The sequence below is a fragment of the Mus caroli genome, unplaced genomic scaffold (assembly GCF_978045245.1).
Source record: "Mus caroli unplaced genomic scaffold, Mus_caroli_1 scaffold_20, whole genome shotgun sequence".
Classification (NCBI taxonomy): domain Eukaryota; kingdom Metazoa; phylum Chordata; class Mammalia; order Rodentia; family Muridae; genus Mus; species Mus caroli.
In genome coordinates, this window is record NW_028227275.1 from 17,720,686 (window position 1) to 18,874,118 (window position 1,153,433).

The 1,153,433-nt window shown below is 42.6% G+C and overlaps 7 protein-coding genes, 3 long non-coding RNA genes, 1 other non-coding gene and 2 pseudogenes across 20 annotated transcripts; 10 read left to right on the forward strand and 3 right to left on the reverse strand.

Moving 5' to 3' along the window:
• Window positions 1–7,375: 7,375 nt before the first annotated feature.
• On the forward strand, window positions 7,376–9,956 carry LOC115030000 (uncharacterized). The gene is made up of 4 exons (XR_003835596.2): window positions 7,376–7,549; window positions 7,674–7,744; window positions 8,561–8,666; window positions 9,333–9,956. It is a non-coding gene; the product is annotated as an uncharacterized LOC115030000 (long non-coding RNA).
• Window positions 9,957–43,305: 33,349 nt separating this feature from the next.
• Window positions 43,306–50,168, reverse strand: LOC110285324 (mitochondrial import inner membrane translocase subunit Tim23 pseudogene; annotated as a pseudogene).
• Window positions 50,169–65,177: 15,009 nt separating this feature from the next.
• Window positions 65,178–90,352, forward strand: Got1 (glutamic-oxaloacetic transaminase 1). Its single transcript, XM_021151958.2, has 9 exons — window positions 65,178–65,422; window positions 73,578–73,759; window positions 81,894–82,017; window positions 82,443–82,555; window positions 82,913–83,017; window positions 84,807–84,957; window positions 85,046–85,211; window positions 86,878–87,020; window positions 89,555–90,352. Exons 1-9 carry the CDS (start codon window positions 65,305–65,307, stop codon window positions 89,692–89,694), a joined length of 1,242 nt encoding a protein of 413 aa, XP_021007617.1. The 5' UTR covers window positions 65,178–65,304; the 3' UTR covers window positions 89,695–90,352.
• Window positions 90,353–93,246: 2,894 nt separating this feature from the next.
• On the reverse strand, window positions 93,247–150,545 carry Cnnm1 (cyclin and CBS domain divalent metal cation transport mediator 1). 4 transcript variants are annotated; one of them, XM_021151433.3, is made up of 12 exons: window positions 148,960–150,545; window positions 125,862–126,005; window positions 122,717–122,857; window positions 121,301–121,470; window positions 119,145–119,244; window positions 118,655–118,702; window positions 114,847–114,909; window positions 105,493–105,656; window positions 98,629–98,812; window positions 98,320–98,469; window positions 96,525–96,626; window positions 93,247–95,385 (listed from the first exon to the last, which is right to left on the reverse strand). In XM_021151433.3, the coding sequence occupies exons 1-12, from the start codon at window positions 150,530–150,532 to the stop codon at window positions 95,306–95,308; spliced, it is 2,919 nt and encodes a 972-aa protein (XP_021007092.1). In that variant the 5' UTR covers window positions 150,533–150,545; the 3' UTR covers window positions 93,247–95,305. The 4 variants fall into 4 exon arrangements, with proteins under 4 accessions (XP_021007092.1, XP_029328701.1, XP_021007093.1 ...); XM_029472841.2 differs by having other exon boundaries at window positions 96,525–96,656; XM_021151434.2 differs by lacking the exon at window positions 114,847–114,909.
• A 58,416-nt stretch (window positions 150,546–208,961) lies between these two features.
• Window positions 208,962–811,305, forward strand: Hpse2 (heparanase 2 (inactive)). Of its 3 annotated transcripts, none has more exons than XM_021151789.2 (12): window positions 208,962–209,358; window positions 212,468–212,625; window positions 305,858–306,019; window positions 574,631–574,804; window positions 589,646–589,817; window positions 617,489–617,536; window positions 659,042–659,135; window positions 677,371–677,477; window positions 688,110–688,224; window positions 783,046–783,191; window positions 789,640–789,786; window positions 806,939–811,305. In XM_021151789.2, exons 1-12 carry the CDS (start codon window positions 209,069–209,071, stop codon window positions 807,102–807,104), a joined length of 1,779 nt encoding a protein of 592 aa, XP_021007448.1. In that variant the 5' UTR covers window positions 208,962–209,068; the 3' UTR covers window positions 807,105–811,305. The 3 variants fall into 3 exon arrangements, with proteins under 3 accessions (XP_021007448.1, XP_021007449.1, XP_085690038.1); XM_085833912.1 differs by lacking the exon at window positions 208,962–209,358 and adding an exon at window positions 212,127–212,231; XM_021151790.2 differs by lacking the exon at window positions 574,631–574,804.
• On the forward strand, window positions 311,955–319,373 carry LOC110285952 (high mobility group protein B3 pseudogene; annotated as a pseudogene).
• A 5,317-nt stretch (window positions 811,306–816,622) lies between the features above and the next one.
• Hps1 (HPS1 biogenesis of lysosomal organelles complex 3 subunit 1) lies at window positions 816,623–839,177 on the forward strand. Of its 4 annotated transcripts, none has more exons than XM_085833828.1 (20): window positions 816,623–816,677; window positions 817,873–817,960; window positions 818,237–818,398; window positions 823,134–823,271; window positions 823,498–823,640; window positions 824,721–824,829; window positions 826,785–826,945; window positions 827,213–827,336; window positions 827,835–827,921; window positions 828,059–828,128; window positions 830,137–830,186; window positions 831,412–831,579; window positions 831,673–831,852; window positions 832,867–832,928; window positions 833,341–833,475; window positions 833,559–833,623; window positions 834,505–834,650; window positions 836,485–836,598; window positions 838,044–838,126; window positions 838,574–839,177. In XM_085833828.1, the coding sequence occupies exons 3-20, from the start codon at window positions 818,282–818,284 to the stop codon at window positions 838,734–838,736; spliced, it is 2,115 nt and encodes a 704-aa protein (XP_085689954.1). In that variant the 5' UTR covers window positions 816,623–816,677; window positions 817,873–817,960; window positions 818,237–818,281; the 3' UTR covers window positions 838,737–839,177. The 4 variants fall into 4 exon arrangements, 3 of the variants coding, with proteins under 3 accessions (XP_085689954.1, XP_085689955.1, XP_085689956.1); XM_085833829.1 differs by lacking the exon at window positions 816,623–816,677 and adding an exon at window positions 816,698–816,854; XM_085833830.1 differs by lacking the exon at window positions 816,623–816,677 and adding an exon at window positions 817,342–817,431.
• A 2,531-nt stretch (window positions 839,178–841,708) lies between these two features.
• Window positions 841,709–868,054, forward strand: Pyroxd2 (pyridine nucleotide-disulphide oxidoreductase domain 2). 2 transcript variants are annotated; one of them, XM_021151714.3, is made up of 16 exons: window positions 841,709–842,062; window positions 844,946–844,965; window positions 846,755–846,848; window positions 846,924–846,997; window positions 851,966–852,130; window positions 854,140–854,293; window positions 856,304–856,365; window positions 856,450–856,547; window positions 858,675–858,816; window positions 859,155–859,289; window positions 860,566–860,638; window positions 860,839–860,995; window positions 862,845–862,999; window positions 864,969–865,075; window positions 866,929–867,049; window positions 867,708–868,054. In XM_021151714.3, exons 1-16 carry the CDS (start codon window positions 841,936–841,938, stop codon window positions 867,776–867,778), a joined length of 1,755 nt encoding a protein of 584 aa, XP_021007373.1. In that variant the 5' UTR covers window positions 841,709–841,935; the 3' UTR covers window positions 867,779–868,054. The 2 variants fall into 2 exon arrangements, with proteins under 2 accessions (XP_021007373.1, XP_021007374.1); XM_021151715.3 differs by having other exon boundaries at window positions 851,966–852,121.
• A 26,585-nt stretch (window positions 868,055–894,639) lies between these two features.
• LOC115030057 (small nucleolar RNA SNORA17) lies at window positions 894,640–894,771 on the forward strand. Its single transcript, XR_003835645.1, has one exon. It is a non-coding gene; the product is annotated as a small nucleolar RNA SNORA17 (small nucleolar RNA).
• Window positions 894,772–980,925: 86,154 nt separating this feature from the next.
• Loxl4 (lysyl oxidase like 4) lies at window positions 980,926–1,000,012 on the forward strand. Its single transcript, XM_021151737.2, has 15 exons — window positions 980,926–981,003; window positions 985,185–985,480; window positions 985,995–986,173; window positions 986,958–987,163; window positions 988,465–988,503; window positions 988,682–988,901; window positions 989,419–989,602; window positions 989,716–989,870; window positions 990,371–990,538; window positions 991,373–991,535; window positions 993,634–993,877; window positions 994,948–995,063; window positions 995,687–995,823; window positions 996,159–996,270; window positions 998,344–1,000,012. The coding sequence occupies exons 2-15, from the start codon at window positions 985,201–985,203 to the stop codon at window positions 998,412–998,414; spliced, it is 2,274 nt and encodes a 757-aa protein (XP_021007396.1). The 5' UTR covers window positions 980,926–981,003; window positions 985,185–985,200; the 3' UTR covers window positions 998,415–1,000,012.
• A 2,355-nt stretch (window positions 1,000,013–1,002,367) lies between these two features.
• R3hcc1l (R3H domain and coiled-coil containing 1 like) lies at window positions 1,002,368–1,076,824 on the reverse strand. The gene is made up of 7 exons (XM_021151698.3): window positions 1,076,751–1,076,824; window positions 1,032,595–1,034,360; window positions 1,020,057–1,020,232; window positions 1,011,906–1,011,976; window positions 1,011,025–1,011,120; window positions 1,010,404–1,010,544; window positions 1,002,368–1,003,130 (listed from the first exon to the last, which is right to left on the reverse strand). Exons 2-7 carry the CDS (start codon window positions 1,034,344–1,034,346, stop codon window positions 1,003,063–1,003,065), a joined length of 2,304 nt encoding a protein of 767 aa, XP_021007357.1. The 5' UTR covers window positions 1,034,347–1,034,360; window positions 1,076,751–1,076,824; the 3' UTR covers window positions 1,002,368–1,003,062.
• A 31,725-nt stretch (window positions 1,076,825–1,108,549) lies between these two features.
• Window positions 1,108,550–1,113,272, forward strand: LOC115029993 (uncharacterized). Its single transcript, XR_003835583.2, has 4 exons — window positions 1,108,550–1,108,651; window positions 1,109,443–1,109,531; window positions 1,111,655–1,111,714; window positions 1,112,717–1,113,272. It is a non-coding gene; the product is annotated as an uncharacterized LOC115029993 (long non-coding RNA).
• Window positions 1,113,273–1,113,358: 86 nt separating this feature from the next.
• Window positions 1,113,359–1,120,855, forward strand: LOC115029992 (uncharacterized). The gene is made up of 3 exons (XR_003835582.2): window positions 1,113,359–1,114,186; window positions 1,116,974–1,117,140; window positions 1,120,729–1,120,855. It is a non-coding gene; the product is annotated as an uncharacterized LOC115029992 (long non-coding RNA).
• The last annotated feature ends 32,578 nt before the right edge of the window (window positions 1,120,856–1,153,433 follow it).

A 1,153,433-nucleotide genomic window follows, 5' to 3' on the forward strand; every position in this document is an offset into this window, starting at 1 on the left:
CACCAAAACCAAACAATATGGAGTCTGTTTTGTGTTGGCCAACTACTCCTGAGCATGAAGCCTGAGGTGGTGTGGTTGATAAACTCAGCGTTTACTTTAAAGATAAACTTTAGTGATAAACTCAGTCAATCCATTGAAGATAACGGATTGATTTTTCTTCTCCCAACAGCAACTGATTTTGAACAGTTCTTAGCTGGGATGGGAGTTTATACCCATTTCCCCTTTAGAGCTCATTTTTAAAGTTAGTAGAATGTATAAGCATGTATACCTGCACACACACGTACGTGTACACACAAGCCTGCACGTACACACGTACACAAAATAGAGTTAATAGAATATGGTGAATAGTTGATATGTTATAAATTACTTTTTATTATAAAAAATGTGGAAACACATGTAAAAGCAGGTAGAGTGTCCTAATGCATACCTATGCACACATTACCTAGATTAAACCATTAACATTTTCCTATTTCATGTTTTCCATTTTGTTTTCTTTGTTGCTGTTGTTGTTGTTTTGGTTTTTCGAGACAGGGTTTCTCTGTATAGCCTTGGCTGCCCTGGAACTCACTCTGTAGACCAGGCTGGCCTTGAACTCAGAAATCTGCCTGCCTCTGCCTCCCAAGTGCTGAGATTAAAGTCGTGCGCCACCACTTCCTGGCTCCATTTTGTTTTCTTTGTTGACTATTTTAAAACATTTTCAGGCTCCTGGGCCATTTTTACCTTAGATGGGCTCCCCTAGATTTCAGTTGACTGTCTCTCTTCATTGTCCCCTAACCTGGCATTATTACAAATGATTTTATAAGTAAAAGGTTACATAACAAATATTATGCAGATATAGCTGTGCAAATATGTTAGTTTAATAGAATTAAAGGGTTCTTTGAGGCAAAATTTAGAACCCAGTAGGGCTCTGTATCCTTAGTTATTCAGCACCAAGAGAGCCATCAAAACAATTCATAGACGTTATCGACAACAGAAAACTATGGAAGAACATGTAAGCCTCTCCCTCCTCCCTCCTCATTCTTCTTCCTTCTTTCCTGTCTGCCTGTCTTCTGAGATGGAGACTGTGCTATGCTCGCTAGTCTTAGCTCCTAAGATCTAACAATCCTTCTGTCTATGGCTTCTCAGTAGCTGGGGTTACAGGCATGGACCCAGCACTTGGCTGCACATACGTCTTTTAAAATTTCTCCTTAAAGCAATGGTTCTTGGGGATGAAGAGATAGCTCAGCGGTTAAGAGCACTGGCTGCTGTTCCTGAGGACCCAGCACCCTCGTGGATGCTCACAACTGTCTGTAACTCCTGTCCCAGGAATCCCACACCCTTGCACAGACACGCATGCAGTCAAATCACCAATGTGCACTAAGAAAATAAGAAAGCAGTGGGCCTCAACCTTCCTAATGCTGTGACTCTTTATATAGTTAGCTCTTCATGAACTAACTGTGATGACTCCTAACCATACAATTTTTGTTGCTACTTTATAACTAGACTTTTGCTACCGTTGTGGGTTGTAATGTAAATATCTAATATGCAGGATTCCTGACATGAGACCCCTGTGGAAAAGTTGTTCTTTTCCCAACAGGGTCAGGACCTACATGTTGAAAACCACTGCTTTAAAGCAACAACTACAAGATAGCTCAGGAAGACATTGTACCTCTGTTTTTAAAAATCAGAAACCTGGCTTGAAAATGTAGCTGCACAGTGGTAGAGTGCTTGTCTGGCACACAAAAGGCCCTCCTGTTTACTTTCCAGGACCAACCAACCAATCAGTCAATACATTCATAAGTACGCACATACTTTTCTGGACATGGTGGCACATATCTGTAATCTCAGCCTTTGGGGGGTAGAGGCAGGAGGATTAGAAGTTGAAGGCCATTCTTGGCTTTGTTATGAGCTGGAGGCCAATCTGGACTATGTGAGACCCTGACTCAAAACAACAAGAGTCTCCTGAAAGCCTAGGTTCCATGAAGCTAAAGGTCTTCTGTAGGACACACACTGGTGAACAAAGATGGCTTCCAGACTCCTCTTCCTATTCTAAAACTCGGAGTTCTTCCTCCTAGGAGTTTTGTGACTTAAACGACTCAGAAGATAGCAATGTTTTACAGAAACAATGCTTTGGTATAGGGCAATGGACTTTAGAGGAAGCTATTTCGGGAAGGAACTACTTTCCTGAAAGCTCTTGCTCCCCTGAGAGTTTGAGGAGAGCTGATGAGGGTCTGTCTTGGAGAAAGAATTAGTTGGGGGGATTTTGTAAAGAAAAGGCTAAAGGATTTGGGGGGTTTCTGAACATGGGGAAAAGAGGAAGAGGTCAGGGAAGATGCCAACACATGAGCTGAGATGAAGAAATTGAAACTTGGTGTTGGATATGATTATGGGAAAAGGATAACAAAGTCTTAAGAAAAAAATCCAAATAAAAATGCCGAGTGATATTTGGGGAATCAAGATTACAGCTCAGAAAAGGAATCTGTAAGGCCATGGATTCAGCAATCACTGAGCTAGGTGGGCTGTGGCAGTGGCCATGGCTGGAGGTGGATGGAGGCAGAGACTGTGCAATGGATGGAAGAAGGCCAAAGATGAGCTCTTGAATAGCGTTCTGTTCAAGGCTACCAGAAAAAAAAAAAAGAGAGAGAGAGACACACAAACAAAGGGGAGATAGATAGATAGATAGATAGAAAGATAGATAGACTGACAGATAGGTAGGTAGGTAGATAGATAGATAGATAGATAGATAGATAGATAGATAGATAGAAAGATAGATAGACTGACAGATAGGTAGGTAGATAGATAGATAGATAGATAGATAGATAGATAGATAGATAGATAGATAGATGGGAGAGAGAAGGAGGGAGGGATGAAGGAGAATAGGGCACCGAGTCTGATGAAATACCAGCCTTCCAAAGAACAGAAAGCCCATCAATAGACAGAAGGTTGCAGAATGTCACAGAAAGCGAGAAATGGCGGAAGGCTATTGGATTTGGCGGAAGGCTATTGGATTCGACGAAAGCCACAAGCCTGCTTTGAATTTCATGGGGCTGTTAGTTCTTTTCTCTTTGCTCTGATAAAGCATCAGACAGGAGCAAGGTAAGGAGGAAAGGGTTTATTTTGGCTCACGGTGTGAGAGGGTAGCCCTCCAGGGCTGGGAAGGATGGTGGCAGGGACTTAGCTAGCTGGTCACAGAGTGTGCAGTCAGGGATCACTTTTTATTCGTTCTGGGATCCCCTTATTGATAGTGTTGAAGACCCATAGTCAGGGTGGGTCTTCTTTCTCCATTTAAAAGTTCCTGGAAACCCCCTCAGAGACGGAGCTAGAGGTATGCTTTGTTGATGATTTGAATCTAGTCAGTTTAACCATTACATGTAGTTGGTCTTGGGGCGTGGGGTGGGGTGATTACATTGGTGGATTATGGATGAGGAGAAGTAGATACAGTGAGTACTAAAGTGGCCTGTACCCTCAGGAGCCTGGGATAAGAGGATCGGTCACTTGAGCCCAGGAGTTTGAGGCCAGCCTGGGCAAAACAGAGAGACCCTGCTTCAATAAATGAACTATTTAACAGAATAGGCTAAGGTAGAACTCCCTTTAGTACCGCTGTGATTGTGGAGAGCGGGTCAGATTCCGGAGAGTTCCGCGAGGAGGAGCAGGAAGGGGGCGTGGCTTGGAAGCCGCGGCCGAAGACTGCGGTTGCCTTCCTGGATAAACTCAGCGCTGACAGGGTGGACTTCAAAGTTTTGGCTGCTCCTGAGAAGCGGGGTTCATACTGACAGCTTGATAGTACAGAACAGACACGGCCACTACCTGGCTGTGGATCCTGATTGCACTACGGATCGGCTCTGTGACCTTTCACAGTTTACTTTGTGCGGGCCTGCTTCAGTTTCCTCCTGGAAAAGTACTTACTTTAACTCTCTTCATAGTTACAATTATTCATTTATTAAAATAGCAATTTTGCCACTCTATCACCCAAGGATTAAGTTAACAGTGATTTCTAATCAAATATCTATCAACGACTATGGCAAATACTGAATGCACTTATCATTTGAAGAAAAAAAAATTACCCCCTCCCCTTTTTTGGGAATTGAGCGCTGGGATTCCTGTATGATGAACAAGAAGTTCTCTACCACTGAGCAACACCTTCAGGGCCATTTACTTATTCAGTTTTGTTTGTTCAGGTTTTAGATGGGGGGAGGGGCTTTACTCCTTAGTTCAGGTTAGCCTTGAACTCCTGATCCTCCTCTTCCTGATCAGCTTCTGGTGCGCTGGGATTACAGATGCATATCATTGCATTCTTAAGGTGGACTGAGCCGCCGCTAACATTGTCTGGCTAAGGGTCCCTCCTTTTAAGCCTTCAGTGAGAATGCTAATACATCACCAAAACCAACCAATAGCCTGGATTCCGGTGTAGGTCATGTTGATCCTTCTGTTTCCCATTGTTGGCTAATCTACCTTGCTCATAAGGAGCCAGAAGTCGTGTGTGTGTGTGTGTGTGTGTGTGTGTGTGTGTGTGTGTGTGTATTCTGTGCTTCTTCCCTTAGTGAAGTGTGCCACCCCTTTCAGAGTTCGGTTTCTCTATGTCGTGTCCTCCCTATTTTATCCTCTTCTTGGTCCCTGCACACAGGAAAGGCCAATCCTAGCCTGGTGGTGAAGACGTTATCAGGATTTTCCCACCACACTCCCTGGGTCGTTGGAAATACTTGCTCACCATCAGAGCAGCTAACTTCCAGGGAATTTACCCGGGAACTGAAACCCAGGTGTGTGTGTGACCCTCCGCTGCTCTCAGGGCCCTCCTCTTCCTTCTCCCCCATCCTGAATTCACCCTTGGAGTTGGACCAGTTCTCCACAATCGAAGCCAGGGTGACAGCGAGGTGTGATGGATGGATAAAGCGCCGCGGAGTGGCACGGGCACTTGGTCAGGAACCCAAGGCTGTGTTTATGAGAAGGAAGAAGCTGTTTCCTGGAGCGAGCATAACGCTGCTCTAAAAAAGGCAGGGGAAATACATCATGCGAGAGAGCGTAACCCTGGGAGGGCCGCTGGGAATCCGAGTACCAGAGAAGCCCTGCAGGTCAAGGTGTCTCGACAAGACCTTTTTTATAGGCCATTTGCGTGAGGGCTTGCTGCTGTTCCCTGCAGAGCTGACAGCCTCTCAAGGTCTCAGTGGGAGCTGGAAAGCTAATCTTAGCTGTTGCATTCCAGACCTGCTCAATTGGTCCTGCTGATGCATTTAGGAAAGAAACCCTATTGTTTTAAAAATTGCAAAAACAACGATTTTGGATGTTGACTCTTGCATTAGTGCGAATAGACTGGGACCATGGGCTCCTTCCCTTCCCTCCAAACCCAGGACAAAAGAAAGTTTTACTGAATTCTCCCAGTGGTCAAAGAGGCAACAGAATGTGGTTCCCACAGTACCTGTGTCCCCAACTTAGGCGAATATTGCACTACTGAGTTACAGCCCCACACCCACTGCTGTGAGACACTTCCTTACCAAGTTACTTAAGCTGGCATTGAAGCTACCCCCCTTCATATGCCCTTAACATTTCTGTTTATCCCTGGTGATTCTCGTTCCTCTGACATCCCTGAAGGCCCCGCTGTGTCATAACGGGGACTCAGGATAAAATGAGCAGTCGGTATTAGCTTCTGCCACTGGTGGTAACTAATGGCCATGAACTTACTGGTTTGACACAGAAGAAATTCATTCTCTTATGGTTTGCGAAGCACAGAGCCTTATGGGGTTGAAATCTGGTTGCTGGTAGAGCTACCTCCTTCAGGAAGGGTGTAGGACAGAGGGTAGGGATCTGATCAGCATTATTTGCAGCTTCTGGTGGCTGCTGGTAGTTCTTGGCTTGTACACTCTTCCTCTATTTTTGAAGCCAGCAGCATACCATTGTCTGTCCCCGAGTCTGCTTCCCACAGCTTCTATCAAGTGCCTATTGTCTTCTATTATAGTCCAGTCTGCTCTGTCTCCCTTTAATTAGACACTTGTTATTAATTTAGGCTCATCTAGTAATTGAAATGAACTTCCCTTTTGCTTTCAAAAGACAATATTCATTGGCTCCAGGAGTAGAGCCAACGTGTCACGTCTGTCTTTGAGGGACTAGTGTTAAATTATATGTATCACCTTAATCAGATTAAGGACTGCCCACCAGGTAGCTGGTAAACAGGGTTGCTGAATGTGTCCGGGACGGGATTAGCATTTCAATCAGGAGGTTGAATGAAGATCCACCCTCAGCAGTGATCTGCTGAGTTTCTGAAAAAGAGTGGAAGGGGGGCGGGACAAGTTGGTCTCTTTGTTGGAGCTCAGACTTTTTTTTTCTGTTCTTGGGCTTGGGACATTGAACGTTAGACACCATCATTTCTGGTTCAGGGCTCAGATCAGCATATTCACCATTTGCCCCTTGATTCAGACTTGGACAGAATCATATCCCATACTTTCCGTAGATTGTAGACCGCAGACTATGGGGCTTAGCCCCATAGTTGTACAAGTCAATTCCTATAACAGATCACCTTATGTATGTATGTATGTATGTATGTATGTATGTATGTATGTATATATGTATGTATGATCTCTTTATCTCTCATCTATTTATCTATCATCTGTATCTATCTATCAACTATCTATCAATAATCTATCATCTATGTGTCTATCATATATCATCTATCTATCTATCTATATATCAATCCTTCATCTATCTATCTATCCATCTATCTATCATCTGTCTATCTATCATCTGTTTATCTGTCTATCTGTCTGTCTATCTATCTATCTATCTATCTATCTATCTATCTATCTATCTATCTTCTATTGGTTCTGTATCTCTGGTGACCTTAGCTGACACAGTGGTCATTTATCTGCCACACATCCTCAGCATGGGACAGATGTTCTGGGCAGTTCCTGTCTACTAAATACTGTGCTCAATGCTGCAGTGCAGCTGTCCCTTTAATTTTCCAGCCTGGAAAGTAGGTATTACTCCTAATTTAACAACCAATAACAGATAACCTCCATGTTGGACTTCATACATAGTAACTCTTTAGCCTTCAGAACATCCTGTAAGGAAAGTCTTGTTATTATCTCCACTTGGAAGCTGCAGAAACCAAGACCTAGGCAGGCAGATTAAACAAATTATCCCGAATCTATTAAGATGCAAAATCGAGGTGTGAACCTAAGTGTGAGCTAGTGGACTCTATGCCATAGAGCTGAGTTCTTCCTGCTTCCTAGCAAAGTGTTTGCCTGGGTCTTGTTATATTTATTTTACAGAGGTGAAAGCGGTTCTTTGATCTGAAGGTCATCTAGGAAATCAGTTGACCAAATATTAGCTTTGTTTCTCATTGCCTGGCCACACTCTTTTTATAGACTCAAAGCCATTGGCCTTTGAGACTGAACGGATTGGAAAAACGGTGTGTCATTGATACCATTGTGTGAATAGGTTTACTGTGTGGTTTTCCTTAGAATGACAAAGGGAGAGTCAGAGTTAAGAAAGAGAATGTTGAGATGCTGGGATTTGAACTCATGATGAGAATGGAGGACTATGAAATAAAACAAGCCGGAATCTGCTCTGGGAGGAAGAGGTAATGGGAAAACAGGGTGTGGGGGGGAAGGAAAGAGGGATGGGAAAAATTGGAGAAGAAAGCAGAGCTAATGGATGGAAGAAGAGGTTTGGTACACAAAGCTCAAAGTGTTTTGAACCTATAGGAGACAAGGCAGACAATGCAGAAGTAAATGGACAAGCAGGCGTTGGACTGAGCACTTGACTGGGAAGCGAGGTAAAGAGACATTGAAAGAAACTTACTTTGTCAGATTTTTTTCGCTCCATAAAACCCCAATTATCATGGCCTATTAATTCAGAAAGTAGTCATTGAACCACTGTGTGCTCAGGACTTCTAAACAGATGTTATAGTTTCTTTTTGTGCATGGTGTTTTGCTGGTATGTATGTCTGTGTTTCATTTGTGCTGTTGGTGCTCACAGAGGACAAGAGGGGGTGTTAGATTCCCCTGGAACTGTACTTACAGAGGGTGGTGAGCTTCCATGTGGGGGCTAGGAACGGAAGCTGGAGGAGCAGCCTGTGCTTTTAGCTGTTGAGCCGGTCTCTCCAGGTCCACTCAGGACTTCCCTAAGGGCCGCAGTTGCGAGGCTCTGACCATGCTGAGTATAATCGTTACCTAATGCCCAGATGGCAATCCAGACACTTAACTGTGCAATCGAACCTCAAACCCCTGCCCCCTTGTGGGTGTTGCCTGTGTGTGGAGGACAGAAGACCTCCTGGATTGTCATCCTCAGAAGGATCTCCCATTGGCCTGGAGCTCACCAGTCAGGGATCTTCCAGTCTCAGCCTTCAGCCTTCCCAGTGCTAGGATTTATAACCATGACCAAACACCCACCATTTTCACATGGGGTTAGGAACTGACATTACTAACGAGCCAGCCCCCCAGCCTACCATAATATTTTTGCCACTACCCACATTGCATTTTTTTAAAACATAATTACATTAAAACATGTTTAGTGTAAGCATGTACTAACTATAGGCTCAGACCGTTTTTTTTCTGCTTTGCCCCACCCTTGGCTTTCCCTGAGGCTGCAGGAAGTGTTGGTCTCTGCCATGACTATGGATGCGTGGGTGAGCTTAGGCACGTCCTCGTGTGGACTCAGTGATCATCTGATACTGGTACCCGCCATGTTTGAATATGGTGAGCAGACTCTTTCACATGTGTGTTCAACCGTATGTGTGGCCTCACTCGCACGCCTTTAATCCCAGCACTTGGGAGGCAGAGGCAGGCAGATTTCTGAGTTCAAGGCCAGCCTGGTCTACAAAGTGAGTTCTAGGACAGCCAGGGCTATACAGAGAAACCCTGTCTCGAAAAACAAAACAAAAAACCAAAAAACAAAACAAAAAAAGAGTTTCAAACTCCAGAAAACAAGAAGCTATGCTAATTTTTACAGTAGTGCGTATGACATAGCTCCTGTGGTCGCCTGATAAACACTTAATGGGGCCAGTTGTTCCTTCTCCTTTTCTAACCTCACATTACAATTGCAATATCACATGTAAGATGTTTCACTTTACACTCAGGTGGTAAGTCGCCCCCACAGAAGCACCCACAGAGCTCGGAGAGCCATTCCAGAGGGTCCAAGCAACTTCAATGAAGTTACCCAGTTTCTCTTCAGCCTCACCCCAGCCTCGGGGTGATGGACATTCCATCCGAGGGGATGATTCACAGGGAACTTAATCCTAGTAATACCTTAGATTTGCTGGGCACTTTATGCATTTCATGGTACTTTCACACGAATTATCCTCACAACCACGGGAGAAGTGTATTGGACAGGCGCTAACCCTGCTTTATTGATGAAAAACCCAGGCTCAGAGAAGACATGAGCTCTGCTGAAGGTCGCATGGTGAGTCAGCAGTGCAACTGGGAAAAAGACCAACAGCCATGGATGATTAACCAGACGAGGATAGAACCGAAATCCTTTAAAACAACCACAGAAGGATTAATCGGGCAAATGCATGAGCAGGCAGCCACAGTTTATTGAGTACCTACTATGTCCCAAGCATGGTAAGAGGTGCTTCATGTATATGGCCACATCCCAGGCCACAAAACTGTATGGGGTCATGATTATATGGGGAAAGTGACATTAAAAAATATAATTTAAATATAATTACATCACCTCCTCCTCCCCTTCCCTCCCTCCGAACCCTCCAGTATATCCCTCCTTACACTCTTTTAAATGCATGGTCTCCATTTTGTAGGGTCGAGGTGTCCTGGGCTTCCCCATGTATGTTACATGGCTTTCGTTGTGTCCTTGCTGAGCTCAAATTTAGGCAGCCATGTCGGAGAGACTGTATAGGTGTCGCTTCCGACATTCCCAGAGACACAATCTCATGGCAAACTCTCTCATCCTCTGGTTCCTACAATCTTTCCACTTCCTCTTTCCCGGTGACCCCTGAGCCTTAGGTGTGGGAGTTGTGTTTCGGATGATAAACGAAATATTTTTTTTAATCAGCATATTTACAAGAGTATTACTAAGAACCCACAAAGATGAGTAACTTATTCCAAGTAGTAAAAGGAAATACATTTACCACCCTTTTAATTTTGTTTTTAATTAATTTATTTGAAAAAAAGAATCTGCATGAGGGAGTACTGGGAGGAGGGGGGCTTATGTTGGAATGTAAAGTGAATAAATAAATTTAATAAAAAGGAAAAAAGATTTATATATACCCAATTTAGAACGGTTTGATAGAGCTAACTAATGTAGCTACTTCCTCAGATACTTATTTTAAGAGACCATTTTAATTATATTATTATATTTATATAATCTTTTAAATAAATAAATGTATTTATTATGTTTTTATATATTATTAGCATATATTAATTGTATAGATTAATGGAATCTACTGTGATATTTCCATATATGCATATGTCATGCGTTGATCATTTCCATTTGCCCTTCTTTCTATAGCCCCTCTCTTCCCTCCCTTGGTACTCTTTTTAGACCCTAGAGGTCCTTTTATACTTTCAGGACTGCTTTTGCTTTATTTAGTTAGTTTTTTGAGATTCGGTCTCAGCTTTATATCCTATGAACAACTTCTCCCTGCCCCCCACCTCCTGGTCACCATCATCATACTCTCTCCTAGACTTTCTAGGTTTCACACATAAGTAAGATCACGTGTTTTTTGTTTTTCTGTGTTTGGCTTATTATTTACTCATTTTTTACATGTGTATATGTGTGTGTATGCTAATATGGGTTCATGTGCATTATGTGTCTGTAGGTGCCTGTTTGCAGGTGCGTGGGGAGGCCAGAGGATGGTGGATTCTCTGGAGCTAGAGTCACAAGCTGTTGTGAGGTGCCATGTGAGTGCTGGGAATTGAACCCTGGTCCTCTGGAAGAGCAGGCAGTGCTCTCAACCACTGAGCCGTCTCTCCCTTGCCCTTTAATTTGTTTTCAGTGTGAGGAATGTCCATACAGTTTTTATATAATTAGTGAGACTAGTTTGCATCCCCACCACCAGCGTACAAGAGTTCCATCTTCTTCAGATCCTCAACAATAGCTATCTGTTGTCTTTTCGATAAGGCATCCTAGCAGGCATGAAGTACTTTTTCAATGTGATTTTAATTCACATTTCTCTGATATTTAATATTAAACATGTCTACGTGTTACTTATATGTCTTCTGTTGAGGGATGTCTTGCAGGTCTTTTGCCTATTTTTAATCTTTTCCCTTGTTTTTGCTTTTAAGTTGTTGTTGTCTTTGGTTTTGTTTGTTTGTTTGGTTGGTTGGTTGGTTTTTTTTTTTAGGGGGGGTCCTAACCCTTAGGTTGATTGATTGTGAATATTCTTTCTCTTCCATTCACTATCCTTTCAGCTGTTAATCATTGATCTTTTAACTAGAGCATCTCAGAGTGCATGGGTAACCATTAGAGCATCCCAGGGTGCATGGGTAACCAGGCCCTGGTTTTAACTGGCTTTAGCCTCTCCTGCCGTCTCAGACTCCACCAGCAGCACCACCCTTCATTATCACTCTGCCTTTCACTTGACGCTCAATCTCAACTTCACCTGTAGTCTTTCATCTTCTTTACCTGGCCAGGACAAGCCAGTCGCATATTTCATGATAGTGGACCTCATGTGTCCTGGGTAAGCAGCCCCACCTACATGCCACCTGCCCTTGTTCCTGGTGATGATTTAACCACATTCCTAGCGGGACACAGGATGCCCGCTCTCACTGTTTTTCTTTGTTTTGTGTTTTGGGTCTGCAGGTTTCTCCCCTGTTCTTGTCTTCAAGTTTGCTTGTTTGCTAGGACCATTGCAATCCACTAACGTACTCACTCACTCACCCAACATACACGTGTCCTGCTGGGTAACGAAAATGCCCAAGAACAAAATACAACTGCAGATTCAAGTCTAGTGCCACCAACTAAACTTTTTCTCATTTGAGTGTGTTTGCCTCTGGCTATGTAGCTGTGTTGCAAGCGGTACTTTGACTTAAAGCGGAGTCATAATTTTGTTTATAGTTACGAAACACATAGGAGAGACCTCAGCTTTTGAGGACCTCAGAGGTTCTTTTCAAATGGTCCTTTAGTCACAATATGGCCAAGGTCGCTCTTATTCACAGGTTTCCCATTTCTTACTATTCAACCAGACATCTCTACTCCCTTTTATGAGGAGGAAGCTTAGGTTAAGTAAGAAACCCACCCCCACCCCTACCCCCACCCCCACCCCCACCCCCAAAGGAGAAAGGTGCCAAAGAAAGATTAAGCACAAGTGCACAGAGAGAAAGAGAAAGGAGAACCTTCATGATTCATAGTTCTTACCCCTAGCTTGATTTACTACCTTGGGCTACCTCAGCCTTAGAGAGCTGCAAAATACCCATGATCTGGGAATTTGACCGACAGGATCTGTGCCGTTCTAGCCAGATTGAACCTTGGTGAAGAACCGTGTAGACACGTGCTCTGCCCCTCCCTCTCGGCGTGCCGATTTAGACCTGGGAAATATTGGTGCGCGAAAGAAGAGTTTTCCCTGACACATTCTCACGGGGGAGACAGACGCATCACCACATCTAGGCGAAACGCAACGGATCGATAGCATCTGTCTCTGAGCACTTGAATGGATGGATCCCCTTGCTCCCTCCCTACCCACCATCAAACCCATGCATGGTACCAAAGACATGGTTACTGCTGCAGTCTCCACGGTTTATTATGGCATGTTTACAGTGTAGACTACAGATATTTATATGGTAGAAAATGAGGGTATTGCACATACTCTATGGTACAGAGCAGAATAAAAATTTGGCACGTGGACCTTTGACGTGGCTTAGTAGGTAAAGATGCTTGTCGTCAAGCCTGACAACCTAAACCCGATCCCTGGCACCCACATGGTGGAGGAAGGCCAACTCCTGAAAGGTGTCCTTTGACCTCTGCCTCTGTGCTATGGCACACGCACACCTCCTCAAACTAATTCATGCAATAAAAAGTGTGTGGGTTTTGGTTTTTTTTTTGTTTTTTGTTTTTTGTTTTTTTTTTTAGGTCCATTCACCCTTTACCCGGTATCTTTGCTTGTCTCAACATCTTTATTGTTTTGTTTTTTTTTGGGGGGGGTTGTAATTTTATTTACCCAGATGACAAGGAGTATCAGAAATTCTTTTTTTTTTTTGAAAGATTTATTTATTATTACATATAAGTACACTGGAGCTGACTTCAGACACACCAGAAGAGGGCATCAGATCTCATTATGGGTGGTTGTGAGCCACCATGTGGTTGCTGGGATTTGAACTCAGGACCTTTGGAAGAACAGTCAGTGTTCTTACCCACTGAGCCATCTCACCAGCCCTATTGTTTTGTTTTGTTTTAGCTCCTTCATAAATGGGGGCTCGCTTATCTCTCTATACTTATTACCATATGGTTCCGCAATCAAAAACCCCTTGTACAGGTTAGGTCATGGTCCCTCACTTCTGTCTCTTCCCCACAGGATGCAAATCCCCCCCATCTCCCCTTGGGAGGAACGCCTTTCTGCCTTTCCCAATCCTTTCCTTCCTCCAAGGTCCACTTTCGAGCAGCCTCCTCCATCAAATCCTCCCTGACAGCTCCTGCCCGTCCCTTCTTCCTTCTCTGACCTCCTACTACACAATGGAGCGTGATAATAATAGCCCTGGTGGCCTGGTGCTTGACCAGTTCTGTACATACTTTTGATTTTCACATCTCCTGAGATGGGGGAGGAAAATGAAAATCCAGGCCAAGGCCACACTGCAAGTACTTAGTAAAACCAGGACATCATTAAGACCCCCCCGCCCCCTCCCCCGAATCCAAAGTTCTCCCACCACTATCTTCTGCTTCCATCTTGTGACTTTATACCTTTTCACCTTAGCCGAGTGCTGGGCAAACTCAGGTGCTCTGTCGCTCCCTGTGGGTGATTCCGTCAACCTGATCAGCCCTTCTCTTTCTTCCCGCCTGGCACCTGCTTCTAACTTAAATGAATGACTCCCCAGCTATGAACGAAGAGCCCTGTTGGGTGAGAGGCTGAAACACAAGAGAGTATGGGAGCTGCTTCTGCAGGGTCTTGGACTATTGTCCATGGAAGCTGTCTATGGGCTGGCTACATGCTTCCCTAAAGGACTCAACAGTAGGCCTCTAGTTAAAGCACAGCAGGGTGAGGACATGATTTCACTTGTTTGCTATCTGAGGAGGGTTTTTTGTTTTGTTTTGCTTTAAAACCAAAAAAAGGGGGGGGGGTAAAAAAAAGCACCAGTAGAGAAAAATCTCTCTCCCTTGGCTGAGTGACATTTCGTGTCTGTTCACATCGTTGTCAGTCTTTGAAGAAAAGGACTAAAGCGGTCTGCTTTCTTACCAGACAAAAGGGAGAGCTGGGTGTCTCCCTGGTAGAAGACCCAGATGTGATGAGTGAAGCCTTAGGATTGAAACTCACTGACACTGGGGGCCTGAGGTGGGTCCGGGCTCTCTAAGCCAGCAGATGCTCCTGAGGCCCAGAGCCAGCAAATGCTCTCGGTGCCCTGGTTACACACACACTTGCCGGCTGCAGCCAGCACTGATGCTGTCAGGGTTTGGGATGGGACTCAGGGAAGATCTTCAGCCAAGTTTAATTCCTGAAAAACAGAGCTTCTCCGTATCAGGTAGGCTGGAATTTTTTATTTTTAGATAAATTAAACATTCGAAATCCACTCACACATATGAACACATGCATATTCCACACAACACATGCATATGTAACCCAGTTAGAATTCACAACAACCTGTGAAATCGTGTAGAGAATGCCAGTACCCTATCTAATGAAAGTCTTTTTTCAGTGTGACATTTAAAAAGCAATACTTTCTTCTTCTTCTTCTTCTTCTTCTTCTTCTTCTTCTTCTTCTTCTTCTTCTTCTTCCTCTTCCTCTTCCTCTTCTTCCTCCTCCTCTTCTTCTTCCCCCTCCCCCTCCTCCTCTTCCTCTTCTTCTTCCTCCTCCTCCTCTTCTTCCCCCTCCCCCTCCTCCTCCTCCTCTTCTTCCTCCTCCTCCTCTTCTTCTTCCCCCTCCCCCCTCCTCCTCTTCTTCCCCTCCCCCCTCCTCCTCCTCCTCCTCTTCCTCCTCCTCCTCCTCCTCCTCCTCCTCCTCCTTCTTCTTCTTCTTCTTCTTCTTCTTCTTCTTCTTCTTCTTCTTCTTCTTCTTCTGTAGACCAGGCTGTCCTGGAACTCAGAAATCTGCCTGCCTCTGCCTCCCAAGTGTTGAGATGAAAGGTGTGAGCCACCACTGCCCGGCTGGATGATCAATACTTTCTTTAAAAAATAATCTCTTATACTTTTGGGCAATAAAGAGTTCCCTTGAGGCCCTTACACATGGGCCCCTCAGATGCTTCAGGGTACTATCAAATGGCAGCAATGGCTATAGCCACCTGAGTGTTCCTCTTATGTGAAGCTGCCAGGATTCTTTTCTTTCCTTTAAAAAATATTATTTATTTATTTATTTTTATTTGTATGATTACACTGTAGCTGTATTCAGACACATAACCACTGAGCCATCTCTCCAGCCCCCAGGAATCTTTTCTAAATGGCATCTTTAAGTGGGCAGTCAGAGCGTCCAGACAGCAGAGTGGCCTCAGCATGCTCTGAGCATTTACTCCAGTGTTACTGACCAAAGCTGCACGATTTCTTATGACCTAGTCTTTAAAGTGTCAAAAATCTCACTTCTGTCACATGATACTGGATGAATTAAATCACTAAGGGTCAAGTCAGATTCAAGGAGAGAGGAACGAGACTTTGTAGCCACATAGGAGAAGTAACCAAAAAGTGTTGCCTATAATTTGACACAAGTACTCTGCCATTAGTTGATCACCAAGTGAACGGGCATGGTCAAGCCAGTCGGAGGATAAGTTATCACTCTGACTAGCTCGCTATCCCAACTCCAGAAATCACTATCTGTGCTATGAGCATTACACACAGCCATTGACACTCGCTGAGCCTGTGTGTAGTAGGTGGAAATAGCACGAGCGTGGCCTCCCACACCTACAGTCCCTAGTCTCCAATTAGGCTGGAATACACCATTCATTTACTTGCTGTGTTTACGTCTTGTGCATAACAATCTCCCTGTATAGATAGGGCATAACGCTACAAGGTATACCAAGATGACTTACGCGTGGTTTTTACTCTCAGAAATGGCGATTTCTGCTACATTATTGTTTCCAACAAAATTGGAAAAATAGAGCAGCCGTGTTTGGTAAAGGGAAACGGTTAGGGGAAGCAATTGCCGTAAACGCTGTGGTCTGAGTCGGTGGTTATTCCGTGAAGGAAACAGCAGTTCGCTCCTGAGCCACAATGGGACGGGCATTGTGCCCGAAAACCTGATTCTCAGGTGGAGAGCTTGCCAGATCCAAGCCACCCCACCTCCCAGCCCTCAAGAAATTCAACCTCCATGCGTCCAGACGACAAATAGTCGGGGGAACACTTCTTGTAGCAGGTACTACTTCTGTGTAAAGGGTAGGATCTCTCTAACCTGCGGTGTGTGGAATTGGGCAGTTTTTAATGCTCAGGAAACTTCTGAACCGACCCACAGAGGCCAACAGAAAACTAAACAAACAAACAAAAAACAAAACAAACAAACAAAAAAACAACCGAGCCACTGGCTGCTTGAGCGAAGGGAAAGTCAGACAGCCCGTCGGATCCGATCCCTACAATGAATATACTGTCTGCGATCCTCTTCTGGTTAGAGATGATTTTACTTCCAGTCCTGCCGAATGTCGGGAGGAAGCTGAGTGGGGAGGAAGGGAAGCGTGGGATGGGCGTGTCTGCCAGCAGCGAAGGAATCGAATGCTAGGGCTCCCCCTGGAGGCCTTCCAGGGCAGTTGCAGGGGGACCCAGAGCTTACTGTGTAGCCCAGGCTGGTCTGAAACTGGTAAGACTCCAATTCAACCTTTGCTGCTAAGATAGCTGTGCACCACCCCAGATCTATGGAAGTTTTGTTTGAATAAGCTGTGGCTTACGATCTTTATGCGTGCATTCCTAAGGAATATCGGTCTACATATTCTTGTTGCTCTCATCCCCTTTCCGTGCTGGGGATGGAATCCGGAGCAGGGTGCACACTAGGCATGGATGCTGTGGCTGAGCTATGTCTCTGGCCTCCAGAGTTCACTTCCAGTGACTTCATCTGGTGTTGCTCTCAGGGTCATGCGAGCCTCCGAGGATGGATTTGGAAGCGGTCCTACTTTTCTTCTTCCTGGAAGCCTTAGTATAGCATCGGTATTTCTCTACTCCTAGAGTGTTTGAGGAAATTCACCAGTGAGGCCATATGAGCCTGGAATTTTCCTTCTAGAAAAGCTATCTACAAATACCACTTCTGTTTTTAAAATTAGCACATACCAGTCATGTGGAGGCAAGGATTTCATCGTGGCCCTTTCCATACACGCACACGTATGCTTTGATTACATTCATGACCTCCGTCCTCTTCCAAATCCACCTCCTCCCATCTACACCCACACCCACGGTGTTTCTCCTTTCAGGTTCATCCCCCACCCTCCTCTCTCTCCTTCCCTCTCTCTATCCTCTAGCTTCGACACACGAGAGAAAACATTTACTCTTTGTCTTTCTGAGCTTGGCAATTTTTCACTTAAGTTGGTAATCTCCGGTTCCATTCGCTTTCCTATTAAAGCTGACATTCTTTATGGCCGAATAAAACTTCATGTGCATATCCTACCACACTTCTTTACCCATCCATCGGCTTGTGGGAAGGTAGGCGTTAGTTCTGTAATTTGGTAATGAGAATGGTGCCCCAGTAACTAGGAGTATACAAGGGTTTCTGTAGTAGTCTGGCTTTGAGCCCTTTGCTTCTGTACCAAGAGGTTCTAAGAGAGGGCCAGGTTCTGCTTTAATTGTTTGAGGAGTCGCCATGCTGATGTCCACAGTGGCTGCGGTTTCACACCCCCCTCCAGCGGTGGGTAAGGAGTCCTTTCCCCCACATCCTTGGGTGCATTCGTTGTTTGTTTTCTTAACAGCATATTAATTAAATTTCTTAGTTTTATAAGAGGCTTTTCAAAATATTATCTATTTCTTCTTGAATGAGTCTTGGTAGTTATATCATTCAAGGAAGTTATGTATTTTACATGTTATTAATTTTTTGGTATAATTCTTCATAGTATTTCCTCAGCTTTTCAGTGTATGTTGGGGTCTGCAAAAATGCCGCCTGTTTTGTAACTTATGTTGATAATTTTTATCTTCTCTTTTTCCTGAGTAGCCTGGCTCAACTTTATTAATTTTATCAATCTTTTCCAAGAACCAAACATCTATTTTTCTTGATTTTTATATTTTTCTTATTTTAAAATTCTATGTCTGTGTTTTATTATCTGATGATTTCAACTTAATATTTTGTTTTCTCTCTTTTTTTTCCCCTAGTTTTCTGAGGTGAAGTCACTGATAAATTCCCTCATTGTCTTGAGTCTTTTCTTTGTTTTAAAAAATTAGATTAATTTATTAATGAATTTTTATATCTATATATCAATTATATTAATTTATATATTAATGAATTGTTATTGTGCATGCATGATATGTGTATTTAGGAAGGGGTACTCATGGGAGTCAGAGGACACGTTTGCGGGTTAATTCTTCTCTTCTGGAAACCTTTGTGTGGGTCCCAGGGATCCTGCAGCAAATGCCTTTCCCTGCTGAGTCACATGGTCCACCTTTTCCTTCTTTGTGCTCTGGGTTTACTGTGAAGACTGCTTCCGTACTATCCCTCAAACACTAATGTGAATTTTCATTTTCTTCCAGTAAGTTTCTAGTCTCCCCTTTGACTCTTACTTGATTTGTGGGTTATTTAGACGGTGTTGGTTAATTTTCCAATGCTTGGGGATTGTTTCCAATGATCGTTTTGTTAGTTTGTTTCCATTTTTAATCCCACTGTGGCCAGAGAACACACTTTGTATCAATCACACCGATCCCTTTAAATTGATTTAAACTGGTGCTATGGGGGAGATGAATGGTGACTAGCCCATGCCTACAGGGCAAGAGTGTGGATTCTGCTCCCATGTGACATTTCTGCCTTGTGGTTAGTCCTGGTTGCCTGACAGTCTTAACTTTTTCATACCCTGATTTTCTTTCCACTTATTTTATGTGAGTAAATGCCTGTTTTGTTTTTAGATCTCCCTGAAAGCTAGAGAACGTAAGAACAGAGTAATATGGGGTTTAGAACATGTATGAGTATGCTATGTATCAAGAGCACAGGTTGGATCGTTAGCGCTTCCAGCTTTCTTTATTCTGTTCTGCAGATGGGTATTTTAATGTGTGGTTGTCTTCCCATTGCAGGAGAATTCTGTTCCATGTGTTTTCATTTGCAGCAGAGGAGTTCTTCAACCTTCTGCTTTAGAAAGGTATTTTCAGGAGGTATGCAGTTCTTAACTGATACTTTTCTATACATGTATCTAAAAGTACTAACGTGGGGACTAGACAGACGGTTCAGTTCATTGGTTAGGAGTGTTGCTTTTGCAGAGGACCTGAGTTCATTTCCCAGCACCCATGTCGGACAGCTTACAACTGCCTGTAACTCTAGCCTCAGGCCATTAGGCTCCCTCTTCTTGCCTTCACAGGCACCTGCCTTCACACGGACTTTCACACTTGCATACCTTCCCCCCTCAACACACACACACACACATGCACACACACACGCACACGCACACTCACCCCTAATTAAAAACAAGAACGTTAGGATTAAAAATAAACAACAACAAAATTACCAAGAGGCCCTTGGGAGTGCACAGTGGCCCCTCCGAGTAATCTCTGCAGAGGCAGGTTTCTCTCTTCAAGCTTGGAGCCAGCCTGATCTGTGAGTTCTAAGTCAGGGCTACACAGTGAGACCTGGTCTCAAAAACAAACAAACAAATTAGAAAAAGGAGGATATGAAAGAGAGATTTGCACACCTGTACTCATACCAGCACTAGCTGCAAGAGCCAAAAGGTGGAAGCGACCCCTGTCCACTGAGCGGCAATTGCTCAGGGAGAGGTGACACACACACCCACTGGAATATTACTCAGTTCTGCTAAACACTGCAACAAGGATAGACCTTGAGGACATAGATAGTCCTGTGTGAATGTGACTATCTAGAGTTAGTCAATTCACAGAGACAGAAGGTGGCTCTCAGAGACGGGAGACGGGAGACGGCAGAAGACAGAGAGTTGTCTCAGGACTATGGAGTTTCAGTCAGAGAGTTGTGAGATTGCTCTGTAGACCAGGCTAACCTCACACCTGTGGTTCTTCAACCAACTGAAGGCTGGGATTACAGGTGTGCATCACCATGCCCAGCTCAAAGATATTCTTCCAAACCATACAACTAGCAATAGAATGACTGCTGTTTTATTTTTTAAAAAAGTTATTTCCTGTGCCTGCTCATAGTCTGAACTATGTAACGGAGATAACAGCTGGTCTAAGCCTTTCTTTATAAACCCAGCATCTGTCTCTGCCCCGTGTTCAGAGGCTGGAGTGGTCTCTGGGGATGGATCTGAGTATTTACTTTTCTGTTCCCTCCGTGTCTGGTAACCTGTCATTCGGTTCCAAGAACTTGCATGGTGTTTTGTTTGGTGCTAGGAATTCTATATTCTAAAATACCCTGGATTTTTGTTCCAAATAAGTTGGTTAAATCATATGGAAACATTATTTTTAAGACTTGGTAGGCATAGCTGGGCAGTGGTGGCACACGCCTTTAAGCCCACAACTTGGGAGACAGATGCAGGTAGATTTCTGTGAGTTCGAGGATAGCCTGGTCCATGGAGCAAATTCCAGGACAGCCAGGGCTACACAGAGAAACCCTGTTTTGAAAACCAAAAAAATCCAAATCAAACAAAACAAGAAATGAACCAATCAAACAAACAACCAAATTAAAAAAAAAAAAAAAAAACCATCGTTTGTTAGGTGGGACTAGAACCCTGCTCAGCTTAGAAGTAATTAATCTTGTTTATGGGATGCATAACCCTGCTGCGGTACCTCTACGAACCTTGAGGTTTCCAAGTCTGGCTGGTGGGAACAGCCACATTCCTAGCCTATGCAGGTATCACTTCTACCCATTCCTGGGGTTCCATAGCTTGCCTCAGTTTCCTTCCGTGTATGGCTGATCAGCCTAGACCAGAGCTCATCAGTTGAGCAGAATCTCTCGGCAGACTTCAGGAATGTCTGCTCTCTGTCAGGGTTCTCCTTCCTGTATCAGTTCCAAGATTAGCCACCATGGTCTCCCCACACCCTGAGCTCTGCTGTCTCCATTCTGACAGCTTGCCCAGCTCTGCCTGGGTCTCTTTCTTTGCATCGTGCCTTGGAAACCCTCTCAAGGCTGTGAGTGGGGAATTGTACACATCATCATTCCCCCTCAGGGATAACGGTCCATCCGATATCTGGTGTTTTTCAAAGTGTTGTTTAATGTGTTTTGTTAACTTCTCAGGTACTTTAGGTGGGAGGGGAACCAGTCTGCTCTGGTCGTTTCATATTGGCCAGAGGTAAAAGTCTGTAATTAAACATGAAGGCACATTTCTATCTGAAAGTCATTTGTATATTTTTATAGAATCAAAATATAACCTATGTATTCATCCAATAAAAAAAAAACCGGGTTTGTTCACCTGGAAATTATTCTTGACCAAGTGACTTGCTCTTTGCTTTGGTGGCAATGCCATTGCTCGTGCTAAAGTGGTAGAACAAAGCAACGGCTGAGTCTAGGCCAGGGCTGCACTAAATCACTGTGTGTGTACTTCACAATGACTGCTAAACACAGCCGTAGTTCTAGGCACGGCCACTTGAGCTGGAGCAGCGGCATTAAATCTTGGCCTCACTCAAGTATGGCCCATTCTGTGGTTTCCTTTCGAGCTGACACGTCAGTGACATTATGAGGAAGAAGACGAAACTCGAAGGTAAGATTTACAAACATGTGCTCCCTGCTCTTAGATTAAGTGTCCCCTGAAGACTTCAACATAAAGTAGATCTCTCTAAGACAAATCCTGATCATGCGCAGGAGCTGAGGCCTTCTGCCTGGATAGCAGTGGCAACCAGTGACTATGTAAATCTGACGATAGCAAGCACAAGCAGTGGAGAGTGTTAGTGGGCGGAGGAGTATGAAATGCAGAGAAGTAACAGATAGGAACCTCTGGTAGCAGTAGAGGCATGGTGGGGGGCGTCTTTCAGAAGTCAGCTGGGTTACTAAAGCGTAGCTTTTCTCTCTGGGGCCTGGATTTGCCAGTTGCAGCTGTGTAACCTCAGGGGACTCAGCGCATAGACTTCTTGTGTTCCCACACTAGCCAGCAGTGTTGCTATGAGAACGACACGGCATTATGTGAGCAACACACTCCACAGTGAGCCTGATAACTTGCTGGGCACTGGAAACATCAGCATCATTCTCAATGTTGCTATGGAGAACTTCCTGTGCAAAAGGGAGGAAGGGAGGTAGGATGCCTGGGGCATCATCCATGAAGGCCTTCTTGAGAAGAGGGAAACTGAGTTAGGCTTTGAACTATGGGGCATTTTCAAGTAATGGGCTATGCAGGGAGTCTGGGGTGGAAATGTTTAGGGAGCAGATGGGCTACTTCAAAGAAAAGAAGGTCTTGTTTTCAAAGACCGTAGAAGAGAGATTCTGGTATCTGAGCCAATCCAGGTCAACTCCATCACCTCTGGGAGTGGCTTTGCACACCAACATTGTCATTGGCTAGCTCGCCGAGTGAGTACATGGACAGCTAAGACTGGGAACCATCGTCCTAGAAGTAAGCATGGTGGTCAATGGTTTGTGTGTTTGTTTTTGAGGTATGGTGAATGTATAGTAAGTCAGTTGTCATGGGGGAAAAAAATCTGAGTTTATGGATTCAAAGACCAGAGACTTCAAAACACTCTCATTTTTGTTGCAGAACCCAAGGTGCAAAGAGATTAATTAACTTTGTATCTTAAATAAGACATTCAGTGAACCCCCAACTTTTATTTAACTCTTAAGTGCTGTCAACAGCATAAACCCATTGGTTTTATGTTTTCTGTTGCTCTTAACACAACATCAACAGACTAAGGAAGGCACATAATAATTACTAGAAGTTTCTTTTGGCTCATGGTTTTGGTCAAAGGTCATGGGGCTGCATCTGGTGATAGCCTTGCTGATGGCAACCGGGTGACGCACAGTATCACACGGCAAGGAACAGAGAGCATGTGCGTGCATGTATTCTGGTTTCTTCCTGTTCTTATACAGCCACGGTATTAAATCAAGGGGCTCCACCCTGGTGACCTTATCTTACCCCCATCACCTCCCAAAGACTTCATCTGATTGAGTGCCCCACAAGAGAGATTAAACTCCAGTGTGAGTCTTGGGGTAGACAAACCACACTGAAAGCATAGCATCTCTTTCTTTTTGTCTCACCCACTCCCATGCCCACACCCCCCCCCTTCCATTGAGATTCACTGCTTTAGCATAGTCCCCCCCCCCAAAGGCTCTTGGCTCAGGTTGTGGAATGCTACATTCAGATCCATTTAAAGGCACTTAGATGGCTGTAGACTGCATTTGCAGAGGCAAACTGTTTAAGGGTTCTATGACTTTTTGAACCTGGGAAGAAGGGTAAGAGAGCACACCCTGTGTTTTGAGGTGCTCCAGGTACCAGTGCTCTGACTTGGTACAACACACCCTCCTCCCTGTTTACAAAATGGCTTCGAAGCCTGGACTGTGGCGGTGAGTTCTGCCAGAGCTGGTGGGGACACAGCATTTGTGGGAATTCTGTGACTCACGAGGCGAAAGGTCAGGCCACTTTTCATTGACAGCCTTCTTGCTGCCCCAGGGTTTATCTCTGGGGATCTTGACTGGTTTCCAGGGCCCCCGCTTCACCTCCATTGTTATCTGGAAACACAGGAACAGCAAATTTGTCGTGCCAGACCGGGTTAGACATTAGACCCCATGCCCCACGCCCTTCCCCCATGAGGAAAATCCTACATTCTTCCAAAGTAATTCTTTGCAAGAGGATTCTTAAAGCACAGACCTGCTCACGCTCCTCCTGTATGCATACCTCTGTGTTGTATTTATTATCCCTTCTTTGTCTTCCCTCTGGTGTGACAAAAACCACCCCAAATACTGGAGTACACTCTGCACCTGAAAGACGTGCCTGAAATCCCTGGAGATACCTGCTGTTTTTTCTTATACACATCAAAGACACGCACATGTAAACTCTGAGCCCATGACTGACTCCAGTCCATAGTCATGATAAAAACTGCTTCAAGTTACACATGTGTTGCTCACATCTCAGCTCCCATTAGCCTACCTGAAGGTTTGAACTTGACTCATTCATGCCAATCAGAACCAACATCTGTACTCACAAGCCACCCTTAGGTCCCCAAGAAACACACGGAGACAGGGAGAGAAGGCGGGGTGGCTAGAGAATGGACCCCATTCCTTTCTTTTGTTCTAAAGTGAGACAACCAGGATCTTTTTCACTAAGTTGGTGTGCTAAGTTCTAGAACATTCTTACAACAGACACTGATTGGGCTCCAGGGCCAAGAACAGCGAACTTCCACCCAGCAATGTTTGCTGGGTTCCTCCAGCTGTCTCCCTGGCAGTTCTCGCTAAATGCAAACGATTAGCATTTCCTGTTAAAACATTTCTAATAAATAAATGAATACATCATCTTCCCAAACCAAAGCAGGTCTGCAAGCAGCTTACAAGCTACTTATTCGGAGCTAAGGATGGACTTGGACCACCCAGCACCAGCCCACTGGCCGGGGGCCAAGGCTGCTTTTGTTTGAATTCCTGTATGAGTAACCGCTCAGCCTGACGCCAGCCAAACTCAGTGAAATATTATTTTTAATATTAAATAAATAGATGGTGGGGTGTGTTGATCTTTTTTTTTTTCCTTTCAAAATTGCAGTCTCATAATCCAGAAGTCAGCTCTTGTATCCAGGGCCCTGTAGATAGAAGAGGAAAGGCTGACATTTTCTTTGACCTTCCTCATGGAACACTTATCTCCCAAAGTCCTAGTTGGGGTTAACAGGATCCTATTTAGAATAGCCGGGACTCTGAATCTGAATGGCGACAAAGCTTGTGAAAGAGCACCGACCATTTTTGATAATTTTTCTAGTGGTCTCCTTTTGGTATACACAAGCATTATATATAAAACTCAGAGAGCACAGCTAAACAGCTGTGCCCAGTGGGAGATGCTTATTGGAAAGCATTGCCGAACACTCACCCCAGGTTTCTCATTTAAGGGAACATTTCATACTCAACACATGTTGAAGTGATGGAGATGGACCCACACTGTACATATGTGTATTTTTTTTTTACATGGGGTTAGTTTGGTGTTGATTTCATGCCAATACTTTCTCTGCAGAGACTCTTCTCTTAAAGGCTGCATAGTATCCTGTCTATGGTGGTGACACCATAGACTACCAATCTCTTCTTATTCTCAAGTCTTCTATTATAAATACAACTCCCATTTAGAGACAAACAAACATGCAAACAAACAAAACCCAACCTGTTAAATCCTCATTTATTCCTTGATTATTTCCTCTGAATAAATTTCTAAGACAGGTTTCTAAGACTTTGGCTATCGAATGCCAAATTGTCCTCTAGAATACTATACCCATTTATATAAACATCTGTAGGCAGTCCAAACATCCCTCTGTTATACCTTTGCCATGTTGCATATTAGTGTAAAAAGTACATCTTTGGCCTTTTTGATGGTGGTGGGGGGCAGTGGAAGTAAGCTCAGAACTGCAAACATTGAACAGGAGATGTGGGTAATATAGATTTTTGCAAGGTGCGGCCACTGAAGGGCTCAGATCAACAAGGGCACCAGGATGCCTGAGGAAGTTTCTGGAGAGGACAAGACCCCTTACACACTGGACTGCTCTGTCAAGGTACACAAAGGCCCAAGGCGAGCCACACAAGAGATGGGGGTTTCCTCACATAGAATCTCAGTGACATTTAATAGGAAGGGAAAGACATCAAAGTTAAGGATGTCTGGTGGGATAAGCCAATTCAGAGCAGTTTTTTGATAGCAGAGTTCCTCTCTACCCGTTGCAGGCCAACATCCATGCCAGCGTTCTGAGAGGGATGCCGTCTGCAATGCTTGCTGAGCTCACTCAGTGTATCTACATCCAGCCAGCCTCTCCATCTGCTTCATTTTCTGTGGCGCATCTAGCTCTTAGAGGGACACATTTAGAACAACTCTGATGTCATAAGGGGTAGGGGGTAATCTTTCACAGAAAGAGTAAGAATGGAAGGTAGAACAGGGTTTTGCAATGGCTACCATTTGATAATAATATTGCAATTGATAATAATATTGCGATCGATAATAATATTCAATTGCAAGGAAAGCCTGGAACAGAGAAACAAACAATGGGTTTGCAAGAAACTCCAGGAGCGCTAGATACCACATGAGGAATTCTGAGAATGTTTAATCTCTAGGTCCTTTACTGCTGTGTGTAGCTTTATGTGGAGGCACAATAAGACAAGAGGTCGGGCTGGAAAGATGGCTCAGCGGTTAAGAGCTCTGCCAAAGGTCCTGAGTTCAATTCCCAGCAACCACGTGGTGGCTCAGTCATCTGTGATGGGATCTTATCTAATTCCCTCTTCTGGTGTGTTTGAGGACAGCTACAGTGTACTCATATACATTAAATAAATAAATAAATAAATAAATAAATAAATAAATAAATAGAATGAAATAGCCTCCATTCAGCCAGGAAGCTTTTTGCCCAAGAGCAGCCATGGCAATCCACCTTGGGTTCTGCTTTGTAGCACACAGAGCCTCTGAAGCAGCAGAATACATTTCTAAAAGCCCAAATACACTGCATTCTACAATGCTTCAGGACGCCTTTAGAATTCCACAGCAGAAATAATTATTTAATGAAACTATCTGTTGTTTAAAAAAAAAAACAACTCTCAAATTAACTCACCCTAAAACCAAAAGAGGCGCTTTGAAGTGAAATCAGGGCACACACGCCCAGATCCAAAGGCCTCTAGAGTTTTTAACGTGGGTGGGATCTGAGTAGCTGACACTATGTATCAGGAGAGCAGTGGTTCCCAGCCACCACCGGATGGGTTCTTTTTCAAATGTGTTTCTGCAGTCAGTCATTTATCTTAGGTTGTCAGCCTCTGTTCCTGTCTATAGTTCTCAATTCAATGGGCATGCTGGACTGTTAGGATGACCAATAACATTCCAGAAATTTCTGTGATGTCAGCAAATGTAAATCATAATGACTGGTCTGATACACCCAGGGCCAGTGAATGGAGCTGATACTATTCTATTCAAAAGGAAAGAGACTTGACTTTCAGTTAACCCAGTCAACCCAACCATAGATAGGGAGTTGGGCCTTCATGCTATCAAACGTAAGACACGAACCATTATTAACTGATTTTGTAAATGCCTCAGGGGTCCAAGTCTCTGAGGAAAGGAACTTCAACATCTGAATTTTCTGAAAACTTCCAGCTTTTGATAACTGTTGGAAGTTTTAGAATCGACTACTTTGGGATCTCTCAGCTGCACAGCCAGTGGCAGCATTCAAGCTTCTGTTCCCACTGTGTGCCTGTGGCAGACATCTCTAATCCATCACCACATTCTTTTCCACTGAGCCATGCTCTTAATACAGCACTCCAAGCAACCCATGAATCAGATGCTAAAAACAAAATCAGCTTCCCTTTCCTGCTTGGCCTGCTTTTGTAGGTGATGTGTTCATGAGACAAGTATGAGGTACAGGCTCAGAGTTCCCTAATGAAGACAGCAGATACAGGCAATCAAGGATCTAAGAGGTAGAAATACGTGGGAATAAACATCTGACCTCTCAAAGCTGGAGAGATGGCTCAGTGGTTAGGCACACAGATATATTGGGTCCTGAGCAGCACCCATGTCAGTGGCTCATGACCACGTGTTATTCCAGCTTCAAGGGTCTCATATACAGACACATGCACAAATGTGGAACATTTGTGCCCATACGTATAACTTTAAGAAAAATAAATCTTTAAAAATATGACTCCTCTCCCATCCATCCTCAATGACATGACAGTTGATCATCAATGCAAATCTTCATTTTTTGCCTCCTGTGACCGTTTCTGAAGCACAGGTACAAGGATCACACAGAAGGGACCAGGGTGGCTAGGAAAGTACAGAGCAAGAACAAGTCTGGGCTGCGGAAATGTCTAGAGCAATCTTGGGATAATGTGGATGTCACCCCTACATGGCCACAGAGTTCGGGGATCTTGGTCTCACGTAGGTTCCTTGGAGCTTAGCTGCTCAGTAAAAAAGGCAATGAAGGCGCTCTCCTGTATCCAAGGCCAAAGAGAAGGTAAGTGAAGAAGGCAAATGAGCAGGAGGTGGCATGAGCAGAGCACTCAGGATGCTGAGGCAGAGGAGGTTAGCAAGATCAAGGCTAGCTTGTGTTACACCGTGATATCTGCCTCAGAAAAGAGAGTAACCTTTGTGTGTCTAGGAAGCAATAGAGCAGGAAGATGAAGATGGCTTGAAAACTCCCCCTGCCTCCATCCTTCTGATGTATGTGAGCTTCTTTCTGATGTATGTGAGCTTCTTGCATCGCGATGTAAACAGTGGCAGGGAGTCAATGTGAGGCCAGAAAATTATCTCAAATATTTGGGATAAAATGGAACTTCTTGATGATTTTTTTTAGGGGAACATTTGTATTTACAGAAATAATGATGCATTATGAAGCAGGATGCATAATTTACATGACTTTTTTTTACAAAAGCATGCAAGATTTCAAAGGCACTGATATCAGTGGCTGGCTGTACTGGCCACACCAACTCTGATATTGTGCTTCATGTCCCACGCGGCTCCTGCGGATGTGGGTAGGTTGGTTCTTCACTAGATTCTCCCTCTTCTCTTCTCCTTCACCTCTTCTCCCTCCTTTTTTCTTTTGCATTGTCCTTTATTTGGGTGGTGGTGTCACCAGTATCCCAGCACCCAAGGCCGCTTGCGTATAAGAGTATTTCAGGACTGCAGTTATGGGAAGAGCCAGCTTTCCTGGGTCGATGAGGGAGGGGTAGGGAGATATGGAGTCACATCCTGCGCTTAGTCATTATCATTGGGTAAAGATGGACCTGAAGCTGAACTGCTCTGCTCAAGCACGTATTCCAAGAGACCCAGGTAGGTGTCTTGGTTAGCCCAGTAGCAAATCATTTAATAGCTCAGTTTTAGAGACTAAAAGTTGGGATTACTTAAGAGGCCAGAATGGCCAGGTTCTGGTGAGAGCTGTCTTCCTAGAGTATAGACCGCTATCTTCTTGTTGTGTCCTTACAAGAAAGAGGAGGGTTAGCCGGGCGGTGGTGGCGCACGCCTTTAATCCCAGCACTTGGGAGGCAGAGGCAGGTGGATTTCTGAGTTCGAGGCCAGCCTGGTCTACAAAGTGAGTGCCAGGACAGCCGGGGCTATACAGAGAAACCCTGTCTCGAAAAAAAAAAAAAAAACAAAAAAACAAAAAAAAAAAGAAAGAAAGAGGAGGGTTTTACTGTTTCTTCCTCTAAGGAACTTATCCGCTCATGAGAGTCTCATTCTCATGAGTGCATCTAAACCTAATTTCCCAAAGGCTCAGTCTTCAAATGTCATTATACTGGAGAGTTGGGCTTCAGGGTAAGACTTTGGGGTGGGATGGGGAGAGATAATTTATCACACAACAGAAACTCAAGGCAGTTAAAGTTATAGGTAATAGAAGAACCAACTCAAGGGGGATTAAGCAACAAAGGGGTTCTGCTGAGCCCAATGGCTACAGGCAAACTAGGGTGGATCTCAGAAACAGCTGAGTCAGGGGCAGTCTGTAGCCACCACCAAACACTCTGGGCATCCCTAGATGAGTTTCAACTGAAGACTGACTGTTCTGTTATTTATTTTAATTATTATTATTTTTTAATCTTTTGAAAATTTTATACACAAGTACAAGTGTATTCATATTCTTCCCATCTCTTCCCTCACATATAAGTCCTCCCATGATGCCCCTCCCCAGGTCTCTGGAATTAATGATCTCTTTTTATTATTGTTGTTTTACACACACACACACACACACACACACACACACACACACACACACTATTGTCTCCATTTAGTGTCTCTCGTATGTACAGGTATTCAGGACTAGCCACTGGGATTGGATATCCAATCAGAGGCTCATCTTTGCAGAGGACCATCCCCTCTCTCCCCTCAGCAGCCACCAACTACCTGTAGTTCTTCATCTAGGGGTTGGGCCTTATGAAATTTCCCTATCCACGTTGGTATATTGACTGGTGTGGTCATTGTGTAGGTCTCATTTAGGCAACCGTATAGTTGTAATGTCACCGGAGCAGCATGCCTGTCATGTCCAGAAGACATCATCTCATAGTAGGTGATTTGTTGTGTTTAGAAACCTTTCTACCTCCTCTTGCTTAGTGTTTCTAGAGATCGGGATGTCAGGGTTGTGTTGGGGCTGGGTAGCCAAAGTCACTTATGCTCTGAGTTCTGACCATTTGTGGATTGCTATAGAAACCTCAGCCTTCTTGGAAGAAGGGTAGGATTTACTCTTACTTGTGGAACTAACGACAGGGATTTAGAGTACAGCTAGAAATTATATTGTTTCAGGAAAATGTCAGTAAGACTTAGTGTTTAGAATATTCTAGGTTTCTTGCTTCCTGGTTCAACAAATGGACACAACTCATTTGTGGGAATTATGTCATAAGCTCATTACCAAACCAGCCACTGAGGCTAGGATGATGGGCTACACTCATTTACTTAAATCTTGAGAACTCAAGGACCAACCATCTAAATCATCTAAACCAACCATCTAGATCACTCAAGTGCTTCATAATCTGGGGAAGGGGAGGAGAGAGGTGACGGGAGGCAACTTTGTTCTTCACTTCAATTTTCTCCTCAAACATGTTCACTTTAACTGTTGGCTAAGTCTGCAATATAGCAGTTCTCAGTAAATATGAGTTGTCTAACTGCATGTCTGCCCAGGTATTCAAACTACAGCGAGCCTTCTGGGAATGGGTAATGACGGGGCAGGTGCTATAGAAAGCACAAATGGAAAGGCTGTCAATCTTAAGGTCAGCTCTTCTCTGAACTCATGTTGTGGCAACACAGAGGAATTCAAGACAGGGCAGAAGTACCTAGTTCCAACGATGCATTTGGGACCTAATGGAACCACATCTCCCCTGCGCTGACACCTTCTCTCAGATCTAGGAAAAGCCATCTCCCTTCTATATACCTAAGTCATCTCACAAATGACTTGAGACCAGATCTAGTTTTAAAACTGGGAGTTCTCATTGTGAGTGAAATGTTGTCACAAAAAGACAAATACCCTTTGGTCCCACTTTAGGGACATTGCTGGAGTAGCCATCTTTCTAGAGAAGGAAAGCAGGCCAGTGGTTGGGGGAGCTGGAGGGCAAGGTGAGCCAGGAGTTATGTTTAATAGATCTGGAGTTTCGGTTTTCCCAAGAGAAGACTCCTGGAGGTGGGTGACAACAACCTGAATGGGTTTAATGCTGTTGTAGTATTTTCTTACAAGTGAGCAAGATGGTAATTTTAATGGTATGTGTATTTCACCCCACAAGAACTAGGAGTCATGTGTGGCTTCTTTTTGCTTTTTTAATATTGAGGTAAAGTCACAAATAGGCATTTAGCAAAGTGTTAGCTGGCATCCCAGGAATTGGAGGCTTGTGGTGGGGACACAATTTCCTCGGAGGAGGGAAGGTATAAATGGAGCTGCTCACTTGCCTCCTGGGTAACTACTGTATGTCCAGCTCAGCACCAGGGAGGGCACCCTAAAGAGGCTTCCCCTCCCTGTCTCATGGAGACTGCTTCTCACAGACATTTGTGCTGCTCCTCGTGGCTCTTCCTAGGCCTTTGTAGGATTGATGGGGAAGAAGCAGACATTTGCAGTGCCCACATGTCCCAGCTGTGTGCCACAGCACCCCTTTGCACCTAACTCCTGTTGTGTGTAGCCTTGCTACCCAGCATTAGCTCCGGGAACGGGCCGAGTGCTACAAGCCTCCACCCAGCTTCCCTTGAATCCATGGATAAAAGACACATACAGTTATTCCTTTTCAACTTGCCTTTGGACACTACTGTTGGGTGCTACTATCTCCCGCCTAGAAAACCATGTCCTTAATAATATTTTTACCTCTGCTCCTCCCACCTACCCTAAACTTCAATTGCTAATTACATCCCTGACCTTCCACCTGTAGGAGAGGTCACAGGTCACCACTCTGTCTGAGACCTCACATGTCTGGTCAACTTTACTCCATCAGAAGCCTGGTGAACTCTGTTTTTCCTCCCTTGCATCTGCCTTTTTGTCCATGGACTTGGAAGTCCTTCCTGCCTGTACCTTCCGTCCAGCAATTGGCCCATGGCTTTCTTTACTGACAGATCAAGAACCAATTAGGGAACAGGACACCTTAGCATCAGAACCGCCCCTACACCCTCTGGTTTGTAAAGTCAAGCTGGATGAGATTTTAGGGACTTGAGGCCAGAAAGTGGTACCTAGTGGTCCTTGAAGCACCTCTGTCCCCAGACCTTTCCTTTCCTTTCCTGTACAACCAAGCAAGTGATGTTTCCTAGGCTAAAGGGCACAGAAGAGGAAGCTGTCCCTGGCTCCTCTCTTGAACTAGTGGCTGCATCTCCCAAGGGTAGCCTGGATAGGGCCTGGGCCACAGGTCACTCAATGTCCACACGACTGTGGACTCCACAGACTTCCAACAAGACCAAGCAGGCCTGTTGGGACAGTGTGGTGAGCTGTGTGGCTTAAGGCTACAGTACATAGATAGGCTCTTTACTTGAGAAGTGAAGGACAGGAGCCACTTGAGGCCACCCAGATGCTTTCTCTAAATTGGTGACTTCAATGGCAGCTCAAAACCATAGAAATGGGCAACACTGAGACACACGGTCCCACTTCCACCAATCAATTACCAGCATCCTCCAGCAGCTGACCATGTGTCCCAGAGGTAACTAGTGGTAGATTGAAGTTAATGACTGGGACTTCTGAGAGAGCTTCATGAGGCAGACACATACCTGTGACACATCTCTGACCTTTGACCCTGCTCCTCACATTGCAACTTAACAGAAATCCCAGAGAGACAGAGAGACTGGCCTCACTGACCTGTGAGAGGGCAGTCTGTCATCTCTTTTGTATAGCTCCTTGGCTTCTCTATTGCATACTGCCAAAAATAAACGTGTGTGTGTGTGGCTTCTTTTTAACCTCATGTCTGCCATTGTATTCTTAGAGGCTCTTTCCTGTTTCTTCTCCTCTCCTCTCCTCTCCTCTCCTCTCCTCTCCTCTCCTCTCCTCTCCTCTCCTCTCCTCTCCTCTCCTCTCCTCTCCTCTCCTCTCCTCTCCTCTCTGTCTCTCTGTCTGTCTGTCTGTCTGTCTCTGTCTGTCTCTCTCTCTCTTTATTGTTGTTGTTTTGATTTTGTTTTTCAAGACAGAGTTTCTCTGTGTAACATTCCTGGCTGTCCTGGAACTTGCTTTGAGGACCAGGCTGGCCTTGAACACACTGAGATTTAACTGCCTCTGCCTCCTGAATACTGGGATTAAAGGCGTGTGCCACCATGCTCAGCTTCCTGTTCCTTTTCTAAGCATCTCTTTTTGACAGTCAGTAAACAAGATGATGCTTCCTGATTCCAGGCACCAAGATTATCTTTTTAAAGATTAAATTTAAACATCCTGTTGAGGCTTTCTATATTCTGCTCTAGATTTACCATTGTGTGATTCTAAAATTCTCCTTTCCATTTGTACCTCAGGGAAATTCTTTCTGTAACCCTATTTTCTCTCCCCAAATAGACTAATTTTAGTAACTTGAGCCCCCCACCCCCACCCCATCATTGCAATACTTTCCTTGGAAGATCAGAGCAGCCCAGCCAGCTTTGGGTAGGATTCAACTATACAAATTCTAACACTTAATGGGGCTGCAGGTCACTTTATCTTCCGGGTCCTTTATGAACACCTGGCCACAGTTTCCCTTGAGAACTGCATAGCATCACCATCACCCATGGGTTCTCAGAGAAGTTAAATATTCTGATTTCAGAGGAGCTGGTACCCTCGGCTCAAAGCTCTCCCAGCACTGCCCTGCCTATACCCAGGCTGTTCTAAGATCCAAGGTGATTCCATATTTGACGTCTTAGGGTCTGGGCTATTTTTGGTTGGAGTCAAGCAAGGCCTGCTGGGAGAGCTTTGTGGGGGGAGCGGGGGCTCTTTTCTGTGGTATAGGATAAGCTATCATAGTCCTCATTTCCGTTTTCTCCCTTCTGCCTCATGCTAGTTTCTCTGAATTGCTTCCCAGATCATCAACTGACATCACTATTCCTAACCCAAATGTTGGAAATTGGTTCTAATGCTTTGAATTAATCCAGCCCCCCAAATCAGAAATCTTGTGCCCAAACGCTGAAGGTCCTTGTCCCCAGTTGGTTTTTGATAGATCAATAAGGAGCCAATGGCCAATGGCAGGGCAGGTAGACTGAGGTGAGACCTTTGGATTTGGATAGACTAGGAACTGGAAGGAAGGAGAATCACTGTGATTCAGAAGGAGAAGGATCAGATTTAGAGCTGCAGAAGGAAAATCATCTGTAATGTAGGTGAGAAGCCTGGAAGGGCTGCCCAAAAGCGTCTTGGTTAGCAAAGACTAGGGAGCTGCCCAGAAGGAGCCAGGGCAACAAGGATAAAATATAGAACTAGAGGGCATTAAGCCAGGATTATGGAAGGGAAATGTGTGCTAGCCATGGAGAGAACTAGAACTACCTAGTCTTTGAGCTAGCAAAGGCATTTTACTGGGTGTGTGTGTGTGTGTGTGTGTGTATGTGTGTGTGTGTGTCTGTCTGTCTGTCTGTCTGTCTGTCTTTCATTATCAAATCCAGGTAGTTCCTGGGTGGGCCCATGTGTGCGACCTTCCAGGAGCCAAAGAGGTTTAGCCCAGTAGTGCTACACCCAAAGTACACTTTGATTCTCTTCTTTAATCAAATACCTTTTCCTTTGTTCAGCAGAATCAAGGACTGCATTTTTAATCATTAATGTATAAATAAATAAATAAATAAATAAATAAATAAATAAATAAATATTTACTACAAAAGTAAGATAAAACTAAACTAAACTTCTACCAGAAAACAAAACAAGACAATACAACAATGACCCACTCTATCATTATTAACTGCAAGGCCTCCCCTTGTATCCTCAAGTCCATGCATGAGCAGAAGGATACAAATTCTTCTTCCATCGTCACCCCTCCCTGGCTCCTAGCAGGTCTGAGGGGCTGGGCAGATCACTGACTTCAGTGAGTAACTCACATCTCTCCAGGATTAAAGTAGCAACAGTCAACTTCCATACCTGGATCCTAGTGTCCCTTTTTCCTATGGAGGGGCAGAAAAAAATGTGTTGAACTCTCAGCGAGAGGGGGACTTGACAGGAGTTTAACCATCAAGGTTGACCCACAGGGCATCCTCAGAGTTGAGAATGTGTTCAAATTCCAGAATCTCACTGGCTGTGAGATCTCAGGGCAGGCAGGGAAGACTGAGGTCAGAGGGCACAGTGGTCCATGAAACCCCAAGGAGGTGGCTTTCAGCCTGTTGGTGGTGACCCCTTTGGAGGTTGCATATCAGATAGCCTGCATACCAGATATTTTATTATAATTATTTATATTATAATCCACAACAGTAGCAGAATTACAGTTATGATGTAGCAACCAAATAGGTTTATGGTTGGGGGGCGTCATGACATGAGGAGCTCTATTAAAGGGGTACAGCATTAGGAAGGTTGAGAGTCACTGCCCTGAGGTTCTTGTTCTGCCCTTAATGCTCCCAGAGCATTGTGGCAATGCCTCCATTTTACCCACAAGGAGGGCTTTGAGCCCCCGTCGTCAGTGTCCTCTGAATCACTTGAGCAAGTGTCCTTTTGTTGTCTTGCACTTAGCAGACTGTGCATTTGTGAAGCCCACAGAGCCATAAGCAAACCACTGTTTGAGTTGAAGGCATGACTGCTGGTGATAGTAAAAGGAAAGGAAATGATTTGCATTGCAAGACAGCCAAAGGACAATACCAGAGGCTATTAGATTAATTCACTTAGTCATTGGCTAATATTTACTCATAGCCATAGAGTATCTGCCCCTATTCATGCAGATTCTATCACTTTGTACGCCGAGAGGGAGTAGGGAAGGCGGGAAGGCAATGAGAAGATGGGAAAATTGTTCTTAAAAAAAGTCAGGCCGGGCGTGGTGGCGCACGCCTTTAATCCCAGCACTCGGGAGGCAGAGGCAGGCGGATTTCTGAGTTCGAGGCCAGCCTGGTCTACAAAGTGAGTGCCAGGACAGCCAGGGCTACACAGAGAAACCCTGTCTCGAAAAACCAAAAAAAAAAAAAAAAAAAAAAGTCAGAATTATAATTTTAAATAGCAGTTCATTCCTTTCAGGTAAACTTTAAACTGGAGTAAAAAAGTAATGCTAAGGTGAAAATGACAGGGTAATATGACTTTTAATAATTATAATATCATATTGAAAACATTTTTTATCCACTTTTATCTTCAAATCTTTGTTACCCAGAAATGCTGCACAGTCTCTCAAAGCGAATAACTTTTTAAAGTTCTAGTAGAGAGACCAAGGGAAGGTTCATTGGCTTTCGGAAGAAGATGCCCTGCTCATGATTGTTGGGAGAGATTCTTGTCTGGGAGGCTTATGTACCTCGCCTGGATTAAGAGGGAACAAGAAGCGCAGGTAGAAATCACAGGGATCGGGAGCTTGTGCTGTGAGGTGTAGGGGGTTAATAGCACCGTGGCTGGGAAAGCCTGCTGCAGTCTGGACTGTGGACAGATGAGTGAGAGATGGGGGAAGAAGGGGCGGATCCCAGGGCAAGAGTCTCTCAGCGTGGGCATCTGCAGGTCAAGACAGGAAAACAGACAGGTTAAAGCAGGCTGACTCTCAGATGACACAGTGAGAAAGGGCACGGAGGAGCAGCTCTTGCAACAAATCCTCAAAATTAATTTTAGAGGAGAGGAGAGATGGACCTGGGACCTTGTGCCTCTTAGACTCAAGCTTGAGTCATTAAGTGGATTCTGCTTGATACAGAGGGGGACCCATGGAACCAGTTAGTAAACTCCCTCCCTACATATTTGAATCCCAGGGTGTCACAAGCGGAGTGATTTTGATAAAGTGACTTCTGGTGCCTCCGATGTCAATTGAGGATGACAACGACGGGGCTCGCCTCACTGGAGTGGGTGACTCACAAGCATGTGGCCGGCCGCACCTAGATGGTGCTGCTACAAGAACGTCAGGCAGGAGTGACCATTATTCTTCCACACATAGGATCTAGAGCTGCCCCGATTGGTTAGTGAGCCCAAGCCAGCAGCTACTGGTTTAACTTAAAGCATTAAAGGACTCGTTAAATTGCTTCATCTATCATCATTCATTGTTGCTAGTAAGATAATGCTTAGGTATTTGGGTATAGAACTTCCACTTGATTAGTGATGACTAATATCTGATGCCAAAACGACTCCTTTGTGGGCCTGGAGCCAAGTTTTCCAGGCTTTATCCACCAGCAAAGAGATGGCTCAGCCATTAACCCATCACGTGAGTCGTCACCCTTGCCTGAACTTTAGTAAGTAAGGGAGACGGCAGGGGAAGCAAGAAGAAGAATTACATAAGAAGTGCTGACTCAGAAAGGTGGAAGGGGCCTTGAAGGTTCTCAAGACTGCCCACTCCAGTAAGAGCACAGTGAAGAAAGGGCATCGAGGGAAATAAAGGAAGAAAGGGCGGGGCCATTGCTGCTAGGAGAGGTGGGGCCTCCAAACTCCAGTGAGGTTCAACTCCAGTCTTACTTCCCATTAGACAGTGTTGTGTTCTACAGACCGGCCTTCAACTCCATGTGTAGCTAAGGATAACCTTGATCCTCCTGCTTCTGCCCTGCCTCCCACCGCCCATGAGGGATTATAGGTGTGTGCCAGTGTATCTAATTAGCTCTTTTTTTTTTTTTAATTTGGATGGCCAAGGTATCTAGGGAAGAGATGAGAACCTCTTCCCCAGATACCGAGGCCTTTCTTTTTCCACTCAAAGTGGCAGCTGACATCTATTGTGGGATCTTTGCATCATATAACTGGTTAATTACAACAACTGTTTCCTCCCCGATTAGTCTTTTGCATATTTTTCAGTGCTTGATTCAAGCTATCATCTTCTGCATTTTGCTCTTCTGCTCAAAGGCAGAAATTCAGGATCCTTCAGGATTCTGGTCCTCCCCCTATTGTGTGGATCGGTGACTCCTTCCATACTTTCGGTTCTGAGCCTCTGAGTTGAAGAGAGAAGGAGTCAAGACATTTGTCTTCTGGTACACCCCGTGAATCGCCTTTCCACGGGAGACATAGCGTCGCTATTTACAGTGCAAGGTCGGGGTTCCAATGCCCCCAGTGCCGTGGCAGGGGGATCTCACGCTCTTACAGACCTGCATGCTCCGACCACAGCCCACTCTCTGCTGCTCTGTTCCTCATAGTGGGGACATCTCGGGGTGTGCTTCCTTTGGAACCAGAGACTTCTGGAGCAAAATTCTTTCCTGTCCCAGAGCCCATCTGGCAATCAGCTGCTTGAACCCTCAAATCCGGGGACAGAAAAACTAGCTACTTGGAAACACCGTCCATTCCGTCCCGTGGCCAAATAACAGACTACGTTTTCAAACGAAGCATTCTTGCTTAGCAAACTCTCCTGAGCTGGGCAGTTATTCTGGGTTGCAGAAGTCGCAGCTTTATTCCTTTTCTATCAGGGTCTTAAAGGCTTTAAAGTTATCGAAACACTAGATTCTTTCTTTGCTTAAAAGTGTGTGTGTGAGCCAGGCAGTAGTGGCTCACACCTTTAATCCCAGCACTTGAGAGGCAGAAGCAGGCGGATTTCTGAGTTCGAGGCCAGCCTGGTCTACAGAGTGAGTTCCAGGACAGCCAGAGTTATACAGAGAAACCCTGTCTCGAAAAACTGGAAGAAAAAAAAGTGTGTGTGTGTGTGTGTGTGTGTGTGTGTGTGCATGTTCTTGGACATGTATTTTTATGTATGTGGTACTTGAGTGTGTGCACCTGTGTGTATCTGAACAGGTGTGTGTGTGCCCATGCATGTGCAGAGGCTAGGGAGGCTGGAAGCCCCCCTTATTCCCTTGAGACAGGGTAGGAACCTATAGCTGGCCTTTGTTGTTTGTTTTGGGGGGAGTAGGCTAACCAGCAAGCCTTAGAGCTCCACCTGTTTCTCTCTCCTCCTCTGAGCTGGGGCTATGTTTGCTTTTTATGTGGGTACAGGTGATCCGGACTCAGTACCCATGATCTTGCACCATGCTGTCTTACTCACTGAGCCGTCTCCACAGTCCTGGGTTGTTTATGAAATTTTCAGAGTGCTGTGTCTAAAACTGAGTCCCTGGACAATAGACGAAGGTAATGTGCCAGGCATTAACCTGAGTACTTGTGCACACTAAATCAAGAACAATGTCATATTTCTAAACCAGTTGTCCAGAATGTGATGGCACATCACAACAGAAGAACTCTCCACGCATCTAACTCATCCCCCACCTTTCCAGAGAAGCCCAAAGGAGGGGCTCCGATCTGGGCGTCAGGTCTCCAACACTGTACTCCAGAAAACGTTCCAGTCACATCCGCCATCACAGCAGGAACAAGCTAGCCACTCATGGCCAGAACCCTAAATTCATTTTGTTGTAGCAAGGACCACAAGCAGGTGTTTCTAAAACTCTCATGCTTAAACAAAACAAAACGAAATAAAACTAAACAAAACAAGCCTTCCTAATACAGTGGGTGTTTATTTGAAATGAGACAGAGTTTCTGGGTTGACAGTGAGGTGGGCATTTAAACTTCTCTGCCATCAATGCTTTTGACTGAAAACATATTTGAGAACTGTTAGGCTGGCTCTGCAGTGGCTTCTGGGAAGCAGGAGGATAAGTCCCAGGCCTGGGGACCCAGGGAAGACTGAAGCTGTAGATGGCTGCTTGGCTGGCCAGAGGATGAAGGAACACTTCCCAGCATAGAGCTGATCAGCTCCATCACTGTTGCCGTCCGTGGACACCCACCCTCCTTAGACAGCTCAAAAGCAGCAGATGGAAACTCCCTGCCCAGTTCTGAGCATTTCTTCCAAAGAGCCTCTGTTCTGGCAGCACATATGGAGATGCAAGACATTGGAGCACATGGCCGGTCTAAGTCTCGCTGTGTTCCAACAGGGCTTTTGGGACTCCATGTGAACTACATAGAACATTTGAAAAATCATATTTGCTTCCAGCGGCGACGGATTTTTAAACAGTATAGACGTGGACAAATGAGTCACATTTATTTAAAACTAACACTAACAACATAGCAAAAACTATTTTGTTGTATAAAATGTTATCTGGAATTTGTTTATTGCATTTGCATGCTTTCAAATTGTATGAAGAAATTACTATAGCTGGGTTTTGTTGGGGGGGAAAATACACAGAGATTGATTGATTGAATTTGGTTTTGGGCGAAAGCTTATTTTTCCTAAGTGTCCAAATGTTTCTTCATGTTAGTAACTAATAAGATGGGATTGTATGGGTTTTAAAATCATACACATACACAGCAGGGCTCAGTCTTCATTTTACCACCGACAGTTGTGGGAACTTGTTTATGCGACTTCGGTCTTAGAGTCTCAGCCTCCATAAATGTGGCAGTATGTGTCTCAGAAGCCATGGTGGCCTTCTATTTCGTGTGTGTGTGTGTGTGTGTGTGTGTGTGTGTGTGTGTGCATATTAGGAACCAAACACAAAATCAGAAAAAAGAATTGGTGTGGTGCCTGGGCTACATAGTAAGACATTGTCCGAGAGCCCCCTCCCCCAATATAACACTACTACCAGAATGAACACCACAACCACCACTAACAATAACAACAAAATCAGAAAGAAAATAAAGTGAGAGAGAAAGCGCCATCACGGAGATGCGGGGAAGATGCTGAAATTTTCTCTGTGCATTTGGAATCCTCCTCCAGTAACCAACACGCAGAACTCACCCCAAAAAAGCCTGTAACACCCCGGAGACAAGACTTCGACATTTGTAAATCAGGTCATGAGGATGCAAAGGCATTCTTATTTTTGTAGTTGGGGGAGTGAGGAATAGAATCTGTCTTTAGCTTTGGAGACTAGACAGAAATTCAGAGGGGTGGTAGGTGGGAGGAAAGAGCAGGTGGGAACATCTTGAAATTGAGACAACCAGCCAAAACATTCTTGGAAACAACAGAAAATCCCCAAACAGGACATGGGACTGGGACTCTTGCTGTGATCTCTGTGCATATGGGGGTGGGGAGGGGGTAGGGGTGGGCGCTAGTGACAGGGTGGGCAAATGAGCGGAAGTCCTCAGGCAAAAGCTCCTGGTTCCTTGTCGGGTCTCAGAGACAGACATACACCGTTCATGAAATCACTTAACCGTCTCCTCCATAGAGTCTCCGTCTTTCCTCCCTCTGCAGATCTCCAGAGAGATGACCTTTCACCTCCCCCATCTCAGGCTGAATGCCTTGTTGGATCCCAGCAGAAGCATCACTGACTGCCGAATTTACTCAGAACAGCGTATGAGAAGGCCGGAAGATTTGCCTGATTGGCAGAAAGAATTCCAGGCAAATCTTTCAGGTTGGAAAGAGGCGACAGCTCCTCTCGGAGGTATTCCTAAAACAAAGCAGAGCCACCGTGCTGCTTGGGGGTTAATATCCCCCCTACTCTGCCCCCCAACTTGCTGCCAGAGATCAGCTAATCTGATAATTACGACAACAAACACAGTTTAGACAAACAAGACCTGACCCTGAGGGTTTGGAATGAAAACATTTACTCTCTCTCTCTCCCCAGAGAGACAGTGCCTGGAGCTCTCACACACGGAGGCACTGGGGAAATTACCCTTGTGTTGGAGCCGCCGGTTAAAGCATCTGTGTGAGGTGGGAGGGGCCGTGATGGAGAGGTCCGAGGCACTTCGGGAGCAGATGGAAAATATATCAATCTGGACACGGGAACACATTATAATTGATTTTTTTTTTCAACAGACAGAGCAAAAGGAAAGGTAGAAAAGATGTAGGATTGACCCGAAGGATCTAGGAGTGAGTACCTGATGGAGGAACACCAGCTTGAGTGTAGGGGACGCCTAGTCCCGCACACTTCTAGAGAACTTAATACCTGCCCCTGGCGGAAGCCCTGCGTTCTCATAGGCGCTACCAGGTCATCTTTTCTGATCCCATTTTGGCTACTGAGCAGAACAATGTGCCCTTTCCCCTCCTTACTTGCTTCAAATCGGCCTACCCCTTCCTCCTCCCCCCACACCTCTTTTACTTCTGAAATACGGCTTCCTTGATAAGTCCTTCCTTAACATAGGAAGTTCCAACTTTGGCTTCATTCAGCCTAGAATTTGTCAGGTCTTCCGTTCGTCGTCAGGTTTGCCTCATGTGTCCAAGCTCATCTTCAGACGTTCTCCTCTTCTTTTTTTGTGTTTTGTTTTGTTTTTGGTTTTTTCGAGACAGGGTTTCTCTGTGTAGCCCTGGCTGTCCTGGAACTCACTTTGTAGACCAGGCTGGCCTCGAACTCAGAAATCCGCCTGCCTCTGCCTCCCGAGATTAAAGGTGTGCTCCACCACCGCCCCGGCTCTCCTTTTCACACATAGTTGACACTGTATCACTTGGCCCACACATGTCGGTTAGAACTTTGCAGCTTTCGCCAGCCGTTCACATCTCTGGGGCGTTTGCGGTTCATCTGTGTATATGGACCACACCAGTAGGAAAGGAATCCCTGCTGTGACTGCTGATAGATAGGATCACGGTTTAACGTGAGGTGTGCAAACTGAAAGGTGATCTCAAATCGATAAGAAAACACACTGGGAACTCACATAAAACACCGCACTTTGCTTCAATAATCAATTACTCAGCTATAGGGAGGAAAACCTATGACTTCATAGAAAAGAAAAAAAAATGGGGCAGTGACTCTATGAGCGTAAATAGTGAATACAATTATAGAAGGCATCAATAAAAACAACTGTCATAGCAATGTTGTCAACAAGGGAGAGTAGAGTGGGGGAGACAAATGAAATTATCCCCCCCCCTTTATTTGGAAAACAGGGCAACATTAAGTTTTAGACTTTTAAATGAATTAACATGGTAATAAAAGTATGGCCTGAATTTGGAGAGTAAGTGGTTTTCCAGTTTGGGGGTAGAAGGTACAAGATCATCTCCAAAGGAGAAGAGAACACTTACTCCGTGGGCCACCAAAGGATTTGGGTTCCACTCACTGAGGGCAAGCGGTGCAGTCCAGGCTACCCACCCATGACCTTTGTTACAGCAACTCAGAGTCTCCAACTGTTCAAAGCAATTATAGGTACAAGAGAGAGAGAGCAAGTCCAGACTGGCTTATTAATTGATCTGGATGACTATGAAGTGTCCCCTGTTCCTGAGGTGGCAGAAATCTTCAGAGTGACCGTTGGAGCAGGGAGCCTTTCATGTGCTCCTGGTGGCAGAGACTGGCAAGTGTCAGTCCTGCCAGACTGCCGCCTGCTATTCCTGGAAGACACCTGTCCATTTATACAACATTCCCGACATGGTTCCAGCTGCCACTGTGTTGACACAGGAGTCATCTTCTGCACCCCATGTTTCTTAATGATAACACCAAAAGCACTACAGAGCAAAGCCAGGGAACTGAGATTATCAGCCTAAAGTGCTCCTTGACTAGTCACCATATTCAAGATCTGTATGGCCTGCAATCCTAAACAAAGACCACTCATTGTCCCGAATGCAGCCCCTGTCACGCAGCATCCTCCAATGGTAAAGGGAGCTAAATCAAATCTGCCTCGGGTTTGTTTTTTGGTTTTTTTTTTTTTTTTTTGGTTTTTTTTTTTTTTTTTGGTTTTTTCGAGACAGGGTTTCTCTGTGTAGCTCTGGCTGTCCTGGAACTCACTTTGTAGACCAGACTGACCTCGAACTCAGAAATCTACCTGCCTCTGCCTCCCAAGTGCTGTGATTAAAGGCGTGCGCCACCACCGCCCAGCCTGCCTCGGGTTTTATTAGCTCCCGTTGGCAAAATAAACTCATCAGTATCCTGAACGAGATAGCGTGGCCCCACATTTACATCAGGAGACGGGGGGTTCATACCAGTCAGTGGAACGCTGGCCAAATCAGGGTCCGAGTAACCTGCTCCTCCCGCTCCAGAAGAAGCCAGCTAACCCAATGGTGGATTTGTTACCACTTCCTCTGCCACCCTTTATGAGGTCTCAGCAAACGGAGGTGGGCTTCCCACCACCACCTCAGGCTGGGGTCATGTGCTCCTCGGCCGTGGCAAGACCCTAGTTGTTACTGCCACCTCCACACGCTGACCTTCCGGGTGCCGGTCAAATGTAATTGTTTCTCCTTCCTTATTTTCCCTTTCTTTCTTCCCTCTCTCCTCCCTCCTCCCTCTTCCCTCCTCCCTTCCTCTCTCCCTCTCTCCCTCTCTGTCTCTCTCTTCGTCTCTGTCTGTCTCTGTCTGTCTGTCTGTCTGTCTCTCTCTCTCTCTCACACACACACACACACACACACACACACACACACATACACACACACACACAGTTGCCTAATGACCAGGCAGGTAGTGCAGAAGACTGTGTAAAATAATTTTATCTTGTTTGAGTTTTGGCTGATGTCAGGCTAATCCCTCTAGCCCTCTATTGTAATTTACACGGACAAGCTTTGTCATGGGCAGCTCTCTTACCATGCTTGGCTGCTTCCACTTCTCTTAAGTTTTGAACCTTCTTGGTTCTCTTGGCTGTGCCTTAAGTGGTCTGTTGGAGACACCTCACCAACAGAGAGGGACACTAGTCAGTCTTCTCATTGTTACTCACTTTAACATGGTAATTTTTCTTGTTCATTTATCTACTCTGCATCCATCCATTCATCCACCCACCCATTCAACCATCCATCCATCCATCCACCCCTCCATCCAGCTAACTACCCACCTACCCACACATCCATTGGATATCTATGTGTGAGGCATTGTTCCAGGAACTGAACATTCATTAGTAAACAAACACAACAGGGTCTCTGTATTCATCAAGTTTACCTTAGCCAGTCCCTGAACAGAAACTTAAAATGCCAGATAAGAATAAGATACGAATCTTCTCCTGGTTACCAGGGACTTGAAAACCCTCCTACCTTCTGCCTTAGCTTTTCAGGTCATCATCAAAACTAGCTGTGACTCTACTTCTGCCCTGGAGTCCAAGTTACCCTGAGTCTGAGCTTCCCCAATAGAAAGATTGCTCAGGGGCTTGTGGCTCCTGATAGGACTGCCAGACCCTCTCTAATTGCCTCCCCAATGCTACCTTTGTCTCCTTAACAGACTGAGGCAATAGGATATAGCTTTAGTTTAAATGCGGTCAACGAGTCTCTAGCTAGAATGCTCTTTAAAGGGATCCAAAGGCACAATTCAAACATGAGCTAAAGTTTTGAAGCCGATTCCTGGATAACAGGACCCGGTCCTCAATGCCTCCTAAATCCTGTAGAATAAGAATGTAATGTGAAGACAATAGTTTGTTTGTTGAACCTACATCCTCCAGAGTCTTAGACTCTGTAAGAAGAGCATTAAAACAACAAACATCCCTTACTCTGAGTAGCAGCAGGATTAGAGGGAGAGGCAGAGGGGGAAACACCCAACCCGCTCAAAGAGGGAGGGAAAGGAAGGACAAACCTGGCCAATTCGTAGTCTAAAACTTTAGCAAAAAAACATTCTTCTGGGCTCCTTGCTGCTGTCTGCAGAACAAAAGAGGTCCAAAGACTCCCAGGAACTGATCAAATGGACTCAAAAGGACCGTTAAAGCACCAAGGGCTTTTGTACCCACAGACTGGATGGCAGAGAGGAAGAGGCAGAGGAAGCTGTCACCCTGCCAGGAAGAGCATCACACACCTTAAGAAGCAAGTCTCAGGCTGGGGTGCAGTCTGCTGATGAGTGTTTTCATGGGGTGTGCAAACTCCAGCACCCCACTTCCAAGTGGGTTAAAGCACAAGGTCTAACGACAAGTGGGGATGGAAATGTCATAATGGCACCCGTTGCTTTCTGTGCTAGGTTTTAAAATCAACTCAAACCATTTCCAGGCTAAACTGGCTTTAGAACAATATAGGCAATGTGTACCTTTTCATTTAAAAAGATGTTTAGATATGCATACATGCACAGAAAAAATACATATAAGGATATATGCCCAATTGCTAACAATGAGTAGTTCTGGATTGAGATTAATGAAGTTATAGGAAACAAGTGGGGTGGGAGACAGCTAGAAGGAGAAGTTAAAAGTCGTTGTTGTTGTTTTAATGTATGCACAGCCAGGTGTGGTGGCTTACACCTTTGATCGAAGCCCTCAGAAGGGCAAGGGAAGTGGATCTCAGAGTTTGAGGCCAGCCTGGTCTACAGAGAGAGTTTCAGGACAGCCAGGGCTACACAGAGAAACCCTGTCTCGAAAAACCAAGTCAAAACAAACCAAGCCCAACCCAACCAAAAACCCAAATAAACAAACCCAAAAACCAAAACCCAAAAAACCTTGTTTGGAATGTTTTATGACTCACATCTGTCTGATCTATCTATCTATCTATCTATCTATCTATCTATCTATCTATCTATCTATCTATTCACATACACTCACATGTTTAAGAATGGCAATGGGCCATTTTAATAAAACAATAAACAGCAGAAGCAACGGTGTCCACTAATCTGCATTTTGAAGGAGACATATATGTTGGCGTAGGAAACAAGATCTCTGCTAACATTAGTTTGTTCCTTGGAGAATTGTGGCTACCCAGAGTGACTTCTGGATGTATGTAGATGCCCCAGTGCCATATGAGAGGACTTCTGAGGAGAAATCCTAAGTGTCTGTTAATGGACAGTATCCCCTAGGGGACAATACTGAGGGAAAGAGTAAAACACAGCCCAGCAGAAGGCATGGCTGCCACTAGCCAGCCAGAAGACAGGAGTTTGCTTCCTCAGCAGAACTTGGGGTGTTCTCAGTAATCACATATCAGATTTTTGTTGTATGAATGAACTGAAAAATACAGATATTTTATATCTGCTGTGATTTTAGATACTAAGGAAACATTATATTTGAGACACCGAGTTCAAGATTAGAGACGGTTTGAATTCTCAACTCTGGTTATAGCTTGTATAGTCCTGGGGGAGGCGTCTTAGGCTACCTGACTGGGTATCTTTTAGGGGTCTCTTTCTCTTTCCCCCTTTCTTGCTGCTGTCTTTGGCTTTTTTTTTTTTTAGATTTATTTATTTATTATGTGTAAGTACACTGTAGCTGTCTTCAGACACACCAGAAGAGGGAGTCAGATCTCGTTACAGATGGTTGTGAGCCACCATGTGGTTGCTGGGATTTGAACTCAGGACCTTCGGAAGAGCAGTCAGGTGCTCTTACCTGCTGAGCCATCTCACCAGCCCTGTCTTTGGCTTTTATCCCTGGGTTTTTCGACCTCCCAGGGTTCAGGCTCCACTGCATGCCGTTGACTTCGAATCAGGCCAGAACACCCTTACCCAGCTACGTGCTCTGTCCACCACTTTAATAGCTCAATTGCCCATGCGATCTTTATACTTTATAAAGTCCATCAAAATCGGGACTCACGTGCCTTCCCAAGCTCAAGCTCATGGCTCAGCCCTTTCCCGCTCTGTGTTAGCCGCACCTTTTTACAATTACAAAGGTTTTTTTCTCTCTCACATGCTTTTATGTTCTCTGAATTCTGGCCTTTTAAACACCACTCTCCAGTTCTCTTAGCTAATTCACATCTGACCTCAGATCACAGCTTAGCCATCAGTTCTTCTGAGATGCCTCTCTTGGTCCTCCTTGTCTAGGCTCTGTCCTCGCTCTGCAGCCAACAGCGTGCTTATATTTTTAGAGGATTGCTCACTGCATTGTGGGAATCAAAGACAGGGGCAACACTCTCTTGTTCGTCACAGTATATGTGTAAGACAATCCCTAATGTGGGCCCAGGGGCTAAGAATAGACACCTGATCTATGAATGCACGAGAGGCAATGGTGGCCAAGATGTGGGTACTGGTTCAGATCTTAACACCACTGCTTAGCAGCTGTGTAAACCTTGGCATGTTAAGTTCTTTGTGCTTTGGCTTCCTCATCTGCTAACCTGTGGAAAATGCTTATGTCAGCATCGGGCTAATAAAAGAAACCACATACATATAAGCAACAAAAAGACCCAGCAGATGGTTTTATGTATTTGTGATACACACACATACATACATGGACACAAAATGTGTGTGATCAAAGAAGAGGATATCGGGTTGAGAGTCGGGGTGTGGGGGGCAGGGGAGAAATTGGAGAGAGGACGGGGGGGAAAGTGATATAATTCTATCTTAATTATAACGTGCTAACATTGCAATTAAATAGCCTAATAAATATTCATTACTGTCACCACTGTAATTTTCATCATGCTAAAAATAACCTTCAGTTAGTTCGCAAAGTTCAAGTTTTTGTTGAGTGTGCTGGCTCTCGTCTGTGGTCCCAGTGCTGGGGGCAAGTTTGATGCATGCCCATGACACACGTCTTGTCTTCAGATACAATAGTACTGTGTTTGAGCCTACAGTTTAGGAACCCGTCTCAAAACAATAACAATTAAAAATTTTGATTATAGACCTCTTGCTAAGAATACATATTCCTGTCGCTTTCTCCTCTAGGAAAGTGGTCGGATGCTTTAATGGAGGATTGTTGGGCAAATCAGACAAACAAGCGATTGGATTTTCGGTTAATAATGTTTGAGAGTTCTGTATTTGCGATACATTGGTCTCTGAAAGTAGTATTGTTAAACTAGGTGTGGTGCCATTTGCCAGCATTTGGGAAGGCAGATCACCATGAGTTTGAAGCCAGGCTGGTCTATGTCCTAAGCTCCACCAAGGCCAGGGCTATGTAGGTGAGACCCTATCTAAAAAATAAAATAATATATTTATATTATACATATATAACTTATATATACACACATACATGCTTGTGTGTGTGTGTGTGTGTGTGTGTGTGTGTGTGTATGTGTTTTATTCAGTGCTGTGGCTTCTGAAAGGCTACCCATGTTCCAGTAGATGGTTCTACACCTATGCACACACAGTGGACTTAGTTGTTGAGGGGAGAGCATGAACTTGGGAGGGATTAAGGGACTAGGGGAGAGGAGCTGGAGAGGAAAGAATGGAGAACAGATTTGATTAAAATACTTCATATGAATGTATGAAATACTGTAGGGCAGTGGGCTGCACATAGACAGCCTGGTCTCCAGTTGAGCATAGGTCTTGAACCCTGGGAGACCCGATGGGTGGTGATTTCCACCTACGTGGGACAGGTGTTGCATCATGTCTCCTGGACCCCTGGCTCCTGTCGAAGTTACCACCCCCACAACCCCTCCCCCCAGGGGTGTGTGACTATCAGACAATGTCCCAAGCTCCTGGCATTCTAGCTAGGCATGCTCCTCCCCACAGTTACTTATAGCCCAACCCATTATAAAAGGGACTGCTTGGCCCCTCCTCGCTCCCTTTAAGCTCTCACCTTTCTTACTTTCATCTCTAGCCCTTCTTCTCTCCCCCCACCCCCATGTGGCCATGGCCAACCTCTCTCTTTCTACCTTCTCTCCTTCTCCCTGCCTTTCTACAATAAAGCACTAAAACAATATACTGTCTCTGCTCATCAAGGCCCACCGTGCTTGAATGATGGGATAGGTTTTTGCCTGAAGGCCTTCCTGTGCTCCAGCCATGGACCAGACCAAGGACTCTCGAGAACCATCCAGAGCCCCCCCTTCCCCTGCCCTCTCCTCCCTTTGGCCCCGGGGCTGACTGAGCTGCTCCCAGGACCCCCATCCTGTTCTCAGCTCTTTCACCGGTATCCAACGGTGTCTGGGATGCCTGAGGCTGAGAACCTGGTACCTAGGACTGCCCCTTGTCCACCACCCACCAAGCTGGGGCCACTGGCTTCACACAGCTAGACACCCACCCAGGGCCACGTGGAAAGCATGCGGCAGTCCTTCTGCGTCTGCCTGCCCAGAACACTGGAACTCTGGCGGGACTCGAGTTTTCCCCAAATCCTTGTATATCGCCCCTCCCCCCCCCCCCCCCCCCCGCCTGGCGCTCACTGCCCCACAAAACACTCAGTTAAAGTAATATTATATCTCTATGACTTTTCTTTTAAGTGGCAGTTCTTAAGCATTGGCTTGTATGAGTCTCCCCTGCTGGCTAGTAAACTACTTACCAAGCAGTTTCGGCCCCAGGGTGGCTCTGGGATGGGACCTGGGCCTTAGACTTTCATCACACTCCTGGGACTTTTGATGCATATCGAGGTTTGAGGACCTGGGAGATTTTGAAGAGTTGGCTCAAATCAGCAGCTACCATGATAAAACCACACAGCAGCAGTGGCTCATTAGGGAGTTCATGAGAGTTGCCTCCTAGAGAGAATGGTCAGCAGCACACAGCAGTCACTGGGAGACACCTCGGCCGCTGGTCTCCAGGGGCTGCGGTTACCTTCAGGGTGATTGTTTCCACATGACTAACTGGCCTCTTCTTAAATGAGGACAGCCATGGAGAGCCAGCTCCAGGCTTAGCAGGCAAGGGGAAGGGACTCTCACCGAGAGGTGCGATTGGAAGTGCCATTAGGAGTCTTGCCAAAGGTAGCACCATAGGTACCAGAGGGTGCTAAAAGGGCTTCTGGAAGGGCCTAGAATCACCGGTTTCCAGAACCAGCTAGAGCTCAGTTGGCTGCACGCTTGTCTGGCACACACAAAGCCCTGTGTTTGGTCCTCAGTACTACCTAAGCCAGGTGTGGTGATGCATGCAGTTTGTAATCCCAGCACTCAGGAGGTGGAGACAGGAGAAGAGTGATTCAAGGACTTGTTCATCGAGTTTGGGGGCTAGCCTGGGCTAGCTACAGTAAGACCCTCTTTCAAAAACAAAACAAACACATAGAATTAGCTAATGCTAGAGCTGTGCACTGCGCTCTTTGGGGGCTGGAAGTCTCTCTCTCTCTCTCTCTCTCTCTCTCTCTCTCTCTCTTTCTCTCTCTCTCTCTCTCTTGGCCAGCCTCAGCTCTAAGTCTACTCACTGCTGTTAGAGTGATATCCTCATTTCTCTCAGAGCTGACAGGATGGCCTGCAGCGAGGTGGTGCTGACTCCTAAGTAGCCACTCTCATTAGGCACTTCCATGGTTCACTATTCGACAGACTAAGAACCATGGGTGACTAGACAGGACCGAGAGCCCCTCTACTACAGCATAACTTACCTTCTTGCTTCACCTACCTAAATGGGAGAGACCTACTCAGGCAGGAATGTGGTCTTCCATCCCCTGAATTTACAAAGTATGCCAGAGAAATCCTTCTAGAGTTAAGCTGCTTGAATAGGTGAGATCTTCCTGCCTCTGCCTCCAGAGTTCAGGGGTTAAAGACATGTGCCACTATACCTGGCCCTACCATATTCCTCTTTTGATGGTCAATCCCGGGAATATATTAGATTTACCTGAGGAACTTCAAAATAATAATAAAAATTATCATTATTACTATCAACCATAGTATATGAACGATGTGTGTATTTGTGTACATGTATATTTATTTAATAAAAAAAATAAAAACCTGAGATCCTAGAATCCAGGTTCTGACTTAGTGAGCCTGATTTTGCAGTTCTGACAGACAGTAGGTGGTATTATGCGCTGACCTGAGAACACTGTGAACCTATAACTAGATAAAACGCAGTGTGCTCGGGACAGTGCAAACTCATATGCCAAAGTCTAGGTGTGACAGAAACACTAAGCACTGTGTATAACACGGGGTAAAAGGAGAAAGGAGGGGCTGGTGAGATGGCTCAGTGGGTAAGAGCACCTGACTGCTCTTCCGAAGGTCCAGAGTTCAAATCCCAGCAACCACATGGTGGCTCACAACCATCCATAACGAGATCTGGCGCCCTCTTCTGGAATGTCTGAAGACAGCTACAGTGTACTTACATATAATAAATAAATAAATCTTAAAAAAAAAAAAAAAAAAAAAAGGAGAAAGGAATTCAGGCAGGAGGATGGAGAACAGAGACGCCATCATCCTCCAGTCCTGTGCCTTAAGCAAGGGAGTATTCTGGCATGACATGGAGAACATCTGAGATGCTGGCTGCCGTACCATCATCGATGGGCTGTGATGCTAGGCCTTTCTTCCTTTCTTGCCTCTGATTATAACCTTCCCTTCTGGGGTTCCTGGCTGAAGCCTATGAACCCTTTAGTGCTACTCACCGACCTTCCTTGCCTCAGTCACAGCCAGACCCTCTCCTGGGGAACCAGAGGTGCCAGCTGTGACCTCATCTCTGGCATCGTCTACTCTTTCTGATGCAATGATCTTCAGAGAAGACTCTGCAGCCCCACTTGGCTCCCATGCCCATCTCAACTCTCTGGGCATTAGCCATTAATGTGCTGTTGCACTACTTTAAGGATCCTATGTAGAGCGAAAATGATTAACACAGCTAGTTTCCCTCCGCCTTTCCTTTTGTGTTTAAGTGGGTATGTGCATATGTAGAGAGGCCGGACGACTGAGGTTTGCTGGCTTTCTCAATTGTGGTCCACCTCATTTTTTGACAGGATTTCTTTGTGAAGCTAGAGCTCACCAATTTGGCTGGCTGGTCACCGAGCTTTGGAGAACTTCCTGTCTACATCTCACCAGCTTATAGATTACGAATATGCACTGTGGCACCCGGGTTTCTATCTGGGTGTTGTGGATCTGAATGTAGATTCTCACGCCTACGCAGTGGACACTGTTACTGACTGAGCTGTCGCCCAGCCTCCCCAGTCTCCCACTTTCCCTTTCCCTTCCTCTTCCCCCTCTTTTGAGAGGGTTTGAGAGAGGGTTTTGGGCTACCTGGGATGGTCTTAAACTCACTTTGTAGCTAAGGGTGATTTTTAAAACTCCTGATCTTCCTGCCTCCATCTCCTGAGAGCTAGGGTTACGGGTGTTCCCACCACACCTGCCTACTTCTCTCTATAACTTAGAAAGGTATATGCTATGCTTACATTTTGATTTTTATTCACATTTCTTTCTTTTCTTTGTTTCTCTTCTTTCTTTCTTTCTTTCTTTCTTTCTTTCTTTCTTTCTTTCTTTCTTTCTTTCTCTCCCTCTTTCTTTCTTTCTTTCTTTCTTTCTTTCTTTCTTTCTTTCTTTCTTTCTTTCTCTCTTTCCTTCTTTCTTTATTTCTCTGTGTAGCCCTTGCTATCCTGGGATTTGCTCTGTAGACCAGGCTGGCCTCAAACTCACAGAGATCCACTTTACACCCCGAGTGCTGGACGGAAGGTGAGTGATACCTTCTTGCTTGGCTTTTTTTTTTTTAATTTATTTAATTCTATTTTATGTGCATTGGTGTGAGGGGTTCAGGTCCTCTGGAACCAGAGTTACAGTTGTGAGCTGCTGTGTGGGCGTTGGGAATTGAACCCAAATCCTCTGAAAGAGCAGCCAGTGCTTTTAACAACTGAGCCATCTCTCCAGCACCTTCCTCACAAGTCTTAATCAGACAGAAATAGTTCTATTTTGTTAATACAAATTATAATATGTGAAGTGATATCTTTGTGGTTTTGCCTTTGGGAACAGGAGGTAAAAATGATTGTAAAACAAAATAAGTCAAAAATGATACTTTATCATCATCTCAAGTTAAAATTTAGCTAGTAAATATCAATGCTTCTAATGTTTTCCCCTAAAACCATTTGACTGTCCAATCAATGCAGAACCTTTAGGTTAACATAAGCAGGCGATGCGGAGCTTGAATCAGAGCGAATGTGCTTCCTTGCCTGAAGGGGAATGCCTAGGAGAGTTGGCTTTGCCCGGCGTAATCCCCATTATGAGCCATCTCCTACCTTTATGAAGAATGCAGCACTCACCACGGACATCTTAGAGCAGTATTTGTGCCAAGCCACTGCTGCCTCTCTTCCCCTATTACATTACAGACTAGCTGGGGACAGGTACTCTGTCATTTTATCACCTAATGCAATGCTGGCCCATTGTAGATGTCGAGCAAAGACCTAGAGACAGAATGAATAAGTTATGAAGATAAAGAAACACTGGCCGGGTGTGGTGGCGCACGCCTTTAATCCCAGCACTCGGGAGGCAGAGGCAGGTGGATTTCTGAGTTCGAGGCCAGCCTGGTCTACAAAGTGAGTGCCAGGACAGCCAGGGCTACACAGAGAAACCCTGTCTCGAAAAACCAAAAAAAAAAAAAAAAGAAAAAAAAAAGAAACACTGATGTTAGGTTATGGGACGAAATAAAACTAATTAAAATGGAAATGAAATGAAACGAAGAAAAATGCAAACTCTCAAATTTAGGACTAGAGGATTACTGGTCCTTCTAGTTACATGGAAACACACACACACACTCACTCACACACACATACACACTCTCTCATACACACACACACTTATATATACACACTCTTTTACTCACACATATATCACATACACACACTTCTCTCATACACAGACTCACACACATATCACATATGCACACTCACATACACTCACACTTGCATGCACACACACATACACACACACTCACACTTGCATGCACAAACACACACACTTGCATGCATACACACTCACACACACTTGTGTGCATACACACACACTCACACACATACACACACTTGCATGAATACACACACACACAGTCACACACACACACACTCATATCTTACTCTGTAGATAGTTCCAGCACAGGTAATTCTCATGCTTCTTCTATTTCTAGAGGAGGGGTTTTTGTTTTTCTGTCCAGAAATTGGAACTATTGTCCTAGAAATTACTGTGGTGTCAGAAAGCAAATGCAGTGACCTCATATAGGAGCAGGCCCTCCCTCTTTCTTGGCAAACATAATATCAGGGTGTGGTAGCATTTGCCTTAATCTTGGCATTTGAGAGTCTGAGGCAGGAGGGACATGAACTTGAGGTCAGCCTGAGCTACAAAGTGAGAAGCTGTTTCAAAAACGCAAACCAGCCGGGTGTGGTGGCGCACGCCTTTAATCCCAGCACTTGGGAGGCAGAGGCAGGCGGATTTCTGAGTTCGAGGCCAGCCTGGTCTACAAAGTGAGTTCCAGGACAGCCAGGGCTATACAGAAAAAAACCCCTGTTTCGAAAAACATAAAACAAACCAACCCACAAAAACCACCCCCATCCATCCTTACACACATCCACAAATGATGACCCAGTCATACACGGTTATCTTTTAAAAATCTTGCCTCTCTCAAAGGGACACTATGGGAATGATTTACAGGTGTGACAGAATAAAACATTCCGAGATCTCTGACAAAAGCGCAGTATGACTTTACTACCCCGAAATGCATTGCCGTCTATAGATTTTATCACGCCGGAAGCAGCCTGGCAAGGTGGAGCTGGGGACTCCGGAGCCAAACTGCCTGTGCTCCTATGCTCCTTATTTTGACTATCTGAGCCATCTGGGATGAACCGCTTGGCTGCTTTTTTGCCTTAATTACCTCATCTGTTAGATGGGATAAGACCACCTACTTCAGATGTTATACAATTAGAATGAATTAGTGTTTGTAAAGCACTTAGCCGGTACCTGGAAGACAGTAAGCACTATATAAATGTTGTTAAATGAATAAAGCCCTACAATGGGTGAGGCAGTTAGAAGCACCCATAGATCCGGGAAAATACTTAACTACTGCTACCTACTGATGCTGTGTCTGGTGGGCGCTAGGCACCAGGAGAGTTGACATCATCTCCTGCATCTCCTGGTGCAGTGATGTTCATTTAGTTTTTATAACTATTTTTTGACTGGCCACTAGATTCCAGGAGTGATCTCAATTGCAGGATGAAGTACCCTGGGATATATGTTTATTTGTTAGTGTGTGTGTGTGTGTGCATGAACACTTGTGTTTGCTAGTTGCATACCCCTGCCGTAACATGGATGGAGAGGTGAGAGGACAGATGACAAGAACCAGTTTTCTCCTTTCACCCATGTGGATCCTGGGGCTTGACCTTAGGAGGTCTGGTGTGGTGGTAGATGTCTTGATGAACCAAGTCACTGCCCTTTATTTTTTTAGAAACCACCAGTGTGTTAGCAAAGGGTCTGTCTGTTTGCTTGCTTTTGAGACATAGTGGAGCTCTGGCTGTCCTGGAACTCACTATGTAGACCAGGCTGGCCTTGAACTCACAGAGATGCACCTGCCTTTGTCTCCTGAGTGCTAGAGTTAAAGGTTCTCACCACCACTACCAGAAAGCAAGTGCTTTGCAATACTTTCACACTTCCAAACCAGCCTCAAACTGTAGCACGGCTGTCGGCTTTACTGAGAAATACATTGAGGTGTTTTTTGGTTTTTGGTTTTTTTTTTGATTTTTCGAGACAGGGTTTCTCTGTATAGTCCGGGCTGTCCTGGAACTCACTCTGTAGACCAGGCTGGCCTCGAACTCAAAAATCTGCCTGCCTCTGCCTCCCGAGTGCTGGGATTAAAGGTGTGCGCCACCACCGCCCAGCTACATTGAGTTTTAAAGTATTACATGTTTGACAATGCCTGCTCACTTTCCCTCTTTTCTACCCAATTTTCATTTTTAAAATCTACATTAATTTCTATCTTTATGAAATCCCTTTCAAATCTGTTAGTTTTCAACCAAAGTATGATTTGAGAGTTTATAAAAAACAATACTAGTATTTGCTAGGTTTTTTTGTTGTTGTTGTTCAAACAGTGCTGTATTGCTTATTGTCTGTGTAGCTGCCTATCTTTGCAGACGTATATACATTTCACTGGGGTCGGCTCTTAGAGTAGACATGGCGTGCACACCTTAATGTTTCGGAGATGCCCTCTTCAGAGTCTTTGGAGGGGCTCTGCCCTCAACAGTGATGTCAGTGCTCTTTCTCCCCAATACTAATCAGTATTTTACATTTTTATCTGCCTGGTGAGTAAGCATCGATAAATTGGTATGACTCCAATCTAATAATGAGAGTCATTTTGGGATACTTGTTGGCTGCTTCTGTTTGTGACCAGTTATCTATTTTGGGGGGCTCTGAAGACATTGCTCCTTGGTCAGGAGCACTTGTTCCTCTTGCAGAAGACCTGGGCTCCGTTCCCAGCACCCACATCAAAGCTTACAACTGTCTGTAACTCCAGGTCCAGGGGATCTAACAACATGGTCTCACTTCTGAGGGCGCTGCACACACACTGCAGGCAAAAAACATGCAGGTGAAACCACTCATACACACATTAAAAAAACAAACAAAAAAAAAAACATTGTTTTCACTTTGTAACAAAACTCAGTTATTCTGAAAATCAAATAATTATGAAAGTGAATATCTAGTTTTGTCCTGATAGTTCTCTTCTCATTAGTGCTCAGTTACGTACCAGACATAAACAATTGGGGAAAGTGCTTCTTCTCCGGTGCCTCTGCCCAGGCCTGTGGCTACTCCACAGCTTAGAGAAACTAGTGCAGATTATCCACAAGGTAAGGATGGAAGTCTCTGGGTGACCAGGAAACACCTGCCCCCCCCCAAAAAAAAACCAGCCAAACTCCTAAAAACTCATGAATTCTTTTCTTGTTTTGCTCAGTCGACCAAGAAGCCTCTGGGAGCTGGAACTAGCAATGTGGGAGGGTTATGAACGATTCATCCTGGATGGAAAAGTCCAGGGAGCTGTTACACAACAGTGCAAACACGGCTAACACTGCTGTGGGAGTGAAGTTAAAATGGCCAAGATAGTGTTACTTTAAAAAAAACACAGGCAAAAGAGCTAATTTTGTAATTATGTCATTTTATAGAGCTTGTCTTTAATCAATCAACAAATATTTATGTTCCAATTAGGCACCAAATACCTTTTTTTTTTTTTGTCATGGGAAATGCAAACAGTTAGGTCTAATGGTTTTGGGTCTTAAGAAACTAGCAATCAAGTTAGGGAGATAGTTAAGGTTACAGGACAATTAACTAGCAATCCAGGCAATGTAAAGACACCAGATGAGAAGAGACAGAAAGTCTTATATGTTTAGAACAGTTACTGACCTCTTTGGGCTACAATGATAGAAAAACTTTTTAGGTATCTAAATAGCTCTTAAAGCAATTAAATTTTTGCTCATTTATTTATTTGTATGTGTATGGGTGTTTTGTCTGCATGTATGTCTGTGTACAACGTGTGTGCCTAGTGCTCACAGCGGCCGGAGGAAGGCATTAGATCCCCTGGGATTGGAGTTACAGACAGTTGTGAGCTGCCATGTGGGTGCTGGGCATCAAACCAGGATCCTCTAGAAGAGCAGCAGCCAGTGCTCTAACCACTGAGCCATGCCACTTTCTGAATTAGCCCTTCTAATAAACCCTGAGGCATCTCTGCTTAAGAGTGGAGGAAACAGGCTCAGAGGTTATAATTCGCCCAGTTGACAAGGCAGGGCTGGGGCTAGACTTAAAGTCTGCCGCCACTTTCTCCTCAGGAGGGTTGTTTAAGTGTGCACTGAAGATTTGTTGCCAAAAATCTTCCCAGGGTCAGGATAGAACTCAAATATACTAAGAATACTTCTGTTATATATTTTCTAAAATTAGGGTTATTCCCTCCTCTATGTCCTCCTGACAAAGAGATTGAGCTATACTTAGCACAAAAGTCAGATCCCCCCCTTTTATTGCTTAGAGAAATTCAAATCATAGTGTAATAGAATCGATCGATCGAGCACACAAGCTGTTTACGCACAACTGTCAGGCAACCCAAGCTTCAGCAAAGACGTCCCTCCCCCACCCTGTGGAACATCGTTCCTTAAAGTCACAATACCTGGCCTCCGTCTGCATTTGCCCTGATCCGCCCCAAGAAATGAACACTGACACAGCGGAATGAGGTCAGTGAGTAAGAATTTAGAAGCCATCATCAGGGCTGTGACCATATGATTTACACACATTAAAAAAAAAAAAAACCCACATCCTGCTTCAGAAAGACGATCTAGAAAGTTCAGGAGCGTTTACTGTGTTCATAGAAGACTGCTATCTGGTTGCCTAAGGTTGAGCCCCTTTTTACCTTTGCCAGACAGCACACCCAGCAGAACACCTAAAACTCTGTTTTTCCACTAAGTACTCGGTCTTCCATTATTAAGCAAATAGAAGATATGGGATTCCTTCTATAAGATCAATAAGCAATAAGAAAAATTAATTTTACAAAGAACTTGTATGGATAAAGTAAAATTAAACAACAACAACAACAACAAAAACGGTTGGGAGCCTTTCCCATTTTCCCTAGATGCTCAACATTTCTCAAAAAAAAGGGTAGTGCTGCCCTCTACTGCCAGATGTTGAAATGTTAGAAGCATGTCTCTTCTGGCTTTGAGCAAGAGTCAAGCCATCGGTTATAGTGTCTTAAGAAGTTAGGAGTTAAAACACTGTTTTCTGGCAAAGACATTGAGTGTGCCCTTTTCATTTGCGTCCACCTTGTACCAAAGCTTACGACTTGAGGTCATGTCCAACTAAACAGAGGGGAAAGGACACAACTCAGAGAGACACAATGGAAGTCACTGGGGCTGGAGAGGCGGCTCAGCTGCCAGAGGATGAGCTCCTGACCGTCCAGAAACTCCGTTCCAGCCTGCCTATACGGCCGGCTCCAAGGCATTCGACGCCCTCTTGTGGCATCTTTGAGCACATGCTTGCAGGAGAATCTTCATGAAAACACAAGAAATGAAATCTCTAAAGAAGGGGAAGAGGAAGAGGAAGGAGGAGGAGAAATGACGTTAGCAGTAAGACACTGCATCTATAATGAGCAGATCTACATAGACATGGGGCCCATTCTGAAATGGTTTTGTTTTGGTTTTTTTGCTTAGTTAGTATTCTTTTTGTGATTTATGTATTTTTTAAAAATTTATTTATTCACTCCCATCGGTCCCACTGGCTCCCACTTCTTCGGTCCTTGCTCGCTCTGGCCCAAAGATTTATTTATTATTTTAAATAGGTACACAGTAGCTGTCTTCAGATGCACCAGAAGAGGGAGTCAGATCTCATTTCGGGTGGTTGTGAGCCACCATGTGGTTGCTGGGATTTGAACTCAGGACCTTCGGAAGAGCACTCAGTGCTCTTACCTGCTGAGCCATCTTGCCAGCCCCCGTGATTTATGTATTTTTAATGTTTGTTGTTGTTTTTCGAGATAGGGTTTCTCTGTATAGCTCTGGCTGTCCTGGAACTCACTTTGCAGACCAGGCTGGCCTGGAACTCAGAAATCCACCTGCCTCTGCCTCTCGAGTACTGGGATTAAAGGTGCGTGCCACCATGCCTAGCTCTTAATGCTTTTTTATTTGCTGTTTTAAATCAGTGGTTTCTCAATCTGTAGGTGAAGACCCCTTAGTCCCTCAGGGTCTTTCTCCATATCAGACATTTACATTATAATTTATAACAGTAGCAAAATTACATTTATACATATAATAATAGAAATAATACAAAATAGTACAAAATAATCTCATGGTTGGGCATCACCACAACATGAGGAACTGTATTAAAAAGTTGCAAGTGGAAATGAAGGTTCCCCCCAGATGTTAAGAGAATTATGAGATGGCTTCTAAGACATTTTTTTTTCTCTTGGGGAGAAAGATATAAAAGGCTATTACCATGTTCATATTTTAGTTCATTTTTTAATATATTATCTTGTTTTCTTTCATTGTTTTCTAGCACTTACAGATCTTTACAAAAACTTCTTAGAATTATTAAGTAGCTAAGGCTGACCTCAAACTCTCACTCCGCCTTTTAAGTGCTGGGATTACAGACATGTACTGCCACACCTGGCCCCTTCTCCGTCTAGAAAATATTTCAGAGTGCATACCCACTAAGAGGCCAGATCAAACAGACTTCAAAGAGAGCTCAACCATTACCTTCCAGCTGTCTAGGGACTAAAGTGTAACCTCTATGACAATAATAATAACTTCTACCCATGTGCTAACTGTGCACAGGTCTATATGCTACAACTTAACGGATACGAACAGCAGAACTCTGACACTAAGTAACTCAGTGTATACGAACAGCAGAACTCAGACACATTAAGTAACTCAGTGTCTCAAAAACTAGTAAGAGGCAAAGCTGAATTTTGTTGTTGGTGTTATTATTATTGTTGTTTTTCGAGACAAGGTTTCCAGTGTATGTCCTGGAATTGGCTCTGTAGACCAGGTTGGTTTTGAACTCACAGCTTCACTTGCCTCTGCCTCCCGAGTGCTGGGGTTAGCCACCACTACCACCCAGAGCAAAGCTGGAATTTCATTCTGAATCCAAGCATAGATATAATTCACCTGCATTGCTCATCGTTCAATAAAAAGCCTAACGGACTCTCAAAGCAGAGTTAGTGATATCAGAGATGATGAGGAATCTCATTAACACTTGACGGATACTGTTAGCATCTGCCGAGTTCTTACGAGATACAGTTCAAAGGACTTTCACAACTGCTCGATTGCATTAAACAGGTTAATCTTTCCTGGCAACCCCCTGGGGGTAGAACTATTATTACCTTCATATTGCAGGTAAGGAAACGGAGACACGCAGAGGAAATCCACTTCCAGAGGTCAGGCTTTTAACTGTTGTACTTAAGATACTTCTTAAGCACAAAAATTACACGGCACAACGATTTCTAAATGGTGCCGGGGAGTTAATTACAGTCAACAGTAGAGGGTAGCATTCACTGCACTCAGGCCTGTTGATATCTTTGGAACATAAAGGCCTTCTGAGCCTTAAATAAAACCTGCACATGTGAGTATCCAGTCCAGGACTAAGTTTAGATCCTGTCTGCTCCAGGCCTCGCTGGGCATGTCCTTCCATGAGATAGGACACAGCAAGGTGCATCCTGTTTGGTACGAACCTTAAGGTAGTCAGGGTTTGGGGCTGGGGATAGGCTGGTAGAGGGCTGTACATAGGAAGGATACGCACCAAGCTTCCACCCAGGCTCACCCAGGACCCAGCTAGTTAACCCGAGGGAGAAGCTGAAAACTGGCTGCTTGTTTTAGCAAGAGAATTCAGTTACCATTCCATTATACAACTCTTTTAGTGGGGTTTGTGCTTGGCTAACCCACCATTTGGCTACATAGTGACCCTTGAACACATCTTCTCTTGCAGCTTAGGTTTCTAAAGAAATATGGGTTCAGCATAAAACAGTCTCTAAATGCCCTTAGCGACAGCACACATATAAGTATCCTAGGTATGAGGATCCCAAAGCATTTTTTTTTTTACTTGAGTGCAAAGTGCTATAAACTCTTTCTTCCCCAACTTGTTCTTAAGTTTAGATATTCTGGGCACTGAGGCGTAAGATGGAGTGAAATAATCAGGTGCGGCTTGGCTTAGAGTCCCGGACAGTTGCCACCGACTCTTGGCCTCTTGGGAATGATCCAGATACAGCTGTTGCTGGGTGGCTTCCCAACCCCTCTTTTGCAGTTTTATTTTGTGTTTTGAAGAAAAGAGGGGAGGGTGGGGTGGGGTGGGAGCCAGAAAGGAGACACCAGGGTTCTCCTTGAGTAGTTTTAGAAACTTGTCCGTAGATGACGAGACTTACCAGGCTCGTTGTCTTCTGACCTCAGCTGCCCTTTCCCTGGGCACTCTGCGGGCTGCCTGGTTCTACTCTCCATAAGCCTTTTGCTTGGATCATTTCCTCAGCAAGGAGGCAGTGTTGAGTCAATTCTAAGTCAACGCTTTAAAATTAGCAACGACCTGGAAGGCATTTTGTTTATTTCAAGTTCGGTATTTGACTCAGGGAGTAGCCTGCACGGTTCAAGACAGAAGCGTTCTACATGCGAAATCCAGCAACTTCACATTCCTGGGGGCAGGAGGCGGGAAGAAGACATTTAAATCCTATATAAATTAGGCATCCTTCCCCACCTTTCCAATCCTCTAAAACTCAGCTGTACATAGAGGACAGGCAGAACAACTGTATTCAGCACCTTCTTCTTTGTCCATACCTGTCTTAGTTTCTAATGCTATGATGAAACACCATGACCAAAAGCAAGTTGGGGAGTGCATTTTGCTTACATTTCCACATCAAAGTCCATCACTGAAGTAAATCAGGCCAGAAACCCAAGCGGGGCTAGAACCTAGAGGCAGGACCTGATGCAGAGGCCATGGAGGGGAACTGCTTGCTGGCTTGCTCCCTATGACTTACTCAGGAATGGTACCACCCACAATGGGCTCTGCCCTTCCCCCACGATCAATAATAAAGAAAATGTCCCACAGGTGGATCTTATGGAGGCATTTTCTCAACTGAAGTCCCTCCTCTTGTGTCAAGCTGACATAAAACTATGCAGTACCCGATCGCCACAGGTTTGACTGTGGAGCTGTGTACACCGTCAATACACATTTATTGGGAGGCTGGGGTGGTGATTTGGCTGGTAAGAGTGCTGGCTGTACAAGCCTGAGAATCTGAGTTTGGAACCCCAGCACCCCTGTGCAAGCCAATAGTGACCAGTATGCTTGTATTTCCTGTGCTCATCGACCTGAGGGTCTAGTAGAATTTGTGAGGTCCAGGTTCAGTGAGAGACCCTGTTTTAAATAATAAGGTGGAAAACAACTGTGGAAGACACCTGACATTCACCTCTGGTCCCCACACCCAGATGCAGACATGTGCATATTTGCCCTTGCACATATGTGCTGCTGTGTACCTAACTGAACGGGAACACAGGCGAGCACATGCGCACACACACAGAGAAATATTTATTTGTTCTTAGCCAAACCAACAGTGTTTAGGTAACCTGGGGTTGCTTTTCTCCCTGGGAATGACGCAGGGAGTGACCATGACACTGTTGCCTAACGTTGTGAAGACGACACTTCTAAATTAAATTCTAGGAAGGCTAGGTTGCAGAACACCCCTCCCCAGTTGCCCTCCGGCTGTGATTTTTGGACGTACTGAAAGTGCGTGACGGCTGTTGGACCTTCAGTATTAGCTTGTGACTCTTAGGGGAAAACATTAATGAAACGAACGCTTCGGGCAGTTTCCTTAAAAAACAAAACAAAAACAAGGCGATGTTTCTGGAAAGAAAAAGACAGAAAAGCTTAGCAAGTAGTGCTCAAAGTTCGATGGCTTTTGTTTAACCTCTGAACCGAAAACTCGTGAAGATTTATCATGTTACCCAAAGCCATGATGCTGTTTTCTTGCAAAATACCAAGGAATTGGCACCTTCCAGCATTGGGTGAATATGTAGTGGAAGAAACAGAGGGAGGTTTGCCAGATCCCAGGCAAAGCATCATGCCATCTAGGAGGGGGTGTGGACCCTGTGCCATAACAAAGCTAGTATTTAGAGAGCACTTACTGTATGCAACTAAACACTTTATGTGTCTTAACTCACCTAATCCCCACAACAACCTGGAGGAAAACACTATTATCTCCATCTTACAGAGCAGGAACAGGCCTGCCCAAGTAGGTCAGAGTCAGCCAGCATCTAAACCTAACTTGCCTGGCTCCACAGTTAGGTTCCTACTCATCAGGAGGCTTTCTAAAATTGTAACGTCGACAACAAAACGCCCAAGTACAGGAAAGAGAGATGTCTAACCAGACAGCGTGTTAAGAGGCTTTATGGACGGCTGACAGATGTGAAATCTTCAAGGTCAACAGGTGGAGAAAGGATCTGGACAGAAATAGACTCTCAGGGGAAGGAGCAGCCTGACCTGACAGAAAGAAGCAGCAGTTTGGGCGTGTGCCAATCGATGACAGCACGCGTGGGAGGAATGCTGCAGAGAGAGGCTTCGCTAGATCCTTCAAGGTCCTTTAGGGCTAGGCTTCTCCGGCCCCGGTTACCTACCGGGGCTGGGGGTTGGTGTTAAAATTCTCAAACTAGCATGTGCTCATCCCTTACTTTCTGCAGGGTCTCCCCTGCCAGCGATCAAGGAAGACAACACATCCAGGTTTCTTTCTGGGGAAGCACTGAGTGGAGACGGTCAAGGTCACCCACGATTGGGTACAGTGTGTCCAAGCGGACCACTAGAGTCCTGTGCCAGACACTTGGCTGTCAGCCGGGCCTGGCCAACGCGGGAACGTGCGCACCGCCGGAGCCTGGCGGCGACAGTCACCTGCTCAGCGGGTACAGAAAGACCTGTTCTCTGCTATCCCCACGGGCGGGCCACCGCCCAAGGTCTCCAGGCCCCAGAAGGTCAGGAGGTTGTCCTCTGGGGACTCCCGCCACCCTCACCATCCTCATCACCCCAAGGAATAAAAGCCTCAGCGATTGGAACACGCTACGCCAATCATCCTAGCCTCTGCCCACACCTCCTCCGGTGTACATTGCATTGGTTGCATCATACAAGCCTCCGATAAGATCCTCTTCTCGAATTGGCTACTAGAGGCTTGCCCCGCCTAACCCTTTTTAGTCCGAAGGTTGTGATTGGTTAAGCGCGTTGCCAAGCTCCGGACGCGGCTCGACCATTGGAAGCCGCGGGCTGCCCCGCCCGCCGGCGAAGGTGAGAGTCTCCTCCAGTCACCGGACCCCGCACCGCACAGAGCAGCTCCCGGCTCGTTCTTGAGGTCTCGGCACATTCTGTCGCGATGGCGCCTCCATCAGTCTTTGCCCAGGTTCCGCAAGCTCCGCCGGTTCTGGTCTTTAAGCTCACTGCGGACTTCCGGGATGATCCAGATCCCCGCAAGGTTAACCTCGGCGTGGGAGGTAAGGATGCAGTGCCTTGGAATGCGAGCAGCCTTGGGGGGGGAGGGGGGGAGGTGGGCGTAGGAGGAGCTGAGACTTAGTTTGTGTCTCCCTGAGAGGAGCCCGAGGAGAGAAGGTTGGGACCACGAGGACATCACCAACCTACCCATTTTGCAGATGGCGATACAGAGTCCTTGGAAAGAGGGGGTGTTCAAGGTCACGCAAAACAGGTGTAACATCTGGGACACAAATGTTGTTTTTTGTTTCTCCACCCAGTGTTCTTTATAGTACTTGTTCTAAAGCAACGATGGGATGGTAAGGAGAGAGATGTATGGTAGTTTTAGCGTCGTGGTCAACTGGAACTGGGAATGAAAGAGCTGTTAGTCTAAAGGAGCTGTAGTCCGGGTTGAGCGAGTAGCAGACGCCACTTAGGAAGCCTGTTAACCCACATGGGGAAGATGTAGGTTTGGTTTATTCTCAGAGTGGAGCAGATGAGGCGAAGCCCATGCATCTCAGGCCTCACACATCTGGGTCTTCATTTCTTGATCATTTGCCTTGAACCAAGTTAGCCTTCTGCCAAGGTCGTTTGTGTTGTAAAGTTTCTAAAGCCCTTTAACTCGAGCCTCCTCCGGCGACTTCGTCATCACTGGCGTTTGGATGTTTGAAGCTCTGCAGAGCTTGGTTTGCATTTGGCCACGTGCAGAGGCCAGCCAAGGAGAGAAGAGTGAGCAGGCAGATGCTCTCAGCAGGGAACCAACCCGAACTGAAAGCGCTAGAAGGTTAGAAAGAAGAAATGGAGTTGTTTTGAAGCAGAGGGTGACGTTAAGGGGATTCAGAATCTAGGTTCTTAGAGAGGATGTGCAAACATAGCCCTAGTCTCTCTCTCTCTCTCTCTCTCTCTCTCTCTCTCTCTCTCTCTTTCTCTCTCTCTCTCTCTTTCATCTAGGTTCTTAGAGAGGATGTGCAAACATAACCCTAGTGTCTGTCTGTCTGTCTGTCTCTCTCTCTCTCATCCAGGTTCTTAGAGAGGATGTGCACACATAGCCCTAGTCTCTCTCTCCCTGCCCCCCCCCCCCCCCGCCCCCATTTCATCAAGGAATAGGAGTGGCTAAGAGAAAAATCCTAAAATGCTGTTTTATTGATGGTGTCTGGACATAAATGATAGATAGCATTTTCCCAATTTCTATGTATGTTTGAAAGTTTTCAAAATAAAAAGCATAAAAAGGTCAGTATTTGCTGTTTTGCCAATGGAGAGGATTTTGATGGTTTTAGCAGCCCTCAGAAATACTGAAAGATTGTCTTGACTAAAAATCACAGTGATCACCATATAAAGTCTTTATTTAAATCCAGTCCAGAATCTTCAAGTGCTTATTTACAGCCTAATAAAGATAGAAGAGCTAGCAAGGTCGATTGCTTGACCCATCTTGCAGGGCCTTTGTCGTGACTTGATGCAATCACTGCCTTGCATGGGGTCTGGTGTATAAGTAGGAGTTATATAAGTGTGAGCTATTTCTGTTGTTGTTTGTCGTTTCTTTGAGTGGGTCTCTTGAAAACAGTTGAATAAAAAATGTTTAGCCTAAGAGCCAAAGCATGAAATTGATGACATCGGTTCAGAAATAAAATATTCATGCACAGGAAAACCTCCAGTCCTGATGATCCAGTCAGCCTTGGGTTCAGATACTCATCTCAGTGATGACGTGCCTCTGTCATTGTTTCCAGGAACCTAAGAACATGAACAAATGAGTTATGTGTGTAAGTGTACGTACGTTCCGCCTACAGCAACTCTGGGAGGTTGCTTTCTTGCTCTCCTGTTTGCAAGGAAGGAGGCTGAAGCCCAGGGAGAAAGCATAGCTTAGTCCTTAGATGGGAGAGCTGGGATTCTAGGCAGGTCTCAGGCCTCAAGGGTTCTGGATTCTTCTCTGCTTGAAATACTTTCAGCTGGTCTGGGGGTAGCCATGGACCTGCAGAGAGAAGAAACATAGGACCTCTAATTCGAAGGTTATCGAATGTCTTTGAAGCTGAGGAAGAATGAGGTGTCAGGAATGAATGACAATTAGAATCTATCAAAAGAGTCCACTCCAAGGTTTCCTAGAACCTTCAGGATTCTATTAATAGAGTAGTGCTATATAGTGTGGGGTAATTGTATTGACCCCATCAATTAACCAAGGGTCAGTAAACCAGGAACAATTATGTGTGAAGTGTGATCTGTAATGAAAGGTGTTGCATATAGGCCTCTGTGATCATTTACCTTGACCTGTTCTGTGTGGGTGATAGTGATGGATGCTCACATAGGAATAGTCAAAACAGGGGAATAAAAGGCCTCTTTCTGCACGTGTCTGTCCTGTTGTACTCTCACACACACACTTCAGCGCACTCTCTGTAAAGGAAAGTAATTAATTACTGATTGAGAAGGTTGCTCCTCCCAAGGCCGAAGGTAGTGAAACCCTCTCAGGTTCTCGCTAGCTGTGCTGGGCAGTTTTAGAATAAACCGCTGCTGTAATCGCATTAGCTAGTTCCTATTTGCTGAGAGCTTCCCGGGAGATTTTTTTTTTTTTTTTTTTTTTTGTCTTCTTGCTGGACTGATTTCAATAGCTCTCTTGTCAGGGAACAGAGCAGCGGGTCCCACTCTTCACTGCTTATGGAGCTGATGGGCTTAGTGTTTCTCAGAGCTCCTTTAAGGACAGTGAGACACAAGTCCAACACAATACAAAGTCTCTTGTTTTTGTTTTTATTCACTCCGTGTGTGTGTGTGTGTGTGTGTGTGTGTGTGTGTGTAAGCATGCATGCTTTCACGTGGAGGCCAGCTGTTGACACTGACTGCCTTACACTATTGCTTCTACTTTTATCTTTTGAGATGGTGTCTCTCACTGAACCTAATGCTCACTGATGGCGTGACTAGCAGGCCAGCCGTCTCAGGGCTTTGCCTGTCTCCACTGCTCAGATGGAGCTCTAATGTTAACATGTCTGTGCCCAGCTCTTTATGTGGGTGCCCCAGAGCTGAAGTCAGGTCTTACGTGTGTGGTGGGCGCTCAGAGGCAGAGCCCTCTCTCTCTCTCTCTCTCTCTCTCTCTCTCTCTCTCTTTAAAAAAGCCAGTCTCCCCTCCCCCCACTTTTAAAATGAGAATTTAGCCTTCTTTCTTTGGGTCTAGTTTAGTAGTTTTTGATGTGGCTTCTCGCCTCTCGAGATGGGCTTGGTGTTGTGGAGAGCTGTATCAGGATTTCTCAGAGCAGAAGTTGGAGAAGGACTTAGAGGCTTGTGTGCACGGGCTCTTGGGTGCAGGTAGGTGAGGGAAGGGGAACCCTCAGGGGGATAAAAGCGCCAGTTCGACCATCTAATTCTCTGTTCTTCCTTTTCTGCATACAAGACTGCTGGGCTTGTCTGTAACCCTTGTGACTTCCCCGGAAGCTTGCTCAGGAGGAAAGGACAAGCATAGGTCACTCAGCTCCTCAGAGTGCTGATAAGAAGGCTCCTCTTGATACAGGGCTCTAGGCTGAGGGCTTCAGAATTTCCTCAGGCTTTGCCTGTTACAGAGAGGGGCGGGGAAGAGGGAGGGAGGGAGGGAGAGGAAGAGAGACAGAGACAGGGCATCCAGCGTGAGCTTTTGTTGAATTCAGTAGTATCAGCCTAACTCTTATTATCTTTATGATCTTTGGCAAATAATTTCTGGCCTCAGTTTCCAGACTCCTAATACCTATGTATTTTGTGGTTTGTTGAAATAAATGAGAATAAAGAAATGTACAAAGTATTTAGTAAATCCTTGTTATTACCGTGGCTTCAGTTTCCAGGAGTGTCTATAATTAGGACAGCTCGCCATCCTGGGAGTCCTCTCCTAGGGCCTTTCTTAGGGCTGCCATGTGTTCACCAGCTCCCGACCCACCAACCGTGCATTATCCAGACTCGACGGATATTGGACTCACCAGCCACCCTTTCCCTGTCCCACCTGTATGAGTCTGGTCTTTGAGTTCTTGGTTTTGTCACATCCTCAGCGGTCCGCCTGCCTGCTTATCTTCCCATTCCTCTATCCCGCCATCATCGCCTTGTTTGGGGACTTCATTATTTCTCTTCTGGATCATTTCGGGAGCCTCCTGCTTTTGGTCCTTTGGGGTTTGACTCTGTGATGTCCCTCAGAGGAGTCTGTAAATGTTCATCTGTTGGTGTCACCCCTTTTGGATGTCCCCATTAAAACAGAAGGTTCTTGAAAGAAGCTCCCTGTGTTTCCTCCACCGAGCCTGCTCAGGAGACTTGGAAATGCAGCGCCTCTAACGGCTATGCTGTCCTGCTCCCGAGGACCTTGCACAGCTGCCCCTCAGCCTGGAAAGCCCCCCTGCCCCTGTTAAACCCTTCCTTTTATTCACTGTTAGCACTTCATCCTCTGTAAGATCTTCTCTGACCCACCATGGAGGTTTAAAGGCTCAGCGTGCCATGTTTCCCAGGAGACAGGGGATATCCGTGTAGCTTCTTCTAGCCAGTGCCCGGCACAGTGGGTGGGTGCTTGTTGAAGCTGAGTGGGTGGCAGGAGGATCGGGCAATGGGAACAAAACAGGACAGTCACAAGCACTCCAGAGGTGAGGAGGAACGGTGACGGGCTATCATGCTTGCCTTTCTTGCTCCAGTCACCTGGAGAAGTCTGCGCTCACGCCTTACTGATGGGTAGCACACCAGGGTATGCCCAGAACTGAACCTGGGAGAAACTGGGAAGGGAGCCACTGGATTGGGCAATTCTCCTCTTCTCACAGTCGAGCTAACCTCACTCTTGAGTATTCAGGGTGGTTTTCTTTGGGGCAGCGTGATGGTCAGAGCATATAACAACGGGAAGAACAACAGCACAGTGGCTTTTTCTTTCTCCTACATGTTTTACAATAACTTAGGAATGGCGTGGAATGGCATTATGACGTTACCATGGATACTCACATGCAGCATGTGTATTATATCAGGTATGCAATATCCAGTCATAGATCTGAAGTTAGTAGGACTGACTTTTCTATACTTGTGGTGAGTCTAGGTGGTATCCTTTCTGGGTGGTTCAGATACACATCCATTCCGTGACTCTGGGAGGTCCCTTTTGAAATGCCCTTGAGTGGTAGGATCCCACCGGAGAGCATCTCTTTTAACTGTCTCTGTAACACACCGTGCAGTTTATTCAGCCCTGCTTGCGGGGATTGGTTGCCAGGTACATTTCCCAATATTAAATTGAGTTTCAGAGGAAGAGGATTGGGTAGAATTCAGGACCTTCCCAGTGATAACATCCCATCTAAAATCAAATCCCCCAGAGACTTCCAGGAGCACGTTTGCTGTGGAAGCCTCTGGCATCTGACCGGGTGGTCTGCACCAAGAACAGCTCTTCCTCGGAAGGAGGTATTTTGGTATGTCTTTAAAGAAACCCAATCAGGTTCCACCTGGTTAAGTAAACTTTTAATATTTGTTAAAGGCAGTTAGAGTATGTAAATGCTATGAGTCACGTTCTGAGGTTGATTCACCCGGAGACTAGACTATAGGTGATGAGGGGCCGTTTCAGTCCACATTTCTGTCATAATGTATAATCAAGTGAAAAAGAAACATGCATGTTGGAAACCCTATGATGGTGTGGTCCATATTCTATAAAAGAATATGCACGCACTGATAAATTTTTTTGGACTTACAGATGTCTCATTTCTGGAAAACATAGTTATCTGACAGAATAGAAAACACTTATTTCTATTAAAAATACATGACCCAAAATGGACTTATAAATGCTAAAGTATTTTGTTTGTTGTGTACATTTTGGCTTAGTAGTTTTATACTTAGAAGTATTTTCTGTGAATATATTCATGCTTAGTGATACAGGAATATTCAACACAATGTTTCTAATAGCAGATAATTGAAGTCACGGTTAATAGTAATTCATACTTAGGAAAGAGTGTTGTCTCTCACCCATGGTGGTGACGGTGTAGATGGCTCAACATGAAAAGTTTCCACTTGCATTCATAATAAGAGAAATGCAAATGGAACTGCCTTGACACAAAGTGCACATTCATACTGGGAATTCCTAGGTGAGGCTGTGGGGAAGCGGACGCTCTTCACATTGCTGGTTCATGTGAACTGATGGTTGTCATAGAGAGCCCCGGAGAGCCCCGGAGAGCAGCTTGGAAGTATCTGTCCAAACACACATCCATCAGCACGTCCGTCTCAAGCCTGCATCTTACAGATGTATTTGTCAACACGTGAGACGACATGTATATGGGGCAGTTCACTGAAGTGTTGTTTTAATCGCTGACATAGTAAACAATTGCTTTAATCGCCTACATAGTAAACAACTTGGATGTCCAATATGAAGCTGTCAAAAGAAAGTCTGGTTTATTCATCAATTAAGCAGCTGTGAAAAAGAACAAAGAATCTTTCTGTGCATAAGCATGAAGAGACCATCAAGTGGCTGAAAGCAAGGAACAGAACAGTGTGCTGTATGCTGTGGATTACCAAATGCAGGAAGCCAGACTTGCCTGTGTGTTGTGGGGAAACTCTGGACGGATGCATAAGAAACTACCAACAGTTGGGTGTAGAGAGGAGGATTTGGGAACTCGGCAGACACAGAGAATGGAATTGGGGCATGAAGATACATACATCACCTATCAGAAAAGATATGCAGAAGGGCTGGGGAGACGGCTCATGGGTAAGAAGAGCACTGGCTGCTCTTCCAGAGGACCTGGGGCTGATTTCCAGCACACAGATGGCAGCTCACAACTGTCTGTAACTCCATTTCAAAAGGGTCTGACACCCTCACACCAATGTACATAAAATAAAATTAAATAAATGAAGCCCCGTTAGTTTAGCAAACTAAAAAAGACACCTGTAATGTATAATCAAGTGAAAAAGAAACATGCATGTTGGAAACCCTATGATGGTGTGGTCCATATTCTATAAAAGAATATGCACGCTGGCAATAGAGATGAGGAAGAGGTTGTACATTCATACCCAGGAGCAGAGTGCTGGGGCTGACGTGTTTAATGTCCTGTTAAGTGTTTATATTTGGGCTAAGCTAAAATCTTTATAGTTAATGTGTGTAGTTCCGGAAGACACCCTGAGATATACACGAGTTACAATTTAGTCAGATTCACTGGGAGAGCTTGGTCTCACCTGCCCCGGCATAGGATCGCTGCCTCACTCAGTAGAGACGGAAGTGACCCGGGTTGGGATCAGCTCAGAGATTATTGGCTTGGGTCAAGGCCAAAGCAGCTGCCCGCAGAATCCAGGATAACTTTAGAGCAGGGTAGGAAGACATTGGAAGAAGACTGAGGTCAGAGCAGCCCGAGAACATGCTAAATGCACTAGAAGGTTGAAGGAATGCCTAGACGTTTACTGGGTAACCTGATTAAATGCCGTGAACTAGATAAAATTAGATCAGTGGGAGGCCTTGGGAGACAGAGAGTGTGTCTGAACAGTGAGAATGTAAACACCAGCTGATTTCAAAATACGCAGAGAGGACAAAGATGTGTTTAAGTGGGTCCCTGGTCATTGTGTAACCGGTGTCTGTGCACCAGGCCCAGGACATAGGCTTCCTGTGTGACACGCTTCTGCATTTTTACGTCAACTGGAGGGAGGCAGACAGCCTTTGTGTTTCTTCTCCTTTCTCCGTGGTTGTGTTTGGAGGGGCATTGATTTTTGGGAAGTAGCACCAAGCCAGATGCGTCCAACCCTTTTGACCTTGCATTATGACATTGTCATGGTCTACAAACCTGTTGGGTCGTGTTGATAGCTATCTTGGGACACGTGCAGGCTGTGGGCTGCAGTTTGGACACGCCCAACCTAGGCTTTTCTGGAACACTCTTGGGGGGCTTGGGGATGGAATCTCTGAGCCGTCGATTTTAGAGACTTGATTGCAGAGATGGCTTCCATTCACAGAGACCCCCCCCCCCCCCCCCCGCCGCCCCTCTCTTGCTTGACCTGAGTTTGTGGCATCCCAATTTTATGTCAGCATTCCAGTTCTGGAGCTCACATTAAAAGCTATATAATCTGAATGGGGGAGGGGCAGCGAGACTGTCCTGTGTGCCCAGCAACAACCTGGGACTCAATTCAGCAAGTGAATGCACTGTGTTTCTGTCTCTGTCCTGCTTTGGCTAGAAGGTGGGGGGATTTTTTTTCTCTGTCTGTAGTTACACATGCTGGCTTGGACGTTCATGTGATCTCTTTCTCTGTACTCAGCATACCGCACAGATGAATCTCAGCCCTGGGTTTTGCCAGTAGTGAGAAAGGTCGAACAGAAGATTGCTAACGACAATAGCCTCAACCACGAGTACCTGCCCATCCTGGGCCTGGCAGAGTTCCGGAGCTGTGCTTCTCGCCTAGTTCTTGGGGACAACAGCCCAGCTATCAGGGAGAATCGGGTGAGTTTGGGGGTGTGGGTAGTTTCTCATTAGGAACCGTAAATATCTAAAAATAAGAGATTAATTCAATTAGTTCAATTTCCTTGAAGGCGCTGAAGGTTATAACTTGAGGATTCTTGGAAAATACATTTTTGTTATTTATTTCTTTGACGGTAAGCTGACCTCTTTTACATTTTTTATTTATGTACGTGAGCTTTGTGCTTGCATGTAATGCCTGTACATCATGTGTGGGCCTGGTACCCACGGAGGCCAGAAGAGGGCATTGAATCCCCTGGGACTGGACTTACAGATGGCTGTGAACTGCTAGGTGGGTGCTGGGAATCGAACCTGGGTCCTCTGGGAAGAGCAGCCAGGACTCTTAATGACTGAGCCATCTCTCCAGCCCACCAAATACACTTTCAGTCAGCGTAAGAGGATAATTATGGCTGTATCCGGAGCGCAGCTTCACTTACTCAGTTTTGTCCAGTACGTTATCAGATTTCAGCCGCTGGCGTTGAAGCCGTTACTAGAAAAGCCAAGCAAAGAGAAAGTTAATGGACTGTGAAGGGTTTGGAGATGTGTAGACTCATCTCTGCCACTGCTTTGGGCCACAGGCAAATCATTTACCTACTTGCCATCTGTATCTGTATCTAGAAAGAAAAGAACCTGTAGCTCATAATCCCATCGGGGGTTCTTTCCTCTAAATGTATATGCAGACTTTCGTTCATTTCTGGGGGAAAATTTCTTTTAATTTCACCTGGCTTCTCAGAAGGTTATCAGTGATCCCGCAACCTTCAAGAACCAGGATTCCCCCCTCTTTCTTGCCTGTGGTAATTCTTGTAGCCTTTCTCTCAGGTGCTCTCATTGAGCTGCCCGTGTCATAAATTCAGATGTGTGCGAGAATGAGTGTGTGTGTTAGAAGCAGGAGGGAGACCCTTGGGGCTGCAAATGTGTACCCAGCTGGGCCTGGAAGTTGTAAGCTGGACCGTGGGAACCCTTGCCGAGCCAATGTAATCAGAATCGTGAAGGGGCACTGCCCTCTTGTTCCCCACAACCCCGATGGGAGATTTTTCTTTTTTTCCTTTTTAAAATTTTTTTTATAAATATTTTTTTTATTACATATTTTCCTCAATTACATTTCCAATGCTATCCCAAAAGTCCCCCATACCCTCCCCCCCACTCCCCTACACACCCATTCCCACTTTTTGGCTCTGGCGTTCCCCTCCCTGTACTGGGGCATATAAAGTTTGCGTGTCCAATGGGCCTCTCTTTCCAGTGATGGCCGACTAGGCCATCTTTTGATACATATTCAGCTAGAGTCAAGAGCTCCGGGGTACTGGTTAGTTCATAATGTTGTTCCACCTACAGGGTTGCAGATCTCTTTAGCTCCTTGGATACTTTCTCTAGCTCCTCCATTGGGGGCCCTGTGATCCATTCAATAGCTGACTGTGAGCATCCACTTATGTGTTTTCTAGGCCCCGGCCTAGTCTCACAAGAGACAGCTATATCAGGGTCCTTTCAGCAAACTCTTGCTAGTGTATGCAATGATGTCATCGTTTGGAGGCTGATTATGGGATGGGTCCCTGGATATGGCAGTCTCTAGATGTTTTTTTTTTGTTTTTTTTTTTTTTTTAAGAGAGGGTTTTTCTATGCAGCCCTGGCTGTTCTGAAACTCATTCTGTAGGCCAGGCTGACCTCAAACCCAGTGATCAGAGATCCTCCTGCCTCTGCCTCCCAAGTGCTGAGATGAGGGTATGTGCACTACCGCCTACTTGGCTTGGGGGTACTTTTAAAAGGTGCCCCCACTGACTCCAAACTATATCTAGGTTTGAAAGACCACAAAGTAGAGATGATAAGGAAACATCGATCCTGTTCTTGGGACAGGGGTGTGTGGGATGGCCCAGGGTCAGCAGTGGGCAGAAGCAAGTTGTGTAGAGACTCGCCTGAAGACTCCAGTGTGTGCAGGGGTTACCTAAGGAAAGTGTTGTTTGAGCAAGGTAAACCTGGCTCACTGGGGCTGGGTGGGAGGGGAGAGCAAGAGTCCGGTTAGGTGTTGTGTAATTGAAATCAGCTGCGCTCCTCAGTCCCCTGGGCCATGTGGTAACGCAGGTCACAGTTCATCCATGGAGAGGGCCACTGGGTGGAGTCATTTGAGGTGTTCCTCACCTGCTGTGTACTGCAGGGTTTTCTTCTCCAGATGCCCTGATAAGCGAATGGCAAGGTGAAGTAAAGGCAGCTCACGTGCTTGCTTTCCTGCCAGTGTCTTGACGCAGGGAGGCTCTGCTGAAGGCCTGGGAACCCAGGTCACTGATTAAACAAGTGATTATAATCAGAGTTCGAACTAGATTTCTGTGTAAGGCTTTATCTTGCCTTGGGGGAACGGAAGGTGTGGGATGTGTGTGCCGGGTGGGGTGGGGTGGGGGTAGAGGGTGGTATGGAAGAGCTGCCCTGAAAATCCTGTGTTTGCCCAGACAGAAGGTGGGCAGTCTGTTTTAAAATCTATACGTCCTATCGCTCCTCAGAGTTTCGGGCAGTGTGTTTTGGTCATACCCATCTCCATTTCTCTCTTTCCCCCTCCCTGCTGGAATGATGACGTGCTCGGTCTTATGCAGGAGAGCGTAGCCGATGTGTGTCCGTGTGAGCCAGCCGCCTGTCACGTCAGGAGCACACAGTTGTGTTCCAGCCCTCCCCAACCTCTGGCTCTTAAAAACCTTCCACTCCCTCCTCAGAGGTCCCTGATCTATGTGTGTGTGTGTGTGTCTGTCTGTCTGTCTGTGTGTGTGTTAGTGTGTTATAGATGTCCCATTTGTGGCCCAACACTCCACTGACATATGGTACCTCTCTGTATACGCTATAGATTAGGTAGGGCTGTTGTTGGCAAATCAGAGTCCATATTGGGGGAGCGGCTTCTCTAAGAGAACTGTATTCTCAACATGGCTACTTTGTTGACAGTATTCCTCTGTCCATGGATCTAGGTTTTGACCTCTTAAGACTGTAAGAATCTTCCAGCACTTGGGAGGCAGAAGCAGGCGGATTTCTGAGTTCAAGGCCAGCCTGGTCTACAGAGTTCCAGGACAGCCAGGGCTACACAGAGAAACCCTGTCTCAAAAAACTGGAAAAAAAAAAACAAACAAAAAGACTGTAAGAATCTGGCCTGGGGCTCATGGCCTTGACCTGGGAACGTACTCTTCCTTCTTGGTCTAGTTCATCTTCATTGTGTTTTGATTACAGAACAGACTTAAAGGACAGTCTTTATAGAATCAGATATGTAAAGTTCCTGTTTTGGGATACTTCCCAGCATCTGAATTACTCTGGGTACCAGCTGCTCCTGAGCTCTGAGCCTTTCTTTCTTTTTTTTTTTTTTCCTGGAAGTTCTCTGCATCCCTGGGCCACTATCTTCATCCGCGCGGCCACCAGATCATGTAGATTCTCGTAGTAGCCTCATTGGCCTTCCAGCCTCTACTCTCCTTTTCATTTCAGAACATTTCCCACACTACAGGAAGGGAGATACTCCTTATAAAGAGGGCTAACGGTGCTGCCTGCTCCCTTCCTCCACGTGGTGCACCTTCGTTGCTGTCTACAGAGTGTGGTCCAGTCTGTGAGCTTGCCAGCTCCCTGTTATCCCATCGGGACCCTGCCAGTCTAAGAGTGGAGAGTGTTGCTGTTCCGCAGACCCACAGGCCTGGCTTTTCCCTCTGTGTAGAATGCCCGTCCTTGCTTCACCAACTCTCTAGTCCGCACCTCTAAGACCTTCAGGATCCGACCAAGGGTCACTTCTGTGCTGAGTCGCTCACTTTCGCAGGCGTGGCTGGTTACTTATGTTCTCTTGAGTTATGACGTGGCTGTTTGAAGTCTGAGAATAACAGAACTCACTGTGGCTTTACTCTAGTGCCTAAATGAAAAATACTGTTTTTCCACTTTATATGTGAGAGTTATTTTGCTTGCATGTATACATGCGTCCCGCGCATGCTGCTTGGTGCCTGTGGAGGTCAGAAGAATGTCTCAGATGCTCTGGGGCTGGAGAGTCAGATGACCGTGAGTCACCATGCGGATGCAGGGAACTGAAACCGGAAAGTGCTCCTAACTGCTGAGCCACGTCTCCAGCGCGCTACGATGTCTGATTTTATAAGCTTTTTTTTTTCTCTCACAGTTTGTGACCCTGGCTAGGGATCATCTCACCATTTGCGATCCTGGCTAGGGATCATGGCTTTTTGTTTAGTACATGTTCCAACAGTTCGCTCACAGAACTTCCAAGGGTCTCAGATGTTTGAGTTAGTCACTTGTCAGAAGAGCCAGGCACGTTGCTAGATGCTAGGACCCAAACATACATGTGACTACAGAGACAGCCTCTCCTTCCCTTTTCTGTGTTAAACTTGTCAAATGCTATAGAAAGAGAGGGAGCGGAGGCATGTTAGCTGTGGGGAAGGGAGGGAGGGAGGCTGGCTTCAGTTTTAACTGGAGTGGCCAGATTAGGAGAAGGGATAGTAGAGACAAGACGTGAAGAATGAACAAGAAGGTTAACGGTAATGTCATCTTCTTTACACAGCCTTCCTCTTGAAATTTACCATTACCACCTGCTTTGAAGGAGCCCAATTTCTGGGACCCTGGCTTCTGCTTCTCACTTTTCTGTTCTCAGACTTTCGGATTCAGACAGAATCTCAGAGTAGAGCAGTGTTTCAGGCTCTGCTGTTCCTGAGCCTCAGCAGGCATGGCAGGTAGCCAGCCCCAGTAGACCCGACGTGATGCCTTTCCTTGTAGTGAGATCTCAGTCTCTACTTTGGCCCTTGCCTCAAGGAGTCCGGGGATCTTGCCCTGCCTCCGGTCTTTTCCACACTAGATTCTTTCTTCAGACCGTTGGGCAGGAGCTTGTGTGGTGGTGTGTATCAGATACGGTAAGAGTTGCTATGGAACCCAGGTGACGTGTGACCCTGGCCTCAAACAGCTTCTTGTGGGCTCTGCTCCCGTCACAATGAAATAACAGGACCAATTGTGATATCTGACATGTTCCTAAAGTCAGCAATTATATGTCAACCTGAAAAGGAGATGCAGAGACTGTCTGGTCCAGTTTTAACTGGTTGACTCCTTGTTCTGGATACCTGTTTAGTGACTTGGGTCCAGTGGTTGAGTCCGTGAATTGTCTGAACTTATCTCGTTAAATATTGATTTTTTTCCTTTTTTACAAAACACAGGACTTTCTTGGCCAAAAAAGTTTCTACAGTGACTAGTTGCTACTTTATTTATTCACAAAAAGCACTTTCTGTTAATTGTTGATATTTAGAGTACCATGTGTCACGGAAGCCATCCAGTGTTTAATTTTTAGGGCACGATGGTTTGAGAATTCAGTATTTCACGTGTCATATGTTATGAGTGCTCAGGTAGCTGATGTTAATGGAGTGAATTTATAATTTTTCGTTCCCAGGATCGTTTGCAGTCCTGGGTACCCTGTGTATCTGTGCTGACACCATGTGCTTCTGGAACAGGAGGGAGGGCGGGGCTCACCTCAGGACCTCTACTCCCTGGAGGGTGGGGCTAACCTCTGGACCTCTACTCCCTGGACGATTTTTCCTTTGCTGTCTTTTAGCATTAGTGTTAGCTTAGAGTTTTAGAACAACTTAGGGCAGCTTTTCTCCTCTAAAGGGAAATTTTCTTCTTTTAACCGCTTTATTATTTCAAATGCTATAATGCCTACATCCATGCCCACGTCACATTACTTCAAGGTCATCTGTATTTGTGGATCTTGTGTAAGATCGAACCATACTGCCAGAGCAAATGCAAGATAGCTGAATGTGTTTCTTCAATCATGAGATTTTACAAATAACACAGGACCGAAGCTTTTTGTGTGTCTTTAGGATCATCACGTAGGGCTGGAGTGACAGCTTATGGCTAAGAGTACTCACTGCTCTATCAGACAGCTGTGGTTTGGATCCTATAGCATTCACGCTGGGCAGCTTCCACATGCCTGTAACACCAGCTCCACGTGTTTCAAAACCTGTTTCTGGCCTCTGTTGGAATACATACACACAGACAACACATACACACACACAACACATACACACACAAACACAAACATACACACACACAAACACACACACACAAACAAACAAACACCCCACCTCCACACCTTAAAGAAAACCAATTTAGGTGCATGCCTTTAATCCCAGCACTTGGGAGGCAGAGGCAAGCGGATTTCTGAGTTCAAGGACAGCCTGGTCTGCAAAGTGATATCCAGGACAGCCAGGGTTATACAGAGAAACCCTGTCTCGAAAAACCAAAACAAAAAACAGCAACAACTAAAACCAAAGTCTCTTTCTACTGTGACTATTCCTGAGTCTTTCATGAAGTTGTCACTGCTAGGAGACTGCTGTGCGTCCCTCGGCATTAATTACTCTTTAGTACCATGATAAAACACCAGAACCAGAAGCATCCTTTGGAGGAAAGGATTCATTTTGGCCGATGGTTCCTGAGGGTTCGGGTCCTTAATGACACGGAGGTGTGGTAGGCAGGTGAGAGTTACATCTTCAGGCGTGTGCAGGAAGCAGAGGATGAACAGGAAGTGTAGTGGAAGCATAAACCCTCAAAGCCCTTCCCCAGCGAGTTCCTCTTCCACGGAATTGTACCTGCTAAAGGTTACATACACCCCCTCACACACCCCCACGCCATCTACTGGGATCACGTGTTCAGATACCTCAGCCTGTGGTCGGCCATTTTCCATTGAAATCACACTCCTCTTATGTTGTTTGTTTTGCTTTGAGACAGGGTTTCTCTGTGTAGCCCTGGCTGTTCTAGAACTCATTCTGTAGACCAGGCTGGCTTCAGACTCACAGAGATCCACCTGCCCTGGCCTCCTGAGTTCTGGGATTAAAGGTGTGTGCCTCTACTGCCTGGCACTTGCGCTCTCTGTCTCTGTCTGTCTCTCTCTCTGGGATTGGACCCAGAGCCCTTCATGGGTTAGGTAAATGTACTAGTACTTTATCTGTGGTGGTTTTGACTATGCTTGGCCTAGGGAGTGGCACTATTAGGAGTGTGGCCTTGTTGGAGAAAGTGTGTTACTGTGGGGGTGGGCTTAGAGACTCTCCCCCATACCATGTGGGAGCCAGTCTTCTGGCTGCTTTCCAATCAAGATGTAGAGCTCTTGGCTCCTCCAGCACCATGTTTGCCTGGACACTGCCATGCGTCCTGCCTTGTTGATAATGGACTGAACCTCCGAACCTGTAAGCCAGCCCCAATGAAATGTTATCCATTATAAAAGTTGCCTTGGTCACGGTGTCTCTTCACAGCAATGGAAACCCTAACTAAGACAACATCCTAGCCGCCTCCCTTTAATTATAGACATTTTTAATATGGTCCTTTTGTTTTCCTTAATTGTGTAGGCATATTAGGCAACATTTAATTTGTCTATTTATGCCTTTTATCTCTACTGAGAGAGTTACGCTGAAACCTCATTAGAATTTGAGGGGTCCAATCAGTGACAGGTGGACAGAGTGGCTTACAGAAGACGGAGTGAGCAGACCCAGAGCTGGGAGATCTCACTCGCGTCCATCCGTGTTGACTGTCCTTTTATGAACCATTGATTTCTCTCAATCCATTTACTTTGTAGAGTATGTGAGGGCCAAATGACACTCTAGGTGAAGGCATTTTTCTGAATGGTAAAATAGAGGACTTTCATCATCACCTTTATTAGGACTCTTTAGGCTGAGAGGAAACTGAGAGAACACGCCTTTGGGGATTAATATAACAACATTCCATAGATAGGTAGGAGTCAAGGGTCAGCTTGAAGTGAACGTCTAGGGCCCTACTGACAGGAGAGATCTTGGGATGGGTGCTCAACAGCTGGGGTTCCCTTCCAAGGCACACATTATTGTGTGCCAGGTCCTTCTACCTGTGTTCAAGATGGAGGTTCCTCCTGGAGTCAGAGGAGACCTGACTCTCCTGCTCACTGGTGACTGAGCAGGGACTTCGTCTCTTCTTACCTTCCTGTCTCTCGGTTTACCCACATAATAGGACCTTCTGGTAATGGTTAGCCGTTTTTGAGGAACTGATACACTTAAGGGGCTTTAGACAGGACAAAGTATGTTGCCATGATGGTCTTACTCTTTTGAATATTAGCCGATCTCACCATTGTCAACAGCCTGTGACCCGAAATCTTCTCTTCCAGGTTGGAGGTGTGCAGTCTTTGGGAGGGACAGGCGCTCTTCGGATTGGAGCTGACTTCTTAGGGCGATGGTACAATGGTACAGATAACAAGAACACACCAATCTACGTATCATCGCCAACCTGGGGTGAGCCTGCTAGCCGTAGAGGGGGCGAGCCAAGCATCTGGGAGGGCTGTCCTTGTGACACTTGGTGACTTGCGTGGAAGATGTAACCTATCCCTGGGAGGGTGAGTTTTGGGGAGTCGTTGAGCACTGGCTTCTAGCTGCAGCCAGAGAAAGCTACTGCTCCAATTTCACCTTTGCCCAAGACTCCGTTGTATTCTATCCTTAGGGTTCCATGATGGTGGATATAAGAGGCAGGCTGCCCAGTCATAGGCTCCAAGTCTGGAGTTCTTATAACTGGTTAGACTTGTTTCTAGTATAACTCAGTAGCAAGCCTCTACGACGCCCAGTGGACACTGAGCCTGAGGGCCCGTAGCTCACCTGTGTTCCTTCCGATTCTGCCACCTTGTGTTTAAAAAGCACTTAACATCTGTCCCTTTGCTTTGCAGAGAACCATAATGCTGTGTTTTCTGCCGCCGGTTTTAAAGACATTCGGCCCTATTGCTACTGGGATGCGGAGAAGAGAGGACTGGACCTCCAGGGTTTCCTGAATGATCTGGAGGTGGGTGATACAGAAGAGCCGTAGAGAATTCTGTTTAGGGAAACGTTCGGATCAGTTGATAAGTGAGAACCTGAGACTTCCTCCGAACCATCCAGATCAGAGAGTAGATTCTGAGGTAGCACATGAGAGAGGTGTTCAAGACACTGAGAATATGGCTAATGCTTGCCCAGTGGCTAATGCTTGCCCTATGGCTAATGCTTGCCCCGTGGCTAATGCTTGCCCTATGGCTAATGCTCGCCCCGTGGCTAATGCTTGCCCCGTGGCTAATGCTCGCCCCTGTACTGTGACCTGTGTTCCCCCTGACCATCTCCCGGTATCCCTGCTCTGTCGGAGCTGACGTAACCTTCTTCTCCCCAGAATGCCCCCGAGTTCTCCATCTTTGTCCTCCATGCCTGTGCGCACAACCCAACAGGGACCGACCCGACTCCAGAGCAGTGGAAGCAGATCGCCGCTGTTATGAAGGTAACGGCTCTTGTGAGCATCTCTATTAAGGAGAATGCGTGGATTCATTTTATTTAGTTGTTATTTCTTAATTATTTAAAAGCACAGCCAGCTTACTGAAGGCATCCCGGAAAATGGAGAGAAGTTCAAAGAAGAAAATAGATATTAACTGTAAACCTTATTACTCCTACAGACGCTTGTAAGTGTTTGGTAATAGATGTTAACTGTTAACCTTATTACTTCTGCAGACTGTAGTTTAAGTGTCTTGGTAGATGGAGTATCAGAGAGTGTGTGGTTTTTAAGATGTGTATCTGTTTTACAAGGAGGAATCAGTTTCTTAATATTATGTTGTAGCATTTCCCCCTTTTATTTCTTTATATATTTAACAATATATAATTACACAATATTTAATGGTTTATAGCATCATTTTTTGTGGAGATAAGCCTTTTTGGGGGATTGGGTAAATAGGTTGAGGAATGTTTAATTTCAGATTTCTTGACCTGATTTACTTACGTAGTAAAACACACGCACATACACACACACACACTTGCTTTGTTTTAATCAGTTTTTGTTTTTGTTTTTGTTTTTTTTTTGGACAAGGTTTCTCTGTGTAACCCTGGCTGTCCTGGAACTCACTCTGTAGACCAGGTTGGCTCTGAACTCACAGAGATCCACCTGCCTCTGCCTCCTGAGTGCTATAATTAAAGGTGTGCGCCACCGCCGCCTGGCAAAGCTTTCTCTCTTTAGGATTGCTTCCTAGATGAGAATTTCTAGCTCAAAGTGTATATCCTCCATCACCATGCTTATGGGATACTTACTAAGCAACTGTTAGGTGTTAGGTACCATCGGGGTCTGCTAGTGAACATAGCAGAACAGGCCCCTGCCCTGAGGAGCATATAGCCTTTTTGGGAAGATCTAAGGGTTTAGTATTCAAGAATTCCAATATTGTGAGATAAGGCTTGGGTGAGTTCTGTGGGGTATACAGCACAGATTATATTGCTGGTGTTGGCCTAAAGCTTCCTGGGGGAAGTCCTTCAAAGGAGGAGATAAGAAGGCCTCGTCTGGAGGAAGCTGGTAGGGGTAGGGGCTTGGGTGTATATGGCCACAGCCCCACCCAGGCAGACAGTATGCGCATTTAAGGAACTGAAGGACATTCTCTTTGCTCCCTGGAGTTCTGGGGCTGGGGATTGGGAGTGTCTATCCTGGTAACACAGTGTGGAATGGATCTGAGGGAAGCTTGCTGAGTCAGCTGGGAGAGAAGTTAGGTGTTGCCTGACCCAAGGTGCCTGGGGTTGCCAGACCTCATTTAATTAGCTAATCATAGCCGGGCGTGGTGGCGCACACCTTTAATCCCAGCATTTGGGAGGCAGAGGCAGGCGGATTTCTGAGTTTGAGGCCAGCCTGGTCTACAGAGTGAGTTCCAGGACAGCCAGGGCTACACAGAGAAACCCTGTCTCGAAAAACAAACAAACCCCCCAAAAAACCTAGTTAGCTAATCATACCAGGATCCGTGACACAATAGCACCTCTAAGCTTCAGAAAGGAGCCCTGTTGCTAAAGCTGCATCTTGACCCTGGAGTAAAGCGCACGCTGTTAAGGGTTACCAAACCCCGTGTTTGCTGCTTGGTGTTCACGAAACAGAACTAGGCGCAGAGTGGCAGGCGGATGAATAAATGCGTGCAGACAAGAAACACAAGGAAGGCTCTGGGTCGAAATTCCTTCCAGGCACCAAGTGGGGAGGAAGGACCCACATCTGAGGCCGCTTCTGGAGGACGCCCTACCCTGACTCGCTCCGCTTTCCTTCCTCGCAGCGCCGTTTTCTGTTCCCCTTCTTTGACTCAGCCTATCAGGGCTTTGCATCTGGAGACCTAGAGAAAGATGCGTGGGCTATTCGCTATTTTGTGTCTGAAGGCTTCGAGCTCTTCTGTGCCCAGTCCTTCTCCAAGAACTTCGGGCTCTACAGTGAGTGCTTCCCAGAGTCGCAGCCCTGCCTCCCTGCCCCTCAACACCACCTCAGCGCCTGAGCCTGGCTCTCTCCTCTTCTCCTTAGATGAGAGAGTGGGGAATCTGACCGTGGTCGGAAAAGAGTCTGACAGCGTCCTGCGGGTCCTTTCCCAGATGGAGAAGATTGTACGAATCACCTGGTCTAATCCCCCAGCTCAGGGAGCTCGGATCGTGGCCGCCACCCTCTCTGACCCGGAGCTCTTTAAGGAGTGGTAAGGGCCTTGGATCCTGATGGGCAAGGGCAGGAATCAGGAATGCATAGCTGACGTGTTCTGCTTCATTTGCCTGGGTTTTGCTCTTTTATCTCCAGAGACGTAGGATGCAATTTTTAAAAATTTATTTCTCTCCCCTCTCCACCCCCCGCCATGAATACTGCATGTACACCTGAATGCCAAATCAGTTTCCTTTATAGATGGTCGTGAGCCACCATGTGGGTGCTGTGAACTGAACTCAGGACCTCTGATAGAAGCAGCCAGTGCTCTTAATCGCTGAGCCATCTCCCCAGCCCCAGGATGCCATTATTTTAGCCTCTCTGAAGTTCAGGTATTTCTCAAGGCTGGGCTGATATCCACATCACCTGTGCTTGGGTAGCAAGGCATCTGAGGTGTGGAGAAGCCCTGCAGTGGATGTCCCTTCCTCCACAGCCCAGCCTTCCTTCCGTAAAGCTGGAGGACAGGGATTCCCAAAGAATAGACTGTCCGACTTCAAGGCAGTATGACCATTTTTGGGCTTTCCCTTCTTTTCCTGTGCATACACAGGACGATGAAATTTAGTTTATAGATGGCACATAGTAGAAAAGGCTCCGGATAGTAATCACTAAAGGAGTGGAGCCATGATAGCATATACTCTGACAACAGCTACTTCAATCCTAGGAAATCTTTACTTCTGGAATTTTCCACTTAGTGTTTTCTGACTGTGGTTAACCAAAGATAGCTGAAACCACAGGAATCGGAAAGGTAGATAAGGGTGAAGACCTGTGGTTATTTTTTATTTTATTTTATATTATTATTATTATTTTTTTTTTTGGTTTTTCGAGACAGGGTTTCTCTGTGTAGCCCTGGCTGTCCTGGAACTCACTCTGTAGACCAGGCTGGCCTTGAACTCAGAGATTCGCCTGCCTCTGCCTCCCGAGTGCTGGGATTAAAGGCGTGTGCCACCACGCCCGGCTAAGACCTGTGTTTTATCTTATTTAAGAGGACTAAGACCTGTGTTTTATCTTATTTAAGAAGACGAAGGCAGCCGGGCGTGGTGGCGCACGCCTTTAATCCCAGCACTCGGGAGGCAGAGGCAGGCGGATTTCTGAGTTCGAGGCCAGCCTGGTCTACAAAGTGAGTTCCAGGACAGCCAGAGCTATACAGAGAAACCCTGTCTCGAAAAACCAAAAAAAAAAAAAAAAAAAAAGAAAAACCAAAAAAAAAAAAAGAAGACGAAGGCTCTCGTGTCCTGGCTAAGTGTATGATAAATAGATCAGTTGGGCCCTGTAGAGTACACGATACTGTTGGTGTTAGTATATTCTAGCTGGACTCTATCTGTAAGCACAGCCCTTGCTGACTGTCCTCTGTGTCTGTGTGTCTGGCTGTTCATTCACTTGACCAGGAACCCAGGTACCATAATAAACAGGTGTGAGCTTATGATAAGCTTTCAGTCTGAATTGCAGGGTTTTTTTGTGTGTGTTTGTTTTGGGCACAGGGTCTTGCTGTGTGTCTCAGGCTGGCCATCAAACTCGTAGAGATCTTCCTGTCTCTGCCCCCTGAGTGCTGGGGCTGATGAAGTGCACCACCACCACCTGGCTTAAATTACAGCTTTTAAACAAACCTATGTATTTCTGTGAATCCTCTCTTCGTGCCTGGGTATTGCTAACCACTGCCCATGTTCCAGGAAAGGTAATGTGAAGACAATGGCTGACCGGATTCTGACCATGAGGTCTGAACTCAGGGCACGATTAGAAGCTCTCAAGACCCCGGGGACTTGGTCTCACATCACTGAGCAGATTGGAATGTTCAGCTTCACCGGGTTGAACCGTAAGTGCCCCGCCCCCATCCCCTGAGCACGTGCACGCACACAGAAGCGACGTTCTTATGCCGAACTTTGGACCTGAGCAAGTTAGGTTTTCTCAGTATGAGTCTCCCAAGCCCGCCAGTCTCTGAGAGCATTGTTTGTGGTCTGCCCTTTTGACCCAGGATTTTGTTACTTTCATTTTTGCAGGTGGGAAAGTGGCTCAGAGCTAGCTGGGGAAATAACAGGATTTGTAACTTGGACCTTTAATTTGTAACCAGTTTCTCATAAATTGTGCCTTTGGCTTTACCTTAATTAGTATAAATTCTACACATGATTCCTTAGGGACCAAACTTAACAGGGCTTTTGCAGTGTCCAGGTAGAACTCTTGAAAAGATGTTACAAAGTTACCTCTCCTTGTCCTAAATTTAAAAATTGGGATTAAAAACTGATGGGAAATCCAGTGGGCTTGATTTCCACCAGTTGTCAGCAGTTTCGTTATGATAGAGGAGCCATTTCTTTTTTCTTTTTTTTTTTTTTTTAATTTATTATATGTAAGTACACTGTAGCTGTCTTCAGACATTCCATAGAAGAGGGAGTCAGATCTCGTTATGGATGGTTGCGAGCCACCATGTGGTTGCTGGGATTTGAACTCCGGACCTTTGGAAGAGCAGTCGGGTGCTCTTACCCACCGAGCCATCTCACCAGCCCGAGGAGCCATTTCTTAATAAGGAATTCCTGAGAGCCTGATGGATACTTGTTGTTAGACCGGTGCAGAGTGGCCACACGCGGTCACCCTGGTGGCTCTCCGGAGGGATCCGATGTCAGAGAAACACTAGAGGCCCCAGGCAATGTCAAGGCTGTCAGTTCTGGCTTGAAATGGGCTAAGGAACAAACCAAAGGAGATACATAGAAAGATGTGATCAAGATTGTGTTACAGATTTGTATGAAACAAGGCTGCCTCAGAAAGTGGCAAATGGCTCGGTTAGCTGTAGGCGTCCCTCACGATTGTGGGATAGAGTTCGTTGAGAAGTCATCTCTGTGTAGCTGTAAAAAACCCGGGACTGAGCATGGTGTGAGAGCTTCTAAGAGCTCACAAGAAGAGGGATCCCCATGAAAGCTTTATTCCCCTACTATTCAGAGGAGGAAATTGGTTTTATCATAACTTGACAAGTGGTAGCAATAGACTGAACCTGATTTGAACCTCATTTGAAGTTTGTCATTTTGTTTTTGTTTGTTTGTGTTTTCTGGGGTTGTTGGGAGGGAGTTTCAAGCCAGGGTTTCTCTGTGTGGCCCTGGCTGTCCTGGATCTCACTCTGTAGACCAGGCTGGCCTCAGACTCAGAGATCTGCCTACCTCTGCCTCCCAAGTGCTGGGATTAAAGGTGTGCACCACCACCACCCAGCTTCATTCATTGTTTTTTTTTTTAAAGATTTATTTTTTTATTATATGTAAGTACACGTAGCTGTCTTCAGACACTCCAGAAGAGGGAGTCAGATCTCGTTACGGTTGTGAACCACCATGTGGTTGCTGGGATTTGAACTCTGAACCTTTGGAAGAACAGTCAGTCGGGTGCTGTTACCCACTGAGCTATCTCACAAGCCCCCTCATTGTTTTTTTTTAATGATAGAGTTTGTTCTGTTTTTTTTTTTTTTTTTTTTCTCTTCCCCTCATTTTCTTAAGAAAACGTACAGAGCCAGGTGTGGTGGTACACAGCCTTTCGTTCAGCACTCGGAAAGCGTTGAACTTTTCCTATGCCCCATCTGTGAAATGGGCATGATAGGTTATCACCAAGAATACTGAAGTGCATAGCACACTGCCTAGCATGTCACACTTGCCCATTAGTTTGTGTGATTTTATTGTTCTACTTCATTTTTAATGGGCTAATTAAGCAAAAATATGCTAGAGTTCTATCACAGTTTTGCAGAGAAACAAAATCACTGCAGTGATGAGGACGTGCAGGCCTCTGTCCCCTTCTGCTTTCACGTGTGGGGTTTTTCCTACAACCATGGAATCCCTGCTGTATCCTAGGAGGCTGAAGGATGAGTGGTCCAGAGGCTAGAATGTGGTGGTCCCTAGGTCACGGGGTCTGGGTCACAGGGTCACAGAGCCTGTTGGTTCACTTACATGCCGGTTATCTGTACATTGTGATGGGCTCCTGTCAAATGTACTCTGAGATGAAAGGCTCACTGGAGGTTGTTGGATGCTCAGGACTGAGCAGCCAGACTGGGGGAGACCCAAAGCCGGTGTTGCACCTATCAGGGTTTCCCTATCAGGGTACTTCCCTTGTGTCTGATGGTTGCTCTCAGTTGAGAGGGGTGTCTAACGTGCAAGGTCTGGCTGGGAGGGCATCCCGGCTTCCAAGCTGCTCCTCTGCGGTAGTCATATTGTCAACGTCCTGAAAATTGAACATGAATGACTGAGACATCTTTCCAGGATCTAGCGAGTAGTTTCCTGTTGGTTGATTGCGCAAGTCTGAGTTAAGGAGGAAGAAGGAGGATGGTGATCTCTGAGTGTCCACTGCTTAAGTCAGTGTCTTGCCCTCCTGTCTTCTCTACAGCCAAGCAGGTCGAGTATTTGGTCAACGAGAAGCATATCTATCTGCTGCCGAGTGGTCGGATCAACATGTGCGGCCTGACCACCAAGAACCTAGATTACGTCGCTACCTCCATCCATGAAGCCGTCACCAAAATCCAGTGAAGAAACACCGCGTAGTTCGCACGCCACCAAAGCAGTTCTTGTCACACCTTTCCTGCCTGCGCAAACCTAGCTGTACATGTCCTTTATTAGAGATGACCCGAGGGGAAGCAGCTGTTGTTTAGCTGACCCCACATGAGAAGACGTTTCTTGAAATGAGCCCCGGGGGCTCTGGGGTTAAAGCCTGTTGGAAACCAGAGTAGATTAAAGTTATTTAAGAATAAAAAGAACTTTGGCTATGAGATGTAATCACCTTGCCTTCCTCTCTAGCATTCTGCAGGAGTGATGCCCACGGAGTCGTGGGCTTCTGCGTGTTGCTTGACTCTGTACAAAAGTCTAGTCTCAAAGATCAAGTTGGTCTGAGGAGCCGGATGTGACTGGGTGTTGGCTGGGGCATTAAAACTCGTCATTGCCACCCATCTCTGTCTCTCGTCGCCCTGATCTTCCCGCACGGTTGTGTCCCTGGTCTGGAACATTAGTTTTTTTAAGGCAACTGTGGCCAATATTTATATCATGATACACAAATGGATTTACGTACCTGACTGAAATGAAAGCTCCACTAAACGGTATTTGCTCTTGTGATATGCGGCACATTGTGGTATTTTCTTAGTCTGTTCTGTTTCATTTAAAAAAATAAAACTGCTGATCAAGACAAGTGAAATGGAGTTTGTGATCCATTCATGAGTTGCCACCCGCAATTTAGAATGAGGTCTTTTGAGGGGTTCACTGATGGCAAAGGTAAAGGAGAAACAAAATGTGTTCGTGAAACTGGAAGTTCAAGTAGGGTCCAGGCTGTAAGTCCATGGTGCTTTTGTAGGTTTATCGTTCAGACACCAGCCATTTTCTTAAGAAACTGGGATGATATCATTTAGAGGGATTCTAGAATACCAGCTCTTCCTGTCACCGCTGGAGCTGCTATGTCCCTAGTGTATTGAAAACATTACAGCTGCTTAAACATCCCAAGTTCCAGAGTTCCCTGAACTCTGGGAAAACGGTGGGTCTGGAAAATTGGTAGGGCTATGCCTTACTTTAAGCAACAGAGTAACCACTTTTCAAAATATTTAAGAGTAGCTTTTCAGAATTTCCCAGGTCTCCCTTGAGGTATAAAAAATCCCACGGTTTTTAAAGATGGTCAGCTCCAGAAGTCACCAGGTCTAGCCTGGCTACTGCAGTGAAACAGTCTGCTTGCTTCCTGTTGTCTCTGACTCACTCCCTTTCCTCTGGGTGTGGTACAGAATTCTTTCCAAGCTTACCAAGACACCCTGTTCTGTTAGCAGGGCCTTTTAGTTTAAAAAAAGATCTTTGACCTTGAGCCAGAATTTGGACTGTTGCTGTCATTCCTTATTCCTTTCTTTGAATCAATCTGTTGGTACTGAAACAGACGAGCTTCCTGCTTTCCGAGATGCCATCCGAGAGGAGCGGTGGTTATCCCTGGTCTGGCTTTCTCCTGTGCAAAGCCCTCCGCCCTCACAGATCCTACCATCTGGCAGGGCTGTCTCTCTGTAGGCGCCCCAGGCTGCTGGGTGTGGATGAGGTAAAGGTTATTAGATGTTAGCTTGCAGTTTGTTTCCATTTGTATCCTTTATTGAGGTTTGTTCTTTCAGCTCTAAGATGCTGCCTTCCCTGGAGGAGTTTCTTGCATTCTCCCTAGGGATGGCTTAAGCCGTCAGACTCAGTACCTCTGATGGGGACGGACTTGGTTGTTGAGAGCAAAAGAGCCTTTCTTTGGCAGGGGCGACAGCTCAGCAGTTAAGATTGCTTGTTGCTCTTGCAGAGGGCCAGGGTTCTGTTTCCAGCACCCACATGAAACCTCACAACTGCCCGGAATTCCAGATCAAGGGGATCTGACGCCCTCTTCTGGCTTCCAGGGGTACCTACATATGCTAAGGCATACACATAAATAAATCTTAAAAAAAATAATTTTGATCAATGTGGCCCTCCAAAATGTCCTACCCAGTAAAACCCTCACCCCTTTTTGTTTTTGGAGACAGGGTCTCTCTGTGTATCCCTGACTGTCCTGGAACTCACTCTGTAAACCAGGTTGGCCTTAAACTCAGAAATCTGCCTGCCTCTGCCTCCTGTGCTGGGATTAAAGGTGTGTGCCACCACTGACTGGCTCCCCAGTAAACTCTTACTAGGGCATACTTTCCTTCTTAGGGAAAAGAGAATTTTCTCCTAGTTTTTTTATTTTTAAATTTATTTTATATAAATTTATTTTTTATTAGAAAAATTTCTAATTTTTCTTCTAGGGGAAGTGCCAAAACTATTTAAATTAAGGAAACAACTTTTAAGTCTCAATGCCAGTACCAACATGCTAAAAAAGTTTTTAGTATTTTAAAGGAAAAAAAAAAAAGATGAAGTGGGACAAATTGGTTAGCGTGTCCTGTACTGTGTCTGGGGTTCTGTGGGTGTTTGGGGGACACTGCAGGAGTTCTCAGATGTGAATGCATGGTAGACTTCAGAGGTGGGCAAACGAAAACTCCAACTTGCCAAAACTTCAAGCAAGTTGTCCAACTTCTCAGGCCGCATCAGCCCCTTTGAGAGGCAGTTTTGAAAAATGAGCTAAGGCCGGGCGTGGTGGTGCACGCCTTTAATCCCAGCACTCGGGAGGCAGAGGCAGGCGGATTTCTGAGTTCGAGGCCAGCCTGGTCTACAAAGTGAGTTCCAGGACAGCCAGGGCTACACAGAGAAACCCTGTCTCGAAAAAACCAAAAAAAAAAAAAAAAAAAAAAAAAAAAGAAAAATGAGCTAAGCAGTCTTTATCACACCACCTGCTAAGTGTAGCCCAGAGAAAACAGCTGTTAGCGTATTAAGGAAAGAATAGCCCTGATTAAGCCTCCAGAGAAGCCTGAATTGTTCCAGCAGAACCCTCTAACGGTCCTGTTACACCGCTTGCAAGCTGCCTGGCTGGTCCGCCTCTGGAGCTAACAGTGCACACGGAGCCTCTGGCCCACTGCTTTCTTGTTCCTACCTCTAGCCTTTGCGTAGGAACCGCTGGAATGGGGCCATCTTGATGTTCCAGAAGGTCTGAGAAAGCCCACTAGTGAAGCCAGCAGAGTCTCAGGGGTGTAGGGTCTGGCCTCCAACATCCTGGTCTTTTCTCATGGTCACATGGGTTCAGCAGCCACTGGCCCTTCTCAGTATCCTCTTAATACCCTCTTGTCTCCACTTACACCCAATCTTGTTTACTTCCCTCTTCCGCCCGTTCATTCCTATAAAAATCCGACTCACCTGGCTTCCCAAAGCAAAGTCTACCTGAAGTACCCAAACTTTGCTGTAACCTTACCTCAGCCTCACACCTGCCTCAAGGGTAGTGCCCTGCATGCAGGTGGGCCACACAGGTGGGATGTTGACACCTGTGCATTGTCTGACACGCATCTCAAATGAAACAGTTTTTGAACTCCAGAATCCCATGGGCAAGCAAAGCAGCTAGTCCAGGAAAACACATTTTTATTTTATTTAAAAATTATTTACAATTTATCGAGTTTTCATAAATGCTTTATTTTAAAATCTTTTTTTAAAATGTATTTTAACCCGAAGAAAATCGGAGCGGGTGGGGTGGGGCTTGGGAGCTAGGGAAAGGAATGGTGACAGGTCCCTTAGAGGGTCTGCAGAGGGCGGAGTTAATGCAACAGTAGTGGCCTGAGCCTGGTGGCCAAAGGACTAAAGAGAGGGAACTTTGTTTACCTAGCAGGCTCCCTTGTGAGATCTTGTTCCAAACTCCTCATCACTTACTGGCCTAGGTCTGCGACACCAGCGCGAAGGGCTGGCACTGTATTCTGAGCAGGCAGGAGCAGGTAGGGAGAGGTGGCTGTGGACTTAGCTAGAACACATGCATGGCTGAGCCTCAGGGCAGCCAGGCTAAACAAGGGCATGTGAAGTCTGTGACATACACAGAAGAGGCATCTCTGGCTCCAATCTTCCCTTCCGTGGGCTACAGCCCTCTTGGCAATACCTACTGTGGGTTTGGTAGACAGTGGGCAAAAGTTATATGGGATGTAGGTTGTGACCCTACTGCGTGGTGTGCCAGGGATTTCTAAGGACCCCGTCTTGGTGGGTCCCATCCTTCCCCCATTGACAAGAATGCTTGACCACTTTATAACTAAACATTCTTTTCAAACATCCCAGAATTCACTCTGCATTGCAGAAACATCGGGCTGAAAGTTCCATTATTCAAAACCGTTAAAAAGCCTTCCTGGATCTGGGAACTTTGAGAATATTAAGAAAGCTTCAAGCTTCTGAAAAACACACAAAAACACTACGTTCCGACAATTTTAAGGGCTCTTTAGCCCACTGGAGTCAAACTATGGACTCCCATTGGGTAATGGCCCCAGGTCAACAACCCCTGAGTTAAAAGTTCCTGTGGGCAAGTATTCCCCCCCCCCCCGTGACTGAATGGGGGGTGGGGGTGGGAGTGGGAGTTGGGGGAGGCAGCTAGGGAATAGTTTAGAGATTCAGCAGGCAGCACTGGATCTCTGGGCACTGACTGGAGGTGTGCAAGGATGGGGTGGGAAACGAATCAGAAACTCAAACTTGACTTTGAAAGTTTCCCTTGGGCTGGTTGTGTTTCCCAACACCTACATGATTCGTAGGCGTGGATATGCATGGTCACTCTGCCATCTTGTGGTTATGATTAGAATTGCATCTGCCCCAACATCCAGGGCTAAAACCCCTGGATCTGGTAGGTTTTTGGAATACTTAGCAGACCAGCAAGGGAAGCAGTAAGAGGCCTGAGGAGGGGGTATGTGAAAAAGAAAAATGAGCGTTCAACATTCCTGTGTCAAGCACAGTGAAGTCCCGTGACAGCACGGCACATCCATCCTGGCCGACCTGGGCACTCTTTGGTTTATCATGGCTACACAAATTGTAACAACTTACAATTTTTCATGTAAGTTGTTTTTTTTTTTCCTGCTTTTATTTTCACTTAAAACCTGAAGTTCTGTGTCTGGCTCACAACTTGGTCTCTGTGTTCCCTGAACCTCCTCTTCTGAAGCAAGCTTATAGACTCGGGAAGCCCAAACTGACGTCCCTGGGAGATACAGGGACTCAGGGCTTCCCTTCTCTTTCTTCATTCCGGCCGAACTGCCCTTCCCCAGGCTGTGGGGAAAATCCACTCACTAACAGTGAACAATCCTCGTCCATCTGTCCATCCCTGGAGCTGATTTTCACACCAGCTCCTCTAGACTCCAGTACACCTCTCGGCCCGCATCACTGTCTGAGCGAATGCTAAGCATGAACTATGATAAGAAAGCATTATTTTGTCCTGGAAGAAAGAATGGTGAATTCCAGGACATGGGTCTCCTGTGGCCCAGGGACACCAAAGAACAAAGATTATTATTGGGAGTCTCAGAATGGCATTCTCAGCTTTGCGTCGGCCCCGGCCAGTTCTAGACTATGCTACAGACAAGACCTCTAGCGTCTTCCATTACAGGCGTCTCCTTCTGCGTCAGACTGGAGGCAACTGATAAAATGTGCCAGACTGACTGAGGGATGAAGGGTGGAGGGCCGAATGTTCTGTCACTGATGGGAGGCCTTGGGGGTAGCGAGTGACGGGAGGGTGGGTCTTCCCCCAAAGCCTCAGAGTCTCACGCTCAGCCAATGAGGGAAGACCTGGTCATGTGATCAGGGGCGTTAAATTGGAGTTTTCCTCGGAGGCTCGCTCCCCATCTGTGGACTTCTTTCTTTTCCGGCCACCTGAAAAACAGGTTGTCAGCATCCATGGGGGGGGGGGGGGCGTGGACAGGGGACGTTCAGGTACGGTCAGCAGCCTGAGGACTCTTCTGTCCTCACAGATGCAGGAGGGGAGACATAGCCCTGCCTTGGAACTCATGCAATGGAACCCGAGTTGCCCCATGGTGCTGATGTCTGCACCTTTACACCTTGAAGCACTTTCCCAAAGGAGGAGCATTTCTGAAAAGACTCAAATCCCCCCCCCCCCCCAGGCACCAGCCTATGGTAGAGGGTGCACAGAAGGGATTGAGGTAGTCCCCAAAAAGCCATCTCTCCTTTCCCTGGAAGGCCCCAGCTCAAGTGACTGCCAGACACCCACAGTACTAGTCTCCCAGTCTTTCGTGTCCCATGGGCCACAGCTGGGTTCAGGATTTCCCCAGGGCCCTGGTTCAGGACATCTCCCATCTACCCTGGGCCAGGTGATGCTGACTGGATAATGCCCTCGAAGACGGACTTTGGGGGTTTTCAGGAGCATTTTCATCCTGCTTTCTCTGCTGTTGGTTTCTGTCTCAGGAGGAGGATGCTCTCCTTCCCCTCTTTAAAGAGTATTTCATGTGTGCGCATTTGCACATGTGTGTATGGATGTGTGTTGTCGTGTGGGTGCCATGGTGTCATTCTCTCCTCTCACCACATGGGTCCTGGGCTTGAACTCAGGCCCTCAGGCCCGGCAGCAAGCAGAGACATGGCCCAGCTCTTCACTTTCCTTTCTTGGAGTCTCCTGGACACAGTTTTTCCCCAAAGGACCATACAGTAAATATTATAGGCTTTACAGGCTCGAAGGTCTCTGTCACAATCGTTCAATCTTACCACTGTGACTACATATGACAAATCCAAAGGTCCCTACTATAAAAACAGGTGGGGGAGTCAGAATTTGACTTTAAGACATGTCTGTAAGACTCCTGTCCTAGGGGATCACCAGTGCGATGGGACAGATTTGAGCAGTATCACAGGTGTGGCGCTGGCTCAGGCCCTGCTGTGGAGGGCCTGAGGTAAGAGTTTGCAAGCCTCACCTCCCCCCCCCCCCCCCCCCCCCGAGAGAACAGGCCTCACTTGCTTTCCCAACTACTTGGTAAGGAGCTTTGGTCTGGGAGAGGGATACTCACTCAAGGTTCTCAGCAGCTTCTTGCCCATGTTTTCCTCAGAGTCGCTGCTGCAGGGGCTGGCCTCTGGATCCAGGTGGATATTACAGCATTCAGGATCCGAAGCTGAAGGGAGAGCAGACTCAGGTCTCCAACCTAAATGTCAGCAGGGAGGTTCTGAGGGATGCCTTTCTGAGAGTGACAGACAGGGTCGAGGGGTGGGGCCTCTCTGTGAGTGACAGGGTAAAAGGGCGGGACCTCTCTGTGAGTGACAGGGTAAAAGGGTGGGACCTCTCTGTGAGTGACAGGGTAAAAGGGTGGGACCTCTCTGTGAGTGACAGTGTGAGAGAGAGACAGACAGACAGAGACAGAGACAGATAGACAGACCCCTGAAAGGTGTTGTTTATTAGTTGGCAAGTGACATTTTACTGCCACAAAGGGAACAGACAGACAACAGGACCTGTAACCCAACAGTCTACTCAAAAGTCAGAATAATGACACCTCTGCAGATACCATCTGGCAGGAGAGGGAGGAAGATCCTAAGCGTCCTACTTAGTATCTGTGCCAGACAATGAGCACAGCCATAACAGGATGCATGCCTGTGTCGTCTTAGAATCTTAGAGCCCAGAAAGGATCCAAGCCTCCCACCAACTGAGCTCTGACCCTGGGAGTCAGGGTGTGTGTTGGAAACTGACCTGTACCAGCAGCCCTGACATGGAGGCTGCATCTACCATGGTCTTTGGGTGTGCGGGTGAGCCATTTCCCAAATCCTGGGAATTGTATGCCCCAGTCTTCTGGGTTCGACACGTTTCCTCTCTGATCTTACTACCTTAGGAGTCTTTCCACTTCTTTGCTTTGTATACTTGGTGTGGAAGAGGCCAGGCCTGAGATGCCGGGTAGAGGAACTTCTGGCCTGGTGGGTAGGTATATAGAGTGTCAAACACTTGGAGTCTACCTCAGCGAAGCAAGCCAGATCTCACTGCTATTGGGACACAGGGAGTTTTGAGCAACTCTGCTGTCAAGACAGAAGTACACTGTGTCTCAAGTGAAGTGACCTGAGAATGCAGGGATATTCCCCGCCACCCCCCCAGACTGTGGCCTGCACTGTGGCCCAGAGGAAGGGGAAGGCCCTACCAGTGGGGTTCAGGGCTGATGTCAGTCTTCTTATTGTGGGATAGTTCTAATATTTATGGAGCGGGATACCATACACTGATGTGCCCGATATAGACGCTATGTCACTTGAAACTGCCTTGTGAGATAACTACATTATCTATACTTATTCACTTACTCAAGGAAACTTACCTACTAAGGAAACTGAACCTTAGGCTGAGTAATTTACTTAACATTGCACAGCTCCTAAAACCCCACTGTGGTGGTACACTGTGGTAGTCCATGCCTGTAACCTGCCCAGGGAAGGCAGGTGCAGGAGGCTTGGAAGCTCAAGGTGGTTCTCTGTACAAAGTAAGCTTGTGGCCAACCCAGATTACAAGATACCTTATCTTAAAAAAACAAAAACAAAAACAAAAAAATCCTGAACTGGAGGGTTAGGGTCTGAATCCAGGCAGAAAATGCTCCTACCATTGCCCAAGTTTTCCTGGAAAGATGAACTGAATGGGCCCAATACATGATAGGTGCTTGGTAAATGCTGGCCCTGCCCTCTTTTGTGTGTGTGTGTGTGTATGAGAGAGACAGAGACAGGGAGACAGACAGAGAGACAGACAGACAAAGATAGACAGACAGGAGCTGTAGACCCAGGGCTTCCCCAAGCCCTGTTTGCCAGAGTGGTGATCTCCCTTTCTGCTCTGGACCCAGCCCTGACCTGTTGTTGTAGGAACTGCGACAGGGGACAGCGAGACTTGCTGTGACCTGTGCTCCTCAAAGTTGGGCATCTCTTCTTGGGGGAAGGCCATCTCCTCCATCCTCAGGTACACCACCTCGCCTGGGCTTCTCAGACCATCCGAGCGGCTGCCTATGGAGGACAGTGAGTAGGTTACCTCTGTGCCTGGGAGGGAACCTTGGGCTCTGTGAGGCACAAGATGGCTGCTAGGCAGAAGTGGAGGAGAAATGTAGAGTTGGTTTGGTTTTTTGAATCACAAAACAGCCCAACCCATCCACCAGACTGACTCACATGGCAAGCTGGTCCTGTTGCTCAGGAGGGTGAGGACCGGGTCGTCCTTTGGAGTCTGGGGTGTGCCCCGGGTGGTGGGGGCCTTGGTGGAGTCCCCATCAGTGAAGGCTTCCATATCTGGGGACTGGGGCGAGCTGTCCATGTGGCAGGCCGTGAGTGCGTTCTGGTACTGTTGTCGTGTGATCTGGAAGGAAGCAGACAGAGACTCAGGAGAGCTGCAGACACTCCACCCATGCAGCCAGTTTTCCTAGGCAGACAAGCTCTAGGGGATGCTCTGGGATGCCCGCCCTGAGGCCTGAGGTCATAAAGTGGGAGTCCTACCCAATCTGTGTCAAGCCCAGCAGCAGGAAGACAATGAATAGACCATTTACTTGCTGATCACAGTGGTGGCCAATCCCACAATTCACTTTGATTTGCTATAGACTTTGTAGTGTACTTGGAAGAACCTGAATGAACCTGTTCTGGGTTCCTGTAGCGAAACATCTGAGCCTTGGACTTTATATAGAAAAGAGGTTTATTTTGCTCAAGGTCCTGGTGGCTGGAAAGTATAGTGAGAGACGCAGAAAGGGAACCAGCTGATTGTAGCAAGGGGCCGAGCGCATAGGCCAGCCTTGTTTGACAACAACCTGATTTCATGAAAACCAATCCAGTCCTAGGAGAAATATATTAAATATATGAATCTCCTCCAAGGATGCTACTCCGCAAACCTACTCAGTTCCCACTAGGTGACGCCCCTGGAAGATCCACCTCATAAAACTGTTACATTGCGGACCTTGTTAACCTTTGGGGGGCACAGTTAAGCCATATCCAAACCAGAGGATGTGAGCCATACAGAACTATGACTCTCACACCTTGTCACATCCAGGTTTCTGGGCCCGATTCTGAAAGTTTCTAATTTACTAGGTCAGGGTCTGAAACAGAATTTGTATTTCTAGCAAGTTCCATGTAAGGCTACAGATACAGTAGCACTCTGGGACTCACTGGCTGAGACCTGCTTAACTGAGGCACAAGTCCTGCCCAGCGCCAGTTCTCTTCCTGTGACACACTTCAAAGGGCACAGCAGCACTGTGCTTGTAACCGGCTTTGGTAGTTTTCAGACGAAAACGATGCGTTATACTTTCTAACATGGAAACGGGGGCCTCAACTCACCATCTGCCCAAAGCCTCAACAGAGTCAGTGCTCTTGTTAAGAACACCTCATGCCCCAGCCGCCCACCCCCACCCCGTCTTCTTCCCTCACTGAGAAGTCTGAAGTCAGGTTTCCAAAAGGACAGGAAAATTTCCTCCATGAGACTTGATAAACCCAAGAAAGCAGCTGGTTCTACCATAGCTGTGTTCTTTATAGAATTATTGTGTGTGTGTCTGCAAGTTTGTGTATGCCAGGTGTGTTTGTGGTGTCTGTGTCTGTGTATGCCATGTGTGTTTGTGGTGTCTGTGTATGCCATGTATGCTTGTGGTGTCTATGTGTGTCTGTGTGTCTGTGTATGCCATGTGTGTGTGTGTGTGTGTGGTGTCTGTGTGTATGCCATGTATGCTTGTGGTGTCTATGTGTGTCTGTGTGGCTGTGTATAGAATGTGTGTGTGTGGTATCTGTGTGTGTCTGTGTATATCACGTGTGCACCTGCAGAGGTCCCCTGGAGCTGCAGTTACAGGTGGCTGTGAGCTGCTCCCCAGCGGTGCTAGGAACCAGGACCTCTGGAAGAGCAGCAGGCAGTCTCAACTACTGAGCCATCGCTCCAGCCCCCAGCTGTGTTCTTCAAAATATTAATTTATGTTTGTCTTCTACTTTAATCAAATAAGATAAAAGGATCCTTGACCCAGAGAGTACAGCAGGAAACTTGCTGCCTGCTCAGCACCCAAGTCTTGGTTTTGCCACTTTTGAGGTGGGGAACACTAGCCAGATCCCTAGCCGCTCTGAGTAAAAAATGCCTAGAGAAACTTATTACAGCCCCCCCCCCCCTCAGTGCCTCAATTTGATTTTGTAACAGGTGCGCATTTCAAAGGCAGGTGTAAACTCACCATCTTATTCCTTCTAAATGGTCTATGGCAGGCCATGAGGTGGAGGAGGGGGAGGAGGAACGGGAGAGGGATGGGGGAGGGACAGTGGCCCTCAGTCAGCCAGATTGGTGGTGCTTGGTAGAGTTAAAGCCTTCAGTAAGACAACAGCCCAAGAGGACAGCAGGAAGGGGCCGATGCCAGGCAGTGGCAGTGGCAGTGGCTGGATAAGGATGATGTCCTGACTTTGATGAGGAACAGTGCCATGGAAGTGAAAACCAAGTAGACCCTCTCCTCGCCACGTTGCTTTGGTCAAGGTGCTTCATCACTGCAATCGAAACAGGAACTAAGAGATGATTCAGAGAGCTACAGCCAGGGCTGGGCACTGTGTGTGTGTGTGTGTGTGTGTGTGTGTGTGTGTGTGTTGTGCTTGTGTGCGCTGGAGGGAATGGTTGCCCTGGACACTCGGTACAGGGTAGAGTTTGGGGGTGGAGTCTGCTTGTCAGTGGGTAGCTGTGGAGAAGGAAAGGTGCCACGGATTCATTATCACTGTTCTCATGGCCTTGCTTTCAGCAACAGATATTTTTGAAACTTTAAAGTACCGTTGTGCTAACGCATCACTTTAAAAAAAAACAACTGTTGGCATATGGGGCTAGAGAGATGGCTTAGTAGCGAGGAGCCTTTGTTGTTCTTGCAGAGGACCTGGGTTCAATTCCCAGGAATGCATATAGTACACAGACAGGTATGTGAGCAAAAGACTTGAAATAAAATGAGGCCGGGCGTGGTGGCGCACGCCTTTAATCCCAGCACTCGGGAGGCAGAGGCAGGCGGATTTCTGAGTTCGAGGCCAGCCTGGTCTACAAAGTGAGCTCCAGGACAGCCAGGGCTATACAGAGAAACCCTGTCTCGTAAAAACCAAAAAAAAAAAAAAAAAAAAAAAAAAAAAAAAAAAAAAGAAATAAAATGAGGTAAACCTACAAAAAGCTAAAAAAGCTAAGCTGTGGAGAGAAACTCTGATCTGAAAAGTGGTCTTAGGCCTAGGTCCGTTCTTGTCTCTTCTCTCCCACTGGGCAAGATTTGGTGTTGGTGCTGGGGAGTAAATCCAGGGCTGGCACACACCAGACAGAGGGGATTCGGCTCAGTTACACTCCTGGCCCTGACAGTGGTTCAACTTAGCACGTGACTGATACATAGAAATACTGTCTAGTAGTTAAAGAAAATAAAAACAGGCCAACCAGAGCTATATTATGACACCCTGTGTCCACAAATAACACACAAAAGAAGAGAAGCAGGTGAAATAATGTCCTCAGCATAGCTTTGATGGTTAACAGTTTTCCCAGCCACTAACCCAGAACTAGGGCAGCCAGAATCTTTTCAAGGTCCTTTCCATACTGCTTGTGGGAGCGGCCCCACACGACACTGCCTTAATCCCCCTCTGGTTCCTTCCCAAAATTTAAAGGTCCAGATAGTAACCAGATAATATAGTGTTTTTAAAATGTCACATAATTTAGTGGCCTGAAAAAAAATGCCACATAGTTTAGTGGCCTGAACTGATCATTGTATCATTGTCATTTAACTTGTTTTCTCCTCTTAACAACTTGCAAGGCAGTTTTGTATAAAACATTTACATATTTATATCTGGAAATTTTGTTCTAGTCTAAAATTTTTTATTTAATTATATCTTGAGTGTTTGGCCTGCATGTGTGTTTGTGCAGCACATGTATGCCACGTGCCTGTGGAGGCCAGAAGAGGGTGTCAGATCCCCTTGAACTGGAGTCACAGATGGTTGTGAGCTATCATGTGGGTGCTGGGAATCAAAACCAGGTCATCTGGAAGAGTAGCCAGGGCTCTTAACCACTGAGCCATCTCTCCAGGCTCCATATTTGTATCTTATATCCAAATATATTTAACGTACTACACGGTGTCCAAACATTGTCAATACTCAGGTAATATGCATCGATTGGCTGATGAAGCTAAGCATGTTCAAAAGACAACATTTTTTCTTTTTTCTTTTCGTTCATTTCTGCTGCTATGAAATATGATTTAGCAATAGTTTGAGTTTAGATTGTCCTCCACACTTTGACCAGTTAATAATGTAAGCATTTCCTAAATTATTATTGTGAGACTAGCAAAAGATAATATTTCCATTTCAGGCATGTTGACTTAGCACCCAGAACTTAACCTTTAGGCTAGTGGATGCCTCTTGCCATTTTATGAACTTGTGACTTGGAGATAGCTTACGAGCCTTCAAAACAGGACCCTGCAATTTAGGAATTCCACCACTAGATGGTGACGGGAATCAGGTCAAAGTTACATAACAAACACCATAGGGGTAGTTGCCAAATGTTCTTAACAATGATGCCTACATGACAGACACTAGATAAAAAATAAATAAATAAATTCACAAGCATTCTTTGGGGGCTTCATAATGTATAAACGTTGACGAATCATGGCTTTGTTTAAAACCTTACCCAGAAAACCATAAGATGCGCCTTTCTAGCTTTACTGTAAACTTGTTTTGAAATCATATGACTTCTGAACATAATAATTTGGGAACTTTAGGTTTTTGGACAAGGAAGGTCACTCAGGACCTTTTCTACAGCCAGGAGTTTGGGCCTGGGAAAGAAGTTTTGCACAGTCTTCACTTTATGTCCTCAGGGACTGTAAGGTAGAGTACTTGCCTGGGGTGTCTGAGGCCCCAGATTCAATCCTTAGCACTACAGAGAAGCAGGGAGGGAGGGAAGAAGGAAGGGAGGGAGGGAGGGAGGGAGGGAGGGAGGGAGGGAGGGAGGGAGGAAGGGAAGGAGGACGAAGAGGAAGAGGAAGAGAGAGCGAGCGAGCAAGCACATGCACTGGGAGAGGAATGGGGGAAGTTGCCTCAGCAAGGGCCCCAAGCATCTCCTGAATTGCGAGGAGGTGATTTTCAGCTTATGGTTTAAGAAAAATCATACATTACAGGGCAAAGGAGGAAACCAAACCCTAACACATTTGTCTTGAATTTGAAAAGTGCCCCTCAGTAGGACTAATAGTTTCCTGAAGCCACGGGTTTAAAGAGAGTTTGACTAATGCTTTAATTAGCCATCCTTCTCAATTTAAAAATGTTTAGGTTAAAAAAAAAAGACTCTGTTTGGTTTTCCCAGCAGCTTGGACCAGAACATGATCCTCCAGTGTGACAAACAGAACTTGTGCTTCTCAGTACCCCCGAGGTTTGTCTTTGGTTTCAGGTTCCAACTACCACTGTCTCAGGATGGGAAAGAGGTTTTTTTCCTTGTCATTTGTGGAAAGTCACCTCCAGGACTCCAGGGTACAGGGACTTAGGGGAATGTTACAAATGTCCTCTCTCAGAGGCTCTCATCTCAGTCCCCTGAGGAGCTGCCAAATCCAGGTCTGATAGTCCTATCCAGTCTATTCAAGACAAGGGACACTCCTCTTAGCCCTCAGCCTCACAGCTAAAGTTGAAAGCCCGATGGTTAAAGAGTCATGTTTATTTTCCATCCCACTGTACCAAGCCAAATGGATACTGATTTTTGTTGTTGTTGTTGTTGAACTTCAGCCATAAATGGTGCCATGTGAGCCCCCAAATCTACACACTACATTGTGCCACCCTATCCTGGAGGAGAGGCATCAGGACGCTGGGGCTTCAGAAGGGGATCAGGATGCTATGACTTCTCTTCTACGGGCGCTTGCTCTCTTTCTCTGCTCTCTAAGGTCTGAGGCCCTAAGATCCATGAGGAAGTGGGCCCTCAACACACACTGCATCTACTGGCCCCAGTGACCCTTCCTAGGTTATAGCTGTTTAAACTGTACATTCTATGATAATTTGTGACAACGGCCTGAGTTGACTTAGGTCAACAGGAAGACCCAAGGAAAAAAAAAACACAAAAAGGGAACCCTCCTTTTCCCCCATCTAAACCTTTTAAAGTTGAGGTGGGTGGCTAATTAACACATTAGTCAAACTCTTTTTAAAACTTTTAGTCCTACTTAACGGGTCTTCCCCCTCCCCCGGCCCCCCCATTGCTGGGGAAATGAACTAAAAATGAATCCAAATTCCATAGGCTGCCTGGAGGGTGCAAGAGCTGTTTCTGATGCCCCATTCCCATCACACCAGCATCTGCCTGTGCTGGTCACAGGCCAGGGCTCATCGCTCCCTCCTCTCTACCAAGTCAGTTCAAGTATCCTTTCTTCAGCCTGCTCTGATGGCCACTTCAAAGGCCGCCAAGTCTCCTCCACCCAATCTATTTATGCTGTGGCTCAGTATGAACAATTGAGCTTTACCTGGGTTACTGTGCGCTTCCCCGTCTCCCTCACCCCCGATATTGCCATGCCATCTCTAGAGAAGCAGCTGCCACAGTGTCTTGTCAATACCAAGCACAACGCAGACATCGATGAGACTGCTCAATCTGTGACCTGAATTTATGAGCCCAGTACTACCAACCAGCAGACTTTAGTATTATGGTTTAGAAATTCCATCATATAAGTCAAGACTCTGCCGTAGAAGATCATCATGGCTTTCTATATGTTTGGTTTATTTATCCCTGGCCAACTGACCTTAGAAGAAATGAATAACATCAATCTAGTGGCAATGCCAGGGGTTCAGAAGAGACAGTTCTGTTAGAAACACTTCTCAGACAAGCTCCTCTCCCTTTAACGTGTGCCTTAGCGTCTCCATAGGAAATAAAGGAACCCCGACCGGGACAAATGCTTAACAACAACCATGACACATGGCAACAATGAAGCTTACTAAAAGCAGGGCTTTGTACAGCCAGGGAAGAACGGTCGCCCAGCACACCATGGGGCAGGGAAATGGTGTGTGTATTATGCTTAGGTCTGTCCCACTGCCCCCAGCCTGCTGCCCTCCTGGAGGAGTTACCTTCACGAACTGCACATCACTGAGAATGTGCACCGAGTAGTCGGGTGTGTAGAGGTTGTTGCTGCTGCTGTACAGCTGCGTGTTGCTTCCGCCGAAGTCACTGCGCTCTCGGTTTGGAGACTCCGAGCGATTCAACCCGCTGCAGCGAGAAGGGGACCGGTTTACTGCAGATGGTGAGGAAGAGGGAGGGGAAACGAGAGAGGAGACAAGGAATGGCGGGTGGGAAAAAGAGAGGAAGGACGAGAGGAAGGAGGAAGAGAGAGAAAGGCGCTGTTTACCGAGGTCCCATGGCATTACCAGGCTATGGCACTGTAAGGACAGGGGCCCACACCCCACTAGAGCCCAAGAAGGGGGTAGCTTGTCCATGTTGTCTCCCGTGATGCCCGACTTGGCCTGGGGAGGAAGCCAGAGTGCTCTGTTTCCCTAGATGGGGGTGGGGACAGAAGTAGGAGGCTGTCTTGGCTCTTGTCTTTAAGTTAGGTGTAGGAGGAGCCCCAACTACACAAGGATAGTGCTGTGTTTATGGTACTTCTCTGCTGGGACAAGGTGCTGTATACAGTGTTATGACAGAAAGACCAAGGCCTTAGGCTTATCTTCAGGATCACCTGTCATTTCACCATAGCCGTATTTTATGGGGGCTAACTTGGCCTGCCTGAGCAGTGGCAGGCGGTGGGTGGGTCCACGAGCCATAAGGGTAAATAGTTACAAGTTGTATAGCATGTTAACATGCAGTTAAAAATATTTTAGCCTTTCCTTTTACGCCCGTTCATACCAACCTGTAAAGCAAGGCTCCACTCCATGAGTTTTATGGCAGTAACAGGGTTGCGTGGAGTGAGCCAGGCTCTGGTCTTAGGGCTCCTGGACTCTGTATCTTTCAGGGATATTTGGTTGTGGAACTATAGAATTCTGCATGTCTGAGATATGTAGCAGGAAGAACATGGGCTCAGGCTGGGCACAGCCCCTTGCCTATTATGAATGTCTTGTATTATCCAGGACAGTAGTCCTTAGAAATATGGGTCACAGAGAAGCTCATTCTAGCATAAATAGAACCTGGAATGATTCACAGACTTTCAGCCAAAGACTTAAACGTCTCCATAGTTTCTTTAAACTCAGTAAAGACTGTGCCATTTGAATTTAAAATGGACAGTGATCTGCCTTCCCTCGGACCAATAGTGGGGAGGAAAGCCGAAGGTGATCTTAAGCACTGTCTCAACACTGGGACCAGTCCAACTAGAGAAGGCAAAGCCCTTCTCATCCCGTTTCCCAACTGATGCCGTCTGCATGTCTTCCCAAGACACTAAGGAGGCTGCTGGCTTCTCAGAACTCAGATCCACCTCAGCTCGAGTGAAGACTCAAAGTCTTCAAAGTCCACTCAGGGTAGACACTTAGGGGTTTGATTCTGCCCCGTGAGATGATGCTCATGTCAATCAAGACGGCTGGTCGGCTGGGGCTGGTGAGATGGCTCAGTGGGTAAGAGCACCTGACTGCTCTTCCAAAGGTCCAGAGTTCAAATCCCAGCAACCACATGGTGGCTCACAACCATCTGTAATGAGATCTGGCGCCCTCTTCTGGAGTGTCTGAAGACAGCTACAGTGTACTTACATATAATAAAATCTTAAAAAAAAAAAAAAAAAAAGACGGCTGGTCGGCACCTGCTGGAGTGAGTCATAGAGTCTGATGACGTGTCTATTTGCCAAGCCATGACAGCTTGGCAACCCACACAGCAGAAATACTAAACAGAGGCTGAATCACATTCTCTCTAGAACCACAGGGTCAACACCGCTCTCATAGGATCATAGGGCAGAGGAACCCACTTTTACCTTAGTCATCTCTGAAAGGCCATTTACTTGCTTGAAGCTATTTGCCTCCAGGAACCAGGGATCAGCCCTGACTTCCCCACTCCCTTAGGACCACACCAACACCTGCCATTGGCTTCTAACCCAAAGGGCTCTCTCTGTTTTCTCCTCTTCCTACTCAAGGTCAGTGACCATTGGTTTTGTCTGGGTCCCAATCTGTTCTCCTTATTAATCTCAAACAGCAGTTTCCTCTCTCTCTCTCTCTCTCTCTCTCTCTCTCTCTCTCTCTCTCTCTCTGTGTGTGTGTGTGTGTGTGTGTGCCTGCGTGCGTGCGCAGGGGGAGATCCCATGACTCCAAGTCAATGCCATACACTCCAATAGTAGAAACCCAATTTATACACTGGGTTTCCCCTTTCTCACATACACATGATAAAACTGACAACATAGATACAGTAAGAGACCATTTACCACTAAGTTTTAACGAATGAAGTAGAATTATAATATACACAACGATAAAAGTTGTTTATACATTGTGACTTCCCTGTTTCCTAAATTTTCATCTTAATATTTATGGATCTTGATTATCATGGGCCATAGAAATCACAAAACGTGGAAGTGTGGGGAGAAGGAGACCACTGAGAGCTGTTTCCACAAATTCATTTCTGATTCCACCTGAGTAAACCCAGGCTCCTTGCTGACCCCCACTCTCCTGACTGATTTAGTCTTGGGCCTCCCTCTTTGCTCTTGGCCTCTGGCTTCCTTGGGCACCCTCAGTGACGGAAGTGCCTCTTTCTGAGAAGATGCCAGTCTCTTGGTTCCCAGGCCTGCCTGCCAAGGTGGCTTCCTTCTTAATCCCTAGCTGTCTCTGAGGATGCTTACTTCTCTGAAGACCTCATCTGGGTACCCTGGAAGCTCTCTGTTACTGCCTCTTTCCAGTCCTTCCAAAAGCACTTTTTACAAAGATTGATTACATATTTATCAGCTCTGTTAACCCTGAATCCAGCGAAGGTACAGCCCTCGCCTTTCCTGATTCCCGCCTTTCCTAATCGTCATCAGCATACACCCTCAGAGCCTGACCTGGGGCAGGTACTCAGTACAAACGCAGAGTGGACAGATCGGTACCTATCACCAGCCCTCGGAGGGATTTTAATTTAGAATCTAAATCCTGTTAAAGGGAGGTATTTAGGGCTCTCTTTCCTCTGCGAACTATAGTCACCTGGGGAAGCCATTTCTCCAAGAAGCTAGGGCTGATAGCAGGATGCCAGAAGTATTGCTGTATAGAGTTAAATCCAAGACGCCTCAGGCCTTGGCCTAGCAGCTTAGGGGACAGGCCAGGGAGCACCAAGACTCTGCCTTCTCTTTAACAACAGTGTGTGAGACAAGAGGTCCTGGAGTCAGGCCTGTGGAAGTGCCTCATTCACAGGTGTTGGAGGACCAGACCATCCAGAGTGATTGAGGATTGACACGGCAGTGACCGAGAACACAGGGACACATGCACCAGTGGCTGTGAGCCATAAGACTGTGGTCTTGGTCCCTTGAGAACAAACTGACGGGTTCTGGCTTGGCCAAATCTACTTGTAGCTCTTTGGGGTAGCAACTGGCTAAGAAAGCCAGAGCTCCGTCCTCTGGGGTAGCTGTGCTAGTAGCAGGTAGTTTGGCATGCGATCAGGGTCTGCAAAACTGACTCGGCGTCCACTGAGTCAGGCGTAGCTCAGGGGAGAAGGCTTGAGTTCTGCCTGCAACTTCATGGGTGCATCTTCCACTTTTCCTGACCAAGCGGGGGCTTTGCAGCCCACAGCCTCTGCTCTACATCCTGATCTTGGGTCACATTTCCAGACACTATTTGGGAAGGATGACAGGGAAAGGAACCTCTCTTACCTACTGAGCTTTCCCCATCTGCAGACTCATCTGCCTGAATCATTTCCATTCCTTACAACAGGGAATGGAGGTAACAATAGAGGCAAGTACATTCTAGTTCTCTGCTAAGCTCTCATCGTGAGCACCTAGGACAAGGAGATCACCCTGTTTTTATTCAGGGACTCACATGTTAAACACTGTGTATGTGTATATGATATACATACATATGTATGTGTATATGTATATATATCATATATATATACACACACACACATATACATACACATATGTGTGTATGTGTGTGTATATAATATATATTACACACACACACACACACACGGTATAAGACCAAAAGCAGGCCAGAGGCATGTTGGCCACTTGGCCCAGATTCTATTAATGTCTCTGTGGTCAGTACTGATGTGTTCTGTTGTCTGATCTGATGTATTCAAACCCCCCTTGCACCACACTTAGGGTTTTCCACTTTGTCTCACACACTGTTGTTAAAGAGAAGGCAGAGTCTTGAGCTCCCTGGGTGTTCCCTGGCCTGTCCCCTAAGCTGCTAGACCAAGGCCTGAGGCGTCTTGGATTTAACTCTATACAGCAATACTTCTGGCATCCTGCTATCAGCCCTAGCTTCTTGGAGAAATGGGCTTCCCCAGGTGACTATAGTTCATAGAGGAAAGAGAGCTCAAAATAGCTCTCTTTAAATAGGATGTGTGTGTGTTTGTGTGTGTGTGTGTCACTGTTGTGTTGTAAGGAGAAACATGTTTTAATATTTTTTAAAAGTAAATACACCACTGGATGTTTATTTATAAAACCCCAAAGATTCTCAACACCAAAAGATACAACTGTCTTGTAAAAGAAATTAAGAGAGAGAGAGAAAAAAAGAAAGAACCCTCATTCGTGACAAAGAAACTCCCAGCTCATCTGAGTGTTGTGCAAGACACTGTTTCAGCGTCCCAGGGCCTGACATTCCTCAATAGGTAGGACACTGATGACTCGGCACTTTGGTAATTGTGCACATACTGGGAGGCTTCGGAGCGGGGGAGATGGAAAGGGAAATGCTTTTAATAAAAAAGAGAAGAAATCAGTAACAGACGAGTGCCCCAGCAGCATGGCAAACTCGTTCAAGTTGTCTTAATTCCCCTTGACATTTCCTAAGAGCACAGAGGCACAGCTTGGGGGACGAAGCAAAGTGGAAAACCCTAAGTGTGACGCGAGGGGGGTTTGAATGCATCAGATCGGACAACAGAACACATCGCTGCTGACCACAGGGACACCAACAGGAGCTGGGCCAAGTGGCTAACATGCCTCTGGCCTGCCTTTGGTCTTAGACCATGTAGCTGGCTCCAGGGTGACTAGGTAGAAGGGAACACTGCTTCCTACTTAGCATCACCAACTCTCTGGAGGACTGTGGTAGACCTCCATCCACTCCACTGCTGCCATGTGTGGTCATCCTGAAGAGTTGTCTGGTCTGGCTAGCAGCTTAGAGTGACCGAGGTTGGGTGGAGAATATATTGCAGTAAAATTTGGGGAGGTAGAAGAAGACATGGAGGAATATTTCATATAGTGAACGATGCTGGGTAGAATCTCTTTAATCTCAACTAATATACAGGCCACCTTGAAGACTGTCACATAGTTCCAGGACTCTTGTCTTTCTTGTGCCTACCTTTATCTAGTGTACCCTCAACAGGGAACAAAACTCAAAATCCACAGGCATAATGCTCGCCTCCCCTTTGGAGCATAAAGATTTGGGGGCTCTGTGCCCGCCTGTCTACATCTTTTGGATCATGACAGAGGGATGGGGGGAACGGCTTTCCTTTGGTCAGGGTTACTACCACAGGTCATCTGTGTTCCCCAAATTAGATAGGGATGGGCTTTAATTACACAGGCTTATAAGAGTACAAACTAAGATTATTAAAATTCATCATTCTTGGTAGTTTGTTTTTTCTTTAACATCAGACAACCAAATGCCAAGAGCCAGCCCTCCATCAAGCCCCACGTGAACCCTGCAAGCCAGCCCCAGTTACGATCCCAGATGAACTTGCTCACGTTTCAAGGAGTGTGTTAATGGTTCCCAAATGTTTACTGCACAAGAGCCAACCCCAAGGAATATTTCCACTTGCCACATTGTACAAAGCTGGAAGATTATTTTTAGGGACTCCTTGTATACTCCGGCAGAAGACGACATCATCTTTGATCTCAAAGCACATTACGGATAGACAATAGCCTTGGTTGTGATGTCTCTGTCTCTGTAGTTTTGTGGATTTAGGAGGATTGCCATGGGAAAGTTGATATTGTCTCCATCAGGAGAAGAACGAGGGGATGAATTTGGTGAGAGGGAGAGATAACTGCAGTGGGGCCAAGGAGAAGTTTCGTTTTTAAACAAAAGCACCTGCAGTTAGCTAATTGCACTGTTCTCTGGAGGTGATCCATGGACCACTAAGCTCTCCTTACTTCAGACTCAAAGAAATGCCTCATGGATAATGATTTGCAGTCACATGCTCAGTATTTTTGAAATATTTGGTACAAGGACTCTTGGACTCCATCCAATGTGAGTGCCAGTCATTAGCATGACTAATGCAGACGTTGTCCTCTAGGGGGCGCAAAATGCCTACGTGTAGAGATGCAGTAACTTTCCCAGGCAAGAGAAAGCAGCATCGAGGGACCTGGATTTCTCATGTCTCTACCTACTTATGATAAATACAGGACTGACCAGACAGCTTATGTCTGTGAGTCTGTCTCCCTGTAATAATCCCCGCCCCTCTCTCAGAACAGCTGAGAAACTAGGATAAAATGATTTCTTTTATAAAATTTCTTCTTCTTAACTTTCAGAATTTATTTTATTTATACAAGTGTTTTGTCTGCAAGTATATATGTATACCGTGTAGAATGCCTAGATTTCGCTGAGGCCAGAAGAGGGCACTGGATCCCCAGTATCTGGAGTTACAGAGGGTTCTGAGCTGCCATGTGGGTACTGGGAACTCAACCTGGGTCCACTGCAAGAGCAGCCAGTACTCTGAAGTTTTGACCTCTCTTTCTGGAACTCGGATTTGTTTTTAAAACTTTTTCATTTCTAGGGGTTATCCTCCCCCCCCCCCCGTGCAAGACAAGTTAAGGCTTAATATGTATATAAGCTTATATTTCTGGAACAGGAATAAAAACTGAGACCAGAAGGAACCCATGATTCCTTGCCACAAACCTCCCAGGCATCTTTGCTAACATAGGACAGAAACAAGAGTCAGTGTGAGAGGCAATGCTGTAGTGTAGGGTCCTGAGAATGTCAGCCAGCTATCATGGAGGCTAGCGGTTGTCCAAAGACAGAGCCCATCAGCAAGAATGGTAGAAAGAGCAGAAAGAGAAGGTACCTGCTCCTTGTAGCTTTCTCGTGCTGCACCTATGACTGGTTCACTCGGCAGAGCTGAATCAAGACTGGGAAAAGGATGGGCTTGTTCTCAGCTTGTTTTTTTTTTTTTTTTTTTTGCAGTTTCATGTTGGATTAAACATCCACAGTCATGGAAAATGGGGAGAAGAACTCCCTGGGGTGCATGTCAGCCAGAGTGGGAGGAAGTCTCTGTCGCTGGTGGGAGAAAGGCTACACAGCAAGCCTGTTTATTCTCTGGCATTGGGTTACAGACGTTTTTTCATAATAAATATTGTGAACCACCACTATCCTTTACACTGAGAAATTATAACTGGGATGTCTGGATAGTTAAGGGTTAATTAAAAAGAAAAATATATGCCTGCTTTGATTCTTCTGGTTTAAAATCCTGTAAAAATACGAACCCCCCCCCACCCCTTCTGCAGCTCATTTGCAGTACAGCTTGGCATTTGCCTAGACTTGAAGGTCCATGATGTGGTTGCCTCTAATTCTGCTGGCATGCGGGGGTGAGACCGCTTAGCTGGTGTGGATACCAGATTGGCCTCTCGCATCGACTATTCTAGCCTGTAGCCATTGGGAAGGCATGAATGCTCACAAAGCAAGAAGAGCTTTATTCCTTAGTGGAAAATTACCATCCACAGAGACAGAAAACTTTGGTGAAATTTGAGAAGGTGGTTAAGTTGTCTTGAACAGATAAACATGGGAGCCAGATGGTTTTTGATGGGAAAATGTGATTTGGGAGACAAGTTAAAATATCTGTGTTTGAGGTTATAAATATGAGGTTTGAGGTCTTAGGACACGGCCTTTCCAATGTAGAAGGTCAACTGACCAGATGTAACAGGGTTTTGGGTCACTGAGGATACAGAGGGTTTGGGGAGGGAAACATAGGTGGGGTAACCACAGGGAATGATGGACTTCATTCTTTCTAGTACAGAAGGAATCTGGGGTCTGGGCAAGGGAGTAGAGGCAGAGAGAGAAAGGGGGCAGAGTAGGCCAGGATGTGAGAGGAGAAAGAAGGGAAGAGAAGGAACACTTGGGGAGCGAGGAAGAAGGTGGAGGGAGGGAGAGAGGGAAAGAAGGAGAGGGGAGAGGGAAGGAAGAGAGAGACAGAGAGACAGAGACAGAGACAGAGACAGAGGGAGGGAAAGAGAGGGGGAAAGGGATGGAGACAGGGAGGGAGAGGGAGAGATGGAGGGAGAGGGCTAGAGGGAGGGAGGGAGAGGGAGGGAATGGGCTTGTTAACTTCAGGAAAATTTATCTAATACATTCCTGCTTTGGTCTGCACTCCATGGTACTAAGAGATAAACTTCTAAAGATAGAAACAACATAAACAGCCATTTAATTATTCAACTTTGCCGTACCCAATGCAGTCATTGAGTTACTGAGTACTCTAAGAGGTTTCACTAGATTTAACAAGAAAACCGTCAAGTTTTATATCATTAACATGAGGTGCTACACCAAATGGAAAGGTATTTGGGCACTTTTACATACAGTAGTAACCTCTGTAGGTGCAGAAATGAGCATACTATCACACAGTGGAGTACTAAGAAGAGGGGGATGGGTTAGCAGCTAACTACAGGGAAGCAAAGGTTGAAGCAAAAGGGATGCTAGGCAGGTAGGACAGTGTTCCATCATTTCCTCTGTCTCTTCTGCACTTTTTATCCCCCCACTCGGCAAGAGTCAAATTATGTGGGAGAATGTACATTACTTCTGACCTCAAACACACACACACACACACACACATGCACACGCACTCACACAGGCACATGCACTCACACACATACACACACACAATACACACACACACACATACACACACGCGTGTGCACACACACACGCACGCACATGCACTCACACACACACATACACACACATTCACACATTCACACACACACACATACACACATACACACACGTGCGCGCGCACACGCACTTGCACGCACTCACACACACAGATACACACACAGATACACACACGCACACACACGCACACACATACACACACATACACACACATACACACACACACTCACACACACAGATACACACACAGATACACACACACACACGCACACACATGCACACACACACACATACACACACACATACACACACACACACACACCCACACACACACCCTGGCAGGAAAATTCCTGACACTATGCAAATCAGTTATTATTTGTGTGATGCTTTATGTCTTAGTCATCCAGGAGCCTGCGGGTAGAGGCCAGTTCTCATGCAGGACAGTGAAAGGAGACCAAATGCCTCCTGCTAACCCGACTGGATCTACAGAGACCAAAGATACTCATGCATGTTTACCTGGGGAGCCTGCCAGAGAGTCCCCTCTGCTGAAGGCGAAGGTACGAGACACAGAGACGGGCACTAAGGAGTAGGGGTCAAGGGCATGTGAGTGGCAAAAAAGGAGATAAACACAAAAGAAGAGAGACAAAGCAAAGAGGGTGAGACCGTCTGTTCCCGGTTCTTCACAATAGCACATTTCTTGGCAAAAATAAACCTTGCTTTGGAAAGCACAGGAGTTCTATGTTTATGGAGTCACTCTCCAGAGAGACAAAATAAAATGAACTCCACTGAAGGTCTCCTGAGAGGATATGTAATCACCTCAGCGGGACTCACAGATGCCAGGGACTAACACAGCCAGTGCCCTTGGGGAGAGCTCATGAGCAGCCATTTCTGAGGGGCCCACCTTAAGCTGGCAAGTCTGCTAGAGGCCAGCACTGTGCCCTGCCCTCTGCTCTCCCAGTGGCCACACGTAGCCTGTTCAACTGCAGGAGAGCACTCGGTTAGACATTCAGAGGCCAGGATGCTCCTATGAGGACATCTGCTAGGAGGCTGGATTCTGCCAGGGCTCCCAGGTGCTGCTCTTTGCCCAGAGACCTTAGGCAAAGGCAGGGCAGGATTCTAGTGGCACAACTGTGATTCAACGTTATGAATCAAATCAGGTGGTTTCCAAAGCACCTCTTTCTTTTCTTCTCTTTTCTCTCCCCCTTTCTCTGTTCCCAGAGACAGAAATGGCCCTGGCCATCACTCATGGCTTCGGTCCTCTCCTCATGTTAATCCTGATGTTAACCTACACAGGACTCTGTCTTATCTGATCATTCTCACAATCCCTTCCCAGGACCCAAAGGAAACCGACCTACAGCATGAAGGCACATGAAATAGGAGGCTTCTGGGTCCTTATCTCCTACAGCACGGATTTGATCTCAAATTATTTATCCAAGCGGGGGAAGAGGAGGAGGTTTTAGACCTACCTGGGGACCATTCTGCCATAGGATGTTAATGAGTGTCTGAACTGGCCTCTGTTTGGAGACGCACTGGAGCAATAAACCCCAGTCTCCAGGAGAATCGGTTCTTCCTAAATTAAATGTCTACTCTGCTAAGCAAATGGAAGGCTCCTTCTCCCCGGCCCCTGCATAGGTCTGTGTGCTTCTGTGATACCTGGGCTCATGTGAGGTTTCTCTAGAAAGCCAGGCTCCCTCATCATGGGCTCTAGGATTTCTTGGCAATCAAAGTCAAGATAAAGAATAGAGTGCTAGCTGGGCACCATGGCACGCAGATGGAGGCAGGCAGCTCTTTGTGAGTTCTGGTCTGCATAGCAAGTTCTAGGCTAGTGAGACCCTGCCTCAAAGAGGGACAGAGAGCAGAGTATGGACTGTGTTTCCTGAGGCACCCTCAGGAACACCTGGGAGAATCTCTGTAATGTCAGGTTCAACACTGAGACACAAATCACAGGAGTTGAACTAGGTCAAGACCCTGCAAGAGTTGACTGTCCTGTGGTGTGGCTTAGGCTCAAGCTCCACCTCCCAACTACATGCTGATGTTCCTGGCTGGTAAAATGTGGAGCTGGGGGGCTGGCGAGATGGCTCAGCAGGTAAGAGCACTGACTGCTCTTCAGAAGTTCCTGAGTTCAAATCCCAGCAACCATATGGTGGCTCACAACCACCAGTAATGAGCTCTGACAGCCTCTTCTGGTGCATTTGAAGTCAGCTACAGTGTACTTATGTATAATAATAAATAAATTTTAAAAAATGTGGAGCTGGGGGCTCTTGGACCTTGACATCAGCACCAGCTCAGAGAACAACATTGGGGTGGGGGTGGACTTTGCATTTAGCTCACACTTCACTTGGGGTGGGGGGAGGATTCGATGGAGGACAGACAACCTCTTTTCCCCTACTGGGCAATGTTCTTTGTCTTTCCTGAGAATGTATGTGCAAAGGCTCAGAAGCATGGGAAAGAAAAGAGAATGGAACGCTTCCCTTTAGTTAGTTAAATACAAAGTATAATGACTCACGTGTATGAAGATGCCGTGGTAAAACCCATCGCTTTGTATGCTATCTTAAAAACTTTAATAAAATAGGGGGGAAAAAGACTATGGTTGCAAGTTTACTCTTCTCACTGATGAAACTGAGGGATTTTTTTTTAGAGAACGAGGATCCGCGGAAGCCAGGTAATATCTACTCACTTGACGTTGTTTTTAGTTTACTTATTCGTGTGTCTGTGGGTAGGTGTGGCATAGCATGTGGGTGAAGGTCAGTTATCTTTTTTTCCAGTGTGGGCTCCATGGTAACAAACTCAGTCTCATCTGACTCAGCAGCAAGGGTCCGTTCCTGACGGACCCTCTTGTTGGACCTTTTTAAAGAACGTCATATGAACTGGAGAGGGAAGGAGGTGGCGAGATCTATGACACTCTTTGTTTTCTGCTTTTCTTTTTTCACGGCTCTTTTTGAAGAGCCAGAGCAGAGCCAGAATTTCTAGGTAGCATTTTTTCCCCCCCGAGACAGGGTTTCTCTGTATAGTCCTGGCTGTCCTGGAACTCACTTTGTAGACCAGGTTGGCCTCGAATTTAGTAATCCGCCTGCCTCTGCCTCCCTAGTGCTGGGATTAAAGGCGTGCGCCACCATGCCCAGCCTCTTGGTAGCATCTTAACAGCCCTATCATATCTATACAGCGACTGAATTCTGGACCACAATGATCTAAAATCTGTATCCATTGTGCTGCGTGAACTAGTCATGAAACATGAGAGGTCCCATCCAGGCTAAGTCATCAATTGCCTAGGTGATTTGGGACAAATCATTTCTTCACCTTTTCTTATTAGAATTTTAATTAATAAATTTATTTATTATCTATTTTTTTGTGGGGTTGGGATTTGAACTCAGGGCCTTGACCTTGCCAGACAACTACTTGGCCACTGCTCTATACACTCTGCCCCTTTTTTCTCATTCTGAAGTGACATTTAACTTGCTGTTCTTGGCCTATGATGCTTCAAAGCCTTTAGATAAATCCAAATATAAAACACTATGTAAAATCTCTTTTATGATGAAAGGAAATACCCCACTTGACATTTAAGTGGCCACTGCAAAATTTAAGCCAATGAATCTAAAGGAATTCTAGAGAAAATTCTTTCTAGATTACATTCGGATCACAATTGAAGCCATGCTTTCTACACACAAACACACTGATTCTGCACAGAAACTAGCAAGGTAGAGCACAGAAGGGCAGATCAAGCCAGCCACCAGCCCTGTGCCAGTTCGCACACACCCCCAAGCTGCATGCATGGCCAGCTGGCAGCCACCTTGTTGCCGACAGAAAAGCTGTAGGCAAGGAAAGAGCAATGGCTAAGCAACAGATTCCACCAGCCTTGAGCCACAACACCAAACGCCACAGTTACCTTTTCCTGAGGACAAACATCATAGACCAAAACCAAACCAAACCAAAATATTATAGCACTTCAGATAAAGGCCAAGGGTGAATTACCATTGCACAGAAGGCAAAACTGGACGGCCACCAGAGCATACAGATCAACTTCCTGCATTCCCCGACAAGTTGCAACTCATGGACCCTCCCCCCTCCCCCGCAAGCCACACTTCTGTTCATCCCTTGTGCATGAACAGAGAAGCCAAGGCACACATTCCAGACACACAAAAGCTAAGCCTCCGTGCTCTGTGGGTACCTGGTGGGAGGCAGTGTTCCCGGCAGAGCATTACAATGAAGCTGCCGGCATTCACGTTAACCCAGCCCATGTTCAAATAGCCTGGTTCAGGTTCCCAGAGTGGGCTGAGGCAGGACCATGGCAGGGAAGACATGAGGAAGGGGTTTGAGAGATACATACGGAAGACAGAGGATCCAGCCAGACTTCCAACCTTCCGCACGTCATTATCTAAGGACAGAAGGGTGCAGTGGGTTTCAGAAGTAATTCAGAAAACAGAATGTCTCATGGAAATCTCCACTTCTACTCCACCCCAGCACCAATTAGCCCTGCAGGAATCAGGCAATCAAACAGGAAGGAGGGTAGTAGGGAAGACAGGTAGCGTGAAACAATGTGTCCTTTCTTACAGAAAAGCCCGGTCTCCACCCCAGCACTTGCTACAAGATTACCTTTTCCACCCCCACCTCAATTTTCTTCCTCTTAAAGCCAAACAAAATCTGAAGTTATTTTTATGCCCTCTTTGCACAGAAGGAAACCCGAGCCAAGGAAGCGAAACAGCTTATTTTGAAGGTGTTTAACAGGAGTCAACACAAAAGTCGTGACTTGCGCCTAGATCTTTCTTGGTGGGCCCCACTGCTTCCCTGATAAACTCCCGGCTTGAGAACTGGAATACCTGAGCAAGCGCTGGTCATGATGGCTGGAACACCATAGTAGGTAAAGGCTCCGTTCTCAAAGCGAAGGCCTTCCTTACCAACCTCCACCTCCACTTTGCCCTGGAGACAGAAGGAGGGTAAGGAGCTTACTGAGGCTGGGATGGGCACTTCCAGGTCTTGCGTTCGCTCAGACCCTAAGGACTTTTGTGGGCAAGGACAAATGGACTCACATGATCACAGGGCAGTGTTAATTCTGCCTAGATTTCCTTTACAGAAACACAAGCTCCGACTTCAGAAGCCCCTTGCAGTGAATTCACAGCTTTATCAGTCCTAAAGCAGCACGTGGTCCTGAATAACGAAGCTCTCCTGCTACATTGTAGCTGCCTTTCGAGGACACAGGCCTAAAGCACCAGTAAGCCAGAGCATAGTAAACAGCTTTACTGACTCAGTGTCCCAGATGAGACCATTTCTGGGTCTGGCTGAGCTAGAACCTGCTCTTGTTGAATTCACCACTGGTGACAGCGATAACTAACATCCATTGTCAATGACAGGAATAACTACCATGAGTGTAGAGCTGCATTTATGCAGCTGGTACTGTTATGTGCACCTGTGGATTCTCATAGTCAGCCCTGCAGGGTTTCTCTGTGTAGTCCTGTCTGTAGACCAGGCTGGCCTTGAACTCAGAGATCTGCCTGTCTTTGCCTCCCAAGTGCTGGGATTAAAGGTGTGCACCACCATGCCTGGCACTTTTGCATTTTTCAAAATAAATATTTGCAAATGGGGGGATTAGGAATTTTTGACAAAATGTCAACAGTTGTTGAAGCTAGGTAATAGTTACGTTTTTTTTTTCTTCTTTCTACTTTTTGACTAGTTTTCCATAATAAAATGTTTAAAATGAACATTGCCACCTGGCATATGTAACATTTTTGTGTCCAGTTGACAGATGAATTGATTCAGGCTCAGAGAGGTTCACTGGATTAGCTAAGGTTTGCTAGCAAATAGAAACAATGGCATTTTGAAGGCAAATCTTTCCAACTCCTGAGACTACTACCTTTTTTCTACTTTATCCCCTTCAGCTTTTTATTTGAAAACTTTTCCTTACGAAGGACTGCATGTGTCCTTGCATTATATACACAATGTAACACGATTCATTTCTAAGGTGAAGAAAAGGACCCCATTTATGGGGGTAGAATCATCATTTTACTGAGGTTGCTTGGAATGATATATATGAGACAAATCATGGCATAAAAGGGATAGGCTGAGGTGGACTGTAATGGCCAGCAGCCAGTTCTAACTCAATGTGATCTTGACTCAGATCTTAAGCCATCACTGTTTCTAGGGCCTATAAAACTCTGCTGGGAAGAGACATGGAGCCAGTGACGGAGCTCACGGTGGGGCCAGGACAGGATAAGCTGTGCTCCAGTGGAACTGTGCCTGACACTTTTAATTAAGTAATTAATTTTATTTTAGACAGAGTCTTGCCACGGAGCTCGGCTTGCCCGCAACCCAGTATGTAGATCAGACTATTCTAAAACTCACAGGTATCCTCCTGCCTTTGCTTCTTGAGTGCTGGGATAACAGGCATGTGCCATCATACCCAGCTGTGATAGATACTTAAGGCAGGCCTGTCCAGGTACCCAGGGTAGGCAACTGATAGCCTTTTTCATTCAGTCATTGCCTTCCTTCTTGGCCCTTACAGAGAGAGATGTTTCAGGGAACCACTGAGAATAAATGTAGCCCACATGGTCCAGGAGGCAGAGCAAGGGCCAGTGTGGAAGTCAGAGGTGCTGAGAGTCAGATCAACAGAAGAGAGGGTTTAAGAAGAGTCATGTACATATCAGGAGGCAGTGGGACACTCAAGCAGACACCCCGAGATATCAGGATTCCACAGGCTCTTTCAGTTCAGAAGGAGAATGCCTTTACTGAACATGCAGGCTTCTTATTGTCCCCCAAACATGCTCGAGTGCTAAGGTGAACGCCCATGGGAGAAGCTACAGCTCCCGGGATACAATTCTTATATGCCTGTGGCTTTCCTGTGGGTAATGCAAGGACGCCCAACCCATTGACCTTGTTCTCCAGGCACTGTGCAATGAGGGAAGCAGAGCCCGAGGAATTCCCCTTTGCCCTGCAGGTGCCCTCCTCTTGCTCTCAGAAGTCCCCTGACCTTGACACCCACCTGTAAGAGCAGCACAAAATAGTCCGCCGGGCGGCTGCGCTGGTAGAGGTAGTGTTCGGGGGCTTTTTTGTTCCTCTCATCAAACTTAAGCTCCTGGATCACGTTGGGATGTTTCAGAAGCCGGAGCAGGATCTTCTCCGAAAGGTACAGGGACTTAAAGGGCTCCACTTCTGGAAGGCAGCAGGGGGTGGTGGTGGACATCTGCACTGCTGCCCCACCCCATTCCAACTGCAAAAGCTGGCAGGAGGCGAGTGCAGCATCTGGGGTTTCATCTAGAACAAGACCCTTAAGTAGGCCGTGTGTGTGTGTGTGTGTGTGTGTGTGTGTGTGTGTGTGTGTGTCTGCAAATCAATCCCTCAGATGAGGAATGTTAATCCCCAGTGTGCATCCAGGGGCCTTCTCTATGCCTTCTGGGGTTGACTATTGCTTCATTGATATCTCAGGAGAAACAGGTCAGCGTTTGGGGAAGGTCAGTTTTGTTATGACTTTTGTCCCTGATTTTATTTAGAGTTGGACCCTGGACAACTCTAGACACAAAGAATTGAGTCTGGCTTATCTGGATAACATTCACCTGCTGGCTGAAATGGAATCCCAAGTTAACAGAAAGGTAATGACTCAAATGATAAGTTGTCAACAATGTAAAATATCATTTATCATACTCAACTATTAATAGGCATTATATATTGATACTTGCAGAATTATACTAAGCAGATGAAGCTGTTTTGCTCTGGGCAATTGATCCATGATTAAAAAAAATTACATTCAGACAAGATTACATGTTGAAAATTCTACTGTAAGGAGGCTCCACTTTATTGTTACCCATCTTTTAGTACCTGGCCAGCTCTGGCTAGCACTCTACTATATCCTCAAAGAGTACGTATTGTATTAGCTAAAAATGGAACTTAGTCATGGACTAACCATTCTAGGTGAGCATGTTAATTAGGGCTGAGTGATGTCAGAGAGCTCAAAGGCAAATCCTAGCCTCTTCATACAAAGGAGTTCCTATGCCTGTATTTCTTTCTAAGGGCACCAGGATTCCCACTCCAGACTCCTAGTGAGGAGCAGAACACATGGGCTTGTTGCTTGGTAGGATAATGCTTTTCCCTCTGGGACAAAGGTCTGGGGCACCCCAATCCGAGTAGGATGGAGGAGGTTGGCTTTAGGCTAGGAAGTGAGCAGAGGAAATGGAAGTTATGCATTTTCTGGTAAAGACTACTCACTTCCTCTCCATCAACACAGCAGGGAGCCTGAAGCTACCTCGACCCCACAGGAGGCAGCCTTCTTCCTCAAACCCTGGCTCTCAGTGGCAGTGGAACACCAGATGGGGATGGAGAAAAGTTAAGAGATGTGGTGCCTGGTGCCATGCTAGATTCTACTAGAAGTGTTGAGGCAGGGCGTGGGCAGGGCAGGTCCTACCTGTGGCCATGAAGCGGTGTGTGGCAAGCAGCAGCTGTGGCGAGATCTTGACTCTGATCTCGGAGTCTGAAAGCTTGAACAGAGAGAAATCATGCCGCCTTCTCTCCCGGTGTGGGACCCTCTGCTTTTTCCGATTGTCAGCTATAGGACCACAGGGGAAATACGACAGTCAGAATCATTGTTGGTCTTTGGATGCTTACCCAGATTCTTTGGGACCACACACTTCTGCCTTGCCAACTGTAGGAGGCTAGGCCAACTCCCTCCCAGTAGGAGCCAGCAGGCAGCAGATGGTTCAGTGTTGTTTGAGCTTAGGTGGTAGATGAAGGGGTGGGGAAAGATGGCAGGGGGTGGAGGGTGGAGGGTGGGAGAGGGAGGGAGGTTCCCATGCCCAGAGTTCTAAGGCTGGTTCTCTTAACCGAGAGCTGTGCAAACTCTCCATGCATCAGAGTTTTTGATTGCTTTAATCCATACAAGACATTTAATAACTTCTCTATCTGTGCAGTTATTGCAAGGCTCTAATGGACTTGGCAGTGTTTATACAATGTCATATAGACATAAGCTGCTGGTATTCTTGGCATGAAAGGGGTTGGGGTTTCTCCCTCTGTCCTCTTCCATTCCCTAGAGCAGGGCTCACCTAGTCTCTTTCCTGTGGGTTTAAGCCACACTAGGTGTGGTAGCTAAGCCATGTCACTCTCTTCCCACTCACATTTCTCCTGCTTCCCTCGGGACCCTCTGGAGAGAGGATCATGGGAAATACAAGGAAACCAAAAGGAGAAGGAGTCAGCGTGCATATAGAATTTTTCCAAAAGCGGATTCTTCAGATGAGGACTAAGCCGAGCCTGGAACTTCAGAGCCTGTACACTGGGCATGAGTCTACGCACTGAGAGACGTACTTTTTCCTAATTAGTTTTTTTTAACTTGCTTTTTTAAAAGGAAAAGTCTTTTTTTTTTTTTTTTTTTTTTTGGTTTTTTGAGACAGGGTTTCTCTTAAAAGGAAAAGTCTAGGGGGCTGGAGAGATGGCTCAGCAGTTAAAAGCACTGACTGTTCTTCCAGAGGTCCTGAGTTCAAATCCCAGCAGCCACATGGAGGCTCACAACCACCTCCCTATAATTAGCATCCGATGCTGTCTTCTGGTGTGGCTAAAGACAGTGACAGTGTACTCACATGTATAAAATAAATCTTAAAAAAAAGGGAAAAGTCTACATGTGTATACGCATGTGTAGTTCACATTTATGTATATTATGTATGTATACATATACATACAAATTTTTTTTAAGTGGAGGAAGCGTTTATTTTGATCACTTCTCTGTTGCTTAGAGTGTTGAAAAAAAGACATGGAAGTGCTAACCTACCTCACCTGCTCTGGGGGGAGTGGGAGAGTGATGTGTCCCTGTTCTCTTCAAACTTGGCCTGGAAAACAGCAGGGCCCCAGGGCTTGTGGTACAGTGGACCAGATATACTAGAGACCAAAGGGATGTGTCCTCACAGCAGGAAATCAGGGCCTCAGATTCCAGCTCCTCCCAAACCCCCTTCTTTTTGGAACTTGCTTCTCTCAGGCCTTAGGACTGGCTCCCATCTACACAGCTCTAGTGGACCTGCCTTTGCCTCTGGGCCTTTATTTGCACTTCAACCTTCCTTTTGCTCTGTTTGAGAAGGTGGCATGATTCCGCCCCAGGGGTCCAGAGTGTATATGATGAGTCACAGTCACATCCGAAGAAACACAGGACTCTGACTTTTCCAGCTTTGTGAGGCCCTTAGGGATCCATGTGGGGATGCTCTGGAAGAGGCTCATGCAGAAAGTGAGCGTCAAGGAGAGGCTTAGAACACATTTTCTCTGCTGTCACTAGTGAGTGGCCTCCGAGTTATATGACATATTCGCTTATGGGTCTGCCAGCACGCCATTAACCTTTCCTCGTAGAGACATCCCTATAATCTCTCCCTTTAGTACACTGATTTTAATAGTGGGTACTTGAAGCATTAGGGTTATTTAAAACACTACCCCAGGAAGAGACTACTAATTTAGCCTTCTACCAACGACTAACATTTCAGTATGGTCTCCGTCAATTGCATTTAAGGATTCTGGAAGTTCTAGACCAAGGGTGGTGGGCAGAGAAGGGAGCCTGGAATGGGAGAGGTCCCTTCTGAGCTCCAACCTTGTTTGACAATGATCAGTCCTGCATTCCCAGGTCCCCGAAGGAAGGTGCGGTGACACCCAGCTTGCTTTCAGTAAGGGCTTGGCCCGTGTTTTAGCTTTGATCTCTTCTTGGCCCACGGGTATCCCTGCCATACGGAATCACAGCCTTTTGCTGCGAGGAAACAGTTTCTGGAAGATTGCTCTGGCGAACCGAGGCTGCTCATCTCAAATGAGTTATCCCTGGGCAGGGAATGGAGTGGAGAGCCTAGGAAATGAAACTCTCGGGAGGAAACATTTCCTGGCCAGAGACTCCCGTGGACTTAGATAACATTGCAATTTCACAGACAAAGTAAGCCCTGTGTTGCTGGCAGACAAAGCGTTGATAAGGCCCATAGGCCTGAAGCTGTCACTCACTATAAAGAGGAGGCCATATTGTTCCTGAGCGGTGCAGGGAGAGGAAGAGACCAGAGGCAGAAGCAGCAACAGGAGCCACACAGGGACCTGATCCAGGGGGCAGAGGCATGAGGTCCAAGAACAGCATCCAACAGGGGCATTTAACCTTTGGGCTTTAGCGAAGGGCGATGCTATGACAGTGCTCATTCATTGTTCACTGGTGGTATGGTGTGAGAAGGTCCAAGGGGAGCTGGGCTCTGCCTCTAGGTAGACAAAGAGCCACCACGGGAACAATGCTGAGGGCAGAAACAAGAGCAGAGAGCCCCCTGGGCCTCCTCTTGGGCACACTGTCTTTCTCTTAGCCATTTTTTCCATTTGAAGGCGAAGCTATCTTTCCCCAGTTTTAACTGTGTTCTGGAAAGTTCCCTTCTGATAACACCGCACCAGCATGTCCCTAGTGACTCAGGATAACGTGGGCCAGGGTGTCCTGCCATGCTAGCACTGGCTGGCCGTGGGTGACACACCGGTGCACAGACTTGCCTTGACACCCTTTCCCATTGTTCATCAAACCGATGCGTTCCTGGGGGTCTCAGGGGAGTAGGAAGACCCACACTTACTGTAGAGGTCAGTTTCGTCGAGGATCTCCGACTTGATGATCTCTTCTATGATGTCCTCCAGAGTCACAATGCCCATCACCTCATAGAAAGGGTCTCCTTCACCCTCGTTGTTCACTCTCTGGACAATGGCCAAGTGAGATTTTCCTGGAGAACAAATGAAACCATAGTCAAACATATGGGATCATTTTCAGAGAAGATTTCTGTTTGTGAGAAAACAATACAGAGTTTCTGTTTGACCAAAATCAGGACTGAACTCACCCCAGGAGCATCTGAAAATAGGAAATTGGTGTGTGCAAGTTCTTACCAATGGGAGCCTGATACTCAGAAGAAATACAGATGTGTGTTGCTCAGTGATAGAGGCAGGTTCTCAGACCTGAACTGTTAGGCAGTTTCATTGTGGGAATATCACAGAGTACAGGTGCACTGCCTAGCTTTCTGTCAACTTGACACAAGTTATAGTCATAAGAGAGGAGGGATCCTTAATTGAGAAAAATGTCTGTATTCAATAGGGGCTGTAAGCAAGCCTGTAGGACATTTTCTTAATTAATGATTGGTGGGGGAGGTCCCGGCCCATTGTGGAAAGTGCTGTCCCTGGGCTGGTGGTCCTGACTTCTATAAGAAAGCAGGCTTAGCAAGCCATGAGAAGCAAGCCGGAAAGCAGTACTCCTCCACGGCCTCTGCATCAGCTCCATGTTCCTGCCCTGTTTGAGTCCTGCCTGGCTTCCCACAGTGGAATGTGCTATGTAAGCCAAACAAACCCTTTCCTACCTAACTTGCTTTTGCTCATGGTGTTTCATCACAGCAATAGAGACCCTTATTAAGATAGCACTTATGCAAACTAATGGTTATGTCATAACTAGTGACATAATGGTTATGTCATCACTAGATAACATTTTTATAAGACCATTCTACATAATCTCTTGTTGGCCATACATTGCCATGTGGCACTTAGTTATATTTTATGTTAGTTTGCATATAGGTTGGACACATAGGATACAATGTAACATTTGAAAACATTTACACAATAAGTAATGGTCAGATCGAGGCATTGGCATGTCTACCATCTCAACCCTCATCGTGTCCTTGAATCAGGTCTGTGTGTACTAGCTGTTTTGAAATATGCGGTTACTCATTGTCAAGTAGGGGACTGTACTGTGGTCTGAGCCATTAGAAGCCACTCCTCCTATCCAGCACACAGCTGTACCTGCTTAGCCACACGCCCTCCATCCTTCCTCCCTTCCACCTGCTTCTTGCTTCTGAAAACCTCTTGTTTCTTTTAAGGGCAACTTTCTAACATGTATCTAAAATGTAAGCTAGTTACATTTTTTTCTTTGAACTTTGACACATTGATAAGAATATGTTAGGTGAAGGAGACTCAAGAGCCTAACTGAAAAGGTAAGACCTGAGGAGAATTAGATTAAAAGTCAGGCTCCCTGTTTAGGCAGACTGGTTATTACCTTCAGGTAAATTATTTAACTGCCACTGAGTTGCCAACACTCATGTGGAATCAGGAACCAGAACCAAGGCTGTGGATTTTGGGGACTGCCTCCACAGAAGGCTGCAGCTAATATGTCCTGCCCCTGAATCTGGGTGGGCTTGTTCTGTACCCGAGGTTGGGTGGTAAAAGACAACAACTTCTGCTGTGGAGACCCTGTGAGATGGTTGTTGACTACCTCGAGGCCACCATGCTTCGAGAAGCCACCTTGAAAGTGGGTGCTTCAGCCTCAGCTGACCCAGGCTTTCTTGTCTTCCCTAGTGATGGCTTAAGTACTGTAAGGCAGAGAAAAGTTGTCCTATCATGCCTTTCTTAGAAGTCATTAGTGCAATAAGATGGGAATTGTTTTCTATCTCTGTATTGGGGATGACTTGTTAGCAATACTCTAGCTAAAACTGGCCACATAGCTGGTGTATTTGTAAAAAGGTTTAGTAAACGATAATTATCACAGGCAGATATGACGGTCATCTTGATTACCATTTTGGTTGAATTGAGAGATATCTAGGAGGTTAGTAATGCACACTTCTGGGTGTTTATATGAAGGCAATTTTAGGAAGGGTTAAGAGGAGATGGGGAGGAGGAGGAGGGGAGGAGAGGAGGGGAAAGAGGAGGGAGGGAGAAGGAGGAGAAGGACCCACTCTGGGTGCCTATGGCACCATCAATGTGCCTCAGCCCAGATGGGCTAAGGGGAAAGGAGAAAGCTTGTTTCCACAAACATTCTCCATCTGCTTCTGGCCGCCATGATATGAGCTGCTCTTTCTTGGCCACCATGGCTCCCCATGGGGACAGGATGAAACCAGGAACAACCAAAGAAACCCTTCCTTGTTTAAGGTGTTTATAGCGGGAACATTCTGATTAGTGTGGCAGATGTTTTGTTTTTACTGTCTAACAACTTAACAAGCGCTAATATTTGTTGAGCTCTTGCTTCATGCCAAACACTATTTGGAACTCTTGACACATGTCAAATGATTTCATCCTCAAAAGAGCTGGGGCCGGGCAGTGGTGGCGCACGCCTTTAATCCCAGCACTTGGGAGGCAGAGGCAGGCAGATCTCTGAGTTTGAGGCCAGCCTGGTCTACAGAGTGAGTTCCAGGACAGCCAGGGCTACACAGAGAAACCATGTCTTGAAAACAAACTAGCAAAAAAAAAACCAAAACAAACCAAAAAGAGCCGGAAAGCGATTACCAACATTACACTCAATTTACAAAGGAAAGAATTGAGCCACAAGTTGGGTTGGTGTTAAGCCTCAAGTGGCACCGCCCAAAGGGGGCGGAGCTGGATCGCAGCTGTATCCAGTCCTAACCGGAGGCCTGCTCACCCTTTCTTTTCCCTTCTTTTTTTTTTTCCCCTGATAGAATCAAACCTAACCAAACACTACCCCCCAACATTTTATTTTGTGACAAGGTCTCACAAAGTCACCCAGGCTGACCTGGATGTTCCTGTCTTCTGAGATGCTGGGATTATGGGGCCTTTGCCATTAGGCCTGGCTGAAGTATTTTCTAGCTGCCCTCCTCCAGGTCAATCTGTTTCTTCTTCTAATATAGACACATTTCCTGGTCCTGTTCCTAAAATGCAAACCCGAGTGGTTCTTCTTTCTTGGCTGTGAGGTACTGAGTCAGACGAGTTAGTCCTGAAAAGAAAAACTCCCCAAAGCAGCTTTTGTTTGTTTATTATTAAAGGCATCACTCAAGAATAAAGAAGGGCAGTTGGCTTTCCAGAAGCATAGTTAGCTATCATTTCATTTTCCTGTTGCTGTGACAAAGCATCTGACCAGAACAACTGAAGGGAGAAAGGGTTTATTTCAGCTCACAATTTGGGGTTCCAGTCCATCCCAGTAAGGACCACAGCAGAGGAACCTTGAGGACCACTGTATCTATCCTCCATCAAGAAGCAGAGAAAGGTGGATGTCTGCGTTCAAGCTCACTTTCCCCTCTACAGTTCAGTACCCCAGCCTAGGGAATTATGCCACCCTATGGTGGCTCTTCCTACTCCCATCAACCCAATCAAGATAAACCCTCACAGGTAGCCAACCCTAGGGGATCATCTCCCAGGTAATTCCAGATTTTATCAAGTTGGCAATTGGGATTAACCATCACAGCTATCAAAATTTAAAGGCAAAGATACTCCTTGGGATTTGAAATGGAAATATTTGAAAGATGGTATTTTTTCCACTTATGAATGGTCTCTAAAATGTCCTCATCTTCTACCTAAACTTCAACCTGCTTCTACACTTCTAGCTGTGACAGTCAGGTTCAAGAGCTTTCCATGTAATGGTTAATTTTGACTGCCAACTTGACAGGGTCTAGAATCACCTGAGCGACAAGCCCCTGGGTATGCCCGAGAGAAACCATCTAGATAAATTCCTATTCTCTAAAAGTCAAAGAGAGCTGGATGCAGTGTTTGGCACATTCTGCTTGCCAACTGAAGATTCGGTGTGTCCAAGCACACGAAGCTCTGACTTATTTCCACGGTGGACACATACATAACCTGGAACTGCCAGCCAAAGAAACCCTTGCTCTAAGTGGCTCTTGCAGCTCTTCTGTCACAGTAACAGGACAAGTGTCTACTGAGATAGCATACAGTAACAACAGTCCTTACAGAATCAAGTCTAAACTCAAGTTGTTTAGTAAAATCAAGACTGCACATTGTGGCTCTTCCCAATATCCCCATTTACTCTGCCACATCCCATCAGCAGGCTATCCTCTGGGTATTCCAGATAAACTCCGCTTCCTGAGTTTCGTCCTGGCGCCCTTTCTAATAGTTCACAGTATGGCTTTGCCATACCCCATCTCTCCTGGCCTTTTTAGGCTGCAGCTTCAGGAGAAGCTCTCCCAAACTGACCCCATTCTGAATCAGACCCGATCTCCCGCTGCCTTGGGCTCTGAAGCCTTTGCTATTACTATTCCAGCTTTCTGCTTGGAACTAATGACTCATGTGTCCTACATTATGTGTGACTTTCTTGGAGGGTGGGCTCCTTCAGGACAAAGGGTCACATCTTTAAACAGGTTCTTTCACCTCTCCAACACCTGGCCAGCATTTGATAAACTGAACTAGGCTAGTGACCAAATAAAAATACAAAGCTAGTATGTTACCAAGGATGTTTCATTTCTGATAGCATATTATAGATTTACATGGATACTTCAACCCTCCCTCAGTGCTCTAGGAAGTTGCCCTATGAAACAACTGTTTCCTATCCAACCGGACTGAAGTGTTTTGTAGCTTAAATTAGATTATGCTAATTGTTCGAATGTGTGCCACTTAAAGATTAAAACAATTCCCAACACATTTTTTCTTAAGCTTATGGCACCTGTTCTCACTTTTCTGCTAACATGTGCTAGCAGATGACAAAACAAATGAGTAACATCATGGAAAATCTAGGCAAACTGATTTCTTAAAACTGCTTGCTAGAACTGAAGGCCTTTTGTGCTGTGGGGCTCAGGCTGCATACAGCACGTCCTCCACAGTTCATGTGCTTAGTATATATGCTAGAATCAAATACACGCACAGTTGACTGTTTTATAAATAACTTCTACATTATGGACACCCAAAGTTGTCCTCATACCCAGGAAGATATGCACACCCACCCCAGCAAAGATATGTGTGTGTGTGTGTGTGTGTGTGTAGAGGTTCTGTATCTTATAAGGTCAATTGTAGGGTCACAAAGGAATTTTAAGGTTTCCTTATATGCTAATCAGGATACTGAGACACAGTATCTATGCAATCCACTTAGAAACATTTGACAACCAGCCTCTGAGACCACACCCTTCAGGGTTGTGGATACGATGATGTGTACATATGAAAGTTACATTAAAGTTCATCATTTTGTGCACTTAATATACACTAATAAAAGCTAAGGATTCAGGGGCTGGCGAGATGGCTCTGTGGTTAAGAGTGCCACCTGCTCTTCTGAAGGTCCCAAGTTCAAATCCCAGCAACCACATGGTGGCTCACAACCATCTGTAATGAAATCTGATGCCCTCTTCTGGAGTATCTGAGGACCGCTACAGTGTACTTACATATAATAAATAAATAAATCTTAAAAAACAAAAAAGGTAAGGATTCCCCTTCACAGCCATAGAAATCCATCGAAATTGACAAACAGATGAAGGAAGCTGCCCTTCTTAGGGGCAGACTGGGATAGGAAATGGGATGGCAATCATAAAGCCTATTTTGAGCTAATACAACAGTGAGATAACCAGCTGTTTCCATGGTAAACACACCTCAGGTCCTTCCTTCACTTACAAAAGCTGGTCTTTCAGAGCCCCATCTCTGCATCCCTTTTTCTCTTAGGCTAAGAGGGGCTGTTGTAGGTGGTCTTATGTGAAGCCAATCTGGAGATACACAACACTTTCACTCCCTTCTTTCCTGCCATGACACTCTGTGAATATTTTTCATCTACAGTTAGGACAATAGCTATTATTATTATTGTTTTTATAGAAGCCACTATTTACCATATACATTCTCTAGTGTGAGGCATCAGACATACATCATTGTACAATGACCTGTCTCTAGAATATATGAAGATTTAAATACTACATCGCATGAAAAGACAACCCAGTTATAAAAATGACAAATGGTTTGAATAGGTGCTTCTGTAAGGGAACTATATAATTGATCAATAAGCATGTGAAGAATGCTGAACACGCATCATAAGCATTAGGGAAATTCAAATCAAGTGGAAATGGAATATTACTACATATCTACTAGAATGGCTATAAAAATCACAAGTGTTGGAGAGGATTTAGGAAATAAGGATCCTCTATCACTGCTGTACTGCTCTGGAAGTTCTTAAAACTATTAAACATAAACTATTACATAGTCCAGCAATCCCACTCCTACACCGATGATGTACGGCCAACATCATTAACGATAGCCTAGAAGTAGCCACAACCCACATTTCCAAACAAACGAGGCGTGGTAAGTCTACAATGAAATGTTGTTTGGCCACAAAAGGGATAAAGTAATGCTATGGAACACACATGCCTTGAAGACACAGCAAATCTAAGAAGCCAGGCACACATGGCTGCCTGCGGTATGATTCTATTCATGGGCAATTTCCAAAACAGGCAAATCTACAGAGGAAGAGAATAGATTGGTGGCTGTCAGAAATGGCGGAAAGAAGAAAATAGGTAGCTACTGGGTTCAGAGTTCCTTCTTGGGATGAGGAATTAAATTATTCTGGGATTAGATGACCTTGACGCTCACATAATTCTGTTAGTATACTAAAGATGTAAATTAAACATTTACAAGAGTACATTTTATGCCATGTGAGTTATAACTCTATGAAAATTTCTTTTGAACAAAAAGCTAATAGCTCCTGGCTGAAGGTACAGTATGTTGGTAAAGTTTAAATATACAAACCACTGGAAGGTGTGAGGCAGAAGCGGGTTCATAAGGGGAGCACATTGGAAGGAAAGAGTCATAGTGGTTTGGGGCTGAGGAATTGTGCTGGGGTCGCTGACAGCATTCTGTCACTTTGTGTTCTAGGATTGTGATGACCAGCAGTGGACCTAAGAAAGGCCATGGAGAGCAGAGGAGAGGACACCATTTGTGCTCCTCTGTGGTGAAGGAAATCATGAACAGAGGCATGGTTTTGGCCACAGATGGCAGGAGGGGAATCTGAAGCAAACAAAGGCAAAGCTGAGCCCTGGAAGGGTCACCTCTGTTATCTGATGTTTCATTGGCTCTCAGGGATGACTGAAGAATGCTTAACACTCACAGACTGGCACAAGCCTGGAATAGCAGGGCTCTGACAGCCTGATGCATCTGTTTTCATTTTTCTCCGCAAATGTTGACCTTCAACCTGTAGTATTTCTCCTCCAGTGGGTCGATGCTGTGCTTGGAAGAGTGGTGTACATTTGCCTACTCCCCTCTTCTGCTTCCTCATGAGATTCCATGAATTTGGACTGTGATCTCCTCTACAGGGCCACCCCTGTACTGACTAGGAACTATCAAATGACTTCCTATCACGACAAACCCATTCCTTTCAGTTTGTCCCTAATTTTGTAAAAAAAAGTGGGCAATCTGTCAGACAACTTGGGTTAAAATACAATTATATAGAACTTTCCAGTTTGTGAAGATGCTCTCTAGATGGTACAGAAGAGCCGTGGAGTTGGTGAGATGCTATTGAGAATGATATAAATTTCCTAAGGAATGAGCGAGGAGTGATTTTATAGGCCCCAGCTTGCGTTTTGAACCCACTGAGACATATGTGTCCTATGTATATTCTTTAACAAGTTAACTCCCCCTTTCAACTTCCATTAAATAGTCCCCTCTCACGTGGTGGCCATATTCCTAGGGCAGGCAGTGTTCTCTTAAGAATCATGACTGCTAATAAGAGAACATGTGCACCAGGGCAAAGCCGTGCCCAGCTACAGCTGCGGGGGAGCAGGCTAAGCCGAATGATCTGCTATGCACACCCTTGGCAGTGCTCAGAGCCATGGGGCCTGGCACAGTTACCCCCTCTGTTTCTAAAAATAGCCAGTGTAACAATCTTTAAGTCAGCTAAGTCCGTGGTTCTACTGTATCTCATTATGATGCATCAGAGGCAAGAGGTAATTCTTCAGAAGATAGCTCTCCGATGCTAGTTACTAGGGTTGAGGCATTTTCACATGTCCCTTGAGCATGCAATTGTGACCTGGATGGAAAACCTCTGGGCTGAGTTAAAAGCAGTAGGGTCTAGGCTAATGCATGCTCTCCCCCTGCCATCTGCAGATGCTGGACATGTGTTATGAGTACTCCTGTGGACATAGAAGCCAGCAATCAACCCTGAGCATCCTCCTCTGTTCTTGTTCACCTTATACTTTTGAGACAATATCTCTCACTAAACTTCTCACTAATTTGGTAAGACTAGCTGGCCACCCAGCCTCAGGAATCCTCCTGTCTCTGCCACAGCTACACACGTTTGAGTGATGGAGATCCAAATTCAGACCCTCCAGTAGCAGGAACTTTACCGAGCCACCACCCCAGCCCTGCCACTCTACTGTTTCCAAATCCACTATTTCTTCCCCTCTCCTCCTCTTGTTTTGTGAGACAGGATCTCACTATGTAGCCCTGGCTGGCCTGGTACTCACTCTGTAGATCAGACTGGTCTCCAACCTCAGAGATCTGCTGCCTTTCCAGGGGACTTTCTTGAAACAAAGTATCTATTTGTCTCTGAAATGTAAAAACTATATTTTACTCTGAGTTCACTTGTATCCCACGTCTAAACTTGTAATCATACCATCTCTGATGTCTAGTATTAACTTTGTATCCAGACACTACAGAAGTCTACCCCTACCCTGATGGCTCAGCTCACTGGCCTTGTTCTTTTCTTGATTTCTATAAGCTATGGGCTTCTTTATCCAGAGATTTGGTTGCCTGAAGCCTCTGTTTTCTCTCTCTCCCCGCCCCTCTCATTTACAATCTCTAGATCCAATACTGCCCACATCTTAATGGGACAAAGTAGAGACTATGTACCTACAGCTTGACTCTTGCTTGGAGCACACCACCAGGGTGGTTTTGTTGAAACCAGACACATACACTTTAATGAATATGAAGGCACTTAAACCACATTTCTGTAGAATCAAGTGGGATTTATGGTGGCCAACCTTCCCTCTATTAAATAGTACTACAGGTGAGATCCCTTTGCTCTGAATGCTTCGAGCCCTTTCACCTAGTTCAATGGCTTTCACTTTTGTCTCTGGGTTAGAATTACTCCGAAAGCCTTAGACACATTCTGCCACGAAATCCCACACCCAGATATCCTAGCTCCAACGATGCTCACATTTAAGACTGGTTTGGGGTAGAGCCATGCCATCAATGTTCAAAGTTTGGTTTTAGGACCAAAGTGTCAGCATCACCCAAGTGTCAGCATCACTGTCACCGGACTAGTTGGGATAAGTTACTATCAGGTACCATCCCAGACTCTCTGAGTCAGAATCCCTGGGGGTTCATTGCAATGCTCTGTGGCTCAATAAGCATACAGGCGAAAACACCAATTTAAAGGAAGGATTTGTGTCACAATGGTTAGCGTCTGACACCTATGAAGAAGGGGGCGGATACTGAGATGTCCATCAAGCCCTAGACCCTTTCAGCGCATCTAGTTTGCTAGATGCTAAGTCTTCACAGGAAGGAGAAGAGCTTTCTGAGTTTACAAAGAATGGCTGTAGTCATAAGCCAAGTGCTGCGTTCTCTCACACAACACTGGGTAGCTACAATGTTTCTGCTGACACAAGTCAGAAACTAGGTGGTGAATGTTAAAACTGGGTGTAGGAAGGCATCTTCTGTGGCCTTTGTGCCAGTCACGCTGAGAGAGGCTTGACAGGTTACACTATTAGGCTCTTGACATGTCTGAGGACAATTGACTTCCGCCCTACTGTAAGTCAGGTAGTCTTTTCTTGTTACTCCGAACTCAAGGTGTGCTCCTACTGCTGGACATTGGTGATTCTTTGTATAAGTTTCTACCATCACTTGGCATCACCATCCAAAGTACAAGGCAGATACTTCAATGGTTATATATTATAACTATATATTAAGACAGCAATTAAAGAGACTGGTTATCAATGGGGGAAGGTTTTGCCTATTCCCTATCCCCGAATAACATCTGTCAATTCCTAGAGATGAATTGACTGTTACAACTTGGGATTCACATTTAGTGAGCAGAAACCAAGGCTGAGGTTAAGTGTCCTATGATGTACAAGACGGCTGCCAGAATTCAATATAGCTGAGGCTGGAAGTCCTGCTTTAAGGAGATGGAAAGCTAGGTAATTAAAGAAACTTCATATGACGTGTTTGTATTGGAAGAAGTCGAGATGTCCTTCAAGGGCTTGAACAATATGGGCTACTGTGCTATATATGACTTAGGCACGACCCTCAGAAAGCTTTCACGGATCTTGTTGTTCCTCTGCCGTGAGAAAACAGCCAATAATTGACTTGGTTCCTCGTTGTTTCAAAAATAGCCAGAGCACTTGGGTAAAGTGATTGTTTCCAGCACTGAAAATAGAAGCTAGGAGGAGGGCCTATTGCTTGGTAACAGAGAACAAAGGAATGCAGAAATCCTGCATCCTTGACCTGCTCCCTTGATGCTACTTCTGGCATCCCCACAGCATCTTTCATTCTTTTGGTGGACAGCACTCTGTGACTGGCTATCAACGTGTGAGAGTTCCTTAGAATGACAGCAAGAACATTAGCTGGGTACTTGTTCTGGGACCCCACTTCTGATGCACAGCATCAGGATCTTGGGGATGAGCTGTGAGTCAGACAATCTCAAAGGATGAACTCTGTACAAGGTTCTCACACACACTAAAGTTTGGGGACCAGTGGTCTTGACACGTGCTACTTAATGTGTGGTCCCTGGCCAGAAGACTGGCAGCACCTGGAACCTTGCTTGGAGCTTCCAAAGCTCAGACCCCACCATAGTCCTTCAGTTAGAGTCTGCAGTTCATTAAGACCCTAGGTGGTTCTTACTCGAATTTGAGTATGAGAAAAACTGGCCCATAATAACCCTAAGCCTAATCCTTGACACTTGATTGACAGGTACCACATGCCTCACATATGTAATAGAGATTTTAAAAAAATGCTGGACTCATTAGTCATAGTAAGCAAACCAAGTTTCTGTTTTGAAAAGATTTTTACAAATGTAAAGGCTAAGAGGGATTATAATTGCTATTTTTCTTTCAAGGCTTTGCTTTTTTTTGCTATCTTAAAATTAAAGGTTGGGGCTGGGGGTATGGTGTTGCATGCCTGCAAATTCCAGCACCGAGGCAGGGAGATTGGGAGTTGAAGGTCAACCTGGACAGTTCAATGAAACACCATCTCAAAAAAAAAAAAAAAAAAAACCCAAAATAGTTTATAAATTAAAAGTTGGGATCAAAGTTCTTTTTCTAAACTACTGTTATAAGTCTAAATAATCGCAGGCTACAAGAGCAGTTTGATATTACAGGGTGTCTCTTTTTGATTATATGTATTTAAGAATGTATTTTATTGATGATTGGTCAATTGGGGGGAGGGAGGCACATGTGTGTGCATGCACTATGGTGCACATACTGGTACAGAAGTCAGAGGACAACTTGTAGTAGTTGGCTCTTATCTTCCACCATGTGGATCTTAGGGATCTACTCAGGGGGAGGAGCCCAGGTCATCAGGTTTGCTGGAAAGTCCCTTTACATGCTGAGCCATCTTATCGACCCTAGAAGTTTAATTGCTCCAATGATTACAGCCTCCATGTTAACAGAAAGCTCTGAGCTTCTACTGTTTTTATCTTAATACTCTTAGCACCCCACTGGAGTGAGATAAGAAGGAACTACTGTACAACAGGCTATGGGGTTCTTATCATTTCCATACATTCACCTTCTAACAAAAGCCAGAAGAAAATACAAAGCTATTCCCCCATTAATCCTACACCAACCTCATTGAACTGAAGAAACAAAACTCTCTCTCTCTCTTTTTTCCTGATTAAAAACAAGGAACTGCAGCCACCTTTTGAAGTCACCATCTTGCTACAGAAATAATAAGCGACATCTTTATCACCAAATAAGAAAACAAAAATCTGTTGAGCCTCTAAAAGGCAATTATAAAAAAAGCCAACTGTGTCATCCAGAGCACCATGGTAACCAACATCACCAGGGCACGAAAAAAGTTGTTAGTCACTAGAATCAAAGCCAGTTGGCAACTTGGCTTGCTAAGCAACACCACAGAAATAGCAGAGCAGAGGTTCATTATGTGCATGTCTGACTCTGCATAGCTTGGAATCCAGCTCCAGAAGGGACTACCCAGGTCTCTCCCTCTCCATCAACCTGAACCTGAGGCTCCCAATCCAAGCCTAATCCATCACTCATTCATTTAACCAGCATTTATCCAAGCTTGTTGTGTCTGAGGCACATGGTTTCATAACATGCATGTTTACTTGGGTTTTCAGCTGAGCGGAAGCTGTGAAATGCAGGATAGAGCAAGAGTCGTTCTACCAGAAGCACGGTGGGGCAGGGTTTGCCTGAGACGGACTCAAAGAGAACTGACAGCTGACCATCAGAGGACAGAGAGAACTGTGAAGAGTAAAAGAGAGCCGGCTATGATGCTGCATAAAATAACTATATTCTCATGACCGCGATCCTGCGTCATCGAGAAAAAGACGGAGTTATATTTAGGATCATTAGTAGAGGCAAGAGTGGGTACAAGTGATTTTAGAACTATCACCATCAAAATCATAAGACATGCTGTTTTGGCATGCATGGGTAATAAAAATTGTGTCTGACAGATACTTCATTTCCTCGAGTTTCCGATTTTGGTAAAAGAGACTCAGGCATAAGAAAATGGCTTTAGCACATGAAAATTCATGGCTGTCTCTGTTCTGCCTTTCTTTTTTCTAGCTCAAACTCCTGCCTCAGCTGGAATGCCCTTTTCTTTCATAATCGCTGATCACAGTCCTTTCAAGGCCAAGTACAAATTCCATTTCCTCAGAGAAATGTTCTCAGATCACCCAAGGACTTATTGCTCCTTCCTCTCTTTGCCCATAGATGCTCTTGCCTGAACCCCAGGCTGTTTCTTACCAACCTTTGAAACAAAGCCCTTTCTCCCTTTGTGCTTCCACATTTCCATCTGTATCTGTCTGCCCTGGCTCTGGTGCTGTAGGGAATAGTCCTGAACTGAGCTCCAGTGATGACAGCCACAGAGTAGCAGGGGGAAAGTTGCTCGGTTTCCCTAATGAGTAGAACACAACCCAGAGGGAACCTTGGATGTTGCTACCTGCCTCCCTCCACTCAGAGCCTTTACACATTTACTGCCATCTTTTGGGGGACCTTTTGCCTGGAGAAAATTCTTCCTGTCCTTTAGGGTTCAGCTCAAATATTTGATGACTAAGGAGTCTACACTCATCTACAAACCAGCTGAGCATGTTCAAATAAAATCCCATTTTGTAATAAATTGTCAGCCAGTGCTCTTCTTTCTGCTTAACTGCAGACCCAACAGCCTGCAGTGATGTTTATCTGTCACTATATCCCCATGCAGAACGAGGCCCCATCAATACAAGGAAAGCAGGCAGGAAAGAATGGGGTGGGGAAAGAATCTCAGTTTGATAAGGAACATGGACCAGGAAATAAGAGAGCTGAAGACTCCAGGTTCCTAAGAGTGTGCCTACAGGCAAGCCAGCTTTGAAGAACACCAGGAGAGCATGCAGAACCTCCTTCAAGAAACTCAAAGGCTTGAAAGAAGTTAGGAGCAGGCCACATGCATCTGGGGAGGTTAAAATGTGGAACTGGGGTAAGCTACAATACACAGTATCTTTTGAGTAAGAGAGATCTCTGGAGAAATGATACAAAGAAGAAATGGAATTTCCCTCCAGCCAGTGGGATTTAGATTAGCTAAAAAGACAGCCTGACCATGAGATCTGGACAGCCTAGAAAGGAAAGCTAAATCTAAAAACAGAAAACACTAGGACTTAGCATCTCATTCAGGCTCCTTAATGCTCCTTTTGGCTCCGGTTGTATGGTTATCTATTTCTTTTGCCAGACAAGGCCGAGGGATGGGATGGGCAGAGAGAATACTGCAAGAAAACATTATAATGACCACACTGAAAAATACTTAAAAAAAGAAAAATAAACCTACATTTTTTGTCATCATACATAGTTATTTTCATTTTTCTTGTTCCCTTTATCTTCTCCCTGGGCGTGACAGACCTTGCTTTGTCTACTGTTTGCTTTGGTGATGCAAAGATTCACAGTCTGTTCCAAACCCAATTATTCAGCAATACTTAACACATTTAATGACATCTTGCCTTTAATTTTAACCAGTGTCCTTCTATATTGTATCTCAATGTCACCAACTGAAGCCCTGATGTTTTGACAGGCCTCTCTTGGAATTAACCAACGAAATGATAATTTTTCCCCTGAAAAATCTCACATCAGAATTTGGGGCATGAAGTAAAACACTGACTTTTAGATTATTCACAGGGAGAAGATTACAATCTGTAAGTGAGGCAGGAGCATTTCCTTGATGGTTGGAAATCCTTAAGGTAAAGATCCCTTGCAAGAAGACCCAGGATTGAAGAGGATACACCTTGTAGTCCCATAGTGGACTGTCACAACTGTATTCCCAGGCTTTATGTTCAACTAAAATGTTTAAAGGAATCTATGGATGAGCAAAGACTGCATAAAACAGCAATTGGCTATTTTTATAGCCATGCTAGTCTGCAGGTGGAGTAACAAGCATAAGTGGGTGGAGTTGCAAAAAAGATGTTACTATTTGGCAATACATTGTTTTGTTTTTTTCTTTCTTTTGTTTTTGTTTGTTTTGTTTTTTGTTTTTTTGAGACAGGGTTTCTCTGTGTAGCCCTGACTGTCCTAGAACTCATTCTATAGACCAGGCTGTCCTCGAACTCAGAAATCCACCTGCCTCTGCCTCCCAAGGGCTGGGATTAAAGGTGTGCACCACCACTGCCAGGTGGCAATGTATTGTTTAACAGAGTTAAACATCAGCATTCTAAAGTCCATGGGGCTCTGACATCAGAAAACAGTTTCATGCCTTTTCTGTGTCTACACGGAGTTAGTTTTCTCTTAAAACAGTCTCCTAGGGAGTAAACTGTATGCTAAGTAAAATAAACCTCAAAGTGTCCGAATCATAAACTACACCTCCTATATTACAGTGCTCAATCTTGAGGAAACTGTAGTAAAAATAACATATGAGACAATCACTCTCGGGATTATACTAGACCGTTAGATTTGCAAATCATAGCAGGATCCTGTTACCCCTCCCCCTTTATTTTCTTTTTAAAAATGTAAGGCTGTGCTTATGTGTAGTTATGTATTTAAAATACTATTAAGAATTCTTTCATGAGAGGCAGGGGAGATGGCTCAGCATTTAAGAGTATGTACTTTTGCAGAAGACCTGGGTACCATTCCTAGCATCCATATTGGTTGCTCATATCTGCCTGTTCTAGGTTATCTCACGTATCTCACGCCCTCTTCTAACCTCTGTGGGTTTCTGCACACACACACACACACACACACACACACACACACACTGTGCACATACAGACAAGCAGGCAGACACACATACACATAAAAATAATTTTTTAAAAAGGCTATTTCAAGATAATGGGATTCTTTTCAGATGTTATTCAGTTTTTTTTCTGTTGTTTTATATCTAATTTTTTTCTATATAAAGTATAGAAATCTATAAACTTCAGTACAATTCATATGAAAGCAAAATATATCATTTAATCAGTTGCCCTGACCTCTGTGTTTCTATTGTATGTTATTTTATCTTAATGATTTTTGTATATCTTAATGGTTTTTGTATAGGTTTTTGTCTTACACATATATTTATATATTGAACTGTAATGAACTGTAATGCCATTGGAAGTTATGGGGAAGAATGAATTCGCTTGCTTTCTAGCTTGCAAAGAGGAATGTTATTCTTGGCCTTAGGTTCTTGGCTTCTGGGAGTAGATTTTGTACTTCATATACTTGGGTCTGTGTAGTGTAGACTGGCCTAGAACTTGAAGTCCTTCTGCCTCTGCTTCCGAGTGATTGCAGGTTTGTGTCACCTCGTCTTAGAACAGCATTTTGGATATTAAAAATAATTGTAACAGTTGTTTCTAAAGAGAGAGAAAAACAATGTAGATAGTATTTTTCCTCTACTATTTAAACTCTAATATGTTCTGCTTTATAGTCCAAAGCTATTAGGTTAAAGACAATTAAAGATTCATTTACTAGAGTTCTGTAGAACTTGCCCATTAACATTATATTAGATCCTTGGTAATCCATTCACCTTTTCAAAAAGTATTTTGATGTACTAAGCAAGACATAGTGATGAATGTCTATAATCCCAGGACGCTGAAGGCCAACACAGGAAGATTCTGACTTCATATTGTGCATTTAACAATCCATATGATGAACTGGGGAGGTAGCTCAGTTGGTAAAATGCTTGCCTCATAAGCAGGATAACCTCAATTCTACCCCAAGGGTCGACTTAAATAGCTAGGCCCAAATAAAAAGCTAAGTATGGTGGCCCGTATGTATAAGTCCAGTGCTAGTGAGTGAGGGGAAGGGTGAGGGTGAGGCAGAGGCAGAGGCAGAGGCAGAGGCAGAGGCAGAGGCAGAGGCAGAGGCAGAGGCAGAGGCAGAGGCAGAGGCAGAGGCAGAGGCAGAGGCAGAGGCAGAGGCAGAGGCAGAGGCAGAGGCAGAGGCAGAGGCAGAGGCAGAGGCATCCCCAGGGCTCACCAGTCAGCTTAGCCTAGCTTAGTGGGTAAACTCCGGGCCAGTGAGAGATACTGTCCTCAAAATAAGGTGGACAGTGTTCTTGAGGAATGACACCCAAATTTGTCCTTTCATGCACACAAACATGCACATTCACCTAATGAGTTTGGTGAATGACAACAGAGCTTTACAAGAGAGGATTCTAGACAGGGTGTCCCCTACCTGAGTATTACAGAGGGAGTTGGTACTAGATAGTCAGGATGTGAATTTGCAGCCCATTATATTCTCATACAGTATGAGAAAGGTGACAAACAAGACACAGCCCTGTGCTGTTGTGGGCACCTAAAACTCAGGCAGAGAGTGGGGAGTAAATGTGGTCAGACATTGGTCACCAGGGTACTGACAGCCCCATCTCTGCTTAGATTCCACTCTTTGGATGGTGGAGGCTGCCAAAGAGTTTTAGGCAGAGGATTTAAAACCTGGAGATTATTTTAGTGACACTAGAGAGGACAGGCTGTAGGGAAACAATGGTTTGGAGAAGCATAACTTCTTAGGAGACATTTTCACAAAGGAGCAATAGCTCACACAGCTAACACTTAGATCTTGTGATCGGTGCTAAATCAGCATTAAAACGCAATGGTCTTAATATGCTCAACAGCCTTATGGATGGATGGATACTATTATCTTTGTTATATAGCTAATGAGATAGATGTAGGTAAGTGATTTGGTCAGGACAAGTACCAAGCTAGTGTCTGGCATCACACTTTCTGCTGTTAATCTCAGTCTCATTTGTTTAATGTCCATCTCCTCCATTGGATTGAAGCTTTCATAGACAAGGAGTCACATTGGCAGTATTAGCCACTGTATCTACACCTTGGGTACAAAGTAATTACTTGTTGAATGCAAAAAATGAATGATCTACATGGAAGAAATAGTGAGATAAGTCATGTAGGTTAAAGAGTCTGGATGTAATATTGATAATTGGTATTTTCCTAAGGAGAGACCAGAGTTCTCTTGCTCTCTCTTCATACACACCAAGGACATGTCACATGGGTACATAGAAAGAAAGAGGCAGCCAGATGCAAGCTAGGAAGAGAGGCTGCACCAGGAACTGTGCTAGCCAGAACCTTGAGCTGGGACTTCTACCATCTAGTATAGTGGGAAGAGGAGTCTTTGTTGTTTAGGTCGTCCAGTCTATAGTATCTGGGTATAGAAGCTCCTAAGGAATACACCAAAACAAAGATGGAGGAAGGCCCAAGAGAGGGAGCTTGAATCTCACTTAGAAGGGGGAATAAAATAGTCATAAGAGGCAGATGAAGGGAGGGAGTGGAGAGGGAGAGGGTGGAGAGGGGAACTGGGGGTTCAGGATCAGGTGTAGGGAAGGACAGGAGAGATGACCAGATGGCCATGAAAATGAATGGAAATCTGCAACTGATGGGGGTGAAGAGGTGGGGGCATCTCCAGGATGAGACAGAGAACTGGGATAAGGGAGGCACCAAGAATCAATGTGTGTGTGTGTGTGTGTGTGTGTGGGGGGGGTGACCTTAGCTGTGACTCACTACATTGGGGATATGAAACCTGAAGAGGCTACTTCCTGTAGCTAAACAGGAACCCCAGTGGAGTAATAGAGACACCAACCTACCCACAAAACTTTCAACCCAAAATTTGTCTCCAGGCACGGGGGAGGAAGAAGAGACTGAGGGAATGACCAACCAATAATGGGACCAATTTGATACCCATACCACGGGCAAGCACCAATCCCTGACACTATTAATGACACTCTGTTATGCCTGCAGACAGAAGCATGTTGTCCTCTGAGAGGCTCCACCCAGCAGTTTCAGACTCAGACAGATGCAGACACCCACAGCCAAACAGAGGATGAAGCTTGGAGATTCTTATGGAAGAATAGGAAAAAGGATTCCAGGCCCCAAAGGGGATAGGAACTCTACAGAAAGACCAATGGAGTCAACTAACCTGGACCCTTGGGGCTCTGAGTCTGAACCACCAATCAAAGAACATACACGGGCTGGACCTAGGCCTCCTTGAACATATGTAGTAGATGTGCAGCTTGGTCTTCGTGTGGGTCTAGAACAACTGGAATGCGGGGTATCCCAAAAGCTGTTGGCTACATGTGAGACATGTTCTTATAGCTGAGCTGCCTCGTCTGGCCTCCATGGGTGAGGAATTACCCAGCCTCACAGAGACTTGAAGTGCCAGGGTGAGGGGGATATCCAGGGGCACCACCCGCTCAGAAGAGAAGGGGTTAGGGGGTGGGGGAAGGATTGTGGGAGGGGTGGGTGAGGGGGGCAAGTGAGCAGGATGTAAAGTGAATAAGTAAAAATATAAAATTAAATAAAAACAAACAAACAAAAAGATTAATACAATAAGGGTGGATAAAAGAGGAGACATTTGTGTCTTGGCACACTGGAGGGACTACGCTGTCTCTACTGGAGGAAAAAGAAGAGTCATTTGCTGTGGTCAGTGAACAACCCCAATGACTTTGTGTTCGCCTTCAGTCAAATGTAGAAATATGAACCTTGCCTATTTACGACGCTCACTCAATGCTTGCTTATAATTACACAGTAGTCCCTGTGCTTGTTCTGAGGAAAGTAGGACGAGTCATCCCCTGCCATCAAGGCACTCAGTCCTGTGGGAATGAATACCAGTCCCTTTGTGAAGCTGGTATGCCAACTGGAAAGCCTGCTTTCCTTTTTTCTACCCCTAAAGACTGGCAACCCATAAGTACAAGGATAGTATCCTACACAAGCCAAGAGCTGGGTCATGTGATCTGCATTTGAATCTGGGTTTTACAGGCTCCATGGCAATCTAGGAAGGACCATCTGACCCTTAGGATCAGCCCTTGTAACTGTAGAATCACATAGAGGAAGGCAGGTAGAATCCTACAGTGGAATATATATTAGTGGTTACTACAATTATTAAAGCTATATTCATAATCCAAAGAGACGAGAGCTGTGGGTAACAAGTCAGGAAAAAGGCCAGTTTTTTGCCATCATACTAGGCAGCAGACATTCCAGGTTGGAGGTACAAGGTTAGAGTAGCGGGAGTCAGAGTAGCTGACAAACAGGCATCTCCAGACTTACCTGGTTCAACCACAGTTCAGCCAGTTTTCATTTATGGAAAGTTGAGTAAGTCAAGCTATCGATCTAAGCTTTAATTGTTTTATCTACAAAACAGAGTTCATAATACTTACCCAGGAGGGCTTTTTTGAGTATAAAAAAAAAACCTGGCATAGTGCCAGGCAGAACTGTCACTCAATTAATGGCAACAGTTGCTCCTATTAATATAATCACTCCCCTCTTTTGCCTCCTAAGGGATTTGTCTAGATGGTTAAGTTACTTGAGATTCGAGGAAGTGAGGGAAATGGAGGAGCTATTAAAGGCTAGCTTAAAAGTTATTTTCGAATATAAAGAAAAGCAGTTTAACTTGGCTTGCTTCTCCTAACATGTGGTGTATGCATAAGTCATAGAAATTGGCCACTGTTCTGGGGCTTAGAGGCCGATATAACCTTCTTGTTAATGATTCTTTGTCTCCCACCCAAAGTAGGTCTTCCAAGAAGTGTTAATAAGTGTTCTCTGAGGGTGTTTAAATCTTTTCCAACTCTAATATAAACTCAAGTCACCCGAGGGCTTGTTAAAAATGCAGATTTTCATCTAGGAGATTTAGAGTAGGGCACGGAGTTCTGCATGCCAATGAGCTCCCTTGTGACTCAGGATGGTGTTCTGAGGAAGTGGCTAGGAGCTGAGAAGACATAGAAATATCGTCGTCGGCCCAACGCTTGTTATCATGACCTACTTCTCTTTAACAATCTACCTAATAACAGACTATTAATAGACTATGAAAAAAAAAACTTGTTTCAGACCAGATTTGGAAATTCTGTATCTGGACTCATTTCAAATCAGTATCAACTATTTTGAACAATTTTCTGGAACACAAAGTTTGCTTCTAAAGGCTGCTCTTATTAACCTCATATACATACTGTTAACTTCCTGAAGGCAGTACATCTAGAGGGGTACTATCCCTTGAGTGGTTGTTTAGAGGTATCCTGGAGAACCCCACCCAAACACTATAGGCTATTGCTATTGCTCTGACTGCTCACTATCATTTTATGGTAAGATCCCATTGCTGAAGACACCACACACTCTGCTCACAAGTTATGGAGGCAATCACGTTGGTACTGACTAGGAGGCTTCCTTTTAGTTACTTTCAGAGTACTGGAAGGTGCTTTGTAGGTTCCTGGAGGGGGAGGAGCCATCAACAGTCTTACCCAGCTGTGAACCTTGTGAATCGAAATAAAGACCTATTGTGGTGGTAAGATACCATGGCTGCAAGAGTGGCATGCCTGTTATAGGGTAACACACTGCTTTCTGATTGAATTGAAGGCCGTGTTTACAGGGGGAAACATGCCTGGTCCTATATATCCAGTCAAGAACCCATGGTTGGGGAGCTCACAGGCCCAGGTAGGGGATTTTTCTGCTAAACAGCTTTAGTATTAGACTGTCCTCTAAATCTGTGTCTCTACCGGTAGCAGAGCATAGCTCTCAGACCTTATCGGTGAAGATTCTTTGTCCAGTAGATAGTGGTTAATGCAGACGCTTACAACTGCTCAAAGCACAGAGAAGTGTTAGAGCTTAGTGCTCAGTGGGATATCTGTATCTTTACCAGCCCCAAGGCTCATGTAGCATCCTAGAAGATGGGGCAGATACATTGTAAAAGCCAAGGCTTAGGGAGGACCAGAGGGAAACAGTGTATCCTGCACATGGGAACCACTGCATTCATAAACTCACAGCTGCTGTGCTGACTGCTCAAGAGCAAGCCAGTGAACACTTAAGCCTAGGGAGGAAGAAGAGCAAGCCAGTGAACACTCAAGTTTTGGGAGGAAGAAGTTTATAAGTCCCTACCTTTAACTGAGGAGCTATAGACAGTTGATGGCTTTTGGGGTAGGAAGGATGGATGTGACCTTTCGTGGTGTGACCCCTGATAGGCTGATTGTACTCTTGTGGATATGGGGGAAAAGAGGACAAGATGTTGTGAGAATTGGTGAGTGGTGGGTACGTGGAGTGGATGCAAAGAGGAATTAAGAGGAAGAATAGGGCTGAATATGATCACAATACATTATATAAAATAACCAAAGAATAAATAAAATTATTTTTTAAAAAATGTCTTCTGGCACTACAGGACAATGAGACACTTTCTCAAACTAACTAGAGTTGCTCTCAGCAGAAACATTAAGCCTTGGTAAGTCTCAGGGGAGAACACCAAGTGGGAGAGAATGAATATAGAATATGGCAAACCGTATGCCAAGCAGAGTGGAAGAGGCCTGGGGCTCAGCCAATTGCAAGGGAGACCTGGAAGATGGGACTGTGTTCTGAATATTCTCAATGGTGACACCCTGGAAGTAGATCTGATTAAAAACAAAAACCACGTGGCAGTCCTGGGACAGATTTGGTGAACAAGGGGCAGGGCAAACACAAGGCCAAGAGGTCTGGCTAGCTAGTAAGCAGGTGGATTATTCTTGAGTGAATTTGAACTCAGAAGTAGTATCCAAAGAGAAACCCCAAACACGAAATCAAGCGCCATAGAACTTTCTGTGGCACCATGCTTGAGGTTAGGAGGGATGGGGAGATGGTGTCGGTGTCGAAAGAAACCCACTCATTTGGGTGCAAGTTTTCTGGAGTCTTCACTCTGGAGAAGTATTTCTTTTAAGTCCCCACCTCCCCTACTGTGATGAGCAAACGCTCTTGGTAGTACAAGCACTCCACTGCTTTGGCTAGCTTTGAATCTCTAACCTGGCCATTTTGTATGTCAGATGAATGTCTGCTGGTAAGTTAAATATGGAGAAGAATGCGCAAGGAGCCTGGTGCCTATTCTCCCTCACTCGAAGGGGGGAGAACTAGAAACCCTGGAGACTTCTGTTTCTGCTCCATGTAGTGTGGAAGCCGCTGTCAGCAACTGGAGCTGTCCAGCAATGGAGTTCCTTCTCTTTGGAAATGGTGAGCTTCCAGCTCTAGGAATTTGAGGCAAAGGCTAAGTAAGGGACTCTGTGGGAACTCTGTAGTGTGTAATGAGGTATGCAATAAACTCCTAAGGCTCTTCCGGGCTCAGTCTCACAATACCTGGCACTTGGTAGACACCAGAACTACAGGTGGGGGAAAAATGGATCGGAAGAAATATGAGTTAGCTGGTGAGCCAAGTAAAGTGGAAGAGGCCAGGGGTTCAGCCAGCTGCCAGCCAGGTAGAAAAACATGAGATATCCAGGGAGCCAATAGCAGGCCTTCCTGGAGTTTTAGCGCCATGCATAGATCAGAGGTATTTTTTGGGTACCTGAAGCCTCTCATGCCGGCCAGCGCGGTTATGAAGGGCAGTTATCTTTGAACGGGGATAGGAGCTGGGGAAGAATAAGACCACTGCTCACCCTTCTTAAACTCCTCCAGTACAGTGTCCAGCCGGGTATCATTGAAGACACAATGCAGGGGCCTGTTGTAGAAGCGGGTGACTGTGAGCAGCGGGGTACAGTCGTCCGGGTCCACAAAGGCCAAGTCTTTGACGAACAGAATGTCCACAATGTTGTGCCTCTGGTCGCCCTCGTACACCGGGATGCGAGTGTAGCCACTACGGAGGATCTCGGATACAGTGGCGAAGTCAAGCACGGCGTCAGAGCGCAACATGAAGCAGTCCCCTAGAGGGGTCAGCACCTCCTCTACCACCTTGGTGCGCAGCTCCAGGGCGCCCTGAATGATGTTGAGCTCTTCCTTCACCAGGTCGCTGTAAGGGTCGGCGGCTCGAAGCGTCTCCAGCAGCTTTTCCCTCGTGTAGAAGGTGCTGATCTCCTGGCGCAGAGCCCAGTCCAGGAGGCGGCCCAGAGGGTAGCACACCGGGAAGGCGGCCGCCATGAGGAGCCGGGTCAGGCACACACTGTGCGAGGCGATGGCCAACCCGTGGCGCGAGCACACCGAGTACGGACAGATCTCGGCTCCCAGGAACACGGCGCCGGTGCACACCAGCGCCGGCAGCCACGGGAAGTGAACCCCCGCCTCGCCGGAGTCCTCCCCGGGGTCCCCGACGCCCGGCGGCAGCGAGGCGTACAGCCAGCCGGCCAGCGCGGCATTGGCGCCGGCTTGGCCCAGGAGCAGGGTGCAGAGCAGATGGGTCCCCCTGCCGCGCACGGCCTGCACGCGGCGCGCCTGCTCCTGCTCGGCGGCCGAGCCACTGTTCCGCAGCACCCGTAACTCCACCGGGTCCAGCGAGAGCAGGCTCAGGCGCAGGCCGCTGAACAGGGCGGACAGGGCCAGCAGCAGGAGCGCCCCGAGCGCTCGCAGCCACGCGGGCGGCAGCAGGTCCCCACCCGGGCCGTAGAGGCGCGGGCGGACGCGCAGCAGGAAGCCGCCGGCGGCGCCGTGGTGGTGCCAAGCGCGCCCGTCCCAGGCGCACAGCGAAAAGAGCTTCCCGCCGCCGCCCGCGCCGCCGCGCTCCGCCTCGCCCTTCCGCAGCTCCCGCACCCGCACCTGGACCAGGGCCGAGCCCGCCACGCCCCCGGGGCGCAGGGGCCCCAGGACCTCCACGTCCGACGCCCAGTCGCTCTGCTCGCGGCAGCGCTGCGGTCCCGGGGGACGCGTGGGGACCGCGCTGGGCGCCGCGCCGCCCGCGCCGGGGGGCTCTTCGATGAACACGAGCCGCGGGGCCCAATCGCCCGTGCCGTTCTCCCCCGGGGCCAGGGAGGGTGCGGGCACGGGCGCGGCTGGGACCGGCGGGCCAGGCTGGAAGTAGACCCGCAGGAGGAAGCTGGTGCCTTCGGCCGCCCGCAGGGTGCCCCCCTCCAGGGACACGCGGCCTCCGGCAGTGTCTTCGGGTCGCAGACCCAGTAGCCAGGCAGCGGCGGCCGGGGGCCGAGGGGACAGGGAGAAGAAGAGCAGGAGTACGGCGCCCCGGCTGCAGCAGTCCCGGAGCCTGACACCCAGCGCTGCTGCCGCCGCGGCCGCCGCCGCCATCCTGCACCCGGCGCGGTTGCACGTGATACTGCAGCAAGCCGAGCGCGAGCTGGAGGGAGGGAGGAGGAGCTGGAGCCCGGAATCCAGCCCCAGGCAGGTCACCACGTGTGCTCCCCTTGCGCGCGTGGGCTGGAGGCGGGGGTGGGGGAGGTGATGGTGGGAGTGGTAGGAACCCGCCTGGTGGCCACGCACCGTCACAGTGCCTAGCCTGGATACACTTAAGTGTATCTGAGCCCTGGGAAGGCTGGGTTTAGAGCATGGCCTCCTACATCTGTCGTTCCTCCTCTTCAACCTTCCCCCATTCCACTCCCTGCCCTTATGGCGAATTCCCGGCAGTAATTCCAAACTGCAGGCTCACTGCTTCCCATTGGACCCAGGAAATTTCCCAGCGTTTTCCTTCTGTCCCTCGTGTTCTTGCTTCTAATTAAAAGATATTCTGGTGGTTGGTCCTATGAAATCCGTGAAAAAAATTGGCCTCAAATTCTAGCTAATCTTTCATATTGTAAAAATTTCCAAATTATTTAAGTGCAATTCCTTGTTAAGATACCAGTGTTCACCAATAAATCGAAATGCATTATGGGACCATTTTGGAACAGAGTATTATGCATCAAGGAAAAGATTGTACAATACCCAATGTCTATGTAATATGGAAAAGTCACCAAGCAGAAAAATCGTAAGGTTCAGGACCATGATGCAAATATACCACTGTTTTGTTAAAAGTACTCACTGATAAAGTTTATGCACATGCTCGTGTATGCCAATGGGAGGATACTCAATAAATACAATAACAGGATTAGTCTCAATGCACAGATTAACAAGAAGTTGTTAAAAGAATACACAGAAACACCTCTGCTTTTTACTCAGTTCCTTCTACGGTTTACATCAAAAGCAGGAAACCGACATTGGGGTAAAACTCCTATCATTTTGTCATATCTAAATTTGTGTAACCACCATCACCGTAGTAAAAATACACATCCGACTGTTTCCCGGGAAGTTCTGGGAGCCTTTCCCCCCACTGAACTGTTCATGATATTTCTATCCACCATCTGCTAGTGTTGCTTTATTTTTATGACTCGATTCTTAAGTGTATGTAGCAAAAACCACTTTTTTGTTGTTATATTTCTATGTATATTCCATTGCGTTTTGAGACTGGGTCTCATGTCACACAGGCCAAGCTCACTTGATTGCCAAGAATGATTCCAGGATTATGCATGTGCACCACGACGCTCTGCAATGCTATTACACACGTCGATGGATGCGTGTTCATGTACCCATCATAGTAAAAAGTAGTTCCATTCTGACCTGAGGATGTAGCTTGCTTGCCTAGCACACAGTAGGCCCTGGATTCCACCCCCTCACCCCTCCCACCCCACCCCTGCCCCCCACATCACACCTGCACTTGGAGTGGGTGGTTCCATCATTGGCCTTTTCCTCTGTAGTCTCCTTTCCCAGAGAATCATATGAATAGTAAGCAAGCAGCGTTTGGAAGCTGCCATTGCTCACTGTGTGTACTTAACATTCATCCAAGTTGCATTTGCCAATAACCCATCCATTTGTAGATGAGCCAAATTGATTATGTGATAAGTCACAGTGTGTTCATCTAGTTAAGGAATAATTGAGCTTTAAACATTTGGTAGCAGTTTTCATTCCTTAGGTGACTATACCATAGATCCGTACAATATTTAATTAAATAAATAATTGCTTATTTTGAAGTCACATTTGTATGTGTGTTTTGTTTTTGTATTTGTGTGTGTGTGCATCTTTGTGTGGTTGCACATGTGTAGGTGTGTGCCTGTACCATTCATTTTGTTTTGCTTTTAAGGTGAGCTTTCTCATTGGCTTGTCTAATTCTGCTAGGCTGGCTGCCCAGCAAGCCCCTAGAATCTTCCTGGCTCCACTTCACTAGCACTGGGTTTCCAAGCAAATGCTGTCAGCGCCAGCCCCACCTTGCATTTCTGTGGATCTAACTCTAGCCCTCATGCTTCATGGCAAGCACTTTACTGAGTTATATCCTCACTATCTGAAGTTACATTTTTCAAGGTCATTTTTACTTTATTTATTTTGATGTTGCGGATTAAACTCGTAGCCTCCTGAGTGCTAAGCAGTCCGTCTGCTACAGTTCTGATTTTACTCAAGATTGACAAATCATAATTATGTATGGGGAGTGGTTGGTGTAGGTATAGATAGGGAATGATCACATTAAGGTCATTGACAGCTCAAATGTCTTTGCAGAAATGAAAACGTTTACAATCTTCTCTTAGTGCTTTGGAGCTGTTCTGGATATCAGCTGGATGGTGCATCAGACTGTTCCTCCCTCAGAGCTGTCACTTTGTAGCCAGTAGATGGCCGGCATCTCCTTTTCTAGGTCAACCTCCTCAGTAGCAGCTGATAAACACCATTCTACTCAGCCTCCATCAGTCCAACCTTTTCTGTTCTTTCTTTCTTTTTCTCTTAGATCACATGTGTATTTTTAGATTTTGCTTGACTTTATTTGTGTATTTGTCTGACATATATGGGGTAGGTGGAGGCCAGAAGAGAATGCCAGACCTTCTGGAGCTGGAGCTATAGACAGTTGTGGGCTGTTCCATGTGGGTGCTGGGAACTCTTTTCCTCTGAAAGAACAAGTGTTCTTAACTGCAGAGCCACCTCTCCAGCCTCTCACTTCTCTCTTCTAGTTAACCATGTGACTACCCATTAATCATGTGACTGTCATAAAGTAACCCAAATATAATCTCATTTATTTCCACTCATGAAGACTACAAGGGACAATGTGCTTGGTCTAGGGGAAGAGCTCAACACATGAAAACAGATTTTATTATTGGGAATTTTAATACATTTTCTAGTTTTATAAAAGTAGTACAAAAGAGGCCAAAATGCATGGGGTGCCCATCTACAATACAACCCCTACATCTGACTAAGGCTCAAGGAACATCACTGAAGAAGGGAAGGAAAGACTGTAAGCAGCAAAGGGCCAGGATGCCAGCTGCCAGTTAGTGTTTTTTATATATGACAGGGAAGATGCACCATCATATCTTGGCTGATGGTTGCCTAAATGAAACCTGAGAGATGACAGTGTGTATGGGGGAAGTCTCACAAGGTCCTGCCCTCAGATGAAGAGCAACAGACAACCAATGGCTGTTGAGAGGAGAATGAGCGCCCTGATAGGCTATCCGATCTTTACCCATACACACGTATGAGCAATATTAAATAAACTCAGCAAGGTGTACTTATATATTTATCTGTTAAGAACAATATAACTATTATATTAACCATACAATAACAATATAATTATTAGCAATAATAACTAAAGAAAAAGAGGCTATAATTTGAGGCGGAGCAGGCTGGGGGCAGGGATCTTCATGGAGGGGGTTGGTGTGAGAAGGAGGAGTATATGTGTAGTCCACATCGTTGAAGTTTAAAAATTAAGTTTAAAAAAGTTAGAAGCAAGAAAAAAGAAATTAAAAAGACATAGAAGACACAAAATACTTTCCCAATTCTTCAAATGTATAAACTCTTCTGTTTACATTGTGTGTGTGTGTGCCCACACATGCGTGCGTGTGTGTGTGTGTGTGTGTGTGTGTGTGTGTGTGTAAGTTCGCAAGCTTTTCTCTCTACATGGACCCAAAGCTATACATCCTCACTAAAATCTCTCATGTCTCACCTGACAATCTCTCCCCCCACCCCCGAACCTTCTAACACAAAGACACTGGTTTATCACAAGGGTTCTTCACCTCTATTAAGCCAAAGACTTGACCATCACAAAATTATCACCTAACACTTTTATCAAGCTGTGGGTGCACATGATTGCCCTGTGAAGTAAAAATAATTACATCGACCTTACAGGGTAGGCTAAATGGTTAGAAAGACATTTTTAGAACTCTATGCTCACGTTCCTTTCACCATGAAGAATGGAACAGTAAATAAAAAGAATTCTTCCAGAAATATTAGACTAGGGATTTAAATCCTAGATTTTGGATAAAAAAAAAAAAGGATCATGTGCCCACAATAATAAAATTTTAACACAGACGAGCATGAATAAAATAAGTTGTAGAGCAACCAGAGATAAACGTGTAATCTTCAGGCACAGTCTTTTAAAATTTTCTACACAGATAAGAAAATCGCACACACTTGGGCTCCCTGCCTTTTCTATAGTTTACAAAGTTCTACTCTGTTTTCTGCCACTTACCTAATCAAGATCTTTCCCTTCGATGAAACAGAAAGTGCTTGCAAAAATAATAATATTCATTCTTATCCACTCCTTCCCTGCTCTCAAGTACCCCATCAGTGCCTCAGACACACAAAGTGTGAGTTTTTCTGCCAAGCTTCTTTGCAGCCTCTCATCAAAGTCAGTTATAGTGAGAAGAAAAGGAGAGGGAGAGGGAGAGGGAGAGGGAGAGGGAGAGGGAGAGGGAGAGGGAGAGGGAGAGGGATGAGGGATGAGGGAGAGGGATGAGGGATGAGGGAGAGGGATGAGGGAGAGGGAGAGGGATGAGGGAGAGGGATGAGGGAGAGGGATGAGGGATGAGGGAGAGGGATGAGGGATGAGGGAGAGGGATGAGGGAGAGGGAGAGGGGGAAAGAGCATAAGAGTGAGCATGTTCTCTATCGCATCAGATCTATAAACAAGTGTTAGACTTAGAAAATCAATTAGTTTTCTAAGCCCAGTTCCTCATCTGTGAAATGAGTTTTCAGCTCTCCACCCCTTCATGAGTCAGCATGTAAGGGCTAATGACCCCAGGTGAAGATAATCTAGAGAGACCGAGTATTTTTCCTTTAGCTGAGCATTAAGTCCTGGAAAAATACCGGGTTTCCTGAGCTCTGCTGTAACTGGAAGGATCCTTCGGGGCAGGTCCAGCTATCCTGATTGTCCTCAGGAGGAGCCTACAAAAATAGCTCCCAGAAACCAATATCCCCCATCTTCCTCGTTTGTAAGGCAACAATTCCCCATTTCCTAGAGAGGGGAAAGAAGTAATGTTTACCTCCAATGCCATAAATGTGCTGTTTCAGAACGTAGCTACTAGAATGCTTTGACTTACGCTGTTACTTGCTCATCTTTGCAGAAAACATGTTAATTCATGAAGTGCCAGGTCCTGGGCTCAATGTTGACACTCTCCTTACCACCCTGGAGCTTGGATTCTGCTAGGAAGACAGGCATGAATGGAGACTCACTGAATTAGGGAGCTATTCAAAGTACACGGCGTGATGTATCTTCAAACCCGTCTGTGGAGGAGAGTCTAGAAAATGAAGTCTCGAAATGAGATGTAGTGGAAACAAGTCTATAAATTTGGAGAACAAGAAAAAAATATTGTCTTCCGTCTTCCACTTCTTTTTATAGTACCCTTACAAGTGTGAAACTATATTAGTAACATTCCTAATTGCAATCTGTTAACCTGCGCTCTCTGTACCATGCCCACTATCCTTATAACCCTCATAACAATCGAGAAAACTATTTGGTTTTGTGATTCTGTGACATACACTGCTAATGAATCTGCCTTGAGCCTACAATTAAACTTAGTTTTACACCTGTCTATTTTCGTGTGTTCATATATGGGTGGGTGTGTCCGCCATGATGCTTATGTGGAGGATAACCCTTTCAGTGTGAGGGTCCCTCACATCAATCCTCAGTGGCAACCACCTATTCCTGTTAAGCCATCTTGCTAGCCCTCCGAAGCCTATGGTTTATTGATTTTTATATTTAAATTGATTTTTAAGTGTGTGGATGGATACATGTGTGTTTCTGGGTGGGGAGACTGTGCACTTCAGCGCAAGTGCCTGTGTAGACAGACAGATGTTGGATCCCCTGGAACTGGACTTACAGGTGGTTATGAGCCACCTGAGAGAGGTGTTGGGAGCTAACTCCAGTCCTTGGCTAGAGAAGTACATGCTCTTAACCACTGAGCCGTCTCTCCAGGCCCCCTTCTTTGTTATCTTTAAAAATCAGCATGCACTTAATGGATTTGGTGTTTATATTCTCAAGCATGTATATTATTGTGTAGTGCTCAAATTTAGCCTTCCCAATAATGTCTTTGAACACCCCTTTTCTTTCCCTCTCTGGGTCTTCCTGACCCCAAATAGTTCCCTTCCTCTTTTCATGTCACATATGCATGTAATATGTATATTTAAATCTAGATTCCACATGGTATTTATCTTTCTGTGTCCACTTTACTTTCACATGAGGATCTCCAGTCATGTGCATTGTATTGCAAAATTATTATTTTTCCTCTCCATTTTATTCCATTGTGTTTATACCACATTTTGTTTACCTGTTCATCAACTAGTGGTCATGTAGGCTGATCTATATCTTGGCTATTGTGAACAGTGACACACAAGTGAGGATTTTCAAGCATTTCTGTGATATGCTGACTTAGACTCCTTTGGTTAAACATCCAGATTTTTGCCAGAGATGCGTCTCCCATACACTACCTGACAAGCATCATCTACACCATTTGTTTGTTTTCTTGATGGTAGCCCCTCTGACAAGCACAGAGATAGAACCTGACTCACCTCACATGCAAGCTGTTACTTGAATGCACATGCATGTGCACATACACACACAAAGAGGCACACACATAAAATGAGTAGGAGGGAATAAGTAAATAATAAATACATGCAAATAAAAAAATAAAGTTAGTGTCTTAGTTTGGGTTTTATTGCTGTGAAGAGACACCATGACCAAGACAACACTTATAAAGGCAAAAATTCTACTGGGCCTGTCTTACAGTTTCAGAGGTTCATTCCATGATCATCGTGGTGGGAAGCATGGCAGCATGCAGCCAGACTTGGCGCTGGAGGAGCCAAGAGTTCTAATCTCAATCTGAAGGCAGCCTGGAGGAGTTTCTGTCTTCCACAGGCAGCCAGGAGGAGGCTCTCAAAGCCTACCCCCACAGGACACACTTTTTCCAACAAGACCATATGTATGTATTCCAACAAAGCCACACCTCCTAATAGTGCCACTTCCCATGGGCTAAGCATATATAAACCACCATAGTTACGAATATGGCATAGAAATATCAGACAACGTTGACATAAGGCTTACTGGGCACTAGGTATAAAGTAGCTCAGTTAAGTTTTTTTTTTGTTTTGTTTTGTTTTGTTTTTTTGTTTTTTTTTTTTTTTCAGAAAAACCTTTAGCGTAGGTACCATTACCATTTCCATTTGTAGCAGAGGCAAGCTTAGCTACAGAGTAATTAAATACTCGGTTGATCAAGATTTATCCATTACACACAACATTTTACACTATGTCCCAACTGTACTATCTACTGAGCTTTTGTTTATTTATATAGTTTTACATGGTGTACTTACAATGTCCTTATAATTTTAGTGCCCCTTCCTTTTCTTTCTCCCTCCCTCCCTCCTTCCTTCTTCCCTTTATCATTCTTTATTCTTATTCTACATTTCTAGAAACAGTACTTAGCTGGCAAATAAACAGAAGAACGATCCCTCAACAGTTCCTTTCTAGCCACATCCTGTTCACAAATATGCTAATGAAATTCTCAGATGACTTTAAAAGAAGACACGTTGCAGAACCTAGGACAAGCCAAAGAAATATACAACATTAGGAATATGGCAAAGAGACTGACACTTGACTTGGAAAAAAGTCAAGTACAGGTACTTGGGGAAAAGTAATTGGAAGGAAAAGTTTTTACAGGGAGGGCAACATCTGCAAAACAGTAATGGTTGTAGAGACCCCAGGGTGATGCTGAGCAGCGAATCAGATATATGAGTGCTGTGTAATATTGTGAGAAAAATATGACACTGGCCTCTTGTCCTAAAGCAGGGAAATAATGTCTCTTTCCATCTGGCCGTGATGACAGATAGCACCTGGGATGCTGTTTTTAGTTTTGGACACTTCATTAGGAGAAACTTGTTGATTAGCATTTGGGAGTTTGGAGGCAAGAAACAAGAACAATTAAAAGCATTTATTAGACATGACTCACCCATTCGAATCCAATGGTGCAGAGGGATAAAGGACTGTAACTCTGTTGTTAGCATGAGTGGCTGAAAAACCAAAGTCTCTTCATTTTAAATTTAGCATAGAACCATGGATTGTTGGACCAGGGAGGGTCTTCAGAAATGGCTTTTTTTGGGACCTAAAAGTTCTTAGGCTAAAATTCAGTTAGCAGGAAACGTTATGCTTTGAACAGACATCTAGAAGGTTTCTCAAAGCATAGACTTGATAATCTTAACATTATTTACCTGTTTTAAGACTTCAGTTGCTTCCTATAGCATTGTAAATAAATTCATCCGTGTTTCAGGGACCCAGAAGGTCCTGCTGAATATGGTCTTCACCTGAGTCTCGACGTCGGCAACTACTACTCTACCCTTCAGGTCGCCAATCTTTTACTATACCTGCCTTCTTAACGGCTTTCCCCCCATCCCATACTCCTAGTCCAGCTTCTCAAGTTGTGGGTTCCTTCCCATCTCTCTTCCTTCAGTGAGTATCTTATTTTCTGTCTCCATTCCTAGTCCAACACCCTGTTTATTGTATCATCACAATGTGTAATTTTGGTTTTTATTTCTTTATTCCTTGAAAAAAGACCTTTCTTTTTTTTTAATTTTCTTTTTTATTAATCATTTTATTCATTTCCATTTCAAATGATATCCCCCTTCCCGGTTGCCCTTCCACAACCCCCTCATCCAATTCCTCTCTCCCTCTCCCCTTTGTGTCTATGAGGGTGCACCTCCACTTATTCTCCCACTCCTACCTCACCGCTCTAGCATCCCCCCACACTGGGGCATCAAGCCTCCACAGGACCAAGGGCCTCCCCTCCCATTGATGTCTGACAAGGTCATTATCTGCTACATATACAGCTGGAGCCATGGGTCTTTCCATGTGTACTCTTTGGTTGGTGTTTAGTCCCTGGGAGCTTTGGGTGGTCAGTTAGTTGATATTGTTCTTTATATGTGGTTGCAATCTCCTTCAGCATCTTCAGTCCTTCCCCTAGCTCTTCCACTGCGCCCCCCTCCCCCAGCATAGTTCAATGGTTGACTGTGAGTATCTGCATCTGTATTGGTTAGGTGCTGGAAGAACCTCTCAGGTTACAGCCATACCAGGCTTCTGTCAGCAAGCACTTATTGAGATCAGCAATAGTGTCTGGGTTTGGGGTCTGCAGATGTGATGGATCCCTAAGTGGGGCGATCTCTGGATGGCCTGGAAAAAAAGACCTTTCTTATCTCATCCCTTCCTGTTTCCAGGGCTTAGCATGTGACATTAGTTAATACTGTATTCTTACAATATTCCTGACATTATTCACTGTTTCTCAAGAATCAGCGCATTTACTAACTCACAGAAATCCTATGCAGTAGCTTTACATTACCTCCATCATAACTAGCTTATGATATACAGAAAATAGGAGGCAGAGCTAGGATTATGGCTTGACAATATGAGTTGCCCAGGGTTTGAAGGTAATTACCTGTAATGCTATCTTTCCCCCCAGAGAAGAATTCAGGCAAAGGATTCTTCTCTATACTTGGAAATTCATCAGTCCCTTCCATTGTGTAAAATAGAAAATTTAGGGAGGATAGTTGAGGAGAGAGCAGTTGGGATCCAGAAAAAGCCATAGAACATATGAAGGAATAAGAGTTGTGCTTTGTGTGATAAAGTCTTGGAAGAGGCAGGTAACACAGGAGTTGTGTTTCCTGGTTTATTAGGAACTGGAGAACTGGTCTGGAGTAGAGGGCTTGGTAGCAGGACCTTGAATGGTCTTATTTACCAGAGATCAAAACGTAATCTTAGAACTACTTTGGAGCGGGACTTGAGAAATACCTGCTTAACCAGAAAAACCAGGCTACAGTGTTTCCAAAACTGAGCCTTAAATGTTTTTTTTCTGGGAATGGAACCCAAATCTTGTTCATGCTACACACGTGCCTCTGAGCCACACCCCCTTGATCTTTCCAATGCCTTTTTAAGTTGAAAACTCAAGTGATTCTGTGTCTCTTATATGTGGAAGCAAGGGTATGGAAGCCAAGGACAACCCTATGTTGTACAACAACAGGGTCTTGTGATGAAGGAGCATAACACTGTAGTTTGCATGCTATCTGCTGCCATGCAGAACGAGTAGGTAAATACCCTGTCAAAACTGAAAGGATTTCAGCAAGAAAGACATGGTGATATATTGAAATTATTTGGACAAACCACTATTATTCAGGTAGGTGAATATTATCACCAACAACATTGTCCTTTTGATTAGCAGGAATGAAAACATATTTATAAGAAATTTTGTTAGCTCACTGTACTGGCTGGTTTTGTGTCAACTTGACACAGCTGGAGTTATCACAGAGAAAGGAGCTTCAGTTGAGGAAATGCCTCCATGAGATCCAACTGTAAGGCATTTTCTCAATTAGTGATCAAGGGGGAAAGGCCCCTTGTGGGTGGGACCATCTCTGGGCTGGTAGTCTTGGGTTCTATAAGAGAGCAGGCTGAGCAAGCCAGGGGAGGCAAGCCAGTAAAGAACATTCCTCCATGGCCTCTGCATCAGCTCCTGCTTTCTGACCTTCTTGAGTTCCAGTCCTGACTTCCTTTGGTGATGAACAGCAGTATGGAAGTGTAAGCAGAATAAACCCTTTCTTCCCCAGCTGCTTCTTGGTCATGATGTTTGTGCAGGAATAGAGACCCTGACTAAGACAAATTGGTACCAGCAGAGTGGGGTATTCCTGTGATAACCTGACCATGTTTTGGGGAGGACTGTGGAAGGACTTTGGAACGTTGGGCTTGAATATCCATTCATTGTTAAGAGCTCTGTCAGATATTTTGTAGGAGCTTGGAAGATAATTTTGAGAACAGTGCAGAAGATAGAGGCCTAGCTTGTGAAATCTCAGAGGGAAAATTAAAGACTCTTTTCAGGGCCATTGCTGTTTTGATTGTGAAGATTCTGTAGTTCTGGTTAGCTGAGGCTGAAGAATCAGCTGTGATTAACAAGATACCAGAACTACTAAAGCAAAAAACTTTGCATTACTGGGACTATTGATGCTGGTTAGCTGGAGCTAAGAAATTAGCGATGATTAAGAAGAGACCAGCATCATTGAGGTGACATCTTCTGGGAAGTGTTTTCTGAAAGCACAAAGAAGCTGTGTTCCAGAGATAGCCAAGGTTGTACTCCTGCTGCAGCGGGACTTGGTAATATGTAAGGGTCACCCAGGTGGTACTGGTTTTGAAGGCATGAAGGGGTCATGCAGAGCAGCTGAGGCTCAGCACTGTGAGAGGGCAAGGAAGGCCAATGGTGAAGGTGCAGCCTCAGTTGCAATTGAAGGCCCAGGACTGAAGGGGTCACACAGTGTTTTGGAGATGCCAGTACCATGAGATGACCACCAAGAGCAGCAGCAGAAATGGAGTACAGGCATCTGGAGCCTAGAGGATGACGTGTGTGCTACAAAGGGCATGGCTGGAGAAGTGACCCAAGCCCTTGGAGGAGCCCAGAAGATCGTGAGTTGGATCCCAGACATTGGACGGTTGGAGATTGATTTTTGCTTTTGATTGTGACTGTGCCCTGATATTTTCCCTCTTGAAGGAAGAAACTGTTTTAGTGGAGCCCACAGTTAAGAGACTTTTAATTGTAAAAAGACTTTGAATTTTAAAAGACATGGATATTTTAAAGAGATTGAAATTTTAAGAATATGTAAAGACTGTGGGACTTTTAAAGTTATTTAGATCTTGGGGATGAGTAAGAATGTAAGGGTTGAAGCTTACTAGTGAAGTGTTTGTCAAGTTGACAAGGGGTCAATTGTACTGGCTAGTTTTGTGTCAACTTGACACAGCTGGAGTTATCACAGAGAAAGGAGCTTCAGTTGAGGAAATGCCTCCATGAGATCCAACTGTAAGGCATTTTCTCAATTAGTGATCAAGGGGGAAAGGCCCCTTGCGTGTGGGACCATCTCTGGGCTGGTAGTCTTGGGTTCTATAAGAGAGCAGGCTGAGCAAACCAGGGGAGGCAAGCCAGTAAAGAACATCCCTCCATGGCCTCTGCATCAGCTCCTGCTTTCTGACCTGCTTGAGTTCCAGTCCTGACTTCCTTTGGTGATGAACAGCAGTATGGAAGTGTAAGCCGAATAAACCCTTTCCTCCCCAACTTGCTTCTTGGTCATGATGTTTGTGCAGGAATAGAAACCCTGACTAAGACACTCACTATGGTGGCCTTGGTTTCTTCAAACTCAATTTTCCTGTCTCCAGTCCTTTTTTGTTGTTTCTGTTCGCCATTATTATTATTTTTTTTGACAATTCCAGAGTGACATTTATAAAACATAGACTCATTGTCCTGTTTTGGACCTTCCAACGGTTTTCTATTGCTCATAGAATTAAATGTGAACTACTTACCAGGGCCGACCAAAGCCCTTCACAGGTTTCTTTCTCTAGCCTTCTGCTTCATTTCTATTTGTTAGCAAGTGGCAGAGCTGAGATTTGATCTGCGAATAAGCTTCATCCAGAGCCAATATTATTTATAAAAACACATTATTATTTTATGTGTGTGAGTGTTTTGCCTGCACGAATATATATGTACCAGCTAGGTGCAGTACCCATGGAAGTCATAAGGATACTTTAGATCCTCTAGAACAGGAATTTTATAGAGCAACTATGTAAGTGCTTGGGAACTGAACCTCAGTCCTCTGAAAAAGCAGTCAGTTCTCTTATCCACCAAATCATCTCTCTAGTCACAGAACCAATAGTTTCCCCCTGCCCTGAGACAGGGTTTCTCTGTGTAGCCCTGGCTGTCCTGGAACTAGCTCTGTACACCAGGCTAGCCTCCAATTCATGGAGACCCACCTGCTTCTGCTTCTCCAGTGCTGGGATCAAAGGCACACATCAATGATTTTACCTTCTTTGCCTCCGTTGCCTCAGCCATCTCGAACATGCGTTCCAGTTTCTTCTGTTAGGTTCCATGCTCTCTTGTCTTCAGGTTTTGTGGAACACTGCCGCATTGCTGCCTCTGCTTGGACTACCCTCTTGCTTCAAAATCACTCCCTTAAGCTTGCTTATTGACAATAGGCAGTTTTCTAGGACTTTATTCTACTTGATAGTTCTTTTTAAAAAAAATACTCCATTTGTTTTGAAGGTGTGATGGGCAAGCTAAATTTAATTTCTCTCTAAACATGGCAATTTGTTTCTTGTCCTCATCTATGAAACTCCTGTTACAAAAAGCAATCTTTCAAAAAAACAAAAACAAAACAAAACAAAACAAAACAAAAAACCCAAACCTGGCACTTTCATATCATCCTTCAGATTTCATCTTGGAACCTTCTTCATGATGTTTCCAGTGATTTTCCTCATATCGAATCGAAACCCTGTGCCTTATGTTGCAACAGTTCCCCGTCTCCTGGCAGCTAGCATTCATTATGTAGATATTTCCAGCTTATGACAGTTCACTTTCTGGTGTTTTGACTTTGTGGCAGTGAAAAGTGATACACGTGCTCATTAGACAGATTTTTTTTTTTTTAGAAGGACTTGCTCTGTTTCTCATGCTGGTCTTGAACTTGTTTTTCCCCTGCCTCAAGTTGCCAAGTGCTGGGATTAGAGAAGTACAGCTATTACGCGTGGCTAGGACACTTTTAATTTTTATTTTCATGGGCTAGCAATGTGTGGCATTGAGGCAGGACAGGTAGCTAGGAGATAGAGGGGACATAAAAGGTTCTGATTTTCTTTTTGCTGGCAGACGCACAGGGATTTTGACATAACTAGGCAGACCATCTGCGAAAGTGCTGAAGTTCCGTTTCTGAGAAACACCTTAAACAAGACTGAAAGTGAGTGATGAACTAATATGTCTTTTTTTTTTTTTTTAAAGATTTATTTATTTATTATATGTAAGTACACTGTAGCTGTCCTCAGACAATCCAGAAGAGGGCGCCAGATCTCGTTACGGTTGGTTGTGAGCCACCATGTGGTTGCTGGGATTTGAACTCTGGACCTCTGGAAGAGCAGTCGGGTGCTCTTACCCACTGAGCCATCTCATCAGCCCGAACTAATATGTCTTAAGTCCCTATGAACGATGTCACAAGCATCCTTGTAATCTATGTATATCTTAAATATTCCTCTGAGCAGTTTCTTCTCCACTATCCCTCCTGTCTGCACCTGGAAGCCGGCACGGTGAACCTTAAGTGTTTCCTCATCAAGAATAGAATTTGGTTGATATGAAAAAGGAATCTACCAGCAATACTTTATAACATCCCACATTAGGATTAAGTAGCTTCAAACTCTCAGATCCCAGATCTCGTTAGCACTGAGTCAGTTCAGTGCTTTCCTCTCCCACCTCCCACACCTCATCTCGACTCTCCTCAGCTGCCAAATGCTTAGCCAATCTATTCATTGGCTCACTCTATGTCTTACTATTTCATTGCTGTGATTAAACACCACAACCAAGGCAACTTAGAGAGAAACATTTATTTTGGGCTTATGGTTCCAGATGGTTTGAGTCCATGAGAATGAGGTAATGGCATGGCAGCAGGGCCAGGAAGCTAAGGCTCATATCTTGAACCACAAGCATAAACCAGCCCTTTGCTCGTGAGCCGGTTTTATTTGGCTGTGGTTCGGCCCCGTCAGGTCAGACAGTAGCGACACACAGTCCTGAAAAAGGCTGGAAGGCAGCGCTGGGTGGAACCGCCCCACATCCCGGAAGTTGGGCTTCCGGAGCCGCAAGGCATGTCGGGAGTCTCCTCACGGGTCTTCGTCGTCGTCCTCTGCGCAGCAGAGCCACGTGCTCGGCCTTGCCCTGACTTTCTGTAACTAGAGCGGCCGGGCTCGACAGCTAACGTGGCTGACGGCTGAGGAGTGGGGTCAGGTGACCGAAGCCCCTGAGGAGAGCAGCCTGGCCATGACGCGAGGGCGTTATGGAGGGCGGTGTGGTTCCATGCCGGCTGCCATGCTGGGCGCGGCGGCCTGGCTGCGGCCTCTGAGGAGAAAACCCAAGAGTGAGAGAACTCCATCTCCAAGCCAGGGAGGCACAGAGGGCACCGGTGGTGGTGTCCTTTTCCTCTTCCAGCCGTTGGGATGCAACTGAGGCACCTGAGAGAGGAGGTCCTTGGGAGGGACCGAGAGCAGCGGGAGGACAGAAGGAGGGTGAGTACCACCCTCTTTGAGGACCCGCAGTTGCTGCAGCCCGGTGATGGAGGACGCATTGTGCAACTGAGGATAGATGAAAGACCAGGACCCAGCCTAAGGACCTGGTTGCAATCTGGTACTATGAAGGCGCCATGGGAACTGTAGTCCAAGCTTTTTCCCTAGCGGGAGCCCAGACAGATTCCGTTCTTGCCTGCTTGACTTCACCAGTCCATTCTTCCCACCCATCCTTCCCTTCTGGTTCCTCGAATTCGCCTTCCTTTGGCTTCGTTTCTCGTTCACTTCAGGAAATCTTTTCTTTCTTTTTCTTTTCTTAAAAAAAAAAATTATATCATGTTCACATATGTGCATGTCTCTCTGTGTAGGTGCCACACTGGGCCCTGGAGGTCAGAGAATGGCTTGAGGGGTTCGGTTCTGTCCTTTCACCATGTGGGTCATGTGTGTGGAACTCAGGTCACCAGGGTTTGTTGGCAAAATGCTTTACCTAATCTTGTTGGTCCTAAACCTTGAATTCTTTTTTTTTTTTTTTTTTAAAGTTTTAAGTTCTTTTTTTTTTTTTAAGATTTATTTATTTATTATATGTAAGTACACTGTAGCTGTCTTCAGACACTCCAGAAGAGGGCGCCAGATCTCGTTGCGGATGGTTGTGAGCCACCATGTGGTTGCTGGGAATTGAACTCTGGACCTTCGGAAGAGCAGTCGGGTGCTCTTACCCACTGAGCCATCTCACCAGCCCAAACCTTGAATTCTTAACATTAGAATTCTGGGGGTCTGTGAGTCTGTGACCTAGATTGGGCATAAATAACATATTTAATACTATATCACTGCTTAAAAATGTGTTGACATGGGGTCTTGCTGGGTGGTTTTGAATTTCTTGGACCAAAAGATTCTCCAGTCCTAAGGCAGTTTACACTGTGCACATTGCCCATAGATGTCTTGAGGAGTAAATGCCTGTGGGTTAGAGGTCACTCAACTTTTTGATCGTACAGTTGACAAAACTCTACTAGTTCCTTTTTTTCTTCTCCTGGTAAGTCTGGGTTCTTAGTTTCAAGGCATCCATGGTGGAAAATGTTGTGAAGAAGAATATAGTAGGTATTAGTATCATCTCCAAGGCTTTCTCCTTTATTGATCTTACCTAAGGCTCTTGATGCCTCCAAGAGCTTGTATCCTAAGTGTCAATAGGTTCTAAAACTTCTTCTTCATTTTGTGAAGTTTTAATTTCATATTTTAGAAAATACTCTGTGGGGAAAATTTGTGTTTGTGGCTTGCCGTATTATGTTACGTCGTCCATTCCTGACAGGTAACTCTTGATAGTTTCTCCAACTCCAGTCAAAGGGCTCAGTAACAAGCCTGTGCTCAGAAATGGCCATCACTGTTAAACATACCTCTGTTCTCTTGATCTTTTGGCCTTGTATTTCTTACTGTGTTTGTGGATTTCTGGTGGCTTTACCTATTGTGTGCCATTTATGCAGCTTTCATTGTAAGTGCTGTTTGTCTGTTTCAGAGTACTTCATTCTACACGGGAATGCAAGTGTTAGGAGGTCCATGCTTTAGGAAAGGTCCTTTGGAAGACACTGTAAACAAGCTTTTGAAACTCTTTCGTTTTCTCTTCCTCCCTCCCTCCCTCCCTCCCCCTCCCTCCCCCCTTTCCTTTCCTTTCCTTTCCTTTCCTTTCCTTTCCTTTCCTTTCCTTTCCTTTCCTTTCCTTTCCTTTCCTTTCCTTTTTCCTTTCCTTTTTCCTTTCCTTTTTCCTTTCCTTTTTCCTTTCCTTTTTCCTTTCCTTTTTCCTTTCCTTTCCTGACAGGGTTTCTCTGTGTAGCCCTGGCTGTCCTGGAACTCACTTTGTAGACCAGGCTGACCTCGAACTCAGAAATCCACCTGCCTCTGCCTCCCGAGTGCTGGGATTAAAGGCGTGTGCCACCACTGCTCAGCAAAGCTCTACTTTTAACAGAAAGTAATTAAATAGACTTTTGCAATATGAAAAATGAGTTATGGTTAGGGGCTGCAAAGACTTAGCCATGGTTAAAACTAGATTTGGAGAGTCAGAGAACACTTTTTTGGAGGCAGTGTTGTTTAGCAAAAATGCTGTTTTGGTCAATGCCCCAAATTGAGAAATTATATCAAGTTGCTTTCCAAATTATTTTTTACCCAAACCATCTTATTTATCTTCAGGTTAACCATAGAATTAATGTATATATAGATGCCCTGTTTATAGATGAGGGCATATCTTCCTTAAAGTGATGAAGTTTCTTTCAGGTTTTTATAATAAATATTTTCAGTATTAGTGCCGTCTCTATAAACATAATTTAATATATATTTAATGATTTGTTGTATAGATGAACAGCGCCCTTATTCTGACTGTGGAGAGGCTGTTCAATGTGGCTGTTAAGAAACCAGATTCTAGATGGTCTTTTTATCCTGATTCTTCTATTGTTTATTTGTATGACTTTAAACAAAATAATTTTAGGTACTTCAGATTTACCATTTTAATTAACCAGTTTTTTTTGTGCATGTACATATGTAGTATATGTACACATTCTTGTAAAGGAATATGTGTATGTGGAAGCCAGAGGTTCACATCTAGTTGTCTTCCTGGATTCATTGCCACCTTATTTTTTTAAACTTAATTTTGGGTTTTTTGGTTTGTTTGTTTTTTTTTTTTTTTTTTTTTTTTTTTTTTTGTCGAGACAGGGTTTCTCTGTATAGCCCTGGCACTGTCCTGGAACTCACTCTGTAGACCAGGCTGGCCTTGAACTCAGAAATCCACCTGCCTCTGCCTCCCGAGTGCTGGGATTAAAGGCATGTGCCACCACGCCCGGCTAATTTTAGTTTTTAAAATTTAGTTTTCAAATTGTATGTGTGTACAGTTAAGGGTTGTGTATGTGACTGAAAGTGCTCACTGATGTCAGAGAAAGAAGAAGTTGGATTCCATGAAGCTGGAGTTACGAGTGACTATGAGCTCTCTGACACGGGTGTTGGGAACCGCTCCCTGGTCCTCTGGGAGAGCAGTTCATGCTCTGAACTGCTGAGCCAGCCGAACAGATTGCTAGCCTCTCCACCTTATTTTAAAAAGAAATAGATTTCAATTTCAATTTATTTATTTTTATGTGTGTGAGTATTTTGCCTGCATATAAGGGCACCATGTGCATGCAGTACCTACAGGGACCAGAAGAAGGCGATCAAGATCCCCTGTATGGAGTTACTGTTGACCAGTGAGCTCCAAGGAGCTGCCTAGCTCTATCCCTTCTACAACCTGAATCGGTTACAGTCATATGGTGCAGGGACAGGACTTTTTACATTTGTGCTGGGGATTTGAACTCGGATCCTCATGCTTATGCAGCAGACAGTTTATTAACTGAGGTATCTCTCTAGCTCCAATTTCTCCATTTTAAATAGAGAAGATTGATTCTATGTGATGAAGAGGATTGAAAGAGTTGGCAAATGAATATTGAATAATAAAAAGTAACTGCTATTTGAATAAAAGCTCTGTTGCTGTTAATATTCTACTGAAAAGCATTTAGATTATTTTATTATTTTATAAATAATGGTAGACCAAGTGTTTGTGTTCTTATAGATTTTGTAGGACTTTGATTACTTACCAGTGATTATTAGTATTAAATGTCAACAGAATCTAGAATCACCTGGAAGATGGATCTCTGGGCATGCTTGTGGGAATTGACTTACTTATATAAATTGAAGTGGGAGGTCCATCCACCATGGGTGGCACCAATCCCCAGGCCTAAGATCCTGGATTGTATAGAGAAAGGGAACTGAGCAGACTCATTCATTTATTGCTGTCTTTTCCCTGACTGCCTATGTGATATGACTCCTGTTTCCTTGATTTTTTTCCACTATAATGGACTGTGCTTTTGGACCATGAGCCCAACAAATAAACCCTTTCTTTCTTACATTGCTTATATAAGTACATAATTGTACTCCCTTTGCTTATATAAGTACATAATTGTCCCCTTTCCTCCCTTCCCTCCACACCCTCCATGTTCTCTCCTTCAGCTGTTAAAAAAATGAAATAATGAAAATTTCAGGTAAGTGGTGAAACTAGAAAAGAACATAACGAGGAAACCCAGACTCAGAGAAACAAATGCTTTTTTTCTGTCCTCTCTCAACAAGGCTCCTAGCTCCAAATCTTCAGATGTGAGTACATGTCCTGGAGTAAATGCAGAAACCAGGAAAGTAAAAAAGGGAGCATTGCCAGGCGCTGGGGTACTCAAGCAATAGAGAGGGAAATAGCTGGGAATAAGTTGTAGCCGTCCAACAGGGTTTCCCTTCAAAGGGGGCTGGAAATGAAAAGGATGGGGTGCAAGAGAAGGGTGAAGCCAGGACAAGATTCTGATCAAGGCTCAAAGTTTAATTCCGAAGCTCCAGCTTATAAAGAGAAGACCACTAAACCCATCCTTTGTTTCAGCAGGATTATGTTGCAAAGCAGGCTCAGCGGGCAGTCTATTCTAAATTCTTGTAGGAAATTGTAGGTGCAGCCAGGCTGATGACTCCACCTGGGTGTTAAGGTCCATTTTGGCAAGGCTCAAGGTCTATTCAGCCTGCTCAAGGCTGGGGGAAGTGCACAGTAAGTGATCAGATTGAAGAGAAGGGAGCATGGAGATGAGAGCTCTAATTAGGGAAGGGCAACAGTATGGAGGTTTGAAAAGGTCATCAGGAATCATAATATTAACTATCTAACTAAAATACCTAGAATACATGTAAGTTGGTTTAAATATATAGTCTAAGTGAAAATTTTCCATCTGGACTCCCTCCAAGAGACAAAGATCATTCAACAAAAACTCTAACTCGAGGCTTGAGAAGCCCTCAGGGTTGTCTAAGCAACAGGCTATTACAGGCTATTGCTACTGCACTTGGTTGCCCCTCAGAGGTGGAAGGTAAGTCCCCATTGCTAAAGACACCATGTAATTCAGACACAGGGTGCAGAGATCTCTGAGCTAGAACTTTTCCTTTTATTATTGTTGTCACATGCACTCACAATACCTGAATATACAAATACAACATGCTGAATCCACTCAGTGTTGATTGTATCTATGATTTCAGGACTGACCACTTGATATTATATAGCCAATCAGAGGCCTCATCCTTGGGGAAGACTTATTTTCTCCCTGTCTCAGCAGTCATTAATTGCCATTCTTTGTCTAGGTGTGGCCTCTTGGTAGTTCTCCCTTATACTTTAGCATGACTGCTAGTGTTGCCACTCTTTGGTCTTGTTTAGGCAACCATGTTGTTATGGAATTGTGTGTGGGGTTAGCTTTCTTGTCATTTTTAGGAGATAAAATCTCACAGCAGGCTTCCTGGTCCTTTGGCTCTTAAAAATGTTTCCTTTTTCTTGGTGTTCCCTGAACCTCCTTAAGTTTCTTTTATCTGGGTATTTTATCCTAAGCAACAGGAAAATAAACTAATACATTACCAAAAATATTTCTAGGAATAGAATTTCATATTTTAAAAAAGCTCTTAAAGTACTTCTTGGCCTTTTCAATGTGTGACTGGACTACAATTTACCTTCCTATATTACAGTGTGTTAGAGTGGTCATGCTGTTTCTGTGTGTACTATTGCTGAAGTGTAGTAATTATTGGTGATATATGTGACATATATAGTTTTAAAAATGAAAAGCTTTTGGACTGGAGCTTATCATAATGACAAAACATGTGCTTAATTTCTTGAGGGACATACACATACACTCTTTCTTCATCAGAGTGAGAATCAAACCAGGGCAGTTTAATGCTGAAGTCTGCTAATTTCATTAATTCCCCATTATGAATCTTGAAAACTGTTGATTTATATTCTTTTTTTTTTTTTCTTTATGGGAGGAGCAGGTCAAGACAAGGTCTCCTGTAGCTTAGGCTGGTCTGTTGTAGCTCTGGCTGGTCTCATGTAGTTCACAGTGGCCTCATATACCTTAGAATGGCTTAGATCTCCTAATTTCCCAGCTTGCACGTCTCTTGGGATTACAGGCACATAGCATGATGCCTTGCTGAATATGAAATAGTATTATACATGCTTTTTTTAAAGTGAAGTTCTCTTATCAGACACTGCTGTTGTATGTCCCTGAGAGAACTATTTCAAAGAAAGTATATTCTTACATTAGTGCTTTTGCCAGGAGATAAAGCTTGAGGAGGAGACCTGACTCTGTTTTGGATTTATGTACTAGTTAGTCTTGTCCATTAGTATTGGACCAGTACCAGCATTTTCCTACAGATTTGTAAAAGCATTTTGGCTGGTGCACTTATGCTCATTTTTATCTTCATCTCTTGGTCCTACCTTGTACATATTTTCTTCTCATTGTTTCTAGTTGGTTATAATCTGGAATTATTTATTGATCAAACCCTAATGCTCTGTTTTTGTGACTTTTAGTAATTTTTCTGTGGCCATATACTGTTAAAGATTTTAAAAGCCACACTTTTTCATTCTTTATATTTTCTTTTAAAATTGGCAGCTGTAAAAAAGAAAGTGTTTTTCACTTGAACATGACCCTTGATTGCCCTCACGCTCCATTTCTATAAAAAGGTCAAATCTTTTTATTCCTTTCTCTCTCTAAGATTTATTTTAGGAGTGAGCACACAATCTCCATTTTGGGCGTGGTGGTGGCGGTGCTGGGGATTACATTTTTTGAGTCATGTTCCTAGATTCAGTTTCAGAAAAAGGTTTAAAATGTTTTTTTTTAACCCATAATGTATACAAATTTCTCTTTATAGGGAAAACATGAAACACTTTAAAATTAGTTCACTGTGCATACTCATCTTTCCAGATGTAGTTAGACTGCTGTGATGTAGCTGTAGAAGTTCACCTCATTCACTGTTCTGCAGGTGTTTTTCAGTTCTGACTTTGAGCATTTGGTATATGATCATGTCTGATTACAGAGGTACCCTATTTTCCTTTTTGCTACTTCCTCCATATATTACTGTCTTTTTCATTTGCTTCATCTTTAGATTTAATGACAGTTCTTCCTTACTGGGTATGTGAATGGTTGTGATGGGGTGTGGGCAGTAGTCTATCAGATATCATCGGAAAAGAAGGTCATATGTATGTTGGAAAAATGTAGTCAAGTCAAGGAAGTTAGTAAAGTGAAGATTTGAGTTGGGTCATAGAAAGGGAGAAATGAAAATGGAGATGGGATTTCTTTTTGAACAAAGATTGAGTGTAATTGAGGCATTTGGAAGACTGTGACATGGGAGGACCACCTTGAGTGGGAGGCTAGCCAGGGTTCTAGAGAGAGTTCTAGATCAGCCTGGAAAGTGTAAGACCTGGTCTAAAGAACAAACAAATAAACCTGAAAATAGGAGCTTAAAAAGCATGACTCTAAATTTGTCCTAACCATTAAGATAGTCACTTTTGAACAGTTAAAATATGGCTTGACTGAACTGGAGTGTGCAACTATAGTGTGTAGTTTTTGTTACTCCTCTTTAAGCTATGGGTGGATTGAGCTACCAGTCCCAGGCCAGAGAATATTGGAATGCAGATGAAACACACACACACACACACACACACACACACACACACACACACTTATTTTCATGTTGCTTTAGCTCAATGGCTGGGCTCCCCTAAGCCGCCTTCTGCTATTGCACTCCTCTTCACTCCCAGCTCACACCCTAAATCTGCCCTCAGCTTAGTTATGTTTATAACCTCCTACCTGGAGAAGCAGCCTATGGTTGCTCCACCCCATGGCTGGTCACCTTTTCTTCCTCTGAACCAAAATCTTTTTCTCCTCCCTTGCATCTGCTAGCCTGCCTGTGGGAAAACTGAATGTTCCCCCTATTCTGCCCAGCTCATTGTCCACTAACTTCTTTATTGATGGATCAAGAACTAATTGGGGAAGAGGACCTTCAAGGTTCATACTAGGATTCCTGAACAAAACATCAAAACCACCCCCTATATGGAACTACACTGGATTTCAGTCTTAGAAGAAAAAGATTGGAGAAGATAGAAGGTTTTCATTTTTCTATCAGTTACATGTTGAAATAGTACTTGGCTATATTTGGGTCAATGAAGCATGTTACTAAGATTAGTTATTAGTTTTAACAAGGCTGCTATGGAGAAGGGACTGCCACATTTGTTCCTGTTTGTGCACTGTCTAGCACAGGGCCAAGTGTGTAGCAGGCATTCCCTGCATGCTTGTTTAATCATGTGTTTTTCCCTCCTACTAGGTCATAAGCTTTTGACAACTCTGGACTGAATTTTAGTGTTGTGAGCATCTCATTCTAGGCTTAGTACACGTAGCACACATAGTAGGTACTCAGAACATATTTATTAGACGAGTGAAAGAAAGACAAATGTTTCTCATAGAAATTTCCAGCCAACTTCTAAACTGTATACTTCCTCTGTTCTTAGCCAGTTCCTAGCTGGCTTCCAGAGGTTTCCAGTGTGGTCTGTCTGGCTATTTGCTGCCACTTTCCTTTCTTTCTCTCTCCCCGTTCCTTTCTTCTTTCCATCTTTCCCTTTAATCTCTTTTATTTCTTGCAAGCCAACAATGGTTTGTAGGTTCTGGTAACCTTTTATTGCCTCAAAAACTATGTACTAAGTCCTCTTTGACTTCTAGGTTTTTGTTCATCCTTAAAATTTCAATTAAATTCTGCTGAAGAAGAATGGAATTTGCTGAGTGGAAAAATGTAGATTTCCTCTCTCTTAAACACCTACATAGCTGCTTCTCATTGGGCTTACTTTGATGTGAAATGCTTGTTAGACTGCATCTCCCTGTAGGCTATTATCTTGGCTAGCCAAATATCACACAGCGAGAACAAGAGTAAGGATACAGGCCATAGGAGTAAAGTCCACAGACCCACAGGCAGTTTGAAAATATGGATGAAGATCTCAGACCCAAGAATGTGATTTCTGGGCAAACATCTCTTGAGGCTTTGAAGGAAACAAGAAACACGACTCTGGATGATCTCTGTGGCTCTTCCTGGCAGTAGCATCCAGCGCTTCTCTAACCATTAGTGAGAGAAGGCAGAACTGGATGGAGATCAGGCTGCTGTGAGTTAGGCGCTCTGTGGCTTTTGAACCGTCTCCTGTGAGCCCAGTTTCATAGTATTCTAGCATTAACCTTGTAACCTCTTTTACCCTTTATTCCTATTTAAAATTATTTCCTTCTCAGTATTCTTTCTGAGAATAGAATTCTCATAAGCAAGGGGGCTTCTTTAGGGTTCATCTAGCTCTAATTACTTTGGTTTCTTCCAATAATTACTTTAGCCCTTTCACTTATAACAGAGCACAACCTCATTTTGAATGATTGCTAAAGTAAGGATTCTCAGGATTGATTAATTTCCCTTTTAAAAGTGGTTTGTTTATTTTAATTTTATTTTACTTTACGTTTCTGAGATAAGGCCTCCTTATTACGTAGTATTGGCAGTCCTGGAACTTGTTATGCAGACCAGACTGCCCTTGAACTCCGAGAGACACACCTGCTTCTGCTGGGGTTACAGGAGTGAACAAACACAACCACTCCTGTTTTACTTTTAGGTTATTTGTACTGGTATACGTGTGTGTGTGTCTATGTTGGGGTTCGTGCAGGTGCTTGCTGGTGTCACTAGAGGACAGACAGGCATCATGCCACCCGATCTGGAGTTACAGGTGAGCTGTCTGATGTAAGTGCTGGGAACCAAACTTGAAACCGCTGCAACAACAGTATGTGCACCAGTATGTAACTGTTGAACCATTTCTTCAGCCCCCACCCCCCAGGACTCAGTTTCCATAACTAAGTGTTAGAAATCTTCAGGTCTGTTGATCTAGGATCTTAAGAAAGCTTTAGAGCATCAGATCATTTGCTTCATATTTCAACAATAATCCCTTTGCCCACGGCTGCAGAATTAGACGAGGCCTTTGACACTGTTCAGGATAAGCTCCTTCTTTTAACATTAGTACCATATTAGTCATTTGTCTTATTGTTGTGACAAAATAGCTGGGAAGTGCAGTAGGAAGGAAGGAAGGGAGGGAGGAAGGAAGGAAGGAGGAAGGAAGGAGAAAGGAAGGAAGGGTCTTTGGCTTACACTTAGAGAGTACATTACGTACAGTCCATTGTGGTGGGAAAGCTGCTCCTTTGCATATGCAGTTAGGAAGTAGAGAGCAGTGGGGTACTTGGAGCTCAGCAGATTTTCTCCTTTTCATTCATCTATGGGCCCCGGGCCTAGGCTGCTGCTGCCTACATTTGGAGTGGGTCTGCCCACTTCAGTGAACCTAATCTAGAAGAAATTCACAGACATATATCTAAAATGTGTTTACATGGAGATTCTAAATCCCATCGAGTTGACAGTGAGTGCAGCTAACCATGAAGTTCACCAGGGCTTGGGAGGATGAGTGATTTGTCTTCACATAGCTAGTGTGTTGGAGCCGTGTGTATGTTGATCACATGCGCTGCCACTAGCTGTGCCCTTAGTGTCAGGGCTTGATTATGGCTGAATACTATTCCATTGTATGTGTTTAATCTGTCATCATCTTAGCTGTTCTCACCTTTTGGCTATTGTGAACAGTTATATAGCAGTCTGTGTGAATATCTGTTTTCAATTATTTTGAATATAAAAAGTAGAACTGTTGATCATATGTTCTATGTTTAACTTTTCAAAGAACTTACAAACTGTTTTCCATATCAGCATTTCTTATTCCCATAAACAATGTATGAAGATTATAATTTTTCTATCCCTGCCAATATTTGATTTCTGCTTCGTTGTTGCTATTATATAATACTGCTGGGTGTGAAGTGGTGTCTCAGTGTAGCCTTGATATTTGTTTTTTTTTGTAATTAATAATTTGAGCATTCTTTCACGTGTTTATTTGGTTCTTAAATATTTATTTTGGAGCAGTGTCTAAAGTCTGTCATCCATTTTAAGATATTTCGTAGAGTTGTAAGAGTTCCTTGAGTATTCTAGACAATAAACTCTTACTAGATTTGTGATTTTCAAAGATGTTCGGCTACTCTTTAGGTTGTAATCTCTCTTTCTTGGCAGTAAAGAAATGTTTGTAATTTTAGGTAAATACATCTTACTCATTTTTTTCTTGTGTATTTAGGGTCATAATCAAGAAAGTACAGCCAAGTCTAAGGTTGTAAGAGTTTCTTGTAAGTTAAGGGCTGGGCCTGAGCGTACAACTTCATATGTTTGAAAACTTCAAGTACTGAGCTTCATCTTAGTATTAGCTTCATTCTTTCTCACACAGACAGCATTTTCTAAGTAACATTTGTTGAAAAACTCCCCCATTGAATGGTTTTGATGCCCTTGTTAAAAACCTATTGATTATTTTACGGTCTGACTGTGATATATCTTCCCTGGGCTTATGTGTGAGTGTGCTTGGTCCCTAGCTGGTAGCACTATTTTAGGAGGTCCTAAGAACTTTGGAAGGTATGTCATCATCCTTCAGCTGCTCTCATGAAAGGTGTGGGAGAAGAGCTGAGGCAGCCATTAGGTGAGTGAGGTTTGGAAATGCATGTGAATCACAGGTGTCTACTTTGTTCCTTTCTATATAACCGAGGCCATTGAATTACAGTGCCTTTACTCACTCCCACAGCCTTGGCCCAAGAGGGCCTAGACCCTCCCTTGTGGAAAATCTGATCCTTTTTAATTTTTTTGAAAAGTGGAAAGGATTTTGAAGAACTTCTACTCCAGTAAGGTGAAGAGGCTTTTCTAAAGTCATGTTAGTTACTATCAAAGGCACTCAAGAATCTAACCCTCCCAGACTTGTCAGGCTTTGTACACAGACAGCCATACTCAGCCTAGTTTTGTGTTGCTAGAAGCAGTGTGTACAGGATATGCTGAGAGGCCTGTGGATCTCTTCTGACATCATCTTTAAAATATGTGCTTGTGTGAGTTTTCATATACAGAGTATGGGATTTTTCAAGAAAGTCACGTCTGTTTTATTTACTCTGTGTAGTCCTTGACAGCAATATGCAAATATAGAACTTATTTAGTCTGCCTCCCTTGGTGATTTGCCAGTTTCTGAGTGGGGAAGAATACATTTTAAGTTTCCCATGGGTTTTGTTTGTCATAGTTTGATTTCCCATAATGAAAGAGTCCTGGGTTAGCCCCATATGTGGCAAAGCTGGATAGTATTAAATGCTTCTGTCTTACATAGGTTGGGCATTCACATTTCCTTATGGAGTACCTCTGCGCATTAAATTTGAACTTGCCAAAACCTACCACTTAAGAATTGGTTCTTGGCAAGTCTGATAAACCAGAATACTCAACAGAAAATTCTAGACTTTTTCTTATAGTAGATTAGATCCTAGATTTTATTTACAAATTAGGAATCTTTCTTAGGCAAAGAATAAAAGCCTCAATTTTTACTGAGAATCTAAGCACTCTCACCTCTCCTTCTTCTGTGCTAATGTGATCTCTATCAGAATGTTCTTGATCTCAAAATCCATAATCATCCAGCATTTCTGAATATAATTTTCTTGTAGCATTTTTCTGAGATAGCTTATTAATGTCCTGTTACTTTCCATGATATCAATAAAGAATAATGCAGTTTTTCAGGAAAAGAGCCATTTTTTTTTACTCTTTCCTATTTGGCTCTGTTATCAGTTAAGAAGATAACTAATTATTTAAGCTTAATCTTGTAAGTATTTTTCAGATGTCAGTAGCTCCCCGGGACCTCGCATGAGTCCAGTCAGTAGGAGAGAGAGAGACAGTTTCCTGAGTTGCAATTTACCACTTACTCAGTCGCAGTGGGAGCTTGAAGTCTAGCAGAGTTTTGTTTTGTTCCGAGACAGGGTTTCTCTGTGGAGCCCTGGCTGTCGGAACTCATTCTGTAGACCAGGCTGGCCTTGAACCTAAAGATCCACGTGCCTCTGCCTCCCGAGTGCCTAGTATGTGTAAGCAGCGATAAAAGCAGATTTTTCTTTTTCTAAAGAAAGGGAACATATGCTTAGAACACAGGCTCTTTTAAACATTTCATAATTACCCTTTTTTTTCTCCATTGCAGAAGGCCCTCATAACCAAACCTTTCTTTCATTGAACACTTTCTATGCTATGCGATAACTACTTTTATACACTTTATTTAATCTCAAAAATATACAGAGTGGCTACTTTAACACTAACTTTTGCTGATGGACCAATAGAAGGTTAGAAACTCTAGGTAATTTGTTTAAGGTCACATAGTTACCATAACACAATTGGGCTTACTTATTTTATTTTATGTTTTCCTGTGGATGCTATCAAGCCTCAGGCTTTACATATATAGTTAAGTACTCTCTCTGCTACTCCCAGACTAGGAACTTGGATTTAAACTTGTATTTGCTGACTTCTAAGGCCAGCAACCCCAAGTCATCTTGTTTTCTTTTTAATAGACAGAACTCAATTTTATTTATTGGCTTGCTGTTTAGCTAGGAGTGGTCATGAGGTAGAGATAGGAATTGTTCTGAATTGCACAATCACAAGTGATTTAGCCACAGTTTGTCTTTTCCTACTTTTATTTTCTGCATGCTTTTCGAGAAAGCAAATGTGATAGAGCATTGTCTTTTAAAAGTGATGTGAATGGACTAGCATTAGTGATATCTGAAAGTTTATAAGAATCACAAGATCTCAGGCATAACGATGGACACATTGAATCAGAATCTGCATTTTAATGAGATCCAAAAATTATTTGTGTATTAAAGTTTTGAGAAGCATTGGTTTTCTTATGGTCATGATGTTAGTATAGTATAAGTTATGTCTTACTTTATGTAACAGGTATATTTATGGTATAGATCAAATAAAAATCTTATACATTAAATAATATTAAACATATAAAAATAAAAAAGGACATTTTTTTTGGTGGATCTCTATGTTCCAGCCATTGGGATGGGAATTTTATTTGCAATTTTTCTTCAAGCAGTACCATGGGTATAGATATTGTTCTAATGGCCATTTCGCTAGTGCAAAAACTGGAGATTAGAGAGTCTAAGTGATTTGTGTGTTTTTTTTTTTAATTAGGTATTTTCTTCATTTACATTTCCAATGCTCTCCCAAAAGTCCCCCATGCCCTCCTCCCCACTCTCCTCCACCCCGCCCCTCCCCCCCCCCCCACTTCTTGGACTTGGCGTTCCCCTGTACTGAGGCATATAAAGTTTGCAAGACCAATGGGCTTCTCTTTCCATGATGGAAAGACTAGGCCGACTAGGCCATCTTCTGATACATATGCAGCTAGAGACACGAGCTCCGGGGGTACTGGTTAGTTCATACTGTTGTTCCACCTATAGGGTTGCAGATCCCTTTAGCTCCTTGAGTATTTTCTGTAGCTCCTGTGTTGGGGGCCCTGTGATCCATCCAATAGCTGATTGTGAGCATCCACTTCTGTGTTTGCTAGGCCCCAGCATAGCCTCACAAGAGACAGCTATATCTGGGTCCTTTCAGCAAAATCTTTCTAGTGTATGCAATGGTGTCAGCGTTTGGAGGCTGGTTATGGGATGGATCCCCAGGTATGGCAGTCTCTAGATGGTCCATCCTTTCATCTCAGCTCCAAATTTTGTCTCTGTAACTCCTTCCATGGGTGTTTTGTTCCCAATTCTAAGAAGGGGCAAAGTGTCCACACTTTGGTCTTCGTTCTTCTTGAGTTTCATGTGTTTTACAAGTTGTATCTTATATCTTGGGTATTCTAAGTTTCTGGGCTAATATCCACTTATCAGTGAATACATATCATGTGAGTTCTTTTGTGATTGGGTTACCTCACACAGGATGATGCCCTCCAGGTCCATCCATTTGCCTAGGAATTTCATAAATTCATTCTTTTTAATAGCTGAGTAGTACTCCATTGTGTAAATGTACCACATTTTCTGTATCCATTCCTCTGGGTTCTTTCCAGCTTCTGGCTATTATAAAGAAAGCTGCTATGAACATAGTGGAACATGTGTCCTTCTTACCAGTTGGAACATCTTCTGGATATATGCCTAGGAGAGGTATTGCTGGATCCTCCGGTAGTACTATGTCCAATTTTCTGAGGAACCGCCATACTGATTTCCAGAGTGGTTGTACAAGCTTGCAATCCCACCAACAATGGAGGAGTGTTCCTCTTTCTCCACATCCTCGCCAGCATCTGCTGTCACCTGAATTTTTGATCTTAGCCATTCTGACTGGTGTGAGGTGGAATCTCAGGGTTGTTTTGAGTTGCATTTCCCTGATGATTAAGGATGCTGAACATTTTTTCAGGTGCTTCTCAGCCATTCGGTATTCCTCAGGTGAGAATTCTTTGTTTAGCTCTGAGCCCCATTTTTAATGGGGTGATTTGATTTTCTGGAGTCCACCTTCTTGAGTTCTTTATATATATTGGATATTAGTCCCCTATCTGATTTAGGATAGGTAAAGATCCTTTCCCAATCTGTTGGTGGCCTTTTTGTCTTATTGACGGTGTCTTTTGCCTTACAGAAGCTTTGCAATTTTATGAGGTCCCATTTGTCGATTCTCGACCTTATAGCACAAGCCATTGCTGTTCTTTTCAGAAAAATTTCCCCTGTGCCCATATCTTCAAGGTTTTTCCTCACTTTCTCCTCTATAAGTTTCAGTGTCTCTGGTTTTATGCGGAGTTCCTTGATCCACTTAGATTTGACCTTAGTACAAGGAGATAGGAATGGATCAATTCTCATTCTTCTACATGATAACCGCCAGTTGTGCCAGCACCATTTGTTGAAAATGCTTTTTTCCCCCCACTGGATGGTTTTAGCTCCCTTGTCAAAGATCAAGTGACTATAGGTGTGTGGGTTCATTTCTGGGTCTTCGATTCTATTCCATTGGTCTACTTGTCTGTTGCTATACCAGTACCATGCAGTTTTTATTACAATTGCTCTGTCGTACAGCTTTAGGTCAGGCATGCAGATTTCCCCAGAGGTTCTTTTATCCTTGAGAAGAGTTTTTGCTATCCTAGGTTTTTTGTTATTCCAGATGAATTTGCAATTTTCTCTTTCTAATTTGTTGAAGAATTGAGTTGGAATTTTGATGGGGATTGCATTGAATCTGTAGGCTAGGACTTGAATTCAAACCTGTCGGCTCTTAGAGCATGCATTTTTTAAGCTTTCAAACAAATCTTACCATGTAGTTTTTTGGTAAGATACCTGTCTGTCTGTCTGTCTGTCTGTCTGTCTGTCTTTCTTTCTTTCTTTCTTTCTTTCTTTCTTTCTTTCTTTCTTTCTTTCTTTCTTTCTTCTTCCTTCCTTCCTTCCTTCCTTCCTTCCTTCCTTCCTTCCTTCCTTCCTTCCTTCCTTCCTTCCTTCCTTCCTTCCTTCCTTCTTTCTTTCTTTCTTTCTTTCTTTCTTTCTTTCTTTCTTTCTTTCTTTCTTTCTTTCTTTTTAAAATAAAAGTCTTGTGATTTTTTTTCCCCTTAAAGAAAGATCTGGCTGTGTGGCCTATATTAGCCTTGTATCCTCCCACCTTTGCTCCCCAATTTTAGTAACAAGGGTGTCACGTGTCACCATTCCTGGCAATTCTTTACAGTTCTTTCTGCGATAGGATCTCCCTCTGTAGCCCAGGCAGCCTCCAAACATGCAATCCTGTTGCCTTAGCCTCTCCAAAGTTTATGATACACTAAAAAACATGTGATAGACATTAAAATCTAATGTCAAGTTATCTAAGTCTTTAATAGAACTTATATAAAGTTAGAGCAACAATACAAAGAATAAAATGGTTTGGAAGTTCTTAATTACCCTTCTTTGACATTATGATTTAAATTTTATTTCTTAGAATTGCTAAGTATGTTTTAAATTTCTAAAAATAGTTGAAGTGTTTTTATATTTACTGTATTTGGTCATGCAAGTAATAGGTGGTTTTAATAGAACATTAAAAACAGAAAACGTATGAAGAATGACATTAAAATAGCTTACAAGCCCAGGGATTATTTATGCTTTTTGATTTTTCTGACACCTTTATGAATATTCATTGTCAAAATAATGTCAAAAGATGAGTTATCTGCTTATAATTCATTAAGTTTGAGGTTTGCATATCATTTTATTTTGAAATGATGTAAACATAGATTAAATTGTAGTTTTTAATAGACACTTTGATTTTTTCATCTTCTCTCTTAGGCATCTGTGAGTTTGTATTTTATTCTACAGTATATGTCCTGTTTATACTATTGAGATAATGACTAAGATATACAGACACAATGTTTCAGAGTGCTTTGTAAGAGTAAGGAAGGCAGGGATGAGATGGAAGAAAGCCTCAGAGCCAAGGCTCTCCAGTGATCCCTGTCTTCTCACTCTGCCCAGTGACTGACTTCATTTGCTGCCTCAGAAGAAAGCCATTTCATCTTTATTAAAGAGCATCAATTAGTAGATTTCCCCCTAAGTTGAGTCCTAAATTGCATTTTCTTTTTTTAAAACCATTGGTTTGAGTTTTTCAATCTAAAGCAAAATAGAATAAAGTACTTTACCTGTTTTTCTGATTTTCTTGACATCTAGGAGATTATTCCAAATTCATATCTTTTTCTCTTTTGCAGGTAGGTGATATGTGTGTAGAATTTGTGTATGAATTTTTTGTCTCTACCAGTGCAAGTAGATGTGTATACATGTGAGAGGCCTGAAGTTGATGTCTGAACTCTTCCTCGTCACTCTCCACCTTGTCAGGGACTTCAGCTGAATCTAGAGCTGTAGCTAGCCTAGTTCTCCAGCTTCCTTTGGGGCTCCTCTGGTTCTGCCTTGTGAGCACTGTGATTGTAAGTGGATTACTGAGCCCACCTGGCATTGCATGATCTCAGGGCACCTAAAAACTTTATCCTCACGTTTTCTGCTTAACCAGTGAGTTCACCCCATAGATCTATTTTGGGCGTGGAGTGGCCAGTGATGGGGATTAAGTTCAAGGCCTTCTGAATTCTAGGGGAATATTTTGTTATTGAGCTACATCAATATTATCTGACTTTTTTGGTGTATTTTAAATGTACATTTATTTTATGAGCCAGTAAGTATATGTAATTAAACTAACATGGGTATATTTGATTTGTTAAAATATGGTATAAATTTTGGAACTACTCTTATATCTTAGAGTTCTTCCAGCTATTGATGGCTCATTTTTTATAGCTTATTTTTCAGCTAAGAAGTCTTATGAACATTTTCACTTGGTTTTGTTTGTTGTAGTTTCTATTCCCAGAAGGTTTCTAGCTAATCATTGTTCTTGATGTGGACTGTCAGGGTAGGAGACGATTTTGTGAGAATAAACTCTGCTGTTATGCTGTATGGATAATTTATTTAGATTCTCTCCAACTAACAAATAATGCTTCGTGAATACTTAATGCAGAACTATTTCTGTAGAATGAGAATTGGTAAAAAATAAATGAATATTTAGTGCCTGTGATATATATTGATAATTCATCTTCTACAGGTATTATATCAATTTATAGAACTGCTATAAATAGATGAGAGCCAAGTGGTAGTGGCTCATGCCTTTAATCCCAGCACCCAGGAGGCAGAGGCAGGAGGATCTCTGTAAGCTTGAGGCTAGCTTGGTCTACAGAGTAAGTTCCAGGACAAGCAGGGCTATACAGAGAAACCCTGTCTGGAAAAACTTAAAGAAAAAGAAATAAATGAGAAATTCTTGTTATTATATTCTTGGTCAAAATTAGCTATATTACTGGGTATTAATATCTTATTTTACTCTTTTATAATCAAATGGCCAAAAATAAAATTTGTAATTGTTTTATTTTTGCTCACTTTGATATTGTAATTTGTACAACTACTTTGTTTTTCACTGAAGATTGTCTACCTTACATCTCACAAATATGCCCTCGCTTTCTGTGGCCTCACTGCTTGTTATTAACCAAGTCTGGAAATACTAAGCAGAAAATTCTAGTGTTGACTTCATGTTTTAAATTGTATGCTATTCTGAGTATCACCATGAATTCTACTGGTGTTCCATGCAGGGCACAAATCATCCCTCTGTCCTGCATGTCCATCTGCAGTGTCTCCCTCCCTGCCCGTTAGTCACTTAACTGTCTGAGCTCCCAGCGGACAGACTGAGTGTGGTGTAATAGTGCATGTGTTAGGCAACCTTACTCTACTTAATAATGGCCCCAAAGTGCAAGTGTAGTGATACAATTTAGACAAGTCCTGAAATGTTTCCTGTAAGGAACATCCTGACTATCTTGCCTTAATAAAGAAAGAGAATCATATGGTGATGTTGGCATGCTAAGTCAATCTTCTGCATATAAACTTATGAAGGAGTAAAAGAGAAACTCACTCACAGTTTGCTTTTCAATCCCAGGCTTCAAAATTTATTGCTGCAGTGTATTGTAAGTGTTTAGTAAGATACCAAATTTGTATGTGCACATATAAAGAAAAGAGTATTTATAGAGCTTGGTATTGCCAATGGTTTTAGGTATCTATTGACAGGTCTTGGATATTTTCCCTGTAGATAAGTGACAGGGGTAATGGTGAGAGACCAAATCTTTTGGGTTCAGACTCCATCTTAGAGAACCTGACCTACTGGTTGAGCTCAAGTAAACTAACAGGCTGCTACCTAGCACCTGTTTCTGGGCTACTCCCCCAACCTGCATCTATCACCAGTTTCCACATTATTCTCCAACAGGTTACAAGCTCATCTTTGACACTTCACTTCCAAGTAACCACCAATCAGGAGGGAAACAGAAGTTAAATTTATGGTTTGGTTCCCAGCACCAGCCAATTATGTTAAAGACCATAATGGCCCTCCAATCAGTTGTGTACCAGGCTAGATACCCTTTCTTGCCTTTATAAATGCTTGCCTAAAACTAGGCTCAGGTCTGTACCTTCCTGCTTAGTCAGGGTTGGCTGGGAGCCTAAGCTGGAGCCTGAATAAAGAGACCCTAATGTGATTGCATTGGAATGAGCTCCTTGGCGGTCTTTGGGGTTCGCGAATGTTTCCTGGCACAACAATGGCTACTCGATTGTTCTAACACTGTGTATTCAGTATCCGCTGAGTACCTTCTTCCTTGATTTAATTTTTGGGTCAGAAATAAATGTTGAAGTATTAAGGCGTTTGATTCTCTATAGGAAAGAAAGAAAGAGAACCTTAATATTGACAAAGTTGATTTAGTATAATACTAGTATCAAAACGAAGATGAGTAGACTCTGCAGAAATATAATTTTACTGGGTTAAAGTTAGGATTTACTTGTATTTAAGAATCTTACCAAATTTTTTCTTCTGGCATATTTCTTAAATGATTCAAATTGCTCTATATCTCTTGAGTGTATGTGTATGTACATGTACGTTTGGGCTTTAAATAGCATAGATTATATACATAGATAAATTGTTTTTATCTCTACTTCTGGTAGGTAGATTTCTAATATATATATGTTATATATATTATATGTATATATTACACACACACACACACACACACACACACACACACACACACACATTAAGTGAATGAGGATAAATCAATTTCCAAGCATTTTGTTTTAAATATTTTCCCTGTAATTAGATAAAACCCCACAAGATGGCACTCATTATCCATTTTCTCCTTATCCTATTTCAGACTTGACCAGGTAATTTAAAGATTATGACTGGATAATATAGGACCATAATTAAATATTTATATTCTTACTCGGTAGTAGAGATGCAAATGTTTGTAGCCAGATGTTTCTACTTCATTTTATAATTATAAATATTTCCCAGTATTATAGGAGAATAATATTTTTATATTTTAATACCCTCTCTGGTACCCAAGTCACTTCTGGTGTTTAATTCGGTATTCTAGTCTGATTCCAAAGAACTAAATAAGTCCTCTGTGGCTTGAAGAATGAATTTGCCCCTAAGTATTTGTGTCATTGTCACTGTTTTAATAACTTCTGGGGAAAGTAGAACTCAGTATTGTTGTTGTCAGTTATTACTAAGAGCAGCCTTTTGCCAGTCATGGGAATTTCAAGACTCTAAGCAAAAATTTAAAGAAATACCACTGATTTAAAAAAAATTCTGGAATGCATAAAAGATCATTATAAATATAAGTTGGATGAGGCTGTGAACGTCTGAGGGAAGAACCACCACCACCACCACCACCACCACCACAACAACAACAACCACAACCACAACCACCACCACAACCACCACCACAACCACAACATATACATGGTAGGGATCAGTGTGCTGAGAAATCTTTGGACTGGAAGAAAAGGTTCTTAAAAAACATTTTACCTAGGCAAAATGCTACACAAGCCCCCAATCATGAAACAGTTGTGCTTTCCCATGGGGGTCTGTATGCTAACAAAATAATCATATTTAGTGATACATGGAATAGTTCTTGACTGTAGTAAAGAGAGCGTTTAATGCATTGAAGATAGTGTAGTTACTAAATGAGCTATTATGATTGCTCAATGTTTCAGTGAACAGTGTTACACTTTTTTTTTTTTTTTTTTTGGACAAAATAATGCTGAGGTTTGGAGAGACTGGATTCTAGATTTAGCCGAGTCACATCCATGACCTTTCCCTATCTGGCCTTACAAAGAGTCCCAGATGAAGGATTGAATTAAATTGTTACTTAAGTCTTTTCCAGTTCCAGTATTAAATTATTATTTTTTCATGAGAAAGTGTATTAGACAAGTGCATTCTTGTGGAATTTTGTCATACTTTTGAAAGTTATACATGTGAGATAATTAATCTGTGTGGAGAAGTATGTTTCCCAGTTGAACGTTGCACATTTGTTTTTATACCATGTGAAGACTTGCTTACTTGTTTATTCTGTGGAAGTGTGCGTCTATGTGTGTGTTTTGGGGGTGGGGGCAGCAAGATTTTCTTTTTAGATAGCTGCAGTTATGTCTTGTTTAGAGAATTTGGTTATCTGCATTTAACCTCTTTTTTTTTTATTAGATATTTTCTTTATTTACATTTCAAATGTTATCCCCTTTCCTAGTTTCCCCTCTGAAAATCCCCTCCCCCTCCCCTTCCCCCTGCTCCCTAACTCACTCACTCCCATTTCTGGTCCTGGTGTTCCCCTATAATGGGCATAGAGCCTTCACAGGACTAAGGGCCTCTCCTCCCATTGATGACCGACAAGGCCATCTTCTGCATCCTCTCAAGTTCTACCATGTGTTTTCTTTGATTGGTGGTATAGTTCCAAGGAGCTCTGAGGGTACTGGTGAGTTCATATTGATGTTCCTTCTATGGGGTTTCAGACCCCTTCTGCTCCCTGGGTACTTTCTCTAGCTCCTTCATTGGGGACCTTGTGCTCCATCCAATGGATGACTGTGAGCATCCACTTCTGTATTTGCCAGGCACTGGCAGAGCCCACAGGAGAAAGCTATATCAGGCTCCTGTCAGCAGGCTCTTGTTGGCATCTGCCTAGTGTCAGGGTTTGGTGGTTGTTTATGGGATGGATCCCCAGGTGGGGCAGTCTCTGGATGGTTATTCCTTCAGGCTCTGCTCTGAACTTTGTCTCTGTAACTCCTTCCATGGATATTTTGTTCCCTCTTCTAAAAAGGATTCCGAGCTTCTGGGCTAATATCCATTTATCAGTGAGTGCATATCATTGGGTTACCTCACTCAAGATGATACCCTCCAGATCCATCGATTTGTCTAAGAATTTCATAAATTCATTGTTTTTAATAGCTGAGTAGTACTCCATTGTGTAAATGTATGACATTTTCTGTATCCATTCCTCTGTTGAGGGACATCTGGGTTCTTTCCAGCTTCTGGCTATTATAAATAAGGCTGCTATGAACATAGTGGAGCATGTGCCCTTATTACCAGTTGGAACATCTTCTGGATATATGCCCAGGAGAGGTATTGCTGGATCTTCCAGTAGTACTATGTCCAATTTTCTGAGGAACCACCAGACTGATTTCCAGAGTTGTACAAGCTTGCAATCCCACCAACAATGGAGGAGTGTTCCTCTTTCTCCACATCCTCGCCAGCATCTGCTGTCACCTGAATTTTTGTTCTTAGCCATTCTGACTGGTGTGAGGTGGAATCTCAGGGTTGTTTTGATTCGCATTTCCCTGATGATTAAGGATGTTGAGCAATTTTTTAGGTGCTTCTCAGCCCTTCGATATTCCTTAGTTGAAAATTCTTTGTTTAGCTCTGTACCCCATTTTTTTAATAGGGTTGTTTAGTTTTCTGGAGTCCAACATCTTGAGTTCTTTATATATATTAGATATTAGGCCCCTATCGGATTTAGGATTGGTAAAGATCTTTTACCAATCTGTTGGTTGCCTTTTGGTCTTATTGACCGTGTCCTTTGCCTTACAGAAGCTTTGCAATTTTATGAGGTCCCATTTGTTGATTCTTGATCATACAGCACAAGCCATTGGTGTTCTGTTCAGGAATTTTTCCCCTGTGCTCCCCATATCTTCGAAGCTTTTCCCCACTTTTTCCTCTATAAGTTTCAGTGTCTCTGGTTTTATGTGGAGTTCTTTGATCCACTTAGACTTGAGCTTTGTACAAGGAGATAAGAAAGGATCAGTTTGCATTCTATATGCTAACGGCCAATTGAGCCAGCACCATTTGTTAAAGAAGCTGTCTTCTTTCCACTGGATGGTTTTAGCTCCTTTGTCAAAGATCAACTGACCATAGGTGTGTGGATTCATTTCTAGGTCTTCAATTCTGTTCCATTGATCTACCTGTCTGTCAATGAACCAGTACCATGCAGTTTTTATCACAATTGCTCTGTAGTACAGCTTGAGGTTGGGGATTGTGATTTCACCAGAAGTTCTCTTATTGTTGGGAATAGTTTTTGCTATCCTAGGATTTTTGTCATTCCAGATGAATTTGCCAATTGCCCTTTCTAACTCTGTGAAAAATTGAGTTGGAGTTTTGATGGGGATTGCATTGAATTTGTAAATTGCTTTCGACAATATTTGGACTATATTGATCCTGCCAATCCATGAGCATAGGAGATCTTTCCATCTTCTGAGGTCTTCTTTAATTTCTTTCTTCAGAGACTTGAAATTCTTAACATACAGATCTTTTACTTGCTTGGTTAGAGTCACACCAAGGTATTTTATATTATTTGTGACTATTTTGAAGGGTGTTATTTCCCTAATTTCTTTCTCAGCCTATTTATCCTTTGTATAGAGAAAGGCCACTGATTTGTTTGAGTTAATTTTATATCCAGCTACTGCACTGAAGTTGTTTATCAGGTTTGGGAGTTCTCTGGTGGAATTTTTGGGGCCACTTATATATACTATCATATCATCTGCATAACATCACAAATGCTGCTCCCCCTCCCAGTCCCTCTGTCATAGAATCTCTACCCTGCCTCGCATCCCACCTCCCCTTCTGCTCTGAGAGGGTAGGAACCACCCTGGGTATCTCACTACTCTGGCATGTCTCATCCTGATTAGGTACATCCTCTCTCACTGAGGCCGGACAAAGCAGCCACAAAAACTAAGCAGCCTGACTGCTACATATGTGTGCCTTGTGTGTGTGAGAGTGTGTGTGTGCTCGTTCCAGCCCATTTATGTTCTTCTGTTGGTGGCTCAGACCCCCAGGGGTTGAGGTTTGTTGACTCTGTTGGTCTTCATGTGGGATTTCCATCTACTTGAAGGTCTTTGATCCTTTCCCCATCTCTTCCATAAGTGTCCCGGACCTCACCTCCATTTAATGTTTGGCTGTGGTATCTATTTCAGTATGCTGCTGGGTGAAGCCTCTCAAAGGACAATTATGCTAGGCTCCTGTCTGCAAGCATAACAGAATATCATTAATAACGTCATGGATTGGTGCTTTTCTTGGGATGGGTTTTGAGTTAGGCTGGTTATTGGTTGGCCTTTCCTTTGGTCTCTGCTCCATCTCTGAATTTCTTTTAGACAGAATAAGCTTTGGGTTGAAAGTTTTGTGGGTGGGTTAATTTCCTTATCTCTTCCCTGAGGGTCCTGACTGGCTGGCTGCAGGAGGTGGCATATTCAGGTTCCATGCCCTCATTGTTGGGCATCTTGGCTAAGGCATTGACTCCCCTATCCCAGGTCTCTGGGACTTCCTAGAGATCTGTTTCCTGCCCCTTACCCCCCAGCTGCAGATTTCCATTCTTTTTCCTGGCCCTCTAGGTCTCTCTCCTCTCTCTCCTTGCACCTGATCCTGCCTTGCCATTCCTCTCCCTTTCTCCTCTTCCACCCATTTTCCTCTGTCTCCTGTTATTATTTTGTTTCCCTTTCTAAGTATGATTCAAGCATCCTTGCTTGGGTCTTTCTTCTTGTATAACTTCTTTGGGTCTGTAGAATGTATCATGGGTATTCTGTACTTTATGGCTAATATCCAGTGATCAGTGAGTTCATACCATGCATGTCCTTTTGGGTCTGGGTTACCTCACTCAGGAAGATATTTTCTAGTTTCATCCATTTGCCTGTAGAATCCATGATGTCTTTGTTTTTAATAGCTAAATAGTATTCCATTGTGTAAATGTACCACATTTTCTGTCTCCATTATTTGGTTGAGGGACATCTGGGTTGTTTCCAGTTTCTGGCTATTAAGAATAAAACTGTTAGGAACATAGTGGAGCACATGTCCTTGGGGTATGGTGGGACAGCTTTTGGGTATATGTCAGGAGTCATCTAGGATAGGGTAAGGCTAGCAGGTGGCCTTCCTGGAGGTGGTTCACTACTTTTGTATGGTCTGCAATGGGTGAACTCTATGAGGCAAAGTCCCAAAGAGATTTCATCTTGGGATTGCTTCTTGCCACTGATATACCTTTCCTGTCATTATTAAATTAATTTGATAGTCCCTGGGCATTAGATTTCCTACTGATCAACATAAAGATGAACTTTCATGAATTAACGCTGTTTAATTGAATTAATGATTTTATAGAATTTCTGATTTGGTGCAAATAATTTTAGGAAGAAAGTTTTTAGAGGTAGTTTTAGTCGCTCTGCTAGAAAGATATAATAAAGTTAGAATCAAGAATAGAATGTGCCCACTCTTCATAATAGTAAGTAAAGACTGCTTAATAAGAAATACAGTGAGCTTACATAATCTCTCTAAAAAGAGAAAAATACTTGGAACAAATTTGGTTCAAGGAAAAACATTTAGGTTCAAGATAAGCCACAGGTGTGCACTATGATAAGGCAAGGCCATGTAAAAACGGTTGCTTTGAACTTATAATGAGCATATAGAATAAATCACTGTTTTAAACTTAATATCAGCATTCTTCTATAACTCCCATTTTATGCAACATTTTATCTCTGAGATAATTTTCTAAGAACTTTTGTCTAAGAAGGTATAAAAAGACCAGAGAAAAGAAATAAGAATGGTGGCTTGGGTGGATCTGCCCCATCCATCCATCCATCCAAATGTGTATGTCTGTTGTTTATATGTATGTGTATCAAGGTGTATGTGTATGCATGTAAGCATGCATGAACATTTATGGAGTTGATGGGACAGATGGCTGGGCCTTGCCAGAGTGTGAGTATGTATGAATGTATGTCTAAAAACAATAAATAAAAGCTGATGTAGCTACCTTCCACTTCACATGGTGTGTGTGTGTGTGTGTGTGTGTGTGTGTGTTGGTAGTGGTGGTTTCTGTGTGAGTGACTTCCTCTTTCTTTTCTGGTTTACAAAGAGTTAACCAGCCAAGTCAGTAAGGGGGCTCCTGGTTGCTTGATCAGAGAAGGGAACTCTAACAATAAAACCTTTACCTTATGCTGCCTCTCCCACTTCTGTTAGTGACAAGTGTCAATAGGTCCAGAGCCTGCAGTGTCTTGCTTCAGAGTAACTTATAGTTAGGCTAGCAGAAATAGTTATATTACATCACTGGAAAGCATCCTGGCCTTCTTTCTGTTCCCACTGAGCATAATAGCCATTCCTCTCTTGTATTGTTCATTATTGCTTTTAGATCATTTATGTGTCTCTCCCTCCATCTGTCCATCCATCATTTGTCCATCTGCCCATTTAATATATACTTTGATTAAATTTCTACACGAAACAACTTTAGTAGAGACATGTCTCCTTTGCTTTTTTGGTAATGAATCCTATACCTGCATTGTGTGCCCCCACCTCCACTGTGTGTGTGTGTGTGTGTGTGTGTGTGTGTTTTGGAAGCCAGGCAGGTTATGAATGCCTGCTTTTTCTAAATTTTAGTTCCTAGTTAGAACCCCATTTCTTTACTCTATCCTTTGCCAATTCTTACATTAGGCTAAAACCAGAGGCTGAGAGAGTTCACAAGCCATCATATGTGTGTGTTAATAAGCCTTTTGTTATATTGTTTCCATAAGATCTCAATACAGTTGTATAATGAGCCTCTATCACTCAGATTCAGAAATTAATAATGTTTTGAGAATGCTTTTTTAATTTTCCTTCCTTTTTATTTCTTTTCCTAGACTATTTTAAAGTAGCCCCAATATGTAATTTTACTTATAAATATTTCAGAATGCATTTCTTAAGTTATGAATTTGAAACAAATGTGAGTCACAACAGCTTGAATCTTGTAGATTTTTTTATAACTTAGTTTTTACTACAGGAAACTTATGTAATGGAAAGATGATAAGAAAGGAAGAAAAAGTTGGGGTATGGAAATGGGGTTGGAGCTTTATCAGCGAAGGCCAGAATTGTTTGTTAAAGAAATTTTCATTCATTTACTATGGAGAACATGTAGTAAGATAATCTACAATTTTATTCCACACTGTTACTGTGTTATGCCTAATTTCATTCACAAGGAAATGTTCTTTGGCTTTGCAACATTGGGCTGAGCCTTAAGGATTTTCATCATATATCTAAAGGTACGGAGTTTTAAACAATCAAATCACATAAAACACTCACCAACTTGTCACTTTAGTCTAGGCTATTCCAGAGAATAGAATTAGGAGGTCTGTCTTTATTAATTTAAAACAAATCCTGAATTTCTGTATTTTATTTTTGAGAATTTTGTGTGAATATAGAGAGTGAAATATGATAATATCTTCAGCCATTTCCATTTTGCTCTTCCAACACCTTCCATCTCCCTCCAACATATCTCCCTCTCAAATTCATGTCTTTTTTGTGTTTGCTATTTTTGATAAGCTATTAAATCCATTAGTGTTTCCCATATGCTTATGAGTGTGGGACTATTCACTGGAGCAAGAAAACACCTACTATTGGTTACATGTTCTCCCTCCCAAAGTGATTCTTTCTCTTCTCACCATTATCACCTGCCAGGAGCTCTACAATAATGTGTAGAACCTGGAGAACAACTTACCCATCTATGCTGGTAAATAGTAATTTGTGTTACTATTGCTATGGCAAGCACCATGTCCAAAAGCAGGCTGGTGAGGAAAGGGTTTCTTTCATTACTGAAAGAATTCAGGACAGGAGCTCAAACAGGGCAGGAACCTGGAAACAGGAACCTAAGTAGAGTCCACAGAGGGGCGCTGCTTACTGGCCTGCTTTCTTATAGAACCCAGGACCATGAGCCCAGAGATGGCACCACCCACAATGGATTGGCCCTCCCACATCAATCAGTAATTAAAAAAGTGTCTCACAGGCTTGCCTACAATCTTATGTTATGGAAACATTTTCTTAATTGAGGTTCCCTCCTCTTAGATGACTTCAGTGTGTGTCAAGTTGACATAAAACTATTCACCATAGCTGAAATTTTTGGCTAGGTTGTTCTGTGCAGGTAACCATAGTTGCTTTGAGTTAATGAGTGTGATAGTCATGGCATATCTAAAAGATAGTAAAAACAGCCTTTTTTGCCTCTGGCTTGCATTCTTTCCATTTGCACTGCTGAGATGCTGAGGTTCTCCCTGAGCCTGGTGGCGGTGGTATAATAAGGAAGTCCTAGTTAAGGCTGAGAACAGAGTCTTTTATTGTTTTACCACGTTGACAAGCTACACAAGTCTCTATTGACTGTTGCTCCCTGAAACTTCCTTGACAAAGGTTGAGAGCATCTCAGGCCTATGTCTGTAACATATTTACAAGGCAATTTGGCAGCATGATCATTTATCAAAACCCAGTAAGTTGTACACTAGGTTATATGACTTTCCCAGCCATGGATTTTGACCAAAGTTATAGCATGAAATTCCCTTTTCTGGAGCAGGCCTCAAATATAATCAGAATGATGTTAGTTATCCCGTAACAGTCATGTGACTATGGCACCAGTGGATGCATCTTACCTGGCAGGTTGGTATTGTAGCATGCAGAGATGAGTGATGGATAACATCATTGATGTCCCCTGTCCTCCAGCAGCCTGAATTTCACCTTCCAGCACTATGACAGTTACACAGAAGCAAGAAATTTCCTGGTCAATTTGAAATTATTTTTTTCTCTGTCCTACTGTCAAAGTGTGTGGTGTCTTCAGCAGTAGGGTCTTTAAAGTGTAATATTGTTGTTTCTTATTATCTTATGTATGTTTTGCTTGCATATATGTTTGTGCACCATGTATGTGCTTGGTGCCTGCAGAGGTCAGAAGGGCGGGTGTTTGATCCCCTGAAACTGGAATTACAGACCATGAGCTGCCATGGGGGTTCTGGGAATCAAACCCAGGTCCTCTGGAAGAGTAGCCAGTCCCAAAAGAGTGCTCTTAATGGGGGAGACATCTCTGCAGCCCAGCAACAGGGTCTTACTAATCATGTAGTTATTGTGGGTAACCAAGGCACTGACAATAGCCTGGGTGTTTTGTAGACCTCTGGAGCCTCCTTGACCAGGTGCTCATAGGGAAATCTCATGCCTTATGGGGCAGTTTCCATTTCATCATCTTCTGGGAGTGACATTGTCTGCCCAACTAGGGTAATTCCATTTGAACTTTAGGAAAAGTTGCATTTGTAATTAGTTTACTAACTAGTGTGTCTTCATATACATAGGCATTTTCATACACACTTAGTTTGGGTTTCTCTTCGTTCAGACTCAGCCTCATAGGTTTGTTTGATTTTTGATATTATATATTCTTCTAATTATGGATGCCTTTATCTATACTGAGTACTCGCATTCTCCCAAATAAACATATTACAAACTAAAATAGACTGTTATGTAAAAATCTATTTGATTTATTAATCCATATTATACATATATAGCATATGTATAATTGTTAAGAAAACAATGCCAAAATTATCACTAACATTGGGATCATTAGATATGTACAATAATATTCTGAAATAAAATCACTTGAAGTATTTTTTTCATGTATGGTTAAGTTCTACCTAGACACATATTTAGATTTCTTGATTTTATTTTCTTTTTTGGGGGGAGGGGAGTTGAGACAGGGTTTCTCTGTATAACCCTGGCTGTCCTGGAACTCACTCTGTAGACCAGGCTGGCCTCGAACTCAGAAATCTATCTGCCTCTGCCTCCCAAATGTGGGGATTAAAGGCTTGCACCACTGCTGCCCGGCTTGATTTTATTTTCAATTTTAAGAGATGTGTTAAAACATTTTTCTTTTATATTTAAGTAAAAGTTTGTATCAAAAAAGTTAAATCAGTAGAGCAAGATTACTAAAAAACCCCACTTTTCCTAAGTATAGAACAGTCAGTCCACTTGTGCTTTAGCCTTCCCTCCCCTCCCCTCCCCTCCCCTCCCCTCCCCTCCCCTCCCCTCCCCTCCCCTCCCCTCCCCTCCCCCCCCTCCCCTCCCCTCCTGCCCTCTCCTTCTCTCCCTTTCATAACTTTTCTCTGTTGTTTCTTTTCTATCAGCATCTGATTTTAAATACTATTCTTTTACTCTAGTAAATCAGTCAGCAAACTTACTATAAATTTTTTCATCCTTGGCTTAGTTTTTGTTTGTGGTATTGGATGTACATTGTTAGAGACTATAACCATTACCTCCTGTGTTCTATTCCCTGTAACCATTGTTTAGTCTTAGTTCTGTAAGTAAATGTACAGCTAATGATTACAGTCAGTTCTTAAATAGAAATCTCCTCAGTCATTGGTATTACATGGAGTTTGTTTTCTAACACATTTCTCTGGAAGGACTCTTGGGAACATTCTTTGAGTTATTATATCCCCTAACAGTTTTTCTCTGGCCTTTATACTTGGAAATCATCATTTTGGTTTTATATACAAATCCCTGGTTTACATTTTCAACCCTTGGATATCTCTAGCCTGTTATTTTATTATTGCCCAGAATAAAATATTGGTGTTGAAAACTGATGATAAATTTGATTTTCACCCTTGTAAGTAATTTGGTCTTTTTGCCTGTGCAAAGGATTTTTTTCTTAAAAATATTTATTTTTATTAGTTTTAATTGATGTATGTGTGTGTGTGTGTGTGTGTGTGTACTGCAGAGGTGAAAGGTGTCATATTTCACTGGAGCTGAACTTACAGTGCTGGTGATCTGCTTGATATAGGAGATGGGATCTGAACTTGGTTCTTTCTAAGAGCAGCACATCTTACAAAAGTGTATCTTCCATTTCAACTGCTGAACAGTTTCTTCTGGCACTTTTCTTTTTTTTAATGCAGTATTTTAGTAGAAAAAAACCATATATATATGTCATGGTGCTACAACATGTCCTTTTAACATACAGTTTAATTTTTGCTGAAGAATTTTAATTAATTATTTTTAATATCTATCTTGTCCCACTATGTTGGTTTTCTTTTTTAGGAACTTCTATCATACTTGTGTTAGATCTTTTTTAAACCTGTTTTGATATGTGTTTTTTAAAAAAAACATTCTTTTTATTATATTTTTGTCTTTATTTTAAATTTATATTATCTTTTGAAAAATCAGTTTTTAAAACTATTTAAAATATTTATTGGATCTGTTCTTTGACAATTTATAAATATGTAAAATTTTGCTACTGTAGCCCCTACCTTTTTTATTTTTCCTGTTATCCCTACCCATTTCCTTATGCCCACAATTCCCCTCTTTTTCATGATTTCCTTGACAGTTTTACTGTTTTTGGATTTCAAATTTTAAATTATGAAGTATCAGCTAATATAAATGAAAAAATTGTAAGTTTATTATTTTATTATTTTAGAAATTATGTCATTTTTCTTCTTCCCCTTCCCTGCTCCAACCCCTCCCAACCACCCTGCTTGCTGAATCTAATATTCATGGCCTTTTTTTACTTAATGTTTTTCACACACACACACTATATATATATATATACACATATATATATATACACATACACACATACACACATACATATATACATATATATTTATACTTATATATATACCCAAATACATAAATACAACCTGATCAGCTTGTTTAACATTACTTGTATATATAAGATTTCAGGGCTAACCACAATTCCCTTTGAAGCATTCAGGGTTTGTTGTTGTTGTTGTTGTTGTTGTTGTTATTGTTATTGTTGTTGTTGTTATTGCTGTTATTGTTGTTGTTTTGAGACCCACTGAGATTAACCAGAATTATGTGTGTGACTATGTCTTTTAAACAGTTAATTGGAGCTTAGTTGGTTTCCAGATGGTACACAACTGAAGACATGACTGCCCTTTTTTTCAGAATCCATAAGTAGCTGGTAGCTTAGCAGGGAGGAGCAGGTCCCACAGGCCCCTTCCTGACCACCTGTTGATAGGCTCATTCTTGTGTAGACTTACTGAATATAGCCACAGCTGTTTTGAAGTCATGACAGCATTGGCTATCCTTATCCAGAAGACAGCATTTCACTCTATCTTCTGGCTCTTAGATTTCTTTCCTCCTCTTCCATGATGTATCCTGAACTTTAGGTAGGGCAGTGTGAAACTTAGTCCTGTTTAGGGCTGATCACTCAAAAACCAGCTATTTTCAGCATCTTCATCAGCTGTATGTCTTTGCATCCATCACCATTTATTGCAAAGAGATTTTTTTGATAGCAAGACAGTATATTTTATATTTATTCATTCAGGGGTTTTGTTGTGTGACATGCAAAGCAAGTTTATTTTCTATGAAGATTAAAAGATAAAACTACTAAACTATGGTTATATTGCTAAGTTATACAAGTTACAAAAAGATACTTCTATAGTTTGGGTATGGCTTGAGTATGTATGTACATCAATGTGTGCATTGTGTGTTTGTAGTTTGGTCCCCAGTGTGATGCTAATAAACAGTGACAAGATTTTAACAAATACTCACTATGGGAGCTTGTTACTGGTCCTCTGAGTGCTGTGGCTTTGGGCCTTGCTATGTCTTCTTCTCATACACAATCCTGTCTTGATGCCACCTTCTGTGAGGTGACAGTATGCTTGTACTCACGAGAGTCCCATGCTATTTGGAGTTGCAGATAACAAAACTATGAAACATTTTTTTGCCAATATATACATGCATGTGTGTATATACATGCATGTATATATACATGTATGTATATACATACATACATGCATACATATGTATATGACACATGTATGTATATATACATATATGAATATTTATATAATTTCTTTATCCACTGGAACATGGGAAACCTACATTGGGAACATCCTAAAAAAAAGATACAAGAGAATAATTCTCCCACCCCACAGCTCTCAACTTCGAGTGAGGGATGGGACCTGGAGAATACATTTCTATCCATGCCAAAAATTTGGCTTGATTTTTTTTATTGTAATTTTTATTCGTGAGATTTGTACATGTATATTTAATGAAACATGATATATTACTGTGACTCTCTTCCAGATTCCCTGAAATCCCCCTAACAAGGCTCCTTCCAAAATTCACATCATCTTCTCTTTTATTTTTGATAGCCAACTAAATCCAGCTAGTGTTGCCCATGTATACACTGGTGTGATGGCTTGAATAGAATGGCTTGTATAAGGTTGTGTACTTGAATGCCTGGTCCATAGTTGGTGGACCTGTCTGGGGATTAGGAAGTATGGCCTTGGAGGAAATGTGTCACTGGGGTGGGCTTTGAGCTTTCAAAAGCCAGTGCCAGGCCCAGCCTGTCTTTCTGTTGCTGTCTCAGGGTAAGATGTAAGTTCTTAGCTACTGCTTCAGCATCATGCTTGCTTGCTTGCTACCATGCTCCCTGTCAGGATGGTCATAGACTCATCTTCTGAAACTGTGAAAAAAAAAACCCTAGTTAAATGCTTGGTTTTATAAATTGCCTTGATGATGGTGTTTCTTCACAGCAGTAGAATGGTACCTAAGGCACAGGTATGGGGCCATCCACTGGAACATGGGGAATCTATCAAAGGCCATGCATTAAAAAAGAACGATTCTCCCCCTCCAGCAGCTATCAGCTGTTAAGTGAAGGTGGAAACTGTAGAACACCTCCCCATAAATGTGCCAGAATTTTGTCTGGATTGATGTTGTTCAGGTGGGCACTGCTGCTTTGGGGTGACAAGTGCCAAAGCAACAGCATGCCCAGAAGACGGAATTTCCTAGCACGCCCCTCAGCCTGCGTCTTTTGTTTGAGTCTGTTCCCTGGGAAATATTTTGGGGTTTTACTTGTTGAAGTTTTGGCTGTTTGATTTTGTGAGTTTACAAAGTATGGACTGCTTCGGGTCCTTTAGACATTTTAAAAAGTATATTTATTTACTTATGCTTTGTGTGTACGTGTGAATGGACACCTGTGTATATGTAAGTTAAAAACAACTTATAGGACCTAGTTGTCTCCTACTATGTTCTGCTGCAATAATGGAGCTAGATTTCATTTAGCATCTTGGTGATGCTGATTCGGTTGGTTCCGTGGACCTGCTCAGATGTGCAGTATACTATTACAACACCCTACCTGTACCTTTTATGGAATCAGTGTTATGGAATCTCTTGGGTTTTTCAACTATTTATATTATAAATGTAAACATCAAAGAATGATACAGGATTTAGCTTTTAGCTTTATTGATGACAGGTTAAAAAGCAAGTTAGTATCTGGGGGCAGTTTAGTTACTGAACTTTTCCGACATCACTCCGTATTTTGTTGTTGTTCACTCCCCCAAATTATTTTAAGAAATCTGCTTCTATTTTATGCATAAAGGTGATGCATGAAATCTAAACATCGTCTGTAAGGCTTTGTGATACATGATAAAGCTGAAGTGAATTTAGGTCTAATCTCAGTTTCTTTTTATATTGAAATAAACTGCCTTATAAGGAAGTCTACTTGGAAATGAGCTTTATATAAATGTTTTAAAACCAACTTCTTTTGGAATTCTTTTGAGTTTATGTTTATGGGGAAAACAAGCATGGAAGAGTGCATGTGTGCATGAATCTGTCTGTCTGTCTGCACAGTTTACATGTATAGCCATGCTCCTCTACTTTAAAGAAGATGAAATCTTAAACCAGAGCTGATGGTTTAGATCTATAATCCCAGCTACTCAGGAGGCTGGTGCAGGAGTATTACAAGTTCAAGCATGAGCTAGAAAGTGACAGCTTGCCAACTTAATGAGATTCTGTGTCAAAATAAAAAGTAAAAAGAAAACCAGGAGGAGGATGCAGTGGTAAAATGCTTGTTTTGCATGCTCAGAACCCTATGTTCAATATCCAGCCCCATCATAAAATACAAACTCTTGTAATTCTGCCTTTATAGAAAGCAGACATTTAAATAGATGACTTTGGAGATTAACTTGATAGGATGTCTAGATAGGATGGGTTTGTTTATAGTTTTGAAAACAGACTGAAGTTGATTGTGCGGAACAGAGAATAAAGTGGTAAATGGATGAAACATTTCCACCAGCAGATGGCACCATAGCATTTCTACAGCCTGTAACCCTCAGCTACTCCCAATCAAAGCAGGCTTAAATTGGCCACACACCAAAGGTGGTGAGCACTATAACCTCAGAGTGGGAAACAAGGGCATTCTGAGCTTCAGGTCGCTTAGGCCATCTAGCATGACTTTATGTCAAACAGATTATCCACCTTAATTGAAGCTGGACACATAAAACGTATGACATATTTCAGTCATTAATTATCATGATGTAAAATTACATATGAATCAAGTAATAGACTTCAGATATAAAATAAATAATAATCCTTTACTTCCACTAAACTCTGTCATAGCACCTACCCAATGGATAGGTGTTCGTTTTCCTAGCCAAATAGTGAGGTCAAGGAAAGAATGTTATTTAATCTTTGGAGGGGAGAGAACCAAGTACCTGATTGTCACTCAACAGATATTTCTTCCTTTTGCCCATTTCCCAGAGAATGTATTAGGTATTGTTTTGAAGGCATACAAGACTTTCCGAGTATCGGTCACCTCAAAGCTTTTTAGTTTCTGTTAGCAAGTACATTTCAGGCCCAATTCTTTTGAGGTTAATGTATGTTCCATGGTACTTTTTAAAAATCATCTTTCAAAATATGTTTTTACATGTATGTTTAATTTTTGCTCACATTTTATGATATGTTCCTCTGTGTACACATATCATATTCTATGTTGTTGTATTACACAGTTCATTTTTTCTAACAGCTGTCCTCAATTTACCTACCCATCTCCCTTTTGATGAGCATATAAGGACTTCAAAATCCTCAATACTAAACTAACTACCCTCACTTAAATTACTTTATGAATCTTCGTAAGTTGCCTGAAAGATTGTGGTATTGCTGAATGTTGGAGAATATATATACCTAATTTTTACAAAATATTTACAGATAACTCTTTAGAATAGCTGTCACTTTGCATTCCTAGTAGCCTGCAAGAAGTCTCTGGTCTCCTTCCATTGAACAGTTAGTATTGTGTAGTGTTTCCAGTTTTGTTAGTTAGATGGTAGAAAGTGAAAACATTTCTTGAGTGAAACAAACAAATCAGCCTGGTCAGTTGAAACTCTAATCTACTGAAGCTGAAGGAAGTCAGGTGTGGAGGATCATAGGTGTGATAACCCAAGTACTTGGAAGGCTGATGGAGGAGGAGCTGTACAAGTTCACGGTCAGCTTGTTCTGTGATGTGTATTCTAGGTTATTCTGCGCTAAACATTGATATACCATCTCAAAATCAAATCAGACAGATAAACAACTAAAAACAAAACAAAAAACAAACAGCAAACTTGCATGGTTTTCCCCATTGGATGATGGTTCTCCACCATCTGAACTTTCATTGTTTATGCTTAGCCTTAAAGTAAGTTCCAATATGTATTCTTAAGTATCTCTTAGAATCTGGAATCTAATTATCTGAAAACTGAGTCAAATAGGTCCAATTTATGTGGCATCCTTTGTCATCTAAATTTTTTTCCCTCTGGAACTAGAAAGAAATAGGATTGTAGAGAGATTCAGGTTACGTTAACACTCTACTCCACACATCAGTGATCTGAAACTGCAGACGGTTTCAGTGCAGCCAGGGCTGATGGTAGTCACTGCCCTAGGATTTTAGGTTTTATCATTTTTTTCCTGATATGGAAAATATTATCTTAGTTTGAATATAAAATGCCATTTTGTTATATTGGCTATGTTTAATTAATCCAAAGAGGAATTTAAAACTTAAATATCTTTTGGAAATGAAACAGACTACAAGTCTGTGCACTGTGTCTAGGTGATCAAAGAGACGAGGAGAACTGGACGATTTTGGTGACAATCTGTTAAGGCTGAACTTAACTTACAGTGAACGAGGAAGGACTTGGATTTGTGTATTGGGGGACACAGCTACTCCAAAGAATTAAGAGTAGATTCTACTTCAGGCAGAGATCTATGTATGTACTTGCAAGTTCAGTCTTCTTATCTACTCATTGAGGAGTAGACCAAACCACATAAGCACTGAGCCAACATTTGTTTAACTCATTAAAATTAAGCACATTATGGTATTTTGAAAGGACAAAATGTGTTATTGACTGTGGGAACCAAGGCCAGTGCAGCTATAACTAGCCACTTTCTGAGGGTCAGCAATGACCCTCTGCTTTAGATGAATGGTTACAACAGGTTCACTTCCTCCATGTCAGGCTTAGTGTAGCAGATATATTGAGGCAAATAACGTTTGTATATTTCACTTTCTTAGAAATGGACTTCAGCATTAATACTTAAGAACTGACTAGGGAAGGAGTGTGTAGAACTGATCTTCTGTTTACTTATACAGTTAATGAAACTCTACAACTGAAGGGAAATCTAAATGTGTTTCTCTGGAACACTAAATATTAAAGCCCTCAAGTATTTTTAATAACAAATATGCCAACATTATAATCTGGTTATCAGTCTAAAGAAGAGATTTTGGTTTCAATTTCATCAAGAAACAGCTTGACCTTTTGACTCCTTACTTTCTTTCCTGAATTATGAGGCTAAATCCTGTCATCTAAGCATAAAATGAAATACAATACTTTTTATTTATTACTGTAATATTTCAAAACCTTAGGGTTCAAGTGTATAGTTTCCTTATACCCCATCTATGCAAATCACACTTATTTCCACAATGAAATTAAACCAGGAGAAGAAAAATTGTAAGTACAAGAAGTATTACTTTAATTCTCACAACACACGTGGAACAGCTCTACTTATGTGCATTGCTCAAGTGGGTGAGTTGGGGCCTAGTGAGAATGAATGACTTGTCTAACAAAGGCCATGTTAGAGATAGTAAATTGTAATCTATATTTTAATCAAAGACTCCAAAATCCATGCTTTTTCTAGTATATACGATACTCTTTTTGAACCGAATGGCCTACAGTGTAAAAGATAGACTTCTTAATGGGTATGTTTTAAGATGTGAGTAAGTCTTTCTGTTATGGTTTTCCACACATAGAAGTCCTTAAAACAACTGTCATCCTTACCCAACATGTCATGGGCTCACAGACAGAACCTATTAAACTATATTTATTATAGATATGCTTCTCTCTGTACAAGTTTGCTGCTTGAAGGCAGTAATGGGGTTAAACACCATCCAGGCGTGTGTGTACCAGGAGATAGAAGAAACACACTCACAGAGGCCTCCTTCCTTAGCTTTTCATATAAAGTGTGGCCATCCCTTGATATTCCAAATGTCCAGTGTCTTTCCACGTATGTTTTGAAACAAAACTGTATGTGATGAGTGGAGTTTGGTCACAAACATGGTGACTATCACTAGTCCCAGTCTCTAGCCCTAGTGCCCCTTTTGGTAACTGGTATATTTCCCACTTGTCTGGAAGGACAGGCAGCCTTTGAGAATGAAATAACATATTTTCTAATCAGCATTTCTTTATCTGGCCCCTTTTTTCTTCTAGTGGAAAACTGAAAAAGACACATAGAACACAGCTAATGTTGCTTTTCCTTCTTTCGATGGACGCTGTTATGAGAACCTATGATATGGAGTGTGCACTTTGTTGCTTTATTTACTGACATCAGATTAGGATTGGTCTTTTAGTTCCAGGTTATTTCTAAGACATTTATAATGTGTTATATAAAGTATGTTCATATTTATATATACTATTCTTATTATTGCCATCAGTTATATTTAATAGAAGTGTGGAAGACAGGGAGTAAAAACTGGAAGCAAGCAGCATAATTATATATTAGAATTTACACAGCACTTCCCTCATTTATAAATGTATTCAACTAATGCTGCATTTTGTCAATATTGTGTTAATTTTACATTCTAGATGACTGAGGGTTAAAATAGTTAAAATTTACTTTGCATCACAAAGCCAGATTCAGCAAATTCAGGAGTTTACATGTAGGTCTTGCAACTCCTCGTTCCAGGATTCCCCTACCCAGTATGCACTAGGAACTAGGGTGTGAGGAAATGAGGAAAGGGTCCCTGCGTGTGTGGCCATTTATTAATCATGTGCATGAGAAATTGCCTGTCATTTGAGCTTTTATTTACACCACAGACACACAGACACACACAGACACACACACACAGACACACACACACACACACACACACACACACACTATAGTAAGGAATTATTCTACCCCGCAGCACTGTTCAAGGTTAACAAGATAGTGTGTCTAGCCATGAGCACTGTGCATAGTCCCCACAATCTTAATGAACAATCATCACTAGGACACACACACTGGCTCCCTATGCTTTCCCTTCCTGCCTATGTTCTTAGACAGGCCAGGCAGAACATTGTTCATAAGATGGGAATAGGTATAGCAATAACAGTTAGTAGAAGGAAAAGGAGGTGGCGTGTACGAGCTAAGGAGTTTGTGACTGGCTGACACTGAGGGAAAAAAAGCACAGGAAAGGTGAGGGGAAAATCATGTAGTCGGGGTGTCAATCACTAAAGTTATAGAAAATTTGCAGTAACATCTATGCAACAAAACAGAATTGACCATAAACAGGAAACACCACCAGTTTCAGCCCCCAGTCCTAGCACCATGTTACTTGCTGGCATATTTCTATTTCTCTGAGATAAAATGTTAAGAGTTAAGATAGAGTGATTTTTACAAAGCTTATTTTTTTCCAGTTCAAATACCTGCTATTTGACATGTTTCAATTTCTCTGATGATAAAGTATTCTCTAGTTTTGGAATGTAATATCAGTAAGCAGTTGGTAGGTTTTTTTGTTTTTGTTTTTAGAAAGGTCTTTCCTAGTAAAAATAAAATGGCAGATATGTCTGTTTTTCTTCATTGACTAACGTTTATTTCAAAATCCCAAAGCATAGAAATTAAGTGGCTAATCTTCAAGTTTTCCTTTAGTTTTGGGAACTTAATCCTCTAGATATAAAAAGAAAACCGTGTAGAGTGTTCAGTAGGAAATCTAACACAGTATTCTGAAGGAGGCATTGTGCTGTTTAGCTTTAATTGTCAAGTTGAACTCATCAAGAATCAATTGGGAAGAGTGCCTCAAAGAGGCACAGGACAGCTTGTCCTGTGGGTTTGTCTGTGGCAGTTGTCTTGACAGATTAATTGATGTGGGAAGACCCAGCCTAAAAGTGGGCAGCACTGCTCCCTGGGTTTGGTCCCTGAATTCTTATATAGAGGGTTACAGGAAGCAAGCTGAGTAGTAAGCTTGCATTGCTTCCTTCTCTCTCTGCTCTTGGCCGTGGATATGATATGACTAGATGGTTTCAGTTCCTACAGCCTCAACATCTGTGTAAAGATGGACTGTAAGTTGGAGTTATGAACTAAGCTCTTTAAAATAAAGTCCTTAAATTGTGATTTCTCTAGGTATTTTGAAATGAAAGTAGGGTAGAAGTCAGTGCACTAGTTTCTAATAGTTGATAGTTTTTGACAGAGTTTAGTTGTTATTCCGTAGGGAATTATAATCTAAGCTAGAAATGACATGAAGAGTGTTGTTACCCAGCATGGAGAAAATATGTTAGAAGCTTCAGCATGACATACAGATTTGTAAAGAGCTCTCTGTATAGCATATTGTTTAGGGATAATTGAGAAGCAAGACAAAAGTCATGATAGCAAAAAAGGTTATACACAAAGAGTAGCTCTGGAAAGTTTGTACCAAGATAGATCAGCAGCCCTCAAATCAGATCATTTTGGAGTCAACCAAGGATCCATGGAACCCTTTAAAACGTTACAGAACTGTGACTTTCTCCTGATGTCCTAAGGCTGGATATAACTGTTGAAGTTCAGTGGGCAGGCTAGAAATGGCATTCATCAGCAATTAAGTTTGTTTTGTTGGTTTTGGTTTATTATTGCACATAGGTTTTAATGTAAATATTTAATATTAAATGCTAGTTAAGATAACCAGGCCACCAAAGCATTGTAGAACAGTCATCAGTAAAAATTGCAAAACCTCACAATTTAGCAGACTCTCAACATACTCAGTATACCTTGGCTGAATGAATACTTTTGAAACATATATTAAGTATAGACATCTAATGGGTATGCTTTATTTCTTTGAAACAATTTTCCAGTGGTTTTAATTCATGTGGCTTCCAAAATTCATTTAATTGTAAGCCAAAGAGTGTTATGGACTTTGGAAAATTTAGCTTTCTGTTAAGAAGATACAGTTTATTTTAATTCTGAGTATGATAAATGAACTAACAGCTTTTCAAAACAAGTACTTCCTGAAGGGGATGGCCAGAAAGCTGTTAATGACTAAGAAAACAAATCAGTGAACAGATAGCCAAAATACAGTTTACTGCGACAAATAAAATCCTTCCTGCGAGCAGTGCTCTTGAGTGTGTTGAGCAGGACTTGGTTTACTATCACCATATGTCTGAGTCCAGAGACACAGAGAAGCCTTTGGTCCCCAAGCTGTCCCCATCTCCATGAAGTGTCAGTACTCCTTTAAAAATGACAGTAGTTTGTACTGAGACTTATGCCTGTCTTACCCTAACCCCAGGGGCATAAGCATGTGGTTAAGGACATAGAGGATTAGAAAGTGTAAGGAGCTAGAGGAAGCAGGTATGAAGGCTAGAGCCAGTATTTAATTTATGTTATAATTTAGTTTTAGAAACCATCTCTAAGTGATCTGATTTGGGGTGCTTAGATTGACAGAGAATCCTCAGGGAATGTTAGTTTAAGGTAACCTAGTCCAGTCCTATGTAGGTTGGCTAATTCTTTCTGGCTGAAGGAAGGAAAATAGATTGCTACTGTAGTGTTTACTGAGCTCTCATACTGCCCAGTGTGCTTCCACCTTGGCGGTGGTGGGGACCCATGCTCTGCATTCAACTGTCATCTAGTCTGCTTAATCAAGGAATGCCCCGGGGTGCTCTCATTTACCAATTTTTCATAAAGTAGCTCCCTTCATCTGCCAAAATAGAGGACTTGTATCCCAAAGAGAAGCTGAAAATGGGACTGGGTGTGATTGTGACTGACTGTGATTGTGGCTGGATTGTTTCCCCTTGTGTTAGGATGGGACTCAGGATAATTTGCAAACTATTGAGGGTGGAAATGAAAAGAACAGAGGTTTGCAGTGCACTCGAAGTCCAGGATGATGTGTATCCAAGAGTTCCAAGCAGGCACACTCAAATTTTGACCTAGGGCTGGATTTGACACCCCTATAGCCCATTTCTCCCCTGCAAGGGTGAGTATGAGTCTGGGGGTTGTTGGCAAGGAGACATTGGAGAGGCATCTTTACTTTTACAGTGGAATACATTGGCCAAGGAATGATTCAGATGAACATAGGGTGTCTTGATCATCAGTCCAATGGGTTGCCAAAGCCATAAAATAACCTATATGGGAAACTCAAGGCTCTCCCTCACACATAGGCAGCAGGGCCACGGAGCATACTGGTTCTGTGTTGACTCTCCTGACTAGGAAGTTCTTTGACCTGGGGATGCTCTCCCTTCTCCCCCACCTCAGTCTCCTATTCTCCTATTCAGGAGAAACTTCTTTCTAGCTATCTTGCAAAGTTCAGGGGTTTGCACACCTAGGCATGGACTCTTCTTTGCTTTTTGTGCCTTGGCAAAAATTACTTTGCCCATCATAAAACCATTTACAACCTAATAACATTTACTGCTTCAACCCAAAAAGGAAGGCACAAAGTGGACAGTAAGCAAGAAATAGTCAGGACAGACTGCCCCTCAGGCAGTGAAGGGCCTTCCCCATAGCCTACTGGGGAGGGGACTTGAAAATAAGCTCTTACTCAAGATGGTACCACAGTACTGTTTCAGTCCCACTGGCCGCTTCCTGACCCTAGCGGGTTAAATCAGTAGGGCACAACAGCCACCCCTCCCCCTTCTTCTCCCTCCCCCATCCCTTACCTTTAAAAAGTTAAAAAATGTCTGCAGTCAAATCTCTTAAAGGGGCGGTGCTGGTGAACAGTACTCTTGGCACGAGTTGCTGAGAAGGCTGGCTAGGGGCGTGAGTTCGCTCCACCAGCACCAAAACACTGAAAAAAAAAAATGCGAGCAAGCGAGCAAGAGCGAGGGAGCGAGGGTGAAAGAGAATAGGGGGGGGGCAGAGAAGGGGGGCAGAGAGACACACACTTTAGATAAGGACAATTAGTCACCATCGAGACCCAGTAGGGAACGAAGTTTAAATCAGAGGGATTTAATGAGGGTGCTCTGTGCTTTCCCTGAAGCCATGGCCTCCAGCAGCTCCCGCCCCCCCTCGTGCCTAGCCCTGGTGGCTCTCTTCTTGGCTCTGTTGCTCCATCTCTCCCTCTCCTTCCACGCTGGAAACAGGAGACCTTTGCCTGTAGACAGAGCTACAGGTTTGAAGGAAAAGACCCTGATTCTACTTGATGTGAGCACCAAGAACCCAGTCAGGACAGTCAATGAGAACTTCCTCTCTCTGCAGCTGGATCCCTCCATCATTCATGATGGCTGGCTCGATTTCTTAAGGTAAGGCAGGGGCTTCGATGAGTCATTTAAAAATTTAAGTACCCCCACCCCCATTCTCTTCCTATCCCCTGCTCCAAAGGGGGAAGAAAAAAGAGGAGAAAAAAGAAGAATAAGAAGGAGGAGGAGGAGAAGAAGAGGAGGAGGTACAGCAGCAGCAGCAGCAGCAGCAGCAGCAGCAGCAGCAGCAGCAACAGCAGCAGCAAACCGATCTGTCTTTCCAAGAGAAAAAACGGAGGTTTCCCCCCTCCTGGACTCTTTGCTGTGAGGCTGTAACTGGTGATTGAGGAAAGCAGTGTTTTCTATTAAGATGCACATGTTTGCAATGCAGAAGGCATTTCAGAAACTTATCAGTTATGACTGAAAAAATGTTGTGCTTACATATATCCACAATTAGTCTCCCCTTCTGAAAAAGAAACAAGAGTTTCAGGGAAGTTACAAAAGGGAAGATCTGGAACAACAAAGACTCCAGAGGAGTGGTTGTGTGTGAGAGAGAAAGCAGTGTGCGTGTGTCCGAGTGTTCAGTTGGGAGATTGCATGAAAGTGGAATTTGCCACGGAAAGATGGTTTCATCAGTTCTCACTCCGGGACAGAAAACGAATTTAAGGAGAGTCCTGAGCGGTGAGCAAGTTGGATTGGAGTTAAACTTTTTTATTTTGTATCCTCCCCTGTCATTATCAGCCTTGACTTTGTAAGACACTTTTTATAGATGAAGCCCTTCCCCCTCCACCCTCCTCTTTGAGTTTTCCTTGGTAACTGCATAGTTTAATTTTTTACAGTGGGGGAAAAAATCGTTGCTCGGGTCGTAGTGTGCATCATATGCGATCCATAAAGGTCCTAGAAACTCTCAGGGGAAGCGTTGGGAGTTTTGAACCCCAAAGCAGTGGTGGATTAACAAACCTGAAGGTTGAGTCTCGCTGACAATCTAGTTGGGTTCACCCTCTTCCCGGGTTGTTACTATTCAGGCAGTTTAGCAACCGCGATCCCCTTCTCATCAGGGGCGGTTGCAAAGAGGGGGGCGTTGGAAATAAAAAGAAAACACACAGAAGAAAAAAAAAGGGGAGGATAAACCTCTGCAATATTGAATATCCAAGTGTTAAGTTTTTGAAAATTCCCTCCAAGTCGGACCCTTAGTTTGGGCTCCTCCAAAGAGTCTAGAGTGCTCTCCATCCCATTCCAGATCCGACTCACATCTTTATTGAGCATTTTTCACCCTTAGAGTTTTGCTTTTCCGGGTGCACCCGCCCCTTAGTGCTCAGCCTCAGGTCTGCGGACGCAGCAGGTAGCTGTAGACGCTGCGCCGAGCGCTCCATCCAGGTCAGGGTAGCTTAGCCAAAGACTCGGAGGTCGTCGCCACCAATGCGGAGGCCGTTTTGGGGTTCCAGAAGGTTACAGTTGTTGGGAGGGCGGGAACAGCGCTGCACTACCGGGTTTCATCCTTAAAAGCTTTTCTGTGCAGCAGAACGCTTCTCTGAATTCATCCAAATGTGGGATGCAACAGGGCTTTTCCTAAATGCACGCCCCACTTGCATTGCTTTGCTCCAGCTGCGCGACTCCTCCGAGTTTTTTCTTCCTCCTCCTCCTTTAAAAAAATGTCAGCTTGTTCGCGCTAAATATTTGCCTGCTGCAGAAAAATTCTGGAAGGCAGCTTTTCGGGGGAAGAAGCCGTGGCGGGGCGCATTTGCATTGGCTGTGCAGGCTTATCCGGAAGATTGGAAATGCGGCGTTTCCCTGGGGCCGCACTCGCGCCGACGTCCCTTCTGCGCTCAGCCGGCCCACACGACGCCTAAACTGCGCCTGCCCTGCAACTCGGTCCTGGAGAGCTCAGCCAAACCTTCAAGCCATCTCAGGGTAGACATCTATCTTCCCCCAAAGTGTCTGAAAGTGGAGTTTCCTTTTACTTCCGTGCCCTTCGAATTCAACTCCTTTGTGATACTCTTTAACGTCTCCATTTTGATTTGGATTCTCACAACCTGAACTAGCAAAGCGTTAAAAATGATGTGTAGACCCGGGTTTCAATAGCCGGTTTTCCTCAGCATTAACAGCATCTGCAGGGCTGGTTCCCAATTACTTCCTAGAGTAGCACTTGTTGGCTTTTTAAAACCCATTGATGAAAATCCTGAAAATGAATAGATTCAAATGTTATTGTTCTGGTACTCAAACATTTCCCGACACACGAGTTCCAAAACTTGCCAGACTTTTTTTTTTTTTTTTTTTTAAACCAGGCGCTACCAAACCTCAAGGAAAAAGAAAGATAAAACCCAATTGGAGACAGGAGTGGGGCGTGTGCGTCTGTGAGTGAATGTGTGTGTGTGTGTGTGTGTTTGTGTGTGTGTGCGCGCGCGCGTGTGTGCGTGTGATAGAGATAATGTCTTCTTAAGACCAGGATGAATTATTTCAAGTGCCAAAAGACACAGGTTTTACTTTTGGGAGGTGGGGTGGGGAGAATCCTCTGAAAGACAAGGAATTATTCTGGGAACCTCTCTGCCTGAAGATTTGTAATAGAACCGGAAAATCAGTTTTGGTATTTAAAAAAAAAAATCCTCTTGACTTTAGATGCTGTGCTTGGGTTTAGAGAAAGTAGGCCAAGTTTTACCGTTTTTGCTTGTTACTTATGCCCCTGAGGCCAGGGAGGCTTCGCGGAGTTTGACTGGAAAGTTTGGCAACAGTCAGAGGTTGGAGGTCCGCTCTATGCGCGTCTGTGCCAGGAGCGCTTTCCTGGTAGTGGCAGAAGCCAGCAAGTTGCGCCTTGGCCCAAGTTCGCCACACAAGTGCCGCTGCCCCAACGCACGAAACAAACACATCTCCAGTCCTTTAGAAATCAGTTCGTCGGGCATCAAGGTGTCGATGGGAGGGCGCAGCTGCGGCCAGTTGGGGTCAGGGAACAACCCCGGGGAATCCAGAGGCTGAGGGTAAAGCGGGCAGCAGAATCGGTACAAGCGAGCCGCCGCAAAGCAGTCCGCGCTCGGCTCGGACTGCAAGCTGGAGTGGGCTTAGATAATAAATCTCCCACCAGGTCTCCTGCAGGGAGTGAGAAGGGGCCTTGCTACCTGACCAGTGCTCTCTAGCCTTCTCCCGGGATCCTTTCCTCTCTCTTTCTCTACCCCTGCAGCTCCAAGCGTCTGGTGACCTTGGCCCGGGGACTCTCGCCCGCCTTTCTGCGCTTCGGGGGCAAAAGGACGGATTTCCTGCAGTTCCAGAACCTGAGAAATCCGGCGAAAAGCCGCGGGGGCCCGGGCCCGGATTACTATCTCAAAAACTATGAGGATGGTGAGAAATTTGGTCCCGATTTTGAGTGTTGGAGGAAATTGGGGTGGGGGTGGGATCAAGCCCTGTGGGGTGTGTGTGTGTGTGTGTGTGTGTGTGTTGTAGAGGCGGACTTGGAGCAAAGCCTGTTTGAAGTTCCCCTGAAAAACTAGAAGCAGCAGGCTAGGGTTCACTGGGAGTGTGAGACTCCTGAGGTGAGCATGCAAAGGGAGTTCCACTGGTTGCCCAGGTCCAGGCTGTCTGCTTTTGTGCTGGGTAGTCTATAAAGTTATGGTGCCTATAGGCCACATTGCTGTGGGCTAGTTCTGAGGCTTTAACCAGGTTCACAGATTATTAAAAAGCCATTCCTAAAATTCCAGGCACACGTACCTTTTATTTGTCTTATTTCTTGTTTTCCTGGACCGGGAGACAGAGACTTAACCTTTTTGAAGCTCGGACTAAAATTGAATGGAATAACACCCTTTATGCTGTTCCATTGTAGAGGAAGGTTTGGAAATCTTTGCAGTGGTTTCTTTCCTTTGGACTGCCTTGTCCTCAGTCACATGTTTCCATCAGTTTAACGTGCCATTGCCTTTCTTACAGCTAGAATCAGATGAATTAAGTCTTGCAAAGGCTTTGAAAACTCCAAATTCTATTCCTATGTGAGAGGCCAATCATTATAAGTTTGAATACTTTTATTTTTATTAAGAATAAATGAAGATTATATTTAACCATTTTCTATAAAAGGTTTAGTGTTACTATTTATTATATTTTTAGTGTGACCAGAGAGATAAAATTTCTTTCAGAGATAAGTAGAAATTGTAGGATCTTCAGCTACTCATGCTGTTAAAGTTGGTAAAAGAATCATTGGTGTCTCTTTGGGTTCTCATTCTCCCTGTCTCCTGCTGTTCTTTCTCACAGTGTTAGTATATTATTATTTTGAAGAACTGGGCATAGGTTTTCTGAGTTGTTGGGATTTTTTTTTAACAACTTGTTCTTATAAGTTACCTGAATAAGGAGATACCTTTGTGATTTTGGACTCCACTGAATGAGGAGTGTGTGTGTGTGTGTGTGTGTGTGTGTGTGTGTGCATGTGTGCACCAGAGTAACAGAGGGCAGATGATAGCTTGTTGAGTGTGAAGCATTACTAAAACTTACTCAATTTACCCAAGAGTGAAGGTGTTTAAGAACCCATCTTTTCAAAGGTGAAGGTCATTGCTATAAAATGTGAATTGCATGTAGAGTCTGCTGTCCCTCAGCATGAGACAGGTAAAAGACACTGTGAACAGCAGCTCTGCTGGCGAGAGCCAGGGTTTCATTCACAGCTCTCAGCCACTGTCAGCTCTGGCATAAGACAGGAGATGGGGTACACTGATGTCCTGATGAGATAGGTTTTGTTCAAATTCATTAAACCACTTTCTTTTTAGTTTGTGGGGAAACTTGTTAAGAGCTGCAGAAATTGCTGGGAGGGGAGAAAAGAACAATATATGTTAGAAATCAACTCTTCTTTAAACCTTGCATTTAAAATTCTACCTCACTGAACACAATGAATTCTGCTTGAAGTGAAGAATACAGTTTATTTACCTTTCTAAAGGGACATCATGAGGAGAAAGGGAATTGGGCAATGGCTGTAAAGCCTCACAGAATTAAAAACATAAGCAAGGAAAAAAACAACTCTTAAAACACAAGACTAGAAAAGTCTCTTCCTGTTCAGTCCTGCCACTCCTCCAAGGTCATCATCGAAGCACCCGGATGATCTTTCCTCCCCACCCCACCTGGCACTGAGCACCCAGAGGCCTGTAGTTTTTAAACCATCCCTGAGGGAGGGAATTCTCCTCTCTTTAGTTTTTCTTTATTGACTGCAAATTTCTCCTGAATTTTCTTTTTCTAAATATGCCTTCTGATATTTACAGTGATACTTGTGTATTTTTAAAGACACATACCTTCAAAATAACTTATTTTTGGTGTGGGTACCAGCCCCACAGACTACCTGGATTTAATTCTTTTAAAACTTTCTTTAAAGTCAGCCTGTCCAGACACTAATCTGTTTTATTGCTCCTAGCTGAACTCCTTCTGATTTATGTCTCCCTGGTAATAGGATGCTCTGAACTATATCAGCAGTTGAGGCCTTAACCAGAGTTAAAGAGAGTAGGAATGCCCTATTCCTGCCCTTTGATGCTCACTGTCCTTAAATCACCCAGGTTGTCTTTGTTGTTAAATGTTACATTGCAGAATTTAAGACAAGAACTTTTTGGTACAATAACAATTTTACTAACATTCTATTTTCTTGTCAGTTTTCATCCAGTGATTATTGTAATCATCACAGAAACTCAAAATAATTAGATTCTTGTAGTAAATGGCTCTGCATCACATGCTTGACCATTAAAACATATTCACTTAAACATGATATTGAGTAACAATGTCTCACAAATACATAATGAAACCCAGTGATATTTGGAACTTGGGCTTAGAAAGCTCACAATGTAGGCCTGGATCTAACACTTACAAGTGTGTGGTCCTGGGCTTACTGCTTTTTAATGACATGTGGATATTGATAATACCTGCTGTTCATTTTTCTATGAGAATTATAAAGAGTAATTTGTAAATATTTCATTGATGGTAAAGCACTGTGAGAGGGCTAAAGGCTCTTACAGCAATTATATTTAATGATGTAAAATGTTAGTAAGTAATGATTAAGATTAAGAAAGACTGAAGTCAGTGTGAAAGGAAGGAGTAAGGAATTATTTGGGAGGTTTAAGAGAATATAGGGACACTTTAAGATAGGAAAATGAGGTGCCAAGGAAGGGATGTGTGTGTGCGTGTGTGTGAGAGAGAGAGATGATTAGAGAAGGGATTAATCTTTAGTTGTATGGTTTACTATCAGTACAATGAACTGTAGCAGTAGCAGCAGCTTGGTCAAAACTCATATTTTTCTAGTTAATTTACTCATATTGCTACTCTGTTGTGGTTTTTCCTCTTGAATTAATAATGCAATTAATAAGCCATATGGCTTCTATTTTTCAAATGCTTTTGGAGCACAGTAGAACAATTGCACTTTATTGAACCTTGTGAAGCCATTGTTTATATATCAGTTTGGCACAATTACTATTTTACCCTGTGCTGGGGCAGTTTGAATTTAGTATAAGCATGGTAATGATGGAGGAAGTAAAACAGAATAATTTGTAAGCCCTGTGACTCTCATGTTTGCCTGACTCTCTGTTCTGTGTGATGGCTTTGCTTATTTCCCACAACATAATCTTGGGCTAACCTTTGCTTCTTAGTCTGTTTTGTTCTAGCCTACCCCTCTTCAGTATGTATTCAATGTCTTTATTTGTATGACTCTCTCTTTTAGGCCATAAATGTATCTGTAATGAAGTATACCACTTACTATGCATATTAAAAACTAATGTCTAAATTTTTATGTTTATCATGTTACTTCTTTTTTGCTAGAAAGTCTTGATTATTTGAAAGTCTTTATTATTTTTTGCACTCTTCTATGTGGTATTTAAAGCCTTTCACATTCAGTCTCAGCTTTTGCTACCCTGGGTTTCTGTGTAATTTGTAATATGGCCTTCCTTGATTATTCAGATCTCCCTGAAGAACCTCTTATGCTAAGCTCATGTCTTATTTATTTATTTATTTATTTATTTATTTATTTATTTATTTTCGCTAGTATACTTCTGCTTGAATGTCTTTCTCCTGGTTCTGTTCAGGTCTTACCCCACCCCACCTAATTCTTAAAGGGACATTGCAGTTCTCTTTATTTGTACAGTCTCCTTTGAACAGGAAGTGCCAAGTGATCGCTTCTTATTCTGGAAGGCATGCTTTTATTCTTTATGCTCTTTTGGCTCTTTATATCTCAGATTGACATGTAACTTCCCATGAATGTGTTGGTTTACCTTTCTAACTAATATGCAGAGTATAGGAGGAGATTGAAGCTAACTATCATGTAATTGACACATGATAAATCTTCAGTAAATACTTCCACTGGCTTAAAAGCACTGTGAAAGCTGCAGGAAGAGAAAAGTGACCAATTAATAATGAGTCAAGGCATATGTAAAGATTCTTTCTTTCCTTCATTGTGTGTTCCCATAAAGTTTATTCTTAATGCTATTTAAATAACAGTTTTCATTATTACAGATATATACAGATATATACTTTTTAATCTTTGTTCATCAAAGTTGTCTTGCTTCCAGGCTATGCATTAAGTCAGTTTTATCAAGCTTAAAGCTTTGCATGGGGCAGCAGCAGCTGTTACTGTCCACGCTTCCTTCCATCTTGGTTGTGGCTTTTCCTTGTTTGCCTTCTGTAGTTGCTGTGTATGATTTTTCTGTTCTTGGAATATTAGTGCTTTAAAACAATTTCATATACTTTTTCTTTTCTTTTCTTGGAGACTTTTTAGAGAGCTTTTGCTATTCTGAACAATGAATTTGAGCATACTTTGTTAAACTCTAAGGCATGGCACGAATTCTATTATTGATCCATTTCTCTGAGAAGTTTTCCAGTTTGAATGGATCAGTAGTTAATTTCTGTCCTTCCTGCTTCTCTTTTATTAATAGAGACATGAGACATAGGAACAGCACAGCTGTCAGAAATCCACATATAGCCTTGAACTTTAGTGTTCATTATCTCATTTCACATGTTTCTTGAAACTCAGTTGCAAAAATGAAATATTATTAATTATTTTAGATTTATTCTTATACTAAATAATGAAAAAACAAAATATAAAATAAATAAAAGATAGTGTCCCAAATCGCCGTTAGAACGTTAGTGTTAATTTGAGAGAAATTCATAACGCAATGTTGAAATAAATAAGGAACACTTTAAAGCGAACCAGGCTATTTACGCTGCCTTGTAATATTTATTAACAGATGACAGTGCTGGTTTCAGCTTATACTCATAGATTCTTTTCCTGTGTGAAGAGTACCACTAAGGCAACAAAGAATTAGGACCCCAGGAGAATAAATCAGTTTGCACAAGTATAGCAAGACTTAGGTGCAAGCCAGGTTGGATTTGTGAATGATGGTAGATTTTAGAGATGTAAAGACCAGGAGAGAAGCTGTTTAACTTGGGAGAACATGGGGAATGGTACTAACGCATGGCTGGACAGTAAGGAGCCCATCTGGCTACATGGAAACCTGCATTAGAGTTCTCTTCATGTATTAGAGCTATGTTAGATTGTTTTCTGCAAAAGCACATTTCTGCATTTTCTGCTAATGAAAACGTTGTAATTAAAAAAGAAAACTACATGTGAGAAATGGTTCCAAAGAAATTCATGTTGCTAGAAATTTATCTAAATTGGCTTTTGTGATGTTCAAATGCATTTTTTTTGGGAGACATGAAATATGTAACTTAAAAAGAAAGGGAAGAATTATATGTGTGTAAGAAAGTTTGATTGAAGCCGGGCGTGGTGGCGCACGCCTTTAATCCCAGCACTCGGGAGGCAGAGGCAGGCGGATTTCTGAGTTCGAGGCCAGCCTGGTCTACAAAGTGAGTTCCAGGACAGCCAGGGCTATACAGAGAAACCCTGTCTCGAAAAACCAAAAAAAAAAAAAAAAGAAAGTTTGATTGATTAAATCCACATCAAATTTTGATAATCTTCAATTTTAGACATTGTAAAAATAGAATTGGCTCTACAGGGAAAAGAAAAACGTTTTTTTTCCTTTTTCACTGAGACAGAAAGGACCTCTTTCCTCCCCATCTTCCTTTCTGTCTCCCACCCTCCTTCCCTAGCCTGTCGGCCTTCCCAGTTTTCCTCATGGTTCTGGATCTTGTAAACTTGGGTCTTGGTACATGTTAGGTAGGCATTCTACCAGGGAGCCATTAATATGTTCCCAGCTCAAGGGCACATTTCAACCTGGGGTTTCAAAGACACTTGGTTTTTGCCCTTTATGCCCTTTAGCTAAAGTGTGTTATAGTACCTGCACTTGACAAAGTTTGAGTTATGAAGCATATTTGAGAGCAACAGATCATTTAAAATTGAATTATTCATTCACTTACAATAGCAGGCTTATCAAATGAATATGCTTGATACTGGTTTTTTGGTTTTAGTTTTTGTGTTTTTCGAATCAGGGTTTCATTGTGTAGTCCTGGCTGTCCTGAAACTCACTCTGTAGACCAGGCTGGACTTGAACTCACAGAGATCTGCCTGCCTCTGCCTCCTGAGTACTGCCGATTAAAGACTATTTAAAGTATTTAAATGATTTAAAGACTATTTAAAGCAACCATTGCCTTGGGCTTGATACTTTTTGTGTTATACTTTCTTCCTTTGTAGAGCATAAGCAAGCTAGTGTTTTGTTGTATTAATTCCTGGATTCACTGAGAGGCTTTAGTTCTGAGCCTACAGTTTTCATTTTGTTTTGATTTTTGTTTGTAGTACTCAGGGCCCCATGACAGTATCAACAAGCTACAAGCCCAGGCCTTTTTAAATGTTATTATTGAAAAATATTTTAATTTTGTGTATGTTTATGTATCTCTATGTAGCTCACATATGTATATGCAGGTACCTGGAGATACGGGAGGCATCTGATACCTCCGGAGACTGGTGAGACATTTCACGTGGGTCCTGGGGACTGAACATTACTAGAACAGCTTAATGTACTCTGATGGGTTGCTTGTTGCTTTGTTTGTTTGTTTGTTTTTTCAAGACAGGGTTTCTCTGTGTAGCCCTGGCTGTCCTGGAACTCACTTTGTAGACCAGGTTGGCCTCGAACTCAGAAATCCACCTGCCTCTGTCTCCCAAGTGCTGGGATTAAAGGCGTGCGCCACCACTGCCGGGCTTTTAATGTACTCTTAACTGCTGAGCCCCTTAAACTCTAATTTCGAGATGATCTCACTAAGTTGTCTTGAATTTGTGATCTTCTTGTCTCAACATCTTGCATAGCTAAGATTATAAGCATTTGCCACCATGTTAAACTTCAGATATATCCAATCAGAGAAAGTAAATGAAGAGCAGGTATGGCTGTCAGGTTATTCACAGGTTCAAGTAATCAAATTTCTTGTACTACATAAACTATAACACTGTTACTCATACCAAACATCATTATTTTACCTGCAAAATTTATTAAAACATTTTATTCTCTCAGCATAAGTCCTGGGAGATTGCATCCTTATGAAAACTAAGTTTTTTTTTTTTTCCCTTCAAAATATCCCTGGCTTGTTTAGGCTGCCAAGGTTCGTTAGGGTTCTTAGTGGTAGGAGCTTTCTGTGGGAGGTCTTCAGAGTGGGTTGGATGTAAGTCAGCTCATCAGCGCTTCCTTAGGCCTCTCTCTCAGGTGTTCTCAGAGCACTCCTGAGTGGTAGGGCAGAAGGGGAGAAAGAAGGAGGAGATGGGAAAACGAGAAAATTTGGCAATTTATTTTATGCATTTGTCTGTGGGTGGCGATTTAGACAGAATGAATAGACACATTCCAGACGAGTGGCATGAATAGCTTGTGAAGATTTGTTGAACTCCTATGTCTTTTGTCTTTCATGTTACTATCAGAATTCAAATCCATTCAGTTTTCTTCACTTAGGTAAAGTGAAAAATAGCAATTTTTCTTATTTCAATAAATGTTGTTTGATTATCAATGATATGCTAAGATTGTGCAAGGTTTTGAGGCCTAAAGCATGAACAATACTCTCAGAGTTCTATGGTCTTACATAGTCATTATAATTTTATCGTAATCTCTGGTATCATCTTTTGACTTTATTCAGGCTAATCTTTGCTTAGGTCTTCTACCTGTGTACATGATTGATGGTATACCTGCTACCTTGGGTCGCATCTTATCTTTTAAGATTTAAGTTTTCACTTGTCTTTCTTAGCTCTAAGTCTATATGCTCTTTCATTAGCCTGCTTACCCCAACCTAGTGTGCACTAATGTTGCTCTCTCAAATTTTCCAAATTTTTCTAAATTTTCTGCACATACAGTTTAATTTAGTGCATGTGCCTCCAATTTATATTTGATTAACTTAAAAATACATAATTTTTGTTTTTATCAAAACATATTGAGCTTGATAAGCATATAGACATTCAAGTAGATTTGTTATTTACAAAGTTACATGCATGTATTTTTTGTGTGTGTGTGTGTGTTGGGGAGCAAATAATGAGAAGTGAAAGATAAAAGCTTCATATTTAGAAAAATGAGTGCACATGTGATACTCTTAAAATTGCTGTTTTCAATTTTTTTGGATTTATTTTGCTTTATGTATATGTATGTTTTGTCTGCATATATGTATATGCACCATGTGTTTGCCTGGTGCCTTCTAAATTCAAGGGATGCACTCTCCTGGAACTTCAGTTATGGATGATTGTGAACTAGAATGCTGGGAACTGAACTTGGGTTTTCTACAATAAGTGCTTTAACCACTGAGCCATCTTTTCAGCCCCAGTCTGCTCTGTTTTAATATTAGTTATTATTTTATTTTGTTTAATTTACAAATAAAGCTTGATAATAAGATGTATATACAGGAAAACATTATATATATAACTCATTAGTGCCACAGTTTCAGATATGCATTGAATGTATTTATTTGGCAGGGAGAGAGGAGTGGTTGTATGGATGTGTGTCTATGTGTTTGTGTTGAAGGAATTAGATCTTAAATTCAATCCTTTTAATTTGTTCCGGAAGGATAAAGTGTACTGAAGAAAGGTGGGATTGTAAAGCTAGGAAAAGGTAAATTATTCAGATTTATATAATTTTTAGATTTTTTGAAGAATGACTGTTTCTCTGAATAACAATAATAATTGCATTACCCAATATTGTTGCACATTTATCATGTGAAAGTTACTATTTAAAGCAGTTTACACACACCCACATGTTTATCTTATCATCAACCCTCTGAGGAAAATCTTCTTTATTTAATTTTACAGAAGGAGAAATTGTGGCATGGTACAGGTAATGGTCCAAAGCCACCCAGCTAATGAATTGTGGAACAGGAACTAAGTGATGTCAGCCATTAAACTCATGTTCTTAAATTCTGTCTCTTTCTGTGAGATTTACAGAGATTTTAGTGCTAGCTTTGGTTCTTTTACTAAGTAGATACTATTGGAATTGTTGTTAATTCTTCTGAAAACTTCCTTGAATTTAAAATGAAGACAGCTAACTCCGCAGTCTCTATACAGTGTCTCATTCTAATAATCTGTGAGATACAGACTTAGTAAGACTCATAAGACACACCAGAAAACATATTTATAAGAACAAGAAAGGAGATGGTCATAGGTCAGAGGATATAGAAAAAGCTTTTAGGGTTGTTATAGTTTGGGGAAGGTAACTACTAAAGCAAGAGCTGAGTAAATCAGAATAGGAATCTAGAAGAAAGAGTTTTAGCCTGGATTCAGGGTGAATAATAATGCTAGTAATAGTTATTGATCTCTGTTCTAATTTGTTTTCTATTGCTGTGATAAAACACCATGACCAAAAGCAACTGAGGAGGAAAGGGTGTATTTGTCTTATAGTAGATCACTGAGGGACGTCAGGTCAGGAATTCAAGGAAGAAACCTGGAGGCAGGAACTGAAGCAGAGACCCTGAAGAAACTCTTCATTGGCTTGATGTCCATGACCTGCTCAGTCCGTTTCCTCATACAACAGAGGACCACCTGTCCACAAGTGACACTGCCTTCATTGGATTGAGCCTTCCCACATCAGTTATTAATCAAGAAAATGCCCTACAGCTATGCCCGTAGGTCAGTCTGATGGAAGCGTCCCTCCGTTTAGATCGTCTCCTCCAGGGCCGTCTAGGTTTGTATCAAGTCAAGAAAGACTAAGCAGCACAGCCTCTTACTGTGTGTTCCACAGTCAGACACAGAGTGGTTAATACAACTAGGGTTAGAATACAGTTCTGTGCTCACCAAATTTTGTTTAGATAAAAGGATCTGGTCTTTCATTTATTGAATTTGCTTATCCATTCACTTATCTGGAATCTGAAACCTATATATTCAACCCTGTGGAGTATTAAGAGAACTATGCCTCATGTAGATATTCAAAGATCTTGTGGATTAGGTCACACGGTAGTTGTTCATAACACAATGAAAAGACAATTCCAGGGAACACAAGATCAACTGAAAGAGAAGATTGCATTATTTAGGAAACACTGAAGGAGAAGAAAAAACTACCGGTAAACAGGTCTTAGAGTTCCCACTGGGGTGAGCGTAGCCTGGGAGCTTTTGTACTGGAGGAACGGTGGAAGTGGATCAACTGTGTTACTGAGGGCCAAGCTCAATAGACAGCCTTTTAAGTAGCCATTTGAAATTAAGAACTGAAGGAAGCAAGAGATTACATTTTCTGCATGTCTCAGGCTGTTTAAGAAATAAAGCGAGTAATTGGTTGATTCCAGGTTGTGGTTTCCCCACTGCTTCCTAGCACAGTGATATGTTCTGTGGTACTGGGCCTAAAATCACCTCTATGGGAGGGTTGTGAGCTATTCTTTATTGAAAAACTCCAAAATAAATAAATAAATAAATAATTGAAAAACTCCAAAATGAATGAATGAATGAATGAATGAATGAATGTAGAGCAAAGGCTGCAGAATGGCACTCTTGAGAGATTTAGGAGCCAGTTCCCACGCAGCATTGAGATGAGGACTGAGCCTGGGGCGAGGGGAGGAGGACAGACGAATAGAGGGAAGAGGAGATTTGAGACTGCCCTGTGAGAGGCTAGAATCGCTGCTGAAATTTCCAGCAAATAATTTAAAGGTTTTACAAAGGAAGACATTAATTACCTGTTAAATGCACTTAACAAAAGGGAAGAGGTGTATGTTTCCTTTACTGTAGTGAGTAAGCAGAATTGAAACTAGAACTTGAACTTTCTGGTGACATCGTCACTACTTGAGAAACACTCAGGACTGAGATAAATCTTACATCTCTCATTGGTCTGAGATAGGTATGCTGTTCTCAACTGGGTGTCAATTTTGTTATAATTATTGAAAACAAGATTGTAGACTTCCTTGTCCAACTGTTAGGAACCCCTTGGAGGAGTAGACTTTAAGCAAATCCGGTGAGATTTAGATTCAAAAGGAATCCAGGCCAGACTTAGCCAAGTTAAAATCCGTAGGTGAAACTGAACATGTAACCTAAAACCACTGGAAAAATACATGCTATTGTTTCCTAGAACATTTGTAAAAACCAGTGACTGGCACCACAGTCCAAAGGCCAGGATTTTCAACAACTCGCAGCAGAAAACTTAACACTTATTAAATGTCTTCACTAAGGTTTTTGTGTTAGTGGCTGACTGAGTTCTTTTGTTTCTTCTGTTTTCCTCATGGCAGTAAAGTAGAAATTTAGAAAGCTTTCAAAATGAACTTTCTCATAGATGTTATAACCACAGGTTTTAAGTTTTCATCACCTAGATGTGGAACTGAACAATTGAAAACTTGGAGTGGGGGAAGAAAGGAGAGTTGAAGACACATGTGGTGTGTATCAGAAACCAGTGTAAATCAGGAAGGTGTGCGAAGGGGATTTCCTGTGTTACAGAACTGCTGACCCAGTCTTCCCTCACTTTCCATCAATAAACTGCAAGTACAGTATTGCCCTTCCTGACACCTCGGAGAAGTGACTTGCCCCCTATTTGACACTGTATTTCCTTGAAGCTCCAATCGGCTTTACATCAAGAAGAGACTTTGTCCTGAGGATAATGTACGATTGTATTGCAGCAGCTCGCTACCTGTATTGTGGGACCCATGCTAGTGTTTCCCAGTCTCCTCACCTTACCTCTGCTGCAGAAGTATTTATTTCTTGGTTTGTAAGTGCGACTGTAATACCATTTATTGAATACTTAAATGTCCCAGGCATTGAACACTGCAATTTCTTCGAAGGTGATCAGTTTCCGTTCTCACTGCCCAATGGAGCAGTGTACTTACTAATTGTCTCATTCGATTTAAGATTAGAGAAGCTAATCACAGCTTCCCACTTCTTACTCCTCATTAGAATTAGCCAGGGAAACTTTAAAAACTTTGGGCCCTAGGCAAATTAAGTCAGTCTGCAGGGAGTAGCTCTAGTATTACAATATAAAAACCAAATTCATTCCCTTATGAGTCTAAAGTACACACCTGTGTAAGAATATCTGGATGAAGTGATTTGCCTAAGACACCTTAGCCATACTGAAAAGCAAATTTAGAGCCAGGTGTAGCCAAATATTTTAGAATGCCTGCATATTCATCATTTGGGGTTTGGTTAGAAGCAAGTTGTCACTTTCTGACACATTTTCATGCAATGTTTATGCTACTAGTTGCAGACCACACTTGGAGCATCAAAGCTGAGCTATTGGATACTAACATTGACATAGACAGTAGCCAGAAGGCAGTGTGCTCTTCTTGAAAGGCAGCAGTAGATGGGAGCTGGGTGGAATGTTCTATCCATTTTGCTTTAGGGATGGTGGCAGACTCGTTAAATATACTGTATTGTAGGCTATTGTAGGCTGCCTTATCAGATGAAAGTTAGCACCTTGTTCATGACATTTTTTTTTTTTTTTCCCGAGACAGGGTTTCTCTGTGTAGCCCTGGCTATCCTGGAACTCACTTTGTAGACCAGGCTGGCCTCGAACTCAGAAATCCGCCTGACTCTGCCTCCCGAGTGCTGGGATTAAAGGCATGCGCCACCACACCTGGCTCTTCATGACTTTCTTACACTATCAAGCCTGGTGGAGTTTCCTTTGAATGAAATGTCATTGAGGCACTTTTGTCTGGTAGAGATACTGCAATTGTTAAATTGGCCAGTCATTAAAACTCCTTTACTTTTATTAAAAGTCAGTTAGTTAATTTTATTATTGAATGTCTGCATCACGTTTGTACACATATTCATACCTTTATGTGCATGTGTTGGTCAGATGCCAACTTCATGAAGTTCTCTCATTCACCCTCACATGGTTCCTGGGGATCAAATTCATGTTCTAGTTCTCAGCAAATGCCTGTACCCACAGAGACACCTTACCAACCCATTTACTTCTTTTCTTAAAGGAAGTGAATCAGGAGTTTAGATAAATAAAAAACTAAAACAATTTAGACATTTCAGAGTTAAAATTTGATTTAATTGAGCACATATTATTACCATGTACCAGCCCTTCACTATGCTCCTTTTCTAAGACATAAAAATGAGTATGGTATTGGCTTTCCCCTTTAAGAGCTTAAACTTTAGCAGAAAAAAAATGACATCGACTCAATAATGGTACAGTAAATACAAACTGTGGAGTTTCTAAGGAAGAAATAATAAAGTGTTCCTGAAATAGTTGAAGAAGAGTTCAAAACTTGTCATCAGATAAATTTACTGCTGTTTCTGATTGTTGAAAATGTTTGGAACTGTAATTTAGGTCATGAGGCTGTTGGTAAGATTGAAAAAACTTTTCACTTTTGAATGGCTTCATAATTTTGAAATTGAAAATCCATGTGATTATTATCATATATATATTGCATTGTTCTGTAATCTCTATAGTGTCATCAGCCTTTACTTACTGAGCATTTCCAAGATGCTTGACACTGTGCTATGAACTTGATGAGAACTGTTTTTTTTTTTTTAAAGCTTTGTTGAGATGTAATTCACTTTGCATACAACTCACATTCCACTTAAAGTTTGCAGTTCAATAACTTCATGTATTCCTAGACTTGTACAACTGTCCCTTGTAATTTCATAACATTTCCCTCACCTCTAAAGAAAACCTTTTCATCCTTAGCCACTTCCTCATAACTCCCCTGTTTCCCCAATGCTAGGTAACCACTAATCTTTTTGTCTTTCTGGATAGTTCAGATGAATGGAATCATATAGTGTGTAATAATACTTGCTGACTGATTATTTTGGAGACAGAGTTTTTATAGCTCTGGCTGTCCTAGAACTTGCTAAGTATAGACCAGGCTGGCCTCAACCTCACAGAGATCTGCCTGCCTCTACCTCCCAAGGACTGAAACTCAAGGCCTGAACCACCACATCTAGCTTGTGATTGACATTGTTTTCAGTGTTCATCCTGGTTCTAACACATGTCAGAACGTGATTTCTCTCTATGACTAAATTGCAACCAACCATATAGACACAGTGTGGTGTTTATCCACTTATCAGCTTAATGGACGTTGGAGTTTCTTTTTTGACTCTCATAAATAATGCTGCCTATGAACATTTATATGTAAGTTATTGGGTAGACCTGTATGTTCCTTTTTCTTGGCTATGTACCAAGGAGTAGAATTATATACTGGGTCACATAGTAACTCTATGTTTAAGCTTTTGAAGAACTTATAAACACACCCAATGATTGTACTATTTATATTTGAGCCAAAAGGCATGAAGTTTCATTTTCACGTCTTTGTGTGATTTTAGAAATTCTTAGTATGTAAATATATCTTTTATTCGTCAAATATAATTGTCATCTTGGAGGCTTACTGCTTTTGTTTGATAACCTAGGCCTAGTCCTGGAAGCTTCTAGCCTCTGTACAATCTAATTTAAGCCTAGAATGTTTTTAACCTCTTAGACTTGCCCCTTCCTTGTTTTTTTATTTTTTCTGAGCTCTGGCTAGATGGTACAACTTAGCAGCCTGGCTCACAATTCCTCTCCATGCTGACTGATTCAATCTGGTTTCTCTCAGCTTTTCTTGAATTGCTCTGCTTGGCCTCATAATAAGTTTTGCATTACATTCTAATCTTCTGGCTCCTTCTCATTTTCTGGTGTATTCAGTCTGGTTTGCTTGTTCTCTCTGCAGCTTGTCTCTGTACAACTGTCCCAGTAAAACTGCCTCCTCCCTTTGCACTGCTCTCTTACGTAGCTCCCCCTTCCTCTCCTGATGAAAGTTGGTCATATCCTATGCTGTCAAGTCTTTCTCTGATTCATCACTTTGTCTGCCACTCAATGAGACATCACTTTCAAACATGGATGCTTCCTTCTACAAACTAACTTTTACCTTCATTGTTTGGGACTAAAGGTGTGTCTGTATTCCAGTCAGAGGGATTAAAGATGTGTGCTAAGGCTGAGCCACACCACATCTAGACAGTTTTTCAGTAAATAACACAATCTTGGGGTTTACAGTGTGATCAAACGTCCTGCAACATTGGTACATATGAAATGGTATTGATTTATAGTACCCAGTGGACAATGATATTCAGCATCTTGTACTTTTGTCCATTTGTGAGAAATGCCTATTCAATTCTTTTGCTTTATTTTAAAATTATGAAGTTGTTAAAGTTTTAAAAGTATATATTATAGGCATGCAAGTCCCTTATTACCCTTATTACAGTTTCCCCCAATTCAGTTGAACTCTTATTTATTTATTTATTTATTTATTTATTTATTTATTTATTTTAGTGTTTTTTGGTTATGTTCTTGCAGTGTAATTCAGGCATGTTTCAAATTCATGGTTGTCTTCCCCTAGCTTCCAAAATGCTTGGATTACAGGCATGCACCACCACACCTGTCATGATTTTTAAAATTTCATAATGCCCCAGAGGGGTAAAATCAACCTCCCTCCCTCCCTCCCTCCCTCCCTCCCTCCCTCCCTCCCTCCCTCCCTCCCTCCCTCCCTCTCTCTCTCTCTCTCTCTCTTTCTTTCTTTCTTTCTTTCTTCTCCTCCTCCTTCTCTTCCTCTCCTCCTTCTCTCTGTCCCTCTCCTCCTCCTTCATCATCATCATCATCATCATCATCATTATTATTATTATTTATTCTCATTTTATGGAAGAGGAAATTGAGACTTTTAGGAGTTAAATTCTATGTAGATAATAAGTAGCAGAACCAAGACATTGTACTTCTCTCCTCTTTGGGAGACTGTTTGCCTTTAATACTTAATTCTTAACACTTTCAGATTTTTTTTTCTAAAAACATGAGCCAAGAGCACAAATGCTCAAAGAAGAACATAAACCTTTTCATCTCATTTTATTGCCTCTTTCCATCGACAGTGACATTGAGTAAGGTATTTACTTCAAACTGCAGTTAAGTTGCGTATACCTCAAAGGAATTGCTTCCCCCAAACCTTGATGAAATAAGATGCTGTCCTTTTGTCATGGGATTTGTGGTCTTAGGTGGTATAGTTATGGAGTCCGTGGCAAGATGAGGTCTGTGTAATCACTGTGTAAGTCTGCATCAGAGATTATGAAGGAACTTTTTATTAGTGACTTCCTCAGAAGTTTTTTCCCTCTTCAAGTATAATAATTTAAATTATTTTATTTTTTTAATCTTTAAAATAAAAAATCCATTCTCATCTTGACAGCCAATCTTTTCTCTAAAAAGATGTTCCTATTAGTTAATCTTATGAGTATACAGACTCCGTTAAATGTCATGTCAACTCTCTTCTCAGCCTGTTTGGATGCCTTTGGTGTCTTTAACCTTTGGTCTGTTTCTGGGCTATTAAGCCTTTCTGCTAATTAAAGCCTTCTAATTGGAGCCAGAGATGCTGATGCTTTAAAATAAACAGTAATCCTTGAGCATCTACCTTTTGCAAGGTGTTTTACGTTTTCTCCTTTTAAGCAAAAGTCTGTATGTGTTTATGCATAACATGTTTAAATATCTATACATCGTGGAACAGCTCAGTTGAGCTAATTAACGTATGCATTCCCTCACACTACTTATATTTTGGGGGTGAAAACATATAGCATGTACTTCATAGTGATTTGAAAGAACATAATAAGTGATGATTTACCTTTTTTCACGTAGTGGAACTATACACATAAATATTTTTCACATTTTCTTTATCCATTAGACATCTATAATGATTGTATATCTTGACTATTGCTGAAATGAATACAAGAGTGAAGATGTTCCAACATACTCATTTCATTTCTTTTGGATATCTATCTATCTATCTATCTATCCATCCACTTTCCCTCCTCCCCTCCCACTCATCTATCTATCCATCCATATATCCTACCCCATCCATCTATCCACCTATCTATTGTCTATCTATCTATCTATCTATCTATCTATCTATCTATCTATCTATCTATCTATCTATCTATCTATCTATCTATCCTTTATCTACCTCTGGTATAATTATTATTCATCTTATGGTAGCTACATTTTTAATATTCTGGGGGAACATTTGCAGTGTTTTACACAATGGTTATTGTAGCTTACATTCTCCTCAACACTCTACAAGGGTTTCCTTGTTCCCATATCCTTGCCACTCCTTACCTTTCGTCCTGTTTTCTTGCAGTGCTGGGGATTGAATTCAGGGTTCTGACATGTCAGGCAAGTGTTCTACCAGTAAGCTGCACCTCCTAGCCTTCAGCCTCTTGATAATAGATACTCTAGACTTTATGATCTCACTGTGGTTTTAATTTTCATTGCTCTGATGGTTAGTAGCAATAAATATTATTTTCATATATTTATCAGCCATTTATACATGGGACCAGCCTATGTATGCTCTTTGGTTGGTGGCTTAGCCTCTGGGAGCTCTGAGGAGTTCTGGTTAGTTGATACTGTTGTTCTTCCTATGAGGTTGCAATCCCCTTTAGCTCCTTCAGTCCTTCCATAACTCTTAGTTAGGAGTCCCCGATCTCAGTCCAGTGCTTGGCTTTAAGTATCTGTATCTGTCTCAGTCAGCTGCTAGTAGAGACAGCAGAGGAGAGACATGCTAGGCTCCTGTCTGCAAGTACAACATGGCATCAGTAATAATGTCCATCTTCTGACGTCTTCTTCGATTTCTCCAGTGACTTAAAGTTCTTGCCATGCAAATCTTTCACCTTGCTTGGTAAGAATTAAGCCAAAATATTTTATATTATTTGTGGCTATTTGTGAATGGTGTTGTTTCCCTAATTTGATTCTCAGCCTATTTATCCTTTGTATAAAGGAAGGGTACTAGTCTGTTCTAATTAATTTTTATATTCAGCCACTTTGCTGAAGTTGTTCTTCAGCTGTAGGAGTTCTCTGGTAGAATTTTTAGGGTTGCTATCATACCATCCACAAATAGTGATACCTTGACTTCTTCCTTTCCAATTTGTATTCCCTTGAGCTCCTTTTGTTGTCTAATTGCTCTGGCTAATTTCTCTGGCTAGAACTTCAAGTTGAATAAATAGGGAGAGAGTGGGCAGCCTTGCCTTGTCCCTGATATTAGTGGGATTGCTTCTAGTTTCTCTCAGTTTAATTTGATGTTGGCTATTAGTCTGCTATATTTTGCTTTTATTATGTTTAGGTATGTGCCATGATTCCCTATCTCTACAAGTCTTTATACATGAAGAAGTTTTGTGTTTCATTGAAGGCTTTTTCAGCAAGTAATTAGATGATCATGTGACTTTTTTCCTTGAATTTTTTTATATGGTGGACTATATTGATGGATTTCTGTATATTGCATCATCCCTGCATCCCTGGGATGAATACTACTTGATTGCAGTGAATAATTGTTTTGATGTGCTTTTGGATTTGGTTTGCAAGAATTTTATTGAGTATTTTTGCGTCAATATTCATAAATGAAATTGGACTGAAGTTCTCTTTCTTTGTTGGCTCTTTGTGTGGTTTTAGGCATCAGAGCATCTGTGGCTTCATAGAATGAGTTTGGTAATATTCCTTCTGTTTCTATTTTGTGGAGTAGTATGAGGAGTATTGGTATTAGTTTTTTGAAGGTCTGGTAGAATTCTGCATCAAAACTATCTGGTCCTGTGCTTTTTCTGGTTGGGAGGTTTATAATGAATATTTTTATTTCTTTGGGGGCTATGGGGCTGTTTAGATAGTTTACCTGATCTTGATTTAACATTGGTGTATGGTATGTGTCTAGAAAAATCATCCATTTCATCTAGATTTTCCAGTTTTGTTGAACATAGGCTTTTTAGTAAGAGCTGATGATTTTTGAATTTCCTCAGTTTCTGTTTTTATGTCTCCCTTTTCATTTCTGATTTTGTTAATTTGGAAACTGTTTCTGTGCCCTTTAGTTAGTTTGGCTAAGAGTTTATCTATCTTGTTGATTTTCTCAAAGAACCAGCTCTTTGTTTATTTGATTCTTTATAGTATTCTTTTTGTTTCTAATTGGTTGATTTTAGCCTTGAGTATTTTTTGCCATCTACTCCTCTTGGGTGTGTTTGATTATTTTTGTTCTAGAGGTTTCAGGTGTGCTAAGTTGCTAGTGAAAGACCTCTCCAATTTCTTTATGACAGCACTTAGCGTTTGAATTTTCCTCTTAGCACAGCTTTCACTGTGTCCCATAAGTTTGGGTATGCTGTGCCTTCATTTTTATTAAATTCTAGAAAGTCTTTAATTTCTAGATAGTCTTTAATTTCTTTCATTACTTCTTCCTTGACCAAGTTATCATTGAGTAGAGAGTTGTTCTGTTTCCATGAGTGTGTGGGCTTTCTGTTGTTTTTGTTGTTATTGAAAACTAGGCTCAGTCTGTGGTGATCTGATAGGATCCATGAGATTATTTCAGTCTTCTTGTATGTGTTGAGGCTTGTTTTGTGTGGGATTATATGATCAGTTTTAGAGAAGGCACACGCGGTGCTGAGAAAAAGGTATATTCTTTTAGGGTGAAATGTTCTGTAGATATCTGTTAAATCTATTTGGTTCATAACTTCTGTTCGTTTCACTGTGTCTCTGTTTAGTTTCTGTTTCAATGACTTGTTCATTGGTGAGAGAGTGGTGTTGAAGTTTCTCACTATTGTGTGAGGTTCAATGTGTATTTTGAGCTTTAGTAAAGTTTTTTTTTTTTTTTTAATGTGGATGCCCTTGCATTTGGGGCATAGATATTCATAATTGAGACTTCATCTTGGTGGATTTTTCCTTTGATGAGTATAAAATGTCCTTCGCCATCTCTTTTGATAACTGTTGGTTGAAAGTCTATTTTATTGGATATTAGAATGGCTACTTCAGCTTGTTTCTTGGGACCATTTGCTTGCAGAACTTTTTTCCAGCTTTTAATTCTGTGGTGTCTGTCTTTGTCACTGGGGTGTGTTTTTGTATGCAGCAAAATGCTGGGTCCTGTTTAACTATCCAATCTGTTAGCCTATGTCTTTTTGTTGGGGAATTGAGTCCATTGATGTTGAGAGATATTAAAAAACAATGATTGTTAGTTCCTGTTATTTTGATGTTGGAGGTGTTACTGAGTGTGTAATTCTCTTCTTTTGGGTTTGCTGTGTGAAGCTTTCTTGTGCTTTCTTGGGTGTAGTTATCCTCCTTGTGTTGGAGTTTTCCTTCCAGTATCCTCTGTAGAGCTAGATTAATAGAAATATATCATTTAAATTTGGTTTTGTCATGGAATATCTTGATTTCGCCCATCTAAAGTGATTGAAAGTTTTGCTGGTTGTAGTAGCCTGGGCTGGCATTTGTATTCTCAGCATATCATCTGTTCATGATCTTCTGGCTTTTAGTGTCTCTGTTGAGAAGTCTGGTGTAATTTTGATCGGTCTGCTTTTATATGTTACTTGGCCTTTTCCCCTTACAGTTTTTAATATTCTTTGCTTTTCTGTGCATTTAGTGTTTTGATTTTTTTATGACAAGAGGATTTTCTTTTCTAGTCCAAACTATTTGGTGTCCTGTAGGCTTCTTGTTCATTTATGGCCATTGCTTTCTTTAGATTAGGGAAGTTTTCTTCTATGACTTTGTTGAAGATGTTTTCTGGCTCTTTGAACTGGGAATTTTCACTCTCTTCTAGTACTATTATTCTTAGATGAGGTCTTTTTTTGTGTCCTGAATTTCCTGGATGTTTTAGATTAGGAGCTTTTTGCACCTTTTTTTTTTTTTTTTTTGCTTTTACTGTTAAGTCAATATGTTCTTTCTCCTCTGGTAGTATACAGAGTACCTTCCAATATCATGAGCTCTAGTGAGTAGGGATGAAGCTACTAGTTGACACCAGCTTGACCTCTTTGTGTGTGATGGCATAAGTGAGTATTGTCTTCTAGAGTAAGAAGGCTCTTACCATAGGTGTGGATAGCCTTGACATAGCTTGTGATGTTTGAAGATTCCATTGGACCCCTTTGGCCAATGACTTAGCATAATGTAACCCATTTCTGACAGTATACCTTTTACATATTGACACAAAATATCTAGTTGGATATGGTTTTGGATGTAGGAGAAGGATTCTGTTTTTTAACCCAATCTGTTAGTCTGTATCATTTATTGGTGAATTGAGACCATTAATTAATTGTCTCATTAATATTAAGAGTTATCAATGAACTGTATTTATTGATATTTCTTATTTTGTTGTTTTTCCACCTCTTTTGATTTACTGTTTTGAAATTATGTATTCCTTGTGTCTTTTATGGGTACAGTTAACCTCTTCATACTGATGTTTTTGTTCTAGTGCCTTCTGTAGGGCTGGATTGGTAGATTGAAATTGCTTAAATTTGTTTTATTATGGAATGTTTTCCTTTCTCTGCCAGTTGTGATTGATAGTTTTGCTGGGTATTGTACTCTGTGGGCTCTCAGAATTTGTAGAACATCTGTCCTGTCCCTTTTGGCTTTCGAAGTCTACATTGAAAACTCAGGTGTTATTCTAATGAGCTGTCTTTATCTGTGGCTTGATCTTTTTCCCTTAGAGCTTTAAATATATTTTCTTTGTTTTGTACATTTAATGTGTTTATTATGTTTCATGGATACTTTTTCTTCTGATTCTGTCTATTTTATGTACTATATGCTTCTTGCAGCTTGATAAATACCTCCATTTTTAGATTGGGAAAGTATTTTTCTATAATTTCGTTAAAAATATTTTCATGACTTTGACCTTGGTGTCTGTGTCTTCCTCTATCCCTATTATTGATTTGGCTTTTTCATAATGTCCCAGATTTTCTGGTTTATTTTGTGCCTGAAATATGTGTGTATGAGAAAGAGATTTTTTTTTTTAAATTTTTTTTTTTTTTTTTTTGAGACAGGGTTTCTTTGTGTAGCTCTGGCTCTCTTGGAACACACTCTATAGACCAATCTGGTCTTGAACTCAGAGATCCAACTGTCTTTGCCTCCTGAATGCTGGGATTAAGGTGTGTGTAATGTGCCTGGATTTTTAAAATTTAACTTTAAAAACAATTTTTTTATTGAGCTATTAATTTCTTACACCTATGTTTAAGACCCAACATTCTCTTTTCCTTGTCTTAAAATCTGTTGGTGAGGCTTCCCTCTGAGGTTTTGGTTTGACATCCTTTGTTTTTCACTTCCAGTTTTATTTCATTTGGGTTTTCTTTAGTGATTCTATTTTTTTTTGTTTGTTTCATGGTTTAAAAAATATTTTAATTTTATTATTTTTAATATTTTCATGAAACTGTCCATGTTTTATGGTTTTTATTAAGGAATTTATTCATATTTCCTTTTTCTGCCTGTTGCTATTTTGGTCTTTGTCTTGTGTTACATATAAATTGCATTTTTCAGGATCCATTGCTGTAGGATTACTGGTTTCTGGAGAAGGCTTATGGCCTTGGCTGTTCATGGTTGTGTCTTGTTGGGATCTAAGCATCTCAAGTTATAATGATTGAAGTGTTTCTTGGTGTAGATTCAGGTCTTCTCTTTGTGTGTGTGTGTGTGTGTGTGTGTGTAGGGTTTTCTCTCTTTTGTTGATGTTGCCCAATCTGGGTCATAGGCAAGTGTGGTATGTGTGGGATCCCTAGTTGTCTTATTTACTGCTTTTTGTTTGTTTGTTTGTTTTGTTTTTGCTGTGATAAAACAGCAAGACAAGAGAAACTTGCAAGACACAGTATTTAATTGGGGCTTGCTTACCATTTCAAAGGGTTATTCTAAGACCATTATGATAGGGAGCATGGAGGCAGGCAGGCAGGCATGGAGCTGTAGCAGCAATTTAGAGCTTAGAGCCTCATCCACAGGCAGCAGACAGAGAGAGACTGGGTCTGGCTGGCATGGACTTTTGAAACCTCAAAGCCCATCCCTATTAACACCTCTACTCAAGAAAGGCCACACACCTCTTAATTCTTTCCAAACAGTTCTATTGATTGGGGACTAAACATTCAAACATGTGAGCCTGGGGGCAGCATTCTTATTCAAACTGCCATATTGGTTGAAAGTGTTTCTTTATATCAATGGGTGACCCAGAGAACTGGAGATGAGCTAAGGAGGAAAGGCTGACTGGGACAGCAGTGAAGAGCTAGGGATACAAGGGTCCTCACTAAGAGGCAGAGATTCCAGAGAATGGTGGTAGTGTAAGAAGAGAGACTCCTACAGATAGGCTGCAGTAGCACTCATGGTTTGTTTTATTATTGTGGTACACCCCATAAAATTCATCATTGTAGAACTAATAAATTGATTCAGGGGAATTTTTGGATACAGAATCAGCATACAAAATCAGATTATTCCTATACAATTAAATAGTATACAGATCAATATAACTTATTAAGATCAATCAGGAGGGCATCAATAGTCTAATTTTTAATAGTACCAAAGAGAATGATAACCGAAAAACAAAGTTAATGAAGTACTTGTCCTAAAGCCTATGAAAAATTGACGAAAGACACTGAAAAAGTCAGAAATAAATTAAAAGTGATTTTGTGTTTATAGATTGTAAACAATATTGATAAATGCCATTCTATCCAAGACATCTACAGGTTCAATGCAGTGCCTATTAAAATCCTAGTGTCATTTTATTTTTATATTTGAAATATTTGATTCATAAGATCTATGAGTTTCATTATTTCTCTGTTTAGTTTCTGTTTTGATGTCAGGTCCATTGGTGAGAATTAGATGTTGAAGTCTCCCTGTTAATGTGTGGCATTTGTCATGTGATTTAACCTTCAGTGAATTTTCTTTTATGAATGTGGGTGCCCTTTTATTTGGGGCATAAATATAAGGGAAATACAGGAATGTATGTTCAGAATTGAGATATCCTTCATCTTGGTGGGTTTTTTCTTTGATGAGTATGAAATGTCCTTGCACATCTCTTTGATTACTTTTGGTTGAAAGTCTATTTTGTTAGATATTAGAATGGCTGTTCCAGCTTGTTTCTTGGGCCTTTTTGCTTGAATACCCTTTTCCAGCCCTTTACTCTGAGGTAGTGTCTATCTTTGTTGCTGAAGTGTGTTTCTTGTATTTTGCAGAATGATGGATCCTGTTTATGCATCCACTGTTAGCCTGTGTACTTTTATTGAATGTTGATAAGATATTGATGTTGAGAGATATTAATGACCAATGACTGTTAGTTCCTGTTTTTTGATGTTGTTGTTGTTGGTGGTGTGTGTATGTGTATGCATTTCTCTTCTTTTGGTTTTGCTGCGAAATTATTAATTTCTTATGTTTCCTTGGGTATAGTTAACCTCCTTGTGTTGGAGTTTTCCTCCTAGTATTCTCTGTAGGGTTGGATTAGTGAAAAGATATTGCTTAAATTTGGTTTTGTCATGGAATATTCTATTCTCTCCATCTATGGCGATTGAAAGTTTTGCTGGATATGGTAGTCTGGGCTGATATCTGTTGTCTCTTAGGGTCTGTAAGACATCTGTCCAGGCCATTCTGTCTTTTATAGTCTCTGTTGAGATGTCAGGTGTATGATGAGTCTGCCTTCATGTTACTTGGCCTTTTTTCCTTACAGCTTTTATTCTTCTTCTTTGTTCTGTACATTTAGTGCTTTGATTTTTATGTGGTGGAATGAATTTTCTTTTCTGGTCCATTCTGGTGTTCTGTAAACTTTTTGTACATTTATAACTATCTCTTTCTTTGGGTTAGGGAAATTTTCTTCTATAATTTTGTTGAAGATGTTCTCTGGGCCTTTGATCTGGGCGTCTTCTTCTATTCCTATGATTCTTAGGTTTAGTCTTTTCATAGTATTCCAAATTTCCTGGATTTTTGTGTTAGAAACTTTTTAGATTTGGCATTTTCTTCAACCGATGTATCAATTTCTTCTATCTTTATGTTCTATACCTGAGATTCTCTTTTCCATCTTTTGTATTCTGTTGGTGATGCTTGAATCTGTATTTCCTGTTCTCTTTCCAAGTTTTTCCATTTCCATGGTTGCCTCTGTTTGTGTTTTCCTTATTGCTTCTATTTACATTTTCTTTTTTTCTCTTTTTTTTCTTAATAATTTTTTAAATTACGTATTTTCTTCATTTACATTTCAAATGCTATCCCAAAAGTTCCCCAGACTCTCCTTCCCCCCTCCCCTACCCACCCACTCCCACTTCTTGGTCCTGGTGTTCCCCCGTAATGAGGCATATAAAGTTTGCAAGACCAAGGGACCTCTCTTCCCAATGATGGCTGACTAGGCCATCTTCTGCTACATATGCAGCTAGAGACATGAGCTCCGGGGGTACTGGTTAGTTCATATTGTTGTTCCACCTATAGGGTTGCAGACCCCTTTAGCTCCTTGGGTGCTTTCTCTAGCTCCTCCATTGGGGGCCCTGTGTTCCATCCAATAGCTGACTGTGAGCATCCACTTCTATTTCCATTTTCAAGTCTTGAACAGTTGTATTCATTTTCTTCACATGTTTGATTGTATTTTCCTGTACTTCTTTAAGGGATTTATTTATTTCCCCTTTGAAGGCCTGTATCACCTCCTATCTCAATAAGTTGAGATTTAAGGTCATTGTCTTGCTTTTCAGGTATGCTAGGATATCCAGAGCTTTGTGTGGTAGGAGAACTGGGTTCTGATGGTGCCATACTACCTTGGCTTTTGTTGATTATGTTCTTGTATTAGCTTTTAGCCATCTGGTTGTCTCTGGTGTTTGCTGGTCTACTAGTCCCTGGTGGTAGCAGGTCTCTGGGACTGCAGGTAGAGCTTGTAGTCCTTAATGACAGGTGGCAGTAGACCTCCAGAGAAGCAGGCAGAGCTGGTTGTCCTGGGTGGCAACAGGCTTCCATGGAGGCAGTTAGGACTGTGGCCTAGGGAGTGGAGTGCAGATCCTGGTTTGCAGGTAGAGGTGTGGCCCACAAGATGGAGCACAAAGCGGACAGGGCAGACCTCAAGGTTTCTGCACTTGCTGGGGGTAGGGAGCAGCAGGTGGGGGATTGGGGCATAGGTGTCTCACCTGGTTGTCCTGTCACCTGCTTGTCCTGAGTAGCATCAGGCTTCCAAGGAGGCAGGGAAAGCTATGGCTGCCAAATAGTATTAACTGAAAAATACAAAGCTGGAGGCATTGCATTTTCTCATCTCAAAATATATTAGAAAGTTATAGTAATTAAAATAGTATGGTACTGACATATAAGTATATATACTAATAAGGACAGACTTGATAGGGGCTGGATAGATGGCTCAGTGGTTAGCAGCACATACTGCTCTTCCTGAGACCAGAGTCCTATTCTTAGCACCCACACCATGTGGTAACCACAGGTCCTGGAGATCTGACACCTTGAACCTTTGTAGGTCCTTGTATTCGTGCCATATATGTAATTAAAATAATAAAAATAAATATAAAAACTACAAACAAACCAGAACAGAAATGAGAGCTCATAAACAATCTCATGTGTATATAGTTAACTGATCTGTGACACGATGCCAACTAGCCACAAAAAGGAAACTGTAATCTCTTTAACAGATGCTGTTGGAAAAACTGGATACTGTTTTAGTTTTATTTATGTTGCTATGAAAAAATATGTGTACAGAAAGCAAAGTGTGTGTGTGTGTGTGTGTGTATGTGTGTGTGTGTATGTGTGTGTGTGTGTATGTGTGTATAGCAGGGGATGGTATTCATTTTACAATTCCAGATAACGATCCATCATATCAGGACAAGCGCAATGACAGGACCTTGGAACAACTAATCCCACTGCATCGCAGCTCAGAGGAGAGTGAGGATTTATGTGCGCACGCCAGCTTACTTGTCTGCAGTTTGGTTTCTTCTTTTTACACAGTTCAGGACCCCTGCCAAGGGAATTGTGCCACTCACAATAGACTGGGTCTTTTCACATCAATTCACTTAATTAAGGCAACCCCCTCCCCCCCCCCATAGACCTGGCCGCATTCCAACCAAGTGTCAAAAATACCTGAGATTATTTCCAGATAATTCTAAGTTGTGTCAGGTAGAAAATTAGAGCTAATTATCACAATATTTATCTGCAAAAAAATTAAATTGAATCTTTACCTTAAACTATATATATAAATAGACTAAAATGGATAAAAAGATATCCAAGACTTTAAGTGACATAATTACTAGAAGAAAACTCATGGCAAAATCACTTTTAACATTGATTTTGGCAATGATTTATTTTTGTTTATGATACCCAAGCATAGGTAATAAAATAAAAACTGAGCTTTTATCAAATAGCATTTTCTGTACATCCAAGTGACCTCTGTAGAAACATTCAGAGTAGGCACAGCCTTGATGCATAAACATGTGAGTAGATTCGCCTATATTTAGATAAGAAAATCAGAGAGCACTTTAGGAATGCAACTTTAGAAATAGTCAAAATAAAAAGGGTAGATTGTGATGGTAGTATACTTATGCTAAAATCAACATGTGTTGAGTGCATCTTATATGCTAGTACTGTTCTGTTTTCTGTACTTTATAGGTAGTGGCTGGTTGGATTATCAATAGCCATATATGAGGAAGTTGATGTATTCCCAACATATATTCCAAGTCTTACTTATAGATATTAGATCGTGTTTCTCCATTAAATTGCTTTTATCAGAGTGTTTTGATCACAGCAATGAGGAAGCAAGACAGAAATTTGGTACCTAGGAATTTGGTCATTGCTGTGTTAAATTTGGCCACAAAGTTCAGTAGGTATTTATAACTGGATTGGGGGGAATAAGGAAGAGATTCAAATTTTGAGGGAGAAAAGCCCTTCAGTGCTGTTAGCAGTGTTTAGTGGACCATTGTAGCGGGAGTTTGGAAGACCAGAGAATAGGAAAATGTGGACTGTGAGGCTTGTCTTCATGAGGTGTCAGTGCTGCTAGAGGCTGCTCAGTTGTGTCCTGACAAAGGGTCTGCCTGCATTTTGCCTCTTTACTAAAAGCTTGAAAGAGCCGTAATTTGAAAGTAATGCATCATTTTGTTTGCGGAGGAAAGTTCAAGGTAGGAAAACATTGAGGGGGGTGCCACGAGTATTACTTACTGCTCTTCTTCAGACCTACAGCGAGAGAAAGGAGCAAGTAGAACAAAACGAAAAACATGTAAAGTTTGCTCTGGAAAGGTGTGCAAAGAAGCTTAAAGTTGTGAGCTAGGAAAGAATAGATTTCAAAGCATCTGAAATTATTAAATAACTTGGAACCATTGAATAACTCAATCTGTAGTGGGACAATAAGAAAGATATTCTAAGGGCAAGACCACACTCATTAAAGATCCAGCTTATAAAAATGAAAGTTCATTTGAAAGGAGAGAGCTAAAGTTCAAAATGCTGAAGAGGTTTTCTGTGCTGGAAAACAACTGCCAAAACTGTGTTTCCCTAGGACAGTCACACAAATCTGATACAATTGTTATCCTAGGCTGCCACAAGCTCTCCTGAGGTGACAGTAGAACATGGTAGTACCATCCACATTGCATTTGTTTTTTTTTTTTTGTTTTTTTTTTCAGCATGATGGAGGATTCTGGGGATCATGGAGTCTTTTATCCATGCTTTCAGAAAGTATTTGTAGCCACATTCCTGACAAAGAGACTGGATAGCCAGATTTTGAAGCTGTGAAGATGAACCTTAAGTTCACTGGCATACACTGGATGCTGAAGATTCTAAAACCATAGGACATCTGCTGAAGGAAGTTGAAGATATGGAGTGGAGCCAGGCCAAATAATATTTGTTTATAGGCAACTGATGAATGGGCATGGCCCCTTGGAACGGAGATGATTTCATTATGTGTCCCATATGATGGACATATAGCTGCACTATTTTGTATCTTCTCTACTGGGTTTCAGTCTTATTGGGTTTGATCTTTCAGACCTTCTTAATATATCCTCATACCTCTCTCTTGCAGTGAGAATGTATAATTTGTGCCATTGCATGTTGGAAATACATAGCTTGTGGGTTTGGATTCATAGGGGGTCTTAGTTAAGAAATAGTTGTATCTCTACGAAAACTTTGGATTTGGACTTTTGTACAATGTTCGGACTGTTAAAGACTTTCTTTTCTTTTTTTTTTTAATTGGGTATATATTTCATTTACATTTCCAATGCTATCCCAAAAGCCCCCCCCCCCCCACGCTCCCCCCCCCCACTCCCACTTCTTGGCCCTGGCATTCCCCTGTACTGAGGCATATGAAGTTTGCATGACTAATGGGCCTCTTTTTCCACTAATGGCTGACTAGGCCATTTTCTGATTCATATGCAGCTAGAGACACGAGTTCCAGGGGGGTACTGGTTAGTTCATATTGTTGTTCCACTTATAGGATTGCAGATCCCTTTAGCTCCTTGGGTACTTTCTCTAGCTCCTCCATTGGGGGCCCTGTGGTCCATCCAATAGCTGACTGTGAGCATCCACTTCTGTGTTTGCTAGGCCCCGGCATAGTCTCACAAGAGACAGCTATATCTGGGTCTTTTCAGCAAAATCTTGCCAGTGTGTGCAATGGTGTCAGCGTTTGGAAGCTGATTATGGGATGGATCCCCGGATATGGCAGTCTCTAGATGGTCCATCCTTTCGTCAGAGACACTGAAACTTATAGAGGAGAAAGTAGGGAAAAGCCTCGAAGATATGGGTACAGGGGGAAAATTCCTGAATAGAACAGCAATGGCTTGTGCTATAAGGTCGAGAATCGACAAATGGGACCTCATAAAGTTGCAAAGCTTCTACAAGGCAAAAGCCACCGTCAATAAGACAAAAAGACCACCAACAGATTGGGAAAGGACCTTTACCTATACTAAATCAGATAGGGGACTAATATCCAGTATATATAAAGAACTCAAGAAGGTGGACTCCAGAAAATCAAATAACCTCATTAAAAAATGGGGCTGATAGCTAAATAAAGAATTCTCAACTGAGGAATACAAAATGGCTGAGAAGCACCTGAAAAAATGTTCAGCATCCTTAATCATCAGGGAAATGCAAATCAAAACAACCCTGAGATTCCACCTCACACCAGTCAGAATGGCTAAGATCAAAAATTCAGGTGACAGCAGATGCTGGCGAGGATGTGGAGAAAGAGGAACACTCCTCCATTGTTGGTGGGATTGCAAGCTTGTACAACCACTCTGGAAATCAGTATGGCGGTTCCTCAGAAAATTGGACATAGTACTACCGGAGGATCCAGCAATACCTCTCCTAGGCATATATCCAGAAGATGTTCCAACTGGTAAGAAGGACACATGTTCCACTATGTTCATAGCAGCTTTCTTTATAATAGCCAGAAGCTGGAAAGAACCCAGAGGAATGGATACAGAAAATGTGGTACATTTACACAATGGAGTACTACTCAGCTATTAAAAAGAATGAATTTATGAAATTCCTAGGCAAATGGATGGACCTGGAGGGCATCATCCTGAGTGAGGTAACCCACTCACAAAGGAACTCACACAATATGTACTCACTGATAAGTGGATATTAGCCCAGAAACTTAGGATACCCAAGATATAAGATACAATTTGCTAAACACATGAAACTCAAGAAGAACGAAGACCAAAGTGTGGACACTTTGCCCCTTCTTAGTATTGTGAACAAAACACCCATGGAAGGTGTTAAAGACTTTTGAAGTTGGACTGGATATACTTTGCATCAAGAGACAGACATAAAAAAAGAGAGAGAGAGAGAGAGAGACAGACAGACATAAGCCTATAAGAACCAGGAGTGAAATGTTTGAATGTGGAATGTCTCCTATAGGCTTAGGAGCTTGAATACTTGGACCCTAGCTGGTTGCTTTGCTTGGGAAGATTTTTGGAACCTTTAGGGAGGCAGAGAATTTCTGGAAAAAATAGGTTACTAGGTTGAGGCCCTCTAGACTGATGCCACTTCCTGTTCTCAGTCTGCTTCATGAGTGGATACAATGTGACTTTCCAGCCTCCTGCTCCTTGCAACATATTTTTCTTGCCTGTTGTTTCATCTTCTCTGCCACAAAGAATTGAATACCTCTGGAACTGTGAGCTTAAGTAACACTCTGTGCTCTATCCTTTTACATTACATTTTCCAAGTAGTTTATCATAGCAATGAGAAAGTAAACCAAGACAAGTGTTAATTCAATAAAATTACATCATCTACTTTGTTAATTCATGATACACACATATTTTGGTTGCTTAAAAACTCGAAGTAAAACTGAATTTTATGTTTTTAAAGCTTTAATAACCATGAGGAGAAGAATTTAATCCAATTTTGAGGGTGGTCAATAAAATTTTCTTTCCTTTTATCTAGCAGAGGATCTGAATTTAGATGTGAAAGACACTGCTTTTGTTTTGATATCGTAGACACTCTATTATAGTCTGCCCTCTGCTGTCCTCCATCATAGCACCATGCTGCTTTCTAGTTCTTGAAACTGAAATAGAGGTCTAAACATATTGACAGTATCTTTGTTAGTACAATCATTTTAAGTATATTCCAAAAGTGTGTGTATTAATTCATAATGTTATTATATTAGGATATAATTAATATACTCATGTAGTATATGCAAAACTTAAAAATTGAAGCACACTAAAATATAAAAACATACTATATTATTTCCTCTTTACATCTATGGTATGCACATAACCTAGTTTAAGGACAATTGGTGTAGATGACAGTATTAAATTGTCAGAAGATTATTATATTCTGTCCTGGTTCTATTGCCTTGGCCAAGTAATTTATTATTTCTGAACTTCTATTTATTTGTAAAATCCTGGTAAACAAGTTATAAATTTATAAAATGATAAATGGATCACATTTATTGATCATTTAATTTCTCCTTTACAGAAAGTCTATGAAATAGATTCTCTATCTTTATTTTATAGAGTTACATAGATACTAAGGAAAAAAAAACAGGTCGTATAACCTTAACCAAGTTTATTTTATTCGTACATGATAGACTAAGAAAACTCTAAAACCTAACTTAGGTAGTCTGACACCAAAACCCATATTCCAGCTATTTATTCTGTAGTGTCCACATCATGCTATTATAGAATACCATTAAGTTATATATGTAAAGTATTGGTATCGTGTCTAGTGTGTGGATACTGTTTCCTTTAGTTGTCCTTTAAAGTGATCTGTGATGTTTATGACTGTATTGAATAAACTTGGAAGAACCACAGAAGGAGGCAGGCAGCAGGGACATTCTAGAGAGTACCAGAAGCATCTACTCAGGCTTTCTCAGAAGATCAGAGGCACTGCCTAATGCTCCTGAAGCTGGCCAGAGTGGCTTGTATGTCCTCTCACAGGACATTCTGGGATCTTTCAAAGATTTGCTGTTGTCCCAAAAGGCATACACATGAAATGCACTGTTCCTTTTAGAAGTGCAGAGCCATTAATATTATATTGTCCATTAACAAAAGTAAAGAGGCAAACAAAACAGCAGAGAAAACCTTGATCTGGGTCTTATGTTATCTGTCCCTTGAGCTCTACTATGTTACTTCCCAATTTAGTGTTAAGCTACATTCTTTATTCATGCTACCCTAATGCACATTTTTCTTCCTTCCTTCCTTCCTTCCTTCCTTCCTTCCTTCCTTCCTTCCTTCCTTCCTTTTATTTTTTTTATTGGTCACAATAGTAATACTCAAAAATTTCAGAAGAGAACACTTTATTAAAATTTCCACATAGTAACTAAATCAGTTAAATAGGCTCATGCTTTCTAATGGATAGCATTCCTCTTTTCCAAAATTCTACATGTGGAAAAAAGTGTTCCTGCCTTTTGGGGAATGTAGGAACTTCTATTTAAACTCACTGTTTGCTTTCTTGGCCTATTTATATGAATATAAGAAGTCAGAAGCCAGCAAAAATAAATAATCATGAAAGTCTTCACAAGACATGCAGAAGCAGCCTTCTTGAATGATGAACAAGCCCAGCTGCAGAAAGATCTGTGGTCTGATATTCATTACTGAAAAACTTCCATTGAGTGGACAGTTTGTCCCGATGAGTTAATTAACTTTAAGGGTTCTCTGTCCTCTTAGAAATATACCATTCCAGATTGGCTGGAAGCCTGTTTACTTTGAACATTCATCAGAAATTCTGGGTCAACCACCTCACAGCTTGGTTTGTTTTAGTGCCAGCTGCGTGTGGCTGAAAAGTTAATTAGATGTCTCTTGTGTTAAAAGGCGAGAAAAGTCATGTGGGGAAGCAGGACTCTAGCAGAGAGCAGAGAGTGAAATTCCCTCTTTTCTTCAGAACTATGAGGTCATGAGCACACAAACTGGTCCATATGGATCCACGAGGAACACAGGGGCATTAACCAAGGAGAGCTTTTCATCTTTGAAAGTGCGTTTCCATTTGAATATTGTAGGGATATTGAAACAGATTGTTTCAATTGTCCAAAGGATCTTTGTCTATTCTAGATGTACCCTGCCTTCAAGCTCCATTTGCATCCTACTTTTACTCTCAAATGTTCTCATAGCAATGACTCTGTTAATCTTGTCTACAGTCCTACATTTAAATGAGCAGGAGATAGTAAACACACTCTTTCAATTCATTGCACTATTTTTTTTTTCCTGTTTCAAGTGTATTTAAACTTATCTCATTTAGACTAAGATGAGAAATTACCAGAGTGTATGGCTGGAACAAATGACAGCCATAAAAATAATTTTAATAAAGATTCCTGCTTTTTATTGGCAGCATTATTTAGATAAAACATTGCAATTATTAAGCAGATGCTTACTCGCGTTCTGACAAGTATTGTTAGCTTATACTCCTATCTTGGTACATTTTTGAGATACATACAGTTCTGTTCTTCAAACAGTTTGTTCTTTCCCCTTACAGTCAACCCTCTGCTTCACTCCTTCTAAGAACTACTGATCTATTATCAGTTAATGATTAGGCTTGGGCTTCCCTTCACTTAGTGTAGCCCATTGGAAACTCCTCAGCATTGTTGCATGTATTAGAAGTTTGTTCATTTGGATTATTAAGTACTATTTCACTCAACATATATATTACATGTTACCTATTCTATTTGGTAGAATTTTGGTTCCTCTCCCCCCCCCCCCCCAGATTTTGGCCGTTATGAAAAAGCACTATGAACATTCATGTTTTTTTGTTTGGGTGAGTGCTTAGGGGTAGAACTCCTGAATTCTTTTTTCTTTAATATTCTTTAATCAGTTTTTTACAGTACAGACTTTATCCTCCTCCCGGTCCACCCTCTGACTGTTCCACATCCCATATCTTTCCCCTGCCCCCCGCCCCCCCGCAGCCCCCGTTTCTACGAGGATGTCCCTACACCTCAACCCCCCAGACCTCCCCACTCCCTGGGGCCTCAAGTCTCTTGAGGGTTAGGTGCATCTTCTCTGACTGAGTCCAGTCCCCTGCTCTATGTGTGTTGGGGGCCTCATATCAGCTGGTGTATGCTGCCTGGTTGGTGGCTCAGTGTCTTGAGAGATCTTTGGAGTCCAGGTTAGTTGAGATTGCTGGTCTTTCTATAGGGTCGCCCTAATCCTCAGATTCTTCCAGCTTTCCCCTAATTCAACCACAGGGGTCAACAGCTTCTGTCCATTGGTTTGGTATAAATATCTACATCTGACTCTTTCAGCTGCTTGTTGGGTCTTTCAGAGGGCAGTCATGATATGTCCCTTTTTGTGAGCACATCCCTTTTTGTGTCAGGCCTTGGGGCCTCCCCTTGAGCTGGATCCCACTTTGGGCTTGTCACTGGACCTTCTTTTCGTCAGACTCCTCTCCATTTCTGTCCCTGAAGTTCTTTCAGACAGGAACAAATATGGGTTAGAGTTTTCGACTGTAGGATGTCAACTCCATCCCTCCATTTGATGCCCTGTCTTTCTACTGGAGGTGGGCTCTACAAGTTCCCTCTCCCCAATATAGGGCATTTTATCCAAGGTCCCTCCCTTTGAGTCCTGAGAGTCTCTCACCTCCCAGGTGTCTGGTACATTCTTGAGGTTCCCCCCACCCCCTACCTCCTGAGGTTGCCGGTTTCCGGTTTCCATTCTTTCTGCTGCCCCTCAGGGCTTTAGTCCTGTTCCCTCCCCCTATCCCTGATCATGTTCCCCCTTTTTCCTCCTTGTCCCCTTTCCCACCCAGGTGCCTCCCTCCTTCTGACCCCCCCTCCCATGATTGCTTTCTTCTCTCTCCCAAGTGGGATTGAGGTGTCCTCATTTGGGCCCTTCAGCTTGTTAACTTTCTTGACTTCTGTGGATTGTATCCTAGGTATTCTGTACTTTTTTTTTTTTTTTTTTGGCTAATATCCACTTATTAGTGAGTACATATCATGCATGTCCTTTGGGTCTGAGTCACCTCACTTGGGGTGACATTTCCTAATTCCATCCATTTGCCAGAAAAACTCATTATGTCCTTGTTCTTAATAGCTGGGTAGTATTCCATTGTGATAAGTCTGCTTAACCTTGTAAGAAATGACTAGTCTCCAAGATGCTCGGGTCATTGTGCTTTCCTCTCAGTAATTTATGAGCGTACCAATGTTTTCAGTTTGGTGTATTTCTTGTAGACAAAAGGAATTTGCACCTTGATTTTTAACCCAGTCAGAGAGTCTGCATATTCTAGTGGAATATTTAGAACTATTTTTTTTTTATTTTTAATATTTATATTACATATTTTCCTCAATTACATTTCCAATGCTATCCCAAAAGTCCCCCATAGCGCCCCCCCACTTCCCTACCCACCCATTCCCATTCTTTTGGCCCTGGCATTCCCCTATATTGGGGCATATAAAGTTTGCAAGTCCAATGGGCCTCTCTTTCCATTGATGGCCGACTAGGCCATCTTTCGATACATATGCAGCTAGAGACAAGAGCTCCGGGGTTCTGGTTAGTACATCATGTTGTTCCAACAATAGGGTTGCAGATCCCTTTAGCTCCTTGGGTACTTTCTCTAGCTTCTCCATTGGGAGCCCTGTGATACATCCAATAGCTGACTGTGAACATCCACTCCTGTGTTTGCTAGGCCCCGGCATCATCTCACAAGAGACAGCTATATTTGGGTCCTTTCAGCAAAATCTTGCTAGTGTATGCAATGGTGTCAGCGTTTAGAAGCTGATTATGGGATGGATCCCTGGATACGGCAGTCTCTAAATGGTCCATCCTTTCATCGCAGCTACGAACTTTGTCTCTGTAACTCCTTCCCTGGGTGTTTTGTTCCCAATTCTAAGAAGGTGCACAGTGTCCACACTTTGGTCTTCATTCTTCTTGAGTTTCATGCGTTTATCAAATTGTATCTTATATCTTGGGTATCCTAAGTTTTGGGCTAATATCCACTTATCAGTGAATACATATTGTGTGAGTTCTTTTGTGATTGTGTTACTTCACTCAAGATGATGCCCTCCAGGTCCATCCATTTGGCTAGGAATTTCATAAATTCATTCTTTTTAATAGCTGAGTAGTACTCCATTGTGTAAATGTACCATAATTTCTGTATCCATTCCTCTGTTGTAGAACTATTTTTATTTAGAGTTGTTATTTACAGTAGTTTGCTGATTCTTGTAATGTTGTTATTGTTTTTTTAAATATTATTTGTTCCTATTTTTCTCTCACATTCTCATTAGGGAAGTGCTAATTTTGTAAGTTTGACCTCCTCCTTGTTTTCCTAATTTTTTTTGGTAACATTTATTTCTCTCATTATGAGATTTATTCTTTCTAGTGCTCTTGTTTTATACTGCTGTCTTCTCATCTGCATGAAAATGTTTTTCAGTGATAGCTTCATGGTCATGAATTACTTTAGTGTGTGCTTTTCTTGTAATATCTATATTTATCTGTTAAAAATAACTTTAGTCAGTATATATTCTTGGTTGGCAGTTAGCTACTTTCAGGGCTTGAAATATATTGCTTATGGTTTCTTAGTTTTTAGGGTTTCTGTTGAGATGTTTAATGCTGCTATTTAGGGGGTTGTGTTTTAAGAGTTAGCTTCCCTTCCAGCTTATATTGCTGCCTTTTTTCCAGCGAGTCTCACTACTTTATAACATGCTGTGGGAAGAGTCTTTCTTGGTCATGATTATTGGGAGTTCTGAATGCTTCTTGTGTTTGGATTTCCATATTTTCCCAAAAATTGGGACATTTTCCACTATAATTTTGTTGAATAGGTTTCATAAGTTTCTAGTTTCTATTTCAACTCCTTATAGTTCATGGTTTATTAGATCTGGCCTCTTGATCATGTTGTAGTTACTCAAAGTTGTGTTAAGCTTTCTGAGTTTATTTCCTTTTTATATGTGCATGTATACTTTGATCAGTTTTCTGGTATAATCCTGGTACTTCTCAAACCCTGTTTGAGATTGCCATTTGGTGAGTTTTATACTATGATATTTTTGATTTGCTGGATTTTATTGTTTTTCTTTAACTTGTTAAATTTCTAACACTTTTGTTTGTTTCGCAGAATATCAACTTTGTTGCTGAGTTTCTCATCCATGTTTCTGACTTTCTTATCCAAGTCACTGCTTCTTCTATAATCTAGCCACAGACTCTCTATTACTTTATATGTGTTTACTTCATCCTTTAAATATGTTTTTATTTATAGTTTTCATACAATGTATTTTAATCATGTTTCCCCTCCTAAGCTCCCACCAGATTATACCACCTCCCACACTCACCCAACTTTATGTTCTCAATTTCTGTCTTTCAAAACAAAAATCAAAAAAGAAAGCAAAAATCAAAGCAAATAAACAGAAGACCAATAACACAACACAACACACACACACACACACACACACACAACCTACCAAAGCACAATGAAGCAAAAAGTCCACAAAAATATCACTGAATTTGTTTTGTGTTTGCCAACAACTCCTAGGCATGGTCCTGCCCTGGAGTGTGGCTGATAACACCTAGTTATCCCCTCCCCTGAAAATTCCCTACCCCATCCTTCCTCCCCCTGCTTCTGTGAGGGTTTCTCCACCCACCCACCCACCCACCCACCCACTCCCACCTCCCTGCCCTCAATTCCTCTATACTGGGGCATCTGTTGAGCCTTCATTGGACCAAGGACCTCTCCTCCCACTGATGCATGACAAGGCCATTCTTTGCAACATATGCAGCTGTACTCCTTGGTTGGTGGCTTAGTCCCTGGGAGCTCTTGTGGGTCTGGTTGTTGATATTGTTGTTCTTCCTGTGGAGTTGAAATCCCCTTCAACTCCTTCAGTTCTTTCTCTAACTCCTCTATTGGGGGACCCTGCACTTAGTCCAATGGTTGGGTGCGAGCATCCATCTCTGTATTTGTAAGGCTCTGGCAGAGCCTCTCAGGAGACAGCCATATCAGGCTCCTTTCAGCATGCACTTCTTGGCATCCACAATAGTGTCTGGTTTTGGTAACTGTATATGGGATGAATCCCCAGGTGGGACAGTCTCTGGATGGCCTTTCCTTCAGTCTCTGCTCTACACTTTATTTCCATATTTGCTCCTGTAAGTTTTTTGTTCTTCTTCCAAGAAGGACCGGAGCACCCATACTTTGGTCTTCCTTCTTGAGCTTCAAGTGGTCTGTGAATTGTATCTTGGTTATTTGCAGCTTTTGGGCTAATATCCACTTATCAGTGAGTGCATACTATGTGTGTTCTTTTGCAATTGGGTTACCTCACTCAGAATGATGTTTTCTAATTCTATCCATTTCCCTAAGAATTTCATTAATTCGATGGGCAGTCGTGGCACACGCCTTTAATCCCAGCACTTGGGAGGCAGAGGCAGGTGGATTTCTGAGTTCTAGGAGAGCCTGGTCTACAGAGTGAGTTCCAGGGCAGCCAGGCTATACAGAGAGACTCTGTCTCAAAAAACTAAAAACCAAAAAACCAAAAAAAAAAAGGAATTTTATGAATTCATAATTTTTAATAGCTGAGAAGTATTCCATTGTGTAAATGTGCCACATTTTCTGTATCCATTCCTCTGTTGAAGGACATCTGGGTTCTTTGCAGCTCCTGGCTATTATAAATAAGGCTGCTATGAACATAGTGGAGCATATGTCCTTATTACATGGTGGAGCATCTTCTGGGTATATGCTCAGGAGTTGTATTGCTGGGTCCTCAGGCAGTACTATGTCCAATTTTGAGGAACTGCCAAACTCTATTTCCAGAGTTGTACCAGCTTATAATTCCACCTGCAGTGGAGTGTTCCTCTTTCTCTACATCCTTGCCAGCATCTGCTGTCACATGAGTTTTTGATTTTAGCTCTTCTGACTTGTGTGAGTTGGAATCTCAGGGTTGTTTTGATTTGCATTTCCCTGATGACTAAGGATGTTGAACATTTCTTTAGGAGCTTCTCAGCCATTCGCTATTCCTTAGTTGAAAATTCTTTGTTTAGCTCTGTACCCCACTTTTTAATAGGTTTATTTGATTTATTTGGAGTCTAACTTCTTGAGTTCTTTGTATACATTGGATATCAGCCCTCTATCATATGTAGGGTGGGTAAAGATCTTTTCCCAATTTGTTGGTTGCCGTTTTGTCCTATTGACAGTGTCCTTTGCCTTACAGAAGCTTTGCAATTTTATGGGATCCCATTTGTCAATTCTTGATTTTAGAGCATAAGCTACTGATGTTCTGTTCAGAAAAATTTCTCCGGTGCCCATGTGCTCAAGTCCCTCCCCCACTTTCTTTCCTATAAGTTTCCATGTATCTGTTTTAAGTGGAGGTCCTTGATCCACTTGGATTTGAGCTTTGTACAAGAAGATAAGAATGAATTGATTTGAATTCTTCTACATGCTAACCACCGGTTGAACCAGCATCATTTGTTGAAATTCATTTCTTGGTCTTCAATTCTATTCCATTAATCTTCCCGCCTGTCTCTGTACCAATACCATACAGGTTTTTTTTTTTTTTTTTTTTTTCCCCACAATTAATTGCTCTGTAATACAACTTGAGGTCAGGGATAGTGATTTCCCCTGAAGTTTTTTTATTGTTGAGAATAGTTTTCACTTTACTGTTTTTTTTTTTGTTGTTGTTTTTTTTTGTTGTTGTTATTCCAAATGAATTTGCAAATGAATTGCTCTTTCTAACTCTATGAAGAATTGATTTGGAATTTTGATGGGGATTGCATTGAATTTGAAGATTGTTTTCGGCAGGATGGCCATTTTTACTATATTAATCCTGCCAATCCATGAGCATGTGAGACCTTTCCATCTTCTGAGATCTTCGATTTCTTTCTTCAGAGACTTTAAATTCTCGTCATACAGACCTTTTACTTGCTTGGTTAGAGTCACACCAAGGTATGTAACATTATTTGTGACTATTGTGAAGGGTGTTATTTCCATAATTTCTTTCTCAGCCTGTTTATCCTTTGAGTATAGGAAGGCTACTGATTTGTTTGAGTTAATTTTATATCCAGCCATTTGCAGAAGTTGTTTATCAGCTTTAGTAGTTCTCTAGTAGAAATTTTAGGGTCACTTAAGTATACGGTCATATCACCTGCAAATAGTGATATTTTGATCTCTTCCTTTCCAATTTGTATCACTTTGACCTCCTTTTGTTGTCTAATTTTTCTGGCTAGGACTTCAAGTACTATATTGAATAGATAGGGAGAGAGTGGGCAGTCTTGTCTAGTTCCTGATTTTAGTGGGATTGCTTCAAGTTTCTCTCCATTTAGTTTGATGTTGGCTACTGGCTAGCTGTATATTGCTTTTATTATGTTTAGGTATGGGCCTTGGATTCCTGATCTTTCCAAGACTTTTAGCATAAAGGGATGCTGAATTTTGTTAAATGCTTTTTCAGCACCTAATGAAATGATCATTGGGTTTTTTTCTTTGAGTTTGTTTATGTAGTGGATTATGTTGATGGATTTCTGCATATTGAACCATTCCTGCATCCCTGGAATGAAGCCTACTTGATTGTGGTGAATGATCATTTTGATGTGGTTTTTAATTCAGTTGGCAAGAATTTTATTGAGTATTTTTGCATCAATGTTCATAAGGGAGATTGGTCTGAAGTTCTCTTTCTTTGTGTTGTTTAGGTATAAGCATAATTGTGGCTTCATAGAACGAATTGGGTAGTGTTCCTTCTGTTTCTTTTTTGTGGAAGAAACAATATTGGTATTAGGTCTTCTTTAAAGGTCTGATAAATTCTCCACTAAACCCATCTGGTCCTGGGCCTTTTTTGATTGGGAGACTACTAATGTCTGCTTCTATTTCTTTAGGGGTTATCAGACTGTTTATATGGTTTATCTGATCCTGTTTTAACTTTGGCACCTGGTATGTGTCTAGAAAATTGTCCATTTCATCCAGATTTTCCAATTTAGTTGACTATAAACTTTTGTAATAGGATCTAATGATTTTTTGGATTTCCACAGTTTCTGTTGTTATTTCTCCTTTTTCATTTCTGATTTAATTAATTTGGATACTGTCTCTGTGCCCTCTGGTTAGTCTGGCTAAGGGTTCATCTATCTTGTTGATTTTATAAAAGAACCAGCTCCTGGTTTTGTTGATTCTTTGTATAGTTCTTTTTGTTTCTCTTTGGTTGACTTCAGCCCTGAGTTTGGTTATTTCCTGCCATCTACTCCTCTTGGGCATATTTGCTTCTTTTTGTTCTAGAGCTTTCAGGTGTGCTGTCAAGGTGCTAGTGTAAGCTCTCTCCAGTTTCTTTTTGGAGGCACTTAGAGTTATGCATTTTCCTCTTATCACTGCTTTCATTGTGTCCCATAGGTTTTGGTATGATGTGTCTTCATTTTCATTAAATTCTAAAAAGTCTTTAATTTCTTTATTTCTTCCTTGACCAAGTTATCACTGAGTAGAGCATAGTTCAGCTTCTATGTTTATCTTCCATTGTTTTTGTTGGAATTTAAGACCAGCATTTGTCTGTGGTGATTTGATTGGGTGCATGGGGTTATTTCAGTCTTCTTGTATCTGTTGAGGCCTGTTTTGTGACCAATTATATGGTTAATTTTGGAGAAGGTATCATGAGGTGCTGAGAAAAAAGTATATTCTTTTGCTTTAGGATGAAATGTTCTATAAATATCTGTTAGATCCATTTGGTTCATAACTTCTGTTAGTTTTCACTGTGTCTCTGTTTAGTTTTTGTTTTCATGATCTGTCCATTGTTGAGACTGGGGTGTTGAAATCTCCCACTATTTTTGTGGGGTGCAATGTGTGCTTTGAGCTTTTGTAAAGTTTCTTTTATGAATATGGGTGCCCTTGCATTTGGGGCATCGATGTTCAGAATTGAGAGTTCATCTAGGTAGATTTTTTTCCTTTGACTAGTTTGAAGTGTCCGTCCTTATCCTTTTGATAACTTTTTGTTGAAAGTCGATTTTATTTGATATTAGAATGGCTATTCCAGCTTGTTTCTCTGGTCCATTTACTTGGAAAATTGTTTTGCAGTCTTTTACTTTGAGGTAGTGTCTGTCTTTGTCACTGAGATGCACTTCCTGTATGCAGCAAAATGTTGGGTCCTGAAATACATATCCAGTCTGTTAGTCTATGTCTTTTTATTGGGGAATTGTGTTTATTGATGTTAAGAGATATTAAGGAAAAGTAATTGTTACTTCCTGTTATTTTTGTTGTTAGAGGTAAACTTATATTTGTGTGGCTATCTTCTTTTAGGTTTGTTGAAAGATTACTTTCTTGCCTTTTCTAGGGTGTAGTTTCCCTCCTTGTATTTGTGTTTTCCATCTATTATCCCTTGTAGGGCTGAATTTGTGGAAAGATGTTCTGTAAATTTCATTTTGTCATGGAATATTTTGGTTTCTCAGTTTATGGTAATTGAGAATTTTTCTAGGTATAGTAGTCTTGGCTGGCATTTGTGTTCTCCTAGGCTCTGTATGACATCTGCCCAGGATCTTCTGGCTTTCATAGTCTCTGGTGAGAAGTCTGATAATTCTGATAGGTCTGCTTATATATGTTACTTGACCTTTTTCCCTTACTGCTTTTAATATTCTTTCTTTGTTTAGTGTATTTGGTGTTTTGATTATTATGTGGCAGGAGGAATTTCTTTTCTGGTCCAGTCTACTTGGAGTTCTCTAGGCTTCTTGTATGTTCATGGGTATCTCGTTCTTTAGGTTAGGGACGTTTTCTTCTACAATTTTGTTGGAGATATATACTGGCCCTTTAAGTTGGGAATCTTCACTTTCTTCTATACCTATTATCTGTAGGTTTGGTCTTCTCATTGTGTCATGGATTTCCTGGATGTTTTGGGTTAGGAGCTTTTTCCATTTTGCATTTTCTTTGACTGTTGTGTCAATGTTTCTATGGTATCTTCTGCACCTGAGATTCTCTCTTTTGTCTTTTGTACTCTGTTGGCGATGCTTGGTGATCTTTCCTAGCTTTTCTAACTCCTGGGTTGTCTCCCTTTATGATTTCTTTTTATTGTTTCTATTTCCATTTTTAGATCCTGGATGGTTTTGTTCATTTCCTTCGCCTGTTTGATTGTGTTTTCCTGTAATTCTTTAAGGGATTTTTATGTTTCTTCTTTTAGGGCTTCTACCTGTTTACATGTGTTCTCCTGTATTTCTCTGGGGGAGTTATTTATGTCCTTCTTAACGTCCTCTATCATTGTCATGAGAAGTGATTTTAGAAATGAGTCTTTTTCGGTGTGATGGTGTATCCAGGACTTGTTATGGTGGGAGAATTGGGTTCTGATGATGTCAAGTAACCTTGGTTTCTATTGCTTATGTTCTTAAGCTTGTCTCCCGCCATCTGAATATCTCTAGTGCTATCTGCTCTTGAGATCTGACTGGAGCCTGTCCTTCCTGTAACCCTGGTTGTGTCAGAACTCCTCATAGTCCAGCTGTCTGTGATTCTGGGATCCTGAGATTCTGGGTGTGTCAGAGTTCCTGGAAGTCAGGCTGTCTCTGGGACCCTGAGATCCTGCTGTGAGTAAGGTCCTGGGGTCCTGGGGTCCTGCCTGTGCTACAGCTCCTGGGATTTGAGCCTCCTCTGGGTGCTGTGGGACTGGCCTGGCTGCAGAGTTCACACCCCTTGGCTTTCCCTTTGCCAGTGGGTGTTAATTGCAGAGAGCTTCTTGGTTAGGGGTGGGCCTTACGTTTACTTTTCCCCTCTCAGCGCTGGGGCCACATCTGGCTTGACCTGTGCAGGTCCTGTGTGTGCTGTTTCAGTCCGTGTGAGTTCACATGTACACCGGTCCTGTGGTGTCTGCATGTCACATTCCTTGGAGTCACCTATTACTTCTGGCTCTTACACCCTGTCCAACCCTTCTTCTGCATAGATCCCTGAACCTGGAGGAGTGTGATAAAGTTCATTTAGAACTGAGTCCTTTTATTTATTTACATTCCAGCCATTGTCCTCCCCTTCTTGGTCCCCCCTCCCACAGTTCCTCATCCCATTATTCCCCCCTTGCCTCTAAGAGGGTTCTCCCCCAAGAAAGCCTCCCCCTTCAAGTCCCCTGGGACCTCAAATCCCTCTAGAATTAGGTGCATCTTCTCCCACTGAGCCCAGAGTAGGCAGTCCTCTGCTCTATAGGTAATGAGAGACCTTGGACCCGCCTGTGTATGCTGCCTGTTTGGTGGCTCAGTCTCTGGGAGCTCCTGGGGTCCAGGTTAGTTGAGACTGCTGGTTTTCCAATGGGGTCACCCTTCCCTTCAGCTTCTTCAATCCTTCCCATAATTCAACCATAGGAGTCCCCAACTTCAATCCAATGGTTGGGTGTATCTGTGTCTGTCTCAGTCAGCTGCTGATAGGGCCTCTCAGAGGACAGCCATGCTAGGCTACTGTCTTCAAGTACAATATGGCCTCGGTAGTAATGTAAGGCCTTGATGCTCCCTCTGCGATGGATCCCATTTTGGGCTGGTCATTGAACCACCTTTTAAGTCTCTTTTAGACAGAATCAATTTTGGGCCAGAAATTTTGACTGTGGGTTAGTAACTCTACTTGATGCCCTATCTACTGGAGGTGGACTCTTCGAGTTCCCTCTCCCAATTGTTGGGCATTTTCCCCCCTAAGTTCACCTTCATCGAGTCCTGAGAGTCTCTCAACTCCTGGGTCTTTGGTACTTTCTAGAGGGTCTCCCCACCTCCCATCCCCTGAGGCTGCTTATTTCTATTCATTCTTCTGGTCTTAATCTGCTTTTCTCCTGTTCCTCCCACCACCTGATCCTGTTCCCCTTTCCCCTCCCCACCCCACCCTAGTCATTCTTTCTCTCTGCCTCTTGTCATTATTTTCTTCCCCTTATAAGTGGGATTGAAGCACCATCACTCGGGTCTTTCTGCTTGTTATACTTCTTACAGTATGTGGCTTGTGTCCTAGGTATTCTATACTTTTTGGTTAATATGCATTTATCAGTGAGCACATACAATGCATGTCCTTTTGGTTCTGGATTTCCTCACTCAGGATGATATTTTCTAGTTCTATCCATTTGCCTGCAAAATTCATGATAACCTTGTTTTTAATAGCTGAATTGTATGCAGTTATGTAAATGAACCACATTTTCTGTATCCATTCTTCATTTGAGGGACACCTGGGTTGTTTCCAGCTTCTGGCTATCACAAATAAGGCTGTTATGCACATATGTCCTTGTGGTATGGTGGTGCATCTTTTGGGTATTTGTCAAAGAGAGGTATAGTTGGGTCTTCAGTTAGAACTATTTCCAATTTTCTGAAGAACTGCTAGATTGATTTCCAGAGTGGTTGTTACAGTTTGCAATCCACCAGCAATGGAGGAGTGTTCCTCTTTCTCCACATCCTTGCCAGCATGTGCTGTTCCTTGAGGTTTTGATCTTAGCCATTCTGATTGATGTGAGTTGGAATTTCAGGGTCATTTTGATTTGCATTTCCCTGATGACAAAGGACTTTGAACATTTCCTTAAGTGCTTCTTGACCATTCGAGATTCTTCTGTTGTGAATTCTGTTTAGCTCTGTATCTCATTTTTTAATTGGGTTATTTTTTTTTTTTTAGGTTAACTTCTTGAGGTTTTATATATTTTGGATATTAGCCGACTATTAGATGTAGGCTTAGTGAAAATCTTTTCCCGTAGGCTGTCATTTTGTTGTATTGACAGTTTCCTTTTGCCTTAGAGAAGCTTTTTCAGCTTCATGATGTGCCACTTATCAATTGTTGATCTTAGAGCATGAGCTCTGTTCAGGAAGTTGTCTCCTGTACCAAGTACCAATGGTTTTAGGCTATTTTCTACTTTCTCTTCTATTAGATCTAGTGTATCCGGTTTTATGTTGAGGTCTTTGATCCACTTAAACTTGAGCTTTGTGCAAGGTGATAAATAAGGATCTATTTTCATTCTTTTACATACAGCCTGCTAATTAGACCAGCACCAGTTATTAATGCTTTCTTTTCTCCACTGTATGGTTTTGGCTTCTTTGTCAAAGATCAAGTGTCCATAGATGTATGGTTTTATTTCTTGGTCTTTGACTCTGTTCCATTGATTGACCTGTCTGTCTCTGTACCAATACCATGCGATATATTTTATCACTATTGCTTTGTAACACAGCTTAAGGTCAGGGATGGCGATCCCCCAGAAGATTGTTGAGAATTTTAGCTGTCTTTTTTTTTTCCATATGAAGTTGAGAATTGCTCTTTCTCCTCCTGTACTATGCCTGCCTGGATGCTGCCATGCTCCTGCCTTGGTGATAATGGACTGAACCTCTGAACCTGTAAGCCAGCTCCAATCAAATGTTGTCCTTTATAAGACTTGAAATGGTCATGGTGTCTGTTCACAGCTGTAAAACCCTAACTAAGACATAAAAGTAAAAAAAGAAAAAGCTATGAAAGGAAAAATAGTAAGTGGATGAAATAGGGAAAGAGTCAGGGGAAGGTAAAAACATCAATAAAAAGAACCAAGATAATGAGAAATGTGGAGATTATTGTTATTAAAGGGGAGAGAATGCATAGATGGCCAAGAAAACGTCTGATGGCATAATATAGAAAACATTAACAAAATTATCAACTCTCAAAATTATTAATAAAAATATAAAAAATTTAAAACTATTTGAATGAAAGTATTATAAAAATAATACCAAGAATAGCACGAATGCAAAAGGGAAACACGGAAAGAAAGGGAGAAATTAGGAAAGAAAATATGAGAAAGTAACCATTGAGAAAGTGTTGGAGTGGCTCTTCTCTGTGTCAGCCAGTGTTGGAATTGGGTGGGTGGAGCGGGTAGTGAGTGATGTTTGAATCATTGTCTTTTATTGCAGGAAGGGCAAAGAGCACTTATATCTGAATTGAAGGGCTTACCTCCATGCTTTTAGATCTTGGTCAGCATCAAAAAACTATTAAGAGGGAGGGAGGGAGGCTTCAGAAGACGTGTGCTCTTCTGTATCTGATCTTCAAAGTTTCCTGTGGTTCAGATGTGAATTCTCAGCTTAATGCATTTCTGTCATGACTGCCATTTGCTGCTATGTCTTCCAGCCACAATGGACTCTAATTTTTCTGCAACCATAAGCCATGCTATAGTAAAGTCTTCTATAAGTAACTCTTAGTGATGGTATAATATATCCAACTTCTATTCTCTGGACACACATATATGTACTGTCCTTCGTGTGTGTGTGTGTGTGTGTGTGTGTGTGCATGCACACACACACACACACACACAGAAATAATAGTAAGTGATAATATAAAATAATTGTAGAGAAACTTAAAATTATAAAAAAAAGTGCAACCAAAAATGACCCACCAGTCACTATTTCTTTTTTTTTCTTTTTTCTTTTTTACTTTTCTCTTTGTTTCTCTCTCTCTCTCTCTCTCTCTCTCTCTCTCTCTCTCTCTCTCTCTCTCTCTTTCTTTCTTTGAGACAGGGTTTCTCTGTGTAGCCCTGGCTGTCCTGGAACTCACTCTGTAGACCAGGCTGGCCTCAAACTCAGAAATCCGCCTGCTTCTACCTCCCAAGTGTTGGGATTAAAGGCGTGCACCACCACAGCTGGCTTCAGTCACCATTTCTTAATTGCTGAGGTGATGGCCATTATTCCCACTCTTTTTTTTCCCCACTTTATTTTGTGGTAGAGGCAGCTGTTTTTGTTTCTCTGCAGTACAAACAAATTAGAATATAAACCACTGTTCTCAGGCTTAACCCAGTCCCTTGTTCTCTACTTGGCTAAATTTCTATTCAGAAGTGACTCTCAAATGACACCCACCAACTGTTTGAGTCTCTCCATCCAATCTCAGGCTGCCCCTCTGGATATGCCTGTCTATTGGTTTTTCTATGTGGACATAGCATAGGGCCTCAGGGCCTCTCTTTCCAAGCAAGTGTATTTGTGTCCATGAGTCAGGAGTATCCTCATTTGTTTGTATTTTCACACATGGCTGGTCTTTTCTCTTGACAGTATTTGGGCTCTGTCCATCCCCCATTCCCTCCCTCTTGCTCCTTCTATTTTTCTTCAACATATTTCTCATCTACTATCTAATTTCATGTCTTAAAAAAGAAAGCCTACTAAGTCCAATTAATGCTGTTCATGATATATATAGTTATCCCTGGAGTGTAGGTAAACTATTAATGGCTATGCCCACAAAGAAAAACCCCAGTCTTTGCACAGCCCTCCCCTGCAGCTGGATCACTATGCCTTGGCTATTCTTTAGTTCATTGTGCTGGATTCTCACATTATCAGTACTTTGAGGAGTCTCACACTGAATGTCATACATTACCAGGGAGATTTAGGTCCTATCTTTATGTTCTTAATCATAGTAATAAAAATTTTAAAAATGAAATTAGTAGGAAACTTGAGAACACTTTTATTAGAGTGTGAGAGAGAACAACAGTGCAGACAAGCTGTAAATCTTGGCCACCACCAGGAGGAAGGGTATAGAGAAGAGGAAGACAGAATTCACCTTTTGAGAGTTCAGCAGTGGAGGTTAGTAAATAGTTGCATGGCAGCAAGCAGTTACATGGTCAAAGTGGTAGTAGCTTCAGAAAAAGAGTTACAAAGAAAACCTACTTAGGCTTTAATCAGAATCCAAGAGAAAGAGATAGAAGTCGGTTGACTTCACAGAAAACTTCACATGGCCGTGGCTCTGTTAAGTGGCTGTAGTAAGGTCTAGGTTTGGGGGAAGGAAAAGTAATTTCTCACTAAGGCAGTGAATATTCCTCCCATCTCTTTAGAGTCGCTTTAATTTTATTTGTCTTTCTAAATGGTAATCTCTTGGCTAGGGAATTTGACAGGTTAAACTGTACTAATTCTTAAGAGAGTAGATAATGGAACAGATCAGAATGTCATGTCTTTTTTGACCAGGAGGAAATAGCTTTCCCTTAATGGGTCTCAGCAGATCTCTGATAACTTTGCAGGTTTCCAAGTCCACTGTAACATTTCTTCCTCAAGATTTCCTAAAATCATTCTAGGAGATGGACTAAAATTGTGCAATATATATAGTCCATTTTCACTAGAAATCCTGGAGATCCAGGTCAAAATTGGTTAACAGAAGGGATTGCTATCTGGACTGGAGTGTTAGTCACACCTTTGTGTACAGCCTCAGGCTGAGGTTCCCCTTTAGGAGGAGATAAGGAAACTAGAGAGTACCAAGTCTCTGCTTCTGGCCAAGTTCAAGAATCAAGCTGAAGAAGATGGCCTAGTCGGCCAATATTGGGAAGAGAGGCCCTTTGGTTTTGCAAACTTTATATGCCTCAGTACAGGGGAACACCAGGGCCAAGAAGTGGGAGTGGGTGGGTAGGGGAGTGGGGTGGGAAGGGTATGGGGGACCTTTGGGATAGCATTTGAAATGTAAAATAAGAAAATACATAATTAACAACAACAAAAAAGAATCAAGCTGAACTTTTGAGGTCTCTGCTTCTAAACTACATAGTCAATTCCTAACACCAGTCCTTATTACCAAGCTAGTGAACTATTAGGGATAGTGGAGGAATTTGTGACTACAAACCAGAGTTTTTCATGACAGCCTATTCGCAGAAACAAGACTAAAAACAAACAAACAAAAAAACCAAAGTCAACCATGTAAGCAAATCTCATTTGAGAATGTTCTTATAGTCATCTGTGTTTTAGCTATAGCTCTATTGTTATTAGTCCACGATCATTATGGTCAGCAGTGTGCAGAGGTAGCTCAGAAGCCGAGAGCTTTACATCCTGATCTGCAGGCTGCAGGCAGAGAGACACTGTCCTGGCCTGGGCCTTTGAAATCTCAAAGCCCACTCCCAGTGACACATCTCCTGCATCAAAGCCACACCTCTTAATCCTTCTTAATAGTTCTACTCCCTGGTGACCAACTATTTAAATATGTGAGCCTATGGTGGTCAGTCATAGTCAAAGCGAAATCTGGAAGTAGCTTTCTTTCTTTCTTTTATTAAAATTAACTGTAGAGTTTTTGAGAGTTTCTTACTTGAATATAGTACGTTGGTTGTTAGCATTTTTCTCCCTGCCACTTCTCCCATTCTAGCTTACCTATCTTTCCCTCAGTTGGCCCTTTTAGATCTTTGTATCTTGAGAGGTGAAGGTCCTTTGCAGCTGCTGTGGGTTAATTATTGTCACAGCCATGTTATATCCAGAAATCAGCATTTTGTAGCACCCTCCTCAACCTCTGGCTGTTGTAGTCATTTTATTTGTTCTTTTTCTGTGTTGCCTGACCTTTGAGTGGCTGTTATAGATGTCCCACTTGAGGTTGAACATACAGTAGTCTTTTATTATCAGGGTTTTAATGGTCTGTGAGCCTCTGATTTGACAACTGCCTACTGTAAAAGGAGATTACTCTGTCTAACTCTGAATTCTGCCTCTTAATTCACGAAGACTTCCCCTCCCAGCACAGCAGCCTGAAAGCTGTCTGTGAGGCAGGTGTATAGTGTTCATTCTGTTTTTTTTTTTTCTTCCTCTGTAAAGGTACTAAATTTTCCATCTGAACCATTTTTCATGTATTTTGTTTCTCAAATACGAATTTATTTTTAAATTACACACACACACACGCACATGCACACGCACATGCACATACATATGCCCACATGATTTTTTGAGCATCACATGTATGCAGGAGACAGCAAAAGCCAGGAGATGTTTTGAGATCCCCTGGGGCTGGAGTTACAGGTGGCACGGAGCCACCATGTAGATGCTGGCAACTGAATCTGGGTCTTCTGCAATAGCAGTAAACATTCTTAACCATGAGATATTTATCTAGATATTATTTTGATTCCTTTTAAGGTTATTTGAGAAAAGAAGACGTTAGTCTTGTTCTTACTATGGCATCATTAATGGATACCAAAGCTTGTGTTACAATTATAAGTTTCCCAGAACATCATCTTGTCCCAAGTCTTATCCTTCCTGCCTTTCAGAGCACTTATTATTCCCTCACTGTATAGGCATGAACTTGAATGTTTTGGTATTTGAATATCCTATTAAGGTGCAAAAGCATCTCATGAGAAAGGAAGCATAGCAACATGAGAAACTTGCTGAATCCTGTGGTACACCAGAAAACAAAACTCTAGATATTTGTGTACTAGATTCTGATTTACTACAATTTAAGTATGCACTGGCCAAGTTAATTAGCTTGGCTGGGTCCAATTTTGTCAGTAGAAAGAAAGAAGTTGGTTTTTGACTAAGAACAAAATTTGTATATGTGTGTGTGTGTGTGTGTGTGTGTGTGTGTGTGTGTGTGTGGTGTGGTGTTTTGTAGGCAGTTAACTGGACCAAGATAAAACTAAATCACTCTTCCCAGTCACTGGCTGTCAGAAAATTATTGGAATGGACAATAAATGCAAACAGTAATTTCTTTTTGCCTCATTTAAAAAAATTGAAAATAGATTCTTCTCTCATACAATACATACTGACCAGTTTTTCCTCCCTCCATTCTCCTCCCAGATACCCCACACCTACTCTCTTCCACAGTTACATTCCCCCTCTGTTTCTTCTTCAAAACAGAACAGGCTTCAAACAGCCAACAGTCAAGCAGGACAAACAAGATACAGTAAGACAGGGCAGCAGCCCACATATCAAGATTGAACAAGGCAACCCAACAGGAGGAAGAGTTCCAAGAGCAGGCAAAAGAATCAGAGATACACCCACTCTCACTGTTAGGAGTCCCACAAAAACACCAAGCTATTATCCATAAAATATATGCAGAGGACCTGGTATAGACCCATGTATGCCCAGTGCTTACTATTTCAATCTTTTTGAGCCCATGTAAGTCCTGCTTATTTGATTTGGTTGGACCATATTCTCCTCATGTCCTTCATTTCCTCTAATTCCTACAGTCTTTCTTCCCCATCTCCATGGGGCTCCCTGATCTCCTAGGGGAGTGATCGATGGACACCTCTAAGTTAGACTCTCTCTGCATAAGCACCCACTTCCACTTGCTACCAGAGGAAGCCTCTCTGATGACAACTGGACAAGGAACCAAACTATGAGCAGAATATCATTAAGAATCCTCACCTCTCTCTTTCTAGCTAGTTATGGTTGGCTTTTCCCTAGGTCTCTGAGCTATTCTATCTCTGGTTCTTGGCTATGTAGGCAGTGTAGGGCATGGGCTCATTGTCATAGCGTGATCCTCAAGTTAAGTCAGGCATTGGTTGACTGCTCCCACAAATTCCACACCACCATTACCATAGCATATCTTGTAGGCAAGACAGATTATAAGTCCAGGGAGGGCTCTGTGGTTGGGTTGGTGTCTAGGTTTCTGTGTCCTGCCAGAGAGTCTAGAAAGTATGGATGAAGACTCCATGCATGCATCAACTTTACTTCTCCATGTTCAATGAGCTGTGTAGATGTCTTCAACAATGGGGCCCTTCTGTCAGTTTTAAGAGAGTGAACTTCTATTCTAGCATCAACCTGGATTGTTTAGGGATCTCCACAGGATCTACTCAGCCAACAACTGGACCAATTGTAACCCACTCCCACCATTGGAAGCCTTGCCTGGCTACAAAAGATGGTTCAGACTCCATATCCTTCATTACTAGGAGTCCTCACTAGGATCACCTGCATGTATTCCAAGATGTTTCTACCTCATTAGGAATTTCCACCCTCACAGTGCTCTCCAATTCCAATTGTCTCTCCCAGTACTCTTCCCTGCCATCCCTCCCTGCTACCTGTTTCTTCTTGTTCTTCTCCCCCATCCATTTATTTCTCTTACCTAGGGAAATCTGTGCATACCCTTTAGAGCTCTCCTCTTTACCTAATCTCTCTGGGTCTATGGATTGTAACTTGATTATAATTTACTGTTAATATCTACTTATAAGTGAGTGAGTATATATCATATTTGTCTTTCTGGATCAGGGTTACCTCATTTAGGATGATTTTTTTTCCTAGTTGCATCTGTTTGCTTGCATACTTCATGATATCATTTTTTAAACAGCTAAGTAATACTCCATTATATAAATATATCATATTTTGTTTATTCAGTCTTCATTTGAGGGACCTTTAAGTTGTTTCCAGTTTCTGGCTATTCTGAATAAAGGTTCAGTAAGCATAGTTAAGCAAGTTGGATAGAGTGTCATTTGGGTTTATGCCCAAGAGTGTTATAGGACAGATCTTTACGTAGATCAATTCCCAACTTTCTGAGGAACTATCATGTTGATTTCCATAGTGATTATGCAAGTTTGAATTCCTGTCAACAATGTAGCATTTCCCTTGCTTCACAGCCTTGCCAGCTTAAGATTTCACTTGTGCTATTGATCTTAATCATTCTGACAGGTAAAAGATAGAATCTCAAAGTAGTTTGTGATTTCACTACTGAGAATTCTGTTTAGAATCCCATTTTAAATTGGATTACTTTTTTATGTCTAGTTTCTTCAGGTTTTTTTTTTTATTTTGGATATTAGACCTTTGTCAGATGTAGAGTTGGTAAAATCTTTTCCTATTCTGTAGGCTGCCTCTTTGTCTGATTGACAGTGTCATTTGCCTAACAGAAGCATTTCAGTTTCCTGAGGTCTAATTTATTAATTGTTGATCTTGCTGCTTACTATATCAGTGTTCAGAAAGTTGTCTCCTTTGCCAACACACTCAAGGCTGTTTTCCACTTTCTCTTCTATCAGGTTTAGTGTGTCTGGTTTTATGTTGAGGTCTTTGATCTGCTTGGATTTGAGTCTTGTACAGGGTGATAAATATGATCTATTTGTATTCTTCTACCAGCAGACATTTAGCTTGGCTAGCACCATTTTTCAAAGATGATGGTTTTTTTCCCCCAGTTTATATTCCTGGCTTCTTTATTACAAATCAGATGCCCATTAGTGTGTGTGTGAGTTTATGTCTGGGTCTTCAATTTGATTTCCATTTATCAGCATGTCTGTCTTTATGCCAATACCATGTAGCTCTTTATTATTATATCTCTGTAGCACAATTCAAAATTAGGGATGGTGATACCTCCAACTCTTTTTTATTTTCAGAATTGTTTTAGCTATCTTGTTTTTCTTGTTGCTGTTGGCTTTTTTCCCCCATAGGAAGTTGAGAATTACCCCTTCAAAGCTAGTTAAGAATTGTATTGGAATTTTGAAGGGGATTGCACTGAAACTGTAAATTGCTTTTGATAGGATGACCATTTTTACTATGTTAATCCTAAGATCTGCCAAGTATCAGCCTTGGCTTGGAGAGAGGTTCTGAGGAAAGGGTGTCTGGGAGTAGTGAAACAAAAAGCACATGAAGCCAAATTGTGGGTTCATGATAATGGCCTATGTTCTGTTCCAGACAGTTTTTCTTTTTTTCCTATCTAAAACCTCTCTGGATAGTTCATTTCTAGCAAATCAGAAACCAAGTCTTTTATTTACATATGAATTCAGTCATTACCCCAGTTTCCTTTTTTATTATCCCATGGATCATAGACTCCAGCCCCTTGACTCTTAGAAAGAGACAGCAATCACACGTATTTTTCTTTTTTAACTAACATTGCAAAAGAATGTAAAGATCTGCCTACCTTTGATAAGCACAGATCATAAGCTAGCTAAGTGGGTCCCCTAAAATTACTGTTCTTACCATGCCTGAACCTGGACCTAAACTTCCTCTGTCCCAGGCTAACCTTGAACTCAGTAATCTGTCTGCTATTGTATCTGCCTGCCTTTGTGTCTGTCTGACAAGCTGGCTCATAGTGCAGTCTTTTTCTAGGTATGCAAAGCCCTTCATATAATTCATATTGCATCCTTATATTTTGCATAGAGAAATAATACATACGTATATACACATACACACATATATTTATTTATGTACATATAATATTCTGCCTGTGAGGATGCCTGCACACTAAGAGAGGGCACCAGATCTCATTATAGGTGGTTGTGAGCCACTAAATAGTTGCTGGGAATTGAGCTCAGAACCTCTGGAAGAGCAGCCAGTGCTATTAACCTCTGAACCATTTCTCCAGCCTGCAAAATTATACATTTTTTGAACTCATGTTTTCAAAGTTCTTTCCCACAGCCTTGAGGGCTGCCCTGAAGGTCACAGTGTTCTACCATTTTTTTGAAACATTAGACACACCCTTGTTCTGTCTGTTATTACCACAGCATCTTTAACCTTGGCAGAGAGGACATTCCTTGAAGGAGGAATGTAAAAATATGTACATTTAAAAAAAAAACAAACCTATGCTCACAGCAACCATCATCAACACTCATGGAGGCCCACACCTTGCTGGCCCATTTCCAGGGGTGGGAACCATGTCATGCTGTCCTTACCATGGCTAGGCCAGACTTGGCACAGAGATCTATGAACATGGAAGAGCTTTCCATCTTCTGATATCCTCTTCAATTTCTTTCTTCAATGACTTGAAGTTTTTATCATACAAGTCTTTTGCTTGTTTGGCTAGAGCTACTCCAAGATATTTTATATTAATTGAGGCTATTGCAAGGGGGACTTCTGGTGTGCATGCAGGCATACAGGCAGGCAAAACATTGTATGTACATATGTGTATATGTTTATGCAAAATATAAGGATGCAATATGAACTATATGTGGGGCTTCATGGACCTAGAAAAACAGACTGTATTATGAGCCAGCTTGTCAGAAAGGTACAAAGGCAGACAGATGCAATGGCAGGCAGATTCCTGAGTTCAAGGTCAGCCTGGGACAGAGGGATTTCCTTCTTAGTTTACCTGTCATTTGTATATAGGAGGGTGACTAATCTTTCTTTCTTTCTTTCTTTCTTTCTTTCTTTCTTTCTTTCTTTCTTTCTTTCTTTCTTTCTTTCTTTCTTTCTTTCCTTCCTTCCTTCCTTCCTTCCTTCCTTCCTTCCTTCCTTCCTTCCTTCCTTCCTTCCTTTCTTTCTTTCTTTCTTTCTTTCTTTCTTTCTTTTTTTTTAAGTTAACCATATGTCTGGCCACTTTGCTTAAAGTTTTTAGCCTTAGGAATTTTCTGGTGTAATTTTTAGGGTCACTTATATGTATCATCATATCATCTGCAAATAATGATACTTAGACTTATTCCTTTCCAATTTATATCTCTTTGGTCTCCTTTGAATTTCTTATTACTCTAGCTAAAACTTCAGGTACTATATTGAATAGATATGGAGAGAGTGGACAACCTTGTCTTGTTCCTGATTTTACTGGGATTGCTTTGAGTTTCTCTCCATTTTATTTTATATTGTCTCTAGGCTTACTGTTAATTGATTATATTTAGGTATGTCCTTTGTATTCCTAATCTCTCTAAGATTTTTATCATAAAGGGGTGTTGAATTTTGTCAAAGGCTTTTTTGATGTCTAGTGAGATGACTATGTATGTTTTTTTCTTTCAGCTTATGGTGGGGTTACATTTACTAATTACATTTGCTAATGAACCATCTCTGTATCTCTGAGATTAGTTATGGTGGGTGATCTATTTGATGTGTTCTTGGATTTGGTTTGAGAATATTTTGTTGAGTATTTTATCATCTATGTTCATAAGGGAATTTGTCTGTAATTCTCTTTCTTCTTTTGTGTCTTTATGTAGTTTGTGTAGGTATCAAGGTGATTGTAGTTTCATAAGATGAATTAGGCAATGGTTCTTCTGCTTTTGTGGAATAATTTGAACATAATTGGCGGTAACTTTTTTTTTTCTTTTTCCAATTTTTTTTTAGGTATTTTCTTCATTACATTTCAAATGCTATCCGGAAAGCTCTCTATACCCTCCCCCAACCCTGCTCCCCTATCTACCCACTGCCACTTCTTGGCCCTGGTGATCCCCTGTTCTGGGGCATATAAAGTTTGCAAGACCAAGGGGCCTCTTTTCCCAATGATGGCTGACTAGGCCATCTTTTGTTACATATGCAGCTAGAGACATGAGCTCTTAGGCTAGTTAGTTCGTATTATAGTTCCACCTATAGGGTTGCAGACCCCTTCACCTCCTTGGGTACTTTCTCTAGCTTCTCCATTGGGGGCCCTGTGTTCCATCCAATAGCTGACTGTGAGCATCCATTTCTGTGTTTGCCAGGCACTGGCATAGCCTCACGAGAGACAGCTATATCAGGGTGGTAGGGAAATTCTTAATGATTACTTTTATTTCACTAGGAATTATAGATTGATTTAAATTGTTTATATGATCTTGATTTAAATTTGGCAAGTAGTGTTTTCCTTTTCGTATAGATCTTTGAATTTGATGGACTACAGGTTTTAAAAGTATATCCTTATGATTCTCTAGATTTCCTTTGTGTTATTATCTCCCCTTTTGGATATTCTCTCTCTGTCTTTAGGAAGTTTGGATAAGGGTTTTTCTATCTTCTTGTTTTTCTCAAAGAACCAACTCTTTGTTTCATTGATTCTTTGTATTGGTTTTTGGTTGTTTGTTTGTTTATATTTCATTGATTTTATCCCCAAGTTTGATAATTTCTTGCCTTCTGTTCCTTTTGGATGTGTTTTTTTTAAAATTTGCTCTATAGCTTTCAGGTATGCTTTTAATAAGTTAGCATGAGATTTCTCCAGTTTGTTGTTGTTGTTGTTTTAATGAAGGCACTCAGTGCTATGAACTTGCCTTTTAGAACTGCCTTCATTGTGTCTGTTAGTGTATGTTGTGTAACCATTTTTATTTAATTCTAGAAATTCTCTAATTCATTTCTTAATTTTTCCCTTGACCCATTTTTCATTCAGTAGAGAACTTTTCAGTTTCTATGAGTTTGTAAGCTTTCTGTTGTTTCTGTAGCTGTTGACACCCAGCTTTAATCTGTGGTAGTCAGCTAATATGCAGAGTGTTATTCATTTTTCTTGTATCTATTGAGACTTGCTTTATGTCCTAGTATGTGGGCAATTTTTGACAAAGTTCCATGAGTTGTTGTGAAGGAGGTATATTCTTTTGTGTTTGGATGAATTGTTCTATAAAAATCAGTTAGGTCTATTTGGTTTGTAATGTCTGTTAATTCCAACATTTCTTTGTCTAGCTTTTGTCTGAATAACTTGAGTATTGGTGAAAGTGGGATATTGAAGTCTCCCACTATCAATGTGTACATGTCTATATGTGATTTAAGGTATAGTAGAGTTTCTCTTAAAACTTAGGTGCCCTTGTGTTTATGGCATAGATGTTAAGAATTGAGACATTTTTTAAAAAATATTTTATTGATTTTTTGTGACTTTCACATCATACATCCTAGTCCTGCTTATCTCCCCTGCTTATCTCCCCATGCCCTCCTATCCACACACACACTTGTGCAGGTGTGTGAACAGACAAAGCATAGAAAACATCTCATGTTGGAAGCTGTAGTATGTCACTGTGTTCCACATTATATCCCTCTGTCCACATATCTTCACTTGCAAATGTTCATTGCACTAAGTCCTTGGTCTGGTTGGAGATCTCTGGCTTCTGTGACATTATCAATATTGGATCCACACCAGGACTCCTCCCGGTTATCTTTTTGTTGGTCTGTGTCGTTGAGATTCTGCAGCCTTGGATCAGCAGGACTGGCCCTTTCAGCCATCCCAACCATTCTCAGATGAGCTCTGGATCTGGGCCTGGGTGACAGCTGAGCTGGTCACTGCACCATACAGTTCTCCCATATCAGTACCATCAGGGTGAGCTCCCCAGAACTGCTCCAGCTAGGCTATCTAGTAACACCATCAGTAGGAGGTAGTAGGGTTATCTCTCCTGCTCTCATGCCCTCAGACAAGCTCACTCACACCTGTAGAGCCAGCTCCACTGTGCTTCCAAATCAATGTATGGGGCTCATCTCACTCTCTCAAGTGCTGCAGCCTGTGAGGTTCTAGGCCAGCTCTCCCGCTTTCACACAGGCTGCCCATGAACCTTTCCCATGATCTTTATTACCCCAGATCCAGTTCTCAGGATCACCCCTAGTGCTGCAACAGAATTATCAGCTGCAGCTTCCCCTTCTCCATCCGCATCTCCTGTGGATGCCATACACCAGTACAGTACATCCTAGCCTCCCCTTTCCATCTTGTTGTAGTGCCCAGCCCCCAACTGAGGCAGACACCCCATGCTCAAACAGAGTCCATGCCTGCCTGAAGATCAGGCAAATTACCTGCATACTTTCTTCACACTGATCCTCCAGACCCAATTCTTGGGGTTGCTCCTTGTACTGCAATGTGGGGCAGGTAGACAGTGCCACCAGACAGAAGAACTGGTAAGGTTGAAGCAGGTTCAAAACCCTGTTTTTATCCACATGGAAATACAAAATTTATGTTAAGAGACCATTTCATCCTTATCAGAATGTCTATATTATTAAAAACAAAAAACCAAAAGTAAATGGCAAAGATACAGAGATAAAGAACCCTTTAATACAACGTTGGTAGGAATGCAAAGAATTCCAGTCACTATAGGAATAAGTACAGTGGCTCATCAAAGGAACTCAATATAGAACCATATGCACCTCTAATACCATTTCTGTATAATATCTCACAAAGAGTCCATCGGGTTACTGATGAGATCCTTGCAGATCCATGTTCCTTGCTGTACTATTCACAGTAACAATGGATCAACTGTGTTTGCATCAGTGGACGGATGGATGAAGGAAGTGTTGTATATGTACAAATGAGTTTTACTTGGCTTTAAAGAAGAGTGAAGTGCCCTTTGTGAGAACATGAATGGGGGCAGAAAATCATCGTGTTAGGTGAAATAAGCCAGTCTCATAAAGAACATCTTTCCTGTGATGTATGAAATGTAAAGAAAGAAAACAGGTGTGAAAATACAGGAGGGACTGTTGTGGATATGGAAGTGGAGGAGGGAGTTTGGAGGTAGAATAGAAGATGTTAGAAAATTTCAAAATGATTTAAGTCTATTAAATGTGAATGTAGAAAGGTCTGCCCACTTCCTCACTTGCTCTCAAGGGATTTTTTCCCTACTTTCCTAAAAGAAAATACTTGGCTTTAAAAATCTTTCTTTTATTTTTTAGATCATAATATAGTTATATCTTTCCTTTCCTTTTCTTTCCTTCATACCTTCCCATATACCCCTTCTAGCTCTTTTTCAAATTCATGATCTCTTTTCTTTGTAATTGCTATTACACACACACACACACACACACACACACACACACACACACACACACACTCCTAGATGTAACCTAATCAGTCTGTCTAATGGTACTTATAGGCATATTTTCAGGGCTCACTGGACAACCTATTAGCATGTTCTTCCATGGGGAAGACTGTTTCTCCTACTGTTGGCATTCCCTAGCTGTGCATGGTTTCTTGTGTAGGGTTGAGACCTCATGGTCTTTCCCCATCCCTATGCCTACTGTTGCTGTCCTTGTTCAGCTCATGTTTAGCAGTCATGTTGGTGAGAACTTATCTTTGTAGCTTCTTACATTACTAGGAGATAGAGCCTCACAGCAAACTCCTTGATCCTCTGGCTCTCTCTGTCTTCTCTTCTGTGATGTTTCCTGACCCTTAGATGCAGGAATTATTTTCTTTTTTTTTTTCATATTTTTATTAGGTATTTTCCTCATTTACATTTCCAATGCTATCCCAAAAGTCCCCCATACCTATCCCCCCTCCCCCACCCCTCACTCCCCCTTTTTGGCCCTGGCGTTCCCCTGTACTGGGGCATATAAAGTTTGCAAGTCCAATGGGCCTATCTTTCCAGTGATGGCCTACTAGGCCATCTTTTGAAATATATGCAGCTAGAGACAAGAGCTCCGGGGTACTGGTTAGTTCATCATGTTGTTCCACCTATAGGGTTGCAGTTCACTTTAGTTCCTTGGGTGCTTTCTCTAGCTCCTCCATTGCGGGCCCTATGATCCATTCAATAGCTGACTGTGAGCATCCACTTCTATGTTTGCTAGGCCCTGGCATAGTCTCACAAGAGACAGCTATATCTGGGTCCTTTCAGCAAAATCTTGCTAGTGTATGCAATGGTGTCAGCATTTGGAAGCTGATCATGGGATGGATCCCTGGATATGGCAATCACTAGATGGTTCATCCTTTCGTCACAGCTCCAAATTTTGTCTCTGTAACTCTTTCCATGGGTGTTTTGTTCCCAATTCTAAGAAGGAGGAAAGTGTCCACACTTTGGTCTTCGTTCTTCTTGAGTTTCATGTGTTTAGCAAATTGTATCTTATATCTTGGGTATCCTAAGTTTCTGGGCTAATATCCACTTATCAGTGAGTACATATTGTGTGAGTTCCTTTGTGATTGGGTTATCTCACTCAGGATGATGCCCTCCAGGTCCATCCATTTGCCTAGGAATTTCATAAATTCATTAGTAGTACTCCATTGTGTAAATGTACCACATTTTCTGTATCCATTCCTTTGTTGAGGGGCATCTGGGTTCTTTCCAGCTTCTGGCTATTATAAATAAGGCTTCTATGAACATAGTGGAACAAGTGTCCTTCTTACCGGTTGGGACATCTTCTGGATATATGTCCAGGAGAGGTGTTGCTGGATTCTCCGGTAGTACTATGTCCAATTTTCTGAGGAACCCGCCAGACTGATTTCCAGAGTGGTTGTACAAGCTTGCAATCCCACCAACAATGGAGGAGTGTTCCTCTTTCTCCACATCCTCGCCAGCATCTGCTGTCACCTGAATTTTTGATCTTAGCCATTCTGACTGGTGTGAGGTGGAATCTCAGGGTTGTTTTGATTTGCATTTCCCTGATGATTAAGGATGTTGAACATTTTTTCAGGTTCTTCTCTGCCATTCGGTATTTCTCAGGTGAGAATTCTTTGTTCAGTTCTGAGCCCCATTTTTTAATGGGGTTATTTGATTTTCTGGAGTCCACCTTCTTGAGTTCTTTATATATATTGGATATTAGTCCCCTATCTGATTTGGGATAGGCAAAGATCCTTTCCCAATCTGTTGGTGGTCTTTATGTCTTATTGACAGTGGCTTTTGCCTTACAGAAGCTTTGCAATTTTATGAGGTCCAATTTATCGATTCTCGATCTTATAGCAAAAGCCATTGCTGTTCTATTCAGGAATTTTCCCCCTGTACCCATATCTTCCAGGCTTTTCCCTACTTTCTCCTCTATAAGTTTCAGTGTCTCTGTTTTTACGTGGAGTTCCTTAATCCACTTAGATTTTACCTTAGTACAAGGAGATAGAAATGGATCAATTCGCAATCTTCTACATGATAACAGCCAGTTGTGCCAGCACCATTTGTTGAAAATGCTGTCTTTTTTCCACTGGATGGTTTGAGCTCCCTTGTCAAAGATCAAGTGACCATAGGTGCGTGGGTTCATCTCAGGGTCTTCAATTCTATTCCATTGGTCCACTTGTCTGTCACTATACCAGTACCATGCAGTTTTTATCACAATTGTTCTGTAGTACAGCTTTAGGTCGGGCATGGTGATTCCACCAGAGAGGTTCTTTTATCCTTGAGAATAGTTTTTGCTATCCTAGGTTTTTTGTTATTCCAGATGAATCTGCCGATTGCCCTTTCTAATTCGTTGAAGAATTGAGTTGGAATTTTGATGGAGATTGCATTGAATCTGTAGATTGCTTTTGGCAAGATAGCCATTTTTAATATATTGATCCTGCCAATCCATGAGCATGGGAGATCTTTCCATCTTCTGAGATCTTCTTTAATTTCTTTCTTCAGAGACATGAAGTTCTTATCATACAGATCTTTCACTTCCTTAGTTAGAGTCACGCCAAGGTATTTTATATTATTTGTGACTATTGAGAAGGGTGTTGTTTCCTTAATTTCTTTCTCAGCCTGTTTATCCTTTGTATACAGAAATGCCATTGACTTGTTTGAGTTAATTTTATATCCAGCTACTTCACTGAAGCTGTTTATCAGGCTTAGGAGTTCTCTGGTGGAATTCTTAGGGTCACTTATATATACTATCATATCATCTGCAAAAAGTGATATTTTGACTTCTTCCTTTCCAATTTGTATCCCCTTGATCTCCTTTTGTTGTCGAATTGCTCTGGCTAGGACTTCAAGTACAATGTTGAATAGGTAGGGAGAGAGTGGACAGCCTTGTCTAGTCCCTGATTTTAGTGGGATTTCTTCCAGCTTCTCACCATTTACTTTGATGTTGGCTACTGGTTTGCTGTAGATTGCTTTTATCATGTTTAGGTATGGGCCTTGAATTCCTGATCTTTCCAAGCCTTTTATCATGAATGGGTGTTGGATTTTGTCAAAGGCTTTCTCAGCATCTAACGAGATGATCATGTGGTTTTTGTCTTTGAGTTTGTTTATATACTGGATTACGTTGATGGATTTCCATATATTGAACCATCCCTGCATCCCTGGGATGAAACCTACTTGGTCAGGATGGATGATTGTTTTGATGTGTTCTTGGATTTGGTTAGCAAGAACTTTATTGAGGATTTTTGCATCGATATTCATAAGGGAAATTGGTCTGAAGTTCTCTATCTTTGTTGGTTTTTTTTGTGGTTTAGGTATCAGAGTAATTGTGGCTTCATAGAATGAGTTGGGTAGAGTACCTTCTGGTTCTATTTTATGGAATAGTTTGTGAAGAACTAGGATTAGATCTTCTTTGAAGGTCTGATAGGACTCTGCACTAAACCCATCTGGTCCTGGGCTTTTTTTGGTTGGGAGACTATTAATGACTGCTTCTATTTCTTTGGGGGATATAGAGCTGTTTAGATCATTAACCTGATCTTGATTCAACTTTGGTACCTGGTATCTGTCTAGGAAGTTCTCCATTTCATCCAGGTTCTCCAGTTTTGTTGAGTATAGCCTTTGGTAGAAGGATCTGATGGTGTTTTAGATTTCTTCAGGATCTGTTGTTATGTCTCCCTTTTCATTTCTGATTTTGTTAATTAGAATGCTTTCCCTGTGCCCTCTAGTGAGTCTGGCTAAGGGTTTGTCTATGTTGTTGATTTTCTCAAAGAACCAGCTCCTCTTTTGGTTGATTCTTTGAATAGTTCTTCTTGTTTCCACTTGGTTGATTTCACCCCTGAGTTTGATTATTTCCTGCCGTCTACTCCTCTTGGGTGAATTTGCTTCCTTTTGTTCTAGAGCTTTTAAGTGTGTTGTCAAGCTGCTAATGTGTGCTCTCTCTAGTTTATTTTTGGAGGCACTCAGAGCTATGAGTTTTCCTCTTAGAAATGCTTTCATTGTGTCCCATAAGTTTGGGTATGTTGTGGCTTCATTTTCATTGAACTCTAAAAAGTCTTGAATTTCTTTCTTTATTTCTTCCTTGACCAAGGTATCATTGAGAAGAGTGTTGTTCAGTTTCCACGTGAATGTTGGCTTTCTATTATTTATTTTGTTATTGAAGATCAGCCTTAGTCCATGATGATTTGATAGGATGCATGGGACAATTTCAATATTTTTGTATCTGTTGAGGCTTGTTTTGTGACCAATTATGTGGTCAATTTTGGAGAAGGTACCATGAGGTGCTGAGAAGAAGGTATATCCTTTTGTTTTAGGATAAAATGTTCTGTAGATATCTGTCAGATTCATTTGTTTCATAACTTCTGTTAGTTTCACTGTGTCCCTGTGTAGCTTCTGTTTCCATGATCTGTCCATTGGTGAAAGTGGTGTTTTGAAGTCTCCCACTATTATTGTGTGAGGTGCAATGTGTGCTTTGAGCTTTACTAAAATTTCTTTAATGAATGTGGCTGCCCTTGTATTTGGAGCATAGATATTCAGAATTGATAGTTCCTCTTGGAGGATTTTACCTTTGATGAGTATGAAGTGCCCCTCCTTGTCTTTTTTGATGACTTTGGGTTGAAACTCAATCTTATCAGATATTAGAATGGTTACTCCAGCTTGTTTCTTCATACCATTTGCTGGGAAAATTGTTTTCCAGCCTTTCATTCTGAGGTAATGTCTATCTTTTTCTCTGAGATGAGTTTCCTGTAAGCAGCAAAATGTTGGGTCTTGTTTGTGTAGCCAGTTTTTAGTCTGTGTCTTTTTATTGGGGAGTTGAGTCCATTGATATTGAGATATTAAGGAAAAGTAATTATTGCTTCCTGTTTTTTTGTTGTTGTTGTTAAAGTTGTCATTCTGTTCTTGTGGCTGTCTTCTTTTAGGTTTGTTGAGGGATCATCTTCTTGTTTTTTCTAGGGCGTGGTTCCTGTCCTTGTATTGGTTTTTTTCTGTTATTATCCTTTGAAGGGCTGGGTTCGTGGAAAGATAATATGTGAATTTGGTTTTTTTGTGGAATACTTCGGTTTCTCCATCTATGGTAATTGAGAGTTTAGCTGGGTATAGTAGCCTGGGCTGTAATTTGTGTTCTCTTAGTGTCTGTATAACATCTGTCCAGGCTCTTCTGGCTTTCATAGTCTCTGGTGAAAAATCTGGTGTAATTCTGATAGGCTTGCCTTTATATTTTACTTGACCTTTTTCCCTTACTGCTTTTAGTATTCTATCTTTATTTAGTGCATTTGTTGTTCTGATTATTATGTGTCAGAGGGAATTTCTTTTCTGGTCCAGTCTATTTGGAGTTCTGTAGGCTTATTGTATGGGCATCTCTTTCTTTAGATTTGGGAAGTTTTCTTCTATAATTTTGTTGAAGATATTTGCTGGTCCTTTGAGTTGAAAATCTTCATTCTCATCCACTCCTATTATCCGTAGGTTTGGTCTTCTCATTGTGTCCTGGATTTCCTGGATGTTTTGAGTTAGGATCTTTTTGCATTTTCCATTTTCTTTGATTTTTGTGCGGATGTTCTCTATGGAATCTTCTTCACCTGAGATTCTCTCTTCCATCTCTTGTATTCTGTTGCTGATGCTCGCATCTATAGTTCCAGATTTCTTTCCTAGGGTTTCTATCTCCAGCATTGCCTCACTTTGGGTTTTCTTTATTGTGTCTACTTCCCTTTGTAGGTCTTGTATCGTTTTATTCATTTCCATCACCTGTTTGGATGTGTTTTCCTGTTTTTCTTTAAGGACTTGTAACTTTTTAGCAGTGTTCTCCTGTATTTCTTTAAGTGAGTTATTAACGTCCTTCTTGATGTCCTCTACCATCATCATGAGATATGCTTTTAAATTCAGGTCTAGCTTTTCTCGTGTGTTGGGGTGCCCTGGACTGGGTGAAGTGAGAGTGCTGGGTTCTGATGATGGTGAGTGGTCTTGGTTTCTGTTAGTAAGATTCTTAAGTTTACCTTTCGCCATCTGGTAATCTCTGGAGTTAGTTGTTATAGTTGTCTCTGTTTAGAGATTGTTCTTCTGGTGATTCTGTTACTGTCTATCAGGAGACCTGGGAGATAGGCTCTCTCCTCTGAGTTTCAGTGGTCAGAGCACTCTCTGCTGGCAAGCTCTCCTCTTACAGGGAAGGTGCACAGATATCTGGTGTTTGGACCTCCTCCTGGCTGAAGATGAAGGCCCAAAACAGGACCTTTCCCAAAGGTGTGTTGCTTTGGCAGGTCATAGAAGCTGTCATCTTCTGTGGTGCACACTCTCACCTGTGCAGACTAAGTTCCTAAGTTTGGCGGAGTCGAGGAACCAAGATGGCGCCTGCCACTCCTGAGGCAAAAAAGGCAGGAATTGTTTTCTATTGTTTGTAGATGTATCTGTTGTGATGGGGCTCTACACTCTGTATTTTGATTGGTTGTGGTATTCTGTTATGGTCCCTATCTGTTGCAAAGAGTTTTTCAATGAGGGGTGAGGTCTACACCCAATCTGTGGTTAGAGGTTAAAAGGACAGGTATTTAGGGATTATGCTGGTTTAGTAAAGTGGTGATTGTAGGTTTGCCTCCAAGTTACCAGGGATAACTTCACTAGCCCTAGTGTTAGTCATGATTTTCCTCTTGTTGAGCAAGCCTTAATGACCATACTTATTATATTAGCCATACTTTTCTTGGTTTCAGGAATTTCTTTTCTGAGGTAATGCTAAGCAGATTTCTTTTCAGACATTTTTGCTTTGCATTTCGCTCACAACTTTGTAAACTCAGTTAAAAGCACCCTGAAGGAACCATGCTGAGTGTCGAGTTCTGGGCTTCTTTGAAAGTTCTTTTATAATATTAATTAGCCCATCAATTTTAAATGCAACCTCTCATGAAGTTTCATGTATGGTCAAAATGTAGGTAAGTTATTTGTCTCAGTAGAACATGTATGATTCCAATCTAGTTTACAGTAGTGTCATCACTCCAGTCTGGAGCCCCATGAGTACTGTCTTTACACAGGTCAGTGGACAGTTTAGTCTTCACAGCTCACACCACAATCATACACGTTAGTGTGTCTATAGTACTTATCTCTAAACTTTTCCAAGACTTCCCACTAACTATTTCCAGAGATTTTTGAACTACAAAGATATTACTCCTCTGGTACCAATTCTTTGGGTTAGTAAAGCTTTCATCTCTTTGATACATACCCGAGAGAAACAACTTAAGAAAGGATTTATTTTGGTTTACAATTTTAGAGATTTTTATTCCATTGTTGGTTGGCTCTATTATTTGGGTCCTAAGGACCTTATGGAAATAGAGCATGTTGGAGAAGAATTCCACAGCATGGCATGCAGCAAACAAAGAATTAGGATGGTGGGGGAAATATGTCTTCTGAGAGCATCCCCATTGACCTACTTTTTCCAACATGGCCCCACCTCGTACGTTGTAGTATTTCTTACCAGTGCTACCATATAATCAGTTCATCAGAGGATTAGTTCATTAGTTCATTCAAGAGCCCTTATGATTCTTTCTCTTCCTCAGAGTCCATCAGCTGGCAATCAAGCCATGAGCACACTATCCTTTTAAAGTCTTCCAAGATTCAACCTATAACAACTTTCAACTTATCCTGTGGCCCACTGTCTTTGTTTCAAGTTTTACCGTTTACCTTATGTCTTAAGGAATCCTGGGTATAATTTCCTGTTTTATTGGCCACTATGTGTAGCTATTATTACTTCTGTAATCTTCTTTCTTGACACTGTTGTGCTTTATTACAGCAGACAAATTTGTTTCTTCTCTCTTGGATTTCTGTGATAGGCTTCCTTGATCTCTAGCTGTCCTAAGTGTTCTGCATATAACTCCCAGAGTTATTTGAGAGAATGGACTTCAGTAGGCCACTTATTTGGTTCAAGCTTCTGATATCTCTTCAAAGCATGGAAGGTAAAAATTCAAACCCTGTGTTTGTTCCTAACCTGTTTTTCAGCTTCCTTCCCACTTGTCTATGGTAAGAGTCTTATATTCTAAATATGATGGCAAAGGGTGAGCAGGAAGCAGTGTTAGGGAAGGCTGAAAGTGTATGTCTTGGATTCATATTTAGAGTTGTGCTTTACTCTTAGCAAAAAGCCACCTCCTTCATATATATGCTCTCTCATTATCCTCTCTCTGTTTATATATTAAAGTTCTTATTACATTTTTTTAGTATTTTCTGTTCTCACATGTTTCTGTGGTATTTGTTTTAGTTTCAACCACATTTGTTCACATTTTTATTCTTGTATTTAATATATTTGTTATAGGACTAATATATTATCATTAATAATCAGCATGTATAATGAACTCTTTTCTTCAAAGCCTCATCCTTTCTGTGCTAGCTCTCTAGGTCCCCTGAGGCTGCCACTAGGAGGCTCCAAAACCATCCACATGAGAAAACTTGGTTTGCTTCCAGGTTAGGCAAAGATCTGATGATGCTCCACAAAGCCTTTTAAAATTTTAGATACCTAAATCTTTTCTATCTTTCAAATTCTCTACTTTTTTACTTTATTGTCCTCAACTTTGGATTATACATTTCTATTTGGTGAACTTATGTTAACACAATGATAAGCCAGAAATAATTTACATTCTGCTCATAGCCTGCTTACCCAGCCATGGAAAGGTAATTCTCCAAGAAGATAGTAATGAGCAGAGTGGAGGTTCGGTGAACCTATTCATTCAAATGTCTACATGAAGGGGAATTCTTACTCTTTTCTTTACTTATCATTCATTTAACTTCCAAGGGATTTAAAAAATAGTATTTTAGTAATTCTTTGAGAATTACTGAATTTCATAGCATGTATTCCAACCATATTCATCTTCCTACCCTAACTCTTCCAATTTTCTCTCCTAAATCCCTACTCACCCAACATTTCCAACTTCTAAAGGATTTTTAGTATATTAGATTCCAATAGAAATTACCACAAAAGATTATTGCTGCTGTTATCAAATATGCCAAACTATTGGCCATATTTTGCATTTATGACTACTATTTTAGTGCAGCTGATACTAAACCATTACCAAGAAAGGAGTCTTTCTGCAATGCTCTTAGAATTGGGGTAAATCTACGACTTCTGAACATTTTGATTCTTTATTGATGAAGATGATGAATGTAAAAGAAAAATGCACAACTGTATTAACCATTCATCTTTTAACTTTTTAAAAATAATGTAAATTTGCATACTTTGTGGAATTTTTCTTTCAGTTCTTCAGACCACAAAAATAATTCTCTTTTTTCTAAATTCAGAACAAATATAACTGAATATTATATTTAAAAGAATGTTTTCTGGGGCCTGGAGAGATGACTCAGAGGTTAAGAGCCCTGGCTGCTCTTCCAGAGAATGTGGGTTCAATTGCAAGCATTCAGATGGCAGCTCACACCTGTCTATAATAACTACAGTTCCAGAGGATCTGACATCCTCACACAGACATATATGCAGTCAAATCACCAATGTACATAAAATAAATAAAAAATAAAAGAATGTGTGTTGATGTATTCATGCTTTTTATACAATGGGTCTATGGATCCTCAGAGTTTGGTTTAGAATGCCCAAAGACACCCTGAGTTTAACCAGCAGATGTCTTCATTTTACCTAGCCTGATTATGTACCTGCTCTTGTCTCAGCCCATTTTTTTTCATAATGGGTTGTTACCAGCTTTATATGTCTGTGCTGACATGTCTGGTTTATTATAGTCCTATTATTTATCACTTTCGTGGAAAACATCATGAGCCAAAGAAAATATGTTAGTGGATGGAATCTCAGAAATTGCAGATGAAAGAAATAAAGCAGTTCTGATAATCATTTTTTTGTTTAGATTAATACTAGATCCAGATCTTCAGGTTGCATGGATATGAGGACTATGTACTAGTATACAGATGACAAATCAGAGCTGTGGTCAACACAGCTCACAGAGGAATGATATATGCTTATTAGTGGTACAATGACTCTGCTGCATGCCTGAGCATCAGACACAGTTGTGAATATTTTTATGAACAGTCTTGAAATGAAACTGATTTCTTCATCTGGGAATGATGCAGAAGAACTGGAGAAATAATGCAGACGAGAGCGAGAGCGAGAGAGAGAGACAGAGAGAGAGAGAGAAAGAAAGCTTCAGAAGAGACTTAAATATTCATGGACATCTGCCAAGTATCTATATATATTTGCATACATTTAGTACAAGTAGAAAAAATACTTACTGAGTCTGATTCTGTCAGAGGTCATTTATTCTGTTGGATGATGTAATCCAAAGAGCATCAGCAGTCGGGAGGCCTAGGTTCTAATCTTTGCTTATTACGAAAATCACTAAAACTTCTGAAAATTCTCGTTACATCAACTTCCATTTCTTTTATTTTAATTTATTTTTATTTTTCTATTTATTTGTTTAGGTTTTTTTTTTCGGGGGGAGTGTTTCTCTGTATAGCCTTGGCTTTACTGAAACTTGCTCAGTAATGCTAGGCTGGCCTTGAATTCAGAGATCCATCTGTTTCTTCCTTTCTAGTGTAGGGATTAAAGGCATGCACCACCACCTCTTGGTTAACCTTCATTTCTTTATCTGTGAAACAGGAAGCTGTTTACTGCTTTACCTTTATCTCTAGAGCAGAAGCCAGGGAAGTATACTTTCAGATCAAAATTTGTCACCATCTGTCTTATTAAAGATCTGTTGGAGCATAGCCACACCTATTCATTTATATACTATCTATGACTGCTTTTGCATTACAATAACAGAGGTGAGTGGTTGAAGCAGAGAATCAGATGCAAAACCTAAAATACTCACTATGACTATAAAAGGTTTACCAACCATTGCTCTAGAGAATATTTGAAAAAATGGGATTTTCAGTTGTTGAGATTGAGTATGTTTCTGGTTGTGGTGGGAGGTAAGAATTATAGAGGTTCTGGAGGACAGTTAAAAAACTGTGGTGTCTGAAATCCCTTTAGATTTCTTCATTTTTCTCTTTTAATTAACTTATTTATTTACTTTATATCCTAATTGAAGCTATTCTCCCTCCTCTCCTCCCAGTCCCACCTTTATAATCCCTCCCATTCTCCTCACAATACAGTAATCCCCCTTGGGTACCACCTCCTTCTGGGGCATCAAGTCCCAGAAGGACTAAGCATATTCTGTTCCACCTAGGCCCAACCATGCAGTCCAGTTAAGGGAAGGGAGGGTCCAACAGAATCAGAGACAGTGCTTGCTCCAATTGTTAGGGGACACACATGAGACCAAACTGCATGTCTGCTCCAAGTGTATAGGGGGCCTAGGTCCAGCCACTGCATGCTCTTTGATTGGTGGTTTAGTCTTTGTGAGCCCCCATGGGCCCAGGTTAGTTGACTATGTAGGTCTTCTTCTTGTGTCCTTGATCCCTTTGGCTTGCTCAATTCTATCACCAGTTCTTCCACAAGACTCTCCAAGCTATGTTTGTTGTTTGGCTGTGGGTTTCTGCATCTGTTTCCATCCATTACTTGATGAAACCTCTCTGGAGACTGTCATACTAGGTTCCTGACTGCATGCATAGCAGAGAGTTATTAATAGTGAGTGTCAGGGGTTGGTTCTCTCCAATGGGATGGGTCTCATGTTGGGGCAATCACTGGTTGGCTCTGCTCCATCTTTATTTCTTGGAATCTTACAGGCTGGTCTCCATTAGATTTCTTATCACTAACCATCGTTTTTGGTTATAAAAGAAGAGCTATATCAAATGTTTTAGAGCATTAAGACATCAGTTTCTTAGTTTTTTTTTTAGAGACGGACAGTATTGGCTGTCCTGGAGCTTGCTCTGTACACTAGGCTGGCCTTGAACTCCAAGATCCATCTGAAAGTTAGGATTTCTATTTAGCTATTGTTCCTAATATGAGGAGATGTATCCACCGAGCAATGTATTATTTGTTATAATTAATGATGAAATATTATAAGTGTTCTACTTAAAGTCAGGAAGAATCCAACAATGTAGTGAGATCACTTTTTATCCTTGGGATCCTACCTATCTAGCATCATAAGGTCATCTACTGTGAAAGGTCTGAGAATTTTATCTTACTTGTAGACTAACAGAGGAGAGCTTATCAGCATTTCTTGGCTACTTACAGAAAATGTGAGATTCCTATGCCATAGAAAAATGATTTTATTTTTACAACAAGCATAACTGACAAAATAATCATTGCTTTGCAGTAGGTTTCTGAGTCCCAATTCCCACATAGCAACAAGAACACTAGATGGTTATCTTAATGCATTTTGTACTACTATGACATCAGATAATTTGTAATGAATAAAAACTTGTTGGCTCACAGATGAAGGCTGAGAAGTTTATTATCAAAGTGTTCTTACATATTGAGGACCCTTTTCTCCTGTGATAACAGGATAGAAATCTTTACACAGTGGGAGGACAAAGAGAATACTCAAGGAAAACTAGAGAATATGAGGGAGAAAACCACTAAAGCACTACTGTTGGAATTCATGGCTGTTTGAAATCATGAAGAAAGAATCCATGATGATTTACTTATTATGTATACAGTGTTCTAAATGCATGTATGCCTACTGGCCAGAAGAGGGCACCAGATCTTATATATGGACACCATTTCTGTGGTTGGTGGAGATTGAACTCAGGACCTTTGGGAGAACAGCCAGTGCCCCTAACCTCTGAGCCAGCCTCCAGCGCAAATTCATAACTCTTTTACTATTGCTTTATTTCATTGTGGCTCTGCATAAGAATAGTCAGTAATAATCATGTTACAGACTCAATGTTGTGCTGTTTTAAAATTTCTTCTATCAAAGAAATTAATTCATTATTTTAAAATTTAGCCTCAGGCAAGTTCTTAGGACACAGACAGAATGCAATCAAATTCTTTGCAAAAGCCGGGTGTGGTGGCCACGCCTTTAATCCCAGCACTCGGGAGGCAGAGGCAGGCAGATTTCTGAGTTTGAGGCCAACCTGGTCTACAAAGTGAGTCCCAGGACAGCCAGGGCTATACAGAGAAACCCTGTCTCGAAAAAACAAACAAACAAAAAATTCTTTGCAAAAATATCATATGAGTAGGTTCTATAATGGTTTCAGTTGCTAATAGAGACCTCCTTTTCCTCTGAAACGTTATGAACCATGCCTTTATTGTCAACATTACCGCTGTGTATCAGGATAGCCTGTTATGTTCTGCATATAGCATTCAACCACTCTTTTAGTCCAAAGTTGTTCACATCTTCCAAAAAAATACACAAGCAGGTTCCTCACAGCAACACCTCCACTGCTCTGTACCATCTTCCTTAGTAGTTACTTCTGTTGCTATGGTAAAGTAGCTGAAGTACCTTAAAGAAGAAACGTTATTTTGGCTTACAGTTCAAGAGGGCTAGAGGCTGCAATGGTGGCAAGAGAAGGAAGCTGAAAATTATATTTGAAAAATTACATTGCAACTGCACAAAGGAAGCAGACAGCACATACTAGAAATGGGCAACGTTGTGAACTAGGAAAGCCTGACACCAGTGACATACTTTCTTTATTGGTGTTCCATATCTTAAAATTCCATAAGTTTTCTAAACAGCACCACTAACTGGGGATCATATTTTCAAATACATGACCAATGATGGGAATTTCCATTCAAATCACGACACTCACTTTCCAACATCACAGTGACAATTAAAATTTAATATTAAAATGGCTAAGAGGTTCTTTGTTCCTTCTTGTTCAACTGATTATGATGTCTTTTGCAGTGCCATACACATACCTGGTCATCAGGGATGCTACTATCTTGGAAAAATTAGGTATTATTGCCTTAAGTAATCTCTTTTTGGACTTAAATTATGTGTTCTCCATATTATAGTATGATCAGTGGCACAATCAAGACAATGAACAGGAAGCATATGATCAATGTAAAGCCCTTTCCCATCTTCCAGAAGACTGATATTAGATGGGGTAATGGTAGTAGCTAATACACTGCATAATTTACAGATATTTCATCTACCGTGGAGGGAACTAGAATATACTGGAAATGTGGACTTGAAAGCATTATCTTTTTTCCCATGGATGCTTCCATGTTTGTGCTGAGCATTAACTATCAAAAGTACAACAGCTTCCTGAAGATTTTCCATGATGATTTTTCTTTTTAATCAATGGTCCACCCAGCCTGAGCAAGTTTATTCCAGACAGTTTGGGTGTCATAACAGAACTCATAATCATAAGTCATACTATCACTGCTACCCATAAGACTGGTGGACTGGAACACTTTTTAGTTGGAAGGCTTTTTATACTTTCTTAAACTCTTCAGTTGCTATGGGTCTATTTATGCTGTTGATTTCTTTATGGTTTGACATGGGTAGTTTAGATGAATCAAGACATGAACCATTTATTTTTTATTTCCTGGTTTAATGAAATACAGGTTTTTAAAATATTGTCTTATAATACTCTTTATTTCTTTGTATGTGTTGCAGTTTTCCATGTTCATCTCTTATTCTGTTAACTTGGGACCTGTCTTTCTTTTAGTTAGTTTGGTCTGTTGATCTAATTTGTCTTCTCAAATAATCAGCTCTTGGATACACTGATACCTTGTATTTTATTGTTATTGTTTCTATTCCATTATATTCTGCATTAATTACATTCTGCATAATTATATTCTGCATTATTACTTGCTGTTTGCTAGATTTATTTTTTCTTTATTCTCTCAAATTCTTTCATTAAATCATTATTTATTTGTGCTTTTATCTGAGTTGTCTTAATGCAGGCACACTGTGCTATAAATTCCCCTCCTAGAACTGTATTCTTCAGTGCCTAAGGAGTTTTGTTGTGTTGTTTTCTTTTTCATTTAGTTACAGAAATATTTTGATTTCTTCTTAGATTTCTTTATTCAGTAATGAATTGTTTAATCTTCATGAGTTTATACACTATCTAGTGGTTTGTTTGTGTACAATTTTGAGTTTTATTCCATAATAATCAGAATACATGGATTACTTCAGCTTTTCATTTGTTTATTTGGGTGGATATTCTACAGATACCAGCTTTATTTCATCTAAGATGTCATTTAATTCTGGGGTTTCGGCCCTTATTTTTTGTCTTGATGACCCATCTATTAGAGAAACTGTACTATTGAAATCACCTAATCACCTATTATTTTTGGTTTTGTGTTGATCTATGTTTTTTATTCTATTAGCATGTCTTTTATAATTTGAGTTCACCTGAATTTGGTGCTTATATGTGTATTATTGTAATGTTTTCTTGATTAGTTGATACCATAATTAGTATGAAATACTCTATCTCATCTAATTAGTTTTAGTTCAAAGTATATTTTTATCAGACATTAAAATGTCAAACATGCTTGCTTCCTAACCTGATTTGTTTGGAATATTTTTTCCATTCTCTCATTTTAAGGTGGCTCCATCTCTAAAGAATTCTTGTAGATAATAGGTAGATAGATTTTATTAATCAATTCAGCTAGCCTGTGCCTTTTGGTCAGATATTTGAGGCCATTTCTACTTAAAATTATTATTGAAAGGTGTGTGTAGATTATAGTCATTTTGTTTGTTTATTTAGCTGGTTTGTATTATTAGCTGTGCTTTGTATTTTATGTAATTATAGATTTGTCTATTTTCTTTCTAGACTTTCTAGACTGTGCTTATTTCTATCTTCAGGCTGTTTGTATCATGAAAGTTTTTTTCTCCCCTGATAGTGGATAGTTTTGCTGGTTACTATAATCTAGGTTGGCAGGCTTTGTCTTTTAGAACTTGGAATGTGTTGTTCCAGACTCGTATGCCTTTCAGAGTTTTCATTGAGAAATGAGGTGTTATTATGATTGGTTTTCCTTTGTATGTTACTTGTATTTTTTATCTTATAGCTATAAATATTTTCTTTGTTTAGTATTTTAACTATGTCTTAGTGTGCTTCTTTTCTGCTGTTGTCTAGTTGGAGTTCGGTATACTTCTTATATGTATACAGACACTTTTTTCCTTAGTTTGAGAAAGTTTTCTTTTATGATCTTGTTAGAGATCTGGTTTATTCCATTGATCTGAGATTCTTTTTCTTCATCTATGTATATAATTAAAATGCTTATTGTTTTCTTTTTTCTTTTTTAATTAAACTAATACAATTTATTTTAAAATATACAATTCAGTATTGACATTTTTTTAAGTCATCAAAATAATTTATAATAGTTAAATGTCTTGTAAATAAACATGATGTCTTCTGAAGCTAAAAGTAATATGCACTCAACAAGTTTTTAAAATATATTTGGAACATTAAATATGATAGAAGTAGAAAAAAATGTCTTATGAAATCCTCTATGAAAGGAAATTTTGACAGGTTCCAGATTAGATAGAAACTGTTCCATCTCCAAGGGAGAATACACAGTGTAACCATGGCTTCATAGAATGAATTGGGTAGTGTTCCTTCTGTTTCTATTTTGTGGAATAGTTTGAAGAGTATTGGTATTAGGCCTTCTTTGAAGGTCTGATAGAACTAAACCCATCTGGTCCTGGGCTTTTTTTGGTTGGGAGACTTTTAATGACTGCTTTTATTTCTTTAGGGGTTATGTGATTGTTTAGATGGTTTATCTGATCTGATTTAACTTAGATATTTGGTATCTGTCTAGAAAATTATCCATTTCATCCAGATTTTTCAGTTTTGTTGAATATAGGCTTTTGTAGTAGGATCTGTTGATTTTTTTAATTTCCTCAGTTTCTGTTGTTATATTTCCCTTTTCCTTTCTGATTTTGTTAATTTGGATACTGTCTCTGTGCCCTCTGATTAGGCTGGCTAAGGGTTCATCTATCTTATTGATGTTCTCAAAGAAGCAGCTCCTGGTTTTGTTGATTCTTTGTATAGTTCTTTTTGTTTCTACTTGTTTGATTTTAGCCCTGAGTTTGATTATTTTCTGCTATGTATTCCTCTTGGGTGTATTTGTTTAGAGCTTTCAGGTATGTTGTTAAGCTGCTAGTGTATCCTCTCTCCAGTTTATTTTTTGAGGCACTCAGAGCTGAGTTTTCCTCTTAGCACTGCTCTCATTGTGTCCCATACATTTGGGTATATTGTGCCTTCATTTTCATTAACTTCTAAAAAATCTTTATTTCTTCCTTGACCAAATTATCATTGAGTAGGGCCTTGTTCAGCTTCTATGTGTATGTGGGCTTTCTGTTGCTTTTGTTGCTGTTGAATATCAGCCTTAATCTGTAGTGATCTGGTAGAATGGATGTGATTGTTTCAATCTTCTTGTATCTGTTTTGTGACCAATTATATGGTCAATTTTGGAGATGGTACCATGAGGTGCTGAGATGTTCTATAGATATCTGTTAAATGCATTTGGTCCATAACTTCTGTTAGTTTCACTGTGTCTCTGTTTAGTTTGTGTTTCCATAATCTGTTCATTGATGAGAGTGGGGTTGAATTATTTCACTTTTCTTGTGTGAGGTGCAATGTGTGCTTTGCACTTTAGTAAAGTTTCTTTTAAGAATGTGGGTGTCCTTGCATTTGGAGCATAGGTGTTCAGAATTCAGAGTTCTTCTTGATAGATTTTTTCCTTTGATGAGTATGAAGTGTCCTTCCTTATCCTTTTTGATAACTTTTGGTTGAAAGTTGATTTTATTCAATATCAGAATGGCTACTCTAGCTGTTTCTTGGGACCATTTGTTTTGAAAATTGTTTCCCAGCCCTTTACTCCGAGGTAGTGGCTGTCTTTGACACTGAGGTGTGTTTTTTGTATGCAGCATAATGCTGGGTCCTGTTTATGTATCCAGTCTGTCTATGTCTTTTTATTGGGGAATTGGATCCATTGATGTTAAGAGATATTAAGGATTAGTGATTGTTGCTTCCTGTTATTTTTGATATTATTTTTATGTTTGTGTGGCTCTCTTCTTTTGAATTTGTTGAAAGAAGATTACTTTCTTGCTTTTTCTAGAATATAGTATCCCTCCCTGTGTTGGTGTTTCCCATCTATTATCCTTTGTAGGGATGGATTTATGGAAAGATATTGTACAAATTTGGTTTTGTCATGGAATATCTTGGTTTCTCTATCTATGGTAATTGAAAATTTTGCTGGGTATAGTAGCAGAGGCTGGCATTTATGTTCTCTTAGGGTCTGTATGAGATCTGCTCAGAATCTTCTAGCTTTCATAGTCTCTGGTGAGAAATCTGGTGTAATTCTGATAGGTCTGCCTATATATGTTACTTTACCTTTTTCCCATACTACTTTTGATATCCTTCCTTCCTTCCTTCCTTCCTTCCTTCCTTCCTTCCTTCCTTCCTTCCTTTTTCTTTCTTTCTTTCTTTCTTTCTTTCTTTCTTTCTTTCTTTCTTTCTTTCTTTCTTTCTCTCTCTTTCTTCCTTGTGCATTTGGTGTTGACTATTATGTGACAGGAGGAATTTCTTTTCTGGTCCAGTCTATTTGGAATTCTCCAGGCTTCCTGAATGTTTATGTGCATCTCTCTCTTTAGGTTAGGGAAGTTTTCTTCAATAATTTTGTTGAAGATATATACTGACCCTTTAAGTTGGGACTCTTCACTCTCCTCTATACCTATTATCTGTAGGTTTGGTCTTCTCATTGTGTCCTGGATTTCCTGTGTGTTTTGGGTTAGGAGCTTTTTAAATTTTGCATTTTCTCTGACTGTTGTGTCAATGTTTTCTATGGTATCTTCTGCACCTGACATTCTCTTTTTATCTTTTGTATTGTGTTGGTGATGCTTGCATCTATGACTCCTGATCTCTTTTTCTATGTCCAGGGTTGTCTCCCTTTGTGATTTCTATATATTTTGTACTTCCATTTTTAGATCCTGGAATGTATTTTTCAGTTCCTTCACCTGTTTGGTTGTGTTTTCCTGTAATTCTTTAAGGGACTTTTTTTTTTCTTTAAGGGCTTCTACCTGCTTGCCTGTGTTCTCCTGTATTTCTTTAAGGGATTTATGTCCTTCTTAAAGTCCTTTATCATCATCATGCGATGTGATTTTAAATCAGGGTGTTGCTTTTCTGGTGTATCCAGGGCTGGCTGTGGTGGGAGAACTGGTTTTTGATGATTCCAAGAAGCCTTGGTTTCTGTTGCTTAGGTTCTTGCCCTTGCCTCTCACCATCTGGTTATCTCTGGTGTTAGCTGGTCTTGCTGTCTCTGACTGTGGTTTGTCCCTCTTGTAAGCCTGTGTGCCAGCACTCCTGGGAGACCAGTTCTCTCCGGGAGGAGTTTGGGTATGGAGAACTGTGGCACATGGTCAGTTCTGGGGTGCAGACAGGAACTGGAAGGATCCTGTCCCTGGCTGTTCCTTGGTTCCTCTGTTCTGATGGCTCTGGACAGGTTCCTCTTGGGCCAGGAATGTGAGCAGAAGTGGTGGTCTTATACCCAATGGGAGAGGATGGGAGAGGATGGAAGAGGATGGGAGAGGATGGGAGAGGATGGGAGAGGATGGGAGAGGATGGGAGAGGATGGGAGAGGATGGGAGAGGATGGGAGAGGATGGGAGAGGATGGGAGAGGATGGGAGAGGATGGGAGAGGATGGGAGAGGATGGGAGAGGATGGGAGAGGATGTTCTTAGTTCAAAGGTGACTATTAAACAAATCAGATTTGAAGGTCACAGATATGGCCTCTCTGTAGGTTCAGAGATAGTCATAGTCAGAGAGGGATGTGGGGGATGTGGAAGGGGCATACAACAGGGGAGAAGGACTTACTGGCAAGGAGGGCTCACAAGCAAAGAAGATGCTCAGACCTCAAGTCTGGAATCAGGCTTGTGGGTTTGCACTGTAATGCAATTCTCTCCATTTCTTTTTTATAAAAAAATTTTGTGCAGTGTGTTTCGATCATATTTTATGTCTTCCTCCAACTCTTCCCAGATCTTTCTCACCCCTCTGTCTACTCAGTATTATTCTCTGTCTCAGATACAAAAACAAATGAAAATCAAAATAAATTAAAACTGAATGAGACAAAGTGTACTAGGTAAGAATTTTCTCTTCCTTATCTCCCATCCAGCATCATCAAAGTCCTAGCTAGTGCACAAAACAGAAAAAAGAACTAAAAAGCACATATATCGGAATTGTAAACATTAATATTTCTGTACCTGCAGGTACCATGATAATTAAATGAAAAAATTCCAAGGAATCTTTTAAAACATTTCTAGAACTAATGAACTTTCTTAGACTGCAGATTACAAATTCAGTAATCAAAGTGAAGTTTATGTTTTCATGTAGAATTATAATGAATATTATAATTTGCTAAGTATATTATTTAACATCAAAGAGTTTAATGGTGTGTAGCAAAATTATATAGAGTACATTTATCCGAAGCATATAAAACAATGGTGAAAGAAATAAAATGGAGAGAAACTCAAAATTAAGACATCATTTCTCCATAGTGTGATCTATAGATAAATTTCACTTAAATCTACATTACAGAAAGAAAGCTAAGTATTTGTATTTGTATGTGAATTAGAACATATATTACAAGTGGTAATTCATTAACATTTTCCTCAAATACTGGTAGTCTTTCTTCTATGTGAACAAGTTGAGACATCCATGTAATCACGTGATAAAGGTGACACTTCTAAATATTTTTTTTTTTTGAGACAGGGTCTTAGTAGTAGTTCAGGCTGATGTTAAACTCAAAATTTCCCTGCTTCAGTCTCTTGATTGTTAAGATTTGAGATGAGCAGCATCATGAGAGAAAGCAAATGAGAACAAAAATTGGAATCAGAGAGTGGGCTATTGCTATGACAGGCCTGACCATATTTTGGAAGATTGTGGAAGTGTTTTAAACTTTGAGCTGTAGAAGTCATTGCGTGTTCAAAGCTTCAGGGGTTATTCTTTAGGAACTTGTAAGATTGTTGACAGAAATGTAGATGATGTTGAACATTTTTTCAGGTGCTTCTCTGCCTTTCGGTATTCCTCAGGTGAGAATTCTTTGTTCAGTTCTGAGCCCCATTTTTTAATGGGGTTATTTGATTTTCTGGAGTCCACCTTCTTGAGTTCTTTATATATATTGGATATTAGTCCCTTATCTGATTTAGGATAGGTAAAGATCCTTTCCCAATCTGTTGGTGTTTTTTTTTTTTTTTTTGTCTTATTGATGGTGTATTTTGCTTTGCAGAAGCTTTGCAGTTTCATGAGGTCCCACTTGTCAATTCTCGATCTTACAGCACAAGCCATTGCTGTTCTATTCAAGAATTTTCCCCCTGTGCCCATATCTTCAAGGCTTTTCCCCACTTTCTCCTCTATAAGTTTCAGTGTCTCTGGTTTTATGTGAAGTTCCTTGATCCACTTAGACTTGACCTTAGTACAAGGAGATAGGAATGGATCGATTCTCATTCTTCTACATGATAACAACATCCTTAATCATCAGGGAAATGCAAATCAAAACAACCATGAGATTCCACCTCACACCAGTCAGAATGGCTAAGATGAAAAATTCAGGTGACAGCAGATGCTGGCGAGGATGTGGAGAAAGAGGAACACTCCTCCATTGTTGGTGGGATTGCAAGCTTGTACAACCACTCTGGAAATCAGTCTGGCGGTTCCTCAGAAAATTGGACATAGTACTACCGGAGGATCCAGCAATACCTCTCCTGGGCATATATCCAGAAGATGTCCCAACCGGTAAAAAGGACACATGCTCCACTATGTTTATAGCAGCCTTATTTATAATAGCCAGAAGCTGGAAAGAACCCAGCTGCCCCTCAACAGAGGAATGGATACAGAAATTATGGTACATTTACACAATGGAGTACTACTCAGCTATTAAAAAGAATGAATTTATGAAATTCCTAGCCAAATGGATGGACCTGGAGGGCATCATCTTGAGTGAGATAACACAATCACAAAAGAACTCACACAATATGTATTCACTGATAAGTGGATATTAGCCCAAAACTTCGGATACCCAAGATATAAGATACAATTTGCTAAACGCATGAAACTCAGGAAGAATGAAGACCAAAGTGTGGACACTATGCCCCTTCTTAGAATTGGGAACAAAACACCCATGGAAGGAGTTACAGAGACAAAGTTTGGAGCTGTGATGAAAGGATGGACCATCTAGAGACTGCCATATCCAGGGATCCATCCCATAATCAGCTTCCAAACACTGACACCATTGCATACACTAGCAAGATTTTGCTGAAAGGACCCAGATATAGCTGTCTCTTGTGAGACTATGCCGGGGCCTAGCAAACACAGAAGTGGATGCTCACAGTCAGCGAGTGGATGGATCACAGGGCTCCCAATGGAGAAGCTAGAGAAAGTACCCAAGGAGCTAAAGGGATCTGCAACCCTATAGTTGGAACAACATGATGAACTAACCAGTACCCCGGAGCTCTTGTCTCTAGCTGCATATGTATCGAAAGATGGCCTAGTCGGCCATCACTGGAAAGAGAGGCCCATTGGACTTGCCAACTTTATATGCCCCAATACAGGGGAATGCCAGGGCCAAAAGAATGGGAATGGGTGGGTAGGGAATTGGGAGGGGGTATGGGGGACTTTGGGATAGCATTGGAAATGTAATTGAGGAAAATATGTAATAAAAATATTAAAAATTAAAAAAAAAAGAAATGTAGATGATGGAGGCCTAGCTTGTGAAATTACAGAGGGAAGCAAAGACTCAATCAGGGCCATTTGTGTGAAGTATTTGAATTAGGAATCTGTGGTCCTGGCCAACTGGGAATTAAAAACAAATCGTCTGTGATTAACAAAATATCATTACCACTGAAGTGAAATCATTGCTTTACTGGGTAATTAGATGAGATTAAAAACTCAGCTAAGATTAAGACTAACAACCATTATTGAGGTATAATCTGGGAAGTCTTTACTCACGGTACATAGAAGCTTCGGCCCAGAGTGGGTCAAGATTACATCTCAAGATGGTATGTGAACTAGATAATATGTCTTACACATGGTACTGGTTTTGGAAACATGAAAGCTGTAGGATTAAAAGCGTCATGGAGCCTTCCGGTCAGCACCAGCATGGGGCACCTTGGGAGTCTGCGGACACCCCCAAGGTCCCCACAGGACTCTCCGTGGGATCTTAGGACCTTTGGTGAGTGGAACACAACTTCTGCTCCAATCCAATCGCATGGAACCTGAGACAGCATTAATTAGGGAAGCAGAAAACCCGGACTGATCAGGGTCACAAGTCCCTTCTGGTTGGCGCCAGCACAGGGCACCTTGGGCACGGAGTCTTCGGACAACCCTAAGGTCCCCACAGGACTCTCCACAGGATCTTAGGACCTCTGGTGAGTGGAACACAACTCCTGCTCCAATCCAATTGCGCAGGACCTGAGACTGCATTAATTAGGGAAGTAGAAAACCCGGACTGACCAGGGTAACAAGTCCCTTCTGGTTAGCGCCAGCACTGGGGCACCTTGGGCCCAGAGTCTGCGGACACCCCCAAGGTCCACACAGGACTCTCCACGGGATCTTAGGACCTCTGGTGAGTGGAACACAACTTCTGCCAGGAGGCAGGTTCCAACACCAGATAACTGGGCACCTTCCCTGCAAGAGGAGTGCATGCCTGCAGAGAGTACTCTAACCACTGAAACTCAGGAGAGATCTAGTCTCCCAGGTCTGCTGATAGAGGCTAACATAATCACCTGAGGAACAAGCTCTAACCAGAGACAACTATAACAACTAACTCCAGAGATTACCAGATGGCGAAAGGCAAACATAAAAATCTTACTAACAGAAAGCAAGACCACTCATCATCATCAGAACGCAGCACTCCCACCCCACCCAGTCCTGGGTACCCCAACACACCCAAAAAGATAGACCCGAATCTAAAGCACATCTCATGATGATGGTAGAGGACATCAAGAAGGACTTTAATAACTCAACTTAAAGAAATACAGGAGAACACTGCTAAATAGGTAGAAAACCTTAAAGAGGAAGCACAAAAATCCCTTAAAGAATTAAAGGAAAACACGACCAAACAGGTGATGGAATTGAATAAAACCGTCCAAGACCTAAAAAGGGAAGTAGACACGATAAAGAAAACCCAAAGTGAGGCAACACTGGAGATAGAAACCCTAGGAAAGAAATCTGGAACCATAGATGCCAGCATCAGCAACAGAATACAAGAGATGGAAGAGAGAATCTCAGGTGCAGAAGATTCCATAGAGAACATTGGCACAACAATCAAAGAAAATAGAAAATGCAAAAAGATCCTAACTTAAAACATCCAGGAAATCCAGGACACAATGAGAAGACCAAACCTACAGATAATGGGAGTAGATGAGAATGAAGATTTTCAACTTAAAGGGCCAGCGATTATCTTCAACAAAATTATAGAAAACTTCCCAAACCTAAAGAAAGAGATGCCCATGAACATAAAAGAAGCCTACAGAACTCCAAATAGACTGGACCAGAAAAGAAATTCCTCCCAACACATAATAATCAGAACAACAAATGCACTAAATAAAAATAGAATATTAAAACCAGTAAGGAAAAAAGGTCAAGTAACATATAAAGGCAGGCCTATCAGAATTATACCAGACTTTTGAGAGAATATGAAAGCCAGAAGATCCTGGACAGATGTTATACAGACACTAAGAGAACACAAATGCTAGCCCAGGATACTATACCCAGCCAAACTCTCAATTAACATAGATGGAGAAACCAAAGTATTCCACGACAAAACCAAATTCACACATTATCTTTCCACGAATCCAGCCCTTCAAAGGATAATAACAGAATAAAACCAATACAAGGAAGGAAACCAGGCCCTATAAAAAGCAAGAAAGTAATCCCTCAACAAACCAAAAAGAAGACAGCCACAAGAACACAATGCCAACTCTAACAACAAAAATAAAAGGAAGCAACAATTACTTTTCCTTAATATCTCTTAATATCAATGGACTCAATTCCCCAATAAAAAGACATAGACTAACAGAGTGGCTACACAAACAGGACCCAACATTTTGCTGCTTAAAGGAAACTATCTCAGAGAAAAAGACAGATCCTACCTCAGAGTGAAAGGCTGGAAAACAATTTTCCAAGCAAATGGTCTGAAGAAACAAGCTGGAGTAGCCATTCTAATATCGAATAAAATTGACTTCCAACCCAAAGTTATCAAAAAAGATAAGGAGGGACACTCCATACTCATTAAAGGTAAAATCCTCCAAGAGGAACTCTCAATTCTGAATATCTATGCTCCAAATGCAAGGGCCACCACATTCATTAAAGAAACTTTAGTAAAGCACCAAGCACACATTGCACCTCACACAATAATAGTGGGAGACTTCAACACACCACTTTCATCAATGGACAGATCGTGGAAACAGAAACTAAACAGGGACACAGTGAAACTAACAGAAGTTATGAAACAAATGGACTTAACAGATACCTACAGAACATTTTATCCTAACACAAAAGGATATACCTTCTTCTCAGCACCTCATGGTAACTTCTCCAAAATTGACCACATAATTTGTCATAAAACAGGCCTCAACAGATACAAAAATATTAAAATCGTCCCATGTATCCTATCAGACCACCATGGACTAAGGCTGATCGCCAATAACAACATAAATAATGGAAAGCCAACATTCACGTGGAAACTGAACTACACTCTTCTCAATGATACCTTGGTCAAGGAAGGAATAAAGAAAGAAATTCAAGACTTTTTAGAGTTTAATGAAAATGAAGCCACAACATACCCAAACTAATGGGACACAATGAAAGCATTTCTAAGAGGAAAACTCATAGTTCTGAGTGCCTTCAAGAAGACACTAGAGAGAGCACATACTAGCAGCTTGACAACACACCTAAAAGCTCTAGAAAAAAAGGAAGCAAACTCACCCAAGAGGAGTAGACAGCAGGAAATAAACTGGGGGGCGAAATCAACCAAGTGGAAACAAGAAGAACTATTCAAAGAATCAACCAAATGAGGATCTGGTTCTTTGAGGAAATCAACAAGATAGATAAACCCTTAGCCAGACTCACTAGAGGGCACAGGGACAACATCCTAATTAACAATATCAGAAATGAAAAGGGAGACATAACAACAGATCCTGAAGAAATCCAAAACACGATCAGATCCTTCTACAAAAGGATATACTCAACAAACCTGGAAAACCTGGATGAGATGGACAAATTTCTAGACATATACCAGGTACCAAAGTTAAATCAGGATCAAGTTAATGATCGAAACAGTCCCATATCCCCTAAAGAAATAGAAGCAGTCATTAATAGTCTCCCAACCAAAAAAAAAGCCCAGGACCAGATGGGTTTAGTGCAGAGTTCTGTTAGACCTTTAAAGAAGATCTAATTCCAGTTCTGCATAAACTATTCCACAAAATAGAAGTAGAAGGTACTCTACCCAACTCATTCTATGAAGCCACAATTACTCTGATACCTAAACTACAGAAAGATCTAACAAAGACAGAGAACTTCAGACCAATTTCCCTTATGAATATCGATGCAAAAATTCTCAATAAAATTCTCGCTAATGGAATCCAAGAACACATCAAAACAATCATCCATCCTGACCAAGTAGGTTTTATTCCAGGGATGCAGGGATGGTTTAATATACGGAAATCCATTAACATAATCCATTATATAAACAAACTCAAAGACAAAAGCCACATTATTATCTCGTTAGATGCTGAGAAAGCCTTTGACAAAATCCAACACCCATTCATGATAAAAGTCTTGGAAAGATCAGGAATTCAAGGCCCATACCTAAACATGATAAAAGCAATCTACAGCAAACCAGTAGCCAACATCAAAGTAAATGGTGAGAAGCTAGAAGCAATCCCACTAAAATCAGGGACTAGACAAGGCTGTCCACTTTCTCCCTACCTATTCAACATTGTACTTGAAGTCCTAGCCAGAGCAATTCGACAACAAAAGGAGATCAAGGGGATACAAATTGGAAAGGAAGAAGTCAAAGTATCACTTTTTGCAGATGATATGATAGTATATATAAGTGACCCTAAAAATTCCAACAGAGAACTCCTAAGCCTGATAAACAGCTTCAGTGAAGTAGCTGGATATAATACTAACTCAAACAAGTCAATGGCCTTTCTCTATAAACAGAATAAATAGAGAATAAACAGGCCGAGAAAGAATAAACAGGCTGAGAAAGAAGTTAGGGAAACAACGCCCTTCTCAATAGTCACAAATAATATAAAATACCTTGGGGTGACTCTAACCAAGGAAGTGAAAGATCTGTATGATAAGAACTTCATGTCTCTGAAGAAAGAAAGTAAAGAAGATCTCAGAAGATGGAAAGATCTCCCATGCTCATGCATTGGCAGAATCAACATTGCAAAAATGGCAATCTTGCCAAAAGCAATCTACAGATTCAATGCAATCCCCATCAAAATTCCAACTCAATTCTTCAACGAATTAGAAAGGGCAATCTGCAAATTCATCTGGAATAACAAAAAACCTAGGATAGCAAAAACTCTTCTTAAGGATAAAAGAACCTCTGTTGGAATCACCATGCCTGACCTAAAGCTGTACTACAGAGCAATTGTGATAAATACTGCATGGTACTGGTATAGCGACAGACAAGTAGACCAATGGAATAGAATTGAAGACCCAGAAATGAACCCACACACCTATGGTCACTTGATATTTGACAAGGGAGCTCAAACCATCCAGTGGAAAAAAAGACAGCATTTTCAACAAATGGTGCTGGCACAACTGGTTGTTAACATGTAGAAGAATGCGAATCGATCCATTCCTATCTCCTTGTACTAAGGTCAAATCTAAGTGGATTAAGGAACTCCACATAAAAACAGAGACACTGAAACTTATAGAGGAGAAAGTGGGGAAAAGCCTCGAAGATATGGGCACAGGGGAAAAATTCCTGAATAGAACAACAATGGCTTATGCTGTAAGATCGAAAATTGACAAATGGGACCTCATAAAACTGCAAAGCTTATGTAAGGCAAAAGACACCGTCAATAAGACAAAAAGACCACCAACAGATTGGGAAAGGATCTTTACCTATCCCAAATCAGATAGGGGACTAATATCCAATATATATATAAAGAACTCAAGAAGGTGGACTCCAGAAAATCAAATCACCCCATTAAAAATGAGGTTCAGAGCTAAACAAAGAATTCTTACCTGAGGAATACTGAATTGGTGAGAAGCACCTGAAAAAATGTTCAGCATCCTTAATCATCAGGGAAATGCAAATCAAAACAACCCTGAGATTCCATTTCACACCAGTCAGTATGGCTAAGATCAAAAATTCAGGTGACAGCAGATGCTGGCAAGGATGTGGAGAAAGAGGAACACTCCTCCATTGTTGTTGGGATTGCAAGCTTGTATAACCAATCTAGAAATCAGTCTGATGGTTCCTCAGAAAATTGCATATAGTACTACCAGAGGATCCCGCAATACCTTTCCTGGATATATATCCAGAAGATGTTCCAACCGGTAAGAAAGACACATGCTCTACTATATTCATAGCAGCCTTATTTATAATAGCCAGACAGTGGAAAGAACCCAGATGCCCCTTAACAGAGGAATGGATACAGAAAATGTGGTACATTTATACAATGGAGTACTACTCAGCTATTAAAAAGTATGAATTTATGAAATTTCTAGGCAAATGGATGGACCTGGAGGGCATCATCCTGAGTGAGGTAACCCAATCACAAAAGAACTCAAATGATATGTACTCACTGATAAGTGGATATTAGCCCAGAAACTTAGAATATCCAAGATATAAGATACAATTTTCGAAACACATGAAACTCAAGAAGAACGAAGACTAAAGTGTGAACACTTTGCCCTTTCTTAGAATTGGGAACAAAATACCCATGGAAGTAGTTACAGAGATAAAGTTTGGAGCTGAGACAAAGGATGGACCATCTAAAGACTGCCATATCCAGGGATCCATTCCATAATCTGCCTCCAAACGCTGACACCATTGCATACACTAGCAAGATTTTGCTGAAAGGACCCTGATATAGCTGTGTCTTGTGAGAGTATGCTGGGGCCTAGTAAACACAGAAGTTGTTGCTAACAGTCAGCTATTGGATGGATCACAGGGCCCCCAATGGAGGAGCTAGAGAAAGTACCCAAGGAGCTAAAGGGATCTGCAACCCTATAGGTAGAACAACAATATGAACTAACCAGTCCCCTGGAGCTCTTGTCTCTAGATGCATATGTATCAAAAGATGGCCTAGTCGGCCATCACTGGAAAGAGAGGCCCATTGGTCATGTAAACTTTATATGCCCCAGGACAGGGGAACACCAGGGCAAAAAATTGGGAGTGGGTGGGTAGGGGAGTAGGGGGAAGGGTATGGGGGACTTTTGGGATAGCATTGGAAATGTAAATGTGGAAAATACCTAATAAAAATATTTAAAAAGGAAAAAAAGCATCATGGAGAACAGTTGGTGTTTGACACTGTGGGTGGCTAGGAGGTATCATTGGTGCAGGTGTACACACATTTGGAGTAGATAATCCAGCATAATGGAGATGCCAATACTATGGGATAGCTATCAAGGATTGAAGCAGGTGTGGGTAAAGCCAGCCAAAGTCTACCAGACAAGCTGTGTAAGCTATAGGTGGCAGCGAAGTGAGGGTACCCAAGTTCTTTGGAGTCTAGAATATCATGAGGGAATGCCAGGCATTGGACGTTGAGTACTTATACTATTGAAGTTTGGTTTTATTGTTTTTGCACTCCCTTGTATCTTGCTGTAAGAAAATATTTTATTTATTTTGGATTTTTCAGGAGCCCATAGCTGAGAGATTTTGGATTTTAAAGAGACACTGGGTTTTAGAAGAGAACTTAGATTTTTAAAGGGTTGAAAATTTTAAAGACAATGGGACTTTAAAGTTATGCTATGTATACTTGAAGGGGGAGATTATGGTTTAATGATGATATATGTTTGTGTGTTTAGTCAACAAGGGACCACTTCTGCTGGTTGGTTCTTGTTGGCTTTACACAAGCAGAAACCACAAATCTGTGGAGAGGGAATTTCAGTTGTGGAATTGTCTTTATCAGATTGGCCTGTGGATATGCTTGAGTGTCATTTTTTTTCCGATTTATTTATTTTATATGTCTGAGTACACTGTAGCTGTACAGATGGTTGTGAGCCTTCCTTCATGTGGTTGTTGGGAATTGAATTTAGGACCTCTGCTCGCTCTGGTGGGCCCATTTGCTTAGGCCCAAAGATTTATTTATTATTATTAATAAGTACACTGTAACTGTCTTCAGACACACCAGAAGAGGGCGTCAGAACTCATGGTGGTTGTGAGCCACCATGTGGTTGCTGGGATTTGAACTCATGACCTTCGGAAGAACAGTCAGTGTTTTTACCCGCTGAGCCATCTCGCCAGCCCCCAAGTGTCATTTTTTTTTTTTAATTGACATGGGAGGAGGATTTAGTTCACAGTGGGTAGTGACAACACTGGGCAGATGGTCTTGGGTTGTATAAGAGAGAAAGCAACAAGCCATGGGCAGAAATCCAGTAAATAGCTTACATGTGTGTTTCCTGCCTCTAGTCCTACCTGAGTTCCTGGCCTGACTTTCCCTCAAGGATGGACTGTGATCAATATGTGTAAGCCAAATAAACCCTTTACTCCCCAAGTTGATGTTGGTCAATTTTTTATTATAGCAACAGAAATCTAAGTATGACAGACACCCATACTTAGTAACCCAGGCTGTTCATAAATGCAGGATCCTTCTGCTCCAATGTATTAGGATTATAAAAGCCAGGCAGCACCTGGCCTGGCTTCAACTGATTTCGAGAGTTATTGTGTTGAACCTTTCTTTTGTAAGTCATCCCTACCCCCAGGATTCTATTTCTCTATTGAGTTTTCTATCTTTCTCTCTCATTGTCTTCCTCTTTTATATTAAGCTGTTTTACTCAAAGGTCATTGACCCTTCTTGAAAACCAGTTTTTTGGATCTTTATCAATTCTTTTATTAATATTAATATCTTTTGAAGCAGTTAATAGGAAGTTATGGATTTTTGGTGGAATCATATTGCTCTTTCATATTTCTTGTGCTTTTATGTTGGGAATTGTACACCTGTTGATACTGATGTCATTAACTTTGAATTGTAGGTCTTCTCATGGCATGGCCTTCTCTTGATCATCTTCTTTTTTTTTTTTAACTGGTATAGTATTGAGCTTAATTGGTGTGTGTGTGTGTGAGAGAGAGAAAGAGAGAGAGAGAAAGAGAGAGAGAGAGAGAGAGAGAGAGAGAGAGAGAGAGAGAGAAGGGGGATAGGTATGTGTGCCAGAGTCAATGTGGTTTAAGATTGTCTTGAACTTGCTATATAGGTGAGGCTGGCTTAACCGTCCTGTCTTTACCTGTTGGAACCATGGGTGTGTGTTACCACACTCAGCTGTGTTGAGCTTAATTCTAATTAAACCATGTATTGTAGTTTTCCTGTGACTTCTGTGACCTATTTTTTAGGTTCTGATTGTATGCTTAATTTTAGAACCTACGTTACCTACTTTGCAGGGCTCAGGTAAATGTGGTCTGCCTGATAGCTATTTTATAAAGAGAAAAGTATATATGATATGTCTTTTTTATAGTTACTCCTTTGAACTTCTTATCACTGTGGATTTTGAATACAACAGTAGTGACCTGTGCCACTGTCTTTTGCATCTGGGGCAACTGCTCCAGTTGTGTCATTTCCCCCTGTTTTTGCTCTAGAGGTTAATATTCAGTATTCTATAGTTTGTCCCTCCTTGGAGCAGGGGTTTCCGCTGTAGGCTTTTGTCTCTCATTTCTTTATGTTAAAGTGTCCACTTAAGTTTTAAACAGTACAGGTGTGTACCTTTGATTTAATTAATTCTCTGTAAATAAGTCTCATAAAGTATGACATTTACCATTTATGCCAGTTAGTTAATTTTACTGTCAGTTTTTATAAATTGGTGCAAATATATTTAGTCATAAATAATACATTATTTCCAACAAGCTCTTGTTTTACCTAAGAACTAAAATGGATTGTTTTCAAAGTGGATAGTATGTGTGGTCAGATGCGTTGTGTTCAGTTTCTATTTATAGATGGGATATTCTTTGGGGGGTGTCTAATAAAAGCTTGCTTATCCAGAACAATAGTCCATCCTTCATGCCATGTTCTGTCTTGTATGTTCTGGTAGTTGGTTTTTGTTTGTTTGTTTGTTTATTTGTTGGTTTTTTTTTTTTTTTTGAGACAGTGTTTCTCTGTATAGCCCTGGCTGTTCTGGAACTCACTTTGTAGACCAGGCTGACCTTGAACTCAGAAATCCACCTGCCTCTGCCTCCCGAGTGCTGGGATTAAAGGCATGTGCCACCACTGCCTTGCTCTGGTAGTTGCTTTTGAGCACTGCTTAAAGAGCCAACTGACTCTTTCCTATAGGTATCCTTAATATGGTTATCCTTAATATTACCACATTTGAAACTATTAATGTCAGCAGTACCAGAGACTTTTCTTAGTTATTTCCCATAAAAATCATTTTATTAGCTGTGAAAAACTTGCAAGTTTCTAGAATTGCTATTTAGATCAATAGTATCATTTATTCCTACTAGAATCAGCTAAATTATATTTTAATTGACAAAAAGGGGCAAGTAACTTCCATACACTCTGCTACATAGAATGTGTTTCCTAATGGCTGGGAAGTATTGTCTGTGAAAGTTTATACGTGAAGAAGAAAGTTTTCTGGAGAGTATATTTGCTTTTAGTATAAAATCACACTGGGGTACAAAAGGCAACCTGCCATTAATGAACAGCAGCTGAGAGACGCTAGCTTTCTTTCTTACTTCGAAGACTGACATCTTTCTGGATTGAAAAAAATGATTTTCTGGTCACACTGAAACTATTTTCCCAGCAATACATGAAATATAGCAGGAGAGGCCCTGATCAGGTAACCATGGAATGGCAGCCCTAACTTAGGCTGAATGGTCTGGCAGGAAAATAAGTTGAAAATAAGCCAGATATTGAGACTATTTCTCCCTGGTCCTAAGGCGTAAGTAGAAGAAGCTAATTTCATCGTTCCTAGCGTTCAGAGTTGTTTTACTATTCCTTCTGCAGAATGGCAAGTGATGTCTGCAAAAGGATCCAGAAGGTAAATAAGTGCAGGTAAACAACTCACTTGCAGGTGAGTTAAGAAGGAACATGCAAACATGGAGTCTTTAGTTAGGTCAGAGAGAGCGAAGGAACAGAAATTGCCAAAGAATTAGGGAATAAAAAGAAAATTACGGGGTTTGGTATGGAACTAAAGGACCTTCAGGGTTATTATTTCTCTATCTTAAAATTTGAAAAAAAATGTTGGTAATTTATAAATTCTGTCATGCTGGTTAAAACAAAAAACTTATGTAAATGTACATTCTGTTTTGTTTTTACTGCCTGTCTTCTTTCTTTTGTAGACATTGTCCGGAGTGATGTTGCCTTGGACAAGCAGAAAGGCTGTAAGATTGCCCAGCACCCTGACATTATGCTGGAGCTGCAGCGAGAGAAGGCAGCGCAGATGCATCTGGTTCTTCTGAAGGAGCAATACTCCAATACGTACAGTAACCTCATACTAACAGGTAATAGGATTCTGGGCATTCTTCTATACTGACGACCTCTGTCAGTTAGCAGGCGAGTGCTTGGGAGCTGCGAGGGTGGCATCCAGATGAGTCCACATCTGCCTGTCTTTACACGACTTACTCTACTGCATTTTAAATTGTAATGACTCTTCTCTTCCTTTAACAAATATTTCTTGCAGTCTGCAGATGTTTGTAGTTCAAAGTTATGGATGATTCTCTCTGTGTGTGTGTGTGTTTTTTTTTTTTTAATTTTCAAATGACAGAACCAGTGAGAACTTAATGAAGTCTTATGAAAATACAGCTTTCTAAATGTGTGCCAATAGATTTGAGAGGATTACTAAATTTGGAGTCTTTTTAAGAAGTCGCTATTTTCTTCTTTCTGTTTATGCCCTTTCTCTGAACTCGGTAAATATAAAATATATATAAATATAAAAATGAAATGTAAAAGAGATAATTATCTTCAGGCAGAGCTGAGAATATTCTATTCCTGATAGTGTTTGAAATATCTGGAGGATTTGATTTTCTTTTTAAGCATAAAGAGGTTTAGAGCTTAGCTGTGCTTGCCCACATCCTTAATTCAGAAGTAAGTAGTGTCAGAGCTGCAGGGGAAAACAACATTTTGCAAGAGTACCTGGAAACTTTTCTGGTAAGAACATGCAAGTTGCACATTTTGTTAGGCTTTGTAAAGAGTTTCACAGTGAACTCTAACATGAGCATCCTTTAGTGTAAGATGCACAAAGAACACCTCAGTTACCTTCACTTTCTTGGGACCATCTAAAACTTGATTGATTATTGATTTGAATGAACCTTTGATAACTCAAACTGTGTGCTTTCTATGGTTTGTGAATGGTTAAGAATGAAAAAAGATGAAGCATCTGACAGTCTATGAACATCTCAAATTTATTTTTGTGGACTCTAAGTTAGGAAAATTTTACCTTTTTTTTTTTTTTTTTTTTTTTTTTATAGGCTGCCTGGCATTTTTTCACCAGGAATTGTTGAGTGGCAACCAAATTGTTTTGCTTTTGAGAAAGTGCAAGACTCCTTCAGCTTTTCTTCTTGTACCTGGTAGAAACCAGCAGTGTGAGATGAAAGCCAGATTTAGATGTTGCTTTGGCGAGCAGAGAAGATTGTGGGTTTCATAAGTGCACACCCTGGCGTTTGCTCTTTGATAGGTCATTACTGAGGGAAAACTTAAAAAATGATTTATGGCCAATGCATGCATTTCCCTAAATTGGTTATTGAGACTGAGTTTTAGTTTTGATATTTGAAAAGAACATAGATTTTTCTCCAGGTTTTTTCAGCTTACCCCAAAGAGTGCACATGTATACATCTTTATATCTTTTTCTAATTTAGTGATTAAAAATGAAATATTTTATTTTCTCTTTCTCTAATATTTTTAGGATTGTATTAGTAGGGTCATATCCCGTGTCCTTTATTATGGCATGCAATAGACTTTAGGGTAATTCTAACCCTAAACTGTGGACCCAGAGTGTGGTTCAAAGGCATATTATCTTTAAAAACACAGTGTTCTAGTGAGTTCAGTGGAATCTTTCTAATTCTCAGTAACATAATCCCTTTGGATGTTTATTCACAGTTCAAACTGTTGGAATCAACATTGTCAGCTTTTGCCCTGACAACTTGCTTACTTTCCACTAAACAAACTTACCCTAGAGAAGAGCCTCTTTCCTGCTCTCCCTTCTCCCAAGCTGCTTCAAAGCGTCCTCAGGCATTTCCACATTTTTCACTCCTGTGCCTTTGTCCCAAGGTGGTACCTTGTAGCAGACAGAGTATTTGGTGTAGCCCTGGTTTGTTTACGTGAAAGTTCAGAAGGTTTTGGCTCCAGGTGTTGTGAAGAGATGGAGTCATTTCAGTTTAGTACTGATGGTGAAACTATTTTAATGTCCTTTAACTCACTCTTTGATTTTACACAGTGTGGCTTTCTAATTGTTATGAAGTTTAATCCTTGATTTCTTGTATAAATCCTGAGAACATGGTCTCCAGACAGCTAAACATAATATTTAAACATAACTAAACTAAGTTTTGTAAATATTTCCCTTTTCGGTGATGAATGTATATTGGTAAGGAGGGTGAAGTTGAAGGGGCAGAGACCTCTCAAATGAATTGACTTTTCTTTACCAACATATTCAGAACACCTACTTGGTGTTCCTGCTTGGTGATAGTCTACTTGTTTTCAATAGCTCCGACATAGTGTATTTTGCAATGAAGGTACTTAGAAAACTGGGCCACTAAAATCTCAGGAAAAGTTAAGTTTTCAGAATTTTCCCTACCTTTCCATATTATTTACAGACTTCCCTAGTTTGAGTGTATAGTAATTGCCTTGTGGTAAGTTAGCGGTATATATGGCAGTATGTTTGAAAGGCATGTATTCCAAATCACAAGCGGATTCTCATCTTCAGGTATTCTCCCTTGAGCTGACATGAGTGTTAGCCTTGGTCGAGGTGAGAAGTGCCACTTACTAGCATATGTTTCAGTTGATGGCACCTTTTCATTAGCTGCTCCTCAGAGGAGGGAAAAGGATAATTTATCTTTGACTGTATTCTAATCACTTACAAAAAAAAAAGACCTTTCTGCTGTATTGATGGTTAATGGTTATTAATAGAAACTAATACAGAAGAACCAACTTTAATGCATTGTATTTCTCTCTACATCATATTTAAAATATATTTATTGATGCTATTTTCCATTTCTTTGTTTATCTATCTATCTATTTAACAGTTCAGTATGTATGTGGGTCAGAGGGCAACCTTTGAGAGTTGGTTTTTTCCTTCCTCTTGTGGTCTCTGGAATTGAACTCAGGTCATTGGGCTTGGTAGCAAGTGTCTTTACCCATTGAGCCATACTGCCAGCCCTTTTCCCATGCTGTCTCAGGGCTCTCATGGGAATGATTTGCATGGTATTGCGAATGCTACCTGCTTTTCCTAGCCTGGAGGGGTTTTGAAATGAACACTTAATGTTATTGGAAGGGACTGGAGCCATTCCAATAGTGATAGAATAGAACTGTTTTAAATGGTGATGGGTTGTGTCTTAGAGTTTTCTTTTTTTTTTTTTTTTTTTGGTTTTTCGAGACAGGGTTTCTCTGTGTAGCCCAGCTGTCCTGGAACTCACTCTGTAGACCAGGCTGGCCTCGAACTCAGAAATCCGCCTGCCTCTGCCTCCCAAGTGCTGGGATTAAAGGCGTGCGCCACCACACCCGGCCTAGAGTTTTCATTCATTGCGGATGTGGAGATAAATAATTATACTCAAGTCCCTTCAGCATGAGAGTTGTCCTCGTACAAATCACAGAAGAAAGGACAGATAGGGAACTTTTAAGAGAAAACCAGGATCAAGTCTTAACATTTCTTGTGCTCTCATGATTTTTAATATAGTAGTACTATATAAACTTGTTGACATGTTCTATTATAGACATTGTGAATTAATCTGAAGACTGTTTTTAAGGAATGCTATTAACATGTCTTTACATGTTCCCTCTGCCTCTTTCCCTTTTACAGGTATAAAAAGAATATTTGTGATGGATTTTTGTAATCATATGAAAAAAACAGATAAATCCACTTGAACAAATACTTGAATTTCACTTAGAACATAAGCTCCTGGAAGTCAAGGAGTGTATTTGTGTAGCATTTGGAATAATACATAGAACACAGTGAATGATGTTGTAATGAGGCCAAATTTTAAAAATTACTTATAGTATGATGTCAGTCACTTCTCTGCATTTGGACAGCATAAAACCATATAGCCATTAAAATAGATGTATACATACATTTAAATATTTCTTTATGAGGATTTTTTTCTCATGTATTGGCTGCCAGTTTTAGTTTTGTGTCTTAGTCTTTATCAGGCTCTGAATTAGAGTAGGGATTTTTGTGGTTGGGTTTGTGCTACTGTAGTAAATGAATAGAGTAAAAGATTCTATTTCTTTGCCGTGGCCCATTTTGTGGGCATGAACTGAGCAAAAGGGCTCTCATTAGTAGAACAAGACTGTATCCACATGCCATAATGTCCAGGTGCCTGTTTTTTAGGTAAGTGTAAGACTACGGTAGCCCACTAAACACAAAATTATCTTTGATTTGAGTTCCTTTGTAGCACCTTCTTGATAATCTAAATTTAAAGAGACCTCCCTGGTTTTACTGTTATTGACCTATTGTTTGTGTCATTAACTTGACAATTCTGTGTAAGTTTAAAATAACTTCTGACAGTGTTTATTCATTTCAATTACAGTTCAAAATTAATTTTGCTACTGGTTTAAAGGAACTGATTTATATTGTCTAAATAATTACAGTGGATTCTCAGCACAGTGAATCTAGTTAACTATCATTTCACAGGTTTTAGACATCCCTATTGGACTCATTTGACTGGTCTTATTTTCTTTACTAATATGAATATGCTATAGTGTATCTGCATAAGCGACATCATTGAGTGCTCCTTTACTTTCTTCTTCTCTTCTCTGAATGTTTGAAGCAGCCTCATCTGTCTCCTTTGCTAAGTTCTCTTAGCTCATTCAAAACCATCATTTATAGCTCCTTTGTACAGTAGTACCACATTTTATATTTCCATAAAGGGACAAGGAAATACCTCTTTTGATGACGTTTTGTTTTGTAGGGTAAAAAGGACATTTGTTTATCAGTATAAATCTGAGTGGTTCTGATTCAAGGATGAGCGTAATGAGTTCCTGGATAGCAGGGGTTTTAATGTCAGTTCTCTTCCCTCTATGGCATTTATGACAAACTTTATCAAAGAAGGTGAGATAATGTTTAAATATTACAATGAAAAGTTATTAGCAGTATTTGACATACTTATTTGCAAATTTGTTAACATAGAGGAAAGTGTCTTTCTTATTCTAAAATTTTTTATGCATGGCTAGAGATTATATCACATGAATATATATACCTATATATTTAAATATAAAAATTTAATTAAAAAATTCAAATTTGTTCCACTATATTTGAATTTTCCAGAACCTAATAGGGTAGTCACATATATAACTGTTTTTCTATATAAACTGTTATATATATATATAAATATGTGTATATATACATATAAAATTATGTATTATTTATATACATGTATAAAATATAAAAGTATACTTTTGTTTGTTACATATATTATACACATTCATAATTTGCTCACATGATTATAGAGGCAAAGGAATGCCATGACAGGCTGTCTCCAAGTTCAAGGCTCTGGGGCAGTGGTAATGTGTTTTAGTTTAATGCTGAAACCTTAGAACTAAGGAAATCAAATATGTAATTCTCAGTTTGAAGATGATAAGGGGAGTGGAAAAAGAGAAGGAGGAGCAAAGAGACAAGAAAGGGAGATGGGGAGAGAAAGGAGGAAAAAGAAGGAAGATAGGGAGGGAGAGGACGATGAAGAAGAGAAGAGACAAGGAGAACGAACTGCTTTTTCTTGGCTCCTTTTGTTCTGTGTAGGTCTCCAGCCAATCTGATGGCACCTGCCCATGTTCTGCCCATGCAGATCTGCCTCATCCACAGTGGTCAGACTTCAGTTCCAGCCTCTCAGAAATGTTGCCATAGACATACCCAGAATTAGTGCTTCATTATTTTCCTAGGTGTTCAGTAGCTAATATTTTCCTCAGTATTTATACTAACTAGTCAAGTTAGAATCTGAAATGAACAGCTACACCCTTCATCTAGTTACATACTTGAGAAACTGACTAGTAAAACCTCTGTTATCCTCTCTCTATATACACTCAAAGTGGATAGTGTTATAACCATTGAAGCACACTTGATGGGAATTTGTGTTTTGGAAGTAAAGTGTGCATTTATCCAACCTCTCCTAATTCCTAATGGTGAGTTGAGTTTCAGAATAAATAAATGAAATTAGCGTTCATTTAAAAATATTTTCAGGAACTTTATCCAAGACAGAGATTCTCAGGTTTGAGAGAGTAAAGATTTTTTTGTTAAGAATCAAGTAATAGTCCAGAAAATCAAATCACCCCATTAAAAACGGGGCTGAGAACTGAACAAAGTATTCTCACCTGAGGAATACCAAATGGCTGAGAAGCACCTGAAAAAATGTTCAGCATCCTTAATCATCAGGGAAATGCAAATCAAAACAACCCTGAGATTCCACCTCACACCAGTCAGAATGGCTAAGTTCAAAAATTCAGGTGACAGCAGATGATGGCGAGGATGTGGAGAAAGAGGAACACTCCTACATTGTTGGTGCGACTGCAAGCTGGTACAACCACTCTGGAAATCAGTCTGGCGGTTCCTCAGAAAATTGGACATAGTACTACCAGAGGATCCCTCAATACCTCTCCTGGGCATATATCCAGAAGATGTCCCAACCGGTAAAAAGGACACATGCTCCACTATGTTCATAGCAGCCTTATTTATAATAGCCAGAAGCTGGAAAGAACCCAGATGCCCCTCAACAGAGGCATGGATACAGAAAATGTGGTACATTTACACAATGGAGTACTACTCAGCTATTAAAAAGAATGAATTTATGAAATTCCTAGGCAAATGGATGGACCTGGAGGGCATCATCCTGAGTGAGGTAACCCAATCACAAAAGAACTCACATGATATGTACTCACTGATAAGTGGATATTAGCCCAGAGACTTAGAATACCCAAGGTAAAAGATACAATTTGCAAAACACATGAAACTCAAGAAGAATGAAGACCAAAGTGTGGACACTTTGCTCCTTCTTAGAATTGGGAACAAAACACCCATGGAAGGAGTTACAGAGACAAAGTTTGGAGCTGAGACAAAAGGATGGACCATCTAGAGACTGCCATACCCGGGGATCCATCCCATAATCAGCTTCCAAACGCTGACCCCATTGCATACACTAGCAAGATTTTGCTGAAAGGACTCTGATATAGCTGTCTCTTGTGAGGCTATGCTGGGGCCTAGCAAACAGAAGTGGATGCTCACAGTCAGCTATTGGATGGATCACAGGGCCCCCAATGGAGGACCCAATGGAAGAGCTAGAGTAAAGACCCAAGGAGCTGAAGGGATCTGCAACCCTATAGGTGGAACAACATTATGAACTAACCAGTACCCCCCCAGAACTCATGTCTCTAGCTGCATATGTATCAGAAAATAGCCTAGTTGGCCATCACTGGAAAGAGAGGCCCATTGGTTGTGCAAACTTTATATGGCTCAGTACAGGGAAATGCCAGGGCCAAGAAGTGGGAGTGGGTGGGTAGGCGACTGGAGGGGGAGCGTGTGGGGGACTTTTGGGATAGCATTGGAAATGTAAATGTTATAAATACCTAATAAAAACATCTAAAAAAAAGAATCAAGTAATAGGACTTCTTTGTATAGTGAAGGGCATTTCTTTTTTTTTAATTTTTAATATTTTTTTATTACGTATTTTCCTCAATTACATTTCCAATGCTATCCCAAAAGTCCCCCATACTCTCCTCCCTCTCCCCCATTTCCCTACCCACCCATTCCCATTTTTTTTTTTTTTTTGGCCTGGCATTCCCCTGTACTGGGGCATATAAAGTTTGTGTGTCCAATGGGCCTCTCTTTCCAGTGATGGCCGACTAGGCCATCTTTTGATACATATGCAGCTAGAGTCAAGAGCTCCGGGGTACTGGTTAGTTCATAATGTTGTACCACCTATAGGGTTGCAGGTCCCTTTAGCTCCTTGGGTACTTTCTCCAGCTCCTCCATTGGGAGCCCTGTGATCCATCCACTAGCTGACTGTGAGCATCCACTTCTGTGTTTGCTAGGCCCCGGCATAGTCTCACAAGAGACAGCTATATCAGGGTCCTTTCAGCAAAATCTTGCTAGTCAAACCTTATTTTTTTTTTTAATATTTTTTTTTAAATATTTTTATTACATATTTTCCTCAATTACATTTCCAATGCTATCCCAAAAGTCCCCCATAGCGCCCCCCACTTCCCTACCCACCCATTCCCATTCTTTTGGCCCTGGCATTCCCCTATATTGGGGCATATAAAGTTTGCAAGTCCAATGGGCCTCTCTTTCCATTGATGGCCGACTAGGCCATCTTTCGATACATATGCAGCTAGAGACAAGAGCTCCGGGGTTCTGGTTAGTACATCATGTTGTTCCAACAATAGGGTTGCAGATCCCTTTAGCTCCTTGGGTACTTTCTCTAGCTTCTCCATTGGGAGCCCTGTGATACATCCAATAGCTGACTGTGAACATCCACTCCTGTGTTTGCTAGGCCCCGGCATCATCTCACAAGAGACAGCTATATTTGGGTCCTTTCAGCAAAATCTTGCTAGTGTATGCAATGGTGTCAGCGTTTAGAAGCTGATTATGGGATGGATCCCTGGATACGGCAGTCTCTAAATGGTCCATCCTTTCATCGCAGCTACGAACTTTGTCTCTGTAACTCCTTCCCTGGGTGTTTTGTTCCCAATTCTAAGAAGGTGCACAGTGTCCACACTTTGGTCTTCATTCTTCTTGAGTTTCATGCGTTTATCAAATTGTATCTTATATCTTGGGTATCCTAAGTTTTGGGCTAATATCCACTTATCAGTGAATACATATTGTGTGAGTTCTTTTGTGATTGTGTTACTTCACTCAAGATGATGCCCTCCAGGTCCATCCATTTGGCTAGGAATTTCATAAATTCATTCTTTTTAATAGCTGAGTAGTACTCCATTGTGTAAATGTACCATAATTTCTGTATCCATTCCTCTGTTGAGGGACATCTGGGTTCTTTCCAGCTTCTGGCTATTATAAATAGGGCTGCTATGAACATAGTGGAGCATGTGTCCTTTTTACCGGTTGGGACATCTTCTGGATATATGCCCAGGAGAGGTATTGCTGGATCCTCCGGTAGTACTATGTCCAATTTTCTGAGGAACCGCCAGACTGATTTCCAGAGTGGTTGTACAAGCTTGCAATCCCACCAACAATGGAGGAGTGTTCCTCTTTCTCCACATCCTCACCAGCATCTGCTGTCACCTGAATTTTTGATCTTAGCCATTCTGACTGGTGTGAGGTGGAATCTCAGGGTTGTTTTGATTTGCATTTCCCTGATGATTAAGGATGTTGAACATTTTTTCAGGTGTTTCTCTGCCATTCGGTATTCCTCAGGTGAGAATTCTTTGTTCAGTTCTGAGCCCCATTTTTTAATGGGGTTATTTGACTTTCTGGAGTCCACCTTCTTGAGTTCTTTATATATATTGGATATTAGTCCCTTATCTGATTTAGGATAGGTGAAGATCCTTTCCCAATCTGTTGGTGGTCAAACCTTATTTTTAATGATGGTTCTTAAATGCTTTAACCTCCTTTTAGCCTATCACCCACCAGAGGTGGTGGGAAAGAAAGGATACAGGCACATAAGCCTGTCTCAGCCAACATCACTCTGCCAATCAGCCTGAGTCTGTGGAAGCAGCAAGAAACTGCAGCACACCCCAGAAGCTTTTTTTTTTTTTTTTTTTGGTGTGGTTCTCTCTATGGAGTCCCCAAAAATGCAGCTCAACTATGCAATGTAAGGCAGATGAATACATGTGTGTTGTTAGCAAAGAATTCATTACGTGTCCTTTCACCTGCTTGCTTTGGCAGAACACCCTTTCTCCTGTGTCTGCTTCAGCCACACATTCCTTCACGAGTCTGCCTTAGTCTTTCACCTGTGTCTACTTCAGCTAAACATTCCTTCATGTGTTTGCCATAGCAAAACACCATCCAACCAACTCCACTTCAGTAGTCCATGACTATGAATGACATACTGAATACTATTGGGTCAATGACATCAGATCACGAGTAATTTGTATAATAAAATGATGCTATATTTATTTTGCTAATTTCTTTTCTTTTCTTCTTTGTGGTAATTAGGAGCTTCAAGGAAAAGAAAACGAGAAGGAATTGTGTCATTTATAAATTTCTCTGACTAGTTAAACATGGAAAATTGTGAAAGTATGACTTACTTTTCTAAGGTAGATGATCTTTCTGGTACTTTTCTTTTTAGTATAGTGATTCCCAACCATTCTAATGTGGTGGCAGTTTAATATAGCTCTTTATGTTGTGGTGACTCCCAACCATAAATTTTTTGTTGCTACTTCATAACTGCAATTTTGCTAGTGTTACCAATTGTAATGTAGATATCTATGTTTTTTGATGGTCTTAAGGAACCCTTGTGAAGGGATCATAGGGTGGCAACCCACAGATTGAGAATCTGGTTTAGTACATGTAGCATGTAGTTTTTATGTAGCATGTAGTTTTTGATACCCCACTTTAATCTCTGGGCACTGCACTACCAACCCCACCCAGGTGCCCTCTGATCCACAGATGAAACACACATATATATTTACTTATTTAAATATGCTTTAGCTCAATGGTCGGGTTCTTCTAAGCCTTCATTGGTTGTCATACCCTTCTTTTCAATCCCAGCTCAGCACCCTAAGTCTTCCCTTTACTTAGTTGCCCAGTTTCATTTTCCTTGTTCAGCCCCCTAAATCTGCCCTTGGCTTAATTATGTTCCTAATATCCTGCCTGCTGCTCCAGACCCAGGCAGAAAAGCAACCAGTGGGCACTCTGCCTAAGATCTCACATAGCTGATGGCTCTTTCTCACTCCGAAGCATGGCGAAATGTCTCTCTCTTCCCTTGTGTCTGCTAGTCTGCCTAGGGGAAAACTGGAAGTCCTGCCTATTCTGCCCAGCTCATTGGCCACTAGCATCTTTATTGATCTGTCAAGAAGCAGTTGGGGAACAGGATCACCAGGGTTCACATACAGACTCCTGGTCAGAGCATTAGAACTACCCCCTGTAGGTACAAGCAACAACTCACTCAGAGTTTTCACCTTGCTCGCTTTATGTAAGGAAGAGTCTTCCTCCGGTCAATACACTTTTCTTTCTTGTTGTAAAAGTAATGCATAAGCACTGGAGAAATCTTGGCAACTCTCTGTACCAAAACATAACAGATAACTTAGTTCCTATACCGCAAGTGCCTCATCCATATATTCAACCAGCTGAAGGTAAAATAGTAATAAATACCATATCCGCACTGATATTGCAGTTTTTCTTCTCATTCTTTCTTAAACAATGCAGCAATATCATATAACTGCTTACATAACACTTATATTGCACCAGACATTCTATGTGTATTAGTGAGCTTTCATTTCTATCATAAGTGCTTGACACAAAGTGCTTATTAAGGAAATACTTTCATTTAGTTTTCAGTACCAAGAGTTCAAAGTCCAAATTATATTTTGGAAGTTCTGTTGGAACATGATGTTCCCATGATGGATGGCTACGTATATAAGGAGTTAAGAAATAAAGACACAGTTAGGGAGTATTGCTACTTTTATCATACCCCTCCCACAAGGACCATCAGTCTTTTCAGAGACAGGATCTCAGTTAATGGACTCCCACTAGATCACATCTGTAAAGGTTCTACCGCTTCCCAGTATTGGCACTCATTAAGCTTTTAACAGGTGGCCACTTGAATACTTGAATCATAAGTGTAAGTAATTAGAGATTCTCTAAAGTATAGAAGAGGTTTTATATATAGATGATATGGATGTATAATTACATTTTATATAAGCAGTTCAATTATTCTTTAATTTTGGTATTCATAGGAAATTTTGGAATCCCTTATTATTACTAAGAATAACTATTCTATTTGTATATTAAAAATAACTAAAATATGTTTGGTGTTCTAGATATATTTTTATAATTAAGATTCTGTGTTGAAATGAGAAGATGGTAGATGATACACATGTATGGAATGCTAGAATCTCTGGGACATAAATCACAATAAGTATAGCTATTCTAAGATATGGGTGATTGCAGGAAAACATTAGTTTTAGTAAAAAACACAGAAAGGAAACTTTGGAAAACAGAAGCAGAGAGTCTGGAGGTCTTGGCTTCTGTAGGGGAGTGTGAGTGCAACTTCAGAGGAACCATGGCTTAAGAAAAAGAGAGCCTCAGGAAACTCCTACTGCTCTTTCAATAATAGATAACTGAGGGAATCAAGGAGAAAGGGAGGGCAAGAAAAAGGAAAGGGAGGGAGACTGGGAGAAGGAGGGAGAGAGAGAGAGAGGGAGGGAGGGGAAGAGGGATGGAGCGGGGGGGGGGGAAGGAGACCCTCTTAGGACTCAACCAAAACAGTGTGTCAAGAAGCTCTTTTGAAAGATCCTGAATTTTCTAGTTGGGACATTGAGCATTTCAATTCCATTTTTATTTCAGCTTGCGTTCCTTTTAATGTTTCTATTTTCTTATTGAGTTCAGTTTTCAAATCTGGACTTATCTTCATCATTTCATTCTTTTGGCCTTGTATTTGTATTTTCTTGGATATAACCCATGTGTTTGTTATCCTCTTAGAGTTCAGTGAAGTATTTGTGTCTTTGTTAAAGTCCTTGAGTTCTTCAATAAAGTTTATGATTTTTTTCTTGATTCTGTGTCCTGGACAGTTTTCATTATTGGTAAAATATTAGAATATTATTAGCAAATATAAAAAATAAATGCTAGCAGAACATATAAAAAGTGATATTCTTGCCCACCTATTATCACCCCGGTTTCAGGCTTTTGTAATTGAAGAACATTTGTTTTGAGTAAACACATCTTTCCAGCATACATACTGAGTGAAAAGCTCCTCAGTGCTGCTCCTGTCCTCCCCAGTGGGCTTGGAATGTCTTTACAGAGACTGAGTTAGGTTTCTTTTTACTGCTCCATGGTAAGCACTGTCGTGGGAGGGAGAGGAATTAAGAATTTATACTTCCGGCTCTCATGGAGGCAGCTAGCTCGAGGCTGGGGTGCGCTGAGCCGTGTTTTGTGCCCTGCGCTGCCCAGACTAGTGAACAATACAGTCAGGATGGCTAAAGTTGACCCCAAGAAACTAAAGGGCAAGATGTCTTCTTATGCCTTCTTCGTTCAGACATGCAGGAAAAAACATAAGAAGAAAAACCCAGAGGTTCCAGTCAATTTTGCAGAGTTTTCCAAGAAATGCTCTGAGAGGTGGAAAACTATGTGTAGCAAAGAGAAATCAAAGTTTGATGAAATGGCAAAGGCAGATAAAATAAACTATGATTGGGAGATGAAAGACTATGGACCAGCTACAGGAGGCAAGAAGAAGACGGACCCAAATGCCCCCAAAGACCTCCATCTGGATTTTTCTTATTCTGCTCCGAATTCCGCCCCAAGATCAAATCCACAAACCCTGGCATCTCCAATGAAGATGTGGCAAAAAAGTTGAGTGAGATGTGGAACAACTTCAGTGACAGTGAAAAGCAGCCTTATGTTACCAAGGCAGCAAAAAGCTGAAGGAGAAGGATGAGAAGGATGTTGCCGACTGTAAGTCTAAAGGGAAGTTTGATGGTGCCAAGGGTCCTGCTAAAGTTGCCCGGAAAAAGGTGGAAGAGGAGGAGGAGGAAGATGTATAAAAACTCCGTCTCCTTGTGAATACCTTAAAGTAGTAGAGCACTGTGATGGACACATCTCTTATTTGAGTTATGTCTGCTGACCTTGTTAGGTTTAATTACAAAATTTGATCATGATCATATTGTAGTTTCTCAAAGTGTCAGTGGTTTACATGAAGTGGCCGTGGGTGTCCGGAGCGCCCTGAAACTGTATCAAAATTGTACATAGCTCCAAACATTTTTAAAATGAAAAGGTACTCTCATGTCCTCCTCACTCAGTGCACTTTGCTTTTGGTGTGACAAGGCATTTGACAATGTTTCTGGCATTTTGTTCTCAGCTCATAAGGTAGTTTAACTATATGGCTATTGGCTAGAAATCCTGAGCTGTCAACTGTACATATCTATAGTTTGTAAAGAGAACAAAACAACCCAGACAGATTCTTGATGCTCCTTGTTTGGTGTGGAGGCTGTGAGGGGAAGATGCCTTTTGGAGGGGACGTAGCTCAGGTCGTGCACTGTGAGGCTGGACCTGTTGATACTGCGGTGGGCATCCATTTAGCTTCAGGTTGTCCTGTTTTTGTATATAGTGGAATAGTATTCTACTGACATTCTTAGTTGTGGAAAGGGGGAAGGGGTTGGCTGGCATGAGAAGTGTTTGGAATTTTTTCTTTAGATAAGTGCAGTAGGTTTTAAACTTTTAAAAGAAACTGTAGAACTCATTATTGTCAGCAAAGCAAAGAACTACTGCATCAATGGAAGTTCAAGAACCCTCTGGACCTAAATGTAATTTGCAACATTCTGTTTTTTTTTTTGTTTTGTTTTGTTTTGTTTTGTTTTTTTGTATGTTTAGAATGCTTAAATGTTTTTGAAGTTAAATAAACAGTATTACATTTTTTAAAAAAATTATATTTGCAGTTATGAAATGCAACTAATGGAAATCTTTGCATTTATAAGATGCCTTAAATTTTACACTTAAATTGTTAGTTAAAACACTGAAATCAATAAAATAATTCAAGGAATATAAAGAAGAAATATATATATATATATAATATATAGTGAAGAAACCTAACTGACAGGGAATTGTGGGGGACAATGTTAATCAACAGAACAAACTTTCATAAATACGTAAATAAACATTAAAGAATGCACTCAGAACTTATCCTCGGTGAGGCAGCAATGTGGCTTTAGAAACAAAGGTCCCTCCCTCCATAGCTCACTCTGGGAACACAGAACAAGTGTCACTGGGCTGTATTCTACCTCCAGCCTGAAGATCACCTGTCAATATGTATACAAAATGGAGAAATACTGAGTCAGAACTTCACAGTATTACATGAGGTAGACATCTAGCCTGAGTCCTAGATACTACACAAAGATGGACCTGGTACCTGGGCCGCACAACTACAAGAAATCTCTGAGAGGTAAGGGTGCGTGTGTCCCGTCCCCAGAGTGACTGAAGGAATCAGGCCTTCTCTGCTCTAGAAGGAAGTTGCATATAGATGTTATATCCCCTGCCTAGGCCTTTCTCCCTCATTGTACACTTCTCTCATTTGGTAATCTCAATATCATAGGCCAGCGATGCTCTGTCACTTGTGCTCCCCTCATGTTCGCAGGCTAGGCTTAGCCTGGAGCTTCTGCCTCCTGGGTGCTGCGATTACCTTAGGTCATCTGATCACACTTCTTCACCTCTTCCTCTTTTCATTCTCTGCCTGGAGCTGCTTCATCTCCTCCCTCTGTCTTTATTGTTTCATCTTCTGTTCAATTTTCCCTTTTATAATTTCCAAACTTAATCTAATACTAACTGCTAGTCTTATTCTGTTTGTTTCTCCTCCATTTTCACTCTGAATAACTAATTTCTTAGTGTATACTCTATTACCCTTGGTCTTTCATTCTCCTCAAATGTTTTGAGTTGAAGAAGTGATTGATTTTAATCAGCTATTACTGTGTCTTTGTGGTGAGACTCTCCATGGGTATGCTGACTTACACAGGTGATTTTCTGCATTTGGAGCAGTGCTGAGGTGCAAGCCTGATACCCTGAGCATGTGGGTCAGCGGGTTAGCTACTGAGATATACCCCCAATCCACTATAACAATTACACCTCAAACACTTGAATACTGCAGATACCACTGCTGACTGAATATAGGTGATTTTTAAAAATCCAGACAATAGCCTAGTCCCAGATATGCCAAAATAAAGGAAACATGAAAAATCAGGCAGCATAGTTTCTCTGAAAATTATAAGTTTCACAGTAATGGAATAAAATGAGCATTAATTATATGAAATTCCAGGAAGAGTATTAAAAAGAATGATTATAACTATGTCTAATGAAGTTTAAAGAGGGAATGAATAAATCCTAAGTGAATTCTAAGAGAATGAAAGTAGTTCTCTTACAAGACAGGATAAGAAAGAGAATTCAATAAAGAGAGAAGTAAATTGAAAAATTGGAAAGACTCTAGGAGACAGAGTGAATGGAGAACACCAGGAGAACATGGCTTACACAATCAACTAAGCAGGGCTTCGTGGGCTCACAGAGATTGAAGTGACGAGCATGGGGCAGACATGCATGGGTCTGTACCGGATCCTCTGCATAGATATTATGACTAGTAGCTTGCTGGTTTTGTGGGACTCCTAATAGCGGGAACTGGAGCATCTTTGACTCTTGCCTGTTCCTGAGACTCTTCCTCCTGTTGGGTTGCAGTTGATTTGAGGGATTTTGCATTGTCTTATCATATCTTGTTTTGTTCTGTTTGACTGTTGTCTCTTGAAGGCCTGGTTGTTTCTGAAGAGCAAACAGAGGAAGAATGGATCTTTTGGAGAGGGTAGGTGTGGGTAACTGGGAGGAGAATAGAAGGAGGAGAAACTGGGCAGGGTGTATATTGTACAAAAGAAGAATCTATTTTCAATTAAAAAAAGAAACCCTCAAGTCAGATAAAGACAACAACAAAGCCCACAAAAACATCCATGTAAAGGCCCACCAATAGAATAGACCAAGAGGAAGACAGGGTATCAGAGTGTGAAGACAAAATAGGTCAATTAGAATAGTCAGACAGTGACAAAGATAACATGTTAGGAAAGGGCACACAGACATAATAGCTATAGGATATTATTAAAAGACTAACATATGAGTCATGGAAATAAAAGAGGGAGAAGTTGCTCAAGCTAAATACATAGAAAACATATTCAATAAAAGAATAGGAGAAAATACCCCAAACCCAGAGAAAGAGGTCTCCCTGCAGGTAAAGGATGCACTTATAATGCAAAATGAATGAGACCAGAAAAGAACCTCCTAACATCATACTGTAATAAAAAAATTATGAATAAGAAAGACTATATAAACCCAGAACAGCAGCAAATTTCTTTCTTTTTGACATCAAATTTCTTAACAGAAATCACAAGGCCAGGAGAACATAGGATGCTTAATGTCAAGCTTTGAAAGATGGTAACTGTTAACCCAGCAAATTGATTCCTAAGTAAAGAATGAAAAACTTTCCATGATAAGCACAAACTAAAGGAATTCCTGACTAAGCTAAGGCTACAGAAACCCTATATACATACTCCTATGAACAGAAGAGAGAAAGACAACCTATGAAGCCACAGGAAGAGGTTAACTGGGCTAAGATAGCAAATAGGCAAATGAGAGTTAAGGAAGTAGTAAACATTGAAAAAAAATAAGGGATATATCCTTAAGGAATAAACTGAATCTTCTTTTGTGATTTTGTTTTTATTTTATGTGTGTGGATGTATTGCTTACACATATGTCTGTGAAGCACATGTGTACGGTACCCATGGAGGATAGAAGAGGGCATGAACACCCTCTGGAATTGAAGCTACACATAGCAGCCATGTGGATGGTGAGAATTGAGTTCAGGAAGAGAAGTTAGTACTCTCAATTGCTAAGCTATCTCTCTTGCCTCAGTAACTGAATCATAAGGGTCTCAATTCTCCTAGTAAAGGCTGGCAGATTGGATTAGAAAATAGGACCCATGAAATATACCTCATTGGCAAAGACAAACAGCCTTAGGGTGAAAAATGGAAAAAGATATCCCAAGTTAATGAAATTAGAGAGCAAGCAGATGTAGCAATATATCCGACAAATTAGACTTCAAATCTGGAAGAGAAAGAAGGTGATTTCATTTTGAAAACTCCATCATGAGGCTGTTGTGACTTTTTGTTTTTTGTTTTTAGAGACAAGGTTTCTCTCTGTAGCCCTGGCTGTCCTGGAACTCACTCCTCACTCTGTAGACCAGGTTGGCCTCGAACTCAGAAATCTGCCTGCCTCTGCCTCCCAAGTGCTGGGATTAAAGACTTGCGTCACCACAGCCCAGCTGATGTTGTAACTCTTCATATCTGTTCATTGAACATCATTGCATCTAATTTCATGAAGCAAAAGGTGCAGATGCACTTTACCACAGTAGTAGTAGTAGAGAATACCTTATTCTCATGAATAAACAAGCCATCTTAAAATAAGTAAGCAAGAAGACATCAAACTAATAAATTTATACATACATTTGACCTATCAAAATTAAACCAATGAGATTGAAACAGAAATTAAAAAAAAATAATCCCCCAAGCAAAAGAAAACTCCAGGCCCCAATGGATTCATTGCTGAATTCCACCCAACCTTTAAAGAATTCAGACCGATGTTTCTTTTTTTTTTTTTTTTAATATTTTTTTATTACGTATTTTCCTCAATTACATTTTCTTTTCTTTTTTTTTTTAAAAAGATTTATTTATTCATTATATGTAAGTACACTGCATCTGTCTTCAGACACACCAGAAGAGGGAGTCAGATCTTGTTAAGGATGGTTGTGAGCCACCATGTGGTTGCTGGGATTTGAACTAAGGACCTTTGGAAGAGCAGTCGGGTGCTCTTACCTGCTGAGCCATCTCACCAGCCCCCAATTACATTTTCAATGCTATCCCAAAAGTACCCCATACCCTCCCTCTCACTCCCCTACCCACCCATTCCCATTTTTTGGCCCTGGCGTTCCCCTGTACTGGGGCATATAAAGTTTGCATGTCCAATGGGCCTCTCTTTCCAGTGATGGCCAACTAGGCCATCTTTTGATACATATGCAGCTAGAGTCAAGAGCTCCGGGGTACTGGTTAGTTCATATTGTTGCACCTATAGGGTTGCAGATCTCTTTAGCTCCTTGGATACTTTCTCTAGCTCCTCCATTGGGGGCCCTGTGATCCATCCAATAGCTGACTGTGAGCATCCACTTATGTGTTCACTAGGCCCCGGCCTAGTCTCACAAGAGACAGCTATATCAGGGTCGTTTCAGCAAATGCTTGCTAGTGTATGCAATGGTGTCATCGTTTGGAGGCTAATTATGGGATGGATCCCTAGATACGGCAGTCTCTAGATGGTCCATCCTTTTGTCTCAGCTCCAAACTTTGTCTCTGTAACTCCTTCCATGGGTGATTGTTTCCAATTCTAAGAAGGGGCAAAGTGTCCACACTTCGGTCTTTGTTCTTCTTCAGTTTCATGTGTTTTGCAAATTGTATCTTATATCTCTCTATACTAAGTTTCTGGGCTAATATCCACTTATCAGTGAGTACATATGTTTCTTAAACTATTCCATTGAACAGACAGGAGAGGACCTGGAAAAGATCACAGCAAACAAAGAAAATTATAGGCTAATCTCCATGCATGATGAACATAGATGTAAAAATTCTCAATAAAACACTTGTAAAACAACTGTTACTTATGTCCTCTCAGTAAATCTCAGTTCTCACCTCCAGTCCTTAGCTGTCTCAGAACTGAAACTTGTTCTTAAAACACGAAGCAGTGACATAGTTATGCATGTGATTTCTTTAAGTCAGCATAGTATTGTTGAGGTTTAGTCTTTTATTTCTTTTTCATTTGATATACATTCATTAAATGGGTAGTCTACAATTCATTTGTTCACTGTAGAAGTTAAATTGTTTTGTTTTGTGGGAGATGTCTGTTAACTTTACAGAGAAGCCCCTGATCTACTTTCCAAGGTGGCTAGACCACTTGGTATGTGTGTGAGAAGTTTGGTTTCTTCACATCCTTACTAGCAGCTGGTACTGTCAGTCTTAATTTTAGCTATTCTTATGGGTGAATAATGGTATTCTCATGGTTTTAATTAGCATTTCTCCCCTTATAATTTATAGTCTAATTAGGGAAAGAATATTTTTCAGTATTCTACTTAAGAATATAGTATGTCTTCCCACCTGTTCAGTTATGTCATTAGATAATATTTTATCATTTTCTTCCTATGAAGTTTTTACTGATCTGTTCTTTAATGTTTCAGTTTAATTGATGTCAAGGGCAAATTTTCTTTCTTTCTTTTTAATAACTTTTCCAGTATAGAAAGGACTATTTTTAGCTCATGTTCATTTCCTTAACCAATTTGTTGGTGCTTTATTTCTTTTTACTTTTTTTTCTTTTAAGTTGCATTTATTTTTTTCAGTGGAGCCATTACGGTGTTCATGAGAAGGCATTGTAGGGTTGACATGTCCATTTTCTTCTTGCTGGTGCGAGAAGTTCCGGCCAGGCGTGGACGGGACAGAAGCAGGGAAGCTAGGTTACCTGCTTGCTGCAGGATGCTGTGGAGGTTGTACTCCTGGCTTACAATTCCTGGGAGCTGTAGGACGACTACAAGAGGCCATGGTCAGTGCATGGAAACATTTTATTGTTATGTTTAATTTACTTGTGTGTGTGTGTTAATGTGTGTGGGTGTACATATGAGAATGCACACGTTCATATAGGCTAGGGGGTTTGAATTCCATGGAGCTGGAGTTGCCAGCAGGTTAATGTGGGTTCTGGGAAGTGACCTTGGGTCCTCTGCAAGATGAGGTTGTACCCCTTGCCCACTAAGCCATATCTCCAGCCTCAAATTTCTCATTTCTAGTTGCTTATTTCTTTAGTAAAATTTCTTGTGTTTTTTTAAGATACACCTTATTTTTTTTAAATCAAAGACATAGTTCGTTTTATTTATTCGCTAAATTTCTACCATTTTTCTTTCAATTTCTTAAAATCTCTAAAATAGCATTGTAAAATATCCTGAACACACATAATAGTATATATTAATTAAAATAAAATTATTTATTATTTTAAACCATTTTCTTAGCAAAATTTGTATGTATCTTTTACTAATATCTTCTTATCTTTTTATGGCTAAATTAGAAATATACTCTATGGATATAGCATTATTGTTCTATCTTGTTGATATATATATATATATATATATATATATATATATAAAATTGTTTTGCCTAATTTTTATAAGTTTAATAGTGTTACAAAAAACATCATTGTATATGTATTTTCACAGTTGTTAACATTTCTTTCATATCAAAGAATTATCCATTTAAATATTTAATATATTTAGGAAATGGACTTCCATGAAGATCATGCTAACTTATACTTACATTGTATCAGCAATATACAGAAAAGCTCATTTATCTTGGTCTTACTAATATTTTTCATGTGGATTTTAATTAATTGTTCTTTTTAAACTAGCTTAAATTTTTTAAAATTTGATTTAAAATATTTTTAAAGATTTAGGTTTTTTCAATTAAATGTTTTAAAAATTCTTCTCTCATATTCTATCCCAGCCAGAGTTTCCCTCCCTCCACTCCTCTTAGTGTCCTGTTCACCTCCTCTCCTCCCCAGATTCACTGCTCCTCCGTTTCCTTCTGAAAAGAGCAGGGCTCCCAGGAATATCAACTGAACACAGCAGTTAAAATAAAACTAGGTACAAACCCTCATATCAACCTCATAGGAGGAAAAGGGTCTCAAAGCAGGCAAAAGAGTCAGGGACAGCCCCTGATCCCACTGTTTGGTATCCCACAAGAACACCAAGCTATGCAAACATAACATATATGCAGAGGACCTAACTCAGACCCACACAGACTCTGTGATTGCTGTATCAGTCTCGGAGCCTTATGAGCCCTGCTTAGATGGTTCTGTGCACCATCCTCTTCTGGTATCCTTGATCCATCCGGCCCCTACAATAACTTTCTCAGCTTCTTCTTCATGTTTCCAGCTGAAGCTCCACCTAATGTTTGCCTATGGGTCTCTGTAATATACTCCTATCACTTGCTGGATGAAGCCTCTCTGATGACCAATTTAGGAATATATCAGAATATCATTAGGAGTCATTTCATTGACGTTTTTCTGTTTTACCTGTGGTATTTGGTTCTATTTTAGGTCTCTGGACTCTCCAGCATCGGGTTCCTGGCCATCCAGGCAGTGTTAGGTGTGGACTCCATCTGGTGGGCTTAAAGTTGGACCAGTTATTGGTTGGTTACTCACACAAGTTCTCTGCCTTCATGTCCCCCCCGCCCCCCCCCCCATCTTAGAGGCAGGATAATTGTGGCTGAGTTGATGTTCCAGTACTACCACTGGAAGCCTTACCTGTTACAGAAGATAGCCAGTTTAGGTTCTGTATCATCCTATAATAGGAGTCTTAGCTATGGTCACCCACATATGCTCCAGGGAGTTTCCACTGCACAGGTTTCCACTTCATCCCCTTTCCCCCAAGTGCTGCCCAATTCCAGTCATCTCTTCTAGCACTTCCTCCCTCCCTACCACACCTGCCCCAGTCCACTCTCAAAATCTTCCCTGGGAGGTGGAATTAGCCCGTCTGTCTTTTATTGCTCCTAATGGTAGCCATGATTATGTGGTAGTCTTGACTTAAGTTATAATTCATCGACTAATGAGCTTTTCAGTCATTTTACATTCAACATAATTTTTATTTCTTTGGTGAATTTTCTATTTCTTTTTAAATGTTTAGTGAGATTTATTCTATATGTATGGGTGTTTTGATTACATATACGTGTGTATCACATACATGCAGTATCTGCGAAGGTCAGAAGAGAGCATTCAGTGTTCTGGAACTGGAGTTACAGATGGTTATGAGCTGTCATTTAGGTGCTTAGAATCAACCATGGATCCCCTGGAAAAGCAGTCAGTGTACTTAACCTCTGAGCCATCTCTCCAGCCCTTCTGCTTCTTTAGTTTATTTTTTTTTTCTTTTTTAGGGTATTGGGTTTTTTTGTTTTGTTTTGTTTTTTTGGGTTTTTGGTTTTTCGAGACAGGGTTTCTCTGTGTAGCCCTGGCTGTCCTGGAACTCACTCTGTAGACCAGGCTGGCCTTGAACTCAGAAATCCGCCTGCCTCTGCCTCCCAAGTGCTGGGATTAAAGGCGTGCGCCACCACTGCCCGACTTTTTAGGGTATTGTTGATGTGTGACTCAATTGTAAGATCTCTACATGTTAGGGAAGAGCAATATTTTATCATGTCTGTTACAAGAAATATTTTAGACCTTTTAAAAACTTGTTGCTTAGTAATGTTTGTGTTCAGTTTTGTTTTCCTTCCCTTTTGATTCTTGCCCGGTTAGCTGTGTGGGACTTGTTACTACCCCGACACTAGTATCTCCGGTGCAGAGTCAGCTTTTGCAGTCATGTTTGGGACTCCGACTTTTTGATGATGGACTACATTGTCCATGGGTCATGTGGCCTACCCGCAGTCTAAGTTCTGTAACTATATGGAGCCCTCGTCCTGCAGCCTCTCCCTCTCTCCTCACTAGTTCCCAGCAGCAGCTGTATCTGGAAGTAGGCCAAAACCATTAATTCTCTTCAACTTTCTATTTTTAAGTAGTGAGTCTGGTTCTAGTTTTCAATCTCTGAGAGAGAACTTTTAATCTGCGTTATCTCTAAGTAGCCAAACTACTGCTCTGACTGTGATGGACCTGGCAGCATGGACAGGGACTTCCTTCAGCTATGACAGTCCCCATAGGCCTTTGTTAGCTGTGACTTTCTAGGTGTGTAACCAGTTGCTATAAGGCTCAGCTATCCTGCCATTGCCAGATAGAGAGCAGTATTTGCATTGCTTTAATCTTATTATCATTTTGTAGATGGTCAAAATTGAAAGAACAATGTTCTGTTCTTTTGATTAAACAATAAGATACTGAATGTGAAAATACTTTATAACTGAAAAAATAAATAAACTAGGTGGGTTATTGCTGCAGAAATGTGAATGTGGTCAGACAGCTTTCATTTTATACAGTGTTACTGTTCAGCAAAACTATTTAGCTTATTACTTGACACATAGTGAATATTCAATAGATACTAGGTTTTACTGTTTTGATTTCCTGTACTTTAATAGTATTTTCCTCAACATATTTCAAAACAAAGTTTTACTCTTGTATAGGTCACTGTCTTTTTGGTACTAAATTCTTCTTTTATTTTTTTGTAAATCATAACTTAAAGTTACTTTGCAAAGCAGAAGTGGTCAGAAATATTTTGCGTTCTGCTGTTAACTTGTAGTAATTTTATGGTAAATCTTCCACTACCCTAAATCTTAGGTTCATTGTTTTTTTTAATATGTTTAGAGGTTGGAAAAATAAAGTACAAACAACCCTGGAGAACAAACATCAGAAAAATGGTCACATAGGAAGTACTGTGCCCAACCTTTGGGCCAAGCATTTTGAGTTTTATGAAGGCATAGTACTATTACATGGACATTACTTGGTATTGGATCCTCTTACTCATCCTCAAATGAAACAGAAAACAAATTATGTGATATTTTTCATATTTAGAATGAGATTATTTTGGTTATCAATACAATATAATGTTGGCAATATAAGGAAACTATAGTAAACCACTTGTAAGTAGTGGTAATGTATTAGTCTACTATCTGGAGATTGAAAACACATGAACAGGAGTTTATCATTTCTTCCACTACTTTTTAGTTCTTATGTAAAAAGATGACAACACTTTGGGGAATTGAGCTGGAACTGACCTGGAAACTTCTTCTTTGAGGACTGTCTCTCATAGTATCAGAAAATGCTAGGCAGGCAAGCTGCCAAAGGAGAAAATCAGTATCTCAATAGTCTTATTTAGATGTAAACACAATGACAAGCGTGGCAGAATAGCCCCAGGGGTGCAATAGTGGTATTTATATCTTGGCTGTAACCAACAACTACCTAATAGACTTAAGGCCTGCTCAACAGAAGAAAATTCATGCTGGCAACTGTAAACTTAGCCAACTGCTGGTGGCTTTTAAGGTCATGGACCCTAGAGGAGAAATTACAACTGCTATGTCTAAAGACTAGTATAGTTTTCTTATTTCATTCCAAGTATACTCACTAATAGGGATAGCTTTCACCCTTTATCAAAGAATCTGTTTTTTCCAGCATATGGAGACCATTAAAAAGCCCTCAAGTGATCAAAATGAACAGAACTGACCATGAGATGCCCAACCTCAGCTGATATATCTACAATGCAACCTGCATACTTATGGCTCAGAGAACATTGTGGAAGAAGGGCAGAAAGTAAATTGTATTATATAGCAGGTAGAAATCTTCCTTCTTTGGGGAAAAGCCATTTTTTTTCTCATGTGGCTTATGTTATAAATATATTATTGTAAAAATGATTTTGGGGGTCATTGTCTTCATTATTTGATGACTTAGTATCACTCTTTGTTGTTTTCCTTTCTAACTATCGTGCTATACATAGATATACATTTGTTTAGGATTTGAGGGACTTGCTCCCAATATCAGCAGATTAGACTACGTGAAATTGAAAAGTTTCTTCCCAGCAAGGAAACTATCAGTAAAGTGCTCAGATAGCCACAGAGTGGGAAGAAGTCTTTACCCATTACATATGGGTATGTATATGAGGGAGAATATACATTTTTTTCTTTTGTTTTGAGACTGGGTGACTGTGCTCAATGTTACACATTCTAAGCCTGCCCCATATTCTAACTTCATTTCTCTTTAGAGCTGAATAACGGTTTCATTTTATGTATGTACCACATTTACATTATCCATTCATGCATTGCTGGATATCCAGGTTCGTTTCATTTCCTTGGTATAATAAATACAGCAGCAATAAACATGGATATGCAAATTTCTCTATGGTAGGACATGGAGTCATTTGGGTATATGGCCAGAAGTTGAATACCTGAGTCATATGACAGTTCTATTTTATAGAAATGCTTCTATTTATTTTGGGGAGCCTCCAAACTGATTTCTATAATAGTTGTACTAAGTTGCACCCCAGCCTGCAGTGAATAGTGATTCCTCTTCCTTGATGATATCCCAGTCCTGTTGACTAGACTCAGGTGGTATCTCAAGTTCGTTTTAGTTTTTATTTTATTTATAACTATGGATATTGAACACATTAGAAATTAGTCATTAGTGACCTGTTTTTCCTTTCTTTTCCCTCCCTCCCTCCCTCCCTCCCTCCCTCCCTCCCTCCCTCCCTCCCTCCCTCCCTCCCTTCCTTCCTTCCTTCCTTCCTTCCTTCCTTCCCTTTTGGAAATCTGTTCATTCAATTCATTAGCTCATTTGTTGAGTGACAGTTTTATTTCTTTGGTATTTAATTTCTGTGGTAATTTGTAGATTCTGAATTCTAACCCCTTGCCTGGGTTGAAGCTGGTGAACCTTTTTCCATACTGTGTCTGAGCATCTTGCTGTTAGTTTCCTTGCTTCAATTTCATGTAGTCCTGTCTGTTGACATTGGGAGCAAGTCCCTGTGAAGTTGAAGTTCTGTTCAGAAAGTTGTTGCCTACCCTAAGTTTTAACAAGTGTTTTCTGTTTTCAGCTTTTTGAATTTTTAAATTAAGGTCTTTGATCCATTTCAAAATGGATTTCCGAACAAGGTCAAAGAATGAAAAGAAATCTCATTCTTCTGCAAATGGATATTCAGTTTTGACAGTACCATTTGTTGAGTAGGCCTTTTCCCCAATGTTTTAGCTTCCTTAGTAAAAAAAAAAAAACTTGGTAGGCCTATCTCTGCTGTTTTGTTTCTCAGTTCTATTCTATTCTATTCTATTCTATTCTATTCTATTCTATTCTATTCTATTCTATTCTATTCTATTCTATTCGCTATTCTATTCGCTATTCTATTCTATCAATTTGTCTGTTTTTATGCTGGTACCAGGCCATGTTTATCACTATAATTTTGTAGTATAATTTGAGGTTCGGTATTATACTATCTCTAGCTGTGTTTTGTTCTTCATGAATGCTTTGGCTAGTTATGGTTTTTGTGGTTCCATATAAAGTCTTAGATTGTTTGTTCTAGGCATGTGTAATATGATACCATGATTTTAATAGGTATTGCATTAAACCTCGAGATCTATTTTGGTAGTATGCTATTTTCACAGCATACATTTTGCCAATCCCGGCCCATGAAAGATCTTTCCACCATCTACTGTCTTTTATTTCCCTTTAGATTGCCTTGATGTTTGCACCGTAGAGTTCTTTTTCTTTTTTAGCTAGTTGTATTCATAGGTGGTTAATGATTTTCAAGGTATTATGGATGAAATATTTTCCCTAATTCTTTCTCTCAGAATACATTGTTGGTATGTATGAAGACTGCTGTGTTTTTATATCCATTTTGTAATCTGAGCTTATTTTTTAACTGGATCTGAGATTTCTAGCAAACTTTATAGCCTCTTTAGAGGATCATGTCGTTTGCAAATACAAAGTTTGACTTCTTTCTTATTTTACCACTTTATATCTTTCTCTTGTCTAACTGCTGTAGTTAAGACTTGGAAGACATATTACATAAGAGGATAGAGTCAGTACCAATCTATTTATTGATTTATTTATATTGCACTAACTTTACCTTTCTGGGATGGACCCCACTTGGTCATAATGTATGAGATTCTTAGTTTGTTTCTGAATTTTATTTGCAATAATTTTGTCAAAACTTTTGCGTCTCTTCTCATCAAAGAAATTGGTCTGTAGTTTTTTTGTTTGGCTTGGTTTTGGTTTTGGTTCTTAAACAATTCAAAGTCCTTTAAAAAAGAAGCAGCTAGTTCCCAACCTACAAGAAATAATAATAATAATAATAATAATAATAATAAAAATAAAACAACCAACAACATTATGGATGAAATTAATGAACTAGAGTCTAAAGAAGCAACACACAGCTTCAAGCAAGGAGTTGGTTCTTTGAAAAAGTTAATAAGATTAACAAACCCTTAGCCAATCTGAGGAAAAGAAAAGAGAGGACACAAATTAACCTAATTATAGATCAAAAGGGTCTCATTACAATAAATTCCAATGAAATACAGAACATTACTAGAGAATACTTTGAAAACTTACACTCTAAAAATCTTGGAAACCTAGAAGAAATAGAAGAATTTCTAAATGCATATCATTTACCAAAATTAAAGCCAGAAGATATAAAACAAACTTAAACAGATTCATTACAAGGAATGAAACCAAAACTGTAATAAAAAGTCTCCCCTCAAAGAAAAGGCCAGAACGAGATGGATTCACTGCTGATTTCTAGCAAACTTTCAAGGAAGACCTCATACAAATTCTTCTTAAAATTGTTCCACAAGATAGAAAGTTAAGGAACCAGATTCATTCAACAAAAGTAGATTATACACAGAGAAAAAGTTTATTTATTTTCTGCTGTGATTTTTATAATTTCTGCCTGTCTACTGGATTTGGTTTTGGTTTGTTCTTTTCTCCCAAACTCTTGAATTGCATTTTTTTCTGATTTTTAAATGTAGGTACATAAATCTATAAATTTCGCTCTTAGGACATCTTTTAATGTGTCCTAGAGGATTTTTTTTAGAATTTATTCTTTGATGTTTTTATTTTCATATAATTCTAGTAATTTTTAACTTCTTCTTTGAAGAAATTTATCATTCAGTAATATGTTCTATAATCTTAATGAATTCATTTAATTCTTAGAGTTTTTTCAGTTGATTTTAAGCTTTATTGCATTGTGGTCAGATATACACAGATACTTAATTTTTTCTGCATTCACTGAGATTTGTATTATGTTTAAGAATATGGTCTATTTTAGAAAAGCTTACATAGGCTAATGAGTAAAATGTATAATCTTTGATGGAATATTCTGTAGATATCTGTAAGGTCCATTTGAAATATGATGTAGTTTAATTCCTCCCTCCCTCCCTCCCTCCCTCCCTCCCTCCCTCCCTCCCTCCCTCCCTCCCTCCCTCCCTTCCTTCCTTCCTTCCTTCCTTCCTTCCTTCCTTCCTTCCTTCCTTCCTTCCTTCCTTCCTTCCTGTGGCTATCATCTTTTCAGTTTGTTGAAAGATTACTTTCTTGCTTTTTCTAGGGTGTAGTTTCCCTCCTTGTGTTGGTGTTTTCCATCCATTATCCTTTGTAGGGCTGGATTTATGGAAAGGTATTGTGTAAATTTGGTTTTGTCATGGAATATCTTGGTTTCTCCATCTATGATAATTGAGAGTTTTGCTAGGTATAGTAGCCTGGGCTGGCATTTGTGTTCTCTTAGGATCTGTATGACATCTGGCCAAGATCTTCTGGCTTTTATAGTCTCTGGTGAGAAGTCTGGTATAATTCTGATAGGTCTGCCTTTATATGTTACTTGACCTTTTTCCCTTGCTGATTTTAATATTCTTTCTTTATTTAAGTCATTTGGTGTTTTGATTATTATGTGACAGAAGGAATGTCTTTTCTGGTCCAGTCTATTTGGAGTTCTCTAAGCTTCTTGTATGTTCATGGACATCTCTTTCTTTAGGTTAGGAACGTTTTCTTCAATAACTTTGTTGTAGATATTTATTGTCCCTTTAAGTTGGGAATCTTCACTCTCTTCTATACCTATTATCTGTAGATACCTAATCTTCTCATTGTGTCCTGGATTTCCTGGATGTTTTGTGTTAGGAGCTTTTTTGCTTTTAGCACTTTCTTTGACTGTTGTGTCAATGTTTTCTATGGTATCTTCTGCCCCTGAGATTTTCTCTTCTATCTCTTGTATTCTGTTGGTGATGCTTGCATCCATGACTCCTGATCTCTTTCCTAGGTTTTCTAATTCCAGGGTTGTTTCCTTTTGTGATTTCTTTATTTATTCTATTTCCAGTTTTAGATCTTGGATGGTTTTATTCGTCTCCTTCACCTCTTTGATTGTGTTTTTCTGTAATTCTTTAAGGGATTTTTGTGTTTCCTCTTTAAGGGCTTCTAGCTGTTTACCTGTGTTCTCCTGTATTTCTCTGAGGGAGTTATTTATGTCCTTCTTAACGTCCTCTATCATTGTCATGAGAAGTGACTTTAGATCCAAATCTTGCTTGTCCTGTGTGATGGTATATCTAAGACTTGCTATGGTGGGAGAATTGAGTTCTGATGATGCCAAGTAACCTTGGTTTCTGTTGCTTTTGTTTTTAAGCTTGACTTCTGCCATCTGATCATCTCTAGTCGTACCTGCTCTCTCTGTATCTGACTGGGGGCTGTCCTTTCTGTGATCCTGGTTGTGTCAGTACTTCTCATAGTCCAGCTGTCTCTGTGATCCTATGATTCTGTGATCTTGTGATCCTGAGATCCTGGCTGTGTCTGTCAGAGCTCCTGGGAGTTAAGCTGCCTCTGGGACCCTGAGATCCTGGTGTGACCAAGCTCCTGGAATCCTGTGATCCTGTGATCCTGGGTGTGTTAGAGCACCTGGAAGTGAAGGTTCTTCTGGGTATTGTGGGACTGGCTGAGGAGTTTGCAACAAAGGTCTGCTCAGGGCAGGGGTTCAGACAGGAAGGAACCTGTGCCACTGGTTGGGCAGAGTTCCTGGGTGCCTGGGTGCTGCTGGTCCCAGTTATTTCCAGTGTTGGGGCAGATGTTGTGTTCTCCTCACCCGTGATCCTATGATCCTGGGCATGTTAGACCGCTTGTGAGTGGAGCTTTCTCTGGGTGTTGTGGGACTGGCTGCAGTGTTCGCTACCAAGCTATGCTCCCGGGCACCAGCTTAGACTGCAAGGAACCTGTGCCACTGGTTGGGTTGAGTTCCTGGGTGCCTCCATGAGTTTCTTATAGACAGTAGAAGGATGATTTTGTTTATTAACCTAATCAACTAACCTGTGCCTTTTGCTTGGGAAGTTGAAGTCATAAATTTAAAAATTAGAATTGAAGGGTGCTTAGTGATTGCTGTAATTTTTCTTTATTACTTGTTTCTTACTCCTATTTAAAATATTTTTTTTATATTTTTGATATTATAGTTAAATCATTTCCCTCTTCCTTTCCTCCTTACAACCACCCCTATATATTCCTCATTCTCCTTCAACTTCATGGCCTCTTTTTCATTTACTGTTACATGCACCATGCATATAGTATCTCCATGTCTTTCTCTATCTCTATCTCCATCTCTCTATCCTCCTCTTACATGGCTGGGACTTGGCCTGACTAGAAGTAGTAAGGGAATGAAAAAAGGACAACACACAGAGTCCCAGACAAAAAAGCTGAGGTCAAATGGACTCTGTGTGCTCTGCACTTAGGACAACCTAGAACCTCAGCCTGCTATTATGTAAAACATAGACAGAGAGGTTAGCTAGTCTCAGTAGGAGGTCTCTGCATGTTAGCAGTCTCAGGTTGTAAGTATCTCGGATGTGGAAGCAGCCATTGATAGTTTTTGTATACACTGGTCAATTATTTGTAAATATTTCTATTTTTACTAGAGGAGACTTTGCTCTTCTGAGCCTGATCCAGGGAGCCTTTTCAGTTTCCCATGCTTTGTTGCATTGCCCATGTCAGCAGTACTGCTCCCCTCCGCCTCCCTCTGCTCCTCACACCCACCCAGGGCTTCCTTGGCTTTCCACACCTCCAATCCACCTGGTATTCATTTTGTGTTTGGTGACAGATAGGAGTCTAGTTTCTTCTCCATGGAGTTTTTCCTCAATCCTGCTTGTTGAAAACATTGTCTTTCCTCCATCTTGTATTTTTGGTATCTTTGTAAAAAGTTTCATGGACTTAAATATGGATCTTCAGTTCTGATTCATTGATTTATGTGTTTATTTTTGTGACAGTACCATGTTGGTTTTATTCCAGTTGCTTTCTGGTGTAACTTGAGATTAGATATGGCAATACCTCCAGCATTATTATTACTGCTCAGGATTGCTTGGCTAACCAAGATCTTTCGTGTTTCTTTTTTTGTTTTTTGTTTTCGTGTTTTTATATGAATGTTAAGATTTAGAAAAAATATTTATATGAAGAAAGTCACTGTCATTTGTAGATTGCTGTTGGATAGCCACCTTTTTCCCAGTATTGATTCTTACAATCTGGAATGTAGAAGGTGTTCCATCTTCTAGTGTCTTCCTTAATTTCTTCAGTACTTTAAAGTTTTCATTGTGGATAGTATTTCTCTGATTTATTTTTTCAGTCTGTTTGTTTTTGTATAGGAAAGTGTGATGACTTATATATGCATGGCCCAGGGAGTAGCTCTATTAGAAGGTGTGGCCCTGTTGGAGTAAGTGTGTTACTATGGGTGTGGGCTTTAAGACTCTCATCCTAGCAGCCTGGAAGCCAGCATTTTGCTAGAAGTCTTCAGATGAAGACATAGAACTCTCAGTACCTTCTGAACCTGGATGCCTGCCTGGATGCTGCCATGTTCCCATCTTCATGATAATGGACTGAACCTCTGAACCTGTAAGACAGCTCCACTTAAATGTTGTCATTATAAGACTTGCCTTGGTCATGGTATCTGTTCACAGCAGTAAAACCCTAAGACAGAAAGCTAACAATTCTTGTATTAATTTCATATCCTACCATGTTGCTGAAAGTGTTAATTAGTTCTAGTAGTTTTCTGATAGAGTGTGTAGGTTATCTTTTTTTTTTCTTTAGGTTATCTTAGATATAGCATCTGGAAAAAGAATATACTGATTTCCTTTCCTGTTTGTACTCCCCTTTATTTTCTTGTCCTGTCTTAATGCTCCAACTAAGATTTTGAGCCCTTTTTAGAGTACAAGCAGAGAGCATGAGGGGCATTGCTCTGGCCCTGACTTTAGTAGATTGCTTTAAGCCTTTTCTCAAATTAGGATAAGTTTGATTATCATATCACATTGAGGTACATTCCATCCAAACCTCATCTTTCTTGGCCTTTTATCATGAATGGATGTTCAATTTCATTAAAAAGCTTTTTTTTTTTTTATCTATTGAGATGATCCTTTGATTTTTGTTTTTACATTTCTGTGAATTATTGTGTTTATTTATTTGTGTATTTTGAACAACCCCTGCATCTCTGGGATAAAGCCAACTTGATATTGGTGAATAATTTTTTCAATGTGTGCCTATACTCATATTGCATTATTTTGCTAAGAATTTTTGCCACTATGTTCATTAGGGATATTGATCTATGGTCTTTTTTCTATGTCTTTATCTGGTTTTGGTATTATAGTAATATTTTTACTTTGTATAAGGAGTTTGGAAGTGTTTGTTCTATAGTGTGAACTAATTTGAGTAATATTGGTTGCATTTCTGCTTTGAAACTCAACTAGAATTTTGCTGTGACTGTATCTGGACTTGGGTCAGGGAATGTTTTGTTAATATTTGAATCTCCTTGCTTGTTAATATTCTGTTTAAATTATTGATCTTACCCTGGTTTAATTCAGGTAAACCAGATGTTTGTGAATGGAGAGTGTTCAGAAAACAAGTTACTACTGTGGAGATAGCAAGTTACTGCTGAAGAGATGGAGACACTGTAGGAGTCAGAGGGGATGGAGGACACCAGGACATCTTGGCTCACTGACTCAACTAAGCAGGCCATCCATGGCTCACAGAGACTGACGTGGGAAACATGGGGCATGCAAGGGTCTACACCAGGTCCTCTGAATATATGTTATGGCTGTTAGTTTGGGGTTTCCTGTGGGACTCTTAATAGTGGGAGCTGGAGTATTTCTTACTCTTGCCTGCTTCTGGGACTTTTCCCCCTGTTGGGTTGCCCTGTCAGGCCTTGATATGAGGGCTTTTGCCTTGTCTTTCTGTATCTTGTTTTTTCCTGTTAGATGGTTGTATCTAGGAGGCCTACCCTTTACCCTTTACTGAAGAGGAAACAGAGGGCAAATCTTGGGGAAAGGGACTGTGAGGAGTCACTGGGAGGAATGGATAGAGGAGAAATTGTGGTCAGACTGTATTGTATGGGAGAAGAATCTATTTCAATAGAAAAGAATGAAAAATTAAAAAAAAAGAGTCACAACTTTGGAGTTGCATTCTAATGCTCTGTCCTTTTTAGGCATGTTCCTTCATCTTCTGTTATGCAGTTATGGGAAAGCTATGGAGAGAAGAATCCTGAAATTATTAGCTTTATCTTATTTTATTTTTTGTGTGCATGTGTATATGTGGGGTGAGCATGAGTCATAAACACATCTTCTATGTTTCAGGGATATCAAAGACGCTAGAGGTTTATAAAGTAAACAGTGGCCCTGTAGAAAGGAGATTATCTTCAGAGAGTTAGTGAGCAGGAAGAATTGGGACATGGTGTTGGGGCTTAGAGATCTTTCAGGTTAGAATAAGGTCCCTAAAATTACCAGCAAGCATCAGAGCATTCTTAGTTGGATTTTAATAATCTAGTTAAGAACTGTCACATAAGATCATTTATATAAATATAATATTTTCAGTGCAGAGGATCCAGAGCTTGCTATTCAGCACTAACTATAGATTAATGGTCAGAAATAGGGTTTAGGATTGAATCTCCATGTTTAGACTTTTTAGAAGAAATTATTTATAAATCGATTTTAATAGTTAATGCTAATATTTAATCAAAATTTGATAATCCATTTAAAAATGTTGTTACATTAATTAATTGATTAATTATTCTATTAGAGGAGTGCATGCCATGATTCATGTGTGGAGGTCTGAAGACATCCTTCAAAAATAGGCTTTCTTCTTTTACCATGTTGGTGCCCAGGACTGAACTTTAGCTGCTATCAGTCTTGAGAGAAATCATGTTTACTGGCCCTCTGTTATGTTTATTTTAACATTTATTTTATTTTGTTATTTGAGAATTTCATCCATAAGTGCTTTATTCATATCATTTTTACCACATACTCTCCCCACCCGCTCCTCTTCTGTTTCCCAATCTCTATCAAATTCATGATTTTTTCTTTAATTATTATCATTACACACAACACACACACACACACACACACACACACACACACACACACACACACAGAGAGAGAGAGAGAGAGAGAGAGAGAGAGAGAGAGAGAGAGAGAGAGATCTTTAAAAGGGCCACTCTGCTGTCTGTGTAAAGCACATCTGATACTAAAAATAGGGAGAAAAAGACCAGAGCAGTTAAGGGCATCATAGTTTTCTGTGGAGAAGCAACAGGACTACAGATAAAGCTGATGTGGAGACTCTGGGATGTCACAGGGACAGGAATGAAGGGTCTTTGTCACAGGGGTTTGTATTCATGGTGGCCAAAGTCAGATGGAAATAAGTCAGGAAGGAGTCTAGGCTGAGTCTCAGTGTGTAAGTAGCTTCAATTTGTCTTTTTGTCAGTTCCAGAATTCTTCTAAGTAATAACAGTTCAGTTAAAAAAAACCCAACAAAACAAAACAAAACAAAACAAAAAACCAATATAGCAAATTAATGACTGAAGACTAATAGTCAAGTTTTGTTATTGAGGACAGCTTTCATCCGACATTCTTAAATTCTGTAAAGAATACCAGTATTTAATTAGAACATTCAGTTTGATTTTCTCTTTAACTAGAAGATTGCTTCAGAAAGAAAAAAAGAAAAGCTTTTTTCCTCCCCATTTCTGGCTGGTCGTCATGAGCTAAAGACTTAATAGGCATCTAAAATCTCATTATTTGCTTAAGCCAAAAGGCCTAAGTGGACAGTAGTCCACTGAGCCATGTAGCTCTTTATTTGATCATGGTCATCAGGCATTACATCTGGTATTGTGTGTTCATTGAAGAAGTACAGAGCCAAAATCAAACCAGACTTAACAAAGAATTTCAACAGTTATTTGGGAATATGCAGAGGACCATAGTCTGCCCTCAGATGCACACCCAGAATTTCCATTGACGTCAGTACTTTCGCTCACACATATCCAAGGGTTGGCTCTGGCCCTTAGATACTAAACTAAATAATTCCCTGTGTGGGAATGCCAGAAAGTATCACAGATCAGCTGAGAGGGACAGCTATTAACTGTGAAAGGGAGGCTTTTCTGTAGTTATTCTAACCTTGATAAATTCACATGGCCCAGGGACATAAACTGATTTGTTGTCTATTTTAGAACCATCTGTGATACACTTTGAAAGTGAGTGGTTTTGACTGCTAACGGAAGTGTGTGGGGTCAGGATATTGGGAAGAGTAATCCAGGTAAGGTGATATCTGTGAACAGAGAACTGGGCAAATGTCTGGTATGGATATCAGAGAGCACTGAGGTGTCTGGTGTGGGTAGAACACCATTGAATGCCAAGACACAAGATAAAATAGCTGGGACCAACTTTTGGTCCTTAAATATCAAAATTTGGATCTTGCTTTGAAAAACACTTCACATTTCTGAGTATTTTTGGTTAACCTTAATTCATCAGCATATAATTTCAGTCATTTCTTTAATATTAGCATCACAAGTAGATGATAAACTTGTGATACCTAGGACTTGTGTGTGTGCATGTGGGGGAGGGGCTCTATGACCCGAGCCCAGGGACACCCTTTGCTAGGTGATGCTCTGTCACAGTGCTGCATCCCCATCCATGGCAGCAGGCCTAGTTCTTGGTTTTCATATAGCACTTCTGATGAATATGACTTTCTTTAGGAAGCCTTTCGGGTTGCATATGTAGGTATATGATCCCCTGTGATGGCCACTGAAAGGGATTTAAGTGAAAAAAGATGTTAGAAAAATTTTTGGATGGTACACAAAACAAAAATAGCTTTTAGGCTGTGTCTTCGTGAACTTCCTTACTTAGTCAGGTGATGTAGCTCTCTAGAACCATCATGTAGCTAGCTCCAGCATGGTAAACTGTGATGCTGAATTAGAAACTTGGGCCTTGGTATTAGCTACAATGTATATGTTTGGACAAATGTTGTTGAACAAATGGCTTTGAGACAAAGTTTCTTGTCCTTATACTAGCTCTATAGTCCAGGCTAACCTTGAACTTATAGATCCATTTGGTTCTGCCTCCAGAGTGCTTGAATTAAAGGCATCCACCAGCACAAATGCCACAAATGCCATGGCAAATGGTTTCTTTAGACAAATTTTCTTGGTTCTCAAATGAAGAGTTGGTATAAATAAATACCAGGTTTCTCTTCTTTTTCAAGACTCGAGCCTGTGCTTACATAGCTACACCTAGTAAGTGTCCTTTTGGTTTTTCTTTGCTGATGCTGGATAGAGGTAGCGCACACTTGCACTTCGCTTGGGACACCTGTGGAGATTGCTGTATCTGTTTGTCATTCTCTTCTTTTCTTTCTTGAAGCAAATGTACAGGCCAAGTAAAGGGTAACATAGAAGAAAAATGCTGAGGTAAAGGGAGCGCTCCAGCAGTGGTGGAGGTGTGGCAGGGACCTGCTGCTGAGAAATATTCTCTGAGCCAAGGGGAGGGGGAAATTGTAAAATAGAAGAGCTAATCTTCCTCACTGTAGAGTTTGTGCTTTTCTATTATTATTATTATTATTATTATTATTATTATTATTATTATTAATGTATCATCATCATCAAGACAAGGTTTCTCTGTGTAGTTCTTGCTGTCCTGGAACTCATTATGTAGACCAGGCTGGCCTTTCTCTGCCTCTCCAGTTCTGGGATTAAAGGTATGCACTACCATGCCTGGCTGATCTTACTGTTTTTTAATGTACTTTATGTGTATCAATCAACATAGACTGAGGCAGTTCATATATTGGTCTGTCTTTACATGTTGTACTCTGATAAAATTTTTTTAATGCAGTCACTGTTTGCCGGCAACCCAGAGCATGCATTCATAGCGGTGCTGTTGCTTACCTGACTAGGTTTTAGTTTCTGCTTTTTAGATTTTTTCCCCCTTAACGTGGTAAAATCAACAATTGGCCAGTGCAAGTCAATTTCTTACCAGTAGAGCTTATGGATGCCCAGTCTTATCCTGTTCTGATGTCTGCAGAAGTGTCTAACTTTAAAATAATCCTTGCAGTGTTAGGGAAGGACTGAATCCTGAAAACATTTGGCTTTTCCTCTCTTACGCTGGAACTTTGGCTAACGTAGGAATGAATGTGCCTGAGTGTGTGTGTGTATGTGTGTGTGTGTGTGTGCGTGTGCACACACACACATGTGTACATGTGTGAGATGGGCTATTTTTCTCTTGGCCCCAAGCTCCTGGAATAATGGCTCTGATACTCAAATTGAATTTACACATAACTTGGCCAAATAGCCATGACTTACTTTTTGACTAGCTCATAAATTCAGAACTTGTTTATTCTGATCTGAGTTCTGCTCAGGTTCCACGCCTGTTCCCCTTCCAGTTCCTGGGGGCCCAAATCTCTTATACCTAGCTTTATCCCAGGATCCTTATCAGGAGTCCCACCTTCTATTTTCTGCCTCTGCTACAGGCTAATCAGCTTTGATTGACAGGTGTTACATCCATACGATACACAAGAGATTTTCTCTGCATTTCCCCCTTTTAGTTTATGCATGTGTGCGCACATGAGTGTGTACCTATGTATGTCTGTGAGTCTTTGCATGTGAGACTCTGTGTGTGTACATGTGTGTGTCTGTGGGTTTGTTTGTGGGTGTATATCTGCATAGGTATGCATGTGGGTGTGCAAGTGTGTCTGTGTGTATGTGTATTCATGTGTGCATGTTTATGTGTGTGTGTGTGTGTGTGTGTGTGAGAGAGAGTAAGAGGGGGAAAATATAGGCAAAGAGTTACTTTGCATTTTAGTTTTCTCCCAGTATTTTCCTTAAGGGGAAAAGCCTGAAAGCACTGCTTTGTCTTTAGTTTTCTGGAATTCCAAGTATGGACTCTAGCGCCCTTAAATGCACTGGTTACCAAGAAAAGCAAATGTTTCTCTGTGGCATTCTGTTGACATTCTGAAGCATTGCTCTGTTTAGCATTTATTTCAGGATGAGGAAGAATTGTGTTTTATGGTCGTTACTGCAAAGGGCACAAGCCAAATAAATTTGGACTTCTGACCTGGCTGTAAATGGCAGCCTTTTTCCAATAGCTAGTGGTATATTCCATTTCATGTTTAAAAATGGGGTAATTAGGTCTTTTCTTTTGGTGGAAAACCTTGAGTAACTACTTAAAAATCAACAAAACAAGACAAAATGTTTTCATAGTCACATGCGGCTTTGTGAGTCTTGATGGGACTCATTAATGGACAGTGTTCTCAGGTTCATAGGCGTTCCCAGCCTGTGTCACCATCCTTGTCATCTTTCCTCTCTTTTTACTGCAATTTTTGTTTTTCAAAAAATGCATTATTTATTTTAAAATTCAATACCTTATTACATCATTATGTTTTATTAGCTTTTAAAGTTAACACAGATGGGGCTGGAGAGATGGCATAGTGGTCATGAGCACTGGGTGATCTTCCAAAGGACGTGGGTTTGCTTACAGCATCCACATGGCTGCTACAATCATTTGTAAATCCAGTGCAGTGGATAGAACACCCTCTTCTGGACTCTGTAGGCACCAGGCATGCATGTGGTTTATAGATATGGACAAAACCACCTGTACACATAAAATAGGAAAAAGTTGTAAAGTTGGTATAGACTATCACTATGGCATGTCTGTGCACACTTCTTAAAATGCTCGTGCTCTCCTCTCATCAGTTCCTCCCCGTTCCTCTTTACTTCTTTACTCTTCACTTCTGGCCTCGTTCTGTAACACTGCCTCCTTTACTTTCATCTCAAGTCACAGCTACTCAAGTACTTGCTCTCTTTCTCTCTTTTGTAACCTTCCTCCCTTCTCTTAAGAATTTCCCTTTATAGTCACATGACACATACATGCTTTCACGCGCCCACTAGCACGTGTGCACACACATAGACACACATACATATACAAAGGGGGGGGGGGAGAAAGATTAAAATCTAGGATCTGCATATGAGAGTGTAAGACTCTGATGAGCCTTAGCTACTGGACTCCTGAGTGAACATTGCGGAGACAGGGGATCAATGCATAAGCAAGAGGAATTTATCCTTCCAGTGTTCTGGGGTCATCCTGCACTCGAAAGAGAGGAGGTGACGCCGGGCAGCCCATTCAGTGAATTTTTATAGAGTTTTCAGAGGCAGAGTAGAGCATCAGCAACTAGGCACAATGTTATTGGCAGAACAGTGTGACTTTTAAACTGATTTATCCTTAGGGAATGAGGTAGCAAGTGTGGCCAATGGTCCCTCCTGTGGTCTTTCTGAGGAATGTAAAGAGCCTCTCCCTTCCCTTCCAGAGGTGATGGATGCCTATGTGCCTCATGACCTCTCTCTTCCAGGAGGGGAGGGGTGCTTAGTGGAATTTCCCAAAGGCCCAGAACTGACCTCCTCAAAAGAAAATGTGGTATTTATCTTTCTGAGTCTGGCATATCTTGTGTAGCAGGATTTGCAGTTCTGTTCATTTTTCTGTAAGTGTCATTATTTCACTTTGCTCTATAGATGAATAGAATTCTATGGAGTATATGTACCACTATCCATCTCTAAGTGTGCTGTCTCTAGATCATATAGTAGTTCTATTCTAGTTTTTGAGGAACCTCCACTTTGATTTCTATAGTGGCTGCACATCTTCACATTCCCACCAGAAGTTGATAAGGTTCCTCTTTCCCCACATCCTTGCCAACATCTGTCATTTGTGCTTTGGATGTTAGCCATTCTTAGCAGGGGGACCTGGAATCCCAACATAGTTGTACTTTGCATTTTTTTTTTTTTTTGGTGCCTAAGGAGATAGAACACCTTTCCAAATGTTTATTGGCCATTTCTTTTTCTTTTTTTTGATAAATATCTATTCAGTTCAGAGGTTATGTGCTGATTTGAAGACTTTTGTGTTTAATTTTTATAGTTTTCATATTCTACATATTAAAACCTTGTCTGATATATAGTCTAGAAAGATTTTCCTCCAGGCTGTAGGTTGCCTCTTCACCTTAGGGATTGTTTCCTTCCCTGTGTAGATTTGATTAATTTCATGAAATCTCATTAGCATGGTTTTGGGGTGGATTATAGTGCTGGTCAAGTCGTCTGAAGAGAAAAAATCTTCCTGTGTCTGTAACTTGAAATGTTTTTTTTCTTTAACAATTTCAAAGTTCAGTCTTGTATTACAATCTTTGATCCATTTAAAATAGATTTTAATGAGATATATGTAATTCCATTTTTTCAAAGAACTAGTTCGTTTATTTTATTGGTCTCCATTTGTTAGTTTCTTTTCTAATCCTCAGTATTTCTTCTGTCTAGTACAGTTGACTTGGCATTCTTTTTTTGTAACTGGGAGGTATATCTTAGGTTGTTTGTAATCTCTTATTTTCTATGTAAGCACTTAGCTATAAAATTTTATGAGATCCTCCTTGGCTGTATCCTAGTGGTTCTGGAAAGTTATGCATTTTCATTTGATTCTAGGGTATTGAGGGGCTTTTGAGGATCCTGCTTGAGGTTTAATTAAGACAGAGAGACAGGAGACAGCTATATAGCTTAGAGCTGTTGGCTTTTTGCTGGGGCAGTCTCTCAGCTAAAATCTCTCAGCATCTCCCTGCATCTGTGTGCATCTCAGACTGCCAGCTCTTTATTATGCAGAAAGCCACATTCCTCCTCCGGAGTTGTACAGGGAAGGCTGACTTTCTGGAGGTAGCTTGCCTTTCTTTTAATGGCAGGTGAGGAAGTGACATTTGCATATCCTGGCTCCAAATAACAATTGAAAAATACCAGGACACACTATCTCATAGCCAGAAAATACAACATTTGTGGGTCACTCAAAAACTAAGGATCTTTAAACATTCTCCTTATTTCTTTAATGACCCAGAGTTCATTCAAAAGTGTTTGTTCACTCTCCAAGTGTTTCTATAGTTTCTCATCCGGTTTATTTTTAATTTTATTTCATCGTGGTTTGAGAGCAGGACTTTGATTCTTTTTGTATTTATTTCCCCCCTTTTATTGGAAATGGATTTTTCCCCCTCATATAATACATCCTGATTATGGTTTCTCCTTCCTCTATTCCTTCTGGGTCCTTCCCATTCAGTTCCTCATCATTTCTATCTTTCATTAGAGAACAAGAAGCTGCTAAGGCATAATAATAATAATATAAAATATAATAAAATATAAGATAAAACAAAAACTAACACCTTGTAATTGGACGAAACACAGAAAGAAGAAGGAACAGAGCCCAAGATACACAAAAGGCACAAGAAAGAGAAACCTATTAATTCTCTCTGTCTGGTTCAGTATATCTGGTTTTATGTTGAAGTCTTTGATGCATTTGGAGTAAGTTTTTGGTAGGGTGAGAAAATTATTCTACAAAATAGAAACAAGAAGGAGCATTGCCCAGTTCATTTTATGAGGCCACAGTTACCGTGATACTCAAACCACATAAAGATCCAACAAAGACCCAAACAATTTATTTTATGAACATAGATGCAAAAATTCTCAATAAAATACTTCCAAAACAATCCAGGAACACATCAAAAAGTCGTCCTCCTTGATCAAGTAGATTTCATCCCATAGATAAAATGATGGTTCTGTAAGGGTCTGAAAATCGCTGAAGGAAGACTCCAGACTCAGATAATACGCAAAGACAATGAGTGTTTATTCTGCAGAAACCACCAGAGTGCAGAGTGAACCACTCTCCAAAATGGCAACCCCAAAGGCAAGCAGGCCTTCTTATAGGGAACCAGGGGAACTCTCTAGAAGGATTAGGTACTCTAAAACCTCATTGGTCGGTGCTAGGGGGTTTCAGGTGGTCCCTGTACTTCTATGTTTTGAACATAGGATGAGATAGGACTTCCCAGCACAGATAGCCCATTCTGGGAAAAGATACTTCCCCATTTTTGTGGTTATCCCCAGGCTGTTCTTTGGGAAGGGGTTTTATGACCTTGTTTCTGGATTTTATGGTCTGTTCCGAGAGCTGGTGCCTTATGACCTAGTTTCTGGGACTAATGGTCTGTTCCTGGAGCTGGTGCCTTATAGCCCTCTTTTCTAAATCAGGCCTAGTCTTTAAATGGAGACAAGTGAGGTTTATATCATCCTTTCAGTTGAACATACATAAATTGATAAATATAATCCACATCTGAACAACTGAAAGATAAAATCCACTTAATCATCTCATTATATTCCAAGAAGGCCTTTGACAGAATCCAATGCCTTTTCATGGTAAAAGTCCTGGAGTGATTAGGAATAGCAGGAACATACCTCAACATAATAAGGACAGTTAACAGAAAGCTCATAGCCAGCATCAGCTTACATTGAGAGAAACTCAAAGCAATTTTGCTCAAGTCAGGAACAAGACAAGGTTGTTCACTTTCTCCATATCTATTTAATATAGTACTTACAGTCTTAACTAGAGCAGTAAGAAAACTAAAGGAGATCAATAGGACAAAAACTGGAAAGGAAGAAGTCAAAATATTGTTATTTGTAGAGGATATGATAGCATACATAAATGACCGTAAAAATTCCAGTGGTGAAGTCCTATAGCTGATAAACATTTTCAGCAAAATGGATGGATACAAAATTAACTTACAATAATCAGTAGGCCTCTTATATACAAGTGACAAATGGACTGAGAAAGAAACCATGGAAACATTACCTTTCATAATAGCCTCAAACAATATAAAATATCTTGGAGTGTCTCTAACCAAGCAACTGAAAGACTTGTATAATAAAAACCTTAGGATGGAAAGATCTCCCATGCTCATGGATTGGTGGAGTTAATATCATAAAAATGGCTATTCTGACACAAGCAATGTATAGATTCAATGTAATTCCTATTATAATTCTTCACAGATCTTGAAAGGACAATTTTCAATGTCATATAGAAATGAAAAATCCAGGTTAGCTAAAATAATCCTGAATAATTATAAACAAACAAACAAAGCCATGGAGGGTGGTTATCACATTCTTCTATTTCAAATTGTACTATTAGTATTAAAAGAACAGCATGGTTTGTTACAAAAACAGACACATGATCAATGGAATATAACTGAAAACCCAGACACAAATCTTCACATCTTTGGACACCTGATTTTTTATTAAATAAGGCAAATATACACTGGGGTAGGGCATCAGGTAGCAGCATTTTCAACTAATGGTGCTAGTCACACTGCATGGCTATATGTAGAAGAATTAAAATAGACTTTTAAAATTGTATATTTGTTAAGTTTTGCTTTGTGGGCTATAATGTGATAGCTTAAGAGAATGTCTATAGATTGCTAAGAAGAAAACATGTAGATTTCTGTTAAGTTTAATTTGTCAGTGACATAGTTTGCCTCTGAAATTTCTTTATCAATTTTTAGTTCGGAAAACCTATTTAAGATGAGTGTGCAGTGTTCTGGTCTCCCTTTGTTTTTTTCTTTTTTTCTTTCTTTTTCTTTTCTTTTCTTTTTTTTTTTTTGTCTTTTGAGACAGGGTTTCTCTGGGTAGCCCTGGCTGTCCTGAAACTCACTTTGTAGACCAGGCTGGCCTCGAACTCAGAAATCTGCCTTCCTCTGCCTCCCGAGTGCTGGGATTAAAGGTGTGTGCCACCACGCCCAGCTTCTGTTCTCCTTTTTTTTTTTTAATGTAAATGGACTATCTGACTTTTCGTGCTTTGTAAATATATATTTTATGAAGCTGGGTATCAAACATTTAATGTATACATATTTACAGTTGTTATATTTTCTTGATAAATTGTCCTTAGTGGTAATGGCTTTCCTTATCTCTCTTTGTTGTGTTTTGGTTTGAAGTTAACTCATTAACTATCAGAACAGCCATGTCACAGTGTTTTAAGTTTTCATTTGTTTGGCATGCTGTTTCCATCCTTTGACTCTCCATTGTTTGTTTGTATCTTTGCTGGTAAGGTGTATTTCCTGAGACAACAGAAAGTTGGATCCTGATGTTAATGTAGTTAATCATGTGCATCTTTTACTTGGCCATTGCCAATTAATTTTATTACTATTGAGAGGAGTATACTATTTCCTATGGTTTGGTTTGTTATTTCCGGTTTTTCCCTGTGAGTACTAGGCGTTTTCTTGTTTACTCTGCTGGACACGATGGGATTCCTTATAGCTCTCCTTTATTTGTCTACTCTTTTCACAAAATGTATTTTGATTTGTTCTCTTATTCATGAGACCATCTTTCTTCTTTGTCTAATCGTATTCCTTAAAGTATTTTCTGCACTCTTGGACTGGTTATTGTGGAGAATGTAGTTTATACTTATCCAGAATTTTAATCAATAATAAAACAAGGAAGAAAGGAGAAAATGGGGAAAGGGAGTAAATTATGAAAGGGAAGAAGAGTAGAGTGGTTATAGGTATAAGAAATGACAGAGAGACTCTTACAGCATAGGTGGGTGATTAGGTGAGGATAGTCCGAAACTGGAAACAACCTAGATGTCCTTCAACTGTGTCTGACCCACATCTATTTCAAGATATTTTGGTTTATAAACATTTAAATTTCTTCCTGCTTATTTGTCACTTATAAACACTTCTATGAGCCCCATCTCCTGTGCTTTTTTTTTTTAACCTAATCAAACTACATTTCTTAAATCTTTTAAATTCCAAGTAATAAAGCATAAGTATTCTAAGTTAGCTTTACTAAAAGGTAGAAACTTGTTACATATAAACTGTGCCAAGTGTGGTTGTTGGAGAAATTTGGACTATCAATGTGAAAAGAAAAGTCTTGTTGTATATGTTAAATATACAACATATATATGTATATGAGACCGTGGGCTTTAGTAGAAAGTGATAGAATCTGGTTGTATAAAGCATTTTTGATCCATATAGCACTTGAGTGATAGCTTTGATTCAGTCTCTTTATTTTACTTTTTAAATATTTATTTATTTATTTATTTATTTTAAACACCAGATTTTATTCCCCTCCCGGTCCACCCTCCGATTGTTCCACATCCCATACCTCCTCCCCATGCCCCTGTCTCCACAAGGATGTCCCTACTCCCCACTCCTACCCCACCAGACCTCTAAAGTCCCTGGGGCCTCCAATCTCTTGAGGATTAGGTGCATCTTCTCTGACTAAATCCAGCCCTGGCATTCCTCTGCTGTATATGTGTTGGGGGCCTCATATCAGCTGGTGTATGCTGCCTGGTTGGTGGTCCAGTGTCTGAGAGATCTACTCAGTTGTATAAAGCATCCATAGGGCACTTGAGTGATAGCTTTTGACTCAGTCTTTTTATTTTAAAGGACACCATTTGAATAATGCCAACATATCTCAAATAGCACTTATAAAACTTCATTACTTAAATGTAAGTATGTCAGAAACATGTAGGCTTGGGATCATTCACATTGATAAGATGATTGAACAGTGTCAAGCAATGCAAAATAAAAAGAAATGACCTTTTAAGTATTATAGTTTTTTTTTTTTTTTACATATCTAAAGCTATATAGGTTTAGTGTTGTCTTAGTTAGGGTTTCTGTTACTGTGATGAGACATCTTGGCTAAAAACTAACTTGTGGAGGAAAATGTTTATTGCAGCTTACTATTCAACACCATCAGTCCATCAGTGTTGGATGTCAGGGCCCGAACTCAAACAGGGTAGGAACATGGAGGCAAGAGCTGAAGCAGAGGCCCTTGCTGACTGCTTCTATAGCTTCCTCAGCATGCTTTCTTACACCATCCAGGTCCACCTGCTTACCTACAATGGGGCATTCCACTCTAACCATCAAATAAGAAAATGAACCACAGGCTTGCCTACAGGCCAATCTTCTGGGGGGCATTTTCTCAATGAAATGTTTTTATTTTCTTTCTAGATAACTCTAGTTTGTAACAAGTTGACATAAAATGAGCCAGCAAAGTGTTTTAAGAATCAGTGTCAATGATTTCTTTACCATGATAGGTTATATGTCATTAAGGATTAAATTCATCATGGTATTTATCTGTAAGGCCATTATCTCCCACATCCAATATTAGTTTTGGATATATTTCTTGCTAGATAAGAAGCATTTTCCTTTGTTTCTATGATTATTATCCAAGATAGTTCAGACTAAGTTCATTTAAGTTGTATCCGATAATGAATAACTATTAAACTAATAACTCAGAAATCAAAAAAAAATATTTTTTAAAATAAGAAATTATTGGTGATCTGTTGAGCCTAATGGTAAAAATCCCAGCTCCTTGGGAGGCTGAAGCAAGCAGATCACAAAAAATACCTGTGTAGACATCAGAGTGAGTTTAAATCCAGCTTGGACAACTTGGTGAGATCCTGTCTCAAAATAGGAAGTTTAAGATGGGAACAGTGAGGGACACAGCTCAGGAGTGAGTGGTAGAGCCTATCCTGAAGGAGATTCTAGAGTAGCAGAGAGTAGGAAGCAGGGAAAGAGGAACTAAGAGAAAGGAAAGGAAAGGAAAAAAGGGAGAATAAATATTGACAATTTGGAATGAAGAGTAGGAAGCTGCAGATTCTCTTTCCCCACAAACTCACCAGTTCAGCCATAAGAATGAAGACATTACATTTGTGAGACATCTAAAAATTAGTGGAGAAATGCTTATAGTTCAGGAAAATATATAACTGCTTAGAAACTGATGGGAATTCTGAGAAATCCATCCAGCATTATCCTTTCTAAAGCATGGAAGTAAATAACTGGGACTGTTGCTCTCCCAAGATCCAAGCTTTTTCCTGGGTATGGATAATGTATAACATCTCCAGTGTCCTAGTCCATTTGGGGATTGTTCAAGAATACTACTTATGATATGATTGTTGGAGAGTGTCAAGGAACGAGTTGGGCTAAATGGTTTGGCTGGCAGTCACTGTAACCAATCCCTTAGCTCATCAGGGGTGAATGGAAGAAAAATCTTAGCTTCACAATTACCTCCAGTGAGAAAAGAAAATTGATTATGCGTCCAATGCCTTAGTTTCTCTGGGGCTGCTAAAAGAATGGTTGTCTTGTGGTACTGACAAGAACCTGGCATGCTCAAGAAGCCTTAAGAGTAGTGAGGTGAGAGAAAATGGTTTAAAGTGGCCATGATTAACAGTCCTCCTCCCTCTGGGTCAGCATGGAACAGAAGAGTAAATGACCCTAGAGTCCAGATTCTCCCTAGGAGTTGGATTGCGTGTCTAATATCTACAACACTGCTCCCGGTTCTCTCTGTCTCTGCCTCTCTCCTTTCCTTCTCCCCTCTGCGTCCCTCCCTTCTCTCCTCCATTTCTCCCTCCCTTCCCCTCCACCCCCTTCTTCACTTCCTCTCTTCATCTCCCTTCTTGTTTTCTTACCTCCTCCTTCCTCTCTCTCTTTCCTTCCCTAGGGGGCTTGTTAAAAGCTAAAGGGCAGACCGGGAGGGGGATAACTGACTGGACTGTAAAAAAAGATTAAAGATACTATGCCCCAGTACAGGGGAACATCAGGGCCAAGAAGTGGGAGTGGGTGGGTAGGGGAGGGAAGGAAGGGTATTGGGGACTTTCAGGATAGCATTTGAAATGTAAATGAAGAAAATACCTAATAAACATTGGGAAAAAATTAAAGATAATTTTTTATCTGGGTTTTTATTTATTTAGTTTTTATGATTTCAGCTTAACATTTTTTGTTGTTTATTCATTTTACCTCTCATTTTAAAAACATTTCTATTTAATTGCTCTCTATTCTAATCATTACTGTTTTCTTTGTTTTCTGGGATTTGGGTTGAATTTGTTTTTCAGACTGGGTTTCTGTGGTGGGAACTTGGGTTGGAGATTAGGGATTCTTTTCCCTCTCCAATAGAGGCATTTAAAGCTATGAATTCCCCTGTGAGTATTGCTTATTTGAAAAAAAGATAAATTTATTGCTGATTATTTTTACTTCAGAAGATGTAGTAGTAGTTTGTAATCTTGGTTTGGCAGAGACTATCCAGATATTTATTCTGTTAGGACCTTGGGGTTGAATATTTACTACCCTGCCAAAGCTACAATCTTTAGTGGCATATACACTGTTGCTGAAAATTCTGTTTTGTCCAAAACAGTTTTTTTCTTCTAGAGAAAGATTTTCCAAAACCCTTTCCCCAGCTGTCTGCCTGTGTTTGTTCAGTTTCTGCCTTGTGTTTGTGGTTTGCTGTGACTTCTCATTTTACTAGTTCAGTCATTTTCTATGATTACTTGGAGCTGAATGGAGGTGAAGTGAGAGAAATAGTATTCCAGATAATGAAAAGAACTGGAAATTAGGATGCTTATATTACTCTCAACTTTAGTGCTCATCAAGAGCAGACATCCCTTGGATGAAGAGACGATGTGATCTCAGAGGTCTCAGGAAGTCATTCTTCATGCTGTCGTCTTCCCACCTGGCTCTGCCTGGTTAGTGCCCACTCATTCTTAAGCCTTGGCTTGAGTATTTCTCTTAGAGTTCTGTGAGTGCTTATACTCGCTTTAACTTCCTCTCCTTTAACACCCTGTCTTAACTCTACGTCTAGTTGCTTTAACTCTAGTCCTGTTGCTTTAACAGACTGATATCCTGACTAGTGAAACTTAAGTGAGAAAAAATTTATTTGGCTCTGAATTCTGGGTTACATGCCATCATTGTGGGGAAGTCAAGGCATCAGGAGTTGGACTCAGATAGTCATGTCACATACGCAACTAAGAGGAGAGGGAAATAAATTAGTTCACGAGTGCTAACTCGCAGGTAGCTTGTCTCACTCTTATACTCTTATAGTTCAGGATTCCAGTGTAGGGAATGGTGCTATGCATAGTGGATCTGTCCTTCTACCTAAATTAAGGTACTCAGGACAATCCAACACATATAAACCCACAGGTTGACCTGACTAAGATCATCTCACTTTGCGATCCTCTTTCCAGGAAGTTCTAGGCTATATCAAGTTGACAATTCAAACTAACCATCACTTTCCACTAAAACAGTCACCGTATTTTACTGCACTGCCTGCTTGTTTATCTGTTCTATAAGGACAGTTTGCTTCTCTGTCAATAGCTGTCAACTTTTGGTGTTCTGTTAAATAAAAACAATTGATTTGTAAAACTAAGCTTTATTATTTTGTGTATGTTTACTCATCAATGTATATTTTTCATATCTTTTCTTGAAAATGGGTTTATTAGAAGGAAGCTATGGGTCCTTTTCAGAAGTAGCAGTAAAAGAAAATTGATACACATGGGAAATTGGGCTTCCTTATGACAAATTGTCCTGACCCAAGGATTCTGAATAGTGTTTCTTTGTTCAGGTCAGCATGATTTTCTTGTAATTAATGTCTTGATAAAATTGTAACATTTAAATATTATCAGTGATAAAATGTAAAGAATATATATTTAGATTGATGATCACAAAAAATTAACCTGGTGATCTTTTGTCAGAGAAATATGTTTATATTTAAGATTATGTCAAGGTATCATGTTCTAGGGATAATGTTAATGTTTATAATCTTCTTTAAGCATAAAAGCAATAATATAAAAGGAAAATCTTTATAGAAGAATTTCTCTTGACTATATTTTCTATAGTGTGGATCTAGAATAGCCTCCAGCAAGCAGTGCTAATGGAAGGTGGTAAAATCTCTCTTAACGAAAGTCCCAATAGGAAGGAGGTCATGAGGTCACGGGGTATGGTCTTGAAGGGAATGGTGGGATCCTGATCTTTGTCTCTGTCTTTTTGTGTGGGTTATGAGGCAAGTGACTATGCTTTGCCACATCCTTTCATCATGATGTGCTGTCATGCCACAGGATCAAAACAATTGAGCAAATTAATCATGTACTAAAACCTTCCAGACTGTAAGCTGAAATAAAACCTTTGCTATAATAATGAAAGGACGAGTAGCACGTGCTCCTCTCCAGAGGCTGTGAGCCCTGAGATAGATAGCGCTTCAGCAAATGTGCTTATCAACAGTCTGATAGACTGAGTTCAGTCTCTGCAGCCCACAAGGTAGGAGAAGAGAGCTGACCCTGCCCCCCCCCCCCCATAAAAAGTAGAGAGCTTTTTAAAATCCAGAATGATAATATTCTTAAGTAGACAGAAATAACACATTTTTCATTTTCTTGACTTTTAGATAATTACAAGAAATTCTGTTCATAAATTATACATTACTTTTGTGTATCACTTTTAATTCAGTTTGGTTAATAAATGTAACATTTATATTAACCTGTGTATATTGTTTTACAGTCCCCATAATATTTTTGTATATAATAAAGGTATACTCACAATAATAGAGTTCAGAAAACATTTTTGTGGTTCATTATGTATTGTGACTGTATTTACCTACAAACATCTGCCCACTCCCTTAACTCCCCTGTCTCAGCTCCTCATCATCTTCCAACACTCAGTTTCACCTTTGTTTTATGTGATTTGTTGGTTTTTTTACAATTTGTTATTTGAGATTTCTGTACATGTTTTGGTCATACTCACTTTCCCAACTCTTCCCAGATCTGCTCTTCCTTCCCTCCCCATCCAACTCAACCTTGTACAATTTTCTCTTTCCCTTCAAGACCAACTTTGTAGCCCAAACATTCTCATATATGTTCTCTCACTGCAGCATGGTTGACTTACCAGGGTGTTTGAAGAAAAATTGTTTCTCCATCTCCCAGCAGCTAACAACTGATAATGTGCCCAGTTCCCATCTCCATGTTGAGCTTTTTATCTTACTAGAACCTGTACAAGTTTTATGTGTGCTGTTTGGGTTGCTGTGAGTTTATTTGTGCAGCTGCCCTGTTGTGTCCAGAAGGCACTGTTTTCTTGTAGTTGTTTACTGCCTCTGGCTCTTACCATCTTCCTACTCATCTTTTGTAATGATACCCAAGCCTTGGGAGGAGCAGGCATAGTTTGCATGTTCTGTTTAGGATAAGAATTCTGTAGTTTCATTCTCTACACATTAGCCAGTTGTGGGTCTCCATGTTAATCACCATTTATTATAAATGGAGGTTCCTCAGATTTAGAGATACACTGATCTATTTGTATAATGGTAAGTTGTTAAGGAATCAGTCTAGTACTCTCCTTTTAGAAGAATCATAGTAGATTCTTCCCTAGGGCACATGGCCAGGCTTGCACAGGTTCCTGGCCCTGTAATAGTGCCAGATATGGGTTCATTCTGTAAAGCAGGGCTTGCATCCAAGTAGGAAGTGCTTGTTGACTTCCATGATGTTCATGCCACTATTACACTAGTGCACATGTCTTGTATACAGCTCACAGGGTTCACACATGCACATGATAGATGTCTGTTTGTCTCATCTGGTTGTATACACAGTCCCTTCCAGAACCATGGAAACTAACCAGTACAGATGAAGCTTCTAAGTCAGCACCAGTCTGAGTTTTCCACTTTCTACAACTGAAGTATATGGTATCTTCAGTGATAGATTTTTACCATTAAATCCTGGAGGGTAGCCAAGAACAATGACAGTGGCTTATAACGTTTGGGTGTCTGTAGGATCTCACTGGCCAGCAACTCCAAGAGAAGTAACCCATTGGCACTAGAAATTTTATTTGTTACTCTCTGTTGTCTGTAGGGCCATTGTTGACTTGCTAGTCTTTTTTTTTTTTTTTTCCAAGACAGGGTTTCTCTGTATAGTCCTGGCTGTCCTGGGACTCACTCTGTAGACCAGGCTGGCCTCGAACATAGAAATCCACTTGCCTCTGCCTCCTGAGTGCTGAGATTAAAGAAGTGTGCCACCACTGCCCAACCATTGTTGCCTTGTTATAGAGGAACTTCATTTTAACTCTTTATGAATATATATATATATATATATATATATATATATATATATATATATACACACACATATATGGAACTTTCTACCTTAGTAGGTTTACATACATCTTTTTAAAAAATAACTTACTTTACTGTTAACTTTCCCTCCTCTACTGTGTCCTCTACCCTGCTCTTCACCCCCACCCTATTTTAACCCATTCTGTTTCATTATTCCTCTCTACCCTTTATACCAGTGTATTCCACCTCCCCTCTCCTGAAAGCCCACTCTATGGTTCCTTAGTAATTTCCTGATAGCTTTTGGTCTTCATATGAAACACATATGTCTGAGAATAGAAAGCTAACATCTACAGGTGTGATTAACATGAGAGGGTTTGGGGCGGGGAGGGGGGTTCTGGGTTATCTCACGCGTTTATTTCCAGCTCCATCCATTTACTTGTAGATTTCATTTTATTATCCTTCATGGCTGAATAAATTTCTATTGTTTCAATATACCCCATTTTTATCATTCATTCATTATTTGATGAACAGCTAGGATGTTTCCATTTCCTGAAATTGTGAAGAGATGAGCATTGAACTAGGATGAGCAAGTATCTCTGTAGCAGAGTGTGGAATCCTTTGTGACTGTGCCCAGGAATGGCAGAGTTTGGCCATAGGTTAGGTCAGTTTTCAGCTTTTTGATGACCCTTCCTTCACACTGATTTACATAATGGTACTCCAACAGTGATTAAGTGTTCCCTGGCCCCATTCACACTTTTTTTTTTTACCTTATCCATTTTGATTGGGGTGAAATGAATATTTTTATTTAAAAACCCATGAGACATTTATGTGGATTAGAGAATACTGAAAAATGTATTATAAGAACAACATACATGTATTTGATCAGAAGATTTATCTATGGGATATATATCTGCAAGGAAATAAGGAAAGGCTGGGAACATGCATTCATGCCTTTGTTTGGCTGGCTAGAAAGGACTTGTTATGGACATCATCAGGATGGGTGGGAGATGGACAGACTGGAGACAGTGTAGTCCTCCCCTCAGTCTTCTGCCTATGCTCCTGGATTTCCTTATGTAGACAAGATACTTTTAGCAGTTGTGTAGATTTTTCATACTCTCATTTATTAATGTCTAAAAATAACATGTGTAACAAACAGCAAATAAATATAAGTATACAGGTAGGTTGTATTTATATTTTAGTTATTTTAATCTATATCTTTAAGCATGTATTTTCATGAAATCTTTATAGAAATAGAATGGCTATTCCCATTTTAATTGCTAACAGGTGTATTGTTCACCTAAATGTTTTATATTTCTCACACTGTGAGTGTGTATTGCCCCTCCCACTATCCCACACCAACATTAATCTTATTAATCTTTAAAATTTCTGCCATGCTGAAAAATGCTCTCTCATGATTGGTTTACAATTTCTTAATCTCTAAGACAATGGAACATGTGTCTTGTAAATTGCTGGTAAATTTTATTGCCTTATTTTCAAAGTGTGAGTTTTTTCTTTTTCATATTAATGTGTAGATTTTATTAGGAATATTAACATTTTTATTAAATATCTGTCACATGTGTATGTATATGTTGGCAGGGGTGATGCCCATGAGCATGAGTGTAAAGGGCGTGTGGATGCCCAGGCTAACTTCAGGAGGCTTCCATTGCTCCCTACCTGATATGGTAAAGTGGGGTCTCACTAGGGAGGCTTAGATGGTTAGCCATTGTATGTAGGAGATCCCCCTGGTTTCAGCACACTGGGGCTGCAGGTGAGCTTTCATGCCTACCTATCATTTTTATCAACTCTGGAGATCATTCTTGCTCACATAGTGAGTACTTGAACCATGAATCACGGAACAGTGGCCCTGGCTCCTTCTTTAAAGTATGTTTTCTTAAAAAAAATCCACTTCTTTATTTTGTAAAATCTGATATGTTTTTAAATATAGAAATCCCTTATAATTCTGAAGTCTGTGAAGACAGAGATTACTACTATTTAACTGAGCTTCATAGAAATTCAGTTACTTGTTCGGGGAAGAAGAAAGGACACACATCTAAACCTGACCTGCTAGAAATGGAATTCATACTCTAATAGGAGACACTAGAGAAGAGATGAAGCTAAGAGGCCACAGAATAATGAAGGCCTTAGTTCTTTTCTTCAGCTCAGTGTTTCTTGGGGCGCATATTGCAGCTGTGTTTAGAGACCAGTGCAGCAGTGGTAGGTGTGCAGTCTCTCTAGGTGGTTGTGGGGAGATGAGGTGTTTGTAACTCCTTGGCTTAGAGTTGACACCCATTTCCCTTCCTGGCTTCTCTCTGCCAACTCTGTATTATAGCTCTTGGCTTAGCTTTTGGATTTTAACTTTCCTTACTTCATGACTTCTGGCTCTGGCCATAAGCTTTGCTTATGGACAGATTACTGGCTGAAGTCTCAGTGGATCACCTGGTTATAAATTTAAGTCTCTTGTTGAAGGCCATGGTACTGCTATTGGTCTCTTAGGCCTTAGTATCTGTAGACATCAGTGAGATAAGGACAGATACAACAAGAAAAATCACCTTTTAAAATAGCCTCAAATTGTTTAATGAGAAGATTTAGCTACTTAATATCAGTGCGAGCATGTAAGGAAAGTTTGGAAGATCATGATATTTCATTATTGTGTTTATACCTAGAAGTGACTGGTTATTTCTCTTTTAGCATGTATTACTGAAGGCACGTAATTCCTAAGAATTTGACACCTGGTGCCTGAGAAGAGCAAGGGTATTAGAAGACTCTGTTTCCTAGAGAGTCTGGAATCTTGGAAGCAAAGTAGGAGGAGGTAACCATCCAATCAAAACAAAACAAGTAAGATATATGACATCGTACAAGACATCATACAGTTACTGTAAAACAAAACACTACTCTAGAGTGCTATGCTGCTTATGATTCTAACCCCTAAGCAGGAAAGTCCTACTGTGGCTAACTGACGGGAAAAACATCTTTATAGGGACTGTGGAGACATGGAGTGACTTTTCTCAGAAGGTCTTCCCTCTACACCCCTTCCCACCAGAGGGAACTTTTTGGTGTATGTACAACCATTGTCCCTTTATGACCATGTGAAAAGCCACTTACAAGGTAGAATTTTCATCTTATAAGTTTAACTTTATTATATTATAAATGAATTCAAAGCCTCTTATACAGAGTATTTAATTTGCAGTGTATTGCAATGGGAATCTATTGGGTCATTTGGGAGACAGCTCATAGTCCTAGACATGTCAACAACTCATTACATAACCATATGGGAATTAATTACCTCTCTTAATCAAAGATTGGTCTATAAAGTTAATACATAGGAAGGGCATATGAAAATCCTCATTGATCACTACCACAAATTGATTATTGACAAAGGAGATATGTATTTGCCATGGAGTTAGGTTGCCTAGCTACCCAGTCTAACATCGTACCATCTAGGCCTTTTTAACTCCTTTTTTTCTCTGATTTGATGAATTCTTTTTTCCATGACTGATAGATTTTCTTCCTGTCCAAGCTCTGTATCTAGCATCCCCTCTCTCTCTGTCACTGACATATGTAGCACTTCTTCCTCTCAACGTCTGCATTTTTTTTTCTTTATAGAACCCTTTATGCAAGACCACATTGTTGAGAAAATTCTAACCTGCTATGCAGCCTTCTCTGAGTTTCTTGATAAATTATCATTTGTATCTGTCACCAGTGAGTTAATGTGATTTTTTAAAAATATTATTTCTTTTATTTTGATATTATAATCATGTAGTTTTCTATTCCCTCTCCTCTCTCTAAATTCTCCTACATACCCCTTTTAAAATTTTTAAATTGTTCCTTTTTAAATTTACAGTCTAATTTTTCATTGTTTGTTGTTACCTACACATATGGGTACGCTTGTACATGTCACATACACACGCGTGCACACACACACACACACACACACACACACACACACACACACATTCCTAAATACATAAGTACAACTTGTTCAGTTTGTATAATGTTACTTGTATGTATAGAAATGCTAACACAGATAGGGAAAGCCCAAGAGGCCTCAACCATACACAAAACCCTACAGACACTTAAAAGGAATGCCAAGGGTGGGAGAAAGAATCTTTCCCAGGAAAGACCACGACAATTGATTAATTTATTCTTTAGTGTTTCCTAATAAAATGTTTTGGGGTGAATTTTAAACACTGCACACTTAAACTTTTAAATCCATCATTGACCTTAAGCATTAAACTATAACTTGACATGTGCCTTAAGGATATCAACCTCTTAGGCCCTCTTACCCTATTATGTCCCTTCTTCCTTATTGCCTGTCCCTCACGGTCTGTGTGACAGCTTCTTTTTCTTTTGTAGTGATCATTCTTCTATTCATAGTATTTTTCCACCAGTTTGGGGGAAATGGTTTATTATATTTTGATTTTTTTTCCTTAGCATTTTAATAATTTTATTCTTGGTAGGAAGAAGACATTTTTTCCATTTATTTTTGGGATTTGAAATTTCTCATAGCTTTTATTTTAACATTGATGAGAAATTTCATATTTTCATAAAATTTTAATATGTCAAATTATATGAAATATTGAGATTACTGTGTCACTTTTTAATGTATTTTTATGCCTCTACAACTTAATGTATGGTATAAGAGCAGTACTGTGTCTATGGTTGTAGCTCCTGGCTGGTACCTTTCCCTAGCTATAGTCCTTTCAGTGAACACTGTAAAATATCCTGAACTTTTCATTACAGAATTTAAACTATTCTGTAAAATTTTTACCAATATCTATCTGTTTTTTATGACATATGAATTCATTGTGGACAAAGAAAACAAGTCTGCTAAGATAAAAATGCTATTTTGTTTGGTCTGGCATGTTAATATTTTGATCTAAATAAAAATAGAGATATTATAGATACCTATATTAGCCTTTGTCATCATCAAAGGAAAGCAGTTGTAGCTATCTGAAAATGTTAAGCATTACCATAGACCAATCTCCTTGTAATTGATAAGAGTAAAAGAAGATATAGTAATAGAGTAGGCAAATAGAATATTCTTGAGACTTTAAAAGAGGGAAAGGAACTTATTTTATGTATCTATACCACATTCCTTCACAATGTGATAGAACATTTTAATTAAAAAAAAATCTGCCAGACAAGATCACAGGCGAGACTTTTGTTGGAACTATTGTGTAGTTCAGGAAATGAAAGCGGGATAATGATCTTTATTGGTATAAAACAGAGATTAGGCAAGTATGGCTCAAATCTGACTCACTGCCTGTTTTTGTATATTCTGCAAGATACCAATGGTCCTAACATTTTAAATGATTAAAAACGGACAAAAGGAGGATAGTATTTGATGAAATGTCAAAGTCTATGAAATTCACATTTCAATCGTTGTATTGGACGCAGCCACAGCCATCATTTGCATTCTATCTGTGGTGGCTTTTGTGCTACAATTGCAGAATTGAGTGAGTGTAACAAAGCCTGTGTGGCCTAAAAGCCGAAAATAATTACTGTCTGTCCCTTCACACAAAGAAGAGATGGAAAACCAACCAACCAAATTCAAACCAATCACCCCAAACTGAAAAGCAGGTGTGTGTGTGTGTGTGTGTTCGAATTCCCTCAGCTATCTTTAACCCCATCTTCCTACTCCAAAGCCCTTTACTGCTTTCTGTCACCACATGTTCCTCTGTAGTCCCCACACAAATTCACAAATATATATACTTATGAAAGAAAGGAAACCAGCCCTTCATTATTATAAGGGTTTATGATTGTTCTTTATTTTTAACATTATTTTTCTTTAATGTTTTAAATCTGGAGTTTGGGCCTTCTGAAAATGAAACCTGAGGGCCTTAGTATACGGTCTCCATTTGGCGATGGCAAAAGTATTGCTAAGATTAGTTGAGGGGTAGGCTGAAAACAAGGCTTTCTTGGCCTGTACTAGAAATTTGCATCAAATCTGACAGTTTAAATGCCTCTTTTGACCACTAAACTATGAGTATTGCTCTGTTTCCAGACATAGAAAACCTTCAGGGGTTAAAAATCCAAACATTCAACTAGTTGTAAGGAAATAACACAAAACTGGAGGCTCAGCTTAGAGAAGCTGAAACTGATTCAAACAAGATTTCATTAAAAAATTTGGGGAGCATTTGAAGCTATTCTGAGCTATACAGTCTCCCCCTTCTCCCATCTCCATTGGCACTCTGAGAATCAGATCACCTGGGGAAAGCACATTTAAAAAATTCCAGATGGTGTGTGCGATGCTCCAGCTGTGGAGAATCTCTCCCAGTCAGGCAATCTGCTTTTCTGCCTGAACCCTCTAAAAGTGCGCTCCCCATTTGTCATGCTTCTCCGATTGCAGCCTTCTGGAGAGCTTCTCTTTGCCTTGTCTGACTCTTCCTTCCCAATTTTTATCATCCCCCTCCATGAGCTAATGTAGTAACATCTCTTCATTGGCCATAAATCCATAGAAGAACATGATATAAAATATAGTTTTGTGAAGGAAAATTGGAAAACATCTGGCCTTTTACCCATAAGATTCAGTGTTCACTTGTCTCCTATGACGACGTGACTGTTTGTGCATGTGTGAAAAAGAAAAGAACCAGGAAGAGGGGAGGGGAAGGCAGCATGAGGGTGACCAAGGAAGAATTTATGCAAGTGTTTTGCAGCCAGCTGGACAAAGTCAGTTCATCTCCATGTCAGCTTGGTAAAAGTCCTAGGTTAATGTTGGGAAAGGTCAGTCTTGCTGACTTGAATGTCCTTGTTGGGGCTACAGGGGAATGACTGCTTCTGGAGGTACTGACTGTTGTCTTCCTGACAATATTTATCTGGAGTTATTCCCAGTTTATGGGGGCAAGACTGGAAAGGTTATAGGCGTTATTTGATGCTCGGGTGTCTTTTCCTCAGAAGTTGAGCACTGTATGGATGCAATGGAAAGCAGCAGTTGGCAGATTAAAACTATGCTAGGGGTTGCTTCCTGTCCTTGTCCCTCTGTTGTGAATATAATTTTTCTAATCTGTAGAAATTAAATGCATTTTGGAACTTTCTCTTCAAGCTATGTTGCCATAGCTTAGGAAGCCTGATGGGACACTTGGCATTCTGGATAGTTTTTGTCACAAGTTAGAGTTATTAGGGAAGAGAAACCTCAACTGAAAAAAAAATGCTTCCATCAGATTACTTGTAGGCAAGTCTGCAGGACATTTTCCTGATTGCTGATTGGTGTGGAAGGGCCTAACCCACTGTGAGTGTGCTAACCTGCACAAGTTGTCCCAGAGTATCCAAGAAAGCAAACTGAGCAAGCCAGGAGCATAATTGAGCAAGAAACATTCCATGGCCTCTGCTTTAATTCCTGCACCCAGGTTCCTGTCTTCAGTTCCTCCCCTGATTTCCGTTCATTATATAATATGTATATTATATATGTTATATGTAATGTACGTAATATATACATATATGGATATATTAATTATATGGGAATATTCTTCCTAAATGAATTTTCCCTCTCCTTTCATTCCATCAGCTTCTCACAAGACCAAGAAGCAGTACCTAGGAACCATAACAATGCTGGTATCAACAAGATATTTGTAAAGATGCATTAAGTAGCACTCGTATGTTGGTGATAACTGTCAGCTGTCTAATTGACTTTAAGGTCCACTCAAAGGAGGGAAACCAGTTTGGTACCAGAAATCTAGCCAACTTCACTAGAGAGGTTGTGGATCTTAGGAGAGAATCTACTACTGCCTCTTCGTTCATTTATTATAATTCCTAACTTTATTTGAAATCTTCTTTATACCCACAGATAAATGTAGCTGTCACCTCCAAATCATTTTAAATTAAATGAATATCCCCAAATTTATATATTTTCTTAGATTATCTTAAAATAATTGTACGTTTTGAAGAACACAAGAATTTATTTGTTATAATGTTTAATTTACCAAAAGTTTTCTTTTATAGTTAATGTTCTTTGTGTCCCATCTAAGAAAACATTTTCTACTCCCAAGTATACATTTTTTCACCTGCTTTCTTGTAGGCATTTTATAGCTGTAGTATTCATATTAGGTCTATTTGGATTTTTAGATGAGAAATTAATGCTCAGTTTTTCATATGTTCATCTGTTACAGTAACATTGGCTGAAAAGGATTTTTTTTCCCTTTTAACTACGTAGCTGAGAGCTTAGGCTCCTGGTCTATAGATTTGTCATTGTGCTAAATCCTCATCAGATTTTGGTATCTGTTAAGTAGGCTTATTAAGCAAGTTGTAACATTTTTCTCTTTTCTGATTTCAAGAAGTTTTCTTTTTTTAATTTTTAACTTTATTTTTTAATTCATACTAAGTTTTTTTTTGTTTGTTTTTTGTTGTTGTTGTTTTGTTTTCTTAAAATTTTATAGAGTCTACCAGTGAGCCCAAATGAGTCTGACTTTCTTGGTTTAAAATTTTTATTTTCAGTATCTTTTTTTGTACACATATAGAACTTCAGATTTTCTAGTTCTTAGGTTCATTTTATTAAGTTGTTCTTATTGATTTATTTATTTATTTTATTAGTTCTTTTTTAATTAGATATTTTCTTTATTTACATTTTAAATGCTATCCCGAAAGTTCCCTATACAATCCCAAGTTGTAGTTCTAAAATAAATGTTCTTACATTACTTAAATTGCTAATTTATTGGCTTAAAGTTCTTTATAATTTGCCCTTATTTTCCTTTAATATCTGTAGATTCCATAGTGATGTTATTTTATTTGTAGTTTTAAAAAAATACACTTTTCTTAGTTATTCCTCTGAGGCATATATTAAATTTTATATAGAGAACATTTTGAGTTTTATTAGCTTTTCCTTCTTATTTTGTGATTCCTCATTTGATCTGTATAATTATTTTCTTGCTATTTACACTGGAATTAATTTGTTCTTTTTACATTTTTGATGTACTGATCTTCTTTCCTCCATTTTTTCCTTTTTTCCTTCTTCCCTCCCCTCCTTCCCTCTTCCTTTCTTCCTTCCTTCCTTCCTTCCTTCCTTCCTTCCTTCCTTCCTTCCTTCCTTCCCTTTCTTTCCCTCCCTCCCTCCCTCCCTCCCTCCCTCCCTCCCTCCCTCCCTTCCTTCCTTCCTTCTTTCCTTCTCTCTCTCTCTCTCTCTCTCTCTCTCTCTCTGGGTGTGCAGCCTGCATGGGGTTTCTGGTACATAAAATGTTCAGTTTTTGAGATTTTTGAGAAATACATTATTTTCCACAGTGCCATGCCAATAATGTACCAACAATGGTGGTTAAAAGTTTCCCTTTCTTATCTCATGTCCTTTCTGATATTGTCCACTTGTACACAGAGGGAATACACTGGGTAGATCTGGTTTTTACTGATGAATAATGAACCTGAGTATTCTCCGTGTACTTGTTAACCATTTGTATCTCTTCTTTGTTCAGTCTTTTACCAATTTCAAAATGTGTATTTTACTTCTTTATGTTGAGTTGTTTGAATCCCTTAAAATTTAGATACTAAACCCTTATCAGATACAGAGTTTGTAAATATTTTTTTTTACTCTCTCTTCATGTGGCTTATTTCTTTGCTGAAACTATTTGCTACAATCCCACTTATTTTATTTTTTGCTTTTGTTGCTTTAGCTTTTAGATAATCTTAAAAATGTACTACCCAGATAAATGTCAGAAAGCATGACACATTTCCCTGTGCTTTCTTTCAATAGTTTTATAGTTTTAGGTGGTATTCTGTTTAGTTGTTAGTCATCTTGAGTTTATTTCCATATATAGCATGCATTTCAGGCTTCATTTCCATGTTGTGTGTCTGGGGACCTTAGTTGATGTCAGTTGTCTGTGGGCTTATTTCTGGGCTCTCCACTCTGTCTCACTGGCCCATGTGCCATTGCACCTTACCCCAGCAGCTTGCTGGTCTGTGATTAGAGCTCTGTGGTGTCGTTTGAAACCAAGTAGTGTGATCCCCACAGCTTGCTTTCTTTTTACTGAGCTTACTCTGGGCTTTCAGTGCCTTCTCTAGTTTGATACAAATGTTGGGATTTCCTTTCTAAAATCTGTGAAGAATGTTGCTACGTTTTGATTGGATTTTGTTGAATCTGTAGATAAAAGTACCCTTCCAAATCACATTTCCCTTGTTTCCTTTATTGTCTTTCATCAGTGTTTTAAAAGTTTGTACTCTGCAGATTTACTCACCATCTTGAGTAAATCAGCTTTTTTTTTTTTTTTTAATTTTTATTTTATTTTTTGAGTCAGGGTTTCTTCCTGTATCCCTGGCTGTCCTGGAACTCACTTTATAGACCAGGCGGGCCTTGAACTCAGAGATCTGCCTGCTTCTGCCTCCTGAGTGCTGGGACTAAAGGTGTGCGCCACCACTGCCCTGTCTCTTATTCATTTATTTTGAATCAGGACTCACTGTGTAGTGCAGACTGCCTTTGAAGTTGCAATGTATCCCAAACTATCCCTAAACTAGTCATGTTCCTGGATAGTTTATTGTTCGTGTACAAAAATGCTTCTTTTTTTTTGTGTACTGATACAGTCTTCAACTTTACTACATTTGTTTAGTGTGTCAGGTATGAGTGAGTCTTTAAGGTTTGTTACATACAAGATTACATTAGTAGTGAAAGTTGAGTTTCCTATCACATGGTATTGTGTGAATGTCTTCCCCCCTTTCTGATGCCTACATTACTTTGCCTAGAACTGCAGTACTGCACTGAATACAGCTGATTATAAATGGTTGTCTTGTCTCGTTCTTGATCTTTGTTTTAGAGGGTAGGCTTTCCACTTCTCACTGCTGGCTAGGATGCCAGCTTTTCACGTGACATACATGAGTTGCATTGTTCTGAAGTACTTTCTTTCATGCATAATCTGTTGTTTTTACTACAAAATGATTTTAAATTTATTTTCAAATGTTTTCATGTCTCACCTGAAGTTATATGTTTTCTTGATTTTTATCTGATTATTGTGGTATAGAACATATATGAATTTGTTCCTGTGAAGCCATCTTTGAATACTTTGTATGGATGCTATTTGTTTAAGGCGAATGATAATTTTAAATGTTCTTTTGAATTTAATATGTTGAAGAATTTTACATCTTTGTTCATACCACACACACTATTTTCATATGTATACATGGATATATACATATATGTGTACATGTATAACTAGATTCCACATGTGAGGGAGAACATGAACATGTGTTTTTTTCTTTCTGAGATGATGTGACTTCACTTAATAGTATACATTTTAAGTCTATCGATTTTTCTGCTAACTTTGTGATTGAAATTTTCTTTAGAGCTGAATAGTTTTCATACACAAACACACACACACACACACACACTTATTTGAGAGAGAGAGAAACTACATGAAGTCGGAAAAGTGTGGAAGATCTGGCAGAAGCTGGGGAAGGGAAAAGATGAACAAAATATATACATGAAAAATATTTAGGCCAATAAATTAAAAAAAATTTCTAAAAGCTCTATAGCAAATAGATCTACTATATGACCCAGTTTTTTCACTGATGGGTATATTGGTATATACCCAAAGAACTGCCAAAACAAAACAAAACAAAACAAAAACCAAACCAGCACACAAAAACCATGGTGCTATTGTGTATTCCCAACTGTTGTCTTGCACAGGGAACTTCCTGGAGTACAGTAGATAGACTCAGTGTCACTCTGCTGGAGAAAACTGGTGTTTCCTTTTCTAGCATACATCAATTGCAAATAGTTTCTTGGGTAGAGGTGAGATTTTGTGTTCACTTCTCCTTCTCTGTGCTGGGGTTTTTGTCTGAATTGAGCTTGTACAGGCATTCTGTGTGCTGTAGTCATCTCTATGAGCTGATGTGTCTATCAGTCCTGTTGTGTCTGGGAGATACTGCTTCCTTGGAGTCATCTTTCACCTCAGGCTCTTGCAGTTCTTTCTGACCCTTCTTTTGTATAGATTGCAGAGCCTTGAAGGGAGCCATTTGGAAAATTAATCATATTTAGGGTTGAGTGCACCAACATTTCTTTTGTGTGCCCAAAGTGCAGTTGTGGGTGTGTGCATTAGTTACCACTGACTGCGAGAAGAAGCGTCTCTGAAGAGGGCTGAAGGCTGCACTGAGTTATTGGTGTGTCAGTGTGTCCTCAAGAGTCATTTACTTGCTATGTTCCTTTAGCGGATTAATAGAAGCAGTTTTTCCCTTTGGGCCTATTAGTAATCCCCAAGCTGATTTTTACAATAGCGATATTATTTTCAACCCCATCAACAGTGAATATAGGTTCCTTTCTCTTCACATCTTCTGCGACATTTGTGTTCAGATTTATTGATAACTGTTCTGAATAGGGTGAGATAGTATGTTGTAGCAATCTTAATTTGCATTTCCCTGATGATTAGAGATATTAAATACTTTAAAAACTGGTTATTGGCCATTTGTGGTTTTAATTTTTGAAAACTCCATTCAGTTTGTTAACCCATTTATTAACTGGCAGCTTTATTTTATTGGTAGTTAAGTTGTAATTCTTTGTAAATTCTAGATACTAGCCCCTTGTCTGAAGTATAGCTGGTCAAGATTTTCTCCCCTCCTGTGGGTTATTCACTCTGCTTTGCTGACTGCTCCCCTTGCTGTACGGACACTTTATTTTTATGCAATCCTATCTCTGAGACTTGGGTTTAGTTCCTGTGTTATTGATGTTTTCTTTAAACATTCTTGCTTACCCCAATATCTAAAGGGTTACCCCTATGTTTTCTTTTATAAATTCAGTGCTTCATGTTTAAGTTAAGGTCTTTAATCCATTGTAAATTAATTTTTTGTACAAGGTGAAAGATACAAGTCAAGTTTCACTCTTCTGCGGGCCAGCACTCTTTGTTGGACAGAATGTCTCTCTATTCTTTTTCGATGTATATTTTCTCCTCTTTTGTCAAAAATTTAGTGGACATAGTTCCGTTACTTTATCTCTGGTCCTCTGTTCTATTTACTTGTCAACCTACCTCTTTGTATTCACGTACCAGGCTGTGTTTATCACTCTAGCGCTATAGTTAGATATACTGTAACTATAGTTAGAGATTGGCTATTGCAACACATCCAGCACTGTCCTTACTTAGTCTTTCTATCCTTGTGGGAATTGGACAATTGACTTTTCATAGATACCACATCCCTTTTTCTCCTCAGTCCTCTGGATAATTACAATTGTTCTGGTTTTGGAAATAGTGGTTCTTCTGATAGACTTTCTTTTGCATTTTATATTTTAGTCACCGTATTCTTCATCTTTGGAATATCTTTGAAATTCTTGTAGGGAGAGAAGGCTTAGCAGTTAAGAGCATATTCTTTGCTTACAGAGGACCTGAGTTTGGTTTCCAGCACCCATGTCAGGCAGTTCACACCTTCTTACAATTGTCATGATCCTCTGATTCTTTGTATCCCAGTGTCCTATATAAATGACTACATTCTTGACTGTGTAACCATTTATGGTTTTTGTAGGTGTTCTTAGTTCAAGGAGGGGCAGATTTTCTTTTCTTTTTCTTTTTTTCCCTTTTTTCTTTTTCTTGTGTGTGTGTGTGTGTGTGCACACGCGCGTGTGTGTGCGTGCGTGAGTATTATAGTTTGTGATTCTGGATAGATAAGAAGGTAATGTGCCTTGCCTCAGGTAGGCTTCTGGCTGGGCTCTTTTATCCACTGAGATTGCTGGCTAATAGTGTCTGAAGTTAGGCAGCTGCTCCCTGGGAGCTCTGATTGTCTGGGTTGGATCCACCACAGGCTATATATCTCCTGGCCAGGTAGTACTAGTGTTTCAGGTCTTTATTTGGGCACAGTTGCAGGCTAAGCCCAGATGATTAGCAGAATTTCTGCTTTTGGTGGATGGATCTAACTGTTATATTTAGTAGAAATGTTTGATTGAGCTTTATCTTCTGGTCTAGGTGGTGATACATGGTAGAAGTTGAGGTTGAGATAAATGATTAAAATCCCAGATATGGTTGAACTGTTCTCCACTAGTTATTTAAACCATGTATGACAGAACTAGAGTTGGTTCTTTTTTACCCCATTCAAAATTTTACTTAATTAATCTGTTTATTTATTGGGTGTTTGTAGTTTTTGTTCTTTGCCAAGTTGCACTGTGGTAGGCATTTCTTTTACAATTTGAGGGCATGTTTAGTGACTAGATATTTGGGGATTCAAGCCAGGTAGAAGTGCTCACTGTTTGTGAACACAATGGCTTATGGGTGGCCTCTGCTACTGCTTGGCCACTGAGAGCAGGAACACCAAGATTTGCTCCTCCTTGAAATCTCCTTCTCCTTGGTATTTCTACCACACCTCTTACCTCCTTTGTTCTTTGTGAGGCAATACCTACCAGGAAGAACCTCCTGGGAAATGTCCCAGAATGGTATTGGAATGTTAACGTAATGAAGCAGAACTGGTGTCTGCTTCAGAATTCCTCAGTCATTCTAGAAACCTTAAGGATGTATGGCATCCAGCTGACTCAAGGAAGGGGAAAGGACCAATTTTTCTTACTCTTCTAATGAGAACTGATTTTATTATAAGACCCATTCCAGTATATCAGCCTATTTCTCAAATTTTATAATTTTCACTAAAGCGTTTTTGTCTTTGGACAGTTATTATTTGAACTTTCTATGGAAGGTAGAGAGCTTTGCATGTCTTATTTTTACCACATTGACACTTGTCTAATTTGGATCTTTGTAATTGTTGCATGTTTGTACATGTATGTGCAAACACACACACACATACACACATACACACACACACACACACACACGTTTGTGCACCAAGGAGGAAAGAGAGCACATTCCTTTCTTTGGATTTGTTTATCTGGGTTTTATATTCTATTCTACTCCTAGCACATCAGAGGTTAATTTTTTAGTAGTGTTTATTTCAAATATACTTTTTCTACAATATTACTTTGGAAGAGGCATTAGTAATATTGAAATTATATTTGTAAATTAAGAAATCACTGATCTATTTCAGGGAGACATTCTTCTTCCTTTTTTCTTTTTATTTATTTTCTCATACACTACATTCCAACCACAGCCTACCCTCACTCCTCTCTGCCCAGGCCTTAGCCCTTGCTCTTCCAGATCCACTGCCCTTCATTTCCCTTCAGAAAAGAGCAGACCTCCTAGGGATATTTAATGAACACTGTAGAACAATTTGCAATAAGACTAGGCACAAATACTCATATCAAGACTGGATGAGGCAACCCAGTAGGAGGAAAAGGTTCCCAAGAACAGGCAAAGGAGTCAGAGACAGCCTACTTCCACTGTTAGGAGTCCCATAAAACCCCAAGCTAAACAACCACCGCATGTGTGCAGAGAACCTAGTGCAGACTCATTCGGGCTCTCTGATTGTTGCTTTAGTCTCAGTGAGCCTCCGCGAGCCTTCCTTATTGATTCTGTGGGCTATGTTCTCCTGCTGTCCTTGACCCCTCTGGCTCCTACACTTCTTCCTCCCAGTCTTCTGCAGGGTTTCTCAAGCTCTGCTTAATGCTTGTCTATGGGTCTTTGTTCCCACCAGCTGCTGGAGGAAGCCTCTCTGTTGATGATGGAGCTACTTAACCAATCTGTGAGTATAGCAAAATATATCATTAGCAAACGTTTCATTGACTTTCTTTTTCCAATTCTGCTTGATTCTACCGTAGGCCTCTGGGCCATTCAACTTCTGGTTCCTAGTCATCCAGGCAGTGTTGGGCATGGCTTCCCTCTCATGGATGGGCCCTAAGTTAGATCAGTCATTAGTTGGACACTCTGACAAGCCCCAGGCCACCATTGCCCCCAGCAGCACATCTTGCAGTCAGGCCAAGTTGTAGGTGGAAGATTTTGTGGCTGGGTTGGTGTCCCAGTCCCACCACTGGAAGCCTTATCTGGTTACAGAAGATGCCCAGTTCAGGCTCCATATCCTTTATTACTATGAATCTCTTGCTCAGGTTACCCTCATAGAATCTAGAAAGTTGCCATCATACTAGGTTTCTACTTTACCCTCCAAGTGTCCCCCCACACCCCACTCCAGTTGTCTCTTCCTATACTCTCTCCCTCTGTCCCTCCTTTCCTGACCTGATTCTTTCTGTTCCCATCCTCACCCACCTCCAGTCCAGGAGCGTAATGTATTCTATTTCCCCTTCCCAGGGAGATCCATTTGTCCTCCTTGGTATTTAACCTCTCTGGGTCTGTGGGTTGTAGCTTGATTTTCTTTTATTTAACAGCTAATACTCACTTCACTTTTATCTTTCTGGGCCTGGGTTGCCTTACTCAGGATGATTTTTTTATAGTCTCCCATTTACCTGCAAATTTCATGATGCCATTTTTTTCTAACAACTAAGTAATTATACTCCTTTGCAAATGTACAACATTTTCTTTAGCTTTCTTCAGTTGAGGGACATCTAGGTTGTTTCCTGTTTCTGGCTAATTTGGATAAGACCACAAATGAACATAGTTGAGCAATTCTCCTTGGTAGGATGGAGCATCCTTTGGGTGGTATATACCTAAGAGTGGTATAGCTGGGTCTTAAGGTAGAGCCATTTCCAATTTTCTGAGGAACTTCTATACTGATTTCCATGGTGACTGTACAAGTTTGCACTCCTACCAGCAATGCTCCACATCCTTGCCAGCCTGAGATGTCACTTGTGTTATTACTCTTCACCATTCTGATAGCTATAAGATGGAATCTCAAAGTAGTTTTGATTTCTCTTTCCCTGATGGCTAAGGATGTTGAACATTTCTTTAAGTGTTTCTCAGCCATTTGAGACTCCTCTATTGAGAATTCTCTGTTTAGTTCTGTACCCTATTTTTAAATTTGATTATTTGGTTGTTGATATCTAGTTCTTACCTTTTATTTTTTTAAAGATTTATTTATTATTATACTTAAGTACACTGTAGCTGACTTCAAACACACCAGAAGAGGGCGTAGATCTCATTACAGGTGGTTGTGAGCTACCATGTGGTTGCTGGGATTTGAACTCAGGACATTCGGAAGAGCAGTCAGTGTTCTTACCTGCTGAGCCATCTCACCAGCCCTAGTTCTTACCTTCTTTATCAATTTTGGATATTAGTCCTCTATTGGACATGGAGTGGGTGAAAATCATTTTCCAAAATAGGCTGCCATTTTGTCCTATTGACCATGTCTTTTGCCTTACAGATGATTTTCAGTCTCATGAGGTCCCATTGGCTCATTGTCGGTCTTAGTGTCTCTGCGGTCTTCTGTTTAGGAAGTTGTCTTCTGTGCCAGTGCATTCAAAGTTATTCCCACTTTCTCTTCTGTCACTCTGTGCCTTGTTTTATGTTGAAATCTTTGATCCACTTGGACTTGAGTTTTGTGCAGGGACCTAGTTGCAGTTTTCAATATACATAAGTCCAGTTAGACCAGCACTGTTTGTTGAAGAGGCTGTCTTTTTTCCATTGTGTCTTTCTGGCTTCTATAAAAATATCTGGTGTCCATAGGTATGTGGATTTATGTCTGCGTCCTCAATTCAATTCCATTGGTGGTCAACATGTCTGTTTTTATGCCGATACCATGTAGTTTTTATTATTTTAGCTCTGTTGTACAGCTTGAGAAAAGTTATTTTGAGGTGAGAACAGTGGCATTTGGAGAGGGCATGTTTGTCACTTTTACAGCAGGGTCTGTTTTCATTTAGTTGTCTACTGTTTCCAGGTAGACTAGTAATAGCTATCTTGATAGAAATTTGGACAAATCTATTCAAGTGCTGCAAACATAATTTTGGAAGTGTGGAAATTTACTTGCCACATGTATAACTTCATCACGGAGTTTAAAAATTCTAAATAACCTGTTTATAGTATAGGATACTTACATAAAAATCTTACTTGTAGCCAGGCATGGTGGTGCACACCTTTAATCCCAGCATTTGGGAGGCAGAGGCAGGCGGATTTCTGAGTTCGAGGCCAGCCTGGTCTACAGAGTGAGTTCCAGGACAGCCAGGGTGATACAGAGAAACCCTGTCTCAAAAAACAAACAAACAAACAAACAAACAAACAAACAAACAAACAAGTCTTACTTGTAAGTTGTCGTGGTTTATTGTCAGCAAATTGAGACTGCAAATATTTATATGTCCATACAAAGTAGCATTATTATAGGAATTTCACATATATTAGTCTTGCTTGGTTATGAAAAAAACCTGTGTGCATGTAGGTTGTATATTCCTTAATAAAATATATTAATACGTTTTTAAACTCTTAATTACTTATTTGGTATCTGATATATATCATTGTGTTCATCTCTGAGTTATTATTACATATTTATAAATATTGTATCTTATATTAACATTTCAATAATGCAGATTGCTACTCGTTGCGCCTATTATTATTGTAAGCAGAACAGCCTTTTTGTTTTTGTTTTTTTTTTGTTGTTTTTTTTTTTTTTCGAGACAGGGTTTCGCTGTGTAGCCCTGGCTGTCCTGCAACTCACTCTGTAGACCAGGCTGGCCTCAAACTTAGAAAACCTCCTGCCTCTGCCTCCCAAGTGCTGGGATTAAAGGGTGTGAGCCACCATGCCCAGCAGCCTTTTTTTTTTAAAAAAGATTTATTTATTATTATACATAAGTACACTGTAGCTGTCTTTAGATGTACCAGAAGAAGGCATCAGATCTCATTATGGGTGGTTGTGAGCCACCATGTGGTTGCTGGGATTTGAACTCAGGACCTTCGGAAGAGCAGTCAGTGTTCCTACCTGCTGAGCTATCTTGCCAGCCCCAGAGCAGCCTTTATAGAAGATGAAAATGAAAAAGAGTGATGAAAAAATGGAAGAAGGAACATCGATCTGCCCCTGAAAGACTGAGGGGATTGCCTCAGTGTCAGCAACACAATACTTACACGACCATTGGTCAGAACACCCAGTTTTACAAATACCTCAGAGTGGGGATAGTTACCTTCTTTGGTTGATTATAAAGTTATCTCTAGCAGATACTGATTGATTATAATGTTATTTCTAGCAGATACTGATTTTGCTTATGGCCACTTTATCTTGGAATGTACTCAAGTCTAACCTATAAAAATATTTGGTAGCTAAAAACCTAGTAAGAATTTGAAAACTGACCAATCAAGAGACAACTATAGAAAACTTCATAAAGATACCAGAAGAACAGTGAGTAACATAGCCGACATGCTCTTATCACAGAGTGAGTCTAGAGAGAAAGAACTCAAAGCCCATTTATTCTTTTGTGTCTAAGCAAGGCTCAGGCAGATCCCTTTCTTAGTAGGGGCCTCCCTGCCCTGAGCATGCTCTTAGCTCACCACTGGGTCTTTTCACTTTACATCTTGTTGCACTACATAAAAGAGTCACTTTGGTGCCCATTTTCATCTCAGATTAGACAATGATAGTAATCTCTATGAGATGTCAAAGTATAAATCTTAAATATACATATGTGCGTCTTGTGTTATTCCAGAGTGTTGACAAACAAAGCAAGTGCAGAAAACTGAGTCAGTAGTCATCAGGCTGGGGAAAGGCTTGTTTAATATTCTGGGAGGGAGGGAGGGAGGGAGGGAGGGAGGGAGGGAGGGAGGGAGGGAGGGAGGGAGGGAGGGAGATTCTCCATTCTATCCTAACACAGATTGGAAAGCTGACCGTCCAAATACTTCACCTGTGGAGACATTTGACAAGAGCAGCCTAGCTGTCTACCTTTTTTCCCCTGCAGATTTTAGGATAGAAACGCACAGGCCTCTGGAGCTCCACAGAGCAGCTGCTGTAGAACGTTCGTAGGATGATGAAACATTTTCCAGAGAGTTCTGGGACTTTCCATTATCTGGAAGTTTTTAAAGTCTTAACATTTGTGCAGAAAACGAAATTTTTATTTGTTGACTTGTTTTTAAATAGTTTATGCTAATTGGCTTCACCTGTTAGGAATCAGCTCTTCTATCTTCACTTAGCATATTGTCCTACACATTTAATTTGTTTTTCTCAGAAATAAGAATGTCATCAAATGAAAATGTATAATATTACCTCTAACATAAATAGCAAGCTGGCATTTGTAGGAGGATCATTTTCATGAAATTTTAAACTTTATTAACTGACAATAAGCATTTTCAAACTAATTGTTTTAAGGATTTGAAAAAATATTACTTTTAAATCTTGGCTAGACAACTAATGATAACAGCTTATATAATTTCACATTTTTATATTTGGTCATCAGGGATAATACACAGTGGATATTTTCTGTGAAATCAGAACAAAGACCTTGGTGGAGAATTAAAAAAGAGGTTGCTATTTTGGACAAAATCTCATAAGAATGGGAGGCAAGACAATGCTACTAAAATGGCATTGGGTCAGCCATAGTGAGTCAGCATTTTCTCCCAATGCTAATTGTAGGATTTAGCAGTTGACTATAGTTCACTAGTCTAAGGGTAAAGATATTGAAAGGAATAGCTTATAATCTAAGGTTCAGCAATAGCTGTCTCATACAGTGATACTTGGGTAGAAGATGCAGTCAGTGGACTTGGAATTACCACTTGAGGCTATAGAGATAGCTCAGGTGTTAAGAGCACTGACTATTTTTTCAGAAGATCTGAATTCAGTTCCAAACACCCATATAGTTCTTCACAATGATCTAAATCTTTAGTTCCAGGGGTTCTGACACCCTCCTCTGGCCCCCAGAGGCTCTGCATACAGGAAATGCACAGCTGTTCATGAAGGGAAAATACCCACGAAACATTGTAGCCAGCAACATTGTAGGATACAGGGTCCAAGGCTGTGTAAAATTGTAGGTGTCTTCCTCTCTGCCCCAGCAGCCTGCACAGTACAGGCTGGCACTAAAAGTTGTAGACAGCGGGGAAGAGATTTCAGTTAGTCTGAGATTGGCTTTTCTCTGTCTTGCAGCCAAAGTATACCGTGTATTCTGTAGCTAGCTCTTCCCATGTAGGTGTATGAACAAGGGCAGTATGAACATCCTGTGTTTTTTGGAGACCCCCTGGAATCTCCTTGACCAATAGCTTATGGGGAAGTACCACATGCTTTGTACTGTGAGATTTTCATTTAATGATTTTTATCTCTGTCTTTTGTAAATGACACTGTCCACTCATGAAGAATAGTTTTATTTAAATTGTATTTTATGGTTATATTTTAAAATTAACTTACTTTTTCATACATCCTTAGTTTTGGTTAATCACTACAACTGTTCCTCTACTCCACCTTTACACTCTAAGACCATGTCTGAGATGACCTCTGCCTGTTCCCATAGTGCAAAAGTGGGGCATAGCACTCTTGAGATGGTCCCAGACACCCAGAGATTCCAGGCACCACAGGAGCAAGTAAGTAGTGGAGAAATGGAAGAGAAAGAGAAACAGAAGGATGTGGGCACAATGAAGAGAGGCAGAAGTGGAGACTGGACTGTAGTGAGGAACAGCCTGATGTGAGTAGCAGGTGATGCCACCTAGGGCCATGGTGGGATTCTGGCCTGTGTTGCCACCAGTGGCCACATCTGGGTCTATGGCCCTGTGACAGCAGGGGTCTGTTACCACTAAAGGCCAGGTAGATATCCCTGGTCTGGGCTGCTGCCTGGGGATGTGTTGCTGTCTGTGGGCTGTGAAGAACTGACCCTACCTCTTGCCAGAGCATCGTGGGAGAGCTGACCTGGCCCCTAGCCAACTATAGTTCTTAGGAGAGCAGCCCACACATTGTGGGAGTTGTGGGTAGGCTTGTCCCCCCTCTGGATACAACCATGGGAGAGCTGGCACTACTACCTGTCTCCTGTGTGTGGCATGGCTGAGGAAGAGACACCCTCATCCCTCTCACACCTTACCACCTGCAGCAGGCTAAGACCTGTCCCTGGGGTCATGAGAGCATGAGAGCTGGCCTTGCACCTCACCTGCTGCAGTACTCGGAGAGCAGGGTATACACCTCACCTGTCAGCAGCGTAGAGTTGGCCCCAGCTGGAGGGGCTGATGAGACGGCCCCAGGGTGTGAGAGTGGGAAAGCCAGTGGGTAGACCAGCTCAGAGGCCTCTCAGGCCCAGATTTCGGGCATTGAGTTTCCCGTCCCCCTACCTCCATCTGTACCATGGAAGAACTGCTGGAGTGCGTGAAGATCCTACAGATCTAAAACTACAGCGTCTCCAAGACACAGGGCAACAACAGGATAGCAGAGAGGAGTCCCAGTGAGATTCCAGTACTGATAGAGTGGCAGAGGCCAGAGGCCTCATATCAGCCTGATGGATGAGTCACTGCACTGAGCATTTGCAAGCAAAGAAGTGTGGACAAAGAGTACACTGTGGGACATACTGTGGCACACTACACTACACATGGAAGTTTTTTTCTGTGTTGGGGGTGAGGTTGCAGTGGTGAAGATGGGTAAGGGGTAGGGTGAAAGGATTGGGATTGGGATGCAGGATGTGAAATCCACAAAGAGCCAAAAACAAAACAAAACAAAAAACAAACATTTTCACATCCTTTAGGTTTGCTTGTGCTGTGTGAGATATTAGCAGTGATTTGACAAGAAACGGAGATAACGACTCACAGGCATCTAAACTTCACACGTTGTCAAGAATGAATCTGTAGTGGCCTAGAGAATGTATTTTAAAGCTTGTCCTGTTCACAAGTCTGCTGTCATTCCCCAGGAGGCTCTTCTAGTCTCTCTGTGTTTTTATCAGCTAGGAAGGTTTTGTATGCCTAAGCTCTAAGTGGGGTAGGGGGTTGTTCAAGGCTATCTCTGCTCAGTTTCTTGTTTCCATTTTATACTGAAATTGCTTTTACATAGAATGTTTGTTGATCTCTTTTTCATACCAAGCTAGAAAACTTAGCATGTAACAATTATTTGCAATTGTACTTACTTTCATCTTAATTCTATAAATTATAGCTGTCTTTGACTTGGTGTTGCAAGAAAATAATTTTTCACATGTAGTTTTACTTGAATGATTCTTATAAATTTTCATAAAACTAAAATATGTTTAACCAGAAGACACAATATTTATTTATTTATTTGGTTTTGTGAGACAGGGTTTCTCTGTATAGCCCTGGCTATTCTGGCACTCACTTTGTAGACCAGGCTGGCCTCGAACTCAGAAATCCGCCTGCCTCTGCCTCCCAAGTGCTGGGATTAAAGGCGTGGGCCACCACGCCCGACCAGACACAATATTTAAATAAAGGAAACAAAGCATCCTGGATGTATCCTATTAAACTGTATTTGAATAAATATAGCATTACACCACACTTCTGGGGAGGAAAACACAGACCATTTTCCTCAAATTCTGGGTGCTCTACCTTTCATTATAACAGGTGAAACACAATATTTGGTTGTCCTACGATTAGTTATGCAACACTAGTATGAATTTTGAAGGAGTTCATGGAAAATAGAATATAAGAAGTTGCTTTTGATATTCATTTAAAAAAATAAATGTATGGGACTATCCAAAACATTTTTAGAAAATATCCTATAATATTTTAAAAACACTGGAATCGAGGCCAGGGAAATTGCCTGAGTTAAGTGTTTGTTGTGCAAGCATGCAGATCTGAATTTTATTCTTCAGAATCTACATTTAAAAAATCCGGTGTGGTGTATAATCTTAGCACTAGGGAAGTGGAAAGTGGAGCATCCCTGAAGCTGTTGGCAAGCTGCTAATGCTGAATTGACTGCCTCCAGGTTGAGAGATCTTGTCTCAAACAAATAAATAAATAAAATGGGAGGGCAATTGAGACAGATACCTAGCATTGGTCTCTGGCCTCCACAGTTGTGCATGTTCACACACACACACACACACACACCCCTGCATACACATATATTAACACAAATCCTCCCTGTGGAACAAATGAAAATACTCTAGAAAATAAGTATAGTATATATGTGAAATGAATTTGTTTAAAAGTTGTGACATTTCAAACCAACAAAGAAAAATGGATTCTGTTTTACATCCTTCATAAAATTCCAGGTAAACTAAGTCGATGGGTTGGGGAGTGGGCTCATCAGTTAAGCACACTTACTGCCCTGGAATGCAATCTGGGTTTATTTCCCAGCACCCACATGGAAGATCACAGCTGCCTATACCCAGTCCCAGAGGATCCAATGCCCTCTCTTCTGGTCTCCGTGGGCTCCTGTACATATGTGGCACACATACACTCATGCAAGTTGACACACACAAATCAATTAAATATTTATATAGAGAACTCCCTTTCTAAATATAGAAATCTTTTTTATTAGATATTTTCTTTTTTTCCAATTTTTTATTAGGTATTTTCTTCATTTATACTTCAAATGCTATCCCGAAAGTCCCCCATAACCCCCTCCCCCACTCCCACTTCTTGGCCCTGGCATTCCCCTGTACTGAAGCATCTAAAGTTTGCAAGACCAATGGGCCTCTCTTTCCAGTGATGGCCGACTAGGCCATCTTCTGATACATATGCAGTTAGAGACACGAGCTCTGGGTGGGTAAAAACTGGTTAATTCATATTGTTGTTCCACCTATAGGGTAGCAGTTCCCTTTAGCTCCTTGGTTACTTTTTCTAGCTCCTCCATTGGGGGCCCTGTGATCCGTCCAATAGCTGACTGTGAGCATCCACTTCTGTGTTTGCTAGGCCCCGGCATAGCCTCACAAGAGACAGCTATATCAGGGTCCTTTCAGCAAAATCTTGCTAGTGTATGCAATGGTGTCAGCGTTTGGTGGCTGATTATGGGATGGATCCCCAGGTGCGGCAGTCTCTAGATGGTCCATCCTTTCATCTTAGCGCCAAACTTTGTCTCTGTAACTCCTTTTATATAATGTAAAAGAATCTTCTAAATCTGGGTATAAATATGTAAGTTATAGAACTAGTGAAGGAAATAAGTGTCAGGCTTAACTTCATAAAACTGTTTTCTTACTGTTTTTCAGTATATGCATACATATTAAAATGAGTAATAGAATAGTAGAGAATGGATTTAAATGTGGAAGATAAAATATTGATAAGATGTGTGAAAATTGATATTTCTGTTGAGAATATAAAGTAGTATAAAATTAATTCTAACCCTACAACTCTCTTACACTAGTAATTCAGGAATGACCCCAAGATTGTCTAGTGCGACAGGAATGCACTGTTCTCTGTGTAGGACTTTACAGAATGATTTTACATAAAACATCGAAATTAGTTACTCTAATAGTCCTGTGAATTTGGAAATGCAAGCATTTTCTCATCAAAGCAACACGACATGTTTGATTTCTTATTCAAGATTAGTGGTAAATGATGTAAGAAGCGCACAGAAGAGCGAGGACGCAACCAATAAGAGTGAAATAAAGTTTTACTTTTAATCTATTTTTTTTTAGAATTTCATATCTGATTATCTATTTAAATCATTCTTCCCCTCTTGTTCCTACAATTCCTCTCATGTTTCTTCTGCTTCTTCTCAAATGTATGACTTCTTATTCTTTAATTATATTGTTACACACACCCACAAATATATATGTCTATAAGTTTACATAAGTTTATAAATACAAAATGCTGGGATCATTTAATGTCATCCATGAGTGTTTAGGGAGGACCTCTTGGGACTGACTATTCTGTCAGGAAGCTTGTGCCTAGGGAAGATTGATTTTGCCTCTGTTAGCCACCATCAGTTGTTTGTAGTTCTTCTATGGGGGAAGCTCAAGGAGGGCTCCCGAATCCAGCTCGGCATGCCAGTTGGCAATATCATCTTTCAGATCTTGTTTCGATTGTGTTGAGATTTCCTTAGTGTAACTTCCCTGTCATATAGAGAATGTAATATCTCTTACAGCAGACATCCTACCCTAGTCCTTTGGTTCTCACAGTCTTTCCATTCCCTCTTCTGTGATGTTCTCTGAGCCTTGGGTGTAGGCTGGGTTGTAAATCACCTGGCACTGGGTGCCCCAAGTCATTTGTTCTCTGCCTTTTGACCACATGGGTCTTTCTGTAATGATCTCCTGCTGCAATAAGTTTCTTTGGTCAATGTGAGAGAGACACTCATCCGTTTTTAAAATGTAGTTAGAAATTATACTGGATTAGTGAAGTTATAGCAGTTGGTTCTCTTCTCAGGTCCTTGACCTTATTTGCCAAAGGTGGGCTAGGTTTCCATTACCATGTATGAATCACATACTATTGAGTTTGAGTGACTCCATGTCCAATTAGATGGATGCCCCAGGATATAAGTTTTTCTAATGCATCTTTGGGCCTTTTTTCCCATTCTTGTCATTGTTCATGGCTGTTGGAGTTGCATAGAGCTATTTATTGCCTTTCTCTCTTGGCAGCTTGTGTAACTCCTGGTACCACGAGAGCTAATACCCAGGTAGGAGGCTTCCAGGTAATTTCCAGCCTGGTTTCTCCAAGTTTTGAGTCCAAACTTTGTTGTATCTTGAATAATAGGACCTTACCTTCACTTGTATTCAGGGAGTCCTTGAATAAAGGCCCAGAGAACCAACTAGTCCCTGAAGTGATGTCCTCCCTCCCTCCTTCCTTCCCTCTTTTCCTCCCTCCCTTCTTCCATCCCTCTCTTTGTAGCATTTTCATAATGCTTATTTGGTTGATTCTCATTTCCTGTCCTTGCACCTTCTTCCATTCAGGCTGTACCCTTCCTCCCCCAGTATTACCCTTCCGATTTACCTTATGTGTTCGATTGCTCCTCCTAGGCTCTTTCTAGAAAGCTTGCATGTTCTCTTCTCTATGTAGAGCCTAACTAAATCTGCTAGATCTGTGCATTTGGATGGAAGTAAGTGTAATTAGAGGCCAGAAAAGTAGAAAGTGACTCATAAGACAGGATAAGAGGTTTTATTTTAGAATTACACACGCTTTTTTTTTTCTACCAGAGTCACCTTTATGGTCCAGAATCATATAGAGGATAATTTATTGCATTTATTTATTGTGACACATTAGTATATTCCTATATCTGATAGTTCCTTTAATCTTCTCTTCTTTTGTGACCTTGAAACTTTTGAAGGGTTCGAGTCAAATGTTTTGAGAAATGTCTCTCAACTTTGGGGCAGTCTTGTGTTTTGTTTTGTTCAGACTAGTGTTAGGGATTTGGGGGTTGTATCACAGAGGTAGTATGTCACCACCATTCGGTCATTTCAGAGGGGACATAATATCAATATTTCTTATTATTGGTGATATTAATCTTTGTTTTAACACCATAAAATCATTGGTCTTTATTTTCCATTCTATATCCCTTTGAAGTAACAAAACATATTAGATACTATATTGAAAATTATTCATGTATGTAAAATTGTTCCAAATACAAACTGATCCACAACAGAGATTGTAAATATAAAAGTAGCTTTTAGTTCCTCAGATGAAGTGATGAAATGAGGATTGTACCTAACTAAGCTGTACAAATACATGGCTTGGGCTGACCCCAGAGTGTTTTTTTTATTCTTACTATCCCTATGCCTAGGCCTGGGAGCTTCCAGCCTCCATACAATCGAATCTTCTGCAAGCTTGAACCTTGAAGGCGTCAGCTTCCAGCCTTTGTCTGATAACCTAGTCCTAGAATGTTTCAGCCTGTGAGACTTACTGGTGAATAAGCTCAACTCTCTCATTCTTTTTGAACTCTGACTAGTTGGATCAACTCAGCTGTTCTGGCACAAACTTCTCTCCAAGATGACTGATTCTATCTGGCCTCTTTCCGCTTCTTACTCAATTGCTCTGCTTAGCCTCAAACTAACTCTGATAGTTTATTCTAACCTTCTGACTTCTTATTCTCCAGCTTCATCTGCTTCTGCTGACCTGCACTGAACTGCGTGCACTCACGAACAAACTCAACTCCACTCCACTGCACTGCACTCATTCAGCTGAACTGAACCTCCCCAAACTGCACACACTGAACTCAATCGACAGAACTGACTGCACTCTCTCTGCCCTGCTCTTAAGTAGCAGTTCTCTTAAGTAGAGTTGGATGTATCCTAGCTCTTATACGTTCTGTCAAATCTTTCTCTGATTCATCATTTTCTCTGCCCCTCAATTGGACATCATGGTGTAGGATTAAAGGTATGTACTAAGGGCATGTCTATATTCCAGCCAGCGGGATTAAAGGTGTGTGGCGTGCCGGCATTCCAGCCTTATTGCATTCCAGCAATTCCTAGATTGTCTTTGGATGTGATCCCTTGTCAGAGCAGCTGCGTCGCTGTATTATAATTTCTCTACAGGAGATCATATCACTGGTTTCTTTGAAACAAGAAGGTGGGTGACAAATGATTGGGAGGAAACATTTTTTATCTTGTTATGTGTTCCAGGGGATGCTTATTTCTTTTTAATGAAATGTAGGTAGCTCATGATTATTCAGTAAATACTAAATAAGTTTAATATATTTAGCAATGATTTGTGTAAGAATGATCAGGCCAAAAAAGTAAATTTGAAAGACTTCTCTGGTACTTCTTGGAAAGTTTTCTGGATGTTTAAATTTTGCATTAGAACAAAAAGTTCCTGTTGTTCTTATAGAAGCAACATGTGAAGAGGTGACACATAGCCCTACTGTAGTCACCCTGCCACTGTTAAGGGCTGAATCTGAGGACAAAGTCATTGCTTAAAGGACAGTGGAGAAAAAGTACAGAAATTCATATCATTAAACATATCACTGAGCTATTTAGTTAAAACCATCTTTGAACACCTTACATCATTCTTCTCTTTTTATGTATAATACTATACTTATGTATTATTATTTTACATTTTTCCTAAAGTCCCCTAATTGATTCAGAGTAGGGCTCTGTCTTGAGAAAGTGCTTATCTTATTTAGAACCTCAAGGAAGCAATAAATCTGATAACTACAAGGAGGAGATCCCGTTTTTAAATCTTTGTGTCTTGCACTAGTTGATTACCTTTAATGAGTTATTCCACATCTCTGAACTCTCTTACTTATGAAATGAGAACAGCATTGACTCTCTGACAGAATAATAATAAATATAATAATAAAACCGAGAGCTTTATAAATTCTTACTCTTAGTGTTTATAACTGCAGACTGATGCCACAGCTCACATCATTTATGTATTCAGTAAATATTGGCTAGACACATAGTTTGTAGATTGAGTACTGAAGACAGTTTGCTTTTCCCTTATGGAGACAGAAATATAAGCTAGGAGATGAGTTGTATTTACAGGAAGTTTTATGGTTTATGGGAAACGGTTAAGCTTTCAGTGGAGGCATAAGGTAATTGAGAGTTCTTTATTTCTGCCTCCTCTAAGATCTGGGGAAGAAGAACTGGAAGAGGAAATGTCCTGTATCTCTGAATTTTGAAGCATTGCATTAGAAGACCGGGGCTGTCCTTTTTGTTTGTTTGTTTGTTTTGTTTTGTTTTTTTGAGACAGGGTTTCTCTGTATAGCCTTGGCTGTCCTGGAACTCACTCTGTACACCAGGCTGGCCTTGAATTCAGAAATCTGCCTGTCTCTGCCTCCCAAGTGCCAGGATTAAAGGCGTGCACCACCACTGCCTGGCTTGGGGCTGTCCTCTTAAAACCATGAATCATCTGGTGTCATAGCTGAGTGTGTTGTCCTTTGCCGGGTCATTTTCATGGGTGTTGTTATCCCTGGCCCTTAAAGCTTTTGAGCTTACCACTTTAAAGCGGTGCTTAAGACAAATGCTAAACGTGATTCTAAAAATGCCTTCTTTAACCTGTCTTCAGATGCACTTCTCTTTTTTTCTGAAAAGTGATCATCAACGTGGATGCTTCTGTCTTTCCCTAGCACAGCTTAGGAGACCTTTATGATGTGTACATCAAGGCAACGACCCTTTCCATAAAATGTGAACACACAAATATGACACCTTGCTCTTCATTTCAACTGTACCTCAGCAAAGACAAAGCATATTATTGTTGCAATAGGATGGTGAACACTTGGAAAGCTCTGGTGTTGAGAATATGCTAAAGACAATGTTGGAAATAGAATATCCAGGCAAGGCTTGCAGCGATGCACTGGAATATGGAGTGAAAGAGTTCTGCCCTGGGAGCCAGGTGACCAGCATTCTAGGTCATATTCTAAACCTTAGAATATCCTTATATTTTCTCTGTGTATTTGCTATTTCTCAGTTAATGAACATGCACTGATTGAATAATTATGTGATATTTTTGTCTACTTTATGAATTGTTTGTATTTAATTCAATGTCTGCAATAGATGAGGGACCTTACCTACTTACTGTTGCAATTGCTTAGGACAATTTCTGAATACAATAAGTGCCCAGTAAATAAACATGAGAAGGTTATGACTAAAGTAATGAGTATGTAAGGTGTGTGGACTCTGAGAGGGAGTCCCCAGGGCCCTACTATGTAATAAAAGAAAGTTACTTTCTCTAGACCTTCTTTGGTGTAAGACTGAATAATGGTTTTCCTTTTTTTTTTTTTTTAAAGAAGGATACAAATCTGTTTTTATTTGAAAATGTGACAAACCATTTTCAAGATAGAGGTACTAGGAAGAATATTCAGACAATTATGATTATTTTAACTTTACGGTGGATTTGTGAAAGCTTTAAAGTACATACATGTTCTTATCTTAAAGACCAATGTAAGAGCATGTAAAGGCAAGACCATTAACCCAGACTTTTTACCTAACCCAGTAAGAAATAGGAACAGCTCATTCGGGAATAGGAAAAGGCTCATTTATTTATGTGTTGAAATAAGTTTAGGGGTTCCCATAAAGGGTTGTTGGAAAACTGAAAAGTTCTGCAAGAGAAACACAGTCTTACATTTGAGATGCCTCTGATGCTGAGGACATCTTGAAGTAATATGCAGCTCTTGATGACACCTCTTCAACACTTAGTAAATCTGACCTTTCCTTTCATCTGTCATTATGCTGAATCACATGGCCCAGCAAGCAGCAAACACATTGCAACCAAATTTCACAATTGCAGCCTGGGAACATGTGCTCCTTCAAATTGATTAGTGATATTACCAGTGTTTAAACCCATTTCCTGTCACCTAGCAGAATGGGGGTGAGTTGACAGGAAGTCATTCTGCTGTCATCCAGCAGGGTTGCCAATGCAATTCTTTAAAGTTGTCAGTGAGTGGAGAGTCAGCGGGCTTCACTCTGGTCTAAAGCTTTTGCACATGTCGAGCAGTGCAGTGTGGAGAGTACCCTGGAAGCACCTAGCTTTGATACTAACAGAGTGTGCATTTCCTTGAGAGTTCTAAGTTCCCAAGGGGTTTTAGCAAATGCCAACATGGAATTAGTTTTACTTTTTCTTTTTTTTTTTTTTTTGACCTTTCTCTCTTTAAAAAAGTGACCTATTTTACGCCTACAGGGCCATTTTGCATCAGGTGTGTCTTCAAGTGTATTTTGAAAAATCACCACTTTGGGGAACGGGCAACAAAAGAAGTCCCCAGAGAGAGCACATTTCCTCTAATAAATTCAAACGACTCATTCTTTGTATTGAAGATATTATTTGTCATACATTTCCCTTGTCATATTGAGCATTCCCAGACCATCATTTAAAACAGATTGGTAATTTGGCCCTTAATTTTGGCACCTGTACATCTTTTAAAGCTGTGGGCTGTGTTTGGAGACTTTACTACTCTGTAAGCCAATACCCTTTCAGGGCCTAAACGCCACCATTAACTGTAAATTGGCCTCTCAGGATGCTGGATAGAACCATTTTTTATATTTATTTGTTTAATCTTTATTAGCCAAGGGTTGTCCAAGAGCTCTAAGGGGATTATTTGCCCATGAGAGTTGGAGGCATGTTTAAATCTTTCCTTGTAGCTTAAGGGTTAGGGGAGAGTTTGCTCTCTGTAAGTGCTTAGGCTGCTTATGACTCTAATCTCTTTCTCTAGGCAGCCTTGAAAACCAAGCCATAAGCTCCTCCCAGCCCCTGGCATGAAGGCCTATTGAGTTCTAGATTTTCATAGCTAAAGAGCATCCCAGAGATCATCTGGTTAAAAACATTGATTTTACAATTGGGGAAACTAAAGTCCAAAGACAGGAAGGGATCAAACTGCTAGAGGGTTAAGTTATTTCTCTTCCCAGGTGGTATGAGCTTTTTAGTAGAATTTTAAAGCATAAAACTTTCAAACCAAGGGAAAGATTACTATTGATGAGGTTTCATGGATCCGTAAGTCATTGGAGCAATTCCTACAATGGGAAATTCTCAATAAGGCGCTCTGCCTTCTACTTTTCAATTGCTAGTAAGTCTTTTTCTGCTTAGACGATTAGTCTTTAAATTCAAATAGGCTTCGTTACACAGAATGTCAGGTGGATGTGCTTCCAGTCACATGCAAATACAGTGTCTGGCGTGGAGCGGGGTCTTAAAATGCTTCTCATACACATACACTGAAGTTCCTGTGAAGCTTGGAGGTACGCTCTTAACATCGGTACTGTGTCTAAGAAGGATGAAGACTTCTAAGCAGGCTGTTTTCATATTTATTTTCTTTCCAAAGTATGCTTTATTTACCTTTCATAATGCTTTCTGCTAAAATATTGTCAGAGAGGTATTCAGTGAACTTATTTTATTTCTTCCTTGGTCTTTGGCTTTCCCAAACAATGGTTGCCTTATGTTTTTGTCTGTTACTCTAGAAAAGAGTCATTCCTTGTCCCCTTCATGTAAATGCCTTTCCTAAAGGCTTCCTGGAGTTTTGAATTACTTCATTTACAACAGTTGCAGTTCCACAAAGTGGAGTCTAAGGATATATAGTAATGAAATTTTTGTAATTTCATTTTCAGTTCAAAACAAATAAATAAATGGGCAATAATCTAATTTAGAGTTTCTCTGATCACAAAGTTTCAGTGGCCATGACTATCCTGTATTCTTACCTCGGTGCTTTTAACTGTTGCAGTGCCTTTCACCACTGTGGAGAACATGGCAGCAGCATCTAGACTTTATCCTACCTGTGGGATCCAGTGCTCCGAAGAATCTGAGATCTGATAACTTTTAGGAGATTCCTAGATAAACTAAAATTTGAGCTGCATTGCTATTAACTTTTAAAACTGACATAATCATTCACTAAAATGCCCAACGCTTTCTTATTCTCTCTGATGATTTTGACTTTGTCTAAATTCACACACTTGATATTTGATCAAATTTTCTTAACTTTTCTACTAATTTTCATTCCAACTGTTCTCTGGGCTATGAATGGAATGCTCTTACAAGCTGTCCTCGTAATACTCAGTTCAAATCAAATATAGCTTCATCTATATCCTCCTGTATATCACCACACCTATAAGTGTCTTCACCTTTTTCTATAACTCATAAGATTTGTATTTCCCTGTATATTAAATTTATCTTTAAATTAGGGTTGTTGCTCCTCTCCAAACCTCCCGCCTTTCCTGAGTGTGCATTATTAGTAGTATTTGTGGAGCAAATTCAAACCCAGGACTCTCTATATCTTAGCAAGCTCTCTACCACTGAGCCACATCTCCAATCTCTAACTATACAATTATTAAGGAGATTAAATTTTTGTTAATTTTTCATAATCATGGAGTCAGCAAACTAGACATGTTTCTTGAGTAACTGAAAGAATCTTTAGTTTACAGAAAACAACATGATCAGATTTTAGTGATCTTGGCTTTGATACAGCTCTGTCACTCCTCATGCATTGTCAGCCTTGAGTTTGTGTAAATCTATGTATTGCTGTGTACATGTATGTGCAGATATGTGTACATATGTGTGTCCATGTGTATATGGGTCAGAGGCCAACCTCAGGTGTCTTTCCTAAGAGCCATCAACCTTATTTTCTGGTACAGAGTTTCTCTAGGTGCGGAAGCTCACTGGTTAGGCTATGCTGGCTAGTTAACAGGCCTCAAGGATTGACTAGGCTCTGCCTCCTCAGTACCGGGTTTACAGGCACCATTTAGGCCTGGCTTTGTTGCCTAAGTGCTAGGGATTAAATGCAAATCATTATGCTTTCGAAGGAGTACTTCACTGACAGAGTTATTGTTCCAGGTCTGCCTTGTTTGTTGAGGCAGCCTCTCTTACTAATCTTGAACTTACTATGTAGACTAGGCTGGCTGGCCATCTAGCTCATTCGATTCACCTGTTCTACCCTCCCTAGCATCCAGATTACAGACAAATACCACCATGCCTAGCTCTTTACTTGGGCTCTGGGGATCAGATTTTGGTCTGAATGCTTGTACAACTTCATTGACCAAACTATATTCCTGGCTCTACGTTGTTCTGTGAGACCACTTCTTTGGTTGGTCTGTAATTTGCCATCCTAGGTAGCCTGGCAGGCCAGTGAGTCCCAAGGGTCCCCACCCCTCTTCATTTCCCCATGCTGGGATCAGAAGCCTGTGCTACCATTCTCAGACTTCTATAAAATGTGGTCCTGGGAACAAACTCAGGTTCGTAAGCTTCCATGGACAGCACTTTACCAACTAAACTATCATCCCAGCCCCTAATCTCCTCATTTTCTAGGAATTTGGTGTTTTTTTTCTTTTTAGGTTTTTTTTTTAATTTTTAATATTTTTATTACATATTTTCTTCAATTACATTTCCAATGCTATCCCAAAAGTCCCCCATAGCGCCCCCCACTTCCCTACCCACCCATTCCCATTCTTTTGGCCCTGGCATTCCCCTATATTGGGGCATATAAAGTTTGCAAGTCCAATGGGCCTCTCTTTCCATTGATGGCCGACTAGGTCATCTTTCGATACATATGCAGCTAGAGACAAGAGCTCCCGGGTTCTGGTTAGTACATCATGTTGTTCCAACAATAGGGTTGCAGATCCCTTTAGCTCCTTGGGTACTTTCTCTAGCTTCTCCATTGGGAGCCCTGTGATACATCCAATAGCTGACTGTGAACATCCACTCCTGTGTTTGCTAGGCCCCGGCATCGTCTCACAAGAGACAGCTATATTTGGGTCCTTTCAGCAAAATCTTGCTAGTGTATGCAATGGTGTCAGCGTTTAGAAGCTGATTATGGGATGGATCCCTGGATACGGCAGTCTCTAAATGGTCCATCCTTTCATCACAGCTACGAACTTTGTCTCTGTAACTCCTTCCCTGGGTGTTTTGTTCCCAATTCTAAGAAGGTGCACAGTGTCCACACTTTGGTCTTCATTCTTCTTGAGTTTCATGCGTTTAGCAAATTGTATCTTATATCTTGGGTATCCTAAGTTTTGGGCTAATATCCACTTATCAGTGAATACATATTGTGTGAGTTCTTTTGTGATTGTGTTACTTCACTCAAGATGATGCCCTCCAGGTCCATCCATTTGGCTAGGAATTTCATAAATTCATTCTTTTTAATAGCTGAGTAGTACTCCATTGTGTAAATGTACCATAATTTCTGTATCCATTCCTCTGTTGAGGGACATCTGGGTTCTTTCCAGCTTCTGGCTATTATAAATAGGGCTGCTATGAACATAGTGGAGCATGTGTCCTTTTTACCGGTTGGGACATCTTCTGGATATATGCCCAGGAGAGGTATTGCTGGATCCTCCGGTAGTACTATGTCCAATTTTCTGAGGAACCGCCAGACTGATTTCCAGAGTGGTTGTACAAGCTTGCAATCCCACCAACAATGGAGGAGTGTTCCTCTTTCTCCACATCCTCGCCAGCATCTGCTGTCACCTGAATTTTTGATCTTAGCCATTCTGACTGGTGTGAGGTGGAATCTCAGGGTTGTTTTGATTTGCATTTCCCTGATGATTAAGGATGTTGAACATTTTTTCAGGTGCTTCTCTGCCATTCGGTATTCCTCAGGTGAGAATTCTTTGTTCAGTTCTGAGCCCCATTTTTTAATGGGGTTATTTGACTTTCTGGAGTCCACCTTCTTGAGTTCTTTATATATATTGGATATTAGTCCCTTATCTGATTTAGGATAGGTGAAGATCCTTTCCCAATCTGTTGGTGGTTTTTTTGTCTTATTGATGGTGTCTTTAGCCTTGCAGAAGCTTTGTAGTTTCATGAGGTCCCACTTGTCAATTCTCGATCTTACAGCACAAGCCATTACTGTTCTATTCAGGAATTTTTCCCCTGTGCCCATATCTTCAAGGCTTTTCCCCACTTTCTCCTCTATAAGTTTCAGTGTCTCTGGTTTTATGTGAAGTTCCTTGATCCACTTAGACTTGACCTTAGTACAAGGAGATAGGAATGGATCAATTCGCATTCTTCTACATGTTAACAACCAGTTGTGCCAGCACCATTTGTTGAAAATGCTGTCTTTCTTCCACTGGATGTTTTTAGCTCCCTTGTCGAAGATCAAGTGACCGTAGGTGTGTGGGTTCATTTCTGGGTCTTCAATTCTATTCCATTGGTCTATTTGTCTGTCACTATACCAGTACCATGCAGTTTTTATCACAATTGCTCTGTAGTAGAGCTTTAGGTCCGGCATGGTGATTCCACCAGAGGTTCTTTTATCCTTGAGAAGAGTTTTTGCTATCCTAGGTTTTTTGTTATTCCAGATGAATTTGCAGATTGCACTTTCTAATTCGTTGAAGAATTGATTTGGAATTTTGATGGGGATTGCATTGAATCTGTAGATTGCTTTTGGCAAGATAGCCATTTTTACAATGTTGATCCTGCCAATCCATGATCATGGGAGATCTTTCCATCTTCTGAGATCTTCTATAATTTCTTTCTTCAGAGACTTGAAGTTTTTATTATACAGATCTTTCACTTCCTTAGTTAGAGTCACGCCAAGATATTTAATATTATTTGTGACTATTGAGAAGGGTGTTGTTTCCCTAATTTCTTTCTCAGCCTGTTTATTCTTTGTGTAGAGAAAGGCCATTGATTTGTTTGAGTTAATTTTATATCCAGCTACTTCACCGAAGCTGTTTATCAGGCTTAGGAGTTCTCTGGTGGAATTTTTAGGGTCACTTATATATACTATCATATCATCTGCATAGAGTGATATTTTGACTTCATCTTTTCCAATTTGTATCCCTTTGATCTCCTTTTGTTGTCGAATTGCTCTGGCTAGGACTTCAAGTACAATGTTGAATAGGTATGGAGAAAGTGGACAGCCTTGTCTAGTCCCTGATTTTAGAGGGATTGCTTCAAGCTTCTCACCATTTACTTTGATGTTGGCTACTGGTTTGCTGTAGATTGCTTTTATCATGTTTAGGTATGGGCCTTGAATTCCTGATCTTTCCAAGACTTTTATCATGAATGGGTGTTGGATCTTGTCAAATGCTTTTTCCGAATTTAACGAGATGACCATGTGGTTTTTGTCTTTGAGTTTGTTTATATACTGGATTACGTTGATGGATTTCCGTATATTGAACCATCCCTGCATCCCTGGGATGAAACCTACTTGGTCAGGATGGATGATTGTTTTGATGTGTTCTTGGATTCGGTTAGCAAGAACTTTATTGAGGATTTTTGCATCAATATTCATAAGGGATATTGGTCTGAAGTTTTCTATCTTTGTTGGGTCTTTTTGTGGTTTAGGTATCAGAGTAATTGTGGCTTCATAGAATGAGTTGGGTAGAGTACCTTCTGTTTCTATTTTGTGGAATAGTTTGTGAAGAACTGGGATTAGATCTTCTTTGAAGGTCTGATAGAACTCTGCACTAAACCCATCTGGTCCTGGGCTTTTTTTAGGTGGGAGACTATTAATGACTGCTTCTATTTCTTTGGGGGATATAGGGCTGTTTAGATCATTAACCTGATCTTGATTCAACTTTGGTACCTGGTATCTGTCTAGGAACTTCTCCATTTCATCCAGGTTCTCCAGTTTTGTTGAGTATAGCCTTTGGTAGAAGGATCTGATGGTGTTTTGGATGTCTTCAGGATCTGTTGTTATGTCTCCTTTTTCATTTCTGATTTTGTTAATTAGGATGCTTTCCCTGTGCCCTCTAGTGAGTCTGGCTAAGGGTTTATCTATCTTGTTGATTTTCTCAAAGAACCAGCTCCTTGATTGGTTGATTCTTTGAATAGTTCTTCTTGTTTCCACTTGGTTGATTTCACCCCTGAGTTTGATTATTTCCTGCCGTCTACTCCTCTTGGGTGAATTTCCTTCCTTTTGTTCTAGTGCTTTTAGGTATGTTGTCAAGCTGCTAATGTGTGCTCTCTCTAGTTTCCTTTTGGAGGCACTCAGAGCTATGAGTTTTCCTCTTAGAAATGCTTTCATTGCGTCCCATAAGTTTGGGTATATTGTGGCTTCATTTTCATTGAACTCTAAAAAGTCCTTAATTTCTTTCTTTATTCCTTCCTTGACCAAGGTATCATTGAGAAGAGTGTTGTTCAGTTTCCAGGTGAAGGTTGGCTTTCTATTATTTATTTTGTTATTGAAGATCAGCCTTAGTCCATGGTGATCTGATAGGATGCATGGGACAATTTCAATATTTTTGTATCTGTTGAGGCCTGTTTTGTGACCAATTATGTGGTCAATTTTGGAGAAGGTACCATGAGGTGCTGAGAAGAAGGTATATCCTTTTGTTTTAGGATAGAATGTTCTGTAGATATCTGCCAGATCCATTTGATTTATAATTTCTCTTAGTTTCTCTGTGTCCCTGTTTAGTTTCTGTTTCCATGATCTGTCCATTGGTGAAAGTGGTGTGTTGAAGTCTCCCACTATTATTGTATGAGGTGCAATGTGTGCTTTGAGATTTACTAAAGTTTCTTTAATGAATGTGGCTGCCTTTGTATTTGGAGCATAGATATTCAGGATTGATAGTTCCTCTTGGAGGATTTTACCTTTGATGAGTATGAAGTGTCCCTCCCTGTCTTTTTTAATGACTTTGGGTTGGAAGTCAATCTTATCAGATATTAGAATGGCTACTCCAGCTTGTTTCTTCATACCATTTGCTTGGAAAATTGTTTTCTAGCCTTTCATTCTGAGGTAGTGTCTATCTTTTTCTCTGAGATGAGTTTCCTGTAAGCAGCAAAATGTTGGGTCTTGTTTGTGTAGCCAGTTTGTTAGTCTATGTCTTTTTATCGGGGAGTTCAGTCCATTGATATTAAGAGATATTAAGGAAAAGTAATTGTTGTTTCCTGTTATTTTTGTTGTTAAAGTTGGCATTCTGTTCTTGTGGCTGTCTTCTTTTAGGTTTGTTGAGGGATTACCTTCTTGTTGTTTCTAGGGCGTGGTTCCTGTCCTTGTATTGGTTTTTTTCTGTTATTATCCTTTGAAGGGCTGGATTCGTGGAGAGATAATGTGTGAATTTGGTTTTGTCGTGGAATACTTTGGTTTCTCCATCTATGTTAATTGAGAGTCAGGCTGGGTATAGTAGCCTGGGCTGGAATTTGTGTTCTTTTAGTGTCTGTATAACATCTGTCCAAGATCTTCTGGCTTTCATAGTCTCTGGTGAAAAATCTGGTGTAATCCTGATAGGCTTGCCTTTATATGTTACTTGGCCTTTTTCTCTTACTGCTTTTAGTATTCTATCTTTATTTAGAGCATTTGTTGTTCTGATTATTATGTGTCGGGAGGTATTTCTTTTCTGGTCCAGTCTATTTGGAGTTCTGTAGGCTTCTTGTATGTTCATGGGCATCTCTTTCTTTAGATTTGGGAAGTTTTCTTCTATAATTTTGTTGAAGATGTTTGCTGGTCCTTTGAGTTGAAAATCTTCATTCTCATCCACTCCTATTATCTGTAGGTTTGGTCTTCTCATTGTGTCCTGTATTTCTTGGATGTTTTGAGTTAGGATCTTTTTGCATTTTACATTTTCCTTGATTGTTGTGCCGATGTTCTCTATGGAATCTTCTGCACCTGAGATTCTCTCTTCCATCTCTTGTATTCTGTTGCTGATGCTGGTATCTATGGTTCCAGATTTCTTTCCTAGGGTTTCTATCTCCAGTGTTGCCTCATTTTGGGTTTTCTTTATTGTGTCTACTTCCCTTTTTAGGTCTAGTATGGTTTTGTTCATTTCCATCATCTGTTTGGATGTGTTTTCCTGTTTTTCATTAAGGACTTCTACCTGTTTGATTAGGTTATCCTGTTTTTCTTTAAGGATTTGTAACTCTTTAGCAGTGTTCTCCTGCAATTCTTTAAGGGATTTTTGTGATTCCTCTTTATTGTCTTCTACCTGTTTATCAGTGTTCCTTTGTATTTCTTTAAGTGTGTTATTAAAGTCCTTCTTGAAGTCCTCTACCATCATCAGGAGATATGCTTTTAGATCCGTGTCTAGCTTTTCCTGTGTGTTGGGGTGCCCTGGACTGGGCGAAGTGGGAGTGCTGGGTTCTGATGATGGTGAGTGGTCTTGGTTTCTGTTAGTAAGATTATTAAGTTTACCTTTCGCCATCTGGTAATCTCTGGGGTTAGTTGTTGTCGTTGTCACTGTTTAAAGATTGGAGCAGAAGCTGTGTTCCACTCTCCAGAAGTCTTAAGATCCTGTGGCGGGTGTTGTGGGTAGCTGGCGAGTGTCAGCCGACCCTGCGCCCTAGCTACCCCGGTGCTTTTCTGACCGGAAAAGGCTTGTGGCCCTATGTAGGCCGGATTTCTCCCTCCCCAACCAAAGCAGTCTCAGGTCCCACGTGATTGGACTGGAGCAGAAGCTGTGTTCCACTCACCAGCAGTCTCAAAATCCTGTGGCGGGGGTCTTGGGTAGCTGGCCGGTGTCAGCCGACCCTGCGCTCTAGCTACCCCGGTGCTTTTCTGACCAGAAGAGCTGGTGTTTTCATTAATGAACTAAAAGAATTAAATTAACTGAAAGTTCCTAAACAGTGGTTCATAAATGATACCATTCCATGAGGAAATTTTCAGCAGCTTAGGGTGGAGTGAAAAAATAAAAATGAAGCTAAATGAACTTAATTTACTTATTTTTGTTTCAACTTTATGTCCTAAAATTTTTGTTTTTATTAAATGTCAATAGTATTATGATAATTGTCATTTTAAGAGTCTTTGCCTTGCAAAAGTAAATGGCTGGAGAAAATGTACAATATTTGGTGTTTTTTTTGAAGTATTTATTTTAAAATATTACCAGTCCATGGAGTCTTTTTTTATCTGAATTACTGTCTTTGATGTGTTCTCATTTTCCTTCCAGGATGAGTATCTTATAGTCTATTAATTTTCAGTCAAACCTGAAGATGACTTTCTACATTCGGATTCTACAAGTAACTATTTTTCTTTACTTCTTGGTCCACTGTTAAGTTAGTACTTATGGACAGTGGTAGCCATGTGGCTGCCAGTAACCGAGTGCTGGGGGAGAATCAGAACTGGGCCTGGTGTGCAGTTTGCTTTTATGAGCCTTCCAACAGCTCTAAAAGCTTTGCCCTGAAAAAAACTACATGATTGAAGCAAAATGGAGGGTTTTTTCTTTTAGTTCTTCACAATTCTTGCCCTTGATGGGACAGTAGAAAGAACTCTCAAGTATTAGTTAAGAAAGAAATGTTAGTTAGTAGGATGTGGCAGTTCTTCTAAGATGTGCATGTTTTCAAATCGAGGAAACTTACTGACCAGTCCTGGAGGTTGCTTCCTCTGCTTCCCCCCCTGTGCTCGTTCCCAGGCTCTGACCACAGACTTTGGCTGACTGAGTATTTGAACAGACTGAGGCTTTCACAAGGCTTTCTGAGTCTAATTTTACAGTAGCGTATCTTTCGATTATTAACACATTAAAGTCAATATAATTCTGGCTTAGAAATCTGATGCTAATTGGTTTGGGAATATTTTATTTAAAAATCTTTTTCCAAATGTGACTGTGAATTCTTCAGTTTCTTGATTTAGAACTAATGAAAACATTAATTCTGCCAGAAAAAGATATCTGATGGAGCAGAAACATTTTAATTTTGGAGGTTACCTGTCAATTTTGTATTTCCATGTCTTTTGTCTAGAAACAAGCCTACAGCTAATTGACTTCTGTTCCTTTCCCCTTGACGTCTCATTTTTCTGAACTTAGAAGACTCAAATTAAAAGAAAGATAAAATTCCAAGGGAAGCTGGCATTGATCAAGGTTTGGCTTAAATTGAATTAAGTGCTTTTTATTGAACTCAGCAGTATTAGTTATTAAAACCAGAAGTTTTTACCCTTGCTAGTGTAAAAAAAGAAAACAATGACTCACACAACGGCAGCTTTTACTGGGAAATTAAAGCACTCATTTTTCTTTTATTCCATTAAAACTTTTGCAGACAAACACATGTAAACAAGGCAAGGAGATGCAAGGCAGCGAGAAGCCAGTGCCCCAGAGATGCTCACTCGCTGTTGTAGAAGCTTGAGGAGTTTTTTATCTAGGAAGAAAGCAGGAAGGCGGTCCAGGGTTTCCTTTTGGACAGCTTTAAGTCAGTTGCATTTCCAAACTGCTTGTATGTTTTTTAAATGACTTGGAATTGTGCACATAGTTAGGGGAAGAAGACAATAATGTAGTATAATATAAAGAACACTAGTCAGGGAGTTAGAGCCTAAGTCTCAGTTTTAGATCTGTGGCTTGCTTACAAGCTGTTTGGTTGTGGTAAGTCACTGAAACTGTACAACTTCTGCTTTGCCATCTGTGCAAGAAGAGGTGAGGCTCCATGAGTTCTGTGCAACAAGGAGTTAGGCTCGCTGAGTCTCTCTTTATTTTACCATGTATTTCTGTGTTTTGTTTTATGCCTGTGGGAGACCATTGTGACTTACAATGAATATGGAAGGTAGTTTATACTGGAGTGAAGAAGCCATGCCCTCTAGGCAAAAGCTTAGCTTATCATCCATTATTTCTTTTATAAATAAAAGACTGATTTCAGTTAAAGGTCAGAACAGGACTTTCCAGTGCTCATCCTCCTATAGAAACATCAATCTGAGCAACTATTCATGCATGGAAACGTCTCCACGGAAGCCAACGAAACTAGGCCTGAGGCTATAGCACATGGCTATAATACAGAGACGGTGAAAACACAGTTTTACACCACCCATGCCACTCTGCAAAACATGGTGAGAAACAACCTTTCCTTGGAGAAAGGAGAAGGGCATCAAACAGCATGTGATGCCTCAGGCCTGAGCATCATGCCTGCTTCAGGAAAATCCCCGTTCAGACTCCAACATTCTTTCAGACTGCTACAAGTTGAACGAATAAAAGCTTTGATTCTTTATCTCTTCTCTTTCTTTGATTTCACTGTACACTTTTGTTTTGCAGATGCCATGAGGTTTATATGAAACATCTTATAGTAGGTTACTTTAAGCTGATCATTTTGATTACTTAAATACAATGTAAGTTAGACAGTAAAGGGACAAAGGATCTCAAAGACAACCAGAAATCCCCCTGCCTCTGCCTCCCAAGGGCTGGGATTAAAGGCGTGCGCCACCACTGCCAGGTTTATATTTTGTAATACAAAGGAAGAATAGCTGAAATGGTTGCAGAATATTCTGCCCAATAATGGCTGAAAACACATTTTTTTAACAAGTGTATACAGAGCACTCTCTATTATAAATATTTTGTTAAGCCATAAAACATGCTAAAAACTAAACACAAAGATTTAAATAATATCTAGTATTTTTTCTGGATTCAGTGGTATCATACTAGAAATCAATAGTGAGAAGAAATTTTAGAAAATTCAGAATCACATGAAAATGAAGCACCATGTTCTATGTACCATGAATAACAAAGAAAAAAACGAGAATTTAAAATAATATTGAATCTAATGAAAATATACACATAGTATTGAAATCTACTTATCAGGGAAGCTTATGACAATAAATAACAGAAAAAGAGAGATCTTCATTTCCCACCATCCAATTGATTAAGACCAATAGATACAGAAAATTCAACAACCTTCAGTGATAAAATTCTCAATAAAATCAGGTATCTAAGGAATGTACATCAACAAAATAATAGACTTCAGTTGTCAAATTCACAGCTAATGATTATAGTAAATGAAATATGTTACTCTAAAGCAACATTCCCACACCTGCTGCATCTGTTCACTGGAGTTGTTGTGGTTTGCATGTGGAATGCTTAGGAGGCAGTGGTTTGCTGGAGGAAGTATGGGAAAGCTCTTGAGTTTCTGTAGTTGGGCTCCAATTCCTGTTTTACTGTCTGTTTTCTGACTGTGGCTGCAATGTGACTATCCAGGCCCCAGTTGGTACTCCATGCCTACCTTGCCATCTTAGAGTGTCTTTCCTGAAACTGTAATCTAGAACAAACACTTCCTTCCTCAGACTGCTTCCTGTCAGTTTTGTTGTTTTTGTCGTTGTTGTTACGACATCGGGGAACATAACAAATTAAAAGTAATGAGAAGTGAGGCCATTGTTATGAAAAACCTATGTGATTCTTAAGCCTTTGGAACGTTTAGGAGGAATGTGGAAGAGTTTGGAGTTCCAGGTTATAGAACCTTTCAAATGCTATAAACAGAGACTAATGGACTATTCTGGTAGGAATTTAGAAAATAGAAAGTTGAGAGAAATGCAGATTGTCGAGACCTAGCTTGTTATCTTTCATAGGGGAGCAAGGACCCTGTCAGAAATGGAGACAGAGGCCATTCAGGATATATTCTGACAGTGAATATGGCTGCATTATGTCTGTGTCCTGAGAACTTGCATAAGCTGAGTGTGAGAATGATAGAGCTGGAAGGGAAGGACTGTGAGCTCCTCTGAGTGGAAATGATGCCACAGGAGCCCCAGATGACAGAAGCAGAGCCACAGGACTTGGCATTCTCCTTTGTGTGCTTTGGTTTTACTTTGGTTTGATCTTTGCTTGCTGTACTCTCATTCCTCTCTGGGACAGGAATTTTTACTCTGTGCCATTATATGTTAGAAATATTTATCTTGTATTTTGATTTTACAAGGGCTTTCAGTAAAGAGTTTGCCTTGAAATTCAGAAGAGACAAGAGTTTTTGCACTGTTAGTATATTAAATACCATAGACACATTTAAAGTTGGAGCAAATATATTTTGTATGATAAGATGGTAATCGGCCTGTTGGGCCAGGGCCAAATGTTTTAAGTGTGGTTTAAGTATGAAATGTCCACTGTAGGCACAGGCTCTTGATCACTTGGCCCCAGCCAGTGATGCTTTTGTGGAAAATTATGGAACCTTTAGGAGATAAAAGAAGTAGGGATGGAGAGGAGAAAGTGGGTCAGTGAGGCAGGCCTTGGGATTTATAATACACTCCTAATCCCTGTTCCTTCTGTTTATGACCATAGAGACAATGTGATCAGCTGGTCCTCTGCTCCCACCACTGCACCCTTCCTGCAGGGCTGGAACCTGTACACTGCAAACTGGCCTGGATCCTTCCTGTCAGATATTTTGTTATACAATAATGAGAAAAGTAACCTATATGAGAGTATGGAAAGCTCTACTTAGAGACATGAGACAGGGGAAGAAAGAATACAAGCATCATCCAAATGTGAAAGGAAGAAGTTCCTTAGGCCCTTTTTGTATGTGGCATGATCTTATATACAGAAACCTAACAACTTAATTGAAAACCCATTTGAACTAATACAAAATTAGTTTTAGTTTTCAAAACAACAGCAAAAATGATTTCAGTCTGGGTTACAGAGCAATCTAGGACAGCTTGAGTCACAACATGTGACTCTGTCAAAAACCAAGAAAAAATAATCTGAAACAGAAATCAGGAAGGCTTTCTCCTTCACAACAGCTTCTAAAGAAATGTTTAGGAATGCAATTAAACAATGAAGGTGATTAAAGAAACTGCAAAGGAGATGGTGGAATGATATCACATGCTTATGTTTAGGAGAATTAATATTCTTTAAATGTCCATATCACCCCAATTTATGCATAGATTTCACACTTTCTATCAAAATGTCAGTAACAGTTTTTCACAGAAGCAGAAAAAAATCCCCAGATTTATATGGAACTGAAAAAGAGTCTAAATAGCTAAAAATGATCTAGAATTAAAAAGAGGAAAGCTGCAGGCACAACACTACCTGATTTAAAATGCTATACACCATATTAATCCAAATGTCATGATGCCGGAATAAAAACAGGCATGTAGAACAATGTGAAAGAAGATAGATGCTAAGTTCAATGTATATTTTTGAATTAATTTTTGACAGAAACATTCAGAACACAGAAAAGGATAAAAATATACCCCCTTTTTACATATACACACACACACCTCTACACACACTCACATGCATGCATGTGAACATATATGTGTGTGTGTATGCACACATAATGTCAAAGTGGACTAAAGATTGAAAATGAGAAAAACGTAGAATAAGTAAATAAGTATTTTTTGAAAGAAGATGCCCAGCAGCCACGTGATCATCTATGTGTGGAATCTACAACAGTTAAATTCATAGAAGTTTTGAATAGAATGGCAATTACCAAAGCTAGTGGTGTTGGGAATATGGAGGTTAAAGTCCACAGAACTTCAGTTAGGAGGTTTAAATCAAGAGTCCAAATGTATTATAGTTGCTGTAGTTAATGGCAGTTATATTAAAAAAAAAGTGCTCACCACCACTCATCATCAGAGAGGTAAAAATTAAAATCAAAATTAAATATTACCCCATATATATTAGAATGCATTATTTTTTTAAAAAGTTATTTTGAGAAATTAACTCTTAACACAGCATATTGGTGAGCATATAAATCAGTATGGTATATCCATTATGGAGAAAACATGAGTCTCTCTCAAACAACAAACAAAACACAACCGATTAACAAACAGACAAAACCAAGAACTACTGTATGATCCAGGAGATCCAGTGCTCAGTATAATTGAAATCAAATGGAATCGGTGGTTCCCTGAGCTGTTGCTATCTCCTGTGTTTATTGGAGACTACTCAAAATAACTGAGAAATAGAATCAACTAAGCATTTATGATGGATGGGTAAAGAAAACATGATGTATAGAGAGACACAATAGAATCCTATTTAACTTAGAAAAAAAGGACATTTTATCATTTGTAACCCCAGGATGTTAGGTGAAGTAAACCAGAAAAAACAAACAAAAAACAAAAAACAACTAATCAACAAAACAATGAAAACAAAGAACCAATGTGATTTCATGTTTAGACGCTGGAAAAATTGAATTCCTAGTACAGGTACATTTATCTCCTCCACAGTAATATGACATGTCCTTATTGTTATAGGCTCAGATACTTAATTTATATTTTAGTATAACCAATCTTAACTTTATGGGCTTCCTCGTTCAGATCATTACACCTTTGATGAAGCAGAGCTCCTCTCGTTCCCATCTCCCCTGTCATCCGAGTGCTCTTATTGTTAGATAATTGCTTTTGCCATCTTTGTTCATAAATAAAGTTTATTGAAACACAGTCATGTTAGTTTGGTTGCAAATTCTTTGTGGGTGCTTCTGTATTACAATCACAGACCTTAATTATTGTCACAGGGACCCTCTGACCCATAAGACCTACAATATTTGCTGCAGGATTATTTACAGACTGATGATCCTTGATCTAGGCTGTTCTCAATAGAGAGAACAGCCTCCCACAAGGCATTGGCTTTCAGAAGTTTTAAGTTTAAATTTATGTCATGGTTTTTAAAATTTATATCTTGATGTTAGTCCTAAAATGTAATCTTCATTGGTACCATCAGCAAGGCTCTTTGCAATACTTGTTATTTGTGGTGGCGTCGTTTGTTTGACTGTGACTGACAGTTTCCTTGCCTGGGTACTGATTAGTTAGTTTTAAAGTGCCTTTTCTCTCAGCAGGTTTTCCTAGTTGAAAGGGAAACACCCACATCAGGTCTACTGTGTCTTTATTTCTTTTACTGGCTCAGCCTTAAAATGCCCATATAATCATCACCTAAGCTCTTTAAATGGCTGTACACTTGAGAAATTACTTGCTGATAGCATTAGGTCTGCTCAGTGGAAGCAGTTAGGTGCAAAATTTAATACGAAGTGAAAAACAGTGACTAGAGTTTTGTGCAAGTCCATCAAACCTACTTCATTGGTAAATTTAGTCAAATTAGAGCCAATGGTTCCAGAAGTGAAATGTGAGCACATGGACTCACTTCTCCTCAGTGCTCCCCAAGCCATATGCTGTGACCTGCATGAGAGAATATAAATCATTACACTCCATAGTGGCTTAACATGCTCAAACATCTGGATTTAGATGTAAAGCTGGTTTCAACATGTTTTTCACACTCCAATATCATCATCTCACCAAATTAGTAAAATTGTCAATAGAGAGTGATTAGAAAAATGAGGTGATTTATTTCATGTAATAAATTTATTAAAGTCCCAATGAAGCTACATTAGTTTTATTGGTTCAAATTATAGTTCTGTTCTGTAGTAACACTGATAGGAATGGTGTGGACAAGGCTAGTACTCACATGTTTTCTCTGCTGTGTTGAGATCAATATCCTATGCAATGCACAAAAACAAGGAACAGGCTTTGACCCATGGTATAGCCTCATTCAGATTACAACACAACGGTGCTATACAAGACTGTTTTACCATGAGGATACAGGTTACAATAACAGACTGAGAAAGTAACATTTTCCAGGCGCATGATGTCAAGTCTTAGTTCTTTCATCTTCTGCTGCTGATTTTTCAAATGAGTTTGTCACCTGCTCTCAGTTTATACTCCCTTTACCTATCAGAAATACTCCTTACCGTTACTTGTCTGAGCCTGAACTCTTGAAGGTCACCATGACTTCCTAATTGTTGGATTCAGTTGTCTTTTCAGGCTGTGGTCTTCTTAATCTTTATGCAACATGAGATACTGGTGAGTGTATGTCTTATTTTACGTAATATCCGATGCTTCACCTTGGTACCTCATCACTTCACATAATTTTCTTTGGTGATTTTTCTCTACTTTGGTTGCAGTTACATGTAGATGACGGTAAAATATGAATTTCCAGCTTCCTGGAATAATTTTCTCCCAAATGTCTTTATGGTTATCTTGAATTGTCTTCATTGTAGTGTACCTCAATCTTACTATGTGTTTCTTCCTTTAATTTTTCCTGTTTCTCAAGGTCTTTATATTACTGAATGTGCGATTACCAAGGTTGACTGGAATCTAACATTGGAATAAAATATGACACAATATTTTTTCCTGTTTTCCATAGCCATTAAATTAACAAAATTTCAAGTTTCTTTTCTTTTATGCTCTTTTTTCTCTCTTCCCTCCATTCTTTTTATTTACCCACCCTACCTCCCCTCTTCCCAGCTCCATTCCTCCTCCATTTCCCTTCAGACAGGAGGAAGCCTCCCAGGAATATCCACTGCACACCGCACAATTAGATAAAATAAAGCTAGGCACAAACCCTAATTTCAAGGCTGGGTGATACAACTCTGTAGGAGGAACTGGATCTCAAGAGCAAATGGAAGAGTCAAGACACCCCCACTCCCACTGTCAGAGGTCCCTCAAGCTAACAACTGTAATATATATATATATATATATATATATATATATATATATGTATATATATATATATATATACACACACACACATATGTACATACATATATATACACAAGGGACCTAGCTCAGACCTACCCAGCATCCATGATTTCTGCTTCAGTGTCTGCGTTCCTATGTGCCCTATGTATGTGTGCCGTGTTCTCCTGGTATCTTTGACCCCTCTGGCTCCCACATTTCTTCCTCTTCTTATTTCACTGGGTTCCTTGAGGTCTAAGGGGAGAGTCCCAATGGACATCTTCAATGTGGTCTACAGTAGTGGTTCTCAACCTGTGAGTCACAACTCCCCACAGAAGTCACATCAGATATTCCACATATCAGATATCTATATTATTATTCATAACAGTAGCAAAATTACAAAATAGCAACAAAATAATTTTATGGTTGGGGGTCCCCACAACATGATGAACTATGAAGGTTGAGAACCACTGGTCTATAGAAAGAAAAATGAGAACTTGGAGCTCAAAGGACTTCTGCTGGCATCACAAATCACTTTTTTGTCCAATGCTTGTTTCCTCGCTCGCCTATAAAAGTTAAGAGTATATATGCAATTATCTTTACAAGGATGTTGGGTAAATCAAATAAATAGAAATATTTTAAATTTCAAGGCATAGCATCTGGCACCTAGTAATTGTTCAGACATATTGGTTGAATCTGATCTTCCAAAGCCAGCTTGAAAGGACAACTCGTTTCTTTCACATATTTAATGTCTCTATAATAGATTACCCTGTGTTATCTTCCCCCTTCCCTCTGTTAGTCCTTATGTAAACCCTGTGCTACAGAGAGAGCACTTTCCGTGTGGCATGACTGCTCGCTGTCACAGTTGTCACCTGCTGATGTGGACTCCTCAACATTTCTTTCCTCCTCCTTCAAGCTCCAACACTTCCCATATGTGTATTTGGATTGAACGATAGATAATTATATTTTCAGCCTCAGTTAGAACCGTATCCCTGATCTGACTTGCCTTTTGGGCTAAATTAAAGAGAACTAAAAACTTCTTTGATAAGGATGAGTTACAGGGTTGCTATTGCTTTATTCTTCTTTGGTGTTCAGAAGTTGCCACAACAACCACACTATTGGGTAGACTGCATCTTTTGAACTGGTGTCCTCTTACTGTAGTACAGAATTGTAACTGGCTTACCTGAACCTGCCTTTAAACAGTACATGACTATCAGTGGAGAAGCATGGAAATGCCAGCCACACATCCTCATATAGTCATGAGATTGTTGGGAGAATTACTTTCAGAAGTCTGAGCTCTCATTCAATACTTTGTGTGGAAAAACGACTTGGGGTGTAGACCTCCCTAGTAGTTTGGAGCTCGATGAAGGATGATGTGTGTTTCTAGGGAGTTCCTGCCACGGTGTCATCATTATCTACAGGCTTCTCCATGCCCTTCCTAGGGAAAGCTTTCCCAGGCAGATGGAACTGGCCAACACAGTGTGAAGAATCTTCTCTTCTCTCTTCTATATTTAGAATTCTCCTCTAGGCTAAATACAAACTAGATGATGCTTCATAGATAGGTATATTATGACAATAGTGGGAAAATATCATTCAAAACTTTAATTAATTGGCAAAACAAAAAATTTTTAAAAGATCTGCAAGAAAATGTCTGAATGGCAGTGTGTTTATCATCCTTTGACTCCATAACTTTCTCTGTTCTATTTGGGTATGATGAAATATACTCAACTAAATTCATACTTGACCTGTAGCATCAGGATTAAGATGCTGCTGAAGGTCAGCACAGTTAAGCTTGTGTGCATTGTAGTACCTGCAATGGAGCCCTTGGCAAGAATACTTTGGGAAGCAAGGGCTGATGGGAGCATGTTCCTGTTGTATAATAAATAAACTACTGTCCCCAGTGGAAGGAAAAGGTCACCGTGCTGTGCAACACTCCTTCTGTGAGAGGAGGCTCTGACCACTAATGACACTTGTGCTTCTCATTATGACAGATGTGTTAACCACATCACGCTGGCTGTGCTCCAACCCCAGCCATGGCTGCCTCTGCTTCTGCAGCCGCTCTCATCTTCACCTCAGTTGGCTGCAGAATTCTTCACTTCCTGTCCTAAACTTTTGTGAGGTGTCATGGCTATTAAACAGCTGCCATGTTGCAGGCCAGATGTGGCTGCACTTTAGTGTGCACGAAATGTTCCATCTATAAAATAGTAGATAGTTTAAAAACTCTGTTTTGAAGGTTTGTAAAACACTTAGGATTCCTTAAGATAAGAGGGCTATTTGTACATTCTTAAATCGTGTGTGAAAAATGTGCCACAGTATAGAATACAAATGGTGGCCGTGCTGTGCTTCCGTTATCCTCCTGTTTATAAATACAGGTTTGCAGCTTCTTTGAGGGGGACAAGTGGATATAGTCCTGTGGGACTTTCAAAAATCTATAACAAGGGTTCTAATCAACGGCTGTTAAAATGTTGCATTGAGTTTAGAGTAGGAAGGGTCTGTTTGAATTATGGACATCATTTAGGAGCAGGAAACAAAAGGAATATATAAGTACACACTTAAGTTGTTAAAAAAAAACCCTGTGTTTTGAAAGTATCATTTATATACAGTGAAATATGAAGATCTCATGTGGGGAGGATGATCAGTTTTCACAATTGGCTAACCTTGTCTGTCATGTTCCAGCCCTATTAGCACCAGCACCTTACCTCCTGGTCCTTCTCGTTGGTGCCCACTTCCAAACCACCAGGCCTTGAGTTTCATCACAGCTGATTAAATTAGACTCTTCTAAAGCTTTATGTAAGCATAGTCATGTAGTCTTACTGTATGTGCCTGGCTTCCTTCACTCAGAGTAATGATGGATTTGAGGCTCATCTGCATTGTTATTTATTGCTGAGCACTATTCTAAAACATGAATAAAACATAGTATTTAAGATAATCCACAATCTTGACGGGCATATGAATTCCTTAGTGTTTGCTGTGATGAGTAGAGCTCCTGTGATCCTTCCTAAGATCTGGTTTTGTTTGTAGACAGAAGTTTCCAATCACTTTTAACGGATTTAAATGATGTGCTGCTGGCCTGAGGGTGTTGTAATGGCTGACACCTGCAGCAGGTAGCATGTGCTCTGATGGTCAGCCTCCCATGGGCTCACACATTTCTGCAGGTTAATCAGCATCCCTACCTAGGTTCCGCTATACTTACTCGCAAGCATTCTGTGTCAGTGCATTGATGATTGTACATAAGCAGTTTAGTTAAATAGCATGAAAACCACGAATACGGTTTAGTTGCCAAGTTTAATGTTTTGGTGCAGAAATCATGGAACTGTTTTTTCCAAAGTAGTTCTCTCAGTTTCCATTCTTCCATAGGTCCGAGGGTTCTGATTGCTCCACACCCCCTCCAACATTAATTCTTTCTACATCAGAAGTCCAGTGCATATGTAATGACCTCTCATTATGTATTTCTGCTTTTTGTTTTAAAGTAATTTTGGATTTACTAAAAAGTTATGCATTCCCTTCACATAGCTTCACCTAATGCTAATATTTGATCAAAATCAACCAATTAACTTTATTACAGTGCTCTTAACCAGTGTTCAGATTTTATTAGAGTTTTCACACTTTTGTTCTTTTGTTGTTTGAAAATCTAGTCCAGCACTCCATATTACATTTGAACTCATTATGGTTTCCTGGTGACTGGTGATGGTATCTCTTCATAGCTCCCGTCTGTGAGTCACCTTACACATAAAATAATATTCTCACTGGCATATAAACTCAACATTTTAAAGCTAATCTAAAAAAATATGACTTTTCAGCTCAGTGAATTCTCTGTCTCTAGGATTCAAGTCACAGTTTTAAAAATGAACCACAAAGCTATGTGGTTGGTCCTTACCTCCTACTCTAGCCTTGCTGGCCTCCCACTCTGACCTGGCTCTTACTGCTCTTTTGTTATTGTCAGTGGCCTCATTTTACTGTTTTGAAAAGATGGAGTTTGAGTTTATATAGAGTTTCTCATTAGCTCTTCTTGGTCTTGAAATTTCTTCACGAGATTCTGGTGTGGCTGTGTTCTAATTCCTTCTTTGCCAACGTGTTAAAAAGGATTGTTTTGGTCATGTGTGCAAAATAGCAGTCTTCACTCTGACCTCAGCACTTTCTCTTCCCGAGACTATTTCTCTCCACATTTTTATTTAGGTGTTTGTCCATTAATTCTATATTACCCCCCATTTGAATGTAAGATGATTAATTTGTTGTTATATCCTTGGTGGCTTTGTGTTATAGAGAGCCACTGAATTATTGAATAACTTAGATGACGTGAATATGGACAGCCATTTGAAAGGAGAGGCTAGGGCTTGTTATTCCCTATCGGTGCTGGTTAGGTTATGACAATTTGCCACATGTTAGTGTCACCTAAGGAAAGGGAACCTCCTCACCTGAGAAATGCCTGCAGGCAAGTCTGTAGGAATTATTTCTTTGATTAATGGTAACTACGAGAGCACCCAAGCTCACTATGGTCAGTGCCGTTCCTGGACAGGACAATTTAATAAAAGGAACTGAACAAGCCAGGAACAACCAGTCAGTAAGCCTCACTTCTTCATGGCTCTTTACTTCAGGGTATGCCTCCAGGTTTCTTCCTTGAGTTCCTGCCTTGAGTTCCCTCAGTGATGGAGTGTTAACTGTAAGGCATATAAACCTGTCTTCCCCAAGTCAGTTTTTTAACAGTATATTATCAAATTCATAGGGGGCGGGGAAAACCCCTAGAACATCAGGGAAATGGTATGAAAGAAAAGTGTGGGTAAGAAAAAATGTACTCAATTAGAGAGGCAGTAAATAGAGTAATGTGATTGGGTTGTGGCGTTTGAGACAGGACGTCATCAGAAATGAATTGGAAAATAGTATATCGAAAGAATTTCTGAGTAATGAACCACATATTTTGTACCTGTAGTGATTGAGAAATTATTGCAGAAGAGTAAAGCTTCCTTTTTTGAAGTATATCTTAGTAGATTTTAGTTAATCTTTATTTTTGAGATGATAGAAGTGGTTGAAATTGTAATGTTGGAGCTACTAATATGATGTATGTAGCTTCATGTAAGAGCTTTTATAATAGAAAGAAAATAAGTCTTAGAATATTGTGAATGATGTAAACTCAGCTAGCAAAATGTTCTCAAGCGTTAGCCTTTCCATAAGTGTTCTTCATGGCTTCCTAGAAATTGGAAACATTCAAATTATAATATCCCTTTTTATTCTAGATTAGTATCAGTTGGATTTCTTACTTTTTGAAAGCTTTTGACATTTCTGTTGGTGGTTATTCTTTTGGAAAACAGGAAGGATTCTTGAAAGATTGCATCAATAAGAGAGGACCACCTCCTCCTCCACCTCCTCCTCCTCCACCTCCTCCTCCTCTTTCTCCTCCTCCTCCTCCTCGTCCTCCTCCTTCTCCTCTTCCTCCACCTCCTCCTCCTTCTCCTCTTCCTCCACCTCCTCCTTTTGTCTTAGGCTTCTTTTCTTATGAACTATTATAGTGAAGTAGGTGCACTCTATGAAGTTGTGAACATGATGTCATTACTCCTGCGAGAGAAAATGAGTTATATTTTTGTGAACTTTAAGTCATATTCTTATCAATAAATTTATACTTAACTCGCTTCATATATGTTTATATTTAATCACATATTATTATTATTTTTTTTTATTCTTTTTTTTTAAGATTTATTTATTTATTATATGTAAGTACACTGTAGCTGTCTTCAGACACTCCAGAAGAGGGCGCCAGATCTCGTTACGGATGGTTGTGAGCCACCATGTGGGTGCTGGGAGTTGAACTCTGGACCTTCGGAAGAGCAGTCGGGTGCTCTTACCCACTGAGCCATCTCGCCAGCCCCCACATATTATTTAATATATATTAATGCATCAAACTTAGTTATATAACAAACCATATACTTTATTTCCTTATAATAAATAGTTGCTAAGAGTAGTATAATATTTTCCCAAACCTTGAGTGCTATATATAATGTGACTATAATTTTTTTTTTGGTTTTAAATCTCAGCACAATGTTGACTAATATAGTTTATAATATTATCTGCTGATCACATAAATATACCTTTTCCCCCAAACACTTCATAGGTTCATCGTGTACTATGGAAATTATTCTAGCATATTCAGATTAGGTATAGTTCACAAAGAGTTTTCCTTTTATTTTCCCCCTGAATGTGTATTATTAGCTGCTTACCATGTTACTACTGACAAGGAGACTACAGCTAACATCTAGAGGAAATTTATCTAACAGCTGTATCTTCTCCATAAGAATCATTATGGCCTCCTGGAACTTAAGGACACCAGACAGCAAATCAGCACTGCGCTTAGGATCCATTTGAAACATCAAAGTCATGGATGAACACAAACATGTGGAAGATGTGAAACTAAATAGGCCAAGAACAGAACAATTGCTTACATTTTGATGATCCCAGTTTAACCTCAGTTAGGAGCTATATGTTAGGTGACTTCACATCTTTTAACCATTGTGAAAATATCATAAAATTGCCAAGAATACACTAGAATTACATACACTTGTATTGACTTGGGCATTAAAAGTAAACTTTAGCAAGGAACCAAATTTGAAAAAAAAATTAGATTTAAGGAGAGAAATATCAACAATCCTTGGATTTACTACAAACCACAGCCTTTTCTACCTTGCAATGTTCAAGCCTTTTATGATGCTTTCAATGAATTGGGAAGAATAAAACAGCATCTTAAAGTTACCAAATGTTTTATTACTACACTTTTCTCAGAGTACCTCTGTAAAGGAAACTTTTGGATTAACTTAACAGAAGCTGAAGTTACTAAAGTGGTTACCTTCAATAATAGAAGTAGCTACTGGTTATTAAAAATGCAACTGTGTAAAAGTAGCAGTGAGTATCAGGTACTTTTATCACATCTTGGATTTATACTATTCCTCACTCCCTTTTTAAGGTCTGCTGATGAAGGGTGATTCCTTTGAGATGATCATTTTTCCTATGCCCACTCAAAGATACACACTTATTTAACAAATGTTCATCTAAAAATACTATCTTAAAATTTTGCAAATCATGTTTGAAGTTCTAGTTAAAACCTCAGACTAAAGGCTAGGAAGATGGCTGCATTGCTTCAGTATCTGACACACAGTCATGAGATGAGGACCTGTTTTTAGCTCTCCAGAACCTACATTTAAGCTGGGCATGACAGAGTCTATCTACAGTACTAATGCTGGGAGTTGGAGACAGGCAGATCCTTGTGATTCACTGGCTGGCCAGCCTAGTCAAGTTGATGAACTTCATGATTAGTGAGAGATCCTGTACCAGAAACATAGAGTGGGTGGAGAGCATTAAATTTCAATGTTTGGGCACAGATGTGCACATGTATATGCATATGTAAGCACAGCCACATGAACACGCACATGGCATACATACAACCAAACCAAACCAAACCAAACCAAGTCTAATCAAACCAAACCAAACCAAACCAAACCAAACCAAACCAAACCAAGTCTAATCAAACCAAACCAAACCAAACCTCCTCTTGATTCAGAGTTGCATTACTAGCTCTGTGGTTTTAGACCTGATCTTTCTGACATGAGTTCTATTTCTCTGTTTGTAAAACTGATGAAATGATTGCATACTACTTATAGTATAAATATATAAGGGCTGGAGAGATGGCTCAGTACTTAAGAGCACTGACTGCTCTTCCTAAGGTCCTGAGTTCAAATATGAATAACCACATGGTAGCTCACAACCATCCATAATGAGATCTGGCGCCCTCTTCCAGTGTGTCTGAAGATAGATACAGTGTACTTAAATATAATAATAAATAAATCTTTTAAAAATATATAAACATGTATAACTATATAAAATATACAAAATATGTGGATACTATATTTTATTCATCATATAGTTGATATATAGTTCCTATAATAAAAATGTAGGTTGTAAAAAGTTAATTTGCACAAATATCACAATACCAAGTAAACATAAGCATCTTTTAAGAAAGATTTATTTATTTTTTTACTTATATGAGTACACTGCAACTGCCTTCAGACACACACCAGAAGAGGGCATCAGATTCTATTACAGATGGTTGTGAGCCACCATGTAGTTGCTGGGAATTGAACTCAGGACCTCTGGAAGAGCAGTCAGTACTCTTAACCACTGAGCCATCTCTCCAGCCCTAACATAAGCATCTTATACAAAGTATCTATTATTATAATGATATTCTTTTAAAGGAGAATATAATAATTCTCTATTGCAGACTTTTTTATTTATAATTTTTTGTTCCTTTGAACTTTATTATGAAGATCTTTTCTCTAGTTTTATTTGAAAAGTGTGAGTCATATAACTGGAACATGTTTCAGAACAGATTCACTTACCCAAGGCCATATAAAAGAACATATCACAAACATAAATACTTTTTAAAAATTAAATAATTACTTTACTTTGCATCCTGACTGAAGTTTCTTCTCTCTCCTTTCCTCTCAGTCTTCCCCACTTCCCAGTTCCCCCTCCTCCGCTCCTCCCCTTCTCTTCAGAAAAAAGGATGGCCTCCCATGGATATTATCAGCCCTTGTCATATCAAGTTGCAGTGAGACTAGGCACATCTTCTCCTATTGAGGCTAGACAGGGCAGCTCAATAGGGGTAAGGGGTCCTAAAGACAGACAACAGTCTGAGACAGCCCATGTTCCTGCTGTTAGGAATCCCATATGAAGACTAAGCTACATAACTGAACATATGTGCAGAGGGCCTAGGGCGGTCCCATGCAGGCTCCTCGTTTGGCAGTTCAATCTTTGTGGGCCTCTGTAAGACCAGAATAGTTGATTGTGTAGGTTTTCTTGTTATGACCTTGACCTCTCTGGCTCCTACAATCCTTCCTCCCCCTCTTCCACAGGATTTATTTGTTTTACAACTAAATTTTAGAAAAAGTATATGACTTATTTCCAGATTCTACTACCATTAAACCTGAGTTACCTGTTCCTTTTAGGAATTTATAATGAATCTTGTTTTGCTATTCTTACATTATTAATTACAGTATAATGTAGTAAGTCACTTGACATGACACATGGGCGGGAATATGTTTGTTGTTATTTTGGTTCTTGGTTTATATTACTGACTACATTGGTAAGTTCAGAGAAAAGAAACATAACTAGAAGTTTAAAAATGGAAAGGTGAATGTATCTGCATTAGTTAAGCGTGACATTGAGTTACTCCAGAGGCAGTGAGAGCCCCTGAACAAAGCAGTATGGAAGAAGAATAGATGTATTCATATAAGAAAGCATTTTGGTGGCGGGGACATTACTGAATATGCTCAATTTTAAGGCAATACTTTAAGAAGGAAAGAGAATAGACAGTCTCTGGATTAGCTTGTGCTCATAAAGTTAAGTTTCTAAAGAGCTACATTGGCATACAGGAACATTCAGATAAAAGATGGTGGGCAGTGACACTTGTGCAAAATAGTTTTAGTTGAAACAAAATCAAAAGGCATTTGATTGTGTGCTTGAGGAGCTCATGGACCCTTGAGGAAGTCCAGCCTGTGGGGAAAGGCTTTGAGGGTTTACAGCCTCATCAGTTAGCTCTCTGCTTTATGTTTGCCATTCAAATGTGGTCTCTCAGCATCCTGCTTCAGCTTCCCTTCCGCTGTTAACGCCTTCATACCATTATGAGTTCTTCATCTAGAACTGGGAGCCAAAATAAACTCGTTCTTCCTTAATTTGACTCTGGTAATGGTATTTTATTACAGCAACAGTAGGCCAACTGATAAAAGAGCCTCGCACAAGCTAGGTAGAAAGTACTCTGCCACTGTACTTTCAGCTCTTGGTTTTGTGAGAAACAATCTCACTATGGACTTCAGGCTGTTCTTGAACTCACTATGTAGCCCAGGCTATGCTTGGACCTGTAATTCTTCTTCCACAGCTTTGCAGTGCTTGGATTTCATGTATGTGCCTCATACAGATTTCATGTTGTAAACCAGCTTTCTCAGTCTCAATATTATTCCCATTTAATCCACACATTCTTAGGTATTACTCTAGGTTGACAGATGGAAGGCCACAAAGGTATATAACACATACTTCCTCTTCAAGGACCTCTTACTTTAGTACAAGCAGACAAATAGTGTGTTAATTTTCAATGTTTACTACAAGAAATCATCACACACATGTTATAAAATAATAGAAAGGTAATATCTCATAATTCTGGAGGCAAGAAATCTGAAGTCTCGGTATCAACAGGCTTTATTACAAGGCTCTAGAGAAAATTCACATTGTTCCCTTTCACAGCTTCTGGTGATACTTGGTGTCCCTGAGCTTGTTGGCTACATTATTACTATAATCTATACTTCTCTGTCACATTGTTTCCTACTATTCTATTTTTTCTCCTTTGTGTCTATTATAAATTCTTTTGTCATTGGATTAAGGGGCCATTCTTGTAAGTTAGGATGATCTCATTGCAAATTCTTCATGCAATTATCTTTATAAGAACCTGTGACCCACCTTTTTCTTCAAATAATGTAACATTCACAGGTTTTATGGATTTAATGTGGATATTCTGAGTGCCCATATTTTTAGCTTAGCATAGGTGGGAACAGCTATCAAGTCTACTTACATACATATCCTTTATTCAGGTATGAGCAATGAGTTTATTGCCAAGAGTAAACAGGAAGATGATAGTATGTACAAACACAGTTCAGCTACACATAGCAATTCTCTTTTTAAAGTATGTTAAAATTCAAATATTTTCCAAGATACTCATGTTAAATTTTTATTAGAACACTTAATGGCTCCCATCTATACCCCAAGAAGATAATGGAATGCAGGCTCTGAATCCCCTGGTCTTTGTTGCTACTATTAACTAGGTATATCACCTTAAGTAAGACTTGCCTATAAAATAAGAATTATAGTAGTGTTTATTGTGTTTGTTGAATGGATTAAATGAACTAACATATACAAAGTGATTAGAACGGGGATTAGCACATAGTAAGCACTTAATATGATTAACTAGTATTCTAGTTCAGCTATAACTGTCAATATGACACAGCCTAGAGTCATCTAAGATGAATTGCTTAGGTTAAATGGGCCTCTGAGCATGTCTTGAGGGGTGCTATCTGTTGTTGTTGTTGTTGAAAATAGATTCTTATAATATGCATTGGGACAGTTTCCCCTCCCTCCACTCCTCTAAGCTCTCCCTACCTCTCTCCTTCCCCAGAACCACTCCCCCTCCATTTCCCTTCAGAAAAGAGCAGGCCTCCAAGAGACAATAGCTGAATGTGAGAGAACAAGATACAGTAAAATAAGGCAACAGCTCTCATATGGAAGCTGAACAAGGCAACTCAACAGGGGGAAGAGTCTCGGGAACAGGCAAGACACCCACTCACACTGCTTGGACTCTCACAAAACCACCAAGCAAGCATTCATAATTGTCTTAATTCTTAAGTTAAAATAAAGCCTGCCCCACTGTGGGCAGTGCCCTCCCTAGGAATAAAGCTATCTGGAGACAGCCAGAGTTCCACTGTCTCTTCAGGGATTTCATAGCCTGTATTCATTGTCTTTCCAAAAGTATTGATGGGAGCTGCAAATTAAATGTTCTTACAGAAATTTAGTGTGTGTGTGGGGGGGTTTGTAGGAGATATTTGAAATAAAAAACAAAAATATTTTTTAAATAAATTGTCAAAAGAAAAAAAGAAATGCAAGATTTGTAATGAATATTGTTCCACTATCAACAGAATATTTTATGATAAATGCATTGACTTCTAAAGTTGAATCACTGTACCTAACTATAATTTAAAAATTTAGTCTTTTTATGTGATTACAAGGTATATATTTTTCCATAAAGAATTTACTGAATTTTAAAATCTTATAATAAGGTAATTAATAATAAAGCTATTTGGTATTATAAATCTTTCTTTTTGTTCATCAATATTTTCTTTGTTGTTTATACATGTGATGGTAAGAATATAGAGTAGGATATGAATTTATACAGTGTTTAAAAATTGAAATGGTTTCATTTTTCTGTTTTATACATTGTAGGCATTTTAGGAGAAAAGAGAGACTAGTAGAAAAGAAAATAAATAAAAATGACCTACATAGTAGCCAGGCATGGTGATGCATGCCTTTAATCCTTACAATTGGGAAGCAGAGGCAGGTGGATTTGAGCTTGTCAGTCTCTAGAGAGTTCTGCAACAGCCAGTGTTACACAGAGAAACATCAAGGGAAACAAGTCCGACAAAATAAACAAGCAACCCAAACCACCCAAACAGAGTTCTGGCAATTTTCAATGAAAATCTTTGGCCTTTTATTATTTTTTTTCCTGTGACAAAATGTTATATGCTTTTTCTTAGAAGTTGTTCACATTTAGTAGAGCAAACTTTTTTTTTTTTTTTTTTTTTGGTTTTTTCGAGACAGGGTTTCTCTGTATAGTCCTGGCTGTCCTGGAACTCACTTTGTAGACCAGGTTGGCCTCGAACTCAGAAATCCGCCTGCCTCTGCCTCCCGAGTGCTGGGATTAAAGGCGTGCGCCACCACGCCCGGCTAGTAGAGCAAACTTAAGTTATCTTTTGTTGTATGATGTGAATGATCTCAGATCTGCTGACTAAGAGCAGAACTGTTTCCATGCCCAGGGCATTGGAAGGGTTCTGGTCCCAGGCATTGCACTGCGAGGGCAGTGCATTCACTCTGCCTGGGTATTCACCATCAGAGACAACGTGTCTGTGAGGAGGACTGCCTGCGATTCTCCTTGGATGCTGGTACAGTAGATTGGAGGGATGGTCTGAGGTCTGTGGGTCAGCCTGGAGCTGCTGCTTGAACGTTGGCTATCAATAAAGGTGTTTTTCCTTTGGTTCTTGTGGCTTACAGTTCATCAAGATAGAAGGGGTTTTTGTTGTTGTTGTTGTTTTTTGGTTTTTGTTTTGTTTTGTTTTGTTTTTTAATTTCAGGTAATAGGTGTATAGTTTAAATACAGAAAATAACAAACATTGACATTTTGCATTACTGCTGTGTTGGGCCTTTCTTAGCAAGAGCTGTTGTAGAATCTGGTTAATAGGAAGTACAGTAAGTCTTACATTTATAGTTCAATAATGTTTTTATTATCATTCCTCCTTGAGCTGTAAAAATTATGAGGAAAATCTATTGTATAGTAGAAACCATTGCTGTCTATAGATGTAAAAGTCACAGTTTTTGTTGCTGTTGCTTAGTACAATCTAGAAGAACATATACAGCATGGTGATACTGTTACACATCTCAAGAATCTGTGTATTAAATTACTTAATGTAAAAAGTCTGATAATCTGTATCAAATATGTATCAAAAGTATTCTTAAATTTCTAAATCCATGACCACCCCCTAAAAAGCCCAATCCCCAACAACAACAACAACAACTACAACCACAACCACAACAACAACAACAACAACAACAACAACAACAACCACCCTCCAAAAAGCATGTGTGCTTTGTGGGACCAAACAGCATCCAGATGAGATTACATTTTTGTATGAACTAAAATGTGTTCTGCACTGCTGATTTGAGGTGGAACTTGAAATAATAATAATAATAATAATAATAGTAAAAGCATATAGTGTATAGTCTCCTATTTTAGGATGGAGAATATTAAGGGAGTTGCTTAAGTTAAGTAAGAGAAGAAAGAAAGGAAGAATATTAGCAGGGTTGTTTTTATTTCTTGTAAAAACAACCTAATAATAAAATGTTGAAAAAATAACCCAATGGCAAAGAATAATACATGAAAAAAATGTCCACGTATATGTACTCCCTATATAATAAAGTGGTACAACAAATCCATGCACCTATATATGAAAATCAATTTTAAAAAGGGAATAGATGGAAAGAGAAGTGAATATTTGGGTGAATTAAGAGCTCAAAAGAAGACTTCCCAACAAAAAGTTAAGAGCATATTCCATATAGGAAACTGATAACTGAAATTAAAGGATCCTATTCCATTGACTCTCAAACCACAAATAAAGGTTATTGATAGGAGTAGAAAATATACCCTTGAGGGAACTCTAAAGCTGAGATGCACATGCCCAGAATTCTTAGTAATTTTGAGAACACAAAGTATAAAAACACTGACATACTAGTTTCTACGTATTGGACTGCCAAAGCTAGGAAATGTGTTCAGTTGTGATGTTAAAAACTATAAGTGTGGGACAGGTAGTAGGGAACAGGGAATAAAGTAAGGAGCCGTGCACACTTCCTGAGCTCACACACTGAGAGAACAAAGGAAGAATGTCCTTATTCAGTGACTCAGAAGTCTACTCATGCTTAGACCCTCATGGAAATTCTCTTCCAGGTCTGTAAATGGACACACATAAGGCTGTTTTTACAGTGCTATTTATGCTGGGGGTAGATGTTGAAGCAATCTGTGTGTGGGGTTACCAGGAGGATGCACAGATAAAATGTAGTGATTAACAAACAAACAAGCAAAACCAAAACAAAACAAAAACCAAATGAAGCCAAAGCGAATAATACACACACACACACACACACACACACACACACACACACAATACCAGTACAAGAAGGGAGGGGTTTGCCAGGTTGCATGATGATGTTATGAACTGAGTATAACCGAATTAATCCCTGCATTTGAGATCATAAGCACAGCAGCAACAAGACACCATGAAACTTTCATTGTTAATATACAATTGCTCTACAAATTTTAAGTTTGAAACAATTCATTTGTTCTTTCTAGTCTTTGTAGCTTTTTCATGTTTTTCTTAGTAATAAGTGTTAAACAAAATTTTGTTAATTGAATTACTATGAATACAATTTTTATAAAGGAATTCTGTATTCCTTCCTTCTAGTTGCTGCTGTTACGTCTTAAACTGATGATTATATCTGCTCACCTCTAATCTCAGTGAGACACGGGCTCACTTCTGAAGTACCCATTTGGTTGCTTCTAAGACTAATACTTCAATTTATGTTTTTAGAGGAAATCTATCCTTAAAATTTAACAAATGCAGAGTTTGGCATCTGCCTACATCTTTCTTTGCCTGTCTCTTTCTCAAGCACTCTGATTTCTGTGCCTTAGGGAACTTTTTCCATTTCACAAATATGACATTGTTTGACGACCTTGTGCCTTTCCACATCTATCTGGTAATAATGCCTTTCATGTGCAGACCTACAGGAGTGGTTTTAGACACTTGATCCAATGAATGGAACTTATTTTTCACTGTTGTTTGTGCGCAGCTCTGTCCTAGAGTGCTGAAGGAAAAGAGCTCACTACTCAGCCTTGGTCAGTGTGGCCACAGTCACTCACTCTGAGCAGCACTGCGGGCGGAATGATTATTTTCAACAGTTTCAGGCCTTGCTTCCACTTGAGCAGGAAAAGTTTCCTAATTACACAATGTCAGAGTTTCAAGGGATCTTTGAAGTTACCTTAGTGCAAACTCCTAGGGCATTGCTTAGTGAATGATAGAGCATGTGACTGGCTTGGTGTCACAGTGTATTCTCTACTTAATGTTGCTCTACAGGAACCAAAGCCAAGACCCAATGTGGACTATTAACACCTAAGAAGAGAAACTAAGAAACAATAGGAAGAAAGGGTCGAACCACAAACTCCATTTGCTATGTGGTGGAACTTGCTCTTTCCTTACAGTTTAAAAATTTGGGCAAAAATAGTTAGCATTGGGTTTCAGACAGAAGCCGCCATTTGTTTACCCGAGTAACAGTAGCTATGAACCTTTCCTTTCTGATACTAAAGAAAAGGTAGGTGGGAATAAAGAAAGGTTGTTAGAGGAAAATCCATGCGTCACTAAGACTTGCATTATGTAAATAAACTTGGGCTTGCAGAGTTTGCAGCAGCCTGGATAAATATTCTTTGGTGAATAAGTGTGAGTGTTACATTCTTCTGGAGATGTTCATTGCATGGTGAATAAGAAGATCAGACATGGGTTTCTTTGGAATATCATATTTTCCCTGTTTTAAAATTACAGGTATGCATTTAATTTCTATTGATGTAAATCGAGCAGCCTTTGATTTATGAGATAGTTAGCTAAATGTTTCTGTAATAGTAACTTTCAGAATCTAGGGAAAGCAATGGTCAGAAACCCAACGAATGCTGCCATGGATAGCCACATGGTACCAATCACCAAAACACAGGCTAGGCATATACTTCGGGTGTCATAAAAAACTCAGAAAACAGATTTTTAAGAATGTTAATTTTTTAAAATGGTATTAAAATGGCAAGTATGGGAAAATGAAGAATGTGTTGTGTTTCCTTATACTAATAGTTGCAGATTGGTGCGGTAGTGTTGTTTACTTGATTATGTGACGGGTGATGTGAGAGGAGGGCAAAGTCTGCATTTATTATTCCTATAAAAGTCTAAGTGTCATTAATCTGAACGATTTATAATTTAAGCCAGGAATGAACCCTGCATATGTCAGACTTTCCCTCAGTATTTCCCAAGGCCTCAGATTTCAATCTTGCCTGGGTCAGTATTTGTTTCTTCTAGCCTCTGGTCAATTTGGAAAGACACCCACCATAATTGGGTTGTTTCTAAACTCTCCCAAGTTAAAATCTTGCAAGGCATCTGTCCATAACAAGTGGCAGTTGGGGGTCACTAGCTGTTACTCAGCTGAATCGTCCAAGTATTCGCTTTATTTGTCTTGCCAGTCCATTATTTAAGTTGTATTTCCCTAAACTCAGCTGAGACCAAGTTTAAGGCTTGACCACATGTGAAGTCTGACATTTTAAAGGTCAGCTGGTTTGAATTATTTGTATGCAAGAGTCAACAGATTTATTTTTTTATTTTTAAATAGGGAACCGTCTATTGTTTTTCCACTTGAAAACTTAAACAAAACATACAAATATCTCACAAGCTTTCCTCAGACTTTCTCAGAAAGAGTTTGTATTTGTACTGAGATAAATCTCACATGGTTTGGAGACAGTTCACATTTCAATAGTTGAAGGGATGGATGGAAGTAAACCTGAGGGAGGCTTTCCATTGGCTTAAGTGCCAAGGCCAAAGCAGCTGTGCTGTTCCTGTGGCATTAACACTCTGCAGTTCCCCTAAATGCCAGCACACATCCACATCTAGTGTACAGTTTACGTGGGCCTGATATCATAGCATTATGGTATGCCACTTCAGGAATTTTCTGTTGCCTCTGAACTTATGCCCAGGGATATCACTATCACCTTAACTTTCTAAGCTTAAGCCCCCATGGAAAGTGGCAGCTACATGCTCAAAAGAGAACTAGTTGAAGTCTACTGCTTTCTCTCATGTGCTGAACCCTCTCCATCTTGCTCACATGTGGAAGACTACCTTCCCAGAGTGCCAAGTAGACAGTACCCTTCTTGCATGAAGCCTTAGTTAATTAACTGATTAATTAGTTAATTTCTGCCTGTCTGTGTGCATACTTCCACACACATGTGCATGCAGAAGAACTGAATGCAAGTCCTCTGGAAGAGCAGTTAAATTCCCTTCTTAATTTTTTATTTTATTCGATTTTTATTATTTATTTACATTCCAAATGTTGCCTCCCTTCCTGGTCCTCCTTCTCGAGTTCTTCACCTCACCCTCCTTTCCCCAGCTCTGAGAGGGTGCTCCCCTACACACCCCACCCCCCATCTCACCCTGCTAGTATCTCCCTTCCCCAGGGGCATCAAGTTTCTACAGGATTAGGTTAAACTTCTCCCACTGAAGCCAGACAAGGCAGTCTTCTACATATGTGCTGGGGCCAATAAACCAGCCCATGTATACTCTTTAGTTGGTGGCTTAGTCTTTAGGAGCTTTGAGAGGTCAGGGTTAGTTGACACTGTTGGTCTTCCTATGGGGTTGCAATCCCCCTCAGCTCCTTCATTCCTCCCCCTAACTCTTCTATAGGAGTCCTCGACCTTAATCTAATGCTTAGCTGTGAGTATCTGCATCTGTCTTAGTCAGGTGCTGGTAGAGCCTCTCAGAGGACAGCCATGCTAGGCTCCTGTCTGCAAGTACAGTCTGTCATCAGTAATAATGTTATGGTTTGGCGCTTGCACATGGGATGGATCCCAAGTTGGGCTGGTTACTGGGTAGCCTTTCTTTAAGTCTCTGCTCCATTTTTGTCCCTGCATTTTCTTTAGATAGGAACAATTCTGGGTCTGAAGAAAGAAACCAAAGAAGACCTCAGAAGATAAAAAGATCTTCCATACTCATGGATTGATAGGACTACTATAGTGAAAATGGCCACCTTACCAAATCAATCTACAGATTTAATGCAATCCCCATCAAAATTCCAACACAATTCTTCACAGACATGGAAAGAACAATTCTCAACTTTATATGGAAAAACAAAAGACCCAGTATAGCGAAAACAATTCCCAACAATAAAAGAACTTCTTGGGGAAGCACCACCCCTGACCTATAGATCAATAGTGATAAAAACTGCAAGGTATTAGTACAGAGACAGACAGGCCAATCAATGACATAGAGTTGAAGACTCAGAAATAAACCCATAGCGCTATGGACACTTGATCTTTGATAGAGAAGCCAGAATCATACAGTGGAAAAAAAAGAAAGCCATCTTCCACAAATGGTGCTGGTCTAACTAGCAGTCTGCATGTAGAAGACTGCAAATGGATCCATATTTATCACCTGTATAAAGTTCAAGTCCAAGTAGATCAAGAACCTCAACAAAACACCAGATACACTAAATCTAGTAGAAGAGAAAGTGGGAAATAGCCTCAAATGAACACATTGCCACAGGGGAAAATTTCCTGAGCAGAACACCGACAGCTCAGGCTCTAAGGTCAACAATTGACAAATGGGACCTCATGAAACTGAAAAGCTTCTGTAAGGCAAAGGGCATTGTCAATAGGCCAAAAAGAAACCTACAGATTGGGGGGGAAAATCTTCACTAACCCTACATCTGATAGAAGGATAATACACAAAATACACAAAGAATTAAAGAAATTAGACTCCAAAAAACTAAATAACCCTTCCTAATTTCTTAACTCAGGATTAGAAAACTGTGGCATGGTCTGTGTCTTAAGTCTAGAAGGATTTTAACATCAGCTGAGTTGAGATGGATGGCCAAAGAGGGAGTAGAGCGTCTGGGCAGTGATTTGTAGAAAAAGGGTAGTCAAAATAAAGCACCATTGTTTAGCTTCTCTTTGTATTATCCTGGTGGCATGTCTAACGTTCTTTCATTATAACATTAGAAGTTCTCATTCATTATTACTACTATCACCTTTGAAAAGAAGTAAGGAGCCTTGGTTTGCTCAAGAAAATCAACTGCTTTTCTTTTCCTTTTCTAACACCTCGTCTGGCGTGTGTCCATCATCTGTCTGTCTGTCTGTCTGCCTTCCCCACTTTAGTTCGTTTGGGCCTTAGAACTTCTGTACAGGCTGCTTGCTTCTTTTGCCTAAAACTTACTTCCCTGCTCCTTGTCTGGCCAGTTTCTACTCCTCTTTTGGTTTGGACTTATCTAGTGGAATGGTTTTCCTCCATTAAGAGAAAGGAACCAGGGAGTGCCACTCATCTGGGAGAGGGGACTTAGGAAAACTGATTTACTCACATAATGATAGCAAACCATTAGAGAGATTCTTAAGGCATAGTAAGATACGGCTGTAGCTCGGAGAGCGGGAAGAGCTTTAGTGAGGCAATGTCTTCCTCGCTGCATAGACACTCACGAAAGTGCACTCTTGCAACATAAATATGATCTTCAAAACATGGTGAGCCTCTGACTCACAGGTCCCACATAAGGCTTCAGGGAAATGAGAAATTTACTTAGCCAATCATAATTCAGAGAAAATTAGCTTGTGATCTATCGAGGTCCAAAGGCAGCTATGGGACTACAGGAAGCAAAGAGAAGTTCTGGCTTGAGTTGTAGAGTAATACGTTTTTAAATGCTTGGCTTTAGATTATATAATGATCTCCATTTCCAACATGGAATCACCACACTTCCATGTTTTCCCTTTCTTACAGAGCACTCTGTATTTGATCTATATTTTTAACCTTAATCGTTTAAACGAATTTAGAAAGTAAACCCTATTTTACTTCTATAAATGGAATAACAGTCCACTCACCATGAATAAAGGGTAACTAAAAATAAAGACAGTATAAATAAAATGGTGCTATTAAATTCTGTTGCCTGTTCCTTGGCTCTGAGACTGAATCCTTAGTGAGTGTTGGAGATGTGCTAATGATGTTTTAGCATGGCAGCAAGATACACTTGCTGACAAGTCAGAATTCAGGGGAAAAGAACTGGAAGTTAACTTGCTTTCTCTCCATGGGAATCAGTGTTATTCAGTGTCTTTGTTTATATTGCGCTACCAGTCTCTGTATTTTTGCAAAGATTTTGGTGAATCAGCTGTCTGACTTTTAGGTTTGACATATACACTACAACATAAAAGAGCCTGAGCTTATGTAAAAAGTGGTGTCTGGGCCTCTTGTTTGGCAGAATCTGAAGCAAGGGTATTCCTGGAAAACACTCTAGAAGCACATCCACCATGACAGTAGAGAGAGGAGAGATGAACAGAGGCTGGCTCTTACTCGGCAGTCTTACTTCCTTGTTCTCATTTGCCCAAAGTAATAATTAGCTAAGGATCAGCTGTCCTGTCTTCTTCCCAGTTGTCATCTAGATGAAGGCTAACAACCCCAATTCTGCTATGTGTCTCCTTGGGCTGATAAAGGTTTCTGCAGATGTGAGTAATGGATACCTTTCCAAATGCAGACAAAAGACATGCTAAAATGGAGCTTTCCTAGTGAGGCTCGCTGAAGTGTATCACTTCAGAAATGCAACCTTTCAAATACAAATCATCAAACACATCAGTATCATTTCACAAAGGATCGGCAGGGGGGGGGGCACAAACAGTACTTTGGTGCCGTGTAACCCAGATAAATGCTGTCAGACAAGACAGAAAGTGTTCTTCCTTCACGGACCAGACCTCTGAAGATATACTGGTGTTTGAATTTGGCAGGACATCAGCAGCCACTGGGACTCCTTTCCCACTGGCTCCCCTCCCCCACCTCAGAGATAATTTTGACAAGAGATTGGAGAGACTCCCTCTGAGTTCTGTGAGGAATGTGGGATTATTTGTTCTGTAAGATATATTTTGTTAGTCCTAGAAGAACTCCTCTATAAACTTAAGAATTGTAATTTATAGCAGAATGTAAAGTAATAACTAAGGCATTCTTAGAAAGTATAAATATGAATCTCATGCTAATGCTTGCAAAAATGATCAATATCCTAGGCACACTCTTCTTGGAACAAAGATAATGAATGCTCTGCTGTCCATGCTTGAGACGTGCCGGGAGTCTTCTCACTTTGCGTAGTACCTCTGCTCGCATCTACTCTGCAAAGCTAATATTTTCCCACTTTTAGATGGCAAAAATGAGGCTCTCGTTCCAACTGCTCAAAGTCAAATAGCGGGAAGTTGTGGAGCCCATACTTTCTGAAAGTCTGTGTCTTTGCATTTCTTTTCTTGATTTAACATGGCGCGACAGGTAAGCTGTGACTGAAGTGTAATCTGGGCAATATGAACTCTGCACCTTTGTGTAGCTTGTGTTTATGTTTTCTTTGCTCCACTCTTCTTCTACCTGTTGCATTTTAGCACCACTTAAGCTTAAGGAGTTTAAAGAACAAGGCTCAAAGTTAAAATGATTTGGATTGAGTCCAGCTCTGTCACTTTTTGAGTTCCAGGCACTGGCAGGAAATTCAGTCTGTCCAATGAAGTTTCTCAATAGAAGTCAAATGAAATAGCACCTTCCTTTTACGGTTATTTTCATTAAATGAGGTAAGAATAATAAAATGCTGGCTATAGAGCCTAACATGCTCAGTAATAAATGATATTATTATCATTAACACAATCCATTTCCTTAATCCACATTCATATTGCTACTACATTTTCTTCTTCTTCTTTTTTTAAAAATTATTTATGCCCCATTATCTATCAAATTCTTGACTTTAACTTGGTATTTACAGTCTACTCTGCCAGGTTGTAATATGTACTAGAAAGATATTATAAACAAATTATTTGGCCAAAAGTTTGTGTGTGTGTGTGTGTGTGTGCACACGCGCGCGTGCTCTGGCATCTGCATGCACTGGTGCCTTGTGTGTGTGTTAGAGTTTGATATGTGGAGAGACAGTGAAGGCCTTGGAGACACCACTGGACTTTATTGGGCATTATTTTATTAATAACCCTGATCTCCAAGGAATCTACATTTTTCTTTAAACAGCTGAACTTTCTTGGAAGATCAGAGACTCAGATTGTCAAAGCTTATAAAGAATAAATGCTGGAAGTAGACATCTCTCCCAGCTGTTCTCTTTCTTAGTTCTGCAGATGTGTGTACTCCCATAAGCCTCTGAGTGGAATCTAGGGGAGGGAGAATGAAAACTGTCAAGCTGCTTATTTTATTGAAAACAAAGGTTGAGAGGCTTTTCTGAATATTTGTTTTGGAAGCTGAGAATGAAACCGTATTTTATTTGACTGATATGTTTATTTTGGGGGAATTTAAGATTTTAACTACCTCAAATTGTATCTTTATTCATGACATGCTTAGATAATCTCTCTAAAGCCGAAGCACTGTAATGGAACAATTGGGAAAAGCTGCCGAGGGACTCGGGAAAGGATGTGAGGCTCAGGACCCAGAGCCGCTTTAGTGATGTTGTGTGTAGAATCAGAGGCTACTGTACGGACACTCTTTATAAGAGGGTGTAGGTAAGATACATACATGCTGATTTCAAGCTGGTGTGTTTTATCAGTCCTTATTCCAGCATAGAGACTCTTTCAAAAGGACTGCAAATACTGTAATAATTTGTCCTCATTAGTATTAGTTTTGTGAAGTCCAGGGAGCCAATTTCATGACTTTGTGCTATATGATTCTCTTCCTCCTTCAATTTATGTCAATAATTTATATGTGATTCTAATGAAACATAGCTCTCTCCCATTTGGGGGATTTACGTGTCTTTCAGTCTTACAGAAAGTATTTGCCTCAAGAGCTTTTCAGGGCTGCCTTCTCTCACGGAAGCTTCAGGTCTCACACTAAGGCTCCAAAGAGGCCCCTCTAGCTTCTTTCAGCAAAAATGGCAGTCATCTCCCATCTGCCTCCTCCTTCTCACTTGTTGGGCGGTCACATAGTTCACCATGTGGCTTGAACATGGGTCTGCCCTATAACTGACTTCTGACTTGTGAGATGTGAACCACTGAATAGAAGCAAGATTCGTTCTTTCCCTCTTTTCTTCACTGGTCCCTGTAACAACCCAACATGAACTGAAACTAGAAGCCATCTTGGATCACCTGGGAAAGGGCATTCACTAGCATGACAGAGCAGATCTGACACTGGAGCTCCTGGGGAATTTGTGGCTCTCTAAAATGTCTGTGGGCCATAAACCACCAAGAGAATGTAAGAGAAAACATGCATTTCATTTAAATCACTATTACTTTGGATTCTTTTATATGGTCAGCTAAGCCTACCACAGGCAGTATTGATTGACCCCTCCTCCCACTCCCAACCTGAATGTACTGTGCTCGGTCAGATCACTTTTCGTTGGTTTTCTTTCTATAAGGCATTTTCAATGACTAGAAATTGTCATCTATTTCTTTGTCTTTCCTATTTAGAATATAAGCTCTGGAGGGAGGGATTTTTATCTTTCATGTTTACTGTATTGTCTATCCTCAGAGAAAATACTATGGAACAGATACCTTTTTTATTTGATTGCTAGAAGAATGAAAGTTGTAAGCTAAAATTCCTCTATTCATTTCTCTGTAAGCATTTGTCATGTGCTGTTTCTTTGGCTGGCCAGAGCATCACACTTTCCTCATTTGGGTAGAGTCATGTATCTATGCAGATTTTAGTAGCGTTAGAGCTTTCTAATTATTGATGCTTCAATTTATTGAGTACTTAATGCTCAGTTTCACCTTTATTTCTAAAGTTTGTTTTTGTGTATGTGGGGGGTTATCATTGTCATGCCTAAGCATTTATAATTGGGTTATTATTGGCTTCATTACAATTCAACCTAAACTATACTATGATAGAAAGACAAGAGATGGAAACTGCTGGGTTTAAGTTGTTGTACTGACATTGTAATTCTAATTATTGCCTCAAAATATTGAAAGATGTTTTCCCCAATTTATTCCTGATGTATGAAATAAGACAAGGTTAGTACCTTGTAGAGCTATACTCCCCGTATCCAAGTGACTGTAATGTTGACTAGTGTTTATCTTGCCATTCTTTTGACCCCATGCTATAAATACTTTATAGTTCCTTAAATGTAATTCAGAAACAAGCCAAGCTCCTTCTGGTAAAAGAAAATATGCATTCAGTATACTTTGGAAGTTGTGGAAAACCAAGGATATTGACTAACTCTTCACCATTTCTAATGTTTTAAGGAGGGAGATAAGGATTGCTTAAAGTCACATGTTGTTGATGTTGTAAGAAGCATCAGAAAGGGCTGATTAAAATATGATCTCCTGTCTTCATTAAGTCAAGAATAGACTTTGACTATCAGGAAAAAGACAGATTTTTAAAAGATAAGAAATTTCAGAGTTTTGTTGGAGAGAATATGGGGCAAAGAAGACTATGAGACCAGAAGAAAATATGGAGACTGAAGACGACATGATGATAAAAAGCATAGGAAGAGAGCATAACTCTTCCCATCATCAGCCAGTCCTCCAACTTTTAACGCTCTCAGTATTTACACAGGCTCAGAGTTAAAGGATGGTCAGAAAATGTTAGATTGGTTGGAAAAATGGAGCTTGGTACCATCTGTGCTATACTTTATATAAGTCAAAACAAGGAAGTAATAATTTCCTCATGAGTCAAAAGGGTTTTTCTACCCAAATTAATGGAAAATGCCTATTTTAGATTTGGAAAGATGGCTCAGTGGAACAGTCAGTTCTAACAAATGGAATCTGAGTTTGGATCCCCAGCATCTAAGTAAAAGCTGGGTAACAGCATGTTTCTGTGACGCCAGTGTAGGAAAGGGGAGAGAGGAATAGGCAGATTCTGAGGCCAGCCAATCTAGCCAAAATGGTGAGTTCTAGGTTCAGTGAGGGAGTTATGGCAGAACAGTCACACATAATCACATTCACAACAGTTGACACAATATACACAAGACCTATACAAGATCAAGCTGGATAAAACTCCAGCATGGAGAAGGGGGTGGGAGCAAGCCTCACCCCTAGTTAAGGAGCTACTAGCAAGTGATGGCTGCTGGGAGAGAAAGAGTCAGCTGTCTTTAGGATACAGTTGGGTTGATCACCCTCCAGTGAAGAACCTACACCCAAGAGTCTATAGGCAATACAAACTGGACTTGCTGGTTTAAAATAACAGAAGAGGACAGAGTTGGATAGATCTAGGAGGAACGTTGGGAGGAGTTCAGTATGATCAGAATGGTAAAACTGCTACTCAGTGTAATGAAAGGGGAGAAACCGCAAAGGGGAAAACAAGTAAGTGTTGAAGTACTTGCATGGGAGAGACGTCAGTTAAACTTGTGAGCTCTTGTCTTTCCTGTGGTTGATGCTGGTATTAACCTGTGGACACATGTCTGTTGTCTGACAGAGCTGTTTTCACTTCGGTAAGCCCTTCTTTGATTACCAGGGACTCTGCTGGCCAAACTCAACTTTGCAATCTGTGGACTGGGCGAACACTCTCATCCTCCAAATTGTTTCCAGCACATACCATTTGGGTAGCTACTGTTCTATCTGGGACTGGCTTTAAATTATGTTGGAGATATGGGACTCAATTACAGCCCTGAGATCACTACAGGGGAGGACCGACCTGTCTTCGTACTTGTAAGATGTCCTGCTAGAGAGATGAAACACATGTCAGGTAGCTCACTTGAGCTTCAGAGCTCTCAAGCCTTACACTAATCAAAGGCAAGTACGTGGCTTTAGAAATGGGTTGCCTCTCTGTCTGCAGCCTCAGAGCCATCAAACTTCAGTTGCTCTCAATTGGTGAGATATGGGACAGTTACTGTTCCCTGTCTGCTGTCAGCTTCTGTCCTACCCTCTAGGCGGTGGCTAGCTCTGAGTCTTTGCTTTCTGGTTCTTTATTGCTCTCAGATCCCCTGGATATCTGTTTGAAAGCATAGGTTTCTGTCTCCAGATGGTGACTAGTCCCCACCCTTTGCCTCACACAAAAGACAAGCCATGGATCTTTAGCACTGTTGCCTCTTACCAGACTAGTCACTGTCTCACCAAAACCCTGGACTCATGTTGAGGCTGGTAGGGGCTGTGCATTGTCCTTGGGGGTGGGACTGCTCAGTCTTTTGTTTCCAGCCCATGGAGGGGTCTTCTGCTTCCCTTTCCCTGCTGGGGAAGGAGCTCAGTGGCTTGGCTTCTCTGCTGTGTCACTGTGTCTCCATCTTTTCCTCTGCACTTTTCAGATAGCCTGGCTTATGACCAAGTTAAATTGCTGGAGCTCTTCTTTTCTTTCTTTGAAATGCTCTTTTTTTTTCTTAATTTGACCTTTTCTTTTCTTAACTGGGTCACATGGAGGCAGTTTTTAGTTCCCCATCTTGCCCAGAACTGAAAAAAATGATTCAGAGTCATTATTTTAAGATGAGATTTGTTGCAACCCGTCTCTCACTGTTTCTCCGCCTTCCGGGCCTGACTCAATTGTTGTCAGTATTCCTACCCTCCTCCGCCCCCTTTGATCAGAGAATTCTTTCTCAATAGCCCTTGACTTTCTGGACTTTTGTACACATGAGAGTGGTTGACACACAAAACGAGCTGATCTATTTTGTACTTGTGAAAGAAAATGCACCTCTCTAGGTAGATTATTTTGTGGTCATAGAAAGTGAAAAAAAAAAAGCCCACACTCCTGTAAACTATACCCATTCCCTTGCTGTCTCTAAGAATGGCAATTCAAATCAGCTCCCCTTGGTGTGGGCATCAGAGGATTGTGCTGTTGGAGTCAGCTGCCTGGGATCCATGGTATATGTATACCTATGTGAACATGCATATTGCCTTCTCTCTTTCTTATACAATGGGCTTATGATAATATCTGTTCAACAGACTGTGAGATTTAGCTGAGAAATTCATGTTAAGTTCATAGCAGAGAATCTAATGAAGTAGTGAATAAATTGTATGCAAACTGTGCAATAAAGAGACCACAAAATGGCAGCTCCATGATTAAGGGGAAGGTTGTTATTGTGAAGACAGAACAGCCAGAAACATCTTGGGGGTCTGCAATGGCTATGTCTGGGGGACACAAAGGAACAGAAAGAAATGAAGGAGTGAAGAGGACTGGACTGGCAGTAGGGCTGTGTGACCGGAGAAGACAGCAAAAGTGGTGAGAGAGTCCTGCCAGTTAGAAGGTTATGCTGCAGCAGGAGGAGGAACAGCCTGGGCTAGCATGGGGCTCTGATATGTGGGAGGCTTGAGTTAATAGAGATCTAGATGCCCATTTGGTGGGGGTAAGGGTTGGGGGTGAGATAGAGTGGGGTGAGGGGTCTCAGAGGGTGGGATGAGAAGGTGGGATGGGGATGAGGAGTGGAATAGGGTGGGGTAGGGGTTATAGGAGCAGACAAGAAAGCAATGGCTTTTCCTGACAAAGAGAAACATACTCGATAAGAGTTTAGAGGAATGCTGAGTGTTTACTGAGTCCATGTCCAGCCTGAGCTGAACACAAACAGAATGCTGCCTTGGGGGTTGCAACCTGACTTAGATGTTAGCATTATACTTGAAAAGGAAGAGACGTGTTCCCTTTCTGCCCTTAGGGAGATTACATTATGAAAAACAACTTGCAAAGTTCCCATGGAATTCAGAGAACTATTTCCAATCTGTTAAAACATTTCAAAATTCTCCTGTTGTAGTAAAGCCACAGTTCCTAGTTCCTGCACACAGATCATCTGTCTTTTTAACCCCTTTGAAGTCAGTTACACAAGGACATTTTTTGCTTTTTCTTCCTGAGCCTGTCCACAATGTGGCCAGATATTATACCCCATGTTTCTTTTCACTTCTCTGGTGCTTCTCCCAAGAAGACCCTTTCCCTGCATGCAGATCAGGATCAGTCACGTGGAAGAGCGTGCAGTCTAGAGTCTGCATTTCTTACGAAGATGGTATGTTTTCTTATAATAGCAAAATGAAATAACTCTGTAAGAATGATCAGAATATCATAATGGTAACAATTAGAATAAAATATGCTTCCTTCCATTCTTCATTAGATCCAGGCCAGGAATATTTCTATGGTCATATGGTTCTCATCCACAAAGGAGCATTTCAGTGGGTTTTATTATTACTATTATTATTTTAAAAAGAACAAAGAAAAAAAACAGGGCAAGAGTTTCTCTCATTGTGTAGATGGCTTTCTCACCACTCCCAACTTTGAACCACTTCCTTCTCCAGTTAGATTAGTATGAGGGGCCAGCCACCACCACTTGTCACCTGTATGTGCTTACAGATCTGGCTTCAATGTACTCTCTGACCTAAGGTGACACAGAAAGCCACAAAGAGGCTAATAATGTATGGATAAACAGTGATGCCAATATCCCAGAAAGTCAAAGGGAGTCATTTTCATACCACTGATTTTTTTGTTGTTTTGTTGTTTTAAAGTATGTGTTGGCTGGTATTCATGTATGTGGGGATGCACATGTGTGTGGAAGCTAGAAGGTGCCATCCGTAGGAATGCCATTAACTCTTTTGACATGGGATCTCTCAGTTAGACTGGCTGACCAGTGAGCCCTAGAGATCTTGTCTTTGTCTTCCAGCTCTGGGGTTACCAGCACACAGCCATGCTGAGGTTTCATGTTGCCTCTACCTGCCAGGCAAGCACTTTATCTATCTACTGAGTAATCTCCCTACCCCTTATACCTTTATTTTTATTTTTTTTTGGGGGGGGGGAATAGGTACCTTATTTTAAGCTTGTACCTTAATATTTAAATTGCTCAATTGTTAGATTACTCATGTGAAGGGCAAATTTTTGTTTATCAAGGATATTAATAGTTCTGTAAAATATACTGGTGCATTCTGCCATTATACAATATTACAGTAAAATGATGGGTTTATTATATTGTTTTTATAGCTGTATTTTAGGAAATCAGTGTAAGGGACATAAGTACAACTATGGATATGGTCAGAAGTATTGATAACACAAAAATGTCAGAAAGGCATGGATCATTTTATCTATATTTTTGTTTCTGTGGGTAAAATGCTGTTCATTTTATTCTTATTTTTAAATACTACTTTTTGAAATTAAAATATAATTACAAAATACTTTCCTTTCTTTTACTTCCTTTAACTCCTTTATTCATTTTTTAAAATTGAAAATAGATTCTCACGTAATACCTTCCATCTGCAGTTCCCTCTCCCCTCGTTTCTCCGAGCTCCCTTCCTCTCCCCTGCCGCCTGGATGCACTCTCCCCAGGTCACTTTCCTACCAATCCATGAAAATGGGGATCTTTCCATTTTCTGTTTTCTTCTTTTATTTCCTTCTTCAAAGGCTTGAAGTTTTGTTATAGATCTTTCACTTGCTTGGTTAGAGTTACCCAAGATATTTTATGTTATTTGAGGCTATTAGCAAAGGCACTGTTTCCCCGAATTCCTTCTTTCTCAGTCCATTTGTCTCTTTAGATTGGAGGGCTACTGTTTTTGTTTGTTTGCTTGCTTTAGTTAAGTTTTTATCCAGACACTTTGCAGAAAGTGTTTATTAGCTGTAGGACTTGGTCGCTTATGTATACTTTCATATCACCTGCAAATGATGGTACTTGATGCTTCCTTTCTAACTTGTAGCCCCTTGATTTCCTTCAGTTGTCTACCCAAAACTTCAAGTACCTTATTGAACAGATATGGAGAGATTAGTTAACCTTGTCTAATTACTGACTTTAGTGGGATTCTTTGGGTTTCTCTCCATTTAATTTGATATTGTCTGTAGGCTTGCTGTAGACTGCCTTTAACGTTTAGGTATGTCCCTGTATTCCTAATCTCTCTAGGACTTTTATCATGAAGGGGTCTTGGATTTTTGTCAAAGACTTTTACTCCATCTAATGAGATGACCATGTGGTTTTTGTCTTTCAGTTTATTTATATGGTGGATTACATTTATTGGTTTATATATTTTGAACCATCCCTGCATCTCTAGGATAAAGCCTATTTCATCGTGGCGGATGACCTTTTCATGTGTTCTTGGATTCTGTTTGCAAGTGTTTCATTGAGTATTTTTTCATATATGTTCATAAGGCAAATTGGTCTGTAATTCTCTTTCTTTGTTCAGTCTCTGTGTGGTTTTAGTATCAGGGTCACTGTGACCTCATCACATGAATTTGGCAATCTTCCTTCATTTTCTGTTGGTGGAATAATTTGAGCAGAGTTAATTGGCATTGATTCTCTTTTGAATGCATGGTAGAATTCTGTACTAAAACCATCTTAACTTTATTTTTAATTTTTAAATATTATTTTTGAAATTAAAATGTAATTTCATAAATTCCCCTTTTCTTTATTTCCTTTCTCTCCTTTATTCATTTTTAATCACTCAACAAATATTCATCTAGTATCTCTCCTGTATTTTAGTGAATCTAAGACCAACTGTGAGATGTAATTTTAAGTACCACTAGTATGTCGGGAAACACCAATATATGATTTATATAGGGTTCCCTGTTCCCTAGTGTCTATGCCTTTGGTTATCTTTGAGTATGAATGGACCTTGTGATTTGTTTCTAAAGAACACTGTATAACAAAATGTGGCACTCCACTTCCTGGAGAGAACAAAAGATCTTGTTCTGTCTTTTTCCCTCTTCCCCTCTCTTCTTCTTTCTCTCCCTCCCTCTCTGTCTCTGTCTGTCTCATATAAGCACATTCGTATTTCATTTCTGATGAATCAAGTAGCCATGCTATTTAACAGTCTCAAGGAGAAACCCCTATGAGAGAGCTTGAAGCTGAAGATCTAGGTAAGCTGCACCTGGGTGCTATGTAAAGAAACAGAAAACACTGGATCAGTTGTTCCTGGAGATTCTCCAGGTTCCTAAGTTAAGGGAATGCAGTAATTCCTTAGTTTCAACTAGATATAACTCCTTCCTTCCTTCCTTCCTTCCTTCCTTCCTTCCTTCCTTCCTTCCTTCCTTCCTTCCTTCCTCCCTCCCTCCCTCCCTCCCTCCCTCCCTCTCTCTCTCTCTTTCTTTCTTTCAATCTTTCTTTCTTTCTTTCATTGTACAGTCATTTTCTCATTTGTCTTACTTTCTTGCTCTCTTTTCTCTGCTTTATGCCTTTTTTAAAAAGCTGAGTTTTCCTTCTATTGGTCCCATACATCAAAGCCACTTTTAAGCTTGATGTTTTGGTTGTGAATGTAGCCTTTTGCTGGGTGAGCCATATTTCTAGCCCTGACTTTGTAACCCTAAGTTTTCTAAACCTTAGCTTTCCATCTTGCAAAACAGAAACAATGTCATCTCCTATTTCAAACATTTTTTTCTTTTGCAGAAAAGAAGTATAAATTTTAGTTTAAGCCGGGTGGTGGTGGTGCACACCTTTAATCCCAGCACTTGGGAGGCAGAGGCAGGCAGATTTCTGAGTTCGAGGCCACCCTGGTCTACAAAGTGAGTTCCAGGACAGCCAGGGCTATATGGACAAACCATGTCTCTGAAAAAAACAAAAAACAAAAAACAAAAAAACCAAAACAAAACAAAACAAAAAAAATTTAGTTTAAACCACCTACAAAGTTCTTTATGAGCAGAAATGATATGATTTTAAACAGCTTAAAACCACTCATGAAAAAGATTTAAAATATATTTTAATTACAGTATTCAGTTACCCTCATTCAACTAGACTAATTTTCAAAAGAAATTTTATGCTTTAAGCCAGTGGTTCTTGGCTATACTAATTTTGTGGCCCTTTAAAACAGTTCCTCATATTGTAGTGACTCCCCAACCATAACATTATTTTCGTTGCTACTTCATAACTGTAATTTTATTACTGTTGGAATTGTAATATAAATATATGTTTTCTGATGGTCTTGGGTGAACCATGTAAAGGGTCATTTGACCCCACCAATGAGCTTGCAGCCCACAGATTGAGAACTGTTGCTCTAAAGAAATGAGACATGAGGAAAATATAGTGTATAATTTCCACAACTATTTTCATATATGTTTCAATGCTAGTACATTTTGATGTGTTTTGCTACAGAAAAATAAAAAATGTACAACCACTGTGCAGCAAAATTTAGTTTAACTAGATCTTTCAAGTATGCAGTGCCAACTCACAAGTATAGAAGTCCTGTGAGGAAGTCTCCTGTGTGTGCAGAGGACTCAATATTGATCATGTATTGGAACCATCTTGATTATATGATTGTCTCTTTCCCCTTTACCTGATGAAGTGCTTTCCTTAACTGTTTCTCTCACATGTGAAAAACCGAATCAGTATTTTGTGGAATTGTAACAGCCTTTTTTACAAAAACATTTCAGTTAAAGAGGTCATACAAAGTAGGGTGACAGTAGGTGAAAAATCATGCAAAGCACAGATGCAAAGTTAACAGAATAAGTAGTACACATACTAGGGGCATGAGGTAGGGTGAGAGGTCTTAGTGGCCTGATGATTTTTCTCTCGTGGGAATTCAGTATTACCATACATCTCTGTGGTAAAAATGTGAATGTTTTGCCTGAAATAAAGTTAACCAACTGCTCTGAAGAAACAAGCTGGAGTAGCCATTCTAATATCTAATAAAATCAACTTCCAACCCAAAGTCATCAAAAAAAAAAAAAAAAAAAAAGACAAGGAGGGGCACTTCATACTCATCAAAGGTAAAATCTTCCAAGAGGAATTCTCAATTCTGAATATCTATGCTCCAAATGCAAGGGCAGCCACATTCATTAAAGAAACTTTAGTAAAGTTCAAAGCACACATTGCACCTCACACAATAATAGTGGGAGACTTCAACATCCCACTTTCATCAATGGACAGATTGTGGAAACAGAAACTAAACAGGGACACAGTGAAACTAACAGAAGTTATGAAACAAATGGATCTAACAGATATCTACAGAACATTTTATCCTAAAACAAAAGGATATACCTTCTTCCCAGCACCTCATGGTACCTTCTCCAAAATTGAACATATAATTAGTCACAAAACAAGCCTCAACAGATACAAAAATATTGAAATTGTCCCATACATTATATCAGATCACCATGGACTAAGGCTGATCTTCAATAATAAAATAAATAATAGAAAGCCAACATTCACGTGGAAACTGAACAACACTCTTCTCAATGATATCTTGGTCAAGGAAGGAATAAAGAAAGAAATTAAAGACTTTTTAGAGTTTAATGAAAATGAAGCCACAACATACCCAAACTTATGGGACACAATGAAAGCATTTCTAAGAGGAAAACTCATAGCTCTGAGTGCCTCCAAAAAGAAACTAGGAAGAGCACATACTACCAGTTTAACAAGTCACCTAAAAGCTATAGAACAAAAGGAAGCAAATTCACCCAAGACAGCAAGAAATAATCAAACTCAGGGACAAAATCAGCCAAGTGGAAACAAGAAGAACTATTAAAGAATCAACCAAAGGAGGAGCTGGTTCTTTGAGAAAATCAACAAGATAGACAAACCCTTAGCCAGACTCACTAGAGGGCACAGGGACAACATCCTAATTAACAAAATCAGAAATGAAAAGGGAGACATAACAACAGATCCTGAAGAAATCCAAAACACCATCAGATCCTTCTACAAAAGGCTATACCCAACAAAACTGAGGAACCTGGATGAAATGGACAAGCTTCTAGACAGATACCAGATACCAAAGTTAAATCAAGATCAGGTTAATGATCTAAACATTCCTATATCCCCTAAAGAAATAGAAGCAGTTATTAATAGTCTCCCAACCAAAAAAGGCCCAGGACCAGATGGGTTTAGTGCAGAGTTCTATCAGACCTTCAAAGAAAATCTAATCCTAGTTCTTCACAGACTATTCCACAAAATAGAGACAGAAGGTACCCGACCCAACTCATTCTATGAAGCCACAATTGCTCTGATACCTAAACCACAAAAAGACCCAACAGATAGAGAACTTCAGACCAATTTCCCTTATGAATATCAATGCAAAAATACTCAATAAAGTTCTCGCTAACCGAATCCAAGAACACATCAAAACAATCATCTATCCTGACCAAGTAGGTTTCATCCCAGGGATGCAGGGATGGTTCAATATATGGAAATCCATCAACGTGATCCACTCTATAAACAAACTCAAAGACAAAAACCACATGATCATCTCGTTAGATTCGGAGAAAGCATTTGACAAAATCCAACACCCATTCATGATAAAAGTCTTGGAAAGATCAGGAATTGAAGGCCCATACCTAACATGATAAAAGCAATCTACAGCAAACCAGTAGCCAACATCAAAGTAAATGGTGAGAAGCTGGAAGAAATCCCACTAAAATCAGGGACTAGACAAGGCTGTCCACTCTCTCCCTACCTATTCAACATTGTACTTGAAGTCCTAGCCAGAGCAATTAGACAACAAAAGGAGATCAAGGGGATACAAATTGGAAAGGAAGAAGTCAAAATATCACTTTTTGCAGATGATATGATAATATATATAAGTGACCCTAAAAATTCCACCAGAGAACTCCTAAACTTGATAAACAGCTTCAATGAAATAGCTCGATATAAAATTAACTCAAACAAGTCATTGGCCTTTCTCTATACAAAGGATAAAAAGGCTGAGAAAGAAATTAGGCAATCAACACCCTTCTCAATAGTCACAAATAATATAAAATACCTTGGTGTAACTAACATAGTAATGGGATATTAGCTTGCTTGAGGGAGTTACACTTGCCAGGGCTCCCTTCCTGTCATTTCCTCTCTATTTTTCATACATCATCCATCTGTTCATTCTGTCCATCCTGTTTGTTCTCTTTTAGATTATTTTCTATCATTATATTCTAGCTCAGTATTTCTTACCTCTGTTTCCTCATTTTGCTCTGAAATATGCACACTGAGTTTTTTATTGTTTAAAAGCATAAACATATAACATACACATAGCATGCACACATAGCATATGCGGATGCACATATGTGCATGTGCTTGTGTGTGTGTGTGTGTGTGTGTGTGTGTGTGTATGTGTGTGTGTAAAGTTTCCATTTGGTTCCATTTGGAACTTTCATAACAAAGCATGATTACTCTTTGGGACAGTGAAATGGGTGGTTCTACACCAACCTGGGCAACAAAGTATGTGATGCTAAGAGATGTGAACTTACAGATTGAAGAAGCTGAGTGAACTTCAAATACAACTAGTGTAAATTAATCCATTCCAAGAATAACATAATTAAACTTCTGAAAATTAAAAAAATAAAAAAAGCAATAATGAAAGTAATCGTTTACCTACAAAGAAAGACAGCTCAAGTCCCAGCAGATTTCTCATTAGAAACCATGAACGCCAGAAGGAGAGGCACACTGATTTTCAAGGACTGAATGAACAGAACTGTCATCCCAGAATCCTATTCTCCATGAGCATATAGTTTAGGGATAAAGGAGTAGTCATGGCATTCTCAACTAGGGAAAATGAAGACAGTGTATTGCTAGTACAGCTATGTTAGAACAATGGCTAAGGAAATTCTCTAGAACAAAATAGAACAAAATGCTAAAAAGTGGAACTTGAAACATTAAGAGTGGAGAATGTAAACAAACATATGGGTAAATACAATAGTCATTTCTTCTCTGAAGTCTCAAAACTATTTTGACACTTGAAGCAAATGTATAATAAGTCCGACATGGCTATAAATGAAGTTAAAGTACTTACAACAATTACACTAAACGATGGTAGATGGTAAAGGCTTGTGAAGTGAGAACTATTTCTATCTTTGATTGGACGGTATGATGATAACATCAGCAGATTGTCATAAGTTGCATATGCATGATGTAATACCTAAATAAACCACTAAAAAGCAGTTTGGAGAGATAACATATCTATGCTTTAAAATACCACAATAGGGAGGCCTGGTGCGGGGGTGGGGGCATCCTCTTGAAGAAGGGGTAGGAGGAATGGGATGAGGACCTGTGTGAGGGCAGGCCTGCAGGGGGAGCAACAACTAGACTGTAAAAAAATGAAAGTAGTAAAAAAATAAAAAAGAAATGTGTAACACAATAGAGTAAAAGTAAAACAGAAGAATAAAAATGGAAAAACTAGTGAAAAATGAAGATTTAAGTCCTAAGATATATTGATAAATATAATAATTAAAAGATGGAAAATGGGCAAGTGGCCTGAAATATGACCCAAAAATATATTGTCTTTAGAAACTCAAACTTGACAAATACAAGTCAAAAGTACAAAAGTACAAAGTTAAGTCAAAAGTACAAGAACAGCAAAAATATACCATGAAATAATTGTTCAGAGAAGTGTGGGTGAATCTATAATAGTAAAAGATAAAATTCTAGTGCAGAGATTTGCCAGAAGCAGAAGTCAGAGTGATAGACACCCAGGGATAGTATGACACCATTGCTATTCTATGCAGAGGGCTCAATTCAGCAAGAACCTACAGCCACCCTAATATAGATGCAGCAAATAATCAGGCTTTAGATGCATGAAATAAAAACTGACAACTAAAATGTGAGATCTATTAGTTCACAATTGTAGTTGGGGAGATGAGCATCCACCCTTCAGCAGTTGATAAAAGCCAAGATAGAATCACCAGGTCATAGAGTTCAGTAATACTGCGACCAAAGCTTCCTGTTAACAATTGGAGGCTCCCCCACCTTACAACAGGGGACATTCTGGTTCAGGAGGCTCAAAGACAAGCTACTGAAATAACAAATTCTTTGGTCATGAAACAAAATTTGCAAATCTAAAAACTTGAAGTCACACAGAATGGTTATTTAAGTACAATAGAAATAAAGTCATCAATAGCAGAAAGATAGGCAAATATTAAAACCCTGGAAACCAATAAAAAACATTTTAACAATTCATGACATAAAGAGGACATTTAAGGGAAATAATAAATTAATCAAAATGAAGTAATAAAATAATAGTAATAAAACAAATAATAAAAGTAAGAGCAGAAATCAATGACATCTAAAACAAAACAACAGATAAAAATCGGTGAAAGCAAAATTGATTCTTTGAAAAAGTCAATTAAATTGATAAATCAGCAATACAGAAAAAGAAAATTTTACGTACTTAAGTTATACATCAGGATGATCAGAGTGCCTTTAGCCCTCCACACTCCAGCCATCACACTCTAGGCTCACAGACATCAAAACTTTAATAAGGGAAAGCTTGTTATTGAGTGTGTGTGTGTGTGTGTGTGTGTGTGTGTGTGTGTGTGTGTGTGCTCGCGCGAATGCGTGCGCGCTTGCATGGGCCATGTCACAGTGTGTCTGTCTATCTGTGGAGGTCAGAGAGCAGGTTCTAGAATCTGTTCTCTCTTTCTACAGATTCCAGGGCTTGAACTTAGACGGTTAGGCTTAGCAGCAAGAACCTTTACCTCACTGAACTATCTTGCTGGACCTTACATGACATCCTTTAAAAACTATTACATTTTTATTAACTCCTCATCATTTCATATATGTATCCAGTGTATTTCGATCATATTTACCCCACTCTTCCCCTGAGTTCCTTCAGATTGACTCCACCCACACCCAACTTCATGACCCATTTTCCCCCTTATTTTTTTTAAGGTTGTCTCAGGTTCTGTTACTGTAGTCACATTCATTACCTTCTCTGTTCCCCACCCCTGACATGCCATCCTTGGGAATCACTAAAAGGCAATAGTTATCTGAGCCTACTTTTTTCCCCGAGATAAAACACTATGGAAAAGGGCTCTCTCTTCAGTCCAGTGTCCTCAACGTCGAACCTTGAAGCCACTAATAACAGCATACATGCATTAAACACTTGGTCATATGGTCTAAACGGAGGTGTTCTGCATATCCTTCAGATAGACATGGGATTTTGATACAGTATCAAACATTTAAACATTTTAAAATTTCACCAAGAATTTTATAGTGATTACATATTGAAATGTTTTAAATACATATTTTATATTTAGCTCTTACAGCTGATCAGGTGCATCAAGCACACCAGTCTTCCCCATGAACCGTCACCTACTAATTTGTAATTATTAACATTTGCCTTAAAAGAAGAACACGGCAAGAATTGACAGAACAATGTGGAAGATAATTGCTTAGAAAGATTTCATCACAAGGCACTGGCTTCAACTCCTGGGGAACAGACTTTGAAAAGAGTCTGTGCTGATAAGTGACGTCACGATTGGGCAAAGAAGTATGTGCTAATGAACCATGCAAAGCTCCAGTCACAAAAGTTGGGGGTTTACAGATGCGTTTTTATGGATCCTTATTTACCATGAACATTTAGATGGTAATTGGAGCACAAATCGTCTGTTAAAATAGTTATTTCAGCTCTCCCCTGACCGCCGTAATCGTGTGGTAATCCCTCCTCTGGCCTTTTCCAGCTGTCTGTCCCTTATTCAGAGAGAGGCCAGCTTTCCCTCTGCTGCTGTGAGTGAAGGCTGAGCCTTAATGTGTGGCCACTTACATAGCTTCTCAGCTTTCTCGTCAGAAAAGAAGCCAGAGCATTTTATATGACCACTGGCTTCTCCAAGTGTGGAGTAGTAACTCTGTCCACTTTCCGAGCAGATGCTCCCACCAACAATGATGACATGAGTAAGTAATCCCAGTTCCAGAGTCCTTACTGCACTGATCTGTGCTGCACTGATCTGTGCTGAGTGTATAACCAACCTTAGTCCCTTTAACCCTTCCAACAAGCACAAAACAGATCCCAATTTACAGCTAAGGGGGCTGAGATTAAGAAGGAGGAAAAACAAACAATACCCCTGGTCACTCATGGCGACCCCTTCCCCTGGTTTAGAAGGAAGCATGTAGGAGCTCAGAGCTTACACACTGAGCTGCTGTGCCAGATCGCCTCCCTTGACCAGAATTCCTATGTGTTGACTGTCAGAAAATGTCATCCAAATATTCTACTGGCAGCTGGATGAAGCTGTGAGCAGCAGGAAAGGCAAATTCTCTTGAGAGGGAGATGACCGCTGTACTCAAGAGGAGTCTATGCTGTCTGCCTGAATTGCTTGTGCCTCTGGGGCTCAAAGAGGAGACTGTGATTATTTAAGTTGAAATTCATTCTGTTCAAAATAAAATTCTTATGGATAGAGTTTTCACTATTTTTAGTTCAATTCAGTTTTTATGGGAAGTTTAATCTAATTTAATTCAATTATATGAAATGTTAGTAAAAGATGTTCTGGAAGTTAGAATGGAACATATGACCCAAGGGAGGTGGGTAAGTTAGGAATAAAGTGTCTGACTGTGCGGGCTGTTAAACACTAGGCAGTATTGTGTAAGCACAGAAAAATCCTCTGGGTCAGCTAGATTTGTGCCTCCGGAGGTAGCTGAGGTGAGACTCTCTGAAGGAGGATTTGCCTTCCCCTGTGATTATTATTCTTAATTAACTTGTTTAAACCACTGTATCAGCTTAGGACTTTTGAGTAGCAGAGACTAGAAGGGGATTAAGTTCTATCTTGAGAAATTTCTGTGCAGAGTAAAGGGGAGGAAAGCACAGTGGGCAGGAAGAGTCTCCAGCTGGAGTTGTAGACACTGGAGAAAGGGACAGCAGATGGGAAGAGGGTTTGGCAGAAGAGCCTTGGGCTGCATCGCAACTCTGAGGCAGTCTTGTCCAGGGAGGTCATTAAGCAGACGTTCCCTAGTAGAGAGATCATGCATATGGGATGGTGAGCTGGCCTACCTCTACTGCCCCTGTAGTGCTCTGCCGTCCAGGGTTTAGTGGGAGAGGTTCCAGTAGTGAACTGAAGAGCAACTGGAGGTGTAAGAGCAGATGGCACTTCCTTCTGAGAGCTATGTTTTAGCAGTAGGTTCTCTTCAAGGGACCTCCAAGCAGGGTATGTCCCGCATCTGCTGTATTTATGGTCTTGCCAAACTAGAGTACTTTCTTAAAATTTACTGCAGTATCAATTGAACCAAAATGCAAACTTTGCTTTCCCATAGTGTTTTCTTTTAAAACTAACTGCCCACTTTCAAAGAACATTTTCTATAAAAATCCCTCATTTTTCCCTCCTAGACATCATATTCAACTGTGGACTCTTTTCCTTTGGAATACAGGCAAATTACCATTTGTATTTCTAATTTCTTTGACATGTGTATGTGTGTGGAATTTTGTGCTTGTGAGTTAAAAGCCTGAGGTTGCCATCAGGTGTCCTCCTTGGTATTTTTCTACCTTGTATTTTGAAACAGGATCTCTCCCAGGACCCAGAGCTCATCAGTCCAACTTCTTTGGCCACCTTGTCGGGAGGTGTCATCTTCACCTCCAAAAATAATGCTGCTATTACAGCAGGCTATCAGCCACACGCATCTGGCTCTGTGTTGTTTGTTGATTCCACAGCAAGTCATTGCTCATCTTAATGCTTCCCTATTTTGTTGGCTTCAAATCTTTATGTAGATCAAAGCTGGAAGAGCTCATATACTGTCCCCCCATCCCTTTCCTTTAAACATTGATAATCTAATATTACTGCTAATTTTGTTTCTTGCTAATATATTTAAAATGTAATACATTCTATTGTTCTTCATTCTATTGTATTGACTCAGCCACCTCTTATTTACATTTTTGAATTGTATCAGTGGCTCTCTGTCTGTTCTTTCTGCCTCTAGACCTGTCACTAGTTCACTTTCTGAGAGTTACCAAACATAGACTCACCACAGAGACCCCCAATGACTTACTGGCAACAACTGCATAAAAAGTACCAAATTGATTTAATAAAGTGGAAGTTGTAGGTTCCCTAACAAGTCATGACTTCACTAGACTGGGGTTTGTGGCTATATTTTGTGGAGCTCAGACCCATCTGACACATCTACAAGATAACTCATCTGAGGTTCATCTGAGGTTCAGGGATCATTGTGAAGAACAAGGCAGAAAGATTGTGAGAGTCAGAGGATCGGGGAGTTTTCTGTGAGATTGGGTCTCCTAAGTCTTACCAATGTGGATGCCTAAACATGACCTGAGCAAGGATAACACCAATGGTCATGGGTAGGCACAAACTCACCAGGCTTCAACCTAGACAAAAAAGTCCACAGGCAAGTAAGGAATGCTGAGAATGGGAGAAATAGGCTTCCCCAGGGAAGGGCATAGCAATTGCTTACCCAGTACCAAATAGACTTGAAAAAGTACAAAGTACATTATACAAATACAAGTAACATTATATATATTGAGCTTGCTGTACTTACATTTTTTTAGGAAAAATATATACATATATATTCTCTCTCTCTCTCTCTCTCTCTCTCTCTCTCTCTCACACACACACACACACACACACACACACACAGTCATACACACACAGACACACATATAAAACAATAATTAAAGAAAAAGAGAGCAAAAGGTGGTACATGAAAGAGTTTGTTGGGAGGGAAGGGAAAGGGAAAATGTTCTTTTAACATATATATATATACATATATATATGTTAAATATATATATATGTTAATATATATCACCAAATATCTCAGAAAATATAAAAACTGAAGCGTTTATAATCTTAACTTCTTGCTAACTTTATCTCCTCTATTCCATGTTTTTCCCTCCTTGCCCTCTTTTCTAGTGCTGTGAAACTAACTGCAGTTCTGTCCACTGGCTGTATTCGAACATTTCACTCACAGAATAGATTCCGTCTTTATTCTTTCACATTTTCATGAAAAAATTATATACTATACACATTATTTATGTATATAATATATATAAAACTTTGAACATATTCCTTATTATTCTCCCTTTCCCTCCTACAAAACTCCCCTTTTTCCGGCTGAACAAGCCCTTTCCTGCTTTTGAGTGTGTGTGTGTGTGTATTTAAGTATGAGTGTGTGTATTATGTATGTATGTGTATATAAGTATGACTATGTATATTGTGTATGTATATGAGTGTTTATATTGTGTATGTGTGTGTATTGTGTGTATGTGTGTTTGTGTGTGTGTTACTTCATTTAACTAGGGCTGCCTGCATGAGCATAGATGGGGAAATGTTTGAGTAACATCAGCTTACTTGTGACTACAGTCCTGAGGAATGTGATCTCCTTTTCCCAGCAACAATTAATTGCCTTCTAAGAGAAGGGTGAAGCCTTATGATCCCTTCTCCCATCCATGATAGACTGTTGATGGTTCTATTTTTACTCACGTCTCATGCAGGTAGCCATTGTGTGTCTGAGTTAATGGGTACAATAGCCATGTCACATTCAGAAAGCAGTGCTTTAATGCGCTCTCCCCATCTCCTAGTTTTTACGTTCTCTCAGCCCCTTCTCTGTGATGGTCTTTGAGCTTTGGTGGGGGGACTATAGCTGTCCCATGTAGAGCTGAGCATTCAGCATTCAGTTGCTTATTCTCTTCATTTTGACTAGTTATGAATTTGCATTAAGTGTTGTCCACTGCAAACAGGAGCTTCTCTGACCAAGACTGAGAGCAGAACTAATCTATGGATATAAACATATATGCTTAGCAGCCAGATTGACACCATGTCCATTTAGCAAGACCTCAGTGGAACTCTCTGTGAACTCCCAGTCAGTACTGTTCGGCCATTTTTATAGTTACTGGTAGAAATACCTCCTGTGGGAGTGGGCCTACAATTGAGGGGGAAGTGACTTTCATAGCAGTCATTGTGCCTGGACAGCTAGTGTCATAGCTTGTAGGGTTCACAGCTGGGTAAGACATAATGGTTTCATTTCTCTCAGAAGCCTGCACAGTACCTTAAAATACTATGAAAAGCAGCCATCAAGACGAGAGTAAACTGAGGCTTCTTAAAAGAAGAAATACAAATGGCTAATAAATATTTTTAAGTTTCATATGCTTATCCATCAGAGATATGAAAATTGAAACTCCTCCGGGGATTTATCTCACTCCAGTCACAGTAGCTATCATCAAGACAGTGAATGTATTCCTTTTGTCCATGTGGCACACCACACATGTGATGATTTGGAGGAGGCTACCATAGTCCTCTGGGTGTTTTCTGTTTCTGGTCACAATCACTTTGCTGTGTTCTATTCTATTTCCTTCTGCATCTCTCACTGCAAGCCTCGTGGCTGCCACAGTTACTTTGCTCTTTCCTCAAAGGTCTAGGATGTGTCCTGCTTTTCCTTAGAGCCTTTGCATCCTACACAGTGCTTGACCCCTGAAAGATGCTCAGTGATAACGCTCAAATGGAACAAACATTGACTCCCTTTTCTTGCTTATTTGCTTCCTTAAAATGTTTACCACAGAGTCTTGTTCACAGATATTTGTGCAAAGGGAGTTAAATAAGTAAAATGCAAACATGTTCAAGATGCCAAAAGGAATTATGTTCAACATTCAGTAAGTGGGTTGTTGTTGCTGATTTTACAGCTTACTTCTATGGGTCCATGTTCACACAGGTCAGAAACTTTCCTATGTATTTCACAAATGTAATGGTGTGAAAGGCAAGAACTTAATGCTTGAACTATCTTGAAAGAACTTTCATGATTTCGTGCCGTTTCCATTTTTATTTAATCCAGCCTGAACGATCAGATCGGGTCGAATCTACAGAAAAATATTTTTTAGTGATGTGTTACTGCTCTTCATTCCAATTTCCTGTGAGCACTGAAGTCATAAAAAATAATGAAGAAATGAAAATTCCTTACAAGATGCCTCGTGTCTCCTTCCCCAGTGTTTCTAGGTGGTGTTTATTGTTCCTTTACTTACTTATTTGCTGTTCAGTTTACATGGAGAAGTAAAAAGAAGAAAGGATGAAAAGTAGTGGTAGCAGTGGGAAGAGTGGGTGTCTGCTTCGGAGGGTCCATGGTCGCAAAGTAGCTGACACCATCTTTCCTACAGCTCGATTCAGGAGTGTCTTAGTCACTGTTCTAGTGCTGTGAAGACACCAGAACTAAGGTAACCCATACAGTACAGCATTAACTCGGGCCTTGGGTACAGTTTTAGAGGGTTAGTCCTGGATCATCCTGGTGGGAAACAGACAGACATGGCTCTGGAGCCTCAGCTTCACATCCTGATCCCGAGGGAGCAGGCAGAGTCAGATAGAGACTGGGCTGAGGTATGGGGAGGTGGGGTTGCTGGGTGGGCATGGGGTGCAGCCAGGCATATTGGTCCTGCCATGGGCTTGAGAAACCTCAACCCCTACTCCTGTGACACACTTCCCACAAGGCCATACCTACCCCAGCAAGGCCTTACCTCTAATCTTTCTCAAACAGTTCTACTAACTGGGGACCAAACAACCAAACATTTGAGCTGACTGGGACCATTCTCATTCAAAATAGTGCTTTCTCTTTAAAGATGAAGAATTAGATACTTAAGGACATCAAATGGAACGGCCAGGGCCTGAGGCCATGACAAGTCCTTTGACATAATCCTATGAATTCCATATTGGTCAGAATCACTCTCACCCACTTACCTCACGTAGCAGACATAAATTATACTGCTTTCCTACCCGACCCCCCATCCATCTAGGAATCTGATGATCAGCTGCTGAGTTAAATGATGATGTATGTATAAAGTAAAATTCTGGCATCCCTGTTGTAGTTACTGACTTCAGTGTACAGAGCCAGAGCTATTGTAGCTTGGTTTATTTTGCACTTATGGTTTGTCTCTATCAAAAATGCTCATGGTTCTTTCTGAAATGTTTCAAATTTTTAATAGACTAATTGTGATTTTTAGTTAAAAAGAGTCTGTATTTAAACTGACAGTGATAAGATAATCATGGCTAGATCTATTTGTATCGAATTTACAAATAACTTCCTCCTTCTCTGCTTCTCCCACAAAAACAGCAAGACATTGAAAACTTGGCATAATATGGAGCAGTTGGCAGTTCCCCATATATAAGACTTTTATTTTGCTTTTAATAAAGACAGACCACAATGTAACTCAAGGGAAACTTCTGTCAAACTGTAGCAGCCTCATTTCCGCCCAGCAGAGGAGGCCTTGTGTAGAACAAAAGAAGGTGAGGGCAGATGCTGCTATAGAGATGCTGATAGCAAAGGGAACTAGGAAAGGTTTGACTAAAGAGACACCTGGGCTAGGCAGGTGAGGTGAGGCAGAGACCAGGCTTAACTGTTCAGGTTAATTAGAGATGACTATCTGCCACATTGTGAATGTCCTCCAAAATTAATTGTTCTGATGTTGATAGAAATCAAGAAACAACGTTTTTAATGTTATTTGGAATAAATCTGTGTAGACTGTGAGTAGAACCAGATACTGCTTGAAGGTTTTTGTCAACCCAAGAGCATACATGAATGTGATAACTTTTTCTTTTTTTTGTTTTTTGTTTTTTGTTTTTTGTTTTTTGTTTTTCGAGACAGGGTTTCTTTTTCTTAAAACACTTGATTTTATCAGCTCGTTTGCCTATCTGTCACAATACAACATAAGACCAAAAACAAGAAAGGAGGTGGGGGGTGTACATTGACTGGTATCTGAGAAATAAGAGAGTCATGAAGCAGTTTTCTGCTCTTTATTAAATACAGTAATAGGCGAGTTCTTTGAAAATCACCCAAGTAGATGCCAAGTAGAATGTGACAATGGACAGGTCTGGAGCAAAGGGCAGACACTGCCTGTGTGACAGATTGCTTCCCTGCACCTCCATCTCATGCACTTGCAGATGAATAAAAACCATTGGTTGCATCCTCATAATTCATTTCCATTAAGTGGTTAAACAAAGCAAATAATTTTGGTACACAGTTTCCACTCTTCAATCCTTAGCAGAAGGATACCAGTTAGGAGTCTGAAAAACCTAGATGCTTGTTCTAACCGGAGCAGAACTGGTTAAATCTTATTCTGTCTTCCAACAGGGAGCTAAAAGTAATTGCAAACTATTTCGTCCCCCTTGGCTCTGCATGTAGATTTAAAATTAAATTGGTTCTGGTTAGCAAGCTAGAACGGGGCAACTAAATTGAATTTTCTGAGGAATGTTGTGAATCCTATGTGAAAATAAAGCAACAGTCAAGGTTTGTATGTCTCCCGCTCTCCTCCTCTTGTGCCTTTCTCTCTTCGCTGCACCCTTCTTCTCTCTTTGTGCTGTCTAGCTCATTAGCAGGGAGAGCCTTGGTTTTTCCTCCCTCGGAGTTTTATATGCATTCCCACCTATTTACACACAGCTCTCCTTTTGGACACCCCTTCTAAAGCACCTTTCTTTCTTCAACTGCACATTGATTGCATTCTCTTTTCAGATCCGTGTTTCTGTGATACAGAATTAATGTGAATATTTTATCAAGTTTTCATGGAGGAAAAACAAAACAGAAAAGGTAGGGTCTGGGGCATGTGAAGTTTTAGGCTGCTGAGGTTGTTACAGCACATCATATATACTTTTGATGATGCTAACATTCAGAGTAGACGATGACATAAAAACTATTCTAGAATTGTTCCCTTGATACGAAGTATTTCAGTCTCATTGTTTTTCTCTTAAAAGTAATGGGTAGTCATTGTTGGAAGTATAGAAAAGTACAGAACAATATGACATTGTGTAAAGTCCACTGAAATACCTTCAAGTATTTTAAGTTATTATTAGCACTGAAGATAAAATAGCTTCCTAGCAAAACAGAAGCAATTCATGATTTTGGCATCTTTCCCCTGTGCTTTTTTCTTTCTTTGTTTTATTTTTGTTCTTCAGAGCGTATCACTTGCTAAACTTGTTGAGATATTGATATGCACACTATTGCTTTGTTTTTGAAAATTTATCTTGATATAGGGACTGGCCTTGGGGCGAAGCCCCCACACCTCCCTGCTCTTGTTTCCCGGCTGCTTGGGTAACAGTGTTTAGAATGTGATAAAGCTGGCCATCTTTGATTTTCCTCTTTGCCCCTGAGCACAGAGGGCAGGTATCATAATGTTACCGTGGTTCAGCTTTCTCAGCTTACACTCGTATAACTTCTTCATGGAACCTGGGCAACTTTTCCTGTTATGCATTCATTATGTGTGTAAGGAGATGCAGGCTCAGGCGTCCTTCTGATGCTGCGAAGGATGTTCTGAGTTGCTAAGGATGGCTGTGCTGGATTAAGAAGTGGTTGCTGTATGGCCTTTGGGCAACACATTGGAGCAATCTTACTTTTTATTTTATGATTCCTTCCAGCAGCATAAATACCCCAGCTGATGCTAAATTGTGTGAGCTTAAGAAATGGAGGGTGGTTTTCTTTTGTTTTGTTTTGCCTCTTACTTTTGTTGAAGAAATTGCACCACTTCTTGAAGTACTTAAATCCTCCATTTTCACCTTCTAAAATTTCATTTCCCTCAACGATCTTAGGGAAAGCAGCAAAACAAAATAAAACAAAACTGTAGGTGTTTACTTTATTCCCCTAAATTTAAATTTTAAATTCAAGTTGTATTATTCATTCAGTTACGTGGATTTTATTAAAGAGTTTTTCTCTTAGTTTTAAATTACCCAATGCTGCTCTTTTAAGAAATCCTGAAAAAAATGCTAAGTTGTTATTAGAGTTGGGTAAGAGGAAGCATTGCTGTATGTGGAGGTCAGAGCGCAATTTGTGGCCTTGGCTCCTTCCTTCTATCATGGGGGTCCCTGGGATCAAACTTGGGTCATCAGGTTTGGCAGCAGGATCTTTACCCACTGAGCCACGCTGCTGGCCCTGTTCACGACTTTTTAAGATCCATGTTAGATAATCCCCTGTGTGAGATTAACTTCATTTGATTTAGCCGTCTTCAAGCCCTGGTGTGTAGTAAGTGGCCTACTCCCCTGCCATTTTAAGTGGCCTTTTCTGCTCTTTCGGTAGCTTCTAGGCCAGCTTTTGTCACAGACGAAATTTTTTTTTTTTTTTTTTTGCATTGATAGAGACTTCAGAAAGAATCCCAAAGAGAAGAACATGTCAGTATCCTCTGAGGCCATTCATGTTTTCTAAACAGTGTTAGGCCTGCTTCCTCTCCACTGTTCTAACCAACTGTTCTACATGGGGATTTACTCAAAAGTTACTTTGCTACATGAAGAACAGTTGACAATGACTCTTATCTAATAATTAATTTCAAAGAGTATTCCATTATAGAAAAGCCTTTCTATTTGTCTACATCTTCCTCAAAATATCCATCTAATTACTGTGCACATCTTATCTGTGACAGTTATCTCCTAAAGTGCCCTGTGACTCTGCCCCGTTTGCCACTGTACAGCAAGTCACTTGTTACTAATGCTTCTTACCTAATGCCTGGCCATGCCCAGTGCACAGTCAGTCAGCTGCAGGGAATTCAGCAGCTGTTGCGGGCTGGCTGGTAAGTGGTGCCTGGAGAGCACCTGTAGCTTTGAAGGAACCTAAATAGATGCTGCAGCAGGCAGGCCATAGAAGCCAAAGCTGAAGTTGAGCAGTGCCACCTGGAGAGGGAGAGAGTTCACATCCAAGGAAGTGAGTCCAGTGAGGCAAGCAGCGAGGGCCATGATGGCCTCAGAGTCAGCACTGACACAGGAGACCCTGGGAGACCCTCTGCTATCCTGCAGACTGGCTCCATAAGCATAGAAAGCCTTGTGGACTTTGCAACTTTGGGCAGAAATACATGAAAACCACCTAGAAATACCCAGGAGAGAATGAAAGTAGCACCTGCTGTCCAGGTTGGCATTGTGGAGGCCTTCGTGGCTCATGAGGCCTTAGCAAAGCTCCAGGTCTGTTCTTAAGGAGGTGTTAGTTATCTCTGCATGCTATGAAGATGGTCCCGTCGCCTGTGGAGAGTAGCACATCTAGCTTTTTTAATACAGGGCTAATAGCTATAGAGACAGGTTTAATCTTTTTACTTCATAGTTTTAAGAAATGTTATGAACATTCTTATGACATTTAGATGTCATAAACAGCATATGTACTAAATGTTTTTTTAATCTTTCTTGGCTTCAACAGAGGGAAAAAAGAAAGAAAGAAATAGAATGACTAAATATCTTTTCCTTTATGCTCTCTTGACAATCAGGGTCTTTCTGGAATGGTGATAAATAGCTATCTTTAAACTTATATGACACAGGAGAAGCCCTGTGATTGTTCCTGTGGGTGGAACAGTGAACATTTGCTTTAGCTCTTTTAGTTTCTCTTACTCAAAAGGAGACAGAATTCAGGAGCAAGTTGCATATTACTATTTAGTGAACCAATACTAATTTAAAAGTGGTCATTCATTGCCATGTAAAAAATGAAACAAAAAGCCCATAGTATTATATTCTCATAGTAACAGTTTTATAAAAGCAATCTCCCTCCCCTTCCCTTCCCTTCCTCCCTCCCTCCCTCCCTCCCTCCCTTTCTGCCTGCCTGTCTCTGCCTGTCTCTGCCTGTCTCTCTGTCTCTGTCTCTCTGTCTGTTTCTCTTGTCTGTCTGTCTGTCTGTCTGTCTGTCTGTCTGTCTCTCTCTCTCTCTCTCTCTCTCTGTGTGTGTCTGTGTGTCTGTGTGTCTGTGTGTGTGTGAGAAACAGGGTCTCTCTATGTAGTCCTGACTGTCCTAGAGTTCACTATGTAGTGTAAGCTCTACTCATAGAATTCTTCCTGCCTCTGCCTCTCAAATACTGTGGTTAAAAGAGTATGTTACCATGCCTGATCTAAAAACATTTTTTTATTTTAGAGGAAACAGATTATTTGATTTATTTTAATTTATCACAGTCAAACAACTTATGGCATAGGCATACAGTTTAGGCATTCAGGTGGTGCTACCCACCTGACTCTAAAACTACCTACTACTTGTAATATTTGCAATAATCTTTTTGTTCTCCTACATTCCATTCTGTTTTTTTCAATCCCTTTTTAGTAATACTGTGTAAATTCTAGCAGACACAAATATGTGCACACGCTGTTGCCTAATCAGTGTAGTCCAGACTTGTTTGCTCATTTCCATCTGACTCGAGCAGGGTTTTTCCTTCATCTCTGACTGCTCATCTACATGCTCTAGTTCTTTGCCTCCCAGCTTCCTGATGTGGAAGCTGCCTCAAACCTGTTGTCATTATTTGAATTCTTAATGTCTTTGTGACATTGAGTTGCCTGGAGCACACTGCACCTGCCATGTTTGGGTTATGGCCTCTTCTCCATCTTCTTAGACCCAGCTCTGTGCTCCTTCCCTTGTGAGGTCCTTAGTAGGTCTACCTAGCAACTCTGACCTCTGCACTTCTACTTGATAGTGCTTATGTCCATTCTCCATCATAGGTCCTCAGGTGTTTAAGACCAGGAGTCAAAACTGGACTTTATACTTTTTCCTAACAGCCTTACAGTAGGTGCTAGTTCATGTGCTGCCCCTAGTAAATGTGAATCAAGTCAAGTTTTATATAAATATAATTCAGGGCCCACAGCAATCTTTGCTAAACTCCTCCTTTTCTTCCTGCGGTAGGCTCAACACACTTGCTTCTTCTATGCCTTATGCATTATCCTCTTTTCTCCTCATCTTTGGCTAAGCTCTCCTTGCTTTCCTTTGGACTTAATTCTTCCTTTCTTTTCTGATTGTTGATATTGTACACTATGAACACAAAATTTACTTTATGACAGAGATAGGAACTTCTTTAGATACGGGGTTGTCAGCTGAATTTGAACAAGCAAAGGCTTGATTCCTTAAGCAAGGTCTTAGAGGAATGCTCTGAATAGTCGTGCCTAAATGTCTTAATTGCACAATGTAGAAATGTAATAGTGAACATATTTAGTATTGGCCATTTGAAAAGGTCAGTGATTCAAGGTCAAGTTGTTTGGTTAGGCAGAAAGTTTATTTGAAAACTAGAAAACTAAGGCCAACAGTGAATAATAAAAAGGAAGGAAGGAAGGAAGGAAGGAAGGAAGGAAGGAAGGAAGGAAGAAAGAAAGAAAGAAAGAAAGAAAGAAAGAAAGAAAGAAAGAAAGAAAGAAAGAGGAAAGACATGACTGCTCCTAGGTATGGTAGTAGCTCATGTTTATTGTAGATATTGAGGGAGAACATAGCCAGAGGCAGGGACATCTGGGAGAGTCCTGAGTGGACGTGACTATGTGAGGCTGGGCCAAGTGAGGAGAGGTTGGAGGGGTGAGGGGAGAGTCAGGGGACGGGGAAACCAAGAGTTCAGGAGAGTCAAGGGTAGATGAGAAGGGACAGGTAATCAAAATGGCTGGATTATATAGGGAAGAGTATCTGTGGGAAGGGCAGCCCAAGCCAGCCAGCCATACCCTGTAACAGGTAGGAACTAAGGGATGCTGGGAGACCCTAGTGGGCAGGTCTGCTTTGACATGTTAAGTAGGCATCTCAGTTAGCTATTTGTCCCAAGTTTGAGACCTGACAGACAGTTATCACATGGACCATCCTGTCTGGCTGCTCAAGTTTATCTTAAATGAGGGTTATGGTATCATACCATACACAGGCGCCTGAAGTTATATACTTCAGGTATGCTGCTTTGCTGACACATGGGCTGCTGTTACCTGTAGATTATTGAATGTTGTGTGTTCAGCAAGTCTAAGGAAATGTTCCTGATTAGAAAATATTTTAATCAGTTTTTTATGGTCAAATTTTCCAGAAATAGTTAATTCTGAAATTCATTATCAGGATACAAAAAGTATATTTTACCCCCCAAAATAAGAACCGGCTAATTTTGTCTGAGATGTGGAGAGTAGCAGTTTCTCCATGGTAGCATTCTCTGGAGCACTATTCTTCATCTGCCAGATGGCTTCAGTCAGAGCTGTCATCTACAGCAGAGCTGCTTGCTTTATATTTTCCTGCTTAACCAAAGCCCTCTGTAAGCAGATATCTGGACATGTTCTCAGGCCTGAATGGAGAACTGTCACTTCCTGTCCTGTCATCTTCTCTGTCAGCTTGAAGGATATGGTTGATAAAAGTTTAAAAAAAAATTCAAATGAATAAGGCCATAGGGTGTGTGTGTGTGTGTGTTTTAAAGTAGAGAAATGGACAATGATGTCATTAACAGATTGATTACATAACACCAGATCCCATGAGATGGGTTTAGTGAATCATACATCTGAAGTTCTTTAACATTCCTAGTACACAGCACATAGTGCATGTTAAATGATGGTGAGACTTTATCATCTTTACTGAAAACCTGGTCTGAATTCACAGATAAGTACCAACCTTCTAGCTTTATTTATTTATTTATCCACTCACTTTAAGTCCCAATATCAGTGCCTCCATCCTCTTGGTACCCCTTCACACAGATTCTTCACAAGAGTAGCTCTGGGGATGGGAGGGGGTTGATGAAGACATCCCGTTTAGGACTGAGTGCTCCAAAGTATCTCACTCTGAAACATTTCTAGTTGTGGGTCTCTATGCTAGTTTCAGTCTATTACAAGAAAATAAGCATTTTTGATGAGAACTGAGCAAGGCATTTATCTATGGGTACAGCAGTATGTCATTGGGGATCATTTTATTGTTGTGTCCTTTTTGCTGAATAATAGTAGTAGGTTTTTCATCAGCCAATGATCTGTGTAGTCTCAGGTTCTTAACCACTTTAGCAGGGTCAGGTACTGCTTTTTATCTCATAGAGGGGACCTTAAATTCAATCAGAAAATAGTAGGTTACACAGGAACATTTGTGACACTATTGTATGAGTATCCTGATTTACCACCTATTATTAGAGACCTTTAGTTATGCCAGTAAACAGCCTCCTTACAATTTTTAAGTGGTTACCTATAGTAATAGTCTGTCACATGGGTCTGGTTTATTGATGCATCTGTATGATTGACATTTCTTTTCTGCTTGTTTAAAAACTTTAACTGAAGAGGTAGTGCCTTTTTGCATACATTTTTGTCTGCACTTCAGCATAGGTGAAACTGAAGGAAGTTACCAAGTTAAAAATATTAGATTAAAAAAATACCATGTTTTACTACTTACAGAAGAATATTGTGTTCCTTAATGGTGTTTTGTAAAAATAAAGACAAAGAATACAAAAAGTTTATTGTGCAAAAGTTATAAGCTAATGAAACAACAGATCCTGAAATTACAATACTTGAATACAAGATCCTTAAATACAATACATTAGTAGATTTTTGTTTTGTTTTAAAGTGAGGGTCAGATATCTGACTGTCAGGGACACATTACTTCTCTTTGTGTGTCCATTTTCTTGTCACTTCCAAGTCACTTTGATGCCACTTTGATTAGAAGGAGAAAAGAAATCCTTGGTGTCCACGCAGCTCTAAGTCTAGAGCTGACCTGCTCTCATCTGCACTCCACTGTCTGTGGGTGCTGGAATGGTGGAGGAAAAGAGACAAGACTTGAAGAATGGACAGCATTGGTATCTAACATCCCATTCACGGTCTTGCTTGCAAGATCAACCCTTTAAATTGATCTCCTTCCTGAGAGCCACTTGTACAAATATTTGGAAAATGAATAATAGTATTGACTTTGTATGTACCATTACATACCTACTATATGCTGTCTAACATTTCATTATTAACTAGTCTAGCTTTGAGTATTTTTGAAGCTCATGGTGTATAATAAAATTTTTTTCTTCAGAGAACATGGTATGAACACTGCAGATCAGTGACAAACGTTCTTCTTTATTCTTTCACATGTTGATTGCTTAATGTGAGATTGTGGTTTCCCTATCTATCCACAGTATTTCTGTAGTCAAAATTTTAAGTTAGCATACAAAGAAATGGGTTCATTAAGGTATTTTTATACATATATGCCATTATATTTTTATCTTATTCATCTCTCTCCCATTGTCTTTCCCATCCCCATTAATGCTCCCTTCCTCCTGATAAATAATTCCTCTCCTATTTTCATGTCACATGCATCCAATTAATATCTAGTTTCCATTTTCCTTCCTCTCCTAATCTCTTCTGTTTCCTGGTTCCTCTTCCTCTTCTTCTCCTCCTCCTCTTCCTCTTCTTTGACTTCTATCTTCTAATCCTTCTTCTATCTTCTTCACCTTCTATCTTCTTCTCCTCTTCCCTCCCTCCCTCCTTCCTCCCCTTCCTCTCCTGACACACAAAAATCTAGATTTTACATATGACAGAAAATGCCTCTATTTTTCTGAGTTTGGCTTATTTTGCTTAACATAATGTTCTTTCATTCCAGCCATTTTCTTGCAAGTGCTGTGATTTTTTTTTTTACAGCTGACTTTAATATCACTATGTGTGCCTGTGTGTATATGTGTGTGTGTACCACTTTATATTATTTATTTATCTGTTGACAGTTTTTCAATTTACTTACCATTGTGAATGATGTCATATAAATGAGGATAAGTAACTACCTCTGTGGCATGTTGATTGAGAGTCCTTCTGGCACATACTTGAGAGTGGTATAGCTGTCAGTATACATGTCTGTTTGTGTGTGTGTGTGTGTGTGTATGTGCATGCGATACTATCAAATGACATCTGTTACTCTGGTTCTGTAGTGTAATTTGAGATAAAGCATTATGGTAACTTCTTCATTGCTCTTTCTATATTGATTGTTTTGGCTATATAAGGTCCTTTGTTCATCCATATGGATCTGAGGATAGTTTTTCCTCTAGATTTAAAAAAAAAATCATTGGAATTTGGGCAGGGATTGCTTTGAATAATGCAGCTCTTCAATAACACAGCTATTTTCACAATGTTAATTATTTTAGTCTATGAGCATGGCTGGGGTATTCTTTCCTCAGTGTCTTAATATTTTCATTGTAGACTTCTTAATGTAGACATCTTTCACTTGCTTTTCCAGTTTATTACTAGTTTTAAACTGGAGAGTTTATGTATGATCAGCTGATAGGTGTAATCATATTAAATGGAGGAAATAATGAGATCATTTCTTTAAAATCAGGGAAAAAACAATGATCCCCAGTCTCACTGGTTTTATTAAAAATATTACTTGTGGTCTTAGTGCAGTAAGACAGTTGGAAGAAATAAACAGGATAGTTAAAAAAAAGAAAAGAAAAGAAAAGAAAGAACGAATGAAATCAAAGTCTTCCTCTTTGCAAGAACATCTTATACTTAAAGACCCCAAAGATTTACCAGAAAACTCCCAATCAATTCTTTGAACAAAATAGTAGAATACACAATCAAATTTTAAAAATCTGGCACCAATTTGGGGACTAAGAACCTGTGGTTAGAAAGGTTATAGGGCCCACAGGAGCGCCTCCTCCTCCTATTTTGCTAAGTGGATATAGTATTAAATTAACTGTAACAACTTCCCATTATACTTATAGGTCAGCGCCTCTCTGAAACCTCATCAGACAGGCTTCTATTTGCTGTATTTGTGGTTAATGCAGAGATCCATAACTGGTCAAGGGGCAGAGAATAAAAAAAGACCATGAATGCTCAGTACTAAATGGGCCATCTGTATCACATCCCTTCTTTGGAAGGCTCAGGGGTCATTGTAGAAGAGGGAAATGAAAGATGGGGACAACCAGAGGCAGTAAATGACACAAGACCACAATGTTTCCCAAACACAGCTACATGGATGCTGGTATAAACTCAAGGGTGGGACAGCATACACAATACCTGTGCTTAAGGCAGACCAAATCTCAGCATGAAGAAGGCATGCTGCTATGAATTCCCATCCCTAGCCAAAGGCTGTTGTCAGTTGATGGCTGCAGGGAGGGAGAGAGAGTCTGTTTTCTTTATGAGTTCATCCCTTTGTAGACTGACTATGCTCCAGTGGAAAGCCACGCATTCAACAATACATTTTTTTTTTTTGGTTTTTCAAGACAGGGTTTCTCTGTGTCCATGCATATTTTCTAAAGAACACAAAGTTGGGTGGGTAGAGAAGGGGCAGGTCCAGGAAGAGTTGTGCGAAGACGCTGAATATAGTTAAAATTGTGCAATTTAAAAACTAAGAATAGGTGTGTACATAATCATACACATGTATGCATACACATATTTTAAATGGTAATTAATTTTTCAGCCTTTCAAATGCATAACACAAATACTTCTCTATATAGGTACATATGCATATTACTGTATATATCTAAAATAATCTGCAACTCATTAATGCATTGGTGATCTCTAACTTGTTAGTGAATGAAACATTTAATTTAAATAATTAACTAATTATAATCATATCATTATAATTATATTGTAATTATAAAACTGGTAATGCAGAAGCTGGGGAAATGTCTCAGTGGATAAAGTTCTTGCTGTATGCATTTGAGGATCTGAGTTTGGATCCCATGTGAAAAATAAACTGGGCCTAGTGGCAAATCCAGTGCTAGGGAATGGAGACAGACTCATCCCACAGTCATTGGCCAGACAGTAGAGATGAAATGGCTCACTCCAGCTTTAAATGGGAGACCTTGCCTCAAAAAAAGAAGGTGGGGGAAGTGATTGGGGAAGACATCCAGATGTCAATACTTGCTCTCACATGCTTGCACTGGTGAACACACACACACACACACACACACAGAGTCATATATAAATGCTGCAGGTATGGCTCTTCAAATGCAAAATATATTCTTGTGTCCCTAACTGAAAACCTTTACATAACACTGGTCTAGGCTGGTCTCTGGGCTTCACAAATGATGGTGTTAAGATTTTCCATTTGGTTGAATATGAGTTTTTCTTTTTCAAGGATTAAACTTCCGTAAACATGCCAACTTAATGTTGTTCATGTTATTCTGTCTTGCTTGAATGACCTGCCATATTGCCTCAAGCCATCCTGCTTTTAACAGTCTGATGCTCATTTCTATCCAAAGGTTGCTTTCTCCTGGGATCCTTTGCATCCCATTTCCTAAGTGTAAATAATTTTGTTTTCAGAATCCCTATTCGAGATCTCTGGTCTCCAGAAATACGTGACTTGTCTTTGATAGGGACTGCTTATAAGGATGCTATTTATGTTCTCTAAAAAACATATTGTACACAAAGCAGCTTTTCTTAAAAAACAAAAACAAAAATTTCTGAAAAGTATATCACATTTAACAAGATATATAATCCTAGATGTTATTGATATATAGAGGCTTAGGCAATCATTTGCTTCTCTGAGGGTCCCCAGGCAAAAAAAAGCACGCCGCTATCTCTTTTTGAAAGCAATCTGAGTTCCAAGATTCTGTGATATGTCTGTGAAAATATTCTACTTCCTCTGCATTAAGGAGAACCTCTCATCATCTCGATTTCTAACATCATATTATGTATAAATATCATCTTAGGGTTTCTTTTGCTGTGAAGAGACACTGTGACTGTAGCAATTCATATAAAGGAAAATATTTAATTGGGGCTGGCTTACTGTCTCAGAGGTTTAGTCCATTATTGTCATGGTGAGAAGCATGGCAGCATGCAGGCAGATATGGAGCTGGAGAAAGCTGAGAGTTCTATATCCTGATCTGCAGGCCATAGAAGGAGAATGAACTACCCTAGGCCTAGCTTGAGTATCTGAGACCTCAAATCTGCCCCTATAGAGACACAGTTTCCTCCAACAAGGCCATGCCGCCTCATGGTGCCACTCTCTTTGATTCAAGCATTCATACACAAGAGTTTATAGGGTTGCAGAGATGGCTCAGCGGTTAAGACCACCAACTGCTCTTCCAGAGGTCCTGAGTTCAATTCCCAGCAACCACATGGTAGCTCACAACTATCTGTAATAGGATTTGATGGCCTTTTCTGGTGTGTTTGAAGAGAGCAATGGTGTACTCATATACATAAAATAGATAATTTTTTTTAAAAAAAGAGTTTACAGGGACCTTTCCTTATTTAGACTACCACAAATATATATACACAGAGAAACAGTAGCACACATACATGTGCACATGTACACACACACACACCACCCCGGAAAGGGGGGGGGGGAAGAATGAGATATTGAGAGCTTGTTTAACCACATTTGAGCTGTGTAACTCTAGAAAAACTGCTGTATTTTTTAAGCCTTAATTTTTCTTCTAATCTGTTAAATGAACATAATACTTTTTAACAGCATTATCATGAAGGTTAATTAAGATGACAAATTTGACTCTTAATGTAAGCTCAAGTCATTAAGCTTATAAATAATGTTAAACTTAATCATAAGATTGTTCTAACAATATACCATTTGGTGGGGAAATCTTTTTTAACTCACATACATTTTGTGTTAATCCCTTTTCTTGTTTCTGTGACAAAGTACTTGGTAAAAAGCAACTTAAGGAAGAAGGGTTTTATTTGGGCTCACAGTGTAACAAGGGGTATAGTCTTTCATAGTGAGGAACACATTGCATGGGAATACTTAAGGGGCATGACTTATGACTTCTGGTACTCAACTCCCTCTCCTCTTTTTCCCTTTTATTCACTCCTGAATCAACCATAGTACAGTGATGCTCATGCTTTGGTTGAGCCATCTTTCCTGAATTGAACCTCCCTGGACACACTCACCCTGCCAAAGGTATGGCTCCTAGGTTATTGTAAATCCAGCCAAGTTGACAGTGAAGATTAAAGTCATATCTCACACCTTTATATTAACTTGTCTTCCATATATTTGTGCCGTGTGGTTTTTAAACACATATCATTTGTCTCTAAAATAAATTATTCAAAATTATTTCATAGCTCCTCTAATTTTCTTTCAACACTTTTTAGCTCTTCTCCAGATTTTCCATGCCTTATTTACTTGTTAGGTGTTGAGTTAACCACCATAACCAGGGAAGAACCTGACCAATAGCTAATGTTCCTAAATACCCTGAGTCCTATTGTGTTGGTGATAGCACATTCTCTTCATAAGAAAACTACATGTCCATTTTCTGGAAAGCAGATTAGAAGATGGAAATTGAAGATGAGGGCTTGCTGGAGGAAATGCACTGTAGGACAACATTTCTGGTCTCAAAGGCAGGTACAATTTGACAAAGGGAGATTTTGACCTGTCATTAACTTAAGAGCTCATGAACTCTTTCAGAAACTTGGAGATGGGATGGTTTCCAGAGAAGATTTTCAAACTCCCCTCATACTGGCCATTTATTGCATGTAGACTGAGTGACCTTGAGAGATAATTTCTTTCAGCCAAGGACAGTTCTAGAAAAGAGATGTTATCTATGGGTCCTTAGTCAAGGAGCTGAGTCTTTCCATAACAAATGGACATATAGTGGGCACAGCATAGAATCCATTACAGCTTGTTTGGTTTGATTTTCATGACCCCAGATGACACTACAGTCTGCCATTCAGAGTAAAACTTATTATTTTAGTTGCCATGTCTTTCTTCTGTTGTGATTTGAATGAACATGGCCCCTTAGGCTCATAGGACGTGGCACTATTAGGTGGTGTGGCCTTGTTGGAGTAGGTGTGGTGTTGTTGGAGGAAGTGTGTCACTGGGGGTGGGCTTTGAGGTTTCATATGCTCAAGCCAGGCCACTTGTCACTTGTCACTCTCTTCCTGCTGTTTGCTGATCCAGAGTTGAACCCTCGGGTCCTCCAGTACCATGCCTGCACACCATCATTCTTCACTCCATGATGATGATGGAGTAAACTGCTGAGACTATAAACTAGCCCCGATTAAACAGTTTCCTCACTAAAAGCGCCGTGTCATGGTGTTTCTTTGCAACAACAGAAACCCTAAGACAACCCCATTTTAGACCCCATTTTATATTCTGCTCTAGAGTCTAAAATGGTAGAGTACATATGAACATAGCCTAGGAACGCTCATTTCCTTCTTTGAACTGTACCATCATATCCTGGTTTTGAAACTCATTGAGAAAACCAATTAATTATAATGCTTATCTGAGACAGAACCACTGGAATGGCAATAGTAGTTAAGCTCTCCACTAAGCTGTCATTCTCACTGACATTCATCTTCACTTCAACTGCTTTACAGTCTCAGAGAGGAATGGATTTATTGTTTTTCTTTGGCTTTTAGAGCACATTACTAGCTTTATACCCACTGGATTACAAGGAAGGTTGGGCCAGGCAGTGGTTATTGTAAGGATCGATATGAGCTCACACAATAGAGCTCACACTTCACAAATGCCTTTATACTTTTCTTCGCATTTAATTATCACAGCGGCCCGGTGAAATGCGTAGTATTGTCTGTATGTTCCAGTTAAAACCCAGGGACTAAAGATGCCTAAGTAATTTAGTCAAGACCCCAGTGCTACTCCCTTAATCTAAGTCTCCTGACACTAATTACAAAGTTGTTCTCACTTAGCACTTCCATGTGCTTCAGTTATGACACATACTGACACATCTTAAATCTGTGAATTCCTTACCAGGCTGTAAACTTCACAGTGGCAGACAGTAGGTCTACTTGACTTTCTACCTTAGATGTTAACAGGTAACAGACCTGACTCTGATGTGACTGCTCAACAGTATTACTTCGTCAAATCATCAAATGATACAGAGAACTCCTCATAAATGATTGTTGTATAAGGTAAAGATGAAATAGAAGCCCCAAAGAAAACCTCAGAAGCAGGTCTCACATACACATAAGAAAAAACTGTAAACAAGAAACTGAAAAACCACTAAAAGAGAAGAGAAAGTGGGATTACTTCTTTTTTCATCTTTTTTATTAGATATTTTCTTTATTTACATTTCAAGTGCTATCCCCATTCCTAGTTTCTCCTCTGAAAATCCCCTATCCTCTCCCCCTCTGCTTCCCCATGCTCCCCAACCCACCCACTCCTGCTTGCTGGCCCTGGCATTCCCCTATACTGGGACAGAGAGCCTTCCCAGGACCAAGGGTCCTCCCACTGGTGGCCGACTAGGCCCTCCTCTGCTGGGATTACTTCTTGACCACAGGGCTGAAGAACTACAGGAGGGAGAAAGGAGACTAAATACAGTCTTTGCTTTAAGTTTGAATTGTCTTTACAATTTTCTTGAGACACACTCATTTGATTTCATTCATTTAAAGTATACAACTTTGAGCTGAGGAGATGGTTCACTATTTAAAGTGCTTACTGTGCAAGCATAAAAATCTGTCTAAAGCCATAGTATATGTGTAAAAGCATGGCAGCGTGCACCTGTAGCTCCAGTGCTAGAGACAGAGGGATCCTGTGCTGGCTGGTCAGTAGATGTGGCTAAGATGGTGATCTCTATGAGTGTGTGTGTGTGTGTGTGTGTGTGTGTGTGTGTGTGAGAGAGAGAGAGAGAGAGAGAGAGAGAGAGAGAGAGAGAGAGAGAGAGAGAGAAGGTGAAGGGGGGAGGGGAAGAGAGAGAAAGAGATAGGCAAGGAACCTGTCTCAAACAATAAGATGGAGAGTGATGGAAGAAGACACCAAATGCTGACCTCCAGCCTTCAAACACACACAGTACATGGATACACGCACACACTTGCATACACCAAACACACAAAATATAAGAAATAATGTATACAACTGTTGGCTTTTTATATGAGTAAAGTTTTTATTTACACAATAATTAATTTTAGAACATATCCACTTAGTCCAGAATAAATATCTGTAATCATTAATGACCACCCCGAACTCCTACCCACAATGCCCTCACTCACCACTACTCCACAATCCCTTGATCCACTTAGGTGATCACTAGCTACCTACTTATTTTATATATTTGCTTGTGGACATTTCATATGAATGGAGTCCAGTAAGCTGTGATATTTTGTGATTATATTTATTCACTTAATACTGTACTCAGTTTTCACCTTGTAAAATTGATATGCCATTTTTAATTGATCAGCTACGGACTGTCATTGAGACTACTTATATTTTTCAGCTGTTATGAGTAATCCTGCTATGACCATTATGTTTAAGATTTTATATATTACATGTTTTTATTTCTCTTGGTTCTCTAAGACTAAATTTTTTTAGATAACTATTTTTAAGCATTTGAGGAAAATTATCATTTTTCTATTCATCTGTTCATCTATTAATCTTTATTTTTCATATTTTCACAAAACTTGTAAAAAATAACTGTATTTAAGTCTTATATATTTTTAACATACAGATTATTCATTAAAGGCTATTTTTTGTGAACTAGTGAGATGACTCAGCAGATAAAGGTACTGCACCCAAACCTGGGACATGAGTCTGATCCCCAAACCTACATGGTAGAAGGAGGAAACCGAATCCCACAAATTGGTCTCTGAACTCCATTTACATGTTATGGTTGTATTCATATGCACACACACACACACACACACACACACACACGCACGCACACACACATGTGTGCACACACAAATATTATTTGTATGTATAGAGTTGAATTTTTCATATAAATTTTGCATGCATGAAATGTGCAAATAACACATATACATTCATCGCTTCAATAAATGCATACAGTTTTGTAACTGTCTTAGGTCTTTAAGATGACAATGGAGAGCCCCCTATTTTGCAGAGGAAAGCTGATGTCCAAGAGGGATGATAACTTGTTCACAATTAAGGAGAGAGCAGAACATTCACTGTGACTTACATCATCCAAAACTTAGGTTACACCGTCGCTAGGATTCATAGTCAACACCTAGACCTAACATTAAAGTCACCCTTGACCACATATTGTACATAGACTTAAGCAAAGTGAGGTTTTATATACCAAGCAATAAAGTATACTTTTGGGCCACCTCATGTAACAATTGAAAATATAGCTAAGGTTAAGAGCTATTCTCACTTCTTTATTTAGCTTGCAAAATAATATTAAAGTTCTGTTTCCACTAATACTTGGTTCAAAATGTCTCTTTCCCACCCCCTTCATCCTTATTACTTGTTTTCCAGTGGCGGCATTTGTGGTTGAGGGTCAGATGCTAGGACAGCTGCAGTGCTGAAGGAAAGAGTGAGATAATGGCTGTGTGAGTTGTGGTCACACTAACAGCTTACAGAAGCGTCAGGCAAAATGTAAGGGGAACTAAGATCAGAGACTACTGAGTACCCCATGCTGGTCAGGCGGGGTAAGAAAGCTAAGGTACGCTGATATAATAATTTAAGCATCTGCCCTGTGCCAGAAAAATTGCATGGCATGCTTTACACTGATTATCTGCTTATTGTCTTATTTCTTCCAATGCTGTTATTGTGAGTACTTAACCATGGAGGAAACCAAGGCTTAAAATGATTAATTATCTTGCTCAAGATTGCTTATAAATGATATAGCCAGAATTCAATTCGAGGCCTGTCAGATCTGACAGCTCATGTTACAACTCTCTCATTCTCTCTCTCTCTCTCTCTCTCTCTCTCTCTCTCTCTCTCTCTCTCTCTCTCTCTCTCTCTTCCACTGTTTCTCCTCCACTGTCTCTAAGATACACATCTTTTTATATATTAGGCTGTCAAATCAGATTGTGTTAGTGTAGCTCAGAAGGCAGAATTTTGATCAAAACTGGCCATTAGAGGGAAGTTTATTTAGAGTTTTTAATGACATCGGAGGTTTTTCTGACAGTGCTGTCAAGAAGTTGGCAAGGCAATGCTATCTGGCAGAAGAAATAGTTAGGTATTTGCATATAGTCAAAGATCAGAGTTTCTAAAAAAAATCCCCCAAAATGCCATCATGTGGAGGAACTTCATGAGGAAGAACTAAGTCACAACAAATTTGCTATTTCCAATGGCATGTATTTGACAGTTTATAGAATCAAATGCTACACTACTAAGCAGACCCAACGCATTTATATACTCTCCAAAAGTGCTCCCCTGCTCCTCTCCAACCAACAGCATGCTGCCCCACCCCTAGGAGATCCAGGGCAAAAATGAGGGAAAGCACTAATGGTTTTCCTATAAATTATGTTCGTTTTTCCAGAGTTCCATGTAAAAAGAATCAGAGTAACTGAGCTGATTCTCACAACAGTGAACCTAGCCATTCATGCTGCTGTATGTACCCAGCATTCATTGCACTTTACTCCTGAGTAATTCTCCATACATAGCCATACACCTACTGATACTGATTTCTAGATTTGAGCTACTGTGAATAAAACCACTATAAATATTTGTGGATTTTTTATATCAACCTTTCTTTCAATATAGGCATAAGAATAGAATTCATGTGGAATGAAAGACATTGCAACACTGGTTCCAAAGTGGTTGTACTATGCTATCTTCTTACCAGCCATATGACTAAAGTGTTATGTTTGCCAGTGTTCAGCATGGTCAGTCTTTGACAGCTGATCTGATAGACATGTAGTAGTAGTAGTTTATTATTCATGGTCTTTCAACAGCTTTGGTGGATGTAATTGACATGCAGTAAACTTCACTTCAGATCATCAATCTGTTGAATTTAACTTAAGTATATACCAATAAAGCCATTAGCATCACCAATATTTTATATAGCATCCTGAAAGGTTTCTCATACACTTTTGTGACTGTTCCTCCAATGTCTCTTATCATCTGCTCTGTCACTATAGATTAGTTTAAATTTTCTAAAACTGTATATATAATGGATTATGGATTATACTCTGGCTTTGACTTATAATTATTTTGATACTTTCTTTTATTTATTAATTTTTTGGTTATTTTATTTATTTACATTTCAGGTTTTATTCCTCTTCCCAGTTTCCCCTCTGCAGCCCCCTATTCCATCCCCCCTACCCCTGCTTCTATGAGGGTGCTCCCCCACCCACCCACTCCTACCTTGCCTCCCTGGCATTCCCCCTATGCTGTGGCATCGAGCTTTCACAGAATCAAGAACCTCCCCTCCCATTGATGCCCGATATGTAGCCATCCTCTGCTACTTATGCAGCTGGAGCCATGGTCCCTCCATGTGTACTCTTTGGTTGGTGGTTTCGTTCTTGGGAGCTTGGGGCGAGGGTGCTATTTGGTTGATATTGTTGTTTTTACTATGGGGTAGCAAACCCCTTCAGCTCCTTCAGTCCATGCACCAGGGTTAACAGTACTGAGGGAAAAACAAACAAACAAGCTTTCCTTTCCCAGAAGCAATTTAATGTCAGTAGCTCTTCAGATATGGTTGGGACTTTGTGTCTACCTCTTTCTCCACACTAGGGATTTGCTTGGTCTAATGATTAATGTTGTGTATTTTATAGGTTTATTTGCTATCCCTATGTCCATATTACTAAAGTCTTTGTTCAAATAGTTTGCTGATTTCAAAATTTTCCTATTTTACGTTTAACTTTTTAGGGAATCTACATCTTAATGATATTTAATCTTTCAATTAATAATCATGGCATAATCTTAATATTTAGTTCTTTTATTAATTTCCTGTTATGTGTTTTAGTATTCCTGGTTTTCATGATAAATATGTTTATCTTATAAGAAACTGTTCCACCATTTTTCACATTAGCCATATCCTACCAGTGACTTGGAAAAGATCACTCATGTGTCATCAGGACTTGATATTGTCAATAATTTGTACTTTGGACATATATAATTTTTTTTAGAATTTCACACATTACTACTGTATTTATATCATTTCCATTCCTACCACCCTCTCCCACTCCCCCAATGTCCCTACTCATTCTGCAGGCATAACCTCTTTTAAGATCATCTTTGCTCTATTATTTCTAAACACATGCACACACTCATATCCTACTGAGTCCATTAGTGTTGCTCTTAAGTATTTAGGGATGATCACTTGGGTTAGATAACCTATTAGAAGGCTCATCCCTCAATAAAACTGATTGTCCCTCTCTTAGCAGCCACTGATTACTTGTAGATCTTCACTGAGGGGTGGGGCCTTGCTTAATTTTTCCCCTTCTCATAGGAAGGTTGAGTAATATGGTCATTATTCAGAACTTGGCTAATTAGCCAAATCATTGAGATTTCATGGATGCTGCATCTCTGTTATGGTTAGATCATAGTACTTAACATCAGGAATCCTGATCCTTTGCTTCTTCAAAATGTTTGCTTCCTCTTCAATGAATTCTCTGAAGCTTGGGTCGACAGACTGCATTGTGGCTGTATCAACTGGGGCTTGGGACCACACCATCAGTTATTTTTTCCATTTTAACCAATTGCAAATCACTGTAATAATCTCCTGTTGCAAAAAGCTGGGGGGGTTGTTTTTTGTTATTGTTTGTTTTGGTTTTGGTTTGGATTCTGATGAGGATTGAGAGCTACGGTAATCTGTGGGTGTAAGGATAAGCGTTTAAAATATAGTTAGATATTATGTTGGAAAATGACAGTTGTGTAGTTTCCTTGGGATTTATGATAGCTCTTGCAATAGGTAGTTATCTAGGTTTATTATAGTACCAGTTATAAAATCTCTGCTATTGAACAAAACTTAAAACCCAAGTGAGCTTTTGGTTAAGACTTTTGTCAGATTTATCACAAGCATTTTTTAAAAATTATTTTGCTAGAGTTATAATTCTTTCTTTAGGAATCTAGGTTATTTCCCTTAATATGATGATATCCAACATTGTCTATTTTTCCTTAAAATTACATAATTTCTTTAGTCTTTATGATCAAATAAAATTTCACTGTTTCATATATATGTATTAATAAATTATATATATATAATATATATATCAGTGTCTTTTTCTTTGGTAATTTCACACATGCATACAAAGTATTTAATGATTTTCACCCCATTCCATCCCTCTACCTTCTCTCAGACCCACCCTACATCCCTCTCCCAACCTCTGTCCTCTCATTCACAACTCGGAGTTCATTAGTTCTGTCCCTATGTGCATTCTTTTGTTGTTGTTGTTGTTTATTTTCCCAATGAGATTTATTCTTTCTGACGACTTTGTGATCATAGTTGTCTTGGTTCCACTTATTATTGTTAGCCTTTCATATAGTACATCCTTCCCGCAGCCTCCTTCCTTTCACGCTTCCCAGTTCGCCACTACCTTCCCCTGACCCCCAGAGCCACTGTTCCTTCCTCTCCCTTTACAAAAGGGTAGGTCTCCCAGGGATATCAGCTGAACACAGCATAACATGATGCACCAAGATTAGGCACAAACCTTTCTAGCAAGGCTTCCCAAGGCAACCCAGTAAGAGCAAATGGGTCCCAAGAGCAGAAGGAAGAGTCAGAGGCAGTCCACCTCAGTCCCACAACGCCCCCCCCCCAAGCTAAACAACCACAGTATGTATGCAGAGGACCTAGTGTAGACCAATGTAGGCTCCAGGATTGTCCCTTCAGTCTTTGTGAGGCCCTATGGGACCTACTTAGTTGATTGTGTAGGTTGTGTTTGCCAAGTATCCTCCACCCCTCTGGTTTCTATAATCCTTACTTTCTTCCCTGGGGTTCCCTGAGATCTACCTAATGTTTGGCTGGAGGGATCTCTACATTTGATCCTATCAGTTGCTGGAAGAAGCCTCTCTGGTGAAAATTGTGCCAGTTGTGCCAGGCACTGACCCATGAGTATAGCAGAATATCATTAAAAAACATTTCATTGCTTTTTTTTTTTTTTTTTTTAAGTCAGTCATGCTTGGTTCTACCCTATATCCTGGGACATTCTGCTTCTGGTTCCTGGTCATCCTGGCAGTGTTGGGCATGGGTTCCCTCTCATGGTGTGGGCCTCAAGTTAGACCAGTCATTGTTTGCCCACTCCCACCAGCTCTGAGCCACCATTGCCCAACCAGCACATGCTGCAGGCAGGACAGGCTGTAGGTGGAAGGTTTTGTTACTAGGTTAATGTGCCAGCCCCACCACTGGAAGCCTTGCCTGGTTACAGAAGATGGCTGGTTCAAGCTCTGTATCCTTTATTACTAAGTGTTCTCACTATGGACACACTCATAGGTTCTAGGAAGTTTCTACTGCATTAGGAGTTCATATCAAATCAAATGCTTCCTAATTCCAGTTATCCTTCCACTTACTCTCTCCCTCTATCTTTCTCTCAACCACCTGATCCCTCCTGTTCCCATCACCACAGACCCCAAGTCCACTTGCATAATCTATTCTATTTCTTCTTCCCAGGAAGATATATGCCCTGCCCCTGAGCACTCCTTGTTATTTAGCTTCTCTGGATCTGCAGATTGTAGCAGCTTTACTTACCAGCTAATACTCAGTTATATTATAAATGAGCACATATCACATTTATCCTCTGGCTCTATGTTTCTCACGCAGAATGATTTTTTTCTAGTTCCATCTGTTTGCCTGCAGATTTCATGATGCCATTTTTTTTTAAACAACCGAGTAATACTCCGTTGTGTAAATGTACCATATCTTCTTTATCCATTCTCTAGTTGAAGAATACCTAGGTATTTTTCAGTTTCTGGCTATTTTGAATAAATCTACAGTGAATATAGTTGAACAAGAGTTGTTGTAATAGGATGGAACATCCTTTGGTGTATGCCCAAGAGTGGTATAGTTGAGTCTTGAGGTAGATCGATTCCCAATTATCTGAGGAACCTCCACAGTGGCTGTGTGACTTTGTACTCCCATCAGCAATGGAGTATCCCTTTGCTCCACAGCCTTGCCAGCAACAGTTGTCACTTGTGTTTTTTATTGTCACCATTCTGATGGGTGTAAGTAGTTTTTATTTGCATTTCCCTGATGGCTAAGAATGTTGAACTTTTCTTTTATTCTTTCAGTGTTTCTTAGGCATTTGTGATTCCTTTTTAAAAAGTTATCTGTTTAGATCTATATTCTATTTTTAATTAGATTATGTGCTTCATTTTTTGTGCTGTATTCCTTAATTGCTTTGCCCCTTTGTTTCTCTTACTTTTTTGCCACCTCAATGATGCTCTTTATAAGGTATTATATTCATAATTTAATATTTGTAACATGTCAAGTAGTGTTTGTAGAATGTAATTTGGTTTTTGTCTAGAAACAGTGCAGATATTTTAATATCTGTTCTCTTAGCTGATGACTCTCTTAATTTGCCTATGTAAAAATACATTGCCTTTTATCTTCAAGAGAAAGGAATTATTTGACTAGTTTTTTGAGAGTATACAAATTACTTAATTGTTTTAACTGCATTCTAAAACTGAAAATGATAACATTGTGTGCAAGAATTAAATGGCAGACATAACACCCTATTGAATGGCACATGGTAAGTACATATTAGCCTCTAGCCTGGTCTAATATAGAGAACAACTTTACAAAGGTGTAACATTGAAGGTAAGAGAAACTTAATGTGGCTTCTTTCAACAATGTTCTTCTGTCACAGAAGTTAGTCTCAATTCTTGGCCACAGGATAATTAAAATCATTCAGGAGAATGAAAGATTTCATAAAACAGTTAATTTTGGTTGTTAGACAGCTGGTTGGATGATCAGTTTGTGGTTTTAAGAAGAAGGAACTGGAGCTCAGCAGATAGGACATGGGAACAAGTTTAATTGTCCCTCAGGGTATCTTTAAATGGTTGTAGAGTTCTTAGAAATGCTTGAAGTTCATAGATTATGAGATCTAGAATCTAAAGTTTATGTTGATTATTTTTATTGTTTTCTATAGCTATTATCATGGTAAGCACCAATAATCATTTGTTAACTTAAGTAGAAGATGGAATCGATACCAGAATACATTGAATTTTTTTATTCAAATATATGCCCAAACTCATTCTTGAACTTTGACAAGGATTTGGGTATACAACAGAGGTATAGTCCTTCCAATCCTTAGGGCCTTCTTATCTTTATTATTATTATTTAATCTGTTTTACAATATAGCCATTATCCCCCTCCCAGTCTGCTCTCCGACTACCTCATCCTATTCCTCCTCCCTGGTCTCCAAGAGAATGTCTCCCACCCCGACCCCACCACTCCCAGGGGCCTCAAGTCTCTTGAGGATTAGGTGCATCTTCTTTCACTGAGGCCATTTTATTTATTTACATTTCAATGTTGTATCTCTTGGTGGTATTCTCTTTCCTGATTTTTTCCTACATTAGCTTCGTTTTGATATGCTTTTACTCATCCTTTTACATTTCCTCACTCCCTAGTTTTTTTACTAATACATATATAACCAATAACTTATGAGTTTAAATAATTTGCTTACACTTTCAATTTAAGAATATAACTTAAATTGTTAAAAATTAAAAACTGGTAATGTAATTCTATGACATTTCATGAATCAGACGGAAAAGAGTAATCTACATCTCTGATTGTCAGCTGAACTTACCAATAGGGTTTAGATTGTTTATTCAGTTTGTCAACCCTTTTGTGCTATGTCATGTTAAAGCTTTGATGGCTTACCAGTAACTGGTATTACATGGTTGCTGCTTCTGATTTGCATGTGGTTGTCTTTTTAAAAATATTTTGGGGAAGACACTGACAAGAGAAATATTTTTAATGTACTCTGGAACTTAGATCATAGATGTTATGACTGGAAATCTATTCAGACTTATAAAAGAACAAAGGGTTGTTCTGATAGTCATACATTTTAAAGTGTCTCCAAGAAAGTATGTTGACAGTAAATTAAGAAAATAATATATAATATGTGCAACTGTACATTTATGCCAGTCATGTTATATCAATGAAGTTGCTAATTTTTATTTATTAAACTGATGTATAGAGTGAGTCAATAGAATGCTCAGTGAAGTTTGAAATATAATCCTATAACTAAAATAGCCATATCAAAATTATCCCTTCTAGTCACCTTATACATAGAGCACAGCAGTGTCTGGGCTACAGCTAGCTACTCAGCTTACTATTCTAACCCAAAGGATCCAGAAATCTTACTTATCAGTATTATCCTTTAATTGTGTTCTTTTGTTTACTCACTAATCTTGAAAATACTTAAAAGGGAAAGCTATAACAATTAAATTTATCCAAACATAAACTAATCTCACTTTTCCATGTTCATTCCTGGCATGCATATTTTCATGTAGTTAGATATCCTATCATAGTTTACAAACAATTTGGGCTATGTTTTCTTCACTTATATCATAATGCAATAATTCCTGTATTGGTTCCTTAATTCTCTATCAGAGTTTTACCACTTTTTAGCCAGTGAAAATTTTGATTTAGGGCCTTTCCTCTTCCTTTAGTAAGACTTTTAAATCAAGTATCCTTGTCTTTTCTTTACAATTATAGCTTAAGAACTGATTCCTGAGAGTAGAATGGTAGGTCAAAACACGAAAGACAGATTGTACCGTTTTGGTACCAAGCAGGTGTCAAGGTATGTGTAAGTAGTATGGGCTTTAATTGGAATGTGATTTAAGCTTTACAACTATTTCAGACAACTGTAATATTCCCTTCACCTTAGAAGACATAGCTAAGCTAAACAAATTAGCAATAGGCATTTAAACCTGATCCTGAAAATGAGGGTGTGCACATTAAAAACACTGCATGACTCTCATATTCTGGATATAATCCATTAAATTATTTCTGATAGTTATATTAATGTGTAGTGTTGAACTCTGACCTATTAGTTCTAGTTCTGAGAATGTTTGGACCTTTAGCAAGGACTAGCATTGCCTTTGCCTTCCTAATCTTTTCTCTAATATGTCTGTGGTGTATAATATAAATGAGAGGAGTGTCCTGTAGCTAATAATAGAAGGTTTTAGTTGGCAGAGAGCTCCTGGAATATCTCTTGAACACTTAATAAAACAAGGTTCAGAGGAGTGAAGTGATTTGTACAACATCAAACCAGTGTTACTCGATTCCTGAGCCTTTTTTATATTAGATATTTTCTTCATTTACATTTCAAATGCTATCCCCTTTCCTAGTTTCCTCTCCAAAAGTCCCCTATACCCTCCCCCTGCCCTGCTCCCCAACCTACCCACTCCCGCTTCCTGGCTCTGGCATTCCCCTGTACTGGGGCATATAATCTTCACAAGACCAAGGGCCTCTCCTCCCATTGATTGCCGACTAGGCCATCCTCTACTACATATGCAACTATAGAAACAGGCTCTGGGGGAGGGGGGCATTGGCTAGTTCATATTGTTGTTTCTCCTATAGGGATACAGACCCCTTCAGCTCCTTGGGTACTTTCTCTAGCTCCTTCATTGGGAGCCCTGTGTTCCATCCAATAGATGACTGTGAGCATCCACTTCTGTATTTGCCAGGCACTGGCATAGCCTCACAAGAAATAGCTATATCAGGGTCCTGTCAGCAAAATCTTGCCAGCATATGCAATAGTGTCTGGGTTTGGTGGTTGTTTATGGGATGGATCCTGGGGTGGGGCAGTCACTAGATGGTCCTTCCTTCTGTATCAGCTTCGAACTTGGTCTCTGTAACTCCCTCCATGGAGTTACAGAGACAAACAAAATATTGTTCCCCATTCTGAGAAGGAACAAAGTCTTTGTTCCTTTGGTCTTCCTTCTTCTTGAGTATCATGTGTTTTACAAAGTGTATCTTGGGTATTCTAAGTTTCTGGGCTAGTATCCACTTGTCAGTGAGTTCATATCTTGTGTGCCTAGGAATTTCATAAATTCATTGTTTTTAATAGCTGAGTAGTACTCCGTTGTGTAAATGTACCACATTTTCTGTGTCCATTCCTCAGTTGAGGGACATCTGGTTTCTTTCCAACTTCTGACTATTATAAATAAGGCTGCTATGAACATAGTAGAGCATGTGTCCTTATTACAAGTTGGAACTTCTTCTGGGTATATGCCCAGGAGTGGTATTGCTGGATCTTCTGGTAGTAGTACTATGTCCAATTTTCTGAGAAACCACCAGACTGATTTCCAGAGTGGTTGTACAAGCTTGCAATCACACCAGCAATGGAGGAGTGTTCCTCTTTCACCACATCCTCACCAGCATCTGCTGTCACCTGAATTTCTGATCTTAGCCATTCTGACTGGTGTGAGGTAGAATCTAAGGGTTGTTTTGATTTGCATTTCCCTGATGATTAAGGATGTTGAACATTTTTTTCAGGTGCTTCTCAGCCATTAGGTATTCCTCAGTTGAGAATTCTTTCTTTAGCTCTTTACCCCATTTTTAAAATAGGGTTATTTGATTTTTCTGGAGTCCATCTTCTTGAGTTCTTTGTATATATTGGATATTAGTCCCCTATCAGATTTAGGATTGGTAAAGATCCTTTCCCAATCTGTTGGTATACCTGTGCCTTTTATAGCATGCTTTGGTACTATGTAGTTGTTTGTGTCTCTTACCCTTGTGTATAGATAGTGACAATAAATTTTGAAAACTGAGCCCAAGATTAAAACTTTAAAAACCTAAATAAATCTCATCTCTCACGATGAATTCATTTTCAGTTCTTATTTCTTAGGGGTGAGGAAAGCGGGAAAAGCTAAGACAAAAATACGTGTTTTATAGAGAATGTGATTGACCTGATACTGGCAGAACCGACCTGGGGATTAATTCTGAGGATACGAAGACTAATATGCTGCTTTCACTGATGCTTTAAGAAACTCCACTTAGAGTAGAATCTTAAGCCGGGCGTGGTGGCGCACGCCTTTAATCCCAGCACTCGGGAGGCAGAGGCAGGTGGATTTCTGAGTTCGAGGCCAGCCTGGTCTACAAAGTGAGTTACAGGACAGCCAGGGCTTTACAGAGAAACCCTGTCTCGAAAAACCAAAAAAAAAAAAAAATAGAATCTTAAATTTAATTGGGTTCTCACAATTATTTGGCTTGTGTGGAGAGTTCTGTTTGTAGCTAAGGCCTTGTAGATTGTAGAGAAACACTTTTTAAAATAGATAAATAGGTACATGTTTGATATTTTTATTCTAGCCAATTTGAAGAAAAAGAGTAAATGAGTATTTACTGTATTCCATTTATGTACAATAAATTGACATTTATATAATCCCCAAATAGAAAATATTATTATCCCCATTTTGCAGATGAGAAAACTGAAATCCAAAAAAGTGAACTGGTTTGTTCAAGGTCACAACAGATAATTAATTAGGTGGTGAGCTGGTACCTATTTTATTCCATCATAGTTTTTCATTCCACTGAAATTCACTCATAACCATTTCTTAATTTTCTAGTATGAGATTTGTATGCTCAACCATAATTATTTTAAATTAATAGGCAAAATATGTAATTTTTCTAATTTCCAGAATAGATGGTTTCTGAATAAAGATCTTAAGAGTTGTCCTGAAGAGGGGCTGGAGAGATGGCTCAGTTGGTAAAGTGCAGCCATGCAGTCATAAAGATCTAAGTTCAGATCTCCAGGACTTGTCAAATCTGAGTGTAATGGTGTGCATCTATTACCTCAGTCCTGAGAAAGCCAAGACCTGAGGATTTGTGGATATTTCTGGCCTGTCTTGAGTTTTAGATTCAGGTAGACACCTTGTCATGAACAGTAAGGTGGAGACAGAAATAAAGGAAGACACCAACATCAACCTCTGACCTGCATATGTATATACACATGCTGCATGCACATACATGGAAACGAATGTGTGCATGAAATAATACACCTACATAGAATATACATAAATACCATGCACATATACACAAGTTGTTCTGAAGGAATTTTCTTTAAGTATGAAGAATTCACTGGTCAGATACCACCAATGGATTTCAGATTTCTATGGAAAAGAAATAATGAGCATTTGATGGCCTAAAACTAAGTTCCAGGGGTGGGTTACCTTTTTCCAGTTATTGGTAGGTGGGTCTCCATAGACACTCATCCCAAAATATTACAATCTATTGTAATTGCTCTGCAGAGCATGAAGGTAAGGTCTTGTTTCTGAAGACACCATACACTGAACTATTGGACACAAAGAAATCAGGCTGGAATTGAGCAAAGAAATTTCATCCTTACTGGCTATCTTTCATAGGGATAGAAGGTTGTATGTACTCCATGACTTATATAAATATTTAAGAATTGTATAGTTATGAACCCTCCACGGTACAATAAATGACTGATCTCAGAAGATATGTTAAGTAGTACAATAGTGGCACAAATATTATAGGAGTAACCAACTATTTTCTGATTGGGTTTAAAGCCTGCTTCACAAAACAGATTGCATGTGTGATGCTCTGATCTGTGCCCAAAGACTGTGACTTGGTTTGGCTATGCCCTATGCCCTAAGAGAGAATCTAATACTATTAATTATTAAATGGACATAATATTAAACCAGCCTCCGTCAATGTTTTTATACGTATAGATTAGGTAATCTCTTAAAACTTATCAGAGAAGCTCCTTTTTTTTTTTTTTTTTGCAGTGACCCACAATTGGTCAGCATCCATAGACAAAGAAGGGACAGCAGAGTGTTCAGTTGTAAATGAGATATCTCTACAAAACCCTTCTACACAAGGTTCAAGGATCATCACAAAAGATATAGAGTACAGGAATTAAAAGGACAGAGTGGTGAATCTCTGCAACAATATAGTATTTGCAAGATATGATAGTGTTATTGCAAATATGAATTCATGTTTCTCACCATTGGTACAGACATGCATAATACCACGCCAGCCAAAACCCCAGCATGGATGTGTGAGAGGTTCATGAAATCCCACCACTAGATGAGAAGCCACTAGTGAAATGAAGGGAGAATGAGTCTTCTTCAGGGACATAGCCCTTGAAAAGCTACCCATGCTCCAGTAGATGTCCCTAGGCCCATGAACAGAAGGCAACAGTGAAACCACTCAGTGGGTTTAAAAAGTTGTTCAGTTTCATTTTTTTATGGGATTTCTGTGTGGGCAAACATGTGTGTCCAAGTCTATATGTGTTGCTTATGCATTTTGGAACTTTTTCTTCTGTATAATTTTGTCCTGTTCTAGCTTTTATTTCATTTTATTATTCTTATTTGAAACAACAGATTTCTAATTAGATGTGGAGTAGATATGGGTAGGAGGGGAAGTGAGAAGGATCTGAGAGTAGCTGGGGGAGGGGAAGCCACAATCAGAATATAGCATATGAAAAAATATATTTTCAATTAAAAAAGAGCACATGAAATTGGAAAGGAAAAGTGGTGGGTAAATAGAAGAAGAATTGGAAAGGAAGGAGCAGGGGTGTTATTTAATCAAAACATTTTATATATGAGTGTGTGTGTATCTATATCTATGCATGAAATTCTCTACAAGAAAATACTAAATAGAAGAAATATGTAGCTACAGAGAGCAAGGAGGGCTGTGTGGGAGGGCTTAGGAGGAAGAAAGAGGAAGAGAAAAAGACAGAATTATATTGTAATCTCAAACTAAAAGAAAAGGATAATTAACATAAATTTCAGAATTAAGTTCTTATCATCTTGGGGCTGAGAGATGCAAGACTAGTTGTCACTTAAATGCTGATACCTATTAACTTGGTTAGGATTTTTCTGTATGTGTGTTTTCACACTTTAATTTTAAACTGAGTTAATTGTTTGATATTGTTTTCATCAAGGCTTATGTTTCCTGTTTTTCAAAAAGGACACATGTGAGCCATGTTTGAGAAGTGCTTGTTTTTCATCTCTTCTCCATGGACTTCTCTTATTTTTCTTCAGTACTGTATCATTTTGCTCATTATGTTAGTTTCTGATGTTCTGAACTGTCTTCTGTAAGACACATCCTTCTGAGTATTATTTGATTAACTCTGCTTTGCTTTTGAGTGCCCTCCTCCTGAACCTTGGACGTTCTCTCTTCCCTGACCCTATAGCCTTCAACATGTTTCTGTCTACTCTTCTTGCTTCCCCATTTACTAGGTTTGCTGGTCCTATGTTGTCCACATGGCTTACTTTTTTTTTTTTAAACCAGAAACATCTGCATGGGGAGGAGATACTATTAGTAATTAAATTTAGCCAGCTCAATGTCTTAAATATCTTTGTTATTGCAATTTAGTTCTTTTACACAATCAAGCTAGTGGGTAATATAATTTCTCTTTCCCTCTAGAAATAAGAAGTTAACAATTTGAGGAAATGATGGTAAAGTTCTTGAGATACAGTCCTGAACTTCTCATAGCATTAAAACTAATACCAGGATCTTTTTAAACCTTGACCTAATAGGTTCTTTGGGAAATCGGTTAAATGATATTTTGCTGGGGCAAACACATAATGGAATGTTTAGTTGAAGTGGACACAGGTGAAAATGACTAAGGCAGACTCGTGAAGGAGAGTTTGGCTGAAGCAGACACAGGTGAAAGGATATTCTGCTAAAACAAGCATGTGAAAGGTCACACGATGAAGGACTCTTTGCTAACACACATGTATTGGTTTGCCTTACATTACATAGTTGAGCTGCATTTGTCAGGACTCCTTAGAGAGAAACACACCAAAAAGATTCTGGTGGTGTTCTCTATTTCTTACCGGTTCAGAGGACTCAGACTGATTGGCAGAGTGATGTCGGCTGAGACAGACTCACATGCTGAGGCAAGACCTATGGAAGACACATGATGATTAGAGGGAATGTGAAAAGGACACGATAGACAGTGAAGGAGGCTGAGCTAGGCTTGCTTATAGAGCTAGTGGTGCAATGCTTGTTGGTCTTTGCTGATTTTCACTTCACTGGGAGAAACACAGCCAAGAACTTCTCCTGGCATTCCTACTGGTCCCTCCTGCTGCCCACTCATGTCAAGGCTGAGGCCGGGCTGTTCCTGCTAGGTTGTGCCACCATTTCTGATTCCTGTTTGCTATCTAACTCTACTGAACTGGACTGCTGCCATATTCATGAAAAGCTTGTGAGTAGATCCAGCTGTTGCTGCTGACATGTGAATGGAACTGCTGATTTCCCAACAACACAGACAGGAGTTGCTCCAAGGAACCATTTCTAAACAGGTCCACTTCCCCTGTATCCTTTCTTTTCCACAACCTCTGGTGGGTGGTGGGTTAAAAGGGAGGTTAAAAAGTTTAAGAACTACCATTAAAAGTAGATTTAAAAAATAAAGTTACAACTTATACTTGATATCTTTGCTCTGTAAAATCTGAGATGATGATCTAGACTATGAGAAAACTCATTTCCTGTAAAACCTCATTACAGTTTTTGTCCACTGTTTCCCCTCTTGCTTGTCTCCGTCCTGTTTAAATAGTCCTACTTCTGCCTTCCTGTCTCTTATTCATTTATTCTAATCATGCATATGGGAGAAAGAATGCAATATATTTATCTGTCTCTCAGTTTGGCTTATTTTGCTTAGTATGATGGTCTCACATATCATTTTCTTCAAATGACACAATTCTTTTTTATGGCTAAATTAAAGCTCCACTGTGCTTATACATCACATTTTATTATTTATCTATTGATATACAAATAAGCTGATTGCCTATCTTGACTTTGATATGCACTACAGGTATTTCTGTGTTATACTGGCTTAGATTTTTGTAGTATATAATATAAACTGGTTAGGTCTAATTTCTATAATGACTGGTTTGATTTCTGCACTGTACAGGTTTAGTGTTTGTTGAGAGCTATTATTACCCATGACAGGGTGTGTGTGTGTGCGTGTGTGTGTGTGTGTGTGTGTGTGAAATTTTTATTGTAGTTTGGTGTACATTGTCATGATGTATAAGGATATTGGATATTTTTCATATACTTATTAGCTGCTTTCACCTCTCTTTCATCTATTCAGCTGGTTTCTTGAACACTTATTAAATGCTTTGGTTGTTTTGGTGTTCACATTTTTTTATATATATATTAGAAATTAAACCTATTGAGACATGTAGCCAGTGGTACTTCCCATCCTTAGAGCACCCTTTGGTTATTTTTCTTCTGTGCAGAAACTTTCTCACTGCCTGTGAACCCACTGAAATCTTCATTAGGAAGTTCCTTCTATGCATATCTTCAAGTATTTCCTCTGCTTTTAGGCTGTAATTTCAGCGTTCCAGTTTGCAGGTTTAGATATTTCATTAATTTCCAGATAGGGTATGTATAGGATAAGATATGGGAATTTGGATTTATTCTTCTAACTGTGGATATCCACAATAGTGGTATCATGTCCTAAAGTTAGAGTCTTAGGTATGTTAGAAGTAATTTAATATTATTCAGTGTTATTTATAATTTAGTGAAGAAAAATAGCAAATACTTAAATTTAAGGTAGTCTTATAATTTAACCTTGCAATTCCATGTATCTCCCCATCACACCCCCTCCAAGACAGGGATTCTCTGTGTAGCCTTGGTTGAGTCTCATGTATCTTGGTTCATGCCTATTACCCCAAAAATCAGGTGGCAGAAAAAATGATTGGCAATTTGGGGTCAGCTTGAGCTACTAGCAAGAACCTGTCTCAAAGAAATGAAAGCAACTTTCCTACTGTAGGAAAGCAAGGAAAATGTTGACTGTCTTTGATACAGCTGATACTCCATGATCAGGAATTTGCTGTGCCTTGTTAAAAAAATATGGACTTTCTGTTGTAAGATGGCAGCACGAGACAACACTTCATTGGAGATGAATACTAGACATACATATATTGAAAGTATAAAATAGTAAAATTTAAAAGAAAACAGGTAAATTGTTTGTGGGCCATACAGTGAGGATCTGCCATGTGCTTCTCTTTGTTTGCTTAGCTACTGCCTCTATTTGAGAAGAAAACCAATACAGCATGAGAACTCCTAAGCCTGATAAACAGCTTCAGTGAAGTAGCTGGATATAAAATTAACTCAAACAAGTCAATGGCATTTCTGTACACAAAGGATAAACAGGCTGAGAAAGAAATTAGGGAAACAACACCCTTCTCAATAGTCACAAATATTATAAAATACCTTGGCGTGACTCTAACCAAGGAAGTGAAAGATCTGTATGATAAGAACTTCAAGTCTCTGAAGAAAGAAATTAAAGAAGATCTCAGAAGATGGAAAGATCTCCCATGCTCATGGATTGGCAGGATCAATATATTAAAAATGGCTATCTTGCCAAAAGCAATCTACAGATTCAATGCAATCCCCATCAAAATTCCAACTCAATTTTCAATGAATTAGACAGGGTGATATGCCAATTCATCTGGAATAACAAAAACCCTAGGATAGCAAAAACTCTTCTCAAGGAACCTCTGGTTTGAATCACCATGCCTGACCTAAAGCTGTACTACAGAGCAATTGTGATAAAAACTGCATGGTACTGGTATAGCGACAGACAAGTAGACCAATGGAATAGAATCGAAGACCCAGAAGTGAACCCATACACCTATGGTCACTTGATCTTTGACAAGGAAGCTAAAACCATCCAGTGGAAGAAAGCATTTTCAACAAATGGTGCTGGAACTGGCCGTTATCATGTAGAAGAATGGGAATTGATCCATTCCTATCTCCTTGTACTAAGGTCAAATCTAAGTAGATCAAGGAACTCCACATAAAACCAGAGACAGTGAAACTTATAGAGGAGAAAGTGGGGGAAAGCCTTGAAGATATGGGCACAGGGGGAAAATTCCTGAATAGAACAGCAATGGCTTGTGCTGTAAGATCGAGAATCTACAAATGGGACCTCATAAAATTCCAAAGCTTCTGTAATGAAAAAAACACCGTCAATAAGACAAAAAGGCCACCAACAGATTGGGAAAGGATCTATACCTATCCTAAATCAGATAGGGGACCAATATCCAATATATATAAAGAACTCAAGAAGGTGGACTCTAGAAAATCAAATAACCCCATTAAAAAATGGGGCTCAGAGCTAAACAAAGAATTCTCACCCAAGGAATACTGAATGGCTGAGAAACACCTGAAAAAAATGTTCAACATCCTTAATCATCAGGGAAATGCAAATCAAAACAACCCTGAGATTCCACCTCTCACCAGTCAGAATGACTAAGATCAAACATTCAGGTGACAGCAGATGCTGGCGAGGATGTGGGGAAAGAGGAACACTCCTCCATTGTTGGTGGGATTACAAGCTTGTACAACCACTCTGGAAGTCAGTCTGGCAGTTCCTCAGAAAATTGGAAATTGTACTACCAGAGGATCCTGGATTAGGTATCTCCTGGGCATATATCCAGAAGATGTTCCAACCGGTAAGAAGGACACATGCTCTACTATGTTCATAGCAGCCTTAGAAGCTGGAAAGAACTCAGATGCCCCTCAACAGAGGAATGGATACAGAAAATGTGGTACATTTACACAATGGAGTACTACTCAGCTATTAAAAAGAATGAATTTATGAAATTCCTAGGCAAATGGATGGACCTGGAGGGCATCATCCTGAGTGAGGTAACCCAATCACACAAGAACTCACAGGATATGTACTCACTGATAAGTGGATTTTAGCCCAGAAACTTAGAATACCCAGATACAAGATACAATTTCCAGAACACATGAAGCTAAAGAAGAATGAAGACCAAAGTGTGGACACTTCGCCCCTTCTTAGAATTGGGAACAAAACACCCATGAAAGGAGTTACAAAGACAAAGTTTGGAGCTGATATGAAAGGATGGACCATATAGAGACTTCCCTACCCGGGGATCCATCCCATAATAAGCCTCCAAATGCTGACACCATTGCACACACTAGGAAGATTTTGCTAAAAGGACCCTGATATTGCCGGGGCCTAGCAAACACAGAAGTGGATGCTCACAGTCAGCTATTGGATGGATCACAGGGCCCACAATATAGGAGGTAGAGAAAGTACCCAAGGAGCTAAAAGGGCCTGCAACCCTATAGGTGGAACAACAATATGAACTAACCAGTACTCCCCAGAGCTCCTGTCTCTAGCTGCATATGTATCAGAAGATGGCCTAGTTGGCCATCTTATATATATCCAGAAGTGGAAAGAGAGGCCCCTTGGTCCTGCAAACTTTATATGCCTCAGTACAGGGGAACGCCAGGGCCAAGAAGTGGGAGTGGGTTGTTAAAGGAGTTGGGGCAGGGTATGGGGGACTTTTGGGATAGCATTGGAAATGTAAATGAAGATAATACCTAATTAAAAGAAAAGAAAAGAAAAAAAAGGCTTTAATTACAACTAAAAAAAAAAGAAAAACTTAAAATATTAACAAATCTGAACTTGTATATAAAAGTCAGTCATAACTACTTTAAACCCGCAGAATGTATATCTACTCATCAGCAATTCTTCTTAAATCATATCATGAAGCTGAGGGGAAAAATGGGTATAAGAAATCAGTCATCACCAATCCAGCCTCAGCGAGAGTCACGTCAGCCAGTGCTGCCATTATTCTTCTTCCTTGACCACAAAGGGTCCCTCGCTGAACTATTAAGAGTGTGACTTTCCAAACTTCAAATTGTTCCCTAAGATTTTCTACATCAGGGCCAGTAACAAAAACATCATAACCTATCTTCACTAACAATTTTATTTTCCAAATGCTTTCTAATGGTGATGGTCATTGCTAACAATCTATCTACATTTCTAAGTTCTTTGCTAAGGTGGTGAATGAATCATTAATCTACTCCAGCAGCAATGCCTGAAAAAGATCAAGCATTATTATTATGAATGTCAGAGATAAAGGGCATATAAAGAAGTTGTTTTGGTTTCAATCACATATTAATTATTAATGTATCAAGTATATTTTATATGATAATTAAGCAACAATATATAATTATGTTTTAATAGTTTTTGTTTTTAATTTATATCAATGTTTGCAGAGAAGTATAGTCAAGAGGGTATGCATATAGGCTCTGGAGTTGTTTAGATGAATTGAAAAATACCATGTCTGCTACCTGTGGACTATGATGTCTTGGTTAGATTTTTGCCTTCTTTTCTCTTTCATGTCCTATGTATATGTGTCTTATTTTAGTACCTGTGCCTTAGAGTTCTTGTGAAGATCCATATGTATGTAACCTATACTATCAATAGCTAAGAAATCCTTAATAAATGTTAATTATCTTTATTTTTGAAAACTAAAGATGTCTCTCCATTGTAGTAGTGAAATAAGTTTAAGATTTGAGAAGTAAAAAGGTAATCAATGTGGAGAAAAAAATTCTTGTGTCTGTAATAGCAGGAGTAATAGCTAAAACTATGGAAATAATGTCAACTTAGAAAGTAGTGTGTTAGAGTATTGGTTACAAGTAAGTTACGTTCTTAAAGGACCACCCAGTGTGGGGATCTTCCCAACTGAGTGCATCATGGTAACATGCCAAAGGTGGAACCAGTGAACTTAACCCATAGCCTTGTATATAGCAAGCACTCCACAAGTATTTGTTGAATGCCTTAATGATTGCATTTAACTGGTACACTAACAGGATTTTCTTGGCTAAATTTTTTACATTTTACTTTGTGTGAAAAATGTTGAACCTATTTCAAGGTACCCTGTAGTCTACCTCTATTCTGTCCTAGGGTGGATTTTTCTAGTTATATAAAATAACATCTTTGCCAATTATGTATTAATATTCAAAGCATATGGTTTTTATTGTTAGCATTTGCAGCAGTAGAATATCTTCATGGCAGGCTATCACTGGAGAGCAATGTTCTGAAATGCCATTTAGAGAATTATTGCTTGCTTCGTAGCTGAGGTCATTTATAATGGAAGTTAAAACCTGTTCCCTTCTCTTAGTGCTTTTCTATAAATCTGAAGCTCTAAGTTGTAGTTCACTTCAGTCATTACTCCACGTTTGCAGAGATTTCATTAAAGGTTTGGTTTTGTTTGTGGGTTTTTTGGATTGTTTTTGTCATAAGAGTTTAATGATTATATTGGGCATGAACTTTTTGTAGATAGGATTTTTTTCCCAAAAGATCATGCTAAAAGCATGGTTTATTTTATTGTGAATGATCTTTTAGTAAGAACTTGCTATACACTTTCCTCTTAGAGTTAACACTGTCATCTTATAAAATACACTTGAGCAACTTAGTTTCCTTTTTGCTTCTTAGCAATGAGAAACCGGTTTGCTGCTGGGGTCTGTGACTCGCCTAGGATCGTAAAGAACCATATACATCATCTCATTATGACTTTTATTTTAAATAAAATTTAAGATGGATCTTCATAAAACATTGCTTTATGTTTTAATTATATGCCATTTACAGTTTTATTTGGAAGTTGGAATTGAAGCAGTCTATATACTTGGTAAAGTGTACACACATCTCTCACGCTGCTCGCATGGTGGTTGCCTTGCTTCTCCAGTGTTTTGGTGAGCGATTTTGTTTTGGTTTTATTGGATGAGAATAGCATTTGTGCATATAATAAGTTCTGGTTAAGCCCACTCCCGCTTCCTCCTCCAAGCTCCCCCATCTCCCTACCACTCCCACCCAGCACCGTGTCCTCTTTCCTTCTGAGTCCATCAGTGCAGGCAGGGCTCCTGTGTGTGCGTGGGCTGAGGGCCGTTCCTGAAAAACACTAACTTTTCCATCCCTGACAGCCATCAACTGACAGTAGCTTCAAACCTAGGGTGAAATTTCATGAGCCCTCCCCATCCCTGTTGGGGTTTGAGCTGGCTTGATCTTGTGCATCCAATTACAGCTCCTGAGATCTCGTGTGCAGTGGCACTGCTATCTCTAACAAATGCAGTGTTTCTGCTGATATCCACTTGCCTCTGGCTCTTAGAGTCTTTTCTTTCATTTTTCTTTCTATTTTTCTTTTATTAAAAATAGATTTGTTGGAACACCCTCATAGAAGCACGGGAAGGGGGGATAGGATAGGGAGTTTTCAGGAATGGGGGAAAACCAGGAAAGGAGATAACATTTGAAATGTAAATAAAGAAAATATTCAATAAAAATAAATAAATGAAGTCCCCCCCAAATAGATTTGTTTTCATACAATGTATTTTGATTTCACTCTTCCTTCCCTTAACAAGGATCAACACCCTCTCTGTGTCTTGTTAGAAAATAAACAAAGACCTAAAAAACAACAGCATAAAACAAAAACAATTTAAAATAGGACAAAACAAGAGAAAGAAGACAAAAAAGCACAAGTAATACATATAGACAGACAGGCATATTTGTATACATAGAAATCTCATAAAAACACAAAACCATAATATATACACAAAAGATCTCTAAGGTTAAAAAATTGCCCAGGTAAAACATTATGAGACACAGAACCTCCAAATATGCCATTGGGTTCATTTTGTGTTGACCATCTACTACTGGATGTGGGACCTGACCCTGAGAATGGTTTGTATCTCAACTGACACTAAATAGGATAAAACTGATTTTTTTTTTATTAGCAAGTGGTTATCAATTGGAAATAGCTTCTAGGTTAGGATGGGGGTGGGTGTCCACTTCTTTTCTTGGCACTGGGACCTCATCTGGTACATCTCCTTCCTGAGGAAGTGCCCTGTGCACTCTGCTGCAGTCTCTGTGAGTTCATATGTAAGTGTTTAGAAACCTTTGTTTCCTTGGTGTGCTCCATTCCTACGGCTTCTAAACTCTTTCTGCCTTCTCTTCCATCGAACTCCCTGAGTCCTGAGGGGAGGAATTTGATAGACACAAAACATTTAGGATTGAGTGCTCCAACGTATCTCACTCTCTGCATATTGATGGCTGTGGGTCTCTATATTTGATCCTCTACTGAAGGAGGAAACGTCTCTGATATTGATTTAGCAAGGCACTGATCTACAAGTATAGTAGGATGTCTTTTTATTGATATATTCTTTAAGCTAACCAGTAGTACTTGATACTGAACAGTAGTAGGTCTTAGGCCTATCTAATGTCAAGTTCTTGGCCACTGGGGCTGTGATGGGTATGGATTCCACCTCATAGGATGGATATCAGATGTCAATTGTATACTCCCAGAGGTTTTGTGACACTATTGCACCTGTGTATCCTTCAGGTAGCTTGAGTAGGTATATTGAAGGGGATGTAGCTTTGTTGGTGTTTACCATTCTGTGGTAGCATGCAGAGTACAGTACAATGAACACTAGTCTGTGGAGGTGAAGGCTCTATATAGGCCCCAGCTCAGCTTCTTCATATTCAATGAGTTTTTTTGAGTATTATTTTCAGTAATAGGATGTTACTAACAGAGAATCTAATAGACTTTGTGATCGCTTGAGTTGTTTGAAGGTTCCAGTGAGACCGCTTTGGCCAACAACTCAATTATATGTAATGCATGCTAGAAGCTTCATTTGGTGACAAAAGATGTCCAGTTAAGGATCTGTCTCCCTCATAATTTGGCGACTTCATTTAGATCACTTTCACATACATTTTTAGGAGGCTTCTACTATATTTGGTTTTTATACTACCCCTTAAATGGTTCTTAGTGTTTCCTCATATTCCCACCCTGTCTCCCTCCTTTCTCCCCTGCCCCACTTTGATCCTCCATTTCCAGGTTTCCTTCTGTATCTATCCATAGCTCTACTATTTCCCCTTCCATCCCTCTAGACCTTAGTTCTATACCTAATCTCTGTGATTATATAGTTTATAGCTTTCTTATCCTTGATTTAATAGCTAATATCCACATATAAGCAAATACATACCATATTTTTTATGGGTCTGAATCACCTTATTCAGGATGATTTTTCCTAGCTCCACCCATTTACCTGCAGATTGCATTTCTTTTGATGGCTGATTAATATTCTACTGTATAGATGTATCACACTTTCTTTATCCATTCATGTATTGATGGACAACTAGGCCAACTTCTGGCTACTGTAAGTAGAGCATCAATGAACATGGTTGAACAAGTGTCTCTGTAGCAGAATAAATTGTCTTGGTGTAAATGTTCAAGTGGTACAGCTGGATTTTGAGGTGGATTGAATTCCATCTTCCTAAAGATTCTTCACACTAATTTCTGTAGTGGCTGTACACATCTGCATTCCCACCAGCAATGGTGAGTGTTCCACTTGCCCCACCTCTCTGGGTCTTCTGAAAAATTTTGTTTGGAACCTATTCTGTTATCTATTAAAATAGTTATACCTGTTTGTTTCTTGTTCTATATCATTGGAAAACATTTTTTTCTTCTCTTTTTTTTTTTTTTTTTTTTTTTTTTTGGTTTTTCGAGACAGGGTTTCTCTGTGTAGCCCTGGCTGTCCTGGAACTCACTTTGTAGACCAGGCTGGCCTCGAACTCAGAAATCCGCCTGCCTCTGCCTCCTGAGTGCTGGGATTAAAGGCGTGCGCCACCACGCCCGGCTTCTTCTCTTTTTTTAATTAGATATTTTCTTCATTTACATTTCAAATGCTGTCCCCAAAATCCCTTATACCCTCCCCCAACCCTGCACTCCAACCCACCCACTCCCAATTCCTGGCCCTGGTATTCCCCTGTATTGGGGCATATAATCTTTGCAAGACCAAGGGCCTCTCCTCCCAGTGATGGCCTATTAGGCCATCTTCTGCTACATATGCAGCTAGAGACACGAGCTCAGGGGGTACTGGTTAGTTCATATTGCTGTTCCTCTGATAAGGTTACAGACCACTTCAGCTCCTTGGGTACTTTCTCTAGCTCCTCCACTGGGGACCGTGTGGATTGGAACACATATACATTTTATATGTGTTACTAGCATCCATCAGAAAGACAGGTCTTATTTCGTGATCCAATCTGTTAGTCTTTGTTTTCTTTTTGGAGAATTGAGACTGTTAATATTACATTATTATTTATCAGTGTTTAATAATTTATGTTATTTTGTTGTGGTAGAATAGGTCAGTTGTTCTGGGATTATTTATGCCTTGTGTCTTTTTTGGTGCATTGACCTCTTCAGACTGAAGTTTTTTTCTTTAATGGCTTTTGTAGAGTTGGATTGGTGGACAGATGTTGCTTAAATTTATTTTTATCTTTCCGTGTTGAAGGTGATTGATAATTTTACTGGGTTAGTAGTCTGAATGGAGATCTGTGATCTCTCATTGTGTCCTTGTGATTCATTCAATTTCCTCAGTGTGAGAACTCACAAGGAAAGTGTGTGTGAAATTATTTTGCAAGTTTGAGAGGTGATAGAGGGAATAAGTTTAGCTTTATGGTTAAATAGAATAGAAACTATAGAAAATGATTATAGATAGTAAACACAAGGGAAAGTATGTGCATTTTTCTTTTAAAAACTGACCTAGAACTTCTGGAGAGAGAGAGTAAGAGGACCAGAAATATTGTCTTCACTTAAACAACTAAAGTCATGTTCAAAATTTAAGACTTTAGATGTTGTATAGCATCAAAGGAATATGATGATTGAACAAAGAGAAGCAAACTCCTCCAACCTATTACTTGGAAATAATTCCTACAAGACTGCCCAGGTAGAGGATGCTAAGGAGTTTATGTATAACACAAAGATACACTTTCATCATAGGTCTCCTTGAAGATATAGTGCTTCATTAATTCATTTAATAATTATTTACTAAACATCTATCATATCCATGCAGTTTTGTTGGTGTCAAGATGTCAGAGTTGAACAAGACAAAATAGTAGATACTTGATGTGTTAACATTTTTATTTTTTAGTAGGTTAGTAAAATATGCAGGACAAGGAGGAAAATAATATTCCACCTTAAAAAAAGATTAAAAATCTTTTCGCCCCCTCTTCAGCATATCTCATGAGTTGAGCTGGTGGGAGGTTGGAAGGATCAGGGAGGAGTTGGGAGAGAAGAAACAATGATCAAAATATGCCACATGAAAAATGTTTTCAAGAAAAAGAGTTTTAATAACTGAGAAATGAGAAAGATTATTGTTCTATTAACAAATCATTTCTTCTGATTAGAATGGGATAAGAAGGGATTGGTGGTTGAGGAGCTGTCAACGTTGGGGTATGATGCAAGGTTTGACTGAGATCTGACAGAGGGTGATAGGTCAGATTAAGAATCTAAACCGGGCGTGGTGGTGCACGCCTTTAATCCCAGCACTTGGGAGGCAGAGGCAGGCGGATTTCTGAGTTCAAGGCCAGCCTGGTCTACAGAGTGAGTTCCAGGACAGTCAGGGCTATACAGAGAAAACCTATCTTGAAAAACCAAATCAAACCAACCAACCAACCAACCAAACAAACAAACAAACAAACAAACAAACAGAGAACCTAAGGCTTCACAATATCCATGATACAACTCACAGACCATAGGAAGCTTAACAAGAAGTAAGGCCCAAGTGTGGATACCTGAAACTGACTTAGGCGTGGAACAAAATAATCTCGGGAGGCAGAAGGAAGGGGGAAAACTGAGTGGGAGTGGGGAGTGGGAGGGAGAGAAGGAGAAAGGGAAGGGGTAGGATTAGGTATGGGGAGAGCCAGGAGGGAAGCCCAGAGGACAATGAATAGAAATACGCAGCTGTAGGGAAAGGGAGAGGGACATCTAGAAAGTCCCAGAGACCTGGGATGTGAGAGGCTACCAGGATTCAATGGGGATGACACTAGCTGAAATGTCCAACAGTGGGGAGATGGAACTGGAAGAGACCACCTCCAGTAGATAGATATGGCCCCCACTTGAGGCAGGGGACCAACCACCCACCTTCAAAATTTTTAACCCAGAATTTTTCCTGTCTAAAGGAAATGGCGGGACAAAAATGGAGTAGACTGAAAGAAAGGCCACACAGTAACTGGCCCAACTTGGGATACATCCCATGGGTGCACACCAAATTCTGACACTATTACTGAGACCATATTATATGTACAGACATGAGCCTTGCATGGCTGTCCTCAAAGAGGCTCTACCAGTAGCTGAGACAAATGCAGATACTAACAGCAAACCCCACCCACCTTCAAAATTTTTAACCCAGAATTTTTCCTGTCTAAAGGAAATGGCGGGACAAAAATGGAGTAGACTGAAAGAAAGGCCACACAGTAACTGGCCCAACTTGGGATACATCCCATGGGTGCACACCAAATTCTGACACTATTACTGAGACCATATTATATGTACAGACATGAGCCTTGCATGGCTGTCCTCAAAGAGGCTCTACCAGTAGCTGAGACAAATGCAGATACTAACAGCAAACCATTGGATTGAGGTCAGGGACCAATATGGAAGAGTTAGAGGAAGGACTGAAGGAGCTGAAGGGGATTGCAACCCTTTATGAAAAACAACAGTACCAACTAACTCAGAGCCCTCAATGCCCCCAGAGACTAAGCCAAAAACCAAGGAGCATACATGGTCTGGTTCAGTCCCTGGCACATATGTAGCAGAGTACTGCCTTGTATGGCCTCAATGGGAGAGTATACATTAATACTGTGGAAACGTGATGCCCCAGGGAAGAGGCATGCTGGTGGGCATGTGGGGGTAGGAGCATCCTTTCAGAAGTGGGGGGGATGGGGAATGGGGGAACAGAAAGGGGGACAACTTTTGGAATGTAAATATATAAAATAATTTAATAAAAATTATATTAAAAAAAGAGAGAATCAGCTTCCCCTCCTCCCACAAAAGATAAGGCTGGGGAGATGGCTCCCTCAGGAGAGCCTGACAGTGGAAGCTGGCTTCCTAGGATCTGTGTGGTAGAAGACAGAACCAACTCCAGTCCAGTTATCTGTTGAGCTCTGTAAGTGTGGCGCACATGTGTGCGCCCCACACAGACACACACACACACAATTCTATGTATAGAATTTTTAAAATATAGAAAAAGAGAAAAGATAAAAATTAACATTATGTTTTATCCTGGCAGCAATAAAAGTGTTGTTGAATTTCTTAAATACGATACTGAATTGACTTTATATTGTTAAAGAACCATTCTGTGTCTGGGTCACAGAGATAGAAATAGACTAAAGTCATGGAGGTGTTTATTATCAAAGATATAACCCTGTGGAATAATCATATTTGTAGGAGGACAAAATTAGTCCCAGTTTCTAGGTATGATACTTAGATGCTTTTGAAGTATACCAGTGGAATTTTTAGGCCATTTACATATATAGGTCTAGAGTTTAGCTAGCAAATTGAAGGAGAATTCAATATAAAGATGGTGATAGTGCCATGAGAGTAAATTGAATTAGTCTTGTATTGCTGTAATATATCTAAGTTCTTTAAAGTGTATTTCATGTTCTTTTTTTTTTTGAATTGGGTATTTATTTCATTTACATTTCCAATGCTATCCCAAAAGTCCCCCACACGCTCCCCTACCCACCCACTCCCTCTTCTTGGCCCTGGTGTTCCTCTGTACTGAGGCATATAAAGTTTGCACGACCAATGGGCCTCTCTTTCCACTGATGGCCGGACTAGGCCATCTTCTGATTCATATGCAGCTAGAGACACGAGCTCCGGGGTTAGTTCATAATGTTGTTCCACCTATAGGGTTGCAGACCCCTTTAGCTCCTTGGGTACTTTCTCTAGCTCCTCCATTGGGGGCCCTGTGATCCATCCAATAGCTGACTGTGAGCATCCACATCTGTGTTTGCTAGGCCCCGGCATAGTCTCACAAGAGACAGCTACATCTGGGTCCTTTCAGCAAAATCTTGCTGGTGTATGTTCTTTTTAATGTGTTTCATGTTCAGGTGAAAGTTATTCCTCACTTTTCATCTCATTCAGAGCACTTCTATATCTTTCCAAATTGTGGTTTAAACTTCAACCCATAGTGCATGCACCATGAGCTGGGTTACAGGCATGAGCCTCCCCCAGCCTGTCCACCATGAATGCAGAGTTCTGGCATAAACCCTTCAGCACACACGTAGCATGAGTGCTAGCTTAGAGGTGGAGAACATGCTTAGCAACAAGCTAGGAATCAGTACTCTGTTCAAGCTGGTAACTGATGAGCTTGCTCGCTCTCGCTCTCGCTCTCTCGCTCTCTCTCTCTCTCTCTCTCTCGCTCTCTCTCTCTCTCTCTTTCTCTCTCTCTTTCTCTCTCGCTCGCTCACTCGAGCTCTCTCTCTCAGAATGTTTGAGACAATGGGTTTCCTCGGAATTACAGGAATTTTGAGAATTTTTTTCTTGACATGGTATATATTCAGGGAAAATAAATGTTCATTCTCTTACTGCAGCTGGCAGCCGGGAATGTAGAACTCTCGGGAAGCCCTAAGTAGTGAGCTCTACGGTGTAAAGATGCATGGAAGTCATTCCTAAGGCAAAGGTGGAGCTTGTTGCTAAATTGCTGTGGGTTCTATTCACAAATATCTATGGCCTTAGTGGACCTCAGGCTGGAGAGATGGCTCAGCGGGTAAGAGCACACTGACTGCTCTCTCAGAAGTCCTGAGTTCAGTTCCCAGCAACTACACGGTGGCTTACAACCATCTGTAATGGGATCTGATTCCTTCTGGAGTGTCTGAAGACAGCGACAGTGTACACATATACATAAAATGAATGAATGAATGAATGAGTAAATAAATCTTTAAAAAAAAGAGAGGACAGACATAGAGTTGACAGCTATTGAGTTAATACTGGAGAAAACTACAGCTCTCTATGTGCATGTATGTATGTGTGTGTGTAGAACGCATTTCTGCAGAATTCGACTCCAAAAGGAAACATAAGTTTTACATTATGGTGGTTTGCCTTTCTATACATGACTTTGCCTTCAGCGTCCTTGCTGAAGCTCAAGCTCTGGTCTACTCTGATGTTTCCTCGGTGCAGCTGGAGGCATGGCTTTTGGCATGGCTCTGTGTTTGTTATGATCTCTGTGATGTGCAAAAGTAAATTTCTTCTTCAACTTTCTCTTTAAATGCTTAGAATTATGAATGTGGTTTTAATTAAGTACTTTAAATTGAAACATTTCCTTTTTCTTAGGACAGCTAGAATATTTTAGTGTTTTGAGAAATAACAGATTCTCAACTCAGTATGTATGTGTGTGTATGTATGTATGTATGTATGTATGTATGTATGTATGTGTATGTATGTGTATGTATGTGTGTATGTGTGTGTGTGTGTGTATGTATGCATATATGGATACAATATGTATATCCATATGTATCAGATACTTCTCTTGGCTGCTGTTGTGTAGATAAGCTTGTATGGTATACTTGTGTGTAACAGCCACAAGTAAACATTCTGCAGCCCATTTTATTCTCTTTAACTAACCACAAGTGATATTCAGATTTGGAAAACCTTTTCCAAATCACGATGACTGTTTCTTCTTTATGTAAACTCTTACCCCAAACTTGGATCTTCATATCAGATATTGGCTTTTTTTAAAAATAGGCTTACAGCTTTGATAGGCCAGTGAGCTGCTGTGGCCCTCATGAGCTATTGATAACTCAGATGTCCATCTTTTGCTACAGGCAAAATAAAAGCTTAGTATGAAAATATTACATATGCTTTGATTCCTTTAATTATGAAACATGTATGAATTACTTGATATTTTGATATGGCAGTAATTCTGTAGAACTATTACAGAATCCGTGTGGTATATGTTGATTCTAACTTGGAGGGATTCAATGACATTACATATCCTTTTATGCCATTGAATCTCCTCAGCTTCTGTGGTGCAGTGTCACGTTTTAAAAACAATAAACAAATGCCAAGGTCTCTATCAATACCTATCTGATAAATTGTAAGAATGGTTTCTCTTCTTGGAGTTTGATTTTCAGTTATTGCCACCTTTGCCTTCTCATTCCTAAGCAATCAGCCCTCTGTACTGTCAACTGAATGTCTGCCATGCTGCCAGAGGATTTATATCTCACTCCTGTTTCTGCAGTCAGGGCCACATAGTGTTGCTCCTGTATTTGAGGACATCTTTTATAGCCACCCTTTCTTCTCCATAAGTCTGGTGGTGTTTACTGCACACACGAGCCTTTATTATCCTTGTTCTAGAGTCCGAGTGGCCTCAGGAGAGGCTGAAAGCTGCTGCAAAGTATGCATACTGCCTGATGAATTCATGATATTGCCAGTTTCTTTTCTTTTTTCTTTTTCTAATATTGCCAGTTTTTAAGATGTCTACTTTTTCTGGAAGCTGTCATCCATTTTTCTTTTCTTTTTCTTTTTCTTCTTCTTCTTCTTCTTCTTCTTCTTCTTCTTCTTCTTCTTCTTCTTCTTCTTCTTCTTCTTCTTCTTCCTCTTCTTCCTTCTTCTTCTTCTTCCTTCTTCTTCTTCTTCTTCTTCTTCTTCTTCTTCTTCTTCTTCTTCTTCTTCCTTCTTCTTCCTTCTTCTTCTTCTTCTTCTTCTTCTTCTTCTTCTTCTTCTTCTTCTTCTTCTTCTTCTTCTTCTTCTTCCTTCTTCTTCTTCCTTCTTCTTCTTCCTTCTTCCTTCTTCTTCTTCTTCTTCCTTCTTCTTCTTCTTCTTCTTCCTTCTTCTTCCTTCTTCTTCTTCTTCTTCCTTCTTCTTCTTCTTCTTCTTCTTCTTCTTCTTCTTCTTCTTCTTCTTCTTCTTCTTCTTCTCCTTCTCCTTCTCCTTCTCCTTCTCCTTCTCCTTCTCCTTCTCCTTCTCCTTCTCCTTCTCCTTCTCCTTCTCCTTCTCCTTCTCCTCCTTCTCCTTCTCCTTCTCCTTCTCCTTCTCCTTCTCCTTCTCCTTCTTCTTCTTCTTCTTCTTCTTCTTCTTCTTCTTCTTCTTCTTCTTCTTCTTCTTCTTCTTCTTCCTCCTCCTCCTCCTCCTCCTCCTCCTCCTCCTTCTTCTTCCTTCTTCTTTTTCCTTCTTCTTCTTTCTTCTTCTTCTTCTTCTTCTTCTTCTTCTTCTTCTTCTTCTTCTTCTTCTTCTTCTTCTTCTTCTTCTTCTTTCTTCTTCTTCTTCTTCTTTTTGAATGCAACTTCTACAGCTGCCCTTGGTGGACCTAATCCAGTTAAGTTAGTCATTCCTCTGCTGGCAGCATAACATCTCTTCACATGACTTGACAGTAATGTCAAGAACTGTGTGTCAGGCAGGTGGAACGACTGCACTAAATGATAAAATCCGGATCCAAAGCTATGTCAATAAACTATTCCTAAAGTGGAACAAGATGTGCTTAAATATGCATTCATGCAAATGATCAGTTACTTACTGAAAAGATATGTCTATGAGCCATCGTATGTGAAAGAAATGAAGGACTTTAGGGAATAGTGGTGGGTCTAATAAAATCATTAATGTTTCTGTTGACTTAAAATATTTATTTATATATTTAGGGACTGCCTAATCTGGGTGCTAAGAACCAAACAATCCTTGATCCTTTGGAAGATAGCAAGCGCTTTTAACTGTTGAGCCATCTCTTCATCGTCCACTAATGCTATTTTAAAGTAAGAATAATAGATAAAGGAAGATGCTAATAATTTCATTTAATCACACCCATGACTGTTTTCTCCATTGATGTATTATTGCTGCAAGGAAAAGTAATAAAATATGTTTCGAGGAGACTTCTGATAATTGTGTTGATGTTTAATTTATAATGGCTAACATTTGTTTACCAGAATTTACATACCAAATATTCTGTTGGATAATGAATTAATTTTTTGTTACACAACAGTGGTAGGTTAAATGGTCACATCCCCTCCCAAAAACATTTGAAGAATAAAATTTTCCAAGTCATTGATAACAAATGTGGACTTGTGGCTATGTAACTTGTTTTGGACTCAAGAACTAATGGACTTTGCTTTCTCCCCATTTGAGTTTGGACTTATTTTCACAACTTTGACTAGAGTTAAGCTAACAGATGTGGCAGGAAAACTCCATCCTTTTATGTGTTTTCTCAGTTGGGCTTGTTCGTTTGAACGTCTGCCTTTTACCAGGAGATGAACATGCTTTGGGTAGCTAGTGGTCTGAGGAAGGAGCAGACCCAGACTCAATTTTCAGCTTTTTGAATCAATTTAGCCAAGAAGAACATATATCAGTTGAACTCCAGGCAACCTATAGACAGTATAACTAGAAGTATATATTTATTTTTGTATACCATTGAGTTTGGGAGATAATTACACAGCATTATTGTGGCAATATTGATCAATACAATAACAGAAAACCTCAATATCTCAATGAACTCACAACAACCAAAACCTGTCAGTTCTAGCTCTGCTAGAGCTGGCTGTGATTGCTAAGCTTGACATCAGACAGTGGGTTTGGTTCAAATCAGCTGTGTGTGTCTTAAAATTTTCTTTTTCTAGTGACTCTCTGGAGCATATAGAAGATTGCCAAGAATAAGTTAACTGTACAGATATTTTGAAGAATCTGATAATATTACTTCTGGTGACATCCCATTGGCTAAGGCAATTCTTGTAGCTAATTTTAATATCACAGAGGCAGGAAGATGTGGTACACACACGGTGAACCTGGATAGATGACAAAGAAGGTGAATGTAGAGTTTGAACTCATGGAGAATATGAGGGGCTTGGGTCAGTGTCTGCCCAGTTCAGTTCAGTGTTGTACTCAAATTATTTATCTGAATCATTAGACAGCATTGCAGACTCAATACCATTACTATTTCTCTTAAGGATGAAAAGCATGGGTGCTGGCAGGATGATAAGAATTTAAGCATACTACAATCAACAGGTTGTTGTGAGGCTTAAGGGTATGGTACCCAACACTGAATGCTTTATCACAAATGATTTGCCTTCTCCCAAACATGTCCTATAAGCAGTATTTAAAGCAACAACAGTAGCTTTGCCTGGAAAGAAGCCATGTGTTGACCATCCTTTTACTTCTAAAGAGCTATCATATGGAAGAGAGAGATAAGGGTTTTTTAATGTGTCATAAAAATATAGTACCCTTGGTGTAAAAGTATTGGAGAGACAGATCAAAGGGATATATCTACATATATATATATATATATATATATATATATTTGTACAATTGAAAAATCCCTTTAATATTCAAAACTCAAAGATGGGAATGTGTCCAAGTAAACGTGTAGGTGACCACTAGGCATGAGGTTATAGAATAGATTCTTATAGCATATGGAGAATAAAATTAATTTTAGAGGTCAAATCTTTAAGGATCCTTTCAGCCAACAAATTCTGTAATCCTGTAAAAATGTTAATTATTTCCAAAGTAGACATTTACTCTGTTAATAGAAACTTTTATTACCATGAAAATGAAGCAGACTTTTCCACTATTTATAATGGCTACAAAATTTCAAGAGCTAGTTACTAGTTAGGAAGCTTATATCATATTCTGAGCTTTGCCTATTCTATCATATTCCAGACACATGGAACAGATAGATACCTTAGATGTAGTTTGTTATGACAGTGATGTATAAAGATAATAGAATTTTCTCACTTATTTCCTATCTCCACTCTTAAGCTCATTTTCCTCTGTATAAGTGGGTAGTATTCAGTGAGAAACCTGTAAGTACTTCTAGCGTGCCTTAGCTTGTGATTCACTTATTAAATATACAGAACTTAAGAATTGTAAACTCATTTTAAAATGTACAATTAAGTTAATGCATCTCAAATTCCTATTGTTTCTAAAAGATAACAACATAACAAGACCTGTGTGTAGCCCCAACAGTGGGGTGGTGTCAGACACAGACAGATCACAGGGCTTACGGGCTGGACATTTAAGCCTAAATGACAAACTTTAGGTTCAGTGAGAGACCCAGTCTAAAAAAAGGAAGGTGAACACCAGTGTCTGGCTCCCACATATATACGTACACACACACACACACACACACACACACACTATACACGACTATTATTGACAAATTTAACTTTATTGTTAGTTTTTAAATCTCCAAAATGAAATGGAAGGAACTCAAGAGAAATTGCACCCTACTGTCTTAGTGACATGACATGCTGTTGTCTGACTTTCTTCATGGCCTTCAATCTTATCTAGTTTGCTTGAATGTAATTTTCAGTGCAAGTTTCACTATTGTCTAAGTGATGGGCTGACATTATTATAAGCATTAAAATGATGTTAAAATAACACTTCCTGTTGCAAAGAGAAATTTCTTTGTCGAGGGGTGATGATTATCCTTATCTATGGGTACCAGGACAAATCTTTTAGAACACAGTTGGGGTTACTCTGGTTTAGTAAAATGGTGGTTGTAGGCTCTCCTCCAAGATCCATGACTTCACTAGTCCTGGGTAGTTGTCTAGGTATCAGAGAGTAAAAGAAATAATTAAAAACATACTTCTTATACAATACTTATTAAACATAGGTTGCCTACATTTTTATTAAAAGAGTGTTCTTAGGTTGCTGGCATCAATGCCTGATTTTTCTGTTAACAGTTTAAAGAGTACTATTAAGTAAGGTCTGAGAACAAAGCATGAGACTGCAGCAGCCTTAACAGGCTAAGCTCAGGCAGCCGTCGCAATACCAGTTCACATGATGGATGACAAGAAAAAGCCGTGAACAGAAATTTAGGAAAAGATAAAGGAATCCAGGAGCCCCAGTTCCTTCTGGACGTTAGCATGAGCCTTAGTGGAAGTAGAGAAAGCACTGAGTCGGGTTACGTGGCCATGTGGAGTGCATGATTAAGCATCGAAGTGATGTGCAGTTTGCTTGATTGCTGACAACTCCATTCTGACTTCACAAAGGAATCCTGGGAAAGTTGTTATCACTGGCATGCCTGTCATTGTCTCCAGGAGAATAGTGATCTGGTTTTAACTTCTGTGTAGGTTGTGGCCTGGCAACCATGGATAAGTGACCCATTAGCATGTAGACTGTTCTTCAGGCCTGCCTGTTTTCATTGTTGTAATCCCAAATCATAAAGATGCTTAATAAGGCCGGGCAGCAGTGGTGCATGCCTTTAATCCCAGCACTTGGGAGGCAGAGGCAGGCAGATTTCTGAGTTCAAGTCCAGCCTGGTCTACAGAGTGAGTTCCAGGACAGCAAGGGCTACATAGAGAAACCCTGTCTCAAGGAAAGAAAGAAAGAAAGAAAGAAAGAAAGAAAGAAAGAAAGAAAGAAAGAAAGAAAGAAAGAAAGAAAGAAAGAGAAAGGAAGGAAGGAAGGAAGGAAGGAAGGAAGGAAGGAAGGAAGGAAGGAAGGAAGGAAGGAAGGAAGGAAAGAAGATGCTTAATAAGGCAAGAGGGACAAGATGGATTTAAGTCAGTGGCCAGTGAACCCCCCTAAAAACACTGTGAAGCAAACTGGAAACTAGCTACAGACCTTTGGCCTTCCAGACTTAGAATTGTTTTCTTCACAATTTAAAGTATTTTGCACATAAAGTGAAATTTCTTTTACATTTTGTAAAAAACATTTTTAAATTTGAACAATCCAAAATTAGTAATATTGCAATGGCTGCTAATAAATGAGTAATCAGGTTGGATGTTTGTTGTTGTTCTTATTTTAAATAATAATTTAATTAATTAATTATTATTTAATATTTATAACATTATATAATTATAATATATAAATATATACTTGTATGTTTATAATATTAGTATTTTAAATTTAGAGATTATGGTTGTATTTTCTTCCTCCCCTTTTTCCACCTAAGCCCCTCCCATGAACCCTTCCTTGCTTTCTTTCAAACTCATGCTCTTCTTTATCCATAATTGTTATTGCATGCATATATATGTTTTATATATATGTGTGTGTGTGTATATGTGTGTGTGTGTATATATATATATATATATGTGCGTGTGTGTGTGTGTATATATATCTTGCTCAGTCTGAATAATTTTACTTGTCTGTGTGTTTTCAGGATTGACTCTATTATTGAACAACCATGAAGGTCTTTGAATTAACAGGAGAGGTGTTTGGTGTTTGATTTTCTTTTCTAGTTGTAAAACTTTATTTTTTAGGGGTTGGGGCTGTGTGCTGCAGGTACCTGTGAAAGGCAGAGAATAACTTTCAGGGCTATATTCTCCCTTCCGCCATGAGTTGTACTTATAGTATAAAACTTACTTTAGTGCTGAGCCATCTTACTAGCCCCATTTGAGGTTGCTATCGGAACTTCACGGTATTTTTGCCTACTCTGTTGCATATAATGAACAGCACTCAGATTAAAGGTGAGCATATTTAAGTTTGAAGATAACAAGATGAGGAAATTACATTTGCTGAAAAACAACAACAACAACAACAACAACAACAGTTCATGCCTGTGCTCACTGATTCTTTCCCGTTGGCGTGAAATAGGAATGAACTCGATCCCTGGAGTAAGAGTAGTGTTGGGGAGTGTCATGGCGGTGAGGTGGGAGTGGGGGGTGGGGGTGGGGTACCCTCATAGATGCAGGGGAGGGGGAGGGGAGAGGAGGTTTGCAGAGGGGAAACCAGGAAAGGGGATAACGTTTGAAATATAAATAAATAAACTATCCAATAAAAAAAAGAAAAAAAACAAATCAAAACAGTAAAACCCAATGGTGTGCACAAACATACATATGTGTATAATAAAAAATATGGTGCTTGATTTGCCATTAAAAAAAATAATCCAGAGGCCATGATATGAGCGTTGTCTACATGTGATGTAGAAAGGAATAAGGAATAAATATCCTATCTCCAATGTTCAGATACTATGTGAAGTTATAATGCATAAAAATCACCCTTTCTGCAGAAAACTGGTATACTTGTGGCTGAGCTCAAGAAGATTGGACTCTTTTACATAAACAAGATAAATTAATGTGAATTTTTTTAGTTAATATTTTTAAATATTAAGTAGTCACAGTGTTTTGAAGTTTAAAGCAAAGGATTGTCTGTACTTGGCCATGAGCTTTCTCCAGTAAGTGCTTCAGGGAGATTGGAGATGCAGTGATGTGGAGACTGAAGGGTCCCCCTTGACTGTGCGCGCATGAGAATGGCTTTCACTTCAGTGGAGGTGCCTTATTTCCTTAAATGGCATTTCCTTCCTTGAAGTCCTCGGAGGAAGGATAGAACATTTTGTCACCACAAAGCATAGCCTCACTGTGATTATGAGAAAAACAAATGAAAAGGATATATGCTTTTTTGTGTAGGGACAGAAAATATGTTAGGCTTAGATCATTGGAGTATTTGTTCCTTTTGCAAAGTGGAAGCTCACTGAGAAGTTTCTCTTCCAGGAGTACAGGACATGCCCACATTTGATGCTAGAAAAAGGCACCAGATAAACCTACTCTCAACCTCCCATCACTGGGGTAGCCATTACTATTGATCTATTGCCTCAAGAGTGACAGGAGCAATGGCAATCCAACTTTGTTTTGGGGATATATATGTGTACACACACACACACACACACACACACACGAGCATACCAAAGATATGGAACCATAGGCACGAAAGGACATTGAAAAGCATCTTTCTGCCTAAACAAAATATAATACTACAATAATTTTATTCTAAAAACTATAACAATAACAAAACTCAATTTAACTTAGTTTTTTATCAGAATAACTTTACATCATCACACTAATATCATATGAAAGAAAGGACATGCTAATTTTTTCAGAATAATTACTCTATACTACAGACTATTCTGTTCAATACATGTCTAGATATCACCATTAAGAAATGCACACATGAACAGAGACAACATGGAGTCTCTATCAAGAGACAAATAAACCAACTGATCCAGACACAGCAAGGACTCAGATTTTTGAGCCATCAGGCAGGGTATTACAAATAATCACAATTAACATTTTTAAATCTTGATTGGAGAATGATAGATTGCATGCATGAAACAGATGAGAAAGTTTCAGTAGAGGGGGAACAACTGAAAAACTATAATGAAGACTCAAAAGAAAATGCTAGAAAGAAAAAGAAAACACAAGGTAATAGGACTGAAAAAGATTTGCACTAGGTTCGTCAGCAGGCTCTCAGAGCCAAGAGGAGAATGAGTGAACTTTAAGGACTATCAGGATAAATCACCTGAGAAGGACTACAAAGAGAAAAGGACGTCTTAAACGTTCAAAGCGCACGCCTGGTAAGTTGAGGTGTGTCAGACAGGGCAGCAGAAACCCACCCAGAATCTGAGAAAGGGGAGACGACTTGAAGGCACAAGAGCTGAGAATTCTATATTTTCCTGAAGAAACAAAGCAGTTTCATTTTAATGCAGAATGTTGTAACAAGAAGAGACACTGAAATCATCAAATGTTCCAGTCACTTTCAGAATGCGTTGGGTGAGGGACAGCGCTAAAGAGCCTTGAGGAAAAGGTCATGGAGAAATCCCATTGCTTGGACTATATGGAGTTGTCTAGGCCCCAGATACCCCTGCAGATGTCTGGTTACATAGTATTCCATGTCTTGAAGTCAATGCATCTAATTCCTGCTACTAAGATTTGAAATGTTTAAGTTGGTGACTTTAAAAGCTGTATTCATTACTGTATAGATAGCCCTATATTATGACATGGAGATGAGTCAAAGCTGAATGAATCTCAGTTTCTGGTCGGCAGACAATTACACTCAGCCATCTGTTATCCATGGGTTCTGCATCCATAAATTCAACCAACCACAGATAAGAAATATTTAACAAAAATTGCATCTTCCCTGAGTACCTATACTGATTTACTTGAAATTTTTCCTTAAATAATATTGCACAACAGCTGATTACATAAAACATACTTTGAATCAGACATCATAAGTTATTTAGAGGTGATTTAAAATATATGGTAATTGTGTATAAGTTATATGCAAATACCACATCATTCTGGGTGTCCTTAGATGTGGTAGCCTGAAGGAAGCTAATGGACAAGTTAGTGCCTTTGGGAGGGGTAAAAGCATATCATCCCTTCTCTCTTTAAATGCTTCAGGAAAAACAGTAGTAGATTACATTTATTGGATACTATGTATCCTTTCACTCACAGATGGGAGGCTGAGACATAAAACTGAGGAATTGCTTGCTTCATATCTTCTACACATGACTGGTTTAGTACAGGACATCCAGCATGGCTGACTGCAACTACAACTTGCCCAGCATCTTAGGAGAAAATTCCCATTGCGTATGGCTAGCCTGGGAAAATACCAAGTTCATTAATAAATTCTGCCTCTGTATATATCTGAACTCTGCTGTTTACTGAACACTGTTTACATCACAAGTGTCTGAGAGCTCATTTATAAAGTGAGATTAATAATATTTACCATGTTTACCATGTTGAGGATTACCATGCTGTGATAGGAAGAATGTTGATCATATTCATGTTACTCCTCAATCTGTTTGTTATTTGTTTAAAGCATGTAGTTCATCCTGAAGATGCTCCCTTGCGATTACAGCTCTTTGCTGGTGCTGAGTTACTGGGGCCAGCTGCCTGTGCCGTTGCCTTTTGCCTTCTTACTAAGAATCGTCTGTAGTATCACTTTAGCTACTAAGGAAGAGTATTTCTACTGTGTAACTATAAGAGGATACTTTTCCTTGTGTAAGTATTTTCATAAAAAGTTTGACCTGATTTTGAGAATATTTGAAAATGTGGCACAAATAACAAATATAATGAACAATATGTTCCAAATGTATTCCTTTTGTGCATTTTAAATTAAAAGTGCAGTTAAACATTAATTCAATTTATATAGAATTCCTATTAAAATAGGATGAGGTCTGCCAGATCCTGTAGCTTTTGGGAATATCTCCTAGAAATGACTCTTTTTGGCTCATTTCTAGAAATGGAAGCCAATTAGAAATTAAAAAGCAGTTGAAAACTTTCCCATCAATGACAATATAAAATATGAATTTTTTAGGAAAAAATGAATATGACCCTGAACACTTAGCAGCTCTTAATGAAGCTATAGAGAAAATTATTCTTATTAATTAATTTTGAGATGAATATTTTGTTCTAAAGATTTAAGATGGAATTTTCTTTACAAACATTATTAAACAAGTCCCAGAGTTTTTGATGGCTTAACATCAAACATGAATAAAATTAGCTCTTATTGCTTAGCTGACTTACTAGCATTGCACAAGTGAACAAACCCTACTAAAATAAGGAATACTAAGCCATGTTGCTATGCTGTTGGCTAATCACTTACCTGCTTTTTAATTTGCTTTGTAAACTTTTATATGATATCTATTTATAATTTTAAAACAAATTTATTGAGATACATTAATAAGCACAAAACATACTCAAACATCTGAAGTGTCCAATGTGATAACTTACCAATATGCAGACATAATTGAGAATGGGCACATATCTACAATTATCCCATATTTCCTCATTCTTCTTTGTCTCCTTTGGAATTTTTCTGTGTGGCTTCAGGCAGTTTTAAAGCCAATAGACTTGTGCTCTAATGAATAGTTAAGGACTTTCATCAGACATCCAGGTTTACTTTTCTCTTAGCTCTCTCCTCTCTGGTTCCTTGAAATAGGTCCCTGCCTTTGTTCTCCACAAATTCTCATTTCCATCCTTCCAAACGAAGGAGTCTCCCAGAATTCCTCTCATTTATTCTCTGTGTGATATTATGGACTCTCTTAAAGTAGAATCCTAAGGAAGTAGAGTGCTGGTCTTAATGTGGCTTTCTATGTTCACTATCTTTTGTTACCTAACATATATTGGTTTGAAACCATGTAGTGAATTGAATAATCTGTGTTGGTTGAAAGTAGAAAATTTCCACATTTTCCTTAAACTACATTCAATTGTTTAGAAATATCATAGGAATCGTTTAACAGATTCTCTATTCCATTCATTTATTTAGAAATATCATAGGGATAATTTAACATTCCTCTATTGGGGGTGGGGAGAGAATTCATTGGAATGACTTACAGGCTGCTGCAGTCTGACTAATCCAACAATGGCTAGCTGTGACTGGTAAGCCCAAGAATCTAGTAGTTACTCAGTCCCACAAGGCTGGGTGTCTCAGCTGGTCTTCTGTATATGATAGAATCCCAAAGAAGCAAGCTCCAATGCCAGTGAAGGATGCATGTGTTAGCAAGGTGAGGGCAGACAGGCAAAGAAAAACCAAAAGCTTCCTTCTCCTATTGTCCTTATATAGGCTCCAAGCAGAATGTTGGCCTAGATTAAAGGTGTGTCATCCCAAGATCCAAGTCACAGGTGTTTCCTCTATTCCTGGATTGTAGTTCATTCCAGATTTAGTCAAGTTGACAACCAGGAACAGCCATCACACTGTCTTCTCTTTCGTGCTTAAATTTGACCTTTACAGTCTTCCTTGTCTCCTAGAGCTCGGTTTGGGTTGCTTCTCCAGAGAACTCCGTGACACAGCCATCTGTGAGCAACTCCTTTCCAGAGTTCCCTACCTTTCGAGCATGGCTGGGCCACATGCTCAAAAACGTCTGTGGAAGGAGCAGATGTATAACTTCATTTGTAGTTGTTTTTTGCTTCAGAGAAAATACAACATCCTAATTTGGGCTCCTTGTTCTACAGTGGGCAATACTTACACCATGGTCCTAAACAAAATATTGACATTAATTAAACATATAAGTTCATATACATCCAGACTTTGTCAGGCCTGCTCTGGTGATAATTCATTCTGGAGATTTTTGGTCTCACTCACTACACATTTAGCATTATCAAAGTCCCCAGTGAGATTCTGCTTGTGAACCTCATTTGTCAGTATTTACCATGCAAGAACATATTCAATTAATAGCCATAATGTCATCATGTATGATGGGATCTGAAAACTGCTATGTAATAATAAGAATGTGGGGAGAGGGCAGAAAATATGGCAGGATTTCTGTGGAGATGATTTTGACCTCATGGGTCCCTTAGGTCATGACCCCAAGGTTCTCTGAGGGTACAGCTTGAGAACTGCTGCTCAAAATGATGTCACAGCAATACCTTCTCCTCTGGTAGTCTTTAGTCAGCTGCTGATTTGTGAATTCATTTATCTACCTAGCAAGTTGCCATAAAATTACTGACCTGAGAAACATATTTGGGGTCTGTCTTAGTTATTTTTCTGTTTCTGTGACAAAACACCATGACTGAGGAAAGTTATAAAAGAAAATGTTTAATGGGCTTACAGTTGCAGAGGGTTAGAGTCCATGTGGCAAAGCATGGGGCATGGGGCAGGAACAGCTGAGAGCTTACATCTTAGTCCACAAGAAGCAGGCAGTGAAAAAACACTTGGTCCAGTCTTTTAAAACCTCAAAGCCCACCCCCAGTGCCACACCTCCCACAACAAAGCCACACTTCCTAATCATTTGCAAACAGTTCCACCAATGATAGGAGCCTATTGGGGCATTGTTACTCAAACACCACAGGAGCTCATAGGCATAATGCTTTGACTAGTTAATTATCTGCCCAGAGTCTCCCAAGAGGGAACTCAAAGTGACAGCTGACCTTGGCTCCTTCTTCAAGCTCATACAGGTCATTGCAGGCAGAATTTAGTCCTCATAGTTGTAGGACTTCCATTAACTGCTTCTCCCTACCCCCACTCCCACCCCACCCTTTAAAAAAAATTTATTTTGAATTGTCTATGGAGGAGATAGAGAAAGTACCCAAGGAGCTAAAGGGATCTGCAACCCTATGGGTGGAACAACAAGATGAACTAACCAGTACCCCCCAGACACTGGATATGTAAACAGGACTCAGCATTTTGCTGCATACAGGAAATGCACCTCAGTGACAAAGGCAGACACTACCTCAGAATAAAAGGTTGGAAAACAATTTTCCATGCAAATAGCATGGTCTAGACTAGTGTCTCTAGCTGCATATGTATCAGAAGATGGCCTAGTCGGCCATCATTGGAAAGAGAGGGCCCTTGGTCTTGCAAGCTTTATATGCCTCAGTACAGGGGAACGCCAGGGCCAAGAAGAGAGAGTGGTTGGGTAGGGGAGTGGGGGGGAGGGTATGGGGGACTTTTGGGATAGCATTGGAAATGTAATGAAGAAAATACCTAATTGAAAAAAAAAACATAAGCGCACACACACACACACACACACACAAAAGGATCAGTATTTCTAGAAGAGAAATTACTTTATTAGTAAGTATATTTTAAAAATTTTAAAACAGCATAAAGTCTTTGAAGTAAAACATTAAGAAAATGTTAATTTCAAGCACAGTGAGAAAAACTTATCAATAGTATTTCCATGATGTTTGTAGAACATGATTTTAATATTTTCAACTATTAATATTCAACAAACAGAATAAATATTTAAGATATATTTCATTGTTATGTCTCCCTTTTCATTTCAGCTTTTATTAATTTAGATACTGTCTCTGTGCCCTCTGGTTAGTCTGGCTAAGGGTTTATCTATCTTATTGATCTTCTCAAAGGATCAGCTCCTGGTTTTGTTGATTCTTTGTATAGTTCTTTTTGTTTCTATTTGGTTCACTTCAGCCCTGAGTTTATTTCCTGCAATCTTAAATGTATTTGCTTTTTTTGTTGTTGTTGTTCTAGAGCTTTCAATTGTGCTGTCAAGCTGTTAATATAAGCTCTTTCCAGTTTATTTTTGAAGGCACTTAAAGCTCCAGACTATATGAGTTTTCCTCTTACCACTATTTTCCTTATGTCCCATAGTTTTGATATGATGTGTCTTCATTTTCATTAAATTCTAAAAAGTATTTAAGTTTTTTCTTTATTTCTTTCTTGACCAAGTTATCATTGAGTAGAGTGTTTGTTGTTCAGCTTCCATAGGTATGTGTGCTTTCTGTTAGTTTTGTTGATATTTAAGACCAGCCTTAGTCTGTGGTGATCTAATAGGGCTCATTGGATTATTTCAATCTTTTTGTATCTATTGAGGCATGTTTTGGGACCGAAAAACACCTTTGGAGAAGGTACCATGAGGTGCTGAAAAGAAGGAATATTCTTTTGCTTTAGGATGAAATGTTCTATAAATATCTGTTAGATCCATTTGGTTCATAACTTCTGTTAGTTTCACTGTGTCTCTGTTTAGTTTCTGTTTTGATGATCTGTCCGTTGCTGAGAGTGTGGTGTTGAGGTCTCTCACTATTATTGTGTGGGGTGTGATGTGTGCTTTGAGCTTTAGTAAAGTTTCTTTTATGAATGTGGGTGCCCTTGCATTTGGGGTGTTGAAGTTCAGAATTGAGACTTCATCTTGGTAGGTTTTTCCTTTGACCAGTATGAAGTGTCCTTCCTTATCCTTTTTGATAACTTTTGGTTGAAAGTTGATTTTATTCAATATTAGAATGGCTAATCCAACTTGTTTCTTGGGGCTATTTGCATGGAAAATTGTTTTCCAACCTTTTATTCTGAGATAGTGTCTGCCTTTGTCACTGAGGTGCATTTCCTGTATGCAGCAAAATGCTGAGTCCTGTTTACATATCCAGTCTGTTAGTCTATGACTTTTTATTGGGGAATTGAGTCCATTGATGTTAAGAGATATTAAGAAAAAGTGATTGTTACTTCCTGTTATTTTTATTGTTAGAGGTAGAATTATGTTTATGTGGCTATCTTCTTTTAGGTTTGTTGAAAGATTACTTTCTTGCCTTTGCTAGGGTGTAGTTTACCTCCTTGTGTTGAAGTTTTCCATCTATCATCCTTTGTAGGGCTGGATTTGTGGAAAGATATTGTGTTAATTTGGTTTTGTCATGGAATATCTTAGTTTCTCCATCTATGGTAATTGAGAGTTTTGCTGGGTATAGTAGCCTGGGCTGGCATTTGTGTTCTCTTAGGGTCTATTTGACATCTGCCCAGGATCTTCTAACTTTCGTAGTCTCTGTTGAAAATTCTGGTGTAATTCTGATAGGTCTGCCTTTATATGTTACTTGACCTTTCTCCCTTACTGCTTTTAATATTCTTTCTTTGTCTTGTGCATTTGGTGTTTTGATTGTTATGTGACAGGAAGAATTTCTTTTCTGATCCAGTCTATTTGGAGTTCTCTAGGCTTCTTGTATGTTCATGGACATCTTCTTCTCTTCTCTCTTGTATTCTGTTGGTGATGCTTGCATCTACAACTCCTGATCTCTTTCCTAGGATTTCCAACACCTATGGGTGGTCTCCCTTTGTGATTTTTTTATTGCTTCTATTTCCATTTTTAGATCTTGCATGGTTTTGTTCATTTCCTTCACCTGTTTGATTGTGCTTTCCTATAATTCTTTAAGGGACTTTTGTGTTTCCCCTTTAAGGGCTTCTACCTGTTTACCTGTTCTCCTGTATTTCTTTAAGGGAGTTATTTATGTCCTTCTTAATGTCCTCTATCATCATCATGAGAAGTGATTTTACATCTGAATCTTACTTTTCTGGTGTGATTGTGTATCCAGGACTTGCTATGGTGGGAGAATTGGGTTCTGTTGATGCCAAGTAACCTTGGTTTCTGTTGCTTATGCTTGCCTCTTGCCATCTGACTATCTCTAGTGCTACCTGCCCTTGCTATATCTGACTGGTGCTTATCCTTCCTGTGATCCTGGTTGTGTCAGAACTCCTCAGAATTCAGCTGACTCTGTGATCCTGTGATTCTGGGATCCTGTGATCCTGGGATCCTACGTGTGTCAGAGATCCTGGGAGTCAAGCTGCCTCTGAGACCCTGAGATCCTGGTGTGACCAAGCTCCTGGGATCCTGGGATCCTGAGATCCTTTGATCCTGGGCATGTTAGAGCTACTGGGAGTGGAGCTTCCTCTGAGTATTGTGGGACTGGCTACAGAGTTTGTGCCCAAGGTCTGCTCAGGGCATCAGCCCAGACAGGAAGGAACCCGTGCCACTGGCCAGGTGGAGTTCCTGGTTGCCTGGGTCCAGCTAGTCCCATTTACTTCCGATGTTGGGGCAGATGTTGTGTCCTCCTCACCTGTGATCCTATGATCCCGGGTGTGTTAGAGTGCCTAGGAATGGAGCTTCCTCAGTGTTGTGGGACTGGTTTCAGAGTTTGTGCCCAAGATCTGCTCAGGGCACTCCCTACCTGTATTTTTAAAGTCTGTAACTTTAACCAGGTAAAGTTGTTGTAATTCTATGCCTGTATTCCTGGAACTCAAGATGCTTAACCTAGAGGATTGTGAGTTCAAGGTCAACCTGTACTATGTAGCAAAGTCACACATGAGATAGCTATGTAGGTAGATAGATGAGTGGGTGGGTGGGTGGGTGGGTGGGTGGGTGGGTAGGTAGATAGATAGATAGATAGATAGATAGATAGATAGATAGATAGATAGATAAATATAGATAGATACATGATAGAGATGAGATAGATAGATAGATAGATAGATAGATAGATAGATAGATAGATAGATAGATAGAGGTGTGAAAGATAGACAGACACCAGATAGAGAGATAATAGACAGATAGATATGAGGTAGAGATGAGATAGAGATTAGACAGACAGAGAGACAGATGTGATAGGCAGATAGGTAGAGGGAGATGAGATAGAGATGAGATAGAGATGTGATAGATAGACAGACAGATAACAGCTTTTGCTTTTATAACAGCATATATTATATTAATACATCTGGTTGGAAAAGCTTCTCTATTAATTAACCTTTGTTCTACATCTAGGGACATGGTTGTTGAGCTTCAGTATATTTTCTAATCTTTCTGTGTCAATATTTTATATATCTGTCTTTTTTATACTATCAATAGGAATACTGACTAAAAATAATAGCTTGGAACAATCCAAGATTATTGCCTTATGCTAAAATTATCCAAGAATGAAATCTACTCTCGCATATCCTCTAAAGAATTAAAGGAAATGGTCTGAGAACTGACTACTTAATAGGAAATGAAAACTTCAATGTTTCAACTTAAATGTTAACTAAATAATTAGCATTTGATTAATAGTGCTGAAAATTATTTCATTGACAAGCCAGCAAAGGCTTTCCAGGCTTACTCAGATAAAAAAAATGTCCAAAAAAGAAATCCTATCCATGCGTATCGCAGACTCCCTTAATGTAGAATGCATGACTTTAACTGTCAATCTTTAGGGGTAACTTGTTTGTGATACATCTTGTATGTTTTTTCCATGCAGTCCTGTGTGGATCTGGTAGATTCTGAAAACTAAATAATTCTGTTCAGCCACCATATTAATCAGTTTCAAATTACCACACTGAAATGCCAGAGTCGATGTATAGAGAGAATATTACTGAATTCATGGCTTGGAGGCTCAGTTGTAAGATTGGGCAGTCCCGTTGCTTGCAGCCTGTGGTTAGGGTGAATAATGGCAATGGTGGGCATTCATGTTAGAGCAAGCTTCATATTATGGACTAGGGAGATTGGTGTCTAACAGTGCCTGTCAAGGGCACACGGCCAGTGGCTTAAGTGCAAGTCCACAGTAGCTCCCATGACAAGATCCTGGGGAACAAGACTAACATTTGGGGACAATCACTCTTAGTGCAAATGTTTGTGTTGATGTTTGTTCTGTGGGTAATAATATTTACAATGTAAGGATTAAATATGATCACAAATAAAGGTATATTAATCCATACATTATCAGCAAAAGCAATATAGTCTTCAAGCTGATTAAAACTTGGTTCTGGGGATTGTGTATAGGAAAAACTTATACATTTTAATGGTTTGTGTCCCTCCAAGGGACTGTTATATACACTATAGATCAGATGTATAGAATATGTGTGGTGTTAAAATTTCACAGACAAAATCTCTAAAGTCAATGGTTTTTTTCAAAGTAAACATATATTGCTTTAGTATATTACATTAAGCAATGTATTTCACTATTAAAATCCCCCAAAACATTTTCTATTTGTGCTGCATAGTTTTACATCAACTTGACACAAGCTATAGTCATCTGAGATGAGGGAGCCTCATTTGAGAAAAAGCCTCCTTAAAGATCTGGCTCTAGGCAAGCCTGTAGAACATCTTCTTTTCTTTTCTTTTCTTTTCTTTTCTTTTCTTTTCTTTTCTTTTCTTTTCTTTTCTTTTCTTTTCTTTTCTTTTCTTTCCTTTCCTTTCCTTTTCTTTTCTTTTCTCTTCTTTTCTCTTCTTTTCTCTTCTCTTCTTTTCTCTCATTTCCCCCTTTCTTTTGTTTTCCTTTCTTTTTCTTGTCAGTGATCATTTTTATTTGCATTTCCTTAGTTTTGCCTTGTGCTCTATCACTTGTTGAGAATGTCATCTTGCATGTATGTATTATATCTTCCTAGATTCCATCTGGCTATAACAATCTCTTTCTCTTTCCTTGATATTATTGAACTTCATTTGACCAGAACTAGTGAGGCCAGTGGGCTTCTACTGGAATTTAGCTTACTTTTTTCACGATTGGCTCATGTTTAGCCATTTTGGGACAAGCAGTTGAGGGAAACAGTTCAAAAGACAAAAGGTTTTTTACTAATGGTTTTAAAGGTTACAATCTGTAATTGCTTGGCTGTGTTGTTTCTGCCTTGATGAGGCAGAGGGCATCATGGTAGAAGGGCTTTGTAGAGGAAGCAACCAGAAAGCAGAGAGTAACAGGAAGGTTTGAGGGGGATATTATATAAGACATTTTCTAAATTAGTGATTGATGGAGGAGGGCCCATCCCATTATGGATGGACCATCCTTGGGCTGATGGCCCCCAACCAAAGAGTATATATAGAGGGGCCCATGGCTCCAGATACATATGTAGCAGAGGATGGCCTTATCAGGCATCAATGGGAGGGGTGGCCCTTATTCCTGTGGAGACTTGAAGGCCCCAGTGTAGGGGGATGCTAGAACAGTGAGGCGGGAGTGGGTAAGTGGCCAGAGGAACACCCTTTTAGAGGCAAAGGGAAAGGAGGAAAGAGTGGACAAGATAGGGGGATTGTGGAGGAGAAACCAGAAGGGAGACAACATTTGAAATGTAAATGAATAAAGTGATTAATTTAAAAAAAAAAAGAGGTCAAGCAAGCCTAGATGAGAAAGCCAGTAAGCAGCATTCCTCTATGGCCTCTGCATCAGCTCCTGCCTCCAGGTTTCTACCTGTCTTAAGTCTCCATCCTGACTTCCTTCAACAAATAACAGTGATGTAGAAGCATAAACTCTTCCTCCCCTGGTTGTTGTTGGTGACCCTGTTTCATTACAGCAACAGTAACTGTAACTAAGACACTGTTTACGGTGTATGGTGTCACAGGCTGAGGAAATGACCCTGTATGTACAGTGCGTGTTGTGCCAGTGTCAAGCTCTGGGTTTGAGTCCCTCGTTCCTAGGTAAATGCCAAGCACTGGTGGCATGCATCAGTATCTCCAAGCTGGGTAGAGAGACAGGAGGATCTTGGGAGGCTTGCTGGCCAGCCAGTCTATCTGGCTGAGTTCTAGATTGTGAGTTCTAGAGGGTGAGTTCTAGATTGAGTGAGGGACTCTTAGGGTTGCACATCAGTGGTGTCAGTCATGTAAACTAAAGAGTTTAGAATCCTTGGAAATAGTACTCTGGATCCATTTACACATAAATCACTAACTATACATATATTATGAAAATATTTGTGATTCACATAGTACATACAACATATATTGATATATTTGTACATATTTTATAGTATGAACAACTTCTCAAGTATTATTTTATAGTTAATGAAAATAAAAGTTGCTTAAAAGTTTTAGAATTCATCGCAGCTCTTTATTATGTATTGTCTCAAAGGATTAAGAAAATATAGCTCTTATTATTTGACATAATGAGTATTAAATCTTTTTCTATTCAAAAGAATCCTTATAATGTTGGTAAATATGTTTCTAAATGAGTTACTCTCTTAGACAACCATTCATGTCGTATTTATCAGCTAATGGTTTACCAATTGCAGATATGAGCACCTCTGAGATCAAGCCTTTCTCAACTTGAAATAGGAAGCTCCAGACATGGTTCCCCTTATCCGCTGAATGGCAGACTACAACCATCCACACAGGGGCACACTAATTGGATTCATGTGTTTTAAAAGAAGGAAGAATGAAGTTGGGGAGGATGTATGGGGAATCCTGGTGGAGTTGGAAGGGGGTTGTATATGAGCAAAACATACCGTATATATGTTTGTGCTTCCCAAAGAACAAATAAGAGTTAAAACAATAATAACAAAAACTTTATCAGCAGACACTACAAGTTCAATTTCATGTTCCACAGACAAAACTTTTTAAATGATTTCAGTACCCAAACCATTCTTGACTTTGTGTCACAGAACAAAACTAAATTAACAAGTCTGAGGTTGTAATGGACCCCTGAGACCCCCTGCTGTTCCCTGATTGCTGCTGGTGTCACATGTGGACTGTTAAATAGACTTCTGAAGCAGGCAGGGGTGAGACTCTCCTCGCTTCCTACAAGTCAGCAGACGTTGTAAGTGGAGTGAGTTGACTCAAGAACTTTGAAAGATGTTAAATGCATTATTTCTCCTTTGTTTGCCATATTGGCTATTATAGATAAATATGAATTATAAGTAGAACACCACAGAAAAACATTCTAAAAATAGATCTTACAAATACAGACAGCTCAGTTTTCCTACATCTTAGCATATAGTGTCTTCGGTTAAGAGAGGTGAATCCTGGGTTTCATGTATTTCTTACCATTTGTTTTAAACGCTGATCCTTGAAGACAGCTGCAGGTAAATCTACTATGTGTACATGTTCAGTGTCACCTCCCTGTAGAATATGCCACACATGCAGTATATGTTCGCCAAATTCCAAGTAAAGTGATTCACTTCCATTAGAGATCACTGTGCTGCTGTGCCTTAGAGTGCCCATCTTATTTCCTGAAAGGAAAGTTGTAAAGTCATTATTTGACCTTGAAAAGCAAAGATACTGACCTGTTATGACTAATAATATGTTTCAAAATGAAAGGGAAAAAAACCACATTTCAATCTTGCTGTGTGAGCAGCACATTTAGAAGTCCATAATTGAATTTCTTGTAAGTGAACCTTAAGACAATTCCCTGTGTGATTGCACAGTAAGCCATTATTCATAAAATATCATCAACTAATAAAAGAATCATTATGATGCAAAGCAAGCGTGAAACGTGCAGCACAAAGGAAAGCAGCCTAGAGGAAATTAAAGCAAGAACAGAAGTCATTTCGGGAAACCTCCACTCTCAGCAGCACTGGAGAGGCTGAGGAAGGGGACTGGGTATGAGGCTAGTCCAGGCTGTAAACAAGACAGCATCAAGAGAAAGGAAAGAGGGAAGGATGGGAAGAAGGGAAGAAGAGAGAGAGAAGAGAGGGAGAAGGTAGGAAAGTTGGCTGGTTCAGTTTTCAGGTCTCATTCTTGCCTTTAAGATGTATATATAGCTCGTTATGTGAAGAATTGTTTTCCTGTTTCATTTTTCTGGATCACTTAATATAATTGTGTGTGTGTTTTTTTTAAAGACAGGATCCCACATAGCTCATATTTTCTTCAAATTCACTATGTAGCAAATACCAGCCTTGAATTCCTGATCATCTTGTCTCCACTATTCAAGAGCTAAGAATATAGGCATGTGCCACCATACCCATCCAACTTTCTTGGTATAACTCTTAAAATTATTAAAATATTCAATTATTGCTTATTCTTTTAGATTACTATATTCATGCCTAGAAATAGTAACATGGGGAAGATAAATATTAAAATACTTTTTCTTCTATTTTTCTAGCACTTTATAAAATATCTATTTCAAATATCTTATGTATAAGATAGGGCCTTTTGCTAACATAAAATAATCATACATGACTAGCCAAAGTCATACAGTTAGTAGGAAGTAGAATCAATCTCACTTATTCTAGCTTAGCATCATAAATAGACTCTTCCTAATTCCTCTGTCATTCTTAGGGTACACACACACACACAGAGATAGAGGGGGGGAGAAGGAGAGGGGGAGGAGGAGAGGGAGGGGGAGAGAGGGAGAGGGAGAGGGAGAGGAGAGAGAGAGAGAGAGAGAGAGAGAGAGAGAGAGAGAGAGAGAGAGAGAGAATATAACCAGTGCTGAGATACAGAACACTGGCAGGTGGATTAATGGGGAGAACTTTAGCTTTTTTTTGCTATTTTACTCTGAACCATACCATCTAATTATGCCAAAACTGTTATTTTGGCACTGAAGTCATATGGAAAGAGGAGCTTATAAAGAATGGGAAGATAATCAAGAGATGAAAGGAAAAAGAGAGAAAACTGAAGAAAGACAAAGAGTTTTTTTCTTTTCCCACATTGTGCCCTGTCAGCATCAGAGGTGAGCGTGTTGGGATGCAGACTGTGTTTTAAGGGAGCTGCTGCCTCCATAGAGAAGAGCAGAGCATTGCCTCTGCTGCTGGCATCAGGGAGGCATTAGAGGTAGATGTGCTCCCATGTGTCTCATTTTTCATAGCATTACACAGTGTTGCAAATTTACAGGGGTAGTTTTATTTGTTCATACTTAAGCTGCAAAAAACAAAACAAAACAAAAAACAATGCCCTTCCATGATTTGGCTCTTACATAAGAATGCAGCAGTTTATCTTTGTGGCTTCTCAACTAGTTGCTGTTAATTTCATACTTAATTTATACTTTTAAATGTTGGTTTTGGACTTTACTTAGATAGCATACACTAGCAGAAGGTCTTGAAATGCAAATAAAATAATTCATGGTAAACATATAAAACCAGTTCAGTGACTATAATATGCACACAGGTGTTTTCCTTGCTCATTCAAGGCGTTGGCAAGCCTGTGGTGACATGTGGGTCTGAGACGTCCTTGTGCTTCCCTGGGTTTCTTTTATGCAATTTCTTTCTTCAGTTTGAAGGTTGCTAGAAAAATATAGTCTATTAAGTTTTCTAAAATTCTCATATAAATGTTATTAGTTCTTTGAATATAATTTAAATAGGGAATAGTATAGCTAAACAATATTGGTGTCTACAAACTCGATTTGATAAGAGATCATGATAAATTCTAAAGTTTACCTTACATCATTTCTATTACTTCCTTTTCTTACCAACTACTTCCATATCCCTCCAACACCTTTTCGAATTAATGACCTCATCTGCTTTAATTATTGTTAAGCACATACACACTTTGTGTTGTCCTTATATATGTGTGTTTAGAGCTGACCACTGGCAGGGTTGGATAATTTATCAGAGGGCTTGACTGTGTAAAAGGCTGATTCTCCATCTCTCAGCGGTCATTAATTGTCTGTAACTCTAGGACATCATGAGATAGGCCCCATTCTACTTTGGCATATGAACTGTTGGCATCATTTTGCATGTCTTGTTTAGGCAGCCCGATTGTTGGCAATTCAGGGTGTAGAAGATATTATCTCAGAGCAGACATCCTGGTCTGCTTCCTTTTCTACTGTGTTCCCTGAGACTTGGAAGTAGGAGTTACATTGCAGATTTATCAGTTGGAGTTAGTTGTTCTCTGCAGTTAGATCAATTGTAAATTTCTCTAGTAGTCTCTGTCTGATGTTAAAAGAAACTTCTTTGATGAGGGATGAGTATTAGAGGTATCTTTGAGTATAAAGGCAAGTATTTAGGTTGCAGTTCAGGATTATACTGGTTTGGGAAAGTGACAACATTGATTCCTCTAAGGTCTCTAACTTTAAATGCTATAGGTAATGACTACATTTACAGTGCCAGACTTGAGTTCCCACCTACTGAGTAGACTAAGTCCAATTAGACAACTGTTGTTACCTCCAAATGTAAATGCTACTATTTTTGGCATCTTGGGTGATATCTTGCCATGCTGATAATATTGTGGTTTGGAGGCTTTGTAGCTGGGAATAATGTTGATTTCCTTTCTCCCTTGCTAGCTTTCATAGCAATTTCTGATCGTATGAGAGCTTGTCCTTGGGAAAGAGGCTTCCAGGTTGATTACAGCTGGACTCTTCTGTATCCTGTGTCTAAACTATATGATTTTTTTTCTACAATGGGGTCTTAACCTTCAGATTCTGGGAAGCAGCAGAGGACAATGACACTAGCTTTGGGGATCACTTAAGACTCTTTTGACTGACAGTTTCACCATGCCTTGGTGCTGGGGTTTATGTTACAAAGATGGTCTACAGTTCTTGGGTGTAGCGCTTACACCCCAAGTGGTGGGAAGAAAGAAAGAAAGAAACAAACTCATTTAGTATTTATTGATATATAATTAGATATACTTATATAAAGACTATATATGTACATATTGTCATATATATTTCTTATGTATTGTATAAATATAGAACATGCATTATATAGGTTAAATGAATATATATGTGTAAACGCAGTTATATACATAGATATGTAGATATATTTTTTTAAAGTTAAAATAATGTTTCTCTATAGCATTTTCAAATGTCCTTATTGTTGCTTATTCCTCCTTTCTCCATTTTCCTCTGTATTGCCATCCACCTACTGCAGTCAACACCCTGCCCAGTTCATCCTGATACTACCTGTCTCCTTAACTCTCTTTCCTCAAATTTCATGGTTCCTTTTTCTTTCCTGGTTTCTTTGGCTACTCCAGGTTATATATTCACCTCTAAATTTTTTTCTAGTTTCCTCTCTGCCTGAAAACTGCATTATTTCATTTGTCTTTACAGCTAAATTCTGTTGTGATATTGCTCATTCTCATTTTCCATTCTTAGTTGAAGAACAGTTAGGTAGGTGGTCTTCATTGCCTAGCTATTGTGCATAAGGAGGCAACAAACAAGACTGAGCAGATTTCTGTGCCGTAAGATGTTAAGACCTTTTGTTCAATGCCAAGGAGTGCTATATCTGGGTCATATGGGATATTTATTACTATTTACTTTTGAGAGTGGCTACAGGAATGAGAAAACTGAGATGTAGATGTTAAAGCATCACAGTGGTTTTCTCTGTATCTATTTATAGTTTTTTTACAACATCTCTTTCCTCAAGCACTCCTGTGAGTTTATGTAACACAAAAGCATTTGTATAGCTGATTCTAAATGATCCTAATTATGACATATTAGTTTGTGTAAATAACTAGAACTTTGTCCCACAGTGATGCAGTTTGTAATTTGAATTTTATGTTTTCATAAGCCAAGTTTTAAAAGTCCATTTAGTTTTATTTTTACTAAAAACAATTTGATGAACTTAAGACTACCTTAGAAACTGTGTATGGGCAATCAGACTTCTCATATAATGAGGAAGAAGAGTGAGCCTTTTTATTGCTTTGACTCTTACCTTTCTGTCTGTTTAAAAGACGCTGTGGCTTCTGACATTTTACTTCTGAAACCTTTTATGACCTGTCCCTTAACTTCCTACTTGATGAATCCAGGACTTTTTTATCTTGGTAGAGAGTGTAAGTGTGTGTCTCTGTGTGTTGTGTGTGTGTATCTGGGTGTGTGGGTGTGTCTGTGTAAGTGTCATAGTGTGTGTCATGCATGTTTATGTTGTGTGTGTGTGTGTTCATGTTGTGCTGTGTGTATGTGATGGTATATGTGTGTTTCTCGGGATCAAACTGAGAGTCTTGTACATGCTATGCTGTTAGTACACATCTGAGCTCCCTTTCTTAGTTTCTGGCACACACTTTCTCTTTGATTTTTCAAAACCTTTTTAGTTCCAGTAGGATTTCGCATAGCTTATCCTGAACCTTGACGTGTGTTACCTTCTTCATTTACCATGGTGTCTGACAGTTATTTCACATCTTAACTTGTGCTTTTACTCTGATTTTTTTTAACATAATGGTGTTCATTTATATTTGCTGAGATTTTGCAAGGTACAAAGCTCTTTACTGTGTATCTAATAGCATTGTTTATACATATGTGTATGTGTGTTGTTAACAGAAAAAGTTAGTGTTTAACGAAGTTTACTTGAGAAAGAAACAAAAAAGGGCTTAAAACTGGGTCTCATTCCTGACTGAAGATGATCCAGAATGTGCAGTTATGTTGCAGCAAGCTACATTTATAACCAGAGACACAGGAAATAGAAAACAAAGATTACAGGCTAGTACAGTCTTCCATTTTCCTTATTTGGTAATAGTTTGGCATCTGTTCGCCTAGGATAAACTGAAGGTCAACCACTATAGTTCTGGAAGCCCTGTTGCTTAGCTACAACAGTCTACTCTTAGGTTAGGTCACACAGCTCTGGGAAACCCTTTTAGCAATTCTGAATTTGTGTCTCTTGTCAAATGTTAGTGAACTTGAAGGTGAATGGCAGACTTGAAAGGACTCTGACAGACTGCAAGGAAAGACATTGTCTGACTTTAGCCATCAGTATCTCCCCCATAGCCAGATATGCTCCTCCCCACAGTTACCTGGCAACAGCACAGCCCACTATAAGAGGGGCTGCTTGGCCCCTCCTCGCTCTCTTTAAGTTTTTACCTTTCTTACTCTTTAGCCCTCCTTCTCTCTTTTCCTTTCCCCCTCTCTCTACGTGGCTATGGTCGGTCTCTCTCTCTCTCTCTCTTTCTACCTTCTCTTTCTCCCTGCCTTTCTACAATAAAGCTCTAAAACCATAGACTGTCTCTGATCATCAAGGCCCACCATGCTTGAACAATGGGATAGGCTTTCTCCTAATGACCAGGTCTAACCTCCCGCCAGAAGGCCATCCTGTGCCTCCAGCCATGGACCTGACCAAGGACTCTCACCGCCCGCGTGGGAACCATCCAGCACTCCCTCTCCCCCTGCCCTTTCCTCCCTTCAGCCCCAGGACTGATGAGCGCGCGCGCGCGCGCGCGCGCACACACACACACACACACACACACACACACACACACACACACACACGCCTGGGGCGGCCCCATTCTATTCTCAGCTCCTCCGCAGTATCCAGCGTAGGAGGCTGGAGGCTGGGAACCTGGTGCCTAGGACTGCCCCTTGTCCACCACCTGCCAGGTGGGGTCAGTGGCTTCCCAGGGCCTCATGGAAAGCGAGCATCAGTCCTCCGTGTCCGCCTGCCCAGAGGACCTCTGGAACTCTGGAGGGACTCGGGTTTTCTCCCCCTCCCTCTTTCCCCCACACCCACAGCCCCGCACTTCCTTATTCCTGGACCTTTTTGATAAGAAAAAAGATGTGTGCAGAAGATATACCACATGTAACTTTGTGCTATGTATTCAAATTTGTTTGTATTTTCAATCTTTAAAACTCAGGTTTAATTCCTTTTCACATTCAAATAACCACACGTTGGATCTACATGGAACATGAATGATGCTTTTAATAACATTACTTTTATATAAATAGATTTGTATAGTGATTCCAGGAGGTAGGTAGTAGTGGCATGTCCAGTCATCAGAAATTTAAACCTTGGTGCTGGGAGACAGCTCAGTTGGTAGAGTGCTTACTGGACCATTGAGAGGACCTGAGTTCCATCCGTGTTATACAAGCTTGCTGGTCAACCCTTCTAGCTAAATTGGCAAACTCCAGGTTTCTTCAGAGACACTGTCCCGAAAGAAGGTAGAAAGCAGTAGAGGAAGATAACCAGCATTAACCTTTGACCTCTACACACATGCAAAGTCATGTGCCCCCTCCACGTGTGCAAAAATACATATCCATACAACTCACACAGAGAAACACACTGAAATTTTGACTTCTGTATCACTGTTTATCATTGAAGGAAGTCAGGACAGAAACCCACACAGAGCTGGCACCAGGAGACAGGAGCTAATGCAGATGCTATGGAGGGCTGCTGTTTACTGCCTTACTCCTTGTGGCTTGCTCAGCCTACTTTCATGTTTTTAATTGAATTTTTTTTAATTATCATTTTTTTTTACAGTTCAGTTGTTATCTGCCTCCCAGTTCGCCCTCCAACAGTTCCTCATTCCATTTTCCCTCCCCATCTCTAAGACGATGTCCCCACCAACCCCACCTCCACCCTACCAGACCTCCCCACTTCCTAGAGCCTCAAGCCTCTTGAAGGTTAGCTGCATCTTCTCTCTGAGGCCAGACTAGGCGGTCCTCTACTGTATATGTGTCAGGGGCCTTGGACCAGCTAGTGTATGCTGCCTGGTTGGTTGCTCAATGTCTGGGAGATCTTGGGGGACCTGGTTAGTTGAGACTGCTGGTCTTTCTATGGGATCACCCTCCTCCTTAGCTTCTCCCAGCCTTTCCATAATTTAGCCACAGGTACCCTTGGCTTCTGTCCATTGGTTGGGTAAAAGTATCTGCATCTGACTCTTTCAGCTGCTTGTTGGGCCTCTCAGAGGGCAGCTATGCTAGGCTCCAATCTGTAAGCACACCATAGCATCAGTAATAGTTTTAGGCCTTGGGGTCTCCCCCTGAGCTGGATCCCAATTTGGGCTGGTCACTGGACTGCCTTTCGCTCAATTTCTTCTCCATTTTTGTCCCTGCAGTTCTTTTAGACAGGAACAATTCTGGGTCAGAGTTTTTGACTGTGGGATGGCAACCCCATCCCTCCACTTGGTGCCCTCCCTGTCTTTCTACTGGACATGGACTCTACAAGTTCCCTTTCCCTACTGTAGGGCATTTCATCTAAGGTCCCTCCCTTTGAGTTCTGAGTATATTTCACCTCCCAGGTCTCTGGTACATTCTAGAGGGTCCCTCCACCTCCTGCCTCCCAAGGTTGCCTGTTTCCATTTTTTTCTTCTGGTCTTCAGGGCCTTATTCCTGTTTCTTCCCCCAATACCTGATCATGTTCCCCTTTCCTCTCCCTGTCCCCTCTCCTACCCAGGCCCCTCCTTCCCTCTGCCCCCTGTGATTGCTTTCTTTTTCCTCCCAAGTTGGATTGAGGCATCCTCACTTTGGCCCTTCAACTTCTTAACCTTCTTGAGTTTTGTGAATTGTATCCTGAGTATGCTGTACTTTTTTTTTTTTTGGCTAATATCCACTTATATCAAGTTGTCATGATTTGTTTTGTGATCTAGGATATGATTTATTTTTAGAAAATCTTCCATGTGTATATAGATATGTCAGAAAGTTTTGAATCTCCTAAAGTTTTATCCATGGCAAAATCTCATGTGACAGTGAATGAATTGTGACTCTAAAATAAATCTTAAAGTTTTCTCATTGAATGGGAAACAGAAGTCCTGTATGATATGGGGGCCAGGACCTCTAATTCTACATCTGTTCAAGGCAAATACCCAGAATAGAGAATTCCTATTGGTTGGAAAATACACCTACTGGTCATGAAAAGCTCTCGTTTCTTTACTGAGAGGTCCCAAGACAATGAGCAGGAGCTTGTGGGCCAAGGACTGCAGCTGTCTTGGCCTCCAAATGACCTAGTTCCCAACCTTATTTCAGTCTACTTTTTCTGCTCACAGGTGAGGAAACAGAGAGCGAGTGTATGACTTTCTTATGTACCAGCCAGCACATAATGGAAAGTAGATCATAAGTTCCTTGTCCAGCCACTCCCACCCACATCACATACGAATGCCAGGTGTGACTGGAAATAATGTGACTAACATACAACTAAGACAAGCAAACCGCGGATTTATACATCCAGTTTAGAATTGTTCCTCAAAATGTTCACCATGGAAAACATTAAAATTCTGCCATTGCTCACAAAGGTATTATTAGACATAGAATGTCTCCTTGAGAGTAGCCTTTAGAGATTATCATTTTCCCATAGAAATTCGATTATTTTCTAGATACCTACATGCCATCCTTTTCATTATGATAATCTCTATAGATTAAGTGCTCAGAACACAGGTAAAAAGGAAAGGGATGCCATTAAAGATGTTCTCCTTGCTCCGAACCTCCTGGAAAATCAGTAAGAATCATTGAGAAAGTGATGAAGAAGCCATGTGGCTGAGAAGCAGAAGTAGGTCAGTTACTATCTTAAGTGGATGAGCTTCCAGTCGCTGGCAATTCCCCTACAGAGCATTGAGGAATCCCTGTGTTCTAGTCAAACTCTCAGCCTAGGAATGAAAGAGAATCTATCTTTAAGCAGAATTAGAATTGAAGTAATAGCAACATTTTCTAAAACTGGATGATATATATGCATCTAAAATTAAGTCCAAAGACTTGGGATTTTGTTTGCTTTTTCTCACTAGGCAATAAGTTCATCATAGGGAGGTTTTGGAACCCAAACATACCAGTACCCTTGTCTCAACCTGGGCTAACACACAATATAGCTATTTATACAGAAAGGAAGATTTATTGCTTGTAAGTTTGTTGTAGAATGCTAGTTTGTCATGGTAAGTGATGTTGTGTCTACTTTCAACAGTGAGTCTTGGCGTGACAATGACTGTTAGCAGGAAGTAGGTTAGGGAATTTGAAGACTTTTTCATTTCTTTTTCTGTTTATCTTTACGCTATGATTGAATTTAATTGTTGAAATTTTTATATAGTTCCTAAACCTCTGTATTTTCAAAAATAAGTGCTAAAATACCAAAGCCAAATACAAGGTACCTTTTGAATCAATTATAGCATAGTTTCACTTCAGTTTTGTAGTAATCGAGAATATATGGTCTTTTGCATTGGAATCTCTTTTTTGGTATCAACCATTTTCCATACACCCCAAACTGAACTTGAACATGTAGCATTCCATATTGATATGACCATAAAATAGTGTTTGATAAACTACCAAAACCAACTCATCTAAATGGACAATGAGATTTGTAAGAGTGTTTGAGGAGAGACAGAGATGTGCCAAGTCAAACCTGGAAGCCTCACAATTGTTGTCACTCTTGGAGCACAGACATAAAACACTGGATCTTTTTCTCTAAACCACGTGTTTCTGTGAATGACCTATTTTGCTACAAAATATGCAAATTGATATTTCTTGAGAATTAGTTATGATCTGTACAGAGTGTAGAACAAAGATATTTAATTTCTGTCATTATTAGTGGAATTTCCATTCTATTGGAGGAAAACAATGTATTTTTGTTGACGCTATAGAAGCTTTCATGTTGACTTCATATATTAAAATTATTGAAAAGGCATGCTTGCAGACAATAGATTTAGGGGAAGTTACTGCTGCCACTATGTCAGGTTCATTTCTGAGGCAAGCCTGAGATGGTACAAAGATATATTTTAGCTGCACAAAGGGAAGGATGGATTTTATCATTATTCTTCAGAACCAAAGTAAGTTTCAGGTTGCTTATGAGTGTAAAAAGTCAGGGTATATCATCATCACTCTAAATTCAGTTAAAACTAAGAAATCTTCCTTCTCAATAGTCCCTGTATGTTTATTCTATTTTTAATAGCCAAGTGTATCATAAGGAAAAGACGAATTACCTCAAAAATACTGTAGGGAAGTAGTACTTAGGATATAGGAGGAACATATAGATAAATGTATATTACATTATTACAACTCTATATTGGACATTAAGTTTATATCTTACACCAGTTTACTAGATTACACCAGTTTAGAGTTTCATGAATTAATAGTTATGAATAATCAGATACTATACAATGTGCAAAACAATTTTCCTTAAGAAGAGCATAGCCAGCCGGTCGTGGTGGTGCACGCCTTTAATCCCAGCACTCGGGAGGCAGAGGCAGGTGGATTTCTGAGTTCGAGGCCAGCCTGGTCTACAAAGTGAGTTCCAGGACAGCCAGGGCTATACAGAGAAACCCTGTCTCGAAAAAACTAAACAAACAAACAAAAAAAAATAGCCAGCGTGGTTCCTTTTACTTCATTTTTCCATAGCAGCAGAACTCCTTCCCTCTAGCCCCTCTTCTTATATGTTGTTATGACTGGCACTTTGTGTTCTCTTCCCATGCATTCTTTCCTTCTACTTCTCATGGTTCACTTGATGCTGCCATCATGGTTGAGACTTGGCTAGTATGCCTGAATCTTCCTTTTTGTCTCTTTTCGAATCTGATTAGTTTTCAAGTTGTGAGGGATCTATCTCTGTCTGCTGTGCCAACCTGTGTTCCCTCTGGTATCAGCCCATTTTGAAAACATATTTTCTTCCTAGTAAGACTGATAGGTCACCCAGCCACTGTCAGTCCATACCCTGTGGCCTCTCTCATCCATTGTCCTCTGTGTACAGAGTTTGTCTCCCCCAATGCTTCCATCTTTTTATTTCTTAACCCTTTTGTCTCTGTGGATAATGTACAAAGTAAATTACTTCTGTTCAAGGCTTTTTGCCATGTATTCTCTCAAATTTACAACTCCATTGTCTGCTCTTCTTTAATCACAAGCCAAGCTAGAATATTTTCAGCTTTTTACCTGTGAATTAAAATTTTTCAATTTTCCTTGTAAAGATCTCACAAATTCCTGCATCATTTACATAGTTAAAAGATTTTTTTAATTAAAAGAACAATTTATCTCCTGGACATAAGTTGTTGGACATGAACAAGAGACAGTAAGATCACCAGCTATAACATTTTCAACTATTAACTGAAATTTTCTATGACTTATTTACAAAAGAGGAAAATCCAACTAAAGATTGTCATAATATTTAAATAAGAATACATATTAAAACACTTTAAATATTGTTACATGTTCATTCCATATCTATTTTTTAAAAAGGATCTAACATGCTCCTCTTGGTCATTTTCATTTACCGTCCTCACCTCTTCTACCTTTTAAATCCCAATAGTACTTTTGTTATGTTTTGCTGTGTGTGGGACACACAGATGGCCCAGGTGGACCTTCAGGGCAGTTCTGACACATAGAAGAGCACTCAGGAGGCCATGGGTGGGGACCAGATGGGAAATTTCACATTTTCCTGCATTATTTATGATCACTTGATTACCTACAACTGTTTATGTAAGAAATTAATTAAGAGCTGGACGTGGTGGCGCACGCCTTTAATCCCAGCAGTTGGGAGGTAAAAGCAGGTGGATTTCTGAGTTCAAGATCAGCCTGGTCTACAAAGTGAATTCCAGGACAGCCAGGGCTATACAGAGAAACCCTGTCTCGAAAAAACCAAAAAAGAAAGAAAAAAAAAAGAAATTAATTAGACCTGGTCATTTAGCTTTATACTTCTTATAAATATTTATATATTTATGTGTCTCTCTTGTGTTCTTCTTACACTGTAAGGATTTGCAAAATTATGATCCTTACCACTTCATCTTTAAATCTCCTTTCTTCAACTTAGCTAGTGTCGTGAACCTGGTGAGTATAAATGAGTGAAGAGATTAAGTTTATTATTGAAGATACTGTTCTCTCCTTTAAGTTCCAGTTCATGTCCGATCCCCACATTTAAAGACTAGTAAGGCTGAGGAAATAGTTTGGACCTTGCAGGAGTTTAGAGCTGTGTAATAAATATCAAATGTAATAGTAGTGCCATGTGAACTGGGTTACCATTCATAAGTAATATGAGAAAATTATTCTCTTAAATTTGCATTTAAACTTGCACTCTTAATGTTGCATGGTTGTGGGTTTGAGTTTTAATTTATAAAGCTTCCATATTTTAATTATATCGATATGAGGAAGTGAATGTTCTTTATATGGATCATTACCTATATTAGTAAAGACATACTGTAGTCAAATGTGGAGCACATACTTTTCACTGGCTTATTACTAGAACTGATCTATTACAGTTTTATATCAGCTTCTTAGATGGCTTATGAATTTTCAATATAGAGCACATTGCAACTTTCTAACCTTTCTTGATCCCATGAAGCCTGTGTGATGTCCACATATTTCTATGAAGGGCTCTGCTAGTGGAGATCAGTTCTGTGCTCAGTGGGTCAGTAGCATAAAAAGATGGAGGAATCGAGCATCTCCCCCTATTCCCTTACAACTAGCAATGTGCTGGGTGCTATGAAGAGAAACAGAATGTATCACGCCTAGATTCTTCTCTAAAAGAGAAAATGAAACAGGAAGAGAGAGCTGTGTTACAGTATAGCAATGATTCAAAGTGTTTTCAGCACTTGCATGGCAGGCTCTGTGTTTCATATTATAGCTTAATATAGTTAATCCTTGTAGTAAGAGGGAATCAGACAGACTAGTGTCTACAGATTTAAAAAAAAATGAAGCTCTGCTCCAAACTAATTTGTCTGTGGTTGCTAAACCAGAAAGCTATGAAATTGAGATCTAGTTGTCCAACTTGAAGATAAATTACAGAAGATCTGAGTCGTAAGTGAGAACAAGGTCAGAGAAAGATTGTTCTCAACCACCTGGGGCAAAAATTCAAGCATTTCTGGTAGGAATTTGAAATATCTTTAAGCTGTGATGATTTAAATTATTATTATAGAATAAAGAGTATAGAGGACAATATTATGACTATTCCTGTATCTGTTGATCATATATTTTATTTATTAGTAAATTTCCTTCAATTTTGAAAACAAAATCCATCAATATTCTTTAAGCTCTGTGCTCTTTTTATTAATTAATTAATTAATTAATTAATTAATCTTGATCGCACCTCCCTCCTCTCCTCCCATTCCCTTCCTCTCTTCTGCCCTTCTCTCCTTCCTCTCTCCTCCCTCCCTTCTCAGAAAAGGGAAGCCTCCCATGGATTGACCATATCAAGCTGCAGTAAGACTAGGCCCATCCTCTCCTATTGAGGCTAGACAAGGCAGTCCAATTGAAGGACAGGGATCCAAAGGCAGGCAATGAAGCCAGAGACTGCCCTGCTCCTTCTGCTAGAAGTTCTGCCTGAGGACCCAGCTGCACAACTGTTAGATGTGTGGAGAGGGGCTAGGTCCATCCCATGCATTCTGTCTGGTTAGCAATTCAGTCTCTGTGGGCCCCTATGGGCCCAGGGAAGTTGATTCTGTATGTTTTCTTGTAGTGTTCTTATCCTCCCTGACACCTTCTGTAGTTTTCCCCCACTCCTCCACAGGATTCCCCACACTCAGCCTAATGTTTGGCTGTGGTCTCTGCATCTGTTTCCATCACTTGCTGGTGAAGCCTCTCAGATGGCAGTTATGCTAGGTCCTGTCTGCAAGTACAGCAGAGTGTCAGTAGCAGTGTCAGAGGGGGCTCTCTCCCATGGCGTGGGTCTCAAGCTGAGCTCGTCATTGGTTGGCCATTTCCTCAATTTCTGGTCTATCTTTACCCCTCCACATCTTGTAGCTAGTACAAATAGTGGGTTGAAGTTTCTGTGGCTGGACTGCTATCCCAATCCATCCATTGGAAATCTTTTCTGGTTACAGGAGATGGCTTATTCAGGTTCTATATCCCCCATTATTAGGAGTCTTAATAATACCTAGGATTGTGCTCATAGATTACTCAGTTTCCATTCTCCTGAGTTTCTGGCTCTTCCCAGAGAGCCCCCCTCACCGATTCCAGTTCTCTCTCCCAGTACCCTCACCCTCTGTCCTACCCCTCCTTGATCCTCCTGTCTTACTTCCCACTCCCTTGACCACCCATTCCCCTCGTTCCATCCACCTCCAATGTCTATTCTATCCCCCTCACAGTGAGATTCAATCATCCCCTGTGGACCCCCTTTGTTACTTACCTTCTTTGAATCTCTGGGTCATAGCACTGTTACACTGTACTCTTTGGCTAATCCACTCATAAGTAAATGCAAACCACGTCTGTCTTTCTGGGTCTGGGTTACCTCACTGAGGATGATCCTTTCTAGTTCCATCCATTTCCCCACAAGTCCCATAATGTCATTGTTTTTATCCGATGAGTAATACTCTATTGTATAAGTGTATCACATTTTCTTTATTCATACTGTGATTGAGGGACATGTAGGTTGTTTCCAGTTTCTAGCTCCCCACCCTTCCCCTCCCTCTCCTCCTCCCTGTACCCCTCTCCCTCTCTTCTTCCCCCTTTCCCTCTCTCTGCACCTATGGCCTGTAGATCAGATGTAAAGCTCTTAGCTACTATACCAATGCCATGCCTGTCTGCTTACCACCATTAAGATCATGGACCCTTTTTATTGGTTGCTATGAATCTTCAGTCTCTTGTTTGTTTTAAATAATACATTTTTTACTCTTTGAAATTTTATGTAAGTATATGATGTATCTTGGTAGTCTTCATGCCTAATATCCCTTCCAGCTGCCATTGTACACTTCATGTTTATTTTGGTTTTCTTTTTGATAACCCACTGACTTCAATTAATGCTGCCCATGTGCGTCTGGGTTTGAGGCTATCTATGGTGGCACAGATAGCTACCAGTGGCCATAACACCAAAGGAGTGTTAGTCTCCCACCCCCAGCAGCCTTTACCTGCCCATAGCTCTGCTCCTAAGCTACAGGTGGGGCCTCAGTAGTTTTTCCCATTTGTGCTGGAATTGTACTTGGCTTGACACTCATGCTGGTCATGTGCACATAGCCACAGCAGTTGTGAGTTTGTATGTGCAGGAGATATTTCATGTACAGAAGACGGCACTCCTGTCTATCCTCTGGCTCTTATGCTCTTTCTGCCCCCTGTTCTGTGAGACATGGGGGATGGGAGGATGATGTAGATGTCCTGTCTGCAGCTGAACTCTCACAGTCGTTTCTTCTCAGCACGCTGGCCAGGGGAATCTCTGCATCAACCACCTGCTAATGTAAAAGAATCTGTTCGACCAAGTCTGAGAACAGAACAACTGCATAAACTACTTAGAAGGCAGTTTGACAATATGACTGCCTCAGAAAAACAACAGTATGTCCCTCATAAGGTCTATAGTTTCTTCAACCATGTTTTGTCTCCATTTTTTAAATTGTATCTTTTTTTTCTTAGTCACTTTACATTCTGCTCACTGACCCCACTCCTGATCACTGGCTCCCACAATCCTTCTCCCTTCCCCCTTCCCTTCTCCTCTGAGCAGGTTCCCCTCCACCCCAGGTATCCCCTCACCCTGGCACTTCAAGCCTCTGAGAGACTCTGAACTTCCACTCCCACTGAGGACAGACAAGGCAACCCAGCTAGAAGAACATATCCCACATATAGGCAACAGCTTTTGGGATAGCCCCACTCCAGTTGTTTGGGACCCAAATGAAAACCAAGCTGCACATCTGCTACATATATATGTGGAGGCCAAGGTCCAGCCCATGTGCGTTCTTTGGTTGGTGGTTCTGACTCTGAGAGCCCCTAGAGTCCAGGTTAGTTGACTCTCTTAGTCTTCCTATGGAGCTCCTATCCCCATTGGGTCCCAGTCCCTCCCATTCTTCCATAAGAGTCTCCAAGCTCCATGCACTTTTTGGCTCTGGGTGTTTGTATCTGTCTGAGTCAACTGCTGGATGGAGCCTCTCAGAGGACAGCATAATCTTGTCTGCCAGCATGACAGTCTCATTAATCGTGTCAGGGATTGGTGCTTGCCAATGGGATGGGTCTCAAGTTGCGTTGGTTATTGGTTGCCGATTCCCTCAGTCTACTCCATCCCTCACACCTGCATTTCTTGTAGACAGGATAAATTTTGGGTTGAAAATTTTGTGGGTGGGTTGGTGTCTCTATCGCTCCATTGGGGGTTCCTGCCTGGCTATGGGAGGTAACCTGTTCAGGGTTCATAACCCCAATGTAGTGTGTCACAGCTAAGGTCACTCCCATTGATTCTGAGAACCCTCCAAATTGATTTCCAAAAAGGTCACACAAGTTTGCATTCCCACCAGCAGTGGAGGGGCATTCCTCTTACTCCACATCCTCCCGGCATGTGCTCTCTTGAGGTTTTGGTCTTAGCCATTCTGATGGCTGTAAGTTGGAGCCTCAGAGTAGTCTTGATTTGCATTTCCATGGTGACTCATGACTTTAAACACGTCTTTTACGTGTTGCCATTTCCATGGTGACTTATGACTTTAAACAGTCTTTTAAGTGTTGCCATTTCCATGGTGACTTATGACTTTAAACACGTCTTTTACGTGTTGCTTGGCCAAACGAGAATCCTCTGTTGAGAATTCTGTTTAGGTCTGTACCTCATTTTTTAAATTGGGTTATTTGGGTTGTTGGTATTTAACTTCCTGAGTTCTTTATAAATTTTGGATATTAGCCCTCTGTCAGATGGGAGGTTGGTAAAGATCCTTTCCCGACCTGTAGGCTGACATTTGTCCTATTGACAGTGTCCTTTGCCTTGCAAAAGCTTTGCAGTTTCATGAGGTCTCATTTATCAATCTTTGAACCTGAGCCATTGATGTTTTGTTCAGTAAATTGTCTCCTGTACCAGTGTGTTCAAGGCTATTTTCCACTTTCTTGTCTATAAGATTTAGTGTATCTGGTTTTATGTTTAGGTCTGTCCCGTCATCCACTTTGGACTTGAGTTTTGTGCAGGGTATTTTGTGCAGGTGATATTATGGCTCTATTTTCATTCTTCTACATGTAGATATCCAGTTATACCAGCACCATTTGTTGAAAATGCTTTCTTTTTCCATTGTATGGTTTTGGCTTCTTTATCAAAAATCAAGTGTTCAGAGATGTGTGGGTTTATTTCTGGATCTTTGATTCTATTTCATTGATCAACCTGTCTGTTTCAGTACTAATACCATGCAGTTTTTATCACTAATTCTCTATAGTACAGCTCAAAATCAGGGATGGTGACTCCTCCCCATGTTCTTTTATTGTTCAGGATTGTTTTGGCTACCCTGTTTTTTTGTTTTTCCATATGAATTGCTCTTTCAGGATCTATAAAAAATTGTGTTGGAATTTTGATGGGTATTGCATTAAATCTGTAAATTGTATTTGGTAAGGTGGCCATTTTCACTCTATTAATCCTACTGATTCATTAACATGGGAGATCTTTCCATCTTTTGATATCTTCTTCAATTTCTTTCTTCAAGGACTTGAAGTTCTTGTCATACAGATCTTTCACTTGCTTGGTTAGAATTACATGAAGATATTTTATTTTATTCATGTTGTTGATTCCCTAATTTCTTTCTTGGCCCATTTAGCATTTCTGTAAGGGAGGTCTACTGATTTCTTTGAGTTAATTTTGTATCCAGACACTTTGCTGAAGGTGTTTACCAGCTGTAGGTGTTCTCTGGTAGAATTTTGTGTTCGCTTATGTATATTATCATATCATCTGCAAATAGCAATACTTTGACTTTTTCTTTTCCAATTTGTATTCCCCTGATCTCCTTTAATTGTCTTATTGTTCCAGCTTGAACTTCAAGTACTATATTGGATAGATAGGGAGAGAGTGGGCAACCTTGTCTTCTTTCTTATTTTAGTGGTATTGCAGTCATGTGTAGTTCTAAACTGCTGGTACGAGAAGTTTCAAATCTCTTTATGGAGGTCCTTAGTGCTATGAACTTTCCTCTTAGCATTGGTTTCATTGTGTCCCACACATTTGGATTGTGTGCCTTCATTTCATTGAGCTTTAGAAAGTCTTTAATTTCTTTCTTTATTTCTTCCCTGACCCAGAGATCATTGAGTAGAGAGATGTTTAATTTCCATGAATGCATAGACTTTCTGGTGTTTCTATTGTTGTTGAAGTCCAGCTTTAATCTATGGTGATCTGATAAGATACAAGGCCTGATTTCAATTCTCTTGTATCTGTTGAGATTTGCTTTGTGACTGAGTATATGGTCAATTTTGGAGAAATATCCATGAGGTGCTGAGAAGCAGGTATATTCTTTTGTGTTTGGATAAAATAGTCTATAGATGTTTATTAGGTCCATTTGATTCATATTGTCTGTTAACTTCATTATTTCTGTTTATTTTTTGTCTGGATCACTTGTTAAATGGTGAGGTTGGAGTGTTGAAGTCTCCCACTATTAATTTGTGGGGTTCAATGTGTGATTTAAGCTTCAGCAATGTTTCTTTTACAAATGTGGGTGGCCTTGTGTTTGAGGCATAGGTGTTCAGAATTGAGATATCATCTTGGTAGATTTTTTCTTTGATGAATATGAAGTGTCCTATCCTGATTCTTTTGATTAATTCTGATTGAAAAAAATTCATTAGCTATTAGAAAGGCTACTCCACTTGCTTCTTGGGTCAGTTTACTTGGAAAACTTTTTTCTATCCCTTTACTCTGAGGTAATATCTATCTTTATTGCTAAGGTGTCTTTTATAACTTTAATTTTTTTCAAAATCTACTTTTAATGATGGTTTGTAAAGGCTTTAACATCCCTTCTAGCCCACCACCCACCAGAGGTAGTGAAAAAGAAAGGATATGGGGGATGTGGACCTGTTTAGCAATGGTTCTTTGGAGCAAATCCTATCTGCTTTGTCAGGAAATCAGAAGTTCAGTTCACAGGAGCCAGCTACAGCATCTGGATTCACTCAGAAACACTTCACAGAAATCTCTGCAATCCAGTTCAGTAGTGTCAGGTTAATAGCAGCTGTGGCATGACCTAGAAGAAACAAACACCTAGGCCTCAGCCTTTGCATAGTCAGCAGGAGGGACCAGGACCAACAGGAACTCCAGGAAACGTTCTTAGCTGTGTCTCTCTCAGGAAAGTGAAGATCAGTAAAGACATGAGACCAAGAAGCTTTGCACAGCTAGCTCTATAAGCAAGCCAAACTCAGTCTCCATCACTGCCAATGGAGTCCTTTTTATATTCTCTCCAAACATTATGTGTCCTCCAAGGGTCTTGCTTCACCATATGTCTTGCCTCAGCATGTGCGTCTGTCTCAGCTGACATCACTTTGCCAATCAGCCCCAGTCTGCAAAAGCGGCAAGAAACTGCAGCACACCACCAGAAGTTTTTTGGTGGGTTTCTCTCTATGGAGTTCAGACAAATGGAGTTCAATTATGCAATGTAAAGCAGACCAATACATGTGTGTCATTAGTGACTAGTCCTTCATTACACGTCCTTTTGCATGCTTGCTTTATCAGAACTTTCATTCTCCTGTGTCTGCTTCAGGAAAACACTCCTTCACATGTTTGCCCCAGCAAAACACCATCCAACACAACTGACTTTCCAGAGATCCCTTAAGTTTCCACTTTCAAGTGTTTCTTGTGTACAGCAGAATGTTGGATCCTGTTTTCACATCCATTCTGTTTGCCTGTGTCTTTTTATTGGGGAATTGAAAGCATTGATGTTGAGAAATATTTATTAATAACCAGTAATGTTATTTCCTGTTATTTTGATGTTGTTGTTGGTGGTGGTGGGTGGCTGAGTGGCTGGGTGCATGTGCACATACAAACTTTCCTTGGTTTTGCTGGCATGGAATTATTTATTTTGTGTGTTTTCTTGGATATAGTTATCCTCCTTGGGTTGAAGTATTCCTTCTAGTGTTTTCTGTAGGGCTGGACTTGTGAATAGATATTGTTTGAATTTGGATTTGTCTTGAAATATCTTATTTTCTCCATCTATGGTGATTGAGAGTTTTTCTGGGCACAATAGTCTCCATTGGCATCTGTAGTTTTGTTTTTGTTGTTGTTGTTGTTTAGAGTCTATATAGAGAAGTTGGGTATAATTCTGATAGGTCTGCCTTTGTATGTTATGTGGCCTTTTCCCCTTTTGACTTTTATATTCTTACTTTTTTCTATAGATTTTGTGTTTTATTATGAGATGGGAGGATTTTCTTTTCTGGTCCAGTATAATTGGTGTTCTATAAGATTATGTTTATCGGCATCTCTCTAGGTTGGGCAAGTTTTCTTCTATGCTTTTGTTGAGAATATTCTCTGATCCTTGGAGCTCCAACTCTTCACCCTCTTCTATTCCTATTATTCTTAGGTTAGGTCTTTTCATGGTACCCCAGAGTTCCTGGATGTTTTGTGTCAGAATTTTTTAGATTTAACATTTTCTCTGAATGATGTATCAGTTTCTTCTTTTTAAATTTATTTTTAAATTTTTACTTATTCTTTTTTTTATACTCCAGATTTTATGCCCCCTCTCAGTCCTCCCTCTGTTTCACATCCCATACCTCTTTCCCACCCCTCATCTCAACGAGGATGCTACCACCTCCCCACCTTCCACCCCACCAGACCTCTCCACTCCCTGGGGCTTCCAGTCACCTGAAGGTTAGGTGCATCTTCTCTGACTGAACCCAGACCTGGCAGTCCTCTGCTGTATATGTGTTGGGGTTTTTGTATCTTCTATGTCTGAGATTCTCTCTTCCATCTCCTGTATTCTGTTGGTGATCCTTGTATCTGTTGTTCCTGTTTTCTTCCCTAGGTTTTCCATCTTCAGGATTTCCTAAGTTTGTGTTTTCTTTATTGCTTCTATTTCTACTTTCAGGTCTTGCACTGTTTTGTTTATTTCCTTTACCTGTTTAATTGTGTTTTCCTGTATGTCTTTAAGGGATGTGTTTGTTTCCTCATTAAAGACCTCTATCTCTTTGATTGTATTTTCCTGTATTTCTTTAAGGGATTTATTCATTTCCTCTTTAAAGGCTTCTGTCATCTTTATAAGATTGGATTTAAGGCCATTTTTTTGTGTGTTTTGCTTATGTTAGGATATCCAGTGCTTGCTGTAGTAGGGTAGCTATGCTCTCGAGGTGTTGGATTGCCCTGGCATTTGTTCTTTCGAGGGCCTTTAGCCATCTGGATGGTTTTGGATCCTGGATGTTCTTCTTGTAGCAGGTATTGGGAGGAGGGTGAATCTTGATAGTCCTGGTGTGGCAGGCCTATGACAGGTATGTTCTGTACCTGTAGTTCTGTATGGTTTAGAATCCACAGGTCTGATGAAGGTGAGTGGAGAAGTGGTTGGAGAATGTCCCCCTCCCCCCGGGCTAGTAGTCTTCTCAGGGCAGCTTGACTTGGCCCAGAGGGCTCAGAGAGCAGAGAAGATGGGTGGGGGGAAGGAAGCTTACCTGTCTGGCTCAGAAATCTGAAGGAGGGGGAGGAGAGGTGGTGGCACAGTGTGGAGGAGCCCTGGGATAGCAGTCTGCTCAGGGCAGCTTGGCTTGGCCCAGAGGACTCAGCCAGCAGGGAAGGTGTGGTGGGGGGAAGGTCCAGGATCTGCAGGTCTGATGAAGGTGTCCGAGAATGCTTGTTTCCATTTTTTTTTTTAATACCAGGTTTTCAGTGCCAGGCATAAACTACATCAGGCTGAGTAGGCCTGAAATCCAATCAGGTTACCTCCATAACACTTATGTCTCTATTGCACCAGTGGGCACATCTTGCCTGGCAGGTTGACTGTATATGTATGTGTATATGTATATGAATGTGTATGTATGTATGTATACATATGTATAATATATAAGGCACAACACTGGGCAGGATCACTTCTGTCTGACCCCTAGCAGCTTGCATAGTATCTGCTGGCACTTTGAAAGCTATACAGCAGGAAGAGTGTTGCTGGCCAGTTCAAGATTGTTTGCCTGCTTGTTTATTTAAACATGGCTTGTTTTTATGTTGAATTTAATTATGAGGTACCTACCATGTGTGACAACTCTGGTTTGATCTGATCTGGGTGGGTCTAGTGCAGGAATTTAGTCAAAACCAATGACCTCTTGAGTTTAATTTTCTAATGTTATGGCTATAGCACATTTAGAGACATGTACTGTCCTCATTACTAGTGTTACATTGGCACAGCCAGCATCAGGAAGGTGACAGAACTGATTGATTCTTTTCCTCAAAATCTGAAATTGGCTTTCTATTATTTTTCAGAGATGACCAATTTGTTTTTAAAATATCAATATAAATTAATAGAATTAAATATTTTTCACGATTTACAGTCAATTGCAGTTCTTTTTAAAGCGTTTATTGCCCCACCTTTAACTTGTTTGTGCCTCTTGAAATGACCCTCTGAGTTCTAGTAGTGGGGAAGCTAAGCCCCACCATGTCATCATGATTCAGCATCTCTAGAATAAAAGTGAAACTTACTGAATGGTTTTATAATTACTTGGGTATCATTATTTATTTGGAGCATTTTTTTTTTCTGAGTGGTATGTAAAACAATTGTATGTATCCAGTATGTAGTATCTTAAACTTATTAAATACCTTAATCAGTTAGTATTTATTTCTTGCTAGACAGTGATGGCACATGCCTTTATTCCGAAGACAAAGGCAGGTGTATCTCAAGAGTTCAGAGAAAACCTGGTCTACAGAGTGAGTTCCAGGATAGCCAGAGCTACACAGAGAAACCTTGTCTCCAAAACAAAAGGCAGAACAAAAAACAAAGGGGTAGGGGCTTGAGAGAGAGAGAGAGAGAGAGAGAGAGAGAGAGAGAGAGAGAGAGATTGAGAGAGAGAGAGAGCCAGATTGGTTTCTAGTCGAGTCTGCAGGAGACATGTTAGGCAACATCTCCCATCCCCCACTGCATTGTGTCTAATGTCTGTAATGCTACTCTGCCTGTCAAACTCACTATTGGCAGGGTGATAGAGAAGAGGGTTAGGATTATCCCCAAAGCTTTCAAGGCTAGGCTCAGAAGGCTTTTGTAACTTGTACCTACAGGCTTCATTTGATAAATGCAATCACTTGATTACAACTGTAGAGAGTGTGGAGTGTAGAGTGTGGAGTTGTTCTATTGTCTTTGGGGAAGGTGATGGAATACGTATTCTGATGCTTTAACATGTATGACTCTGTTTTCTCATGTTAAAAATGAGAATAATTATAAGGCCAACCTTATAGGGTTGTATGACAGATTCATAAAGTGTTTCATACATGACTGTTTAACTTCAGCTGTGATACTTCCCACAAATGACTTAATGTTATCTATTAAACTGTGCTGGAGAAATGTTATAACAGTTATATAATCAGAGCAGCTTTGCCCCCCTCCCCTTTTAATGTTTCAGAAGACTGAAACCTGGTTATTCTTTAAAGGTATCCCTCAGAGCACATGCAGATTCAAGAGGCAAAGAACCCTGTGATAGATACACCAGTCTCTTACCAAGGCCATTTAAAAAATTAACCTCCCTCTGCCAGGTCCAGAAACAAGGCTATTCAGGAAGAACACTCGTTTATAGTCATGACTTGGATTTTGCTTTCTTCTCAAGGAATCTAGTTCCATGTCTTTCTCTAGCATTTAGTAGATTGCTAGGTGCTCAGGAAGTGTTTGGCTGACTATTTCAGAATGTTTTTAAAAGTTTCCAGAAACCAGTGATTGTTGATAAATCAGAATAACAAAAAAAAAGATTATTAGTGAAACTGTAAAAGTAAGAACAAGATTGTATGCCATGGTGCCAGCTGTCATCCCACTTAGGAACACACATCATAGATTTCAGTGCTTCTTAGACATCTGCTCTCCCAGGCACATAAAACCGTCCTTCTGTCTGCACAACCCTGGCAAGAGAGCCCCATTATTTCAGAAATCACATTCTCAGGCCTGGTGCCTGCATCCTTCTCAGGACTGCAGTTGAGGATGTGGAGAAGTCATGTGATATCCTCCTGCAGGATTAGCTCATGACCTAGTACTTGATACAAGTGTTGTTACTCTGCAGCTAGAGTTCGGGCTTCTCTGTGCATTTGCTAACCATGGAGCACCGGCTCTGTGCTACCTGGGCCCCAGAACTCCTGATATGAGAAGAGTAGCCATTGTCTGAATCCTTTCCCGTGTGGATCATGACTACAAATTGTCTCTAATCATCTGATGCGGATTCTTAGCTACCTCACCGAGACTTTTAGAATCCTCAGAACTGAACTCATTCCTCAGGAAAATCATCTCAACCCTTAACATCTCAAGATTGAACCCAGATCTTGCCGCTTCCTTCAAGCTGTTTGTCAGCTTTCACTTGAACCCAGAAACCAGTGTTGTCATTTGAACTCTTTACCATCTGACGATTGAAACCAGACTTTAGGCCGGTCTTCCAAACTTTTTTTTTTTTAATGACAAGAGATTGAACCCAGACCTCATTCCTAACATCCAAAACTTTTACCATTTGAGGATTAAACTCATTCCCAAATATCTTCCAACCTCTGTGCCATTTGGGGACCAAACTTTAGGTCTTGGGACTTTTATCTGAGTTCCATAGTTTCTAGATTTAACCCATGCCTCTCATGTTATCAAAGCACTGTATCAATTGGAGACTGACTGCACACCACAGGCAGACAGCCAAGCTGTTTAGGAGTTAGATATTGAACCCAGGCCTCACTGAGGATTGTCTTCCAATCCTTGTGCCAGCTGGATTTTCAGCCCAGTCTATGGCTGCCTTCCAACCCTCTTATTGATGGGGGAGAAACAGAGGTCCCCAAATGATTTTAAACATTCTGCCCCTAGGGATCAAACCTATCCGTGGTCATTATCTAACTTAGTTACCAGCTGTGGATTGGACTCGGCTGTCAAAAACCAAGTGGAACGATTGGTTGAAAGCTTATTTATATTTTTCAGCTGCTAAAGGTTTTGAATGCTGATGATATTAGTAGCTCTGAGGAACAGCTCTTCTCAAAATGTGGTTCTCTACTACCTCAGAATCACCTGAGGCTGCTCACTAAAAAGCAGATTTCTGGGTCTTATCCCAGATCTTCTGGCTCAGAATTGTTAGGCCCAGGGCCATGGAATCAGCATTTTTAGCAATCACTTTAGATGTTTCCCATGCATACGAAAATGTGAGAACCACTGCCCTTGAGTGAGGTCTCCCATATCTGTTGGAGAACAATCCCAGATCTCTCAGCTGCCATCCAGCTGCTCACCAGCTGGATTTTAAGTGCAGGTTCTTATTAATATACTCTATCAGTGCCTTACTTTATTGGCTTGGATGTATAAGCCAAGTTTTTCCTAACAGTTATTCAGTTGTGCTAGTTTATAGGTCTCATTCCCTTGGTTCAAAAATATGGGAGTGTGTTGATTTTGGTACAGCATACCAACTTCGCCATGGGGATTTTATTTTCCACTCACATAGGACCTCCAGTACTGTGCCTTGCACTGGGCAAAGCACAGCAGAAGCTCCAAATGCATGTCCTTCATACATACACCCCTATTGGAGCATAGGAAGGCCAGGATTCCTGTGAAGATGAAAACTAGCTGCTCTCTAGCTTCTCTTAAAGAGACAGGTACGCCAGGGCCAAGGAGATTGCCTACTGTGCTGGAGACATGAAGTACAACCTACCAGAACTGCAAAAATAAAGACAAGCTGGTCAAATTAACATGGAAGACAGTATTCTAAAGATCTTGCCCACTCTACCTCCTATTGTTCTCTCGCTCTGTCCCCTATCAAATGTAAAAGAAAATCTGAACATTTACCAAGTACCACTTTATAAGGAGACTCAGAAGAGGAGAGAGTGGGAGCAAACATTGTGGAGGTTAACATCTGGAGCGGAGTAAATTAAGATACAAGAACTCATCACTGGAGCAGCTACTCACTAATCTTCGAAACTTAAACCTAAATCTTGGTTCGGATTTTTCAAGCATGCCTTAATATAAAAATAACTTGGGAAAAATCAGCACGAACTGTTGTGCATCAAATTGAATTTATGTTCACTACAGCCCTGCTTTATTGCTATTGATTCTGAGGTAGAGAATCATCATTTTTAAGGCCAAAATGTGTGCATTTGCTTTGGCTAAGGAGTATTAAGTTATCAGTCACTGCACGGCAGGCTTCATGGTCAGGAGTAGTTCACCGTCTTATCATATAATGGACTCGCAGGTTTTCTTTCTTGTCTCCTTCCTTCCTTTCTTTCCTTCCTCCCTCCCTCCCTCCCTTCTTCCCCCCTCCTCCCTTCTTTCCTCCCTTTCCTTCCTCTCTTTTCTTCTTTCCCTCCCTCCCTTCCTTCCTTCCTTCCCTCCTTCCTTCCCTCCTTCCTTTCTTTCCTTCCTTCCTTTCCTTCCTTCTTTTCTTTCTTTCACACCAGAGTAAACTTTTGTGCACTTTTTAGAATCATAGGAACAAATTAAGTAGATTGTAGATTTCTAAATTACCTAAAGTTTAACTCCTTCATTTTAAAGCTATGGTTTCTTAGGTAGCCAGAGAGTGACCACCCAAATGATGATAAGAGATATTAGTGCATTCATATATCACAGGAAATAAAGACGAAGAAAAATTGTTCAGAAATAATTTAATAGTATTTGTATGAATTATAACACACATAAAGAAAAGTGAATGTAATGAGAGCTAAGAAAGCCCCTCTTACTCACCAGTAGTGAATTTTCATGCTATCTTGAAAAACCACAAACTAGTTTATATATATATATATATATATATATATATATATATATATAGAGAGAGAGAGAGAGAGAGAGAGAGAGAGTATGTAGTCTTTATTTTGTGTGTATGTATATGTGTACTTTTTTAAATTCTTTAATCTTTTTTTACAGTCCAGACTTTATCCCCCTCCCTGTCCACCCTGTGACTGTTCCACATCCCACACCTTCTCCCCACCCCCTGTTTCCAAGAGAATGTCTCCACTTCTACCCCCCACCCCACCAGACCTCCTCACTCCCTGGGGCCCCAACTTCTCCTTAACTTGACTGCTTTCCCAATACTGTTTCTGTGATGTATTATACTATGTAGCTGTAGATATTTTTGCTATATTGTATCCTATTATTTGAAAATGTCAAATTTATTAATTCCATCATTGATGAACTTACAGCCATCTGGTATTTGATAAAGAGGCAAAAGTATATACTGGGAAAAAGGCAGGAAAAAAAAAGACAGCATCTTCAACAAATGGTATTTGGGAAACTCAATGTGCACATGCAGAAGAATGAAATTAGACCCATAACTATCGTCCTGCACAAAAATTATGTCTGAATGTATCAAAATTCTCAGCTTGAAAACCAAAACACAGAAATTTCTAGATGTAAACATAGACAGTACCCTATAAGATATAGGTCTATGAAAAGTCTTTCTGAACAGGACTCTATTTGCCCAGAAAATAAGACCAACTCTTGACAAGTGGGACCTCATAAAACTAAAAAAAAATCTTCTTTATACCCACAGAAATAATCAAGAAAATAAGCTATTTTTATATGTATATGTAATATTTTATAAACTATCTACAAAAGTAGATTTCCATGTGGCATTTTATTCCTTTGTGAAGATGTACAACATTTTTATTATCTATTCATCATCTGATAGATGTCTAGGCTGTTTCCTTTTACTGGCTATCATGAATAGAGCCATTATGAGCATGTGTGAACAGCATATCTTTTTAGTAGGACTATGCCTGAGTATTATAGCTTGGTCATATGGTAGCTTTGTTTTGCAGAACCTTCACACTGATTTCCGTAGTGGTCACAGCCATTTGTACTATCATCAACTGGGACAAGAGCTCCCTTCCCACACATTCATGCTAGTCCTTGTTCTTTTGGTTTTGTTTTTTTTTTGTTGTTGTTTGTTTGTTTGTTTAGCTTAGCCAGTCTGACTTGAATAAGCTAAAGCTGACCATTAAGAAATACTTCTTTGTTATTTCAATTGTGTTTCTCCTTTTGAGAACTCTCTGTTCCAATGCACAACTTAAATTGGATTATTTGTTTTCTTGATGTTTGTCTTTTGAATTTTGTGTACATTTTAAATACTAGCCCTCTATCATATATAAGGCTGGCAAAGAAAGTTTCCCGTTCTGTTCTGTAGGCTGTTGCTTTACTGGAATGATAGTGTCTTTGCTATACAGAATATTTTTAGTTTCATCTGTCAATTGTTGGTCTTAATTCCTGTGCTACAGGGATCTTGCTTAGAAAATCCTTTTCTGTGTCTGTAAGTCTAAGCATCTTCCCTACTTTCTCCTCCATTAGTTTCCGAGTACCAGGTCTTACAGTGAAGTGATACCGCCAGCGGTTCTTTTACTGTTTATAATTACCTTAGCTATCTCTAGTCTTTTGTATTTACATATGAAATTTAATATTATTTTTGATGAGTAAGTTTAGCATGGTCATGGGGTATAAAAACAATATAAAAATGTATTTCTTTTCTGTGTCCTAACTGCAAATAATTATTAATCAAGCTTTTTCTGAAATAACATCTAAAATTTTATCCTAAATCATGAAATAATCAACTATAACTCTCTCAAAATATGTGTATGATCTTGAACACTGAAAACTATGAAACACACGTGGTTCCGATGCCAACCTAGGTTCGGGATGCAGCTCAGTTGGTAGAGTAGCGTTCCTAGCAAGCCAGAAACCCTGTAGACATTATACGTGAAAGCACGTGCCTATTTTCCCAGTACTCAGGAAGTGGAAGCAGGAGATTTAAAAGTTGAGGGTCATCGTTGTCTATATGGTGAATCCTAAGGTAGACTAGTTACATAAGACCCTGTCTCAATGAAGAAGAGCAAGAGGAGGAAAAGAAGGAAGAGAAGGAGGAAAACATGTCAGGCTGACAACATAATAGAATGATCTGTAGAGTGGACGTAATTTCAACCGACGTCCCTTGGGTTGTTTATCTGCTTTGTTTTATTTTGTTGTAGAAATCAATAAGTTTGTTTAAATTTTTTCTAGCATTTACTTGCTTATAGAGCTGTCTTGAGATTCAAATAACATTAACTTCATGTGGAGATTTTACTGCAAAGCCTAGCATTTAATTAGCAATAAATATTGCTAATTATGCTAAGTATGACTAGTTGACATACTTGTTCCTAGTATCACATTTTCTACAATGCATGCCAAGTTGTACCTTCTAGAGTATTAGTCCTCATTCATTGCTTCCTTTGTTCTAAAAATATTTATTGTCTACTCTGTATATCCCTAATTTCATAAAATTATCTTTCTATGTTGGACAGTGGTGGCACATGCCTTTAATCCCAGCACTTAGGAGGTAGAGGCAGGCAGATTTCTGAGTTTGGGGCCAGTCTGGTCTACCGAGTGAGTTTCAGAACAGCCAGGGCTACACAGAGAAACCCTGTCTTGAAAAACAAAACAAAACAAACCAAACAAAAATTCTTTCTAAAAGCAAAGCAGGCATTCAAATACTCTGTAAAGAGCTCTGTGAGAAAAAATGTGAAAGTCGTAGAGATGAGGTGAGATGGACAGAAATCCGACTTCACTGGACAAAGCATTTAAATTGAGCTGCAGGGTAGATGGAAAGAAGATCTGGACAGAAGGAACAAACCTGAGGAAGTAAGAGAAGGCCAGTGAAGTAGAAGCATAGAAAATAGAGAGGAGAAGGAAACAAGGACCACTCAGAGGAAGGTGGGCATATTGGGCAGTGTTTGCCAGTGTGACATACACATCTTAAAGGAGGAAGGTTTTGTTTTTCCTATGCTTCTGAGAATTCCTGTGGCTTCATGGCTGACTGGTTTCATAGCTGTGACCCTGAGGTGAGGCTTAACATCAAGGTGGAGAGCATTGGTTGATGGGAAGCAGAGAGTGGTCTATAGTAAAGGGATTTGTCACCACACCATATTTTTCACTACATCTAGGCTTTAGCCTCTTCATGTGGCTGCCACATTCAGGAACAAGTCTTTCTCCACTAGTCCATCACAGGTACTGCAGAGGTCTGCTTCCTTGAGCATCTTCAGTCGAGCCAGGTTGGCAGTCAAGATTAACTATTATGGCAAGGACTGCGCTATGCAATTGTCTTATAAAGAGCATTTTTGATTGAAAAAAAGAAAAAAGATTTAACCGTCCATTCCTGACTTCCTATATCATAGCTACATTTGAGGTCTTACATGTACAAGGCAATGTATTCAGTGCTAGAAATGCAGAAGTGAAATTCCAACAGATTTACAGTGAGCTGGTGAAGCTTAGACTTAGGATCTCTTGTTCATGCGGGCTCTTGTTATGACTGTAGTACTAGGAGAGAAAAGAAATAGCCAAGCTGTAATCAGAATGCATTTCTCTGCAAACATTTCTGGTAAATTGTCTAGAGATATCTTGGAAGGTACATGATCTTAATCTCCAAATCTGTAATAATCTCATTTCTCTTCTCATTTATATAAATGCACATATTTATACATAATTTGGTATTTGTAATTTTATATTCCTAGCAAACATTCCCTATGTTGTATTAGTTTCAAGACCCACAAAATCTGGGTCCCCATCCCTATGTGCAGCCTCCTTATAGTCTTACAGACGAGGCTTTGAATGGCAGTTCAGTACAGCAGGCCAAGTACCACAATAGAGAGAGATACTTGATCAGCATGCACACAAGTGGTAAGTAGCAAAGAAAGGAAAGGAAGGAAAGCTGGCCTTGACAGTAGTGAGAACCAGTATAGAAGCAAGAACTCTTAGCAGGGAAGTAATAGGAATGTCTTTAGGCCAAACACAAAGTTAGAACATATTGGTTACTATAGAAACACAAATCAACTTCAATCATGATTTTACAAAAAATTATGAATTTGGGCTAAACTAAAAGGAAAGAAATCTTTTATGGTTTTCCTCCATCTGTTCTGCCTAGAACAGGAAAGATCAAAGAACTAAGTAAAACCTTGTTGGGAAGTAACAGAAGGCAGCCCCAGATAAGGCTGGTAGGAAAACCACTTAATTACAGGAACTGACTGGAGAGAATCGGTCAGAGAAATGGAGCTTTGTCTTTGGTATATAGCGTATATTTGAAGTATAGGCATAGAGCGTTAGTATTTCTTAGCATCGTTCTTTTAAGAATATAATTTCCAAGTCAATCTAAAATTATAGTTAATAGTATTGTATAATTTTTAAAAAGATTATTATATGGAATAAGCCATGACCAACTGCTTTTATCCTTCCTAATTTCCAGGATTAAATGCTAGTTTAGTGGGTTTCTGTCCAGGCTTATCAATGGATATACAAATATGTGTGTGTGTTTGTATGTGTGTGTCTTTGTGTATGTGTGTACATGAGTCTGTATATACACACAAGGATGTTTTTTAAACTCGCAAATTGAGCCATACTCAACTTATTATTTATCATCTTGCTTTCTCACTTGCCAGTTTATTGTTGCCTTGTTTCTATGACATCATGTTGATCAATACTGGTAATTTCTACCAACTATTTTATTAAAATATTAGTACCTTTATTATAAGGAAATAACTATGGAAAACATTGTAAAGATTTGCAAAAAAAACAAAGAATATATATATTGAATCAATCATTTGGTTTAAATGACTATCAACTCATAACAATTTTATTTCACTTATAATGTCATTCTCTCTCTGACCACTTAGGAATAGCCACAGAGATGGAAATCGATTTTTCCTAAGCAAATGCAACTAATCTGAATCCATGTATAAAAAATAAAAGTGTCTTTATTCTACTTCTTGCCTAAACCAGAGCGCCAGAGTGCTGAAAGCAAGCCCGGGAGCATCAGCTGCACTCTTCTCTGAAGAGGAATGTCAATGTCTGGCCTAGACTAGATTACATGAGAAAACCTAAGAAGAAAGCAAAAATCTGGACTGTGAATGCTTGGTACAGCTGGGGGCTTAGCTTTAATGGGAACCAGTCATTAAAGATACGTGTTCCCAGTTAAGATGAGCCCTAGCTTCTAAGTTATGCTAGTAAACTACAACTTGAGAGCGGCGTAGCTATGGCACTAATTGGAGACTATTAAGACTGAGATTTTATGGTACCTTTGAAGGGTGCTCTCAATATAATTATGAGAATGTAAGTTTTTATATAAAGATTGTAAAAATTAGGGGATGTGAGCTGAATTTGAGAGAGCCCAGATTGCGCTCATATTTTTGTTGGTGTGATTTTTCTGAAGATTTTCAGATGTTTGCATTATTCTGACCTAGCTATAAAATAGCATGCTTTACCAATAAAGAAAACTTTGTTTTGGTTTGGTTTTCTCTCTCTCTCTCTGTCTCTCTCTCTGTCTCTCTCTCAGTCTCTGTCTCTCTCTGTCTCTCTCTCTCTCACACACACACTCACACACACACACTCACACACACACACACACACACACACACACACACACACAAGATATATGTCTTTTTTTAAACTCAAGTATTTATTGGAGGCCCGGACACATTACTCTCAATTCTTAGAAGAGCCCAGAATTTAGGGATTTTAGTTAAATGCTCCATGCTACAGCAGGGCGCTTGACTGAATGCGTGAACTGTTGAATTAGTTGACTTCTAGTACCAGAGGGTTACTGAAGTCGGGGAAAAAGGCAAACCAAGTGCAGTGCTGTCTAAGAGTCACTCCATGGAGCTCCCCAGATGGAGATCAGACTTTAGGGCGGATGGGTGTGGAACAACAGTAGAATCCACAGGATCAGGGCAGGGGTGGCTTCTGAGAGAAAACTATGGGTTTGAAGGATTGATAAGTTTAGTCTTGAATATTCTCCATTCAAGACTGAAGAAATGGCTGGAATCAGACTGCTTAACTGGCGGTATTGATGTTAGAGTACCCAACTTAGAGATGTAGGTTGAAACCATTTTTTTTTTTAATTATCCATTAGAGGTTGAAAACACCTAAGGAAGAGGAGTGTGCTTTAGAATATCTCCATGGTTAGTACCAGAAAGGCTCAGTGAGACTGAGCAGAACCTGTCAGAGATGAGACCCTTGTGCAAACAAGAACCAGACAGGGGTCCCGCACACCCCTCTGTCTTTCTTAGTGACTTTGCCCTTGAAGAAAACCAAATATGACGTTACCTGCTTTCTTAAGAAAACAACCACAGTAAGTCAGGGAGCTCAGTTGGACTACTGAAGCTTATGTTATTGATCTACAAAAAGACTGCTAATATTGGAAATTAATTGATGTACTACTTACAGGAGGCACATTGAAATAATGTCAAGAAAATATTCCACTCCTGTGGGAACCATTCACAGATACCTATCTACTACTGTAATAGACATTCTTTCATGCATGTGTAGTATGTATCCGTGCTTTCTAAATCCAGATGAAGATTCCCTGTAACTGGACAACATGAGCTGCCATGTGGGTGCTATTGAACCAAGGTGCTATGGGAGAACAACCAGTGCTCTTAACCACTGAGCCATCTCATCTTAGCCTCCAAACATGAATAAAGTCTTGTTCTCTTGAAAAAAAAAATTCCAAATAAACTTGAGAGCCATTACACTGGGGAAATGGAATTTGGTTTGCAATGAGCACAGCTTCTTGGCACCATATCAAAATATCAAGCAACAAAAAATGAACTTTATCAAGGTCTGACTGTATGACTTTATAGAGCATTACAGGGCATTCATGCCAGAGATATGCTATGAAACTCACTTTTATGAATAGAAGATGGAGGCTTAGAGAAAGATGTGTCCTATAATTTGGGAGATTTTGGATAAAGAATCTAAGGGCAGGGAAGATCTGGAAGAAAGAAGATGAGGTATGAATCAATTAAAACACAAAAGTAAATTTCTTTAAGAAGTGTGTAAAAGCCTCCAAATCTTAGCTGGAGAGAGGTAGACATGTAGACGGTATGAGACCAGAAGAGGCACATGGTGAAAGGTGCCTGAAACCACCCATGTTTGCACTTAACATGATTAAGGTGGTAAATTCATTGTTTGTATTTTACCACTTGCACAAAAAAATAATAATAGCAGAATTTTAAAATATTGGGGTTGATTTGTTTGTGCAAATTCATTATATTCTATTTACTCTCCTGTTTATAATTTCCAACAGTTATGTCTAAAAATTAATACTTTTTAAAGGAAATTCAAATGCATACAAAATATTTTTGAAACGTAATTATTATGGACATACATACTACAAAATATCCACTAATAGTCTTGTTACTTGAAGACACCATTATCCTTTTCCAAGTAGTAAATGTAAGATTACCATCATAATGATAGGTTCAAATCCATACATTTCGTTATGTGTGTGTATGGGTGGGGGTAGGGTGCCTGCTGCCACAGCATGGGTTTGGAGGTCTGAGTATAACTTTCAGAAGTGAATTCTCTTGCCACCTTGTTTCTGAGGCAGCACCTCTTGCTACCCTACCATGCTGAGTATTCCAGGATAGTTGGCCTGCAGCTTGGAGATGACACCCCGTCTCTCCCTCCCAGTACCGCATAAGAGCACTGCAACACCACATGTGTTTGTTGTCTTAACTGAGTTCTGAGGCTCCAGCTTAGGCCTTCAAGCTTGTAGGACAAGCACTGTTACCTTCTGAGCCATCCTGCGGCCTTATAATATGTTCTAAAGACTTTCAATCTTTAATGTCTTACATAAAGCATTTTTATATTGTGGACTGTAAATGTAACATTTTATGGTGTGGGTTTTATTATTTCCCTTTTATAGAAAGCAGCAGTGACTTGTCCATGTCCTCACAGAAGAAAGGGGCAGAGACTGAATACAAGGTTCTGACTCTAAGTCTGGCGCTCTGACCCCAGAATCCCTGGGTGTTGGTAGTTTGCTGTGACATCTTTATTCTGTTTCTGCTGCTGTCCTGAGGCTGTTAGTCTGAACTGCTGCTTGCTTATGAACTGCATTGTTAGTAAGTCGGTTAGACTCATGAACTTCATGCTCCTCTCTTTAGAACTGAAGGAACTGCGCTAGATACAAGCTTTGAATCTTCACCTACAGAGTTACGCAGATTGGATGCGATACTAATATCGCAGTACAGAGGCAAAGTGCCAGGTGGAAGAGATCCACTTTTATTTGTGGATTCCATACTTTAAGAGAGAGACTACAGAGAAACTGTAGCAAGAGAATAAACATGGTCCATGACCCAGAGACCCTTGTGATGCAACGGGCTATTCACAATCATGCCACAAAACTTCTCACTCAATTCTTAGCCTTTTCTTTCTTTATAGTTTTTATACAGACTTCTTTTTTGTGTATATGCGGTTAGTGGGTATGTGGGTATGTGGCTTTGTATATAGGTGAACATAGGTATATATGTAGGTGTGCAAACATTTTGGAGATCTAAGTTGATGTTGGGTGGCCTTGTCTATTTACTCTCCACTTCATTTACTGAAGCAGGGTCTCTTGATGAACCTGAAGCCCTCCAGTCCTGGGTAGTCTGCCTGGGGAACTCCTTCCTAGCCTCACAGACACTGGGATTACAAGCAGCTACTGCACCTCTTTTCCTAGGGTGCTGGAGATGAGAGCTGCTTTTCACTCTGTGGAGGAAGCACTTCATTCGCTAAGCCACTCCCCAGTCCTGACTTCATAGTCTTTATCTTTTCCTTCTCCGTTTTTCCTACTGACAAGTTATGAAGCACACTTTCTTTATTTGCGTCTAGTTAGTATTTATGATAAAAGAAACTATCCTCCCCCGGAGTTGGCGCTGGGCATCTAGAGTAACCTCAGCTTCCAAGTAAAAGAGACTTACTCATTTACCTAGATGTGTAACATATTTTACTTATCATTGTGGATGTATGTTTAAGATAAGTTGTTTTTGTTTAAAGCTTTTGACATTCACCCCTATCATGAATATTCCCATATTCCTTTTTTTTTTTTTTTTTTTTTTTGTCATTTCTTTCTTACCTGTGGCTTGAATTGGTTTTCCCCTGTGGCTATCTATATTCAAGTATTGAACTAGTAAGGAAAGCAATCCTGTAAGTCTATTTAACTGGCCTTACCTTTCTGCAGGCCAAGTTAACATAATCTTTCTATCTTCTAAAGCATTTACATATATTGATTTCTTCCTGTGAAGTATGTAAAATCTCACTCTCTCATATCATACTTATACTTATTATAAAACTAAGTAGTTCCTAATGTGCTGCACTTAAAAGTATATTTTAAAAACTTGCATAAACAGATGTAATCTTGAGAAAACACCAGACAAATCTAATATGAAGGCGATATTAAAAGGAAGGCTTAGATATCAATGTCATAAAAAGAGGGTGAAAATAATTTTAGATGAAAAGACACTAAACTAGAGTGAGTTGCAAGAATTGAATGCAGTGTGTGATCTTGGATTTGATTACTACAATTTCTTTAAAAGACATTTTGGGGACCTAAAATTTAGGAGAGGCTGTGGGCATGGTAGACTGTGCCTTTCATCCTAGCACTTGGATGACAGAAGCAGGCAGATCTTGGGAGTTTGAGGCCAGGCTAGTCTCCATATTGATTTCTTGGCCTGTTAATGATTGTATAATGAGACTTTATATCCAAAAATTTATAAAATATCTATATAATATATAAAATATTTTAATATTAGTATCTAATTTTGATGCCCATTCTACAGTTTTATTAGTGAATTTCCTGAATTTTATTAATTGTACAATATATGAAACTGTAATAAAGAAATAAAGAGAAAAGAAACAGGAAAAGAAACTAGGAATTTAGAAAGGCTAGCAACCTCAAAAACACTCATCATTGAGATCTGCCCTTTGTGCCTTCTTCCTGCCTCTGCAGCCTTGGCCTGACTCTGGGATTCTGAGAACTCATGCTCCACCTCCCATTCCCTTTCATTAGGGTTCATCAATGCTGGCCTGTTTTCTGTTCCTTAAACTTTCCAAGCTTGTGTTGCCTCAAAACTAGTGTACTTGCTATTTTTCTCTTAGAGCATTCTCTTTCCAGATCTGTTCTTGGCTGACTATTTGTCATTATTGGGCTGAACTCAAATATGACACTTCAACACCTCACCCCAAGACAGCAATCTGACTAATCAAACAAAAGGAGTTCTCAGTCACAATAACCTGTTTTCTCCTCTTCATGAGACTTATCATTATCTGAATTTATCTTGCTTAGTTATTGCCCAGTGCCTCTCTGACTCCCCAGTGTTCCAGTCCTACCCACATGGAGTGTAGATTCATGAGAGTGAGTTTAAACTCGCTATCTATAAAAATACTTGGCACAAGAAGTGGGAATGGGTGGGTAGGGGAGTGGGTGGGTATGGGGGACTTTTGGGATAGCATTTGAAATGTAAATGAAGAAAACACCTAATTAAAAACAAATACTTGGCACATAGAAGGTTCTCAGTGACAGCTAAAAATTAAAAATAGATTAATTCATTTGCATATAGAAAGACCAGTCAATTGAAGAAAGTGATGTCATAGATAACTTTTTTAAAGTTTATTTTTCTGTCACATCATTAATGTAATAGAAAATGGCTACGATACCAAGAAAGCAAATATCTGAAGTTCTGTCTATAAATTGAAACAGCGACCTGTTCCTTCCTACTTTGAGCAAAGGACTGAAGCATAAGGATTAGAGAGAAAGTTTCCAAGCTTAGCTGCTTCACAATTACAGAAGACCATCTGAAAGCCAAATAAGCCCGGACCATTCAAAGAACAGTAGATATTGCACAAGAGAGCCTGGACCATCGAGGAGCAGTAGATATGTGCACCAGAGAGCCTGGACCATTCAAGGAGCAATAGATATGTGCACGAGAGGGCCCAGACCATTCAAGGAGCAGAAGATGTGTGCACGACAGAGCCTGGACCATTCGAGGGGCAGTAGATATGTGCACGAGAGAAGAGGCATCTTCAGGCTGGTGGGAATGGGGCATTCACATGCTTTGAAACAACCCGAGGCCTGAGGGCTCATCCTAATGAAAAATTTCACATTCCAACTTGGTTTTTGTCTGTGAAGTAGGCATGTCATTATTACTTTACCACATTTTGAGATGTGCTGGAGAAGAGCTAAGGCAAGCATTTGTTTAATAAAGGCACTAAGTAACAACATTCCTCATTTCTTCTTCTTCCGACCTTTCAAAGCTCTCCTTCAAAGCTGTTCTCTTTGAGGCTGTATTTACTCCATATTAAATGTCTTTTAGAGTAAATTCTTTGGGCAAGGGCCAGTCTTCATAGTGTTCCCGCTAATGCAAGACTTTGGAGCTATCTATAAATGACAGGTCTCCTTTGTACAACTGGCTGGAGCAGTAACCACACTCTGACCCCTGGGTGGCGGTAACCCTTTCCATTCCTCAGCTTTTGTAGGAATCTGGATGGAGCTGGGCTTCATTAGACTCTTTAAAATGCATAAAAATGCCAACCACACTTTGCAGACATGATGTTTTCAGGCACTTGTGAGTTCAAACATGCCCTTTATTCTTTCCAACTCAATATGAAGGCTGTTTCCCATGGAGGCCTAGCCACAAAACAAGCTTGCCGGTCTCTTTGGTTTGGTCTGTATGGAGTTACTGGTGATGTGTCTATAGAAGCTCTTCGCTTCCTTTTGTGTAATTGGGGATGGGGAAGCTATGGGAGGAACAAAGCTAAAGTGGTCTTCATTCCCTCTTGTTTATACCGAAAAGGAATAAAAAGAATTCTCCTTATGGAAGATGATCATATTATTTTCACCTTAACGATTTAAGGAGACAAACAAATAAAAAAAATTTATCGGGGCTGGTGAGATAGCTCAGTGGGTAAGAGCACCCGACTGCTCTTCCGAAGGTCCAGAGTTCAAATCCCAGCAACCACATGGTGGCTCACAACCATCCGTAACGAGATCTGGCGCCCTCTTCTGGAGTGTCTGAAGACAGCTACAATGTACTTACATATAATGAATAAATAAATCTTAAAAAAAAAAAATTATCAGTTAAAAGGGAAATTATTTTGAATTGTCTATTGAGGTTCTATTTTTTTAATAATTACCCGCATACCCCATACCCCTCAAAAATGGGCACAGAATTTTCTTTTTTAACCTTTAACCTTTAACAAGTCCAAAGGATTCAGCCAAAGGAACATGAAACCAGACACCAGGGAACTTTGGTTTACGTTCATTTCTATCTAGCTGCACGTTAACCAAATATCAGTGGATATTACTGCGTGAAACACAGATGTGACATGTGAAAAATAAGTACGTTCTCTACTACTGAGAAACTAAAAGATGCTTAGTTAAGTAGAAGTATATCTGGAGTGCAGTTGTATTTGCTAACTAAAGGTTTGGTTTTACTTTATGAGTGTCTTGCCTGCATGTATACGTACGTACACTGAGTGCCTTCCCGTGCCTGTGGAGGAAAGGAGGAGGATCCTGTGGACCTGGGAGGTATAGATGGTTGTGAGCCGCCATGTGAGTGCTAGGAACCAAACCGGGGCCGCCTTGGAGAGCGGCCAGTGGCCTTGCATGCTGAGTTGTCTTTCCTGCCTCATAGTTCTATTTGCTTCATAAAGCTAATTTTTCTGTGAAACAGTTACCATTCAACAAATGATTGTTTAAATATTTGAAAGGTAGCTAAGTTAAAGAAAGCCTCCTTTAGAAATGGCTGCTCATAGGAAAAGCCCACCTGCTTTCCCTTTCTCTTCTGGCAGGTGTGTGAGGGACCTATATTTACTACTAAATAAAAGCAAACTTTCCAGCGCATGCTCAGTCCTCGACAGCAGGCAATCTTAGCTTCCTCTCTGACCCGTTTCCAACCTTTGAAGTCCCTTGGCCATTAACCAATGGTCAAATCCTTTGTTTAGCTTTTATGCTGAGACTCTGTAAAAGCATCACCTCTGTTCCTTCCTCCAAATCCTCGAGCCCACCCTGACCCCCAGTGAATTTCAACATCCTTAGATTCCATGCCCTAAAAGAAAAGCAGCGCTGTGTGCAGGCGGTGGGACATAAGATCGGTTCTAGTACAGTAAAACCTTGGTCAATGTTTGACAGAAGTTCAGGAAAAGAGGGGCTGTGAGCGCCACCGTGTGGCCAGACATGTCCCACCACATCTGATTGGGTACCCCCAGAACCCACCTATTTTATCTGTGGTTGGCTTGTCCCGCTGTCCTTCTGATTGAAGCCTCTCTTTTTTAAAGCTTTTGTTTTAAACTCAGAATGTCAGAGTCATACAGAACTGTTCTAAAGTCCCCTGTATCTATCTTACTCATTTCTCAAGATCTGATGTCCTAAGTTTGGAGCTAAGACGAAAGGATGAACCATCCAGAGACTACCCCACCCGGGGAATCCATCCCATAATCAGCCACCAAACCCAGACACTATTGCATATGCCAGCAAGATTTTGCTGAAAGGACCCTGATATAGTTATCTCGAGTGAGGCTATACAAGTGCCTGGCAAATACAGAAGTGGATGCTCACAGTCATCTATAGGATGGAACACAGGGCCCCCAATGGAGGAGCAAGAGAAAGCACCCAAGGAGCTGAAGGGATCTGCAACCCTATAGGTGGAACAACAATATGAACTAACCACTACCCCTGGAGCTCATGTCTCTAGCTGCATATGTAGCAGAAGATGGCCTAGTCGGCCATCACTGGAAAGAGAGGCCCCTTGGTCTTGCGAAGATTATATGCCCCAGTATAGGGGAACGCCAGGGCCAAGAAGTGGGAGTGGGTGGGTAGGGGAGCAGAGTTGGGGGGAGGGTATAGAGAACTTTCGGGATAGCATTTGAAATGTATATAAAGAAAATATCTAATTTAAAAAAAAAATCTGATGTCATACCCTTTTGTTATTGTGGCAACTTTGCCCCCTAACAATCATTGTCATCCTGATTCTTCATCCTGATTCTTGTCCTTTTACTTCCTTCTACATGTTCTTCACAATTCTATGCACTGGATTTTTTCTGCCTTAAACCTGTGCAAATTTAGTGTATGCTGTCACAATCACTGTGAGTTAAGTGGATAACTGCCCTGTGGTTTCTGGAAAATACTCACTTAATATTTATGCCACCTCAGGTTCTGCAATTCCTACAGTCTTTCTCAAGTCATAGAGCCCTGGGTTGAAGGGTATGATGTTCTTGTAACTTTTGGGGCTGAGCACTCCACAGTCTTTAATTCTCCACATTTGACTGCGTCAGGTGTTAATTGCAATGTGCAAGGAGAAGCTTCTCGGATGAGGCTTGAGGGATGTATGAGTATCTATGAGTATAAAAATAAATCATTAGGAGTCCTCTTAATCCTATGTCCATATAGCAAGGTAATAGTATTGTGCTCTACTCTGGGGCCTAGGAATCATGTACCCAGAGGTCCTTGGCCCTTTAACAGTGCCAAGTATGGGTTCTATCTCATGGAATGGACCCTAGGGCCAATCAGAAAGTGGCTGGTTGCTCCCATAACGGTCTTCTGGGGATGGGGTATGCACACTGATCTCCATGGTGGCTGTGCTAGTTTACCCTCACCCACGGTGGTGAACTAGGTTTTCCCTTCCCCTTCCCCATCACGCTTGCCAGCAGGTGTTGTCATTTGCTTTCTGGATAATAGTCATTCTGACTGCAAAGAGACGGAATTGCAGGGAGCTTTCATTTACGTCCCATGGTGGGTTAGGATGCTGGTTACTTTTAAAAATATTTATTGGTTATTTCTATTCTTTTTTTCTCTTTTAATTAATTAATTTAAAAACTCTGTTGAGTTCCAACCTCTATTTGTTGATTAGATTGTTTGTTTGCTTTGTTGGTTTTGAGTTCTTTGTAAGTTCTAGGAAGTAAGCCTGTGTTGGCTGTGTAGCTGGAGGGGAGTTTCTTCTCTTCTGCCGGCTGCCTCTTCAGGGATCCATAGTTCCCTTTGCTGTGTAGAAGCTTTTAAGAAGTGATGAGACCCTATGTATCAGTTTTCAGCGTTGTTTCCTAATTAACTGGATTCTATTTAGGAAGTCTACATGTAGATCTCTCGTTTTCCCAACATCATTTGTGTGCTTTTAGCATTTTTGTAAAAAACCAGATTGCTGCTAAGTTTTCCAGGCCCCAGTGCATAAGATCTTACCTATGTTCATACAGGCAACCTTAATAAATCTCAATGGGCCACACACAGACATAAGGAAGTGAGGAAGAGGACTTGTTGAGAAGGGGGACTTCAGTTCTAGAGAAAGGAGGATTAGAGAGGGTGAGTGGAAAGGAAAATAAATAAAAGTACAGCACATACATCTATGGCACAGTTAAATACTTTTTTACTTCTCTTTATTTTTGAGATTATAATATAATTTATGTTTTTTCTTTTCTTCCTTCTAAACGTTCTTGTATACTCCTCCTTGTTCTCTTTCAATTTCATGACTGGTTTTTTTTTTTGATGTTATGCATGTATGTCTATACATGTATATCCCTAAATATGACCTGTACAGTGTTAGTTGTATATATGTTTTGAGGGCTGACTCTTTGTTGTTAAGTGACCAAGTGGTGAGCTCTTTTCCAGGGAAGACTGTTTCCTTGCTCTCAGCATTTCTTGATTGCCTGAAGTTCTTTGTGTGGGGTTGAGACCTCATGGTATTTTCCCACCCACTTTGGCATTTCAATTGGTGTCATCCTTATTCAAGCCGTGTGATGGCCTGTCATGTTGGTGAGACTCTATAGGTGTAGCCTCTGACATTACTGGAGACACAGTCTGACAGCAAATTCCCTGATCCACAATGTTCCCTGAGCTTTAGGTGCAGAAGTGTTTTGTATCCATGGGGACCAGAGCTCCACACATCTGCCTTTTGATTGGTTGTGATTTTCTGTTGTGGTATCCATCTTTTACAAAGTTTCTTTGATGAGGGGTGGACTCTACACTTACCTGTATATATAAGAACAAACGTTTAGATTGTTATTGTGGATTATGGTAGTTTAGTTAAGAGGTGGTTTGTAAATTCTTCTTCAATATCCGTGGCTTCAGTAACACTTACTAATGAGCTTGATTTTAGTACCAGATAGAGCTTCCCCTGTGTTGAATGGGTCTTAAGTTCAGTTAGAGAGCTGTTGGTTGCCTCCAAGATATGTGTGCCAATACTGTACCCTAAGGCTCTCACCTCATGTTAGGTAGGAGTGTTGGTTGCCTCTCTACTGTGGAAATTTTCATGGCACCTTCTGGTACCATGAAAGCGAGTCCTCAAGGAGGAAGCATTAGGGTCACTGAAACTTCTTTAAAGATATAGCTGGAATTCATAAGTACAAGTTTTCCAATCCTTGAGTTTTCTTTGTTGGAAGACTATCATGGCTTCAACTGTATTAGATATATTTAATTCTTCTTGATTAAGTTTGTGTATGTAATAAGTATGTAGAATTTTGTATATGTCTAGGTTTTCTATTTTTTTAATCTTCAAGAAATTCTCTTATTTTATCATATAGATTTCATAGTCAATCTACTGGGGAAATTTTCAGCTTAGTAAATCAATCTCTCTCTCTCTCTCTCTCTCTCATTCCCTCCCCTCCTTTCAGTCCTGTTTTCCTCACTTCATCCTTCACTTCCTTCCATTCTCTCTTTCCCTCCCTTCTTCCTTTTTTCCTTCCTCCATAAATTTTTATTCTGAAATTGAAACTTTGAGAAAAGCTGAAAGACTAGATTTCATCAATTTACCACGTTTCCTTTCTTAGCTACCTACATTTATTTTGTTAAATACTAAATGAACTTCCTATTAATAGGGTATTTTTTTAGTAACCTCGATGCCATCACTGATTAAGTGTAGAATGCCATCACTGCATAAATATAAAGTAAGAACATGGCCATTCCAAGGCATGGTTGAGGGGAGGCTGTTATAGATGTGAGGAAGAGTCCAGAGAAATGCCACTGAGCACAGCCAGCAGAGTGGACTTGGCTATTCAGTGCGGAGAGCAAGAGAGGATGGAAAAGAAAGTATGGGTCAAGGAGACCAAAAGAGGAAGACAAAGAGAGGAGCAAGTGAGCACATGGCTGAAGATGGGACTGCCAGACCTGCCCACGCTGTTATTTGGTTCAGTCCTAGAGTGTGTGGAGGCATGTTATGCAGATCAACCAAACACAATAGAGATGATCATAAATCAGCTGTGCATGTACATGTGTATGATTCTACAATCTGGATTGCAATTCTGCAGTGGAGCAGCTCCAGATGGACTTAGCAGAAGACAATGAAAGTTGAGATGTTCTCTCAACTCTGTGGGATAATTTTACTTTAGCAATTTTTGGTGCTGTGTTTCTGAAAATTGTCAGGATTCAGTTGTTCTCCTCACTCCTCAAAAGATTCTTTGTACTGTCTCCGCAGGTGGAAGCTTTGGACATCATCAGTGCTAGAGAGTGTCGGGGCCTTTGCAAATTCCTTTATCCCCAACCCTCCAATTTCTAACATGTTTAGAATCATGTTAAATGAAAATCTACAAAATGGAAATTCTTATTCGATGAACTCTAAAGAGATAAAAAGATCAGGCAATGTGAGAAAGGGGGAAAGCCCAAGTATTTCTGGTAGGGAGAAGCAAGACTGAACCCAGTGGAAAAGGCTGAGTGTTTGGCTGCCAATATCTATTACTTAACAGCTGACATTTTCCAGATCTCACTTTGGGGAAGGCAACACCTGATTTCACTTAAACTTGCAGCATCTGCCCTGCTGCTTTCCCTGGCCAGCCTAATGCCTCACCCACCAGCACCATGATGAGCAAAAGAAAAGAGGATGCAATTAGCTGTGAAAGGGGGTTGGGATGAGTTGGGACCCTGAGTCATCACCACAGTTCTGATCTAATTGTGTAGATAGCTGGCGTGGGAGCTTTCTCCCATATGTGCAACTCCGGCAAACACATACATGTGCCAAGAGGCCAGAGCAGGACTGGCCTGATCCTTTCTACATACTGTGATTTGGGGGGGGGGGGTTGTTTGGTTGGTTGGTTGGTTTTTGTGGTAGTGATTGTTCTAATAGCTGTGGCTCGCTAGCCTCTGCTTTCCCCAATCACAATCACTGCTGGACATGTGGAGCAGATAAAAACATTTCTCTCAAACATTAGCCTTGCCAAAGAGAACTAGTAAAAGACGATCAGAGCACTAATGTTGAATTATTTTGCCTCTCATTTAGAGCTCTTGGGATCTGCTCCAAAATATCCAGTGATTGTGCCCATAGGAAAAAACAACACACAACTGAACACTGTTCAGAATTTCAGTTTTCAACAAGAAGTCTCATAGGCAACATTACCAATGACATTTTCTCTCTAGAATTTGACTGTGGATGATAGATATTTTGTGGCCATGTTCAAGGCATGAAGCACCTCTTTTCCATACCCATTCTTACAGTGAGTCAAATTAGCCAACAAATGGTAGACATCTAACTTTAATTAGGCATGGTTCTGGAACCCTTTTGTTGCATACTCTATATTGCTGTACTCTGAAACGAGCATCATGGTTATACTTCACTTTTCCCAGTATCACAGCCCACACTGTTTAAACATCCCTCTCAGTGTCTGCGTAGTCTCTTTTCCTCAATTTAGTAGCTTGAGTAGATGGCCATAGACCCTTCTGGGGAAGGAGAATTAAAATAGTATATAATCCTACAGTTTCATCCTAATGACCTAACCATTTCTTCAGTTAAAAGGTTTGCTATCTGAAAATCTGTTCTGCACCAGGAACTATCAAATGATCAAAACATTTCATTAGGGCAACTGTCCTCCAATTCCCACTGATCCATTTTGGTTTTTGTTTCTTTTGGGAAGTGTGGCCTTTAATGATACAGACCCATATTTCTGTCCAAATATTTGCTTCTAGGGATGTCATGTTTTGCTCTTTCCACAAGTCTCTGACCATCAAGCTCAGCTGGTGTCCCTCTGATCTTGCTAATCACTTGGCTTTAAGCATCAGCCCCTGGAGCTGCCAGCTTGCCTGCCCCCTTCCCAAATCATCTTCATGGGTGTTGATAACACCAAAGTTTGCCTGTAGGTACCAGTCATCATTGTCAGTTTTAGTTAGTAGTTGGATGTTCCTCTCAGCAGCCTGTCCATACCAGCCTTGGTGAATAGTGGCAACTGAGGTTGGAATGTGGGATATCGCTCACTGGCTTATGCATTAAACACTTTGTCTTCAGCTTGTCCCACTGTTTAGGGAGATTGTGGGAACTTTACAAGGTAAGACCTGAGTAGAGACAATAAATCTCAACGAGTGTGACTTTGATAGTCTCTGATCCCTTCTCCTTTGGTCACCATGAAGTAAACAGTTTCCTTTTCACAAGCTCCTACCATTACCTCCTGCCTTACATTAATTGAGTCTAGGACTGTGGATTGAAATCTCTGTAATCATGACCCAAAATAAAAATTTAAAAATCCTCCATTTAAGATGTTTGTGTCAAGCATTAGGTTACAGGTGTACACATGTAACTGCTTTAGATTTTCTCTGTCCCATAATCCTCAGAGTGTCTTCTGGCCTTTTTATGTCCATTTGAACTTGGGCACTTCTCTCAGCCCCTCAGACCTCCCTCTATGATCAGTTAGTACAACTAGGATACTTCTAGTTTGCTCACTGTGGTCATAACTCTTCCTAGGCTTCTAAACATGACAGTATCATTAATTTTGTCCCATCTCCAATGATTTTTGTCAGGACATTAAATCTTATATCCAAGAAAAGTGACCTAAAATTCAGTTTCTTCGTCAAATTCCTTTAAAATAGTTCCAGGAGAACATCCTTGGCTCCTCCTGGTAATTCTCACAACTCTTTGGCTGCATACTATTTTTATTTATTTACTTGGGTTAGGCTGAGCTATCCTGATTCTATTGTAGTTATTTAACCATTGGCAAGGACAGTAGTGGGGACAACCGCTACAGGATTGTCTATTGCCTTGAGTGGGAGGACCGCCCTCAGCGCTTTCTAACACCATGTGGGTAGTACCTCTTACTAGGAAGCCACCCAGAAACATTTGGTGTTCAATGAGGCATTTACTTCAAATACCTGAAACATCCAACCAGATGCCCCTAGCCCATATTTTAGAGTTTTGGGTGGTTCTAACAAACTCTTGGCAGTGTAGCAGCAGACTTGATTCAACATTCAAGCTCCTCTGAAGACCTGTAGGTATCCAGCTCTCCACACTTCCCTTTAGCTGCGTTTATTCTCTTACCATGTGTTCTTAGTTCGCTATTTACTGCACTCAGCTTACTGCTTTGATTCAGCATCTCAACTCAGCTTTGTATAACCTAAAACTGTTCTCTTTGTAGACATTTTCAATCCCTGAATAATTAAAACTTTACCCCTTCTGCCCAGATGGGTGTTTTCTCAAATCACCACCACCAAATCTTCAGCTAGTGAATTAACTGTCACCTTCTATCAGGAATTTTCAGTGCATGCCACTTACCCAATTCAAGACGGCCTTCCTCTTGTCTCCTGGTTGCTATGCCTGCCATTTCCAGACTCCCACCCCTCTCACTACCTGACTTCTTGAACCATTTTGACTCTCATTTGTAATCATTTAGTTTTCCGAAGCAGGATAGATCAAGATAGGGTTGGATGTGCCAGAGACTGATTGGTGGCAGTGGAGAGTTGATGGGGAAGAAAGACATCAGGCCAGTTCAGTATCTGGGGAGAGGTTCTGAGTCCTGCATATTTGCAAGGCTACATACATACATGTACACATATATACATAGGATCGCATTGTTATGCCTAGAAGTGAGACTCCACCATGCTATGACTTATATTTTAAAGTTTTAAATTATAATTAAGATATAACTACATCATTTCCTTTGTCTAAGGGAGGGGTCCCATGCAACTTCTCTGCTCCCTGATAGCATGACTGTTTGTGTTGTCATTGTCCAGATTCTATTACTGAAGTATCCTGGGTTTAGCTTCCTTGTCACTTCTAGGAGACACAGTCTCACAGCAACTCCCTGGTCCTCTGGCTCTCACAGTCTTTCTGCAGGCCCCCCACCCTCACCATTGTTCCAAGTTTTAGGTATAGAAGTTGTTTAGTGGATATATTGGTGAACAGCATCGTGTCCTCCACCCATAGTTACTTTGGTTACACTTTAAGAGTATAGACCCATGTGTGCCATAGCAGTGACCCACTGTGCCCAGGGATACAGATGGTTGGGGATAGTCTAATGGCTCTGGCATCTGTGCACACAACAGAGTATGTATGAGGTCCATTATGTATGTGGCTACTCTGACCACAAGAGGGGTGGCTCCTGTCAAGCGATGGAGTTTTCCTTAGATATTACTAAGGTTAACTCCTTTGGTAGAAAGAGCCTCAATGAGCAGCAGACCATGTAGGCAGTAGAAAAGATCCACACACTACATGAGGCAAAGTAGCTGGAAAAAGCAGAGGGCCCCATGCTGTGACATTCATACTCAGTCTCAAAAGCAGTGTTTCTAGATGATGTGTGGATGGATGTGAGGCAGGAATTGTGGCCCAAGCTCTCTGTCATGACAAAATCGTGCTCCCACATATAACACTTTTTATTTTGTTAAAATTCTCTCAGCTTTGGGCCTGAAAGGAAGGATTTCTTCCGGTTGGCTGCCATGAGCTCTCTTTATGTCCCTCCATCATGCTTAATCACTTCCTTAAATTCTGCCACCACAAACTCTTCTAGGTACATCTTACACGATCTCTAGGCTACCCTAGCAGCCATTTCTCCAAGAAGCCCTACGCATGTTTTGTTGGGAAATGGTAATTACAAACCAAGATCTTGGTGTTAGGAATCTTCATTTATGCTAGAAATCTATTGTTTCTAGAATAATTCTTACTATTGTATACATATTAGAAATTTATATGTATGTATATTAAATAACATGTAGAGAGATGTCTAGACATGTATGTATGTATTTATATAAATATGTATGTTTGAAATATTTACATTTTTAATAGATATTCCAAATTATTCTCTAGAATGACTCTTGACACGTTGGAAACTTGTTTTAGGAGCACATTTCCTAACAGCAGTATTGGCCTCTTCACTAACGTCAAGGTCTCCTGTGACTCCGTCCTGTCATCATCGAGATGTTCCTAATGGGATCCAGAAGACCCTCTGTACTCACAGGCACTCAGTGTTCCCTTTAATCTAGTTAAAATGATTGATGCGACAATTACTCTCTAGCCCCGAGTCTTCTGATAGTGCTGTCATTTTTTATTCGCAGACAGTTCCAAAATCTCATTCTCCTCCAACAGCCTTGGTTAAATGCAGGCGTTTATGCTGAGTTCTTTATATCCTAGTTAAGGTTTCATTGCCCTGACTAACCTGGAGACATTAAGCTCTCAGTTTAAACCTATCTTCACCCTTTCAAAATGGCTATGTTCTCCTAGGCAATTTTCAGACTCTTAATTGCTACAATTAAATACCCCCTGTTGGTTGTACTTACCAAGCCAAATGGTTTCAAGTTTAACTGATGTACGTCTCTGAATGTCAATAGGCAGAGTCTGTTCAGTGTGCCTTGCTCTGAGTTTTCGTTCACATTTTTCTCATGTTCTTGCTTTTTCTCCCTTTAAAGTCTCTGTCAGATGACTACCTAGGGCTCAGTGGCATTGTTCCCTCTTGATTGAAACTTAAAACAATGAGTCTATTTTTGAATGCATTTCACAGTATGCAGCAATAGGAAATGAACAGGGAACCGTGATAGCTGAGGTTGGATAGCTGGGGCACAAATAGTGAACGGCATTGACAGGTTCAAAATAACACCGGCTAAGTCAGGCATTTATTAAGGTTTATTATGCACCAGATACTGAATTGATGCTAAAAGGGTAGAACAAATGTTCCAGTCTGCCTTGAGAGAGAAAGACAGAGTTGAACAATAAGCCTGATTAGCTAATTGCTATAATAGAAACAGATAAAGAGCCAAGACAGAACAGAGATGCAATGTCTCTACTTGGCAAGTCAGAAATTCCCACACAGGAAACCATTGATCTTGCTATGAAGAGTGAAGAAATGAAGAGAAAGGACATACCAGACAGAGTCAACAAGCCTGTAATGATTTGGGGACATGAGAAATGTAGTTTATCAAAGAAGGGTGGGAAGTTCTAACAGAGCACAGATTTCATCAACCTCCAGGATCTTAAAACTCTATGGGCCAAGTATAAGCATGTGCTTATTCTTTTAACCCATAGCACTCTCTTTCAGTTCACATCAATGATGTGGTTTGGGGTGTGTGTGTGTGTGTGTGTGTGTCTGTCTGTCTGTCTGTCTGTCTGTCTGTCTCTGTGTGTGTCTGTATTCTCTCTCTCTCTCTCTCTCTCTCTCTCTCTCTCTCTCTCTGTCTGTCTATATGTGCATCTATGTATATGTCTCTGTGTGTGTCTCTTTATCTGTATGCAGATGCTAGAGGTCCAATGATACATCTTCCTAAATTGATCTCCACCTTTTATTTTAAGACATATATTTCACTGAACCTAGAACTCACCAATTTAGCTAGACTGGCTGGCCAGTAGCCCTAGGAATTTTCTCATCTCTATCTCCTTGGTGCTGGGGTTATGGGTATATTCTTGCCCAGTGTTTTGGCTGGGTGCTGGCCTTCCAAACTCAAGCCATTGGCAAACATTAGTGTTTTTAAAATTTGAGTTGAGCTGTGTTCAAGAGACTCTAGTGTTTCCAAAGGCATCCTGGGTGAAAGCCAAAGATTTTACAATAGCCAGTAAGGCCCTTTGTTACCTGGTCCTGGTCCTCTGTAACCTCATCTCATAATTCTCTTACTCATCCTGGAATAGCCACACTGACCCTTGCCCCTTCCCCATGTTGGTCATGCCTGGCAAGTCCTGTGCTCTGCCCTTCCTGTGGCTTCTGCGTTGAATTCCTTCTGTATTTACCCACTTGACTTGATGCACTCACCTTTCTCACATCTCTACTCCATTGTGGCTTTCTCACTCCTGACTAGAGTGACATAACCAGCTGGAGCTGCTCCTGGCCTCTCCCACTCTGTTACTTCTCAGCAGCCATGCCGAGTGCGAATTGAAGAGAGCAAGGGCTGTTGCCTGCTTTGTTCCTATCTAGAGAGAAAATGAGAGGATGGTTTCCTAGAACATAGTGTAGTTGGTGCTCAACAAACACTTGTAAATAAGTGTGTGTCCCATTTTGTTTTGACTGTTTGTTGAACTGGTTTTTGCCTGGTTTGTCTTAAATGTGGAATCCTAAGAAACGTCAGAGAAATCATCAGTGACTTTCATCTCGGTTTGCATTCATGGAGATTGATCTCTTCATCCCCAGTACTTCAGTGAGACTGGAGAAATGGTGTTTTGACAAAAAGAGGTTTTATATCATCTTGAATTTAAGAAAATAAACTTCTTATACTTCTGATTTGTTTTTCTCTTTTTTATAATAATTTTTAATTAGGTATTTATTTCATTTACATTTCCAATGCTATCCCAAAAGTCCCCCACCTGCTCCACCACTCACTCCCCCACCCACCCACTCCCACTTCTTGGCCCTGGCATTCCCCTGTACTGAGGCAGTTAAAGTTTGCACAACCAATGGGCCTCTCTTTCCACTGGTCCACTGATTGCCAACTAGGCCATCTTCTGATTCATATGCAGCTCGAGACACGAGCTCCGGGGGGTACTGGTTAGTTCATATTGTTGTTCCACCTATAGGGTTGCCGATCCCTTTAGCTCCTTGGTTACTTTCTCTAGCTCCTCCATTGGGGGCCCTGTGATCCATCCAATAGCTGACTGTGAGCATCAGTTCTGTTATTACCACAGAACTTGATTAAGTAAGTTGAGTCTAGTCTTTGCTCTCTGTCTACATATTCTTTGAGTTTTCCATTCACACTCAGTCTCAACGCCTGATGAGCTCGGTGGCCCTCCCCCACCTCCACCGTTTCCTCTTCTGTTGCTCTTTGTGTTTAACAGCAGCACTGCACACCACTGCTTTGCAATGCTCTTCTTTGTGGTTTTTAAACAGTGAACTTCCATGCTTCATTTGTTTGGTTTTGTTGTTGTTTGTTTTATTTTGCTTTGTTTTGTTCTTGCTCTCCCCACCCCACCCCCAGCTCTGCCACTGTGTACTGTGTGTAGACACAGAAGTCTCAAGAGCTTTCAGAGCTCTGGCTCTCGGCATCGCATAAAAGGTCTCCAGGCCTCTTGGTTGATGCTTCCTTACATCTTTCTCTCATTCCACTACCTCTTCACTGACCTGTACAATGGGGCGGTGCTCCTTAGAATTCTATTCTTGGGAAACGCAGGACACACTGAGCCACTGATACATTCAGGAAGAGAGACTAGAAAGTCAGCTTTAAGTATCTACTTATTTGGATGGATCTCAGGGGGAAATATTCCCAGGAAGATTTATGTTTGTTAGGCATCTACTAAATTCTCTGCACTCAAATACACGTATTTCTCTAATACCCTTTAGAGTGGATTTCTTAAGTTAGCAGTAATTATTGTACACATCTCTTTGGCTTCTTCCATTTTTATACTTTCATTTCACTATATGCACTTTTATATACTATAAACTATTTGGTTTGTAAGACCTCTGCAAGATGCCTAAGGCATAAATGAATGTGTGCGGGATGATTAGCTCATTTGAACGATACAGTAAAATACAGTGCTAGGCTTGAAGGGCTTCATGAAAGAAGCCAGAATTAAAATTGTCCTGAATGACATTTTTCTTAAACTTTTAACATTCTAATTCTCAACTTTTACCTTATTTAAAAACTCGAAATCACTACTTAATGGTTCTTTATCTTGAACTGATCTTTTTGCAGATTATCTTTCCTTACCATGAAATCTCAGGTTGAAGTGTTTTGTGTTTGATGTGTATTTACCTAATATACATAAACACTGTGATGTGCACATAATACATTCCAGAGAAAGGTGAAGGAAAGGCAGTCTGTCTATTTGAAGTGACTATCACCCATTTATATTAAATTTTGATACCTTCTATTATAACTTTATTTTATGGCAGCTTCAGGAAGCTGCCTGAATAAAACTATGAATGAAATAAATAATATGAATAAAACTAACACTTGTAAATACAAGCACGTGTTGTTGGGTAGCTGAACGATTGTAAGGCTTTTGGATGAACAAATATTTTTCTGTCAACATCACTAACCTTCTGTGGCACATGTATTAATGGGGTTCACGATGGAGCGCTTCTGACCCTTTGATAGCCAAGCTACTGGAAGTCACCTGTGGTGATTTTCAGGTGTTAGCGGGCCTCTTGGTAAAATCATTTTGTCTAAAGCAAGGCGTAATAGTGGAATTATTCAGTTGTAGGTGCAATCTGATAATTATTGCCAATGGTCTTGTATACACAATGATGGTTTTTCATTAAAATATGCTTAATCTGGCCATTTTCTTAGCCTATTATTTTGTAGAGTTTCACCTGCCCCACAATGGGATGCTGAAGAAAAAAAGAAAAGAAAACAAAACAACAACAAAAAAAAAAACCTCAAGTTAGAACTGAAAACTTCTGAAGTTTTTTTTTTTTCTTTTAAAGTTTCCTGTCAGCCTTTCTTATATCTGCCTGAGCACCTGAGTGGGCCTGGAAGTCCTCTCAGGAGTTCCAGTGTCACAGTGAACATGGTTGTGGCTGTGCTGGGTGCAAGGGCAGGTCTCCCTGTTCTTTACAACTACATCAAAAATTTTGGATTTCTTTTTTTTTTCTATTCCTTCCTTAACTTTTTGATTAAAATATAATCATACCATTTCCCGTTCCATCCCCTTCCTCCAACCCTACCTGCCCTCCCCCACCCCATGTCACTTCCAGGTTCACTTTCAAATTCAAGGTCTCTTTTTTAAAAATTCTACTTGTTAGACATAATATAAATGCAACCCACTGGGTCCATTTAATACCGCTTGTGTATATATTTTTGGGGGGTCAACATGCAGTTGGATAGCCTATTTTAGGGGCTCATTCCTGGGGAAGACAAATTTTCCTCTCTTGGCAGTCCTGACCCAGGGCTTATAGTTTTTCCTGTGGGAGAAGGGCCCTATAAACCTTTGTCCATCCACATTGGCATGCCACCTGCTCTTGTCACCATTCCCTTCCTGTTTTAGCAGCCATATTATTAAGATTTAGTGGGTAGCTTCCCTGTCACATCTAGAAGACACAGTCTTATAGCATACTTTCTGGTTTTAAAAGCTGATTTAGCCTTACAAGAGTGAGAGAAATTGATGGCAGTAATACAGGGAAGATGATTGGCAGGATGGAGAGAATCTAGAAGGAAATGGACATTGTGCTAATGAATGGGAATGCACACGGGAGCCAGACAAGGGGGCGGGGGGCTGAAGTAAACATAAAGGAATGTGGTAGATAGGAGACATTTGCTATCAAGTCACTGTTTTCCGTGTTTAAGCTAATAATGAACATAAGCCCAAAATGGTTAATAGAATACCCATTCTTAAAAACACTAGAAATGTGGACCAGAAGGAAATGCTGTGTGCAGTTTCTCAGGCTAATCAACTAGTCTTCTGTGGCCTTACACCTTGCCATGTTTACTGCCAGTCAAACACAAATACAGACTTTGCTTTTCTGCTTTTTCAAAAAGCTAGAAAGCCAAATAATTTGGGAAATCTTCCTTTTTTAAACATCATCCATTCTACCTGTTGTTTAACAAGTAGAATGCCCTGTGAGCTAGGCTTGGTTTTCAATTTGCAAGCTTTGTCTTAAATTCTGAATGCTGTTTCCCCCAAGGCACCTCCAAATGCATCCCACATCAGAAGGTAACGGTCTCTTGCAGAAGCTTGTCTGGGTATGCAGTTCCTTACTAGCAGGAAAGGCTTTCTGTAGAAGCTAATCGTTTCCTTTTGTTAAGATTTGAAAGTTATAAGCCTTTCTCTGCTTCTTCCCAGCCAGGTCTCTAGACAAACTTTATAACTTTGCTGATTGCTCTGGACTCCACCTGATATTTGCTCTAAATGCACTGCGTCGTAATCCCAATAACTCCTGGAACAGTTCTAGTGCCCTGAGCCTGTTGAAGTACAGTGCCAGCAAAAAGTACAACATTTCTTGGGAACTGGGTAATGGTAAGTAAGGATGTCATTTCCTATGAATTGATAAAATAAAGGGAAAAGAAGTTGGCTTGGAATATAATCTCAGTCAGTGATTCTCTTTAGGGCCCTGGCCCAGAAAGCATTGGAGATGCTTGGCTACTGAGTTGCCTGCTGTCTCAATTAAGGTTTCTCTTACTGTGATGAAATACCATTACCAAAGGAAACATGGGAAGAAGTGATTTATTTGTCTTGCACATCCCAAATCATACTCCACTGAGCAAATCAAGTAGGGCAGGAAACCTGGGGACAGGAGCTGATGCAGAGGCCACGGAGGGGTGCTGCTTACTTATTTGCTCCTCGTGGCTTGCTCAGCCTGCTTTCTTACAGAATCCAGGTACCACCAGCTCAGGAGTGGCCTCACCCACAATGGACTGGGCCTCACTCCATCAGTGACGAATAATATTCCTTAAAAGTCTGCCTACAGTATGATCTTTGGAGGCATTTTCTCAATTCAGTTTCCCTCCTCTCAGATAATTTTCTTTGTCAAGTTGACATAAAATTAGCCAACACTAATGTCAATATGGTATACGACCAAAGGAGTTAGGGACAGTGGATTCAGTTCATTCATATCACATAGGTCACTCTGGACACTTACTTCCAGATATGGTGGAAATGCTAGACACACACACAGAGAGAGAGAGAGAGAGAGAGAGAGAGAGAGAGAGAGAGAGAGAGAGAGAGAGAGAGAGAGAGAGAGAGAGAGGAAGAAGAAGAAGAAGAAGAAGAAGAAGAAGAAGAAGAAGAAGAAGAAGAAGAAGAAGAAGAAGAAGAAGAAGAAGCAATAAGCTAATCAAGAACCAACAACTTGATGTTAAAGCACATAAAATCCGAGCTGTACTGTGCAGTGCATGGCTTAGGGAATGCTGGTCTTGAAAGGCGGTCCTTATAAAAGAGCTCACTGGATCTTTGCAGACAAATACATGGAGCGCCACACGCACTGCGCAGGTGCATTGGCTGATATTCATTGCACACGGGAATTTGAAGTTGTCTTAGCAAGAAGGCCAAGAGAATGAACAAAGAAGACATCCTATATATTTTAGCAGCATCCATAGATGGAACCCAACTTTCATCGTCTTCTTCTTTCTTCTATTCTCTCTTCATTCCTGAACTAGAGGGAATTTGAAAAGAATTGTGGTATAAAGTAATAGAGACTTAACTAAACCAGAGGATAAATGGTTTAAGGATAAAGGATAAGATGCCTTTTGTCTGGCTTTGCTATTTTTTTAATGTTATGCTTCATAACTAAAATTTTAAAAACTTGATCAGTTACAGATAAGCTAAAAAAAATCAACACTTACTCATAGGTGATTGATGGGAGTTCTTTTTCAGAGTTTTGAGATCTTGGAGTGTGAGGGTTTGTTCAGCTAAAATAACTTTTCATCTGGTATAAGTGCAGGGGTTCACTAGCAAGGCTGAGTGGGGTGAGGAATATACATCTCTCTGCACAGGGTTAAGAGCTGCGCCTCCACCTGTCCTTTCCCTACAGCCGTGGTGCACAGTGCAGCAGTGGAGCAGAGAACACTCAGAGTGATGTTATTACAGGTCACATGATTCCTACCACCATCCTTTAAATGCTTCTTTAGGGCTTACAGAACATGATTCCTACCACCATCCTTTAAATGCTTCTTTAGGGCTTACCACAAGGAAAGGGTCATTTGAAAGGACGTGAAAGGCATGGTGGGATGGAAAACAGGCTGTAGGCAGAGTACCAAAGCACAGAAGCGAAGTCATGGATTTAACACTTTAACAAGGCAGACAGAAAGAGCAGGTTGGCTTGTAAGCATTCGGGAGTCACTGGACTCTTTACCCTGGAAAGTTTAGCATAACCTTTTCTGTTTCTTTCGTTTTTCTCTTTTATGTGTGTGTGTGTGTTTTTTTTTAACTCTCAGACCTTTCAAGTACATTTCCACTTAGACGCAAGCTCTTCCAAGCAGAGTGTGATAATTTTCAGGCTGCCAGTAAAGTTGGCAGAGAGTGAATTGCACAGCTGCACATCAGGTATGACCTCCTTTTGTTACTCTTTTTTTTTTCTGGGAGTTCTATTCTTTATTTGCTTATTTTTATAATTGTTTAATCATTCCATTCATTTACATCGCAAATGATATCCCACTTCCCAGTTACCCCCTCCACCAACCCTTCATCCCATGATATCCCACTTCCCAGTTGCCCCTCTGCCAACTTCCCATCCCACATCTGCCCTCTCCCTCCCTTTTGCCTATATGAGAGTGCCTACCCACATACTCACACTCTTCTGCCCCACCGATCCAGCATCCCCCTACTCTGGGGCATCAAACCTCCCCAGGACCAAGGGCCTCCCCTCCTGTTGTTGTCAGGCAAGGCTATCCTCTGCTATATATGTATCTGGAGCCATGAATCCCTCTCGGTCCACTCCTTGGTTGGTGGTCTATTCTCTAGGAGAACTGGGTGATCAGACCAGCCCATATTGTTCTTCCAATGGGATTGCAACCCCCTCCACTCCTCCAGTCCTTCTGCCAGCTCCCCTAATTTAAAATATTTCTATTGTTTGACAATTTTAATCCCATTTCCCTGACCTACCCACCTTAGTTTATCCATTAGAGGTTCCAGAAAATGTAATTTGATATAGGACTGGGTACATCCTATATCAGAGTCTTATCTTACAATATATCAATATGTTTTGTTCATTCTTTTCTGTGTTGTGTATGTGTCTCTTCCCTGCATGTTCACCATTCTGCCTGTATTTGTGTCTCTGGTTTTCTTTCTATTTCTTTTCTATGACCTCGTCTTTTTGAATGGAATGAATGACAAGGAATCTGGCTAATTCCCATCACCCATTATGAACAAACCCAGTGTCTGAAAGCCAAACTAGGCAATTATTCTGTTTTCTAGAGTGGCTAGATTTCATATAACTAAATCTATTTTTTAATTTCTCCTTTGAAATAGAAGAATAATGAGTGTTATACCTCAGAAAATCAAGCTAATAGCAAGAGGCAGCAAGTAAGACTGTTTAGGACTCAAAGGTCTAAAAAACAAGACTTTCCTGACACAAGATTTTTAACAATTTTACTTGGTAGCCATACTGTAATGTTAAATATCCATAATGTATAAACATTGTAATTGATCAATAGTAGGTAATAATTGTAATGTGTTATATTTGTACTAACTGTTAGTAGATTAAAAGTAAAGAATAACAGAGAATCCTGAAGCTGGGATGCAAACTGGGGAAATATATAAGAATTTCAACTCAACTCTGCCCTGTGGACATTGTATTCTTTGGAAAACTGTATTTAACAGTTACCATAAGATCATGTACTACTTTTAATTGAATGACCACTATACTACATTTTGAGTTACAAATACATTATAGAAATGCTTATTTCCATAGACTAGTAAAATATGCTGTAGTCAATTACTAAATCAGTGTCATGTATTTGTATCCATACCGGACCCAAATAGGGTCACCTGGTCTCTTCTGATTCTAGCTATATAATTCAGTTCCTTGGAGTCTAAGTCACTTGATAAAACAAAAATGTTGCCTTTAAGAAACCTAGCCTTTTAAAGATGATCATTAATTTTATTAGCTACCCAGCTTTATTCATTTATTTGATAAACATATACTTGGCTTTTAGCCCTGAATAATTGTAAAATACTCTTTATATATTTTAATATGTGTGTGTGTGTGTGTGTGATAGCATTGAAAACCCCAAACACAAGTTGAGCCACAATTTTAAATATATTGCTACTTATTTATGAATATAAATCATAGCTTGGAGAAGTGTTTCAGAGGATACAGTTGATGTTCAGGCCAGAGCAGTTGGGAAGAAAGAAGAAAGAGGGAAAGTGAAAAGCTGTAGATTCCATATCTGCCTGTTTTTCTCCTTTCCCACTTTGAATCTGCATCTCAATGCCACCTTCTCCCTGTGGCTTCTTCCCCTGGACATTCCCACATGCATAAACACAATACTCACTGGTTCTTATGTTTACTATATATGTATTGAGCACATACAATTTAAAACATTATGCAGATATGAGACAGAAATGAAAGAATGTCCTTGGGCTTCATGGTGGTTAATCTTGATTGGATGGAAAGTGCCTAGAAGATTGAGCACTTCTAACTGTCTGCATTTCCAGAAATGGAAACTAAGTGGGGGTGGCTCTGTTTGAATGTCCCAACTCACCATTAGAACAGGGACTGATAATGGAAGAAAAGATGAAACAGTGTGCCAACATGCACTCTTGGTACCACAGTCTTCTGCCTCACATCAGGACCAAAGTAAAGCAGTTGGCATGTTGTATACTGAAACCCTCCGTCAAAATCAACCCCTCTTCCTTTAAAATTGTTTCTCTCAGGTGTTTGTCAATGATAGAAATTCCAATACATACATACACACACACACACACACACACACACACACACACACACACACACACACACACATGTAAGACTGGCACCAAGAAGTAAGACTGTTGTCCAATAGCTGTCTGGAGTGGGGCCGGCCAGGAGTGCACAGGACACAGGCACAGTGGAGCAGCTGAGACAGGATCCTTCCTGTGCCATCTGCACTTGGGAGCTGAGGCTCTTCCACAGCCCTCTGTACACAAGTTCTTCCAGGAGAGAGCTGTTCTCCTAGGATTGCTGACACAGGCTTGCAGGCCCATAGGAGGGACAAGCTCCAGCCAGAGACAGCAAGAACATCTAACACCAGAGATAACCAGATGGCAAAATGCAAATGCAAGAATCTTACCAATAGAAACCAAGGCTATTTGGCATCATTAGAACCCAGTTCTCCCATCATAGCAAGTCAGTTTCCATAGTCTTTGATTGCTGTGTCAATCTTTTCTATGGTATCTTCTGCACCTGAGATTCTCTTCTATTTCTTATATTCTGTTGGTGATGCTTGCATCTATGACTCCTGATCTCTTTTCTAGGTTTTCTATCTCCAGAGTTGTTTCTATCTCCCTTTGTGATTTCTTGTTTCTACTTCCAGTTTTAGATCCTCTATCCTGCTGATAGAGGATTTTAAGAAGGACATAAATAAATCCCTTAAAGAAATACAGGAGAACAGAGGCAAACAGGTAGAAGAGGAAACACACACACACACACACAAACACACAAAATCCCTTAAAGAATTACAGGAAAATAAAATCAATCAGGTGAAGGAATTGAACAAAACCATCCAGGATCTATGCAGAAGATACCATAGAAAAGATTGACACAGCATTCAAAGATTGTGGAAAATGCAAAAAGATCCTAACCCAAAACATCCAGGAAATCCAGGACACAATGAAAAGATGAAACCTAAGGATAATAGATGAGAATGAAGATTTTCATCTTAAAGAGCCAGTAAATATCTTCAACAAAATTATAGAAGAAAACTTCCCTAGCCTAAAGAAAGAGATTCCCATGAACATACAAGAAACCTACAGAACACCAAATAGACTGGACCAGAAAAGAAAATCCTCCCAGCTGGGTGTGGTGGCGCACGCCTTTAATCCCAGCACTCAGGAGGCAGAGGCAGGCAGATTTCTGAGTTCAAGGCCAGCCTGGTCTACAAAGTGAGTTCCAGGACAGCCAGGGCTATACAGAGAAACCCTGTCTCGAAAAACCAAAAAAAAAAAAAAACAAAAACAAAAACAAAAACAAAATCCTCCCATCACATAATAATCAAAACACCAAAACAAAAGATGAATATTAAAATCAGTAAGGAGAAAAGGTCAAGTAACATATATAAGCAGACCTATAAGAATTACACCAGACTCCTCACCAGAGACCTTCAAAGCCAGCAGATCCGGGGCAGGTGTCATACAGACCTTAAGAGAACACAAATGCCAGCCCAGACTGCTATACCCATCAAAACTCACAATTACCATAGATGGAGAAACCAAGATATTCCATGACAAAAACAGATTTACATAATGTCTTTCCACAAACCCAGCCTTTCAAAAGAGAGTAAATGGAAAGCGCCAACACAAGGAAGGAAGCTACACCCTAGAAAAACAAAAAAGGAGATAGCCACAAAAATACAATTCCACTTCTAACAACAAAAATAACAGGAAGCAACAATCATTTTTCCTTAATACCTCTTAATATCAATGACTTCAACTCCCCAATAAAAAGACTAACAGACTGGATATGTGAACAGGACCCAACATTTTGCTGCATATAGGAAACCCACCTCAGTGACAAAGACAGACAATACCTTAGAGTAAAAGGTTGGAAAACAATTCTCCAAGTAAATGGTCCCAAGATAAAAGCTGGAATAGCCATTCTAATATCGAATAAAATCGACTTTCAACCTAAAGTTATCAAAAAAGATAAGGAAGGACACTTCAGACTCATAAAATCTACCAAGAAGAACTCTCAATTCTGAACATCTATGCTCCCAATGCAAGAGCACCCACATTCATAAAAGAAACTTTACTAAAGCTCAAAGTATTCGTTGCACCTCACACATTAATAGTGGGAGACTTCAGCACTCCACTCTCAGCAGTGGACAGATCATGGAAACAGAAACTAAACAGAGACACAGTGAAACTAACAAAAGTTATGAACCAAATAGATTTAACAGATATTTATAGAACATTTTATCCTAAAACAAAAGAATATATCTTCTCAATACCTCATGATACTTTCTTCAAAATTGACTAGGTCACAAAACAGGCCTCAACAGATACAGGAAGATTGAAATAATACCATGCATCCTCTCAGATCACCACAGACTAAGACTGGTCTTAAATATAAAAACAAACAAACAAACAAACAAACCAGAAAGCACATATACATATGGAAGCTGAATAACGCTCTACTCAATGATAACTTGGTCAACTAAGTGGAGAGGAACTTGAAGCAATCCCACTAAAATCAGGGACTACACAAGGCTGCCCATTTTCTACCTACCTATTCAATATAGTATGTGAAGTCCTAGCCAGAGCAATTACACAACAAAAGGAGATCAAAGAGATACAAATTGGAAAGGAAGAAGTCAAAATATCACTATTTGCAGATATAATAGTATACATAAGTGACCCCAAAATTTCCACCAGAGAACTCTTAAACCTGATAAACAACTTCAGCAAAGTAGTTGGATATAAAGTTAACTCAAACAAATCATGGCCTTCCTCTACTCAAAGGGTAAACAGACTGAGAAAGAAATTAGGGAAGCAACACCCTTCACAATAGTCACAAATAATATAAAATACCTTGGTGTGACTCTAACTAAGGAATTGAAAGATCTGTATGATGAGAACTTCAAGTCTCTGAAGAAAGAAATTAAAGAAGATCTCAGAAGATGGAAAGCTCTCCCTTGCTCATGAATTGGCAGGACTAATATAGTAAAAATGGCTATCTTGCTGAAAGCAATCTACAGATTCAATGCAATGCCCATCAAAATTTCAACTCAAGAAATTTGCAAATTCATCTGGAATAACAAAAAACCTAGGATAGCAGAAACTATTCTCAACAATAAAAGAACTAGGGGAGTCACCATCTCTGACATCACAAGCAAAACAAAACACAATACAGCTTCCTTTTGCTTATCATATTGAGTATGTACCATCAGGTGAGAATTTACAAGACATGAGGCCAAATTCTGAATCTTTAAAAATACTTTTAGCTATGATTAAATGGCATCCTAAAAAAAAGCAAAACCACACAGAGAGAGTAAGTGATAAAGACATTTTAAAGATTGGAATGTAAGTGTGAAACAGGCAGGGTATCTAAGTGATAAATGGGCTCCTGTAACTATAGATGTATAATCTTGCCCTTGCTCCTATTTAACACAAAGAGTATGCTGTGATCAAAATTATAAATTTTAGTGCCAAAATAATGTATCAGTATTGGTTTATCAACTATAACAACATACCCAACCTAGGAAAGACATCTATCATATGAGAAACTGAGTATGTGTTTGTATGTGTGTACCCCTGTGTGCCATATGTGTATCCCTATAGCAAGGAACACTAATTGTTCAGGTCTCTGTACTGTAGAGCAGCTCTCTATTACAGTAAAATTGTTTTAAAATACAAAACTGACAAACACCAAAACAGTAGATTTTGAATCATGATGGAAACAAGCACCTTAGGAAGATGGCGTAACTTTTAGTGATAGTTTCACTGCGTGTTAACAACACGAGAAATAGTTGAAAGAATATTGTCAACCAAGAAATGACAGAAGCACATCTGAAAGAAGACATACAAATGGCCAGAAGCACAAGAAAGCAAGTTTATCATCACTAGCCACTGTCGAAAAGTCAACCAGCATCACCACTCAGTGTGTTAGCTGTAGGTTTTTCTCGTGCAGCCCTTATTACACTAAGTTTCTTGTTAGAGTTTGTTGGGAGGATCTATCATTTGTCAGATGCCGTCTTGTGTTTGCACATATTGATGTTGTACTTGTGTTGTCTTATCTATCAAAACAATAGTTTATATTTGTTGGGTGGATATTAAATCAACCTTGCATTCCTGACATGAGGCCCACTTGGTCAGTGTTTGGCTTTTTTGTGTATATATCATTGAAATTGGTTTGTATATATTTTGTGAAGAATCTCTGCATCGATGTTTATGAGGAATAGTCATCTGTAGTTTAATGTGCCAAACACTGGCTCCAAATGGATTATGAAGCATGCTCCCTTCCTCCGTTTTCTGGAATACGTGTGAAGAATTGGTATTTCTTTCGATGCTTAATGAGTGTAGGCTTCTTTGAGAAAAGGTTGGACTTTGTTTTAGTTTCCAGTTCAATATGTCTTTTCTTTTTATATGTCTATTTAGAATTTCTACTTTCTCTGAGTCTGGTACTTCGTTTATTTTGTGAATCAGAGTCTCTCTGTAATGGGCTAGCCTCAAGTTTGCTATATAGCTCAGATAGCCTTGAACTCAAAATTCTCCTTCCTCAATCTTCTAAATGCTAGAGTTACAGGCATGAGCTACCAGACTAAGCTAAGTCAGTTTTAATACTGTATGTCTTTCTTGTATTTTTTATTCAACTCATTGTCTAAACCATTTTCCTAAAGTTATTTTTAGTATTTTTTTGCCAGTTTAGCGATTTGACTTCCTTTATGGTATTCATTATTAATTCCATTATTCAATGACACTTTTTGTTTTCCTCCTTAGTCGTTCTACTAAAGGAGTGTGAGTTAACCTTTTCATGCATTGATTTTTCTCATTTTAATCCCTCCTTTTGTTTTTATAGACTATGATAGAGCGGCACTGTTTGCCCCTCCCCTTCCTCCAAGCCCTCCCTTATATACCTCTTTTTGCTATCTTTCATATTCATCGCCTCTTTTTGATTAATTATGTTACATGCCTATATGTATATTTATATGCATACACATTCCTAAACACAACCTTCTTGGTCTATATAATGTCACTTTATGTAAGTCTTCAGAGCTGACCTTTTGGTCCTGTGAAACCAACGGTTGTGCTCTTCCCTGGAGAAGACTGCTTCTCCCTCAGCAGCACTTAGTTGCCTGTTCTCCTTTTGTTTAGGGTTAAAGCCTCCTGGCTCTCCTGTCTACTTTGACATGTCCTTGTTCAGCTCATGTTAGGCAGTCATGTTGGTGAGATTTCATGTGTGTATATGTCAGTGGAAGAACTAGAGCATAGTTCATTAGGTGTCAACCTCTATTTCTGTCCATCCTACTTCCTCCAGGCAAGGTACTCACTAAACCAGAGCCTTTTACTTCTGCTAGACTCGGTGGTGAGCAATGTCTCAGATCCATTTGCCTTCACTCTGTGATACTGGGCACAGGCATGCATAGTTTATAAGCATGCACAGTTTACATGCATGCTCAGCCGTGGCTTATTACATAGGTGGTAAGGATTTAAACTTGTCTTCTTGATTGCTAAGTGTTCTTACTCACTTGGGCATCTTCCCAGTCCCTTCTTCGTTTCTCTTTTTCTACAATTTTATAAAATTTACACAAAAATTTTGAGCCTTTTGAAAATTCTCCTTCTGCTCCTCCCAGATCATTGCTAACCATTCAAATTCATGTTGTGTTTCCTCTTTCTCTCCAAAACTCCACAAACACAAATACAACAAACAAATAAAGGGAGAAAAAGCCAAACTAAAGAGAAACCAACAACCCAAACCAAACCAAAACCTGGAGTGTGTTCCGTGTAAGCCAATGGCTAATTCCCGGTCATGGGGCTTGCCCTGAAGTGTGGTTGATGTACTCAGTGACACTCCATTGGAAAAAAACATGTTTCCCTTTGCCAGCAGATTCAGTTGTGAGAGTGCTATGGTTATTGATAGCATCTCGTATCCCCTTCCTACTTTCAGTGCTGGGACTCTCTCTGGCTTGACCTTGTGCAGGCTGTGCATGTTGCCCCAGTCCCTGTGAGTTCACCTGTGCATCACTTCTGCTGTGTCTGGAAGGCACCCCTTCCTTGGAGTCATCACTGTGTCTGGCCCTTAAAATCCTTTTGCCTCCTCTTTGTGTAGATCCCCGAGTCTCGTGGTGAGGGGTGTCATGTAGATGGAATGCTAACAGGTCTCCCACCTTCTGCATTGTGCAGCTGTGGGTCTGTGTTAAGTCCCATCTACTGCAAGGAGAAGCTCCTCTGATGTGGGCTGAGTGAGGCACTGATCCATGGGCATTGCAGTATGTCACCAGGAGTCAGTTAACTGCTCTGTTCCTTTAACAGAGTAATATGTTCACTGTGTATACTGTATTCACAGCAGGAGGCTTCCCCTGGGCCCAGGACTGCCTTGTTCTCGAAGGCCGCATTAGCAGTGGACCTCATTCCATGAGAGGGAACCCAAACCTTTTTTCATTTCTTAAGCAGAATTTTAGGCTATGGATTTAAGATCACTTTCGGTTCTAATATAGGAGTCTCAAGCTAAAAGTTTCCCTAAGCATTGCTTATGCTGTATCCTATATATTCTTTTATGTTTTAATTTTACTCTTTTCTAAATATCTTTTATTTCACTGTCATCTCTTCAGTGGCCTATGCACTTTTCATTTTTATAGTTTCTTAATATTTGTGGATTTTCATATTTCACCTATTTAATTGAAGTATAATCCTGTTGATCAGGAAATATACATTGTATTATTTAAATTATGTGGCACATGCCTTTAATCTCAGCACTCGGGAGGCAGAGGCAGGCGGATTTCTTAGTTCCAGGCCAGCCTGGTCTACAAAGTGAGTTCCAGGACAGCCAGGACTATACAGAGAAACCCTGTCTCGAAAATAACCAAAATAAATAAATAGATAGATAGATAGATAGATAGATAGATAGATAGATAGATAGATAGATAGATAGATATTATGAGGTTTATGTAGGCCTTAACATTTCTCTATTTAGAAGATTGTTGTGTGCCCTGGGAAACAAAGTATATCCTACTACTGATAGGTGGAGTGTTTTGTCAATCAAATAGGCCAAATTGACTTCTAGTGTTACTTGAATCTTCTACCCAGCTTCTTGAATTGTGTATCATGACCTGACATGGGGTTATGTAACTGAATGTGGGGTTGAGAAAAATTTACCAATGGAAAAGTTTCTGGATGTGCAATGACTAAAAATTAATTCAAAATTATCCCAGTCTTATCATAATATACTTTGACAACAGACACTTTAAGGGGACATTTTAGGCTTATAACTCATTATTTCAGGGAAGTCAAGCAGGGACATGACTGAGCTATCCTTAGTCAAGAACAGAGAGAATGAGTACAGGCTACCACCCTTCTCACTTTCTCCACACTGACATAGACCAGGACTCAAACCCTAGAAGTGCTGCTACCACAGTGGGTTGGATCGTCCCACATAAATTAACATTATCAAGACAACCCCTAACAAACATGCCCACAGGCCTAGGGTGATTCTAGATAGTCTCAAATTGACAATTTAAAACCAACATTGCAAAAATCAAGTGTGCGAAATCCAGGGTGTTTCTGGTAGCACTAGCCTGTGTTGTGTCACGTGACTTGGTTCTGCACATGCTTTGGGCCGTACTTGCCTTTCTGCTAGGCAACCTGAAGGCTGCCTGTTACACCTCAACTCAGATGAGAATCGTGTATATTGTAGACTTCCTCCGAAATGCAAAGTTTTTGGCTCTTACATAAAATGTTGATATAATAATTATGGAAAATAAAGACTTCTAATATTTTTGTGACATCGTTCCTCAGATAGGAAGTATCAAATAAGTGCTTTTAACCTCTGAGCCATCTCTCCAGCCCACAAAGTTTAATTCTTTATGAAAATGAAATAACCATATATCTCTTTAGTGTGTAATTTGCTTTTATTTTTAATAATTAGTAAACCTTTTGTGTATTAAAGAATTAAAGTTATCTTTCTTAAAAAGATGTATTTATTTTATGTGTGTGAGTATTTACTGGCATATATATGTGCATAGAGGCCAGAAGAAGGTATGAGATCTCCAGCAGCTGTTAAAGACCAATTTCAGCTGCCATGTGGGTGTTGGGGACCAAATTCAAGTCCTCTCTCTGCACGAGCAGATAGCCAATGCTCTTAATCACAGAGCCCCTAAAATTAACCTCTTTATTATTATCAATAACTTTTTGATTATACATATATACATGAGGTCACATAAACCTTGTGATGCGTTGACTTGTCACTGTCCATTTCAAGCAGTACTAAACTCTAAATTAACACAGTGTAGTGTCTTATAGAACTCTGAGTATATGCCATCCCTCTCTCTTCTCCCTCTAACATTGCTGATAAAGCTCAATTATAGTCTTCTTGTTTTCCTCCATGGGATGAATCATTTCAGAGTTCCCATATGATGTCTTATGCTTTTTATTTCCTTATTCAATAAGTCAGTAACACACTTACCATTAATTCTTTTATTCTTTTTAGCTCTCTTAACATATTTATAATTTTGAAGTTCTTAGGTGCTGAATAATCTAATGTTTAAGGCGTCAAAGGGGCGGTTTATAGTGACTGCTCTTTTCCTGCCTTGAATATGGTAGCACTTTCAATTTTCCTTTCATAGCTCATGATTTTCTTGTTGAAAGTGGGGCATTTTAGGTGTGATGATAGAGTAGCACAGACTTGTTAGTGTCCATCCCAGAGGCTGAGTTTGTGGCTTTTTGTTTGGCTTTTTAGTTACCAGGATTAATGCTCTAGTCTATCACTCTTACATCAAGTAGTTACTGACATCTCCAGGTAAAATACTCAATCCTTTAGAAACTGGAGAGATGGCTCAGTAGTTAAATGTACTGTCTGTTCTTCCAGAGGACCCAAGTTCAACTCCTAGCACCCACAGAGTGGCTCATAGCCATGTGTAACTCACTTCCAAGGGTGTCTGACCCCCCTCCTCTGGCCTCTGAGGGCAGTGTGTGCACGTAGTACACAGACATGCATGCAACAGAGCACCCACACATATGCAACACAGCACCCACACATAGGCAACACAGCACCCACGCATATGCAACACAGCACCCACACATAGGCAACACAGCACCCACACATATGCAACAGAGCACCCACGCATATGCAACACAGCACCCACGCATATGCAACAGAGCACCCACGCATATGCAACACAGCACCCACACATATGCAACAGAGCACCCACGCATATGCAACAGAGCACCCACGCATATGCAACACAGCACCCACACATATGCAACACAGCACCCACGCATATGCAACACAGCACCCACACATAGTAGATAGTTTTAAATTAATCCTTCAGAGATATTTTTAAGGTCAGTTACCTTGGGGTTTCCTTCGAATTGGTGTAACTTAATGATAACCCAATAATTGATCAGGTTGTGCTCCTTAACTTGACATTAAGGCCAGGCCAGTAGATATGCTGATGGAGGGAACACGGTAAATACTTAGGTAGTAACATGCCTTCTTGTGTCTTCCCTATGAGAACACTAGGGTTCTACTAATGTGCGAGTATATAGATAACTAAAGGTCTCCAAAGTTACTTCTAAATATATGCAACCTCCAGGATTAAAGGGTGTGTAAGAGAGACTATTAATTTTCACTGTGGCTGTCTTATTTCCCCATATTTCTCTTAAAATTTCACGTGAGCCTAGTAATCTGTGTCCTGTCCCTACTAGTTGAAGCTTCAAACTGTCTGAGATAATGGCTTGGGGGGTCTCTAGTGGACTTCCTCTAACTCTAAAGAGCTGCTGCTTTTTATACCAGGGCTTTTCATATCCTTCCGGTATAAACCTAAGCAAAGCAGTTTTGCTCAAAATTATTTCTCTCAACTACATTGTTACCAGTGGACATCAATGATGTTTCTCCTAATTTCCTGTGCAGTAATCATATTTATGAAGGTAACCCTTGTTACCCTTTTTATTAGTTTCCTAAGCTTTGCAATAACAAATTACTATGGTTTAAAATAAAAGAAAAAAGTTTCTCTTCCTGTTTATGAAGCCAGAAATCTGAAATCAAAACTTCAGTGTGGTCGGTTTCTGCTGGAAGCTCTGAAGGAAGATCTATTCCGTTCCTCTCTTAGCTTCTGGGGGCTTCCAGAATTCCTTAGCATAGTAGCCTCTCTTTGGGCTTTGTGTTTATCACCACATAGCATTTTTTCCTGTGTCTGTGGATCTGAAGGTCCTTTTCCTTTGTGTTACAAACACAGCAGTTGTTGGGAGACTGTATTCTGCAAAGTGTACTATTCATTACAAAGTGTCATTTGAAAATAAGTATGGTCTTGTTTGTGAATCAGGTGATGTTTTATGAAGATAGGTTTGGAAATGAATGGCTCAGCAAGTTGGCATTACTAACATGACTGTTTCTGTGTTCCTTAAGATAAGTTATATCCTCCTTTTGTTATTTTATTCATGCTAGTAAGAAAAGGGCTGGCAGAACCTTGCTCTTCTCCATTCTAACTTATATGTCTGTTTTTAATCTAGAGCCAAATGACTATCGGAGCATCCATGGCCGGGCAGTAAACGGTAGCCAGTTGGGAAAGGATTACATCCGGCTGAAGAGCCTGCTCCAACCCATCCGGCTTTACTCCAGAGCCAGCCTGTACGGCCCCAATATTGGACGGCCCAGGAAGAACGTCATTGCTCTCCTAGATGGGTAGGCCAGATTACTTAGCTGTCTTACACCATTGATCGTGAAATATAATGGAATGAAGTATTTGTGTTTATTCAGGATTAAGAAAAAAGGAAAGAAAAAAAGTATTTTCAAAAATCATTTTTTTAAAAGAAGAAAGGAAAGGTTTTCTCATTGCAGTTTTCTCCTAAGCAGGAATTCTTTATCAAGCAATAGAACTCATCAAGGCCTTCTAGAGTTGGGAGGAAGGGAGGCATATCTTAGACTCTGGGTTACTTGATCAGGATGCATTATTTGTAAAAGTATCATTTAGTATAGGATTTTATTGAATCGTTTTATATTTTGAAAAGGTTAAAAAAACATTCTAAGTATTTACAAATTAAAGGAGAACTGAACTACTGCTTCAGTAGCAGACATTCTGCAGAATTATTATCATTTGCTTAATTTTGACTGATCTAACAAACATCTTTTGTGCATTGATGCAAAGCACGTTAAATGTTCTATAACTCAGCTTTGGCAGCGGGCCAGCCTCAAGCTGAGTAATGGATATATGCTTACAGATTTGGTCTAGCTACACAGGGTTGGAAGTCACTTTTGCCAATAAATAAAATAATTAGAATTAAAGAGAGCCACAGTAGAGTGAGGAAGGCTTTGTGTGTGTGTGTGTGTGTGTGTGTGTGTGTGTGTGTGTTAAATCAAGGCTCAAAGTCAAAATTTAACTAAAGCAAGAATAAAAACAATGAGGTTGGGAGATTCCCATGTCATGTGTCACATTTACCCAGAGGCCAGATAGGAATAGCCATCCTTACAGTTCAGTTTGAATGAGATAGTTGCCAATGAAGTGTGGGTAGACCAAGAAATTAGATAAATGTCATGCAAGCATAAACAGAGATGAAAAGAAAGAAAAATGGTGTATCCTGAATGGCTGTGTATCTTGATGGATCATGGGACTCTTTTCTTTTCTGACTGCTTCATCTTCGTTTGAGCTTGTGAACATAGCAGACTTTCCTGAATATCTGGGGAAGGCTCAGGGATTTATATGGTAACAGCACCAGCAAGGCAGAGTTTAATATTGGCCATTTTTCTCTATATGTCACTGAATTTTTATGTAAACTACCTCTCTTAACCTGCTCTTCTTCCCCTTTCGCCTTTCCTTGCTCAGTAGCAATTTGCTTCCTTTCTGTTGAAAATGTTGTGGCCTTACTCCCTGCTCATCACTAGGGGCTTCCTTCTGCAGATGCACACTGAACTTTGACATTGCTCTCTGCATGTGCATGGTGAGGAGTGGGGCCTCATTTTTCCTGTTATATGTAGTGTATAAAGACCCATCATAGTGCACTTAATCATATTTCACGGATCATTAAGAAAACCTAATCGCTCTATCCTTTAAGTATATATCGTTATTATCTTAAAGTATTCTTTTTCCTTAATGATTTGATTAATGTGCTCCCATATAACACACAATTTCATGGGATTGTATCAATCATTTATTTATTCTAAAGATATTTCTTCAGCAGCAACTAAGCTCTGAGTAATATGGTAGGAACTAAGAATAATAATAATAATAAACAAAACAGATACATTCTTTGCCCTCATGGGGCATTCGCTAAGTTAGGAGAGACACACATTAATCAGAAGCATAACAGCAGGACAATATGAAGAAGTACACCATGGTTATATTAATGATCGTAAGGGCTGTGGCTTAATTGAATTAGAGAAATCATGGAAATATCCCCTTTAAAAGTGTGTACAAGGAATGATGCTTCGACACCACAACACGAGAAGTAAACAGTATCGTGTTTACTTTTGTTTATATAGTTTTAGAATGAAAAAAAATGTACAAAACCCCAGAAGGTGAAGACTGGCTAGGCTGGCTGTAGTGTCAGAGTAAGAAGAAAGAGGTGTGCTCTATCAGGCCCTGCAAGCATAAGGAAGGACATTTTGTTCTTTCTAATTGCATGCAGAATGACAGAGGATGTTTTAATCTGGAGAAGAAAATTGTTTATTATATGAAAAGGATGTTGTGTGTACTCTGGGAAATAGATTAGAATGAAAACACAACACTCCATGAGAAATGAGAAGATCGCTGCAGTGATACAGCGGGGAAACAATGTGGGCCTGAAGTCAGTGGTGGCTGTTGGCAGTAAACCCTGTAAAATGTGGTAGTTTGCTGGGAATGCATACAAGGATGTGGTACAGATAGTGGTTATGTGGACGGTGTCATTTCTGAAAAGAGAAGACCGGAATGCTTCTAACTAGTCCTGAGAATAAAACAGCAACTTTCATTTCCATCCTCTGAAATGAAATAGAGATGCCAAAAGTATCATTTAATAGATGTAACAAGATCAGGTTCTCTGCTAGCTGCTAGAGATATTTATTCCTTTGGGATGCTAGAGATATTCATTTGGGAAGGTTTTAGCACAAAAATGAGATTTAAATCCATAGTAATAGAAGAGATAAGGTAGCATACAGAAAGGAAAGGCAGAGAGTTTAGGCAATAACCTGGGGAACCTGTGTATCTAAAGGATAAGAAAACTGGTAAGAGCAGAAAGAAGACGTCACATGAAGAAAATAGACTTGAAATAAAGAGAGACAGTCAGCTAATGGGATGACAGAAAAGTATCTTCTGGGTTTAGCAGCATATAGATAGATGTTTATGACGGTGAGAGTTCAGGAGCGTGAGAGCTCCAGAGCCTGCAGGGTTTGCAGGGTGGAGAGTAAGAGACGGCAGGCAGCGGTCTGGGTAAGATACTTAGAACAGCCTTTACTGCCAAGAAAACCAAAGTCAGCTGAAGGGAGAGTGCCATCAAGCACGATGACTCTTTCCTTCCTTTAATGCAAAATAGAGTAAAACTAGGTTTGTAGGTTAAGATATACCCAGAGAAAAGAGAAGGAGGATATAGCCAAATTGAGACATCTTTTAAAGCTAGAAGAAATGGAAAACAATAATTGTCCTGTAGAGAACAATTCTCCCATGGTAATAAAAGATAAGAAACAAATATTTTTCTGCATTGAGAGGTTTAAAGAGCCATGTTTATGAGGAAAATCTGCTACCAGTTAGTGGAATTAAGATGCTGGGTTTGACTCCTCCATTGTTGGTGGGATTGCAAGCTTGTACAGCCACTCTGGAAATCAGTCTGGCAGTTCCTCAGAAAATTGGACATAGTACTACCGGAGGATCCCGCAATACCTCTCCTGGGCATCTACCCAGAAGAAGTTCCAACTGGTAAGGAGGACACATGTTCCACTATGTTCATAGCAGCCTTATTTATAATAGCCAGAAGCTGGAAAGAACCCAGATGCCCCTCAACAGAGGAATGGATACAGAAAATGTGGTACATTTACACAATGGAGTACTACTCAGCTATTAAAAAGAATGAATTTATGATATTCCTAGGCAAATGGATGGACCTGGAGTCATCCTGAGTGAGGTAACCCAATCACAAAAGAACTCACATGATATGTACTCACTGATAAGTGGATATTAGCCCAGAAACTTAGAATACCCAAGATACAAGATACAATTTGCAAACACATGAAACTCAAGAAGAATGAAGACCAAAGTATGGACACTTTGCCCCTTCTTAGAATTCGGAACAAAACATCCATGGAAGGAGTTACAGAGACAAAGTTCAGAGCTGAGACAAAAGGATAGACCATCTAGAGACTGCCATATCCGGGGATCCATCCCATAATCAGCCTCCAAACACTGACACCATTGCATATACTAGCAAGATTTTGCTGAAAGGACACTGATATAGCTGTCTCTTGTGAGGCTACACTGGGGCCTCGCAAACACAGAAGTAGATGCTTATAGTCAGCTATTAGATGGAACAGAGGGCCCCCAATGGAGGAGCTAGAGAAAGTGCCCAAGGGGCTAAAAGGGGTCTGCAACCCTATAGGTGGAACAACAATATGAACTAACCAGTACCCCCGGAGCTCATGTTTCTAGCTTCATATGTATCAGAAGATGGCCTAGTTGGCCATCAGTGGAAAGAGAGGCCCCTTGTTCTTGCAAACTTTATATGCCTCAGTATGGGGGAACGCCAGGGCCAAGAAGTGGGAGTGGGTGGGTAGAGGAGTGGGGTGGGGAGGGTCTGGGGGACTTTTGGGATAGCATTTGAAATGGAAATGAAGAAAATACCTAATTAAAAAATAAATTAAAAAAAAAAGATGCTGGGTTTGTATTCACGATGCAGACACGAGTGCATGTAAGTTAGTGTGTTGATGAGTTGAGAAGCAACCCAGTGGTAAAGAGAAGAGCATGTCCATCATCTGAATATGAAATGGCCCCTCACGTGCTTGTGTATGAAAGGCTTGAGTCTCAGATAGTAGCCCTGTCTTAGGAAGTGCTAAAGCCATGATGAGGTGAGATCTAGCTAGAGGAATTAGGTCATGGGACGATGGAGGTGACTGCTGTTAGGAGATAGAGCTTGCCCTGGCCCTTTTCTCTTTCTCTGCTTCCCAGCCACTGCAGTCTTCTGTGTTATACCAGGATATAAGCAATGGCATCAGCCAACCATGGACTGAAACCATGAGCCCAAATAAGCCCTTCTTCCTTTAATCTATTTCTCTCAGGCATTTGTCACAGCAACAGGAAATCTGACTGTCAAAGCATGTGTCTGGGGGCTTGTAGTGGCAAAGGGCAGATTATACTTCCTCCTTATGTAAACATAAAATCTAAACAAAAAAGACAGAAGTCTTTTAGGGCAAGGAAAGATACTAATGAACATTTATGTTTTCTTTTATGTGCCAAATAAGGATTTACTTTTCTTAATAAATATGTATGAAATAAAAAGTGAAATAAAAGTATAAAAGAAACTTCCAGAAACCTAACCAACAGAGCAGAATGGTAAGCACTGTAAAATTACCAGCTTCTAGCTCTTCCCAATTCCCTTGGCTGCACAGGCACACTGTTACATAGATGTGGTCATGGTAGAGCCATCGTTTTGAGCACTGCATTTTTATCCATTGCTTCATATGGCCTTTATTTCTGCATAATTCACATAATTGTCATTCTTAGTAAGAAATAAAATACTCCACTGCATTAATGTACCAAGTCTACCTAAGCATTCTCCCTCTATTAGATATTTGGCCAGGTTCCAGGTTTTGCTTGTAATGTAGTACAACTATAAATATCTTTATACAAATAGATTTTTAAATTTTTCTTTTGAATCATATCCTTGGGCTGTATCCAAAAGTCGAATTGCTGGGTTAAAAAATGTATATTAATTTTTATGAGTTTATGTTTGCTGCCAAATTTCTCTTCAGAATGATTTCACTAGGTGAAAGGGAGTAGTGTATTACTATATCATTTCCAAATATCAACAACAGTGAGCATTGGCAGTATTATTAGTTGACTTTGTTTAAATTCATGCAGGATCATGTTGCATGCTTGTTTATATTTGAATTTTGTTAACTTCAAGAACAGCTGAATATTCTCCAATTTTCATTGTTTTGTTTCTTATTTCTTTTTTTCTCTACTTATGTTCATGTATGGGGGAGGTGCTGGGAGGGTGGGCTGTGCCCAACTGTGAATGAGCATGTGCACGCCAGAGGCCAACATCTGGTTTCTTCTTTTTGTGCTCTCCTCCTTGGTTGGGTTTGTTTGGTTGCTTGCTTGTTTTGGGATTTGTTTTTTTATGTTGAGACAGGGTCTCAATGAAAATTGTGGCTACCATTTCTGCTGGACTGACTGGCCTGGGAAACCTTAGAATCTGCTTGTCTCTGCTCCTTATACACAGCACTAGTGTTTCAGATATGTGCCATGGTGCCCAGATTTTATGTACATGCTGCAATCCAAATCTAAGACCTCATGCTTGCACGGGAAGTACTTTACCAATGCGCAATATCCCTAGCCCTGCCTTTAGTTCCCTTATCCCAAATTTGATTAATAATGCAATGAGCATTTTGTCTGCATTCAAGGCTATTGTGTGTGTGTGTGTGTATCACAAAATAACTAATACTCAAAAAAAAGTAGATAAGAAGAAATAATCATAAGACTGAAATCAATGAGATAGGAACAAACAAACAGTACACTTGATAAAATTAAGAGTTGATTCTTTGAGAAAATCAACAAGATTAAAAACCTTTAGTCAAATTTACCAAAAGACATAGAGAGACGATCCAAATTAATAAAATTAAAGATGAAAAGAAAGAAATTACAACAGTGTAGTGGTTTGAATATGCTTTGCCCCTGGGAAGTGACACTGTTAGGAGATGTGTTCTTGTTGGAATGGGTGTGGTCTTGTTGGATGAGGTATGTCACTGTTGGGATGGGCTTTGAGATCCTTTGCTCAAGCTCTACCCAGTGCAGAAGAGGCAGTCTCCTTCTGGCTATGGTTGGATCAAGATGTAGGACTCTCCACTCCTTCTTCAGCATTGTGTCTGCCATTCTGCCTGCACATTGTCATGCTTCATGCCATGATGATAATGGACTGAACCTCTAAAGCTGTAAGCCAGCCCCAATTAAATGTTGTTCTTTATAACAGTTTCCTTGGTTTTGGTGTCTCTTCACAGCAATAAAACTCTAACTAAGACCAACAGATACCAAGATAATTCAAAATCAAAGGACATACTTTAAAATATGGGAAGCATAAAAGAAATAAATTTCTTGATATGTTTGATCTGCCAAAGTTAACAACAATTTAAACAGACTCATAATCCCTAGGGAAATAGAGGTAAAGTCTTCCAACCAAAATAAACTCATGGACGGATGTATTCAATAATAATTCTACTTCCAGATCTTAAAGAAGAAGTAATGCCAATACTCTTCAAATTATTCCACAAATAGAAACTGAAGAAATATCCCCTAACTCTTTTTACAATACCAGTATTATCATGATACCAAAACAACACAAAAGCCTATCAACAAAAAGAAAATTAAAGACCAATATCCCTTATGAACATAGATGTAAAAATTCTCAAGTACTTGAAAACTGAATTCAAGAATAAATAAAGAAGATTATTCTCCATGGCCAAGTTGGCTTAATTTCAGAGACTCAGAGATGGTTCAACATACATAAATAAATGTAGTACACAATATACAGAATGGAGAGAACAAAAGATCATCTTATTAGATCATCTTATTATGTCTTGGACAAAGGCCAACATCCCTACATGATAAAAGTCTAGTGAGGAATGGGGATGCAAGGAAAATGCCTCAACATAATAAAAGCAATCTTCAGAAAGCCCATGGCTAATATCGTTCTAAATGGAGGGAAACTCAAAGCATTTTCACTAAAATCAGGAACAAGACAAGGATGCTTACTCTCTCCATATCTATTTAATAGAGTTCTGGAAGTCTTAACTAGAACAAAAAGACAACTGTAGGGGATAGAGGGGATATAGATTTGGGAATGATTAAATAAAAATATCTTTATTTTTAGATGGTATGATAGATAGGTAGATAGAGATATGTCAAATACTCTACAGACTCCACCAGGAAACTCCAACAGCTGATAAACACTCTTTCAACAAAGTAACAAAGTACAAAATCAGCATACAAAAATCGGTAGCCTTTCTATATTCAAATGACAAACTGAGAAAGAAACCAGGGAAACAGTACCTTTTACAACAGCCACAAAACTTGTCTTAGGATAATTCTAACCGAGCAAATGAAAAACCTTTGTAATAAAAGCTTGAAGACATTAAAGAAAGAAACTGTAGAAGATACCAGAAGATACAAAGATCTCTCGTGTTTGGAGTTGGTAGGATAAATATTGTGAAATCACCAAAAGCAATCTGAAGTCTCAATGTGAATCAAAATTCCAACACAGTTTTTCATAGAAGTTGAATAATAATATTGATAAAATCATTGAATATTACAAAATATTAAAATATTAAACTTTATATTAAAACACAAAAACCCATGATTGCTAGAGCAATACTTTATAATAAAAGAGTTGCTTGAGCCCTCACCAGCCATGAATTTATATTTATAGTAATATAAATAAAGGTGGAATGAAGAAAGACATGCTGATCAATGGAATCAATTTAAAGACCCAGACACAAGTGCATATGCCATAGACCCCTGAGTTTTGAGGTGGAGGCTTTTTAGACTCAACTTTTCCAGGTTGCCAGTGAACTTCTTTCGAACTTCTTAGCATCATTCACATCCATCTTCACTTATGTTTATTTTAGACCTTGTCATTTTTCTTTTTAAAATCTTTCTGTGGCTGTTCTCAGACTCTAATAGTTTCACCATGTAGATTTCTGCATCATTTTTAAGTGTGACACCTAGTCAATTCAGTTTTGCTTGAAGTCTTAGGTTTCTTAGATACACTGACTCCTGGCCTTCATATCTCTATCTTCCTAACTTCCAATCTAGCAAACAGCTGGCTCCATTATACAAACTGTCGGCAAGTGTGCCAAAGTAGTACACGTTTTGGAAAATGGCATACTGTTTTATTGTGTCCTTTTGTTTTGTGTAGTTGTTTGGAAGGCCATCTTATTTTTCTCATTACCCCATCCCGCACATATTTAGGTCAGACTGTGGTCATCTCCTCTGACCTTGCATGACATTTTACTTTCCTGCTCTAGCATTTACCAAATTAATGATCATGTGCTTGTCTGCATATTTTCTCTTACAATAGATCATGAACTATAATTTAGATTTTGCTGCTTTATACCCTTAAAACCTAGAAATATAGTAGATGCCATATGCTTATTTCAATGCTTGTTGAAAAGAATAGTATCTATCTATAAAACAAATGTCTCTAAGTTTATATGATATGAAAAATACTATACATGAATTATAATTTTGAAGCCATATAGTTAGAATGAATCAATTACATTGATTTTATAAATATAATGTTGTATAAGCTATAATGTTGCAGACACACACTAGCTTTTAAGCTTTTGAAAACAGGAATATCTAGGCCTGCCTCCCAGTTAGGATATGAAGTGAATGAGGGAAAAGATCGGATCCTTGTGTTTGTGACATCAAGAGTTGTAGGTTTCTCAGAAAACGGGAAATACTTAATGAAACATTTTTTTATGGTTTTCATGTCCCTAGTCAGGACCTGGCTGGTTCTAGACATTTTTGTTTTAAATCTAAACAAGTCAAGAATTTTTTCCAGCCTCCACCTGGATTTCTTCTATAAACATCTATGTACCATCTATGTGATGACAATTTACACCAATTCACTACTTTTCTTTTACCAGGCAATTTATTTTTCTCATTTTAGAAGTTCACTACAATTTTTTTGTTTCATGTTGATCAATATGCTATGTACACACAGTAGAAATCCTAGTCAAAAAAGTATTTATTATAAACATTGGTTTATTTAATGGTTAAATCTATACCCATAACCCAGAAAAATATTCCCGTATCATTTTAAATATAAATAAATACTCAAAACCCACACACATAGGATATCAGTAGCATAGAATAAAACTAAAATGAACAAATATAAATAATTGACCTAAGAGAAATGATAACTCATGATCAATACTTAAAGTATCTGTAATTTAGTATCCTTATATGTATATAACAAGATATGTCCACCAAGCTATATGGTAAGATATTGTGTTTATAAATAAAAAATATATTTCTATGAAAAATATGTAATCAGAGAAAATTAAAACATTTAAAATATTTTTTTTCTGAAATGAAGCTTAGTAAGTATGTGGATTATATGCATTAGTGACCAACTCCAAGCCACCAACAACGCGTCAGTGTGTCATTAAAAGGAAAGAAGTAAAAACACTTCTACTTGGAGACATTCAGCTAGGGAGTCCAGATGTGGATCTTCCATGTCATGCTCCCTGTGTCTTCTGTCCTCTGACTGTTCTGTACAAGCCCAAATCTCTGCCTACCTGAAGGCTGTCTTAAGAATCTGCTTGTCCCTGCATCTCTGTGTTTCTGTCCCTATGTACATATGTATGGCTGTTGTGTCTACGTGTGAGTAATGTCTGTGGGATGTGTCGGTGTGGTGTGTATGTGTGTGTGTGTGTGTGTGTGCTCTATATCTGTCCTAACAAACGGTTTTGAACTGTCTTACTGACTAGCATAGAATGCGAATCGATCCATTCCTATCTCCTTGTACTAAGGTCAAGTCTAAGTGGATCAAGGAACTTCACATAAAACCAGAGACACTGAAACTTATAGAGGAGAAAGTGGGGAAAAGCCTTGAAGATATGGGCACAGGGGAAAAATTCCTGAATAGAACAGTAATGGCTTGTGCTGTAAGATCGAGAATTGACAAGTGGGACCTCATGAAACTACAAAGCTTCTGCAAGGCTAAAGACACCATCAATAAGACAAAAAAACCACCAACAGATTGGGAAAGGATCTTCACCTATCCTAAATCAGATAAGGGACTAATATCCAATATATATAAAGAACTCAAGAAGGTGGACTCCAGAAAGTCAAATAACCCCATTAAAAAATGGGGCTCAGAACTGAACAAAGAATTCTCACCTGAGGAATACCAAATGGCAGAGAAACACCTGAAAAAATGTTCAACATCCTTAATCATCAGGGAAATGCAAATCAAAACAACCCTGAGATTCCACCTCACACCAGTCAGAATGGCTAAGATCAAAAATTCAGGTGACAGCAGATGCTGGCGAGGATGTGGAGAAAGAGGAACACTCCTCCATTGTTGGTGGGATTGCAAGCTTGTACAACCACTCTGGAAATCAGTCTGGCGGTTCCTCAGAAAATTGGACATAGTACTACCGGAGGATCCAGCAATACCTCTCCTGGGCATATATCCAGAAGATGTCCCAACCGGTAAAAAGGACACATGTTCCACTATGTTCATAGCAGCCCTATTTATAATAGCCAGAAGCTGGAAAGAACCCAGATGTCCCTCAACAGAGGAATGGATACAGAAATTATGGTACATTTACACAATGGAGTACTACTCAGCTATTAAAAAGAATGAATTTATGAAATTCCTAGCCAAATGGATGGACCTGGAGGGCATCATCTTGAGTGAAGTAACACAATCACAAAAGAACTCACACAATATGTATTCACTGATAAGTGGATATTAGCCCAAAACTTAGGATACCCAAGATTTAAGATACAATTTGCTAAACGCATGAAACTCAAGAAGAATGAAGACCAAAGTGTGGACACTGTGCACCTTCTTAGAATTGGGAACAAAACACCCAGGGAAGGAGTTACAGAGACAAAGTTCGTAGCGGTGATGAAAGGACGGACCATTTAGAGACTGCCGTATCCAGGGATCCATCCCATAATCAACTTCTAAACGCTGACACCATTGCATACACTAGCAAGATTTTGCTGAAAGGACCCAAATATAGCTGTCTCTTGTGAGACGATGCTGGGGCCTAGCAAACACAGGAGTGGATGTTCACAGTCAGCTATTGGATGTATCACAGGGCTCCCAATGGAGAAGCTAGAGAAAGTACCCAAGGAGCTAAAGGGATCTGCAACCCTATTGTTGGAACAACATGATGTACTAACCAGAACCCTGGAGCTCTTGTCTCTAGCTGCATATGTATCGAAAGATGGCCTAGTCGGCCATCAATGGAAAGAGAGGCCCATTGGACTTGCAAACTTTATATGCCCCAATATAGGGGAATGCCAGGGCCAAAAGAATGGGAATGGGTGGGTAGGGAAGTGGGGGGCGCTATGGGGGACTTTTGGGATAGCATTGGAAACGTAATTGAGGAAAATATGTAATAAAAATATTAAAAAAATAAATAAAAAAAAAAGAAGTAAATAGGCACAACTGGGTCCAAAAAAAAAAAAAAAAAAAAAAAAAAGAAAGCATCACATGGGGGAATGGCACACTTTACAGAAATCTTTAACAAGTTTTACAAGGGATTAAGTCATGGTCCAATTGACCATGATAAAAAATATCATTATTATCAACCAATATTCATAAGTAATTGCTTTCAAACATTAGGATAGATTTTAGGAAACTGCTTTCAACCTCTGTATTCGGTGCTTTCAGCAAATGATACACGTGTATTATTCTGGGTCAGGTGCATGGAAGAGTAGTGACTTAAGATGGCAGCCATGCATTATCTTAGGCCATAAAAGTTAATTGCATGGAAAATCCAAGGGAAGTAAAGTTGATTGTCACATTGTTCTCTTAAAGACAGGTTAAACAAACAGTTTGATTACACAGTAGGAGAGTCGTAGGCGACTTCAAGGTATATGATTAACTCTGGCTGTGAGGTTCAGCAGAAAGTTCAGTCTTCTAGAATGTTAGACATCTTCTCAGAATATTGCACTGCTGCAAATAAGGGTTAGGGAGTGCTAACATTTTGTCCTAATATAACAAGAAGCCTAAGACTGGTGGTTACTATTGAGACATCTTCCTCCTCACAGCTCCACACACTAGAAAGCCTAGGAATGACCATGGATACAGGCTAGGATGGTGGATTGTAGGATGGTGGGTTGTAGCAGGACAAACACAGTGAAAATGAGAAGCTAAATTCTGTTAAAATTCAAAAAGCTTCTGCCAGCTTCAGGAGCCTTATGAGTCATCTTTCCCCTCCATTCTATTCACTACTCAGTTTCTAGAAAAATATTCTTTACAGATATAATTTATTCGATGTCATCCAGTAACACTTTTTCTTGTTCTTAGAATAACTGGTGGGCTTCTTGTTTTATTTTGATCCACAGGACTCCACAGTTAATGATCTGGCTACTGCCTCACCCTATGTACTTAAATTAACATCTACCAAGCTCTCCTCTCCTTCACCCCAGCCTCACCACTGCCATGGCTCTCTCATTCCACCACATGGCTGCTCTAGTCTCATCCTTTACAGTCCTTTCTTATGTAGGCTGTTAGTTCATTTATAATATCTATCACTATATTTGCTGCTTGCTTACTTACTGGTTGTAGATTATAAACTGTGAAGATGTAAAGAGTCTCTATTGTATTTACTACTTAGTTTCTCACACTTGTTGAATAAGCTTGTGAATGAAGAATGTAAACTACCACCACATCATAGTTTCCAGCAGAATAGTCTAATCTTAACCCAAAGAAGCAGCCAGGCTCCCTCTCTGCTCCCCAGGTCTCAGAGAGCTCTGGGGACATTCAAATTAGAGCAATGGGGATGTTACTAGACCAAAACTAGGAAGCAAATACGGTCTTCTCCAAGTACTTCATGTTCAGCAGTCAACAAACCAGAAATAGAAACATTGATTATGTATGATGCTGTGTATGTGTGGATGGTGATAGAGGTTGCCCTGTTACTTAAACTATGCTTTTATTGTGACTATTTGGAACCCTAGGCAATTTTTTTAATTAAAATTCTTTTTCAAACAATATATTTTTATTATATTTTCGTTCCACCAATTCTTCCCAGACTCTCACTCTCTCTCTCTCTCTCTCTCTCTCTCTCTCTCTCTCTCTCTCTCTCTCTCTCTCTCTCTTCTCTCTCTCTCTTTCTTTTTCTCTCTCTCTCTCTCTCTACTCCTCCTCTTTACCTCTACCTGCCTCCATCTTTCAAAAGCAAAAGCTCAGAAAACATGAGGAAAAAAATCCAAACAGACAAAAAATTGCCAAAACACATAAATAGTCCATAAAAAAACAACAAAAGCATGGAGTTTATTTTATGTTGGCCAGTTTAATATGGCTGATATACCACTGACATTCCACTGGAGAAAAAGGGAGGGTTTTTTCCTTTGCTAGCAGGTTTCACTTGAAAATAACTTCTTCACTAGAGATGGGACCCCATCTTCTTCACCAGAGGTGTCTATAAAAGAAACTTTTATTCACCTGATATAATTGCCGACTAGAAAGTTAACTACTGAATGAGCTCACTCTTTCTAGTTCTTTCTGAGCTCTGGCTGGCTGATTCATCTCAGCTCTTCTGGCTCCAACTCCTCTCCGAGCTGACTGATTCAAACTGGCTCCTCAGTTTCTTACTGACTTTCTTCACTTGGCCTCAAACTAACTCTGGCAATCTGTTCTAATCTTCTGACTCCTTTTTTATTATGATTATTTTTATTTTTTTACAGTCCAACCCTTTCCCTACCTCCCGGTCCACCCTCCCATAGTTTCTCATTCCCCTATCTCTAAGAGGATGGCCCCCCACACCCCACCGCCAGGCCTCCACTCCTTGGGGCCTCAAATCTCTTGAAGGTTAGGCACATCTTCTCCCACTGAAGCCAGACCAGGCAGTCCTCTGCTGTACATGTATCAGGTGTCTTGAACTAGCTCATGTATGCCGCCTGGTTGGTGGCTCAGTGTCTGAGAGATCTCAGGGGTCTAGGTTAATTGAGACTGCTGGTCTTCCTATGAGGCCGTCCTCCTCCTCAGCTTGTTCTAGCCTTTCCCTAATTCAACCATAGGGTTCTATAGCTTCAGTCCATTGGTTGGGTGTAAATATCTGCATCTGTCTCAGTCAGCTGCTTGTTGGCCCTCTCAGAGAACAGCCATGCTAGGCTCCTGTCTGTAAGCACACTATATAGCATCAGTGTCAAGTCTTGGAGCCTCCCCTTGAGATGAAGCCCAAGTTGTGCCTGTCAGTGGACTGCCTTCCCTCAGACTCATCTCCATTTTTGTCCCTGCAATCCTTTTAGACAGGAGCAATTCTGGCTTCTAACTCCTTCTTTTCTGGCTTTAACTGCCCCTGCTGACACCGAACTCCATGAAGTCGCAGACTCCACTGCACTCCTTACACTGACCCCCACTCACCAACTGCTCCACTGCACTCCTTACACTGACCCCCACTCACCGACTGCTCCACTGCACTCCTTACACTGACCCCCACTCACCAACTGCTCCACTGTACTCCTTACACTGACCCCCACTCACCGACTGCTCCACTGCACTCGTTACTCTGACTACCACTCACTGACTGCTGAACTTTCTCTCTCCCTGTGCTGCTCGATCTCACAGAGCTTTTCTCCTGAGAGTTGGGTGTATCCTGTCTCTGATTCATTCTGTCAAATGTTTCTCTGGTTCATCAGTTTGTCTGCCCCTCAGTTAGACAATATTCTTTGGGATTAAAGGTGTGCACTGAAGGATTCCAACCAGAGGGATTAAAGGTGAGTGACCGTCTGCATTCCAGCCAGATCACACAGACCTAGGTCTTTGGATGTGATCCCTTGTCAGAGGAACCATGTTGCCAGATTAAAATTTCTATATACATGTCCATTTCCCCTTTCAGTGCTGGGACCCCATCTGGCTTGAACCTGTGAAGGTCTTGTAGGTGCTACCCCCGTCTCTGTTCCTATATCATCAGTCTTGTCCGGTCTGTTTCCTTGGAGTCATCCCCACCTCTGGCTCCTGCAATTTTACTGCCTCTCCTTCACATAGATCCCTGAGTCTTGAGGAGGGGTAACAAAGATATCTCATTTAGTCCTGAGTGCTCCGAAGTCTCCTGCTGTACGCACCCTGCCCAGATGTAGGTCTCTGTATCAGTTCTCACCTACTGCAAGAAGAAGCTTTTCTGACGTGGGTTGAGGAAGACACTGATCTTTGAGCACAGCAGGTGTCACGAGGAGTCATTTCCTTGCTATGTTCCTTTAGCAGAATAATAGTATTAGGTTTTTCCCTAGGCTCATGATCTATCTAGTCTCAGGTTCTTGGCATAAAACAAAATACATCGAACCATTTTCTTTAACTTAAAACTTAATTTTGGTCTTCTGATTGTAACTTGAGGCCATGGGGACAGGGACTTCTGTGCTGTTTAAGAGCAGTCAATTTTTCAAATGTGTTATAAGAGAGAATGCAAGCAGAGAAAAAAGACAGCATTGGATATTTATTTATTGTCACATCCATTATGATAGTCATCTCAAAAAGTGGCAGGAATTCTCTCTGAGGTACCCTTCAGCTCTAACATTTTAAAACTTGAAGATACTTCGTTTAGCACAAAACAAAAACTTTTCCCAACTAGTTTTTATTTTGTAGCATAAACCCTTGGGATTTCTCTTGTGCAGGTCAATGCAGAAGAATGGTAGAGTACATTCTAAAACCAGGGGAGAACTGATTATCTACTGATTCATCAAGCTAAGGACTCATTTAAGGGACTATGACCAATGCCTTGGCCTTTCATAAAAACGAGGTGATGAATTTAAACTGCTAACCACAGTTCCTGGCATGTGTTGACACCCAAAGAAATGACAACCACGATGGTTGAGAGCAGATGCATTTTAAAGATGAAAAGGGCAATTTTCAGCCTTGGCACTTGGTACATAGAACTTAAATGCAGGTTCCTGGGTATTAGGTAGATGAGTGAAGAATGAAAATCTGAAGACAAGCCCGATAATGCCATGTCGGTATCACGAGGCTGATCCCAGCTCATTCTCTGCCTTGAAGACTTCCTTCTGCCACGTTCTTTCTTGGAGCAGAAGAGGCACAGCTGGGGACTGTTTGGTGTAATTATCACAGTGTCATTCCTAATAATTGTCCTGTTTTATTTCAAATGTGAAAGCATTATGTGGCTTCACCAAAGTACAGGAGGACACACGAGATTAATGTATTTCTTTCTTACTTCGTAAGAAAAGAATTTACCTCTTTTTGCCTCTGGAGAGGAATCCAGCTTGTTCGGTGCTCATTAACAGGGAGGCACTGGCTACTGCTCCTGCACTGTCTGCTCCCTAGCTGACAACTATGCTAATGACCCATAACTCTAACTTCTCTCTGCTACTTTTTTTAAGGAAGCACTTCTTTCCTAGCTAGAGAAGGAGCCTGGTTGCTTACCCGAGCTCAGGCTTATGAGTTACTGCTGTTATGAAAGATGTATTTCTGTATTGCTAGCATTAGAAACGTTAGCACATCTCCACAGACTAGGAAGCAGAGACAGGGCAAAAAACAGGTCAGGCTATAATTCTGCCACCTTCCAAACTCGCACCACCAGTAGGAGCTAAGTGTTCAAGCAGGAGCTTGTGAGGGAAATTTTACATGCAAACCATAGAACCTGCCAGATTGCCTACATTAGATGCACCTTCAGCGACTATGAAAATTATGTAGTATGATTATAAAGATTATGTAGCATGATTCTGGATTGCATTATTTTAGAGTCACTATTGAAAATGGTGATTTTATGATGGTACTTCATGCTTTTTATTATATGCTTTGGTTATATTGACCCCAGTTCCCTCTTTGTCTCCATCCTCACCTGTGCATTGTACCCTTCCTCTTCCCCAGTAGCCTCACTTCTATGTTCTGGTCGTTCTCAGAGAGGAGACAGGCAATGTTTGTGCTTTGGATTCTGACTTATTTCAGTTACCTTGATGATGTTCAGATCCATCCATTTTCCTGTAGAAGAGATACATTTTAGTCTTCTTTAAAGAGGACTAGTAAAATTAATTTCACTGTGTATCTATACCACATTTGCTCTACCCACTCATCTGTTTTGGGTATCTAGGCCGATTCTGTGAGTTGGTTATTGTAAAAAGCCACAGCAGACACACTTATGCTGGTGTCTTAGATTACTGATATAAACGTAGGTGTGCTCACTTAGATTCCCTTATGTATACACAAGGAGTGGCATTTCACATGATGGTTTGGTTGTGTGTGTGTGTGTTTAAATTTCTTGAAAGCTTTCATAATGGTTTCTCTGGTGTTTATACTAATATATGTCCCTATCAATAGCATTTTGTTCCTTCTTTTCTCCTTCCATTCTTGCCCCATGAGTGCCACTCCTGGCTTTCCCTTACCCGACCCCTTTCTATAACACAGTTTCTCACACTGTGTTTCAAACTTTCCTGAAACTCACTGTATAGCTTAGGCTGGCCTTGATTTCCTGGCAGTTCTCCTGATTGGCATTTTTGCTTGTTTTCTTAAAGCCTGCTATTCCAGCAGGGTTGACATGGAAATCTCAGAATACTTTTGGTTTGCCTTTCCCTGATGACTTAAAACATTGAATTTTCATCTATTTGTTGATGATTTGTACTCCTTCTGAGAACATGTCTGTACAATATGTTGCACATACATGGACTTGAGGATTTATGGATTTGAGGCTTACTGAAGATTAATTCTTAGAGCTCCTCATTTCAGTTTCCAACTTATTGAATGATGGTTTTCAATATTCCCTGATGATTTCCTAGACATCGTTGGTTTCTGTTGTGTGCTCAGCAAATGCTCAGTGTCCATTTCTATCCCACAGCTTCTCTTTCTTGCAGCCTGATTCTTAAGCTTCATCTCAGACTTGCCAAACCAGAATGTGTGGAGATGGGGCCCAAATATTGTCTTTTCAAAAACTCCAAAAAATTCTTTTTAAAAAAAATTATTATTTATTTTATGTATGTGAATGCACTGTCACTGTCTTCAGACACACCAGAAGAAGGCATCAGATCCCATTACAGATGGTTGTCAGCCACCATGTGGTTGCTGGGAATTGAACTCAGGACCTCTGGAAGAGCAGTTAGTTCTGCTAACTACTGAGCCATCTCTCCAGCCCCAAAGAATTCTTGATACTCCAAAATATGAGAATCACTATCATGTACAGACAGAGCAATATTTTATTGATGAAGAAATAGACGTGTACAAGTGTTAAGATAACAAGCCATAACCAGGAAAGGCACTCGTAGTTATTAAGTGACCACTACACTCTCCAGTGCCCTTGTTTCCTGCTAATCCTCGCAACGTTCTTGGTGATGCTGGAATAAGTACTATTCTCTTCATATGAAATGATCCAAGGAAGTGAACCTACCCAAATCCACATAGCTAATGACAGTACCAGGATTCAAAACAGAAATCTATTTTACTCCTGAATCCAGTGGATTTCTACCCTGCGGTGCCATTTGCCTGAATTTTTATTCTCAACTAAGGATGTTATAAACAGTCAAGAATATAAAATATAAGCCTTTTCACTTGAGGCCCACAGTAATTGCTCTCACTCACACTGCCTCTTACCACAGCTTCAGCTCCTGGAAAATTTCCTTCCTCTATGAAATTCATAATCATATCCTGATGTGTATTTCTTCCTTCCTCAGCCAGGACAAATCCTATCGAGTCAGTTAAAGCCCTCTGTGCTTGAATCCAAGTCTGTGTAACCTCCTCAGCACACTGTGGATTGCCAAGCCGTGCCTATCATAATAGTCCTCCAGCCAGCCCCTTTCTCTTCGAGCCAGAGCCTTCCAGATGTAGCTCAGCATTTCCCCTCACAACCCGTGTTCTCCCAGCTTTATTTATTCTCTTACATGTGCTTCTTTCTTGTTTCAGACACTGTCTTACAGTCTCCACTTTTTCAGTCCCCCCTGACCCTCACTGGAGCAAATTGGCTTTATCTCGAGGGCCAGTTTCAGGTAACAAATGCTTGGCGATCTGTCTTGAGAAAGGTTCTCAGCCAGTTCTCAGGCAGGCAGGCAGGTGGTAATGTATTGTGGTCTACTCCAGCATCTGCCGTGGACTCCGGAAAAGTAGCAGCACAACAAAGACTACCAATCTGCCCCTGCATGGCTGCAAAAGGGCTCTGGAGTAGAACTGGATTTAATCCTGCTCTCTAATGAACTTCCTGGGTAGTCATGAGCAGTTTCATTTGTCAAAAAAAGAGATAGTGCCACCACTACCCCTAGTTGATGACTGCTTAGAAGGAAGCGAGTTTTCTTTGGGGATGAAAGCCCAATAGACTGCCTGTACTCCATGGAATGACCCTAAACTTATGCACAAACTGGCAACACTATGTGGTGGATTTAAAAGAATCAGTGCATTTAAAAAGAATACTTGAAGTTAGACAGGGAAAATGGTCAGTGGAGTATGCTGTTGTAGGACTTGAGGAGGGAGTGGGGTGGATTTGATCAAAACACACTGTATACAAGTAGAAAATTCTCAAATAATAAATTAAAATGACAATAAAAAATATGTAAACTGCTTAACAAATGGGTATCAATTGGTAAATGTTAGTTTATGTTTTCCTGTATTTATGCAAGACCATAATTACATTAAATGTGAGTGTAACTTTTATCCTAAAAAGAGATTGGCTGGAGAGTCTCACTCATTTCAAACCCTGTGTATAAAGGCTGTGTAAACTACCTTGAAGGATATATAAGGTGTCAAAGAGAGGTGTAACATAGAGACCTCCACAACTGTTCAGCTATGCTGTTTTCTAACTTCACTGAATTGTGGTATACAGATATGGTAGAAGCAGAGAGGGAGAATGAAGGACAGTCGAAAGAAGACCTGAAGGGGGAGAGAAACCCACACACTCTTAGAGGAGAGCAGGGAAGAGGAGGCTATGGTGGCAACATCAGGAGAGGAGGAGAAAGGAGAGGAGGAAATAAATGAATAGTTTATTTGTCCTACCCAGGACCCAGTGTAATCAGCCTAGGAAAACATTAAGTGGCAGCCAGATGAAGACGTCCAACATTTTCCATCAGTTTATAGGCCAACTTGATTTAATAATAGAAAATATTTCTCTCAAGTTTTTCCTGGGCCTTTTGGCATCGTTGTTTCACCTTATTTGTGTTCTGACAGAATCAGTGGTTCTTTTTGTAGACAAGGTACGGGGGGGGGGGGGGGGGGGGGCTTCTGTACTCTTATTGAAGTGTGCACTCATTTAGATGACCGATTCTCCTCTCTCCTGGGAAATAAAATCCAGAACAAGCTCCTAAGGCTGTGCTTTCTGGTCTGGAATCAGACATCAAACCTTAAAGATTATGTTGTGATCTCCAGAGATGGCTCTGTAACATCAGATACATCATATGTGCAGGTAGATGACAAAGGGAAGAAGGTCTCCCAGGTCCAGAGTCTCCTGGAGGAAGAAAAGACTCTCACACTGAAAGGGGGTTTTCCCCATAGCAGCAGATCAGCTCCCAAGGGAAAGACACTTAGAGACCAAAGTGTCTACCTGGGACTGGCCAAAACTTTTCTGTCACACAGGACCCTGTTCCTCCATCTACTGCTACCCTTTGATGACTAGAGATCACGTGAGACCAAGCACATCTCCTCCAAGGTCATATTGCAGACTTCAAGCCTCACAACCAAGATTGGAAGTGTACAGCTTGGGAAAAACTGGAATTTCTCTCCTAGTTGTACTCACATCCGGGGTAACCTGGATTACATTGGAAGCTTCAGCTGTACTAGAGCCTAACAGTGCTCTTCTGTATGCGTTGTCTATAGCCCCTCCTTAACAACACAACCACTATGCAACTCTGGCCAAATTGTTCATCTGTGTGCTGTGAACCTGTTTCTGAGACAGAGGCAGAAAGAAGGAACAGAAGTATCTGTGATGAACCAAGGTCTTGATCTTTTGGGACACATTGTCTTCCACAGTGACATTATAGACATAAAGCAGACAGGATATAGATATCAAGTAGATGTTGAAAGCTCTCATTTTCAAGGCTAGGGCATGGAGATGGGGAGCAAGCCTCAGACCCATTGATTGTTGGATTTGTTCCTTGGGATTTTTTATAGTCCATTTCCCTTATGCTATTTCTGTTGTTAATTTTCCTTTTCCTGGTGGATTTTAAAACAGTGATATTCATTCTGAAAACAAAATATTTGAACCTATGATAAGTATTTTTAACCCTTCTCAAAAAAAGAAGACTGTCTTTGGCCATATAGTAAAACAAAACAAAACACCCATAGGGTGTTCAACATTGTTTATAAAATTATTTTCCTCCCCAGAATAAGTGTAGAAATGCATATGCTTTGTCTCATCACTTTACCAAAGTAACAAAAGAAAATATAGTTTATAACTACTTTCCCATGTTCACTAATATTGTCTCATAAAAGTCAGCCACAACTTTCCTGTTCCTTCCGTACACTAAGAAATTGTTGGAAATAACAAATGTTTGGGGATTAAAATCGTTTAAAGACTGTAATGAAGCTAAACTATATTTAAGCATTTTTATATCTTCAAAAAATAGTGTATTAGGTAAGAGTCTGACTTTAGTTTCCATTTCAAAAAAAATTAAAGCAAGTCATGTGGTACTATTCTAATGCTCTTCCTATGGTAAATACTTGTTAAGTTATTACATTTTATACTTTTAAAAAGTTTATTCTAGTCCATAAGATTTTCTTATTAATTCCTCAATTAGGAATGTTTTAATCATAACTGTGTTTGAGATATACATTAATCCACAATAGGACAAATAGACACATCTTTATTATTCCAGTTTATCTTAATTTTCTTGGCTTCTTTCAGGCAAAAATTGGAATGGCTTTGTAAAGCTTCAGAAATATCTACTGGGCCTTTTGTATTAAAATTCTCCAAGAACATGAGCTAGTGTAAGAAATTGTTTCCTTTTCAAGATCACCATAGGGCAGCTTTGAGGGCGGGGGGCTTGTTTTTGTTTTACTATATTTGGTTTTAAGATATTTGTCTTAGTTAGGGTTTTACTGCTCTGAATAGACATCATGGCCAAGGCAACTCTTATAAAAGACAACATTTAGTTTGGGGTGGCTTATAGATTCTGAGGTTTGTTCTATTATCAAGGTGGGAGCTTGGCAACATCCAGGCATACTTGAAGCTGGAGACGCTGAGAGCTCTACATCTTCATCCAAAGGCAGACAGGAGAAGACTGGATCCTATGTGGTTAGAAGGGTCTCATTGCCCACCTACACAATGACACACTTCCTTCAACAAGGCCACATCTCCTAATAGTGCCACTCACTGGACCGAACATATATAAACCACCACATTCCACTCCCTGGCCTGCAAAGGCTTGTTCAAACATATGAGTCTATGGGGGCCATACCTAAACATAGCATAATAAAAATACATTTAATCCAACTTTCAAAGGCCCCATAGTCTATAGCAGTCTCAACAATGTTAAAAGTTCAAAGTTCAAAGTCTCTACTGAGATTCAACCAATCACTTAGCTGTAATCCCCAAAGCAATACAGGAAACCAGCTGGGCCAACTCCAAACTCTGCATCCCCATGTCTGATGTCAAAGTGATCTTCAAATCTCCAACTCCTTTTTCATCTTAGTTAACTGCAACAAACTTTTTTTTTGTTTTTTTGTTTTGTTTTTTGGTTTTTTGTTTTTTTCTCCTGGGCTGGTTCCACTCCTGTTAGCAGCTTTCCTCAGCAGATAGCCCACGGCTCTGGCATCTTTAACATCTTGGAGTCTCCAAGTTAACTTCAATTTCACAGCTTCCTGTTCCAATGTCTGGGATCCACATATGCTCTTCTGGGCTCCTCCAAAGTGCTTGCATCACTCCTCCAGCTCTGTCCTCTGTAGCACTCTAGGCTCTGGTTAACTCCACTCCACTGCTGCTGATGTTTTTGGTGGTTTATCGAATGCTACTGGCATCTCCAGGACACTGAGGTCTGCTGCTGCACCTAGGCTTCACCCATAGGCACTCTTCATGGTGCCAAACCTCAACTTCTTGCATGACCCCTTCAGTCCTGGGCTATCAACTGCAGCTGAGGCTGCACCTTCACCAATAGCCTTCCATGGCTTCTCACAGTGCCCAGCCTCAGCTTCTCCCCATGAGCCCTTCATACCTTCAAAACCAGTACCACCTGGGTGATTCTTACACATTACCAAGTCTAGCTGCAGCACTTCCTGTGCCTTTTTATTACTTGAACCATACATTTTATATTTTTCCTTTCTAAGCTTGCTATGCTTGTTCAAAATGCTCTTCACAACTCTTAACCAAAAAACAAAGTCTCCGTTGGGCTCTTTTGAGATCTCCTTTGTCAGTGCAATTAATATAAATCTCTCTACCTTAGCCCCAAGTACACTCTTCAGAGAAGGGCAAAAAGTAACCACATTCTTCACCAAAATATCACAAGAACGGTCTCTGGCCACACACTGAAATTCTCCTCCTCTGAAACCTCTAGAGCCAGGCCTCCATAGTTCATATCAGCCTCAGCAACAAAGTCCCCCACATTCTTCCCAGGATGGCCAATTAAGCTCCACTTAAAGCATTCCACTGCTTTCCAAATCCAATGTCCCAAAATGCACATTCTTCCAAATGAAGGCCTATCAGAACAATACCCCAGTCTCTGGTACCAACTTATGTTAGAGTTTTACTGCTATGAACAGACACCATGACCAAGGCAACTCTTGTAAGGATGATATTTAATTGGGGCTGGTTTACAGGTTCAGTGGTTCATTCCATTATCATCAAGGTGGGAGGATGGTAGCACCCAGGAAGGCATGACGCAGGAGGAGCTGAGAGTTGAACAACTTGTTATGAAGGTAAACGAAAGTCTGGCTTCCAGGGAGCTAGGATGAGGGTCTTAAAGCCCATGCCCACAGTGACAAACTTTCTCCAACAAGGCCACACCTACTCAAACAAAGCCACACCTCCTAACCCTCCCTTAACACCATTAATATTTCTCTGTAAATTCTCTAATATCATCTCATATTTTATGGTTATATTGAGAGACTATTGACATTATTTTAAATGTCCCCAACTTTATAGCTTCCCCATTCTTCATATAATGTTAGTTTAATTAATAATGATTTATTGAAGGATTTATTGACATATTTAGCAGAACAAATGACAGAATGCATATGCAGTTCTCTAAGATGAAGCTATCATGAAGAGTTGGTTTCTAGTTTTCATCATGGAAAACTGCCTGTCTTTTTAATTGACTTTCAAGGGTCATTTGGCCAAGCAGGATATTTTTGTCCTAATTTTCTTGTGACTACATAGCTGCTATGCTCAGTGACTATTTACTTCTAGTTCTTCAATGTATCTTCAATAGGATTAGAAAATCCTGTTAGAAATACCTCAATGGTGTTACAATTAAAACTTCCACAGCCTCTTTGCTCTACCATACTAACCATGTTTCGTTGCCACAATTCAAAGCTTCTCATCCCCCTGCAGTAGACTCCTGCCAACCTACTCCCACCAGTAACTTTCACACTTACTACAGCTGGAGTAATCTTCCTAAACGCCAAATCTGATCCTGACATGCCTTTAGGTCTAAACATAGGATAAATTGAACAGCCATACATGAAGGGCATGCTAGCATATTCCATAGCCCTTCTAGCAGCTGGTCACACAGACACAAATGGGATTTGGATGAGCATCTTACCATTAGGACAAGGATCAGATGATTATAATAGGCCACTTGCTAGAACCCTAACCAGCCTGGCCTCCTGCTGTTCTCTCACTAGTTTCTTGGCATCCAGCTACACTGGACCCTGAAAACATTTGTCCACGCCTACCATAAACCAGATTGTTCCTCATAGCACAAGCAGACCCTCCTTCTATGTACTATTCAGAGCTATGCATGATATGAATCTATTTTCTACTCACGTCCCTTCTAACATCATAGAGAGCAGAGCTAGCTGCTCTCTCAACTATGACTCTGTAGGCAGTTAGGTTGGTACCGGTGTGGCAAAAGTAACTTTGGTAGTTAACTGTGTACATTTCTGCTTCTGGGGTCCACTGTGTTTGTCCTGTGACTGGGCACTGACTGGATCACCTTTTGATGTGCACATTCAGCACATCTTCTTGCAAATAAACAATAAAGAGCTGACATGGTTTTTAGGAGAAAAAAAAACCAGAAATGTAAAGAAGGTATTTAAGCCTGATATGTTTTCTAATAAATATGGGTGTATTCTCTCAACATAAAATTTCAACTTTTTCTTTTACATTTTAGTTTTACTATACTGCTCAGCTCTAGTGAAAACAGCTTAGAGGCCTCACAGGGTTCCAGAAATTGGGTTGGATTTGGAATCAGACTTTGGTTTTAGTCCACACTGGCTGTGTGGATTTGAACAACTCAGACACCCCTTGTAACATGAGACCTCTGTGCTTAAGTAGGAGTATCTCCGTGATTGTCTCTCCTGGAGAGTGTGTGACCTACACATAGAAGAAGCTAAAAACGGTTTATAAAAACATGTCAGTTTTATTGTGGTTATTTTTATATGATTTTGAAGACAGCTTTTAAAAGATTTACGATTTCAGAGATGATAGAAACTATTTTGGAGGAGTAAATCCCTTGCAAATGTATGTTTAAATCTTTGTTTCTTTTCCTTTAAAAAAATTAATAACATTTACATGTAAGACTGTCTAGATTTTCTGACTTTTACAATATCCTGAAGAAAAGATAAAGAATTCCATCTCCCTCCCTTTATCTGTAGGCCATCGACTTCCATTGCTTGGATTCCATATGCAGCAGAAATAGTCTTGGAGATTCTCATTCATTTCCTTTGACCCTGTAGTTTCTCATTTCTCTTTTTTCTGCATTTTGACAGATGCTTACTATATGCTTATGGACTTGAGTAACATACCAGGGTGGAAAGGACCAAGTATATAAACATCTCTGTCCTTTAACTCTGGAAGGGGATTCCTACTCATGGATGGGTCAGGGAAGCAAGGAGGAGGGTGAACCACCCTGCCAAACTCAAAGGTTTTCCTGCTGGTGAAAGGAGATGAACTAGCACAACCCACATAGAATCAGCTGTGTGGGAATCTGAAAGGTCTGCCTTTCTAGCCATTGAAGAAGCTGCACATCATATGTAAAAAGATATCGATACCATCTAACATCCTCATCACCAAGCAAAGCAATGCTAGGAAATCTAATCTCTCAGTACTCAGAAAATACCAAATATCCACCAACCACAATGACATTTTGAGTCAACACATCAAACTAATTCTGTTCTGGAGTATACACTATTATATTTTCATCATTCTTGCTCCCAGACTGTAGAATGGTACTGCAGAAAAAAAAAGGGAAAACATAAAGGAAAAGATCAATCTAAGACCACAGTAGTGACTGCTACTTCGTCCAGCTGTTCCTTTTTCTTCTCCCTTTTCCCCTTATTTCTTTAGAGAACTTACTTTTTGACTAATTGAAATTCCTGGCTTCCATGTTTGTTCAGTTTATTCTGCAGGTAGATTGAGTCCTTTCCCACCATCTCAGCAAAACAGAACCTTTTGATTGGCTCACAGCACCCTTCCTTGTTCATCCATCTGTCTAGAGAGATTCTGCTAGGATGGGGTAGAGCAAGGGTCTTTCAGGAAAGAGACCATCTTCTCCTCTGCTCAAGTGCTCTTTTAAATGTTTCCTTTGGAGAGATGCTCTTTTTTGGAGTCTTGAGGCCGAAAGGAACATTTGAGAGAACTGGGATGTTTTCTTTGATTCCTGTTTTTGAGTAATAACTCTGAAAGAAAAGTAGTAGCCATGGCCGTGCATGCCCTCAAACAAGTGAGCAGACAGAAAGTTATTTCAAACATGAGGCCTGCGCATCACAAATGCCTGCTCCTCTCTTTGCTTCTTCTGAACCTACACAGGGTCACACAGATCAGTGAGCAATCTCGCACAGGTTTTACTATAAACTGTGCAGAGCCAGGCCTCCCTCTACTTTAGAGCTGGGCACACTGAGGGAGGATACTCAGTTCTCTGCTTAGCTGCTCCAGAAGTGGATAAATTACTCTTTGTGGTGCTCACGTTTCTGCCCCATCATATTTTACACAGACGTGGCAGCTTTGCATTGGAGCATGTTTGATAGTGCTTTGCAGATGTATAAATAAATTGGGTTTTCCCATGCTTTCTCCTGGGAGACAGGCCTGCAATTTCCAAAGGCATCTATTGTGGTGCCATCCTTGGGAAACAGCATTGTTTCCCAGCTGAGATCAGAGTCTTTGGAAAATAGAAAACAGCACAGGTATGTTTGGGTCATACAAAAACTAGTGTGAGAACTGTCAGGCATGGGCTTAGGGAAACAGATGTAGGAAAGTGCTGTACTGGGAGCTTGATTTCTGTCGCTGGGGCTACAGGTTCTCTGAGAAAGTATACCAGCATGTGGATTGGCCCATGTATTTCTTGTTTTACCTTATTTTGGCTTTGGAGATATGGCTATTTTAAGTCACACCTTCTTTTCTCTCTATCCCTACAGATTCATGAAGGTGGCAGGAAGCACAGTGGATGCGGTTACCTGGCAACAGTAGGTATTCATCATTTTTTATCTCACTTATTATTGGCAGCTGTGAAATGGAAGATAATTAGTTGTCACCAAGTTCACAGCTGACATTTCATAAACTACCCTTTATCTTTCAAGAAAAATTAAAATCACCTCTAAAGCTGTTATTAGAACACATGTTGTCTGATGTGCTATGACTTTATGTTGTTATTTTCAAAACCATAACCCTCCCTCCTCCAATACTGACAATTTGGAAATTGTGCCTATTAATGTACACTCTTAAATTAATCTGTCAGGGATGAAGGGTAATGGAGATGAAGTGTGACACTGTTTCCCTGTAGGCCTTCCCTTGGAAATGAATTTTCCTGTTTAAGAGAGGAGACAGTTTTGAGTATTCAATATATCATGTGAACATAGAAATATAGTATATTACCAGATGTGGTTTTAATTAGTGCCAAGAAATTTGATAATATAAAGCAGGTTAAAAAGAGAAAAAAATTAAGAAACTTTTATTATTTAGAATTTTTATTTATTTATTTAGAAAAATTATTACTACAGAGATGAAGCAGCTTTGGGAAAAGGGATAAGCCTCAACACTCCAGGAAGAAGCTCATGTTGACAAGTCCTGTCACCTCAAGTGCAGCTCACCTTCTGAGGGTAGCTGTCTAGTGAGAGTAGCTGTCCAGTGTGAGGGTATCTGTCCAGTGTGAGAGTAGCTGTCTAGTGAGAGTAGCTGTCCAGTGTGAGAGTAGCTGTCTAGTGTGAGAGTAGCTGTCTAGTGTGAGGGTAGCTGTCTGTTATGAGAGTAGCTGTCTAGTGTGAGAGTAGCCAAAATGTGAGAGTAGTCATCTAGTGTGCATGTTTAAATGTTCTCTAAGTCTCTGGTATCTGTGCAGGGGTGTTGAATTTTGGAATCCTTTCTCCTTAAACAGCATCTCTGTCACTTGCCAATATGATGTAGTTCAGATGCATCTTTCTCCCTTGTCTGTCCCCTGTGTTATGTGGGTTCATTGTGGGACAGTAAAAGTGTGAAAGAAAAAGGAAGTAGGTAGAATATTTATTAAAGTATCCAGAAAGGACTTTCGGGATGTTCGTAATCAGTGTGAGAATTATTTTAACCTATATTCATACCCAGTTTATCTAAGCAAGAAGTTTCAAGATTTTTTTTCTCCTAGAAATTCTTGTCCTTCATCTTGGTTTTTTGTTTTTGTTTTTGTTTTTGTTTTTGTTTTTGTTTTGTTTTGTTTTGTTTTGTTTTGTTTTGTAAGTCTCCCGGTTTGTCATTTATACTCCTCCCTTTATTCCAAAACCAAAAGGCAAACTCTGTCCCCTGGCCTTTGATTTACTGTCTGTTCAGAGCTGAATGAGACATGTTCCCCAGATGTCCATGCATTTATCTAAGCACTTAGTCCTCAGTTAATGTCACTGTTTGGGAAGGTTATGCAACCTTTACGGAGTGGAGCCTTGCTGGAGGAAGTGTGTCGCTGAGGATAGGCTAGCTTTCCCCATTTCCTGTTCTTTCCACCACTGCCCCACCCCCACCTCCAGCCTGTCATCCCTCTATCTCTCCCTCCCTCCTACTGTATGCAGATGACATGTGACCATCCAGCTTCCTGGCCTACTGCCCTGTGCATTCCTGACTGTTGTGAGTCTTCCTAGGATGATGAACTCTGTAGTCCTCTGACCTGTGATGCAGAATAGACCCTTTCATCTCCTAAGATGCTCTTGGTCACAGTATTTCTTCTCAGCTACAGAGAGCAGTAACTAACCCTGCTGATGTCAGGTGCTATCACTCAACCATAACATGACTGAATTTACTCGCTTCGGCACACTGGAGGTTTTCTGTCCCTAAAGGCCCTTGTGCATGTGTGCCTCAGTGCCTTCCTTGTGTGTCTCAGTGCCTTTCTACACGCTGTTCCTTTGCCTTCTCTCCACCATTCATATGCTTGACTCTTTGTTATCATTTGAGTTTTAACCTTCATACCATCTCCTTGGCGAAAACTCCTTTTATGATTTGACTATCAATAGGTCCTCTCTTGTCCTTTTTCTTGCTCATTTTACATAATACTTAAAATAATCTACAAAATATTTTCATAATTTGTTTTTTACCTTTTTGTATTTTTTCCTATTAAAGGTTATTTATTGAAGTCCTGAAGGACCTATTTAGATATTTATTAGGCATTGAAATAATAGTGGATATAATGATGAAGATGATGATGATGATGAGCTAGAGATTCTTCTTGAATTTTATATGTTGACCAGGTCTGATCTACGTGTTTAAATTGTTTGATTTGGAAGGTTGTTCTCCCAAATTTGCTGTGTTTTAAGGGCCAAATATTCAATTTAATCTATTCACTATGTAGAAACCCAGCAACAATTATACTGATATTAAATTCAAATCACAGGCTGTTCTTTGGTTCCTGTGTCCTGATGTCTCTGGGCAGGTTCCTCTTGGGCCAGGAATCTGAACAGAAGTGGTGGTCTTACCTGTGCTCACAGGCTTGTCAGCACCCCTGGGAGACCCGCTCTCTCTCCCAGCAGTATTTGGGTATCACAGGATAAGCTCTGGGCACTGTGGCGCCACCAGTGCGTTGGAAATCAAACCATAAAATCTTTGTGACACTGGTCTATGCTCTGCTTCTACACGACCATCTTTAATCTTCCACACAGAAGTGAAAACAGAGTGTTTGTCTTCCTGTGCCTGACTTATGTCACTCAGTATGTGTCCCCAGCCTGACTTATGTCACTCAATATGTGTCCCCAGCCGCAGGTATGTTATTACAAATGATAGGAATTCCTTATATATAATGGCCACATAATACTCCTTCAGGAAAAAATACTTTTAAAAATGCAAATGACATAAAAGTGATTTTGAGTATTAAAGGACACAAACTGCTAGGTTTTCAGACAGAAAGACACTAATAATAAAGACACTAATAATAAAGACACTAATAATAAAGACACTAATAATAAAGACACTAATAATGCCCACCAAGACTCGGATGTTCAAAAAAAACAAAGAGCACCAGAAACCACAGAGTTTTAGATAAATAAAATACACTATTTTCACTCTTTATTTTTTTAAAACCAGACAAATGCTAACTTGTGAATTATATGGGGTTCACTACATCTGTGGCTGTAAAGTATGTATGACAATATCTCCACAAGAGTAAGGAGAACCAGCATCCCATAGAAGTACACGGTTGTGACATTGTCTTGCGTGGATTAATATGGTATAGACATTAAGAAGACCAGCATGGGACACTCGCCAGCTACCCACAACACCCGCCACAGGATCTTAAGACTTCTGGTGAGTGGAGCACAGCTTCTGCTCCAATCCAATTGCGCAGGACCTGAGACTGCATTAGTTAGGGAAGCAGAAACCGGCCTGAGTAGGACCACAGGCCTCATCCGGCCGAATCAGCGCCGGGGTAGCGGGAGCGCAGGGTTGCCTGACACCCGCCAGCTACCCACGACCCCCGCCGCAGGATTTTGGGACTGCTGGTGAGTGGAACACAGCTTCTGCTCCAATCCAATTGCGCGGGACCTGAGACTGCATTAGTTAGGGAAGCAGAAACCGGCCTGAGTAGGGCCACAGGCCTCATCCGGCCGGATCAGCGCCGGGGTAGCGGGAGCACAGGGTTGCCTGACACCCGCCAGCTACCCACGACCCCCGCCTCAGGATTTTGGGACTGCTGGTGAGTGGAACACAGCTTCTGCTCCAGTCCAATCACGCGGGACCTGAGACTGCTCTGGTTGGGGAGAGAGAAATCCGGCCTACATAGGGCCACAACCCTCTTCCGGTCAGAAAAGCACCGGGGCAGCTGGGGCGCAGGGTCGGCTGACACTCACCAGCTACCCACAACACCCACCACAGGATCTTAAGACTTCTGGAGAGTGGAACACAGCTTCTGCTCCAATCCAATTGCACGCGGGACCAGAGACTGCATTAGTTAGGGAAGCAGAAAACCGGCCTGAGTAGGACCACAGGCCTCTTCCGGCTGGACCAGCACCGGGGTACCTTCAGCTACCCACGACCCCCGCCGCAGGATTTAGAGACTGCTGGTGAGTGGAACACAGCTTCTGCTCCAATCTTTAAACAGTGACAACGATAACAACTAACCCCAGAGATTACCAGATGGCGAAAGGTAAACGTAATAATCTTACTAACAGAAACCAAGACCACTCACCATCATCAGAACCCAGCACCCCCACTTCGCCCAGTCCAGGGCACCCCAACACACCGGAAAAGCTAGACACGGATTTAAAAGCATATCTCCTGATGATGATAGAGGACTTCAAGAAGGACTTTAATAACACACTTAAAGAAATGCAGGAGAACACTGCTAAACAGGCAGAAGACAATAAAGAGGAAGCACAAAAATCCCTTAAAGAATTGCAGGAGAACACTGCTAAAGAGTTACAAATCCTTAAAGAAAAACAGGATAACATAATCAAACAGGTAGAAGTCCTTACAGAAAAACAGGAAAACACATCCAAACAGATGATGGAAATGAACAAAACCATACTAGACCTAAAAAGGGAAGTAGACACAATAAAGAAAACCCAAAATGAGGCAACACTGGAGATAGAAACCCTAGGAAAGAAATCTGGAACCATAGATACGAGCATCAGCAACAGAATACAAGAGATGGAAGAGAGAATCTCAGGTGCAGAAGATTCCATAGAGAACGTCGGCACAACAATCAAGGAAAATGGAAAATGCAAAAAGATCCTAACTCAAAACATCCAAGAAATACAGGACACAATGAGAAGACCAAACCTACGGATAATAGGAGTGGATGAGAATGAAGATTTTCAACTCAAAGGACCAGCAAACATCTTCAACAAAATTATAGAAGAAAACTTCCCAAATCTAAAGAAAGAGATGCCCATGAACATACAAGAAGCCTACAGAACTCCAAATAGACTGGACCAGAAAAGAAATACCTCCCGACACATAATAATCAGAGCAACAAATGCTCTAAATAAAGATAGAATACTAAAAGCAGTAAGAGAAAAAGGCCAAGTAACATATAAAGGCAAGCCTATCAGAATTACACCAGATTTTTCACCAGAGACTATGAAAGCCAGAAGATCCTGGACGGATGTTATACAGACACTAAAAGAACACAAATTCCAGCCCAGGCTACTATACCCAGCCAAACTCTCAATTAACATAGATGGAGAAACCAAAGTATTCCACGACAAAACCAAATTCACACATTATCTCTCCACGAATCCAGCCCTTCAAAGGATAATAACAGAAAAAAACCAATACAAGGACAGGAACCACGCCCTAGAAACAACAAGAAGGTAATCCCTCAACAAACCTAAAAGAAGACAGCCACAAGAACAAAATGCCAACTTTAACAACAAAAATAACAGGAAACAACAATTACTTTTCCTTAATATCTCTTAATATCAATGGACTCAACTCCCCGATAAAAAGACATAGACTAACAAACTGGCTACACAAACAAGACCCAACATTTTGCTGCTTACAGGAAACTCATTTCAGAGAAAAGGATAGACACTACCTCAGAATGAAAGGCTGGAAAACAATTTTCCAAGCAAATGGCATGAAGAAACAAGCTGGAGTAGCCATTCTAATATCTGATAAGATTGACTTCCAACCCAAAGTCATTAAAAAAGACAGGGAGGGACACTTCATACTCATCAAAGGTAAAATCCTCCAAGAGGAACTATCAATCCTGAATATCTATGCTCCAAATACAAAGGCAGCCACATTCATTAAAGAAACTTTAGTAAATCTCAAAGCACACATTGCACCTCATACAATAATAGTGGGAGACTTCAACACACCACTTTCACCAATGGACAGATCATGGAAACAGAAACTAAACAGGGACACAGTGAAACTAAGAGAAATTATGAATCAAATGGATCTGGCAGATATCTACAGAACATTTTATCCTAAAACAAAAGGATATACCTTCTTCTCAGCACCTCATGGTACCTTCTCCAAAATTGACCACATAATTGGTCACAAAGCAGGCCTCAACAGATATAAAAATATTGAAATTGTCCCATGCATCCTATCAGATCACCATGGACTAAGGCTGATCTTCAATAACAAAATAAATAATAGAAAGCCAACCTTCACGTGGAAACTGAACAACACTCTTCTCAATGATACCTTGGTCAAGGAAGGAATAAAGAAAGAAATTAAGGACTTTTTAGAGTTCAATGAAAATGAAGCCACAACATACCCAAACTTATGGGACGCAATGAAAGCATTTCTAAGAGGAAAACTCATAGCTCTGAGTGCCTCCAAAAGGAAACTAGAGAGAGCACACATTAGCAGCTTGACAACACACCTAAAAGCACTAGAACAAAAGGAAGCAAATTCACCCAAGAGGAGTAGACAGCAGGAAATAATCAAACTCAGGGGTGAAATCAACCAAGTGGAAACAAGAAAAACTATTCAAAGAATCAACCAATCAAGGAGCTGGTTCTTTGAGAAAATCAACAAGATAGATAAACCCTTAGCCAGACTCACTAGAGGGCACAGGGAAAGCATCCTAATTAACAAAATCAGAAATGAAAAGGGAAATATAACAACAGATCCTGAAGAAATCCAAAACACCATCAGATCCTTCTACCAAAGGCTATACTCAACAAAACTGGAGAACCTGGATGAAATGGAGAAGTTCCTAGACAGATACCAGGTACCAAAGTTGAATCAAGATCAGGTTAATGATCTAAACAGCCCTATATCCCCCAAAGAAATAGAAGCAGTCATTAATAGTCTCCCAACTAAAAAAAGCCCAGGACCAGATGGGTTTAGTGCAGAGTTCTATCAGACCTTCAAAGAAGATCTAATCCCAGTTCTTCACAAACTATTCCACAAAATAGAAACAGAAGGTACTCTACCCAACTCATTCTATGAAGCCACAATTACTCTGATACCTAAACCACAAAAAGACCCAACAAAGATAGAAAACTTCAGACCAATATCCCTTATGAATATTGATGCAAAAATCCTCAATAAAGTTCTTGCTAACCGAATCCAAGAACACATCAAAACAATCATCCATCCTGACCAAGTAGGTTTCATCCCAGGGATGCAGGGATGGTTCAATATACGGAAATCCATCAACGTAATCCAGTATATAAACAAACTCAAAGACAAAAACCACATGGTCATCTCCTTAGATGCGGAAAAAGCATTTGACAAGATCCAACACCCATTCATGATAAAAGTCTTGGAAAGATCAGGAATTCAAGGCCCATACCTAAACATGATAAAAGCAATCTACAGCAAACCAGTAGCCAACATCAAAGTAAATGGTGAGAAGCTTGAAGCAATCCCTCTAAAATCAGGGACTAGACAAGGCTGTCCACTTTCTCCATACCTATTCAACATTGTACTTGAAGTCCTAGCCAGAGCAATTCGACAACAAAAGGAGATCAAAGGGATACAAATTGGAAAAGATGAAGTCAAAATATCACTCTATGCAGATGATATGATAGTATATATAAGTGACCCTAAAAATTCCACCAGAGAACTCCTAAGCCTGATAAACAGCTTCGGTGAAGTAGCTGGATATAAAATTAACTCAAACAAATCAATGGCCTTTCTCTACACAAAGAATAAACAGGCTGAGAAAGAAATTAGGGAAACAACACCCTTCTCAATAGTCACAAATAATATTAAATATCTTGGCGTGACTCTAACTAAGGAAGTGAAAGATCTGTATAATAAAAACTTCAAGTCTCTGAAGAAAGAAATTATAGAAGATCTCAGAAGATGGAAAGATCTCCCATGCTCATGGATTGGCAGGATCAACATTGTAAAAATGGCTATCTTGCCAAAAGCAATCTACAGATTCAATGCAATCCCCATCAAAATTCCAAATCAATTCTTCAACGAATTAGAAAGTGCAATCTGCAAATTCATCTGGAATAACAAAAAACCTAGGATAGCAAAAACTCTTCTCAAGGATAAAAGAACCTCTGGTGGAATCACCATGCCGGACCTAAAGCTCTACTACAGAGCAATTGTGATAAAAACTGCATGGTACTGGTATAGTGACAGACAAATAGACCAATGGAATAGAATTGAAGACCCAGAAATGAACCCACACACCTATGGTCACTTGATCTTCGACAAGGGAGCTAAAAACATCCAGTGGAAGAAAGACAGCATTTTCAACAAATGGTGCTGGCACAACTGGTTGTTAACATGTAGAAGAATGCGAATCGATCCATTCCTATCTCCTTGTACTAAGGTCAAGTCTAAGTGGATCAAGGAACTTCACATAAAACCAGAGACACTGAAACTTATAGAGGAGAAAGTGGGGAAAAGCCTTGAAGATATGGGCACAGGGGAAAAATTCCTCAATAGAACAGTAATGGCTTGTGCTGTAAGATCGAGAATTGACAAGTGGGACCTCATGAAACTACAAAGCTTCTGCAAGGCTAAAGACACCATCAATAAGACAAAAAAACCACCAACAGATTGGGAAAGGATCTTCACCTATCCTAAATCAGATAAGGGACTAATATCCAATATATATAAAGAACTCAAGAAGGTGGACTCCAGAAAGTCAAATAACCCCATTAAAAATGGGGCTCAGAACTGAACAAAGAATTCTCACCTGAGGAATACCGAATGGCAGAGAAGCACCTGAAAAAATGTTCAACATCCTTAATCATCAGGGAAATGCAAATCAAAACAACCCTGAGATTCCACCTCACACCAGTCAGAATGGCTAAGATCAAAAATTCAGGTGACAGCAGATGCTGGCGAGGATGTGGAGAAAGAGGAACACTCCTCCATTGTTGGTGGGATTGCAAGCTTGTACAACCACTCTGGAAATCAGTCTGGCGGTTCCTCAGAAAATTGGACATAGTACTACCGGAGGATCCAGCAATACCTCTCCTGGGCATATATCCAGAAGATGTCCCAACCGGTAAAAAGGACACATGCTCCACTATGTTCATAGCAGCCCTGTTTATAATAGCCAGAAGCTGGAAAGAACCCAGATGTCCCTCAACAGAGGAATGGATACAGAAATTATGGTACATTTACACAATGGAGTACTACTCAGCTATTAAAAAGAATGAATTTATGAAATTCCTAGCCAAATGGATGGACCTGGAGGGCATCATCTTGAGTGAAGTAACACAATCACAAAAGAACTCACACAATATGTATTCATTGATAAGTGGATATTAGCCCAAAACTTAGGATACCCAAGATATAAGATACAATTTGCTAAACGCATGAAACTCAAGAAGAATGAAGACCAAAGTGTGGACACTGTGCACCTTCTTAGAATTGGGAACAAAACACCCAGGGAAGGAGTTACAGAGACAAAGTTCGTAGCTGTGATGAAAGGATGGACCATTTAGAGACTGCTGTATCCAGGGATCCGTCCCATAATCAGCTTCTAAACGCTGACACCATTGCATACACTAGCAAGATTTTGCTGAAAGGACCCAAATATAGCTGTCTCTTGTGAGACGATGCCGGGGCCTAGCAAACACAGGAGTGGATGTTCATAGTCAGCTATTGGATGTATCACAGGGCTCCCAATGGAGAAGCTAGAGAAAGTACCCAAGGAGCTAAAGGGATCTGCAACCCTATTGTTGGAACAACATGATGTACTAACCAGAACCCCGGAGCTCTTGTCTCTAGCTGCATATGTATCGAAAGATGGCCTAGTCGGCCATCAATGGAAAGAGAGGCCCATTGGACTTGCAAACTTTATATGCCCCAATATAGGGGAATGCCAGGGCCAAAAGAATGGGAATGGGTGGGTAGGGAAGTGGGGGGCGCTATGGGGGACTTTTGGGATAGCATTGGAAATGTAATTGAGAAAAATATGTAATAAAAATATTAAAAATCAAAAAAAAATGATTAGTATAGTCACAAATACTGATGTATGTAGTCCATACAGTGGGCTGGAAAAAAAGAGTAAAATAAACCATGAGTCAAAAAAAAAAAAAAGAAGACCAGCATGCACAGCGAAAGTTCATCCTTAAAGGATTCAACTTTAAAATACTAGACACTGCTATAAATTTTTTAAAATATCATAAAGAAATAGCAATGGAATACTAAGAAATAGTGATTTAATTTTTAAAAAATCATTTAAAGAGAAAATTAAAGACAATTAAATTGAGAAAATAAAAATAAATGGGAGAGTCAGAAATTAAACAAAAATGGTAGGCCTAGCCATACCTAAATCAATAATTATATCATGTATAATTATTGTAAATTGTATTTATAATTAATGCAAGTATACTTAGATTGAAAGACCTAAATATTTTGTCTACAGGAAACATATTAGGTCTTTGAACCATTGTGACTTGATTTTGTAAATGGTGAGAGACTGGTGTAGTTTACTGTATTATATGTATGTAGCTATTGATTTTTCCTAGCATCATCTATTGAAGAGGCTCTCTTTTCTCCAAAATATGCCAATATTTGACACATATGCCAAAAATTAGATAGTTGTACCTATGTATAAGTTTGCTTCTGTCATCTGTTCTCTCCCGTGGTCTCTTACTCGGTCCTCTCTGCTCTCCCCTGGTCTCTGTTTAGGTTGTCTCTACTCTCCCTGGTCTCTGTCTAGATCTTCTGTGCTCTCCCTGGTCTCTGTCTAGGTCCTCTGTGTTCTCCCTGGTCCCAGTATAGGTCCTCTGTGTTCTCCTCTGCTCTCTGTGTCTGCCCTAGGACTTGTTGGCCAGCAGTCCTGGGATCCATTCCTTCATGCTGTAGTAGTATCTGAAATCATTTGTGATGTCCCAAGCACGATTGCTCCTGATTGGAATCGTTTTTGTCTGTTTGACTTCAGTGCATCCATATGAGGTATTGACTGTTGTCTACTTGTTTGGGTATTTCACTAGGATTTTGATAGGACTGCATTGAATTTCCATGCCACTTTTTTTTTTTTTTTTCCGAGACAGGTTTTCTCTGTGTAGCCCTGGCTGTCCTGGAACTCACTCTGTAGACCAGGCTAGCCGAGAACTCAGAAATCTGCCTGCCTGTGCCTCCTGAGTGCTGGGATTAAAGGCGTGTGCCACCACCGCCCGGCTCATGCTACTTTTGATAGTTTTCATAATATTAATTCTGTCAGTCCATGAACTTGAGAGGAAACTCTAAAAGTGCTAGAAGAAAACACTTCAAAACATGGTCATAGACGAGGATTTTCTGATCAGAACTCCAGTAGTCCAGGAAACCATTGCAAGACCTGACAAATGGGCTTGCATGAAATTTAAAAGCTTCTGCACAGCAAAAGAAAGAGTGAACAGAGGTCAGAGTGGGAGGGTGCCCTTGTTACCTACACATCTGACCAGGGGTGGAGATCTAGAATGTAAAAAGATATAAATTCCAAAACACATATTCAAATAATTCAATCATAAGTGGGCAAGTAAAATGAACAGTACTTCTCAAAAGCCAAAGTATAAGCAACCAGTAGGCACATGGAGAAGGCCTGCATCCTCAGCCACCAGGGACACATACATCAAAAGCACTTTGAGATTTCACTTCACCCTTGTCAGAATGCCTATCACTAAAGCCAAACTGAGGAAGGCTGGAAAGGAACCCTGGGGATCCTGGTAAGAGAACAAACTGAGCAGTCACTGTGGAAGTCAGTCTGGAGGTTTCTCTAAACATTGAGCTTATGATTTATTATTGCTTTTCATACATTCTTATTGTTATTTTACCCTCCTTCTGTGTTTCCCTCCCTCCCTAAAAATCCCCCTTTCCCATTTCCTCTCTCAGATCACTTGCATCCTGCTGTTCTCTTTGCCTTCTGAATTTATCTCCCTCCCTTCCCTAAAGAGACCCCCTTTTCTCCTCTCTGTTGCTCCCCAGCCCCTTATCCTGGAAACGGACCCAGGAACTTCTCTGGTGTCTGCAGTTACCTCAGGATAAGGATTCGTACTCACATGTGAATATTTGGAGCTAGGAGCTGCAATGAGGGAGAACACATGACATTTGTCTTTCTGGGTCTTGGTCACATTACTCAATATGATCTTTTCTTGTTCTGCCCATTTATCTGCCAAGTTCATTATTTCATTTTTTTAAACAGCTGAGTAGTATTCTATAACATATATATATATATATATATATATATATGGATAATGACTTGTGGTTCATATATATGCAGATATTGTCATCTTTCATTCATTGGTAGAAAGATATTTAAGTTGTTTCCATTTCTTAGTTATTGTGAGTAAAGCAAGAGTGATCATGGCTGAACTGTGTATCTACAGACTAGGATGTGGAGTCCTTTGCCAAATGCCAAGGAGTGGTATAGCTGGGTCATATGGGAGATCTAATTTTAGCTTTTTGAGAATTTATCACACTTATTTCCATATTGACACATCAGTTTGAAATACTACAGAATATATTTCTGATGACATAAATATTAGTAATGTAACATTTATAAAATGTAACTTTGGAAATTAACACATTTTAAAATAATCTATAGCTTTAAAAAACATGAAACAAAGTATAACAATCATAGGTTATTATGAAAATATATTATATCAAAATGATATTCAGCAAGAGCCGAAGTCTGTGGCCTGCCATGCTCATTGTAAAGAGAAGACACACTGTCAATCAGTAATATTGCTTGTCATCTGAAGAAGCTAAAAAGGAACAAACGCTCTGAAGTCAATAAAGGTCATAGAGGTGAAACAAAGAAGGAAGCTTCTTATAGACCTCAAAACCACTGTTAACCTGAAACCAAGCCCGAGGAAGGGCATTCCTATCACTGCAGTTACACAGAACCAGGGTAGATTTCCTAAGTCAGAACAGTGACAGTCTCGGGGGAAGGGGCACAGCTTAGTCATCGCAACAGTCTGCATCTTGAGAGGAGTTTGAGTTACATAGGAGTATGCATTCATCCAAGTTCATCAGATGATAGAATGAAGATGACCTCTGGCTAATTGTATACCTGATGACATTTAGAATAAAGTTTACAAACTGCAATTTATTTTGAAAAGCCTCAGAACATAAAATGGATCAGTGAACGAGTAAAGAAATAGACGCACTGATGGCTATATGGAAACACAGCACAATGTTAACTATAGCACTCGTGATAGATATATGATATATACTATATAATGCTTATCTCTAGGTTTTAAAATATTCTTCTCAAATATTGAAGGGAACACTAAACTGTTACACCTTAAATCTTATTGATTATAAAATAAGAAGATGCCATAATGATATTCATTTGTCTTTGTTATAGAAAGTAAAACATAGAATGTATAGATCATACTTTAATGGCATAAAGTTGAATATAAAAAGAAGACCAAAGAAAAGACACCAATGGATTATTAGTATTAGGTCTTCCATGTCTGGAGTATGGAGGCTCTTTTTAGCTCATTTTTACTTTTCTGTGCTATCTAATGTTTTATAATAAGTATGGAGTACATTCTCCTCATACTAAAGAAGTTGTCAGTGCCCAGCTCCATCATGTATACTCTAGGCTCCATGCTCCAGAAGCAGTTTGCATGAATAGCTGACCTGCCTATATTCTTAATTTTCATATTTCTTTTTTTTATATTTTTCTTAGGTATTATCCCCATTTACATTTCCAATGTTATCCCAAAAGTCCCCCATACCTTCCCCCCCCACTTACCCTACCCACCCACTCCCCTACCCACCCACTCCCCTACCCACCCACTCCCCTACCCACCCACTCCCCTACCCACCCACTCTCCTACCCACCCACTCCTCTACCCACCCACTCCCCTACCCACCCACTCCCCTATCCACCCACTCCCCTACCCACCCACTCCCACTTTTTGGCCCTGGCATTCCCCTGTACTGAGGGAATATAAATATAAAGTTTGCAAGTCCAATGGGCCTCTCTTTCCAGTGATGGCCGACTAGGCCATCTTTTGATACATATGAAGCTAGAGTCAAGAGCTCAGGGGTACTGGTTAGTTCATAATGTTGTTCCACCTATAGGGTTGCAGATCCCTATAGCTCCTTGGGTACTTTCTCTAGCTCCTCCATTGGGGGCCCTGTGACTGTGAACAACCACTTCTGTGTTTGCTAGGCCCCAGCAAGTCTCACAAGAGAGAGCTCTATCTAGGTCCTTTCAGCAAAATCTTACTAGTGTGTGCAATGGTGTCAGCATTTGGAGGCTGATTATGGGCTGGATCCCCGGATATGGCAGTCTCTAGATGGTCCATCCTTTTGTCTCAGCTCTGAACTTTGTCTCTGTAACTCCTTCCATGGGTGTTTTGTTCCCAATTCTAAGAAGGGGCAAAGTGTCCACATTTTGGTCTTCGTTCTTCTTGAGTTTCATGCATTTAGCAAATTGTATCTTATATCTTGGGTATCCTAAGTCTCTGGGCTAATATCCACTTATCAGTGAGTACATATTGTGTGAGTTCCTTTGTGATTGGGTTACCTCACTCAAGATGATGCCCTCCAGGTCCATCCATTTGCCTAGGAATTTCATAAATTCATTCTTTTTAATAGCTGAGTAGTACTCCATTGTGTAAATCTACCACATTTTCTGTATCCATTCCTCTGTTGAGGGGCATCTGAGTTCTTTCCAGCTTCTGGCTATTATAAATAAGGCTGCTATGAACATAGTGGAGCATGTGTCCTTCTTACTGGTTGGGACCTCATATTTCTTAATAATGGTCTGACTCAACTATCTTGACTTTCCACCAGTTCCCTTAATCAATTATTATGGAAGGTGAGAATTTAGTTTTCTTATGCCTCTGGCTTCATATGACTCTATCCATTTATCCCTCCTCCAATATCTTATTTTTCAGTGGTTAGATCAAATTCATTGTTCCCATTGTTACTATTAATTTTAAAGTTAATTTCATTTGCATGAGAGAGAGAGGTGTGTGGTCTGTGCATGCATATGTGTGCAGTGTTCATGTACAGAGTCTAGAGAAAGGTGTCAGGTACCTTCCTCTATCTCTCTCTGCATTGTTCCTGTGAGGTGGGATCTCTCTCTCTCTCTCTCTCTCTGTGTGTGTGTGTGTGTGTGTGTGTGTGTGTGTGTGTGTGTGTGTGTAGATCCTAAAGCATAGAAAGTGGTCATGGTCATGATCACCGAGCCGTTTCTCCAGCCTCAGACTACGTAAATTTAATTCATAGATCAGATATATGGTGTTCTTTGGTTAGTTAATCACAAGTTTTTGTTTCCTTCTGTTGATAATCACCTTTCTCTTTATTTCCTAACTTCCTCGTAATCTACCATTAATTTGTCTTTAAACTCTACAACAGTGGTAAACTTCTGTAAATGCAGGCACTTTAGGTATCAGTTGGCTTCATCTCCTCAGAGATCTGCTCCTTGAGCCATCTCTCTACTGTTCCTGTCTGGACCAGTTCATCTTGGTGCTTCCTGAACTGCTGTGTCCTAGGATCACCCTTCACCACATCCTCAGGGTTCTCCTCGACTTTTTTATTTATTGGATAAAGAAAAACCCTTCTTTGCAGTTTATTCCCTTGACTTAGGGCATCATTTCTCCCAGGAACTTAGTAGGGAAAGGTTTGATTTCTGTGTTAGATGCACGTGGCTCTCCCTTGGAATGCACACCCACCCATGCTCTGTCTCACTCCAGCTTTCATTGTAGCTATTGAAAACTCCAGTACCTTTAAGATTCTCAGCTGGGCAGTGGTGGCGCACGCCTTTAATCCGAGCACTTGGGAGGCAGAGGCAGGCAGATTTCTGAGTTCGAGGTCAGTCTGGTCTACAGAGTGAGTTCCAGGACAGCCAGGGCTATACAGAGAAACCCCTGTCTCGGAAAACATAATAATAATAATAATAGTCTCCAAACCTTTCATTTACATGGCTTTTTTTTTCTCTCTTAGTAATTTTAGTATCTCCCTGTCCCAGGGGTCTTCTATGTTACCCTCCTTTTATTCTTCCCAGTTGGTATATAGCAGACACTCTGTCTGAAATCCACACCCTCAGTTTAAGAAGACCTGCCTAGAACATTTTTCTTTGATAAGGATCCTCCCATTTGAAGATAGTCCCTTCTGGGGCTGATACTAGTCAGGTGTTGACAGTCCGCAAGTCATACTCTAATCTTTACATATTTCTCCATTTTATTCTTACTTCTGTTTTCTAATAGATCTCCTTCCTCATCTACATTTTCTGTTGACGTTTATTCTTCTAAAATGTTCTTCATAAAACTCTTCTAGCACTCAGAATATCCCTTCAGAATGCCTTGCCTTGTTTCTGAATAGATTGTCTCTCATTTCCTCTCCAAGGATATAAATTTTAGGTTCTGATGAAATTTGTATTTCGACTACTTCCAAAACCTCACTTCTGTTACTCAGAACCCCCTTTCCTGTCAGTCCTCATCCTGTTTCTGGCCATGCTATCATCTGCTAGTGGTCTTTTTCCCTTCTGCCTTTCTGTCGTTTTCTCTGCTCAGGACGGCTTTCCTTCCCCATATGTGTTCTTCATCCTTCATTAATGCTGCAACCTCTGTTTCCTTCACTTTTCTCCTTTATTTTCATTTCTAACTGTAGAATTAAAGCTGCTTTCTCCTGAATTCCTGATTTTTTTGAGTTTCTAGTTTTGTTCCTAAGAGCCAATTGCATTCTTCAACCAATGAAAGTCTGTGCAGGAAATTCCAGCCAGGGTGTCAGACTTCCTACCATTCCTACCGGTTGCTCTTTTAGTTGTTCCAGAGAACAGTTCTCTAGTCATCTTTTTTTTTTAATTAGGTATTTTCTTCATTTACATTTCCAATGCTATTCCAAAAGTCCCCCCATACCCTCCCCACCCACTCCCCTACCCACCCACTCCCACTTCTTGGCCCTGGTGTTCCCCTGTACTGGGGCATATAAAGTTTGCATGACCACTGGGCCTCTCTTTCCACTGATGGCCGACTAGGCCATCTTCTGTTACATATGCAGCTAGAGACATGAGCTCCGGCGGGCACTGGTTAGTTCTTATTATTGTTCCACCCATAGGGTTGCAGATCCTTTTAGCTCCTTGGGTACTTTCTCTAGCTCCTCCATTGGGAGCCCTGTGATCCATCCAACTATGAGCATCCACTTCTGTGTTTGCTAGGCCCCAGCATAACCTCACAAGAAACAGCTATATTAGGGTCCTTTCAGCAAAATCTTGCTGGTGTATGGGATAGTGTCTGTGTTTGGAGGCTGCTTTTTTTTTTAAGATATTTTCTTTATTTACATTTCAAATGTTAAACCCTTTCCTGGTTTCCCCTCCGAAAACCCCTTATCCCCCCCTCCCCCTCCCCCTGCTCACCAACCCACCTACTCCTGCTTCCTGAGCCTGGCATTCTCCTATACTGGGGCATAGAGCCTTCACAGACCCAAGAGCCTCTCCTCCCATGATGACTGACTAGGCCATCCTCTGCTACATATGCAGCTGGAGCCATGAGTCCCACCATGTGTACTCTATGGTTGGTGGTTTAGTCCCTGAGAGCTCTGGGAGTATTGGTTGGTTCATATTGTTCTTATTGTTCTTCCTATGGGGCTGCAAACCCCTTCAGCTCCTTGGGTTCTTTCTCTGGCTCCTTCATTGGGGACCCTCTGCTCAGTCCAATGGATGACTGAGAGCATCCACCTCTGTATTTTTCAGGCATTGGCAGAGTCTCTCAGGAGACAGCTATATCAGGCTCCTGTCAGCAAGCACTTGTTGGCATCCACAATAGTGTCTGGGTTTGGTGACTGTATATGGGATGGATCTCCCAGGTGGGGCAGTGTCTGAATGGCCTTTCCTTCAGTCTCTGCTCCATACTTTGTTTCTGCAACTCCTTTCATGGGTATTTTGTTCCCCTTTCTAAGAAGGACCATAACACCCACACTTTTGGTCTTCCTTCTTTTTGAACTTCATATGGTCTGTGAATTGTATCTTGGGTATTCTGAGCTCCTGGGCTAATATTCACTTATCAGTGAGTGCGTACCATGTGTGTTCTTTTGTGGTTAGGTTACCTCACTCAGGATGATGCTCTCCAGGTCCATCCATTTGCCTAAGAATTTCATAAATTCATTGTTTTTAATAGCTGAGTAGTACTCCATTATGTAAATGTACCACATTTTCTGTATCCATTCCTCTGTTGAGGGACATCTGGGTTCTTTCCAGCTTCTGGCTATTATAAATAAGGATGCTATGAACATAGTGGAGCATGTGTCCTTATTACATGTTGGAGCATCTACTCACATGGGAAGAGAGGAGACGGGTGTTTGCCTCCGTGTTTAGAAGCTGGCATTGTAGTTGTGATTGCTTTCCACCTCCCCAGGGCTTGATGGCCTGGCCCAGATCCACGTTTGTTGTTCTGCTTTGCCAGGATAAGGCAGTTCCCCAACCATGCGGAGCAATGGTTCATCTACTCATTCTCTAGAGGAACAGAACATATGGAATGAATTTCTATGTATGTATGTATGTATGTATGTATGTATGTATGTATGTATGCATTTGTGTCTACACACACACAGAGAGAGAGAGAGAGAGAGAGAGAGAGAGAGAGAGAGAATTTATTAGAATGATGTACAGGCTGTGGTCCAGCTAGTCCAACAATGGCTGCCTATGAACAGAAACTCTAAGAATCCAGTAGTTGCTCAGTCCATGAGGTGGAATGTCTCAGCTGGTCTTTTGTATACACTGGAATCCCAAAGAAGGTAGGCTCTGATGCCTGTGAAAGCAAAGAATAAAAGCTGCCACTGCCACCTCCTCCTCCTCTTCCTCTTCTTCCTCTTCCTCCTCCTCCTCCTTCTTCCTTTTTCTATGTCCTTATCTAAGCCTCCAGCAGAAGTGTAACCCAGATTAGATCTGTATTAAAGATGTGTCTTCCTGCCTCAAAGATCCAGATTAGAAGTAGATCTTACTTCAGATTAAGCAGAAGTCCCTCACAGATGTGTACTCTATTTTTGGGTTTTAGTTAACTTCAAATGTAGCCAAGTTGACAACCAAGAATAACCATCACACAGAAAATAAGAAACCTTGAAACTCCAGATGCTTCTAGTATATGGCACACACCTTTAATCCCAGCACTCGGGAGGCAGAGGCAGGAGGACTTCTGAGTTCGAGGCCAGCCTCATCTACAGAGTGAGTTCCAGGACAGCCAGGGCTACACAGAGAAACCCTGTCTCGAAAAGACAAAAACAAAAAAACAAACAAACAAAAAGACCCAACAACAATAACAAAAAGAAATAAAAATACAATTGTCATCAAACTTAAAATATAGGGATTCTGTTCTATGGGAGAAAAAAAATCTAGAATATTGTCCTGGAAATTGGCTTTTAGAAAATTCCTACTCTTGGTTGTCAAGATCATAGCTTGAAGTCATTTAATTTTTAGTAACTTTTTCTCATACAGAAGTTGGCATTTTTCTGTCTTTGGTTTTAGTCAGTTGTGATACACATCATGCTTGACTCCCGCTGTGAGAAAGAAATGAAACATGGCAGGTGTGCTTCAGCTGGAGGCCTGAAGAGATGCAGCTTGTAATTTGAGGGTTTGTTAGATTTAAAAGAATATAAATGAACATTTAAAAACCTCATTGCCAGAACAACTATGATTTTTTACCTCAGTATAAATAAATGTGAGTAAAATAGATCTGAGAAGAACATTAATTCATGAGCTTTCTGAAAGCAATGGGCTATTAGAATGACTTGGTAAACAAAGACTCTGCATAAAAGAAAACAGTGAAGAAATCTGTCGTGTAGATAACCAATTTCAAAGCAAAAATGCTAACAAAATACAGATCTTATTTAGAAAAAAAATTAAAAGTATTTAAGAAAGCGACTTCCAGAGATCTTAAAACATACTTAAACACTCTTTTAAAAGCAAAGGGCCTTTAGGATTGTGCTCCATGGTTTGGTAGAAGTAGCAAAGCCTTTGAAGTAAAATATACCTGATATAATCCTCTGATCCTTGGTAGATTTAGGAGAAAAGCCAATCCTTCAAAGCTCGCTTTCCTCATCTGTAGATCGGGGTCAGTACCTGCCTCAGCAATCACTATGAAGGTTAAAGTAACACAGAGCAGCGCTTGGTCCAGTGCACACATTATAGTGACCCCTCCCTCATCAAATGTGAGCTCCCTGCTATCTCTGGTCCCTTATAATCTCTGTGTTTATGAAATTATCTCACTATAGAATATGGATATGTTTATCTCATGTTTATTTCTAACCACGTTAATAACACTCTTATGAATGTGTCAAAACTCATTCTTGTAGGCTTCTCGGCCTTAGGAGGTTACTGAGTGACTCTGTAGTGTAATTTTGTTATACTTTTATTATTTCATTAAAAAATGTTCTTCTTGAGTACCTACTTTGTACTCAGTACTATGTAAGTACATAGTACTATGGTAAATGCTATGGCTAAGCAGTGAAACAAAAAGAAGCATAGCTCTTTGCCATGGAAAGCTTAGCAGTCTTCTGGTTAGCAGTGAAATTATCCTTCCAGTGATCACTTGTGTAAAGCAATGCTTGTTCTCTCCCTTCTGGAAGGACACATAGAAGGGGGGATTACTAATAGTCAACTTAGTAAGAACCAGAATAGAAAGAAAATTCTTCTAGGCACCACCAGAAAGACAGAACTCTACTCTGAAAGACACCTGCAGATGATTTTAAAGGAGAAAGTACCTGATGAAGAACTGTTAAGAGCATGTAGAGAGCAGAAGGGAATGGGAGGGAAGGATGGGGAAGACAAGGAAGGAAGTCTAATGCAGTATTTAGAGACTGGTCTCTTAGAAGCTGAGATGTGAGACCACTTAGAAAAAAAATGAGTGAGTGAATTATCTATATATGCAAATACCCTGGAAACTGTGTTCCCAGCAGAGGGGACACCTAGATTAGCGTGAGGCTGAATTGGGTCTTAGGTGTCTCAATAATTCTTCCTATCCCGGATTCTAATGACACCAGCTGAGAGAATGGTGAAAACATTTGTCATTGTCCTTATAATTACAAGAGATTAATGAGTTTGGTTTAAAATTACTACCATTATAGAAGTCACATTTCTAAATATTCATTAGGTTCCAGGGTCTCTAAAAATGATCCATATGGCACATTGATGCAATGATAACTTTTTAAAGTTGCTGTTTTCTTCCATATGTAATAGATTTTAAACAGTTATTTGAAGTGGAAAACATTTTTTGAGATGGGGGCATGGCACAATAGTGATGAGTGATGTGCTCTAGTGTACAAGCCATGAGCACTCCCTAGCGCCACAAAAATAAAGAAGTAAAATGGGCTTAAGCAAAATAATATCTAATGACATCCAAAACCTAGAGGTTAGTTAATAATAATTGTGTGTGTGATTTTATGAATATAGAATTCCGAATCATTTCACTTGTCCGGAGCCATGAAAATGAACAGCTAGGCTGTATTACGGATGCTTATAAGGCAGAATGGAGGATGAGACTAGTGTTCCATATCTTCAGTTGCTTTTATCAAGTTCTCACTGGTCTTTACATAAAAGGCTTCTGTTTTAGTTCACTTTCTATTGTTTTAAACATTGATTAAAATCAATTTGTGAAGTAATAAGTTTTTTTGGCTTCCATTTCTCAATCATACTCCATCATTGAGTGAAACCAGGAAAGGAATGCAAGCAAAGCAGGAGCATGGAGTCTGGAGCTGAAGCAGAGACCACAGAGGAGCACTGCTTACTGCTTGCTCCCCACGGATTGCTCAGCTTGCTTTCTTACTTCACCCAGGGCTGGCCCCACCTGCAAGAGCCTTGCCCTCCTACGTTCATAGTTAATGAAGAACATCTCACGTGCTTGTGTACAGGCAATCTGATAGAAGCCTTTGCTCAACTGACACATGCTCTTGTCAACTTTATATACCAATACATATCACTGGAAAACCATACCTGTCTTAGTCAGGGTTTCTATTCCTGCACATTCATCATGACCAAGAAGCAAGTTGGGGAGGAAAGAAAGCAGTTGGTTTATTCAGCTTACACTTCCACATTGCTGTTCATCACCAAGGCAGTCAGGACTGGAACTCAGGCAGGTCAGGAAGCAGGAGCTGATGCAGAGGCCATGAAGGGATGTTCCTTACTGGCTTGCTTCCCCTGGCTTGCTCAGCCTGCTCTCTTATAAAACCAAGATTACCAGCCCAGGGATGGTCCCACCCACAAGGGGCCTTTTCCCCTTGATCACTAATTGAGAAAATGCCTTACAGTTGGATCTCACAGAGGCATTTCCTCAACTGAAGCTCCTTTCTCTGTGATAACTCCAGATGTGTCAAGTTGACACAAAACCAGCCAGTACAATACCCTTTCTTTTCTTCTTTATCCCCAATATGTCACACTAATATTACAGTATGAACACAGTTTAACTTTAAAAATCCAATAATTTTTTTTTTTAAAAATCAAACACTTAAAAAATCCAGTCTCTTTAAAATATCCAGTCTCATACCCATGGGTTCCTGTAGAGTAAAACAAAAAAGAGAAAGAAAGAAAGAAAAGAAAGAATGAAAGGAAGAAGAAAGAAAGAAAGAAAGAAAGAAAGAAAGAAAGAAAGAAAGAAAGAAAGAAAGAAAGAAAGAAAGAAAGAAAGAAAGAAAACAAATAGCTTGTTGTTTCTTCTGGAGGGAAGACCTGGGATACAGTTATAATCTGAACAAAGCAAAAGCAAACTCCAACAGCTAAATGAACCCTGGCATCTCTCTCTCCGGAGTCTGGCCTCTCCCACTTAAAGAACACAAAGCTCACCTCATGGGCTCAGCCCTTCTCCACTCTGCAGCTCCTGCTGTCTTCAGTAGTCCTCCCCAGGACCTGGTCAGTACACGGGGTCACCTCCACCGATGGCATCATGGCCTCTATTCAGGGACTCTTACTCTGCCACACAGTGCCAAACCTCTCTATGGTCCCTTCAGTCTTGGAAAATACCACTGCTACTAAAGCTGCACCTTCCCCAATGGCCTCTCCTGTCTTTCAGTGGTGCCAAGCTCAACTGCTCTCAATGAACCCTTCAATTCTGCAGCTTTCACGGCAATCAAATGGGTATTGCCTGGAAGATTCTTGCACACCACCAAGTTCAGCTGTCAGGACGAGATGAGGTGCTGCTCTAGCCCACTTTGAACCACAGCAGTATGCCGAGCCTAAGGAAATACTCCCTCATGCTCTCACCTCAGTGATGCCAGTCTCTCATTCCAACTGCATCCTCCCCCTCCCCCACATCCATTACTCCTCCCTTTCCCTTCAGAAAAGAGCAGGCCTGACAGGGATATCAAGCAAACACAGCATTACAAGGTACAATATGACTAAGAACAAACCCTTATGTCAAGGCTGGGTGAGGCAACCCAGTAAGAGGAAAAGGATCTCAAGAGCAGCTTCCCCACTTCCCCTGTTAAGAGTCTGTCTCAGTTAGGGTTTTACTGCTGTGAAGAGACACCATGACCAAGGCAAGTCTTATAAGGGCAACATTTAATTGGGGCTGGCTTACAGGTTCAGAGGTTCAGTCCATTATCATCAAGGTGGGAACATGGCAGATTCCAGGCAGGCATGGTACAGGAGAAGCTGAGAGTTCTACATCTTCATCTGAAGGCTGCTAGCAGAATACTGACTTCCAGACAGTTATGATGACAGTCTTAAAGCCCACACCCACAGTGACACACCTACTTCAACAAGGCCACACCTGCTTCAACAGGATCACACCTTCTAATAGTGCCATTCCCTGGCCCAAACCATCACAGAGTCCCACAAAAAAAAAAAAAAAAAAAATTACACAGCCACAGCATGTGTGCACAGGACCTAGCACAGACCCATGCAGGCTCCATGGTTGCTGCTTCAGTCTCTGTGAGCCCCTATGAACCTTGCTCAGTTGATTCTGTGGGCTGTGTTCCTCCAGTGTCCTCTATCCCTCTGGCTGCAACAGTCCTTCCTCCCTCTTCCTCCCTGAGCTTTGACTGTGGGTCTCTGCATCTGCTCCATCAGTTGCTGGGTGAAGCCTCTCTGGTGACGATTGGGCTAGGCACTGATCTGAGTATAGCAGAGTATCATTTGGAAGCATCCATTAACTTTTTTTTTTTTTTTTTTTTTTTTTTTTTTTTTTTTTTGGTCAGTAGTTTCTTCTTAAAGACAGCTAATTTCTCAGTCACAGCTAACCAGCATCATATGTCCCCGTAAAGGACAAGTTTCCCTTCGGTGGTTTTAGTTTCTTGTTAGCCAGAGATGATTTCTTACCAGGAACCAGAGATTCTTAATACAAGATACCACAGGCATGGCTCTGATAGATGTTTTCAGGCTCCCTCAAAAACTTCACAAGCTAGGTCTCCATCGTCTACACTGCTCTCATCCTTCTTTTCCATGTTCCCACAACTGCTCCATGAGCTCTGGGTACTCAGTGGGGTGTCTGTGACAGAGTTCCCAGCTCCTACAATTCCCCACAAAACAGCATGGATGGGTGTGTGGCAGAGATACCCAATGCTGGTGCAAATCTTCAAGCATGGAGATGCAATCACAACTGGTGCTTTGTATAATATACTGAAAATTAAGGTATAAATTGAAATTAAGGTAAGAACTAACATTAACTCAAAGCTTTCTATGCACCAGTATTGCTGGGGTTCCCTAGAAATGTAAACCTGGGAAGCTCTTCTGACCTTGTGCTAAAGGGAAAGTCCAAGCTAGCAGCATTGGTGTCACCTATGAGTTTTCGAAAGGGAAGTCCCAGTCCCTACCCCAGTCATTATAAATTAGAATAAACGTTTAATAATACACTCAGAGGTTTCATTCCCAGGAGTACTGCACTAACAAAGCAAAGCCCAGTAACGCCAATTATCCCTAGGCAAGTAAGCATCGAAGCGTGCATCTCGTCTGAGGAGTCTCAGAGAAACGATGGTGGTCCACGATTTAACTAATACATTTCCCCACAGAGCAGACACCACTGCTCTTCCCACTCACCATTCCCTCTCTAGTTCCTTTGAAGAAGCATACTCCATGACCTATTTTCTAGAAAAAAGAAATGAAAGCAGTCAGTCAGCTTCCACTTGAAATTTCCACTTTTAAGGCATTTGCCCCGACAGAAAGGGCAAATTTAAGCCCCTGGTCTATAACAATGACCCTGGAAGGTTACAGCTGAGTTTGTGTGTAACTGGGATGAGGCAATCACGAGCCTCCTTAGCTTCTGAAGGAACTCACCTCTCTGTTGTACTTGAGAACCCAAGTTTAACTGTTGGCAGGATTCTCCCACAGGCTTATCCTGATGAGCAAAAGACAAGAGCAAGTGGGATAGACAGACCTTAGCCTGAGGAGATGAGTGAGCTGGCATACAAAACAGAAAATGTCGTTTTTATGATCTAGGAGGTATTTTTATGGTTTGCCTTGAGTGACTCGTCTCTGATGTTGGGAGACCAGACTGGAAACAGCTGGGCTGCACTTTGGATCAGTTGCCACAGCAACTTGATACATTTGTCTCTGGTGTCATTTGATCCCTTTAAGAGCTGTATTACCTCAGCTTGGATGTTTGACTTTGGGGCTTTCTGTGCAGTAAGCATGTCTGATTGTATTTCTCAGATTACTTGCAGTGTTAATTATATTCATTTGGAAGTTTGGAGTTTAGGATTACAGAACATAGCCACCTCACAGGTGACTGGAACTCAGAATCCTATCAAGTTATCATTATAACTATCAAACTCTCATTTCCAAGAAAAAAACACACCTGATGCTATCAGGGAAAGCCATGCAGATTTCAAAGCCACCACAAAATCTCAAATTTGGTAATATATTCCATTTTCTCACCTCAGGTAAACTTTATGAACAATGCTTTTGTAACTTAATCCCAATGTAAGTTTATGCTGGTAGTTACATTTAATTTTTTTCTTGGCCAAGTATTTTAAGCAAGAGGCACTCCATTTGGATTTTCAAAGTAAAATTGAACACACTTGTAGATGTGAAAAACAGCCTATTTTTTTTCCTTTTAAGCGTGTGAATGATTGATGTGTTGATGAGAGCCTGAGAGTGAGCCCAGCTACTGTCTTTAGGTAAAGGGCTGACTAGATTCTGTAAGTCGTTTGCCCTGACAGACATTTGTTCTCCTTTGGCCAAGTGTCTTCTTTCCCTCTTTGATGAGAAACAGTCAAGCAGCTTCATCCAGTCTCCCGGGTTCATGGCAGCTGCAGCCATAAGTCTTGATGCACAAGCATCACCATGTCTGTGTCCACTGTCACCCCACCCTTTTCTCTAAAACTCTTCATTTTTGTCTGGAGGAACAAAATCTCCTAAGAGTTCAGCAGAGAAAGGGAAATGTAATGTCATTCGAATTTATGTTGGATGGTTTTGAGAACTGCAGAAAATAATTTCATTGTTGTCTAGAGTTACATGGCTGCTGCTGGGCAGACAGTTTCCTGAGCATCGCCATTATACGGCAGCATAACTGTGGCTTCCTGATGGCATTTGGTGTGGAGATGGACCACTGTTTCCTGTCTTTCCCTCTCTGTTTCTCCCTTCCCACTCCATTTCATACAAATAAAAGGAAACAAAGTTAGCAGTGAATAAAAGAACCACTAACAATAAACACTGCTGTTAGTGTTCCTTCGCAGACGTCAAGGAATTCAAATTTTCTGTAATTCTGAAATTCACTTACACCGTGTGTAATTAGTATAGTTTTTCCAGTGCATGCCCAACTTTCTCATGAGATGGTCTAATGTGAATCACATGAAAAATGTGGCCAAGCATTGTAAGTGCTTTTAACATTTGTATTCTCATTCTCTGTGGGTAAGTCTGTAAATCTGGGGTTAGCCTAATAGGATTGGAAGGGGGCAGTGAGGAGCCAGTGAGGTTTGGAAAACAACCCTCCTTTGGGGAATTTGGCATGGCCTTAGTGACAGAGTAATGATTTCCTGTAACATGGAGGATGTTTCATTTCATAAAAGTTTGTTGTGTGGAGAGGACAGAAACTCTTCCAGGTAATCACAGAGCACACAGGAACATCACCACCAGCAGCACTTTCAATGTCAAGGGAATCAACTTAACATTCAGCCTAAAGAATGAACAGCTACAAACTTAAGAAATCACAAGAAACAACTTGAGAATGTAAGCCATTTCCCAGATCTGTATCTCTCTATCACAGTAGCCAAGACCTCAGTGATTCCTTTTGGGTTTATAAGAACCCTGAGTTGAGAACCAAGTTTGAGCATCCTTCTTCCTGCTCTCATACTACACATTGCTAATCTGACTTCCAAGTACTCTTTCTCAAAATGCATTTTACATAGAGTATAGGAAGCCTCCATACAATTATAAATGCATTTGTATATAATAAGAGAGACAAGAAAGACTCGTGGGTATTGGGACAAAAAAGAGTCTTTCTTAGACCATTCTTCATTGCTTTGGTCAATATTTTATATGTTATTCATGCTTTTAAAAAATCACTATTGAGACTGCCATATCCAGGGATCCATCCCATAATCATCTTCCAAACGCTGACACCATTGCATACACTAGCAAGATTTTGCTGATAGGACCCAAATATAGCTGTCTCTTGTGAGACAGTGCCGGGGCCTAGCAAACACAGAAGTGGATGTTCACAGTCAGCTATTGGATGGATCACAGGGCTCCCAAGGAGGAGCTAGAGAAAGTACCCAAGGAGCTAAAGGGATCTGCAACCCTATAGGTGGAACAACATTATGAACTAACCAGTACCCCAGAGCTCTTGACTCTAGCTGCATATGTATCAAAAGATGGCCTAGTCTGCCATCAGTGGAAAGAGAGGCCCATTGGACTTGCAAACTTTATATGCCCCAGTACAGGGGAATGCCAGGGCCAAAAAGTGGGAGTGGGTGGGTAGGGGAGTTGGGGGTGAGGGTATGGGGGACTTTTGGGATAGCATTGGAAATGTAAATGAGGAAAATACCTAATAAAAAATTAATTCTAAAAAAAAATCACTATTGAAAGAATTGGGGTCGCACACAGAAAAACACAGCTGCATGCAAGCTAACTTTTTCTAAGTCATGTATTTTTTCCTGGGACTACTATTTACTTGAGTTTGGGTTCAAGGCATAGGAAAAGAGGCAGTATATGATATCATGATCTACCTAGTTTTTATGATTCCTCTACTCAGAGATTCATGGGATGTTACTGAATGGCACAGTTTCCTTCCCAGAACTTCTGGAAACACCTATGGACAAGCATTTTCTTAGTCCTGTTATAGTAAAAATGTTAATGAACAGAAAAGAATGCAAAACCTATATATCTAATATTTAGTGAACAGACTGTCAAGAGCCACTGAGTTCTCAGTCACAGTGCAGTTTGCAATTCTTTTCAATAATTGATAATTGCTTTCCTATCACTCCCGTTCATATTCAGTTTTGACATTCCAAGAAGCTATACTGAATGTGTCTCACTAATAGAATAAGAGTAGTATGTTAAGGGTTAAACCACCTGCATATCGAATGTCCACCCATGAAAAAGGATCTTCATTAGCTTCAGCTTAACACCAAACACCAGCCGCTGAAAATAGGATGAATCTTAAGGTTTCATTGTAGGGACAGAACAGTGAAAGTAAAGGTTGCTAATAAGATAGCTTTCCTTATCACAATGGAAAGTGCATTGGGATCCTGAAAAACACTCAGAGAAGATACTTTAAAGTCTAACAAATATTGTTCCTTACTGTAGGTTTTAAGATTTATAGCCTTTACTATGTAACTCTGGAGCTTTAAGTATGTTTTCTCCAGTTCTACTCTCTAGAACTTTATCATAAAAGCATAATGGGTTTTGTAAAGAGCTTTGGCTGCAGCTATTAAATGATCATGTGATTTTTGTATTTAAGTCAATTTATATAGTATTATATTTACTGACTTACATATATTTAACCAGCCTTGAGTTTCTGTGATCAAGGCAACTTGATTTTGATATGTGCCTGTATTATTTTTGCTAGCATTTTATTGAGGATTTTCACATCTATATGCATTTGGAATATTGGTCTGTAGATTTGTTGTTATTGTTGTGTCTTTTTTTTATGACAGACTTAAGAAGTGTTGATTGTAGTCTGATAGAATTCTGCTGTGAATTCATCTGGGCCTTCTTTTCATCAGAAGGCTTTTCATTAGTCTTTGCTCTCTTTTGTTATAGATCTGTTTAGGTTGCTGATCTCTTCACGACTTAACTTCATTAGTTTGAATAAAGCAAGAAATTCATCCATTTCTTTTAGATTTTCTAAATTATTCTAGGACAGGTTTTTAAGTATTCCCTTATAATATTCTGAATTTCTTTGGTGTCTATTGTAATGTTTTTCCTGTTGGTTTCTGATTGGGTTAGTTTGGATCGTTTCTTTCTTTCTTTTGGTTAGCTGGGGGAAGAGTCTGTCCATTTTGTTTATAGTCCCAAGAACTGGCCCTGAGACTCCTTGCTTCTTTCAATTGTTCTGTTTGCTTTATTTCATTAATTTCTGCTATGGTTTTTATTATTGCCTCTTGCAATGGGCTGGGCTTGGATTTCCTTTTCATCATCAAGTCATTATTTGTCCTCTTTCTGATTTTCATTATCGGCACTTAGACCTTTAAACTTCCCTCGTCTGACTGCTTCTAATGTGTCAGGGGTGCAGTGTTAGGTTTTCATTTTTATTTTGTTCCAAGAACACTTCAGCTTTTTTTTTTTTTTTATTTCTCCTTTGACTCATCATTCGGTAATGAGCTGTTTATCCCCATAAGCTTATATACTTACTAGAATTCTGTTTGCTGTTGATTTTAATTTTATTTGCATAATATTCAGATATGATACATGGAATTATTTTGATCTCGTGTATTTATTAAGGCTAGTTTTGTCTAACATGAGGTCAGTGTTAGAAAAGTTTCCATGTACTGCTGAGTATAAAGAGAATTTTAATTCTTTGGTATTTGGGTGAAATATTCTATAGATATCAGTTGGTCCATCTGATGTAAGTTGTCACTTAATTCTGAGATTTCTCTTAAGCTTTTGTCTAGATGACCTATGTATTAGAGCAAGTAGGGTGGTGACTTCCCCTCCTCCTATAGGGTTTATGTTAATCCATGTCTTTAATTCCATGACTTTCTATGACGTAGAGTTGCCAGAGTTTGGTGCATGTATGCTTAGGATTGTGATAATTTCTTGATACCCTGATTAGAATGAAGGCTTGTCTTTATCTCTCCTGATTAGTTTGAAGGCTCTTTTGACAAGATACTAGGATGTCAGCGCCTGCTTGTTTCCTGATCTGATTGACGTGGTATATTCTTTTCATCCATTCACTTTAAGGTGCTGCATATCTTTAAACATAAGATAGATTTCTAATAGACAAGAGAAAGATAGATTCTGTTTCATAATACATTCAGCTAGCTTGTTTTTGTTGTTGGTTTGTTAATATTTAAATGTGTTGATTGCAGTTAATTTTTTGGTCTCTTTCTGTGTCTTCATAGTCAGTCATGCTTTGTATTTCATTATTTATAGTTTCCTTTGTTTACTCCATGTATAGAGCTTGCTCATATCCTACTATTTGATAAGCCACCATCATATCTCACCAGTTATACCTTTAAAAGAGGTCCAGATTCCAAACACTTTAAACCATTTCCGCCACTACAATCAAAATTCAATCTTGGAGAAGTGCTACACTGCTGCTGATTCCGTTTCTGACTCATGTTTCTAAAAGCTGAGAACACCAACTGACTCACCCTGGGCTGTGAGAGTGAGAACTCATACTGAAACCTCCTTTCCTTAGGCATGCATTGCAGTGTTACTTGGTTCAGCTTTGTTTGTAACAACAGACTTTAACTAAAGGGCTTTGGTAATAGAGAAGTTGCTAAATAAAGCCAAGTATATTCATGTGATAGAATGCTAATGTAATTTCAAAAGATAGGGAGAACTTGTGTACTAATTCAATCAGAGGTGGGACTAGTCACAGAGTGTAGAATGTTCTGCTTGCATCTGTGTTTAAAATCACCAAAATACAAAAACTGCCAACATTTCTTGCATTAAAAGGGAGAAATGAGATGACAAAGCGAGAGGTAGAAGGGAAACTTCTCACCATACACTCTTTTATTTTGAGCCATGTGAATCTATTAGCTCTTTGCAAACTAAAATTAAATGGGGATTTGGAAACCCTGAAACCATGGTTTGCTCTTCTAAACTAGGATCCCGTGTGACGTCACTGCCACCATGTCTTTTTGTTTCCCTTCCTTTGAAGGATAGGATCCTTTCCATTGCCCTCAGTGCCTCTCCTGCATCTCATCCTGTGCTCTACTGACTTTTGTTCTAGTGTGTTCTGTACCAGACAGACTCACACAACCTGGCAAGAGGGCTGTGTCTTGGAGAGGGGAGGCCGAGGAATTTAAGCTGGGGGTCCTGAGATGAGTGCCAGTCCATTTGGCTCTTACCTTATAGTTTAGCTTTCTCATCTGGAAAGGACTGGAGAGCAGACCCTCATTTGGGGAAGTTCTAAAGATCAGTGAAACTATACATGAAAAGGGGCTTACAAAGCACAGTGGATCCCATCTGCACAGAAGAGAGGCGTTATTTGGGAAGAATATTTGGGGTGTCTGATGGCACAACCCAATAGTAGCATTGTTAAGGAATCTTTGGTTATAACACCATTCATTATAAGGAAACACAAAGTGACAATGTCTTCAGGCTCCTTTTACCAAGGACTTTGCTGTGACCAAGGGGGTCTATGGTACTTGCTAACATCTACCTTTTGAATGGTGGTGGACTAGAAGTAGAAGTAGAACTTAGAGTTTTTTCTTTAGAAGTATATGAAGGAAACTTTGGAATGTGCTTTATAACAAGTCAACAAGTTTATCTCAGAGTCTGCAATGCCTGAAGATGAGAAGGCCCTGGAAATCCTATAGTCCTTCCAGTTCTAAGATAGAAAAAACACAAGTGTGAAAAGAAATACCAGGTATCGGCTTTATCCCCTTCCTGTCATTAAACTCAGAGAGTCAATGTGCAATGAGAAACTGTCAAGAGCCCCTCCAGGATTGCTCCCTTCCTACTCAAAGCCATGACTATCCTCCCACCCACCAAACTGCCCTATGCTTGCCCGGCACAGCCTGGCCTGTCTTCATTCAGTTACCCAAGGCCCCACCTGCTAACTGAGAAGAAATCAATAGCAGGAAAGCAGAGTAGCCTCAGTAATGATCCTGCTACATTTTAACTGAATGAAAACTGATGTTCCTGCTCTTAGCTTCATCAGCTCCGTGAGGTCCAGTCCCATGCGGCCTCCCACAGAGGACAACACGAACACTCTTGGCATGTGTTGTCCATCCGCCTTTCAACCTTTATACATGGACCTTTTTTCCCCAAATAGTTTCTACCTATTTTTGGCCAGCATGTTTTTGCTTATTTTTTGCTATTTTAAAAAGTTCTTGCATGTACATTGTCTCAAAGAGAATTCATTATTGACGCTCTTCCTGAGCAGAAAGGATAATTTTACTACATAAATACTGTTACAGGAGCCTTAATAAAATAAAATATAAAAACTGGAAGCAGAATTAGATATATATTTTATACATATCCACCATTTACAATAAGCTTCATGCTATTTTTGTTCCCCTTGTGATATTCCATGTGAAACAGAACATTTAAATATAAACGTGAAGCACACTTGGTTCCCAGCTTAGCCAAATTATTTTCCCAGACATACAACTGAATAATTTCTAATAGCATGCTCCTAGCACACACTGCAATATTTTTTACTATGTACATGAGAAGCCATAAACCATATAGTATTGCTTGCATGCTTGAAAAATCATGTAAGTCACATAACTTTAATTTATGTGACAGCACATGATTATGGAGAGGTTGCATATATGCTCACTTTGTTTTGTGGTTTGTTTTTATTTTTTTAAGTTGGCATACAAAGTAATGGGTTTCAGTATGGCATTTCCATACTGCCTACTTCGCACTGGCTTCCCAGCTGCCCTCCTGTGTTCAGTCTGAATGTCCTCCTGTTGGGTCGCTTCCTGCGACCTCTGACCTCAGATTACCTGTACTCCCTTCCCCCTTCCCTCCAACAAGATCTCCTTTTTCTCATCTCTTCTCATGTCTGTCTTTCTATTTGCATGACACACACATACACACACACATAATTACAAATGCATACAAATTAAGATCTAGGAACCCTGTAGAAAGGAAAACATGCAGTATTTATCTTTATGAGTCTGGCTTTTTTTGCTCACTGGTAAATATCATGGTTTCATTTTCTTTATAACTGAATAAAATTCTACTGTATATATATATTCTGTGTATTTTTGCTCCATTCATCTAAGCTGGCTCTATTTCTTGGCTATTATAAATAGTACAGCAGTAAACACAAAGTGTCTGAACTCAGGCATGGCAGAACTCAGGGTCTTCCCACTGGACGCCTAGGAGCCGGGAAGCTGAGTCATGCGCCTGTTCTCCTTTTAATTCTTGGAAGACCCTCTGAAGTGGTTTCAGTAGTGACTGCACACAATTACACTTCTCAACAACAAATAGATTCCTCTTTCCCTTCATCCTCCTCAGCCTGCTTTGTCCTTTGTTTCCTTGGTGTTAGCCATTCCTACTATGGTGGTATAGAATCTCAAAGCAATTTTTATTGGCTTTTCTTAATGGCTAAGAGAACTTTTAAAGATATTTATTGGTCATTTCTTGATTCAAGAATTGCAACTCAATTCTTCAGTCTATTGACTGGAGGTGTTTTCAGGGGGAAGGTCATGTTTAGTTTTTGTAGTTATTGTTTATTTAGTCTGTGTGTGCTGTGTGCCCATGTCTGTGGGGCCAGGTGTAGCATGTTCCTCAGTCTCTCACCACTTTATCTTTGGAGACAAGATTTCTCCCTGACCCAGGAGCTTACCAAATCACCAGGACACACTTACAGCACACCTCAGGGGCCTTCCTGTTACTTCCTCCACAGCCTGATATTACAGGCATATACTACTACACCCAGCCTGGTTGTGAGGTGCTGGGGATTCAAATTCAGGCCCTCAGGCTTGCAAAGTTGCTTAGCAGTGGTTTCTATCTCAGCCTCATGTTGGTCTTTGCACTCAGCAGATTAAACCCCTCTCCACTTACTCTGGCAATTATTTCCTTTATTGTGAAGACTCTTTTTACTTTTATGTAATCTGACTAGTTAGTGCCTAGAGTCACTTCCTTTTCTGAAAGTTCTAGCACATGCTTTCATCTTAAAGTATTTTTCTTACACTTGTCTAGCCTTTTTACATTTATATTAAAGTTCTTGATCCACTTTGAATTGATATTTTGCTCAGAGTGAGTGATAAGTTTCTAATTTTATTCTTCTGCAAGTAAATATCCAGTTTTTGTTGAGGAGGTTGTCTTTTTTTCTAATGTATATTTTGGCATCTTTGTCAAAATGTATGTGTCTATAACTGTATGTGTTTACTGTTAGGTCTTCTGTGTGCTTTTTCATTTGTCTGCATGTCTGTGTTTGCTCCAGAACCATATTGTCTATCACTATGCTTCTAAAGTGTAATTTGAGTTCAGATATTCTGATAGCTTTGACATTATTCTTTTTGCTTAGAATTATTTTTACCTATTCAAGATCTTGTGGCTTTCTGTAAAATTTTGTTTTTTAGTGTGAAGAATGTCATTGAAATTTTAATGGGGATTAAAATTGCATTGTATCTATAGACCAGTTTTGGTGTTATATCCATTAAAAAAATAAAAAACAAAACATTAATTATTCCAATCCATGAACATGAAAGTTCTATCCATCTTCTAGTGTCTTCTCCAATTTCTTTTCAAGTTCCATGGTAGACACTGTCTTCTTCAACCAGAGATCAATTAATTACATCTGTAACCGCTGCACCACTATTAGCTAGCAGGTTGGTATTATAACATGCAGGACCCAGCACAAGGAAATGATTACATTCCATTGTATACATATATCACAATTTCAAGAATAAAGAGACTTTTTAAATATACTGTGTGGGTGGTAAGTTCTGACATTTTAGCTCTGCCATTTCTCCTATTGATGCCCTACTGTTAAGTTTACCAAAAAGGTAATGATAATAACTTCTGGTCCTTTCTGGAATTGTTTTTTGTTTGTTTGTTTGTTTGTTTCCTTGGGGTTTTGGGTTGGTTGGGGTTTTTGGGGTTTTTTTTTGTTTGGTTTTGTTTGGTTTGATTGCTAGGTGTTATTGAGCATTGTTAGATGGTCTAAAGGGTGCCATCAGGAAGTGTTTCTATTTATACATTTATACACTTTTGTTTAATTTCCTAAAGAGCAGGAGAATGAGAACTGGAGGAAATGGGGGAAGAAGTGGGGGCAGAGACAGAAAGAAGAAAGATTTTCAAGTTTCTAGGAGCTTGTAATTTATTTTGTCATTCTGTATAAATATTTACTTTTGAGCCTAATTTTGTATTTTGTACATTTGATCTCATTGCAAAGATGGCCCCACAATCAGTTTTCAGACATAAAACACCTGGATGCATTCCTGTCCCCAAGCTCAGTGCCATTGCCTGCTGTAACTCTGTGAATCCCTAGAGGCCTCTTCAGAGCCCACTCCGGTGGCTGAAGTATGCAGGATTTTCCCACCCTTCCCTTTCCCAGCTTCCTGCAAACTCTCCCCAGCAGTGCTGGGATCAAGGTCCAGCTGTTTGAGCCTCTGCCAAGATAGTGTCCCTCCACAGACAATTCTGGATACATGGGGGAAATACTACACTTCAGACTTAGGATCCAAAATCTGCAAGGAGTTAACTGAGAGGGACAGATGAGGAGTATGGAGCTTAGCTTGAGACATGGTAGTTCAGATCCACATCCTTGGCTCACCATGGGTTAAATCATACAGTCAGTCACTCATTTTGTTGAGTATATCTTCGTGTATCCTTTGTGTGCTCGAGCGAGGTCCATAACCCCCAATCTTGCATATACCAATTTGCTATGTTTTTTTCATAGTACAAACTCTTTCAAATTAACTGTAATATTTTAGTCTGTTGGGTAACTCATGCATGGAATTACTCAAACAAGTTTAAGAATGCTTTAAAAAGCATTTAGATTGCCTAGAATCTTTCTTTGCAGTAGTATTCACTTCATTCAAGCTTTCCTGCCCTAAGTAATTTTAAACACAAGATAGGAAGTTCCACGCACTGCAGGGAAGATGAAGAATGTCCCTGCCTCAGAAGCAAACCCTAGAGCAAGCGCAAAGAGCAGCAGCCCAGCAGGAGCCGGAGTGAGGCCCTCGGAGCAGGGGCAAGCTCGGTTATACAGCTCCATGGAGTCCCCAATCAGCTTTCTCCGCTGTTTGCCTTCAAGGTGTCAGGCTAGGTTTTACAAGTCGACAGGGTTGTTTTAATGATTTTTTTTAAGCGCCCCCCCCCCTCCTCAATCCCCTTTGGAGGGGAAAGCTTCAGTTTTATGGAATTACCTGCTCAGTTAGCTGGCTGGGTGTTAAATTCTGAGTAGACTGCCCCTCCTTTTTGAAAGCATCCAGCGGGGGGGGGGGGGTGGGGGGGGTGGGGGGGGGAAGCTCCGGAAATTCCTGAGCATTGGGAAGCCAGCCCTAATGCAATTACCTGAAATAAAAGAAGGGGTCAGATAATAAGGGGCAAAGGCTTTTCCTCTTAAAGTAAAGGGCCAGGTAAACAAAACCAGCTGCCCCTGGGGCCAACAAACTCTCCTCATTAAAAGTTTTAAGAAGCTAATGGGCATAAGTAGCTAATTGTCGCACAATCCTAAACTCCTGAATCTTGAGGCTTCCGGAAGGAGATAGGTGGAAAGACTGGAGCTGCAGCTGGATGACAGGGCATTCATACATGGTCAAGATAGAGTAAAAATCACAATGGGATGCTTTGACCACTATGTCTGTGAGATGACTTGGGTGTCTTCGTTGGGACAAACCTAAATGTAAATGTTAGTACAACAGGATCTAGAATAGATTTTACTTTAGTATAGTGTAAAAAATTTCCGGCACACTGACTATGAGAAATTCTGGAAGTATATTCATCACAATGTGAGCAGTGATTCTAAGTGTCCTTTTAAGTGAGTGCTCATTTTATTCTTCTATTTTGTTTGTGCTTATTTTTTAATCTGCATTTATTTCTCTTTTAATAAGAACAAGGCAATGCTTTAAAAAATAAAATGAAGTATATCATATAGCAAATAAAATCTTAAATTTTATAAATGCACAAGAACATTGGTGAATAAATTAATGAAAGGATACTTCTGCTTTGATTACTCAGCCTTCCTGCCGTGCTTGGTGTGGTTGGCCACTCTAGAGTGACAGTAGCTGCCATCAAGCAAGACAGACTACTGATCAAGCCCAAATGTTTCAAATGTTACAGTAGTTATGAAAAGGTTATTTCAACATTTCCTTCCTGGTGTCACCCATCAACTGAGTTCATTTCTTTGTGTGACCTTAGCAAAGTTAGGGTTTATAAGAGCTCAGAGGAGAGCTAAGATTTACTTAACAATGTTTAGGGGGTTCTAAAATCACACTGTTGGGATTAGATAAAGCTTCCCAGAGTTTCTCTAACTGAAGAATTTCTTTGCTTTCACACTACCAGTTTCTTTCTGTTTTATTTATCTGTCTCAGAATCCTCTGCAGCCATTACTAAACTAACTATCTCTTGTAGAAACTGGTGGGAAGCTAAGAATCACCATTATCTTCCGAGGACAAAGGACAGCAAAGAAGAAATTTGCCCCCAAATCACTGGAAAAATTAGTAGCAACTTAGCCTGGCTTTCTTTTACTGGTATTTGTTCGCAATGAGTATCATCGGAGTTGGCCTGTAGTTATATATGTAATAAGTAAATGAATAATTAAGTAAGCAATTTATTATCACTAAATGGAGGGCACAGACTGCCTCACTTTCTTTATACCTGTATCTGTGTGTTATATTGGGCCCATAATTATGGCACTATGGAACCACGGTAATATTGGAACCAAAGCCCTCTCTGTAAGCAGAGCTTTCTCTAATAGGCTGAGGTAGGAGGCCTATTTGTGAGTTGAAGCCAACTTGTGATGCATAGTCAATTGTTCCAAGCTAAACTTGATTAGAGTGAGTTCCTGTCTAAATGAACTGGCTTTATCCAGCTCATACTCTCTTGTTAACGGATCCCCTTTTAGTCTCTTCAGTAACATCCCAAATTTCAGTGACCACAGTTCCTATTTAATAGTTCAATACAAAAATGAATTGAAGTTGCAAGTGAAAATTGCTGAAATTCTCAGTCTAACTAAAATTAGACTCAGACTGGAGTTGTTAGAAAGATACTGTTTTGTTTAGGGCAGGGACAGGGCCCCTTTGTTGGGTCAAAGGTACAGACAATGCCCAGAGCCATATTTGAGAAGCACTTTAAAGGGTGTCTGGCGGCTCTGTGACCTTCTCTTACTTGCTCAGCAACTTCATCTATAACCATTGCTTCAGCCAGGACTCAGAAGCTGAAGAAGAGCCCCGAGTCAGCACTGCCCATCTCCATTTTCCTGCCCCTGAGTAGCTGGTATAGAGTTCCGTCTTGACATTCTGCAGGTTTGGTCTATCAAACTGAATCCTCCCTCGCCCTTGGCAAGCTGTGGCCCAACTCTAATGCCTAAAGTTCCTCAGCATAATGTTCTCCAACACAGCCTCTCTTGGGCTCATGCTCAGCCTTCAGTCCATGCCTTGGTGTCACCTCTAAGGACAAGTGCTTCAACTCAGCCTGTCCCTCGCACTTCTCTCTTCCCTTGTGAGCCAGATCACTTCTTAACCCGCACCATCCATCAAGGTAACTTTGTACCCCAGTTTCTCTGCTTGTGGCTCTTCCTGCTCCAACTCAGTATTCAGGAATAGCCAAGGAAAACCCCGAGAATAACTAAATCCAGCTTGTTAGGTTAAAAATGGGGTCAATAGTGGCTGTAAAAGGCTTGAGTTAGAGTTTCTATTGGAGTCCTTCCTCTGCTGAGTGAAGGAAGACTTCTGGGTCCAGAAACTAGAACCTCAGTCTGAGCAAACAGTACTGTGCAGCTCATGTCCTTCTGCCCCACTGCAGGGCACCCAGAGTCTGTCTTAACTGCTGTGAGCCTCCTTCAAACCTCAGGGTGGTGGGTGTGTTCTCTTTTGGAGAGAGGCTCCCCCTGCGACCCCAAACCACAGCCTTTCAGTTAAGTTTCTGCTACCTTGGGCCTTTAAGTAACCTGACAGAGTGTATTTGGTTATTGGATACCTTTTATGTGCTAGACAGGCTCTGTGGCCAGTATTTTTCTTTATTTGTTCACTGTAGCAACCTCATAAAAATATTACAAGCTTGAATTTTTACTATTTACATTTGTATTTATGTTGCATGATTGTGTGTATGAGATAGAAAGACAGACAGACTCGGATACTCACAGAGATGGAGGGAGAGAGAGGGAGAGAGAAGAGTGGGAGGGAGGACACACACATGTGGAAGTCAGAGGTAGGTTCCATAGGTCAGATTCAGATCTTTGGATTTTTGTGCATAATACCTTTGACCCACTGAGCCATCTTGCTGGCGCCAGGCATGAATTTTTACACCCATCTTCTTGAAAGAGAAATCCAAGTATATTGTGGTTCTGTGTCCAGGTGTCATTGCACATGGGGATGGAAGGACGAAGCAGAGTCTGCAGTGGGTGGGGCCTGACAGTGAGTGGGACAGGGGAAGAGAAGGCCATCTCTGAGGATTTTAGTGTTGCAGATTTTTTTAGACAACACTCAATGAAACAGCTCTCTTAGATGATCTTCAGTGATACAGCTTGGGCATACACATTTTATTCAGGGTTGACAAGGGCTATCTATATACGAGCCTTGGAGAGTGGGAAGGAGTTTTCAGGGTGAAGGTAAGTCATTGGCTGGAGTTAACATACTGGAAATGCCTCATTTGCATCGAGAGACATTCCAGGAGTCCCAGTGCTTGCTGAGTGGATTCTTACGTGGAGAGAGGAAGTTGAACTTGTAGATTTGTCAAGGACTATGTGACTTTGTTCATGTAGAGGATGTAGGGGTCGGCCAGGCAGAGAAGAGGAAGCCTGCTGGGAAAGGGAGTCTTCCGTCTTGCACAGAGCTCAGAGCAGCTATCAGGACATGGTAGACGGTGACCTTAAATAGCAGGATTTCCCAACAATATGTGTGTATGAACATAGTATAATTAAACCCATTCATTTTTATGCCAACTTGGAAAACAGGGTAGGGATCTGATATCACCTGGGTAGTAAGTAGTGAAACATATTGAACTATGGCTTTTAATGCTAAGGTCTATGTAACTTGAAAAAAAGGAATAAAAGAAAAGGGGAAAAGAATGGCCTGAGCTACATAGTGAGTTCCAGGCTAGCCTATACTACAAAATGAGCCTTTGTCTCAAAAACAAACATGCAAACAAAAGCTAGATAATGATAGATGGGCAGGTAGGTTAGTAGATAGATGATTGGTAGATGGATGGATGGATGGATAGGTAGATGGATAGATGGATGATAAAAATTAAATATGCTAAAACTGAGGTCTGTATAGATTAGGAAAACATCTCAGATTATATCAGTAGCCAACACCAAATCATGAATCTATACTCAGATGTCTCTAAAAGCACATCCTTTTTAACATATTTAAACATTGGGTTCTTTGGAAATGTCTTACGGTGGTGAGAGATGCCAACAGGAGGCTGAGTAAGACCTGCCCCCTTCCCTTACTTCTATCAGAGCACCTGTTTATAATGAAGGATTTTAAACCCGAGCATCCAACACGGCATGTGTTGGCATGGAGGTTTAACATTAAGAATTTTCATATAGGTCTGTATGTTCTAATTGGTAGATATTTTATTTCAAATGAAAGAAAATCTATCATTAGTTATTAACCAATAAGCTTTTAGTAGATTAGGCTAGGCATCTGAGAATCGTAAGCATTTAAAAATTTATTTAGTTCAGATTTTGCAGTGGAAGGCAAGGGTAGGTTCGAGGTTCTGAAGGACACCTAACCTGAAGCCAGTGTCTGCTCAGGAAGGAGGGCCACATAAAATGGGATGGGCCTGTTTTCGCCAAATGTTCACAACATAGTGTCAGTGCAACTTGATGATTCCCTTAAGCTTCTAATGAAAACCAGACTGAAAGCAAATCAAAGGAGCCACAGCCATTTAGTTCAGAGAGCGCTTTGGGCTAATCTGTGGGTTTCAGTGTTCCTGCATTCACTCATTCATTCATCCCAGTGATGGAGGGGAACTCAGCTATAGTGAGTTACCAGGAAAGCAAACTTTCTGGAAACACTTGAGACTCTTACTGCACTGCATCAGAATGTTGGAGAATCTCTTTTCTTATTTAAAGTGGAGACCTAGCAACTGTTTGGGTATTCCTTGGAAACTCTCCCATGCTTATATTGCTTTAAGGTAAATATAGAGGCAGCCATGAGATTGAAAGCTAAGGCCCTTTACCAAGGAAAAAGGACGTTTTTCTCTATTGACCAGTTTAGATTATGGATTTTCTGTCATTTCCCAGAAAGCAAGATATGGGATTTTACCTAAGCAAGTCTGAAAAACGTCACAACAGCTGACAAATGGAAATGAGAAGATACAAAGTATATTATGTGCTTTGCAAGTATCAAGAGTCAAAACTATCAGGGATGAAGCTCAGGGCCAACCTTCCCTCAAGGAACAGAGACTTGTGCTAAGAGAAGTATACTTCTAGTCCCCTGTTCAAGATTGTATCTGACTCTTTATTTTATTTCTATTCCAGTTGCTACATTGATGGCCGGGTGGTCAAGGTGATGGACTTCCTGAAAACTCGTCTGTTAGATACACTCTCTGACCAGATTAGGAAAATTCAGAAAGTGAGTAAAATTACCTGTGAGCTGGTGTGTTTGGAACAAAAACAAGGAGAAGGTCACAGAGTCTCAGCTGGAATTTAGTGCTGTGAGAACCAGGGTAGGAAAAGTGTCCCGCTGGGCGTGACCAGCATCACCCACTTTCAGTGATGATTGTGGATCATGTTTTCACAGTTAGAAGGATTTGTGTTTGTCACATCAAGATCTAGAGCTGTTCTAACTGATGATGTCAAGTTGTGTGTAGCTCTTGCACACTGTTGATGGGAATAGAAGTAGTGTAATCATGGGGAATAGCTCAGAAGTGTTTCAAAACCCAGAAATAGAGCTGTACATGGCCCAGGCATCCAAAGGAAACAGTTATCATATCAAAGAGCTACTTGCACTCCCATGCCTCCTACAGTGTTGTTGAAAATAACTGAGGTTCAGAATCAACCAAGATATCTATCAATGGACATATACAGAAACAGTATAACATTCATTGTGCATCAGAGAATGAAATCCTGTCATTCTCAGAAAAATGATTGGAGCTGGGGGTCATTATGTTGACTAGAATAAGCCAGACTGAGAAGACAAATACTGTGTGTTCCCTATGCAAGAGGTAAAAATCATTCACGCAAACTAGAAAATAGCAGACACTAGAAGAGGAGAGAGGGGGAAAATAGCAAATTTGGATAACAGGTACCATAATAACACAGTGAGGTGGTGGAAATATGTTCATATCTCCAGCAGGATAAAGTAACTGTTCATAGTAAGATAGTTTATCAGTAACTAGAAGAGAGTTCAGAGGCTCTAAATGTAAAGAAATAATGAGGACATGAAAATCTTCATTATACAACTGAAATAGTACACAGTATCCTATAAATATGTACAATTATTATAAATTATTTAAAACAAAAAGTACAATTCAAAGAATAAAAACTCCACATGGGAATCATATTAAAGGTTTGTTTCAAAAAACAGATTTTTTTCTCTTCATACTTCCAACTTTGCCCTACATGTAAAATCAAGTAAAACTCTTATTTTTATTTAGAGGGTTTCTTTATTTTACTAAAAAAATATTTTAGCAGTTAATTCTAAGTAGTTTGGTGAAGAAATGACAAGTTAGCTTGTTTTCTTTTCCTGGGGACTTACGTGGGGGCTGGTTAAGGAGATCCTCATCGCTCACGTTCATTGACGCTCTGGTTTTGAGAGCAAATGACTTTGATCCATATCCATGCAATGGCTGAATTTTGTAAAAAAAAAAGAGGAAACTAAATCATATGAATGAATGAATGATGAATGAATGAATGGTTCATGTTCAAAACTACCTCTGAAAGAAACTTCTCTTTGAAGCCATCATAGAGAAGCACCATTGAGAACGAAAGAGGAGGTCTGAGCATCCTTATCCTCTCGCCCTAATGTCATATCCAAACACCACACACCTTCCGAGTTCAGGCATTCTTGGAGAGTGTTAGAGCCTGAGAATACTCAAAACTTCTGGATTTCTGCATCCGAGTGTAATCACTTTGGGACCAGGTACACTGGCCAGAACCTTTCTCTCTATTAGGCAAGAAGATCTAAATGATCTGAAATATTTCTGCCAGTCTGTTCGACAACCATTAGGGGGAAGTGTTACTGGCACCAGGCAAAGTGCCAGATCCTAGAGACACAAAATAGGATAAAATGTGGCCTCAGGGAATTCAGTCTGAGTTTTACTATCTGGATAGGTTGAAACGTGTTGCCTGTGCAGAAGACTATCACCTAATGCTGCCGTGGTGCTGCATGCCTCCAGCCTAGCCCCTGGGAGGCTGAGGCAAGAGGAGCGTGAGCTGGAAGCCAGACTTGGCTGATGAGACCCTGCCTCAAAACCAAACAGAAATCACCCTATGGAGTACTGCAATTCTTCTAGACTCACTATGCTAATTAAAGGGTTGCTCCCTAGAAGGACTTTTCTTTTACTCATTTACTTTTAAGTTATTCTCTCACTCTATAAATATGTAGATATTTGTGCTTCAGAGTGCCTTCTAAGTGCTTTTATTGCAACAATATGAAAAATCCTCAAGTCCCTTTGTTTTGGGCTTTTCTAGCTTTGAACCTGATTAAAAAATTATTATTTGTAGTATTGTGCCAAGAGAGACAGTCCTAACTGTATGCATCTTATTACTTAAGTATAGCAGGTGAGTCGAAGGTAAAAGAAGGGTGAAGGAATTCTCTCTCCCTCTTGCCCTCTACCACTGCATAGTACTTGACCATCACAGAACTTCCAAAAGCTAAAGAAGGAGCAAAGTTTACTTCTTGTTTTATATAGGGTCCCAGAAATATGAGGAAAGGGGAAAGTTGAGATTCAAACCTTTTAAAATGTGCCTGATGCCCTTAAAGTGGTCTCCCACTTCAGGAAGGAACCTTGGAAACCACAAGAGAGATGACCTATAAGTAAGAGCCTCCTGGATCAGACCTTTTGGCCATCACAAACATAACATGCCCAGCAATCCTCTCAGTTCATGGTCCTTGTTCCCGGTTCTCTGTGACTGTGCAACCAATCTCTCCAAAGCAGCATTTATTAAGTGATGGGACATATAAGTTGGAATTTGCACAGAACGCAGCCAGGATGGTTTGCCTGCTCCATGGTAACTGAAGCTGTTAGCTGGAGGAGTTTATGGCTGGGTGCATCAGAATTGTCACGCAGGATTGTCAGAAGCATTTTCACTCTGCTAGTGTTGGTGAGAACAGCTGTCAGCTTTCACCTTAGGTGGGGCTGAGAACCAGAATATCTAAGACTTTATTTTTTTACCTATAAAGTGAAGATGCTAAAAATTGTACATTCTCCTCTCTTTAAGGAAATTAAGATGGCTACACACAGATGTTGTATTAATTCATATGAGCACCAGTCACTATTACTGTTATATTGTTAGTTATTACAGTTACTTTAAGAATTTTTGTGACTAGAAATGTTCCATACTACCTTTATTCTTCATTCGTTCTTTGCCTTTTTTCTTGTTCCTCTTACTTTGAACCCTGGAGAATATAATAGGTGATATTTTTGGCACCTGAAAGGCAATGACTCAATTGCTAAAAGCAGCTGTGGTTTCCAAATTTGGACTGCCATTTAGAGAAGAAGTCTGTTTTCTCAGCAGTCAGTGAATTATCGTGCTAGATGAAAATCTATATGATACTTTTGGAAATCAGTGAAATGTCTGGACACCCCCACCTTTGAATGAGCCATGTACCCCTTTCCATTAGAACAAGGATAATCATCTCAGTACTGGGAGATGAGTCAGAGGGAAGAGTTGAGAATCTCACAATGCAGAGACAGGTCAAATGGGAAACATGAGAGACATTTAGGACACAGCGCAGATGGTATAGTGTGGAGAGCTGGGCTGACTCCAAAACAGTGACATAAGAACCAAGAAGAACCACTTTGGCTCAAGTCATTTGGACTCTGTGATTTGTGTCTTCATCTCCTAGAGGAATCAGAGGAGGAAATAACACTTTTTATATTATTTTCAGCAATTCAATAAGCACAGGAAGGAGTTGGTGAAATCCCAGTCAGGAGGAAAGCATTTCCAAAAGTACTGTCCATATGATTGCACTTTGAATATTAAGTAAACTACAGTTGGCTTCCTGGGTATTTGAAAAGTTAATTCCTTCCTCCTTCCTCTCTATACTTTCTCCATTCATTTATCAACTGGCCATTTGTAGTACTTTCCAGACTTCTGAGAACACAATAGTAAGCAAAGCTAACGTGATGTCAGTCCTCTATGCAAAGCAGTCAATGAAGCATGTTGGTAATAACATGCAGTAATGGTTCCAATAGCGTGTAATGGGAACCCACGTGGCATTTACCCACCTTATAATATAAAGGGGGAGAAGCCATGGGAAGTCTTCCAGAGCAAGTAGCACCTAAAGGAAAGGGTCCCTCTGATGCAGGTTTTCTTAGGCTACTATTAGGGGCCATTGGTAGATGTGTGAGGGTAAGAGAATGGTTAGTGTGGTCCTTAAAAAGACTTCTCTCATTTTTATTAAGTAATTCAGATAAAAATGCCAAACATCACATGAAGCATAGGTATCTGTAAAAAGCCACCTGCTGCATTCTCTGTGTGTCTCTCTCCTCTGTCTCTCTCTCTCTCTCTCTCTCTCTCTCTCTCTCTCTCTCTCTCGCTCGCTCGCTCGCTCGCTTGCTCTGTCTCCTCCCCCTCCCTCCCCATTCTCACAGTGTCTTTCCTATAAGTTACTGCTACCTAGGAGAGGAAAATTTGTGAGCGTTTTCCTCAAGGAAGAAGAATGGTGGATTTGCATGTAGCCTGAGGAGTCTAGCAGGTCCACTTGTTCACCAGGGCTGTTTTCTGGAGGCAGTTGTCAAAGAAGAGGGGGATGTAACTAGAAGACAAGGAAGCCGTGATGATTGTGCGACATAACCAACATCAGAGGGTTAAGTCTAATAAGGCATGTAGCACTCTCAGAGGCAATAAAGACTGGAAATGCTTGGTTTGGGCCGCATAGGTTTACGGAAGGTTTTGGGAGATATGTAGGCAGCAATGAATGCCACACTTAACATCCTTTATTCACCTATTGCTTATGTTATTGAATAATGGTCCACTCTTTTGAAGTCTCAATAAATACAATGATGTTATGCTGCTTTTAATATATCTTAGACGTTAGGCTATGGAAGTAGGGTAGAAATATAATCCCGGTAAATTAATAAACATATGAGGAAGAAACTTTGGTTCTCAGTGAACCTTCTGGTTTGTCAGTCTGTCCACTTACATGAGCTTTTTAACATATCAAAAAATAGTTAATTTGGGGAATGACAAAATAACTAGAAGCATGATTAAATAAGGAAATAATAATGTTATTCTTCTTTAGGGAGAGAAAGTAGAAAATATAAATATCAATAGATTAAGAATGGTACTTATTGAGCAAAAGCATAAAAGTCAAAAGGAAGGACATGACTGTCCTGTGTTTCAGCACACCAGAGGACTGGGCAGGGGACTGTACACGACTGCTCCCACGTGGTGGAGCAGGAAGTCTATTGTAAACAAAAAGGAGAGCATAGCCAGAGGCAGAGACGTCGGAAAGAATCCTGAGTGGACAGGACCAGACTGAGCTGGCCCATGTGAGGAGAAATACGACAGGAGAGCCAAACCAAGAAGCCAGGAGGGTGACAAATAGATGAAAAGGGCAGGTTACCAAAATGGCTGAGTTATATAGAGAAGGGCACCTGGGGCAAGTGTCTGCCAGCCACTAGCTGTGTCAGGTAGAGATTGAGGGATGCTGGGAGAACCTGGGAACCAGGTCCACCTTGATATATTAATGAACACCTCAGCTTTTGCCCCAGGTTTGAGACCAAACAAATATCATCACAAACAAACAAACAAAGAAGAAGAACAACAAACCACAATGTTTATGAAATCATTCGCTCCTTTAGCAGTACTGAATCCCTTCTTCACTGACCCAGAGTGTATCACTTGGCAGATACTCAATATCTATTGAAAGGAAGGAAACACAAAGTACGTGGGATACATGACCAAGTAGTAAGGTCTTAGCTCCTTCACAGTTGTATGTGTGCTGTTCATACCAAAAGTTTAGTCTGTGCCTGACATCACAGGGTGGTCTGACATGACAGAAACGAATGTAGAGACCCCTGTGAATTGTGTCTATATACAGGCATAACCGAAGAGCTTCCTCCATGTGGGTAGAGGTGAGGGACAGTTCTTTTTGACCCCAAATAATGTTGCAGTCTGTTTGTAAATGCCAGATACTCCATTTTAGAAAATAATATTTTGTTTTATTTTATTTTACTTTAGAAATATGATGTGAAATGTTAACCTGGCAAAATGTCAACTACTCTGGTTGGACTACACACTAAGATATTAGTGTCAAAGTGTAGATATCAGTGGAGAGGAGCAGGAAAACAAGCCAAGAAAGCAGACCAAAGGGAGAATACACTGAGGACCACAAATACTGCATTAATGACTTGGGATAATATCCATGGGCGATCCAAATTTTATGGAGCATAAGTCTTATACAATGGGGACCTTTTGAAGAGAAAGAAAACAGAGCAACTAAGGGGTTCACAGGTTAGTATCTCTAAACTTTACAGAGTGGCTCTGCTTTCTTTCTCTTAAAAAGATCAACACACACAGTCAGCCATTTTGAGCATACAAAGAAAACAAGGAAGAACATTCCAGAAACCCAACACAATGATAAGTGATAGTGAAGACTGAATGATAGTGAAGCCAGTTACTGGATGCTTACCCAAGCCTTCCTTTTCCCAGCCTTTTCTCTGACTAACCAATATTTCAGGCTCCTGGATGCTTTGTCCACTCAAATAACAGACTCCACCAACCTTGGTAATGGTGGTAATGTTACTTTTGTTTAGGACAAGCACTAGAGCCAAGCCTCTTCCTGCCATGCTGAAATGCTGTAAGGTCTCCTCCAGGTGCCCCTCCCACTAATGACCTCTTTTGCTCCAAATGGCCATCTGTACACAGAACTGTTTCCAAAGCCACCCACAGGTGGTAAATTCTTCTGCCTCGCCACTCCTTTCCCTGTCTTCTGTCAACAATGGGTATGTAGCAGAAGGCATAAGCGCCTAATACAGAAAGGCCTTGTCTAGTGACCATCACTTGTCGAACACCATGAAAGTTTTAAAGCTCTCATCCAACCTTACCTTCAGGGCAGTCACCCCAGATCACCAACTAGTTGTGGGGTCACACTGGTGTCCCCTCACCAAGAACACGACTATTCTTCTTTGAAAGCACTTCTAATCTTGGGTGGCTAGAAAGAAATTTTACATAGGTTATGAAATAAATCATTACTAGATGCCAAATACAGACAGTGCAGTGGCCGAGCATGGGTTTTGCAGGGAAGTGAGTCTGAGTTTGAATTTTCATTTTGCTACTTAGGCAAGCTCTATGACCTTGAGCAAGTTACAACAGAATTAGAATGTATGAATGGCATTTGTAAACAAAGGATAATAGATTTTGTAAGATAATTATATATTTTCATAATTTTGTACTTTTAAAATCAGAGTGTTTTTCACAAGCATTATCAATTAAAACTTGCCTGCAGTTTACCCCTTTGCTCCTAGCTGCTGTGAAGTTGATGGTGTAGTCTATAAATATCCCTGTCTAAAAATCATATAATGGCAAGAATGAAAACCTTGGCTTTCTTCTGGTCAGGCTCTTTCAGGCTAGCTCCTCCTACGATAACCTCTGGTGCCTTGTATGAAGGGCAAAAGCTAGGTTCTCTTAGGTCATGCTTTCCCATTTGTACGGACAGAGCCAAGTGGATCACACAGGCTCATTTACTTGGAGCTCGTAGAACTTAAGCTACCTCATTTTCCCAAACATCAAGCAGTAGAGTTGAGTTAGAATATAACAGGGCCCTAACTGGAACCGCGAGCCCACGGTGCTTGTCCTTGCTAGCTGGAGCTCCTTAGTTGCCTTTACATCAATGAAACATCCTCATTTGCTGACCGAATATCTAATAAATATCTTTAATAAAGTCACTGTCAGGAAGTTCATGGGGCATGAAAAAAAAGAGAAAATACAAAGTTACATTTATGTGCTGTAAGATAAGATCATCGATAATGTCAAAGAACTTTGGAGCTTGGACAAATGAAGAAAACTTTCTGAAGAGTTGAGGAATATTCGCTAGAGAAAATAATGTTTGAAATAATTCTTGAGAAAACTAACAAAGGCAATGGGAAGAGGGCAGATGGAAGCAAGTAAACAACCAAAATATCAGACACCCTTTAAAGTAGTAAGGTGATCCTGCATAGGCCTTAAGGGAAAGGACTGGAGGATGGGCGACTAAACTCTGCTTCAATAAAGTAGCAAATACCACCTTAATAAAGCCATCAGTGTTCTCACTGGTGCTCAGTGGTCACTGAGTTCAGTAACATCAAATACAAGTTACTTGCTGTTCATCTCTCTGGCAATCAAACAGACCCTCAGTGAACAAACAGGAAAGAAAGGAAAACAGTTGCTCCCTACAGCTAACAATGCAACAAGAAACCAATGAAGGTTCTAAAACTGGGCAGGGGTTCCACAGCTAACAAAGGCAGCAGGATGAAGGATGGTCTAGAAAAGAAAGAGAAAGACAGGGAGACCAAGAAAGAAATTATGAGGTCAAATCTCAGGAAGGAAGAGAGGAAGGAAAAACCGAATCAAGGTTATTTCCCTCCAAAAACAAAAGAGAAACAATATTGAGAATTCACCTTGACCACTCAAAAATACAAGCGGAGTAGAGACTGCTGATGCTCAAGGAAGAGATATAGGTAAGGCTTAAGTGGCTTCCTGGGGACCAGCGAGATGCCACCGTGGGTAAAGGTGCTTGCCATCAAAACTGACAATCTGAGTTCAGCTCCCTAGAACCCACATGGTGGGAAGGAGAGAACTGACTCCCTCAAATAGTCCTCTGACCTCCACGTGCACACCGAGCACACATACACACACAATATGTAAAGAATATTAGCTTGTGTTAGAAAAAAGCAAGAAGAAGAGACTTCCTAAAAGGAATCCTTTGTGGCCAACTATGTAGGAGACTTGTTTGGTTACTTAGAGAGCATCTGCTCTTCTGAAGTTCTGGGGAAGGTTGACTCCCAAATGCATGAGATCCTGGAATTAATGGGCTCCAGCTTCTTTGGGAGGACGGGCCTCCTGCCAGGGCTGATTAGCCCAGCTGGCCTGTCCACTGTTCCTGTTTTATTGCTTCCTTTCTCATTAAGGAAGGTGTTGCTTTGGATAACCATAAACAACATGTCTGTTGCAACAATGCTACCATCTCTTGCACAGCTAGTGCCTGAAGCCAGGTCTTCACAAGTCTTCTCAGACTTAGATTCCAGCTTTAGAGACAGATTATCAAGGAACTACAGGAAGAGAAAGACAAGGTTTGAAAAAAATGCACCCCATAAATGGTTATGTTCCTATTTTACTTTTTAAAAAGAAAAATCAAAAACATTTTCCCTAAGTGTGCTCTCCCTTTCTCTCTCCCTCTCCACACCACATCTCTTCTACTCCATCTTCCTGCCTCAGAGAATCTCCCCAAACACACCAAACACTTTCACTCAGTTCTTGCCTCTGACGTGTGAGAGAAGGAATCTGAAAAGGTTTACCCCTCATAACTCTCCGCCTCTAGAAGAAAGTAGGGAATTGTGAGCAGCCAATGGACACTTAATGAAATTTTCTTTGGGTGCCTCAAAGCTCTCTTGACCACATGGGCCACAAGGCTGAAGTCTATCTGGGAACCAAACAGCTGGAAGGAGCTAAGCAGCCAGCTTCCTCCTCTAGCCACTCGGGTCCCTCAGCCCATTCTCTCCTCCTCCCCAGTGTATCCTTCGCACAACCTTCACTGGCACATCGTTTCTCACCAGGAGCCCTTTCCCTTTCCAGAGCCCTCTCCTTTTCTCTCTTCCAGCACAGGGAGAATCATATTTACTCAGAAAACCACAGTGTTGAACTCTAGCCCTTGGTTTCTTAGAGTTTCACTTTCTGAGAGAATTTTGCAGCTGGTTCCATCTACTCTTTCTGTTTCGTTTTTTCTTTTCTTTTTTGTTTGCTTGGCTTTTCTTCTCTTCAGCCCAAGCTGCTTTTCTCCCCAGGCTCATCCAGCACCCAGCATCAGCATCTATACCTCCACCACACTTCACCATGCTGACCTTCTCCGTTCTAGGAAGACTCCCAGTTCATCAAATTTCCTACCATGTCCTCAGCAGACAAGGCTTAGAGGGCATTTGCTCAGTTTGTGTTGACTCCTTAAACTTTCTACTGTGCTTTAGGAATACCCCCTCCTGGTGTAACTGCTTCCATTTGTATCAGGTTTACCTCTCATTTTATGTTTTGTTCATGTGGGTAGCAGGATGCCTGTGTTGAGAATAAGTGCCTATATGCTAATTATGTTCATTATGCTAATTATGCTTATGTTTATGATCCAGGTGTATTTTAAATTCTAAACTGCTCTTTCTTAGTGCTTAACATGTATCTGGGATATTATCCATTAACCCAAGTGACATATCTAAAGTAAGAGCAACCAGGGCTGAAAAACTTTTCAAACACAGACTCAGGTCCCTTGGACAAGGAGAGAAATCCAGAAAATATTGGGCTTAAGTGCTTGCTATATAGCAGGGACTGTTTCTAAGTTCTTTAACAAATGTTAGTTAAATCATAAAATACACTGAGGAAGATATTTTATTCCACACTAGAACACAAAGAAGTAATTTACAATACTCAAGGACACACAGTGAATACACAATAAGGCCAGAATTGAAATGCAGGGCCGTGTCTCCAGAGTCCATAGCTCCTGAATGCTAACTCACCAGTCAGAAGGCTGGGGAAGAGCTAGCTGAGGGTGAGCCCAGGGCTTCATGCAAGCTGAGCATGTGCTTTTCCTCCTCAGCTCCCAAACCAACAATTCACAAATTACTTCCTTTCAACTCTCCCTGCAGTCAGAAGAGAACTCAGATGAACAGGTTTTGGGGGTTTTTGTTTGTTTGTTTGTTTTGTTTTGTTTTGTTTTGTACCAGTGGACTTTGTAGGGTCCAATATACATAGTTTTTGTAACTCCAAACATTTTCTGGAGTCATATCTTCATTTAAAAGAGATAAGCTGCTGGGCGGTGGTGGCGCATGCCTTTAATCCCAACACTTGGAAAGCAGAGGCAGGTGGATCTCTGAGTTTGAGGCCAGCCTGGTCTACAAAGTGAGTTCCAGGACAGCCAGGGCTACACAGAGAAACCCTGTCTCGAAAAAAACCAAAAAACTAAAAAATAAATAAATAAAAAATAAAAATATATAAAAATAAAAGAGGTAAGCTTTGGACTCTAACACCTCAAAGTTCAACACAACACCTTCACCTTCCACCTAAGTGTTGAGAGCAAACTTGCTCAAAAAGTACCCGGACATGATTGTCAGATTTTCAATTTCAGAATCTTGTTAGAATTCTTCATAAAATTCTTAGACATTCAAATCACGTTGGATGAAAATTTGCTTTTAAGACTTGTGAGCTTGTTGGGTTTCATATATGTCACATGTAGAAAGAATCAGGATTTCTCTTTTCCTCTCAGGAGTCAAGACTTGCTACACCAAAGCTCAGCAAATGCATAGGCAGTGTTCTGGCCCGGGTCTTTGTGTCCTGGCAAGTTTTCATTATATGTTTCTGTTCTTCCTAATCTCTAAATTTGTGTTTGCAAGCAGCACATGCCGTTCCATTCTTTGGCCAGTTTAATCCCCCTTTACGTCATCTAGTTTCCTTCAAACATGGGGTTTACTGTGAGCTCGAGCAGGGGCAGATCCGGTGTTGCATCAGCTCCTTTGTGTGACTAGAGCTCTATTTTCAGTGAAGCCCCACTTTTGTGCCAAGCATTGTGCTAGGAAAAAAACACTTAAGCAAATAAGACTGAGGGATGTGATGGAGAGATGGCTAAGCAATTAAGACCAAACAAGTACTACTCTTGGACCAGAGTACCCAAGTTCAGTTCCCAGCAACCACACTGAGGAGCTTACCAACTGCCTAAAACTCCAGGAAGATCAAAGGCCAGAGGCATCCACAGGCAGCTGCACCGCTTGCATGCACAACACACACACACATACACACTTTAAAAATAATAAAAAATAATAAATATTAAAAAGAAAAGATGAGTGGATTTCCTGACTGCAAACAGATCGTAGTTCAAGGCTTCCTGGTAGCATCATGATGGGTCAGAGCCCTACTGCCAGACTGAGGACTATCTAGACCAGTCCTCTGAATTCATTCACCACCTTAAAGAGCTCCCATAAATCAGTGCTCACCTGCCGGGTCTGCATCCCTTTCCACTAGCTCAGGATTATCCTGTCGTTGGCCTCGTGTTATTTATTCTTTATCACATAGCTGGGATCTGTAGCCCAGTCCTTTTGGGTATTTATTATCCTATCTATGTATAAGGACGTTGAAGCTCAAAGTGGTCATAGAAATAGCAGGACCTTTAATTTGTATATCATGTTACCGGTTTCACAATCCTTTTAAGACATATGTATGACCTCATAGCAGCTACAGTAATCTGGCATAAGTCAGATCAGACCTCTCTCTCTCCTGCTTAAATCCCTCCAATAGCCTCAGCCCCACTCAGAATGAAAGCACGCGCCTTTCTTCTCTGACCTCATTTGCTCCGTCTTCCGACTCTATTTACTGTAATCCAGATGGCCTTCCTCTGGTGCTACAAGCGATGGTCCTGTTTCACCTTACATTGTGTTTCTGTACTTTTTCTTTGGAAACATTAAGGACCTAGCTCCCTCTTAATTCAGATGCCACCTTACGGAAGGTTCTTCCGTGAGCACTGTCTAAAGCTCCTTCCTCCTGACAAGCTCCTGCCCAGCGCTTTCTTCTTGGCTCTTATTATCACCAAAAGTATTCTTACTTGTTTGTTTACTTACTGCTATTCTCCTGAAGTGACTACAGTGGAAATCAGTTGTGGTCCACCTGCCCCTAGTCTGCTTAGATTTAGCAGGTGGTTAATAAAAGTTGAAGTGGTAAATTAAAGCATTTGAAAAATGCCTCAATAGTTTTAAAATGAAATCCTCTTTCTACTCTATTTTTTAAAAATATTCTCCCTAGACAATTTCACCTATTTCTGTAGTTTATTATACAATCTTAATAACTCCCCAACAATTCAGATTTTCATTTCTGAGATGATCATCTCAAAGGTGTATTTAACCTTTATTTGCCTAGTTAATTTTAACTTCTATGATCAAACACACACTTTTTAAAAAATTAGTTCTTTGAGAGTTCAGTCCAATGTGTTTTAATCATAGCCACTCTTCCCACAACCCCTCTCAAGTCCACCCACCTTTCCTGTCCATCCAACTTAGTTTCCTGTTTTTCTAAACCCACCAAGACCACTTAGTGGTGCTCAAATATTCTACGATGTATGTTCTTCTGCTGGGGCACTGTCAAAATCGCTAAGGGCCACATTCACAGAGAAATCTGTCTCTCTTTCCTAGAAGTTAACAGTTGCCAATAGCCCCACAACTAGGGGTAGAAGCTTGTTATGTAAGTTCTATTTCCTTGCTGAGAAATTGTCTGACTTGGGCTTGCACAGGTCTCATACAGACTCTTGCACACACTGTTAGTTCATATGTATAGCAGTCTATAGGATGATTCCGTGTGGTTGTCTACCACCTTTGGCCTTTGATTCGTTCCCCTCTACCCTTCCACAGTGATCCCTGAGCCTTGGGAAAGGGGAGATGTGGTATATATGCTCCTTCTAGAGCATTCTACAGTCTCTTGTCTCTGTGTCTCTGTCAGTGTGGGTCACTGTGTTAATGAAATATGGGTTGAGGAATATATTGATCCATAGGTATAATGATATCATTTGGCAATAGTTTAATACTGTGTCCATTTAGCAGCCTAATAGTAATAACATTTCCCTGAGGCCTATGAGCTAACTCTAGGTAGTTCTTAGTCTGATAATTGTGCCAAGTATGGGCTGTCTTATCTTGTGAAAATATGAGACAGTAGTTGGTTACTCCCTGATGTTCATGCCACTTTTACACCATGTCTTTCTAAACCAGTTATTGTTGTAATGACCAAGCCCACTCAGTCAGTCAATAAGTTCTCCAGCGCAGGAGTGAGGATCGAAAAGAAAGAGACAATTAGACAATACTGCAGACAATACCAAAGTCAATTCTAAGACTGAAGGCAGGTTTATTTTTTTTCCAATCCACTTTTAAACCATTTTAACTACAAGCAAGCAATAAGGACAAACAGTACAATAAACACAGATAGTCAAGGAACAAGCAAGGCTATAAGCAGTCCATGATCACTCCTGTGATTGGCTGTTTCTAAGGGCTTGTCAGGATGGCCATAATATCTGAGCCTACCTCCTTGTCCAAGCCCAAAATCAGATTCTTGCCTGAAGCCTACTTCTTTTGTTCCACCCTAAAATTAAGATTCCTGCCTGACTTACTTCCCTGGTTTAGCCTAAAATTAGATTTCTGCCTGAGCTTACTTCTTTGTCATGGCCTTATGTGAGATTCCTGCCTGAACCCCATTTCCTTGTCTTTGGCCAATGTCAGTTTCCTGCCAAAGCTCCCCACATTGTAATGTATGGGATTCAACAGGTTGTAATCAAAGACAGTCTTAAACACTAAGTGTTCAGAGCTTAAATGGTATGCATTCGTATTATAAAATACTAATACATTTTAGTATATTATTTTTCAAACTCATGCCTTTAAAGTTAATGAAGGATTTTAAGTCCAAGAAAATGATTGCTGAAGTCAAAGCTAGTTTGTGATTCATATCAGAATTCTAAGGGTACATTCTACATTATGGTTTTTTGCATGTCTGGATACCACCTCTTCTTTTGCTAATTATATACGTATATGTGAGATGTGTGTGTGTGTGTGTGTGTGTGTGAGAGAGAGAGAGAGAGAGAGAGAGAGAGAGAGAGAGAGAGGGAGGGAGGGAGGGAGGGAGGGAGGAAGGAAGGAAGGAAGGAAGGAAGGAAGGAAGGAAGGAAGGAAGGAAGGAAGGAAGGGAAAGAAAGAAAGAAAGAGAAAGAAAGAAAGAAAGAAAGAAAGAAAGAAAGAAAGAAAGAAAGAAAGAAAGAAAGAAAGAAAGAAAGAAAGAGAGGGAGAGAAAGAAAGAAAATATGAAAGTTAACAAGTCTAGTTTATTCATAGAATTTTTAAATAATTGCCACTTTTTAATTTTTATATATATTCAAGACTAACAAAGAAACCTCATGCTCATTAGTTAGCCACTCCCTTTTGTCTCCTACCTCAAACTTCCTCCTCTTTATCAACCCTGTGAAACTATTAATTTACTTTGCACCTCTATGCACTTTTCTAGAACATAATCTAGATCTTTTAAATAAATGGATTCATATAATACATGACCATTTATGTTGGGTTTCTTTCACTTAGCAGGTTTTCAGAGCTTATCTCTAAGGACAAAGTTAAATTATGAATTGCCTGAAAGCCAAAGGTTAAAAAGAAAAGAAAAGAAAAGAAAAGAAAGAAAAGAAAAGAAAAGAAAAATACAAGTACATTCTTCAGCTTTAATTAGTTATAAAGGAAGTACATGTATAGATATAGTGTATTTTAAGGAATTATAAATATAGTCTTCAGCTTCACTATATGATTATTTTTTAATCAGCTGTTTCTCTTCCTTTCTTATTTTTATGATTTCTAATTCTCTTTGAGAGGCTCCCTCTGAGCAGTGTTATAGTGAGAGCAATGGTAATGAAAGCCGCATGGTGTTGGAACAGAGACAGACAGGTCAATCGGTGACAGAGAATTGAGACCCAGAAATAAACTCATACACTTACAGACACTTGATCTTTGACAAAGAAGCCAAAACCATACAGTGGAAAAAGGAAAGCATCTTCAACAAATGGTGCTGGTCTAACTGGCGGTCTGCATCTTATCCCCTTGTACAAAGCTCAATTCTAAGTGGATCAAGGACCTCTACATAAAACCAGATACACTGAAACTAATAGAAAAGATAGTGGGAAATAGCCTCAAATGCAATGGCACAGGGGAAATTTTCTTAAACAGAACACCAATAGCTCAGATTCTAAGATCAACAATTGATAAATGGGACCTCATGAAATTGAAAAGCTTCTGTAAGGCAAAGGACACTGTTAATAGGACAAAATGAGAACCAACAGATTGGGAAAACATCTACACTAACCCTACCTCTGATAGAAGGCTAATATCCAAAATATACAAAGAACTCAAGAAGTTACACTCCAAAAGAACAAATAACCCAATTTAAAAATGGGGTGCAAAGCTAAAGAGAATTCCCAACCGAGGAATCTTGAATGGCTGAGAAGCATTAAAAGAAATGTTCAACATCCTTAGTCATCAGGGAAATGCAAATCAAAATGACCCTAAGATTTCACCTAACACTAATCAGAATGGTTAAGATCAAAACCTCAGGTGACAACACATGTTGGCGAGGATGTAGAGAGAGAGGAACACTCCTCCATTGCTGGTAGGATTGCAAACTGATATAACCACTCTGGAAATCAGTCTGATGTTTCCTCAGAAAATTGGAAATAGCTCTACCTGAAGACACAGCTTCAACAGTCCTAGGCATATACCCAAAAGATGCCCCACCATAGCACAAGGACATGTGCTCCACTATGGTCATAACAGCCTTATTTGTAAAAACCAGAAGCTGGAAACAACCTAGATGACCTTCAACCAAAGAATGGATACAGAAACTGTGGGTGGAGTGTTGTCTTATTTGTAGCAATACAGTTTGAACCCTTGCTTTGTGCTTGCTAAGCGTCTGCTCTCTAACCTTTAACAACATGCCAATGTGCTCTCCACCGTTAGTTCTTGTTCTTCTATTCTTGGCTAGACTTGTTACTTCTTTCTAACTTAGATATTAGTACAACTTTATTTCTGAAAAGCTCAGTAACTTTGCCAGTACCATTTTTTGTGAGTTATAGAATACAAATTCTCTTTTAAATGGGAATAAGACAGTTGTAAGAAGCTAACCCTAGAAAGAAATATAAAAAGGAATATGGTCACTTGATGTCTACCTATGAGTTTAGTCACATTTATAGATATGTATCTCATATTGTATATTCATATACATTCATATAAATGCATCTACATATATTCTTTCTGGGAGTCCTAAGGAACCAAGAGCTGAACAATAGTATATTCCACCTCAGCTTACAGCAGAACTTCTCATCAGTTCACAAAATGTCTTGGTTATGTTTTGTCTATTTTCTTTTTTGTGTCTTTATTATAAGTTTGACATCTGTTCTTAAAACACATTTTTATTATTAATAAATGACTATATAAAGCATATTTGTATTTTTAAATTTATATTGAATTTTGCCTCGAATGCTGCATAGAAATTCATACTATGCATTAAATGCGTTTTATATTTCAGTCCTAACTATGGACACCTCCCACAGACAGTGACATGCAGAAGTCTTTGTACTTTTCTCTTTAGAAACCTGAAGAATAATGGTTTTGGTGAACATGTCTAGGAGAGGAATTTGTGGGCATCTAAATGCACCATTTCTCTATCAACCTCCCTTGTGTATGCCATCATCCTCCAGTCCTATTTCATATTCTGGTCATTACAGCAGTGGCCAGAGCTTGATGCCAGTGAACATAGCAGGAACATGCTTTTCATTCCTTTTCTTGGGTGGCTCTTGACAGAAGCAACAGATATTTGGTACATAATCAGCTCTCAGAGCTACACATAAAATAAGGGGAGGGTAACTTTTATAGACTGCTCTTCACCAACAAGAGGCAGAAACCAAGAGACATACTTCCCATTGTCACTTTGAGGGACCATTGGACAGCTTTGAGATGGGATATATTACACTTCTATCTGAAAATTCCTATGAGATTGAGTTTAGGTTGTCAGCATTGGTTGCCAGTTTGAAACCATATCCTCCTATTGTCTTTTCCCCTTTTCACTATTTTAGTCTTGTTGCTCACTATTCCGGCTAGTTGGTGTTATTTCCTCAAATGAGCTAGCTACAGACAAGCCCATGACTCAGAATGTACTTTCAGAAGCTACTAGTATTACCCACTACAAGAACTGCCAGATTGCTTTCCAGTGTATCTGCACCCTGATCAGAATAGTTTGGCCACCCTCCAACTTGCAGAACAGAGACTGGGTAATTTCAAAACTTCAGAGGGACACATTTTAACAAGGCTTCGCCTCTGCTTAGAAGGCACACAGCTGTAGTTCCTTGTGTAGAATCTGACACATGGGTCAGGGACTTTTCTTTTTATATTTACTTCGGTTACATGCCATGCTCATTAACAACAGTTCCCTAGAAGAATTTTTTCTCTCCTACTCCTGGTTCACGACTTCTGATACATAGACCATGTGCTTTATCATAAAAGTTCTGTAACATGACCCTGAAAAGCATTATAGAAACATAATGTGGTTGTTCTTTTCCGGTGAAGAAAGTTGCTTCCCTAAAGTCATCTAACACTCTAGAATATGCATTTGTTCTATCACACCATCACTTGGGTTTACATAAGGGAAAAAGTGGTGAACATGAATGCTTTTGTGTGTGTGTGGCAACTCTCACTAGCCACTACAGTAGACTACCTCTTTCTCTCTTTTCATGGATTTCCTATCAAAGGAAAGCAACAGATACAACTTCATGAAGTAAAGCACAAACTGTGACCACTTAGGAGCAGGGAATGAGAGACACTTCCTTTAGGGAGTGATGGTGCTTCTCATTTGGGAATAGCTTTTAAAATCTCATCTATCCTCTTCTGCTTTTGTTGTGGGAACAGGTGGTCAACACATACACTCCAGGAAAGAAGATTTGGCTGGAAGGAGTGGTGACCACCTCAGCTGGAGGCACAAACAATCTGTCAGATTCCTACGCTGCAGGATTCTTGTAAGTAATTGACATTTTCACTCTCAGGAACTTTTAGGAAAGGACAGTGAAACTGTAACACACTCACTACCCATTGCAAGGCAAAGAGCATTTCCAATGGAAAGTTTCTATCTATTCATTCATGAATGTATTTAACTGTACTTAGTCACTTCTTCACTACTAACATTTTGTCAGACATGAGCACCAGAGAACAGATGTCATCTTGAGTAAGTCCATAGTTCAACCCACCACGGAGTCAGCAGCCTACATTCTCCCTTCTCCATTTTACCATAGTTCTGGGAGTTGGGTAAAAACAGTCACGGTTTTGTCCTCCAGAAACATGACTGGAAGAACTGGAATGACAGATGATTACATTGCAAAGAATAATTATGCTGTGATAATTCTTTGATGCTTACTGGATCTACCAAGAGCTAAGCACTGTCTGAAATCCTTTGATACTTTGACTACCAATGAGGTTGGTGTTACAGTTTTAGTGGTGAGCCAGTGAAACAGAGGCTAGTGTTGTCCTCATACATAGTACAACTAAAGAAGTTGGGAAGCAGAATTGAGATAAGTTAGCCAAGAGAGCTCATTTACCTAGTGGCAGAGATCAGACTCAAACCCAGATGGCCTTCTCCAGAGTCCAGCCTTTTCCCCATGCAGTAGACTACTTCTTTCTGTTTCCCATGGCCTTCCTATGAAAGAAAACTAGTGGGTTTTCAGAGGAATAAAAAACTCCCGAGTGGAATTATCCAAAGGGTTTCATAGGCAAGTGGGCATTTTGTGGGACATAGTAAGAGTGCCCTGACCTTCCCAGATGGAGAGTAGTAGAGCTGACAGTGAGGTACCTCAGGCTGAAGAAACAACACAGGAAAGGCACACAGAGGGACAGTGGGTAATACTGAGTAAAGCCTTCTTTCAGCAGAGAGGAATGAAGGCCGAGACTGTGAAGAGGGTTTACACCAGATGATGGGTGGTCTTGAAAATCATCTAAAGGGAATGAGGCCTTGGCCTGGTCATCTACCAAGCCACTAAAGATATCGAAGAACAGATAATCGGATCAGTGTTTTAAAACTTAGACCTTGACCGGTGAAGGTGTGGACTACAAAAGCTAACAGCTTCTGGGACAAATGGAAGCCACAGAGCTTCTGAGGCAGCCCCCTTTTCGGGCTCCAGACATCTGGGCACCTTCCCTGCCAGAGGAGAGGTGTCCACCCGGCCCAGGAGGAAATTGCCAGAGCAACTTCAGGAGACATCTTGGTTCCCAGACTCCACCGAGACTAGTCTGCACAGGTGAGAGTGTGGACTACAGAAGCTAACAGCTTCTGGGACAGGCAGGAGCCACAGAGCTTCTGAGGCAGCCCCCATTTCAGGCTCCAGACATCTGGGCACCTTCCCTGCCAGAGGAGAGGTGTCCACCTGGCCCAGGAGGAAATTGCCAGACCAACTGCAGGAGACATCTTGCTTCCCAGACTCCACCAAGACTAGTCTGCACAGATGAGAGTGTGGACTACAGAAGATAACAGCTTCTGGGACAGGCCCTGTTTCGGGCTTTCATCTTCTGCCAGGAGGCAAGTCTGAACACCATATATCTGTGCACCTTCCCTGAAAGAGGAGAGCCTTCCTGCAGAGAGTGCTCTGACCACTGAAACTCAGGAGAGAGCTAGTCTCCCAGGTCTGCTGGTAGAGAATAACAGAATCGCGAGAGGAACAAGCTCTAACCAGAGAAAACTATAACAACTGACTCCAGAGTTTACCAGATGGTGAAAGGCAAACATAAGAATATTACTAACAGAAACCAAGACCACTCACCATCATCAGAACCCAGCACTCCCACCTCAGCCAGTCCAGGGCACCCCAACACACCCAAAAACCTAGACCCGGATTTAAAGGCATATCTCATGATGATGGTAGAGGACATCAAGAAGGACTTTAATAACTCACTTAAAGAAATACAGGAGAACACTGCTAAATAGTTGCAAGTCCTTATAGAAAAACAGGAAAATACATTGAAACAGGTGATGGAAATGAACAAAACTATACTAGACCTAAAAAGGGAAGTAGACATAATAAAGAAAACACAAAGTAAGGCAACACTGGAGATAGAAAACCTAGGAAAGAAATCTGGAACCATAGATGCCAGCATCAGCAACAGAATACAAGAGATGAAAGAGAGAATCTCAGGTGCAGAAGATTCCATAGAGAACATCAGCACAACAATCAAAGAAAATGCAAAATGCAAAAAGATCATAACTCAAAACATCCAGGAAATCCAGGACACAACGAGAAGACCAAACCTACGGATAATAGGAGTAGATGAGAATGAAGATTCTCAACTCAAAGGGCCAGCAAATATCTTCAAATAAATTATAGAAGAAAGCTTCCCAAACCTAAAGAAAGAGATGCCCACGAACATACAAGAAGCCTAGAGAACTCCAAATAGACTAGACCAGAAAAGAAATTCCTCAAGACAAATAATAATCAGAACAACAAATACACAAAATAAAGATAGAATATTAAAAGCAGTAAGGGAAAAAGGTCAAGTAACATATAAAGGCAAGCCTATCAGAATTACACCAGATTTTTCACCAGAGAATATGAAAGCCAGAAGATCCTGGACAGATGTTATATAGACACTAAGAGAACACAAATTCCAGCCCAGGCTACTATACCCAGCCAAACTTTCAATTACCTTAGATGGAGAAACCAAAGTATTCCACGACAAAACCAAATCCACACATTATCTTTCCACGCATCCAGCCCTTCAAAGGATAATGACAGGAAAAATGGAAACCATGTCCTAGAAAAAGCAAGAAAGTCATCCTTCAACAAACCTAAAAGAAGACAGCCACAAGAACAGAATGCCAACTTTAACAACAAAAATAATAGGAAGCAACAATGACTTTTCCTTAATATCAATGGACTCAACTCCCCAATAAAATGACATAGACTAACAGACTGGCTACACAAACAGGACCCAACATTTTGCTGCTTACAGGAAACTGATCTCAGGGAAAAAGACAGACACTACCTCAGAATGAAAGGCTGGAAAACAATTTTCCAAGCAAATGGTCTGAAGAAACAAGCTGGAGTAGCCATTCTAATAACTAATAAAATCGACTTCCAACCCAAAGTCATCAAAAAAGACAAGGAGGGGCACTTCATACTCACCAAAGATAAAATCTTCCAAGAGGAACTCTCAATTCTGAATATCTATGCTCCAAATACAAGGGCAGCCACATTCATTCAAGAAACATTAGAAAAGCTCAAAGCACACATTGCACCTCACACAATAATAGTGGGAGACTTCAACACACCACTTTCACCAATGGACAGATCATGGAAACAGAAACTAAACAGGGACACAGTGAAACTAACAGAACTTATGAAACAAATGGATCTAACAGATATCTACAGAACATTTTATCCTAAAACAAAACTATATACCTTCTTCTCAGCACCTCATGGTACCTTCTCCAAAATTGACCATATAATTGATCACAAAACAAGCCTCAACAGATACTAAAATATTGAAATTGTCCCATGCATCCTATCAGATCACCATGGACTAAGGCTGATGTTCTATTACAAAATAAATAATAGAAAGCCAACATTCACGTGGAAACTGAACAACACTCTTCTCAATGATACCTTGGTCAAGGAAAGAATAAAGAAAGAAAGTAAGGACTTTTTAGAGCCTAATGAAAATGAAGCCACAACATACCCAAACTTATGGGACACAATGAAAGCATTTCTAGGAGAAAAACTCATAGCTCTGAGTGCCTCCAAAAAGAAACTAGAGAGAGCACACACTAGCAGCTTGACAACACACCTAAAAGCTCTAGAACAAAAGGAAGCAAATTCACCCAAGAGGAGTAGACGGCAGGAAATAATCAACTCAGGGGTGAAATCAACCAAGTGGAAACAAGAAGAACTATTCAAAGAATCAACCAATCGAGGAGCTGGTTCTTTGAGAAAATCAACAAGATAGATAAACCCTTAGCCAGACTCACTAGAGGGCACAGGGAAAGCATCCTAATTAACAAAATCAGAAATGAAAAGGGAAATATAACAACAGATCCTGAAGAAATCCAAAACACCATCAGATCCTTCTACAAAAGGCTATACTCAACAAAACTGGAACACCTGGATTAAATGGACAAGTTTTTAGACAGATACCAGGTACCAAAGTTAAATCAAGATCAGGTTAATGATCTAAACAGTCCTATTTCCCCTAAAGAAATAGAAGCAGTCATTAATAGTCTCCCAACCAAAAAAAGCCCAGGACCAGATGGGTTTAGTGCAGAGTTCTATTGGACCTTCAAAGAAGATCTAATTCCAGTTCTTCACAAACTGTTCCACAAAATAGAAGCAGAAGGTATTCTACCCAACTCATTCTATGAAGCCACAATTACTCTGATACCTAAACCTCAGAAAGACCCAACAAAGATAGAGAACTTCAGACCAATTTCCCTTATGAATATTGATGCAAAAATCCTCAATAAAGTTCTCGCTAACCAAATCCAAGAACACATCAAAACAATCATCCATCCTGACCAAGTAGGATTCATTCCAGGGATGCAGGGATGGTTCAATATATGGAAATCCATCAACGTAATCCATTATATAAACAAACTCAAAGACAAAAACCACATGATTATCTCGTTAGATGCTGAGAAAGCATTTGACAAGATCCAACACCCATTCATGATAAAAGTCTTAGAAAGATCAGGAATTCAAGGCCCATATCTAAACATGATAAAAGCAATCTACAGCAAACCAGTAGCCAACATCAAAGTAAATGGTGAGAAGCTGGAAGCAATCCCACTAAAATCAGGGACTAGACAAGGCTGTCTACTTTCTCCCTACCTATTCAACATTGTACTTGAAGTCCTAGCCAGAACAATTCGACAACAAAAGGAGATCAAAGGGATACAAATTGGCAAGGAAGAAGTCAAAATATCACTATTTGCAGATGATATGATAATATATATAAGTGATCCTAAAAATTCCACCAGAGAACTCCTAAACCTGATAAACAGCTTTAATGAAGTAGCTGGATATAAAATTAACTCAAACAAGTCAATGGCCTTTCTGTACACAAAAATAAACAGGCTGAGAAAGAAATTAAGGAAACAACACCCTTCTCAATAGTCACAAATATTATAAAATACCTTGCCGTGACTCTAACTAAGGAAGTGAAAGATCTGTATGATAAGAACTTCAAGTCTCTGAAGAAAGAAATTAAAGAAGATCTCAGAAGATGGAAAGATCTCCCATGCTCATGGATGGGCAGGATTAATATAGTAAAAATCTTGCCAAAAGCAATCTACAGATTCAATGCAATCCCCATCAAAATTCCAACTCAATTCTTCAACGAATTAGAAAGAGCAATCTGCAAATTCATCTGGAATAACAAAAAACCTAGGATAGCAAAAACTCTGCTCAAGGATAAAAAAACCTCTGGTGGAATCACCATGCCTGACCTAAAGCTGTACTACAGAGCAATTGTGGTAAAAACTGCATGGCACTGGTATAGCAACAGACAAGTAGACCAATGGAATAGAATTGAAGACCCAGAAATGAACCCATACACCTATGGTCACTTGATCTTTGACAAGAGAGCAAAAACCATCCAGTGGAAAAAAGACAGCATTTTCAACAAATGGTGCTGGCACAACTGGCGGTTATCATGTAGAAGAATGCGAATTGATCCACTCCTATCTCCTTGTACTAAGGTCAAATCTAAGTGGTTTAAGGAACTCCACATAAAACCAGAGACACTGAAACTTATAGAGGAGAAAGTAGGGAAAAACCTCGAAGATATGGGTACAGGAGAAAAATTCCTGAATAGAACAGCAATGCCTTGTGCTGTAAGATCGAGAATCGACAAATGGGACCTCATAAAGTTGCAAAGCTTCTGCAAGGCAAAAGCCACTGTCAATAAGACAAAAAGGCCACCAACAGATTGGGAAAGGATCTTTACCTATCCTAAATCAGATAGGGGACTAATATCCAATATATATAAAGAACTCAAGAAGGTAGACTCCAGAAAATCAAATAACCCCATTAAAAAATGGGGCTCAGAGCTAAACAAAGAATTCTCTCCTGAGGAATACCGAATGCCTGAAAAGTACCTGAAAAAATGTTCAACATCCTTAATCATCAAGGAAATGCAAATCAAAACAACCCTGAGATTCCACCTCACACCAGTCAGAATGGCTAAGTTCAAAAATTCAGGTGACAGCAGATGCTGGCGAGGATGTGGAGAAAAAGAAACACTCCTCTATTGTTGGTGGGATTGCAAGCTTGTACAACCACTCTGGAAATCAGTCTGGTGGTTCCTCTGAAAATTGGACATAGTACTATCGGAGGATCCCGCAATACCTCTTCTGGGCATATATCCAGAAGATGTTCCAACTGGTAAGAAGGACACATGCTCCACTATGTTCATAGCAGCCTTTATTTATAATAGCCAGAAGAAAGAACCCAGATGCCCCTCAACAGAGGAATGGATACAGAAAATGTGGTACATTTACACAATGGAGTACTACTCAGCTATTAAAAAGAATGAATTTATGAAATTCCTAGGCAAATGGTTGGCATCATCCTTTGTGAGGTAACCCAATCACAAAATAACTCACACAATATGTACTCACTGATAAGTGGATATTAGCCCAGAAACTTAGAATACCCAACATATAAGATACAATTTGCAAAACACAGGAAACTCAAGAAGAACGAAGACCAAAGTGTAGACACCTTGCCCCTTCTTAGAATTGGGAACAAAACACCCATGGAAGGAGTTACAGAGACAAAGTTTGGAGCTGAGACAAAAGGATGAACCATCTAGAAACTTCCATATCCGGGGATCTATCCCATAATCAGCCTCCAAACGCTGACACCATTGCATACACTAGCAAGATTTTGCTGAAAGGACCCAGATATAGCTGTCTCTTGTGAGACTATGCCGGGGCCTAGCAAACACATAAGTGGATGCTCACCGTCAGCTATTGGATGGATCACAGGGACCCCAATGGAGGAGCTAGAGAAAGTAACCAAGGAGATAAAGGGGTCTGCAACCCTATAGGTGGAACAACATTATGAACTAACCCCGGAGCTCGTGTCTCCACCTGCATATGTATCAGAAGATGGCCTAGTCAGCCATCAGTGGAAAAGAGAGGCCCATTGGTTGTGCAAACTTTATATGCCTCAGTACACGGGAACGCCAGGGCCAAGAAGTAGGAGTGGGTGGGGGAGCATGTGGGGGACTTTTGGGATAGCATTTGAAATGTAAATGAAATAAATACCTAATTAAAAAAATACCTTATTAAAAAAAACTTAGACCTTGTCAATAGTATGCACAGGATCTCGGAAGGGATGAGAATATGAGTTTGAAGGCTATTGTAGTTGCCTGAAGAATGACTTGAGCCAGAAGCATAGAGTTCTGCCTGGCTCTCAGTGTCATGTAGCCAGGACAAGCCTCACAACCAGAGACTAAGTATTTTTTTCTGGTCCATTATGGTCCTTTGGCCCAGGCTTTCTGGCTGAGTGATGCACAAACTGTAGCTTTGCCCTCAGCTATGTGTTTTACTACTAACAGCTGTTGCTAATTAGACAGATGCAGCTCCCCTCCATTGAGACATTAATACATTTGTGAAGAACAGGTCAGGCCAGCCAAATAGATGGCATTTTCAGATGGAATGATGTTAAAGGTACGTGAAGATGACTGCTCAGTGTAATTCATGGTGTTACTTTGGATCTTCCGTGTTTGTAATCTCTAACTTTGTGTTTCACAGAGAAGTCCAATAAGCATGGTTCAAATGAATGAGATGGAGTGAATCAGAATTTAATGCAGTGTTACTAAGAGGCTTCTTTCATAATATTCTCCCTGCTAGTTTGATATGACTCCTGTTACAAGGGTGAAAAGCCAGGTTGGCAGTCAGTACTCAGGGGACCCCTTGGAATCAGCCCAGGAATGGCTTTTGCTCAGCTGTTGCCAAGTGATTCTGCTTTGAGGTCCAGTGAGCTGCCCAGTTGTGCTGAATGTTTTCCTGACTATTCCGTGTAGGGAATGATGTAAAATGGAAAGTACCGCAGACCTTCCTTCACAGGCAGCTGAAACAGAGACATGCCTTGGCAAGAACATCAGTCAAGTAGCTATAGATGTCTACATGGAGCTGCAGATAAACATAGTTGTTGTTAAGCGGGCTGTGGCTCAGATCACCAGCACTTGGTTGGCAGAGATCAGATAGATCCAGTTCATTCTGCTCCTGGTCTTTCCTCTTACTGTCTTGTCATCCATCCCATCTTAACCCCACTGGCAGCACACAGCAATGCGCTGTGTTCTTGAAGTATACAAGTTGTATCCTAGAAAAATAATAGAGGTAGAGCATTCTAAAAAGCTCAGGGGCATGTGAAAAAATGGTGTTTCCTCAGGACTTTCCATATACCACATAACCGTGAGCTTCCTAGGGCACATGCAGATGCACACATGAATCAGAAGTCTGCTACTGTGCCTCAAGGAGAGTGCTACCTTGTCAATCTTCAATTTTTTGGAATACTGCAAAATCATCCTGATAGGCTGCCGTGTCTCCAGCATCTAGAGCATGCAACAATACAAGTGGTGAATAAGACACCCATGGAATGGGAGAGTAGATCCTTAACAAGTGAGCAATGGGATTACTTTATACAGCACCAAGAGACAGCCCTATGATGCCGTGCTGATGGTGGGGCCCATGCAGATACAATCTTGCATATATATCTCTTCTAGAAGATGAAACTCCATATTTGCCTTTATAGTTCAATATAGACCATGACATCTTTGTGCTTTATGAACATGGCTAGAGCTCTGGTTTAAGAGGCATTCACCCAGAGTTCTTACTGGAGTTCCACCACGGGGCATCTTTGGCAATCTGTGTGCTACTGTGCCTCAGGATTAGAGCAAGAGCTGCATGCACCTCTTATCCCGATTTCATAGCCTTGCCAAACTAATGAAAATAATAAAGGCAAGTAGCTTTGCCATGTGATGTTCTCAAAGTAATTTCAATTCTCTGGGTCACAGTGTCCCAGTGTGAACAAAACTAGCAGAGCAAACGTTCTGCTCTATTGTACTCAGACTTAACTCCTGATTTAAAGCTTGTTTGTGTATGTTTTGCTCTGCTTTTGGGTTTGGATTTGCAGCTCTAATTGCCAGTAAATGTGTTCATTTCTATGAGAATAAAATAAAATTGTAAATGTAAAAAAAGATTTGAAAATGTGAACATTATTTAACCATAATATAAGAATTAGAAATGCTCTTTATTCCAGCAAGGAAAAAATTTAATTCTAGAAGTCATGGGTTTGTAGCCCCATATGGTTTCAGATTTGGGAAATCATAACTATGCATAATTTTTCCCATGTGCTAAATGGTGATTTTCAAAGTTTCTAGAATCTAATTTTATCCAGACAAATGTCAGCCTAAACAGTGCTGTACACCAACAGCGTGCCAGGAAGTGCTGAGTATAAGTTCAGTGAGGTGTGATTGAGGGCCTAGGACCGATGGGGAGTGGTCGAGATCCATGGTGATCACCACCCACCAGGCTGGCAGAGGGCGCACACAGAAAGAGCTCTGTGAAGTTAGAGGGAGATACATGCCAGAGGTTAGCAGACAGCACTCGCTTTGGAGATAGATGTGTGGTGAGAATCTTGGCAAACAGAAAGAAATGAGTTAGAGGAGGGTTGGTAGAAAATGCTAAGCAGGAGTTAAAACGTGGGAAACATCAGTATGAGAGGGCATGCTGCACTGGCTCCTCAAATAGTTCTGTGCAACTTAGACCTGTGGAGAAGGAGGTTTGAGGTAAAATGATGAGTGATGGTTTAGTAGTGGTAACGTAGAAAGCAATGACTGCCTAAACTGATGAATGAATTGATTCTATCAGATACAGTGGCAGGGTCTGGGCATTTGGGAATGCCCTTCAAGGCGCATGCTGTGTAAACTAGGCACTCTGCATAGTCAGGATGAGAACATGGTCAGTGCAGGTTTCCCACTGCAGCACACATGTGAAGGTAATGTGCTTAAAGCCCTGAATAGTTGATAATGGTGTCAAGGAAGACATCATTACATTGACTGTGACAGTGAAACATGAGGGGTTCAGACACTGAGGCGGGTTTGCACCATGGCTGGATGCGTAGGCCGTAGGCCCATGCGGCTTAGTCCTGGGAAAAACTTGTGCTGTTACAGAGCAAGGAGGCTGAGGATCAAGGTGTGCTGTGAAGTCCTGAGCGTGCGAGTGCACGAGTGGGGTGTGTGTGTGTGTGTGTGTGTGTGTGTGGCCAGGGAGGAGCACTGGGCATCTGTGTGCTGGCCGCATCCATTTGTTAGTATTCTAGAAGTAAACTATAAGCCATACATTGTGATAATGCCATGACCATGAACAATTCATCTTATTCCCTTAGACTTCTTTTCCTGTAAAATAAGAGATTAACTGTGATAACCTTTGAGATCTCTTACTTGTTTAGCGCCTAAAAAGATTTTCTCCTTAAAGCATCAAGTAAAATTGGTGGTTCTGGTGACATTATTTGTGTGCTGTAGCTAATCTTCACAGTGCTTGCTAGATGCCATTTTAAAATGTGCTGATGTGGCTTTTTTTTTTTTCTCTCTTTTTCTTTTAGATGGCTAAATACTTTAGGAATGTTGGCCAATCAGGGCATTGATGTCGTGATACGACATTCATTTTTCGACCACGGATACAACCATCTGGTGGACCAGAATTTTAACCCATTACCAGTAAGTGCTGGATAAAGATTCCCAATTCCTTTCCATATCATTTGGTTCTTTTGATCATGCCTTTTTCCATACTAGGAGATTTTTTTTCCCTTTTGCTATTGGAAGTCTCTTTCATAAATCAGATGGAGCATTCTTGTCTTTGATTTCATGAACCATTCCATGGGCATTTGGCTCCACCACCTCCCTTACACACAGCACCTACACAGACACACACATACATATATGTACATACATTTATATGTGTATAATGTATACATTTATTACTATTACTTTAGCAAACTTTGTACAATTAAGATTCCACATCTACTTGTGGCCTGTTTGAACTCTGCTTGAGAGTGAATTTTTCCAGATTGTTTTCTTTTAATGCTAATAAGAGGCATTAGCTAACGTCAAATGCAGCATGTTGAAAGCAGATGGGGTGTTCACCAAGATCAGATTCAACAGGAGCCTATCCATCTCTTAGGGAAGGGATGAAGTTAGATGTTGACCCCTATGTGACAATGAAGATTTGCCCCAAGGCAGAGTTCTGAGTGACCTGCTCCATCATCAGGGAAATCTCAGCTCAGAAAACCTGGTGTTTGCTTTTTTCCTTAGAAATATCATACAGATGGTTCCTTTACACAGGTATCACATCATGGGCGTGGTGGAAGGTCAGACTCTTTCCCCATACCTGTGGTTGCCCTTTGAGATAATGTATCTGCTTTATTGGACAAGGACACTGAGGGTGAGACGGAATGGGGTATAACACCAGCCCTAGACCAGAGCCTGGGCCTTGAGTTATGGCTGCCTTGAGGGCCCTGGGAGTAAACCGGAATAGGGCATGAGCGCGTGTTCCTGACATTTGCCTCAGTTACCTATTTCCACCCAACTTTTTCTTTGCCAACCCCCAAGTCAAGAGGCCTAGAACAGTAATAGTGTGGCCCACAAAAATATCATTTTCAAGTCTCAAAATTGAAACCAATTGGTACATTGTTTTTATTCACAGAGAGAGAGTAAGTCTTGAAGTCTGTACGCAAGGCTGAGGGAGGAAGGAGGGGTGAGAGTTTTCTGCTTAGAACTATAGAGATTTAATTTGTTTTCCTAATTTGTGTAAATAAGCCAAAATAATTAGAAAATTATCTCCAAGGTATAAGTATCAAACAAATATAGATCACGTTTTCTATTTGGAATAAATAAAAGGGGTTTTTTTGGTTGGTAGGTTGGTTGGTTGTTTTTTGTTTTTTGGGTTTTTTTTTTTTTTTTTGAGAAGCAGGAGTCAGGGAAGAAACAACAATGAATAAGTAAATAATAGAATGTTATTATTCTATTATACATCTAGACTCCTAGATGTGGATACAGGAAGGGCTTTTATTACCATGTGACAGGTAAGGAAAGAGACAACCGATGGTAAGAAGCTAGATAAGCAGGCACCACACAGCTTTTTAAGCAAGGCAGAGACTAACAGAAACATTTCATGGCAGGAACTAACTCAGCACGTCTAGAGAAGCAGGGTCACATGTGCCAGAGGCTGGAAGGAAGGAGGAGACTGCATAGATGTGAAGTAGGCGGGAGTCAGATGGTTCAAAGCTACTAGAAGTAGTGAGAAAAAAAAGCCCTGGGGAGCTTTGATCAGGGAAGTCCTCACTCTACCTCAATGCATAGCACCGCTTTTATCAGTGAAGGTCATACTTAACAGGTCAAGATTGTTTTTTATGTTTATTTAATTTTATTTGGTGTATCAGCAAAACTCCAGTCCTTCCTTTTTTCTTCTTCCCTTTCTTCATTCAAGCCTCATTCACTCATCTTCTTTGCATCCCATTTGCTTACTGTAATTCCTGGCCAGATCTCTGCATTGAGCCAGAAAGACAGAGATCCTGTGTATTGTGGCGAGAAATGGAAAATGAGTATGAGATCATTGTAGTTTATCATAACTGCTCTAAATAAAGCCTGCTGAGGTAAATATGACTTTATTAACTTTCCTGAAAAAATAGAGAGCTAAAGGAGTGTGGACAATAGCTGTGATGTCAGCTCAGGTTCCTGAGGTCAGAGAAGTCACAGTAGCCAGGACCCCTGGGGTTTTCTAGCTCTGAATCCTACTTTCTCTCTGCTGTGCAGCGCTATTTCCCTAAGTGCTCACATAGGTGTCTTTGTTATGCCTGAGGCAAATTCTGCCCTTGACTTGGGTCTGGAGATAAATAGGAGCAAAGGAGACAAGCTGGTGCAAGATGGGTGTTGGAAGACTAAACAGGCCTCCTTTCCAGGATAGGACCACCTGTGTATCTTACCACGCATCTGTGTGACTGCCCAGGACCATGGCTTTGGACACTTAAGACACAAACTTTCATGGCTTTATTCTCCCCAAATAGGAGTTACTGCCCGTGACTTTCTTTAAAAGCAGAGCACAGAAATCCTCAGCTGACACCTGATGGCCCCAGAGCTCACATAAGCCTCTAAGATCCCGTAACTGTGTCCAGGGATGCAGCACAGAGGCCCAAGTGAGCCGGGCAGCTGCAGGTCCAGAGACATGAGGCTGTGATAAAGAAAGCATATGTAAAAGCGCTCACAAGGTAGCAGGCTCCTTCTTTATCTCCCCTCATAGCAAATGCTGTACCTTATAAGTAGAAAACTCCACAGCTGCGAGAGTGTCCTAAGTGTCCCCTGGAAAGAATTTACAAGACAGGCAAGAATTGCTGACTGGGCCCAAAGATGGGGGAATGGAGCTGGACTTGAGGATCATATTGGTCACCATGTCAGACAGCTGTGGAACTGATAGCTAAACAATGCCAGTAACAACCTGTGGGCTTTGTACCGTGCTGCTTCTTCAGCAGAGTTTAAGACATTAGAGCTCTAGTTCATTGTACTTGAGTTTCTCCCGGAAAAAATACGTTTGTTTTTTTGTTTTTGTTTTTGTTTTTGTTTTTTGTACTCCCATTCATTCAAACCCAACTTAGTATATTTCAGGAAAGAATCTTATTAGCAAATTTGTTTCTGTTTTGCTGGTGCTCTTGAGTAAATCCAGAGATGGCAAGCCTCTGGGCCTCAGGGCTCCTCAGGCCACGTCCCACATCATCCCTCCCCCTCCTCAAGGCTCCTGAGGCTGTGTCCCACACCACCCTTCCCCTTTGTCTTTAACTTTTCACCTTTCCACTGTCCTGCTCTGGCAGGCCTGTTCCAGTAGTACCTGTCAAAGGTAAGAGACCAGAGCAGGATAGGACAGCACTATGAACGTGGTTTCTAGGAGTTAGGGTGAGGGAAAGAGAAACAGGAGACTTTAGGGCAGGGAAACCATTCTGAATGATAGTAAACAATGGGTTGTTTCCGTGCCAATCCCAAACCACAGAATGGGCACCACAGATAAACCCTACTGTGAAGCGTGGACTTGCCATGTCACTGATGGAAGGTCACCCAGTGTGAAGGCTCCACTCTGACACTGATGATGGTGAGAGCTGATGATAATGGAGGTAGGACTTGAGGACAGCACCTAGGGGCATCTCTGTATCTGTGGGTCAGTTTCTGCTGGACCTGAAGTCTCTTTTACAACAAAAAGTTCAAAAAGGTGGGGTGAAGAAGGGAAAGGGGGAAGGCGAGGGGCAGAATGAGAACAGTTCTACTCTGCTGTTCTGCTCAGGAAATAACTTTTCAGCCACATCCCTTGTTCCTCTGTGACTTTCTGCTAGCAAACTGGCACCTCCTCCTGCTGTGAGCCAGTCACCTCCTTCTGCCTGAGCCTGTCTTCCTCCTGAGGAAAAGAGCATGTTACGCCATGCCCATGTGTTGTCACAGGCTCCGCCCCCCTCCCCGCCCCCCCATGACCTGCCACTGGGAAAGAAGGGAAAAGTGAGTCTCCACAGCTAAGCAATCAGTTGTGAGCTCCCTTGGGAGTAGCCGGTGTTTGTGCAGAAGAGCTGTGCACATTCAGTGGACAGAGGCCAGACCCACCAGCCGGGGCACTTCTCCTCCAAGAGGATTTTGGAATTCAGCTTGTTGCCTTTTTTAAGAGTATGATTTACAGAGCTTTCAGGGAGAGGAATGGGGAATTACTAGTCAGAATCTTCCTAGCTCCCACGCTAGGACAGCAAAAGGAGTCTTCACACAGATGTAATTCAATTTAGAAAAATGAGCTCGGAGTTCTATCACCATTGTGTGGATATACATATAAATAAGACATGGTCTCTCATCTGCAGAGTCAGTAACCCACTGTGTGTTTGCGAGATTACAGCTCAGTCTTGCTTAGAGACCAGTGTAAAGAGCTCTATCAGGCGTGTAACATTTCCACCCTGGGCATAGTGGGGCAGCTGTGTGCTAGCAGCACTCATCTCTGCTTATTATCCTGATGAGTAACAGCAAATACTTGACAGCCCTGTGCACATCAGTCAAGCACTCTCTGTCTACATTGTTCTGGAGTATAATTGTCAGTCATGGGTTAGAACACTGCTCAGAATCCTATAATGAAATTAAACCTATGGTTGCAGTCACCATAGCAACATATTCAGAGCCAAACGGTCACTGTTCAGATGTCATTTAGCTTTTGGAATGAAGCTCTGCCTTTTACTATTGCCAGTCTGGCTTACTTGGCTAGCCTGTCATTTAATTCTAAGGACACGTTTTTTGTTAGGTAACCCATCTTTCTTTTTCCCCCTTTAAGATGTTGGAGATGGTTACCCCTAGGTACAGCATGGCTTAGATACAAACACGGGATCAGCTCAGTGTACCCTTTCTTCAGGAGAAATACCTCATCACAAGCCCATATCCCAGTATTGCTGGATGGACTGAGACTTGAACCACCCAGACAGGAAGCAACACAGCCTAGACCTGAGACAAGATTTCTGGGTTCTAGCTCTACCATTAATTGTGTCTTTGGGTTCTGGCTTCCCTTTGATTGAGTTGAAGTGAGGATAAACTGCCTCACCTGTGAACCTCCGCAAGTCACTGTCAGTATACTTTAGAGAATCATTTAAAGCATTCAATTTTGATTTTGCATTTACATGAAGTATGGAAAATTATTGGAAGGGACTATATCTCAGAGCAAGACAATTGCCGGCACCTTTTTATTCCTTCTTTGTAGACCTCTTGTTGCTGTAATCAATAATACTGCTTTTTTTTTTTAATCTGAAAAAGGAGATCTTTATTTTTAAAGACTGTGACTGAATTAAAGTCTGCCTTTAAAATACCCAAATTAGCATAAATCTCCACGTCTGTATGTTCCATTTATTCCTGGGGACTTACCCCACTCATCATAGTGCTGAATGCTGTGCTGGAGGCAGCGTCCGACTTTAAGAAGCTGGCACCACAGATACAAACAGATGTTAAATAGATTAAAAGGGACCATGGCAAAAGCCATTTTAAAGGATAGGAAAGAAAACAAAAGTCTGACTGATGGAGGCAGCAAGGATACCCGGAAAGGGTTTTGGGAGATCCTCAGCAAGTGACCAGTTTGGGTTGGGGGAAGAGCATCTAAACACAAGCAGTAACATATACAGAAGCACTCGCTTTCCAGTGAGTCATGGTAGATGAATTATGAATAATTATCACAGCAAGTTTTTCCCATTGCTGTCCCATGGCCACACAGGGTGTGTGAAATTGAAGAACTCAAAAGCTAAGAACCTGGGGGTGGTGTGGCAGGGGGGGAGCAAACCCAGACAAACTAGCCTATGACCTGTTTCTTAGTGTGACCTTTCTTCTCTCTTTTCTTTCCCGTGGGATCCATCAGGAACATGAAAGAAGCCAAGTGTACCTGTTTAGGGATAGCTGTGATGTGAAATTCAATCCTGTCATTAGGGGCCCTAACAAAGACTTTTCCATGTGTAGCCTTCTTTGTGGGAGCCTACTGCTGCTGAGAGAAGGGCAGCCTTGGCTGTGGGATCAATCGCTGGAACCCAGGCTGCCTCCGTCCATGGCCAGAGCACCGGGCTGCATGCCCAGTGAACACGACTCCCTTCTTTTCTCCTCTGTGTCTCTTAGCCCAGGCTTTGAGCTCAGAGCCTTGTCTGACCAGGCAGGCAGCACTTAGCCATTGATGCCTTTACATACAAGCTTCTCTGATTATTATTCTACCCTTCCTCATCTTTTTTCTATTTATCAACTTGAGCAATATGCACAGTATGTCAACAACACACACTAGTGTTTGTAACAGCTCACCCCTCTGGGAAGTAGAAACAGCTCTGGGCGTGGAGCAGATGAGGCTCAAATGCAACACTGGGCTTTCTAGTCACATGAGCCTTTGTTTCCTCTATGAAAGTGGGCGATAACTGTGAGGTTGGAGAGCAGGGGGTGTTGGAATTTACATCTTCAAATACTGACTTTGTGATCAGCCTCAACAGCTTTTCCAGTTAGCTCCTATATGTTCTTGAAATGACTAGAAAACCTCGGCTATGAGAGCAGAGCCTAATCCAGGGCCTTGTGAAGGGTTGCATGAGCCAGGGCATATCTGTCTTTCACCCTTAATGATTGTCAATGGCTTTTGTTTATGAAGTGACTTTGTAAGATATAAAATTGAAAGCCACAATAATAATTCTTAACAATAACACGAACATAACTGAGAATCTTTGAATATGTGTATAGGTCTATGGAAATGGATTCAAGTAATGATGGATTAAATATGAAATGTAAATTTTAAAAAATAAAATTGCCAGAAAACTAAATGAAGAAAAAGGCAAGCTGCAGTTCCTGAGTCTGAGAAGAATTGACTGCAGATAGCTAAAGACAGCAAACTAAATATTCTGTATTTTCCCTCCTGCAAAGATGCTGCCTAACTTTCCCAGTGAAAGCAATCAAGGCCTTGACAGGGATACAGTGCTGAATCTAACACCTTCATGTAGTGTTTATGCATGGCCCAGTAAAACCTGGAAACCATAAGATGTCACATCAAAGTGCTAATGGTGGCATATTATGTAAATCACTGAGTAGCAAGAATTGAGAATCTCACTCTGCCATCAGCCATTGCAATACTGGAGATCACAGCTCCTGTAGATTGTGTAGCAACCTAAATAAATCAGAGAGAAGTGACCACTTCGGCATCACTGTGTCTGAGCTCAGGAGCATGCTGTGCTCCTGGAAAACAGCCTGCATATGAAGATGAACAAGGTCGGCTCAGGACAGAGAAGAGCCAGATCATGCCTAAGCTGCTCAGCCTACCCAGACCAGAAAGAAAGAAAACAAAGAAAGATATAGAGGGGGTGGGGGAAGGGATAAATGCCCTTTAGAGGGTTAGAAGGCTTTCTGGTGAGTGTCACAGACAGACAAACTTAAGGTTATTTCACCAAAGACACTACTGTATTTATGACAGACAGACAGCAATTCTGGAACCAACAAGGAGTTCCTGATTACAGACTGTTAGAACCAAAGACAATGCGTCTTTCTCTTAAGTCTGTTTCTGTGATTTAGTATATATTAGTTTTAAGTGAAAATTCTTTCTAAAAATAGAACATCCCCGGATTCAGCACTCAGCACACACACACACACACACACACGCACATGCGCATACACATGAATGCATACACACATGAATATTCATATGCACATGCACACATAAAAAATAGGGCAGAGCCGGGCATGGTGGCACACGCCTTTAATCCCAGCACTCGGGAGGCAGAGGCAGGCGGATTTCTGAGTTCGAGGCCAGCCTGGTCTACAGAGTGAGTTCCAGGACAGCCAAGGCTACACAGAGAAACCTTGTCTCGAAAAAACAAAAAACAAACCAAAACAAAACAAAAAAATAGGGCAGAAAGGTGATTAAAGAAATGGTAATAAAAATGTGGGAAAAGAAGTAAATATAAATTCTGGTTTTGAGTTATTTAAGTATACCCCACAATTTATAAATTCTCAGAACTCTATCAGCCATCAAATACTTCTGTCACTAACTTTGAACTCTTAGCATTATCTTAATTCATCTCAGATTTGGTTTTAAGCACAGCAAGGACTGAACAAAATAAAATGTTTTCACTTATTCTAGACATTAGAATTAGTGGAATGGAGGCTGTGGAGGGTGTGGATATGGAGCCTAAGAAGTCACTTAAACTGCCTACTTCCTCTGTGACAAATCCTGCCCCATATGTGACTCTTCTCATTCACAAGAGACCTCTTCTCAATGTCATGGCCACTCAAAACCAAAGTCTGTGAAATATCAACACAACGTACACTCAGCAGGGAAAGCTACATAGCACACTGAATTAGTGCGAAGACTCTTTACCCTAAAGTCCCTTTAGGTTTATTTTTCCTGCTGGTAACCTAGTTCAAACTTTAATAACTGATTTAAAGAGCTCCCAGCTCCCACAACCACCACCACCACCACAAAAAAAAAAAAAAAAAAAAGCTATGAAAGTAACTTAGGCATCATCATTCAACAGATCCATGAAGTTTGCATTTTTTCTCTCCTAAAGTTTCTCAGAATTGATTCTTCCTAGAAATGGGACAAGCTGAGTTCATCTTTCTATTTAAACAGGTATTGAATGGGCAGGGGAAGAGAAGGACACAGATACTATTTCACCACAAAAACAAAATAACATTGGAGGGTGTGTGTGTGTGTGTGTGTGTGTGTGTGTGTGTGTGTGTGTTTTAAAGGGGGGATTAGAATAGTTTCCAGGCTGTGGACTGGCTAGCCTAACAATGGCTATCTCCTGATAGAAAGACCAAGAATCCAGTAGATGTTCAGTCCAGGAGAACGTCTCATCTGGTCTTCAGTCTACATTGGAATCCCAAAGAAGTAGGTTCTTTCTTTTTTTTTTTTTTTTTTTTTTTTTTTTTTTTTTTTTTTTTTGGTTTTTCGAGACAGGGTTTCTCTGTATAGCCCGGGCTGTCCTGGAACTCACTTTGTAGACCAGGCTGGCCTCGAACTCAGAAATCCGCCTGCCTCTGCCTCCCGAGTGCTGGGATTAAAGGCGTGCACCACCACGCCCGGCTAGAAGTAGGTTCTAATGCCAGCAGAATAATGCCTCAGAAGCAGGATAGATGAGCCAACTAGCCAGTAAGAGTGAGACCAATGCTGACAGGAGCCTGATATAGCTGCCTCCTGAGAGGCTCTGCCAGTGCCTGACAAATACAGAAGTGGATGCTCACAGTCATCCATTGGACGGAGCACAGGGTCCTCAATGAAGGAACTAGAGAAAGTACCCAAGGAGCTGAAGTGGTTTGCAGCCCCATAGGAGGAACAGCTATATGAACTAACCAGTACCCCCCGAGCTCCCTGGGACTAAACCACCAACCAAAGAAAACACATGGTGGGACTCGTGTCTCTAGCTGCATATGTAGCAGAGGATGGCCTAGTTGGTCATCAATGGGAGGAGAGGCCCTTGGTCTTCTAAAAGTTCTATGTTCGAGTATAGGGGAATGCCAGGGCCAGGAAGCAGAGTGGGTGGGTTGGGGAGCAGGGGGAAGAGGGGAGGGGATAGGGGATTTTTAGAGTGGAAACTAGTAAAGGGGATAACATTTGAAATGTAAATAAAGAAAATATCTAATTTTTAAAAAGATATGATTTATACTATACACAAAAAAAAGAGTGAGAAGGAGCAGGCAAAAAGCAAAAACGTCCTTCCCTATGTCCTGCTGTGTCTGGGCTGCCACCAGAGGTGTGGTTCAGATTTAAGGTGGGTCTTCCCATCTCCAATCAAGAAAAAGACAGATGCAATCAAATTGAAAACCAAAGTTAGCCATTGCAATTATGTCATATAGGTGTGCTGCATTTTTAAATCTATTTATTGGTAGATATTATGGCTACTTATTCTTTTTGTCGAATATGACAATGTTCAGTTGAACATATATGTGCAATGTATAGTGCATGTTTTTATTTTCATTGGGTGTATACCTAGTTCTACAGTTTAAATAATGGCAAAACTATCTTATAGCTTTATTCTCAGTATGGCAATATTAAGACGTGCTCTTTGGACATTTGAACACAATGTTATCTACTAGACAATATAAAATTAAATATTTTTATTTTTATTTTTAATTAAAATATAATTATATCACTTCCTTTTTTCCCATTCCTTTCTTCAACCCTCCACATGGCTGTCCTCTCAAACTGGTATGTTCTTTATCTTTGATTATTATTATAACTTATATGTGTGCAGAAATATATAAATACAACCTACTGAGTCCATCTTAACTTTACTGTCACTTTTTTAGGTGTCCCTGGATGTCCTGGCACTCTATAAACCCAGTTGGCCCCCAGTCCCTAGAGACCCACTTGCCTCTCCTGCCTCCTGGGTGCTAGCATTGGAAGCAAGCACCCGCCCAGTGCTTAGCTCAGTCTTTATTGACATTCTGCCTCTCTTGTAGATTCAAGTCTCTGTTCTGTATTCTTTTCCTTCTCTCCAAAGATATTCATTTGCTATTTCTTACATAGTAAATATATGGGCAAAAACTCAGGTTCCGTTGCTAGAGAAAGAATTTTTCCTCAGTGTTTAGAGTATTAGATCCTATATCTCAATATTCTCTCTCTCCCTTTCTCCTTCTCTCTCTCCCTCTCTCCTCTCTCTCTCCCTCTCCCTCCCCCCCCCCAATCTCTCCTTCTCAATTTCCGACTTTCTTCTTTAAGTGACTTTTCAGTGGTCGAATGTAGCACATATCTTTTTTTTTTTTTTTTATGAGTAAGATAACTTTTCCCTCCTAGCTTCTTTTAGGACTTTTTAATGCTTTATTTTCTGTGGTTTAAAAACGTATAACTAGAGTTAAAGGGCTGAGAAGTAAATTTATTTGTCTTGTTCTGTCCTCTGAGCTTGCTAAAAATTAATTAGTTACAAATGTGTTTATTTCTGAACCATATATCTGTTTCATTGATTTATGTATTTTGGTTTTTGGTTGTAATGCCAATACCATACTCTTGATTATTATAAGACCTGGGATGAAGATATTTTCCTTTTCGTGATATTTTGGCAACTATTTTGAATTTTCAGTGTTATATCAACCAAATGAACTACCAATATTTTTAGTCTACCCAAAACCCTGTATCAAGTGGTAAGTTTCTAATTACTGACACTCACCACCAATGAATTAATTATAGGAGGGACATGTGTCAACATAATAAAGACTGTCTGTGACAACCCACAAGTAGCAGTGCTCTGCAGTGAAAGGCTCAGAACTTTCACACTAGAAGCAGGAAGGAAACAAGGATCTTCCTCTCACGTCCATTCAAAATAGAGTTGGAAATCATCGGGACTCAGACTGCTGGGTGTATTATTATATTTTTTTTTTGCTTGCTGTTGCAGAAATGAGCCCCCGGAGAATGTATGTAATTTACCCAGAGATTACTCACAGCATATACCGTCTGCATATCTTGCTCTTCTTAAGATACCTTTGTCAAATATCCCTTGCTGATGCAGACCTCTGAACTCATAAGCCTGACATTCAAAGATTTTAATAATCTGGATTCATCCTGTTTACATAATTCTGCTTGTAAGTGGCTGCTCACAGCTTGCCTGTCCTCAGTTGGAACTGAAGTTGTGATTTTCTATGTGCTTTTCCATGATCGCCTCTAACATCCTCAACAGTTAAAGTTTATTTCCATTACCATCTTTTCTAATGTTCCCAGTAAAGTTTGATTCCCTGCTCCTTCCAAATTATATAAATTAGTGTTTCCTTTTAGAAAATAAGCTACTGGAAGACTGGAAGTAATGGGACATGAGAGTACAAACTGGACGATTATTAAATCAACTATGGCTAAATTGAAATATGTTTGAGCTAGGCAGTGATGGCGCACGCCTTTAATCCCAGAACTTGAGAGGCAGAGGCAGGCAGATTTCTGAGTTCAAGGCCAGCCTGGTCTACAGAGTGAGTTCCAGGACAGCCAGGGCTACACAGAGAAACCCTGCCTCAAAAAAAAGAAAATAAGTTTGAAATTTTTTTGCTAAATTTTAATAAATTAAGAAGCCATACTCCATTCTAAATAACAATTATGTTGCCTAAAGGACATTGACCACAAACTTGTTGACTCTCCCTTGTTACCTCTTAAATTGACAGTCTTTGTGCACTTGTATATCAACAACAACATAGGGAGAAAAGCATCTCAGATATTCAGAACTTCTCCAGGTATTTTGCCAGCACTGAAAAGCACCTGGGTGCAAGTCCACACCAATTCAAATAAGATGTAAGAGAAAAATAACTTGCCAAATGAAATGTCTTAGAAACACCAATTTAATGATACATATAAATTAATCACAAACATATGGATTAAATTTCCCCCAGAAAAGGCATGTTTAGGCTCTCTCTGGACCACAAGTGATTGAAAAATGATTGGAGACATTTCCTGAACCCAAAGAGAAAAGGAGTATGTCTATACTTCTTTAACTGTAAATATTAGTGCAATAGATAAATTATCCGGAGGATCTGGGGAAGTTAGAAATATGGACAGGAAATAAGAAAATGAGATTTGGCTTTAAAATATGTTCCAGGTACATCTGGGGCAAAATAATCAGAAACAGGGAGATTTCTCTATGACTTTAAAACTCAGTACAATTATAGAGACTGCAAGACATCCAGGGTTATTTCTAATTGTCATGGTACACATAACAGAAGACTAATTGTGGGTTGGAGAGATGGCTCAGTGGATAAGAACACTGACTGCTCTTTCAGAGGTCCTGAGTTCAATTCCCAGCAACCACATGATGGCTTACAACCATCTGTAATGGGCTCTGACACCCTCTTTTGGTGTGTTTGAAGACAGCTATAGTTTACTCATATACATAAAATAAATAAATAAATCTTTAAAAAGAAGAAGAAGAAGACTAAATGTTATTCCTGAAGATGCAAAAGCAAAGACCCTAAATAGTGCTGATGCCCACAGAACACACACAGGGTCTTCATTGTTTCTCCTATCAAGATTCTCAAGGTGTCAGAAAGGTTTGGCAAAATGTTAACTAGCTTTTCTACATGACTCAAGGGGAAAATGAGCAAAGTCAATATTATAGTCTTTAAGCAAAGATTCAAAAAACAAGATGGAATCTGAGAGTCAAGAGAAACTGAAACTCAAGATCAGGTAGGACATTCTCTCTACTGATGGAATTAAACCTTTTTATTTAATTCCAGAAAGACATTATAGAACATTTACAAGAAACCTCTGATACTTATATACTTATTTTTGTGTTTTCTACTCATTTGGAAATAACTTTTTAAGACATCAGATACTCATGCAAATAAGGGGAAGTAAACTATGCTTACTGTAGGCAAGCTCTGACCTTGGACACTGGACCATATGACACAATGTAGCATTAATGTTTCTATTAATTTTATTTTTAACACCTAGTTTATTTATTTTTTGATAATAATTTATTTTTTGATAATTTCATATATGAATACTGTATTTATACCATTTCCACCCCTCACTCTTCCTTCAAAAATTCCTCCTCTGACTCCCTACTTCCTCTCAACTTCATGGCCTCTTTAAAATATTACTCCGGCACACATAGACACACCTATACACACGTGCATGTACACACACATACACACAGACAAAAACAGCCTACCGGTCCATTTAGTATGTTCACATGTATATGTATTTAGGAGTGATTCCTTCAGATTAAATAACTTATAGAGAGCACTGATTCTCCCTCTCTTGACAGCCATTACTTGTCTATAGCTCTTCATCTAGGGATGGAAGGAACATAGTGAGTTTTCTGAGCCTACATTGGCATGTCAGTTGGCGGTGTCATTGTGCAGGTCTTGTTGGGGGTTACTGTATTGTTGAGATTTAGCGGGTATACCTCCCTAGCAATTCTGAGAGACATCTTTTCGCAGATGCCTTGTCCTGACTCTTACATTCTTTAGATTCCTTTTCCACATTTTCCCTGAGCCTTAGCTGAGGAGTTATGCTGTCGTTCTTAGTGTTTTGGTTGTAGATGTCTGTGATGGTCTCTGCCTGCTGCAAGGAGAGCTATACTTATCTGTTGATATAAGAATAAGTATCTAGAAAGCAGTTGGGAATTAAACAAACAAAGGCCAGTCTTTGATATTGCAGGAGTGGTGGGAGAAAGGCCGCCAACAGCAAAAAGATGCTGAAAACAAGCAACTGTTCTAAGAGCAAGTGCTCTGTCTGAGTGCTCCAGACAGACAGTAGGGTCCCCAACAGCCAGCTCAAAATAAGCCATTGGCCCTTTGGCCCAATCTAAATGATGGTCCAAGCTCCAGAAAAACTCACAGTCATTCACCTAAGGAGACAGATGAGTGGTCAGGCACATGGAGCTTGTGCTGGTAACTTCATACGGTTTCGGTGACTCTTCCAGCATAAGTGGATTATCTTGAGGTTTCACACTAGATGCCAGAGCTGTCAACATGAAACCCAGATCTCACCTCAAAAGGAATAAAAGATAGTTTATTCTGAATCAAATATGAGTGCACGGCCCAGGAATGTGGGTTTAGTTACCTCGTGTATCATGTCTCAAATACGGAAGCAGTTTTATGAGCTTTTTGTAGTTATAAAACAAAAGAAAGTCATAAGTAAAGGCATTTTTCCAACTCTGTTAGTGGGAATATTAAGGAAGTAGATTACAGCACAGTGGGGGCAGGGGTAAAATCAGAAGCTATCAAGTACCATACTTAGCTTTTGAATTGATGAAAACTAGCAGATTTGTTTCATAAAAATACATTCCAAAGCTGGCACCTAATAGTCAAAAGGATATTACATCAGATTCAAGGGTGGGCAATGAAGACCTACTAAGAGGACTGAAGGTAGCCCAAGATAATTTGGCTCCAGATCTGCAATATTCTAACTCTATAGCATGAAGTTCTAATCACATCATTATCAGCCTTGTAGAATCTTTAATTCTGATAGGGTTTTAAAGGGCTTAGAGTTGCATTCCCAAATTCCACTGGTAAGATGGCTGGCTTTATTCTTAAGAGGAAACAGAAATAATTTAAAAGACATCTTTTGAGCTAAGAGGAAGGAGAATGGGCTTTGGGGTTGTGTTGAAACATACAGAACCCTGACTTACTCTTTGATTTTTCCTTTTAAAGCAGTGACCCAGCTTGGACCCAACAGCTGACCTAGTTAAACACATCTCTTTGTTTAAATCTGCTGGCTAATTGGAGACAAGATTGGAAAAACTGTGAACATCTGGAGAATCGAGTCACAGTTGCCAGGGGGCCTTTCTCTGGGAGGCTAACCCAGTTCTCAGTACTTCCAAGAAGGGTTTGTGTTAGAAACGAGGATTCAAGAGGAGAGAAATGGCCAGGCCTGGGTATAAAAGTGATGTGTGATGGTTGGGAGTGTGTAAAAAGAACTGTAGGTGGCTCTGGAGACATGATGGACTGTGAGGGAGCTGCATCTCTGGGGACATGCCAGTGGGCTGAAGCGTGTGCTGAAGAGCACGCTTAGGAGAGGTCAACATGGCCTCCTGGCACCCAATGGGCTATTGTGCTTCAGAGCCCTTAGATTTCTCCTGCTAGGCATGTGGTTGTTCTAAGAGCAGGGCTGCACCTCTGGATGGAATCTAAAAGGAGCGAGTTCTCCTGCTGCTAAAACAATAGGAAGGGCATCCAAGACCGACTGAAGTTGAACTCTAGAGCCCTCCATCTCTGCTGTGACATTGACTGCTAGTTGGGGGTGAGGGTGCAGTCATATCCTACAGCTCAGACACTTAGCAACAAACTAGTTTATGAACCAATCTCTTTTAAACATCTGATGCTTCTTGAACTTAATGAACATTAAAAAAAAAAAAAACTTTCCATTTAAATGTAGCTCAACCTTATCCTCCTGGAAGTTCTTCATATTCTATAAAGATTCACATTTTTCTCCTCCTCCATGCCCTCCAGATGTGGGGAAGAGAGGAGGCCTGAGTGAATGTGTATTGTTGACATGCTCACAGCCCTGTAAAATACCCAGAGTACTTCTGCAAGGCCTACATATGGGTCAGGCTCAGAGGGATGGCAAAGCCTTCCTCTGAACCTAATATGAATGCTAAGAGTGTTTGCAAAATCTAGCACCAGCAACTTCCTCTACCCAGATGTTTACAGCATCAAACTATTTGCTGGCAGAGACCCTCTGCTGAGACCAGCTAACTCTCCACCCTGCCCCCACCACCATCCTGTGCATAACAGACTTGTGGTACCTGGTGGTCATATATTTGTTCTTGTTCCATCAGAGTTCACACCCACCAACCGGCCCGGCCTTGCTGTCTGTGTGCCTATGTGTCTGCCCTTCTCTATTCCTTTACCATCCCAGACAGGTTTCAGGCCCAAGCTGTGCTGGACCAGCATCTGGGTACAGAGATGCTTATGCCACATGCTAGCACTGGTGGCCTGTCTGCTAACATTCGATTACTAATTGACCCTCATTCAGCAACATCCACTTCTCCAGAGTTTTTGGTTTTCCTTCATACTGGTACCTGCTCTTAGAACTGACATACCCTCTGCTCCCCAAACCCTGAGACTTTGTAGTTTAATTCTGTCACCAAAATTATTCTAGAACATGGAAGTTCCTTGTGACCTTACAGACCATGGAAATCTGAGGTCAGACAAAGGCAGTGTCAAGCTAGGCATGCTGACTGTGCCTCCTTTTGCACTCAAAGTGCCACTCATCCCTGGCCCCACGGCTGCCCTGGGTCGGCCTGGGAAGTCTTCCAACAGTGCTTTGTTCTTCTTCCATTGACTACCAACTAGGGAGTGAATGCTGAGTATCTTTCCTGTGGTCCAGGTCTAGTTTCCTGCAAACCTTCTCTCTATATATCATGTCATGTACTGTCTTCTCTACAGTGTGGTTTCTAATGAACTTCTGTGTTCATACCCCAAAGTGTTGTTAAATTAAGAGCAGTTTTAGGAGTTTAAGGGTAGACATATAACAAAAATTTTTAAGACCGTTGCCTTATGAAAGATTTTTTAAAGCTAACTTGAAACTCGAAGTGGAGGACTGATCTTTTCAAGGGGCCTCTGACTTTAGCATAAGCTCAGATATCTAATTAGAGAGACATAAGGAGCTGAGGGACAGAAAGATCCCTAGAGAATACAGCTGAGCATGCTGTAGAGAAAGAGTGACACTCCAGTCACTTCGTGTATTCTCTCATTTCAGTGAAACACTCATAATTAAACTGTTCTACCTTTAATTTCTTACTTAAGATCCCAAAATATACTTTTATCACACTTTATTGCCTTCTACAGAGCAGAAAATTATCCAGAGCACATTAGTGTATGTCTTCTTTCAAAAATGCAGACAAAGAGAAGGTTCAGAAGGAGCGTCCTGGACGGTCAGAAGCTGTTTCTGAACTTAGACAAGAGAGGTTAGCGGAAGTTCAGTTGATTTCGGGAATCCTTGGACAAGGCAGTTCTCAGAAGAGGGAGGAACTAACTGTGCTCAAGAGTTAACAGCCATTGTTTAGGCAATTTGAATTTTATTAAGAGGGGTAGGAAGGAACAGCTGTGGGAGACACAGACATGCTAGGGACAAGGACGTAGTGGAAAATTCTCTGTCCTTAAGTGTCTCTTAATTTACCAAGTGGAAAAATATACCCGTGCTGTCTTCAGCTTGTATGAGTAAGTCTTCTGATTGTGTGGCCTGATCTGCCTGAGAACTCAGTCTCTTCTGAACTAAATGTACAAACTTCTTACAAACTGTGGTGAAGTTCACACACTTTGAGCATAGTAAGTAGGATTTCCATCAATGTCTGCTTTTCTGGGCTGGGAAGAATCTGTCTTCTTCAAACAATGACTGAAACAAACGTAAGCAGGATGATCACTGTGAGAACTTGTCCACAGCATTGTGAAAGGTCATGGCAGAAACTGGTGCTCTCAGAGAGAGGTTAGTGTTTGACCTATGCCTCAAAAATGGTAGTGTTAGAGATAATACAAGGTAGTCATTAATTCTTATCCTGTGCTGTCCATTTTATAAATATAGCATCTCTCACCTTCTCACATTCTATGCCACTGATGAAGATCTTATTTACTTAAGAAGTAGAGAGGGTCAGGCAGTGGTGGCGCACGCCTTTGATCCCAGCACTCGGGAGGTGGAGGCAGGTAGATTTCTGAGTTCGAGGCCAGCCTGGCCTACTGAGTGGGTTCTAGGACAGCCAAAGCTACACAGAGAAACCCTGTCTCAAAAACAAAACAAAACAAACAAACCCAACCCCCATGCCCCCCCCCCAAAAGAAGCAGAGAGGAAAGCCACGGAGGGTAATACCTGTCTCGAGGGCACAGTTAGAAGTGGCAAGCCCAGAACACTCTGGCTCCAAAGCCTGGTACCATTCTGTGCACCAGTGTTCCCCAAGTGTAAGATGGGTATGACTAATATGGAGAGAGAGCGAACAGGGTGTGCTGTGTCTGCAAGCAGGACATTATGGACTGCCGACGCCACCAGGACAACTGCACCCTCCTCCTTGTTCTTGTGAGATCAGAAGGAAGTTTCAGTGTAATGGCATGTGTCCTTGATACTCAGCCAGTCCCCACTCTCCAGATCAGAGGACAGCATATGCCTGCTACAACTGGACAGTGTATCCATAATATTCACCTTTGTTTTCTAGTTGTGAAAGATTACATTTAATTTTTATGTAATATGATATAAAGTAAACATTTAAGTAATTATTAAGGAAATGCTGGTGTAGATGGACAAAGGAGAGACCACAGCTGAGGCCCTTAGGGCAGGGCAGTACTATACAGTGTATTCAGGTCTCAGCAGATTGGCATTGAGGGTGACAGTAGCTGGTGGTGCTAAGAGGATCAAAGAGTGAACGCAGAAGGAAAAGATATTAGAGAAACAGAAAGGCATCAAAGGGTGACAGTTGGAACCTGAGCGGTTTGAAGAGCTGAGATGGATGTGTTAGACACTGAGGCATGAAGGCCATCACACTCAGACTCCAAGTGCACAGCTTCCTAATAGAGACATGGAACTCTGGAGATACAAAGCAAGGTGCGTTTATTTCCAGCTGAATAAGTGAAATAATTTCCGGGGAGTGGGGAGCTTATTTGGTGACAATTGAGCATTGTGGAGATAACAGAACCCAAAGACTCATGGCAATGCTTGGAGTAAGCTGCCCTGTGCAGCCCTGCCTCTCTCTGTGTGGTCCACAAAACAGGCTCTGTAGAGAATAGAGGTCAGAGCTGAGCACAGTGGGCATGCCTGGGATCCCAGGACTCATAGGTGGAGACAGGAGGGTCATGATGTGGAAGATAGCCTGGCCTAATACACAGTGATAGCCTGTATTGAAAAGGGGGTGGGAAAAGAGAGAGGGAGAGGGGGGAGGGGGGAAGGGGAGGGGGAGAGGGAGATAATAAATTGTCTTTATTCCAGTGCAATAGCAGTTTCAATTCTCTCTGTCAATTAGTGATAATTTTCACTTACTAAAAAATGTACCTTTTTAGTAGAAAATATTTAACATCCAATAAATATAAGGAAAGCAATCATTCAAAAAGATACTAATTTAGAACAAACTTTAAAACATAGAAGTGTCTGTGGTATCATTTCACTCCTTTCTGGCTTCAGAGCAAGCCATGCAACTTTAAACTCTTTTGGTTGTGGTTTTGTTCCCCCAGCGCTGCCCTAGTAGCGGAGAGCCAAACTCCAGGATGTAGAAACCTGAAGCAGCAGGGAGTTGAGGTGGTCCTGACTCAGGTCCCTCCATGCTGCTTCATCCTGGAGAGTCAGCCTCCAGCAGGCCTTGCTGCCCCTCTGCTGGACTGGCAGAGCACAGTAGAGCAGTTACCACACTAAATCATCATTTGTGCATGACAAGGACTGGTGATTGTGGAGCATCCTGGGCGTGTCCCACCACGATGCAGGAGCTGGGTCTTCTTCTTGTCCTCTTCTCTATTGGAGGCTTTGTGAGACGCATATTCTCACAGCGAGGTCTATCACCTCTGGAAAAGCAAGAGTACACATTATTAGAGAAAATCTAAATTATACTTTCTGACTTTTTCGTTTCACTAAAATGAATAATTTTTGACTTTTAAAAATGCTGGAGACATGCTTTCCAAAGATGAATTCTGGAGCCGCGGGGGCTCCCAGAAACCACTAAAAACAGAGTCTTCCGTGAAAAAAGAACGTGGGAAGGAAAGACACCCAAGCATTTTGGAGATGATTCACCTTGACATCCTTCAATGTATTTTTTGTAAAGAGCCAGAGAAAAACTCAGGAAGAGCCTCATGTTGCCTCTGTGGATTTACGAGCTGGGTCTGTGCCCAGGAGCCTTGAAGTCTCTTTCTTTTGTCCTCCTGACTGTTCAATGGATATGTTAAAGAGTTTTTCCTTAAATCTATGTAGAATCATTGCATTCTGATGGCAAGTGTACATAATTAAAATCTTTCAACCTCAAAGGGAAAAAAAAAAAAAAAAGCTTTTCTGAAGGGGCTGAGAATATAGCTCAGTGAGTCAAGCATTTTCGGTGTAAGGCCCTGAGTGCAGGCCTCCAGAAGCCATGTAACACCAGGATGGTGCTACACCTGTGATCCCAGTTCTCCTACAAGATAGGAGGTGGAGACAGCAGACTCCCCAGAAACGTGTGAGCCAGTTAGCATGCTGTACATTTCGGAGAACAGCAAACCCTGTCGCAGACTAGGTAACAGGCAGAGAAACCAACACCTGAGGTTGACATCTGTCCTCCATGGCATAGCATACTGCCTACATGCATTCTACACACACACACACACACACACACACACACATGCACACACACTTTTTAAAACTCTTTTCTGTAATTATTCAGGAACTCCTACGAACTAGACAGTTCTTTCAGAACAAATCATCAAACATCTCCAAAGCATCTTATTCATAAGACAAATCCACATTTATTTTTATTAATAGAGAAAATACTTCCTAGATAGAGCACTAGGGAATTTCAGAGTGGAATTTCAGATTTTGAAACTCTGGTTTGGAGCAGGTCATTCATTGTGGAAGCTTGGTCATAATTCAGTAAGATCACAATGTAATGGTTTGATGTGGGTGGACATGGACAAGGATTTTGAGTGGAGGGGTTTAAAGGAATCCTAAGATATCAGCTGTTGTTTTCTGCTCTCTTTTGGGAGGTTGGTATGACTTTAATCATTTCCTGGAGTACACAATAAAGCCACATGCCGCTTCTGTCTTCCTGGAGGAGGAATTCCTGAAATACTAGTGAAGATACTGTGTGAGGATGTTCTTGTGGACAGTGGCCGTGATGTCAGCTCAGGTTCCTGTGGACAGTAGCAGTGTAGCTGTGGATGATTTGGGGTCTTACCCTCACATTGTTTCTGTCTTTACATGACTAAAAACCCTGTGTGACTGGTTTTGGTCCTCACGGTATCACAATGTAAAGTATGTAGGTTTTTACTTACTCTGTTCTTGATGCTCAGGGACGACTTTGCCTTCTGTCCTCTTCCTTCTTTCCTTTGCTGAGGAGGAACACCACCAAACTCTTTTGAGGGAGCCACTTTGGAAGTCAGTTTAATGGCATCATATGTACTAACATGCCCACTACTCAGTATATAACCAAGATAATTAGTAGCATATGTCTACACAGAAGCCTGTATATTACCACTTCTCATTTCTCAGGATTGCTAGACAGTAAAAGCAATGTAAACATCCATCAACTGATTAAAATAGGTATATTAAACAAAGAAATATTATTTGGCAAGAAAAGGAACAAAATATTGCTATATACATATATGGACAACATAGATGAACCCTGAAAAGTTGCCACATGAAGTGCACCTAACCAGCAAATGCACAGGGATAGACAGTGATTTGGGAGGTTGGGGAACCACAGAAGGAAGGATGAGGGAATAGGTAGGAAATGCCTGTTACTGATCACAGCATCCCATTTAGAAAGGTAACATGCTCTAACCATGTTTGTTGTGATGGTTATATAACTCTAAATATACTAACAGCCATCAGATTGGATACTTTAGGTGAGTAAATGATATAATGTGTGAAATATATTGCAATAGATCTATTTTTTAAGTTTGTCACATAAGATATAGTGAAGATCCTGCTGTTGAGTAAGAACTTTTACCTGCTGAGAATGAGGGATGAGTGAGGCAGAGCATCCGGGACCTGCAACAGTAGGGCTGCGGTGTGGCCTTATCTTCCCTAGCTAACCCAGGATCTGCAACATTTGGACCACTCACCCTGTCTGGGTGCGGCCTCATCCTTCTGCCAGCTGGATCACACACAGGCATGCTTGGTGCATTTGATAACCAGAGAGGAACTGTCTTATAAAACCTTCTTCCTCAATATGGAAAAACTATTTGCAGTGAAAATCATCAATAACAGTATTTTCTAGGTTCCTTTTATTGTAATAAAACAATTGACAGGTTTAAAAAGAGCAAACTTATTTCTCTTTTAGAGATATTTCTATCTAAACATATTTTTCAAGTTCAGCATAATGTTTTAGTATGAATTAAAATTTGCGTTTGCCAAATAAATACCTCACAGTTTGTATTGTTTTTGCAGTTTAGATTTTTAGCACAAAATCTTCCTATGGTCATATAAAAATGACAGAATTAAGTAATATCTCTGCTGTTTTGTCTCTCAGAGCATCCTGTCATGGTTCAAGAGCACGCAGAAATGAAGTCCTGGCTGGAAAACAGTTTGCACAATGACAAAGTGCTCTTGCTGTTACAGACATGTTCCCAACAGGAGCATGTGTAGAGGCAGTTGAATAACTGGGATGTCCCAGAATTAACTCACATAGAATGCAGTGTTTACCAAGGATGGGTGCTATAATGAGTTGATCTGAGGCTTGTACGCATGCTCTAAAGCTGAGCATGACCACAGCAGACTGTCTCAGGGAGGAGCTTGTCACGGAGCTTCTGAGCATCATTTGGCACAACAGTATAACAGGGAGCAGACTGACCCTCAGGCACCTGGTTATCATTTGGAAATCTCTACACAAGGTGTGCTCACCTCAACTCCTAGTCTCACAGACACTGATCTCATGCCCTACATGTGAGACACTGCTGCCATTACATTGCCTGAGTCTGAGTCTGCACAGATTCAACCATACCTATGATAAATGGTTGTTTGTATAGTCTACAGCTATAGTTACTATGATTTAACCACTTAATAGAAAAAAAAAAAAAGCAGGAAACTTTGTATGTAACTTGCTGTTATCCAGTTACATCTTACACCTGAAATGATGTGGTCAGTTTTTATCAGATCTGAGCTCACAGAGATTCTAACACCCACACTAAGTTATACATAAGTTAAATTATGAAAGTAAAACTTGTTTTGCTTTGCTTATAAGGAGGGAAGGACTGCTGCAAAGTTGTTATAGCCATGGTTTGAACTTTTAAGACACCCAAGCCTTTCTGTTTGGGGAGATAGATTATTTCTGTCAGTCAGGCTAGTCCTGGACTCCAAGTCAAGACTTGCCTGCCCCAACCTCCCAGTGTAGCTGCTACTACAGGAGAATGTCAGCACCCTGAGCTCACACATTTAGTTTTTGAATGATAAAAATATTTTAATATGAAAAGTAGCACACAAAATGAGGGATAATAATAAGAAATGATTTTAGCAGTATCCATCTATAAATGCCTTGGGAAATGTAGCTTGTCACAGGTCGCTGTGGATTAACCCCCTTTTCAACACAAATATATAAATATACTGTGAGAGAAACACAGAAATCCATGACCCTGTAGCATGAATCACTGAGAACTCTAGACTTATCAGGTGATTTATTCATACACTGGAGCACTAAGCTTTATGTTGATAATAGAATAGCCTATATGTCCATCTGCCCTTGATCTGTCTTTCTGCTTCCCTTCATTCTTTGTTTATTCCATTTCTCTTGCATTCCAGGCACTATAACAAGTAATATATTACAAATATGACTGTTATTTCTGCCCTCAGAGACTCTGTCCCATGGCAAAGGCCAGCATATAAACAACTTGCTAGCATTCGCCGTGCTTAGTGCCATAAGAATGCACACTGAGCTGGAGACGTGACACAGGGAGCACGTGACTCTGTTCTAGCGGAGAGGAACTCTGTCTGGGAGCTGCTATCCAAGCTGAGCCTTGAGGCTGGGAGAATTTTCCAGGAGATGGCTGTGTGGTGGGGAGCATTGCCTTAAAGTAGAGGACAACATTATACAGTCAGCGTCCACGCCTGGCTTCGTTTGCTTCTCCTACCATTTCTCAATTTCGAAGGGAAGTCATATTAAAATTCACCATTCCTGGTGCTTGACTTTCAAGGGGCACTCAGATGTGCCACAGTCTTGTATTTTTTATTAGCTTATGAACCGTTAGGTGAGTTTTGGGAAACAATCTGTCAGTCCTGCTTAAATAGGATTTTTATAAATTTGAACTCTTGTCCCAAATCTCTTGCATTATTTAATAGTTATTTTTCCATCTTTAAGGTTGAAGGGGTGTTAATTCTAAAAGTCAATGTCTTAAATATAAGAACTGATCACACTAATCAATTACTCTACACACACAGAGGAGGGGGCTAGGGAGGGAGACAGAGACAGACAGAGAGACAGAGACAGAGACAAGCAACATTAAGGAAATCTGTAGCTCCCCCCATTCTTTCTTCCCCAGAAAACTGTCTGAGAGGCGGGGTCTGCTTAGCCTCACAGTGACATCGTTATTCATCCTACATGTGGTCCTTACCTGTCATCTCAGCTCTCTTACCAAGAAACAGAGGGCTGGGTCCTCAACTCCATCTGAGTGAAAGATACACTATGTACCATAAGTCCAAAGAGGGTAACAGCGAGGCCATATGCCAGGACTCTGGCACGTGTAGCCAGTCACAGGGCTAACCGCCAGCCACCAACAACCACCCAACTTCCAGCCGGTTCTAGGACCCAGACTGTACAGCCCTAAACTTATGTTGTTATCATTTTATTTTCTAAAGTGACCCGATATTGTTAGCCTGTAAGTCTATATGACTGTATACACTAACACAGCTTAGAATGTGAATCCGCAAGGAGTATTTACGCTTCTGGGTTCGTGTTAGGGGAATCTAAAAGGTACACAACCTAATAGGAAATATCATACACATCTTTTTAAGGAAAAGTGTCTCCGTCTCCTCATGTCCTCGCATCTGAAAGGGAGAAAATGAAAGCTAGTCTGGCCGTCCTGCCCCCTCCTGCGATTGCAATGCTTTCATCCTGCTGGGGGCCTGTGAGCTACTCATGGAATCCAGTGGGAATGATTTAAGGTGCCCCCACCTGCCGGGCGGGCGGGCGGGCGGGCAGGCGGGCTCTCAGCCAGTGACCCCAGAGGGATGCGCCGCCTTTATCCCCCTGCTTCCTGAGTCTACTTAGCAGGCCCTGTCACCCCATTCTTCACCTGGTTCCCACACAATCACAATCTCCTGCCATCTTGTTATTCATAATGGTTAGCCTAACAGATGCCCCAAATGAATGTAAGGCTCAGTGGCTCAGAAAGAAAACCTGGCCATTCTGAAGCCATATGGATAATAACCTGCAACAGATTTGCCTCCTTTTGAGATTGGTCAAAGCACCTTCTTCTGCTACTGAGGAGCAGCAGAGCTCAGCATTTCACAGGCTCCTTGTGGATGGAGAGCTAATTCAGCCACTCCAGAGAAGCATTTCTTAAAATTAAAATTAAAATTAAAATTAAAATTAAAATTAAAATTAAAAATCTTACCATACAGCCACATAGTCACACTTCGAGATAAAACTTATATTTACACTGAATCATGTACACGCTTGTTTATGGCAGGGTCACTATTAACAACAAAACCTGTTAAGGATCATAATGTGTATCTGTGGACAAATAGTTAACCTCTGGTACTCCCATATCATAGAATACTATTCTGCAGAAAGGTAGTGGGGCGGCGGTGTGTGTGTGTGTGTGTGTGTGTGTGTGTGTGTGTGTGTGTGTGTCTATTATCATAAGCTTGAATGAGTTCTTTTATTCATTCTGTTTTGTCCTGGTGGAACACAGTCTCAAAGACAGGCTAATTTGTAGATAACAGAAGTTTGTTTCTCACAGTTCTCATGGCTGCAAACAAAGTCCATGGTCAACCAGCAGATTCTGTTGTCTGGTTAGAGCTGTGTCTTCCAAAGTGAAGGCCTACTGTGCTGTGCCTTTACATAGTAGAAGACAGAGGCCAAGTAAGCTGACTGTTGTGTGACCACTTTCTATTTTTTCCATGTTTTTTTCAAATAATGTTTTAATTCTTCTCTCATGTATCACATACTAACAAGTTTTCCCTCCCTCCCCTCCCCCTAGCCTCTCTCCCCAGCATCCCCAACTAACCTCCCCCTCCTCCAGATCCACCCTCTTCCTCCTCCCCTCAGACAACAGCAGGCCTCCCAGAGACATCAACCAAACATGTCATAACAAGCTACAGTAGCACCAGGCACATCCCATCCCATCAAGGCTGGACAAGGCAACCTAGAGGAGGAAAAGGGCCCACAAGGAGGCAAAAAAGTCAGGGACAGCCCCTGCCCCCACTGTTAGGATTTCCACGAGAGAACCAAGCTCTCAGCCATGACATATATGTGCAGAAGACCTAGGTCCCAGTCAGTTGATTCTGTGGGCCATGCTCTTCTGGTGTGTCCCTGACCCCTCTGGTTCCCTCAATCCTTCCTCCCCCTCCTCCTCCTTCCCTCACTCCCTTTGGCTGTGAGACTCTGTGTCTGCTCCCACCAGGATGACTTTCTTAAGGGCCTTAACGTCATTCACGAGAACAGAACTGTCATGGTTTAATCACTCTTAAAGATATTAATGCTATCATTTTTACAACACCCAAACTTTAAAGGCAGCCCCTTGAAACCACAGATCTTTTTTAACGTGCATAATGAAAAAGTTAATCTCAAAAGGCCAGATATATGACTACATTTAGACAACAGTTTTAAATGGCCAAATTATGAGATAAAGAATGGGTTCACAGATGCTAGAGATTGGAGGTGGTGGGAATTTGCAAGGTAAATGTGACAATTAAGAGACAATGTAAGGAAGATCTTCATGGTGGGTGTATTACTTTGCTGTTGCTCAGTTAAAACACTATGACCAAGGCAAGTTACGGAACAGTTTCTTTTGGCGTGATGTCAGGAGGACAGCAGTAGACAGGCACAGTAGCCAAAGCAGAAAGCAGAGTTGGAGGAAGTAGGACAAGGCTGTAGATCTCAGTCTCCCACTGCCAACAACATACTTCTTCCAGCAAGACTGTACTTTACCAAACTCTCCAAATGATGTGTCTCCAGCTGGAAAACAAGTGTTCAAATCCCTGAGCCTATGGGAGCCATGCTTATCCACAGTGGAAGAGTTTTGTATACTGATGATGGGAATTCTCTAAGTATGTATTGGTAAATGATATGTAGCTATGCATCGTTGTTCTCATGTCACTTCTCAGTTTAATGTCATATTATAGTCATATTGATGCAAATTAAATAAACACTATGTAATAAAACCTTTTAGAAACTATTAAATGAAAGAGTGAAAAAGTCATGATTCAAGTGTGAGCAAGCCATGAGTTGATATGCCTTTCAGTGTTTCTAAGATAGGAAATATAACTTTCAAGTAACAGTGGAAGATATTCAGCATTAGAGAATAATAAATAGGTTCCTAAAGCAAGGGGGATGCAGAAGGTTCGAGGAGATGAATGACGTTAAGGCCATTAAGAAAATCATCCTGGTGGGAGCAGAAACAGAGTCTCACAGCCAAAGGGAGTCCTGAGGAGGAGGGGGAGGAAGGATTGAGGGAACCAGAGAGGTCAGGGACACACCAGAAGAGCATGGCCCACAGAATCAACTGACTGGGACCTAGGTCTTCTGCACATATATGTCATGGCTGAGAGCTTGGTTCTCTCGTGGAAATCCTAACAGTGGGGGCAGGGGCTGTCCCTGACTCTTTTGCCTACTTGTGGGCCCTTTTTCTCCTCTAGGTTGCCTTTTCCAGCCTTGACGGGATGGGATGTGCCCGGTGCTATTGTAGCTTGTTATGTCAAGTGAAAGATGCAGGGACTGAGGACATCTTACCCATAGCTAGCTCCATAAAATCCCCACCAAAGTGACACAGGAACCAGGTGATGGTGACTAGGTGGCCATGATAATATTGATTTGGCTACTCGCCATGGTAGGAGAGGACAAGAGTGTGGCGTTCACATGCTTCTTTTTGTTCTGAGATTCACTTTAAATACTTAGTGAATGTTGCAGATCTCACAACAGTCTGGGTTTTGCTTGTTTTGTTCTCCTGTCTCTGCCTTCAGGCATTCAGGAGAGAAAGCTGGGCTATGTGTCACATGCCTACAATCCCAGCACCTGAGAGGCTGGGGCATGAGGATTCATCGTTGAGGTTGCGCTTAGATTTCATTGGATGACTCTGTCTCAAAAATTAAAACAAAACGAAAATGAGGGAAGAAGCGGAGTCGCTGCTTGGGCTCTGCTCCTAGATGCTGCCTAACAGCATTAGAGAGGAAGCACTGGGCATGCTAGTGTCTCCTTGCATTTTACACAGACTCCTCTGTTCTTTGCTAATAAAACTGAATAAAAAGTCCAGTTGCTATCCTGACTCTATTAAATCATCCTTGCATTACCTTTCGGTCTTCTCCATACAGCCTATTGCATGTGAGGTTCCACTAATACACAGACTAAGGCTACAGACCTGAGTGCTTGACATTATATATGATTAGTCTATTCTAGATTTCTCTAAAGAATTCATAATAGCTTATCTAGGCTTTGAAACATCTTTTTGGTGGTTCTAAGCTCAAAATTAGACTAGAAATGAAAACTCAGGGGTTTTGTTCCTATAGTAAGTGTGTCTTAGCATTAAGTAGTAATGAAATTCTGAGCCTCTGGTGAGAAGTGTAGTGGATTCGAGGGAAAACCAGAAGCAGAAGGAAATGGAAAGGCACAGAATAGAGAAGACTGTGTTACAACGTCGAAGGGGTAGCTATAAGAACGTTTTAAGTGCTTCACATTTTTTTTCTGAGCCTTGGCAAAGGAATCTCTTAAACAATTTTAGAATTTGAATTTCTCTTGGGAGTTTCTTCACGCCAATTAGAAAAATGAAGATTATTTGCTATTTATACCCTGTTTCATTCTAAGGTATTTCTCAAATTTTTTTTAAACATACCGTCCTTGGTGCAGTTGTGCCATACAGAGAGTAGGCTTGTGGATTTGGATTTTGTACATATGAGAGGCAGGAATGTGGCCAGAAAGGTTGAAGCTTTAGATTAGCCTGAGAAGCTCATGAGAGCCTGGGAATAGTCCCTTGAAGGTGTCGCTCTGCACCTCATGACTGGGTTCCCATCCAGATGGCTGGACCATCTCCAGTGGAAAACTTGAATTTTCAGTTCTCACAAGACAGGCTTGGAAAGGTAATCCCTCCCACAGTCAGTCTCTGAACAGCAGGAGTAAGGGTTCTCAGAATGGATGCTCAGGCAGTTTTGAAATGGATCTGAAGCCTGGTTTGTTCAAAGGATTCCGGTGAGGAAGAACCTTTGTGGGTGTTTTTGTCCTAGGGGCTGTTTGTGGACAGACTTGAGTCTTTGTTCTCTTCCCCAACAAGATTTCCTTTTAAAAGAAGTTCAAGAAATGGCAAGACAGACAGAAATGGGATAGAGCTGATAAAAAGACATTCCCATAAGGCTAAAAGTCACTCTTGCCGAATGGATAATTAAAAAATTCTTTAAAAGTGTTCCTCAGCATTTGGAACTCAAAGAATGAAAAGATCAGAGATCTCTCAGAAGGAGGCTGCAGGGCTCCACTGTTTTCCTTTTTTATATTAATTATTCTGTTTATTTACATCACAAATGTTGCCCTGTCCTGCCCACTTGCAGAGTTCTCCCCATCCCCCATTCCCTTCACTTCTGAGAGGGTGTCCAGACCCCCAACCCCAGGAATCTCCCCTCCCTGGGGTATCAAGTCTCTACAGGATTAGGTGCATCCTCTCCCACAGGGGCCAGACAAGGCAGGCCTCTGCTACATATGTGCTGGGGGGCCTTGGACCAGCTCTTTGGTTGGCAGCAACCAGGGGTACTGGTTAGTTGACCCTGTTGGTCTTTCTATGGGGCTGCCATCTGCTTCCGTTTCTTCAGTCCTTCCCCTAACTCTTCCAAAGGATCCCTGACCTCTGTCCTTAAGTGGTAAGAGTAGGGAGATCGCAAAGGAACTGCAAATTGTTGGATTCTCTCTCCAAATTACCACAAATTAACTTTCTGATGATGAGGCAAAACTCAGTTTGTTGCTTGCTATGCTAAGAAAGAAACCTTTCTTCACGGTATCTTAATAGCATCTCTGAAAGGCAGGAATCACATCAGACTATATCTGAGGTCTGGGAGAGGTGTCATTTAAGGGCCTTTCAATGAAGAGACATGATTGACACTGGGCTAATGGCTTCATACGATAGTTGGAGGTCAATGGCCCAGCAAAGCAATGATTTTGTGATAAAGGCTTCAGTGATTCTTGGAGGGCCACCAGTCATTTACAGTCAAGCACAAGCACAAGCACTCTAACAAGAGCTTAAATGGAACTTTCTGGACAAAGCAAAAGGACATAGTTTCAAGTTGTGACCTCCTGGACAAGAGTTTCCTGGGCTAGGAATGCCATGTTGACAAAGAGAAATTACGGAAATCAATACTTTGTTTGCCTGTAGGTTGTTTCTGCTCTCGATGGGTTATCATAGATAACTGCTGACAGAAGAATTATAGGTTTCAATGTGTTGTTTAAAATGGATGAAATTGACAGACAAGGAAGTGAGAATAAAATTTCATCAAATTAAGAAAATGAAAGTGAATTGAAGTTGGAGGCTAAATCTTCATCTTCCATATCAGAGACTGAAAGACAATTTCTATTGGTGATGATCAAATAGTAAATGCTTGGTGTGAGAGGCAATGCCCTCGCTCTCATGAAGAACCTTTGGTACCCATTAGCAATGTGGATGTTATCTTGGCAATGGAAAGGCATGAAGAGGGTTGGGCTGGTATCCAGGGGAAGGCTGCAGAGAGAGCTGCGCTCCTCAGGGGGTTCCCACTTGGTTTCTGCTTTCTGAGAGTGGTGGGGGAGGAGCTAGGGAGAAACCACAGGGAAGCAATGGGCACTGGAGACAGAGAAATAGGATAGGCCTGAGGAGGGCACCCTGAAGGGCAGGGGGTCTGACAGTGACAGATGCACAGGAGGGCTGGGGACCCCGCTGAGTTTCCTCTCTCTCAGCCTCCCTCTCGGCTTCTCCTAACATGGGTCTAAAGTCACTTTTATTACAGTTTTAGTGTGTTTATTAAATATAGTTTTATATTTCCTGTTCATAATTGAAAAAGCAGATGAGCTCAACATCCTCTGTTTCTCATGAAACACACACACACAGAGACACACAGAGACAGACACACACACACAGACACACAGACACACAGACACACACACAGACACACACACAGACAAACACAGAGACACACACACAGAGACACACACACACAGAGACACACACACAGACACACACACAAAGAGACACACAGAGACACACACACACAGAGACACACACACACAGACACACACAGAGACACACACACAGAGACACACACACACAGACACACACACACAGACACACACAGAGACACACACACACAGAGACACACACACAGACACACACACACAGAGACACACACACAGACACACACAGAGACACACACAGAGACACACAGAGACACACATACACAGACACACACACAGACACACACAGACACACACAGACACACACAGACACACACACACACACAGACACACAGAGACACACACAGAGACACACACACACAGACATACAGACACACAGAGACACACACACACAGATACACACACAGACACACACACACACACACACCAATTGAGTTTCTTCTTATTTCTCTGTGGTCTTCGTTTGACTTGCTTCTGTGAGTGAGTGGCCTTCACAGACAGCTCTTCTTCCTTCTCCAGTCTACAGTTAGTCCCTGTGGAAATTTAACCCACTTTTCCATAGGCTGGAATGTATTATTCCTGACACCTTGACTGTTCTAACCTGTTCAGTGTCCTAACTGCTGTACTGCAAGCTGGTTACTTTGGAGCTTGGTGTAAGCTATCCACTTTCTCACTCATTTAAAAAAAAATCCGTACACACATTTCTTCCAGTAAGAAGTGGAGGTGGCTTTATTTTACTTAAACACTGAGTAATCGATCTGCAGCACAATATTGATAACAAAGTCAGTGTCAGCCTGACTTATGGGTGTGAGCATAGGAGAACGCTAACCTGATAACATTCTAGAAGGTAATTAGTTAAAAAATATAAACCTTGTCTTTCTCAGAGGAATTCACTAAATTACACAATGAATGACAGCATAGCTTCATTTAGAAGCTTTGGGAAATTAAGTTTTTCGTTTGAGTTTGGGAGTCCTGGGGAAGAAAATCAAGAACTGGCATCGCAACATGGTAGCGACATTAGACAAGAAGCACAGGACATGAAGCCTAACTTTGCACTAGCTGTGAGACCTTAAACACATTACTTAATCTCTCTGCACTTTCATTTCTTTACCCATGTAATCGGGCTAATGAAAGTACCTACATCATAGGACTCTGTGAGGATTAGCAAACAGTGAGTAGGAATGTTTATCCGTGGTGTGCTGGGACATACTGTACACTTAGCTCATTGTCATCAGCATCGTCACTATGGCCACTGCTGTTACACATCCATCATTTGTCTTCATGCAAATGACGTTACCTGTGGGACACCTTTTAGAATCAAAATGTTTGCTTGGCGGTCTCTGTGAGTTCAAGGCCAGCCTAGTCTACAGAGTGAGTTTCCGGACAGCTAGTGTTATCATTTTGTCTAAGCTCCACCCCACAGTTACCTGGCAACAGTCAGGTATGCCTGACTCACTATAAAATGGGGCTGCTTGCCCCCTCCTCTCTCTTGCCTTCTTGCTCTCACTCTGTTCTCTTGCCCCTTCTCCCTTCCTCCCCATTTCCCTCCCCCCTCTCTTCACATGCTCTTGCCCAGCCTCCCCTCTCCCTTTCCCTCCCTCTCTCTGTCTCTCTGTCTCTGTCTCTGTCTCTCTCTCTCTCTCCCTTTCTCTGTCTCTACTACCTTCTCAACTCCCCTCCCCATACCCTGAATAAATTCTATCCTATACTATAACATGGTGTGGCTGGTCCCTCAGGGGGAAAGGCTGCCTCAGCATGGGCCTGCGAAGGCACCCTTCCCCCACACCTTACCTCAACTCCTCCAAACATATTCCTTCTCTCCCTGTCTTTTTATAAAACTCAACAGCCAGAGCTACACAATGAAATCCACTTTGGAAAACCAATAAAAAAATCACAACGTTATCTTTCTTGCCTGTTTTTCAATACCCCAGTTCAGTTGGTAACTCTCAGGGTTTCCTTAGGAGTTCTCTCCTACAGACTGACAGCGGGATCTGTATTCCCAGCCTCCCTCCTTCCTGCTAGTTCAGAAAACGGTAAAAAGAGACGAAGAAGAAAAATGGAAAAAAAGGTACCTTCCCCTGTGGGTGTTATAAACCACTCCATTAATCTTTGTGGAAATCCCTGAGGTAGAGGTGGTTCCCAGACTTCTAAAAGTGGGACGTCATGTCTGTGTGAGCATCCTTGTCAGTGAGTCCTTGCCCATCCAGTCTCTCAGTCTGACAGTCTGACACTGTTCAATCCTTGGGTTTCCCTTCTACTTCACTTTAAATTAGCAGAAACTAAGGACAACCTGAGAGCATCCTTCGTCAAGTAAACCTTATTCTTAAATCTCAGTGCACAAAGGGATTCGACGTCCCAGGGTTGCTTCAAACCTGACTCTTAGCCATTATTTCCCACCACCACCACCCCTGGCCCTGGCTTCTTTTTCTCCAGCACTGGAGCTGGATTTCCTTGTGTAGCTCGGGCTCTTGGGTCTTCCCATGCTCATGTTCCCATTCCTATTCTTTCAAGTATTTGCTTTTTAAGTTTTAGTTAGAAAAGTGATATATTAATAATTATTCTGAAAAATAATATGTTCTAAATAATGAAAGATTTCTTAATATTCTATTCCTAGTTATCCTTCTCTTTCATTACTTTTGTAACTTTGATGTATATTCATACAGACTTCATATTTTTATGCATATTTTGGAGATCTCTATTTATATATATAGGTCTATATACTTTTTTAAAAGAGCTGATTTTTTAATCCAGAGTATGGCTGTATTCTGTCTTATTTTGAAATTTCCCTTATGGCAAACATGTAAAATATATCCAATGTTAAGAAATGTATTAGTACTAAGTGAAAGAAGCCGTTCGTAGTGGCCCACATGCTGCATTAATGCTAAGTGAAAGAAGCCGTTCGTAACGGCCGACATGCTGCATTAATGCTTTTCTAGGCTTGAGAGATTGGGAGAGAGGCTGGAGAATGATATTGCAATGTTCAGGGTTTCCTTGGGGGTTGACAACAACATTTTTTTAATGTTGTATTGATAGATGCACAATTCTGTGAGTATACTAAAAGCCATTAAATTTTACACCTTAATCAGTGAACCATATGGAGTGTGGATTATATATCAATAAAAGGATGGGGAAAAAGAAATATAATAGTAATCTCATTAGATATACTCATCAAAGTTAATTAAATTCCAGGCCATCTCCAAGGGCTGCCAGTAGTGCTGGTGGCTTCTCACCTCACCTTCTCATCCACGGCTCCATGTTCCAAGATAAGCTTGGCCTCCTCAGCAGCAGATAAAGTTTTCATGGACTTGAACTCTAATCTTTTGATCCATGACCCTTTTCAGAAAGTAAAAGATACACACAGACTGAGCTCTGATTAGTTTTCATTTTCTATCCTAAGAGTGAGAATCAAATATGAAATGCTTTAGATGGAAGTCAGTGAGCCCAGCGTCTCTTCATTCTGAAGCAATACGCAACAGCTCTCAGACTATTTATGCACATGGACCTTCAGCTGCCTCATGGATGAAAACCATAGGCCCTTTGGTGATGCCAGGAGCTAGAAAGGTTCTCTCCATGCTGTTCTCCAGAGTCAGGCTCATGAGAAAGCTTGGAGTCATTTCCTTCTTCTATGTATTGTCTCTGAAAGCTTTTCTACAGTAGAGGTAAGTTCCATATTTTATATGGATAACTCTAAGGTCCCTGAATTAAATGCTGCTGTTATATTTCAAAATCTAATAGCAATAAATAATGAAATGTCCAATGACTGATATTCAGCATTGCACTGGTGACGCCTTACAGAAACTCCCATGAGATAGATGTCATCTCCTTTACCACTGAGGAACATATGGTTACGTAGCCAGCCAGGACCCACTACCCAAATCCGGTACCCCTTCAGTGACATCCCACCAAGCTGAGCCGCTTCTTCCTGTTTCAGCTTTGACTATCATCCTAAGTAGCCAAGAGCACCTTTAGATCAAGAGCCTCAGCTGGTTCATTGTTGCCTTGTTCACCACTCCTAGCAGGGGACTTAGCACATGTGGCAGCTGAAAGTCCACCCAAGCACCGTCTGCTTTACTTCCCCCGAGCAGGCCAGACCTGAGCACAGCTCTGTACACCTGAAGCATCCGAACCCTGTGGACAGAGTTCACACAGGGGGCCGTGTGGAGACTCTGACTAATTCCAAGAAGGGATTTTCTTTTTTAAAAAGAGGATGTTAGGGGGAGTCTAAAGGGAAATGTTAGGAAATTAAAGTCTGTGGAACCATCATGAAAGCCGCTTACGGATTGCATTAGTCATGGAAGGTGAGTTCACTGTTGAAAAAGCCAGGACATGGAGAGATGGGAAGGATGCATTGGAAGGATAAAATGACAGGTATGAGAGTTCACAAAGTGCCTTCAGCTGCAAGAGCTCAACCCGGTCATCCCAGTGCACATGAGCATGTGTGCATCCGATCAGAGCAAGAGGCTGATGCAGAAAGACGCTCATTGAGATGCGGCCAAATGTTCACAGAAATAAAACTGACCTCTGCGACATGGAGACGCGCTCTCCAGGGAAGAGATCAATCATCAGCCATAGCCTCTGCTCTCAGTGGGAAGGAAGAAGACGCTGTGTGAGGGAGCAGCCGCGCCGCGGAATTACAAGCTAAGGCCACATAAGAAAAGGAACAAACAAGGGAAGCCTCTTGCTTTGAAGTAGAACTCCAAGATGTCATGTCCCACACTAGACACACAGCACAGGAGCTACGGGGACACTCAAAGCCATGACCATATGGCTGGCCTCACTGCCGACTTCCAAAGCAAAGACCCTTCCGTCCTCACAGAAAAGTTACACTGTGCACGACGGTTTTGGAGCTTTATCTTGGCGGCATCTCTGGGCGCCTCACTTATATATATAAAATATTTCATGATTTCTGACTCTCATGGAATATGTCAGTAACCCACGAGCTCTACAGCTTCAAAGTTGCAATCAGTCTCAGGAGCAAGAAACTAATTAGTCCTAATTTCCCTGTGGAGACATTGGAGATATTATTCTATTCATTTTTCAGTTCTTGTTTTTTTGTCCTCTTTAAAAGGTACAATTTAGTTTAACTGGCCAGTTTTGTCAAGATAAGTGCTTTAAAAAAAAATAAAGTTAGGGTGGTGGGGGTGCGCGATTTTAATCCTAGCACTTTTGAGGCAGAAGCAGGCAGATCTCTGAGTTCGAGGCCAGCCTAGTCTACAAAGTGAGTTCCAGGACAGCCCAGGCTACCCAGAGAAGCCCTGTCTCAAAAGCCAAAGAAAAGGTGAAAATATTTTACTCCTTTGAAACCATTCAGCAATCTTTCATTAAATATTGGTCTGCTTTGTGCAAGGTTAGAGTCTGTGCAATATGAAACCCATGCTTAACCCAAAGGGTTATTGTGCCAGGCAGTAAACAGACCAAACGCTGACATATATGCGGTCTCCTCGCTTTCTTTTCTAGAAATATTTCTCCTGGAATCCAACCCTGGTATTCCCTGACTTTCCAAAGTTTAGGTAATAAGTCTCCCATTAAACTAGTATAACTTCATGCCTTTTCCTGATTATGTTTTTTTAAAGCTGTATAGTCCTGCTGCCCCCAGTGAGATCACAGCAAGCTAAGTCATCGGATTTGTACACCTGAAGTTTTATACAGTATAACTCTAAGAATGTTAAATATCCATAAGCAGTATGTAGTTAGAACTGTATCAGAAAGAAATAGTCTTTTTGAAGTTGGGCATGATGATTGTTTCAAGCTGCAGGTAAGGTACCATTTATAAAGGGCCCAGCTGACCTTTCCTGGCTTGTTGTTCATTCCTTGACCCCTGCAGGTCTATGACCTAGATTACGTTATATGAAATGTCTATATTTCTGATAGCAGACTGAGCTCTGCCTTTTCTGAAAACAAGGAGGTCAGGTGATGGGGGCTGAAAAGGCAGGCAGTGTTTCCAGCACCCAAGCAGCTATCACTGCTGAGTTTTCTATTATAATGACCACATTTTTTTAAAGAAATGAAACAATCTCTACATTATGTGTGTGGACAATTTAAGGCTTACTAGTTGTCAATTTATTGTTAAAAAAACAAATCCTTCCTCTTAGGCCAGAGGAGGGACTCTGAGGCAGACAAGAAAGTTTCTTAAAGCCAAGTCAACACACATTAATTTGAGACCCTCCCAAACACAGGCCATAACACAGCTCAAGCAAATGCAGCTCAGAAACCACATCACATAGACAGCACCAAACTAAGAGACCACGGCTGAACACGGGGAGGCCAGATACCTGGGAGAAGTCCCCGGGGGAGTCTTTCTTCAAGAAAAAATATTCTGGTCTAACTTTAAGGGGGGGCAAGAAGCAAGGAAGGAGCACCCTGAGGTAAGGATTGCAGCTACAAAGGAACCCTTGAGTAGACTGCCCACCTGGAGCACAGCAAGCATGGTGAGGGAGCCAGAGATACCAGTGGGGCAGTGCACGACTATTAGCACTTAGACACCACAGAAATTGGAATCATGTTGGGTCCTTTCCTCTGTCAATATAGCAAGTAGAGATGGTGTCAGAGGAAGGTTCTCTGGTGGTCAGTTTGCGAATCTGGACGATCCAGCAGGCAAGGGTGTGGTCCTGAGTTGAGATGGAGCCTGAGCTTTCCTGAAAGAGCTGAATGAGACAGTTTCTGAACAGAGGAGGCCGTAAGAGGGATATTGCTATATCCCCCACCCACTCATTTCTGTGTTATTGCATCTTGTCTATGCAGACAGATAGGAATAAGTCAGCTCAGGTTTGTTAACCTTTTAAGAGAAGATAAGTAAAAACTGCTTGAGATAATATAGGAAGTATAAGTGAATTTTGACAGTCATTGTATTATTTAAAAAAGGAGGAAGAAGATGGGAGGAGAAGAAGAGGAAGAAGAAGAAATTGTATATTGTTATGAAAAGAAAAGGGTTGCTTTTATAGTTTGAAATGCTACATGGTATGTTAGGGTCCTTCATATTTTAGTTAAATTTCTATTTTAATAATTTAAATTTATAATTAAAGTATAACTTACAGTTTAATTCAAACTAGAAAATAGTAAAAGAATGGAAAGATAACTGGGTTGACCCATCTCTTATAGCTTTATTGATCTATAATGTACATCCCATAAATTAACCTTTTAAAAATACACAATTCAGGGTGCTTTGTTCTATTTACAGAGTTATACAACCATCACTGCTATCTAATTTGAGGTCATTTTAGCACCCCCAAAAGAAACTCCATACCATGGCTTTGTGTGGGGGTACAGGGAGGGGTGCTTATATACATTTGTGTGTATATGTGTATATACATGCATGTAGAGGGTAGAAGTGTATGTCAAATGCCTTCCTTTTTGTGTGCCACCTGATTTGTTTTGAGACATGGTCTCTCATAGAACTCAGAGCTCATTGGCTCAGACACATTGGCGGAGCAGCAAGGCCTAGGGATCCCTCTGTCTCCACCAACCCTGCACTGGGATCATAGTCGTCTGCCACTGAGCCTGGCTGAGGGCTGAACTCACATCCTCGTGGTTGTGTACCAAGAACTGTACTGACTAAGCCACCCCCAGAACCTCTCAACATGGCTTTTTAGAAGCAACTCAATCCTAATTTTTATCTCTTGACACCATAGGGCAACGAACTGTAGCAGACTGAACAGCCAACAGCCCTAGCATTTACTGTGGTTACTTTTAAGGGGTCAACAGATGATTCTGATGGAAAAGGCACGCGCTGCTAAGCTTGACGACCTAAGGTCAATCCCTGGGCCCACACAGTGGAAAGGAATTGCCACAGATTTCCTCTTGACTTCCACACCCATGGCTCCCACACCCATGGCTCCCACACCCATTGCTCCCACACCCATGACTTCCATGCCCATGGCTCCCACACCCATGGCTCCCATACTGTGGCACATATGTACCCACTTCCAACATACAAAAAAAAATGATTAAAAAAAAAAAAGAAAGAGCTCTCCACAAATGTTTCTGAGAACTCTATGGTCTTCTAGCAGTGTCTTTTCTATGTTAGCCCTGTGCACATCTGGAAAGCCTGATCCCAGATGTGTGATTTCCATCCCATGGGATGGACCCACAGTTCTGGGGATCCTGCCGGCCCAGCTGTGCTCTCAGAGGCCAGTTTATTTGACAGGACCTGAAGGAGGTGGCTAGTGGTAGTTGTGTAACCCTTGATTTATTACTGTTTCCAGCCAAAGACAAGTGTTATACACTCACACAGACACACACATGATGCATACACACTCATACTGATGCATATACACACTTGCATGCATGCACACACACATGCACACTCTGTCCACCCATCCATTTGGGGGTGAACACAGAGAGGGAAGCACTCTTAGCACCCCTGTTGATTTCTCTCTTCTCAGATCAGCTAGTCTGACTTCCCCCTGTTGCCTCCTTTGCCTGTGGTCTGTCAGCCAGAGGTGATGACAAGGAGTATTTCAGACTCTTTCTCCATCTGCTCCAAACACCAGGAAGCTGCAGGCCTGCTTCCCTCCAGGCCAGCTTAGAAATCCTCGTGTCAGGATAGAGCAGACGTCCAAAAGCCAAGCACAGAACATTTAATACCTGTGCAAACCCATGTAGAATTCCTATGCCACAGGGTCATGGCTTTATGAGTGTTTCCACGACATGGTATTATTACACCCCAGATCTCTCACCTCATATGTCACTCAAGCATTCTCTGTCAGGAAACCAAGGAATAAACATCCAAAAAGAAGATTAATATTAGAAAGACTTAAAGAGTAAAGTTCACCCAGCCATATGGTTCAGCTCAGAAGGGACATGTGTGAGCCCCTCTCCATATCCCTTCACCTGCCTTACACAAGCCAGGCAGGAATGCCCCTGCAGCAGCATTGCTTAGGCTGCCTATGTAGTCAGCAGAGCTGGTTTTTTAAAGGATGCAGATTCCTAGCAATTACTGTACCTGGGATGTGACTTTGGAATTTGCATGTCCCTTGCTCTCTGAGTCATTTCGTTGGGTTGGTTTGGGGTTTCTGTTCATTTTTTGGTTTTCAGTACAGACTGCCGTTTCCTCCCCAACAGACAAACTGTGTCTTCCCATTTGAGTATGTGCATTCATGAAGAGCTCCGTGTTTGGGGGACAGACAGGGCTAGCAAAGGATGGTGGCGAGGACTAGGGACATTCTGAGATGAGTTTGACCTTCTTTTCACTTGTCCATTTTTCTTTCCATTCTTTTCTTCCCTCTGGGGCCACAGGAATTAAGTCGTTCCCCCTCCCACCCACCCCCCTTGTGTGGGAAAACCTCTAAGTCAGAACTTCTGTGTTCTACCTTAGGAAACAAATGAACAAAGAAACAAAAATCAAAGCCACCTTCTGGGAATGAGCAAAGTATCTCTAGCAACAAGCTCTTCCCCGTGCTCAGTGACATCGCTCTGCAGCGGAGCCTCCTTGTCCTGCGGTGCTGCACAAAGGCTTGGGGAAAGTGGGCAATGGACTACCTCCTAACAAAGAGGAAGCTTGGCTTTAAAAACAAATGTATAGTTGTTTCTATGGGCCCCACAGGTCTTTACCATGGCTTCATAAAGAACAGGAAAAAAAATCATGGAGACTGAAAAGTGTGGTCTGAGGTCCCTGGAGAGATGATCACTAAATGTTCCCCGTGATCAGTCACCATGCCAGACCCTCTGTGTTCTAAGGTGCTAGGCTTTGTGGTAAGTGTTGCATGTCCAATCCATTTCAGCTACAGAAACAAACAAACAAACAAAAAACCTCTCTCTAAGAGGAAGGTCATCGTCAGAACTCAGTTCTCAGCCACAGTCCTGAGGATACCACCTTCTCCTGTACATTATGTATTTTCTCTCTGAGCACCAATTTTCTTCAGTACTACATGTGAAAAACTGAAATTTTCATTAGCTACCTGGCAGAGCTGTAAGAATTCAAGAAGATGTGGTACATTCCATAACATCCTGAAGAATGCAATGTTACAAGGACAACCAGTCAGGGCAGAGGGTTTCCTGCCGGTGCTGCAGACCTGAGCACCGTAGCCAAGAGCCCAGGCTCAGGACTCCAATTTTGGATGTAACCTTAGGAAAATGCTCCATTCTTTCCCTTTGTTTTCCTTCCCTCTCCTTCTCTTCTCTCCTTTCTCTTCTCTTTCAGTCTCTTCTCTCCCCTCCCTCAGCAAAACAAGATGATGATGGTGGTGCTGGAGCTGGTAATAATATCTATTTAGGTAAAAATGAAATGAAATCATTCATTTGAAGCATTCACTGTCTCTGGCTGGTGTTAAGCACTCTGTAAGTATGATATCCACGGCAAAGAGGCCAGAGAAACAAAACAATCCCTCGGGTTTTGTCTGGTTAGACTTCTGCTGCTGCTGCTACTGGTGCTGCTGCTCCTCCCTCCCTCCCTCCCTCCCTCCCTCCCTCCCTCCCTCCCTCCCTCCCTCCCTCCCTCCCTCCCTCCCTTCCTTCCTTCCTTCCTTTCCTCTTCTTCCTCTTCCTCCTTCTTCCAATCCACAAAATAACAAAAACCAACTACTTAGCATACAAAGTGCCTGTGCAGACCCCTGGAGCCAGTGTTCTCTCATGAAGTAGAGATGTGGGCATCACTCAGCAACAAGGCATTCAGAAGGGAAACTAGAGTTGCAATTTGCCCAGCATTACCCCAGTTTATCCCAGTGGTCAAAACCAAACGTCCAGGTTAGTTAATACACTGTAGAGTCAGCCCAGATATCAGACTCTGCAGAAGAACTTTCAATAAGGGCTGGAAGCATGTCTGTTACTGGGAAAACGTACGATTCTCCCCCTCAGACACACTTCAGACATGCCATCTGGCTGAGATGATTTAGAACAACTGCAAATAAGCACTCATTTTTAAATGCTTACAACGCTTTGTTTGGTTTAGTTTAACTAAACTGCCTCACCCTGCCTCCAGGAGGTACATAGGTAGTAAAATTAATGGAAACAACATTCTTAACTACTCAATTTGCCAAACAGAAACTGCTCTGTCCTGTGGGCCAGTAGATGTGGATGAGCAGCCGTTATGAGGATGGAGCCATAAAATTCTGCTTCAGATGGCACGGAAGAAATACTGTGGGTTGGGACGTTAGCAAATTCTTGGACAACTATAAATTTGAAAGAAGAATATGGATTACTACATAAAGAAATTACAACAATAGTTCCCAACATGCCAGGTTATATAAATATGTGGACACACATCAACCTCAAGAGATCCTGTACATTTAGCACTAGTTTTAAAAGTGTTTACAGATGAAAGAACGAGGTCATGGAGATTTAAGGAACTTGCTCAGTTAATGACAGAGTCCAAATGTCTGTTCCAGGCCTGTGTGTGTTAGTGTAAATGGAGTGAGTGGGGAAGGCGCCAGGGCCAGCAAGTGTGAGTCCCTGCTCACCATGCACACTGCTGCTCTCAGGGCAGCAGGGGATGCAGAAGGGTGGAGAAGGGAAAAGGGCAAGGTTTGGATGTCTAGGAAAGCTCATGTACTCCACTGTTCCTCTGTGGGAGAGCAAGAGTGACCTTCCTGCTGCCTGTGCTGTCCCACCCACCTCACTGGGCCTGGGGGGGGGAGCTAGGTGCAGGACATGGGGCTTCTTTATTAAAACGTGGAAAGGATTCACCTTTGAGAATCCTGTGAGTTGAGCGTAGGCTGTGCTCTCCAGGTGGTGCACAGCCTCTACCTATTTTACTAAAGTAACTTCTCTGCCGGGCCCTCTGGCATTTGAATTCTCATTTATAGGAATCTGAGCAGTTCTGTCTATTGCTTCCTCAGCTCAATCCAAGTGTCTAGGGAAGTGATGACTCTGCCTCGTACATTTCCACTTCTGCCCGCTGTGACCTCCACCACGAAACTGCACTCCACCAGGATTGTGTCTCCTCAGCCATCTTACCCTGACGGCTTTTCTTCTGGCCTGCACTAGTACTCGTCTTGGTCTAGCCTTGTGCCCTAGGCTCCTTTTTCTCTTTTCTCTGTCTATGTCCTTATTAACTCACCTATCCAGCAGCTGAACAAACATCCACAAACATAACGGATTTTATTCTTGAGTTGACCTCCGTGGCAGGTGAGCGCATGGTCAGCTTTCCTCTTTAGTGACTTACCCTCTGATGGAAAAAGTCAAGGCCTGGGAGAGGTAGGGTGCACATAGAGTGTGGTAAAACCTGCCAAGTCCCAGATTAATTCTGTGTGCAAGGAGGAATTCAAAAGGATCTAGAGTCCTGTGGAAGAGATGGCTCCTGAGCTACGTCTCAAAGAACTGGCAGTTATTTGGTTTGGCTATGCAGTTAAGTAAAGAGGAGGATTCCGATAAAGCCTGAATCCTATTTCCCATGGAAGAAAGTGCTTCATGTTGTTGGACTGCTAAAGGGGACCAGAAGGGTAAGCTAGGAAATTAAGTTGGAGCCTTAATAGAGGGCCCTGTGCGCTTCACTAAGGATTCATGATAGTTGTGGTGAAGTTTAAAAAGTAGAGTGCAGAGCTGGGGTGATAGTCCTTTGCAGTCCCTGCACAGCTTTCTACTCTGACTCCTTCAAGCCCTTCTGCCAACACTGGCAATCATCCAAATGTCTAAATGTAGATACTCTACAGATTTGTGAAGATTCGCATTCTCACGAGCAGTTCACAGAGGCTCTAGTTTCTCCACTCACACCCGGTTGTTTCTTTCCTCCTAGCCACTCTGGATGTGTAGTACTGTCAGTTCTTGTCCTGATCACTATGAAACTGAGCATCTTTCCTGCTCACTGGAGAGGACAGCCACTTGGTTGAAGTGTCTGTTCGGGCTTTCCGATCCTGTTTCCCTCCATTTGTCTGTGCTTGCCTCTGTATTCTGAACACGAAGTTCTGGAGAGTACTTGTATTATAAATACATCTTCTTCCTTTCAGTCACTCGCCGTTGTGCCCCTTCCATGGTGTTTGGGGAAAATGCATTCTGAATTTTTGCAGTATCTGATTTTCAGCCTTCCTTTCTGAGCTGCTTGCTTGGTCTTGTTTCAGTATGGTTTGCATGTACTAATGTTACAAATATGTTCCTCATGTTTCCTTCCACAGCCTTTTATATGTATAGCTGAATGTACCTGGAATTGGCTATTAGGTGGAAATCAGTAAATATTTCTCCTCGTGCATTCAGCTGACATGGTGTTATTGGTTGAATAACATCACCCTTTCCCTGGCCCTTGAACTAGAAATCAGAATCCGGTACACGTGCGGGTCAATTTCTGGACTCTTAGGTTTCATCTGTTAAGTTGTCTGTTCTAACACCAAATTCTCAGGGTCTTAGTTACAGCAGCTCTATAGTAAGCCTTCATATCCAGAGATCTAAGTCTCTTCCAGAGCTTTTTTCTCTTAAAAATTAGTTATGCATTTGGTCCTTTGTATTTCCATATTAGTTTTAAAATTGATTTATTAATTTATGTAAAATAATTTGCTAAAAATTTTAACCCAGGTTTCATTGAAGCTGTAGTTTAAGGTAAAAGGTACTATTTTACAATCTTATTGACCATTCTACAATTATGCTAAATCCTTTTACTTGTTTAGATTCCTCAATTTCTCTCCATAATATTTTATCATTGTTAGAGTAAAGGTCTACTCTACCTCTCATTAGATATAATTGTAGATACTGAATGACTATTGGTAATTAAGGCTTTATTTTCTATGTAGTTGTTCCTAGTGTATAATAATAAAATTGATTTGGTTTATGTCAGCCTCATATATAATGGCATTGTTAAATTTAATGTGTGTGTGTGTGGATACATACTAAGGATTCAATGTAGGACCTAATGCATGTCAGACAAGCACTCTACTCCTGAACTAGACAACCAGCCTAATTCACTGAACCTTAATCACATGTAAATCCTCTTGTCTACATATACAATAATATTATTGGAAAAGAATGTATTTTTATTTCTGTCTTATTCTATGTATTCCTCACATTTGAATGGGGCCATCTTTTCTTAACTCAGATAGTTATGGGAGCTGTGTGTCCTGCATTCCAGAGGTCAGTGTTCATAACTCAGCTAGACCTGGACTCTCTGTGTTGTAGCCTTGTGAGCCAGTACCTCTCCATCACTGTCAGTCCTACCTGACTAGAAGTACACATAACAGGAAATAAAATTGGATGATCAAAGGGCTCCTTCTTCAACTCACTCATTCTGAGGAAAGGAGCAGAGTCTTCTAGAGACATTGTTTTTCTAGTGGCTAGCTATACCCTCTGCTTTATTCATGCTAACAAGAGTATGCTTTCATGGCAGTAATACTTCAGAGTTTTATTCTACTTTAAAAAAACCTAACGCAGTATCCTGAACACATCCTTGTTTTGTTGCTAATGGGACTTTTAAAAACTCTGGCTTTCACTCTTTTGTTATCAAATGTGAAAAAAGAATAAAGTTAAATTGTCTTTATTCTATCATCTATGGTAAGATGTCTTTTTCATATTTGTAAAAGCTAAACTTTATAATTTCATTAAAAACTTTATATATGCCCATTGTGGAAAGTATAGAAACCAAATGAAAGTGCATAGAAGAGCACTAACTACCCAAATAGTGTGGACTTGCTCGCTTGAGGCAAAGGCAGCAAAGACTTTGGGATAACTGCAAGGCAAGAGGTGTTAATGGATGAAAGAATTCCGTAGAGAACCAGACTGTGCCAAAATGTATAGTCCTCAAACGGGAGTTTACTTAGGCAAGCCAGTGGGACCAGCAAGAGTGCAGACATAAACAGCTCTCAGGAGGGCAGATCTGGGCAGGCAAATACATACTGGGCTATTCAGGGAGGTAGAGACTGCAGAAAAGGCAGTGTGCAAGCAGCAGTGTGCTCAGAGGGGAGGTATAAAGAAAGTGGAACACAGTCATTAGAGGTGAGGGAAGGCTTATTAAGTTACATTCTGATCCCAGGGGCTAGTGCTGACTCATTCCCCTCAAACACATTCATTTAAAGGGTTTAGCTAATGGCTCAAGAGGGAGTTACTGCTTCACCCTAGGGAAGATTTTAGGGGCCTTAAGAGTGAAAGGGAGACAAGCTAAGTCTAGACTATTGCCTACCAAAGCATGTTCCATTTACAGTTAGCAACACAGAAAGATATTTTAATGGCACACAGATTTATGTCACTTTAATGGTTACACTTTGTGTTAAAAAATCATAGCTACTACATTGAGGCCAAGATTACCTAAATATCCTTATTTAAGGCCTCAGTAACTTAAAGAAAACTATTAAGCAAATAAAATGCAAACATTGTGCAACTATTACTCTGTAATATAGCTTAAGGTCAGGGATAGTGATTCCCCCAGAAGTTCTTTCATTGTTGAGAATAATTTTTGCTATTCCTCAGGTTCATGGCACCTTCATCATCACTCCTATCTAGCCTCTCCTACTTATTCACCAGTTGTAAGCTATCATTGTGTTGATCCTTGTGTTCCTCTTTCTTTCATGATCTTTGCACTAGATAAGTGCATGAAAAATTTGTCTAGTGATTAAAATTTACTAGAGTTTCTTAGTGATAAAGATTTTAAGGCCACATACCTGGTGGTATGGAGTCAGTAGGTTTAGTTAGTGTGAATCTCAGTTAAAAAAAAAAAAAGGTATTCTTTTCTTTTAGGGATCAGTAAACCATGTACTTTTATGTAGGAAGAAGGTAAATCCATATGGATGCCATGATAATAGTGTCTGGGATGATTAACTTGGAAATGATCTAGCGAGTGTAGCCATGGGGTAGAGGGAAGGAGGGTAATTTTATATAGGGTTCAACAGAAGGACACTGTACTGTATTTGCTTAGAATCTTTCCAAATTTCAAAACCAAAAGGCTGTCTAAATGATAAAGATATTGTATGGCAGTTTATTCAGATGACACTTATGAACAATTATAATGAAGTACTATGTTACAAAATGAGAAGTCAAAGCTATTTTGACAAAATAGATAGAAGAGAGCAAACACCAACACATGGAGGCCAGACAAGGGAACCTAGCAGACAGGAAAGATCCTCAAGAGCAGTCGCAGAATCAGTTGAAGACCCCGTGTTCACACAGTCAGCAGTCCCATACAAACACCAGGCTGAAAGTTACGTTATGTATGCAGAGGGCCTGGTGCAGACCCATGCAGACCCTGTGGTTCAGTCTCTGTGACTTCACTGAGCCCTGCTAGTTGATTCAGAGGGCTCTGTTCTCCTGGTGTCCTCCATCTCCTCTGGCTTTTACACTCAACACTTCCTCTTTTGTGGGATTCCCTGAAATCTAAGGGGAGGTATCTGATGGAGACAGCCCATCTAGAGCCATGTGTTCCAAAGTGTGTGTGTGTGTCCACATAAAATACCTGATTGTGGGCTCTGCATCTGTTCCTGTCTGCTGCAGGAGAAAGCTTCTCTGATGATATAAGGCACTGATCTATGAGTACAGCAGAAAAGGAGTATGAGTCATTCTATTGATTCATTTTTAGACGAGTAGTTGTTTGGTTTTACCCTAGGACTCTGGGTGATATCATCTCTGGGTCTTGGTCATCCTAGCAGAGTTGGGCATGGGTTCCCCATGGAGTGGGCCTTAAGTCAGATGAGACATTGGTTGGCTACTCCTATAAGTTCTGTGCCACCATTATCCTAGCACATCTCACAGGAAGAACACATTGTAGGTCAAAGGTCTTGTGGCTGGGTTTGGTGTTCACATTTCTTCCTTGGTCACCTTCAGAATATCTTCCTGTACCCAGGAACTAGAACAGAGAGGTGAACGCTTCATGGAGGCATCCGCTGGAATTTTCCATGTTCAGTGAGTTGTGTGAGTGTGGTCTGCAGCAATGGGGCCCTGCTGTAAATTTCTGGAAAACAACCTGTTGTCTTAGCAACAGCCTGGATTGTTTGGGGATTTCCATGACTCCCTTGGCCAACAACTCAATTGAATGCAACCCAGCCCTGCTACTGGAAGCCTCATTTGGTGATAAGAAATGGTCAGTTGGGACTGTGTCCCACATTAGGAGACCTCACTAGGATTCCCTTCGTCTACTTTAGGAAGTTTTCACTACTCTAGGTTTTCATATCATCCCTCAAATGCCCCTCAATTCTAGCTGTCTCTCACTGCATTTCCTTCCTCAACCCTATTCCCCTCCCCCTCCCCACTCATCCTCCCATTCTCATCCTCACCCACCCCCAACCCACCCGTAAAATCGATTCTTTTCCTCCTTCCCAGGGATATACATATGCCCCACCCCAGTCTATTCTTCTGTGCCTAACCCTCTCTGGGTTTATGGATTACAGAACATATCAGGGCCTCTTCTATTTCCCAGTATAGATCAAACTTGACCCGCAGTGTGATGGTCCCTGAACACCTCGTCAGCACTGTCCTTTGCCCCTTCTCCATTCCCACCCTCTCTGTGACTTTCCTCTGTGCTTTAATCATGAGATAGAAGCATCCCCCATTCCCAGGGCCATTGTGGTTCCAGGACTCTACACAGATACCAAACTCCACGGATGTTTCAAATCTCCCATGTTCAATAACACAGTGTTTGCGTATTACATGCACACACCCTCCTGCATACTTACATCACCTGTAAGTCTACATCTACTGTAGACTCTGCAAACAGTCATTATTCTGTAGTTTATTGAATAATGAGAAGAAAAATATTTATAGTACAGGTAACTCTTTCTCAAATATTTTCAATTTGCAGTTCATTGAAGTCATAGGTGTGGACTTTTGGATATAGAAACTGCACCGCATTTGTGGTTCTTCAAATATACTCTACTGCTTCGTGAATGATCATTCATTTGTTAGTTTGTCCTTGTGTGATTTGTAGCTAAAGGTTAAGTATGGAGATACAGCTGAAATCAAAACGTGACTAGTTTATGGTATTCATCAAGCTCACCTTTAGGGGAATAGAGGACAAGATATGTGTTAAACATATATAAAGGCAAAGTTGTTTTACATGCTTTGAAAGAAATGTAAGTTCTATGATGGGAAAGCAGGAATAAGTCTTCACTTCGAATGATATTTGTGCTGAATAAATTGACTGAGCTAGGAGAGAAAGGCTATTTTTTTGTAGAAGACCACAGACTGGAAAGTGCTGCCTTTAAGGATCAAAGTAAGTCCATCATAACTAGAGCAGGGAGTAGAGGAGCAGTGCATGGAGAGTTTGTCTGACAGGAACACTTCAGTCCATTCAGATTATTGTCCTTTGAAACAAGTTGGATTTTAAGCAAGAAAGGAATGCAGGTACAACCACAACGCTGGTTGCTTCCGCCTCCAGCCCTCGCCTGTTTCCCTCCGACCCCTGCAGACTCTTCCTTACCTGACACTCTCTTTTTGTTTTAGTTTGAGACCCACTGCATCTAAGCAGGGGTCCCTTCATAATCCTGGATGTGCTCACCTGTTGGTATACACTGGAGACAATGACTGTTCTTCCTCCAGAATCCATCAGGAGCCAATTGTTCCTCAGGGAGCACCAGGGCTCGCTAAGCCTCGCATAATCCAAGGTTGACTAGAGACAGATCCAGTCCTAGGCAGGCTCTGCCAGGCAGGATGCAGCCAGTGGCCGACAGAGGCACGGCTGTTGTGGGGATGAACAACCATTAGTCTCTGGATGGACTTGAGGCCTGCTCCACAGTGGGAGTTCATGCCTGGTACTGAAATTCAGTCAAAAACCCATGACTGAGGGCTTAGACCCTAGGAAAAAACTTACAATTGTGAAATGGATTTTTAAAATGGGATTTCCTAGCAATGAGGGAATAGACTTAATGAGCATGTCCAGACATAATAAGATTTGGATTATCAGACAAATCTGAAGCACAGGACAAAGTTAAGGGGACCCTTAACAAACAAGGCACTTCATTCTCAGTGTTGGAAGGGTGGGGATAGGCATGGTTCATGGTCCCACATCCTGGCAGCAGCCCTGTGTTTTCCTCAGTAAGCAGACAAAAAAAACCTGAGGCATTGGGTTTTAAACAACTTTTCCCAGGCTCTCAAAGCTAGGAAGTAGCATGGAGATAGAATTTAATTCCAAGTGTCTTCATTCTAGAAATTCTGCTTTTATACCATATAATGAAGCGATGCATATTTTGAGATTGCTAGAATGGATGTTTGGGATATCAGATGGCCTGAAGTTGTACAGAAAGGTAGTATTTGAGAGCACCCAGTACATATGCAGAAGGAATCTGTACAGGAGAGGGATATTGATGAATCAAATCACTGAATAAATTCAACAGGTTTCTGGTTAGGATTACTCACAACACTGAACCTGTGGCTTCCTGTTGGCCACAGTGAGAGGAACACAAATGTCTATGTGGATGGATGTGTGTATTTTCCTGAACTTTTCAGGACAATCCAGATGTTAATGTATTTAGATATACAATTAAGGAGGGGAAATGGAGCTGGCAGGTCAGGCACTTAACAAGCTCAAACAGGATTCCTGCTATGGGATGCCTAGCAGTGTCCAAAGGCACTCCCTCAGTTCCCACTACATGCAGGCTGAAAATAGTTCACTCCTGTATCTGACTCTCTGACACTGACAAGAAGATAGAGGATAAAGAGTCTGCTAGCTTACGGTTAGCAGTGTACTCTTCTACTGCCTAGATGTACACTGTTAGGAGTACCTCTTTTCTCTCTGAAAACCTAGTGCTTTGTCCTAGTAAACATACGACTGTCGTCACATTAAGGATCTGGGTGCATTTTTGGCCCCGTGAGATCAACAGTTTGGAAGGCAGGAACTGTGTGTGAGTTGTTCAAGTCTATATTTCTAAGACCCAGTACAGTATCTGGATCCCTTAAGTGTGTAAGATGAATGATTGTAGAAGAGAAAGACCTTTGAATGTCCCTGGAAATTATATAATTTAAATGGTTGTGAGTTTAGATGAATTGATGGACAGATACTGATCAATTTAAATACTGTCACAGGGAGTTCTCTCCATAATTTGTAGAAACAAATTCAATTTTTCATTGAGCTTAATGCTTTTATGTGGATCAGAATTTAACTTAAACAGTACATATCAGAGAAGTACAACTCATCTTTTATTTAAGTAATTAATTTCCATTATATTTTTTATTTATAGCTCACCTTTGTAAAAATAAATCTTAACAATTAAACCTTGCCATACTATAAGAATATTTTAATGTTAAACCCTTCTTAATTATAACCGGAAAACAATAAACTATTTTGCTTTTTTTAATCATTTAAAGTTTATTAGTAAAAAAATAAGTAATTAAAACATCTCTAATACTTAACATAATTTCCCTAGATTATTATTTTTTATTCCTTTTTTATTGGATATTCTCTTTATTTACATTTCAAATGTCCTCCATCATCATCGTGAGAAGTGATTTTAGATCCGAGTCTTGCTTTTCTGCTGTGACGATGTATCCAGGACTTGTTATGGTGGGAGAATTGGTTTCTGATGATGCCATGTAACCTTAGTTTCTGTTGCTTATGTTCTTCAGCGTGTCTCCCACCATCTGATTACCTCTAGTGCCTCCTGCCCTCACTATCTGACTGGAGCCTGTCCTTCCTGTGATCCTGGTTGTGTCAGAACTCCTCAGAGTCCAGATGTCTCTGAAATCCTGAAATTCTGGGTGTGTCAGAGTTACTGGAAGTCAAGCTGCCTCTGGGATCCCGAGATCCTGGTGTGACCAAGCTCCTGAGATCCTGGGATCCTGGCTGTGTTAGAGCTCCTGGGATTTGAGCCTCCTCTGGGTGCTGTGGGACTGGCTGCAGAATTTGTGCCCAGGGTAAACCAGTGCAGATCGGGCAGGGTTCCTCCATCCCTGGACCCTGCTGATCCCAGTTACTCCCGGGGGTGTTGGAACAAATGTTGTGTCCTACTCACCCCTGATCCTAAGGTCCTGGGCGTGCTAGAGCGCCTGGGAGTGGAGCCTCCTCTGGATGCTGTCTAAACTATTTTCCTAACTACCAGTATTCTAACACTTACTTCACACTAACATGTTTTATTTTTTAGTCATAGGAAGAGAATTAATGAGTAATTTTCAATGAGTCATCTGAGGCCTAAATAATGATTAAATACTGACCAAACCAAAGCACAGCAACTTCTTTTCCTCATATCTTACTGGATTCTTTTAAATTTGATACAGTTTATATAATAGTGTTATAGTCTTAAATTAAATTATCCCAATATTTCATCTAGAATCCAATTATATGGTGGTGGATACACTTGAGATGGCCATGCAAGTCCAGCTTGCTGCCCCTCACTGGATTATCAGTCTTACTGTGCGATGTGCGATGGATTAGTCACTGCTGTTTACTCAGTGTCCTTATCGTTTAACTTTCCTTCTGTCAGACAAACTATATTTTTGGAGACGAGGCATTATATATTTAAATTGTTTATGTTCTTTTGAAGGAGTTTATGTTTTATATATTTGCTTATTGCCCCACAATCTTTTGGTTTTTGTTCTTTATTCATGTAACCTTATTTTTTTAATGATTATTTTGGTTTGTTCATATGCTCTTGATTTTCTCAAAAAAATGTTTAATACACAGTTGTAAATGGTTTTAGAGCATGGTCAACCCAACCATAATTGCATTTGGCCTATTATATCTTTATGGTCCAGTGAAGGGCAAGGCCATAAGCCTTTTACCATATGGGCCAATTTATGTCACACCGTTTACAGATGACAGAATTTGCTCATGACCTTGTTCACAATTCACACAAATGTATATTTTTACCCACAAGAGACAGTAGGGGGAAACATATGTATGAATAAATCCAAACCCAACCCAACTGCTAAAAAAAATGTTCAGTGCATATGCTCTGCCACTTACAGATTATTCAAGCAATAAATGTGTTCATTTAATCAACAACAACAACAACAACAAAAAACAATACTGACTTCCTCACAAGCTCCTGGAGCTATTTTAGTTCCTAAGGGGACACAGTGAATGAGAGAGACCATTCTGGTCCTTGTGGAATTTTTAATGTTACAACCTCCACATTCCCACAGTCGAGAGAATAAAATCTTGAAAGGCTGGCTAGGGAGACATCTCTGAGATATCTATAGGCTTGCCTTCTCTATTCCACATCACCAACATCATACAAGGATAGGCACCAATCCTGCTTAAAGGAAACTCATTGTCTACTAGTAAAAACAGATATCAAAAATAATCAATTACAGTCCAGTGGGTACCCCAACTTTAACTCAAATTTGTTTTATTGTCAACAAATACTGTCAGTTGCTTCCCTTGGAATGCCCATGTCATAGTCCGAGGGAAGGTCAAATGCCCATGTGAATCATCAGAGTCCTCTCCTCACAGCTTGTTGAAGCAGAGCAAAGCTACACGGAGAGAGAGCTGGTCAGCTACAAGTCAAGGAGTTTGTCTTCTAGTAACTGTTGCTTGGCTGAGCCGCAGATGCTCTGTGCACATCGCGTTTTGTTCAACGTTGACAATAAAGAGTCGCCTGCTCATGAGTCAGAGACCAGACTTCCATTTAGCATTGCAGGGAGAACTTCCTGAGCCATGCTGCTGGCTTATGCTGTCAGCGTCTTACTGTGTGTCACTAGCTTAGAACAAGTTATTTTTTATGTTGTTTAATTGAAGGCAACTGATGCCCAACCCTTTCAGCCTTCCTCTCAATCCATAGTGTTCCTTCCTCACTGCCATTCATGCCCAAACCTAGAAACTTTCTGTTTGAGGTTGAAGTTTCTGCAAGCAGAGCCAGGCCCGCTGTGAGCAGAGAGACCCAGCATTGGTGGTCCCAGGCATGGTCCCTTCCTTACCTTGCACTTGCCCGGGCTGATTGTACTAGTCTGCAGTGAGATCCTTCTGCTGGATTTTTTTAAACAATTTTTATTAGATATTTTCTTCATTTACATTTCAAATGCTATCCCAAAAGTCTCCTATGCCCCCTTGCCCTGCTCCCCAACCCACCCACTCCCACTTCCTGGCCTTGGCATTCCCCTGTACTGGGGCATATAATCTTTGCAAGACCAAAGGGCCTCTCTTCCCAATGATGGCCAACTAGGCAATCCTCTGCTACATATGCAGCTAGAGACATGAGCTCTGGGGGTACTGGTTAGTTCATATTGTTGCTCCTCCTATAGGGTTGCAGACTCCTTCAGCTCCTTGGGTACTTTCTCTAGCTCCTCCATTGGGGGCCCTGTGTTCCATCCAATAGATGACTGGGAGCATCCACTTCTGTATTTTCCAGAACTAGACAAGGCTGTCCACTTTCTCCCTACCTATTCAATATAATACTTGAAGTCCTGGCTAGAGCAATTAGACAACAAAAGGAGATCAAGGGGATACAAATTGGAAAGGAAGAAGTCAAAATATCACTATTTGCAGATGATATGATAGTATATATAAGTGATCCTAAAAATGCCACCAGAGAACTCCTAAACCTGATAAACAGCTTCAGTGCAGTGGCTGGATATATCATTAACTCAAACAAATCAGTGGCCTTTCTCTACACAAAGGATAAATAGGCTGAGAAAGAAATTCGGGAAACAACACCCTTCACAATAGTCACAAATAATGTAAAATACCTTGGTGTGAATCTAAAGAAGTGACAGATCTGTATGATAAGAACTTCAAGTTTCTGAAGAAAGAAATCGAAGATCTTGGAAGATGGAAAGCTCTCCCCTGCTGGATTCTTTAAAGGGCTTTCCAGGTGGTTCTACCCTGTGCAGTCAGATTTGGAGTCCTCTGACCCACACCAATGTGGCTGTCCTGTGAAGAAACTGAATCTTAGAATATATATGAGCTCAGGAATACAACTGCCGAGCAGTCAGAAATCCAGGTTCCCAGTGCTTCATCCGTGGGCCTTTCCCTCCATAATAGTGCCTACTAGAGACAGAGGGTGTTGGGTGGTACAGGGAGTGGGAAAGCAGGACTTGAAAGGACGTGCCTTGGGTGAGTACAGTGTGAGGTACAGAAGGAAATGCTGCACTATGCTGAGGGAGCACCAAGAACCAAGAAGGCAGAGGTGTGGGGAACTCTGACAAGAGAACGGAGGAGGGGGAAAGAGTCAGGCATGTGCAGAGCTAGAAAGACAGGGGCTGTGGGAAAGTAGCTGAAGTAAAATGCCACCCACCCTCTTCTAAGAATATAAGTAAAAATTTAAAAATAGGATCATACAAACAGCTCCCTCAGCATGCCTTTTAAGGAAGGTAAGAGTCATGTCTTGCAGTTACCAGACTGTTAAATATTGTGGAGTTGATTTGTTGATAAAGCAGTTTGACAAGAGAGCCAAAAACAGATTTCAACCTCTTTGTCATTCTTCGGAGCTCTGTGTTCAGCCGTGGCTGGGTGTTTAACAGCTCCATTGGAGAGCAGTGCTCTGGTCTCTGCTTGGTGCTGCCGTAGGGAGTAAGCCCATATTGATGGCACCTTATGGACCGTTCTGACAGGATGTTAACCGAAAGCTCAACAACACCTATAAACCCATTGCCTGTGGCCTCACTTGGGTCTTCACTGCCCCCCAAATGGCTGTTTATGTCTCCATTTGCTTGCACCCCTCGAGGGCCTGCCCAAAGTCTTGCCATTATGCTAAACAGAGTACTTCTCCAGAGATTAATATGTGCCCTTCATCAGGAAACACTGATGTAAAATCAAGTCACCTCAATTAAATAGCACCTAGGTCAGTTGTTTTCAAGCTTGGTACACATTTAGAATCATCTGGGAAATCTTCTAAGGGAAAAAAAACAAAAACAAATAATTCCCAGGCAGCATTCAAAACCAATTAAATCAGAACTTTGTGAGGGACAGGATCCATTTATCAGTATTTTGTAAACTCCACAGATGGTTCCAGTATACAGCCAAGGTTTGAGAGCCACTACCAGGCTTCCTCAGTGAACTATGTTGGGAAACATTTCATAGTTCAACAGGATAAATCATCTGCCCTGTTTGCTCCCAGCTGCCCCAATAAACTAATGTAAGAAATTCATAAGTTTGTTCCCATAATTATTCCAGGCCCCACAGGAAGCTCAAGAAAGCCAGTAGAGTCTAACACCTGACTTTAATTGCCATTTTTTTCTTGGTCTCTTGCCTAACTCTAACTCCATGGCACTCTCCCTTTCTCTTCGTAGCTCCTCTGCCTGTCTTGTAAAGTCATATTACAGGTCCTTTCCTAGGTCTACTTATTTCTTATTCTACATATACCCACGAATCTCTAAATGCTACATATCCATTGGCCACTCACATGTACATACGTCTTTCTCACTTCTCTTCTGGCCTTGCTTACTACTAGGCATATCTGACAGGATGGTTTTTGTCTAATATCAATGTGAGCTCAACATGTCCACTCCTTGCCAGCTCCTTTCCATTCCCTTCTGTTTAGTTTGAATCCCCTCTAGTGCTTGTATCTAAATAAATGACACCAGTAACCACCAGAAACTGCTTGACCTCAGTTTACTCCTTATCTCATACCCAAGCCATATGCCCTTCTGCCAGACTCTCTCCAGCTTATCGTCTATACTGCAACAAAACTGAGTTTCTAAAGCACGGTGCCTTACAGTATCCACTCACACTTCTTAATGCACCATCTCTGAATAAGTTCCTTAAATTAACCTGCGGAGTTCTGCATGACTTAGCCCTTCCCCAGTTTTTACGCCCATATCTTCCTGTCCTTGCACTAATTTTTCTAGCCAAACAGTAGAGTGTTGAAACTAGTCACTTGGAAGTGGAGTGTTTCTCTCCCCTGGATAGACTGTTAAGGTCACTGCTACAATCCTAGTGTTTACTGCAGTCTCCACACAGTCAGGCAGCCCTGGTATCATATGCGTTTATGACCGAGAGGCTGAGCACTGTTGTCAGACACAGAGCCTTGAGCATCCTCTTCCTTCTTAGTGGACGGATTGCCTGGCTCCAGTTGACTCGTTCAGGCCTGTGGTGTTTCTCCCGCCCATTTGTTTCTCTTCATCCTAGAAAGCAAATCCAGCTCTGGACTCTTGTGCTCAGCTTCATTTTCTGATGTTCGACATCAGGTCCAACCCTCTCCTTCCTCCCCATCTCTCCTTTCCAGACTAAAGTCACTTAACAATGCCCTAAGAAATAAACAAGAAGGAGCATCAATGTTGTCTGTTGACATCAGATCAGAAGTACTTTCTCCCCTCACCTCAATGATTTCCATCCGACTTATTCCTTTAGTGTTTGTCTTTGGGTTCTCCACAGCCAAAAATAAAGTAATGAAACTATTTTGCCTGGGATGAGTTTCCCAGTGATAAACTCAAAACCTCCTCAGGTCTGCTTTAGGTCTGACTCTCATTGGGCATTTGCCTCTGCACCAACAGGACTTCCGTCATCCATTTCCACTGAAGTTTCAAAGCTGGGAACAGTAATTGTTAAGTACAAATGCATTTGCAGGAGAGATCAGAGCTGGGACATCTAAGCATAACTTCCTAAGGAGTAGTTTAATCCCAGTTCTAGACACAACAAAGCCTCTTCTCATCTTCTGCTTCTTTTAAGAAGAAAGTTAGAGGTTGAAAGAGAGCACGGTTGTCTACTTTTGAAGATAGTCCTATTAGCCTGGCATAAGACAGAGGAAGGCTACTGAGCCCCACCCAGGCCATGTATTAATTTCTTTGGCTTCAAAAGTATATCAAGAGTCTGAAGGAGGATACAACAGGCACAGAGTACTCTTCACCTGTTCTTAAGAAGGATGATTAACGACTGTCCTAATCAGGGTCACTATTGCTATGATAAACACCATGACCAGAAGCAACGTGGGGATAAAGGGTTTATTTGGCTTACATTTCCAAACACTGTTCTTCAGTGAAGGAAGAAGGCAGGGCAGGAACTCAGATAGGGCAGGAACTTGAAGGCATGAGCTGATGCAGAGGCCTCGGCAGAATGCTGCTTACTGGCTTGCTCCTCATGGGTTGCTGAGCATGCTTTCTTATAGAACCCAGGACCACCAGCCTAGGGATGGTACCACCCACAATGGGCTGGGCCCTTCTACTTCAATCACTAACTAAGAAAATGCCCCCATGGGCTTGCCTACAACTTCATATTATGGATAGATTTTTCTCAACTGAGGTTCCCTCCTCTCAGATGACTCTAGCTTGTATCAGGTCGACATAAAACTAGCTAGCACAGAGACACAGGCTGGAGTTGTTACTAACAAGTTTGTGAGGTAAGGGAACAGTGTTTTAACAAGTCACAGCTTAGTAAAGGCAGAGCAAGTGTTACAGGTTTTCTTGGGCTACAGTGGATACTTTATAAAATAACTCAAGTTCTATCATTATAAAAGGACCACCTACCACCAGAAGAGGCTGTGAGTATGAAAAGCATAGGTGCACAGAGAAGTTTTAAGTGGTCAGCCATGAAGTGTATTCCCCACAAAGAGAACAGTATAGGGCACTGGGGTATAGTTCTGTGTGTGTGTGTGTGTGTGTGTGTGTGTGTGTGTGTGTGAATTTACCTAGACTGTGCTCCTCAACTGCATGTGCACACACACACACACACACACACACACACACACACACGGCGGGGGGGGGGGGGGATAGGGAAAGAAAGGAGATGGATGGGAGATAGGAGGACAGAGACAGAATGATAGTGTGAAGAGAAGACACCCAGAAAAAAAAGTATTGGAAAAAATAAACCACAAAGATGTGCCAAAGAGAAAGGATTTTCAGATGATATAAAAGGCCTGTGACACTCCAACCAAAAGGACAGTTTTACACCAGTTTTTCCTTTCTTCTTCCCCTCCATCCCTTGACTAACTGGTAGAAAAGGCAAGTAGAAATTAGCAAGCAAAACTATAGCGCTCCTTTCCTGTTACCATGTTCTGATTTATGTCAAGCCTGAACTAGCCAACATATGAATCACAGTGGATTTAAAAATCTAAAGCTTTGATATAAGATTGATTAAACTTTTTCATGCCTAAAAATGAAATTATTCATTACTATCTGAAAAGCAAGAAATCTGTCTTAATATGACATTTGGGGTTAGGGAAGTGGGATAGAAAGGTAATAAGATTTTTTTTAAAATTAAAATATAATTACAGCACTTCTCCCCTTACCTATATTCCTCCAACCCATCCCATGCCTCCCATTCCTTTCAAAGAGATGACCTCCTTTTCTCTGATTACTACCATCACACACATGCACACACTCACACACACACACACTCATACACACTCACACATACACACTCACAGACACACACAATTTATAAATTCGTCCTGCTGAGTCTGTCTACCATTGCTTGAGTTTATATGGTTTCAGGGCTGACCATTTTGAGTTGGATAACCAGCTAATGGGCTCGTGCCCAGGAGAGGCTAATTCTCCCTCTCTCAGGAGTCATCAGTTGTCTGTAGTTCTTTGTCTAGGGATGGGATCCTAGGAGTCTAAGAGTTTTCTCTTCCCCATTCACACGTCTATTGGTATTGTCATTTTTCAGGTCTTGTTTGAGCAGCCATATTGTTGACCCTTAGGAGGTAATGTACAAGATTTATGTTGACTGCCCTAGAACCTGTATACCTGAATAAAGGATGTTCATGTTTTAAAATAAAATTTGCTTCAAAAGACTCTTCAGGAAGGTAAGAGGGGCAGGCAGTGAGGGTGTAGCTCGGTAGTGACATACTTGCCTCATGTATATGAGGTCCCAGCACTGAACAGAAGGAGGAACAGAAGGAGGATCAGGGCTTCAGTGGTGAGTTAGATTTTCTTTTAGCCCAAAGTTATCTGGAACCAAGACTAATGGATAGAGTACATAATTAAACTGAGTAATTTTACTTTGGTTACAGAATAAAGCAGAAAGTCCTGGATTATGGCCAGGCATAGTGCCACACTGTAAGCTCAGCTCTCGGGAGCTGAAGTCAGAGCTACAAAGCAAGACCCTTCTCAAAAGGAAAAAAATGGAAAGAAAATCTAGGTTATGACTGTAAAGTATATTTCTTCCATGACTTTTACTGGCTCAAAAGGCAATTCCAATTTAAATATCCAAAAGATTGTGACTCATGGCAATGTCATTTCAAACACCAAGTGGGAAGGAGCTTTTAAGAACCAAACTTTCCCCTGGGAAAGCTAATAGAGGGAGACAGGGGGTAGGATCTGCAGCGCAGGTGTCACCCAGGTGAGCCTCCCTCCGCGCATGGCTCCTGCCAGCTCGTCCAGTTGGGAATGCCCTTGTATTTAAAGCCTGATGCTGAGCTGGGCTCTGTGGCTTTGAGGACTATAAACTTGTTTGTCCTAGCAGCTAAGTCATCTTCCAGCCTCCTTCTCTTCAGACAAACAGCGAGCACTGTTCTTGGACACCAGCACAGAGTCTGGTCGATTGCTCTCTGAGGACACTGGAGACTGTTTCACATCATTAGAAAAAAATGAAAATGCTCATTTTGAAATTCAAAATGACTATTAATGACCAACAAAATCAGTATGTTCTCCATCTGCATTTAGAGTCCCCGTGAACGGGTCCTCACATTGGCTTTTATTGTTCTGTTCAGTTTTTAAATTTCCAGACCCTACCACGGTCTGCAGGACAGCTTCCTAACTCTCTCCGCTCATGGGTGCACAGTACTCACTGAGCTATCCCAGGCCTTCACGCTTGGCTTAAGAAGTAGCCTTCCTCTGCTGACCCCACTGCTGGAGGGATCTAAAGAGTCCTCCCCATCTTGAATACCAATTAGAGCCACCTCTGGAAAAACAGACCCTGATTTCATCAAAGAGTTAACTGGTGTTTGGAATCACACAGGTCTACTCAATATAAGAAACATATGTTTAAAATTGACATTTGGACCAATTTTTGCATCCATTAGATCCCAGATTTAGAAGAATTGCATGTGATTAACATTACGAAATATAAACACTGTGTTCCAGTAACTCAAAAGAAAGCCAGGAAATTTTGTATTAAGGCATTATTATATCTTTAGAATGTCCCGTTGTGACGCCTATAAATACCTCCAAAAACCTATCTTCTACAAAGCTCTACTTTTTACTGTTTGGGAGTCAGACTGCAGCAAGGCTTCTTGACATTGCAACCACGTGGTTTGCAGACCTAGCCTATCAGGTGAGATGTCCGTTAGCCCAAAGTGCCCCTGATTTCGTCCAGCTTGGTAGCAGTTAGTGTCAAACAACAGTTAAGGAAGGGTGTCAGTTAAGATCCACAGGATTTGGGAGATTCCTTGGAAGCCCCACGACACCTATATCTAAGAGTACCTGAAATTCCAGAAAGAAACAAGTCTGGTGCTCGGTCTCGGCAGGAATCAGGATAGTAAAGGATCAGAAGTAAGCCCAGAACTGCTGCTGCTGACGTGGGACAGGCTCGGTCTACACACGCTTACACAGGGCAACACTAACTGAGCTCACCTGGTCCTATAATAAAGCAGAGGAGACCACACATTTGGGTGAGGGAAAAACTGGTACAGTTGAAATGGGAAAGGGACAGATAAAAGTGATGTTTAAAAAAATAGAGCATTTGTGTGCATAGGCCTAAAAATACAATACTTAAGAAAAAACTATGAAAAGGGAGAGAAAGAGAAATCACTCAGAGTCAGTGAGGCTAAAACAAGGTTTTTTTTCTGAGTCAGAGGAAGGGGTGTGGGAGAGGCAAGAGTCATCAGCCAGTTAGACCTGGGAAAAATGGTTTGACGCTAGGTATTATTTTGATCTTTATGTTAACGTTTCCATTGCTGTGACAGCACCATGGGCAAAAGCGGAGAGGAAAGGGTTATGTCACCTGTCAGCTTTCAGGACACACTCCAATGGAGGGAAGTGGGGAGCTTTCTTACTCTTGTTCTATAGGAAATAAAAGAGGCCCCAGGATTATAAATAGTATTAAACTAATAATGATATACCCCAAGCAAATTATGTAGTCCTCTCAGTACCCCCTTGATTGGCACTCTTATATAGCCTCTTATCAGTTAATTAAAGTGGCAAAGAGCAACCAGCATACCCACTGCCCAAGATCACAAAGCAGAGGTGAAATTCAGACCTAAGCTGGCTAAAGCCCATGCGTGTGCTCTCTCTCCACTCAGTACACACTGGAGAACTGGAGACCTGTTAGGACTTCTCTGCTGCTCACTTTGTAGATCACCTCTTGGATCTGGTTACCTTCTCCTCAGTTTTGAAGCTTTGTATCACGTAAATAATATGGAGGCTTATGGAGGAACTGCTAGAGACTCCCAAGATGCAAGGAAGGGTTTTCTTCCCGAGTTTAAATATCTAGAGCAATAGTATACTGAATGGATGAGTGGATGGATGGATGGATGAATACGGAATCTGCCTTGCTGAACTGGCAAACACTGCATATGAACTATATTTTAAAGTATCCTCCTGGGCTGTCTAGATGACTTAGCAAGTGAAGACAGTCTTTTAGGCTAAGTCACTTAATGTATCTATTTAGTTTAAATGTCAATAGAGTAAAATCTCCCAGTAGCTATCAGGGCTTATGCATGTTAATTTCTTTCTCAAAGTCCTGAGTTTAGGTGCTGTTATGATCTTTGTTTTAACGTTTCCATTGCTGTGAGAAAGCCCAAGAGCAAAAGCAGAGAGGAAAGGGTTGATGTCACCTGTCAGCTCCCAGGTGACAGATACTCCATCACAGAGGGACGCTGGAGGCAGTAAGTGAAGTAGTGCTGTCTTGTTCCACATGGCTTACTCAGCCTGCTTCGTAGACAACCCATGACAATAGGAGGTAGGGTGGGGCCCACCATACACAGTGCTGGGTCCTCCTATATCAATCTTTAATCAAGAAAATGCCAAACATGCTTGCATATAGGACAATCTGATGGGGGCATTTTCTTACCTTAGAGTCATTCTTCCCAGGTGACGTTAGCTGTGTTGAGCTGACATATAACTAGTCAACACAACCCTCTTTTATAGATGATGAAAACTGAGGCATGGGTTTAATGGTTTGCTAACAGTCCCACAATTAGGTATCAGATTGTACAGTAGAAGTTTTCACCAGACTTTCTGTAATACATTTTATCTTAGTTACTCAGACAAACAACTGTTCCATTTTGTGATGTGACCAATGAAAAGGAAAACAATACCCACCTATCTGGTAGGGACTTTTAGGAAGGCAAGACATGTAAGGTTTAACTTGCTGTATATTAAGAAACCTGGACGTTTCCTTCTAAAACTATAATCCTTGGGTTTTTAACTATGAATGTTAGTCATCCATGTGTACTAAGATTACTTGAGTACAAAGCTCAGAGTAAAATAAATCACAGCAAGAACTGCAAGCTGAGAAGCTTGACAAATGACCTCAGCAAGCAGGGATGCTGTCGATGCCCCTGATGCCGACACTAAGTGAAGCCTGCTCCTTGCCCACAACCCTGCCCCAGCTCCTTTAGCACACAGGGGCACCAGACTGAGGGGAGAATCCCATGTTTTCCTTTCCCCAAAGCACAAAATCCTTGTTTTCTCCATTCATCCGGGGCAATGAACTGCATCATCTTTTTGAAGTTGCCCTAAATTTCCTCAGTCTGTCTATATTTCTAAGTATTTGCACTCAGCATGTAATAACTTTAGGTCTTCTATTGTAGACACTTAGGTATGTATCTCATCCAGTGTGATTAAACTAAAGAGAACAGAGAACATAGCTTTCCACATACGCTGTCCCTAGCTTCCACAGTGTGGTACCCTGCTCCATTATAATCAGCTAACACTGGGAGAAAGGGGAAACTGGGACAGTCTGGCTACAGAGCTGGAGTGAATGGCTAAGGTCAAGGCTCTTCTCCACTGGGCCCCGACCCTTTCCCTTAGGAGCTTGCTTCACTGTATCCTCCCTTGCTTTACCTCCCAAGAGGTCACCATGGGAGGAGGGCATGACTCCTATGAGTACATAGGAAATCAGGGATGCATCCTGTCCCAGGTCTCCTAGAGGTTCGGTATGGAATGCCGCTTGTGTGTGTGTGTGTGTGTGTGTGTGTGTGTGTGTGTATACACTACCGGCTTGGGGCTGTCTGAAGCAGAGGAGCAATGTTCCAAACAGCTACTCATTACTTCTCCTAAGCAGAGATTGTGGGGAGCATTTGGGCAACAAACTCAAAGGCTTTTGGACTAAAAGGCAGCAAAAGGGATGGATGTTCTCCTTCACATCCCTATAAATCTTGCCACAGGATCCCTCGCATGTGGAGAAGGGAAGTTGCACTGGAGCAACAGTTCCTGAGGCAGCACAGACCACCAGCCTCACTAGACCTTCGTGTAAGAGCAATGTCTCAGGCCCCCAAGTTGCATCAGAACCCATGGGGATAGAGCCCAGATCTGGGTTTTAACAAGCCCTCCAGATGATCCTCTGCACACACCCGAGTCTGAGAACCGTTTACAGATTGAAAGACCTCCACGAGGAGCTGGAGCACACAAGTCCACTGAAGTAAAGCTGGCATAGAGCCACTGAGAAAGGGCAGCAGCTCCATCCTACCCTCCCTCCCACGTACAGACACTCCTCTATTATATTTGTCTATAAACACAAATGCAGTGACAAGGCAGAAACCAAAAGGAGCCAGTGGGCACCAATTTGTGCTGCAGATTTTTCCAATCATAAAAGTCCCTGGTGGTTGGTAAGGATCCAGGAAGTGTGTACCAGAGGTCTCAGGGATGAATGACTCCGATCATCTAAGCACTCCTCCATAACATTTATGTACAGCATAAACCTTGATAAATGTCATACTCTCTGCTTTGCTTTTTTACTTAATATGTTTTGGGCAGCTTGCTATAGATCCACAAACCCACCTCTTAGGATTCTAAGGCTATGCCATGACTTATATGACCTTTTGCTTACAAACTTATTACTAAAATAATAGATGTTTCTGTTATAATGCTACAATAAATATTTTTATTTATTAATTCATTCATTTGTTCAAATGTTCATAAATATTTACTTACCTCTTTTTACATGTTGCCTATCATGGAAAGGGATATGTATACAAATATGAATAGTGGTCTTTGCCCTGTGGAACTTGCAGTGTATCAGAAGAAATAGACAAGAAGAGAGGGAAATATAGTACCATACATCATGGTAAGTGCTTGGAGGAGAAGTGAGAGCACACAGGAAAATCTGTAGAAAAGGAGGTTTGAATAGTGCTCAAAAGGCTGTGGAGACATTCCAAGCATGTGGGAAAAATGTACAGACCCCTAAATGGGAAGGCTCTGGTATTTCCAAGGAACTGAAGGGAAGCCAATGTGGCTGAAAGGTGACAGATGAGGGAAAGCAGCACGAAGTGACCTTGGAGATGTTGGCAGAGACCAACCATGCAGGATCGTGTAAGGAATCTGGGATTTATCTGAAATGCTATGGGGAACCACTGGAAGAATTTTAACCACGAGAGAAATGTTATCATATATATCAAAGGCTACTCAGCCACTCTGTGGACAATAGTTGGGAACAGAACAGGAATAGATGAGAAACCAGGCAGGAAACTCTTCCAGTAGTCCAGTCAGGGTGATTATGGATGAGGCTAGTGGCTGTAGACGCAGTTTCCAGATATATTTAGAAAGAGAAAACTAACATCCAAAATGGGAGTCAAGGGGGGTTGAAGCCAGGTCGAAATAACTAATGTGTGGTGAAGCCATTTGTTGCCAAGAGGAAGGCTGGGGAGAAAAATAAGTTTGTAGGGGAAAGTGAATCAGGGGTCATGTTGAACATGTAAGCATGAGGTGCTCTCGAGTCACTCATGGCATAGCAAGCATACACAGTCCAGATCTCAAAAGAGATGTCTTCCCTAAACATACAGGTGTGTCCATATGTCTGAGTCTAGGGTAAAATGGCAAGAGATGCAAATGACAAACAGCATGAGGTGCCTCCACACTGCCCCCCTGGCCTAGGGAAAGCCTGCACCGCCAACCTGCAGGGGAGGAAAGGATGCACAGGAAGCTCAGAGTGGGTGCTGGGAAACAGAGAGCCCAAGCCATGGCTGGTGGCTCTGCTCAGCAACCAAGGAAGGAAGCCACTGGCTGGGAAAAAGAAATCCTGAAGAGGAAAAGAAGTGTGTAAAGTGGTCTGTCTCCAAGAGGAGAAAAGCAAGGCTGGCAAGGACGCATAGGAGGGTTACAGAATTACTGGCTGGATGGTGAGAACAGCTCGGGTTTGAGATCATTTTCAACTGAAACCTGTCTGTTCAGTGTGTGCTTTTTCTCTAGCTACATTTAGAAACAGAAACAGAAATAGAGGAAATGAGTAGATAACATGTGGGTAATTTTGCAAGTCTATGGTAAAAAGTAATTTTTAAGTTATAATTTTTTGAGTAAACTATGTATTATGTTGTTTTAATGTTGTGTTGCTACAATGAAGTACCTAAGTATGGATAACATAAACGTAAGGAGGTTAATGGGCCTGTACAGATGGCTCAGCAGTTAAGAGCACTGGCTACTCTCCCAGAGGACCAGGGTTCAATTCCCAGCATCTACATGGTGGCTCACAACTCTCTGTAACTCTGGCTCCAGGAGATCTGATACCTCTGGCTTCTGTAGGCACCAGGCATGTGGTGCACAGGTACATATGCTCACAAAACACACATAAGAGGTTTGGGCTCATGGTTTGGTAACTAGCAGCCCCAAAGAGGGTGGCAGAAGTGATTTAGTGAGAGTTTCTTAGCTGTTTCACTATATGGTGGGAAAGTAGAAAGAAAGGGAAAAAAAAGATCAGCCTCAGCCTCATGCAAAAGACACTGCCAAGTACATGGGGTGGCCTCCCTTTGTAATAGTATGATCTTCTGAGCACTAATCCAGTCATGCAAGACCTGAGCTCCTCCTGAGAGACAGCATTGATCTAGACAAAACTAGAGCCCCTGGGACCTAATTGCCCACCACTCCTCCCCATCTATGCACCACTACCACACTAGGGACAAAGCCTGGAACACATGAGCCTTTGGAGAACGAAGTGTATTGAAGCCATAGCAGAGAACATGCATGTCTGTGCGTGTTGGTAGACACCACTATCTGCACCATTTCAATCTCTGTTCGTCTGTGTCCACACAACAAAAATAAAAACATAACCTATGATGCTATTATTAAGATCAATAGCTCAGGTTTTAAATCAGAAAAGTTTATTGCAATTTAAGGAGAGATGCAGAAATTTTGTATAATGTATTGTGGGTAAGGCAGCTGCTACATGTGTGTTGAGTAAGGCATGCATGCTTGTGGGGGGTATACATGTAAAAGTGTGTGTGTGTGTGTGTGCACATGCATGTATGTATATGTGTACATGTGTGCATATGTATTTGAAAACTAACAGCAACCTACCTTGCTCAAAATGAACATGAAGCCCACCATGAGTGGCCCAGGGTGTAACACAGTGGTTTGTGGTCATCACCACTGGTTTTTCACAATGCCTTCCCACTGTGAAAGCTCTGTTAGAAAAATGGAGTGGTTTGGCCCAAGATGACTGGGATTTTCTATGAGTGGGGAGGAGCTGTCAGATTTATATGGCTTTTCCTCTTAAAAATATATGGCCTTCCCTTTTCATCTGCAGTAACTGTAAAGCTCATTTGGGGCCATGGCTGCCCGGTCATTTGGCTCCTTGTGTTCTAATGAATGTACTGCATATCTCTGAGGAGGGCTGCCCTTCCGGCTTACACATCAGATAGGAAACTTAGAGTGTTTTGATCCTGAGATTCATCCTGGGTGTCCATGTTTCTGTATACCTTTCCTTTTGCTTGACAGTCAAAGGTTATTATAACTAATTGGGTGTCTGTTCTTCACTGGTCTCCATGGTTTGATCTGCACACACTTGACTTCACAAATGGACTCTGCATGTGGTCCAGGGAAGGAGGGTTGATCCAAGCTCAAGACATCCTCTTGCTTCTCTATTGGTTTCTGAAATTCCAGCTCTGCCTCCGGAAACACTGTGAAACTGTGAAACCTGAACTAAGTGCTTTCTTTTTCTTTCTTTTTCTTTTTCTTTTTCTTTTCTTTTCTTTTCTTTCCTTTTTCTTCTTTTCTTTTCTTTTCTTTTTTTTTTATAAAAATGACATAGACTCAGAGAATGTAAGCATCTTGAATTATATAGCTCAACTTTCACAACATCACTGTTTGAATCTAAGCCAGTCAAAGGAGCTGAGAGCTGGCTGGAGGAAGGAAACTCAGGAGGACGGGCGGTGAGTGTCTGGGACTGAGCCAAGGAAGCCTGCCGGGAGGCCTTCTGGATGAGGAGCCCACTGATGGTTGTCTCTTTCGTCATCATGGGTGATCTAACACGATCACCGAAGCCACCCTAATGCGAATGTCGGCCACGTGAACTTTAGAGCCATTCTCCAAAACACAGGCGACGCAGCTGGGAAGTACAGAGAAGGGAATATGGATGCGTTCACAGCTTCTGTATCAGAAGATTCATTGTCACACAGTCACAGATGATTCCCACCTGTCACATCTCGATGATTCTCAGAGGAGCAACTTGGGATCTTCAGATCTTAAGTTAAATATCTCTGTGTATATTCATCAGCTTTCTGGCCAATATCCTCCTTAGGAATGAACAAAGCATTCACAGACCAGGATTAAATACGCTGGGTGTTTCAGTTCTTATCTAATACTTAATAAATGTCAGCCCCTTACCATTGCCCTGTGTCCTGAAATGTAGTCCTGCAGGAAACAGACAATGGCTTATTGCCCTTCAGGAACTCAGAGTCAGTCAAGATCAGGAACAAGCTGTTAGTGCATCTCTTGGTGTTGCCCATGTGCAGGTCATGTTTGGGCAGCCATGCTGGTAAAACTTCAAGTGTAACTCTTGTTATTTATTTTTTTTCTAATTTTTTTATTTATATGAGTACATTGTAGCTGACTTCAGGAACACTAGAAGAGGGCATCAGATCTCATTACAGATGGTTGTGAGCCACCACGTGGTTACTGGGAATTGAACTCAGGACCTCTGGAAGAGCAGTCAGTGCTCTTAACCGCTGAGCCATCTCTCCAGCCCCAAATCTTGCCATTTCTAAGAGAGAAAATCTCACAGCAAATTCCCTGTGCTACTGGCTCTCACAGTCTTTACATCTCCTCGTATGTAGTGATCACTGAGCCTTAGATGCGGGAGCTGTGAAGTGGGAAAAGCTCACAGGCCTAAACCCTAAATAAAACAAGCGCCCTTACAGGCAACTAAGGAATGCTGAGGACAGGGGAAATAGGAGGACCCCAATTTAAATATCCAACACCAAATGGTCAGCCCTGAGATATATACAAAGAGGAATGTTGTAAGAACGAGACAAATATATAGTGTGGGAGATTTGAAGGAAGTGGCTATTTTAGGTAAATCAATAAAGACTATTCTTTGTGCAGACCCCTGAAGGATAAAAATAAAGTACCCATGAGAGGAGCCAAGGAAGGCACTGTTGTGTGCAGTGGCCTTAGAAGAAAGGAGATCTGGAGAAGTCATGGAAGAGAGAGCAAAGTGAAGTGTCAGGAGTCAATGGAGTAGACATAAGATGGGAGCTAAGCAACAGTAAGGAACAATGAGCAGCAAGTGAAGGGATTTGCCTGGGACTTACAACCAGATCCAAGTGTCAAGAGATGACTCTGACTAACCTGTGCACAGCAGGGCATAAATGGTCAAGGCTGGCAGCAACAGCTTAGACAGAATGCCAGCAACATTGTTCCCCAGGAGAAAGAGTGGGGAAGACAGACGTGAAGACATGGACGGACTGGGTGGGGAAGGTTAGTGCTCAGAGTGGATGGAAGGCTCTGTCTTACAGTCGCCTCCCTGTCGTGTGGCCTCCAGTGTAGAGCTCTCCTAAATCACATGAGCATCATTCAAATTCCAGTGTGGGTTTGAGTTCTCCGCCTCTACGGGCAAGGGGGGACTGGTTTAAAATCTGCAAGAGATGTGAATTTTTATTAGCACTCTTGGGCCCAGAATATTGTGTCTCAGAAATTTATACCAGCTTCATTCTTCCAACCCCAGTGGGTCCTGATCCTAATCTTGTCATGAACACACAAAGCCATCCTCCTCATTTATTTTATGATTGAGATGTTCTTCCCAGGCCTCTACCCTACATTTATTCAAATTTGGAATCCTTATCCCGTGCTTCTTCCCCGTAGTGTCATCTGTAAACTTAATGATGACCATGTCTGCCTTTTAGCCTCAGGTCCTTAGGAACAATGCTCTCTCTATTTATGTTTAAAGTTGTGAGCAGATGGCCATACTGCATGAGCTCAGGCACCGAAATCCGAACCAAACCACTGCAAACAAAACTTCTTCTCTAAGACTAGTGCTAAAGTGTGCATTACAGGACTTTAATGTAGGAGAGTGTGTTATGATCCAAACAAAACCTACGTCAGCATTATGAACTAACCAGTACCCCGGAGCTCTTGACTCTAGCTGCATATGTATCAAAAGATGGCCTAGTCGGCCATCACTGGAAAGAGAGGCCCATTGGACACACAAACTTTATATGCCCCAGTACAGGGGAACGCCAGGGCCAAAAAAATGGGAATGGGTGGGTAGGGAAGTGGGAGGAGGGGTATGGGGGACTTTTGGGATAGCGTTGGAAATGTAGAAAATACGTAATAAAAAATATTAAAAATTTTTAAAAAACCTACATCAGGCAGAGTTATGCCGATACATCTAATAGTGTAGTCACTGTGGTACTGTGAGAGAAACAGCATTTGCCTAAATGGCTTCACACATTTCCATTTTGCAGCCACACCAAAATTGTACTTTTCCTTATAGTTATACAAATACCAACATAGTGGAGAGGGAAATAAAATATCCTGTCTGTATGGCCCAGCTTCCACTCATTCACCTGACAGACCCATATATAGTGCCAAGTACTCTGTCCTACCTCTAAACATAAAAACATCATAGAAAACCTAGAAGTAGAAAGTCTAGTTTTAGGGACTGTGGGTTTCTTGGCTGCAGAATTCTGATAATTGTCATATTCCTCCTCTATAGAGTATCCAGGGTCTGTGTAATACTGGGACATACACCTTCGACAATCTGTTCTTAGATGGTTGTAGGAGCTGAACTTACAGAAGCATCTTGTAAGCCTTGGCACCAATACTGGGGCATCAAACAAACCTTTACTCTGGAACAGTATTCATGGTTGGCGTTAAAAGCTGCAAAAAATACCAAACTCATGCTGCCGAGCTTTTAAGATCTTTTATGAAAGTAAAAAAATGATACCTCTTTCTACTAGTATCTGCCTTCAGAGTCGCATGCCTCTAGCCCACCCTGCTGTCCTGTTTGACTTCCTGTTCCTCTGAATTCAGAGACCACACACTTAGCCAAAGGTCACAACAACAGCCCATGGGCTTGCTTTGCTTTCTCCAAAATTTAATATAGGAGTTGGTTTTGTAATCAGAATAAAACTTTAATGAAGACAGTTCTGGGATTTGCCACCCAGCTACCCACCAGGCTTTCCGCAGGATCTCATGAGTCATCAAACCAACTCTCACCCTCATCAAAAGAGCCCCTTTATGCTGTGGATGATATTTAATACCAAGGCTCACAAGTGTTAAAAGTGCAGAGACTATGTGACTGGGGAATGTTTGGCTCTAAATGGGTCATCTCTGTCACACCCCATCCCCTGAAGACTCGGAACACTGAAGAAGGAGCAGACAGATTTCTAAGAGCCAGAGTTTGGGAAATACTACTGTAAATGATATCTTGAAGACCCCTGAACTCGTGAACTCACAGCAGTTGTGATTCAGCACAAAACCTGCACAAGATCAAGCCAGTCTGGGCTCCATGTGGAGAGGAAAGAGGCCCAGGAGGACACACACCTGCCTGGTGGAGGAGTTACTGACAGTTTATGGCCACCGAGGAAGGGAAAGTCACTTTCCTTTAGTGATGTGTCCCATGGTCATTTGTCTGTGATCCAGGCAATGGTATCCCATACCCATTCACATATGGGCAGCACAATTGAACCCCGAGTGTTATGAAGAAGAGGAAGTGAGGAAGGAAGAAATAATAATGGCTTAAAGGCGGGAGTGGTGGTTAGGATCTTGGAGTGGATAAGATCTAAACACGTAGTAAAGCTTTAGGTCAGGCATGGTGATTCCACCAGAGGTTCTTTTATCCTTGAGAAGAGTTTTTGCTATCCTAGGTTTTTTGTTATTCCAGATGAATTTGCAGATTGCTCTTTCTAATTCGTTGAAGAATTGAGTTGGAATTTTGATGGGGATTGCATTGAATCTGTAGATTGCTTTTGGCAAGATAGCCATTTTTACAATGTTGATCCTGCCAATCCATGAGCATGGGAGATCTTTCCATCTTCTGAGATCTTCTTTAATTTCTTTCTTCAGAGACTTGAAGTTCTTATCATACAGCTCTTTCACTTCCTTAGTTAGAGTCACGCCAAGGTATTTTATAATATTTGTGACTATTAAGAAGGGTGTTGTTTCCCTAATTTCTTTCTCAGCCTGTTTATTCTTTGTGTAGAGAAAGTCCATTGACTTGTTTGAGTTAATTTTATATCCAGCTACTTCACCGAAGCTCTTTATCAGGTTTAGGAGTTCTCTGGTGGAATTTTTAGGGTCACTTATATATACTATCATATCATCTGTAAAAAGTGATATTTTGACTTCTTCTTTTCCAATTTGTATCCCTTTGATCTCCTTTTGTTGTTGAATTGCTCTGGCTAGGACTTCAAGTACAATGTTGAATAGATCCCACAATACCTCTCCTGGGCATATATCCAGAAGATGTTCCAACTAGTAAGAGAGAAACATGCTCCACTATGTTCATAGCAGCCTTATTTATAATAGCCAGAAGCTGGAAAGAACCCAGATGCCCCTTAACAGAGGAATGGATACAAAAAATGTGGTACATTTACACAATGGAGTACTACTCAGCTATTAAAAAGAATGAATTTATGAAATTCCTAGGCAAATGGTTAGACCTGGAGGTATCATCCTGAGTGAGGTAACCCAATCACAAAAGAACTCAAAGGATATGTACTCACTGATAAGTGGATATTAGCCCAGAAACTTAGAATGCCCAAGATATAAGTTACAATTTGCAAAACACATGAAACTCAAGAAGAACGAAGACCAAAGTGTGGACACTTTGCCCCTTCTTAGAATTGGGAACAAAACACCCATGGAAGGAGTTACAGAGACAAAGTTTGGAGCTGAGACAAAAGGATGGACCATCTAGAGACTGCCATATCCAGGGATCCATCCCATAATCAGCCTCCAAACACTGACACCATTGCATACACTAGCAAGATTTTGCTGATAGGACCCTGATATAGCTGTCTCTAATGAGACTACGCCGGGGCCTAGAAAACACATAAGTGGATGCTCACCGTCAGCTATTGGATGGATCACAGGGCCCCCAATGGAGGAGCTAGAGAAAATACCCAAGGAGCTAAAGGGATCTGCAACCCTATAGGTGGAACAACATTATGAACTAACCAGTACCCTGGAGCTCTTGACTCTAGCTGCATATGTATCAAAAGATGGCCTAGTCGGCCATCACTGGAAAGAGAGGCCCATTGGACCTGCAAACTTTATATGCCCCAGTACAGGGGAATGCCAGGGCCAAAAAGTGGGAGTGGGTGGGGAGGGGGTGGAGGGAGGGTATGGGGGACTTTTGGGATAGCATTGGAAATGTAAATGAGGAAAATACCTAATTTAAAACAAAATAAATAATTAAAAAAAGATCCAAACATGTTCACGTATGAAATTATCAAAAAATAAATTAAGATTTTTACTTGTTCTGATATGTCTAATAATACAGTGATATTGTACTATGAGAGACACTGCTCACCCATCAAACTCAGTTTTTACCAGAGCAAATCCTATTTCTGCTTACTACCAGCTACCACATTCTCTCTCATTAAAGGCATAGTAGTGAATCCTATAATCCCTGCATTTGGGAGATTGTGGCAGGAGGAGCTCTAGTTCCAAGGTTAGCTTGGGATACATAGCTAGACCTTGTCTCAAAATGGCAACAACAACAATAGCAATAATAACAAAAGCTTTACTTTCATTGTAAAACAATAATCTACTTCAGACTTCTCTTAATACTGCCTTCTCAGTATATAAGCTCATAGGCCTCTCTTCTATATTTAGGAGTCTATTCCATTTGATGATGTCTTTGAAATATGTAACAAGAAGGCAATATCACCATGGCATAGAGTTTTAAAAATCAAAGCTCGATTGGACATGAAAGTGTAGAGCCTTTGCTTTAAAAAAGTAACTAAACTGAAAACTTCATTCTTTCTTTCAATCTCTCTCAGTTTATTATGGCATTTTTTTATTTGGTATTTAATTTTGTTCTAAGAAAAAAATATTAACTAGCATTAATTTACTGCTCATTTTTATGATGTATATGCTTTAATTGCTAATTAAAAAGCCTTAAATTATATGCAGAATTACCAAAACTACCCACATTGTATTACCTACACTTATGTAGCAGCAGTCTGAACTGCCAGACTCCCGAGTACAGAAGCGCTGAGACAGAAAGGTACCATGTGTGGCCCTTGTTTCTGTGTTCTTCCATGTCCTTTCCAGCAAAGGCAATTAGCTGACATTGCAAAATAGCATGAGAAAGAAAAGATGTGATAGGACTTTTTAGTCATTTGTGTGTCTTAGAATGTCATTGCCTTTTCTAGTCTGGGAAAGTTGTGACAGGAATAGAAGGTGTCCCTTCTCAGGACTGTCAGCCCCTCCAGCCTTGCACACCCTTTACCTTGCACTCACTTGGATTTCATTCAACTCCTGTGCATTGTGGCATTGTGATCATGGAGACTGCTGAACACTCTGACGACTTGGGCTGTGAGGGGCTTGCAAAAATAGTTCAATGATAAAATTATTGGCAGCAGCACAGTGTCAGCTACAAACAGCTCCTTTGCGCAGGTCCCTTTGTGGGTTAACAAGCCATGAAGACATCCCTGGTACTGACGAAGAGTTACAGGGGTTGATGGTGTCAAGGAAACAGGATTTTCCAGGCACAGCATGGCAGGTGAGCTTGTGAACTTGAAGAGACTGACAACATACCTAAGGCCGCAAAAGCTCAAGCCAGACAAAGTCTCAACATGAAGAAGGGGAGGTGGTCATGAAGACTCAACCAAGGCAACTCTTATAGAGGGCAGCATTTAATTGGGGCTGGCTAACAGTTTTAGAGGTTTAGTCCATTCTCATCATGGCAGGAAGCATGGCAGCATGCAGGCAGACTTGGTACTGGAGGAGCTGAGAGAGTTCTACGTCTTGATCAGAAGGCAGTCAGGAGAAGACTAAGTCTTCAGCACTGGGTGGAGCTTAATCACTAGACGCCCTCAAAGCCTGCCTACAGAATGACACACTTCTTCCAACAAAGCTACACCTACTGCAGCAGGGACACATTTCCTAATAGGCCACTCCCTGTGGGCCAACTATATAAACACATAAGTCTGTGGGGGCCAAACCCATGCAAACCTCCACAGATGTCAGTTTCCTCAGTGCAGCGATGCTTGATATAGTAACCATATTCCAGGGCAGGCCTCAAGCCCAGGAGTAATTAACTAACACAAAGGGAACTTCATGTTGAGAGACAGGGAAGGGGACATGAAGTTGGGTGGGTAGGGACGTTAATTAAGATCTGCGAGGGGTGGAAGAAATGGATGAATATGATCAAGGCACATTGTATGAAATTATCAGAAAACCAAGAAAAACAGTATTTTTAAAAGATAATTGCGAGAAAGAAAGCAGGAGAAGCAGAAACCATTGTCCCTGTCAAAGTGTCCTATTGGAGTTTTGGTCCAATCTCCGGCACAAAGATCTGAATTTATTTAGATCTTTGACATTGAGAAAGAAAGGAGACAGAAGTATACTCTGCCATTTTCTCCTTATACTTGACAAGGACGCTTCTGTGGGGAGAAAAGGGAAGTCAGCATACACTGTGTAGACTTCAGTGCCTAATCCGTACAGGGGGTTTCTAAACATATTTTCAATTTCCCACTCATACTTCTAAAACAACCTCTCACTTCTCAAACTTCAGAATGATCCAGGCATGGTGGCACACGCCTTCAATCCCAGCACTCCGGAGGCAGGGGCAGGTGGATTTCTGAGTTCGAGGCCAGCCTGGTCTACAAAGTGAGTTCCAGGACAGCCAGGGCTACACAGAGAAACCCTGTCTCGAAAAACCAAAACCAAACCAAAACAAAACAAAACAAAAAGTTCAGAGTGGCATGGAAAGTGAAACTAGGAAGAGATGTCCCATCACAGTACTTTAGGAGAAAAGTGTGACTTTGCAGTTTAAGGCTCTATCACTGTGCTTCTGGAAGTGTCATCATGATCAAGCGATGCAAATGGCTTCACAGTAATGTCTTCATTTCAGATCCAATAAGCTATTTTCCAGCCTGAAGATTTCTAAAATTGGACTTTCCTTTGAACTTTGAAATTTTAACACAGTTTAAAGAATTTGCATTCCATTTCATAGTAGGTTCCTATGACAAATGTGACATTCCTTTCAACTTCTCCATCAACTGATATTATCTTATGCAAACCCTGTAAAACTATAATGACTCTCTTTAGTGTTTAATGATGGGTTTTTACTATTCAGGTGGGTGTACAGGAAAATGCCCAAGGTAGTTACTGAGATAACTCTGTGGCTCTTCATTTGCATTTATTGACGATAACAATTCTTTGGCAAAGATCTGCTCCAAAATATTCCCACCACTAACCCATAGTCACTTCCTGAATGGCAAAGACAAGGTGGTGGCTGGCAGATTAACTGTAGTTGGGTGTTGTGCCCTGAGTCAGCATCCTTATAGGAAGAGTTGAGCCACACCCCAGAAAAGCCCTGGGATAGAGGTAACTACTTATTTAATTTTATTTTAGTTCATTTTCTGTTGGGAATAACCTAGTTTGCCAAGATAATTTTGCTAGTTAATGACAGGTCACCTCTTCACTGGGTTTCCACAAGAGTAGTAGCATACTGAAGCCTCTACATAAGGCCTGGAATAAGATCAATAAGATCCATTTCTTCTACCTTTTATCTCCTCTGCCTTTGCCTCCTCTCAGGATTCCCTGATGGACATAGTCTTCATTTCCAAAGCCTGCTTCCCCTCACTTTGCCGCTATATCACATACCTCATACCTCAGATATTCCTTTCTTCATAAACAGCAAAGGAAACAGCCTCTATCACAGGACATAAGAAGAAACAAAGATGCTCTCTATCTCTACACTGATTTCCCCTTTACCACTGATGTGTCTGCATTCACAACCTGGTTTGGGTGGACCCTGAAGATTGTAAAACTATTACTATAAACACATAAATCCTGATATGAATAAAATGTTCTTAAAGCCATTGGGTATACAGCTGTGTGTGTGTGTGTGTGTGTGTGTGTGCGTGTGTGTATGTCCGTGTGTCCACCTGTGCAGGCACATGCAGCAGCCATAGGTTGAACATGAAATGTTTTCCTCAATCACTTTTCTACCTAATTTTTTTTTTTTTTTTTTTTTTTTTAGAAATTCTCTCTACAAATTGCCATTTTGGCTAGATTGGCTAGCTTTCTCCCCTGGGATTTGCCTGCCTTCATCCCCAGCCCTAGGATTACAAGTGCACACTACCAAACCTGACATTTTTACATAGCTCCTGGTGATCTGAACTTCATGTGTGCATAGCAAGCACTTCCCTCAGTGAGCCCCCCTCTCTGGCCCATAGCTATAGAACCAAATGAAAACAGAAAAGAAATAGTGTTTAAAAAGTGAAATAGGATATAATTTTGAAGCATTTCCTATCACTCTGATTTTGAAATCCCTAGGTAGAGATAGCACTAGGGCCTGTAGATTGTAAGCTGCTCTCCTGAGTACAAGTGAAACAGGGGGGCTGGAAAGCAGCATTTGGGCCATACTTTCCCACCAGCTACACACTGTAGCCATTTCCAGTTCCACCATGCATGCCAGATTGAACTAGATGCTTTTTTTAAGTCACCAATTTTAAGTCTCCCTTCCCTGGCTGATATTTTTTTCACATATTTGTTAATAAGTGTGTGCACAATAAAGGTGTTTTCTAATTCGGCTCCTTATAGGCATTGCTGCCACTCAGAGATAGTTTAATTCTTTAATTGAAGCAGTTGCAAATTAGTTTGTGAACAACACAGTGTTGCCAGGCTTTCCTGGAGCTCTCTGGGTGGAGGGCATCTTCACATGTGTGTTCTGGCTCCTTGAGCTTGTCAAAGCACTTGGCTGTTAGGGAAGCGTCTCCTCTGGAGTCAGTGAGCCCTGCTGTTGGCCTGGTAGAGCCATGGACAAGTCTGCACTCAGTGCCCAGCCTCAGTTCTGCTCTTCATATTAGGGAGGTGCTAGCACTGATAACAGAGTCAGCTGACGTCTCTGTAACCACACTTCTGAGCCTTCCCCTCTGGCTCAGCTTCTGGAGCTTGCCTGGAAGACAGTGATTATGATACCACCTCTCTGAGCACCTTATGATTAATTTTTCTACCTCTATTAAGTACTTTTGACGCAGAAAAGTTTGGGTGTTAAATGTAGGCAAAGCCCTTGAGGGGCAGAAAAGAGCCACTCAGCCAAAAGGGCCTGTACTTCAATTGACAGTTGAAGAATGAACCAATTAAAGAAACAAGCAGAGAATCTCAGGGCTCAAAGCTCTGCCTAGAAACCTTACTGGATCTGGAGCAACAAAAGTCTGAGCTCGTCAAAGTATGAGAGTGTTAGTTATGACTGCTGATTCTGTGCATGACAGCTGTGGTGGTGGTGGTGACTAGACAACAACAACAACATGATGATGATGGTGACAACAGTGGCAACAGCATCTAGCCAGGAAGCCAGCTGACCCCTCATCCACTCACGTATAGACAAGGCATGACTATGCCATGGCCTGACCCTAAGACCTTGAAGCAGACATGTAGTTTCATTTAAAAGCTCCGTTGTTCCCTCTGGATCTTTATTTTTCTACCTACTCTTCCATCCTTTCCTTGTGTTACCCTCCTCTCCTCCATACATATGTCATCTTCTGCATGTTCTCTCTTCATGGCCTAGCTGTTACATTTTCTTATCTACCTTAAACCCCACTGGCCCCATCATTGGGTCTTTTGAGAATATATTCAAAAATGACATACATGGGCAGGGGCATTTATAGAAAAATCATCATTAATGGCAACATCATTGAATATTTTAAGTGTATTCCACTCGCCAGGCACTAGGCTGCCTGCTCCTCTTACATATACTGTCCCGTTAATCTTCAACCTCTTGAGCTAGGCTCATGTATTATCTTTCTTACAGATGAGAACTCTAAGGCTCCAGAGTAAAGTACCTAAAAGGAGAAAGTCCTCCCTAGAAAGAGCTGGAGCTGAACTGGGATGCAAGCCTAACCTCAGTTAACGGGACAGTATATGTAAGAGGAGCAGGCAGCCTAGTGCCTGGCAAGTGGAATACACTTAAAATATTCAATGATGTTGCCATTAATGGTGATTTTCCTATAAATGCCCCTCCCTGTCCATGTATGTCATTTTTGAATATATTCTCAAAAGCCTTACTGTCACCCACATTAGAGCTTGCTTAGAGGATATCTTCTCGGAGAAACAAAACCCCAGTAGCCACAGAGGACACTCTGTGGAAAAGCTTGTGGCCCTCACATCCAGCCTCTCATTGCTGCCTTCCCAAGTTGCTTCTGTACAAACCGGGTACAAAGGTGTGAATCACACCCAAGAGCCTCCCTGTCTTAGCATTGCCCACCTACCTGCCTTGTGCTCTGAACAGAGCTGAATAAATACTCTAGAGCACTAGACTGTGGAGGGAGGTGTCCCCTTGTACCTCCACCACATTAATCAAACACTGAAAGAAGAAAACATAAGCAGGAACTGGCTCTTTGTGCCAGTGAGTCAGACATTTTCCCAGGCTTCATCAACTGCCTACCACAGTCAAGCAAGGAAAGGTTTTATGGTTTTAGAACATGAAGCTTAGCACAACTGAGTGGTTTACAGTGAACACAAGTAAGCGAACTGGAATTTGTATGCTGAGTTCTGACTCCAGAGCCCTAGATTCTCTGCCACTGTGGAGAGTGGACACAGCAGCCAGAACAAAGTGCTCCAAGAGGAAGCCCTATTGCAAGGGCAATGACTGCAATACAAGCACCTCATGCTTGCAAACCTTACTTGGCTTAGGTAAATGGAAGGGAACATTCTTCAACAAGCAATAACAAAAGATTAGACATCTTTACATATTATCTTCAAATAAATAATGTTAAGAGACACTTTATTCCCTCCACCACCCCAAGAAAAAACAGGTCCTCAATTCAGGCTTGTGAGAGTTTACATTCATAGGATATTCTAGAATGTTTGGGAAGGGGACACACAGTGTTTTCTCTTTGCTCCTCTGTAAGTCAGTGACTCTCCAAGTGGGGAGGTGAGGGTGTGATCTTTCTCCACTGAGATATTTGGCAGTTGTCAGAGACATTTTCAATATTACAACTAGGAAAGAGGTATGCCACTATCCAGTTGGTACAGGCCAGTGCACATCTCAGCCCTCAGAATAAACATCACCTGGCCCATGTTATCAGTAGTGATGATGACACAAAGGCCATATCTTAGTTCAGGTTCTTATAAGTCTAGAGAATGGATTGCTCCTGTTGTAAGATGCTGAGTCTGAGTTGGTTTGATATGGGTTGGGTTGGGTGAGGTTGGGTTGGACTGGGTATTGAGACAGGATCTTTCACTATGTAGATGAAGATTCTTGGCTTCAAACTTGGGCTCCTCTAACCTCAGCCCCCATGTTTCACCACGCTGGGCTTGCCCCCTGCATTCTTTGTAACTATGTTAGAACCAGGAATCTCCCAGGAAATCAAGGAGACTCTGAAATTTGGCAATACCCACCTGCCTTTCTGCTGAATTCTACTTTTAGAGTTGAGAAATGTTGGCTGCCTACTCTTTTCCTCTTCACTAAATAATGAATTTTCAAATTTGTCTGAAATGGCTCTTTGTATTTTGGACCCCTTTGCACACGGTGAGGCTTTAGACAATGACCTTCATACCTGGGGATCTGGCTCTGCTCAAAAGAAAGAGCCACAAAGAGCTTGTGCCCTGGAGTCAGTCTAAGCAAGAGGAATGTTTTCACCTCTTGCCTTCTCAAGTACCTTGTTCAGCCAGTGAATTATTCCCTCTGCTTTACTGAGTCTCACAGAGGCCTTCAGAGGAGGGGAAAGAATGAGGCTGCCTTGTAGCTGGAAGCAGCAATGATTCTGAGAGTGAAAAAGAAGTCTGAGTGAAGTCACTAATTCACTAAATAAGACATTTCCCTTGGGCAGTGTGGTTACTTCATTGAGTAGGCTGTCACTTCTTAATCCTAAAAATCAATTCTTATTTATAATTTGGAGATCATTAATAAGGGACTTTATCTGTTTGATTTCATGTATGCACTCATTCAACATTTATAAGACCTAGAGTGTGTCTGAGCGTTGGGTTTTCAGCTAGGACTACAATTTATCAGTTAGATAAACTACTTTATGTCTCCAGGCCTTGGTATCTTTGTCTATTACAAAGAGCAAATAGTTGTGGTTGTTTCCAGAACTCACTGGAAGAATTTGTGCAAATTTGAGTGTATCTTGAGCATTCAAAAAAATTCATTAGCCCACTCTATGAAGAGAATTTCAGCCTTCCACTGAGTGGAATACAAAAGAAATCCAACTTCAGTTTAAATAATGAGGGAGGCTTCGTCATTTCTAGGAGATAGTCTCAGAGCAGACTTCCTGGTCCTCTGGCTCTTACAATCTTTCTACCCCCTCTTCCACGATGTTCCCTGAACCTTAGGTATAGCAGTTGTATTGATGAAATATCCATTGGAGCTGAACTCCTAGTGCATTGATCTATGCATTGTATTCAGTTGTGGTTTCCTGTAATGGTCTCCATTTGCTGTAAAGAAAAGCTTCTTTGACAAGGGATGGAAGCTACACTTATCTGTGGATATAAGGATAAGGTTTAGAATGAAGCTAGTAATTTGCTGGTCTAGTTCTCCTCTGAGATCTATGATCTCACTAGCCCCAGGTAATTAGATAGGTTTCTAGTACCAAGCATGATTTCTCTTCTGTTGAGTTGGCCTAAGTCCTATCAGATAGCTGTTGGTTACCACCAAGACATGAGTGCCACTACTACACCTTTTGCATCTTGCAGCATTAGACAGTGTTATGGTTTATACTTGTCACAGCCGGATCAGACTGTTGCCTCCCTGGGCAGCTAACAAAGTACATTCTGGTTCTGTGGAAACTAGATCACAGGAAGGAGGCTTTAGGTTCTATTTGACTTGAACTCTCTGAGTCCTGTGTCCTGTGTGTGTTATCTGTCCCTCCTCCCTCCTAGATTGACCTCCTCCCTCTTCCTCAGCTAGATCCTCCTCCCCATTTTCCCATTTCCCCCTTCATGTCACCTATATCCTGCTAGTCTCCTTTTAAGTCCCTATCAGACCTGGTTTCTGTGGTTACTGTGTTACATCCTCACACCTGAAGATATGGAGCAAGGAACTACAGATGAGAGAGAATGCACCACACTTGTCTTTCAGTCAGTGTAATCTCTTCTGAATAATTCATGGTTTCATTTTCCTTACAGTGGAATAGTACTCCATGATGTAGATGTCCCACATTTTCATTTAGCAGTCATCTATCGCAGGACATGTAGGCTGTTTCTGTGTCCTAGCTGTTGTGACTACAATGGCAGTGAGCATGGCTGAGCAAGTGTGTCCAGAGTAGGATGCTGAGTACCTTGGGCATACTCCTTGGCAGGAGTAGAATAGCTGGGTCATCTGGTGAATGTATTTCTCAAGTGGCTGCACCACTGTGCACTCCCACCAGCAGTGAATAAGAATTCTCCTTTCCCCATGAACTCCACAACAATTTTTGCCAGTTGTTTTGTTGATCTTATCCATACTGACTGGGGTGAGATGAAATCTCAAAGTTGTTTTCATTTGAATTTCTCCAATTTATCAAGGACGATGAAATTCTTTTTTGAGGTATTTTTATCTATTTTTATTTTTTCTATTGACATCTATTCTGATCTCTAGCCCATTTTTATTTATTCATTTATTCACTTTACATCCTGATTGCAGCCCCTCTCCTCACATAACACTACCCTTAGAGAAGGGAAACAGCTCCCTCCGCCCCCAGTACCATCCTGCACAGCAGGACCAAGTGCATCCTCTTCCACTGAGGCCAGACAAGGCAGACCAGCTAGGGGAAGGGGATCCTAGACAGGCAACACAGTCAGCAACAGACCCCTATCCCCACGCCAATTGTTAGGGGACCCACACGAAGACCAAGCTCACAACTGCTACAAATGTGTAGGGAGCCTAGGTCCAGCCCCTGCATGCTCTTTAGTTGGTGGTTCAGTCTCTATGAACCCCCATGGGTCCAGGTTAGCTCTATGAATCCCCATGGGTCCAGGGTAGCTCTATGAACACCCCATGGGCCCAGGTTAGCTCTATGAACCCCCCCATAGGCCCAGGTTAGTTGACTCTGTAGGTCTTCTTGTGATGCCCTTGACCTCCTCAACCAGTCCTTCCCCTCACTCTTCCACGAGTCTCCCTGAGCTATGCCTAATATTTGACTGTGGGCCTCTGCATCTGTTTCCGTCAGCTGCTGGATGAAGTCTCTTAGAAGACAGTTATGTTAGGCTCCTGTCTGCAAACATAGCAGAGTATCATTAGTGGTATCAGGGGTTGCCTCTCTCCCATGGCCTGGGTCTAGCCTAGCTTTTAATTGGGCCATTTTTTCCTTGATTACTTGTTTGTTGAATTATTTGTATATTTTCCTTTTAGTCTCCTGTCAGAAGTATTCTTTCAAAAAAATTCCCTCCACTCCTATTACAGGAGAGATTTGCCATACTCATTAGACACATATCCCGCAAGGTTGACCACAGAGACAGCCTTCCCTTGTATCATTATTCTGTTCCTTCTAAATATCTAATAAACATAATTTAAAATCCTTTAGTATTCTTCTAAAATGATGTTTTTAGGAACTATGAAGTATCCATAGATGAATCTGTCATAATTTGTCTCTTAGTTAACTTATTGAACAATTGTATTCAGGTTTTTATCCCATTGACTCTTCAGCCAGTTATGATTCTGTGGTGATAATGAGGAAAAGATAGGAAATCATGTCAGTGTGTATATTATCTTTGATTCGTAGAGGGAGGGCATGGACTTGTGCCTGTACATGGCCAAGGCTTCAGATCACCTGTGTTACAAGTGTTTGTGAGCTGCTGTGTGGATGCCAGGTACTGAACCAAGAGCAGAGTGTGCTCTTAGCTCCTGAATCACTGAGAAGAAGCGTATTAAGTAGAGAATAAAAGCTGAAGCACCGCAGAGTCTAATGACAGTGCCAGTGAACGGCATGGCTGCATAGAAAAAGCTTCTCTAGGCTCTTGGTCACATAGCCAGTCGGTCACTTCATTCATTTTTCAGATTCCCTGAAGAAAAGTGTCCAACTGGCTTAATATTGTCAGCTACCTCAAGGGAGCTCTGATTAGCAGTGCACACTCACAGCTGAATTGTCTGAGAGAAAATCAGGTGCTGTGGCCAGGAGGGGACAGATGATATGTGCACATCAGCAAAGTAGCTGCAACTGTCTCACAGATAATCTTTGCACATATGTATGATCTTTGCTTAAGAATAAACTGTGAGATGTATAATTATTGAATCTAATGATATCAACTTGGGGGTTTGACAAGTGTTTTAAACAGCAGAGTGTTTTAATAGCATCCTAGATCTTAGTTTAATCTGCTATCCAAGTTCTTGAAACAAGAATAATTCAAGAGGCATTTTTTGCCTCAACTAACGCACCCATTACATGTTTTATTACAATAAAATTATTATTTCTATCTTTGGATCTTTGAATCCAGAGCAGACAGTGCCTCACCTGCTGTCTTAGTAAGGGTTTCTATTCCTGCACAAACATCATGACCAAGAAGCAGTTGGGGAGGAAAGGGTTTATTCAGCTTACACTTCCACACTGCTGTTCATCACCAAGGAAGTTCAGGACTGGAATTCAAGCAGGTCAGGAAGCAGGAGCTGATGCAGATGCCATGGAGGGATGGTCTTTACTGGCTTGCTTCTCCTGGCTTTCTCAGCCTGCTCTCTTATAGAACCCAAGACTACCAGCCCAGGGATGGTCCCACCCACAAGGGGCCTTTCCCCCTTGATCACTAATTGAGAAAATGCCTTACAGTTGGATCTCGTGGAAGCATCTTCCCAACTGAAGCTCCTTTCTCTGTGATAACTCCAGCTGTGTCAAGTTGACACAAAATTAGCCAGTACACCTGCCTTCATCCAATAAACATAAAACTCAAAACTCTGAACATAAAAGGCAAGATATAGAAGGGTAGGAGGAAGCCCCAAAGGGGATAGGAACTCCACAGGAAGACCAACAGAGTCAACTAACCTGAACCCTGGGGCTCTTAGACCGAACCATCACCCAAAGAACACACACAGGCTGGACCCAGGCCTCCCTTACATATGTAGCAGATGTGCAGCTTGATCTTCATGTGGGTCCTGAACAACTGGAGTGGGGCTATCTCAAAAGCTGTTGCCTGTATGTGGGATATGTTCTTCTAGCTGGGCTGTCTTGTCTGGCCTCAGTGGGAGAGGAAGTGCCTAGCCTGGCAAAGACTTGAAGTATGGGGAGGGGGTGGGGAGGAAGAAGTCCCACCTACTCAGAGGAGAAGGGGAGGGGGATAGAGGAAGGATTGTGGGAGAAGTGACCAGAAGGAAGGTCAGTGAGTGGGATGTAAAGTGAATAAGTTAAAAAAGTAATTAAATTTTTAAAAAAGGCAAGATAGAAAGGGTCTAGTTTATATACTAAAACAATAAATCTTCCTTCTCTAGCCCATCCAATAGCTCTGAGTGATAGCACTGGATCAGAGAGAATTTCTTTTCCTCCAGAAAAGAAAAATGCTCAAAGCACACTTCCATCACATAGAATTTTCTGGATCTGGCTTAAAGCTCCCTCTTTGGAGAAGTTATAAGAATGGGGTCCTTTCCCCAGCGTGTCAGCTCTGTTGGACCACATCTAGTGATGGACCAATAGCTGTATTCCTCGTCATTTCTCCTTGGCTCTCCAAGGACAGATGCCTAAACCAGGAGTATCATCTGTGTTTGCTAAGAGTTAACTATGATTTTGTGACCTCGGAGGTCACATAAGAATCTCTATGAAGAGAAAAAAATACTGTCACTTTGCTAGCCATGTCAGTCCATATGTGTTTTCCCGAAGCACAGATTAGTGAGAGCAAAACAAACTGAGGTGCCTGAGGCAAGACCACACCAGCCCCTGACATGGGGTGGTACCGCTTCATTCCCATCCAGCCTAGGAATCCTCACATCAGCTTTAGGTAAATTTAATTTGATTGTTCACTCAATTTAAAGATTGTTTATTGATTACCAATGTCTAGGGCCCTAGAAATACAAAGATAAATGCTTCAAGGAACTTTTATCCAACCTTTCCAACACACACAAGCATGTGTGTGTGTCAGGTATGTTTTTAGGGTAAGATGAAACATAACAATGTACATTAAGAATATTTTCATGAAGCTAGAATAAAGCTAGGAAGAAGCAATATTTATTAAATATTTTCTTTTTATGTTTTTTATTGGATATTTTCTTTATTTACACTTCAAATGTTATCCCCTTTCCTAGTTTCCCCTCCGAAAATCCCCTATCGCTCCCCCCTCCCCCTGCTCCCCAACCCACCCACTCCCATTACCAGTCCTGGCATTCCCCTATACTAGGGCACAGAACCTTCACAGGACCTAGGGCCTCTCCTCCCATTGATGGCCAACTAGGCCATCCTCATCTACATATACAGCTAGAGCCACATGTAACACCATGTGTTTTCTTTGATTAGTGGTTTAGTTCCAACGAGCTCTGGGGGTACTGATTAGTTCATATTGTTGTTCCTCCTGTGGGACTTCGGTCCCCTTCAGCTCCCTGGGTACTTTCTCTAGCTCCTTCATTGGGGACCTTGTGCTCCGTCCTATGGATGATTGTGAGCATCCACTTCTGTATTTGCTAGGCACTGACAAAGGCCCTCAGGAGACAGCTATATCACATCGAGCACTCTGATAGATGCTTCTAGATCTCATTTAATGCCTATGAGGACAAGTTTAAAGGCAATAAATAAATTTTAGGATTTGAGTGATTATATATTGCAACTTTAAGCAAATTATTTCTCTACTTTTGTTTCTCTAAGCAAGCATCCATGTATTCCTCAGTCAGAAAAACAGTGTTTCTTCTGAATTTCCAAAGGGATACAAGTGTTTCCTGCTCATGTGTTATTTTCTTTAGTTAGCTCATTTTATTGAGAGATGTCTACATGTGTCTTTGCCAAATAAGTCTCTAGAGACATAGAGGTCTCTAGAGGTAAAGATGTCTTGTTCATCTTTACAACTCTTAGGGTAAATAGATAGAATACTAGTATAGCACTGATATATGCTTAGAAAATGCTAATAACACCAAAAAATCAATTAATGGACCCACAGCTTTCATTGGATTGGTCAGAGCCTAATGCCACACTCCAGCTCCCTTTTTGTCCTCCTTTGTAATGTATCAGTAGTCTTGGGGCATACAATTAAGCCAGTCTGCAAGCCCACATCTGGTCACATCTCCACAAGCAACTTCCTCTTGTTACCTTTCCGGCCTACCGGCACATATTGTCAGAACTATAATTCACCAGACCCCTAGGTCTAGAAACCAAACTCCAAGTTTCAGCCCATGCAGATTCAGACAAAATGTCAGAGGTGATCTGGGCAGATTCCTAGGATCTTGTTTATTCAATATGTGATCCAGAAAGGAGTGCTAACTTAAGAATGGGGCACATGCCTTCATGAAGAAGAGGGCAGAGCTTAGCCCTCTGAACCATGGGTCTCTTTGTCTGATTCTAAATTTTTATAGCTATTAAGCTTGAGAAATAATGAATGGATAAATACAAATCCTGAAAACCCATGCAGTGGATCCATAGACATAAAAACTGACAAAAGAATCCAGAACTGACTCATAGAAGCATCTGTCTGTAGTCATTACCTGTATCTCTTTAATGCTGTTTCTTATGGTTGTATTTTTACCTATTTGTTCCTGGTAAAATTTGGCATCACCAAGCTCTGTTGCATCATGGATGGGTTAGAAGGAAATGGAATTGTACATAGAAAGGAAACACTGCTATTGTTGCCAAGCAACCAGTTGCCATCCCATCTTCCAGAGTCTTAAAATGTCATTGTTTCACAATCATGAGTCCTCTTTCATACTTATTTTATGTATCCAACCAATCATCCAGTCCTATCAGTCCTAAATATATCTCATATTACTCTTATATGCACATCCAGTCCTGTGAGTGTTAGCATGTCCTAAATCTATCTCACATTACTCTTCTCCAACATAACTTCCTTACCCAAACCATGGTCACCATCCTCATAAATTAGCTCCTTAGTGGTTTTCTTCAATCCACCTTCTTCACAGTTGTGAAAGCCAACCTGATAAATATAAACTAAATAGTGTCACTGTCTCTGCTTCACCCCATAATTATAACCTTTTCATTTATTTTAAAGTGACATCTAAAACCCTTAGGGTCTTGAGAGCTGGCTCTGCCATCCTCTTTTTGACCCACTCTTGCCCTGTTTGCAAGGCCAATGGGGCTGCCTTCAGGCTGTGACGCTGAACCCCTCCCTGTCCCAGGGTCTTTGAGCTCTCTTCCTCTCACTTTTTCAAGCCTTAACTCCCACTCTGTGGGAGGTTCCGTTGCTGCCATTGGCTGGGTCAGATGCTTTGCTATAGGAGCTCCCTGACTGCTGCTCTCCTTTTGCAAATATTTCTATCAGAGCAAGGCCATTCATTATCCTTCAACCATATGGCGAGGTACTGCTCCAGAGCCTTAAACACGTGGGTATTCCACAGCTGAGTCTCAGCACCTCTCCTCGGCACCAGGCAGTAGGATTGGTTTGGTCATTTCAGACCTCAAGGATACAGCTCAGCAGTTAATCTAGTAAGCTCTGTAGTCCTCTGTCAGTTTCTCTTTTCCTATTTGTTTTGGTTCAACTCATTCCATACACTGCCTTGTCTTCCTTTCAGACAACAATTGACTTTTTGACAAATACTGAGTGAAAGAGAAAGATTTAAAACCCCTGTCACCGTAGTGTCACCTGCTATTAGTTTTCCCTCTCCAGCCAATAAATGGACACGATTTTTCTTCAGCTTCTCATGCCTGATACATTTAAAGAATGTCTGTGTCTTTCTCTGTCCCTTGGAAGCTGTAATACATTCCTTCCTTTGGAAATTTCTCACTGTTGACATAAAAGGTCATAGAATTTTCTTTTCCCATTAATGACTCTTACTGTCTGAGAACTTCTGCAGTGTTCTTTCATCCAGTGTCTTTGTAGTTAGTTTCTGTAAATATATGTATTTATATATTATTTTCTTTGATATATAGTCATATTTATCCTATTTTTCATGTTATTTCCTTAAGAAATTATTTGGAATCATCACATTCGTATATATTTATTGTGATTAATTATATAAATAAAATATATTCATTTAAGAGAAAGAGACAAGGAAAGGAAGGAAGGAGAAAGTGACAGGGAAAGAAAACAATTTGATTCTGTGGAAAAGTAGTTTTCACAAGGGGACAGTGAGGACAGAGAGGTGAAGAGGGAAGGGAAAAGGGAGAGAGATGGGAAGGGAGGGGAAGAAGGGGGAAGGGGAGAGAGGGGAAGAGAGATCCAGTGGGGTTTTGTTTTGTTTTCCTGTTTTGTTTTTGTGTCTGTCTGTCAGTTTGTTTTAGAAGTGGACGAGGTAGGGGGATGGAAAGGAAAGAATGAAAAGGCAGTCTGAAAAGGTTCATAATAAAAGTTCCTACCCTCAACCAACATGCCAGTCACAATCCTCCATTCTCCCAAGAGAGGAGATGATTGGCATCACTGTAACCTTGGAAATGATTGGCATCACTGTAACCTTGGAGATGATAGGCATCACTGTAACCTTGGAAATGATTGGCATCACTGTAACCTTGGAGATGATTGGCATCACTGTAACATCCCTTTTGCAGCAAAACAATTCAGAGATGGAAGCCTATCAGCAAACCTATCTGTCTAAAGAAATCACGAATAAGAACCCATTCATGAGATTTGATTTGTTGTATTTTACATGATATCTAATTCATTATTTACTACATACAAAAATCATGCCTGTGTGTGACTTTCAGGAGAAAACCATGTAAAACGTTATTGTGAGTCCACCATGCAAACAGCTATGAAGAGTTCCATCAGCCTGTGTTACTCCACACTCCACTTTGCTATTCCCCTGGCTCTTCCCATCCTACCCAAGGGCACCAGTCTATGTTCTCCGCTCTGTGTGTATGTGTGTGTGTGTGTGTGTGTGTGTGTGTGTGTGTATACACTGCACATGTAGCATCTTAGGACTCATGTATTAAAGGATTCACCTTTAAACTGTGAGCTTGTGGTGAACTGAAACTTTTAAGAGTAAAAGCCAGATAGTAGCCTTCAGTGTGTGAGAAAACCCATAGCCACTGTCTGGGCCACACTCCTTCCCAGGACACATAGCCCTTGAACTGGGCTTGGGATGGAAAATGAAGACTTGGCAGTGATTCACTGTTTTAGAGTGAAAGCAAAGAGCTCCTTCAGAGAGGACATCAAATGGATGGCAGGCAGAAGGGAGTGTAAGGCACTTTGAAAAGTGTCTTCTCTACAAATGGAAAATCAGTGAGTCTGCCAACAGAGCAAGTTGGAGGGTTAGCACTGAATTCTCCTCGTTGCTATGCTTACTACCCGGCCATCATTGCTAGAACACTCTGAAAAATATTTTTTTTTAATTTCATGATCTAAGCTTCAGAGGCTTCCATGTCTTTTCCAATAAAAATTTTTATTATAAAAGATTGAAATAATCTAATAGAAAAAATTTTGTGTAGTTGTGAACATCTTCTTCATCTTCAGAGTAGACAGAAATACAGGAAGAGAGAGAGAGAGAGACCCCACCCAAAAGTTGTTTGTTAGTCCCTGTCATAATTATGGATTAAAAATTTTAATACTTAAAAGTGTTAACTCTCCTCTTTAGAGTTATGAATGTATTATAATTCCAAAGTCTCAACAGCTTTGGTTTAGGTATTGGATAATCTAATCCTAAAATGTTTCTGTCTGCACAAAGCCCCACTATAAACTAAGCTTGTCCTGAGAATGGGATAGCATGACTTGTTCTACCAGATTTCAAACTGGAACATAGAATAGTGGTCATTAAAACAGTGTTGTAGGATTGCAAGGCAGGAACTGCACGTTTACATATACAGTGATCCCTGGCACGGACTCAGCCTGAAACAACGTAAACAACAATAGGCAGGGGGAATTGTGATTTCTAGAGGTTGCAACATTGTTAGATCCAGGGTCAAAAACAAAAATCACAGGCATAAAAGAAACAGTGGCATATGATACATTTAAAACCAGATCAGTAAAACGTGTCCCTGAAGAAGAGCTGATGACAGTTCTCCTAAAGATTCTACTGCCTTAAAGCTCCTCTAAGATGATCTTGAGAAAGTCAAGAACTAGATGTGGTAACAAAATAGACAAATCAATAAATTCAAAGTCCAAAAGGAGGCCAAGCAGAAAATCTGGGTCTGAAAAGCACAATCATTGAAGTAATTCAGTACATGGAAATTTAACTATTATAAACACCCATACACTTAATAACAGACCATTATAGTATGAGGGTGGAATTGTCGGAGCTGAAAGGAGAAACAGAAGAAAGTTACAGCAGGAGATGTCAGTGCTTTGTTCATAGCAGAGAGGACATCTAAAGAAAAGATCTGTTAGGGAACAGAAGGCCCAAACCACAATAAATCACGTAGGTCAAACAGAATTCCACCCAACAGCAGCAGACACATCATTCTCATTACACCTGGGACATTTTTCAAAATACATGAGGCCACAAGTTAAATCAAACATGACATGTACATAGAATGGAACATGATTCAACCTTAAAAAGAATGGAGATTCCAATGTGTACAACATAGATGAGCCTTTTGGGTATTATGCTATATGAAATAAGACAGTCATCCAAGGAAAAATTCATGAGTCACTTACCTGAGATGCACAGAAAGCAGAATAGTGACTACCAGGAGCCCGGGGGAAGGGGATGGGGCTAAAGTTTAATGGGTCAGGTTCCATTTTACAGCGTGAAGAGAGCTGTGGAGACGAGCTGTGGCCGTGGTTATGTGATGCTGTGAGTGCATTAACTCCTAAGCTGTCATGTCTACCTGGCTAAGATACAAATTCCTACGTGGATCTTTCCATGCCATGCTGAAGAAAAGGCTGTAGTTACTAGAAATAAGCATCGCCATCTTTAACCCATCCATCACAGACTCCTCAGGGACTCATCCAGGGTCCTCAGAGTCCTTCTTGAGATGGCATGGCATTTAGCTACCTCACAATACAAAAGGACCACTTAAAGTTAGGATAGCTTGCTGTGATTTTAACTTTATCATTACTAATGATGAGGAATACTCAAGCTGACCTTTCGGAAGTATGTTTGCTACCTTTACATGTATTTTGAGATTAAGCAATATTTTTCCTAAATGTTGTTTTTACTATGAATATGCCTTACCTTAATTGAAAATCTTACCTTAGTTGAACATTGTCATAACACAAAGATCATAGCTATGTCTAAGTGCAAAACTGAGAGCAAACCTATTTAGCTTTTTCAGATTTTCTGAATAAAAAGCCAAGTGTTTGTGATAAAACATTGGAATGAAGAGTAATTTTTTAAAAGGAACAGACTGGGTTGCAATTGGAGAAACAGTGTGTTGTGCATGTGCCTTTTATTCTGAATGCTCTGGACTGTAAGAATCAGAAGTTACATCACAGTCGCTTTCTATACTAAAACTAAGGGTCACTTCTGGAGTCTGTGTCCACAGAGTGTTTGCCTGTAAGCTTCCTTGTACCTTTATACAATGTAACTTTCTATTTCTCAGACAAAGTAAAGTGTTGCACCACTGTTGGAGGAAAATATACCCCTATTTTTTGGGTGGAGGACCACTGACTAATTTTGTGACCTCACATGTACCTTTGAGCTTTCTGAGCCCAATTTCATATCTATAAAATAGAAAACATCTCCAACCAGAAGAGAGATTATATCATACCAAGCTATTAGTAGCCAATTTGCAGCTTATTAAACTTTTATTATTTTTAAACATGTTAGAAATCAGATATGAAACAGATACCCTATTGAAACGTGATAGGCCATAAATAAAACACACAAAAATTATAATCAAGAGTAAATTAAAGAAATTAAAAATTATTGATGTAATTAGAAAATTTTCAAACATTTACATTTTAAGTACTATGAGACTTAACAGCCTTCTATGGCCACATAGAATTAGATTAAACAGTTGGGCAGGGCTTAAAACCTCCTATCAGAGCAGATGTAGAACTATGCTGGTGACGAAGGTTCTTTAAGATATTTGTTCTGATTTATAAAATTTACTAGACATTTTTGGGCCACTGATGTGATAAATGATCACACAGTTTAAACATACACACACACACATACACACATGCACACACAATACACACACACACATGCACACATAATACACACACATACACACACGCTCACACACACACATACACACATACTCACACACACACATACACACACATACACACATACACACACACACACACACACACATCCCCAAGTGCCTTCTGCCTGGAAAGAGGAACACAGTGAAGACCACTTGATGTCTTTAACACTAAAAAGTCTGCCCTGAATTCCAGAATTTGAGGTGGGTCTTACATGGGTGGGTTATAAACACTGAGTTCATAAACCATCAGTTAATATTAAGAGTTTACACAGCCAGCCTCCATCTTGGACCCTGCAGCCGCCTCGATGTTGATGCCTAAGAAGAATTGGATTGCCATCTATGAACTCCTTTTTAAAGAAGGCGTGCTGGTCACCCCAAAAGATCCACATGCCCAAACACCCCAAGCTAGCTGACAGGAATGTGCCCAACCTTCATGTAATGAAGGCCATGCAGGCTCTCAAGTCTCGAGGCCAGAGGCGGCTTCTGTCATGGATGTGGTCAGCCACCTCAGTTAAAGCTGGAGATTATGTTGTATTGAATAAACTTTAAAGAAAAAAAAGTTTACACAATACAAATCTCAGTTATAAGTTGTATCAAATACAAACACAAGCTGTGGTAACAGCAAATACACAAAATTAAGATGGTGGTAGGCAGACTTTTGTAAGCTTAGACACACGCTGGCTACAGAGTAGATATCTATTAAGTAGTTATAAATCTCTTTAGGAACATTCTTTTTATCACCAAATATTGAAAATAACCAGGAACTAAAACTCTCTACAAGCTTTATTCTGTTTGTTTTTCTGGCTCTGGAGTGGAGACCTCACCCCCATCTCTCTGACGCTCCTCCAGGGCAGTGTTTGGAGAAGGATATTTTATATTCTTATATTGGTGACATCGTAAGGATTAGAAATGTCCACTCTCCAGCTTCACAGAAACCACATGAAAGCCAGCATGAAAATGAGGCCACAGGAAGTAAATTTGGAAATGTAAGCCTCTCGCCCCAACTGGTTATTTCGTTTGAGAAGAACTTGGTTCATTTGTCCACAAGCTGCTCTGAGGCCACATCAGTTAACTCTGCCCCACTTAGTCAGTGGAAGGTTGTGTTAGAAAGGGCTCTTCATTATCAGCTAGCAACCTGCTCTAGGAGGGTAGCCACACTATATTCCTGGCAGGACGTAGTCTCTGACCCGTGTTTGTCAAGTTTTCTCAGCACACCTGAGTGCGCATGCGTTGTCTCCCTGACTCCACCTCTCTATTCCCCTCAGGACTATTGGCTTTCTCTGCTTTACAAGCGTCTGATTGGCCCCAAAGTCCTGGCAGTGCACGTAGCTGGGCTCCAGCGGAAGCCTCGGCCAGGAAGAGTCATCCGAGACAAACTAAGAATCTATGCTCACTGCACAAACCACCACAAGTAAGTCTTCCCACAAACGGTGGGAGCAGAAGGTCACCCAATAGCAGCCCCTCTTAGAAAGCCGGGGTCCTGGGACCCTTCAAAGCCCACCTTTGTTCACTTGGTCTTAACTGAATACTGCCTCTGTGGTCACCATTCTCTTTGCAGGTTGCCGAGGACTGATGGCTTCTTGTCAAGGAAGCCTTTCGTCTCTAGGATTTACTCAGGAAGGGTCCAGACAATGCTTTTTGTTCAGTCTCTTCCTCAAGCAACAAATGTTTATTGGGCACTTTGGCTGTGCCAGTTGATGGGATGCCCACAAAAATTGTGTGTGTGTGTAAACCTGAGCCAAGACAAGAGGCTGAGTGTGACGCTCTGACCCACCACAGAGCCTAAGAAAATACGTATCTACGGCACCAGAGCACGTGGTGTAGACTGGTTGGGGTCCCACCTAGGTCTCTGGAAAGAGTGTCCAAGGGGAAGCACACTAGCTTCAGGGACAGTTCCCGTATTTCAGAAACCTCAGCCATGTTAAGTGTTAAAAGGCTGTGAAATGTAGACTTCCTTTGGAGGCAAAGAGGTTCTGGAAGCATCGGGACCCAGTGTGGTACTGAAAGCTTATCCTCCTTTAGGCCTGAAGTATTGGGCATCAACACAGTTCTCTTTAAAACAGGTAAGTTAATTACTAGTGAAGTTTGGCAGGTTTTCTTTTTAAGTTTAAAACATACAGACCATAGGGGAAATTTTTAAAACTGAATCTAAAACAAAAACCAACTGGTCATCTATGTCTTACATCACTTCCTGTTTAAGGCAGAGGCGATTACCCTGGGAAGAATTCTTTCTCTTACTATACAGAGAAAACCTGGGGGCAGGACTGCCTCCTGGCTCCTGTCAGACCTCCATCCAGGGCCTATCTGGGCTGATCAAGGGGAGGAAATCACAAAGAGCTGCTGTGGTCGGATTACACCATATGTTCCTTCTCCGGCCTTGATGAGACAGAGGCCAAGCCTGTTCATTCCTCATGATAAGATGCTTTCAAAGCCTCACTGTAAGCAGAGGTGGGCGCCAGGGGCTGTTGTCTTCCCTGTAGATACAAGTGCCTATTGTAGAGGAGGGAACGCTGTCCTGGGGACAGGCCAGAAGCTTTCAACATCCCATTTGCTCAGCAGGAAGCTCTGTCCCTTACCTGACAGTGACTGACTGCTTTATGGCCTTGCCTGGAATTATCTGATCATCACACAAGGCAACATTGTATTCCTTGTCTGTGGCAGGCCCTGAGGCAACCACCCAAAAAGTGGACCCCAGCCTCAAGAGAAAAAAATTACGCCTGGCACCTTCTGTCCCTATTGGAAAATGCACCAGTCTGTGGCCTTTGTAATAGTAGTCTGCATCCAGGAATAAGCCAGTAATACATATAAGTGCTGAGAAGGATTTGTGTGTCCTCACTGAGGCCTCCCCATGGAAGCCCTTCCCAGGGCTCACACTAGTGCTCATGGACATTCTCATGAGGTCTCACTTCCATCCTGATGGTACCTTGAACCTGGGGCCAGTGGTCCTGTGTATGTTCTTTGTGTCTGATACAGTGGCAGGCATGAGAAAGGTCTTTTAAGTGCCTGACCTGTACATGAAACACAGTGCTCCTGACTGAGCTGTAGTTACTGTGCTTGCTGATCATGTCAGCTAGAGGGGGGAGTGTAATAAAATGGTATAGAATTCTACCACTCACTATCATGAGACCTCCAACAATCCCTCCCTGCCCCAACTATGCCCCCGCTTCTATGGAAGCCAATCAGAGAACCTCTTGAAAGGAGTTCCACCAAGCTCCTATCAAAATAAACTCTCCTTCTCATTAAAAGAAAGAAGACTTTCATAAACTACTACAATAATGATAAGGACCAAGTTAAAGGTCTTTTTCATTCCTTCAAATATGTAAGGAATGGATACTTTTGCAAGGTCTCCTCCTTGCACTAAGTGTCAGGTGCCCAGATAACTAGGCACAACGGTAGGAGAGACACCTGCTCCTAGAAGCCATGTATCTCTCTTGTCTCACAGCCTCACCAGTTAGGAGCAGCACTATTGGCTGATGCACATAAGTTTCTTTGTAGGCAAAGAAGACAAAACTACAGAATCATCTCTTAATGGATATATTGGCTTCATACTAATCGACCTTGGCGAACAGTCTGAAATACATAGCCTATATTAAACAGGAGCTTAGGCTGCTTGTACTTCCACAACCCTTTGAGGTTCTGGAGAGTCTGTGGCACCCCCTCTGTACAAGAAGTTCTACAGACTGTGTGTCCCCTGTATGTCAATGGCAGCCTACTTGTTGCAGAGTTTTTCATTTGAAGAAGGTTCTTAGAGATCAATCAGCCTTGTACCCCACAGAGCATAGACATCCCTTTTATATCTCCCTGGTAGTCATTTGTCACCGACTAGGACACCTTCATGTCTCTCATGCATTATGGATCCTTTCCGACCTCACAGAGCCTGATCCCCTAAAACTGATTTAGGAGAAGTCAGGTCCTCACACCAACACCAGCAAATGCCTCTGTCCTCGCCTGAAGTTAACCAGTTATACAGCGCTGGCAGGCCTTCCATTCCATGCAATCAAGTGTTGACAGAGAAACTGTTTTATGGCCATTCTGCTGAAACTATGTATGTTTCTGGGGTGGAGCTGAGGTCCTCAGCCACACTCAGAACCAACTGAAACCTAGTGAATGTTGAAGCAAAATTGAGCCTTTTGGGGTTCAAATTCGTTTATTATTGGCAAAACATGACTTCCTGTTTTTCAGAAGAAGTTTTTTTTAAAGCTCATAAAAAAGGTTCCTGAGGTTTCTTGGACATCAAATGACTCTTACAAAACAATATTTTGATGAGTTAAGTGTAAATGAATCAGAAACATGTGGATTAAATTTCCCTTAAAATACACAGGGGCTTTGAAATTAAGGGGAAAAATGTTTGGCAAAACAGGGCCTGAGTTTTACCAAACCGAAAACCTTTGAATTAGATTTGGAGACAGTGGAGCAGCTCCATTCTCGAGCACATTAACTTTCACTGGGAATGATCAATGACTGACGCGCATCAGCCCCTTCCTTTTCCCAGACTCCCTGCTTCACTGGAGATGTTTCTAGAACACGACTGTTTTCTGTCTGGAACTCAAGACACACCTCCCATCTGACATCTCCCACCTCCTGTATCCAGGATCTTCCCATTCCAGCATCCCTCCTCTGACTCACTTCCTCCTCCTCCCATGGCAACAAAGAGAAGATGTCAGGCAGGAGAAGAGCAGATGAACTCCAGATACATGGGCTGGCTGCTGGTGAGAACGTCTCACCACAAGTGAGACGTGCGGCGGGGCAGACATTCTACCGAAGCAGCTTCTCCCCAGAAAGGGGCATTTGCTGGGATAACCAAAGGCCACCAGGCCTTGACAGCAGGCAGTAAAAATGGCAAGCTGACCAGGCCTCCAGACACCATTTTTAACAGAGTACATACTCCTCTGGGATTGGTTACTTGCGGACAGAGACTATCCATTCTTCAGTGTATTCTCAACACAATGCTCTAGGTTTATGTGGGAACCCCTTCCCAAGAATGTGTCTTTGTAGCCGAAAGTCCTCTGCTTCGTGCCTTTGCCCATCAACCAAGTAGAGCAGTGTATGGTCCGAGCAGTCTTCATTACCAGTTCCTACCTACGAGGTCCCTGAGTTCTTTGAGAACCTGTTCAATTAGTTCCCTAGGCTATGCTGGTTTGTCTGTCCCAGGAGAGCTATGTACATGGAAATCAAGCCATTGCCAAGCAGCTTAGAAAAACAGTGTTCCCTACAGCAATGCTGTGTTTCAGGTCTCCCTCCAAACCACCAGTTCCTCACATCCCACCCTTCTTCCTAGTCTCTAAGGGCACATTCTACCCCAGCTTGCCAAGGAGAAACTCATAAATGCAAGCACGTGCTTTTCTCCTCCTCCACGGCTGGCCTTTAAAACGATTGTTTAATAGTTGCTTGCAAAAGGGTTTACTGTGGTCTGGCTAAACTGATACCCACCCATGCCTATTTTGCTCACACTCTGAAGCCCACAGTACCTATAGCTAGTGATGTCTTCATCTGTCTTGTACATAGCTCAGCTAAGCTGAGATCCCACCTATAGAAATGAGCTGATACTCTTCTTCAGAGACAGTCACTGCCAACGCAAGCCGCCAGCATCCTTCAGAACTCAAGCCTGCTCAAATCAGTTGGCATTCTCTTCTGAATCATTTGACTGCCAAAGCTAATTTACATGCTGCAGGGGATTAGAATGGAGTTGAGGAAGGACTGCATAGGGGAGCCATTTAATGATTTATCAGAACACAAATGCAGACCTCCAAGAAGCCTGAACACAACAGTGTACCTTCTTACAGATGTGACAGGAAAACGTCTGATACGTAGCCAGGAGGATAGTCTGGGAGTCCTTCTCATAACCTCAGTGTTTTGGGTTTAAGATTGTAGTTCCCAAACCCAACTCATCAGCCAAATATCTTGGCAAGATCTTAATACATATTCCCAGGCCTCAAACCCAAATGAAGAGAACCTTGTACTTTAAAACTTGTATGTTATCCTACCAGTCTGCCCTTGGCTGTGTAACTTTCTCTCATGGCCTCTGTAAGAGCAAAGACCAGTGACCTAGGAATCCAGGGGTTCATATCTGCAAGCAGCATTTTCCTCTGGGCAAAGTTGTCTTAGAGTTTCTCTGAACTCCTCTTTCGAAGGCTGGGCTGGGTCATTTTTTTCTGTTTCCTCTCATTAACCCATCCAGATGGGGCCCCACGGGACCTCTTAGAAACAAGGTCTTTTTTCCTACAGAGAGGGAAATCGTTATAGCTTTGCTGATACACACCGCAAGGTTCTCCTTGCATGGGCCTATGTTCCCCCTAGCTCAAACACCCTGCTCACGTCTAAAGGGATTCTAAAATGGCGACTGGGAAACTGAAAGAGCTGTGCGCCTCAGTATGAACAAGAATATAAAATGCAACATCATGATCCCATTTTCTTCTCTCAGGTTGGCAAAGATGTTTTAAAAGATAAATACCCAGTGTTCTTAAGGGCATGAAGAAATGGGTACTCTTAAAACAGAGCTGGCAGAAGCAAATTTTTACAAACCATCTAAATAACATCAATATACTCAAAATGTGTGTATTTGTCAGAATAAGTGATGTTGTCATGGGTTAAAAAAAAAAAAGAGTTTCACCCAAGACCATTAAGATGCCTCAGTAAATAAAGGCATTGCTATCAATAGTTATTATCTGAATTTGAGCCCCAGGACCAAAGCCAGTCTTTAAGAATGGCCAGACCTAGACGGCTTCCAGTAAGAAGATTTATTTCTTGTTCACACTCCTTTTCCACCGTGGCTCCCTGGGGCTCTGCTCTCCATATTCATTTCAGCACCCAGGCCTTTGTGACCAAGATCATCAAGCTGGGAAGGGTGGCATGTGTCTGTAATCCTAGCACAGAGAAGACTGAGGCAGGGCGTTCATCATTCACTGACATAGCAAGACAGTGTGTCTTCAGAAGTAAAAACCAAACAACACGATGCCTCCATTCCTCCCCTAGCAGGGGCAGCAGGCATGTCATCAGATGGGCAGTTCCTCTGCATCTCCCCAGAGGTCTGAACATGTCCACCCACACCACACTAGGCAAAGCAGGCCATGTAAGAGCACACAAGTGTAAACTCTCTTCCTGTGAACACTGCAGGGACATTGCAAGGAAGACTGGAGAGCTGATGTGCAATCATGCAGTGCACACACGTGACCTTGACCCAGCGATTCCAGCATCACCACCAAATTTTACCACCAAAAATAAGCATGATGCACAAATAATTTATGTAAAATTAAGGCTTTTGTGGCATAATTTATAATGGCAAAATATTGAAAGAGCATGAATCCATAAAGGTGGTGGACTGGCTAAATAAACTATGTTACATTTCTATGATTGGAAATTCAGCATTCCTGAATGAGTGAGAGAAACTATGTATACACTAGCTGAAAGCTCTATGTAGATAGTTTGATCCTATAGTTAAAATGCTATATTGATAATTCTCAGACTAAGATGTATAAATGCTGAATGTTGACCAAAATGTTGTACTATTTCAAGATTATAGAACTATGGGAAATTTTCTTTTACTTCTTTGTTTCTTTATATTTTCCTGGTTTTTTCTTTTATGGCAGTCATTTTATTTATATACACATACACACACACACACACACATATTCCCAACAAATTTAAACAAACATGGGGTAGAGTGGAAGGTGGATATCTTCTCTTCAGGAAACTGTAATAACCAGACATTCCCATGTTGAAGGTCTCTTAGGATGATTCATAAAATGAAGGCACTTTTCTGAGGTGGTTCTGTTTTGTACAGCCTATAAGTTATTTAGGAGCATCTAACTGACCATTTTGTCTAATCTTCTCCTGCTCTTCTCTCTGTCTCTGGAACTCAGCCACAACTATGTCCGTGGCTCTATTACACTTTTCATCATCAACTTACATCGATCAAGAAAGAAAATCAAACTGGCTGGGACTCTCAGGGACAAGCTCGTGCACCAGTATCTGCTGCAGCCTTATGGGCAGGAAGGCCTAAAGTCCAAGTAAGTGCCAAGCTGGAATTAGCTTAGGACCCTGTGAGCAGGAGCTGAGTGAGGAGAAAGCAAGAGTGGCCCTTCCTACTGAAGGCAACATGGTTGCTACTCATCACTGGGGCTTAAGGATGTCTACTGGGATAAACAGTGTAAAGGGGAGGGGGACTCAGATCATTTTAGGGAAACCTCTGGGCAGGTCCCTGCCCATCCCCATGTTTACATCTATCTGCAAAGTCAACCAAGGTACTGTTGGTATTTGCTCATGTCAGTTCTTCATTCTGCCATACTATCACATGACAGTATGCATGTCTCCCTTTTATCGTCATCTCCAAACCCTGAGGTGGAGAGAGAAGCCCTAGAGAAAGGTCCAAAGTCCAGAGATCAAGAGTTATTTTGGCCCTTAACTATATAACTTTGACACATCACTGCTGAATCTGTTTTATCTATCTGGACAAAAGGAGGGACATTGTATTCCAGGATCCCTGTGGCCCTTCAAACAGCCTCCCTCAGTCTCTCCTGGAGACTGACAACACTGATGTCCCAGCAGAAGGCAGTACTGACCCAGACTGAGAAAGGCTTGGCCAAGGGCAGAAACACCCCAGTCCCCGAGCAAGGCCTCTTAGAACAGGCATGGGATGCTGTGCAGATCAGGGGCGTTCCCATTGCATTTTTAATGTTTACCAAGTTTAACAAAGCTGTAAACTTGGAGCAGGTGGCTTGCACTCCCACAGCTGCCCACAAATATTTGTGCTATAATTGGTCAGTGCTTCACTGCAACCTTGGTGGCTTGCATTTGGCTTCCAACTGGATGTGCAATGGAACGAAACAGTCTGGGAAGTCACTTACTGAATCTCTTTAGCCCACCCCAGATCTGTATTTTCACATTCTGGCTCTTTCTGTCCACTGCATATACATAGCTTTTACTCTTCCTTTTTTGAATCCTGCCTGTATCCTCAGGACCCTTGAAAGTTTTGTTACTGTCTATTAACCATGTAGTTCATGGCTGGCATGCTGAATTCTCATCCTTCATTCTAAGCAGGATACCCAGTGTTGGCCTAAGATGCCATAAAACGATTGTCCGGCCTAGGTAAATTCTGAATCTGTTAGTCTCCATCTCACGCCCTGAAACATAGCACTCAAGTGTTACTCTGTATTTGCTACAGCTCTTTGCAGCCCGAAATTCTCATCCTGGTTCTGATTTTCTTAGGACCGTAAGTGCAGGCAAACCTCTCGCTAGTATTCAGTGATGACCTGCAAAGATATTTCTAGCATATATAAAAGGCTAAGTCCCTGGCAGTAATTGATTGTGGCAGTTTACAGTCCCTGAAACCAGAGAGCTTGGGAGCTGAGCCTGTCCAGTATCAATAAGAAAATGCATACTTAGAGTAATGCTTTTTCTCCAGTAGGTCAAGATGTCAACTCTTACTCTATATGAGACAAGTTCTATTATATAACCTCTGTGAGCCTCAGTTTCCTCTCAGGTGGGACTCAGTAAATGAGGCGCTCTATGTCAGGTTCCAGGTGGCATAAATACTGAGTAAGTATCCATTGCCTTCCGGATCCTCCACTCAGGCCCAGGCTGCCTTGGAGGAGGAGGAGTTACTGTTGGGCCTAAGAATGATCTTTTTCACACTTCTTTGTGTGCTAAATATTATGGTTTTATAAAAGGCTTACTGAAAACAGCATAAAAACCAAGCCAAGGTGGCCAGCGTGGATGATGGTAAGAGGGCAGTGTCTTTGAATGAGCCTGTTTCCCCGGCAACCACAGCATAGTTCTCTTCACTGTTCACCCCAGCACTATGGCCACACCTCCACAGCCTTGTTCTTAGGGTAACTGAAGTAACTGGCTCTCTGGTTGTGATACACTTTGCCACCCTACATTGCACCTAGTCAGCAGAGTCGTAAGGAGCTGTGTTACCGTTTTGCTTGGACTACAGGAGGACAAGAGGACAAAGTAATTCCATTCCACAGGAATCCTGAGGAAGAACTTGGTAAAATGCTGAGGTCAAACAGGACCAGAAAGCTTGCAGAAGCTGACATTTATCCATGTGGTTAGCTTTTGGTTTCTTTATCTGCAAAAAAAGAAGAGAGTGAGATCAAATTAGAGAACACTGGTGAAATTAAAGCCTTCTCTGGATGTAAAGCATGACTATATAGCTATAAATACAAATCTAGATATCAGCTCTAAGATAGGTACATTGTACTTTATACGTTGGCATTATTATTATGTATATTATATGTATACATATTATTATATGTTGGTATTAAGATGGTTTAGAACAGTGGCTCTCAACCTGTAGATCCTGACCCCTTTGGCAAATGTCTGTGTCTAAAAATACTTACATTATGATTCATAACAGTAGCAAAATTACACTTACAGAGCAGCAACAAAAATAATTTTATCATTAGAAGTCACCGCAGCATGAGGAACTGTATTGAAGGGTCATGGCATCGGGAACGTTGAGAACTGCTGGTTTAGAGTCAGAAGTAAAAACCTGACTCCAAATCCATCGTCTGCCACTACTGTGCGGCTGAACTTCCCACCTTAAAGTAACATTTTGGTCCGTTCCTTTACCACAAAGTGGTAATAATTTATCATCTCTTCTTTCCCAAACCCTGGAGGCTCTGACTCTGTGCTGTGCCCTCTTGGCCTATAAGTTGCTAGGCAGGGACACACAGACAATTGAGTGGACTGTCTAGTGCCACTTCTAGCGCTCAGTTTCTGCTACAGCACAAGATCCCTCAGTGAGTCTGGCTGAGGGTCTCCAAGGAAGCACGTGGTGGTGTCAGCAAAGCAAAGTGCTCAGAAAGGATGAAAGGAAAGGCTAGGAAGTGATTTCAGTCTTTGGTGTCTCTTTTCTTTCTTTTATAAGCCTCTCGGGCCTGACTCTGTTCTATATCTACTAATTCCTTGCTACAGCCTAAAGCCATATTAACTCAGAAGAGAATGGAAAGTTCTCGGGGCAAAGGATATGTAACTGCTCCTCTCTGGAACAGCCAGAAAAGGATCTGACACAAGCAAGTCACATCCAGACCAGCAGTTAGGCCTACATTAGGAGGATGCCAGAGAGTGTTTTTGTTAAGATCATGAAATGGTTATCCTCTCAGACCTGCCGTCAATGCTGGGGAGATTTTGAAGCCTCTGGAAGGATCTCACTGTGTCAGTGGAAAGCGAGGGGGTCAGCCCTCTTGTAGGAAGTACTCCTGAAGCCGCTGCTCAGGCAGTGCCTTAGTATCTGAGTTCACCATCTCCTGTCTCAGTGGGCCACCAGTACCAACACCCACACACATCCTGACTCTTTGTTTAAGTGGTTGTAGAAATCACTGTACATTCTAGGAACCAGACAAGAGGCCAGGTCAGGGTGGGCATCTTAGAAAATGTAGAGTGTTCAAGCCAAGAATACCCTGCATCTGGAGTGCATACTCATCACAGACGAGTTGACAGAAACAGAATTGGTTCAGAGAAGAGAGGTAAGCTTAGGACTTTTGCTGCCAAGCAAAATTTGGCAAATTTGGCCTATAATACTTCAAACTGTTAGAGATACAAGGAGTTCCATTTAAAAGAGATAAATTTCACTTCGGATTCACCTGGTCCCGCCTGGTGTAGGACAAGTTGGGAATCCTCAGGAGCAGAGCTATGGATGAAGAAGATGCCATCCAGACATTCCTGCCTCAGGAAGGCTGGACAAGAGAGGACTGACCCCCCCCCCCCAATCACACTGCCCTCAGCTACCAACCATTCTCTTCAGTCCAGTGTCCTCTACACTCCCAGAGCCTGCGGTCCCAGTGATCACCAGCCAAGTAACTTCTTCAAGCCACCAAATGACCACACACAGAGGCTGTGCTAAAGGGGGGATGGTGGCAATAGCTGGCTGGTTTCTCTCAGAAAATCCCCATCTGTGGGTCTCCTGTGGGCTAGGCCTCAGCTCTATGGGAGATGATCCCTTTTTGAATACGTCAGAGGAGAGGAACACTTCTTCTAGGATAGTACCACAATCTACAGAAAGTGTCTTCTCATGGCCTTGTGTGACCACAGATGAAGAGATAAATGTTCATCACTAGGGAATCAGTTCTGCCTGGGCATAAATATCTCCAAGGTCTTTCAACACACATGAGCAACATCTGGACGAGATCTCTCTCTCTCTCTCTCTCTCTCTCTCTCTCTCTCTCTCTCTCTGTGTGTGTGTGTGTGTGTGTGTGTGTGTGTGTGTGTGTGTGTGTTTCCATTTAGAGGGGTGTGATATAAAAATTAGAAAAGAAGAGACACCTTTCATCAGCTTAGACATTCTCACCCACAAACTTCAGGGAACCAGTGTCTGCTAAGAGTTCTGGGCTTAGTGACGCTTGGAGGGAATCTTGTTTTGTTCCCTGCCCTCATTTAGAGTCTGTGTTAAGCCACATAGACCAGAGGCTGTTCCTGTTCCGTGTTTACTGGCCACAATTGGGTCTGTCTGAACATTTCATTTTATGCTAATACAGAGGAGGCTTGCTGTAATAGCTGCGGTAGCCATCACCTTATATAACCTTAGGAACAACGCCAGGAAGGGTGTACCTCCCACTTTGGAGGTAGAGAAACGGAATCTTGGAGCATCGCCATAGTCACCCAAGAATTGCACAACTAGAAATGACAAAGCAAAGAAACACCTGGCATCCTTCTGAGTCCTCACCCACAGCTGTCTTCAGCAGTGCCTTGTCCCTGCAGTGCAGTGGTGAGCCATCATAATTACAGAGGACAAAGGTACCATCAAATAACTGAAATGTCATGAGATTGTCTGGGTTTGTCCATCTTAAACTCTGCCCAGAATTAATATAGTCGACGAGGCCTCTGCACAGGGCTAATTGATTCCAGCTCCGTTCAGTAATGGTGGTAGTCACTTACTGTCTGGCCACAGTACAGTGTACATTTCCTTGACTTTCTTGAGCAGTATAAACACCAGGCCTTCAAGATCTGTAATGTGTAGGTTTTGGTGGCAATGTTGGGACAAGAGAACTCAAAGGTCCTTGCCTTCAAAAAAGCCTTATCTATGTTATTAGTATTAAGACCCAAAGAAAGCAGCCTGGAGCCAGTTCCACAGTGAGATTCAGATTCTGCCTTGAGGGTCATGGGTCCCATTGGTGCTTAAACCTCAGCTCTGCTTCTTCTTCCCTGTCACTGGGAATCTCGAGGCCCTTAGAAACCACAGGTCTTGCCTAGCCTCTGGAAAAATGAACATTTTCCTTCTCTGTCCTCAAACTACTTGGGTCTTTCCAACTCTCTGGGACATAACTTTTGCTTTGATTTCATCCTCATTAAATTTATGTCAGAGAATAGCCCTGATATCTAACTGCATGCTGATAGAAAGGCATCATTTGATTCTAGCCAGACAAAAGGTTCTGAAGACTCACGTTAACTCCCAGGCTCTAAGACTTCTAAAGTAGCTCCATGTCCCTTTCAGAACCGACTGTATGATGCTACTGCATGGCTGGGTTCTGAGCTTGCCTGTGTGGAAGTCCAGAGAACTGAACAGGCCACTGCTTTACCAACCCCCTATCATCAGTAAATAGGGAAGCACCGTGTTTGGGGTTTGGATACCAACAGACCTCGTGAAAAGGAGTCCAGGCCTGGGCCAGCGCACCCCTGACTTCTAAGTGTTTTCATTCAATGCCGGGGACAGTAGTCGGTACCTGGACTGTATTATTTAGTACCATCTTTTAAAAACTATGCAACTTTTACTTAGTTTCTCCCCCCTCCCTCCCTCCTCCTTTCCTCCCTCCCTTCCTGAAATTAATTAGAACTATCCCAGCAGTCCAGTAAACAGAAACCCACAGTGAGTATATATAGTAAAAGATGGCACTCTAGAGGAAAACTTTTTTTTAAAGATGCCACTAAGAAGTCTCTCATATGATGTACCTGCCTAAAGGGATTCCAGCTTCTGTTTGATTGCACAGTGCAGCTCCTAAATTGGTCTACTCTGAGATTGCCTGGCTCCAATTATAGGAATGGCCCTCTTTATATGAAGCTAAAGGGATATTTCTTGTCATTTCTACACTTCCTTTAAGAAAGATGAGTAGAGAAGTCTACGCCCTGTGCTCTGTAGCAAGTTTCAGCATCTCTCTCTCCTGCCAGCTCTGACCTGATGATCCTTAGAGTTCTTCAGATGCCCTCGGTCCAGCCTGCTTCACTGGATTCCTGATCCCTGGCATCTATAGAAGTATAGAATCGTAGTTCATGGGATCATCCTTCCAGTTGTTACCCAGCCAGTCTTAGGTGAAGAGATCTGAGCAAGAAGAGGCAATGTGTCATTAGCATGATCTAATCACTTCAGATCTCTGCTGACTTCATAATGAAAGATGCTGTTCTTCAACCATGCTCACTGTATATGTGTAAGATTGAAGATGCTCATATCTGCTACTAATGTATTGTTTTCACAAGTTTCCTGTGTCCCTTGCTTATTTTTCCATTGGGATATTAATTTGTCTTATTAAAAGCATGTAATTTTTCTCTAATATAAGTCAGTTCCCCCCTCTGACATCTATCATGTATATTGAACTGTATTTCCTAGTGTCTTACTAATTTTTCAAATTTTTCACTTTTAGAGTATTTGACATGAAGTGTTTCTTTATGGTTTCTTCCATTCCACTTATATCATTTAAGTGTGTGTGCATTTATATTTCTGAGATCAGATGAATACACACTGCTATCTTCTTCTAATTTCTCTCTATCTCCTCCCTCTCTCCCTCCCACATGCTCACTACTGCTCTCCTTGTTCTCTCTCCAGTGAGGACTGAACTCATGGCATGCTGCATGGTGGGGACATACTGTACCACAGAGCACTTACAGTCTACTCTTCAACCCATTAGTAAGCTGGAATCTGTTTATATACCGTAGCATGTGAGGCACTCCAAGCTGTAATACTTAGACTGAAAGGATATGGGAGAATCTGCCAATCATGAGGGCCCGGGTAGGTCTTTAAATATCAAGAGAAAATCAGATTTTTTTTTTAAAGCAGAGCTTAGAATGGAAACCTCCTTTACCTAGAGAAAAAGGGTCCTGTTGAGGCAGCTGCAGCCCTTTTGAAAGGTCATTTGGAGCCCCTCAGGAGGAAAAGCAAGCTGGCTGGAAGCCCCAAATAGCAAGAAAGCTCCCTGGGGACGTTTGTGCGCTGGACTGTGGGCGAGCACCAGTGTAAACACTAATGGCCAAGTCTGAGCTCCAGTGGACACCAGAGAAAGCAGGGATGCAGATAGTGTGATCAGAGGATTTATTAAAAATGGTCACAGGCGGGACCTGAGAGCGTCTGTGGAGAAAGGGGAGGCAGACCTGCAGAGAGAAGAGGCCTTGGGGTCTGCAGAAAGTGCAAACTCATTCACAGAAGCTTAGAAGCTTTGAGGGCCTGGTGAGCCTTGTTGAATGTTGTGTATTTTGTGGCTCACGGTGAGGTGGTAGCGGTAACAATCTGTATGGCGTGGTCTAAGTGAATCATAGTGTGCAGATCTGAGAATGTAGTGAAGGTGCCAGGTGGTGTATTCTTCACCCCGCCCCATAACCTTCTTCTTCCTAAACAACGCTTGTCACTATGGAGCTGGTGACACAGCCCAGGACTCAGGAGGAACTAAAGGATGTTAAGGAGCAGTGCTGTCCAAAGGACAATGTGTTCAGCTCTTCCTTCTCCGTGTGAGGTCGTTGCTAAGGCTTCCTCTGCCTGGGTGCATCTCCCCTCTCCCCCCATCCCCCACCCCTGTGAGTGAAGTACTTATCCACAACTTCCCTGGTGCTAAGAACTCACTCACCACACAGTGTACATGTGTGGGACAGCTTTGGTTGAAAGGGCAGAAATGTCCACTAAAGTTTATTCACCAAAATATTTCCTTTTAGAATAATTCATGTATCCTGGATTAAAAACCACGGCCTCCTTTCATGGCATTGCAAAAGAGTCAAGAAGGCACCTTTTATCCAAAGTAAACTCAGACTGTGACAGCCAGAGGTTTACTTGATTTCCTCTCACCCCAGCTGCAAATGTCTCTATCCCTTCTCACCCGGGTGCTGCTTAACCCTGGCTGCACTTTGAACAGCTATTGGCTTTCAAACCCCAGTGCCCACACCACACCCCAGAGCAATTAACCCAAATCTCTGGGCTGAAGCAATTCTTAAAGCTCCCTAGGTGATTCAAATATGTGACCAAAGTTGGGAAGGATTGGCCTTCCATAAACCCTGGAACACGGGTCCCAGATGATTCACATCTTTGATTTCCCCATCCAGGCACCAGGCCATTTTGCCAAAGGTGTGAACGTGCCCTAAGCCTGTGGGAATTCTCATGCCTGAGTAGAAGGCTGAGAGCTGGCCTCTCAAAGCTTTATTGTTTGTTTTGTTTTAAATCCCAGATTAGTAATGTGCAGATTATAGGATTATGAAATGATTTTTCTATTTTACAGTGACTTGACATCTTAAACCAAGATGTTTGCAGATCCACGGTTTTCACTGTTGCTTTCTGAGAGCCTCCCGAGTGTACTTCCTTCCAGCTCACTTCCAACAGCTGCAGACTTTCTGCATAGCTGCCCATCATGGCTCGGGCCTGTCCCCTCACACTGACGTGGCAGGGATTTTATCGTCCTTCCCATAGGATGGTTTTTTCATGGTGTGGCCAACATGGCCCTGAATGGCTGGCTCAAAAACTAAGGGCAGGGAAGCTAAGTATGTAGGTGGTTCATGGTAGACTGAGAAGAGCCAGTCCTCGTCTTCATTGTGGTTTGGTGATGTAAATGTGTCACCTTTAGGAGGTGACAAGTTCTACTCCCGTTCATTCCTGCTGATGGGCTTGAGTCCTGAACCCATGCTTCTCGGAGTCAAGAGGTGGTTTATTCCACCTCCAGAGCCTTCAGCACAAACCTGTCTCCTGGCTGCCAAACACCAGCAACCACTGCAGATCACACCTTCCATGCTTCTGTTTACCTGAATGGCTGAGAGTTATGGCACATATTGCCCTTTGACATCTATAGAACATCTTATTCTTTTTCCTCAGAAGGTCATACAGAGTGCTGATGTGATACACGGAGCACTGTCAAAAGCCAGTAAAATGGAGATATTTCTCTACTTGCTTTAATGGATTTCAAGAAGTATCCAGGGAGCCATGACCATAAAGTCATCAGCCTACGTCAAGTGTGGCTTATAGACTAACTTACATTTGGAAAAACTCTCCACACTACTTGCACTCTGCCATACAGGGAATTTTCTTGCCCCACACTGCCTCTACCTGCTTCACACAAGTAGGGCTGGGGAAAGATGCCTCGGTCTCCACAACGGATGCATTACCTCTGAGCCAGAGAGGACTCTAAGAATAACACAGGAGCCTGGAAGCTGGGGGGGAGGGGGGGGAGGAGGAGAGAGTTCTGGCTTGGGATCTGGAAAAGTCTAAAGCCACTATGTTTATCCAGAAAGATAAGCCATGCTTCGAGGAAAGGCTTGTAGTATGGGAGGCCATTTGAGGCCGCAAGATAAGCTTACAGAGGTTTGGAAGTACTCAAGTCCAAGGCTCATTTTGCCCTGGAGGTGGCAAATCTCACAAAGGACTAGAATATGGGACGCCTGTGGGGTGAGGAGAAAGGCCACAAAGATACACTAGCACCAGACCACAGAAACTGTTGAAATCCGGGCTAAATTTGATTTTCCTTCGATTTGTGTTTTTCTATATAATGTGTTTATTACAGTGTGTTTGGCCACACATTTGCATGCTCTAGTGACTTTTTTGGCTTGGTGGGCAAAGCCTAAGTCTGTTGTAATTAACTTTACATCACAGAGAACTATGTAGATCTGAGTAATACCCCTCAATTACCACTTGGTGACTGTGGCAACTGTTCTTTACAATGAGAATAAGACATAGTTAGCTGTGGAGTCATGGCGCTGTAGTTTCTGTTTCTGGTTTCAATTGTGTCCTGTGGTTTGAGTGTGATATGCCTATGACATGGAGCTTTGAGATGGTTGCAGAATTAAATTTTCTTTTAAGACTGCCCCCAGATGAGTCTCTCACCAGGTGGAAGTCAGCAATATCAGTAAAAATCTAGGTTCCTTAGCTGAGTGCTCATCTTGTCTGCCAAGTGTGCTAAGTTATTTTAAGGCATTGGATGCACATGGTGGAATCCGGTTGTGCAGATTTAGATGGGACACCATTCAAATCATGCCCTACCCCCCCCAGCCCCCCAAATCTGCTACATACAGAAAAAGTCCATCTATATCCCTGGCACTGAACCTGTGAGCTTCCCCTGTGCCACATGAAACAGTCCTAGCAGGCATTTGGGAAAGCTAGATCAAAGCTCTTCAGACCCTCGGTGTGCCCTTCAGAGGGTAGGATGCAGGGTTGGATCAGCTTCAAGCAGTGAGGCTTCACCCTAGAAGATTGAGGGGAATAGGACCGTTTTCTTCCCAGTCTTTCCTATCTCTTCTGGTCTCCTCTCTGTAGCAGCCCAGCCAGTCCCAAGAGCTCAAATGTTCCTGAACTGCTGTGGTAGGAGAAAGCCAGACAGCTAAGTATGAACTACTGAGGATGAAGAAAGGTAGGGAGCCTAGGAAAGGAAGCGTTAGGTCGCAATTGAAAGAAAGATCATTGAGAAATAGGAGCACTCCGAGAGGATCCAGAGCCTTGCCTGAATCATAAGAAAAGAATCATAAGAAAACTCATGAAGCCTTGGCCACCATCATCGATGCATCGGCATTACTCAGGGCCATGTGAAAGGAATTTCCTTTACTCTGCCTCTCCTGGAGCTGAAGGGACACAAACCCACGGTTCCTGAAACCTGGCTGGGCCCCTCCGACTCTAACCTGGGCCTGACCTGGAGGAGGGCAGGGCAGCTGCACACACCAGTTTCCCAGCCCAGCTCGGGAAGCTGCACTAACAGGTGCGGCCCGGGGCGGCGGGGGACCCAGAACCCGGGAGAGCCTGGCGCCGGGGCCAGAGACTCCGCACCTGCAGCGGGATCCCCCTAGGCACTCCGGCTGGGAAGCTCGCACCGCCCGGGAACTGCATCCCAGCTTCGCGCATTTCCTTAATATTGGGCCCCACTCCAGACGGAACCCCTGCCAAGGGGGCCACAGTGCAGTTTGGGTTTGGGTTTGATTAATACTAAGATTTGTTTCTTTGACACACTAAGCGCAAGGTACACCTCCCGGCCTTGGGGAGATGGGGTGAGGACAGCAGGGACTAGAGGACAAGTTTGGCTTCCTGGGAGCAACCCTGCAGTCTGACGCTCTGCTCGCTGTTGTATAGAACAAGAGTGCCCCCTAGTGGCCCAAAATTAGCGTCGGGCTAGGAGAGAGCAACTGTGCACATTAATACATAACATTCTTATTTGTTCTGTCTCCTGACCCTACTCCTCTCTTGCCGTCAATCGCATTATTTACAATCTAGAAGCCTACCGGAAGTGACCGGAAACCTATCTAGACCTACACGTTTAATGTCTGAAATCTAGGCTGAATTCAGCTTCTGGACTTGCAGTCTGTTGTCTCCCCTTCTGAGTTGTAGTTCTGACTTTAACGTTTCTTGAAACATAAGCTGTATCAGATGTGGATAGATAAGAGACTAAAGGACGTGATGGCCATCAGCCCTCCTATCTGGGGTGAGGACAAGCAGACAGAATTTCATGATCCAAGTCCAGGCCCAAGAAGTGCAAGGAATTATGGGACACTTTTGAGGGGCACTTGTACATGATATAAAGAACAAGCAAGACCATCAAGAAAAGAGTCAAGGGGCTGGAGAGAGAATTCAGCAGTTAAGAGCAGATTCTGTTCATGCAGAGGACCCAGTTTGATTCCCAGCACGCACGATTAGTTTCCAATCTCCTGTAGCCCTGGCTCCAGGGACTCCAATGCCCTCTTCTGGCCTCCATAGGGGCTGCATTAGTTTGTAAATATCACCCCCTCCATGCACACAAAAATTGAAAACCGGCCTTTAAAGAAGACACAGCAGCATGTGGAGGAAGTTCCAGATAATGGAAACAGCAAAGACAGAAGAACCCTGAGATTAGAAAAACTAACCAGAGAAATCGCAGCACAGGGCGAAGGAAGTGGTAGACAGGGACTAAAAAGGGCAGAAGTTAGACTGAGCCTCTAAGGAGCTGGAGGTGTTGATAAAAGGGCGGGCTTTGGGGAATGCAGATGACGTTCTAGAAGCCAGTGAACATTTAGACAGGTGAATGGCATGCTCAGATTTCTGTTTGTTCAGGATCATTCTAAATTAGGCAGTGAACTTTGCCTTAGGCTAGCTGTTGGGTCTGGGCAGCCTGGCTGACAAACAGGACAAAGGAGACCTCAGGTTCATCCGATCTATCTGTTACTCCATCCTCTGGAGAAACTTAAACTCAGTGTCTAAGGAAGATCTGAGGTCTTTTTCATCTTCCCTTCAAGGCCCCCCAAAATGCCAGTCAAGATCAGACACCAGCTCCTGAGTGTGCTTCTGTTAAAAACAACCCCATAAAAGCATGCGCAGACACAGAGACAAGGTTGCCAAAGGATACCGTCCTTAGACGTTCTATCCTGGGACCTGAGAAGAGTCAAACCCCTACTTAAACGCTCATGACTACTGAGAACCATAATAAGACGTGAGGAGCAGACACTGCAGACAAGCAATGGAGGTGGAGTGGCCGGGCCACGATGCTCCCACAGAGAACTGGAGGGGCAGAGGGCTTGACTCTGAATTGACACATAGAATCCCATTTCAATTAACACATAAAACTGAGAAAACAGGTTTAGAAATTGGAAAGTAACTCAAACTCTGTAAAAACAAAAGGCAATAAAACACAGTTGTCCCAATATTTGGATAGTTTAGATGCCCTGGGCAAGTCACGGAGCTGGGAATCTAAGAGGGGTAGCTCAGCTTTGGCTGGGCCATTTAGTGTTCTGTTGAAAAGTCATGACCCATGGAGGAAGATGATGATAAAGACAGGATGATAAGAACGGCAAAGAAAGAAATGAGATCTGGCGAGCACCACCCGAAACTCAGGCAGACAACATGAAATGGGAGGAGGCAGTCAGCAGCCAGCCCTGGCTTACCTGCTTATTAGTTCTGTGACCCTGCTGATGCCACTTAACCTCTCTGACCAGGTCTCAGTGGTGCTGTTACAAAAATAACAAAGTTTTCATATTGCACGGGGGCTTTAGCCCTGTCACGAAGGGAATCCCTGCACGTACCAGGCCTGCCTCTTCCTGGCTCTGTGACTCAGATAAGTGTTAGGCCCTCTAGACTTTGCTCATGTGGAACACAAGGCTGCTGCACACCTGGATTGAATGAGCCCAGGCAAAGCAAATCCAAGAATCCTGCCTTTCACACCAAAGTGTTTCACAATCCATGACCCTTTCTTTCACCACTGATTCGATTGCAGACGTGCTGATTCCTCTCTGTATACAGCTGAAGGATGGCGTTGCCTTTAGCATGATGTGATTTCACTGGGTGATAAATATTAAAAACAAACAAACAAACAAACATAAGCAGAGAGAAGAGGACAAGAGCGGTGCTAAAGCACATTGTCCCTCTCTTAACAGAGGAAAAGGATAAAGACTGTGAGGACCCAAGGTCTCAAATAGCCTCGCCCACAAAGCCAGGAGACCGCCATACAGATCTCTTCTCTTCTTTTTTTCTTTCTTCTTTTCTTTTCTTTTCTTTTCTTTTCCTTTCTTTTCCTTTTTTTCTCTTTTCTTTTCTTTTCCTTCTTTCTTTCCTTCCTTCTTCCTTCACTTTTTTTCTTCCTTCCTCTCTTTTTTTTGATGAAAAACACTAGCAGTGATCAATGGCCTTCCATCAAGTGGGAATAAGGTGTCTGGTGAGTGTGAGAAACATCGACAATTCAGATCTTATCTAACATCTCCACTGAGAGGCAGGGTAATTGCTAGTTAATAGAATCTATGAAGGCACTCTCTGCAAACCTCCAGGGAGCCTCTCTAGGGCACAGAAACTAATGGGGGAAGCCTAGAAATTTTGCAAAGGGTCTCAAAGACCATTTACTTATCCCCCACACCCCCCCAAAATTGTTGATTCCCTGCCTTACACCTGTGTTTCCACAGCACGGTGAGGGACAAAGCCTCGAATCACTCCACATAGAGAAAGGAGGGAGGGCGAAGCTAAGAGAGCCTCATCCACACATTAGAAAAGGAATGTCTAGACAGCCAGGCAGACCTGAGGACCCTGCACGACCAGCCTGAGAGTGGAGGACGAGCAGCTGCCCAAGGACCCAGAAACAAACTGCCAGTCACTTGATTTGCACACACTGGTAGGGACAAATGCCGAACCTTCTCACACCAGTCTTTATCATAAAGTCTCCTCCTTGGGCTGGAGAGATGGCTCAGTGGTTAGCGGTGCTTGCTGCTCTCCCAGAGGACCAGCTTTGGTTCCTAGCACCCAAATCAGGCAGCCCACAGCCAGATGTAACTCTAGCATCACTGATACTTCCAGCCTCTGACAGCGGTCCACACACAGCATGGTATAGATATGTATTCACATAAGTAAAAATGTAATTATCTTTTCAAGAATGGTAAAAAAATGTCTTCCCAAAATAATAATAATTTTATAACAGTTTTAAGTGAACCTGTATCTTATTCATCTCAACCATGTCCCCTGAATGGTTTTTGTTGTTGTTGTTGTTTCGAGACAGGGTTTCTCTGTGTAGCCCTGGCTGTCCTGGAACTCACTTTGTAGACCAGGCTGGCTTCGAACCCAGAAATCCGCCTGCCTCTGCCTCCCAAGTGCTGGGATTAAAGGCGTGCGCCACCATCACCCAGCGGTCCCCTGAGTATTTTAATCCCACTGTACATACCTGCTTAACACTTTCCTCTGGAAAAAAAAATTTACTCCATCTATATGTAAGGCATTTTAAAAATTCTAAACCACCTCTGCATATGTATGTGTTGACGACATCCTCACAGTAACTGCTCGTACCCCACCTGCCCCAGCGGTCCTCAGCTGGACTCAAGCCTGGAGATTCCAGGACTGAAAGTAGAGAAGTAGCCAGAGTCAGCGTCATATGGGAGGGGTGGGAGGTGCCAGGCATGCAGTGCCAACAGAGCATCTATAAGCAGGAGGCACAGAGGCTTGCTAGGAGAGGCAGGTTCTCAGCCATGGTGACAGGGATGAAGGCGAAACACAGCAGACTTGGCAAACATTAAAGGCAGAGTGGATTTGACTCTGACATTGGCTGTGGGGGCTGGGGAAGGCATCTCAGAAGAATCCCAGCTTTCTACTTGTGTGACTGGCTAAATAGCGGATGCCACTATCATAGAAGTAGAAATATAGGCAGGGTTTGAACCATGTGACTCTGAAGCTTCTGGGGGGCTTCCAAGTCCAAAGGAAGGGCCTGGGTGGAGATATGGCCTCAGGAATCAATGACTTGTGAATGGTCATGGGTGTGGGTAACACCCCCTCCAAGGAGCCCATGGTCTAACAAGAGCCCAGGGACAAAACGTGGGACTCTGCATCTGGGTAGCTGGAAAGAAAGGGATGGCTCCCATCAACAGAAAGCAGCATCTAGAGATGGTAGAAAATCAAGAGGGAGGAAAAAGAATAGCGGGACCCAGGGGAGGGGTGCCCTGCAGAAAGGGCCGATGGGAAACTCAGTTCCACAGAGAAGCCAAGGACGACCAGGAGCAGAGAGGTCCACAGTGACCATGAGAACAACAGCAGGCAGGCCTCCCAGTGCCGGGCTCTTAGTTCATCTCATTCACACTGTAGCTGTGGGATATTCCAACAGGCTCAGAAGCTTCCAGGCAGAGCAGGGGCTTGTCAGTCAGCCCCAAAGTACTGACCCAGCTCCTAAAATTGGAGATTTCAGTCCAGGGTCATGACCACGCTCCCCGTTCTGGCTATAACCCACGATGAGGAGATGCAGGAGGGGCTGGTGCAGAGCAGTGACTGTTGATGGCTGAGCATTTGCTTATCACACCACGTTCTGCACTTCCCAGAACCCAAGGGCATCGGTACTCTGGCAGCATCTGAATCTAAAGCGTGCAACCTAACTCCTTGCTCTTAAAATCTACATATAGGGAAGACTGAGGTTTGCAAGCAGAGAGGTAGTATGTATTTGAGTATGCTTTAGAAAGTTAATTCGTGTTATCGGCCACCTGGTTACTGGATACCCACACCACCTGAAATAAAATAAAATAAAATAAACTACAAAAAAATAGAACCTGCCCGAGGCTTCCTTGGGGTCTGGACCCTTCCCCACCTGCCCCTTCAATAAACAGACTGTCTGCACAGTGAGGGAGCAAAGGTTCACCTGCCATTTGCAATCAAGAGCGTCTTACATATTTGATAAAGCCAATACTGACTTTCCATTCTCCCTCCCCACACCATCCCGAGGTGGACCTGATTGTCCACCCCGGAGTCTCCTGCTTGCTCCCTCACTCCTCAGTCACTCCAAGTGGAGAGTGGGCACTCCCACTGCTCTGATGGAGCTGGACTCAGCCCAAGTCTTCCCCTGTGGTTCCAGGCCTGGAGCTCTTCTGCCCCGCTCTTCATTGGATGCCGCTTACAGCCCATTTATCTCTGGGAGTTCTCTGTTTGATCAAGCACGGGTTCAATTATCTCTCTCTAAGCCTGTCTGTCCTTCATGATGCAGAAGGAACAGCAAACAGAGGTCTCTATCTCAGGTGTCACAATGGAAGTTGAGCAAAGACCAAAGATAGCTTGCACTGTGTGATACTAGTTATCTGACAGTGATATGCAACCGTATTTCCAGCTGATGACCTGATTTGAATTTTTCTTCCGATCCACATACCCGAGCAGTGTCAGGAAGAGATGAGAAGCTGTGGGATTCCGTACCTTAAGCCAAAGATGGCTGCCATTTCCTTCCCATTCAGCCTAACATGAGCTATTTGTCTTTTCAAAGTTTTCTGTGGATGCAGTCCCCTTTCTATGAGCTGAAAATGTCTAGTTACACAGAAAGAATAAAAAGAACCAGGAGATATGAGTGAGGTCACACGTGCCCACATTGCCACCACCGGCTTTCTTGTTACTGCTACAGTGCAAACATCCATTATGTATCAAATATGAAACTCATTCTTAAACTTGAAATATTGGAGCTGTCGGTTTGTCTTTGTCATTTCAGAATAATTCTAGTTATTATTGCATGTCAATTCTCTTACAACTGTGGAAGAAATTCAGCATGCAAGTATACGATAATGAATCCCCTCCTTCCCCTGCTGTAGGTCAGTGCAGCTCAATGGCCAGCCCTTAGTGATGGTGGACGACGGGACCCTTCCAGAACTGAAGCCCCGCCCCCTGCGGGCCGGCCGGACATTGGTCATCCCTCCAGTCACCATGGGCTTTTATGTGGTCAAGAATGTCAACGCTTTGGCCTGCCGTTATCGATAAGTCACCCTCTGTTCCCGAGCTACTGGTGGGCCTGCTGGACTGCTCTCTGCTCTTCCACACACGTAGCGTCCTTATTCCTCAGACACCTTCTTTAGCAACCAGCCTCTACTCCCATGCTGCTGGGAGCAACATAGACTCTCCAAAGGGAGACTAACCGTCATAGTGTGAGCTTAGTCTAGGTAGGTGGCATCTGTCCCTAAGGAAAAGGTAGACATCCTCTGGTGTGTCTGTCTACGCATGGACAGCTGACAGCAAACTTCCAGAGCAGTGTTTGCAAACCAGCTGCCTGCGGTCCTGACCACACAGCAATGTAACTAACTGCAAAGCCCAGGCTCTAGCCTATGGCTGCTGCCATCAGCAGAGGATGGGGGAGGAAGGGGTGGGGGCGCAACTCTAATCCTCTTGTAACTCCTCCTTGGTCTGTTTCCTGCTGCTGCCTCGGGTTTCCTGACACCTCTCTTCCCATAGGGAGCTAATGGGTGAGTCAGCTCTGGCCTGCTGGGTGAGCTGTTTATATAATTTCCTGGCTGATGTATGAGTGTGTGCATCTGGGTTTCTGACAGTGGCATCCATCACGGCTGGTCCTCTGGGAACGGGTGCTTCGCAAGTAGAGTGACAGTCACACTCTAAAGTTCTACTTCTCTGGGGATCCCCTCCAGTCAGAATGGGGGTCAGGTAACAATATTCACTGAGTGGGGAGCAATGTATTAGCTCCACAAGAAGAAATCATCATTCTTTATGCTGCCGGGAGGGAGGGAGTTGTAGTACAAAGAAAAAGCACACCGAAACATCAAACCCAAGTGTGCATGTGCGCGAGCACACACACACACACACACACACACACACACACACTCACACGCGCGCGTGCACACACACACACCGATCCAACAAAGCAATTTAGACCTTGCCCTCAAACTGAAAGGATTTCAAAGACTCAAAATAGTAAGAAGGCCTTAGTTGTCTGATTGACCAAAAACCATTTAGAAGAAGAAAGTATCAATGAAGTCACTGCAGACAGTCGAACTTTTCTGTCTCTTCCCAAGTAGCCGAGTCTTAGTGCATTTACTAGGGAGAAAGCTTGAAGGTGACCGGCCAGTTCCCTCCTACCCCAGGTGGCTGTGCTTAAGCATGGTGCAAAGTCTTCTGTTGGCTCTATTAAGGAAGAATGGGGAACCTGCCTGATAGCAAAACAGATGAGTGGTATGTGGAGGGCTTCTGAGTTGGGCCGGCAGGAGAGGGACTTAAAGCCCAGGCCTGGGACCTTTATTTGGCAACAGGGTATGGGAGTCTTTGGAAGCAAGCTGCAGTCACATGGACTTTCTGTGGACATGGCTGACCTCAGGAAAAAAACAACGTGAATGATGCTGCCTTCAAGGAGAAAGAGGACCCTTGACTCTCCTGGGTGCCAGATAAGTCAGGGACACTGTTTTGGTGTGAATAGATAGGCCTGGGGGAGCAGCAGAGGTGTGCCTAAGATGCCTGAAAAATAAGGGCTTAATCCTGTTTGCAAAGTGAGAGACAAGAGGAAGGTTAGACAGCAAGGTGCCCAAGACTTTCAGCTTGGGGAGCTGGGGATTTGGTAGAGGGGAGCCACCCATCTGATTCTCCCTATAAGGAAGACAGTGGGATTGGACTTTGGGGTGCTTATTTTCAGTACAGAATGAGCATCACACAGCAGATACACTAGGGCATGCAAAGGCAGAGGAGTGAAGACAGGCTGGACCCAGCAGCATTTGGAAGGGTGGCCCATGAGACTGCTCACCCAGAGAGGCTCCCAGGGAGCTTCCCTTCTCAGGCATCTTCCATGGAAGCCCAGCATAGCACTGGAGGTCGGAGGGGAGGGAGGAAGGGAAGGAGGGAAGAAAGAAGAGAAAAGACAAACAGGTGGATCGAAGTCAGGAAGAATGTGGGAGGATGGGAAAGGAGACAGATGGGTTGTTGTTTTTTTTGGCTTTTTGGTTTTTTGGGTTTTTTTTCCTTGAAGATGTATCAGAATCTCTTCTAAGTACTTGTCTGGGGGCAGCTGCAGGGCCGCTGATAACAGCAAGGTGATCAGAGGCCCTTAATGCCAGGCCCTGGGCTAGTTTGCTTTACATATATAGAAGCCTCATAATAAATTTACTGTTGTTATCCCAAGCACTTGTGAGGCATGGGACGGTCCCTAGGCTGCCCAGCATCACACAGTGAAATGGGTTGGTTTGAAGAACCATCCAGAACCTACTTAGTCATCAAGCACAGCGGCTTTTCCTGTCACCGACTTGCCCCTCACCTGGTGGACTGCTTGTTCGGTATAGCCAAGACTTCCAGAGCCCCACACAAACACATTTTCTGTAAATAGGCATTAATTCTTCACTAAGCCTCCCAGAATGTAGGTCATTTTTTGCTGCCTTTGTCTTTTTTCTGTGAATTAAATGCTGCACCCAAGAGGTGGAAGTTCTGTTTGGTTTTGAGCTAACAAAGGGGGAGGAGGGAAGCAATGAGATTTGACTTCAGAGCCCTGCAGCTCTGTCTTCACAGCTATCTCCAGGAAGACCTGCTTGCATTTCTCAGAGGGCACCGAGACACTCACTAGAACATCACAACTGTGCAGCAACTTTGTCACGGAGCTTCTGTCTGGATGCCCTGGGAGAGAGATGGGAGGAACAGTGATGCTGCTTTTTCCGGGGACTCTACGCAAAGACAGTCCGCAGTAAACAGCGAGGCAGCTGGGGAGAGTAAAGCTGTCCTCCCCCAGCGGCCTCTCTGGGTCAGTTTTCCTTCATCAAGCCAGATACAGCAGAGATCATGAGAGACTTAAGAGCCCTTCATTTTAAACCAAAGAATGGGCTTGTGGCTGTGCGCATTGAAAGAGTAATCACTCGTAATGAGAAGTCTGTGCCTTTTGTTGAGATGGTTTTCTGCTCCCCTTGCCTCTAGGAATGATTTTCTTTCTCATTTCTTATCACAAAGCCTCAGAATAAATTCTCTTTGTTATTGGGAGAGAAAGTCCCCATTTTTCTAATGCGCTTCGGAAAGCTGCCTCTGTGGGATATTAACATTATCTCTAGCCGGAGAAAGGCTGGAAAATATCAGACTCAAGCAACTGTGAGACTAAAGACCTGGGGCTCCCAAAACCAGGATTCCTCCTGCAGTCTTCTCTCTCCTGGGCTCCTTCTGTAGTTCTGCCCTTCCCGGGGAGTCCTGTAAGCCCCCAGAGGGGGTGGGCTCAAAACCCTGTACTCTCATGTAGGATAAAGGTAATTCTGCCTGCAGGTCCTCCACCCACTTCCAGCACCAGGGGTGAATGCTGGGGTGCTGGGGTGTTAACCACTGAGCATCTGCAGCGAGCATGTTCTGGGCCAGACCAGCATCTTCCAGTGTGCTCCACATGGATGTCCCACATGCACAATGGACTCTGATGCTGCGCCTTGCAAATCCATGCAGAGTGCCTTCTCTTCCAAAACCAAAAGATCAGCGCTTAATTTTTTCAGAAGGAAAGGCAAACCAGGTAGATTCCCATAATGGTCATAGCAGAAGCAGCGGAAAGACTTCACTGTTTTGAGGTGCAAGCAGAGCTACCCAGCATGATAGTGATGTGCCCAAGAAGGCCAGGAAGGAAGTGCTCTCCCTGCAGTCCCAGCACTACTGCACCCTGCTGGTGGCTCCTCCCTTCCATCAGCCACTGTCCCCAAGAAGGAGCCCAAGGAAATCTGCTCTTCTGAGACAGAGTGCGGGTTCAATTTTAGAATTGTCTGTGCTCATTTCTCAGGCTCCAGCCCCTGAAAAGAAGAGAATGAGAAGTATCCCAGACAGAGACAATGCCAACATGAGCTATCCTAGTATAAGGCCCAAGCAGCTAGAACTTTTAGAGTGAAGGACCGCCATCCCTTTGTGGGATGTCCTCCCTCTCATCAGTAGTTAGACTCCACTCTCACCAGGAGGAGGGAGACAACAGCCTTCCCCCCACCCCATTTCCTCAGCTCTGTTGCCCACCAATAGCTTTCTCAACCCCTGTGCCCATCCCATGTCTCACCCTCTTGCCTGCCCTGCCAGGAGAGTGTTGACCTCAGATTTGAAGCAGCCCAGGTGTAGCTCTGATGGGCAGTGAGAAGGACAAGCCTCCGCAGCCCAGGCTCACCATGACACGCAGTGACCTTCCTGGTCTGCTTCTCTGGGTTTCTCTGTAGGACAGGCTAAGAGCCATTCCCACTTATCCCCAACCCCAACCCCCACCTTTGATGGTGATGGTTGATATGTTCTGCGTCATTTGGAGGTAAATGGCAGAGCGCTTCTGTAGGCACCATCTCCCTCCCTCCCTCCCTCCCTCCCCCACCCAGGTTTGGAAGTCTCTTCATCTGCCCACACTGAACTGTAAAGGGTATAGCAGCACCCCAGGGGTGATACCACATGCAAGTACTTGCAAATTATGCTCTGAAACATGAAAATAAACCAACCACATTGGCACAGCTTTCTCCTAAACTCCAGAGCAGCCCCTGTGAGAGCTGGGAACATTTGGGAGGAGCTGAGAAGTTTCCATTTGACTGGCTCATTAATTCCTACCATGGCCCTGCTAGCCTGCTGCAGGAAAGGAGTCCTTCTGACAACCCAAGTCAGGAACGTTACTCTTCTAATTATTATTCAGGAAAACACCCGAGGTCCAACTTGTAAATGTTATGTAATAAATTATCATTTCAGAAGAAATAGAAAGAAGCCTTGGCTTTATTCACCTGGAAGCCAGTGAGATGAGTACAGGAGACCTTTCAGGGAAGGCTGTGTCTGCAGGGATTCTAACAGGCATTAAAGACATCCAGAACACACAGTAGACTGAGGCTTTTGCAAACCTGGCGATTGCAGGGAGTTCGAGTCCATGAGGTAGTTCTTTACTTTAAGGTAATGTTTTGTAAGAAATAAAAATATGACTACTTTAACTTTCTGTGGTCAGGGTGTTTTGTTGGGGGGGGGGAGGCAACAGTTTTCCACACCACTACTGGACCTAAGTCAGAGCATTGAGACTTGAACACTAACACACACTTAACACACACCTAACACACAACAGGGCCTTTGATTTCATGACGCTGTCTTCCTGCTCTCAACAAGCCTTGCCTCAGCCAACTGAAGTAGAAATTGTCTCTCATAATTCAAGTTAGATATCCTGGGTGTCTTGGTTATGGAAGCTGGGGTTATTATTATTACATATTATTAATATTACATATTATATTACATATTATTACATGTAAACCCTACACTCTTGATGGCTAGCATGATGAAAGTTCTTGTTATGAATCAACTGAAGTTCAGTTGGTGGGGATGTGAAAGGGGCAGAAGCTGTGTCCCACACAGTCACTCCTGTCTAGACTGGCTGGGACCCACTGCCTTCCTCAGCACCTTCTTTCAGGGCTGCTGTGGGTACCAATGAGGGGCTGACTAACAAAGGAGAGAGAGCATATGGGATCAAGTGAGAGTAGTGAAGGCCCTGGCCTGGACCCCAACCCATCTAGAACTGGGCTCTAGAAAATGAAGCCCTTGCCCGGGAAGCCATGGATGGCATGAGACCCCACCACGGGGTTGCTATTGGATGATGGTTTCTATGGTGATTCCAAAGTCTGCAGAACCTGTTACACAGTGCCCTACCCGAGCTTTCTCCTTCACCTGCCCCACTCCTCAAGTCCTGACAATCGAGTTCTTGGCTCATTTTAATCAAAGAACAACCTGAATTAGTCCATTCCTATCCACTAGTGAACATTAATAGTACTAGATACTGCGCCCTCTACTGGACATGTGAAAAACAATTTGAAAACCCAGGTGGTGTGTGACTTTTCCTGGAAGGATGTGTGCAAAGTCTACTCCACCAAGACAGGGCATCAACGACAGACCAGAAAAAAAAAAAAGACTCCCTCAAGGTCTAGCTTAATGACTGAACAGATTCACTGAGGTGACTTCCAGGAGCACGGGCTACTCAAGAGCAGCTGCACCACACAATACCCAACCCAGCATAAAGGACAAGCCATGAAAGCTGCCTCCCTGGCTCCACCAGTCTCCTCCCCCTAGCTCTCATGACCGTGGGGAGGGACCATGAGAATCCTATAATCTACTGGGTCTCCAAGGCTTCTTTTGTGAGCCCGGGCCTCAGAGGCGCCTCCTCCCACCAAAAGAGAAAGTTTCTGTTCAGAGGAATGAATTACAGAGCAAACTGCAAGTGGGCAGTTGGGCCACTGACAGTGCAGAAGCTAAGCCACATCCACAGACCATGGCAGCGCTACCAGACCCATTCTGGTCACTTCAGAAGAGAAGTTGTCCAGACTCTCTGTCCCTCAGAGTCCTCATCTATAAAATGAGGACTTTAGGTTAGGTGTTCATGACTGGGCCGGGACAGGAGGTAACTCTAGAGTTTGCTGGCAGCTAGCCTGACCAAAAAGTAGTAAACTCCTCAGGTACTCACGGGCAACGCTTAAACACACACACACACACACACACACACACACACACAGACCAAATAATGGTATTTTTAATATATATCTAATTTAAAACATATCTACAACTTAAAGAATTCTTACAATCCAATAATAAATCAATGGCTAAAAATAGATTAATAATAATAATAATAATAATAATAATAATAATAATAAAAGGGGTAGAAGATATGAATAAATATTTATTTGAAAGCAAAAAAAAATTTAAAGCTACACAAATGAAGAGGAAAACCACATGAAGAGATGATCAGCGCCATCCTTTAGTCATCTATAAGACACAAGTCACTAGCATCAGGTAACATGGACTAGATTAATTATAAATTGTTCACGGGTAACAGTTATTCAAGCTTACAAACTGTTTGAAGCAAGGGGGAAATGACCGAAATCAGGATAGTGTTGGCAGATTCAGGACTCCAGGAGACCGATGCTTGTGGCTGTACTGTGGAACCTGGCTGAGCAGGGTGGGTGGTGAAGGTGCAGGCGTGCGGGATGTTGTTTAATTGTACCTTAGGTAGCTGGAGTGGCCACAGCACTGCCTCTTGGCCTCTGCCTAGTGGGAGGGGAGTGCTCATGCCGGGTTGTACACAAAGTTTCTCAGAAGCACCAAGGTACCCAATGAGAACCTGGGGTAGGCGTCCAGCCTCTTCTGCGGACTCCATTGGCCGTTTTCACTCTTTTTGCCCCTCCAAATACACATAAAAATCTTGATAGTATGCAATCACTCACAGGTTCAAGACAAAAGCCCTAATGTGTACGCAGCCCTCAGTTAGATTGGGAACCTTTGTAAATCAAGGAGCACACCAAAGGTAGCTTGGCTCTTCTGCATGGTGTACTGGCTAGTTTTGTGTCAACTTGATACAGCTGGAGTTATCACAGAGAAAGGAGCTTCAGTTGAGGAAATGCCTCCATGAGATCCAACTGTAAGGCATTTTCTCAATTAGTGATCAAGGGGGAAAAGCCCCTTGTGGGTGGGACCATCTCTGGGCTGGTAGTCTTGGGTTATAAGAGAGCAGGCTGAGCAAGCCAGAGGAAGCAAGCCAGTAAAGAACATCCCTCCATGGCTTCTGCATCAGCTCATGCTTCCTGACCTGCTTGAGTTCTAGTCCTGACTTCCTTGGTGATGAACAGCAGTGTGGAAGTGTAAGCTGAATAAACCCTTTCCTCCCCAAACTGCTTCTTGGTCATGATGTTTGTGCAGGAATAGAAACCCTGACTAAGACAAATTGGGTATTTGGGTATTCCTGTGACAACCTGACCATGTTTTGGGGAGGACTGTGGAAGGACTTTGGAACTTTGGGCTTGAAGATCCATTCATTGTTAAGAGCTCTGTCATGTTGTATAGGAGCTTGGAAGATAATGTTGAGAACAGTGCAGAAGATAGAGGTCTGGTTTGTGAAATTTCAGAGGGAAAATTAAAGACTTTTTTCAGGGCCATTGCTGTTTTGATTGTGAAGATTCTGTAGTTCTGGTTAGCTGGGGCTGAAGAATCAGCTGCAAGTACCAGAACTAAAGCAAAAACTTTGCATTACTGGGACTATTGATGCTGCTTAACTGGAGCTAAGAAATTAGCAGTGATTAAAAAGAGACCAGCATCATTGAGGTGACATCTTCTGGGAAGTGTTTTCTGAAAGCACAAAGAGGCTGTGTTCCAGAGATGGCCAAGGTTGTACTCCTGCTGCAGTGGGACTTGGTAATGTGTAAGGGTCACCCAGGTGGTACTGGTTTTGAAGGCATGAAGGGGTCATGCAGAGCAGCTGAGGCTCGGCACTGTGAGAGGCCATGGAAGGCCATTGGTGAAGGTGCAGCCTCAGTCGCAATTGACGGCCCAGGACTGAAGGGGTCATGCAGTGTTTTGGAGATGCCAGTACCATGAGATGACCACCAAGAGCAGCAGCAGCAAAGGAGTACAGGCATCTGGAGCCTAGAGTATGACATGTGTGCTACAAAGGGCATGGCTGGAGAAGTGACCCAAGCCCTTGGAGGAGCCCAGAAGATCGTGAGTTGGATCCCAGACATTGGACGGTTGGAGATTGATTTTTGCTTTTGATTTCTGACTGTGCCCTGATATTTTCCCTCTTGAAGGAAGAAAGTATTTTAGTGGAGCCCACAGTTAAGAGACTTTTAAGAATATGTAAAGACTGTGGTATGTTTAAAGTTATTTAGACCTTGGGGATGAATAAGAATGTAAGAATGTAGTGATGTGTTTGTGTATCAAGTTGACAAGGGGTCAATTGTACTGGCTAGTTTTGTGTCACCTTGACACAGTTGGAGTTATCACAGAGAAAGGAGCTTCAGTTGAGGAAATGCCTCCATGAGATCCAACTGTAAGGCATTTTCTCAATTAGTGATCAAGGGGGAAAAGCCCCTTGTGGGTGGAACCATCTCTGGGCTGGTAGTCTTGGGTTCTATAAGAGAGCAGGCTGAGCAAGCCAGGGGAAGCAAGCCAGTAAAGAACATCCCTCCATGGCCTCTGCATCAGCTCCTGCTTCCTGACCTGCTTGAGTTCCAGTCCTGACTTTCTTTGGTGATGAACAGCAGCGTGGAAGGGTAAGCCGAATAAACCCTTTCCTCCCTAAACTGCTTCTTGGTCATGATGTTTGTGCAGGAATAGAAACCCTGACTAAGACACGTGGGTTCCGTCCCCTGGAGGTAAGTAAGGGAAAGCACCCACAAAAGGGTACCTTTCACCTACAACTAGGTTCGGCAAAAAAACGAACGCCTGGGAAGGGCCCTGTGAAGGTGCAAGGAAACCTGGGTTCTGGTTCCATTTGTTCCTTCTTCAGCAAGGTGGTTTCCTCGGGGGCCTCAGTTGCCCCTTCTGTAAATCTGTGGGGAATCCCTTTAGCTAAATCAAGCAAAAGAGCCTCCCTCTAGAAGAAATGTCACCGGCACTCAGCAGGTGCCTCTAAAGGCAGCGAGATACCTACTTATGCCAGGGTGAACGTGGCACCGCTCCCTAGCGACGGGTGACCAGCAAGCACAGTAGCCTGAAGGGAGAGCAATGCCTGACGGGGCGGGGCTCGAACCCACAAAACAGGCCCGGGTCATGTGGCTGAGTCACGTGTCCTACCCGGAAGCGCGCCGCAGGCTGGCTACACGCTGGGCGGTGCGAGCCGCGGATCGGGTACGTGGGCATCGTGGGTGACCGAGCGCAGCCCTGGGTCGCCCCTCGGTGGGCACCTCCGGCCAGCTCTCCCAGTTTGGAGAGGCCGGGGCACCCGGGGAAACCGGCATCAGTCTCATGCCCTTTTGGAGCCGGCGTCACAAGCCAGGCCTTCGTCCCCGGGAGGAGAGGGGGAGGGTACGTCAGAATTTCTGGGTGTCGTTGAAAGAGTGCTAAGCAGCTGTTGGGCGGAGCCACGCAGTGACGCGGAGCTAAGCGGCGCGGGGAGAGACTCCCTCCTAGGCCAGCTGCTCCTGCTGGAGCATCACAGGCTCTAGTCCCCAACCCTCGCACCCACCCCCCAACTGAGCTGTGTTAGGCGGGACAGACGCCACGGGGCCAGATTGCTAGGGACAGTGAGAGAACTGTGACCCGGGTGGTAAAAGTGGGTGCAGGGCATTTTTCTCAGAATCGCCCTTCTCTTCAAAGTTTCCTCTTTATAGAGCAAAATATAAAGAGAACAAAGATCAGAAAATGAGGTTAGCAGCCTTTGATAATAATCGCCGCAACCGTAAAACCCGATACCCACCGAAAAGTATGCGGGTACTTACCGGAAGTTACCATCAAGGCAAGCCCGAGGGTGGTGCAGCCAGGCTCAGAGTTTCATTGCTTTCAAAACCCCCAGGATCGAACCTTCCTCCTCCGCCTTAGATTCTTCTTGCCTGTTATCAAAATGGGAGGATTCCAATACTGGGCTGAGGTTGCGACCTGGCTGGTAGGAACCCCGTAACCCGGTAGGAAGGTGCAACAGTGCTCTGTTCCCTGGCCTCCCAGGAGGAGTTTGAATCTCTGAGTTGAATGGGACCTAGGAAAGCCCAAACCAGAACCAAACCCGAATAACAGCTTTTCACTGGGACTAACTACTTCCTGCCAGCTTGGGATGGGTTGCACCGCTCCCTGGGGCTGCTCAGGATGGGATTGCTGACCCCACCTGTGTGTGACTGAGTGACCCAAATATAAACTGTCCAGTTGCAGAGGAGGTCGGAGCTAGTGTGTCATCAACGCTTGCTCCACATGAAGGACACCTTCTAGCTTGTGGTCCTTAAAATGGGGGAACCTGTGACTTCTCAGCCCTTGTCGAGGTTGTCCACTCTCAGGAACAGGTGGCAGTGGAAACCAGACCCTCTGAATGCCTTCATGCCTTTTCTGCCTTAAGCATTTGCAGGCCCAAGGATGCTGTGCTGTTGTCTGCTGACCTGGTCAGAGTCTAGCTCCTCGGAAGCCCTGCTGTGTGCTTTGCCAAGGTAAACCATGCTCCTCTCCTGGAGGATGGAGGGTGGAGAGGTGGGCAGCACCCACTTGAAGAGCAGAATGAGAGGAGTGAACTGAACAGCCACATATGCAAGGAAGTCTTTGTACACTTCTTCCCCATCCCCCTCTCCAGCCCTGCCCCCACCCCCCATGTCACTACTTCATTGGGGGAACCAAAGACAGGAACCCCAGAAGGGCTGGGTGATGGCGGGCATGCAGCCAAGGGTTCCGTGAGTGTCCAGTGTGTTGAAGCCCATCTCCTTACCCAGGCTGAACTCACAGATGTGACCTTTGCCGCCGCTTTCCCCTGGAAGATGAAGTGCGTGTTGGTGGCCACCGAGGGCGCAGAGGTCCTCTTCTACTGGACAGATGAGGAGTTTGCGGAGAGCCTCCGGCTGAAGCTCCGGCAGTCAGAGGATGAGGAAGAGGAGGTAAATACAGAGCAGGCTGTCCTGGTGGAGGTGGGGTTGGTAGAGGAGCCACAGAGCCACCCGAGGCCATGAGGTCCCAGTGCTTTCTCCAGGCAGGCGGGAGGAGTCCGCAGGGCCTGTGCCTGACCAGCAGGGGCAGCCTTTTGATGTCTTGAGTACTGTGATTTCCTAACTCACTGTCTGGGCCAGTAACTGGGGAAGGGGGGTAAATTTTAGCCTCACAACAGGGAGACTTGATGTCAGGTTCTCTTGGGTACGCTTGGCGTACCCATAATGATTAATTTTTAACAACTCTATTAAGTATAACTAGACCAACTGTTATCTGTTCACATTTAAATTATATAGTCTGATATGTCTATATCTGTGATTCCATCACAGTCAGTGAACTGTCTGCCACCCCAAAGGCTTTAACACCTCTTTCACTTCTTTTCTCCCTAAGAGTCAGTGAGCCATTGCTGTCCGGTGCGTCTGTTATGTAGACCTATCTAGAACAATCATACACAGCAGTGTGGGTACATTTCGTGTTGTGGTTGGCTTGGGCTGGCTCTTTTTACCTCAACGTGACTCTTTGCCATGTCTTCATCTGTCCTAATTAGCGCCTATCAGTCAACCAGTTCTCTCATATCTATAGACTGTAATCTGCTCCTTCATTTCCTTCTTGGTGGACGTTTGACTTGTTTTTAGGTTTTGGTTATCATAGACACGTTGGCTGTGAACATACATTTTTGTGTGGGTTTGGACTCTGTGGGTGTTTGTTGTTGTTTTGTTTTGTTTTATGCATATGGATGTTTTTCTTTCATGGTTTGTTAATCCTGAGATTTGCAAGAGAAAAACCAGTCCCACCATTTTGAGCCGAATTTGAAGCAAGCTTTAATTAAATACTGACTGGGATGGGCTTTGGTCAGGACTGTCCCCTGGAGTTCCCGGCTGAGTGGCTCTGAGACACATGTTGCAGGGGCTTATAAGGAGAAACCCATACAGCCACCATATTTTCCCTTAGAGTGTAGTTATTTTCAGAGAACTACAACTCCCAGCATTCCAGGAAGTTACCTGGTCCTCTGGGGTGGGTGGCCTTATAGGTTAACCTCAGGTGTTAACAGTGTATCTTCATACCATGTGCATGCAATGCCCACTGAGGCCAGAAGGGGGCACTATATCACCTAGAATTGAAGTTACCGGAAATTGTGAGTTGTGTGGTTACTAGGACTAGAACCCAGATCCTCTGGGAGAACAGCAAATGTTTTTAACCACTGAGCCATCTCTCCAGTCCCTGTACTTCTTAAGAGGCCCCCCAAACTCTCCACAGAAGAGGTATCCACCATTTTACGCCCCACCAGCCGCTTTCCAGTTCCTCATTGATACTTAATATACATCCTTTTTTATTTTAGCCAGTTTAATAGATGTCAGCTAAAATCTCGCGTTGTATTTTTCATCCTTCAGTGAGTAATGACTCTTGGCGGCCTCTCCTGTGCTACTTTGCTGTATCCTTTTCCTATATTAGATCAGTTTTCTCAAGTGATCCTTATTGAATTTTTAGAGTTTCTTACATAGCTCAGACATGTCTTTTATTAGATCTCCGTTGCAAATATTTCCTCCCAGATTGTGGCTTGTCTGCGCATGCTCTTGAGAATGCCTGCAGAGAGCACGCGTGTGTAGTTCTGATAGCGCAGTTTTCCAATTTGGCAATTACAAATTGTGCTTTTGGTGACATAGCTAAGAAATCTCTGTCTAACCTAAAATTGCAAGGAGTTTCCCCCATATCTTCTCCTGGAGTTGGTTTAGCTTGGGGTTTGGTTTGGTTGGGGAGTTTTGTTATCTTCATTATTGTTGAGTTTTTGTTTATGTGCGTGCATGCACACACGTGTGCACATGCCACAGCCCATGTGTGGTGGTCAGAGGACACCTTGGTTTTCCTTCTGCTGTCATGGGATCACACCGAGATCATGAGGCTTGGCAGCAAGCATCTTTAGTTAGCCCCTATTGCTATTCAAACAAGATTTTACTAGGTAGCTCAGGCCAGCCTCTAACTTGCAATCCTCCTGCCTCTACCTCCCAAGTACTGGAATTATAGGCACACACCTCCATGCCAGATTTAGGTTTAGATTTCATATTGAACCTAATGAGCCTTTGCCTTGAATGTAGTGTAGCATATAGCCGGAAGCTATCCTGTATGTGGACATCCAGTGTATTTAGTATCGCTCAGAAATAGCTGCCGTCTTCTCTTAGATAACTCCCATTGTGCATTTCACAGGAATCATTTATTTTGCATTTTTCCAGGGTTAATTTTGGGTTAAACTTTTTGTTTAAAGATTTACTTATTTATTTTATGCATATGGGTACACAATAGCTGTCTTCAGACACACCAGAAGAGGGCATCAGATCCCATTACAGATGGTTGTGAGCTACAATGTGGTTGCTGGGATTTGAACTCAGCACCTCTGGAAAAGCAGTCAGTGCTCTTAACCACTGAGCCATCTCTCCATTCCCGGGTTAAACTCTTTTATTAGAATTGCAGTGATCAAAACATTCTTGCATTTCCTGGTACACACAAATCTAGCTGCTCCCCCAGAGCCAAGAATAAGGCAGGTGCCTGGCTAGACTCACTGCCTCCCCGCCCCCGTCCACATCACCATGAGCATCAACATCAGTATGGTGATGCCCTTGTCCATTGTTAAGAGGAAACAAGACTGACTCAGGAGGTTGTGGATATTCAGGTGATTTTCTCTAAAGTAAAAACCAGGCCCGTCTCTTTAGCTCTTTCATCTTTAAAAGTCAGCACATCTAATCTTTAAGAACCTATAAGAAGTATTTCAGTTCTTTTGTCTAATTAAAACCTGGTACAGGGCCAGGCAGTGCTGGTGCATGCCTTTAATCCCAGCACTTGGGAGGCAGAGACAGGTAGATTTCTGAGTTCAAGGCCAGCCTGGTCTACAGAGTGAGTTCCAGGACAGCCAGGGCTACACAGAGAAACCCTGTCTTAAAAAACCAGAAAAAAAAAAAAAAAAAACCTGGTACAGGAATAAAATCCTGTGTTTTCAGTTCCTAAATAGCTAGCATAAGGAGCGAAGTCCCCGAGTTCTGATGTGTGCATGTCACACTTAGTTTCCGCTGAGTAACAGGAGCTCTTGTGGGGAACCTGAGAACACACAGTAGGTTTTAAGAACCTCATAGTGTCACCACCTAGTGCTATTAGCTCTTGAACAAACCGGCTTTGGGGCTTTACCTTTTACATGATGGGGTTAGATCACATTTATGTTTCATTTCTCGATTTTTTTTTTCATTTCATTATATCAAATCATTTTTGCATTTTGTTAAATGAACACAAAGGTGTAGTTCCTAAGGGTACCATTATATCCAAACATTTGAATAAATGTATTTGCATTGAATGATTTCTGTATACATAGATAGCTATGTATGTGTATTTATATACATATATGTGTGCAGGCACACACAAACATATATCCTAGCTAGCTGTCACTGGGAATGTTTATTTGTGCTTGAATTTCATCATTTTGCCCAATTATTTGATATAATTATTTCTAAAAATAAAAATGAGTTGAAAGCCATTCAAAAACATTTCAGCACTGTATCGTTTTACCAATTGATATATAAGAATATTTCTTTATATGAAAAAAATTAGTCACAAAAGATTCTCAATTGAAAAAGTTACTGCTTTTATTTCACTGTAGGGTAAGTCACTTCACTCAGTATAGAGTTTTTAAAATGACTTTCAATATAATATATGACAGTTAAAGAAAACAATAGAATATTTTAAAGGAAATAATAGAATTTTAATAAATCACCAACATTTGTTCCTACCTATGCTAGGGGATAGTTGTTTAACAATACTAAGAGCCTGAAGTTTGCTGGCTTCTGGGGGTGCAGCAGCAAGTGTAGCAATGTGGTCCCCACTCTTAGGGAGTGAAGGTCAGGGAGCCACCATGAACAGTCAACTGTAGGTAGAATAGACACCATGCGATTACACTGAGCTCCACCAGTGACAGCACTGAGTGGGCTGAGTGGCTGCGGTGGGTAGTCCCAGGGTGCCAACAAAGAGGCTGGCTCTCTAGCAGACCTCGGGGTGGGATCCAGGCCTAGCTTCTGAGCAGTGGGAAGGTTGGCAAGGCAGCTGCCCGGGCCTCTGCTGCTCATCACCACTGGGCAGCCTCTTGGTTCTGTTTTCAAGGTGAGGGGCTCCTTCGTTCTTTATGCATTTCAACATTCTTCCTCATGAGGAGCCTACTCCCCCAGCCACATTTAAGAATCGGCAAGAGCAGCGGTTTCCCCCTTCTCCTCACTCCAGCATTCAGCTTCCTCCAACCGTTCACAGGCTCTTGTATCTGCTGCTCCCTTCTGTTGGGGAAGGGAGGAGGAGCAGTGGGGATGATGGAGAAGAGTGTTGGGGAAGGGAGGGGGAGCAGTGGGGATGATGGATCCGGACCCTGAGCTGCAATCACTGGTCTGAGCCCACCCTCCTAGGCACCACACAAGGTCTGGGGTAACTTGCCTCCTACCTGCCCCATCAGGATGGCAGTGGCCCCTTGGGCGGGTCTGACGCTGCTGGCTCTCTTCCTGTAAGGCCTGGGTCTTGTTTGTTCCTTTGTCCCAGTATCTGACATACTTTCCAACATGCCCAAGCTATGACTGTGTCCACCTTGTTGGTAGACATCATATCAGTGTCAGCACACCGGGCATCTGTGCGGAGTGGGCTATGCTCTGCTCTCCCTGTCTGCAGCTCCCTGTGCTGGAGGATCAGCTCAGCACCCTCCTGGCCCCAGTCATCATCTCCTCCATGACGATGCTGGAGAAGCTCTCAGACACGTACACCTGCTTCTCAACAGAAAACAACAACCACCTGTATGTCCTGCATCTGGTGAGTGTAAGACCCCGCGGCCCGCAGTGGACCACAGTCCACATCTGTCCAGTCCTTGGGAGCCAGATGCCTCTTTCTTGCCTTGGACTGTAGAGATCTTTGGAAGGCAGAAACTGCAGTGTATCAGAGTCCCCTGGGACTCTCTCAGTCCTTACTCTCTGAGACCTGGAAGGCAAAGGGAGACCAGGGGACCCAGGGGACCAGCTGACACCGTGACCACCTACAGTTTGGAGAATGCCTATTCATCGCCATCAACGGAGACCACAGTGAGAGCGAGGGGGACCTGCGGAGGAAACTGTGTGTGCTCAAGTATCTATTCGAGGTGCACTTCGGGCTGGTGACTGTGGACGGCCAGCTCATCCGGAAGGAGTGAGTCATTCCCCCACGTCCCCCAATCGTGTCCCCTGTGAGTCAGGTCTCTAGAGCTCAGGAGTGCCATCGGCTCTGATTTCAGTCTGCAGATGGGGACACTGCAGAGAATTTAGGCACCCTCCCTAGTGCACCCAGCTGTTTAGCAGCAGCAACCACCGGCTGTCCCAGCCTTGGGCTTCCCTACTTCAGCGTTCCGACATTACACGGGGATTCTGCTCATCTCTCCTGACTTCTCAAAGAAGATGTTTAGTCTCCATACAGAAAATACACAGTCCCCTCCACCTTGTGTCATCCTGGGCCTACACTAAGAACCTCGGTGGCCGAGAATGATGGCGTCATGCATCACAGCGTACATGGAGCGAGGAGGGCCGTGGAGGAGGGTGGTTTGAAGTTAGGACTCACGGAAATAAGATTCAGAGTAGAACTGCCTGATTCAACCGCATGAAAGGAAAAGCCTCAGGGTTTGAGACGCTCGCTGTCTTTTGAGTTTTGAGGCACTTGCTGGATTCGCCAAGCATTGCTTTCTTGGGTCACTTCAGCCCTGTGGCTGTGATGTCAATAATGCAGGCTATAGCATAGCCGTGGGTGCCTGAACACAGCCATGGTGGCAGCGCTGGCTAATAACCCTGAGTTGAACCCTGGTTCTGAGACAGCCCTGTGGGGCTGTAAGAAGTCTAGGAAATGGAGGTGCATTCTTGCCCCTTTCTGACTTGTCTTTATTTCTGTCTCTACTTTTTGTTGTTGTTGTTGTTTTCAATGTTGGGCTCAAACTCACCCATGTTAGGCAAATACTCTACCACTGAGCTATACCCCAGCCCCATAGTGGTCTTATATATCCATATAAGAAGGAGTCCAAGGAATGAAATCATTTCCTCCAGGGCCTGAGCCCTGGTTCCCTGCCCACGCTGCTGACTCACACCAGTACACACAGCTGGCTCTGTGCACGCCTGGCTTCTGTGCACATGGCCGGCTTGACCACTTAGGTGTCTGATGCTGACCTGGGACAGGATCCTTGGATCAGGGCCGGAGAAGACCAACTTTCCCACTGACTCTTGCCCTCCCTGGCTCTCCCCCCAGGCTTCGTCCACCCGACCTGGAAGAGCGTGCCCGGGTGTGGAAGCACTTTCAGAGACTGCTGGGGACCTACAGCTACCTGCGGGACCGGGAGCAGAGCTTTGCTGTGGAGGTGACTTGGGCCCAGGGTCATCAGGACTCAGGGGTGTCCGACTCGGGGGTCTTAGATCCTGGAGGTGTCCAGCTGTATGTTTTTACCATAATGGGCAAGAAGACAGCCAGACCCTGAAATTATCCCATTGTCCTGTTATTTTTTTCTGCCTGGGCAGCAGGCTATGTACTCTGGTATTCTGTTCCATGGTGAGCAACTGAATTCCGGGCGAGAGTTTCAGGGCAATATTTGGGGCTCACTGTAAGTTACAGAACCCTCTGAAAATGGCCTTCAACCTCACTCCTCCCAGGAAAAAACTACAGTGAGCTTAAACTAGAGTGGAAAGCAATGAGCAGAGGCAGCAGGCGAGGCAGGTGACCTCGGTCCTCTCTGCTCCCCTGAGGACAAACACAGGGTGTTTCTGTGGGTCTCACTCTCGGCATTTGTCAGATGAGCAGGTGGGCTCACTGAATGCAGGGGAGTCCTCACCCACAGATTCTCGCTCAGCAGAGGCAAGACAGAGCTGTGGAGTTTCAGCTCTAAGAAGGGCCCAGTGATACCGTGTGGCCTAAGCACTCTCTGAAAACTACTAAAGTAGAGGGTGTGTGTGTATGTGTGTGTGTGTGTCCATTTGCCTGTCTCTGTGTGTATGTCTGTCAGTGTGTGTGTGTGTCTGTCTGCCTCTTTGTGTGTGTGTGTATGTGTGCGTGTGTGTCTGTCTCTTTGTGTGTGTCCCTTTACATGTCTGTGTGTGTTTGTCTCTGTGTGTATGTCTGTCTGTGTATCTGTGTGTGTGTCTGTGTGTGTGTGTGTGTATTGCTCATAGTTAAAGATAGTCAGATATACAAGGAAGGAAGCTATCATAGTGAGCCAGGATATCAGACAATCAGTTATCAACAGGTTTGGATACCAAGAAGTTGGAATTTCTGGATTAAAAAAATACAAAATGAAACTCTTAAAGATGTGAAAAAGAACACCACAAATAGAAATAGTGAAAGGCCCCAAAATGGCCAGGCAGATTGAAAAAAGAACTCTCTCGCAGGTAGTGTAGAGATGAAAGGTGATTGGTGGAACAGCTTGGGGTGGGTTGGACAGCCAGTGAGATGCAGAGGAAAGGCTCTCGTGAGCTGGGATTGGATCGGAAAGCATTTGTTCTCACATCCCGCTCATTCATACTGCCAAGAAATGTACCTACTATGTGCTAGAAGATGGGCCAGACCATGATGCCTAAAGACACCCCCAATCTTGAGAGGAAATCAGACATGCCTACATTCTAAACACACAGCAGAGTGGCCTGGTGTCTGTTCACTTCTCCATCAAAATCCACGGTGGTACAAAAGATGGAGTGGCCAGCTCTGACTCGGGTACCAGGAAAGGCTGATGTAGTTAAGATGAAATCCCAACCCCTCCCCAAACCCACCAGGGCCTAGAGGCTCTGTCATTGTCTACCTTGGGTCAGCTTGTAGAAGTCAGTTCTCCCCTCCCATCTGTGGCTCCCAGAGGCCTGATAAAGGCATGGCAGTGGGCACATTTACCTACGGAGTCATCTCGCCAGCCCTGAGAAACGGCTTAAGTGTTCATCGCACTTGCCGTCCACTTGAGTTGCACAGCAGTTCTGCAGACTGTCTGCAGATGTCATGCCGTTGTGTGCATGGCCTTTTGCTTCTCCTCTGCTCTGTCTGGCAGGCTTTCTGATCCCTCAGATATCGGTTTAAAGGTCATCTCCTCAGGGGCATTTCTTTGAACACTCTACTCTAGTTCAGTATTGTGTGTTCCTGCTTGGCACATACTACAGTTGATTTTTCCATATTTCCTGCGCACTGTTGGAGACTGAACCCTCACAGGACCCTCGTCCATCTTCCTCTCCCCGCTTCCCCACACCAGGCTCCTAGTGTTCGTTCCCTATGGGCGGTGGGAAAGCACCCTCCAGCCAGCATGACCCGCCAGTGACCTTTCCCTCACTCATCCCTCGATAGGCAGTGGAGCGGCTCATTCACCCCCAGCTCTGCGAACAGAGCATCGAGACGCTAGAGCGACACGTGGTTCAAGCCATCAACGCCAGCCCCGAGCGGGGCGGTGAAGAGGTCCTGCACGCCTTCCTGCTGGTGCACTGCAAGCTGTTGGCTTTCTACTCCAGGTAAACCTGAGGGCCTGACCTGAACCAAAACCCTTCCAGACTCTTATGGGCAGTGAAGCGCCCCAGGTTCCAGTCTCCACCCTTCTCAGGAAATGGTTCTAACCAACACTTGGAGTCTATCGCTGGCCGCTGGAGCCTTCCTAATGATAACTTTTGTTTTATATATAATTTTTTATTTTTAAAAATCGGTAGGCTAATCTTCTTCAGACCCTGTATATCTCCAGCAAGGTTTTAGTTGCTCACAGCCCCCCTGCCCTTTGTCTGCAGCCATGGTGCGAGCACCCTGCGCCCCGCAGACCTCCTGGCGCTCATCCTTCTGGTGCAGGACCTCCAGCCCTCCCCAGGAACCACAGAGGAGGAGGAGGAGGAGGAGGATAGCAACAGCCCTCAGGTCCCGGAGCACAAGGAGAACAGGGGGACATTTGTCTTGCTGCTCTAAGATAGAAGGACTCTGGAACAGGTGGTCTGGAGGGTTGTACAGATCCAGAGAGTTGGCGCTGTTTTGAAACTTGGCTTTTCCACTTAGCCGTGTGAGCTGAGCTCACACTCACTTGCCATCTCAGGTGGCCTGGAGTTCCTTGTCCAGGTGGTAGGGACTCTGGGGACAGGGTGTTGTCACTCATGCGGCTCATAGAGAGCCTTGCCGTGCCCAGCATGCTGTCAGCCTTGCCACACTATCGCGTGTCATCAGTGATGCCAGGCTACACAGGTTCAAATACAGCATGTCAGACTTTCTAGGATTGGAGGGCCCTGGACAGCGGGAGGGCCATGTCCCCAGGCCAGGGCAGAGAGGGGGCATCTGTGAAGAACTGGGAGATGGGGCTGTGGGAGCGGCCAGGTCAGCCTCACTGACTGCATCTCCCTGGCTTTCCCACTACCTTTCCCCCAGAGGAGACCCAAGAGCAGCCAAAACATCCCAGTGCAGCAGGCAAGGAGCCAGAGCACCTCAGTCCCCACCAGGAGTTCCAGGGAGACAGTACGTGCTGGGTCCTTTGGGGGGCGTCTCCATCTTACCTCAGGCCAGGCCAGGCCTTTCCAACTTTCCCCAGGAGGGCTTGGCTGAACCTGTTGGGAGAGGCTGCCTGGCATCTAATGTGATATCTTCTTTTGCAGGACACAGACAGCATCTCCCTCCCTGAAGAGTACTTCACTCCTGCTCCTTCCCCAGGCGATCAGAGTTCAGGTGACGCCTGTGGAGTGGGTGGGTGGGTGGCGTCACGGGGCAGAAGCCAGTCTGCAGCCTAGAGAGGGTGTCTTGGGGGTCATTGTGTTCTGTTCCTTGTGAGAGACTGAGTGCGTCACTTAGACTGCTATAAATCAGCTCTGTGGCAGCCTTCCCCAACAGCCCCAGTTTGAATTCAAACAGTGCTAAGGTGGCTGGAGAGATGGCTCAGCAGTTAGGAGCACTGGCTGTTCTTCCAGAGGACCCAGGTTCAATTCCCAGCACCCACATGGCAGCTCACAGCTGTCTGTAACTCCAGTTCCTGGTAATCTTACACCTTCACAGCCTCATGCAGGCAAAACACTAATGCACATAAGGTAAAAATACATAAATCTTAAAAAAAAAAAAAGCACTGCGCAAATGGTATCACCCAAAACTCTGTGCTTTTAGATAACTGCATATATGAGTTCTCTCTCTGCTTCTGTGATCTTTATAATTAATAGTTAAGTTAGCAACTAAAATTAAGCAATAGTTCACTTGACTTCAAGCCCATTTTAGAGTATAAATACTCAGTTACAGAGGTTTTTTTTTAAAACCTTACCTGTTTTTCCAAGATCTGTGGGTGAGTAGTAAAAACTCACTATTAACGCTATTAATGTTCAAATTGCCGTTTGAATGCACAGCATCGCTTAGAGGAGGAGATAAACCAACTGCCAGCCTGTCATCAGCAACAGGAAAGAACCAAAATCTTAGGACAAAAGGAGGGAGCCTGTGGCTCACCCACCTGACAAGAGACTGGCTTGCAGAAGGGACACATTAGGAACTATTTTTAAAAGAGTTTCTGTGAGGCTTCCCTAGACCAGTGGCTCTGAGCCCTGGCTGCACTCAGCACAGCCTAGCCAATCTGAGGACCTGGGGCCACGGGGACCTGCGGTGTGCGCTGAGCCCCACCTGCAGCTGGCCACCCCTGAGGAGCTTCACAAACCACCAAAGCTGAGCTCATTCCGAGATGGTGACAGAATTAAGTTGCGCTTTGGTGGGGCTGCAGGATAGCTTCCCTACAGAGGACCCCAAAGGACTTTCACATATGGCTCAAGTTGAACACACTGAGCTAGGTGTTCTTAGGAACCTTAGTTAGGGCTGGGCTGGGCTTTGGGGTACCTGGGAGACTCAGAAATTACAGACTGATTTGTATGGTCAAACATTTTTCCTGGGGGTGGAGCTCATAGCCTTCTTTGGCTTTTCTAAATACCTCATGCCCCAAGGCATAACTGCAGCTTTGCATGGCCTCAGCCTCCGTTACACACTGCCTTACAGTTCCTTCCCTGTCCGTCTCCACCCTCCTCTCTCTGGGCGGCTGGGTTTGTACTCCTCAGAGCTGTGCATGTTCTGGCATGGAGGGAACTCCCCGCTTACAAATGGAGCAAGGGAGTTCCTAGGTTGCAAACACCTGATGTACAAATGGATGACTGCAGTGCAAGTCGTTTGTAAACGGAGAGTCCGCACGTGCCAGAGCTCTATGGGTAGCTCTGAAGCATCCGAACCTAGCCACCCAGAGTCGGGGAGGCAGCTTACAAATGAGGGCTATTTACAGTGAAGTGCAAGAAAGGATAATATTACAAACATGTAATATTTCAAATACTTAGTGGCTTCAGTAGGCTGGTGAGCCGGATAGGAGGGAGATCAAACTCAACTCCCTGCACACAGTGGGTGCTTAGCAAGCTCGAAATCTGAAGAACTGGACGGGGAACGCTGACTCCCTATGCAGGAAAACCTGAAGGAATAGAGGGCAGAGACAAGGAGGGACTGGGGGACAAGGGAGGGTCTGAGGAATGTGTCCCACCCTACGACCAGATGCCTGGTGAGGGTTCAGTACCCGGAAGGCAGCTTCTGTTCCTGCTGCTTTAACCCTGGACATCCAGAGCTCGGGGCCAATGGCTGGAGCTTTCAGTAACCTGGAGCCCCTGGGCTGCAGGAGTGGGGGATGGGCCGCGGGCTCTTTCCACAGCTCTGTTCTCACTTGTGGCAGGTAGCCTCGTCTGGCTGGATGGTGGCACCCCGCCCAGCGATGCTCTTCAGGTGAGTCTCCTGTGTGGACTCCTCTGGCCATGCTGAGGGCCAGAGTTCCCTTCTGGGTAGCTCCAGCAACCGCAGCTGCCCCCCACACCACAGCCTCCTCGGCTCTGGAAGCGGGGCTAGGGAGAGCAGCGAAGGTGACCCCCTCCCCAAGTTCTTGGAAATGAAGAGCCAACTTAAGTTTTAATATTCAAAAATTAAAGTTTAAATATATTTCTTAAATTTAGATAGGAGAAGTAACAAAAGTCAGATGTGGAAGGGACTGTCTCGAAGACCCACCCTTGAAGATGGAATATGTTCTAGTGCTTGCTTCTGGCCATTTATTTTGTACACACACATTCATATACACAGATGCACGCTCACACATGCATACTCATACATACACACACGCACACTCACACACACTTTGCATGAACATAGTGTGCATAGCTTATGCATTTTTCTTTTTCATAGTTAGAGCCCACTGGGCTTCATTGTCCTTTCTACTGAAGCGTTCGCCTGTCTGCATAGAGCCCTTCAGTGTTACTTCAGCATTATGTGAGGGGGTTTCTAGAGTCCACCCATGTACATGTCATACTTACTCAGGAACTCCCAGAACAATGAGCACATGGCTCTCCACTTGTTATTGTTGTGTATAACTAGAGGGACCTCCTTACAGAGACATTCCTGTGGTATCTCTAATGACTTAAGATTTCTTATACATGCAGAGCCCCTTAGCCCCACCCCAGGCTGTAGACCGTTCATATAGTCATCTTGTGCCTCTTTTTCCCCAGTGTAACTGGGTAGAGCCATTGGGATGTTCTGAGGGTGACTGGAATGTTAAGCACATTAAAGCTCTTTCCTCAAGGCAGAGCTTTCCCCGGCCTGCCTCTGTATCTCTTCAGATGTTCCTTGACCACCCACCCAGTTCCTGTACCCCCTCCCGGTGCCCATTGAGGTATCCCGTCCTGTTTGGACAGAACAGCCCAGCAGAAGCTGAGAGTCAGACCACAGAGAATGGGAGCCACTCTTGGCTACATCATGGCAATCTAAGCAAGCCTGTTTCCTGTCTAAAGCACTACCCTAGCAAGGGCAGCTTCCACAGCACAGAGACCTTGGGGCTGGGCTTTATGGGAGCTATAAGTCGGGCAGGGAATAGAAGCCAAGGTGCATGGCTTCAAGTTGTGGATGAGCCTGGACCTTCCTTCCTCCACTTCCCACCAGACTGACAGAACTTCCTCCCCTGCAGATGGCTGAGGACACCCCCGAGGGGCTGGCGCCTCACTCCCCAGATCTTCCCAGCCCCAGAAGGATCTTCCTGGATGCCAACATCAAAGAAAACTACTGTCCCTTAGTGCCCCACACCATGTACTGCCTGCCCCTGTGGCCAGGCATCAACATGGTGCTGCTGACCAAGGTACCGAGCCACCAGCCCACCTTAGCAGCTCCCAGGCCTGCGTAGCCTCTCTCTGGCTGCCCCATTTCACTTGGCACCCACTCTTCCCGGCAGAGCCCCAGCACCCCACTGGCCCTGATCCTGTACCAACTGCTGGATGGCTTCTCCCTACTGGAGAAAAAGTTGAAGGAAGGTCAGGAGGCCGGAAGTGCCCTGCGATCCCAGCCCTTTGTTGCAGACCTGCGCCAGAAGATGGACAAGTTTATCAAGAATCGAGTTGGGCAGGAGATTCAGGTACGTCACTGAGGCTGCGTGTACCAGCTTTGGAGGAGAGGTGGAGCTGACCATGGGCCCAGCTATCAGGTCATCCCCGGTAGATGAGGGGCTCGCTCTGATTCTCGTCCGTGTATCCCTCGGTCTGTGGCCCTAGTCGTCCTCATGAAAGGATAAAAACCAAATAAGATTCTAAAAAACCAAAACTTGATGGTTTTTTAGAATCTTTTTCTAGGAAGTTGGCAAACTCAAATTATAATTCCAGTGCTTTAGACAGGAAACAGACTTGCTTAGATGGATAGCCATGACGTAGCCAAGAGTAGCCCGCCCATAAGCCAGAACTTGTGCGTCACAGGGCACTCTGCCTGCCAGGCTCCTGGAGAGTAGAGCCGTGTGGAGACTGAGGCCAAGCACTGAGCAGTATGGGAAGTCAGTGATGAGGCCATCACAGGCACCAATCACAGTCCACCTCGGGGAGGGGGTTCTCGAGCAGAAGGGTTCGCTGATACAGCTTGGGGCCCCTGCTGTAGCTGGCTTTGCCTGAGTCTGTTTGAGGAGCTGGTATTCATTGGAGCTAGAATGTGTGTTAGTCTGAAAGGGGCAGAAGGATTAGGGGAGGCAGAGCAAGTAACCGGAACCCTGCCTTGTCAGCGACAGCACAGTGTCCTAGAATGCCCTGGACATCGTGGTGGCACACCTGTTAGAATGTTGGCTTCTTGCTTAGGGAAGAGTCATCCAAGACCCCCCTGAAGCTACCCCAACCCACCGGCAGGCCACCTACAGCAGCCACTTCTTCAGACCCCAGCTTGTGCCCCCTTGAGGGACTCACCTGGCCCCTCTGATGCCATTATAGTCCATGTCTGTGCCCACCGAGGCCACATGACCTTCACCTGGCCCACAGAAATTGCTCTTTACATCATGTCCTGCTAAGTGACGGAGCAGGTGTGCCTGAGCATCAGGATGTAGGACGGAGTCTCCCCTGGACCTCCCTGCAGAGCCTGGCCCAGAACAGACCGGTTACCTTCTTCTTTACAGAACACCTGGCTGGAGTTTAAGAGCAAAGCCTTCTCTAGAAGTGAGCCAGGATCGTCCTGGGAGTGAGTAGCTGTACTTGGGGCAAGGGGGAGTTGTTCGGGGAGAGTTGCTACAGGGTCTCCTCAGGCTCTGGGGGAGAAGCTTGAGGATTTAACAGTGGCAGAGAGGGAGTCCCAGGGAGCTGGGGCCGGAACCACAGGAGGTTGAAGGGGACATGGACCTAGCACCAGGCACATAGGCCTGGGCTGTACCCAGATGCAGCACCAAGCAAGTGCCACTTAAGGAAGCCACCACTTGTGCTCGCTTCGGCAGCACATATACTAAAAATAGGAAGCCACCACTTATTAGCAGAGTGATATGGTTTAAGGAGATGCTGTGTGTCAGAGAACAGCAGGGAAAGCCGGGCAGCCGCCTCCCTGTTTGGTGGGGGAGGTGGCCATGAGCTCTGTGTGTCTTCTCCGTATCACTGCCCAGGCTGCTCCAGGTCTGTGGAAAGCTGAAGCGACAGCTATGTGTCATCTACCGGCTTAGCTTCCTGGTCACTGCACCCAGCAGAGGAGGACCACACCTGCCCCAGCACCTGCAGGACCGAGCCCAGAAACTCATGAAGTAAGGGTGCCATGCTTGAGGGCGTGGGAGGTGGGCGGGGCTTTTGTACAGCTACCTAGCTCCCAGTTTTCCTCCCTCCCCAGGGAGCGGCTTCTGGACTGGAAGGACTTTCTGTTGGTGAAGAGCCGGAGAAATGTCACCATGGTGTCATATCCTCTGCCTGGCTTAGCCAGAGGCTAGACATGTGTGTCCCACCTTGGTGTCCCACTGAGCCATCTATAGGAATAGCCCACGGCTGCATTTCAGAATCCCTGCTGCTCCAGAGTTACCTTAGAAGTCATCTAGGACCTTTACGTCCGTGATTTCCACCCATCAAGTGGCAATCCTTTTCCAGGGGTGTCAGGATGCTTGCTGTGAGAGCTCCCTGTATATCCTCTGTGGATGGTCACAGAGTAGTGACAAGGAAGGGCACCGAGAAGGCCTGCCACAGATGTCTCTGCATCCAAGAGACACAATCTGTACATTGTAGAAACTAGTTCTGTTGCTGATTTTCTGGGGAGGTTAACTCAGCCTTTCTGCTTTAAAAATCTCCCATGCTTCTGGACTCAGTCTCGTGGGACTTTGGTCCTGAGCAGGCAGATGAGCAGGAAGCCACAAGACCCATAAGCCACTGCCCTTCCATGGGGTTCCCCTCTCATATATGACGCTTTCAACCTCTCAGGTGTGAAGAAGAGGGCGGGCAGTCAGCCAGCCCATTCATCAGCTGAGTGGCTCGGTTCACACCACCAGCCTCGAGGCGTGTGTTTAAAGTCACTCCTGAAATGACCGGCTGTGACCATGGCTTCCTTCCCATAGAGTGCAGAACCACCTACATGAAATGTGAGATAGCGAGGACACTGAGTGGGAGTGAGGAGCTGAGGGAAGATGAGGTCCCTAGGGCTTAGTGGAGGCAGAAACTTGTGTCAACAAGCAGCCTGGTCTTCCAAGTCTCACCTCTGTACAGCCAAAACCCCATGACCAGGCCAGAGGCACCCCCGTCATCCCCACTCCACTGTCTCTGGCTTTTAAGCCCCTTAACTCAGGCCTGCACCTACCTGGAGGATTTCCCAGGCCTGGTCCACTTCATCTATGTGGACCGTACAACCGGGCAGATGGTGGCCCCCTCTCTCAGCCCCAACGAAAAGATGTCTTCCGAGTTGGGCAAGGGGCCCCTGGCTGCCTTCGTCAAAGCCAAGGTAACTGTCCCTCTGGCCCCCGGTGTTCTTTGCTGCTTCTCAGGGTAGGATACACTGAGGCCCAGCCCCCACTGTGACCCAGGAGAAAGAGGCTCTTCTGGTCTCTGAGGCACTAATCACTTCCGGTGTGACCCTGGCATTGCCTGTGTGCCTGGTTAACCCGCCATGAGTTCCTCAGGCACAGTGGCTTGTCCTCTAGACCAGTGGGGCTCGGTGCACACGGGCAGCCCCTCCTGGTGTACCTCAGTGTGCCTGGCGTCCCCAGAGTGCTGGCGCCAGGCCAGAGCCCAGCGTAAGTGGATGCGCAGCAAGGATCTGCTGAGTTGGCTGAACTGGAAAGAGTCCCGGGGGCCAAGCCATCTGAGCATCAGTATTTGATTTAATTTTTGCCCTGCTAGGTGTGGAGCCCAAGGACTCGTGTACTGAGACAGCACTCTGCCCTCTCTCTGAGCTACTCCCACACCCCAGCCGAGCGGATAGGGGTGGTTTCCACTCAGGGAGCATCTTTCTCTGTTCTTCTAATTTAATGACGCTTCTTGACAGACTGGTAGTTTTTGAAGGAAAGACTCCGCCATTTCTAAAACGTTGTATTTTTATTTCATCTATATAAAATGTATCACGATAGATAAGCTAGGTGGTGAGAGGCCAGAGCCGGAAAGCCTGCTCAGTTCTGGTTGGCTGTGTGGCCTTGACGTGGCTTGGTTATATTTCAGTTCTGTTTTAGTTCAAATATCCATTGCAGAGATAGCACCGGTGTAAAGGGTACAGGTCACTAAACACAGATGAACTCACTGAACTGGGGCAGAGCTGAGCCAAGCATGCCTCACACAGCGTGGCCAGCTTCCTCACCTACCACATTGCCCCTGCATCCTGCTCTGGGTAATGGGCTCTAGCCCATTGCTCTTCATTGTCTTCATCCCAGTGCTGCCCACTCTGCATGCACAGGGCTGTGTGACAGATTCTCATGTTGTGTCAGGTGCCTCTCTTCCTGCTGTTAACTCTTTCCATGCCTCGCCTGTAGCAACCCTATGATGCAGGCGGAGCAGAATTCACACAAGCCGTTCCCCGCTGAGTCCTTGGTCAGATCGGAGGGCTGTTATTGAAGTCATCTATTTCTGTGGTCAGGGTACATTCCTGGAGCTGGGAACTGATCCCAGTGTCTGTTGCAGATTTAATTAGATAGTATATTGTGTCAAGTACAAAGTAAAGACTGCATCCCTTCACTGAGGCTCCTGACAAGAGTGGGCTATTTCCCAGCCCTGGCACACAGTAGGCAAGCCTAGTAGAGCAGACCTTCCCTCAGGCTGCTCTTAGGCAGCCCAGGTGCCAACACTCGCTTTTGGCAGAACATTCCCAGGGCACGAATGTCCTTCAGAGCCTCTGTTTCCAGCCACTATAAAGTGAGCCTACGTTTGGGCCTGACCCCTAAGCAGGTGATGTCAGAGCTCGGGGCTCACTGTGCATTTAGGTACTTCCCAAGGCCTCCAGCACAGAGCCCGCACCAATTCCTCCCAGCCCTGCAGGCCTGGGCAGCTGGATTTACTCACAGTCTTCTTGGCTGTTTTGGTCTCAACGAGCAGTTTGCTAATCCATTGGGTTGTGTGTAGTAAAGGTACATGAAGCACTTCCACTTGTATTTTATCCCCATGGCAACTGGGGGGGGAGCCTTCTCAACCTCCATGCTGTAACAGTCCGTTCCTACAACGCTGACCCAGACAGCATCCTGCCTCTGAGAAGTCCTGGACCCCCAGGACCTCCACAGCTCTGTGCTGTGTTTTTCCTTGCGGAGGTGGCGGCCCTGAGAGTGACACTAAGCCATCTCCCCCGTCCCCAGGTCTGGGCTCTGGTCCGACTGGCGCGCAGGTACCTGCAGAAGGGCTGCACCACACTGCTGTTCCAGGAAGGGGACTTCCGCTGCTCCTACTTCCTGTGGTTCGAGAATGACATGGTGGGTGTGCCCGGTCTCTGGGCAGGACGGTCCTGAGAGCTGTCCACTGCTCTAAACCCTTGGATACCTTTCTTCTGGGCTGTTCAATCTGTCTGTCTCATCTCCTCTTGTCCCTGGTGGAGCTGCAGGTAAGCACGTGACTGGGGTGTAAGACTGCCCAGGTAGATGTGAGCCAACGGGAAGCACTCCCTGTTCAGAGGAAAAGCCATTGTACCTGGCTACTGTCTCCTAGCCGCAGGACTGTCAGTACTGTCACTTGTAAACAAAAGAAAGCTACACCATGACCTCCACTCTCTGGGAGGACCCAGGTGCAAGGCAGTTAACCAGCCTGTTTGAGGCTTGCCTCCAGCAGGGCTCAGGTCCCTCCCTGGGCAGTACCATAGACCTCACCCCACCACAGTACCACAAGGCCATTGGAACCTACTGTCTCTCCCTTCCCGCCCCCTTTCTCTTCCTCACCTCAACACTTCCCACTCACTCACACTAATTATCTAAAAATTACTCCTCCCTCCTCAGGGGCTCTTGTCCTCCCGTTCCTGTACGCTTCCTGGCTCTTGCTCTGTTCTCTCCGCTTGCTGAGGGTGTGTGTAACAACTCAACCTTGCTCTAGTGTGGTGTAGTTTCTTCATCTGTGCCTCACAACCGGGGGATGGTTGGGATGGGTTCTGCCGACCCATTTTACAGATGGGAACACACCGCTGTCTTGGAAATACACATCATGGCTGGGTCCACAAAACCCAGATGATGTCACTAGGAACCAAGATTCGATGTCCTGAGCCTTAAGTTCCTACTGTTCCTAAGTGCCCCAGAGTACTAGAGCTTCCAAGGACAAGTATTTTGGTGACTAGAGTGGCCCCGTGAGGCAGTGGAGTGCAGCCCAGCCATGGGAAGCCAAGTTTTGACCACTGACTGTGACACTCAAGCCACACAAGGGTCCCTGAACACTGCTGAGTCATCTCCCTATGGGACAGGCTTCACGGTGCCACCTGAGCCTCTGGTGGGAGGATCTGTGGACACTGTCATCGTGCCTGGCACTGTACATGTGCCCAGCTGGTCCTCTTCTCCCCTACCTTACCCTGCCCTGACAATTCCCATTTCTTCCAAAGCAGAGACTTTGGGTCTTTTGAGAATCCTTTGTTTCTCAAGACGCACACACACACACACACACACACACACACACACACACTCCTCCTGGGCCTTTGTGAGCGCCTCACTACTGCAGCCTCGCCTGTTGGTAACAAAAGCTGCACAGTATGGTCAGAACTGATCACTGGGCCCCATTCCAATGTGTAAGGGGTTGGTGGCTCGCTCTCTCCTTCCCAGGCAAGGAAGTAAGGCAAAAAGCCGGACCCTGCAAGGGCTCCCACACACCCCTTCAAGCCCAGCCCCACCCCTACACACTGCTCCCTCCCTCTCATTCTAAGACCATCTTCCCCCTCCCACAGGGATACAAACTGCAGATGATTGAGGTACCTGTCCTCTCGGATGACTCTGTCCCCATTGGTGTGCTGGGAGGTGACTACTACAGGTGACACTGACTGGCCCTGGAGCCACATGTGCCCCAGGGGTTGGTGGAAAGGCCTCAAGCTCCCATGGGCAATAGTCTTTCCAAGAGAGAGCAGCAGCTACCTTGATAGGATAGAAACCTGGTGGGAATCCCACATGAAGAGAAGAAGCATCCGAAACACACCCTGTTCTCCTGCTGCAGCACGGTCTTGGCTGCATGGGAAGACTTCAGTAGGATGGACACCCCCCCCACACACACACACACACACACACACCCTCTGTCAGCTAGAACACTGTCCAAAAATAGCCCCAAGAGAGGGACTGTGTCCTGGTGTTGAGCTTGAGCTTAGGGACATTAGGTAGTGTCACACCCTGGGCCATTCTGTGAGAACTGTGGGGTGGTCATTTGGAGACTTCTGTGGCCAGCAAGACCCCTGGCCCTGCCTGAGTCCTGCCCTGTCTCCTGCAGGAAACTTCTGCGCTACTACAGCAAGAGCCACCCCTCGGAGCCCGTCAGGTGCTATGAGCTGCTCACGCTGCATCTGTCCGTCATCCCCACGGACCTGCTGGTGCAGCAGGCCAGCCAGCTGGCTCGGCGCCTGGGGGAGGCCTCCCGGGTAACCCTGCCCTAGGCTGTCCTGCTTGCAGGCTTCTTCCAGTACCTTCTCTCATACTCCACTGTGGACTCCTCCACACGGGCTGCGGAGCAAGCCTTCTCTGAAGGACGGGGATGCCATGATTCTGTGCCCGCCCCCCAGAACTGTGTGGTCAGAGATGGCAGCAGCTGCTCTGGGCAACTGCCCTTCTGGGTGCCCGGGAGAGCAGAAGGGCGTCTTAGTGCTCAGGCTGTCTGAAGCCACCCCTTTCCTGCCGTTCTGCATAGGGTAGCTGCTCCCTATCCCAATCGGAAGGTGCTCCCTCTGGCTGGCGCCATTCCAGCTTGGCTCCTGCCCCCTTGCAACTGAGTGGATCCTGTTTCCTCACATTTGAACTGACAGCACCTACCTCCCAGGGTGGTCAGGAGGATTGCTGGACGTGCTCGGGTGCTCAATAAATGTTGATTCTTGTCATTATTCAAGCCTGTCCCTGGCCTTTCCTGTGACAGTGAGATTCCCTTGCCTCCTAAATACCATGATTTGGAAAAAAAATATCATGTATGTGTGTATGTATTTGTGTGTGTACATATCTGCCTTCTACCCACCACTCTTTAGGATGCCCATTTTATTGGGAAGAGGGTGTTGCACATATGTGCTTGAGACCAGAGTTTGGCTATGGGAGTTCTCCAGATGCCGTCCACCTTGTTTTTGAGATGGTCTTTCACTTGGTCTAAAGCTAAGCTAGCCTGGCTTACCAGCAAGCCCCAGAGCCTACATGGCTCCCTCCCCTGACTCCTAGCACTAAGTTGCATGAGAGCCACCACTCATGGGTTGTTTTTTATGTTGTCATGACTTGACTAACTGAGCTATCTCCCAGCCCCACTAGGATACCCACTTTAAAACTATAAAAGTTTTCTCTTAGTCTTAGAAGCCACATGGTATGAGGTATCTAGTTTAACCCATACCCCCCGCTTTACTATACTATCATCCCTGGGTATCTGTGGAGTATATTCCAGCGACCCCTGGAAATAGCAATATCTGCAGATGCTCAAGTCCCTTAAGTAAACTTAGAGCATTTGCTTAGAGCCCTCAAATCCCCTCTACTTTAATCTCTGTGTGTCTTACACCACAAACTATCCAAATGCCATTTAACTCACTATTGTACCTGCTGAGTGAACAAAGAACAGGTGTCTGCTTACTGAGTGCAGATGCAGCTGTTTATTAAATACATCGATTTCTAATTGATTGCATGAGTGTGGAGGTAGAGGCTTTGGACTCGGGGTTTTAGGAGAGATCCTTGGACAGTGTCAACCTTCCTCGTGTGTGGCGTGCTGCCCATGCTGAGGGTCGAGGGATTCTCAGAGGCCCTCTTACTCAGCCATCTTTGCCATGCCTTCTGGGTTTGAATCATTTCTGACACAGGTTCCTAATACCGTCTAGGGGGTCTTGATCCAGCTCATTTTCTCTGGCAGTTAAAGACTTAAAAGGGAAGGAAAAAATCTTGAGTGCCAGAGAAATAAATTCTCAAACACAGCAACCAGCAGCAAACAGAAGCACTGGAGAGAGGCTTTTATTAGGGGTGAAGAAATACACCCAGCAGGGTACACACAGAGAAAAGGCCGTCTGCACAGCAAAGGGGGTGCCCCGGAACCCAAAGGGCCAGGGCTTTTAAAAGTGTTTGAGGGGGACTTCCTCCACCAATTTAGGGTCTAGGTCAGTTTGAACAAAAATAGGACAGGGAGGCTGAGAGAGTCACAACTTTGGGGTAAGCAAGGCCTGGGGTGGCCTTGAACTTGTCATCTGGTCCCTGGACAGGCAAGTCTACTTGTTAGCATTTCCTGTAGGCTTCTTCTAACAGTTACCTAGCAAGGGCCAGGTGTGAGCCAGGAGCCAGGCACATAAGGACTGTTTGGGCTGCTGCTTCTGCTTCTCTGCCTCCTCCCTCCCTCCTCCTCCTCCTCCTCTCCCTCTCCCTTTCCCTCTCCCCTTCCCTGTTCCCATCCCCCTCCCCGTGTTCTCTCCCTCCCTCCCTCCCTCCCTCCCTCTCTCCTCCCCTCCCCACCCCCTTTTTCCTCTCCACATATTCTTGTTGGCCACTTCCCTTCTTTCTCCTCTCTCTTTCTGTCCTTTTCTGTCCCCTTTCTTTCTCTGCCTCTACTCCTTTCCCCACACCCCCTTCCCAGGTCTCAGATAAACTTCCTTTTATACTAGGCCTGTCCTATGGCTGACACCTCAGAGGAACGCCTCAGCATGGGCCTGCTAAAGCACCCCAGCATATACCCAGTTAAAAACAAAAAAACAAAAAACAGTGCTACTAGCCAAGAAAAACCTTGTCAGGCTTTTGTCCCAGGTCAGGAGGGTAAGGAGGAAGTCAGCCATCTTGGAAGCTGGCCAACTTTTTGACCTAGCTACGGCTCCGCCCCCATCTGTCTTTCTCTTGTCCAAACTGCCACACAAGGCTGCCCGGTTCAGATTGCAGCTCGCCACTTCCAGTGCCTTTCTCCTGTAGAGGAGTGACTCCTGAGGAGTAGACCGGTCCTCTGTTCAAGATAGGGCACACAGGGATCGTATGTATGGAAGCACACTAGCTGAGGTAATCTACAGGTGTGAGCCCAAATCCTTGAGAATCTTTGGAAAACTGGAAAGGTGCCCAAACTGTCCAGATCTATCCTCCCAGCAAGACTAGCCTCACTGGAGTGTGCATGAGAGAACACACAGCTCTTGGAGACGTGGGTGGCCTTTTCTGTTGTCCAAAGGCACTGGTATGGTTGCACTGAAAGATGGCTGGGGAGGCTCCCGCAATGCGGAACAGTGGTCACCTTGCAAGGTCCTTGACTACCAGGCAAGCAGGAGTCAAGTCTAACTTGACAACGCCCTTCCCACATGGTAGGGTCTCGGTCCCGCCCCCAGGCTTCTGCCCTTACAGAAAAGGGAGGGAAGGGAAAGGCGGGGCCTCTGTGTTGGCTCCTCCCCTCAGCCCACCTCCAGGCCCAGGAGAACCTAGTTAAATTCTTCTCTCTTCGGTCCCTGCTTACTTGAATCCTGGAGGCTGCTCAGACTCTTGCCCTACACGCCCCCTTCTCTAGACTGGCTTGCGCAAACTCAGAGCCGCAGAAGCTCAGACCCTGGGAAACGGTGGCCCAAGGCCAAGGCTGACACTGAACTGTAACTCCCAGCCCCTCCCCTTGCCTGGGCCTCTGGAAAGCTGACTGCAAGCAAATTTCTGGGGGCAGAAATGGCTGCCGGCGGCCGAGGTCTCATCAGGGCCTTGCACTCCTCTCCCTGCCCTGCTTGGAAACGAGCTCAGTCGGGAGCCAACGGGCGCCTGAAGCCCGAGTACGATGCCGTGGTGATAGGAGCAGGTAAAACCAAAGAGGGCAGAGCCAGAGCTCAGGGAAGGAAGGCAGCGCCCTGCCCACGGGCCTTGGAGGGGCCTCCAGGGAACCTTGCTGCTGCTTCTCCTGTGGGCACGACCTGGCCGGGAGTTCCAGTGAGCAGGACCTGGGATGGAAGTCCTCCCTGGTCTGGGAGTCAGGATCCCTGGGTTCTGATTCCACCCTGGTGTGCTGTGTGGACTAGAACGGCTCTTGCCTTCTGGGTTTAAACCTTTCTATCTAGAATGACAAGGAGTGACTAAGTAAATGCAGGAGTTTCCCTGTATCTGCGGCAAAATGAGTGAGTTCCTTCTGGGACCATATGCAGAAAGCAAAGACCTCGGGATTGTAGGCAAATGAGATCCCACTTGATCATCCATTGGAAAAGGAAGCCAGAGTTGTTGCAAAAAGAGAAAAGGTGGTTGAGGGGTTTCCCAGACACCCTAATGCATCCACAAAGGATGTCATCTCCCATGGCTTCCCTCAGACATAGATACCTGCTACAGTGGTGGTCCTGCAACATCTTGCTGACTCTCGGGCTCAGGTACTAGGTTGAGGCATAGCCTAGGGCCAGGCTGCACTCCACACCAGGGCCTTCCGGGTCACACTTTTGGGACCTGAAGGCTTTTATTCCCAGCTGGGCTTTTACATAGATGATAGCAGGTTCACATTTTTTTGTGAGACGCATCACAGAGCTTTAAATAAATGCTGGCCTGGTTTGGCTTCTTCTTGTGTCTACTGAGAACCACCCTCTCCAATTTGTGCACACATGAGTGTTTATTATGCACAGACTTGGTTTTTTTATTATCGATACTAAAATAAAGATATGTCTCACACAGTTTTTACAAATCAAATATACACAACTCTTGATTTAAATACCAAGTTGTTTTTTTTTTTTTTCTTTTTCCCATTGAAAACACATCCACTCAACACTCCACTGTGTGAAGATGGTGGCAGAAAGGTCCAGGCTCAGCAGGCTCCTGCTGAGTGGGCATCCCCCTGAGGGCTGAGGATTAGCAGATCCTGCAGCAGAAAGGGACAGGTCACCCGAAGCCACAGGAGAGTCAGTCAGGACTTGGGGACTGGACTTTGGGGGTTTTGTTCTTTGTCACTTAAAATCTCCTTGTCATTCATTCATGGCTGAACTGAGACCAGTTGCCAAGGAAACTTTACGAGTTTCTCAAGACTGATGAGCCACCAATGAAAAGCCGATAGCCGCCATGTTTGATGCAGCCTCGCAGCGGGCTGAGTGTTTCTTAGACACTGCTAAGTCTCCTCCCTCAGCACCACAAGGTTCCACATTATATATGAATATATATATTATATATATATATTACATGCATATTACTCTCTGCCTTACAAATGGAGAACTTCAAAGCAGCCACTGGTTGTTAGATGCCTCTCTGGGGGTCAAGCCAGGTGAAGCCTGGGCTGCCTGCCTTGAGTTTATGTCTATATTCAGAGAATGGCTTCTCCAACTGAGGGTTCACACCAAGGACAGGCCCAACGGCATTTTTTTTTAACTCTCTTATGAAATTTTTCTAACATTTTAAAAATAAAACCACATCAAGTCTCCCAACCTGTGGGTTGTGACTCCTTTGAGGGTCGAATGACCCTTTCACAGGGGTCAGATATCAGATATCCTGCATATCAGATATTGACATTATGATTCATAACAGCCAAATTACAGTTATGAAGTAGCAACAAAAATAATTTTATGGTGGTTCACCACAACACGAGGAGCTGCATTAAAGAGTCACGGCATTAGAAAGCCTGAGAGGCACTGCATGGCATGGTCATCGCATAAACTTAGCACAGGATGGGTTACTTCGAGAGCATGGAGCTTTGGTCCTGTGAAACATTTATTAGTCAGGTGAGTGCTAGGTCATAGTATAAAGTTCATTTATTCATGTGAATAGTGAGCAAAGGGCTTGAAAAACTCCAGTTTCGGAGACTCCGTTAATGGCTGAGAAGTTGGCTCAATGACCTCTAAAACTCGGGATGTCTCCATGTGGGAAATTTAAAACGAAAGCAACTCAGCCATGGAGAAATTCATCACAGGGGTCACAGCTGCTCCCCTGCTTGTGGACATTTGTCAGAGCCCACAGTGGGTCCAGGCGGGTGCTGCGAGATCACAGGCATCTATTGACATCTGAAAGATAAGAATGGCATCTGTCACCAACGTGAAAAATAACCAGGGGCCCCAAAGCTGGCCAACACCCTCATGGCCTATTTTCTGCCTGTGAATGATTCTCCACCAACAGCTGACCTGTCTCTGTGGGCAGGGCACAACCTGAGGCCTGTGCACTCAAGGTAGTTCTGATGCTGTTTGCACAGAAATCACTGGGAAATTGTAAGAGATCAGGTTCTAACACAACACCCGCAACCTGCAGGAGGGAGCCTGCGTTGTTACTGGTGCACACCTTGAGGCTCTATGAGTTACCCGCTCCATTTTCTAAAATTCTGAACTATTCGTATGTCCTTGTTGGAACACTGCGGACTGACAGAAACACTATTGTGCCTAATTCGAGCCACCTTGGGTCAAACAAGCTATGTGTGACAGCAGCTTGTCCCCATGAGTGGCACTCAGCCCCTGCCCATACTTACCTTCAAAGCCTTCCCAGTCACGTAGACCCAGACCATGCCACTTGCATACTGGCTCTCTAAGATCAGAAGTCCAATAACTTCCCCCTGACCTGAAAGCAAGGAACAGAGCTTCTTCCAAGCCGAGTCCAACAGACCCAGAGTGGGCTTCCTGGCGCCCGGTGAGATGCTGAATCCAAATGTAGGACAGAGGAGAAGATACCTAAGGGGACTCAGCACTTAAAGAACATGTGTTTAGTAATACTTTTCTTTCTTGTCTCATTGCAGGACACAATGGGCTGGTGGCTGTGAGTACCTCTTTGGTCTTACTTCTGTGTCCCCAGCAGCAAAGGGGGGGGGATTTGAAAAAGCAAGCAGGACAGAGGCCACAGGAACAAAGGGAAGGGCAGTCTGTCCATGCATCTAGTGTTGATCCAGGGCCAGCTAGAGGGGATGTCATAGACTGCTTCCTTGTCCTTGCCCAAGCCATGTGGTCCCCATGGTCTGTGGGAGGGCCTGAGGCTTATAAAATGCCTCTCACTGGCATAGAGGAACAAGTTGGAACTTGGAGTGGGAAGGGTAACTCACCCCAAGGCAGTTTGTACTCCCCAAGGAAGAAAGCATTGGAAAGGACCTAGTATAGAGTCTAATAAAGAAGGCTTTGCTTGAGATTAGATATTGTCAGCAAATGAAGACGACCTGGGACTCTCGAAGCTTGTCTGGAGTAGACGGAGAGTGCTCAGTATTCTGGAGACGGTCAGAGACACCCTTTGTGCTCAGACACTGCTGTGCAGTGGGCCCGCTCAGTGATTGCCTCATTCCTGTGGTCTCAGAGCAACCTGCTTCACAGATGTGGGTCTATGAAGTAGTTTCTGTCTCTTAAGAGAGCAGCATGGCTTCCCTCTGTGTGCCAGGCCAGCTAACCAGGCTTACTCTTTTCTGTTCTCGGTACAATATACCTGGAGACTAGATTCCCAACTGGTCTCCTCAGAGCTCCGGGAGCCTGAGGCAAGCTGTTAGCCTCACTGAACCTCAGTTTCCCATCTGTAAAGCAGGGAGTAACACAACAACTGTTCGTAGCATGGTGGGCTAGATACAGCCATACAGTTGTTACCAAGTGGACTTTGCAAAAGGTGACTTAGGAATTTCACTCTCTTTACTGCCACATGGATATCAGTGGTACAAAGACACACCTGTGTGCATGTCTGCACGCATGTGCATGCACACACACACACACACACACACACACACACACTTTCTCTCTGCAGGACTGTAGGCCTAGACTAGCTTAATTTAATTTCCCACTAAGTACCAGAGAAACTGCATCAGTCATTTCCCTCAAATAAAGTTTTACTAAAGCCACAGCGTCCCTTTATTGCATAAGCCACAGGTGTCAAGGCACACTCAATAAAGCATATTTTTAAGGACTCACTAGAGAGCGGCTAAGGCAGCAGTTCTCAGCTTGTGGGTGATGACCCTTTAGGGGGTCGCATCTCTGATATCGTGCGTATCAGATATTTACATTATGATTCACAACAGTAGCAGAATTACAGTTATGAAGTAGCAATGGAATAATTGTATGGTTGAGGATCACCACAACAACACATGGAACTCTATTAAAGGGCAGCAGTGTTAGGAAGGTTGAGAGCCACTGAGCTAAGGTAACCCTCACCAGCCCTGCAGAGATGCATAAGTCAGAACTGTAATCACTAGCTCTGCCTTTGCATGTGAGGGAACTGGGGCATGTGGATTATCAGGAATGAGATGCGGATGAGAACCTGAACCTGGAGATCCTGGCCTGTGTCCTCAACCCCACCATACTGCCTTTGATGTGCCCCAGTGGAAGAACAGGGCTTGCTCCAGCCTGGGAGGAAGGAGATGGACACCCAGGGCAGAGTAGACACGATGCAATATGTGTCCCCCAGGCCTGCCCTCTGGAAGGAAAATCATCTTCAGCTAGGAAGTTGAGGGGCAGATATAGGCACACCAGGTCTGAGAGGACATATAGACATCATACCCAAGGGTTTGGTGCAGTCCTGGCAGTGAGGCTCCTTGGTCAACCCCAAGAGATCAAGAAAGGACCCTGTGTCCTCCCAGGCAGCATACCTCCAGAGACTGGGGGTGAATACCGCGGTCTTCGAGAGGCGCCATGTGATAGGGGGCGCAGCTGTCACGGAAGAGATCATTCCTGGTGAGCTCTGAGAAGGGGTGGGGGGAGGCAGGGGTGATCGGGGGTGACTGACTGGTTCTTCTGATTTGGTTCCAGGGTTCAAGTTCTCCCGAGCATCCTATCTCCTGAGCCTACTGAGGCCACAGATTTACACAGACCTGGAGCTGAAGGTAGATTGCCTGTCCTGGCCTGGTGGTTGGTAGAGGGTGGGTGTGACTCCTTCTTCCTAGCCTGGGAGGGAGGCATCATATCCATGCCCCAAGCAGCTTCCTGCCCGAGGTCTCTCTTCTCTTCCAGGCTCTGTATAACCCACACCTGTTCCTCAGCATCCCATAGCTTGATTTTTGTCTCAGCCACCCTGTGCTTTAAGATCTGGCAAATCTCAAATAAGAAACAGGCCTCTTGAAAAACGAGGGTTGTTGTTGCTGCTGCTGCTGCTACTGCTGCTGCTGCTGTTGCTTTTACCATCAGACTTGCCGTCTGCACGCCAGCACCTGGCAGGGTCTTCCGACCCCTCCCTAGCTCCCTTAGCCTCCTGGTATCTTATGTGGTCTTCATAAAGCACCCACATGCAGCAATGGGTACCCAAGTTTACAAAGCTGCCCTTGTTAAACTTTGGCATCGACCACCATTCTTGATAGTGCGAGCAGAAAACAGTGTCACTGTGGGCAGAGTCCCCTTTGCGCGTTCATGGTGTCAAAGATAAAAGAATCTTAAAACAGACACAGAAAGAAACTCAGAGGTAATGTATTCCAGTCAGAGGGAGACAGTCCTGAACATGACGTCAGGGTACCAGGAGAGAGAGCTAGTGAGGGAGAGACAGTCATAGTTTTAATGACGTGCAGAGCAAAAAGAGTATGTTACGAGACACAACATAGGTACAGCAGAGATAAAAAGAATCAGATACCCACAGCCTTACCCCTGGGTTCTTGTTGGAATAGTGTAAGATTGCTCCCTTCTCCAGGTGACGTGGGCTTTGCACGCTCCATCTTTTAAGGACAAGCCAAAGAGGGGACATTGAGCCTTAGTGTTTGAGGATTAGACTTACATTCTGCTAAGAGTTAGTTGCTCTCTGTGGCCTGGACCTTGGGATGTACCTCAAACAGGGAGGAGGAATAAGTATCGCCTCAGTTTACCTTTTAGTTGTGTGACCAGAAAGGAAAAGCATTTATTACCGCTAATTTATCCTTTAATTCGTTAACGTTGGGCCAGGAAGGACTAATTGTATCTCCCGTCATCGCTTACCCCTTAATTCCAACAGGCCTGCTGTGAGGCCCCCCTTTGGGGGCACCGCTTGGGGTGTAACAATATACTTGTATACATTTCTTTTGTCTTATGAGACAGGTTCTCTTTATGTAGCCCTGGCCCAACTCTGGGATTCACTCTGTAGATCAGGCTGTCCTCAAATGCACAGAGATCCACCTGCCTCTGCCTACGGAGTGCTGGGACTAAAGGCGTTCTCTACCACACCCACTTCAGTATACTTCTTCTTCAGAGCATGTCTGCTCATCACTTTCTTATCACAGTCTGTAGTCCTTACCTTCTGTTGGCCTCATTTACTTGTCAAACAGGCTTTTCTCTCTCATGTGTGTGGAGATCTTGGCTAACAAGTGACTCCCCTTCTTCACCCTGTTCAGACTTTTGTACTCCCTGAGACCTTGTCTCAGAGGACTGGGGCCTCTTCTGGGTTCTGGGCCGTCTGGTTCTTCTCTCCTGTCAGCTCACCTTTGTTCACTGGCTGGCCTGCCTCTGCCTACCTCCTCCTCCTCCTCATAAACTCAACCACCTCAAGTCCTGAGGCCAACTTGGCTGTCTTCCATCTTGGGGAAAAAAGAACCATGGGGCCTTTTATACTGCATAAGTCCTGCATGAAATGAAGAAGACACGCAGGCCCTGCTGACAAAGCTCTTTCTAATACAGTGGTTCTCAACCTGTGGGTCCAGATCCCTCTGGGCAAACCTCTATCTCCAAAAGTATTTACATTAAAAGCCATAACCATAGAAAAATTGCAGTTATGAAGTAGCTAGAAAGGTAATTTTAATGGTTGTAGGTCATCACAACATGAGGAACTGTATGAAAAGGGGAAATGTATGAAACTCTCATCCTTTGGGAAGGATGAGAACCACTGCCATAGAATCAAGGACCAGAGTCTATGAACCAGGCGATAACAGAAGCCCAAATGAAGAGAGAGAGGGAGAGAGAGAGAGAGAGAGAGAGAGAGAATGCGAATGGAGGAGGTAGATACAATATCAGAACCAGACAGAGCTTAACCAAAGCCTGGCTAAGGTCCAGGGTCGTCCGTCTGTCTCACTGTAGCTGAAGGAAACTGTATTAATGGAGTTCCAGTTTGTGGTGGCAGATCTGGGGAGGGGCAGAGGCAGCCTCCGCCTTCCCTCCCATCCCCGGGGGATCTTCTAGACCTCTTCCATCCATGCTCCTCCCACTCCTGGTTTACTGAGGAAATCTGCCTAGGGCAAGGCCCCTGAAACCTCTCCGATGGTGGGAATGACCTGACCTAGGTGCGGGTGGGGAAGCTGGGATTGCCAAAGCCCTTGCCCAGAAGCCTCTCTCTCACCATAGCTGTGGGACCCAGTGCCACCTCTCACAGCATCCCCTCGGGGCTGAGATGCCGCTGGTCCTCACCGTCCCTCTCCACCTGGGATGGCTGTGCTTGCTGAGAGCAGAGGGAGACGCTGCTTCTGTTTCTGTAACTCAAGGCTAACTGTGTTCCTTGAACATCCTGGGTCAAGGCTAACTATGTATCCTGAATATCCCGGGTCGGTTTAACAGTCTCTTCCTCTTCCTCCTCATAACTGAAAATCGGCAATGGTAAAGGTAGCCATTTAGGAGTCCACATTCAGTTAGTTACATCTGAAAGAACTCAGCTTCCCCCGGGCTGCTTATCGACTGGTGTGTTCAGTCTGTGTTCCCTGAGTGCCTGCTTTGCACCAGGCCCAGAACAGGCCTGGGGACAGGGACAGTGGGGAATCTGAGACACAGCAAGGAAACGTTAAATGAAGGCAGGTGACAGAAAGAAAAGAAAAAACAAAAGACAATGTGATAAGAAGTGAAGTGCCACACTTCCCTGGTGACGGGGACTCCTTGAAGGGGTGACACATGCGCTGATGTGATCTAGCCACATGTATGTCTGAGAGAAAAAGTACTCTGGTCAGAGGAAAATGGAAGCTGGCAGCCAAAGCAAGTATGAGCAGAAAGACCCTGTGGCCAGAGCATCCCACTACAGACGATGCGGGGGACAGGGCAGGGGGAGCTCACGCTAGGACTGTGTTTCATCCAGGGACAGTGAGGAGCCAGAAGAGGTATTCAGTCAGGAAGCAGAAGTTTATAGAAGATTCATCAGTCCCCTGGCCCGTGCTGGAGATGGTGTGGAAAGCCAGATACCAGAGGCAGCTGCTCAGTGGACCACAAGATGGCAGTCTGTGACGAGGGCACGGGGCTGGAGAGGCGTGCACACTGTACAGAGCTGATTTAGCAATATAAAAGATGTCATTGGTAAGGCAGAGGGAGGGACTGAGGATAGCCCCTGCCATTATCAGGAGGAACCAAGGCAGGGGCTGGAGAGCTATCTCCCCACTTCAGTTAAGAGCACTTCCTGCTCTTGTAGAGCTCTTGGCTTCAAGTCCCAGCACCCACAGGACTGTTCACCCCAATCTGTAACTCTGTTTTCAGAGCTTCTGATGCGGTCTTCTGACATCCACAGGCACCTGGCACATGATGTACCACACACATGCACCACACACATGCATACACATAAGAGAGAGACTTATACATACATGCACACACATACCACACACACATACCATATATATACACACACACACCACACACGTGCATACACACACATACACATGCATGCATGCATGCATACATACATATATTACACACATTATACACACACATACACACACAGGAACAAAATACCTCTATACATAAAATTAAAATTTAAAAAGAGAGCCCAAGGTAGAAGTTTCTCCAACCTGTAATAAAAATGTCTCAACTTTAATGTTTAAAAAAAGGCCAAAAGTTCCCCAGGCCAGACCCCACCCACATGTGGATTCTGCTCTGTGAACGCCTGCGCCTGGGCACTGGTGTGTGCTGGAGCATCTGTGGTTTGGGCAGCCCCTGGAATGTTGGTAGGTCATCTTTCCACGTGCTTCCCTAGCACACGGAGTGAATGTGCTGTGCCCATGAGAGGGACACAGCAGCGGCAAAGCAGACAATGCCCCCTCCACCTCAAGGAGACGGAGACAAAATGTACGTGTAATTAACCATGTGGTGACAAGGGCTTTGTTCTTCTTTGGATGAAGAACACAGAGCATGCCAGTGTGGTTGGTGCCGGGTGGGGCTTGCTGATTAGCATCCGAGCAGAGCCATACAGTGAGGAAGGAGGCCACGGATCCGGACAAAGAAATCTCCAGAGAGCGGCCACCGTCCGTCCAGCTGATGTCAGCTCAGTCTCTGTTGTGTCCGCTGGCCCTTTGGAGAAGCCGACGCGCCCGTGAGGAAGCTCGAGAGAATCAAAGCCGACTTTAAAATGTATGGAGGAGATGTCCACTTAAAGTGACAATAGTAAAGTAGACTGCCGTGCAAATATAGAAACTAAATGACTAATTCACCCACCTTGTACACGTGGATTTTCACGTAACCATTGTTTTACTGTTTAGCTCCAAGTACTGTCTTCTGAAGTGATGGGAGGCAGCTATAGATGAGGGTCTCAGGGCCTGGGAGTCACAGAGATGTGGCTTTGATATACAGATTGCCTTCTAAAATGACATGGGAACAAACTATTCAACTCTCTGAACTTGTGTGGCTCTCTAGGCTTGTAATGTAGAAATAACTGTAAAGATCCCTTTCTGATGAAGTGGGTACTGGGTGGACGGGTGGGGACGTGGTACGATATGGTATGCTCGGTGTGACATTGTGCGTCTTGGTTTATTGCTCTATCACTGGGTCGCTGGACAAGAGGGCTATTTATAACCTCTGTTCAAAAGCTAGGAACCAGGTCTGTACACCTCGGGACAACGAACATACCTAACTGGTCCCACAAACAGAACTGGAGAAAGGTCAAGAGCAAAAACACAGATCCCTAAAGTGTGTGTGCTTTGTGTGCTCTGCAGAAACACGGGCTGAAACTTCATCTGAGAGACCCCTACTCCTTCACCCCCATGCTGGAAGAGGGCACACTGAGCAGGCTGCCCAGGTCCCTTCTGCTGGGCACAGACATGGCTGCAAACCAGAAGCAAATCTCTCAGTTCTCACGGAAGGATGCTCAGGTAGGGAAGGTGAGCGGGGACTGAAGCTTCCCTCAGCAGCCCACACACAGCAGACTCTGGAGATGAAATGGATGCCAAGGCTGTAGCTCAGTGGTTTGCTTTCCCTGGACAGCGAGGCCCATGCTAGCCTGTGACCTGAGGCACTTTGACCGGGATTGGTGGACAGTGCTTAAGCGCAGCAGACACTGGGACTCCTGGCGCTGCTGCTGGTGTTCATCTGAGGCCGCTCGCCAGGCGGTCTCTGCAGGCTGAGTTTCCTAACGGAATCCCTGGAATGCATTAGCCCTCTGTTTTTGCTCAGAACCACACGTGTTACCCATCCCAAAGCCCATGAAAGACCACAAGAAGAACTTAGGACAGGAAAATGTTCTTTCAGTTTGACATCAATCCATGACAACCAAAGCAAGAAAGCATCCGTGGTGGTGTGCAAAGCTGCCTCCCAGAACACACACCATATGGAGAATGCCAGCTGCTTCCTGCAGATCGAGTGCAAGAACATGTTTGCTGGCTTTCTCCAGATGAGTGGATGGGTGATGTAATGGGCCTGGTATGGCCAGTTTCTGCAGTTGAGGAAATATTCTAGAACGGCCATTCTTGTACCAGCCCAGATGTCAGCCGTAGGTGTACCACCAAATCCAATCTCAGTGGAGGCATGTTTATAAAGAAAAACCTAGGTTTTTGCCCTTGATGCACTTGCTTTCTGGTGTGCTAGCCTAGCACTGGGCAAAGGCTGAACAGCCACAGGCGAGCAGCTCTCTCCCCTTTACCCAGAGCATCCTAAGCCTGGCCATGTTAGCCACTATTCTTGAAGCTGTAACAGAGAATAAACTATAAGTAGCTTAAAAGAAGGCCTTATTTGGCTTGTTGTTTAAGAGGGAATGGTTGGTGATGGCAGGAAGGCATGGCAGGAGCAGCTCAGCTGTGACGGCAGGCATGTCAGGTGCTGGCTATTTCTCCTCAGCTGTCAGAAACAGAGAGCTCTGTGGAAGCAGAGCCAGCCCGTATCCCTCAGAGCTTGCCCTACATCCTGCCAAACAGTCCCATGTCTCAGAGCTTCTTCACGTCTCTCCCAAATAGCATCACCTCACTCCAAACTGTTCCAGTCACCTGTGGGCGACTCGGATGGAGATAGTAGCGCTGACTGACGATTGGGACTCTCCTCTCACCTCCCATGCCCTCAGCTTCATGAGCATCTGATGTAGCATGCTGAGGACCCCTCGTCCCAGTGCCTGTGGCCCTACTTGTTACTAGACCACACAGTGGGAGGGCTGGGCCCATTTCCCAAGGAACCCAAAGACCTTGGCCTATATATTTTTTGCTTGAAAGCTGTTTTGCATGCCTGGTCTAGGCAAAAATTTATTATTGGCAATAATAAAAGTTTAAAAGTTCTTTACTACAGAACTGTATGTAATACCACAATTTCCTGGGTTTATCCATATATATATAGCTGAGCCAGACTTCTGGTAGCAACTTCCCTTGGTGTTCCTATCACCCAGCCCCACTGAGGAGGGAAGAGTCTAGAACACGGCTGTAGAGAGTTCTGCTGTGGGGGCTGCTAGGTGAGAAGATAGAGATTTCTGTGGCTACATGGGATGAGGCAATGTGTCAGTCTGAGAGACCAAATGAGAGTGGTCAGCGTGCTGGGAAGAGATCTGCCTTCCACCAGTCACAAACAGAGGACATGAGAGAATTTCTGAACTGTTTTTGTCACAGGGCCTATACCCTCAGACACATGACCGTTTTGCGTGGCTAGTGTGGGGCCATGCTGACCTTTGGCCCTAGTGGCTGTTCTATTGCACAAACTGCTCTGCCCTTCACATATGACATACAGACCTGGAGATGAAAGACCTGAGCAAAGCCAAGCTGAGTCACAGCTGGGGATATGGCCCGAGGAGCCACCAGGGCTACACTATGGGGAATGGCAGCCATATGGGAGTGTGGCACAGAGGACCAGGCACGAGGACAGTGTCCTGTGGGATTCTGGGCTGTGGCATGCTAACATGTAAGCTCTGTTGCAGGCCTTCCCCAAATACGAGGAGTTCATGAAACGCTTGGTGCTAGCCATTGACCCCCTACTAGATGCAGCTCCAGTGGACACAGCAGCCTTTCGGCATGGCTCTCTGCTGCAGAGGCTCAGGGCATTGTCCACCCTGAAGCCCCTGCTGAAGGCAGGTAAGTCTAAAGTACAAGGATCAGGGTGTGGGGAGTGTGACCTTTGTGGAAACAAACCCGCTTTCTGGATTTCTAGACCTAAACCCGATTCCCAAGGGAGCCACCAGGTGCAGTCAGCTAAGAGGCCATGGCCCACAGAGGCTGCCAGGAACTCTCCAGGAGAGGTTCAGCTTAGGCTACCCCAAAACCAGAGCCCAAGACCAAGGGTTGTGATTACTTAGAAGGGTGACCCCAAGGCACCCACAAAGGGGATGGAAGGAGGAAACTGCAGAGTCCATTAGGTTCCTTGTGTCACTGCGTTTATTTTGACATAAGGTTTCAGAGGGTGAGAATCCATAATGGTAAAGACAGCGTGGCAGCAGGCAGCTGGAGTCGGAAGCTCACTGGCCAGAAAGAGTCCATCCATATGCAGGAATTAGAGACTGTAAACTGAAAGGAGATAGGGCCTCTAAACTCCTAAAACCCACTCGCAGTGACATACTTCCTCCAGCAAGGCTCCGCCTCCTAAAGGTTCCATAAGCCCCACCCACCTACCCATCACCACCACCAAACAACGCCAACAACTGGGGGCCAAGTGTTCAGACACATGAACCTGACAGGGGCATACCTTATGCAAACTGCCACCCAGAGGAAACCAGTACCAGAGTGTGTGTTGGCACTGGCCATGGGGTGGTGAGAGATGAGACAGTGGTCCCGATGAGACTCTCTGAGGACTCTGAGACTCACAAGATGGATGTGGGTCCTTAAGGATCACTCCTAAGAGAAGGAGGGGGCCCTGTCCCCAACTGGTCCGGGGTTCTCTCCTGAGACAGTGACCCCTGGACATGCACCTTTAGATGAGCTGACAGTGGCGCCAGAGAAGCCCAGAGAAGAAAGGGTCCGTCCTATTGAAGCCTTCACTTGAGGCTATTGGAATTTCAATATCAAAGCCTGAATGAAGCGCCTTGCCGCAGCTAGATCATGATATCAGATCCAAGAAAATTTGAAAAGCTGCCCCCATATGAGGAAGAATACTAAATTTAGAACCCCCCCAAAAAAATATTAAAAGGTCTGTGATCGATTAGTGAGGTCTTCCGAGGGTCTAAGATAGAAGACTGATCAAATATGCTGCTATTTTCTACAGCCCTTTGGGTACACAGACAAATTCCCGTATCCTAGAAAAACACTGAATTGGTTAGCTATGGTCGTAAGAAAAAGAAACCCCCAAAAACTCTTCTTTGTGGTTCAGCTGATGCCAGCAGGAGCAGCAGGTCCAGTCTGGCCTCGTGCACGTGTTTGTGGCTGAGGATAACCGGCGTGGTACCCTCTCTGTTCTCCTGTCTCGTCTTATGTGTGGAATCAGCATGCTACACTGGCATGTTCTTCTCACATCAGTGGAGATACTCAGGGGGCAAGCCCAGCTGCCCAGGCCAGTTACGAGTCTCCATCTGTGTCACATTTATAAACATTCCATTGGCTAGGGAACCACATGGATAAGCCCAGAGGCAAGGTCAGAGCAAGTCTGCCAGCTATGGTGGGTGGTTATCACGTCTGGAGATGGAGACAGAAAGCCAACTTTGTCCCCAGTACCAGAAGCACACCCTCCTTTTCAGATGACCAGTCCCGGGAGCCTCATGCAATAACAATATCAATTATTATAAATTCACTATGTTAATATTTATTAAGCAAGTACTATTGACAACTGCAAAGGTATGCAAAGGGGCCACAGTGGCCAAAACCCATGAACCCTGTCCTTTCGCGCCAAAATATAACTAGTCCCCACAAAATTATGCATCTTTTCTAGTACATTTAATCCTTGCAGTGGCATATAAAACACATCCCCCATCTTACAAAGAAACAGGCTCAGAGTTGAGTGTGTTTAAAGGGGACCTGGAGCCTTCTAAGCATACATTGCCTTTGAATGTCACACTGTCGCCACCAAGTCTCTGTCTCTTCCTGTTCTTTCTTTCCTAGAGATAGAGGGAGTCTCTTCAAAGCCTGTCTCACTTGATGTTTGCATTTCTCTTTCAGGGCGCACCCTGGGAGCCCAGCTTCCCCAATATTATGAGGTCCTCACAGCCCCCATTTCCAAGGTGAGTGTGGCCAGACAGTGGCCTGGGGGAGCTTTCCTGCCACCCAGGTCCTTGATTGAGCCTGTCTGGGGCTTTGCTCTTCAGGTGCTGGACCAATGGTTTGAGTCTGAGCCTCTGAAGGCGACTCTGGCAACAGATGCTGTGATTGGAGCAATGACGAGTCCCCACACCCCGGGGAGTGGGTGAGTGGGGACGGGGTGGGGGTGGGGTGACTGCTGAAGGAGAGCATATTTCCTGATGAGAGGATGCTCACAGATGCATTTCCTGAGCTTATCTAGCACACGGGCATGAAGATCGGCATAGCATGCATGCGGAATGAACTCTCTAAGAGTCACATCCGAAAACCGGAGTTCAGAGACGTAGAGTCACGTGGCTAGTGAGAGACAGAGCTGACTTCTAGCACATGCTGTCTGAACCCCAGAATTCCTGCTTAGCTGCTCTCCTCCATGCATCTTTAGACAAAGCCTCTTCCTGCTGTCAGTATCTTCTGTCCTCCTCTTGGTCCTCTCCCTCTCCCTCTCTCCCTCTCTCCCTCTCCCTCTCTCCCTCTCCCTCTCCCTCTCCCTCTCCCTCTCCCTCTCCCTCTCCCTCTCCCTCTCCCTCTCCCTCTCCCTCTCCCTCTCCCTCTCCCTCTCCCTCTCCCTCTCCCTCTCCCTCTCCCTCTCCCTCTCCCTCTTGACTCCTGCAAAGTCCATGTCTCTCCTCTCCCCACATACACACAGACTCCTGCCAGGGCTGAGATCTGTCCTCTGTGAGGACCTGTATGTGCCTAGAGCCCAATAGGAGAGGAGCAGCCAGACAGTGAGGACCATGGTTGTGTTTTGAACTCCTTGGCCTCTTGTAAGATCAGGAGTGGAAGGGTGTGCGTGCTGGTATGTATGTATGTGTGTGTGTGCATGCATTTGTCAGTGTGTGTATGTGTGTGCACATGTGGCAGTGTATGTATGTATGTGTATGTGCATGTTTTGTGTGTATGTGCATGCGTGCATATGTGTATGTGCATGTGTGTGTACATGTTTGTGTGTGTGTGTGTGCTCACACATGAGCATGTAGAGATGGAAAGGGCCACCAAGAGTGTTTCTAAGATGCAACTAGAGCTGTCAGTGTGACTTATCTCTCAGGATAAAAGCACCCCCAGGAAATGACTTTTCAATAGAGATCAAGCTAGTCCTGAAGTCCCCAGGGCCATGGAGAAGAAGCAAGGACAGCATTTGCTGCACTCTGCCAAGCTCTTGAGTAGCCAGCCAATGTAGAGCTGGGGCCTCCCATCCTTTTCTCTTGGGTCTCAGGGAAGGTGAGCTACTGGCCAGCTTGTAAAACTTTTAGAAACCCATTGCTTCGCTTAGCAATTGCTCATGAGCACCTGCCAGTGCTGGGTGCTGGAGACACAGTAGTCCAGGGACCAGAAATCCTCACGGGGCAGAGACATGGAGCAAGCAGAGACTATCGGAAAGTGTTGTTAGTGGGACAGCAGGGAAAGCTGCCCTGCTGTAATGAAAGGCCCGCAACAGGAAGTGTTTGGTCTGAAACGAGTGGAAGAGAAGGGCTTGCTGAAAAAAGACGAGGAAGGAAGAGGTTCCAGGCTGGCAGCCCAGCAGGTGCAGAGGCTGGAGTGGCATGGGTAAGGGCTCCATTCCAGAAACGCAAGGGGTGTGCAGCTTAGCAGGGACGTGCAGTGTGAGGGGAGGAGTGGGCTGACACAGACAGGAATCATGGGCACCACCTGATGACACTGGCCTGTCCCCTCAGGCAATATTGTGCAGCAAAGGCTCTGAAAGGAAGGAGGATGGTAGCATTCGGGCTCTGAGACCAGGGCTCCAGGCTCCGCCAAGGACAAATGCTGAGGAGAGCCGGTGGCCCTGGTCTGGGCCTCCCTCCGCATGAAGGAGAGAAGAGAGAGCAGCTAGTCAGGGCATCTGAGCATCTGCAGAGTTGACACGGGGTCAAGGTTGATGCCAGGATTTCTGGTGGGTCATTGAAAGTGCCCTTCGTTTGGGTGGGGACACCGAGCATGGCCAGCTCAGAGGATGGCGACAGTTCTGGGGTCACCAGAAATGCCCACATATAAAGATGTCTGTAGGAGCAAGACATAGGCTGGTGCTTGGCATGCTTGTGGTACATGGAGGCTGGGGTCCTGTGTCACATATACGCACAGGGAGGGACTGTGGTATGGCACTGAGCTCGCGCAAAGGCACAGGGGCAGGGCTGGATTGGGAAGGAGCTGAAGATCCAGAACAGAAAGGGCTGTTTGCTTCTGAAACTAAGCTGGCCGCCACCTCAGCCCGCCGTGCTCTGTGCTCTGCCCTCAGGTATGTGCTGCTGCATCACGTGATGGGCAGCCTGGAGGGGATGCAGGGCGCCTGGAGCTACGTCCAGGGTGGCATGGGCGCCCTCTCTGATGCCATCGCGAACTCTGCTGCTACACATGGAGCAAGCATCTTCACAGAAAAGGTGTGAGCCTCTTCCCCAACCCTGACTGTTGGCCTGGATGCAGGGTGGAGGGCGGAGCAGGCTCGGACTCAGAGAGACTCTTGAGTTACTGATGAACAAAGTGAAGCCCAGAGTTCAGGTTCTCGCTTCGAGGCTGCCCAACTTTTCAAGTTCACCAGTCATAAAGCCGCGTGTGGACTATGCTCCATGGTGGGCGGGTTGCATCAGTGCACCCTGAGAAGTCTTTGGCTTGGGGAATGGGTTAGGGGTGGAAAAGGATGGGTGCCTAGGAGCCACACCCACAATTCTCAACCTGGGCTTCCTTCTGGGGGTGCTTTGGGGGTCTCCTGCTGGGGCAGACTGTGGCTAAGGTGCAGATGAACAGTGAAGGCCGTGTCCAAGGAGTCACACTGCAGGACGGCGACGAGGTCAGAAGCAGAGTCGTCTTGTCCTGCGCGTCACCACAGGTCACCTTCTTAGAGCTGACACCGCAGGTGAGATGGGTCAGGGGAGAGATAGCATGTCTGCCATACAGGCCTTGGAACGTGGTGTGGGGAGTGCAGGTTACACCAGGCTGGGCCTGTCAGAGAGCTAAGGCTTATCTGAGCAAGTCAGCAGCTTGCAGACAGTAGAGAAGTCTCATGGTTTATGGGAAACTCCACAGAGGTGAGGGGACTGAGACCTCACAGCTGGCAATAGGCCAAGCCAGTGCCAGGGCCCAGGTCTGGCTTCTAATTTTTACCACTTTCCAACTACCGAGATTTGGATTGCTCTCCTTGCCAACTTGGATTCCACCATCTGCCAGTGATCTATTGCAGTATTAATGCCGGGAATGAAGGTTTGGGGGTTGTTTTGTTTTGTTTTTTAGCACAGTAATAAAACTTCTGGGCAGATAAGACCTTCTCTCAGAGACAGAGAAATCTGTTGCTCTTGGCTGGTTCAGTTGCTGGGGCATGTGTGTCACCTGCTGTGGCGGTGGCTCTGCTGGTCTTGACTGGACTCAGTTGTCTGGGAACTGACTGGCTGCGGCTGGCCCAGGACAGACTCTGTGGAAAGACAGAGTGGGGGGCTCCTGTGTTCCTCAGCCTCTGGTACAGGGGCTGCAGCGTGTTGTCAGGTCAGGCAGAGGGCGACAGCCGGCAGGCTCAGCATGCTCCATCGTTTGACTTGGATCCAGCTTACCTGCTGACATTGGCTAAATCCAGTCTCCCAGCCAGTCCAGGGTCAGTGAGTGTGAGTTGGGGGGGGGGGTTGGGGGGGGGCCTGTGGAGAAACATTGGAAGGGGCTTGCATCCAGGAAGGGCTCAGGACTTCGGAACATTGCGATTGGCCATACCTTCCCTGTCCCTGAAAGATAAGATAATCCGTATCTGAGCATGGAGTCTCATCCATATGTAGGCCTGTTCTTGGGGGCAAAGCGCTACGTACTGTCTCTGACTATTTCCACTAAGGAAATCCAACAGCCCTCAATGAACACTGTGAAACAATTCTGAAACAGCAAGAGCCATGGCCAGCAGGAGTAAGATGAATACAAATGTCAGTCCCTGTCCCAGGCAGGACATGGAAAGAGCTACTCCCAGCCAGAACAGTGGGCCAAGTGCAGAGGAAGACATGTTCAGCCTAGATTAGAAGGGCTCTGGGAAGCTCTCACAGAGGAGTAGTGTGGAGCTGTCTCTGATGGAAGAAGAGGATGTCTTCAGACAGAGCTTGCAGGGCTGGTCTGAACTCCTTGGCTACTCCCAGGCCTTACACGGAAGTCTCTCCTTCCAGGAGTGGCTTCCTGGGGCCTTTGTGAAGAGAATCTCCCAGCTGGACACCCAGTCTCCTGTCACCAAGATCAATGGTAAGAGATGTTTGATTGTGTCTGCCCTTTGACATATTGCATAGGAATCTCTAAATCAGGGGAACCCCAGCCACACTGCCCTCTCCTGCCCTGACCCCAGCTTGTCATACTTTGAGACTTCTGGACGAGCAGGTCCTGACTATCAAGGGAGGACCCTGCTAGGCTGGGGAGCTGACCTGACCTGACCTTTGGCTCTGCAGTGGCTGTGGACAGGCTGCCAAACTTCCAGGCGGCCCCTAATGCTCCTGGGGACAAGCCCCAAGCTCACCATCAGTGTTCCATCCACCTGAACTGTGAAGACACCCTGCTCCTCCACCAGGCCTTTGAAGATGCCAAGGGTGGCCTGCCTTCCCAAAAGTGGGTGAGACCTGGCTTTTGTGTCCCCTATGTGTTCTGAGCCCCTACTACCTGGCACTAAACCTTCAGGGTCCCAGAATCAATCTACCGGTGTCTACCCATGTTAAAAGGCCACGAAACATATCCCAGACAAGAAAACTGAACATCAGGGCAGGGGAGATTAGGAAGGGGCGTCTTAGTTTGGCTTTCATTGCTGCGAAGGGACAACATGACCTCAGCCACTCTTATAAAGGCAAACCTTTATTTGGGGCTGGCTTACAGTTTCAGAGGTTCAGTCCATTATCATGGTGGGAAGCATGGCAGCGTGCAGGCAGACATGGTACTGGAGGAGCCGAGAGTTCTACATCTTGATCCAAAGGCAGCCAGGAGGAGACTGTGTTCTGCAGGCTGCTGGATTGGGGGGTGGGGTGGGGCAGTTCAGCACTGGGCAGAGCCTGAGCACTAGGAATTCTCAGAGCCCACCTACCCAGTGACACACTTCCTCCTACAAGGCCACCCTGTTCCCACAAAGCCACACCTCCTAATAATGCCACTTCCATGGGCCAAGCATACTGAAACACATGAGTCTATGGGAGCCAAACCTACTCAAGCCACCACCACATGGGGGCCTGTTGGGAGTGTCCCAGGCTAGTGGAGACAATCTTAAGAAGGACAGCACTCAGAATAAGTAGAAGAGGAGGTACTTCCTGGTGGGAGAAGGGTTCTCAGGAAGGTGGGTGGGTGGGTGGAGGTCTGCCTTCTAAAAGAGAAGCCCCCCCTGCCCCACCCTACCCCATGATGTGACATCTGAGCAGGGACATCTGAGCAAGACAGGTTATGTGAATATCTGAGGAAGGACACCCAGAGAGAAGGGCAGGTGCAAAAGCCCTGAGGCAGGGGTGTACTGCTGGGCTGGAACAGAATAAGCAGGCTGGGGTGGAGCACAGAGCCCCAGCAGCTGGCCAGGCATTGTCCACTGCCCTGGCTTTCACTCCAGGAGACCCTGACTCTTCTTTTAGAAAGACCTCCCCATCCCCATGGACAAAGATGGGATGCCTCTTACAATTGGTTACTGGATGCAGAATCTGAGGGCAGCAGGACAGTGGCTGGGAGCTGAGCAGAGGCAGCAGAAGTGGTGGCGGGGAGGAGGGGAAGCACGCAGGTGCTGAGCATGTGTTAAAGGTGTTTAAAACACAAGGGTAGGGTTTGCTGTTAGGCAGAAAATGGTGTGTGAGAGGGACATCGTTTATAGGATGATGCCGAGGGGAGAGTAAGCATGATCGCTGAATATAGTTTTCATTCTTTATAAATTTTCAATCTGTGGTTGGAGAATGCGCGGAGCCCCCAGGAATGGAGGGTCAAATGTATCTAAAGACCTGAGGGTCTTGTGTGGCAGGTAGGAAAGGTGTTGGCTGCAGGCTAAGGTGGTAGGCTGGGCATGGGGCACCAGACGATGCTGCTCGAGTAGATCTAGATGCTCTGCTTGGCCTGTTCATTCCAGATAGGGTTCCTGGGCCAGGAGGAGAGGGGCAGGCATGGTTGGACCCTGACCACTTGAGAACCAGGTGACTCAGGCCTGACCCCTCCATAGTTCTTACTATCTGGCATTTGAGATGGGGAGCCCAGATTAGAACACAGGTCTGTGAGGAAGGAGGATAAGACTGGGCCAGACCTCTGAGCCAATCCCGGGGGCTGGGCTCCCTGTCCCAAGGAATGCCACAGAGGTGGTCTGGACTATGCTAACCGCTGTGGCTTTACAGTGATAATCAGACCAGGTCTCTGGGGGCCTTCATTTATCTCATGTCACCTCAGGATGGCCCCAAGTTCTTCTCCTCAGTCCTGACCGTCTCTGCTTCCCCTGACACCACAGGCCTATGATTGAACTCTGCATCCCATCATCGCTGGACCCCACCCTGGCTCCACCAGGCTGCCATGTTGTCTCCCTCTTCACTCAGTATACACCCTACACCCTGGCAGGAGGCAAGGTCTGGGATGAGCAGGAGAAAAACACCTACGCAGACAAAGGTAAAGAAAGTAACGCAGGTGGCTCTGCACGGTGATACCCAGCCGTGGGGTCCACTGGGCATGCTCCCTGCTTCCCACAGCCTCATTCCAGCTAAACACTGCAGGTGGTGTCCCAAGGGAAGAGATGCGCCCAAGGAAACCTCATGTCAGCATGGTGACCAGGCACTAGGTTAAGAAAGGCAAAGGACAGGGTCCCAGGCTAGAGAGATGGCTCAGTGTGTGAAGGCACACGTACAAGCCTCATTACCTGAGTTTGATAGTGTAACATAGAGTGGAGGGAGAAATCCAACTCCTAAAGTTGTCTGACCTCTACACACACACACACACTCACACGCATACACACACACTCACACACATACACACATTCACACACATACACACACTCACACATATACACATTCACACACACACATACACACACTCACACACATATACACATTCACATACACACTCACACACATACATTCACACACACACACACTCACACACATACACACATTCACACACACACATACACACACTCTCTCTCACACACACACATACACACACTCTCACACACACACACTCACACACATATACACATTCACACACACACATACACACACTCTCACACATACACACATTCATACACACACTCTCACACACACACACTCACACACATATACACATTCACACACACACTCACACACATACACACATTCACACACACATACTTACACACATACACACATTCATACACACACACTCACATACATACACACATTCACACACACACTCACACACATACACACATTCATACACACACACTTACACACATACATACACACACTCACATACATACACACATTCACACACACACTCACACACATACACACATTCATACACACACACTTACACACATACACACACATACATACACGCACACTCACACACACATTCATACACACACACATACATTCATATACACATATACATACTCACACATAGATACACACACATATACACACTCACACACAAATACATTCACACACATACTCACACACAGATACATACATGCATGCACATACATGCAAACACATTCACATGCATACATTTAAACACATACAGACTCACACAACAGATACACACACATGCTCACATTCACATGCACAAACTCACATACTCACACACAGATACACATACACACATATACACATGCTCACATACTCACATACACACACATTCACACACACACACACACACAAACTCACATAGTCACAGAGAGATACACATACATACACTCACACATATATACACACATACTCACACACTCACACACATGGTCACATACACACACTCACACATTCAAACACTACACACAAAGTCACATATTCATACACAGATACACACACATGCTATCTCTCTCTCTCTCTCTCTCTCTCTCTCTCTCTCTCTCTCTCACACACACACACACACACACACACACTAGCACATAGCATTTTTTATAAAGCTGGAGTCTCTGTTCTTGCCCTCCAGTTTCTCACAGTCCAGTCGGGGAGACTCCCTAGGTACTCACAGATCACCACAGCAGATTGTACTTTATGGACCAAGAGGAGGAAGCCACGAGCCAGAGACAGGAGCACCCCAGGGAACTGGGTTTTCAACAATGAATGGGGTAGGCAAGAACATTCCAAGCAAAAGCAACAGCGTGGGCAAAGCATAGAGAAAAACCTACTTTACATATTCCAGGTAGCATCATGCTTAGGCCAGAGTAAGGGATGAGGGAGTGAGGCTGGCCCAGCTACAGACCTTTTAGATAAAGCGTGTATTTGCTTATGGGCCATTTTTCATTTTGTTTTTTACTTGCTGGTATATAATTTGCATGGGATAAAATAAACTACCGACTCATATAATTCAATAGATGTTAGTAAATTTATGAGTTGCACAATCTTATGGTCCCTCTCTTCCCGATGCTTTTCCTGGGCTCCAGTGTTTGACTGTATCGAGGCCTATGCCCCCGGCTTCAAGAGATCTGTGCTAGCCAGAGATATCCTCACCCCACCGGATCTAGAGAGAATCTTCGGGCTTCCTGGAGGGGTGAGTGGAGGCCTGGGGGCCTCATCCCACTATCTTCCTGCCTACCTCCCTGACTGGCCCCTTTGGGCTTTGCCCAGCCTTCATTAGAAAGTGGTGGAGCCCCTGCTGAGTAGGCCAGAAGAGGGGACACAGATGCACATGTGCCACTCGAGAAGGTCACTAGGCCTGTAGCACGGCCTCGCCTTTCCCATCAGTCTTTTCTAAAGAGAGCTCCCTCCCTAAGGAAGCAGGACCTTGTAGTAAGCTTTGATTTACCAGATAAAGGAAACTGGAGACCAGAAGCCAGAAGCCTGGCTGGAATCCTGGGAGCACGGGAGCACGGGAGCACGGGGAGCCTGGAGCATGGGGAGCCTGGAGCACGGGAGCCTGGGAACCTGGGAGCCCGGGAGCCTGGGAGCCTGGGAGCCCGGGAGCCTGGAACAGGAGAGCCTGGAGTAATGAGTCAGGGAGCCCCGCAAGGAGTCAGGGAGCCTAGAGGAGGCCAGGAGCCCATGAGGAGTCTGGAGTTCCAGGCTGAGGTAGCTCCAACCCTGCAGCCTCTGGCCACAGGAGCTACTGAGCCTAAGGAGGTCATAGTGAGCTGAATGGTCTGCGATGCACATTAGTGGGGAACCCAGCAGGGACACAAGTGATGCCATCATGTTAAACCATGTCATTGACTATGTGCCAAAACTGTCAGATTCAGAATCTATTAGACTAAAATACACTAAAATATCGACATAAATGTCACTAATTTGCCATTTACTTCTTCTTCTTCTTCTTCTTCTTTTTTTCTTTTTCTTTTTTTTTTTTTTTTTTTTTTTGGTTTTCGAGACAGGGTTTCTCTGTATAGCCCTGGCTGTCCTGGAACTCACTCTGTAGACCAGGCTGGCCTCGAATTCAGAAATCCACCTGCCTCTGCCTCCTGAGTGCTGGGATTAAAGGCGTGCGCCACCACGCCCGACTTTGCCGTTTACTTCTTAAATGTGGCTCCTAGCAACTCGAAAATGGCATGCATGGCTCTGGTCATCTTTGTTTCAACAGCACCGATCCAGACAGAAGGCAAAAAGCTGGGCGGTGGGAGGGGCTTCAGAGACTGAGTGGATTGTCAGTCTGAGGCAGGGATGGGTCAGGAGGGTTGGTGACAGAATGGCCTGAGGGGTGGACGTGACATAAAGGTTGAACCCCAGAGGCTAGGATGGCAGTGTCATCACAGAGGCAGGATGGCTTGGGAAAGAGGTTGTTCACATGGGGACCAGATGAGGGGACAGTAAGAGGGGCAGTCTACAGTGACATCCAGCAGGTTCTGGTCTCCTTGTTCAGGATACCCACTGCCTTTCTGGGCCAGCCTGACCTGGACCTGTGAGCAGAACCAGCTCCCACTGTACCTTGTCTGCTGCCCACAGTGCGATGCCTGTGGGACAGGGGTGGGGGCGGGGATGCTCAAGGCCAGACTGAGATGGTGGCTTCCCAAAGCCCCAAGCCCCAGCAGGAGCCTGTGCCCAACACAGCAAGTCAAGTCTGTCTTCCTAACAGACTGAGAGTTTGTGGTCCACAGCAAACCCCAGGGTCCCTTCTTTTCTTTTCCACTCAATCTTCCTGCACTCTGTAGACATTCCTACTCCTCTTTCTTCTCCATGAAATATCCCCGGGAGTTTGACCCGGAGTCTGGATGTTTCCCTCTCCTCTCTAACCCTGAGTTAAGAACCCAGGAAAATATCCAGGAAGCAGGAGGACCTGGATTAGAAGATAGGAAGAGGAGAAGCCAACCATTATGGCAAAACCCGTTGCACTCCTACACTAACAGCTATAACCCTGCTTCCCCATAGCACTCCTACACTAACAGCTGGAACCCTATAACCTTGCCTCCACAGAACATATTCCACGGTGCCATGTCCCTGGACCAGCTCTACTTTGCCCGTCCAGTGCCCCAACACTCTGACTACAGATGCCCAGTGCAGGGCCTGTACCTCTGTGGGAGTGGGGCCCATCCTGGTGAGTGACCTACTTCCTGTGTGGGCTGTGAGGGCTTGTGGGGTGAGTGTCTGTCCTAAGCTTGCCTACAGAGGAGGATGTGGGAAGCCATCACACAGGGAAAGCACAGAGCAGCATCTCTGCCAGGCTGCCACAGCCCTCCACTTTGGTAAACATCTCCTCCCACCTAGGTGTAGGGACACATTCTGATGCAGGGTGGAGGCAGCTCCTCTGGGGGCTGCGGGAGCCTCGCCGTCCTTAATTCGTCACCCACTTTGAGACCAGAGAGGATCAGCAATGTTCCTTAACATTGAAATGCTTGGCTGTACCAACTCCAAGCCTAGGTGACTTCACTGTGGCTGTCATCTCCTGGCAAAGCCCTCTCTGAGATGTAGGTGAGGCCCCCATAAAGAGCTGAGGCTCCCACCCACTCCTGATTCTTACACTTCAGCTGTACCTGCTAAATTGCCAAGTGCCCCCCCCCCCTTGTTGAGGCAGGGAGGCTGGCAGAGAGTGGCACAAAAGGCCAATGTGGCCACAGCCCGCCTGCTTTCCCATGGCTGTGTGTGGAAGCTTCGGGAAGCCCAGGCAGTTTGGCATTTGTTCCAAATTGTGGCTCTGTCTGTGAGTCCTGCCCTGACCCTTTCTGGTGGGCTTCTGAGCAGAGCTTTGGTTCTAGGAGGAGGCGTCATGGGAGCAGCTGGACGGAATGCAGCCCACGTAGTCCTTAGAGACCTCAAGAACATGTGACACTGGACCAGCTCTGACCCTGGGGAGGAAAGCTCCTGCACGTTGAGCCACCTAGCAGGCCATCTGCCCAAGACGCCCTGCTCCCAAGGAGGCCGTTGGAGACAAACTGTAGTAGCAAGGTGCCATTTGTTCCTTAATCAGAGACTCAGTTGCATTTAGCACAATCTCACCTGTGGCCCAGGTGTCCATGGATCAGCTGGGTTTGTCTCACCTGTGCCTCAGGTGTCCATAGATCAGCTGGGTTTGTCTTTTTAAAAACCATGTTTTGTATAGAGACTGCTTGTATTGTTTTTCTGTGTCTATAGCTTGGGGGAACTTGGCACACTAGTTGGACACAGTCCATCTAATGCATGGAAACATTTGGACCAACATCCAACTGTTCCCTTCTTGTCAGCGGGTTTCCCACTACCAACTGATTGGAGGCCTGGCCTACCAATGCCCAGTCAACTACGTCATATTCCTGTCACTATAAAACAAAACTCACAGTGACTCACAAGCTCTCTCTCTTGGGCCCATATGATGGGCCCGAGCAAAGCTTTGCATCTCAAGCCGTCAAAACCTCTGGTCAGGAAACAGCAGTTGAGGGTGACTGTAGAGTGGGCTCACTAGAAACTGCAGGAACCGCTTTCTACCATCTGCCTGCTAGGTACTAAATCTGCCATGTCCGACACTAAACCTTTCAACCTAAAAAGGTCTCATTCTGCAGTGAGTTGGGCTGTCACTGTCAGAAAGAAACACAGGACAGTTCCACAAATAACTGTGCTGGCAGCCTCTGCATGCTGGTGAAAGGCCACCATCCCAAGCTGTCCCCTCTGAAGGTCAGACAGAGGCTTGCTGGGGCTCTTACACCGACCTTCTTCTGCACAGTTAGTTACCACTCAACAACATTCGGGTTGGCCTTTCATGCAATCAGGAGACATTTTCATATTCTTTATGTGATGTACGTATGTCTTTCTTTGAAGTTACTTTATATCAAAAACTATCCAGTGTTCTTTTGAAAACATTTTAATAGCTGTCTGATATTCCCTCGTGGCGAATAAACCATAATTTACTGTGGGACATTCGGTCCAGCCTTGGCCTTGATTGCTAACACCAGCCCAAGACCAGACAGCTGCTCTATGGTAGTCCTCCTCCTGTGCGGAGCTTTCCTACCAAGGCCTGGCTCACGAGCACAGCTGCTGACCATTCTCTGCTAACAGAAGGAACTTGGAGGGGGTGGGGGTAAGGAGGGGGCTGTTTTAACGCTGTGAGAAGAACTTCCCACAGTTTGGAGGTTCCCCACCGGATATCTCACATCTTGGAAAGATATAAGACGGATGGACAGAGAAGACCAAGGCTTCAATACTGTGGAGTGCCTCAGATCCTACAAGGCCCCAGCTCGTGCCAACCCACTGAGAAGGGTGGATTAGCCCTACCCAAAGTGATGGCTCCGCAGATTGGCCATGAATCAGGCAAACAGGTCCCTTGCTGACTTCTTCACATAAAACTCTTACCAGAATAAACAAGTCAGGGCTCTCCCCTTACCTGATTTACAGCTGCCCCACCCGCCCTCTCTTCTTCCAGGTCCCTGAGCAGGAGGGAAACTTCCTCCCAGGCACAGATCTTTAAGAACCTCAAGCACACAGGAAGCTCACTGGTGAAGTCATTATGTCACACAGCGGCTGTGACAGTGAGCAGAGGTTCAGCAACATGTGGGGTTTATTGCTCCGGAAGAGATCTGGCTATCCTGGTGGGAGGAGGGCCAGATGCGACCAGAAGCAGAGTGCCTTGTGAGCTGGTTCAGCAGCTGACAGCCTGTGTTCTGGGACACTGAGAGCGCTCAGTGGTGGAGGAATGGACACAGCAGAGCGCAGGAAGGCATTTGAACAGGGCTGGGGAAGAGATGAGAAATGAAAAGAGAGAGAAGCACACAGGTTAACAAACCCGGAAAGACTTTTAACCCCACCAGGAGTTAACTAACTGTGATCCAAACCAAATGACTATGCTTTAATCTAGAAAGTTTAAAAACATTGCGATAGAGAATTAGCAGCATGGATCTCCACTGATTTGATTTAAATTCTGTTAGCTCTGTGATGCAAGTTGTCAGATCAACGGTTCTCTAGCTGGCTAGATATACCTCTGAAGAACAAGCGGACTTGGAAGATAAATTAAATGATACTGGGCAAAGGGCATTTGCTCAGGCTGCAGTGATCTTCCAAAACAATCCTTGAGATAAAGTAATAAAGGAGGCTCTCTTTGACTGTCCAGGGCCTGCAGAGAAATGTAGGTGGATCAAACTCTATTGTGTATAGAAGGGGAAATGATGCAAGGCCGAAGTGTTTTCAGATTTCAGTTTTCTGGATTTAGGACCAGTGGCATAGACTGTCCTGAGTTCCTGAGGGAGCATCCCTAGGTGGGATTCTGAAACCCTGAACCTTGGTGAGCATCAGCCCTTCAAAGCATTGGGCTTCTAAGCATTTGAGTTGTTTGATGTTCAGACTCAGGTACACAACCTGTACTAGTGTGCAACACTGTTTATAGCACCTCCAGACTGAAAACTAAACTACCCGGACAGACACCCATCAACTATAGAGTGATAAGTTGTATATACTTGTGTGTTGAAATACCGTTGAACAATGTAGAATGAGCACTCGAGATCCAACACAGCGGTATTGCAGTGCTCTCGGAAGCCAGACACAAAATAACTCATGCTGCAGGACCCCACTCATGGGATGATTAAAATCAGGCTAAAGAAAGCTGTGCTGTTAGGGTTTCGTCTTCATTGGTTTCAGGGCCTTGGGGGCCGATGGAAACCCCCAGTGTGCAGGTGGTGTCTGTAGTTCCATCTGAGTTGTGGTAACCAAGATATGTTCTGCTTCCTAAATCCTGGTTGTGCTGCACACTTAGAAAATTGCAGCTTCTGTGCACGCATACTCCCATGAGAAAGTTTAAAATGAACTTAGTACCTGAGACATAAGTGCCAGCATTTATTAATGTCCTGGCTTCATAGCTCTCATTTCCCAGCAAAGCCTGAGTCTGAATCTACATGCAGAAGGGAGAGTGAAAGAGGAGACTTGATAGGCAGGCCCTTGGGTTCCCTTACCAATGATCCCTGCTTGGAGCCTGTTCTGTGTCATCGCTGCCCCTTGAGTGTTAATGCAACCTGAGGATTGCTTCTAAGCAACACAGTATGCCAAGAATATCTGGATGTAGGCAATTATGTTCTATAAGGGGACAACAGGCATCGTACAGTACTGTCTTTAGACCCCTGGCTCTCTGTGAGGTAGATAGGGACTACACTGCAAAGGAGGAGGGAGAAGGCCCAGATGGCAAGTAGCTCCAGTCAGGCTCAGATGACAGAAGTGCTCAGTCCTGTGTCTCAGAGCACCTGATGTGGTCAGTATCAGGAACATAGACATCCCCAGCACAGCCTCCAGATGGGGGTGCAGCCCAACCAGTGCCTTGATTACAGGCTTGTGAGGATCTACAGAGAGCTTTGGCCGATCTGTACCTGGATCCTTAAGCAATAGAAGCCATGTGAGAACAAAGGTGTGTTGTCTAACACCACCAAGTAGGTAATAATCAGTTAAAGAGAATAAAAATTTACTGCAAGGGAGAAGACCCACGGCCAGGAGCATGATGGGAGCAAAGTAAGTCTCATGACTGGAGTTGAAATTGTGCCTCAAGATTCCACTATCACTCTATGATCTGGACCCTCTGGTAGCTGGCCATCTGTCCTCGAGGAGAGTGAAGTCTGGAGTAAGCTACCACTCAAGGCATCAAGAGAGACTCCATGAGGGTTCACCACCACTGGACCTATGGCAAGTCCTTTGCTCAGCCAGCTCTTAGTTCCTTCTGTAACTAATGGACATGAGGACATTTTGCCTCACACAGGCACGCAGTGAGCAAAGTTTTCTTCATTCTTTATAAAATGGTAAGTTAGTGTGCATAGAAATGAACCAGACAGAGCGAGAAGCATATGGGAACATTCTGGGCCCACCAGGAAGTAAAGAATGAGATGAAAGTCGTCATTTGAAACAGAAAAGAAGTCTGCTCCATTGAAGGCATAGGGCCTCCCTCCATGAGAGGCCCCAACCTAACAGCCTCTACCCTGGGACCTCAGTAACACACACACACACACACACCTGTACAATAAACCACACCAACTCACACAGATCAATACAACAGGACAGGAAAGAAGGAAGCAGGCTGGGCAGCTTGCCAAAGGCAGAAGTCCGAGTGACTGCTGTGCTGTATTTCTGGTCCAATAAATCAATGTGCCTTGGAAGGGCTCCTCCAACTCTGTGGCTGTAATTGGAACTACCTTCCTCAGGGGCTGTGTGCTCCGTTCAAGGTCAGGAGACAAGCTCTAGTTCTCCTGGTCCCCACAAGCATTCTACACCCACCCTTGGGCAAGGCTCTGCAGCTGCTGGAGAAAGGGCGGCTCGGCTGGAGAGTCTGCCTGCAGGCTGTGAGGCCCTGAGAAATGGCCCTGATGTCTCTCCTTCTTGGATTTCCAAAACTCACTGAGCATTCTGTCTGGATGCCACCCCTAAAATAGTAGAGGGACTGATTGCAACAGAAGTACCAGCCCCGCCCTCCCCTCCCCAATCACATGCTAACAATGGTGGCTGCTGCTTTCTGAGTTCTGATTGTGCCCCCAACAAGATGCAGCATTTGCATTGTCTTCCTAAGGCCACCATAAACCAAGGACCCTTAACAGCGAGTCAGCTTTGCAGCAACAGTAAATACTTTTCTGGTCATTGACCCAGTCAAGATAAACCAATGGTGTTTGGTTTTGTTTTGTTTTGTTTTTCTGGTATTGAAAGTCATGTTCTAAGCAAGGAGATACACTCTGTCTCAGCTAGAGACAACTGATTGCATGGCCACCAAATCCCACAAGGCTTGACCACTTTCTGTGCAAGGTTGTTCACAGACATGAAGCAATGTCCCAGAATGTCAGCATAGGCATAGTCTAGTGACTATGGACAAAGTGGACGGTAGTGTCAGTGGACAAAGAGCCCATGTGGAAGGATCTCAGATGGTTCCATTATGAAACGAACCAGTGCTGTGGATGGTCCTGGTGCTGTTTGTATTTTGATGTTAATTCTGCTTTCTCAAGAGGAGCTACCTGGACAAGGAGTAGATCATGTACTCAGGTGATTTCATGTGAACCTTCTGCCCATTCTAACTGGTCAAATAAAGACTAGAGCCTGTAATTGGGCAGTGGAAGGGAAAGATGGGACTGGAAGTTTTAGAGAGGGGAGAGAAGGAGGAGAGGGAGATGAGGAGACAGAGGAGGGAACATGGAGAAAGAGGTAGAAGGAATATAGAGCAAAACCACATGGCCTGAAGAAGCCACAAGTAGCAAAGGGATCTTGTAGCTGGGGAATAGAGTATCTCCAGCTATGTAGTAGTGTATCTGCCCAATCTAGGCATACAGCTTATAAATATTATAACTGAGTTATGTGTTCTTTGCATGGGCTTATTGGGGTTGGAGATTTACTGCAACAAATCAGCAACGGCATTTGTAGGATAAAGAAATGAGCTAAGTTGGCTACCATGAGCTCACAGAGCCAGGAAACATTTCTTTTTTTCCTCCAAGACATTTTCTCTCCACTAGCCCTGGGTGTCCTGGAACTTGCTCTTAGACCAGGTTGGCTTTGAACTCTCAGAGAGCTGCTTGCCTCTGCCTCCTCAGTGCTAGAACAAAAGGCGTGTGCCACCACATCCAGCTGGACCATTTCTTAGAGCAGAGGACAGGATGGACTAGATTTGGTGAGTGTAAAAGACAAGGAGGGCGTTCAAACTCTGCTAGGACCATGTGGTAAAACTGGAACGTGGGAATGGGCAGAGTATTCATAGCACACCAGGACATAGAAGAGAGTTTGTGACGAGCCATGGCCAGGCAGGAGGTCCAAGCTCTTGGTGGGGGTCATGGGGGAGGGGGAGGGGGCTTCATTCAGCAATCAGCAGGGTGGGAGGCATATTGGCACATGTTGGAGGATGTCCAGTCTTTGGCTGGTCTAAGTGACCCTATTCACACTGTTGCCAAAGCCCCAGAGGCAGAATCCAGCATCCCCCTACCCTGACACCCAGAAACCTCAGTGAGTCATTCAGGTCAGAAGTGGGTAGGGAATGGGAACTGTCACCAGGAGGCTAAAACAGAACATCACTAGTCACAGCCACTGTCTGCTTGGCTAGGAGCTCAGTGTTCAACACCTTACAAGTAATTCCCCCAAGAGTAACCCAGGCCTCTAGAGTAAGAATCCACTCGGGTGCTGCATGGCCAGCTGTGTTTCATCCAGGACCAGGACAGACAGAACCTAGGGGCCAGTCTCTACTAGAGAAGCCAGAGACAGGTTCATCTGCATCCTGTAGAAACTGGAGCAGCCCGTATTTGGGGTTGGGAAGAAACTGAACAGTAAGACACAGATTTCCTTGGAATGGGTGGGCTTGCCGGGCAGCTGGGTTTCAGGAGGGAAGATGACACTATTTCTACAGTAACCCTCTTCAGTCCGTAATGAGAAAAGCCCTCTGCTGCACAGAGCAGCCTCCTAGTGTAAGTCACCCTGAGACTTCAGCCTGTGCCCTTTAGCACAGGAAATGGGAGCAATAATGGAGCAGCCGGGTGTGAATTATAGAAGCCCATTGGGGCGGGAAACTCAGTGAGTTATAATAACGGAGTAAATTAATTTCACATAAGTGGGATTAGCAGTTAAATAAATGGCAGCCCCGATGCTAACAATGTCTGGAGTGCTGTGTCCCCGGCTAGGGGACAGAAAGAGTTCTCACTCTTGGCTGAGCAGGACTCAGGCCACTGGAGGTCACTCTCCACAGTTAAGGATAACTTCGAGAGGGCAGAAACTCTATTGCATTAGAATAAGCACCATAAATTAGGAGAAGGAGGCAGGATATTGGGGAAAGCCACCTTCCACTGATGGTTCTGACACTTTTCCTGGTACCCAGCACACTCTGCTCTAAGCCCAGCCTGGACAGTGGCTTGAGATGACCCAGAAACTTGGGGGGAAATTGGAAGCAATGGACTCTAAGCATGGGTTTGTCAGGAGCTATTTCTAATGGAATTCGTGTTGGTTTTATTTTAAATTGTCAACCTCTTGTTTGTTTGAGCTATTTAAGGCTCTTACCCTTTTCTCAGTTTGAAATGACCTTTGTGCTTCGGTGAGGACAACCCTGGGCTTCTCGGGCCTGAACTTGAGGTGGGTGAGGTCACAGCAGCTGGGCCTGGATTCCAGCTGGGTTCCTAATCTACAGAGCAGGGTTGGCCATATCCCATGCATTGCTCTCAGGACTAAGTTAATGCAGAAGCAAGAGTCTCCAGATGAAGCACTGACATGTCTACAGCCGCACGTGTACATGAGCTGGAGGGATGCCCTGCATCCCTTGGTCCCTGTGGACCAGATGAGATGATCCTTAGTGATACACCCGTGAAACAGACTTTGATAGGGAGAGGTGCCTGCCCTTAGCCTGTTGTCTGTAAGGACCTCCTCGGGTACTTTGTGAGACCCAATTTTATTTTCCCTTTCTTCTTAGAGTAGTGAGCTAGGTCAAGGTGGTCTTAGCAACAGAGAACTCTGAGGGGTGTGTGTGTTGCATTATGCAGGTGAGGGAGTGTGTCCTTGAACAGGCATGTGGAGACCAGAGAGGACAGAGCTATCCTTCACTGTCAATCTCTATCTACCTTATTACTTAAGACAAACTCTTTCACTAAACCCAAAGCTCACCTTTTGACAAAAATGGCTGGTAAGCTCCTTGGGAATCTCACTGTCTGATATGTCTGGGGTTGTAAAATTATACAGCCATACCCCATTCTTTCAACAGCATCTACCTGAATGAGGTCAAAGAATACCAACACCTTACACACACACACACACACACACACACACACACCTATGTAGAGTCTGTTAATGCGTTATGGTTTGCTTAGGGAAATGTGTGAGAATTGCAAAGTAATTAAATGACAGTGTTGCTTAAAGCTTCTTAAACAGGCAATTTTACCCAGCTCACCTCCTATCTGTGTTAAAGGGCCTGCCATTGAACATCCACTGTATACTATAGACTTGATCTCAGAAACGATCCTACTGATTTTATTACACTAACTTCAGTTGTATGTTAAATAGCTCATAGCCCCAGATGCAGCATCAAGGAAGTCTCCCTATATAATAGGGTTACCAAAAGTGGCAATTTGCCCAGGATTTTCCCAATTTTAGCTCTGAAAGCTCTACGTGTTGGCAAGCCCTTCAGTCTGGGCAAACTGGGGCTGGTTGCTACCCTCCTATAAACAAGCCACAAGGGGACTGCATACACATCTCCTTTAGCAATCAGGATCAACAAGAGGTCAACTGTTCTACTGCTATTCAATGACATGTAATACCTAAATATTGAACAGTTTTATAGGTCTTTTTTTTTTCTCTTGAAGTAAATAAATACTCTATGACAAACCAGCAACTCTCATCGGGCTAAATGGCTCATGAGGACACAAAACCAATAATATTTTATAAATAAGAACTATGACTAACAGCAACCAAAACCACAGCAGCTCAAAAACAACAGCCGAGCACCAAGTAAAGGCAGGGGCCACGCCTCCTCTGCAAAGCATAGCGTAGCATAGCACACACCAGTCCTCGGGAAGCTCTGGGAACACTAATGTTAGTTTATGAATACCAGATTTCTGTGAATTGCTGGCAAGTAACCTTTAATTGTGTACAAAGAGAGTCTGCAGAGGGAAGGGGGAGGGAGGGAGGGAGGGAGGGAGGGAGGGAGGGAGGGAGGGAGGGAGGGAGGGGTGTCTGATCCACAGCAGCAGAAACCATGGGAAAGAGTTGAGTTCTGGGTTCAGCTAATGTCATCAGAGGGACGCTACCCAGCAAGAGTGACAAGGCCAGTGCTTTGAAAGTCAGTGCTTTAACTCCATGAAAACCGAGGCCCAGGGAATGACTTTTACAAAGCTGTATTTGCCACATCCCCTTAACCACAAACACCACCCCCTGCAGCTCCACACATTTTTAACCTAGCTGGCCACAGTAGCTAGGGCACCCCTGTTATCCCAGCACTTGAATGGAGGGCAGGAGAGAGTTTCCAAGCCAGGTCATCTTAGGATGTAGAGTGAGACCCTGCGTAAAAAGAAAACCAAAACAAACAAACCAAATGGATTGTCTGAGTGTTCCAGAGCTATGTGAGGGATGTGAAGTCTCCCATGCTTAGCTGCCTCTTATCGGTCCTGTCGTGCTTGAATTGTGTCACCCATGCTGAGAGTTTAACCCTTGGTACCTGTGAAAATGACCTTATTTCCTTGAGAGATAGAAACTTTAGATGTATGACCAAGTGCAGATGGTCATGAAGGGGACTCCAATCCAGGTGTGATTGCTGTCCTCATGAGAAGGGAGAGAGAAATGAGAGAGAGAGAGAGAGAGAAATGAGAGAGAGAGAGAGAGAGAGAGAGAGAGAGAGAGAGAGAGAGAGAGAGAAGGGAGGGTTGAAAATAATACCTCCCTCTCCACCTTCTGCAGTTACCCAGGGACAAAGGGCACCTGTGGGAGGAAGCCAGGCCTCACTGCTCTCTTCAGTGTCTTCTGCTCCTGCCACAGCAGGATCAGACAGCCTTGGGATTCAGGATCAGACAGCCTTGGTACCTAGTCCTTCCCACCCCTCACCTCTGGAAAAGCTCCCAGCTCTCCATATCTGTGCTGGGAATCAGGTGTGGGTATCCTGGCTTGTCACTCCTCTTGCTGTGAGGATGGGGGCATGATCTGGGCATGATCTGGCTTACATGCCTCAGGTAGGGCCATTTGGCTTTTGCCTTTCCACACACCATTTGGCCAGACCAGGGGGTTCAATGAGCCATCCTGCCCTTCCCTTGTTCTAGGACCAAAGCGAGTGGTGGCAAGGGATCGGTGACTGCAGGAACTGAGCAGGTTACAAATCACCTTGCTTCTCCCTCCAACGCCTTTTGACAGAACCGGCAGAGGACCTCACTCTGCAGGATTACAGAGCATTTTGGGCTGCCGGACAAAAGAGAAGGCAGCCCTGATGGGGCGGGATGGTGCTGGCCCATGCAAAGCCACGCTCATCAACATCTGCCAGCAATAGCGTATGTTTCCCGTTTTATTTTTAAAATGTGCTGACATGTCTGTCTGAATAAGAAAATGTCTGAAAAGAAAACACCAAAATGTTATCTATCCAAGGCAAAATTGCGAATGTCGTCTCCTTTATGTTTCTGTATCTCTTCCACTATTATTGCCACAATAAACAAAAGTAAATGATAGAATAAAAACTAACAAAAACACTGTCCCTGGTTACAGCTCTTGAGCACAAATGTTATTAATAAGATGATGCTTAATAGATGCTCAGAGAGAGTGCCTTAGCCCGAAAGCATTCAGCATCCTTCCTCTTGGGAGGTACAGAGGAAGCTCTTCCCAGTGAAACACTGGTGCCAGCCGCTGGCCTTGATCATCCTGGGCTTACATAACCGTAGTTTTCCTGCCTTCAAAACAAGTAACCCCCACGCTGTTCTACAGCCTTCCAGTCACAACAATTGTGACTTTTAGCAGGAGTACAACAGTCTGTCAGCCATGGAACCTTCTCTCACTTAAACAGCCTCTGCAATTAGAATTTTTAATTTGAAATCGTTACATTAGGAATTTTATGTTTTGCTTTTAGCATCAATGTTCAGAGGTCTGGGCAATTTACAAGTTATATGTCTTTTTATGCCGTCTGGGTTATTTTGATTAATAAGCAGTAATTTATTTCATAACTACCCACAGTATACACATAAGTGTGTATTTATATGTTACCCTGATGCTCTCACTTCTGTTCTTTAAATTACAGCTCTTCTTTAAATGAGTTTTTGTGTCCACAGAACCAATTTGATTTGTCCTTATGAAACAGTGACATCTTTAATGCTGAATTGGGAGGGGTTTTACAGAAACCCATCACTCCTGGCGATGCTCACAGGACCAGAAATCAGCTGGAGTCACAGTAGGGTCATTTGACCATTGTTTGGACACAGACCTGCTTTGCCCAGAGCTGGTCATCTTATGGCCAGGCACTCTTGTTTCTCAGTCTGTTCCCAACCTTGTCACTTTGCAAGTGTTTCTGAATGTCACTTGATATTGACACTGTCTGCTGCCGGCTTTCCATTTCCTGAAAATTCAGCGCCAGTTTCAACTTGAGTCCTTCCCACTCCTGACCCTCAGTCCTTCCCACTCCTGACCCTCAGTCCTTCCCACACCCAACCTTTGAGTCTTTCCCACTCCTGACCCTCAGTCCTTCCCACACCCAACCTTTGAGTCCTTCCCATCCCTAACCTTGAGTCTTTCCCACTCCTGAACCATTGGGCATCCCTGACTTTCTGTAAGAACAAACGTGTGGCATTTGCCACACATGCCTCACCCTCTGCTTGTGGCCAACATCAGCAAATGATCTCTGAATTCCTTCTGGCAAAGAGCCCAGTATCTCTTGGCCCTGGTGCCTAACATGGCGACCTGTCTGCATGCCTGGGCTTAATGATGTTTCGCCTCTCTTCTAACTCCCATGTCCTGGGCACCTTTGTCCAATTCATTCCGTTTTTGTCTTGTGAATTTAAGGTCTGAATTGCATTCTGTTGCAAGCCAAACTGAAGAAGCCTTTGCCATCCTCGGAGAACACTCTCAGGATAAGAAAATGAACATCTCATGATGACCAGTGTGGGGCAGGAGCAGCTTGTAAGATGGGATGCAGTGACCAGTGTCACACAGGTGATGGATCCTAACCAGGTATCAATGAAATGTTTCCCTAACCACACAGGCTAAGGATTTTCACCAGACCTTGATGAGAAGGGATTGGAAATTAATATCAGGATCCCACTGTGTGTCTGTAGCTCGTGACATATTATTATGTCAGGTTTACAGTAAACTGTATACAGTTCTCACCCCATTAATCAGGATCAGCCTCAGACAAGTCTGCTATTGTCTTTAGAAGCCCCGTGGCAAAAGCTTCATTGGATGTCATTATAATTAAAATCTATTCTGGAAGTTCCCCTAAGTAACTTGGGGAAATGATTCCTGCTTCCCAAGTGTAGGGGCATGTGAAAGAAAACCCTCCCAAGAATGCAGTTGTAATCATCTTTGGTCTTGACTAGGGGCTCTACATATTGTGGCAATGTCATGGGCTTGTCTACACAATTGCTCGTTCCTTACATGACTGAGAGCCGGTGGTGTACTGCACCAGGTGCCAGGAATATGACAGAAAATAATTCCCATAATCAGAAGAGGACTCTTAGACACGAGTGGGACCAGGACTTCAAAAAGAGAGTGTCTAGAACAGTCATGAGGAGGAAAACCACGAGAAATCAGTAAGAAGATTGATTAAGACCAAGTCTGTATCGCTACAGATCAATCCCTGGCTTCGGTATTAAACATTTAGAGGAAAGAGGCAGGAGGCCTGGACTTTCTGGGTTGCTCTCCTAGGGCAAGCATAGCGTAAATAGTGAGGAGCAAGAGGACTTGGAGGGTCACGTTGGAAAATTAGAGGGAAGTGGCCTCTAGTGTGTGCAGATGGCGTGAAGTGGGTCATGTGAGTGGGGGCAGGAACTCACGGTCTCCGGGATGAGTGGCAATAGAGTTATTGAGAATCGGTGACTGAAACGCTCATCTTGAAGCACAGCTGCAACGAAGGTCAGCCAGCCAATGAGGTGCAGGTGGCAAAGGGAGAGCTGGCATTTTATCAGACTCCACCCTCTGGCTGCCAATCCACAAGAGGGAAGGCGGGGACTCTGGAGAGGGCCCAGCCTTGTGAGTGGTCAGCCTTTAGAAGCTTACTGTTAGGAACAGCTGAACATCCGGGTCTTAGTAAAGAAGCCGGAGCTTAGATGTGACTAAGGAGGCTTTTCAGTTACTGGCTGTATTCATAGCTCTGTCCTCAGGCCATTTAGTCTTGGGGTGTGTTGTCAAAGGACGCGGAGAGGAGCCTCAAGTCTTCCTGAGGGTCTAAACCAATGGTTCTCAGCCTTCCTAATGCTGCGACCCTTTAATACAGTTCCTCATGTTGTGGTGACCCCCCAACCAGAAAATTATTCATTGCTGCTTCATAGCTGTAGTTTTGCTACTGTTATAAATTGTAATGTAAATATCCGTGTTTTCCAATGGTCTTAGACAATCCCCGAGAAAGGGTTGTTCAACACCCCTTGAAAGGGGTCGTGCCCCATAGGTTGAGAACTGCTGTTCTAAATGTAGAGCAAAGAGGAAGTTCTGAAGACTGCATCCCCCAGAGAGCCACCCTTAGCCTCTGAAAGCCCCATTGGTCACTGAGGATTGAAGGTAACTATGCACTTACCCCACCTGAGCAGCCGACCCCCTTGATGACAATGAATTTACAACAATGGCTCCTATAGATCTCAGTATATGTGCTTGTGACAATTCTCATTTCAAGAAATTGAACAACATCGAGATGGGGACAGAGTCCCCTTATTGTCTCCCTTCCTGTTACCAGACTCGGGAGTCACAGATAATGCCCTTCAAGCCAGGCTCATGTGCAATAAGCCAATTGGGGAAAAAAAAAAACAAAAAAACAAATTAACAGTGGAAAGCAGAAAATGGAGATTTATTCAATGTGTCCATAGGCAGAAGGACAAAGGGATCCAGAGATGTCCCCAACCCCTGTCCATCTTTGAGACCCTGACATGAGGGTAGGGCTTAAACAGAAAGCAGAAATAACACACAGTCTAATGAGGAGTGGTCCACCATTGTCTCAGCTCCAAGACTCTCCTACGAGGTCATATGGGAAACAGTCTTTCTCCAGGTGATAAGTTCCTCTTTTGGATGCTCTCAGGTCTTCAGCCATTTCGTCTCCCAGCAAGAGGTTCCTGGAAAATGCTAAGTTCTCAGAGCCTATTCTTTCAAGAGTCTCATAAAAAAAAAGAGGGGAACACATGTATGTAGTCAGGAACACATGTATGTAGTCAGGAACACATGTATGTAGTCAGGAACACATGTATGTAGTCAGGAACACATGTATGTAGTCAGGAACACATGTATGTAGTCAGGAACACATGTATGTAGTCAGGAACACATGTATGTAGTCAGGAACACATATGTGTAGTCAGGAACACATGTATGTAGTCAGGAACACATGTATGTAGTCAGGAACACATGCATGTAGTCAGGAACACATGCATGTAGTCAGGAACACATGCATGTAGTCAGGAACACATGCATGTAGTCAGGAACACATGTATGTAGTCAGGAACACATGTATGTAGTCAGGATGCATGCATTCCTCCCAGACAGATGAGTTACACTCCTACATTTACAGAGTAGGAGCTCTGTACATACGTTCAGGAGACATAGATGATGACTATCGCTAGTTTCAACCCTATTTGCTTAACTCTGGTGGCCTGTGCATGCCAAGTGAGCACTTCTCAAGATGTAGATTGTGGGTTACTGTGATGGATCTGCAGAATAACTGTATACATTTGGATGGAGACCAGCTTCCAAGAGGAGAGTAGCTCCTTCCAGACTCAGGTTTGGAAAAAGCAGGCATCCTGCTCATGCCTGCATAGTGACAGTGACAGTGGTGATTCCAATAGCACAAGTAAAAAACTAACCTGCTGAGCCCCCCACTCCAGCCTGCATGCAGTTTAAGGAGGTAGAAGTGTAGCCCCTGAAACCAGGAGGCAGTTATATGAAAAGTTCTGGTAGAGCAGTCATTTCTGCGCACAGCATCCAGTCTCCTCCATTTACGATGGCATCTGAAGGTTGGAGCTCTCTTCCATTGGTATAGGCTGGTGCTCTTCCCCAACCAAATTGAGGATGGTTATAAGGAGGCCCAGATCATCTCCAGGAGGGGGCAGTGCAGACAGGGTCATTCAAGGGCCATCTGGAGCTGTCATGGCTAAAATCTCCCAGAACTATGACAGAGTATCTGAACTGGCCTAAAGCAAAGCTTCCCATAGCAAAGCTATGCCTGGAGAGGAAGCGAAGACCTTTGTGCAGTTCCCAGGCTCTTGCTGGAGTCACTGGCCAGACTGTAATCTCCTCTATCAGTCATGAGGCGTTTAAAGCAGAAAGGGGTTGCTATGGTAACAGCAAACTTTGAAAATGGTGGCAATGAAGTTGTAGCTTTTACTTTCCCAGAAAGAGCTTCAGAAGAGGCAGCCCTAGAATGCACAGCCCCATCCAGAACTATGAAGACAACGATAGCAGTTCCAATCCGGCTTCCATCTCTGCCTGGAGCCCTGCTCCCAGGAAGATGTCATCATGGACAGTCCTGGAGTAAGGCTCTGACAGCTGTCAATCAGCAGCTAAATTGCTTGTGCCTAATTGCTTCAGCCATTTAAGGGGGGGAGGGAGTTGCAATAAAGATTTAACATAAAATTAACATTCTTCTCCAGTAAGCTTCCATTCAAAAATGCTTAACAACCCTAGCTTACCCTTAGTGAGGGTTGGATCCTGTGTCTCTGTCACTGCTACCTCACAGTTGAGATAGCATTGGATAAGTCATGGAAATGTTCTGAAAATTCAGTCCCCTCACCAAAGAATATGGGTGTCTTAGGGTTTTACTGCTGTGAACAGACGCCATGACCAAGGCAAGTCTTATAAAGGACCACATTCAATTAGGGCTGGCTAATAGGTTCAGAGGTTCAGTCCATCATCATTAAAGTGGGGAGCAGGGCAGCATCGAGGCAGTCATGATGCAGGAAGAGCTGAGAGTTCTACATCTTCATCTGAAGGCTGATAGTGGAAGACTGACTTCCAGGCAGCTAGGGTGAGGGTCTTAAGCCCACACCCACAGTGACACACCTACTCCAACAAGGCCACACCTTCTAATAGTGCCACTCCCTGGGCCAAGCATATATAAACCATCACAATGGGTAATGATAAGAAATGTTTTTTTAGACCACTGTAAGGATTATAGGAAAAAACATATGAAGGCCAAGAGTGGCGCCTGACATACAGTAGGTATGTTTCTTCTTCCTGTCTCTTCAGGTCTATTCCCTGGTCACATGCTAGTTGTCTCCCCAGCCCCACCATTCCCTCATTCTCCATGTAAACTCTGCTGACCTCATTCATCTGCTACATCTCCTTCTCCACTAAGTTAACCTCCTCATTCTTCTTCTACCACACGCTCTCACCACTTCCACCCTACCTCTCCTCTTCACCTCCCTCATTTCCAAGTAACCAGCACATGTGATAGACAGGGCAAGGTCCTGACCCAATAGCAACTTGACAGTGAGTTACATGCACACAGAGCACTGTTAGTGGTAGCTTGATCAGTAGATCATGGATTGGCAGGTTAACTAAATGTACCTTCTGAAACAAACAAGGAAAGAATTCAAAGCTCCTTATCATGTGGGAAGGAGCTGGATAGAAAGCAGGGTCTAGGGTCCTTTGAACCCTTGAGGGTTGTCCTGGGTCTTTGTGAGAAAGATCCAGTAATATGCCCTATGAAGAAGGGTAAACACACTGGCACCCTAACTCCAAGTGGGACAATTGCCCCCTTCATCTGGGGATAAAGCAAGCACTGAGTTGGTGACCAAGCTGAGGGTAGGTTGAGGTGAAGTCGGAAACTCCCACTACATCAGCCCAGGTCCAACTCAGCCAGCATATTTCCGGCAGAACAAGCCTTCCCTGTGCTGCATCTGACCCCTGTCCCAAGCTGGGTGTGGACACTGGGTCACTGGGCTGCATGCAGGTCACTGTGAATTACCCAGATGAAGAACGTGTTGGTCCTCAGATCATGATCAGGTCTAAGGATGCCAACAGGAAGCTGGAGGGCCAGCTTTTTAAGCCCTGGCATTTCAAATGTAGACTGTGCCCATTGCCGTGAACACTGACACTGTAATCTGGGCCCCCACCCCCTCCCATCTGAGTCCCTTTTAACCAAACTTCAAAACAGCATTTTTGTTTTGCTGGATGATAATTAGCCTTTGACTTTGGCTCCGTCCATGTAACTTCCCTCAGCCTTGGAGGCAGGAGCCTTTTGTGTTGGGATGGCAAGAGTTCTGATGGGGCCTGGCTTCCTCCCCTGCTCAGAGACAGAATTCTGCTCACATACCTTGTCCACCAAGTTGTGTGGCCAGGCAGATGAACATGAACAATATGGCCTGGATCACACCGGGAGGCTTTCCGAGTGTTCAGTGTGACCCTTCCAGAGCTGTCTTTAATCAAGGACTTTCAGGGTGGTCGGAAACTACACCTAAAAGTGGAAAGTTTTAGTGACCTGTGAGCTCTCAAGTAACAGAGACTGGCAATGGAAAAGGGAAAAACATGTGACCTTCAGGCCATCGGCACATTGGTGTTATATGACACATGGCTTCCCTCTCCCTACCTCTCCCTCATCATCTTCAGTAGTAAGAAAAAGAGGCTCATAGGAACACAGAAATAGCACAGCTACTATTAGCCAAGGTCTTCACTGAAACTTTGCTTGCTAGGAACCATCTGTTTGGTCTTTCGGATGAACTGGTGTCTGGTCTCATAGTAAATTCTCATTAGTTGGTCTACATTACCCTCATGGGGCCAACTCTGCCCAGCTCCCCGGTCCCACAGGTTTTGAACACCTACTTTCATAAAACCACTTGGGCAAGAAATCACATATCTCTGATTGATGTTTTCTCATCTGTAAACAGGGAAGCTGATGTTTCCAAGTGTTCATGACGGTTAGAGCAGACCAAAAGGAAAGTATCTAGTGTAGTCCCTGGTGTGTAACAGATGCTACCATCAGTTCCTTCCCTGTGGCAGACTGATGACAAAGCCAACCAGAGCTCATGTCTGGTCTCTGTCCAGTTGGTAGGATCCTCCCATGTTGGTTTGGGGCTTTGTGGTATGGATTTCTTTAGTACCAAATGGGAAAATTTGGAACACTTAGAGATAAACCACCCTGAGCTATCAAAAATAAGATCTTCTCTTTAACAAAACAAAACAAAAGCAACTGTGATATTGTTAGCATGCTAGAGGCTTCCCTGTATTTGGCTCCATTGCCTCTGGCTACAGCAATTGATCATTGACTTCCAAATCACCAGTGTCACTCAGCTAGGTGTGGCTTTGAATATGACCTTAGTAAATCTGTTAACCAGTGAGTTCTAATGAAACACTAACTACTATATGCTGAAAGTTGAGCTAGGCTCTGTGAGGAATATAGAAACAGGTCAAGACCCATTTTCAAGTAGATTACATGTTCCCTGGAAGCCATGCCAACTAGAACCAAAGAAATATGCTCAGAGCAACAACAGAAAACAACAACAACAACAACAACAACAAAGCCAAAACAAACATTAAACAACAACAAAAAAGAGAGAGTTGACCTATGCTCCATGATCTTCTGGAAGAGTAATGAGTTAGTTTAAGTGGCAACAGCTAGAATTTAACAAAAGCCCCTTTGTCTAGAATCGAGACAGGTCAGCATGAAAGAGTGCTGTGATTGATTAGTGATGTCTGCCTGAGCACAGGAATGGCTCATCTACTCACCATCTCTAGCCAATATTTAAAGTCCTTCTAACTTTTACAAACCCATGATTAACACCTTCAGTCCTTGTCTCTCCTATCGATCAGGAGAAGAAGGCAAAAATGTACGCCTTTTCTTTTCTATTTCTCATCCAGAAAAGTGGAAAGCTTTGTCAGTCTTATCTAGAGATCTCCCCATCACAAGCATGCTAACCACTATGAGCAAACAAGCAAAACATTTTCAAAACAGTGGACAGAAAGAAAATTAATGGAATGATTAACAGAAAACTCAAAATTGTTTCTGAATAGAGACATGGAAAGTCCCCTACAAAGAGATTCTAAGAGAAGTTAAGTTACTGATAACATTGTGTTTTGAAAACTGTCTGGGTGATTGTTTGATAACATTTTGTTAGACTTCATAGATACCTTTTAATAATGTGATATATGCTACATAAACATAGGTATACATACTCACAAATTATTAAGTCAAAAAGAGATAATAGTGGGGCACAGTATTTCACAGCTATATTTAGACTGAGCCTTTTTCTTCAAAGCCTGTCCACACCTAGTTACAAGTTGAAGCACTTGTCCACTACATAAGTTTAGTGTGTCCAACATTGTGTGGTCAGCCTGTCCTGTCACTCATTGGCTATGTCACCTTTTATGTATGTTGTGTGATTGTTGTCTCATCTGTAAAATGAGAATGGCAATTGCCTATTTAAAGTTTTGGTAAAGCCAAACATGGTAACACACACATGTAATTCTAGCACTTCAGAGGCTGAGGCAGGGAGGTCAGGAGTTCAAGGTCAACTTGTAATATTGTGTCACAAAAAGGCCAAAAAATCAAACAAAAATATTTTTGCATAAAGACAAAAGAGGGCGATGTTAATGACCAATGCCAATCTTCTAGAACGTTCCATCTTGGGTCAGTGACCTCCCATGTGGATATGAACACCATCTCCAAGGCTCTGCTAATAAATTTTGAGACTCCTATGAATTCATCAAACCTCATGGCATGTTAGTTTACCTCAAAGTTTTGGGCAAAGTTCAGATGAAGTCTGTCTTCTCCCAATCAAGCTAGACCATTATCTCTAAACACAATTTTCCCCCCAATGTGAATGACCAATTCTAAGCCCCAGAAACTAGAAATCTGTGACTTTTCTAAATGATAAGTTCCTCAGGGGGGAAAAAAACAGAGGTGAACAGAGTGCTGGTACGTACAAGACCCCTTCCCAGACATCCAGGAGATGCCCAGCATCCCAAATGACTTCATTTACTCCCAGAAAGCACTATGGCATATCAAACGTCCTTATGCAGCCTACCCAAGGTCATTCAGGCAGCAGGTGGTAGTCAAACTAAAGCCTTGCTTCATAGACTTCAAATCAAAGTCTATCTTTCCATCCTCTGTCCAGCCATCTCTTGATGTCTACATCAGGGCTGGGCAGACCCGGCTCTCTAATCTGCACACCATATCAGCCTTGCTGTTCAAACCCTCCCCTTCCTCCAAGCATTCAGGGAGTCCTCAGCACTGGATTGCAGTAAATCTAGCTTCAGGGTCTGGGGAGTGGATGGTGACAGGCCAAACCAGGTCTGCACAGCTCAGTTAACCTTGCTGCTCTAGCACATCTCTGAGGCATTGTACCAAATTTTAAAGTATGTTTTTATTTGCATTTTATAGCGTATTCTCAATAGCTAAGCTCCTTAATAGTTATCCAAAATACATTATTTTCCTTTAAAAACATACTTTAGAATATTTCTCAGCATCAAATACGATTTTATTACACTCTAAAATCAAAATGCTTTCTAAAATTAATGTCAGTTTTATGACTCAATACTACAAGAAAATAAGCCTACTCACACATTCAAAAATTGCATTACTGGCTACTTTTATGTCTGCTCATTCTGAAGAGTTGTAATATACCTCTCTTTCCCCTTTCCTCTCTCTCTCCCATGAAATCAAGAAAACTAGCTGTTGAGCAGAGACAAGCGGGGCGATATTTCAGTCCTCAAAGACATTTTAAACCCCTTTCAAATACCGAATTCCTTTCTTTTTGTAGAGGATGAGATTTTCCAATCTGGGTCTTTTTTTTTTTTTTTTTTTGGCTGTTTGGCCATTTGCCATTAAAAGCTGCAACGTTTTCCACCTTTGGAAAGTAAATATGAAGGGGCCTCCCAGGGCAGGGGCACTCTTTGAGGGGTTGACTTTTATGTCCCAGCCCTGAGACCTGGGGATGTTCTGTTTCTAAGGAGGGACAGCACAGGCAGACCCAGTGCCCCCAGCAAAGCAAAAGCAAATGTGTTGAGAAGGTGCTGGGCTTGGCTTGCTGCCTTTAGGTGCTTCAAGTCAGGTTCTCCCAGGTCACCAAAACAAGCTGGAGAGAACCAAAGGGGTGCCTGCATCTCCAGGGGACCTTTACAAATGCCAGTGACTGTCACCACCACCCTGCCACTACCCTTATTCATATAAGCTGATCAACAGGGCTGGGCTAGAGAGAAGCAGGAGCCTCCTCACTGGCTTCTCTCCCTCTATTAAGGCTCCACACTACACATAGACCCTTCTCAAATGCCCACATCGCTCCCAAGCTTAAAACCATTAGATGGCCACAAAGACAAAAGGCATTATTAATCTCATGAAACAGTTAAACAAACAGACAAATAAACAAATCAACTCCAAGTCATGGCATGAGTAAGTCAAACTCCCCGTATTCACAGGAAACACAGGGCTAAAGTCATAAGTTAAATGACATCGTGAGTGTTCACCTCACAAAACCCAGACTGTAGCATACTCTGCTAGACACATGGCCAGGTTTTCTACCCACATAGACATCCAGACACAGACATGTAGACATAGACGCAGACACACAAGACAAAGACAAATACATACACATGCATGAACATTCAAATACATATACATGCATACACACATGTACACATACAAGCACATACACAGACACAAATATGCACACACATGCACATACAGGCATGTACACTTGTGGACACACTCATGTGTATGCATATATATGCATATATACTTCCATAAACACATGCACGATCACACAAGTACACACACACACACACACACATTAGGAGAAAAGGAAGAGTTAGAAAGGACACAGACAGGCAGAGGGGACATTCATAGAGAAGAAAGGAAAAGGAGAGAAGTTAGAGAGGAAAAGAAGGAAGAAGGATGAGAGAGGGAGTAGGAAGGAGAGGTAGACAGGGAAGGAGGGGGAAGGAAGAAACGGAAAGAGATGGGGGAGGAGAAAGGGAAACAGGGAGGGAGGGAGAAAGGTTTAAAGGGCTTTAAAATAGTTTAAAAGGTATTTTTAAAAGCAATGTTTGAGCTTTATGTGACGCCTGCATTCAAAGTCAGACTGTTCTTAAAAAGTGAGGAGGAGACTGGGGACTTAGAACTCTAACTGGGCACCAGTTGGTACCAAGACAATTTTGTTAGAAGGCTTTAGATAACTACTGTGGTTGTGATTTTAGCCTATTATCATTTTTTAAAGTTCATAAATCATAAATATCTAGAGATTTTGCAGCTGAAATTATGCTACCCGAGATTAACACGTTGATCAGGGGATAGTGGGGAGACGGCCACAGTTCAGGCGTGGTTTAGGTGGGGTGTTTGTTGATCCATCAGATTAATTATTTATTTTGCTTTAGATATAGTTGAAAACATTCCAAAGTAGAAAAATTGATACTGTCAAAAACTGTTCTTTTGAGTCTCCCATAGTCTACATCACTGGTGATGGTTTTGTCTTACTGAAAATCCAATGAAATACACAGACTCCCTCCTTTAAAAATTCATGTCTGTTAGAAGTTTGCACAGAATACAAGTGATCTAATGCCCTCTAGACCCTTAGCCTTCAGGCTCCAGCAGGAGACCATGCCCTTTGCTTCTGGGCGGACCACTTCCATTCACTGCCCCCACCCACAACCCCCATGCCGCTGCCTGTACTCATGGGGCAGCTTCTGCCTGAATCTTTCTCAAACATCAGGCCTGACTTCCTATGGTTTTTTCCAGCCAGTAGAACATCCATGTCCCTGACCTCTGCCCAGGGATAAGGCCTGCTCCCTCATTTGCCAGCCCAAACAGCCCCAAAGCCTTGAAGACTTGCTCCTGGTGCTGTAGGAGCCTTCACAAGACCAAGCCACTATTTTCTATGCTGAGCTCAGAGCTTCATGCATGGCTAATAAATGTTGGTTAAAATGAATTCAATGGAAAATTTAAAGCCCCCAGGTCAGGAGGAAGCTAATGGGATCTCACAGCTCAAAAACCCCATATTAGTAACATGCCAGAGGAGGGGAGCAAACCTCGGAATGTGCTGCCTGTCCGGTTATATTTGTTAGATGGAGTCTATACCTTGGAGGGGCAGGTTGGAGGGAAAGTCTTTACCGGGTCAATGGAGCACACAGCCTCAGCTGCACGAATTCTATCCTTAACTTCAGCTAAGAACTGGAGACTTAGCCGGGCGGTGGTGGTGCACGCCTTTAATCCCAGCACTCGGGAGGCAGAGGCAGAGGCAGGCGGATTTCTGAGTTCGAGGCCAGCCTGGTCTACAAAGTGAGTTTCAGGGCAGCCAGGGCTATACAGAGAAACCCTGTCTTGAAAAACAAAAAACAAACAAAAAAAAAGAGCTGGAGGCTTCCAGAGGGAGGCCCTCCAACTCCACAGCTGGCATTTCATTTTCTAGAGAATGTGTCTGTAGAGAGAGGTCAGGGGTTTTCTTGGCAGAGCAGCATTCCCTGTTTCCGAAGATACGAGTGGGCCTATAAACCCCTCTACCCCTCAACTCTCCTGGGTTCCATGGCCTTAAACATATTCCTTAGTGAAGCCTCATTCACTCTTCAGTGTGAAGTGGTACAATCCAGTAGGTGTCCTGGGATGGGGGATTCCAACATCCAGGAGATAACACAGACCCAAGGCTTCTGAAAGAGCAAGAGCAAGGATACAGAAGAGCTCAGAAAGAGAAGACCCAGGACTGGCGAGCAAATCGTGGGTCCAGGTTGGAATGAGGGAGAAGGGTTCCAGGCCTCAGAAAAGAACGCACACGAGTCAGAAACACACAGGGTCACACTCAGGGCCCCTGTCCAGCACAACGGGCCTGCTAGGTGCCCGTACATGACCCTCACTCCTCTCCTGAGCATTGGACATTCCTTTGGGTGTTCCTTTAAAGGGAATCTTATCAAGTAGCAGCCTTTTGTGTCTCACGCGGGTTCAATTATTGGAGCACCTATATTGTTTTAATAAGTAGATGTAGTATCTTATCTTTTTAAGATTTATTTTATTTATGTGAGTACACTGTAGCTGTCTTCAGACACACCTGAAGACAGTACCGGATCCTGTTACAGATGGCTGTGAGCCACCATGTGGTTGCTGGGAATTGAACTCAGGACCTCTGGAAGAGCAGCCAGTGCTCTTCACCGCTGAGTCATCTCTCCAGCCCAGAGTACCTATTTTTTAAAGAGGCACTTTGTGCTCATAATATGAGAAGCAAATCAAAAAAGGGACCGATACCAACCGTAGCAACAGTCAGGGAAGCTGCAAAGCAGCAGTTTTATCTGCCCGTCGTCAAGGCACCTCAGTCACCCTTCCCTGACTGAAAAGGGAAATCCCTCCAGGGCAGTCCTGGGTCTACTGCTGAACACCCCAGCTAGCACCAGGCGCCTTCCTTGTCACTCTGCGAGAGGGATCATGGCATCCCCACCTTACAGCTTTGAGCACTGGGTCTCGGGCATGCACTGGGCTAGGCAGCCTGTTCAAGGAGATGTGACTGGCAGGTAGTAACCCTGGACTCAGAAGTCAGGTCTGAGTGCATGAGAAGCCCAGGGCTGGGAACAGTTACCATGCCTCACTGGGCATTGCTGCCTTAAGTCAGTCAGGGGTAGAGGGATTTTAATCCAGCAACATGGCTGCTCTGACCACGGCTCCCACCCAAAGACCTTCAAGGTCTATGTGATCCGGCTGGAGTGCAGACACACCCTAGAACACACCTTAAACCCATAGCAATGGAGGTAAGGTTTGTTTGTAGCTGGAAGCAGCTGTGTTTGTAAGTGATGTCCAACATTCAAAAATAATGCTACAAGTTGGCGTGGGGTCCTGAGAACATGAGCCTGTGGAGCTCATTCTGTCTGAATGTTCTCATCCTTACTGGGAGAGAGTCTCAAGGCTAAAACTACTGCATCTCACATAGAGGCTTGAACTCATAAACTTGGACCATTCCCCCGCCGCAGCAACACCTCAACTCCTCAGCCTCCCTCCAGCACCAAGCCTGCAGACCCATGAGAATTGCGCTCACACAGTGAATGAGCCCAGTTCGGGGCTTACTCTGCTCACCTTTTCTGTCATCCGGGCTTTATCAGAGAGTTGCCCACAGCAGTTGCCACAGAGTGCTGCTAGAAGCTGATCTCAGGCCCAGCTGGGATAGAAGCTGACATGGAAGCAGGAAGGATCAAAAGACAAGGGCACAGTGACCCAGTGCAGGTCTACAGCAGGGCTCTGGAGTCACACAACAGGTGGGGACAGGAAATTAAATCTACAAACACCTATGCATGGCCTCTCTCTGTCTCTGTCTGCCTCTGCCTCTGCCTCTGTCTCTCTCTCTCTGTCTGTCTCTGTCTCTCTGCCTCTGCCTCTCTCTCTCTCTGTTTCTGTCTCTCTGTCTCTGTCTCTGTCTCTCTGTCTCTCTCTTTCTCTTTCTCTCTATTTTCTTGCTGGTCTATTTATTTATTTATTTATTTTAGTCTTAAAATAACTGCAGACTTACATGACACAGGAAAGATAAGACAGAAAAGTCCCCTTTGAATCCTGGTCCAGGGCACAACCAATCAGAGATAACTAACCAATCAGAAATAAATGGAGAGCAGTCCTTACATAGCCCTACAGGAGATGGTTTAATAATCATGGCAATGCCAACGTCTAAACTGTAACCGGATCTCTGGGCACAGAAATCAACATCTGAGTATACAGTATACAAGACCAACCCCCAACATGGGTGTATGCCTCTCTCTCCTTCTCTCTCTCTCTCTCTCTCACACACACACACACACACACACACACACACACATCAGAAGATGGAGGCTTAAGATGGGCGTGTTTCTTGGCTGTATCCCATAGGTAGCAAGTGTCAGAGGACTCAGGCCAAGGTCACACTGATGTCTGTGTTAAGCAGCCAAGTATACTGTGACATCAGGAGGCCCTTCAGTCTGTTAGTGTCCAATAGAAAGGGACATTCTCTTGTCTGGTTTCACCAATGAACTTGGAGACCCTCCTGACTCTTGGTAATGAACCTTTAGTCAGAAAAGTAGGTTGTAGGTGATAATAGAACAGAATGAATCAAGAAGCCTCGAGTGCTGACACGGAACAAGAGCATACATTTGTAAGAACAAGACAGAGCAAGAACGCTCTCTCTGAGATAGTCGGGAGGGGCTACCCAAGAAGGCTGAGCTGGAAACTCTCACAGGAGGATGTACACCAAGGTTGGGAGAGCATTGCTAACAAGGAATGATGCATCCAGACCTCTGAGCGTGTGTGGAGAAGACAAAGCCCCGGGAATGCTGGGACCTACAGTGGGAAAGGACTGTAGGCAACATCGATGACGTAAGTCTCATCTCCTCCCAACTTGGCAGGGATGCTGAGGAAGCTTAGATGGACTCCTGGGGCACCTGTACTGATCCCGGCCTCAATTACTCTGCACTGTACACCTTTCCACTCGTGGGGAAATTCACCACAGAGATGTCAGAGTGGGTACTGTGTCTCACACCTACTAACTCCACGCAGCCCACTCAGAAAGGATGGTGAACGGAGCACCCTCCTGTATCAGATCTCACCACGTTCTTCCAAACAGTGGACACTGGAATTTAACTCCTGGAGACACACTTGTGGATTTGCGGTGTGAGCTTCTAGATGCACCCTTCTCTAACAAGGCTGTTGTAAGCTTCAGCCCTTAGCTCACGTAGCCACAGTGAAACTCTGTTTTCTGAATCATAAACGGCACAGGCTCATTGCCACTCAGGTCTGCTGTAGTCTGTTCCTGCTGAGGGAGTTCCTCCCGGGAAGGTGAGGCCAGCCAGACCTCAGCTTTCTAATCGCACAGCTTTGTCACGTCTCAACAATTTCTTTCTCTCCCAGTTAGAAAATCACTCCAGAACACAGGTTGAATGAAAACATGGCTGTGTATTTTCCCCTTTTTCTCTCCTTCTCCTTTTCTTCACACGATGATTCCTTTATCTTAGAAGCCAACCAGGGCTGAAGAGGCAGCTAGCTCCTGGATGAAGTGTAGTCCCAGGGAACCTGGGTTTGGTTCCCAGCACCCATATCAGGTACCTCACACCACGTGTATCTCCATTTCAAGAGCTCTAATCCCTCTGACATCCTCTGTCAGCACTTGCATATATCCACATGCAGGCACACACATACACGAAATTAAAAACAAAAATTAACCTGCCCTAGAGGCATTGCGGGTGTGGCTGCTCTGTCACGCGTGTGCCAGTAGACGGCAGAGAGGAGAGGCCACATCTACACTCAGTGTTCTGACCTATGAACTTCTGAATGGATTAGTGTGGCCTAATATTCCCTGAAAAAGTGGGAGCCTGAGACAATGAGGCCACCAGGGTCCTGGAGAGGGAGCCAGCCTAAGATGGCCACCAGTCTGGTGCCAGAGGGCTTGGAAGAGCTTCCAGGATGGGGAGCAAGCCAGAGACTAGAAGAACCTCACCTGGGGTCCTTGGTCCCAGGTAGGAGTGAACTTGAGAGAGACGAGCCTCTCAAGGGGTCATTCCGGTGGGTCAGGTGAGGAATGAGCCGGAGATAACCACCAGTCTGGCACTGTGCAGACCTAGGGGGATGGGGTGGGGCAGACCGTGTCTGAGATGACCCCTGCCCAGTGCCATAATGCATGAACAGGGCATTGCACTCCTGAGATGACCCCAGGCACTCGGAGACCCTGGGTACCACTGAGAGGAGCAAGTAAGTGGTGGAGAGATGGAAGAGAAACAGAAACAGAAGGATGTGGGCATAATGAAGAGAGGCAGAACTGGAGGCTGGAGGAAGAGCCTGATGTGATTATCTGATGATACCACCTAGGACCACGGTGGAGTCCTGGCCTGTGCTGCTACCTGGGACCACATCTGTGTCCATGGCCCAGTAGCAGCAAGGGTCTGTTACCACCAAAGCCCAGGTAGGCATCCCCTGGTCTGGGCTGCCACCTGTCTGGGGAGCTGTTGATGTCTGAGGGCTCTGCAGAATTGACCCTACCCTTCACTTGGGCATTGTGAGAAAGCTGACCTGGGGCAGGAGAGCAGGAGACCTGGCCCTACCACTCATTTCCAGTGAGGTGGCACAGTTGAGAGAGAGATACCTTCCCCCCACACACACACCTATGGCAGGCAGCAGACCTGGCCCTGGGGGTCATAAGAGCAGGAGAGCTGGCCCGGCCCCTCATCAGCCACAGCACCCAGGAGAGTGGAACCTGCACCTTGCCTGGGCAACACACTGGAGCTGACCCTCATGGCAGGGAGCTGGTGGTGAGTGAGCTAGCCCCAAAAGTGTGGGAGAACTGGCTCTGCAACTTGTCTGCCACGTTGGCCATGTCCCTCACTGGCTGCAATACTCAGAAGAGCAGGCCCTGCTTCTCTCCTGGGCAGCAGGGTAGAGCTGGCTCTGGTTGTGGGGCTGCCCTGAGGGTCTGAGAACATGAGAGCCAGAAGGCTGACCAGCTCAGATACCTCTCAGGCCCAGACCCAGGGCTTTGAATTGGCTCACCCCAATATCTACCCCATTGATGAACTGCTGGCCGGTCCTACAGATCCAAAGCTCCAGGATCTCGATGACACAGGGCAACTGCAGGATTTCTGAGAGGACTCCTGGGGGGTGGGGTGGGGTGGGGGTGGGGGTAGGGGTGTCCAGTATTGATAGAGTAACAGAAGCCAGAGGCCTCATACCAGACTAACAAGTCATTGCAATGAACATTTGTAAGTAAAGAAGCGTGGACAAAAGGGTGCACTGTGGGACACACTGACACACTACAGCTTCCACAATGAGATTTTTTTTTCTCTGTTGGGGGAGGGGTTAGGGGGAGAGGTTGCAAGGGTGGAGGGCAGGTATAAAGGGAGGGGGAATGAGTGGGATTGGCACGCATGGTGAGAAATTAACAAAAAGCCAATAAAAAGTTAAAAAGATAAATTAAAAAAGAAATAGATTCTAGCACATCAAATCTCACCTCACTCTGCCTTTGAGAACAAGGTCCCATTACTTCCAGGATAACATCTTTGGTGTTTTGTTTTGCTTTGTTTTGTTTGAAAGCTAAATGCAAAGAAAGGCATTGGAGACCCTGTGAGCTAACTGCAGCCAGGGTCTCTGCTGCAGTCAGTCACTGACTGTTGACAATCGCCACTAAGGTGGTGGGTTTTGATGGCCGCTGTTCAATAGGTTGGGGCTCTGTGGGGCGGCTTAATGTGGGCACGTGTGCTACAATTACATCCGTGAACATTTCTTGATTCGTTTCTGATGGCAGCAACATTTTATAGCTATATATTAATCACATTTTCTAACCTCCACTGCCTTGGCAGGGCAGTTAGACATTGAAGAGCCTCTCTCAGCACAGAGCACACATGCTGGACTCCTGGCTGAAGGCAGCTCACAGACTTGGAACCTTTCCCTCTGTCAGTCTAGAGAATGTGGGACCTTTGAGGTCAGGATGCTGGAAGTGTCTGTGCCGGCCCAACCTGCTGAGCCCCAGGAGAGCCATATGTCAACAACAAGAAAAATGCATAGTTCTTGCTCTGGGTTGTAGTCCAGATGTGCACTCACGGAGGAGGCCGCACGCTGCGAGGTGCTGAGGCCAACGGCCAGAGCAGCTGCTCATCAGAAACAGGGCCTGTAATTTGGCACCAAGGAGGGACCTTCTCCTGCTGCTTGTCTGGAATTGACATTGCTGCTTGGGATGTTTTAAGATAAACTATAAGTCTCTCCCGTGTCAGATCTGGGAAAGTGACCACAGGAGCTCCTCGGTGGAGTTTTTGAGGCTACCCCCATCTCCACAGTGGCTCAGGGTGTGAATTATAGCCCTGGGGGACCCATCCGTCCTTGGAATTTGCACATGGAAGTATTACCTGCATCTGTGCATCCCAAGAGGGTGGGTGCTTTAATATTTAACAGGCCAGTGATTCTCTTAGCTTTCATGTTCCCCAGAGAGTACATGCCCTACCTGTGAACACTGGAGACCTAGGAAAGGTTGGTGTTGGTAGGAGATGACCAAGTGCCATCAACCCCCAAAGTAACTCAAACAGGACACCCAGAGGAGGTGGTTTGGATGTGATAGGGGTTTCTTTATTCAAGTGGTCACACCAAGACACTGACTCAAGGTGACCGTGTCTCTCTTCACAGATAGTTTTTTTTTTTCTTCTAAACTTCTCTCTTGATCTTCATCTCTGTGATGGGTGTGGTGGTCCATCTACATTTTGCCAATGGCACTTACATTCACAAGCCAACAAAGAAACAAAGAAACAAAGAAACAAACAAGAAATTGTGTACAGGAGCTCTGAGCCGTTGAGCAACAGAACGGCTTTTGGAATAATGCCTTTGGTTTTGATAGATTTTTCCCTTGGGGGTGTGGCTTAGTCTGTTTGGGATACAAAGTATCACAGACTGGAGCCGAATGGGCAGTCATTTACTTTCCCAGAGTTCTGCAAGCTGGAGGTGGAAGAGTCACAGACAAATAGGTGCCAATTCCTACTCGGGTGTGAATAAGAATGTGTAGTGTACAGCTCAGTGTGAAGAAAACCACAACCTTCCTAGCACTAAAGAGGATCCTGGCTGGGGCACTTGACCCAGGCCATGGGTCTGGTGAGGACATAGGTGTGGCCTGAGGAGATGAGGGTAGCAAGCTGTTCTGGAATGAGGGTGGTCCAGAGGAAGCCTTGGTCTGGCAATGTGAGGGATCCTCAGGGAAGAAAAATGGTAGAAACTCCAAACCTTCCTGTCATCTCTCTTGTTCTTCTCTCCCCTTTCCTCTTCTCTGTCTTTATTCTGAGCTTTTTCTCCAGAGCCTCATAGGCTAAGAGGGACTGAGGGCTCATGCTAGGGAATAATTATATAGTGTAAGTGTGTGTGTGTTATGTGTGTATGTTGTGTGTGCATGTTGTGTGTGTGGTGTGTGTGTGAGTGGTGTGTGTGTGCGTGTTGTGTGTGCACGTTGTGTGTGTGTGTGTTGTGTGTGCATGTTGTGTTGTGGTGTGTGTGCGTGTTGTGCGTGCACATGTCTGTGCAGATTCGAAGAAGCCAACGGAAGACAACCATGTTCTGCTCTAGTATTCAGTCTTCCATTCCCTTGAGGTGGAGTTTCTAACAGAACCTGCAGGTAGATTGGCACCCAGTAAATCCCTGTAATCCTCCTGTCTTCATCCCCCAAGGGTTCTGGGGTTACAGACTCACACACAACCATTCCAAGCTTCTTACATGAGTGCTAGAGACTTGAACTCGTGTCTTCTATGTAAGCACTCTTTCCCACTGAGTGATCTTCCAGCCCCTGGCCCACCTCCTCTCATTGACACTTCCTCTTCCTCGTGCCCCTGTTTCTGCATCCTGGAGTAGCACACATGAAGCCAGCTTCTTAGAAGATCTTAAGAACAAATCTTGCTCTATTCAGGATCTGAATAGGTTCCATAGTTCTATCTTCCAGACAAACTGGTTGCTTCCTACACTATATCTTATTTCCAATCGAAAACTCTTAAATATGCTTGTTGGAATGAAGCCCACATTAACTGTCACAATACTGCTTCCTTCCAAGTGATGATGCTGTCATTCACACCCCCCATAAACTATTTAATAAACAAAGGTTAGTGCCAAGTCGACTTACATAGCATAAAACCACAGCTCTGAGTCACATGGATAGAGTTCTTATTCTCATAGATAGGGCTATAGTCCAAAGGGAGAATTGGGCACTGAACAGGCCAACAAATAAGGATGCAGGGGAGGGAACAGCAGGAAATAATAGCATTTTTTCACAACCAAACAACAGCTCTGAATTCTAAAGAGCACTTATGTTGAGTGAGACAATTTCTAACTATGGGTCTGACAATATTGTATCCGTACATAGTTTTAAGAACAGGTTTCACCGGGGCTTTGTGTGCTCTGATCCATGCAACAACCTTGTTAGGTAAAATAGGATGGGCAATATTTAGATAACTAAGCCCACTTTGCAAATGAGGAAACTGAGACTTATTTTAACCAGGGAGCTTGTGGGATTCATGACCCTCTATCTAACGTGGCTGTTCTGTTCGTGGTGCCTGCCTGCACAAATGAACATTAACGAGATTGCTGGTAGCTTCTGCTTGTCTCCCAAGCCAGCTCTAGCGAGGTCGTTAGCGGGACTGTCTGCAGGTTTTAACATATGTATGCACCCGCAGATTTATGCGGTGCCTATGGTGGTTTGGGAAACGCATCTTGCACTCATTGTCAGCCTTGGAAATCAGACCTTGCCCCCTGGGAAGCAGGAACAGGCTGGCCAGCATCAGGAGACACCATTGTTTCGCTAGGCTGGTTTCCCCATCAGGAAGTAGTGGGGAGACATCTGGGAGATCAAGTGACCCCCACAGTTAATAGCCACAGTTTCACAGAGATGACATGGTCAGGTACAGGCAGGGGGCCCCGGCAGTGGGGTCACAGGGCACAGCTGTGGGGAAGTGACCACACTGGGCCAGTGGGTCACAGGGGACCTGGGGGATGAGCAGAATTAAGCTCCCAGCAGTGTAGATGGTGGTGTTTGGAAGGCTGCTAAATGAGGTGTGTAGCGGGGGAGCCCCCAACTCTGTGACTGAGCAACAACACAGATGTTCACAGATGTTCTGCCCTTGCTGTCCTTCTTGTCCCTTTCTTCCTCTTCACAGTCCTGAAGGGACAGGTAGGGAAAGAGCACCCCCATCTTCCTTAGAGATCACCTATTTAGATAATCTACACAGAGAACTCGCTTCGTTCAGTCTCCAGGCAGGTTTCTGATCATCTGCTACGCAGTGCCTGTGTGCCATACTCAGATGTGGATCTATGTAGCAATCCCTCATGTCCCGAGGTACTGTCCAGTTACCTAGACCAAGAGCAACCAGAAAAGCTCTGTGGCTGCCCTTGAGGTGTCCTGGGGTTCAGTGAAACTCTTTGGATAACAGGGAAGAGTAGCAGGAACTAACTACACGGGCAAATATGTGGAACAAAAAGAAACTTCCCGAGGGAGAGAGAGTAGGACTTTCTCATTTCTGTCACATCTGTCACACCTGACAAGGCAATGGACGGTTTAAGTGTGGCGTGAAAGTCACGGTGACCAGTGCGTGAGGCAGCTGGTCACACTGCATGCACAGTCAGGAAACAGAGATAAACATTAGTGCTCAGCTCATCTACTTTCCTTCAGTACAAAATCCCAGCGCGTGGAATGGTGCCTCTCACATTTAGGGTGGATCTACCTATCTCAGTTAACCTAACCTAGAAACCCTCAGGGGGGCTTCTCCTCAGTGACGCCACCTCTGGTGAGGTTGATGGTCAGTATCAGCCATCACGGGGACCATGGTGTCCTCTACAAGAGAGCTAAGGTGTTCATCCTTCCCAGCTCGCCATGCAAGGTTGCTTCTCTCTTAAGCAGCTGGACCACAGCAGCAGAGACTCAAGGGGGGCAGAGCTGAGGAGGCATCGCTACTAAGGCCTGGAGGGCGACTGCAAGTGTCAGCCATGTACTCGTTGTTAGTGACAATAAGCAGTGTGACTGTCACTCAAGTAGCACATGGAATGAAAGTAAAGCAGAAAACAGCAAAAACAAACAAAGCAAAACATGCACACTGGGGCATGCAGTAGTCACGTGTGGCTTTAGCGAGCCCTCTGTGATGGCTACTCTTGGTTGGTGAAAGCACACCCTAAATCTGGGCCGTGCCCTCTGGAGACAGCCCTGATAGGAAGCCATGGAAGAGGGAAGCTTCTGCATTTTGCCTGTTTGCTCTCACTCTTGTTGCCAAGTCTGACCACTCTGCTACTAAGGGATTGCTTCACTGGAGCTAGAACCTGCTTTTTCAGAAATCCCAACACTGACTGGACACTCATAGCTTTCTAGGAATCCTCAGGAACTCCAGCATCAGGTTGGTGACTGCTGAGACACCCAGTCTCATGGATGGGACAACTACCGGATTCTTAGCCTTTCTATTGGGAAGCGGCCATTGATGGACTATCCATACCACAACCTAGAAGCCACTCATAATAAATCTCCATTAAATATATATAACATATATATTCATTCATTCTATGTATTCTATTCCTTTAGAGAACCCTGAGTAGCTAACCCTTTCTATTAGTCAGGGTTCTCTAGAGGAACAGAACCGATGGAATACATATGTATGTATGTGTGTGTATATGTATATATGTGTGTGTGTATGTATACATATATACGTGTGTATGTGTGTGTGTATATATATATATATACATATATATGTGTGTGTGTATATATACATATATATATGTATATATATATATGAATGATTTAATGAATGATTTATTAGACTGGCTTATAGGTTGTGGTCCAGCTAGTCCAACAGTAATGGTCTACTAACAGAAGGTCCAAGGTTTTAAGAATTTAGTAGTTGTTCAGTCCACAAGGTTGGATGCTTTAACTGTTCTTCAGCATATGATGGAATCATAAAGAAGTAGGCTCTAGTGTCAGTGAAGGAATAGACTTCCCAGCAAAAGTGAGAGCAAGCAAAGAAACCCAGGGTCTTCCCTCCATAATCATATATAAACTGCCAAGAGAAGATGTGGCCCAGATTTAAGATGAGTTTTCCCATCTCAAAAGATCTGAATTAAAGGTGGGTCTTCCAACATCAAATGATTTAATTAAGAAAAAATTTTTTTTTTAAAAAAAGAAAAAAAAATTCCTCAGGGATGTACCTAGCTGCTTGGGTTTAATTACAGATGTGGTCACCTTGACAACCAAGAATAGTAGTACACACCCTTTGAGCCTGTGTCCTGACCTATTGTGACAGACATGGGTCAAGTGAATCCCAATAACCAGTCAAACTTAGACACCCTGGGGTCCCTGTGAACAAACCAGTGGGGAGACCCGGGAAGGAGAAAGGAAAGGAGGGAGGGTTAGAGAGAGAGAGAGACCAGACAGAGCATGCCTCTAATGATCTACTTCCTCTGAGGAGAAGCCCTCATACCCTGTCCTAAAGATTCTATCACATCCCTGTTGTCCAGCTAATTACAAACCCATCAGTGGATTGATCCAATGATGATGTCAGAGGCCTCATGAAGTCATCACTTCCCCAAATCCCATCAGGGGAAGGGCAGCCTAGATCAAAACCATAACCCAACCTTGGGGTCTCTTTTCCACCTACCCTACAACAGCATTGGGTTGCCTTTGTGTTTGTTGACCTAGAAAGAGCTCAGCTAAGACTCAGAGCCTCCCTTGCCTGATGAGACCAATATCCACAAGGAAGAAATTCAAAGAGAGTCAAACTAAAGAATTATGCTCATAAGGCAGGAGGGTCCTTCTGCCATGTCTCTGAACAGGAAAATCAATTCAACAAATATTTATTGGCACTTACTTCATTTGAGGCATGGTCTGTATATTAAAAAGAAAAATGGTATGGCCTTGAGGTAGTGGAAAAAATAAAACCACGGTCCAACCAATTTGTAAACGTCTCAGAGAGTGCAGGGACCTAGGTAGGCTCCATAAAGCTCCTGTCCAATCAGACTGATATCTCTCTATTTATCCCTCGCTGGGGCTCATAACAGCTAGAAGGATATGTCATCCTCCTGGACAGCTGCATGGCTATGACTTCTCTCCCAGAAGTCAAACAATGAGCGTCAAGAGGTGACACTACTCCCAAGGCAATAAGTTAGAAAGAGAGCAAGCCACCAGGGGAAAGAGTGCCCTCGAGCTGGGGTGAAACTGCATCTCTAGGGCCAAAGCCCCAAGGTCAGTCTACTCCGTCCTCCTTGGTTCCCTTCCCTGGCATCACTTCCTCCCCTTACTTGTGATATGGAGTTCACATACATCCAAGAATCTTCTAAAAACCTCTTTTACAGCACTTGCATCTGTCCAATAGCTTTTGGACATGGGAAATTAGGAGATTCATACAGGACTGAGTGGTGAATTTGCCTGATAAAAATTAAAGATGAGAGAGAGAGAGAGAGAGAGAGAGAGAGAGAGAGAAGGAGGAGGAGGAGGAGGAGGAGGAGGAGGAGGAGGAGGAGGAGGAGGAGGAGGAAAGGAAAGGGAAGGGAAGGGAAGGGAAGGGAAGGGAAGGGAAGGGAAGGGAAGGGAAGGGAAGGGAAGGGAAGGGAAGGGAAGGAAAAGGAAAAGGAAAAGGAAAAGGAAAAGGAAAAGGAAAAGGAAAAGGAAAAGGAAAAGGAAAAGGAAAAGGAAAAGGAAAAGGAAAAGGAAAAGGAAAAGGAAAAGGAAAAGGAAAAGGAAAAGGAAAAGGAAAAGGAAAAGGAAAGGGAAAGGAAAGGAAAAGGAAAAGAAAAAAAGAAAAAGAAAAAGAAAAAGAAAAAGAAAAAGAAAAAGAAAAAGAAAAAGAAAAAGAAAAAGAAAAAGAAAAAGAAAAAGAAAAGAAAAGAAAAGAAAAGAAAAGAAAAGAAAAGAAAAAGAAAGCAGAGATTGGTGAGGCTTTATGGAGAACACCCCTCAAGGCCAGGGCTAACGCGACACTGAGGCAGCACACAGAGTCACAGAACAGTGGAAACCTAAATCCTTGTGATATTTCCAAGCAAAGGGCACCCAGCGCAAACCTAGATACCTGCAATGACATTTGTCGCTGCCATTGAGTGACAACCTGCCAGCCAATCTTCAGGCAGCTGTGCCTTCCAGAGCCCTGACCCTGAGTGTTCCAATGACCTCCACCTGTGGTGACCACTTCTTCTCAAGGCTGTGGGCAACAAATGCAATGGTTACTACCCAGGACTCTGATGCACGAGGAAGAGTTCTTGGCACATAGGAAGCAAATTGAACATTTGAGAACCTTTGAAAATTATGAAAGACATACAAGCTCAATGTATAAAACTCAACCCACACAGAAACAGGGGCAGTAAAAGCTTTGGGGCCTCTCTTCACCCCTTCCCCAAGAGGCATCCACCATTAAGGGCTTCCAAGCTTTCTATGGGCCATCCACACTAACAGGGTGGTGGGTTAGCCCAATCTGGACTCTCAGAAGACTTTAGGAGGGAATGTGAACTGTGAGAGACATTACGGAAAACAGGAAGTGCGCTGGCCAAAGTGAAAAGAAAAGGCAGAGAAACCAATGTGCTGGCAAAGGGCACCCAACTCCCGTAGGCAGATCCACTCTATTTGAGCAGTGGGACCAGTAAATAATTGACAGATGATTCACTGACCCAATGTGTGAGGCCACCTTCCAAGTCACACTCCTTGTGTCCCCAGGTTCCCTGGCAACGATCAGAAAACCAGAAACCTTTAAAAATAGACCCAGCTTCCCCTCACCTGCTGTCTAAACATGTCCCTGGCTGGCAGGGCAGGACAGCCCAGGGAGTAGCCCCCAGACACTCAGGAGACACTGCCTTTGAAATCCCTATTTTTAAACCCTGAACACTTACTAGAAAGTGTCCCACCAGCTTACACGGATATTTATTTCTTGATGGGTTCCAATCTGTGAGTGGAATTTGAAGTGGCTTCGTATTTGGGGAAAGAACCAACCTCCACCACCTTTTCAATTGCCCCAGATTTATCCCTGGGGTGCAAGCCTATTTGCAGATTTCTTTTCACTTACCACTTGTGTTTAAATTGCAGTGCCGTCCCTATACATAGCCAGGGAAGCGGCTGACTGAAAATAGCTACTTACAGAAACAGAGCAATTTGGAATAAGCAAAAATAGCCCTTTGCGGTAACTTGAGTGTCTCATTTTCCGTATTGATTTCCGCACCCCCTCGAATGTGGTTTTCTGGAACTGTGTGTGCGGGCAGGTGACGCCGCGCCTTTGTGTATTTCCTGATGGACAGCATACAATGTCCCTCTGGTCACGTGTGTCTAGAAAGCCAGAATCATCTAGAAAGCAGATGGGTTCAGTGTGAGCACTCTTAATCTGAAAAGTTTGGAACCAGATTTCTGGTTTTTTTTTTCTTGGACAGCTTTTGGAATCTTTGCATATATGTGGTGGGATAGCTTGGGGGGTGTACCCCAATCTAAACATAAAATTTGTGTTTCCTATACACGTTATGAACACAATTTGAAAGTAGTTTTATGTAGTGTTTTAAATGAGCCTGTATTGTTGACTTCAACCCGGTAAATGAGGTCAGGTGTGGAATTTTACATTTGTGGTGTCATATAGGACCTCAAAAAGTTCCAGAACTGGATTATTTAGAAGTTTGGGGTTAGAGACGCTCAGCATGTACCACAGTCACATGCTAGCCTGTGGGTGTCAGGTACTTCAGGCTTTCAGAAATTAGTGTCAAGACTTCAGCACAGCTGTTTTCAACCAGGCCACACCTCAGACCTTGCCCGTGTAATAAGGAAAAGCTGCATGTGGCCCTGGCAAGCCCTATGGCTTTAGAGTCATATATGCCAGCATACTGTGGCACATGGGGGTATCAGAATGCTCAAAATGCACAGTTAGAAACCCCAGGAAGCTAGAGGTCCAGACTAGAGCACTGGGCAAGACCCCAGAGATGACTGCCAGCCCCTGTCACTCCCTGGGAGATGTTTGATAGGCATGTGTAGAGGCTGTCTTGTGTATGCTGTCTTGTGTATTATATGGATGCATCTCTTGTCAATTAAAAAGCCTTTGACCTATGGCTTAGGCAGGGAATGGGAGGTGGGACATCCAGGAGGAGAGAGAATTCTGGGATAGAGCCAGGTGCGGGAGATTGGGAGATTGGTCTGAGAGGATGTGAGGTGACAGACGCATGGTACCTGAGCACAGGTAACCAGTCACGTGGCAGAGTGTAGATTAAAATAAATAGGTTATCTTTAGTTATGATCTAGTCAAAGAAAAGCCTAGCTATATGGCCAGGGTGCTTGTAAATATATTTTGAGTCTGAGTCTTATTTCTGAGAGCACGGGGCTGGGAGGAAGAACCAAGCCTAACTTTACAGCCATGGGTTGGGGAAGGTTTTGTTTTGTTTTGTTTTGTTTTTTTAAAGCCATGCCAATAACAGATAAGATATCAAATCCCAGGTCAAGCCAGACCCAAGCTAAGTACATCCTATGTGACTCCATTCATAAAAGTTCCAGAGTGTGCAGTATAGTATGTCGTGGCAAATATCTGAGGAGTGTTTACGTGAGGGGGGAGGGGTGCAAAGGAGGCAGGAGGGATAAAGTACAGGAGGCAGGAGGAATCTTTGGTGGATGATGGATCTGCTCTTTATTGTGACTATGACAATGCTTCACTGGTGTACACCTATGCAGGGACTCATCGGACTGAACACAGCAGTGTATGGTACACTGTCAGCCAGGCCGGTATGTCAAAAAAACAAAACAAACAAACAAACAAACAAAAAAACGAAGCAGGCCAGGAATGCTTCAAAAGAACTGGGTGGGGAGTATTACAGCGTATCACTCCTAAGCCACAGCACACGTATCCGTCAGCAATTATAGTTCATCTTCACACTGCCAGCCAGGCTGGACTCACACGTGTGTTAACTCATTAAATCCTTATAAACCTTTGTATGTGGGGGGTGGGGGGTGTTATAGACAGGGCAAGAAGCTCGCCCACAGTCCCTCAGAACGATTCCTCCGTCCAAGCTCTTAAACCCAGAGAGGCACTTAGAGCTGGCTCTGCCACTAAATGGCCATGTCTGAGTTCGGTTGGGTCTCTGAGCAAATAGCCTTTTTGGTGGCTGGGCACTTCCAAGCAATATCTCATAAGACTTTCTTTTTCATGGTCACCAAATTGTTCCCCCAAACTAGTCAAGGCCTGTGTAGGTCTTAAAGTATAAGCTGCCTGGCGCGGTGACGTAGTAATTTGAATGTCATCATCCTTGGAAGCAGAGTAGAACATTTGGACCTCAGAGACACAGTGTTATAGGCTACAGGGTCCCTGGTGCCCAGGCAATCTCAGTGAGCCACCAGGCACTCTGGGGCCACCAAGGTCACAGACTGTCCACATGGTCAGGGCAGTCCTGACCACTCTTGTCCCTCCAAAAAATGCTAGAATCTTGGAGCTGTTCACCAGACCCACATGTCCTTCCTGGGAAGGCTCCCTTCATTTCCCTGGACCAGGCGTTTGTGCTCCCACATCCTATAAATCTCTAAGTCTCCCCCCAAACCCTTCTTCCCCAAGTCAAAAAGAAAACAGCTTGTTGTGGATTTCCCTGCCTGGGGGGAAAATTGTGTGTGTGTGTGTATGTGTGTGTGTGTGAGTGTGTGTGTGGTGTGTATGTATGTATGTATATATGTATGTATGTATGTATGTATCGCTTAGATCACTGATTCTCAACCTGTGGGGTCAGAGATCATATATCAGATATCCTGTATATCAGATATTTACACTCAGATTCATAATAGTAGCAAAATTACAGTTATGAAGTAGCAATGAAAATAATTTTATAGTTGGGGATCATTACAACATTAGGCATTGTATTAAAGGGTTGCAGCATTAGGAAGGTTGAGAACCATTGCCTGAGACTAACACAATGACCTTGCGCGAGGCCTTTCTTGTACTAGTTTCTTCAGATGTAATGAGAATAACTATTGGCCTATTCCGATGTAACAAGAATAATCATTGGTTTCTTCTGATGTAATGAGAATAACTGTTGCTTAAGGGACATTGGGCAGATCTTCCAACACTCAGAGCCTGGACCTTCACTCACAAGGACAGCTGTGCTCCCTCATCACTGCCACTGCAGGTTGCTGTTTACAAAGAGTCTTAGATATGTCCATTGTGCGCCATTTTACAGAAGGGAGACGCAACGTTTGGAAAGGGTAAATGACTTGTCCGGTGCATGTGCAGCAGGAGACTGGGGAGTAACAAAGATCTTCCTGTTCTAGAACTTTGTCATCATCTGGTGAGACGACTGTAGCACCCTTCACAAAAGACCCCAAGTCACTGGGTAGAGGGAACCTCTCAGCTCCCCTGCCCCATTGAGGAGGATAAGGAAATGCAGGCCAGTGGGTGCAACCAGCAGCTCCGCTGTCCCCTGCTGGCAACTCCTAAAGAAGGGGTTGATTCTCTTCCTAAAGTACCTGTAGCTAAAGAACAAGCAGACTACTGGCCAGAGCTCGGCAGCTCTTAGCCTGCCTGAAAAAGCACCCCCAGCAAGGTGAAGTCAGCAGCAGCGCTGAAGGACACTGAAGTTGATTTAAGGGGCTGCTATGTAGACAGGACCAACACACACACGCACACCAAGACAGCAATGCCAAGGCTATAACTTCGGATTCCTTATTTACTGCTGCAAAATCCCAGACTTTATCTAGCAATTCCGTGGCCTGGTGGTGGGGCCGTTTTTCAGGGACAGAGCATTGAACTGACTTTCAGAATCTAAAGGAGGGGACACTGCCTGATGTTTTGATTGTTGTCAGTGCCTTGACACTCAAGTGCTAGCTCTCACATGTCAGGAGAACGTAAGGGACACCTGAAGGCTGTGCTCGTGTGTACTCATTGCTGTGGCATGAGTGTCCCCAAAAGAGAACAGGAGAAATCCAACACCCACGGGTCAATATTAAGAGATAACAATAGGATGAAATCTTGGTGAGATGATGGCTCATTCATGGGCCAGGGAGTTAATGGGTTAACGGGTTATCTCCAGACTGGGTCTTTTGACTTTCATGCTTTACATCAGGTGAGAGCCTGCAGAGCCCCCACCAGAAAAACCTTTACAAGATGCAGCTGTTCAAGCCCCTGCCCTCCATAAATGTGTGTTAAGGAAACCTTTATTCATTGTAAACGTTCTGGTCTGTGGCATTTGGCTATAGAAATAACAACAAAAATGACTTAAGTACATTATTTTCTTCAAGAAGATCACCAGATTGTACAAGCTTCAGGCTCCACCATAGCTAGGTCCCTCTGGTCTCCATCCTCTCCCCTGACTGGCCCCTGATGACATCCCACTGACATATTGAGGGGGCTACAGCTCCTCAGGGTTCACAGATGATCCCATTGCCCAGAGTCACCCCTGGAATCACTATCCTCCATTCCAGCCCTTGACCAGAGCTGCTGTTGGCCAACCGATGCTTTCGCTGTCCCCGCCCAGTGACTTTGGAAGTGAAGGGGAAAGGAAGAAATGAGACTAGGCTCCAATAAAGGAGGCACTAGATCAGAGGTTCTCAACCTGTGGGTCCCAGCCCTTTGGGGGAGTCTATTAACCCTTTCACAGGGGTCGCCTAAGACTATCGAAAATAAAGGTACTTCATTATAACTCATAACTAGCAAAATTACAGTTAAGAAGTTGTAGCAAAAATAATTTTATGGGGGAGGGGAGGGGAGGGGAGGGGAGGGGAGGGGAGGGGAGGGGAGGGGAGGGGAGGGGAGGGGAGAGGAGAGGAGGTCACCACAACGTAGAGGAACTGTCTTCTAGAATCACAGTGTTAGGACGGTTGAGAACCCGTGCCCTAGAGGGTGTTCATTACACAAGAGAATAAGACAGAAAGACCCTGAAGACGACCAAGCCCTCAGATGTCTCTTCCTTCCTCTTCCATTGGCTGTGGGGGCTGATGGCTTCTAGGCCACAAGACCGAAACAGATGGCCTATGACTGGAGCCCAGGAAGTTGTAGTGGGATAATATGGGGGAGGGGCACGAGTCTTCAGAGTCGATTGACTTTGTTAGATCATTAGTTTTGGAAGGAGATGAAATGAGTTTTTTTTTTTTTAAATGGTGGGGGTCCGCTGACAAGATGGTTCAGTGTGTAAAAAGGCTGCCACTTCTGAGGGCCTGAGTTCAACCGCTGGCTTCCACGTGATGGAAGGAGAGAGCCAGCTGCCATAACGTGTTCTCCAACCAACCCCCTCCATGTACCATGGCATACATGTGCCCACACACATACACACTGTACTGGCTAGTTTTGTGTCAACTTGACACAGCTGGAGTTATCACAGAGAAAGGAGCTTCAGTTGAGGAAATGCCTTCATGAGATCCAACTGTAAGGCATTTTCTCAATTAGTGATCAAGGGGGAAAAGCCCCTTGTGGGTGGAACCATCTCTGGGCTGGTAGTCTTGGGTTCTATAAGAGAGCAGGCTGAGCAAGCCAGGGGAGGCAAGCCAGTAAAGAACATCCCTCCATGGCTTCTGCATCAGCTCCTGCTTCTTGACCTGCTTGAGTTCCAGTCCTGACTTCCATGGTGACGAACAGCAATGTGGAAATGTAAGCCAAATAAACCCTTTCCTCCCCAACTTGCTTCTTGGTCATGATGTTTGTGCAGGAATAGAAACCCTGACTAAGACACACACTCACACATGAACTAAATAAAGAGTAATAGAAAATGAAAGACGATTCGACTTGGAGACAGCTTGTTCTCACTGTTAGAGAGATATGTTACACTTATTGTCGCTATAACAAAATGCCTGGCAAAGCAACGTAGGAAAGAAAAGGTCTCTTTTGGTCATTTTGAAGACGTAGTGTACTATGTCAGAAAGGGCCTGGTGGTGGGATTACAAGGCAGCTGGTCACACTGTGTCTGCTGTAAGGAAACACAGGGAAGTAACTGAATGCTGGGTCTCGGCTCTGTCTCTTTCTCACCATATTTAGTTCAGGACCCAACCCATAAGACAGTACCTCTCACCTTCAGGTTGAACCTTCCCTCCTGAGTTAAATCTTCCCAGAAAAGGCCTTCGGAGATGCACCCAAAAGGTGCATCTAGGGCATTCTAAATCCACTCAAAATGGCAATGAAGATTGACCATCACAGGTGGGGAAATATACACCCCAGAGGTGATGGAGCATGATCGGAAATGTGGCAGTGAACTTGTTAGCAAAGAGATGGAAGAAGACAGATATGTCTGTGTGCCTGCTTGTGTGCACACGCACATGTGCATGCACATACAAATGTGCAGTACTTAGCAAATATGAGCATCTGTGAATGCACACATGTGATTCCTGACTCCATCAGCCAAAAGAACATAGACAGGAATGACAGCACAGAGGATGGATTCTAGGCCCCTCTGTCTTAGTCAGGTTTCCTGCATATGACCAAGAAGCAAGTTGGGGAGGAAAGGGTTTATACAGCTTACACTTCCACATTGCTGTTCGTCACCAAAGGAAGTCAGGACTGGAACTCAAGCAGGTCAGGAAGCAGGAGCTGATGCAGAGGCCATGGAGGGATGTTCCTTACTGGCTTGCTTCTCCTGGCTTGCTCAGTTTGCTTTCTTATAGAACCCAAGACTGCCAGCCCAGGGATAGCACCACCCACAATGGGCTGAACCCTTCCCCGTTGATCACTAATTGAGAAAATGCCTTACAGCTGGATCTCATGAAGGCATTTCCTCAAGGGAGGCTCCTTTCTCTGTGATAACTCCAGCTTGTGTCAAGTTGACACACAAAACCAGCCAGGCCTGCGCTTTGGAAAATGGTTGGTTCCCAAGCAGGGCAAGGACAAAGAAACAAGGAGACACAGCCTCCCTCCAGAAAACTCTTCAATGATCTTCATGTCAGGGAATAATGCAAAAAAAAAAAAAAAAAAAAAAAAAAGACACACAAGGAAGCCTGAAGGGCCTCATAGCCACATTCAGGACAAGTGGGTGCCAAGATAAACAGTGATATGAATAGATTGTGAGCCACCCTGTGTACAATGTGAGTTTATAGGGAGGGAGGCAAAGGGTAGGTAAGTAAATCACAGAGCCAGTTACTGTTAACATAAATAAATAAATGAATGTAGAAAGGACGGGAAATCAGCGGTTGGCGCTTAGAAACCGTAGCAGGGGGTGTGGATGTAGAAAAAGCGAGCGGTAATCATCAGCTTTGAATCAGGTCATAGTCTATCAATGGCATTGCCCAGTCTGTAAGACTTGTGGTTGTACGTGTATGTGTGGGCTGGGGGTGGGAAGCGCACATTGAAGACCTCAGGGATGGGGCATCCTTGCTGCAACTCACTCTCCAGTAATTCCAGAGAAGAGTAACGATAATGGATAGATGTTCATATGCAGAGAGAAGGCAAGGAAACTGAACGCCGACCTTCTGGGAACGGGGCTAAGGAGATAATGGAAGTTCTCACAGCATCCCTGTTGAGTGTGAAAGTACTTCAAAATAAATTATTAAAATGGGTTATCAAATCACCATGTGCTACAGTGATGATCCGTGCCCTGCAGGCCTCACACAGGGGAGGGAGTTCTTCCTGCAAAGTCCCTTCCATTATCCACGGCAGTGAAGCAAGTGTCGCTTCCCGCTTCCCACCGCCTTCTGCTGACCACTGCAAAATGCCAAGGCAAAATCAAATAAACTAAAAAATGCGTCCAAAGAGCCAACGAGTGGCTGCCACCGCTTTGGTAGAATACCAGGAAGGAGCCCTTGCTTGCAATCTCAAAAGCCAACAATGGAGACATGCTGGAAGCAGAGAGTGCAGATATGTTTTAAAATCAAGTGCTTCTGCAAACAGTTGGTACAGCCTGCTCATTGCTGAGGGAAAGCCATGTCCAGTCCTTTCTAAGATTCGTTAACTGTAAGGAGCCGCCTTCACATTCGCCATTACAAGATGGCGCTGATGGCACTGACACCCGTGTTCTAAGTAGTAAACAAGCAAGCTGCGCATGTGCCGGGGTAGCTTTCCACGTCATGTGCTCTGCCTTTCCCGTGACGACAACTCTGGCTGATGGGCTGCAGCCAATCAGGGAGTGACACGTCCGAGGCGGAGGACAGTCCTCCATAAAAGGGAGGGGGCTCCGCCATCTCTCTCTCTCTCTGGCTCTCTCTCTGGCTCTCTTCTCCACTGGCTCCTGATGGGGTAAGCAATAAAGTTTGTGCTGCAGAAGATTCCGGTTGCCCTGAGCGTGTTCTTACCAGGGGGACACAAAAGCACGGGCAATAGTTAACAATAATCACCGCTGCTGCCGGAGAGTTGCTTGGTGGGAATCAGGCACTGTTTTTGAGATGTGTGACTTTGGACAAGCTACTTGTCTCCTCTGAGCTCTGGTACACGTGTCAGGAGACCAATGTTTTCAGCTGCTTCCTGAGGTGTATGGGTCTTGGTGGGATCTCACACGTGAAACATCCAATGCCTGGTGTGATTCTTATCATGTCCCTCAATGGTCACAAAGCACCTGGACAACTCTCAACTCCCACCCACAGCTCTGGGCCACAATGAAGCCATTTCCCACTTCTATCCGGGCTCCTTTCAAGCTCAGGGTTCCTGTGGCTTGAGGGTCTTTCTTCTGTACTCATGCCACTTTCCATGTCCATCTTTATTTCATCAAGATAGCCCTTAATTCCATGGTACAATGTCCAACAATATGTTCAAACTTATTCTTCTGCTTGAAGACAGGTCCCTTTACTTCTGGGCACTTACGAGCCAGCAAAGCCAAGTGGGGGGAGACGTGTGCCTGTCTTAGACTGTCTGCAAAGATGAGCAATACAGTAAGAAATTGGACTGAGATAGATTTTTGAAGGACTAAACTTAATAGCAAAAAGCCAAATAAATCTCTCGGAGTGTGTGCATGAGGCACAGGGCAAGCTTTGGGGCCTGGTCCCTGGGCAACTGGTTTATCCAGAGAAGAATGCATCATCCTTTAGCAACCAGAGGTTGCCAGCACCGGTCATGGTTTCCATTCGTACGGCCATCATTTTTCAATCCAGGAGGGTCTGACACCACAGACCACTGTTTTGAAGCACGGCCTATAATCACCCAGAGCTAATCCTTCACTGTTCTGTGCATCAGTGCTGGAGAACGGGTAGAGGATGATATCTGAGGGTCTGGGCTCTCACACAAATCCCTCCTAATCCAGGGAGGACCAGGAAAGAAAGATGGAGAGACCAGAGGCCTAGAGTGTCTCATTCTATGCGGCTCCCTATCCTGAAATAGTGTCAGCTCCAAATAAGCTCTTTAAAGCCAGCTTGCTGACACATGCCTGCCATCCCAGCACGGTGGAGGCAGGCTTAGGGGTTTGCAAGCTCCAGGTGGGTCTGAGCTACATAGTGAGTTTCAGGCCAGCCTGGGCTCTATAGTAAGACCTAGTCTCAGTTCCACCACGAGGGTGCTCCCCCACCCTCAAAGACAGGACTATGAAATAACACTTAGTGCTTTTATTACTTTTATATTACTTTTAAAATATTATATTTAATACCTTATATTAAATAAAAATATATTATTTCCAAAATATAAATTATAATAAATACAGAAGAGCAAAGTAACTTAGAGGTTTTCTTGCTATGAAGAGACATCATGAGCAAGGCAACTCTTATAAAGGAAAGCATTTAACAGAGACTGGCTCACAGTTCAGAGGTTTAGGCAGATGTGGTGCTGGAGAAGAAGCTGAGAGCTCTACATCTAGATCTGCAGGCAGCAGGAATGGAGAGTGACTCATTAGGCCTAGTCTGAGTATATGAGAACCCAAAACCCGCCCCCACAGTGACATACTTCCTCCAACAAGGCCACACCTCCTTATAATGCCACTCCCTAAGGCCAAGCATTCAGATACATGAGTCTGTGGGGGCCATTCCTATTCAAATCACTGCAGGAAGTAATTCGGAAAAAGAAGAAGAAACAAACAAACAAAAAACCTAAGTAGACTCTTAGGGATACATAGTTTTTCTTTCCTCCAAAACAGAAGTGGTCTAGCGTGTGCCCTTTCCAATGGGAGCTTTTCATGTGGCAGAAGCTGTAGTGTGACTGGTAGCTTTGGGGTTCTCCAAGCTGCCTTCTGATGAGTGTATCATCTTCCCTAGGACATCTACTGAACTAGACCCCCAGGGGCCATATTTAGGTTTCTCCCCAGGTCCCTGCTCAGTAAGTCACACATAGCCACAGTGATTTCCTTAGGACAAGTTCCCACATGTGAGGCTAGTACGGAGAGAAAACACACACATTTTGTTTAACTTTGGACAGAAATTGCCAATTTTCTTGCCAAAGAAGTTATGTCAGTATAATGACTCCCTTGGGACTGGTACTTACCCTGGCTAGCATTCATTACCTTCTTTATCCCTCAGGGGGATGAAGGGCATGGGGTTTATTTCTGAAAACAGACGTTCTGAAAATCTCATTTCCCCTGCCCAAAAAGTTCCCGAGAACACAGGGGGTAACTGTGATTTCTCTCACAACTTGAAGATATCAAAGACCAGGACATAGAAAAGAAATTTGTGTGTGTGTGTGTGTGTGTGTGTGTGTGCGTGCGTGCGTGTGTGCACTCGTGTGTGCATACTCACATGGAGGTCCAATATTGACCTCAGGTTTGATTCCTCTATTATATTTATAGAGGCAGGGCCCCTTGCTGAACTCAGACGTCACTAATTTCAGACAGTTGGCCAACTCGCTTGGGAGAGGGGAGGGCTCTCTCTGCCTGTCCCCTGCCCCCTCCCCTGCAGTGCTAGGACTGCAGGCAGCTACCACACCTAGTTTTCGTCAGTTCTGGGTTCCAAACTCTGATCCTCATGTCTGCTCAAGCAAGCCCTTCATTCACCGAGCTGTGTCCCCAGCCCACCACTTCGATTGCTTTATACTGAAATCTTACTGGCTCCACGAAGAAAATGTAAAAAGTTCTCAAATATTCTAAGGAAAAGGAGCCCTCAGAGTTCATACAACCCAAAGAAGGGCCTCTGGGAAGGGGTGGCTCAAGCTCTTGTCCCCTCCATTTCCGCTTGGACGTTCTGTTTCTGCCAACGAGAAGAAGTGACTACGCTGTTCTCTGCAGCCAGACAATCACATCTCCCCTTAGACATCAGACTCTCCCACCCTCTGCTCACTGGGAACTCTGCCTTGCTAGCCCATGATGATTGCAGGATGGCACGATCCTCAAAGAGTGTGTGTCAGCTTGGGTTCCAGGAGAACGGCACACCTCTGCCAGACTCTTGCTGTTGGCTCTAGCACTGGGCTTCCAACCACCATGCTTGAAACAATCTATAAGCCATTAGGCAGGCCTGTATTAAATCTTGCTGGGTCCATCCCTAAGTCCTTAGCTTTTATCCCGGGTCGATATAATAAACGACTGTCTGAAGAGTGCTCTGCATCTTCTGCAAGAGTCTTTGAAGAGAATGTCTATTATGGGCCCCTCTGTCCCTTCTAGTGTGATTCTTATGATAAATTTGTGCTCACACGGAGTGTCAGGGAAAAGTTTGGCTCCCCTGACAAATGGCTATACTTTCTTTTATCCAATAACTCATCATATTTTCCCTTTGCTTTAGCTCAATTTAATGCGCAATTGCAGTAAGGTTCTTCCGCTGGGTTTCTGGTTTAATCATTTCCTCCCTTCATCCGTGTGACTTTGGATATTTTGTCTTTAATCTTGCTGTTGCAAGGACTGTTTTTTTTTTTTTTTTTTAATTATAAATTGTCTCAAAGTTGTCTGGAAGTTCCTAGGAATCCAAATGGTAAATAAACAAATGAAAGTCTTGACCCCAGGCCAGCCCTTTAATGTCGTGACTGCCTTGTTACTGATAATCCCCTGCACACGCCCCGCATTTCCTTCTGGAATTTCCAAGCTGCTGCAGCAAGGGACCCGCAGCCATAAGAAGATGAACTTGGGGACAGTGAGGCTGACAGAGAAGAATGGAGTCTTCAGGAATTGACTGTCACGTGGTGGTGTCTGTCAACCAGGCATTTTTCTGCATCCATGGAAGTCTTGTGAGTCTATCTACACACACTGGCTTTCTGACTGTAGGATGACAGTCACCCTGCTTTCATGTTGGTCTCCTTGGCAGTTAATGGGCAAGTGTTGGTGTGTGTGTGTGTGTGTGTTGCTCGGGGCACTGGGACCTGTGGGAATAGACAGCCCTACTACTTCAAGGGGCATTTAGGCCCCATCTGGCCCTTCTCTGGTGTTCATCTCCCCACTTTGGGATGCATCCCTTGCTGTACCCTTTGGGATCTCTCTGCCTCCTATCCTCCCAACCACACCCTTCAGAGTCTGCCTCATGAGACATCACTACCCACAGTTCCTCACTCCTCCCTGCAGTTACACCCCTGAAGTGACCTCAATGTGGCCAGAGTAGACTGTGTCTTGACTAAGTTGGACTTTGTGACTTACTTCAGTTGACCGAAGGGACACAAGTGGCAGTGTGCCAGCTTCAAGCCCAAGCCTCGTGAGGCCCGATGACCTCCTGCTTGTTCCTCTGTGCTTCTGCCATGGCCACAGACATAGCAGGTCCTTCAGCATAGGGTCTTATGAAGCAGAGTGTCCCCATGTGACTTATAGATTCACCAATAGAGTATGTGCTGCCTACCGCTGAGATGCTGGGGCTGTTTGTTATACAGCAAGAGCTGACTGATACACTATGAAACAGCCTTCCTAGAAGACCTTGGTCTTTTCCTCTGACCTTGGATTTTCAGACAAAGACCCCTAGGAATTTTGCCTCACTTCTATTACATTCTTAGTCTATTCCAAGATCCCAATGGTTGTAGCTTGGGTACAAAATGTTCCCGAGATGCGTGTTTGGACATTTGGTTTTCAATCAAGTGGGGCTGTTTTAAAAGGTTATGAAACACTTAGGAGGTAGAGCCTCACTGAAGGAAGTGTGTTCCATTCTCCTTCTTTCTCTGCTTCCTGTTTGTGGATAATGATGTAATCTCTCTGCTTCCTGGCTGCTGGAGCTGCTTCCTGTTCTTGCTGCCAGGACTTCTGCGCTGTAATGGACATATCCCATCAGGAACTGTAAGCAAGCAAGCAAGCAAGGAATCAAACAAACAAACAAACAAACAAACTTCTTTCTTCTTTAAGTTGTTTTTTTTTTTTTTCTCAAAGTGCCTCATGCATAGCTCTGGGCTCACAGCCTGTCCCATAAGACTAGAAAGTCAACAGAATGTATACCTCCTTATTCCTGGGATTTGCTCTGTGACACTAGAATTAGTCACTGCTTACTGAGTGTACTGGCTGGTTTTGTGTGTCAACTTGACACAAGCTGGAGTTATCCCAGAGAAAGGAGCCTCCCTTGAGGAAATGCCTCCATGAGATCCAGCTGTAAGGCATTTTCTCAATTAGTGATCAAGGGTGGGGGGCCTCTTGTGGGTGGTATCATCTCTGGGCTGGTAGTCTTGGGTTCTATAAGAGAGCAAGCTGAGCAAGTCAGGGGAAGCAAGCCAGTAAAGAACATCCCTCCATGGCCTCTGCATCAGTTCCTGCTTCCTGACCTGCTTGAGTTCCAGTCCTGACTTCCCTTGGTGATGAACAGCAGTGTGGAAGTGTAAGCCGAACAAACCCTTTCCTCCTCACCTTGCTTCTTGGTCATGATGTTTATGCAGGAATAGAAACCCTGACTAAGACACTAAGTATGTGCTCATAGCATACCAGGCCCCATGTTGAGTGCCCGCAGAGGTTACAGAAGGGAATCCCCAGAATTACACAGTAGGTGCTGTGACTACCTTTGTTACACACAGGGTACTGACGGACACAGTCCAAGGTTTACTAAGTCTCAGCACCATGTTGAAGGAGACTTTGAACCCAACTCATCTGACTCCAGAGCTCACTCAGAGCTGCCGCTTTCCCCTAATCATGGATGACTCTGCCCCATCAACTGGGCTAGCCAGGAATCCAGTTCTGGGGGATAATACCCCATCTCTGTGCTCAAGACCAGAGCTCACCTCTATTCTTAATCTCTGTGTCTTACTGAGCAGTATAAAACCTCTAGGGGACCATCTGTGTCCCCTGGGCTGAAGAACATAAGGCAGGAGATAAATGGAGTGGTACCCCCTTCCCACCCCCACCCCAGAGCTCCGTGTAGCTCACAGGACCTCTGGCTCCTGCTGCTTCTCCAGGGTGGAGCCTGGGCTCTCAACTCTGCTGGAAGTCACCAAAGCATTAGTGACTTTTCTCATTGTTCTGCCAAAATACCTAACAAAGTCTGAGAGAAGAAGAGTGTACCTTGGTGCACAGTTCAGAGAGACACAGTCCATCTTTGGGGGGCTGGGGGGGAAGCCCGAAGCAGGGTGCATAGAGGTGGGGGGTTCATGGGGGAAGGTAAGGCAGCAGACATGTGATACAGCTGCCCCACTGTGTCAGCAGTCAGGAAGCAGAGAGTGAACAGGTAGGGCCAGGCTATCAAACCTCAAGGCCCACCCACCCCTAGTGAGGCAATTCCTGAAGCAAGGTTAATGGCTCCACATCCTTCCCAAACTGCACCAGTAGCTGGGAGCCAGGGGTTCGAACCCACAAGCCTGAGGAGCAGATTATTCATCCAAACCACAGCCAATGAGGCAATGAGGCAAAGTGGGATATGGCCCTATGTGGGGCCATGGGTGTAGGCGAAGGGAGGGGAGGGAGAGAGCCCGAGTCCGGCCAGAGTTCTAGTGCTCTTGGCAGACAGATGCAGGAGGACTGCTGGACATTTTCCTTGCGGCACCTGGATGGGCATCTGGCTGTGTGAAGCCACTGACCCCACACGGTGGGGGGTGGGGGTGGATAAGGGGCAGCCCCTGGTACCAGGTTCTCAGTCTCCAGCATCCCATGCTGGATACGGCAGAGGAGCTAAGAACAGAATAGAGACCCCTTGGCGGCACTAGGCCCTGGAGATAAGGGAAGAGGGCAAGGGGAGAAGGGGGCACTGGGTGTTTCTCATGCAGGTGAGAGTCCTTCAGAGACAGTCTATGGTTTTAGAGCTTTATTGTAGAAAGGCAGGGGGAAAGAGAGGAAATATAGATAGAAAGAGGGAGAGGGAGAGGGAGAGGGAGAGGGAGAGGGAGAGGGAGAGGGAGAGGGAGAGGGAGAGGGAGAGGGAGAGGGAGAGGGAGAGGGAGAGGGAGAGGGAGAGGGAGAGGGAGAGGGAGAGGGAGAGGGAGAGGGAGAGGGAGAGGGAGAGGGAGAGGGAGAGGGAGAGGGAGAGGGAGAGGGAGAGGGAGAGACCGGCCATGGCCAAGAGGAGAGAAAGGGGAAAGGAAAGAGAGAAAGAGAGTTAGAGAGTAAGAAAGGTGAAGGCTTAGAGAGAGAGAGAGGTAAAAGCTTAGAGAGAGAGAGTAATGAAAGTAAAAGCTTAAGAAAGAGAGAGAGAGAGAGAGAGAGAGAGAGAGAGAGAGAGAGAGAGAGAGAGCTTAGAGAGTAAGAAATAGGACGGAGGAGGGGCCAAACAGCCCCTCTTATAGTGGGCTTGTTATCTTGCTGTTGCTAGGTAACTGTGGGGAGGAGTCTAGCCTGAAGGTCAGAAGCTTGGGACATTGTCTACATGACCAAAAGCCATGTTCCTCTCCTGTGGGGGCTGTGGGAGGGCAGTAACTTCGACAGGAGTCAGGGGTCCAGGAGACATGAGGGAACGCCTTCCATCCCATGTAGGTGAAATTTACCACCACTGGGTCCTACCGGGGATCAAGACCTCAGCTTGCCTGGAGTCCAGGCTGTCTGCATAGCCCATTGCCCCACAGCCCTAGAGGACTACAGTCCCAATGTTCTTACTGAACAATGGTGCTGTGACTTAATTCCCATTTTGCAGGAATATCAGTAAGTCACACTTCTGGGGGAGCAATTAGTCCCTGTTACCATCTGACCATCAAGTAAGTGTCCCCCAAAGACCCAAGCATTGACTGAGGTTATAGCTCCCAAGATGGTGCTGTTAATAAGCGATAGAACCGTAAGTCATTGGTGGAATGGTCTTTAAGGGGAATTGTGGGACCCCCTGCCCCCGCCGAGCTTTTCTTTTGCTTCCTGGCTGAGAGGTGGGTGGTTTACTCTGTCACACACGCTCTGACATCGCCATTCAGCACCGAGGCCTAAATGCAACGAGTACCCAGCTGAAGCCTCTAAAACAGGACCCCCTCTCTCATCCGTTAATTAGCTCACCAGTGGCAACCTGCTTTCCTCAGGAGAATGTGGGCACAGTTTGTGGGAGATTATATCGCTTAGGACTAACTCTGCATCTTGCACGTGTCACCGGAAACTCAAGCACCCCAGGCTGCATGGAACCAGAGACCCAGCTCCGGGTGTGAGGTGACTGAAAGTGACGTCTCACCTGTGGATGTCCTTGCAAAGCTCTTGTTTAACCGGGCTGACATATTTATATCCCGGAAGCTCAGTTTTTCTGGGCCCTCACTACTCTACAGGCCCCATGGGGACAAGTAGATCTCTCCCAAGAGAACAATGTGTTTCTGAGCAGATGTGTGCCAAAGCCATCATTCAGAGAAGGTGCCTGTCATCTGCTTGCTTCCATATCCCCAAGAGCATCTTTGTCTCCCCAGTGAGGTGCCTTACATGACCATAGAGTCTGCTTCCTAATCTCCAGATGGAATCAAGGGCGGCTTCCAGTTCAGGTCAACGGTGGTCCACTTCTTTTTGACTGACTCCCTGGCTCAGGGAGAAGAGTCACTGCAGCAATGATAGGTACCAGGCACCCCAGAGCTAGGCCTGAAGTCCACTCCGTTGCGCTTCAGAGACTCCAACTTGTCCTGCCTCAGTAGAGTCTCTGTCCTTGCTGCCCTTCAACAAGTGCAGTGGAGGTGACAGCCTCTGTGTCTGGGGCTGTGGCTCTTCCTGCTGCCCTGCCTCTCCCGCCCCTCCTCTGGTGGGTGTAAATTGGTTCACAAATCCTGCAATTCGTTTAGCTCATGCTCTGCTGGGTTTCCTTGGCGATTTTCTGGTTTACTGCCCGTTGCCTGGTTGCTAAGATTCCTTGTAAATTGCCTTGCCCTCTGCTCTGCACCGCCATTTGTCCAGGCTCCGGGTGGAAGCTGTTGTCCCGGCACTCGCCATGTGCTGCTCATGAATCGCTCTGAAGCAACAGATCTGCAGCAGGCCAGCCTGCCACCTGAATGGCAAGGAGGCAGCATGGTAACACAAAACCCAAGGGCACAGAGTTAATTTATGCCTCCCGACAGAAGTCGTCTTTCTCCTCTGCCTCACTCAGGAGGCGGAATCAATATATTGAGATGGTAGGATTGCTCACTCTTGAAAGGTTCCCCGATGCCACCATCCCGAAGGAACTACAGATGGCTGAAAGGCAGACAGGTGGCCCTCTGCGGACAGAGAAGATATGACTGCAAAGAGACTAAAAGCTCAGGCTTACTGCAGTGTTCTAAGTTCAAATATAAGCTCTGCCACTTCCTGTCTGTGTGACCTTGGCTAAGTCACTTTAACACTCTGTGTTTTAATTGCCCTTCTATTAAAAGAGCATCTACCACAATGGGGTTCTGGAAGGTTTAAATGGGTGATATATGTATAACTTAGTCCATGGCAGCCAGTAAGTACTCAATAAATGCCAACCAAGGTCACTATTGTCATCACTGGTACCATGCTCTCCGTGCTCCCTGATGTGCTCCCCGTGCTCCCCAGCGCCGTGGCATTGCTATTCTGACCAGCCTTTGGGTGTGTTCTTGTTAGTTCCCTCCCTTGTCTGCCCACCTCTGCCGCTGCCGCCTCTGGCTAGCCCAGTGGCTTTTGCACTCTTTAATTGAGAAGGATGAGACGCTGATCGTGACAAGAAAGGGGAACGTCCTCCTCAGAGCAGAACTGTAAATTACATGTCACATTTCTGTAGATGCCACAGAGCTGTGTAATTGCAGGCAAGGTTTTGGTGTCCTAGGTTGGTGGGGCTTTGTATAGCGAGAGCCTCTGTATAAGCCCCAATAGGAAGGTGTGCCCTGGGAACCAACGCTTGGTCCTCAGCAGCCTCCAGGCTCAGAGACCATTGCACTGTTCTTTTATCTGCCAGGCCTTCATCTTCCAAAAGCCAGGCCTGTTCTTCACAGAAACTCAACAGGGAGGAGGGTGAGAAGCTCCATCCAGCACCCCTCACTCACCCCCAGTTCTGAAATGCTGGTCTGCCCCTCATTCCGCTTAGCTGACATAGGGAAAGCTGGGTCCTAAACCCCACCTGCACTTCTCAGAGCTGGGAAACTGCTTCCATCTCTCTTCAAACTCTTCTTTAGGCTGCACATCTCAAATCCTCTCCATTGACCTGGATGGCTCTCCAGCTAGTTCTCTATCTGCACTGTTCCAGGCTAGCCCCCATCCGTCAGCCTGTGGCTCAGAACACAGAACCAGAACTGGAAGGCCTCAATGTAGCCAGGCTCCTACCAGACTTTGCACAGGCTCCTTGAGGATGTGACCCCACAGTATTCCTTCACACCAGTGCCAAGTTGACTGGCTGGTCACTAGCAGGGACTAGCATAAAGGGGGTGTTCTCAAGCAGCGTAACTTTTTGTGAAGGGGGAATCTTTTTTTTTTTTTTTTTTTTTTTTTTTGAGACAGGGTTTCTCTTTATAGCTCTGGCTGTCCTGGAGCTCACTTTGTAGACCAGGCTGGCCTCGAACTCAGAAATCCACCTGCCTCTGCCTCCCGAGTGCTGGGATTAAAGGAGTGCGCCACCACGCCCGGCCGTGAAGGGGGAATCTTAACCGGAACACCAAGGCCGATATCTGTGTCTCACTAGCAGCCATCATGGGCTGTGTATACAGTGAACACTCACTTGGTGACAGCTGTACCTGCTTCCATACTGCCGTGCCCTAAATTCAGATCCATGAAACGCATGCACACTCTTAACATATCTTCAAGTACTGTGCAGGCATCTGTTATCAGTAACGTTGCTATTATTGCCAAGCAGGTGAAGGCAGGGACCGAGTTACTTTTCTCTCCTGCCACAAGACATCCACGATAATCGTGCATACAGAGAGGCAGGTACTAGAAGCTGAATTGGAAGGACTTCACTATGTCATGGGATTGCCCTCGGACAGACTCTAGGAAGGGTGTGGCAAGTTGCATCAGACAGAAAGGGTCAAGGAAGAGCCCTCAAATTAGGAGGCACAGAGCCATACTGGCCTGAAATTATAGATAGATTCTCATGGTCTCTGCCTTGTGTCGGTCAGGTAGCTACCATGACATGATTAGTCCCACTTAGCTAAGCACCCTAGCCCCACTTAGCTAAGTACCCTAGCCCCACTTAGCTAAGCACCCTAGGAGCAGCCAATGTTTGTGCCTCTGTGTGACACTGGCTTCTCCTGGAGCAGACCTAAGTCAAATGTAGCCCCCTGTGTCAGAGCTCATAAGAACCTCTGGCCAGCTCGAGCCTTTCACACAAATGCTCGGGTGGCATCTGCTGGCTGAGAGAAGGCTGGAAGTGTGGCTAGCCCACACGTCTGTCATAGCTACATCAGCTCAGACTCATTCACTTGGCTGCTGAATGTGACTCCGTAAGAGAAAACATTCCAAGAGGTAGCTAGCGTGCATATCTGGGAACTGGCCACACTATCACTTCCAGTGAGCTCCGTCGGCCAAACCAAGTCACAAGTGCCATGGAGATTTAATGGTGGAGAGGGAGACCCCACCACCACCACACTACTGTTTTCTCCAAACAAAGAGCTTAAAAGCCACATTGGGAAAGTGTGAATGGATCTAGAGGGAACTGGGTCATTTCCATAGCCAATACGTCCTGTTCTTCTCCTCCTTCCTCCATCCTTGCTGCCATCCCTCCTCCTGTCTGTCCATCCAGTATATGCTGTTTGGGCCACATGCAATGGAGCTCAAACTCTTATCATTACAATACAACACTATGACCCACAGGGTTCACATCAAAGAACTGTACAACCAAGTCACAAAAGCAAAGTACACACACACACACACACACACAGAGAGAGAGAGCTCCTCTGGGGTAGGGGACATGCAGCCTGCACATCCGATGCACCTGATCAGGCTAGGCCTGTGCAAGGTATTGGAGACCTAAATTGAATGGTGTTCAGGGTGTGGTGAGCATGGTAACAGATTAGGAGGGGGCTGCTGGCAGCTATGGGCTGCCTCTGTGGGTCCAGTGTCCAGTCGTGGCCACCAACACATGACCCCTGTGTGGATGCTCCCCAGTGCTCACTGGAATTTGTCACCAGGCTGAGCCCGGATGCCCAGCGCTGTGACTGTGTTGACTTCGTGACTGCTTCAGCCTCAGCCCCCGCCCCCCCCCCCCCCCCCGGCTCCCATTGCCGTCATCAAAGTCCTGAAGAATGAGAGGACTCCCACCAACGACTGCACATTCCCGCTCCTGAGCTCACTAAGGCCTGGCAAGGACAACATGTCCTGATGGGCTCCTGAGGATGCCAGGAAGCCAGCAGCTTTAATTGACTACAGAAGTGTCCTAGAGTGACCTGGGACAAATATCAAGACCCCTGGGCAGAGGGCAGCCCAGGATAGAGAGCCCATGCAAGACACTTGCCAGGGCATGTTATAGCTCAGTTTTATAGGCTCTTAAATCTCTACATTTTCTAAAATGAGGGAGCCCGCAGCAAGATGAAGCACCGCCGGGCTCTTTAAATCACTACAGCAGCCATCCTGGGGGTAGATTTGTTTTAGGCCCTGGCATGATCTTTGTGTCAAAGACCACAGGAAATAAATAGCGCTGAAGTTCTGTCTCTGAGTATCTGTGTGACCTTGAGCAGGTAACCCAACATCTCTGTGCCGTTTTTCTTTTGTTTTTGTTTTTTCTTTTTCTGGGCATGGCTGTAAACACCACAAAGAGAATACTCAGCGTGTTAGCAGCCCCACTGCAGGTTCAAGTGTGTACTAATATCTGGTTCCTAAAGGCTTCTCTCCTTCCCTCCCTCCCTCCCTGCCTCCCTCCCTCCTTTGTGACCCTCAGTTTGTACTAGCCAGAAGCTCCAAGCAAACTCAGATAGTTCATAGTCCCTCAGGGTCCCATGGGTGCCGGCTATGGCACAGCCCGGGTGGTATCATTCTCTTAATTTGCTGTGTGACTCTGAGCAAGTCACCTAACCTCCCCAAACCTCTGAGAACTGTCCTGAGGGACGAGTCAGATCTGAAAATCCTCCAGAGACAGTCACTCCACTCGCTGATGCAGTCGCTCAGTGATGAGCACCTCGCCCAAGCACTGTGTGAAGCACTGGGGATCAGAGAGATGAACGAAACCCCATTCTCGATTCCCAGATGCTATGGGCTATGGGGAGAGGGGGATAGCAAGTGAGCTGGGGCCAAGGCCTAGGGAGGACTCAGGTGAGATGACCTGGCTGTCAGTGTCAGAGATGCCCCACAAGGAAATTCCAACAGCTAAACCCGGTGGAAGTGGGAGGAGACTGCGTGCAGAGCTGGGTGAGGAGGGTAGCGTAGTCATGGTGAGCCACTGTGCCAGTGGTAGGGTAGCCAAGGTAAAAGACAAGATAGGGTAGACGGAAGACCCGACTGGGTTTAACCTGGTGGGCACAGTGGAGGGCAGGGGTGACATCTGTTATGGCAGGAGCCCAAGTTCAAGTGCAGTCTTTCCATGTCTCTGGGGGCCCAGAATCAATTTACCTTCCTGCCAAGTAGTCTGTGGGAGATAGGCAGCCTCCTCTACTCTCACTGGCTGGGAGGACATCCTGTAAACCTGGGGCCTCCCAGAGAGGAGGGAATAGAGCTGTCTCTGGGTTACTGCTCCTCGCTGGCAGGGTTCCCTACCTCTCTGGGAGCCAAGGAAGTGCAGTCTCTTCAACTGGCCCCTGGGACCTCACACAGTGTCTTTGTACTTGACCCTCAACCCTAAGCACTAGCCTCCAGCTGCCTCAGCTGCCTCAGCTGCCTGTACCCTCCTCCTGGAAGCCCCTGGAGCCTGCCTGTGAGCCCTCTCCCCAGAGTACCTCCCTCTACATTAGACCCTAATGGAGGACTCTTCAAGACAACCAATAATATTAATAGTCATGCTGTTTAAGAGCAAATATTTATAACTGTGTGTCTGAGTTAGGCCCAGTCATCCCAACGCTTTTGAAACAATTGGCCCCTGTAACTCTCTTGTGGAGAGGGAAATCTCCACGTGGGCTCTCCTGACTGGGGCTGAATGGACCAGAGTTCTTCTCTCTCCCTCTGGCGAAGTCCCTAGAAGGCGCCAGGGAGTTCTCATCTGGGTCTGCCCATCTTTCTGATTCCTGACTCAGGAAGGCACTGCTCTTGCCTTTCTTCTCTTCTGTCTCTTTCTTTCTGAGTCCAAGGATGCTTTTAGCTTTCCTGAGGCTCTGGGCTCCCTTGCTTCTCTTTTAAAATCCCCCCTCCCCGCCATGTGGCTGCCATGGCTGACCCTAACGCCATTATCTTCTCCTTCCTCTTCTCTGGGCAGCCAAGATGGACAGCTTACCCGCCTGGCGGCTTTGCTCTCAAACTCTAGTAAGCTTGCCCTCAGGCTGACATTCGAGTCTGTTCTTAAATTCTTTTATTAATGAAACTAAAAGCCACGAGAGGGAACCCTGACTTTCCCAGCGATGTATGACGGTCCTGCCGGGCGCCCCATGATTTCTGGTGACACTTCTGCCTTTTGATTCTTTAATCAGCAGAGGAAAAAGAGCCCATGCCTGCACCCTTAGGCAGCCTCACTTTCGGGTAATGCACTCCATTTTACAAAGAAACATTTCTTCCTGGCTCGTTCTGAGACGTCCTTTGTAGCTCTAACGTGCATCCATCATGAGCTAACTTTTTCTTCACCATCTTAAATCCTCGTCATGTAGTAATATTCTACCGGCATCCACAGGTGATCCATTTGCATCACCATTGTATGATGCCTCTCAACGTCTCGATTGCCCCCAAACACCTCCCGTTGGCCTTTAGCAAACCTCGCCAACCTGGCTCCAGTTCCAGGACACCCCAGAGCTCTTTTTGTGTTGAGAGGCAGAGGGAGGCATGCTGATAGCCGGCCAGCATCCTGGCTTCTCGCCGCCTGCAGAACAAAACAGCTGCAGAGAACAGTTTCTGGGGCATCGGGGTGACCTTCTAGGTTTCATGGTCCCCCCACCCCCCAAGTAGGATGCAGCTCAAGTTGGAAAAACAATGGCCATGGTCCCACGACTGGTGGCCTCCTCTCCTGAAGTCTTCCAGAGCAACTGACCACAGGAGTTTCCCTTTCACACACAGCATTGATGTGGACAAGCTGGCCTTGACTTATCAGGCTCTGACTGGCTCACTGTGTGACGAATGAAGCTGATATTTTGGTTTTCTTCTGGAGCCGAAGGAGGTCCTCAGGGACATCTCATGTCAAGTCTCCTAGATATGACACATAGACAAATACCTCTATGTGCATATGTGTGTGGTGTATGTGTCTGTGCATGTGTTTGTGCAGGTGGATATGTTCATGTGTATGCATATCCATGGAAACCAAATGTGTTAGTTAGGGTTTTACTGCTGTGAGCAGACACCATGACTAAGGCAACTCTTATAAAGACAACATTTAATTGGGGCTGGCTTACAGGTTCAGAGGTTCAGTCCTTTATCATCCAGGCAGGAGCACGGCAGCATCCAGGAAGATGTGGGGCTGGAGGAGCTGAGAGTTTCACCTGTTGTTCCAAAGGAAGCTAGGAGAAGACTGGCTTCCAGGCAGCTCGGATGAGGGTCTTAAAGCCCACACCCACAATGACACAACTACTCCAACAAGGCTATATCTCCTAATAGTGCCACTCCCTGGGCCAAGCATATATAAACCATCATATTCCACTCCCTAGCCCCCATAGTCTATAGCAGTCTCAAACAATATTAAAAGTTGAAAGTTCAAAGTCTCTTCTGAGATTCACCCAATCCCTTAACTGTAATCCCCAAAGCAAGACAAGAAACCAGCTGGGAAAACTCCAAACTCTGCATCTCCATATCTGATGTCAAAGTAGTCTTCAGAGTTCCAACTCCTTTTTCATCTTTGTTGACTGCAACAAACTTCTTTCCCCTGGGCTGGTTCCACTCCCTGTTAGCAGCTTTCCTCTGCACATAGCTCACGGCTCTGGCATCTTGAACATCTTGAGGTCTCCAAGGCAACTTCAATGTTACAGCTTCTTGTCTGGGATCCACACATGATCTTCTGGGATCTTCCAAAGGGTTGGCATCACTTCTCCAGCTCTGCCCTCTGTAGCACTCTAAGTTCAGGTTGATCCACTCCACTGCCGCTGCTGTTCTTGGTGGCCATCCCATGATACTGGCATCTCCAATATATTGGGGTGTTCCACTCCAACCAGGCTTCACCAGTAGCCTCCCATAGGTTCTCTTCATGGTGCCAAGCCTCAACTTCTTTGCATAACTCCTTCAATTCTGGGCTGTCAACTGCAACTGGGGCTTCACCTTCACCAATTGCCTTCCCTGGCCTCTCACAGTGCCAAGCCTTAGCTGTTCTTCATGACGCCTTCATGCCTTCAAAGCCAGTACCACCTGGGTGACTCTTACATATTACCAAGTACAGCTGCAGCTCAAGGTACAACCTTGGCTATCTTTGGGACACAACTTCTTTGTGCTCTCAGAACACAAGTACCAGAAGATTTCATCTCAGTGATGCTGGTCTCTTCTTAATCATCACTAATTTCTTAGCTTCCGCTAACCAGCATCAATCAATTGTCCCAGTAGTCCCTTCTATTCTTGACTTTAAAGCCAGAGCCAAATGGCTGAAACTGCCAAGTTCTGCTGCTTGCTGGGGCTGGAACATGGCCCCCTTGTTCTATTACATTATCACTTTCTGTTTTCCAAGTCCTTCATTGCCTAAGCTCGGCTGTCCTGAAGCTTGCTCTGTAAGATTGACCTTGAACTCAGAAATCTGCATGGCTCTGTCTCCTGAATGCTGGGATTAAAGGTAAGTACCACCATACTAAGCTTTTCTTCACCTAGAATCTACTCTGTCCTAGGCTGGCCTTGAACTCAGAGAATTGCTTGCCTTTGCATTGTGAGATGAAACGCATCTACTACCATGCCTAGATCTAAACTTAGTTGGGTAGGATCTTGCCCCAAGGTCACTACTCCCTTAATTCAATTTAATATCCTTGAACACAGGCTCAGCTCCCTTTCACTTCCTGGTGCCCCTTTAGTACTGGAACCATATATTTTATATTTTTCTTTTCTCAGATAGCTCCTTTTCATTAAAATGCTCTTCATAAAAGTGAACTTTAGTAACTATACAAGAGAATTTATACCAGGCTGTTTTGAGCCTTCCTTTATCAAAGGAATTAATCTAAATCTCTTCACCTTAGCCTCATGTAGACTCTTTAGGGCAAAAAGCAGTCCCATTCTTCACCAAAATACCACATGAACAGTCTCTTGGCCCCATCTTAAAATCTTTCACCTCTGAAACCTCTAGAGCTAGGCTTCCCAATTCAAGCCACAAAGTCTTCCATATTCCTACTAGGATAGTCCATTAAACCCCACTTAAAGCATTCCACTGCTTTCCAAAGTCCCCAAATCCACATTCCTACAAACAAAATAGTCCTTGGTTCCAACTTCTGTCTTCGTTAGGGTTTTAATGCTGTGAACAGGCACCATGACCAAGGCAACTCTTATAAGGACAACATTTAATTGGGTCTGGCTTATAGGTCAGAGGTTCAGTCCATTATCACCCAGGCAGGAGAATGGCAGTGTCCAGGCAGACTTGGGGAGGAGTTGAGAGTTCTACCTCTTGTTCCAAAAGCAGATAGAAGACTAACTTCCAGGCAGCTTGGATGAGGGTCTTAAAGCCCACACCCACAATGACACACCTACTCCAACAAGGCTACACCTCCTAATAGTGCCACTCCCTGGGCCAAGCATATGCAAACCATCACACCAGAGGATGAAGTCAGGCCTCGCTAGACTTTTTTGCGTGGGTGCTAGGCATCCCAGATTCTCCTGTTTGCACAATGGGCACTTTATCAACTGAGCCATCCTTCTAGCCTCCCAGACACTTTTTGAAAAATTCGAATAACCTGCATTCATCAGATGCACACGCAGTTACACCCTACAAGGAGGATGGATTCACGACAAATGGGCTTTTTTTTTCCCCCAAACATTCTGCTTGCTTCTGTGTTCAGTGATCTCACCCTTCATTATAGATCAGTGGTTCTCAAACTTGTCCATGTGGCTGAGCACCTGGAAGTTATGGGGCTTTTTGCGGAACACCATGAAATACTGATATATTTAATTCCATTATATGAGCCAGGAAGAATTTTACTAGCAAAAAATATGACTATGTTAATGCGTGCAATATAATATCACGACCACAAACACACATGCTGTAGGAAAGAGAAGCTGCCAGCAGAGCCTGGCTGCGAGGGAGCCTGCTTAGCACGCTTTTGCAGCTTGACGGTTTGGGCTGTTGCAGTCTAAGGCTGCCTGTGTGTACCAGCATATAGGGGAAAGCATGGATCAGGGGTGAGATGACTGAGAGGAGGAACCCAGACCTTGGCGATTCAGAAAGCCCTTCCAGTTTCGGGCACTGCTCTCTGTTGTCAGAGTGCCTCATGGTCTTGAGAAGTTCCTCCAGAGTCACCAAGGCCACCCTAAAAACTTGTATCTTCAGGGGACGTAGATTAAAGTGCCCAGTTCCAATGTGAGCTGGCTGCTGACCCTCTGCTGTGTGTTCCCATCCGTCCTTAAGTCACCTGTGGAAGTCTGTTCTGGAAATCATAACCGGAAGGATGAGGAAGGGGTGAAGGGAAGGGCTACCCACGCCTGGGCTTACCCAGTCACTCAGGGAGTCTCTTTGGCCTGTGCTCTGGTTGCACGAGGACAGAGATGAAACTCTCTGGACTCTTGTCCTTCTGTTTGTCCCACAGCAGCCCACTCTGGACCCACTGCCACCAGAGACCTTTCTACTCACGAGCTATGCCATCTTCCTGGGATCAGCGCCTGGTCCCAGGTTTTCAGACTTGGGTCTGCATTTGATTTCTAGGGTTGCGATACTAAGCCACCCCAAACTCGGGGATTCAAAACCACAGAAGTGTATGCACGCATCATTCTGCTGGCCAGAGGCCCCAAACACCACAGTCATGTGTGTGAGCCTCCTCCACGGGAGACAAGCCTTCCTCCTCTTGGCTTCCTGCAGCTCTGTGCACTCCCTGGCTTCAAGAGCAAAACCCCATCAAGCTCCTCCTCCTCCTGTAGTCTTCTCTCCTCTCCACCATAAGGATTTGGAGCCCACCCAGACAATCACACCTTCGAGACCACCTTTTCAAATAGGGCCACATTCATGGTTTCCTGGGGTTACAGTTTGGACAGAGCTTTTGGGATTCTACCATTCAATCTACTATCCCAGCAAGACATGACTGCCAGAGTGATCTCAGCCTCCCTCTGCAGAGAGCTAGCTAGGCTCTAGCCCTCCTCTTTCTCGCTCTGATTCCCCACCATTGTCTCATCTCAGCATTGCTGCCGGGTCCAGATCCTGACTGGACTCTATCAGTAGTACCCCGAGAATGTCCCCAACAGCCAGCATCCCTGAGTCACCTCCAGCTTTAGCCCCATCTCCCCCCATGTCCAACACACTCTTCTTCCCAGAAGGGTGGTGGCTTTCTAGACACGCCATGGTTTGCTCTAGGATGATATTTCAGTTATTAAAAATATCATGGAAACACATCTCCCGGAGATGAACTTTGAGGTACAAAGTTGACAGTGTAGAGCTAAAAAATAAAATCATTTGTTTTTCTATAACGAGAGTGAGAAGGTAAGAAAAGCACGGGTTTAACTGAAGTTGAGAATGACTGAAGCCACCGGAGCCTAAGATAAAGTCAGTGATGCTTGAGTATTGGGTCCCGCTACAGGGGAGTGACCCCCTCCCTATCTACATGGCTGGCTGAGAACTCCCTGGAGGAATTCTAGGCTGGGGCGGGGGGAGGATCCCCAGCATACCCCAAGTAATCCTTTTCTGTCTCATTGCTTCTAAAATGCTTATCACCTGCCAGGATGCAATCACTTTACGGAGTGGCTTGTCACCACGCCATTAAACTTGCTCCTATATATTTCTTTGGCCATTTGGCTTTCCCATCTCACCGGTGGGCTTCTGTCTGTGCTGAGCTGTGAAGCTGTCTTGGCTGTTCCCTCCACCCCAGAAGCTTTGCCCCCAAACGTTTAGAAGGCAAAAACAAGCAAAGTGACATAGACACCCAATCTGGGCACCAGCACCCCTCTGGGCCAGTGCAGAAGGAGCACTTGAAGCTGGCCTCGGCCTCAGGATGAAGTGCAGGACTGACCTCAAGGCACTTCAGAGAGAGCAAGGAGGCAGGAATTCTAACCTCACTGCTCTGAGCAATGCGGCCTCACTTCCTGGCCCAAGTCATCAGGAAATTATCTACTTCCTTTTAATGTCTGCGCCCCACCAGACAGTGAGCTCCCAAGGACAGAGGTAATAATAGCACTAACAGCCACCACTTGTTCAGCTCTTACACAGGCGTGCACTATTCTAAGTCCCCAGTGTCTTTAACTTCACGGAGGCCTCATTATAGCTCAGAAACTGTGCTGCCACCAGCTTCCCTGGGGAGGGAAGGACACTGACGCCCGGAAGTTTCATAACTGGCTTCCGATGGAGATAAAAACTCAAGTTCAGTCCAATGAAAGCCAAAACCTCTGTGCCAATCACAGTGTGAGACACACAGCAGGTGCAGTGTTTGGTAAAATGCGCCCAAGGAGCCAGTAGATAAATGGTGCCTTTTCCCTACCACCCATCAGCACACTCCCCCTTGTGGTTTGAATGTGGAATCCTCCCCACAGTCTCATGTGTTTGAACACTTGGTCTCCTGCAAGCTCTGCTGTTTTGGAAGATGGTGGAAACACTTCAGGTGGAGTCTTGATAGAGGAAGTATTAGGGGCTGCCGTGAGCCTTACATTTTTGATAGCCTTGCCCTCACTTCCTGTCAGCTCTGCTTCCTGGCGGATGGTGTAATGGGACCAGCTGCCTTCTCCACCACACTGGGTCTGTATCCTTACAACTGTGAGCCAAAGTAATTTCTTTCTCCCTTAGGTTGCCTCTTGACAGGTTTTTGGTCAGAGTAACACTAAAAGTCAAATATTTCCTCTTCTTACACCTTGCCCTTGGGCCTGGATGCAGAGGAAAAGGTAGATATAGACCTTGGCTTCATAGTATGAGTAGGGAGGGCTTATGGCTTCTTCTACAGCAGTGGTTCTCAACCCTTCAGGATCAATGGACTGTTTCACAGGGGTCACCTAAGACCACCAGAAAACATAGATATTTACGTTGCAATTCGTCACGGTAGTAAAATTACAGTTATGAAGTAGCAACAGAAATAATTTTATGGTTGGGGGGGTCACCACAACACGAGGAACCATATTAAAGGGCCACATCTTCCATCTTCAGCCCTCTGAGACCTAAAATACAGCATAATGTACAGCAGGTATGTCCAGAGCCAGCCACTGTGAGTTTAGGCCTCACCTCTGATGTTTGTCAGTATATAACGTTATACATTCTTCTCTGTACCTCAGTTTTCCTAACTATGAAATGAGACATTTGGTTGTTCCCCTCATAGCTTCTGGGAGATCAAAGTGAGTTCGATAATTATCCTTTCCACTAAATAACAAAGCCTCTGTGCCCCTACTCTGACCCCAAGCGAGGGGACAGTGGCCTTCAGGCCAAAGAGAAGGCCACTTCTCCTCCCCACATCTTTCTCTGGAGCTAGAAAAGATCCTAAGAAGAAACTGGGAGGCCCCAGCGCCCCAACAGGTCCTTGGAGAGAGGCCATTTCTGAAGCAGAGATGAAGTGACTGAGGCCTGGCCTCTGTAGACCAGACCTAAGCAGAGATGCCAGCCCCACCCCAGGAATCCTGGAAGCCAGTTCAGCCTCTCTGGGGCTCAGTTTCCCAACATAACATGAGGAGCACCCTTGGACTCCCCCCTCATGGTGTTACTGGGACATTTAAATGCATGTGACTCAGGATAGACTAGAAACAGTGACTACTTGGTAAGGTATGCAGAGATTCCCACAGACTCTTGATGACCCAATCTGAAGGCTAAGCTTGGGGGGGGGGGGGGATGTCTCACAGAAGAGCTGGTGGCTCAGAAAGCCTGGTGACAGGCCTGAAGCCAGTCCAGGACCATGGGACATCAAAGAACACTGCCAGACTATTTTCCAACCTAGAAACAAATGTCACCACGCCCATGTAGGCATTTCCGTCTTACCACAGCACTGGCAAGCTAAGTGGCCTCTAAGCACTAACTCTGTTGGGTAAACAGCCCTGGCTACGTGTCACTTTGGAGAAGAGGCTATGGCTTGGAAACTGGGTCCTGTCAACAGATTCCCCTCTTCAGCCCGCACATGGATGTTCGGACAAAGTCTGGCTCTTGGCAGGGTGAGCTCAGCACAGAGGAAAGCAGTGTCCTGTGCACCACGCTGCCAAGCCGGCCCAGAGGCAAAGGGCCCGATTCTGTTGTTTTCCAGTGTGTTCCTCTGATTACAATTCAGGCTGCATCAGTCTCCTGCTGGAACCCGCTCCTGCATGTGTTCCGAAAGCCACGCGGCACTCACGTGTCTGGACACTTGTTTGCTGACCCGAGGGATCCCTCTAGCTCAAAGGCTGAGAGCTTTGAGTAATCCCCCAATTTGGAAGGACACCCGTTTTAAGCTAGATCCTAGCTAGAGCTAACATCTTTTCTGACCAAGAGAGCAAAGAGAAGCTTCCGCGGTCCTCGCAGCAGAGCCCGATGGTCTACTGAACAAAGAAAGGGGCGTGTCCTTCGGCTCTGACAGCCCAGCCCCGCACCGCGGAGCTGCCTGCAGGCGGACGGGGCTCCCCTAGACTATTCCAAAGATGCTTGCAAACATTCCCCAGGGGCAAGAGGGCAGTAGAGGAGGGACCATTGCAAAATTCAGAAAAGTCCGGACTGAAAAAAGTTGAGCCAGTATTCCTTCTTAGAACCTTTAAAAATAATAACGTCCGTGAGCTCCAAGAGAAGGTTCTGGAAGCCCTGCCTCTCAGATATGCTTGACAACTTCTACCTCAGTAGTGTGAGGTTGCCAGGACTACCTACTGGCCTTCCCCACCCCACACATACATGGCTCTAAGAAGGTATCCATAAAAGCTCGTCGAACTTTATTTAATGCTAAAATTCCTTTCATGGATATTTGTCCGGCAGCTTAGAAGAACTTTATCTTTGACATTCAAGAAGCACATTTTAATGTCCCCAAGGGTCCCTCATGTCTAGGGACAGTTTCTACCTTTGGCTCAATTAATTGTGGCTTAAATTCCAGCCCAAGCTGTCACTGGCTTCGTTTTTGTTTTGTTTTGTTTCATTTATTATTGACGTGGGCACAGGGATGCACTCCCATAGCACACATGTGGAGGCCGCGGGGCAGCTGGGAGAGTCTGCCTTTTCCCCTATTACCTTTACCTGGGTTGCAGGGATCCAAGGTAGCCAGCCAGGCTTGCACAGAAAGCACCAAGCACCCGTGCTGAGCTGTGTTGCTGGCTCCTGAGAAATGTTCCCTGTGATCTTCATACTAACAGGTCAGAGAAAAGCCACCAGCCACACTCAGCCCAAGACCTTGGTTCTCCTTCCTGGATGTGTGGCCCTGGACACATCCCAGACTCTGTGCCTCCTCTGGATCCTGAGTTCTGTTATCTGCTAGGCTCACATGGAGGATTTAAGGAGGGAGCGTGTTAGACACACAGTAGGGGCTTGTTAGACCACAGTTAAGGACTGCCTCAGCATCAATTCCTTTCCTTGTTACATTGTTACGCTTCCGAAACACTGGGCAAGCAACAGAGACAAGTTGACCCTAAAAGCCTGGAGAATGTAGAAAAAAAAGAAACTAGAAAGCTTTATCAACCTATCATTGTGAGTGCCAAGGAAGATTCCAGAACATTGGCTCCGCTGGCTGGAGGTAAGCATCTCCCACAGCGCTGGCCCAGTGTACAGAGGCCTCTCCTTAAGGTGTTTGCACTGAGTCAAAACCACAGTGTGCCTCTTACTTACCCTGAGGTTTCAGCAAATAACTCACAGTCTTCATACCTAAGTCCCGCTCTGTTCTCAGCACGAGGCTCTGACTGCCGACCAAGGCTCTGGCTGGCAAAAACGGGTGGATGCTGGAGGAATAAGGTGAAGACCTGTATCAGCCACCTAATACAGGTGATGTGGGATTTGGGCCTCAGTTTCCTTGTCTGTGAAATGAGACATTCTTGAGAATGTCAGACAGAGCAAGGGAACAGCAGAAGGTGGCAGAGCTCTACAGATCACTTACCAGCCTGCCATTCAGAGAGAGCTGACAGTGTCAATTCTTGGCAGAAGCCCAGGGATGTGCCTGAACATCTGATATATCACGTGGACTCCTTGTGGGAGGGGCTCATATTTTCAGAGTCTGCAGCTTGACTGCCTGTGACGGGCAGAGTGAAGCACTGCTTTCTGTGTGGAGTTGCTGTTGCTCCTACAGCTGTGCTCAACCTGGGAGCACAAAAGCCAAAGGGAGGGAGGACTTGGGAAGGGTCTGCAAGAGCCCGCAGCTGAGCCCTGCCCCAGATCTGCAGTCTTCAGCCGTGACTTAGAATACAGGGAACCGATCTGGCTTGCTCAAACCGGTTACCCCATGTATTTAGAAACACAACTCATTTTGCTCCCAGATGCGCCTCAGTTTGAATAGTATTCACTTGCATGCCCCTTCTATGCATCCCACCCAGAGGGAAACACAAACCTGAACAAGAGCTGACAGGGGACCCAGGAGCACCCTAGCAGGCCCTTCTTGCACTGTGGGCAGCATGATTCTGGCAAGGAGCATGTGACCTTGGGCCCTACATCCAGCATTCCCAGGCCCCGGGAGGTGATCAGTAAGAGAGGTTATGGGACAGATCCTGGAACCTCTCTGGATCCTGATACACTGCCTGCCTTGTTGAGGACTGGCCAGTGGTCCTCTCCTATTGTGTAACATGAAGCAGGCACAAAGAGCCACTACACACAAAATGGAGCCTGGACTGCTGAAAGATGTCCAGTCAAGGGTGTGCGTCACCAACAGATCATGTGAAAGGGGCACATGCTGGCCAAGAAAACCTAGGAAATTTAGATAAGAACTCTACCAGTTAGATGCCAGGTACCAGGCAAGCTCTCACAGCAACCCCATAGGGCAGGCACTGTGGCCTCGGTCACTCTACATAATAAAGTTTTTCTCTAATTCTGCTCATTCAGTCTTAGCATCCCTCAAGGGATAGCTAGAACATGACCACCTACCTGGAGATTTGGCTCATTTCTAGTCCAGTCCTATGACCAGGGTCCGGTTCCTCTCCTTTGAACCGAAATGGCCTCCATTGAGCGTGCTCTGTGTGTGAGCCTGACAGCAGGTGCTATACATCATTCCTGTCTTCACACAGCCCTGTGAGTTGTGTAACAGCCTCACTTTGTAATGAAGGATGGATGCTAAGACCCAGAGACCTCACTTGGAAAGAAAGAGTGACCGAGAGAGGCAGAGAAAGAAAAGAGAGCAGCTTTCAAGGTCAAGTTACTATTTTGAAATGAAGGTGAGCCAGGAAATTGTCATGGAAGGAGAGGAGGAACCATTTAGACTTTCTGGTCAATACTGGCTGACCCCGTGCTCTGTGGCTGGTCCTGGTGGAGTGAATTTCAGGCACTTTTGTCACCAGAAAAGAGTTGGTCAGAGACAAGGAATGATCTCTTCATAGTCATACAGCTCAGAAACTGCAGAGCTGGGATGGGAAGTGGAGCCCGGATTCCCAGTGCAGGGCTCTTCAGGCACTACAGGGCTTTCTTCATATCCGTGTGCCAGACACACAGCAGGGAACATGGCTGGAAGCCTCCGCTGGGAGACTCCCATGATCATTTCCTCAGAGATGTGTGCTCCTCTGGCAAAGCGACAGTGGACAGAGACAGAGACAGAGTCAGGCCCATCCTGAGTCCTGGACAGTGGTGACAGTGCCTCTCCATCCCTGTGCTTATAACAAATACCTGCCCGGGACAACTTCTTCCTAAGCCTCGAGAGTATTCCAGAGCAGGAGCTGGTCAGGACCCCAAATTGCCCCATGTGCTGGGTAATTCTTAACTTAGCCCTTCCAGTCTAGGTCCATTTTCTCTCCCCTACACAGCAACGTACTCATTCAGTTCTACCTGTGAGGGCCTACTGCATATAGAAATTGATCCAGTCCTAGACATGGTAGGGTCCTATCTCTGCCCCAACTCAGGGAACAGAGCTAATATGCTCTTCCAGAAAATGAGGGATTGTGGTTAGGAAGATAAAGATGCCCAGGAAACCCTCCTTCAAAGATAAGAAAGGGGGCAGAAAGTCTGTGCACCCCAAACCATTCTCAGAGGGGGTGCACCTAACTATGTGCACCTCCTGTGTTTAAAGTACAAAATGTTGTTTCATGTAAATTCTTTCCCAACACACCCGCTGTCCCGGAAGAATGATGATCAATGAAGCTGTGAGAGAGGCAAACACAGAGTTGTGAAAACGGCATTTGGACGGCCATATACGGACTGAGAACCTCCAACGCATCTAATGAGTGATGCGCAGTTACTGCATCAGCCCAAAGATGCCACCGCTGCAGAACAGGACTAAACCCCCATACAAGAAAGCCAAAGACAGAATTCTGGCAGTACCATGACTGCTGCTGAGGAGTCCAGAGGTGGGCAATGGGACTTGAGATGACTTTAAAACCGCCTGCCATGTTTCTGGCATCCATGAGATGTGGGTGGATCCATGATTAGAAAGAGTGCTCCCTCTGGGCCAGCCCTTCAGAGAAATGGAGCAGAGATATGGGGACCGGAGCCCAGAAGCTGAAACAGAGCATGAAGAAGGGAGCAAAAGGTTAAACAATGTTTGAGAAGGAAAAAAAGAGCTGAGTTTCTGAGCAGGGGACTGGTTTGAAGGACTGTCTTTGTTCCCTAATGGAAAGAGAATCCAAGGGTGGCCCACTGGGTGGTCTCTGGGGAAGGAGCCCCCTGGCTCAGGGTAGAATCAAGCCTTCTGTCTCTCTCCTAGGGCCCTAGACACACCAGGTTCAGGACCAAGCCCACTTCCCTAGGCTGCTGCACCTTCAGGCCTGGGGAAAGGCTCTGATCAGAGGCTGGTTCCAGGGTGGCCATAAGAGGGCAGGAGAGTGCTGGTAATGGGCCAGCTGAAGCAGCTTGCCAAGGGCTGGGCTCTAGAAGCCCTAGGAGCCAGGGCTGGACCGAGAGGTGAGAAGGGAAGGGAAGAGAGGAAGAGGAAGGATTCCCACACTGATGGACAGATCCCAAGAGAACTGACCTGTTCATGGGACTCCCAGCTGATCCACCTCCTGAAAGCGTGAGACTTAGTTCACTGACTGGTGGGCAAATCTGGGTTCAGTGGTGAACATACAAAAGGAGAGAGGCAGTAATGTGTCCCCAGAGCACCAGTGATGCCTTCCCAGAAACACGGGGCTTCCTGAGCCTCTCTGCTGCTGCTGCTGCTGCTGCTGCCCAACAGCTCTCTGCCCATCTGTTTCCTGTCCATCACTTTCCCAAGTCACTTGAGAATCCTTACCCCATCCAAATAAGAATGGACTCCAGGTACAGGCAGCCCTACTAGGAACTGCCCCAGCTCCAGCCCAACCTTAAGAAATCAAAGCAAGCTACATCCCCAGGATGAAGCAAGTCTGGAGACCAAGAGAGGTGTGTGTACTCACAAGTACACGGGTGCACACACACACACACACACACACACACACACACACTCATACACTACTCAAGCACAGACCCAAAGTGCTAGAGGACTTCCCCTTCAAACTTTTCAGACCCTAGCACAGTTGAGACACGGTTGGGACACGTTTTCTCACCATGGTCATTGGATGCTGTGTTTATGACCTTGTGTAACCGGGGGACCACTACCTTCTTGTAAGTGACATCCCCATAACCCTCAGCCCTTTCCTCATCTTCTTCATGGATGCAATTGGCCCTGGCTCACCCTCCCAACAGAGAGCTGGGATGGTAGAGAGCCAAGAGCCAATTAAAAATGCCCACGCACCTTTTGAATACATCTTTAGAGAAGCAATGGGCTCCCCAGGGGCTGCCCCTTGGCCCTCTTGCTAAGAGTCTCTGCTCAGTTACAGGCCAGCCCCTCAGTCTGAGAACCATGTGGTACCCTTCTGAGACTCAGCTTCTGCAAGACAAGAAGTCCTCAACTCAAAGCAGACAGTTTACCTCTAGAAGCATCTGCTCCATCTGTAAAATGGCCTCACTGAGCTGCTTTTAAGCCCAAGCGCTCAGTGCTGGGCTTAGTCTCCTTTCTAGACTGTGGGGTTGGGCAGCCTTACCCCAGCGGAACAAATACAAGAAAACAAGAGCAGCAACTGTCTCCTGGACCAGTTCTCCCACTCCCACAGTCTCCATCTTGAGGAATGCCAGAGGCCACCCAGGCCGGAAGCTTCGACTTCTATTTTGTCTTCTGCTGCTGCATCACAAAGACCTGCTTGTTCGCTGGCGGAGATGAGTCCCAACACTGTCCAGCTTTCTCTGACTGCACATGCACATGAGGTCCTCCACCCTGTCTCCAGCTCCTGCCCTGAAGGCTGCAGCTGTCCGCCAGCTTCAGCTGAGGATTTAGTGAACCCAGCTCTTCTGAGGCGTGGCTGGGCAGGTCCTTCAAAATCCTATCTGCTCTATGACCCCGTTGTGGGAGGCTGCCCACCACCCTGTTGTGTGTGTGTGTTTCTCTATCCAACTCCATCTTGAACATGGCCACTCTTCACAGGGGGATTGGGGAGGTGGGTATTAGAACTGATTGAGACCTCAGGGACCTGCCTCCACCCCATGGAGATTTCTAGCTAAGCCTTGACAAAGATGGATGGTTAGCAAGTTGGCTAAGCTTCTGGGGGCGGGGGGAGCCAAAAAGAGTCTGAGCCAGGTCCTTCACTTCAGCTAGATGCTACCCTGTGGGTCCATTCTCTATGACAGAGCTAGTGAGTGTATTTTCAGAACAGAGGGATTTGACTTCACAAAAGCCCTGAAGTGGGCTCCAACCCTTAGGCAGAGTCTTTGATCCCTCTGAGCCAGTCTTAAAGGTCCTGCCCAGCCAGATGGATCTCAGCCTCTCTTCCTTGTTGTCACCTTGCAGATATTTATAGCCTTTTCATGTCCACTAGAGAGCGTAATGGGCTTTTTAGGCTAAACCAATTAAACTCTCTCCCGTAAGTCATGTCTCCTGCATGGCTTCGGTCGCCCTTCCCTGAACTTGTTCCATCTTCATTATCTCTGCCCCTTGTGGCAGGGAGGGCCTGGGAGTTCACATGCTGGCTAAGGGACGTCTGCCTTCCTTTCCAGCTGCCTGGTCCTTCTGACCATCAGAGCTCCCCACCCCAACCCCAACCCTGGGTTGAATAGACATAACCTAAGCCTGGGAAATACAGTTGACTAACCCAGGAAGCAGAATATACTCAAAAAGGGGTGGTTGGTTTTTCCTCCTTTTGAAAATTATTTAGCTTTTTACCCCTCCAATATTATGCAAATAAGATTATGCCCTGCAGGCAAACAGTCAAGTGTTTATAAAATACCCTAGGCTGGAGTCAGGAAGCTGCAACCCACAAAGATAATCATATCTCAGATGTGTACCAGACTCTGGTGGGCTACTGGGGACATTTCCCTACAGTGTGCTTACACTCTGCAAGGGACCCCATGCTTCAAGGCCATGACAATGGTTTTCATCTCTTTTGAAGTCAGGAGTGAAGAGGTTACCGCTTCAGACAGAAAGACATGCAGATACAGGAGTGTGCAGCTGGCATACCTACATACTTGCCCACGGTTGTGTGGAAGACCGGGTCAAGCTGGCAGTGAGAGTCCTTGGTCTCTCGCCCACTGGCTCACGGCTCAGCTGAAGGAGAAACACCAGTGGATTTCACCAGCATGTAGTGTTAAAGTCTTCCTGCACTTAGTCATACTCAGTTTAATTTACATCTACTATGGACCATTGGCTTAAGACAAGAAACATAAGGAACACTAGCGCCGGATACAATATCAGGTTCACGAGGAACATAAAACACAGAATAATTCTAGATTTTTCCCCAGCACTCCATAACCCAGTGCTAAAAAGGGAAAATACAGAGGCAATTAGAGCCAATTTAGCTTTTTTGTTGTTGTTTATTAAGGATAAAGATGAGCCAGCCCCTAATGTTTTTAAGCCGTGCTGGCAAATGGCAGTTTCAAGCGTTTCTTTTAATCTCAACATTCAATAGAAGAAAATGCTTTACATTTTAAAAAAGATGAGGTAATTTTTCAGAACACAAAACTTTCAATAGCTTTAAATCAGGTTTTGGAAGCAGGGTTCTTTTTTTTTTTTTTTTTTTTTAATGCTGTAACTTATAATTACAATCTGCATTTTAAAATACTTTTGTTCCTCAAATAAAACATATCAAATTAGATTTGTCAACAAATCACCTCTTTTCATAATTAACTTAGAGTAAAGTAAACAACATTTATCATACACTTAATGAGGAAAATGCCCAAATTCCTCTTCATACATTATGAATATAAGAAAGGATGAAAATAAACTTTATAATATACTTTTTAATAACACTCTGATATAAAATAAAATTATTGTATTAAAAACACTTTATATACAAAATTATTTTTAATTCATTAGCATTTCTTTAAAGCTTCCTGGCTTTAATCATTATAGGTCCCAGGGCATATTTACATTCTTTGGGGCCCCCTTCTTAGCTGAGGCTCAGTAGCCAACCTGGCCTAAAAGTTGCCAGTGAAAGTTCCTAGACCCTTGATAGCTCCTTTTGTAACGCTGACAGTGCTCTGGCTAGTTGTGTGTCAATTTGCCACAAGCTAGAGTCATCTGAAAGGAGGAACGCTCAATAGAGAGGATGCCTCCACAACATCTGACTGTAGGGCATTTCTTAATTAGTGATTGATGGGGGAGGACCTGGACCATTGTGAGTTGGGCCATCTCTGGGCTGGTGACCCTGGGTCCTATAAGAAATCAGTCTGAGCAAGCCAAGATGAGCAAGTCAGTGGGCAGCACTCCTCTATAGCCTCTGCATCAGCTCCTCCCTCTGGGTGCCTGTCCTGCTTGAGTTCCTATCCTGGCTTCCTTCAGTGATGGACTGTGAGGTGGAAGTGTCAGCCAAATGAGCCCTCTCCTCCCCAACTTGCTTTGGATTATGGTGTTTCACCATAGCAATAGAAACCCTGACTAGGATAGACAGTGGTTGGCAACACTTGAAATGATAGCTATGCCATCCACTCATCTCTGTGAGCTGCTGTGGTGAGCACAGCTCTCTTGCTGACCTGTAACGGCCATGTCCATAGAGCAAGAAAGGAAACGAGAGCTTTAAGCCACTGAGATTTGAGAACTGTTTGTCACTGTGTCCTAACCAACTCTGTCCTGACTGATACAGTTCCAAAGCAGAATAACACATGAAGTTATCAGTTAACATCTAGGAATGGATCATCTTTATTACCAGGGATAATGGGATGAGGTTCTGAACCATTTGAGTTCTGAACCAGCCACTTACTGAGTGGCTGAGACAAGTCACTTTACCTCTCTGAATTGGGTGGGCTTCCTACATTTAAAAAAGATTTGTTTTATTTGTGTGTGTTTGTGTGTGTGTGTGTGTGTACTCTTGTGCATGCATGTATATATGCATGCACTCATGTTCATGTGCATGCACACGTGTGTGTGTGTGTGTGTGTTTGTGTGTGTGTGTGTGTGTGTACAAACAAGGGTAGGTGACCAAGGATTCCAGAAGAGGGCATCAGAAGTCCTGGAGCTGGAGCTAAAGGCAGTTGTGATCGCCTTGATTTTGATGCTAAAAACCAAAATCTGGTCCTCTGCAAGAGCAACAAAAGCTCTTAACTGCTGCGCCATTCTTGTAGCCCTGCTTCATCTTTAAAACCACTATGCACATATACCCTCACTTTGACTCAATAATAGGATCATAAATGGTGGTGTGTTTTATGTGTAGACACTTTAAATAGAAGCAATTATAAGATCCTGGTAAAGTTCTATCATTTCAAACTTCCCAGCATCTTTTTCCATGTCTCTCTTTTAGCAACCCATTCTCTCCTTCCTACATATGTGTTACATGTGCCTCAGACAAAGGATAGTAACCAAGGGGTTGTTAGTCGGTCCCTTCCCACTCACAGGGGCTGGTCAAAGGTCTGGAGTGACCCAAGCAGTGCCACCAGGCAGTCTAGCTGAGGTCAGTCCATGGGTAGTAGCCAGTGATGCAGGAAGCCTGGGTCTGGCAGTGCTCATAGGCCACTATGCACAGCAAAGTCTTCAGGGAGAGAGAATAGCATTTCTACAGAACAAGAAGAGCCTGAATGTGGGGTGATGGGGGAAGAGGAGGAAAAGGGGGAGACAAGAAGGGAATGATAGGGGAGAAGGAAGGAGGGGAGGAAGGTAAGATGGAAGGAGGGGAGGGTGGTAGGACGGGAGAACAGGAGGAGGGAAGGGGGAAGAGCCTTGCCCAGCCCTTGAATGCTTCTCACCTCCTGGGCTGCTGGAGCCACCTTTTCATCCTCACTAGTTAAGCAGATTCAGTTGGAGTTTCTTTCATTTGCAAGGACATCTAGATGAGTCCAGACGTGCACAGAAATTCCACAGACACGGGAGCCCTGCCCTGACATGACTGAAGCATCTCAGGAAGACAGGAGAAGCTGCAGCTTGCAGAGGAACCGACCATGCCTGGCCAGCTGAGGCAGGAGGTAGGTGGGAAGGCTCCTGGGGAGGCAGCTTTTGAAGTAAAGCCATGAAGAAGAACTCATCTTCAGCTGATGTCCATGTTTATTTTACCTTGTGAAGAATGAGCAAGAACAAACATATCCCTGGATGCCAAAGGTGGAAGGGATGTGATCCTGCCTGCTTGCCCAGGACAGAAGATTAAATTAATTTTAAGGAAGCATTTCAAAAGTTGCCAGAGAGATTTGTTTTCTGCAGCCTTGCTGTTTACACACACACACACACACACACACACACACACACACACACACACCAGTCACATTCACACACTCACACATACACAACACACATTCCCACGCACACACCATATATGCTCTCTCTCATAGACACACTCACATTCACACTCAAAAATTCTCTCTCTCTTGCACACACACACACTTAGACTCACACCACTAATAAAATGATAAAGCTGTGTTAATGTGCAGTTATGCAAGACTGACCACAGCGTTCTTCCCAGCCTTGGAGAGCTGGTGAAGCAAAGTATCCTGGAATAGTTAAGAAAAAGAAAGCACAGTTCCAGTGGGCAGTGTTTGTAGACAGAAGGTAGGGGTATCTCCTCAGAGACCCATCCAAGCCTGGTATTCTTCCCTTAGGACGGTGGAGGGAAGAGACCACCCACATGGAGAACTGCTCTCAGAGCAGAAGGGGCAGTGTGTTCAGACTCTTGGAGGTAGAAGCCTGAAGGGAGAAGCATGTAGATAAAGAACCTGGCTGGGTGAGGCCAGAGAAGTAGACAGCTTGGGACCATAAAGAACCTGAAAGGAGCTGGATTTAGTCTAAGGGTGTGGGAAGTCCTACAAAGATCAGGAGATCCGTCTGGGTTCCATCTGCACCTGGAGCTGACCCTGTGCCTCAGTGCTCCATACCCATATTCCTCCCAGAAAGAACTGGTTTTCCAGGAGTACTGGCACACAGGCTTGCAGGATGGACAAGCCACAGTCAGAGACAGCAAGACCAGCTAACACCAGAGATAACCAGATGACAAGAGGCAAGGGCAAGAACATAAGGAACAGAAACCAAAGCTAATTGGCATCTTCAGAATCCAGTTCTCCCACCACAGCAAGCCCTAGATACCCCAACACACCAGAAAAGCAAGACTCTGATTTAAAATCACATTTCATGATGATGATAGAGGACTTGAAGAAGGGCAAAAATAACCCCCTTAAGGAAATACGGGAGAACACAGATAAACAGGTACAAGCCCTTAAAGAGGAAACACAAAAATCCCTTAGAGAATTACAGAAAAACACAACCAAACAGGTGAAGGAGCTGAATAAAACCATCCAGGATCTAAAGATGGAAATAGGAACAATAAAGAAATCACAAAGGGAGACAACCCTGGAGATAGAAAACCTAGGAAAGAGATCAGAAGTCATAGATGCAAACATCACCAACAGAGATTCAAGAGATAAAAGAGAGAATCTCAGGGGCAGAAGATACCATAGAAAACACTGACTCAACAGTCAAAGAAAATGCAAAATAAAAAAAGCTCCTAATCCAAAACATCCAGGAAATCCAGGACGCAATGAGAAGACCAAACCTATAGGTAATAGGTATAGAAGAAAGTGAAGATTCCCAACTTAAAGGGCCAGTAAATATCTTCAACAAAATTATAGAAAAAAACCTTCCCTAACCAAAAGAAAGAGATGCCCATGAACATACAAGAAGCCTACAGAACTCCAAATAGATTGGACCAGAAAAGAAATTCCTCCCAACATATTAGTCAAAACACCAAATGCAAAACACAAAGAAAGAGTATTAAAAGCAGTAAAAGAAAAGGTTCAAGTAACATATAAAGGCAGACCTATCAGAATTACACCAGACTTCTCACCAAAGACTACGAAAGCTAGAAGATCCTGGGCAGATGTCATACAGACCCTAAGAGAATACAAATGCCAGCCCAGGCTACTATACCCAGCAAAACTCTCAATTACAACAGATGGAGAAACCAAGATATTCCATGACAAAACCAAATTTACACAATATTTTTCCACAAATCCAGCCCTACAAAGGATAATAGATGGGAAATGCCAACACAAGGAGTGAAACTACACCCTAGAAAAAGCAAGAAAGTAATCCTCTTTCAATAAACACAAAAGAAGATAGCCACACAAACATAAAAATAACATCAAAAATAACAAGAAGCAGCAATCACTATTCCTTAATATCTCTTAACATCAATGGACTCAATTCCCCAATAAAAAGACATAGACTAACTGACTGGATATGTAAACAGGACCCAACATTTTGCTGCATACAGGAAACACACCTCAGTGTCAAAGACAGACACTACCTCAGAGTAAAGGGCTGGAAAACAATTTTTCAAGCAAATGGTCCCCCAAAACAAGATGGAATAGCCATTCTAATATTGGGTAAAATCAACTTTCAACCAAAAGTTATCAAAAAGGATAAGGAAGGACACTTTATACTTATCAAAGGGAAAATCTACCAAGAAGAACTCTGAATTCTGAACTTCTATGCTCTAAATGTAAGGGCACCCACATTTATAAAAGAAACTTTCTTAAAACTCAAAGCACACATTGCACCACACACAATAACAGTGGGAGACTTCAACACCCCACTCTCATCAATGGACAGATCATGAAAACACAAACTAAACAGAGACACCATGAAACTGAAAGAAGTTATGGACCAGATGGGTTTAACAGATATCTATAGAGCATTTCTCCTAAAACAAAAGAATATACCTTCTTCTCAGCACCTCATGGTACCGTCTCCAAAATGAATCATAAAATCGGTCACAAAACAGGTATTGACAGATACAAGAAGATTGAAATAATCCCATGCATACTCTCAGATCACTACAGACTAAGGCTGATTTTCAATAGCAACAAAAATAACCAAAATACCACATACACATGAAAGCTGAGCAATGCCCTACTCAATGATAACTTGGTCAAGGAAAAAAAATAAATAAATTAAAGACTTTTTAGAATTTAATGAAAAGGAAGCCACAACATACCCAAATTTATGGGACACAATGAAAGCAGTGCTAAAAGGAAAATTCGTAGTTCTGAGTGCCTCCAAAAAGAAACTGGAGGGAGCTTACACTAACAGGTTAACAGCAAACCTGAAAGTTCTAGGAAAAAAAAGAAGCAAATACACCTAAGAGGAGTAGATGGTTAGGAAATAATCAAACTCAGGGCTGAAATCAACCAAGTAGGAACAAAAAGAACTACACAAAGAATCAACCAAACCAGGAGTTGGTTATTTAAGAAAATCAATAAGATAGATAAACCCTTAGCCAGACTAACCAGAGGTCACAGAAACAGTATCCAAACTCAAAGCAAAAAGCCGCATGATCATTTCATTAGATGCTGAAAAAGCATCTGACAAAATCCAACATCCCTTCATGTTAAAAGTCTTAGAAAGATCAGGAATTCAAGGCCCATGCCTAAACACAGTAAAAACAATATATAGCAAACCAGTAGCCAACATCAGACTAAATGGAAAGAAATGTGAAGCGATCCCACATAATCAGGGATTAATTAGACAAGGCTGCCCTCTCTCTCCCTACCTACTCAATATAGTACTTGAAGTTCTAGCTAGAGCAATTAGATAACAAAAGGAGGTCAAAGGGATACAAATTTGAAAGAAAGAAGTTAAACTATCACTATTTGCAGATGATATGATAGTATATTTAAGTGACCCCAAAAGTTCCACAAGAGAGCTCCTAAAGCTGATAAACAACTTCAGCAAAGTGGCTAGATATATGCCTTTAATCTCAGCACTTGGGAGGCAGAGGCAGGCAAATCTCTGAGTTCGAGGCCAACCTGGCCTACAGAGTGAGTTCCAGAACAGCCAGGGTTAAACAGAGAAACCCTTTCTCAAAAACAAAACAAAACAAAACAAAACAATAACTCAAAGCAATGGCCTTCCTCTACTCAAAGGATAAAAGGGCTGAGAAAGAAGTTATGGAAACAACACCCTTCACAATAGTCACAAACAATATAAAATGTCTTGGTGTGACTCTAACCAAACAAGTGAAAGATCTGTATGACAAGAACTTCAGGTCTCTGAAGAAAGAAATTGAAGAAGATCACAGAAGAGGGAAAGATCTCCCATGCTTATGGATTGGCAGGATTAATATAGTAAAAATTGTCATCTTGCCGAAAGCAATTTACAGATTCAATGCAATCCCCATCAAAATTCCAACTCAATTCTTCATAGAGTTAGAAAGAGCAATTTCCAAATTCACTTGGAAAAACAAAAAACCCAGGATAGTGAAAACTATTCTCAATAATAAAAGAACCTCTGGTAGAATCACTATCCTTGACCTCAAGCTATACTACAAAACAGTAGTGATAAAAACTGCATGGTATCAGTACAGTGACAGGCAGGTAGATCAATGGAAGAGAATTGAAGACCCAGAAATGAACCCACACACCTATGGTCACTTGATCTTTGACAAAGGAGCTAAAACCATCCAGTAGAAAAAAGACAGCATTTTCAACAAATGGTACTGGTTCGACTGGTGGTCAACATGTAGAAGAATGCAAATTGATCAATTCTTATCTCCCTGTACAAAACTCAAGTCCAAGTGGATCAAAGACCGTCACATAAAACCAGATACATTGAATCTAATAGAAGAGAAAGTGGGGAAAAGTCTCGAACACATGGGCACGGAGGGGAAAGTTCCTGAACAGAACACCAATGGCTTATGCTCTAAGATCAAGAATCGAAAAATGGGACCTCATAAAATTGCAAAGCTTTTATAAGGCAAAGGACACTGTCAATAGGACAAAACAGCAACCAACAGATTGAGAAAAGATCTTTACCAATACTACAGCCGTTAGAGGGCTATTATCCAGTATATACAAAGAACTCAAGAAGTTAAGACTCCAGAGAACCCAATAACCCTATTTAAAAATGAGGAACAGAGCTAAACAGAGAATTCTCAACTGAGGAAACTCAAATGGCCAAGAAGCACCTAAACAAATGTCCAACATCCTTAGACATCAGGAAAATGCAAATCAAAACAACCCTGAGATTCCACCTCACACCAGTCAGAATGGCTAAGATCAAAAACTCAGTGACAGCAAATGCTGGCGAGGATGTGTAGAAAGGGGAGAACTCCTCCACTGCTAATGGTATTGCAAGCTGGTACAACCACTCTGGAAATCAGTTTGGTGGTTCCTCAGAAAATTGAACATAGTAATACCTGAGGACCCAGTTATACCACTCCTGGGCATATACCCAGGATACACCAACATGTAATAAGGACACATGCTCCACTATATTCATAGCAGCCATACTTATAATAGCCAGAAACTGGAAAGAACCCAGATGTCCCTCGACAGAGGAATGGATACAGAAATGTGGTACATTTATTTACACAATGGAATACTACTCAGCTATTAAAAACAATGACCTCATGAAATTCACAGACAAATGGATGAAACTTGAAAATATCGTCCTGAGAGAGGTAACTCAGTCACAAAAGAACACACATTGTATGCACTCACTGATAAGTGGATATTAGCCCAAAAGTTTGGAATACCCAAGGTTCAATTCACAGACCATATGAAGCCCAGGAAGAAGGAAGACCAAAATGTGGATGCTTCAGTGCTTCTTAGAAGGGGGAACAAAGTTCTCACAGGAGCAAATATGGAGACAAAGTGTGGAGCAGAGACTGAAGGAAAGACCATCCATAGACTGCCTCAATTGGGGATCCATCCCATATACAGTCACCAAACCCAGACACTATTGTGGATGCAGGGAAGTGCTTGCTGATGGAAGCCTGATATGGCTGTCTCCTGAGAGGCTCTTCCAGTGCCTGACAAATACAGAGTTGGATTCCGCTCATAGCCAACCATTGGACTGAATACGGGATCCCGGATGCAGGAGTTAGAGAAGGGACTGAAGTAGCTGAGGGAGTTTGCAGCTTCATGGAGGGAGCAACAGTACCAACTGGCCAGACCCCCACCCCCAGAGCTCCCAGGGACTGGACCACCAACCAAAGAATACACATGGAAGGACCCATGGCACTGGCCACATATGTGGCAGAGGATGACCTTGTTGGACATCAGTGGAAGGAGAGGCCTTTGGGCCTGAGAGTGTTCGATGTTCCAGTGTAGGGGAATGCCAAGGAGGGAAGACAGGATTAGGTGGGTGGGTGGGTGGGGGAAACACCTTCCTAGAAGCAGGGAGATGGGGGGATAAGATAGGGGGTTTCCAAAGGGGAAACCTAGAAAGGAGAAAACATTTGAAATGTAAATAAAGAAAATATCCAGTTAAAAAAATCAGGGGACCTCATTCTATCTGGGAGATCCTCTTAGAAACACAGGATCTGCCCTAATGGTAGCTGGCCTTTTTCTGTGTCCTGGTGTCCAAGCTCCAGCCTGGACTGCCTTCCTGCCTTTTCTATTTTCTCTGAGACAGAGCCTGTCCTGCATTCCTCATGTCTCCTGGGCTTAAGTGTCCTGTAGTGTGATTTATGGTCACCTAACTCAGAGTCACTCAAGGAGCTTGTGCAAGACTGGTCCCCAGCCCCTCCCCAGAGAGCATCATGGGCAGACCTGGGGTTCTGACCTATACAGACTTCGGATAGCTTTAAAATATCCTTCAGGTGTCACCAGCATCCCTCTCTGGGCCAACCACCTGCTTATTGAGCCACATATTCTGCACCTCTGGCAGACACTCAGACAAAGGCCACCTTCCCACTGCATCCCCAACTTCCCAGGCCCCTGACATTCATGGTATATGTGGTAGGCACGTAGTCCCATTTTCTCTCGTATTGCACATCTCAAGTACTGTAGATTGACCCAATGCACTGACACCTACCACTGCTCTCTGTAGTGGGTTGGCCTGATGCTGCTTATAATGTAATGTTAAATACTACTTCTTCAAGATGTGGTTGCCCCCGAAGAACACACCATTACATACTCAACTGATACCAAGTGAACCTTCTCCCCAATTTAACTGGTCAATAGAAGGCTAGAACCTGAGATTGGGCAGTGGAGGAAGAAAGGTGGGACTGGAGGCTCGAGAGGGGGTTGCATGTAGAGGGAGAGGGTGACAGTGGGGAGGGGGAGGAGGAAGGGGAGGAAGAGGAGTGGGGGAAGCAGGAGGGGGAAGAGGAGGAGGAGGAGGGGGAGAAAGCAGCCATGAACCAGAATCACATGACCAGGAGAAACAGAAACTAACAAGGGCTTTATAGCTAGAAAGGAAGTTAGTCTAGCACTAGATCTGCCAACCTAGGCTTATAAATAAAATATCTGGATTTTGTGTCTTTTATACGGGCTTATTAGCATTGTACATTCTTACAATAGTTCTCCGTACCCTCATTTTTGCTGGGAAGCCCGCCCCCCCACTCTGGCAGCATAGATTAAAAGCTCCCTAGAAGGTCTTCTGCCCAAACCACCTATGGCTAAGCGCGTGGCTTAATGGTTGAAGAGACCCGAGCTAGGACCTGGCATAGCTACAGACTAGCTGACTGGCTTCAGGCAAGCTACTGTTGCAGCTCCTTCCTTCCTGGGAAGAGGAACGAAAGGTGTGTAATGCACTAAAATTCACACTGAAATCCATACGTGATGGTCTCAGGAGCGGGGCCTTCAGAAGGTCAATGTGAAGGTCTTGTGAATGGAGGCCAATGTCACATTATAAAAGGGACCCCAGAGTGTGTGTATGTATTCTCCCTCTCCCTCTCCCTCTCCCCTCTCCCCTCTCCCCTCCCCCTCCCCCTCCCCCTCCCCCTCCCCCTCTCCCTCACTCCCTCTCCCTCACTCCCTCTCCCTCTCCCTCTCTCTCTCCCTCTCTCCCTCTCTCTCTCCTTCTCTCCCTCTTCCTCTCCCTCTCCCCCTCCCTCTCCCTCCCCCCCTCTCTCCCTCCCTCTCTCTCCCTCCCCCCCTCTCTCCCTCCCTCTCTCTCTCCCCCCCTCTCTCTTTCTCTCTCTCTCCTTCCCCCTCCCTTCCCCCTCCCTCTCCCTTCTCTCCCATATGTGAGAATGAAGTAGAGATCTATAGCTTGAGGAATGCCTACCCCAGAACCTGACCATATAGGGCACTCTTGTCTTGAGCTTTCAGACCCCCAGACTGAGAGAAATGTCGGTCACTCCACCCAGTCGTCAGTGTTTCGCTATGGAAGCCTGAACTAACGATAGCAGTGCAGTTTATATCCTTGTGCTCTGGGAATTACGTGAATGAATAATGGTTCCTCGTGTGAAGCTAGCTAGCTCTTAGCTGTGGATACCATGATCATGTGGTGATGAAGAACCTAGCTCCTGTTAGACCTGACCAAGCGTGATTCAGTTTACAACCAAGTTCCTGTTCTCTTCTAAGTGATGCCCTCCACCCCCATCCCACTGTGAGCCTCACATCCTTCCATGTCCCTTCTCTAGGTGGAACCCGTGGCTGAATTTTTAGGAAGTTATTAAACCCTCAGTCCTTCCTCCCATTTCTGCTGCTCCGACTCCAGTCTATTTTTTATCAGCTTTGCACTGCCTGAGATGTTTGGCTTCAGGGAATGGTTTCACCAGGGGATAGAGACAACACACACGACCTCAGAGCCTCTGTAAAATCAATTGCCTGAGTGCTTCTGCTGCTCTGGCACCTCTATGTGCTCCAGCTGGGAGAAGAGCTGTCTGGAGCCGGGGCCACGGAGCTGGGCTGGGCCAGTGTTCCATTCCCAGATGGGAAAGGAATGCATTTTTTTTCTTCCATCCAAGCTGCCTGGGGGTGGTCTGAGAGCTTTTGGCTTCAGCGACAAGGCCAAGGTGGACATAGACCCACCTGTAAGCCTTCCCCTTCCCAGGCTCCTACACTTTATGTTGGGAGGTGAACTGCCCAGACACATAGCTATCTGAGTCACTGAGGCCTTCTGTGACTTCTCTTCCAGCTTTCCCACTGATTAGCTGAGAGGAGGCAGTGTCTGGGTCCCCATAAAGCAGCCACAGATCCTGGCCTCCCAGTGACCTCCCTGGGGGACTCCTTGGCTGGCTGCGCGGTTGGGTCATCCGTTGCCCAGAGTCATGGCTGCACAGCTGGCTCGCCCGGTGCCCTCTGCAGTTGCCTTGCTGACCCCAGCCCCACACTCCTACCTCCATCGATGTCTGCCTGCTTGTTTTTTTTTTTTTTTTTTTAAACAGGAAGAGCCAGAGGGGCAGGGCAGGGCTGCAGCTATTGAATGGCACTTCTGAAGAGCAGACTGTTAGTTCAGTGAGTCTGGAATGTCTAGAGGGATGAAATGGAACTACTGTTCCCAGGGGTGGACAGGGGGGTGGGGTGGATCTGGCCCCTGCCTGTGCAGCCCTGTGTATATTATGGGATCAGAGTTTTTAAACAACTTCAAATTCCAGATTCCAAAGCAAATGAGCTTCATTTTCATGCCTGCACTTTGACATCCATGTATGAAAAAGGTCCCCACACTTTATGACCATCGTGGTCCACAGAGGATCAACTGAGGGCCTACTCAGTCACATGACTATTTCAGAGAACCCAGCTACCCCGTCAACAGCTATACTTTTACCCCAATAAAAGACGTTTTAGAAACAAGTTTAGACTCACGCTGCTAGATCCCAGCACAATAGACAGAATGAGACTCACTTAAGTGAGATGCAGAGATGTCCCTCAATCCACTCCGGCTGTTGAAACAATGTTGTCAGATATTGATGTTACTAGTGTAAGACACGTGATTGCCAGAAACCTGTCCTAATTCATCTGTAAATAGGTTGCTACAGCAATGAATGGGCCCTTTCTTCACAGCATGTGTTGGGTGTCATTGGCCCAACCTTGTATGGCCTAACAACCCTGTCACTTTCTGCCTCTCCTAAGATGAGGTCCCATAAAGAACTTTGATGTTCTTCTTCAATTCCTTCAGCTGCTGGTTCAGCCTGGAAGAGCTGGCCTCTGATGACTCATTTACTCTGCGAGCAGACTGATGGAGCTTCCACTGTCCTCCTCAGGCCCAGAAAATAGCTCTAATGTGCGGATGGGAGCCCAGACCAACCTCTGATTGGGAGAAAGGTTGCAGAGCTGCAATTGCTCCATCAGTATGGAACAGGGTGCAAGAGAGGGAGAGCATAAGAAATCAGGCCAGCGTGGGAACCATGAGGGCATCAAAGAAGCAGAGTACACAGGTAAATACATTAAAAAACCATCAACACCCTGCCTCATGGTCTCTCCAAGCCCCAAAGGGAAAACCTCGGCTAACTTCTATTCCAGAGTGTAGATCTAGCATGTCACCATCCCACCTAGGCTAGGGACAAAACTGCCACACCCCAGGATGCTTCCTGCTGCATGTCTCCAGATGGAGGGAGAAGAGGCAGGCTTTGGGTGTCTCAGGTTCTACCATCACCTTTCTTCTGGAGCAGAGAAGTTAATGTTGTTGGCCATTTCTCTTGTCACCCCATCCTTCCCTCCATCTGGGCCCTGGCCCCATCCCTGATTCGGGACTCATTATCTGCCCACTGATATTCAGAATGATTTCATTAGCGTCATCAAAATGCAGTCATGAAGAACTTATTAAGGAAGTCTGACCCAGCCAACACTACCCACAAATAAACAGCTGAGATATCAGGCAAAAGATCCATCTATATGTCAAAGAAAACCCCAAATGTACACGGTCAAGGAAATAATGTTGCTCTTGGTCGATGCAGAAGGTGCTGCCACAGACACTGCAGGAAAATTATGAATATCTATTTTGGGGAAACGTAGACTAAAAATAAGCGGCTGCGGTAGAGGGCAGACTTTGATGACAGGGGAAAGGGGAAAGGCAAGAGCCGATATGCCAGGCACACATTTCGAGGCTGAATGATCAAGGTTTATTTGTTCCCTCAACGGCTCATAATTTTAACCTTTTATTATGCAAAGCAGTCAGTTTGGTTTTACATTGCCGAAGGAAGCCTGGCATGATTAACAGATCACATTTGCCCGTCTCTTCATCTATGAAAAAGGTGGACTGGCTAGAAAGAGATTAAGTTATTTTCAACTCTCTGGAGCCCTAAGTCAGCATCCCCTCGTAAGAGCTGGCGTAAATGAAGGGTAGAGTGGGTTAGGACGGAATGAGGGAGGTAGCCTAGGATATCCCCATAGATGAGTCATCTCTGTCCATATCAATGAATAGCCGTAAGCGTCCTGAGGGTCCTGATGCAGACTGAGCAGTCAGGTACTCTCCTGCGGATGGAACCAAGTGGGCTTGCGCGCGGTGGGAGCTCTCCAGGGTACTGGACAACCTCCTCGTGCAACTCTGACCCAGCAGACCCTCCGCCCTTGAGCTAGATTGGCTCTCTCCGTGCCAACTACATGCAATATTAACAGCCTGACAGGCTCTGCGTTCTTCTCACTCTTACAGTACATGAAAAAAAAAATAGTGTGGCAGCGTTGAAAGACAATAGATTTTTCAACTTGCGCCATTAGAATTGGATCTCGGCTCTGCTGTTTATTGTGTTGAGGGAGCTGTCTCTTTTCTTTGAACCTCAGCTCCTTTTTCTGAGATGAGAAACTAACACCTGCCTCTTAGGGACGTAGAGATTTTAAAGTTGGCAAGCATAAAACACTTATCCATGTCTAGCATACATTTGGTGCCCCAAACAAATGCCTAACATTAATATCCACGTTAGCCTCGCTGCTGTATCCAGGCAGCTCCTGTCATTGCCCAGGATAATGAATCAGCACTCGATGGTTGCAAGTCACCAAAAGTGAGTGTGGGCTTGTATGATGGTTAAATCTGATTTTCCTCCTGGGGGAATAGTAAAATCAATGCCTTGATGTATCTATGAAGATGTTTCCAGAGGGGAATACCTATGCTGAACATGAGTTGTGTCGCCCCATAGGCTGAGGCCAGCAGGAAATAAAAGGGATAAAGGAGAAAGACAGCTAGCATCTAGCATCTGTGTGTGTCTGTCTGTCTGTCTATCTCTGTCTGTCTCTCTCTCTCTCTCCTTCTCTCCCCTCCCCCTCTCTCTCCCTTCTCCTTCCCTCCCTCTCTCCTCCTTCCCCCTCCCTCTCCTGGCTACCCTGCTGCAATAGTCTTCCATGTTCTCTCCACCACAGTGGGCTAAAACTACAAACCAAATTAGTTTTCTCCTCCGCGAGTTGTCCACTCAGGTGACAAAAACCCAGAAAGACAAATGAGCACATGCTACAAGGATCAGCAAAGCCATGAGCATGAGGGCAGAATCCTCTGAAGAACTCCAAACCAGGGTCTGTAAGCCCATGGGCTCCTCGCCTTCTCTGTCTTACGTCCCAGCAGTGTCTCCTCCTCGCCTCTGCTCCTCACAGCACTCAGAAGTCCGCCCCTCCCCTGATCCTCATTCTCACACTGTAGGCTCAGAATATACCTTGACTGACCTTGGAAGGGAAGAATATGACTGGAGCTGTTTGGAATCAGATCAGTCCAAATGGGCTAGACTGGGGTCAAGAGTGTGCGTACTGGAGCAGGGACAGCTCTTTCCTGAAAGATAAGATGGACACACATCCAGTAGGGTTGTTTGATGTCTCATATACTCCATTTTCAAATGTTGGTTAATGCATAAATCTTCTGAGGCTATCATATGATGGATGGATGGATGGATGGATGGGATAGATGATAACATTTAGAAGTAGTAAATTTAGAAATAGTCACATTTTAAAAATTATTGTGCATGTGTGTGCATGTAGAAAAGAGGTTGATTGTCTAGGACTCCCACAAGTCTCTTGCCGGAGAAGGGAGGACTGTGAGAGAGGTGAAGAATGAAATTTGGGACAGTGTCATCAAGATCTCCAGGGATTGACCTTGTAGTTTACTTTTCTTACATTTAAACATAGAAGAACTCGTGACCTGTGACCTTTACAATGATGATAAACAGAGGTCAGGGCCAGAGCCTAGAGAAGGATCTGTGATAAGTCAGCATAAGGATAGATCCTATTGGTGGAAGATGCACAGCACCTGGGGCCTCCTTCATAGGAATGTGTTTATTCACACAGCATCAGAGCCTGAACACTGCTCAGGATATTGGGGGATTCCAGTGCAGGCTGGCTCCTAATAGGAGAGCAAAGGATCTCCAGGGTGATTGGCCACTTTTCCCTGTGGCATTCCAGGTGATGAGTCATCCATCATCCATGTTCTTCTGTTGAAAAAAATAGACCCAAGTGATTGACAATCCTGGTTTCTCTGGTGCTTTCTTTCAGCTGAGCACCCTACAGTTGATGTCCTCCTCCATTGCTCTCCACTTTAAGACAGGCTCTCTCACTAAGCCTGGAGCCCACAAGTTTGGCTAGATCAGCTGGCCAGCAGACCCCAGAGATCATTGTCCTCTGTCTCATCTCAGCACTGGAATTTGGGGTACACACCACCACTTCACTTGGCTGTTCACATTGGTCCTAGAAATCCAGACTCAGGTAGGTCCTCACGCTTACGTGGCAGAGACGTCTTCCTCGGCTCCTAGCTTCTCCTTTTCCAAATGTCACTTTCCTTTTTTATCCGACTGACACAAAATAAAAAGGTAATGATTTTTGTCAACATTGAAGTGAGGTTACAAACGCTGTTGGCTAACTCTGTGTGGGGCAGATATCATAAACATCACATTTGCCCAGAAGCCCCTGAAGGGGGTGTGTGGGTCCAGAGCCACCAGCAGGGGAGGACAGCAGAGAACCAGTTTTCATTTTCCCACTCTCTTCCAGAGGCAGCCAGACCCCACAGGAGTCGCCCTTGAGCAAGAAAAGAGAATCAAAGGGCAGAACCCAGAATCTGAACCCACAAAGCTCTTTCAGAACCAGATGTTCAGCTTCAAAGGGTTTGAAGGCATCTTCTCAATCTGTGTGCTTCAGACCCCCATCTGTGCCCCTGCTCCCCACACCAGCATGAGGACAGCCTTGAAGCACCTCTGCTATCTGGGTAGGCACTGTGACTCCATTTGGCTGAACATGGAAATCAATTAGAGAGTTAAACTCCTCAGTCACACACACACACACACACACACACACACACACACACAGACGGGGCTGCTGGGGAAGCTCAGTGGGGAGACAGGCAGAAAGGTGGTGTGAAGAACCTTCCCGGGTGAGACTTTTAGTCTCATTGGACTTTAAAGGCATTGAATCAAGGTAAAAAGGTCTCCTGCCGCAAACGGAAATTGTGATTCTCTAATGGTAGGGACAGAATCTAGATATGCTTTCTAAGAACAGCCTCTGCCTTTGCAGCTCAAAGGGAGGTGATGTCTTTCTTCTCCCCTGTCAAGCTTGCCAGAGAAAATGAAACACCTTAGGGAGTAAACCAGGGCTGATCAATAGAACAGTGTGTCTGGACGCCTATAGATGGGATGTTGCCTGATTCCCAGAAACCTTCAATAGAATGGTCCCTCCAAGCCTGTGGTTTGAGAACAAGATCTTAGTTAAAGGCTGCCAAGTCGATGTGAAGGCAGCTGGCCAGGTTGAATCCACATCAGAGATGATGATAGTATTTAGTCATTTTCTTTTTATTCAGTCCAAGACCCCAGCCTATGGGATGGAGTTACCCACATTTAGGGTGGATTTTCCCCCCATCAATTTACCCAGGCTATAAATTCTCTCACAGACAGGTGAGACAGAGATCAAGGGGGAGAACTCAGAGGAAGTGGGGCTTAGCAGAGCGCTCTTTTAACTCAGTTGGCCTTCGGAGACCCAGCAACCGAGTGGTTTCATTGTGCCCATGAGAGGAGCCGGGAGTTCTCTGGAGACAGAGAACCCTGCTTTAGCCACAGCTTGCTTCTAATGACTGTGAGACTTTAGCTAACTGTCCCACCTCTCTGTGACCATCAGTAAAAAAAATGGCAGCATGGGGACAATTGGTCCTTGGGCTCTTCCAGTCCTGACTTTCTGTTGCTGCTAAGAGGAGGCAGGATCAACCTTGCTGCTGAGTGTGTTGGAAGCCCCTCGTTCCCTTTGGGGCCTGAGAAATTCCACTGTACCATAGGGGTCATCCCTAATTGGCTACAGGCAGAGAAATGGGCACAAAAGGGTAACGCTGGAGAAACTCTAGAATCGGGAATTTAGAGGGATGTCTCGTGACCAAGGGGGTGTCTGTAAGCCCAAGGAACCCTGAAGGCAGACAACTGTAACCCCTCTTTTCTAGTGGTTTCTGTGTCCTACTACTTCCAAGAAGAAGAGGAATCCATAATTTTGCCCCTGATTGGGTTACAGGGCTGACCAGGATATCAGGATTTCTTGTTTTGGGGCTGGAATGGTCACAGCACAGTGTGGTGACTAGGTAAAGTGGCAGCCTCCTACTCCTTAGATGAATGAAAAACAGATGGGAAATTATAGCTTCCTTGTTCAGTCTGCTTGGCAGCCATGGGGTGTGTAGCAGCCAGTGTCTGGTCAGAAAAACAGAACCCACAGCAGTTACTTTAACAGAGAAAATTTAATCTAGTGAACTGGCTAACTTGTTATTGGATGACAAAAAAACAGATGATAGATAAATACATACATAGATACATAGATAAGTACATGTGTAGATACATAGATACTTACATAGCTACTTAGATGGATACATAGAGAGTACTGAGATTGGCTGAGAACAGCAGCTGCCAGCCCCAGGCAAAAACACACAGAAAGGTGTTCTTAGAAGCTAGGAGCTAGGGCTGTGGAAAAGACAAGGCTTCCAGGGGAGGTGTTACTTTGCTTGGTACATCTGAAGGACGCAAGGAAGCTGAGTCTAGAACCGTGTGTCAAACCCAGACACAGGAACTGGCTTTAACTACTGAGATAAACAACCATCCATGGGTAAGAGATCTAGTAAAGAGCAAGGCCCAGCTCCCTCTTCTATCTTCTTGTCTCCTTACCTCCCACTGGCAGAACCTACCGAAAAACAGCTGGCTAAGGGACATGCCTCAGAGTCTGGGCCACACCACAGCGTGGAGAACAGACCTCTGGGCTTGGGCTGAGAGATGCTGCCAAGCATAACTCAATCACAGGGTCTGTGGCAGATAGGAGAGAATGAAGGAGACAGGAGCCTGCGATGTGAGAGCAGAGAACTGCTTTGAGGTCATAGAACGGCAAGGGCTCCTGGCAGCTGGGTTCAGGTGAGACTCATGTGTGTTGTGGTACTGATCACTCAATGGATAACTGAATAATTCTGGGTTGAACAGTCCCAGCTAGACTGGAACCTCCAAGAAGACTGCCTCCAAGTCTTTCTCCAGGGGAAAGGTAGTCATCAAACTTGGACGAGACCCAAGATTATCCTTTCTGGGTCAAACCAACTTGCCCTGCTGGAAGGAGGATAGATGAGTTTTTCGTCTGTCATGGAGATGACTGGAAACTGTAGAACAGGAGACATGCTTGCACAAAATGTAACCCTGGCCCACCTTCTCTGCAGAGGGTGGAGTCTTTGAAGTGCCAGGCTTCAGAAACACCACCAGGTGGGGATTGCTACTGGGTGATGGCTGGGTCGCCTACTGGGTCTCAGGAAACTAAGATAGCCAGGCAGGAGGGATGAAGTAGAGGGTCCTCCTATTGGGACAAGAATTGACCCCAAATATGCAGTCAGGGACACAGGATGTGCTCCAGGCTCAACCCCTACTAGTGTCCCTGGAGTCCCCACAGAACTGTGCCCGAACAGGCTAAAAGCTCTGGAGGCTGGCTGCACACAGGTTTGAGGTTTCTCTGAGTGAAATTGCAGCTGTGTTCCTGTTTTCTGTTTTCCTTGAACTCTGTCACACCCATGTCTACATGACACCCGGGCCTTTGAGCTCTGAGCATATTTTTGAAAAGGGAAAATCTGGGTCAGGCCATCACCCTCTGAGGCAGGTTTCAAAGGACTTTCCATTCCCCAAAGCCCTTCCCTTTGAACTTGGCCAAAAGCTTCCTCCTGGGCTGATATTTCTTCTTGGCATGATAGCCCAAAGGTGAAAAATGCAAGGCAGCCTCTGAAGCAAGTGGGTGGGGTTGTTTTGAAGCCGGGTGAGTAATCCGGGGGGGGGGGGGGGGGAAGTACTGGTTGCTGACACTGGTGGCCCCAGAGCCACCTGGGATGGCCCACCTCTGCCCAACACCTAGCCCATCACTTCAAGCCATAAGAATGTATTCCAAGAATGCACCCCACCCCCAGCCCCCAGCTACAAAAGGCTAGAGCCACCACTGAGTTCTCCCCCCTCTTCCTTCCTGATGCAACCTTGTGTCCCTGGAGTCATTACATAGCTTCAGACAGGCACAAAGACTCTGCCAGCATCAGCTTCAGCTGGGAGCTTGCTACCCTGGGGTCCCTCTTCCCGGCATCCTTGCATCATTCATGCATGCTTTCCTAAATTCCTGGCTAGTTTAGCTGACTCCAGCTAATTCTGCTTCCGGAGTCTTTCCTAGTAAAAAGGGTGGAGCGAGACTGCTCTTTGATAGATGACTGGGGTGGAAGCGGAGGGTGGTTTTCCTTTCTCTGGAATCCCAGGGAGTGGGCGGAGCTCCAAGTAACACTCAAGTGTGATTCACACTTCTGTCCCTAGAGCCAGCCAGCTGCTCCCCAGAATCCAGACAGCAGAGGGTCTTGGTGCCTCCTGACCAGCTTCTGGGCACTCCAGGGAAAGCCTAGGAACTGGTGCTCCTTCAGACTGGGTGGGAGAAGGGGGTAGTCAAGAGGGAGCATTCCTATAAAGCAGGGAAGTCCATTCTGAAGCCAAGGCGCGGCAGAAAGTGGGGTCTGCGGCCCCAGCCTCCTCCCTGGGATGCTTCCCTTCCTGGAGCTGTTAGGCCTGGTACATGCTAAAAGCCACGTGTCTTTTCCTTCATGTTTTTTATCTTATTTGGAGCATACAGCTGGCTGGGGGTGTTGCTATTGCTGACCTGGGAGTGCTGGCTATCAAACCCAGGGTCGGAAGCACGTCAGGAAAATGCTCTATTACTGAGCGACATGTCAAGCCCTGCTGTTATGTTGGTTGCCTTGGGATAATTGTATCTTTGGGTGTGTGTGTGCAGGGGGCTGGGGGTTGGCTGGGGTGGGGGGTGGCTTACTGATGGTTCATTTGTAGCACCTTGAAGGCCTGCTATGATAGGCAGATTCACACACAGTCCATTTCAGTCAGGTTACTAGCCAACCCTCCTGCTACCTTAGCAGTCACATCCAGAACCCCTGACCACTGCTAACGTGTTCTCTCCACTGTGGCTTTGCCTCTTCTAAAATGTTCTATAAATGCAGTCAAGAGGTCTTTAGTGCTGAGGCTAGCTCCTGTGGCCACAGGGTGCCTCTGAGGGTCACCGGCCATCGCGTTTAATCCTTGTGTGGCTGAGCAGGAGCCACCATGTGGGTGTCCCACAGTTTTACTTATCTACTGAAAAACATTTGGGATGTTTTGAGGATTTTTGTTTGTTGATTTTTTGAATCCAGCTGCTAAAAAAAGCATTCAGGTATACATTTTTATGTAAACCTATTTTTATTCCTTTAGGGAAACACCCAGGAGTGAGTTGGACTATATGCTATATGTATATTTAACTTTGTAAAAAAAAATAATTAAATTGTCTTCCCAAACTAGTTTTTGCCAGTTTGCACACTAAGAATGGGCATCTTTTCTTTTTGACCTTCACCTGAAAGTCAGGTCATCTTCCCTGCCAAGGCAGGGGCCAGAACTTAATGAACTGAGATAAAACCCAGGTCTAAAGATGAGTTGAAGAAGCTAGGTGACTTTAATCCTAGCGCTTGGGAGGCAGAGGCAGGTGGATCTCTGTGAATTTGAGGCCAGCATGGAACTCACTACAGAGTGAGTTCCAGGACAGCCAAGGCTACACAGAGACCTTGTGGTGGGGGCAGGAGGGGTACTTGAAGTGATTGTGAGTCTGGTGGGGCCTCCACTCATGGTGGGAGGAATTTCAACTGGTTCACAGCCGTTGTCCCAGTCAGGACTGCAGTGTGCCTGTGGGCAGGTTTCTCTGCTTCTCTGGCCCTCAAGCTTCTGCTCAGAATGAGCCCTGCAGGTTCAGTGAGGCCACAATTTGCGGTACTTCAATTGTTGCATAGCGAGCCTCTGAGCATCAGAATTAAGCTCTAAATAAAGGCTTAGGATTCAGGTGTGGTCACTTCCAGTCTATCCCAAGGACATGACATCCTCCAGAAACACAGAGGTGGAGATACACATACCGGTTTGAAAATGCTTTGCTTTGAATGAAGTTCTCAGGTGTGTGCAGAGTGTTCTCCGACCAGGGAGATCCAGTCCAGCAAGTAGCTCTCGACATCCTTCTAGTTTCTATCTGGCAAAAGAGGCTAGAAATGTGGGCATGTCTCTAAGGTCTCTCTAGTGCCTCTGATTCCTCATTCCCCCGGGTTTGGACTCACCCTCCACTGTCCCAGACTACAAAGACCTCCCAGAAAACATGAGGTTAGGGTTGTGGGGGGTGGTGCATGGATCCTCACTGGGGAAAACCTTGTCACAGCAGAGCTGTGACAGTGACAAGCTATTTAACTCTACCTGGCCTTACTTTTCTCACCCTTAGGAAGGTATTGGAGTCCTCACAGATAAGGGCTAGCCTCAGGGCCAGTGAGACAGGGTAGCCTCAGGGCAGCCTGGCACCTGCTTTGTTTTCAAGAAAAGTTGGGTTTCTTTCTGTATTGTTCCATTTTCCCTTATCTTCAAAGAACATCAGATTCTAAGCCTTCTCCCAGAGTTTATATTATATGAAACAGTCCACTTCATCCATTCTAGAAATTTAGTTACACAAGATGAATTCACTAGCAACAAGGCCCTCTGTGTAGGGAAGGTTGGGTCTACCCACATTCTACCACCCAGCCAAAAATAACTTCAACATTAGTTTCACAGAGGGTAGAAGACCAGGGGATCTTATGCAAGAGTCGCTCTGGTCGGTCCAGGGTTCTGGCCTGGCCAAAGAGCAGGAAGAGACCTGCATGGGCCTCTCTAGCCGTATGTGTCACTCATACCTACTCTGTCCCACAAGGAATTGCTGAAGTCATGTCTTAAATCAAGAATTTTGCTTCTCAGCATTGCTTTGCTGACATCCAACCCTTTACCTGCATATCATCAATGTACCAACAGCCATAGCCAATATACCAACAGCCTTACCATCTGAAACAACCGCCACAGTCAGTGTAACAACAGCCACAGTCAATGTAACAACAGCCACAGTCAATGTAACAACAGCCACAGCCAGTGTAACAACAGCCATAGTTAGTGTAACAACAACCTCACAATCTGTAACAACAGCTCTAGTCAATGTAACAATAGCTACATTCAGTGTAACAACAGCTTCACATTTACCTCAGAAGATTCCTAGCCACAGCATAATAGAAATGTATTGTGCTTGAGCAGCTCCTGCATCCTGCAGGCACTGAATAGTAAGTGTGTTTATGTCTAGATTAGTAGCAACCCAACAACAAATTTATCACGGTTACAACCAACAGCATCATAAAAACAAACCCTGGATGTTTCTATAATCACTGAGAACACTCAAGTTATGCTTCAAATCCTATAAAATGGGCATGAGTAAACGTTTTATTAGATGAAAGGAGCCAATGGTCTATAGACAATATATGGCCAGTGATATAAAATACAACCAGGCCATAAAATTGAACCACAACCAAGATTTTAGCATTCATGAACATAAATTAAATATTTAGTTATTTCCCGTTTTCCCTGCTTGCTTGGAATTCAGAGTGAATTAACCCAGGGATGGGTGATAAGGGTAGATCCGGCCTTTTGTAAAACTTCCCAGGGACACATGAAGGTCCTGGGAAGAACAGTTATATCCCACTCACTGGACAGTTGTTAATATCTTCCTCACAGGAGATTACATTCAGGGGAAGAGCTGTTCCACACAGAGCTCCTGACCTGACACTTGGAACACTGCTGGCTCCATATAAATGGAGGGAAGGTCCCTACCCCATGACCAACAAGACTGGCCGTGAGCAGGCTTTCTGCCAAGCCCAGGGAGGGAGGCAATTTTGTGAAGGATTACAGAGGTGTTTCAAGGGTACTCTGGCATCCGCATCTGCACCATGTGATGCTAGCTACGGTGCCAAAGCCCAAGAGGCTTTCCTGTCGACACCCCTTGGTAATTCTGGTGTGCCCTGGAGTTGAGAATCCCTGAGAGTGTGTTTGAGTTTATTCTCCACTCATCCTCTCCTGTCCAGCCACCACCAGGGGCTAGCATCTCCTGCAATGACAAAACCTAACGGTCTTCCTCAAACCCACTCTACAACGATACTTAAAAAAAAAAAAAAAAAAAAAGAAGAAGACAATGTATTCATTTCAATTCTGTTGCTTTTCTAAAATATCCTGACAAAAGGAAAGAGTAAAGCCCTTCAGGTTGTCCTCTGACCTCTGCACACACACTGTGGTGTATACATGCCCACACATACAAAAATGCAATAAATAAACAAATAAAAAAATTCTCAGCAATTGCAGAGGACGACACAGATTTCCAGGGCCCAGGCTATCAGGATAAGAATCCTGTTTTAGTCCATAGATGGTTACGTTAGTACGCAGCAAGATTTCCTGGGAAACTAGACCCAGAGAGCTACATCTGTAATCCCAGGACTTGAGATACAGAAGCTGGATCCATAGACCAGCATAGTAAGGCCTTGGCTCAACCTAAAACAAACTAGCACCAGGAGCTTGAAGAAATAAAGATGCCTGCGATTCTGATTCTACAAGTGAGGTTAGGACCGAGGCATGTGTCTGTAGGATGTGCTTCCTGTTTGAAAGTCACAGCAGCTGTTTCCTTGTGCCTGGCTTCCAGGTCCTCCTCAGCTTCCCGAGTTGCCTAGCTATGCCCTTCTTGCCTCCCTCCACAGGTTCCTGGCCAGGCCTGAAGTCACTAGTACCCACCAGAATGATTGTAGGTAGATAAGGTGACTTGGTGTCCGTTTGGGGTCACCTCTCCTCAATTACCATCCTTGAAAACGTTCATAGCTGATCTCTAGACCGTGTCTTGTGTCCTCTGATAGGTGTCTGGGACAACCAAGCCCATCCTTCCCCCATGGGAACAGCTGTATGCACCATTAACTCAACTGCTCCTTCTTGCTTAGGTTCGGGTTAGTAATGTCAGGCGCTGCCATTTGGTCCTGCGTCAAAAACAATTAGGATGAGAAAGGATCCTAAACAACCCACAGAAAGGTGTGCTTTAGCACAGAGCTTTGGTATGCTGAGGAGACTCACAGTGGCAGTGGCTGCGTCCCAGGGGGGTGCTTGGAGATTTTCAGAACCAGGAACTCTGTGATCAATACTAGGAGGCAGCCTGGACAGTTGTAATTGATTAACCGAGGTGCTTAAATAGAATGATCACAGTCTAATTATCGCTCATTGCTGACTCAAGGTATCCTCTAAAGGTAAAAGGGGGGCGGTGGCGGCGGGAGGAACTTGATGGCTCAAACCTGTAATGGCAGCACTGCAGGGGCTGAGGCAGGGGGATTGCTGCAAGTTTAAGGTCAGCTTAGGATACATAGTGAGTTCCAGGCCAGCCCTTCAGAATAAAGACACCTGAGTGACCTGAGGCCACTTCTTTGGTAGATACCTGAATCAAAACCCTGTAGTTCCAGCTGAAGGGTGGGTAGGTCGCCTGTACTTAGCCTGATCTCACAGTGTCCACCCTTTCTTCCAGCCTTCCAATAAATGTCTTGCTGTTAAAATTACACAAAGTTAGTGTTCATTGTTTCCAAATAACACAGACTTCAGATCAATGTCACCCCCAAAGGCTCCCACTGGGAAGATCTGAGGAGCGGTAGATAAGGAGCCTTAACTTGTATCTTCTGGCAAACTTGGCAACTTGTATCTATCCCCTGACCTCCGGCCCTTTCTCCTCTTTGGGGCTGAGCAGAGACACTGTGCAGGTCACAGCGATATTTCAGTGGCTATTAAAATCTTAGGTTGTGGATAAGTTCCAGATGCACTGTGAGTGAGGCTCGGGAGATGAGTGACAGGCAGATCATTGCTGTGATCTCAGCAGCAGCAGCAGCAGCAGCAGCAGCAGCAGCAGCAGGGTACTTGGTGATCTCTCTGCTGCTTTTCATCTGTTTCAGGATTTGCCTGTCGCTGCCAAGAGAATTCCTACAAAATAGGTGGGCAGTTTAAAGCAACAGACATTTATTCTTGCTCCCTTCCTTCTTATGCCAACCAGGACTAGGAAAAAAAAAAAGCTTCAATTAGCACAACCAAGGTAATTCCACCCTAGGAATCACCGGAGACTAATCTAGTCTAAAAATTCCCTTGGAGAAGCCGCAAAACTGGTCTCCTAGGTGACTCCTGAACCCAGCAAGATGACAGTCCACCGAGCCATGGAATTTTCCCCGCCTCTTTCAGATTGTGAAGACTGTAGGAGTTCCCTAGCTTGTGGCAGCACGTCTCCACTGTCTGGTTCTGTTTTCTCTTTGTAATCTCAGCTTCCCCCTCCCCATCCCCTGTATTCTTTTTATAAAGACAGTAATCATGAAATGTAGGACCGACCCACTCTAAAAAGAGGAAGAGACTCTTCTCAAGAGCCCTAATAGAATCTTCAGAAGCCATTTTCCCAAATACGGTCATTGTATTTGTGACTTTTCCATCTCTGTGATAAAATACCATGATGAAAGCAACTTAGAGAAGAAAGGGTTTGCGGTTACAGCGTGCTGAATGTCCACCATGGTGGAGAAGGCAGGGATGGCTGCAGATGCAGGGAGCTGCAAGAGCACATCCCAGTTACACAAAAGAGAGAGTGTGAGTCCTACACATGCGCGCGTGCACATGCACAGGCACGCATGCGTGCACACACACACATACACATGCGCATACACACACAAACACATGCATGTGCAAACATACACATACACATGTGCACACACACGTGCACACACATGCATACACACACGCACATGTGCACATACACAAACACACACACGCACACACACACACATGAGAACCAGGTGCAGGGTGGGGTTCTCACATAAAACCCTCACAGCTGGCTTCCAGTGACCCACGCCCCCAGCCAAGCTCCCAGGCCTAAGGGTTCCACCAAGTAGAAACCAGCTTTTTCAGATACATGAGCCAGTGGGGGGCACTTTTCATTCAATCCACAGTAATTAGTCTCCTTGACAAATTCTAGAAGATGGGGCTTGGGACCATCTTGGAATCCAACCCCCAACTCATGGAGAACTAGATAACCCAAATAGACCCTAGATATGCTAAATCCAGTTAAAACTCTTCCAACAAAGACAACCTCCAGCTCAGTGGGGGAAAAAAAAATCAAACTTCCCTGGAAAATCTAACAGATATTTAAGGAAGCTAAGAACCCTTCACACAGCCTTCAGAACTGACAGGAGGAAGCATAAACTTCAGCTTCCAGGAAGACAACATGGAAACTTCCCAGATTTCCCAGTGTATAAACCTACAAAGACCAGAAAATGAATAAACCGAAACCAATCTGTATCAAGACAACCACAGCCAAACTTACAAAAAACAAGTGGCCATGAAACAGCATGAAGAAGACTCCTTCAGTACGGGGACAACTAGACTCCGTTGGCAGGCTCCAGACACACAGGTCAGAAAGAAGGAAGAAGCTCTCGACCAGGAACTCTATACCCAGGAAGTCTTTTATTCTTATTTATCTATGTGGACCTGTCTATGAGAATATCAGCCATGTATGTACAGGTGCCCTTGGAGGCCAGAAAAAGACACTGGACCCTACGGAGTTATTGGCTGTCATGGTCACCTGACAGGGGTGCTGGGAACCCAACTCTGCAAGAGCATCAAATGTCCCTATCAGCTGAGGCTAACACGTCTCTGCAGCTCCCTACCAAGAAAGTCTTTTAAGACAAAGAGGACAATTGTCCAGTGAAAGACGAAAAGTGAATCTGTGGCTGGGAGATTTTCCCTAAAAGATCAGCCAACAGAAGCTTTGCATACAGAGAGGAAAAGATGAGAAGGAAGAGCAAAGAGGAACAGGAGAATGACAAGATGGCAAACCTCCATTGCCCTTTTGTTCTTGAGTTTTCTAAACTATGTTTGAGGGTAAGACACAAATAGTATTATATACAGGCTGGTTTAAAACTATGTTATAAGGCTGGAGAGATGGCTTCTTCCAGAGGTCCTGAGTTCAATCCTCAGCAACCACATGGTGCCTCACAACCATCTGTAATGTGCTCTGATGCCCTCTTCTGGCCTGCAGGAGTGCTCATACATATACAAGAAATATGAAATCCATAAAATATTTTTTTTAAAAAACAAACTATGTTATATTTGAGGAGGGACAAAAGATGTAAAAGATTTCTAGTGATATTACCAGTTGACGGTGATAAATATGAATATATAGTACTTAAAGGAATCCATTTTACAGGGTATACAAAACAAAAATCATAGGTTAATCATGATAGAATTCTAAACAGTGTTGAATTAACTTACAAAGAGGCAAAAAAATAGAGACAAGAACACACACGTGCACACACACATGGCAGGGGAGGGGGTGAGAACAAAATGAAATGGCAGACTTGGGTACTGATATGCCAATAATTTTACCAAATATAAATACTAATTTAGGTGCAAAGTATATTAAAAACAGGACTCAACTATAACTGACTACAAGAAACTCACTTCAAATACAATGGCATAATCAGTTTAGCAGGCAGGGATAATGAAGGGTACATTATATAAACACTGGTCAGAAGAAAATCAGGCTAATGTGGTGATACACACTTGTAATCCCAGGACTCTGAAGACTGAGGCAGGGGACTCATGTTCAAATTTCTTGAGTGAGATGCAGTTTTAGGTAAATAGAGAGAGAAAGAAAGGAGAGGAAAAAAGGTGGAGGGAAGGAGACAGGTTTACCTATATTCATACCAGATAGTTTATTTTGGAGCAAGGATTATGAGCAGACAGAGAGGGACCTTAACAAAGTGAGTCCTTCCAAAGGCATAGCCCTCCTAAACTTGTGTGCACAGAAGGCATAGCCATCCAAAACTTGTGTGCATATAAATAGGAATACAAATTATGTGATGGCAAACCTCATGAACCTAAAAGAAAAAGATAGGAAAGTCCAAGTTCAGACAGAGACATCAACATCATATTTAACAAGCAATAGAATAACCAGACCAAGATGTTAGGGGATGCAGAAGAATTCAAAACACTACCAGGCCTCAACGGATGTAGAAAATGCTGCCTGCCAATAAAAGAATACACATTCTTTTTGGGTGTTCCTAGAACATATGCCATTTACCATGCCCTGACCATAAAACAAGCCTCAATAAATTTATAAATCAGAGGGTATATTATCTGACCATAATAGAACCAAAGAGAGGTTTTAAAAAAAGCATAAGTGAATTAGGCAAACACAGAAATGAAGGGACACATTTTTAAATAATCCAACACACACACACACACACACACACACACACACACACGCACACACACACTGAACTAAATGACAATGAAAATACAATTCGTCAAAACTTGTGGGATGGGGTGGAAGAGCAGTTCAGTGGTTAACTTCCTACAGAGACCTGGGTTCAGTTCCCAGCCAGCTCAGAACCATCTGTAACTCAGTTGTGGGAAATCCAAGTCCACCCACAGGTACTGCATGCACACAATGCACAGACATACGCACAGGCAAAATACCCATGCTCATAAATAAAAAAAAATAGTTAAAAGAGAAAGAAACTCAACGATCCACAGACAACAGTTGACACAGAAAAGCTAATATTACTAGGAGCTAAGCAGTTTCACAGGACACAAGGTTGATATGTAAACAATTGATTGTGTTTTGTATACAAGCGATGACTAATCAGAATTTAAAAAGAACATTTACATCCTACTTATAATAATACCAAAATATGTCAGTATTTAAATATAAGTCTAATGAAACTTTATGGCATGTTGATTATTTATGCTAAAAACTACAAACCACTGATTAAAGAAATCAGGAAAGACCAAAACAAATGGAGAACTCTGCATCAGAAGGCACAATATTTTTTTTTTAAATGTTGTCTCTCCTAAAATGGATCTCTAAGTTCAGTGCAATATCAATTAAATTCCTATCCGCCTCTTTCGAGGGAAATTCTAAAATACGTATAGGCACATAAAGGAGCTACAATAAGCCAGGCAATTTGGAACGACAACCACTTTGAAAGGCTCACCCTATGGATGTAAGGTGTGGTGTAAGCTGCGGTGACCAACTGTGTGTCTGTGAAAAGCTGGGGTCGGTGCATGTGATGCGTGGCAGTCCCATGGGGAGGCATCTTCCTCGCTTCTGAGGAAAGTAAGCACCACCCTGTGCCTGGAGAGGGGAAGATGGATGGGACACTCCTAGAGAAGAGCATCCTCAGAAAGACCCTTTGGTGGCTCCCAGACTAAAACATTTCCCAAGGAGCTTCTTAGGTATCGAACATCACCTGAAGATGAAGGAGCAAGGATCACCTGATAAGGGACAGGGACAAGGGCTGGAAGTGCTACCTGAGTGACAGAGACAAGAACCTGGGAAGTATAGCCCTTATACTCGTGGCTCTACCAGCATAGAGAGAGCCTTAGGTTTGATTTTCTTTGTCAGAGTCCCCAAGTTACTACCTGGACAATATGTGCTCCATAAATACCTGTCAAACGGGTAAGTAAATAAATGATCTCATAGGCTGCTGGGATTCATGCTTTTTGTATGACCATAGGCATGCAATTCATGACTTAGCTGGCTCACACTGAAGGGAAGGAGCTGGGCCTTTGCCTCCCTGTGTTTCTGCAGTGCCTAGAAAAGTGTTCTCTTTGCAGAGATGATGGGCCTGTGCCCAGGAGTTAGTACAGGACAACACCCTGTCTTGAATGAGACGCATTCAGCCACTACCTTTGATTTACTGATGCTTGCCAAAGGCATAAGGCGTTGCACCAAGTTCCCATCACTCCACCTCACCACAGTGACAGTAAGTCAAAGAGCCCTGGTGGGCAGGAGCTATGCTCATTAATTGGTGATGAAGAGAGGAAATGACTTCCCCTCCGAAGCACATTGCTGCTGCCATGCTGGTGGAATTCCTCTCCCCACCTTGTTTACTAGCACTCAAGGCTAAAAGGAGGTTCAGGTTAGCTGCATTTCCTCTGGATGCTGCAGTCCACACGTAGAGGTCAAGCCGTCCTAAGAAAAGTGGTTTGGGGGAAGTGGCGAGGAAATGAAGCTCTTCTGCTCCTTTCTGGGCAGTTTTCTTCTGTGGAAACATCTAACAACCCTATAGGTATTTAACTCTTCTTTGGCCAGTGGGGTATCTGGGATAGGACTAAGACTCAGAGTCCACTGTAAATTATAAAGGCCAGGACCAACCCCAAGGGGAGGGAGAATGTTACATTACACATGAGCTCTTGGTCCTTCCAAAGGCTTCTGTGATCCCTGGTGGCCAACTGGTCTCTGGAGATCTCAGATTTTATAGAGTCCGAAGTTTACAATGCCATTGATTCTTATGGTGTTGGAGAAACACCAAATTTCCTATCCCAAAGGAAGACTCTTCTACAACCTATATGTTGACCTGACCTCCTCCTATTCTTGGCCCAAGCGAGGTGGGAACCTATGAGGACAGTAATGAGCAATGTTCCCACGCACAAATGTTTCACAGCAGGATGGACTCCTTGGGGGCCATGAAAGTACTTGTAAGAACCCTTAAGATGACCTGTAGATCCACCCACTGATCCATCCCATCAGAAAGAGATTTGGATGCTGTCTTACGTAGGGTTTTATTGCTGTGAAGGGATACCATGGTGGTGGCAACTTTTATAAAGGGAGCCATTCAATTGGGACTGACTTATAGTTCAGAAGTTTAATCCATTATCATCATGGCAGGAAGCATGGCAGCATGCAGGCAGACATGGTGCTGAAGAAGGAGCTGAGAGTTCTACATCTGGATCCACAGGCAGCAGGGAGAAAATGAATCGCACTAGGCCTGGCTTGATGTCCTGAGATATCAAAACCCACCCTCAATGCAGACTTCCTTCAACAATGTACACCTCCTTCAACAAAGCCACACCTCCCAATAGTGGCAATTCCTATGAGCCTATGGGGTCCTTTTCTTTTCAAACTACCACAGATGCATTTGAAAATAACCTTGGATGTAGAATCCTGGGATTTCCAGAGACTCAGCCCACCATACATGAAGGAATCCTACCAGAATCCAGAGAACCAGAGTGGGCAAGTCTGAGATGCCAAGGAAAACGGCATCCACAAGTTTCTAGATTCTGTAAAATCAAACATTTCCTAAGAGTGTGGATAGAGAAGGGGTTCTCTGGTGTTAAAAGGAACCATAATTATCCGGGGGGGCTTGACCGGTACCAGGTGCTGGGTCCCATCCAGAGTTTGTGATTCAGTTGATCTAAGGTGGGGTCCAGCATGTTCTCAAGTGATGCTGATGGTCCAGGACTACTCTCAAAGAATTGTTGGATCACGATGTATTGCCATGTGTGCCCTCTGCCCTGTCTAATCATGCCCAGTGGACTGACTCTGGCCTCTGATGGGGCCTGTCTCCCATCCCTTCTTCCTCTGAGGCCCAGATTAGTTTTCATTGCCCTTTGATGCCAATGGACCCATATCCCCCCTGGCCCTTTATCCGGTATCTTGGCTCAATTCTTGCTTGATTCAGGAGTCTTCCTTGATCTCTGCTCTATCAGAACTTCCCTCAACCCCTTGTCAAACCGTGTCACCAAAATTCCCACCAGCATACCTCCTATCAGAATTCCAGAGATCCTGCGGGTTTCTGGAAGCATCATATGAGCTGTCACATAAAAACAAACCCTTCAGAATCTGTCAGTTCTAACCTCAAACAATGGCTGGCCATGGTGGCACACGCCTTTAAACGCAGCACTTGTGAGGCAGAGGCAGGTGGATCTTTGTGCGTTCAAGGCCAGCCTGGTCTACATAGGGAGTCTCAGGACAGCTAAGACTTAGTTTCATGTGCCTCTGTCCTCAATTAATGATTCTCCCCAGAGGGGCTGTGATGAGATAAAATCCAAATGGAGGGGAGCCATCTTACAGCCACTAAAGTCCCACTAAGGCCTGATAATCTCACCTGCCAAAAGAGACTAGAGGAAGAATCGCTGTTACTATTCTTGTTGCTATGAAAGACCCAGGAAAACAACATGGCATAAGAAATGTCTTTTAATTTAACTTGTCTGGTGCCATGTGAGAAAAAAAAGGGGTCTCAATTACTGGCGGGTATAAAAGGGCAGTGCAGGCATGGTGAGGTCAGGAAGGGGCCTCAGGGGTTTCTAGGCTCTGGTCCTGTCTTCGTTCAGTCTCGTTTCCCCACAGAATGTATGGCTTTAATATAACTGAGCAGAAGTATGCCCAGGCACTGTGCTGTACCTACGCTTAGCTGCTGAGACAGAGAATCGAAGGGTTGCTGGTGGCCGTGAATCAGGGGTCAGAGTAGGTGATGTCTCTGAAGGAGCTGGAGATGTCTTGGAGAGGAGTTTCAGGAGGGTCTGTGGCTAAAAGGGAGAGGAGAGAGATGGGGTAGGGTGATCTAGAGGGGAGAGAGAGAGAGAAGGAGAGGGAGAGCAGAGAAGTTGATGGTGGCTTCAACCTTCCTCAGGTGGGGAGGAGTCAAGTATGAGAAGCTGGGGGGAGGGGTGGGGCAGGGGGAGGGGTGGGGGTGGGGGAGAGTGGGGAAGGGAGAGAATGCTTCCTGGTACAGGGGCAGGGAAGGGAATCTGGGGAAGAAATGAGTATTGTTGTCAGAAACAAGTAGCAATGAGTAAAGGTCTAAACGTTTATGGGAAGTCAGGGCATCCTTCTGGGAACCTGGATGCAGAGCCAGAAACACATCTGGATCCTGCCTTTAGCAGGTCACTGCTTAGAATACTCCTCAGTGTCCCTCCACCCCAACCCAGCCCAGCCCAAGGTATGAATGTGTGGAGTTAGACCCTAGCTCTAGTCAGGGCTTAGAAAGATCCAGGTCCCTCAAGTCTGAGCCCCCACCCCCTCAGAATGCTGTGCCCCTCCCCCATGCTGAGGATGTTGGCTTTGGGACTGGAGACTCAATGTCTGTCCCTGTTGTGCATCCTGGGTTCTTGCTTCTTTCTTCTTCTTCTCCTTCTTCTTCTCCTTCTCCTTCTCCTCCTCCTCCTCTTCCTCCTCCTCCTCCTCCTCTTCCTCCTCCTCCTCCTTCTTCCTCCTTTCAGCCTTCTCTATTCAACAGTCTTAAACCCAGGTCACACATCTTCTCAGTCCTCCCTGGGGGGGGGAGTCCTCTTCCCCTCTGTAACCCCGAAGCTGAAGCTGAGTGACTCTGTCCCTCCGAGGTGTGCATTGAGTGTGCTGAGATCTACACTGCTTAGGGAGCCGTGACAGCCCAAGGCCCCCTGTAGTGGGGCTGGAGAAAGGATAGAAAGAGACTGGGTATACAGGGAGTGGGGGTTATAGGAGGAAACGTGCTCCCCAGAACTGTAAAGACTGGAAAGTTCTGAACTCCAACCTGGTAGGTTTTCTTAAAGGTATGCGTGTGCACATCAGGGCTGGAAGATAGAGCATGTTTATTTAGCAATAAATTAGACTGATGTATAACTTTGAACACTTAGGTATATGTATGGAGTGAGGCCCCTCTGATTCTTACTGTAGGTCCCTGTGGATGTTGGGGTATGCCAGTCTAACTTCAAACCTTAGTAATTGAGTATCTTCCTTAGTTTTCCCAAAGGAGGGAGGTGTTGAAGCAAATGTCTTCTGTCTTGCCCATGATTTCTTTTCTTGCAGCCAGCACATCCCTTCTCGCTCCCCAGAAATTCTCTCCTGGGTATCTATCCATCCTCCCTGCTGGTTATTTTTTTCTTCATGGCACCAACCCAACCTCCTCTGAAAAGTCCCCCCAGCCTCCATAGCGAAGCTGGCTAATGTCTCTCACTGAGGGAAAAGCCCAGCTTGCTGGTTTGTGTCCCCATCCATCCCACTTCTCACAACCATGGTCCACCTTCCTCACAGTTACATGCATCCTTGACCCATGAGGGCACAGACTGTCTGGTTCAGGTATGTGATTTTTTTTCCCCAGCACCTATTACTTTGGAAGCATTTATGCAAGAAGCTCTAATGGAGGAATCTGTGGCACAGATAGAACCCGAGTTTAGCCAGGGTTAGGAAAGCAAGGACGATGACATCAAGTTGCTCTGAGCACAGTTGGTAGGAAAAGCCACCATAGATCCCTATCCAGCCGCATGAGAGGGGCTATGGAAGGAAGACAAGGCTTGACAGCACTTCTGGAAGGTCAGTCTGTGTGAGGTATAATCAAGTCGGGGACAGCCAAGAGGGGTATCTTAGTCAGGGTTTCTATTCCTGCACAAACATCATGACCAAGAAGCAAGTTGGGGAGGAAAGGGTTTATACTTCCACACTGCTGTTCATCACTGAAAGAAGTCAGGACTGGAACTCAAGCAGGTCAGGGAGCAGGAGCTGATGCAGAGGCCATAGAGGAATGTTCTCTACTGGCTTGCTTCCCCTGGCTTGTTCAGCCTGCTCTCTTATAGAACGAAGACTCCCAGCCCAGAGATGGCACCACCCTCAAGGGGACCTCCCCCCTTGATCACTAATTGAGAAAATGCCTTACAGCTGGATCTCCTGGAGGCATTTCCCCAACTGAAGCTCCTTTCTCTGTGATAACTCCAGCCTGTGTCAAGTTGACACAAAACTAGCCAGTACAAGGGGAAAGCGGTTTCTAGGTTGTTACAATAGCACACTGGTGAGGCACTGGTTGTCAGTGGAGCATGGATGCCAAGGAGGATCTGAGATGCAAAGGGGATAGACAGATGTTGTAGGAAGTGCCTTGGCTGGGTCAGATGACTTCCGGTAGCCACAGGACTTGGTCAGAGCTGGAATCGAAGGTCCCAGGCATGTGCAAGGCACCGCAGCCTCCAACGCACTGGAAGGCGTTTTCTCTTTTCCCTAATCATCTGTGTATTAGTTACTTCTCCTTTGCTGTGACAGAAGCAGCCCAAGGAAGAGTTACTTTGTACCTTCAGCAGGGGGTGGGGTGGGATGGGGTGGGGTTGGGGAGGGGGGAGCAGCCCATTGAGGCAGGGAAGATGAGGCCGCAGGAGCATGGTCACGTTTCCTTCACAGGTAGGAAGCAGAGGAATGGTGCCAAAGCACAGCTCACTTTCTGATTGTGTCCAGGACCCCGGTCCATGGAGCAGAGCCACCCACAGCTAGTGTAGCTTTTCCTCCTCGAGTAACTCAATCTAGAAACTCTTTTATAGACACGCTGGAGGTTAGTCTTGGTGCCCCCAGCCTCTGTCAAGTTGACCTCAGCACTAACGATCTTTTCACGTTCCCCACCTAGGCTATTTACCGGCACCATATTGCAGACATGAGGCACTGCTTAGGTGAAGTCTGGTGCTCTGCCTCTCCCCTCACCCTCTCCGCCCTGTGTTTCTGCTTCGGTTCACCGCTGGCTGCACTCTGTAGATGACAGCTATGTGGCTTTGACCATGTTGGATAACCCCTCTCTGCTCCATTTTATGGTCGGTTATTAAAATTGTGAAAGAGTTTTCAGTGAGGGCTGAAGGAAATGGAACCCCAAACAATAGTTTCCTGACACCCTACTCCCCCCCAGCCCCCTCACTCCCCCACCCCACCCCACCCCCGTTACAGTGATCCTGGCAAGGGCTTGCTTTTCCCGGCTGGTTGGTTGTATGTATCCACTACTCTATAAACTCACAGAGGGAAGGACAGGACCACAGGTGGCTTGCCTGTGTCTTCCTGGGACCAGTCTGGGGACCTGTGACTATTCCAAGTGTGAGTAGTTACTGAGTACTGCTGTAGGACTTGTAACATACTTAGGATAAACAAAGTCAAAGAGCTGCCAGGGCATGGCAGACACTGTCTTCCCCATGAAGAGTGTGGTAGAGGGTCATAGACCTTGGGCTGAGGTCCTGTGAGGCCAGGGAGTCAGGCAGGAGGAAGCTGCAGACCTAGTTAAATCCTGTCTCAGGCAGTGAAGATGAACTGAGTTCTCCCTTTGACCCTCACACACTAGCATTTAAGAACAAGGGAAAAATCCCACTAGAATTAAGCTTAGGCCGAATATCCTCACTTTTCAAGGAAGACCCTCATCTGCTGTCCACCGTTACCTCTGCCCAGTCTTGCAAGGTAAGGACTTCCGGCCAACATCAATTCATTCATTGGGTTCCAAGGTATTTTTAGCTCTGGGCAGCCAGGCTTGGTGGGTGACTGGCAGCAGGCGGAGCCTCCCATGTTGCTCCTGGCTCTGCATTAGAGGTGGCTGGGCAGAGGGTGGAGGCCCCGTACATACCTGGTATCCTGGTCCACAGCTGCCTCATTGTCCCTAGGGGAGGAGCCGGGTTTCTGCCTCTGCCACTGACCTGAGGCTGGGAGCATTCTTTCCTGTTGATTCATCCTAGGGAATGTTTTGGGTCCAGGTCGGGTGGGGCAAGGCCACTGGGGGGACATCTTAGACATGAGCAGCTAGGGGTGGACCCAGGTCTCTGGCAACATGGTCAAGGTGACCTGGCTGTCACATGCCATCTTGGCCCTCATTACCTCTGCCTTGAGGTCACCTTTATTTGCACATCTTCCCTCTCCAGACTAGGGTAGCCCCCCTGCCAGCGTCTAGCACTTTAGCCCTTTTTCTAGCACATAGGAGAAAAATCAACAGAGGGTCCTGAATGAAGAAATCGTTAGCTGGCAATCTGAGGCAAGGTGGGGGACACGCCGCTCGCTGCTCTGAGACTAGAGAGGAAACTGGAAACGTCTGCTCATTTCACACGTGAGGTTCTGAAGGAGCTGAAGGGACCAAGACTGGAAGCTCAAGGCCTGGAGCCTGGTTGCTTCTTCAGCTGGGGGACTCCCTCCTCAGGCCTTCCTTCATTTGTTGTGTTCCACAGCCTCTCATTCCCCTCTGTCCTCCACTGCTCTCATCCCCTAAACCTGGCAAGGACTAGGGACATCCTGGCTAAGTCCCAGAAGTCTTAAGTTCTCTGCTGCGAGGTTTATGACTCTGGGAAGCAAATCCTGTCTCCTGGGACTGAACTTCATAATGAGCAGAGCTTTGCTCTCAAGCCGCCTTCAGTAAACCTTGGGGACCAGGTCACAGAGAGACTGTTACTTAAGCTGCATCATCCTATCACTGAACGGGGGCCCTCACCCCCAAAGAACGCCTGCATTGCCCTGCAGAAGCAGCCCACGGGATCCAGACCTAAGACTGTGGGGCGCTCAGTTCTATAAGGTTAATGGGACAGAGCCCCGATCGCCCATTTGATAGAAGAGAAAACCGTGCCTGCAGAGGCACTCGCAGACCCGATCCTTGCCTCCGGACGCTGTCCCCCGCCATGCGTCTCCGGGACTCCGTCAACCCCCTCCCCCCCCGCGCCTGGGACTTCCCAACTTGGCCCAGTCCCGAGCTGCGCGCCTGGCTGGTGGCCGGCCGGGCGGGGCTGCCCGTGCACACAGGCGCGCCCGGGGCGGGGCCTGCGACCTCCCCCGGGGAAGGCCCCGACTTGGGGCGGGAGGCTGGTGGATAAAAAGCCCCCAGGGCGCCCCGGGAGGCCCGTTAGCGCTGCTCTGCCGCGGCGCCCGGCCCAGCCCCGACCTCCAGATCCTGCTGGTGAGCTCCTGCCTGTTGCGATCTCCTGTCTGCCTCTTGCTGTCTGTCTTGTCCTTTCTACTGTTTCTCGCGGGTGGGCAGGCCTCTAGAAGCTCCAAGGAATTGGGGGATCCCATGGATAAGTCAGCCCAGTGGGTGGGTCACAACCTGCTTCCTCACTGGACAAGTGCCCATGTTAGGGGAGTTGGTTCAAGGCTACATGAGTGGAGAGAGCTCTGGCAAGCGGGAGTCTGCGTGTTAGGTTTGTGAATACACTGTGTGTGAACACTCTGTGTGTAACCATTTCTCACCCTGAAAGAATGCTGGGGTCGGAGTAAAATAGAACTAGATGTCTCTCCTGTGACTCGGGGCACTAAGAGCTGTAGCAGAGCTGGGCTCCCCTCTACACAGAGCTGACTGCTGGAGATGATGTGAAAGAGGGTTTGGAGGCAGAGGGCTTCAAACCCCACCTTCCCCAGCCCTATATAGGTGGGAGCCTATTTGCTGGCTCTGCTCTAACCACAGGAACGATGCCATAAGGGTACAGGGCCTAGACCAAGGCCCAGAGAGCCACAGCAAAAGGACAGCTGGGCTCTCAGGATAGCCCCCCCCCCCCAAAAAAAAAAACCTCTAGGAATCCTGGGCAATCATCCTCTCCCAGCCTTCCCTCCTGGCCAGGCCAGGTGCCTGTGTCTTCAGACTTCACTCCAGTGCCCTTGCACTTCAGCCTGAGTCATATAGCCAGTGACAAGGTAGAGTTCCATTCACCCTCCCTCTCCCTCCCTCATCCAACATCAATCAATCAATGAGAGCCCAGACTGTAGCCAGGTGGCCTGTTTGAATTCTGGCCAGTCCAGCTATTTCATTTCCCGGGGCCCCGACCTTTCCATCTGTGAAGTGGAGAGGCCTATTCAAACATGGTCCTAGAGGCATTCTTATCCTGTGGCCCCCTCACCCATTCCCTTCTCCCTGGGGAAGAGAAAGGGCTCCTTCTTTCTCCAAGACCCAATTCTCAGCCCAATCCTCCTGTACTCAGTCCGGTGGGAACAAATAAGAAGGTAGAATGCTGGGAGACCTTTCTGGAGGGAGTAGCATTTGAGCTGGGTGTTGACGTGTGTGTAGGAGTTTAACAATGGGCCCTGGGAGATGAAGGCTCTGTCTTGGGAATGACAATGAGGAGACGAGCTTGGTGTGAGTAACAGTTCTGGGAACCTGGAGTGGGCAGGAAATATGGAGGCTCTCCAGGGCCTGCATCCTGGTGGCTTGAAAGGAAGGGCACTGCGCTAGCTTACAGGCCCAGGTCTTGCAGCAGAAGCCCACCCCTGTCTCTAGGCAAGGAGCCTGAAGGCCTGTGGCTTCTGAGGAGACCTCCAACAGTGGGGACTTGAGCCACAGTCACAAAGCAGAACAGCCTAGCCTATTAGAGACCCCAACAGCATGTTAACACCCTAGGGCCATTTCACATGTGTGCAAATTGAGAGGCCAAAAGAGGAAACCTGGACTCTTGACATGGTCACTGATGGTAGTTCCCTGACCCATAGTAGGAGTGGTATAGGGTCATCTCTCACTTCAGACCCAGTGACCCACTCCCCACCCCCTCAGAGGCGCACAGAGGAGAAAGGGGACATGGAAAGTGAACACTCTGGTGACAATCATCTTGGATCCCCCAGGACCCTGAGTGTGGAGTGACACCAGTCGGGATTGTCATCTGGGAGAAAGTGCAGCAGAGCCAATGGGAAGAGTTGGCCTAGTCTCTGTGTGTCAGATGGGGTGGAGGTGGGGTCTGGCCTCATAGCATAGGTGGAAGGGACAGGGATGAGTCTAGGGACCCACAGTTGGACAGTGGTGACCAATGGTTCTACTAAGCTGCCGTGGTGATATTGATGGTTCATTTCTGCATAGAGACTGGCATGTCCCTATTGATTTGGTAGGCATAGATGTCACCTCCATTTGACAGAGACAGACATTGAGGTACAAAGTTGTTTCGCATTACCTAAGCGAGTGAGGAAGTGGAATTTGAACCCAGGCAGTCTGACTCTGCTGGAAAGCCCTCCCACACGGCGAGCCCCATGCCGGGGCACCTCCCACACAGGCAACCACAAATGGTTCAGAGTGCCACATTCACATGTGGCATCACACTGGGCACTGCAATGCAACAGGAAGTCCTCACTCTCACGGAGCCTCATTCCCCAAGGCTATCTGGTATACCTCCATTCCTTTCCATCCAGCCTTGCACTGCTCAAAGCCATGGGGTTAGCCCAGCACTAGGTCCAGGGAGAATAAGGAGCGACTCATAGCTGGATACCAACAGAGCCTGAGATTTTCTCTACTTTGGCTGATGATGAGATGTGTCCTTCTCCATGAGTAGGGTTGCCAGGTAGCCAAGTTCAACTTTCGATCTTCCTGCCTCGACCTCCCAAGTGCCAGGATTATGTGTAGAGGCCTCCATTCCTGGCTGACCTGTTACCCCTTTAAAAAGCATTCTCACTTCTCTGTCCATGTGTAGTGAGGGTAAGGAGTAGTGTTTAATGTCTCCAGATGCCTCAACACCTAATCTAACTGATAAAATCTCCAAGAGGCCAACTGCACTGGCTCGTCCTGTAATCTTGGGAGTTGGGAGGCAGAGGCAGGAGGGTCCCAAACTCAAAGCAAGCTCTAGCTCTATAACAAGATCCTATTTATTTATTTATTTATTTATCAGAAGACACAGGCGCTGGCAAGATGTCAGTCTTCTCTATCCACTCCTAGGGTGACCTCCAGAGCCAGGGTAGAGGAACATCAGCAGTGGGCAGCCTCAGGGGACTCTAGTAGCTCTGTTCAGACATGGTTCATCTCTATGCCCTGCCCTGCCTGCCAGTCCCAGGACTAAAGTCGATAAAGTGCTGAGGGCTCCAGCCTGCCCTCCCCGGTCTCCCTACTGTATGTGTTCCTGCCTGGACCTGCCCAGGGTTTCTCATCCTGATAAGATGAAGAGAAGATGCTCTGTGTTGTAGGGCACACAAGCTCCTCCATCATCTGCGACCTGCCTGCCCACCTTCCCTTTCACATCTCCAGCAGTAATGGGAGATGGGTACCTCCTGCTCTGCTCCTGCATACACTCTTTTTCTCTTCCCCTTTTAACCACCCTTTCCTCTCTAGCTGAAATAGCCCCTTTCAGCCCCAGAGAACTCTTACTCATCTAACAAGACCCAGGCTAAGTAGTGCTTTCTCTCCTTCCTTCCTTCCTTCCATCTCTTCTCTTCTCTTCTCTTCTCTTCTCTTCTCTTCTCTTCTCTTCTCTTCTCTTCTCTTCTCTTCTCTTCTCTTCTCTTCTCTTCTCTTCTCTCCTTCCTTCCTTCCTTCCTTCCTTCCTTCCTTCCTTCCTTCCTTCCTTTCTTTCTTTCTTTCTTTCTTTCTTTCTTTCTTTCTTTCTTTCTTTCTTTCTTTCTTTCTTTCTTTCTTCCTTCCTTCCTTCCTTCCTTCCTTCCTTCCTTCCTTTCTTTCTTTCTTTCTTTCTTTCTTTCTTTCTTTCTTTCTTTCTTTTTTTCTTTCTTTCTTACTTTCTTTGGTTAGCTGGTTTTTGAGACAGGGTCTCACATGGCCCAGGCTGAACTCACTATGTAACGGAGGCTGACCTTGGACACTTGATCTTCCTGCTTCTATCTCCCAAGTATTGGGATTGTATGTGGGAGCCACCACGCCCAGCTTAAACATCCCTTCTTTAAAAGCCTCCCCCAACCCTACATCTCCGTGTGAAGGGAAGGTGGGGAGTATATTTAATGTCTTCACTTAAGTGTCCGTAGTACACCTGACTTAAATGGACCAAAGTGAAGTCCCTCCCCAAACTATTGTAACCAATGCATGAACGACACAGCTACAAATCTGGGCTATGACTGGAAGAACATGCCATCCAAGCTGGGGAAGACAGCAGATGATATTTGGCTCAACCTCACCTTGGACATAAGAGACTTGGCCAGGCCACACAGCAGTAGTTAAAGACCCTGTTGCCCTGCATAGTCCTTCCCACCCCAGCATTTATACACCCCCTTTACTTGGGGTGCTGGAACAGCAGAAGCCAGACAGTGGTGTTATGGCTAGGCAGATGTTTCTAATCTGATGGTACTCCTGGAGGATCCAGGGACTGCATTGAGTGAGTAGGCCTCTCTCCCTCCTGCCTACTCTCCTTGAGTGGAGGTGGTGATCACCGTTCGTTCCTTCCCCAGGCGCTCTGAAATCACCATGATGTGGCCCCAACCACCCACCTTCTCCCTGTTCCTGCTATTGCTGCTAAGCCAAGCCCCTTCCAGCAGGCCGCAGTCATCAGGCACCAAGAAGCTCAGGCTTGTGGGGCCAGCAGACAGACCAGAGGAGGGCCGCTTGGAGGTGCTGCACCAGGGCCAGTGGGGCACGGTGTGTGATGATGACTTCGCTCTCCAGGAGGCTACCGTGGCCTGCCGACAGCTGGGCTTTGAGTCAGCCTTGACCTGGGCACACAGTGCCAAGTATGGTCAAGGAGAGGGTGAGTGGCCATGACACACTGTCTCACAAGATGCAAGGACACAGGAGCAAGCTTCTTTCTCTTAGGACTGGGCTTGATGAGGCTCCAGTAGAACTTTCTAGAAGCCTACCCAACCTTTCATGACCAGGTGAAATGGCCTCTTGGAGGCACTTCCTGGGTTTAGCTGCAAATGACCTCTGCTCTGACCTTCCCATTCTTGCTTGGAATGAGATCACCAGCACCACTAAAGTCTAACTTCTCTTAGCATAGTGATTTGCACACAGTAGGTACTTAGGAAGTAACTGATGGACAGAACGGTAGACTGATGGACTAGTGATCAGTCACTAGATCTACCAGAAACAGTTTCTGTGGACCCAACACCAAGAGGAAGCAGTGGGTATGGCCACTAAGACCCCAGAGAACCAACTCCCTTTCCCTTGCTCCTCAGTGCTTGACAGTGTAATGTCCCACCAGAGAGAAAGCAGTCTCTCTCGCTCTCTCCTCACCCTTGACTTCATCTTCCCTCCCTCAACAGGTCCCATCTGGCTGGACAATGTTCGTTGTTTGGGCACAGAGAAGACCCTAGATCAGTGTGGCTCTAACGGCTGGGGTGTCAGTGACTGCAGACACTCAGAAGATGTTGGGGTCGTATGCCACCCACGGCGCCAGCACGGATATCACTCTGAGAAGGTCTCCAATGCCCTCGGGCCTCAGGTGAGGCAGCTCAGCTGTCTAGGTCCCATCCTGAGCTGAGGACTAGATGAGGCAGAAAGCCTCCTGCAGAGTGAACCTGGAGGAAGGAGAAGCCATTCATGTAGAGCCAGTCAGGGGACCAGACGCTAGGCCTGGTGGGACCTGAGAAACTGCTCCCTGTGAAGGAGGTGGACGTGGGACTAAGGGGCTGCTCCAGCCACAGGCTTGGCCACAATTGCTGCCTCTTCCTAGCGCAAACAACCCCAAGCTAAAAACAGCTCAAGCCAAACAACAGCATTGGGCAGGGCAGGGAGCTGGCTCCCACCCTCTGCTCGCCAGGCAGCCTCTGACTGAGGACAGCTGGCCCTGGCACACTGGATCAGAAATGGTCCACCTTGGGGGGGCTCCCTACACGGGTTCAAGTCACCCAGGGATAGGGGTAGTGGGTCTTGAGGAACCAAGGAAACAGGAGTTGGTCCCAAACAACTATTCTTGTGCATTTCAGTTCTTTCCAGGGTGGTACAAAGAAGACCCCTCCATGCCCAGCAAACACCTTCATCCTCCAAGGGCTCTAGTCCTGTTCTCAGTTTGATAGATCCAAGGAGGGAAAGAGTCTAGACGAACCAAGACTTCAGCTTCCATTTTCCCTATAGCCTTCAGCAAATGCCCCCTGCTCTCTGGGGCTGACAATGAGGGGCAGGAAGATGATTCTAAGCCTGGCTTTCTCAGGAAAATCTGCACTGTACTCCAAGAGTCCCAGGACCTAGGGACATGGCCTATGGTAAGGTGACTCTATGCCTTGCAGGGCCGGCGGCTAGAAGAGGTACGGCTGAAACCCATCCTCGCCAGTGCCAAAAGGCACAGCCCAGTGACTGAGGGGGCTGTGGAAGTACGGTACGACGGCCACTGGAGGCAGGTGTGTGACCAGGGCTGGACCATGAACAACAGCAGGGTTGTGTGCGGGATGCTGGGCTTTCCCAGTCAGACATCTGTCAACAGTCACTACTACAGGTAGGAGGGCAGGATTGCCAAGTTTGACCTGTGTGTTTATGTGTCTGTGCGTACCTGTGTGTGGGTGCATGCGTGTTTGCGAGTGTGTAGGATGTAAACCTTAAAGAGTTGCACGTGTCTGTGTGTGTCTCGTGCGCAAGCGCATGCGCACGCTCTATAAACGCGCATGCGCAGTATAAACCATGTTGAATGGCTCAGTGAGATTCTGGAGGGACGCATTTCCATTCAATTGCTTTCATTGTATCCCACCATCAGTTCTTTCTGTTGGGTTGGCAAGCGTGACGTTTACTTTCTGGCCACTTCCAGATGATTCTTAGGACTTTGTAGTTCCTACAGTGTGGCCCATCCGGGGCAGGACTTGGCTCCATCAAGAAGTAGCCCTGGGCCTTGGTTGGGGTACATGGCCCTCAACCACCCTCTGCTGCAACTCAGTGCTGTCCAGGGAACTCCTGTCCTGACCCAAGCTGGACTATAATTGGGTTGTATGCAAGCTAGACCTGGGGTGGGGAGTTTGGGTAAAGGAGACATAAAAATACTCTCAGAAATGTGACCAAACTGTCACAGAAGATCCCACTAGCTCCATAAACACCCACCACAAGCCCAGTTCCACCATCTGTGTCAGAGACAGCCTCAAACATTTCTCAAGACAGCTCAAGGCACCTCTAAGTCATCTAGCCTGCCCCACCCCTACTGGGTTGCCACGTGTCTGTCTTCTAGGCAGTTAAGTCCTTTGCCTCTGGCTTAGAGAACTGTGATTCTGAATAAAGGACATGGTGGGCAGGCATGTGACACTATCTGTGGGAATGAGGGGGACATGGTCCCCTGGCTCCTCAATACCTAGTAATTGCAAGTCAGGCCCTGCTGATTCACCTCCCTTCAGGAGGACAGCCCTGGTTACAGCCTGGGTGGCAGCCCCCCCCCCAATAAAGCCCCCGACTTCCAGGTGACCTTTCCCAAGTCTCTCCTCCCAGGTACCCTCTAAAGGACCCTGTCATCTGGATTTAGGGGCTCGGAGGAAAGGCAAGGATGAGTTACTAACTCCATGGCAACCCCAGTGCAGTGGAGACTGTAGGGTGAGCTGAGGGAGCTTGCTTGCCTTCTCTGTAAAGTGGAAGAGCAGCCATCCCTATCTGTGGGGTGGACATCCCATCAGGCTCCTAAACATCTCGGTATTAAAGTAAGAGCTGAGAAAACATCCATAAGCTATGAAGTCTGCTATGAACTTCGGAACTGAGGAACCAAGGTGGGAGGGCAAGGAGAGTTCTTGCACCCCTTCACCCTATCTGTTTTCTCTGTCACAGAAAAGTCTGGAATCTGAAGATGAAGGATCCCAAGTCTAGGTGAGTAGTGGTATGTTAGCAGGCAAAGGGGTATGACATGAAGCGCTCCCCCTCCTCCCAGGAAGTGCTCCCCCTCCTCTTATCCCTTCTCCCCTTTTCTTTTCCTCCCCCCCTTCTCCTCTGAGCTCCCTCATCCCCACTCAAACGCTCCTCCAATCCATATTTTCTTATGTTCCAGGCTCAACAGCTTGACAAAAAAGAATTCCTTCTGGATTCACCGGGTTGACTGTCTGGGGACAGAGCCCCACTTGGCCAAGTGCCAGGTACAGGTGGCTCCAGGAAGGGGCAAGCTTCGGCCAGCCTGTCCAGGCGGCATGCACGCTGTGGTCAGCTGTGTGTCAGGGCCCCACTTCCGCCGACAGAAGCCAAAGCCGACACACAAGGAGTCCCATGCAGAGGTCAGCCCCCAGGGTCCTGACCAATCTGCAGGTGCAGGTCCTGCCCAGCAGTGCCCTGCCCAGTGGGGTAGAGGAGAGAGGAGCCATAAGGGGAGGAGGAGCTGGGCTCCTTGGGAAGGATTTTTTTTTTTTAAAGGAGGTCATTTATCATCCTCCCATAGATGGAAAGTTGACATTATTTGCCATGGATAGAAGGCAACCGTGAAAAGAGTAATTAAATTGTAGCTGCAACCCACTGAGGGTGAAGGCACTGAACCTGAGCCTGGTCTTTTAAAAAAGTAGGTGAGAGAGCGCTAGTGAGCCCCGCCGCCAACACACACACACACACACACACACACACACACACGCACACGCACACGCACACGCACACGCACACCAGTGAAGAAGCAGAGGTCTAGAGATAGTTGTGGGAAGCCAAAGGCAGAATTGGAACCTAGGCTTTGCCTCTGGCTGGTGAAGCTTACAGGAGCCCCACCCTGAGGTCCACCCCTGAAGCCCGTTCTCTCCCTTTCAGCAGGAGCTGAAAGTGCGCCTGCGCTCTGGGGCTCAGGTGGGTGAGGGCCGTGTGGAAGTGCTCATGAACCGCCAGTGGGGCACAGTCTGTGACCACAGGTGGAACCTCATCTCAGCCAGCGTCGTGTGTCGCCAGCTTGGCTTTGGCTCTGCCCGGGAGGCCCTTTTTGGGGCCCAGCTGGGTCAAGGTGAGCAAAGAGGTCCGGGGTGTCTAAGAGGGCTCGGATGTACCCTCCCCAGGGAGAGGAAGTCGCGGCTGTGGTTTACAGAGGAGCCTCACCCAGTACACTCTTCCCTGCAGGGCTAGGACCCATCCACCTGAGTGAGGTGCGCTGCCGGGGGTATGAGCGGACCCTGGGTGACTGCCTTGCCCTGGAAGGATCCCAGAATGGTTGTCAACATGCAAACGACGCTGCTGTCAGGTGCAACATCCCAGACATGGGCTTCCAGAACAAGGTGGGTTTAGGCCTGAATGCCCTCAGGCAGGGGCCTGGGGTGGCCTAAGAGCTCCCTAGATGGCAGCGGGACGTGGGACTTCACTGGTATACACACTGGCCTCACACACCCAGGAACTGAGAAAAGCTGAGAAAGAAAGTGCAAGCCAAAGACTACCAGCAAACAGTGCTGGGGAGTGGTTCTGGGGATGGTGGGCAGGTTGCTGGCGTTTTGGAAAATGGTGCTAACTCTCTCACGGGATGACAGTAGACAAGGTGGCAGACACAAATGCCCTTGGCAAACCGAGTCACCACTGATAGTGGGAGACTCTATGTAGGTAGGTAGGAGGGCAAGGTCCAGGGCAGAAGCCCCTGCCACAGCCAGATTTTTCTAGCAAGCAGAGCCATCACACACTAGCTAATGATCTAAGCTTATGTTATAGGAGATAGAGGTGGACTGTCTGGCGGGTCTCCCAGCTGGCAACCCTGGCTTCTCTCCTTACTGGTCTCTGCCTATTGCAGGTGCGCTTGGCTGGTGGACGCAACTCCGAAGAGGGAGTGGTGGAGGTGCAGGTGGAGGTGAATGGGGTCCCACGATGGGGGACTGTATGCAGTGACCACTGGGGGCTCACCGAAGCCATGGTGACCTGTCGGCAACTTGGTCTGGGATTTGCCAACTTTGCTCTCAAGGTAGGTCTCAGGTTGGCTCTGTTCCTACAGCCACAGCCTCCTGGGCAGGCAGGACTAGAACCCCTCTCTGCCAGAGCTGCTGGCCACCCGTTCATTCATTCCTTCGGCACTTATTCACGAGTGAAGCTATAGGTTGTCACCAACTGGGTGACAAGAGCAGAGCTGAGGGAAGGCTGCTGAGATGACCTGGTATATAGTTTCATCTGAAGGAACCATGAATTGAGGCTAACTAGATGGAGGAAGAAGAAACAGCTCATGTACAAGCTCGTGGCTGGCGGACGTTTGACTCAGTGGAGGAGATGTGGGGCCAGGGGGTTGCAGTGTGCTCTCCAGGGAGAGGGCTGCAAAGTCTAAGGGTAAAAGAGGGAGGAGGCTGGGGCAGAATCGCTATCTGTGGGCTCCCAACAGGTGTGTTGGACTGTGCAAGAGCAGATGTCACTCGAGAGGCCCAGACTCTGCCCTGGTTGGGATGTGAGGGGCAGCTGGGAATGGGGGAGGAGGAGGGACACATTACCTGATGTGAGAATGAGGGGTCAGGCTTGTCCCACTCAAACAGCAGAGCTGCCTTCTTAGACATGGATGGGACAGTGCCATAGGTCACTGGGGCAGTAGGGAATTGGGGCAGTAGGGCAGTAGGGCATTGCCCCAATTACATAGAAACCCTTAGTGTCAGAGGGGTTCAAATGTGATAGGGCTGCCCACTAGGTAGGGCTCTCCTCACTGAAGAATTTAAGGCCTGTGCTGGACTGGTTGGAGGGATGGTAGGATGGAGGCATCAGAACGACTTTGCACTGTGCTACCTCTCAGCTCTGATGGGACATACTGTCTCCCCAGGACACCTGGTACTGGCAGGGGACACCAGAGGCCAAAGAAGTGGTGATGAGTGGAGTTCGATGCTCAGGCACAGAAATGGCCCTGCAGCAGTGTCAGAGGCATGGGCCCGTGCACTGTTCCCACGGCCCAGGGCGCTTCTCGGCTGGCGTTGCCTGTATGAACAGTGAGTGAAGGACGGGTGGGTGGCAGGGTCAGGGAGCAGACACAGGGAGCGCTCCACTGTTTTCCAGCTGGGAGACTGAGCTGTCTGTCACTCCCTCATGGAGTTACTGTGAGAATTGAGAAAAGCACAAGAAACTGGAAAAAGGCCTTGCAACTTGAGGATGGTGAACAATGGATTTTAAAAGAGTGACACAGAATAGAACACGTGGCAGGCAGTCCACTGCATTTAGGAGGGGTAACGGTTTTTCTCAGAACTTCGGGTGTGCTGAGTTACAACATAGAATGAATTTATTGTCTGTGGGGAATACTTTGAAATATGCTGTGGAGGATACACAGATGTGTGGCACACCAGAGCCTAAGGCCAAGCTGTGGGTTCCCGTCCAAGCTGTGGAGTTTACCCAAAAGACTTGAGGACACGACTGGTTTGTGGCAAGAGATTGCCCCACAGACCCAGATTCTCAGGGTGGCAGCATCTGTTTGACATTGACCAGCAAGGCCTGAGCCAAGGGAATTACATCCAGTCCAAAGGCTGCAGGCTGGCACCAACCCCAGAGGCCACTTGACCTTCTTCCCAGCCACTCTCCAACCTGTCAGGGAGCCCTCTGTGTAGCACACCCAGAGGAGAGCCCTGTGCCCACCCTTCTTAACCTCCCCTAAAGAGGGACAGGATGCTGGTGGTGCCCTCTGCAACCAGGCCTCACATGCTGGTTGCTTGGCAACCTTGGACTTTAAGCACTTCCAGTGCAGCTGACATAATGAGCACATTTGGCGCCAACAGCCATTCAGGTGGCTGACCAGCAGCCTGTACTCAGCCACCTCTCTCTTGACTTTCCTCACCTTTCTTGTTTCCCCCTCACTCTCTCTGCAAGCTCTCCTTGCCTTTAGGAGCTCAGGTCTGACACTGGCCATATTAGGAACTCAGGTCTGACACTGGCCATATCCTGGCTCTCTCCATCAGAATCCACAGGAATCTCAAGTGCATGTTGACAGGCATTATGTGTCGTAGTGCACTCCAAACCCAGTGAAACAAGCCAGTGGTCCTATCAATCACTCTCATCGGCACACATACCTGGCAGCATACCTAACCTCAAACACCTGTGAGAAAGGCCCCTTTTCTCTTCTGAGGTTATGTGGCAACAGCAATGGATCACCACATACCGGTACTGATGCTTGAAGGACAGTGATGGGAGAGGCTTCAGAAGAGAGACCCTTAAAGGAGAAGAAAGGGGCTGGGCTGACAGACTTAGGCACACTGGATTTAAAAACAAAATGTTGTTGTTTTGTGTATGTGTGTACCTTTTTGGGAGTCAGGTCTCTCCTTCCACTTGGAAGACAAGAGTTGAACTCAGGTCCACAGGTTTGCATAGCATGCACTTTTCCTGGCTGGTCCACCTTGCTGACCTCAGGTTGGACTTCTACATTGCAGAGGTGCACTGGAGATAGCCTGGATGTCCGAGGAATGAGTGCATGGGAGACTACAGAAGTGAGTAGCTAGGATGGACCATCCAGAGGGAGCAAGGCCCAGAGCTCAGTGGACTGAACAACACAGTGAGGGGCAGGCTCCACAACCGACTCCTTCCATTTTCCCCTCCTGTCCTCTCCCTCCAGCCCTCCAGGGAAAGGCAAAGGCTTGGCTGAAATAACCAAGTTAGATATTAGCAAAGCCTTTGAGAGCCTTTTTTTTCCTCCACTAAGCTACACAAAGGCCCTTTGTAAGATGAAAAGCATTTTATGAAAGAAATATAGCATATATCCACTTCCTGTTTACTGAAGGCTAGACAATGCTCTAAGCATATTACAGATACTGCTTATTAATATAGCCAATGTGATTCCCACCTTGTAGATGACAAGATATGAGGTACAAAAACATTATGCAGTTAAAGCCTGGGACAGTGAGCCCCAGCCAAGAATGAATGCTGGCTCCAAACTTAACCATGACAATGGGGCTGCTTCCCAGGTCCCTGTTACTGGACTCACACCTTTCCACTCGGTTGCCCTTCTTGCGTTCTTTCAGTAGTCTGGGGGTGAGCTGTGCTTATGCTGGATAGCAGGCACTGGCTTTCTCACCCCTGCTCCCCACCTCATCTCCTGTCCCCCAGGTGCTCCAGACCTTGTGATGAACGCCCAGCTGGTACAAGAGACGGCGTACTTGGAGGATCGTCCACTCAGCATGCTGTACTGTGCTCACGAGGAAAATTGCCTTTCCAAGTCTGCTGATCACATGGACTGGCCCTACGGGTACCGGCGCTTGCTGCGCTTCTCCTCACAGATCTATAACCTTGGCCGGGCCGACTTCCGTCCCAAGGCTGGACGCCACAGCTGGATTTGGCACCAGTGCCACAGGTTGGTACCAGCTTATACTTGGCTCTAGAGGGTTAGGGACTAAACAGTTTGGTTTCCTCTGGCCTCAGGCAAACTCCTGGTTAAGTCTGCCTTTCTAGGCACTTGGCTGGGCCTGCCCCAGGAGACAAGAGGATCCCTGAAGCACCTACCTGTGCCCTACAATGTATATCCATCTCCAATCTTTGGCTATACCCTTGTGAATGGTGCTTATAGGGCCAGTTGTGCATGATTGCCAGTGTTGGTCTCTGCTATGTATGCTAAGTATGGTATTACATACTTTTCCTATACTGGACTTAGGCAGCCCCTGTCAAGTCGTGGGGACTCCAGAAGTGTGGAGACACAAAACAGGATGCTTGCGCAGCAGAGAAAGTTGGCAGGTTCCTGCAGTGACAAGGCGAAGCAGGGAATGGCAGGGAACCGACTGGTATGGAAGGAGACAATGAGCATCCTTTCTTGTAAGGAACCCGCAGACCAGAAAGGAGAGGCAATGCCTGTGACGGAGGCAGAGTGGAAGGGGAAATGTCCTATTTTCTTTCAGGACATAGATGTGCAACAGGGAAAGCTGAGAGGAATGGGCAGCGATTTGAGGACTTGGCCTTGCCTGAGTTAATAAGCACCTTTTCCTGTAGCATGCACAGAGCTGTCATTACCACTGGATTGGAAAATATGGTAGCAATTTGGTCCCAGGCTGATGGAGCACAATAAACTCTCTCCCCAGCTTCTTCACTACTTAGGCCATCTCTGGGCCAGTGCTCCCCCACCCACCTCTGTCTTGGATCCTGCAGCCCAGGTCCCAGCTTTCTGAAGGCCACCAGGGGCAGTTTGTACCTCTTCTATCTGAATTAAGATTCCAAGTAGAGGGGATGGCTGTGCCTTGCTGCCTGGCAGGGATGCCAGCAAAGAAGTCTGTGACCATGCTCATCTTGGACTTAGGAGGAAGGGCAGGCACTGCCCTGTTATTACAGCTTTCCCCTGTGGGTAATGATGGGCCTCACTCAGCCTCCCCTGCTACTGTCTCCTGATGACCCACTCCTATTGCTGTAGGGCTAACAGCTCTCCTCCTTCCTCAGGCACTACCACAGCATCGAGGTCTTCACCCATTATGACCTGCTCACGCTCAATGGCTCCAAGGTGGCTGAGGGACATAAGGCCAGCTTCTGTCTAGAAGATACAAACTGCCCCTCAGGTTCGTGGGTTTCTATTTATATAGCCTCCTGGTGTACTTCGAACGGATTTCTCAAGTACCTTTGGGTCTAAGCTCCTCTCTCCCCTGTCCAGTAGCCCCAGGCTCTTGAATATTCTAGCCTGGCAATACGAAATGTCAATTTCTGGCTTCCAAAACAGGTGGAAAGTCCTCATTTCCTCTCAATTCCCACCAGTTTGTATCACCTTAAAAAGGCTTAACACTTTGAGCAACTCTTGGAGGGCAGGGAATGTGTTTCCTACATGTACCCCACAGTCTGATCCCTAAGTGATGTATCCAGATGAAAACCAGGCCTGCCAAGGGCTGGTGGACAGAATTAGTTCAGAAAGGCTAGAATCCTCGCTCACAGTTCTCAGGCCAACAGGAACTTTTATTGGAGCATCCAAAGTAACAGTCTTTGTCATGAATGTTGTTTGCCCATGCTAAATTCAGCTAGCAGGAATTCTGTACTCAGGCAAGTTTTAACTGAACCCATGGACTGGGCAGAAGTACAGAGCTGGTCCAGCCAGTTTGAGGATTAACTAATGAAGCCGGTGAGCAACCACAAAATGCCTGGGCACATGTGCCTTCTCGGTGCAATGGTAACTGTGTACTGTCCTTTTCAGGAGTGCAGCGGCGCTATGCATGTGCCAACTTTGGGGAACAGGGAGTGGCTGTAGGCTGCTGGGACACCTACCGGCATGACATCGATTGCCAGTGGGTGGATATCACAGATGTGGGTCCAGGGGACTATATCTTCCAGGTAAGGATGACTCCAGCAGTCACAGAAGCTCTGGGCATCAGAGAAAGGTGGTTCCCCGGGGGAGCCAACAGATCTGTTCCTTTTAGGAGCTGTGTTGTAGGGGTGGAGCCCAAAGGGGACCCCAAGGCTCTGGGTTTGAGTCCTGATTCGGTGGACAGTGGGTAATTCTTAATCTTCATCTGTACATCTGGGAAGAGGGATGCTGATGTCTACCACCTGGGGGTGACTAAGGATCAGCAAATCAGGGCATAGAGAGACCATTTTGCAGAATACCAGGTAAGATGTAAAGTCACTCAGAAACCACATCCCCCGCTTTGATGTCCCCTTCACTGCAGGTGGTTGTGAACCCCACAAACGACGTTGCAGAGTCAGATTTCTCCAATAACATGATACGGTGCCGCTGCAAGTATGATGGACAGCGAGTCTGGCTGCACAACTGCCACACAGGTAATGCGGCCACGGCGACGCCAGCCTCGTATAGCTGCCGGGGCTGGAAAACTTTAAGAGGTACACCTTGGTGTGCCTTGTGTGTCACAGATGGTGTATATAGACAGCTATGGTAGGAGGACACTGGTCATCAACCTCACCACCTAGCAACTATATGCCTTCATGGATGACTGACTAGTTTCCAGTCTTAGATTCTTTCCTGTCCTCCCAAGCCACATCAAGATTTTTTTTCTTGCCTAGGTATGATAGTGCAAGTCTTTAATCCTGGCACTTGGGGAAAGACAGGCAGATCTCTTGAGCCCAGGACAGCCAGAGCTATGTAGAGGAACTGTGTCTCAACACACACACACACACACACACACACACACACACACACTTCCTGTCATTTTCCTGAATTGCCTTCTTTCCAGGAAAAAGTTCTCCTTGATCTCTGCTGTTACCTCCAGCTACAAACAGCAGCAGAGAGGACTGTAGTTTCAGATAGATACAGGAAGGAGTTAGCTGCTTTTTAAACAGAATTCCCTCCATCTCACAGTTGAACGGTGCCTAGACTTGCTAAGGTCTATGTATTTAAGGCAGGGCTGTCTTGTCAGTGTGTTTGAAGACTACAACTGTACTGATCACAGTATCACACAGTAGGACACAGGCCGCCGTGCTGTAGAGGGTGTACAGGCATAGAATCAGAAAGCCCTACCTTGGGGAGTACAAAGCAAATGGGGAGCAAGCAGAGAGAGTGGGTGAGATATCTGAGGAAGTGGTATTTGAGCAGGGCTTTGAAAGAGACGCAGACGCAGAAGTGAAGACAAAAAGTATTCTGTGGCTGCCTTCTAACTCCCACCACTCTCCAACTTAAGACAGTGAGGAAATCTCAACCCAAAGGCTCTTTTCTTTCTTCTCTTCCTTTCTTTCTCCTTTTTTTTTTTTTAAAGATTTTTTAATGGTGTGTGCACGTGAAGGTATGTGCACAAGTGTCCATGGAACCGAGAGGGACTGTAGTCCCAGGCCACTGTAAGCCCCACAGTGTGGGTGCTGGGAACCAAACTCAGGCCCTTAAGAGCAGTCCACACTCAACTGCTCAGCCATCCCTCCAGCCTCAAGGTTTTAATTACAATGTTCTGTTCTTTGAAACAGGTATGTGTAGTTCAGCTGGCCTTCAACTTGGGCAGTCTTCTGCCTCAGCCTCTGTGTACAGAACTGGCGTGTGCCAGTATGTCTGGGTAGTTTCCTTTTGTAAAAATGGACTGTGAGCTTCTAGATCACTGACGTGCTCCCTGGGGGGGGGGGGGGCTGTGACAGAAAAGCACTCCCTGGTCTCCTTCTCTCAAACAGGGACACTGACAAAATTTCAGTCAAGATGTTTTTTATATTTCATCTGTGGTACTAGGCTCACACACTCGGGGCCTTCTATGGGCTGGGCAGGCACCCTATCATCGAGCTATATCCCTAGCCTCATTTGTTTTAAAAATAAACTCTGCCAGCAACTGGGAGAGAATGAGAAGGAGCATTAAAGTTTCACATCTGGGTAACTTGAGTAGACTTTGCTGACACAGAACGAAACGAGAATGTGAGAGGAATTGGGACTGTGCACGTGGAGATGATGGGGCCTCTCTAAGCAGACTGCTAGGGACCCACAAAGACAGTGCTAGAGTACAGTACGACTCACTGCAGTGCACCTGAAGCTAGCTATGTGACAAGAGCTCCTTAGAGGACCAGGAAACAAGTGACACTGAGCCCAGGGGTAAAGGAATGAGAAACTACTGTCCCTGTAAGCTTGCAGGGAGGGGAGCCAGGAGCCAGCTCGCTCGCTGTCATGGCGGAGGCTGAGACGAAGCTGGTTGGAGTTACACTCACAGACAACCCCTGTCACTGCAGAGTCTCCTGCTGCTGTTGAGTTACCAGGTGGAAACCAGGGGACAAGGCAGGTAGAGTGGCCACACAGAAAGAACATGGGGAGGGAATAAAGAAAAACCAGTATAGCCTTTCCACACAACAGACGGTGTTGCTGCCTGACTGCCCTGACAGAAAGGCGCTGTGGTGGGTTTGTCCACTCAACTCTTCTGCTTTGGCCCACAGGAGATTCCTACCGAGCCAATGCAGAGCTCTCCCTGGAGCAGGAACAGCGACTCAGGAACAACTTGATCTGAAGCCATTACTGCACTCCCAGCTCTGCTCACACACCAGATACCTCAGCTGACTGGAGCCATGCCCTTCACAAAGCCCTGACTCACAGGACAAGGGGCACCAAGAAGCTGCTCAGGAGGCCTTTCAGTGGCCAGATCATCACCCGGGATGGCAGTTCTCTCAGGATGGCTCTGGGCCAGCTCAACCTTCTCTTCCTTCAGGAGACTCGATCTTCTTTACAACTTGATGCACAGTTCCCAGTTTCAGGAGCTCTAAGTTCCTCAGGGATGAACTGTGACCAAGGCCCCCTCTAAGTGGTGCTTTGCAAATGTCTTGGAGGACCAGAGAACACAAGCCGTGGATGGAGTCAGTTCTCTCTGCTATACGCTCCAGGCAAAAGAACCATGTCAAAGTCACACCTGGCAGAGAAGCTGGTGAACACAGTCCCTCAGCTTACCCTCACTTAGAACTCACATCTCAGGCTCTGAGGCCTCTCCTTGGCATCTTTACCTTCATTCGGTCACACATGGTGTTTCCAATATCCCTGAACCCTCAGGCCTCCTCCATTTCCTGATGGATCACCACCTCAATTATTGGGGCTGGGGAGCAGGTTTCACAGAATGACGAGTCAGGGTCTTTCCTTCAGAGTAGCCAAAAGAAAGATGAAGGCTGAGGTCACATGAATTCAGCCTCGGAGGACCTCAGCCCAGGGAGGTGCCATATCTGGCAGGCAGGCCAGTCTCTTAGAATCACCCACATTGTAGGGTTAGCCTAAATTTCAGGTTTAACCAAAGCCACTTCACCTTAAACTTTTGCAACTGAGAAGAAATTGGTCAGTCAAGCCCCTCTGCAGGAACACCAAGACAGGTCCAGTAGAGTTAGGAACAGAAGACCGAGTTAACAAGAAGTGAGAAGGAAACCTGGGGGCGGCCACCATCCAGTGAGGCGGCCACCATCCAGTGAGGCGGCTGTGCTCTGTTCTTGCTCAGGTGGTATAAGACCTGGAGTCTTCTAGGGCACGCCTGGACCTTTTCTCCACTGATATACACACAGATGATCCTTCTAGATCTTATAATGCCAATAAAGGTTGCTCATTATGGGCTGCTACAAAGACCAGACCAGCTGAGCTTCCGCAGCTTCCAGTGCACTACACTCTGCCCCCTTCCCTCTAGAGCTGGATGGCGCTCAGAACACAATCCTTGGGACAGCCCACCCCAGTACATTTCTTGGGTCACACACTAACCTGCCTTGCAGTTACACTGCCCAAGATCAACAGTGAATCTTGGGTCAGGAAGGCTGAGAGGTGAAGGGGAGGAATGAGAAGGTGTAACCCAGACTTTAGACTTTTATAACAGAGGCTACAAAATAAAAAATAGAGGGTAGCAGACAGAACTGATTTTACAGCATTCTCCTCCCCACAGTACAAGAGCTACCCTCATAGTGAAAAGACATGTTTTGGGATACCTTCTGTGAACAAAACGTACCTTTTTCTGTCTCCTCCATTCCGTCATCTCCTTCATCTGGCACAGGAAGCCTGTTTTGGTGTAACAGTCTAGGTAAACAAGGGAAGGCCTGATTTCCTGTTGGATCCAGCAAACAGTGATATTATCCTCACACATGAAGCTAATGTTCTTTCTGCAAAAGAATGTGAGCAGCTAGCTAGGGGTGGGGTGGCGAGTGATGACTGGACTTGGGCAGGGAGGTTACCCTCACCTTCTTGTTGGATCTAGTTTCCAAGAGGCCAGCAAAAGCAGGCCAGGCAGACAGCCACCAGCATGCTCTCAGCTTTCCGGCCCACATCACACGAGTGGTAGGGGCAGCCAGTTCTAATTCCTGGAAAAAGCTATACAAGGGCTGTGCTGTTAAACTTCTGAGTTGAAAGGGAAAGACACGGGCAGGTTGGTGGCTGGGCATGACTTAGAACTAGATGAGGAATGTTAACAGAATACCAACCGCCAAATTCCAGACAGAACCAAAAACCTCAGAAGACATTCACCTTGGCACCCTGTGTGCTCCAGAGAAGGGCTAGGAAGCTCTCCCCAGAAGCTAAGCTAACAGGCTTTTAGACGATGAAGAGAAAACTAGAATCCACAGAGACTGTAGCTTTTTACTAGAAATTCTACATAACCCTGAGATTTAGACCTTTACCATACACAAAACATATATGTAGTGTCCATGAGAGGTTATCCCCCACAGCTAACTTTTCTTTCAGCGCAGCCACAGCACTCAAACAGCCCTTCTTATCTTAGAGAGGTCTGTTCCCTGAGAGAGCAGCAGCCACACCGTGTTCTCCCATTAACTCCTCTTATAAATGTGGCATTTAGATCTAACCAAGGATTTATCCCGCATGGACAAGCTTGAGCCGTGGCTGGGACTTCTTACCACTGACTAATACACAGCATCCCCAATTACTGGAATAATGTAAGCAAAAAAAAGCATATTTTCAATAGAAGACAGCACTGTCCCAAAACTTTCAAATGCTGACTTAAAAACCTGTTCTCCGAGACGGATGAGAATTATCCTGAGTTAAACGCAGCTGATGATCAGACATAAGACAGGCTGCTTCTTTAAAAACTCGGTAATAAACATTAACAATGCCTCTAGAGAAGGACACTAAAGCCGCTAACAAGAAGTCCTGTCACAGACACGTTTGTCCCTTCTCAAGGTCATCCAGCCTGAGGGTGTAGCTCAGAGGTGAGTGCTGTCTGGTACATGTATGGCCATGGTCATGGCATCTAACTTGGGGTAGGGTGTGAAAACATGGCAAGTGTGTGCCTTCAAAGTGTCTCTCGGTATAAAGCCATGCTGGGGGCTGGAGCAGTTAACTGCTCAGCAGTTAGGAGCCTGGTTCTTCCAGAGGACCCAGGTACAATTCCCAACATCCATGTGGTGGCTCAGAACCAACTGTAATTCTAGTCCCGGGAGATCTACACACACTTATGGCCTCCACAGTTACCAGGAATTCAGATATACATAAAATTAATAACAGAAAATTAATAAGGTAACGTGTAATATATAAAATAAATATATTTATAATATATTATTATATTAATAATAAATAACATAAAAAATAATAAAAGGCAGTACTGGAGTCCTTGGTATTTTCTTTCATTGTATCCACTGCTCAAACAGAGCAGAGCGAGCACAGTGAACACAGCACAGGCTGTACAGGTGGAAGTCGAAGACTTGAGCAGAAACAGAGGACCAAGAAAACAATGCTTTCCCACATATGGAAGGTGGCACTGTACAGAGCCTCTGGAAAGGCAAGCCTGGAGTGAAGAAACAGTGCTGAAGAATTGTGACAGAGCTCCAGTTGGGACTAGCAAGAGGGGCAGGTCAGGACTCAGAGCCAAGGCCAGGGTCATCGAGGGATATTTGAAGAGCCCCGTTCTACCACGTTCTAGACAAAGCTGCTAATCCATCATTGTCACAGGAATCAAAAGCAGGTTCTGCCCCAGTTGAAAACACAATGTGACACCGGTTCCTGCCACTTCAGCACCTTAGAGACCAGCACTACCGTCTCCTCAGCACAGAACTACTTTCCAAAACCTCCAGGAAGGCAGCTGTGAGACAGAAAAGGCTGAGCTGGAGGCTCTAAGCTATCCAGCGGCTCGGCCCATCACTGTACTGCATGGTCTGGGCCTGCTTGCCAAGCCTCTGGCACAGGCTAAGATTGTACCAAGAACATACTGTGAGACAGACGTTTCCTGTAGGGTGTCAGATTTGAGGGAAGATGCATGAGGAGATGAGGGCAGGAGGAGCTGCCACACAGAACTGCCAAGACAGCACTTAGGGATCTACACTAGGGCAGAAAAGACAGAGAGCACTATACTCGCTGGGCTGATAAAAGTTAGTACCTGTCTAAACCAGGCATGAAGAGACATTAAGACTAGAGAACTCATCTACAGGTTTTTCTGTTTTCTTCTTCTGATGTTGGTTTTTGGATGGGGGTTAAGATTTATAAACACCAAAATGATTTATGTTATAAAATAGCCTTTAATGTCTCCCTCTCACAAGATATCACTGATTAAACTGGAGCGGCACTCAGTTCCCTAGGGCTGGTTCTTGTGAGGAAGGAAGGTAGCAGACCCGGCTGCTGTGAAGGCCCCAAGTACCAGGCCCCAAGCTTAGTACACACTCAGGAACAAACACCCACGATGCGCCGTAGTTCAGGGGCTCTGGAGTTCTGGGCCAGCAGTGTAGTCTCTGTACGAGCCGAGTGCACCAGGCACTCCTGTCTGTGAGCTGTTTCCACTCCCCATCTTACTGCTGCCCCTCATCCTGCAGTTCTCCACTCTGAGAAGTACTAAGGAGCACCCTGCACGGACCTGCGACTCCTATCACTGCACGCTTGAATCCTCTGTTTTGCTTAACATTTGCTTCAGACTTCCTGGAGGCCTGACCCACACGAACATGCCCTGCTCCACCCAGGACACTTAGAAGCCACTTCCATTTTCCTTCCCACATGACAGTTCCTTTTAACATCTCTGTCACAGTGGACAGGTCTGAATTCAAGAGTGAGGACTGGACCCTCGTTCTCCAAGTCGTCTGTTTTGTTCATGTTTTCTTTAACATGCTCATCTGCATGTGCACAGCTCTGGAAAGATCCTCTTGTCTCAAGAATATCAACCACTTCCCACTCATGGATTCACTCCTTTCAGGAACCGACATTCAAACCACAGATTGGTCTCTGCCTTCCCAGATGTCTTCCCGTTGCTTGGCTTCCAACCGTTTTCTCTCTGTAAATAAAGGCCAATGTTGATCATATGATTATAGATTCCACATGCCACTAAGTCTCCTTTAATCAAATTACATGACAAAGATTATTCATGAGACAGGGGGATTCCTTGATCACCTTTCACCTGATCCTAGAGGTTAATTAACATCTTTTTAGCTTTCCAAGTGCTTTAAAGAACTGATACTACTCTTGGTTTTTCTTTCTTTTTTTCCCCTTTCTCTTTTTACCTTTCCTTCTTTTCTTTTCTGTCATGCTTAGGATGAAACTCAGGGCTCCACACGTTAAACACAAACCAAACCAAAAATGTTCTAGAGCAGTGGTTCTCAACCTTCCTAATGTTGCGACCCTTTGATACAGTTCATCATGTTGTGGTGACCCCCAGCCATAAAATTACATGTGTGCTACTTCATAACTATAATTTCGCTACTGTTATAAATTGCAATGCACATACCCGTGTTTTCCAATGGTCTTGGGTGACCCCTGTGAAAAGGATCAACCCATAGCTTGAAAACCACTGTTCTAGAGACTATTCCAGAAAGAAAAAATAATCACCATGTAAAACGGAGGAAAAGGAGTGACTAATTTTTAAGACAAAATATATAAATGGTATAATTCACCTTTAATTATTTTTAATATAGAAACTTCATTTTTCATTTTCATTTACCAGTACATATATACTAGCTGAGAGCAGCAGACCATGCTTGTAGGCCCAGCCACCTAAAAAACTAATGCAGGAGGACCACTTTAGCAAAGGAGCTCACGGTGTCTAGGCAACTGAGCTCTGAGGTACACCCAGGGAACTCGGTGTACTGGTAGGTGTCTCCAATATAACATATACAACTTTGTGCTCCAAATAGTTTCTTTTGTGCACAATACCAGTTCTAACTTTATAGCTGACAGCCATTCACCTTAATACCAGAAATACATATTATAAGCCTTAAATGATTCTTTTTAAGAGTTCTTATTCCGGACTGACAATGTCTACAAAAGAGTCTTCAAGTCATGAACCAGGTGGATTACAGAAATCAAGGTGAGTTTTAACACTTGCTATCTCAACCTATCTTCCAAATCATGAACATCACTTACAAAATCTCTAAACTACACTTGACTGTACTGTTAAGGGGAAGGAAGTTGGCTGGGAATGTGAGAGAGAAATTCCTTGCTATTTGGGCACCATCTTGTGGCATCATCTGAATATAGCAACAAAATTACACAAGGCAAAAAATGAGGATCAACAAATTACAAACTGGAGGCTGATTAACACTACGCCCAAGAATTCAACTGCAAAGCAGGCAGGCTTGGGTTGGCTGAGGTTCTCCATGAGCAATGCCAAGGATAAACTTATCCAAACTTTGCCAGGACTTCCTAGGAAAGTAGCATGGTTCTGAGTTAGGGAAGATGTAAATGCAAAGCAGCCACGGATGAAAAAAACTGGTTGTGAATTCCAAGGAAAAACAAAGGAATCAGGAAAATTATTTACTAGAACTAAAATTGCTCATTAAGATAGGAAACAAATCAGAAAAATTATCCATAAACAATAGAAAAATATGACCGCCCTATAATTCACAAGTCCAAAATCAAAAGTTCTGAAGATAAAGTTTTTATTGTAAAGTTTGTGTCAAAATTCATTTTTGTTAACAAACCTAACCCGACATGAGGCTTGTACTGTTCACTTAGTGTGACTTGTTACATACTTTGCCTAAGGAACATGAGTGTTAATGTGTTTGCTTTTGGTGTTATAAAACATATAATACAGACACTGTGCCATCTTTGTAAAGTCGCAATTTTGAAATATGTCCACTGCTAAATGCTTGCTAACAAAAGTCCCCTAACTTCTAAGTCTCACCTGAGCAGGTGCATGTGTGCATGTGTGCATGGGTGTGTCAATTCTGGTGGTAAAACATGGAAACAAAGAAGCACACAGAAATAGCGAAACTATAAAGCATATGAAACACAGAGAATACAGGTCAAAGGGCCTTTCAAGTGCTCTCCTCTGAGACAGGGGACTTGCATGACTCACTAAGGCTCAATTATCAGGAAGAACTAAGGCCGAAACCCAGTTCTTATTTTTAAGTAGCATACTTCCCACGATCCTGGCATCTGAAAATATCAAAAGAATAGGAAAAGCATGTGAAAAAATTAACTGAAAGAAACATGTCCCTTTATCAAAAGAAGGTATTACATGACTGGCTACATGAAAAAAGGCTGTCATTAGCATGGCCTCCATTGAGCACAAAGGAGTGAAGGGCGCAAACAGCCCAGGCAACAGTAGAAGGGAGCAGGAGAGACTGGAACAGTAGAAGGGAATGGCTAGCCTGAAGCATTTCCATAAACTGTCCTGAAGACGCCCACTCCAGTGTGAAAGCACAGATAGAATGCCCACTGAGCGAGCCACTGAAGTCAGGGAAGAGAGGTGCTGAGGCCTGAGAAGGGAATGCCCCAGGTCAGGCTTTATTTGACAAGAAAAGGGAAGGAAAGAGAAGGGCTGCAAATTAAAGACTTTCAAAATTTACTTGGGCACTTAAAAAATGATCACAAAACCCACTTGTCGCCACCTACAGAGTAATAATCAGCAAGCTTTGTGCAGAACAAGCCTGGGCAAATTTAATTGCCTTCCTTTATTCCCTGGCAAACTTGGGAGATCAAGAGAAGGGAGCAGTATAAGCAAACTCTTAATTGTAGCAAGGCTTCAGACAAAGTTTATCAAGTATTTATACGCTCATCAGTGTTCCAGGAGAAGGTAATGCAGAGCTCATCAGGCCCCAGCTAACTGGCAGATGATCTACAGTGTGTTAAGTACAAGGAACCATGGGCTGTTTATTTTAGCAACACTTGAAGTGGTCAGTTAGTCCTAGTGTTGACATTTTTGTCTCTGAATCAAAAAAAAAAAAAAAAAAAAAAAAGGATAAATATTACATCTCTGTAAAAATTTTTTCACATACTTATATGGTTAGAAATGAAGTGAATTTCAGATTAATACAGGAAAAAACATGAAAATACCTTGAAAATCTGACTATGGTCAGTAATACAGCGCTGCAGAATGATGGAATATGCAAGAAGGTTTCCCAGAGTTAGCTACCATGGGTAAATCTGTTTTACTACAAAAGAGCAAGTATTGTTCCGAGATGACTCTAAGTTTGCTGTGATTTAATTAATCAAACTAAATGATTAAATTATTTACTTCCTCTGCTTTAGACCTATGAACCAAATGCTGGCCTTTTAGAACCAGCCAATTAATCATCTCCTCCTAAGAATGAAGTGAAATTATGAAATAAAATTATAGCAGACTTTGAAGATGAGAGAGCAGCTTATTCTGAGAAGCAGTGACATACATTTCTAATTTTAGTCAGCAATCAAATATTTGGAATGGAGAACACAGGAAGATGTCCCAGATACTCCTGTGCTGAGCCCTTTACTTATGCGGTTTCATCATTGAGCATGAAGCAGTGGTTGAAACACCTGATTAACCTCAATCCGAAGCACTCAGGGATGATCTATGTTCCACTTCCACTCTCAGCACAGCTCTGATCTGTTGCGTACTCTCCTGGACCAAAAGACACTCTCCTCATGCTCAAGAACAATGCACTAAAGGTTTTTCCTCTGACACACACACTGTGATTTGCTTTAAGTGGGCTGGCACTTCCTTCTCCTCAACTCTTCCAGCTTTAGTGCTCTCCCTTAAAGGACTGAGGGATAAGCTGTTCCACTGAAACGTCAGCAGAATCCAAGTAGGATAGAAAATTCTATCGGAGAAACTCAAATGATTAGGTATGTTCAACTCTTTTAGGACAGGGCAGAGAACGTCCAGAGTAAAATACTAACATTTATCAAGAAAACCCAAAGTAATCAGTATCGTTCATGTACAGAGACAAGGAGCACGTCTATCTTTTCTGTCCTTAACTCCCTGGCAGTCAACAGAATTCTTCATGGAGGACAAAGAAGGGTTAGATTATTATATATAAATGAAAGGATCTATAACAGAATAGCATACAGTACAGACAATGAGCACATGCTAGGTCCGTGCTAATGCTGATCAACTGGCAATGGGTATGTCAGTACCTGCCAAGGGAGAATGCCATGACTGATCAGGTCCATCTGTTCCGTGTAATGGAAGAGCAGCAATACATAATATACTCTTGTCAATACTCATGCCATATTACAACACAGAAAACAGAACCATATCTTAAATTTGTAAAAGCACCTTTTCAAGATTAAATTATGTTGTACTCAAAAAACCCTCCCCATGGTTAGGTAGAGCAAGCATTCCTAGTTGGGAAGTGGACAGAAAGACTGGTAAGACCTCAAAGCCACACAGCTAGTTAAATGGCAACAGTTCTATTACAGCCCAGGTTTCTTTCTTTATTTAGTGATCTACCTTTGGTCTTTACAGAAAGAGCTGAGAGTAAAGAATGATGTCCAGATGTTCTGGATTCCTACTAAGGAAAAAAGGAAGGAGAAACAGGTTTAAACTATCATCCAGATTTATAGCAAACCAAAGAAATTTTCTCTCAGTTAAAGCTGCTAGCCAATCTTTGGTATCTATAACTAAAAAGAAGCCTATTATATGCATTGTCTGGGGACATCAAAAATTTATTTATAAAAGTAATATTTTCCCCAAGGGGGAAATGGCAATTATCCCCCAAACCTTTCAAAAGGGTAGAAAAAAATGAGTTTTAATTAGAAAAGCCTACATTCAAATCCCCTTTCTCGTTTTCCTAGGTGGTAACCTCTGTTACTTAATTTCATGGGGCCAGCTTAAGACATGGGGCCAGTGTCTTGCATCGTAGGTATGAAGCCAACACCATCAGAATTTCTACTTGGGAGTCTCCATCCAGTGCCTTCATTAAGACAACCCTTTTATCCATGTCTTACACTAGAAAGCATCAGAAATAAAACAAGAGCAGCAGCAGCAGCAGCAGCAGGATACAGCTCAGTGACAGAGGCCTGCCTTGCACTGGCCCTGCATCTAACCCTAACACCACACACAGAGAAAGAGAGAGCGAGGAGTGGGAGAGCTCGGGAGGAGCCATTGCTTAAAGAATCTAAAAGTAATCCCTGGTTTGAGCTTTGCTTAGTGCATACAGTCACTACTGGACTCTAAGTTTTAAGAGGAACAAAACACATAAAGAACCTAGACTCCATACAGCTCCATGAGGATGCTTAATTCAAGAGGATGCTAGTAAAAGAAACTGCCCATCTCCATTTTCTCAGTCACAGAAGAGCTGTGCTGCAGAATGACAGAACGGCCTTCTGTAATCCACGCAGCCTTCCCAGTTGGTCTCTTAATTACAACACAGAGGCTCTTGAGCTCCAATTACCAGAGGAGCTGAAACGCTGCGGCAGAAGTTCAGGACAGGCAACACCGTGAGAGCATCAGCTCAGAGAAACAAACAAACTATGAAATATTTTTCTTTCTTTTTTTTTTTTTTAACATTTATTTATTTTATGTATATGAATACTCTGTCTTCAGACACACCAGAACAGGGCATTGGATCCCATTACAGATGGTTGTGAGCCACCAGGTGGTTGCTGGGAATTGAACTCAGGACCTCTAGAAGAGCAGCCAGTGCTCTTAACCTCTGAGCCATCTCTCCAGCCCCTGAAATATTTTTCATTTTAAAAAGCAACAGAGAAGTTAGCATGGTGGCCCAGAACCCCAGAATCTGATGTAGGCCTGCTGTAAGTTCAAAGGCAACCTAGGCTACACAGTAAGTTCTAAACCATTCAGGACAACAAAGTGAACTGTTTAAAAAACAAACAAAAGTCACTCAGTCAACAGTCTCACTTTGAAACTGCACCACGGAAATGTGCTTTGGACAGTAAAGCATTTAAACAAATACATCCAGAGAAGCAGCATGATGGTGGGCCTGCCGAGAACGAGAGAACACGCAGACGATTTTATCCCAGCAAAGTGACAGCCACAGTATTTGTAGAGATACAGGGGATTTACGCTCACACGGAAGGCGTGGCGTCCAGCAAAGGGAGCCAGTTCCTCAGTCGATACCTCTCCCATTACCTTCCCTCATCCTTTTTTGTTTGCTTCTGTTCAGTGCTGGAACTGAACCCAAGGCCTTAGGGCATGCTAAGCAAAAGCTTGACAACTGAGCTACATCCCCAGGCTCCTCTACTCCCACTCTGAGATAGATAACTGTAGCTACATCCAAGAGTCGCTTTCTTAAGACATAACCAATGTAAGGATTAGGAATACTACACATCCTTTGATCCAGTTCTGTTGTTTGCCATCTATAAGAGCAAAGGCAACCCTTTCCCTTTTCTATCCTCTATAAGCAACCTTTGGATAGACAATGCACTAGAAAACAGAACTGCCTCATTATCATCATTAAGGTAAATTAGCTGGGTTCCCTCCTGAAACTCTAACCCCTGCCATGATGCTCTCACTCACTGGTTATCTGGCCGGTGCAGCTGAGAGTCCAAAAGCCGCCTGCTATCACCAAAGCATAGTGGACAGAAGTATTAATGGCCTTGTTAGACTGGCAATAAACAAGCAGTTTGAAACTTCAGTTGGTTTAAAGGAAAAATGAAGTCACTTTTTGGTAAGTGGAATTTTCAGAATTGTTTTCACTGATTCTATACGTCTTGGGTAAAGGCAAAGAACTTGTCTAAAGCTTGATAGCTGTTAAAAAAAATACTTCTGTGTCAAGCCTGAGTCCAAGTCTTTACCTAGAATTAAAAAACCAATAAAGAGAAGAGATATTTTAAGCTTAACACCAAACTATAAAAAAAGTCCTGCCTATGGATCTGTGGAAATATTTTCTGAGAACTTGTGGGTTTTAGAGAATCATCAGAAGTCAGGTGAATCTACTTGACGGTGTTAAGAAGACATAATTCTTCTTACAGTTATTATCATCAATATCAGTTGTTGTCTCTGCCTTAACTTGCCTTCTACCAACAAAGATCTAAGCCATCTGATCACACCATGACACTGTCATCGTGGTCATGGAGCAATGAAAGCACAGGAAACAAGGCCTGGGAGACTGAAGTCTTCAGAGGGAAAATTTAATTTTCTTTTTTTCTTTTTTTAGTTTGAAACAAACTGTAGAAAAGCCAGGAAAGAGTTGTGAAAGCAGAGCCTACCTCTCAGCAACAGTAAATTTACTAGACGCCTTGTGCACACAGGAGTAAAAACACCATCGATGCATCTGAGAGGCTTCTTGAAGATGGAAACAACAAGATGGAACGCACATTACTCTTTTCCGACATGTGCCTCATAGTGAAGCCCTTTGGACCAGACCAAAGAACACCAGTCAGCTCACCTCGGGCTTCCTGCAGTTTCCTGAGCTCTGCTTCCCGTTCAGTTTTGCTCTGTTTGCTTCGAACCCCAAGGGCACTGATGACTAGCCTTCTGGCTAAGGCTGCTGAAGTCTCAGGTCGTTCCTTTGCTGGCTGGAGAAACTCTGAGGGGAAAAAAAGGAGAAAGGCAGTAAGAAAGAGAAACCACTACAGCTCCAAGTGATTTAACTCAGTAATTAACATACAAAACAGACTAACAAGGGCGGTATCAGCAGTAATTAATACAGCCCTGATAGATGATGATCCAAGGAAATTAGCACGGCAAAGCACAAACAACCCGGGCTGTATTATCTGCATTAACACAATTTCTTACAGCAAGTCTATCAAACAACTATATCAGGTGACTTAGGCGGAGATGTCATCAGAACCTGGCTACTGTACTGCCTGCCTTTGGCCAGTTCAAGCGGCTGCTCAAAGGGCTCACTTCCAACATGCTCTTTTCCTTTCTGTCCTTAAAATCACATCAATACAAGTATTGACAGAAAAATGCAATGTCTACAGAACTCTGGATCATGAGAAACTGCTGGAACCAATAGCAACGTCAGCATCAATAAGGAACAACAGCAGAGAGGTTACAGGCTCACCAGCACACGCTCTAGCTTTGGCCTTGGCTGCTCTTGTGGCCTGTGACAAGGGCCGGATCTTCACCATGGTATGTTTAGTACCCAGGGCATCTCGAGCTGCAGGAAGAGCAGAGATAAGGAAGGAAAGTGGCGCACACGAGAATTTGGGGCTATGTCTTACAAAGCATTTGTTCCCACAAGTTATGTGTCATGGCAAGAAAAAAATCATAAAATATAGAAAATCTGTAAACAGCAAGTAGGATAATGATTACTTTAGAAGAAGGATCAAACCAAATGCAGCAACTGGGCTTTCTGTTTCTGTAAATAAAACTGTATGAAACAGAGCCATGCTCATTTGCACACTGTGGCTACTTTCTTGCTACAAAAATCCAGTTAGGTAAGTACAGAAGCTTTTTGCTCCACAAAGTCAAAAATATTTTATCCGGTCCATGCAAATTCATGCTCTAAAGATGGTTCAGACAGCAGGTCAATCCAGCACCTCTGACTGCTGCGGATCCTCTGCCTAAGCTCTATCCTGAGTCCAGGGTATGTCTGTGGATAAAAGACCAACCATATATTCAGAGAGTAGCTATTACAGTAGAATTATATAGAATTCTATTTCTAATTCATTTTTCTGAAGGAAAAAAAATAAATAGTGTAAAATTTAGTCTCACTTTGGTCTTTATCATGTCTGACATTTAAGTGTGCAAATGGCCAGGGAGGAAGTGCCTACCTTTCCAAATACCAAATGCTGGATTCAAGAGAAGAGGGAGAGAACGTGTGGGTACAGGCCACAGTCCTCAAAAGCCAGTGTTTGTTCTAATACAGACACTAACACAGATCCTGGCACAGGAGAAAATAAACACAAGGGCCCTGAAGCCCTGAGAGTCACTGGGCAGTACCTGTGATTGGGCTGGAGAAGACTCCTAAGGCGTGTGTGTCATCTACCCACTTAACATCAAATCCTTTCTTTCTGTAACAAAAGAAAACAACTTGTACATTTCTTAACATTTATTTTATGAAATGTCTTTAAAATAATTTTACAAAGCATTTCATAAGATAAGGAATGGGGATAGTGACCTCAAAACAGCTTGACACACGGAAGCCACTAAAATTTAAAAGCAATACCTGTCATTAGGAATGACCCGGGAGCATTTTCTAGATGCCAACTAATTATTCCTCACAAACTGGCTGGCTGGAGAGGTACAGTAGTTAGTGGACTGTTTTCAAGAGATGTCCTTATGAGCAGCAAGTGAGAAGGGATGGAAAAGGAAGCCAGAAGAGGTATAGAAGAGTACAGGAAGTCAGACGGGGTCATCTGGACCTGATGCAAATGTAAACTGTGCATGTGCGTGTGTGTAGGGAACACTACATTGTTAGAGATGTAACTCAAGTTGTAAAAATAAAAAATTAACTCAAATAATGAAAATTACAACTGTACTTACTAATGCTTACTATTCTTTCTTATTGTAGAAAGAAAATAAGGTGTGTGTCAGGGGTAATAGAAATAACTGTAGCTAGCTAAAACAAAAACAAAAAACCCAAGAAAAAGGAAATCACAGTAAAAGAAATCATAATAAACATTTAATATTAGAAAAATAGCCTTTTAGTTTAGAACAGAGCTACACAGTGAGCACAAAGAATGTCAGGATGACAACAAACACACACACACACATGTGCAAATGTACTTAAATTCCCTTAATACATGAATAAATTTTATTTTAATTAAATCTATTCCTTCCCTCCCCCTGACTCCTAGTATTAGAAGGAATGCTCTATCAATTTAGCAACCTGACAGTAGTAGGTTCTCCCCTGGAGTCTCTGACCTCTCCAGCCACAGGTCGTCCTTAGCCATATTTACACTAGCAGCATATTTACACTAGCAGGCATGAGTCCTTCCTGCTGGGCAGACCTTACAGCTAATCAGACAGCTACTGGTTACCAACACTCCCCTAATGCACGTGCACTACTCCTGCACCAATGGAGGGATCTGGCTGCGGGAGTCACTGCAGTTCACAGGCTCACAACTTGGGAAGATTGCTGGTCCTCCTCCCCTGGCAGCCTGAGCTAGCCATCGGGGAGGAAGATAGAAATAAGATTGTCCATGACAGGCAAGAATATGATAGTCAGCACTAAGAGGGCAACCCTTAAAGGAACAGTGCTCATTATTTTTATTATTAATAGCAATATCCACCAGGAGATTAATATTGATATGGACATTGATGAAAGATAAACTTGACTCTGGTATCTAACTCAGATATTAGTCTACACTTCTACATCATAATCTTGTAAGTCACTATTAAAAAATCCTAAAATCTCTTTCCCTATTCAACACTTTCCTTGATAGAAAAATCGAGGAAACTTGGAAGATGACTTAGAGAACTTAGTAAGCTGGACGGTACTATAAGATGGCCTCAGGGTGAAGACTTAAAGTCCAACAGTCAGAGTCTCTCCTGCAGAGAGTTTAGAACAGTTGCAGAAAGACTCATAGCTAAAAGTCTCATTTTAGCCCCTGAGGCTTCACTGTCCTTTAAATGACTTTATGACATGGCTTTGGAGTTTATAGAAACCCTCTCACAGATACTGTTAGAAGGAGACAAAGCAAAGAGAAGCAAACGACTCAAAGAATTACTGCTCCTTAACTGACACAGTGGTGAATGCCTGAGTAAAGCTAAGTGCTGGAGAAGAGAAGACAGGAAGATTGTGAGTGCCTGGCCAGCCTGGGCTGCAAACTAAGAAACTTTCTCAAAAACAAAAGAAGCAGCAAACCTCAATAATCACTGAGGAAATTCTAGACATAAACAAAATGCCCCCTATTTTATTAATGACAGTCTAACTTCATCAATGATAATCTAAGGTAGCTCAAATCTGAGACTTAATCTTATTGACTGCTCTTAAACATCGATTAGGTATTGAACAGCATCTGACATTGGATCTTTAAAAAAATCCTGAATCAATGACTTGCCGACACTACACATTTACAGTAAGGTTTACAGCCCAGATTAAATATATTCCAGAATCTATTCAACTCTGCATCTTTCAGTTGCCTTCCCTAACTTGAGTTTAACTGATGAAACAAGTAAATAACTGCTAGTTAATATCAGCTATTCTAGCACTTTCCTTAAAATATTCTGCTGGGCAGTGGTGGCCCACGCCTTTGATCCCAGCACTTGGGAGGCAGATGCAGGTGGATCTCTGTGAGTTCAAGGCCAGCCTGCTCTACTGGTCTACAGCCTGAGTTCCAGGACAGCCACAGCTGTTACACAGAGAAATTTTGTCTCAACAAACAAATAAATAAACAAAAATGTGGGGTTTTTTTTTCCCCTCAAGAATAAGACACAGGCCAGATGTGGTGGTAAACCCCAGAAGTTCTTAAAACTGAAGCAGAAGATCAAGAGTTCAAGGCCAGGCTGGGCTACCTAAATCCTGTCTTAAAACAAAAAACAGCCATTTTTATAAAGGTTTATTTTTTTCAACCACACTCATTTGTTTACATCCTGTCTATGGCTGTCATACTGAGACAGCACAGCTACCTGAAATATGAACTCTCTCGTCCTTTACCAGAAAGATTTAGGAGCTATGCTCTGAAACAGAATCTTACAAATTCAATGTAAAGTTGGGATCTGGCTGAGCATGTCTATAATCTTGGCACCTGGGATATAAATAAACTGAATTTTAAATTTAAATTTGTAGCATCAAATAGATTTGATTCATTTTTAATAGCAGGATTGAAATATTAAAGTATACCCCTTCTTGATATTGACTTTCTTCTAGGCCCTGAAAATCTTTTTCCTAATACTTTCCGAACTACCTTTCTGTTCCTGAGTCTATTTTTTATTATAAGTTATATGTAATATGTATACTTCTGATTCCTTTACCTTCTCCTAAAATGTACCACTTAAACACACACCAAGAGTTAGCATAATTGTTCTGAAGAGCACTCGTAACAGACCTGAACTCTTTACTCCCTGTAACAATACAAAACTGAATGAATTATGAGTGTGGAGAGGAACTGAGATGAGCCAGGGATGGTAGCTCATGCTTATAATCCCAGCACTCTAAAGGGCGAATCAGGGAAGAACTCAAGGCCAGCTGGGATTATGTGGCAACCCTGGCAAAACAAAACAAAACACCAGCAAAAAAAAAAAAAATTAGTTGAATGATTTGGAAGACTAAATAAGTCACTTTAGAAACAAACTATAAAATAAAAAAAACAGCCCTTGGGTCTATTCACCCAAAAAAATCTGAAGACATGCTAAATTTTCTTATCTTTCTTTAAAGATTTGAAGCTATAAATTATAGGCGAGTGTGATGGTTTGTATATCCTTGGACCAGGGAGTGGCACCATCTGAAGGTGTGGCCTTGTTGGAATAGGTGTGACCTGGTTGGAATGGGTGTGTCACTGTGGGTGTGGGTATAAGATCCTCACCCTAGTTGCCTGGAAGTCAGTCTTCCACTAGCAGCCTTTGGATGAAGACAGAACTCTCAGCTCCTCCTGTGCCATGCCTGCCTGGATACTGCCATGCTCCCACCTTGATGCCTTGATGATAATGGACTGAACCTCTGAACCTGTAAGCCAGCCCCAATTAAATGTTGTTTTTATAAGACTTGCCTTGGTCATGGTGTCTGTTCACAGCAGTAAAACCCTAACTAGGACAAGTTGGTACTGGGAGTGGGGTATTGCTGTGATAGGCCTGACCATGCTTTTATTTGAAAGAATGTGGATTTTGGGACTTTGGATTTGGAAAGCAGTAGAATGCTTTAAATGGGGCTTAATGAGTCATCCTAGTAGGAATATGGAAGATTTTGTTGCTGGGAGTGATTTGAACTGTGTTGACCTGGCCCAAGAGATTTCAAAGGAGAAGAATTTCAGAATGTGGCATAAAGACTGGTTTTGTGGTATTTTGGTGAAGAATGTGGCTACTTTTTACCCTTGTCTGAAAAGTTTGCCTGAGGCTAAGGTGAAGAGACTTGGATTAATTGCATTAATTGCATTGACAAAGGAAGTTTCAAAAAAGCCCAGCAGAGACTCTGGTCTCTGGTTAAGTCTCACAAAGAGAAGTTTGAACAAGCATAGCAAGCTTAGAAAGGCCAAATATAAAATATATGGTTCGAGTATTAAAGGCATACCAGGAAGTGAAATGGAGCAAAATCCTGTGTTCTAGGAGATAACAGATTAAGGGAGTGGGACTTTGGGGCAAGATCCTACCCAGCTAAATTAAATCCAGGCATGGTGGTACACACCTTTAATCTCAGGAGACTGGCATGCTGATCTCTGCATTCAAGGTCAATCTACAGAGCACTAACCAGGATAGTCAAGCTTAGGCAGTGAAGGATTTAGAAAACATAAAGCTAGTGATAATGTAATAGTACAAGGGGATCATGTTCTAGTTCCTGTAAGCGGCAGAACTCGGCAGCTTCAGCCATGTGGCTCTGGCTCTAGAGTTAAGAATGGAAGGAACTACTGGGAAAATTGATGCTGGTTAGCTGGAGCTAAGGAATTAGCAGTGATTAAGAAGAGACCAGCATCACTGAGGTGAAATCTTCTGGAAATTGTTTGCTGGGAGCACAAAGAAGCTGTGTTTCAGAGATAACCAAGGTTTTACCTCATGCTGCGGCTGGACTTGGTAATGTGTAAGAGTCACTCAGGTGGTACTGCTTGCGAAGGAATGAAGGGATAATGGAGAGAAGCTGAGGCTTAGCACTGTGAGAGTCCAGGGAAGGCCATTGGAGAAGGTGAAGCCTCAGCTGTAGTTGATGGCTTAGGACTGAAGGGGTCATGCAAAGGATTTGAGGCTTGGAACCCTGAAGAGAGCCTATGAGAGGCTATTGGTGAAGCCTAGTTGGTATGGAATACCCCAGTGTATTGGAGATGTCAGTACCATGGAGTGATCACCAAGAACAGCAGCCGTAGTGGAGTGGATCAACCTGAGCTTAGAGTGCTACAGAGGGCAGAGCTGGAAAAGTGATGCCAGCTCTTAGAAAGATCAAGTGGAATCCCAGACACTGAAACAAGAAGCTGTAACATTGAAATTGCCTTGGAGACTCAAAGGTGTTAAAGATGCCAGAGCCATGCTGAGGAAAGCTGCTAACAGGGAGTGGAACCAGCCTAGGAGAAAGCAGTTTGTTGCAGTCAACAAAGATGATAAAGGAGTGGAGATCTGAAGACCACTTTGACATCAGCCATGGAGATGCAGAGTTTGGAGTTTGCACAGCTGGTTTCCTGCCTTGCTCTGGAGATTACAGTTAATTAAGTTGGATGAATCTCAGAAGAGACCTTGAACTTTGGACTTTTAACATTGTTGTGACTGCTATAGACTATGAGGACTTTGAAAGTTGGACTAAATGCATTTTGCATTATGCTATGTTTAAGTATGGTCCCCATAGACTCATGTGTTTGAACAAGTCTATGGGGACCAGGGAGTGGAATGTGATGGTTTGTATATCCTTGGACCAGGGAGTGGCACCATCTGAAGGTGTGGCCTTGTTGGAATAGGTGTGACCTGGTTGGAATGGGTGTGTCACTGTGGGTGTGGGTATAAGATCCTCACCCTAGTTGCCTGGAAGTCAGTCTTCCACTAGCAGCCTTTGGATGAAGACAGAACTCTCAGCTCCTCCTGTGCCATGCCTGCCTGGATACTGCCATGCTCCCACCTTGATGCCTTGATGATAATGGACTGAACCTCTGAACCTGTAAGCCAGCCCCAATTAAATGTTGTTTTTATAAGACTTGCCTTGGTCATGGTGTCTGTTCACAGCAGTAAAACCCTAACTAGGACAGCGAGGTAGTATGAAGGTGACTTCCAAGAACTGTCTAACCAACACACCAATGGATAAAAAGTCAGGGACAGCTGGACACCTCATTAAGAACCTGGCACAAGTAAACAGATATTTATATGTGTCAAAATAAAATGGTTGTGACATATAATAATTAAACAATATAACACTCCCCATTTGACATTTTTTGAGTGGCCAAAAACCCTTAAATCAACCATTTAATCTGAAAACTCCTAAACTGTTAGCATCCTTGGGAAATGCCCAGAGGTTTTAAGAAAAGTCCCTCTTTTTTTCATCAGCCTTAATACCCATAAATCCCAAGAAAAACATCAACTTATAGTACAAATATAGCTTAATTCCCCAAAAAGGAGGACACCATGAGCAAGTACTGACAGAAACTGAAGTTACCAGAGACAAACTACAATTAAAGGGGCTTTAGACAACAGAATTAGCAGAGACTATAGCAGGGCTATGCTCAATGTACTTAAGAAATAAAAAAAAAAAAAAAAAAAAAAAAAAAGCAAACTGAAGACATACGGAGAAAAAAGGCTGTAAAAGTGATCAAGCAGACTTTAAAACTGCATCTTTTGAAAAATTCAAGGTAAAAATCATAGAACAAACTTTGGAAATACAATAGAAATAGTTAACAATGACTAAGCACAGCTTGGAAGAGATAACGTGAACTAGAATCCCAAACTGAATGTCTCAGGGAAAAAAAGATGAGAGATACAAAAGAGAGGTGACAAGAAAGTTAAACAAGAAAACCTAACTCACATCAAATTTGTATCTTGGAGGAGGTGAAGAAAGACTGGGTCTGAGACAACATTGAAGAGAAAATGTCTAAGGCCTTTAATCAATAAAAGAATTAATTACTGATTTAATAATCAGACATAATCTCAATCAGGAAAAGTTTGAAAAATCCACAAAGTACACATTCTTAGCAAAAAATATCAATATTGAACTCAAAAAGAAAAATTTATAAGCATCCAGAAAAGAGATTATGATCAGAAGTGACATGGAGACTGTCAGCTAACCTCTCACCCAAAAGAAAGTCATAACCATTAAGAGTATCTTCATGTTTCTCAGAGAAAAATAATTGCCAATGTAGAATTATTAATATATACACAATACAAATCTTTTCAAGAATAACTAGGGTGCAGATCAGTGGTAGGACATTACCTAGCATACATAAAACCATGACTAATCCTTTGTACAGTTAAAAAGCAGTTGTAATAAGAATGAAACGGATATAAAGCTATTAAAAAAGCACAACACCTGCCAGGCAGTGGTGGCACACGCCTTTAATTCTAGCACTTGGGAGGCAGAGGCAGGCAGATTTCTGAGTTCCAGGCTAGCCTGGTCTACAAAGTGAGTTCCAGGACAGCCAGGGCTACACAGAGAAACCCTGTCTCGAAAAAAACAAAAAACAAAACAAAAACCCACAAAAAAAATCAAACAAACAAACAAAAACCAAAACAACAACAACAACAAAATAAACAAAACCAAAACCCACAACACGTAGCCAGGCAGTTGCACCGCATGTACTCTGGAGGCAAAGGCAGGTGGATCTCTGTGAGTTCAAGCCTGGTCAACAGATCAATTTCCAGGATAGCCAGGGCTCTGTTATACAGAAAAACACTGTCTCAAAACAAAACAAAAAAGACAGAGAGAGAGAGAGAGGAAGAAGAGGGAGGAAGAGGAGGAGAAGAAGAAGTAACAGGAGTTTGTTACCAGCAAAACATAAGAAAACAGTATATAAGTTAGGTGTAAGATAGATGGAATTAAAAAGACCTTGCAGTATTTAGAAAAGGGGGGGGGGAGGCATTTTTATAATTTCTAGAGTAACCATCAAAGAACAGAAACAGATTACATTTAAGAAATTAAATGTGCAAAATGTCAACCTGTAAGTCAAGAAAAAAAGAGGAAAAAGCTAGAAGTATACACTGGAGAGATGACAGGCAAATATAAAAAACAAAGGCGTGGATATAAGGTCAAATACACCAATAATTACAATAAATATAAATGGATTAAATGTACCACCAAGATAGACTTAGAGTCATCACCAACAGTGGTCTTTGTAAACGTTACAACAGGATCTATAAAGGCTACCGTTGAAAAAAACTGTAGTCTGAAATACAGGTTTTATAATTGATCTAAACAGCACACAAACCTAGTGCTAACTAAAAGAAATGACTAAAGAATGTTTTTTTAAATTATTAAGATGACTTTCTCTCACACTATCTAACATTTGGAACCACCTACAAATAAACACTTACTGGTAACTGCAGAAAATCCGCAAAAGGTCTTCTGTACGAAATTCTTGAGGAAAATCATAAATTTCAATGACATGTGGGAATTCACATTCACTGAGGTCAATATCAGGAAGTTCATGACTGTAATAATCAAATCTAGGCTCCTGGATGCTTTTTCTGTTCTTCACATTCCCAGATAACTAGGGAGGAGAAAAACATAGTAAAATGCCTGCTAGTGGAGAATCAAGACATCATAAAAATACCCTTTCATGTATAAACAATCCTGCTCTGTCTCCAGGTTTCTATTCCTTAACTTTCAGCATTATGTCTGTATCCGTGGTGTTTATGAATATAATACTGGCCAGATCCACTGATTTATAATCATACATGTGGAATGTTGGAAAAGGTGTTAAAATCTCATTAAATAAGCAAGGCATAAAACTTAGCTTGTATCTATCAATTAGCAAGTGAGAAAATAGACTGATCAGGGAGGTGTGGACATAGCTCTGTGATACAACACTTGTCTAGCATATGTAAGGCCCTGGAGTGTGGAGTACAGGGATGGCTGGAGGAAGAAAGGATGGATGGATGAAGGGTTAGTATAATGAGTTACAAATGGCACATCCTGGAAACTCAATTTCAGACAACAGCGGAAGAGATAAATTAACACTTGTTTTAACTGGGCTCACTGATAAGGCTCGTGGCTCACCTCATAATTTCTTTTCTAGAAGTGAACAAAAACAAAGTTCTAAGAGTGAAAAGCTTTTAATTTTACTATGTATTAAAAGGTGAGGAGAAAGCTTACAAAGGAATTTGTTAAGACAAACGTAAGTAGCATAAGCAGTTACACTCAAGGCTCCTAGTAGAAGAGCTACCTAAGGCTACAAAAGAGTAATAACTGCTATCTCACTAAAAAGAAAACTCAAAAACCCCTTAAAGCTATTAACTGCCCACACTTTAAGCAACAGAAAAAGGAAAGATGAAAAGCCCTGGTACCAGCCGGGCGTGGTGGCGCACGCCTTTAATCCCAGCACTCGGGAGGCAGAGGCAGGCGGATTTCTGAGTTCGAGGCCAGCCTGGTCTACAAAGTGAGTTCCAGGACAGCCAGGGCTATACAGAGAAACCCTGTCTCGAAAAACCAAAAAAAAAAAAAAAAAAAAAAAAAAAAAAAAAAAGAAAAGCCCTGGTACCGTGGTGCCAGCAGGTCTTGGAGGGACCTGAGACCAAAAGTGCAGTGAGGCCCTTCAAGCACTCCTATCATTTTATGTCCCTCACTGATGTCATCGTCAACATCGTCATCCTCACTATCGTCACCAGAAGGAAGACGGAGAGAGGATTTATAATGTCAAAAACACAGCTCCTCTCTTTGGAGAAGTGCAAAACAGAGTTAATCAAATTACTGGGAGGGAGGAAAAGGGAAGGAAATTTAGACACTATTCTTGTGCCTCGGTATTTTCTCCACGAAATCCTCTTTTACATCTAAAAACATGGGAATAATAATACCTCCACCTCATACACAGACATATAAAGATGTGGTAGATGCTTGGCATACACAAGTATTAAAAAAAAAGATGAGCCGGCCTTTACAGGGCAGGCACCATGTTAGCTCCAATCTGTATAAAACACAGAGCAAGAAGAGACTATTCTTGCAACTGCACCAAGAAGAAAGGCCAACTGAGTCAGAAAATCAGAGTTTTTCCTGGGTGTTCAAGAAATCTAAGTTTGTCAGACAACCAAGTGGTCTCCAATACACAGGCACATAGACAGCTTTTCTTTCTCCATTCAGACCATGACAGGAACTGATCACAAGGGGACAAGAAGATATTGGATGGTGTAACTTCCAGCACGCAGAGTCCCACAGACCACAGAGTTCTGTGGCCACTTAGAAGCCAAGCCAGAGGCCCACTGTGATCGCCAGAGCCTGAGATCAGCAAGTCTGAGTACTACAGAAATCACTTTAGTACTTGGGACTCTTGGTTCATTGAGAATGTGAGGATCAGCTTGTTAAATTTCTGCAGAAATAGGCGTCTGGGTCTCATCGGCAGCTATGTTCTTCAATTTGGAAAGTTATCTTAATATTGTTTTCCAACAGATGAAGAATGGATATATTTCTATTTTTATTTTATTGACTAGCTATTTTGTGTGTCCGTATATATATATATATATGTGTGTGTGTGTGTGTGTGTGTGTGTGTGTGTAAGCTTGTGAGGAGGTATCAATGACTACCTTGTTTTTTTTTTTTAATATATATATTTATTTATTTATTATATGTAAGTACACTGTAGCTGTCTTCAGACACTCCAGAAGAGAGTCAGATCTTGTTACGGATGGTTGTGAGCCACCATGTGGTTGCTGGGATTTGAACTCCGGACCTTTGGAAGAGCAGTCGGGTGCTCTTACCTGCTGAGCCATCTCACCAGCCCCGACTACCTTGTTAATAGCTGGCTCCTTCCTGTCACCATATTGGCCCTAGGGACAAACTTAGGTCCTGGGGCCTGTCCCAGGCACCTTATTCAAAGAGTCACCTGAATGGTCTCATTTTGAGTTTTAAAGTACTAGTTTGATATTTCTTTTGGTAAACTTATTCCTAAATATTTTCTTTTTGATGCCACTGTAATATAATTGCTTTCTTCATTTCATTTTTTGATTGCTGGCATTGACATTTTTATTTACTTTGCAAAAGGGAAACAAAACAAAGCACTGTGAATCTGTCCATTAGAAATGAGGGTTAAATAAGGCACCGTGAGAAGTAAAAAGCAGGCTATAAAATATCTTTGGAAACAGAAACCCTGTGAACTGATTATCAAGAAAAAGGCAGGATAGTCTGGCAAGAAAAACTGACTAAAATTCTTTGTTCTACCCTAGTAGGTAAAATTGAATTCATACACTTACACGTCAATTACTGAACACTCTGGCTTCTGAAACTGATTACAAACATAGTGTTACTAATGGCAAAACCCCATGTAATGGTTAAAACTGATTTTCAACATGACAGAATCTAGAATTGACGGGTGACAAGGTTGTGGGCACACTCATGAAAATTATCATACTCTGGTAAGTGAAGGGAGAGAAAGCACTGGAGCACAGCAGAGCGCGGACTGAGTGACAAGGAGAGTGAGATGGCTGTACCACTCCCTCCCCACCCTCTCCTCCAGGCTGCAGATGCAATGTGACCGACCAGCTGTTAAAATGGACTGTAACCTGGAACTGTGAGCTAAAACGAAGTCTTCTTGAAGTTGCATTATCAAGAGTGTGTCACTGTAGCACAATGCCAAGACAAGTAACGAATACAGCCCGTAATTCTCATTCAACTTCATGAACCAACCACAGATACAGTTTACGAGGGTCGCACTGATGAGGCTTTCCATTATCACCAGGAATTACTAACTTTCTTTGAGAATGCCTCCTTTCCTTAAACTACAGTTATTATTTAGAGCCATATACATTTCTATTCATAATACACACACACAGAGAGACACACACAGACAGACACACACACGTGCACACGCGCACTGCGAGGAGGAATTTGAGAGCTGGGGGAGAACCATATATGGGGCATAAAAGAGAGAAATGCCCAGATAATCGACGTGTGAGTATAGATGGAAGGATCACAGCGAGACTGTGAAGGTGGCCCACTAACACAGAGGGACCAAGGTTAGACACAGCAGAATAGAGGTTTAAGGAACGGCTGTGAGGAGTGAGGGACAGATATTCATTCTGATGAGATACCTATCTTTGAGGCAGACTTAGACTAATATTAGTAGCTGATGTTACATGAGGCTATGGAGCACCTGAAATATGGCTAGTTCATATAAGATGAACTTTAAGTACAAAGTATGTATCAAGTTTCAAACGATTTAACACAAAAACAGAATGTAAAATATATCTTATTCATGATTTCTTACACTAGTCACCTATTGAAATGGTGTTTTGGACATATTATATTAAAATACATATATTATACTGCTTATTTTTACTTTTTCTAACATGACTAGTAGAAAATTCAAAGTTACTGCCAGATATAGTGGCACAAGCTTTTAATCCTCAAACTCTAGAGGCAGGTGAATCTCTGTGAGTTTGAGAGCAGCCTGGTCTACATACCAAGTTCCAGGACAGCCAGGGCTACAGTGATGCTGTCTCAGGGAAGGAGGGGAAGAGGGAACAAGGGAGGGAGGAAAATTCAAAGTTATACACATGGCTCATATTTCTATTGTAGACAACTAATCTTAAGTGTTACAGGCTCTGGGGCAATATTTCTTAAAGTCAATATGAAATATTTATATTGTGAGACTTGCGTTTTTATAGTTAACAAACAAATGTTTGATGAAAAAAATGAGGTTTATAATTTGATGCATTTTGATGCATCTACAGTAGACCAAAGGAAAGCTTGCAAATGACTAAGAGCAAATAATTTAAAAATGATCATGGGTATATGTGATGTATGTTTAGGTTGTATGTATGTTCCAGAGTGCGTCTGTGGAGGTCAGAGGACAGGTCTGTAGAATCCACTCTCTTCTCCAACCTTTACACGTACGCACTGTGGATCAGACTCGGGTCAGGTTGCCACGCTTACATGAGAAGCGCCTTTACTGACTGAGTGACCAGCCACAAACATTTGAAGACTTTTATCAGTGCTCTTTCTTGCTGCTTAGAAAGCCTAAGAGAAACCAAAATATTCTGTCATTTATTTAATTTGCTTCCACAAACTACTCAACTAGTAAACGTCTTCCAAGTATGGGCCTGAAGATTCTTATTGTCTAGTTGTCTGGCCAGCGACAAAATATAGACTGACTTACTGTGGCATAATTATCCAAATCTGTTTACAGAAGATATTTAAAAAATAAAGGATAGTGGGAAGTTAAAAAACAATCTGCATGCTCTTTAATTCTTCATTGTTTAGGATACAAAAGGAAAATAAAAAGATTTGATTTATTCTCTATAGATAAAAAAATTAAAACATGCTGCATTATTTTGGAAGAGTTGTCTACAGCTTTGTCAGATGAGCTGCTATTATTATCCTGAATTCTGTGTGTAGACAGAGAATTATGTCACAGCGAGACCAAAAGGATATCCCTATGGTTACAAATCAGATTACTGACAAAGTCTGAATCATAATTCCAGTCACCTCGCTGCTAATCTAGCTTTCCATCCAGTAAGATATTAAAACAGCCTTACAGTAAATGGAACCAGAAGCAACGCCTGCATCAGTGTTCAGAGTAACACTCTTTCTGATTAAGGATTTATGGATACAAGCTGTTGTAGGCGGGAAAAGGAAAATATCAATGGCTAAGTTGGAAAGATAACAGAGCTGATGATTTCTTTGCACTCCTATGTTCTAATAGGCTACAGATTTTCCAAAGAACACTGCTCACGATAAAGCAGAGTAACAGCCTCCTAAACATGTTCACACCCAGATTCAGAAACTGGTAAAAAAACAAAAACAAAAACCCCACATCATGTGAATTAAGGAACTAAGTAGCAGACACAGATGTGTGAATCAGCTGACCTTAAAACAGTAAGATTACCTTGGTGGGTCCAGTGCAGTCATAAGCATCTTTAAAAGCTGAAGGCCTCAGAGATGGGGGTGGGAGTGAGGAGCTCTACAGATAGAAAGGGGGCTGTAACAAGAAATGCAGAGCAGCTTCTGGTAACTGAAAAGGGTATTTAAAAATAAAATCAACTCCCTTACAGATTCCATAAAAGATCACAGCCTTGTCAATATCCTGATCTAGTCCAGAGGCACCATCTTGGGACTTCTGAGCTCTAGAACTGTAAGACAGTTCATCTGTGTTGTAAGCCACTGAGTTTCTAGCCACTTACTATGGCAGCAGCATACTATACACTAAATACCGAACATACTTTTCTTACTTCACCTCAGATCACCCTATTAGATTATGCCACATCCCAACCAGGGTCATGCTCAGCAGGCCTACACAGTGCACTTTCCCCTCTACTCTAAGCACTGACTTGCAGGTAACTTTGTATCTGCCCCTTGCACACCTCTCCATGGACCTACTCAAATTCTGCCGTAAACACTCCATGGGCCACCTGTACTGCTTTCTGTGCGTCTAACAGCACTGCCCTCATCTGCATTTTCATAGTATTCACTGTATAGCATCTTGTACCACAGCCAGACCTCTCTTCCTCTAATCTTATCCTGACTCCCCCAAACCATCCATTAGGTCTCCACATGTTTGGATGATCATTTATTGGCTCTGGTACCAGAGAACAAATGGAAGCTCTCGTACCCACCTATAAATTCAATACCTGAATCACTCAAAAGACAGGTGAACATAGCAGGTTGGCCTTGGCATTCTTGGAAAGCTGTTATTACAGATATACTAAGAGTCTAAACACATAGTGGGTTGCATTTACAGTTAATCAGAAAACTGGAAAGTTTCTCCTCTTCACCATATGCTTGTAAGACCAGATGAGGAGATACCACTGATAAAGCAGAACGGTAAAAGCAATGACTGGGATAGAAAAGCTAAGTCAAGAGAGGAATGCTAAAGGTTTCCATTTTTTCAAACTAGTCCTGGGAGCTTAACTCAAGTACTGCAATAATATTCACTGACAACAGCTATACAAGAAATCTAAAACTTGCAAAGACAACAGAATTGACATCCATTGTCATTTTTCTTCTGAATTTCTCTAGAACCCATAACAATTTTTTTTTCTTTATGCTACTCCAAGTTATCTAGAGTCTTACATCATATCCAAGGCTAGTCTATCACAACACGAGTTCTCTTGTTTCTACTTTTGAGGGTATTACCCTTGCCCATCTATCCCTCTCAGCAACAAAGCAAGAAACATGTACATCTGAAATTTGACATCAGACTCAGACCCACTGCTTTAAAGAAAGCTCATTTTAATCCAGGCGAGCAGTATAATAGCTATTTAGTTTTATGTTTTATCTGGGTCCCAGAATCCCTGGCATCACTTTGGTTTTTCCTTAATCATCTCAGCCTCTGGGCAATCTATACAAAGATCTGTATATGGCTACTCATTAGCACTCTCATTCCCTGTCTCCATTCTAGGCCTCATGCAAATCTCCATCTTCCCACACTTCAGAGTTGCCACAACAAAACACAATCCTACATTTGAATATAGTTACACTATCCAATATCATTTCAGCAATCTGGCCTATAGCTAGTCACTTAGCAACAGAATAACTCACCAGTGTTTTTGATATAAATTATAAAATTAAGTAAAACCCAAGTGTATGCAAAATCGAATGTTCCTAAAAGTATACTTTGTCTTTAACCAGCTTTCAACATAAATGGATCTTTAATTTTGGAGATGTTGCTGTTGTCTGTTTATTTCTGACAAGGGCAAAGAAGTTGATTTTTTGCCAACCCTCGCCTCTCCCCCTGCCAGTGTCCTTGAACACACAATGAACTGAATGGAACAAACACTGTGAGTCAGGTCACTATCACATCTCCATCTGCCCCAACCACAGCTCACATAAACATCATACAGAGTTTGCTGAACAAAGTCAACTCAAGCACAGAGCTGAGAACACCAGGAATCTGATGCTTCAGAAAAGAATCTCAAATGAGAAAGTCTCCCTTATGCTGACAATACAGACTCAGAGCTGCTTTCTTTTCTTCAGTTTTGAATCAGATCAGAATGTGTTAATGGCTTGTACATCACTCAAGAATTCTAAAAACACTCAAAACTGAGTTTTTTAATTTTAGGAATGACCTGGTTTAAAACAACAGCAATGGAAAGGGATATACTTAATGCTCCTGCTTTTTTGTGTGTGAACCAGGGATCTCTCTCTAGTCACCAGGACTAACGGGCTGAACAAGGCAGATGATTCAACCAAGTGAACTTTTGGATGGCTGGAGTAATCATGGTAGAACACACAATTGGAAGATGTCTCTACAAATTCCCACTCAGGCAGTCAATAACCTATCAGTTCAGAAAGTTTTATAAAAATACAAATTATAAAATCTGTTAAGATAAGCTAGAACTGTGAGAATAGAAACAGTAATAAAGACATGGAAAGTATACACTTTGTTAACAGAAGAAGTTAGGGACTCAGAACAATATGGAAAAGGAACTCCCACTGTCTTCCTAACTCTATGGTGTAAGGAGCCGTCCTCACATTCGCCATTATAAGATGGCACTGACACCTGTGTTCTAAGTAATAAACAAACCATCTGCACATGCGCTGGGGTAGTTTCCCACCCCATGTGCTCTGCCTTTCCCGTGACGACAACTCTGGCTGATGGGCTGCAGCCAATCAGGGAGTGACACGTCCGAGGCGGAGGACAGTCCTCCATAAAAGGGAGGGGGCTCCGCCATCTCTCTCTCTCTCTGGCTCTCTTCTCCACTGGCTCCTGATGGGGTAAGCAATAAAGCTTGTGCCGCAGAAGATTCCGGTTGCCCTGAGTGTGTTCTTACCAGGGGGAACAAAAGCGGCGGGCAACACTATGGCCTCACCAAAATGAAACTGTTATTAACCTTGGGAGATCTCATCATTTTAGTCTGTGTGCCATTCATTAGACAATCAAATAACATCAGTATAGCTCTTGTGTGGCTGTTGCAGTCACTGATTTCTTTTTTTTTTTTTTCTTCTGGCCCTGCTCCAGCCATATTTTTATTTCATATATGTGACTTCAGACACAGCAGAAGATGGCATTGGATGCCCATTACAGATGGTTGTGAGCCACCATGTATTTGCTGGGAATTGAACTCAGGACCTCTGGAAAAGCATTCGGTGCTCTTAACCGCTGAGCCTTCTCTCTATCCCCATTGATTTAAATTAATCACCCATCAGATTGCTATGTGGTTATATGATCATATAATTATATATTTTCTCTCTCAATAAAATATAATTTTAGAACATAGCACAATGCCTTTAATATAGTAGTAAAAGTAACATCTTGCTATTTGCAATTTATAGTGTCAAACTCCAAGCGTTCAATATTTGCTATTCAATACCATCCACTTAAAACCACGGTCTCTGGAAGCTACGTTATAAAGGGCTTTCCTCCCCTCGTATTTCATACATGCTCCAAGTGTCTGAACTGTATGTTTTTATACGTTTTTTTCTTTCTAACTTGGGTTCTTTTTTTTTTTTTTTTGCAAAAGACTCTAGGAGGGATACAGGATGTTAGGATGCCAATTAGTGTACTGAGTGGAAATGGGTGCAGCTCCTTTACTTTGGTGCCCAATTCTAATGGTTATGAAACGGCAGTGGCTTTCTGTAACAAAAAGACTAAAACTGTAGACTACCTACCTATTTATTTCTATATAAAAACTCAAAAGACTACATATTGCCAATGAAGGTACCCAAGGGAAATATCCATTAACAACATTAGTGCTGTTCTGTTGGTGCCTCATCTACTCTACCCATAAGTCTGATGGCCATAACAGGAGGTGGCAGGGGCTATGCATGTTCTGTTTGTTGATATTTTCCTGGGAAACAGTTAATTTCTAGAGAGAAAACAGGACACATGCCAACATTCTCTGCTTTATTGGTTACTTGTTTAAATTACTAGGTGGGTACCCATATCCTGGCTTTAAAAATGAAATGCAATGGCCAAGTGATGGTGGTGCATGCCTTTAATTAAAGCACTTGGGAGGCAGATCTCTGAGTCTGAGGTCATCCTGGTCTACAAAGTGAATTCCAAAATAGCCAGGGCTACAGAGCAAAACCCTGTCTTAAAGAAAAACAAACAAATATAGTAAAATAAAAAATAAAAGTAGAAGATGAAATGTGATCTTTGACAATGCATGAAGGGTTGCAGCTCTGGACCTCACTCATGACTTAACTATGGTCAAGTTTCTGACCAGTTTTAGAGGTTCAAATGTCACTTATTAATCAAAGGTTGCCATACTCTACTTCACAGCCTATCTTCTTCTTACCTATTAGAAACATTAGATATGCTTCTATGTCTAGTCTTTATCAACAAATAAATAGGCCAACTGGGAAAAAAGCCAAAGTCTTCTGTTGGAAAACTTTCAAGATAGATAAGCACTCTAGGTCTGCATTTAATAAAGTATGTTTGAGTAATATAAATAATAAACTGAGATGTTAGACTTGTGGCATCCTTCAAAACACCAGAAGAGAGTTTTGTTTCCTGTACCCACAGCCTATCAGATTCATTCTGTGCTCATCCACCCTCATCCTTAACACAGCCCCACTCTTCCGTAAGCACTGCTAAAGACATGCAAGCAATGCTTAACACAGCCCCACTCTTCCGTAAGCACTGCTAAAGACATGCAAGCAATGCTTAACACAGCCCCACTCTTCCGTAAGCACTGCTAAAGACATGCAAGCAATGCTGTCTTCAGGTCAAAGCACAAGCATTTTCTTGGCATCCCCAGCATTTAGTCAGCCAGTAGTTTCTGACTATGTGACCATGCTTCTCAAAACACTTAGCTGTTGCCTAGATGCTTCTGTACCTAGATGTGAAAGATCCAGTTGCATGCATGGATCCCCTCTTCCAAAATACAAATGAAACTGAAATTCCCCAGAATCTGAATACTGACAATGATGTTTTCAAGGTTGGTAGAGGCCAACCTAAAAGAGACAGCACTTGAATTCTAACCGCTCATGCCCATCCTTCCAGTTACTAAGCACTGCCACGTGTGCATAGCTGCCTTCTGCACGGAGTCACTTTCTCTCCCAGTCTCAAGTCAGCCTTTTGTCAGCTCCTGTCTAACAGTTTCCTTCTCAGACTAAGATCCTTTCCCAATGATCTCAACTGTAATAAGCTGTCTCCATCCATCTAACTCTATCATTAGTATTTCCTAACCTGTGATGGGTCTCTAACTCCTGCTTGATAAGGATTTTATAACTACCATTAAGGTAGTTCCCCAGTCACATTCTGACAGACATTTAAGGTGTGCAGACATTTAGGCAAATACTGCAAGACTTTACATGTTTCAGAATCACTTGAAAAAGTTAACAGGTAAGTTGTTGGCCTAGAGAAAATGCAATTCTAAGAGGTTCTCAGATGATATGTAACCTGCTCGCCCAAACACCATACTCTAGGAACCACTTACTGCCTTTGTTAATCTGATTAAGGAAGGCTATGAGTAAACGCACTGCACATATGCAATTCTGATATCAATTCAAAAGGATCATGGGTGCTCACTCACAACGACTCTCCCTTCTGTATTTCATTCTAAGGAATGTGTAAGATGTTTCCTGACTTGATCTCAGGAAGCACTCACTACAGTAATAGTGAAACTGTGTAAGCACCTAAGAATGAAGGAGTGCTTTATAGCAGCAAGTCGGTTCTGTCCAACATGCTGTCCTCTTTAGTCTTGGGGGTCTCTTTCACAGCTGGGTGGTATTTTTCTATACACCCCATTTAAACAAACAAGAAACTCATCATTATCATTTTAAAAAATGACTCAAACAAAACCGTTCAGGTGAAGACACTGTCTGTTAGGAAGAACATAAATGTAAATAACGGTTTCAGAACAGGACTGAAACCCTGATGTCAGACTTAAGGATAACCACCTGAAGATCATAAACAAACCATTTCTCCGGCTGGAGAGATGGCTCAGCGGTTAAGGGAACTGACTGCTCTGCCGAAGGTCCTGAGTTCAAATCCGGCTCACAACCATCTGTAATGGGATCTGATGCCCTCTCTGGTGTGTCTGAAGACAGCTACAGTGTAACTACATATAATAAATAAATAAATAAATCTTTAAAAACAAAAAACAAACAAAAAAACACACAACAACAACATCTGGGCGTGCTAGCGCACGCCTTTAATCCCAACACTTGGGAGGCAGAGGCAGGCAGATTTCTGAGTTCGAGGCCAGCCCGGTGTACAGAGTGAGTTCTAGGACAGCCAGGGCTACACAGAGAAACCCTGTCTCAGGAAAAAAAAAAAAAAATCCTCCAGTCCAGACCAAGGTTGTAAGAACCCACAATAAGAAATGAAAGAGAAAGTGGTTCTCTATTTAAAAACAGTGGTTCTAATTTGTAATAAAGAATTTAAACAGCAGAGAGAATAAATGTTAAAATATGCCTTCAAGTCACACATTCTGTATTTATGAACTCACTTACAGTTCCTCACAGACTCAAGTCATTTAGTCAACTTAAGTCAGTATCAACTCCTTAAAAAATAGCCATATTCATTCATTTCCTTCTCTACTTCCTTCTATAGTTTTCAACAATATTCCAAAATTCACTAAAAAATAAGAACAAACAATTAAGTTATAAATTACTTCTTCCCCCAAATGGCTAATGTAAAAATATGTTGTCAACACAGAAAAATATTTCAAGGTTCCTGGTCTGTATTTCCTCAACGAGCAGCCAGAATCCATTAAATTCATATTTAATCTATTCAATGTAACACCTCTTAGGACTTAGCAATTACAGATACAGCAGGATTATATACACTTTAACTTTTCCATATCTATCAGTCTTTTCTCAATGTATAATCCTATCAGGCTATTACCGTTAACAAGAACTCTTAAATTTAATATGAGAAAATGAATGAATATATACACTGTCGATCAGAAATACTTTCAAATCTAGACTCCCTAATTTATAAATAGTCTAATATCAAGTAATTTCAAGTGAGCATACCTCTTGTAGAAGACGTGGATCTACGCAATCACCATCATCATTAAACATAGATTCCCAGCTTTCCTCCACAGCACTGCTTCCTTGTATGTGAGAAGTGTCTGTTGTTTTTAGATCTACAGATGTTTCCACAGATGAATCAGAAAATGATATGCCACACACTACACTCTCTGAGTAATCTTCCTCTTTTGTTTTAAACTCTTCAGCAGTTTTTGGGTCGTGCAAGGCCTCTGTCATCTCCTCAGTGGTATCCAGATCAGTCAAGGCATTCTCTGACATACTCAGTTCAGAGTCCAGACAAGTGGTGATATTACTGTCAGCAGTCTTCTTTATGGGTAAGGAGGAAGCACCATGTGACACACTTTCTATCAACTTTCCTGTTGACTCTGTAAAACCAGATGCAATACTCTCAGCATAAATATCTGAGCAAGCACTTAGGCTGCTAATGTTTTCAGAGTCGTTCTCACTCTTAGCTCTATCAAGTGGGGCTACATCTGCACTCATTTCTATATAATCTGAGAAATTTCTCATGTTGCCACTACTCTCACCAGATTCTCCAACTGCAACTGTACAAGAGCTGCCTTCAGTTACAGGGTCCCAAACTGTACCTGCAATGTCCACCATACATGCCTTGCTGGTACTATCACATATATCCCTAAACCCGTCATCTGTGTCTATTTCATGCTCGAGGACCTCTGTATCGGAAGGTTCAGACTGTACACATAACTCATCAGCAGAGCTGTCACTCTCACATTCTCTAGTCACTGCTGGATCAATAGTGTCATCTGGGCTCTCTAATGTGCCGACTACAGCCATTTTAAGAGAAACGTTATCCACAGTCTCAAGAATGGAATCTACACCTTTCTGACCCAAGACAGACTCTGTACTGTTGACTGTACCCTCACTCTCAACTTCAAAGTCTACAAAAGTTGAATCAACAGCTTCATCTGGACCTCCAGGAACAGAAACCGCAGAGATGTCCCCAGGACTGTGCTTTGACATTCCATCTGGTGTTTCCAGACTGGTTGGTGCAGCTTCAGAATCAGAACTTAGTGTTACTGGCATAGTCATACCATCTGGTTTCAGCAGAGTGGTAACAACTTGAGGAAATTGGGAGCCTAGCTCTGGAACTTTGGCCTCAGTTACAATGCTGCTTTCCAAATTTCTATTTACAAAAGTTTCCCCACTGAAATCACAGAGTTCTACATTCTGGAATGGTCTGCTTGGAACCTGAGCAGCACTGACTTCTGCAGAAGACTGAGATGGAGACGCCCCCCAGTGTCCTGTTGCTCCTGCAGTCTGAACTTCCCAACAGCCCATCTTTGGTTTAAAAAGTCTTTGTAAAGGTACACTAGATACAATCCCAGCGTCGGGAGCTCTGTGTTGATGTTCTTGGGAGGAGGCTTCTGTGGAGTCTTCAGCTCCTTTCTTAGAACAAGCCTTCTCTTTATTCTGTTTTTGTGGGCACCTGTCTTTCCTTACTTGTGATGCAGATCTCGTTCCTTCCCTATAGTTAACATCCTTCCTACCGGAATGTCCTGCACCTCCCTGTCTTTGGGACTCGGGTTTACTTGCAGAGATCTTCTGCGGAAGACAACCTTCTTTTTGATCTTTAGGCACAAAGGCAGGAGGCCCATGGCCTTCCTCCTGCTCACTTGACTTGAGGAGAGCTGTCCCCCTTCGAGCTTTAGGCACATAAAGTGCCATGTCAGGCCTTTTGGTTCGAACTCTACATCTCTCTGCTTCTTGCTGCATGGCACCACTTCAATCTGAAAGAAAATGAAAGAGTTAATAATAAAAGACAAAAAAAAATTCAAAGAATGAATTTTTTAAGTATTTTAATCTGTTCTTTTGTTTGTTTTTTTGTTTGTCAGCAATCATTGACTTAAAAAAACTTGACATAAAATACTTAATCCATTCAGGCATGTCAATCAGGAAAATAAATTCCCAAAACTCATAAGAGAGATAAATCTGGGCCTCTCCTCTTCTATGAAATGTTTTATTAGTTTTTATTTAGTTGTGTGTATGTGTACACATAATACATGCATGTGTGTGCTTATGCATATAAGCCACTGTGCCATGTGGAGATCAGAGGACACTTGGACAGGAATTAGTTCTCTCCTGTATCACATGACTCCTGGGACTGAAGCGCAGACTGCCAAGCTTGGCTGCTGGCATCTTTACTTGCTGAGCCACCTAGCCAAACTCCCTCTGCTATTTTGAACTCTTAATATCTAGCCTAATACACAAATTTTCTACTATTCTGTTTGTGGAAAAATATGATTTTTTAACAATGTATTAAATTATTTGCGTGTATATCTGTGTATACACACATGAACATCACAGTGCACATGTGGAGGTCAGAGTTGGCTCTTTCATTCTATGATGTGGGTTCTGGGGACTGAATTCAGGCTGTCAGTCTTGGCAAAAAGCACCTTTGCCACCATTTTGCTGGTCTAAGAATAAGATTTTAATAGTAAGCCAGATTTCAAAAAGGTTTAAGTTTTCACTTGAAGGGATGCAATTAACACAGTGTGTCTCAATTTCAATAGATAAAGCACCTTCTGGTTAGACATGGGCAGATGTGGATCAAGGAACGGAAATAATAATGAGTAAACATGAATGTAAAAAGAGGGGACTCCACAGCCTTTCAAATTTAACATACTTTATATGACAGCCAGATACATACAATAAGCAAAAAAGTACCAAAAAAAGTCCAGCTGACATAAACTGATGAGATTAATAAAGATTAATAAAGATCAAAAATGATAAAATTATAACTCATCATGTCTAGAGTCTGAAGTGAAACACTAAGGGCAACATGAAGGCAGCAGACAATAAATACAACTGTTCTAGGAAAAACAAAAAAACAAACAAGCAAAACTAATACAACATTTACTTCTGTAAAATCTACCCAAAGAAGTATCTGAAGGTTTCTATTTCAGCCACAAGGTCAAGAAAATGTGATAAAGTTTTAAAAAGCCACATGTTCTTAGCATGGGGATAGGTGGGGAACTGCCATACTGTGTGTGACTAGTAGAACTAACTGAAGGATGTTTCTTATCCAAAGGGGTTTAAACAAAGCATCATAGCTGATTTATGGCACCTGCCAATCTCTGTGCAGTAAATATTTTAATTTTTACTGTGGATAATTTCAAGCTACCAATATGATATCACTGGACACAGATTTGGGGGAATTTGTAAAGGCATTTATTTACTAGTCTTTCAACCTGGGACCAGCTGCTCTACAGAAAAGAAAACATTTTCCTTCCACATTCTGTGTGTCTAAGTTTCTCCAGAATCAATTGACAGAAATTAAAGGAAGCAACAGTTTTAACTCAATGTAAGAAAAAACAAAGTAAAGCAAAACAAAACTCCACATTTCCAGATTTTTTTTCAATGCTATTATCAGGTAACAACCACGTTTCCAATAAAAACTAAATAAATCTAGATGACTGACATACACTAGAAAAAGCAATTCTACTTATAACAAATGTTTAAACATCTTTTTAAATCATATTACTATCTTTAATCTGTAACTAGACTATTAACTTCCCCAAATTATATACTTTAAAATTGTATGCTGTAGGGGTTTCCAAAGCAATCCCCTTTCCTTAATGATCATCTATCATAATATTGTTTTAAAAATCAGAATAGCAACATAATAAACTTATATTGTCTATTTCCTACACAAATGCTAAATTCAATTGGGCCATAACAAGCAGTGTGTTGGTAAATTACCAACAAGCCCAACAAGTGTATGTCAGAGCGTTGTTGTTTATATCAATGATGTCCACAGTAAGTGACTCCTTTGCTCAAGTGGATAACAACTTTGAATAATGGAAGAGTGTCTCTTCATTTTTTAAGCTATTCACAATATAGTAGCTAAAGACATGACACATTTACATTAGTAGTACTTTCATCGTTGTTAGTCTAGCCAATCAATAAGTAATCAAGCCCTGATTTATGGCACCTGCCAATCTCTGTACAGTAAATATTTTTATTTTTACTGTGGATAATTTCAAGCTACCAATATGATATCACTGGACACAGATTTTGGGGAATTTGTAAAGGCATATACTAGTCTTTCAACTACAGAGATGTGACATCCACAGCACAGATCATAATGAAAGTCATTAAGTAGGTGTTACCTTTTAGAAATTCAATGGATTTAATAGGAACCCTATGTGCCATACTTCATAGCAATAGCCATTTCAGAATACAAAAATCCTAAAATTCCAATGTTCAGCTCGTGGGCAACTAGAAGCTGCTCCAACACAGAACTCACTGAGGTTATTTCAGAGTAAGTTACAGACCAAACCAGGAGGATCATCATCTTGTGGGCTTTCAAGTCTCTGTCAATTTACTATAAAGCGTTCTCAAATTTTCATGAACTTCTTTTGGAACTGTAGGCATGACAGTCTTTAACAATGGAAGTATGGGGACCTGCCATATACAATTTAAAGAAAAATGTATCTTGAATTAAAAACTTCCCGCCCTGGTTCCTAGGGAGATGACCCAGACAGTGAAGAACTACTTGCCATACAAACACGAGGATCTGAGTTCAAACTGAAGCACCATGAAGATGAAGAAAAAAGCTCTGTCTCGTGGCCTGCAACCCCAGTGACAGGGAAGCAGACGGAAGAAGCCCAGCCAGTCTAGCAAAATAACAAGCTCAAGGTGAAGTGAGACCCTGTGTGAAATGTAAAGATCTTGGAGAGCCGCTGACACCTGAGGTCCACCACACACAAGCCCACACCTGTACACACTAACTTCTCGTGCAGAAGAAATCACAGCATCTGGTTTCTTCACTCAGCTCTTACCCATACAGCTTAACTTATTTAAAAAAAAATTTTTTTTAATGTTGAAAGGACTCTTGCTAACTTACTTAAAGAAAAGAATTAGTTATTCTGCATTTTGCAGCTTATTTATTCCAGAAAGACTATCAATTTGCAATTCTATTCAAAATTACATTTTCTCACCCGGATAAGAAGTCAGACTATTTCAGAATACAAAAAAATCCTAAAATTCCATAGACAGCAGCCAATTACTAAAATATATCTTTGAAACAATTCAGGCTAAATCAGTTTCTCTGTACCTTCTGTGCCTTGGGACTACACTTAGCTTAGCACCTTTCCAATTGCCTCTACTGTTTTAAAGTGTTGAGGGTGGGGGGGAAGAGTCTCAAATGTTTATTTCAGGTTGGCCTATATAGCCTAGACTGGCCTCGAACTTGAAATCCTGCCTCAACCTCTCAAGTACTGGAATTACAAGCATGTGCCACCATGTCTTCTTGTATCAACTAGAGGTAAGTTACACTAGTTAGAAACAGCACAGCGGTGTTCACTATCCTTTACAGCTAATTCACCTGCTGTCAGCCACCACCATCTCTCCACAAGTGCTTCATCACTCACAGTCATACACGTCCCTTCTCCTTTCCTACTTCCCTCCCTCCCCAGGGCTGGGTTTTCCCCCTGAACCATTTGAGACCATTTAGCTAAATTTAATGGTTTTAATCTGATCCAATTTTTAAGAGCCACTCATGCCACAGCACTTTTCTGAAAAAAAAAAAAAAACCAAAAAACAAAAAACAAAACAAAACAAAAAACCAAAAAACAAAAGACAAAAATGTATCTTAGCTAAAAACATGTGCTAAGATTTCCTAAGTTAAAAAATCACAGCTGCTGTGGTTGGTCAATACAGAAAATTTCCACCTGAAAAAAAAAATCCAAAAATCAAATAAAAGATTATTACCTTATCTAATACTCCATTTGTAAAAGAAAAAAAGGGCGTGTCCCCCAAAGTTATATGATCCTTTCACTAGACACAACAACATGTGTCCTTGCTCTGTTCCTTTCTAGAAGACCCCAGAACTGAGATGCAACAATTAACACAATCAGGTGTCTTTTTGTTTCCTTTCTTTCTTTCTTTCTTTCTTTCTTTCTTTCTTTCTTTCTTTCTTTCTTTCTTTCTTTTTTAAACCACATCAAATTTCTTTGAAAAGGAAGCAAGGCACAATTAATTCTCTTGTTAATAAACAAAAATATGAGGTTGAGTGAAGAAAACATTCTTAATTAAAGTGTTTTGGCAGTAGATTTATTTCAGTCCACACCATTTGGGATTCATTTTACAACAGTGGTGGCACTTCAAAACACTGGAAAAATAAGAACACTCTCTGCCTATTTACTTGGCTTGCCTTTTCTGTATATTCAAGTGAAATTTGTCTATGGGCTATCAAGGTTACAGTATAACATAGGTTAAAATGTGTTATTTACTAGCTGGGTTTAGTGTTCCTAGAAAATTTGGTAAACCTCATTCATAGCTGTCAGGGAATAATTTTGGGTAGAAATATTTAAAATAATTCTTTTTTAATGGCAAAGTTCTGTTTGAATCTCTCTTCTTGATTCTGTTTGGCAAATAGATTATGCTTAGTGGTATTGGAATGGAGTCTAGGGCCACACCCCTGATAGGTAAGCACTTTATCACTGACTGTACAATGACTAAAACATCCAAAATAAAAATGAATACATTTACGGTATAGTACCTGTGTTACATCCTCTAATTTCTCTGTAGCCTCTGCTCTGAATACATAACGTGCACACTCTGCACCAAATACACCATCATGCCATACGCTACTACTGTAAGTTACAATGTCTTCTGTCCTCATAGGGGCAATGCCTTACGTGCAGAAAACAAAAATTTTACCTTTCCTATTTTCATTCTTCAATATGTACCAAATTACGGTATCTTTGTATTATGTCAGAATGTTTTTATTAAAAATGGTATTTGAGTATTTTGATGTCATTTTAAAAAAAAATCATTGAATGAATTTTCTCTTGGGAATCATAAAAGAATTTCCAACAATTTCTGAAAACCTAAAACATACTTGTTATTTAGTACTGTGTGCTTATGTGAAGCGACAGTCTCAGCCCTGATGGGGTTCAGCACTGATGTCGTGGTCCCTATAGGGACAGGCTTACAGGTTTGAATTCTTAGACACCAGGGAGTGGTGGAGTGGTGCTATCTGAAAGGATTAGGTGTGGCTTTGTTGGAGGAAGAGGGGGGGGGAGATGGGGGATTGGGATGGAGGTTGGGGGACAGGGAGTGGGGAGGCAGGAGTTGGGGTTTCAAAAGCCCAATTCAGTCCCATGGTCTCTCCTCCTGCTGCCTGTGGATCCAGATGTAGAACTCTGAGCTACATGTTTGCCTGCATGCTGCCAAACTCCCTGCCTTGATAACAATGGACTGTAAACCTCTGAACCAGTAAGCAAGCTCCCAATTATAAGCTTTCTTTCGTAAGAGCTGCCTTGGTCACAGTGTTTCTTCACAGCAATAGAACAGTAACTAAGACACCTGACAGTGATAAAATAAAATAATAAATTCTGAGTAACACTGAAGATGCACATCTCCTGGAATATCCAATTTCCAGCCAAGATTTAATTACTGGAAAGATCTTTAAGCTTCTATCTATTTATTTACTGGTGTATGGGAGGAGGCACTTGTTTGCTCCAGTGCCTACTTGCAGGAACTGATTCTCTCCCACCCTGAGGGTCTCAAGGATTGATGTGAGACATCAAGCTTGGTTGCAGTCACCTTTACTTGCTGAGTCCAACCTCTCAGAGTCAGAAGACTTTAACCCTTTATGGAAAAATAAGTAAGCATATTTATATTTGTATGAAAATTTGTTTTGCCTTTAATGAATGGTAGAATGAGATGTACACTGAAGAATTCTTTAAAAAGAATCTCTATAATCCACTACTACTAAATGTGTGGTGGTTTGAATATGATTGGCCTGTGACAAGGGGTACTATTAGGCAGTGTGGCCTTGTTAGAGGAAGTGTGGCCTTGATAGCGAAGTGTGTTACTGTGGAGGTGGGGTTTTGAGGTCTTACATATAAACTTAACTCTGTCCAGTTGACAAAGTCTCCTCCTGGCTGCCTTCAGATCAAGATGTAGAACTCTCAGCTTCTAATTCATGTCTCCCTGGATGCTGCTATGCTTCCTGCCATGATAATAGACTGAAACTGTAAGCCAGCCCCAATTAAATGTTTTCTTTTATAAGAGTTGCCTTGGTCCTGGTGTCTCTTCACAGCAAGAAAACCCTAGGACAATGTGTATGCATATTTTATATACACGCTGTGGTGGTTTGAAGGAGAAATGTCCTGCATAGGCTCACAAAGTGAACACATGGTCCCCAGTGAGTGGTACTATTTGAGGTTATGGAGCCTTTAGGAGGTGCAGCCATGCTATCGGAGGTATATCACTGGGGCAGGCAGGCTTTGATGGTTATAGTGTCTCCCTGTTTCCAGTCTGCTCTCCCTGTTTCCAGTTGAGATATAATCTTTCAGCTTGCTGTGCCAGTCACCTGCTGCCATGCCTCCCCCACCATTGTGAACTCTCTCCTAGAAAACCAAAATAAACTCTTCCATAAGTCCCTTTTGGTCATGGTTTTTTATCACAGCAACAAAAAGTAACTAATATACGTATATGACCAGAGTTACAAAAAATTTCTCAGGCCAAAGAGTTTACAAAGTAGAAAAAGTTTAAGGAGTTCTGTATGAGTCTACTCTACCCGAGAAATGCTGGGACAACAGAAGGCCACACAAAAGGTGCTAGCAGACTACTATATACTTTGACCTTGCCCAGAAAACATCACACCGTCGTTTGTTTGGTTGGTACTGAAGATGGAGTCCAAGGTTGTGTGCACGCTAACACATGCCCTATCGGTGAGATTCACTTAAACACCTCATTCCTTAACTGAGAACCAGCACAGCCCTAATTATAACCTAAAATGCACTAAATAAGTATAAAAGAAATGTTTCCATTTCTGTAGACTGTTCTTGACAATTTTTTAAAATTAATAGTAGCAAGGGGGCTGGGAGCATAGCTTAGTTGGTAGAATATTTGTTTGGCACGCATGAGGTCCTGGGTTCTATTCCAAGCATTTACATTAACCAGGTGTGGTAGTTCAGCCTGTAATCTCTGCACTTGAGAAGTACAGTAGGGGGCTCAGCAGAAGGTCACCCTTGCTTGCATAGTGCGTGTCCAGCCAACCTGGGATACATGAAACTTTGTTTTTGTTTTGTTTTATTTTTTAAAGAAAAAGAAATGTTAGTGTCCACTTTTAATAGGCCATCTTTAAAAAATATTTCCAGGTACTCTTCTTTCAGCTAGCAATAATTTTTCATGAAAGTGTATTTCTAAGGAGAATTATCTGCACTGTTACATATGAAAGAGCAGGAAATGAAAGAGAAAAAGGATGTCAAAGGACTACTATTTTATACTACATGCTTCACATTATTTAAATTTGTTACAGCAAGCATGCAGTATTTTGTGATTAAAAACAAAATCACTGGAATTCAAAGACTCTTTTAATAAAATACGATAGTACAATAACCTGGCATAAGAGAACCATAGGCAATGAACATTTATAAACAGATCTTCACTGGACAAAACTACTGTAGGTAAGAAAATGATGAATGGAGAAAAGAGGGGATGCTTTAATATACTTGACAGTACAATAAGACAAGCAGCACATAAATTACTTGATGCTGGGAAGATAGTAGCCAGTGCTACACAATGCTGAGCAACCTCCTTTGGTTTGAGAATCATCTAGGACGGCTCTGACCACTGTGAGTACACAAAGCACCTGAACATTGGAAGTGTGGTCAGTCCAACCTGAGATGTAACCCTGTAGGGTTTCAAAGGCTTGGGACATGCATGTGTGCACACACACAATTAAAATGTCTCATCATTTTTATGATGACTGAATAGAGATGACGACTGCTTCGGATATACTAGTTTACATAAAATATTAATTTCATATTTATTCTTATACTTTTTAAAGGAGCTGTTGAACTTAAAAATCATTTCTGTGGTTCACACCCCTGCCCCATGTCATGCTTCTAATGGAACAGCACTGTTCCAAGATGTTTCCACAGTGCTAAAGTCATGAGCCAGCTTTTCCTCTTTGTACTGTCTACTTCAGCAATATGGAAACACACCAACCTAATCTGTACATTCACAATTATTTTTAAAGTGTTAAATACAAAAATCTACTCATGTTTCATAAATCTCAAAGTCAGACATGTTATACAACGTTATACCCTTGAAGTAGAACTGATCATCAACACATTTAGGAACACTGCTTACCATTTCTCCTAAAAACAGAGCTTTTTAAAAACTTATGTTTGAAACTATGGAAGGCCCCTAAATTTAGAACTGTTTCTTTGCTCATTCAGAAAGGAATACCCCTGGCTTTACAATACTTTCTAGTATTCTTTACTGCTTTTAGTCAACTTACAAAGTGGCAGAACTAGAAATGCCAAGGCCCTTCATTTCAGCAGTGTGTATTTCACTTGTAAAGAGCTGACTGGAAAAATCTTAAAAGTATAGTCAGTATATGCACAAAATGAGATGTCAGACACAAAATACAGCAGCTAATCAACAGGCTTCCCGGCTCTGAGATTATTATGCACTTAAAAAGTTTTCACTATTCTCCCCACAAGTAATCATTGCTCCTTGTTCCTTGGTTTCAGTCAAATGGTATTTATTATTCAGCAGTCCAGACACAACTCTAGAAGTCACTGACATTGTCATTTTCCAGATTTGCATATAAAGTCTTGTGTAATTTAGCCCCATAGTTACCTACCCCCCAAACCTCCTATCTTCTACTCTAGCTACTCCTAACTTCAGGTTTCATTTGCTATAGTCTTGGTACTTCTAGATGTACCAGAACAGTGGTTCTCAAGTGGGTCATAACACCTTTGTGGAGGAAGGGAGGGATAACCTGTATATCAGATATTTACATTATGATTCATAACAGCAAAATTACGTTATGAAATAGCAACAAAATAAATTTTATGGTTGAGGGTCACTACAACATGAGAAATATTAAAGGGTCACAGCATTAGGAAGGTTGAGACCCACTATACTAGAAACAGCCCACTTGTCTTCCACACCTCCCTGGTTTAAAATATACTGTTTTCTCCTCAGCCAGATATGTACTCATCCTCTTTCCTCAACTCTTAGCTGAAAATAGTCACCTCTTTTATAAGGTCATCACTGATTGTAACTGACAGAGCAAGGTCCTCTGCATAGGTGGCCAAACATGTGCCTTTATTAAAGCAATTGTTTGCCTCTTCAACATAGGGATTCTTCTCTTTTTTCTTTTTTTCTTTCTTTCTTTCTTATTTTTTTCTTTTTGCCTTTGAATCTACAATGCCATGTAATCTACTTGGTACTAAATAAATAATTAAACTTAAGTACGTTTTGAATTGACTAGAAACCTCTCAATGGGTGGTGCTCTCCTCTACGCCACAACTGAGATTTGGGGCCCATTCACTCACTCATTCCACAGACATCTAGGGAATACTTATTGTATACTAACTATCATCTTACGTGCTAGAAACAAAAATGAATACAAGCCCCCAACCTCATGAAACAAACATTCAATGGTGAAAATAGTGAATATTTAAACATATATCACTGGTGTATGAGAGAGAAATATCACAAAATAAAATTAATTAAGGATGGTGTATATAACTATTTCAGAAGAAAAACTATGATAAAATAGGAAGACCACACCAAACAGTCAACACCTTAACTCAGGTCAATATGGCATACAAATTAAATTGTGGGAGGAAAGGTCCAAGAAAGAATAACAAATGCAAAAGCCCTAAGGCACATCCTCTGCCCAAAGGAATAGGGGGCTACAGGCTAGGAGTGCTTTGGGTCTTACTTTCAATGTGTTCAGAAATTACTGGACACTATCTGACTGGGCTTTGCTAAACATTTTTCTAACATACATTACAGCATGCCTAGGTAGACACAGAGGAATTCATTAAAAAAACAAAACAAAACAAAACATATTAATGACAGATCTTGAAATGTTTTGAAATGTCAAAAGAAAAAAAACAAAACAAACTAACCAAACAAACAAACAAAAATTAGGAAAAAAAAAACAAAACAACAACAACAAAACCCAACCCAAGGGATAAAAGAGGTCCACAAATTTTTTTCCTACTAGATTTGGCAGATAAAGGTTGTTGGTAACAACGGAATTGTTTATTGGTGTGGGAGGGTAAATACCTCACTGGAAAGGGTTGGAAAGTGCCCTGAGGTAAGACTGTGCAGTGGATAGGGACAAATAGAATGCAAACAAGGTTGAGATGGTTAACCCCAAAAAGGGTATAAATGGGCTTTGGATCCTTAAACATAAAGTTAGCAATGTTGAGATTAAAAATTCTAACAATATCTGCTTCATCTTATCTGAGTTAGAAATACAAGAGAAATATTATAAAGAATACAATATTCTATACTGTTCAATTAGCCAACAAGTGAATATTAAAATTTCACTATTTGCACGTAACATTTCCATATTCAAAATCTTGTTTAAAAAAAAAAAAAAAGGGCAGTGGTGGTGCACGCCTTTAATCCCAGCACTAGGGAGGCTGAGGCAGGCAAATTTCTGAGTTCAAAGCCAACCTGATCTACAAAGTGAGTTCCAGGACAGCCAGGGCTACAGAGAAATCATGTCTCGAAAAACCAACCAAAAAAAAAAAAAAAAAAGAAAAAGAATCTTGTAAAAAAGTTTTTCTTGCCTTAACGAAATTTCAAGATTAAAGTCTATAAAAACTCAGTTCTGTCATTTGAGTCTAATCAATTTTCAAAAGCAGATTTATAAATTCCCTATTCTTTGGTCAGTCTGACTCTTTGGAGTACTGGGTGATCACTAACAGTCACACAAAGCTTTCGTTCAGTGCTCAGACTCTGATGGTCACCTGGGACTTCAAACGTCTTATACTTGGTTACTAAAGGCTATTACCTGAAGAATAAGGCTTCATGTAAAGCGAATGAGGTTTTAACAACAATAAAAACACAACAGCAACAACAACAACAAAACAAACACATAACAAACCAAACAAAAACCCCAGATAGCTCTAAGTTCTGTAAAAGAAAGGAAATCAAGTTTAAGAAAAATTTAGAAGCAACAAAATAAGAGCCATACATGAACCCTAGGAAAACAGCGTTTCTTCTAAAGTGTACAAGACAAGTGTATCCAATCTCTTTAATACACTGCTCAGTCTTGAGTAATAGGAAATAAAAGGGACATAAATAAGAAATAAATCACATTAACCCTATTTGCAGATGACAAGATCCTATATTTACTTAATTATTTATCAGACATATGTATGTGCACGCGTATACTCATTTTATGGCACAAAGGACAATACAAGGAGTCAGTTCTTTCCTTCCACAATGTGGGATCTAAAAACTGACCTCAAGTTATCACATTAGCAGCAAGCACCTCAATCTGCTGAGCAGTCTCAGGGGCCACATGGTGTTACCCTTAGACAAACAAGACAGGGGACCCTAGAGACTCCACCATTAAACTCTTCGAAACTCTCACCATTAAACACCTTTAGCAAAGCAATAGAATAAAAAAAAATCAACATGCAAAAATCAGTATTTCTAATAATGAGCTTGCTGAGAAAGAAATCTGAGGATAAATCTGTTAGCAAAAAACAAAACAAACAAACAAAAACTGGGAAAAAATCTAACCCAAGGGATTTAAAAAAAAAAATCTCCACAATGAAAACTTTCAAAGACTGGGAAAAATTTGTTGACACTAGAAGATGGAAAGACCTCCTATGTTCATGGACTGATACACTATATCCTGTCCAAATCAATCTACAAGATTCAAATGTAATTTCAATCAGAATCCCAATAATATTCTTAAAATCATAAAACCCATATGGAAGAACAAAAGGATTCAAACAGCCAAAGCAATTCTAAAACAAACAAACAAACAACCCAGCAAGGCTAGAGACAGGACAGTATTTGACCTCAAATTACAGCGCCACAGGAACAAGCATCAGGCAGGTACAAACACAAAACAGACATGCAGACCAACCCAAGAAAGGACTTTTTTATAAACCCACATGGCTACTGCCAAACAGAAGTACAGACTGGAAGAAAGCCTATTCAACAAATTGTGCTGGAAAACTGAACTTCTAGTGTCCTTTGGGTATACACCCAAGAGAAGTACAGATGGATCACAGGTGATTTTAGTTTTAGGGTTTTTTTTAGAGCGTTTATTCTCATTCCATAGTAGTTGCACAAGTTTATGGGCCCAACAGCAGTGTATAAATGTTCCTCTCTCCCAAATCCTCACCAGCATTTGTTTCATTGTTCTCTGGATAAAACCAGATTCTCTTATCTCCAGCACCATAAATAAATAAATAAATAAATAAATGAATAAATAAATAAGATTTTAAAACCACCAATAAAAAATAGATCAGGGACCTTTCAGTGTTAAGACCCAAAATATGAAAAAATACTTCAAGATACAGAAAAAGCAAAGGCTTTTTGAAAAAGACTTGAAGAAATGCAAGTTTCTGTACAGCAAAGGAAACCACTAGAGTGAAGAAAATCTGTAGAATGGAGGGAAGAAAATCTTTGCCAATTCTACAGCAGCTATCTGGAATATAAACAGCTGCAAAAATTAAACACCAAAAATAGACCATCCAATCACTAAATGGGACAACAGACTGAATACAGATCTCAAAAAGAAAAAAAGAAGAAAGAAAGAAAGAAAGAAAGAAAGAAAGAAAGAAAGAAAGAAAGAAAGGAAGAAGAGAAGAGAAGTACAAGGGCCAATAAATACATGAAAATATGTTCCACATCCTTAGCCATCAGTGAAATGCAAATTAAATCTGCCCTGAGATTCCCTCTCACCTCAGTTATAGTAACCAAAACCAAACCAAATCAAATCCCACCCAACCACAAAACTGGTGAGACTGTGGGAACCCTTAGAGGAGAGGTAACTTGTGCAGCCACTAAGGAAATCATGATAGAGGCTTCGGATAAAACTAATGGGAGAACTACCATGTGACCTGGGGTATCACTATATACGCAATGGAAACCAAGTCACCAGACCACAGAGACCTGCACGTCTACGTTTACTGTTGCACTACTCACAGTAGTTAGGAAATGGAACCAGTCTAGCTGTCTAGCAAAAGATAAACAAATAAAGAAAATGTGGAACCTACAAAATAAGAATTGTATTTTCAGCAGTAGAAAAATAAAAGCATGACATTTACAGAAAAATAAATGGAACTGGAAATCATTGTGTTAAGTGAATAAACCAGATATAGAAAGACAAAATATTACATGGTTCTCCTCATATGCGGAACAGTTGTGTATGTGTGTAGGGGGCAGGCCATGAAACTGGACTGGGTATCACAGAGGAGGAAGGAGGGATGCTGGAGGAAAGGAGGAGGTGTGGGTAGCGGAAACATGTGAAATGAGAGCTACAGTGAGGACTATCCTAGAGGTGGAAGGGAACCAGCTCCCATACGACAGGGAGACGAATTAGAAAAACAGGTAACAACATATGTACTCATTACTTTGTATGCTAACTTACAAAATTAATTTAAAAGAAAATTCAAAGAATTCAAAAAAGAGAGAAAACTATAACAGTATAAAGCTAACAAAAAATGAGGTCTACACTATTTTGGTAAAATATTAGTTTTATCTCCCAAGGCTCTATCTAGACCCTTTGTACATTTTATTTTTTAATTATTTTGTGGGTGGGTGCAGTGCGCAGATGCTATGGTACAAGTGAAGAGGTCAGAGGACAACTTGCAGTAATTAGTTCTATCCTTCAAATATGAGGATCGCCAGTGCTGACCAGATCTAACTTAGTGACAGGTGCCCTTATCAGCTAAGCCATCTTACCAGCCTCAATCTTTTACATGTCTGAATGACAGATTATTAGCAGAACTGTTTACACTCACTGAACAATTAGTCCTGTTGACCCTGTCTGCAGCCCTCGGCAAGTATTCTCCATCTGCTTCTCTGTATCTGATTTAGGTACCTCATGTAAGTAAAATGTGTGTGCCATTGGGAGGACCTGCCTCCTCCTTAAGAGAATTATATTCCACTATTACACACCACATTTTCTTTGTTCATTCAGCTACTGAAGAAGGTTGCAGTCACATCTTTGTTACTGTGAATTATGCTGCAATGCTAGAATATGGTAATTCTAGGCTTTGGTATTCTGGAGGACTTTCATGCTATTTTCCATTGCAATTGTACCATTTTACAAATCTCACCAACAATGTGGAAAGGTCCAAATTTCCCCACATCTGTTCTAGATTTGGTTCTACAGTAGCTATCTTAATAGGTGTGAGATAGTACATCACTGTAGCATTTCCTGTTGAACATCTTTCACACATGTTTTATGGACACTTAGGCATCTACTTTGGCCTGTTGCTCATATTTTAATCAGGCTATTTGTGAATGAGTTACTAGCGTTCCTTACACACTCTGGACAGTAACACCTCTAACATACACTATGACTACATAGTCTCCCATTCTGCAGCTGTTTTCATTCAACTGTTTCCCCACTATACAGAAGTTTCAAAGTTTAATGGAATTTATAAAATACCCTTAATAAGACACTGTTTGCTATATTTTTTAAAACTTGCTTTGTTTAGTGTCTTTTTTTTCCTTTTCCTTTCTTTTCCTTCCTTTTCTTTTTTTTTTTGGGGGGGGGTTTCAAGACAGGATTTCTCTGTGTATCTTTTGGTGTCCTAGAACTTTGCTCTATAGAATAAGCTGGCCTCAAATTCACAGAGATCTATCTGCATGCCTGTGCCTATAGTGTGCTGGGATTAAAGGTGTGTGATACCATCACCAGTCTTGTTTAGCTTTTTAAAATTTAAAACTTCTTAGCCATAGTAGGGAGTAATGGCACACACCTTTAAGCCCAGCACTAGGGAGGCACAGACAGGTGGATCCCCTGAGTTGGAGACCAGCCCAATTTACAGAGCAAGTTCCAGGATGGCGACGATTACACAGAGAATCCCTATCTCAAAAAAAAAAAAAAAAAAGAAAAGAAACCAAAAAAAAAAAAACCCCAAAAAACAAAAAAAACAAAAACTAAACTAAACTAGAAGTTCTTTTATTCATTAAAGTTGATTTCAACTCATGTCAGTTTGAAAATTTTTCGAACAGCACATACATATCGGAAACTTAACACTACAGGCACAGATAGAAAATATCTCTATTTCAAAAGGCTTGAAAGTCTAGTTACAGAGCAATAGAAGGGAAAATAATGTTTAAAAAAAATACTGTAGCACCCAATCAAGAAGAAATCTTACTCAGCAAAATAAAGATGAAATCAGAAATATATATTCAATCTTTCCACACCTGGAAAGTCCTCCGCTCCAGTGTCAGATACAAACACCATGTGTGCAAATAAAAATAAAGACGCTCAAGAGCTTCACTCTCTAATACACTTGCCCCAGACACAAAGAAGGGACTGCTCTGTTATACACTACTATAAAAGCCACGCCGGAGAGCTGAGAAACAAGGCAAGGATTAAATCCATGAACTCCACTAATGAAGCACAACTGATTCTGCTACAGCTTTTTAAAGGCATACTCAGTAAATGCTTGAAAACACCAAGCAATTCCTATATCCATTAGAAGGTTCATTTTTCACTTCTACTCAAACCAGACTATGTATATATATATGTGTGTGTGTGTATGTGTTAACTGAACGTAAGACAATAATCTGTAAATTTGAAGTGTATGTGAGGAAATTACTTCAATGTTTCTCCTTAACACTGAACTTTAACTGGACGGAGGCGAAACAGGTCAGGTAGACAAGCTTTAAAATCCTTCCTCAAAGGTAGAAAAAGATTAGGCTCACAATCAAGAAAAAGGATGAGACGTTAAACAGCTGTATTCACACTGCCAATCTGGGCCACATATAAGACAACACCTATCCACTGTGAATGACCCACATACAGGACACCTACATTTCCATCTCCAAGTACATGGCTTTGGTGTCATTCTCTTTCCCACCTATCATTTTTCACTATCCTTCGGCATTTTTACTCTCTCAGTCTATTGGACAATGAAAATCCAAATGCCTCCAAATTATATTCAAAAGTAAAAAAATAAAATAAGATAAAAACTAACTTCTAAATAAGGATCTGGGGCACCTCCCATGGCGAGGTATATGATCTTCACATGAACTTTATTTTGCAGACTTCTCTAATCTTATTGTTCACCTGATGGCCTTGGTTGTTCTCAGGATAGCATGATCCCACTTAATCCTCTTTAAAACTCTACTATTATTATTCAGTTTTTCCTATGCCATTATTCTGAGACATCAAGAGATGTTATGCACCTAAGGCCAAAGAACCAGGATAGGGCAAAAGATTAACTTGACTGTTCTCACAGATGCCTTGTGGAGTTTTTAGTATCATCCTTTTCTTTTTTTGAGACAAGTGCTTGCCATGTATCCCAAAGTAGCCTGGAGCCCACTACATAGCCATGGCCTCAAACCTGGAATCTTCCTGCCTCTACTTCCCAAATGCTGGGATTACAGTATGTGCCTCCAGTTTAATGTCTTCTTTATAACTTCTTGGTTTTTTTTTTAGTTGTTATTTACTTTACATCCAAATCACAGCTTCCCCTCCCTCCTCTTCTCTCAGTCCCTCCTCACCCCACCTTTCCTCAGAAAAGGGAAGGCCTCCCACAGATATCCACCAGCCTTAGGATATCAAACTGCAGTAAGACTAGGAGCATCTTCAACTGTGATTAGACAAGGCAGCCCAGTTAGGGGAAAGGGATCCAAAAGCAGGGAATGTAGTCAGAGACAGCTCCCACTTTAAGAGTCCCACAAGAAGACCCCGTATTTGGTTGATTTTTGATACAGGCTCTCATGTATTTATGTAGCCCAAGCTAGCCTCACTCTTCCCTTATTCTTCTGACAGGGATTACAGGTGGGTGCCACTGGGTGTCATCACACCAGCTCCACTTTAATGTCTGACAACGCTCTGGAAAAGAGCACTAAGAATAACTGTTTCAGTTAGCTAATGCCTAGAACATCGAGCTCCTACCTCACTCCCTTTCTTATCTCCAGCATGGTGTGTGTGATAGTCAGTAAAAAGGAAAACACTTTAATGACAAGTCCTTTGTCACTACGCTATTTCTTTGACTCAGCTCATCATGTGACATGCGTTAATTATTTACAGAAGCTAAAATCACAAGTAAGGTGATAGTGGTGACAAAATTAAACTAGATGCATATTTAAGCCCCAACCCACAAGGGTTCATTCTTAAAAAACACAATCTCATGGCATTATCAATAAAGTAATATTCTGCATTTTTAAAGCACTACCCACTTTTGCATTGAAGTATTAAATAGACTCACTGCAATTAAATAAAATGAGAGTAAGACTGTGGTGGCTTCTGAGATTACAGAGATTTTGTTCAGGTCAGTAAGATCACTCTGTGGCTAAAGATGCTCGCCACAGTTCTGACGGTCCCAGAAGCTACACGGTAGAAAGAGAGGATGACAAATGCATGCATGCACACATGATAGGTAAATGAATAAATGCGTGTAAAGAACTCAACGACCATTGCCTCCTGGAAACTCTATGTAATTTGTAATGCACCAAAGATATCCCAAGTGAAGTGCTGGGCTAAATACCTACCCTCTCACTGAGCCATCAAAACAGCTCCTTCACAAACATGTAACTTTATGATCACAAATGAGGAGGTCACGCATCTCTAAGAAGCTTAAGGGTCAGAACTGACACCCTCTCAGGTTTGTAACTGCTTGTTGACTACCCAACCCCAATTTGAGTCCCGCTGACTCTTTGAGACTGTCCAGCTTTAACAAGCCCCGCACATACCTTCCTATCTCGGCCACTGCTATCTAACTCATGAGGGTAATTGAAGCAAAGGAAGCTAGAAAGACTATCCTCATTTGTAAACAAATAAAAAGCAATAAATAATATATCAACCAATTTTTTCCTGAATTTTTAAGTGTTTCAGAAGTTGCTGGTTCAAGAAAACACGTGCTTCTACACATCACAAAGCTATTCATGCAAAGTCTAAGGACAAACACATGCCTCAAATCTGAAGAAAGGCTCTTCAAAGGACTGGTGGGACATGAAATATCAACTGGGTACTAGAGTAGTCAGCAACAACTCAGCTACAGATCAAATATGGGTTACCATGAGATCAATACAGAACTCTTAGTAGCCACAGAAACAAAGGAACTTCTTACATACACATCTTCTCCATAGACCCCAATGGAGATACAAGGAACAGGACTTCACACAAGTAAAAGACGTATTTGGAAGGAGAACAGTTCCAAGGCTCCCCTCTATCCCTTTCCAGAAAGGCCTAAGTGTCTGAAGAAAAAGACAGCAAGAGCTACTATCTAACAGGCCCAGGCCTAGATCCTTAGTAACCAGGTAAAAGGAAACGAAGCTCTACCTCTGAAGACTAGAGGCAAGCAGCATCACTGAAAAGTCTCATACCTGAGACCCAAGGGGGAACTCAGACACTTATAAAACCTTGAGATTGAACACGGGAAATAGCGTACATGGTTACAAAGCCTCAAAAGCAACTACTTAGGAGAAGAGTCGGCATGTGGAGAAATATCCTCTCTGAAATACAAGTTAAAAGGGCAGACCTAAAGCTGAATGTAGACCAGACAGTAAGAAAACCCTCTAGTAAGACTGGAGAAATAGCTCACTAGGAGAATGCCTGCTTGTCTAGTGTGTGTGAGGCCCATCTACCCCCACACAACACTCTCCCTCTTAGTGATTCACTATATCCTACAAGATATACCTGGCGATAAAGTTCCTCCGTGGCTTGGTATCAATCTACTATTTTAATCATGATACTACCACTCTCAGGTAAGACTCATCCAGTCTAGGTAGGATGACATCATAGCCTCCTTCTAACTTCTGAAATGCTCTACTTGAACTGTATCAGCTTAAACAGCCCTAGTCACTACTCATGTAAAAGATGTATCACAAAATCAACTTTATCCTCTATCAATATAAAGACAGCTGAGTCACATTTCTGTGAACTCATATGCACTCAGCATTTATGGCAAGCATGTCATGAACCTAAGATCCCAGGTAGACTTCTCTCTCTCTCTCTCTCTCTCTCTCTCTCTCTCTGAATTACATTTATGCATCATGAATGTTATCTAATACCCTGGGCTGGAGCAATGGCTCAGCAGTTAGGAGCATGTATTATTCTTTCCTAATGCTCACATCAGATAGATCACAACTGCCTATAAGTCCAGCTGCTAGGGGATCTCTGAACACAACCCCCTGACACATGTACACATACTGGAGGGAGGGAGGGAGGGAGGGAGGGAGGGAGGGAGGGAGGGAGGGAGGGAGGGAGGGCAAACCAGACAAACATACAAGTTCCTTCAAGGTAGACATTGTCCCTAATATGTTCCTTGTAAACCCATGAACATAGAACTAAATAAACACTCAGAAAAAGAATGAATATACAAGATAACTTTAAATTCCTTTAACAACTTCCTGGAAAAGTTTGCTTTTATATTTTTAGAAATGAGACAAGGAGTATTAGACTGTGCTTTCTGAAGTCTACAGCTGTATTACACTCATCTTCCACAGCTGAAAATAGGGCCTAGCACATGGAAAACACTAAGTATTTCAGTACTTAGTTAACTTCATTTTTCATAGCCATAAGGTAAGAAATGGAACCCTGGAGTTCTACGCCAGTCAAACTGTACTGAACCTAAAATCATTTCCTAAATTGTATTTGTTCATATATTTTCTCTGAATAAACTAGAAGCTTCATGAATGCAAAACCTTGTCTATCTTTTTTTTTTAATTTTACTGTTTGTATATATGTGTGTGCCCATGCATGGTGCTATGTAGGCACACATTCAACAGTGTATATATGGAGGTGAGAGGACAACCCTGTGGAGTCACGTCTCTCCGGCCACCTTTATATGGGTTCTAGGGATTGTACTCAAGTCATCAGGCTTGTGTAACACCTGGCTTTACCTAAGGAGCCATCTAACTACCTAGCCCTTTGCCCTTTATGAAGCCTATAAAACAACTATCCCTATGTATGTATGTATGTATGTATGTATGTATGTATGTATGTACATGCAGAGTAGGCAGCTAATGCTCCCTCAGAATTTTAAGGTAGTGTGCAAGCAGCTCACATACACTTAGCTACCCCATGTAAAAACAGGCTCTTCCTACCAATAAGATTTATTTTTCATCATCTTTGGCACAAATTCTAAAATGCTATCTGCCAGGTCTCATGCCCAATAAATATGCATCCCCAAGCAACTATGGAGATAGATAGCTCATGGGGAGGGGGCACTCTTTGGTCAGGTCCCAGTGCTGGCCTGTGGTTAGGGGAAAGGGAGTAGGGGGAGGGGTGTGGTCCTGTGATTAATCACTGCCCACTCTGCTTAGGGGTATTTATCACAGCCCACTGTCAGGTAAATCACTGGAAAAACACCTCTTCAGTAATTAATGTGAAGTGACGGATGGACAGCCCCTGGGCCCATTAATCAGGAACATCAGCAGCCTACTGAGATTATGAATGTCAGGATGCATAAACTGCCGGTGGATCAATAAGCCCAGGAATTCATCCAAGGCTCTCATTTCCGAGGCATCTCCGGTACATTAGGTTCCCTCAACCCCTCCCTCAATCTGAAGTGAAAATCAAGGCTTCAGAACAAAGAACAGGAGCTGAGGTCTGAGTGACCACTGCAATAATATGGCCAAGGAAGCTGGCTATGACTAGGAGCATTACCAGGCTGGCAACAAGCACACAAAATACCATACTCATCAGGAGGCTCTCTCAGAAGGTGTGGCACACGGGAAACACAGTAACAAGGAAGACATAGTTGGATTTCAGTTATCAAAACCTCATTCCCCATTTTAGGTATCATCCAGTCTCTTGCTAATAATGTTACCCATTTCCCTGTCCATATTTTCTTCCTTTCATTTAAGAACCACTAATATATGGAGAAAAAAATTCAATTTTTACTACTTAAGAACCTGGGTAAATTTTTAATTTAATAATAAAAAGAACTTTCATGAAATAAAATTATTAAATTATTTAAATTTAATTTAATCTCATCCCTCATTACTGTGATGAACACAGAAAAAGTTCCTATAGTGTTAAGCAAAAATATTCTCCATGAAAAACATTCACTTAACTGCAAAATTATCTGGAGCTAAGAGAACAACAGTCTCATCATCTCAAATTTAGCCAAATTCTGTATGGGAAGGAAGGTTGAGCAAGGGCCGCAAACTGACTATGTTCTAGGCTGGCAGTGACGGGAAGTAGATGCCCTTACAGCTACATCCCGCCAAACCCCAGTGCTGTGCTTTGTGGTCAGACTCAGGCCAGAGCTACAATTGTTGGTTAGAAAGTGTCTCAGAGTTACGGCTGCCTGTTCCGCTAAATCTCATTTCATCCTACTGATGGATGGATGGACAGATGGCTGCTTGGTGAAAGCAGCATTATCAGCCAGCTTCTATGGAGCCTCTGAATGATGGATAGCCCTCTTTCTACTTTCTCCAAACCACCATCGATCCAAGCCATATTTCAGCGGTCAGAAGCCCAGTAATATTAAGACACACAATCAGGTTAAGTTACTTGCAGTATAAACCTCTAGAACAGAAATCTTAACACCTCCTGTCATGAACTAGGCTAAAAAATGTTACAGTTTGATTCTTTCTAGCTGCTAACAATGAATTCCAACAGCTCAAAGCCCAAAGGAAACAGTTGGGCTCTATTCCTAGCAGTACTTGAAAAGCTGACTTGCCTGCCAAATTTTTACTAGCCAGTTCATTTTTGGGAAATGAACTCACAGCAGTGGTGAGCAGATCTGTGAATATGTGTATCCAATGGAGTGTGAAGCTATTAGAACCATCAAACCACCAAACCACCTAGAGTTTGTCAGTGATACCATCAATAACCCCAAATGTGTGAAGCCTTGGATCTAACAGTAGACCATCATAAAGAAAACTTATTAAAATCAGGGCAGATTAAAATCCTGTCCTATACAGAATTTTAAAACATTGTATGTACCTAGTCTGCTTTAACAGCCTCTATTCCCTTACTTGTCTATCAAATTGCTAAACCCTAACCCTTGCTTGCTTTCACAAGCACATTCACTGTACCCATGTTTTGCTGCTTACTAAACACCCATCTGATTGACTGGATTCCACACCTATCTTTGATCTTTCCATGCTACCCTTAGCCCTCCAGCAACTTAAGAGTCACATAACTGATTCATATCAAAATTATTCCCACTTTTATGGCTAGAAAAAATAGAATGTGACATCAGCTTTGTGATATGAAATCCTAGAACTCGGGCTGGAGAGATGGCTCAGAGGTTAAGAGCACTGACTGCTCTTCTGAAGGTCCTGAGTTCAATTCCCAGCAACCACATGGTGGCTCACAACCATCCATAATGAGATCTGATGCCCTCTTCGGGTATGTCTGAAGACAGCTACAGTGCACTTAGATATAATAATAAAATAAAATCTTAAAAAAAATCTAGAACTCACAAACTCTCTTTCTCCTTTTACTCTTTCCCAAATGATTACCTCTAAATGATGTACTATCAACTGTCCCTGTTCTCCACTCAGGATGGCCTGGCTCCTCCTAGTCTTTCAATGTTGACTGAACCATGGCCACCTTGAACCTCTGCTCAGACAATTTATCTTTTTGTGGAGTAAAAAGATGTCTCGCTAGAGTGTCTGTTTGTCTTTAGTGCTTAGGCCTTAATTATCAACAGATGTTTTTAGCAAGATAACATACTATATTTAAAATATGTGCCTTTGCTATAATGTTCTAATTTAAGAACAGTACTGCCTTTCACATAAATATTAAAGAATTTCCACAAAATCTTACACTACTAAAAAAGGTTCAAATAGGTTAAAAATAAAAATCCTAATTTTTCAAATAAAGATACTGAAGTTCCAAAGATTTTTTTCTGTTTTGTTTTTGAGACAGGGTCTCACTATATAGTTCTGGCTAGCCCGGAACTCACTATATACATATCAGTTGGTCTCAAACTCAGAGATCCGCCTGCCTCTGCCCCTGTTTCATGAGTAGAACTAAAGGCACACACTACCATCTTCAGCTCAGATCCAAGGTTTTAATGTCCATGGCCACATAAATATGAAATAGCAATACGAGGCTGGAGCCTAGTCACAGATACTGTGCTCCCTCTGCTTGCTTCTCAGGACATTCGCACTTCCACCCTTGTTTTCAACAAGAGGGTGGGTCATAGGTTAGGCTGAGCACTGTTTGTGGACTACTGTGTTTGGAAGAACCTGGTGACTGGTGACTACTGTACTTCCCATGCAAGATGTGCACTGGTCATTAACTATCTTAGGAAATAAAAATCAGATAAAGCCCAGACAACCTCCACTCTCTTTATTTGTCCTAGTTAGATTGAGAAAATTGAAGAGAAAAAAAAGCAGAAACTGCAGAATAGAGAGCAAGAAGTCCTATAAATCACCCTAAATGGACAAGGATATGATAGGTACAATGTGTCCCTCTGACTTCCATGAATGTCAGAAACAAAGTCACAAGATGACTGACTGGACTTCCCCCTCTGGTGGTCAGAATTTGTCACTACTGCATCTCCTGAGTTTCCAACCTACCTTTCTTCCCCTCTCCCTCTCAAAAATCAGGTTAAATAATTTCATCATTTTAAAGACAAGAGAGTTATCTCAGACTTACAACTATCTGAGTGGAAAGTCAAGTCCAAATTCATATCGCCTATCATCTAAACTAACAATTTTATCACCCAGTTTTCTACCAAGCGTATGCTCAAGATATATGCTCAGCAAAATTTAATCAGGAAGTTAATTGTGCTGCAAAAATAATCACATAATGCACATCAAATCCAAATATATTATCCATGCTAATGCTCATCTCCATTAGTGTGAATGGTCAGCACAGCCTTCCTATCAGATTCCCACAGAAACGCGCCTCAGCGCTAGGCAGGAACTCCACCACTGTTCTACCAAGGAGGAAAAAAAAACTCTTTGAAGAATTCCCAAAATGGGTTCATCAATCAAAAGAAAAAGGGAAACAGAAAAGGAAAAAGCTTGTGTTAAATGAGTAGTAAGCAATGGCAATTCTCTCAACTATAGAATCTATAAGTTCATAGAAGGTTATTTTATATGCACTAGCCAAGTACATTTTATAATAATCCATTTTTACAGTCCTTTGTACAGCTATCTTAAACCAATATGAAGATCCTGACCTTTCATTTAGGAAAGTCTCTGTAGAATTTCCAATTTGGTTAAGAAAGTATTTAGTCAACGCCTAAAAAAATGATGACTTGGTTTTTTAATCTGCTGCTGTGAGCCATGTCTAATTATGTCTTCTGTTCCATTAAGGTTCAAGCCTACAAACAGAAGTGAAGCAGTGGCGGGGGCAGCATCAATAAAGGTAGCAGAGGAAAGAAAGAAAAAAGAATCATCGGCTACTAGAAGTGTCACATTAAATGTCACAGGGACTGTGTTAAATTGTGTGTGTGTGTGTTTACACGTGTATGTAAAAAAAAAAAAATCCCATCTGCTACCAGCATCTAACACTGAAATGAATGGCCTAGTATACTAAAATCACCACACTGACTGGAGAAAGCCATGATGGAATGACCGTGAGGCGTGACCAAAGGCAAGTGTTATGAGGGAGAAACTTGAAATAGTAGTTTGGGACTAAAGAGCCTAGAAAGGCAAGCTTGGAGGTAGGAGTTTTAAGACTCTCGGCAAGAAGCCTGTCAGATGCTATTTGGTGAAAGGCTGAACCACATGGTGCTCCTTCACATGAACTCTGCTTTCCCTATCCTGAAGAAGAGCTTCTCGTGGCATGGAATGTCAGAGGACAGGGGAACAGAAAGTTTGTTATGGAGACAGGCAAGCATGCAGCCAGGTTCATCTACACCACAGTATAAGTTGCTTTTCTCGATGCTATGACAACAGTTCCTGACAAAAGCAACTTAAAGAAAGAGTTTATTTTGGCCAACAGCTTGAGGGGTGAAGTTTGGCAGGGAAGGTATGCAAACAAAAGCAAGAGGCTGCTGGTCACACTGAGGCTGCAGTCAAGAAGCAGAGAGATGAATTCTGGTGCTCAGCTGGCTTCCTCCTGTTCCTTTTTTTTTTTTTTTTTTTTTTGAGTCTGAGACACTGCTTACTAAGGAGCTATGCACTTTCAGAGTGAGCCTTCCCTCCTCAGTTAAACCTTTCTGGAAATCAAAAACACACACAGAGGACAGTCTTCTAAGTGACTCCAAAATCACAATGATGATTAACTAGCACAACCAGGATCTACAAAATATGGCAAAATACACAAATTTATATCTGGACTATATACTGCTTTTTAAATAAAGATTTAATGGGACATGGCCAAAATAAACAAATATAATCCATTTACTGGCAACTACAATAAAAAATGACTCAAGCTCACCTAGCTTTTAACCGTTGGTTAGGATATCAGAGTTCCCACACTTAACTTCTATATTAGGCTACATGATATTTAGTAAAATACATTAATATATTAATTCCATAAATATTCACAATTTGATTAAACTCTATAAATGCAAAGCAACCAAAGACAATTTAAAACTGACTCAGTAAAATGAGAAAACCACCAGGATAAAAATGAAAGAGCATGCATGCTTTTTCATGGCATGTCTATTTGCAATAACCTTCTAGACTTAAAGTGTCCACAATAGCTAACTGTTGTCTGGAACATCCTCACTCACCTTGTGTCACCCTCAAAGCCATATGGTGAAGAACCTCACCAGGTGTCAGGACAGGGACTTCCTCTCTTCTATTTGCCATCAGAATAATGTCTGTTCTTTTTCCCTCCAACTCCACTATGTATTTGAAAGCATTCAGACACATATATAAACATAGGAATAAATGACCAGTAAAACTGATAACAGTTTTTTGTATTAGGGGAAGCTTCAAATTAGAATATAGAATATTCTTCATTGTTGAATTTTAGAATTCAAGAAATGAAGCCAAACATGATACAACTATAATCTTAGCAGTTAATACATAATTCCAATAGAACCTTGGGTCTTAAACTATAGCATGAAAAGGTTTTCCTTGTAATATAGCATAATCAATGTCCCAAACATTTTACACTCCACTAGCTGTAGTCACCACGCATGAGCACCAACTGATTTCACACTTTACAGGAGGGGAAACAGGCTGAAACATAGTCTCTTTCACACTCCACTGGCATGGCAACCCCATGGCTCACCAACTTAACTCTTCCAAACTTAACATTAGCTCCATCGCTGACCATCTATCTCTACAGCAATCAGACCAAAGGTTTGCTGGAACTGAACAAGAGCAACAGAAGAACTAGGAAAGCAGACTCTTCTGCCTCTGCTTTGCATATACACTTGGCAGTAGAGAGCAAGCAGAGAAGAGATAAAAAAAACTAAAAAGCTCTTTTTCTTTTCCTACACATCTGGATATTAGTCTGTGTGTCTAAAGTTACTTAAGGATCTCTTCCCTGGGTCTGTGCTAAGTTAAAATGGTCTCCTATTGCAGACAATAAAAGCCCTCAAATGGATAACGCTTTGGGCAGAGTCTCAGCCTCACATGCATTACAGCTTTCCCCTCTTTAGAATGCACTAAAAGCTAATTTTTAAAGTTGAGGCCACTAAACTTAAAGCCACATATTGAGGCCACATGTTGTCTCTATGTATTATCTCTTTGTCCCCAACCACAAACCTATCTATCATTATCTCAGCTTCACAGATGAGAAACCAGAAACTTTAGTTCCTTAAGATCAGAGCTTCCACATGTTGACTCAGTGTGCCAAACCCTACATTTAACTACTATGCTTGACCAGAACACGAATGTTCTAAAAACTATAATAGAGTAAAAAATATAACAGAGAATAGTTTAATAAACACCAATAAAAAATGAGTAGCTGTAAGTAAAGGAGATGGAGTCTACATGATATATATAGCTACACCTGTTAGCTGCCGTGCTCTGAAACTACGCCAGCATGAATCAAAGTAAGCTGTGCCTGGAGCCGGAGAGAATGGAAAAGCAAGTTCCTCTTTGAGCAGGCAAAGAAGACATGAAGTTAATAAATAAGAACTTCTCTCCCATGCAGTTTTCAAGTTTACTAATTAAGAGCTTCAGGCATAACAATTACCTTAGAATATAAAAACATCATCTTTAAGGATCAAAAAGCTTACATAGAGAGCTACAGAGGCTTTCAAAGAAAAACAATCTACTGAACAAACATTGCTCAAATACTTACAGTACATTCTAATCTATTATTCTTATGAATCAAAAAGAAAGATAGATGTTAAAGAGATAGAAGCTAATAATAGGTAGCGGCATTTCCTCACCAGTAAACAACTATTAAGTGCACAACAGAGTAGTGAGACCCATGCTGGGCAGTGGGGACTATAAAGCAGTACAGCATGTGACAACACAGAGTGAGACATGAAAAGAAATGGAGCCTCCCCCAGTACATGCCTCTAATTAGATGGAGCAAGTGAAATAAGTTGTCTGAGTAGAGTACATATAATTGCCAATAAAGGCAAGGCAATAAATAACAGAAATCCAAAGTAAAGAGACATATTTAAGGCTCTGACATACCTAAAGAAAATGTCATGAACTGTGTGGTACACAGGAAGGTCTTTAGAAAGTGTTATTCAAAAAGAATTTAGAAGAGACATTCCAAACAGAAAGCAAAACAAAATAAACCAGCAACAACAAAACAAACAAACAACAACAAACTACACTACCACCACCACCAACAACAAAACCAAGTGAAGAGGCAGGTCAGAAAGGACCACAGACATGGAGGCTTATGCAGCTGGCCAGATCTGACAGTATCAAGAAGCTACTATGAACAGACTCTTGGGGAACAATCTTCCAAGGTCAGACCTCTTTGTACCCTCACAAGACTGAAAAACACTTCTGTGGACACCAATCAAGCCTACAAGGACTTATCCTCCTACCAATTACTTCCCAAAGGCCTGATCTCCAAAACACCATCATGTTGAGATTGAACATGTTAAACAACACATATTGAACAATATGGTGGGAGGGAAGCACAAACATTCACCCTATAACACTAGACTAGGTAAATCAAAGGTGTGCTGTAGGAAAGTCTAAGACTTGATAATGGGCTTTCAACACCAGGGATCAGGCATTCAAAAGGAGCAGTATAGAATTCAGTCTGGGCCCTACAGATAATCTGAACAGTGATATTCCTGGTGCACGGAGGTCACCACTCCTCTCTTCATCACATCTGTCCTTCTATTACTAACCCGTCTTTTTAAATACATATCACTGGTGTTAAGACAGGATAAGCAACCCCAAAACTCACTCATATTTCTCTCCTGCTTATTTAATCTAATGATATGAACGACAAAGCAGTCACACACATAGCCTAAAATTAGAAAAAGAATCAATACAAGGACCAGATTCCAAAGTAAAGGCTCCCGAGTCTAATTCCATATTTAAAACAGGTCTTAAAGGAACAGAACTGTAACTTTGTAGTGCTCCTCTGTAATCTAGAGTTCATTCTTTGATATCTAACACTACTATAGTGAGCCATGTATTCCTGAAACAATACCAGCTAGTGGTATATAAGTTTGTGAATCAAATTAATTCAACCAATCAACAGATACACTGGTATATGTTAAAGGCCAGGCTATGTGGGATCCAGTTATGTTAAGGGGTTTTACCACCACTGCAACAATTCCTAGAGAGGAATTCCTAAGCTCTCATCTCCATTATAGTGATATTTACTGTTTTATTTTCTGATCCTGATATAAAGTGATATATCTGGTCTCTTTGAAAATTTAAATTCTGGAGCTGGAGAGATGACTCAGCATTTGAGAACACTGGCTGTTCTTCCAGAGGACCAGGGTTCAATTCCCAGAACCCACAAAGTTGTGCCTAGTGCCAACAGAGACCAGAAGAGGGTGCTGGATCCCTGGAATTGAAGTTACAGAGTTATAAACCACCATGTAGTTGCTGGGAATTGAACTTGGGTCCTCTGTAAGAGCAGCCAGTGCTCTTAACTGCTAGGCCATCTCTCCAGCTCCCTGAGCCTTAAAGTTCTGATGACATGACAAAATACAATAATGACACCTATGGAAGGAATCAGCCCCAGCCCCACAAAGCCTACTTTGTTATTTTTTGTCTCCCTGCTTACAACAGAACTTAACTACTAGAACAGCTTGCATTCAAACTGCCCACAAAGCCTAGGAGTTGCTCTGTTCTGCCCTCATTTCTTACCCTCCCATCTCCTCTTTAGCTTACATATAACCATTTATTCTCCTGTCCACCTTCCCCGATGACTGCTCAACAATTCAGAGCCTGTCACAGATTGTCAGTACTGCATTTGGGGACTTCAGAAGTACTCTTGAGGGACAGAACAGTGTGTTAGTACAGCATTTTCCCGGACACAATGTCACTCTTTATAGCCAGGAGTAAATTAGTTTCTTCTTAAAAAAAAAAAAATACACCTAATAAGACGGGTACAAGGAGATTTTAAATAAGCAATTTTCAAACATCCTTTGGTTTGCTCTAAGATCTAAGCTGTCTCTGTCGTGTGCATGTATCTATTCACTAAGCCACACACATCTAGAAATACCTGAAAAGCAGCTTTCTGATGCTAACAAAAGCAAAACCTCCGTCAAGGGGGAGGGGACTTTTTTATCTTTTTTCCCTGTGTCTACGGCTCCTCATCTTTGTATTCTATTTGAGCCCACTTTGTTTAAATTCAGGTCTTGACATCAGCATTTATTTCTGATTATGTCTCACTGTGCAAAAACCATTTAAAGGAAACTTCTGAGCTGTGTATTGTAGTGCACACCTGTAATCGCAGCTGTTAGAAGATTGAGGCTGGACAATCAAAAGGCCAGTCTGGGCTACAAAGACAGTTCCAGGCATGCTTGAGCTACATAGAGACACACAGGAAAAAAAAGAAAGAAAGGAAGGAAGAAAGGAAGGAGAAAAGAAAAGAAAAACCGTATCAGTATCATGTTGTTACAGTTCCATCCACGTTCTGCCGTGTGCTTCAGCAACAAGAGTAAATTATCCTCTGACAGTTGCTGTGGCCAACCCTGATTCCCACTAAAGCTCTACCCTGCATATCAGTTTCCAAATTGTTCCTGGCTATAAGAGAAGCTTGACAAGACCATCAGGAAGTGAGAGGGAAACCCTCACAAAATAGCAGTTCATATCAATATATACTAGTCTTCTCTGAAAAAAAGGTTAATTGAAAATAAGTACCTAAAAAGTAGTATTAAAATTAAAATTAGTTGCCTAATTATTTTCATCTCCAAGTTCTTTAATAACATTATTCATTATACTTTACTGAGGATTTAAATGGCCATCTATTCTTCTTGAGTGAGTTAATTAAGGCCCTATAATAGCACTGCATCTTTGCTGTTCTCTATATGAATTATAGCAAAGCTAAAGCTTGATAAGTGTACTAACTCTCAGTTGTTACCTCAGAAAAAGACCCAGTCAAGAAAAGCTGAAAATCCAACTCTGAAAACTAGGCCCACACTCCACAACACTACTCTACCAAACACTGTAGGCAGAAGTAAAAGGGCCTAAGTCTTTTAAGAAACTTATTTCATCTCCCGAGTTACCAAATTATACCACAAATAAGTAATCATATATAGAATAAGCCTATAAAGTATGCTTATATATTAAGCAACTTACCACTTTTATTTTTTAAATTAAAAAACAATACAAAACAAAACAAAAATTCTCCAAGCAGTGATGCCTTTAGTCCCAGCACTCCAGAGGCAGAGGCAGTCAGATCTGTGAGTTTGAGGCCAGTCTGGTCTACAGAGCAAGTTCTAGGAGAGTCAGAGCTAGCTGCACAGAGAAACCCTGTCTCAAAAAAAAAAAAAAAAAAAACCTAGATAGGAAGGCAGGCAGGCAGACAAACAGATAAAAATAAAACCTAGTAATAAAGTTTAACAAATGAAATTATGTAATAGGGAAATATTTTTTTAAATTTCAGAACTGGAGCCAGGGAAATGTCTCGGTCATGGCTGGGAAAGCAGACAGAGGAGGATCCTAGAGCTCACTGGCCGGCCAGGCCAGCCTCGCCATATTAGTGAGTTCCTAGTTACTGCATCTCAGAAGATCAGCCGGAGAGCAAATAGAGAAGACACAACTGACTCCTGCCCCCTGCATGCTGTATACACAAACATATGTACCCTTGCTTCACACACACACACACACACACACACACACACATCCAGAAATAAATGATAAAATTTTCAAATATAATAAGGTGGCATGTGAAAAGCTGTGAGGGGAAAACTGATCTTTTTAAAGAAAATATATTCAGTCAGGTCTGCAAAAAAGGATTATTAGGTCCACACAATATTTGTAACAACAACAAAGTATCACTTGGAGCATGGATCCAAATTAAAAACTAAAATCATACAGATGCTTCAAACAAAATGTAAGTAAATTCCTTTCCACAATGTAAGAAAAGATTTTCCTATTTCAAAACAAGATTCAAATGAAACAAAAGACTAAGAAACCGGACTACACAAAAGCCTGAAAACTGACACCAAACACTACAAATAACAGACAAACAAACTAGAAGAAAACAGGGAAGCAGAGCATGGTGGCTCACTGACTTCCATGAGTTCCAACACTGCCTGAGCTAGTGTGCACCTTGTCCCCCACCCACTGCCCGTAGCTACCCCAGGAGAAAACAAACCTGCCAAAAAGCTAAACTATATTGAGACCTCAGCTAGACAAAGTTTTAGGAATGCAACAAAATCCTCTAAGGGAGAGCAGGAGGAGAGACTAACACATTTCCAGTGAGAACTGAAATGTGTACAGTCCCTTCAGAAAGGAAGTTTGCAATGTCTAAGAAAACTATATGGAATCTGGTCACCTCTCAATTGTGGAATCAAAAAAATGCCCCCAACCCCTTCACACTTACTATTTCCTACTTGTCTTATAATAAAGATGGACGGCTTCTGTAGACTTTTTCCAATTAACCCACTAACTCAAAAATCAAGGGAGGCACATTGTTCCTCTTCTACAGCAGCGCTCCTTCTGCAAACCACCATATTGTTACTAATACTTTACCTTCCACTTACTAAAATTACAACAGTGTAGTAGTATCTCACATAAGAATATTCTAGCCTTGTGTCTATATACATAAATGTGTGTGGTATGTACATGTTCATAGTTATGCAATTGAACATACATGCTCACATCTACATGTTGAAGCCAGAGATCAACATTTGGTGTCATTCTCAGTCACTCTTCTTTTGAAATAGGGTCTCTCACTCTTCTTTTGAAATAGGGTCTCTCACTGATCCTGAATCTCACCAATATGTTGAGGCTAGTTGGTCAGAAAGATCTAGCTGTACCCCCATCTCCAGGGATGGGATTTCAGGCCCATGCCACCATGTTGGCTTCTTATATGGGTACTGGGAGTCCAAACTCAGATCCTCACTTTACAGGTCTGAGCAATCCTATCAAGTCCCAGAATATCTAATCTAATAAGGAAATTCAGTCTGTGGGAAAAGTGGGCAGAATGTACAAAACATATGTAATTTTGCTTCTTCCCCCCAAATCCTACTAAAATAGTAACAGACATAAGACCCAAATCCACAAAGAAAGAGAATAGCAAGAAGGGAAAAAAAAATAGCAACACATTTTTTGAAGCTAGAACACAGAAAGGTATATAGAGGACTAGCAATTTTTTTAAAAAAGATTGTGTGCCTGATCAGGTATTCTATGTAATATATGATGGCCCCATCCTTTTGACAAGTACAAGAAGCCATAAGAAGAAAACATGAATAGAAAACAGGATACCCAACATGAGAGAGAGTAAAAGAATGCCAGTAAATGAGGCTTCCAGAATAATTGTGCACCAAGAGTCAAAAGCCTCCAATCCAGACCAAAAGCTAGGTAACAATAGGTACATTACTTAAAGACTGCCATTCTCCCACTCTTGACTACAGTGCCATCTTTTTAATCAGACACTACTAGAGGACATGTTCCACCTAAGCAAGAGAGTAAGTGAAGAATGAGGAAGATATGAGTTCTGACAAGACTGGAAATCAGACCCAGGAGAGAAGTCTACAGATTACAACTAAGGGAATCATTCTGGGACAGGAACTGTGCCCAAAGAGCCATCACTCATACAGCAGGACAATGGAAGTCTGTAGACAGGAGCTTCAGAATGGAAGGGAAGATAGGTGAGAGAGGAGGAAGAAAGGGAGGGGAGAAGGGTAACTGGAACCGAAAGATTACATGACCTTGAGGAAGACCACACTGAGGCCATTTAAGGCACTATCAGGGAATAAAATTCACACAGGCATAATTTAATTTAACCAAATGTCAAAACATAACTAGGCTGGGAGGCTAAAAAGGGAGCACAGTGGTGTGGCTGTTTAAGAGCAAAACTGGACTTAGGGGAGGATGTAAGCCACCTGCTGTGGGAGCTAGGAATCTAACTTGTATACCTGGGAGGAGAAGCAAGTATTCTTAACCACTAAGTCACCTCAGGGCTCCTATTTGACTCTTTAAATTATGTCTACAAACTATATTCCTATTGATTAAATATAAAGAAAAATTTAGAAAATTAATTCAAATAAGCAAAAGCCAAACAGCAATATATACTCTGATATTAAATAATTCATCATTCAAAAATATATAAATAAAATATTTTCAATGGAAAGAAACAGAGAAAAGCCTTTAGACATAGTTCTCTTTTTGTTAGGTCTTTATATTTCTAATACTGACAAACAAAAATGTACAAAATATGAAAATCTTAAAAATTAAAAAAAATAATTTAAAGCAAATAATTACATTAGCAAAGACAGACAGAATTCAGCAATTGTAACACTAGGAGGGTTGTAGGTCTGACCTTACTTACAAATTCATTAATGGTCAGGAAGCAGTGCAAATAACACATTTAATTAAATTTGCTCATTTATCTATTTTGGGAAGTACGATTAACAGCAGTGAGAGAGAGAAGTAATATAAAAAGACAGAGATGGATTAAAAACATTGGCTGAAAACCAACTAAATCAGAGCATGGTGGAAGACTATATAGAAGTAGAGGCTTAAAACAACAAGAGTGGTATGAGAGGATTGTTTAACATCTATTTGTTTCCAAACTTCCAAATAAAGGAACTGCAGTCAACATTAATGTTGGCTAGAAATATATAGATACACACTTATATCCAGGCTCAAAAACGGATCACACTCTAAAAACAATGTACAGTTGAGTATCTGTAATGTAATCTGGGAACCAGAAGTGTTCTATTGCAGAGAAGTCTGGATTTCAGATTCGGATTTTCACTCTAAAGGTGTTTAGCTTGGACTGTTGGTGCAGCTTGGTAAGAGCTAGTTTTCAGATAATCTCACTATTTGTCTTCATTCGAGGACACTGAGGATTCAAAACCATTTACAGCTCCCAATCTTTCCAGCGTCAAGTTGTGGTCTGTGACCTAGTTTTATGAGTGGCATATAAGCAAAGTAGTCTGTACACCCTCAAGAAGCATCCTTTAGGGGAGAGATGACTCCCTTCCTGTCTCCTCTCTGCCGGGAGAAATATGGATGAAATAGCTGGAGCTGCAGTGCTCTGTGCCTAGAATGACTTTGATCCTGATGGTTACCCTCCCACCTCAGTGCTGGAAACAAATCTTGCATTCCTAAAGTAACATTGTAAAAGAACAGCATCTAGACACAGTGGAGCACCATACCAGAGCATGAAGCTTTCTGGAATCTTAACAGCAAGAGGAAGAACTTTCTACCATTACATCTCTCTTACTTGGCTGCAACCAAATCCAGCCCTAATTAAGATAATTTCTACATGGATAATCAATCACATAGAATGCACTCCATCAGTTCCTCTGCAGCTTCCTTTCCTGCCCCCACCTACTTCCTTACTATGCTTTCTGATTATTATATCTTCAGTCTTTTCTGCTCCTTTCTCATGAAGCTCAATATTCCTTTAAAAACCGGTATCTGATTTTTTGAGCTACTTTTGGCAATATATAGCTAACATTTACTGCACTCTTCATATTTGCCAAGTATTACTCTAAATCTAAGAGCTGATCCTCAATACAACCTCATCAAGTAGGGAGCATTAGTTCCAGCTCTATCTTAGAATCAGAGGAAGCGGAAACCCAACAAGTAACTCATGTAGGATATGTAGTAATACACAAAACAGACCCACTCTCTTAACAAATGCATGCTCGAACACCAGATCCAAGGCGCTAACCCAGCCTAGAACCTTTTGAAATGTTTTCAGCAGTCACGATAATTACTCAAATTCCTTCTCCAGTAGTAAAGTTCATGACATTGCAGATTAATTTTAAGAAACTAGCAAACATTACTTATAATGAGGTAGGTAAACAAGAGGGGTGGTCAGGCAAGCTCCTTTAGAGTCAGGGATGCAATCAGCAGGTGACGAGATTAGTTTTCTTCTACAGCTCTACTGCTCCAACAATCAGTTCCAAAAGACCAACGCCAATAATTTATATTTGCTAGGATAAATGCATGGCCTCAAAAACAGATTACAAGGCAGCACCCATTAAGATTAATGAATTTTTAAAATGGCCATATGAATTATATACTTAAAAGTTAACAAATTAGAAACTGAAATCATTATCTTCCTCCCAGACTTATCTGAGAGTTTTCCCCAGTGTCATTATTATGTCACAGTATACCTGATATGTCAAGCTCACAAATTCGTATGTCTGACTCTTCAAGTTCTCAACCTCCATCATCTTGCTGCTATTTCTCGACACCTCCTTTCTAGTCTACAGTAACCACTACCACGGAGACACTCTCCAGTCACCAAGAAAACAACCTTTCTCAAATACTATTTTGATTCTCAACAGAAATTTTGTCATCTATGGGATTATATTCAATTAATATTTGGATAATTTATACTTAAAGACATCAAGAGCTGCAGATACAGCTAAGTGGTAGAATGCTTGCCTAAGGTTTGATACCTAGCACCACAAAATATTAACAGCAAAAAAATTTAAGAACTATTAATGACAAATAACTACATTAGACTAAGTTCTGCTGCCAACTGAATGCAAGACAAACATAAAACAAAATCAAAAGCCTTTCATTTTCAGGGCTGGGGATAAAGGCAAAGTACAAAGCCCAGTAATTTCAAGGCCTTGGGTTCACACCCGAAACAACAATAAAACTTCTCATTTTCAGATAAGTTCCAATTTAGGAACTACAAATAGAAAATCATAAAGACCTAAAAAACTGAAAAAAAAAAAAACCCATAACCTGAAAAGTTAGGTTATAGGTTGATTTTATTATTTCCTGATTGGATGAATTTTCTACATTAAGTATATCTTATCACTTACAAATAAGACTGTTATTTTAATATGATGTGAGTCTAGGGCCAAGTACAGAAAATGATCAACTTAAGGTAAAAAGAAACACTGGCCAGGGATGGTGGCTTATGCCTGTAATATCAGCAACTTGGAAGGCTGAAGCAGGATGGAAACTAAATATGCATTTGGAGATAGCCTGGTAGGTTATGATTGCGGGGCTCTAATGTGACTTCAGTCCTGCCTCCTTAATTAGGACAGTTGGGCTGGAGAGGTGGTGCAGTAGATAAGAGTACTTACTACATAGCCATGACTTGAGTTCAGATCCCCAACACCCATGTAAGTGCCTGTGTATGGCCCTACACTATAACCCCTGCATTAACTTGTTGGCCAGCCAATTAGATGAAAAATGACATTTTAGGTTCAGTGAGAAACTCAGTCTCAAAGGAATAAGGTGGAATGTAATAAATTAGCAAGACACATGACCTACGCCTCTGGATTGCCAAGTGCACACACATGCACTTGAGAAAGGAAAAGGTAAAAGGGAGAGAGGAAAAGAAGAAAAAGAAAACAAGCTGGATGCATAGCTGAGTAGTAGATTATTTGTTTACCATGGACAAAATGGCTGGTATATATTAGTAAGTTTTGGAATACCATGCCACACCACAAAAGCATAAGGAAAAAATCTTCACCAGTTCAGTGGCTTCACATTAAATACACTCCCCGCCTCACCCCCCCAAACCAAGTTTTTCCCAATTTTAAGGATGTCCAAAGCACCAAAGTACAGTTGGGAAGACCTGGTTAAACAAGCCAATCTCTATTCAGAAGGTTTAACAATTCATCCCTAACATATTCTAAATACCTATTACATATGAGACACTTGCTAGATGCCTAAGACACAAAGATGAAAAACATATAATCTGAATCTAGCAATAAGAGTAGGTATATAAATAGTTTATGGAAGCATTAAAATAGACATATAAAGATAATTACCACCAATGGTTAATTTATAGTACAATTTTGGTCTTACAAACACTTCTTTATTCTTTAAGAAAAACAACTTAAGTGAGGAAACTTTTGCTTAGAGAGGAAAATAGTAGAAAAAAAAATTTAAAAACACATGAATAGTAAGGGCCTTGTTATGTGCGTTTAGATCTTGAGACTAGGAATGTTTTGTGATTTTATCTTCTAAAGTTGTCTGCACTAAGTTTTCTGCAATAAACATGAATTCGTATTTTCAGGTAAAAATATCTTTGAAAATAGGTTTCAATTTTTAAAAATGTATTTATTTACACTGTAAAAAGCCAAGTAGGTAGTCAAAAGGACTGTAATAGAAACATTTGGTGGTTCTATGTTGAACATACAAAGTCTAGTTACCATTTACGGGAAATGGTGATGTAGTGACTGCGGGAACATGTAACTTTACTACCCTGCTTTTCCCTCCTTTCCTGGCAAAATACAAATGCAAGATCTCAAGGAACAGGTACAAGCAGACTCAGTAAGCTCTCTATCTCCTGATCGTAGCCGGAGAGTTGTCCTCACTCACTCATTCCCTGCCCTGTAACTCACTGCCCCACCACCACCTCTGTGTTACCCACCTCCTAAGAGGCTGGGCTAACTGTCCTCCTACCTGCCTGTGTCTGACACTTCTCTGAAGGACTCACTCTGCCAACTGTGTATCTTTGTCAGATTCTCTTCTCTTCCCTGTAGTAACCAACTATTTCAAGGCATCCTTTTTTGTTTTGTTTTTCCTTTCATTTTTAAAGTAGAATTAGTAACATTTTGTCCATTTTACAGTTATGAATACAGAAACAGACTACTGATAGAACGCTGACAGGATTTAAATTGAAGTATTCCCCTTCTTTCTCTTGTGAAACTTCATGGCAAAGAATTCAAACCAGCTCAACTGTAAGCCAGTATGAACACATGTTTAGATTCCTTAAGAAACAAACTTGTTATTAGTGAATACTACACACTTTTTGCCCGCATCTTCAACTCTGCATCAAGTTTAATGTTACCAGAAGTCACACTTGATCATCCCAGAAATTCGTATCATCACATACAGTTAATCTACTTGCTTGAAAACCTCACAATACTATACCAGAACTTACTGATTCCAATATTGCTTCTTCCCCCCCCCCCCATGTCCCCATATTGCTTCTTTATGTTTGCTTTTATCCCCAATCTTAATTGGCCATGTTTGGTATAAAAAGAGAGATAAAGAGAGGGGCAACAAATATTAATAAAGTGTAGTGAGTCTGAAAAATGGTCAACTACAGAGAAAGCTAACATGATATAGTAAAAAAGCACACCACAGTCTACAGGAAAGTGGTGTATAGCTTATTCAGAGAACACTCTCCAAATGCAGGCTTGCTGCCACTGAACACCACCCTATAACTTTTCTCCTATCTAATGCTCTGACAACTAAATTTCTCTGTAATTCAATAAGCTCTTAGGAGTTACCCAAGCTTCATCCATCCTGCTGGCCTCATTCATGTTTTCCCACAAGCTAAGAGCACTTGTTCTGGTGAACAGCACACAAGTTAGGTCCTCTTTCGATGCACAAATAGCCTACTCTTTGTTCCTATGGGCAGGAAATCTACCGTAAATATAACTCAACAATAAAAAGAAATGTTTAAATCATACAGCTCAGGTAAGTGGTTGATGCAATAGGCTGCCAGTTTTATATATTATATGAGTGTTAGCTTCATAAATTTTTAATTAAAAAATCTATACTTTTACTCTTGGCACTAATTCATTTACTTATATCTAATGAGTTGCATGAGTGCCAAATAAAAAAATATGTCAGATATCTGTGAGTACTTAGCATGAAGTTAATGAGAACAGGTCACAGCCTCAAACTCCATGCGGACCAATTAGCTTTACAATGTTTCAGGTTCCACGGTCACAGTCAACTACCTTAACCTTGGGTAACAAAGAAACACACTGATCACATCAAACGTTAAAGAGATTAAGAGAATGAATATTATAATCACAATCTGTCAGAAAATAACAAACACTAAAAATACTAATACCAGCAACTCTATTTTCCACTAAGCTTGACAAATATATGCCCTGCTCTAATAATGTGGCTTTTCAGCTATGCGGGCTTCACAGATGATGTGCCATGAAGCAAAAGCCTAAACTAAGGCTACTCCCTGCAGACACTGGAACTCCAAGGCTTAGGGTGTTTCCACAGAACAGTATGGCCTCACCTAATTGTGCCATATAGCATAAGATAATCAATAAAACGTTCTTATTCAGCAGCCATTGCTAACTGAGCATCTATTATGTATACAGCAAAGAATGAGATCTACCTTCCAAAGTCCTTTTAAGTAAAAAGGAGTCAAAAAGCAAGTGTTTGAAACAAAGGAGACATCACAATATGCAAAATGATTTTAATGTACATGGCTTTCTATTGTCATAGCTGTGTGTGTGTGTGTATATATATATGTATATATATATATATATATATACAAACGTATATACATGTTTGTATATACATATATATTTGTGCAAAGAAATCATGCTGAAGCATAACTAAAGGTAAGAACAAATCTGAAAAAGCAGAAGGCACAACATGAAAGAAAAATAATAATTGCTTTTTAGCCTTTTGGCTAAGATCATGTGTAAAAAAAATAATAATAAAGGAAATGTTTTCTTAGCATCCAAATTCTCAGATATCTGGCAGTCAGTGAGACACCTGAAGAAAATAAAAATAGTATTTCAATTCTTAACCATAAGATTTTACCCTGGCCCCCAAGTCATTTATGTCTGTAAAGCTTCTCTCTTTGCTTTCTCTAACCTTGTTCCTTACAGATACACACAGGGCCAGGACATCCGCAGAGGTGGTCATTCATTCAGTTTCCACCATCAAGCCTCCCAGACTCCTTTAAGCTAAAACGTTAGTTTTGTTTTTGTTTCACACAGTCTCACCAGGTAGCTCTGGCTGACCTCGAACTGATTTGCAGACCAGGCTGACCTTGAAATCACAGAGAGCCATTTGCCTCTGACTTAATAGGACTCAAGGCATGAACTACCATGCCCAACTCAAGCTAAAACTTTACAAACAGCCTAACTTAAAAACTGTATGTGTGCTGAGTGGTGGCCCATGCTTTTAATCCTAGCACCCAGGAGGCAGATCTCTTGTGAGTGTAAGGCTGGCATGATCTACAGAGTGGGTTCCAGGACAGCCAGGACTATACAGAGAAACCATGTCTCAAAAATGAAAAACAACAACAACAACAACAAAAACCTGTATGTGTGGGGAATAATAGAGACACAAAAACTGTTCTATAGAATTCTATTCTTGTCAATATCTGAGTCATAGTTAATTGTCCTGCTAGGAGCTACATTGCATAGTAAAGTACACTCTTAAGTACAGGTTACAAACAAAAGACCAGTCCAATTTAAACTGACAAGATGAAAAAAAAAAGAAAAAGAAAAAGAAAAGCAATCTCTAGAAAAGTATTTACTTAAGCACATACCCAATAACCACGTCAGAGCAGCACTATGGGAAACCTAGGCAACCCTAAGGATGAAGAAGAGTAATTTTTTTTTAAAAGACGAGCTCTCCCTATATCACTCTTCCTGGCCTGGAATTCACTACCCAGACTGGGTTACCAAAATCTCCGAGACCAGCCAGCCTCCGACTCTGGTATTGGGATTAAAGGCTGCCGTTGCTTGTTATTGTTGTTGTGGTTACTACTAGGGAGAGAATTCAGAGCCTTATGCAATCTTACCAATGAACTATAGACACCTCAACCCTGCGCTAAATAGCTCAAGCAGCTATTACATGAGTTAAGTAGCGCCTGCAACCCACAAACCCTTAGACACTGGTGGTTCAGCACCAAGCTTCGGGAGCTCTAAGTCTCAGGAGATGCTTGTCATGTGTAGTGCTTCCAAGAGCGGCTACAGAGCAACAGGGGCAGCTGGTTGTGTGCGGCATGCTGATGGGCGTCGAAGTCCCAAAGTTTGACACCGATTCCACAGGTGGTCAAGCCCTAATGTCACCTCTCCGCTTGAAACCTAGCTTCAACACTTGTAGGTTTCATCGCAGTTTCTAAAGACACCATTAACTCCGGTCTTCATAAAGACATGACCGTTGATTTTAAAATCCAACTGACCTGGACCATAAAAGAGAGGATACTGGAACTTTATTTTAAATGTTTTCTAGCACAAACGTTTCACACATAGGTCATAACACTGAAAAGCATAGTACAAAAGACTCTGCACCCCCCCCCCCTTTTTTTTTTCCAGACAGAGAAACCAAGGTGGTGGTAATAGGACTACAAAAGACCACAGGTCCATCAAGTGGCCAACCCATCATCCTCTCAGAATTCAGACTCTATAAAACCCCGTACTCTTTCCCTCACAACTCAGATGCGACGGGAAAAAAAAAGTTTGTAAGACAACTTTCGATAAAGTGGGTTGGAAGTTTTCTGAGGACCGCCCGAGGAGAGCAGGAAGAACATCCTACTTTACAAACTGTTCCCGGCCAGCCCATAGCCCGGAGGTCCGAACAGCGGAGCAGAAGTGCCACTGCCCGAGAATCGCCGCGGCCCCGGGCTGTCCCGAAGCCACCTCGGTGGTCCACAGCCCCGCAGCCCAGAGGGGTCCTAAGACCCCGCTCGCTACCTGGTGACTGGAGACAATTTCTACCAGAAAGAAGCATTAGGGCCGAGGCCCAAGGCAGACCTGCGGCCCCTTAGAAAACAGAAGTGACCGGAGGGTGGCCCTCCCGCCCGGGGGCTCCAACAGGTCGAAGGGCGGAAGCTTCCAAATAACCTCCGCCCCAGGCGGGGGCCTGCCCCGCGCGTCAGGGGAGGAAAAGAAAACCAGCGTTAACACACAGGAGGAAAGAGGGTCCTCTCCCGAGCCGAAGGAAAGACGCAAGGGCAACCAGCACCAGCTCAGGGTGAGAAAGAATCGGGGAAAGGGGTTCGTGGTTACCGGGACGCTGTCGCTCTCCGCTTCCGCCGCCACCGTGAAGCGCCTGCTCTTCCGCTCGCCGCTGGGGTGCGCGCCAGGCCTTGGCTCCGCCCACGCCGCGGGACCTCCTGGGAGTTGTAGTCTTCGAGAGCCCCTGTCGCGTCCCGTGGAGGCGGAGCCGGCAAATGGAGAGGGCGGGAGGGCGTTGACGCTCCTCTATCTCCTGTATCGTCCATCCTCCATCTCGACCCTCAGCTGTGAATGCGCTCAAATCTTCTCACGTCCTACTCAATCATAACCGTGTCTCTTTCCTCGTCCACGGGCGAGTTTCTTCGAGCGTAATCTGCACTTAGCGTCTCTACTTCCTTCCTTGTGTGTGCTGAGTTCTATACTGCAGCTTCTGCCCCCCGCAGAAAATGTCCTTGTTGCAGCCAGTGTCCTTGTCGCCAAACCCACTGCAAGTATTTTCAGGCTGTCTAACTTAAGCATTAGTCATTGAAGCTCTTGGACATTATCATTTATTTTCTATGACACTATCCAGCTTTACCTTCCTCATTCCATGCCGTTCGACTCGGTCTCTTCCTGTAATTCTCCCCCCCCCCCCAACTCACCTCTTGAATATTCTCTGCAATTCTTAGAATAAGGAAGGGGAGAGTCCAGCCCGGCCCCTTTTTGCCTTATCTTATCGTACTCCCAACTTCTAGACGACCCTATCTCATTCCTATCTTGCAGGCTTGTCAAAAAATGGCTTAAAAGCTTTGGTGGCGCAAATGGTATAGCCCCGTGATTGGCAAACAGATGAATTGCCGGGGATTCGATCTCCAGAACCATACAAGAAAAAAAAAAGAGAAATATTTGAAAAGTTCGTACTGTCTTTCCTCTCTGTTCACTGCCTTCCCATCTGTCTCCACTGCCTCTTCATCTATGTTTGAATGCTAACCAAACCCTGTAGAGGCATTAGCATTTGAGTCTGTTCTTTATTTCCACTGCCAGATACTTAATTCCCACTTGCTTAGTTTCTTAGCTGATTACTGTTCTCCTTACTGATCTCAGTACGGCTGTGGGGTCCTTACTGCCAAAGGCCAAGTTGTGTAAATAACAAATTTAATCAAGTCGTGTTTGTGTTAAAACCCTGTAAAGACACCATTCGATTGACTTTGAGAGAAGGAATGAAGGTGAACACCTTGGAGCTTTTACAAAATAGTAGTTCCCAATCCACTACTCTCCTTCCCATCCCTTACCAGATCTGATTATGGGATAGGTTAGATGTGAGCCTTCCTAAAAAGTTTCCCCCTCAGGTGAGCTGACCACTCAGCAAAATGGTTGTATTTTATTGCTTACAATGGACCAGTGCTGGGGCTGAAAATAATGAGCAGATCAGTGCCTACCCCTGTGGATTTATGGTCCCTTAAGGAGAGACAGATACTAATCAAATGGTTCCATAGCAAAAAACAAAAGCAGCAACAGCAACAAAATTGTCATCAGCTGAGCTAGGAATTGTGGGAGTAAAGTAACCTGTCTTTCTCTCTACTTCCTGCCATAGCCTAAGCTGGGGATCAAAACATGGTCCTCAGTCTGAGTAGACCGGGGAGAGCTAAACTGTCAAATACTTGGGTTGAATCATATGATAATGCCCAGGTAGGCCTGGTAGGGAAACCAGGAACTGCTAAATATGGGCTACTGGGAAGCAGAGCTATGTTAACTAGTTTAGCAGAATTTGGGCCTGAGCCAGCAGACCACAGATCCTGCAAGGCACAAATCAAGTTTGCTTCATTCATCAGGCCTTTGTTGAATATCTGCTGCCCCATGGTTTGTTTTCATGGCTGCTGGCAAAAGATACTATGTGTGCCATAAAAATCAACAAATGATAAAACATGGTGTTCCCCACCATGGTGCCACCCGCCAGCTCACCTAGCACGCCACGGCATCTGTCGCGGTATCCACCCCTACATCATGTCGTCACAAAACTGCTCTCAGATGAATTTCATTTATCAAACAAGTAGCCATATTTAGTGCTGTGTGTCGGAGACTTAGCAGAGGCACTCACGAAGAGTTAAGAAGCAAGGTCCTCACTGTTTTGGCTTTTAACAAACCAGCAGCTATGTTAGAAGGTAAGGAATTCTGTACATTCAAAATAAGCTAGGCTGCTGTACAATAGAATGTATTGGTAATGAATGGTGGTGGGCTACTTTAGCCAGGTGACCCAGGGGAGGCTTCCTTGAAGAGCTGACTGTCCACTTAGCATTGAAGGATGAGCAGGCGCTGGCTAAACGGGAGATGCAAACAGCGTTCCAGCCGAAAGATCAGAATAACCGAAGAGCTAGGCTATTTAAAGGACAAGATGCCTTTTCTTCAGTGGAGGAAATGTGGGCGATCATAAGAACCCTGGATTAAATTATAGCCTCCAAAGGGTTTAAATGGGGCAACAGTACCTGATTCACATTTTAATACAAACACTCCGGCTTTTGTCGGAAGGACAGGAACAGAGGTAGGAGTCCTTGTTTCCCAAAGTGCAGGCAGTGGGGTGGAGAAAGCCCGGTGAGCTTGACCAGACTTGTAAACACACTAGATATAGCCAAAGATGGTCTGGAGGAAGGATAGAAACACATAGTAGGCACCTATATCCATCTCCACATCTTATACGGTAGTAGGTGCCTATATCCATCGCCACATCTCCAGCCCCTGAAATTGGGCCTGTCACAGAGCACGCATTCAGTAGCTGTGTTGAATTAATCTGTACATTCTGTATGCTGAACTCCGTGCTCCACTCCTGGCAAACTGCTTAATCCAGGGTCTCTACCAACCCATATTAATACTATTGTGCAAAGTAGAGGAGCACAGAGCCTGCTTCCTTTGGATGGACACAACTCATCCCCAGAGAACAGACTGATACAGAGATACTGTAGTATGGCCACATCCTACCCCCAACTTGCTCCATCAGCGGACACCCCTCAGTAGTGCACAGTGTGTACAACCATGTATGACTGGGCTAGCTTAGCATCCCTGGGAGGCAGCTTTGTGGCACCAAACCCAGTATTCATGGGGAGAATTTGAGGTCCAGGGGAAGGAAGCTGCTCAGCTGGGGTCACCGGAGCTGCCGCTGTGACCGAGACTCAAACCTTTGCTGTGGAAATCCCTGTGGGCTCTTTAGCCTTGGAGCCACACTGTCTCTTCCAAATCACTCAGCCCATCGATAAAAAGCTAAATCCAAAATGGTGTCTCCACTTCCTGCAGTTTCTCATCTGTCTGTTACTATTGTTGGAGCCTTCCCCATTTACATAGTATCCAATATGTGCTCTGTGCCTTACAAAATACAATAAAGGAACATGAAACCCGAAGACCTCCTTTTTTTTTTTAAACGGAGTAAATGGCGAATGGCTAGTTTAAAGGGCCCTTAGCGTGGAATGAAGATGAGCTGTGGCATATTGGTTTAAGATGACACTGTAAGCAATACTAAAAAATAATAAGAGCTCCTATGCAAGGTGCCTTCCCTTCCCATCCCCAGCCAGAAGAAAGAGAGGCTATTGGAACAGCTGGCTTCATAAATGTAAATCAGGGAGAAGGTCACGGAGTGGAGGTTCCAAGGACGTGAGGAAGAAAAAAGGATCATCCTGAATGCAGAAAATCCCTCCTTTAATGCATACGAACATTTACAGTTAGCCAGTGTGCCTGGGCCGTGCCAAACCCTTTACACACAGATCAGATCAGAACTTGAGCCATATTATCATATAGGACCTATATGTACTATCATTTCCCATTGGAGGAAACTGAGGCACAGAAAGAGTTTATAATATGCCCGGGGCCGTGGAGCTGATAAACAAGCCTGAGATTTGAATTAAGACCATCTGGCTCCAGAGTCAACTGCTACACTACCCCCCCCCCCCCCCTTTACTTCATTCCTCCACGGTTCCTAGTACCAGGTCCCTTGTTTTAAGTGAGTGACCCTTTGGAGTCCTGAGATAGCTAATAGAAGTTGGAGGATTCTCTTAGGAGATGGGCTATCTCCAGCCTCGTTTCCAAACAGACGGTCCTGATGAGGCAGGCGTGTGAGGTCATAGGCAGACATAGGTTGTAGAGGAGACAAGTTCCAATCCTACTGGGGAACATTTTACAGCGTTCTCCAAAAACAATACCGTAATTCTCCGTATGGCATGGAAGGTGGAAGAGGAAATGTTATCAGGATAGAGGGTCTAAGTAAGCCTTCCCTTGGAAGTGTAGCTCTGATTGGTGCCTCCTGGTGTGAGAAATCCTTTCTTTTGTGGATTTCAGCCTACAAACACAGAGAATCCCAGTTTCCCTGGGCTTTGGGGATGCCGAACCCTTCCCTCCTGACTAGTACCTGTAAATACTACTATTAAAACAGGTAGAAGCCATCACCTGTAGAGGCCTTATGACCCTAGGAGGGCAAGCCACAGATAACACTCATTCCGTTCACTTTAATAAGGATGGTGACTCCAGACCCCAAAGCTTAACAGGAGCCCAGCAGACTCTTCAGCTCTAACTGAAGCCACCACTAAGAAAGCTTGGCAGCAACCACTCACTGCCTGTGAGGTCACAGCGTGTGACATATTTTCAACATGCCACCACACATGCCCACCCTTCTCTGTCTGTTTTCACTAAGGCAGTTCTCACCACTCCCTGGTCTTGAGGTGTGTGTGGATCAACTGTGCCCTCACTGAACCTCACTGAATGAGATGGCCCCTGTTGCTTCATCTCTGCCCTGTATTTGACACCATCAAGATCTAACTGACTATGTGCACCAAGCTCTCCTGCTCTCTCACGCTGCTGTGCTGTCAGAGGCCTCTGGCACTTAGCTATTATATCTGGGCTGAACATTCAGCAGGAATGAAAGGTTAAAATACTAAATACAAGGGAACAAGGTTGAGACTGGGATGCTTAAGACTCACCTTAGTTGAGTCTCTAACACTCACCTTCAAGATGGAGACCCACCAAGATCGCATACCGCACTGGGTAATTGTGAACACTAAGTTACACAATGGATGGTAAATTGTTTGCTAAACTATAAAGAACTAACAAGGAACTGAAGGGACAAATGTGAATAGGGAACAAAATGGGTTTTAAATTGCAATAGGAGAGCCAATGGGATGGCTCGGTGGGTGGGTGGGGGCTTGCTGCCAAGCCTGACAACCTGAGTTTGATCCCTGAACTCCACATGGCAGATAGAAGGAAAGAGCCAATTCCCATAAGCTATCCTCAGATCTTCACACAGGTGCCATATAATAGCACACACACACACAAACACACACACACCCTAAAGTGATTCCCAAAACAATATAGGTTATCTATGTAACCCTTGGCTGGCTCTCAGGGACTGAGGGTGGGTCCTTATTGCTGAAGAGACCACACACTTAGGACATAGGTCTGAGTGACTCGAGTTGATCTGACCTGAAAGCCTCCTTCCTGCAGTCTAGATTTCATGGTTCCAGAAAATAGCATGCAGGCTGCCATGGGAGGGGAGCAATTGAACAGTCTTATCCAGCTGCAACACCTATAAATCACAGCAGTTGCCAGCACGGCAAGGTACAGAACAAGATGCAAGGACAGACAGATGTCGGTGGCAACCAACACTTGTCTAATTGGGTGGACCTAAGGCCCACTTAGCAGGAGGAAAACCATACTTAGTACTGGAAACCTGGTTTCCCAGGGGCAGGTGAGGTCATAGACCTTAGAAAAGAAGCTACTACCACCACTTAGCTAGATTTACATTCTAAATCTTATCCTTAGACCCAGAGATAAGTGTAGCTTTCACCCCTCATCGAGGAAGCTTCTCTTTACGGCAAATGGAGACCAGCACAGGAAACCACAACTGGACATAACTCAGCCCTTCACCAGCTGCAGCACCTATGAGCCATGATAATTAGCAGCATGCATCATTGTCCATGTGACAATATGCAGAAAGGCCCCCAAACTGCCACTCATGTGTTGGTGGCAACCAAGAGCTGTCTAACTGGACTTAAAGCCCACTCAGCCAGAGAGAACACAGAGAACAATGGATCATGTGACTCCCAGCCCCAACAGAGACATCTACACCACAGCTCCTGCATCCATGGCTCAGGGAACACTGCTGAAGAGGAAGTAGGAAGATTTTTAAAAGCCCAAGTACCAGGAAGGCTGCTGTAAAACAACCTCTCCTAGAAATGGCTGCACAAGCAAGACTGAGGCAATAGCAGTGTCAATGGATGTGTTAACATGGAATGGGAAAATTTCCCAGAATCCACCTCTAGACAAAGAACCACAGCAGCTAGTGACTGCTGAGAGAGGGTGAGAGTTAGCCTCTCTCAGGGGGAATTCCCTTACTGGTAAACCAATGCAGAGTGGTCAGCCTTGAAACCATATACACACACGAACAACAAAATCAGACTCAAAAGGTGTATTTCTATATATTTGTGTAGACCTCTGTGTGTGTGTGTGTGTGTGTGTGTAAGAGAGAGAGAGAGAGAGAGAGAGAGAGAGCTTGTGGAGGACTGGGAGAAGTCTGAGGGAGAGAAAGTGGAAGGGGCTGGAGACAGGAACGAGAAGGGGAAGTGATATAATTCTATTTCAATTAAAAACATTAAAAATGTAAAAGAATTAAATTACAATACTGATTATTTTCCCCCTAGGAGAGAAATGGAGACAGAGCAACTCTTCTTCGTGGTTTCGTCTCAAGATACAGTGCTGCTCAGCTCCAGGTCCTTTCAATGGCCCCAGAGCACTCTGAAAGGTACCACTGCTCTCAAGGGCTCCTGGGGTCAGTACCCTGTATCGAGTGGGGACTTGTCAAATATCTGTTAGAAAATTATCCCTCTTAGTCTACAAAGCACCAAAGTGAAAAATCTTGCTATGCTTATCCCAAGCCATTACATTTTCATGGACATCCCTAGAACTTTTGACCCAACTTCTCTTTCTTCAGGACTTAGGGGGATCACAAATTGACCTAGTAAATGCAAGAAAGTGAGAGGCACAGAACTTCCTGGTCTCCAAACCTGCCTACTACTCCCCCTCTCACCCCCGCCTCCTCTTTCCACATGCTGATCTTTCCTTCCTCGACCTACATCTGATGCATGTGACTCTGGTCACCTTTACAAGGTGTCTGCAACAGCCATTCGTGCCTCCCTTTGTCCCTGTCCAAGCGCTCTCACGATGCCTGTGCTCTGCCTAGTAGAGTGAATGCCATCATTAAACACAGTGCATGTCACCCAGGCCCCTACTTAGTTATTTAACTAACATTGCATAAACCAATCCTCTCTCTGCACTTTTTGTTTTGTTTTGTTTTTCGAGACAGGGTTTCTCTGTATAGTTCTCCCTGGCTGTCCTGGAACTCACTTTGTAGACCAGGCTGGTCTTGAACTCAGAAATCCGCCTGCCTCTGCCTCCAGAGTTGCTGGGATTAAAGGTGTGCGCCACCACGCCCAGCTCTCTCTCTCTGCACTTTTAGTGAGACTTTGGAATGGAAAGCAACATCATCAACAACCACAACAACACCGCAGAGGAAGCAGGGCACCCAACAGCTTTAATTTGCACACTCATTCTTCACAAACACACTCTAACCCCTTTACCTGCAGAAATAATTGTGCAAGGCATTAGACAGAACTTCACAAAGAGTAATTCCACCGGACCTTATCCATCTACCTCCATCTGATGCGGCTCTAAATAGTTGAGCCCTTGGAAGCTGTATAGCTTGGATTTAAACCTTGCTTTGTTAATTACCGGCTGGGGAACTTTAACCTAGTTACTTAATCTTTCTGTGCCTCCGTTCTCCGATACACAGACTAAGCGTGATATTACAGAGGACAGATAAGGGTTGAGAGAATTCAATGACACCATCTATGTAAAGTGCCTGGGTCCATAAATGATAGCTGGTTTGTAAGCAGTTCAGTCTTAAAGATGACAAATCCATTCTATTTAAACCTTCTGAGGGCTGGCTTTGTTCCAGGACATCCTGGAGAGGGAGGGGGTGTGTCGTGGCCACTCTAGAGTTCTGTCTGGAGACACAGACAACTGATGTCATCGACCTTTGGTGCTAATCTGGACCCATCACTCACCAGCCCTGGCCCCATCCTAAGAAGCTTATCTTCCTGAAGTCTTATTCCCCAGCAGAGCTAGCAGTACTGAGCTGCCTCGCAAGGGGGTGCCGAAAAGATCAATTCACGTTAGCAAAGTGCTTTGGAAATGTAACATGCTAAATATTAATGGGTCTCTCCGAGTGTCGGGAAATGTGCAATCTGAACTCTGCTCAGGGCGAACTGAAGGCAGGAGAGCAATTCTGGGCAGCCCGATTGCCACATCCTCATTCTAACTGGGAGGTGGTGCTGAGGGAGGAGGAGTGAGGGCAGCAAGCCTGAGGGAGGGGCCTGCCAGGCTTGCTGTAAGGTGACAGTTTTGGAAGGCAGGCAGGCTCTGAGGAGGAAGCACAAACAATTCAGGAACAGACCCAACCGGGAGGGAGGTGTGGGGAAAACCAGAAAAGCCCCTGGGTTTCTTGATGGAAGGCAAATATGAGGTTGTCCTGTCTATTCTTCACCTCTCAGTTTCAGAGAGGAGAGTGAGGCTCTGTTAGCCATGAGAGAGTCCTCTCCCTGCTCCAGACCTCCCGACTCCACAGGTAGGACAATCAGAAGACAGCTTATTAGGCTTAGCCAGGACTTACAGTTCTCAGTGTGGTCAAGCATTAGGGAATCTCTGCTCAGGCATCGCTGAACAGCTCGAGAAGAAGGTACCCTGTCATAGGATAGTGATCGACTGTCAGCTCCTCAAAGAAAACACACAGCTAGTTTGAGCCGGCAGCTCCTCTTCCATAACGCTCCATGCTTCTTTCTCTAAGTGAACATAAACAGACACTTCTGGGTTCTGTCTTGTTCTCTTAAACATGATTCCTTCCATCCACACAGACTCTTCTACTATGTGCGGCCAAGATTACTAGTCCAGAGGTCAGACCAGAAGTGGAAGGTATTGGGCAAATGCCCACAGACTTCACATTCGGGGACAGCAAGGGACAGCTTCTACAATGTCTCTGAAAGATCTCAGTAGGACTGAGCCCACTGCTGCAGCACACACTGCTCGTTAGCGTACCAGTACTGGTTTTTATTTCTTCCCTGTCCAGCCTCTCCTTCTATTCCTTGTGATTCATAGAATCACTGTGACTGCTGGACACTCAGTCTATGATGCTGCACAGCCAGTTGTGAGAGCTACCTCTGGGCCTCTCTTTCTCCTCAGACATGACTATTTAATGAAAGAGACTTTACCTAGTTCATATTTTCATGCCGTGTTTTGCATTATGCCCAGACTACAAATGCCCAGAAAAATACATGTCGGATGGATAAATAAATGAGCCAACTGTAGGGCCAAAGGATGATGATGATCACATCTGGCACCTACTGGGTCCTTATGTAACATTTTCTTCCCTGATTTCAATAACAATTCAGGAACAAGAGATTACGTACTAGGGCTGGGGAGAAGGAAATATTAGTAACAACTGAACTTTCCAGATGTGGTCAAAGTTTGGCTTCTCTCCTCTGGCAGTTAGCCTGCCTGCCAGGATGCCTGCCCCTGTGAGCCCCCATCCTCCGGCAGCTCCGGCCCGTGGGAATTCATCACCTCTGCTGGGACAGCAGCTTCTGCCCTTCTGCCATATATAATAGCAAACGTTCCTTTCTCTTTATGCCAACTCCTCAGGCCTCGCTCTCTTCAGCTCTTCACATTAAAAAAAAAAAAAAAATCCCGGCTGGCCATTTTTCATGAATTTTCTGCTGGGTTGCCTTTCCTCTGACTTTTTACTTTCTCGGTGCTAAAAGAAAGGAAAGAACATGAATCTGATGGGGAAAAAAAAGTATCAAAAAAGCTGAAGCCAGAAAGTACAGGCAGGATTCCAGAAGAGGCACCTGAAGAGACTCGGTGACTTAGTGTGGGGGTGAAGTCATCAGGAAAAAGCCAAACTCACAGCGAGTGGGAAGTATTGACTATGAGAGGGACAGACCAACAGATCAAATTGTTCCAAACCTGTTGCTTGCTTGCTTGCTTGCTTGTTTGCTTGCTTGCTTGCTTCCTTTACCTCCGCCTAGCCTCAGAAAAGTGTACAAAATAGGGCAGGTATGATAATCAATAATCACAGAGTTCCAACAGAGACAGAACCCTTGAGCGAGGTCACATCAGACAAATGCTACTATTGGCACCTGGGGGAAGAGAAACAGAGAAAAGAAGGTGAGAGAAGGAGAAGCAATTACCACTGAAACAGTCTAGCACATTCTGCCTGCCTCCCCACCTCCTGAGCCTATGGCTCAGCAGGAGAGGGAATGAAATGAACGCAAATATGAATGGCCAGGCTCAGCACACAACAGTGCTCATATACATTGATGGGTTTCGATTTAATGGAACGCTCGAGGCAGGTACTATCATTATCCCATTTTACAGATGAAGAAACTGAGGCATAGAGAGCTTGAGTCTCGTCTGTACTCACATGGTGAGTACGTGTTAGAGGCAGGATGCTGAATTAGTCCATCTAGCTGCAGCCAGGAACTCTTTGGCTACAGTAGGGGATGTAAATTGCTGTCCTCTCGACCTTACTTCCCAAGCACCTCCCTAGCCAAGCTGAGAGTGAGTCTGGTTCAGAGAGCCCCATTTTTCACACCATAGGGCACCCAATGCAAACAAACCAATTCCTTGGACACACAACTACAGAACCTGTTATCTGTTTTGATGCTAGGACATCCAGGGAAATTTGGGTGATACGTCAATTTTACCTCTGCATGCTGACTTGAAAATGTAACCTCGTGCTAGACGAGAATCCTTCACGCGTGCAGTTTGTTGCTGCCTCAGCCTAGGTAGAAAATCTCCCAGACACTGGAAAGACGTGCAAATCACAGAGCCACAGTCAAAATCCTTTGAGAAATCATAGAAAGAAGGAAATAGCATAGGATTTCAAATGAGAAACTGTTTGAGTTCATTTCCAAAAGGATTGGACTCATGTCTAGAAACTACAAAAGCATATCGGGTGTTAATGTCACCTGCCTTCCATTGGTTTTTTTTTTTCCTTCTTCTTCTAATTATTACTTGTGATAGGTTACTGAAATTAACTCATATGTTTATTTCCCTGATATTTATGTTTGCATTTGTTATGTGTTAGGCTGTGCTCTTGGCACTGGGGATGCAGCCGTAAACAAAACTGGCACTCTCCGTGCTTTCAAAGCTCATCCCGTAGGAGACTGACAATAATAAGGAGGTTTTAGATAGCATGAACGCTGTGGGGTACACGCAGCAGGGTGGAGGGCAGGCGAGGACTTTTATACAGGCGAATGATATAAAGGAACAATCCACGGGGAAGCCCCTGAAGCGGACTGAAGAGAAAACACCAGTGTAAAAGCCTCAGATCAGGAACCTACAGGTTTGTGGGACATCAAAATCAGCGTCCTCAAGTGTTGGGTACACACGAGCAATGGGAAGCTGCTCAACACCACATGGTGTGGAGTCCTGGAGAGCCTGGGTTTCTGGATGCTCTGGAAAACCTAGAAAGGCCCAGATTGTCATGCTGTCTGACTCTGTTTGTAAAGACGTAACTCTGATCATGACATACACCGGAGAACACGTTGTCTCTGCTCTCCCCGTGGAAGCTGACTATCTTTTCTTCTGCACACCCTTGGTATTTAAGTTCTGTCTCCCTAAAAACATTTGTTGTGCTCTCTTTGCTGCAAGCTTCCCCCACTACAGGGCAAGTTCCTTGCAGACAAAACTTTGTACTTATTTGTCTGGTTCCTCCTCCCTGCATACCCTGTGGAGCATTCCAGATCCCCCACATGCGCCCCTACAGAGCTACACACACACAACTCCTAGAACAGTGCTGTGCAAATGAGATGCTCAATAGCTCTGAAAAATGACTAACGTAGCAGTGAAGCAGGTTTCAACTGAAACACAGGAACTCGCCAACAGAGGAGTAAAAATATTGAATGCTCCAAAAGAGTGACATTCCTCATCACAGAAGATGCTTAAAACCCACTTTGGGTGGGGGGGTGGGGCAGAGAATTTTGTAGCCTGGCCCTTTAATTGTCTGATGGGGGCTTGTACATATGTAAGAATGTTTGCAGCTCTGAGATTTTATAATTTTAAGAATAAATTTTTTAAAGTCATAAAAAATAATGACTTGGCTCTTGTAAGAACGGACATAAGCCACCCCAGATAAGTCACAGCCATGGTCTGGCTGACTTCTCCCTGCTGAGAGACGCTTTGATGTACCTTGTCAACTTGGTGAACTCCTTATCATTTTTCAAGGCCCACCTAAATGTCCCTGTGTGCTGGCTTGTGCTGTACAGAACTCCAAATCACAGATGAAATATAGACTGCATTGTGGGTTCTCTAGCTTAATAGGAAAGCGGATGATGATTCGGGGAAATGACCAACAGAGGCTAACCAGAAAGCAAAGGGTCTCAAGAACAAATACCATGGGAAACAACTAGAATGTCTTCAAAGACTTCCTGAAGGAAAGAGACAGACAACCAATAGCAGCGGGGAATGGAAGACCCCGGAGCTGCCTTTAAGCACTGCCATTTGCATGGAGAACTTTCTGTGCTGCTTCCAAGGCAAGTGCAGGGCAAATGGAAGTGATCACAAGGCAGAGGCGCTGCTTAAGAAAACACCCTCTAGCCACACAACCTAGGGTTTGTCCTACAGTGAGAATGAAGTGGGTTTTAACTGAAGTTGATTGAGCTTTAAGAACTTGGCCAACTATTGAACTGATCACTGGGTCCCAATGGAAGAGTTAGAGAAAGGACTGAAGGCACTGAAGGGGTTTGGAGCCCCATAGGAAGAACAACAATATCAACCAACCAGAGCTTCCAGGGTCTAACCCACCAACCAAGAAGTACACATGGAGGGGCCCATGACTCCAGCTGTATATGTAGCAGAGGATGGCCTTGTCGGGCATCAGTGGGAGGAGAGGCCCTTGGTCCTATGAAGGCTTGATGCCCCAGTGTTGAGGAATGTGAGGGTGGGGAGGTGGACGTGGGTGTGTGGGTGGGGCACACCCTCATAGAAGCAGGAGGAGGGGGGATAGGATAGGAGGTTTCTTGGGGGGGGAGAATCAAGAAAGGTGATAGCATTTGAAATCTAAATAAACAAAATATCTGGAAAATAAAAGAAAAAAAGAAAGAGAGAAAGAAAGAAAGGAAGGGAGGGAGGGAGGAAGGAAGGAAGGAAGGAAGGAAGGAAGGAAGGAAGAAAGAAAGAAAGAAAGAAAGAAAGAAAGAAAGAAAGAAAGAAAGAAAGAAAGAAAGAAAGAAAGAAGAATGAATTTGAGCTATTCAACAATGAAGCATGCTCCCAAACCTCCAGAACCACTCACTGGAAAGTCATAGAAAAAGAAGGGTTTTTTGTTTATTGATTGATTGATTGATTGATTGATTGATTGATTGGAATGGCACTAGCTTGAGTTAAGCAAAGAATACCAAGAAACATTCACATAGAGAGCCAACAGGACTATTTGGTGGTGGCTCCTGGTAGCAATGAGAATGTTCCAAGGCTGTCTATGCCCAGCAAGTGTATACTACCATTGAGCCACGCTACTGTAGACAGAGAAGCATAGTATGCCTATCACAATGGCTAAGACCTCTTTCAAGTGTTCGGCTATATGTTCCTCTGTTGCTATACCCTTGTGTGTCAGGCCTTTGGCGGCTCAGGTACAGTTGCTGGAATGAAATTCAGTAGTGTTTCTCCCTGTTCCCCAAGCAAGTATACACTATTGTATTCTACAAAGCCAGCATGGAGCCTCCATCCGTGGGCCTGTGGCTTTCAGATCTAGTTTGAGACCTGGGGCAGCTGGCATTGATTCTGTTTGTTTCCTTAGAAGAAACAGTATTGATCTTCAGCATCGTGAAGCCTGCTCCTGGGTCGCCTAGTTCCAACAAACAATTCCCTTGTCTTCAGCAGCCATTTCAAAGGCCCCCAGACACTCGACTTCTATTTGGCTCAGCCTCCAGCTAACAGGCTACTGACGCTGGGTACCACTAAGCACTCCCTCAGTTCAATCTGTGTCACCGTCCTTTCCTGCTTCAAAGCCTCCACACTGAACATCAGACTCTTGGTTACAGGGCACAGTTGGCCACTTAGATAAAGCTGGTTCCTCACCTCAGTTTAGTGTAGACAAAAGATAAACTGATGGACGAGGAAGTCTGCCACAGGCAATCTGGACAGAGGTGTCAGTGGAGCTAGGGAATGATGGAGGGGAGAAGCCAAGCCATCTTGGGAGTCAGGGGTAAGATGAAGCTAGTAGTGGTATCAGGTAGAGCTTTGGCAGAATTTTCAGCAGAGAATGGAAGGGGAGAGGCAGGGGTCTTGAGGATTGACAGGTCAGATCTTTCCTAAAGTAATTAGAATGATGCTGTAGTTTGGAAGTCACCTCTAACGACCTGACAAGAGTTGGGAAAAATAAGTCAACAAAGTGTGAAATTGCGGCCAGCAGCTGTCCAAATTGTGAGCTAGATGAAGCCTGGCATTCTACTTCCTTTGGATCCTCTCCCTCACGCATGGGTATTTTCTCAGCTTCAGGAAGCCATCCCATCCCCTAAGTCCAGCCAAATCTCAAAGAGAGCACCGTGAGTCCTGTACTGCCTCTTCTAACTCAGAGCTAATCTGTTCAAGGCCCTGCTGAGACCCTGCCTCATCTAAATTCCGCTAAGGGTCCCGGAACACCCAGGCTGCTACCATCTTCCGCACCATGTCCCCAGTGCATTCACAATACCCAGAAGATGGGAGCTCTCCCTTATCTCCCCAGGGATGGATGGAGGAGCAAATTGAGGTCTACATCACGATAGCATGCCACTCAGCCTTAGGAAGAAAGAAAATTCTGACCTATGCTTCAGCAGGAGTGAGTCTTGAGGGCATTATGCTAAGTGCAAAGGACAGACCCCACATGATTCCAGTCATAGGAGGAAACCAGAATAGTCACATTCATAGGACATGGTGGGCGCCAGGGCCTGGGGGAGACCGGGATGAGGAGGTGCTGTGTCAAGGGTGTAGGGTTTCATTCTAGAGCATGGCTACATAATGATTTAGATGAATTGAACCTCTACCCCTTCAAAATGATGATAAATAATATGCTGCATGTATCTTACCACAGTGGACAGGTGTGATGTTGTTTGTTTGTTTGTTTGTTTTTGTTTTGTATGTGTGTGACAAAACCATAACCATCTGGAATCAACTAAAATCCAAGCTGCTGTGCACTCGGGCAGGGCATTTTCTTAATCAGATTGTTTGAAGTGGAAAGATCCACCCCAGATCTAGATCAAGACTACTCCTGCTAGTACGGCCTCTACAAAAGGACATGGAAGAAGCAAGCTTTTGTTCCCTGCCTGCTTGTCTTTACTTTCCCTGAAGTTCATCTACCCTGTTCCTGTGGTTGGTATTAAATCTGACTTCTTCAGGACCCAACTTGGAAAACCACAACTCCCCAGGAATCCTCCCACACCCCCGTACCAGACTGGGAGTGCAGAGACATCCAGCCTTGTAGACCGAGCAGCTACCAGATGCTCAGCCTTTCCACTGTGAGACAAGCATTGCTGGATTACCTGCCCTATGTCCTGCAAGTCAGTTTAAGAACCTCCTCTTTAATATGGGCCGTGTTCCTTTTGAGAACCCTGACTAATATAACAAGAGAACCCTGCCTTTTCCCTTGTGCCTTTGTGTGAGAAGTATGCCCAAGCACTGAAGGAAAAGGTTTTGCATAATCTTTCATCTAAAGTCTGATCCTGTGATCACAACTAGAAGGGGCCAGTGCAACCAGCAGACCAATTGTGTGGGGATACATGCTACCCTGCAACTGAGACCACTCCTCTTTAGTGTATGGGACAGATGTTTGTGCTTTCTTGAACAGAAACTCTGTAGGAGGAAGCCTGTGTTGTGTCCCTGTCATGGCTCTACCCTAACCCTTGGCACTAGGACATTCAAAAGAAGAACAGCAGTTTATTTTCAAAGCAGTTTCTTTCCTCTATTAACAGTGGATGAATATATTAATCAGTAAAGGAGATAGGCCCTTTAACAATACCAAGAGGGCAATTTGACACATAGGACACTGCTGTAGTTAGATGTTGAACATCTCCGGGGGAGGGGAGGGTTGGAGGCTTTGGTTGGCAGGATGGTGTTCCTGAGTAGTGGTGGAGCCTTTAGGAGATGGGACTTAATAAGAGGATCTTAGATCAGCGGAAGTGCAACCTTGGAGGGATTGTAACATCAGAATTTCTTCTTCTACTTTCTTGTTCAAAATGCAAAGGACATGCCATCTTTGCCATCTGACACCTCTTTCCAGAAGCAAACAAGCAAACAAACAAGCAAGCAAACAACAACAACAATAACAAAACATGAAATCACCGGACCTTGCATTAGACCCTAAAGAACTACAAGCCAGACAAACTATTCTCTTCATGAGATAATTGAGTCAGCTTTCATCTTCATATTCCTGTCGGTCCTAGGAATCGAACCCAGATCATCAGGTTTGGCAGCAAGTGACTTTTCCCACTGAGCTGTCTTGCTGGTCCTACAAGCATTCTTTTTTTTTTCTTTTCTTTTCTTTTTCTTTTTTTTTTTGTTTTTTTTTTTTTTGTTTTGTTTTCTTTTTTTGTTTTTTTTTTTTTTTGAGACAGGGTTTCTCTGTATAGCCCTGGCTGTCCTGGAACTCACTTTGTAGACTAGGGCTGGCCTCGAACTCAGAAATCCACCTGCCTCTGCCTCCCAAATGCTAGGATTAAAGGCGTGCGCCACCACTCCTGGCTCCTACAAGCATTTTTAAAGAGCAGCTCAAGCTAACTAGTACAAACATGCTAGGGGAAATGGAATGTTAGTTTCTGCAAGTTGATTTTGTCCGCCAGCACCTTCCCTTAGAAAGGTACTACTTCTCCTTTGTTGCTTAAAGTCTAAGAGGCTGTCTACCACACTATGTCTTTCCCATTGACCTCAGAGTGGGTCCCTGGCAGAACCAACCACAGTACTGAATCCTTTGTACCTACTGACTAGTTTAAATGTAGGCACAGTGCCCAAGCAGGGTCAATGGTATTTGCACATAGACACAAAGACAGAAAGGACTTTTCCCTTTGGGCTCATAAGCTGGCATACATCCTTCCCACTTACTGAGAATAAAATCACAGAGGCACGGCCCAGAGCTAGAAACATCCAGTGTCCTGACTTCAGTATTTTAACCCTGAATGTAGCTGTGCTTTAAGCCATATCTGCCCAGTCCTTTCCAATTACAGGGGTAAATAATTCTTTCCTTTTTTCTTTTAAGCGTGTTTGAATTGGATGTACGGACCTTGCCACAAAGCATCCTGACAAATGCGGTTTGTTCATCTCGGTTCAAATGCTTTTCACATTTGTCTCACCTTGTGACATTGGCTATTTTTGAGTCCACAAAATGTATTCTACACACTTTTCATTTAGTGTACCAAGACACAGTGTGAAAATTCTGGAGAGAAAGAATTAGTAAGGCCAGTGTTTGTCTGTAAGGTACATTATAATGGAGGCGAAGGTTTGGGAGATGGGAATAATTCTATTTAACAAGTTCTTTAAAATTATCTTCTATGTGCCAGATGTTTCCACCAGTAATTGCAGCTAAACAGCACCATCCCTAAAAAGAAGGTATTTCTTGACAACCTTGTACATAAATCACGGTTCTGAAAACTTAAACAATTTGCCAATACACCAGCTTTTACACAGTAGAACAAGGTTTCCAATTCAAGCCTGTTAACTCCAAGGTCAGTGTCCTTGCCTCTGTACAATCCTGCCTCATGGACACAGGACAGAAAAAGGGAAGAATTTGCTCATCAGTCCGTTTAGAAACCATTCTTCAGTGTCGATGTTCTGATATTTATGCAAGTACTTCTTAGATTAATATACATTAAACAAACGTAAAGTACTGTCATCATATGCAGGGCACCGTGCTAGGCCCCATAGAAAACAGCACACAGATGAAGACAATAGCCTCTTTCCTTGGAGGCATATAGTACAGTAGCCGTAGAAATACTACATGGCAAAAGATGATTAATGGCACAAGAGAAATTCAAAGTGCTATGAGAGTTCTGAGCAGGAAATGTTTACATCTGATTGAGGGAGCCGGAAAGACTTCGTGGAAGAGAAGTATATTAGGTAAGTGCAAATGAATGTATTCATAATGATGTGCTTGCCGGAGTAGCAATGGGATTTGGGAAAATGAAAGAGAAAAGGAGGGAGGTAGGGGAGGGGTGGGGAGGCAAAAAAGGAATTGGGTTGCTAAGATGGGAGAAAAAGCAAATGGAAGACCAAGGGACAGAAAGGTAGGGGAGGGTAAGAAGGAGGCAGCAAGTAGCCAGGCATGTGCTGCAGCCTGGCCCCAGGACCTGACCCAGCCTTGGGTGAGAAACACTCCCTTCTCCAGAGACGTCTACTGGAACAAAGCAGCATCTCTACTGCCATCCCCTCTACTTGCCACCTCTAACTAGCTTGATTTATTGTTTAGCCCACTAACTCCCATATCTTAGGACAGAAAGAAACGAGGTAACATCCTGGAGGTTTTTAACTTAGAAGTCAGAGTCACCTGGGGAGCTTGCTCTACTACAGACCTCAGGCCCCAAAGAGCCATTTTGTTTTGTTTTGTTTTGCTTTGCTTTTAGTTTTTTTTTTTGAGACAGGGTTTCTCTGTGTAGCCCTGGCTGTCCTAGAACTCACGCTGTAGACCAGGCTGGCCTCGAACTCAAAGATCCACCTGCCTCTGCCTCCCGAGCGCTGGATTAAAGGTGTGGGACACCACCACCCAGACGAAAGATCCATTTTTAGTAACTTAACAAGTGACCAGGAAGAGACTTTGTATCTTTTAAAGCCATTCAGGATGAAATGCAGGCACTCTGAGGACCACAGCTCAAGTAACACTACAACCTAGCTTAATGGATTCTTCGGTAAATACGTACTAGATTCCAGAGAGGTTAAAAGACTTGTTCAAGGTCACAAAGCCACTTAATGAAAGACCCAGCCCAGAACACAGGACCATGGAGTTCTTAGCCCTTTGTTTTTTTTCCCCCATTACCCTCCATAAGCTACAAACTTGACTGGACACAGGGCTCAGTAACATGCCTACTGAGTAAGCATAAGAAACCTGAATTCAATCCCCAACAACCATGTAACAAGCAAGGTTTGGTGGCACGTGTCTGTAACTAGTGTTCTGCAATGGAGAAACAGATAGATCCTTGGAATTTATTAGTTAGCTAGTCCAACCAATGAGCACCAGGTTCAGTGAGAGGCCCCGCCTAAATAAATGCATAATAGAGAGTGATAGAAGAAGGCATTTGACATCAATTCTGACCACACGCACGCGCACACACACACACACACACACACACACACACACTAGTGTTCCCCTAAATACTGATATTGTAAACCAGTCATAGTGATTCTAGCCCTTGGGAGGTAAAGAGGCAGGAAGATCAGGAGTTTGGAGCCAACTTCAAAGATATCAAGTTTGTGTCATGAGACTTCATCTCAAAAGGCAACAACAAGAAATTGATTGATCTTATAGGAAAGGAAACCATCCCTCAGTTTCCAGAACCATCCATGTGAATGCCATTCTGAGAACCACAGCACCGAGGCCGTAACAGCTGACTAGGGTCATGGTAGTTCATACATGTGGCCAATGAAGGAGAGGATATGAGAGTATCAGATTCCCTTCAGCGACTGATAGTGGTGAAGGGAAGTTAATTTGACTTGGGTGACATTGAAAATTCTGGTGTTAACTATGCTAAGAATGAAGGTTCAAGTATAGGTATCCAGCCACAAGCTACTACCGGAGTTGACTGGAGTTAAGGCTGGAGAGAGTTGTTAGACAGGGGTGTAGAAGAATCATCTATGCAAATGTGATCATGAGATGTGAGTATAGGATGGTTGAGAGTGAGGGAATACAGAATATAAAGGGGGAAATCGTGTGGATTATGTGTTTCATCGCCAGTTTCAGTAACACAAGAAGCTCTCATAACACAGAAAAGCCCAGCAGAATGGGCTTCGGGCGTGGGCCTGCGTCAGTCCCCTCAAGTCTATTCTGTGCTTTCTGTTGTTTTCAATCTAGATTCCTTAAAGACTGTGAATGAGAATCAACAGCCCTCATGCTCACAGTATGTTTTACTTACAGTAAAAGAAAAAGGGAGAAAGAAAGAAAAAGAAAGGAAGAACTAATTTCTCCCAACTGTCAGAGGAAGTTTGAGCTTTACTAGATATTATATGTAAACGTCATGTGTTGGTTGCCGCGGTCTGATTTTTCCCGTCTCTGTGGTACGAGAAACGTGTTTATAAGACAGGGCTGAGACCTGTTATAATTTTCCAGGGCACTGGGGATAAAATCAGTCTTACTCAGGTGTCCTGGCTGCAACACAATGAGAAGCTAAGACCATTTAAAATGCAAAAGGTCCAAGAACAGATCCATGTAGTGATATAATATGGGTGGGATAGACAGAGCGCTAAGGAAATTGCGCTGCTATGGAAACCCTGGGCACGAGAATGTGTCAGTGAGGATCCAAGCTCCAACAAGGTGATAGGGATGATGGCAGATAAAGGGTCACTTGTTTGGGTGATTAAGAAAAGCATTGGTGGCCTTAAGTTGGAAGCTTTAGCTGCATGCTGGTCATGGATGAAAGAGCAAAGATTGAGGATGCACAAGAGAAGAACCCAGGTGCATGGTGATGAAGGAAACTCGGGGAGAAGGGGCCATCACCTACTGCTTTCAGACAAAGGGAGATGAGAGGAGAGAGCAGCAGAAGAGGGAGAAAAAGATGCCATGAGAGATGGAAAGGTGGCTGCCTGGAGCATGACGGAGCTCAGAGCAGGGCGTGAGGTCAGGTGAGAAGGCAGGGAGGATTTTTTGGAAAGGAAATTGGACACGTGTTGTGCAGAAAGCAGCCTAGGAGGGAAGCAGGGATGGAAAGAGAAATGTTGGCATGGAAGGAAGCTAGGCAACTGCAGGGGCATGTGTGTAATGGTGTAGGTAAAATTACCTCTAGAGGGTCTGGAGGGCTGGGTGTCCTAGGCAGGCCCTGAAAATTTGGAACAACCCCTGGAGGGTCTTGAGGAGGCTCCAGAACATGAATGCAGAGACCGGAGACTTGCAAATCAACATGGTCCTTTTAGAGAACAATCTGGCACCTCACAACAAAAGCCATAAAAGCATCCCTGGCCTTTGACCCAATAATCCCTCTTCTGGGAATACTTACCATGGAAGTAAAAAGTAAACACAGACTATTTGCAGAGAGATGTTTATGGCTGCCCTATTCATAATAATAAAATCCTGGAAAACACCCAAATGCCTTACAATTGGGAAATGGTTAAACAAACTGCAGAGAACTTTAATGTGTTAGAATATTATAGAACCATTACAAGTGACAAATATGAGTACTCTGTCGATACCTAAGGAAGTATTTCCAGAAAAATGTTAGGCGAACACAGTGGAGTATAAAATAAGACGGATAAGTTGATTTCTACCTTGGAAAGTGATGTTTATACAATGGTAAGGTTCAAAAAAGGTCACCGAATTATGTAAATAGTCAGAGTGAGAAGGTAAAGAGATTTTTTTCCCCCTCTTTAGAAAATTGCTTAAATATACATTTTTTTATATAAAGGAATTGGCAAGCAGCTAAAGCAAGCCAGCGTGAATGCGTGGTGGCGGTGATCCATAGGACGCCTGAGCTTTCTCCCTTTGCAGAGAAAGAGATGAGAACGGCCGGGCGGATGGCTAATTACTATTAAGGTGGGTGGGTCATAAGGGCAGCGATCACCAAGAGATAAGTTCTTTGCTGAGTAGCTTGTGATGCACAGAGCTTTGTAGAGAGTGAAACAGGTCAGAAGATAATAGAAAACAAGAGGAGGGGAGAGACAGCTGTGCCAAGAGCAATGAATGAACAGAAGCTCTGGGCCCCCAAGAAGGGGTTATAGTCCTGGAGGTCACTCAGATGGTGAGGACAAATGGCCCGTGAAGGGAAAGCTGGATTGAGATTCCTGGAGTAAAAGAGGCTGATGGATAGAGATTGTAGCAACCAATGAGAAACATGGTACATGCAACAGCCGCTCATTCGCTTCTTCACCCAGCAAGGATGTGTGGATCCTCTGTATTCAGCACTGTTCTAGGCATCGGAATAACAAGGGTTAAGAAGACAGTATGACTGGTCTCTCCATGCACTGTGTCCCACCAGATGGCCCAGAACTGGATCCCTAGCTCATGCCTAGCACACAGTCAACATTCAGTCACCTATTGTTAAGTTGGTGAAGAAATGAAATGGATGCTTGCTGGTCATCTGAAGCAAGGGACAATGGCATGCAAGGGTCTTGGAAGCATGGTGAGGGGTGTCATCAGAGCCTAAAGTTTTGTGCTAAAGACTGGGGCAGGAGGGTTGTTGGAGAGTTTGCTGTCCAGAGAGGTGGGCACAACAGAGTTGGAGAAGGGAGACCACTCCTTGCAGAACCAGAGAGAAGAGCAAAAGGGTTGGTATAGAATATAATATTTTAGGGCTAAATGCTAGATTTGAGAAGGCATTCATAAAGGAAATTATAAGAGTTATTTTATTCTCAAACCAAATATGAGTGGCTATGGCCTGGAGAGACAGATTTAGATTAACCCAAATTCAAGTTCTAACATGGAAGAGGTTTTATCAAGTTGATTTTTTGTTTATTTGTTTTTGTTTTTGTTTTTCAAGATAGGGTTTCTCTGTGTAGTCCTGACTGTCCTGGAACTCACTCTGTAGACCAGGCTGGCCTCAAACTCAGAGATCCTCCTGCCTCTGCCTCCCGAGTGCTGGGATTAAAAGTGTGCACCACCACGCCCAGCTTCAAGTTTTTATAGAAACAGAACAAAAAGGGTTGAATATCAGGACTCTTTCAAATACATCAGTGGAAAGATCAGAGAGGCAAGTCATAGCAAGTCAGGGAACTCTGGGATAGGCCTAGATGCTGTCTGACAACGCTCATAGCTTGCTCAGCCATGGGAACTAGTTGTCTGCTAAGTTAACACATTCTGAAGGAAACTGGTGCTCTGCACCTTCCAAGTGATTTACGTGTTGGCCACAAAGCTCTTAGTTCAGGCACAGAGGACAATAGGTGGCTCTCAAGAGGCCAAAGACAGCCCGAGATAATTAGAGTATGGGCCTGCAACACTCTAAACCCTTCATAACCACGGGAACTCTGTTCAATGCATCAACCTTGCAGAAGATTTAGTCTGAGGGTTCATGAAAACACACTTTTTTTTCCCATTTTTTATTAGGTATTTAGCTCATTTACATTTCCAATGCTATACCAAAAGTCCCCCATACCCACCCACCCCCACTCCCCTACCCACCCACTCCCTCTTCTTGGCCCTGGCGTTCCTCTGTACTGGGGCATATAAAGTTTGCAAGACCAATGGGCCTCTCTTTCCAATGATGGCCGACTAGGCCATCTTCTGATACATATGCAGCTAGAGTCAAGAGCTCCGGGGTACTGGTTAGTTCATAATGTTGTTTTACCTATAGGGTTGCAGTTCCCTTTAGTTCCTTGGGTGCTTTCTCTAGCTCCTCCATTGGGGGCCCTGTGATCCATCCAATAGCTGACTGTGAGCATCCACGTCTGTGTTTGCTAGGCCCTGGCATAGCTACTCAGCTATTAAAAAGAATGAATTTATGAAATTCCTAGGCAAATGGATGGACCTGGAGGGCATCATCCTGAGTGAGGTAACCCAATCACAAAGGAACTCTCACAATATGTACTCACTGATAAGTGGATATTAGCCCAGAAACTTAGGATACCCAAGATATAAGATACAATTTGCTAAACACATTAAACTCAAGAGAACGAAGACCAAAGTGTGGACACTTTGCCCCTTCTTAGAATAGGGAACAAAACACCCATGGAAGGAGTTACAGAGACAAAATTTGGAAAACACACTTTTTACTTTTTAGAATTGCATTTTTATTATTTGTGTGTGTGTGTGTGTGTGTGTGTGTGTGTGTGTGTGTGTGTGTGTGATGTATTGTGTGGGGGCAGCTTTCAGGAGTCTGTTCTCTCCTTCCACCGAGTTCCCAGTCTTGTACAAGCGCTTGTATTGGCTGAGCCACCTCTCGGTCCTCTTGGGATGTTTTTAGTGTTTTTATGGGCTTCGTTTCTTCACTACTCATTGGACACCTGCCTGGGCATTCACCTCTCTGCTAGGGATCGTGGGGTCATCAGAATGGGGGGGAAATAGTTGCTAAGCTTACCAAGTTTACAAGGTTGTAAAATTGCAGTTGGTCTTGAAAACTGGGGCTTAGGCAGAAGCTGTTTCTGAGGTCCCCCAGTGGAGAAAGATGCTGACAACTGCCCAGGGCTCTGTCCCCTCCAGGTTACCTGGGACCCGGAGGCAGAAACAAGAATGCTGTTGTGCGCAGGTTTTCCTAGGCTTGGCTGGAGGCCTGAGGAACACTGGGAACCACGTTGCTAGAGAAAAATCAGACCAACTACATGGCAGGGGCTGAGAGAGGGGACAGGGAGGGTGTGGCCAGTTGGGATTAACAAAATGGAGGAAGCAAGAGGGTTTAACTATGGGGCTGAGCTCTGGGAGAGTGGCGGACTTTTTCCTCAGGCCTTGCCTCTTCTCCTTGAGAAGGAATAAGTTGATGACACCTGGCTCATGAGGCAGACCCTCTGCTAGCTTAGTTAGCACCAAGGTTGGGGAGCTGACAGTGGGTTGAATTAGTCAGTTAACAAATCTTTACCCGACTCAGACAATCCAGTTCTGCCCCTTACTTGCCACTCGCTCTTGGGTAGATCACATGACTTCCCCAAGCCTTGTTGTCCTCATCTGTAAAATGAGCCTTAAAACCTTGGAGGGTTGTTCTGGGGAGCATGTGAAATAATATATAATATATATTAGGGCCCCAGAGTTCTAGCTGTTGTTTGTTTTGATGTGTGTGTATGTGTTTATGTGTGTGAGGTGTGTGTGTGTGTAAGAAAGAGAGAGAGTGAAAGAAAGAGGAAAGAGAGAAAGCACATACACAGGTATACATGCATGCATATATGTATACTTGTGGATAAATAGAGAAGCCAGAGGTCAAAGGCCAAAGGTCTTGCCCAACCACTCCTCTACCTCATTTGTATTTCGAGGCAAGGTCTTTCATTAGCTTGGCACCCACCAATTAGCCTAGCCACCAGGTCTCAGGAGGCCTCTTGTCTCTGCTTCCTAGCACTGGGCCTTACAGGTATCTGGTTTTTTAAATGGGTGCTGGGAACTCAGTACTCATGTTTGTGTATAAGCCCCTACTGCTACACAGGGATTACCCTGTTTCTAGCAAACAGACACCATGGTCCCCCTTCCCTTCTTGTATGTAATGAGGAGACAGAGACACCAACAGGGATAACAGAGCACAGAGCATGACCATTGTTAAGAGCCGGAGCCTTTGTACTGGAACCATGAGGAGGAGTAATTAGTTCTGCCTGGAGAGGGCAGGGAGGGCTTCCCCAGGAAGGGACACTTGAGCTGGCCCATTAAGTGGATCACCTGGTAGAAATCGGGGAGGAGGGCAGCCCAGGCAGGATAGCAAGATTTGAGGAATTGCTACCCAACCTTTTGTCAGCCTGCAGCCTGGCAGGGAGGCGGCAGTGGCCGCCTTGAAGGTGGCTTAGGGCCTTCAGTACCAGTCTCTGTGTTAGGCTGGATCACTGGGCTGGTTGTGAAGTGTGCTCCATTTACAGTGGGCCTTTGTTTGCAAGGGTGGCTCTGCTCAGGCCACATGGCTTTGGTGAGACAGAAGCCACAATGGAGAAGGAAGGAAGACAGCAAGGGACGGCAGGAAGGAGGCTGCAGCTAAGACCAGGCCCTGCCCTTGCAGTCACACTGCAGCAGAAACCCCAGCATCTCTCTGCAGTAGTTAGCCATCTCCCTGGTAGCACTGCATCCTGCTGCAGCCGCTGCCATTCAGACAGCCCTCACAGCAGATTCTCTCTTGCACACAGGCTAAGACTCTGGGGTGAAGTTGGGGGAAGGGGAGGGGGGGTCTCAAAGACATTCACTGCCATTCTGGGACGGTCCATGAGCCCTAGGTAGGGTTTCTTTTGGGCTGACAGGAGGCAACCTCAGTCTCTTTTACAGGCGTGAAAGGACAGTCCCCACCTGTTAAGTTGACTCTCCTTTTCAGAAAGAGCGAGCCGTGCTGATGAAGAGTGATACGTGTCTTTCACTGGGGAGGAAAGGATTTTTAATAACGTCTGTTGATGACTCTTGCCCTGCTCCGCTGAGATACAGAGGCCCATTCTTCTCCCTGTTAATAACCCAGTGCAATTGTACCGCAGAGGGAGCCGGCTTGGGCTCTGTCTCAGTCCAGTGGCACCACCGCACACCCTCCCGCCAGCATCTTTTCTTCCTTCCTCAGTATCCTTCTTGCCACCCCCCGCCCCCACCAGATCGCTCACCTGCCTCCCCCTTCTTCTCTCCCTTTCCTTCTCCTTTCCCTGAGAGACTGGGACGGAGCTTCTCACCAGGGAACAGGAGAAGGTAAGTGACCTGTCATCACTCAGTGACAACAGAAGCAGACCTCACCCAGAAGCTTTGTGTCAGTGGACTTCAGCCTGCATTTGAATCACCTATAATGCTTACTAATGGCAGACTCCTAGATGCTGTCCTGAGCCTCTGCTGTCTAGCTCAGCAGAGAGTCCCAAGAATCACAAACCTCACCAGCCCCTTGGAGCACAGGCAGGAGGCTATACACCCATTTGAAAGCCTCAGAGATGAGGAGGGACAAGCTGCAGGCTCGGACATCCTCTCTCTTCTCTTCTCTTCTCTTCTCTTCTCTTCTCTTCTCTTCTCTTCTCTTCTCTTCTCTTCTCTTCTCTTCTCTTCTCTTCTCCTCTCCTCTCCTCTCCTCTCCTCTCCTCTCCTCTCCTCTCCTCTCCTCTCTCCCCTCCCCTCCCCTCCCCTCCCCTCCCCTCCCCTCCCCTCCCCTCCCCTCCCCTCCCCTCCCCTCCCCTCCCCTCCCCTCTCCTCTTCTCTTCTCTCCATCTCCCTTCCTGTCTCTCTCTCTCTCTTCCCAACTCCTACACAGTTAAGTTCTTGCTCATATTGGTACACTGGGAACATGAACTGTATGCTCTGCTGAAATTGGTTTTGTGGAAAGAGTAGCTAATATGTATTGAGCATGTTAGGAACCCAAGCAAACACTCTACACACCTCACGTGTCACCTCAATGATGCTGAGGATCGAGCTGCCTTCTGTTTACTGCCCTTACATGATGCAATCGGGACTCTATGCTGGCAAAGTCAGCTGAGACGGACATGCAAGCTGCTAGTATGCTGGACACAGCCCTAACCTTCCATAAACTGCATAGTACAAGGACACTGGAGTTGGTTAAAGGGGAGGAGACTCCTGAGTGGAGCCATGGTGATGGTTTCGTTTTCCCAGCTAGAATAGTCTTCAAGAGAAAATGGCTTTTTTCACAATTGCCACTTATCCAGCGGCCTTCCTGTGTTTAGCCTTCTGTCTTTCCTCCTGATTGACCTGCCTTCTTCTCCCCACCTTCTCACAAGCTGGGCTGCTTGCCTACAGAGAGGCCTTAAAGATTCTCTCAGATGTCTCTCCCCTGCAGCCCTGACACCAAAACCAGGAGGTTGGGCCACCAGAGTCAGCTTTTTTCCTTTACTGTTTTCTGGCATTCAAACCAGCCTGACACCGCCCTCACTCCATTCCTCGTAAGCTTCCCTCGATCTAGACAAGATGCCGGTCACTTGAGCCTCACAATTCTGATACCTCTACCATCTGTTACATCTGCTGTCCTTGTGTGTCCCCCTCAACGCTGTACAGTTGCCTCCCTAACCAAGTAAAACCTTTGTCACATGAGCCAGCCCCTGCTTCTGCAACGTGGAACCTCCTTCGGCCACTAGGACTTTGCCTATGCAGGGTCCCCATCAGACAATCTCGCCTTGCTCATTCTCTCTAATCCCAGCTCTTCATCCCTTTAACAGCTGAGTTCAAAGCCTTCACCTTCACGAGCTCCAGAGGCTGAGCCTCCCTCCCTTTACTCCTCTGCCTTCCGTGTCTGTGGATCACACACTCTCACACGTATGTGCCTGCTGTCTGAGAATTATTCAAAGGCTGGTTTTGGCCCATGTGTTTTTCTCTGCCCAGACAGATGGTGTAGACTTTTTCAGAACAATAACCAGACTCGTTTGCTCTTTAGCACCTTCAGCCCAGAACACGGAGAGTGGCCTTAGCGACTTTGCATTGAATTGTAACAATTCCTAAATGGCCATCCCTTTAATTACAACAAATGACTCTGAAGTCCCAAAGCCAATGGAGTGTGTGCTCCGTGGATGGAGAGGATCAGATGACTTAGTGGGGACATCAATTGCAGAACTAAGTAGTAGATACCTGCTGTATAATTTCATACCCTCTACTGACCCATCGTGGAAGTCCACGCCAGGGGAAGCCACTCCATCTCTGTCCTGAGACGTCAGGCTGCCTGTTCTGTTTGACTCCTCCCAGCTTTACCATATCTTATGCCCTGTGCTAAGCAGTCCACTCTTCCTCCTGGCCAATGACCAAGGGCCACCCGCCTCTCTGGGCCTCACTTTACATAAGTGATAAACTGAAACCATGGTAACAGTAGATGGTTTATAGAGTTTTTGTAAGGATTAAACAACAATCCAGAAAAGCTCTTGGCCTACAGCTTGGCCCATAGAAACCAATCAATACGTGATGGTGATTATTAAGCCACTTGGCTCAAGATGGGAGGGTGGAGTGAAGGCCCATCTCCTTGTGTTGTGTTCTAGCTCAAGAGCGAAGCTGGAGAGCACGCAAAACCATTAGATCTCTGAATAGGTCATCTGGGGTCCTGGAGCTAGGACCTTGCCCAGCCATCTTACAGTGTCCCATTAACGACAGCTGCTGGCAGTTGGGGTGACCCTGTTGTATAGTCCCATCGATTTTCCCATTACCTTTAATGCTGTGTATTAAAGGCTTTGCAGATCCACTCTGTTACCTTCTTTCTTTATTATCTCCAGGGCCTGCCCAACTCCTTGGGAGGATTAAATTGCCTGAATGCAGTAAACTTCTCTAGGGGGCAAGGAACTGCTTCTCCAAACAGACCCTGGAGGCCAGAAGCCATGGTGTCCTGGGAACTGGCTGCTTGAGTCCTGCACACAATGACAGCACCCTATGGAACCAGAAACTGGTAAGCTTCCAGCCCACTGCTAGTTCCACAACAGAGGCCACTGCGCTGGGGCTTTGCCCCTCTGTTATTTGCCTCACCTAGGCTCTGTCTGATAGTGCTTAAGAAACCGTCTATGTGCCAGCTTCTCCTCCTGCATTGTATCTCTGCTGGCCCCATTTATCTCTGGGCTCTTTTTATTCAGTAATTCCATATGTTATCTTGGATCCTAACCCATATACAGCTGGACAGCGGAGCTGTTTGGAATTTCAGTGAGCCTCGCTCTTCTTCTTTGTGAAATGGGAATATGAGTTCTCCCATTAAGACGGGGAGGAAATGGAGTCCATATGGCTCTCTAAGCAAAAGAGGCCGGGGGAACTGCTGTTATCTTTAAAGTATGACCAAAGATAATGAGGTTGATATTTCATACTACAACTCATTTATGCAAATTAATTCTCTCCTATTCACCTTGAAAAGCAAAGCACAGATTCAAAGATGTGCCGGCCACCCACCCTCTGCTGGCGTACTCGTCAGTAAATCCTCACGGTCTGAGATGGGGTGGGCTGGAGTCTAGGAAACAGCCACTCAAAGCCAAGTCCAGTGAACCACCGAGGATCAAACAGAATAATCTTCCCCCTCCCGGAGACAATAAAGTAAAGAGCTGACTTTGTTGTTAAATTGGTGCTACAGGTTATCTCACTAAGTTTCCAAAAGTACTTTTCAGTAAGTGTTGCTTCTCCAGACCAGGGCTTTAAAGGGAAATGCCCTTCCAGGAATGAGCTTTGATCTGATTAGGTATTAAGCAGGGGTTTATTGGTGGCAGGTGAAAGAGACTTGCTCTAACAGACTTAAGTGGAAAAATGATTTATCAGCTCAGGGACAGAAATGCTTTCCGTTAGATCTTATTTCAGACACAGCTGGATCCAGGGGCAGAGATGGCATGATCGGGCAATCAGAATCCCCGCTTGTCCTCTCAGATTGTGTGTGAGTGAGTGTGTGTGTGTGTGCGTGTGGGTACACAAGGTCAGCCTTTGCTGTTGTTCCTTGGGAGCCATTGTTCTGAGCTATCACCTCCCGTTGGTCTGCAGCTCTCCACATAGACTCCTTGGGGTCAGCCAGTGATCCCTGGGGAACACCTGTCTCCACTTTTCAAATGCTGGGGTTATAAGCACATTCCATATGACCCAGGGTCTGGCTTTTTATGTTGGGTCCTGGGGACTGAACTCAAGACCTCCTGCTTTGTATAGCAAGTGCTTTCCCAACTAAGTCGTCTCCCAGATCTTTCCCTCTTGTTATGGTTTGTATATGTTTGGCCCGGGGAGTGGCACTATTTGAACAAGTGGCTCTGTTGGAGTAGGTGTGGCCTTATTGGAGTAGGTGTGTCACTGTGGGTGTGAGCTTTAAGACCCACCTCCTAGCTTCCTGGAAGCCAGTATTCTGCTGGCAGCCTTCAGATGAAAATGTAGAACTCTCAGCGTCTGCGCCATGTCTACCTGGATCCTGCCATGTTTCCACAACAATGATAGTGAACTGAACCTGTAAGCCAGCCCCAATTGAGTGTTGTCCTTATAAGAGTTGCATTGGTCATGGTGTCTCTTTCCAGCAGTAAAACCCTTACTAAGACACCTCTGCTTCTTAACTTGTTTTGTTTTCACCAGGCAGACCTAAATATGGTGACCGCCAGCAGCTCAATCTTAAAATCCAATGAGGTAGAGTTTCACTTGATCACAAGTTTCAACGAAAGCCTCAGATCAGAGCATCAGTAGTCTGTCTGGTGTCACAACTCCCTGTGTATGATCATGGTCAAGGAGATGGAATTTGTTGGCTTAGATTTGTATTATTGGAACTAGTTGACCCTACATGAATGTAAAGTGATAGACTCATAGAAGATTCCCTCCCTTCCTCTTTCCTTTCCTCCCTTCTTCCCCCACTCACCTTCCCTTCCTGCCTTCATCCCTCTCTCCCTTCCTTCCTTCCTTCATTTCATTTTTTGGTGAGATGTCTTGTTATATTGCTCAGTATGGCCTTGAATTCACAATATCTGTGTTCCAGCCTTCCTAGAGGTGGAGTTATAGGCATGTCCTACCACACTTAGCTTGCTTTAACTCTTTTTTAAAGTATTTATTTGTTTGTTTATTTATTTATTATTTATGCTTTATGTGTATCCATGTTTTCCTGCTTATATGTGTTTTCCTGCAGCAGTCCATGGCTGGTGCCTTCAGAGGCCAGAAGAGAACATTAGATTCCTGGGACTGGAGTTACAGATGGTTGTGAGTCCCCATGAAGGTACTAAGAACTGATCAGGATTGGCTGTAAGAGCAACAAGTGCTCTTAACAACTTAGAACCCTTAATATAAGTCTTCATAATATTTGCACACACACACACACACACACACACACCCTCAGCTTTTGTCTTTTGGGACAGTGTCTTGCTGTGTAACTCAGGATGGCCTGAAACTCTTGATCCTTTTGCCCCACCTCCCGAGTTCAGGGATCACAGTGTATGCTGCTATACCCAACTGAGAAAAGAGAGAAACTGCCTTTTGCCTTTGGCTTGCACTCTGCCCTGAAGTGTAGTTTATCTGGAGAGATTGGAGGGAGCTCTGGCCAATCAACATGGGTACATTCTCCTCTGCTTTCCCTTTTACACAATATCTGACCAGTATGTTGGGCAAGACTGTGGTGTATGTAGTGAGTTACAAGCCAATTTTGGAAGCAGAACTCTTTTCAAAGGGCATCCTCCTCTCTGCCTGCCAATCAGATCAAAGAAGCTCTGAACAGGCTGACCTGGGGCAGGTAGGAGAACCAAACCCCAGTCCTGAGAATCCTCTTCCTCTTCCTCCCTTCCCCTTGGGGTCTGTTGCGGGGTCTGTTTCAGGGTCTCTGGCAAGCCTACATTGAAACCCAGCAGGATATATCAAGCTAACTGTCTCTCTACACTCAGTGCTGACTGTCTGTGGCTTCCGTGCCACAGTGATAAGGGACACAGAACAGACACTTAATGAACACATAATGCCATATCCTCTGCACTCATTGTTTCCTTTAACTCCCGTGACAGCCCATGAGATGACAATTATTATCATTTGTACGGGGATGGGAAGAATGAGATGGGGATAGTGTGTGGCTGGCAGGATGCAGAACTGGCGTCAAATGACCACATGCCTCCTTGGAGGTTTGAGGGGTGCCCACAATGGGGCAGGTGCTGCATTTGCTACCATGCCTAGGACTGCAAAATCATTTTGACTTGGCAGAAACCTAGGAAGGAAAGAATCCAGACATCTAAAAGCACATTCTGTGTGAATCCATCTACATCTCAGTATCTATCAACCTATTGTAAATATGCAGAGATAAGAGTCAGAAACAAAAGCTACCCTTCATGCCAAGGTGCACAGAACTTTCTCCTGGGAAAGATTCATGTGCTGGCAATGTTTTGTGTTGGTCTGGGTGAAGATCACACAGGTGCACGAGTATTTAGAAAGCTACCAGGCTGCACCTTTAATGCTCGCGTGATTTATTAAATTTGCTTGTTTTAATTTCAAATTCTACTTTTTTTCCCCCAATTAAAATTTGCTTTTTTTTTTTTTCAGGACTGGTGAGATGGCTCAGCAGGTAAAGGTGTTTGCTGCCAAGTCTGACAACAGAAATTGACCCCCCCAGGACACACGTGTGGTAGAAGGTGAGAACAGACTCACACACACAAGCTGTGGCATGTGCCTCTCCAACACACACACACATACACACACCAAATTTAAAATAGTTATTGAGAAAAGCTCTCACTCTATAGCCTGAACTGTCCTAGAACTCACTACGACATAGTGAGGTTGGCCTCATGTTTATGTCCATCCTCCTACCTCTCAGCCTTTCCAGTGCTAGAATTATAGCATACCTGGCTAATCACAAATGATTAAAATCAAATGTGAGGACATTGTACCAGCAAATTAATCAGTCTAAGATCATTCTATCAGGACTGAAATCTTCCAAGGACTGTGACATGGTCCTCCTGGTACCTAAGCCCAGTGGTGTCTTCAGTGAATCAGGGTGGGAGCTGCACTGTGCAGATTGTCAGTGAGAAAGCTATGTTGCCCCTGGTGGCCTGGGGTGACTTCAGATACTCAGAGCCAGTTTTCAGCAGCCTTACTCTACCAGCCCCTCCATACCTTCATCCTCAGCTCTGCACCTTAACGGCTCCTTCCCTCTCCTCAATGGGTTGATGGCTACAGAGGTACTTCCTAGGGATGGGCCTAGGACACTGACCTAGGCCTGAGCTCATAACTAGGACTGTAGCCAGAGACTTAGTGCAGGAGAAGGAAGCAAGGCCTTCCCAAGGCAATCTGAGCCCCTCTGTCTCCTGCCAGAAAGCCTGCCTGCTGTGCTCAGTGTCTCATGGGACAGTCTTCAGGCTCCCCAGCAAGCCCTCCAGGGGCCACGGCTGTCTATTTAAACATTACCTAGGTCCCTTGCCTTTTCGTTCCTCTATAAACACAGCTTCTATTTTTAGGTTCCTTTGTAAGAGAGACCCTGGGATTCAGGCCAGGGATCTTGGGAGCTAAGAAACCACAGTCCCGGGGGCCAGATCACAGCATAACTGAGTGGGTAAGATGGCAGCAGCCTTGCCATCAGCCAGGATCAGTGTGGCCAGAGGGAGCTCCACTTCCATGGGTATGCAGACACTTGTCAATCTCCCCCCACTCCCTCCACCCACCAAATGCTCTCAACCTGCAGGAATAAGCCTCACTCAAACCAAGCCAGAGCTGGCCACAGATCTTCACTTCAAACTCGGTGGCATCTCTTTTAACCTGAAAGCTTGGGGGAGCTGTGGGCTAGTTATATATGAGGGAAGGGACCAGTGCTCAGATAGAGCTGACCAGGCAAGGAGGCTCATAGGGAACGGATGAACCCACCACCAGCACTTGAGGTGGGAACCCAAATAACTAAGAGGCCCACATTTCTCCTGTTGGGACCAGGCTAAGATATTTAGATTTCATGTGAGACTACAGTAAATAATGATACATTTTTAACAACAAAAAAATAACCTGGCCATGTGATTGGTTGATTGTTGGTTGGTTTGTTTTTTTAAATGTTCAGTGGATCCAAATGCTTGCTGTACACACCAGCCTGAAACCTGAGTTTGATCCCTGTAATTCACCGTGAAAGGAGAGAATTGACTACTGGAAGTTATCCCGAGACCTCTTCATGTGCCCACGCTCGCATGAATACAAAAATAAATAAATAAATAAATAAATAAATAAATAAATATTTAATATTACTTCATATAGGATGATCTAAAGAAGAGGCTGGAGACAGCAAATGTGAGGGGAAGGAATCTAACAAGTATTTGTCAATCACTTACTGTGTGCCAGGCACTGTGCTGGGTCCTAAACACTCCAAGCGTTGACACCCCCAGGAAATGGCTAATGAGGTGAATGACAGAAAGGAGCCATGCTCATCAAGGAAGTCTTGTCTGGCAAGAGCTGTGGGAAAACCCACCTACAGTTTTAAAGATCATTCTCTAAAAGAGTAGACGGCGCTGGGATGGAAAAGGAAGCAGGACGGCCATTCGGAAGGTCATTACCATGTCGTGGGACAGCTGCCGAGAGCAGGGCTGGGCTGCAGGATGGGGTGGAAAGCAGCTGGATTACAGGGCCCTCGTGCAGACGGAATCTGTAGGAAGCAGTCAGTGGATTCCAGAGCCCCTGCCTTGGTGGCGGCCATAACAGGAATATGAAGACTCCCTTCCCCTTCAGGAGGATCTCCTGAACACCCAGTCTTATGATCTCAGCTTTGTCATTCTTTTTCCAGGATCATACACACCTCGAAGCCAAAGACCAAGTCTGTGCTGCTCTGGACGAGCTCTTCCAGGTACAATATGCTCCGTGAACTGTTGCCAGGGGAACAAACATGAACTCTCAAAAAAACATTTGAAACCACCCCACACCGATTTGCCTCCTTTCTCGGCACCCCCCTCACCTCTTCCTTGCACCCCATCGGTGACAGACAGGCCCTAGGGCCCAGGGGTAGAAGTGGCCAGTGGGCACAGTGCCACCTGGAATACTTAAAACATGAATTGCGAGTCAAGTGGCCCCTCTCACAGTTAATCGATGGCGGCATATCCTGATCGCTTTCATTATTATTATTTTCTTATGCATGTGTGATCGGGAGATTTATTGTTGAGGCTACAGAGGCAAAATCAATTATTCATGTTATAAATTAGAAAATGATTTATGTCTACAGGAGACGGGGCCTCAGTGAGCCGAGCCCATTACAGATAAGCTTTGCTGAAAGGACCAAGATTTATCTGTAAACTTCACAAATTGCAGCTCCACAATCCAGTCCTGTTCTCAACCCCTCCCCCCAGGGCACCCATCCCTCTTCCAGAGTCGTTCTGCCTTTTTCTGTCACAGGCTGTCCCCTTGACTCCTGGTTCCTCTCCCTAGTTCCTCTAACTTCTGTTTCTTCCTCTGTCTTGTTTTTCTTATTTGACAAATGTCTCCACTTCGTGCTCATATCTCTTCTGGGGGTCAGACACACTTGCAGCTTCTATACAAACTTTCCAGTTGTTCCCAGGGAGGGGACAGGGAAGTGACAGACTGAGAAGGAATTCTCTAGGGTTTGGTTCATTCACAAACTTTTCGAGGATGAAGGGCTGAATCATATTGCTCAGGATGGCTGAAGGCAATTATTACCCAGCATCCCCTGATGCTTTGTCCCCGCTCTTCTCAGAGAGCTGGGTCAGAAGCAAGGTGACATGTGACCAGCTCGTGGACTTTACATTAATAGGTAAAACTTGATCCTCACTGTACTACCAAAAGTGTGGCCCCAGATCGTCATTGATATTTGTTAGACCTCTGTTTCTCTATACAGAATGGGTTCCTGGCATGAACACCACCTCATTGCACACTGAAGAATCAAGACAGCAATAAGGACATCAGCCTCAAAGCAGTGCGAGACACACAGGGTGTGCCCAGGGTGTTGACTTCACACAGGTGGAGGAGAGACCATGGAGAGAAAGAATTATGGCTCTCCTTGTCTGTCACTCTTGCACTCCATAAAACAGCACAGTTGCCCTGGATTAAAAGGAGAATGTGGGAGCTTGGGTCCTAGGGAGAGGTAGGGCTGTGTCCCAAAGACAGCGTGCCCAGTGAAGTGTCATGGGTAAAGGAAAAAGGGCATTTCTCCCCACAAGAGGAAAAACAGTGCCATCGGCTTGCATCCTAAGAACCTGTGGGTCAGCTTGCTCTTGTTCCCTTACTGCTGCCCACACCCCAGTCAAATAGGGATTGTCTTATAGGGATTGTCATAGTCCCCTCGCTCACCCCACAGGTTGCTGTATTGAGTGAAAGGGGGAACGTCTTAATGGTGGTGACAACATTGCATAATTTTTACTGCATTGTGTTGGAGGAACAATTGCATGGAGAGAGAGAGGGAGAGAAGGAGAGGAGGGAGGGAGAGAGAGAGGAGGAGGGAGAGAGATGGGCGGGGTGGGAGGGAATATGAGCGAGCACTTCAGGCTTTTGGAGGACAACCACAACAAGAATCCACTTAAGAAGAATTAGTCTCTTAAATGATCCAGTAAATGCTCTTAGGATGCCTTGGAATGGCCCCAAAGCCCTCTGGGAATTCTTCACACTTCCCAAGGACTGTGTGGCAGCTCTGCCAGGCCACTGACACCTGAGTCCTGGCCCCACAACCTCACCGATCTGAAGCTACTACAAGGGCACGGGCAGCTCTCATATGCAGCTCAGTGCCAGGCAGGAAGTATTGACCACACAGAGGCTACCGTTTGCTATATGCCCATGCCCCCAGGTCCCTTTTATAGGAGGAGAGCAACTCAGGCAGTGTGTACAGTCTAGTGGAGGGGACAGATACAAAGTATACACAGCAGTCTCTAAATTGAAAATACTGAAAAAAAAAAAAACAAAATACTTGTGCAGGGAATAAGGATGAAAAGTAAAGACCCCCCCCAGGCAGGGGACAAGCTCTAAACTAGCGAGTTTCTGTGACTCACCTCCAAGGGAACTCATATTAAAAAACAGAGCCCCTTCTTTTTGCCCCCCTGAATGATCGTGAAGATCAGATCTCAGGTTTTCTTCATTCCATAAAGTCTCCCCAGAACCCTAGACTCTTCCCTACTTCCATGAACTAGCCCTCAGAGATTATCCTAAAATGTGAATGTAACTGTTCTCAGCATCCCCAGGCTGTTTCCTGAATTCCGGATACCCTTCTTGCCTGTATCCTGTGGTATGGTCCCTAAGTGTCCTGCATTGACCCAGGCAAGAGCCAGCTTCAAGAACTTCTGGAAAGACATGAGTCTTTCTTCTTGGTGATTTTAGGGTATGTGTTAGCTAACTGCTCTATCCAAATACTTGGTTTTTTCTTTGTTGTTGTTGTTGTTTTTGTTTTGAGAGGTCTTAGTAAGCATCCCTGGCTGATTTTGAACTCACTGTAGTTCAGGCTTGAAATACTTACGCCTCAGCCTTCTCAATGCTGGGGTTATGGGTACATGCCATATTCCAACATGCTCAGATTGGCAGTCTTTTGATGTTTTTCTTAAACTGAACAATAAGCCTCAGACTTGCCTCAGCTCCAGGGATATTCTCACTGAGCCAAACCACTAGATTCAACTTGAATTCTTTCATTTGAATCTCCAAATAACTAGAATATCAGATCTTTCTCTCTGAATCCCCATTTCCTTAAACTGAATTAGGAGATAACCACTCCCTCTTGTTGTAGCTCCCTAAGATTGAAACATTCTATCCTGCAGGAAGCTCCTCAAACAGAAAGGTAAACAATTCAAAATAGCTTCAGGAAGTCCCTGAAACTGACTAGATTCACTAGGCCCCTCCATACCAGAATAGGCAATAAAAGCTGAGCATACCCTCTCAGACAGAAGGAAACTGAGCTTTGAAGTCGACTCTGAGACAAAACCAATTGCCTGGAAGATGCAGTACAAACCAAGCTTCCTAGGAGAGGTTTAGACGAGAGTCACTTGGAAAGGACAGTCTCCAAACTGTTGAGCTGTCTGCAGGCTATACAGTGTGCCCCAGGTTCCCAGCTTTTGTGAGCTGTCACCCATGCTGGAATGGGCCTTGGTGATGCAGCTTTCTTTGAGTCCTTTCTGCTCCTGTAAGTAACCCCTCACCAATACTTCTGTAAGTAACCCAATAAAACTCACTGATTGTCCAAATTGGATTTTGGTGGTATCTGTACTTTGGTCTGTCATGGGATTCCATACCTGGGGTGAGTAGACACGTGTGTTGTCTACACCTCTTCCACATGGGCAATGCCTATGGTGCAGCTCAAAGTCAGGAACATGGCAGAGAAGGTTTTTTGTTTTGTTTTGTTTTGTTTTGTTTTGTTTTGAAAAGAAGCTCATGCCTTTTTTCTATCAGAACCACTCACTCATTATGGGCTGTCCCATCTTTATGCCTTTCCTTGCTCTTCACTCAGCATCAATACCCTGTTGGAATATCATGCCTCAGCTCAGACATAGCCTTTAAGTTCTCATGGGGAAGGGAACAGCACACTGTGCATGGAGAGATCTAGGCCTGGGTCTTGGCTTTTTAATAACTCTCTGATGTCACCCAAGACACTCATAGAGCCCTAAGCATCCATATGTCTATTTTATTTGCTTGATTTTGAGGCATGGTCTCACTATAGAACCCAAACCTGTGCACCACTATACTGGGCAGTATCTCTTTATCTTAACCCAGCTTAAAGGGACCGATGATGCTGAACCCAGACAAAGAGATGGGGAGCAGCATTTCAGTATGTGACCAGGCTTTTCAGGAGCCACCCAGCATGCACTGGGACAAAGACTTGATGCTAATGTAGAATGGAGTAAACACACCAGGGATGAGGATACTTGGGGAAAGGCACCATGGGGTCTTTCTGTCCAGGAAGGAAACTGGGGACTTGGGAGAGAGAGAAAGTAGCAGATACAGATACACAGCAGGGGCCAGTAGCTGCCCTGGGAGACCAAGCTGCTATGATAGGAATGGAACGCCAGCTCCTGCTAGAGAGGAAAGTGCAGGTTGATGAACTAGCTTTGGCAACGCTTGGTTACCTTGTCCTGCCAATAAAGTCACCAGGATTGAAAAATGGAACCAGCTCCTTCCCTTGTCCTTGTCCTTGGGTGTTCTATGTGTCTGAGCTGTGTCCTTTACGCTGTCAAGTTTCCTTGGCTGCCCCTCACTCCTAGGTGGTGGAATGCCCACCCCCCCAAGCCCTCCTCCCATCTAGGTAATGTAGCTGCTCTTTAGTGGGTGTTAAAGGTTTGCATGGGGATGGAACTGAAGATGTCTGAATCACAGGGGAGGGGCCTGGAACTGAAGATGTCTGAATTAAAGGGGAGGTACATCAGTTAGAAAGGAAAGGGCCCTTTTGAACTCTCATACCAAGAGACGGGTACCCGTGAATATTTGAAGGCTAAAAGGTCTCAATTCAGAGAACTTACTAGGACAGATACAGGATACAGTAGTTCCAGCATCAAATATGGGCTCTGCTGCTTGGTAGCTGTGTGACCTTGGGCAAAGTAACTTAATCTCTCTGGGCGACAGTGTGCTCATCTGAGAATCCAGGGGAATGATGTATAGCTTACAGAGTTCCTTGTAAGGAGTAGATAAAGTTATTTGCTTAACACAGTGCCTGGCATTTTTATGACTGCTTCTTAAGTGGTAGCTGCTATTATTAATAATAATAATAATCATCCCAGCCAAAGTTTCCTGCTTTTTCTCTAAACCACGTGGGAAGGCCAGGAATTAGAGCAAAGCAAACAGAAAGAACATAAGATTGACATTAGTGAGATAATTTCGGCTGAGAAGAAAATGTGCTCATGCAAGGAGTAGACTTGTTGAGAACTTGAGAGTCCTAATTCAAATCCCCTTTGGCATGCCATCAACCAGGTCGGTGGGCATTAGGATGGAGTAGCCCCAAGGTTGATCTTGCCCAGCTCAGGGTTGGGTACTCATGGGGTCTTCAAAAGACTCCAGCTGGGAGTCAGGAAGAGAAAAACAGAAACGAGGCCTGGGCTTTTCCTCTCTCAAAGGATCTCTTAAACCTCAGTGCAGAAGCCTAGCATGCATGTAATAAATGCTTAATACGGTTTTTGTTGCTTGGAAGGAAAGAAGATCGGAGGATGTGCTGGAAGAAGCCTAGAGGAGAGGAAGAAAGAGAGGCGGGTGCTACAGAGGAGGCGCCAGTAGGGACAACCTGGCAGGGGTTGGGTCTGACCCACACCTGCCCCCTACCTGAGGTACCCACCAAGTGAGCATTCCGCTCCGTCCGAGGTTTGTTTGGGTGTGTTCTCACCTAATCAGTCCTCCCCATGCTCAGGGAATCTCGCAGCTGGTCCAAAGCTCAGCTGTGCAGATGTTGGCGAAGCCCCTGAGTCCCCCTCCCCTGCATCCCCAGGCCTCAGGTGGCCATGTAGGTAGAAGCTAAGGCCCCCAGATGCTCCCTGCCTCCCTCCTCCACTGACCCCGTGCATCTTTTCAGCTGCCATCTCGGCTGCTCTCCTTGCTTCACTGCCCAAGCAGCTCATTGCTGTGCTCGCTGTCCCTCAGGCTTTGGAGCCGTCCACGTCCATGCCTTTGCGGTTTGGCCTGCTTCACCCTCTGAGACAGCCCGTGAAACCTTCCCCATCCACCTGCCCGCTTGTAACTGGCTCTTCCCCGCCCTGCTCCCTGCCCAACCCACCACCACTACAAGGAACTTTCCATTCCCTGGGTAGTGGTTCTACTTATTAAATCAGAGTATCGGCTCCTGTACTCTCTGGACACTGAGAGACACCCGGGGTGGAAAACTGCCCCCACTAAGGCACCTCTAAATTTAGTCACATCCTTGGACCAGAACATTCTCTACTCCTCTTGTCACCCTGTGCCCTTCTTCTCCTGCCAAAGCCGATAGATAATGCGACTATAATTTCCTGTATTTCTTTGTCTTTTGCCTTAGAGATAGGACAAAAGGAGACATTCAGATGCCGCCTCCTCCATGAGGCCTTCCCAGAAGTCAACTTTCAAAATAACTCACTTTGCTTACAACACTTCAAAGAGTCCCAGGCTTCCTGCATGACTCAGACATGTGTCTTGTCTGCCCACCCCACCCAGCACTAATTTTAGGACAGGGACCCTCTTACTCATCCCTGCTTCCTTGCTTGCATCCGGTTGCCAGGCACCCTGCTCCCTTAGAAGCTGACTAGTCCTATGGTTAAGAAAGATGGTGTTTCAGGCTCCTAATCCCCCCAGGAAGGAGCAATGATCTGGCTGTTTTCTTCTCCAGTCCTGTGGGTCTCAGATGCAGAAGGGACCGTATCCACCTTATGACCAATTCCCATCTGTCACTGTGTCTCATAGTGGCTGTTTCCCTGTGTACCTGTGGTTTGTGGTTTGTGAGTTATCTACTAGGACCGTAGGATCTTTTTACTCCCCATAAGTCTGTACCCAGCGGGTGCTCTCCTGTCCCACACATGCACGCTCAGATGCGTATATGCACATATCTTCATCCATATAGTTTATTTCTTCCTACTTAGAGAAAAATGCACAGTTTGCCTCACTTTCATGTGTAATTACCAGGAGGTTATCTCCTGTGGGGCAGTGGTCATCCATTTCCTATGTCCACTTTTCATTGTTAATGTCCTAATGACACTTGAAAGTTAAAAAAAAAATCTCAGCATTTGCTGGGTGGTGGTAGTGCATGCCTTTAGTCCCAGCACTTGGGAGGTAGAGGCAGGCAGATCTCTGAGTGAGTTTCAGGACAGCCAAGAGCTCAGATTACACAGAGAAACTCAGTCTTAAACAAACAAACCAACTTCTTAGCACTTTATGCCCCTTCTATAGCCTTTCTCTATACCCATCAGCCAGTTGGTTCCTGGGAGTGTTTCAGAACCACCCTTGCCACTTCATGTTCAGAGTTGCCATGGACGTGTTCTAGGTCTCCATCCCATCTTGGTTCAAGGCCATCCCTCAAGGATTCTGGAAATAAAATGAGACATCGTAATCCCAACTTCTGATGTTAGAGGTGGGGAACCTGAGGTTCAGGAGTGAACTAATTGCTCAATGCTATGCTAACAAATTTAACATCCCAAGACTTCAGGGTCCCTTGCCTTGTGTAACTCTGTTTGTAGTACCTCTCATGGTGGTACAGGGCATGGCACTTAACAAGCACAGGCATAGTGGACAGAACCAGGTTTTAAGCAGGGGCCCCTGACCGCTCCAGGCTCTTTATACCTGCCAGTGCATAGACTGCCAGACCTGTCTCCAGCCTCTGCTCAGTCCTTTCCATATGAACTGTGCTCAACATCTAGTTGGTGCATCCTTGGTAGACTGTGTGCCTCTAAACCTAACATGGTTACCTACACACATGGGTATCATACTTCTTCCTCTAAGACTACATTGTCATCAAGCTTTTCCAGAAACGAAACCCTGACTAGCGTATCTTGTTGAGGGTGACGCAGACATCCTAAATCCATGAAAACCCAGACATCTTCCTGGCAAAAGAATCAATTAGCCAGTGGTGAACAGATGCAGGAGAGGTACAAGACCAGACAGTGGGAGGGAGAGGAGCTAGAATTGGGAAGCCTTCGCCTAGTCCCAGGAAGCAGAGACAAGAGTTGGGATCTAATCCACAGGAAATCTGTGTCACAAGAAGGGCTCCCGAGAAAGAGGCTGGCTAACCATGCTCAGCTGTTGGACTGGAGACCAGCAGGTGTTTCACACAGATGGTGTCTCCACTGAGTGTTTTCCTGTCTGGGTGAGCTGTGCTACCAAAGAAGGACTGTCTGAAGAGCCTCCTGATGTCTTTGGTGGGACATCCAAGGCTAAGGTTCCTTTACTAGGCTACTGGAGCTGCCATAATATGGTGCTTCAGATGGTGACTCAGAGGCAGCAATCTAGGGCTGGAAAGGTGGCTCAAGCAGGTACAGGAGCTTGCCACAAACCCTAAGGGCCTGGGTTCAATCCCTGGAACTCACATGGTGGAAGGAGAGAACTGACTCCAACAAATTGCCCTCAGACTTGGCTATGTCATTTGCTTTGCCCAATGAGACGAAGCAAACATATTTGTTAACAGAACGTGCCTATATGTTCCAATGTCTTGTACACCTGCGTTTGTTAGTCATGTGCCTCTGCCATGCCATGAGATGCACCTGTGCTAGCCTGCTGGGCATTCATTAACTCCTTTGTCTCATGTGTCCCAATCATTCAAGCCATCAGATTGAGGCTATCCTAGACTGGCCAACAGCAGGCTAGCCTCCCTAGAAAGGGGGGGGGGACCTGCAGGCCCTCCATTCAGCCGAGTCCAGCTTTAGTCACTGGCCCATGACAAGATAAACAAATGCTTACAGTGTTAAGCTTTGGGGTACTGGGGTATTTTGCTAGTTGGCATTACCTCTCTGTGGCAACAGGAAGCTGATGTGGGACACAAAGCAAGACAGGAAGAATCCAAGCCCCAGACAGGAGTCAGTCACTCAGAAGCTCTGGAACGTGAGGGACTTGGAGACTAAGACACTGATAAACCAGCCTAGTCAGAGGCTTCAACCCCACATCATCTTCTTCCCTGCCTTCTGTCTCCATCTTTTTCTAAGCTTTGTCCTTCACCACGGCTCCGGTCGGTTCTTGTGCACCTGCCTGACTCTGGCACTAGATTGCATATGCCCTGGCTTATCCATCACTGTCTCTCCTCTCTCCATGTCCCAGGAGGGAGAGAAACATGCTGCACTGAAGCCAGAAGCCCAGGGTCTAGGTCTGCTCTGCCAGCTCTAACCGAGTGACCTTGGGCAGCACTATCCCCATCTCTTCATCGGTGAAGTGGGAGCTGGGGAGTGTGACATCTAGGTCCCCCCAGGCCCTGTGTAACCCCAGGTTTTTTGTTCCTCGCAGGTGCTGTCCTTTGCCCTCCACTCTCTGGCCCTTGTCCTTGCTTTCAAGTCTGTATGCAGTTGGTTCCAGCTACTCAAGGAACAGAGAATTAAAAACCCATGCGTTTCTGGTGTCATCTATTATCAGCTTCCCCTCATCATCTATTAGGAAGGAACATTCCCCCTTATCTTCGCTTGTTCCCAGTGTATTTTAAAGAATGTTTTTTCTATTTCCTTTTATGAGTTTTGCAGGTCGCATCTCATTTCTTTCTTTGATTTTTCTCTTCTTCTGCTATAAATTCTAGCGATTTCTTTGTTCTCTTCTTGGGTGATCTGGCCAAGCTTCCTAATTTTGCCTTTCCAACTGGCAGAGCTGTTCCCTCTGCAGCTTTTTGCCTGGCCAATGAGATTTGTCCTTTATCACTTAACCAATCTTGTTTCCTGTTGGAAATTTTTTTTCTTAGCTTTTTAATTAATTCTTATGCTGGAGAGCTGGTTAAGTTACAGCCTGGCAAGTTAACCAGTGGAGTGACCTTGGGAAGGTCACTTTAGTATCCCAATGCCTCAGTTTCTTCACCTGTGAAACAGGAAAGCCATGCCTGCCCTTGTTCTCTGCAAAGCTGTTTTGAAGATCTGAAGGGGATGTGGTCGGACAGCCTTTGGTCAATGGCTGAGAAGTGGACATGCTTGATCATCTACATTAGAATAACAAGTTCTGCAGTTACTGGGCAAACCAAAATTCAACAGACCAAGGCCTCTTGCTTTCCTATACCTAGATTCCCATAGCCCCTCTGCTTCACAGAAGATGAAAAGTACACAGGAAGCCCTAACATGACTGTCTTGGGCTGTTCTCACTGGGTGTTTGACATTGTTGTTTTGTTTTGTTTTGTTTTTGTCTTGCTTGATTCCTCGTTGTCTCTCTTCTGGTCTTTAGGAAGTTCCTTCCTTGCTTCAGGAGACCCTAAGTGTGTCATCCACATACCCCATGTACCTGACCCTCCCCACAGGGGAAGCCATGAAGTTCAGGTTGACCCATTGGAGCATGTGCAACATTTAGCCTGGGTGGGGCCACTGAGAGTTTCACCTGGGATTGATGTTCAGAGATGGAAGAGAGAAGATATTTTTGTGTTGGTGTTGTTAAGCAAAGGAGGGTGTAATTCTGGGAATCCTAGAAGCCATCTTGTTTCCATGTTCAAAGGAAGAGGTCTGGAAAAGAAGGACAGAGTCTTGATGATAGAATACAATCTCTTTCTCCACAAGGTTCAGCCAATCTGAAGCCTCATCCACAGCAGACTTCCAGGTCCCCTGAGCTAATGACATTTTTCCTTGGGCATAATGAGACAGGGAAACTGTTACTCTCTGAAAGATGTCTGATGAGCTTTCAACACACATCTCAGATAGTTCTAGAGTCTCTCCTCCCTCTATTAGGTGTTGTCCCAGGGACAAGGGGGCACCTAGAAAAGGGGGAAGCGAAGGGGCTGAACTTCTCCTTCAGAGTTCCAACAGGCACATAGTCATTCTCTTTCCTCCCCAAGGTGAAGAAGAGGACATTCCCATTGGGTCAAAAAGATGGAGTAAGGGCCTGGGCTTTGAAGGAAAACATGAACCTCCACACTGTGCCATTATTTATGACCTGTGATGTCAGACTCATGTCCTCGCTTGGTGGCAGTCTTGTGAACTGTTAGAAATAATGTATAGATGAAGCCTGGTTTATAGTAAGCATTCGATTAATGAGAGCAGTTAAGAAAGCTTCCCCAATTGTTCCTTTCATTAGTTTACTATTTTAAAATTTTTATTATCATATATTAGCCCTACAAAATTACTGGTTCCATCGCATCTATAATGTGCTTGGATCGTACCATCCCGGTCTCTCTCTTTGATCTTCTCCCTTTGCCTGCTAGCCCTCATTTTTCTTAACCCGATTTTCTAAACTGAACTTGCCTCTGTTCCCTGTGTTTGTTTCTTTTCTGAAACTTGTGCTATAATGGATTCCGGCCATTTCCTCCCAGGTGACTTCCCCTTCCCTCCTGTATCTGGATGCTGCCTGCGTGTAAAAAGCGCACAGCCAATGTTTGTGGGATGGATGAACTGGTGAACATTGAATTGAAAAGAGCATAAACCTCATTATGCCTCTACCTTCAGCACCATGGAGCTGTCCGCAGTGCTGCCTGCAACCGGCGTCTGAGCTGAGATGTTAATATGGATGGCAAAGCTCACACCTTGAACTCTCTTGAGTATATTATCTGGTCTCTCCAACCTGGAAGTAAAGCGAACTGTTTTCGTCTGTTACTATTCCTCATTCCTCCTGCTACTCACCAACAAAGCAGTGTGTGTGTGTGTGTGTGTGTGTGTGTGTGTGTGTGAGACCTTAGACCAGGAGAGCATCTAAGAGCTTACAGACTCAATAAATAAATAGGTAAATAAATAAGAAACAAAAACTTTCCATCACAGATTCTACCACACCTATTTTATTAACAACACAGAAATTCAAATAGAACCACACAATATTGAAGGCAGAAAACCGTTAGAGATTTTAAATACCGTTCTTGAGTTCCCCAGCCCTTCTTTCTCACCATACCTTACTTATAGAAACTGCTTGGTGCTCCACTCATTTTTCAAGGCAGAAGAACACCTGGGTATTGGCCCCAAGGCTATGCCACCATCTTATTCCTCCTTTAAGCATCCTCTGTTCTTTTGGGCCCTCAGATTGGCCCAGCGGAAGAGCCAGCCGGCACAGAATTTTAGTCATACACATCACATTGTCACTACAGGTCCCAGGAACACCTCTGAGAAGGGTGATTTACCTCTGGTCTCTGGGAATTGAAGATATCCCAGAATATTCTATCCCTGTCTTTTGCTTACAGTACAAAAGCTCATCTATCTACAATAGCTGATGGCATTTAGTGAGGGAAGCCATGCAAACATTGGACATTCTAGAGAACTTTCACGCTGGTCCATCCTCCCATCTCGTCTTTGTCGTTTACTCTGCAAGAGGTTTCCTGGGGGAGAGAAAACATGTCTCTCTGTGTGTTTGATAGTTGGCTTTCTTGGAGCTAGCTGTCTCCTTCACCAGACTATTAGCTCCTTGAGGACAGAACCCAAGTCCATTTTGTCCACGTTTGCCTGCTAAGTACCTGGTTTATAACAAGTATTCAAAGCATCCTTTTGGAGTGGAGACATAAATGAAAACTGAAGAGAGAGACAGGAGAGGCCAGTAGAGTGGAAGAGTGTCTCTGCTGCATGTCTTTGTCTTGTAGCTAATGGAATGGGATGGATGAGAGAGCAGGGGGTCCTCGGAGGCTTGTCCTAGGGGGGCTCTTGTGCTCCCTCTCTTTGCCCAAAGGCCGGGGTTGCTTCCCGTGATTTCTGATCCAGGGCTGACATCAGTTCTCAGAGGAAGACACAATGGGCATCCGACTCTCTCTCCTTATCCTTGTCCAATCATCTGTAACTGTGACAGATGGTAGCCAGAGAGGGCTGCATGTGAAGAGGGGCAGAGGCAATGAAAAGACCAAGGCAGAGAGAAAGGATCCGCCTCGGGGCTTCAGAACCAGGTCATGCCTGAGCTCTGAATACACAAGGTGGACAAGCTCTTCTGTGCTCCTCTGGTACAGGCTGAGTTCTACATCAGCCCACCCTTCAGGGTCTGTAGCAATCTATGTGCAAAGCACTGCAGGCAAACTCTTTAAGGGAGAAGGAGTCTGGGTGATGGGAGTTGTCTCCACATCTTTATAAGTACCCAGAAGTGCTGTCGGCTCTGCTTGTCTTAGCTGGACAATGGAAGCCCCCAATATTTGACCTTCAAACTGCTTTGCCAGCCTCATGGTCCATTACACTCTCTCCACGCCTCAGAGCACCCCCTTCCTGCCTCTCATGATTTCTAGGGGAATTTGATTAGCAACTTCTAAAATGTGTATGGAGAAGGCAATGGGTGAGAATGGCCATAACTATCTTGAGATAGAACAAAGAGACGGCTCTTGTTCTACCATGTGTCAAGACACATTACCAAGCTATATGAATCTAAATAATGTGGCCCTGGCCCTGGTATAGACAAAGCAGACAATGAAACAGCATGGAATTCAGAAACAGGTAAGCTTGTAAAGGAGGTTGGTTGTGGAAAGGGATGTTTTCAATTCTGGAAGAAAGAAGTGCTGACTTGCTAAATCGTATTGGGGCCTTTAACATTCCATATGGAGGAAAAACAGCTGCATCCCTGTCTCACACCACCTAAACTATGTTATGGGCGGGTAAGAACTTTTAAATATCTTCTGGATGCTTTTATTTCTTTAAATGTATACATCCATACCACTCTCCCCTTGCATGTAGGATAATACAATGCTAACAAGATTCCTTCTCTCTTACAAACAACTCTCTCCTGATGGGCCAAGCCAAGCCACCTCCACAGTGAGGCCCTTGCTGGCTTCCCATTAGAAAGGAGATTCTGCACAATGACTTATACTGCACTTCTTTATATCTATCCGCAGAGTCTAGAAAAGTGCCCGGGAAGCAGAAAGGGCTCTGTAAATGTCTGCTGATTGATGGGGATGCTGATGGTGGGGATGGTAATGAAGAAACGTAGCTGAACGCCCTGAGTGATGGGATGGATGACTCATAGTTTGTAAACAGCATCATCATCATCAAGCTCCCTAATTAGACTGAGAGTCAGGAGTTCTAGCTCACTTACTTCTCTGGCATCTATCTATTAATTCCAGATTGGAAATTCAGAACTTAGAGCAACCCTTGGCAATCAAGGCCGTCTACGAACTTCAAGGTTGTAGATGCAAGAAAGTTAAAAATCCAACAGGAGGAAAAAAGATAACAAAACCATAGGGCTGAAGGCTACAGAGACAAAACTCCTCACCGTGATGAGTCAATGACTTACAAGGCATCTGTTGAGCTTGTTCTTCGTGGCAAACCTGAAGATCCAAGGTGACAGGGGATGTATCACTACCTGTGCTGAAGCCATAATTAAGAACATGAGTTTTGAAACCAGAAATATATGTGTCTAAATTCTAACTCTGCCACTAACTATTCTTGTGGCCTTGAGAGAATTACTTTATATCCCGAAACCTATGTTTCCTTCTAAACTGGAGACAGTATAAGATGCCTCTTTTCATAAGGAAGTCATGAGACTCAGGTGGAGTTGTACACTTAAAATACTTAGCATAGTGATGGACATCTAGGAAACTATGTGCTATCAGTGTGTGCACATGTGCATGTGTGTGCAAGCAATTCACAGAGTCTGAATGACAGACCTAGTAGGACCCCAGAGTATTACAAAAGATTCCCAATTCTGCATGACAACAAAGAAAAATCCATAGAATGAATAAATAATATGTTTTTCACACATCTATCTTGCTATTTTTCAAATAGATACAAGTGCAGCAGCAATGGAAAGACTATGCTCTCAGACAAGGAAAGAAAGTGGCTGTTCACACTATCACTTGATGTTGTCTCAACTTCTAAGCTTCCAAAAAAATTAATCCAAAGACAGATGAAAGTTTTGCTTCTCTTCTTGAGAAACCTGTACAGAAACGTGTACAGGTGGCGGCAGAAGATCCCAGAAGGCTGTTCTCAGCATAGGACTTTTGAGAGAAAATTCCAAAGTTCAGGACTTTCTGGACGCTGTGCTTTCTAATGGCTCTGCTTTTCCCTCTCGGACGGGGCCAAATAACTAGGACTCTTCCTGGCTTCAGCATTCAGCGCAGGGTGAACCATCACTCCAGGTTTCCCACATCTGAGGCAGAACAAGGTCCAGTTGTGGAGGATCCGGATAATGGAGACCCGGGGAAAGGTTAAAGGGTCATTTCTTAATAGAACTCAAGGGTTTGGTATCGTGGAAGGCAACACTGAGATTGATTTCTCTGCCGAGTGCCTTTTTCGTAAATGCTATCTTTGGGTGTTTAAGTGAATCATCTTTATTTTCAGGAACTTTCTGAAGGAATTTAGCTTGAGTCATTTAAATGTTGAAGTTTCATTTATTGGAACCCCTTTTTGGTCTCTGGTGGCCCAACATTTTTGTCTCCTTTTTTTTAGTTATTGCCAATTTTAGATTTCCCAACTAAACCCCAGGCACCTTCTGGGAGGTATGGCTAAGAGGGCATGTACAGAAAGCAGGGTCAGCCTGGAGAGAGTGCAGCTAGCCCACAAAGGCACAACCCAGACAGACATGGAGGCCAAATGCTCAGCCTGAATTCTGAGCTGCACTGAGTCCCATTCGCAGGGGTGGGAAGATTTCGAGGCTTCGCTTCATCGTGAGTTCTCAGAATTTTACCATCTTCCAGCTGCAGATGCTCAGGGAGGGAAGGCTTTTTCAAAGGCCAATAGATGAAGGCCCTGAAGACCCGAAATTAGACTCTGAATCTCTTGGTTCCTCAGTTATAACCTCTATGAGAGAGAGCAGGAGAAGGAGAGCCATGCTGACATGCTGTACTGGCTAGTTTTGTGTCAACTTGACACAGCTGGAGTTATCACAGAGAAAGGAGCTTTAGTTGAGGAAATGCCTCCATGAAATCCAACTGTAAGGCATTTTCTCAATTAGTGATCAAGGGGGAAAGGCCCCTGTGGGTGGGACCATCTCTGGGCTTGTAGTCTTGGTTCTATAAGAGAGCAGGCTGAGCAAGCCATGTGAAGCAAGCCAGTAAAGAACATCCCTCCATGGCCTCTGCATCAGCTCCTGCTTTCTGACCTGCTTGAGTTCCAGTCCTGACTTCCTTAGTGATGAACAGCAGTATTGAAGTGTAAGCTGAATAAACCCTTTCCTCCCCAACTTGTTTCTTGGTCATGATGTTTGTGCAGGAATAGAAACCCTGACTAAGACAAATTGGTACCAGCATAGTGGGGTATTCCTGTGACAACCTGACCATGTTTTGGGGAGGACTGTGGAAGGACTTTGGAACTTTGGGCTAGAAGATCCATTCGGTGTTAAGAGCTCTGTCAGATGTTGTGTAGGAGCTTGGAAGATAATGTTGAGAACATTGCAGAAGATGGAGGCCTGGCTTGTGAAATTTCAGAGGGAAAATTAAAGACTCTCTTCAGGGCCATTGCTGTTTTTATTGTGAAGATTTTGTAGTTCTGGTTAGCTGGGGCTGAAGAATCAGCTGTGATTAACAAGATACCAGAACTACTAAAGCAAAAACTTTGCATTACTGGGACTATTGATGCTGGTTAACTGGAGCTAAGAAATTAGCAGTGATTAAGAAGAGATCAGCATTGTTGAGGTGACATCTTCTGGGAAGTGTTTTCTTAAAGCACAAAGAGGCTGTGTTCCAGAGATAGCCAAGGTTGTACTCCTGCTGCAGCGGGACTTGGTAATGTGTAAGGGTCACCCAGGTGGCACTGGTTTTGAAGGCATGAAGGGGTGACGTAGAGCAGCTGAGGCTCGGCACTGTGAGAGGCCAGGGAAGGCCATTGGTGAAGGTGCAGCCTCAGTTGCAATTGACGGTCCAGGACTGAAGGGGTCATGCAGTGATTTGGAGATGCCAGTACCATGAGATGACCACCAAGAGCAGCAGCAGCAATGGAGGACAGGTATCTGGAGCCTAGAGGATGATGTGTGTGCTACAAAGGGCATGGCTGGAGAAGTGACCCAAGCCCTTGGAGGAGCCCAGAAGATCATGAGTTGGATCCCAGACATTGACGGTTGGAGATTGATTTTTGTTTTTGATTGTGACTGTGCCCTGATATTTTCCCTCTTGAAGGAAGAAACTATTTTAGTGTAGCCCACAGTTAAGAGACTTTTAATTGTAAAAAGACTTTGGATTTTAAAAGAGATGGATATTTTAAAGAGATTGAAATTTTAAGAATATGTAAAGACTGTGGGATGTTTAAAGTTATTTAGACCTTGGGGATGAATAAGAATGTAAGGGTTGAGGCTTACTTGTGATGTGTTTGTGTGTCAAGTTGACAAGGGGTCAATTGTACTGGCTAATTTTGTGTCAACTTGATACAGCTGGAGTTATCACAGAGAAAGGAGCTTCAGTTGAGGAAATACCTCCATGAAATCCAACCGTAAGGCATTTTCTCAATTAGTGATCAAGGGGGAAAGGCCCCTTGTGGGTGGGACCATCTCTGGCCTTGTAGTTTTGGTTCTATAAGAGAGGAGGCTGAGCAAGCCATGTGAAGCAAGCCAGTAAGGAACATCCCTCCATGGCCTCTGCATCAGCTCCTGCTTTCTGACCTGCTTGAGTTCCAGTCCTGACTTCCTTAGTGATGAACAGCAGTATGGAAGTGTAAGCCGAATAAACCCTTTCCTCTTCAACTGCTTCTTGGTCATGATGTTTGTGCAGGAATAGAAACCCTGACTAAGACACATGCCTTCTGGATAGCTCTTGACTGTTGTGGGTAGAAGGATTTAGAGGAGCCAGAGGGTGGAGAAGCAAGGATACGGACCACATTTTCCTATGAGATGGGGTTAAGGATTCTAAAGAGGGCGACTCCCAACTGCTGAGCCCCTTCGTCACTTCTAGCAATGTTTACTGCTCAGGCTTATTAAATGTTTAGCTCACTCAAGCCATGGAGACACCCTTCCCTGTTCAGGAGCAAGGACTCTCTATAGAGGTAAAGCTGTGAACAAATCGAAGGGTTCTGGTGGTCCAAGTGTCTCTTACTCAGAAGTATGTGGAGATTCGGGGTCCTAAAGTGAAACGCAACAGTTTGTTCTAGTTAGAAGACGGATGGACACAATGGCTCAATGAAGAATGCAGTCACGTTGCTCATCCATAGTCAGAAGGCAGAGGGCAATGATGGCTGGGATTCTTTTGTGGTGCAGTCCCAAAGTCAAAGCCTAGGGAATGGTGCCACCCGTTTTTAAGGTGTGTCTTCCCATCTCATCTAACCTATTCAAGACAATCCCTCATAGACATAGCCAGAGGCTAACACAATCTAGATAAACTCTCACAGGTATGCCCAAAGGCTTGCCTCAGATGACTCTCAATCCTGTCAAGTTGATCAATCACAATGTCGTCTATCATAAGCCTCCTGGAAAAGCACCCAATATTCTTATCCCCATTTATCACAGGTTGTCCACTCTTTGATCATTTTAACTTTGTTTGCTTTATTTTTCCTTTGTGGTGCTGAGGATTAGATCCAGGACCTGATGTATACTGAGCAATCATGTTAGCATTTTCCTGGAGCCCTGTCTTGTCTCCTTTGAATGGTCCCAAGTTCTCTATAAAATGCTAAACCATAAACACTGACTTTGGTTTCCAAAATCCATCCAGTTATCTCTGCAAGTTTCTGTCTGGATGTACATCCTTCAGCTGCAGAGCTTCTCATTTGTTTCCGTGCCTTGTCTCTGGATACCAACACCACTCTCCATTGATGATCACTATGGAAATCCAGCTCAACCCCTATCTCCCACAGTCTGTTTTTTACATGTGCCCAGGATCCTTATATGATGGTTCCAAAAAAAGGTCCATCTTTTCAGTTTGCTTCTGCCCTAAGTGAACAAACTATACATGGGTGTTTTTGGTACCTTTCTTCGTTGACTGCCTCTGTTCAGTCCTGAAGCTGTACTGCGCTAGACACTGAGGTTACAGAGATAGGTAAGGCAAAAATGTCTGCTTTTGGAAGCCTATGGCCTTGTGGACTGAAAGAAGAGTAAGCAAGCAAAACATATCAGTCAGGATTCGGTTTCCGATGACAACCTTGGGGTGGGGGGAGGAAGGGAGAGAGAGAAGGACGGAGAGAAAATTTATTAACTCACCGTATCATGTAACTTACAAGTTGATGGATAAATTGGCTGCAGGCATGACATGATCCAGGGCTTCTAATGATGTCCTAAGGGATATGTCCCTCTCCTTCCTCTATTCTATTTCTCTGTCTTTTTTGACTCTCAGGCAGGCCGTTCCTCCTTCTCTCACCGCAAGCTAGATGCCCCGGATTTATATTCTACCAGCTTAGCAACCTTCAAGAATGTAACTCCATCCCTTCAGGAACAGCACCAGTCGCTGGCTTGGTTCAAGTCACTTGCCTACTCATGAACCAATCGTAGAGGCCAAAAGATTTCAATGACTGCTCTGATTGGCTAATCCTAGGTCACACACCCACTTTCATTCAATCACTGCCCACTGAAATCTCATGAAATAAGAAAGTTCAGACAGAGGATGGTTTCCTCCAAGAAAAATTGAGATCTTGTTCTAGTGAGGGGTGGTCAGCAGAGATAAGTATATACTCCAGAGCCAAACCATTACCTTGAACCTGTGTCCTCTCTGCTCTTCCAGGACCTTGGCTGGCTGAAGTGATGATAGCATGCCTCATACGCTATTGTGCTGAGTGCACTAATAATATACAAACACTTACCATCATGTGTTTGTACTCTTGATCTTTTATAAAAGACCCAAACAACCATTTGCTAGTGACCAATGATCAAAAGCCACAACACTGAAAACAGAATGAGTCTGGGTGAATTAGGGAAAGAACTGCCTTTGGGGTCCCTCTCTCAAGCCATTCCCCCTTCAGCAGCTCTTCCTGGGATACTCAAAGCGATGACCCTAGTTAAGGCCACAATCTACTTATTATCCCTAACACCGCTCTAATTGCACCATTTACAGGCAAACACAGCTGTTTGTACAATAAACACCAAAGCTTTTCATCACAGAGCGTTTGTGTATTTGTGTGCATGCCCGAGTCTTTTTTTAAACACAAATAACCTAGCCTGCATTGTTAAAAGGCTCGTCACTTACAGTTTACAAATCTACCCCTCCATCTTCCATTTACCTCCACCCGCCCTTGAAATTGCAAACGCATCCTGCAGGGACCAAACGACTACCATTGATCTTTCAATGACTCCCCAGAACAGGGGCAAACTCGGCCATGTATAAAGAAAGCAGATAGGTTAGCTAACTAAGCCACTTGGCCGACATCAATTGTCCCAACTGCCACAACATTGGCAATGTCCTGCCAAGGACTGACTCAACATTGTCAAGAATTCAGGAGCAGCTAAAAAAAAAAAAAATTAAGAGTGGCCTACCTGCCAACCAAGGATGATTCACTGAACCTGGAAAAGAATGTGCTCGCAATAAAGTCAGTGGGCATGATGCCGTGAGGCCAAGCTGTCCCCCTACACTGAACTGAAGTAACCCATATATCCTATAACCACAAGCTAGAGGACCATCATGAGTCTGAGCCTCAGCCCAGGCTCTCCCTCTGGGTGAGATGATATAAAAGACCATCCTCGGGGAGATCCGTAGAACAGAAACCCTTTCCTTTTCATCCAAAGGTCCCGGATCTACCATTTGCTCTGTGCCTATGAATGGACCAAGTTCCCGTGTTTACAATGACAGTAACAACCTCCTGATCTGCTTAGCAGAACCGGCTTAGATGATTTAGCAGAACTCACTGGATACCTTCTCAACACCAGTCCCTGGGCAACAGGGTTAACCTGAAGTTCTCCCTCTACCGAATGAATATCCATTAGTGAGCATTGCCTCTTAAATAGGAAGAACTTCATCAAGGTTTAGTTGAGTTCATCAGCCCCTCTCCCCCAAGCCTTGTAGTTATCTTGATAATGGCAGATTCTTGTCCTTGTAACACTGATGAGGAAGCTATGTGTCAGAGAGGGTAAATGCCTTGCTAGGGGCACACAGTTGGTCAGATATGGAGCCAGGACATGAGTCTGCCCGATGCCTTCAATCCTTGCAACATAGCGCCTAGCTCTGCAGCTCCCTGGAAGGGATGTAACACTGTCAGGTTCCAAAGGAAGTGCCCTCTTTCTGAGGTTCAGCTGACTATAGGGTCACTGAGCCCAAGGTTGTTCTGAGTAGCCATTTCTTCCATTCTTTTGAAAATTGTTATCAAATTCCAGGCAGTCTCTCAACTCTGGGGATTTGACGCTGAAACAGACAAAAGCCCCTACCCCCTGGGGCTGGAAAGACAGCTCAATGGTTATGAGCACTTGCTGTTCTCGCAAAGAACCTGAGTTTGATTACCAGAACCCGTCCCTGGTGGCTCACAACTGCCTGCAACTCAGTAGCTCCAAGGGGATCTGACGCCTCTGGCCTTTGTGGGCATCTGCCTTCATGTGTACATATGTACATGTGCATTGTTCATGCATGCATCCACAAGCGCACGCACGTGTGTGTTATGAGTGTATACACCAACAGTTAAAAATAATAAAGTTTGTAAAACAACCTTATCCTAGAAAGTGGAGACGGTAAACCCAATAAATAAGAAAAAAAGAGAGTAGACTAACGGGAAGAGTAAGAGAGAAATGGCTGGGAAGGGATGTGGGAGAGAAATAGGCAGCCCAAGATCTGATCATGAACGCCTCGTAGAGAAGGGATAAAGAAAACAAAAGACATGGGTGCAAAAAGGAATGAGATAGGGCCACCGTCCACTGACGTCCAGACTCAGCCTGTACGCTGACTTCCGGCTGGCTTCCGGCTGGCTTCTAGCTGGCTTCCAGCTTGCCTGGATTCACAGGACACAGCAGGCAGGCTCCTGGGGCACAGAGTAGAATCACATATGGCTCATGCTAGACTCCCATCCCCAAGGCCGTGCTTCCCAAGGCCTGCTCTTAGCCTAGGTGGGAGCTGAGCTGGTGAAACACAGGCCCATTCTTGGACACCAGTTTCTTCAGGCAGCCCACTGTGGTGCCAGCGCTCCTCCGCAGCCTTGCAGAGCTTGGCAGAGGAAGCCAAACGGCTCTCATCTTCCCCCGTTCCTCTCATTACTTGGAGGGCAAACCTGCGGTGCTTCTTCCCGTTAGACTGAGCCTTCTCAGAGGTGTTTCTCCTACCACAATCCGTACTCCTTTGATCCCATTTTGTCACGTGCTACCTAGACACCTCAAACTAACCCGAGGTGGTGGCAATCAGGGAGGGAGAGGGCAAGGGGAAGATAGAGACCAAAGGCAGCTCTGAAGACTCGGGCATCCCTGCTCCGTAAACCCACCATCCCTAGGCCTCTGAAAATTCTCTTCTCTGGTTGGTTTTTATAACTTACTAGTGGAGTTCCTCTTAACTAAACAACTGCAAAACCTCCATTTGTCTGTCGAACCTGAGGGGTGAGAGCGCTCATCCACATCTCCTCACGCTGTGGAGTCTTGATGACAGTAGCCAGGGGGGACCAGAGGCCAGATGTGGTGGTGAGGCAGCCAGCCAGCTCGTGGGAGGCTGAGGAATGCATTAAGGCTGGAGGCCATCTGAGGTAAAGGGAGGGAAGATGGAGCTGGGCCAGCTTGTGTCACCCCCCCCCCAAGCAGGATTTTAGTGGGGGTGGGTAGGGTGAGTGGTGGGAGATGGGCTAGGGGGCATCAAAACCCCTTCACAAGGTTCAGCAAGATAAGCCCTAGGCTCATTGACTTCAGTTTCCCTATTGGTTTTGAAGCCAAGTAAGTCATTTCCGGCTGTTCTGCAAACATCAGCGCCAATCGATAGCATCGGAATCGTTTCTTTGCCCCATTTGTTTTCAACAGCCTGCCACCGGCGGTCCCCCACGCTGGCTTCCTCTAGCGGCAGCTGTGCTCTTGGGGCTCCCTGTGGGTGTGTGGCAGAGATCCCCAGCCGAGCTGCAATCATAAGTCCAGGCCTTTAATCTCTGGCTCAGAGGGATAAGGCTCTGGGTTCGCCTCCCTGAGCAGATTATAGGCTCTTACTGTGCAAGCACCAGCCAGCCTTCTTCTCCCCGGGTCTGTCTGCTCCAGAGAGGAGCATTTCTGGAATAAACAGGACCCTCCCTCCCTTACAGACATTCCCTGAGACTTTGCAAACCTCAGCAGCTGCAGGCAAGCCAGAAACAAGCTTCCTAGGAATGAAAGACACCACAAGAAGTAAAGGGCCATGGTGGCAGGGCCCAGGGTGATGTGGCTCTTGGGTGAAGTTCCGTGATGGTCACAGGTCACTAGACCACCAACGCCTGCAGGCAAGCTCCCACCTACTCAAGTTTACTCAGCAAATCTTTCTGGGCCTCTGTCACGTGGCCAACACAATGCTTCCTGTCCACACTCTTCCCCAAACTGCCCTTAGAGAGGTCCCTGGAGACAGTCAGCTGCCACCACTATTTATCCAAACTGTGGTAGCCCTCGAGCCCTGGGAAGCAGCAGAGTGGATGTAGGGCATAGGGAGTGACCATTGACTTGACCATCTACTCTGCTTTCTACCTGCGTTCCTCATGCAGACCACACTAGACAGTGGGGTTTTACCAGTGTGGGGATTGTTCTACAAGAAGTATCTCTCTCTCTCTCTCTCTCTCTTTCACACACACACACACACACACAAGCACACAGGTCAGAAAGAAAGTGATACATACAAATTGAGTCACTAAGTGAGGGATGGGGACAGAGGCAGGTGCTCTCCCACTAGAGGAGAAGCTGCGTGTGGGCAGGCTATCTTGTCCACAGCTGTATCTCAACTCCTAGCTCAGTGTTGGGCACTTTGAAGATTTCTAATCAGTACTTAGCAGACAACTGCCTGCTGTAGGTTGACAGAGAGAGAGAGAGAGATCTTAAAATTCAGATCAGGGGCTATAGTGTATTATTCATTAAAAACAGAAAGTAATGATGAATGTACTTCTATTTATGGCTGAGTAAGAGTGGTCACGGGAGGAGACACAGGAGGGAAAGTCATCAAGACGGCCAGAAGGAGACAGAGAATGGGGGAGAACAGAGCGCCAGTGTGAGGGACAATCCGCTTCCCCTCCAGACTCTCCGACCCCTCCCTGGGCCCCATCTGCTGCCCCCGCTTGGCTCCTCAACACTGCCAAAAATCTCCCCTCAAAACGACACCATTGGTGTTCTTTCCAGCTTTGAGACCCTTCCAATGATGGAGACGCCATCCTGGAAGGTGGATACAGTCAGTGGGAGGAAGGAGGGTGGTGTGTCAGCTGGACTCGCTCCCTGGCCCTTCTAGCTTTGGTTCCATTACTACCCAGGCAGTCTTGGCCTCGGTTTCCCCATCTGTAAAGCAAGGAGCTCACAGAACACCCACCTGAGACAGTCTTACTTTGAGGGATCTGCCTTTCCATGGAGGCCTGCATCAGTCCTTCCTGCGTGGGTATCCTGGCTCTCTAGAAGCTATATCCCCATAAACCAAACAGGAAGCTCAGAAGTCCTACGTGGGCCTTCCCCAGTGGGAGACGGCCTGACTCCTAGAGTGTGGCCCTTCTTTCAAATTCTTTACCCTTCACACTGTGACAGGTGGGCACAGGAAAAAGAAAAAAAAACTTAGAAATAGGGCGCAGATGGCTACCGTTTCCTTTCTTTGCCGCTTTACTTATTATTTTTGTCATTCCCCCGAGTTCACCCTGGTAAGCGATGCAGCTCAGCACGGTTTGTGTGAGTGAGGGCTGGTGCCATGCACCGGATGAGAACAAGGACAGACAAGCACCATGCTGATGGAATGCATCAAGTGGCTGGGAGAAGCTGGCTGTGATTGATTATAGTGTTGGGAGCCAGCCAGGGCACCTGGGCAAAGGGGTTGGCAAACAGGTCGGTGTCTTGGCACATCTCCTCCTGAGATTTAGGTCGAGTTCTAGGCTGGAGGACAAAATGTCTCCTGTCAACTCCTCTGAAGGAAAGCTGGGGGGGAGGGGTAGGATGTCTGGATCTGGGAGACATGGATGGAAAGGTCCTAAATCATCAGCTATAGCAGAGTCAAGGGAAGTGCTCCCCAAGACCACAGGGCTGGGTGTGCTCACCCAGTAACCATGGTTACAGACTTGATTGGGCCATGCCCAATGCAGAGACTTCAGAGCAGGGGCTCGCTCATCTGACCCACACAACCCCCATAAGGAGCTTGGACACGAGTCTCCACTTTATGGATTAAGAAATGGGTCAGACACATCATTCAAAACAGGAATGTAGAAATAGAGCCTTGGCTCTGAGGCCTCTGTGCCAGCAAGGCCCTGGTGTGTCTGTAGGCAGAGAGGTGGCAGCAGGGCTAGGACACAGCGCTCTCCTCCTGAAGAGGCAATGTGTCACAGTAGTTAAGCATAGGTGTTTACCGAGCCGGATTCACAGGGGCTGGGCCCTGTCACCACCATGGACTTACTGTGTGACCTTAGGCAGGTCGTGAACACCCCTTATACATGCCTTAATTCCCTTCTCTCTTAGGAAGGGACCGTTTCATAGCAGGTTGGCTGGGGGTGGGAGGGAGCGATAAATGCTTTTGATGCTGGCAAAACCATACTGCCTAACCATACAAACATACTAATGGGTTTTAAACCTCTCTCCTTGTGGATGGACTGTGCTGGACACTCATCCCTTAGACCAAAAGAGACCATCTACTCTCCTCAGCATCCGAATTTGGATCTAAAACAAGAATGTCCCACAGCAAAGGAAAAGTGGAGAAGCAAGAGAAGTGTTCATTCATTGCCTGAGGCAAAGCTAGGCGCTAAGAAGGAGCCACTGGGGCATGGGATGGGATGGCTTCTCCCGTGAGAATTGCAGGTGCTGGACCACACCCAACTTCCCCATCCCCAGGAGTTGGTGAAAGCATTGACTAGAAGTCCCCCAAGGTCCCTCTGCCTCTTCCACAAGGTCCCTGTGGTAATCAAACAGTCCCTGACCCTGGACTATTGCCTAGACCTCTCCTTTCTGTTCCCAAAGGCTCGCCTTGATGTCCCACTGTGCATAGAATCCCTGCGGAGAACCCTACTGAGCTTCTTTAAGTATCACAGTGGACAGTGTGGGCCCTCGTGCTCAGTGAGCTTGCGGGCCTGCTTGGGATGATCCTGGACAGGAGATGGAAACCCTTTGCAAATGGGCAAGCCTGTGTAGAAGGCTCACATTCTATATTCCCAGAAACAAGCGGGGTCTAGAAGCTCTGACCTTGGATAGATTCCCTGATACTGGAGAAAGATCCAGAGGAAATGGACCCAAACTGAGACATGCCCCAGATGTGCATGGTGCTGACTCTGTTATCTTTCTATACCCAAAGGATCCCAACACTCCAGAAAGAGCAGCAACACTGGGGGATTATTAGTTTAACTATTTGCCTAGGAAAATAGTACTGCCTTAATATTCAAGGGGTCGTGGGTTCCTTTGAAGATGCAATTAAAAATGCAGACCTTATGTTGTGTGTGGAACATGCTTTGCAGAGAGTCATGAAAGTCTCACAGACATGTTTCTCAGAGGATTGTCCCTGGATCCCTAACTTGGAGCATCTCCTCAGGTGAATTTGAGGTGCTTCTGGACAGGCTCATCTGCATTGTATCCTATAATTTCACTTCATACTGAACACATAACATCCATAGTCCGTGCTGCACATACCGCTACACCATGCACGTCACACCATGCATGTCACACCATGCGCCATCCCCAAAGGCTGCCTGAAACCCCTTGTCTCATATTCAAGAATATTGCTAAGTTTGCATCACAGTGCTTTTTATTGAAATACAGTTTTTTGCTCTTACAGAAACAGATGGTTTGATAACATCTTTCTACCATCCTTCCATAGCACGTAAGCCTCAGAGTATGCCTTCGGATTCCTTTGCGTCCGAATGTTCATTTTGAAAATTACTGTTTGAGTTGGTGAGGTGGCTCAGCAAGCAAAGGCTCTTGCTGCCGAGCATGATGCCTGAGCTCCATTCATGAGAGGCACATGGTAGATAGAGGGAGAGAGCCAACTCCTGAGAGCTGTCCTTTGACCGCCATAAGGGTGCCACACCATGGCACGTGTAGCCCCCCCCCCAATGAAATAGAGATAATGAAAATTGCAGTTTACATTCACTGATTTTTGTTTCACAAATGAACTTGATAATTTTCATAGATGAATTTGAATTGGGATTAGATCAGAGTTTCCAATACTCTCTGAAACGACCCTCAACATACTAGCACCATTTCTTGTTACATATTTATGCGCTCAGTATTGATCATCACAAAAATCAAAATATCTTCTGTAAAAAGAAGAAGAAGAAGAAGAAGAAGAAGAAGAAGAAGAAGAAGAAGAAGAAGAAGAAGAAGAAGAAGAAGAAGAAGAAGAAGAGCTGAAGGTTCAGCCAAGAGTCAGTTCTTTATGTAAAAACAAACAGATCAAACTCATGAATGTACAGATTTGCTTTAAGCTTTAATAAATGGTAACACTGTATGCATTCCAAAGAAATTATTTTAAAATAAAATTCTTTATGATTGACTATCAGCAAATAATTAATATCCTCAAGGTCACGTCAGAATTCCTCGGATGGAGAAGAGGCACGAGTGGGGAAGTTTAAAATGCCCTGAGTTAAATCCCTTAGCAGTTTGTCCAGATCTGAGTGACCTGAAGAGCCAGGTGCCTCAGGGGCTGTGCCACTTGCCCTTGTAAACAGTAAAAGTTCTGAGGTCACATAGAGATAGTAACACATGCCCACTTTGGCACCTTACTCTTTCTAACATTCTCTCGCCACCTACACTCTTAGTTTATCGGTCATTCCGAGGCCCGAATCCACCACTCAATCACCATAACCCATGGACTTAACTCCTTGAGGGGAAGAAAGGCCTCTCTTGGAGCCACCATTTACCCTTGCTCTTGGTTTCTCCCTAGGGGATCTCTTGCCTCTCCCCACACTTAATGAAGCCTCTTTTGTTTACATCCTCTGGCCAGGCACGTGCTGTCTTATCTCCCTGGAGGTGGAGTGAGTGAGAGAGAACTTGCCAACTAGTATGTGGTGCATCAAGCCAAGGCTTGTTCCTAGAAACCTTGCCTAGGGATACCAGGGAATGAAGAAAGGATAGACAGACAGACAGAATATCAGGGGCCAGGTAGGCCATGAGTGTGCTGATGGAGATGAACGAGCTGAGCAAGAACCCAGAACCTCAGCACATTTATGGTAGCACAGGAGGAGGGGTTAGCCAGTCTCAGCAGGAGGCTTCTGTAGGGAAGCAGTCTCAAGCTGTAAGCATCGCAGACAGTGGTTCTCACCCTTCCTGATGCTGCAGCCCTCTAATATAGTTCCTCACACTGTGGTGACCCCCAACCATAAGGTTATTTTCATTGCTACTTCATAACTAGAATTTTGCTACTTTGTAATGTAAATGTATTACAAATGTATTTGTAATGTAAATGTGTTTTTTCTGAGGATCTAAGATGAGCCCTGTGAAAGGGCCATTTGACCTACAAATGGGGTCACGACCCACAAGTTGAGGAGCCGGTGCTTTCTATATACCCTGTAAACATTTATACGTGGAACCAAGGAAGGCTGTCTTAGTTAGGGTTTTACTGCTGTGAACAAATACCATGACAAAGGAAACTCTTATAAGGACAACATTTAATTGGGGCTGGCTTACCAGTTCAAAGGTTCAGTTCATTATCATCAAGGCGGGAGCATGGCAGCATCTAGGCAGGCATGGTACAGGAGGAACTGAGAGTTCTACATCTTCATCTGAAGGCTGCTAGCAGAATACTGACTTCCAGGCAGTTAGGATGAGGGTCTTAAAGCCCACAACCACAGTGACACGCCTACTCCAACAAGGCCACACCTACTCCAACAGAGCCACACCTAATAGTGCTGCTCCCTGGGCCGAGCATATATAAACCATAACAAAGGCTTTGTCGGTTTTCTGAGCCTGACCTTGGGAAGCCTTGCCACTTTTCATGGGTCTGAGCCACTGGGGACCCTGACATGGCTGTGCCCTTGTCAACAGTACACAGCCACTGAGGATTTTATCTGTTCCCTGCAGGCATCCTGTGCTGTGTTTAATACCTGGTCTCTTGGGCAGCTGGTTGAGTCTTCACAGATTATGTGTGCTCCACCATAATCTGGGTTCTAGGTCTCCTGGCACAATCACTTCGGTATCTGCACCAGTGTGAATACATGGGAAGTACAGCATCCCCTCCACCGGCGTCAGCTATGTATGTATGCACTGTTCACACATCTATCAGGCACGAACTGAGTGCCCTGCTTTGAGCTAGATGCTATGGGTACACAAAGAGAACCATTTTAAAGCTTCGGCACCAGTGCAAGCTCTAGGCTTCATAATTTTGTAAACATTTGAATTTAATGATTTAGATAATCCCTGATGGTATTAGACATTTTTGTTTTTGAAGCTAAGGACAGAATCCAAGGGACTGTACATAGTGCTCTGTGTAGCTCACTGAAGACGTGTGTGTGTGTGTGTGTGTGTGTGCCCAAGGCACACATGTACAGGTCAGAGGACAACCATGGGAGTTGGTTCTCTCCTTCCACTATGTAAGGCCCAGAGATCAAACTCAGTTAATCAGACTTGGCAACAGACACCTTTACCTGCTGAGCCATTACCATGGCCACACAGTGATAAAAGATAACAATGTAGCTAAAGAGGGAAAAAAAAAGCATTTCAGAAGTTTATAGTGGAGAAAAAAACCACATGTAACAACCATGATATACAAGGGACTATTTTAAGGAAACAGTATGAATGCCTGAGGGAGAGAGATGATACTTTCTAGAAGAAGAGATAAACTTTTGATTTCAAATGGGCTTCTCCCTTAGTCGGTCACACAATTATTTTTTCCCCCGCCCCACCCCTCCACCCTGCACAAGTAACTATCTTGCTCCTCACACTGTTGTCAGCAGCAATTCACTCAAGCAGAAGATCAAAGCCATGGCCCAGTGTGTCCTGACTGCACATGGTGTTTGACAAAGTGCCCTTGAGGATGCGCTGGAGGTGTGGGAACAAGGTCAGAGGACAGGAAACAGAGTCATAGCCAGATGAACAACTACAGTCAAAGAATGTTGATGAGTTTTTCTGTGTCAACCCAAGGGAGGTCTCTAGTGGCGTGCCATAGAGCTCCGTCCCTGGCGATGACCTCATTGGCATTGTTACCTGTGACTCAGAAGACAGCCTACAAGGTGTTCTGGTTACGTTTACAACAGACACAGAGCTGGGAAACAGAGTTACCGCTACAGACGTCAGGATGGAAATAAGAAATGACCTCAGCAGGAAGGAACAAGAGGATGAAACCAACATGCTGGGAAGGAACGGAGAGAGATGCAAAGTCCTGCATTTAGGTTAAAAATTAATTGCATGAGTACCGGATGAGGTAGACCTGGTTTGGCAGCAATCCACGCGAAAATGACCTATTTGTTTATTATTTGTAAGTCGGCCACGAATTTGGCCTGGTCCAACTGTGTTATGTGGTTGACACACGATACGTAAAGTGAACAGCATCTAGGCTGCATTAGGGAAAGTAGAGTGTCTCTGGTCTAGACCATCACATGGCCTGTGCGCTCTGAACTGGTCAGGTTTGTCTGGAGTGCCGTGCTCACCGTCGGTGTGACAGAGGGACAAGATTATTGGGAGAATATTGGGGCTGGGGAGGCAGCTCAGTTGGCCATGCACTTGCCTTGCTGTAAGAGGACTTGACCCCTGGCATCCACTGGAAAGAAGGCACATGGCACATATAATCCGATGCTGGGGAGTCAGAGATGGGGGCTCTAGAGCTTGCTGGAGCAGCTACCCTGGCCTACTTGGTGTGTTCCAGGCCAGTGAGGGACCCTGTCTCAAGAAAATAAAAGTTACCTTATGACCTCCAGAGGCACCTCTCACATACTGACACATGCCCCTCCACACACACTGCACATACACTCACACACACACACACACACACACACACACACGCACACTCATACATGCTCACAAACACACAGAAGAAGAAGAGGGAGAGAAGCATGCCCTGAGAATGGCGGGCAGACAGTGCAGAGCTAAGCCGTGCCCCTGAAGCAGTCTGGAGGGAGAGGAGGAGAACTGTGGTCCAGAGGATGGCACAAAACGACTATGAATCCCACTGCAAATACACAAAAAGCCACCACATGGGAACCAGAGGAGGCCTCCTTATGGACACCTCTGCATCTGCACCTCCGGTGCTCAGCTGGACTCACGTGACATATAAGGCTCACATGCTCAGCATATCCCCACCAATGATCCCTCTCTCGGACTCTCTCTTTCTCTCTCTCCTGTTCTTGCTAAGAACTAACAATGGCTTGTCATTGTCACGGCAACCCAAGTCATGCTGGCCGTGATGGTTTGGCCTCCTGTTGAAGTCTGCTGGCTGGAGAAGTGTCACAGATTCTTGTCCTATTTGTCCAGCTGGCATCTGAGCGGGGCTGGAGCCCCGGGGTGGGAAACACACATCTGCCCCGTGCTGCTGGTCTTTTGTGTTCTCGTATGCTTCTTACTGGAGAGTGTGGCTGTCCCTCCAGTTGAAATGTCCAAAGCTAAGAACGGGGTGGATGTGTTGGCCTAGAAGTCAGCAAAGCAGATGTGCAGGCTGGTTTGTTCTGGGCTATCTGTGATGGAGGCAGGACCCCTCAAAGGGACCGCTAAAGCCATTGGCACTCTGTCCAGGGGATGAGGTCAGAGGTAGTCTTGGCCCTGTCTGACTCCCAGTGTTCTGTGTCTCTTAACTCCTTTTCTACAAGGGAGGCCATATTGTCTTCAAGGTCCCGGGACAAGGATCATCCAGGTCCCCGCAGCCACCTCTCGCTGTCCTCTAAGAACAGAGCTGCCTTCTTGCTCACAGCCTTCTTCTGATGGGTTGTTTGCCAACAGGGTGACCTTGAGCAGGTTACCTAACCTCTCTGCTCGGTGTCTTCATTAATAAAATAAGCCAGTAATGAGTCCACAGCCCACAGATTCCTGCAAGGCGCAGAAGCGGGAGAATAGCCCTAAGGTCCTGAGCTCGCTGCTGACCACACAGCAAGCCACAGTGTTAGTTAATGGGTGACTCAGTCCTTGTTCTCCTGCATTACTGAATTACTGATGTCTCTGGGCAGGGACAAGATGAGGCACAGGTATGCACGGTGTCATCAGGTGCCAGCAAGGCCACACCCTCCCTTCCCTAATAGTTCAGAAGGCACCCCAGAAGCAAGTGGGAACAAGTCATGTGCTGGAGGCATAACTCTGAGGCTGTACATGTTAATTTCAGAAGCAAATGATTCGAAAAATTGGCCACCTTATTTTTAGGAAAAGTCACTGACAGTGTATGCCATATCTAATCACACCTGAACACAGTTGGGCACTGGGGGCACCAAGACTGGGGAGTTCCTGGCCGTCCCCCTGAGGATCTGATCCAGCAGGTCTTAGAAACATTGAACTCCTTGTCATGTTTTCTGGAACTCTGAGAAACATAGTTCTAGAAAATAGAACTTGGAGTTATTTTGGGTATTTGAGCTCCCTGTAAAGAGGTTCAATATATTAAAAAAGAGCCTTATAAAAATGGAACTGTTTTACAGGGGGCATGCAGGGGTGTTGCTCATTAGAAGAAGTACCCACATCAAGGATCTCAGATGCTCAGGCAGAGGTGGTCTTGGGAGGCCAGACAGTGAGCCCAAAGCTCTCCCCCTGCCTGTCTCCCCCTCTGCCAGGCCTGGCTGCTGCCAGTTCAAGCTGATGGAACTCTCCCACTGCCTGAGGTGGGACTGGGCAGTGACCTCTGTAGGGACAACCCCCAAAGGGGGCTTTCACTGCCTCCTTGACTCTGGGTGGTGGGGAGAGCCGAATACTCAACATCAAAGCCTTAGTCTCCCAAGGGCATTCTTGAATGGTCCCGGAGAAGGCCTGAAACCTTATTTACTCAGGGGTGTGTATATGGGAAGAAGGGGCCCTCAAGGCTGTCATGGCGGAATCCTGGGAGGCAACATTTCAGATACTGCAGTGATTTTATCATCAAACACCACCCAACACATCCTTGCTGCTGGTGGCAATATGGGGGATCATAAGAAAGATCTAGGCCATGTGACCTGGAGAACATACACTGTGAGTCCCACACCACTTCCTTTGCTTTCTTTCTTTTTTTAATGCTGAAGACTGGGCCAGCATTTTGTATATTCCAAGCACATGCTCTACCACTAAATAAAAAAAAAAAAATCAAGTAATCAACATTGAAAATGGGACAAAGAAGGACAAGGGTATGGTTCAATAGAACAGTGTTTGCCTAGCAAGTGTGTAAAGTCCTGGGTTTGATCAAGAGCAACACACATACACTCACACACATACACACACACACACACTCACACACAGACAGACACACACATACACAGACTCACTCACACACACACATACACATACACACTAAAGAAGTGGGTGAGATTAATTTTATAATTTGACATATATCCAAAATATTACCACTTTAAATATGTCATCAGTACAAAGTGTTAGTGAGTCATCTTACAGCCTGTTGTTGCTGTTGTTGTTGTTGTTGTTGTTGTTGTTGTTGTTGTTGTTACAGTCAGGTGTGGAATTCAAGGACCAAAGGACACTCTGGTACCATCACCTGCATCCGACTGATAGCTACATTACCAAATGAAAGTTCTAGAAGTCAAACCATCCTAGAACACCCCAACATCCTTTACTGTCACGTGGCCTCAGACCAGTTATTAACATTTAGTTCTTTGACTTGTCTACCTCAGAAGTAATTGTTATAATACTCATTACTAAATGGTCATAATAAATAATAATAATAGGGTCTCTGCTGAAAGTTGTCACAAGGATTAAATGAGTGGTGCGGAATAATGTCTGACACTTAGCACTTGCATAGAAGTCAAACTCTTCAGCCCTGTCACACGGAAAGACAGAAATTTTCATTTTTTTTACGGATAAAATTCAAACATATATTAAACACCTACTATGAGGCAGGTTAAACCATCATTTCATTAATTTTCCCGATATCCCCAAGAGGGAAAATATTTTAATTTTTATTTTATATTTTATATTAAAATATTTATATTTTAATAATGACGCTCGGAGAGCCCGTTTAATTTATCTGAACTGACATAGGAAGCACCAGGCAAAACAATCCAAACCAGGTCTCTCAGCTCCAAGGCCGTCCATCCTAACAACCCATGTGGCCTGAGGAAAACCAGGGTGATCAGGTCTCAGGGGATCAGCTGTTTCTGTGTTCTTCTCATCAACAGTGGAGGTGTGACAGACACCACGACTGGGTGGAAGGAGATTAGATACTGTGATGGATGTAGGGACAGCAACACAGACACACACACACACCAAAAGGGACAGTGTGTATCTGTGTGTCTGTCTCTCTCTGTCTCTGTCTCTGTCTCTGTGTGTGTGTGTCTGTGTGTGTGTGTGTGTGTGTGTGTGTGTGTGTGTGAGAGAGAGAGAGAGAGAGAGAGAGAGAGAGAGAGAGAGAGAGAGAGAGAGAGAGAGAGAGTATAGCTCCCCAAAGACATCTTAGCATCTGAGCTACAAAAATGCTGGAAGGAATGGGAGTTACTGAGCATAGCATCCAGTTCCTGCTCAGCCCCTCCCTACTTTGTGTCTCCTAGGGTTCTCCACACTTTGAAAGAAGGAAGCAGGTGTGCTGGCAAGAGACTCCGTCCAAGTGCCTCTCCCTGGCTCCCAGGCTGTAGAGGAGAGGTCAGCAGAGGAAGATGCCTAGAAGGAAACCGGGAAACCCAGAAACCAGGATCCAGTTACGGAAAGAAAGGGGGAAAAGAGAGATAGCAAGAACACTCGAGAACAGCAATGCAGCAAAAAGGGCTTTTAGCGATAATTAATAATTAACATTTCTAACGATGTCCCGGCGACAGGAAGAGGCCAGCATGGGGCTCTGGGGCACGGCTCTTGGTGACAGTGACCTCCAGGAGGGCATCCTGAGCCTCATTAAGCTTCACAAGCCCCCGTGCTATGCAGCTGGTGGGCTTCCTGCTGATGAGATGGGCATGGTCAGGGCAGCACCTGGAAAAGGGAAAGCTGGGCTATGAGGATCAGAGAGTTCTTTTCTGGGGTTGTCGATCTGGCTCATATAAAAGTGTGGCTTCAGGAACGGGGTGTTCAAAGACCTAGAACATTCCGCCTGAGCACCAAATGCTAAGAAGTGCTAAGACAGTGGCAGGGGAAGGCAACGGCAGGAGGTGATGGCAGGGTCACCTGCCTGGGTGGGAACCACACAGAGCAAGGACAGCCAAGGCCAACGCCACAGAGAAGGCGATGGTGGTGATGGGTGAATGGGTGATAGTGGGTGTGAGTGCATGTCTGTAACCTCTCAAAATTTACACAACGTGACTAATTTGGAGATTGAGCTTTTTCAAAAGGAACTGGGTTAAAATGAAGTCATAGAGGTAGAGCCTACACCACCTTTTAAGAGGGGACCCCAGGAATCACTTTCCTCTCCCTGTGAGCACAGAAGAAAGGCCAGGTGAGGGCAGAGCAAGGAAGCCATATTGGCAAGATCCAGAAGAAATCCCTCACCAGGGACCTGTCAGTAAAGAACCTTGCAAGACCTTTGCAACCAGAGCTGTGAGAAACCTAGTATCTGCTGTTTAGATAAACAATGTATGATTTATTTTAAAATGGCATCCTGTCCTGGATAATACTATGGTAACTGAAGCTGGCCTGGCAACCTCAAGACTAGTGATAGGTTCTAGGTGACCAGCCCTTCCAGCTTGCCCAGAAGAACAGGGAGCAGATCTATCAGGCCTAAGATTGGGGGTGTCCCAGGCAAACCACATGGCTGCCTACCTTAGTCAGTAGTAGCAATAGCAGTAGATATAGCCTAATAACTAGCTGATATTTTATGGTGTAGTTACTTAACTTACTTTCAAGCAGGCTTCTTCTCTGGGGACGTGGGATGCCCTAAGCCCTGAGATGCATACAGTGCTTTATGGACACAAAGCGTTTTCGCAAACACAGCTGCCTGCTAACCTGGGCCAGCTCTTTGCTCGCCAAACTCAAGCTTGGTCCTTTTTATGCCAAAGGCCAGTGTGGACTCAGCCAGCTGGAGGGGCCCTCTTCTGCCAAGGCCCCAGGTCTTGGAGAGCTCTGACTGCCTTGCTGTGTATCCAAGGCCTCATCCACAGAGCTCCGCATCTGATGTGTAGCCAGACCTGGACGGTGGCAGGGTTGAAGATTTTCCAGAAGATTCCGAGAAAGACTTGTGCTTGGCGTGCTCCGTGGTACCTCTCTGTCTGCGATATTTATGTTTATCTTTTTTATTTTTTGCATAATGCCAAACTGACAAAAAAAAACCTTTAAGAATTGTACAAATATTTTCATATCCTCTTTACCAATTATTTATGAGTCATGCTTTTGCTTAATAATTTTCCTGCATTTGTTTTTAATCTGCAATGTATAATCTTTCCTGGTGTGTCTGACAGAGATGGCAGAATCTATGGGATACAGAAGTCAGATTATATAATACACGTTTACCTGTACATTGGCAGCCTGACAGCTGCTCACTGATAGAGCTGTGCCCTCCCTACCTTTGGTGACAAAGATCATGGTCACCTGAGATGGGGCTAGAAATAAAGGATGCTGCCTGGGACGAGGGCATTTAAGCTTTGTGGGGTGATGGGATCTACTGCATCCTGATTGAGAAATTCCTAAAAAACATGTGTATCTGCCACAAGTCACCCATCCTAATGTACACTTGCCCTTCATGCATAGAACTACCCACTGTATGACCACGGCTAAGCACATACACTAGGTGGTACATACGACTGTGGAAAGATTATTTTTCAATAGAGCTGATTTTTAAGATTTAACTTTTTTTTGAGACAGGGTCTTACTCTGCAGCTCTGGCTGGCCTGATAATCTGTAGGCCAGGCTAGCCTTCAACTTGGAACCATCCTCCTGCCTTTGTCTCCCAGGTACTGAGATTAGAAATGTGTGCTGCCGTGTCTAACTGAAATCTAATCAGTGTTTAAGTCTAGACAAAACCCGAACCTGGAGGAATATAATTTTTTGTCCTTAGTTGGCATATATTTATACAGAACTTACTACACTGCTGTCTTCTGGTTTGGATGCTCTGCAAAATTCACTTGTTCAGTCCTCACAGGAAGCCTGTGGTGTGAAAGGCCATCAGGGTCCCCATTCCATAGGTCAGGAAAAGAGGCTGGCTGCTGGCCCGAGGTGCGCACTAGTACGTGGCAAGACATGTCTGAAACCAGTGGTCGGCACTAAGACCCAGCTCCTCCACACGTTGATAAACTAGTTGGTAACATGGTAGCCCAAGGCCAATTCACATCTAAACTGTCACCATGTGGCAGAAGAGCCACCTGAGCCCTCAGGACCAACCAAAGCCACTGTGAAGCCAGATGTTTGGGGGGCTCTGCTACATAACCTGACTCTTCCACTCTGCTGGCTCTGCCAGGCCCTTACTCTAATTGCCCCATCCTAGGAGGTATGCTTTGGTGCCTGTTAGCCTGGCTCTAGAGACAGAGATGTTGTCTGAGTCACTCTGTCTGTCCCTGAGAGATATTAAAAGAAAATGAATACCAGCATGGGACTATCTGAAGCACTGTGTTTCCTCCTGTGTGTGTACTTCCTGTAAGCCAGCGCTCTGCTGTGGGGGGCCCAGGACCAGGTCTCACTTACTGCAACTTGCTTCAAGGAAGGGCAAGCCACTGCCCTTCCTCGTGCCCATTTTCCCATCTAAAACAGCAGGTTAGATCACGTTAAGAGTGCTTAGCCGATGGAGTCACGATCACTCACAGATGAGCTTCTAACGTATCAGGGAACCCTGATGGTTGGATGTAAAGTGTTTCATATACGTTAAGGAAGAACACAGAGCTTGGTTAATTTTCAAAGAGATCAATTTCCTTGTACAATACCTTAACATTTGCTCTCCAAGACAACACTATCGTCCCTCTTCCCTGTCTCCCTGAGTGTGTGTGTGTATGTGTGTGTGCATGTGTGTCCATGTGTGCATGTGTGTGTGTGCATATGTGTACATATCTCTGCCTATTGAGGCCAGAGGTCAATATTGAGCATCTTCCTCTATTGCTTGTCACCTGATTTGGAGCAAGTTTTCTCACTGAACCTGAACTTACTGTTTCAGCTCCAAATCCCTCTCCTGCTATGGTTACAACCCTGCTAGGGTACAGAGGTGACAAGGGTCTTCTGGACTCAGCTCTTCGTGTCTGTCCAGCATGCATTTTACCCAGTGAGTCATCTCCACAGGCCCGATTCTATTTTTAATTTTTTTATTATATCTATTTATTTGTGGGTATGTTTGCCTGAATGTGTCACAGTGCATATGGAGAGTCAGATGACAACTTGTGGGAGTCGGTCCTTTCCTTCACCACGCGGGTCCCAAGGATTGAACTCATGTCACCAGGCTTGGTAGTAAGTGCCTTCACCCACTGAGCCATCTCTCTAGCCCTTAATCTTGTGCCTTAATCTCGGTCTTCTTACTGAATACTGGCTTGAAAGTTACATTTAAAAAAAAAATGACCAAGGAATCCGGGATTTCAGTAGCAGAGAAGACACTGAAATGCATCTCCTGATTCGTTTATTGATCAAGCCCTATCTTTTGTATGTGTTATATCAATGAAAGACTTTTCCCATAGTTTCCAAGTATATTCAGAGCCTCTTTATTGCTCTGTACCTAGCATAACTCCTAGCACATAGTAGGAACTCTCCAGTCATTTAATAAATGAAGCAGTAGTAAATTGGGGAGCTTTGTAAGGGCTGGGAATAGAAATAGGGAGGCAAAGCTGAACCCCAAATCAGGAGAAAGCTGAGCCTTGTCTCAACATGTCTATGCACAAGGCCATTCCCTTTTGGTCTCACCTTTCCTGTTTGTAAGTGAGGAAAGTGGGCTGGCTAAGTGTCATGGTCACGTCTGGATTTAAAATCTTTGAGTTAGGGTGACAGTACTTATGGATCCCTCACCCTAATGAGGACTCCCTGAGGGCACTGGCTATCTCCAGAAGCACATCTCATTTCCTCCCATTTATCCACTTCCCATTTCTATTTCCTCCAGGTTCTGGAGTCAGGATTCTGAGGACAGCTGGGCTATGTGGCTCCAGTTCAGATTCCCTTGAAGTGGTACTCAAGATATCACGGAGCCACTGTCACCTGAAAAGACTGGGGATTCAGCTTTGAGGCTCACTGACATGGCTGGTGGCCCCAGGTCCTTGTCCCTTGTCTATTGTGATGCTCACAAAGTGGTAGCAGGCTTCCTTCAGACCAGGAGATCTGTAAGGCAGAGTCCCAAATATGCAAAGTGTGAACTCTCCACAAAAACCTAAGTACAGGTCCCATCATGTCTGGTGTGTGCAACGGTCATAGAGCATCCCTGTTAAAATATAGGAGACGTCTACACAGGACATGACTCTCAAAGCAAGAATTACTGACCATCCAGGAGGTTAGCCTCAACATCCAAGGTGACACCCAATCCAAACCAGCTCTGCTGTTTTCTCATGATTTGCAGGGAGGGGCATCCCAGTGGGGACATGTGTGTGAACCAGCCAGTGTCAGCAGAATGCCCTGCCTGCTCCTTTACAAACAAGCTCCAGATATCTGCAGATTTCTGGAGAAGTCCTTTTGCCTAGCACAGTTCTGAGTGTGGGCAGCACTTTCTGGAGCTCTCGAGGGTTTCTCTAAAGAACTTGAAAAGCCTCGATTACCTGGGGCACAGGAAGTCAGGATCCCAGCTTGACCAGAATGCTGTTATCCATGCTTTTAAAGAAACCTAACTACTGTAGGTGGTGATAAAGAAATCTGCAGCAGGTAAATTCACTACTGGTGGCAAGTGTGAGAGCTGCCACGCCTCTGGATTATGGCCTGAATGCTCTGTTCTTCACAGCTACACGGTGAGACACGGCAAGGTCCAGGGTTATCAGTGGCTGAACGGGTTGCCTCTGCTTGCTTGCTAAAGCAGGAAAGAGGCATAACACATTCTAGGAAGCTTTTTTTTTAAAAAAAAAAATCCACATTTCTAACAAAGCAAGCTTTCTACAGAACTTCCATCTAATTAGGAAATTAAATTAACCAGACCATTTCGCTTCCTCGGTAAGTGGGATTGAATTTCTTGTGGCAACACAAGCTCCTTCCTCCATTTCCCTGACATATCTGCCTTTCCCTCCCTCGGCCTGGGATTCTCGGTAAGAGCTAGACTGAGAAAATGTGTGTTCTGGGTTCCGATTCGGCACTTACTCCCATCACAGACAAAGCTCTTCTCTCACCTGTGCGCAGGCTTCTTCAGGTCCCTGGTCCCCAGCATCATCCTATCCTGGCCGTCCTCTCCCTGGTAACCTTCCAAAACCTAGCTGCTTCTCCAAGATGCAAGTCGGATGCTAGCCTCCCTATAGACTCTCATCTGTGTGGAAGAGGTTCTCTTCCTCTTCTGAGACGTAGTGAACAGACATTAGCCCACTACGTATGTTTATGTACATCTTGTCTTTCCTATCAGATTTGAGTTCTTTTGGAACATGGTTCTGGTCCTTTTATATCCCTTAGCACTGTGCCTAGCACACAGTAGGTACACTTACCATGGTAGCACATAGTAGGTGCTCTTCTTACCATGGCTTCCCAGGAACCCAAAGATGGGGCTGTGATTTTCCAGCACACAGGTGTGTTGGCTGTCCTCAACCAGCAGGGGGAGCATGTTGGTTCCTTCAATTAAGAAGCTGATACTGTGCTTCAGCGTCTAGTCTAAGGAGGATTGCAATGAAGGGTGGGTTTACTGAGGGAGAAAGAAGCCCCCGCAGGGTTGGGTGAGGGAGAGCCTACTGTTTCCAACTAAGAAAGCTGCCTTCACTTTGGATTTCTTGGTAAACAGGACAACAAGAACAGAGAGCACCCTTCATGATAGATTCTGAGCACTGCCTATCTCTAAGGCTAGGAAGCTGCGTGCAGTTACAACGGGGATACATTCTTAATTAAACAGTGTGTAACTTGGGGCATTAAGTCTATGATAAATTGGGAGATAGGGACCCACAACCTCATTTCTTTTAAGGATATTTAATTACAAACTTCTGTAACAAAATTACAGCCTTATTAAAATGGTTTCTCACTGAAGAGGGGGTTCTGAAAGGTGAGGTGTTGCCAACGGGAGAGGTACTGGAAGGGCTCTCCATATCCACTGGGCTCTGTTCAGAGACCAGGAGGATCAGACAAAACCTCTCTCAGAGGAAAATAGCGTCTTGAGGAGGGCGCCGTCTCTTTATCTAGCTTCTTGGGCCTGGCCCCACAGAACCAGGATTGCCAGGCAGCTGGGATCCTGTGAGTAAGACATCAACTAGCATCTTTAAAAAGAAAGACATCTGTCAGCGCAGGTGGCTGTCAGTCATTCACATCTTAGTGCGAATTATACCAACCAGCTACTAAAATGTCTACCAAAATAAATAAGGAAAGGATGCTTTAGTCTGGAAATGGTCAGTTTGGTTATAGATATGAAGTTACAAATTAGAAGCATGGGCTACTAATTTGATCTACTGAGGGGAGATAGGTTAGAGTGATGAACCTTTGGGGCAGGGGGCTGCATCACCGGATAGCAGCGTGATAAACAGGAAATGTGGGACCCAGGGTTACCAAGAAGCAGGTGGCCGTGCTGAGAACAGAACTGACAGCTGCTCCTGGTCCTGCAGGCTTTGCTCAGGAACTAGACGATGTGCCAGGTCATGTTTTTCAAGTTTTCATTGTGAAAATACAGCCTCTTGTCTTGTCCAGTGAGTTACTATCTTCCCAACATAAAGATGCCTGTCCATTCTGGTAACTCAGCCTTAAGGTATGTGTCTCATATTTCAAAGCTGGCTACCCAGCCTCCACAGCCAGGAAATAAAAGGATTCTTTTCATGCCCCTTGTAGGCACCATGTGCATAAGTGTGTCACTGTGCTCGGAGTCCAGCCAGTAGCTGCTGATGTTTTTCTTGCCATTGCTGTTGGTCTCAGCAAATATGCAACCCTAGGTGGACATTGGATGATGTAATAACAGATTTACACTGTCCTGTAGGGCCAGTCTGTGCCACAGGTCCACTGCCCATTACTTACGTGAAGGTCAGCTTTCACCCCTGAGCTGCCTAACAAGGAGCCGGGAGCCAGGAGCAGTCTGAACTAAACCAACCAATCTAGTCCCCAACTGAGTCATTCCT

Excerpts from the sequence above, each read along its gene's own strand:
- Cnnm1 (XM_029472841.2), bottom strand. The coding sequence starts at position 150,532 with ATGGCGGCGGCGGCCGCGGCGGCAGCAGCGCTGGGTGTCAGGCTCCGG. Across the intron at positions 126,006-148,959 it reads ACTGGAGGAGTTTAAGAAGG|GAAAATCTCACTTGGCCATT; the intron begins GTGAGCAGTGGT and ends TTTGTTCTCCAG. Across the intron at positions 98,813-105,492 it reads GTGATGTGCAGTTCGTGAAG|ATCACACGACAACAGTACCA; the intron begins GTAACTCCTCCA and ends GCTTCCTTCCAG.
- Got1 (XM_021151958.2), top strand. The coding sequence starts at position 65,305 with ATGGCGCCTCCATCAGTCTTTGCCCAGGTTCCGCAAGCTCCGCCGGTT. Across the intron at positions 82,018-82,442 it reads CGTATCATCGCCAACCTGGG|AGAACCATAATGCTGTGTTT; the intron begins GTGAGCCTGCTA and ends TTTGCTTTGCAG. Across the intron at positions 87,021-89,554 it reads CAGCTTCACCGGGTTGAACC|CCAAGCAGGTCGAGTATTTG; the intron begins GTAAGTGCCCCG and ends TCTTCTCTACAG.
- Loxl4 (XM_021151737.2), top strand. The coding sequence starts at position 985,201 with ATGATGTGGCCCCAACCACCCACCTTCTCCCTGTTCCTGCTATTGCTG. Across the intron at positions 986,174-986,957 it reads CCAATGCCCTCGGGCCTCAG|GGCCGGCGGCTAGAAGAGGT; the intron begins GTGAGGCAGCTC and ends TATGCCTTGCAG. Across the intron at positions 987,164-988,464 it reads GTCAACAGTCACTACTACAG|AAAAGTCTGGAATCTGAAGA; the intron begins GTAGGAGGGCAG and ends TCTCTGTCACAG.
- Pyroxd2 (XM_021151714.3), top strand. The coding sequence starts at position 841,936 with ATGGCTGCCGGCGGCCGAGGTCTCATCAGGGCCTTGCACTCCTCTCCC. Across the intron at positions 856,366-856,449 it reads TCACAGCCCCCATTTCCAAG|GTGCTGGACCAATGGTTTGA; the intron begins GTGAGTGTGGCC and ends TTTGCTCTTCAG. Across the intron at positions 860,996-862,844 it reads GGTGGCCTGCCTTCCCAAAA|GCCTATGATTGAACTCTGCA; the intron begins GTGGGTGAGACC and ends CTGACACCACAG.
- Hpse2 (XM_021151789.2), top strand. The coding sequence starts at position 209,069 with ATGAGGGTGCTCTGTGCTTTCCCTGAAGCCATGGCCTCCAGCAGCTCC. Across the intron at positions 306,020-574,630 it reads CAGTAACCTCATACTAACAG|CCAGGTCTCTAGACAAACTT; the intron begins GTAATAGGATTC and ends GCTTCTTCCCAG. Across the intron at positions 783,192-789,639 it reads CACTGCACAAACCACCACAA|CCACAACTATGTCCGTGGCT; the intron begins GTAAGTCTTCCC and ends TCTGGAACTCAG.
- Hps1 (XM_085833828.1), top strand. The coding sequence starts at position 818,282 with ATGAAGTGCGTGTTGGTGGCCACCGAGGGCGCAGAGGTCCTCTTCTAC. Across the intron at positions 826,946-827,212 it reads CTGTTGGCTTTCTACTCCAG|CCATGGTGCGAGCACCCTGC; the intron begins GTAAACCTGAGG and ends CTTTGTCTGCAG. Across the intron at positions 828,129-830,136 it reads CCCAGGCGATCAGAGTTCAG|GTAGCCTCGTCTGGCTGGAT; the intron begins GTGACGCCTGTG and ends CACTTGTGGCAG.
- R3hcc1l (XM_021151698.3), bottom strand. The coding sequence starts at position 1,034,346 with ATGCAGCAAGAAGCAGAGAGATGTAGAGTTCGAACCAAAAGGCCTGAC. Across the intron at positions 1,010,545-1,011,024 it reads CAAAGCTAGAGCGTGTGCTG|AGTTTCTCCAGCCAGCAAAG; the intron begins GTGAGCCTGTAA and ends TTTTCCCCTCAG. Across the intron at positions 1,003,131-1,010,403 it reads GAAACTGCAGGAAGCCCGAG|AGAGAAAACGGTTGGAAGCC; the intron begins GTGAGCTGACTG and ends CTTTATTTACAG.